General features: G+C 46.8%; 13 protein-coding genes and 1 long non-coding RNA gene across 23 annotated transcripts in view; 5 read left to right on the top strand and 9 right to left on the bottom strand.

The window, feature by feature from the left end:
• Positions 1-6,536: 6,536 nt before the first annotated feature.
• PRKAB1 (protein kinase AMP-activated non-catalytic subunit beta 1) lies at positions 6,537-16,269 on the bottom strand. Its single transcript, XM_084867590.1, has 8 exons — positions 16,133-16,269; positions 15,838-16,005; positions 13,031-13,194; positions 11,682-11,775; positions 11,301-11,415; positions 9,269-9,402; positions 8,051-8,119; positions 6,537-7,827 (listed from the first exon to the last, which is right to left on the bottom strand). The coding sequence occupies exons 2-8, from the start codon at positions 15,994-15,996 to the stop codon at positions 7,750-7,752; spliced, it is 813 nt and encodes a 270-aa protein (XP_084723716.1). The 5' UTR covers positions 15,997-16,005; positions 16,133-16,269; the 3' UTR covers positions 6,537-7,749.
• A 12,717-nt stretch (positions 16,270-28,986) lies between these two features.
• TMEM233 (transmembrane protein 233) lies at positions 28,987-62,251 on the bottom strand. Of its 2 annotated transcripts, none has more exons than XM_084868398.1 (3): positions 61,909-62,251; positions 39,740-39,876; positions 28,987-30,845 (listed from the first exon to the last, which is right to left on the bottom strand). In XM_084868398.1, exons 1-3 carry the CDS (start codon positions 62,098-62,100, stop codon positions 30,839-30,841), a joined length of 336 nt encoding a protein of 111 aa, XP_084724524.1. In that variant the 5' UTR covers positions 62,101-62,251; the 3' UTR covers positions 28,987-30,838. The 2 variants fall into 2 exon arrangements, with proteins under 2 accessions (XP_084724524.1, XP_084724525.1); XM_084868399.1 differs by having other exon boundaries at positions 28,993-30,845; positions 39,736-39,876; positions 61,909-62,227.
• Positions 62,252-89,792: 27,541 nt separating this feature from the next.
• CCDC60 (coiled-coil domain containing 60) lies at positions 89,793-184,667 on the bottom strand. The gene is made up of 13 exons (XM_084868322.1): positions 184,147-184,667; positions 141,996-142,075; positions 118,152-118,259; positions 112,123-112,230; positions 106,331-106,421; positions 103,347-103,581; positions 102,722-102,806; positions 99,193-99,264; positions 96,413-96,475; positions 95,634-95,756; positions 93,561-93,692; positions 91,797-91,986; positions 89,793-90,169 (listed from the first exon to the last, which is right to left on the bottom strand). Exons 1-13 carry the CDS (start codon positions 184,234-184,236, stop codon positions 90,068-90,070), a joined length of 1,479 nt encoding a protein of 492 aa, XP_084724448.1. The 5' UTR covers positions 184,237-184,667; the 3' UTR covers positions 89,793-90,067.
• A 76,770-nt stretch (positions 184,668-261,437) lies between these two features.
• HSPB8 (heat shock protein family B (small) member 8) lies at positions 261,438-272,199 on the bottom strand. Its single transcript, XM_084868391.1, has 3 exons — positions 271,360-272,199; positions 265,852-265,915; positions 261,438-262,388 (listed from the first exon to the last, which is right to left on the bottom strand). The coding sequence occupies exons 1-3, from the start codon at positions 271,724-271,726 to the stop codon at positions 262,229-262,231; spliced, it is 591 nt and encodes a 196-aa protein (XP_084724517.1). The 5' UTR covers positions 271,727-272,199; the 3' UTR covers positions 261,438-262,228.
• Positions 272,200-283,938: 11,739 nt separating this feature from the next.
• Positions 283,939-402,484, bottom strand: SRRM4 (serine/arginine repetitive matrix 4). Of its 3 annotated transcripts, XM_084868305.1 has the most exons (13): positions 401,794-402,484; positions 318,412-318,555; positions 316,201-316,287; positions 314,508-314,579; positions 312,587-312,613; positions 311,144-311,194; positions 308,132-308,230; positions 305,953-306,109; positions 294,478-294,782; positions 291,166-291,348; positions 286,792-286,902; positions 285,731-285,871; positions 283,940-284,380 (listed from the first exon to the last, which is right to left on the bottom strand). In XM_084868305.1, the coding sequence occupies exons 1-13, from the start codon at positions 401,922-401,924 to the stop codon at positions 284,077-284,079; spliced, it is 1,812 nt and encodes a 603-aa protein (XP_084724431.1). In that variant the 5' UTR covers positions 401,925-402,484; the 3' UTR covers positions 283,940-284,076. The 3 variants fall into 3 exon arrangements, with proteins under 3 accessions (XP_084724433.1, XP_084724432.1, XP_084724431.1); XM_084868307.1 differs by lacking the exon at positions 291,166-291,348 and having other exon boundaries at positions 283,939-284,380; XM_084868306.1 differs by lacking the exon at positions 308,132-308,230 and having other exon boundaries at positions 283,939-284,380.
• LOC311613927 lies at positions 287,002-290,549 on the top strand. The gene is made up of 3 exons (XR_014793556.1): positions 287,002-287,159; positions 287,978-288,039; positions 290,132-290,549. It is a non-coding gene; the product is annotated as an uncharacterized lncRNA (long non-coding RNA).
• Positions 394,167-894,647, top strand: TAOK3 (TAO kinase 3). 5 transcript variants are annotated; one of them, XM_084868273.1, is made up of 22 exons: positions 748,551-748,824; positions 805,765-805,818; positions 812,814-812,916; positions 817,009-817,217; positions 818,108-818,179; positions 818,753-818,854; positions 821,929-821,974; positions 822,852-822,948; positions 825,690-825,803; positions 827,180-827,271; positions 839,064-839,157; positions 841,595-841,676; positions 847,039-847,206; positions 849,572-849,778; positions 860,699-860,833; positions 869,035-869,271; positions 871,156-871,284; positions 874,863-875,066; positions 883,243-883,482; positions 885,490-885,702; positions 892,087-892,269; positions 893,291-894,647. In XM_084868273.1, exons 4-22 carry the CDS (start codon positions 817,098-817,100, stop codon positions 893,450-893,452), a joined length of 2,697 nt encoding a protein of 898 aa, XP_084724399.1. In that variant the 5' UTR covers positions 748,551-748,824; positions 805,765-805,818; positions 812,814-812,916; positions 817,009-817,097; the 3' UTR covers positions 893,453-894,647. The 5 variants fall into 5 exon arrangements, with proteins under 5 accessions (XP_084724402.1, XP_084724398.1, XP_084724399.1 ...); XM_084868272.1 differs by lacking the exon at positions 805,765-805,818 and having other exon boundaries at positions 748,537-748,824; XM_084868274.1 differs by lacking the exons at positions 748,551-748,824; positions 805,765-805,818 and adding an exon at positions 757,380-757,550.
• SUDS3 (SDS3 homolog, SIN3A corepressor complex component) lies at positions 713,237-744,995 on the bottom strand. Its single transcript, XM_084868329.1, has 12 exons — positions 744,658-744,995; positions 742,677-742,746; positions 739,588-739,643; positions 738,605-738,676; positions 735,630-735,649; positions 734,225-734,381; positions 728,342-728,437; positions 727,348-727,409; positions 727,173-727,194; positions 725,872-725,977; positions 719,689-719,773; positions 713,237-716,099 (listed from the first exon to the last, which is right to left on the bottom strand). The coding sequence occupies exons 1-12, from the start codon at positions 744,803-744,805 to the stop codon at positions 716,001-716,003; spliced, it is 993 nt and encodes a 330-aa protein (XP_084724455.1). The 5' UTR covers positions 744,806-744,995; the 3' UTR covers positions 713,237-716,000.
• A 9,618-nt stretch (positions 894,648-904,265) lies between the features above and the next one.
• On the bottom strand, positions 904,266-909,456 carry PEBP1 (phosphatidylethanolamine binding protein 1). Its single transcript, XM_084867341.1, has 4 exons — positions 909,156-909,456; positions 908,030-908,139; positions 907,197-907,297; positions 904,266-904,986 (listed from the first exon to the last, which is right to left on the bottom strand). The coding sequence occupies exons 1-4, from the start codon at positions 909,288-909,290 to the stop codon at positions 904,769-904,771; spliced, it is 564 nt and encodes a 187-aa protein (XP_084723467.1). The 5' UTR covers positions 909,291-909,456; the 3' UTR covers positions 904,266-904,768.
• A 22,388-nt stretch (positions 909,457-931,844) lies between these two features.
• VSIG10 (V-set and immunoglobulin domain containing 10) lies at positions 931,845-968,644 on the top strand. The gene is made up of 10 exons (XM_084868407.1): positions 931,845-932,225; positions 937,305-937,586; positions 945,609-945,911; positions 948,699-948,953; positions 957,891-958,184; positions 960,774-960,884; positions 962,959-962,974; positions 964,402-964,543; positions 965,520-967,443; positions 967,657-968,644. Exons 1-9 carry the CDS (start codon positions 932,153-932,155, stop codon positions 965,532-965,534), a joined length of 1,491 nt encoding a protein of 496 aa, XP_084724533.1. The 5' UTR covers positions 931,845-932,152; the 3' UTR covers positions 965,535-967,443; positions 967,657-968,644.
• Positions 950,024-951,228, bottom strand: LOC311613960 (eukaryotic translation initiation factor 3 subunit G-like; the record flags this gene model as incomplete). The annotated part of the gene is given in 3 exon segments (XM_084868453.1): positions 950,024-950,527; positions 950,529-951,006; positions 951,008-951,228. Coding segments are annotated over 3 exon segments (1,056 nt in total). The 5' UTR covers positions 951,082-951,228.
• Positions 968,645-970,646: 2,002 nt separating the features above from the next.
• Positions 970,647-989,028, top strand: WSB2 (WD repeat and SOCS box containing 2). 2 transcript variants are annotated; one of them, XM_084868331.1, is made up of 9 exons: positions 970,647-970,810; positions 976,890-977,058; positions 981,370-981,614; positions 981,768-981,899; positions 985,135-985,235; positions 986,327-986,499; positions 987,223-987,333; positions 987,427-987,534; positions 988,101-989,028. In XM_084868331.1, exons 1-9 carry the CDS (start codon positions 970,798-970,800, stop codon positions 988,261-988,263), a joined length of 1,215 nt encoding a protein of 404 aa, XP_084724457.1. In that variant the 5' UTR covers positions 970,647-970,797; the 3' UTR covers positions 988,264-989,028. The 2 variants fall into 2 exon arrangements, with proteins under 2 accessions (XP_084724457.1, XP_084724456.1); XM_084868330.1 differs by having other exon boundaries at positions 970,764-970,810; positions 976,603-977,058.
• The window catches only part of RFC5 (replication factor C subunit 5), a 490,240-nt gene continuing 354,846 nt past the window's right edge, over positions 988,817-1,124,210 (bottom strand). Inside the window, exons 2-12 of one of the 2 annotated variants that reach the window (XM_084868365.1) lie at positions 1,000,191-1,000,321; positions 998,528-998,592; positions 998,128-998,264; positions 996,786-996,865; positions 996,043-996,116; positions 994,743-994,902; positions 994,017-994,098; positions 993,478-993,607; positions 992,823-992,900; positions 991,800-991,854; positions 988,817-990,526 (exon numbers count right to left, since the gene is read on the bottom strand). In XM_084868365.1, the coding sequence (XP_084724491.1) occupies positions 990,430-990,526; positions 991,800-991,854; positions 992,823-992,900; positions 993,478-993,607; positions 994,017-994,098; positions 994,743-994,902; positions 996,043-996,116; positions 996,786-996,865; positions 998,128-998,264; positions 998,528-998,592; positions 1,000,191-1,000,246 (1,014 nt within the window). In that variant the 5' untranslated portion in view covers positions 1,000,247-1,000,321 and the 3' untranslated portion in view covers positions 988,817-990,429. Of the gene's footprint in view, positions 990,527-991,799; positions 991,855-992,822; positions 992,901-993,477; positions 993,608-994,016; positions 994,099-994,742; positions 994,903-996,042; positions 996,117-996,785; positions 996,866-998,127; positions 998,265-998,527; positions 998,593-1,000,190; positions 1,000,376-1,124,210 lie in introns of those variants that run through there. The other variant, XM_084868364.1, reaches the window with a different exon arrangement.
• KSR2 (kinase suppressor of ras 2) overlaps positions 1,031,819-1,124,210 on the top strand; it is a gene marked incomplete at both ends in the record, with an annotated part of 266,707 nt that continues 174,315 nt past the window's right edge. Inside the window, 3 exons of the mRNA XM_084868405.1 lie at positions 1,031,819-1,031,998; positions 1,091,711-1,091,851; positions 1,095,520-1,095,670. Of these exons, the coding sequence (XP_084724531.1) occupies positions 1,031,819-1,031,998; positions 1,091,711-1,091,851; positions 1,095,520-1,095,670 (472 nt within the window). The remainder of the gene's footprint in view (positions 1,031,999-1,091,710; positions 1,091,852-1,095,519; positions 1,095,671-1,124,210) is intronic.

Here is a 1,124,210-nt window from a genome sequence, read left to right as displayed (position 1 = left end):
GGGCTGCTCTGCCAGTGTCCTCGGACCGTACCATTGCTCCCACAAATCGAGACCCTCTGACGACTGGCCAGCTCACTGGCCACATAAGCTGCGGTCTGTAGCACTGAACCAACAAAAACTAAACGCTCAAGCCTTACGACCAGAGAAGGATTTCAGCAAACCACCACCTCACACGGTCACGCTTCCTGCCGGTCCACGTGGATGACTCTTCACACAAAACCCAGCGCGGTTCTACCCACAAAACTGTGACTTCCCCACCGAGCCTTTCCCGAGGGCTAGACTAAGACCAGGGAGAGGCAGCCGCAGCCCCACGCCCCCCTCTGCCGGGTCCCGAAGTCCTCCTCAGGGGCAGTGCGGCCCACCTGTTCCTACCCTCCGGCGACCAGTAAACCCCCGGCAACCGGTACAGAACCAACCGAGAGGCTTTGCAGTTGGCAAGCTAACTAGCGGCCTTATCTCTGCCTTTAATCTCCCACAGGCATCTCTCGCTTCGGGTTCTCTTAGGCACGCCTCCCACCACCCAGGCACATCCTAGGTGGGCCGGCAGGCAGCCCTGCCCCACCGCAGCAGGTGAACATGACCGTGTGCCAACCCAGGTGTCCACAGTCCAGACCCCTTTCCAGACTGCAGCCCGGCCCGCCTCCCGGCTCCTTCCTGCTCGTCTCCCAACCTAAGTGCTTTCTCCTCCGAAACGCCCGACACCCTCCCCTGGTCGCACCCTTGGCCCGTGTCACGCTGTCATGTTCTATGTGTCGCTTTGAGTCTTTGGGGTCATACTGCACCCCGCTCCCGGCCCCCGCCCCCCAGGGCAGATCCGACTGAATGTTTGCTAAAGTTTTGTCTCTTGGTCCACAGCATTGGGAAAGGTCACTGCAAACGAGTCTCTCAGTCTTGGCATTTCATTTAGGATCTCCATGAGAAGCGGGCTGCTAGAGCCCCGGCGTGTATATCGTGTGTCCATGTGTGAAATGCTTCCTGCTCTAGAACTAGCTCAAAAGACTGTACATATTTACAAGAAACTTTATATTCGTAAAAAAAAAAAAAAAAGGAAATTGAATTGGTTTCTACTTTTTTATTGTAAAAGGTGCATTTTTCAACACTTACTTTTGGTTTCCACGGTGGTAGTGGTGGGCAGCCATCTTCACTGGAGGGTGGGCAGCTGCGTGTGACCACCGAGATGCCAGCAGGAAATATTGTAACACAAAATTGCAGTCAAAAGCTTATTAGCATAAATAAGATTCTAGGTCTCCAAAAGTACAGGCTTTTTCTTCATTACCTTTTTTATTCAGAATGAGGAAAGGAACAATTCAAGATCCACCTTGAGAGGAATGAACTTTGCTGTTGAACAATAATGAAATAAAGCAATGATCAAAAATGTTTGCTCTGGTGCAGTGACCTCCTCTTTTATTTCTTGAGCAAGACCATAAAAATCCTAAGTATGGCCAGTGCCGGCATAGGCCTGTTTCATGGTGTGGGACCTCCCTCCTTTCCCACGAGGCTTTTTCTCTGGGCTGGTGGGAGCACTCAGAGGTCAGAGCCATACAGAGCTCTGCTGGAATCGAGACTGGCCACATTCTCTTCCAAAAGTGTGACATTGTCAATGTGTGACAGGAACTTCCAGTGAACCCTGAAGTGGTTGTAAAGGCCGTTTTACAGGGTTGCAGGACCGGAAAGTGTGAGCAAGCAGTCAGGCCATTTCGAAGGATTCCTCCAGGATGGATTACCCAGCTCCCCGAGGATGCAGCCCATCGGGGCAACAAGCCACCTTAAAATCTCTCTCTTAGAAAGCTGCAGGGATTGAAAGCTGTAAATTTCCTTGGAGGGAGGAGTTCAGATGAAGGTAATTTCGAATGTAAATATTTCTGTTTTTAACTAGATGAATTTTTGTAGTCTACAAAGAATTTTTTTCTATGATTTTTAAAATATTTTGTTAGTAAAAAATGCCTGTTCCAGACAAAATCATTTTTGGCAATTGTTGATTTCCTCATAGTTCCTGTTAGTCTTCAATTTTTATTTTCCAGCAAAGTAACCTTTCCAGCATAGTTCCTGTTAGTCTTCAATTTTTATTTTCCAGCAAAGAATCCAGTTGAAGTCTGACCTACAGGGTCGTATCTCACAAGGCCTGTGACAAGAACCGTAGTTGCAATTCTGTTCCTCTTCTCTGTTTTACTGCTGGGGATAAAAATCTGCCCAAGGTCTCAGCTGCAGGAATGAAAGTAATTCAGAAGATGAACCAGGGAAATGCTGAAACCTTCCTTTCCTTATAATATTAGGAAAAGTCCACTAAGTACCAACCAGCCTTTCAGGTATTGTCCTGAGGGTTCTGTCAGCCCAGAATACTTGATAAGCATGAGGAAACCACCTTTTCCCTAAGGAATGCAGGCTAGAAATGTTCTTTGGACCCTAAGGAGTGACTTCAAAGAAACAGCCGACCAATTACTCAGCCACACCATCCTCCAGGGTCTGAAGCACAAAATTAGATGGCACATTTCTGCTCTTGCAATTTAATTCTCTCAAGGCTCAAGAGGCGACTGCATAGCAAATGTAATAACCATGAAACTTTAGGATTTGGAGACTCAGGCCAGAAAGGGGATGATTTGCTTAATAGGACTGAACAGCCAGCTGGTCTTCAAAATTGGGTTTGCTTTAGGAAACATTCACACAGATTTAAGTCTCAAAGCATTAAAGCTAGGCCCACAGGGGTGGGACTAACCAAGCTTTCAATCTCATAATACAACAGTTAAAGGGGCCTCTTCCTGGGGATCTAAACTAGAGGTGACTGCTCCCCTCCCCTGAGGACACTTGACAAGGTCTGGAGACCTTTTTTGGTTGTCACCTAGAGGGTAGATAGAGGCCAGGAATGCTGCTAAAAGGCCTACAACGCCCAGGACACTCCCCACCCCCAAAGAATAATCGGGCCCAAAGTGTCAACAGTGCCAAGGTTGGGAAACCTTGGCCTGTTCTAGTCAGATTTCTTTCACGTAGTTTAAATATTGATTATGTCCAAGGCATGAAGAAGTGGCTCTAAGCATACTGTGCACAGGAGAAAAAGCTTATCCCTCGCCTAGACAAATGTTGAAGCTTGATTTTCCCGGAGCTGGGAGGGTGGGGCAGGAAACGGAGTGCAGTGTTGATCACGGCTCTCCTTGAGTCCATCAGTGATTAATGGAGCTCTATTTGCCCAGAAGGGGTTGTTAGGGGTAGAGGAAAGAACCTTGAAAATGACTTTAGCACTCTACACACTCAGGCTGTCTTTCAGGAAACCAGAGGGAAAACAAGTAGACCTTGGGGACATGCAGCTGGGGCTGTCTCTTATTCTCACTTGCTGTTGAGTTTTCCAGATGGATGGGTGCGTTCACTCCAGGAGAGTAGGAAGGAGTGGAAAGGGCTGGCAGCCTATCCAGGCAAAGACCCTTTAGCTGTATTTAGGACAAAAAAAATACAGGTGGTTGTGGGAGGTAACCCTGCAGAGCTGTGGGCAGGGTTCAACCCAAGGACAGAGCGAGGCCCCAGAGATGGGACCCACTGCTCCAGCTTTTAGAATCCAGTCTAAGGTCTGGTTCACGGCAGGAATGACTCCTAGAAAGGCCCTTGTGGATACTTTTATAATTAGTTGGAGTGACTTAGGATCATGCATGTATTTCCTCTAAAACCTAACTTCCTGTTTTCTCCTGAAGACAATTACTATTGTGTTCCAGGGCAGGGGGCTCTAGTTTCCTTTCTCCACTAATTTGTTGATCAAGAGAGGGCTAGGGAGGGACATGAGTGGTCCATAGCCTTCAGTCTTCACGAATTAATTCAAAGCATTTGTAAACATTGGTGGAGGGTCAGGTCTCAGAACTGAGCAAAGACTCAGAAATTTTGCGTTTTTCTCTGATGGTGTAGTCTCTGACCTCAGCTGTGGACGGTATCACTTTGACCTGGGTTTCAGGCTTGGCCTTTGGAGTCATGGAGGTCTCCTCGTTGAGCTTGAAGTGCTGGCACTTTTTCTTAACTTCCTGCTTGTGCCCACATTCCATTCCTGTTGTAAAGGCTTTGTGGCTTCCAATGGGAAATGAAAGGAGCTTTAGGGACCGTCTAGCGCTAGTCCAAACCCTCTCATTTGTTCAGGGGGGATAAGTCAGACTGAAAGAGGTCATGTGGTTTGCCCAAGGTCACCTAGCTAGTCAGCAACTGAACTGGACATTCCTAAAGTTGAGCCCCACCCTGGGAGGGGATGCTGGGGGAATGGCTGACTCCAGGGCGAAGTCAGGCTTTGCTTGACCTGGTCTTGGGGCGCTGTTGGCTTCCCTGTTACACCTGCACATGGAGCCAAAGGGAAAGGGAGGAAATGGCCTTGCCTGGGTTCTTTGTTTTCTGGTTTCAGTATGTTGATATATGGTTCTATTTACTCTGCAATATCATTTTATATTTGTAATTTAATGACCTTTGCCTCCCCATATTCATCTACAATAAACAAACAAACAAACATGCAGCCGAAACCTGTTTGGCTCAGTGGTAGAGCGTTGGTCTGCGGACTGAAGGGTCCCAGGTTCGATTCCGGTCAAGGGCATGTACCTTCGTTGTGGGCACATCCCCAGTAGGGGGTGTACAAGAGGCAGCTGATCGATGATTCTCTCTCATCGATGTTTCTAACTCTCTGTTCCTCTCTCTTCCTCTCTGTAAAAAATCAATAAAATATATATTTAAAAAAAAACAAAAAAAAACATGCAACGTATCCATAACTCTGCTACACCAAGCCACGCCCACCAGCCAATCAGGAGCAAATATGCAAATTAACCTACCCAAGATGGCTGCAGCCACAGAGCTGGAGAGAGCAGGAGGCTTGGGTTGCCCTGGCAATGGAGGAAGCCAAGCTTCCCACTCACCCTGGTCGGCCCTGGCCTCTGCTCAAGGCTACAAAGTTTCAATTATAGAAGATAAATGAATCCTAGATACTTGCTTCCAGCCAGCCCTGAACTCTGCTCAAGGAGATGCTGGGGGGGGGGGGGGAAGGAGGGGCTTGGACCTTGGGTTGCTGGGGGGCAGGGTGATAAGGCTGGGATGGGACAGCAGGGGTCATTGGGGATAAGCAGATGAGCAGGGGGGCCAGTTGGGGGTGAGCAGGCATCAGTGGGAGTCAGTTGGAGTAATCAGGACAGCAGGGGGGCAATTGGGGGCGAACAGGCTAGTGGGGAGGGAAGGTGGGGGTGAGCAGGCCAGCGGGGGTTGGGGGGACGACAGAGTGGTTAGGGGCAATCAGGCAGGCAGGTGAATGGCTGGAGCCAGCAGTGGCAGATTGTGGGAGGGATGTCCAACTGCCGGTTTAGGCTTGATCCCTGTAATCTGGCAGTAGGACATCTTTTGAGGGGTCCCAGATTGAAGAGGGTGTAGGCTGGGCCACTAGTTTGCATATGAACTCCCAGAGGGAAAAAATCTCTCTACATTCATAAGCAACTCACGCTTTAGCCACGTACCCAGTCCTCACCCACATGGGCCTGCTACCAGAGGATCATTCCCTGCGTCGTGGAACACTGCAGGCCTGCCGGTGGCTTCGCCCGTGCTTTTCCACATCCATGGGATAACCTCTATTACCTCTTGGGTACAGTCTTTCACTTGGGTGTGTGAGCAATCTTCTGCCCACAGGGACTTGCTTTTGTGTTGCTTTTTAAAGAAAATGAAGCCGTTTAAATACACAAGCATCTGTGCTGAGTGCGAACACCATGTGCTTGTTTTGCGGTTGGACCCTGTGCTCCCTCCGTCATCTCGGCCGGGTCCCCATGGTCCCTGGGCTGCGCAGGGCAGTTACCGGGCTTACTGGCTCCAAATGCTTCCACAGTGCATCTCCAGCTTGGCTTCTTCTGAAATTCGTGGGTAGAGCCAATTTGCAGGTTGCATTTTCCAGCTTAGGCTTTTGTTATTTTTTAAGTTTTTACTGATTTTAGAGAAAGAGGGAGAAACGTTAACCAGCTGCTCACCCTTTACTGGGGGTCGTGCCTACAGCCCAGGCATGTGCCCTGACCGGGACTTGAACCGGCACCCTCTCAGGCCCTGGGACAACCAACTGAACCACTCTGGCCAGAGCTGGGCTTTCTGGATGAGATGACTAATTATCCAAGCCGCTCTCCACCTCAAGTGCACCAGCAGTCCCAGAGGTCCCCTTTCCTCTGGAACTCATTTCGACGACCGATGCCTAGGAAGAATGGCTCATTAAAGGGATACTGTAACCGTCCATCTCTTTGGGAGGACAGAGCCAGTCAGCTGGCAAGCACAGGTCTGACTCCAGGTCGTCCTGGTGGCTTCCAGGCAGGTGCCATGAACCCAGGCTCCCGCTCGGTGCTTGAACAGGTAGCAGCACCTCTGCCCTGGGATACCACCTCCCCGCCTCACCCGGAACATTCTCGGCGATCTCTCCTCAGCTTCCCTTGTGATTCAGCCGTTCAAAAGGACCTGAAATCTCCAGGGTTTATAGCCTTTCAGACTGTGTGTGCGGAATGCGTGTGGTCAGGGAACGGAGCCTCACCCGTGGGTTACAGGACATGAAAATGATTGGAAAGCATGGCACTGAATGAATGCTTTATTGAAACCTGTACGTAAAGGCGCCAATAACTCAGTGTTTTGAAACAGTAACAAAAAAGGGTTATTTTAACCCGGACCCGGGTTTAAGGAACAGGTACTGGAAGCCAGGAGTTCCTTCCCGGGTCCTAGCAGGAACACCGAGCACGACAGCTTCCGCTGACTTGAGGACGAGCCTGCACTGATGGGGACATCGTGGCATCTCCCCGGAAGCCACGCCAGCATGAAGAGGTTCGTTTTGGTCCAGAGGAGGTCATCCCAACACACATTTAGAAGGCTGCTGTCGAGTTCCTTGCAGAGTAAGCAACAGAACTGCGACAGCCTTCTAGGTGGGGACGGAGGTCCTGAGCAGTGGCATAGGCTGGGGTAGGTGCTCCCCCAAGGTTTGCATGGTAACACCGTCACCTCATTACGGTGAGAATATAAAGCTGGACGACCTTGCTGCTACCAGCGGCCAGTCCTCGGGATCGTCCAGCTTGATGGAGAAATCCGGCAGCGGTTTTCGAAGTCTGTTCTGAGAACAGATTATTGCTGAGCAGTTTGTTCACATGATCTACATTCTAGCTGGGTGATTAGAAAATTCCCTAAGGCTGTACATCAGCCACTTTTGGTTAAAAAGACACACACAACAAAACGTAGTGCAGTAAGTGTAACAACTGTAAAACTTCACCTGAAGTCAGAGGTGCTAATTGCTATAGAAACGACACCTCCCTGGAGCAGAGCGCGGGAGACAATATTGCTTTGACTGCAGAGGCCGGCAACACCAGCACTGCCCTCGGTGTTGGCGCCAGAGCCAGGCCGTGGAAGCACACGTACAATTAGGAACTCTGTGTGGCCTCGTTCCTGCTTCCCAGGCATCTGCTACGAAAGCAGCTAGTGTTTGTTTTGGCTAAGGAACCTCCACGACCGGTGTGTGGGTGTGTTTAGAAGTGCACCCGTCCTCGCGCCCTGTGGGGGCTGCGGGCCTTTGTGCTCGGCTCTGCTCTCGGCACGGGGTGTGGAGAGGGCCGTGACGGATGGAGGCGCGCCAGGACCTGCTGTGCCCAGAACCGGCCTTCAGGCAGGACTGGGGCGGTATGAAATGTCTTACAGAGCGTGAAATGGGGAATTTACAGTCCCTTCCCTCGGCGGGAAGCATGCGTGTGTGTAGCCTGGTGGTGCCCGTGTGCTGGGCTCACGGCGGCTCGCAGCTCCTCATATCGGCTTGTACAACAAGGTGGTGACATACTTCTTCTTGTAGCGGTGGGTCGCGCTGAGCACCATCACTCCGTCCTGAGAAAGGGCGGAAATGACAAGTGATCAGGACTCACCGTTCATGGAGGGCACGAGCATCACCACGCGGCTTCATCCAAGGTTCCCGGGCCGCCTCGGGACCGGAGGGGGTCTGCCTCAGGTCCTGGGCTGCCCCTTAGCCAACAACTCCGGGGAGCTCAGCTCCAGGGGCTCAGAGCACACTTTGAGAAGCACACCCTAACAGCAGCAGACACGCCATTACCTTGATAGACAGCGCATACAGGTGGTTCAACATGACGTGGTTGGGCTCGGGGAGCAGAGCCGGATCACACTGTGAGGAACAGAAGCAGACTGAGGTGAGCATGTGGGTTTGGGAACCAGGAAGACAGCCCCGGGAGCAGAGGAGAATGAGCAGCCGCTCAGCCCGTCTTTCTCCGTCAGGCGGACGCCGGGAGGCGAGGGCTGTGCTTCCTTCTCCTACACGGGGAGCCTCAGTGTGCTGCGGGGCCTGGTGTCTCTCAGGCTTTGCCCACGCCCTGTCCTCCTGTTGGAGCGGCAGGAGACAGCTGTCCAGAGTGCACTTTGGAGGAAGCGGGAGGATACAGTCTATACCAACACTCCCGAGCAGTGGGCGCCTGGGTCACTGGGGGGAGGGGCTCACAGGACAGGCACTCATGTTGCCACACCCTCCAATCTTTAAAGAGAACCCAGAAATCTGGATTTCTTTTTCCAATGTGCCACTCTCGTTTTAGAAATGCTCATTCCAATGAGAAAAGGTGTAGCCAGAGGTCAGCTCAGCTGCCAGATGTGTGTGTTAGGCACTCTCTGCCCCGAGGTGGTCCCTGGGTAACAAAGCGGAGCCAGGAGCCAGTGCAGGGACCGCCTGCACACGTGTCCTTCAGCCCCCGTCTCGTACACGCTTGTGTGGAGTCCGGAGTGAATGGATGCCTTCAGGCGGTGGCTTGAACAAAGGACATCCAGCCTCCCCAGGAATCCCAGAGCAGAAAACCGGGTGATTTGGGTTCCACAAAATGGACAATTAGCCACGAGGGAGGGAAGGTGTGTTCTCCAGGGCCCAGGAGGACCTGCACTTCCTTTTGTGCTAGCGACCTCCAGGGGGAATGTGCTGCCCGGACACCCAATTCTGACCTAAGAGCAAGTTTCTGAAGGCATGGGGGGGGGGGGGGGGGGGGCCTAGAGGAGGAATTCCATCATGCAGCTTACTGAGAAGGGCTTATGTATTTTTGTCATAACATCTGAAAGGAGTAAAATGCAAGGAAAAGCTCCGAAAGGCCTGTTGGAGGGGAGCAGCACCCACTGGCGGAGGCCTTGCCAGTAGCCGTCCCCACGGCAGGTGGACCCGGCAATTGGCACTGGGGGGCGACACTGAGCTTTCCGGCAGCTGCTCTGCAGAGGTGGACAGAGAGGGGGCGGCTGCACGCGCCCGCGGAGGACGGTGCAGGAGACCCTGTGCACTCACAGAGATGCCCGTGTCCTTGTTCAGGATGACCTGGAGCAGGTGTGGGGGCAGGATGGGCGGTGCTTTAAACCGCTCCTCCGGCTTGGAGATGTAGGGCTCCTGGTGGTAGGGTCCTGGCGGGGAGCTGGACAGTTCTGTTGGGAGATGGTGACAGGACACTTACGTGAAAATGGAGTCAGAGCAGTCTGACTTAACTGACAGCACCGTCTAGTGTTGCCTGTCCTCTGTCCCCTCAATACAGATTTACATTCTCCTGCAGAAGACACAGGCCCCGAGGGTGAAGAGCAGAGGCAATGAGAAAACCTTTGGAATTCGGTGACTGGATAACCTTCAGGAGCGACCTTAGATGCCTTTGCAGGAGACAGCAGTTGTGGCGGAGATGGAGCGTCTGGTCAGACTAACAAGGAAGCTGTCCCGTGACCTAACGGGAGGGGCATGCTGCTCGCTATGGGCTGCACCGGCCAACACCGCAAAGAAGCTCCAGGCACCGAGTGAGGCTTACGTGACTTGGCCTGAGCTGGGAGCACCGCCGGCCAGAATAAAACAAGATAAAGCAGCCTGTTTGTACAGTTATATGAGGCACCGGCACATTGAAAATCAAAACAAAGCAAAATGGGAAACCCGATCTCCAATGGCACTTGACTTTATCACTTTCAGGTTCCTTTCAAACTCCTGCTCGAGTGTCTCGATTCTACAGACTATTAAGAAGCTTCTAGAAGCACCGTATTTCTCAAAGTTAGAAGCAGCTCCCTCAGCTGGGAGGACATCGGGAAGGGGCTGGTCGCCTGACCCTGGGCTGTCTGGAATAAACAGGGCCCGGCTGGCCAGTTTCCTCATCGCACTTTCTAGGGAAAGGCTCCCTTCCCGGGACCGGAACAGCTCACAGCAGGAAGCGGAGAAAGGCAGTACGTGCAGAACACCGAGCCACCGGGAGCCAATCCAGATGCTAAGAGCCCGAGAAGCCTCCAGAAAGCCTGAGTGGGCTACCTGCAGGGGGGCGGGGTCAGTTTCCTGTCCCAGTGATGTAGGCTGGGAACCGTGACTAAAAGCCCCAGTGCCCATGTGGCCCAGTGGATAGGGGATATTTGGGCATTTCCTCCATCCCCCAATCCCCACCCATCTGGAAAGGAAACACTTGGTTTCTCTAAAAGACCAGGTAACTAGCCAGAAAGAAGAACTCGACGTCTGGATTTCCGACTCCTACGCACACCACCTGGCCTGCCAGCCCCAGCAAGCCCCCACGGCCCTTCACCACCGGAGCCCCCAGGAACGAGGCCTGGAGGCAGAACCTCCCGCGGAGCCAGGCGGCGAAGAGGAATCATCCTGCAAACTGAGCGGGAGCCGTTTTCTCTGACTGACAGCACCGCCCGGGGAACCTCCCGGGCCGCAGGGGCCCAGGGGTCGTTTAAAGGCCGCAGGGCGGTTGCTGCTGACACGTCAGAGGACAACACATCCTCCCGCTGAACTGCACTATGTTTCCGGCATTCCTTCCCGTGGGTTTGGATGGAAAGGGCTAGGACTGGATGACTCGTGAGAGACGGGAAAGGTTTCCGAGTCTGTCCTCAGCAGGCTGTGTGTGCAGCCTGTTTCCTGCGGCGAGCCTCCTTGCCCAACAAGGCGCTAATGTGCCACAGGGTGACGGCCAAGGTCACGGAGTGCCTGCTTACCACGTGCCAGGCTGCAACGCTGCAGGCACCCTGAGCAGCGGGGCTGGCAGGCTTCCCCGGTGCTGGCTCATCGCGGCCCAAGGCCAGGCTCCCAGGCCTTTTGGTTCTGTTTCAATTCTCTGATCTCTGTGGCCAAGCCGACCTACTGAACCTGGAGATACGCCCCAAACTGACTGCCTGCTCCCGCGGGGCCGAATTTCAGCCACCTGACCCCAGGTTAGAATTTATCCTGAGGCTCTTTAGGGAGCTACCAACGTCCACTGGTTGGGCAGCTTGACTCAAGAGTGAGAGGAGAGGGAGACAGGGGACTTCTATCCTGTCCAGCCCCCACCTGCACACACCGGGGATAAAATAACTGTTCATACCAGACACATCGGAGCACTTTTGGGAATCCACCATTAAAGCATCAAACACTTCAAAGTCAGTTTTCTTCACTTGAATGATGTTGTTAACTGTGCCAAGCTGGCTGGTTACTACTGGCTGGGAAGAGACAGACAGGCAGAAATCATAACGGGGAAGGTCTGGGGTTATTCTTAGAGGATCTAGAATTCCTGGCTGGGAGGGCTCAGGTCTTGTCTAGCCAACCGGCTCCTCTTGGTCAGCGTGCCCATAGTCTGTCCCTCGGCACTGTCATCTGGCTCAGCCACACGGGGACTCCTACCGGGACAAAGGGGCCTGGCAACAGTCAGGAAGGTGACTCATCGGGACTGTGCGGCGGCCGGAGGCCGGAGGGCGGGGGAGAGTACCTCAGAAGGGTCGTGTGTCCACTGACCATCCACATAGAACTTGTACTGATGCTCTCCTTCCGGCAGGTCCAGGATGGCTACAAAGTTGTTATGGCTGCCAGGAAAAGAAAGTAGAGGTTTCCGCTGAGTGGGCTGCCTTCTGAGCTAACTTACAAAACCAGCCACAGAACTAAACAAAACCTTCCCATGTAAAACCAAGACTTCAGCTGCAGGAGTCTTTTTAACCAATTCAAGCAATTCAATACATAGATCTTAATCTAGAAATGGTCAAGGAAGCAGGGAAGCAACGTTTTATTAAAACTCACTTTACTCAAAAGGTCGGCCGACAGGCATTTGTCCTCGGCGTGCACACAGAACGCCTGGCAGCCTAGATGCCAAGGAGGATGGCAACAGCCTGCAGTTGAGCTTTACCCTTTGTCAGTTTGCGAAGGGCAGGAAAGGGGAGCAATTTAATAGGAGGCGAAAGTTCTCTGAAGAAGCATAGTTGTTAAAAAGGTCCCGGAAAACCTTTGTTTTGTTCCTGACTTGAAGCAGCTGCCACTGTGCCCAGCAGCTCCCTCCCACACCGACTGAACCCCTGGAAAGCAGGTGGCTCCCCGACAATAATGAGGCCTGGCCGCGCGGACCACGTTTCTCCCCCGGCTTCACCAGGAGTACCCCCCAGGGGAGATGCTGTCACTGACCCTTTGAGACAAAAGTCCACGTAGGGCTCCTGATGAACTACCGTTTTCCCGAAAATAAGACATCCTCCGAAAATAAGACTAGCACATGGAAAGATAAGACATCCCCTGAAAATAAGACCTAGCGCAACTTTGGGAGAAAAAATTAATATAAGACACTGTCTTATTTTCAGGGAAACAGGGTAGTTTACTGCGGTCTTGTTAACGATGCTACTTGACATGTACCTTTCAAACAAAAGTAACGCACAGAGAATCCGAGTTAGAAGGAACCTCAGAGATCGTCTGATCCAACAGTCTCTTCTTACGGATAGGAACGCCGAGGCTCAGGTATTAATGACAGGTTAGCCCAGTAATGTGGTCTCAAGTCTGGTCTAGAAATTCCCAGCCTGGTGCTTCTCTACAGCACTAGGAATAGCTTTCTCTTTCCTAGAATCCTGCCTGCGCAAACGCACAGCCGAACATGCGAAGTGGAAGCCATGCTTGTCACTGCGTGTGCTCTAAACCCAGACACGTGGGTGTGAGAATGGAACCTATGAATTATTAAGCAAGATTATTCTCCCATTCAGCATTGGTATTATAAAAACACCCTTCCTGTTCACCGGCAGAGATGGTTCAGGGACAAGAGCATCCCTGAGCGGAGACACTACGTGAACCCTCCCAGGCAATTACCTTCGTGTGAGCGGAAGTTTGCTCCAGTTGTTGAAGGACCCGGATAAGTACACCTCCTTGCCGCCCCCCGTCCAGCGGAAGACGGTGGGTCGGGCCTGGGCAGGAGCTTTGTCGTTCACTTCCAGGTCGTGCTGCCAGGCCAGGAACTCCTCCTTCTCCGGAGCCTGGGAACACAGTGTGAGCTCAGGGACAGGAAGTCATTAGTGAGCTCCCTGCACAGTTACCCTGATATTGACAACTCATTCTAGAGGCAGCTGTTACTACCAAGGTTCATGTTCAGGCTCATTAACTGGCCAGGACGTCAGGTCCCCACCAGCAAAATGGAGATGGTAAAAACAGCAATTTAAGACTGTTGTGGAGACTGAGCGAGGAAGTCCATGTAAAATGCTCTGCGTCGTGTCTGACATATGGTAAGCGCTTGCAAATTATTAGCTATCATTGCTGTGATTAAAGAGGACTACATTAAAATCCTAGGAGAAATGACAAAACTCCCTTGGGAGAAGGTGCGAGGAATTCAAGACTAGCTTAATAAAGGTCATTTTCCTCCCTTAGTTAAGCAAGAACATGAACATTTATTAGGGACAATTCCAGAGGTGTCAACCTGAAAATTGGCAAAGCCAGATTCCGAGGAAGGGAAAAACTACATTCCCCGACTGCCATCCAGACACGGGAGAAAAAGGAAAGTCAAAGACCAGCCCTCCCCACGGTCCACAGTAGCTCTTAGCGGGGTAAACGACGTGTAACTGGGACGCTCCAGAGAGAAGAGACACGTCTGACTCTGGGTGAATATATGGGGTTTTGAATCTGTTAGGTGTTTCCTAGTCAGCAGCCGAAGACTTTAAAAGCGCAGGAGTTCCAGGCTGGGAGAGACTGTTGACATGTTGAACGGGCATCTTCCTGTCACATACTGACCTGAGCACGTCCTAAAGCTGCCTGCATTCTTTGAGCTTAACAAGATTCAGATTAAAGAATACCAGACTGAAAACGGTTCCCACTGAGGATTCGATAACCAACTCCAGCCAAAATGGTACATTTGGGCATAGTTAAAAGAATCCATGACTTGTTTTTTTTTTTATGACACTATTTCAAATCATTCTCCACACATCATCTGTATGCTAAACATTTTTTAAAGAAGTTTTGAAATAGCAACAGAACAAAAACTTCTTTTTTGTCGTTGTTAATCAGTCGCTCAAGGATATTTTCCCACTGATTTTTAGGGAGTGTAGGAGGGGGAGAGACACACAGAAAGAAACATTGATGTGAGGGTCACATCGATTGGTTGCTTTCTGCAGGCATAACCAGGGCCAGGAATTGAGCCTGCAACAGAGGTACAACCTGGGACCCTTCAGTCTGTGGGCCAATGCTCTATCCTTTGAGCAAAACAGGCTAGGGCAGAACAAATACTTCTTGAAGAAAGTAGTTTCATTCTTATGCTGTCTTAAGTAGCCTTCCTTGGGCCAAAATTATTACTGAGGGAAGGGATGTCAAGTCCTTGGAAAACCAGGACTCCAGGTTGCACATAGCTTCCCAGGAATGCAACAGATTGCACATAGCTTCCCAGGAATGCAACAGATTCAGAAGGCAAGTCCAAACTGCAGGATGGAAAGCCAAGTCAAAGCAGAGCCTTTATAGCGAAGATCCAAGTGAGAATATGAGATAACCAGAGGCCCAGTGCACGAAATTCATGCAAGAGCTGGCCTTCCTTCCCCACACCCCCTGGTGCCGGCCCTGGCTTCCCTCTGGCACCTGGGACCCGGGCTTCCCTTGAAGTCCCAGCTTCGTCCAGAAGGACATCAGTCTAATTAGCAGGTTATGCTTTTCCTATTATAGATAATATGATCACCCAGCTCAACACCTGAGAGAAAATGTGAGCAAAGTTGGAACGAGTTGCTAGGCAATTAGCCTAACGGACAATGCTCAATATCCAAGTGGGTGCTGACGGAATGTGTTGGGCTGGGGCTGGGAGGCCAGGCACCTCATTTCACCGAAGCCTGCTTTGTCACACCGTCCTTAAGAAATGAGTTCTTCGTTTACGAGGCTGTACTGCACACAGCTCAGCTGCAGAGTCACTAACTGTCCTTGCAGCTGGGCACAGGCCCTATCGGGTGGTAGCAGGAGTCTGAATCATCTTAGACTTTTTGATAAATGAAAGCAGACTGTGGCAGGATGCCCACATTCGGTTGGCTGTGGCCTGTTTAACACAATGTCACGTTTCCACAACAGGGGAGAGAAGAGGAGCTGCTGCAGGCGCCTCAGGAGCGCAGTTACCCTTCTACGCCCGCTCTGAGCAAGCGGGGTAAGGGGGAACCAGATGTTTCAGGCAGGGCCAGAGCCTCTGCCCACCGCAGTCAGCTGCCCAACTCAGCTCTCAGCTTACCTGTGTGCGCCATCTCCCAAACTGACAACCTGCAAAAGCCACTACTAAACAAGGGCCAGTCTCCTCTTGCAGGGGAGGGAAGGCTTCTCAGCGGAATTGACTAGGATGCCTAAGAGGAAAGCGAGGACTGGGGCTCAGTGGCTGCTGGCTCCACAACCTTAATTAAGAATCCGAGACTCTGTCCCGGGGCCGCTTTCTCCTAACGATGTTAGTGCAGCGCGTCCCTCCGCCCTCAGGGTAACCAGACACCGGCTGCGGGCTCCTCCAGGGCCGCGGGCTCCTCCAGGGCCGTCGGTCGGGCTTCTAAGTGCAGAGGCGGAAGGAGCACCTCCCTCCCACTCTGAGGAGGAGGCTTAGAGAGAGGGGCGGTGGCGGGAGCTGGTAGATCTCCACATTAGGGAAGGGAACAGATCCCCCCATCTCCCCTCACCTTGATTTCCTCCGAGTGGAAGAGGTCGGCGTCCTCGGGGCTGTCCATCAGGATCTTGGGCCTGTCCCCATCCTTGGCGCCCCCCGAGCTGTCCCTTCGGGGCGTCTTGTGGCCGCCCTGCCGCTCCAGCGCGGCGCGCTCGCTGCTGGTGTTGCCCATGGCGGGAGTCTGCGGGGACACCGGGCGGCCGGGCCGGGCTAGGCCTCACTCCGGGGAAGAAGCCGGGGGCTCCCGCAGCCGGGGACGCGGGGTGTCGCAGGGCCCACGGAGGGAGTCGGAGCACCGGGTACCGCACCTCTCGGGCGAAGGGTTCCGGGCAGGAATCCGGTTTGAGCCGGGTCGGCACGCCTGGCGAGGTCTCAGGACGGCGCTCTCCCAGCTCCGGCAGCGGCGGCGCGAACCCAAGGAGCGCACAGATAACCAGACACACTCCCCCCGCCCCTTAGCAACTTCCGCTTCCGGTTCTCCCGCGAGCCGGCGGGGCCCACGGGTGGGCGCGGCTGGGGTCCGTTCTGCGCGAGGCTAACCCTTACTTCCGCTTCCGGTGGGAGTGCCGCGGCCAGCGGCTGCCAGAAGCGGTCTCTGTGGGCCTCGGAGCGCGCAGGCGCAGTCGACGTTTCCGGCCGCCCCGGCCCCGGGCGAGGCCGCTGAGGGACGGCAGGGGGCGCAGCCGCGCGCTGACTTTCTGGCCCCGCTCCCTGCTGGGGGTGAGTGATTCCGTCAGAGATTTGGGGTATTGTTGCTCACTTCCAGTTGATTCCACACTCTCCAGCCAAAGGGCTCGTATTAAAGGGAAAAGCTAATTAAGAGACTCAGGGGTGCGCGGGCTCTCCCGCCTTTGAGCGCCTCACAAGTGCTAAGCGACGGAAATGCAGGTTCCCAGGCCCCAACCCTCAGAAACGATGGTTCCTCGAAGCTCTGGAGTGGGTGTGCATTTTAATACGTATCCCGGGCTATTCCATGCAGGCAGCCTTGCAGCTGTTTGAGGAAAAGGACACACCCTAGGATTTCTGGAAATTTCTCACACCTAGTAACCCGGGATTGTAAAATGTTGGAGCTGTTCAGATGTTGTTCTTACATTGAGTGCACAGCCTTCTGGTAGATAATGTTGCAGCCACTTTGGACACGTCATTCTGCATAAAGTGCCTTTATTTTTTTATTTTTTTATTTTTGGTTTCCTCTTTTATTATTTTTTTATTTTTGGTTTCCTCTTTTATTATTTTTTAAAATTTTTTTATTGATTAAGATCACATATTTGTCCTCAACCCCCCATTCCAACCCCCCACCCCCCATAAAGTGCCTTTATTAACGCTTGTCATTCACTGTGGCCAGCGCTTCAGCAAGAAGTGTGTGTGCACACGTGGCCCCCAAATATTACAATCTCAGCGTCAGTCACTGTCATGTGTGTGGGTTTTGTTTTTGTTTTTGTATGTAAGTATCGCAAAATACTTCCCATTTGCTGGGCCTGCCTGGGCATGCATTTTGTCCACGGAACAAACATTTCTTTAGTATCTACAAAGGGCCAGCCATTTTGCTGGGTAAATTGGAGACACGGGTGATTATGTTCTCCTGGAGGGGAATGCCACTGTATCTATCAAAAATCGAAACAAAACAAAACGCACCTTCATTTGGGTGCACAGTTTTGCTTCTAGAAACTTCTACAGAAATCCACACCTGAAAACTGTATGTAAACATGTTCTTTGCAGCATGGTCTCTAATGCCCTAATATATTAATAATTCTGAGATACACATTTTAATCTCTATGAAACTGGATACTTTATATAGTCAGAGGAATCTTAGATTTGATGAAATAAGGAAACGAAAAACTGAAAAATGCTGAGAAGTTTGTCAATAGAAGAATGACTAAGTGAATTAAATACATGCATTTTATGGACTGCTGAGCAGCAGCCTTTACAAAGGAGGAAGAGGAGCACGCAGGTAACAATGGAGAAGGGTCTGTGCCGTCCCAGATCCCAAAGCCGATGGCAGAACAGTGGAGGTTAAGAGCTGAGCTCCGAAGTCAGCCTGCCCGGGTTCAAGTTCTGGCTTTACCACTTAGTAACTGTCACCCTTGGTTTTCCCTTTTGTGAAATAGGGAACAAAAATAACACTTCCCTGTAGGCTTGTTCTGTGAATTAATTGAGAACATGCACAAAAAGTGCCCAGCAATAGCACCTGACTCCTAGTAAACCTTTAACAAACATTAGCACTTTTACTGGCATCATTAGGCTTGCAAATGGAAGATTCTGGAAAGATATACAACAGGCTATTAATATGGTCTTCTCCGGGAATAGGAGTGGGATTGAAGAAAGGAGCAGATAGAAAGAGGACTTTCAGCTCTTTAGTTTATGGTTTGAAAGTTTTTCTACCTCAAGGATGTACTTTTGTCATTTAAAAAGGATTTTTAAAAGACAAAATAAGTGAGACATGGTTCCAGCCCCCAACACATCCACAGAGTAGAGGTGGAAACGGGCCCCTAGAAAGGCGGTAATACAGGAGGCCAGGGCTTCTCCAGGAGCCCAGGCGGGACGCAGCCAGGCCAGCGATGACCAATGTCACTGGCTGAGCTGTTTTTCTTGCTCACCGGAGTCAGCGGGAGCGGAGAAGCCTTGGACATGGAGACCTGAGCTTTGGGTGCGAGATAAGGAGGAACACTGGGGAGTGGGCCCCTAATCTGGCTGTGCAGTCGCATGGGGAAAGTTCCAGGACTTCTGCTCTGGCTCAGATACGACAAGTGGTGTCTGGTTTTCACCCAGTGAGACAGCCCAGTAACCGGGCCGGGCAGGGTCCCTGGGCAGGTGCCTATCTAAGGAGACAGGTAGGTCCTGAGATCCCACCTGCCTGGAGGAATGGGCACCTTTTCCTAATTTGTATGAACAAGCCAGGAGGACTCCCAGGGGCCCTCACATTGATTTAAAATAACACCTTGGGCTGGTCCTAGGAGAAGCAGCAGAGGTGCATAGCTTATCCTTTTTCCAGTTCCTTTTAAGCGAGCTGTCTTGCAGGATGACCCCTCCACCCAGACACAGGTCACCGCCCATCAGAACCTGAGTTCATGACCCTTGTTCTGGTTAACATTTGATTTTTGAGAGGCCTTCAGTTTTCTAACTCATTTCTCTATCGGTACCCATGTATGGCATAACTACTACCTGCCAGGCACTGTGGTAGACCTGGTGATTGAATGGGGGGCAAAACAGACCCACACTCTGTACTCTTAGTGCTCAGGATCCAGCCGGAGAGAGATACATTAATCAAACAACCACCCAACAGTCATCTGTGACAACATGACCTACTAGTTAGGAAGTCAGGGGAGGCTTCTTGGAGGAAGAGACAATTAAATTGAGATTTGAAGACTGTAGGTGTTAACAGTGAAATTTGTTTATCAAGCCCTGTGATGCACCTGGCATTGTGCTTGATATATCAACTTGTAATCTCCCCAAGAGTCCTGTGAGAGATCTGTTATTTTTATCTTTATTTCTTTGTTAATCCTCACCCGAGGACACTTTTCCATTGATTTCTAGGGAGAGTGGAAGAGAGAGGGAGAGACATCGATGTGAGAGAAACACATTGATTGGTTGCTTCCTGCTCAAGCCCAGACCAGGGCCAGGGCCAGGGCCAGGGCCAGAGAGGAACCTGCAACCAAGGAACATGCCCCCTACTGGAACCAAACCCAGGACGCTTTGGTCTGCAAGCTGAAGCTCTATCCACTGAGCCAAACCGGTAGGGCGAGATCTAGTATGTTATCACTTGTATCTTATAGATAAACTGAAGCTCAGAGAGATGAAGTGATTTGTTCAAGGTCACACAGCTGGGAAGTCATGGGACCAGTATTCAAATGCCGGGCAGCTAGCTGATTTAGAAATGTAGGCATCACGGACAGATCATTGGAGAAGGGGTGAGGTGAGATTATTTGGGGTAGGCCAATGGGTGAGGCTGATTAAGATTATAAATATAAAGATGGAATGGTCACTCAGTGAAGGAGATCAAACCAGGTATTTTTGTTTTAAAATCTATTGAGTTTTATAACTTATGGGCCCATGTTTCTGATTGTTACCAAACTAATTAAAAATTGAAAGTTTGGGGTCATGAATTGTGGGATCACTTATTAAATAGTGAATAAGGCCCTAGGTTTGGCTAAGTGTGCTGTGGACTGAAGAGTCCCCTGTTCAATTCTGGTCAAGGGCACGTACCCAGGTTGCAGGCTCCTCTCCAGCCCAGCTGTGGTCGGGGCTCGTGGAGGAGGTAACCAATTGATGTGTTTCTTTTACATCGATATTTCTCTGTCTTTCCCTCTCTCTTAAAAAAAAAAAAAAAATCAATGAAAAAATATCCTTGGGTGATGATTTTAAAAAAAGAAAAAGTTAACACCAATGATTGTGATCATGGCAGGCAATGTCCCCAGCACCCCCTAGGTGGCAGTAAAGAGCAATGAGCGATATGTCCCCCACTTCCAAAAAATTAAATGTCTGTCCTTCCTCCCCAAATAAACTGTCGAGAGTTTCTTGTATATATTTTTTTTTTTTGGGGGGGATCGTTGGTTATAATAGTATAACTTTTTCCATAAATAGAATTTGCTTATATATCTCTCTCTCCTTTAAAAAATTCACACCTCTCTAAGTATATATTTCCATGTCAGCACATACAGATTGCCCTCACTTTTAAATGGCTGCAGATTCCATAACAGGAATATTTAATATTTATAGAGTGCTTTCTGTATACCTGCACTGTCCTAAACACTTTCCTAGTTTTAACCCCCTTAATCCTCACAGAGTCCTAAGAGGGGCATTCTGTTATTGTCCCTACTTTTCATAGGAGAAAACTGAGGGGCAGTGGCTATGGAACTTGCCCAGCGTCATGACGCTAGTAAATGGTGGAGCCAGCATTTGGGTGCAGGGAATTCAACCCCCACGTCTACACCCTGAACTACTATGTAAAACTCCAGGAGCAGAGATGTACCATATTTGACTTAGATCTGTGCTTTTGGAATATTCTTTAAAATTTATTTATCTTTTTACAGTTGAGCTAGAATATATTGTTGTAAAATATACCCGGGGTTTTGTTTTTATTCATGTTTGGTCAGGCCACTGGAAAGGTAGTTGATTACTTGGTTCCCAGAGGGAGGGGAAACGCAGGGACGCAGGAGAGAGCCCTGAGTTGGTCGCAGGTGGAGAGAGTGAGGGGAAAGCGTGTTGTAACCGCCATTATTATGGTTTCTGAGAACGGGAATGGGGAAGGCAGGTTTGGGATTGTTTAGTCTGGATAACTTTGGTGGCTCTGGGCTAGAGGGGTGGTCTCTCGTTGTCTGGTCCCTGGCCCTGGGATGATTAGGATGGAGGACTGGTTGGTTTGCATAGTCCATACAACTCATTTACTATCCCTAGGTTAGGTTAACCTAACCTAGCAGGGAGGGGCAGTCTCTCCCTGTCCCTGAGGCCCTAATATAGGGGTGTCGAACTCAATCAGAGAAGGGGCCAAAATCTAAAATCCAGCCTAAATCGCAGGCCGAATGGTTTACTGAACAGTCATAAACTGACAATGTCATAAACTGACAGCGGAGTGCAGTGATGACAGCGCGGTGCGGGCCACATTGCAAGGCCTGGCGGGCTGGATTTGGCACGCGGGCCTTGTGTTTGACACATGTGCCCTAATATATCAAAGCATCATAAAGTGTAGAAAATTCAAAACATGAATGATACATGTATGTAACATAAAATTTACCATCGTAACCATTGTCAAATGTACACGTCCGTGTCATTAAATACATTCACATTCTGGGGCACCCTCACCCCCGTCCACCTCAAGAACTGTTCCATCTTGAAAACTGACCCTGCCAGTGAAATGGCAGCTCCCTGGGCCTCCGGAAGCCCTGGCACAGGCTAGTCTGCTCTCTGTCTCTTCGAATTTAGCTTCTCTAGGTGCCTCATAGGAGTGGGATCTCAGCATCTGTCCTGCGTTTGGCTTATTTCACCTAGCAAATGCCCTCAAGGCTCATGCATGTTGTAGCGCATGTCAGAACTCCCCTCCTTTTTAAGGCTGTATAATATTCCATGGTGTGGCTGAAACTGGTTTGGCTCAGTGGATAGAGTGTCGGCCTGCAGACTGAAAGGTCCTAGGTTCGATTCCGGTCAAGGGCATGTACCTTGGTTGCGGGCACATCCCCAGTAGGGGGTGTGCAAGAGGCAGCTGATCGATGACTCTCTCTCTCATCGATGTTTCTAACTCTCTATCCCTCTCTCTTCCTTTCTATAGAAAATCAATAAAATATAGCAGCCGGGCCCGGAGCAGCCGGGTCGAGTGCGGCCAGGCCCGGAGCAGCAGCAGCCACGCCCGGAGCAGCCAGGTCGGGAGCAGCAGTGGCCAGACCCGGAGCAGCTGGTTGTGGAACGGACCAGAGCAACAGAGGCCAGGCCCGGAGCAGCCAGGCCCGGAACAGCTCGCTCCTCGCCTGCCTCCGCCCCAAGGCTGCCTCTCAGACATGGCTGGAAACTTTTGGGGGAACTTGAGGGTCTGCTGAATCAAGTGATGAAGGCTTAGATCTGGATGAGTTGAGTTAGTATAGCGCTAGGGTGTCGATCTGTGAGTGCCTTGTGTGGGGCCTGGATGAGGTTGGTTGATCTATTTGGAAATGTCTTTTGTGTGAAGTGTATTCTTGCGCATGTGGAGGTATTATTGATTTGAGAAAATGCTAAGTAACTGATTTACTATCTGAAAAATTTAAAGTTCTGAAAGTTTAAGGTCTCTTGCCAAAAGAGGTTTTAAAGCTAACACCTTAATTTTAATGGAGAAAGGGAATGACAAGCCCTTCCCACCCAGAACAGGTAATCCAGTTCCAACCAGCAGCTATGTTTAAACAATTGTCCATTTACACTTGAATGACTACACCTTTTGATAGTCATGTAAGGGCAAGTTTACATGTAAACAAGTTTGCTTCTCAATTCCCAGGGCAGAAAAAAAACAAGGTTTAAAATTATTAGATTTTAAAATGTATTCTTAGAAGTGTAAAAGTTTATTAATTAAAAAAAAACAAACAACAACAAAAGGAGATTGAAAAACCTGACGAACAATAATAGTGGTTCATTGTAGTAGAGTCCGAGATATGGGAGGGGAGTGGACTGACTGTTCTGGGGGGGGGGGTGGGGAATTAGGGGGGAAGGGAGGGAGGAAGAGACTGAACATAAACTGTGCATCTATGGATGAGGACAATTGGGGGTGGGGAGGTGGCGGAGGGTGGGGTGGGAAGCTGGTGGAAGGGGGAAGAAATGAGGAACCTTTGTAATAATATGAACAATAAAGATTGATTAAAAAAAAAAAAAAAGAAAACCAATAAAATATATTTAAAAAAATATTCCATGGTGTGTATGCACTACATTTGTTTACCTGTTCATCCATTGATGGACACTTGGGCTGTGTCCACCTTTTGGTTATTGTAAATAATGTTGCCATGAACATGTTGTACAAGTATCTTTTTGAGTCCTGCTTTTCGGTATATACCCAGAACTGGAATTGCTGGCTCATAGGATGATGGTTTAATTTTTTTTTTTTTTTTTTGAGAGAGAGAGAAAGAGAGAGAAAGAGAGAGAAGTTGGGGGGAGAGAAAAACCCCCCAGAAACATTGATATGAGACAAATATCAAGAGAGTCCAAGCTGGTTTGGCTAAGTGGATAAAGCATCAGCCTGTGGACTGAAGGGTCCCAGGTTCGATTCCGGCAAAGAGCACATGCCTGGCTTATGGCACAATTTCTAGTAGGGGACATGCAGGAGGCAGCCAATCAATGATTCCCTCTCATCATTGACGTTTCTATTTCTCTCTTCCTTCCTCTCTGATATCAATTAAAAAAAAAAAAAAAAATATATATATATATATATATATATATATATATATATATATATATATATATATATATATATTGTATATCTCAATAGGCTGCCTCTGACACACACCCCAACCGGGGATAGAACCCACAACCCAGGTATGTGATTTTTCCCCCCTGTGGATATCAAGTATTGTACATAGAAAATAAACTTTAGACATAGAGTTGAGACCTTACATATCTGACAAGATTCCAAACAGAAAATGTGTTGTAGTTAATGCAAATCTGTCCCCAAAGTCCAACTCCCACAAATTTATGTTAAGCTTGAAACTAATTAGGGAAAATGGGGAAATAGGAAGGTAAGACTTTTAATTTTTTTTTTTTTAAAGAATGGAGTGTTGTTATTTTTTTCTCAGGTATGAGCTAGACTATGAGTGTCAGTTTATGATTTATGGGAGTTAGTCAAACGTAGTGATTAAGAAAATGGATTTTAGAATCAAACTGCCTGGGCTCAAATCTTAACACTGCGAGTTGGGTGACCTTGAATGAGTAGTTGAACTTCTCTGTGCCGAAGTTTCCTCAGAAGAAAAGGTGAATTGATAGTAGTGGTTAGATCTAGGTTGTTATGACAATTGAGTGAAAGTACATTTTAAAGGCTTAGCACAATACTTAGCAGATAACAAACCATGTGTTTGCCATAATATTATTTTTATAGTTACCTAATTAAAAAAATGATTAAGCAACTTTTTGGGGGGGCAAAATAGCTAAGTTTAGAATTTCAGAATATAGAGATTTAAGAATAAGCCCCACTGAGCCAGCCTTCGTCTTCCGCAGTCACTGGGAATTTTACTATCTTATCCACCTTTGGTGTTTCTAAAGAACAGAGGTGACATTGATTGTGCCTACCTTGCTTTTGAGAATTTTGAGGCCAGAACTGAGTCTTAGAGTGAGCTATCCTGGAAATCAGCCAAAAATCTTTCAAAAGCAACCGACTGTACGTTAGTGCTTTGAACCAGTGACTACTGGCAGGTTCTGTCCTGGGTGGGAGTCGAGGTCCTGGAGCCAGCCTACCCCGGTTCAAATTCTGCACCTACCACTTCCTAGTTATGGCCCTTGGCAAGTGTCTTAACCTCCCCGTGCCTCAGTTTTCCCGTTTATCAAAAGTGGACAACAAATAGTAGCTTAGTCAGCTGCTTCTTGCAAAGATTAAATGGCACACGTGCTTAGAACAGTGCCGGGCACACTATAATCTCTTATAGCATTATCTCCGTTTCCGTTTTTCTTTAAAGGTTACTCCAGAGACTGTTGCTTCTTTTCTCTAACAAAGTTGTGCGATTTCCCACCAGCTTGTTTCTGGATCCCGTTACACAAACAAAAGATCATAAAAAGCAAAGAAATATGCTCTTCCTCAAAGGGCCGCCCTAAAGTGCTTTTCTCTCGCTTCCACTAGGGGTCAGCCCAGCCCCAAAGGAAGCCCCGGGGAGATGGCCACCCACCCAAACAGGGCTTTATTGGGATCCGTATCTTCTTGAAATAACTTTTGGGTGTAACATGCATTTTCATGATTTCCTTTTCCTAAACCATCACTCTAAAAGCGGTAACAAAATAAGTGAGAATGTTTTGGATCAGGACTTGAACCAAGTCCTTGGTTAGTCGCATCTTACTTCAGAAATCAGGTTTAAAGCTGCCAAACCAGGATGTAAAAATGAGGCCCAGGCGATGAAGCACTATTTGGTTCTCTTCTCTTTCGCCACCTCTCCCTTACTCGTTACTATATATTGACTCGTTCTTACAGTCAACAAGCAATGACTGGAAAACGGTGTGCCAGGCACCAGGCGGGCAGAGGTGAAAGACGCGGACGTGGCTCCTGCTCTCAGAGGGGCTGATCGAGTCCTGGGGTGGACAGATAGGAGGTGATCATTACACAATTGATTCCTGTTTCCCATTCCCATTGTGGGGGGCCCTTGAAGGAAACAGCAGGGCTGTGTGAGCCTGCGGGAAGGAGACCCTGGCATGTCAGAGAAGAAGAAGAGGCAAAGGCGTGAGCATTAGCTAGAGGGAGGGCATGTGGGGGAAGAGCCTTTTGCTCATTCAAGAAGCATGTGAGCTCTCGTCCTTTTCTAGGCGCAGAGGAAACAAGACAGGGTGATGGGATGGCGAGGGATTAGGGGTGGGTGGCAGCCTTAGGTGAGAAGCTGAGACCTGGGGGAAGAGGAAGAGCCAGGACACTGGGCAGAGGCACTCGCATGTACAAAGGCCCTGAGGCAGGAATGATCTTGGCGGGTTTGGGGACAGCAGGAAGGCCAGTGTGTGGGTACAGCAGAGTGAGGGAGGGGGGATGGTAGGAGATGAGTTCTGAGAGGCAACCGGGGGTCTCCTCACCTAGGGCTCTGTGGGCCATGGTTAAACGTTAGGGTTTTCATTGGATGGGTGGGTGGGTGGGGTTTTAGATCAGCAGGGCTGTGTGCGAGTGCTGTTGAGGAAGGAATGTGAAAGCAGGATGTGTAGGCAGAATAATGGTCCTCCAAAGACATCCCATACTAAATCCTGGAGCCTATGAATATGTTAGGTTACAAGGTAAGGGGTGGGGGGCGGGTTTAAGGTAGCAAATGGGATTAGGTTGTTAACCAGCTGCCTTTAAAATAAGGAGATTATTCTGGATTGGGGAGAGGGGAGGAATGTAATCACAAGGGTCCTTAAATCGGAAAACGGGAGACAAAGGAGTCAGAACCAGAGGGATCTGATGTGAGAGAGAGCACAGCGGCCATTGCTGACTGAAGGTGGAAGGAGGCCAGGAGCCATGGCTGCTCAGAAGATGGAGAAAGCAAGAAAACGGATTCTCCTTTAAGAGCCTCCAGAAAGGAATGTAACCCTGCCGGCATCTGGATTTTGGCCCAGCGAGGCCCATTTCAGACCTCTGACCTCCCAGCCTGTAAGATAATAAGTGTGGGCTGTTTTCAGGTCACTAAGTTTGTAGTATTACAGCACCCGTCAGAAACGAAGGGGCAGGGAGACCTAGGGGAGGGCTGTGTGATTGTCTGGATGAACTTGGGCGCTGGCTCAGGAAATGTTGTGTTTACCTTGCCGACAAGGTGCCGGTGTGCGGGTCAGGTCCTCTTTCCTGCCGGTCATGAGCCATGTGTTACCTCCGCAGAGGCAGGATTTGGCCTTTCTCGAGTTCCTGTCTGTACACTCTCTCGGAAGCACAGCTCGTCCCCATACACAGGATTCCATGTCACCTGGCCAATCCGCAGTGCCAGGAGCGGACAGCTTTGGAAAACTAGCCGCCAGGGCACCTCGGCGAACCAGCGGCTGAGTGTGGAGTGGGCAGGTGTACGCTCGGACGGGGAAGGGGATGAGCATTGTGACTGGACCACCGCACACTTGATCTGGCCACTCTTCCGGCCTTAGAACCGGTGCCAGGAGACACTCAGGTGCCTGACCCCAAGCAGGCACAGGGCCCCTCCGCAGCCCCTCTCTGACCCTTGACAAATAAGTCTCTGTGGGAACAAATCATAAACCAGTCCGTCTCCGAGGCTTCTCCAGGGATGATGGGTGATGCTTGGGTGGTCCTTATGCCTCTCTTTGTATTTGTCAAAAATCACAATTCAGAGTATTTGGTTTAGAGACCTATTTTATAGGGTAATTCTCCAGGTTCAAATATGCAACATTCAGGAGTATTTTTGAAGGATTGGTAGTAACTAATGAGTGTGGACACTGTCCTAAAATAATTTTTTTTTTTGGTAGTCAGTGACCCAAAACTGTTTCTTATATTTAGAAGCCTGGGTCTAGGGTTACGTATCAAGATACAGGCCTAACACTGTTTTGCTGAAGGCAGCTGTCCCGGTGTCAGCCAAAGATAAGTTGCTGATACAGGAGCTGAGGCCAGCGATTTTGTGTCTGCATCTGCTTCTGCCCATAACTCGTGGGCAAAGACAGGCCGCATCCAGAGCACCATCAGCCTTAGCGATCACCGAGTGGTGGGACAGGGACATTCGCCCCCGAGGCTGCCCCTCTGGGGACCAGCCAGTCCTCCCTCCTGCGGAGTGACTGCGAGACACCGTTCCTGCCTCTGTCTTCGCTCACGTTTCTTTCTGATTGTGTGGGTGCTGCTCCCCTGCTCCACGGCGAGCCCTCAGGCTCCTCTCTCGATCATTTCACCTCCGAAGCCGAGCCCCGTTTCTGCGGTCGGACGGGCGCTCTGTAAATAATGATGGCGTGAGGAGATGGATGAGGTGACAGCTGAGTGGAGAAACTGTTTGGAAAGGGATGAGGTTACTTTTGTCCTGCGTGTGGGAGGCAGAGGGGGAAGCCGCAAGCTTGGTGCACAGTGGTTTTTGTTTTGTTCTTCTCTGCTCAGCATCAGACTCTCCTGCTAGTAACACACCCTCAGTCCGTACGGTTTGGGGTGAGCTGACCTCATCCTGAGTTCCACTGGCGGGACTGTGCTCCAGGCCGGCTGTCGGGGAGCCAGGCACCCCTGGCCATGGCAGCTGCTGTCCACTCTGATGGCTGGTTCCAGTTCTGAATCAATTGTGCATTATTTCGAACTGAACTTTTCCCCCCCTTTCTTTGTAATTATTAGGGAAGAGACACAGATGGAGTGAAGTTCATTTTATTGATTTTGTACAGAGAGGAAGGGAGAGAGATAGAGAGCTAGAAGAAACATCGATGAGAGAGAGTCATCGATCAAGTGCCTCTTGCACACCCCCTACTGGGGATGTGCCCGCAACCAAGGTACATGCCCTTGACCGGAATCGAACCCGGGTCCCTTCAGTCCCCAAGCCGACGCTCCATCCATTGAGCCAAACTGGTTTCGGCCTGGAGTGAAGTTCTTAATGAAGGCTGAGCACCTAGACGCAGCCGTGCTTGATGCTGTCCCTGGCATTTTCAGTTCTATGAGGCAGTGAACTCTACTTTTTGCTTAGCTTTTCCTGTCTCTGGCTGCTGAAAGAGTGCGCTGGCTGATGTGCTTGGTCAGTCCTTTTTCTGTCTGTGCTTTTTGGAGTGGAGGCCCCGGAGAAGACCATCACCCCGCTTTGTCACTATGCAAACTCTCTGCCAGGCTGGGGGGGGGGGGGGGGGCGCACACAGCAAAATCAGGACCCGTCCCCCACCCCCATCCCAGGGAGCTCTCTCAGTGACTTTACTGGATCCCCATTTTTCAATGCCTCCTAGAAGGGCCTTTCAGGCCATAAGTAGTTCCAGTTGATACCTGTTTGGCCCGCCCCTGGCCTCTCTGTGGTCTCTCCTACAGACTGAGGCTGCTACCCATGAGCCCATTCTGGTTACGGGAGTCTCTTGGGACCCCAAGAAAACACATTTGCACACCGTGGTAAACAGGCTTACTTAAAACCATTTTTTATTCTGCCTCTCAGCAACACCTTGCATTTGATTTGGGTAAAAGATCAGGGAGCCAAACACGAACCAACAAAAACCACGATGTCAGAAACAGAAACGAGGATCCAATCTCCGGGACTGGCGCACGGATCTCCGTGTGCTGAGGCTTCGTGACCCTGATTCAGCGTCCCCCTGGGCCAAGTGACAGGCGGGACCCAGAGCCCGTCAAAGTCTACCTTTTGCGGGGGTCCGGGATTTTAACGATGCCTGAGAGTCACAATAATCTAGGAACAACACTTAGCATTTCTCTCCGGGGCATTCGCCTGTTATGCCAATTCATTCTCATAAGAACACTGAGGAGCGTAGGCAGGTGTTCTCCCGTTTCTCCAGGAGAGGAAATTTCACGGAGAGGCGGAGAGACTTGCCTAACATCAGTTTGCATCGTCAGCCAGGGACACACGTGGAACCCACGTGTTCTGACTCTGCCTCATGTTCACTCAGAATAAGCTGCCTTTTCTCTTAGGAAAGAAAGTTTATTATCACCGTGTCGCCAATATTAGTTCTTGAACTCATTTTTGCCTTAAGGTACATGTCACCTGTTGTGTTAATCACTAGATATTTGCTGAGCCCACTCATTTTTCAAGTAAATTTATTTGAACAGAAATGATATATCAAATCCCTAGGAGGAAGGCGTACATGGAAGATAGTTAATAAACACAATGACCACAACATCAAGTATTAAGTTCTGTCTTGACAGAAGACTTTGAACCTGAGACCTGCTCTTTCTTTCCTGAGACAGGAAAGGAGCCAACGTTTCAGAAAGGGGGTAAGGACCCATGAGCCGGAAACAGAGACTGAAAAAGGATAGAAAGGGGAAATGCTCTCTGGGATTCCGCGGCATTTACTGTTGTGTCTATAAATGACTTAAAAATTGTGGCCCGCCAGTGGTATGCCTCGCACCCTGCGGAACACGGGGCTAGCGTGTTCTGGCAGGCGGAATAATGGCGCCATCAAACGGGTACAATCACACCTAAAGGGCTTACATTTGACAGAAAAGAAATACAATGGGCGGCATTTCCAGGAGGCATCCAGGAAAATCAAAGATCTTGCCTGAGATTTGCAAAAAACAAACACCCCCCCCCCAAAACAAACAAACAAACAAAAACAGAGAGTTTGGAAAAAAAGCACATTCCATAAACATAGCCAGTTTATTCCCAAGACTGGGATGGGGAAGGTGCTCGTGTACCTATTATTGTACGTTCTCATCTGTTGGAGTGGAGAGTGAGGTCCAGGTCAAGTGGACAGCGGTGGATGCGAGCAAGAAAGGGGCCTTTAGGAAAACTGGGCCCAGACCGAAGGCCAGAGGCTCCTGTGTTTGTGTCTCTGATGAGGGAGGAGCTACTGAAGATTGAAGCGAAGCTACATGTAAAAATAAAAGGAAAAAATGCGCACACTCGGCTCTGTGAGACAACGGTAAACATGCTGCAAATGTTTGTACTTGACATTGAAAATAACAGCCATTGCTCATTCCCTCCACCCTCCCACAAAGTAATGGGATTTCCTGAGGCTCATCTCTGGAGAAGAGGAATGGACACAATGGCTTTTGCTAAACTGAAACAGTGAGACTTGATTAAAAAAATAAAATAAAAACCAATGGCTGGCGGATCTGGCTGTGCTGCTTGGTTTTCCTACACTTTGGACTTTAAAAGTTCATTTGCCAGGGACCTGCCTCTGGAGAGTCCTGGAGGAAAAGATCTCACAGTCGGAAGGCAGGATCCATTCCTCAGAAACTCCGCTGGGGTGTGTGTGGATGAGGTCCAACCTCCATGCGAGGGGCGGCGGCCGGCCGCTCAGGATCTGTGTGGTGCAAACAGACAGAGTGAGAAGGAGAGGAGGAGCCGGGCCACCCTTCTCGCCCAGGGCGTCCTTTTTGATTAAACAGTGCTGACGCGGACTAGCAGAACCACATGCTTTGGAGTCTGAGCACCTTAGAGAAACAGATTATGTTTGGAAACGTATTTTATTTTACCCGGGGTTCATGCAACTCCCCCCAAAAAAACCCAACCATAAATGGTACAGATGCAGCAAAATGCCTTGTGAGCATTTCTGAATCTCATTCTCCTTAAGGGTTACTAACACTGTTAGCATTTGGCATGCTGGTTCCAGAAATTTTTCTCTGCATTAAACCCATAAATATGCACTTAGAAATTCATCTTGTGGGTGTGTTTACATAAATGGGATCATGTCATGCCTGTGTGTATAACTCATTCATTCAGCCAGTCAGTGTTTACAGCCAGTCAGTGTTTACAGCCAGCAGTGCTCTAGGCGCTGCTATAATACCACCAACAGCTATAGAGTGAGGACCTGGGCCCCGCACTGTGCTTTACACAGTTTAATCTTCACAGCCCTATGAGATAGGCACTGTTTTTGTTTTTGTTTTCAAATATATTTTTATTGATTTCAGAGAGGAAGGGAAAGAAAGAGAGAGATAGAAACATCAATGATGAGAGAGAATCATTGATTGGCTGCCTCCTGCACACCTCACACTGGGGATCGAGCTTGCAAATCGGACATGTACCTTGACCAGGAATGGAACCGTGACCACCTGGTTGATAGGTCGACCACTAAGCCATGCCGGCTGGATGATGGCACTGTATTATCCCCATTTCATAGATGAGAGAACTGAGGCACAGATTGGTTAAAAGGGCACATGTCTACTTTGAGGCAGCACCTGGATTTAAACCCCAACAGTCTACCTTCAAAGTAAGCTCCCAGAAGTGTTATGTTCTATTATTACAGGCAATGGCGGGAATGAGAATGTTCCTGGAGTTTTCATTTCAGCAGTAGGAAACACCATAAAAGCACATCTCTCTCTATATATAAGCCTAAACAACCAAAAGACCTAACGACCGGTCAACCGATTGCTATGATGTTCACTGACCACCAGGGGGCAGATGCTCAATGCTGGGGCTGCCCCCTGGTGGTCAGTGTGCTTTCACAGTGAAAGTGCTGCTCAGCTGACCATCAGGCGCCAGACTTCAGGCTCATGGCTGGTGAGCGCAGCTGTGGCTGCTCGAGCCTCTTCCACCTCTGTGGCAGCGCTACTGAGGGGAGGCTGTGGTAAGCCAGGATAAACCGGAGTGTTGCCCAGCCTGGACTCTGGTTCCTCCCTGGCTGTCTGCTGCTTTCACACTGCTACACCCCATGGGGATGTTGGACTGCTGATTCCGGTGCAGGCCAGGCTGAAGGGCCCCACAGGTGCATGAATCTGTGCACCAGGCCTCTAGTGACTATATGTTGGTACATAAATACATCTGAAATAGTATAGTAAACATATAAATATATAAGTAAATGTGTACATATAATTTCTGAGGGGGTGACACTAGGAAGAAAGGTAAACCTGGACAAAGGGACAGAGAGAAGAAGGGTGGGCTGTGGGCACTGTTTTGGCAAAGTTGGTCAGGGCTAGCCTCTCTGCTAAGGTAACATATGAGCAAGTATCTGAAAGAAAAAGCCATGTGGACTTCAGGAGGAAGAAAATCCTAGGCAGAGGGATCGGCAAAGTGCAAAGGCCCTGTGGCAGGAGCATATTTGTGTTGCTCCACCAAGACAGGAATTCGATGTTGCTGACGTGGAGGAGTGAGAGGAGAGTGCTTGGTGAAGGAGAGCATGTGGAGCCTTATAAAGCCAAGCAAGGGAGATTTCCATGTCTGAATTGTAGGGTGTATTCTATCCTACAGATAAACCCATTGCCTCTGTAACCATTTCACACTGGCGGACATTAGGTTGCTTCAAGGTTTCCACTATTTCAAACAGCACTGCAATGAACATCGTTGGTTCTCACCCTGGCTGCACCTTAGAATAATCCCGAGTGCCCTGACATTTACCAGTGTCCGGCCCTGTCACTGGAGATTCTAAGCTAACTGGTACAGGGAGGGCTCTGAGCGTTGGTATTTTTTAAAGCACCCCAGAAGGTCCTAAGGGAAAAGAACAAGCCTTTTTGTGCACCTGTCTCTCGGGTGGATACTGAGAAGTAGAATTGCAGGGTGGGAGAGCACGTGGGTTTCAAAGTTTAATAGACACACCCAAATGGACCCCCCCAAAGCCTGTCCAGGCTCACTCTTCCACCTACAGTGGAGTATCCAGTTCTTCACACTCACCAACCTTGATATTATCTGTCTTTTTAATTGCTTCAATCTGGCGGACAAAGGAAATAGAGTATTCTATTGTTGCTTTAGCTTGTGTTTCCCTGGTTACCAGTGAGGGTGAACATCTTTTTCATGTTTATTCTGATTTCTTTGTCCATGTCCTCCCGTTTACATCCTTTTCAAAGCAAAAATCTTTCCATTGTTAGTGATGATTTGTCTTTACCTCAATTTATCTAAACCAACAAAGAGAAGCCCTCCTGACCTTCTTTTTCATCATAAATCACAGCAGTTCTCTGAAGACATATCTGTGTAAAACAACTCGCAGAAAGCCTTACTCCAGCCGGTAGCATAGGGAAAAAGATGGATTTGCTTTTGTGTTTTTTGAAAAAGGCCAATTTCTTGTGCACCTTGATATATACGCTTACTTCCAATCCTGATGCAATTAGGAACGGACTCATTCCAGACTGTTCATAAGACAGAGCGATATCCAGTTCAGAATGGTCACTGTCTGCTAATTCTGTGCCTGCCGATGGGAGGCAGGTATTTTGTTTAGAAGTCAACTTCTTCCTTAAGGGAAACCTGGACTCACGAAGGCTCTTCTTTCTAATAATGACAAGCATTTCTGACACAGTAGGGCGTGCCTGGCTCTCGAGACACCTACAAGACCACCAGAGGTGTAAGTTCAGTGGAACTGCATTATATGGGTTTAACTTATGGCATACCAACGGTTCATATTGCTCCGGAAGACAGCAGTCACGGCTTAAATGAAGCTGGAGACTCTGACCACCCCTGGCTCAGTGCTCAGGAACGTGGACGGGGACATGACTCCTGAGCCTTCAGTGTGAGCTCGGAGAGTGATCCCAGTGATGTTCAACCCAAGGAACAGCATCTGTTCCAGCCCTGGAGGAAACACTGGCTCTGACAGACTGAGCAGGACATGGTGTGTGAGACTCTGACAGGGTGCCCCCCTCTGGATGCTTCCAAGATCAACTCTGATTATAAAAGCTCACCTTGTGCCCCGACGTTATAACCCAGTCCCTGCGTAAGATGAAGCTCCACCACTTGCCATTTGTCATCCTTGTGGTAGACAACACCTGTCTCCCTCACACACAAGCTTTGTCACGGTCAACTGGCTTTGCCGCTAAGGAAGTTCCACTGAAAACCAGATATGTGACCATGAGCCTGACTACGAGGAGAGAGAGAAGAGGAAACTTGGGAAGTGGGTACACTTTCTAGAGAGGATAGAAAGCTTCTACCAGGTATCTTAGGAATGTAAAAATGTCCTGTTTTGCCTGGCTGGTGTGGCTCAGTGGTTGAGCATCGACCCATGAACCAAGAGGTCACTGGTTCAATTCCCGGTCAGGGCACACGCCGGGTTGCAGGCTCAGTTCTTGGTAGGAGGAATGTAGGAGGCAGCTGATTGATGATGTTTCTATCTCTATATCCCTCTCCCTTCCTCTCTCTCTCTAAAAAAAAAAAAAAAAAAAAAAAAAAAATCAATAAAAACATATTAAGAACATTTAAAAAAAAATTCTGTTTTCGCCAGGCCAGCATGGCTCAGGGGTTGAGTGTTGACCTATGAACCAGGAGGTCATGGTTAGATTCCTGATCAGGGCACATAACCCTTTGGGCTCAACCTACAGGGGGGAGTGCAGGAGGCAGCCAATCAATGCTTCTCTCTCATCATTGATGTTTCTATTTCTCCTCCCTTCCTTTCTGAAATCAATAAAGATATGTTAATAAAAAATAAAATATCCTGTTTTGTGGCATATGTGCACACAGGTAAAACCCTAGAAAAATGGGGCTTTTAGAATACTTAGAACCATATTTGGGGGATGATGAGCTTATGATAATGAATATTTCAGGGAGGCCCAGGTTCTTGATCGGGGCCCAGCAATCTGCATTTTCCCAAGCAGTCCAGCTGAATCTGTCGCAGGTGGCTCTGAGGCTTTGAGAAACATGATTGGAGTCACCCAACCTTGCTTTAATCCTCAAGGCATCAGCTGAAAGTCAAAGCCTGCGGACATGTGACTGTGGCCAGGGACTCGAACGATTAGGATTGATAAATAGCTGTCTGCAGTATTTAAATGCTTCACCTCTGCTTTCCACTCTCCCTAGCAGCCTGAGAGCAATGATTGTATGACTTTGAGAGATTGCAAGTTTCTGATTCCATTTGGAAAACCTGCAACATGAAGGTCTGATTTGTATGAAAGACAAACAAGCATTTTTAATGCGCAGTGCGGCGTTCCTGGCCGTCTTTTGTCAGCACAGCGCTCTGTCAAAAACAGTGGAATATTTCAGTTCAGTGATTCCCAGCTCTGATGGATCTGATGCCACAAAACTGTCCTACCTGGCTCCACAAACACCACGTGGCTTACAGAGGTACCCTGTAAAATCAGAATGGGGAGACCTTTTTATGAGTTTGGGTAAAGGCTATGCTGACCTGAGTCTATTCCAAGAAAATAAACTACCTGGAGTTTTGATCATTTGGGGGAGAAAAGATTGGATACAGTTTTCTTGATAAAGATAAAACAATTTTTTTTTTAAAAGGCAGGGACTTTTGAGATTAGTTACAGTTTTATTGATAATGGATACAGAATAATTTTTTAAAAGGCAGGACTGAACCATTTAAAAAAAGGCAATAGCCTACTTCAGACAGTTTATAAAGGAGACTTGGAGAACTCATATATTCAAGGCTCTTTGTCTTGTCTCTGGGCTGGACAGCCTTAACGTGGGGTTTTCCCAGCCCCTCCCTGGAAGTCCTGGCTGCCGTTTCAGATCCTCACAAAAGAGCCTCCCTCGGGCACATCTCCTAGGCAGTAACCTGACTCCCCGCCTTAGATGCACCACATTAGGAGGATGAGTTTGCTGATGTAATGAAAACTGACCGCTCTGTTAATGACTGGCAGTGGTTAGCGCCACCTTCCTTTTGCCTTTGGGAGGGAGGACAAGTGCCAGGTTTTAGCAAAAACTGTTCTGGCCACCAGCATCTGGGTTCCTGGCTGGCTGTTGGGGGCTGGAGAATGCAGACCCCCGGGCCTCACTACTGACATAGCGAGTTGGATGGAATCCATCGGCGTGGGGCTTGGATGCCAACTCCCCCTGAGCCTCCTCAGGAAACTCGGAGGCAGCCCAGGGTTTGGGAACCTGTGGGCTGTAATTTTCCGAATTGCCATTCAGTCCTCCCTAAGGCTGGGAGATTTTATTTCAAAGGATGAGAAATCGGCTTTGTTGTTGGACTTAACAGAAGATAGAATCAATTCCATTCCCTAGTATCTTACACGCACGCAAGCACGCGTGCACACACACACACACACACATGTGCACGCATGAGCCTTTCAATTCGAGTTGCTCCATGGGTTCTAATTCTGGAAGACATTTTTGAGTTCTTGGTTCACATGGAGGGAAAGGTGTCTATTGAAAAGGATCCTGACCTTACAGACAGGGAAGTGATTCTATCCTCACTCTGTAGACAGGGAAATGAAGGCACAGAAAGTTTAATAACTTGCCAGGGTGGTATGTGTGGCAGAGCTAGGATCTGAATCCTGGTAAAACGGTGCAGAAGTCCATGTTCTCACCTCTGTGCACACTGCCTCTTAGGAGGCAGGAGCAGAGAAGGGACTCCCGCTCACAGTGTAGGACTATTAACAGAGCCTCAGTCACAAGCGTATACACACCACTGCCGTGTCTTCAGGTAGAAATATTTATGTTAAAGATGGACAAAGTCCCCCAAAGGAAGACTTCCGGGCCCCTTATAAAACTTCTTGGGTGGGGTCTAAAGGGCAAACTGAAATTCGAAATGCAAATTGTCCACCAGAGACTGTAAAGTAGATAATCTCCAGGTTGCTGCTGTGGTGGTTGTATGTTTTTGGTTTGTCTTTTTTTTTTTTTTGACCCTCACAATGTTTTTAAGCAATGTGAATTGACCGTCAGCATTTAAAAGCCAGGAGATTTGAAACGAAAACCCAGCTTTCCAATGTCTTTGGGAAAATGGGCCCCATGGAGTCTGCATCTAAGTGGTAACAATTAGCTGGAGCAGAGTGGTGGTTGCTCCCTTCAAATGGAGCTCTCTAATTCGCCCCAGTCCCCACCACTCCCTATTGTCCCACAGCCAGGCTGCTTCATTCATGTATGTTCCTTGCCTAACTCCTAACGTCTTTTGATTTTCTTTCCCGGGCTCTGACCCATCACGTGTAGTTTCGTAGGTGGAAGCCCCACCTACCAGCCTCATGGAAAACAATCCCGGAGGGAGCTGCAGGGCCAGTGCCGTCCATTGGCCTTTGTCACTGAGCGTACTGGAAGGCACATGCTGGCTTAGAGGCTGTGTGGTGTTGTGGCTAAGAACACAGCTTTCAGAGCCAGATATTCCAGGTTTAAACCCTGTCGTTACCAATCACTAGCTGTGAGACATCAGGCAAATCTTTGATTTCTTCCCTTCTCTGAGCCTCAATTTCTTCACCTGTGAAACAGGGATAATAATGCCTCATAGGGTTTCTCTGAAGAGTCACTGAGGATTAATTCACGTAAAGGCTTGGAGCAGTCCCTGGTGTGTGAGTGTCAGCCACTATGACAACCCACTCAACGCGGGCACGGGTCTGGGCAGTATGTATTTTCCAAAGTCTCTAGGAGCTAAGCCAGGACTTGGCCTTGTTCTCTCAGAACACACACCATCCTTTGAGTTTGCTCATGAGTTCAAAGCCTTGAACTCGATTTAGTGGCATCTTAAATTCTCAGATGCTCTCCCAGTCATGGTAACAATAGTAATGTCAGGATTAATAAATGGTTTGTATTTTTTGTGCACCAACTAAGGAACAGCACCTTGTTATACACATTTTGTGGATCCTCTAGTTCAGCGTTTTTCAACCGCTGTTCTGCGGCACACTAGTGTGCCGCGAGAAGTTGCCTGGTGTGCCGTAGGTGAAGAATTTTATAATTTTTCACTATTTTGTTTACTTAATATTTCATAATAAAGTAATTATAAAATACTTTCTTTGTGTTTATTTGATTCCTATTCAAGAGAATTACTTTATATATAGTCAATATAGGCACAGAGTTAAATTTTTTAACATTTTCTAATGGTGGTGTGCCTCGTGATTTTTTTCATGAAACAAGTGTGCCTTTGCCCAAAAAAGGTTGAAAAACACTAGTTCACCTTCACAATAGCTGTTAAATGGGTACTACCTTCATTCGCATTACACAGAGGAAGAAACAGGTTTAGGGACATTACGCAGATGGCTGTCCTAGTAACCCCACATTCGATGGCACCAGACTTCCTGGTTGCACATCCCCCCTCTGCTCCTAACTTCCTATGAAACTTTCAGCCATTTGCCTCACGTCTGTTCCCTCTTTGCCCAAAGCCCTCCATTCTTTCCTTTGTGACACTTCCTGTTTTGACATCTCCTCCTCCGTGCAGATGCCCTGATTGCTCCTCGGTCTGGCTTGTACCATAGGAAGTTTACTAGGCCATTGGCTGCCAAGGGTGGGCTGGCTGATCCGGCAGGCTCAAGGGTGTCCTCACTCACCTGTTGACCCCTTCCTGAAATTCAGCCAAAGAGGCCGACCTACTCAGCTCCTGGTAAATGGCATGGGAATAACTGTGCTGCTCTGGCCGTGAAGCTAAAGAATTTCCCAGAGTTCTTATCTGCCTTTCCAGGAGTTGTACAGGGAGTCAGTGATGGATTGGGCATCTCATTTCTGAGTCTTGGTTGTCCGTCACATGACCTTACCCTCTGATGGAAAAGGTCATTGATTCTAGCAGATGGAGCCCAACTCAGCTGATCAGAGAAATCTGAATAAATTTTCCCAAATCCAGAAAGAAACACCAACAGCATCCATCTCCTTATGAGGTGAGAGCTCGCTGGCAGTAACAAAAGCATGTGGTGAACCTTCTGCCCTTTAAGAACATTTTGGCTAGTTTAGTGCAATACCATGTTGGAACACACTGAGTCGATCCTAGGGTCAGGCAGAACAAATAATAATCCCAGGTATCCCATTTACTCTCCCGCAGTCCTGCTTTTTTACGGTTAGGTGGGACGGGGTGCTTTGGTTTAGCCAGCTGTGAGTCTAAGTGACAGTCGCCACTCCAGGGCTGAGGCAGTGGAAACCCAGGTGGGATTCTCTGGTCTTCTCTCCCCTGAGGAGGCCTCATATTTTAGATCAGAGGTTGGAAAACTATGGTCCACAGGCCAACAACCTGTTTTGTAAATAAAGTTTTATTGAGCACAGCCATGCCCATTCATATCATAGATGGCTGCTTTTGTGCTAAAATGGCGAGAGTTCAGTAGTTGGGACTGAGATGGTGATAGAGGCCATATGGCCTTCAAGGCCTGAAACATTTACTATCTGGCCTTCTAGTGGAAACCTTTGTTGACCTCTGTTCTAAATAGAGCAGCAATGTTGTGCTGGAGCTTTGGATAGCACGGGGCCTCGAATGATCCTGTGGAGGAGAGACCCTTCCCAGACCTCCCATGTAACCACAGCGAAGAAAAAAATGAAAATGCTTTTGTTTGCGATTGTCTGTTACCAGAGAATAACCTAACCCAGCCTAACGGATCCCGACGGGCATTCTTCTACACCGGGAGGGATTCCAAAGGGCCTACTTACTTCCATGCGAAGTGGACCGCACAAGAAACACCGATGATGAGAAGGCCGATGATGATGGAGGCGATGGCCACCCACTTGGCATTCCTCCCAAGCCGCCTGGAGCCTTCCACGTCTCCGTTGTTGTAGCTGTTCAGAGACTGGGGGACACAAGGGAAGAGCAAGTGATGACAGACAACCGACAAGGAAAGACATGTGCTTCTCCGGCTGGTCTGAGCAGGCAGCATGTAACCACCTTCCCCAGGAAGCCTTCCCTGAACTCCCAGACTGGCTAACTCCCCTTCTCAGTTTCCTGATTGCTCCCATCTTACCGTAGCACATGAACATGACTGATTTGGCCTCTCCCATGAGAGTATAAGTGCTGTGTGGGCAGAGACCATTATCTTGTTCAAGTGCCCACTGCAATCGTTGTCATGGAGAAGATGCTTGATAAATATTTGTATAATGAAAGAATAAATGGGTATACTGTCTCACCCACTCGAACAGGGGTTTGCAAACTGTGGTCCATGGGCCACCTTCATCCTGCTGTTTTATAAATAAAGTTTTATTGGCACACAGCCACATTCATTTGTTTACTCTTGTCAATGGCTGCTTTCGTGTTACAGTGACAGCGTTGGGTAGCTGGGACAGAGACCTAAGGCCTAAAAGGGCTAAAATATTTATTTGGTCTATGATGGAAAAAGCCCCTGCGCTAGAAGGTTGATCCATGATGTCAGGGACTTGGGCTGAACTGTTCACCTCTATGCCCAAGTCAAGCTGTCATTCACCTGGCACCTACTCTTATAGCCTTCCCGGATGTTAAAATATCGAAATGTTTCTGAATTGTCTGGTAAATAGAAGCTACCCATCCAATGTCCCAACCACCCTGGCCTCTCCCCTGAATCCCCCTGACCTCATTGTGGTCCAGCAATTTAAGGGTTACACCTGGGCCCAGCAGAGCACCTTGTCTGATTCTGTGCCACTGTCTATTAATATTTTAAATACTGCCCATTGTAGGAGCTTAAGAAATATTGGCTGAATGAATACTAGGTGTATTCATTAATGCAGATTTTTTTCAATAGATGGAGTTACACATATGTTGATATACACTGAGTGGCCAGATTATTATGCATTCAGAGATCATCATAATCTGATGTGTGTGTGTGTGTGTATACACATACACACTCACATATACACACACACACACACACACATATGTATACACACACTTACACACACACACACACACACACATCCTATCTAATAAAAGAGCAATATGCAGATTGATCATCACTCCAACACACAAGATGGCTGCCCCCATGTGGTCAAAGATCCTGCCCCCATGTGGACACAGGGTGGCCACCACAAGATAGCCAGCAGGGGAGGGCAATTGGGAGGCACCAAGCCTGCAAGGGAGGGCAGTTGGGGGCAGTCGGACATCCCTTGAGGGGTCCCAGATTGGAGAGGGTACAGGCTGGGCTGAGGGACTCACCCTCCCTGTGCACGAATTTTGTGCATCAGGCCTCTAGTATATATATATATATATATGTATTAGAGGACTGGTGCATGAATTCGTGCATGGGTGGGGTCTGGCCAGCCTGACTAGAGGGAGGGGACATGGGTGGTTGGCTGACCTGCCTGCTTGGTTGAACTCCTGGTTGAGGGGACAATTTGCATATTAGCTTTTTATTATATAGGATATACACTGAGTGGCCAGATTATTATGCATCCAGAGATCATAATAATCTTGCCACTCAGTGTATATGCGATTTGATATGTATGCTATTTTGTTGTATTGACAGCAAGCTTCAAAACTTCATGTCAAATTTGCTGAAGATGTTAACATCATAGATAATTTTACTTAAAAAATGTCGGATTTCGTACCAAAAAAAGAGCATTTGCAGGAAGTTTTAATTAACTATTTTATTTTGAAGAAAAGTGCTGCTGAAAGTTATTGTATACTTCAGGAAGCTTATGGTGAACAAGCTCCATTTCAAGATACTTGTAAACACTTTAAAAGTGATGATTTTGATGTGAAAGACAAAGAATGTCCAGGTCAACCAAAAAAGTTTGAAGACCAATAATTACAAGCATTATTGGATGAAGATGTGTGTCATACTAAAAAACAACTTGCAGAAAGATTAAACAATTTCCGATTGTTTACAAGCAATGGAAAATACATCAAAGGAAGGAAAATTGATGCCACATCAACTGAATGAAAGGCAAATGGAAAACCAAAAAGTCATCAGTAAAATGTTGCTTCAAAGGCATGAAAGAAAGTCTTTTTTGCATCATATTATGACTGGTGATGAAAGTGGATTTATTTTGAAAATCCCAAATGCACAAAATTATGGGTTGATCCAGGTCAACCATCAACATTGACTGCAAGACCAAATCGTTTCAGAAAGAAGACAATGCTCTGTGTTTGTGGGATCAAGAAGGTGTGGGAAGGTGTATTATGAACTTCTAAAACCCAGGTGAAACCATTTATACTGATTGCTATCGACAACAGATAACAATTTGAACCACGCTTTAATCGTGAAATGACCAGAATGTGCCAGGAGATACGGCAAAGTAATTTTGCTTCATGATGATGCCCCATCACACACTTCAAAAACCAGTTAAAGATATTTTAAAAGATCTTGCCTGGGAAGTATTAACCCACCCGCTATGTTCACCAGACCTTGCTCCTTCAGATGACCACTTGTTCCGGTGGATGGCACACGCACTTTCTGAGCAGCACTTAAAAACGTACAAAGAAGTGGAAAATCGGGTCTCTAAATGGTTTGCCTCAAAACAAGAAAAGTTCTATTGGGACGGTATCCACAAATTACCTGAAAGATGGGGGAAATGTGTAGCTAGCGATAGACATTACTTTGACTAAAGCACTTTTGATGTTTCTCTTGAAATTATTGTGTTTTCTTTGATTATACAATCTGCATTATTAACCGGTACATCTAGTATGTCTGTTTCCTACAGAATGTGGTTCACTTGAGGGCATATTAGAATCTAGCCCTGAGAATGCTTGCTGCTGAGCCGAAGGCCCAATGCCATTCCTCTCTCTTACAGTAAGCCTCTATCATAACTCCCATTGTGAGAATCCCCCCAAAGTTGTGCGGCAGCCCAAATACCGGAAACATGCATCTAAGTTATAGACAGAGGGACTCCATCAGTGCCATGAACTAGTTTTCAGTGGGAACCTCACGACCTCATCCTGAAATCACAGCACTTGAGTGATAATCACTCCTCTTCCTGAACTATTAAGTGGGGGAGGGTTAGGCATTATGTAGTCAATTACAAGCCAGAGAAACACCCAGTATGCCACAGGGCTTTCTGCTTCCGGAAGCTTCCATTAATTCTTGGATCCAGGCCACCTTAGTCAGCAACAGGCCAGGGGACTCGGCAATGAAAAGGACTTGCTTTCAGCCCTTTGTGGGAATGGGATAACCAGAGTCTCAGTGACGCCATGGACCGCCAGCATGGTGAGTTTCAGATTTCCAAGTCCTGAACCCTGGTGTTTTCAACCCTGGGTGCTCATGAGAAATACCTAGTTGTTGTTATTGTTATCTTAACTAGAGGCCCAGCACATGAAATTTGTGCATGGGGGTGTATGTGTCCCTCAGCCCAGCCTGCAACCTTTTCAATCTGGGACCACTTGAGGGATGTCAGACTGCCCATTTACAGTCTAAATGGGTAGTCTGACATCCCTCTCAATATCCAGGACTGCTGGCTCCCAACTGCTCACCTGCCTGCCTGACTGATTACCCTTAACTGCTTCTGCCTGCCATCCTGATCACCCCTAACCACTCCCCTGCCAGCATGATCGACACCTAACTGCTCCCCTTTTGGCCTGATTGCCCCTAACTTCCTTCCCCTGTAGACCCAGTCACCTCTTACTGCCCTCCCTTGCCAGCCCGGTCACCCCCAACTGCCTATCCTGCAGGCCTGGTCCCCCCCACAACTACTCTTCCCTGCAAGCTTGGTCACCTCCAACTGCCCTCCTCTGCTGGCTTGGTCACCCCTAACCACCCTCCCTTGCTGTCCTGATCGCCCACAACTTCCCTCCCCTGCTGGCCGTCTTGTGGTGGCCATCTTTGACCACATGGGGGCAGCCATCTTGTGTGTTGGAATGACAGTCAATTTGCATATTACCTCTTTATTAGATAGGATAGATAGCTGGGGTCTATTCTGGAAAGATTCTGATATAACTGGTTTGGGACCAGACATCAATTGAAAAAAAAAAAATGTGGCCCTGGCTGGTGTGACTCAGTTGGTTGAGCATTGTGCTTTGTACTGAAAGGTCACGGTTTGTGGGTTCAATTCCTAGTGCATGTGGGAGGCAACTGATAGATGTTTCTCTCTCCTTCTCACCTCCTCTCTCTCTAAAAATAAATAAAAACATTTAAAAAATTGGGGTGAAACACATTTAACATAAAATGTATCATTTTAACTCTTTTTGAGTGTACAATTTAGTGGCATTAAGTACGTTCTCATTGTTGTGCAACCATCACCATCACCATCATCTCAAACTCAAACTCTAAACCTACTGAGCACTAACTCCCCAATCTACCCTTCCCCAGACCCTGGTAACCACATTCTACTTTCAGTCTCTGTGAAATTGACTACTCTGTGTTCTTCATACAAATGGACTCACACAATATTTTGTGTCTGGCTTATTTAATTTAACATAATGTCCTCAAGGTTCACCCATTTGTATAAAAGCGTCAGAATTTCCTTTCTTTTTAAGGCTGAATTATATTTCATTGTATGTATATACACATATTGTTTATCCATTCACACATCAATGGACACCTGGATTGTTGCCACTGTATTCTTTTTATTTATTTATTTTTTAAAGCTTTTCAGGATTGAAAATCTTTGGCAATTATTCTTAATGTCTTGCAAGGTTATGATGTTCAACACCTTCAGATTTATCCCAAGGAAGTGTATAACAGAGCATGAGCTCCAAACCCAGAGTGATCTGAGTTCAAACCCAGTGTCTTATTAGCTGTGAGAATTAGAGCAAGTTATCAAGCTTTCCAAGCCTTAGTGTTTTCATCTGTAAATTGGGGACAATAGTAATATTACCTTCTTTACCTTGGATAATAAATTAACACATGAAGAGTAGTTAGCATTAGCCAAACACATAGTATATACTCAATAAATGTTAGTTTTTATTGTGAACTAGAAGCTCAGTGCATGAAATTCATGCATGAGTGTGTGTGTGTGTCCCTCAGCTCAGCCTGCACCCTCTCCAATCTGGGATCCCGAGAGGGATGTCTGACTGGGATTGGGCCTAAATGGGCAGGAGGACTTCCCCCTCACAATCCAGGATTGCTGGTTTCCAATTGCTCGCCTGCCTGCCTGATTGCCCCTAACTGCTTTTGCCTGCCAGCCTGATCACCTTCTAAACACTCTCCTGCCATCCTGATCAATGCCTAACTCCTACCCTGCTGGTCTGATTGCCCATAACTGTCCTCCCCTGCTGACCTGGTTGCCCCCAACTGCCCTCCCCTGCCGGGTCGGTCCTCCGTAACTGCCCTCCCTTGCCAGTCTAGTCGCCCCTGACTGCCCTCTCTTGCAGGCCTTGTCCCTCCCAACTTTCCTTCCCTGCTGGCCTGGTTGCTCCCAACTGCCCTCCCCTGCAGTCTAGGTCACCCCTAACTGTCCTTGCCTGCAAGCCAGGCCACTCCTAACTGTCCTCCCCTGCAGGCCAGGTGACTCCTAACTGCCCTCCTCTGCCATCCTGGTTGCCCCCAACTGCCCTCCCCTGCAGGACTGATCACCCCCAACTGCCCTCCCCTGCTGGCCTGATCGCCCACAACTGCCCTCCCTGCCAGCCATCTTATGGTGGCCATCTTTGACCACATGGGGGCAGCCACCTTTGACCAAATGGGGGCGGCCATCTTGTGTGAGTTGCTTCAGGAATGGGACCATGTTTGGCTTGAAGAATAGTTGAAAAATCTCCTTCAGTATCAACTGTTCTGTTCTCTCCCCATGAGTGTTCTTATGAATTCATTTTCTCCTCTGGTTCTCGGGAAAGGGGCTGACTGTGGGTAAATCTTCTGGGAGAATATGAGGATCTGGGGGAAGGGATGAGGTGGGATACTCTGGAACTGTAAGATTTCACTCTAAAACCTTCACTGTGAGGATCTCGGACTTTAGGGTGGAAATCTCGCTGTGAAGTTGGAGAGACTGGTGCCTCCTCCCCAATTCACTGACTGTAATTCCTCCAGATTGGAATCGCACACTAGCATCTCCCAGTAGATGCTATGGACTGAAGAGGTAGAAATGGATTTTAGAGAAAAGTGCGCAGTTTATATGTATTTTTTCCTGATGAGCTTAGAAAGCAAACTATCCCATCTATTGTGGAAGAACTAGACAGAAAAGGGATGGCTTAGATATTGAAATGATCTCGTTAATTCTTTTACAAACTACCCATGTGATCTATGAACATGTAAAGCATTCAAACGCTATAGAAACATATGCAGCAACTAGTAAACTATCTCCTAATCCTATTTCCCAGAGGTAACCATTGTTAAATAGTTTACATTTGCTTATAGATTTTTTTCTTCCCACAATAATATAAAAGGAAAACAGACACTTTCTCTTGCTTTCAGTGGATGGACTAAGCACATCGTGTGCGTCACACTCAGGAGAAGGAAACGGCAATTTGCACCCCGAGATAAACCAGGAGTAGCACGGTCAGTCTGTCTAGAATGCAACCCCCCAGCATCACAACCGAGAATTTTCCATATGTCTTGGCAAAGACAAGTTCATCCCGCCCTTTTGCGATTAAACGTAAGTCTCTTCCTTTGTGGGTACTGCAATCTTTTGGAAAAAATACTGTTTTGCTTTTTTATTTAAACGACCATGAACAGACTAAGGTAAAACTTGGTAACCTTGACAATTTTGTATTTGTTTCCTTTAAATACGTGGGTTGTGCTTTTTTATTTGGCTAGCTGGTTGTTTTGAATTTGGTCTCTGCATTTCATGTAACTTTTTTTTTTCCTAAATGCTTCAGCCTCTGAGTCTTTCGTTGACAAAATAATATGATAATGATATTTATTGAGCATTTATTATGTTCCAGGCACTGTGTTACATCCTATACAAGGATTATCTCATTAGTCCTTCAATGGAAAAATATAATTGTAATTGCAACAACCCTATGAGGCAGATGCTTTACTCTTTCCATTTTCAAGTCACATAGCTGGTTTGGTAAAGTGTGTGTCTCTCTGTGTGTGTTTCTATACTTACACATTCAGAGTTCTTTATTAGTTTTCTTTTTCTCATTATTCTAAAAATATGAATGCTATCATACTATATTTGTCCTATAACTCACTTTCCCCCCATTTAATAGAGAGCGGCAGCTTTCCAAACCAGTGTCTCCAGGTCTATCTCATTCCTGCTTTCTCTCTCCAGTTATGATTTAAAATGAGTTCCATCAATAGACTTTCTAAGGTTATACTATCCTTGCATTCTTCAGGGGGAGGGGTCTTAATCTGTCAGGCCCCATTTTGGGGGCTAACTTTTTGTTTTCAAACAGCTTCTAACTTACAGAAAAGTTGTGAGTGTAATTGTCTCATTCCTGGTATTGGCTTTGTAGTAGAGTGAGGGAGCTCTGTCTCATTCTTGCTAGTGGCTTTGTAGTAGAGACTTCGATGGTCCCCCTCAGCCATATACATTTGTTACTTATGGTCTGTGGCAGGTACATAAGAGGCTGCGGTGCACATTCTTGTTCATGTTTTTGTACACATTTGTGTCTCTCCTTCAGACGGAGCCTCGGATTGGATTGCACAACCGCCCTCGTTTTAAGATGCTAAATGGCAAGTTCTTGTCTCTATTCACTGTGCAAAATATGTTAAAAGAAGGACTTGAGCTTCTTTCCAGTTTTCATTCTCCTCTGAGAGGCAGGTGACCCTTTCTCAGAGTGAGGGCAAATGGGCTCTCACCACACATTTCACAAGGCCCTCAGGAGTCCCCAGCAGTGTCTTGTCCCCTTTCTCTGGGCCTGGGCTTACAATGGAAAATGTAATTGTAACTGCAAAACCCAGGGCGTGGTCAGCTGCCTTGAGCCAGCAAAGGTCACATCTGGACAGGAAAGCGGGCAAGTTTCTTCCTCCTGTAGTAAATACCAGTGATGCCATGACCACCACACCTGGCTGTCTCAGCATGTCATCTGTGCACCCCTTCCCTGGATGGTCACATGATGCTTAAATACCCACTGACGGCAAGCTGGCCAGGAGCCAGACACGAGGAGGATCATTTCTCCGCCACGCACAGGAAGGCTACAGCGTGGAGCAGCGGGCTGGGTCGTGAGGCCCTGCAGCCAGGATCCTGAGTCTGCCTCTCGAATGTGTTCCTTATGAGAGTAGTTGAAATCTGGTGTTGTCTCACACAGACTACTAGACACACTAGTTTCTGGATCTCCAATGGGGTGCAGGTCAGCTGCTGTCTGAGGTCATCCAGCAGGAGCTTCAGCAAGAACTACAGTTTTCTCATCTTTGCTTGGGATTTGGCAGTTTTGGAGCAGTCTGACTGGCGCTGCAGTTTATTTGGTTAAGCTGCCACAGGGCAGACCACTTACGTATATGCAAAAGCCGCTGTGCGGAGCCTGGGCGGGTTTGTAGAATGTGAGGGGGGGGGGCCACTAGGCTGGGGCATAGCAAACAGTGATGGCTGCCAGCCAGCCTTCTCTGCCTTTCTGCATTTCCAAGTCCCTGTGTCCTGAGCTCCAGCACAGTAAACAATGATTGCTGGGCGCACCTCTGCAAAAAAGTCACCCTCACTTTTGGACCCAATGGCCGACAGTCCAGCTTCTCCCCGTAGGCGTATGGGTTCCCAGCGTGTCCCTAGAGTCAAGATTTCAGAATGATCAGAAGCTTGTCTCCCTTTGGGTTGAAAAAAAGCCGTATGCCCAGTTGCCCGCCACCAGCCTGGTTCGTGTGCCCCTGTACCTCAGCTTTTCAGCATTTGTGCTCCTTCCTCTTTTCATCTAGTGGTAAAACTTCCACTCAGCCAGCTTTCCTGTGGTTCTGGGTGATAGACGTTTTGTTTTTTGATTGCAGTTTTGAAATTGTTGTGCGAGGCGGCAGTTTAGTTGTTCACCTTTGCTTCCATCTTGGTTTCTCAGTTCCTCACTTTCCTCTTATTCATTATTTCAGAAGGAGTTATTGTTGCCATTTTGGATGTTGGGGACTTGAAGGGGAATGAGACAGATGCAGACCCTGCCCCCAGAGTTTCTTAGCTCACAAGAGGCCCTGTCACTGGAGAGTCATCGCTAATCTGGGCCGCCAGCCTGAGCCGCCTCCAGTTATACTTCTTGTACTGCCCTGTGTCAGCTTCCAACCCTGGCTGCACCTTAGAACGACCCGAGGGGCTTAAAACCATTCTTGAGCCCAGCCCCATCCCAAACCAATTGGACCAGGATCTCTGAGGATGGGACTCCAGCATCAGCATCTTTTGAATCTGATCCCAGGTTGAGAAGAATTGAGAACTACTGTCCTAGACAGCCACTCATTCCTTCCTTCATTCAAAAACTATTTATTGGACACCAGTTCTCTTCCAAGCAATGCTTATATTCTGGTGGAGATAGAAAACAAACAAACATGCAAATAAATAAGACGAGGACAGAATATTATCAAGACAAGAAGAATGGGGTGGAGTGAGGGAGCTCTGGCTGAGGTGGGGGCAGGCAGGCTGAGACCTGAAGACTTGAGAAGGAGCAAGCCTGCAAAAAACAGGGAAAAGAAGATGTCTCGCAGAGAGAACAGCATGTGTGAAGGTCTAGATGTGGGAAAGATTTTTTTTTTAGTTGAAGGCATTCAAAACCCAATGTAACTGAAATGTAGAAGGGAGGAAGAGAGGGAGGATATGAGAAAGGAAAACAGAGAGGAGAGGAGAGGAGAGGAGAGGAGAGGAGAGGAGAAGAGAGGTCACTGTCAAGACCCAGTGACAGAGCTTTTGCACCTTGAGAGCCCCAGTGGGCCAATGGTGGAGCCCAAAGAAGTCGGTGGAGTCTAAGCAAGAGACGATGGCGGGGCTGCCTGGGATACCTCAGTGCCCACGGGAAGCAGCAGCCAGGCCCTGCAGTGCTGAGGTCAGCAGGTGAGACTTTTGTGTGAGCAGGTGAGAAATGCCTCCTAGAAGTACAGAAAGGAGTTGTGCCAGGAGTCGCCTTAGCGGGGAGGGATGAGGACCAGTGAAACCTGGGCTATTGTTTATTAACATAAGCCCGTGTGCACTCCCAGGCCATTCATGCCCAGGGAAACTGGGACGGAGACAAAAATAGAGCCTGCCTCTTCAGTGGCCACATTAGCTTGGAGTCATTGTTCTAGTTTGGAATGAGGGTTGCAGTAAAAGTAAACCAGGAGCTGTGCTAAATATGGGAGCAGGTTGGCTTGATTCCAGGGCAAAAGTAACGGTCTGGTAAGAGCTCTTATGTGACACTCCACTGGGTAACAGCCCTAGATCTCTAGTCTGCGGCCCATTCTGGGATTCCTTCCTGCGCAATGACATCCATTTTAAGTAGATGACATAGATGTCATAGCACATGGCTCTAGAACACAGCAAGCTTATTCCACCGCAGGGCCTTTGCACTCCCGGCTCCGCTCCGATCATCTGATGGCTGGCGTCATCCTTTGCCAATCAGGTTTCTAAAGCAGGATCTCTTCTGCACCACCTGCCCCTGCTAGGCCTCTCTAATACTTGCCAGTTTGTTCTTTTCATGTGCTCATCACGCTCTGAAATGATCTTCTTAGGTGCTGGCCCGTGTCTGGTGTGCCTCCCTCCATTCATACATAAGTTCGCAGGGAGCTGGGACCAGCCACATTTGACAAGCAGGTGAAGGCTGTGGTTGTCCTGTGCTGCCCGTGGAAGTGTGGGCAAGTCTGCCCAGTTTTGAGAGGAAATGAACCCTTTGGCTATCGATCTGAAGCCTCACTCCCCAAAGAGCGCATCTGTTGGTTCTCTGTGTCTCATTTCTCACTGGGTTCAGGATTCTTGAGGGGGAGAAGAGTGGTTCACCCATTGACTCAACAGGCAGGCTGCTTCTAACTTTACATGCCCCAAATGTCAGCCATGCAAAGCTGGCATTTAGCTACAGGATCACCATAGTGCCAGGCACCTGGGAGGGTTCAGAAATTGTTGAGTGAATGAATGTGGGAGAATCCTTCCTCCCTGTTTTCTGCCCTTGAGAAACGGTGGCAAAACGTTTCCCAAGTGCTGTTTCTCTGTGTTGGCTTAAAGCTCTCCTCCCTAATCTGAATCCCTGCTCCTAGCTTTTCTCTTTGAACTTCAAAGTAACTGCCACCCAATGGCGGAGGGAGGCAGAGTGGCCATGTGTGGAAGAGGAGGCTGGTGACTCAAGCTTTCTCTGTCATTGGTTTTGCAAACTGATGTCTACTCGCCTCACTCCCTGCCTCTTCCATTTCCCTTCTCATTGAAAACGGGCCTTGGAATTTGCCACAATACAACACATATGTGATATTTTTGGGGGTCTCACGGGAGTTTGAAGTGATGGAGACGTTCTCTCCAATGTCTGTCTGTTGGTGCACACTCACCGACGAGATAGTGTGGCTCAAGGGAAAATGTTAAGAGCCACATGTCCTTCAAAGGCATGAAGAACTTAACTCAGGAGCCTCAGGTGCCCTCTATGGAGTTGGGAGACAGAACAAAAGAGTGGGCTTAACTACGCAAAATAGTATGGAGGTTCCTTAAAAAGTAAAAAATAGTACTAAGACATAATCCAGCAATTCCACTTCTTGGTATACAGCCAAAGGAAATAAAAACAGATCTTAAAGAGACATATGCACCCGCATGTTTATCACTTATAACAGCCAAGATATGGAGCAACAATGGATGAATGGATAAAGAAGTTGCCACACACACACACACACACACACACACACACACACATACACACACAGAATATTATTCATCCATGAGAAAGGAGGAAATCCTGCCATGTCTATCAATATGGATGGAACTTGAGGACATTATGCTAAGTAAGATAAGTCAGACAGAAAACGACAAATTCTGTATGATAGCACTCATGGGTGACATCTAAAAAGTCAAATTTGTAAAAACAGAACAGAGTGCTGCTTACCTGGGGCGGGGAATAGAAGAATCGGGGAGATGCTGGGGAAGGATGCACCTAGTAGATAAATATCCTGGAGACCAAGTGCCCCGCACAGTGACTATAGCCAACAGTGCTGCAGTATAAACCTCAGCCTTCTCAACATCAAAGATCTGACAGACTTAGATCTTAATTATTCCCAACACAAAAGTATTCTCATGTGACACGAGAGAGGTGTTAGCTAACGCGACAATGGCAAAGGTATTGCAATACATACGTATAAAATCAACACATTGTATGCCTTAAAAACATATACAAAATTACATGTCAGTTGTGTATTAATTTTTAAAAAGTGGATTTATATTAGTGGAGGTAAGCTTCTGCTTAGGTTAAAAACCCAGTAAAGGCGGGTTGACATTTTCCAAGCATTTACTTTGTGGCAGGAACAGTATTGAACTGCAATTTCTCTATCCTTAAAGATTTCAGGACTAGAACAAAACAGAGTAAAACAGCATTTGTGTTAACCATAGAGTTGAGCATTTCAGCTTAATAAGAACATGAGTTAGAGCAAGAATTAATCTTAGAGATGGAGACAAATTCATTTATTTACTAACCCCTTCTTTCTGAAAAATTTTTCCATTTTTATCATCTTTGGGAAAAATATTTATTTCTGAGAGAAATGAGATCTAATCATTTATTATGGAAAATTTTGAAAATACTAAGAAGTTATAGTAAAATTTGAAATTATAATAGCCAAGTTTTATCAAGTACTTTCCATATATTATCCCATTGAATGACTTGACAGTCCTCTGGAAGTAGGTGACACTGTTTTCTTTCTTTCTTTCTTTCTTTCTTTCTTTCTTTCTTTCTTTCTTTCTTTCTTTCTTTAAAATATATTTTATTGATATTTCACAGAGAGGAGGAAGGGAGAGAGATAGAGAGCTAGAAATGTCGATGAGAGAGAAACATTGACCAGCTGCCTCCTGCACACCCCTTACCGGGGACGTGCCTGCAACCAATGTACATGCCCTTGACCGGAATCGAACCTGGGACCCTTCAGTCCGCAGACCGACACTCTACCACTGAGCCAAACCGGCTTCGGCACACTGTTTTCATCTTACAGATGAGAAAATCAATGTTGTGTTGGAATCAATGTTTTATAGTCATCTCTAATTTTTCACATTTAAACCACAAAAGAACAACAAATATTAATTAAGCAGTTACTTTGTGCTGGGTACCATGCTTCATGTTTATTAACTCATTTTATAATTCACTTCATAATTAATGCTGGGGTGAGCATCGAATATGTAATATTATGTCTTTCCATTTAGTTAATTTAAACAAATTTTTAATCTCTTGGTGAAGCTTTCTCCGTATAGATCTTGCATGTTTATTTCTGGTAGTTTAAATTTTTGTTTGCTATTGCCAATATTTTGATCTGTTGAGTTGTCAATACTGAAATCCTAATTTTAGCATGTGTTCCCTTTTCTTCATAACATCTCTCTTTCAAAGTCATCTTAATCGTTATCATCCCTTTATCTCTGGTACATCCCTTTCTCTTTCTCAGTGTGTGTGTCCCTCTCTGTCTGTTTCTGCTTCTGGTTCTCTCTCTCTCTCTCTCTCTCTCTCTCTCTCTCTCTCTCTCTCTCTCTCACACACACACACACACACACACACACACACTCACACACACCTGTGTAGGCGCCCATCAGAGCCTGAACACAGTCCAGCTAGTATAAGGAATCTCTTTATATAGATCAATATTGTCTTACTTCCCAAACTCCTAGATAGCAGACTTCCTCAAAATAGCTTGATGGATGTGGGCACTTAGTAAATATTTGGTAGTAACAACTGAGCTTGCAGATGACTTCGGCATTCCTTGTTTCGATTTTGCTTGCTCCTGATTTCTGTGCCAAAGGTAGTGCTGGGAATTCGCAGCCTGGGCTTGCACATCACGAGGTGCATTTTCCTCGTCATCACCTTTCATTCATTCAGGCTTGTCTCCCTCTTGGGCTTCTGGGCTGTTTTTCTCCACAAGGATCTTCAAGGACAAAGTCCTGTGGCCTATCACTAAAGCCAAAAGCCAGAGAGGAATTCTTCCAGGCTTGTGTGAGAGTATTATGAGAGACTTCTTATATTGATGGGGCAGGTCTACTAAAGACGAGTGCTTTCAGAGAATCATGGCTGTGTTCCTATCAAAGGCAAGGCATAGTAGGCTGATGGCAGTGCCCCTGGAGGGTGGCCTGTAAACTCCATGGCGGGACTATCGTGTTTGATTCTGTCCCCGAGTGCCACCTTTTTTCATGAATAAGTGGGAGAACAGCTTTCTTGCTGGGATTTTGCGAGGAACAAGTGAAATTGTGTGAAAATGCTTTGAGAAGTAAAGGCATATAGGAAAATGCAATACAACAACAACAACTACTACTATTGGCAATGCCATACTATCCAAATTGTCCGGAACAATGAACAAATGGAGTCATCCGTAGAGGGCTTTAATCACAGGAGGTCTCCTTCCCTTTGGGAAATAGGTGATACAATATAAAGGGTAAAGAAAACAGAAAGGCAAATTCCTGGATTTCACCTCTAGGTAAAAGAGAATGAGGGAGGAATAACAGCAAAATATGGCAAGAGGGACCTATTAAAAACACCTATGCTGGGAGAAAAGGGGAGAGAGGGGTCTACAGGGCAAGACTGGTAGGGTGGAACACCCCACAGTACCCCCATGTCAACAAAAACTCAGCCCATTAACAGTGAGGACCAAGAAGTCATCATGAACAATATTAACCCAAGTGTGTTCTTTGGCACATTTGCCTTAGGTCAGAGGGCCCTGGGCAGCATACTTGGTAAATGCCCAGGTTTACGGTTCCAAGGCCAGTGGTTGACCCAAGACTCTGAGAAACCCCACAGGAAAGCAGACTGTTTGCTTTTACTCAAGTTGCATTTGACTTCCCAGCTTCATCCCCATTTTCTGTCCCGGTTTTGTTAAAACTTGTTCACATCAGGCAGAAACAGTGTATGAGAAGCTGTTTTCGAAGGTCTGGCTTCATTCCTGAACTTGCAGAACTCGAGGTTTTCTGCTATGTTCAGGCGCACACTTGGAAGGCATCACACTTCTGGGTGAATGGCTTTTAATTGAAAAATATTCACGCCCTGGACTAGTCCATTGAGAATAGTGCCAATTTCCACACATGGAGCCATTGGTGAGGATTAGCCAGGAAAATTGCCCTTGGCAACTAAACTTTGGTCAGCCTCTCAGTGATCGTGGCATGAGCCTGGGTCTGCTGGGTATTTTTCCAAAAAAGTTGATCAGAAATGCAGAACACAGGTGGGAAAGGGGAAATTCTCAGAGAAGTTGGAGCCAGCTTAGGGCTCTGTAGCCATTCGTCAGACATTTGTGTTACTTCCTTGAGGGTCCCTCAACTTGCCACTTCTCTTTTCTTCCTTTATCTCTACCCTCATATTTTTAATTCCCAAGAACTCTGTTTTGCTTCTCCAATAGTTTTATTTTTTCCAACTTCTTCTTGTTTTGTAACACACACGGTTTCTTATTTCTCAAAGGATGTTAATCATCTATGCTTGCCATTTTCTTCTTCTCGCATTATTAATTTCCTTACACTTCATTTCATTTGTAAACCACAGGTCTCTGAATTGAGAAAAACTTCACAAATGTATGCTAATCTTTGACAGCCTCTTCATATTTGAAAATGAGATGTTGGAAAACTTATTTTAAATTACAGCGGGAGCTGAAACCGGTTTGGCTCAGTGGATAGAGCGTCGGCCTGCGGACTGAAGGGTCCCGGGTTCGATTCCGGTTAAGGGCATGTGCCTTGGTTGCGGGTACACCCCCGGTGGAGTGTGTGCAGGAGGCAGCTGATCAAGGATTCTCTCTCATTGATGTTTCTAGCTCTCTGTCCCTCTCTCTTCCTCTCTGTAAAGAAAAAAAATCAATAAAATGTATTAAAAAAAATTACAGCGGAAGGCTGGGGAGTGGGGGCGGGGGTGTAAGAGATCAACAGAAAGAATTGTATGCATGCAAATAAGCATAACCAATGGACCCAAGAAACTGGGGGGGCGGGGGGAGATAGGGGAGGTTGTGAGAAGGTCAATGTGGGGGGGGGGGAGGAGACATGTCCTACTATTTGTAATACTTTAAACAATAAAAAAAGGATATATTTATTGATTTCAGAGAGGGAGAGGGAGAGAGAGACAAAAATATCAATGATAAGAGAGAAGCATTGATCACCTACCTCCTGCATACCCCCTACAGGGGATTGAACCTGCAATCTGAGCATGTGCCCTGACTGGGAATCTAATCATGACCTTCTGGTTCATAAGCTGAGGCTCAACCACTGGGCCACATCAGCCGGGCTGCAAAACTTCTTGAGGATGAGGCTTGTCAATGGTGGTCACCCTGGGGTGACGGGTGGGGATGCCATCACTTCTCTGGAGAACTCCTAGATGTTTGTATCTGTAGGTTTTTTCTTTTGGATGGTAACATCCTTGGAGAGAAATTCTCCAGTCTCCCACCTGGATGCCAGGGTAAGGGTATCAAGTAGGGGCAGGGGAGGAGCTTCCTTGTTCAATATGCAGACTTCCCATCAGCCCTGCTGGCAGCGCAGCCCCTTAACGTTACTCTCTGCTCTGCCTGGAGTCTGCAGGCATTCTGATTAATCTCACCAGAGTGAGGTCCCCCCTCTGCTATCGGGATTGTTGAGCAGGTGCCCATGCATGGAGTGTAGCCGATCGCGATAGTTTAATGACTTTTTAAAGTTTCTAAGATCCCTTCTCTATTCAGCCTTACCCTCTATGCCTGCCTCCAAAGGTGGTACCTCCAGTTAGTACCTCCAATTTCTGAGCCTTCCTAGGGTTTTGCAGGGCAAACTGTCTCTCCCCCCCCCCCGCCCCCCCCCGCCCCCCCCCCCGCCCCAATTGGCTCTTCTTCTGCAGGATTTAGATTTCAGTGTTATTTGCTCTGTAAAGTTAGCCAAGACTCAGCTAGTCATTTTCCATCGTCTAATGTTTTTTCACCTCTCTCATCCCTTTTCTTGGTCTCCTAACTTGTCCTTGGGTGTTTGCACCCTTTTAAATTCACTTATTATCATTTAGAGTGGTCTCAGAAGGGAGTGGAGAAAACAGATGTGTTCAGTACTCTGTGCTTCATCAAAAGTCTTCCTTGTTTACTGCAGGTGTTTTTTTTTTAAAAAAAAAATATATATATATATATATATATATATATATATATATATATATATTTTATTGATTTTTTACAGAGAGGAAGAGAGAGGGATAGAGAGTTAGAAACATCGATGAGAGAGAAACACCGATCAGCTGCCTCTTGCTTCTTGCACACCCCCTACTGGGGATGTGCCCGCAACCAGGGTACATGCCCTTGACCGTAATCAAACCTGGGACCCTTGAGTCCGCAAGCCGACGCTCTATCCATTGAGCCAAACCGGGTTTCGGCTACTGTAGGTGTTTTAGTTTAGCATTCATATTTACCTTTAGGCTGCAATTTAGAACGGTGACATGTTTATTGGTTACTGCTTTTGTAAGTCTCATAAAAACAAAAACTGCTATTGGGGAACATCCCTAAAATATACTCCTCTCCTCTTCCTCCCCCATCATCACCATCATTGTCAATACTTGCTGAGTTCTAGCTGTGTTCTAGGCAATGAAAACATTTAACTTTCATCATTTAAGGTCCACAACAGCACCCGAGTAGGTGCCATCACAGCCCTCTCTTTACAGGGTTGAAAAATCAAGCCTCAAAAAGACTAGTTGCACAAACATAGCAAAAAACAGAAAAGCTTTAAACTTCAATGGTTGATCTCTAGACAGGTTATGTAGGTGTGAGGAAGAAGACATTCTGAAGAGAGAAGTCTTATAAATTACCCAATCAAAAGACCTTGGCTATTTGTGTCCAGATTTAGGGTAGGCAAGTTGCTTCAACTGTGCAAATGATTATATCAAAAGATGGCATCAAGAGTGGACCCAACTCCAGGCTCTTGAGTCAGGTAGCAAATTCCAGCTACAAAAGCAATGGATGGTGAATGGAAGCTACACTTTCCAACACTCTGCAAGTTGCCTGGAACCTTTCTTCCTCCAGATCCCGAGGGCAGAGACCTTGCTGATGCTATTTCCCCCTTGATAGAGGTAAAGGAGGATAGAGCCTGGCACATAGTAGGTGCTTAGTAAACATTTACTACATGTATGAACAAACATTCTTTCTCCAGGGTCAAAAGCCAACTAGAAATTAGGAGTCTCTTTTCATTTCGAATAAACAGAGATAACCAGGAATGCTCCCAGATAACCTGGGAGCTTGCTGAAGGAGGCCTGACAACCAGCCCAGCTCTGCTTCCCAATCTGTGTGCCCTGGGACAGGCTGCATCTGCGTGGAGAAGGGGGTGCCACTTTCAAGTTCACACGCATGGGCTAGCAGCGGCCCAGCCTGGAGGGGAAATTCTGGCGATATATGTCCCTGAAATTGATGACAGGTTAAGTACACTTTCAACAAATAGATGTTTGATTCCCGGAGAAGCAGACTTTCATGTTCCTGCCACTGGCAATGCTCCGCTCAACAACATTCCAACGCAAAAAGCTACGATGCACATTGTATGCCCCGCCTCACAACCCCCAGGACAGGGCTGGTGGAAAGATCCACCCACAGCTTGAAGAACGCTTCTCAGATATATATTTTCCAATATAGTTTTTTTTAAATGACAGTCATTTTTAAAAAATAAGTTTTTATTGATTCCAAAGAGAGAAAGGATATATATTTTCCAATATAGTTTTTTTTAAATGACAGTCATTTTTTAAAAATAAGTTTTTATTAATTCCAAAGAGAGAAAGGGAGAGGGAGAAACATCAATGATGAGAGATAATTATCGATTGGATGCTTCCTGCATGCCCCCTACTGGGGATTCAGCCTGCAACCTGGGCATGTGCCCTGACCTCCTGGTTTATAGATGCTCAATCACCGAGCCACACCAGCCCGGCCCACCATCACCATCATTATCAATATTTACTGAGTTCTAGCTGAGTTATAATAATGATAATAGTTTTATTATTCCCCTACTCCAAGATAGTCATTTTATAGAAGGCTTTGCAGGCTTGGTTTAATACAGATACTGTTTTGAGATTGTTGGTTCTTTTTACAGTTCTGAGAACTAGCTATTTTGAGCCTTGTCAATACTTTCTATACGTCTATGTTTCTATTAATTTGCATTACTGTATAGCATTTATTGCTATGGGTGCTATTGATGTTTGGGGTAGGGCAATTCTTCATTGGGAGGACAGTCTCCAGCACTGCAGGACGTTAGAACTCTTGGTCACTTATAGCAAATTAAGCTATGATGCACAAATTAAGCTATGATGTCCCCCAGATCAACGGGACATCACACTTGCTCCCCCAGATTTCCAAATGCCTCCAGGGGCAATGGCTTGCCTGGATTTATCACAAATCACAGATGGTGGAGCTTTGGAAAGGACGGGATTTAACATCACAAGACCCTAAGGAAAGCACATACCTGACGGGGTTGGTCAGCCTTCCTCCTGCACAGTCTTCCTCTTCCTCTTGCTTCTTTGGACTTGGAAGTCTCTTTCAGGAAACGTATCTAGCCCAGATCTGCACTATTTCAGTGGGAAGACACTCCTAGTACCTTAGAGGGAGTGCAATGAGTAGGGTGTAGGAAACTCTTTTTTTAGAATTTGGGTTTTACTTCCTTCATGCTTTATTTTCATATGTGACATATGTGACATATGATGTTTCCAGGCTCCACCATCTGTCCATCTGTCTGACAGTTATTGCAGGGGGCAGGGGAGCTTTATTTCGATTCATCCTTACACAGGTTTGCTCAGCTTAAGAACAGTCCCACTTTCTAGATGAGGAAACCAAGGCTTTGAGAAGGCAGGAAACTTGCTCAGGGTTAACGTTCCGACTCCAGGGTCTGTGTTCTGGCAGCAGAATGGTCTCTTACAATAAAACTATTTTTAAAAGGCTTGGGGTGGGGTGGGGGTGAGGGTGTCAGAAAAAAGGTTTCTATTCAAAGCATGCACACATCTTGTCCCCCAGGACACACCAAGTGACATCATTAGCATTCAACCTGTCACCACCGGCTGGAGTATGGTGTTAGCTCATCTCGGGTGGGGGGCGGGGCTCTGGGAAAGAAGCAGATTGGCTGCTGATTCATTAATAAACCAGCATAGTGTGTGGGCACCAGCAGCAGCCAGAGAGCTGACTGCTGTCTGGAGAACTTGGCAGCTGTATTCTCCCCAGCGTTGCTGCAACCTTCTCTTCCCCCTCCCCCAAGATCTAATATTCTGGGAGAGGAAGGAAGGAAGGAAACTGGCTGGGTTCTAAGGAACCTAATAAGGTGGCTTCAGGGCTCTGGTATGGGGAAAAGCATGCATTGTGGTCCGTTAACATCATTCATTCATTCATTCATTCATTCATTCAAACATGCATTCCTTTCATACTTGTGCATCTACCACCTGCCAGGATCTATTCTAGGTGATGAAACAGCAACAAACAACACAAATATCCCTGCCCCCATGAGGGAGACGCAGACAGCAAGCATATTAATAAGGAAAACCATCTATCAGATGGATGAAGTGCTTTGGGCAAAAAGCAGCAGGAAAGGGCGCTGAGAGCTCTAGGGGCTGGATTTTAAACAGAGGTCAAAGGCCTCAGGGAGTGACATTGATCTAATAGCACCTTGGCGGGCACTGTTTCCAACGTTTTTCAGTTACTACTTCAGTCCAACCCCTCAACAATGGCTATTCCCATTTCACAGGCAGAGAGGCCGCGGCTTCCGGGATCGCTCAGCTAGCACATGACCGAGCTGAGGTTTGAACCCAGGCAGCGGGAAGCCCAGCAGCTGCGCTTGGAGGTTGCTGCAGAGCCCGCAAACCCGGCTTGGGAAAAGGCAAGTGGCGGGCGGGCGTACATGAGGCCTCTCCGGTACCCTGAATTGAATGGTGCCACCCATGGGCAAATGCGGACGGACTTGAATGGGGCTGGGGGCTGGGGAGTTCCGACGCCCGGCTGCAGAGGTGGCGCCAGTGGGGGAGGGAGCTCCCTGCTAGGGTTGTCCCTGGGCTGTGCCGGCCGGAACCTCACCCCGCCGCCACCCCCTGGCCAGTTGCTCCAGTCAATAAAGCGGGAGGACCTCGCGGCGCTCGTGGCCCTCCTTAGGGCTCGCCTGGGAGTTCCTACCAGGGCCGCGGAGGCGAGCTCCGGACCCAGGACTGCAAGCACCCGCTGACGGCCCTCGGGAGAGGCGCGCCGTTTGGGAGGCCGAAGCGCTAAGGGCGCCGCAGCTGCACGGAGCGCGGGGTCCCCGTGCATTCCCGGGAGCGCCCGGGGCACGGGACAGAGCGGCGGAGGGCCCGCCAGTCCCTGGGGACAGGGCCGGTGCGCGGCGCCAGACAACTGCCGCGTCCTAAGGAGAGCGCGCCCCGAGCAAGACCTGCAGAGAGAGGGGCGCGCTGCGGGGATGGGCGAGGTGGGGTGGGAGGCGGGGAGGAGGGGGGTGATGCGGGGCGCCATGGGAGGAAATGTTGCCCCTGAGAGGGCGTACCAAAGCGTGGGGTCCAGGGTCAAGGAGAGGGCGTCGGAAGTCGCTTGGGAACCCCCCCCCGCCCCCCCGAGTGTGGCCGACGCGGCGCCCGGCGCGCAGCAAAGGGAACCAGGACTCTCCGCGGGGAGAGCGGGTCCCGCACGCGGGAGGGAGGGCGGGGGAGTGCGGTCGCCGGCCCAGGTGCGCTACTTGAGTCTTAGCAAAGCGGAAAGAGCTCGAGGAGAGCCCGCAGAGGTCGGGGCTGAGAGAGAAGCCGCCCCGCCCGCCGCAGAACTTTCCCGGGCTGGAGAGGGAGCGCACCCCGGTGCGAAAGGAAGTGGACAGCCGGCCTGGGGGAGGCTGGGTCAGGGCTGAGCTCCACAAGGAGGCAGAGAGGCGAGAATCCGAGAGCCCGAGGAAGGCGAGGAGGAGTGCGGGGGGCAGACACTCCAGGGCGCGCGGGGCCGTGAGGAAGGGAGCCACGGAGAGCGCGCCGGGTCCCCAGGAGAGCCGCGTCGCCGCCGGTGCCCCCTCCCTGGCCGCGCCGGGCTCTAACTCACCATGATGGAGAAGACGAAAGCCACGATGTTGATGGGGTACGCGGGGCAAAAGCACGAGACGATGGTGAGCCACAGGTAGTTCTTGGGCATGGGCCCTCCTTCGTCCTCCTTCGTCTGTTCATCCTCGGTGTTGGCCTCGGGACTGCTGTCCAGGGCCGCCTTGAAGTCCGATTTGGACGCGTACTGAGACATGAGCGGGGCGGCGGCGGGGCGGGCAGAGCAGCACTGGTCGGCGTGGTCCGGGGTTCTGGCCGCCGGCTCCTGGCGAGCCTCTGAAAAGCCAGGGAGCGAGGCTCACGGGAGACGTGACCTCACCTCTTCTGCGTCCTCCGCGCGGGCACCCGCCTTCCCGGCTCAGGGACCCGGGCCAAGAGTCTAGGCACAAGCGGGAGGGAAGGAGGGAGGGAACAAGGAAGTGAGGGAAGGGGACAGGGAGGCTGCCAGCCTGAGATACACGGAAAGACACTCCTTGACGACACACCCAGAGCCTCTCCGAAGACGCACAGACTCCCTGTGAGAAGTCAGGAATGAAAAGGAGGTTCAGGGGAGCAGGAAGCAAAGCCCCTTTAAACTGCAAACTGGCCAGCGAATGGTGCACTTTTTCAGGTATCAAATTGGATTGCATTTAAGCAGGACTAGCGGTGACCCACCCACACCCAGCTGGCCACACAGTGACTCCCCCCTCTTCCCTTCCATTTACTGGCTGGTTCCGGAACCCTGCCCCAACCCCTTCTTCTACTCAGACCTTGAAGGTTGAGCCCCAGTAATTTTCCCCACAGGTGGGCAGGGAACAGGTGCCCAGGTTGGGCCCAGCTCTTTCCATGCTGTCCGGGGACCTGTGGAGACGGGAGTCGAGGAGAGCCAGGCAGTGGACACTGCCGTCCGCTTTGTGCCAAGTGTGGACCCAGGAGCCCTCCTCTCACCTCTCCCAGCTACAGAGGAGCAGGTGGATCTGGCTGGTGGAAACAGCCCAGCTGGACCCCGGGGATGGGGAGAAGGGGAGGGATCCCCTTTGGGAACCAGGGTGAAGGTAGCAGTTTCATCAGTAGCTAAGCCATTCATGGAAGGGGTTGGCGCGGGAACTGAGACTTTGAAGTCAGACAGAGCTGGGACATTGTCACAAGAGTTGAGAGATCTCAGGAAAGTCTCCTCGCCTTGCTGAGCTCCAATTTCTTCACCTGAGAAAAGTGGAATGATGAGACTCTCTGCTTCTTAGGGACCTTGTGAAGACTAGGAGATTGCATATCAAATCAGGCAAATCTAAGTGCTCAGTAAATGTTGGCTATCATTAGGACACTTTCCCCCAAATATAGTCATTATACAGTACCTCAGATGCAGTATCCAAAGTTACAAATATTTCACCCAGAGTTCAGACATGCTGAGTTTTTGAGACTGTGCACATATTTTATTATGCACAAAAACAGCTGCTCACCTTGAACATATTAATCATCCCTTGGCTGTCTCAGAAGACGGACTCATTGTCTGGGACGCCGCCCTTCTCCCCTGGGACCACAGTTACAGTATTTAGCCCTCTGCCTCCCTCCCTGGTTGGCGACTCCCTGAGAGAGGGGACAGTCCTGCTCATCTTTGTGTCACCACCTGGCACATTGCCTGGTACGAAGTGTGCGCTCAGCATCCTTCGCTGCGTGAACACACACAGATGAAATGGTAACTTCTCCCCGTGCCCTCCACCCATTTAGGTTGGCTCCTCAGGTGGGAGTAAACCAGAGAATCAGATTAATCTATTGAGTTCTCAACCAAGCCTTTGCATTGCATGTTCCCTCTGCCTAGAATGCTGTCCCCCCACACAGTCTCATGGCTGCTCCTCATTTCTCAGCTCCAGCTCAACTGTGACTTCCTCAGAGAGAGATCTTTTTAGATTTATCTAGTGTAGGTCCCCATAATTATTCTATATTTTTCCAGCATTTTTTTTTTTTTTTGTGTGTGTGTGTATGGGTGGCAGGTATCACTATTGAACTTCTTTTACTTGTTCACTTTTTTCTGTGAGTTCTGTAACCTCTTCAGAGATGTATCCCCAGCTCTTAGAATTGTCCTGGCACAAACAAGGTGGGAATGTAGGAAATATTTTTTGAATCAATGGATCAGAATTATCTGGGAGTATTGAAAAATGATTTCCAGATCTTGACCAAGACCTACGTGAATTATAATTTCCCAGGGTGGCACTCCAGAAATCTGTAGCTTTAATACCTGAGAATCAGTGTTTTTAGAACACTCCTCAGTGGTTTTGATGCAACAGAACATTTTCTCAAATCCCAATACTGTGTCTAGTTCTTAGGACATGGTTTTGGATCTTCACTTTGGAGATCCCCTCTGGCACCTCATACTCACCATGTCAAAGATGAAAGAGTCTTCCCCCTAAACCTGCTTCTCTCAAGGCTTAGTCTTTGGTGAATGGGTCGTGCCCATTTTTCAGACCTTCTTTCCTGTCAATCCTCTCACTGTGCTCTAGTTATGTAGGCCTTTGGCCCCTTTCTCAAATACACCTAGATCTTTCCCACCCCAAGGAGTTGATTGATTGATTGATTGATTGAGTTCCACTTATTTAGGCACTCATTGTTTGATTCTTGTATGTGCCCTGACTGGGGATCAAACCCACAACCTTGGTGTATGGGGATGACAGCCTGCCTAACGGAGCTACTGGGCCAGGGCCCACTCTGAGGTTTCATACCTGCTATTTCTTCTTCCTATAAGCCTTTTCTTTCTTCCTTCTCATCTGTCAGGATCCATGACCTCATGTATTTCCCCCAAGAGAGTCCTTTCCTGACCATAATATCTAAAATAGCCTTCTATCCTCTTATTCTCTTTCTCATTTCCCTGTTTGTTTCTTTCATCACAGTTATCACAACCAGAAATTGTCTTGTTTATTCGTATGTTTACTATTTATTGTCTGTTTCCCCCATTAGAAGGGAAACCCAAGAGCTGAGACTTTCATTTTTTCTGTTTGTGCAGGAACTGTTCTTGGCCCTTACTAGGTGCTCAATAGACAATTGTTGAATCAATATACTGTGCATGTAGTCATCCAACTTAGGAAGTTGGAGGTATTATTATTATCTTTCCTTGAGCCTTTACCTGAATGCTCCATTAAACCCTGTTGATTCCACCTCAAACATGACCCCTCACTCCATCCCCTCTCTCAGGGCCAGTGTTCCAATTGCAGATCTTATCAACAGTGAAAAGGCTCAATGGGTGCTCTCTCAGTCATGTTTGTGATCTGAGGGTCATGAATTTAGTTGGCTGAGCACAAGGTTTGGGTACCAAATAGAATTTTGCTATTTTAAGATCATGAACTACACTGTTCACGCTAACCCACTGAGTCATCCAGGGAAATGCAAAAGAATGGGTTGTTGACTCTGCAGAGCCCATCTCTTCTGCTAGGAAAACAACTGCTCAGTACTAATCCAACTCTCCGGAATCGCCAAACATTTCTTTATTACCTGCTGTGTGCACACAGTGCATTTCCTAGATGAATCATCTTATTAATTCCTTCATCACCCTTTGTGAAGAAGAGGAAGGTGTTTCCTTCTTTACAAATGAGGACACCTAGGGTCAGAGAGGTAGAGGGTCTTCCATAAGGTCTTTTACCCAAGAAAGTGGAGGTGCCAGGATTTGAACCAGGTCTAAATCACGTGGTCAATTAGCAGGTCCAGGCAAAAGAGTTAGATGGATATCTCTGAAGTTTGCTGGAGTTGTTATATTCTGCTCAGTGTAGATGGATTAATAGCTTGTTGACTGGTCTAAAAAGTAGCTGTGAAATTGCAATCACTTGAAATATTTACAATTAAATGGAAAAGAAAGTGCCCACACCAGAAAGTGTAATACATATGGCGCTGATTCTTGAGGGATGCATTAGGCCACTCAGTAGGGGCGTCCAGCTCTAATTTCCTGAGCTTCACCCATTTTCTCTTGAGAGGTCAGTTTATTGCTCTTGAAAGAACCCTACTGGCTGATTGCTTCAATAATGTGGCAATACCTTCCCCCTTTAGAGTGAGAGGAGAAAGTGACTTCCTAATAGCCAATCTAAGAGAAGATTTACTGTAGCTTTCTGGGTCCTGAGGTAGCAATTGATCTTTTTTGACCTTTAAAAAAAGTTTTATTTCCAAAAGTAAGAGTAATATATACTCATTGATTCATTTATACGTTGAAGAAAAGTATAAATAAGAAGAGCTATCACCTATATTCTGCCGCACAGTGGTAATCTCTATAAAAATAAGGGTTATTTCCTCTCAGTTTATATATATATGTTTCTTCAAGACAATGAGGTTATATACAGTTTTTGTTTTCTGTTTTTTTACTCAATATATGGTTATTCATATTTTTTACAGATGTTTTCAGAGTCTGCATAATTTACCATTCATTAGGTAGATTATTTATATAACAATTCCATGATCATTAGGTATTTATGTTGTTTTTAGTTTTGTTGTTGTTGCTGTTATGAAAAATGCTGTCATGGATTTTTTTTTTTTTTTGCATCCAATTATCTGTATTTGTGATCATTTCTTTGTGACCCATGACCTTACAGGGGTCTTTCTCTGTCTTTGAAACAGCAGAGAAAACTCAGATTGGCATTGGCTGGTTGAGATGTTGCATTATAAGATAGGCACTAATAGTAAAATTAAAACTGAGGCCAAGGAGACAGTCCCAGAATCAATGGGCTACAGAAATGAAAGCAACTTCCCAGTGCCACGTGGATCCCCAAATCTATAATCTTCAATGGGGTGATGGTGAATCTATGAACCTGTGATGGAAACCTATGCTTTTTGATTTAGGTCTAGGATTCCAAAGTAGGAGGAGGGGAAGAAGGGGGAGATGCTGAGATTCTGCTGATCTGTGAAAATGCAAGAGAAAGATTCCAGATCTTTAGGAATGATAAGAGGTCCAGAGCATTTGCTGCCAAATTTTGCATTAGTCTCAAGTAGCAGCCTTTAGAGTCATAAAGTAACTGCCTTGGTCTCAGGGGTTTGCTACAAAGAACAGTATCTCTTTGGCTAATATTATTAGAAAGCCATTTACCTTTCCAGTTTCCAATAACATTGATCCTCTCACCATCGGGGGGAGTGGGGGGTGTAAATCAGGGGAGAGGGAGTATGAGGGGAGACAGATTCTGTACGGTAACTTTAAAGAAAACACACCTTTTACCATAATAAAAGCACTCAGGATGAAGGGACAGAAAACACGAGCCCTCTCAGACCTAAAATACAATTCTTTTCCCATTTGTCTCCATTGTACCAGAGAAGAACAGTTCTCATGCATCACTTTTCTTGCTGATTGGATGACATTTATAATAATATCAACAACACATAATAAATCCGGGGGAGGGGGTCTCCTCAGCCCAGCCTGCATCCTCTCCAATCCTGGACCCCTCGGGGAATGTCTGACTGCCCTTTCACAATCCGGACATCCCTCTTACAATCACTGGCTCCTAACTGCTCACCTGCCTACCTGATCGCACCTAACTGCCCCCCCTGCTGGCCTGGTCACCCACAACTGACCCTCCTGCAGGTCTGGTAGCCCCCAACTGCCCCCCCCCCCCCCCCGCCAACCTGGTTTTCCCTCACTCTTCCTCCCCCGCTCTGTCGGCCTGGCTGCCCTGCGTAGCTTGCTGCTTGGTTGTTTGGTTGCCCCTCACTAATCCTCTTGCCAGCCTGGTCACCCCACATAACCTGTTCGGTCATCCGTAAGGCTGTTTCAGATGCGATGGTCACTAAACCTTTTATATATATATATAAATGATAAGGCTGTGTTTTGGACTATACTTTGCAGCTTATAGATGAACTATTTATAATAGTAAATTTTATAACAGTGATCATAGAAATCAGAAAGAAATTACGCCAATATACTAGCCTTGGACAGCTCCCATGTTCCTTTCTAGTTCTTGTGTATGTCCAGGTACATGTCTACACACCTTTAATGAAGGTATATGCACAATTTTGTATGTTGATTTTTTAAAAAGTACTTAACCTTTCTCATGTCGTGATCCTTTGCTGAATCACGACATGAGATTTGATGACTTTAATAATTCTACTATGGTTTAACTGTTGTTTTCTTATTGGATAATTTTGTCTTGTTGGATAGTTCTGTCATCTTTGTGTTAAAAATAAGCATAAAGGGCTCATCCAGTATGGCTTAGTGGTTCATGAGTGTCCACTTATGAACCAGAAGGTCACGGTTCCATTCCTGGTTAGGGCATATGCCTGGATTGCAGGCTTGATCCCCCGTGTGGAGCATGCAGGAGGCAGCCAATCAATGATTCTCTCTCATCATTGATGTTTCTATCTCTCTCTGATATATTAAAAAAAAAAATCTCCCTTCCTCTCTGAAGTAAAAAAAAAATTAAACATACACACACACACCCCAAAAACTAAAAGAAAGAAACAAGGAATTTCAGAAATGCTCACAAATCCTATGTCCTTGCTTCCTTCTCTCACCACCCTACCTACTGAGGGGAGTCCCTGGGCCTCACTGATGAAACAGAGACTTTCAGAGCATGTCTTTCCTAGGTGACTGTCCCCAAATCTGTAATCTTCAGGAGAGGTCTCCTGAAACAGAACATTTCCAAAAAGGCTAGACTGCAGACCATTGGGGTGGGAAAGGCTGAACATTGATGGGTGGAATTGCAACCTAGAGTAAATGGGTCATGGAGGTGACCCATGGGCTGGTGTGAGCAGGAGAGGATGTTGGGAAAACTGAAATGGAGTAGGGAAGAATTACATTTATGTGTGGACCAGATAGGGAGAGCTGGGTTTCTGTTTTGGAGTGAACCATTTGGTGCATCTGAGTTAAGGAGACCAGCTGTTTGTCCTTGTCTACCTGTATCACAGTTATGTCTTCTTATTCATTAAAAAATGTTTATTCAGCCGAGACCGGTTTAGCTCAATGGATAGAGCGTTGGCTTGGGGACTGAAGAGTCCCAGGTTCGATTCCGGTCAAGGGCATGCACTTTGGTTGCGGGCACATCCCCAGTAGGGGGTGTGCAAGAGGCAGCTGATCGATGACTCTCTCTCATCGATGTCTCTAACTCTCTACCTCTCTCCCTTCCTCTCTGTACAAAATCAATAAAATATATTAAAAAAAGAAAAAAAAAAGAAAAAGGCTGAACAAACAGAAGACAACAACTCTTAAAAAAAAATGTTTATTCAAGAATCTACCATGTGTCAGGAACTATTTGGGGTGCTGGGGATACAGTGGTAAACAAGAGAGCTATAGGACAAACAAATACGATACTTACAACCTGTGATGAAGGAAATGGAAGAGTGACTTGGGGGAGTGGAGGACCTTAGAGGGGTGGCCGCAGAAGGGATGCTAGATGCTGGGTATATTCTGTTGAACTTCAGAGCCACTCTCCACTTTTCCTCACCCTTTTCTCTGACTATCGTGAATGTTCTGCTTCTAGCCCAGGAAGCTATAGCTCCTGTTTTTGTCAATAAAATTTTATTGGAACACTCATTCATTTAGCTACTGGCTGTGGCTTTTCTCATGCTACGACGTCAGAGTCGTTGTGATAGAGATTGTATGGCTCCAAAAGCTTAAAGCACTTACTCTCTGGCCTTTTACAGAAACATTTTGCCAACCCTGGCTGTAATCTATAGGCTGCCTTGCTCTCTGGTTTCAGATGGGTTTGGCCAACAGGGATTCTTGGTAAGAGAACAGAGGAGAGTGATGCCAGGTGTTCCCTCCCTGGCGCCCTCTGTGCTGAGTTGCTTTCAGCTGATGAATCATTGGATTGAAGGCCACTTCTCCTCTGGGGGAAGCCCTCTCTATGAACTCTCCTTTGGGGTTCTAGGCAGCCCCCTGTCCTCTTCCCTTCAGGTCGAAGGGTGATACCAGCTCCCCTGTTGCTCCTGGGTATGGCATTGTCCCCCATGCCTGGGTAAATAGTTCTTCCTCTAATATTGTTGTGTGAATGTGTCATTTGAGGCCTGCTGGGTCCAGGGTTTAGAGGTCTCTTTGGGGAGGTGGCATGTGAGTGGAGATTTGGTGGCTAAGGAGAAGCCAGGCACTTGAAGAGCCGAGGGAAGAGCATTCCAGGCAGCGGGAATAGATGTGTAGAGGCCCTAAGGCGGAAAAGAGCTCGGATGCTTCAACAGAAAGGAAGCCAGATGAGTCGGAGATGAGTTAGGAGTCAGGAAGCAGAGCCACACCATGTATAATAGGACCTCCCCAGAACTGGCAAGAAGTCTGGATTTTATTCTAAATCAACAGGAAGCCATTGAAGTGTTTTAAAACAGATTTTGATGTGGGAAGATTAATGTTCTTTTGTGCTAATCAATTGCATTAATGAATTGCCAGATATAAAGAATGATTAAATTTGCCATCGAAAAATTAATTGGAAGGGAGATTTATTTTATGAGCTTCAAAAAGGACAATCAGCTTTAGGACCGGCAGGAACCAGGGCAGATCTAGGGACCCCTACCATAGGAGTTAGTCTCGTCTCATCTGGCTCCCGACAACTGGTCTCTGTGTCTATGAATCAAATCCCAAACCCTCATTAATCTTCCATTTAACCAAGGGAGGGCTGACCTCAGGCTCAGAGTGTGGGGAAGTCAATGGTATCTAGCTAGCTATTATTTTCTTTTAATGCTGTTTACTTCTAGTTATGGCAAGTAGGAGTGGTTTTAAATATATGATAATGATATAAAATTTCCTTTAAAAATGCATCAATTGCATTAATGTATATGCTAATCCTAGATAACAAAAGGCTAATATGCAAATAGACCGAACGGCCGGCCGAATGACCAGTCACTATGCCGCACACTGACCACCATAGATGCTCAATGCAGGAGCTACCCCCTGGTAGTCAGTGCCCTCCCACAGGGGGAGCGCCACTCAGCCAGAAGCCCTGAGCACGGCTCACCGCTGGCGAGCACAGTGGCGGTGGCAGGAGCCTCTCCCTCCTCCACGATAGCACTAAGGATGTCTGATTGCTGGCTTAGGCCTACTCCCCACAGTCGGACATAGGCCTGGCTGAGGGACACCCCCCCTCCCCGCCCCCTCCCCCCGGGCCTCTAGTTAAAGTATAAACTTAAATAGCAAAGATGGCACCTCGATATGGCAGACATAGTGAGGGGGATCTGTAGATTATTCTAGCTGGGAGATAGTATCCGAGTTAGAAGGCATCAGTTTAGAAAAGAACCTTAGTGATAGCAATCCCATTCTCTTTTTTAAAATAATTTAAAAATATCAAGACTTTATTTGTAGAGCAGTTTTACATTTGCAGAAATATTGAGAGCTAGTACGAAGAGTTCCCATTCAGCTGCTTTCACCCTTAGTCACATATGGCTTGCGCTATTACTACCATCTTGCATATAGTGTGGTACGTTTGTTACAGTTGATGAGCCAATACTGACCCATTATTACTAATAATTTACATTAGGGTTTACTTTTGTGTTGCACATGCTGTGGTTTTTGGCCAAAGAATAATGACATGTAAGCATCATTCCAAGGTGAAACAGGATAGTTCACTGCCCCCCAAATCCCCTGTGTTCCACATACTCCTCCCTTCCTACCTTCCCTCAACCCCAAATCGTGTTAAAACAGCATAACATGAAGTTTACCATTTTAACCATTTTTTCCATGTAAATTCTGGTACATGCTGCAACACGGATGGACCTCACACACATTGTGCTAAGTAGAACAAACCAGACACAATAGGGTAATTGTTGTATGAAATCCAAGTTATATGAAGTACCTGAAATCAGGAAATTGATAGAAACAAAAGGTAGAATAGAAGTTACCAAGTGCTGGGGAGGTGGGAGAAATGGGGAGTTAATGTTTAAAGGGTACAGAGCTTCTGTTCCGGTTGATGAAAAATGTTGGAAATAGACAGTGAGGATGTTATTCGGCATCGGGAATGTACTCAGTGCTGCGAACCGTGTACTTGAAAACCATCCCATCCTTTTGGTTCAGTCGTTGCCCCCTTCCTGCTATAGATGTGCAGGATGAAGTCGAGAGAGGGTGAGTGCCTTCCCTGAGATACACAGTCCTCACAGTCACAGCCCAAGTGCCATAGCTCTCATGCCAGCATTTCCTTTGCTCTCTCTTTTCCCTCTCTTCCTTATCAGCTTAAAACCCTTTCCTTTTCCTCTCTCTACCCCTACCTCACTGTATCTTTTTAAAATATGTTTTTATTGATTTCAGAGAGGGAGATAGAAACATCGGTGATGAAAGGGAATCATTGATCGGCTGCCTCCTGCAAGTCCCACACTGGGAATCGAGCCGGCAACCTGGGCATGTGCCCTGACCTGGAATCGAACCATGACCTCCTGGTTCATAGGTCTGTGCTCAACCACTGAGCTATGCTGGCCGGGCCCCACCCCACTGTTTCAAATCCACTCTCCTCTCATCAGTTTCCCAAGAGTGGCACTGTTGGCATTTGGGGCAGGAGAATGCTTTGTTGTAGAGGAGCCCTCCTGTGCATCGTAGGACATTGAGCAGCATCTCTGGCCTCTGCCCATTACATGCCAGCTGTGAGAACCACAGATGCCTCCGATACTGCCCAATGTCTCCTGGGGTGAGGGCGAAAGCCACTTCAGTTGGCAATTCCTGCTTTAAAGCAAATTAAACATTTTTTAAAAAATTATTTCTACAAAGCTATCAGGTGCTGCTGGTTTGGCGATTACACGTTGAATAACACTGCTCTAAACTACACAGCTAGATGAGGTAACCATTTCCCCTCCATTTTTGGAGACTACATGTATCACCCTCGCCATGCAAAATAACACCTCACTCAGAACAGTATTGGCTATAAATTAAACCAGGCCTCCTATGTGGGAGATGGGAACCCCGGCATTAAATTTTCAGAAGTGAAATGTCCCTGTGTGGTAGGGACCACACCTAACACAGCTTTACTTCCTACACTGGCACATTAGAAACCCACTGGATCCATTAAACGGAATTGTTTGTCGAATCATTTCATTATTTGTGTTAATTTGAAAAAGAAAATTAATGAGCCTCACCTACGTATTCAGCAAGCACGGTGTGAGGAAACTGTGTAGAATGAATATGGTTGGAGTGGACAACTCCTAAACGTGTTGTTGGAATCCACACCAAGGCCCGGTGAGCTCAGACTCTCGCTCAGGGCACCATGGCCATCTCTAATTGCTCAGAGAGCTTCCTGGGAGAGCCGCACATTAGCGAGGGCTCAGAGGCAGCTCCCTGTCTAAGCAGGAAGGCGCGTAATGCTGTCCTAAATGCCTTCAATTATACACGAAGGGGTGGCTTTCCATCACAGTCCAGCAAGGAAGCTCTTCTCGGGCTCCTGGGGAATTTTCACGCATTAAGGATGAAAACTTTTCTGGATCTTTTTGGCCAATGAAGATACAAAAGGCTTGGTTCTTTTGATTAAGAGTGAAAGTGGATTTTCAAAAGTTTAGACAGAAGATTTGACTTTGGATGGGGCACACACACATCATACAGATGATGTGTAATAGAATTATACATGAGAACCCTATGTTATCTTATTAACCAACATCACCACAATAAACTTAATTAAAAAAAGAAAAGGACATTGAGAACCACAGTGGGTAGAGTGCATGTTGGACCTTTGTCTTTTTCTTTCTCTTTGGCTCCCCATCGACGGCCTCCTCCCCCAAGCTCTCTCTCTACCTCTTTTTCTTCTTTCTGTCCCCTTGATCCTTTTGCAAAGTGATAGAATGAGGCACACACACTTTTGTTTTATGATTACTATTGACTTATTTTTCTGACAAAAACTAAAGCAAAGCAGCAGACTTTCAGGAAAGGGGATGCGAAGTTGCTTATCAGCTATAAGAGTTTTCAGCCATTTGGTATTGGTTGACCAATGTAATTAACCATTTTTTAAGTGTGCAGTTTAGTTGTGTGAAGTATAATCACCTTGTTGTGCAACCGATCTCCAGAACTTTTCCATCTGGCAAATCTTTAACACCACCTCCACATCCCTCTCCTGTAGCCCCTGGCAACAGCTGTGTGTATGTGTTAGACTACTCTAGGTGCTTTATTTTTAAAAAATGTATTTTTGTTGATTTTACAGAGGAAGGGAGAGGCAGAGAGAGATAGAAATATCAATGATAACAGGGAATCATTGATTGGCTGCCTCCTGCATGCCCCCTACTGGGAATTGAGCCCACAACCTAGGCATGTGCCCTTGACTTGAATCAAACTGGGACCCTTCAGTCTGCAGGCCGACACTCTATCCGCTGAGTCAAACCAGGTAGGGCTCTAGGTGCTTTATATAAGGAAATCACACAGTATTTTTTCTTTTTGTGACTGGCTTACTTCACTTAAATGTAATGTCTTCAAGGGTCATCCATGTTGTAGCTTATGTCAGAATCCCTTTCTTTTTAAGGTTGAGTAATGTTCCCTTGTATGCATAGACCATGTGTTGTTGATCCATTCATCCACTGAGGGACACTTGGGTTGTTCCCGCCTTTTGGCTTTTTCGAATATGCTACTAAGAACATGGGTGCTCAGGTAGCTCTTTGAGGCTCTGCCTTCAATTCTTTGGGCATTTACCCAGAACTGGGATTGCTGGATCATGTGTTAATTCTACTTAAAATTTCCATGTTACCACCAACTGTGCTTAAGGGCTCCAGTTTTCCATATCCTCACCGATACTTGTTATTTTTGGCTTCTTTTGACTGTAGCCATCCTAATGATGTGAGTTGATACCTTATTGTGGTGGATAGGTTTCTATCACATGCCTGGCACTGCAATGAGCAGGCTTGGAGCTTGTGAGTACAAAACACATACAAGTTGCTAACTAGTTGTGCAAGTTGCTCCAAAGGAGAAACTCCAGGGCCTGTGTGGAGAGTTTAACTAATTCCTGAAGGAAGGGCATTTCTTAAAGACATAGTAGCTCATGCCCATGTATCCTCCTTTCATGGGGGACTTTTCATGCTGTTCCCTTAAGAGGCTTTTTGGGAGGTGACATTTTGGCTGCTCAGTTTGCAGAGGCCCCTGGGTCCTTTCTGAGCACACAACAGCTTTTGGGGCCTGGACTTGCCAGACATCTTCAAAGGTCTTTAAAGAGCTCTTACTCTCGCAAACAGTTTCCTATCAATAAATGGCAGAACTTGCTGCTCAGATGCCTGTTGAGTTTGTCCCCCGCTGCAGAGAATCGCTCTTAGCCAAACGTTCTCTTGTTGGGAAAGATGCTCTGGTGACCCGCGGCAGCCTGGTTTCTGTGACCCCATTTGCCAGTTTGTGACCAGAAGGTGGGATGACCTACCAGTGGCAGGTCATTCTGGGCTCTTGAGTCTGTGGAGGTGTCATGGTGTTAATAACATCACCTGTGCTGAGTGGGCACCGGTGGATAAAATAGATGCCCAGGAAGCTGGAGGAAGGCAAGAGAGGCGTGGGGTGGGCTCAGGGGCTGAGCCAAGTACTTTGATGTTGAGCTTGTGGCATCTGGGTAGGCGCTGGCTGCAAGGTCCTTCTGGGGACAACAGCCAGGATCAGAGACCAATGGCGTTGGTGGAGGTGGTGGTGGTGTTTTTGGTGGTGGAGAGAACGGTGCCTGTTTCTGCCTCTCTTCTTTGCTATTTTCTTCTTTATGATGAAAGTCATAAATTCATTGTATACAGTTAAAAAATATACCAGGCAAGGGGGAAAAAGTTGGATCCAATCACTGAGAGATTTCATTTTAAAAATATCTATGTAGCCTCCCCTAAAGCTAGGTTCTGTCTTCTGGGAAGAGAGGGATGACGGAACAGACTTCCTTCTTCCTGGAACGTAAACACAGGCGGACAAATGAGTAAGATATTTCTAGAAAGTGATAAGGGCAATGGAGAAAACAAAGCAGAGCCCAGAGTGACTTGGTCGGAGGTTAGTTTAACAAGAGATGATTTATTATTCACATTTTCATGCGTGCACGTTTCAAGGTCTTTTCCCCTCAGATCTGCCCTTTTCTTCCCCTGCTGATCTAATTATCTGTCATCTATCTAAAAATGGGATCGTGATGAACATGCTGTGTTGTCACCTTATTTTGTCACTTAATATACTGTGGATATCTTCTATTTTATTATTTATTCATCTGCATCATTATTTTATGGATGCAGAACAATCTATCACGTTTATGACCCTTACGATTGCATGTGGCTACTCAGGTTGCTCCAGTGTGTTGAAGGGATGATACCTCTGGAGTCTGTTCTTTTTCTTCCATCCTCCCTGCTGCCTCCCTGGCTCAACCTTGCACTGCCCCCCTCACTTGGACCATGGGTGTAGTCTCCTAATGAGTCCTCAGGCTCCATCTTACACTCTTCTGGCCAGATTTTATATTTCTGATCATGTCACTCTTCTGCTCCCAAACTATCATTGATTCCCTATTGCCTACACAATAAAACCTAAACACTTTAGCTTCATCACTTTTGAGTTGGGCATCAGTAAAACTGTATGGCTTGAGTAAGTACGTGAAAAGACACTCAACATTCTGAGTCATTAAGGAAATGCAAATCAAAAACACCACGAGGTACCACTTCATATTTATTAGGTATTAGGATGGAGATATACATCTCATCAAATATATATATATATATATATATATATATATATATATATATATTCATGTATATATGCTTCACATATAATGGAGCATAGTAAGTGTTGGCAAGGATGTGGAGAAATTGGAATCCTTGTACATTGTCTGTGGGAATATAAAATGGTGCAGTCTTTGTGGAAACAGTTTGGCAGTTCCTCAAGAAGTTAAACTTAGAACAACTGTACAACCAAACCACTTCTAGGTCCACGCCCAAAAGAATTGTGCCAGTGTGCAGTGCAGATTTACAGTGGCCCAAAGGGGAACAATTCAAGTGTCCAACAAGTGAATGCAAAAACGTTACATGATGGAATATTATTCAGTCATGCAAAGGAGTGAAGTTTTGGTTCGTGCTACGACCGGGATGAACACGTTTAAGTGGTATAAGCCAGGCACAGAGGGACAAATGCATGATTCCAGTTACATGAAATTTATAGAATAGGCAAATCCATAGAGACAGAGAGTGGCTCAGAGGCTACCATCTTCAAAGGAATGGGCAGTTATTGCTTGCTGGGTAGTTTCTCTTTGGAGTTATGAAAAACTTTCTAGAGTGGTCACAGTTGTACCAGTGTGAATATAATCAATGCCAATGAGCTGCAAACCTAAAAATGGTTAAAATAGCGATTTTTGTGTTATGTATATTTGACCACAATAAAAATCATGGCCAGGTAGCTCAGTTGCTTAGAACATTGTCTGGATACATCAAGATTGTAGGTTCAATCCCCGGTCAGAGCACATACAAGAATCAATCAATGAATGCAGAAATAAGTGAAACAACAAAATCTCTTCCTCTTTCTTATTCTCTCTCCCTTCTTCTTTCTGGGAGGGGGTTACGGGCGAGAGACATATGTACTACCATTTGTAATACCTTAAAAAAATAAAATAAAAATTAAACACACACACACACACACACACACACACACACACACACACACACACACACACAAACTGGGTGGCTTATCCATCCCGCCTCCGTGCCCTTGCTCACATGGCGTGCTCTTCCTGGTGCCACTTCTGTTGCACTTCTGCCCGTTGAAATCCCATTCCATTTTCAAGGCCCATCTCAAATGGTGCCTCCTTCCCTGGTGACTTTTCTAACTGGTTTTCCCTGTCTGTGTGGAATCAACATGATCTTTGATTTGCTCGGGCTCTCAGAGTTCTTTACATGGCCCCCATTTGCTCTGTTTCCTTGCCTTAAGCCCCTATTAGGTTGTGAGTTCTTTGGGCACTGGGACCTTACTTACCTTGTTCATCTTTGCATTATTCATTAGACAAATACTCAGTGAGCCCATTATGTGCCAGCTTGTAACATAATGCCAGCATACCATAAAAGTTCAATTAATGTTGAACTGAATCGAAATATCCAAGGAATTTCAGAGTGGTGCAACCTGAAGGAGGAGCCACTTTACTCCCGACTTAAAAGCCTTGTTGGCTTTCATTCTTGGAAGCACTGGACTCTGATAGGCTGTTCTTTCTCTCTTCTGGGAACATATATCACCCATCTTTGGGGGAAATGTTTTCCTTTTCCCTTCCCCCAACTCCAACCCAAGTGATTTGAGAGATCCGCCATGCTTCTTACATTTTGTTCTCTTGGTCACTGTTGATTGGTTCAAGTTGGACAACTGACCCAAGCTGGGCCAATCAGAGCTTTTCCCTGGGATTTTTGAAACCAGGACAGAGGAGGAGAGCCTGGCAGAGCCTGGCAGAAGCAGATTGCCCTCTGTGTAAGAAGTTGGTGTGCGGCAGGATAGGACATGGCTGGTGCACAAAGAGAAGGAGGGAACCAGAAAGAAAGAGCCACTGGTACCCAATTGTATCTGTATTTGTCCATCCATGGCTTACTGTTTAGGTTTTTCATTGTATTACTTGAGGCACAAACTCCCTGCTAGTCTAAATTAGTCTGAGCTGGGTTCTGTCACTTGCAACCTGGGATGCCTCATATCTCGTGATTTCTCCTGGGCATTTCCAAAGTCTTCTCATTGCTTTTGCCCTTGGTCTTAGGCCCTCTAATTCAGCTCACTAGAGTTATGATGCATGCCACATAAGTAATTTTAAAGTTTCCATGAGTCCCACCAAACGAGTTAAAGGAAGCAGGTGAAATTAATCTCAATATGATATTTTATTTAACCCCAAACATCCCCAATATTGGACATGTAATCAGTATGAGAAATATTAAGAGTTAGTCTTCATGCCTTTTTTCATACTAAGTGTTCAAAGCCCTATGGGAATTTATGGGTATAACATGTCAGTTTGTGCCAACCGAATTTTACGTGCTCAGTAGCCACGTGTGAGTAATGGCTGCTGTGTTGGACAGTGAGTCTCTGCATTCCATTCTCCACCCTGCAGGTAGAAGGAAATTTCTGGATTGTAAATGTCACCAGCTCTGAATATTCAAAAATCTGTCCACCAGCTCTGAATATTCAAAAATATGTCCATCCCTGGCTCCCCATTACTTTCAAAATAAATTCCATGTTGGCCTTTGTGATTGGGTTCCAACTCCTCTTTCTAGACTCTTTTCATAATCTCCTTGTGCATGGAACTCCCAGCCTCAGCAAACTTTCTTGCTTTCCCTCCAAACATGGCATTGTTTTCTAGGTCTCTGTGCCTTTGCCCAGGTGGTTTTCTGTACTTGGAATGCCACTCCTTCTCTTTCTACTTCTTTAGCAGCAAACTTCTTGTCCAAGACCAACTGAAACGCCTTCTCCTTTTAAACCTTCCAGGATTTGTCTAGGAAGAGTTAGGTCCACCCTCCTGTGGACTCATGTGGTGGTTTGAACGTCGCATTTATCATATGGCTTGGTAACTGTCCATGTACTAGCTTCCCTCACAGGACCAAGTGCATCACCAGGGAAGGGACCACAACTTGTCCATCTGCCTGCTCCTGGTGCCTTTCTCATTAAATGCCCATCACCAGTTCCCTTCCTTCATTTAAAAAATTATGTTGTCTGTGTTTTTAATGATGAGAGAGAGAGAGAGAGAGAGAGAGAGAGAGAGAGAGAGAGAGAGAGAGAGAGAGAGATCTGGTTTGTAGACATGTCTGTTTGGGGACCTCATGATCTAACCCTCTCATTTTACAGATGGGGAAACTGAGGTCCCAGAAGAGAAAAAGACTAAATCTGTTGCTCTCTGGCCCACTTCCTGGCTCGCCCTACTCAGCTATCCTGCTGTTCACGGATAAGTTTCCTGGAAATGTAAAATGATGTTAGCTTAAAGAAGAGATGAGGAAAGTGAATCTGCTTTAGGTCATCAGTGGTTCATGAAATAATACAGTGCAAACAATATGAGTGTGAGACCATATTCCAGATGCGCTAGAGTTATTCGATGTGTAATGGGATCCTCTTGCGAGTTCTGGTGAAAAGAGAAAAGAGCATTTGAATCAATGGTTTTTATAAGTTTTAATCCCTTCCCTCCCCAGTTGGGACTGCTTATGGGTGAGATTCCACTGCTGTTGGAGCAGAGCCCGGGGATGGAGGTTAAACATTGTGTGGGGCGGATCATCTGCTTTCTTGGATCGCCGGAAGCATCGTCTCTCTGTTATCCTGGCTGAGAGATGATTAGCATGTGCCGGAAGAGCCCGTTTGTGTGGGTAGCATTGCAGAGTGCTGTTTCGTGCTCTTTAACTCAGGGTCTTGGCCATCTGACTGCCGGGTAGCCCCGGCCATTTGGAAATGTGACCGCGAGTATGGGACTTAGGTAAAAAGACAGCTCGGTGTAAAAGTAAGCTTTGCAATTGGACAAGATTGGTCCCAGTTTCTCCTAGCAGCCCATTTGCTGGGCGAGAAGCTGGAGAGCACAGGAGGACCCAGGGAAGGGTTAATTAGAAAAGCGCTGCCTGGAGCCACTTAGCACAAGTTCAGGTAGCAAACCTCCCAGCACCTGAGAGCCTCACTGGGGTCCAGAGAGCAATGCCCATCTCACAGGCATGTGCCACGATCTAGGACTGATAGGACAGAAAAGGCACTGAAAAGGCCAGACACACAGATACCGAGAACAGGCTAATGGTTGCCAGAGAAGGGGTGGGTGGATTGCAGAAAGGTGGCCATAACTTCCAGTTACAAGAAAAGTAAGTCCTGGGAATATAATACACAGACAGTGTGGTGACTATTGTTCACAATACTGTAGTGTATACAGCAGTCCCCCTCATCTGTTGTTTGCTTTCCATAGTTTCAATTACCTGTAGTCAACTGCTGTCTGAAATATTTTTAAAAATATATTTTATTGATTTTTTACAGAGAGGAAGGGAGAGGGATAGAGTTTAGAAACATCGATGAGAGAGAAATATCAACCAGCTGCCTCCTGCACTCCCCTTACTGGGGATGTCCCCGCAACCAAGGTACACGCCCTTGTCTGGAATCGAACCTGTGACCCTTCAGTCTGCAGGCTGCCGCTCTATCCACTGAGCCAAACCAGTTAGGGCTGCTGCCTGAAATATTAAATGGAAGATTCCAGAAATAAACATTCATACATTTTAAATTGTGAGCCATTCTGAGAGGCATAATGAGATCTTGCGCTGTCCTGCTCCATCTCAGCCTGGGCTGTGAATCATCCCTTGGACAGCATGTCCATGTTGTAGATACTCCCTGCCTGCCCATTAGTCACTTAGTCGCCGTCTGGTTATCAGACCGACTATATCGGTATTGCAGCGCTTGTGTTCCAGTAATTTTTATTTTACTTAGTAACAGTATCAAAGTGTAAGAGTTGTGATACTGGCAATTCAGACATACTAAAGAGAAGTGTAAACTTTATCATAGGTATGCATGTGTAGGGATAAACAGAAAATGTAGGATTCAGTGCTATCTGGGGTTTCAGGCATACACTGGAGGTCTTGAAACGTATCCTCTGCAGATTAGGGAGGACTCCTGTGTTTTCAGGTTGCTGAGAGAGTATATATATATATATATATATATATATATATATATATATATTTTAAACGTAAATCCTCATTTGAGGATATGTTTTTATTGATTTGAGAGAGAGGAAGGGAGAAAGAGAGAGAGAGATAGGGAGGGAGGGAGAGAAACATTGATGTGAGAAAGAAACATCAATTGGTAAGAGTAGATCTTAAAACCACTAATCACAAGAAAAAAATTTTAAGTATGTAGGTGATGGATGTTAACTATTGTGGTGATCCTTTCAATCCTATATAATAAAAGCCTAATGTGCAAATTGGCCAAATGGCTGAATGACCAGTTGCTATGATGCACACTGACCACCAGGGGCCAGATGCTCAACTCAGGAGCTTCCCCCTGGTGGTCAGTGTGCTCCCACAGAGGTAGTGCCACTTAGCCAGAAGCCGGGCTCAGGGCTGGCGAGTGCAGCAGCAATGGCAGCAGCCTCTCCTGCCTCAAAGACGGTGCTAAGGAGCAGCAAGCAGATGGGCGGTAAGGAGTGAGGGCTCCTGGTCTGTGAGAGGGATGTCTGACTGCCAACTTAGCCCCGTGGGGAGTGGGCCTAAGCCAGCAGTGGGACATCCCTGAGGGGTCCTGGACTGTGAGAGGGCTCAAGCTGGGATGAGGGATGCCCCTCTTGCCCTCCTCCCCTCCCCCACCGAGTGCATGAATTTTCATGCACTGGGCCTCCAGTATATATATAATCATTATTCTACACATCTAAAACTAATGCAATGTTATATGTCAGTTATGTCTCAATTAAAAAAACAACAACATTACGGTTTGGCTCAGTGGTAGAGCGTCGGTCTGCGGACTGAAGGGTCCCAGGTTCGATTCCGGTCAAGGGCATGTACCTTGGTTGCTGGCACATCCCCAGTAGGGGGTGTGCAAGAGGCAGCTGATCGATGTTTCTCTCTCATCGATGTTTCTAGCTCTCTATCCCTCTCTCCTCTTCTCTGTAAAAAATCAATAAAATATATTTAAAAAAAAAAATAAAAAAAAATAAAAAAACAACAACATTAAAAGTGGGGGGAAAGGCCCAGCCAGCATGGCTCAGGGGTTGAGTGTTGACCTATGAACCAAGAGGTCATTGGTTTGATTCCAGGTCAGGGCACATGCCTGGGTTATGGGCTTAATACCCAATGGGGGGCCTGCAGGAGGCAGCCTATCAATGATTCTCTCTCATTATTGATGTTCTTTCTCCCTCTCCCTTTTTCTCTGAAATCAATAAAAATATATATTTAAAAATGTGGAGGGGGAAAAAAGAAGAGGCATTGTAGGTTCTTGGAATAAGAGTGGGGATGAGAAGTCAGTGATGCCATTGTTAACCACTTCATACTGCAGAACCCTCCTCCCCACTGTGTTTGCTGGCTTGTCTGTTTGGTACCAGACCTGGGGCGACGTTGTAGCGATGGAGTGAAGGTTCCAGGGTCGGTCTACATCTACACTACTAGTCACGCTTAAGACATACTTCAAATACTCATAAATAGGTGAAGGGGAATATAGTCAATAAAACTGTGATATGTTTGTAGGGTGACAGATGATTTTTAAACTTAGCATGGTGATCATATATAAATGTTGAATCATTCTACTGTACACACAAAACTAACACAACATATCAGCTCTACTTAAATCAGAAAGATAACTGTAAATATACATTCCAATGTTTTCTTCTCCCTGATGGAGCCTCAGGTGCCCCGCCTCCCTCCCACTCCCCCACTTTGGAGACCATGGATCTAAGACATTCACTTACCCAGCACCACTTGGCACAGTGGCAGATGACACTAGAATTGGCTCTGATGACAGTCCCACCTGACATTCACTTCATGCTCTTTTAAATCCAAACGGGCACTTTCACACCTGCTGCAAAGCTGAGTGATAAAACATCTGTGTTCTTGGTCTTACTTTTTGTCTTGATTGATGAGGTGGGTTTAACGCGGGACTGTTTCTCAGCTTTTCCTGCGCGATATACCTGGTGATAGTCTCTCCCGCTGCTGTGCCACCAGCCCCGTGAGAGGACAGGCATCTGGAATGTGGCGATGGTTGACCCTACAGATTCCTTTTCTCTCTCCTGTTGTGTTGATTAAGAACAAAGGAGAAGGGAACCCAACCGAATCTGGCTTAAGCAGGAAAGAGAATTTGTTAGCTCCTGTAACTAAGTAGTTTGAGGGCCTGGGTGTATCCAGGTAGCTCAAAACGATGTCACTGAGGGATTTATCATCTGACTGCCTTTTCCAGCTTTGTATTCCTCTGTTGGCAGTGTCTCTGTGAGTGGTGGTTCCCAGAAGTCTAGGCTTATTTTAAACTTGTAGTGAATAATTCCAGAAGATTTCTTCTTGTTCTCATCAATTCCAACAGAAGCTCAGGGATGGACTTTTACTGCATTACCTTGGGTGTCCATCTCTGAACCATTGGCTATGTCCGGTAAATGTAATGCTTAGCTTGGCCAGGTCTTGGTCACATGACCACACCTAGCACTGGGGTTGAAGCACTGTCCCATCCACAATGAATGAGAATCCAGGGGAAGGGGCCGTTACCCAAAGAGGAGGGGCATGAAAGCACGGGCTACGCCTGCCTTCCACACCTTTGAATGAGGACTTCCCTTGACCGCAGGGGTTGGAACAGCATAGCCTTCTGCCTGGATGGCAGCTTTCTCCTTGCAATGCAATTGTGATGCTAATGACCCAGAGTTAGGTCAGATTGCACAGTATAAGGGCACAGTCCCCAACAAGAATGCCCTAAGTTAAGATATCCATAAGTTTAGGAGTCCCCAGGCCACCTACACTTCTGACCAACTGGCTCCAATTTGGGGGTCACCTAAAGCCCCTAGGTCCAATAATTCATTAGACAATTTAGGGGTTACTAATAGCCCCTTAGGTCCAATAATTCAATAGAACAATTCACAGAACTCAGGACAGTACAACACCTACGATTACAATCTATCTAATAATATGATAATATGCAAATTGTTTGGGACACCGTCACAAAAGGACTGATTAGCAGGCTGCGTTCCGCCACCTACACTGTCCTGGAGACATGAGGCTCACATCCCTATGCTGGCCTGGGGGTTTGCAGGCGTGTAGGGAGGCCCCTCTGCCATGGGCCTGGCTGGGGGTCTGCAGGTGAGCCGAGGTCCGCAGGCCTCCCCTGGCTCTGGCCTGCTTCTTTGGGGCAATCCACCAAGGAGCCCCAGATGAGTAGGTGGGGCCTACCTCTTTGGGGCAATGGATTGTGGGGGTCCCGCACTAAGACAAGACACAGGCCAGGCTGGGGGACCCCCCTCTCCACCCTGAGTGCACGGATTTTGTATACTGGGTCACTAATTTTATTATAAAGCGTATAAATAAAGACTGTTAGGATGAAGAGTTACATAGGAAGAGGGTTCCAAACTTGAAATTCCATTTCCTCAAGCTTATCACCCTTCTGGTACATCATATATGGTTCACAATCAGGGAAACTCGCTGATGCTCCTGGCATTCAGAGTTTTTGTTATTGTGTGGGCATGACTGATTGAATCATTGACCTGTCACTGAACTTGATCTCCCTTCTTTCCCTGACCTTCAGGAGGGACAAACTGACATCACATGACTCTGAGCACCAACCTTCTAATCACATGATTGGTCTTTCTACAATAGTATGGCTAGCCTCCAATCTAAAACTATCCAGGTGCCCACTGTAGTCACCTCATTAGCATAAATTCACATGTGGCCTGAGGGACCACCCACCATGAATAACAAAGGTGCTTCTATTATTTGAGAACTTCAAGGATTTAGAGGTTCTGTCCCAGGAATTGGGCATAAAAACAATTTATTATACAACTAGAGGTCCGATGCATGAAATTCATGCACAGGTAGGGTCTCTAGGCCTGGCCAGTGATCAGGGCTGGTTAGGTTCCCCACCTCCCAGCCTCCCCACTTCCTCCTTCCCTGGCTCCCTCAGCACCCGCAGGCCTGCCATGTTCTATGCCGCCCCCTGGTGGTCAATGCACGTCATAGCAAGCGATTGTACTTCCTGTCTGGAACTCCCAAGGGGACAATTTGCATATTAGTCAATTATTATATAGGATAGTCTTCTATGCTGGATCCCAACTTCTTCCCAGGCTAGGATATTAACCACGATCCCCTATTCTCTGCTGCCACCACTTCTAGACCCAACATCAACTTCTGGCTGAGATTTTTAGCATCTTCCTCCCACAGCCTCATTAGAGGTCCCTTCTGGGTCTCCTCCTGAACCCCACAGCTCCCTCTTTCCAGCCCCATTCTCTCTTCCTCCCAAAGCTGTGGCTTTGGAGAGTCCACCTGTCTGTGTCCCTTCTCTTTGTTGGTAACATATGGGATGTAGATAATTTTGACTCAGCTAAGCTGGTACTTATCCCAGGAAGCTTTCTCTAGAGGACACTTTGGCATATCTTCTTGTGGCTTGAATCTGAACTTCTTTCCTTTCGGGGGGAATCTTGCACTTTATGATATGAATCGTCCTCCTATTATAAACATTGAAAAAGCCAGAATCTGCTTTCTCAGCCTTTCATGAAGCTTGGATGTGACTATGTGACCAAGGCTTTGGCAATCAGACCTTTGTGTCATCAGAGGTAGTAATATAGAGACTCGGTGAAATTAGCCATGATCAGATTTCATTTGCATGTGTCTAAAGACTGTTTGCTGTGCCTTTCTCACCTAGCCAGGTTGGGAAGGTGGCTTTCTGTGTGCTCCATCTGCACCCCTTTGCCTGTCGCCACCTCCATCGTTAGGACGTGGATTGAGTCTTACTGTGAGGTACATGCCTTACCCATGCTCCCTCATTGATCCAGTGGCGTTACACCCATTTTAAAGATGAGGTATGTGGAAGTGAAGACACCGTCCAGCCATGTAGCTCATGAGAGAGCACAGTTGGGATCTGAATGTTCTCAGTCTGACACCAGAACCTTTTCTCTTAACCATCATGCTATAGGACCACTATTCAAACCTTCTGCATAATCCTGGAGGATAGAGTCTAGGTTTCTTTTAAAAAAATATTTATTGTTCTGATTATTACAGATGTTCCTCTTCCCCCCTTCCCCGATAGCTCTCCTCCACCCAGTTCCCACCCCATCCCAGGCCCTTGTCTCCCCCTCTCCCCCTGCCACTGTCCTTGTCCATAGGTATAAGATTTTTTTTTTAATAAATTTTTATTATTCATATTATTACAAGTGTTCCTTTCCCCCCCCTTCCCACCCCACCCTCTGCCCTTTCCCCACTCCCCATTGTCCTCATCCATAGGTGCACAGTTTATGTTCAGTCTCTTCCCACATTCCCCTGTCCCCTTTTCCCCAAGAATCATTAGTTCACTCCCCTTCCATACCTCTGATTCTATTATATTCAACAGTTAATATTGTTCATCAGAATTTTTTTTTTTTAATTTCCTTGGTTTTTAGATTCACTTGTTGATAGTTACGTATTTGTTGTTCATAATTTTTATCTTTATTTACTTTCTCTTCTGAAAGAACCCCCTTCAGCAATTCATATAATTCTGGTTTGGTGGTGATGAACTCCTTTAGCTTTTCTTTATTAGTGAAGCTCTTTATCTGACCTTCGATTCTGAGAAATAGCTTTGCTGGGTAGAGTATTTTTGGCTGTAGGTTCTTGCTATTCATCACCTTGAATATTTCTTGCCATTCCCTTCTGGCCTGCATGGTTTCTGTTGAGAAATCAGCTGACAATCGTATAGGAGCTCCTTTATAGGTAACCACCTGCTTAGCTCTTGCTGCTTTTAATATTCTCTCTTTGTCCTTTGCTCTTGGAATCTTAATTATGATTTGTCTTGGTGTGGTCCTCTTTGGATTCCTCTTATTTGGAGTTCTGTGTGCTTCCTGGACTTGTAAGTCCAATTCTTTCCCCAGATGGGGGAAGTTTTCTGTCACTATTTCTTTCAGTATGTTTTCAATATGTTGCTCTCTCTCATCTTCTGGGACCCCCATGATTCTGATGTTGGATCGTTTGAAGTTGTCCCAGAGGTTTCTTACATTATCTTCAATTTTCTGGATTCTCTTGCCTTCTAGCTTCTGCAGAGGAGTGTCTTCTGGCTCTTTATGTTCCAAATCTTTGACTTGATTCTTGCGATCTTCTATTCTGTTTTTAGGACTCTGTATAATATTTTTTATTTCAGACAATGTATTCTTTATTTCTTGTTGATCCCTTTTCATAGCCTCATAGGTCTCATTTATTTTATCGGCCTTTTCTAGGATACTCTTGAAAAACCTTATAAGTGTGGTTTTGAACTCTATATCCTGTCGCTTTTTGTCCTCCATTTCTTTCGTTTGTGATCTATTTGGTTTAGGCATTTTCGCAGGCAGCTTTCCTGATGGGGCGGAGTTTCAGGGTGGAGCTACAGCCTTGGCTTCCGTCAGCCCCGCCCTATGCGACTCCTGAGTCTAAGGGTCCTTCAGTACTTGTTGCAAGCACCTCTGAGAGAAAGGTGCCCTCGATTTTCGCCTGCTACCAAACAGTGTAGGCTCTCCCGCAATGGGCCCGAAACTGGGGTTCAGTTCAGTTGGAAGTGGAGTTGGAGGTGGCGTTCAGAGCAGTCTGGAGCCTGTCTCCTTCCCGCCAGGGCAGTCCTACGGCACAGCCGGCTGGCCCTTCTCTGCGCGCTGTGTGCGCGCCTCTGGGACCTCCTTTCGCCGCTTCCCCAGGTTCCGCCTTACAGCCCAGCTCCCTCTGGATGAGCCTGGGTCCCCGGGGTCTGGCCTAGAACGGGGGTTCAGAGCAGTTGGGGGCCCAGCACAGTCGGAGTGTTTATCTCCTTCCCGGTAGGGAACGCCAGCCAGGCACTCGGCCTCCCTCCTCTCCAGCTCCGTCCTCTCCGCGCGCCGCGTGTCTCTGTACCTTGGGCTTTTACAGCTCCTCCGCTCTTCCTTCTGGTTTTCTCCTTGCTTCTCGTTGTAGAATTTCCAGTCAGTCGACTTTCCTGTAGTTCTGGGTAATGTCCATTTTATATTTTACTTGTATTTTATTGAAATTGTTGCGTGCGGCTGCGGCTAGGTGCCTACCCGAGCAGCCATCTTGGATTCTCTCTCCATAGGTATAAGATCTTTGTCCAATCTTCTAGCTGTCTTTTTATACCCATGATATCTCTCTCACATACTCAAGCTCAAGCAAATGACAAGGTCTAACCTGGCTCAAACAGTCCATGAGCATCATGAGCTGCCCCCCCCACCTCCCACCCACCAAGTGGCGCCCCTTCCTCCCTCAACTCCATTCACCCAGTTGCCACCTCCAGGACTTGTTTTCCACTCAATAGGAATCATTCTTCTCCTTCACACACCTTCTCCCACGAACACCTTCTTCAAATCCATGTAAAGTTGAAAGTTTGCCCCAATGATCAGCGTTTTGTTTTGTTTTTCATCTCTGTTTCGATTTTGGGATGTTGGATGTGAATGTGCCTCATGAAGCACCTCAGGATGGCTCATTGTCCTCCAACCTCCCCATTTTTTTGGTGAGAAGAATTTTACATATTTGGGAAGAGTCTCACATGTTTGGGAAGGTTTTGGCATAGTTCATTTTGCCATTTGGAAGATTAAGTGGTTTTAAAAATGTATTGTGACTGAATCTCTGGCTCTGACCTCCACCAAAAGATGACCAATCTGAGTCCCAAGACAAAAGCCTCTAAAATAAGTATTTCTCCCTGTGGCTCTTCTTGGAGGCTGGAGCTGGGAGGTGATGTCGTGCCTCCCCCTAGTCCCTAATCTACTCAGTAGGAAAAGGGCCTTTGTTTGAATAAATATTCCTTGCCCAACCAAAGTAGGCCTTGTTGCTGCTGGTAATGCCTGCTGCCTTCCTTTTCAGTAGAAGGTTCTATATTTTGCAGGCAAGCATGATGGAAGCATAATACTAACTGAACCCACTAGGTGGTGCTGCAGCTCTGAGAAATAGTCTTGGAAAGTGGCAAGCAGGAGGGTGGAGTAAGTCCTGTGGTTTCAGCATATCTCCTGTGCTAGACAGACAGACACCCAGTCTAGACATGGCTCTGCCACTTACTGGCTGTGTGACTGTTGGCAAATGACCTTAGGTTTTGGTGTCCTTATTTGTGAAATGGCGATGATAACAAAGCCTACCACAGAGGAATGGTCTGAGCCTTGCATATGATGCTGCTGGAGTATTATCTAATTTGCAAACTGTGGATTGCTGTGCAAATCGAAGTTAATATGGTGCCAGGAAGCCCCGCCATTAGAGCTAGCCCTTGGGAATGATTCCAAAAGCAAGATAGCTTTTGTGACTCCTTGTCTCATACAGTGAGGGTTGGGGGTCTGTAGGGGTAGGGAGGAAATTCAGAGGCAGCTGAACATGATTGTAAATGGCATTATGAGGCCATAAAATTAGCCAGCACTGAATCCGTTGAATAACAAAGGCTCAGTAAGTGCTAACTGTTGTCATTGTTAGTCTCTGAATACCACACCCAGATTCCACAGCTCCAGCTCTTTCCATACCAGACATCAAACATTCAGCTCAATTTTATTATCTGGAATTTGAGGATACAAATTTGAGGATACAGTGCAGGGATCTGGGAGTGGTAGAGTCAGGCTGGGTCAGTGAGGAACAGAGACTGGAAGGTTGGACTGGGTGTGAGGGTGAGGGGAGTTTATACTTTGCCAGAAGTCAGTCTCCAGATTGACTTTTATATCACGAGTATCCATGAGAACAGGCAGGAAGCAGGAGCACAGTGTCCACTAGCCCTCCTGCACCAGGACAGCTGGCCGGCCGGGCCCCAGCTACGTCCGGGCAGTCTGGGGCCGGGTGGGGATGTTGATCCGGGTCTGCAGCCAGTTGATATAATCCTCTTGAGGCATATGGATTATGTGTTCTCGCACAAACTGCAGGGCAAATACAGTGGCAGCCTCAGATTTGGTCTGAAAGCTAGATTCCTTGCCCTCCCCTTCCCTCAGGATCCTGAGATATTTGGATTGAGGGTGGTGGTCCCAGAATGCCTCCAACCATTCAGACATTCAGAATGTAGCATCCCACTGGGGTGGCTCCTTCTAGAAAAAGATCCCTTTCCAGTGTCCTGGTTCAGCAGGCTCATTTGAAGCCTTTTCTATTGACCCAGAGAAATTTAGGGAGATCAGGAAAACTCAGCTGTCTGCGCTTTTCTTTCTTTTCTACTCCTTAATATCTTTTTTTAAAAAAGTAATGTGTCCTTAAACTTATTTTGGTTCATAAAGCCCTTTTAGCATTGATGACAGCTGTGGGCTTGCTTCCAGGAAAGGGTTAAGACACAGAATGTAGTTTCAAATAGATTCTAGGTTAAGACACCCACATCCAGGTCATTGGAAGTTCTGTGATGCTCTCACTGGGAGAGGGACATGCTGAGTGTCACTCGCTGGGGCCATGCACTCACCTCAGAGAACGGGGAGCCTCCACATCCCGCCTCCTCTTGCCCTTCGGAGATGGCCCCAGAGCCGGCAGGTTAAAGGTAGACCCCATAACTGGCAGGTTAAAGGTAGACCCCATAACCGGCAGGTTAAAGGTAGACCCCATAACTGGCAGGTTAAAGGTAGGCCCCATAACCGGCAGGTTAAAGGTAGACCCCATAACTGGCAGGTTAAAGGTAGACCCCATAACCGGCAGGTTAAAGGTAGACCCCATAACTGGCAGGTTAAAGGTAGACCCCATAACCGGCAGGTTAAAGGTAGACCCATAACCGGCAGGTTAAAGGTAGACCCATAACCGGCAGGTTAAAGGTAGGCCCCATAACTGGCACGTGGAGGTTGGACAGTTGCCCTGGAGTTCGTTTTGGTCTAGCCAGCTAGAGTCTTTCCTGAAAGGGGCCCCTTGCTCGCTTGCTTTCGCCCCCACTGACTGCCTGCAAGTTCCTTCAATAGTTCAAGTTCTGTGCTGCGGCCTTCGCACGTGCTCCTCCCTCTGCCTGACCTGCTCTTCCCTTCTCTTCTCAGTGCCGTCTCTTCGGCATTCAGGCCTTGGCTTAAAACTCACCTTACCCAGTTGCTCTGGCTAAGGTAGGTCCCCTCTACCTTGACCTTGAATGAGTGCTCCTCAAACTTTATTATGCATAAAAATCACCTGGGGACTCATTGATATGCAAACTCTGAGTTGGCAGATGTGCTTTGGCACCTAAGATTCTGCATTGCTAAGAAGAAGGTCCATGCTGTTGGTCCGTGGGCCACAGTTTTAGTAGCCAGATCTAGAGGGCTCCTCGTTATGACCGCCAGTTATTTTATTCCCTTGTCCACTTATTTCTGTCTCTCCAAGGCCTCCAGTTTCTGGAGGGGAGGGCACACCATTTACAAAGAACATAATGTCCCCTGGAGTAGAACAACCAAGGTCATGTGACAATCCCTCTTCTATTAGATGGTAAGCTCCCAGAAGGCAGAGATCTTTGTCTTTTACGTTGTGTTCCCGGCCCTTACTGGTGCCTGGGTGTTGGGAGGTGGTGGGATGAGGGCCCCGGGACATGGTGAAGGGAAAGGACATGGCAGTTACCTCCACAGCCACAGCGACGTCTGGGGAGCACAGTTCCCAGGTCCTCAGTTCCTGGAGCACTTTCAGGAGGACGTGGGGCCTGATTCTCAGGTCCAGGTTTTCCCCGAACTTCTGCAGTTTTGCCAGGATCTTTTTGGCGGGGCGGAAACTCTTCAGATCTTCAGGGAGTTTGGACAGGAGATCAAAGTACCTCGGGTTTCAAGAAGAGAGGGCCAGCTAGGAGGCTGCCGGGAGTGGGGCTGGCACCTCAGGTCCTCCATCTCTCTCTGCCTCTCATGCGATGCCTCCAGGGCGGCATCAGCCTTTATCTGGGGGACTTTCCTCCACCCCAAATGCAAGGGACCTGCAGATCAGGCACGTCTTTAATTTTTAAGGGCAGTAAGAGCTGGAGCACGATTTGCATCTCATTAGAAAAACAAATTAGGGACATACTTTAAAGAGATGCATTTATTATTTTTCTGGCAAGCGGCATGAAAAGCTTGCAAGAAAGGAAAGGTGACTGAGGTTTTGAAGTGTCACTTTTGAGAGTTGATCAGGCCAGGGAGGACATGGACACTTCTGCGGGGGGCGTCTCCAGAGTGGAGGAGGCTCTCACACAGCTGGAGGAGGAGGAGGAGGAAGGAGAGGGGGCAGGGAGGGGAGGGGGAGGGAGATGGGGAGGTGGATAGAGAGGGAGAAAGGGTGTGCATTTCCCATGTCTCTGCCTGAGGAATCTTGGGCCACAGCTCTGCGTATGTCAGTGGGTTTGGTGAATCTTTACAGAGTGTGAGGGCAGTTTGCTAACCCATGGTGAGAACAAGGTGGATTCTAGCCCTGAGGGGGTTCAGGTGTGATGGGGTTTAAGAGGGTCTCTTTTTAAAGAGGGTGGCGATGGCATATAGGTACCGCCCTGATATCTATGAACCCATTGTGGAAAAATTTGAAGAAATTGATCTCCATACAATTTGGGCTCCTCGTATGTACTGTTTTGTATTTTATGATACATATTTATATATATTTATGTCTTTTTGTAGGCTTCAGTTCCACACTATTAAAATCACGGAAGGATTCAGGGTACATTTTTAGACTTTCTCATCTTACTCTCAGAGGCTGATTTACTCACCCTGCCAGGTTCATAAAATTACAGTTCATCCGACTCCAATCCAGATAAGCATAGAGACCGGGGTCAGGCAGGGGTCTAAATCCTAACTCTTCCTTATTCATAAAGTGGGGGTTGAAATGCACCTTCAGGGTTTTTTTTTTTGGGGAATACAATAGATAATATAGGAACATTGCTCAGGGTGGTGTCTGCCATCCAATAATCACTCAGTTCCTGTTGCTTTTTGTTACACTTACTATCACGCCTGGGCACAGTGTTCCTAGGACAGTGTGCCTGGTTCTGTATCGGAAAGGAGTTAAGTTATTTGAGGAATACAGTGATCACCCTGGAGACCTCTGACTCTGGATGTTTTCAGGTTGGTTAGCCTCATCTGTCGCTCCCACAGGGGCTGGCGAGCGGGTCCCTATTTGCAAGTGTGAATCGAATAGAAGATAATGTGGGAAACAGAGCTGGTCGGAGGGTCTGTGCTTCGGGAACTGAAGGGTTCTTGCCTGACCGCTCTGGGGACAGCCTGTCTGGGGGGCCTTGCTGCTGGCCGAGGGCAGCTTTGGAGTGATGCCTCTCCAGGTTGCGAGAGCGAATGGGATCAAATGTGATTTTGTAACAGCAGCCCTTCTTCCTTCACCCCCTCAGGGCCCGTCTTATCTGGCTCTCAGGGTATTTACCAGTGGTCTGCAATTTCTTCTGCGTCTCCTTTTACCATGGCGACTTTATGTCTCATTTTTGCTATGTCCTTTTGAAAATTCGAGACGAGGACAAAAGAATGGAACTTCTGGAGACCTCTCTCTTCCTGGCGCCTGCATCACAGGTTGTGTGAGAAAGAGGGAGAAGAGTCAGACACCTGCCTCCTTTAACCATCTGGCTGCCTTTTCCTGCATGGGGTTCTTCTTAGCCCTCCCAGCCACTATCTAACTTACTGCCTGGCTTTGGCTACCAGAGGATACACCTCTCTCCAAGGTCCTGAAATGCTCTTTTCTTGCTACAGTCAGTATTTTTTTTTTTTTTTTAAATCAGCCTTCATTCTCTCCCTACTTTTGATTGTATTTGCACAGCTTTCTCATCTGTAAAATGAAGGATAATAATGGTTTCCAGCTCTTAGAGGTGAGGATTACATAATACAATGTGTGGAAAGTGCTGAACTTGGTGCCTGCCAGTCACACAGTGGGCGTTCAACTCATGCTGTTTCCTCTCTTCTCTGCTCCCCTTATCATTTTGTGCATATGTCCTATCTCTCCAAAGAGACTTTATAAATATAACCATGCCATTCACCTTATATGCATTTTGATAGCTTCCCATTTTACTCAGAATAAAGCCCTCTGAGTAACTTGCCCTCTGAGGCTCTCCATTCTTCAGCCCCTACAACATTTCCCAGCTTTATCCCTATCTTTCCCATCTCTCTCTCTCCCAGAATTTTATGCTTTGGCTCATGATCAAAGACTGAGATAAAGTCCAACCTCCACAGCTGGGCTGGTAAGGCCTTTTATGATCTGGCCTCTGTTTTACTCTGATGACTTTGTAAGCAACCACAACCAAGTCCCAGCCACACCTGGCTACTGGTAGTTCCTGACCCACGGGGGCCCCTTCTGGCCTCTGGGACTGCTGTTCTTTTCCCTGGAACTCCCTGCCTTCCTCCTTTTCCTGTGTACCTCTCTGGGTTTGAATGCCACCTTTACTGCTTAACTCCTGGGTGACCTTTGACAAGAGACATCTCTGAGCCCACTTTTCTCATCTATAAAATGGGTCTAATGATAGTACCTACCCGTAGGATTGTTGTGAGGACTCAGTGATAAATACACACAAGGCTCTTACACCATGACTGATACACAGTAGGTGCCCAGGAAATATTACCTGACTTTATTAAGCTGAAAATATTGTTTTCCCCGGACGACCTTGCTGATTGCTGTTGGGGGCAAATCAGCAATTGCTGGGAAGGACACCCTCTTCCCGTGTTCCCTTAGCCCCCTGCTCACCCCCCTGTTGGCCCTCATCACTCTGTGTGGTAATTGCCTGTTTACTTTTCTGTCTCCCTCATTAGACTGGGGGCTCCCAGAGGGCAGGGACCAATCACCTCTAATCCCGTGGCTCATAACAGCCAGTCCATCCAGGCTGAGAGGGCAGAGGGTCACCATTCGACCTTTGTTGAATGGACAAGTTCATTGGAGTGAATGGTCATGGCAGTCAAGGAGTAGGCTGGGATGGGAGGCACTTACTGGATTGTCAGAATAAAAACGGTTTCCAGTGGTCTCTGGTACTCTTAACATCAGTTCCAAGTTTTAATGATGACATTCATGGCTGGCTGTGCGTGATGCAGCTGTCACCTGCCACTTCTCTGTCCTCTTCACACTTTCTGTGTCCCTTTCAGCCTTAGGACTTTGTATGTACCTTCCTGCTGCCTGGAATGTCCATCTACCCTCTCACCACCCACCAGCTCTTCCTTATCCTTGGCGAGGTCTTCCTGGATTACCTGACCTAAATTAGGTCCCCATGGTTTCTCCCTCTCCCAGACACTTGTTCTTTTCCTATATAGCAATGATTATAATTTGTACCTGTGTTTATTAACTCAGTTAGTTTGTTTCTGCCCATCTTTCCCAGGAGAGACAACAAAGCTCTCTGAGGGCAGAGAACACATCCTTCCTGTACCCAGTGGTAGCCTCAGCACCAGCACACGGCATCGTGTGGGCACATAGTAGGTGTCAGATGAATGTCCTTTGAGTAAGTGCATCTACATGTATCCTTACTTCATGAGAATTTCCATCTTGTCCTGCAGGCAGAAGCCGGCCTCCTGGGCCACATTGTAGAACTTGGCCCTCATGGTGGAACACACATTTGTCTTGCAGTTGATGAGGTCCTGGTAGGTGCGGCTGTGGACACAGACAAGAGGGGTTTGGGGGATCAGGCCCAAAATGGGTCAGACAGACACATGAGGCTGGTCTCTCTGGGCCCCACAGTGCTTTGCTGTGGGAATTCCACGTGCCCACCTGGGCTCTCCACCCTCACCTGGCGCGTCCCCAGCATCACCATGGATGTAGGAAGGACAGATCTTCCAGACCATACCAGGCTGGTGGTGCAGGCCTTATGAAATGAGCCCACAGTGAGACATCTGGCCAGCTGAGCCCAGAGAATGTTAAGGACCTTGAGATGAAGGTGGAATTTGGAGCTGGGAGATCCAGGTTCAAACTCCAGTGCCACATTTCTTAGCTGCATGGGTTGGGCAGGATATTTCATTGGCCAAGGGTCCCCTGTAGTATGGGATAATGTTACCATCTCGTAGGATTGCTTTTGAGGAATAAGCAAGATAGTGAATACGGAATGCTTTTCCCAGGGCCTGGCACAGAGGACGAATTAGTTGCCATTGCTTGTGTTGTTGCTTGGCATCTTGACCTTGAGCCCCTTGCCCTGGGAGCCCCTGGTCCTTCAGCAGTGTCTGTGGCTTCAGGGGGCCTGGTCTACACTGGGTTATTTCCCTGGGAGGATAGAGGGTGTGGTCGCCACAGTCCCTCTTGCCCACCTGGCTTACCTTTTAGACTTCTTCTGGATCGGTTGGCTGTGGGTTTCTCCACTTGTACTGCTGGACCTGTCACTGAAGTAGAGAGGGATGCTTTCAGGTTGCCTGGAGCCTGCTTTTCACACAAAGGGAAGTGTCGGGGTCCCCTTGATGCCTGCTGGCCTCCAGGATTCAGGTCAGGGAGTGGTTCCAATCAAGACACAGGTTATAGAACTCAGTGTGTAATTTTCCCACATCTTTGCCTTTGCTCATCCCATACCCTGCTCGGAGCGTCCTTGTTTCTTCTCTCCCTATTAAACTCCTATAGTATTCATGGTCTACAGCCGGTTCTGCTTGCTCTGACTCCCCTGGTCCAACGTTGACCTTCTGTCTCTGCCTAGTGGCAGGATGACATATTTTCTGGATCCCAGTTTCTTTTGAATAAAATGGGTCTCTAACGGAAGGATAAGTTCATTGTGGACCGTTCTGTCCTCCTGTCTCTACCCATGAGCTCTTAACCTGGGGCCGAGGGCAGGCTTGGTGAAGGGATGGGCGAGTCCTCCTCGTCATGTTGTCCTGGGTGTTCCTGACCCCAGACTGCCTCTTCATTTACAGATTCTCTTCTTTAAGTTGGACCCTTGAACTGAGTGTCATCTTCACTTGACTTTGGAGGCAGACAGAGCCCAGTGCTGGTCTGTGGGCCAGGAACTCGCTCTGGAATGCCAGTTTCCTCATCGGTACCCAATCAACTTCTTATACCATTTGTCCCTTTCTTACGTGAGGGCTGATTTAAATCCTTGAGTGGCTGTGTCTTCCTGTGACTTTGCCTGGCTGGGGCTCCTGGGGAGTGGGAGAAGCTCCCTTGCTCAAGCCCATCCCTTCTCTGTGCCTTCTCCCAGGTCCTCCTTTGGTGACCCAGGCCTTCAGCACCTGGGTCTAGCACCTTCTCTCTCACCCTGTCTCCCTTTGTTTATTCCAAACGCCTCAAAAAATGGACTTGACTGCTCTATCTGTGTGGTTCTAGAGGGTAAGAATCTTTCATATCCCTGTGATGTGTGACTAATCCTTTTCTTTTGGCCTTGTGACCTCTGGGACTCCTTTCAGGAGGCAGGCCTGGTGTCCTCCCAGATCCCTCTCCGTAGGAAAGGTTCTGGCCTTTTCTGCTTTCCCCAGAGGCTCATGGGACTGGACTTAGAGAACTTAGGCCTGGCAGGTGGTGGAGCAAATGCTCCACTCAACTAAGGCAGAGCCCCAGTAATAATACCCAGAAGGCCCCAGCTGCCTTCAACCAGCTGCCTCAACCCCACAGACGAATTGTTTGGGGCAAATGTGTTGGCTGTGACTTTCCTCTTATAGATGACTTTCTTCTTTTCTAGCAGTGTTATTAGCTGTGATAAACAAACAAACACACAGAAATACAAGCAACAGCCCTGACTGGCTTGGCTCAGTGGATAGAGCGTTGGCCTGCAGACTCAAGAGTCCTGGGTTTGATTCCGGTCAAGGGCATGTACCTTGGTTTTGGGCACACGCCCAGTGGGGAGTGTGCAGGAGGCAGCTGATCGATGTTTCTCTCATATCAATGTTTCTAACTCTATCCCTCTCCCTTCCTCTCTGTAAAAAAATCAATAAAATATATTAAAAAAAAAGAAAGAAGTAAAAGCAACGAAAGATCCCTTTGCCTGCCTCAGTCTCCTTTCCCTTATCTCTCATTGAGTTTCAGCCATTCAGGTCTTTGCTTAATGCCTTTAAGCTGCTCCCTGTCTCAGGCCCTTTGCACATGCTATTTCCTCTGCCTGGAACACTATCCCCACCTTTCCCAGCCACTTAGGCATGTCAAACTCAGGCTGACGGGCGCATGCCTCATTTAAATGAGGCATGTGGCCCACCGGCCACAAGTTTAACATGCTTGTGTAGTTCTGATCTCGACTTAAATGTCTAAGTCCATCTTGGCTAAGACCCTGGTGCTCAACATTTAGCCACAGTCATGATTACAGGGCTGACTCGGGGGGTTATTTAATAAATGCATGACTGTCCCATTTATCAAATGGGACCAGCCATTCATAACCATGGACAGGATTCAAGGAGTCCATAAATGCGGTGGTAAAAGCCACACCTTTATTTTACCTAGCCATACACAGGAATGGAAATCACAGGCATTTGCACGTCACATGGCAATTGTGGGAGCTGTTTTAAAAAATCATTTACCCTCGACACGAATCCAAAATTTTGGTCATTCCTAGAGTGGCCACTTGGCCTTGTCACATGGTGCATTTGCTCACAGATGTACTACATCCCAGATGCAGGTGTAATATCACAGTCCACCTACGGTCTCACTGTAGATTGCTTCGTAAACAACGATTTATCGTTGCATCGGAAAGGATCCATAGGCTTCCTCCGACCACAGTCCAGTCTATTTGCTGTGGAATCCCCCAAAACCCAGCACAGCTCCTGGCCCAGAGTGGGTTCAGTGAATATTCTTGAGATGAATGGATGAGATGGGGGCATATCTCCCCTCCCCCACTGTAGCTCACCTGATAAAGAGGGAAGGACTAGCTCTGTAACACACCCTCCCTCTGCATCCCTCTGTACTGGAGGCTGCGAACGTGTGGCTGCTTAGCACGCAATTGGTGGGGAGGAATGCCTGTGTACTCACCCCAGGCCCGGGAGTTAAGGGGCTTGTTCTTAGTGAAGAAGAAAAAAGCTGCCCCTCCCTGCCCCCCATTCCATGGTCTGGTGAGGAGCCGCTGTACAACGGCCCCTGTAACTGCGGGGTGCCTCCTGACCGACCTGCTGGGGGCCCCAAGCCTTCCTACCTGGATTTGAGGGTGAGCTGCATGTCTTTATAGGCAGAATCGCTCTTGGTTTGTTTCAACATTGACGAGATACTGCAAAGCAATTAAGAACCTCTTAGTAAGGTACCAGGCCCGTGGTGCTCCTGAGGCGGTCACTGTCTGTGGGAGGACAAAGGATTCTCTTTCTGGAGCAGGGCTCCTTAGACTACCGGGCACAGGACTCACCTGGAGAGACTGCCGAGAATACGGATTCCTGGGCCCTGCTCCCGGGATTTGCATATATTAGGCCTGGAGTGGGGCCCTACCCTGGAAGCTGCATTTAAAACCAAACACATGTACACACCCACACATACCCACACTTCTGATACCTGTGTGCAGGAAGCACATTTTGAAACATGAGAGTTTCTCAGCATACTGTGATGTAATGCCCACGGGAAGAGCTTATTAAAAAACATGGTTTCAGCCCAGCCAGCATGGCTCAGTGGTTGAGTGTCCACCTAAGAACCAGAAGGTCATGGTTCAATTCCTGGTCAGGACACATGCCCGAATTGTGGGCTCAATACCCAATAGGGGCATGCTGGAGGCAGCTGATCAATGATTCTCATCATTGATGTTTCTGTCTTTCTCTACCTCTCCCTGAAATCAACAAAAACATATTTTTAAAAAATACAGTTTCTTCTGGAGATTCTGACCCAGTGGGTCTGGGGTGAAGACCAGAAATTTTCATTTTTCGCAAACATCCTAGCTGATTCTTTGGGGACCTTTGGGGAATCCTTGGGGACCTTTGGGGAATCTTTGGGGACCTTTGGAAAATACAGCTAGAGGAATTTAAGAAAAGGCTGTCTTCCTAGACCAGTGGTTGGCAAACTGCTGCTCTCGAGCCACCTGCGGCTCTTTGGCCCCTTGAGTGTGACTCTTCCACAAGATACCATGTGCGGGCGCGCATGTACAGTGTGATTGAAACTTTGTGGCCCATGCGCAGAAGTCGGTTTTCGGCTCTCAAGAAATTTCAATCATTGTACTGTTTATATTTGGCTCTGTTGACTAATGAGTTTGCCGACCACTGAGCTAGAGGAATTTAAGAAAAGGCTGTTTTTCTAGATGATGTTATGATCTGAATGTTTGAGTCTTCTTGCCCTCCCAATTCATACATTGAAATCTTAGCCCCCCAAGGTGATGGCTAGGAGGCAGGGCCTTTGGGAAGTGATTAGATCATGAGGTGGAGCTCTTATGAATGGGACAGTGTCCTTCATAAGAGACCCTAGCTTGTCCCACTGCCAAGTGAGGTCACAGTGAGAGGACAGCGGTGTGGGAGGCAGAGGGCCTTACCAGACCCCAGATCTGCCCGCATCTCAAGCTTGGCTTTCCAGCCTCCAGACTGTGAGATCGAATGTCTGTTCTTTATGAACCACCCAGTGCATGGCATTCTGTGATAGCGGCCCAAACAGACTGAAGACAGATGACAGAGGGAGCTCTGCTCGGCCTTGAGGCTGGGCCTGGGATTGGAACCCTAGGATTCCATGTCAGCCTTGATGGGAGCCCATTTGATGTCTAAAGTGAGAAGGGAATCCTGGTTCTAGAGTGAGGAGAAGCCCTCACTGCCTGTGGCCTCGGAGATGGGGAGGTTTTCCTCCCGGAGGAGTGAGGAGGACGGGGCATTTCAACGGGTTCTTGCTCGGCAGCCATGGTTATTTTATCATCAAACCGGACACAGAGGCTGTGTGATGAGTTTTGTGCGGACCAGATTCTTGCCTGGTTTTGTCTTTGGCGATCTCTGCAAGTTATTCACCACCATTCTTCTATGTCTGTGAGACGGAGCGATGGTTATGCTTAATAAGTGTGTCTTGGCAAGGTGCAGTGAGGACCATGGGACATTATGTGTGTAAAATAAAAGTCATGACCATCACCACCACCATGACTACCACTGCCACTTGTTACATGCCTGCTGCATGCCAGGCACATGCTAATATGTGAAATGCATTATATCTCATGAAATGCATAAAAACAACTCATTGGAGTAGACATTAGGTCCATAAAAAAAATAATAATACTTTAACAGGCATCATAGTATTGAATTCTTACTGCCACGCTTTGGGATAGGTTGTAGTGAGCCTCAGTTTACAGAATGGGAATCAGGCTCAGAGCTGTGAAGCAACTTGCTCAACATCACGCGGCAGTGAAATGAGGATGGAGATTAACCTTCATCTGTTTGGCCCCAAGGCCAGTGCTTTGAAGCTGCCCAGTCTCATTTTATCAGAGGAGGAAATGGAGAAAGGCTGAGGGCCTTGTTCCAGAGCCTCGGGGTTTGCACCCATGGCAGTCGACTTCAAGCCAGGGTTCACACCAGGAGTTCTTACAAAGTGGGGAGGGGCCTTGTAGAGCTGACTGTCATCATGATTGTCTCTCTTTAATGCTGAGGAATCAGGCAGGCAAGCAGGGCCTTGGGGGCCAGTGCTGTCTCTGAGTGCCTGCGAGGGCCACACCTCCACGCCCTGATGCGAATTGAGGCAGCAGCGGAGAGATTCATCATTGCAAGCGGAGGTGAAAGTGCTTGTTGAACTGTAATTACGTGACAACAATAACCAATAAGTCATAGCCGGCATCTCAGCAGGCTGAAGGCGATGATGAACCTCTCCTGGTACCTCATTTACTTTCAGCAAGTAATTTGCTTATTGGGAGGATCTACACTTGGGAAGGGAACTCCAGCTCTGGCCCATGTGCTTTCCGAGGCTTTTAGAGGCCAGAAGATCTGTGGACAATGCTTCCCACCGAAGGAAGACTCCGCAGGTTCAAGTCTGACCCTCTGAGCCAATGCCATTGGTCGCCAGCTTGAAATTCAAAGGATTCCTGTGACTTCTGGGATAGACAGGAGACTCGGTGAAGTGGCCTCCAAGGTTCCAGATGGACTCATGCCTCTTCCCATCCGTTTGTGCTGCATCTCAGTTCTTTGAAGGTGACATGGTCCCTCGACCAGGTTCACATATGTATATGTGTTGCCTATAATGTTCTCCCTTGCCCCTCCCCAACTTTGCCTGGCTAGTTCCTTTTCATGCTCCATTCAAAAATCTCAGCTTCATGTTTCTTCTTGGAGGAACTGTCCCTGATCACCATTCCAGACGAGATCAGGTACCCGTATTATTTATTCGCACAGGTCTGAGCTTTCCTGCCAGAACCCTTCCCTCTGCAATTAGCACATAGGCCATACACTTTCTTAAATACTCACTAACAGAATGAACGGATAACCTTGTAGAGAATGGTTTCTGGAATCAGAAAGATCGGGATTCACGTCATGGTCTTACATCCATTCGCTGGGTGACCTCCAGCATGTTCCTTCACTTCTCTGAGTCGAATTTCCTTATTTGTAAAATAAAGATAATGGCACCTGCCTTGTAGGGTGCTTGTAAGAACGTGGGGAGATAATGCACATGAGAAAAGCACACCGCTCAGTGCTGGCGCAGAGAAGACGCTCAGTAACTGGGAGCTGCTGCTGTGAATATTGCCGTTCTTGTCCCGATCCCCTTTATTAGCCCCAGGGGTTGCGAGAACATACCTGGGTGCTTTTTTTTGCTCCTCGCTCTCCATCATGATTGTCCTCCGGGCTTCCTCCCGAACCATCTCCAAGAGCTTCTGCAGACCTGACGGGAAGAGGAGAGCTCACTGTCTGGAGGGCTGGCTCTCTTGAGACCAGACTGTGCAGGCAGGGCCCAACCCCAGCCTGACGTCGCCTCTGCTTCTCAGGGTTGGGGAGCTGCAGAGGGATTGGAGCTGGTCCAGAAGAGGTGGCACACAGTGTTGGGAACTAAGTGATGTGTGGAGCTTTAGACACGACTTTCGGATTACAGGTTTAAACGATAATGTTTTGTACAATAAATGTGTCTTGGCAAAGTGCAGTGAGGACAGCGGGACACTATATATATTGTTAACATTGTAAACAGAGAAATTGATGACCATCGACTGTCTCCCAAGGAGAAATAGCTCAGAGGAGCCCAGGTTAGAGGGTATTTTCTGATCTCCACTGGAGTAAGACAGAGGGGCTCCAGGGGATAGAACAGGCCCAGGGAAACCCTGTGTCTCTCTTAACTGAGTCGGGGCAGAAGCGGAGCAGGAGGAGGTCTTGCTATCTGGCTTCAAGGCAAAGCGTCAGGGCAGCCGGTCCGATCCCAGGCAGGACTTACTGATGTGGAGATCCTCATCTGGCCTGGTGGAAGACGACTCCGTGTCCTCGATGTCCTTGTTGCCTCCTGCCTGGACAGTCACGCTCGGGGGGGGCTCATCTGAGCCAGGGTTCATGGAGATCATGCTGCTCAGGGGAGATGACCCTGCACTGGCCCGAGACAGGCTGAGTACCGAGCCTCGCCGGCTTGGTTTGCGACTCGTGGTGCGCTGTGTAGGAGTTTTGAATTTCTTGGTCTGAAGGAAAGAGAGAAGGAAGAGGGATTTTTAGAAAGAAGGCAGGTGTGGCTCAGTGGTTGGGCATTGATCCACGAACCAGGAGGTCATGGCTGGATTCCTGGTCGGGGCAGGTTCCCTCCTTGGATAAATTAGGAGCTTGATACAGTGTCCTCTTTGTCCTGACATTGGTCAAGAGCTTGCTAGCCTGACAGAAAGCCCCTCGACTCCCTGCCACCCTGGGAGAGAGGATGTCCAAGCTCAAGGACAACGCCCCTGTGTTTCCCCTGGCACAACGGGAGTTCCCCACTCTGGAAACCAGGTGCTTTAGATCAGCGCCATTTTTGAAGGACAGACAGATTGTGTCCTGGGGGCAGCCTGGGGTCATGCAGTGAGCACTGGACTTCAGCCAGGGGACTTCAGGGGGACCTTGAGCAAGTCACTCGGCCTTGCCTCAGTTTCCTCATCTGTAAAACGAAGAGGAGGGACTGGGATGCTCTGAGAAGAGCTTTTCATATCTTCCTTGGGTAGGATTTCATTTTGTGCTTCTGAAGGTGCCATTAATTGAAATTCAATTAATAATCCCAATCAGGAAATCCAAACGGAAAGGCTGACACTCTGATTAGTTGAGATGGGGGAATGTGACAGGCGGGCTCAGCATCCTCCTTGCCCTTCATTGCGCTGACTCTCTCTGAATTGGCCTTACCCCAGAGCTTCTCTGTTGTTTTGTATTTCACTCAAGAGCTGTGCTAACCCGCTGCCGTGTCACTCCTCAGAAGGGGCTGCAGTGGTTCCTTATATTTCCTGAGAAGTAGGGTTCCACACTGACGGCTCATGGGGAGACATGTTTAGCTGCCCAAGATTTTACCAGCTGGGGAGATTTTTAAATAGAAACCAAGGCTATTGGTCTCTTAAAAATGCTAAGCCCTCAGTCCCATCCTCACATGACAAAATGAGCTCCTGGGGAGCGGAGGTTCTCCCTGACTCTGGGCCAGCGGCTTCCTGCTTGCCACAGACCTCGCCCCCACCAGGGCTTACTCAGCCTGATGGTTTTTTATTCACTTAGCTTGCCAGGCTCTCACGCACACTGCCTCGGCACCTCTAAGCTCCACGCAGAGAGAGGAGTCTGTCTTGCTGAGTGAGTTGCCTAGCGCCTCTCTTGCACAGTGCTCATCAGACAGGCGGAGAAAGCGGGTCAGGAGAGATGAAAGGACAAGTCCAGTACCACTCAGTGAGCGGAGTCCCGGAGGTGGAGCGAGGTCTCCTGATTCCTAATTATGTCCCCCCACCCCCAGAGTGGACCACGCTGTGGCCCAGAGCTTGACCCACAGACTTGCCCCGGGGAATTCAATTCTGTGAGGCCTCACATGTGGTGATTCACTCTCTCCTCCCATTTCCCTTGTGTATATTCCCAAAGGATATATATATATTTTAAAGGTTTGTGGCTCCTGCTGCTTTTTCTGTGTAGCGCTGGAGACAGATGCACACGCTATCTCCATAGCAACTTTCTGTGATAAAAACCAGCATCCTGACTTCTCAGAGCTATGAGCACCCTGATGAAAGAGCAAGAAAATGTCGAGGCTCTTTATGAGGGCCAATTATAATCACGATACCGTGGAGAACATGCGTTCATAGACTCAGTGTTTCATAAGCAGTGGTTAATAAACAGGCTAGGATTAACTCTTGGCTCTGCCATTACCTAGCTGTGTGACCTCATGCAAGTCACTTAACCTCTCTGAGCCCGTTTTCTCCTCTTCCATCTGGAATCAGAATAGTGCCTCATGGGATTATTAAGAGCACAGACTAGCTTCCTTAGCACAGAACCTGGTCCACTGCAATGACGTTAAAAAGTGGCTTCTAAAAGATGCATAGCCACAATAAGCTCAGCCCTTGAACATATAAAAAAATTTTAAAATTGATTTCAGACAGGAAGGGAGAAGGAGAGAGAGACAGAAACATCAAACATGAGAGAGAATCATTGACTGTCTGCCTTCAGCATGCCCCCACTGGGGATAGAGTCCACCACCCGGCATGTGCCCTTGACAGGAATTGAACCTGGGACCTTCAGTCCACAGGCCCGCGCTCCATTCGCTGAGCCAAACCAGCTGAGGTGGCACTTGAACATTTTCAAAGTGAGTGTGTGTATTGTTTCCTGGGATCCTTTACTAATATGAAAGAGACAGGGGTGAGCATCATACCCATTTTGCAGGTAAAAGGAAAGGTTCAGCAAACACTCTAGTTGTATGCTCTCTCAACGACCTTTACATACCTAATATCATCGGTCATTATTATTATTTTGGTGCTTTGTTGAGTAGATGAATTTTTTAAGATTTTTTTAGGTTAAGAATGTCTTTTGGTGAAAAGAATAGACTTCTTGATATTTCCTTAATAAGCACATGTTCTAGTGTATAGAAAGCCCTGTCTGTTGAATCGTTCACTTATATTCTCTCTCCCTCTCTCTCTCTCTCTCTCTCTCTCTCTCTCTCTCTCTCTCTCTCTCTATTATTGAGTGAATCCATTTCCTTCTGGTGACATCCTATTGAGCAGTGCCATGGCCACCCCTCCTGTCTCTGTGATATGGTGTCCAGCCAAATGTCATTTCTCCTATAACCTCCAGATGACTTATCTAAGAGAATGTGGTCTGACTCTCCTTCACTCAGAGAACGAGCTAGAAAAGAAGAACCCAGTGAGAGAAAAGGCTGGAGAGAATGCCTCCAGCACAAGTGGGGGCTGGTCACCAGATGGCAGAGTCGCCCGCGCTGTCTGTTACCTTGGGTGCCGAGAGGAAGTGCTCCCACCGCTGTCCCATGGACTTGTCCTTAGTGATTTTCTTTATTGTGCTCTTGCTTCCACCTGGGTCCCTGAGTGAGAAACAGGAACAGGTTAGTGAGTTTTTCAGTTCCAGAGTTTCTGTTTACTATGAGTTATTTTAAGAAATTCAATAAACAGATGATGAATGGTGGCTGGTCTTGTTATTAACACCCCCCCCCCCCCCGCCCCCATCCTGTACTTGTGAAGAAGTGGGAGGTTACAGTTCTCCATGACTGGGTCTTGCGAGTGAAAATCAAGATTAGGGAGACTATTGCTTATTCTATTCATTTACCCAATCCATCCAATCCATCCCATTCATCTAATCCATCCATCCAGTTAATCTAATCCAGTGGTCGGCAAATTCATTAGTCAACAGAGCCAAATATCCACAGAACAACAATAGAAATTTATTTTGAGAGCCAAATTTTTTAAACCTAAACTTCTTCTAACACCACTTCTTCAAAATAGACTCGCCCAGGCCATGATATTTTGTGGAAGAGCCACACTCAAGGAGCCAAAGTTTGCCGACCACAGATCCAGTCCATTCCACCCAATCCATTCAATCCCTCCCTTCCTCTCTCCCTCCCTCCAATCCATCCACCCAGACCATTCAATCCATTTCACCAAATCCATGCAGTCCATCCATTCCTTTCATTCCATTCATCCCATCCACCCATCCATCCATCCATCAACCCACCCACCCATCTCTTTCTTTATTCCCCTTTTCTCTGCAGGAAGGACTTTAGATGGCTGGGATCCTTTCAGTCATTTGGCTGGCTGTCGCCTGGCGTAGACGAGGGCCTTGAGGGAATGAGATGGTCAGACCAGTTTGATGGGGAGAGGCACTGATGGGGTCTAGAGTTATCAAGGGCTGCAGAGTGCCAGTGGTAGGGGAGATGCTCAGATCTAGGAGACAAAGGTGATCAAGACCAACCTTACTTAGGACTGGCTTCTCATGGCATCGGGGAGAACCAAAGGCCTTCACCAGCCCAAAGGGCGGGGGGTGCACTCCTCACTGGCAGGACCTGGCTAGGCACCTGCCAGCTCACTGCTTCGATGCATGAAATGTGACCAGACACCAAGGTAGAACATGGCTGGGGAGGAGGGTGAGACTGTGCCTCAAGCTTTTTGTAAGACTTTATGTTTGATTACTCAATAAAAAGCCCTCTGAATAATTAACAGTAAAGCTCATTTAACATGGTTCTGCCTGCCTCTCCCCTGAGTAATCAAATTAGGGAATATTTAAAATCCAGCCAGAGAAAGGAGCAGCCATGCTTCAGTCCTATAAACAGTATTTACACTCGTGGCACTTCTGAAATCTGATTTGAGGCTCATCAACTAGAAGCATTAGCGCTCCCTCTTTGCAGCATTTCTTTCCACAGGGCTTTTTGCCTTTTCCCTTTGCTAACACAGCCCCTGCTGTGCCTCCAGCCTTCTTGAAGTTCAAAAGCAACCCCTTCTGCTTTTAAAATTAAATCTGGTCCAAGCCAAGCTTTCAAAAGTTTAAATATTCAGGCCGATTGGGGAAGATGGGAGGCTTTCTGTTAACACCCACTTCCAAGACGACCCGAAATCTATTGCAACTTCAGGCAGCGGGCTAAGTGAGCTAACAGGCAGCTAGCTCCCCAGAGAGCTTAAAGCCCTGTACCTGCTCTGGCAAAGCCACTGATGAAGAAAGGGCCTGGTTAGACAGAATCAGTCTCTCTGCTTCATTTTCAGAAGCAAATAAACCAAAAGGGAAGACCAGTAGGGGGAGGAAAAGAAATGAACCATCTGAGCTTTGTCATCCACAGTGGGCTGACTGCACACCTTTCGGAAAAGGGCAAGGCCATTGGTGCCCCTTCCGGTAGCTTGGTGGGTTGATCATTATGTGGTTCACCAAATGGTCCCAGGTCTTCAGGCTCCTAGAAGTCAGGTGTCACACCGTGACTTGCTTTGCATGAAAGTGACCTGTGGTGTTTAGGGTGCTGGCCTCGGGGCGGAGCCCCTTTTCTGCTGTGTGGATGGCGGGAGCTTGTATTGAGATGGAGCTCCTACCAGCCTGGGCCTTTGAGCGACTCTAATGAGCAGAGAGCCCCGGGTTGATGGCATGTAGGGTGAGCAAGGAATAGACTTGTGTTGTGTGATACCACCGAGATTTTAGGGTTGTTCAATATGGCAGCTTAACCCTGCTTACATAATTGATGTCCCTGATTCACTGTCTGTGACCTCAGGCAAGTTTCTCCGAGTGTCAGGACCAGTAGAGTGGTGTATCTTGGCAGTTTAAGAATTGGGCAGACTGGCTGCCCCCACTGCTTCCTAGACGTGTGTTAGTGTAAGTTATTAAGCCTTTCTGAGCCTCAGTTTCCTCATCTGTAGGATGGGATGGTATTAGCTATGTGGTGATGATGCTTGCTAAGAACTTGGTGAGGTTCCTTGCACAGAGAACTGAATACAGTTAAATCTTAAGAGCAACATCCCCTTTTCAACAGAGATCTTCTGTGGCTTGGAGGAGGGGTTGTGGGGTAAGGAATGAGACACCAAGGCCGATCCACGGGGTGAGGTGGCTGTGATTTCTGGACCATAACTTCCACCTGCTGACACTTGCTGGGAGCTCCTATTTGCTGGGAATCCAGGGATGGGGGCACCGAGCTCTGTCCCATCTCTTTCCAGCACATTTGTTCCTAATGTTTACTTGAAGATGTCTGTCCACAGTGGCCATCAGAGTAATTTTTCTCAGATACTTCACTCTCTTTCTGAACCAAGTTTCACCTTCTTCTCTGATGGGAAGCCTGTTGTCTGGTTTAGGAGGCGCCATGTGCGCATGACCCAGTGGAGAGAGGAGGTAACTGCTGATTTGGCACCAGGAAGAGGTCAAAGTTCTTGGGATCACCACCCAGGTCGCCTTGTCCTGCCTCCTGAGTGAGGGTTGCATGCTGATCACCCTGCCATGCCCCCCACTCCTGTAGAGATGCTACTCGGGTAAAGGACTGGAGAAATGAGATTAGAGCCGTGCAGAGAGGAGGGCAGAGGTCACTCAAATGTCACTTCTTGAGTGAGTCACCCCACCCCTTCGTCACTGTCACATCACCCTCTCGATTTCTTCATGACACTGAATATCCCAAAGAATCCTGATTATCACATGTTTATCTGTGGTCCCTCCCACCTCCCCTAGCACAGAATCCAGAGAGCAGGGATGTGTCTCCTCTTCCAGCGGTGCCTGAAAACAGCAGGGCTGAGGGAAATGAGGCTTTTCAGGGGCGGGGGCACCTAACAACAGGAAACCACTTCAGTGTAATAATTGCTATTGTGTGTGTTGTTACATTGTCTTTTTGTAAGAGCGACAGTCTGGAAAACACTTAAAGTTTTGTTTCTTTTCTAGCCTTAAGTCTCAGTGGCATTGATAATCACAGAGCTAACTGCTCTTTAAACGGGGTTTTAACCTTGAGTAGCTGTCCTTTGGGGAGCACTCATTGTGTTCCCAGACACTGGACTAAGTGCTCTATGCGCTTTCTCTTAATCCTTCCAACTCTTGTGGGTCAGGAACCCATTTGGTAGATGAAGAAACAGAGCCCAGGCATGTTAAGTGACTTGCCCAAGGTCACATTACATGTCAGGCCTGGGCTCATCCAGGCTCATCTGATGCCAAAGTCCTGATCTTTATCCTCTAATCCATCTGGGCTTTAAAACATGCAATGGGAGATTTGGGGAAATTCTCATGACAGAAGGGTGAAACATCACAAGTGGGAATTACGTGTGAAAGACAAGAAAGATACCCTCTGCCTTTCTTGCTAAAGAAAAAGATACTTTCTGGTACTTTCTAGGGAAACTTAACCCTTTTCCCTACCCCCCTCCACTGATTTGCTAAATTTAAAAAAAGTCAATCTCCAGCAGCGATGTGCTGGAGCTGGCCCACACGGGCTCACAAGCTCTGAGCCGGCACCTCTTTCCAGCTGTGAGTCCCGTGACATCATGCTGCTTAGCCTGGACGCAGCCGCAGCGGGACCATTTCCACCAGGACGTGGCCTGGCTGTAGTCATGGCTTCTCCCGCTGGGAGAGCTGGTTGTTAACCCTTTACCTGCATACACTGACCCCAAACGGAAATCACCGCCAGGAGCAAGTAGTTGGCTGGAAAACACAAACCCCAGCGAGTGCTCTGGCCTCCTCTGGGAATCTGCTGTCAGGTGTGGCCGAGGTTCTGCCCTGAGAAGTCACGGTAGAACCCGCATAACCTCTCCCGGTGACCACAGGCAACAGTTCTTTTGGTCATGGTCTGGGCACATTCCTAAAGCCAGCCAAAGGAGAGAAAGACAGTCTTTCTGTCTCCTTGGCCCCAATTCTGCATTATGTTCTCACCCCAATTTGGGAGAACGGGCGCTCAGCTGTCAGAGGCAAAATGTTGCCGCTGGAAGCTTGCTTGGGGAGATGAAATGCTATTAGAAGTCCATTGGCCGAGGGCCCTTTTCTTAGAATCTAAGCAGTCAACTGTGAAAAAAATTAGATGTTGCTTTGACCCGGAAATTCGATTTCTCAGAATCTAGCCAACAGAAATACTGCCAACAGGGCTTAAAGTGTGTGCATGAGGATGCTCCGTGAAGCCCTATTGGAAATGCAAAAATTTGAAAGCCATCAATAGAGAAATGGGTATCTAAATTACGGCCCATTTGTACCATAGATACAAGTATCCTCTTAAAGCAGTGGTTCTCAACCTTTCTAATGCCTCAACCCACCTCATGTTGTGGTGACCCCCAACCATAAAATTATTTTCGTTGTTACTTCATGACTATAATTTTGCTACTGTTATGAATTGTAATGTAAATATCTGTGTTTTCTTATGGTCTTTGTGGTTCTCAACCTGTGGTCTGCTAGTCACGACCCATAGACTGAGAACCACTGCTGTAAAGAAACATGCAAGTTGACCATCATTCTCCTATACCCACCAGCCAATCAGAGTGAGTATGCAAATTAGCCCAACAAAAATGGTGGTTAATTTGCATACAGAGGTGCTGAGCCAAGACCGAATACAGTGTACAAGGAAAAGGGAGGGAAAGCAGAAAGCGGGGTGAGGTCAGCGGCAGCAGTGGGAGGGAAAGCGTGAAGGGGGGGGGCAGCGGCAATAGCAATGAAAGTGTGGGGAGTTGGCAGTGGTGGGAGGGAAGCTTGCTCAGGCCACAGGAAACCCTATTCTTGCAGGAATATTCCTGTAACGGGTCTCTAATACATACATATATATATATATATATGAGAGAGAGAGAGAGAGAGAGAGAGAGAGAGAGAGAGAGAGAGAGAGAGAGAGACTTGAGAGAGACTTGAGAGAAGGGAGGAATACAAAGGCAAAGGGAAAGGAAAGAGTAAAAGGCAGGGAAGAGGAGGAAAAAAAAAAAGAGCAAATAAAAAAAATATTGTTGGGGAGACATGGTCCAAGAAGAGAAGCAGAGAGCAGAGCCTGACTGTGCATCTGGTGGTGTGCCTGTCTAGCTGTCCAATGTCCGGGGTGTAAGTCCTCCCACCATGCCTGATTGACTTGAAGCTCCCAGTGTGACATCACAAATGTGGAGCTGGGGAGATGCACCCAGCCATCTCCCACAGCTGTAAGCTCTGGGACTCCAACCTACCCCTGTTTGGATCTCCCAGAACACACAGGAAAGAAGATCCTACAGCAACCCACCCACCGAGAAACAGCAAATGCAGGGAGGGGAGGAGCAAACAGGTGTTTCCCTCCCACTGCCCAGCCCGTTGCTGGTTGCAGCAGGTGGAAGGCTGAGACCTACTTTGTGTTCCAGCAGGTGATCAAAGGCTTCATGGTGTGGTGGGCGTGGTCGATAGTCAGGGCCTCCAGAAGCCAGTGGAGGGCGCACAGCTGGCGGAAGAGGGGTTCCCTGCAAAGACAGAGAGAGGGAGCTCAGTGGGATCCCGTCAGATAACATTCTTTACAACTGTGGCCACAGAGACGGAAGCTGTGCTGGCTCCCAGTTAGCGGTGCTGTCCTGCTCCTGCATGTGTAACCCCATGCACCAACTCACTAAACCTTTGCAATGGCCCCATTTTACAGCTGAGGAACCCGAGGCTCAGAGGAGTTAAGGAACTTGTGCCTGTCACTGAGCTAGTAGGTGGCAGAGCCATGATTTGACATAAGATAACCTGTGCCAGTGACCAGGGAGTAGTGTGTGAGAAAAGGAGAGATGATGAAGGGGTCCCGCAGCTGAAGTTCCTGACTTGGCAAACGAGGGACTGAAGGGAATTAATCTTCTACAGGTAGCCACTTGTTCACCGGATAAAAGTACAATAAATACACTAAGAGGATTGAAGGGAAACTAGTGTATTTACTATACTTCTCCCCCAGCCCCAGATTAACAGTTGGGCCCGTCGCTTTAAGCGTATAAATCCTTTGAATACTGAAGAAAGATATATTGAACTATTATTTGAAAATCCAACTAAATCCTGTTTAAAATCTGTCCAACCTGTATTTGCTGATTTTGGGGGGCATCTTGTGTTACAACGAGCCAGGCGCTGACAGGGCCCTTTACATGTGTCAGTAGTTCTCCCAGCAGTCTGCGGGGCTGTGACTCAGCATCCACATGGTAGAGAAGAGGAAACAGCTCCGGGAGGCACAGTCATCTTGCTCTGGTCACACCTCTTGGTGACAGAGATGGGTGTGGCCTCCTCACTTCACGTTCCCAACATCTACAGGGAGGGCACTGCGATGGCGTTCTCCTTGTGGACCAGGGCCTTGAGGCTCAGAGACGTAAAGCAAGTTGCCTGAGGTCACACTTGGATTTGACCTTGAGGGTTGAGGATTTAAACCCGAGTCTGTTTAACCCCAGAAACTGTGCTTCCCTGGCCTGAGCTCTGATTGTTCGAGGCCCTGACGAAGCCAACACAGTGGTCACCTGAGAGTGAGGCCAGCAGAGGGCTAACCTGCTGCACCTTTCCTGGGAAGAGGTGGGGTCCTCACCAGCACCCCTGCCCTCACGGTGGTTTCACCTCTTAAGCTAATGGGCACGCTGCCTCCATTATTAACTGTGTGATCACTCTTCTCTGAAACTGTGCCCAGCCTTCATCGATACCCCCAGGGCCCCTGCACCTGCTGCTCAAAGGGCAGGAAGGAGTCCCACCGCAGAAGCGGAAGCCCGCGCCTGGGCTCAAGTCCCGAGCTGACCCAGGGTCATCCTGGACATCCCTTTTGGAGGCGATGGTTTCACTCAGCTTGAAGGGGCACTGCCTCCATGCACCCCACGCATCCCACGCCCCATCCCAGGGACCGGGGTGGCTGTGTCCACCAGGCCTTAGGAAGAAAGCCAGAGTCAGCAGCTCCTTTTTCTCCTCTGGAGCCCCCTCCTGCCTCCTTTTCTTCCTTCCACAAATTATTTACTGAGCACCTACTATTCCTTTTCTTAATTTAAAGGACCCATCAGCCCACAGCCCTTCCCACTTTGTCTCTCTTCCTCCTTACACCACCTTGGCACCCACCACATGTTGGCAGCTCTGGGCGCTGGGCCATGCCTAGCACTTCACCAAGAGCAGCAAGCAGCGAGCTGTGTTGTGTGGCTGGCCCTGGGCCTAACACCACACGTCACCCTCACAGTGTCCCCAGGAGGTCGTTAAAGGCCCTGGAGATCCCCCCTCTTCTGTGTACAACTTAGAGTCCATGCAGGCTTGGGCTTTGGGGTGGGTGAGGTGGGTATGGGGAACGGGGGCAGGGTGAGCTAAGGGAGGTCATTGGGGATGTGGGGTCTGCTTGGTCGCAGGGGGTTGTGGGTATGTGAGCATCAAATTCATTTCTGCAGGTAATAAGCACAGGTGCACATCTGACCTGTCCCTCCCTGTGCAATGCAGGGAGTAATAGATGAGAATGCTGACCAGGGTGCACATGCGTGCTTCCAAAACCCCTGTGCTCAGAACTCCGGGAGGGCACCCTGTGGTCAGCAGGCCTGGAGAGCCCACTTAGTTGAAACTGCCGTGCCAGCCAGAATAAGTGTGGTGTAAGCATCCCTGAAGAGAAAACAATGTTCTCCCCATTTAGTAAGAGAGATAAGGAAGATGCCTGCCAAGGCCTTCCAGCCCCCATGCTGACTGCCAAGGGCTAACCTGGACACAGGTCACGGGCACTGCCCTCCCTGCACAGTCACTTCCAGGAAAGGCTGTGAGGGACAGGCTAGTCATCTCAGTGCTGTTCTCATTCCTGGAGACTATTCTCTCTCACCCCTTCCAAGATCAAAGTCAAGCCCGGCCAGCATGGCTCAATGTTGAGTGTCAACCTATCAACCAGGAGGTCACGGTTTGATTCTTGGTCAGAGTAAATGTCTGGGTTGCAGGCTTGATCCCCATTGGGGGGCATGCTGGAGGCAGCCAATCAACGATTCTTTCTCATCATTGATGTTTCTCTCTCTCTCTGTCTCTCACTTCCTCTCTGAAATCAATAAAATTATATTTAAAAAAATAAAGCTCAAAATCAAGTCTCCATTGACATGATTGAATTGATCCCCACAAAGTAGTTGAGAATTTTTAGCTGCTTTGGGGATCAATTGCATTGGGATTGAAGAGACTGAGCAGCTCAGTCCACACCGGTTGACATGCTGAGCATGGGAGAATTGACCGGCATGCCCTGCCTTTGGCAGACTGATTACAGATTGCCTCGATGCACCACCCTTCCCGGCATCAGCACACTTTGCAATGTGGCTTTGCATCTCCCCCAGAGAGAGATGGAGTATTTCCCTGATTCCTTGTATCTGGGCTGGACTGATGCCTTGCTGTGGCCAGTGAAGGCGGTGGGAGGATCATTTTGTTCATTCTGAGCTTAAGCCTCAAAAGACTAGATGGTTTGGCTCTTGTTCTTGGAACTTTCATGCCCATCATGTGAATGAGCCTGAGCTGGGATGATGAGAGTCGCGGGGCTCAGTCACTCCTGTTACCCTAGCCAACAACCCATCACCAACAGCCTGAGAATGAGGCCATCCTAGATGGGCCGACCTCCTGCAGGGGGCACACACAGCCTAGCCAGGATCAGCCAAGCTGGCTTGGACCAGAAGAGCCACCCAGCTAACTTGTAGACTCATGAGCAGTAACAAGTGGTTGATGTCTTAAGCCACCCATTCTGAGGTGGGTCTATAATAGGGGTGTCGAACTCAATCAGAGAAGGGGCCAAAATCTAAAATCCAGCCTAAATCGGGGGCCGAATGGTTTACTGAACAGTCATAAACTGACAATGTCATAAACTGACAGTGGAGTGCAGTGATGACAGCGCGGTATGGGCCACATTGCAAGGCCTGGCGGGCTGGATTTGGCCCGCGGGCCTTGTGTTTGACACATGTGGTCTATAACATAGCAATAGATGCTGATATAGTCATCAAATGAGCAGAGCCTTTTAGCAGCCAAGGAGAAGAAAGTGCAGCCTTCAGTCCGGGCAGGAGTTGGCAGACTGCTGCCAGTGTTGCTGCTTGTGTTGGCAAAGAAAACTTTTTTGGAACACGGCCACATCCATTCGTTATAGCTTTCATACTGCATGGCAACGCTAAATAGTTTCAAGAGAGACCATCTGCTCTGCAAAGGCTAAATTATTTACTTTCTTTCCCTTTAAGAAAAAGTTTGCTGATCCCTGGTCTGGGGCATAACAGATGATGATGATGATGATGATGATGATGATGATGATGATGATGATGATGATGATGATGATGATGATGGAGGAGGAGGAGGAGGAGGAGGAGGAGGAAGAGGAGGAAGAGAAGAAGAAGAAGAAGAAGACGAAGATGAAGACGAAGACGAAGAAGAAGAAGAAGAAGAAGACGACAACGACTATAATAGTAGTCGCCCACCTAACAAACCTGATACAAAGATCTGACTTAGGAGCTAGGAGATGAGGATACCTGTTGGGAGAACTTAGGCAGGTTTCCCTCTCTCTGAGCTTCGGTTTCCCCACCTGGCATTGACAGAAGATGAGGAAGAAACTTTCCAGTTAGTTCCACAGTTGATTTGAGCCTCAATTTGCTCAGACCAAATGAATGGAGGGTGGGGCATACATTTCTTCCAGGCTTTCCACCCCCACCCCTTCTCCCTACCTCCCATCCCCAGATGATTGGGATGCAAGTGAAAGCGAGACCCACTGATCTTCACCATTTGGTTTCAGAGGCTCATCCATGGCAGAGACAGGCAGAAACACAAGGGCTTCCAAGAGACATTAGGAGAAATTGCAAGGCCTGTCGATATTTTAAGAACATCAGCCTTCAGCTGCCAGTTGGAATGTCCCCAAACAAATAAGTCTATCTAGAAACTGATCATAATATCTACCAGAGGGAAGTACATAGGAGGAAAGTGGAGAGTGAGGTGTCAAAAGCTGGAATATTAGGGAAAGGTAAGGATGAGTCCAAATACATGGTAGTGGTGGCGATGGTGATGATGATGGTAGTGGTTGTGGTGATGATGATGATGATAGTTATGGTGATGATGGTGGTGGTAGTGGTGGTAATGGTGATGATGATAGTGATGGTGATGATGATGATGGCAGTGGTGGTGGTGATGATGATAGAGATGGTGATGATGATGGTGGTAGTGGTGGTGATGGTGATGATAGTGATGGTGATGATGGTAGTGGTGGTAATGGTGATGATGATGATGGTGGTATCTTCCACACATGAACTAAGTGCTCTTATTAATTATCTTCTTTTGTCTGCCACCTCATCCTCTGATTTCATTTTTGCATTTTTTTACTCTCAAGTACACATACCGGGAGCTCCTCAAAGGTGTTGGGATGTACTTTCTGTGCAGTGTGTGGTAGTAAGAGCTTCGGCTCTGAAGTCAGGCAGACTTGCTTTCAAACCTCAGCACAGCAACACACTGAGCTCTATGACCTTGGGTTTATGCTTTCTCCCTGCAGAGAGGGGACAACAGTATACCTACACGAGAGGGCTGGATGAGATAATGCTACAGAGCAGGCAGTGCACTGTTATTACTGTGCGTACCGTAGGGGCCTAATAATATTTGACAAATGAGTGAACGGTGGACAGAGAAGTCTAGAATTCATTGAAACATGTTCTTTTGCCCCTGCAGAGCGTATGATTTTGCATCCAGGGGAGATTTGTCAATATCTGGAGACAGTTTGGGTTGTCATAACTGGGGGTTGGGTGCTGCTGGCCCCTAAGGGGTAGATGCCATCAAACACCCTACAATACACAGGACAGTCCATCACAACGAGGAATTACTCATCCCAAAATGTCAGCAGTGCCAGGGTTGAGAAACCCCGCCTGCCCTAAAGTCAAAAGCTTCTACCTCTGTGCCTGAAATCTTCCCATTGGAAAGTGCTAAAGAGAAAAAGTTGAAATTCTTTGACGTAGACCCAAGGGGAACAAGATGTCAATGTTTTGGAAAGTCAGAGTGTTCTTCAGGGGGCTGATTAGCCCGGAACATCACGCAATGATGAGTTCACGTCTGGGGTCAGCAGACACAGGGCTTCTCTGGGAGACAGCTCTGAGAGTCTTGGGGAAACCTGTCCCCTGAGCCATGGCCGAGATGTGATCGCACACGCTCTGTGAGGGCTGTAGACAGATTCTATCAGGCTTTGCAAGCTATTTGACATTTAGAGCGTCTGGCTCGGTAAGGAACGGAGTGACTCAGTCCCCACTGATTTGCCACTTAGCTCTAAACCCCCGTGTCTGCTCGCTGTTATTTTTATACGCCAACAGTGTTGTCGGCTCTCGGCTCCACGTCCCTTTCAGGACGACAAAGGGACAGCCGGGTGAATCATTTCACCTCGGTTTCGCTTGAGAAGCTGGCGAGGTAGGCGAGCCAGAGGTGAAACTGTACTTACACGTGGGACTCTGGTAGCAAGGGCGAAATGATGCAGCTGTACTTGGGGGTGAATGGGCGGGATATGAGTTCAGCCTCTGCCTTCTTCAACTTCTCATCCTCGTAGGTGCTGAAGAACAGGCAGAAAGAGAAACAGTGAGCAGAAGTTTTAAACACCTTTTGCCAGGGGTTATTTGGCAAATACCACTGGGCACCAACTTTATGGCTTGAGAGATAAGGGTTCTAGATGCAGTCAGTGAACAGAGCATAGGAAAACCTCTGCTGCTGCTGGCTGGTGTGGCTCAGCGGTTAGAGTGCCAGCCCACACACCAAGGAGTCATGGTTTGATTCCCAGTCAAGGGCACCTATCTGGATTGTAGGTTTGATCTCCAGCCGCTGTCGGGGTATGTGAGAGAGGCAGGCAACCAATCAATATGTCTCTCTTACAAAGATGCTTCTCTGTCTGTCTTCTTCCTTCCCTCCCTTTCACTCTCTAAAAATCAATGGGAAAAATATCCTTGCATGAGGATTAACAACAAAACACACCAAAATCTCTGCTCTTGTGGAGCGCATAGTCTAGTGGAGGAACAAAGACAATTAGCAGGATGAATAGGTAAATTGTGTGGTGTACTAGTATTCAGTTGGATATATTTTCTTAAAGGGCCAGGCAAGTCTTTCTGACTTTGTAGGACATAGGGTATATGTCACAACTACTTTTGGCATGAAAGCAGCCAATGATGTTATGTAAACAACATGTAAAGGCAGTGTTCCAATAAAACTTGATTTACAAAATCAGCCTTGGGGGCTGGATTTGGCCAGCATGGCCTCCCCACCCTATTCTAGATAGTGATAAATGGTATGGGGAGCAAGATAAATGCTATGGAGTTTGTAAGGGCTGGAGCACTGGGAGTTGCAATTTTAAGTAGAATGATTGGAAAGGTGTCATGGAGAAGGTGACATTTGATAAAAATCTGCAGAGCGTAAAAGGAGTGAGCCATTGAGATGTCTGGGTGCATGGCATTCTAGAGAGAGGGAGCAACATGTGCAAATGTCCTGAGGTGCACCTGGGTTGTAGAGACCAGTGTGGCTGGAGTGGAGTGAGCAATAGAGAGAGAAGGGAGAGGGCGGTGGAGAGAGAACAGGCCTTGGGACCATTGCAAGGACTTTGGCCTTTTCTCTGAATGAATGTAAAGGATTTTGAGCTGAGAGAATATATGCTCTGACCTGCATCTGAGAAAGATCCCTTTGGCTGCTGTTTTCAGAATTGCCTATGGTGGGGGCAGAGGAGGCTAAGGGAGCGGGGGTGGGGGTGGGTTTGAGCACATATTAGGAATTTTCTTTTCTTCTGGGGATTTGAGGACAATCCTGGGGTCACAGAGTGAACTGAAAAATGGGACCAGAATCTTGGTCGCCTGATTTCCATTTCCATGGGCTTTTAATTCAACGTCAGAGCTGAGGAAGCCACAAGCAAATACCTTGACAGTGCCTAGCTTTATTTTTGTTTTTGTTTTATATGTCTTCTCATGTATTCAGGTCTTTGTTAATTTCTTTCAATGTTTTGTAGTTTTCAGTGGACAGGTTTTACACTTTCTTTGTTGAATTTATTGGGTAACATTGGTTAATAGAATTATATAGGTTTTCAGGTGTACAAATTCTATAATATGTCATTTTATATTTACCACCCAAGTCAAGTCTCTTTCTATCACCATTTTTATGGCAGTGCCCTGTCTTACTGGCTCAACTCTTACCCCAGTGTTTTAGAACATGCAGAAATTAACCCATCTTTTACACTCCTTAGCTGCTGGCTTTAAATCTTCTCTCAACCACGATAATAAGACAAATTTTACCTTTTGGTCTCCCTCCTGTCTTTTCAGCTGAAAAGCGAGCTTGAGCACAGTGGGAAAGATGTGGGCCGGCAGAAGTCTTTGGGGACATGCTTGCTTTTCTTTTTCCCTGCATAGTTTATCAGCCTGAAAACGTTTGTCTGAAAGAACGTATCCTGTGGTCTTAGATCCAGAAGGGAGAAAAAGAATCCCCTTTGCTTTTATAATACACAAGATCAAATACTTTGTTTAAAACGGAACACTTGTACTTCTGATACTTCTGTGACTAGAATTATAGAAGCATAGTTCTTAGATGTGAGATGCTTTCAAGTGTGCCCGGAAATTAAGATTTTTAGCCATGGTCCTGGCCGGTGCGGCTCAGTTGGTTAAACATTGTTCTATGCATTGAGTGGTCTCTGGTTTGAATCCTTGTCAGGGCATATACATGGGTTGCAGCCTCGAGCCTTAGCGGGAAGTGCAGTAGGCAGCCAATCGATGTTTCTCTCTCTCTCTTTCTCTCTGAAATCTCTCGCTCTAAAATCAAGAAAAACATAAAACATAGTTTTAGCCATAAATCTGAGGATTTTAAGTAATTGAGGCCCAAAGAGATCAAATTCTTTTTATTGAATAATAGGAGCCAACAATCACTGGGAACTTTTCATACGCCAGACTCTGTGCTAAGCATTATTTCATTTAATCCTCAGAATAAATGTGGGAGTTTGGTATCATTTCCATGGATGAAGAGAAAGAGGTTCAGAGAGACACAGTGATTTGCCCATGTTAAACAGCCATATGAGGGAAGACAGAACTTGAACCAGGTCCTGTGCTCTTAACCACTACTCTGAACTGGTCAGGATGACCTATCAATGTTATTCCATAACCCTTGCCTCCCGATGGCTACATTCAATGGCAGTTTAGCTTCTGGTTATCCTATATAGAAAAACCCTAATATGCAAATCGACCAAATGGTAGTACCACCAGTCGCTATGATGTGCACTGACCACCAGGAGGCAGACGCTCAACACGGAAGCTGCCCCCTGATGGTCAGTGTGCTCCCACAGGGGGAGTGCAGCTCAGCCAGAAGCTGGGCTCATGGCTGGCAAACAGAGCAGCAGTGGTAGAAGCCTCTCCTGCCTCCCCTGCAGGTGGGTGGTAAGGAGTGAGGGGTCCTGGATTGTGAGAGCCTTGGACTGTGAGAGCCCTGGATTGTGAGAGTGGTGTCTGATTGCTTGCTTAGGCCCAAACTCCCCCCCCCCCCCCCCGACCCCAAGCTGGCATGCAGATATCTCCCAAGGGGTCCTGGACTGTGAGAGAGCACAGGCCAGGCTGAGGGAACCCCCCCTCCCCCGCCAGTGCAGGAATTTCACACACCGAGCCTCTAGTATTTTATAAATATATTTTATTGATTTTGTACAGAGAGGAAGGGAGAGAGATAGAGAGTTAGAAACATCGATGAGAGAGAGTCATCGATCAGCTGCCTCTTGCACACCCCCTACTGGGGATATGCCCACAACCAAGGTACATGCCCTTGACCGGAATCGAACCCAGGACCTTTCAGTCCCCAAGCCGACGCTCTATCCATTGAGCCAAACCGGTTTCGGCCAAGCCTCTAGTATTTTAATAATTGGCCTTGTACAGCTCATAGAATTCACCAGATAAGACATAACCAGACCAGTGTCTACAAGCGGAGCAACCTCATGCATACTTAAACCTGTTAAACTTTAAGTAAACCACGTCTCTCATCCAGAAATACGGAATGGAGAGGGGAGAATGGTGTTTTGTGACCGTGGACTAAAAACTCCATCCAAACAAGGGGAACGTTACAACTGAACAATTTAACAGTTACCCAAGGATCTTTAACAGACGCCACCCCTCCCAGCGCCCGTTCACTTGCCTGTTAACCTGAGCACAGCTCCTGCACAAAGAGAGCGGGTTTATTCCTTCTCTTTATTCCAGGAAAGGCAGCCAGCTGGCCGGTGGCCCCGGGAGCAGCAGACCGTGGACACCATCGGCTCAGGGGAGGCAGAGTTTGCTGTGAGCTCCTGAGACCCTCATGGAGAGGGTATCCCCCTCGGCCCCACCCCCAATCACTGAGTGCCCTTCTCTGCATCACGTGCCCCTTCAAGCTTCCATGAGGGCACTTCATGGAGGCCCCTTGAGTGGCTGGATGGAGGAAGCTCAGGTCATAATGTGCCTGCTTTTTCTGTTTCTGTTTAATGTTTCTGACTTTAGGCAAAAAGCACCATCACAGTCTCCCATTCATCCCTGGCCTTCCCAACCAGAAAAGCTGGCTGTAAGAATTTCTCCTGGGCTGACATGCATGTGTCTAACAGCGCCTCTTTTTTTGTCACCCAACGAACTCCCACTTGACATTGAAGATCCTGCTCAAAAGTCCTGCCTCTGGGATTCTTGCCAGATGCCCTAAACTTGAGGAATGGGCATTGTGAAATAACAGGAAAATGTAGGTATCGGTTTCCTCCTCTGGTCTTTGGCACAGAGCTTGTAAAACCCTGCTAATGTCCTAGCAACAGGACCATCTTTTGTTCTAATATTTGGTCTTAGAACTTGATTTCTGACACGTAATTCCTAAATTCTTTGGAATTTCCTGGGTGACAGGATTGGCTGTTGTTCTAATATGGCAACTCTTGGTGGGTTCCTGGATGGCTTCCAAGAGCCATGATTAGAAGCTTGGAACTGCCCCAGTGGGTAGCTCCGTTGGTCGGAGCAGCATCTTGTGCACCAAAAAGCTTGCAGGTTTGGTCTCGGGTCAGGGTGCCTGCAAAGGGCAACCAATTGGTGATTTTCACATCAATGCATCTCTCTCTCTCTCTCTCTCTCTCTCTCTCTCTCTCTCTCTCTCTCTCTTTCTCTCTGCCTCAACACCTCCTTTCTATCCCTGACATGTGCCCCATTCTGTCTGCATGAGCTAAGGATCCCAGAGTATTGTTCATGCTCAGTGGCACCGTCCACGGATTCGGGTATCATTCAGTTGGGGACTCAGGATGCTTGAGGAATTATGTGAGCACCTCTAAGCCTTATTCCTAATCTCTAAAACAGGGCTAATAATAACACCTAGTTTATAGGACTGTTTTAAAATTTAAACAGAAAGTTGTGTATAAAGCATATAGTAGACCCATTATAATTATTGCTGTGGTTGTTATCATTATTAATTGCTGCTGTTATATGAACATTTCATAATGGGTTAGTCTGAATGTGGTCCTCTCTTGACTAGAGGAAAGACCTTTACCGCCCCCCCACCAAGTGGGGGCTACTTTATTAAATAAGCCATTTTTGTCCACCTGCTGGACACTGAGCTAGGACTTAAGGTTTCAGATGAAGGCCTAGCGCTGTGGTCGGCAAACTGCGGCTCTTGAGCCACATGTGGCTCCTTGGCCCCTTGAGTGTGGCTCTTCCACAAAATACCACAGCCTGGGCGAGTCTATTTTGAAGAAGTGGTGTTAGAATAAGTTTAAGTTTAAAAAATTTGACTCTCCAAAGAAATTTCAATCGTTGTCCTGTTGATATTTGGCTCTGTTTGCCAGCCACGGGCCTACAGTATCCATGTGGATTACAGTGAACTGGCATACAAACACATATGGGAACCCAGAGCCCAAATGGGTGTGCGGGTATTTGGGTTGAAATTCAAGAAAACAGGAGAGGAAAGCATTTAAGCTGGGCTTTAAAGATAATTAGAACCTTAGCTGGACAAGGATGCAGGGAAGAGCAACGGAAGGCCAAAGGAACAGCATGAGAAAAGGCCTAGAGGCAGGGACAAGCCCGGAAGGAGTGGGAAAGAGGCACATTTGGGGACTAGCAAGGTTTCCTGTGTAGCTCTTGGTGTTGGATGTGAGGACAGACACATGTAGCAGAAAATATTCCGCTGAATTCCAGAAGGTGAGGGTGGCAAGATAGGCTGGACCAGACTAAACTAGTCATTAGACACTTGCTGGAGAAGGGATTCCCCACTCTGATAGCTGCCATCTCTCAGCCCAGCCAGGCAGCATTCGCTGTCCAAGGTCCTTCCTAAGACCACTCATGCCACAGCTACTCTGCCTACTTACGTCAAAACAGTATCCCTGGAAAGGATATCTGAGATCTTTTTGGCTGGTTGGAATCTATGCTCCTCTTCATCTTTTAGTTTCTGAAGTTTCTGTTGCCGCTTTTTCAGTGTACTCTCCTCCCTCAGCATGGAAAAGTACCCGCGACCTATCATCACAGACCGAATCAGGTACCTAGAGAGATGGAGACACATGAGTTGACTATAGAGAAAGACACTGCCTTGCCCTGGCTGGTGTGGCTCTGTTGGGTGTCATCCTGGGCACTGGAAGGTTGTTGGATCAAGTCCCTGTAGGGGACACGCAGGAGGTAGAGGACATCCATCCCGTTTGGCCGTTGCCGTGGCTGTGGGAGGGCCCCAGGGACGCTGGCAGACCCAGTCAGCTCGGTGAGCTGTGGGCTCCGCCTTCAGTGTGTAACTGGACAAAAGCCTCCACCTTTCCCCGCAGAACTTGTTACCAATTAGATCTTGAAATGTTTGTGTTGTAGAAGAAATTGTAGTCCCCCAAAATTCGTAGTTGGAAGTCTTAACCCCTGGTACGTCTGAATGGGACCTTATTTGGAAATAGGGACATTGCAGATGCAATTAGTTAGGGTGAGGCTATGTTGGAGTAGGGTTGACCCCTCACTCTATATGACAGATGTCCTTATAAAAGGGAGACATTTGGACAAAGACACGCATGCAAGTAGAATGTCACGTGAAGATGAAGGCAGAGATGAGGTGATGCTTCCATGGGCCAAGGGATGCCAAAGATCACCAACAACCTACCAGGAGCTAGGGCAGAGTCGTGGAGCAAATTCCCACAGTCCTCAGGAGAAACCAGCCCTCCTGACACCTGATCTTGGACTTCTAGCATCCAAACGTGTGAGACAATGCCTTTCTGTCGCTTAAGCCACCCGACTGGCAGTACTGTGTGAGGGCTGCCTTAGGACAAGAACGCAGGATGAGCGAACACCTAGTCCTCCACTCATAGAACAGCCTAACTCTTTTTATTTCCTTTGATGTTAATAGCATCCCAATGAATTAATTTTATAACAAGGAACTGGCAGATGGTCCATGGTGCACTGAATCAGAGGGCTTGAATATTATGTTCCAGGCCCTGGGCTGGGTATCTGCTGTGTGTCAGATTCTGTGCTGGGCACTTATTCAGTTTCAAGTTCTGTTTAAGGCATTGGCACTGCAAAGGTGATCATATCCTCCAAGAATTCGCATCTTAGTTATTTTTGGGGGGTCATAATTAGATAGATTTATTTACTTGACTTATTTGTGCCCTTATTCCAAAAAGTATTAGTGGCAGAAAAGAAATATAAAAAGGCAGGGAAAACAAGAAAATTAAATCAGGTGAGACAAGTATCAAAATCCATGCCACATGATCTAGTGCACAGATTTGGCCCTGAGCATCCTAGTGGCCAATGCAAAGAGGGAAACACGTGATTTCTAATGCCCAGAGGATTTTTAAAAAGCAGTTCAGGTGTTGCCTAGCTATTCCTTGTCCTGAAACTAGGAAGAGATTTCTCTCAAGGACCTGTACAGGAGGACACTGTGAAAAGCCAAGTCTGTATGTAACACACCCTGAAATGCAGTGATGAATGCCTGTCTTGTCAATAACTCACTGAGATAGGGGAGCTGGTGTTGGCGAATTGGAGGAACTCCAGCAAGCAAGTTTTCCGGTGGAATTGCAGCCCCTCTTCAACCCAGGCAGCCAAACTCCCTCCCGCCAGACCTCTGGAAAGACTGTGTGCGAGATGAACAGAGTTGGGGGGAGGGTCTGGACCCTCATGTCAGACACACCAGTCTATTCTGGGAACTTGAGGCTGCAGGATGTCCATCTGCCAAGCTTGAAACGCTCCCCTAGCACACAGAAGCCCATTTAAAAGATGCTTAATATTTTAGCAAATTCCCATTTAATTCCCTACATTTTCTCCATCATTATTGCTGATTACAGGCTATTTGTGTGAAGGGAGCTATTTGCAGGGAAGAGCAGTGTTCACCTTTCAATCCACTCACTCGGGCCTCTTGCTCACTGCTTTTCACAATGGAAAACCCCCCTGGCTAACATCGCAGGAGGAACAATGGGAGTGAAATAATTAACTGCGTCGGGCAAGAGCAGGGAAGGAGCAGATTAGAAAAGGAAAAGTTTTCTCCACCCAATGCAACTTCCTCTTAACCAGTGCATGGGCCGGGCTTTTATTTTTAAGGGGCTTAGGTTCTCTGTGCGAGCTGATGGACGAGGAGTGTTCCTGTGGCCACGCGGGACGCACTCAGCAGGGATTAGCTGAGACGGACAGATGGAGGAGTGGGCAGCCCGGGCTTCAGTCCCAGCACCTTCAGACCTGAAGGCAGGTGTCTGCAGAGTAAGGCTTGGGCAGCTGCCCTTGGGTGGGATCTCTACTCTGCCACTCCTGTAGGCAGGCTGCCAACCTCTTCACCTTCAAACGGGGAAAATATGAGTTCTGGCCTCAGAGGGCTGTTGGGAGGATTAAATGAAATGGATTGTGACATCAAGAGCCTAGTACCTAGGATCCAGCGATTGGGAGCTATTATTATTGTCGGTTTACCCAAGAGTCCTGAGAGGTTGGTGTGATTCACAGATGAGAAAACAGGGAAAGATGAAGATGACGAGGGTCAACCAGCAGAAAGGAGCACAGCAGGGATTGGAAGCCCGTGGGGCGATTCACAACTTCTCTCTCCACCTGCGCGGGGCATGCACATTCAGAGGAAGCTTAAAAGCGTAGCGTGTGTGTCGCTGGGCCGCTGTGCAGAGTTCATCTCTAGGCTCGCAGAAGGAAAACTGGCAGCTTGCCTTGCCCCTCTGGACCTTGCTTCACCTAGTCCCCTGGACGGCAAACTTGGGCTCAAGAGCCACATGTGGCTCTTTGGCCTCTTGAGTGTGGCTCTTCCACAAAATACTATGGCCTGGGTAAGTCTATTCTGAAGAAGTGGTGTTAGAAGAAGTTTAAGTTTAAAAACTTTGGCTCTCAAAAGAAATCTCAATCGTTGAACTGTTGATATTTGGCTCTGTTGACTAATGAGTTTGCCGACCACTGGTCTAGTCCAAGACACTTCCTGTGGCACATTCGGTCACTGTTGGCAAATACTGGCATCCCCTCCCCCCTTTCTTTAGACTTTGCCATGTGACTTCTTCAGCCAATGGGATGTTAGTAGATGTGACTTGAGTAGAAGCTTGACATAAACTTGCTCATTTAGGTCTTTGACAAGGAAAGAAACCTCATTATTTCATAAATCCAGAAAAATGAGAAAGGCATGGAATAGACCTGAACATTGCTAATGTTAGCCTAGATCAGTAAAACCCCAGCTAACCTACAGACATATGAGCAAGGAAGAAATACTAAAAGTCACAGAGTTTTGGGGACATCTTGTTACACAGCCCCAGTTCAAATGCACACGGAGCAAATATTTTTGCATTAGTGAAAATAGCTGACCAGTGCATCATCCCTTATAAGACATACCATTATTTCATGAACCTCGAAGAAGAAAACACCCATGCCAATTACATTAAGTCATGATTGTACATTGCATCTCCAGTTCAGAGATGTTCAAATGTGAAAAAAGTGCCTCTTAAATATGATAAAAATATGGTATTAAGAAAGAAATTGCCTCAGGCCCAAGAAAAGATGGTCTTGGATCAGAGAGTAATTAACAGCCCCTTCTGAGAAGCATCTAGCATATCTGGTAAAATATTTGGCCAATTTTCTGATATTCTCTAATCATTAGAGTCTAATGAGATTAAGAGTTCTTTCCGGGGTGTTAGATTTAACCACCCGGGGGTCTTCAAACTACGGCCCACAGGCCACATGCAGCCCCCAGGGGAGTCTGATCCTGCCCGCCAGGTTTTTTGGGCAGTGAGCGCAGCCAAGGTGTTACAGTAGGAATTAGTAGTTCATATAGTCCGGCCCTCCAGCTCTCTGAGGGACCGTGATCTGGCCCCCACTTTAAAAAGTTTGAGGACCCCTGAATAGGCGGCCCTTCAGACTTGTAACAAAGCTGTTGGCCTTTAACTATCCATCTCTCCCTTGAGTGATGCTCTCTGGCTTCTTGCTACTCAGCATGTGGTACCTGGACCAGCAGCATCCTCATCGCTTGAGAGCTTGTCAGAAACACAGAATCTTGGGCCCCGGTAAGGCCTCCTGAGTAAAGAATCTGCATTTAACAGGACCCCAAGTAATTCCCATGCACCTTGAAATGTGAGTTGTACTGGTCCAGCCACCCTTTTCCCTTTATTAACAAAACAACAACTCCAGAAAGAAGCTTCAGTGGGCTTGATCAGAAGGCCAATTCCCTTGCTACAAGTTTGAGATGAAACCTTCAGCACATGCTAGCAGCCAGCTCATCTCAGACAGTTCTTTCAGTGTGTCTGCAGGAGACAGACCCTCGAGGGCACTCTGCTTGCAATAACTGTCCCGAGTCAGCTTCCATCCTCAGGGCCTACAGGACATTAGGACTGAAGGTCATCTCAACACAGTCCCAGTTATCTTCACTGTGGCGGGCAGGGGGCAGGCTTGCAAGATGCTATGAAGTGCTGGACAATTTGGAGGCCATGAATGGAACTTAAGTTCACCCTTTCTGTTATGGGGGCATGGGATCAACCACTGCAAATCACTTTGTCAAAAAACCAACAGCCCAAATGACACACACAAACACACACACACACTTTTAATGGCATTATAGCTTTGCATCCAGCTGTTTTTCACTCACATCTTCCGTCTCTGCCTGCAAGAAATATGGGGCTATAAAGCCAGGAGTGCTTCCTCGGAGAAGGAACGACATTGAAGTGAACAAACACGTCTAGCAGCCCGATTTCAGGGGTGTCCCGTTCTTACAGAAGGGGGTTACCTACATAGGAACCTTTCTCTGAACACATTTTACTGTTTGCAAACCACAGCCAGTAATTCAGTCTCTCTCCAGTCTGTGGAGGCTGGAGGCCTGGAGAGGCTGCTTCATCCAGCTGGCTCCCCCACCTTGCTCTGTCAACCCACCCGGACATACTGATTTCAGAGGAGAGAGGGCAAGGAGGATGGCCAGAGGGATCTAAAACGCTCTTCTCAAATTCTGGAATTTCCAGGCAACTCATGCAACAGGTAGATTAATAACGCGGTCCCAGTTCAAATGCACACCGAGCAAATATTTTTGCATTTAAATTCCCGCATTAGAATGCCCTGTTTATACAATAACTTAATAAATCTAGCCCGGCTGCCAAATTGACAAGAAGGTGAGAATCATTCATTAAAATGCAAATGCAATTGAGATGAAATTTGGAATACATTTATTACAGTAATTGAACTTCAGTCAACTGTAGTCACAACACCGCTTTTGAACTGCCTTTCTGACAAAAGGATGCATAGTATTGTTCACCCCCCACAAGTTAATATCTTTGTCAGCATCCAAATTAGACACTTCCCGACTGCTAATGATTTGCAGGGGAGATTTCACTCTTCTTTATAGGACAAGATTGCCGGAGATAAAGGTCAACTGAAAACACAAAAGATTGCTCTGGTAGCATATTGTGCATACAGCAAATTGATTGCAAACATATTCTGAGTGCTCAGTGCAGCCACGTTCTTATTAAGTCACATTGGAACATCTCTTTGCCATCCCTAGGTCATCTGCTAATTGTAATGCCCAACAATGGGAGCTTTGCGGAGTCGGATCAAGAGCTCAAGATGGATTTCTCTCCTTTCGGAACGGCTCAGCCCAAACAGAAAAGGGCTGTTCCCAGATTCCTTGGGGCCATAAATCAAATGGAAGAAAGATGCCATGCGACTGTGATAAAGGCTTAGGAGGCTTGACTCTCAGTGGGAAAGTCACTTTGGCTGCTTCACTCGTATTCTTTCTGGCTCCTTTGCAAAACTTGCGTGGCATTTCTGAGTGCTGGGCAAACGTGCACCCAGCAGGTGCTGTTTGAATTGGAAGAAGGCGAAACCTAGAGTGGTTTCAGCTGAGGACGCCACCTAGGGGGCCGGAGTAATTTGGTTTGCCGTAAAGTGGAGACGTTACTTTTGTTCCCTTTGGCCCCCTTCCTATTTGCCCCTCCTATTTGCCTCCTTCCTATTTGCTTCCTTTCTATTTCCCCCTTCCTATTTGCCCCTGCCTATTTGCCCCCTTCCTATTTCCTCCCTTCCTATTTCCCCCCTCCTATTTGCCCCTGCCTATTTGCCCCCTTCCTATTTGCCCCCTTCTATTTGCCCCCTTCCTATTTCCTCCCTTCCTATTTCCCCCCTCCTATTTGCCCCCTTCCTATTTGCCTCCTTCCTATTTGGCTGATGAGCAAACTAAGGCTTGGAGAGGTCCGGATGTCTGCCCACAGGGTTCCTAGCTGTGGAGCTGGAATCTGAGCCCAGATGGCTGGTCCCGGAGTGCTGCGTGAGAAAATGCACGGACGTGGGAAAGGTCTGCTCAGCTTTAATGGTCATCGTTTCCTTCTCCTCAATGTCCGTGACTTTGGGAAAGTCATTTCCACCTGTGTGAGGTGCACTTCCCTCCTCTGTAACACTGGGAAATGAATGGATACAGTGGAAATCATACACGAGAGGTATTTAGTGTGGTGCCTGGCACAGCAGAGGTATCAAGTAAGTGGCAGCAATTGTCACGGGCATCATCACCCCCACCACCATCAAAGCCATGAATGACTGCGGCTGCAACTCTCTGGCTATGGCCACAGCCAGGACAGCGGTTTGGCTCTGAGCCCCGCAGGCTTCTGGGAAGTGGCACTCGGTTCAGGCGTTGAGCCTAGGGGGTTCTCTTCTCTAAGGATGGCAGCCAAACAGCCCAATTAGACCGCGGTTATGTGGGGATTTGGTAAATTGCCTTACGCGGTAGTTCATAAAGGTTTGTGAATCTCCGTCCATGGTGGGTAGGAGAAATGCTTGGTTATCATGTACGTAATGAAATTTATTAAACTAAAGGGCCAGGGAATTAACCTCTGCCCTGCTAACTAAGACATTACATGCAGAAAATGTCTAATTATAAGTGCTTTTCTTTCCTGGGTTCCTTCTTTACTTAATCTCTAGCTCAGGTTTTCACTAAAGAAAACGAAGAAAGAGGAAAATGAGGAGGAAGAAAAAGAGAGGGAGGAAAGAGGGGAAGAAGAATGGAAGGAACCCACATTACAGACTGGTGATGTTTTGCAGGGTGACACTGGGAAATGATATGGGTGTGGGCAAAAGTGGGATGTACATTAATGTCAGTTAGACCGCCGGGTTCTAACTCCAACCCCACCAACACCTGGCTGTGTGATTTAGGCAGAATAATTAACCTCTCTGTTCCAGTAAGTAGGAATAACTGTCACCACCACACCACCACCATCACAGCTAGAAGATGAATACCACGTGGCAGTGACTGTGAAAAAGCTTTATGGCTACTGATCTCTCTAACTTCTTCAGATAATCCTCTGAGGCAGCTGTGAGTCGTCCTATTAGCCCCTTTCACAGCGAGGCGATGGAAGTACAGAGAGGTAGTCACCTCTGCTTTTCCCAGGCTGGTTCGGCCCCCCTCCCCACCCCATCTGTGCGATCCTGAGCTACTGGTTGACTTGCCTGTCCTTGAACTCCATCCTCCCACCTCCACCCCAATCTGAGCTCCTTGAGGGTCAGAACAATTTCTAAATATTTCTGCATCCCCAGAACCGGCACATAGGGTGTCCTTAGAAAATACTTATTGCACGAATAACTAAAGCATTAGAAACCCTTGCATTTCAAGCCCCAATTAAATGTATGCGACTTTGGAGCGTGTGCCAATGACGCCACCACCAACGTGGATGCGGTCTTTGGGTGGAGTAGGTGTGCAGAACCGTCTGCGCAGACGCTGACTCTTCCAGACGGGCTGGAGACGAGTGGTTGCCTTTGAGCCATGCGCTTTTTCACCTGGGAGAGCGCCTATCGCTGAGTTCTGGAAGAAGTGATCAAATGACACAGGCTCCCCACGGGCCTCTCAGGAAAGTTATTTCTTTAGCTCATAACGCAGTCTCTGACCTGCCTCATGCCAAATGGCTCCACGTGGTGTCTAAACCCCTGAAGGGACCGGAGAGCCAGCATAGATATCAGTGACACAGGAGGCACGTCTCCTCTTTGATTGATGGTACCACCTCCTGGACGTGGCATGTTCATGTAACCGCTGTTCACACACACTCACCTCGTTCACACCCCGCCCTGCCCCCCAAACCTGGTGAACATCCTGAAGTACAAACAGAGCGGCCGACCTGATGTGGCCATTTTGTCAGAGGGTTCTGACAGGGCTGCCATCCGCACTGGCTTCTGGGTGCCGCGGCCCATGGCTACGCCTTAATGAATGTGAGTCAGCACTCGTAGGAGGGACCGCATCTCTGCAGAGGAGGAAGGAGGAAAGCCTGCCAAGTGTCAACAAACAGTCCTGCATGCATCCCAATTAGGGGGACTTCAGGGAGGAGCAGCAGCCCACCCCCACCGCAGCTCCGGTTTCTAGGCAACTGCTCTCAAGAGTGCTGAACCTCCTTGCAAAGGGAATGCTGGCAGGTCTGCCTTGCAAAGGAGTCTAATGCTCCCCTCCACACCCCCCCCCCCTTCTGGTCTATTTACCCCGTCTTACTTCGCAGCAGATGATGCTGGGGGATGCAGAAGCAGCTAGATGTCCTGAGGCAAAAGCCTTGGGGAGGACTCGGGCTTACAAATCCATCCTAACGATAGTCCCTCCTCACAGAGCACTCGATCCCTGTTGTCAGGGCCCTGATGCCCCACAAGCGTTATTTCATTTAATCCCAACAATAGACTCCCAAGGCGGGTGTTGCAGTTTCAGAGATGGGGAAAACTGAGGCTCACACAATTGCAGCCACCCGCCTAAAGTCACCAAATGAGATGGTGGGAAGGCCGGCGGCAATTGGACCCTGGTCTGTCTGAATCCAGAGCCGCTGTCTTGACCACCGCCGCCTGTCAGCTCACAGACTGCCGCCTGGGAGGCCGGGGGCGCAGGGGGGCATTTAGAGGCAGTTCAGCGTCCGTTTTCGGTTCTGAGATAAACTGATTTTTTTTTTTTTTTTTTTTAAAGAATGCAAACCCCACCACCCTGCAATACCCATCATTACCTGCTGTACTTAATGGCTAAATGGCTCGGAAGGGAGGGTTCTCCTTATGGACCTGCCGTGTGGACATAAAAAATGCATTAGTGGGAGGAGAGGCTTTGGCTGGATGCACGAGTTTTCTCTGCCTGGGACACCTCCTGACTCCCTATTTGCTCTCCTTTGGTTTGCAGGGCACGTCCGGCTTATAATTGGAGGCAGACAACAGGCAGCGGGTAAGGCGCCCGGCCACCGACCTGCCATCTTTCTACCCACGTTCTGCTGGGTGAAGCAGGGAGGACTTGCGGGAGGCCCGGATGCCTCGGGAGTTCGCCCAGGAGTTTGCAATGGCGTCTCCACTCATTGCCAGCACCAGGGACGTCCCCGGGGTCCGAGATGCAGAGCCGATGGAGGGGGTGTGCGGTCAAAGGCTTCCTTCCTGAATCCACAACTTGGTCCTGCCTGTCATCGTGAGAAGATGCTTCTGGTGGCCCCTTGAACATGGGGTGGGGTGACCATCTGCTACTGAGTGTCCTTGTCCGGGTGCAATCAGACAGGTCCTAGAAGACGCAAACCTCTGCCCAGGACTGCAGGCCGGCTCCCTCCCCTCCCCCTCCCCCTCCCCCTCTCCCCAGGGTCTGCTAAGCTGTATCATTGGAAACTAGCCTCTTACCTGTCTGGTCCCCCAAATCAGGCAACCTTCTCTCCCCTTCCTCTCCCATTTGGGACATCCTGACATCATGTCCTCGCCCAGGGCCTGACAGAGCAGGGACTGGTAAAAGGTCTTTAGTCACCGAGCCTCCCAGGTCCCCTCTGACTGTGGTCCTCACGTGTAGATTGTTTTCTCTGCCTGGGACACCTCCTGACTCCCTATTTGCTCTCCTTTGGTCCTTTCCTCTTCTACACCAAATAGGCACACTCGTAGAGATGTAGGGGGTGTAGCTGGTAAAAGGTAAATGAGCCTGAACACACATCTGTTAAGACTGTGTCTGGTTTGTGAACCACTATAGACACTCTTACTAGCAATGTGCCTGTGATTCTGCCCCCCCCCACCCTCCCAGAGCGCTGTTAGATCTTACTTTTATGTGAGTGTGACTGTCACTGAAGGGCTGCTTGGTTGTACAACCCAGGGTGTTTGCTAACACTGTATTGTACAAGTTGCATTTCGGGGTTACCATTCACCCTGGAGTGTCCATTGTGAAGCTGTGGCCCTGGAGTTGTGCAAGGGGCAGCCCTGATCTGAACACTCCCACCCCCACCCCCAGCCCCGTGCATGGGGGATGGTAGGAGCGAGCCAGGAGCAGAGCACGGGCCTCCGGGCGCTTGGCAGCTGATGTGCACTTTGGGGCCGTCTCAGGGCAGAGCTGGAGGTGAGGCTCCCGCTGTAACTGGCTGTTTGGATCTGGCTCTAATGAACGGACCCTGCGTAAGCTCTTCTGCTTTAAAGAGCGTCTTGCAAAAACGATGTTCTAGCTGGTTTCCTGAACTCTGCACCCAGGAAGCTCTTGTTTGGCTCTCATCACTCTCACCAGGACAATCCCTAAAGCTAAACCCCACCCAGGTGCGCTGAGGGGCCAGCATGCCTTTTCTTTAAGGCCCTCCCCCCCACCCCCCGCAGGCCTCCCACAGCAGCACCAACATATTCAGAATCTCCTCCCTCCCCAACTCTGTCTCCCCCAGATGTCACTTCAGGGAACTCTCGGAAGCACCATTTGTGACACTTCTCAGGAGGTTTGACTCCTCAGGCTGTTTGGTTTGGCTGTCTTGCATTTTTTTTTTTAGCTCCGGGCAGGAAAGTACTGTGAGCATTCTTGCTGAATTTGTTCTCATTAGTGTGGGAAATTTTGGGAGGACAAGCCCAAGCAGTTTTGTAGGGGGTCCCTCTAGCCCTGTGGGGGGTGGCTAGGGGAGGCTGTGGTGAGTGTGACTTTGGGGAAACATTTCACTCCCTGTCTTTGTCAGGCTAGTGAGATGACCGATGGCATATGTCTGAGTTTCCACAAAACAAAACAAAAACCAGTGTGTTCTCCCTTACGAGTCTCTCAGGAAGAGGGCCAGAAGACTACTTTGGCTAGACCTCAGATTGAGCATGAACTGGGCATTCTGGAGCCTGAAGGTAACTGCCCATGCGCAGATAGCCTGACTGTTGGGGAGTCATCTGATCAAGCCCTGTCTGCCTTTATAGGCGTTTGAACATTTTCTTACTAAAAGGTTTTAAAAGTGAAGTTGTTGACATGGAAGATGTTTACAATCTATTGCTAAATAAAAATCAGGTTACCAAATGGTACATACAGAATGGGGTTTTTATTGGTTAAAAAAATATACATGAGTCTGTATAGAAAAATACTGAAAGTTGTTATGCCAAAATGTGAATAAGAGTTATGTAATTGTGGGTGGTTCTTCATTGCTGATTTATATAGACTTATCTATATTTTCTAGTTTTTCAAGATTCGTTTATTTGTATATATTTTTAAAGTTCTTTAAAATATAGGGTCTGTTTGCTAGTTTGGAAACTGAGCATATGCAAACTCTGTGAGTCAACAATTCCACTTTTAGGTATATTTTCACCAGAAGTGCATAAATATGTTCAGCAAAACCACCACCACCAACAACAATACACGCACACACGTGCATGCATGCATAAACAAACATGTGCATGAATGCTCATAGCAGCTCTTTTCATAAAAGCCCCATCATGGAACGGCCCCAGTGTCCATCAATACTAGAACGGGCATGTGCTATCTTCCCACAGTGTAAACTATTAAAAAACTGAGAGAGAACGGCGGTGTGATAACTCTCAGAAACACAATATTGAGTGGGGAAAAGCCAGCTGTACAATTTCACTTATTTTAAGTTCAAACAGGACAAACTAACCCAAGTTCAGAAATCAGGACAGTGGTTTTCTTCGGGGTGGGGTAGTGCCGGGAGGGGACCTGAGGAGGTTTTTGGGGAGACCTCCGTCATGTTTCCTTTCTTGATGTTGGGTGTGTTCACTTTGTGAATGTCGGTTGAGTGGTTTGTGTGCTTTCCTGTATCACGTTATATTTCAATAGAAAGTTAGAAAAATTACAGGGCTTAATGCATGCAGCATCTACGCTAAGTGGTGGATTAGTGCTTTATTGTTCAGCCTGCGGTTGCATCCATTAGAGTAATGGCTTGTTGAACAATCCCAATAGGAAGAGATTTAAAATTAATATGGAAATCCAGCACTCACAGCTGCATTTGCACAGCCTCCACTTATGAACTTGACTTTGCCTCCACTCCCCCCATCCTGTTGGCTCCAGCTGTGCCGAAAGCTTAGCCTTCCCAGGTTCAGAATCTGGGATCCGGTGCGACATGCTGGCTGCAGCCCCATGACTGGGGACAGGGAGACATCCATGTAAAATAGTCACTCGGGAACGTGAATGATGTAATACACACAGCTACCATTTGCTGAGCACTGACCACGGCCAGGCACTCTGCTGAGTGCTTTATGTGTATTAATTCATTTAATCTGCACAAGGGCCCTGCAAGGTGGAGAGTGTTTTTGTAATTCTCCATTTTGGGGATCAGAGAAACTAGGCAGGCCGTTCATCACTATGTGGCTTGTAAGTGAAGAAGCTGGGATTTGAACCCAAAAAGTCTGGCTCAAAGCCTGTGTGGGCTCATGGGACAGACGCTGGGCCTGTGCTTGTTGCCCTGAAGTAGGTTCCTTGCTGGCCCAGCCTCCCCACACGATCTTTTTAAGGATGCATCTAGTCACCCACCTTTTTCCCTCCGCTCCCCTGAGCCTGATGCCTAGGAACTACCAGGGGAATTCTGAAGCATGCCTGCGTTCACTCATTCAACAGCTATTTCTTAACCACCCAATCTGTTGTGTCCCATATCTTAGAAGAAGAAACTGAGGTATACAGAGAAAATGCATTTGCTCCATGGCCACCCAGCTAATAACTGGAAGAGCTGGGACTTGAACCCACAGCTGCCCCCAAAGCCAGTGCATTTTCACCTGTGCTAGGCGAGCCCTCCAAGGCTGGCTCTAAGGCGGAGCACACTACCTGTTATCTCGTGAAGAATTTCAGAAAACAGCGTTTTGAGTAGGCCCTTTTGTGGCAAAAGGCTCAAGGTTTCAAGATATTTTGATGCTCAACTTTGATCTTCTGGTTAAATTCTTTATGTCATGGAATCCTCTGAGGCAGCCCCGGCCACAAGGAGAGGAAATAAAGACGTTTGCCTCTGGTGGACAGCGGTGCGAGAAAAGCAGAGAGGAAAACCTGCCCTAGGACTATGGCTGACCACAGGCGTCCAAGACACAGGAAGTCACCAGAAACAGAGAAAAAATGGGCAGGAAACCCAGGTCACATTCCAGATGATAAAAATGCAATTAACCTGAGCCCGGTTCCTCGGGCCCTCGGCAGTGACCTACCCTTTGGGTGTGCGGCTGTTTATCGGTTCTGGGCTAAGGACATGGGGCCAAGCATTTGCCTTTATTAATGTCTGCCTGCTGGCTGCAGGGTATGAGGTTGATGTGAAGGGGGGTGGGGGGAGTGGCGTGCACTAAGGTCTTTGAATGATTTATAAAGTGCGATTCAGAAGCCTTCGCTTTGCTGCGTCCAGGGTATTGACCGTATATAAATCTTAAATGTTCTGGGGCTTTGAGGCAAGTCTCAAATCCAGGGGTGGGGACTGTGGGAAGAATCAGGCTCGAACTTCTAAAGGAGGATGTTCCTGTTTGCGGGCTACGGGTGGGGAGGTCCTGGGTGTTGAATGATGAGATGTAGAAGCTACTGAGAACAGTAATAAACATCTTAGGTCAACGACATGCTTTCCAGCTATTTAAATCCACTAATTAAAATCAGCCTCCTTCTTAAAGGGGTTTGGGTGAGGTTAGTTTCTCATGCTGGTTGCTTACATCCCATTATAGCACACATCATTGCCTCCCATTCACAGGACTCTTGTCTGTTTTGTTCATCGCCCTGCCTCCAGTTTATACAAGGCTGCCCATGTACACCTGGCCATGCCTGGTACTCAATAAATATTTGTTGAAGAAAATGAATGTGCACAAAAAACGAAAGAGGAACCATGCCTAACATCCTGCAAAGAAAATAGCTCCTTCCTTCGCCAAAACCCACCCTATTCTCTTTAATTGCCTGGCTTCAACTGTCCATCAAAGGTCTCAGACTCTGTGCATACTGCGTGCCTGCCGGGGTCCGCCGCTCCTCACTGTTTACTTGCTATCGCCTGTACCTAACGCAGCGTTACCATGGGAAATCATGGCTGCAGGTTCAACTTTTCAGTTGTTCCAGTTGCCGAGGTGTTTCTTTTTCCTTAAAACACTCCCAACGCAAAGCACCCGCAGCATCGGGGAAGGGACGAGGTTGGCTTCCACAGTCAACCTGCCAAAGAACTGGGCATGCGCAGATGCTCCCGCGTTGACTTGCAAGAACTGGGGCCAGTGAGGGCGTAGCAGGCTTTGCCACCTCCGAACATCTGGCGGAGCCGGCGGAGAGGAGAGCAGTTAGGTTTTTATTCTTCTTAGCATCGTGTTCAATGGGCCACGAAGGCAGGGATGGTGCGATTGAATTGCAAGAGGGCTGAAGTATTAAATAATTGTCTAGCAGATAGTCAGGGTGTCTGGCTGGGTTCTCATAGGCGAAGTGGACTTGGAAACCATGACGTGGAGAAGACAACATCCTCTTTGCTAATAATTCGCCTCCTCTGGCCATGGGAGGTGGGGCCGGGGGGGGGGGGGGGGGGGGAGGGTCGCACCTCTTTTCAAAGAGGCGGTTCCCTGGAAAGCAGGGTGTTTTCTTTGGAAGGGGGGTCGCCGCCTCCTTAAGTGCCAGTGGGGTCCAGGAGAGTGGCCAAGGGGGACGGTTTATTGTCGATTCTTGCTTTCTTGCTGTGGCTTTTCTGTCTGGCTTTCCCCACATTCTCCTCCTTCCCGTCCAGACCTTGGGCAGGCTAGCCTGTTCCACGGGGGTGTTACAGTCGAGTTAGCTTCAGAGCCACCGTCAGTGCGTCCGGCAGGAGAGAGAGACTCCCCTTGCCAACTCAAGGACGGCAGCAAAGCCACTGACCAAACCACCTTTAGCCAAGCCCCTCTGTTATACTGGGAGAGTGGGAAGGTCACCCCTGGTTATTTGGGGGCGGGGGGATGTTCCCAGGAGCGTTTAACTGGGAGGGGACCAGCAAGCCCTGATTTGTAGTGTTTGCTGGTTTCTGTGATGTAAGTATTGCCTTCGTGGCTGACCTTGAGCCGCCCGTGTGAGGTGAGGGAATGCGGAGCTGGAAGAAACTTGCAGTAGCCTCACTTACACTCTGCCCATCAGACAGAAATAACCTCAAGCACATAGATAGCAACAGGGAAATCTATGAAGTCATTAGGAAATGGTGAGTTTTGAGTTTCTATCGCCTTTGCTTTAATATCATATATTTAATTGTAAGTTTATTCAATTTAATTTTTAACAATCGCTGTGTTTGATAATTGGCTTGAAAATTTCCTGAAAATTTAGCAATTGGTTCTGGTTACAAGTGGGCTCAACCCTGCTTGTTGCCCTCCTTGGGCTGGGTTGGGTGAGGCTTGGTACCTGGGACTTAACACAGCTCCCAGCATCTCCTGGTACTTCTCCTCTCGGCTTTTGTCTCCTCTAGAGATGATTGCGGAAATTCTCAGGTCTCAGGCTATAGAGATTCTAGTCTGTACTTGTAGCTGGGGATCTGGTTTAGAATCATCCACCTCAAGGCTGATAATATTCAGCTGTTAAGGACTCGCATGGTCTTCATGGCTGTGTATGGCCAGAGTCTGTTCTGAGTGACTGATGCCATGGCATGCAGATGGCTCTGTATCTCGTACCTCCCCTCTGATCCAGGTTCCCTCTGAAGCCTGGGATGTCCTCCAAGTGCAGCCATGGGCTGAGCACAAATCCCACTGGGAGGCCCATCTTCAGCCACGATGCTGTCTCCACTCAGATAACGCTTGGCTTCCTGACCCTACGTCTTCCCTGTCCCTGGGGCGTTAGGCTTCCCAAGGCATCAGCCTCCAAAGCCCTCCAGCCTGTTTTCAAACACTGTGGAGGCCAAGGTGTCCACAACTAACACAGAGTCCTTGCGGGTCCTAGCTATCAGTTCTCAGGGCCACATCATTCACACGCTGTCTTCGAGTTTGGCCCCATGTGAGATGCTGAGATGGAGGCCCATCACCCCCTTGAGCCCGGACATTCTCTGCAGCATTATCTCGACCTTGGCTATTATATCCATGTGGCCACGCTGTCAGAGAATACCTCAGACTGACTGGCTTAAACAACAGACATTTCCTCCCAGTTCGGGAGGCTGGAAGCCCAAGATCAAGGTGTCAGTAGGGTGGGTTTCTCCTGAAGCTTCTCTTTCCTTGACCTGCAGAGGGCACCTGCTGGCTGTGTTCTGGCATGGCCTTTTCTCTGTGAATTTATATTCCCAGCGTCTCTTTTTATAAGGACACCAGTCCTATTGGTTAGGGCCCTCTTAATTACCTCTTTGACAGCCCTGTCTTCAAATATGGTCACATTGGAGGGTTAGGTCTTCAAGATAAGAATTTTAAAAGGAACACAATTCAATTCATAACAACTATTGAGTACTTGGGATATGTTTGGCCCAAACTGATACACGCTCTAAGCGTAAAATACACTTGGGTTTTTCATCATCATTTCTCATCACTTTTCATCATGTGTTCAGAGCAGAATGTAAAGTGTCTCATTGATACCTTTTCTACTGATTACATGTGTAAGGTAGGATCTATCAACATGTTGAATGATAATACCTTGGGTATATTGGCTTAAGTAAAATATATTATTAGAATTACTTTCACCAGATTCACTTTTCTTTTTTCAGTGCGGCTACCCATGGCTTGCATTATGTTTCTGATAGACAGTGGGTGCCCAGAGACCCTCCAGAGCTGACACGGCCATTCCTCCTGTAGTCAATGGCGAGATATCGTTCTCTGGGGTCCTGTCTTGACCCTGCCCTTAGTCCCTTTCACCCTTTCCTTCTCCCGCCTTCTTTGCCATCACCTTCCCGCCCCCTGTGGGGCTCAGTCCTCAAGTTCCATCAAGTTGTGCTGCGAGACAGGTCAAGGGTGGGGGTGCGGCTGGGCAGTGGGGGAGGAGGAGCTTCCAGATGGTGGGGGTGGAGAAAGGAACCGTCTCCTGTGATTGGCACTGTGGTCTGGCTCCCAGTGAGAGACACTCAGATAAACAGACCTTCCACGCTGCCTGCATTACCCCCCTGGGCACAGCCTTGTGCATTTTTTGCTAAGAGAGCCTCCATCTCTTACTCTGCCTTGAGTCGCTTGGCCCAGGGCCCTGTAAATGACCCCACCTTGGATCCTTCCAGCTCCCAGGCAGGAGTGAGGGGAGAGGAAAAGGAATCCCCTCTCACCGCTCGGGGATGAATGGAATGGGCCAGATCTGAGTTTGCTCCCACTGCCATGGAGGGAAGGGATGGCTGGGCCAGGAAGGCACTGTGTTCAGGCCACACAGGGGCCTTTCACCCGGTGCCTCTAACAGCCTCCTTTCTTATTCATTTCCCCGCTGAGGACCCAGAGACTCGGGAGGTCAAATGAGTCCTCCAGGGTCACCAGCAGGCAGGTTGCAGGGCCAGAACTGAGACCGAGCCTGCCCCACTCTCAGCCACCATGCTGTAGACCCGAGCGATGAGACTTTTGGAGAGTACAGGGACTCTCCTGAACTGGATTCGGGTCCAGGCAGGAAGGCAGAGGGGAGTCTAGGCAGGGGACTGGCACGCACAGGAGGGGGGACAGAAGTCTGGTGCAGGACCTCTTTGAAAAGTCCAACCGGGAAATGCATCCTTACAGGGTTACCCTCCTGTAAGTCAGGGTTGGGGCGGGGCACTGGACTTGTGGGCTCCACCCGGTAGCCTGATCACCCCGGCAGGCTGTTCCGGTTATTCCACGCGGGGCTCACCCACCGGCTGCGCATCAGGTCTTTTTTGAGGTTTACTATTTCCTTCTCCATGTACTTGATGCTCTTCTCTGGCTTCTCTGGGACCTGATGGGAAGCCAAGAAGTGAAAGAAAAACATGTTAGTACAACTGTTACCAGTGGAACCAGGCTGCAGGGGGCTCACATGTTCCTCTGAGGTCTCTGACCAGGCTGGAGGGGGTCTGGGCAGCCCAGCATCCTTTCCACACCAACGAGGGGCCTTGTGGGACAGTGGAAATAGCCGGGGCTTTGGACACAGACAGACCTGAGCTCTGATCCTGGTTCTGTCCGGTGACTGGCTGTGTGACTTTGGACAAATGACTCAACCTCTCTGGTCTCAGTTTCATCAGCAGAATGGGGCACTAATTCCTACCGTGCTGTGACAGTGAAATTAATTGCCAAATTCCCGACTCATAGCAAGCATCTGAAAAATGAGGCTTCTGTTATTAGTGCTATCTTCAAAGGAAAAGTGATCTCAGGTGCCTCGGTGAACTGGTCAAGCTTCACTAGGACTGGGACTTCTTGTAACTATTATTTATTATTTAAACCAGTTTCAATAGGCTTCTTGTAACTATTATTTATTATTTAAGCCAGTTTCAATAGGCTTTTGTGTTTTCTGCAGCCATAAATTTGCTCTTTAAAATACGCTCCAAGGCAGTCTAGTCCACTTACCCCCTCTCCCCTCCCCTCTAGAGACATCAAAATCAGGGGCCCCATGTCCTGGTGCATTTGTAGTGAAGGCAGGGGGACTGGCCATGTTGAGCTCGAGCAGGTAAATCAGGTCGCCTCTCTTCCCCATCCTTTTAAGCACCCCACTCACTCTTTCCTTCAGGACCAGAGTGACTTTCTTAAAATATATTGTGAATGAACATACTTGTGAACAACACACACACACACACACACACACACACACACTAATTTCCTCACCAGGTATTTGAAATTACGTGATCAAAACCCTGCTTGATGTCATAGCCATGTGCCCATCACTCTCATAAATGTCTCATTTCACCCTCCTCAGGAAGAAACGGCAACACTATCCACATTTCACCTCCCCCGCCCCCAGTTCCACTTCATTTTAGTTGCCTGTGCACCAGGAACGGAGCGGATTTGTATTGACCTGATGGTGCCAAACAATCTAGAGCAGCGAAGCCGAACTGTGCCCTCAACTTGACACAACATTTTAGCAGGACAGGAGCCTCCCACACGCCCGCAATTATGCCTGCATTTCGCAGGATTCTCAGGAAACCGTGTTCATGATGAGCACCGTTTAATTGCAGTGGTAATAAGCTGGCAGTAATAACTGGCTATGAGTGAGGGCAGTCTGCTTGTCAGGGACTTACAAACACCATTCGATATGGACACAAGTCAGAATTACAGAGCATTCACAAATCCCTTGTGATGGCAGTACCACCGTACGGATGATAAGCCTTAGAAAGACATCTCCTTTGGCCCGGCAGCTCTGATTCTAGCCATGGAAGTGATGCATGGGGATGAAAAGGCATCAGTGAGCATGTCTGTAACAGTGCGGTGAACAATAGTGAGCAACATGTTTCTCCGTGTGAGCAGTAAGCACGGGGTGGGGAGGGGGTGAGGAGGGGAGCAGGGAAGGGGGTGTAAAATCACAGCCCCTCCAGACAGCAGTGTGTGATGCATTCGCATTTGGCGCTAGTATTTATTGTGGCTATCGACGTCCATGTTACAAAATATGAAGTACTTAGATCATAGAGAGTTTCAAGACTTATATTTATAAAAATCGATAGAAATTCCTAAAACGTTGTATAACCTGACATAAATTATGTTTTAAAACATCGATAGATGGCAAAGTTTATGCTTAATTATAAAACAAGCTGGAAGGAAATATAACAAATTGTCAATAGCAATATTATCTTGGGGCATTTGAATTATACATAAATAATAATTTTTTACATGGGGTTATCTTTTTTCCTTAATTTAAACTAATTTACATATATGACTTCTGTAGTAAAATAATAGTGTTTTTCGTGTTTATAAAGCAATTCTGACTAATTCTACCAATATAAGCAAAATGTGATTTTTCAATGCTATTTTAAGTTGAGTAATCTAAATGTCTGAAATGATGAAAGTTAATAGTTTATTTTAAGGCACTGTATTAAGCACTCTGCAGGGTCTAGGCAGGAAATCAGAGCTCATGCGGGTAGTTCAATACAGGGAATTTAACTTAGGGGAGCAGGAGTTGCAAGAGCTGAAAAGCCAAGTTAGTGATGGCAAGGTAAGCTGGAGATGGCAGAAGGCTGGTTCCACCCCCTCTGGGAAGCCAGCTGGAAAGGGGCTGGAAAATGAGGTTACAGGGACCAGCCCCCTGGGGGAGCAGGAAATGGAAATGAAGGTCAAAAACGAATGATTAAGGTGATAGTTTATGCAAATACTTGGCTACAGGTTCTGACCAGCTAATACTTCGGGGCTATCAAGCAGTTCTCTCTTTGCAGATGGTAACTTTGTGTATTCCTAATCTTTTGATCCTAAGCCTGAGACCCCCAGAATTTTCCATGGCTTAGATGCATATCCAGAATTCTTCCTCCCCACATGGTCCCCTCAAAATCATTAACAAAACCCACAAGTCTAGGGAATCCAGGACCCTCCTACCGCCTGCTTCTGTCCCGAGGAGTGTTGGGTACTGTAGATCTGTGTGGACCACCTCCTCCTGCATCAGAACTTGCATGTTCTAGGCCTCACATCCTTCAGGTCCCTTTCGCTGACAAACAACCTGGTGCTAAATATTTCCTCCCTCACACTGATGAATGTGTCTCCCCACCCAGGTGACACATTTGCAATTCAACTCTACATTTAAGGTTGTATTTTGGTTATGAAACTAGCTAATGAACATGGTAGAAAAATTTAGGAGAAAATAAAAGCCGAGTACAACCTCATCACCATCTCTTTGATGTCCTTGATCTTGCCCTCTGTGAGGGCTCCCGGCCAGCAGGCTTCCATAGGAGCCCTAATGCAGCTGACTTGAATGTTCTGGCCTTGTTTCCCCGGGGAGTGCCATTGGCCCTAGGATAAGGTGACCAGACGTCCCGCTTTTGGCGGGACCGTCCCGATTTTTAAAAATTTGTCCCGCGTCCCGTGGCGTTTTAAAAAAGTCCAAAAGATTTAAAAGAATCTTTCCAAAAATTGGGACTTTTTAAAAACGCCTCGGGACAAATTGTTAAAAATCGGGACTGTCCCGCCAAACGCGGGACATCTGGTCACCTTATCCTAGGTCTTGGAGCAGGACTGTGAGAAATACCAGGTGTTTAGTCAGGAGTCAGGGTAAACACTGATGTGTGTGTGTGTGGGGGGGGGGGGGGGAGGGAGGAGAGAGCTCAGACAGATTCATAGCGAAGACTTAGATGGAAATGATTTGGGGGGGCAGGTATATTCACATTTAATATTCATGTGCTGGGCCCTAATGTGGCTCAGTAGTTAAAGTGTCAGGCTGGGCACCCAGGGTCATGGGTTCAATTCCCAGTTAAGGGCATGTACCTGGTTTGCATGTTTGATCCCCAGCCTTAGGGAAGTGCAGAAGGCAACCAATTGGTGTGTCTTTCATATCAATGTTTCTCTCTCTCTCTCTGCCTCCTCTCTCCCACTCTCTCTAAAAGTCATTGTAAAAAATAACCTCAGGTGAGTATTAACAAAACAAAACAAAACAAAACAAAACAAACAACAACAAAAAAACACTCATGTGCTGGAACTGGAAGCGACTTGGTGGAAAGTGACGGCTGAGGTGGCAGGAATACAGGGAAAGAGCTGCTTTGTTGTCTGAAAGACTCAGGTTGGCATCCCGGCTCTGCCACTTAGGTGTTGAATCATCGCAGGCGAGTTACATACATACCTCCCTGAGTCTGTTTCCCCATCTGTCCTGTAGGTGCTAAGGCTGTCCTACCAGTAACATTGTTCATCCATGTGCCATACAGGAGCCCAAGTGCCCGAGTCCATTTAGATCTCACCGTATTATTCTTCCCATTTCATCGAGGAGCAACCTGAGGCTTCAAACGCTGAGAACACCATGCTTTTAGTAAGAGGCTGAGTCTGGGTTTGAAGTCAAATTCCAGTGACATCAAAGCATGTGTTCGTGATTCTACCTCATTCTGCTCACGCCGCATCTTGCATGGTGGGGGCGAAATAAGGGATGTTATGAATTTACAGATATTACCTCCACAGCATGCCCACTGAATTTCAGTCACAAACATTTTTATACAACAGAAAAGACGATTTGCTGAAGGTCATGGCCGGAAAGCCAATCTCTTAAATAATCTGTGGTTCTCTCTTCTTTTATGTAAAAATGTTCCCAACCCCTCTTTGTTATTTCTTATAATTTGATCTACTTCCTAGAATCAGATTGAGATGGAAATGATTTCCTGCTAAATGTACTTGGGCTGATACAGACATCGGGGAACAGCTGGGAGGCTCTGTGAGTGGTGAGGGGGGAGGGAGGAGAGGCAGTAGGATGAACATATTTCAGACGCATTAAGGAGAGGCGGTAGCCAAAACCGGTTTGGCTCAATGGATAGAGCATCGGCTTGGGGACTGAAAGGTCCCGGGTTCGATTCCCATCAAGGGCATGTACCTTGGTTGCGGGCATATAAACCCAGGAGATTCAGTTTCTCATCTATAAATGAGGGGAGTGGACGAGAGACAGATGTCAAGACTCCATGACCTGTTCAATCTGTGCAGTATTTGTAATTATCGGCAATTCATTTCTCCTTTAGAAATCATCATCTTTCACATACACACCCAGCTTTGTAGCTGTGCAACCTGGAAAGTTCCAGAAAATGTGGAGTGTGCCGGCTCCTTTGTGAGCGGGGCGGGCTGTGGAACGAGGGGATGCCCAAGGCCCCTAACTTGACAAGTGGTTGTGGAATTGCTACCCATCAGCACTGTGCCACCAGCTTCACTTGCTTCTTTCAGACAGTGATCAAAAGACCCGTTTTACAGAAGGAGAAATGAAAGAAGCACAGAGGATGCTATCCTAGGCCCCATAGCTGGTCAGCTGTCAGAGCCAAGACTAGAATCCTGCTGTGATGGTTAATTTTGAGTTTCAACTTGCCTGGGACACATAGCAGTCATGTATTTTGTCAAATGGGTATTTCTCTGAGGGTGTTTTTGGAGGAGTTTAACGTTTAAATTGATAGACTGAGTAGAGCAGATTGTCCTCGCTGCTGTGGGTGGGCCTCATCCCATCAGTCGAAGGGCTGAACAGAGCAAAAGGCTGCTCCCAATGAGAGGGAAGCTCTCTTGCCTGGCGGCCTTTGCGCTAGACCAGTGGTCGGCAAACTCATTAGTCAACAGAGCCCAAGATGAACAGTACAAGGATTGAAATTTCTTTTGAGAGCCGAAAATCCACTTCTGCACATGGGCCAGGAAGTTTCTATCACACTGTACGTGTGTGCCCGCACATGGTATTTTGTGTGGAAGAGCCACACTCAAGGGGCCAAAGAGCCACATGTGGCTCACTAGCCACAGTTTGCCAATCATGGGGCTAGGGCATCAGTTTCCCCTGCCTTCAGCTTGACTGAAACACTGACTCTTCCTGGGTTTTGAGCCCGCCAGCCTTCAGAACTTACACCACCAGCTCTCCCGCTCTCCAGTTGGACAATAGCAGAGCTTGGGACTGGTGAGCCTTCGGAATCACATGAACCGATTCTTTACCATACATCTCTTTATGCCTATGTCTATATGCATCCCATTGGTTCTGTTTCTCTGAAGGACTCTGACTAATACATCCAGAGTATTTAGAACTTGGGTCTTTAACTATTAAGCCTCCCAGAAAATAAAGTCTTTCCCATCAATCCTTCGTGTCAGAGGGAAAGGCACTATTCTATTGTGTGTGTGTGTGTGTGTGTGTGTGTGTGTGTGTTTTCTTTTTCTTTTCTTCCTTTCTTTTTTTTTTCTTTCTTAAATCCTCTCTGTTTTCTAAGGTGGTGATTGGTTTGTGGAGGGGAAGATGAGTGTGAGGGACGGGCCCTGGAGAAGCACAGAGAGAGGATGAATGGCCCCCGTTAGTAAAGGCGACTTGTGTAATATGCAGGGTGTGCAGGGAGCTTGGGGCCGGGGAGGGAGGAGCTGACAGGGGTAGGGGTAGGGGGGTGATAAACATGTTTAAAGGAGTTTTATTGGTTTTCTTTCATGGGAGGCAGTGTGACCCTCCCCTCTACCTCTCCCCAGAAACTTGCGGTGAATCACACATGGGATGGGAATTATGCTTTGAGGGCCCTGACAAGGTGTGAGCCAGGGGTGGAGGGCAGGCGCAGGAGGAGAATAGGATGTGGGTTCGGAGTCCAGGTCCCTGTGTGACATCAGGTCAGACGTGTTCTCTGTACCTCAGGGCTCCCCCTGGCACCTGCCCAGTCTCACCTAACGTCTGTGAGGGAACTAAGAGACCTGCGTGGTACACAGGTTTTGTGAACCTAACATGCCAAGGCAGTGTCCCTGTCCTTGTCCCTATATCAGGAGTCTCTGGGGTTTTTACAAGACGGAACCACAAATTACAAATGAAAAATGTAGCATGAGAGAAATTACAAAAATATTTCCAAATAAACTAAGGGCAGATTAATTAAGGCTACCAAGAACCCCAAGATAGACAGCAATGGTAGCGATGCAGCAATATAACAATAGGTGGCGCTAGATGCCATAGCTTTCAATCAAGTCCTGCTTTCCCCCCTCTCCTGGAAATGAAAATGAGCTACCAGCCTCAAGGAGCCCCATTAGCTCTGGGATTGACCAACAGCCAATGTGCTATCCACCCAGTTTAAAACAAGAGAAAAGAGACATAGAGAAACGTGGATCGAGTGCATTAACCTCGCAAGCTCTTTTGAAAGACTGATATGCGAGGTGGGCAGTCCAGCTGTTGGGCACCAGCAGGCAGAGGGAACCCACAAGGGCAGCTGCTCAAAGTGCTGGAGGAGTTGCAGGACGCCGGCCGGGCTGTGGCCACCGCCTTGCCAGCAGCGCTTCTGTTTGATAACCACAGCCGTGCTTGTCTCTTCAGCACCTCCCAGGGGTCTAGAAACGTGCTTGGCTAGAGATGGCAAATGGCCTTCAACTCCAGTGCCTGCTTCCATCTACCCATCAGCAGTGCTGGCTGTCTGGAGCCCCTGCAGTCCAGCCTCCTCGGAAAAGCGCTCTTTGGTTGATTCGCAACGTCTGCCATGGTCCCAGGAAGGAAAGGCAGTTCATGACATACCCCCGGGCTGGGCACGTCACCTGCCTTTTCTCATCGAATCCTCATGACCACCCCGAGCGGTCAGCGTTGTAATTCTTCTTCCCATTTTTTAAAGCGTTTTCTGATTCAGGAACCTGAGACCCTTACTGGTTGGATAACTTGCCGGAGGACAGCCGGCCCAGTTCACTGTGGGGCTCCCTTCCTGTGTTACCTTTCACACAAGTTACTCCCTTCCTTGAAAGGGAGACAAGCTCCTTGGCGATTCATCCTAGAGAAAGGAAACAAGTCGGGACCCAAGAAAGCCAGTCTCCTTCTGTAGTGTCAGGTCAGGGGTTAGAGCCCATGTGGCTCCAGCATCCCTCTTCTGAGAAGAAGATACTAGTAAAGTCGACTTCTGTGCAGAATTCACGCGAACCCCTTAAAGGTCCGGAGAAACGCAGCTGCCCACGGGTTAATAACTGTCCACCCCGTTACCACCTGAGGAGCAGGAGCAGAGCTGGGCTAAGCCGGTGGTGCAGGGGGAGGAGCCGAGAAGCAGATCTGCTGGGGGCGTGAGTTCCCCTAGGAATGAGCCTCCAGTGACCCCGAGGCTGCTGTGATATTAATTCCATGATGCTGCCCACAGGATGCCATCTGGTGTCCAGTGACATGGACCATGCCACGAGCCTGGGACGGGCAAGACCAGCTTGACTCTTTCTTTTTTTAAAAATGTATTTTTACTAGAGGCCACATGCACAGATTCGTGCACTGATGGGGGCATGGCCTACGGGGATTGGCCTGCTGTGGGAGCACCACTCATCCTGGTCAGCCGGGCGACTGAGGACCTGTCCTGAGTGGCTGTGGACCCGCCTTCAGGGTGTCTGCCCCATGGTGGTCAATGTGCATCATAGCAACTGGTCGACCAGTTGTTCTGGTCGTTCTGCCATTTGGTCGCTGGGCTTTTATATATAATATATAGATTAATTTTTAGAGAGGAAGGGAGAGAGAGATAGAAACATCCATGATGAGAGAGAGAATCATTGATCGGCTGCCTCCTGCACACCTCCTACTGGAAATCGAGCTGCAACCTGGCATGTGCCCTTGACTGGAATCGAACTTGGGACCCCTCAGTCCACAGGCTGATGCTCTATCCACTGAGCCAAACCAGCCAGGGCTGGACTCTTTCTTAATTACGTACTGTGAGTTAGAAACTGACTGCACTGTGACAGGGAAAAGGCACCATTCCTGCCTGCCAGAGCTCCCAGCACTGGAGGAGACGGCAGGAAACATCATTCAGCTCCATGTGCCGGCATCACACCCAGCGTGGCGCGACTGAGCGGAACAGGTGTGGACGGAGAAGTGTTTCCAACAGAGGGGGCGGGAGGGCCCGGAGCGGAGAGGATGTGGGCGGGGTGGCGATGGTGTGGGACACAGGAAGCAGCCTCCCAAGGCTGGCCATGCTGCTGAAAAGCCGCCAGAAGCCACTTCAGCAAAATAAGCTTAAAGACGAGGGCCTGGGCTAAGGACCAGAGATGAAGCCTTCAGTTTCATGTCATTTCTTTTTTTTTTTTTTTTTTTCTGACAGGTAGCATTTTCATGTGGTTTAAAAACACACAAAAGGGTATGCAGTTTTTTAAAAAAGATATGTCTTTATTCATTTTTAACAGAGAGAGGAAGGAGAGGGAGGAGAAGCATCCCTGTGAGTGTGAGGCTGTCACTGTGATGTGTCACAATTTCTCTGTCCCTGGAGGAAGGATGCGGTCCCGGTGTGTGGACCCTCCGGTGGCCTGGCTTCTGCCTGAGGGTCACCGGGGCGGGCACAGGGCGGGGCTGCGAGCACAAGGCTCTGCTTGTGCTCACGAGGTTAAAAGGAAACCAAGCAGCACCCATTAAACGCGTTTCTGTTGCTGTATCCAGCTTCCCTCTTTATGATGTCTCAGTCGTATTTTTCTCTCATAGTCTTATTTTTAGCATAAAGTTCAAAACCACTGATTTAAGCAGCTATTACATGCATGCTGTAAATTGTGTTTTCTCTCTTCTCTAAACCCAGCCTTGCGATGCGCTCGGGGAGTGTGACCTTGTCACGCCGTAGCGTGGTCTCTGGCACAGTCCCAACACCTCCGAGCGGTTTCTTGGCAGGTATTTGTTGAGCGAGTGGATGACGGGCAGAAACAAAGCTGTAGCATTAGTTGATTTTTATCTTTCAGGCGCAACTCATAGAGCCTGGGAAGCTGCATTATGGGTCTGGAGCAGAATGTGGGTGTTCTGCACCCCGATGAAGCAGAAGTAGTCAAAGAGACACGAGAGGTGGATGAGGTCTGCAAAGTAGAGGTCAAAGATACTCTCTATGGCGAGCGGGGCAAGAAACGCAAGTGTAACACAGTTGTTTTGTATTGTTTATTTTAAAGATGTTTTTTGTTTTTCGTGCAGTTTTAAGTTCACAGCAAAATTGAGCAGAAAGTACAGAGAGTTTCAATATGTCCCACCTTCACACATGACCAGCCTCCCCATTATCAACATCCCCCATCCGAGTGGTCCATTTGTTCCGATGGACACACACTGCATCACTGTCACACTGACACACTGTAATACTGTCACCCTGACACATTGTAACACTGTCACCCTGACACACTGTAACACTGTCACCCTGACACACTTGACACTGTCACCCTGACACATGTAACACTGTCACCCTGACACACTGTGACAGTCACCCTGACACACTGTGACACTGTCACCCTGACACACTGTGACACTGTCACCCTGACACACTGTGACAGTCACCCTGACACACTATGACACTGTCACCCTGACATATGTGACACTGTCACACTGACTCATTGTAATACTGTCACCCTGATTCATTGTCACACTGACACACTATAACACTGTCACCCTGACACACTTGACACTGTCACCCTGACACACTTGACAATGTCACCCTGACACACTGCCATACAGAGTCCATGGTTTACAGCTGGGCTCCCTCTCCGTGTACATTCTGTGGGTTTGAACAAATGTATACCAACATGTGTCCATCATGATACTCCAACTGCCCTCAAAACATATTTTGAAAAGTTACTTAAATAGCCAGTGGAGGAACTTATATTTGGATGGGGATGGGAGTTGGGGTGGAATGTGTAAGGATACAAAGAAACCAGGCCCTCTTGTCTTTCAGAAAAGGTGGTCACTAAATGTTAACTGTATAAACGGAGAAACTGAGGTAAAACTTAAATCATTTGGGTCCCTGGAGAAATGATGAGAAGCGCTGGGCGTGGCTGCCTGGCGGCGGCATTGGGGGTAAAAAGAGGGCAAGGAAGAGGGACTCCTCTTGGGAGAAGCCTTCCCTGGCTATTTTTTTCCTTTTTAACTTGTATATATTATACATGAAACATTTTTTATATAAAAAATCATAGGAATATGAACGCTCTAGTTGAAATTAAAATACAGAGCCCCCCTTTCTTCCCATGAAAATTAACAAGCATAAATATCCATTCTCATTTCGGAGTCAAGACAAAATTAATTTGGAAAAGAAAATACAGCCAGGGAGCAGAGCGAGCAACCTCAGGAAATGCAGGGAAATGTAATTGAGTAAGAATTATCTCTCTAATTACTTTTGACCAAATCAATAGCGACGCTAGATGAGAAACCGTGGTCGCCGCCAATGAGTATCAGGTTGCGGAGACACTAATTGGGGTTCAGCCTTGTTTGGAAAAAGCCGCCCGCCTCCCTTCTCATCGCTGGTAAACATGGCTCCCGGGGTGAGGAGAGGCGGGAGAGGGCTGGCTGGCAGCGTGGGGTGGGGGAATAATAAGCTAAACCTGCTTATTATTGTTTAATGTGGCCGCCTGCCCGAACAGAGAGCCCGTCTTCCAGAAAGCAGGGGTGCGTGCCCTGGATGGTGTCATGCTCCTGCTCACGTGGTCCTGGGGCCACGTGTGGGAGAGCCACAGAGAGGGAGGGAGCCAGACCCCGCGGAGGCGGGGGAGCGAGGGTTTGTGTTTGCAGAGCACAGGACTCTGTGCAGGAACTGCAAGGTTTCGGTGAAACCACAGTGGATGTGCCTTAGTGGTGAGGAGCCTTGTCCCAAAGGGTCCTTGCTGGGCACACCTTCTAGATCTTTCTGACACCCGGTACTTGGGGTAGGTTAAGATCCTGTCTAGAGCTGGGATTCAGGTATGCCCCATCTGCCTAGCCTTGTGCAGACCTACCTACCTGACTCCATCAATGTTGGGGTCTCTTGACAATTTTTGGGGTCTTCTCACTTCCCTCTCACTCTCTGTGCCTTGCTCCTGGTTCTCCTGCCCTTGGACTTGTCAGCGACTCCTCCCCGCTGTCCAGGGCATGTCAATGTGCTTTCACTCAACAAGGGCTTCCTGAGCCTCTGAGGGTGCCAGCCCAGCACCGGATACCCACCCCTTCCCAGCGCTCCCTCTCAGAGTCTCAGGGGGCAGTCAGACAATTAAGCAAGCTACCAGACATGTGCCAGAGGCTGTGGTGGGAGTGGGCTTGGGGCTGTGGACACTTCTAACCAAGCCAGGGCGGAGGGGCTCGGGGACGAAGGAAGGGAGGTCTCTGACCACGCAGAGTGTGGAAGGACTAGGAGGGTCTGAGGATGAGGAAGGAGGACGGTGTCGCAGGCAGAAGTAAGGGCCCCTGCAAAGGCCTGGACGTGTCGCGAACTTGGGACTGAGATGGCTCAGCCCCAAGGGAGTGAGCGCACAGATGGGGCAAGGGCAGGGGTGGAGAGGAGGGCAGCAGGTTCCACGGGCCGAAGCTACTGGTAGATGGACCGCTGGATGCTTGTCTGCCTGAGACCATTTCTCTTTTGTGTAGGTTAGGCCACACTGCATTGAGTTTTCTATCCTTGGCATCGAAAAGGGTCTTGAAGGTGATGTTGTTAGTGCATTGCAAGTGTTTGTCCAGAGGACCCCAAACTATACCCCAGGGGGGTTTTACCATCCCCTTGTGGCTAGACTGAAGGCCAGAGCAGGTCATTGATGTTAGAGTCGCCAGAGAGCATCAGAGTTGGGCGCTTCCCCAGCACAGCCCCCCACCATGCCACGGTAGGAACAGGAACACGGCCCCGTTCACGGAGGGCCTCCCAGCGCCAGGTGCTGCTGTAGGCGTTTACACCATTAACCCATTTCACTCACTCTTGCGGCACATTTTGCAGGCCGGCTCTGCGATTGACTGCCTGTCCTGGATAGAAAGTGGAGTTGCCGGGAGGCTAGTTGCATTCCCCCAGCTGCACGGTAAGCAAGGGGCAGAGGTGGAGGGCAGTTTGGTTTCCAAGTCCGTACCCTCCTGCTCCACGAACAGATGGGCAACCCAGACACCGAGAGGCCGTGGGTTTTCCTAAGGTCAGAGGAGGGTCAGGACCGACGGACACACACACACACACACACACACACACACACCTCACCCCCCAGCCTGCCACAGCAGGTACCGCAAAGCAAAGGCCGGGTGGGATAGGAGCCACATAGACCTGTGTTCACTGGCCAGGGTTTTTGGCAAATACAACACCTCTCTGAGCTGCAGTGCCCTCAGGCACAGTGCCTGCTTCCTGGGGTTGTGATGGAGATTCGAAGTGCTAACGAGGGTGAGGGTCAGGGTCAGGTCTCAGGATGGAGCTGGCTTATGGGGTTCTCCGTAGATACTAGTGGTTGATGTGAGTGTTATAATTAACGAGCTGTGCTGTTAATGAAGATGTAAAATGCAGGTGATCTGCACACGACCGTGGGCAAGTCACTGAATTACCGTGGCTGTGGTCCCATCAGTAAAACAGGGTTATTATCCGCCCTTTACTCATGACACGAGAGCATTACAGGGATTAATTAGAAGTTTTATAATGTGCAGTGCACTTTGATGCTCTATAAACATGGAAATGTGATGGTTGAATATTTATATAATCACTGTTACTGAAGATCTTGAATTGCTTTACTGACGCTAAAAATTCCCACTTCCCAAAGGGGTATAAATCTGAGCTGAATAAGAGAAGATTGGGCTCTTATTGTCTGCCACCTCAACAGGACTGGGCATCAGGGCGTCAGGGGGCTGAATGCAATGCCAAAGCCTTGGGAATGCAAAGGAGGCTTCAGGGCTAAGGCCGAGTCTTAACTCCAGTCACCACCAGCAAGGAGCACAACGCTTGACACAGAGCAAGCACAGGAGAAATGCTTGATGAAGGGAAGGGTGGGTGGATGATGGATGAAGGATGGGTGGATGATGGGTGAAGGGTGGATGGATTGATGGATGGACAGGTGGATGGATGGACAGGTGGATGGATGGACAGGTGGATGTCCATCTGTTGATGGATGGAATTGTTAACCTCTTGGTGATGGGAGATTAGATGGTTAAGACCCCAAGTACTTGGGCCACAGTAGATGGGAGACACTTCGGTATTGGAGAAAAAGCCACTTAGGCAGGGTGGCAAATTGGAAACATACTCGGCGATGGGCGGACGTGGGCTCCCAGCCGGGTGACCGTGGGGTTGGACTGAAACTTCCTTCATTTGGAAATGGTGCTAATGTCTGGCTGCTTTGAGCTGAAAGTAACAGGAAACTCCAGCCACCGCTGCTTAACCGCTAAGGAGATTCATTGCTTCGTGTGAGAAGGAGCTCACAGTAGGACTGGTTAGAGGTTCGCCGTGTCCCTGAGCTGCCCGGTCAGGTCTCCACAGGTCAGCTCTGCGCTCGGACGTCCTCTTCTCATGCCTCCTCAGGCAGCTCTCAGGTTCAGGCTTCCTCCTCCGAGGCCCCTGGCAAGCCTCCTTTCATGTCTCACCAGCCCAACAGGCGGGGCAGGCCCATCCTCTGAACCGCCATTAGCCAGGTGAGAAAGATTGCCGCGACTAGACACGGGCTTCTCAAGTTATGGCCCCTGGACCGACACCATCAGCATCACTTAGGAGCTTATACCTACGAATTCTGGGTCCCACACAAGACCAGGACCTCGGGGGCTGGGGCCAGGAATCTCCATCAGGCTCCCAGGGGGTTCCTGTGCCCGCTGACGTCCAGAAACCACTGGGTTAGACGACTGAGCTGGGATGGACTTTGCTGAGTCAACTCCAAAATGTGGATGAGGATGCCAACCGTAGAGGGTTTGATCTTTAAGGTCCCTTCCGACAGGAGGCCCTGTGCCATCACCTCCCCTCCCCCATGAGAAACGGCCCACTCAGACAAGACCCGCTGTGGCCATGGGTCCTCCTTCTATGGCAACGTCAGGCCTCAATCCCTGGGTGGGACCGGCTTCCTGGCTGGGTCCCCACTCCCAGTCTGGCCACTTCACATCTAGAACGGGCTGCCCAGTGTCCCCTAAAACTCATGTCCCCCTGGAGCCTCTGAATGGGACCTTTTGGAAATAGGGCCTTTGCAGATGCAGTGAGTTAAGAGGAGGTTGGGGTGAGCCCTCAATACAGTGGCCGCTGTCCATGCTTCCTTCATGACAGGCAGAAAGAACAAGACGGGATGCATGGGAGAAGCTAAAGAAGCTAAAAGGGGTGTGGAGGGGACACGAGGAGAGAGCATGGACTTGAGCGTCACACAGACGTGGGTCTCAGTGTCCTGCTTCCTGGCGGAGTTGCCTGGATGAGCCCGTCACCCTCTCTGAGCCTCTTTGTTCTCACCTGTCCAAAGGTGAGGATGCTCTTAACACCTGCCTGGCAGTGTGGTTGTGACCATTAGACGCTGTGCGTAAAGTGCCTGGCACATAGCAGGCTGTCAGTCAATGGTGTGTGTGTGTGTGTGTGTGTGTGTGTGTGTGATGGGAATATTATAATTCAACAAGTATTTTCTGGGGGCCTATGAGGGATGTGCCATTGTGCTGAGGTCTTGGGGCTCAAAAATGCTGAAGCCCAAGGTGCTTGGGGCTATCGAACACTGTGTGCGAGACAGAGAGGTGTGTGCGGGTGCTCTCTTCCTCAGCCCTGTTAGTGCCTGGGGCTGCGTGCATCCCAGCTGGACCAGGGGAGGCCGCTGACCTTTCCTCACAGCCCACACCCCGTCCGAGGGCAGTTCCATGACATGAGTCCCGTCTTCCTTGCTGGATCCCTTTGCTGAACGTGTCACCCAGGAGCAGGAAGCCACAGACTGGCCTCTGTCCCTCTGGCACCTGCCCAGGTGTGGACACAGTCCCATGTCCAAGGCTCTCTTCTAACCCTGGGAGAAGGTGCCACCTGCAGAACTTCCCTGGAACGTGTCCTCCACGGCCGAGCTGATCGATCACGTGTGTCCTGTGTTTGTTCGGCACATTCCAAAAGCCGCTTACTGCAGCCACATTTGAGAAACATATACCTCCTCCCCGGAGGTGCATTTCTGAACCTGCGGTGTAGGCGGGGCTCAGACAACATGGACACCGTGCTGGGATATGAGAGCAGGACAAGGAGTCCCTCGCAGGACAGGGCATGGCAGCAGGAACTGTCAAGTGAGCAATGGCGGAGGAAAGCCCTTTGTCATTGCTGTCATTGCAGTGGCAGAAGCTGAGGCTCCGAATGGCTGAGACTCACGCCTGTGAGACACACAGCTGTGAGGCGCGGGAGTTGGCATGCCTGTCCGGGTCAGGCTGAGCCTGGGTCCACGCTCTAACACGGATCCCCATGCGCGAACCATTGAGCCACAGTCCATTCTTCCGGCAATCGATGGCTAGTAACCAAGGCCTCAGAACATCTGTAAGTCCTGAAGGCACCCCGTGGGGACGGCATTTAAGAGAAGATGTGCAGGATGAAAAACCACACGGAGGCTGTGGAAACGGCACGACGGTTCCTGCAGGCCCACCTCTGGGACATCCCCAGAGGAGCTCCCGTGCTCAGAGACTCCTGGGAGAGGAAGATATTAACAAACAGGTGTTTTGTTGTTATGGCCAGCAGCACAGGGGGAAAGCCTAGGAAGCGAGGTGTTCCGAGGGACCGGGCCTGCTGATGACACTGAGAAGTGACTTCTAAACGGGGACCCGGATAGTGACCCCCACGCCTCTCGTCTTCTGGAAGCGGGAGCAGCTTGTGCAAATGTCTGGAGGGGGCCACGTACACTGTCACTGCCAGAGTGAACACATGCACACGTCTCATCACAGCGTCGCATGCAATGACCAGACGTGAGGAGCCACCGGAACCTGCGTCGGGAGGGACCCGGTGACGTGAGCCGTGGCTCAGTAACACTACTGAATTCGGGGCCGCCGTTATAAATAATACATCACGTGCTCATGCACCGATCCCACCAGGCAAAGACCTCCAGGCCTGTTCTTAAGTTTAAAAAGTTCTACCTGTGGTAGAACCCCATTTATGCCAAACAAAACTATCTTCAAAATAAAGGATGTGGAAAGCTTCACACGTACGCATTCATCCCTCTGAGAAAGGGCAGGGAGGAGCCACGTGAGAAGACGACCCCTGGGGATGGGAGACGGACAGGGAGCGATCGTCACAGAGGACCTTGCTTTTTTTTTAATGCATGTACAGCAGGTGCCTTTTTGTCAAACAGGTTTCACTTACAACTTCTGTCATTAAAAATAATGGGCAGTAAACAGCCCGCATGCTCATTATAGAAAAATCCAGCAAGTGCCGGGTGGTAAGCGTTGAGCTCTGCGAGCCAGAGGGCGTCCGTTTGTTTTGGCCGCTCTCCGGGTCCCGGGAACAAAGGGATGCTTCTCCTGGGGCCTCAAACGCTCGCCTTGTGTGCGGCACAATTACGGCGGCAGAACGTGGTGTTTTTCATCAGAAGCTGCTTGCCTGGCAGACAGTGTCATTTTCCTAACCTGCCTACACAAAGCTTTGTGGAAAGTGGCTGCGCAAAGTGAAAGGGCTGTGTCATTCGAATGAGAGAGAGAGAGAGAGAGAGAGAGAGAGAGAGAGAGAGAGAGAGAGAGAGAGGGGTGGGGGCGGGGGAAGGCGAGCGCGTACACTCAAGAGCAAGCAGGTGGATGAGGCGATTCTGGAGAATTCTGTATAGAAAGATCTGCCCTGTGTCTCAACACCAGCTCTCCCCCCAGATTCTGGTAGCGTACAGGCTGGCCTTCCGGAGGGAGCGGGGTCTGAATGCTGGACGGACAGTCGTAGCGCAGAGGGGGGCACGGGCTGCGTGGTGATTGCCTTCCTGTGGTCGCCGGCATTTGCCAGCTCTCATTCCTGGGTTGGGTACCATTCACTGTAAGGCTCCCATCATGCGTGAGGCCAGTCAGTCATTGTTTTCTCTGATCCTGCCGTTTCCGCCAGGCCCTGGCGGGAGACAGTCTCAGGGACTGGAATGCCGTCACCAGGTCCTTGTGTCCAACAGCCCTCGAGTGGCTGCCGGGAAGGCGCACGCCTCAGAGCGGCTGCACAACCGTGTCTCCCAGACCAACGGCCCTGCGCTGTGTGCCCTCCCCTTCCTCAGAGCGAGCCCCTCCGCCGGCCGGCACTCCTGTAGGAGAGGAGTCCGGAGCACGGGGAAAGGAAAGGACATGGCAGAGGGGAGGACACGGCTTCCTGACAACCAGAAAGGATGCTTCTCTAAGAAGATCGCCCAGTCTGTTCACTGCCCAGCAGGAGAGAACAGCGGGACTTTCCCAGGCAGGTCTAACCGTCATCTGAAGGAAATGGCTGTGAACAGGGCGACCCGGGGCTGCCGACCACACAGAGGTGAGGTGGGAGTGCTGGTCCCTGTGACCAGTTTCCAACAGTCGGGCTGTGGTGAGTAGAGGGTGCCGGCCAGCCTTCGGCAAAGCACCAAGGACCGAGGGCTTGTCCCCACCCTGGGGGTCGGAACCCACTCATCCAACAAACACAGGGGCTGCTTGGGGATCCACAGGGAATGAAGCCAAGTGTGCCAAGCTGGGCAGCCAGCGGCAGAGAGATGGCCACAGACGAGCAGGTGACAGGGTGCCTTTCCAAACCTTTAAGCCTGGCTGCACCAACGACATGATACACATAGGGCCGACAAGGGGCCCTGAGAGGTCCAAACTGGCTGTAGCCCAGAACCAGCCCCTCTGGAGTCGTGTCCCCCCCCACCCACCCCCCACCCTCCAGGCAGGCAGAAGCCAGGGCGGGTCCTTGGATGAAGCTAAGTCGTGGGTGTTGGCCGGGGATTGCACAGCTGTCTTCTCCCGGCTCCAGCTCCCTGAGCTGTAAGGAGCGATTTGTCTTCCAGCCTTGATTGGCTGTCAGTGACTCGAGTATTAATTTCTTCTCGAGCTGGCTACATTACAGCCAACAGAGAGGCGACAAATGGAGTGGGAACCACCGGATACAGAATCCCGTCACCGGGCTGCTTTATTAGCTGTGGTGAGAGATGAGGCCGGCTGGGCCCCTGTTCTTTTTTCTTTCTTTTCTTTCTTTTTTTTTTTTATGAAGCCGACGCCGAACCCCCTAATGAAGCATCTTTTATTTTGCAGCTAGACATGTGACCTCTTTCTCTCCCTCTTCCTCATCTGTGTGTGACCTCTTTAAAGATGTCTCCAAAGCAGCCAGGCAGAGAGATGCCAGGGAAACCCAGACACTCAGATCTCTCACTGCCTATAAAACAGCCACCCATCTCATGCCCGGGCCCTCTTGTACGGCTCTTGTCTTTTTTAGGTTGTGTTTTATTCAGGGATCCGAGGGCAGCAGGAATAGAAGTGCAGTCATCCAACTCCAGTGAAAAATGAAGGAAGGCATCTAATGGCAGGGAAGCTCAGCTGCCTGCTCTGTCTCAGGCTCTTCAGAAAGACATGGTGCTCAGAGCTGTTCTTTCTTCATGTCTGGTTCTTCATTCTCCTGCTCTGCATCTGGCTCCTGTTCCCTGACAGAACCTGTAAAAGCTGTGCTGACATGGTGCTCCCAACCGTGGGGTTCATCGGAGACTCGGTGGCTATCTGGATCAGTGCTCAGAGTCCAGATTCCCAGATAAGAGACTGTGATTGGTGCAGCCTGGATTGGGTGCTTTCTTCTGTCCAATCATGTGGCTTGGAGGGTGGGACTCTGGCTGTAGAGTTTCCCAGCTCAGAAGCTGGGAATGTGTGGCTGGATCCAGAATGACGTCTTGAGAACTTCCAGAAAGGGATGCTTTGATGGCAAAAGCAGATCTGGACTTCAACCCTCTCCACCCAACCCCTTCCATACCTGTGCCTTTGCATACATTAGTTCGTTTCTCTAAGCCTCGGTGTCTTCACTGGGCACACGGAGGTGGTGTTTCAGGGTTGGGTGAATGGGTTGACACATGTCTAAATGTGGGCGAAGGTGCCTGGCACACGGTAAATGCCCAGTAAATGGCATTCAACTCCATCCTCTGGCCTGCTTCCAACTTCAGCTGCTTTGGTGGGGACGGTGCCCATGCACGATGGCAGCACCCCACCTCCAGCACCTGCTCCTGCTCCTTAAATCTCTCCCCAGAGCGCTGGGGGCCTGCTGGGCCCACAGGCAGCACAGGGCGCAGGTGAGACGGAACTAACACTCCGCAGCACCCCAACCAGCGGAGGATAAACCCTCCAGCCTGCCTTCTGCGGTGGTTTCCCAGAAGATGGTAGGGAAGGAGAGACAAATGGCACAGGGGAGAAATAGAGCTTCTTCCTAACATTCGAGGGTGTCAGGATGGGCGGGAGGTGAAGCAGACACAGCTCAGTGGCCCAGTATTTCTGGAGAAGCATAGATATCGTCACATCACTGTTGTGTAAGATGTTTCCATGGCTTCTCCTTGAAGTCATGATCAAGGTCAAAATTCTTGGTAGCAGACTTCGAAGACCTCATGGTTAGCCCAACTATACATCTCCATCCTCATCTTCTGCTCTCTCTTCTACTCTCTGCCCATTCATTCATCCATTCATTCACTCACACCTACTGAATGTCTCCTGTGGGCCAGCCCTGGAATAGGAGCCACCCTGGACCTCGTTGAGCTCACAGACACTAGTCACCCTTCACCAGGTAGGTGCTCCCCGAGCACTCCGCCCTCCTCCTCTGTCACCACCTTCACCGTGGTAAGTGTCCAAGATATTTAGATCCAGTAGTTGGAAGTTTGCAAAACACCTGTGAGATACGTGGCCATCTCCTAGAGCGTGTGTGTGTGTGTGTGTGTGTGTGTGTGTGTGTGTGTGTGAGAGAGAGAGAGAGAGAGAGAGAGAGAGAGAGAGAGAGGCTAGGAGACTTCCTGTTGCCTCACTCCACAATCTGAGTGCACTCAGGCCTGTTTCAGAGGGGCCTTCCTTCCTGCCTGCCTCCCCGCACACATGTCCGAGCAGCCGCCAGAGTGGGTGGGACTTTCTCTTTGTGTGCTTTTTCACATCTGTATGTAACTCACACCTGCACTTCGCCTCCTGTATATTCGAAACTGCAGCTGTGCTTTGTAGTCATGCTAGGCGTTCAGACTCCTGGCCTGCTTAACTTTTAAGTCATTACCCCCTCCAGTAGCTCCCTGGCTCAGCTCACACCAGGCTGCCCTTCCAAGGCCTAGCCTCTCCCGCACGCATGTCAATCACCATCTGCATCTGGACGCAGGTGAGCCACGTGCGTTACTATGGCGATTAAATCTTCCTCTGATCGTTTGCACGCTTCACTGTAACTACTACTTCCAAGGGAGACCCGGCCTACATCACGTTTTATTGAGGGCCCACTATGTGCCTGGCATTATGTGGTTATGAGAGTGGGTGGTCGCAGACTTGCGGTGGGGATGAACGCTGTCCTGTGTGTCCTCTTTAATTCTGTCATCAGCAAAGCCAGGAGCAGTGGTGTGGGCCCTGTGGGCCCTCAGTCAACCCTCACTGATGGCAGCGGGGCTGCCAGCGGCTCCAGATGCAAGCCCTGGCCACTCCTCAGTCAAGCCCAGGCCACCCACCGCCTCCCTGGGTACCCACGGAGCACCTGGGCACGCTCCACCTGGAAAACGATGTCCTGTATATCACCACTTAAGCCTAATTGCGAGAGGCTTGGAGGACGCCTCGCGCGGCCTGTTAGGCTGGCATAAGCGCTTCATGATCTGTGCCACCCGCAGGCACGGCTATTTTCAGTTTCCTAGCAAAGGTTTGGACCGGCTCCTGTTATGTGTTTTTCCTCTCCCCTTCACTGCCTGATTGGCCACTGTCTGGTATGTGACCTCGCCAGGCCAAGCTGGAGGTTTCCAGAATGAATGGAGAACGGCTGAACAAAGCCTGTCGTCCGATGGCCGTGCCCCTCCGGTCCTGGGCCCACCAGGACGTGCTGGCTCTGGGCTGAGCATTAATTGTCACCGACATCTTAGGTTAGTGCCTTGTCATCCAGTGCAGAGGCAGGATGTGCTCCCTGGGCCCGGCTCTCTGCGCCGTCCAGCAAGCCCACCGCCTGTGCCAGGCTTGGCCCGGGATGGGGCTTTGCCTGTGATGTTGTCCAGGCTGGTGCCGTGGGAGCTTGGCAGGAGAAATCAATTTCGGCAATGCGGGGTCACAGGCTGGAGGGAGAGAACATCTCAGCCATGTCCTGGGAGGCGGGTGCAGTCTTTGCTGAGAGTGTGGACAGACCTGGGTTCAAATCCCATCTCTGACACTTATTAGCTCCATGGCCAGTTACCCAGCCTGTTATAAAGATTAATCGAGATACTCAGCACAGGGGCTGGCAGACAGTAAGCACCTCTTTATGCTTCTTGGCGAAGCATGTAAGAGCCTGTGTTCACAGTTAGTGACAGTTGATGAGGAGAAATGTGTAGAGGTAGAATGGAAAGACTTTGAAACCACATTGCTGGGTTTGATTCCGAGTTTCCCCATTTACTAGTTAGATGCAAAAAGGCAGGACTTTGGAAGGAATCACACTAAATAGCGAATGACTCCTACTTCTGGGGTAAGGACTGGTCTGGGGTGATGGTCCAAGATATTCTAATCTTATTTGTAATATTGTGACTGGTTACAAGGTTCCTGTGTTTATGTTATAATTAGTGCATGTCAGACACTGAGAATAGAAAGGAAACAGAACTGGTTACTTGAGTTCCCCAGATTTTCGTGGGCCACATAGACGAGGCTTTCAGATATTTGGGAAATCATGCTGCTGCTCCGTCTCCGTCTCCTGTGACTTGGGTGGGATACTGAGGGGACGGTCTCCCTCCAGCTAGTCTGCTGGCAGCCTGTGGATTCTCTTGGGCCCAGTGCCCAGTGAAATCTTTCTCTCACCCCAAGTCCGTGCAGCTACAGAACACCCCCCTATTCTGAAATGGGGAAGGCACCCCTGTCCTCCCAACGGAACCCCTCTGCCTATGGTGTGGGCCCTTTGGAAGCAAACCGGGTAAGGTGCTTGAAGGATGGGAACCAAAGGAGGACTGAGAACGGGCCCAGCAAAGCCAGCATCCTGCGCTGATGTCGGCCTTGGGCTTAGGTCAGTCCTGTGATCGGTAAAATGTGGCTCGTAAGTCACATTCGGCTCTTTGGCTCCTGGAGTGTGGCTCTTCCACAAAATACCAAGGCCTAGGCGAGTCTATGTTAAAGGAGTGGCGTTAGAAGAAGTTTAAGTTAAAAAAAATTGGCTCTCAAAAGAAATTTCAGTCGTCTTAATATTGATATTTGGCTGTTAACTAATGAGTTTGCCAACCACTGAGTTATTTGAGGGCAAAGCCTTGGAGCTCAGGACACTCTGCCTGAGCAGCCCCGCCGTGACAGAGCCCTCGCCGTTTCTGTCCAACGTGGGACTCTGCCGGGGGCAGCCTGTGCTTGGAGCTCTCCATCGAGCTGGCCGAGCCCTCAGAGCTGCTCTGCAGCCAGACTACTCAGTCCCCTCCTCCTCTTCCCAGGTGTCTGACCTCACCACGGGTGGTCTCAAGGCTTGTACCTCCCCCTTTAAACTATCATGGACAGTCACCAACAGATCCCTTGCCCTTGTACAATGGTCTCAACGTTCCCAAAGTTCCCCAGTGGACATGGCGACCTGTGCCTCCGGCCAGTGAGCCAGTGCCTTCTTTCTGACTGGATGCCTGCAGGTGTTCCTGAAAAGGCGGGACAGGAGGAAGCAAAGTGGTTGAGGAAGATTCCCTGTGGAGTAAGGCAGCTTGGGAAACCCTAGTCTTAGGTGTGAGCGGGATCCCTTGACTCTGCTTCCCCGGGGTAATGGCACCCGAGCGTCTCTGGAGGCAGACGGCCGTGAAATAGAGAGAGGACGTGTGTCTGATGCGCACATCTGGCAGGGGAGGTGGTGTTGTGTCCTCTTCCCACACAGTCACCTTTCTCGGTGTATTGTGATCCTCCCGCCTGATCACCACTTTGCTCTTTTTGCCAAAGGAAAGCCAGGAGAAGAGGTATTTTTAGGAGACAATGGGCAGGTTCATTAGGCGGCTCTCCATTGGCCAGACTTTACGTGAAGAGTTCTGAGGGAGGGGGTGGCCAGTACAGGAAGGAGCTGGGGACTTGATTCATTTTGAAAACTGGCCCCTGGCCTTTTGGGCAGCCCCCCCCCCCCCACACACACACCCCACATTCCGCGTGCACCAAGAGCACATGAGATTAAATGACACCAGATCTACTTCCCTCACAGCTGCACTGCTGTCCACGCCACTGAAAGACGTCTTTGTCGCGCGCAGGAAGCTGTTCGGGTCAAGGAGGACACTGCCCCCCTACCCCCCCGCCCCCCTCTGAGCCACACCCCATGCTCTGACTGACTGAGTCAAAGCCAGCCCAGGTGAGCTCCCGCAGAGCGCTCACGCAGAGCCTCGTGGACACAGCTGTTTGCAGCTGCTGAGGTGGGTGCAGCCCAGGGGAGAAGGCCACGGCGTCTTTCCGGGGAGCCAGTGGGAGGCGGGTGGGGGCGGAACAAATGTGAGAGGGACTGTGCGAGCTGCCGGTGCCGTTTCCTCCCGCCCTGTGCATGGTGATGTCACAGCGGGCACGGAAATTAGTCACAGTGGAAGTGGAAATTAGTCACAGCGGGCGTGTTTCTACCACAGAAATTGGCGAGCACTACACACTGGGGTTTTTGGGGCAAAGATCTCTGTCTGTATAAACCGGTTCCTGAGACGCATTACGGTATTCCTAAGCCCTGCCATCCCTTAATAGCATTTCTCATCACACCCTTTCCTTCCCAAATTGCAATCATCTGTGGGAAGGGTGGGCAACAGTAGGCTTACAGTTGTATGTGAAACATAGAGTTTATTCTTGTATTACTATTTATTAGTTATTGTGTTGTTTTCCATACACATAACTGTAAAGCCTACTTCTGCCTCACCCTGTATTTATTATTTCTGCAATGTCCCCTTTCCTAGCACTTCCATGTACCGCTTCCAAAGTTAGGCAAATGGGTGAATCTCTCTGTGCCTCAGTTTTCTCATCTATAAAATGGGGATAAGAAGAGCCTCAAATCTTATAGGATAGTTGCTTCGTGGTTGCCATGGAGGAGTGGTGAATAGATCGTGCCTGCTGTTTTAATATAACTCGTCTTCACAGTAACGGGGACACAGGCATTTTGGCCCACATGATGAAGGGAGGGGAGCCCCCCAGGCTTTATGTAACTGGATGAGTGTCACGGCCTGTAAGCGGCAGAGGCAGGACTTGAACTCAGGGCTCTTTGGGATTCCAGGGCCTGTGTCTAACTCCCTCGGCAGCATCGGTCTTCTCCCTCTGGCAAGCCAGCCTCCCTCTCCTCAGCCCTGGGCAAGCGCAGGTATTCTGCCAGGAGCTGACAAAGATGAAGTTTTCCTCATTTCCTCCGAAGAAACGTTTCTTGCCTCAAAGAGAGAGCAAGAAAGGAACTGGTTTAAGTTCATTTGGAATTCCGAGTTCATTATCCACGCCCGTGGCACCTGTCTGGGTGACAAATGCAGTGCGGGAAATGTGCTCCATCACCCACGTTTGGTCTCTGCGCTGTCTTAACGGGCCTGTTTCAGAAACACCTGGATGGCTCGAAGGGGGCCAAGCCAGGCTTTCCTTAGTGAGAATTTATGGAAATGAAGGGGGACCCCTCCATTTTACAGATGAGCAAACTGAGGCCTCCCAACTTTGTCTAAGGTTATATGGATTTTGGGTTGCAGAGCTGGGGTCCTGTGGACATTGAGGAAAAAAGAAAAAAAAAAAGACACCTACTAAGAAGGGCTCCTAGTCGCTCACGGGGCTCAAATAAGAAAGCAGAGCCCAGCCATTTCTGCACAGGGGCCGCTCCTGCTAACTGCACTTCATAGAGAAGCTTCTACACTAAACTGCCTGCTTCTGTGCCAAACTGCTGCCTGGCCTGGGTCTCTAACATGTGAGCCAGCCCTGAGAAAGGAGCTCCTGGACCAAACAGGACTGAGACTTTCCCTATCCAGGCAGAGCTGGGCATCTCCAGCCAATCAGAGTGGCTCTATACTGACCCATCACAACAGTGCCTTTGGATCATTCAAACTGTGAGGAGTCAGTCTTCATTTGCATGAGAATGGACCAATCAGGCACCGGGGGCGGGGACTTGTGTCTATATAGCCTAGCTCCCCTCTGGGTCCTGGAGCACTCCTTTCCTTCCCACCAAAGAATGAAACCGCCCCCCCCTCCCCCCCATCTGAGCTGAACACCAAGATCAGAGCACAAAGCAGACCCGTGAGCAGAGCTGCCTAGCCAGGGGTGTCCTCCCAGGCTGCCAGGCGCCAGAGCCTCTACCACCAGGCTGTATTCACAGCCGCTCCGTCACAACTGAGCTGTTTTGCACTGAGTCAAGTTTCCTTCTTCACTGCACCCCAAACTGGGGATTCTTGTTGGTGTGCACCTGGCACCAACCACCATTGGTTGACAGTCTAAACTGTGGGTGTGGTTTCAAGCCCACCACACGGCTTTGACTTGGGCAGAAATTGCTTAATGTGGTCGAGACACATGGTCCCACATGAGTAAGCATGTTGTGAGTGGTTTGGGAGCATGCTTCTCATGACAGTGCCTTCACTCTGAGAAGCAGGGCTGGTCTGATGGGAACCGGAGGCTCGGAGAGGTTGAGAAACTTGCTCAGGATCACAAAACAGCTGGTGGAGCTGAAGGGGGTTGGAACCCAGCTTTGCGTAGGTCAGTTGGCCACAACCACCACCTCCTCCTAAGCACCAGGAGGAGAACCACAATTGTTTGCAGATTATGTGCTAGACATTTTTTTTTAAATCCTCACCTGAGGATATGTTTTGTAATTTTAATTTTTTTCTTTTAGGGAGAGAGAGAAACATCATTGTGAGACTGAAACACTGATTGGTTGCCTCCCATATTTGTCTGAGGGGGGGCGGGGGGGTCAAACCTACAACTTAGCTGTGTGCCCTGACCGGGAACTGACCTGCAGCCTTTTGGTGGACAGGATGACACTCCACCCAACTGAGCCCCTGGGCTAGGGCTGTGCTAGGCACCTCCTGACTGGAACAGAGCCGGAGGCGCAGTCTGAGCTCCCCACTTGGCATTGGGGAGTAGAGGTTGGGTCAAGGTCAGTCACCTTGCTCCCATTTTGGTATTTTGTAAAGACACCAGCGCCCACTCTGCAACTTAAACCTGACATTTTCCTCTCTGCGTCATTCCAAATTTTCCAACGTTCACATACGAGCATCATGATCTATTGTGCTATTTGCGTTTTGGGCTCTGTAGACAAATTCCTGCAATTTTCTTGATTTAAGGCCCACTGACCACAGACACCCCTGGGGGGGGGGAAGGGTCTTGCATTTTTTGGTTAATTATCTCAAGTACCTATTTTGCTGATTTATAGACACAGCCTCACCATCTTGTTCTCCTAGAGAAGGAATCAATTCTCTAGTGACAGCTGCTTAATGAAGAAATATGAGGATGTCTCAAGAAATGGAGTCAGGTAGGGAGCGCCCAGGCACGCAACCTCTAGCTATTAGGCTCTGGCTGATTGCAGAGCTGCCCACGCGCTGAGGCCAAACAGGTGGATTGAAAGTGTCTGGGTGCATGCCTCCCCCCACCCCCCACCTCTGCATGTCAGTCTTCCAGTCCAGGCTGACGGCAGGATGTCACAGACGTTGCTGAGATGGGCAGGGAGGACAGCATGCTCCACCCATGAGGCCCCTTTAAGTAGATTTGAGAACCCTCCAGCACCATTTTATTTTATTTTTTAAAATATATTTTATTGATTTTTTACAGAGAGGAAGAGAGAAGGATAGAGAGTTAGAAACATCGATGAGAAAGAATCATCGATCAGCTGCCTCTTGCACCACCCCTACTGGGGATGTGCCCGCAACCAAGGTACATGCCCTTGACCCGAATCGAACCCGGGACCTTTCAGTCTGCAAGCTGACGCGCTATCCACTGAGCCAAACCGGTCTCGTCTCAAGCACCATTTTAAAGAGCTGTGCTGAAAAGAGCCTCTGCCACCCGTCCCACTGTGATTCGTGTGGGGCTTGCTGCCTTGTAAATGAGGTACAAGGTGTCACCTTTGCGGCGGACTTCTTTTCACAACCCCCGGTGACATCCTGGGTCCATTCCCAACCTAAGTGACCATGGCAGTCCATTACCATGACAACTTAAACCATGGTCCCAGATGAGGAGGGCACCACAGGCGCAACTTTGCCAAGAGCTTCGCAACAATGCTTGTATTTTATATGCTTTTCTCAATTCCTTACAGACACTGTGGGTTAGAGAGACACTGAACTGCAAACATGGATCATGTTGTTTGGAACTACGTGCAGGGATGGGCGTGGGAGTGGGCAGAGATGGGCAGACTTCTGCAGGTTCAGGCAGGTTCGGACTGGGGGAGTGACCAGGCTTGCTGATGGGGTCTCAAGGCTGGGTCTGGCCTGGACTTGCCTGGGATTCGATAGAGAGGGGTGGGTAGAGTGTAGGAGTCCCCGAGCCGACTCGACTCCTTCGGACTTCTTGCCTGGACTTTGAAAGCACTTTGAAATCCTTGCTTTGAGGAAGTGGATCAAGAGAGAAACGTCTGCCCTTGGCTGACCTCTGGACGCCATTCATTCATTCATTCATTCATTCTAGCATCTACGCCCTGGTGCTGGGTGCGGGGAGGGAGAGGACGATAGTAATTAACCCTCGGTGATGGTCACTACTTGCTTCAACACTGACCCACTATCCTCATTATCCTCATTAGGATCCGTAAGGAGATACTGGTGCTGCCCCCTTCTTAGAGATGGGGACTCGGATGCTTAGGCGAAGTAACCTGCCTGTGGTTGTGCAGCTGTGCGGGCCGGTGTTCTTAACCCCACACGTCCCTTTCCTCTGGCCAGACCCTCTGGGGTGGGGGTGCTCACATTAGCTTTCAAGGACTCGCTGGGCTTCGCACTCTTCCTGCCTCTGACCCTCACCTGCTCTGCAGGTCCGAGCAGCTCAGTGAGAAGCAGGTGTTTCTTCCTCCAGCGAGACCGGACCGCTCCTCCGCCCGCTGCGGGGTGCCGCTTGTCAGCCCCCAACTGTAACTTCACCCCTTGCCGACTGAAAGGGAGACTGTTCAGCTGCGCATTGTAAATCTCTTTCCAAATATGGCCACTTCTCAGGCCTGGGCTTAGCGTCTGTTCCTCCAGCCCAGGCAAGAAAGGCCCCATATAAGGCCGCGGTCCTGTGGTTTTCATCTCCTCATACAGACGCGCCTGGATTCTGCAGCCGAGGCGAGTTCTCCCCGCTGAGAAGTCAGACGTGCTGGGAGGCTGACACTTCACCTTTCCCCGCTTCTTCCTCTGTCTCCGAAAAGAACGGGCTTTTGTCTTCTTCTCCCTCCCTCTCCTCTTCCTCCTCTCGGGATGTTCACGAGGAAACATGAAAGAAGAGGAGGAAAAAGAACGGCAGGGCGATCGGGGTGACACGGGGAGGAAAAGTAAGATGGCGAGGAGGTGCCTTAGCCGGCGGAGGAACAGGTGCGGTCCAGCCACAGGGCGTCTCCATGGAAACCCAAGGTGGGCCCATTAATGAACTCGTGTTAATTACACGGAAATCTCCGCCCCAGAGAACCGGGCTCCGGTTGCTGCTGCTGCCAAACCGAATTTCCCGTGGCTCCTGTCTGGTTCGAACTTCTAAGCTCAGGGGCCTGAAGGTGTGATCTTCAGTGGTTGGCAAGAGTTTTCCCTGGGCCTCTTCCCCGGCCACCTGGCCTGTCCCCTCAGTCCCTGGACCGCCACAGGGCCCAGCACAAAGGGGTTAACAGATGGCCAGATTCCCTGCACAGTGGTTGCTAGACATTGTAATCCCCTTTCCTCGTCCTCAGCTGTTACTATACTAGATGGGAAAGGGAGGCTCAGGCAATAGCTCCAGGCGAGGAAGAGGCCGTTCTGGGGTGTGAACCCAGGCAGACTTGCCCTAGAGCTCCCTCCTCTCCCCTGTCTTTCCCCTCCCTCCCTCCTCCCCCCCTTTCTCCGTCTTCAGCATCTTCATTACGAAGTTCCATGCCATTCACACACCATGTGACTCATCCATTTAAAGTGTACAGGTCACAGTGGTGTTTAGTACATTCACAGACATGTGCACCATCACCACTGCCCATTTGAAAACATGTTCTCTTTCTCAAAAAACCCAAAACACCCTCTTCAGATATCAACCCATTTCCTACAGTCCCCCCCCCCTCCGCCCCCTGGACTCTCCCAGTCTGTCTCTATAGATGTCCCCACGCTGGGCATTACATATAAGCACAACAATACAATGTGTGTCCTTTAGTGCCAGGCTCTCCCGCTGAGCAGGCTGTTTTCAGTCATCCATGTGGTAGCAGGTGTCAGGACTCCGTTCTTTTTCATGGCCAAGTCACATTCCACCACACCGATACGTGTCACATCTCGTTTATCCGTCTGTCCGCTGGTGGACAGAGCCCACAGGTTGACCTCCTCAGTGGAGAAGCTCACTGAAGGGCATAGTCAGGGGCTCAGACCCAGGTCTGTTTCCTCAGCTCACGCGCACAGACTCTGAGAGGGATCTCCGTTTACACATTGCTGAGGAAAGATGTGATGCTTCTGCTCGGCAGACTCAGTGTGGGGTCCCGGGGATGTGGGACGTGGGGTCACCGCGCAGAAAGGGAAAGCGGGAGCCGCCGGGGAGGGACCTGGGACAGGAGCGGCTTGAGGTGGAGGAAGGCTCTGTGGGAAAGGGGGGGATGGGCAGGGAGGGGACCCTGAGCCTCTCTCTGGGCTTCCTCCTCCGTAACAAGGAGATGACAGCAGCGCCCACACAGGGCTGTGTGGAGGCTGAAGGAGTTCGTTTGTGCACTCATGGTTGGCTAGTGCCTGGCTCGCAGTGAGTGCAGTGGGGTGTCTGCTGCCCCTTCTGCCATCACCGGGACGTCTCCGGGGCGGCTGGCCTCGGTCCCACAGGGACACCCTCACTGCCCCACGGTCCCTGCTGTGGACCCCCGTGTTCCTGTAGATAAAATGAGGAGGACGGACTCATTCTCTGCTAGGGGACTTCACGTTCTCTGAGGCAGGGAGCGGAGGCGCTGCTGAGCGGTGAAGGCGTCACGGGGAGCCTCCGCATTGGGTGCTGTCTGCATGCCATTTGTTCCCTTTTATGGGGATGTTAGGATTCTCTCTGGCTACTTACATTTCCTCATGGAGGCCCACCCCCCATCCTCAGCACAGTTTCCCTGTCTCAGGACCTTTGTCGGGGATGAATGGGGGTTTGTCACCCTGCGCCCCACCCTTCACTGTCCTATGAGGTGTGGGTGCAGGATAGGGCAAGGTTAAAGCCAAGGACCAAACCATGGAACCTCTTCACCCAGTTTTCTTGTCCTGTAATGGGGATAACATATTAGAGGATGAAATAAGCGAGTTCATGAACAGCAGTGAGCCCCTAGTAGGGCGGGGTGTGTGTGTGTGTGTGTGTGTGTGTGTGTGTGTGTCTGCGCTGTTACAGTTCCTGTGAGGCCCAGACCCCCAGCGGGAGGCCTGGGCCTTTTAAACGCTGAGATCACAGCCCCAATGCCTTCCCTGATCAGGCGGACTAGGGGGCCTGCAATTTGTGGGTTTACTGGAGGGAGACTGGCTCTGATCTCCGCGGCTGCTGGGCGCCTGCCTGTGTGCTGCCCATCAAAGCGAGCCTCTGCCAGCATCCTAATCACCCCCGTTAGTCCCTCGTATTTCTGTGTGAAGGGGAACAAACAGCACACAGACAGCATCCACTGTGAAAGCTCCCCGCACGCTTTCAATGTCCAGGCAGCGTTCTCTGCTCGCCGCCTCTGAGAACAGGAAGGTAATTGGCAGGGCTGTTTATCTTCCTGGGATCCCTCTGCCCTTGAATTTGCAAACACATCTTTCGGCATTTCTGTGATCCCACTTTCTGCTAGCGCTTGCCTCTGATCACAAACCACACACACACACACACACACACACACACACACACACACATACACAGTCTACCTTTGTATCATGTGACATAGTGAGGGCAAAAGGGGTGGGATTTGATCAGTTTGGAAATGATGTCTCTCTACTTGCATTTATAAGCGATTAAGAAAATACAAGTGAGGAAATACAAACAATATGCAAGTGTTTCCCTTTCTCAGACATTTACCCATTGAATAAATAGGATTATCTTTTTAAATGTCCATTCGTGCTGGGGACATGTGGACCCTTCTCTCATCCGCTGCTTCCTCTCCGCCCCGCTAAAGTCGCCTAGCCAGCAGTGGCCTGGGGTCAGGAAGGTGCAGGAGCCTTGGCCCCCGACAGAAATGCTGGGTCAAATCTCCGTTTATCAGTGATGGTGTCACCCAGGACAGTTATCGTGTCTCCCCGAGTCTCGGGGGCCCCACTGGTGAAATGGAGCTCAGCATGCTTGTCATGGTTGTCCTGAGGATCGTGGAAGCACTGCTTTTGAGTGTCCATCACAGCGCCTCTCACTGTGGAGATGTTCCGCGGGGTCCTACGTCTGCCTTCCAGGTCCACTGAGTGTTCTGTTGTCCCCAGAGCTGGTCTGTCTTCCCTTTGCTCACAGCTGGTCCTCCCGATTCTCACTTGAATGCCTCTCCAGGGAGCTTTTCCTGAAGCCCGGACTGCACCAGATGCCCCTGCCGCCCTCCCGTGGCAGCCTGTGCCTGCCTCCTGCAGCACTCCTCCGGCCTGAGATTGCTTGTCAGACAGGACTCTCCCCTCAAGGCTCAGGCAAGGGCGGGTGGTGCTCTGCCCACCGGGGTGTGTCAAGTACAAGACGCAGCAGCAGAGTCTCAGAGCAGTTCCGATACTAAAAGGGAGAAAACCTGGAACCAACCCAAATGTCCATCAACAGCTGCGTGGGTGAACTTGGATGTATTCAGACGATGGAACACACTTCAACATGAAAGGGAACGGGCGGCTGGCCTCTCCAACAACACGGTGAGTCTCCAAGACACGCGGAGAGAAGAGGCCGGAGACAGCAGAGCAGGCCCGTCTGATTCACTTACAGGCTCCCCTGTGACTCCAGGTGGCGCGTCCTCCTCCTCAGAACCGGGGACCCTGCTGGTCTGCATCGCTCTGCCTCCTGAGCCCCAGAGAGGAAGCCTTGGGCGTGGGCCCCGTTAGCCTGGAACCCACCTCCGCGTGCAGACAGCCGGTGCCTGGTGCTGTGGGTGCTGGCTGAATCGGCAGCACCAGCACGCTGCTCACTCCCGCCTTCCACACAGCGCGCTTCTTCTGCCTTGCACCTCTGGGCCTCTGTGGCATCCCCTCTCTCCCCCTTTTATCCATTGGAAGCTGATACCATGCTTTGTTGAGAACCAGGCTTTGTGAAAGGGAGGAATTAGCTGCAACACCATGGCCTGGTCTGTGTTAACCAATTATAACCCGATATCAAGCTCATTATCAAAACAAACACCCCTTTGCCCGAAACCCTAAGCTCGGTGTCTAGCTTGAAAGAAAGCCTCCCTTTTCTTTGTTAAAGCCAAAATGCCAAAATTCAGAAAAATGGCAATTTATGCTGAAAAATCCCACCCCCCCTGACCCGAAACTGCGGGAATTGCGGTTGGTCCTGCCTCTTTCAGCTAGAGACACCCTCACGCTTGCCTGCTTTTGGTAAAACATTCCCCAAGCCACTCTGTTATCAGTCTTGTCTAGCGATCTATTTACATAAAGTCGGAAATTACAGAGCAGTTTCCATCCGGGTAGACAGGAGAACAGGGATGACTGAGACTTCGGGGTGGGAAGGCCGAGCAGTTGGCCTGAAAGGCTGCCTGCCTGGTGTCCAAGTGGCCAGGCTGTCTCTAGGGTGTTTGCTTTCTCGTTTGAAACAGATGGAATTTTTACAATAATTAGAGAAGCTGAAAGGAAGTATAGAAAGAGCTAGCAAATATTAAGTACATTTATACGAAAGGAGAGACAGGGAGGAGGCGGAGGGAGAAGGAGGGAGAGAGGAATTTAGAGAGTTTTTTATTTTTCCTGAATCAGGGCTGGCCGCCTAGAGGGTGTCTGACCTCTGACCCATACCCCCACTCCCCTTTCATTAAGGCCCCTACCATGGATTAAACACAGGTCTGTCTTTCATCACGGTGCAATGGGGTTTGGCATCCTTTCAAGTCAATCTGCAGCAGGCCTGTGCTCTAGTATTGCAGAGGAGGAAAGGGGCACTCTGTGTGGTGAGCAGCCATGAGAGGGCTGATTTGATGAGACGTCTGTGGTGATTTGATGCTCCCAGCTGTTGGTGAGCTCAGAGGCAAGGGTGCTGAGCAGGTCTGGCTGTGGGAGCGCGGTCTGCAACTGAATTTGGATGCTTAGGAGGGAAGCCAGGCCTCCATCCCAGCAAATATTGCTGCTCTGGGTATCATGGGGGGGTGGGAGGGGACAGAAAGTGGGTGTTTGGGACTTGGCCCAAGGCACAGGCAAGCCTTAGATGGTGGCTGCCCAGTCAACACCCGAGGGGCAGGTAAACCTCAGGCCAGAGGCACAGGCAAGCCTCGGATGGTAACCAGGGCTGGCTGAGGCTTGCACTGCCGGCAGTGGCAGCCGCAGAGGTGTGATAGGGCGTCGCCTTCCCCAATTACTGGGTTGCCTTTGTCCCTGAGGGCTCCCAGACTGTGAGAGGGGGCAGGCCAGGCTGAGGGACCACCCCTCCAGTGCATAAATTTTCATGCACTGGGCCTCTAGTCTATATATAAAAGCCTAATATGCTAATTGTCCCTCTGACTGTTTGACTGTTCGACCATTAGCTATGACATACACTAACCACCAGGGGACAGATGCTCCGACTGGTAGGTTAACTTGCTGCTGGGGTCCGGCCAATTGGGACTGGGTGAGATGGGTTAGACACACACTGGAGCCTTCCAGTAGTCTCTCCCCAGCCCTGATCGTGTACCGGTGGGGTCCCTCGGCTTGGCCTGCGCCTCTCGCAATCTGGGTCCCCTTGGGGGGTGTCGGAGAGTTGGTTTTGGCCCAATCCCCGCAGGCCAGGCTAAGGGACCCCACTAGGCCTTTAATACATATATTAACCCCCACCCCCTGAATGTTGGCATCACACATGACAGAATGTCAGGGGAGGGCGCTGAGAGGATGTCCATAAAACACTAAGAGGTGGAATAACAATCCTAAATCCACCTTAGTTATTATTCTGAATCCAGTCTTTCCAGATATTATCCCAAATCTTCACAAGATGCAATGACAGGTGAGAAAACTAAGCCTCAGAAAAGTGAGGCAGGGAGACGGGGGTCACCGAGCAGGCAGGCAGCAACAGGCCCCAAACGAGCCATGGCCCAGGTGCTGCCAGTCAGCCAGCCCCGGCGTGAGTGTGTCTGGTCAGCCCGGGAAACTCAAGAATTACCTTTTACTGAGGCAGCTTCAATCTCACACCCCGGAGCTGCGGGAAATGGGCTATTTATTGGCTTGGGGAAGAAAGGGAAAAGGTGAAGAGGTTATTTGGGTTACAGGATGGTCCGGGCTTGAGCCTGGTTCCCATGGACCTTGCGGCATGCTCTCCCCTCCTATCATTTTTCTTCCCCTCTGAGGAAGGCAGGCTCTCGTTGCTCCCTGTCAATAAGCATTGCTTCCTATGCTCTGAAAGACCTCATTTGAAAGGTCTAAAAATATCAGAGAAGCAGTCTGATTAGCAGAGGATAAAATCAGCGCGGAAGCGATGGCAGCAGAGGCGACAGCCATGTGCTAATTGCCGTCGGGGCATTTCCTTCAAGGGCCCTCGGAAAGGTAATGTTTTAGTCATGCTACCCTTTGGGCTGCCTTTTCCTGAATGCATAAGAAATGATCCGCGCGAGAGTCATCATCTCTGGAAATGTCAGTGTTTAAATGTTGCCATCTTGATATTTGGGAGCCAGTGGCGTCCCTCCCTCGAGGGACTGTGGAGAGATAACACTTAATGAGCACGTACTATGAGCCGGGGGCTGTCCTTGACATTAACCAATGATCCTCCCAACAGCCCTTCGGAGCGGGAACTCATCGTTTCCATAGGGAAGGTAAGGAAGCTGAGGCTTGGAGAGCCGCTTGCCCAAGGTCACAGACATAGCAAGTGTTGGGGTGGTCTCCATCGTTACGTAAGGAGCGCCCAGATGTTTGGGGGGTGTACCTGGGATGAAAACATCTGTTGCTCTTATCCAAATGGAACTCAGTTAACTGAGGGATGTGTTGTTGCCTCACTCTGTACGCAGAGATGTCCTTGAGAACATGGAGCTTCTACCTGGTGCCAGACACTGTGCGAGGCTCCAGGGATAGAATTATGAGCAAGGCATGATGGTCCTCTCCCTCAGGGAGCTCCACGTGTAGAGGTGGGGTCAGACTTGAAATAGGGGTTGGGGTTACAGGATGGTCCGGGTTACTATGATGCAGGGTAATATTTGTGTGGTGGTGTGTGTGTGTGTGTGTGTGTGTGTGTGTGTGTGTGTGTGTATGTATGTGGTTAGAAAATCTGTTTAGAACTTTGGTTCAGAGTGAATCCATTTAACTAGGTATTTGCCCAAATTACTCAACCCAATTAAGCTGTTTACGGCGATCAGCATCTCAGCCAGAAACTCATCCCTCATTAGCTGGGCCTGTCTTCCTCTCCGTTTCATCCAGCAGGGCTTGGCAGTGCACTGACCCATGATCAAAATATGCTTTTCTTAGAAATGTGACTTTGATTAGAAATGGCTTATAAATCTTTGCTGAAATGAGCATAATTTAGAAAGATGAGTCTAAGCCATGTATAGAGTTCCCCCCACCCCACCCCCACCCCACCCTTAGCTGTGTTTTTCTTTCAGAAAAAGCTTGCAAGCGTATTTTACCAAGAGCTCAAGAAAATCCGAGTGTCCTTGTCTGTGGTCATGGACACAGTCACTTTCTCATTCGCATTGCCTACGGCTAAAACTGCACTTGCTTCTTTCCGCCAGAGACTCTCAGGTTTTACACTTTAAAATGTCACCCAGGGATGCCCCTCGAGAAAGAGAGAGACTTGTCTGTTGCCCCTTCTGACTGCAGCAAGCGAGGCTGAACGTAAGAGCATGGAGGCTCTGTCTAGTGAGTTGGTCCTGGATTCACATCCCATCTCCATAACCTACTTGTCTGGGTTTCTCAGGGCAAGTTAAAAAAACAAACACAAAACCTCTCTAAGACTCAGTTTCCTTACCTCTATAAATAGGGGTAATGACAGCACCTGCCCCACAGGATCGGGGAGTTGATTTTAATAATGTATGTAAAGCAGGGGAAAGACAATATCAAGCTTGCATTGAAAGAGAATGGGTTGGAAGAAGGTCAGACTGAAGGTGAACAGGGCAGTGAGGTGGCAGGCGGAATAGTCCAGGCTAGAGACGATGTGCCCAGGACCAGGTAGTGAACTTGGGGAAGGAGGAAGGTAAGTGACTTGTCTGCAGTCATACAGAAGTGCAGTGACCACCAGGGGGCAGCTTCTGCATTGGGTGGTCAGTGTGCGTCATGGTGACCAGTCATTCGGTCGTTCTGGTCATTCTGGTCATTCGGTTGTGATGGTCACTTAGGCTTTTATATATAGAGATATATAGGAAGGATGGAACGTATGTGACTCCTGTATGTTTTCCGCTTTTCTTTTTGGTGCTTCCTATTTGCTATTTTGATTCGTGGTTATTTATGAATTTTCTCTCCAATGGAATTGTGAGTTTCTTGGGAGGAGACCCAGACACCCATCATGGCAGCTGTTCAATATGGACCTCAGAAGTGACCCTGACCGTGTACCAGGGTACCATGGGCATTAATTTCTGTGATTTCTGCCCCTGAGCTACAGCCCACCGTGGACCCTGTGAATCTGCATTCCAGAAACCACCATAGCTGTCACCTTCCCCCTCTGTGAAATCCAAAAACCCCAAGGCCCTCCCAGCCTTGCAGACCACTGGGCGTGGCCAATCTTCAAGTTATTTAAAAGGACTTCTGATCGCATGCATTCCAATGTAGGCAGAAATGCAGTAGGTAAAAATTGAGCCCCATAAGAGATTTTCTCAGCGGTGTGAGAACGGGAATTGAGAAGGGAAAACGCCACCATGTCATGATCGAAGGTATCCCATTATCGGCGATGATGGCTCTGAATTTAGCTGTCGGAAAGATCTCCGAGAGAAATGTGTTGGTTTATTCAGTCTAAGAAGGGTTTAATTGGCTTCTGTCAGGTTTTATGAAAGTGCTACTTGCCACTGAGCCCCACATGGATTCTGCAGCTTTTGAATATAACTGCTGACAGCTGCGTCTTTGCAGGCTGTGGATGTGCTGAGCGCGGGTCAAGTGTAGGTCTCTTCCTATGGTTGTGCAAAAGCTTGACTATCCCAAATTTTTTCAAGCACCGCCTGCCCAGCAGTGCAAACAGATGGAGGTCATAGGACAGAGAGGGGCCCCTCCCACGGTTTCAGCTCTTTCTTCATGTTACTTCCTGTAAGTATTTATGTTTCATAGCTTCCAGAAGTGGGTTCCGAGGGGTTGTCTTTTTTCACTGCAGTACCCCTAATAGCCAAAGTCATGCTTGGCATGTTCCCGGAGCTCAGTAAATTCAGGGTGTGGCAAAAGGTTTACAGTTGTGTGTACACAATCAGTGCTTACTCTGGTGTTATTATTTATTAATTATTGTATTATTTTCCCTATGAACAGCTGTAAACCTACTTTTGCTCCACCCTCTGTTAGTTGAATGAATGAACGTTCGCAATGGGGGCTTCTGTATTCTTCTCCCGGCTCACACAGCTCCCTGACGGATACTGTGCTGTGTTTGTAAAGTACCACGATGGGCACGCGCTCTTGGGATTCCTAAGAAGTTGCTGTGTAGAGTAGGGGATGTCTCTCTTTTCAGGTTACTCTGTCATTATATTACTTGGAAACCCCAGTGTCTGAATTCTTGTGAAATCATTTGTGCCAGTCACTGCTGATGGGTCAGCTTGATCCTCCCCTTTAACACCTTCACACCTGCCTGTGCCAATCCGGCACAGCCATAAGTGAACCTGAGAAGGGAGGGGTGTGGGTGAAGAATGGAGAAGACAGACAAGAGAATAAAGCTGGGACTAGGTGGGACGTTGCTCTCTGATGGAGAGGCAGAGCCATAGCCTGTAAGCCAAGTCTTTATTTTATAGCCAGATTCCACGAGACAAAGTAAGGGCACAGTCAAGATGTTTACAACATTCTCATGGAATTCGAATCTACTCAGTTTCATGCACCTGATCAAGCTTTGTTTACTTGCTGCCCCTCCCACAGCCCATATCACTCAGCCACGTGGGACCACAGGTTCGGACCATAAGGTCCAGCTTACAACCACAGCCTTTGGCTATAATTGTGCTGGGACTTGCACGTGGCTTTGCCACGAGAGGATCATGCCCTCTCATTAGTCGCAGGCTTGAACCTGTCCAAACACGGTAGCCGCTCTCCACACTTGCCCCTTGCCAATGCTGTCCACAGTCATGTCACATACCCACTGTCCCCGCCATCCTTGCTGTTAGAAGAGGTAGATGACACTATTCTGGCAAATGAGACATCATAGGAAATGTGCTGCAAAGGTTCCTCCGATGCCTCCGTTTACGTCACAAAAGGGACAGACATAGCTTTTACTCTTCATTGATTGGCTGCCTCTCACACATGCCCTGTCCAGGGATTAAACCCGAAACTTGGGTATGTGCCCTGACCGGAACCGAACCCATGACCCTTTGGTGCCTGGGACGACGGCCAGCCAACTGAGCCCCGTCCAGGGCAGAAAGCTCCTTTCTGTTGGGTTTTTAATGACAGCGAGATGGAAACTTCAGGTGCCAAGTGATGGTGCTTGTAGAAAGGATCCCACACCTTTCTATAGTTTTTGCCAAATCTCGTCTCTGCATTTCCATTCTAGGATGGGGTGTTCTAAGTGCTCCTCCAAGGAGGAAAACGTGGGCCCTGTGTCCTCCCTCCCCCACTGCCACCCCATTCGGCCTCTCTGTTGTCCCCTGGGAAACAAAGGGAGAGGGAGCCCGGAATTATTCCGTTGGGGAGCCGAACCCCGCAGGCGGTCCCAGCAGGAGAAGACATTGGAGCAGAGCATTTGCATCCATTTCCCTTCCATTGAAAAAACCAGGGGCAGCTGCTGTCCAAGCCAGGGCGCCATTGTTTGACATTAGTTATGACGTCTTGACTTCCACCTCTGGAGGAAGGGAGTGGCTGGTTTCAGAGGGCGTCAGGACCTATTCCTGGGTTTTCCCAAGTGGCACCTGGTATGCTCATGCGTGGTGGACTCATAGTAAGTGCCATTCCTCCCCGAGAAGCCAGATCGTCCCCCCAACAATACTCTCCGGACAGTTACCTGGCTGCCCGGCATGTGTCCTTCTCCTTTTATTTGTTACCCCCTCCCCAGCAAACATAAAAACTACGTGAAGCCAGTGACGGTGCCTCACACCTTCTTTCTCTGTCCCCCGTGGCGCATGCTCACTGTCACGGAGTAGCACGGGAGGCAGAGAGGGTTTGAGTTCTGGAGCCAGACAGAATGGAGCTCCAGTCCCTGCCCTGCTCCTGGCCGGCAGGGCGAGCTTAGGTCAGGGACCTGCCCCCCCTGAACCCGGTGTTGCCATCGCTCTCATTGGGAGGTGACCGTTCACACGTCAAGTATTGTAGGTGGTTGTGAAATAGCACACGTGAAGCCTTTTGCTCAGAGCCTGGCCCGTGGTGGACACGCAGTGCGCGCCCACTGTCCTCGCGTTATCACCACCACAATTCCTGGTTTGATTGGCACCAGAGGTCGATCCTAATCTCCACATATCCCCCCGTGGCTTGTCAGTTCCTAGTTAGCCCGGTTTCCATTAATCAGTGCTTTACAGTAGCTCAAAAAGTTGACATTTTTAAGGGTACGAGCTTTCAGATGTGCACAGGGACACTGGGAGGTCCTCAGAGGTCCCCAGAACGTGGTGCAGGATCCCACAGAAAGGATCCCACACCTTTCTATCGTTTTTGAAAGGATCCCACATCTTTCTATCATTGGATTTCAATGCGTCCTTGGTGTCTGAGGTCTTAGTCTATCCAACAGTTCCTTAGGCGCCTTCTCCCCATCCCTGACCTTCACCCTCATCCCATCAACCTTCATCCTGAGAGGAAAATATCATATCCAACCTCTATGTCTTCTTCTACTTTCTTCTTCTCAGATGGACAATTCTATTGCACTTGAATACATGGCTTCTTCCTTTCTCATATCTCTCTATCTCACTTGGGGGTGCTCGCACACAGACACGAGTCTGAGTTACCATGTTTCCCCGAAAATAAGACATCCTCCGAAAATAAGACCTAGCGCATGGAAAGATAAGACATCCCCTGAAAATAAGACCTAGCGCAACTTTGGGAGAAAAAATTAATATAAGACACTGTCTTATTTTCGGGGAAACGGGGTAGCTGTCCTTCTCTGAGTTCCCACAGCACCCAATGATACATCCCCAGCACATCATTAATCAGCCGACATTATAATTACCTGCTTTATTACCTCTTTTAGTCCCCATCCCAAACGTGCACACCATGGATTATGAAATTTTTAAAGGCAGATCTCATTTGTTACAAGCACATGCAGCAAGGTTTCACAAATGTTGGCTAAATGAACGAAAGAGCAATGTAACTATTAATACATCTAGGGCGTGCTTGCCGTGTGTCAGGAGCTGTTCGAGGAGCTTTGGGCGCATCAGTTCGGGCTCACAGCATTCCCATGAGGAAGCAGCAGAAGGATGTCTCCATTTCACAGACGGCAACACCGAAGGAGAGCAGAGCTGCAACTTGCCTAAGGCCACAGGACTGCTAAGAAGCAGATCCAGGCCCCAAACCCAGGCTCTCGGGGCCGGTGGCCCATGCTCTCACACTCGCTTTGCTCCCCTCGCCCCACCGCTGAGCGGGGGCTCAGTCCCGGGGGGGCTGCTCTGGATGAACCCACTCTGAACAGCACTTCACGACGAAAGGAGACCCAGGAAGAGCACATCCTGCAGAGTGCGCTCACTATTAATCCTTAGGAACTAGAGGCTCGGGAACACCGGGGCCTCCCATGTAAGCCTGGCTGAACTTCAAGCTTTCTTTTGTGCTCTGACTTCCTCCCAGGATTGTGGGTGAGCCACAGTGGGCCAGTGTGGCCTTTGACCCTCTCCCCTACTGTTCACCTTCCTCGGCCAATCGGTGGTGGGATCAGGGCTTGTGGATACAATAACAAAACACCCTTAATGGATCCATAACTGGTCTATCCGGTTAGGATCATTTAAAAACAGAAACAGTTGACTCTGGGCATTAAGTCAACACCAGCATTTCATGTCACTTAGACACATTACCAAGTGACAGTATCATGCTAGCACTTTCCATGTCTTCGCTCAATCCTCACAGTTTCTGCCGAGTCGATGCTCCTGCACTCACTCCGCAAACACGGAAATAGCGGCTCAGGGATGCTGACCAACTTATCCAATGTCAGTGACAGGTGGAGAGCAAAGCCAGGTTTCAAAGCTGGCATTCCGCGCTCAGCCCGTGAGAGAGAGGATGGACCGGGACCTGGAGCCAGCAGCGGCAGGCCCACCATCCATCTCACTGTTTCCTGACGTTCTGCAGTGTCCCTGCGGACCTCCCCCGTCATTTCAGCATTACTGGCTGATGGGATGGCCTCGCTCACCATTCTGCTGCCATTTTCATTCTGTGCGAGAAACCAGCCATTGACAGCAATAGGGACGTGTCTCGACCCTTCAATTACACCAGGACTCTCCTCTCTTCCCCATCCCGTGCTGGTTGAAGGCTAATTCCTATTTCACTGGGGATTGAAAACATGTTTGGTTTCGGTAGAGAGGGGAGGCTTACCTGTGCTGGGGGATCTGAGGCATTCAAGGTCCGGAGGGCCCCTGAGTTGGGGGAACTCTGAATCTTCTTGGGGGCTGGTGTCTTGGTCATCTTGGAAATCCTTCAGGTTTAGCCTGTGTCCCCAAGGGGAGAGGTTTTCCAGAATCTTCTACCTCAGCAGCCACCAGTGTGAGAAGCTCCAGCAATTTCACTCTGACTCCTAAGTGCCAATTAGAGACTCCAAAGAGGCTTGGGATGCGTGACTAATGGAAAGCAAGTCATGTGGGTTTCCCACCAACAGGATAAGGAAGTCCAGATGGAGCAGATAAGGAAAGTCTGGAATTATTCACTTTTTAGAAAGTTATAAACTTTAGGAGCTTTCCACCCTCTTTGAAAAGACGTATCTTTCTCTCTTGTAAACAAAAATAAAATATTAACTAAAAAAATAAAACTCCACTGATAAGTCTGAGGGGGCCCATGGAGGGGCCTCCAGGTCCCTATTTTAAGGTGGCTCCATGTGCGGCTCTGGTTCCCATTACTGGAAGAAAAAAACGGCTGAAAACCGCAGGGCTGGGCCTCTCGGTTGCCTAGCAACGAGACGCCGTTTAAGGGCTTCCTCATTGGTTGGGCTTGGTGGGGGCGTGGCTTTGAACTCGCTGCTGGGATGATGGCTGGGAGCGGGTGCCTGGCCAGGGAGCCACATTTTCCAAACTCAGGTTTCTCCTTTTAGGCCTGAGGACCTCGACCCTTTCTCTCTAACTACAAGTACTTATTCCTTTCCAACTCTGTTCTGTCCTGCCACAAACCCATTCGTGATTGCTTGTGTTTTGGGTTGGGTAGCTCAGTGTGTGCCTTTAGCCTCGCAATCACCTTAACACAAGGGGCCTATTTCTCTTCTTTATTCATCTGACAAAGTCCTACTCATCTTTCAAAGACTACACACACACACACACACACACACACACACACACACACACAGAGAGAGAGAGAGAGAGAGAGAGAGAGAGAGAGAGAGAGAGAGAGAGAATGGGTGCATGGCATTTACTGAGTGTTTAGAATGTATTAGACACTGCTCTGATTACCTATATTAACTCATCCCCACAAAACGTCTTTTTAAATATATTTTATTAATTTTTTACAGAGAGGAAGAGAGAGGGATAGAGAGCTAGAAATATCGATGAGAGAGAAATATTTATGTCCGACCCTGCACACGCCCTACTGGGGATGTGCCCGCAACCAATGTACATGCCCTTGACCGGAATTGAACCTGGGACCTTTCAGTCCGCAGACACTCTGTCCACTGAGCCAAACTGGTTTCGGCCCCACAAGACGTCTTTAAGGAAGATATTGTATGATTCTGTTTTATAGACTAGGAAACTGAGGCACAGGGAGATTGGATGCCGTGCTTAAGGTCGCAAACAAAGTACCTGAGCTAGGGCTCAAAGCCAGACTGTTGGATTTCTAAAACCCAAGCTCTCCACTGCCTAACTGCAGGACTCCGGATAAGATGCCTAATTTTGCCGAGGCTTGGCTTCCGTAGCTTTAAACGGGGAAGAGGACTTCACTCCAGGCGGGCGAGGATTAGAACAGATAATGCATGCAGAGGCTGATCTCACGGGGAGCCCCAGTTAAGTGGCAGCGATCATTATCTTCTGGAACCCCTCCCCAGGAAGAATCCGTCATTTTTACAGCGCAGTGTTCATTTCACAGCAGATATTAATACTAATATTTATTGATCACTCGCTCTGTGCCAGGCGCTCTACTAAGCGCTTTACGCACATTAATTTATTTAATCCCTCCAATAGCCCTGTGGGGTGTGTTGCCAGCTTGCAGGAGATTTATTGCATGTGCTCTGATTTGCATGCTTTATCCTTGACATTATTTCACGCTGGATCAATCTGACCCGTATTTTATCTCTCAGCCTTGAACTGCGGAGAGCTATGATGTCATCATGGCTGCACAGTGACTTCACCTTCCCGTTAGAAGGCCATCTGCTGCAAGATGACCCTCCACGGAATACAAAAATACCGACCCACACAGCTCCGGAGGCGGACGCTTGGAAGTCATTATTTTCTTGCCTTTGTCTGAACACTGAGTCCGACCCTCTCTTCCCGGGAAGTTTTGCTCCCTCCTGCTTCCTTCTTGGGCAGCGTTTGCAACCAGCAGGTGCTTTCGGAAGGATGCAGATAAACCGAATCACACTCAGAAGACGGGGTTGGGGTGAGAAAGGATAAGAAAACAAGAAAGAATGAGACTTATTTAGCCCCAGCAGAGCAGACAAAGGGTTTTAAGAGACAGGCTTCGGGAAGAAAGACTCAACTAGTTCACAGGAGCCCAAAGAACAGGAAGCAGGTTTTAGCTCCAGGTGAGGAAAACCACAGCAGAGCATTGTTTTCAAAGGCATGAGCTCTGGAGTCAGACTGACGTGGCCACTGAGCAGCCTCGGTGATAATCTCAGAGGACTGAAATGGATAATCCACGAGAAGTACAATGCCTAATAAAAAGGAAGCCCACAGAAATGTTAACTCTTATTTTTTTGTTATTAATACCCCCCTGTCGGAGCCATCTGGAAGTAGAAAAGGCTCTGGAATGAAAAAGATCTGTGTTCAAATCCTGGCTCTGCCTCTTACTGGTCATGAGATCTTGGCCAAGTCACATCACCTCACCTCTCCAAGCCTCAATGTTATCATGAATACCAGAGGCCCGGTGCACAAAATTTGTGCATGGTTGGGGTCCCTAGGCCTGGCTGGTGATCAGGCCCAATCAGGTTCCCCGCCTAATCCACCCACCCCCAGTTCCCTATTCTGGGGGAATTGGGGGAGAGGGACTTGGGAGGTTGGCCACCAGCCTCGAGGAGGGGGCCAGCCCTTGGCCTCCCTGGGAAAGGGGCCCCATCCACTGCCACTCAAACCCAGTTCCCTGTCCCAGCCCAGGGCCCAGCCCCAGTCGAGGGATTGGGACCTGCTGGTCTGGGGGAAAGACCAGGAGGTTGGCCAGCAGGCCCCATCAGCAATGGGGAGCTGGGGGCAGCTCCTGCATTGAGCATCTCTGCCCCCCTCGTGTTCAGTGCACGTCATAGCAACCAGTTGTACCAGCCATTCCATTGTAACAGTCATTTAGGCTTTTATATATGTAGGTAAGTAGTGATGGCTGTGCCTGCCTTACAGAGTTGGGAGGACTAGGTGAAACGATGAATGTATACAGCACAGCACCCAGTAAGGGCTCAAGGCATGCTGTCTACCCTCTCTGTTCACAAAGGGACCTGTTCCACAGGGAGAAATGAGCTCCTCAGCCTAGAGGTGTTCCAACAAATAAGGTCACGTTCTGACCTCCTGGGGGTTAGGACCTCAGCCTATGAATTTGGGAGGGACCAGACCAACCCATACACTGAGCTAATGGCACACACAGTGTTGGGTAGATGTTGCTATGTGTCCCTCAGAGATCTCAGACATCCCCAATCTTCTGTGAATTTTCTGTGGCGTTATGGGGTACCTTGATGCATAGTGTGGGAACCACAGGGCTATAAGAATGTTTTCTGTCTTTGAGCTGAGCAGTCTGGATGTGCAAGGAGTTAAGACCCACAGGAGTAGACATGAGGTAAAGATGAATGGGTGTGAGGGTGCGGGTAGATTTCTCACCTCCTCACCTGTCAGGTAGCATATTTCTGGAGCTTGATCTGTTCTCCACCAGCCATCCCCTTCCTTCAGGACTGACTTAGGGGCAGCCCTAGTGCCTGCTCACCAATGATCCAGCCTTGGCTTCTTCCCTTTTCCTGTTTCACCTCCCTACACCCCTCTGGGCTACCAAAGAAACCACTTACGTCCAAAACCTTCCTGGGTCTGCTTCTGGGGAGACCCCGAGATCAGTGCTGGGTGGGGTAACTAGGGAGGCCAGGCCTGAGGCAGGCCCTGAGTTTCCCCTTTCCTCATCTGCTTGAACTTGCCACCTCCTTTGGTGACCGTGCCCCATGGTCGCCATCTTGCCGTTGCCCTCAGGGATGTCTCGAGGAGCTGCCTGGTTCTCTCCACATCCCCTCAGCACTGAAAGGACAGCACGTCCGCTGTGCAAACACATCCCCGCAGCAAAACAGTTCACAACTAAGAGACGATGCGATTGTTTAATTCTTAATTCCCGGTTGATTTATGCAAAATATAGACTGAGCGGCATGAAGTGACAGGCATCCTCTCCTCCCAGTACGCCAAAAGGCAAGGCATGAGAAAGACACGTGTGGAGCGGAAGAACGTGTTTGGAATGTGGTAGCTGAAGTGAAATATCAGAATCTGCGCAGCACTCGAGTTTCAGTCAATAGTACATATGTTTGGCATTAAAAAACCTATTGGAAAAGTCATCATTTTGAAAAACGTCTTTAAAGTACTTTTCTGTGTGGCATCTAGCCCCCAGAGCACTCCTTCTGGTTATTCTTACCGAGATGTCAGCGTTGGGCTTAGAAATGAGGGAGCCCAGGGCACGGGGAAAGCTCGGGGCTCCCCAGGCCCCTGGTAGCTGGCATCTATTGGGGAACTGCTGCCCAGATAGAGTCACGATGGGCGGTTTGTACTGGCACCACCTGCACGCGTCCCTGCGCCTCCTCCAATGAAAGGAGGGTGCCTGTGCTTCCTTGCCTCTTGGGGGCTCTGTGGTTCCATCTCACATTCCTACCCCGTCCTCCGAACCACACCCCAAGAGGGGGAGGTGCGTTTGGATTTTTGTAAACAAAGGAAGAGCAAGTAATGTTAACCTCCTGCTCCTCCTCTCTCCCTCTCAGCTGGGGTCCAGGGAGTGTTCTTAGGGAATTTCCCCCACTGGACCCTTAGGATGTGGCCCAAGCATTTTCATCAATGGTGCTTTCCATTGTCACGTGCTTTATGTCACAGCATGCTGAGCCGCAGGACGGGCTGGGATTATGGAATTATTTATCCCATTTTACAAAGGTGGAAATTGGAGCTCTTGGGTTTAGTGCTTTGTTCGTGGTGGAGCTTGCCCGAGAACCCAGGCTTTATGATTCCGACGTGAGCGGTTATTTCAGCACTCTGTCATACTGTCCTGATGGTTTTTCACTTAAAGGTGTGTGTGCGCCCAGTTAAGCAGAATGACCTGGGGTTATCTCTGCAAACCCTGCTGAGACCATTGGGATTTCCAAGCTGCAGGGAGATGCTGACTTCCCCCGCCTTTGGAGGGGGATGGAGGGTGGGGAAGCACTTGCTTGAACATCCACAATAAAACATCTCAATTCCCCATCACGGGTAGGAAAACACGCCCCTGCCAGGTATTCTCATGGATTTCCGACTTGCTCATAATTTCTTGTTCAGCACACGCTCTAGCCTGCTTCCCACCAGGTAGAATCATGTCTCCTCAAAAGATACCTTCAAGTCCTAAACCTTGGTGCCCGTGACCCTGACCTTATCTGGGCAGAGTTTGCAGCTATACGCAAGTTAGGGTGAAGTCATCCCGGATTAGGGCGGGCCCTTGTCCCATGACTGCTGTCCTGAGAAGATGATTGAAAGTTGGAAATAGAGACAGAACACACAATGGGAATGACGTGTGACAACAGAGGGAGGGATTGGCGTGATGCAGCTACATGCCAAGGAATGCCAGGGGTTGCCAGCAACAACCGGAAGCAGGAGAGAAGCAAGGAAGGGTCTGCTCCCAGGGCCTTCAGAGAGAGCAGGGTCTGGACAATGTTGGACTTCTAGCTCCAGAACTGTAAGGAAATAAATGTCTGCTGTTTTCATCTCTCTATACCACCCCCCCCCCCACACACATCCCCGCCCAGCCCCAGGAAACAAACACCCCACCCATCGTGCTCAGCTCCATTTCCCTCCCCACCCAACTGGGATCCAGAAGAAGGCAGCACACCTCTGCAGGGTCGGCGGCTTAAAATTAAACATTAGGCATCAGTGAATGTTCAGTTAAATAAAAGTCAAGTTCCCAGGTGACTCTAATACAGGTAGGAACCCCTGCCACACACCTGCTTGTAAGCTGCATTTTCACATAATCTATACTAATAAAAGGATAATGTGCTAAATAGACCAGGTTAACTGGACATCTTCTGGACGTCTGGCTTCCTTCTGGACAAAGCCATGGTCGCAGAGGCTGAGGCAGAGACAATTAGGGGCTATCAGGCCTGCAGGCGAGCAGTTACGGGGCGACTAGGCTGGCTGGGGGAGAGGGACAGTTAGGGGGTGGACAGGCCAAAAGGGGGGCAGTTAGAGGGCGATCAGGCTGGCAAGCAGAGGCAGTTAGGGGCAATCAGGCAGACAGGTAGAGTGGTTAGGGGCAATCAGGCAGGGCAGCAGGGGAACAGTTAGAGGGTGACCAGGGCAGCAGGGGAACTGTTAGGGGGCAATCAGGCCAGCAAGAAGAGGCAGTTAGGGGCGATTAGGCTGGGAGGCAGGTGAGCAGTTAGGAGCCAGTGGTCCCAGATTGTGAGAGGAATGTCCAATTGCTGGTTTAGGCCCCATCCCTTGGGGCCTAAACTAGCAGTTAGACATCCCCCAAGGGGTCATAGATTGGAGAGGGTGCAAGCCAGGCTGAGGGACACCCCACCCTCCCCGTGCATGAATTTTGTGCACCAGGCCTCTAGTTAGCTATAAACATCCTTCCACTTCAATAGATGCATATTTTTAAACATGGTTTTTAAATGAGTGCTCACTAAAATGGAGTTCCAGTAGTTTGTCTGACCAATAACTTTGGTTCTCCAGTAGTTTGTCTGACCAATAACTTTGTTTTGAACAGAAACCCATGTATTCTAATCCTGGCTCTGCAGTTGGGCAGTTTGATTTGGGTGAGAGGATGTTTTGTTTGTTGCAAAGACCTGAAATCAACATTAGCTGATTACCCACCTTTCCACCTGGTGTCAAGACACACAGCCAAGGCCTCATGAGTGGACACTGAGGACATTGGCTGTCCACAATCTGCACTTCCATTGGGGGAGGAGTCCTCACCAGCTCGGATCACAGGGGGCGAGCTTATCACCATGCCCGGCCGGTAGAGAGCCCATTCCGTCTGGCCTCAAGGACTGGCCCAGAGGTAAGGATGTCAGCCAAATTATTACAGCCAATCAGAACTGATTGAAGGGAGGGGGTCTTCCTCTCAGGTCCTGGCGCCAGAGATTGTGAATCGGGCTCTGTCCTGGGACACTATTTTGTGCCAGAAGGAAAAGCCTTTCTGTCAGAGAAGAGAATGAGGGCACGCAGAGCAGCAGATTAAAAGAGAGAGATTGGGTTCTGATGGAACGTGTTTGTGTGCCTGGACCCAGGTGGGCTTGAGGCTAGCACCATCCAAAACCCATCTGTGAGAGTCCTCGAAAAACATTGTGTTGCTGTGGCTGTGGTCATTGTTACTGCTTGTAAGTGACTTTGAGTCATTTTTTTTTTTGTCACCTGCCTTGAAAAGAGTTGACTGGTTTCATTCTTTTCTACCTGAAGGATTATTTCCCTTTCCAGGCTCCCAAAATAATCTCTCACACAGAGGTGGGCCATTCTTGACGGCAGGATCCTGAGACTTGGACGTGGGGGTGAATTCAGCTGAGAGGCAGTGGGGAAGAGGGGCAGAAATACAATAGGTTGTAAATAAGTCTTATCTACAATATAAATCAAATAGCGATTAATCAGGTCTGGCTAGCGTGGCTCAGTGGTTGAGCATCGGCCTGCGAACCAGGAGGTCACAGTTTGATTCCTGGTCAGGGCACATGCTCGGGTTGTGGGTTTGATCCCAAGTAAGGTGTACAGGAAGCAGCAGATCAATGATTCTCTCTCACCACTGATGTTTCTAGCTCTCTCCCTCTCCCTTCCTCTCTGAAACCAATTAGTATATTTTTAAAACCAGTTAGTCAGGAATTGGTGACATAAACCATGTTACAGTCTCCGTTGTTAAAAAGAAAGAAAAGAATGAGGTGGTTCACAAGCCCTGTGCTGGGGTGTCACCACGGGAAGAAGAAGGAGACGGTCCACGGGGGTCACTGAGGAGAGGTTAGTTACAGGTGGAGGCAAATCCATGGAACCCACGGGGGTGTGAGACACTGCGAGGCAGGCAAGAGTGGGAGCTGGTGCCACCTCTAGACCTGGAGGGGGCGCTGTTAGCAGGATGAGGAGAGCCTGTACAAAGGGCCGTCCAACAACGGAGCGGCGCCCTCCTGAACAGGGAAGCAGCCAACCTGGAGGGCGCAGAGGGCCCACTTCCTCTGCCTTCCTTCCCATTGCCAGGGCCTCCAAGCCCACCAGCAAGGCCCGCTCCAGGCCCTGGGAGCATGTGGGAAGGAGTGGGGAACGGATTGGACAGAGGTTGTGCAAATAGAGAGCATCCAGCACAATCTTCAACATGTATGAAGTTAAAATACAGAAGAGATGAAAACAAGGTACATCATGTACTAACAGTTTATTAAAGAGAAAGAGAGCGGGGAGGAGAGAGAGAGAGAGAGAGAGAGAGAGATCCACGAAGGAAATTGTGCCAGTGGCACCTTGCAGTGGGGGCCAGCAGCACTGGGGAATTAGCACAGGAGAGTATATGAGCCCGGGCCCAGCAGGGCACAGGTGTCAGGCTCAAATCACATGATACAAGGAGGGCTCATTCACAAAGGGGCCGTTACACAGGTGTGGGTAGAGTGGGACAGAGGAGAATGTGCAGTAACCAAGGGCTGTGACCATTTCTATGGACCGAGGGGAGGGAGGGGGTACCACCCCTTAAGGAGAGAGGGCATGTCTCGAAAGCACCCGTGAGAGGACCAGGGCTTTGTAGCTGAGAGATACAGCCTGCCTGAGGCAACCTGGCAGGAAGGATGCCCCAAACACTCCCTGGTTCTTTGGTCTGCCAACGCCTCCCATTGGCTCAGCCCGCCTGCAGGCAGAGCCATGGAGCCTGTTGGTGGAATGGAGGCAGAAGGTGGGTAGGAGGAGGTGGGCAAGGGGATCTCTAGCATCATGTGTAACTTACCTTTCCCCCGGGTAGCCTTTGGTACTGTTTGAAAATTTCTTCTGACTCGTGTGCACATATTGCTTTAAGAATACACAAATAGAAGTCGGTGTCAGTTCTTTCCCCATTTTGCACATAGAAGCAAAGAGGAAAAGTGTTTTCCTCTGAAAAGGACAAAGCTTGAGCGTTCCCGGTGGGGCTACTAGATCATTGCCGAGACAAGGTTGAAATGTGCATTTACGTGTGTTTATCTGACCCCAAAAGCATATCGTCCCCAGCCCGCGCGTCTCCCTGCTCTTCTGAAAAGTGGCAGCTGAGAATTTGGTTCACCATTGTTGTCTCCTCTCTCTCTCCCTCCTTTCTCTCCCACCAACCCCCGCCACGTCCCCCCTGTAATTTCTTTGTGTAACTTACCATTTTCAACTCACAATCCAGCTAACCATTTGGGAGGCAGTCTTCCCACTGTGGCCTTCTCTCAGGCATCATTGTGTAGACAGTCTGGACGGGGTGGCCCAATTTTTCCGTTTCCTGACAATATCTCCCTTGAAGAGACTCTGGCGGCCTCCTCTCGTTCGTTGGCTTTGTCCTCTGCGTCCTGTTCAAGGGCAGCCTCGGAAATCACACGGATCCTGCCCACAGCCACCCGCCTCCTGCCACTTTGCCAGAGCTTGTCTGTCTTTCCTTTGGCTCCAGTGACACTTCCTTCTCCATCACAGACACTCTTTCAAACAGGTGCTGAGGTACATGACATGTGGAATATATAATAGCTGCGTTCTAGCAGCTACCTTCCTGAGACAGCAGCGAAGAGAAGGAAAGGAGCTCACTGATGTGGAAAATCCACTCAGAGAATTAGCATATCCTGCCAACCCAAGCCCCCACCAGCCCACCCCCTTACTATGGTTTCTGATTTTCCAAGTTTTGTTTGCAAACTTCTTCCTCCCACTGCAGAATCAGACAATTAAAACTAGCCAAAACAGCATATCCTATCTAATAAAGAGGAAATATGCTAATTGACCCTCCCACTGTTGCAAAGATGGCGGCGGCCCCAGCCAGAAGATGGTGGTGTCCAGTCCCCTCAGCCCTGCCAGGGTGGCCTGTGCGTGACATGGCTGGGCCTGCTCAGCACGCCTGCCTCCAGAGTCCCCCAGTTCCCTGGGTTGGCCCAAGGCACAGGCAAGCCTCAGATGGCAGCTGCCCAGCTGCCCAGGGCTGCCTGAGGCTCAGGTAACCAGGGCCCTGCTGAGACTTGTGCTGCAGGCAGTGGCAGCAGCAGAGGTGTGATGGGGCATCTCCTTCCCCTGATCTCTGGGATGCCTCCTGCCTCTGAGGGCTCCTGGACTGTGAGAGGGGGCAGACCATGCTGAGGTGCATGAATTTTCATGCACTGGGACTCTAGTATTCATATATTTGGGTATATTTTTAAAAGATATTCTTAGAGCCGAAACCGGTTTGGCTCAATGGATAGAGCGTCGGCTTGGGGACTGAAAGGTCCCGGGTTCGATTCCGGTCAAGGGCATGTACCTTGGTTGCGGGCATATCCCCAGTAGGGGGTGTGCAAGAGGCAGCTGATCGATGACTCTCTCATCAATGTTTCTAACTCTGTATCTCTCTCCCTTCCTCTCTGTACAAAATCAATAAAATATATTTTAAAAAAAAAGATTTTCTTAGAGGGTTTTCAGGGGTATACTTATCTTTCCAAATAAAAATAAGCTGGAATAAATCTTTGACTGTTGAAGTGACACACATCTGTTTTTAAAAATTAGGTAACACAAAATGTAGACACATGAAAATATAAAAACACCACAATTTCTCCACCAAGGGGTAATAATTTTGCCTTTTGGTATACACAATTTCATAATTTTCCCAGATACAACAATAGCTTATCCCTTCTGTGATTTGACAAAAATGAGATCACACTAAATATACTAATTTTTAACATCTCTCCCTGTTAGCAGAGTGCTGATTTTCACCCTGAGCGTTCACATTTTTGATCCCACGGTGAAATATTTTAAACTCTGATCCAGCACAGCGTATGTGCAGTACCTCTCTATTTATAAGTGAAGTGAAAGTTTCATGAGCCACTACTCACCTCTATTATGAATGATGTACTCTGTTATTTTCTGTTTTGTTCGCTTTCATTTTTTAAAAACGCTGGTTATGACTACACAAATTGATTTCCAGGCCCACTAATGGGTTGTGACTTGCATTTTGAAAAACAGCCTCCTAGGCCCCGATTTTAATGGCTTTATTGTATTTCGAACTCCAGAGCTTTAAAGCGGCAGAACCATAGCGGGGGCCTCGCGCAGCCTCTCCGCTTCATGTGCAGATGCGTGAAGACTGTTCTGTCAGTAGCTGGTACAAGCCCTCCCCGCGGGAAGGAAGGGGGTTTCCTTTGGGAAAATATCTTTATGATTGCTGTGGGGGCTGGGGGCTGCAGGGGGTGCAGCTGAACCGCTGCCCAAGGAATCAATAGGAATTTGGAACGGAGCGCATGAGCCACGTGGCAGAGGCAGGGCCTGAGTTAATGAAACAGAACTTCTAAAAACAAGCATGTCGAATATTGAATTTATATTGTGTTTCGCTATGCTGTAAATTCACCTAGCCTCTCCAGGTTTATTATGCGGTCTCTTTTAAGGGCAAGTGATAGAAATAAAACTCAAATTGGATTGGGAAAAAAATAAGTTAGGAGTGTTTATTTGCTTATGAAATTAAATACACCAGGCATGACCGGGTCCCAGGGCCTTAAGTGATGTCATTGACTATACCTTCTTTTTTGTTTGTTTGTTTGTTTGTTCATTCTTATGTATTGATTCTCAATAGTTTTTCCAAAAAGAGTCTCAGGATGAGTCCTCAGTTGACTGCCTGGGATCATATGACTTCTTTGAACCAATCACTGTGGCTGGAGGAATGGCATGCTCTGATTGGTCAGGACTGGGTCACGTGCTCACCCTTGGACCCAGAGGTGGCACCACATTCACACTCACGTGGTTTGAGACAGAGAGGAGAGGTTTTTCTGGAATAGCAGGTTCACAATGGAGAAGGTGGTGAGCAGCAAACAATAGACCTGTTTATTCACGTGACACCTCATGTGAGCGGTTAGCTGGGTGGAGCCTGAGGAAGGAGCTGAATTCCTCACCTGCCTGCCCCGCAGTTGAAAGGGCCCCCGTTAGTGATGACCCCTAAATAGAACTAACAACTGAAGGAAAGCCCCCGACCCCACCCCGGGAATTCACAGAAGACTTGGGAGGGCACAGATTTTCTACAATTTGTACTAAAGGTACCTGTATCCATCTCGTCTGGACTTAAAGAGGATCCCCACGGATATTTGGGTTCCATAAATGGGGAGATTGAGGCCCAGAGAGGTTTGGAGACCTGCCTAAAGTCACACAGCTAATTTCTATTGGGGCCTGGATCGGGCACCATCGCCTGCCGGGCTCAGCGGTGTTACCCCCATGTGGCTCCTGCAGCAGTTCCTCTTTTTTTGCTGCTTCCATCAGACCCAGAAAAGTCCCAAAAGCTTGTTCAGCTACCGCTCCCCTCCCGCAGCCTTCCCGCAGCTGTGTGTGAGCCCCTGCCCAGTCCTTGGGCTCGGCCTAGAGCAAGGAGGAGGAGCTGGCTTGGGAGGGAGAAACCAGTCTCCAGCCTCTTTAGGAAACTGGCGGCTCAGGTGTGTCTGAGAGAGGGGCCCAGGAGGCCGAGCAAACCAAAGAGCAGGGTCAGCGGAACAGGCAGGAATGACGGAGACAGGACACACAGCTGAGGAAGAGGACCGGTAAGTCACTGTGCATCCTATTTACCAGGCCTTTTGAGTATGTTATTTTTAGAAAACACAATGAAGAGAAGGGAGTGGCAATCATTAGGGGCCCGACTGTGAAGGCCTGAAAGTCAGCTGAGTGAGTGAGTGAGTGAATATGTATCCATTTCCTGGGGCCACCATAGCAAAGTACCATAAGCTGGTGGCTTAAGCCAGTGTTTTCCAAAGTGTGGTACGCGTCCCCCCAGGGGCACGGGAAGAGTTTGGTGGGGATACGCGTTGCACCGGAGTTTGGTGGGGATATGCACTGCACCGTGCTTAGCTGCGCCTAATTCTAAGTTCTCATGAGTACGAGGGGTACTCAGCGTTACGGAAATTATAGAAGGGGGACACATATGTCAAAAGTTTGGGAAACACTGGCTTAAGCAATGGCAATGTGTCTCCCGGTTCTGGAGCTGGAAGTCCAAGGTGAAGGTGTTGGCACGTTGGTCCTTCAGAGGCTGGGCGAGTCTGTGCCGTGCCTCTCTCTGTCCCAGCATCCGAAGGCTTGCGGGCAATCTTTGATGTTCCTTGGTTTATAAATGCAAGACCTTGCTAGTGGCCATCATCTTTCCATAGCCTTCTGCTTGTGTGTGTCCGGGTCCAAATTTCCCGTTTATAAAAAGGACTCAGTTCCTGGATGAGGGGCTGCCCGACTCCAGCACGCCCTCATCCTAACAGACTGCACCTGCTACAACGCTAGTTCCAAACCAGGTCACGTGCCGCCGTCCGGGGGGTTAATACTTCAACCTCTGACTCTGGGAGGACGCAATTAGAAGATGGAGAAAAGCTGGGTGAAGCAGAAGGAAACACGTGGGTTTACCGTGGGCCAGCATGGCGGTTTACTGTATAACCTTGCTGTGAAATCTCTCCCAATCCTCCCGTTAGAGGTGGGCCTCTGTCCCCTCCCCTGGGATCTGAGACTGATAGATAAGGTAGAAATGACTACATGACTTCCGAGGCTGGAATACCGGGTCACCATGTCCGAAGGTGGCCGCCCTCGGAGAGGCATGGTACACCCTCTGGCCAGCAGGCCCAGCTGAGCCCAGCCTGCCCATCGCCCTGCCAAAGAGCAGACTGGTGGGGACTCTCCTGGGATGCACCCTCCCGCCCCCACTGCTTAGTCCCAGCTGTGAGGGTCCCAGTTACCATCCCAGCCATAGAGCTGTGCCCTGTCTGGATCCGGAGCCACAGGCTTCAGGGAATCCTAAGTTTAGCCTGCGTGTTCGGCTGGGTCCCCCAGAGAAACAGAACCCATAAGACACATAGGAATTGGATCCCGTGATGGTGGAGGCTGGCACGTTCGGAGTCTGCAGGGGAGAGCCAGGGAGAGAGGGACTGGCAGTCAGTCTGAAGCTGTCTGCAGGCAGACTCCCTCTCTCCCAGGGGACATCAGCCTTTTTCCTCCTAAGGCCTTCACCTGGTTGGACGAGGCCCACCTGCTTGCAGAGGGGACTTTCCTTTACTCAAAGTCTACTGACCTAAGCGGTAAACTCATCGAAAAACACCTTCCCAGTCACCTGTAGACTAAGGCTCCACCAAATGTCCGGGCACCGGGGACCAGCCCAGGGGGCCCATACCGGGAACCGTCCCGGGCCGGCTTGTTACACAGACCAAGGTAACACCTCTCACCGCGTGCTGCTGTGTGCTTGCGACCTGCCCAGTGGGCGGTGATAGGCTGCATTTTCCAGTTGTGTTTGGTCAACACCCCCACCCCCCCATTAAACAGAGACCTTCTGGGCATGGTGTTCTTCATAGTAACAAGCCCAAGTGTAGCGGTTAAGAGCCTCTGATTTGGAGTCAGAGTCACATTCAATTCTAAACTATTCTAGTTCTAGTTCCTAGCTGTCTGACCCTGATTCACTTCTTCTTTTTTTTTTTTTAATTTATATGTTTTATTGATTTTGGAGAGGGAGGAAGGGGGGGGGGGGGAGAGAGAGAGAGAGAGAGAGAGAGAGAGAGAGAGAGAGAGAGAGAGAGAGAGAGAAACATTAATTACTAGAGGCCTCGTGCATGAAACTTGTGCATAGGAAAGGGATCCCCTCGGCTTGGCCTGCACTCTCTCCAATCTGGGATCCCTCAGGACCTCTGACTTCTAACCACTCACCTGCCTGATGGCCTGATCCCCCTAACTGCTCTCCCCTGCCTATCTGATCACCTCTAACCTCCTCTGCGTTGGCACACCAACATGGCTTTGTTGGAAGGACATCCTGAAGATGTTCAGTCTAATTAGCATGTTACCCTTTTATTAGTATGGATGAGAGAGAATCATTGTTAGGCTGCTTCCTGCAGGCCCCCATTGGGGATTGAGCCGCAATCTGGGCATGTGCCCTTGACCGTAATCCAACTGGTACCCTTCAGTCAGCAGGCTGACACTCTATCAACTGAGCCAAACCGGCCAGGACTTGATTCATTTCTTTAACCTCTCTGAGCCTTGGTATTCTCATTTGTACCCAATGGGATGGTTCAGTGCTGTTGTAAGGAGTCAACTGAATGGGCTGCGGAAAGGGCTCAGCCCAGCAGCTGGGCACATGGACTTTTTCACTCATTCACTCACTCACCAGTAGGCCTCAGACTTTACCAGGCTGTGGTGCTGCTTTCCCTTTAAAGGCTTAATTATGATGTTCAAGCTCCATCCCATTCAGTTTCTAGAAGCTTCTCTCCCTCTCCCTTTTTTTCTCTGTTTCTGTTTTCCCCCTCTTTTTCTTTTTGTTTTCCTCTATGAAAGCAGGTTTCCCCCACCAGGACCCTGTGTGTGTTTCCCAGATTCATCTTGCTTGTCACTTCAGCCAGCCGGGGGTCTCTGGAGCCCCCCTCCCCGCCTGAGGCACCTCTCCGCTTCCCTCTCTCCCTCCCTCCATCCTTCCCGCTCCAGCTGCCGCCCTGCCCTGCACCTTCCCTCCAGCGCAGGACAGACCTGGCTGCCCAGCCAGCAGCAGAGAGCAGGCTGCAGCTCAACGATGACTTGTCTGAATGATCCAGGGAAGGAGAGGAACAGAGTGGCTTCTACCTGCGATGGCAGGTAGTGTGCTGGGGGCCCAGGGACCCAGCACGGACAGAGCTGCCCCCATCCGGGAGGCAGGACAGTGCTGGGGGAGTGGCCTGCCTGGGCGCTGGCCCCACCTCCTGCCCAGCCTCTGTGTCTCCATTGTCTGACCTCATTTCAGGGTGTCTGTCCACTCCCTTCAGGGAAAATCTGGCCCTGTCCTCAGGGAGACGATGCCGCCCTCTGTCCCTCTGTATTATTCAGAGAAACAGAACAATAACATCTGGTTATTTGCTAATAGGAAGTCCTGCACAGCCTCGGTTTTCACATCTGCAAAATGGGGATAATGAAAATACGTCATTGAGATGAGGAGAGGAATGGCAGTGATACAGGAAAGGACATGGTGGGGAAATGGTTAAACTGCAGGAGCTCAGAGTCTGGAAGCTTGTATGTTATTATACCTCTTTCCTAGACATGAGACAGGGGTCGGTGACATTCCCACACTCTGGCCCACGTGCGCCTTCAGGACCGTGCTTATACCAGATAATCGGACAGGAGTTTTCTCAAGGTCCGTTTTCCTCCTCTGGTGGGATGGCTAAATCTGGAAGACCTTCTAGACCAGTGGTCAGCAAACTGCGGCTCGCAAGCCACATGCAGCTCTTTGGCCCCTTGAGTGTGGCTCTTCCACAAAACACCACAGCTTGGGTGAGTCTATTTTGAAGAAGTGGCGTTAGAAGAAGTTTTAAGTTTTAAAAAATTGGCTCTCAAAAGACATTTCAATCATTTTACTGTTGATATTTGGCTCTGTTGACTGATGAGTTTGCCAACCACTGGTCTAGACCAAGCATACACTCCCGGCCAGCGAATGCAGCCCACTGGCCATGAGTTTGACATGCTTATTCAGACCTAGGCTGTCCAGTGAGGTGGCCAGAGCCCCATGGGAGAGAAGCCAGTGTGTGTGTAGGAGAGAGAGAGAGAGAGAGAGAGAGAGAGAGAGAGAGAGAGAGCAAGCGAGCGCCTGAGCCCAATGACCTGCTTAGAGCTTGAATGACCATTCCTGAAGGTGGCATTAATGGTCAACTTTTCTGGCACAGGAGCTGAGAATGTGTCCCTTTTGGCTCAATGTCACTCTGCTGTGAGGTTAAATGATTTGTAACAAAGCATGCCAGCTCACCGCTGTGTTTTACCTCGGTCACTCAGGCGGCCTGTGGGCGGAGAATGTCCGCAGGGGAAGAGGGTTTCTCTCAGGCCTCCTGCCCGGCCCGAGAGCCTGGTGTGAAGCCCCTGCAGAGGCTCAGCGTTGGCCCGTGAGAACAGGAGCCGGGGCGATGCCCGTGTGCCAGCCAAGAGCTCCAGCGGACAAGACTCCTGGGGCTTTATAATCACGTGAAAAAGACGTGCGGTTTCTGTAAGGCAGGGGTCAGCAAATTAACATCCTCCCAGGAGCAAGGGCTCCGCCTGCTGTTTCTGATCATCGTGTTTACATCCGGGGTAAATAAATCTGTCCTTTGTTCTGTGCTCTTCAGCCCTCAGCCCTGTTTGCAATTAAGAGGGCGGAGCGGGGAGAAATGAATGAGCGCTCTAATTGGCTCTGTCCTGGGAGACAGGGAGAAAGAAGAAAACAACCCTCTTGGGCAGGAGGTGGGGGCGGCCTGCTTTGCCCCGGGAAATGGTGATAAACCCCGGGCAGCTGGCGACCGCGCGAAGGGCTGGCCATCCATCGTCATTAGTGTGATCGATGAGCTGGGGCCCAGCCTCTCTGCTCTGTGCCGGGCCCTCCCGAGGCGCCGGAGAACCAGAGTGCGCGTCTGGTTTCAGAACCCCCTCCTGCCCCGATGTGGCCTGTCACTCCCAGTGGAAGCATTACTGGCCTCTGCTTTCCTTCATCCCCGTCTCTGGGAGGTGAGGGATGACAGAAATAAATCAGACAATCCCGCCAGGCCGTCAGAGAACCCTCACTTCTGACAGGATGTGATAGAAAGGGATTCATGGACGGGGGAGGGGAGGGGGGGGCAGAAGTAGGTGCACAGCTGTTCATGTGGAAAATAACATGATGATTAGCAAATAGTAATACAAGGACACACTGTGTGGTTCTCAGACTCACAACTGTACACCTACTCTGCCCCACCCTGTGACAGTAATAACAGAGATGATAGCTAACACGTGTTAAGTGCCTTTTGTGTGCTAGACACTGTGTTGTGAGCAATACATACATGATTTCTTTCAATGCGCTCAAGAATCCCATGCTGCTGATGTACAGTGGCATGCTTTTGGGGTGAAGACTTGGGCTCACTCAGAGAGGTGCACTCACTAGCTGGAGGTCCCGGGGCATCGGTGACCCTGACGTCCGCTGAGTCAGCCCGACTGCACGGGTGCCTGCGTGGCCTGCACTGTGCCTCTCGCACCTTCGTGGAGCTCTGCTCTCCTCTGGCTCTAGTCCTGTGCTCTGAGTGCCCCAGTCATACCTGTAAAATGTTAACACTTGTATGTAGCAGGTGCATGGATGCGCACAATGGAAATAGATACTTAAGCAAAATGGAATATTCCGGAAGGCGATTGGGGTCTGGTCTCTTCTGATTCTGTGGTAGGAACAGGTCCAGCTCCCACCATGCATCTCCCAATAGCCTGGCCAGTGTGGCTCAGTGGTTGAGCATCGACCCACGAATCAAGAGTTCCCTGGTTCAATTTCCGGTCAGGGCACATGCCCAGGTTACAGGCTCGATCCCCAGTAGGGGGCATGCAGGAGGCAGCAGATGGATGTTTCTTTCTCATTGATGTTTCTCTCTATCCATCTCCCTTCCTCTTCCTCTCTCAATAAAATAAAATATTTTTTAAAAAAACTCTCCCAATAAAGGGGTTTCCAACAGGAAGAGGTTTCAAATGCTGAATACCCCCAATCCCCCGATCCATCCCCTGCCCAGACTGTCCAATAGAGCAGTGTGCTGATGGGTGTCTTCGGCACCAGGGTGACACACAGGCAATGCCCAGTGAACAGTAGTGGTTGTTGTTGTTGTTGTTGTTATTATTATTATTATTACCAGGAAAAGGCAGAGCAGCCTGTCTCCACGCTGGCTGTGTAAGTTCCGGGCTCTTCTCCTGGGGATGATTTAGATGCCCTTCATGAGCGCAGACACAAACCAAGCGAACATGTCCTCCAGACAGAAGGAAGCTGGCCTGCCTTCAGATGGGTCACTACAGCGAGTCCTAAGTTGGGAAGAAATCAGAACAGATCGCATCTAATTTCTTACTGTTCCCAGCAAGAGACTCCCCTTCTAGGGGAAACACCATGACTTGCAAGCTGCTTGCAAACACAGGATTGGTGACATGTCTTATCTTTGGCTTGGCTTGGCTTGGCTTTCTTGGTTAGATTGTCCCCATGCAATGAGTTGGGTTTTCAGGGAGAAGAGACTCACAGAACCCACTTTTCCTGCTCCCCAGAGGTGGCTGAGTGGGTTATGACGGCAGGAACATGGGCTTTGGAGCAGGTGGATATGGGTTCCAGTCCTGGCTCTCCTGTTTGCTGCTGTACAGCCTCAGACAAGTCACTTGGCCTCTATGGACCTCTGGTTTCTCATCTTGAAAAGGGGATAATCGTTACTGCCTTCCTAGAGACCGTGGTGGCCCGAAGCTGCTGCTGCTTTCGCTCAGGGCCGCTGCTGGCCTAGATGACATCGTGGTATGAACTGGAAGATGGCAGCCCTTCAAGCAGATGTGTCTGGGGCCAGGGTGCATGGCTACTGAGCAGATCAGAGGCAGGATTTTCCCTGTTTAGCCCCATCCGCTGGCACCTTGGGCAGCATGCAACCTGCACACCTATTCGTGGTGACCTTGTTTTTACCTGCCTATTAGTTTTTAAACCCTTCTCCTATGAACAGACACAGAGTCCTTGGCCAAAAGGATGATTCTGACCAAGTCATTTGTCAACAAACAGTGATAGGTGCAAGGAATGGACATGTGACCCAAATGGTCCAATCAGCATTTTCTCCTGGGACTGATACACACATGCTGGGAGAAGGCAGCACTTTCTATATATCATTGGGAGGGTGGTAGCCATGCTCCTCTTCATAAGGAATGGGCTTGTCTGTAGCAGCCCGTGTGATGGACAGGCAAAGGCAGGCAGAGAGAAATGAAAATGAGAGACGGGGAGAGGAAGCTTGTGTAGCTAGTCCCAGAGGCTGGCTTCTGAAACCCTGCCCCTGATTTTAAGCACTAACTCAGTCCTCTTAGTTACATGAGCCACGTTCGTTCCCTTTTTACTTACGTTAGCTGTGAGTTGATTGTATGACACTTGTAACCAAAACTATCCTGACAAAGGGGGAGTTGCAATAACGTGCATTATTATGGGAACCCCCTTACTCTGCGGGCACCCCATAAACAGGAGCTGTTGTTCCTGCCACATTGCAGCACATGGAACTCCCCCCAGTCCCCTTCTTTGCAGAGAAAAGAGAAATCGCTTTCTTAGATTTGGGATGCCAGCTCTGGCCCCAGCCCCGGGCAGACATCGGTCACTCATGAGTGGAAAACACGCATTAAGAAGGCTGTGGTGTTCTTTGGTTGCCGTTCGGTTTATTTTGTTTTTGTTTAGCCTGGGAACAGTTTTAGAGTCCTTCCTCACGTGACAGGCAGCCACGGCTTAATCATTTGGAAATGAAACAGGAAATGGGACCAAACATTTCTATCGCGGGCCATTTGTGGCAAAGCCTGTTGCAGTTCTTTTTGTAAGCCTGCACCCCGTGGAAGCCTGCGACAGGGGTGAAGAAACGTTGCTTTAAATTAATGCTCAAGAATAGGAGACTCAGAACAGCATCAGAGAGGTCTGACTGGCTCAGGGTGTTCGGCAGCGGCTTCAGTGAACATGTGCCGGGCACCTCAGTGCACAGGCCAGCAAATTCCCAAAGACAATAGGATAGATGAGCTCAGCGCTGCCTTCGTATCCGGGATAAAGCTCACTTCCTGGCGATCCTTTGGGGATGGGGGAGAGGGTCTTGATGAATTTTCCAGAGGAAGACTTTGTGGTGGGATAGAAATGGAAATAGAGCCGGCACCGGTTTGGCTCAGTGAATAGAACATCGGCCTGCGGACTGAAAGGTCCCAGGTTCGATTTCGGTCAAGGGCATGTACCTTGGTTGCGGGCACATCCCCGATAGGGGGTGTGCAGGAGGCAGCTGGTCGATGATTCTCTCTCATCGACGTTTCTAACTCTCTATTCCTCTCTCTTCCTCTCTGTGAAAAATCAATAAAATATATTTCAAAAAAAAAGGAAATGGAAATAGATAAATGTGACCAAAACAAAAAAAAATGTCAGTTTTGTTTTGTTTTGTTTTGTTTTTCCCCCATCTTGGAGAAGTCTGGTATCTGTCATTTCTTTCAAATGCACCTTGAGTTTTCACCTTAGTAAGATAGTTTTTGCCCCCATTTTACAGATGAAGAAACTGAGGTTTAGAGAGACTGTGGATAAACCAGGATTTGGAATCAAGTCTTTCACCTGCCAGCACTGATGCTACCTGTGCACAGGGCTTATGTTCTTCTTTTTAAAACATTACAAAAGGCAAAAAGTGAGAATGTACATAATGTAAAACAAAACAAACAAAACCTACCTTAATAACTTCTTCCCATCCCAGTTCCCAGAGTAACCTCTGGTACCCGTGGGGGCGGGCTGTTTTTCAATATCGTGGCTGATGCCACAAAAAACACGTGCATTCTAGGAAAGCCAGAAAATGCAGATAAGCCCAAGGAGCTAGAGGGCCAACTGAGAGCGGACGGAACTGCCGGTGTGCTTCCTTCCTTCCCTAATTGTGCACGTGTGAAGTTTGCAGAAGCAGCCTTGGTTGACTGCCGTCCTGGGAGCAGCCCTGAGGGAAAAGAGGTGAATGAGACCCAGCTCTGCCTCTGGGTCCCACAGCCTCGTGGCCGCAAGGCGCTACAGCCTTCCTTCCGGGGCCTGCCGGGCTTTGCTTTCCACGGAGCATGAGGATGGGGTGCAGACCCCCAGAGGGGAGGGGCGGGGGCAGCGTGCACCTCTCCCCTGTGTGAGGACCTCCCCAGCACTCTGTGGCCCAGTGCCCATTCTACAGATGGAGACACTGAGGCTCCGGGAGGTGAAGTCTTCTCACCTCCCCTTTTCTCTCTTCAGGGACTTTTCAAAGCAGAAGCGCACCCTTTCCTCGTCTGGTCCCTGCGTTGAGTCACACGGAGGAAAGGCCCCCTTTTCTGGTCTGATTCCTCTCCCCAGTGCCTGATGCTCAGGGCAGGAGAGCTGGACACCTCTGCCAGCAGCCAGTTCTTCACCTTCCGGGCCCGCCCTGCTGCCTTCTAGCTTTGTCCTTCACCCTCTCTCCCACCGACTCTGTGGCCTGGCCCCTCCGCTCCCCTCCAGCACGGTTCCCTTTCCTGTCCTTTCTGTAGCTTTCAGAGGTTGGAAAGGGTTGAAACAGAACCTGGCCGTCGTACCAGTGGGTGTGTTCTTGGTCAGAATTCACTCAAGGTGTCATAGTCCGTCAGTTTGGCTCAGTACAGCGAACTTGATCAATTCAGCCTGGATGCAGTGTTGGCCACCAGCCGTCGTGGACCAGACCCACTGATTTCCTCCCCTGACTTGTGGGGAGGATGGAAGCGACAGCGGGGATAACTCCAGGTCTCCAGTCACTCACCCATCCTCAGAGCAGCTCTGTGAGAGAGGATGGTTACCATCGGCTCCATTTTACAGATGGAACAATCAAGGCTCAGATAAAATTTCCACTCAGTAGAAAACGGACTTGGAAGACACCGGCTTGAAACAAAAGATGCAGCTCTTCCCTTTGGCCCCTTGGAAGCGTCCGAAAATGTCAGGCTCGCCACACTGGGAACTGGGACGCTAAGTGTAATTTGGCTTGAGAGCCGAAGTCTCCTGCAGGTTCCTTTCCCCAGGACCGCCTGGGAGAAGGACGGGAGCCCAGGGAGACTGCGGGAGGGACAGATCTTCTCGGTCATGAACAGGTTATTTCCAGCCCCGGCAACAGCTACAGACGGTGTAGACATCTTGAGGATTTGTGTCCTCAGAGCCAAGTGTCTTCAGTCGATAAATGATCTGGCCATTTCTGTGCTACATTCTGTGCGAGAACCACGACTGTCTGAACATAACGGTGAGGAAATGAGAAGGTGTCAAAGGAAAACGATGGTGACGGTTCAGAAAAAGAAACAGGCCCAAGGTGGAGTCCCTCCCCGCCAGGACAACACACCCAGAGGTGACCCCGGTGTCAGCCCCGCCCGGTGTGGGTGTGGGGCCTGAGGGCAGAGGGGCTGGTGGCTGCAGCCACAGCCCCTGGGGCGGCGCCGTGGCTCAGTGCACGGAGCGCACGCCTGTCCGCAGCGGCTGGACGGCGCCTCGCGCCTGCAGTTCCCGGCACTCAGATGTCCTCTCCTTCTCCAGGACGGATGTTCCCCGACCTTGGTTCTCTGTGGCCGCCACCCCAGACCGCAGTCTCAGCACCCCTCCAGGGGGCCTTCTTGGGCAGAGCACCTTTCATTTACCCACAGGTCAGCGAGCTGCTCTCCCTCCCCCGACCCCTCCATCTCTCCCTGCTCCCTCTCCCTGCTCCCTCTCCCTCTCCCTCTCCCTCTCCCTCTCCCTCTCCCTCTCCCTGCTCCCTGCTCCCTGCTCCCTGCTCCCTGCTCCCTGCTCCCTGCTCCCTGCTCCCTGCTCCCTGCTCCCTGCTCCCTGCTCCCTGCTCCCTGCTCCCTCTCCCTCTCCCTCTCCCTCTCCCTCTCCCTCTCCCTCTCCTGAGGAGAACACTGGCCTGTGGTGGGAGTGTGGTTGCCTGCCAGACTCCAGCCCTTAGGTTTCTCTAGGCCAGTGGTCGGCAAACTCATCAGTCAACAGAGCCAAATAGCAACAGCACAATTGAAACTTCTTTTGAGAGCCAAATTTTTTAAACTTAAACTATATAGGCAGGTACATTGTGATTAACTTAATTAGGGCACTCCTAAGCTGGCCTTTGCTAGAAACTCAAGGGGCCAAAGAGCCGCATGTGGCTCGTGAGCTGCAGTTTGGTGACCACTGCTCCGGTCCATGGGGCCCTCCCTCTTCAGGGCACACAGACCATGCTCTCCGTGTTCTTCTCCAAGCCCCGCCCACTGGGCTCCGGATGAGGAGAGCCCAGCCTTCCTCCCCCGGGGATTGGGGAGAAAACATGTCCCAGCACTCCCCCAGCTCTCTCCACAGAAACCCTCCTTCTGGTGGGTTCAGGTTGGTTCATCTCACAGCTGTCCTCTTTCCCTCTCCCCTGACGACAGTCCTAACAGCCTTGGAAGCAGCAAGATGAATTGGTAGCCGCTGCTCAGGATTTGAAACCCCCACCCCCACCGCCACCCCTAAACACCGTGCACACGAGCTGGGCAAACCGGAGTGCTTATGGGGAGGTCGTGGGCGCCGCCGCCGGGCTGGCCGCGTGGGGGGCGTTAATTGTTCCCGGGCTGGTAGCATCCACCTCATTGCCTCTAACGAGCAGACACAGCGGCGGGCGGGCGCGGGGCTGGATGGCAGTCCAGTGCCCAGTGCCTCGTAAAGCCGGACGAATGGCGCCGCCTCTCAGGATTGCGTCTGCGGTGTCTGAGGCGGTCTCCATGGGCGCTGACTCGATTATGCTGAAGCATCGGAGGAAATTGTCGGCCAGATCGCTGCCACTCCGCCAGCCTCCCTCGCCCCGGTCCCCAGGCTCTTTGCTGCTGAGTCAGCAGCAGACAGCAACCTCCGGTCTGAGCACCAGGCTGTGCTCCGCTTGGGATGGCTCCCTCTCCCGCAGCCAGACTTCCCATCTCTGCGGGACTTCAGAAAATGCAGTTTTAATGTGGCTTTGTTCATCTTTTCTTTCTTTTTCTCCCGAAACACCTGTTGTTAATTGCCCATCCGTTCATTTAACAACCGCAAAAATATGTGATAAATTTAAAAGAATATATATTATTCAACCAATAAGGCATATATATATATATATATATATATATTATATATATATTACATATATATATTATATATATATATATATATATATATATATATATATATATATATATATATATATATCTTTCACCCGAGGATATTTTTTCCATTGATTTTTAGAAAGAGTGGAAGAGAGAGGGAAAGACAGAGAGAAACATCGATGTGAGAGAAACACATCGATTGGTTGACTCCTGCACGTACCCCGACCAGGGCCCAGGCCAGGGAAGAGCCTGCAGCCAAGGTACGTGCCCTTGTCCGGAATCAAACCTGGGACCCTTCAGTCTGCAAGCCGACGCTCTATTCATTGAGCACACTGGCTAGGGCGCAACCAATAAATCTTGATTGATTACCAACCAGGTGCCAGGTGCCATCCTAAGAACAGAGAACACAGCAGGGAGCCAAGTGGGTAAACAGTCCAGCCTTCAGAGGTTTAAAACCTGCCCCACGTTCTGAGGATTATCGGTTGTGTCTAGCCCTCCCTTGCTTTCTGGAATCTGGATAATGGATGGATATGACAACTCAAAGTGGACAGATAGGAGTATAAGAGAAATTACGGGAGGAGAGAGACAGAACACAAAACAGCCGGCATAGTTTGGTTTGGAGATGTAGGGAGTTTATAAAATAGAGGAAAGGAATTTGGTTGGCGTGGGCTGTGGGGCCGGTAATGGGGAGAAAAAGATGAATTTCAAGTTTTGGTCTATTTTATGAATGGAATGCCTCTGGGCTCTGTAATTATTTTTAAGAGACGTCAGAAAGGGCAGTTTCAATATGGCTTTATTTTTTTAAGAAGAATCCATCTGCCAGGAATGAGTGTTGAGTGCCTACTATGCTCCAGTGCAAGGCAGATGCCAGCTTGGCCTCATTGGGCCGAAGGTCCTGAGGGAAAGCCAGAAGGAGCCGGCGAGAGGGATGTGGAGGAATGGAAGTTCACATCACTGAGCAGAGGAGAGGCATGCTGAGTCCTGAGGATTAGGAGTCTGTTGGCAAAGAGAAGGGGTGGGTGCGGGGGGGCGGGGGGGGGGGGGGGAGAGAAGGGTCCAGATGGCTTTGGAGAAGGTTTGAATGAAAGAAAGCAGTTCCCTGGGCCAAAGCTGCCCCATTAGAAGAAATAATTCCGGGAACTCCTCCCCCAGACTGTTCCTGAGACCTAGTTTCCAGAAAGCAAGTAAAATGGAGTGTTCTCAGAACTGGAAAGCGTGGGCATGGGCCGGCCTGGCTCACCTCCTGCTGCGCCCTCTGCTGCCACCCCCCTGGTCCAGGGGGTGAGTGCTGAGGTCAAGGGGGGGCAGCTGGGGTCGTGGAGTTGGTTTGTTTAAAAGAACCTTTAGCTTTAACTGAAGCCCCGAGTGTTAATCAGTCCTTCAGAGTGTTTGGCTGTTGTCTGGCTATTAGAACCGGGGTCTGGGTGATGGCAACTTTGGGGCTAAAGCTGGCCAGTCAGGCTTTTCATAGGGTGCATTTATTAGGCTCCTGCTGTGTATGCTCTTCTGTGCCAAGTATTAGTCAGTAGCAGATATGGTTCAGGTTTTGCCGATGTCAAGTAAAAGGCTTTCACAGGGAGAGATGAGGAAGTGTGGCTTAATGGGTTGGGCGTCGTCCGTGCCCCAACAGATTGCCAGTTTCATTCCCGGTCAGGGCACATGCCCAGGTTGCAGGCTCGATCCCTCATAGGGGGCATGCAGGAGGCAGCCAATCCATGTTTCTCTCTCCCCGCTTCTCCCTTTCTAAAAAGCAATGAAAAATCTTAAAAACAAACAAAAAACAACAACAACAACTAAAAAAGGCATTCACAGCATTGTCATGTCCTAGGAGTGTCAGTTCTTAGCTTGCTCCCAGAGTCCCTTGGGAAGGTGACACAGACGTGAGTTGGGTATCGGCTGCATCAAGCAATTGCTCTGTGACATTAGACAAAATTCTCCCACATCTGTCCTTGCTCATCGGTGAAAACGAGGATTATAGCACCCGGCCTCGAAGGGCGGGAGGAGGATTAGGATAGACTGTGAGTCACCATCCTGAGGAGCCGGCAAGAAGGCAGCTCATTCATTTCTCCTCTGTCCATGGGCACAGCCGCGGGCGCTGAGGCTCTCTCTGCCCCTGGGTGAAGTCCCGAGCCGCCTCCGTCACTGTGCTGGTCTGGATAATAAAACACCCCGCAGTCCTTTCTACTCACAGAAGACTTCCATCTCAGTAATTAAAATGCCGACTCTGAAGGGCTGATTAAAACTTGGGGCTTCAGTTAAAGCTAAGGGTTCTTTCAAACAAACCAACTGTGACAGAGACCTGTCTGAACTGGTCTGAGCACTGAGCCCTGGCTGCAGAGGAGGTGAAACGAAGGTGTTCTTGCTCCTTGTGTGGTGGTTAATAGGGAGGGGGCACTTCGTGTTGAATTGCTAGCGATGAGATAACCCATGTCTGAGATTTGCTTTCCAGTAACCGGTGGCTGGCAGAGGAAGGCAGGGCGTAAGGGAAACAAGAATAGCCATGTTCCTTTCATTATTTCCCCTGCTTTTATAAATGCCTGGAAACTTCTACAAGGAAACATTTGGCAAGGAAGTTAAAGCAGCTCCTCTGTATGACTTGAGAGGCCATTGGCTTGAGATTGCAAATAATGATGGTATGCATGGAGGTTTTGTGCTTGTTACGCAGCATTGTGGTGGCAGGTGACAGCTGATACCAGCGAGTGGGCGTCGCTGAGGAGGGAGGTGCTTTTGAGCAGAGGGCCCTCCCGTTCCAGGTGACAGCTGGCTGCGGCTGGCCTTGCCATTGTGTGCATCCCTCCCAGAGGAAGACTGCCTTCCCTCCTTACGCATCTCAGCTGCCACGCAGAGAGATGCCTCCCAGGCTTGTCAAAACTTCCCGGATTACGGCGCGCAAACAGGGCTTCCTCTGGCAGCTTGTTAGGATAATTGAAATGTGGGTGGAAGCTCATTAAGCTTCCCTTTGTCAACAGTTTCCCTTCCAGGCCCGGAGAAACTGCAAGTCTGTCACATCCCGTTAGCGCCGTGTCGGGGTGGTTTCTGCACCTTTTGGAGGATCAAACACGCGGGGTTCACTTCAAGGGGACGTGCATTTATTCCCGCAGAGAGGGGGGTGTTTATGGAAACGGAAAGGCATGTGTACACCTGACAGCGTGGGTGATGAGAGGGGAAAGAGAAGACCTAACATGCTTTGGAAGTAAAAGGAACCGCGCAGCTTGCTATGGCACACAATAAAAAGCCGGCATTTGATGTCTTCTCTGGACAAGCCCAAGACCCCTTCTGTTCTCATTTCATGCTGGTCCCCTGCAAACCTCACCTTTCTGGAGAGGATTTGAGAGCCAAAAAGACCTCACCCTGGCCAGTGTGGCTCAGTTATTTGGGTGTCGTCCCATGCACCAAAAGGTTGCTGGTTCGATTCCTGGTCAGGGCATATGCCTGGGCTGCAGGCTTGATTCCCAGTGCGCGGCAGGCAGGAGGCAGCCAATTGATATTTCTAGGTCTTTTAGAATGAATTAAAAAGAAAAGTCTCCAAATGACGAGGGCCAACTCTGTGCCAGGCATTTGGCAAATATTATTTGTAACCTGGTAAAAACCCCAGGAGGATGGGCATCTCTAACTCCACATCAAGGATTTCGGCAAAGATCAATGTGTTTGGTTAGCAGTGTCTGCCGCGGGCTAGGGAAGGGGCATATAGGCATGTGTGGCGTGCTGCTGGCCCTGCACGGTTTACATGCTGTGACGTGGTGCTCTAAGCAAGCAGTCACGCTCCCTTTGTCGGAGTGTTGGGGTACACCTCATGGGTCCCTCCACAGAGCATGCCCAGTTACATATCGGCACTAAGAGATGTTGCTGTGTCATTTGCATGATCATTTCATGTGTCTCACCCACATGCACGTTTGTCATTGAACCACCACCATGTGACCAAACCTTTCTCTACCTCTGTTGCCTTCATCCTCTCATTGAGTGGGAATTGTTATTTTCATTACGCGCCAGAGGGAAGAAAGATCCAGAGAGGTCAACTAACTTGCTCAAAGCGGCCCAGCACCTCGTGTGTGTCTGACATCCAGTAGGTAACTGAGAGGGTAGATGTTGATTGATCAGCTAGGGAGCCGTTCAGGCTATGGGTTTAGGCTCTGAGACCAACGCTTCATCCTCGGCACAATAGAAGCCTCTGATGCCAGCCCAGAGCTGCGCTGGGTGTCGTGGGGACACGGAAAGATGTCCCCTCTCAGTGCTCAAGGAGCCTGCAGCCTCACTCGCCTCCCCTCCCCTCCCCTCTCGGAGAGAAGTCCAAATCTTCTGAAAAGCAGAAGAAATGATCACTGCATATTATTTGGCTACAAAGCACAAAATGGTAAATTGCCTTCACGTTTTGAATTGCCGGCACCATCAGATTCACCGTGAATACAAGTGTATCCTCTGGGGGTCATAGCCATTTCCATGCTGCTAATCTCGACACGGGAAGACGGCTCAGAGAGCAGGCCGAGGATGAGTTCGGTAGCAGTCCCAGGCCTGGTGGGAAGTCAGCCACGGAGAATCAGGGCCTGTTTTCTCCCTGAGAAATGGTATCCGATCTGCGTCTTGGTCACCACAGCAGGGAGAGGAAAGAAAACTAATAAGGAGTCTGAAGGCAAATTTCAAGCGTTTGCGAAAAAAGACAAAATAATGAGGATGCTGCCTGAGACGACCCCTTGGTGTTGGCAATAAGTCCCATCTATTGGTTCGGTCCTCCAAGCTTTTCCGAATCTCCTTTCTCATGTGGTTGTCCCAGTGAACCTGGAGGGAGGTGAGACGATGGGCCGGAGGGTCAGGGAAGGGCCGCAGTTTGCCCGCGGTCACACCAGGGGCAGGTCTCCAGCGCACACCCAGGTGCCTTGCTGCATTATCGTGCTGAGAAGGAAAGGGTAGCTTAGGAGCCCTTTCTCACAAAGGAAATGTTTGCTGTGTGGATACAAGATGGTGGGTGAAGCAACCCCCATAACCCTTTCCAGGAACAAGTTTGCTGAGTGTGTCAAAAGCCTTAAAAATACAAATTTCTGCCCTGGCCTGGGTGGCTCAGTGGGTTGAAGCTTCGTCCTGTACACTGAAAGGTTGTGAGCTCAGTTTCAGTCAGGACACAATACCAAGGTTGCAGGTTCGATCCCCAGTCAGGGTGTGTACAGGAGGCAACCAATCAGTGTTTTTCTCTATCTTCCTTTCTCCCTCTCAAATCAATAAAAACATATCCTTGGGCGAATATGTAAACAAAAATACAAATTTCCATTTATTTCCCTGTTTACAAATTTACCACAAGGAAATACGCAGATAAGATATGAAGATATGACATTTAGACGTTCATGTCAACACTCTCTATAGGAGCCAAAATCATGTATATGAACTGAGATGTCCAAGAGTGGACATTGGCTTAGAGGTGATGGACGTGCATCCTGTCTCCTGGGCCTTAGAACAGCGTGTTTGGTGACCGAAAGGCAGAAGGTGCCCAGCGGCTTAGCTACAGTGGCTTTTGGTGCAGTTTTCTTAAAAGACAAAAAGAATGTAACTGGAACCGCCCAACACCAAAGGCCTGGGTGTGCAAATGCCCAAGAACTGTGGTGGTTTTTTAAAAGAACGAAGCGGGCCGAAACCGGTTTGGCTCAGTGGTAGAGCATCAGTCTGCGGACTGAAAAGTCCCAGGTTCGATTCCGGTCAAGGGCATGTACATTGATTGCGGGCACATCCCCTGTAGGGGGTGTGCAAGAGGCAGCTGGTCGATGTTTCTCTCTCATCGATGTTTCTAGCTCTCTATCTCTCCTTTCCTCTCTGTAAAATATCAATAAAATATATTAAAAAATAATTATAAATAAAAGAACGAAGAGAAAGAATGCTTATGGGCCCAGGATGAGGTTCATTCGTAGAAATCAGTCAGACGATGCAGTGAGTCTGACGTGCAGAACACGGCCTCTGTCTGTTGCTCCATGTGGCTGTAAGGACATGTGAGAATGCGATGGTATTATCTATGGAGGAGAGGCACATAATAATTAGAGTAATTCTTCTTATAGGTGCTTATGAGATGACTAGAGACCCGGTGCATGACATTCATGCACTGGGGGCAGGGGGGCCCCCTCAGTCCAGCCCGTGCCCTCTCACAGTCCGGGACCCCTAGAGAGATGTTCGGCTGCCGGCTTAGGCCCCGGCAGGAGGACATCCCCTGCGGGGTCCTTAGCGCTGTCATGGAGGAGAGAGAGGCTCCCACCACCACCACTGCGCTCGCCAGCCGTGAGCCTGGCTTATGGCTGAGCTGTGCTCCCCCTGTGGGAGCGCTCTGACCACCGGGGGCAGCTCCTGTGCTGAGCATCTGCCCCCTGGTGGTCAGTGCACAGCATAGTGACCAGTCATTCCGCCACTCAGTCAATTTGCATATTAGCCTTTTATTATATAGGATGATAATTCTCGTTGTGTTTTTACTATGAGATGTGTGTGGCTGTGCTAAGCTCACAGACCTGACCCATTTTGAACACAGCATGGCCCCCTGAGGCTGCTGGGGGACAGGGGCCCCAGGCAGGGCTGTCCTGGGAAGACTAGAAAAGGGACAGGGAGATGCCTAACCTTGAAAAGTACTCACTGTGTTGCCGAAACTGGTTTGGCTCAGTCTTCGGACTGAAAGGTCCCAGGTTCGATTCCGGTCAGGGGCATGTACGTTGGTTCCAGGCACATCCCCGGTAAGGGGTGTGCAAGAGGCAGTTGGTCCATGTTTCTCTCTCATCGACGTTTCTAGCTCTCTATCTTTCTCCCTTCCTCTCTGTAAAAAATCAATAAAAATATATTAAAAAACAAAAAAGTACCCACTGTGTGTCGGGCACCTATCGATAACACACAGCATCACACTGACTCTTGCCCTGTTGTGTAGCGTAAACCCCGCCTCCAACTCCAATCTGTGAAAATCGAAGCTCAGGGAGGCTGAAGAAGTGGCTCCAGGCCACCCAGCTTGTAAGCGGATTTTGTCTGGCGCCACGTGCGCATAGTTTCACCTTGTTCTCTGGCTCAGAATTTCTGCTTCTCCGCACAAGGCCTTGGCCACCCCCAACGAAAAAGCCGAGGTCCTGGGGTTTGGAAGGGCCCACGTGTCATCACATGCAGCCTGGCTGACGGTGAGCCTGGAGAGGAGAGTGATGGACATGGGATGATGTCCATGAGAGTGATGAAGCCCTGGGCCCCTGTCCTCAGCCAGCTCTGACCTCTGGGGAGGGGAGGGTTTGCAGCTGGGCTGAAGGAACGCACGAGGCCAGAGTGGTGAGGGATGACGAATTCATTTGATCGTCCGCACACCAGGTGGCTGAGCCGGGATGGCTCCAGCACCCAGTGACAGGGAGTCAGCGGCTTTTAAAGGGCTTTTGGCGGGCCCTGACTGGTTTGGCTTGGTGGATAGAGAGTCCGTCGGTCTGCAGACCAAAAGCTCCCAGGTTCGATTCCGGTCAAGGGCATGTACCTTGGTTGCAGGCACATCCCCAGTAGGGGGCGTGCAGGAGGCGGTTGATCGATGTTTCTCTCTCATCCGTGTTTCCAACTCTCTGTCCCTCTCCCTTCCTCTCTGTATAAAATCAATTAAAAATATTTTTTTAAAAAGGACTCTTGGCAGGGTTTTTCTGGGCGGAGACCTCTTTATGCGTACCCGAAGGGGAGAGAGTGGAATATGGTCACTGCAAGTGAAAAGTCTCAGCAAAGGAAATGCCCATAGTGAAATGCCTGAAAGCCAGTTCCTGGGGGGAGGGTAGCAACTCAATTGCTCCATCAAACCTAACAGTGCAGCTATGCTCAGCCCTGGAAACAGGCTCTCCACCGCCGCATGGTCTTGGGCAAGTCGCTCTGCCTCTCACACCCTCATCTGTTTCCCCGTGGAGTGGAGATAGAGATGCCCACCCTCCCGGGTTTGCCAGGTTACAAATAATATTCGCCAAATGCCTGGCACAGAGTAGGCCCTCATCATTTGGAAACTTTTTTTTTTTTTATTCGTTCTAAAAAACATAGAGGCGATAACACTCAGGGACTAGACACCCCGCGTGAGGCTGGTGACAGGGGCCGGGCAGGTTCCACGTATATCGGCACCTGAGGAAAAGCACTTCATCTTTTCTCTGCCAAATTAAAGTCAGTTTCACCTTAAAATTCCCCCTGCGAACGCTGGGAAGGATGGGCTTTAATTGAGCATAACTGGCTCAGCCTCTGAGGCAGGCGCTCCCCACTCTTGCTCATCACGGCTGATTACGGAGATATTTTGATGCAAACAGAAGATGTCTTCTGCATATAAGTAGACCCATCCACCTTCCGCTCCCAGCGTTTCCTCTCTCCCCCCCTCCCCCTCCCCCCTCGCCCAGTGGTAACCACCGGAGGTCTAGGTGCCTGTGGAGCTAGCGGATCCCAAGAGGCTGAACTGGGGTGGCCGGCACCGGGGAGGCTGTCATCCGGGGCCCTGGGGGCTGCTGGGAGAGGAGGAGACGCTGCTCCCTCTGATTCCCATTTCTCAGGTGCCATCTCCCCCACCTGCCCTTACCCCGCCCCCCACCCCCCCCAATCAGGAGAGACTCTCTTTCCGAAGGGACAGCCCTGTGTCCCCACAACTGGCCCTTGGGCAGCTCAGAGGAGAAAGGGCTCTTCCTAAAATAGTGCATCTGTGTTTGTGGGTGACCTTCCTGTCTCACCTGGTCCCCCGGTCCTCCCTCCACGCGGGGAGACCGTGCCGCAGACCACGGAGACCTCCCAGGGCAGGTGTGTGTCTCCCCGGCTTCTCCATCCCCTACGCTTAGCTGGCACGAGCGGGCTCTGTGTGAGGCCTCCAGGGAGTTCCGAGGAGGCGAGGGAGGGCTGAGAATAAACCCACGGATGCCAGTGGCATTGGGTTCGGGAAGGTGTGGGCTCCATCCCAAAGGCCCAGCGGAGCTTTCGGAGGCGGGAGTGAAGTCACCGGGTGTGTGTTTTAGGAAGACGGCTCCGGCTGCCAGGGGCCGCGTGGACAGGAGGAAGCAGGGGGAGAGGAGGTCTTACAGCAAACCCAGAGGCCGGGCCGGCCCAGCGGGCTGTGGTGCAGGCGCAGGCAGCTCCTCCAGGCTTGTGCAGCCTCTGGGCTCACTCCAGGCTGCTGGTTCCTCCTGTATCCCCTAGACCACCCCTTAGATTAGGGGTGTCGAACTCAATCAGAGAAGGGGCCAAAATCTAAAATCCAGCCTAAATCGCGGGCCGAATGGTTTACTGAACAGTCATAAACTGACAATGTCATAAACTGACAGCGGAGTGCAGTGATGACAGCGCGGTGCGGGCCACATTGCAAGGCCTGGCGGGCTGGATTTGGCCCGTGGGCCTTGTGTTTGACACATGTGCCTTAGATTGTCCTCAGGCGCTTGGTGTGGCTCCCGTGGCTTCCTGTGCGCTCTGAGCACTTCCCGTATCTCTCAGCCTCAGGGTGTCCTTTAACTAGTGAGGGGCAAGAATAGGTGGATAAATGTTCCAGCTATAATTTTTATTTTTTAAAATCAATTTATTGATTTTAGAGAGAGGAAGGGGGCAGGAGTGTGTGTGTGTGTGTGTGTGAGAGAGAGAGAGAGAGAGAGAGAGAGAGAGAGAGAGAGAGAGACATTGATTTATTATTCCACTTATTTGTGCATTTATTGGTTGATTCTTGTATGTGTCCTGACTGGGGACTGAACCGGAACCCACAACCTTGGCGTATTGGGGTGACGCTCTAATTAACTGAGCTTCTAATCCAAGTGCTTCTCCAATTATCGTGCAAAACCAATTCATAGCCAGTATTTGTGGGCTGTACTCTGGCTAACAAGGTGAGTCTCCTTACCACACACTTGGATGCTGTAGAAATGTTAATCATGCTATAAGTTTGCAAATGTCTGCCTTGATTCCTACGCTCATCTCATCAGGGAAAATAACAAGCATCTGTTTTTGCATGACTTGGATTAGAAGCTGGTAGCGGGCTGGAAAGTCTAAACTGGAATTCCTGAGATTCCATGTAATCTCTGGGTGCCCTACACAGAAACTGGCACGTGCCTGAGGCCTGGACGCCATGAGCATCTTGTTTTGCCTGAGGATATTTTCTCATGGATATTTAGAGAGGGTGGAAAGAGAGAGGGAAAGACAGATAAACATCGATGTAAGAGAAACACATTGATTGGTTGCCTCCTGCACATGCTCCGACCAGGGCCACCTGCAACCAAAGTACCTGCCCTTTACTGGAATTGACCCCGGGACCCTTCGGGCTGAGGCTCTATCCACTGAGTGAAACTGTTTAGGGATAATTCTAGGTTTTAGAATAAACAAATGGGAGGTACATAGTCAATAAAAATGAAGCAGTTATCTCTAGGAAAAATAAAAAGTTATAAAAAGGACATGCAATCATTGTACAATACTTGGGAGTGTAAATTATTTACATGGTATATGGTTTTAACAATGTTAACACTAAAATTGGTTTAAACAAAAATTGAGATATTGTGTGAAAGAATGTGATAGATAGATAAGCAGATAGGCAGACAAATAGATAGTAGGTAGATAGATAATAGTAGGTAGATAGATAGTAGGTAGATAGGAGAGGAGACTGATTTGGGTAGAGGTCATGATGCAAGAGAATTAAAATTCCATAATAGAAATATAATAGGAAATGCTTATCAACCATAACCCAATAAATAGCAGTATTCACATGTTATTTAAAACTAGAGGCTCAGTGCATGAAATAGTACACAGGTAGGGTCCCTAGGCCTAGCCCGCGATCAGGCCATCTTCTGTCCGCTCGCCAGTCCCCAGTCTCACTCCACCGCCGACATCCACCCTGGTTCCCTGTGGTTCCCTGTTCGCCTTCCAGTGATGGGAGCTGGGGGGAGGGACCAAGAGGTCTGCTTTCCGCCTGCTGGTCAGTCCCCAGTCCTGCCCCACTGCCACCCACCCCAGTTCCCTCATGGTTCCTCGTTTGCCATCCAGTGATGGGAGCCTGTGGGCTGGGGGGAGGGACAGAAAGGTGGTCAATGCACCTCATAGTGACTGGTCGATGGGTTGTTATGGTCTTATGCCGTTATGGTCGCTGGCCTTTTATTATCCAGGATATGGAACTAAAGACTAGAAAGGACAACCCAAAGTATTAATTGTAGTTACCTTGATGGAAGGGGACTAAGGAGTGATGTTGTTGGAGGAAGTAGAGGGACTGCTGACATTTCATTATAAACTAGAGGCCGTACATGACATTTGTGCACTCAGGGGGTCCCTCAGCTTGGCCTGTGCCCTCTCACAGTCCGGGAGCCCTCAGGGGTGTCTGACGGCTGTGGAGGTGGGAAAGGCTCTGCCATCACCATTACACTCGCCAGCTGTGAGCCTGGCTCAGGGCTTCTGGCTGAGTGGCACTTCCCCTGTGGGAGCACATTGACGAATATGGGGCAGCTCCTGCATTGAGTATCTGCCTCCTGGTGGTCAGTGCATGTCATAGCAACCAGTCATTCTTTAGTTCGGTCGATTTGCATATTAGCCTTTTATTATATAGGATGCTATAATGAAACTTGTTTGTTTTTTTAAACTATGTACATGTAATATTTTGTTAAAATGAAGATTAATTTAATTTTTAAACATTCCCTCCAGCTGCTATGTGAGCCACAGACTGCAGGGGAGGGAATGGAAGCAGGGAAACCAATACTAGCATGAGTATTTCACTTGGCCAATAAAAACACATCATCTCTTGGCACTCACTGTTGTCATTGTACCTTGTAGCTTTGTTACTCGACCAGGGGATGGGAATTACAGATGTCATTAATCCGCTTTATTAGCACACTCGCTATCTTGCCACCGTGGGCCAGTCTGGGTGCCTGCGTTACTGAGTTTTCTCCTCTGTTATGCTTGTCTCCCATTCAGCAAAGAAGCCCTGCGCCGTGAGCAGGAGGAATTGAGATTCCAGTCATGTCTCTGCTCTGTTCGGTCTGATTTTCAGAAATTACAGTAAATCAGTGGCACTGAAAATTGGCCAATTTTTTCTTTTCCAGGGGTGTTGGCTTGGCTTGATGAGAAAGCAAAAACAAATGGAGTTTTATAAATGTAACTAATCAGGAAGTTAAAGGGAGGTTAAACCTAATGGATTAATCAAGTTCCTCCGGGAAGCGGAGGAGAGGTGGGAGGGAGGCGCGCAGGGAGTGGGCCGGCTTCTGCCCGGACGGAATCCATAAGCTGCACTGAGTCAGCCGGGGCTGCCGGGCTCTTTGCTCTCTGCCTCCGGCCCTCCTTTCTGGTTAGCGACCAGTGAGCCACACAGTGGTGGCGGGTGCGCAGAGCCGAGGGAAGGCCTCTGCTCCGGTTCCTGAGTCTGCCACTTGCAAGTCCTATGACCTCACAGACATTCCTTCGCTCTGAGCTGATGTTACGCTCATCTGTAAAATGGGGTGACTATTCCAAGTTTCCCAGCATGATGTGGTTTGTCAAGGTCCACAGAAGTAATGTATGTAGCCCTGGTCAGTTTGCTCAGTGGCTAGAGTGCCAGCCTGTGCACCAAAGGGTCAAGGGTTCAATTCCAGGCAAGGGCACGTGCTCGGCTGCAGGCTCGGTCCCTGGCCCCGGTCAGGGCCTGGGTGGGAGGGAACCAATCAGGGTATCTCTCCTCCATCAATGTCTCTCTCTCTCCCCCCTTTCCTTTTTCTTTCTCTAAAAATCAATGGAAAGAATATTCTTGGGTAAGAGTTAACAAAAAAAAGAAAAAAAGAAGAAAAGAAAAAGGAAGCAACAGTAGAACACCAGAGGTAGCGGTGCCGATGGAGAGGGAGGACTGTCCACACCCACCAGGACCTCCGGGAGGCTCTCTCCTCCAAACGGGCTGCCAACTCACAGTCGGAGCTGATGCTCAGGCCTGGGAGTCCGTTTTCACTCCAGCTGCTCTGACTGGACTCACACTGCAGGGCAGAATTAGTACCAGTGGACACCAGAAATCTTAACAGTTATTACTTATAGACATCTTTGCTTATAGGAGAGCACTACTGTTAGCCTCATTAAACATCATTATCAATGTGTGATCTGATAATTTCAACGTAATGAAACCAATGTATTTCACAGGAGTGAGAGGAAATATTCCACATCTGCTCCAAACTGGCTTATCCTTGGCTAGGAAGGCCTTGAGGCAGGGATGATGGTTATTCTGCTTTTATTGCGCCCAATTGATACAGTGTTTTGCAGTTTACATATCATTTCCACATTCTTTTTTTTTTTTTTTTTATCTTGTTTTCCTTCTTCCAGAATTTTGGAGAGAGAGTAGGGCAGGGAAAACAGAGTGCAGTAGTTTGAGAATATTTTGATTGCAAGCAGCAGAAAACCCAACCTACTCTAGCTTAAGGAAAAAAGTTAACTGGGAGTGGGGTGGGCTGGGTGGGATAAGATTGGTCAGGAAAGGTAAGATTGCTGGGTCACGTAACTGAATGGCCCTGGGATATTCTGAGCCAGGAGTGGTTTAGTCCAGGGGCTCCTGCTGTCATGAAGGTCCTGGTTTTCTTTCTGGATGATTCTCTCCTGCTTTGTCGGCTTCGTCCTGAGATTGACTCCTAGTGGCCTCTCACCCTCCTCTCCTCACAGCACAATGCTCAGAAGGGAGACAGGAGCCTTCTGGCAGGTCTGGGGGGCAGGACCCTTGTCTGTCTCAGAATCCTCTCCTCCTATCTCATTGGTGTGCACCGGCTCAGGTGCACATCCCTCAACCAATCACCATGGCTGATGGATATATGCATTTATTCGTTTTAGCCAATCAGGGCCCACCCTAGAGCTAAGGGTGAATTCCAGGGAAAACTGAAGAGCTGAAGATGGGAGTGTGTGTGTGTGTGTGGGGTAAAGGTGAATGAGTGCTCTTGGTGGGAAAGGGGGACGTGATTTGGAGAAACAACCCAAAGTGCCTATTGCACAGTGACGTGAGGCGGTGAGGAGGCACCTGCAGAGGCGCAGATTCTGACGTGTAGGACCAAGATATAAACACAGAGCGTCGTCTCAAATCTTGTGCCGTAACCACCTGGCTTCTCTAGACACCTGACATTTCCCCACGACCCTTCAAAGTCAACTGCCAGCTCTGTTCTCAGAAGAACACTGGAAAACACATGAGCATCCTTCTGAGCAGGGAACTTCCTGTCCACGAATGTTCAGAACACCGAGCCCCGACCCGGGACGCCAAAGGAAGTGAGATCGCACTCGGCATTGTCGGAGTGCCTAGGAATCCCTTCAGTGTGCTCACAGGAAGTAGCGGGACAGCGCGTTTCAGTCCCACCCTCCTCAGTCGGCCGTCACCTTCCCGATCGCACTGCTTTTTCTAGGGTTCTCATTCACTGGAGTAGAAATTGCCTGGCCAGCAGTAATACATGCAGCCCCTGTATGGCAGGTAACGTTAGTATCTGTTTTGCTAGAGAGGGCACTGTGACCCCAAGAACTATCGCAGCTCCTCCAAAGACACCCCATTAGTAAGTGTTGAGAGTGGGATTTGAGGTGTTGAGAGGGGGATTTGAGTCCATGTGCCTTGGTCTTCATCTGGCGCCCAACACAAGGCCCCGTCTTGTCTCAGTGGAAGCCCGTGGAGGATGGTAGATCGCACGGTCCTCTCCTGCCTGGATCTGACATCAGTGCTCCCCTCCCTGCCGCCCAGCCCTCAGATCCGGGGACAAAAGCCTTGACTGAAAGGCTTGTCCAGCAACACAGCTCTCCCGGGGCCACCTGCTCAGGACACAGAACGTACCGGGAAGAAACATCTGCCCGTAAACACCGGGGCTTCTGTTGACTGAAACGCACCAACGGAAGCACTGCCCCCTCTCGGGGAGATTCCGGGCTGAGATTGTGGGATGAGGAGCCCAGTCCCGCAGAGCCGGAAATGGGAGGGCCTGGGCGGCTCCCCAGCAGGAATCCTCCTGGTTGTAACAAGAAGCCTCCGATAAACATTACTCATGAAGAAACCGCGGCATCCCTGGGGGTGATTCATCAGATGGAAGTGGGATTTCTTCGGGGAGGAAGCGCTTTGAGTGATGGTCTCTTCTCAGAGGAAACACAGAGGGATGGCCGCGCTCTCTTCCCTTCGTGGGACGTACTCGAACGAGCTGATGTGCACATGTGACTGTGAATGTGTCTCCCCCCGCCCCACCAAACACCAGGAGGGCGGGCCTGCGCTTCTGTTGTTCTTGGCTACATGCCCACCTCCCAGCCCGGCGTGGGGCCAGTGGTGTCTGTGTCATAACTGGAGCCAGACACTCGGGTTGAAGCCCCTCCGCTCCACTCACTAGCTGTGTGACCTCGAGCAGGTTAGCTGACCTTTCTGTGCCTTGTTTTCCCCCTCTACAAGGAGGGGAGGGGGTAATAGTGTCCATGAAGTGTTGCAGGGAGGGGTAAGTAACCTACTGTGTATGTCTGGGCCTGGCTCATGGCTGGTGCTTATGAGGATTAACCACCATCACCACCGTCATTCCTCTGCCGTTGTCTTTACCTGCCGCTCCGTCACGGATGCCAGCACACGGGGTCCTCTGGGGAGCACTTGCTTCTGTGAGTAATTTAGAGAAACATCCGAATTTGCAGAGAAGCCGGCTGCTCAGCTAAGCAGAAAAGCCGAAGTTAAAGAGACTTCTTTCAGAATATTCAAGGGAGGGTCACCGGAGGGTCACGGAGGGTCACGGGAGGGCCGCTTGAGTCACCAAACAGCTCTTTCCTCACCTGGAAGCAATGGGAATTGATTGGAAGCTTGTCCCATCGGAAAATGGGTGTTGGCTGCCAGAACCAGGGCATGTTGTCAAGGATGCTTTTGGTCTCTGGTCCTCAATTCTTCAGAGACAGCCAGGAATATATGGTTATCTGTGGAATGTACGGACAGCCAGGCATCGACACACAACTGGAAAGTTCCAAAGTTGAAGCCCTCAGGCAAGTCAAAGTGAAATGAAGCCATTCCAGCCCACTCTGGTTTGAGTAGTTTCCATGGCTTGCCCATGGTGACTCCGTTTTGTTCCTTCACTCTGTCCTCACCAGGGAGACCCTCCTGGAGCTCCCACAGCTCGGCCGAGGGGGTGCCAGGCGGTACCTTGTGCCGTGACAGGAGGAGAAAGGCCCCTGGGCTCTGTAGCTGTTGGCTTGCGCCCCCGGAATTAGAGGCTTGTCAGTGTGTCTGCCAGCCCCGGCCCTCATTCTCTCTGCCGTCGGAGCTGTTCCCTCTCGGGTTCAGGGGCACCAGGCGATGCCATTATCCCCGTTGTCCAGGCGAATCTGTGGAATCTCAGAAAGGCCTCCCGATTCGCCCCGGGCCTTCTCTTTTGCATTCAGATCCCCTAGTGCAGTGGTCGGCAAACCGCGGCTCTTGAGCCATTTGCGGCTCTTTGGCCCGTAGAGTTTATAGCAAAGGCCAGCTTAGGAGTACCTTAATTAAGTTGATAACATTGTACCTACCTATATAGTTTAAAAAATTTGGCTCTCAACAGAAATTTCAATCTCTGTACTGTTGATATTTGGCTCTGGTGACTAATGAGTTTGCCGACCACTGCCCTAGTGTTCCTTTTCCTCTGCAGCTCACAGGCCCAGCCCACAGCGCAGGGCCATCCTCACCACACGCAAACCGGCACGCAGTGACTGGTCCCAGTGCAGAATGTTCACAACCGGGACAGTGGTGTTTGAAATCTTGGACATCCCGTGGCTGCATCTGAAGTAGCCATTCATTTGTCACTCAGCAAACACTTACCGAGCACCTAGTACCTATCAGGCCAAGTTCACTGTCTGTTGTGGGAAACGGACAAGTAAGGAGATGAGTTCTGTTTCATTTGGGGTATTTGGAGAGGATTCTGGGCTAGTCCTTTAGAGGAAGGGCCGGATCCAGAATGGGACTTCATCCTCGTCTCACTGGTGTGAATGGCAGAAGCAACACCAGGAAGGCACTGTGGCCATGTCAGGCAAATGGGGGTTCAAATCCCAAGTTCACCAGTGACCAGCTGGGTCCCTCTAACACCAGACAGACGGGGCCAGAGTGTGACGCAGGGTGAATAGTCCATACATGGCCACTGCTCTTGTTGGGTGGGTCATGGGCAGAGGTCATGTACAGAAACAAAAACTGGAAAATTCTGCCCTGAGGTATTGGTTTAGAGGGAGGGGAGATCCCAAATTTGTAAATATGGAGCGGTCGTCTGTCCTGGACCAGCGAGTTGCCCTCCTCCCTCTCCCCTTGCCCACCACCCCGCTCCCTTCAGCTCTGCCCCGCAGGTCTCTGCAGGTGCAGAAACGTGAAACCGCCCGAGGTTGCTGAAGACTTTCCACCTCACTTTTCCAGCATCACTGCCCACAGACGATGAAGTCTGATACTTGGGCCCGTTTCTAGGTGATGAGGGCCGTGTTTTCCAAAACAAAGAATTGAGGTGTGTGGTGGGGCGGGGAGAGGGGCAGGAGGCATGCTTTGATGCTAATTTGAATATTTAAAATGCTGGACCGCCCGGGAGGGGTGTTTGGTCCCCAGCCTTCTGTCCACTCACAGACCAGAGCCCTCTGGAAATTTGAGAGTTCCGGTCTATGTCCTAACACACTGCAAACTCCCCAAGGTCAGGAACCAGGCTTTCCACATCTCCTTGCCCTCACAGGACCTTGAAAAGAAGCTTCGTACAGAGGCAGGCGGAGTCCTGCTGCTTTACCGAGCACTTACTATGTCCCAGGAGCCGTGCTAAGTACGTGATAATTGTCATCTCAGGAAACGCTCAAAACAAAAAGGGAAAAACAGAGCCCAGGTGGTCCGTGCTATTGCTCTTGTTAGTTGTTACTATTACCATGTCACAGCAGACAGAAGTGGGGCGGTGATAGAGGGGGGTTTGAATCTAGGGATGGCTGACCCCATTCCGTTATCTTGACGTTAATGCTGAACTCGGAGTCAGGTGAGGGTCAGAGCTCCAGCCTTCTCTCACCAGGCGTGTGACCCTGAGGAGTCACTTAACCTTCCTGAGCCTGAGCCCCCTCATCCGGGAGCAGAGACAATGAAACGCCGCGGAGAGGTGTTGTGTGATATCCACCGGGAAACATGGAAAGGAGCCTAGCATTGTCTGTCCACAGTGATCACTCCGAAACTCTAGATCCTTCTCAGCCCAAAATGGAAACTTATCTGCAGAACCATGACGTCCCTCCCGGTCCGCACGCAGAGGGTTAACCGAACCTGTCAGCTTGTCAGCATTTCTCTGATCCTGGCACTAATTATGTTCAGAAATCACTTTGCCTCTCTCTGCCACCTATAACGAAAATGACTGCGGAGAAATGGAATTTATCATGCAGTGCGTTGTGAGAGGTGTGTGTGTGTGTGTGGAGGTTTTTTTTTTTTTTCCCCAAGACTCCCTCCATTTCTCCTACTTTTCTTCATTTCCCCCCTCTCCTTGCCCGATAATCAAACACCAAAGTGATATTAACCTCCCAACCACTTCAATTAGAGTGCTCATCCAAAATTTGGAAACAATTAAAAAACCCATTATCTCAGATTTAATGTTCTCTGGCTCCGTGTCTATCTTCTGCCGCGGCGTCAGCGGCAGGTAACGTTATCACAGCGGGCGCCTCTGGAAAGCCGTGTCTCCTCCTCTGCCCGCCGGGCCCGCGCCCCTGGCACAGCCCGGACTGAAACCGCACACGCCCTGCTGTACTTTGGTCGTGTCCAAATGCATCGAAATAATTGATTGTTTTAATGAGCTCTCCATCTGTCTCATTTCCTTCTTCCTCTGCTCGAAGTGGTTTCAGAGAGAGGAGAGCACAGACTCCAGACTTGGGAGCTCATGGACATGGACGCAGAGGAGGGCCCCTGGCGTAGCTCTGCTTGCTGCCCAGGGATTGTGGGCTCCCCGAGAAATTAGGAGAGTTTTCCCAAAGCAGAGCATGCCGGTACGTGGGTCAGCTGCTGTGGGGGCTGCAAGGAGCACGAGACCATCAGACTAGCTCAAGAGGAGAGGGCTCCTCAGTCCCTCCCCGTGACATCAGTCGGGTCAGCCATCACGTGTTGCGTGCCTGTTGTCTACCAGGACACCACGCATTTCCAAACAGCGAGGATCTGGTCTCCAAGATGTGGTAGAATCAATTAAAAAAAAAACACCCTCCTACCGAAGCGGGTTTGGCTCAGTGGTAGAGCGTCGGTCTGTGGACTGAAAGGTCCCAGGTTCGATTCCGGTCAAGGGCATATATGTTGGTTGTGGGCACATCCCTGGTAGGGGGTGTGCAAGAGGCAGCTGGTCAATGTTTCTCTCTCATCGACGTTTCTAGCTCTCTATATTTCTCTCTTCCTCTCTGTAAAAAAAATCAATAAAATATATTTTTTAAAAAACAAAAACACCCTCCTTGCATCAAACACATTCATACATTACGGATGGCTTCTTAAATCTTCGCAACCTTCCCGGAGTGCAATTTAACCGTATGCATCAAAGGCTGTAAGAGATGTGTGTGTGCCCAGTCACCTAACAATCAGCCTTCTGACCACTTATTATAAAGGGATAATCATGAGGGCAACGATTTAGCGATAGCTGTGATCTTCGAAACATTATTTATAAAAGCAAAGCGGGGGAGGGAGGCTTGAAAAGCCCAATCGTCCAGTGACAAGGAATTACATAAGTTGGCATATCCTTAGGATGGAATACTATGAAGTAATTTTAAAGCGCATTAGAGAAGAATAGTCAATGGGGGAATGTATGATACATTATCGAGTGAAAGAAACCAAATAGTGTGATCACCGTTTTATAGGGGAAAACACCTACAGCTATGGCTGGAAAGGACTGGGGGATTGTGACACTGTGAGAAGAGGAGGATCAGAGGTGTTTCTGTATTCCTCTCTGAGCCTTTTCTTTCCTGATTATTTTACCCGATGATAATGCATCACTTTTTCTGTTTAGAAAAGAGGTGATTTCCAGGGACACCCAGGAATTGTAGCCAGAAATGGGCCGGAAACGGGAATGAAGCCGGTTCAGGAACGACCTGGTTCTCCCCTGCTCGGCCTCTTCTCTCCGCAGCTTCCCTCTGTGCACTTGTTCACGGTGCCTCACTGCTGTCCACGGTTCTGCTCCTCAGAACGTCTTCCTGCCTGCGGCCCATCAGAGCCTCCCTGGCCCCAAGTCAGCCTTCTGCCTTGACTTCTTCGGTGCCAGCGTCTGACTCTCTCCGTCTCCGGGAAATTTAGTCTAAAAGTGCAGGCGAGAGGCTGTGAATGGCTTAGCTCATCAGGGTGAGGCCCCTGTCACCAGCCAGTCCTTCCGTGGCTGCCCCGGGGCCAGTGCACTCAGGGACATTGGGTCTAATCAGGTGTGGTCCAGTCAACGGTGGGCCAAGATCAAGGTTGCCCAGACCCATATCTCAGCCAGGGGCTGGGGGCGGGACTGTCCCTCTATGAGGTGGTGTGGTTGGACAGTCCCGGTGATAGACACTTCTGCACAATGGTTAGTAAAATAGTTCGAATAATTCAGGGCCTACAAATCCATATGGCAACCAGATTCTCTGTCTTGGTTCTCTGCTTTGATCACATAAGGTTGGCCATGGTTGATCCTTGCTGATCTTGGGGCCGTTATCCTAACACATCATTTGGGGGGGAAGAAGGGGGCTTGTTGGGCCTCTGAAGGACAAATCTCCCACTCACCCAGGCTTCATTCAGCTATCGGTGCGGCCAGGGACCGTGATGCTCCAGCTGCCTCAGGCCTGGGCGTGCGGAGTGAGAGCAGGAAAGGAACAGATTTTTAAAAGTAAACGAGGGCCGTCACCAGAAGGGTCACGGATACTGTGGTGGCCATGACAGCGCGCCTCTCAGATCGCCGCAGGAAGCGTGATTGATCAGGGGGGCGGGGGGGGGGGGGCGGGGGGGATTGGCTACTGTGCTCTGAAATCCATCACTGTGTCTGCGGGGCCACACTCCCCTGGGGCTGCTCCCAGCCAGTGGCCGATGCGGGAGGAACACTAAGGAAGCCCATTCCCAGGAGACAGGAGAATCCCCTGACGGGGGACGCTGGCTCACGGACTCCCTGGGGGCCTTGCTGAACGGCATGGCTCAGCAGCCAAGACGCTTCCCTCCCTCTGCATTCTCTTGGGTTCAGACCAGCATCAAGGTGGCGGCTCCCCGGTCTCTCTGGTCCTTCTCCATCTCTCACAGGCATTTCCCCTGATAAACCTCTTGCATGTCTAATCCCGCTTTAGCATCTGCTTCCTGGAAGACCCAAAATTAACACAGACGCGAGGGAGGCTGCTAACGAACCTCCACCTTTAAGCGAAAGTTCTAGGGTTTGCCAAATACGTTCTTGCCCCACCTCTTACTGGACGTGTGGCGTTGGTGAGAGAAACTGCTAGGGACAGAAAAGCCTTGAAGTTGATATAACGATATTGACTTATTGGCTGATGACCTTGCCTTCTATTTGCCTGGCAGGTAATGATTTACAAAGCTCGTTAGGGCACATAGCTTTTCCCAATCTTCACACGTAAAGGCAGCAAGGCACGGGAAGCTGTTTGAGGCCCGTTGTAAGGAAACCGATAACCAGTGGGGTTAAGATGGATTGTTTAAAGCCCCATAGATTCAGGTCACTGCTGAGCCCAAAAACGTTTAATGACCCGTTATTGCCTTCAAGGTAAAGGCCAAGTTATCAGTCACAGGTGCAGAAGGGCCCTGTGACCTGGCATCAGGCAGACTGCGCTTTGTTCCAGTTGGACCACATGCTGTTTGGCCTCCTGGCCTTCGCACATGTTGTTCCCTCTTCCTGCACTGCCCTTCCCATACCTTCTGCTGGTATCAGCTGCTCATCCATCTCTCTCCCCAGAAGACTGGGTCATGGGTTCCTTGGGGCCTCCCAGCTTTCTGTACTTACCCATTTCATAGCACATTGCAAACTATATTGTGACTTACACTGTAATTGTCTGTCCTCACAGCTCCATAAGGGGGGAGGGTTGTCATCAGGTTACAGGTGAAGAAACAGGATTGGGGTAACTCGCTTACTGTGGGATTCAAACCCAGTACTGGATGACTCCGCAGCCAGTGCTCCTTATCGAGCACCATCCTTCGGAAATGGAAGGCTTGCCCTGGCTGGTGTGGCTCAGTTGGTTGAGCGTCGTCCCATGCACTGAGAGGTGGGTGGTTCGATTCCTGGTCAGGGCACATGCCAGGTTGCGGGCTCGATCCTCAGAGGGATTACAGGGGGCAACTGATTGATGTTTCTCTTTCACCCTCTCCCTTCCTCTCTAAAATCAATAAAGTCATATTTTTAAAGAAGTAAAGGAGGACTTGCTTTTCCAAGTCCTGATTTCTTAGCTCCTCAGCCCCCGTTCCTTTCTGGAGAATGACTTGGGCTCTCCAGGGGTAGCAGACTGGGCAGTGCCTGTGAGCAGGGCCAAGAACTGAGACTCTCAGCCCCTCAGGAGCATACCTGGCAAGGAGGCATCATCGCATTGCCAGAGCAGAGCGCCCAGCTCTCAGGTGCTGCTTCAAGAGCCCAGGCATGCTCGATGCGATTGGCTGGCATCTCATCTAGCCTGCTCTTCCCCCGGTTCCTCCAGATGTACGGGGCTTTGCAGGGTCTGCAGTGCCACGTGGTCGTTGTGTTAATGGAGGTTAGGGGGTGGGTTGTGTTTTTTTCTTTCCATTTCTCTCCTTAAATCTCAGCAGCAGCTGCTTCTCTGTCCCAGGCAGGTTCCCAGTGTCTCAGACAGGTGTCAATATTGACAGAAGAGGCCCACGGCCCAGCAGGGGATGCAGTTTCAGAGCAGGAGCTGAGCAAGCTCATTAGCTTGGCTTCTCCATCCTTTGGCAGCTCCAATTACTTGGCTCCGAGCTCCATGAATATGGATCAGGGAGGGGAAGGAGGCTCACCTGGGCTTGGCTTTTTGAGCAGACAGTGTAGAGTAGGATTGTAAGATCACTAATTCTGCAGCCAGAGACACATGGCTTCCAACCCCGTCTCTGCCCTTTGCTGCCCATGTGGCTTTGGGAAAAGGCATTCACCACTCTGAACCCCATTTCCTTATCTGTAAAAGGCATCACAATAATAAAGACTTCAAAGGTGTGCTGTTATGTCACATGACTTAATGCATTTAGCACTGTGCCGGGGACACTGTGAGTGTTCAGTGAAGGCAGAAGTTACCGGCAGAAGTTGAGCGTCTGGCCAGAGGTAGCACTCCATCTGGAGGAACTGGCCTCTAAGAGTGAGGAAATCTTCCCCAAAATCCTCCCTGCAGATTACAGTTCATTGGCCAGAATTGGATCACATACTCACTCCTAAACCAGGCACTTGCTAGGCAGATGTAATCTCTATGACTGGCTTAGACCAGTGGTTCATTGGCCAGAATTAGATCAGATGCCCACTCCAGATTAGCATCCAATCAAAGATCAACAAGCATGCAAATGAGCGGGAAATATAATCCATAATGGGAAGAAATATAAATTGAAACAGACCCAGAATTAGAATTATCTAATAAGGACATTAGAACAGTTATTCTAACTGTACTCCATAAGTAAAAGATGTTAGGTAGGGATACGGAAGACATAAAAAAGACCCAGATTGAACTTCTGGAGATGAAAACTGCATGTGTAAAATGAAAAATATACAGAATGGGATTAACTTCAGATTAGATACTGCTGAAGAAAAGATTAGCGAACTTGAAGATTTAGTAATGGGAACTATGCAAGGTGTAACCCAGCGAGAAAAAAAAAATTTTTTTTTTTTAAAGGCAGAGCATCAGTGAACTATGGGACATCCAGCAATATAAGGTATGTATATTTGGATTCCCTGAGGGAGAGGTCAGAAAGGTGGGATTGACAAATATTTGAAGAAAGAATGGCTGAAATTTTACCCTTGTTGGAGGAAAAGCTTTGACATCAGGTAGACCCTGGTTTGACCCTGACCATACCACTTACCATCTGTGTACCTGGGCATATTGCTCACCTGCTCTGGGTGTGACTGGTCAACTCAGGACTCACCAAGTAACCTACCTTCTCACAGAGTTACTGTGAGGCTCATGGGAAATGCCTTCGGAAGCACCTGGCAGAGTGCCTGCTATGGATCAGCTCCTATTTTCATTAGGATCTTTCCCAGCGCTGGCCTTCTGTGGATGGCAGAGATTTTAATGTTGGACCTTTGGTTCATTGGTGGGGTGCTTATGATATCCTAGGTTCTATGCTAATTGCTTTATTTGTATAAACTTACTAGATCCTCTCACCAGCCTCGGAGGAATGTATATATTTTACACATTTCCCCATTTTATAGATGATAAAACTGAGTCACATGGGATGAAGTAGCTTTCCCAAGACCACAGCCGGTGATGGCAATGCTGAAATTTGGACGCCTGAACTCTGCTCTCTTCTGAAAGGCTTGGATTATGTCTTGCCCTGCTTTCTTGTTTTATAGTTCACTAGACTGAGGCCCAGCGAGGCTAAGGGTCTGGCCAGAGGTAGCACAGCAGGTCAATAGCAGAGCCAGGGCCGAAACCTGGTGCCATCCCAGAGCGATGTTCATTGTCCTGTTGCAACTCTCTAAGAGCACTAAGCGCGCCAGAGCTGGCAGGCACTGTATCTGCCAACATGTGCAACCGAGCTTTTTAACTCGGGCCTGAGCCCTGGGCAAAGCCCCCTTCCTTCCCTCCTCCAGGCCTCAGTGCAGCTGAGCAGCTCCTCTCAATCGTGTCCTCGCTAGCTGGCTCCCGAGTGTCCCGATGGAGTAAGTCTCAGCGCCATCTGCGTTCAGCAGCGCTGGTGGCAGGAGACGATGCTTAACCCACGTGGTGTGTTTGTTCCTGGTGGCAGGCTTCCGGGCATCTGTGCTGGAAACGTCTCCTGGTTCAGGTGGACCCTCACCTGCACCCAGAAATCACACTCATCGTTTATTCTCTCTTGCTTTACTCACTCATTTATCTGGCCAGCTGGTTGGGCACCCAAAGGCCCGGGGCTCAGCTGGGCCAGGGGAGTACAGAGTGAAGACCGGGAGGACAGGGAGGGGAGCAGTGACTGCAGTAGTGATGGTGCGTTCCTGAGCCAGCATGAACGCTCGCTTCCCACCAGGAGGTGACCGGGCTGGGCGTTAAGAACTGATGCAGGGCTGAAGCTGGTTTGGCTCAGTGGTAGAGCGTCTGTCTGCAGGCTGAAAGGTCCCGGGTTTGATTCCGGTCAAGGGCATGTACCTTGGTTGCGGGCTCATCCCCAGTGGGGGGTGTGCAAGAGGCAGCTGGTTGATGTTTCTCTCTCATCGACGATTCTAGCTCTCTCTGTCTCTCCCTTTCTCTCTGTTAAAAATCAATAAAATATATTAAAAAGAAAAAAAGAAAAAAAGAAAAAAAGAACTGAACTGATGCAGAAGCATCTGTTCCACTAGAAGGTGAATCCAGGAGAGTGGAGATTGGAGTGTTTTACTGATGGCCACACCCCTAGCGGTCAGAACCATGTCCGGCACGGTGGTGCTCAGTAAGTGTTTGTTGAATGAAGGCACAGAAAACAAGGACCCAGGAGGGCATTCCAGCCCGTGCAAAGCCGTGGTGGGAACAAGGGCTGGGCACGTTTGGGAATGGCAGGGAGCTCAGTGTGGGTGTGTGGCGGGGATGGAGGGGCCGTGCTGGGGATCAGAACAGGAGGGCGAGTTGGGACTTACATGTGGGCTTCGCTCTGGAGGCAGGGGCGGTGCAGGTGGGTTTTAATCGGGGCGGGTCACTGTCAGCTTTGTGCTTTAGGAAGGTCATCCTGTCTGTGGCGGGAGAATGAAAGGGGGTGCGTGTGGGGGCGCTGGGGGAGAGGGGGGGACGGGTGCTGGGAGCACAGAGCCGTAGCTGTTCCACTCGCCTGCGCAAGGACCTCTGGCGAGAAACCCAGGCTTGGCGGAGGAGGCCAGGACGGCTGGTGTGCAGGCTGCGGAGGTCTGGCTCCGCTCGCCTCCCCCGGCCTCTGCCTCGGCCTGCGGTGGTGCGGAGAGCCCGCCGCCACCCCGCCAGGAGGAGCCTCCCGGTTAGAATTCTGGGCCACGGCGCCTCGCACTAACGCTGATGCTGAGCCGTAAAATGTAATATGTTATGACACCATAAAACGCAATGTAATTGCTACAAACCCATAAAATGTAATGTAACAGGCGCGCGTCCGCTCCCCGCTTCACAGCCTCAAACAGTGAGGTTCCGCCGTGCTCACCGCGGCCTCCGAGCGGGCAAGGCGCCGGCCTCACCCTGCGGACGCACCGTCACCGACACGGAGGGGCGCGGGGTGCGGACCACAATCCCAGGCCTGGTGGCTGGGCAGAACCTGAGGCCCAGTTCTGTTCAGTAACGCAGTGTTTCCCAACCTTCTCTCATGATGAGAATCACCTGGTGGAGTTGTTAAAACACAGATTCCTGAATCCCAACTAAGAAGTGCTAAACTAGAATTTTTGGGAACATATAGGTAAAATTGTATACTTAACTAGTGCTCTAAGACAGATGTTATATACAGAGCACTAAGTTAGGTATGCAATTTTACCTATATGTTCCCAAAAATTCTAGTTTAGCACTTCTTAGTTGGGATTCAGGAATCTGTGTTTTAACAACTCCACCAGGTGATTCTCATCATGAGAGAAGGTTGGGAAACACTGCTGAGTAACGTGTTGGTCAGCATCCTGCAAAGACGGAGATTTGGACTAGATTTTTCCTGAAATCCCATTTGCCTAGCTCCTCCCTCTGCCCTAACCTGTTCTCTCCTCCTCCTCCTCCTCCTCCTTCTCCTCCTCCTCCTCCTCCTCCTCCTCCTCCTCCTCCTCCTCTTCCTTCTCCTCCTCCTCCCCCTCTTCCTCCCCCTCCTTCTCCCCCTCCTCCTGCACGGGAGCAGCTGGTGGGCACTCATACCCCCACAGCAGGTGGTCACCGGCCCCAGAATCTTCCTGGGAAGGGATTCAACCTTCCGGGCATCTCAGAGCAGGACACGCAGGGCTGAGCCTGAGCAGCCGGCCTGCGCGGCGGCGGGGTGGTGGGTGCGCGTGGAGGGGGCGTGTGTGGGAAGGGCGTGCGCCAACAGCAAATGGCTTACGATACGCAGCTCTGTCACACTGGCTCAGAGGCTTCCTCCTGGTCAGTGTCCTCTTTATAAAATGCAGCGGCATTACCGACAGTGTCAGGTGCTTGTGCAGACTGAGTGAGATCAGGAGTCCTGCGTAGTTCTGGGCCTGGAGACCACGCCGTAATACGCAGATATTCTTTCCTGAGTACACCCGCATCCACACGGTGTCCTGTGCCTGTCCTCAGGGTGTTTTCACATCACGTAGCACCCATGCTGTGGGAAACACCAGCGCATGTGTTTACCGAAGTAAGTGTGCATGTAGAAACGAATATGCGTCTAAACATGCATATAGAAGCTCTGTACGGAACATGACGAAGCTGTGCTAACAAAAGGCGTGTCCTGAGAATGTGACTGCAGGAGGGACAGGGGCAGGGACGCCTCTGGTGAGGGATTCTGAGCAGCTGTTCCACAGGCCAGTGGTTGGCAAACTCATCAGTCCACAGAGCCAAATACCAACAGGACAACGACTGAAATTCCTTTAGAGAGCCAAATTTTGTAAGCTTAAACTTCTTCTAACGCCACCTCTTCAAAACAGACTCGCCCAGGCCGTGGTGTTTTGTGGAAGAGCCACACTCAAGGGGCCAAAGAACTCCTTGTGTGGCTCGCAAGCCACGGTTTGCTGACCACTGTCATAGGCTGTCACCTTTACCCGCCCCATCCTGAAGTCACGCTACGTGTGCGCGGTGAGCCTGAGGTGTTTGCCAGGCTGGAGAGGCACATGCTGCAGGGACGGGGGACCAGCATCTCCTGCCACCGGGGAAGAGAGAGGCTCCAGGGGCTGGTGGGAGCTCGGTGAATGCAGACTGAAGGCCCCTCACCCATCAGCGAGCTGGGGAGGGAGCTAAATAGAGGAGAGTCGTCCCTCCTAACTCCCCACCCACGGGGAACCCCGTACAGGAAACGGGTGACCGCGACACCAGGAAAGGGCCCATGTGTCTGTCTCTTTGGGTTCAGGGTGTGTGTGCGTGACTTACCCCCGGAAAGTCCGCCTCCTCCGTGCTGCACTGTTTGACGCGTGGTGTCCATCGCGGCGTTCAGGGTGAGATCCAGCTGCCAGGAGCAGCGGCTCAGAAACTCTGACCAGCACCAGACAGACGTTCACTCTGTCGTGAAAAAAGGACCAGCAGGAGAACAGTCCAAACTCGGGTTCTGCTTCCCCATCCTCCCCTGGGGGCCTGGGGGGGGCATGTAATGAGGGAGGCAGGTGGGTGGGCGCCGTGGGGAGGGGAGGGCACAGCCCCAGCCAGAGGGCGGGCTGCCCAGCTCACCCCGCTGCTGACATGGGGAAGCACCAGCTCAAGGCTGCCTGATGCTTTTTTTGTTGTTGTTTTTTTTGTTTGTTTAAAGAGAAGCTTAAAATCTGAACTTTGTGTGTGAAATCAGCTTCTGAACGTTGACAGCTAACTCAGAATTTTGAAAGCACTCTGGACCTAGCAAAACCCTACGTGGGAAGCAGTGGGTCTGGGCGGCCGGCTTGTGCCTCCCGAGCCGGTGAGAACCCTGTGGACGTTGTGTGGTCTGTGCAGGCGTGAGCCGCCCGTGAGCACACCGGCATCCTGAGCGCACTGCTCACTGAGCTCTCTCCTCTGGTGGGCGCCCCGGGGTCAGCAGTGAACGTGGGGCTCACCTGAGCGTTTGAGGAGACGGTTTGTCTCCCGGGAGGTTTCAGGCTGTGTCTCCAGGCGGAGAAGCAGAACCATCCTGAGTTCCGAGGGGTCTTCATCGTAAGGTTGGACCTGTGACCGTGGGAGTCAGGGGCCACCCATGTGAACCCGTTGCCCCTGCATCGGGTGCTGAGCCTGAAGTCAGCGCAGGACTCTGTCAGAGTGACGCTGACGGGACATGGGGAACAAGGCGACAGACGTGGAGCCCTCAGGGCGGGAATATGTCTTCCTGGGGCCCAGGGCCGTCTCCTGTTGCCTCCAGACTTCAATGGTGCACCCATTTGCAGGAGGACCGTGCCCCCGGCTGCTCCCAGGTCTGGGTGGAGAAGGAGACAGGAGATCCAGCAGGAGGTGGAGGAGCCCACCAGCCCCCACAAAGTGAGCACCGGGTCCGGGACGATGGGTGAGCTGTAACAGCGCCTCAGCCTCCCTCTGAGCATAAATATAGTGGCTGCTCCCCGACCATCCAGGTTCCTCCTGAGGCCACTCTCACCTCGCACCTGCAGGGAAGTGATCTGGGGAAGTGCTTTCAACTTAAGTAGGACGACAGTGCAGAGCCACCGCAGACAGGGGAGGCAGCATGAAGGAGGGAGCGCGATGCAGAGGCTGAGGTTATAGAGGGGGATGGGGTGTGGATGCTCATCCAACAGGCCGCTGGGTGGTCTAGGGGCGCAGGCGGAAAGTGGGGGCCAAGCTGAGGAGTGAAGGGGAAGTAGGAGTCAGCCAGGTGAGGTGAATGTGGAAGAAATTAGTGTGCAGAGGCCAGAGAGAGACGAGAGGGGAAGAGGAGGGGTGGGGCCTGAGGAGAAGGGGAAGAGGGAGGAAAAGAGAAGCAAGGTAAGAGAGCCAGGTACAAACAGAGCAGCAGAGATGAGGAAAGAAGCAAACAATGTCAGAGAGAGGGGCAGAGATCGGAGAGAATTAGGGAATTTCAGAAGAGCATATGGCCCTGGCTGGTGTGGCTCAGTGGGTTGAGCATCATCCCAGTACCAAGAGGTCGCTGGTTCGATTCCCTGTTAGGGCGCATGCCCGGATTGCAGGCTGAATCCCCATTAGGGGGCAGGAGGCAGCCGGTCATTGTTTCTCTCATGGATGTTTCTCTTTCCCTCTCCCTTCCTCCCTCTCTCTCTCTCTCAAAAAAAAAAAAAAAAAAAAATCAATTTAAAAACATTAAAAAAAAAAAAAAGAGTATGTGTTTGGAACATAGAATGGAAGAAGGGTGTGAGGTGGAGATGGGCTGGAAAAATGATCAGGACTGATAACATAAATACAGGAGACACACACACACACACACACACACACACGCATGTAACAATGACAACTCACCCAGTCAATATGTAATATGCATCCACATCTTTCCATACAGAGGCACAAGACATCTACAGTCAAACCCCACCAATCCCCCTCCATTCCGTCCCAGGGGTTCATTCTGGCCAGGGCTGAGCAGGGCTTTGGGGGTCATGGTGCTGTGCTGTGCTGGTGGCGGGGTGCCATGGGCACTGGGCCCACCACAGCACCTCCTGGGGAGAAGGTGACCTTTCTGAGACCATAGGAAACCACGACTGTGCAGCCCAGGCTCTGCTCTGGGGCCCGAGACGCGGCCTGGTTTCGGGTGTGTTTTCCACTCCCCACAATGCTGTGCATGAACATCACAGACCCTGAAGGCCGGGAGGAGAGGGGCATTCGGCCCCCACTCCGAATGTTGGTGAGACGTGCAGGGAACCAGTGGACAAGAAGGACGCAGAGCTGGTGGGGACGCGGGGCTGGCAGCTGGGGTTGGAAAGCAGGAAAGAACAGAATGGACCGCCCAGGGTCCTGCACAGCCAGCTGCCTGCGTGTCCGTGCTGCCTGAGTGTGTGTGTGTGCGTGTGTGAGAAAGAGCCTCGTGGATGGGTAGCTAGGGGTTTCCATTGTGCACACATTTGTGTCTGAATAAATGGGAGAGAATTGGAAAATCCAGGGGCAAACTGGAAGGGTTTCTCAGGACAGAGGAAAACAGATTCTCTCCTGCATTTCGCCTCCCCTCCCTCCTGCTTATTGCGAGCATGTTTTAGGGGATGAAAAGGGCATATTTACTGTGAGACAGATGGAAGGAAAACCGGGATTTTGACAGTTCTGCTAGTTGTTAGGGTTAAGATGGAGACCTAGGCTGGATGCCTCTTTCTCTTCTGAGGATGCGCCAGCAAGCATTTTGAGTAACGCTGAGGGAGGTCCTGGGGTTTGTCTGCAGTGGAAATGGAAAAAATTCATTTGCTTAAAATAAAATTTTGTAGATGTCGCTTGGCACCGGGAAGTTGGCAAAGTGTAGAGCGAAGGTGTAAGCAGGAAAGGCACAGGCAGGGACCTCGGGGAAAGACTGTCTGTGGGGAGGTCCCTGCAGGGTCTTAGTTAAGGAGCTTTACGGATGAGGTGGCTGAGGACTACATCTCCCTTGTTTCCTGTTCTGCGCTGTAGTGTGATCCACTCTCGGTATCACTAAATCTCCCATAAAAGTCTGTGTATTAGTTGAGGTAAAGGTTAAGCTGCTGTAACCACCCCAAAGGCAGTGGATTAAAGGAGACAAGTTTATTTCTTATTCATGAAACAGTCCTGAGGTGCGTGGTTTGGAATGCGCCAGGCTTTGCTCCGTTCCCTCCTGGGGGGGATGAAGGGGAGACTCCTGGGTTTCTTCCCCAGCATCGTCCTCATCGCCATGGCTCCGCTGCAGCCACGCTCACCCTGGGCCTTTGTATAAAGCGGAAGGAAGAAAAAGAGCACGGCGTGCAATGTTCTTTTAAGCAAACATAGCAATGTTCAAGGCATTCCTTTTGCTCCCATCCCATTGGTTCAAACTTAGTCACATGGTCCCATCTCGCCCCAGGAGTGGCTGGGAAATGTAGTCCTCAACTGAGCAGCCATGTGCTCAGCCATGGAGGAAGGAGAAGGACATTTGTTAGAAAAAGGGCAGTATCTGTTACGGTCTGAGACCTGGTCTGGGCCACCCCAGTTTCCTCCTTGGATTATTGGTGATAGACTCCCAGCTGCACCCCTATTCCTTCGCTCTGTTCTCCAAGCAAGAGCCGGACGTGCTGCAGAAACACGAATTCTCCGCTCAGAATTCTCCTGTGGCCTCCCTGTGCTCCGAGTGAAAGCCAAAGGCCTTGGACTCACTTAGCCAACCCTACCTGGTTCCCAGCTCCCACCCGCTTCCTGCTTCCTCTCCTCTCACTCTCCGCCTCGCTCCCTTCCTCCAGCCACGCTCGCTGATGCCTTCTTCAGACCCCTCAGCTGGCACACTCCAACCTCAGGGCTCGGGCCTGCGCTGACCCTCTGCCGGAAATGCTTCCCCCACATACCCCTCCCCTCCCCTCCTCAAGTGCCACCACCTCGTTTAAGTGCCATCTTCACGCTCTAAAACTCTCTTCCCCGGGTTTTTCTCTTAGTGACATTTTGTTTCCTCTGTGTGCTGTCCACTTCTTCCCTGCGCCCATGCGCACTAGGTCAGAGCTGTTCTCTTGTCGTCGCTTCACCTGAGTTACACGCTGGCTGTCGGTCCTTTGCACGCTGCTTTTAATTGACACTTAACTGTCTTCAGAAAGATTATGCTATGATGTGATTTGGCGTTGAAATGGAAAGTTTCTGTGTACATCAACAGAGTGAGGGGGTGAATATTCAGCATGAATAGAGCAAGTCCTTGTTGATAGATCCTCCCTTCCTCCAGCTGATGGACAGACGTAAACCCCACCTGCGGCCAGACATTCCTGAGCTCTGAACCACCAATCTGCACCTGCCAAATACCCTAAGCCCCCGATTCCTAAGACCCTAGGTCTCTAATCACCGCCCCCTACCCTTAAAGGTGCTTGTACCCGGGCCCTCGCTCTCTTCCACCCCCCTCTCTGTGGAAGCAGCCAGAAGGGGTGCTCTTCCCTCCAATACAGCCTGTGTGTGTCCTGCCTTCCTGGTCTCCGGTTCCCTTCTCTATTTAATCTATCACTTGTCATTGGGGAATGACTCTAATATAGAATTTTCTGGCAAAGTAACAACCAGATCTTTACTAACCCCCCCCCCCCCAAAAGAAAACACACACACACACACACACACACACACGCACGAACACACACACCACAAGTGGATGAGTCTGTGTTGCTTTTTGTCACTGAGCTAGGTGCAGAAGGGTGCCCTGTCATATACCAGGCCAGGCACCAAGACACAAGAGAAATTGCCAAATCACTCAAAATAGGTGAAGGAAATGTCAAACAAGGAATATTGTGACCCGTAAAGGTGTTACCTAGGACTATTTAGACCTCGGGTCGTCTTAACTGGAAGAAATCCATTTTTTGTATTTCTTCATTTTACTTAGAATAATGGCGTATCTTAAAATTGACAACATGTTCCATTGAGTGAGAGAATTGAATTCAAGTTAGTTAAACACATGGGCTGCAATTCCAGTTAATGATCAGGGAGCTCCTGGGGCGCAACACTGATGTGCGGTCATGTTTTTAGAGGACCCATTTCCTCTGTCTTTCCAAAGACCTCTCCCAACGCACAATCAGGAAAGAGAGGAAAGAACCCCCCGTTTTGACTGTGAAGTACATGTATGCATGTAATTTATGGACATGTACCAACCAGCAAAAGGAGGTGCAGCCATTAATTCAGAAACACTGGTTCTCGGGGTTTATCCTGAGAAAGAAAGCAATGACCGCAGGCAGGTATTTAGTCACCAGGATGCTGATCTCAGCTTTGCTTATAGACATGGAAAACTTAGAAAGCGTTCCAATGTGCTCCAGTAGGAGGGTGCTGAGATTACTGGGCACCCATGTAACGGAGCAGCAGAGTAGGCAGACATTAAAACGAAGGGATGCTTATGGTATGGAAAGAGACTCATGGCGAAGGGTGACGAAAAGGAAGATGCAATCCACACTCAACACTGTGTTCTGTAAGCTAATAGCGGTCATAATAACAATAACAACGTCAGTATCCATCGCACAGGTGAATGTGGAAGGAAACCAATGAGAAGTGGTGGTAGTTATTGCCTCTGTGGCGGGGGAATGCGGGCGACTTTTGTTTTCTTCTGAATTTCTGATTCTCCTTCGATAAAATATTTTTATGTCGTTAGAAAATAATAAGATGAAGGGGGGAAAAGGAATTGATGCAGACCCTGTGGGAGAAATGAAGACAAGCCGCCCTCAGGGGCACCCCCTCGGTGGTATTTCTGTGGCCCATGGGCTCCTGCTCTTGTAATGACTTTGCTGAAAAATAGGCAGCATTCTGATCATGCTACCGATAAAAGCGTTTCCGTGGCAATATTTTTAGCGCCATAAACCAAGCCCAGCTGCAGTGGGAGGCTGTGGGTGGGTGTCTGCGTTTGTGTGGGAAGCCAGGGAGGGCTGTGTCAGTGTTACGCTTGCTGCTCGGATGAATGTGTTTTTCTTCCATCGTTGCTCTGTGCATTGCAGGAGGGAGGAGGCTTCGTTTTTACCCCCGGCAGTTTCTTCCTGGGAGCAGGGGGTGGTGATCACTGGGGATGAAATGGCTCTGTATGGACTGAAGGTTCACATTCACATGGAGTCCAGCCAGTGTGGCTCAGTGGTTGAGCATCAGCCTATGAACCAGAAAGTCACGGTTTGATTCCTGGTCAGGGCACATGCCCAGATTGCTGGTTCGATCCCCAATGGAGGATGTGCAGGAGGCAGCCTATCAGTGATTCTCTCTCATCATTGCTGTTTCTATCTCTCCCTCTCCCTTCCTCTCTGGAAAAAATAGTTTTGATCTGGTGGCCCCTAGAAAGTATTGGGGGTGTGGGGGGCGGTCCTCTGGTACCCCTGCACCTTTCTTTGAGAATCCTGGATCTAGTCTACCATTTTGTATTTTACAGGTGAGGACACTCAGGCTAGAGACATGAAGGGCCTTACCCAAAAGTAGAAGCAAATTTTTCATATAAACAAAGTGATGATAAGAGCTGTCACTTGGCACTAAGCCCAGCACTTGACATGATTATCTCATGGAATCATCCAGGTGACTCTCTGGAGTTGAACCTATTTTGACCCTTGTTCACAGAAGAGAAAAGTAAAGATCAGAGAGGTTATGTTAGTCACCCAAGGCCACACAGCTGACCAGTGGCAGAGTTATGTATTGTAGTGTTGGCTCCTAGCCCATTATCCGTATTCCATCACTAAGTGCTTGTGGGCTGAACAGAAGGAACAGGACAGGCTCCTCTCAGACTGTGGGCTGCCCTCAGGGCCCGGAGAGGCTGAGGTGTGAGAGGGTCCAGGGCTGAGCCAGAGGCCAGGGCTTTGGCCAAAGTGGGAGGTGAATCCTGATGGACTTCCTCAGACCTCACAGGAGGCACGCTGGATTCTTCCCCCGCCGTCTTGAAGGGAGTTTGCTCCATCCATCAAAACCATCCCATAATGCTTGGCTCCCTGAAAAAATCAAATTGCTGATGACTAGTTGCTCCAATTAGTCAAATTTGCCAACTTTCCAAACCTTCATAAGGAAAGTTCTTATCAAATATAGTTAATTAACACGAATATACGGCTACATTTTTACACACAGGCTACAGTATTTTAATTTGCTGGATGATAACATTCAGTGAATTTTACTTCTTCAATACTCTTATCCAAAAATCTATTCAAGATATTTTAATTACATTCAAGACTGTTTAAGATATTCAAGAATATATTATTTCTTAAAAGATAGTCATAAGAAAGCTAAACATCTCCCATGATCTTTAGCTTCAGACAAATTGAGCTGAAAATTGTGCCAAAAAGATATTCACTGAATATGTTCAAGACCAGTTTATTAAGAGGAATACCGTATTTTCTGGCGTATAAGACGACTTTTGAAACGAAAAAGAGCCTGCACAGATTGGCCAGAGTCAGAGAGGCAGTCTATTAAAAAAAAAGAACTGGTGTTGCCTCGGAAGTGGGGGGTAGTCTTATACAGTGAATTTAGGCTTAAACTTATGTTTTAACTGTAAAATTAGGGGGGTCGTCTTATACGCCGGAAAATACGGTATTCACTGAAAATGTTGAAGAAAGCTGTCCTGCGCTGGCCGGTGTGGCTCAGGTGGCTGAGCATCGTCCCGTGTGCCCAGAAGGTTGCTGGTTCGATGTCCGGTCAGAGCACATGCCAGAGTCGTGGCCTCCATCCCCAGTAGGGGGCGTGCCAAGCAATGTTCACTCACAGATGTTTTTCTCTCTCCCTCTAAAAAAGTCAATAAAAACATCTTTAAAGGAAAAAGAGAGGAACCAAGCAAGCTAGTCTTCAAGACATTTTTGGCAAATTTTACAAGTTGGGGTATTTCTGGTCGGGCTTCCAGCCAGGGATGGGCCTCTTGTTTCTGTGGGAGAGGTGGGGTCAGCAGGTCCCATTAGAAGCCGTGAGTTGCTTCTGGACCGTGAGAGGATGAGAAAACGTGGGTGTGTCCCCAAGCACCACCCGGACCCTTCAGTCACCTCCACGGGAGGGAAAGAGTCGAAGAGAAAAGGGAGAGGAGGCTCACGTTGGCTGCAAGCGTGATTTCACTCCACCAGCCCAAGGGATTGGTTACGGAAATTCTCCCTTTAAGCGCTGAGCATGCTGGGGCTCAGTCAGGTCAGGTGACTCGCCCGGGATCATGTAGGTCATCACGGCCAGAGAGGAGTCTGAACCCACGCAGAGAGGGACTCGGACCTGAAGCCAGGCAGCCAGGTTTCCGCCCGCAGTCCTGACCATTGAACTGTCCTTTCTCCCACCACTGCGGCCTCCCAGGAGCCTCCTGCTCAATGAACAGAGAAGTGAACGTGGAGGTGGGGACCTACTTACTGGTGGGGCCTGGGCGGGTGGGGCTTGGGGTGCAGGACTCACTCCGGGAGCGACCAGGCGACCTGGTGGCTCATCCCTGAGGCTAGTAGCCGGCAGGCCCCTCCCGTGCTCGGTGCTGTGCCTCACACACATGCGGAGAGTCAGCGCCCGCTGCTGTCCGTTCTGTAGCCTCCTGACTGCATGGACGGACGGCTGTGCCGTTTCCTGGACTCAGCATGAGGAGCCACTGAGGTAGATCTTGCCCTGTTTTCCTGAAGCCTTGTGGGAGTTCCTACCTTATAGAAGCTTCACCTCATTCTTTCTCTTGGGGAAAACTCCAACTTTTTTTTTAAAATATATTTTATTGATTTTTTACAGAGAGGAAGAGAGGGAATAGAGAGCTAGAAACGTCGATGAGAGAGAAACATCGACCAGCTGCCTCTTGCACAACCCCTACCAGGGATGTGCCCGCAACCAAGGTACATGCCCTTGACCGGAATCGAACCTGGGACCTTTCAGTCCACAAACCGACGCTCTACCACTGAGCCAAACCGGTTTCGGCAGAAAACCCCAACTTTTATTTTGTCTTTATTTTCCAAGTAAGACACACACCCCAGGTACATTGCTGAGAAACTAGAAAATATGTAGACGCTAAAATAATAAGGTAAAAATCATCCATACGTTTTTTTTCTTTCTCTGCTCCAAAAACAATCATTCATTAATAGTGGGTATATATGGCTTTTATGCAGTTGTCAAACGGGGTCAGGTTGCACTTGCTGTTTTGGAACCCGATTCCTTTCATGTATTATAATCCTATTCATGAAGGCAACTTCACATCATTTTTATTATTGCAGATGCCGGATTGTTAATGATTTAATCTCTGTCCCCAAAGAGGTGAGAGGTGAGATGCGCTTTGGGGCTGCCTGGGGTGGTGGCTGCAGGCCCGGGGGTCCTGGGACAGGCCGTCCCAGGCATGGTGGGCGGGTCTGTGAGGAGGGGACACCTTCGGCCTCTCCCCAGCCAGTCAGGACCCGCGAGCTTCCGATGGCAATGCCCTGGGGAAGCTTCCAGTACATCCCGCCCGGCGCAGGAGGCGGTGGCCGTGCCCTCGCACCCTGAGGTCCCTCCGCCGAATGGGGTTGTGGTGAGAACGGTGTGAGGGAAGCTTTCTTGTGCCCACACAGTGCCCCCTTCCCTCCTCCCATTTACTTACCACTGATCCCTCCGCACACACGGAGGCCCCGCCCAGGGACCATGGATTCCAGCATCTTTGTCCCACCAGGACAGCAAGGCTCTCAACACCACAGCACTTCCCTTACGTGTGGAAGCTAAGGTGCCATGTAAACCAACAGACAGATCAGAACAGACTCCGCCAGAGGGACAGATGGGGCGTTACACAGGGCGGGCTGGGGGAGGTGGAAGGTGAAGGAGTGGGAAGTAGGATCCTCAGTTACACAATGCCCGGGCTGCAGAGAACAGTAGGACCGTGCTGGCTGCGCGGGGCCGGGTGGGGCCGGGGAGAGCGGGCACTGGGTGAGGCTATGGGGCCAACCACACGCACTGCACCCGGAGACAAAATAGCGCTGTCAGCGGAACTGAAGAAAATGTAGAGTAAAAAACGTCCTGAACCACTTTTAAAACATTAATTTCTCCTGTTTTCTCAACAGCATCCTTTTTAAATCAGGTATTCTAGAAAACATTAAACTGGACAAATTAAACACACACACACACACACACACACACACACACTATATAGTCTCTACACACACACATACACACACACAGACACACACACATAATATAATATATACCCACACTGTATATTAGGGGTGTCGAACTCAATCAGAGAAGGGGTCAAAATCTAAAATCCAGCCTAAATCGCGGGCCGAATGGTTTACTGAACAGTCATAAACTGACAATGTCATAAACTGACAGCGGAGTGCAGTGATGACAGCGCAGTGCGGGCCACATTGCAAGGCCTGGTGGGCTGGATTTGGCCCGAGGGCCTTGTGTTTGACACATGTGCTGTATATAGTTTATACACATACACACACATATAGTCTTTATACATGCACACACACACATATATATATGTACACACTGTATATAGTCTTTACACACCTACACAATATAATATATACACACTGTATATAGTCTTTATACACATACACACACACATATATATACACACACTATATATTGTCTTTACACACACACATACACACACAGATAGTCTTTATACACACATACACACACACATATACACACACACTGTATATAGTCTTTACACACACACACACACACACAGTCTTGACACACATAGTCTTTACACACACACACACACACACATGCACACACACACGCACACATGCATGCACACACACACACATGCACACACGCACACAGTAGAACTTGGCAGGACCAGGAGACCAGGCTCAGCATCCTTCCCTCCCCCGGGCTGGCTTCCCAGCTCCTCCTCTCTGCTCCTGAGGCCTTCTTTCCCTGTCTGTCCCCAGCGCTCCTTCGGAGCCCCCACCAGGAGGGAGGCTGGGTGTGGGGGTGTTAAGGTCAGAGATGGTGAGAAGGGGATGAACCCTTGAGGGGTGGCCTGGGTCACCATTTGAAAATGCTCTTTGGTGAGTGAGAATAATGACAAAGCATAGACACCCTCCAAAGAGTCTAATTCCTTCGCGGCCGTATTTTATTTCTGGCCGCCAGCGAGATCCTGTGGAATAAAAGCCACGCCCAATCCCTGCCACATGGAAGCACTCAGTGAGGCCAGCCATGGCTTTCTGATGCTTTTACAGCCCCCCCCCCCTCAGTGGGAGCCGTGGGAAGTCTGAGGCCCTCCCCCGCCCACCCGGCCCCACCCGGACAGTGTGCCCGCTGGGGAGGGTTCACACCCTCCGCCCAGAGGCAGCGGTGTCACCGGCAGACAAATGCCTTCATCTCCTCCCGCTGAAATGGGCACGTCCAGCGTGGAGCTTGGTGATTTATCTGCCGTGACAGCTCCGCTCGGGGGCGCAGTGCCCTGGTCTGCGAACGGTTCATCATCTGTCTTTGCTGGGATGCAGGCCCGTGGGACCCCGCCCCAGCTCCCTCCGATGCCACATCCTCCTGTGCCCGCTCCCACGGAGGGCTGGGCACCGGGGCTGGGCGGGTGCTCGCCTGCCCTCTGGGAACACCCTCTTGAGTCTGCGTCTGCTGGGGAGGCCCCGGAGGGGGTCATGGGGTTGTGTGTGTCGGGGTGAAAGAGGGGGGGGAGACATTAGAGAAGCCACTCTGGGCTCAAATGCTGCGCCTGCCACTTGTCAGTTGTGTGGCCTCAAGCAAATCGCTGACTCTCTGATCCTTCAGTTCTGTTCTGAGGGAATAACAGTCCCTCCCTCCTCCCTCTCCCCTCCCTCCCTCCTCCCTCCCTCCCAGCACACAGTAAGATGAGCCTGGCACAGGTAGGAAGCTTTTCATTAAAGGCGGCTGTTATTCATATTCTCATTATTATTCCCCGGGGCTCAGAGCTGGTCCCTGGAGAACAGGGAGCTCCCTCTTAGGCTCAGGAAATGTGGCAGCTGGGAGTGAGGTGCAGAAAACGCCGGACAGACTGAGGCTGTGACTCCCCCACACGCTCCTGCTGTGCGCGCTCAGGGCAGGTTCCTTCACTGTCCTGAGCCTCGGCTTCCTCATCTGTAAAATGGGGGAATAAATGAGATATGTCGCCGAAACCAGTTTGGCTCAGTGGATAGAGTGTCAGCCTGCGGACTGAAAGGTCCCAGGTTCGATTCCGGTCAAGGGCATGTACCTTGGTTGCGGGCACATTCCCAGTAGGGGGTGTGCAAGAGGCAGCTGATCGATGATTCTCTCTCATTGATGTTTCTAACTATCCCTCTCTCTTCTGCTCTGTAAAAAAAATCAATAAAATATATTTTAAAAAAATAATAAATGAGATATGTCATGGGAAGCGTCTGCCCCGAGGGCCCTCAGTGGGGGTCAGCCATCTCCCACCCCGCTGACTCACGCCTGCTCTCCGATACAAAGGAAGTGACGGTCATCACCCGGTACATTCCCGCCGTGACCTTTGACCCCAGGGGTGGGTCATACTCCCCGACTCGAGCCTAGAGAAGCCTGGCCAGCGTGGCCGGTGGTTGAGTGTTGACCTATGAGCCAGGAGGTCATGGTTCGATTCCCGGGCAGGGCACATGCCCAGGTTGCGGGCTCGATCCCGGGATGTGGGCTTGAACCTTGGGTTGTGGACTCAATCCCAGGTGTGGGGCGTGCAGAAGGCAGCCGATCGATGGTTCTCTCTCATCATGGATGTTTCCATCTCTCTCTCCTTATCCCTTCCTCTCTTGAAATAATATATATATAGATAGATAGAGAGAGAGAGAGAGAGAGAGAGAGAGAGAGAGAGAGAGAGAAATGGGGCCTCAGAGAAATTCAGCAGCTCATCCCAATTCCTGTTCATTTATTCACAAATATTTACTGAGTCGGCACTGTTAGGTGCCTAAGACGTACTGATGAACAAACAGGCAAAAAAGAAAAGAACGCCTTCTTTGTGTGCTTATACTCCAGTGGTGGGATGCAGGTAACACACCGCGCAGCAGTAAATAGATCAGCTGTGCACTGTGTTAGAGAGTGCAGATGCCGTGAGGAACGGACATCCTGACGGGGGTCCAGAGTGATGGGTGAGGAAGTGGCAGGCTGAGGTTTCAAAGAGGCTGTTCAGAATGAGCAGGTGACGGCCGAGCAAACACTTCGAGGAGATGAGGGGGTCAGCCATGCAAATGTCTGGGGAGAAGAGCAGTCCGGCAGATGGGACAGCATGTGCAAAGGCCCTGAGGTCATGGAGCAGCGAGGAGTGAAGTGAGGAGAGCAGAGAGGGGTGGAAGCCAGAGGGGCATGGAGGGAATGGACAGCGAGTGACAGACAATCCTTTAGGACCGTGGTCGGCAAACTGCAGCTCTCGAGCCACATTGCGGCTCTTTGGCCCCTTGAGAGTGGCTCTTCCACAAAACACCACGGCCTGGACGAGTCTATTTTGAAGAAGTGGCGTTAGAAGAAGTTTAAGTTTAAAACATTTGGCTCTCAAAAGAAATTTCAGTTGTGCTGTTGATATTTGGCTCTGTTGACTAATGAGTTTGCTGACCACTGCTTTAGGACATTGGAGGCATAAGAATGACGAAAGCTTTTCCTCCGAATGGACTGAGGAGCCACAGAAGGGTTTGAATAGAGCTGTGCCAACATCTGAGAAATGTTTCCCCAGCATTGCTCTGGCCGTTGCAGCTGAGTGGACTGGTAGGGTATCCATCAGCAGATGAATGGACAAACGCAATGTGGTCTAGCATACGAGGGGATGTTATTCGGCCATTTTTCTGATCTATGCTACAACGTGGATGACCGGAATAGACATTATGCCAAGTACAAGAAGCCTGATACAAAAGGACAGATGCTGTGTGATTTTAGTTACATGCTTTTAGTTGTATGGTTTTAGAGCAGGCAAATGCATAGAGACAGAACGCAGAGGAGGGGTCACCAGGTGCTGGGGGGCGGAAGTGGGGGAGAGTTATGGCTTCATGCGTAGAATTCCGTTGGGGGCGATGAAGATGGTTTGGAAATAGTGATGATGAAGATGGCTGCACAACATTGATTCTAATTAATACCACTAACTGTAAAAATGGTTAAAATGGCAGATTTTAAAAATGTATTTTACCACAATTAAAACAACATTAGAAACTGACAGTGGTGGGAAGGCTCGGATCAGGGAGGAGGCAGGAAGGAGGCGGGGAGGAGGCGAGAGGGTTTGGTGGTGGTGCACTGGGAGTCGGGGCTTCTGCTGCTTTGCAGAGCGAGTGGTTCCCAGGCCGGCCGGGCCCTGCTCTCCTCCCCCAGGCCTGGGCCGGTCAGTGTCCGGTGCTCAGGCAGGTCGCCGCCCTCCCAGCCTCGCAGTGTTTTCCAGCGCCTGGTAGTCCTGCCGGGACGGGCTCAGGGGGGCACGTGGTGCTGACCACCTAGAGGGGAGGATCTGGGCTGGGCCCTGGGATGTCTGCAGGCCCCTCACCCTGTCTGCATCCCGAGCTGCAAATCCAGCCCTGCCCGCTGCCCGGCCCTCGGCTGGCAGCGCCGCCTGTTTGTTGCATCACCCGGGTTGTCTGGGAGACGAGTTCCAAGGCCCAGATTTGGAGCCGGGTGGGACCCAGTGGAACGGATGAGCTCATGGACAACACTGTTGCTGTTTGCAGGGTGGACCTTAGTAACCAGCCCGAGAGACTGGCCTGGGTCTGGATCCTCCCGGATCCACCATGGACAGAGGGCGTCCTGGAGCATCTGGTATAGACCCGGGGCTCAGGCAGACCCGGGTTCAATCCCAGCCTCGGCCCCTCCTTCCCTGTGACCTTGGGCAGCTGGCTTCCGTCGTCTCTGATTTTCCCGCCTCCTCCTGTGGGGATGACACCGCCAGCGCTGAGCCCGTCGGGAGGTTGAGTGGCAAACAGTTGAAGGCACGTTGGAGTCACAGTTGCTAGACAGATCGGAGGGCAGGGGACATGGAGAGTGTGAGGTGCCTGTGACAGGTGAGGGGGCGGGAGGCATCTGGGAGAGGTCTGGTTCTCTTGGGAACAGGTGTGTGTGTGATGGTGCTTTTTGTTTAAATATACATTTTTATTGATTTCAGAGAGGAAGGGAGAGAGAGAGAGGAACATCAGTGGTGAGAGAGAATCATCGATCGGCTGCCTCCTGCACGCCCCCTAAAACCTGGCACCCTTCAGTTCACAGGGCAACGCTCTGTCCACTGAGCAACACCAACTAGGGGCATCATTGATGTTTTCTCTCTCTCTCCCTCTCTCTTCCCCTCTGAAATTAAAAAAAAAAAAAAAATTTTAAAGACTCAGATGTCACTTCCGATGTGGCCTGGAGAGCCTGCGACCTCCGCCTCCTCCTCTGTTTGTGTACGTTGTGAAAGGAGAAGACAAACTATGTCAGGGGACGGATGTGGCAGAGCTCATGCCATTGGAAGGACGGCTAAGCGCTGGCCCCAGGGAGGGCAGGGACCTCCAGTCCTTCCTCCTCTGGGGACCGGAGCCGGGAAGATGGCCTCTCAGGGCCCTGTCGGTGGGACAGATCCTCCCCAGCCGCTCCCCGTCCTCCAGGCCTGCGAAAGGCTCGCACGCCCCTGCAGAGGCCCTGGCTGGCCGAGCATGGGCCGGGGCGGCCGCTGGAGGAGGAGGGACAGGGCCCCTGATGGAAGTTCCCCGGGGAACTCACACAGAGGTGAGGGTGCTGAGGGCCGGGGCCAGGCAGATGCCACAGGTGGGCACCTCGGGCCTGGGCAGGGCTCCCGGGAGCTTCTGGAACTGGGTTGCAGGCCTCCTGGGAAAGATAAGACTTGAGCATGAATGAATGAATGGATGAATGATGAGCTCATCAGTGCCCACGTACGCCTGGCAGGGTCCCAAAGGGCTGCCACAGGGGGCGGGACCGGATAGCTTCAATGCGAGGAGGAAGGACGGAGCAGGACCTGAGCCACTCAGTCTCCTTAGGGATGAGGGCGGTCACTGCCAACGTGCTTTTTGTGTGCCAGCGAGGGCTCTACGTGTTTACGTGTCTTAACTTGCTTACTTCTCACCGCAAATCTGCAAGACGCTGCCATCGCTCCCAGGTTACTGCCCCCAGCAGCCTGAGCCCAGAGAGGTGGGGATTTGCCCAGAGTCACACAGCTAATGGACGATAGAGGAGGACGCAGACCAGGGCAGCCGGCTCCAGGGCGTGTGCTCAGCCAGGGCCCCCACAGCCCACAGTGCCGGGTTCTGGCGGGGGCGGGGGGCGGGGGGAGGGGCCGTGATTGCACCCGGGAATGTGTCCCATCGCGTGTCCCTCATAAGCATGTACTCTTAGCTGTAACAGGCCTTTTCTTAAAGGCAAACACAGTCTCTGTGCAGAACAGCTGAAAAGCCCAAAAATGCACAAAGGGAAAAAAAAAAATAAAAACACAGTGGCATCTTAAAACAACTAAAACACAAATGCACATTTGGGGCTCTTTTAAATGGGGCACCCCACGTAATGGTTCTTTGAGGCCAGCTTTTCTGTGTGCTGTTCCCGTGACAGAACATCGTCGGCAGGGGCCTGGTGGTTCACGCTGCGTGCGTTTCCCTCGTGTGTGTGTGTGTGTGTGTGTGTGTGTGTGTGTGTGTGGGCTCATTTGTCCAGCTGATGCTGTAACAGTCACTGCCCATCACCGGCGTTGCCCGAGGCAGCAGACGCTGCTGTGGTCCCCTCCGCCTCTGCGTCTGCCTGGCTTCTGAGCGCTCCTGTTTCCAGGGTTTGCGCCTGGGACTCCCTTCGCAGGGCTGCCCCGGGCTCCTGGCGCCTCTTTGCTCGCAGGGTGGAGGAGCTCGCGGGGGTGTGTCTATTCCCCATTCTGTGCCGGGGCAGACCCGCGCCCACGGGCGTCGGTATCGGTGTGGGGGTCCTCACGCCCAGCTCCCGGCCGCGGGATATCCCGGCCACCCGGTCCCTCCGTGCGAGGACGGCCTGCAGCACGCTGCAGAGGACGCCATGCCATCTCCGAGGCCAGGTCACCGGCGGCGGAGTGGCTCCTGCCTGGGGCTCGCTCTCGGGTCACGTGCCCGGGGCGAAGCCGGCTGCCGGGTCACCAGGACACCCACGCAGCCCCGGGGGAGGCCCCGTGGTGAGGGCCCAGGCCTCCAGCCCACAGTCCCGAGAGCGAGTTCAGACACAGGGCCTCCGGCCAGCCCTCCGCAGGGGGCGCTCTGGCTGACAGCATCACTGACCTGAGGGAGACGCAGCCCCCCTCGGCCAGCGGAGCCACGGCTAGGCGCCTGAGCCTCCAAACTGCGCGATGGCGGCTGCTTGCACCTTAGCTCAGTGCCTCCGGCGTGACAGGCCTAGCTGGAGCCTCGGGTGCGAGGCTGGCCCGTTACACAGCGTGCGGGCTCCTTGGCGGCCCCAGGTCACAGCGCATCGCGCAGCCGCAGAGGCCTGGCCGTGTGTCTGACCCAGCGTGTCCCAAGATGGTTTGGCCGCAGGGCCCTCCCTCTCCCTTCCTCCACATGGAACCCGTGTTGGGAAGGGCTGATCTGGCGTGAAGTCTTGGACACGCCCAGAGGTGCTCAGTGTATGTCCCTTCTGTCCCCCCCGTGTCCCCTGACAGCCGTGTCCATGCCGGCGTGGGCCGGAGGGCGTGTGTGTGCCCGGGCGGCCATCGGCAGGGAGCTCGTCCTGTGGGCTGTGGGTGTTGGAAGCCGTCGCTGTCAGAAGGCAGACATGCCAGGCTGTCATGCAGCACTGACAGGACACCCACAGGCGGAGGGAGAGTGAAACCACCCCGATAACAGGTCACTAGGCAGCGTTTTCAGACAGCTGGCCCGCCTTCCGTCTGCGCTCGCTGCCGGATGGATGGAGGCAATTTCTAAGCAGGAGTCACGGTGAGTTTGCAAACTTTGGCTCGTCTTCCCTGCCACCCTCCACGTGGTGATGGATTATCCCCATTTTACAGGTGAAGAGAGTGAGGCTCTGAATGAGGATTAAAGTGTGTGTGTGTGTGTGTGTGTGTGCCTTTAAAGCTCTATTTACTAGCCGAAACCGGTTTGGCTCAATGGATAGAGCGTAGGCCTGCAGACTGAAAGGTCCTGGGTTCGATTCTGGTCAAGGGCATGTACCTTGGTTGCGGGCACATCCCCAATAGGGGGTGTGCAAGAGGCAGCTGATTGATGATTCTCTCTCATCAATGTTTCTAACTCTCTATCCCTCTCTATTCCTCTCTGTAAAAAAATCAATTATATATATATATATATATATATATATATATATATATATATATATATATATAATGTGAAAAGGCCTAAAACAGAGACCCCACATTAAAAAAAAAAAAAAAAAAAGCTCCATTTACTGAACCCCAGAGTTGTTCTGTCCGCCAGGAGCTCCTGATCCCTCCTCCACCCTGCCTGCTGTCTGGTTCGCACACACTGGGTCCGGGACCAGTCTGCTCTGGTCTGGAGCTGGCTCAGCGTCTCCACCACGTCCACCTGTGGGATCCTTTCGGATTGGCTTCAGATTAAATGGGGAAATGGGGGTGAAGAGCATAGACAGAGCTTACAGCTAATAAACATTTAACAATGTCATCGTTACTAATACTCACCCTCCGGGTTCCAAGGTCATTTCTTCCCAGAAGCGTCAGGACTGCTCCTGCCCCAACCAGCCTGGGCCAAGCCCCTGGGCCCTCCCTGTGCAGCTCCATCCCTGCGCCCCGTTCTCCTGCGGGTTCCGGCTAGAACCCTCGGGGCTCCTAATCAGGGCACGAGGGAGGCACGCACCCCCCCCCCCTTCCCCTCCGGCCAGTGGGGGTGCGGGGGCTGGTGCCTGGGCGCCTCCGGTGGGACCGGACGGGGAAGGCTCAGTCCGGCCGCCCAGGGCATTTCCGCCCCACCACGCTCTCCGCGGGTTCAGGCTGACCACCGCCCACGAGGTGGCGGTCGGAGCCGATGCTCAGAGTGCTGGCTGTGTCCGAGGAGCTGTGCTGGCCGCGGAGGGGCTAAAGGCCCCTCCTCTCACACAGATATAGGATTCGTACTGGTCAGTGTCAGAGCCTCAGCTACGAAGTGATGCCTAACGCGGACTAGGGCCCGGGGGCCTCAGGGCTCGGGCACTGCCGCTGACCACGTGGTCCTGAATGGCTCGCTGTGGGGACACCGGGCACCTGGCACTGGGTGTGCCGGTGAGCGAGTGCCCTGCAGACCCCGGGGCATCGAACTGCGGGGTCGGGAGCGTCCTTCCCAGAGCTGCTGTCCTTGGAGAAGGGCCTGGCGGGACCCCTTCCCTTCCCCGGCGTCCAGCCGCATCTGCTCACACCCAGGAGCCTCGGAGCTGCGGGCGGTGGGTGACCTCCCTGCGGACGGGGCGCCTCAGCCAGCAGAGCTGAGCCCACAGCAGCCGGCACCCCCCCTGCCCACTCCCTGGCCCTGGACGGGACCCGGGCGGGAGGGGACTTCCGGGCAGCCCCACCCGCAGCCCCCCCGCGTAGGAGGCAGGACTGATCTCACATTACGATGCACAACTCGTGAGGCACCGAGAGGAGGGGGTGGGGGCGCAGCCAGCCGCCGATTCCCGGAATGCATTTCGAGACACATTAATTTTGTTTCTTCCCTTCAAGGTCAAATCGAGTCAACTCCATATATCACCACCTGCGGTCGCTGGCCGGCGGCAGTCGGGAGGAGGTGGGGTGGGCTGCAAATACGGCTTTCTGGGGAGCTGTCAGGGGAGTGGGGAGTGGGGGGCTGGGTGCGGGGGGGGAGCAGGTTCCGGATCCTGTCTGAGCAGCAGCATCGGAGCGAGAGCCTGGGAGCAATATCCCGCTGTCATTTCGCTGCTGGTCTCCCGGGAAGGGTCAGGTCATCCATTTTGATGACAAAGCATACACGTGTCCTTCCGCTGGAAGCTCTCCAGACTGAAATGAGCTGAGCTTCTGGGGGTTGAGATCATGCCTTGGCTGAATTTCTCAGGGTGACTCACACTCACCGTTCATTCATCGATCCATCCGTCCGTCCGTCCGTCCGTCCATCCGTCCGTCCATCCATCCATCCGTCCGTCCATCCATCCATTCATCCATCCAGTGCGTGCTTATTCCATGATGCATTGCACATCGCACAGCAGGGAGGACCCCGTGGTGGACAAGACAGACGGAAAGTCCGTCCCTCTTGGCGGTTGCAGGCCAGGGTGTCGGTGGGGGTGACGTGTGTCGAGGGCCGCGCAGACTGCAATGTGCACGTGTTTGCAGCTGCTGGACGCCGTTCTGCAGGGCGCTGGGAGCCGAAGCAGCAGGTGATGTGTTTGTCAGTGACTGAGGCCTGTTGTGAGGCCTCTGGGAGGTGGAGGCTGAGGAGAAAGCTGAGGAAGTCGGTGCGAAGGAGGGGGCAGGCACACAGCTGGTGGCGGAGTACCAGGACCAGAGGGAGGGGGGTGCAGAGGCCCTGGGTGAGTGTGCGCACGTGTGTGTAGGGGCAGGAAGGAGCCCCTGTGTGACGAACAAGACCAGGAGCCATGAGGGCCGGGTCGGGGAGGAGACGGGGGCGGATCCTGTGGGACTTTGAAGGCGGTAGAAGGGAGTTTGGATTTCATTCGTTCTGTGCGTTCATCCGTGCATCCGGTGAATACAGAATGCCTCTGAGGGACCAGGAACTGTGTTAGGAATCGGGACCAACAAGATGTGGTCCCTGCCTTTGGGAGACCTGGGCCTACCAGAAGCCGGCCCGTCCTCTGGTGAGGCCACGCCTCTGGAGAGATTCAAATAAGCCGCCCTCCAACCAGGCCCAGGAGGGCAGTGGTGTCTCAGGAGGTTCATTCTTGGTCCCTTCTCCCTTCAGGCTGCTGCCCATGAGACATCTCCTCTCCATTCACAGACAGACAGAGACAGAGGGAGACAGGGAGACAGAGACAGACAGACAGAGGGACAGAGACAGAGAGAGACAGAGAGACAGAGATAGAGAGAGATAGAGGGAGACAGAGAGGAGCAGCAGTTGTTCTACTTGTTCACGCCCATGGGTAGGTCCTTTGTGCTCCCTGACCAGGGTTCCAGCTGGGCGTGCTGGGACAAGGCTGTAACCTGAGCTCCCGCGGGCCTGTGGTTAGTTCTGCACAAACACCGGCTGACAGGTGAGCTGTGAGGGGAGGGGGACCCGCTGAGGCCGGGGGCCAGAGGGGTTTTACAGAAAACAGCTTCGTGGGGGAGCTCATGGCAGACTCCTAGCTGGGAAGCAGGCCGTGGGCAGTCACGCCCCAGGCACATGGCATTTTCAGGGAAAGGTCTCTCTTTGCCCTAAGCAAGCCCTGCCCGTGTTTTTCTGAGTCCAGGTTTGAGGTAAGCAAAGCCACCCTCTGGAGACACATGATCTTGTCTCCTGCCCTGGAATCCAGCCCACCTCCGTCATCCTCCTCACGTTCCCGCCTCCATGTCAACATCTTTTAAGATCTTGCTCCAGGCGTAGGTCGTTGTTTTGGGCTCCAGTGAACGGACAAGAATCCTCTGCAGGTCTGACGGACTGACAGACCCAAAGAATTAACCCGTGCAGAGGCGAGGAAGTGAGGCTGGGAGAGAGAGGACAGAGTGTTCAGAGTTCTAACAAAGAGGGCTTGTCCTTGGATTGACAGAAGGAAGTTGGGTGGGATGGGGTGGGGGTGGGGTGGGGTGGGGTGGGGGGGAGCAGTGCAGGGGAAGTAACCTGAGACCTGTAGGCCTTGTTAGTCCACAAAGGAGCTTGTGCTCAATCCTGAGGACAATGGACGAGGATTTCAGAGGGACATGCCATTCGCCTTGGCTCATGTGTTTTCCTCTGCCTGTGCGGCCCCTCCTCTCCGTCTCTTGTTTGCTCAGTCCTACAACCCGCTGATCCTCCCACCTGGCAGGGGGAACCCCTCCCCTGTAAGCCAGCCTCGCCCCCGCCCCACCTCCTGCAAAGCCCCATCCGGAAATACTGGTGGGGAACGCAAGAAAAACATTTTAGCCAAAACCGGTTTTGCTCAGTGGATAGAGTGTCGGCCTGCAGACTGAAAGGTCCCGGGTTCGATTATAGTCAGGGGTATGTACCTTGGTTGCGGGCACATCCCCAGTAGGGGGTGTGCAAGAGGCAGCTGATCGATGACTCTCTCAATCGATGTGATGTTTCTAACTCTCTCTCTCTCTCCCTTCCTCTCTGTACAAAATCAATAAAATACATTTTAAAAAAAGAAGAAGAAGAAAAACATTTTAGCTTCAGAGGCGGGGTCAGTGCTGGGTGGAGGAAGCTGCTGTCCCAGGGATGGAATGTGTGACCCACCCCGCCCCACCCCACCTGCAGGAGACCCACCTCCGGCCTCACCTCCGCCCCTGGAGGACAGCAGGGCCGAACTGGCTGCTCAGTCTCCACACTGTGACTTCCGTCTGACCTGCTGCTCCCTCCCCATCCCAGGCCCGTCACTGCACTTCCTTCTCCCTATGAAGGGGGGGGATGCACGGTGGTCTATTTAGGGTACGTGACCCGCCGCCCTCTCAGCTCGCTGCCCTCCGAGTGACGTGCCCACCACGATCCCATCCTTGTCTCTCCTTACGGCTCTGGGAGTGAACCGACTTTTCCGTTTCAACCTCATCTCTCTTCCCCCAAAGTGGACGGACTCACATTATGCTTTGTTTTGTGGGGAGCAGGGGAGTCAGGTGGTTAGCAGTGAAGGAGCTGGGTCAGAGGGCCAGGCCTGGGAGAGCGGATACCGGCAGGCTAGAGGTTGGGTGACCTGCCCCTTAGACCTGCAGCGATGGCGTCTGCTGCCCATGGCGCCCTGGGGACGGCGCCCGGCACCCAGCACGGCTCTCAGGCCTGGCCCTCCTCTCCCGCCCCTCTGCTCCGGCAGCTTCTCGCCCACCCCGATCGTGGCCATTGTCCCTGCGCCCTGGGCTCCTCGCACGGGACCAGCAGGGTGGGTGCTGGGGAAGCAGCCAGGACCCTGCTGTCGGGCGGGGAGTGGAGGGGAGGGGGTAGAGGTGCCCAGCAGCTCCTCATTCACATCCCAAAGCAACCATCTCGGTTCCAGATCTGCTGTCAGGGCGTGACCTCCCCCGCCGCCTCCTCTCTCAGCTTCACCTCTTCCTTGTAAAGTCAGCGTCTGCTTCCTCCGGGATAGGCATGTGGCCCGGCCTGGCCAGTCACAGCACTGACTTCATGGGCTGCAGCTCAGAGTGGTCCTGGGACACCCGTGCGGGCCCTGTGAGAATGACTCTTGGCCGAAACCCGTTTGGCTCAGTGGTAGAGCGTCGGTCTGCGGACTGAAAGGTCCCGGGTTCGATTCCGGTCAAGGGCATGTGCATTGGTTGTGGGCACATCCCCAGTAGGGGGTGTGCAGGAGGCAGCTGATGTCTCTCTCTCATCGATGTTTCTAACTCTCTATCCCCCTCCCTTCCTCTCTGTAAAAAAAAAAAAAAAAAAAAAAAAATCAATTAAAAAAAAAAAATAATAAATAAATATATATATATATATATATATATATATATATATATATATATATATATATATATATTTTAAAAAAAAGAAAGAAAGAAAGAAAAAAAGAATGACTCTTGGCAATGTGACCGAAGCTACGGCTGTGGGAAAGACAGGCTACCTCCCTCTGCCTCTCCCCCTCCCCCGGGGCCGGAATGGGGAAGAGTGTGGCTGTAGTGACTGGAGTCATCTTGAGGCCACGGGAGAGGACGTGGGGGCATGGAGGGCAGGAGCCGGAGGCAGGACAACAGCGGGCGGAGTGGAGGCAGCACCTCAGCGCCGGGACGGAGAGAAACGTTGACATCACTGGGAGCTGAAAGGGCCTCACCCCGGACTTCTCGGCTGTGTGCACCATCCGCACCCTTTGCTCACTCCAGTTTGACTGGTTTCCTGACCCCAAACGTGGCCTGTGCCCGGGCGCACCGGTCTGCGGCGGCCCCTGCCACGCTGACCTCCTCACGGCCCCCCTACCCCCCTCCTGGCAGAGCCCTGTGTGCAGGCCGCAGAGCTCGGCTCGGAGGGTGAGCCAGTGCTGAGCTGGGCCCCTGTGGCCACCCCTTCCCTTCTGCCAGCGACTGGCTTCGGGGTAAACACTCGCCCCCGTTTGGGTCAATGAGGTAAACGTGTCTCCTGAGCTCCTGGGAGAGACCTGAACCGGCCAAAGAGGAGGCAGGTGAGGAGGCTGGTGCCCCTGCTCTCCACACAGGCCCGGACGGACGGGGTGCTCGGAACTGCTCAGCCACCTTGCAGGCCCGAGGGGAGACCTGTCAGAGATGGCAGAGGGGAGACCTGTCAGAGATGGCCGAGGAAGAAGGGACATCCTGCCAAAACCAGTTTGGCTCAGTGGTAGAGCATCGGTCTGCGGACTGGGGAGTCCCAGGTTCGATTCCGGTCAAGGGCATGTACCTTGGTTGTGGGCACATCCCTGGTGGGGGGTGTGCAGGAGGCAGCTGGTCTATGTTTCTCTCTCATCGACATTTCTAGCTCTCTCTCTCTCTCTCCCTTCCTCTCTGTGGAAAATCAATAAAATATTTTTAAAAAATAATAAGGGAAACCCTGTGGGTTTTACAGCTGAAGAAATCATTGTGAAGTCACGTGTCTAGACTGGTTGTGAAGTCAGAGAGTAGACGTTTATGTCAGTTAAACCCCCGCGTGTTGGGTGTTCGCGTTTGCAGCCACGGGCATTCCCAGTTGATATTAGAAATAGAAGTGACGTCGTTTAATTCCCCGTCGAAGGAAGCGCGCAGGCTGAGAACACCAGCTCCTTTATTATTATTATTATTTACTGTTATTGTTTCCCCTAAAGAACAGCACAATTCAGAAAACAACGACACACACGTCGCGCCCGCAGGCACAGTGCCGCGTCCTGCCCGCCAGGCCGCCTGGCTCTGCTTGGTTCCTGGCGGGGCTGTCCGGAGACAGCCCCCTCTGTAAACCCCGACGGGGACAGACACGAGGAGGGGGACTTCAGGAGAGGGTGAGCGGAGGGGCTTCCGGACTCCGGGGGCCTGCGAGCTCGTGGCGGGTGCCGGGCGGAAGGGAAGGCCGGTCTGTGTCCATGTGGCCGGTGGGGAACTCTCGGCGGGGAGAGAGCTGGGCTGTGGCCTCTGAGGCTGGGGCTGCGGAAACACAGTGGGGTGAGCTCCCACGGGGGGGGGGGGGGGCAGGCACGGGCATGGGGGCCCAGAATAGGAATCTGGGGGAGGCGAGGTCCCCAGAGAAAAGCAGCCCTGGCGAGGCGAGATGCTGCGTGCTCTGCAGCTGTTGGATGGACAACGCTTTTATCAAGACAGAAAAGTAAAAGGAAAACACTCCCAGCGCTTTGGCCTGACGCAGCCCAGCAGGACTTGCCGATCGCGCCCTCGGGTGCAAACACCTAGCACTACGCTCTGTAGGGACGGGTCAGACTACCCTGGCCCCCGGCGGTCTGGTGGCACTAAGCCTATGAGTTGAGCTAAAGTGATGACTAAGGTCCCTGGAGTCAGAGAAGCCCGGGGATGGGGGGCGGGGGGTGGGTGACGAGGACGGGCCGGGGCGGTCTCAGGTGCAGGGCACTTCCTGGCCGTCATGAGGAAGCTGGCCGCCGAAGCCGCCCTCCCCGGATGGGGAGTACGGGGGCACCTGGGGCGCCTCGATGATCAGCAGGCCCTCGGGGGACAGCGAGGCGAACACCGTGGCGGGATCCACCTCTGCCGGCAGCCTAGGAGGAGCACAGGGTTAGTCACGTATGTTAACGCGGTCCGCACGTCCCTCTGTTCCTCCGACGAGAGAATACTTTTGGTGAGAGCTCAGGCTTGGGGTGTACGTGCCGGGTCTGAGTCCCGCTCTGCCCCTTTCTAGCTGCGTGCGGTCCTGGGCAGGCCGCTCGGTCACCCGGGGCTTGTTCTCTCTCTCTGCACCATGGAGATGGTTGGATTAGACGTGGACCGCGCGTGGGGCTTTGGAAGTCTCTGTGAAGAATGTGGACACACTCTGTGAGTTGTCCGATGCTGCTCAGCAGGAACTTACAAGGGAACTGCGGCCCCGAGTCTGGTCCTGGCTGGAGTCTCCACTTCGCATGGAGCAAAGTAAGGTGTGTCTCACCTTGGGTGGTGCATGTCCGCCTGCCACGTGCATTGCGGGTGGAATTAAGGATGGAATTGTGGGTGGAATTAATGATGGAATTGCGGGTGGAGTTAATGATGGAGAGGGCAGTCTGGCAGAACGGGTCAGGCTGGCCCCCTGGCTAGAATGCCCAGGCCAGTGTCCTCGGGGACGTGTAGAATGACTAAGCATCCTAGGTGTTTGCAGGAGGTGAGAGTGCTTTGTTCCCTAAACACACGTGTAGGCATGACCCGGGCAGAGCTGTGCGGCGGTCCCGGAGGGTTCACAGGAGCTGGTAGCCCGCGGCATTGAGCACGTATAGCGACTCGGGGAAATCAGAGGACAGGCTCTGGGAGCGAGCGAGTGTCAAGAATGGGCTTTCTGGCCGAAACCAGTTTGGCTCAGTGGTAGAGCGTCGGTCTGCGGACTGAAGGGTCCTGGGTTCGATTCTGGTCAGGGGCATGTACCTTGGTTGCGGGCACATCCCCGGTAGGGGGTGTGTAGGAGGCAGCTGGTCGATGTTTCTCTCTCATCGACGTTTCTAGCTCTCTATCTCTCTCCCTTCCTCTCTGTAAAAAATAAAAAAATAAAAAAGAATGGGCTTTCTGGACCCAAACCCGGGTCCAGTTCTGAAGCTGTGTGTATGGTTCGGGGGTTGTTTGCAGTGGATGAGGCTACCCAGGACACAGTTTCTTCAACAAACTGTTGGCACCGGGAGAAGCTGTGGTGGCCTCTCTGGGTGCCTTTATGAGTAAAAATCACAAAAACTGGGCCTCTGAGAGTGTGCTGTGAGCCAGGTGCTTCCCCAAGTCATCTCTTTCCTGTGAACCATCGTCCCACCAGCCGGTTCTGTTACCATCCCTTTCCCAGAGGGCGAGGTCAAGGTCAGAGAGGCGCGATTTGCCCAAGGTCACATAGCTGGCGATTGGCAGGTGGAAGAGGAATTGGAATCCTGGTCTCTGAATTCACAGTAGCTCTCTGGTGCCCGGCTTTTGAAAAAGGGACCATGGTGGGGGCGGGGGGAGAGGTGGGGACAGAAGGTTCGATCACCATTGCGCTCTCCGGGCCCGGCTGGCTCTGCCTCTTGTAAAAGCAAAGTCCGGGCCTTGCTGACGACGGAACCCAGAAGGGAGGGAAGCCCGCTGGGCCACGGGCAGGGCCCTGCCTGGAGGAGCAGCCGGCAGCCGGTGCGCTGAGTCTGCCAGGAGACGCCAGCCACGTGGAGGCTGCGGGCATTTGCGGGGCCTGAGGGGAGGAGGGTGAGAAAGAGGGAACGTGGGCAGCTGCCAAGTCGAGCTTCTGAAGTGTGTGCCCCTCCCCTGGCTGCTGGCTCAGCTCTGCTTAACCGCCCGCATGCCAACCCCGTGGGCAGGGATACGGTGGGAGAGGGTTGCAGTGTTTTTAAACGTATTGATTTTTAGAGAGAGGGGGAGCGAGAGGGAGAGAGAAACATGTGGGTCCACTTATTCATGCATTCCTCGGTGCTGCTTGTGAGTGCCCTGACCCGAGATCAGACCCTTGGCCTGTCGGGACGATGCTCTAACCCCCTGAGCTACCAGGCCTGGGCCCTGAATTCAAATTCTGACTCTTCCTGATCGTGTGGCCTTGAGCCTGGGCTCTCGCCCCCTGAACCCATTTCCTTAAAGGGCAAGGGGTAACAGAAGTGCCGGCCTCTGCAGGTGGCGAGAACCCCGGGCCTGGTCCCAGGGGTGCGTGCTGCGGGTGAGCTCCGCACTGTTCCGGCCGGGGGCCCCGTGTCATTGACCCCGGAATGTCAGAGCCCCAGAGAGTCTTCACGGTTGCCCAGGACAAAGCTCTCGTTTACACCCGGGGAAACTGAGGCCCAGGGGTGGGGAGAGACTCGGTCAGGGCCTCTAACCAGCTGCCTGGTTTGGAGGTGCTAATAGGCCAGTTCCCAAGGAGGAGCCTGTGCTGAGAGCTTTCACACACCCCCTCCTGCCCCTCGGGGAGCCTGGACTCCAGACCCCCTGGGTGAGGTGAGAGATTTAACCTCGGGCAGCGGGGCCCGGGCCAGTCAGAGGGGGAGGATTCCGGCCATGGCGAGGGGGAGGGTCCCGGGGGCCCTTTGGTGTCTGGGATGTGGGAGCCCTGGGGGGGCCCGGGCAGTCAGGGTGGCTGGTTGGTGGGGAGGCACCGGGGGCCCAGGGCCCTGCTAGTGCGGAACTGTCACAAGACCGACATGCAGATGGCCCCGTTCTAAGGCGACCAATCCTTCCTGCCTCGGTCCCCCACACAGCGCACTCTGTCTGTGAGTGGGACACCTCATCTGAACCTCTTGAAAGAAACATCCTCGCCCTCCCCCCACCTTTCCCCTCCGCGGCTGGACCTGGAGCCTGGCCGGGGAGGGGTCCTGGGAGGCGGGCCAGGCAGCAGCCAGCCAGCCCGCTGCCTTATGGGGAAGTGCCCGCGGCTGCCAGGAGCCCGCAGGCAGGGGTCAGGCCAGGACACGTGGGCCGGGCCTTCGGGATCCCGAGGCCAAAGGGGGCCCAGGAATCCGGCTCCCCACTGGCAGGGGAGGACCGATGGCAGCAGGGATGATAGTCCTGCCCGAGCCCGCTCGCCGGGGCTGCTGCCTGCTGGCCGGCACCGCCGTCCCCTGGGGCGGCCGCAGGGCCGGTGTCACCTCCGTCCCCCTCCCCGGAGGCCAGGGCGTCAGGGAGAGGGGTGGCTCGGGGCTGTTCTCATTCTGCCTGCAAGGACCTCCCACCCCCGGTTCCACCATCAGGGAGGGTGGTCTCTCCCGCCCAAAAGCCCAGGGCAGCCCAGACGGCAGGGCGCCGCCGGAAGCACACCTGGCAGATGGCGGCTCAGAGACAGGGCGTGTCTGTGCAGCCTTAGCCTCACAGCCAGTGGGGCTCCGTGTGGCTCTGCAGGTGGCCTTGCTCTCCGGATTCCTCTGCTGTGACATTTCCCCTTAGGGTGAAGGCTCAGTTCCCTGTCCCGCGCCGGGGCGGGTGTCTCACAGGAGAGAGGCCCAGGAGGGTCAGACCCCAGAATGCGGGTCCCAGCGCACCCCCCCCCCCCACCACCACCCGGAAACACTCCCGGGGGTCACTTACTGGATCTTCTTGGTGAAGTTCTTGGACACAATGCCCCCCTCGTGCTGCTTCTCTTCGTGTTTGCCTGGAGGGGAGGAAGGCCGTGTCAGGATCGGAGTCCCCTGGGCTCCCGCTGAGGAGAGCCCCGGCTCAGGTTCAAACCCTGTGCCTGCCCCAGCCCCCGCCCCCGCCCCTGCTCTGCCCCTGCCCTGCCCTGCCCCTGCCCCTGCCCCTGCCCCTCCCCAGCCCCAGCCCCTGCCCTGCCCCTGCCCCTGCCCCTGCCCCTCCCCAGCCCCAGCCCCTGCCCCTCCCCAGCCCCTGCCCCTCCCCAGCCCCAGCCCCTGCCCTGCCCCTGCCCCTGCCCCTCTCCAGCCCCAGCCCCTGCCCCTGCCCCTGCCCCTGCCCCTGCCCCGCTCATGGTGTGGCTTGGGGCTCCCACAGTCTGAGCCTCAGGCCCCTCACAGAGCCCACCTCCCAGGCTGCTGAGATGAAGCAAGGCAAGGACAGACAGGAGGCCTTGACGGCAGTTTGTGGACAGTGACGTGTTGTCAGGAAACCACGGAGCCGGGGGCCCGGGCGGCAGTGCATCTCCTGAGCCCTCACTGACAGCACCCACCGCTCAGCAGCCAGGGGAGCCCTGGGCGAACACCCTGGAGGGGCCCGCTGGCTGCACAGCTTGTGGGCCCTCCCCACCTCCCAGGGTGCTCAGGGTTAGCCCTGCCACCGGAACCCAGGCCCAGCCCGGGCTCTGAGCCTGCTCTCTCTGACTCTAAGCCAGGTGCTGGGTCCGATCCCCCTGCCCGGCCCAACCTCCATTAGCCCGAGTCCCGTTCCTGCGCCTGGTCCTGAGAGAGCGGCCGGCTGCAGCCAGGCTCCAGCCGCTGGCCAACCCACCTGGCCTCCAGCGGGCCGGGCCCACCTGAGGCAGGGGCGGGCTATGGTGGGATCTGCCGGTCCCTCCCGCAGGGGCAGGGAGGGGCAGGGGCAGGGAGGGTTGTCCTCCTTTTATTTTCCTTCCTCAGGAAGGAAAAGGATGAAATTACAAGGAGGCCGGGCCCAAGCTGCCCCTCACCTTGCAGTTGACACAACAGATTCTGAGCCTGGGTTCATTTCCCATCCTCACTTATTTAAATGGAGGGCATCTCTGATTTCTCCGTAACTAGGAGTTAGTGTGGAGAGCCATGCCCCTCCTTATCGGTGGGGCCACCACGGCCCAGGGCGAGGGACCCCATTTACTCAGGGACACCCCTCGGAGCGGCCTGGGGATCCAGACTGAATACCCTGGTGGGATATGTTACTTCCTGCGGTCCCAGATTTTGGAAAACTGACCATTGATAGGTAACTACATCATTAATTGCTTTTTTATTCATTGCTCCTTTCTTAATGACTTTTTCCTGATTACGAGATGATGCATGTGTAAGTGAGGAAATGTAGAAAATAATGGGAGAAAAAAAATCAAAACGGCCCATAACCCATCGCCCTGCGGAAGCCGCCGGTGTTTCCGTGGATGTGGATGCCCAGACTGGTCGCTCTGCGCTCAGAAACACACCGACATCACACGGGGCGGCTGCGCGTCACACAGCGTGTCACGGGGACCGCGGAGTGTGCGGGCTTTCACACCCTGTCACGCTCTCTGCGTGGCCATCTTTCCGTGGCGGCGATGTTCCTGGACACGGGTTTTCACGCTGCCCGGCACTCCCCTGGGGCCACACAAGGCCACGCAGCCAGCCCCCCGCTTTGGGGCGGCTCCCGATGGGAAAGAATACCCTTGGGCTTCTTTGAGGTGGATTCCGGGTTCTAGAATGTCTAAGCTCGGTCTGTGCTGCTCAGCCACCCAGCTGGGCAGAAGGGGCAGTGACAGGGAGTGGTGTGGACACGGGAGTGTCGCTATTCTGTGAATGTGCTGATGCTCCGAGAGTTTGTTCCGGCTGCCAAGTCCCTGACCACCCGCTGCCCGCGCCCACGCCGGCCCCCGGCCCCTCCCCGGAGCCCGGCCTCTGAGGCTGCCTCCCCTGGGGACAGGCCAGTGCCTCTGACTCAGCCCTTCCGCACACTGCGTTCTGGGAAGGATAGAGGAGGGAGCGGGGGACAGAACAATAATAACAGCAAACTCATGCAGCACGTGCGCGGTGTCAGCCACTGTTCCCGGCGCCTCATCTATAACAACGCCTTTCGTTTTCACACCAGCCTTATTCTTGGATTTTTGTGGCGAGGGAACAGAAGTTCAGAGAGGTTAAGCGATGTGCCCAGGGTCACACAGCTTGGGAGAGCAGGAGCAAAGGTTCAAAGGCAGGGAGTCCCTGCTCTGACATCTGCTTTTCTCAGAGCCTCCGTGTCTTGCTCTCTAAAATGGAGGTGACAGCAACATCCTAATTTCTGGGTTTCTGTGAGGGAGGAATGAAGGACAGGGAGGCACAGACTCGCTTTGTAAGCTCTAAGGCTGCTGTGCGAAGGTGAACGCTCGCGGTTTATTTTGATGTTTGGGACAGGATTGCCCCTCGGAAGTGCACCCTCCCTGTCCATGCTCCGAGAACCAGGTTTTGGGGTCAGGGAGGAGAGGGCCTCTGATTCATTCCCTAAGGGGGCCTGGGATGGGATTCACCTGGTTGAAAGAAAGTGTTGAGTCTTAAAGCTTCATTTGCATAGATTTGAATATCTACTTAGTAGGGGCAGTTGAAGGATTATGCGTCATCTTCAATTTCTTACTTTGCTTTCCTGTTTATTTTCTACGTGGGAATAATTTGACTTTTGTAAACATAGAAAAAGTAATCATGATGATTTAAGAAAGAAAAACAGGACTCGTCCGCAGTCCAGGGACCCTAAGAGGCCGCTGGGAGCCAGGGCCCAGGGAAGGAAGAGGCTGTCACCAGGCGGGGAGTGCGATGGGGGGGCGGCTGGGGGAGGGAAGGGCTGGGCATACGGTCTTGGGGGCTTTCCAGTCCCGTCCGCGGCCACAGCCTGGCCCAGTGGCCAGGAGGGAACGTTTCCTGGCTGGTGGCTGCAGGGCGGGGTGGTGAGAGGCATGCTGGGAATTTTCTGGTCCGGCACCATCGAACACCGCCTTCGGAACGGACGCTCACAGGTGCCAGAGAAGACAAGGCGTCTCTCAGAGGCAGAAACCACGTTAGCAGACTCAGCGCCCCGCCAGGCCCACGGCGCTGTAACGCTGTCTCACGTGGCACCTTCTAGAATTCTGGCCCCCTCCTCCAGCCGTTCCTCAGATGCCTAGTGACAGCTGAAAGAGCCCTGTTTGGCAAGCACTGACCCCGTCCACCTTCATGGTAACGCCCAGGGGAGGAGGTGGCAGGGAGGGTTTGCCCCGGGCCACGCAATCAGAACTGGGAACTGGCTAGGCTGGCCTGGCTTTGAATTTCAGACATTGCCATGGAGAAGTGGGTGATCTCGGTGAATTCCTCTCTCTGGGCCTCAGTTTCCTCGTCTGTAAAATGGGTACAACAAACCTAGCCATGTTTACTCAGAAGTCCACACGGGGAAGCAGCGAACCAGCCTGTGCAGGCATTTGGCACAAAGTGCGTGGGGAATGGGTTTGTCACTGTGTGCAGGAGGGGAGATGGTTGCATTTTAGACGGAGCCTCTGCTGTCGATCTGATGTTTCAAACCGCTTTGGGGAGAGACTCTGTATGTCCCCTCCGGGGATCTGGATCCTGTCAAGCCACGGTGGCTAAGTACATGCCTGTGAGCATTTACAGCCTCAAAAGGCTTTGTCCGCCGTCTTTGTCTCTTCTATGTTCCCCAGTGACCCCATTTCACAGATGTGGAAACTGAGGCTCTGCAAGGCGTCCAGAGCCTCTGGGTCAGTAAGTGACGCAGCTGGGATCTCGGCTTGGGGCTGCCCGGTCCCATTGCTTAAGAAGCACCTGGGAAAGGGGACGGAGGGGCTGGACAGAGGTCTCCTGGAAGGGCCACCGGGCCCTCCGACCTGGGGTGGAAAACTCAGGAACCTTAATCAAAACGAAGACAGAGAGGGTGGTCATAATGATGCCCATTTCCAGGCGCCAGGCGGGCACCGTCACCGGCTCCGTTTTACAGACACTCTCACGCTCCATACTGTCTGCATGGACGTAAGCTTCCCCGTGGGGAGGATATTATGATGATCCCACTCAGCAGATGAGGAAACTGAGGCTCGGCGGGGAAAAGACGCTCTTGCCCACATCCCTCTGACAGTGCCCAGCGCGGCCGGGCGGGAGCCAGGACCCGCAGGCCGCCGGCCGTTTATGATTGATTGCTCGGGCCTTCCCGTGAGGCCGGCATCTCAGCCGCATCAGCTTCGGTAACAGCTTCAGGCATCTGTACCCACACGCTGCGCGCATCCGCCCACTGGACACCACCACCCTGTGTCCTGTGGCCCTCTGAACCCCAATTTCCATCCAGAATGGGGAGCACAGCGGAGAGCCGCTCAGTCATCGGCTCAGCCTGCCGGTCTCAGGGGAGCCTGTTTCAGAACCCAGCCCGCTGCCCTGCCGCGGCTCCCGGAGCCCAGCTGACCCCCCGCAGCACGTGGCCCCCGCCTGACTCAGGCCGATGTTTACCGTTCCGACCGGCCTGCCGGGCTATGAAACTCCCCCGAACCCTTCCTGCCCTGCCGGGCCGGTCCTGCCCGCCGCCCGCCCCTGTCTGCTGTGTTTGCGAGGCTTTTATGGATTTTCTGGCGGCAGAGCTGCTGGGAACCGGCTCCTGTTAATGGAGCTCTAATTGCCGGGAAGCTTCGGAAAGCATCTCCTGTCTCCAGCGGAGCGTGGGCAGGCCGGCGCTTCCTGTGCTGACTCACAGCGTGACCTTGGGCGCATCCCCGGCCCAGCCCGGCCCAGCCCAGCCCAGCGGTGGGACTGGAGGCCTCTGTCCCAGGGCGGGAGGCGTGTGGGGAGAGGGAACCAGAGGTTTAGGCCGCCCTCCGGCCCTCGTGGGGGCTTACATGACCGATTCGCCTCTGGACTTGAGCCTGGGGCCTCGGGAGAGTTCCCCCAGCTCCGCTCCCCGGCCTGTGAGAGGGGAGGCCACGGGACCCTGCCCTCCGGGCCCGCTGACCGAGAAGCTTCGGCGCAGCGCTCAGTGGGTCTGGCAGACAGGAGCTCGGTCAAGGTGACCAGTTCGTACCCTGAAGCCTCCGTGTTCTCATCGGGGACAAGGGGAGTGTCGCCCTTGAAGCCAGGCTGCTGCTGACACCCCACAGTAAACGCCCCTCCCAGGCTGTGCTGTGATGCCGGGGTGCCAGGAGCCCTGTTTCTCTTCTGTCTTTCACCCCCTGTGCCTGGGCCACTCCTTCCTCTGGCTTCCCCTGCCCCATGTCCGGCCCGGCTCCCGCCGCCCTGCGGCTCTGATGGACGGGCCGGCGCCCCCGGGCCCCCAGCTGGCCAGGCCAGGGGAACTCTCCCTAAAGGCTTCTGGCTGCATTCCCGAGCCCTGAGGCCGCCCTGTCAGCCGGCATAGCGTCCCCTCTGGAGGGAGAAGTCCCTGAGCTGTTCCAGCCTGCAGCCCCCACCCCTCCTCTCCCTCCTGCCCCCCACTCACCGGACACCTCCACGTATCTGTCCTTGGTCTTCACCATCAGCTCCTCCGGCTTGAAGCTGTGCACGTTGACACACACCTTCCAGGGCTCCCCGGGGAAGGGCGGGGGGCTCCTGCCATCCGCGGGCACCCCGAACCTGCCGGCGGCAGTGGGCACCCGGGGCACGGCGCCGGGCCGCAGGGGCCCTGGCCAGGCCGAGGAGAGCCGGGGCATCGCCCAGTCGGGCCAGGGGGCAGTCAAGTCGTCGGGGAAGGGGTCCATGCCAAAGCCATCGTCCAGCAGGCGGGAGGAGAGGGGCGAGTCCCGGAAGGGGTCCCGGCGCAGGCGGCTGGGGTAGTGGCAGGAGAAGGGCATCTGACCGTCGGCCATGGCGGGGGGCTGAGCCGGAGCACACGCGGGGGCTCAGAGAGAGGGCGCCGCCTGCCCAAGGTCACACAGCAAGGGGATGCGGTGGGCTAGCCTTCCCAGCTGATCCTTCAGCCTCCAAAGCTGCTGCAAATCCACTGCGGCGGGTGGGGGCAGGCACCAGGCTGGAGTCCCAAACCCCGAAGACTCTCCGGCCGCTACAGCCCCCTGGGCTGGTCCTGCGGGATCCGGAGCGCTCTGTCCTCACCGCCTCACCCGCGATCCGCCAGCCTCTGTGCTCCCGGGCTGTCCAGGCTCCAAGCCAGAGCCTCCGAGGTCTCAAGCAGCGGAGCCAGGAGCTTAATAAACCCTGGGACGCGGGCCTAGAAACTTCTCCTGGCTTCTGGCTGGGAGCCTTTTATTTATAGCCGCTGCGGCGGGAGGCGGGCGCTGCCCACCGTCACGGGAGTATTCCGAGGTGATGAACTAGCCCCGCTCCGGAGGCCACTGGCCCCAGGGGGCGGGAGGGCCGGGCAGCCCGCCCCCGGGACAGGCTCTCCGCCCCCAGCCGGCTCTGCCCGCCCTCCCGCCCACCCTCCCCGGAGCCGCCCTCCCAGCCCAGCCAGCACTTAGGGCCGGCTAATAATAACCCCGTGCTGGCTGCAGGCTCAGATCACCCTCTGCAAATACCCTGCTCCCCTCCCCCGCCCCCGTGCCTGCTGGGACCTCAGGGGGACCAGGGACCCGGGAGCCACGGGTTTGAGGGCAGATGGTCCCAGTTGCAGCAGCGACAAGCTCTGAGCTTGCCTCCAGTGCCTGCCAGGCTCTCCCATTGCCCCAGGCGCCCGTACCCACGTGTGAAATGGACTTCGGAGCAGGCAGCGGGAGCCCTGAGGAATGGGTGCAGCCTCCCGCGCTGGGCGGACGTGTTTTCAGTTTCGTTCCTACCCGCCAGCCGCTGTGCCAGGCCCCTTGAAACCGCGTGGGCCTGGCGGCCTCTCTGTTGTCACTACAGTGTTACCAATGAAACTGTCAGCAGGTGCTGTTCCAGGCAGGGGTATCGGTCTGACCCCGGAGGCCTGAGAGGACCTGTTGTCCTGTCCCTCCCCCCTCTCCTCCCCTCCCCAGGGGCTTGGAGAAGGACTGCACCCCCTTTGGTGGGGGCCCACCTCTGATCGGCCCCAGCAGTGGGCGATCTGGGGCCGGCGGTCCCCGCTGTGGGCCCTGCCGGGGTGGTGGGTGCTGAGGAATTCAGTGAGTCACTGGCTGAGAAATCCCTGTGATGTTCAGCGGTGCCCGCATGAGGCAGCTGCTAAAAATAAGAGCATGGAAGGTACCCGCACTCGCCACCCTCCACTGCCCGGCGAGCCCACCCTGTGGCGGGGAGCAGCTGCAGCCTCACAACGGGTGTCCCCACCACCCCGCTTTGCAGGCAGGGATACAAGGGTGCGGGTTAGGCCCCCTGCGCGCGCGCGCGCGCCCACACACACACACACACACACACACACACACACTGGCCACATCCCAGCGACCGGTTCCCCACTGGTCCCAGATCATCTCGCTGGGAGCTTCGGGCTGACATCACCGCTGGGCCTGAGCCTCCCGCTCTGTAACTGCTGCTGGGCCAGCGCTGGTGTGGAGCCCGGATGGAGGGACTGGATGGCCCAGAGGGCGCTGCCTGGCCTGGCACTGGACCGGGGCCAGAGAGGGACCTGGTGGGTGGGAAGGGGGAGCGGCTGGTCACGTGGGTTTGAGTGGGTTGAGTTTGCAGTGGGTTGAGTGGGTTTGCTGTGGGTTGAGTTTGCAGTGGGTTGAGTGGGTTTGTTGTGGGTTGAGTGGGTTTTATGGGTTTGCTGTGGGTTTTATGGGTTTGCTGTGGGTTGAGTTTGCTGTGGGTTGAGTGGGTTTGTTGTGGGTTGAGTTTGCAGTGGGTTGAGTGGGTTTGAGTGGGTATGTCACCCTGTGTCATGCCGGAAAGGCTAAGCCAAATCCTGTCTTGCTGACGGCTCAGAAGGACGGTCTCGGCTCATTCATTCTCTGGCGCATTCGTCCAGACATAGTTCTTCGTTCTTAGAAGCCAAGCACCGGCGAGGGCCAGAGCAGGAGCAGTGCGGGGACGGGACAGACGACTGGCTCTCCTGTCTGGCAGTGAACACGTCACCAAACCGCAGGGAAGTGTTGCAGGTGCTGCCGTCGATGAAGGAGATGGAGGCTGTGGCTCCCTTTCTGGCCCCACCCCCTGCAGCCACCCTCCTCCCTCACCCTGAGTCCCATGGCCTCCTGTCTGTCTGTCCCTCAGACAGAGCCACACTGTTCCCGTCTGAGGCCCACACCCTCCGCTGCCACCACTGCCTGGCCTCCCGCACCTCCCGGGCTGGCCCTCCCCTTTGTGACCCTGCAATGGCCCCTCCTCCGAGAGGTCCCAGCGTTCGGCCTGAGTCCCTCTCATCAGCCGCTTCCTCTCTTCAGCAGCACTTCTGTCCTGTGTGTTCTTGGCCTCTTCCCTTTGTGCCAGCCACGAGGGCCGAGGGCAGGGACTGGCCCTGAGTGCAGCCGGGTCAGCGGCACCAGCACAGGACGGGCGCCTGCATTGAGCACAGCCGAGTCCTGGCGCCTGTGCTGTGAGGAGTGTGGGTCGGTGAGTGGGAAGCAGACGCCAGCCTGAGGCTGCCGGTTCAAAGCATTTGGTGTCCGAGCTCAGGAACCAGCTGCCTCTTCGCTGGCTGCCTCCCTCTGCACCCTCCTGGCCTCTCGCAGGAGCAGAGCGCCCGCCTGGCTGGCCACAGCGCCCCGGTCCCGGTGAGCCACAGGCCTCTGCTCCTCCGAGCGGGGGCACCTCAGATTTATCTGCTGTCCGACCTCTGTCCTCCTGTGCTTGTTGGTGTGGCTTCCGAGAGCATTCCCAGCACCCCCTCTGAGGGCCACCCCTGCGCCGCTGCCAGGAGCCATCGGGCGGTGCTGCTCCTGGCGGTTGGGGTTCTGAGGCCTTTGGGGGAGGGAGGGCTGGAGGGAGTCCTTTCCCAGGGAGCTCTGAGGTCAGGGCAGAGCTGGTTGGACCAGTTGGTGACGCTGACAGTAGGCATCTGCTTTGGAAAGAAGCTTGTTTGTCTGTTTGTTTTGTGTGTTGCTTTTGGGTCTGGGAATTGGCAGCTCGCTCCTCTGGGTGGTTCAGCCTGAGGGTTCTCATGGTTTGTGTGTGTGTGTGTGGGGGGGGGGGGGGGCGAAAGAAAGGCTGGCAGGGGGCGGGGGGCGGAGAAAGAGCTGGGAGGATGATAGAGATGGACAAGGAGAGCTGTAAGCACACAAGGCATCCTGTGTGGGGCTGTTTCACCCTGAATGTGAGATGAGCTTTGACTGTGAGAAGCAGAGGCTACGTAACCGCGGCTGAAACAAGAGACAGGTGTCTTTCCCTCGTGCTCAAATCCAGACTGTCTGGCACTGGCAGGGGGCTCCTGCTCCACAAAGGCTAGAAACAAGACCTTCCCATCTTCCTCTTTTGTCTCTATGGGCTCCATACCCAGAGCCACTCATGGACCAGAGGGCCACTTGAGTTCCAGTGTCATACCCACATTTTGTCCAGCAGGAGGGAGGGAGGGAGGTGGGGAGGGAAGAAGGGGGGGAGAAAGGAAGAGCACACACACAGATCTATAGACATTTCTGAAAGCTACCATACAAAAGTTCTGCCTATATCTCACTGGCCAGCAATAGTCACATGGTCACACCTAGCTGCAAGGGAGCCTGGGAAGTGCAGTGAACCCAGTTAAAAACGGAGGGGCTTTATTGCTGGGATGAAAGGGCAATGTCTCTTGGGAGGCAACCGAACCTCTGCTATAACCTGAGTGTCAAGACAGATTTTTGCAAATGATTCCACGTTGGGTTCCTTTGGGAAACTGGTGAGAATATGTACTTTTCTGCACCAAAATGCAGATATTTTTTATGCATAAAAGCTTAGTGGGAGGTCATGGATTCCCTTCGGTTAAGATCACTTCATCCAGAAATAGGGTAGAGATGAGAGAGACTGGAGGGAAAAAATAGTGTGTGTGTGTGTGTGTGTGTGTGTGTGAGCCACTCATACATTCCATATGGTTGGTGTCTATTTTGGTTTTAGACTCCAGAGTAGATTGTGAAAGGGCACAGCATTATACCTGGAGAAACAATTTGGAAAAGTCCATCGGCAACAGAAGAAAAAGACGGAAAGGAACACTGCCCGGAGCCACGTGTCCGCGGTTGGCCGTAGCGATGGAACGTGGAGGGCCGGGAGCAGTGTCATATAGAAATTAAAAAAACATTAATTTTAAAAAAGCATGTTATTCTCTAATTTCAGGACATAAACCCCAGAGCTGCCCCTGGAGCTGGACTGGAAGCAGGTGCCATGTGTCTGTCTGCCTCGCTGCCCCCTCTCACGCCCAGGAGGGACCCGGTCCTGAGGGCAGGGCGGGAGAGGGGCTCTGGCTCCCTCTCCCGCCTGGCCGCCTCCCTCGGGCTGGTCACCGCACCGCAGGCCCCATTGGGTGAGCCCTCGCTGCTGGGCCTGCGGGGCTGGGGCTGGGGGGTGGGGAACAGGCCGGTAAGGCTGGTCCTCTTGGAGGCGGGCAGTGACCTAACACACACACACCAGTCGCCATAGTTGTGAGCCCAGGAGGAATGCGTGGGAGGCGGGGCTGAAGAGCCCACAGGCTGGTGGGAGGCGGGCCTCTGGTCCCGGACACACACACACACACACACACCGTCTCCCCTCACACACACACACACACACACACACACACACCCCGTCTCCCCTCATACACACACACACACACACACACTGCCCAGCCTCTCCCTCCTCTCTCCTGAGCCCCTGCCCCAGCATCAGCCCAGACCCCAGCTTTTGAGGGCGCTGTGGTGGCTGTAAATCACCATGACGACCGCTGTGGCAGCGCAGGACAGCGGGCTGGGGGCAGGTGGCATTGCAGGTGCCCCCGGACTCAGTGTCTCCTCCCTCCGGGCTGCATGTTAGCAGGACCCGGAGCCTCTCAGACACCCGGCCTGGCCCCCCCAACAGGGGTGCCTCCGCGGCTCTGGGTGGTCACAGCGGCCTGATGTCTGGCCTAAGCCGCCTGGGTAACGGGGCGGAGCCGGGTCCCAGGAAGGGCTCCATGGGCTCTGGTCTCCAAGCAGGCGGGCGGGCGGGGTCCTGCACAGTCTTGTCTGCATGCTTATCCTCCCCCGGGCCCTGCCGGCCTGCCGCCTTCGCCGCCTGAGGGCTGTGTGTGCCCGGGCGCCCCATCCCCGGGCAGCTGCCTGCTGGGGAGAGAGATGGCCCTCTCCCAGGCGGCCCGGGCGTGGCGCCGGAGGGCGGGCACCTGTTCAGGACAGTCAGGAGGGTCCTGTAAGAGGGAGATGGCGGGAAACAGAAAGTTGTCGGCCCCCTGCGGGCTCGGGGCGGGAGCCGGCGTCAGGGCAGCCTCCTGCAGCCACGTTTCCGGGAAAAGCCACCAGGCCCTCCCGGAGGCCGGCTCTCCTCGGTCCGAGGGAGGGCCGCGCGGAAGCCTGCAGCCCCCAGACCTGGGCTCAGACAGCCTCCGGCTCTGGCGTCTGTGAGCCCCGACGTTGTGCTCGGTCAAATGGGACTAAACGGGGTGGTTGTGAAAAGAAGTTAGGGTGGGGAAAGGGCTAGTGGCTCCCTAAAAGGTGATTGCTATTGTTACTGTTCTTCACCCACAGAACTGCAGAAGGGGACAGGCCTTACCCCGTGTGGGAGGAAGTCAGTGTGTGTGGGGGGGGCAGGGGCGGGGCGGGCGGGGAGGGGGGGTGACAGTGATGTTGGCACTGGAAGTGCCCCAGGGGGTGTCCCATCCCAGTCACTCCCAGGAGAGGTTTGCGGGGGGCAGGATGCCCGGGGGCGGGGGGCAGTGGGAACCTGTCTTGTTCACTCTTTCTCCCCAGCTGATCACCCCTCCCAGGTGGACACGACTGTGCAGGACTCAGTGACAGCCCCTCCCCAGCCCTGCGGTGGGGGCGGGGCCGGGCCCGGCCTCCTGTCTGGCCCCGAGATGAGGTGTGTTATGTCTGTGTTTGTATCGTGTTTGTGACCCACACAGTGTTTGGGGAGGAGGAATGGGTTCCAAACATTTTAAAAGTCGGGACATTTTTATCTAAAAACTCAGGTTTCCTTGAGAAAGAAAGGCAGAGGTTTCTCCCTGGCCTGGGATGGGGCCTGTCCCCTCCCCGCCTCCTGCCCGAGTTCCAGCCCCGTCTCTAGGGCAGCAGCTCGGACGGGCACTGAGGACGCGGAGGCTCCGGCCCGCGGGCCCTGCTTCTGGTCCCCGGGCGTGTCCTGCCTCGGCTCCTGACGGTGACGGTGTCACACAGGCCCCGCCCTGTTCATTCATTTGTTAGTCCTCACCAAGGACACTTTTCCACTGATTTTTGGAGAAAATGTAATAGATGGAGGAAGTGGGGGAAGAGAAAGAGAGGAGGGAGGAGGGGGAGAGAGGGAGGGAAGGAGAGAGAGAGAGAGGGATGGGGGGGGAGGGAGAGAGGAAAAGATTATATATACACACACACACATACACACACACATATATATATATATATATATATATATATATATATATATATATATTGATATATATATATTTTTTTCATTAGTTGGCTCCTGTAAGCGCCTGACCAGGCCTGGGATCAAACCTGCAGCCTAGGTACAGGCCCTTGGCCTGCGACCCCCTGGGCCGCACCAGCCGGCCTTTATGCAGAGCCCCCATCGCACTGAGCTCCCTCTGAGGCTCAGGCAGGCGACTCTGCCCCCGTTTACAGATGAGCAACCAGCTGCCCGGTCATCCCTGCTCCGTGCCCCCGGCTGGTGGGGCCAGGTGGCGCTTCAGGTCTGGTCCTTGGATCCCAGTGTGTCCCCGCACTGAACCTCCTCTCGCCCCTCGGGGCGTGGAGACCACCCGGCGCCGGGGCAGAGGTGGGCGGAGGTGGGCAGCAGGTCAGGGCCGGGGCCCGGGGCCGTCATCGCCTCCTGGCCGGCAGGGAAGTGTTGGGGCCCTGGTTTTCCTGTCGGAAGGAGGACCTCACACCGCTCCAGGGTCGTGGGGAGGCCAACCCAGCGCCCGCCGAGGCCCAGGCCCGGCCCTCAGGCCCGGCCTCCAGGCTTGCTCTGCAGGTGGAAGAAATGAGCAAGGTGACAGGCGTGTCCCCGCTTCTCCCCTTCCTCCTCCTCCTCCCCCCCTCCCCCTGCCTCACCCCAGCAGGCACAGAGCAGCCGCCTGTGTGCGCACACCGTACTGTGGGACCTTTGTTAGGACAGACCCGGGTTGCGAACAGGCTGAGTCGGACCCGGAGCCGGCTGGGTCTGCTCAGCTGTGAATGGGTCGCAGGCGGGCGTGGCCGTGGGCACTGGGTCCCAGGCCGCGGGAGGTCAGCAGAGCTCCCCGCTCCCATGTGGCTGGCCTGGCAGAGGCAGAGGCTGGCCGCTCAGCCTGAGCCGGGCTGGTGGTGGCCCTGGCTGGGGTTTTCCCGGTGGGCGTTCCGGCCCCTGACGGGGAGAAATGGCCTCGGGCTGATGGGGTAGGTCTGCCAGGTCTGGGCTCATGGCGGTGGAGGGAACGGCTGAGAACGGAGAGAGCGGTACAGCACGGAAGGCCCAAGCGTAGTCCCGGCCAGAAAGCATCCTGAGGTTGCAGGGTCGGGGCTCGGGCAGCCCTGACCCCCTCCCTCCACGCTGCCAAGAACACTGGGGCCAAACCCCGCTCCGGACGGCGGGACTGAGCCCCGAGCCCGGGCCGCACTCCGCTCACCTCCGGACAAGGCGAGACGGCTTTTCCTGGCCGGGAAGAGGCACTGCAGTCTTCTTCCCACTTTTTCCTCCCAAGGAGCTGTGACTTTTTAATAGAAGTTGGTTCGTGTGTAGGCATTTTATTCCTCAATTAATTTCCATCTAAATGAGGTTTTCCCGGAGTTAACCAGTGTTTCGGTTCCATTTGAGCTTAATTTGTATGACTGAAGCCTGCGCTGCTGCCAGTTCCAATTTGCTCGGCGATTCTCGCTCTCATTACCTGGGTGATCACGCACCCACGCGGGCGGCCGCGCCCGGAGCCGGGAGCCGGGAGCCGGGAGCCCAGAGGTGGGAGCTGGGAGCCGGGAGGTGGGAGGTGGGAGCCGGGAGGTGGGAGGTGGGAGCTGGGAGCCGGGAGGTGGGAGGTGGGAGGTGGAAGCCGGGAGCCGGGAGGTGGGAGCCGGGAGCCGGGAGCTGGGAGCCGGGAGCCAGGAGCCGGGAGCCGGGAGCCGGGAGCCGGGAGGTGGGAGCTGGGAGCCGGGAGGTGGGAGGTGGGAGCCGGGAGGTGGGAGCTGGGAGCCGGGAGGTGGGAGGTGGGAGGTGAAAGCCGGGAGCCGGGAGGTGGGAGCCGGGAGCCGGGAGCTGGGAGCCGGGAGGTGGGAGCTGGGAGCCGGGAGGTGGGAGGTGGGAGCCGGAAGCCGGGAGCTGGGAGCCGGGAGGTGGGAGGTGGGAGCCGGGAGGTGGGAGCTGGGAGCCGGGAGGTGGGAGCTGGGAGCCGGGAGGTGGGAGGTGGGAGCCGGAAGCCGGGAGCTGGGAGCCGGGAGGTGGGAGGTGGGAGGTGGGAGCCGGGAGGTGGGAGCTGGGAGCCGGGAGCCGGGAGGTGGGAGCCGGGAGCTGGGAGCCAGGAGCCGGGAGGTGGGAGCCGGGAGCCGGGAGGTGGGAGCTGGGAGCCCGGAGCCGGGCTGATTTCCAGGAGCCGTTGTGGGGCCGGGGAAGTCCCTCTCCTCTCCCAGCACCCCTCAATAAATAGGAAATAAATAGTAAGCCGAGTTCTGATAAGGGGTCCCCATCATGGTGTGACAATGCAAAACCATCACCACTAAAAAAATCACCTCAAAAAGTAAAAACAAACAACAGAAGACAACAGCGCGGCCAGAGGAGGCGGGGGCAGGCCTGGCGGGCGGAGCGGGGAGTTCGGGTGGGATCCGGTGGCCGCTACAGGAGGGCGAGTGTTAGGAAACCTGTAGGTTTTTAAACAAAATTCTACATTCAGCTGAAGAGAAAAGCAAGGTCCACGCAGGAGGCTGCCTTGGCTGTCCGGGGGAGACTGTGGCAGGAGCAGCGACCGAAGTGGCGCTTGAGGAGAAGATGCTTTCGAACCCTTGGCCGCACCCTGAATTCTGGCCTCTTCAAGCAAACCTGGGAAGAGGGTCCGGACGAGTGAAGGGGTGGGGGCTGAGGCCTGTGCCGTTCAGACATCCTGACTTCCTGTTGCCTTTCCTCCAAAGAAGGGGAGAGACAGGATGCAGTGAGGCCGGGCGGCTCTGACCTGGGGCGGCTCCTCTCAGCCAGGCTCTCCTCTCCGACAAACCACCTCGCCATGTCCGTGTGTCCTTCTCTCTCCAGGTCTCAGGGAGCTCGCTCTGCCTTTGGGAACTGCCCGGGCCTCGGGGAAACCCCACTCCTCAGCTTGGGAACTGGCCCCAGAAGGAGCGGCTTGCCGGGCGCCCTCACTCAGTGAGTCCCCAGCCGGGGGCCGAGGCTCAGGTGTCCGGCCTCAAGCCAGTCCCCTCCCTGTCCGCCCTGGGGTTCTGTGCGCTGCCCGAGGCTTCGGGCATCGGCCTGGTCCCTGGAAGGGGGTGGGGGGAGCAGGAATGGTGGGGGCTGTAAAGGCAATGAGCAGCACCCAGGGAGAGGAGGGACGGGGAGCGGCCTCTGCCGGCCTGCCCAGGCCGGGCTCCCGCGCGTGGGACGCCTGGTGGAGGCGGGTGAGTCACATTGCCAGGGAAACGGCCAGGGCTGTGGCCAAAGTCTCACCAAACCCAGTGCCGGGCCGGGCAGGGTGACTGTGGAAACGATGAGCCATCCCAGCTGCAGACCCGCTGGCCGGGCCCAGGAGGCCGGGAACTGGGCCCCTGGACGGGTTCTGAGGTGACCTTCGGGGAGTGGGGGGCCCTCTAGCTGCTCGTTTCACTCCCTCCCCAGTTTCAGAACCAGCTTTGTTCTCTCTCTGACAGAAGAGCAGAGGTCACAGGAGGCGGCCTTCGCTGGGGGGGAGGGGGGTGGCTCCCGGATGACTGGCACCTCGGCCCCCGAGCAAGGACAGAGCGGTCTCCGGACGGACGCAGGGGCCAGCCTGTGGGAGCGGTCCCTCCCGGGAAGCGGCCGGGGCTGGGGATGCCCAGTGATGCTGCCGCCAGCAGGTGCCCTGGGGCGGGGTGAGGCGAGGGGTGCGTGTTCCCGGCCTCCAAGTGCCTCCCAGTTACCCCTCCTGTGACCCCGTGACCTCCGACCTCCAGGCCTCCACACCCGCGCCTGGCACCACCCGCCCCGCAGCGCCCGCCCGCAGGACTCCTGGGAGGGCCCAGCTTTCCCTCCAGGTGACCCGACTCCAACCCCAGGTGAGCTGTGACTGTCACATCGCTGCTCAGCCGCCGACCTGGCGGGGGGGGGGGGGGGGGGGGGCCCAGCCTGAACCCCAAGGCTGGGCTGAGGGAAGAACCAAGGCTTGGAGCTCAAGGGGCTCACCTCAGGGCGAAAGCCAACACCCCCACCCCCACCCGCCTCTCCAGTCCCACCCAGAGACACACAAGGGGAGAGCTGTGAGATGCACAGAAATACTTTAGAAAACCCCTCCTCCCCCGGTCCCCCCCCTCACAGCCTCCATATAAATAAATAAATAGTGAATACTGCTAACGGCGGCGCAGCGAGAGCTCGGCACATAAATAAATAAATAAACATAAATACGTAAAATAAATAACGGGCCTGCCGGCAGTCAGGCCTCCTGCTGCTTCGGGGGAGGTGCCCTGGCTCGGGAGCCGCAGCCTCCTCCGTGAGGGGTGGCGTCCAGGGGGCTCCAGGGGGGGAGAGGGTTATTTACAGTCGCTGTACACGCCCTCCTGGGCACCTGTCTGTCCCGGCACCTGCCACCGGCCTCCGTGGTGACAGCATTGGCATCGGTGGGTCTTGGCGGGCGGGGAGGCCAGTCCCCACGCTGCCTGGATGGTCGGCTCTGGTGGCTGCCGCAGGCCTGGCCCCTCGGCTGGGTGATGGCTGAGGCGGGGAGGGTTGCTGCTTCGGAACAAAACCACGCTGTTCCCTGTGGTGTGAGGGATAAGGACGCCTCATCCCTGCTTCCCCAGAGCTGAGAGTCCGCTCCCTCCCTCCAGGTCCTGTCCTGCTGCTGTGGCCACAACGTGAAACCCACCCCCGAGGCTCGGAGGGCCGGCCAGCTGGTGAGGGGGCTGCCCGGAGTTATTTGAGGATCCTCGCTCACCCCGTTCTCTGCCTCTGTGCACGCAGCAGCTGCTGGTGTTTGTGTGAGATCAGCTTACCCCGTGCCCAGCCTGGGCAGGGGTGGGGTGGGGCGGGGGGCAGAGATAGGGTGGGGCTTTCTGCACTGACAGGAACCTCAGGAGCCACTGGCAGCTCAGGGCATGGAGCACCCAAGACCCCCAGGCTCTCCGGATTTGGGTCTTTCCCCAAACTGGAGCTGCTGTGTCCCATCCTAGCAAAATTCCTGAGGCAAAGCGGGAGGCGGAGGCGGAGGCGGGCACTCGGCCGCCCTGGGCAGGATCCAGGGTGTGGCAGTCGGGGTGATGGGGAGGGGGCAGGCAGGCGCCAACCGGAGGGCACGGCCAGACGGGCTGGCGCTGGGGCTGGCAGCCGGCCATGGCACGGGGAGTGTTCGGCAGATGGTCCCGGGAGTTAAGTTGGTGCCAGCTGGTGGGGCTAAGGCAGGTTTGGGAAGGGGGCTGTGTCCTTCCTCCGGGAGGTTGCAGGTCCCTGCGAACAGCCCAGAGGCATTGTGGGTGAGCCAGGGGTGGCCTCTCCGTGCGGGAACCTGCCGGCTGCTGCTCCTGACCTGCTCGCCCTGTGTCTGCTTCCCCGGGCAGAGGGCCCTCCTCCCGACAGGCTGCCCACGTCCCTGCTCACACGTCCCTTCCAGGACTCACAGCCTCTAGCCTTCGCTCTGGCCTGCTGGGGGCGAAAGGCCTGACCCTCTCCTGGAGCGGAAGGGCCCTTGGTCTCTTCTCTTGCCCCCCCTGCAGCCCCCTCCTGAGGGATCCGTATCCCTGCAGCCGGGCGCCTGCATGAGGGAGGGGTCTAAATTGCCCTGAGCCCTGGAGCAGGCTCAGCGGAGCCATCTCTGCGTGCCCCCGGCCAGGCCCAGCCGCCCGCCTCATGGCCCCGCTGCTGACGACGCCTGAGGGCGGCGTGGTCCCCGCAGGTCCGGGCCTGCGCTGAGCCCAGAGTGGCGCTGGTGGAGGCTCCTCCAGGAGCTCAGGAAGGACGGGTCCAGGAGCCCCCAAAGTCTGTCACCAAGAAGGCAGCGGGGCAGGGAGGGGCCGGCCGAGGCGAGGCCCCCCGCAGGCAGCTGGCTCTGGAGGCCGGCTTAGCGCCTGGTGCTGGAGCCGCTGTCTGCGGAGCTGAAGCTACGGCTGCGGCTGCGGCTGCGGCTCTGACTCCGGCTCCGGCTCCGGCTCCGGCTCCGGCTGCGGGGGCCCAGGCTGGGGCTGCGGGAGCTGGAGCTGCTGCTCGTGTGGGTCCTGCTGCGGCTGCGGCTGCGGCTGCGGCTGCGGGAGTAGCTGCGGCTGGTGGAGCGGCTGCTGCTGCCGCTGTACCAGGAGGAGGTGCTGCTGAGGCCGCTGGACGAGGAGGGGCTGGGCCGGTAGTAGGGGACGGGGCGTTTCCGGGCGCTGCGAGGACCAGAGGGAGAGCATGAGGGAGAGCGTGAGGGCCAGACCCCGCCGCCTGCGCCCCAGCCCATGCCTGTCCCAGAAGGCAGAGCCGGCCCTTCTCCCCGGGCGGTTCCGAGGCCACGGGGACAGATCTGGTGCTGAAGAGGCCTAAGAAGTGTAGTTTCACCTTTTAACACAGCAGGCCCGGGATCCGAGCCTTCCGCTGGCCGCGGAGTCTACATTAACTTCAGTCTGAGTTTGGCTATTTTTACTTAGACTGGAACCTTCTATTTATGGCAGGAAGGACAATTTTCCGTTTACTGCGGTGTCTCAGTTTCCTTTTTAGAGAAATGTATGGCCTCTAAGAAAAGGCAAGTCTATTTAGAGAAAATTAAGTCAACACCAGGACACTTGAGCGGACAAGGCAAAGGTGGGGGTGGCTGAGGTTTGGGAGACACGGACGGGATGAGGTCATCGGATGGACTACTCGAGGTTGACCAAGGAAACCCGAGTCTTTGGGAATGCCACTCTCATGGCCCCAGCCTTCCTCTAGGCCGTGGCAGCGGGCGCAGGAGTCCCCTCCTTCGGCACAAGTTCTTTCTCCTCCTCCCGGCCGTGAGGGGGCAGCCCTGCCCCACGGGCCTCCGGGCTGATCCTTCCCGGTCAGAGGAGAAGCCCTGGAGCCAGCGGGAGGGCAGCACTGGGCGTTCTCCCAGCTGCTGGGCATCCCGTCCACTCAGACCGGCTTCTCTTCTGAGACCTCACCTGTTACTGAAACTGGCACCTGCCCGCCCATCCATAGATGGCACACAGCGGGCCCAGTGCTCTGCATTTAACCCACAAGCACGTCCACATCCGTGTCCTCTCGTTTCAGATACTCCCGGAATGAATCCTCCCAGACTTCCGGGTGAGAGGTTTCCCGTTCCCGGGAAGTGGCATGGCCAGTTCCACTCAAACCCAGGCCTCTCCTCACCTCCCTCCCAGCACCCTGAGCTCCCCCACCTGCCCTCTGCACACTGGGTAGGGTGCAGATACCATGGGCCTATCAGCCTGGGTTCTGAGCCTGTGTCTGCCCAGCGCCACCCCAGGCAAAGGCCAGGCCATTGCTTTGTCCCCCTCCTCCCTCCTTCCCCAGCCCCGCCTCCCGGCCCGACTCCGGCCACCCCCGGGCCACACACAACCCTCCGGCCCCTTCCCAGCCTGGAGGGGGGCTGGGTGCTGACTGGCTCCGAGGCTCTGAAGGCGAACTATTTCCCTGGCTGGGAGCTTGGGGCCATGTGGCCCTGAGCCCTCCGGGGGAGGCAGGAGGGAGGCGGGGAGCCGGAAGGCCCTCAGCTGGGAGGAGGCGGGGAGCGGGAAGGCCCTCACCTGGTGATCCGCCGCGCCTCCAGGTGGCTCGGGGAGTCTCTCCGGCGCTTCCGCAGGGGCGAGTAGGACCTCCGTCTCCTCCGCGGCCGCTCGCACTCCCGCTGCTGCGAGCTCTTCTCATTGTACTTGGGGTCCCGCTCCCTGAGGGGGTACGAGGGGGTTACTGGGAGGCTGGGCTGGCCTGGCTTACTGTGCCAGGGGCTGAGAGGGGCACTCACTTCCGGTGCCCATGCCCTCCCCCCAGCTGCGGCAGGGTCTGCTCAGGCTCCAGAGGGCAGGAGGGAAGATGGCAGGCTGTGGAGTCTACATGAGTGAGCCCATGGGCTGGGTGGGCACCGCGGGCTGGGAGAGCACCGCGGGCTGGGTGGGCACCGCGGGCTGGGTGGGCACCGCGGGCAGGGTGGGCACCGCGGGCTGGGAGGGCACCGCGGGCTGGGTGGGCACCGCGGGCTGGGTGGGCACTGCGGGCTGGGTGGGCAGGGTGGGCACCGCGGGCAGGGTGGGCACCGCGGGCTGGGGGGGCACCACGGGCTGGGTGGGCACCGCAGGCTGGGAGGGCACCGCGGGCTGGGTGGGCACCGCGGGCTGGGTGGGCACCGCGGGCAGGGTGGGCACCGCGGGCTGGGTGGGCAGGGTGGGAACCACGGGCAGGGGGGGCACCGCGGGCAGGGTGGGCACTGCGGGCAGGGTGTCAGCCTTTGAGGGTGGGCAGGAGCTGCAGGGTGAGGATGGGAAGGTTGCACAGGCCTGATGAGTAAGAATCGGGGGATCAATCTGGGGATAAGAGGTAGTACAGGGAGTGTGAATGGCGATGTGAATCCTGGGGTGTGGCCGTGGGAGCCTTTGGGGTGGGAGTACATCAGGGCACTAGGATATATTTGGGGCCTCAGTTGCCACCCCAGTTTACAAAGGGAACTACAGTTTAATCATTATTCTATTCCTAGTCTGGCTGGTGTGACCTAAGGGGAGTAGGGGCGGGGCTTGGGGACATTCCACTGTGAGCCTGGGAGGCGGGGCCTACTCATAGGGGCGGGGCCAGTGCCCAGGGGCGGGGCCGGCACCTGCTGGGGCTATAGCGGGAGTAGCTGGGGCTGCGGCGGGATCCGGAGCTTCTGCTGGGTGGGCTCCTCTTGCCAGACTTGGAGGAGTAGCTGGGAGAGCGCGAGTAGGACCTGAAGGAGAGGAGACCCTGAGAAGGGTTGTTTCCGGAGCCCTGAGGCAGCAGGCACAGGCACAGGCACAGGCAGGGGATGGAATGTGCTCTGGACATCTGTGGGGCGTTCCTGTTTGCAGAGGGGAGCTGGACTGCGGGAAGCCAGGATGTAGGTGGACTCTTGCAGAACCTGAGGTTTCGTGTGTGTGCATTCTGCTGCGTCCTTATTCCATGTGAAAAACAGGAGCAATTGCAGAAACCAAGATGGCGGCATAGGTGAGCAACTAATCTGCCGCCTTGCACAACAATTTCAAAGCTACAACTAGCTGAAACCGGTTTGGCTAGTGGATAGAGTGTCAGCCTGTGGACTGAAAGATTACAGGTTCAATTCCAGTCAAGGGCATGTACCTTGGTTGCAGGCATATCCCCAGTAGGCAAGAGGCAGCTGATTGATGATTCTCTCTCATCAATGTTTCTAACTCTTTATTTTAAATATATTTTATTGATTTTGTACAGAGAGGAAGGGAGAGAGATAGAGAGTTAGAAACATTGATAAGAGAGTCATCAATTAGCTGCCTCTTGCACACCCCCTACTGGGGATATGCCCGCAACCAAGGTGCATGCCCTTGACTGGAATCGAACCCGGGACCTTTCAGTCCCCAAGCCGACGCTCTAGCCATTGAGCCAAACCGGTTTCGGCTGTTTCTAACTCTTTATATATATGTGTGTGTATGTGTGTATATATATATATATATATTATTGAATTTTTACAGAGAGGAAGAGAGAGGGATAGAGAGTTAGAAACATCGATGAGAGAGAATCATCGATCAGCTGCCTCTTGCACATCCCTTATTGGGAATGTGCCCGCAACCAAGGTACATGCCCTTGACCAGAATCAAACCTGGGACCTTTCAGTCTGCAGGCCGACACTCTATCTACTGAGCCAAACTGGTTTTGGCAATGTTTCTAATTCTTTATCCCTCTCTCTTCCTCTCTGTAAAAAATTATATATATATATATATATATATATATATATATATATATATATATATATATATATATCTCAACTAAAAGACAAAACGTCTATCACCCAGAACCACGGGAAAGCTGGCTGACAGAGAAAGGAGCACAAGCGCTGAAAAGCTGAGGAGCCTAGGTATGGAGGCACGAGAATCGGGCTGGTGGCAGGCATCTGGGCGCACAGCTTTTTTTCAACCCGAAAAACAAGCTCCCGATCACTTTGAAATCCAGTTTCTGGGGTCATGCGGGGGACCCAGATGCCTACGGGGAGAAGCTGGTCTGTCGGCCATCGGGTCCGAAAGTGAGGGTCACATTTTTGCAGAGGTGCGGGCAGCAATCATTGTTTACTGCGCTGGATCGCAGGGACTTGGAAAGGCTGAAAGGCAGAGTTGGCTGACTGTAGCCATAGCTGTTTGCTGCGCCCCAGCCTAGTGACATCCTGAGACCCCGCCCTGCACACTGTACAAACCCACCCAGGCTCCACACAACTGCTTTTGCATATAAATGGCCTGTATTGTGGCAGTTTAATGAAATAAACTGCAGCTCTAGCTCCAAAACTGCCAAATCCCAAGCAAAGATGAGAAAACTGTAGTTCTTGCAGTAGCTCCTGCTGGGTGACCTCAGATAAGTAGCTGAACTGCATCCCATTCGAGATCCGAAATTAGTGTATCTAGTGGACGGTGTGAGATGACACCAGATTTCAACTACTCTCATAAGGGACACGTTCAAGAGACAGACTCAGTGAGCACCAAAGCCCTACGGGATCAAGTCCTCCCTTATAAACTTGTCTCCAGCACAGGAATTCTTCCGTTATAGACACAGTGGGTCCTCACAGCCAATTGACCTGGAGGTCAATTCCTCCCAGTGACACCAACAACAATCAAGACTTAACTACAACAAGGGTGTACACACAGTCCACAAAGGGGTGCACCAAGAGCGTCCACATCAGGCAACTGGGAGGCTGACCCATTGAACCATATAGGATACCTAGCACACAAAGCTACCCTACCAACTCAGGGAAGCAGTGAAAATGCTGAGAAAAGGAAGGAGATCTCAAACAAAAGAAATGGAGGAGAACAAAAGACTGGATATAGAGTTCAAAACCACAGTTATAAGGTTTTTCAAGAATTTCCTAGAAAAGACCGATAAATTAATGAGACCCTCGAGGAAATGAAAAAGAAATTAAACCAACTAGAAATTAAACATACACTGAAATATAAAACATCATACAGAAACCCAACAGCAGACTAAAAGAATGCAAAAATCAAGTCAAAGATTTGGAACATAAAGAGACAAAGGACACTCTTCTGGAGAAGCAAGAAGAGAAGAGAATCGAGAAAATTGAAGATAGTGTAAGAAGCCTCTGGGACAACTTCAAGCGTACCAACATCAGAATTATGGATGTGCCAGAGAAGAGAGAGAGCAAGACACTGAAAACCTACTTGAAGAAATAATGACAGAAAACTTTGCCCACCTGATGAAAGAAATAGACTTACAAGTCCAGGAAGCGCACAGAACCCCAAGCAAAAGGAATCCAAAGAGGACCACACCAAGACACATCATAATTAAAATGCCAAGAGCAAAAAACAGAGAATCTTACAAGCAGCAAGAGAAAAACAGTTACCTACAAGAGAGCACCCATACGATTATCAGCTGATTTCTCAACAGAAACTATTCAGGCCAGACAGGGGTGGCAAGAAATATTCAAAGTGCTGAATAGCAAGAATACAACCAAGATTACTCTACCCAGCACAGTTACCATTTAGAATTGAAGGGCAGATAAAGAGCTTCACAGATCAGAAAAAGCTAAAGGAATACATCACCACCAAACCAGTATTATATGAAATGCTAAAAGGTGTTCTTTAAAAAGAGGAAGAAGAAAAGAGTAAAGATAAAAGTTATGAACAAAAAATACATATCTATCAACAAGTGAATCTAAAAGTCAAGTGAATTAAAAATCTGAGTAACAGAATAAACTGGTGAATATAATAGAATCAGGGTCATAGAATGGGAGGGGATTGATAATTCTCAGGGGGAAATGGGTGTCTGTGTGGGGGGTACGGGAAGAGACTGGGCAAAAATCATATACCTTTGGATGAGGACAGCAGGGTGGGGGGAGGTAAGGGCAGAGGGTGGAGTGGGGACCAGGTGGAGGGGAGCTATGGGGGGAGGGGGGAAACAGAAACAATTGTAATAATCTGAACAATAAAGATTTATTTTTTTTTTAGAAAAGAGAAAGAAGCAATTACCAATTGTTATTGTGCTCAGTGGTGGAATGCAAACAGTGGACATGCTCTGGTCTCCCTGTAGCCACACCCCTTGCAATGTGACCTTGCAGTTCCTCCCACTCAGAGGAGCACCCCTTGCTTCTGATTGGTTGTGGTGATTTGCTGTGGCTAACAGAATGGCAGAAGGCATATTGCACATCCCAAGCCAGGACTTCAGAGGCCTTGCACCCTTCCGCACTCTCTGAACCTGCCATCACTGAGGAGAAGCCCCGACAAGGGAGCTGGAGGTGAGCAGCCAGCCCCTCGCACAGAAGGCACGTACATGAGCCCGAGAGAGATGGGAAGAACCACTCAGCTGAGCCCAGCCCAGCCTGCTGATCCAGAGTCAGAAATTAAATAAAGCTTGTTTAAGGATGCTAAGTTTGGGGGCATATTTTTTTATTTTAAAAAATATATATTTTTAATGATTTCAGAGAGTAAGGGAGAAGGAGAGAGAGAGAGAGAGAGAGAGAGAGAGAGAGAGAGAGAGAGAGAGAGAGAGAGAGAATCATTCATTGACTGCCTTCTCCATGTCCCCCACTGGGGATGGAGCCTGCAACCTGGGCATGTGCCTTGACTGGGAATTGAACTATGACCTCCTAGTTCATAGGTCAACACTCAGCCACTGAGCCATGCCAGCCAGGTGGGTGGGTGGGGAGTATTTTATTTTTGCAGAAGCTAATTAACACACATCAGCTCCTCATCATGCCAATAGCAACAATAATAACTAATATTTATTATGTTCCAAGCTGCTCTAAGTGCCTTGTAGTTCTCAGAACAATTCTTCAGGGCGTCATTATTTTCATTTGCAGATGAGGAAACTGAGGCTGGAGAGATGAGCAGAGGCCCCGGGCGAGCAGCTAGTCCTGAGTAAATGCATTCAAACTCACGCCTGCCTGCCTCCTCTGCCCCTGGTCCACGGACAGCTCTGTCTCTGTGCCTCCTCAGCTTCCTCGGGAGGAAATGCTGCAGAGCCAAGGTCAGAGGGCACTCACCTTTTCCCAGAGGAGGCGGATCGGCTTCGGCTGTACCTGGGGGAGGCCCTGGGGCTGGGGGACCGGGAGGAGTGGCTGGAGGACCGGGTGCTGGCATGGGAGGAGCTGCGGGAGCACCCTCTCCTGGGGGAGCTCTGGGCTGTGGCCGGGACTGCACTGGACTTCCCCGGTGACTGCCGTCCCCTGTGGGAGGGAGAGCATCGTCAGCACTGCCCGCCGCTGGCCTGTGGGCGCCGAGAGCTGGCACTCGCCTCCCACCTGTGCCTTCCCTCCTCTCCCACTCTGCCTCCGGGAAGTGACCACGGGCCACAGATGGAGTAGAGGCAGAAGGGGACACATCCCCTGGGACATGACACGGTATTGTGGGCCACTGGGCGGGGGCACGGTGTAAATACATCACGTCACGTGCTGGGAGATCTGCTCCCTTCCCAGTCTCTCCCAGTGGACTCCACTCGTGGGAAGGGTGTCGGTGTTGCTGGGTGTCACCCCCTGTCCGTCTGCAGGCTCCCGGAGAGGAGCAGGCCATGTGACTGACTAGGAACAGAGGCACCGTTTCACCGGGCTCCTCTGTGGGTGCCTTCCATTAGGACCAGTGGCACTGATGTTCTATGTAAGGTGGCACCTAAGTGTCCTTACAGGGAGGGGCTCATTGCGCTGAGAGGAGTACAGAGGGAGGGTGAGAATCAAGAAGCTGGGCTGAGTTTGGGGAACCACGGTGTCGCCATTCTGCACCTGGGAGAACTGAGACGCAAAGGGTCAACGGCTCATTCAGAACCGTCAAGGACAGCGACCGCCCCGCGCTCCCACCTGCCCGGGCCACTCGGGCTGTCAGGACCTGCTACTTGGCTTAGGCCAAGGGTCAAGGGTCAAGTTCCAACAACATTAGCAGGTTTCTCGGTTCAGCCTTCAGGCTCAGCTCTCCCCTCTGGCCTCTGGGCCTAGCGGACTGTTTGCTCCTCCTGGAATGTCCCTGTCCCCTCCCTGAGCCCGTCCTTGGCACCCCCTCTCCCCTCTTCACCTGAAAACTCCTCCTCAGGGCCCAGGCTTTTGTCTGACCTCACCTTTTCAGGGAAGCCTTCCTTGACACGCCCCTGCCCCATGCCTCCCTCTGCCCAACAAGACCTCGTGGCCTCATCGCTGTTCCTTCTCCTGCAGACACCGAGCGCCTTGGGGAGCTGCCCCAGCCCCTGTCCCAGCCCTGATGCCCGGGCGTTGGCTGTCAGCACACAGCTGCGCAGCGAGCACCGGAGACGCCCAGGCCCTGGCCCTTCACAGGCCTCACCTCACTCGGTCCCACCAACAGCCTGGTGAGCGGCACCACGGTCCCCCCAGTTCACAGAGGACCCTAGGCCTCCCGGACTCCCCAACCGGATCTGTCCAGCTCCGAGCCCACGCCCCCTGCACCTCACCAGCCCCTCACCTTCACGGATGAGGTTCCCCGGATTTAGAGCTGATGATGCCTCTAGCACTCAGCCATCTGCTCAGGGCTGATGTGACACAAATAGCCGTGCATTTAGAGAATATTTACGTCTCAAAGTGCACGGCGGGGGCTGAATTATTTCATGTGACTGTCCACAGCGAGCAGGTTCAGCAGGTCGCTGCTCGATGCTTCTAGGCGTGGCTTGGGCTCCGGGGACAGACCTGTGTTTGGATCCGGTGTTGACCTTCATTACCATGTCTACGAACTACTCGGAGCCTCAGTTTCCCCAGCCGCTCTAAAGGGGCTGTGATGGGACCGGTCCCATGAAGGGTTCTGCATGCAGGAAGGTGATTCTGGGAAGCACGTGGCCCAGGACCTGGCATGCATGAGGGCTCTGTGACTACCAGCTGCTGCTATTGCTCCGGCTGCTGGCGTTTCCATCGCTGCCCTCGGTGCTCCTTGCGTAACAGCCTGGGTCAGGAGACACGTGTCCCCGCTCATCTGGAAATGCCACTCCTGTTCTGGAGACACTGACATTTGCTCTGGCCCAGCCCTGGCTCCAGCCAAGCTTGGGCGTGAACTGGGGTCAGGGGTGTCCTGAGGCGGCAAACCAGAGGCCAGGTCCCTGTGGATGCCACGCGGTGACCAGGACGGGAGTGGCTAGGTGCTGGGCACATGGGTGCTCTGTCCTTGCAGACGGCTCTGCCGCTGTGCTGTCTTTCCGACTGGGGCCGGCTCCCCCTCCTCAGGCATGCTAGTGGCCTCGCTCCTGGGAGGTCCCCAGACTCCCAGGAGGTTCCCATATTGGTGCTGACACTCTATCGATCGGCGTTTCAGCCCAGAGCTCCTGGGCTCCCGCGGTCCCCCAGCCTCGGCTCCCAAATCCTGTCTTCTGAAAGCCGGCCACTGTGTTTGACCCCACCCCAAAAGGAAGACCCCCCGCTGTTGTATGACAGAGTGCAAGCCCGCCCTTCCACCCTCCTTACCCCACATCTCCCCCATGAACACTAGCTCCTGGGGAGAAGGGCCCCCGCTTTTGTATCTCCAGGGTCCGGCCTAGCTGTCAGTGATGAGAGCTGCAACAGTCTCCTATGTGGCTGCCCGGAAGTGTTTTCCACAGAAACCTGCACCCAGCAGGTGTGTGAAATGGGCAAGAGGCATGTAAAGTTTTATATCTACAACTTTCCTCAAGTTCAGCCTACCCCACTGTCACCATTCCTCATGGAGGGCACGTTGTTATAAATAACGAGAGGCCAGGGGCATGAATTCATGCAACGGGCGGGGTTCCTCTGGGTGGCCTGCAGGGATTGGGCTGAAACCTGCCTTCTGATGCCACTCCCGCTCATCCCGACCCCGCTTGCCTGCTGAGGGCTCTCGCGCAATCAGTCCCGATAGGGAGAGGCTCACCAGCCATGAGCCCTGCATCTGACACCCTCTCAAGGGGAGTGGCCTGTGGGATGGAGGCTGAAACCAGCTCTCCAACATCCCCTGAGGGGTCCTGGATTGCGAGAGGGCACAGGCAAGGCTGAAGGACACCACTGTGCACCATCGGGCTGAGGAGGGACCGTGGGAGGGCTCTGCATATCATTAGCATATTACGCTTTGATTGGTAGGAGAAGCAGAGCTGAGAGATGTGGTGATGGGACAGATTCCCAAGGATATATTTTTGAGCACCTGGATCCAGCTGTACCTGAAGCCGAACATTTCAAAAAACATTAAAAAAAAAAAAAAAAAAAAGCAGGATTTGTTAAAAAACGATGCCAGTTCGAGTTTTTTTCCTCTTGCAAATAAAAGACTCCTGGGTCGGAGCTCAGTGGGAGGTGCAGGATAGGGGTGCGAGGCTATGATGCAGAGGTAAGGGGTCCCCTGCTCCCGCGGCCCAGGGCACTGACCTTGGCTCTCTGCCCCTGCTGGCGGGGGAGAGGTTCTCGGGAGCCGTCCCCTTGTTCTGGGGAGAGGAGGTGGTGAAGGAGTTCCCTGAATCGGAGGTGTTGCCGCTGTGGAGGTCCCGGCCCTGGCTGCACTCCCCGCCCGGGCTCTCCTTCTCCGGACCCCGAGACCGGCTGGAGCTGATCTGCGTGGAGGGCGGCGAGGAGGTGTCATGGCCTGAGTCGTACTCCTGGGAGCGGCCGCGGCGGGCGGCGAGCGGGCTGGCTGTTTTGGTAAAGAGGTCAGCAGCAGACCCCGACCCAGTGATCTGAAAGCAAAAACACCCGTTGGGACGCGCTGAGCACCGGCCCGCGGCTGCGTCTAGATAACCTAGAAATGTTTACCGTCATGATGCACTGTAACGAGAGAAAGAGAGGAAAGAAGAGACGCCCAAAACAAAAGCACAAATTCCTGAAAGGATACCACAGAAAGGAGATATCTCTCACCCCCTGCTAGGATAACTGGAAGATTGAGGTATCATGCAGAGAAAAAGCATGCGATCCAGATTAAACAAAAGAAAAAGGAAATTATACAAAATTTAATTTCTAATGAATTAACGCAAACCAAAGAGGCAACTTAATAGAAAGGGGGGGTGGGTGGGTACACCCTTAATCTAAAACAATAATAAAATAAAGGAAGGGGAAGGGGAAAGAAATGGGACTGTGGGCCTGAAAAAAAAAAATTATCTTGGAACTGAAAAAAAAAAAAATAAAAATAAAAAAGACAAAGCCAAAATTTTAAACATCAACCAAATTCTCAATGATTTGGACTATTTTTTTTTTTCTTTTTAAATAAAAAGGTGCCTGAATAGATCCTTAAACAAATATCGCATGGGGGAAAAGAAATGAAATAAAGATGAGCTTTTAAAAATATATATATATATTATAGGTAGAGTCAAGGTCACAAAATGACATTTTAGCAGTGTTCAATCGGAGGGGCACACAAAGGGGGCGGGGCCAAAGGAAGTCAAACAGTCTGACCGAAAACAAACAAAAAGCTCTACGGCCTCTGAGTGCGTCCTTCCCCCGGAGCAGGTGGCTAAGGCTCTCGAGTGGCTTCTAACAAATGCTCTCATGTCTTTGCGGATTTTATCCACTTACCAAGCAAGAGCTCCTCCTTTAGTAGGTAGGTAAGGTGTAAGAGAAAGGGAAGAGCGGGCAACGTGAGTCCATCGTTAGAGTCGCAAATGACAAGAAAACACACACACCTTCCTGCACACCCTCACGCCGGGCCCTGAGCTGCGCCTCTTGGTTTCTCCGGGGCCTGGATGGGGAGGCGGCGGGTCCTCCGTGAGGACCTCGAGCTGCCAGCACTCCCTCGTGTCGCCCCCGAGTGCCCGAGCTGGACCCAGAACGCGCGCTGACACCTGTCTGGTGCCAGGACCGGGCCACACAGGGAGGGTCTGCTTGCAGCAAAGGGCTTGGGGCGGGGCTTGGAGATGTGGCTTTGGGGTGTCTGGGAACGAGGAGGGGTTCCCAGAATCCTGCTTGGGGTCCACCTAGGACAGACGGAGCGAAGGGGTGCCGAAGGGCCCGCCCATGGGGAGGTGGTGTGTTCAGAAGCCGGCGGATGGTTCTCTCTCCAGGGTCTGGGTGTCTCACACCTGGGGGGACCCGTGGTTGGTTCTGGTCGCTGCCAGCAGGGCAGGCGTGTTTAGCTCGGGCAGGAGGAACCCCAGCCTGGGCCTCCTCCAACTGGAACCATCCCCACGGGGTCCAGAGGACGCCTCGGGAACATCTAAGACCCCAGAATCCGGTTTAAATGGCCCGAGCCCCGGGTCTCTGCGGCTCACCCTGGATCTCCCTGTTCTCAAGGCGCACACACTCCCAGCTCCAAGGGGCTCTCCGGACAGGCCTCGGAGGCTCAGGCTGAGGTGTCAGCGTGCAGGTGCCGCGGGGTGTAGGAGGCAGAGAAGGGGTGCCAGGCCCTGGGCAGGTTCCACACTGCCACGCCCGGCCCAGCTCTCTGAAGGGCCCGAGGGCCCCGACGTGGAGAGAGATACCTGTGAAGACATGCTGACGAGGGAGGAGCTCGCCTTTCTCCGAGGTCCCTGGCCTGACTTACAGACATGCACACGGAGAGCACGTGGGCTGCCGCCTTTAGACGCTGGCCCCGGTCCCCACACCCTCACCGGCAGCCTGCCGGCCCCTCACTTGATCTCATGCCCTGGGGCTTTCTGAAGGAACATTCCCGCCTTCTCAGCAGCTGGCCTGAGGGTGAGACATGGGAACACCGCAACTGGGATGGTCACGGGCACCTCTGGCTCCTAGGCATGGCGGCTCTGGGCCCGGGAGGCGGGGTTCCTCGTGGATTCTCCCAGGAGGCTTTGAGCACAGCCAAGGGATGGCCCAGCGTTGCCACGTTCTACCCAGCATGGCTGCTGCTCTCTCTGCTTGGGTCCTGGCTAGCTTTGCCCTGGAGAAGGGACCTCAAAATCAGGTTGCTCAGGCGGAGTTTCTGGCTCCGTTTGGTCTTCCTGTTTGCAGTGTGGATGTCACCTCTTCCCTGCCTCTGGGCTGGGAAAGGGAAGGTGTCTTTCCACAGCCGGTCAGGAGTCAGCGCCGTGCCAGGCAGCTGGACCCGGGCCGAGTGCTGGGGCGAGCGCTCAGCCGGGGTGTGGTCCGGGGGCGGTGGGTGTTTGGTGGCTAGGATGTCACGGTGAGCCAGGCGAGCCCTCCGTGGAGGGAACCAGGCTCAAGGGAAGGGACTGGAGAACAGCGATCCCGTGGTCCCTGGCCTGCTCGCTCCCCAGAACCTGGCAGGGCTGGACCCTCCCCTTGTCTGTACTCAAAGCCTCGTCTACTGATTTCAATGACTGGCCCTGGTGCATTGTGGGTCCCCAATGGCAACGACTGGGCAAGTGGGAGGCCCCTTGGGGCTGGTGGAGGCAGAAGGGGACCTTTTCTCCGCCACCTTCTAACCCCACAGCCTGTGCTCAGGGGGACACTTTCGGAGCGCCTCTACCTGACCACGGCCAACATCCACAGGGGACTCCCATCCTCACCGGCACACTGAGATGCAGGTGCCGTGCAGTGTTCCCCCGGGGCTGGCCCTGGTGCCTGGAAACACCCACCTCTCTGCCAGTTTAAAGGGCCCGCTCAGTTCTGTGACATGCATGATGCGTCCTTCACAGCCCGCCCCTGGGCTGCGGCGAGCAGGTCGGAATTCACAACCGGCCCGGGCACACTGTGGTCAGTGGATGGGGGGCGGTTTAACTCCACGGCCCTGGCACACAGTGATGTGACATCCCTGGCAGGTGCCGGACACACAGTTCTTCTCCCTGTTTGACCTGTCCGGATTGGAGTGTTCACCGGGCCGGGCTGGGGACGAGAGGGCATTCCTCCCTGCTTCTTCCCCTGAAATCTATGTGGCTCTGTCTGTTTCCGGGGACAGGGCATTTTAACAAACTCATTAGGATGTCTGGCTAGTTTCATGGCCCAAACCTCAGACTCTACCTTTCCCAGAGCTTTTCATTCACCCGGTACAAGGAAGAGACACAACTGAAGGGAGCCAGAGACGTGTGTGTGTGTGTGTGTGTGTGTGTGTGTAACAGCTATGAGGACACACAGGAGACCAAGTCTCGACTCTGTGACAGACAGACAAAGAGGCCTCTGTCCCTGTCCTCTGCCCTCCTGTCTCGGGGGCTCCTTCTGAGCGGGCACCCCATCCAGCATGGAAGATGCAAACAGTGGCCCGTACCACACTGACACCAGGGACAGCTCCCGGCCGCGCCCTGTCGCCTCCTTTGCATAACTGGCCTCTCAAAATTCACCTCAGCTCCTCTCCATCCATTGCGCCTTCTCCTCCAGGCCTGCAGCTGCCCCTGCCCCTGCCCCTTCCTTCCAGGCTTGGTTACAAACGGTGCTCAAGATCCTTGCTAGGAGTCGCCTAGACCTGCCGCCCAGTGACAGTGTCTTCAGGAACCAGGGGCCCCATTTAAGACGGGGCGCTCCTCAGACCAAGTCTGTCCTCTTTGGTCCACTCTGACCCCTCTCCTGCCTCGGCCTCGCCCTTCCTTTCCTGTCTGCACAAAGGCCCACCTCTGGGTCTTGGCAGGGACCTTCAGCCCGTAAGATCTGCTTGGCCACCAGGTGCAAGGGCACCGTCTTCCCATGGCTCTCCGGGAAACCAAGCCGGGCATTTGAGGGCTGGTAGTTTATCCCAGAGGGCATGGCCGTAGGGACGTTGCGAGGGGGGGGGGGGCGGAGAGGACCTGGTAGAAGATGCATCAAACCAGCTGCCACAGTGGGCGCTGGAGGGCAGGAGCCAGGGCAGAGCAGACACCAGGGTCCGGCTCAGCCTGGGCGGGGCCGCGGCACTGACTCCCCACTCCCGCCCCTCCCACTGGAGGTGAAGCCCGCACCTGAGCTCTCAGTTCTCTCATGGCCAGGCCAGCGGGCCTCTGACAGACAGACACTGCCTGGCCGCTGGGGGGTGACCGTGAGCCCTGGGTGAGGAGGGTGAAGGGACGGACAGTCGGCTGCAGCCTGAGTGGCCGGGACAGCGGGGCCTTGTTTTAGATACACCCCCTGGTGTGTGCAACCACCGAAGTGAACTAACCGGTGTCACCTAACAACCCCGTTTTGGTGGGTGTTGAAGAAATAAAATCTTCAATGCAGGGCCCACATTCCTGCAGTATCATGTGACAGTCACGGCGGCGGCTTGAGCTCTCCGGCCCAAGCCCCACAACGCCCCCCGCAAGGGCCCCGGGCTTGTGTCACAGCTGCCTGGCCCCTGAGATCCCAGGGTCTGTGACCCTCTGTTCTAAGTGTTTTACCCCGATCACTCTTAAAGCAACAGACACGTGTGTCCTGCGTGGCCCGTCTCGCCCTTCCAGAGCTATAACGGATTGCCCCTGCTCCCCCATCTCGACCTTTTACCCCTCCTGGCCTCTGCCAATGAGAGCAGCTAGATGACCAGAGCCACAAAGCCTTATCGATCGGAGGGATTGCCAACCTCAGATTTTATTTTTAAGGGACAAGCTCCTGGCCCTGGGGAGGAAGCAAGCAAGCAGCCGCTCCCGCCGCCTCCTCCGCTCCTCCCGCCGATGCTCTCGTCCTCTGCGCTCACCAGCCCGCCGCCTCGCCTTCCCTCACACACTCCGCGGCGTTAGCACTCGAGTTTTGCTAATAAGTAATTAAGTCCCCTCACCACGATCCCCGCTCCCGGCGGCTCACTAGGAGTCTCGCTCAGCCCTCCAGGGAAGCCGGCACTGTTATTTATTGTTTTTGTCTCAAATCATTATTTAATCAAGAACGGGGGGAAAAAAGACAACCTCTCACTTACACTTTAAAATTTAATTTCAGCTGAATTCTGAGATCAAGAGGCAGCACAGCCTAATAGGTTACAAAAATACAATCAAGAAGAGAATTCCAATTAAGCCGAGCAAGTCCATTTGCTGAGCTGCGCGGGGCCCCGCGGAGAGAGATGGCTATAAATTTCTCTTCCTTCCCTGCCGTACGGGGGCTGGGGAGTCTCGAGCGAACCGAGAGCTGCTGGCGGAGCTGTAGCTGGAGGGGCTGGCTGTTTCTTTTTAAAAAACCCTTTTGTGGCGCAGACATTAAGTTTGTTTTGCTGGCTCTTGTTGTCTTCCTTTGCAAACTAATTAGGAAGACAGCAAAAGGATGGATTCATTGGCGTGTTGGGAGTTCATCTGAGAGGAGCAGGGGAAGGAGAAGGGGAGGGAGGCCTGCAGGGGGCCGGGGGGAGGTGACACAGGCTGGAGCCATGGTGAGGGCTGGGCACCGCATGTTCCTGGGGCCCAGATGTGGCCTGGCCTCCTCCTCTCTCTCCCTCCAGGTGGGCAGGGGCCGCCCCAGCTCCTAATTTCGCCGAAGGCCCTCCCACTGGCCCCAGCCACCGGTTCCCGCACTCTCAGCACGGATCTAGTTGGATGGATGTCACCAGCCCCAGCCTAAAGGAGAGGACTCTGCAGGGGAAGGAGCTGCATTCATTTAAAGGCGCATTCTTTCTCCTGAGGCCATGCCCTCTACCTTTCCGGGGGGAGGGGAAATGTCACTTTCATGATAGAAAATCCTGATTTCTTTCTCTCCTGACTCTGGACAAAAGTAAAAGTTGACAATGTCATGGCACTTTCCATTGAAAACACACACAGCCCCCGGGTCTCACAGCCCCCCAGCAGCAGGCTGCCCTTCTGCACGCTGGTCCCTCTCCTCTGAACCGCAGGGCATGCTGGGCGTGCAGCCCTCCCGTCCCGGGGAGAGCCCGGGGCTTTTGCAGAATCTGCAGGAGCTGGGCCAGGGCTCCGAAGGCCAGGGCTGCCCACGTGCTGCCCCGTGGCCTCAGTTTCCCTGTTTACAAAATAGGAAGCGAATTGCCATCCCACCCTTCTCCGAGGGTTGTTCTGCGGGTCACCCAAGAGCCTGGCTGCGATTAAACCTTATAAAGTGAGAGATACCCCAAAAAACATCACGCCGGGTCTATGTGGAGTAAGTCTCCTAAAGCCACTCTGACAACAAACAGTAACCCGAGCGACACTGCACTGAGGGTGTGGCCCCCAGCGCTGGGCAGTTTCCACACGGAACTGCAGCTGCCTGAGGCAGGGACCTTGTCTGCTCACCCGGTACCTGGCACACAGTAGGTGCTTCATGTGTGTCTTCAAATGAAGGAAGCGTTTATCTCATTCCATCTGCACGTCTACCCGATTAGCCGAGGTACAGACGAGGACACTGAGGCCCAGCGCAGAGAAATGACATGAGGGGGCCGAGCAGCCACACACATGCTCTCTGAGGTCGGGCGTTCTGGGTGTGGATCAGACTTCTCCACCGAGGAGCTGCCTCTTCCTAAATTCTCTCGGCTGTGGTTCCCTCGTTGTAGAGGGGGTATCCGTGGAAGCCCTTGAAGGGCTCCTCGGATAAATGAACCAGATGATACCTGTGCAGAGTTCAGCCTCGCACCTGGCACAGAGTAGGTGCTCAGTAAGCATTAGTTATCGCTGTTACCCTGGGTCTCACAGGAAGACAAGGTCAAGAACTTCCGAGTATCCAGACCTGCCTCAAAGCCTTCATCACTGCCCTCTTCTGCCTCTCCTTGTAGACACACATCACGAGACCCATTTTTATGGACCCCAAGTTCTGCTTTTCTTCCTTCTTGTTTTTTGTTGTGGCATCTGTGCAGATTTTTATTGGCAACGAGTTTGTGGCAACCGTTAGCCCAGGCCAGATTCGGGAGGAGGAGAGACAGAGCCTGCCCTTCTCCGAGGTCTGGCTTCCGTCTCCATCAGCCCCGTCCAGACCCTCCTGGTGTTACATGGCGATATGCTTCCTATTTTGTCAACGGGGAGTTGCCAAACCTTGTGGCCACCAACCTGCCATTCATTCCGTGCTCTGGCTCTCAGAGTGAGCTTCTGCGGCACAAGCCATGATTCAAACCAGCTCCCCTTCCTCCCATTGGGCTACCTGCCTAAGTCATTTCACCTCTCTCAGCCTCAGTTTTCCCATCTGAAAAATAGTGCTAATAATAGAATCTATCTCAAAAAGCTATTCTGTGGATCAAGTGAGGAAAAAGCTGTTGTAAAATATGTGACAGGGCCTGGCACATAGCGGTATTTCCCCCTCCCTCTGTCATCATCCATCTCATTTTGGTGAACTCCTACTCATCCTTCAAAGCCCAGCTCAAATGTTCCTTTATAAAACCCTCTCAGACACCAAGACAATATTGTCTGGTCCTTCTTCTGTGGTCCTACTACCCACTGTATCTGCTTCCATCATCATTAGAGGTGATATTACAAATATTCAACAAATTGGTTTGGTGTGGATACTCCTTCCAAAGGTCTCTGGCCTTGGTACTGAAGGGCTGTCCAGTATAACTCTTTAGTTGCTGGACTGTAAGAGGTCCAGAAAGTACGAGAGGAGAAAGGAGATGCTTTGTTGAATGGGGTGGGGGAGAGAGTGGGGGTGGCAGTGGGGGGTGGAGATGGTGATGACAGGGTCTATTTATCAACTGGCATGCAAGTATTTGAATATTTTAACAATTGAGGAGGTGCTCACCAGCTCAGTCTCAGCCCTAATTACAACACTTATCACACCGTGTTGCAGCATTCTGTTGACTACTAGACTGTGAGCAATGGGGTTCAAGGGGAGTCTTTTATTCATGTCTCTGTCTCTCCGAGGCCTGGACGAGGTGGCTGAGTGGAGATAAGGAACATGAGTGAGGCTGTGGAGGGTCCCTAAGTTGTTTCCTTGGGACCCTCCTTTGGGTTTGAGCTCAGGCCCAGCAAGAGGGCTTCAGGTTATCTTTAGCTCACCAAGTAGGATTTCAAGGAGACAAGACCCCAGATTTGCATATTCATATATGCAAATATGCCCCTTGATGTGATACACCGCCCTTGATTTTTCAAAGAGCTGTGCATATGAAATGCCTGCAGTGGAGGGGGGCAGGAACCAGGAACCGCGGCCCAGAAGACCCTTCCTGCTCGGGCCCCTGTCCTCTCTAGACTAAGGTGACCAGACGTCCCGCTTTTGGTGGGACAGTCCCGATTTTTAACCATTTGTCCCGCGTCCCACGGCGTTTTAAAAAAGTCCCGATTTCAAAAAGTAAGTCACCTTACTCTAGACCCCCACCTCCTGTCCTGGAACTGTCTCCATCCCAGACTCCAGCCTTCACTTCCTGCTTCCTCCGGCTCACTCCCGCTCACTCTGGTTTCCCAGTTAGTTAGCCTTCTCTGCCCTAACATGACCCCCAGTCCTGTTCCCGCCCGCCACCTTCCAGCCCGCCTGGCGTCCCTGCACTCCCTGCTGTGGAGTGTCTTACACAGTTTTCACCGACTGCCGCCGCCTATGAAGGCGTGGACCGCTCCTCACCCACTGGATCCCCAGACCAGGTCAGAGCGGACCCTTCATGGATGCTCAGCGGGTAACTGGCTGATCGGAACGGATGACTGGATGGTGATCAATGACAGTGGCGTTGCTGTTCTCTAACAGAGAGCTCAGGGAACACGTGAGGCCAGGTCCCCCCTGGCACCTCCTCTCCCTTCTGCCTTTGCAGGAGAGCAGATGAGAGTGGGTCTGGTGTGGAGGGCACTCAGAGGGCCAGAACTGGGGGGCATCCGATGTGCCCATAAGTCAGGCAAGCACGAGTAGGGTGGGCCCAGCCCTGTGGGCTGCAGCCGCCCTCTAGGCCGGAAGGAAACTGAAGGCAGAGGGAGCAGGGCCTGTGTAGCCTGGGCCAGAACCACACTAATCCGTGTCACAATGACCACGGCTGCTGCCATGCCTGCTTCCAGGGCTCCATCATGAGCATCCGCCACAGCAGCATGTGCCCGCGCCTGCGGCAGCCGGAGGCGCTCCCTTACACAGACTCCCTGGGCCTCACAGCACACCCGTGAGGGGGCCGGTCACCTTGTCATCTGGGTTTTTGCAGATTTAGAGGAAACAGGCACAGCGAGTTCACGGAACCTGCTGAGGTCCCCGTGGGAGGGGCGGGGCCAGCCCCGGACGCTGTTGTCATGACACCAACTAGCACATGCGGGCTCTGCCCTGTGCCCTGCACAGGAGTGAGGGTCACAACATGGCTCTGCTTTTGTCCTGACAACAGGGCTTCAGAGGAAGAGCCTTATCGCCATGTTTCTAGCAGATGAGGGACCTGTGGCTCCAAAGGCTCCGGCAGCAATGCCCGGCGTGGCGCCCGGCTCCGGCCACACAGTCATGGCCGCGCGCTCACCGCTCTGACGGCCATGGCTGCGGAGTCCTGGGCCTCCTGTGAGGCTCCGGTTCTTGGAATCGGGGCGAGCTTGCCTTCTATACGGACGAGCTCTCAGCTCTTCTGAGAAGGGCTGGGCCCACGGGGACATCATGGTTTCAAGAGCCAGCAGCCTTCTCATCCTCCACTGGCTGTGGGAGGACCACGTCCCCCCGACTTCCTTGCAGACCTGCGCTGTCAGGACCACCCCTTCTCCCCCCACCAGGCTGGTGACACAGCCGGTGGCTCCCAGGGACCTTTGTTCATGAGGGTCACGGGGCCACCGAATGGCTGGCCACAAATGCCGTGACCAGGGAGATGGGGGTTTCACTGATGTAGAAGCATTCCTTTGTCCCTATTGCTTGGATTTTAAACTCATTCCCACCAGCAATCCCTCTGGGAGAGCATGTCCCCGTTTTGCAGTGAGGAAGCTGAGGCTGGGAGAGACAGAAGGAACCGTCGAGCCAAGCCTGGGACCGGGCTCCGAACCTCTGCACACAGGGCTCAGCAAGCATCGGGAGTTGCATGCAGGTGCCGCACCAGCACCCGGGCTCGCTTGGGAGGAGCTGGGAGTGTGGGTTCCAGCAAGGGGGGGGGGATTGAGCAACGCGGAACCTGGGTGATCCAGGGCGCCTTGGCAGGTACCGGAGGGTTCAGAACGCACGGCGGAGCCAACCAGTGTGTCAGTGAGACCCAGCGAGGTCTGTCATCGCCTTCTCTTCCCCGACCTCCCGGCAAGCACCTCTTCCCCGTCTCCCGCCACATCCTTGCTAAGGGAGCAGCCGTCTGAAACCGCCCGTCTGCTCCTGGCCAGGCAGCTGGGCCCCTCCACCGGGCGGTCACTCAGGCAGGCTCCCTCAGGCCTGAGTCCCCGTCTGTCTGTCTGTCTGTCCCTTTAGCACCTACAACAGGCCGTCATAGCCTCTATGTGGCTGTATGTCCCCAACCACCCCTCTGTGAGCGTGTTACCGGTGAGAAAGCCGCGTTTCCATGAGGCTGTGACCTCCCGGAGCGGCAGGCCCGGCAGTGGCAACGCTGGGACCGGTCCCCTCCCCCCAACCCCTTCCCGGGGCTTGGCGGTCAGTCTGGAGCCACAGCCCAGCGTCACTGCTGACGGGGCGTGCGGCCTGGGTCCGCTTGCTTTTGCTCTGCTCTGTGGTGTGTACCCAGACCGCGACCCCCAGACCGCGACCTCTCGGAGCCTTTTTTTTTGTGTCCCATCTGTGGAAGGGACTGGGAGACCAGCTACGCCCCCCCCCCCCCCCGCCCCCCAAGCTCTGTGGACCGTGAGGGATGCAGGGCCGTGCAGGCAGGGCTGTGTTTACACAGTGAGGCCACGTCCCGCTGGCAGTCACTGGGGGCTGGCCCCATTCAATCCTGGTCCAAGACCCCCGTCCCTTCCTCCCCCAGGTGGCTCCCACAGTGCCTCACACACACGTTCCTGAAGATGTCACTCTGGACACTGTCAAACACGTATGTTTTAGCATCCCCTGGGTGTTTCCATTTGTCTGAACACCCACCCAGTCCCAGGTCCCCAGCTGGGTGCTGCCAGAGGCTGGTGAACGAGCACTGGGATGGACCTGCCATGAGGCCCGAAACTGGGGGGCTGTCTGCCCGAAGCTGAATCAACGTGTGATGTGCACGGCCCTGCGCTTGTGCCTGCCCCCCGCCCCCCAGCCCCCCACCCCTGCCCTGGTGCCGTGGCCGCGGCTGGCCCAGGAGCCGAGCGGAATACTTACTACACCCCTGGCGGACAGCAGGCTGAGCATCGGGAGGGGCTGGCCGGGCGGGAGGCTGGCCGGGGCCTGGGGGCTGGCCTTGCCGAGGGTCTTGGAGCAGCGGCGGGAGTGTCTGTGGCGGGACTTCCGGCCTTCCTCGGGGGACCGGCCGCGGCGCCTGGGGGCGGGAGAGAGGCCTGAGCGTCTGCCCAGGGGAGCTGGCAGCGGAGGCTGAGGTCCCATGGGACCTGAGGACTGGGGTGTTTGTATGAACTCCACGCGCATCCATCCAAACACCCGCCCGTCTGTCCATTCATCCTCTCACCGTCTCACCTGTGCATTTAACAGATGCCCGTTTACGCACCTGGCACCGTTCTAGGGGCTGGGACGCAGCTATGAAGACAGAAAGGCCCCTTCCCTGACTCGGGTTAGGGCCCTTCGCACCTCTGAGAGCTGTCTGTGCGTCTGCGCCCGTGTGTGATGTGTGTGATGTGTGTGATGTGTGTCTGGGCCTGTCCGTCTGTATTTTCCTGTGTTTGTCTATAAATATAACCGCAGATTTCTGTGCGTCTCTGTGTATGTGGCTCCGCCATCTGTGAAACAGGATCTTGCTGACTGTCACCGGAACTCTGGGGGAAAATATAGCTGACAAGTGACAAAGATGCCTCCCGCAAGCCCGCCGGGCCGGGGTCCGCCACCCTGCCCGCCGGGCCGGCCAGGGCGCCTCTGACTCTCAGGAAGGGCACTCTGTGGCTCCTCACGCTCACTCCTCGCTCACATCACCCAGGGCCATGGTCGGCAAACTGTGGCTCGTGAGCCACATGCGGCTCTTTGGCCCCTTGAGTGTGGCTCTTCCACAAATACCACTGCCTGGGCAAGTCTATTTTGAAGAAGTGGCATTAAAAGAAGTTTAAAAATTTTGGATCTAAAGATATTTCAGCCGAAACCGGTTTGGCTCAGTGGACAGAGCATTGGCCTGCGGACTGAAAGGTCCCAGGTTCGATTCCCATCAAGGGCATGTACCTTGGTTGCAGGCACATCCCCAGTGGGGGTGTGTGCAAGAGGCAGTTGATTGATGATTCTCTCTCATCAATGTTTCTCTCTATCCCTTTCTCTTCCTCTCTTGAAAAATCAATAAAATATATTTTAAAAAATTAAAAAAATAAAATGTTTAAAAAAAATAAAGAAACTTCAATCGTTGTACTGTTGATGTTCGGCTCTGTGGGCTAATGAGTTTGCCGACCCCTGGCCCAGGGAAACGGGAAATCCTCCCTTCCCGCCCCGCCCTCATCGGACGGAATCTGTGTAGGGCGGGCCCGGGCACTGGTGTTTGTAAAAACCCCCAAGGTGATGGCGAGGCGCAGCCACGGCGCAGAAGGCCCGGCTGGCCCGTGGCCTCAGGAATGGCTGAGAGAGAAACGTGCGTGGGAGGTAGCTCAGTGCCAGGCAGCGTGGGCTGGAAGGAGCATGTCCCCTCCTCCCGGCCCTGGAGCTTCTCAGCAGATGGGGGGCAGTGGACAAGGACGTGAGATCTAACACCGCCCGGGTGACGTGCACACGCAGCCACGTGGGAGAAGCATTTAAGGAAAACCAAGCGGCCGCCGGCTTCCAGAAGCTGGCCTGCTGCTCCCGCTGCACATCCGTCACTGGCCCCTCCGCCCACAAAGCCCCTCCTTCTGCTCCCCTCAGGCCGCCCAGCCAGCGTGTCAGCAAGGCAGGGCCCAGAGGAGGAGAAACCCCACTTGGAAGGGCCTCAGAACAAGGCACTAAGTGCTGAGTGACCTTTTAGAGGTTGCTTAACATCTCTGTGCTTAGAGCAACCCTTAGCGGGAGTGCAAAGTCCAGAGCCAGAGGTTCCACTCAATCCTCGTCTGTCACTCAGCAGCTAAATGAGGAGCAAGTGCTTAACCTCTCTGTGCCTCGGTTTCCTCATCTCTAGAATGGGGCCCCTGCAGCTGAGAGCGGGAGAGCCTGTGCACCCCAGTGCGGCCCCAGGGGCCTAGGAGGCATGTGTGCTGGTTAGCTGGTTAGTGGTGATGACAGTGCGGGGGGGGGGGGGGGGGGGGAGAAGGGAGAGGATGTGAAGGGGGAGGGGAGAACCCCTCTCCTAGGACAGCAGGGGTGGGAGGAGAAGCTGATGTAACAGAAACTGAGTTCTGGGCAGCAGCTGGGGGAGAGGCCCTTTGGGGCGAGGGGCTACCTGCTCTCGCAGCTGGAGGACCGGGACTCCGAGCTCTGGGATCGCGAGGGCCTGTGGTGGTGGCGGAGGCGGTGAGACTTCCGGGGCCGGCTTCGCGATCTTGGGGTGAGGGGGGGACAAGGAAAGAGTCAGAGAGAGAGAGAGAGAGAGAGAGAGAGAGAGAGAGAGAGAGAGAGGTTGAGTGACTGACCTGATCGGACTGGGGTGCAGTCTGATCGGACTCGTGTAACTAACCCTGTGCCGATGTCCCTGCCAAAGGTAAGCCTCTCCCTCCCCCTCCCCCATCACCCGTGCTCCCCACGGGGCACCTGGGCCTCTCACAGCCAAACAGCACAGAGTGAGCAGGAGGGGTCCCTGGGCGGAGCCGCCTGAGGGCCCGCCTCCCGCTGAGAGCAGGCTGCCCACCCACCGCACCGGGACAGGAGTCGTCCCTCCTGCCCCCTCCCCCTCCGGAGGCAGGAGGCTCAGCAGCCGCCCCGGGCGCCAGGCGGGCACCGCGGGCACCAAGGTGTCCGCCCAGGGCCCGCTACGGGAGGAGCCTTTGCCCACAACAAGGGCTTGGTGCTGGGACTTTTAATTTTTCAAGCGAATACAGAATTACAGGTTTCCAATGTAAAATATTCCCTTTGTGAATGGTGGCTCGTTGTTGAAAAGGACACTGTTTGGGGCAAACGCACACACCCCCCTGCGGAGTGCAGGAGGCCTCTGGCTGCCACTCTGTGGCCTCAGCCCTGGAAGTGGAGTCTAGAATCTTCCCCTGGAGCCACAAGCCCACTTTCAGAGTGAGTCACACATCACCGGCCACAAAAAGCACGGCCGCCACGACCACTGTCCCCCTGGTGTCCTGACTGCAGCTCCGGCTCCTTCTCACCGACAACAAGGACGGGAACAGCGCTGCTGCTACGGGTGCCGGGGTTTGGGCCGAGCGGGGAGGACAGGGGGGCAGAGAGGACTATGGGGGGAGGGGAGCTTGATTATCTCAGCCCAGGACTGAGGACCTTGCAATGTGATAACCAGGCCACTGCCCTCGCGTAAGTCCGAACTCTGATCGGGAACCCAGGGCCTCCAGGAGCCACCCTGTTAGTTCCACAGCCTCCCCGCCCGATGGCGGCCGGCCTGGCGGCTCCAGCAGCTCCGGAAACGTTTGTGTTCTGGCTCCCACATGTCCCGTTCCCCACGGCCTCCTGACAGCAGCCCACACTGACACACACTGCGGGCCAGGCTGTGTCCCAGGCATTCCCTGAATGGACTCGGCTGTTCCTCACAGCACCTACAGCGAGGCTTTCCTGTTATTCCCAGTTCCCAGGTGAGGACACCAGGCACAGAAAGTCTGTGCACTCGCCTAACCCACATCGCACCCCAACCCTCCCCTGCAGGAAGCCCCTCACTGCCCTGCCCCCTTCCCAGTGCCAGGGCTCCCACAGCCCCTCAGATCCTTCCGCCCCGCCTGGCCGCTGTGCACCCTGCACCGGAGCTTCTCGAGGCCACAGGAAGGCTGGCTGTGCTCTGTCCGGGGCCAGCGCAGGGCTGCCCGATGCCGGGCCTCACTAAGGGATGTGAACAGAGGGGCTGTCTCCCCGGGGTCACGTGTTTAAAAGCAGCCAGGAGGTGGGACTTGGCAGGAGTGACCCTCCTCTATAGACTTCTGGGGCTCACTTGGCTCTTGGCCCTGGAAGGGCGGCCACTTGCTGCCGAGGCGGGCAGGCCTGGGCTCAGCGAGGACCCCGCCCTGCCCTTAGGGACGGGGCTCAGCCCCTGGCTCTGGGTGTCTGCACTGCAGCCCAGTGGGCAACTGGGGCTGAGGGCGCAGAGATCGGCGCTGTCTGTACTCGGACTGACAGCACATGCAGTGCCCACGACCAGTAACTGCCTCTTGACCTCGGCAGCCTGGTGACCAGGAAGCCCCCAGATCTGACTCCGAGCGCTACCGCTTCCTTCTGGCGCTTTCTCCTGCGCCCGGCGGCGGCTGGAGTGCCCTCCTTTGCACTGACCTTGGGTGCAGTGACCTTGGGAGCCGCAGAGCTGAACCCCCTCCCTCTGCGCCCTCCTTTCATCCCGCCGCCTTTGATCCTCAGTTAGAGGCCTCTCGGCGGGAGATGAAATGGGAGCTGATTGGAAAACACACGCGCTAGCATTTGCAGGGACAGAGGAGGTGGGTGTCACCAAATGTGCTTTTAATTTGCCTGGGAAGTGAACGCAGCAGGAAGCGCGACTGATTTGAATTTCTACGAACAGTGCACCCGCCGCGTCCCAAGACGGGCAAAGGCTCACGATACCTCGGTGCCAGGGCTCGGGCTCATGTGCACCTCCTGCATGTGCATGCATGTGCTCATGCCCTCTTACCCCTTGTGCGCACACAGCACCCATGTGAGCACACACAGCACACACGTGCACACAGCATACATGTACACACAACACACACGTGCACACATGTGCACATGTAAAGACCCCGCAACCCACCTCCAGTGCCTAATCACACAGATATGAGCAGTGCACACTCAGGGTGCACAATTCACATACAATGGCAGACAGCGCACCTATGTGCACACAGTCATGCTCACATAAGCATGGACACATGTAATGCATTAGGATAAACACAAATACATACCACGCACACACACACACACACACACACATACACATGAGATACCCATATTGCATACATTTATACACACAGCTCACCCAAATGTTTGCATGACGGGACAATCTATAGACATTTACAAACAGTGTGTGCGCTATAGGTACACACACTAGATACACATGAATACAGAGTACATGCACAGGAGCACCAGTTCACACACACGGGGTGTGCCAGCACATGGGAGCACACCCTGCACTTTCACGCACACACACACCTGCAGACCCCTGTGTGCCCTGACGACTCCCAAGCCCATGGGTCGCGTCCACACTCAGCTCTGTCCTCCCACTCCCGCCTCACCCTCGCCTGCCCCTCTGTTCCCGGCCACTGGGCAGCCCCCAGGTGGGGAGGACCGTCCAGAGGTCGCTACTCACTGTTTTTTGTGCCTCTTCTCTTCCCTTCTCTTGCTTTTTGGGCTGGAGGAGCTACAGGAGAAATGAATGGCCAGTTAACAGAAAGATGCAGAATTCCAGGCAAAGGCAAACATAAGCTAAGTGGTAAAAGGCATAACCCCCAGGACCAGAGAGCCAGGCTGCGGGAGGCTCCGAGAGCCTAGGCCCGAGCGGTGGGCGCGCACTCTCACCAGCAGGCCGGCCAGAGACCCCGCCCCACAGGCGGGAGGCGGGGGTGGGGCTTTGGTAGAGACCACTAATAAAAGCAATGACACCACCGCCATCTCCGAGGCTTTATTACAGAGCGGACATTCTGCTGAACACTCTGTCAGCCATCTCACCTACCCTCCCACGCCAGGGCCAGAGGGCGAGCTGAATAAGGACGCATTTTACAGATGTGGACACTGAGCCTCAGGGGAGCCACGGGCACACGGGGGGAGGGGCATGGCTGCCCGGGGCCCCCCCAGCCACGCCCTTGGCCGCCCGCACGGACACACTGTGCCATCGGTATCTGAGGGAAGAGAAAGAGTGTTCAAGGAGACACTCGAAGCCTCAGCAAGCTTGGTAGATTGGAAATGTTCTGCCACGAACCTTCAAGCATTTGGGTTTTAGTGTCTTATTTTTCCTAAGTCAGAGGCTTGGGGATGGACAGATGGACAACCATGACTCGAGGTCCCAGCGTAATGAAACGGAGGCCCCGAGGGCGAGCGGATTTGGCCTTCAGGGCAGAGGGGTTCCAGGAATCAACAAGAGGAGGGACTGGCCAGGCCCTGGGACGGGAGGGGTGGCTTCTGCACTGACATCGGACCTCGCCTTGAGCCGCAGATCTGACCCAGCTGTGAGCCACGGATCTGACCTCGCCGTGAGCCACAGATCTGTCCTCATGCTTGAGACTGAAAGACCCAAGTTCAAGTTCTGGCCCCGCAGCAGGTGCTGTGCGACATCGGGCAAGTGGCCCCTCTCTCGGACACCCCTCCTCGGCTGTGACAGTGAATGGAGGACACTGGAGACCACGGCCACTTGTCCCTGAATGGACGGGAGGCCCTGCACCTGCCAGCCGCTCTCGATGTGGCTGCGTTACTGAGGGGCCTGTGCTGTGTGGCTCTGCACCTGACTGTGTGTGTGGACATGCCTGTCCCGGCGTCTGAGTCTCAGTGTCTTTGTCTGCGGGGGACACACCGCACAGGCCGTGATGACTCGGGGGGAGGGGGTGTTGGGGGGTGGCTGATGTTTCTCTCCACGCCCCACCCCAGGCCTGTCAGTGCTCAGATGAGGCTCTGGCACGGAGGGGGGTGGTGGGGGGGGGGAAGCTCCGGAGAGACCAGGAAGAGGAAGAGGAAGAGGAAGAGGCTGAGCCCACGAGCACGGGGACATGGAGCCCAGAAGGCAGAGGCCGAGTGAGCAGCCAGGGAACACGGTTCTTACCTGTGCCTTCTCTTCTTGGAGAACGACCTGGTGGAGGGGAAAGGGAGGGGGGGCAGGAACGAGAGAAAGGAGGAAGGAAGACAAAGGGGAGGAGGGGAGGGGAGGGAAGAGAATAAAGAGAGGTGAGGCTGAGGGCCTTTCTCTGGGGAGCACGTGTCAGTGTGCTTGCGATCACGTGACACGGGGTCCGGACGCCTAGCGAAGCCTCCTCCTCTCTTAGGCTCCGAAGGGATAAAGACCACACGGAGGCGCTGTCTGCGTTTTGAATTCCCAGGTCAGACCTAGCAGCACTCGGTCCTCCCCCAAAATGTCAGTGACCCCTGTGTGAGGAGGGTGGGCGAGTCTGGAGAGGGTGACTAAGGGTGTCCTCTGCCCCCTCCCCACCCCCAGCCTCACTGCCATCCGTCCCTCCCCACCCCCAGCCTCACTGCCATCCGTCCCTCCCCAGCTGTGGACGCATCACTGGCATCACCATCATCATCTCTGTCGCCTGCATGGGACAGCCAGGTTCCACACGTGGGACTCACTGTGGGCAGGCTCCGTGCCCAGCATCTCACCCTCTCAGCCTCTTTCCCCCAAACCCTGGGAGACACTACTGACACCCATTTCACAAAGACACCGAAGCGCAGAGACGTCAGTTCAGTTGCCCAAGGTCACACAGCTTTCACCCCGCTCATTCCCGGAGTGCCCTCCGGCGGCCTCGTCTCCTCGCAGCGTGTTCCGATGCCCAGGCTGTGTGGGTGCCTCCCCGCTGCCCCCCAAACCCCGAGGCCAGACCCGCTCCCATGACGATTACCCAGCTCCCCAGCTAAACGGGAGCAACCCGAGGGGAGGGGCTGGGTCTCGGTGGCTGCTCTGTTCCCGGGGGCCCAGAATCCTCATTCATGCCACAGGAAGGCATTCGATAACAGATGTAAAAAGTAGAATTAAAAAAAAAATTTTTTTGAACCCTTTTTAATGGAGCAGAGAGAAAATCTCAATGCATCCTCTGCTCCCAGCTCCTGTCTCCAGTCAGCCAGCCATCATTCCGCAGACACGCTGCGGGCGCAGTGAGCTGGGCCAGCCGGGCGGGTGCTGCTCAGAGGGAAGAGGCTGGGGGTCAGAGCGCCGGCCTGGCCCATAAACACAGCCTGCGTCCTCTGTGAGCCCCCGGCCACTCTCCTGCCCGCCCAGGACCCACACCTGTGAGTGTGTATGCGCCTGCGTGCGGACTGGGACCCGGTGGGACGTGGGTCCAGTTCAGATGCCCCGATCTGCCCCAGGGGGACAATCCCAGAGCCTGTTTGCAGGATTCCGCCGTGGACACGGGACCGACCGCGAGTCCGTCTCCCTGTGGCTGGGCCCGCGGTGGGGAGAGGCAGCAGCTGTGGCACCCACAGGAGCGGGGACCGCGCGTCCTGCTTGGGTTCCATCTGCCTCCCCCCGCCCCGTTCTAGACCCTCACGGAGGCCTGGCTGTCCTGGGACACACCCCTGCCTGGACCCGCCCAGTCCCCTCTGCCCGAGGGGCTTTAGTGGGCCTCTGGCCCTCGCACCAGGGTCTCAGGTTGTGCAAGAGACAAAGACAAACAACAAGAGCAATTCCTAAGAAACACTCCACGCAACTGAAATGCTCCCGGAGGAATGCCCTTCGGTGTTACCACTCTCCCCGCCCCCCCTCGCCCCCCCCCTGTTCCCCCTGCCCCCCCCGCCCCCATCTCCACCCCCACCCCCCACCCCCACACCTCCCTGCTGGCAGAGGAGGGGGGCCGCCCCTGCTGACGGAGGAGGGAGTGGAGGAGGGAGGGGAGGAGGAAGGGGAGGAGGAGGGCCGCCCCTGCTGGCGGAGGAGGGAGCGGAGAAGGGAGCGGAGGAGGGAGGGGAGGGAGGAGGGGAGGAGGAGGGCCGCCCCTGCTGGTGGAGGAGGGAGGAGGGGGCCGTACCTACGCCGCTTGTGCTTCTTGGAACTCTTCTTCTTCTTCTTCTTGGCAGGTGACGGGCTGTAGGACGGGGACCTGCGGGAGAGGGAAACCCCGTCAGAGGGGGGCTCTGAAAGGCCGGGGATGATTTTAAAAAGACCCTTTCCAGCCCTGGCGCTGGCCTCAGCTCTCTCAGTGACACACACACCGAAGTATTTGTTTGAAACGTCAGGCTGAGGGTCAGGTGACCCGAGTTCCAAACCGGACCTTACTACAGACTCAGGAGGTCACGGTGGGCTGGTCCCTGCTCTCTCTGATTTCCCCCCTGACAAAGCACAAGGCTGGAAAAGGTTCGGAGTTTCACACTCAACGGAGGCAGCAGCCGGGGTCAGGCAGAGGGAGTGAGTGGTGGGGGCTGTGGCCAAGCAGGGAGCACCGGCTGAAGGAGGCTTCTGAGCCAGCCGAGGGTCCGTGTGGGGCCGCAGCCCAGCTGCCAGAAAGGCCCCTTTCCATAGAAGTCACCAGAAAACATCTATGTATGTGACATCTCCTGGCTTCCAAACGTTGGCCACCAATTAAAAAGACAAAACCAAAACCAAACCAGACACCCCCCCCCCCCCACACACACACACACAAAGCCACTTGGCAGGGCCAGCAAACATGCCTGCCTGGGGAGGGCAGTCCGGTCCTCCGAGTCACAGTGCCTGTCCCCACGCACGAGCCTCGTGGGCTTTGCTGGCTGAGAATGACTCAGGGGAGCCTGATGGCCGTGCTTTCCTTCTCTGAAGTGTTCTTATGTGCCCCCCGAGCTGAGATCCAGAGGCAAAAGCCATTTGCCCCTATTCCTCCGCTCACCGCACAATATCTGGAAGTCTGGGTCTCATCCACGTTCCCCTCTGGGCCCCTTAGGAGGAGGCTAAAGGGGTGTCCTGGGACCTGTCACTCAGACACTCCTCTCTGCTGCCCCCTGCAGGCTTCTTCGAATACTACCTCCCAGGTTTGGTGGGTTTTTCAACTCCCCCTTCTAAGGTCTCTGCCCACCACTGTGGGTCTAATGAGCGGCAGCTTAGAAGAATATCTGGGAATCTTTTTAAACACAAAAGAATTAAAAGAACTTGTACATAGAAAAAAAAATCATAGGACACAATAGAATCCATAGCTGGAACAAATATAACACCCGTTATCCTGGGCTTTAACCCTGCTGGTGGGCGTGGCAGAGCCCAATGAGGAGCCCGGAGCCATGTCCCTGGGGGCTTTGCCGCCCCTCTCGGTGCCTTTCTATTCCCATCTCTAAAATGGGGACAGTATGCTTGCCGGGTAGACTGTGATCAAGGGTAGATGAGGTTATGGAGGACACAGTGCTTAGCCAGCCCTCCACACAGAGAGAGTTCTAAAAAACCCCCAAAACAAAGAAACCCAAATCAATATTCACGGTCATGACGATGCTTCGGTTAACTGGTCATTATGTGTCAGACACGGACAGCGCCTTCCGCATCTGGGTTTCCAACTAATTCACACAAAAATCCCAAGAGGTAGGAATTACCCTCATTTACAGAAGTGGAAACAGAGAGGTGAAGTGACTTCTCCAAGGTCGCACAGCTAATTGAGAGGCAGAGAGAGGAACTCAACCCCAGGGGTCACTGGCTCTGAAGCCCCTTTGGCCCCCGTTTTTTATCCCGTCCCCCGTCGTCCAGGCGCCCCCCTCCCTGGGCCTCACCTCCTTCTCCTCTTCCGGGTGGACTTCTTCTTCTTCTTCTTCCCCCGGGAGGATGGTGGTGGCGTCCGGTCTTTGTCGCGGGAGGCGCTGCAGGGGGCACAGAGTCTGGCCTTAGAGGACTCAGGGGTCCCGCGTCCCCTCAGGGCTGTGGCCGCCCAGGGAAGAAGGACCCAGCTCCTCAGAGGGTGAAGGCGTGGCGTGGGCCCCTAATTACCGCCTCGCGGCTGGAATGGCACCCTTCCCAGGGGTCTTCAAACTACGGCCCGCGGGCCACATGCCACCCGCAGAGGAGTCTGATCCGGCCCGCCAGGTTTTTTGGGCAGTGAGCGCAGCCGAGGTGTTACAGTAGGAATTAGTAGTTCATATAGTCCGGCCCTCCAGCTCTCTGAGGGACCGTGATCTGGCCCCCACTTTAAAAAGTTTAAGACCCCTGCCTGAGCGCCTCACATAAGGAGTTAATGCCGACCTAATGAGACAGACGCTGTGCGTTACCTAAACACCAACCGATTATTTAAAACAAAATTATAGAGGCTAACTGCTCCTTAATTGATTTACTATCAAACTTGCAAATGGTCCACCTTGGCAAATAAATCGCTTTTTAAATAATTAATCGGCAGTCCGGGCCCCTTCCCTCCCCAATCCGTCTGGTGGGTATAGTGCCTGCTGGAATGTAATAGGAGGCGCCTGTGTTAAGTGGCAGCTGATTATGGAAAGTATATTTGCTGAGGCCTAATGTAATGAGATACATATCTTATATCGCCCCGCAGAACCTCAAAACTCTCCGCTTTTCAGGAATAATTATTTCCCATTCAATTAAATTCAAATGCTCCGGCTGCAGCTAAATGGAGTCGAGCTATCTCCTATTCTAATCGGGGCAGGCTCCAGGGATATTTTAAAAAATACTATCCCGTGGCAAAAGGAGGTGGTTGGGGATGAAAAACCACTTGGAAATCGAAACACGGCAAGCCAGCTGGACCACAGTGGGAAAATGACATAGTAATAAGAATATTATTGTCTTTATTAGCCATAACGCAACTACCATTTATTCTCTTATGACATACACGCCGAGCGTTTTCCATGCCTGGGTGCTCGCCGACGCGGTGAGAGGGGCTGATTCTTACGGCCTGCGCTGCAGGCCCGAAGCGTGGCCCCTGCCCTGAGGGCTTTCCCACAGAACCCACCGCCTCTGCGTCCCGTTTCTGCGGCCACGCTTTTGGAAAGTACCCAGCTCTCTCGAGACCAGCGTAAAACGCTGCCATATTGAATTCTACTCCGAGAACCTGATCATTTTGGTGAGTGGGGGAAAAAATGATCAAGTGGTTACAACAAACGCTAGCAGGGGTCTTCAAACTACGGCCCGCGGGCCACATGCGGCCCGCAGAGGAGTCTGATCCGGCCCGCCAGGTTTTTTGGGCAGTGAGCGCAGCCAAGGTGTTACAGTAGGAATTAGTAGTTCATATAGTCCGGCCCTCCAGCTCTCTGAGGGACCGTGATCTGGCCCCCACTTTAAAAAGTTTGAGGACCCCTGCGCTAAGGTCTCCGCATTGCCAGGACAGAGATCATAGACCAGTAGCCCGGATATTTGCGAGAGAGTCAGTTTCCGTGGGTTAAACCTACATATCAAGGGGATTGCGACTCAGCTGCTTAACTGCACTTCCATGTGAGAAAACTCGGAGGGCACTACGCATTTCCGGAAGCAGACAGGCTTCCGGTAACTGGGGTAGCCACCTCCAAATCTTCCCTTCAACGAGTGCTGACAGAGGAAGAGCCTAATGAATAGTGGGTGAGTGGCCAAATGAGGGGTGAGTGGATGAAATAATGTAGCCACATGTTAAATCGTCTGTTTTCATATAAACACTCCCTAACGTAACAGTGGCCGGGAATTTGAGAGAAAAAAGAATCCAAAGTATTTAAGGAGGGATACTTAAGGGGCGAAACAGAAAGATCTTTGTTTCAGTCAATAACTCATTTCTCTCTGGAACCCGGGAGTCCCAGGGGAGCAAGGTTTGGGAACCGCTGTCCTAGACTCAGATGGGGTGACACCCAGAAAGCCCTTGCCTCTGGGGAGAGCGGAGGCTTGCTGATCCCGATGTCAGGGTGGAAAGAGGAGCTGGCGAAGCCCGAGGGGAGGAGTGGCCAGAGAGACAGGCTTATTTCTGCCTCCTCGACATGCACATTCTCTCTGGCCTGGAGGAGGGGGCAGCACCTCACCTGCGTGCTCTCGCAGGACTGCGCTCCCGGCAGGCCTTGTCTCTCTCCCAGCTGGTGCCCGAGGCCTCTGTGGCCAGATGCTGGCTCAGCTTTCCAGAGGGTCCATCCTGACCTGGAGCCATGGGGCCGTTCTGGGGTTCTGTCCTACAGGAACAGAAATAAGGAAGCAAACGTGTTAGACTGTGACAGAGACTCGCAAAGCTCGTCATACCTTCTCAGATGCCCTAGCATAGCCCAGCTTCCCTGGCAGTTAGTTTGGGGCCACGAGGTTATCTTTGACCAATAACCTCTGGGTGGGAATGCCATGTCCTGTCCAGTTTGACACAGTAAGGTCTCACTGTGTTCCTCCGTCACAGCCACTCTGATGGAGTGGAGATGCCTAACCACGTCAGAGTTTGCATGACAGAAATCAGCCTTAGCTAGATGAAGCCACTGAGGCTGAGTTATTTGTTACTGCAGCTCAGCAAACCCTATCTTGACTAAATCACAGCGAGAGGCTGGAAACCAGCATTTCACTTCCTTCCTCAAGACACAATTTGAGGCCAAAGCATGATATCACTAGTTCCAACTCCTCTTTGCCATTTCAATTCCATTTCTCCCCTCTGCCTTATATGTATATGGAATAGAGATACCTGAATTTGAATACCACTTTCACCATATAGTGGCTACAGGACCTCGACCTGAGTTGCAGTTTTCTAAGTCATGAAATAGGGAATAATATCAGCCATATGTTGTTGATTTGTGGTGAAGATAAAGTAAGTGAACAGGAAGACCTAAAAAGTGTCTGCTTCCTTCCCTTTCCTTCCCTGGGAACTAACCCTCCCACCTGGTGCCAGAGCAGGTCTGAGGCCACCCATTTGAAGGCCTGAAGTTCTCTCTTCTGCCTCTAAGATGAGCTCCAAACAACACAGCCAGTTCCCTGAGCTCCCCCTCCTTCTCTGAGTCCCGGGGAGGGAAAAGAAGTTGCCTAGTTACTCAATCTTTGAAGAGTCTATCACTCAAATCTGCTGGCTCCTAAGCAGGAGGAGTCAGCAATCCAGAGTCACAGGTGGATCTGGCGCCCACCAGCAGCCCCTGCCCTGCCCGCCCTGCCCGCAGACTCCAGGGCCGGCATCGATCAGCATCGTCGGCAGTTCTCATGCCCCCCTCTGCTGCAGCCAGTGCATCAAGATTGGTTTTACGACTCGGGATGAATGCATCTGATAAGCCCCCTGCTCCTCGGGGCTGCTAGGAGAGCAGGCCAAGCCCAGTCAATATTGAAGGAAGGACAGTAAAGGCATCCACCTCTGCCAGCTGCTTACGGTGCATCTTTAGAAGCAGAGCGGGGAGATGCTGCAGCCCTGGAGGAATGGACATTCAGGTCAGGGCTCCCCAGCCCTCCTCACTGCCAGCTGCTTGAGCTCCCTCCATCCTGCTCAGCTTGTGTCCCCTGCACCTTCTCTCCCCCCCTCCCCCCCCAGCCTCTCCTCTGAGGATCCCACTTCCATGCCTTTGCCCAGGCCAGTCTGTCCATGTGGAATCTGTCCTGGCTCTTCTCAGACAACTCAAGGTTTGCCATTTCTGCCCAGCCCCCAACAAGGCGTGCCTCCCCTAACACCTGTCTGGCCGGGGCTGACTGCACTTACAAAAGCCCATGCCCCGAGGGTCGGCAATGTGACCAGGTCAGCTCTTAGTGCAGGGCTGCAGTGAACACAACAGATGTCCCCATGACCAAGGAGTCTACATTCCAGAAGGGGATAATAAACAGGCAATAAACACACAAGTGAGTAATAATTGGGCTTATTGGGTGGTAATAAATTATGGAGAAATAAATCAGAGAAATGGGACTAGGGAGTGGGAGGGGTGACAACCATTTTGCGCAGAGTAATCGGGGAAGACCTTTCTGAGGAAGGAACGGGGTGGAGACTTGAAGGGCTAGGGACCAACCTTGCAGCTGTGATGGTTTGGCCCTGTGTTCACAGACTCTTTGGTACTCCAGCCACCAGAAGATTGAGCCTAATTTCCTTCCCCTGAGTATGGGAAGGGCCTGGTGACTCACTTTTAATAAATACAATAAATTATGGAAAACAGAATAAGTCAGCAGGAGTGACAACATGTGACTTCCAAGTCTAGGTAAAAAGGCAGCTTCGGCCACACTCTTGAGCTGACCACGTCCAGGGAAGCTGGCCGCATGGAGAGGCCCAAGGTGAAGGAGAGCCACGGCCTCCTGCCGACAGCCAGCACCACCAGGCCCCGGGAGTGGCCACCATGGACGTGGACCCAGTCCCAGTCCAGCCTTCAGGTAAGACTGCAGCCCTGGTTGGCATCTGACCGCAGTCACAGGAGGGAGGGTGAGCCAGTTGCCCAGCCAAATTTCTGACTCACAGAAACTGAGACATAACTGTTTAATGTTTTAAGCCACAAAGATTTGGGGTAATTTGTTGCCCAGTAACATATGACTTCTACACAGGCCTAGGCAGGAAGCAGGAGATGTGCTCCCGGCAGAAGGAACAACAAGTTCAAAGAGCCTGGGAATACACAAGGGACAGCAAGCAAGGGCCAGAGTGATCAGAGAGGAGATCAGACACCAGTCTTTGTCGGTCCTGGGGAGAACTCTGGGTCTTCCGGGGTCGGCGTGAGGGACCTCTTAAACAGAAGAGGGGTACGGTCTGGTTTGCGTTTTAGAAGGATCCCTCCAATGGCTGGAGACACAGATGGGACAGAGGGAAGGACAGCGACGAGGAGACTGCAGCAATAGTCCAGGCTCAGCGCAGCGGGCAGCAGTGGAAGTGATGGGATGTGGTCAGATGCTAACACATTGTGAAGGTAGAGCTAGCGTCCTTTGCTGCTGGCTAAATTGGGGTGCAAGAGACTAAGAGTAGGGAGGGAGGGGTCGAGGAGGACGCCAAAGTTTAATGCCTGAGCCGCTGGCCAGACGGACATGGCGATGTGGGGGGTAGACACCCCGGGCGGTCTGACCCCTTCCCCAGGATGTACTAATCCATTTGGTACCCTCACTGCAACTCTTCACCATGGGCTAGGACCATTTCACCGTCTTCTCTCACACTAAACTGTGAGCTCCCTGAGAGGAGGGTCATGTGTTCCTGCCCCAAGCCTTCTGCTTAGCAAACACTCGGCAACGTAAGTTCGAGGAATAAGTTAAAGAGCTCATGCATGGCTGCAGAGAACATTTGCTTCGAAAGGCTAGCAAGGGCTTTGGAGATACTTTGAGCGAATCCCCGTGTGCTATAGTTAGTGGATGTAAGCTAGCCAGTGCCTCAGTCTACTCAACAGGCCCCATCCCTGCCTGCTCTGCTCCACCCGCTGTCTCTTAGAAAAGCGATCCATGAGGTGGGATGGCCCAGCAGATCATGAGGTGGACACACAGGAGGATGGTGTTTCCGACTCTGGGGCACTATAGGAAGATAAGACACAAACCCAGACTAGAGCGGCCCTGTCACAGGCAGACTCGGAGAGCTGGCGTGAGGAAGTGGGCGGTGAATGAATGCACGGTGAGTAGCCTGGGCACTGGCAGAAGGGCCTGGTGACTTTGCATAGGGAGAGAGCAGGGACATGGGTCATCTGCAGGCAGGGGGAGATGGTGGGGCATCTGCTCAGGTTGAAGGTGATGCCTCATCCATCACTGCCTTCTCAGGGTTCAGAATCCAGGATGGGGAGCTCCTAGTGATGCATTGATGAGACAGGGATCGTGGTCTGACTGCAACTTAAAATTGCCCTCCCTTCGTGGCCCCGCCCATCTCCCTTCCCTGACTCCAAATCTGCATCCTTGCAGGTTTTTAAAAATATATATATACTTATATATTTTTGTTGATTTCAGAGAGAGGAAAGAAGAGGGAAAGAGGGATAGAAACATCAATGATGAGATAGAGTCATTGATCGGCTGCCTCCTGCACACCCAGCACTGGGGATTGAGCCTGTATGTACCCTGACCCAGAATCGAACTGTGACCTTCTGGTTCGTGGGTCGATGCTCAACCACTGAGCCATGTGGGCCAGGCTTTGCAGGGTTTTAAGAAAACGCTGTGTCCACCTTTGCTGAGAAGGATGCGTTTTACCACGGCCCTTCGATGCTGCGTTAAAAAAAAACTTAAAAGAAGGCAGGCTCTTCAGGGGAGGCTGGCACAGTGGCGTCAAAGGCCAGCGGCTGCTCTACCTCACGGAGGGAGGGAGAGAGAGAGGGAGGCCTGAGTGCTGATTCCACAAGGCCTCCCGCTCCCTTCCTGCTAATCAGCGACCTGGAGCTTAGTGGCTGCTCTCCCGTAGTCATGACAACCAGCAGATTTACAGCCTCTGATAAGAGCCAGGGCTGAACTTTCTGCAAAACTCTCCAAGATGCCTGTCTCTCTCCCAGCAAAGTGCTTGTTGGGCCCAGGGCTGGGTGCAGGTCTCCGTGCCCTGCACTAATCCAGGTGAACACTCAGAGATGGACCGTGTTGCAGGGGAGCGGGAAGGGCCCCCAGCCTCGGCCCACCTGGCATGGAGAGGGGAAACTGAGACCCCAAGAGGCAAAGGGACATGCCCAAGGCCACTCCATGGGTGACTCATGTTAGACCAGCAGCTGGAGCCGTGGCCTTTTGACCCCAGCCCAGTGCTCCTTCCATGTCACTCCATGCTGGACCCTGGGGTCAGCACTTCCCGTGTATCATTTCATTGAAGTTTTCAAAGACACCCAGGAGTACGCATGGTCATCCCCACTACACAGATGGAAAAACTGAGAGCCAGAAGAGTAAGTGGCAAGAACAGCCTGCCCTGTGCGTTTACTAGGTGTGCCGGTTAATAATGCGGATTTTTTTCAATAGATGGAGTTACACATTATTATGTTGATACATATGCGATTTGGTATGTATGCTATTTTCTTGTATTGACAACAAGCTTCAAAATTTCTTATGTCAAATTTGCTGAAGGTGTTAACATCACAGATATTTTTACACTTAAAAAATGTCAAATTTTGTGCCAAAAAAAACACACACAAAACATTTGCAGGAAGTTATAATTCATTTCTTTACTTTGAAGATAGTGCTGCTGAATACTTTGGGAAGCTTATGGTGAACATCTCCATCTCAAGATACTTGTGAACTCTGGTTTAAACACTTTGAAAATGATGATTTTGATGTGAAAGACAAAGAACGTCCAGGTCAACCGAAAAAGTTTGAAGACCAACAATTACAAGCATTATTGGATGAAGATGCATGTCAAACCCAAAAACAACTTGCAGAAAGATTAAACGTTGCTCAGCCAACAATTTCCAATCATTTACAAGCAATGGGAAAGCTTTTAAAGGGAGGAAAATGGGTGCCACATCAACTGAACGAAAGAAGAATGGAAAACCAAAAAGTCAGCAGTAAAATGTTGCTTCTATTGGCATGAAAGAAAGTCTTTTTTTTTTGCATCAAATTGTGACTGGTGATGAAAAGTGGATTTATTTTGAGAATCCCAAATGCTCAAAATCATGGGTTGAACCAGGTCAACCATCAACATCAATTACAAGGCCAAATTGCTTTAGAAAGAAGACAATGCTCTGCATTTGGTGGGATCAGGAAGGTGTGGTGTATTATGAGCTTCTAAAACCAGGAGAAACCGTTAATACTGATTGCTAGCGACAACAAATAATCAATTTGAACCACGCTTTGACAGCAAAACGACCAGAATGTGCCAGAAGACATGGCAAAGTAATTTTGCTTCATGATGACGCACCATCTTCAAAACCAGTTAAAGACACGTTAAAAGATCTTGCCTGGGAAGTATTAACCCACTCGCCGTATTCACCAGACCTTGCTCCTTCAGATGACTACTTGTTCCGATCGATAGCACATGCATTTTCTGAGCAGCACTTCAAAACGTATGAAGAAGTGGAAAATTGGGCCTCTGAATGGTTTGCCTCAAAACAAGAAAAGTTCTATTGGGACGGTATCCACAAATTACCTGAAAGATGGGGGAAATGTGTAGCTAGTGATGAACATTATTTTGAATAAAGCCCTTTTGATGTTTCTCTTGAAATTATCATATTTTCTTTGATTACAAAATCCGCCATTATTAACCAGTACACCAGCATAAGAACCAACTGAGGATAAAGGAGGACAATCTGTCAAACACTTTGAAGATGTGAGGAAATAGTGAGTGGGCTATAACTACCCTGTAAGGCAGGGACTTGCCTTGTGTGTTTGGAGAAGAGGCTACAACTCAAGGTTTGGCCTGAATCTCACATCCACACACAGGAATGAATGGGTTCTTGGGCCACACGTGCATCCATGGCCGGGAGTAACCCACCCATCCCCGCACCTGGCCAGACACCTGTACTCTGCCTGTCTCGGGAGAGAATGACAGCCCAGACCCTCGCTCATGGGTCCACCAGAAAGCCCGAGGCTTCTCCTGGCTGACCCAGCCCACAGACAAGATGGATTTATGGCTAATTTGTGCTGGGCTCTGAGCTTCAGATTGGTCCCGTTAATATCCTGGCCGGAATCTTGGTACCAAGCCCTGTGGAAGGTGAACTAAGCTGGTCGGGGGCACTCTGCAGGAGCTGTGCCTCTGAGCTTTGCTATGACGGTGGGAAAAGCACGGGAGCCTGGGGGACACTGGGCATTCCAGAGATAACCTCAGAACGACACCATTCGCACGTGGGACAATCATGCTCATCTCAGGAGAAACGGAATGAGAGTGACATTTCCCTCATTACTACATTCATCTAGACAACAGCTGTTTACTGAATACCTACTTAGTATCAGCTTCCAAGGGTCCAAAGTAGCTAAGACTTGTCTCTGCCCTCAAGGAGTTCCAGCCTGGGAGGGAAAGACTGATCCCTCAGCTGGGAGGGACAGTCATGCAGTGAGTCCTCTGAGGAGGAGAAGCTCAGAGGACCACAGAACCACAGGGAGGGCACCTAGTCCAGCCTGGGCAATGTGGGCGGGTGCCATGGAGAGCTTCCTGGAACCTGTATGGAGAGTAGAATGGCATGTACAAAGGCCCGGCATCACCCGGACACAGCAGTGACTTCCTGTAACTGCAGAGGGGGCAGGACGCTGGAAGAGAAGGTGGGGTGAAGGGTGGAAGGCCAGAGCCGAGACTGGCTTATTTCACTTACCCGTATTTCCCCGAAAATAAGACATCCTCCAAAAATAAGACCTAGCACATGGAAAGATAAGACATCCCCTGAAAATAAGACCTAGCGCAACTTTGGGAGAAAAAATTAATATAAGACACTGTCTTATTTTCGGGGAAACAGGGTAGCATAAGGCCCTCAGGATCCATCCACATTGTCTCAAATGGCAAGGCTTCCTTCTTTATGGCTGAATAATATTCCACCGTAGATGTTTATAGCACAACTTCTCTCATCACCTGCTGATGGGCCCTTAGGCTGCTTGCATGTCTTGGCTATTGTAAATAATATTATAATGAACATGGGAGGCAAAAAGAAGTAGAGATGGAGAAGGAAAACAGGGCTGGATCCTTCATGGCCATAGGCAGGTGCTTCTCACGCCTTCGGGTACAGGGGACTCACCTGGGGATCTTGTGAGCACGTAGGTGCTGATTCAACAGGTCTGGATTAGGCCCTGACTTCTGCGTTTCTAACCGATTCCCCCAGATGATGTTGCGGTCCCTGGACCACACGGTGAGTAAGTAGCCAGTTTGTAGGTTTTACAAAGGATTTGGACTTGACCCTGAGGGCTGGCCTTGCCAGACAAGCACCCCCTCTAGCATGCGGTCTTTATGGGCAATTGACGAGAGTGGTTTAGTTCAGTTCTCAGGACTGAGAGTGTGGGTGTGAACAGGTGTGTGTGTGTGTGTGTGTGTGTGTGTGTGTGTGTGGTAAACACTCATGCATATCAAAAATTGCCAGCTTCCCAAGTTTAGGTCAAAGGACAAAAGAACCATATGGAGAAAAATAAGCTCAGCATTTCTCACTCCAGCTCAGCCAAGCGGGCCAGGCCCCCAACCGGCCTGGGTTCTGAACTCTCATCTGGAACACATCCAGCCACTGCCCTCCAATCGCCCCCAAATCGCCCCGTCACTTCTCCCTGCACAGGCTGGCCTGCGGTCGCCCGCCTCCTGGTGAGGGGTCGCACTGCTGAGGGACAGGCTCTCCCCTCCTGGGACTGCCTGGAACGCAGGCTGCCCCGACACGTGGGAAACGGCTGCATCCCAGAATGCTGTGCTTTCCCACTTGAACGGGCTGCAAACGGTGCTGCCGAGAAAGCGCCCAGGCCCTGCAGTCTCGCTGACCTGAGTTCACGCCCCGATGCCGCCAAGCTGTGTCACTGCGGGCAAGAACAGCATCCCTCGTTCCCGCCCCGGGCACCCTCAGGACCTCCGCACTAGTTGGGATCGCAGACAGGGTTTAGATTTCTCCAGGGAGGGCGAGCTGCTGCCTATATTTTCTTGGTGTGATGAGTCCCTTTGGGGCATCACCACAGCCGCTGCTGGAGGAGGCACCGAGCAAACCAGGCCTGCGGGGCACAGGGCAGAGCGCGTGGCATGACGGGAAACTTCCACCCAGGGTTGGCGTAGCCTTCAAGAGCGGAGGGTGTAGCCGGGTCTCAGAGTTCTGCCAGGGACCAGTCACTCATTCCTCATTAGTCACCGACTCAACAGATACCTCTTGAGCACCTGCTACATGCAAGCACTGTCCTAGGCACCGAGACACACAGAGAACAAGAGAGGGAAAGCTGCCTGGCGGAGCTTACATCCTACCGGGATGGGCTGGGGAGGCGGAGAGGAGCAAATTCACATAATAAGGTGGTAAATGTATCAACTGGGAAGTGACGAGTGCCATACAGGAGAGAGATGAGGCAGGATGGGGGACTGGCATGCCATTGGGAGCTGCAATTTTCAGTGCGGTGATCAGGGAGAAGGTAACATTTGAGCAAGACTTGAAGATGATGAGGGAGTGAGCTGCGTGCATGCCTCGGAATAAAAACAGGGCACAGCCAATGCAAAGGCCCTGGGTAGGGACATACGACACGCACTGAGGTGAGAACTGAGGGAGCAGGGAGGAGTGTAAGGGGGGGTGGTGTCAGAGACCGTAAGGAGGGACCAGCTCAGGGGCCGTTGGGTGGGCTACGGCAGAAACGTGCGTTTTTCTCTGAATGAGGAGCCACTGCAGGGCCTGAGCAGGGGAGGCTCCTTCTGGGCGGTGCTCACCACAGGAAGTAGTTTAATGTCACCAGGCCTTAGCTTTCCTAACTGAGGCTGTGAGATGTTAACGCCTCACGGATGTTCACATAACCTGCCTCAAGGTAATTGTGAAATGCGCAGCCTACTTCCCGGACACACAATAAGAGCTCAATATGTGTTATTTGATGATGATGATGATGATGATGATGATGATGATGATGATGATGGAGGCGGCAGAATGAATGCAGAGTTTGGTCCATCGCAATTCCACCAATCAGCAGAAAGCTCTCAGAAGACTCCGCCTCTGCAGCTCCAGAACCAATCACCAGCCAGTTCTCAAATCACTCCCTTGCCACCCACCCTCCCTGAGGCTTGTCCCAGAGGCCCCATCTTTTGCCATCGCCACTCTTCCTGACAAATGGCTCCCTGTGGGAGAGTGGGGCCTCTGGAGAGAGCAGATGTCTGGCTGTACACGGAAGTGGCCGTTTGTCAGTGCCAGCCAGGCATCCAGCTGTCCCACCTGTAGGAGACAGCTCCTCCAGTCATCCTAATTAAGGAGCTGATGGGACAGGCCTGTCCCTCCACTGGCCTGCCTTTTAAACGGGTTTGCCTTTTAAAAGTCAAACCCGTTACGGCGGGACTGGGAGATTGGAGAGCTCCGTCTTCATTGGGCATTCAGCTTCATGATGATCTCCCCCAACTCTGATGGGTGCCCTGTGGCTCCAAGAGGACTGGGGGGAGGGGGGAGGGAGGGGCTGTGCAGGAACAGCCTAGGGGTCTCAGGGCAGCCCCTCATGACCACATGAGCAGAGGTCTCATTCAGACCCACAGTTTATCTGTTGACAACAGGCAGCCACTGAACAGCCAGGAGCCGCCAGGGGCTGGGGACTCGGCAGGCAGTGTTGCAAAGCCCCTGCATTCTCACACCGGGTCCTGCAAAAGGGGCTGGAGCTAATGCCCAGCCTTAGGGATGATGCCGTCACGTGCCCGACGCCAGTCCTGGTGCCGAGCAAGCATTCGATCAGTGTCAGCTGTCAGTGTCGCTGCAACTGCTCACTGCAAACAGGCTCCAGGTCAGAAGCCCCCAGCCTTGCTGTCTTTGCTCAGCTGGCCCCTCCGTTCTCAGGGTCCCTCCTTCCCGTGGAGAAGCCTCCCCCATCCTCCAAGGCTCAGCTCACCTCCGCACCTGCCTGTTCTGACTCCACTGCCCCTTCCCCGCGGGAATGAAGTCTGTACTGCATCCTGCTCCAGCGGCTCCTTGTAAACCCCTCCAGGACACTGCGGCCTGACCCTGAGCAAGGCCCCTCGCCTATGTGAGCCTCAGTTTGCTCATTTTTAAAACGGGCATGATGCCCCTCGCACGAGGTGGCTGTGGGAAATGGGTACTTGTTAAACTCAGCACGATGTCTCGTCATTGTAATTATAACTGCAATTACTTTGGAGAGAGGCTTGGTAGCTCTCGTGTGACAAAGAGTTTCTGCTTGGCGAGGCGCTTTATGAGTGATCCTTTCCAGTCGTTTTTGATGAGGGCATGGCTTCCAGTCTGCCCGGGACAGCGTGGGACCCCGAAGACATGGGGATTGGCCTGATGACCAATCAGATTGGTCATCCAGCTTACTGCCTCCTCTGCAGAGCCTGCCCAGTTCCTAGATTCTGTGAGTCGCACCCTTCTCTGGGTCTAAGACATCTCCATATCTCTCCCTTTCTGCACACACCGGGTGGCACAATAGGGCCCGGAACCTCAAACATGGCCCATTAGCCCCAAATTCAAGGACGAGAGTTGTCACCTCCAAACAGAGCTTCTGAGCTCACAGGCTGCAGTGTGGGCACTCCAACTCCCCCAGCTAGCTGTTAGAGTGAAGGGACCCCCATTAACTGAGCACCTACAGACACCTCATCAGTCATTTAAAACCCATTCTCTCACTTACTGCTAAATCCCATTCTAAGCCCTGGAAGTGGGCATTGTAAGGGCTGATAGGGAAACAGAGGCTCAGAGAGGTAGTGGTTCGCTTAAGGTCACACAGTGAACAAGTGAGGGTGCCCAGAATTCTTACGGAACTGAGGCCAGGTGTCCCTGGCCTCGGACTGAGTCTGGCTACACAGCCCAGGCTGTGCCTACACAGCTTGTGGTGTAACTGGGTCCTTTTCCACTGCTGGCCACGTCCCTGCCCCCTCCACCCTGCCTGGGATTCCGCCTTCTCACCCCCCCCCACTCCCCACCCCCACCCCGCGCCGTTCCCCGGCTGCCGTCTGCACAGTCTATTGACCGACACAATCAATCAGCCAGCTTGCTCCGACAGCTAGAAAACACCCGTCCACCGATTTCCCCTCCAGCGCCTCTCCGCAGACCATGAAGCCTCACTAATTTGGAATTTGCAATGGTTTCGGACACAGAACCTGCATTTCTCATTCCTGTGAAAGGAGAGCCTCAGTGGAATGCCATCACGTGGCCCCCTCGGGGCTTCTGAGCGAGGCCCTGGCCGCCAGAGCGCCTGTGACTGCTCCCTTCCTCTTTGTTCCTCATCCTCATTCTGCCACCTGCATCCGTGTGCATGCTGGATAACGGACGGCGCCATTACAGATGAGAATCCTCCTCATCGTCCGTCCTCCTTCTCCCTCTCCTCCTTCTCCTCCCCCTCCCCCTCCTCCTTTTCCTCCTCCTCTTCCCTCCTCCTCCTCTCTCCTCCTCTTCCTCCTCCCCCTCCTCCTCTTCCTCCTCCTCTTCCTCCTCCTCCTCCTCCTCCTCCTCCTCCTCCTCCTCCTCCTCCTCTTCCTTCTCCCCCTCACAGCATCTGCTGGGGAGCACCGGCTCTGAGCTCAGCACCCCCCTGAGTGCTGCTGTGGTTCTGATGGTCCTCACCAGCATTCGAGGCCATTGCAACCATCAACCCCGCTTCACCACTGGAGACCCTGAGGCCAGTGGTCCTGCTGACAGGTGGTAGAGACAGAATTTGAACCCAGATAGTCAGCCTCCAGAATCCACGCCCCACCCCATCCTGCCTCTTGGGCTGCGCACCATGGGGCCACTTGGGGATCCCCTGAGCCCCAGCAGTGCCTCCTGCGTTGGGTGTGCAGAGCCGGGGGTGAGGCCGCGGGCGAGCTGGCTGGGGAGCTCTGTCACCAGGGCCACCACGGCGTGGGAGGCTGGCGCCCGCGGCAGGAACTGGTGGCGAGGAGTGAGGAGAGAAGGGCTTTCCCCGGTTCGAAGCCCTGTGTGAGGGGCGGCTGCCCTTGGGGCCCAATCTCTCCCAGGGCTCTGGCTCTCCCATAGCCTTCCCGCGCCCGTGGTGGGAGGGGAGCCCCGCAGCCAGCCCCACGCAGCTCCGTGAGCCCCGCTGGGCTTGTGGATTCCTTCTTAATGGAGGGAAACGGCCGCCACGTGGGGGCTTTGGAATGGGATTTGAGTGGAAAAGAAAGACCATTTTTAAAAACCCTTCTCCCCGCTGGGCTGGTGGGGCACAGACACAGCCTTCATTCATTCTCTGTGGAAACCTCCCTGGTGGTGGGTCCTGAGGCCGGACAGCCCGGTGGGATGGAAGCATTGGTCTTCAGACTAGTCCCACCCCCCTTGACCATCGTGACACTGCTTCCCTCGGAACCGCACAGGATGGCCACCCTGTCACCTGAGTGCAGCTAAGAGTATCCACATGAATGCATAGGATGTGTCTAGCTGTGTGTGTGTGTGTGTGTGTGTGTGTGTGTAAGCTGTGGAATAACCTGGACCCTGATGTTCTCAATATCAAGATGTGTCCCCTGGCAGAGCCAGGGTGACCATACACCTCACTGTCCACATGGGGACACTGACTGAAAGCCCCAGGGCGCTGGTCATCCTGGTCTCTCGTTTCTGACCTTGACCCTCGGTGCCCAGTGTCTCCTCACGCAAACACCACAGGCACCTGAAACTTACCCGTCCAAACCTCAGCACATCACCACCCCCAGCACCGACCTCCTGATCCAAGGGCCAGCTGGCCTCCACCCTGGGCCCTCCCTTTCTCTGACTCTCACCCAGCCCATCAGCCAATCCTGACCACTCTCGCCTCAAAGCACCTCAGCATCATCTTTGTCTCCCCATCTCCACTGGCCCTCCCGGGTCCACGCCACCATCCTTCCTCACCGAGGAAGTGCCATGGCCTTTGTGCTGGCCCTGCCCAGCCCTCCTCCACACAGCAGGCGGGGGGTTACCTTCCAAAAAGCAGAGGTGGTCATGTTCTGCAGAGCCCTGAGGAGCAAGGCCAGATTCCTGGCTGGCTCTCTGGCCTCCAGGCCATGCCCTGGCCCACCTGCCAGGTGTGTCACTCTCCGGGCCATCAGACCAGCTGACGCTTTCACAGGGCCCGAAAGCCGGGCACCTTGGCTCCAGGCGTTCTTCCCAACAGTCAGGGCACTGCGTGGCCTTCAGGGCACAGCCTAGAGCCCAACTGCCAGCTCAAACCCTGGTCCTGGCGCCCTGTGGCCTGGGAACTGACTTAGCCTCCGGCCTGGATGCAGACAGCAGTGCCCACGCCTCTCAGGTGTCCCGGGGCTGACAGCGAGCCTATGGAACGCTCTGGAACCGCGCCTGGCACATCCCAGGGGCTCCGCTCACTAATTAAGAAGTGACGTCTCTCATCTCCCCGCCTTCTCTCCCGCTCCCCAGGCATTTTGGGAGCTTCTGCTCTGCTAAGGCTCAGAGCATAAGGACTGGGCGGCCAAGGCCCCCGTCAAACCCTTCTTCCCAGGGAGCTCGAGGGGAGGCTGGCCTGCTCCAGGCCACGCAGCCAGGGGGTGGCAGGGCAGTGAGCCCCGTTGGGGGCTCCTTCTGGTAGCCCTGTCCCTGCCCTGTGCTGCTGCAGGTCGGGTGGGCCTGGCGCAGGGAAGGGAGCAGGTCAGCTGGCTGCCACTCAGAGCTGGCAGCCAGGGAAGCCTTCACTGCGCCAAGCCACCAGCCAGGGCGGTTTGGCTCGGCATTTCAAATGCGTCCTGATTCGTCGGAACAGTCTCCGAAAGAAAACAGGATTTGCCTTTTGTTGCCATTTTAACAGAAAGGGGAGACGTCACACACATTTTCTCCCTCCGCCGGAGAGCAGCCATTGGAGCAATCAGATGTTTATGCCAAAGCCCGTGCCGGCCCGCATTTCCCCAAACTGTGTCAGCCGGGGGAGGATGGAAGAGATGGAGAAGGGGGTGATGAGGCGGGGGTGGGGGTGGATTTATCCGCAGTGGATGCAGGGAGGGGGGTCCGCTGTCCGTCTGTCTGTCTCACACCTAACGAAGAGAGGAGTGGGGACAGAGACTGGACAGGCTTGGGGCTGATTCCCTTGACAGAGAGTCTTGGCTCATGTTGGGAGGAGCGCAGAGCCCTTCAGAGACCCTGCCCGGGGTTCCTCCACTCCTAACGGGTCCCGTGGAATAACCAGGCTGATCCCGAGACCAACAAGCCTCCACCCGCTCGTGGGAGCAAGGCCAGCCACAGCGTGCCACCCGGGCCGGTCTCGATCGATGGCAGCTCCGCCACGGGTTTGTTACTAATGATTATTAAAGATGAGCATCTGGGTTTCTAGTCAAATCAAATGTATAAATACATGCATCTTCATCATCTCAGCTGATGGCAGCTCAAAGTGGTGATCTTGGAGTTGTCCTTGACTTCCCCCTCTCAAATTTCCCATCTGACCTGTCAGCAGATCTAGATGCTACCTTCAGAACAGATCTAGAATCCAGTCACTTCTCTCCTCCCAGGTGGCTGCCACCCTGGTTCAAGCCCCTAGCATCTCACCTGCATTACTGCAAGTGACTACTAGTTCTTCCCGCTTCCGGCCTGGCCCTCCTGCAGTGTACTCCCCAGAAGGCAACGGCAGGATCCTGTTAAAACTCAAGCTAAATCATGGCATGCAATCTGGCTTCCCACACAATCTGGCCCCTGTCCCTACACTTTTCTCCTGCTCTCTCCACTCTTGCACCCCTGGCTTACTTGCTGCTTCTCTGACATGCCCATTAGAATGCTACCTCAGGACCTTTGCACATGCTGTTCCCACTGCCTGAAACAGTTTTCTTCCCAATATCACATGACTTCCTCATCTATTTCAAGTCTTTGCTCAAATGTCACATTCTCAGTGGCATTTCTTCCCCAACAACCCTGTGTGAGCCCTTTCTGTTGTATGTTATTGCTCCCTGCTTTGTTTCCCTCTATAGTATTTATTACCTTGTAATCCTACCTAATGAAACAGTAGTATGCAAATTAACCATTACTAAGCTACACCCACAAATCATGCCCACCAGCCAATCAGAGCGAGTATGCAAATAAGCCCAACCAAGATGGCTATAGCCACAGAGAGCAGGAGGGAGTCTTGGGTTTCCCAGGCAAAGGAAAAAGCCAAGCTTTCTGCCTGCCCTTGCTGGCCTATGCCTCCACTCAAGGCTACAAAGTTTCAATGATGGAAGGTAAACAAATCCAAACAGAAATGGCGGCAGCCACGGAGTGAGCAGGAGGCTTGGCTTCACTCTAGGCTACAAAATTTCAATTGTAGAAGGTAAATAAATTCCAGATAGCAGCGCCTCCGCTTGGGTCACCTGCAAACCACCACAGGCCCCTCACTCAGGCTGCCCCACGCCCCAATGGAACCCCCACCCTAATCAGGGACACCCTTCAGGGCAAACCAGCTGGTCCACACCATGCACCAGGCCTCTATCCTATCTAATAAAAGAATAATATGCAGATTGACCATCACTCCAACACACAAGATGGCTGCCCCATGTGGACACAAGATGGCCAGCAGGGGAGGGCAGTTGGGAGGCACCAGGCCTGCAAGGGAGGGCAGTTGGAGGCGATCAACCCTGCAGGGAAAGGCAGTTAGGGGTGACCAGACTGGCAGAGGAGGGAAGTTGGGGGCAAACAGGCTGGCAGGGGAGCAGTTAGACATCAATAAGGCTGGCATGGGAGTGGTTAGGGGGTGATCAGGCTGGCAGGCAGAAGCGGTTAGGGGCAACCAGGAAGGCAGGCAGGCGAGCAGTTGGGTGCCAGCAGTCCTAGATTGTGAGAGGGCAGTTGGGCATCCCTCGAGGGGTCCCAGATTGGAGAGGGTGCAGGCTGGGCTGAGGGACACCCCTCCCCCCACCCCCATGCATGAATTTCGTGCACTGGGCCTCCAGTATAATATAACCATTTACCCCCCACTCCCCCACACACACTTCCATCTACTAGAATCTAAGTACATGAGGGCAGGAATTGTTTTTGTCTCTTTTGTTCACAGCATTTCTCCGTACTCCTAACTAGTGCCCTGGGACACAGTAAGGGCCCAAACAGAGTCCTTTGCCCTGAGCCGTGCTCTGTCACGCTTCCCTGGGCAGGAAAGAGAGGTGGAAGCAGTCCGCATGCTGAGAATGCTAACATCACGTGACCTGGCCTATGTGTGGGGGAGGGGCACTGCTTGTGGTCACACCACCTGGTAGATGTTTGGACTGTTTGGAGGCAAAGGTTGAGAACAATAACTAATGTGCAGACAGCGTTCTGCCTCGCTCCTCACTGCGGTGTGGCTCTGAAGACGCTGCCTGCCCTCTCTGAGACACAGCTGACAACAATGGGTCCGCATTGCACTGAGAGCACTCCGGTCTCTGTCCTGCCACCACGAGCTGAGGGAGCTCATCTGGAGAATTTAATTGCCAAACCTGTTTCCTCACATCCTACACGGGGAGACAGAAACTGAGGGGTAGGAGGGACCAAACACGTGAGTGTGAGCTTTGGAACTGAGACCGAGACTGAATGTTGGCTAGCCACTCACGCACTGTGGACTTCCAACTCTTTACCTTAAATGGGAATAGCCCACTTGCATGAAAATGTGAGGATTGAAGGAGATACTGGGTAGATAACGATATGGTAAAAATCATACGTAAATCGTATTTTTAGCACTTATTTTCCAGTCTTCATTCTAAGCTTTTATATGTTTAATCACCATCAGAGTACGATAAGGACAACACTATAATTCCTACTATTTTTAAGATGAGGCAACGGGGGCACAGAATGGTTAAATAATTCACCCACGGTCACACAGCACAGCCAGCTTCCGAAGGTCTAAAACCAGCCTTCCTCCCTCCTCCCTCTCTACCCTACCATCCCGACACCCCACGCACCAGCTACAGAGCTTGACCCACATTTCCCAGGTGTGGTCCTACCTCTTTAAGCACCAGAGTTCTCCTGAGCATCTGAGGGGAGGGGGACACTGGGTGGCAGGATTTGGGTTGATTAAATCAAGGAGAAAAATCAATTAAATTTAAATAAAGAAAAAGGATTAGAAATCAGACACAATGCCTTCTTAATTATAGCACCTAATCACCGGCTGGAAAAAACGCACAAGCCCTCACACTTCATTTCCTAAACGCTGTGTGTGTCTGAGGAGCGGCTCCTAATGAAACGGCCATTACCCCACTTGACCAGTAATTGACGAGGCGAGCCCGACAGGATCACGGGTGGAAATGATCGGGCTAATAGCCGGAGCTTTCTAAGGCTGTGACAACACAGGGGCTCTGGGGGGTTACTGAGAGGTCGCTGGCCACAGGGTCCCTTTTCTTTGCTGTGCAACCCACAGTCCTCCTGACAAAGGAAGTGACGCTGGACAGGGCCGGGTGTGCCATGCAGCAGCAGCGAACGTGACTGAATGGCTGTTCTCTGCACAGTCCCAGCTGTGGCTAACACACGGGCCTGGGAAGATGGCTGGCAATCAGCTAGCAAATGCCTCCAGGAAATTACTCTGACAAGAACGGCGGCCAGTCAGGCCTCGGATTGCAGCCTCCTAACTGGTCTCCCAGTCTCTCATCCCTTCCCTTCCGGTCTTTCTCCTCCATGTAGCAAGGGGCCTCTTTTAAAGCACACCTCACGGGGTCACTTCCTGGACCGAACCCCTTCACTGGATTCTTGTTGAGATTAAGAGCGCTCCAGACTCCCAGCCAAGGCTCAGGAGGCCGGCGTGATCCGGTCCCAGCCCACATGTCCCCACTCCATCGCACGCAGCCTTTGTTCCAAGGATACCAACCCGCTGGAGTTTCCCAGAACCTTTCATGTACTCCTGACTTCATGCCTTTGCATATGCGGTTCCCTCTGCCTTGAACACCCTTCCCTCCCCTCCCCGCCTGGCTGGGTGTGAAGCCACACTTCTATGCTTTCATCGTGGCAACCGTTACCTGAAGCAACAAACACTGGGTGTCTGCCAGCAGCCACCTCATGGTGTTGGAGAGGGGAAGTCCTTTTTAAGTCATTTATTGTCTGTAGTTTGTGGAAGGCGAGAGTTGACTTCATTCATTCATTCATTCACTCATTTATTCACTCATCAGCTTATTCACTCATTTATTCATTGAACAAATAATTATGGGATGCCTACTATGTCCCAGGCAGTGTGGTCAGCACTTGGCAAACGCTTTTTTCTTTTCTTTTCTTTTCTTTTCTTTTCTTTTCTTTTCTTTTCTTTAATATATTTTATTGATGTTTTACAGAGAGAAAGAGAGGGGGATAGAGAGCTAGAAACATCGATGAGAGAGAAATACCGATCAGCTGCCTCCTGCACACCTCCTACTGGGGATGTGCCCGCAACCAAGGTTGGCAAACGTTTTCTGATGTAATCTACAACCTTTGAGTGAAAGCTGGCTTTAAGGTACTGTTACAATTCCTCCCACTTGGCCAATGTGAGACCTGGAGTGAGGAGGAGGCCAGGGTCTGCTCAGGTAGTCATAATGAACAAGGATGGTGATGGCTGACATTTGTGACCACTTGTTACATCCCTGGCTCTGTGCTAAGCCAATGTGTTGAATTTAATCCTCACAACAAGATTCTGGGGTAGGTGCCATTCACGCCCCATTTTACAGACGAGGTGACTGGTGTGTAGAGAAGGTAAAGGAACTTGTCCAGAGCCAGGAGCTGGCCCATGATGGTGCTAGAACCTTATCCCAGTTCCACTCGATTCCAAGCCCAACGTTTCTCAGCGTGGGCCGTGGGCACCTGTTCCAGCAGCACCGGGGACGCTGTGTAATGTGCAGAGTCGGAGAACAAGGCCCAGGAGCTGGCATTTTACATGGCGTGCCGAGGACTCTTACGCCACTAAAGTGTGAGATTGCTGTCCCACCCTTTAGGGACAGAAAAGAAAATACTCCATTCGACCTTCTCACCCACTTGATTTGGAAAAACCACAATGAAAGGAAGGAAGTCAGGCCCTGGCCTGGGTCCCGGAGGGCTGGGGGGAAGTGCAATGAGAGGCAAAGGTGTCTGCTGCCGACACTCCGCAGATGTGTTCAGCGAGTCGGCTGGGTTAAGGAGCTAAAAATATCCCTTTTCAATTTAGGGGCCCAGAATATTCCCCCGTGCTTTTACCAAAAAGCAGCTTTTCAAACATTTTAATTCATTCCTAACATCCACCTCCTTCAACCAGTTATTAGTATTGATGCTGGAGTCCCAGAGTTTGTTGTCGAGAATTATAATCGCAAATCACGGAGGCTTTTTCTCTGATTACACAGACTTTCAGCGCCTCGGTCCCCGTCTCCCTGCCAGCCGTCCCCCTGAGTCAGCAGAGTGCCAGCTGGACCTGCTACTTCCTTCGGGTGCTGAATGCCAGCCCTCCACAACGTCCCGAAATAGCTGCCATCAGCGCCCAGCCCCCTCGCCCTTCTTCCTATCCTTCCTGCCTTCTTCTGTTTTTGTGCTTGACGTCTTTGAGTCACATCCTGCGAAGACCTGAGAGAGTCAGAGAGGAAACCGAGGCACAGAGAGGAGGGTGTATAACTGGCCTGAACGTGACAGAGTACGTGAGCGGTGGGCTGACCCAGAGCCCACGCCCTCTGCCCTTGTCTTCAGTGACACCAGACTGCGTCCCCGGCCACGCTCACGGTGTGACCTTTGACACACACTGCCCCTTGCCCCGCAGTCTTCCTCAGCCACCATCCTCGGAGGTGTCCCACACTGCGGGGCCTTAGAGAAACCTCTCTCCCCAGCCCACCCTGGAGCTCATGTTCTCACTCGAGGACCACAACTCTCCTAGCAGCTGGTGTGTCAGGGCTGAGGGGGTAAACCTGTTGGCTTATTCAATGCATTTAGAATACCTGCGAGGCCCATAGACCAGTGTGTCCCGTAAGGATCACCAGGGAACTTTAAAGAAATGCTGTTGTCAGGGACCAGCTCCGACCAGTGAAACAGAACTGCCGAGGCAGGGGCCTGGGCAATGATGTTTTCTAAAAGCACCTTCTTCCTCCCAGAGATGCATTCTAACGGCGTCAGACCGTTTAACTAATCCACACGCCTGATTTCCTAGCCCAGTGGTTGGCAAACCAAGCTGGCGAGCCACACGCGGCTCTTGGGCCCCTTGAGTGTGGCTCTTCCACAAAATACCATATCCGGGCGTGCATGGACAGTGCGACTGAAACTTCGTGGCCCATGTGCAGAAGTCGGTTTTCGGCCTGGGCAAGTCTATTTTGAAGAAGTGGCGTTAGAACGTTCAAGGGGCCAAAGAGCCGCGGTGTACCGACCACTGTCCTAGCCCCCCCTATGGGGAGCCATTGGGAGCAGGTCTTTTCATCTCTGCACCCGCGGTTCCAACACGGAGCTTAATGTGCACGAAATTAACGTTTACTGAACTGAGTGGCATGATCTTTTGAACTAAACACCACAGCCCTGCTGGTGCATGAAGACGGTGCCTGAGCAACTTAACTTCGGAGTCCCAGTTTCTCCATCTCCACACGGAGGGGGAGAACGTATGTTTCTTAGGCCTATTCACGGTGAGCACAGGGACCTGGCTGGAACCAGGGGCATGAGGAATGCCCACAACATGTGATATTGTTTTCTCTTCCCTTTGCTAAGTCGAAGGCAAGCAGTCAGAGGACAGGCAGGCTGGAAGCAGCTCCGCCTCGGTGGGGTGTGCACCCAGCACCTGGAGTTGCCCCGTCTCACCATCACCCTGCACCACCGCCAGCAGCAGTGTCAACAGCGAGTCCGGACGCTGTGCAGCCTCCTGTTTAAGGTACTTTCCGCGGCTCCCCTAAGGTGGGGGTTAGATGCCAGCTTCCGATGACAGCGCGGGGGCTCCAAGAGCTGACCTCACTTCTCCAAGTCACACAGCAACCAGGCGGCCCCACCAGAGTCCAGTCTAGGGTTCGGTGTATTTCTTAAGAAGCACAACTGACATGAAGTCACATTGGTTTCAGGTGTGGAGCATACTGATTCGACACTTTCACATGTTCCAAAGTGACCCCACAATAACTCCAGTTTTTCTCCGCTGCCCTTTGCTTCCCTACCGTTCAGGGACAGGCAATTCCTTTTGCACACTGGCTCCTGGACTCCATTCTCTCCGTGGAGTGCCACCTTCTTCCGGCTGAGATGACACAATGCTCTTGCCTCACCTGTCCACGCAGACCCTCCCCCCCCACCCCCCAACAGACAGGCAGGCTGGGAGCTCTGGCCTCATTTCATGCTTTGACTTTCTTTCCCAGGCAGTAATCCCTGCGGGCGGGCACCTTCGCATCCACCTGCCAGATTCAAACCCAAACTCTGACCAGCTCTGTGACTGTGGGGACAAGGTCTTCAAGCAGCTGAGTCTCAGTTATTCCTTCTGTACAATGGGTCTAGGACAGCGGCCAACTCTCAGGGCACTGTGAGGATTAGATGAGATGACACATGCATCTTGCCTTGCCCTAAGTAGTAGTAACAACAGTTTGTTCCTCTTTGGAAGGGACAGCCTAGCCGCCAAGAGGCCGGTGCCTGCCTGTTACCAGAGCAGGCTGGCTGGCTGGCTGGGACCCCGTGATGTCCGGCGTCTCCATTCAATCACCTCCGTCTGTGGGTGAAGCAGCCCCTGCGTAATGGACTGATTAATCTCCTTATCGCACGGAGCACACAGTGTAATTACATCAGAGAATTCAGATCCCCGAGCGCAACATCAATCAACTCCGAGCGAACAGTCACCCTCCCTTCCTCACAGCTGCAGGGGGTGGGGAGGGATAAAATGTCTCCCCTTTCTGCCTTCCTTAAATGGGAGAGTGGGACGAAGTTGGCCAGGGCTGTACCACAGGCCACGCTCAGAGAAACTCCACCAGACACGGGCCACCACTGCAGCCACCGGGCCCGAGACCCACCCACTCTCCACCGGGCCCGAGACCCACCCACTCTCCACCGGGCCCGAGACCCACCCACTCTCCACCGGGCCCGAGACCCACCCACTCTCCACCGGGCCCGAGACCCACCCACTCTCCACCGGGCCCGAGACCCACCCACTCTCCACCGGGCCCGAGACCCACCCACTCTGCACCGGGCCCGAGACCCACCCACTCTGCACCGGGCCCGAGACCCACCCACTCTCCACCGGGCCCGAGACCCACCCACTCTCCACCGGGCCCGAGACCCACCCACTCTGCACCGGGCCCGAGACCCACCCACTCTGCACCGGGCCCGAGACCCACCCACTCTCCACCGGGCCCGAGACCCACCCACTCTCCACCGGGCCCGAGACCCACCCACTCTGCACCGGGCCCGAGACCCACCCACTCTCCACCGGGCCCGAGACCCACCCACTCTCCACCGGGCCCGAGACCCACCCACTCTGCACCGGGCCCGAGACCCACCCACTCTGCACCGGGCCCGAGACCCACCCACTCTCCACCGGGCCCGAGACCCACCCACTCTCCACCGGGCCCGAGACCCACCCACTCTCCACCGGGCCCGAGACCCACCCACTCTCCACCGGGCCCGAGACCCACCCACTCTGCACCGGGCCCGAGACCCACCCACTCTGCACCGGGCCCGAGACCCACCCACTCTCCACCGGGCCCGAGACCCACCCACTCTCCACCGGGCCCGAGACCCACCCACTCTCCACCGGGCCCGAGACCCACCCACTCTCCACCGGGCCCGAGACCCACCCACTCTCCACCGGGCCCGAGACCCACCCACTCTGCACGTGCGGACACCACCTGTGGCCGGGACTTCCTGCCCGATACTCACTCTGCTCGCTTCTATCACGGAAGCTGCCCCTCTCTGCGTGTAGCCTGCGTGTGGCTCTGCTGGCTTACTGGGGAGTCACCCTGATGCACCAGGCATTGCGGGAAGACACACGTGTGACTCCTCCAGGGATGCGCCCTGGCTCACCACACTTGGCCCCTAAGTGTTCCTGTGCATAGACTCAGTGGCCCCCTAACATCGCCCACACAGAACAGATAACAGAGCTGTTCCCGTTTGAAGTAGGGCTGGTGGCTTGGCTCTCCAGCCATTCCATGGCCAGCCTGAGACGGTCCGGAACACAGCTGGGACCGCAGACACGTGACCTCTCAGACGCCCGGCTCTGGCACACGGAGTCGATGCTTCGGACGGCCGTGGTCAGTCTCTTCCCCACCGAACCCTCCCCACCTCCAACAGCACTGGCCCAGGGAGTAGCTGCTGAGTGGGCAGGTGCTTGCAAAGCTCATTCAACGAATGCACAGGTGGAAAGTGGCAGGGTTTTGTGGGTTTTGGTTGTTTCTTTCCCCTCTCATGCAAGACGCTCCTGGAGAACGGAGTCCGCAGACATGTTGTGCTAGCGTTGCATGCTACTTTGCAAACGCTCAAAACTCACTGACGACGTTTCAACATCAGGCGCTTCATGCACACAGTTTGGCTTTAAGAAGGATCAGACTGGAGACCAGGGACCTGCACTGCCCTCCCAAGGCCGCCCTCAGAGGGATTTGGGCGGCAGTGGCCCCCCTCACCCAGTCCCCGCCTGGTCACGTCACCCATGTGCGGCCCCTGGACCCGGCAGGCATTGCATTTTGTGAGTCCTGGTTGAGAGACCAGTTTCTTGTGCTCTCCTCCAAGCTGGGGGTGCCCAGAGGCAGCCAGGCCGTGCCAGGCAGCCGGGACCTGGTGACAGTCGGGAACACAGGTCCGGCGCCTTCACGGAGTGAACGGGCCCCTGTGAGGCTGGCCTAGGACACGGGCTCACCCTTGCCTCCTCCGGGCAGGCAGCAGGAGGGGCCTTGTCTCTCCGTGGCTAGCGGGGCTCCTGGAACTGCCCGCTGGCTCAGCAGCCGCGCTCTGGCTTTCTTCGTTCTCCTCTCTCACAGGACTCGGCTCCCGGGCTCCAAAGCACAGGCTCGGCCCGATCGGCTTCGGGAGCCAGGAGGCTGACGCCGGGCTCTCCGGCAGTAGGATTGTATTTCGCCATGGAAATCCTTGGCTGGCTCAGAATCACTTAAGGCGCTTTCTGCAAATACAGATTCCCGGGCCCCGGGGGTCCTGACCCATAAGTTGAGGTGGAGGCGGGTGGGCTCCAGGGTCTGATTTGACGTTGTGCCCAGCCAGCAGGGGGACGGCAGGCAACAGGCTGAACCCCTCACCTTGATCCACCTGCTCTGCCTTCATTTCCTCCAGCGCTGCGCCACCATTAGGGCTCTCCTGTTTGCGATTCCCTCCCCTGGGACTTCCCGCAAAGGTGCCTTCCTAAGCCCAATGGCTTTTGCTCATTTTCTCCCTCAGTCAATTAGATACCAGGCCCACAGAGCTACGCAGGCAGGGAAAAGACCCCCAAACAGGATCTTTGGGGAGAGGCACTGCCCTCCACCCCAAGCTCTGTGTAGGGATTTCTTCCAGACTCCTCCCCGCTGCCTTCTTTTAGGATCAGTTAACAAGAACCGCACAGCTTCATCAGCTGTTACCAGACCCTCCGTGGCGCCGGAGTCAGCCCTGAGCCACAGTGAGAGCTGCTGCGGGGCATGCCCAGCGCGGATGGCCGCGCCCAGGGCCCCCCAGGTGGGAGAAAAATACCGAAAGCTCCCCAAGCCGTGGACACAGGCTCTTCAAGGTGATTGGCGCACACACACAAGGAAAAGAGAGTGGAGTTCGATGAGGCGCCCGCCCCCCAGCGGCCTCCCAGGCTTCTCTGTGCAGGTGGGCGGGCCAGTGTGGGAGGGGAGAGGAGAAATGGGGAGAACAGAGGATGTGGCTGTGGGGGTCGTAGTCTGCACACAGCCTGCTTTTTCGATCAGTAGGGCCACCATCGTGGTGGTGGTGGTAATGACAATGATGACAGCTCACGGGACACGGCACCTGCCACAGGCGGGCTCATGCCTGGCACCGTTCCACACGCTCCACTTGCATTTGACCCCGCCACAGCCACGGCACAGGCCCTGTGTCCCCAAGGTGGATGGCAGAGGAGATAACCAAGGCCGGGGAGGTTCAGAAATTTGCCCGAGCGAATGCAGCCAGGAGGTGGAAGAGCCAGGCACCGCCCACTCTGAATCTGTCGTCTTAAAAGTCAGTGTGTGCCGCTACGTCCTAGGTCTGTCCCCCATGGACAGCCCCAGTGGACCTGTAGCGTGTGACCATCTGCTAGACAGGTGTGTGACACCGGCCGCTCGGAAAACTTGTGATGCAGCTGGGGAGGGCAGATTCAATAAAAATAGATCATTCGCTCCAAGATGCCAGGCTGAGAGCTTTATGTGGACTATCTCATTTAATCCCCTCCCACTACTCAATTGCCCCCATTTTACAGGTAAGGAAACTGAGGTTCAGGGAAATTAAATCATACATCCCAGGTCACACAGGATGTGAGCAGAGGCCTGTTAGCTTCCAGAGCCCAAGCTCTGACCCCATAGACTCACAAAAAGGTAAACTGGATTTTGTATAAATGCATCCTTGAAATCTAAGGAAGCAACATTTCTAGACGAGAGCCGTGGTTCTCAAACTGGAGTGTGCGCCAGAAACCCGGGGGCCAGTGTAGCACAGCCTGCTGGCCCTCCCGGAGCGGCTGCGTGGGTAAGGCTGGGCTGGGGCCCAAGAATTTGCATTTAGAAAAAGCTCCCAGGGAGCTGCTTCTGCCAATGTGGGCCGTGTTTGAGAACCAGGAGTGCAGCGTGAGAGGCACCCAGCTGCAAGCATGCTCTCCGGAGCTGAATCCAGCATCTGTCCCCGGTTAACCGGGCAGGACTGGATCACCTCCCAGCTCTCAGTAAAAGGAGACCAGCAACATCAACATGGTGAGTGAGCTGTGTATTTGTAGTATCGCAGATAAAAGGCTTATTATAGTACTCGGCACATGAGAGGCTCAATAAATAATGGTCACTATTATTGTTATCGCCCAGAGGCAAAGCTTAAACCAGCACTTAGCCGATAGCATATTAGGACTGACATTAAAAAATGGTATCTTCGATGATCACCCAAAGCCTGGGCTCACTAAAGTGACAAGTAGCTAATATTGATGAATAATGACAAACATTTGGTAACACGCATTGAGGGGTTCTCTCAATTGTCAAGCAAGACTTCAAAAGCAGACAGGAATTGGTGGCTATTTCTTCATGGCTACTAAATCAGATTGCCTATTTCACCATTCATTTGGTGTGAAATCCACTCATCCATTCACCGTCCATTTTTCCATCCATCCATCCACCCACCCACCTACCCACAGGTTATTCTAATCCCCCATTTTTGGCAGAAAACACCCTACGTACTACAGTCAACATTGTGCCCTCTGGAAAGCCAACGGACTCACATTTCCATGTTTCCTGCAGGAGCTGGACTCTCCCAGGGCAGGCTACACCATGGCGAAGGTGGCCAGGGAGCAACAAAGAGCAGAGGGTCCCCAACCAATGCAAATCCAGAGGCGAGAGGTGGTGAGAACTGCGGCTCTGGGAGAGACAGCGGGCAGGAGGCTCCTGCGTGCTGGCCCGCCCGTTCCCCTTTGAGTGGTCTTGGATGCGTAACCAACTTGGTGAACCTCCATTTTCTTCTCTAGGAAAATGGTAGTGTTAACAGTACCCTTCTCCAGGGGGTGGCTGCGAGATAATGCATAAATAGAAAGAGGCTGGCATGATTCCTGGTGTGCATTAATTAAATGCTAAATAAATCCTACCAGTACCGTTAACAGTGGAGCAGGGTTCATGAGGGTCAACGGGGGCAATTTGCTTGGATCAATGTCTTCATTATCAGTTGAATCCAAGCTCTCCCCCCACCCCCAGCATTTCCCCTGAGAATATAAACCCCTAAAACCAACAGAATGGCTTTTTTCCTCCCTTTTCCACAAATCCCTGCCAGATAAATCAGTGTCTGGCTTGAGAAGCACTTATCAATATAATTCTGTTTATATCTTTCTTCTTTAAATAAACAATGTTTTCTTAGTCTCATTTTCTGAAACAGGAAACAATCACAGAGAGTGTAAGTGGCTTGCCTGAGGTCACGCAGCAAGTGAACAGCAGGGGTGTGGCTAGTTTTCTTAAATGTTCTTTTTATTAAACCACGTGACAACCTAAGTTCCGTTTCTTGGATTTCCCCCTTTTAATAAGCAGGAAACCACAGAACTTTGGCTGACTCCTCTGGTCAGCCATCACTGGGGGGAAAATGTATATGCCTGCCTTTTTGGCTGTTGTGAATTATTAATGACGGTCTCTTAAATGTGTCAATTCTGCTCCTTTGTTCAAAACATTCTGTTTGGCGTTGGCAACAGCACTGAAATAGTTTATTTGCCAATAACACAGCTTGTTAAATTTTAATCAAATAGAGTATTGTAAGCACATTGTTATTTGGGATACACCCCTTGGGAGTGAGAGAGATCACTTTAAAAATGAATTAATAACAGAGCCTTTGGAAGCCAAAATGGAATGGCCGGTGGGGCCTTGATGTGGATTATCCCAATTTGAGCTGCCATTCAATAGAGTTGGCCTCTCCCTGCTCCCATTAAGACCTCCCTGCTCATTATTTTCGGAAGATAATAAGAACAACCAGATGTAGGGGGGTTGCTTTGCCTCTTGCTTTCTTTTGAAAAGCATGAGCCCCTCTGATGATGTTTTAAGCATGAAGCCCCGGTGTCATCACGGGTTCAATCCTGGGGTCTGACGCCGAGGAACAGACATTCTTCTGTTCCAGGCACATAGAGCGGATGGCACTTCCCTTCCCCTCGGATAGAGGTGAGATGCCAGGACTTGCTCTGACCACTGAAGTGTGAAAAAAATCGGTGCGTGCCACTTCTAGGTAGAAGCCTTACAAGTCAAGTGCACAAGTCTCCATTTTCCCTTTCTCCCTGCCCCAGAAACTACAGATGTGCCAGAAGGCAGGGTTCATTCAGTCTGGCCTCTTGAGAGAGGGCAACAGGGAGCAGAGCATCCCACTAACCCAAGACGAACATGCAGTGTGAGCACGAAAAGAAGCCTTTGTCGTTTGAAGCCCCTGACCCTGGGGGCTTGGTTGCGACCATGGCACGTGGTTGCTGCGAAGCCTGTGCTTGCTGAGAGATACAGGATAAAGTGCCATGCACACAGCACCATGGGAGTCACATGCACTGATTGCCATGATATCAAACCCAGGACTTCCGGTTCTTGTGGGAAAAGAGACGAATGGCTTGCTCATCTTTAAACAGCCACTGCCTAGCATAGTGCCAACTACTTAGTGGACCCAGCGATGTTTTCTGAATGAGTGGCTTAGAAATACAACGGCAGAGCCTCGGGAGTTCACTGGCCAAGATGAGGATGATGATGATGAGGATGATGGTGATGGCAACTACCTCACTGATGACACTCGCATCTTTGAAGGCTTATTAGGTGCTTAGCATGGTGTTAAGTAAGTTGACAAGGAGTATCTGATTCCTTACGGAAACACCATAAGATAAATATTAAAGTGGTTTTCATTTTGCACATGAGAAAGCAGAGGCACGAAGCATGTAAGCCAATTGGCCAGAGCCATTAAGAAGAGCAGAGCCAAGATTCAAATTCAGAGACATCTTTCCCACAGATTCTCAGTGAAGGTGGGGGATTCGATGCTGCAAACATCGTGCAATGCACAGGGCAGTTTCCCAAACAAAGCATTATCCAGCTCCCAATGCCTCGAATGCCAAGGAACTGGGAGACAGTCCTATGATGCTCTTAACCAATAAATTACACTGTCACTGCGCACATCTATCCTTTCAGAAATCAGGGAGACAAAAAGCTTCAAGATTTCCAACCCTCCCTCCTGGAAGATTTATTGGAAATAAATGTGTCTCTGAATTGATCACGTTATAAAATATAGGTTTACATACACCTTTTCAGGAGTACACATTTCCCATAAAGTGAGGGTCACCTCTCAGGTGACGTAACTAGTAGGTTCTATAGGTAAGGACCAAGGCATGGCAGCCAGGTAGCTTTTCAAGGTCAGACTCCCCACAGCCTTGTTCAACCGCTGTCCGTGGTGCTGAACCACCGTCAGGCTCTTGGGGACGTGTATCAGCAGAGCCCCGCAGGAGCGGAAGTTCTGCCCACACGCCCAAGTGCACACGCAGGGCTGTACCTTTTTTCTTTTCTAGCCTCCACATCTCAAGGACACTCTGAACCCACCTTTGGAACAAGGTAATTAACATGCGGGAGACGTTTCTATTTTTGAGTCCATCTTGAAGAATTTTTGTTCTGGGGCTTGACAAGGTGGTCATTGTTTTCCTTCTATTATTCATTCCTTCAACCTTCAAGGACTTTCATGCCACTGAGTACATAGCCCTGCCACACATGCTGATGCACGTACACACACACACACACACACACACACACACACACACACACTTCACATTAAGAGGTGCAGGGAGGGAATAGGCATGCTCAGAGGAGACCGAGAAGTAGGGTGTCCTGAGGAGGAGGTGGGGGAGTGAAATGATGGGATGCAGTTCATTCTTAAAGAAAATTAGCCGGTGGCCAGTGGCCAGGATTTGGTTGGCAGGTGAGAACTATGTCCCTTCTTCCATCTCAGATTATGAGCTAAGGTTGATAAGATGTTAGATAAAAGTGGGAGGGAGCTGATCTCATCCTAAACATGGGTCTTTGGAGGTCATTCTGTCCTTCAGGAAGCTGGAAGACCTGGAGGGTGAGAGGAGGAGGATCCAGCACATGGGAGCAATTCTCCAAGACTTCAGGTGGGATGCAGAGTTGCCTGTTATGGGGCTGAAGTCCCTGTCCTCGTTCTTATGCTTCTCTGGATCATACCTGGGAGGGGCTCTTGTCTAAGAAATTAACAGAGAATGCACAGAACAAGCCCACCAATTCCCAATCCGCTAACTCAGACCTCACATCCTTAGTCGCCACTGAAACTTGGTTGAACACCTTAGGGCCTGGCATATTCTTCCTTGTGTAGGCTCCAGAAGATACAAGAGCTAAGTCTGCTGTGTGTGCGTGTGTGTGTGTGTGTGTGTGTGTGTGTGTGTGTCAAACCCAGACACAGTTGCAGAGCATTCACAGAGATCTGACCCCTTAACTGGAGGTACAGAAAGACCCTCAGGGAATCTGGGTGTATGGATGAGAGCATGAGGTGCACACAATATGCAGTTATCTGTGATGTGAGCTATGTGGGAATGCTGGCATGCATACATGTGAACATGCCCAGGACTGTTTGATGGTGTAGGGTAGGAGTGCCATGTCATATCAACAGCCATTTCTCTTTTGGGTCCATGATTTTCACATTTTGTGTTTTTCTATTTTGTGCACCTGTCCACCGAAGTGGATAATCCCAGGGAAAAGCTTTTTTGCCTCATGAGCTGACATGTGAGATGGTCCAGGTCCCATCATCTCAGATTCCACTTTATTCTCCCTTGATGCCCACTATGGAAGATCGGAGCAGAAAGGGCCCCATGCCCAGCATTTTATCAATGGGGAACTAGGTCTAGAAAAGTGAGTGAAATCCACACTCAGTTGCTACTGCCCCTCACCAGTCATGAGTCCTCAGCACGGGGAATGGACAGGCATCAGGCAGAGAACTGGCTTCTGAGCCAGCCAGCTCTAATCTCCATCTCGCCTCCACATGAAGGGACATCACGCCTTCTCTCCTTTCCCCAGAGCTGCTGCAATGCTTAGTCTCAGAATCCAGCCTGCTCAGGGCTAATGGGATCTGGCCTGGTAGAAGACAAAGATTTCACGAGAAAGAGAAGCCAGAGCCGGTGAGCTCTGACACGAGACTCACAGAAGATGCAACTGCTTAAGCCTGTGGGGCTCCGCATCACCTTTAGGATGAGACCAGGAGGATCCAGTCCCTTCCTGTATCTCCTCAGCTCCCTCTCCTTCAACTCCCAACCTTAACCCCACACTCTTGCCGGCGAGGCATTTCCCTTGGCGGGCCAGGCCCTTCCTCGCCTTCTCTCCTCTTTCCTGGCCCTCTCCTGCTTATACCTCAGGTTTTGTCTATTTTGATAAGTCACCCTCATCTGTTGCTCCATCTCTCAAAGAGAGGGAAACAGGTAGGTTCTTATCTGGTGCCTCTATCTGGTTGGTTCAGTGTGTAGCCTCAGAGTCTTGCTCAGTGCATGTCACGATCAATGAATGAATGAGTGAATAAACGAATGAATGAATGAACGAATAAAGAAACATCACTCTGAGTCTCTTCAACAGAGTTCGCAAGGGACTGAATGTGAAGCAGAAGCCCTGGGGAGTGGGTAGCAAGGGGACACTGAGGTGGTAGAATTAATGTTTCTTAAGTCAAGAGCCAAACAAGTGATTTCAGGGCTGCAGACGGCCCCAGAAGCTCTGAAATGCTGCTCTGGTGCTCACACCGTGTGCTCGCCGGGCACGGAGGAGGGCTGGGCGGCGGTGTCTCCAGACAAATAGCTGCAATCTAGGGAGCGGTAATTGCAGAACTTGAAGGCCACTTCTTCCTTGTCTGGCTCTGCTCTGGGGAGAAGTGAGCACAGACGTGTCCGCTGGAGAACCCGCTGAGAGTCAGAGGCGGCGCAGGTGGGTGACAGCCCTGGACGTGGCTGCCACGGGCGGGGGCAATCTTAGAGAGAAGATGAAGGGTGCTGAGGGGACAAAGTCTCCGGAAAAAGGAGGTAGGGGGAGGAAGGGAGAGGCAGAAGAGTGGGGGTGGGTACAGAAGGGCTGCTGGCTGGTGTCCAACCCTAGGAGCATCAGCATCAGAAGAGGTGGGGAGGGGGGGGGGATTTCTGACACGTACTTCTGAGGAATGCGCCGGAGCTATCTCAGGAAACCTTCCAGATTATGATGGGCCCTCTTATCTATTATACAACAGCTACGGGAGGGGAGCAATGACCAAGGGCGTATAACCTTGGCTTTCTGACACAAGCTGCCTAGGTTCCTGTCCCAGCTTTTCATGGGCTGAGTGACATGAAAAGTTATTTAACCTTGCTAAGCCTCTACCTCTCCCTCTGTGAAATGGGACAACCCATGTACCAGTCTCAGGGTATATCAGTCTCATGGTTACGAGGGTTAAAAATGAGACAGTCCACATAGGCACTAACTGCAGTGTCTGTGGCACAATTTGGGCTCGGTGAAGATTTACTAGTGTTATCAGTGCCTTGTGCTATTTTCACCAGGTATTTCTAGTGCCCCCACGTGTCTGGCACATAGCATATCGCAAGTAAGCAGAGCAGAAATAAGTTAACAGATGAAGGAATGCATAAGAAGGCACCTGCTACCAGCTCAGGGCTTACCGTGAGAGCCACAAGCCTGCGTGTCTGCTGTTCCCTCTCGGAGCACATTTCCCTCCTTCCCCCGTGATTGCCTATTCATAGGTCAGGACTCAGCTCAGAGAGTCTGTTTCCCAGAAAAAAACCCTTCCTGTTATCACCTGAGGAAAAACCGTGGCTATGTCTCTGTTCTGTAGCAGATGTGAGAGGTAGAAAGAACCCTGGACTGAGAGTCTGGGACTCAGGTTTTTATTTATGTTCTGTTCCTAACCTTGACCGTGACCTCAGCAAAGCTCTTGATACTTTGCATCTCTATCTTGTCATCCATTGAATAGGGGTAATGATGCTTATCCTATAACATTGTCGCCAACGTGCCTCTCCTTCAAAAATACCTACTGAACTCATCCTAAGGATCCGGCACACTCCTGGGCTCTGGGTAAACCTCTAGGAACAAGACAGGCCAACTCTCTCCTATAATGGACCTCATCATTTAGCACAGGAGATGGACATTAAAAAATAAGTGTTCTGAAAAAAATAAATGTAATTATACCTTGTGATATTCACAAAAAAGAAAGGAAAATGTGGGAGAGACTTGCTTGAAGTCTGAATGGCAAGAAGGAAACAATCATTCATAGGGGCTGGGTTAGAGCTTCCCAGGCAGCAACAAGAGCATGTGCAAAGGTCCTGAGGCAGCAGAGAGAACGCCTGGTGGGTTTTAAGAACTGAAAAGAGGTGAGATGGACATGGGCAAAATGGGAGAGGAAAGGAGAGAAGTAGGACAGGGTCAGAAAGGCGAGCAGAAGCCAGTTCTGGTAGACCTTTGCAGGCCACGGCAAGGAGACTACAAAGCAAGATGAGGGATGTTGGTTCTCTTAATAAAGAGTAAAGCCAAACCATATGGAAATGTCACATCAGACCATGGCTATGGACCTGTCACCAGGCTTTTGGTTTCTGCATTGGCGAGGTGAGCTCACACCACCTGCCCTGCCACCCCCACCAGGAATAACCATGAGCGTGACATCTCCTTGCCAGTGAAACCAGTGGCATCTCTCCACCACAGCACGGCACCCCTCAGCCTATGGAGGCTGAACCAGGCACAGTGGCCCTGGCTACGCCAGCACTTAGACGAGGCTGAGCTATCATCAAAGGGGAGGAAGCATCCTGCAGGCTGCTTTGGAGCCGTGATGTATGTGGCTATTCTGGGCCTGGTGGGAGGGAGGCAGAGAGGGGGCTGGCCGGAAGAGCGGAGTTATTTCAGGACATTGCAGCATGCAATTCATAGCCTGAGTACACAAAGCAAGCCTGGGTAGATGGGAGGGGCCTGCCACCCTGAGCTGCTGGGAGCCAAAGGGCATCCCTCGACGGCCCCGGAAGAGATGTGCTTCTGTTGTAAGACACTGTGGGTGCCACGGGTCCTCGAGGCCGACAGGCTGGGTTGATGCCCCCTATGTGACCTTGGGGAGGTGCACACCAGGTCTAGTCATGTAGCCAAGTTCCCTACACGCATTAGCTCATGTGTCCTCCCAACAACCTTACGACAGAGCCTCTGTGTTCCCATTTTACAGATGCGGAAACTGAAGCTCAGAGGCGAAGTGACTCGCCCTGGTCCTGCTATCAGAGTCAGAATCAGGATCTGCACTTGGTTCTCAATCTCAATGGCTGTCCTGCGTGCTTCTCTCTGCCTCTGATTGCCAACAGGAAACTACATGGGATGGCACATGCCAGGTATCAGCACAGCTTCTGCTATGTGGCATCTTGGCATGTAGACATGTTGGTAAGATAGCACTGGATTGCACGAGGGCTCTTTGAAACTGCTCATTTGAAAGTACTTAGGAAATGTGTGGTGAGAAAGGCAGGTCTTACACATCCAGCAGGGACTGGTTTAACTGGGATTTTGAAAGGGGTATTAGCCATTTGGAAAAAAGACATGTGGACTAAAGTATGTTTCTTATAGGAACCGTGGAGAATAAAAAGCTGCAACGTTCATTGCATTGATAAATCACCCTGCTGCGTGTGCTCTGCTCTTTAAAATGCCTCGTACCATGTGATGGCAAGAACCACTGTCCCGTGTCACAACGGCAGACACTGAGACACAGTAAGGTTTATGGGGTCGTCCGAGGTAACCGAGCAAACCGGAGGGACAGGAGTGACGGAACCCCAGTCTGATCCTTCAGGGGCAGCCCCTAGCCATGAACCTTCTCAAGGAAGAGTAAGTGCGGTTTCACAGGGGCCAGGATTGTCCCTATTGAGCGTCTGCTATCTGCTATTATGATGTGAATAGCAGATTCTTCTCCGAGGAGTCCAATCCCTTCTCTACTCTCAGTCCATCTGTTTCAGGCAAAGGTGCCTTCACCCCAGCTCCAAGGAGGGGCACATGATCCCGCCCTGGCCAATCAGAGCATCACCTGCCCCTGGCCACAGGGATTGGTCCCTAAATAGGCCCATGGAGCCAGTGAGACTCAATTCTGGGACATTCATTGAAACTATCTGGAAGGACTCATTTGCTAGAGGTCGCTAAAAAGGATAAGATGGCAGCCTCCTTGTCGCCGAAGAGGAGATATTGCCTGAGAAATGATAGGGGGACATCGCTGTTTTAGCTCCTGGATCCAGCTAGACCTGAAGCTATTCAACTTTTCAGTAATGAAAGCCAATACATTCTCTTTATTTTGAGCTACCTTCATGTGGTTGTTGCCAAAAGGCTACTAGCAAATGCAACCAGTCTCATTATCAACAACAAACAACTTCACTAAAGTTCTACAAAATGTAGGAGCTTCTGGAACGAATAAGAGTAGTTAAGAGCATGCAGGCAAGCTGCCTGGGGGTGAGGACAGCCTCTGCTGCTTTCTAGCTGTGTGACTTTTATAAGGTATGTTACCTCCTCATGCCTCCTCTGTAAAGTAGGGTAATATCCACTATCTTGCTGAATCACTGGGAATCCTATATAATAAAAGCCTAATATGCTAAGTGTCCGGTTGTCCAGTTAGCTATTCAACCAATCAAAGTGTAATATGCTAATGATATGCTAAGGCCACTCAACTGCTTGCTATGACATGCACTGACCAACAAGGGCAGATGCTCCGACCAGTAAGTTAGCTTGCTGATGGGGTCCGGCCAATCAGGACTGAGTAAGATGGGCCGGACATGCCCTGGAGCCCTCCTGTGGTCCCTCCCCTGCTGGCCAACCTCCCACACCCCTCCCTGGCCCCATCATGCATCGGTGGAGTGCAGTGGCAGTGGCGGAAGCCTCTCCCACCTCCGCAGCAGCACTAAGGATGTCCGACTGCCAGGTTAAGCCTACTTCCCATGGGGAGCAAGCCTAAGCCAGCAGTTGGGGCTTTCCCTGAGGGCTCTTGGACTGTGAGAGGGTGCAGGCTGGGCTGAGAGGACCCACCCCACCAAGTGCACAAATTTCGTGCACTGGGCCTCTAGTGTTAAATAAGATAATACATGGTGAGTGCTTAGAGCAGCACCTAGGACAGTGAGAGCACTGACCCTCGAGCAGTGTGGGGGTTAAGGGCACTGACCGCCTGCAGTTGAAAATCCACCTATAACAACAGTCGGTCCTTGTATGTGTGACCAACCCCCAGATGACCTTGAACAACGCAGGTTTGAACTGTGGGCCTCTTGAAAGAAAATGCGGGTCTAAGTGGACCATGCAGTTCAACCCTGTGCAGTGCAAGGGTCAGCTGTACTCAGTAAACGTCACTATTGGGATGTTGATGACAAAGAAATTGTGACCTGTGACCCTTAGAGGCACCCTCTGCACAAACTGATGTTAGACACCAAATAAGCACAATGGATTTCCAATTTCTGAGCCCTGCTCTCTGCCTTCTAGGGCTATTTCACATGAACCATGTAAGCTAGGTAATTTATTATCCCCACTTCATTGACTATAAAATTGAGACTCGGAGAGTCAAAAAGCCATGCTCAAGACAGCCCAGCTGGGGCGTGACAGAGCCACCACTGAACATAGGCTTGCTTCCTCCAAAGCCACGTCGCCCTCAAGACCTGTTTTCCAAACCTCAGCTGCTCACATACGACCGATAGTGATTTCTGTCCACTTACACATCTGCTTCCTGGAAGAGCATTTGCTTAATATTATTCTTGACATTAACTTGCTTTTTGACTTCCCGTACATAGTTAAAATCAGAAACTTCACATCGCGACTGTACGCGGAAAATAGGTGTCCTGTTCAGAAATAGAAGTCAGCCTTAAAAATAGACGTGATGAAAATGCTGGAACATAATGAAATTCCAGCGATGCCTTGCGACCTGCCAGGCTCGGGGCCTGACACCTGCTCCCTCTGTTGTTAAGAAAGGAAGATTAGCAGGTGCTGAGAGGCCTTAAAAACACAGCAGTCCCAAACGGAGACCACACTGACAATTGGAGGGATGGAAAGTGGATGAAAAGGGCAATTGCCTTCTCACCATGCTATTTCATGCTGTGGCTCTAAGCCACCTAAAACAGCCAGATAATCATGTGGACACAAAACTTTGGAAAACACAGCATCCTGAACTCCAATTCATCCATTCCCTACGGATTCTCCCTTCTGGACTCTACCATGCCCTCTCTCAATAGCTGGGCGTGCTAGACGATCCGTTTGTTAGTACTTGATTGGAATTAAGCAACACTTTAAAAAAAAAAAAAAGAAGTCTTGCCAAAACCGGTTTGGCTCAGTGGAGAGAGCGTCAGCCTGTGGACTGAAAGGTCCCAGGTTCGATTCCAGTCAAGGGCATGTACCTTGGTTGCGGGCACATCCCCAGTAGGGGGTGTGCAGGAGGAGGCAGCTGACGGATGTTTCTAGCTCTTTCTACCTTCCTCTCTGTAAAAAAATCAATAAAATATATTATTTAAAAAAAAGAAGTCTTCAAATCACAAGGGTCTTTCCCCAAGTGAGCCAACATAAACGCTCACCCATCTGCCACCTGACAGACACACATGGTCCTCACCAGTGGAAACCACTGTGCTGCCCCCTCTTTTAGACGAGTCAACACCCACCCACTGCCACACAGGAGCCGTCTGTGCCTGCACTAAAGAGCAGCCATGGTTGCCACGGTGACATATTCTAAATGAGGCAGGTGATGCAATTCTCCTGGGGAATGTGGTGGCAAGCAGGTGAACGGGCCACACTGCATCTGATTCAGGCTCTGGGGGAGAAAGGCTGGACTCAGACTCCCAAGAATCATTACGAGGAAAAGGATGAGTCAATGGCAGAAATGCCTGCCAAGCTCTGAAAGGTAGCCTCTAGCTGTGTGGCCTGGGGTAAGACACCCACCATGACTCTCCCCAAACGCCAGGACTTGCCCGTGGTCACGTGGATATTAAGTTCCGGCAGACCCAAGGGACAGAGAGATTGTTGGGTATTCCATTCCACGCCTGACTATGCTATAAAGCAACATTTACCGAAATGTGTTCTATTGAACCTTGGTCTACACTGCAATAATAGTTGCTTGCTCCTCTGTCATGGCATGGGTGGAACAAGGTGCTCCAATGAGACTGAGAAATACTAGGTTACACAAAGAGAACCAGGCTTTGCTGCTGCAGGACTTATCAGAGCCGTTAATGCCTTAAACGCAACGTGAAGACCCAGACAGGGAATGCGTCATGCAGGCTTTCTAAAACACTTGGAGCCACCGAACCTTGTCCGCAGCCCAGTGGGCTGGTTCTCCATGGAGGACTCTGCGGAGTAATCTCAGTCAGAATACCTCCAATGAGAGGAAACTCACGCCTTCGACTTTCAGAAAACCGATGGTTAGAAAGATCTTCAGCTGAGAAAACCCAGCCTCTCTACAACTTGCACACGGGAGTTCCATTTCTGCTCTCTTTGGAGACACACAATATCCCTGAGGCTTGCTTTTCCCGCCCATAAACTGGCCACGATGCCAGCCCTAACTGCTCCCAGGATTGGGGGAATTACTCGGGATGTCTCAAGTGTTGTAGATAACGGAGCTCATCCACAAAGCAGCATCGCAATCGCATGTAAAGAAAAGTGGCTTCAGGTCGTCACCTTCGGGGTCGCCTTCCTAAGACAGAGAACTCAGAACAGCGTTGCTCAACCTCACACCCTTGTCGGGGCATGGCTTTCTGGCCGCTGCTGGAGCTGGCAGCATCCTGGCCTCCATCCACCGGATCCCAGCGGCAATCCCCGGTTGTGACAACAGCAACAGAAACATTTCCAAACACTCCCCCGTGCCCGGGGGTAAAACTGCTCCCGGGTGGGATCCACTGGCCGAGATCAGGCTTTCCGTGATGACGGAGACGCCTGCAACTCGCATCTGTGCTTTCCAACGGGGCAGCTCGCGCACGCGTGGCTGCTGAACACGTGAAATGTGGCGAGGATGACTGAGGAAGCGGGTTTTAAATGTTGGTAATTAATGAACAGTACGGGTAATCATACGATTTAATTTCACTTACTTTTTAATTTAAATCTACACAGCCAGAGCTGGGAGTGGCTTCCAAGCTGGACCGTGCACCCTGAGGTCCATCCATGCATTGCACAATACTTGTGGAATACGACAGTGTGCCTGCCACCAAGCCACAGACAGGATGGTTCAGTGAAAATGACAGACATGACTCCTCTTCTCACAAACCAAGCAAGCCAGCAACAAGACCCTGTGCGTTCAGGCTCGTGTGCCCAAAGGTGTCCCCCCTACAGGCCTGTCCCTCGGCCTGCACTCCCCCCTCCATCCCCCACCCCACCCCCTGCCACACGCTGCTGAATTACAAGGTCTCCAAAAGACACATATGCTATCTCAAGAGGAAAATTTATTAACAGCCACTGATGTGCCAGGGCAGGCTTGTTTGTGTGATTAGCTGCACTGAACAACCCCCAGGGGATCCTGGAGAACAGAGCCCTGTCTTGCCATCATTATCACCACCACCAAAGCCTGGCACAGTGCCTGGCACACATGGGCGACCAGCAAATGTGTCTTGAAAGGAGATCTGGGGCAGATCCAGAACAGACTGTGAGAGACATAGAAGGTTCTGGAAACCATGTTGTGTCAAGGTCAACGGAGTGACTCCTCCTTGCTCAGCACAGTATCCCGGACCCAGAGAACATATAAATGCTGTGACTGGAGAGTACAGGGGGTGGGGCCTCAAAGCCTGTCAGTCCTGGGAAGGCGTTGCTCAGATATGAAGAGCACGTGACTGGCCCAGACAAGAGAGATCCTAAATGGGCCATGAGGATAACAGAACAATAATGTATCATTACTTTTATTATTATTATTATTATTATTATTATTATTATTAATATTTGGAGGCTAAAGTGTGCCTCTTCCAAATTCATACGCAGAAGTCCCAATTACCTGTTAAAGACGTAAGTGAGCCGGGACCGGTTTGGCTCAGTGGATAGAGCGTCTGCCTGCGTACTGAAAGGTCCCGGGTTCTATTCCGGTCAAGGGCATGGACCTTGGTTGCGGGCACATCCCCAGTGGGGGGTGTGCAAGAGGCAGCTGATCGATGATTCTCTCTCATCGATGTTTCTAACTCTCTGTCCCTCTCAATTCCTCTCTGTGTAAAAATAATAAAATATATATTTTTTTAAAAAGAAGTGATAGTAGGTATCCTTATCTTGTTTAATAAATAAATAAATAAATAAATAAATAAATACGTAAGTGAGGCGAAGTGAGGCCGTATGGGGAGACCTGCTGAAACAGGACTTGTGTCCTCATAACCACGGGAGGGCACAGACGACGCGGAGGCCAGGGGATGGCCGTGTGAGGACACGGCGCGAGGTGGCGGCCACCTCCTAGCCAAGGAGAGAGTCCTCGGAAGAAAACAAGCCCTCGACACCCTGATTCGGATGGTAGGCTCCAGAACTGTGAGCCCCAGCCCAGCAGACCCCGCCTGCCTGACCGTGGGGAGCACTCCAGGCTCCGTGCGAAGGGCCGCGCAGGCAATCTCTTGTTCAGTCCTGTCCTCGTCCCCTTAAGTCCATTCTCACCCCAGAGCCAGAGAGACTCTTCTCAGGGGAAGTCAGACTGTGTCACTCCTCAGCTCGGGCTCCCGTCTCACTCACAGTATAAATCAAAGCCCTAAAATCACCACACCCAGTGCACACACGGGCCCCGCTGCTCTCCAATCCCGTCATATTGTCCTCAGCCTCTCACCGGCTGCCCCCCTGCCGGCCAAGCGCGCTCCCGCCTCAGGCCTTTGCACTGGCACATCCCCGCCTGCCCGCTTTACCCCAGCCGTCACCTTTACCCCTTCCTCCAACTCTCTGCCCCACGCCACTTCCCTCGAGGCTTTCCTCAAACACCAGATGTGACCAGGCTGCACGTGGCCAACAGGAACCCCACTCAAGGCCAGGCTCCCCCTACTCCCCCTGTACCCTGACTCACCTTCCTCCTCGAACTTACCACCATCTACAATACTGCGCATTCTCGTGCACATCCGCCTGGCCTCTCTCTTCGCACTGACATGAGGCTTCATGAGAGCCGAGACTTCCTCATGTTAACTGTGACATCTCTAACATCCAGAACAATGGCCAGCACATAGAAGGTGCTCAGTGCGTACTCCTTGAATGAATGAATGAATGAATGGGTCCTCACAACCTCTTTTTGCAAGTGTTATTGTCATCTTCATTTCACCAGGAAGGCAACAAGGCTCAGTAAGTGAGTCACACATCCAAGACCAGCTGACAAACAGGAGCCGGAGGTGGGCTCTGGGCCCGGCTCCCTTTGCCTGGACTTCCCATACCTCAGAACCTAGCAGGCATCGGGGAGGTTTGTGAGAGTAACATCCTCTCTCCTCCCTCCCCCTCCCCAGTTCACAATTCATGCTTCCTCTTTATCTACTTCCTTCACCCCCATCACATGGGCTGATTGTGTCTTGATGACCCGGTTTTAGAAAGAAGAAGAAAGGAAAGGGCACTGGGACCCATCTCCTTCCTCTGAGGACATGGGCCCAGCTCTGCTCTGGGGCTGGGTTGGGGGACCAGACTCCGGCTCTGCTTGGCCACACTCTCCAGGTGTGTGATCAGGGGCAAGCTCCGTCCATTGCTACTCTGATCCAGTTCCCCAGACTGCGGAATGGTGTTTCTGATTCCTGCTTCACAGCGCCGTGCTGAGGGTAACTTCCAGCACGCTCAGGAAAGGGACCCTTTGAAACTGTCATGTGCTTACACCCCCCGCAGGAATTCAAACCGAAACTCAGGCTCATCCAGGGTTCCAGCTCCGAGTTCCCAGTGAGCTTCATGGTGGACAGAAGCCACGAGATGTTCCGGCTGAGAGGCCACACTTGTGCTTTCCTCCTTCCCCCGCCCCCGCCCGCAGGGACCGCTCGGAGGCTCTTTGCTGAGGGTAGCTAGGAACTCCGTCCCTCTCCCCCTGTCCTGGCTGAGAAGTGTTTGGAGGGTCCTGAAAACCAGCCCTGGGATGATTCATGGTGCCTGAAGCCAGCCTAACTGCCCCATTGGTGGGCCACCAGGATTATTGATTATTATCTTTATAAAAATAACGAGGCCAGGTGCATGAAACTCATGCATGGGGTGGTGTGTATCCCTCAGCCCAGCCTGCACCCTCTCCAATCTGGCTCCCCTTGAGGGATGTCCGACTGCCTATTTAGGCCTAATCCTACAAATGGGCAGTCGGACATCCCCATCACAATTCAGGACTGCTGGCTCCCAACTGCTCGTCTGCATGCCTCCTAATTGCCCCTAACTGCTTCTGCCTGCCAGCCTGACTGATGCCTAACTGCTCTCCTGCCAGCCAGATTGCCCCTAACTGCTCTCTCTTGCCGACCTGGTCTGAGAGGGATAGAGGACAGAGTGGTACTGGGTCTGCCCTTCCCTGCAGACCCAGTCGCCCCCAACTTCCCTCCTCTGCTGGCCTGGTCACCCCTAACTGCCCTCCACTGCTGGCCATCTTGTGGCAGCCATCTTGTGTCCAGATGGGGGAAGCCATCTTTGACCACATAGAGACAGTCTTCCTGTGTGTTGGAGTGACAGTCAATTTGCATATTACTCTTTTATTAAATAGGATTAGTCCCAATCAAGACAGGAGTGCTCCAGAATTACAGCTCATTAGCTGTATGTGCATGCTCAGTTCCATAAACAGTCATGTGGCACCGATGAAATCACAGGTCCCTGGAATCAGCATTAGAGATAAAGCCAGCCTGTGTTCCCAGCCCGTTACTCTCAGCCATGTTGACGTAGGTTCTGTAGTTACAGGTGGAGATGGAGGATGGGTGCATGTGTGCATATGGGTGCCTGGGAGTGCAACTTAAGGGTGGATGGGGTGGGGGGGCAGTGACAAAGGCTCAGGAGTTCTAAAGTCTAGGTCACAATACCACTCTGTCCTCTATCCCTCTCAAAACCAGGCATTTGCATCAAAGATGTGGCTGACATCAATTCAGAAGACAGGCCGGAGGTGCTGACAACATGGGAAGGTTCCAAACAGGGCTCTGGAGTCTAGGGACGTGGTGTGCTGGCAGGCAGGTCCGGGCTCCAATCCCAGCTCTGCACCAACTGCAAGACTGTGGGTGTGTTCACCTTTCAGTCCTCAGTCCCCACATCCATACGGCTGAGCCCAGTCTTATCAGCAGTAATGAGACCAACATCTTATTCTCTTCCCATAGCTTCTCTCCCTCCTTGCCTGCCTTCTTTCTGCCCTCCCTCTTCTTTCTCTCTTCCTTCCTCTCTCTCTCTCCCTCTCCCCCTCTCCCTTCCGTTCCTCTCCCTTCTGCCCCTCTTCCCCTTTGTGTCTCTCCCCTCTCCTCTCTGTTCCTTTCTCCCTCTCATCTCCCGTCACCCACCAGTACCTCCTCCCCTCTGGTAGCCGTTTGCTGCTGTGTGTAGAGACTGGCAGAGCCCTTGGTGGGTGCTGGATCACACACTTCGGAGGTCTGAATCAAATCACACTGCAACTAGATTACACTAATAAACCAATTAAATGGCATTCAAAGAGTAATTTCCATAGCATCCCTCACACTCATTGCAAATCTTGTTTCTCCATCAGGCTGCCTTCTCTTGCCGCCTTCCCACCTCTCTTCTTTTTTCTCACTCCTCCTCTCTCTCTCCTCCAGACCTAGACCCTTTCTCCTCCCCTCTCCACAGGCCTGTCCGCCCCCCCGCCCGCCCTCCCCAGGCAAAGACATCCTACAGAAGCCACAGAACCCCAGGGCTCTTGGTCTGGGGACCGACCTCCCCGAGCACTCGTCTAACAGCCCCATTTGGAAATGTCCGTGGGCTCTGTCCCAGGGCTCCTGCTGTTCTTTCATCCTTGAGTGGAAATGCCCTTGGCATTACAGAGGCATCATGGGAACTCACGTGAGGGACTGCAGAAGGGCATCCCCATCTCCCACTCCGCTGGGGCCTCCTGACCTCCCTGTGCTCTTACTCAGGGGAGAGCGCCCTCCCTGACAGCTGAGGAAACTGAGGCAGAGACAAGTTACGGGGCTTAACCAAAGCCGTGCACATTGAGGGTTCTGACCACAACCCACATGGACTCACTGGACCCCGACAGGCAGACAGGGCCGGATTTGAGTCCCAGCTCTGCACTAAGGAGCTGAGTGTCTTAGGCGAACGAATTCACCTCTCTGGGCCCCGTTCCCGCACCGAGCGTTGGCGGTATGAACACTCTCCTAGCACGAGGGCCTCATGAAGATCAAACAGCCTAGGCACGCAGGAAGCCCCACCTGTGCTGGGCCACACCGTGCCATGGGGGGCGGTCGGTGCTGCTCTGTTCTTACGCTGCTGGCTTAGGACGTGACTTTCCCTCCTTTCCCCACGCGGACGCCTCGCCCTACAGGGCAGGTGACTCCCACCCACTCTCTCATGTGGCCTCCTCTCCGCTGGATCCCCCCGTCCACGTGAAAGCTGTCAGTCTCGCTGGTCAGAGTGTGGAGATAACTGGGTCATGTTCACTGGTGTGTGTGGTGGGGGGCAGTGAGGGGGGGGGAACTGCATACAAAGGCAATGAATGTGCGCCCCACACGGTCCACCTGGAAAGTGGATGTCACGTTAGTATCTAGTTCTGGAGCAAAGCACACATCCTCGCGGGGCCAGCCTCGGGCCACGCTCACCTCGGCGCTCCCTTTCCTGCGTCACTCCGCCACGCCGTTTCCCTGTCACCCTGGGACGGTGGCCACCACCTCGGTGTGCTCAGGACTGGGGGGGCCCTGAAAGAGGGGGGCCTTTGGGTGCAAAACCCAGCAGAAGTCCTGGGCAAACCGGGGCCAGCTGGCCACCCTACACTTCGCAGCGATGAGTGATACACTAGACTCCTCCAACTAATAATAATAATAATACCGGTCACACAAGTGGCAAACGTGCTATTATGGGATATTCGAAACATGCAAAATCCAGAAGAAAACAGGCCACCCTTAATTCCACCTGCTAGGACCGCCTCCCCCCCCCGCCCCCCTGCCCAGCAGGCCCAGCGGGAGACACGTGTGTGTGCCCTTTCTGCAGACCGCACCCAGCTGGCCTTCCGGCGCCGTGCGGTGTCCGCAGCATCGCTGGGCTTTGGGGCCTTTGCTTCTGTGCTCTGAGGGGTGTGGGAGTGGGATGGGGGTGGGGCTATGTGGCTGGACACGGGGTGGCATTGCTGCGGATTTGACTCAGTTGTCAGTGCTCCCAGAGTAAGGCTGAGGTGACACTGTGTGTTTGTGCCCGTCCCATCTGACTTCCTTATGCTCACGCTCATGGGAGGCCTGGGGGAGGTCTGCCCTCCGTCAGTGGCGCAGTTATCCAGAGGGACCTGGGCATCACGGGGCCAGTTCAGCTCCTCTGCACCCTCCCAGAAGGCGGCGAGGGAGAGGCATAGCGGCTTTCCAGAGAGAGCCATGGTGAACCGGGTCTCACCAGGCAGCGGCAAGACCTGTTAGCAAGATCCTGGGGACACCAACGCCTTCAGCACTCCACGGAGAGTGAGAAAGACGCAGGTACAAGCAGAGATGGGGCGCATGAGTCCAGGACACCTCGATTCTGGCCGAGGAGGAGAGAGCAGAGCAAGCAGAAATCGTGAAGAAAGCTTGGCTCAGTGGAAGAAGGACTCCCGGTAGCAAATTGAATAGACTCAGCAAGTTCCGGGAACAAATGTAATGAGAAAAGGTAAACACCTAGAAGTCTTGGCAAATGTTGGGAATTTCGAGGATAAAGAAGCACGTCTCCAGGCAGGGCGGGGAGGACGGCGAGCTGTGGGTTCAGACCCTTGGTGTGAGCAGAGCAGATGGGGAAGGGCCCGCCGTGACCACACCTGCCAGAGTGCGTGGCCAGAGCCGTTGCTCCGTGAGTGCCGGTGCCCAGGTAAGTAGGTGGGTAAAGCAGAGCCATTAACTATTGCCCATGCCAGTCTCTCCTGTCCCATTCCAGCCTCAGTCACACCTCCCAGGCCTGCTGGACCAGCAGGAACATGACCACCTCGCTTTACAGGGGAGGGCACAGACCCAGCGGGTGATGCATCGCCCGCCTTTATGTACCCAGAGGCTGATGCGGGCAGATGGAATGAAAACACATGAGTCTCACCTGCCAGCCCCAGACTCGGCCCTGAGTGCTCAGAGCAGCACAGACCCCTTTCCATGCCTCCTTTCTCCTTCGGTAAGGGAATGTGCTGCAGGGGCCCGAGCAACCCGATACTATCTGCCAGGGGTCCCCCGTGGTGACACAGCCTGCAGGCTGATGGGTACCCACAGGGCACACACATACGTAAGCCGGCCACGCAGACCCAGAGAGAAACTCCCTGTGCTGGCGTGGCCCCTGGCAGTGCAGCCCTGGCTCACGCAGACCCGTTTTCCTCGGTGGGCCTGGGGTGATTTTTCACCCGGACTGTAATGTGAGGGCAGGCACACCGGAATCTGTAAAAAAAATCCACAGAAATCCAGTCCTTTTCCTGAAGGGCCTCTCTCTCCTAATCTTCCCTCCAGCCCCACTCACAAGGCCCTGCTGTCTGTTTTGCATTCTGGACAGGAAAATCTATTTTCTGATAATGGTCCTTAACTCTTAAGAGTACTTTCCTCCTCACATGGTACGGATTTTGCTGTCTGGGTGATGTTCATTCTGAGATCTCCCTCTCCCTCTCTCTGTCTCCCTCCCTCCCTCCCCCCTTCGGACACTATTCTCTCAACCCCATTTGAGCAAGAGAAGCTAACCAGTGACCTACCAAGAACTGGGGGCAAAGAGGTGACAGTCTCCTTGTTTTCACCAGCAGGGGGCGTGGACAGCTGCCTTGCTTTTGATAACTCCTATAGCTCCCATCACAACCCACTTCTAAGACAAAAACATGAAAAACCCTTTGGGTGTCCTCTCCCCAGCAGCATGGGTGGCGGAGTGAAGGGGGCTAGCAAGGAGGTCACCCAGAACAGCACCCTAGCATCATCGAGTCCCTCAAATACCCCGGAGGACCTGGACCACCCTAGGAAGCCTCACCCCGTTGGTTACAGCAGTGGGAGGTACCACAGACCACCCTGTGGGCCATTCTCCTTTCTATTCTGTGCTTTCTTCTTTTAGAAAAGTATTTTTATTGATTTGGGAGAGAAAGGGGGAGGGAGAGAGAGAGAGAGAGAGAGAGAGAGAGAGAGAGATTGATAAGAGATTTGATAAGAGATTGATCTGTTGCCTCTTGCACAGACCCTACTGGGGATTAAGCCCATTACTCTAGAGTCTAGCCTGTGCTCTTACCAGGAATCAAATAGGCAACCTCTTGGTGCACAGTATGATGCTCAACCAACTGAGCCACACAGTCAGGGCTGTGTTTTCTTTCTTTCTCTCTCCTTCCTTCCTTCCTTCCTTCTCCTTCTCTCTCTCTCTCTCTCTCTCTCTCTCTCTCTCTCTCTCTCTCTCTCTCTCTCTCTCTCTCTCTCTCTCTCTCTCTCTCCCCCCGCCCCCCCTTGCCTTCCTGCTCCTAACTGCATATGTCCCCCTCTCCTTCACCCTAACCCTGAACAAGTATTCCCTTGGGCACTACTCAGAATCACAATGCCAGCTGAGAACTCCTCAGGGTTAGGGTGATGGTCCCCAAACTGCCATGGAGATGACAAACAAGACTGTGAACCAGATACTGTGCAAGCTGAGGATGGCCACTCTCCCAGCCGGAGGAACACGAAAGAGGGTCAGCAAGGTGTTGGGGGGCAGGGTGAGCCTGGGAGAAGCCCAGCTCCGCAGGCCGGTGTGTCGGGACAATGGGCCAGGAACAAATGGGAGAGAGCCTGGCCAGCTGGGACTTACAAACAAACACCTGCTGGCAGCCGGAGGGCCCCGGGGGCAGGCTGGGCAGCCAGCAGGACCTTTGGTGAATGGCCTAGAGGGGGACCTGATTCCTGCTTGGAGCTGAAAGAAGGCAGAGCGTGCTGGGGCCGGGCTGGCCGAGGACGGGCCCCCTCCGGCTCTCCCACGGGCACAGCTCCTGCCAAAGGCACCTGCTGGCTCCGGCTCCCCTCTTATCTCTCCAAGCAGCCGAGTCTATGAAAAGGAAGATTACAATGAATTTAATGTTCCCCTTTTCCTTTCATGTGGCTTAAAACGTCCAATCAAAGATCTACCAAATCCCTCTTAGAACCCGTACAGGTTTCCACTTCAGGATAATCGCGGGCCTCACACGGGAAGAGTGAGCCAACAGAGAACAAAGTTTGGCCACAAGAGAAAGACGCGCCGTTGAGAAGAAGGGGAAGAAAGAAGTCGCGATGTAAGGCAGAGCTGCTGCGGAGGAAAGTTCAGAATTTTCTCGACAAGATGAAAGAAGGCGCTGCGTCTGGGCCTCCGAGACCGCGCAGAGGGGCCTGTGAACCTGGAAGAGCCACGCAAGCGAAAACCACGTTGGCTGAATTAGAAACAGAACTGCAATAGGAGCGTCAAGCAGTCCGCCGCATATTAGAGAGGATCAAATCAGAGATGTAGGGAGAAGCTGGAGAAAATCTTCCTTAATTCAGAAACAGGGAAATAAAAGAGGAAGAGGGAAAGACACGGAGAAGAGACCCACTGCGTCCACTACCGTGAGCGAGGAGAGGAGAGGAGAGGAGAGGAGAGGAGAGGAGAGGAGAGGAGAGGAGAGGAGAGGAGAGGAGAGGAGAGCATTGAGAGAGGGCGGGGGACAAGCCTGGGTGGGGTGAGTGCTTCCCTCTGCCAATCAAACAAGCTGGGGGGAGGGGAGGGAAGAGAAGGAGACAAACACCCAGATATCTTGGTGCAATTTCTTTCAGTTTCCATGATAATGAAGTAATTTACAAGGAAAGCAGGGAAGAAAGATGAACATTCCCAAACTGCCCAAAAGTGTGGCTCAGTGAGTGAGTGTCGACCTATGAACCAGGAGATCCTGGTTCCATTCACAGGCAGGGCACATGCCCAGGTTGTGGGCTCGATCCCCAGTCCGGGGCGTGCAGGACACAGACATCAATGATTCTCTCAACATTGATGTTTCTCTCTCTCTTCCTTTCCCTTTCTCTCTGAAATCAATAAAAATGTATTTTAAAAACCCCAGAACCAAAAAAAAAAACCAGGTAGCTGCAAACTTCTCCACAACATGGAATATATGAACACGGAAGTTTTGAGGGGTGGGGGTGAAGTATCATGATTCGAGAAAAACAGTATAAAAAATGTGCTTGACAAATGGTTAATAAAACCCACATCATATTAAAAGAGTGAGCAGCTTTTTATTTTAAAAATGGGCAAAAGCACCCGGTGGATGTGGCTCAGTGGTTGAGCGTCCACCTGTGAACCAGGAGGTCACGGTTTAAATCCCAGTCAGGGCACATGCCCGGGTTGTGGGTTCCATCCCCAGCGGTGGCGGAGGTGGGGGCGGGGGAGGGGGGACAGCGGGGAAGAGAAGGGCAGGAGGCGGCTGATCGAGGACGCTCTCTCATCATTGATGTTTCCAACTCTCTCTCTCCCCCCCTCCTCTCTCTGAATCTGAAGTTAATAAAAACATGTAAAACAGAACAAAACAAAACACAATGGAATAAACGACTAAGCCAGAACTCAATTTTCTGCCCAGAACGGGGTCCCTTGTTTCCTACGAGTTGTGCCGGCTCCCCGGCCTGCGGAACCGGAAAGGATAAAGGAGCCTGTGCCGTGGGGAGCAGCTCTCCTGGAGGAGCTGCCGTCTTCTGAGAACTGCCGTCCTCCCGGGGCACAGCCGCTGCCTGGTCCTGGCACACCGAGGTGCTTTGAATTGCCCGCTACAACCCCGGCCGAAATGCTGGGCCCCGGGGGATGGTGAGGACGCTGTTCTGAAAGGAGGTGGGAACTCACTGTAGATTTCTTCTCGTTTCAGCTAACTCTCCCTTCCTGTCGCTGCTCCGTTTCATCTGCTGCCCAGCCAGTGACCCCTTTAGAGAGCCGAACGCTCCCCAGCTCAGTCGTGAGGTTGATGGATTTCCGGACCTCGGAAAGGCCTTGGGAAGCCGTGTGGGGCCCTGCGGGACGGACCATTAGCCGGAGGTTGTCCTCGCAGAGAACGGGCTCCTCCGGGGAATGCGCTCCCACCGGGGCACGGGGCAGTCTGCTTCCTGTGCCCCCGGCCGTGATGTGTCTGCGTTTAGTCCAAGGCTCCCACTCTCCGGAGGAGAAAGGCTCCCAGTGAGGTGATTCGGCCTATTTGACTAGTTTCATTACAACCAAAGCAACTTCAACTCCAAAACAAAGACCGAGTTGTAATAAGATGGACTCTGACCGACCATGAAGACAAGCACTATTTCTCTTTGATCCTGGGACCGCCCCTGGCCCGTGCTGGGCTCCCAAGGACTCAATGGCTGGGCTAATGGGTGATGATCCAGAACCAGCACCTCCGTGATCCAGACGCCAGCCTCGTCTCTCGCTGCTCACCCCTCACCCTGGATACTCCAACTGGACTACAGGTCGCGCCCCCATACGTCCTGGTATCACTCCTACCCCCAGACTCCCTGATTGGCTGAAGTCTCAGTGCAAGTGTTACTTCTTCTGGAAATCTTTATCCTCTGCTCCCTGTGCACACATGCTGGCGCACACGCGCACACACACACACACACACACACACACACGAGCTCTGAGTGGGGCATGACACGTTCTCCCATCCTCCCATTAGTCCAGGCCCCCGGACAGCCTGACTCACAATAAGTGCTTTTCAACAAAGCGTCTCCTTCTCAACCGAAGGCCGCAGCACATGGCTGGGGAGACACAGAGCTTCCCTGGGGTTTGGATGTCAGGGGATCAGAGAAGACCGGAGGCCCCACGATCCAGCTTAGGGGCCTGGCAGGCCTGTCTGTCCCCGCTCTCTCCAGCGGCAGCAGGTCTCAGCCCCAGGGAGGCTCAGTTTAAATGCATGTCAATCATGCTCTGGCCAATCCCGGATTAAAAGATCAAAGCTGACAAGCGCCTGTTGGGGGAGGGGGCTAGCCAGGACACACAAGGAAACATGTGGAGCAGAAAATGCACAAAGCGGGGGCTGGGGGAGGGCAGGGCTTCTGTGCACACGGGCCCCGGTCAAGGGGGTGGCAGGGCTGACACCCAGCCACGGCCCCTCCACCAGCCTGTGTGCCTGCTGGCGGGTGGCATCAGCACGAATCCAACCACCCAGAGAGGGCACCTTCGGTAACTGCACGGGATGCGCCATGAGCCTGCAGCTGCTCTGCGCAAGGAGCGCCAGCTCCAGGAAGGACTGGGGCTGGAGGCTGAGAGGCGGGCTCGGCCCCGAGGCAGCCCCACCACGCTGGATGACGACAGGCAGACCACCTCCTTCTCACACTTGAGCCCCAGATAGCCCAGGCCCTGAAAGTATAGCCAGGGAGAGACAGAGAGACAAACAGTGCCCTTGAAATGCACTCAGAGATGGAGAAAAACAGACACTGAGCAAATAATCACATAAATACATCAAAACAATCGGGATAAGTAGGAGCAGAAAAAGTCTAGAGGCCCATGAAAGAGAATTATAGGGAGGGATTCATTTGCAAGAAGAGAAGAAATTGTTAAGGAGAAAGCATAAAAAGGAATTAACTAGAATGTGTGTGGGGGGGGGGGGGAGGTGAGATTTTTGGCTGGAAAACAGCATTTATCTATACAACAAATATTTATCAAGACTAGTATTGGTGGGTCTGAAGCAACAAAGAAATGGAAAGAAGTCCAGAGCAGCAGGAACAAAGAGATGAGGGGGAAAATGGAATGAGTGCATGTGGAAGGTGGAGGTAGAGGCCAGAGCATTTAGGACCTTGGGTGGTGAGGTAAGGCTTCTGGGAATAATGCAGAGATGTTGGGAGGTCTTAAGCAGCATGTGACATGGTCAGATGTGCATGTTGAGGTTACACTGGCTGCTCCAGGGACCCGAGCCTGGTGTGCCCCATCGTTCAGTGCCTGTGGGCTATTGCTGGGATGATGCCCAGGGCTTTTCTAGCTCCGCTCCCCTAAAACACAAGTGGCCCTTGGCCATGACATCCGAGACCTGTGACCCCTCCAACTATCATTTGACTCCCAAAGGGGAGCATCCTGAAGGCATCCAGTTGCCCTCCATGTTGTGATCTGAGGATGCATCCTTGTGAATCAGAATCCTGGTTCTGTCCAGGCCTTTGGGTTGGTAAGGGGCGTGGAGGGAGAGCATGCCTCATTAGGGGAGCCTGGGCCCCCTGCAGTGCCACAGAATGAGTCTCAGTTGATCAAAGCCAATCATGGAAAGTGACTGGCCTGGGTACAAGCATGTGATAAGTTCTTAGAGCCCAGCAGAAGGCTTTCTTTATTCTTACAATAGGATATGAGAAAGGATGCTGTGTCTCACTGTGTTTGCATGCAATGGCTGGAGAGGCTGCAGCCAACTCGCAGTAGTGAGGGAAAACAGCTTCACCCCATGGGAATGGCAGAGCCAAACCCGAGGTCTAGATGCATTGCTGATTAACCAGCCTTCCCTCAGGACTTCTGTTACTATATTTAAGTCACTTTCCATTGTATTTTATTGGAACCTGCAGCTGAGAGCACTTTCATGGGCACAGGCTCTCCTGGCCTCAGCTTGGGATGTACTTAACAAAGCTTTATACATTTCGCAATCCCTCTGCCAACATTCCCTGCCTGTGGCTAGCAACTCAGTTCCATGATTTCTGAAATCTGTGTCTAGTAAAGCTTCCCTCTTCCATATCAAGCGCACATCCAGCTGATGATGCAGTGGCATCCAGCTTAAATTTTGCTGCTGCTTTAGGGACCGTCCCCCTGTGAAGGAAGTTCTATAGGGATCATCTCTTTGCCTTAAACAACCACCTAAAATCCTGGCCTGTTGGGGTGATAACCTTGGTTGTACTTGATCCCTAGTATCTAGAGCAGTCCCCAGCAGAGAATGGGTCTTGAAAAGTTTTTGTTTTTTTTTTTTAATAAGCAAATAAGCATGAAGTCTTCATCAGGGGGTCGAGTGGAGGCTTCTTTGTAAGAGGAAGAAAACCAGCATTCTTCTCTTTGGATCCTGTCACAAACACATCCCTTTCCTAACTTCAGTTCAGGCAGGAGTCCCTGGTGGGATAAGGCAAAAGCCTGAATTCTCAAGCCGGATAAGAGATGGATTCTGGCAACACTGGCCACTGGGGGGCAGTGGTGCACACCCCACATCCCATGACTCAGGTCCTTGGGAAGCTCCAGGCTGCCCAGGTTCCTGCCCAAAAGTAGGTGTTCCCGGAGTCCTATCCTCTGAGCCCGCACTCTGTTGAAAGCACACCTCTCCCTTGCAATGAATCAACTGATCCCCCATGACTGTCATTCTGCCTTCTTCCATAATTCTTCTATTTTCTGCCATTTGCCTACTGGTTCCATCTTCTCTAAGAAACTATGCACACAGCATACATTTTCTTTCTTTTTTTAAAGTAAACTTTTAAGTAAGAATTGACACACTTATAGAAGAGTCTCTAAATCACCAAGGTAGAGCTCAGTGAATTTCCACCAATTAAGAAAGACAATATTCCAGACACCCAGAAGCACCCCACCCCGCCCCCAACCCCCACTCATGTTTTGTCACTCTCTCATCTCCCTTTCCTGACCTTTCTGGCTTCCCCGTGAGTTCTGCCTGTTTTTGCACTGAATACAAATGGAATCACACAGTAGGTGCTCTTTTGTCCCTGGTTTCTCTGGTTCATTGGTTCAACACTAAGTTTTTAAGATCCATTCCTCATTCCTCGTGTCCTGATGGGAACCACTCAGAGGGGTGGCTCACTCATTCCCATTGTACAGATGAGAAAACCAAGGCTGGGGCAGAGGATCAGGAGCAAGGCCACCCTGATATTCAAGGGAACTCATGGCTCCTCTCCACTTCTCTCATTTTCCTGCTGCCAGAACAGCGCCCCCTGTGGGGGGTTTCAGCACCGCCATATGCTGTCTACGTGATAGGACCATTTTCTCTTTGGAAAAGGCCAAAACAAACAAACAAACAAACAAACACAATGAAAGATCCCTTTCTCACTCATGGCTCCACAATGAAATCCTCGTTATGTCCCCAGCTCCCCCTTCCTGCGCTCTGCATCCAAAACCTTTCACCAACCCCGCCTGCAATTACCGCCAAGAGGAATCGCATCTATTTTGGGCGGTTCATTTGCGCTTTCACACGCAGCCTGTCTGCAACACCTGACAGTCCTTTTCAGGACAGCCTCCACCTCCGAGCAGCCCCTTTTCAAGGCCAACAGCCAGGACTCAGGCCCTCTCCAGGACTCTCCGCCTTTCCGTGGTTCCATTCCCTGCGCGGTGGGAAATGGGTCATTCAGCCCAGACTGCACTGATAACAGACAGCTCTGCCCTGCCTGGGGCCCCCGGTTTACCGGCACTTCCTATGACGTCTTTACAAGGATTTAATTTAGATATTAAGACAGCAGAGTTTTATCTGACACACTGTCACTTTGCCTCAGAGGGGAATCAATTGGCTGTTAATCAGGAGCTAGGTAAGAGGGTCTGAGTAGGTGGGGTGTGAGGGATTAAATAAAACAGGAGAGACCGAGAGTCAAGACTCTCACCCCAGGTAACCGACTCCCTGTGTGGCCTTGAGAATGTCACCTCCCCACCCTGAGCCTCAGGGTCCCATCTCTGAAATAAAAAGAAGGGGTGCGCACTGAGTCAGAGAGGGGTGGCCTAGGGCGGCGACCATGCTGGGCGCCTGAGGTCCACCCAGGGGATGGGTCCCCTTCCCTAACTCAAGGTGTCCTGAGGTTCAGCAGCAACTCTGGTGCTGTCGTATGAGCGTGGATTTTCAGCTTCTCAAAGTGTCCCCGTCCCCAAGAAGGATTTAAAACCATCGGCGTCTGAGGTCTCTCTGGCCCCTTGCTTTCCTGTGAGTTCCCAGGTATTTCTTTTCTCCTTCCAATCCCCCACCCCCTCGCGCTGAAGTACTCCATACCCACAGAGCCCTGCTCCTTAAATCAGAGAGCTGAGAAGGGAAGGGGTCACAGTGGCATTTCTAGTGAAGCAGTTTGACACCCAGGCGCTGGAGACAGGATTTTCCTGGGTGGAGAAGGGAGCAGTGATGGGGTTGGGTAAAAAAATGAATAAGTGTTATTTGGGGAGGTAATAGGGTGAAAGCCGGCTGCTACCAGAGACATGAAATTGCTGTAGTTTGGGGTTTGGGGTTTGGGGTTGCCAGCAAAAAACTAACCAACAAACAAAAAACAAAGCAGCTGAGGTGGGCGGGCGGGTGGTGGGAAAATGTTTGGGGAATTCAGATCCTGGGAAACTTCGGGGATTACTGAGTCCCCTCTCCCTCAGCTGATTGGAGGAGAGGATTTGCAGGCAGCCCACACATGCAGAACCCAGTTTCAACTCAGGGATGGTCAGCATGTCTTGGATGAGGGCTTGATTTTGACATTCCAGAAAGGATTTTGTGCTCAACATTTTTAAAAAAAGCCTCCATTAAATATTTATAGAGCTGGCCTCTGGAGCATTTAAATTAGGATTTGATTTATGTCAAATTGATTTGCACGTCACCTTTGCCAATCAGTTCCTCTCTTCAAGGGACTTAGCATTTGGGGCAGGAGACTGGCTCCTCAGTTGTGGGGAGCAGATGGGGAGGAGCTGGGGCTGAATCAGCCAATTCAAAGCAGGGGGTTCTGGGAGATTTCCCTGTGATAAACCCTTTCTACTTGAGCTCCACTGAGTAAGTTGTGGAATCTCGCAATCAAACCATCCTAAAGGAGACACACCAAGTTCAGCCACCACTGGGGGTGAGTGACAGCAGGAACAATCCAGCAGGGAGTGAGTCAGGGAGGAGCATGTTGTGTGGGAGGGCTAGCAAGGAGACCCTGTGGCTGGAGCAGCAGGGGCGGGGGAGGGCAGGGAACAGTGTATGTGTGTGGGTGGGGTTGGGGAGGGCGGGTGTAGAATAGAGGCTGGGCCACTGCCTGGTTTGGGTTTTATTGGTCCTGCAGCAGTGCAGGCTCCGAGCAGAGGAGAGACCTGAATAGTTTGATCCTCAATGATCTCTCTGGCACCGCATGCAGCACACGGGAGGGGAGTGAGTGTGAGCGATGACAGCAGTGGGGGAGGAGCGGGGATTTGGGAGACTGTCCTGAGTCCAGGTGAGAAGTGGTGGCAGCTCTGCCAGCTCAGTGGGGATGCACAAGAAGAGACTCAGGCTCTGTCTGTAACTGAGAGATTTGCTGATGGATCGATTATCTGTTGGGGAAACAAAGAAGGGTCCTGCGGGCTTCAGGATGATTCTACACATCCATCCACCTGCAGCTCACCTTTTTCACTCCCCAAACACCATGGTGCTCTCTGCCTGCCCTTACTTAGAGTTCAGCCTCGGTCTTTAACTGCTTCATTGCATTCCATATTTTGGATAGCGAACAATTTATTACTACTCCCCACTGTTGGATCTTTGGGTTGGTTTCTAATTTGCACATCAATGCTGCAATAAACATCGATCCGATTGCTTATGTCTTCAAGAAATTTTTTGGGCAGAATTTGGGCACCCAATTCTGGGTTACTCCAGGCTAGAACGGTGGTAGGGACTCTCACACTAATGGGATTAAATGTTTTTGCCAAAATATATTCCCAGGGGTGTAGTGCCCACAGGTGTGCTGGCCCCGTGATAACCAGAGAAACGCCCTCCTCCCCACCTTCTGAAGACAAACAGCCAGAGAGCCCGGCCTCCTCCTTTCCGGTGCCGTCCCCCATGTAAGACTCAGGGCTTCTGTAGGCCAGATGCCACCCTGTCTGGTCTTTAAGAACGTGGAGTGGCATTGAGGGACAGGCCCAGGCTGCCAACTGCAGCGTGAAGCTGGGAAGACCGTTTTCTTTCCTCTAAACACAGGCCCTCGTTTGAACCCAGGCCCAGTGGGAGAGATCGGAGCCTCGTACCTGTTCTGGCTCAGCCTCCATCTGCTACTGCGAATCATGGCAGAGACAACTGGGGAGGGAGATGGAACTTAGCTTCACTTTCTGTCCCTTCTCCAAAGGCTACTGACAATGATCCCCTGCCCCTACTCTGACCGCCTATTCTCATCAGAAATGATCAACAAAGACATTTAATGGGCAACACATACGACAGATACCCTGTTTCCCCGAAAATAAGACAGTGTCTTTTTGCTCCCAAAGATGCGCTAGATCTTATTTTCAGGGGATGTCTTATTTTTCCATGCGCTAGGTCTTATTTTTGGAGGATGTCTTATTTTCGGGGAAACACGGTAGAAGAACAAGTTGCCCAACAGGCAGAAAGCTCTCACAAATAAAAAAAGAAGCACAAGGGCCAATGCCATTCCGTGGAGGAAGGCCACGAAGAGGGGAAGCGGCCCGGAAGGATCCACGACGGCCAAGAAGCACGCGGAGAGTGGGCCCTTGCTCACGCGCGGAGGGGAATGCACAGTGCCCGCCCTGTGCTCTAACCCCCACAACGACAGCCACGGGGGAGCGGGACCCGGAAGAGCCTCTCATAGCCCTGGAGGAGGGGAGGGCGAAAACATGGGGAGGGCAACTGGCCAACATCTTCTTCTGGGAGCGTCACACAGACACGCAGGGTGGGGCCAGAGCGGCTTCCAGTGTGAGTGTGGGAAGCACAGAGTCTATATCTACAGAATCATTAGTTATTGTATTATTTTCCACACCAACACTTGGAAGCCTGGCGTTGGCCCATCGTATAGAGATCTCCAAAGTGGGCAAAGATGTATGAAAAGGCTTCTGGTCGCATTGCTTGTTATAGCAGATACTCTGAAAACAACCTGATTGTGAATCAATAGAACGCTGATTACGCTGAGGATGAGACAGCATCCAGAACACAATGCGGCCATTAAGAAAAGGACAGGGCAGCGCTACGTGTAGTGATATATTTAAAACCCCAGGTACGACTTTAAGAAGAAAAGGCAAGTTTCCCAGCATAACGTGTTGTATTCTGGAGACACACTCCTGGGAGAATGGACAAGAAAGCAGGTCTCCTCCATCCGAGATGCGTACAGTTAAGATGCAGACAGTTCCACTTTTGCTGCAGTGCTTTCGATAAACTATCAGCATGCGTTGCTTTTATGATTAAAACTTGTTTTAAAAATATGCAGCAGAAAGCAGGTGACTCAGTGCTGGACTTAAAACCTGGAGATCGGAGCATCTGAGTCCTCACCCCGGGTCGTGTTCTGTTCATGCCTGTGTTACCCTGGGTTACACCCTCACCCTCTCTGGGCCTGACATTCCCGCCACAGAACCCGAGATGCTCTGGGTTTGTTGGTGGTGTGGTCGGTGCTGATGGAGGGGCAAACCGGTCCAGAAATGCGAGCAGCTGGGCTGCTTGGCTCCAAAATGCCTTTTGTTTGTGACTCATGTGTAAACATTGATCTCTGCGAGATCCTGTCACTTAGATCAAGTCATAATAATGCTGCTCCCCCACCACGAAGGTGGGCTGGGGTGTCAGAGGGCGACCCAACGCTCACCTCGCCCTCCGTTAATGCCACCGGAGCTCCTGGCGCTGGCAGTCAACAGCACTACCCTCCGGGATGACGGAGAAGTACCTGCTTTCTCTCCCGCCTCCCCTAGACTTGAGGCGGTGATTGGGTCAGTCTGTCATAGGTGGGAGTAAACAGAGACAGGGGAAATGTCAGCAGAGCAGATCACTGAGCAGGGGAGGTATCGGCAATAGCGACAAGAGAACCAGACCTGCCGAGGCACCGGAGAGGCGACTGCCAAACACAACGGAGGAGCTTCGCAGGGTCTGCAGAGAAATCGCCAAGAACCACAGCTTCAGTGCTTAGCAGAATGGGGCTGAAGGAAGAAGTGGAGGAGTGAGCAGGCCTGAGGGGAGGAACAGAGGCTGCAGTAGCAGCAGAGATCCTCCTGGGGGAGTCCGCTGGGGTGGGGGGAGAGGGGGCAGACAATTGAAAAACAGTAAGAATAAGAGAAAGTTGTGCTCCTAAGATTGCTGCCAATTTGTCCTTCGGTGCCCCGTGGGGAAGGCAGGCTGATGGCAGCGGGAAGAGGAGGAGGGGACGGCCACGGAAAGCTTGGTCTCTGAGGACGCTGCCAGGCAGGGCTGTCCTCCTGGGAGTGATGTCATGGGAACCCTCTTTAGCAGACGCCGGGCTGTCCCCAGCTCAATGCCAGGTGACGGCGGAGAACTGGAGCTCCTGCGGGCGGACTGTGTGATCCATCCAGATCCCAGGGAAGTGGCCGTGGTGGGCGCACACATGAACGGCGCCCAGTCCCTTCAGGGCGACAGCCGGCCTTCCAGGGGAGAGAAAAAGGAAAACTCCCTCTTCCCCATGTGAGTGCATCGGGCCGTGGGCTACTGTGCCATTTGCAAACACTGCCACCGGAAGCATCCTGGCTACCACGTCCCGAGCGTGCGGCCCTGTGAGGACACGCTGAGCGCCTTGCTGCTTACGTAACCCTCTAACCGTGGCGGGGAGCGGGTGTGTGATCAGCACCCCCTTTCCCAGATGCGGAGGAGCTCAGGAGGGGAAGTGGCCTGCCCAAGAACGCCAAGGTTGGGATTTGGCCAGATCCACCCAATCACCAATTGCACCGAGATAGATGCCCAAGACGGACAAGGGGGCGCTGTCTCCCTCTTTCACAGACCAGATGCCAGAGACCGGAACCAGGTGCTCCTCCCGCTGCAACGCTGCCCTCCCTAGTCCCAGGGGAAGGCAGGACTTGCTACTTCTGAGTCCCACACCTAATCTCTTTTTTTTTTTAAAATTCATGTTTACATACAAAACTCATTCAGAGGAAACTTGTAACTCATGAAAACATTCTAGTTAAATACGTAAGCCCCAGAGGTGCAGCTAAACACCCACCAAGCCCCTGCCCCCGTCCTCAGCGAGAACTCTCTCACCCGCAGTCTGCGTCCGGCAGCAAAGCACGCAGAGCTCCGAGCGGAGAAGCCCCCCGTGGCCTCCCCGGTCCTCTTCAACCCCAGCCACCTGTTGTAGGTAACGTCTGAGTGACCACCGCCTGTCCACCAGGTGCTGGGCTTGGGAGCTGTTCTGACGCAGAGAAAAACATACTCCACTGGCAAACAGCCATAAAACGCGAGAGCACACAGTTATGGCTGTGAGACACACACACACACACACACACACACACACACACACACACACACACACGGACAAAGAAAGAAAGAAAGAAGGGGGGGGGGGAGTGAGCTGTTCTGACCTGAGCGGAAGGGAAAACATCTGAAAAAGTTGCCAGAAGTATGGGGTCCTGGTCACAATTTTTTCTATATTCGTCTGCTTTCTTGATTTTGTCTGTACCTCCCTCACACCCCATCTGTCACAGTGTCAGGTATACAGCAGGCGCTAATAAATATTTGCTCTGTGCGTGAATGATCTCATCTGATTCAACCCTGTGAGGCGGTATTGCTCTAGTCTGCGCAGGAGAACCTCAGGCTCAGAGAGGTGCAGCACGTGGCTCGAGGCCACACAGCCAGCAGGGGCACAGGCCTCCTACACCCAGTGGCACGGAGTCCCTGGTCCTGCTCTCCACCCCTGGCGGCTGAGAGAGGGCGCACTGCAGAGCAGGGGCTCAGGGCAGGAGAAGAAAACCCTAACTACAGCCCCTGGGTTTGGGGTCTGGCTCTCAGAGGCTGGGAGTCCTATGACCTCCCTGTCATTCCTCCCGGTAAGCCAGCAAGTCCCATCCCTTTCTCGCCCCCGTCTCTTATTTAATTGTCCTTCCTCCCAGCCTGCCTCCCCCTCCCCCTTCCCGTCCAGTCCCCAGGGCTGTCCAGGAGGCCATTCGGTGGGATAATTAAAGTTCCCCTCCTGTTAGCATCGTTCCCAGCCCTCCCAGCAGCTGTTCTGCAGGAGCCTGCCTGAGGGCTGGCCGCACAAAAGCTTCGCAAATAATTGTGTCTGCAACTGCGTGTGTGTGTGTGTGTGTGTGTGTGTGTGTGTGTGTGTACATGGTACATGGCCCAGCATGCGCCCAGTCTCGCCCCCACCCCCTTGGGCGGGGCGTAGGTTCATTGCAGCTCTTTCTTGGTGGTGCTGAGAGGAGGGGAGGGGGGAAGGGGACCAGATGGCAGACAGGCGGGTGCGATAGGCCTTCCCTCCTCCCCCCTCACCGAGCAGATGCCCTAGGAACAAGGGCCCTGAGGCAGAGGCAGGATTAGAGGGGGAAACTCCGTATCAATTAGTGTCAAAGGCCCGGAGAGCTGATGGGGGAAGGGCCGCCAGTTGGCTCTTGCTGGGGGAAAGGGGGGAAGTGAGCACTGATGGGGGAGGGGGACCAAGGCCAGCAAGGTTAGCATGCATCCATCCACGGAGCTGGGAGGAAGGAAAGAAATACCCTTATAAGTCAAGGGCAGTACCCTGCTTTTCAGATGGGTAAACTGAGGCCTAAGGAAAAGGGTCTAATGTTAGATATTAGACAGCATTAGATAATATTAGATAATGCTAATAGGTGTTATGTAATATTAATATTCTTGCCAGTAATAACACTAACAATTCTAACTGCGATGGAAGAGTATTAGCCCCACTGCCAAGCACCACATTAGGCAGACGATTTCTTACCTCATTTAATCCCCCCGTGGCTGGTAAGGTGGGTCTACGAGCCCTGCTTTTGCAGAAGCAGAGAGTGAGGGCGTGATGCTGCCTACAGCCACAGAGCCCACAGAGACAGGCTGGAGGCTAGCCCGGGACTGAGCCAACAAACAAGAGCAAGGTGGTCTGGACTCCCACTGGGCCTGTGGGGGGGGTCTACGTTGGTTCAGAGCAGCAGCACTCTTCACCCCTCACTTCTTTTACCCGAAAAAGAGAGACCTGAACTTCAAGCCCCCAGACCCAAATTCAAGTTCAAGCTCTTCATGTACAGGCTGCGTGACCCGTGCAAATCCCCGAGCCTCCCTGCCTCTGTTTGCTCCTCTGTCCTGTGCGTCCCCCAACGCGGAGGGTGGCGCTCCCTTTTGATAAATGCCTCTAACGAGATACCATGCAGGCATTAAAGATGACGAGGTGCGCGGATAGATGCTGACATTGGAAGATACTCAGGTCATATTGTTAAATTAGGGGGGAAATTGCCCAAAATCTCACAGTGGTTGTTATCTGGGTGCAGTGATATTTTTTTGTGTGCCAGTATTTATAAAAATCAGTATTAATACAAGGGACAAATATTTACAGGGAACTCTGTCATCCATCTTGCCCAGCGCTGAGGACTGGGAGGGTCCAAAGAGCCCAGCTCTGCATTCTGCAAGTGCCCCCCATACACTTGCGGTGACGAGGGGAATGACATGATGCACAGCTCAGCTAGAGACCCACACTTCTGTGGGTCAAAGTCCTAAAGAACCAGCCTCTGAGTTCTGCCGGGGAGGGAAGGGTTAATGTGCAAATCCATGAAGCTGACCCTGGGCGGCCACTGAGGCGGCCATCTGCCAGCAGGCGGGCAGCTGCCAATCCCAGCAGGCCCTGCTCCTCCCAGGTCCTCCCAGCCCACACCTCAGGGAGCAGCCAGGGGATCTGGGCTGGTGGCATCATCGCCTCCCCTCCCCCAGCAGCAGCACTGTCACCCACTGAGGCCACAGAGGTTTCCAACTTCCTCACGTCTGTCTCATCCCGCCAATGGGTGAGGCGGTGTTTCCCACTGGAGAGCGGAGGGAAGAGTCTCAGAGGAGGAGCTGGAGGACTTGGGCAAGGACACAGATTCTCCGTGCGAGTGGCCCAGGCTCCCCAGGGAAGCAGCCAGCCGGGAGCCCTGATATTCTCCCACAGGCACAACTCATCCCGGAGAAGTGAGGGCCAGGCGAGGCCCATATGCCCCGGCCCATCACCAAGAGCACCGGGCAGTGGGGTGGGGACGGAGGTGGGGCAGGAGAGTGCTCAGTGGGGCCCAGGGACTGAGACCTATCTGGAGGATCGCAGGGTCCTCCCCCCTTCCACTGTGGGAAACCCAAGGTGAGGTCATCTCTTCCGGGACCCCACCGCACACACTCGGGGTCCCCCATCGGTCCTGGTAGATCACAAGACAGGAGAGAGGAGTTAACTGGAGGGGCAGATGGCAGAGGGACAGGATCCTCCCTGGAACCTGCCCAAATGTGACACTGAGCAGCTCAGGACTGCAGCCAAAGGAGGCAGAGAGAGACCCAAAGCTCCCAGAGCAGATGGGCCGGCCGGGGCACGAGGGGAACGAGATGGCCGTCATAACCGTAACATCTCAGATTCCTCCGGTGCAGCCCAGTGTCCGCAGCTCGTTCACATCCATTGTCTCACTGACGCGCTCAGCTCCTCCGGACACTCAGGCCAGGGGCGGAGAGACCCATCTGGCAAGACGAGGCCAGTGAACTCAGAGAGGTTAAGAGGTGTGCCCAAGGTCACACAGCACGTCTGCTGTCAGAAGAGCCGGAAAAAAGATGGACTTGCAATTCGATTCTCTATCTCCCAACCTGGGGGCTGGGGATGAGGGATAGATATTAGTCATCAAATAGCAATACCAATAATAACTCCAACATTATTGGTCACTTAGGACATGCTAGGCGCTGCTTTAAGTGCTTAACGCATATCATCTCATTTAATTCCCACTTTCCACCGACATGAGGCAGGTGTTATTAGCACCGAGTTAACAGTCGAGAGACAGGCTCACACAAATGAAGCCACTTGCTCAAGGGTACGCGTCTACCACAGCAGAGCTAAGATTCAGAGACCTCCCTGTCCCTTCACGCCACTGGAGGGGGTATCCATCGCTGCTGCACATCAGAATCACCGAAGGAGTGTGTTTGAAAGCCTGGATATCACCTTCTTTCCATCAGAATGTCTGGAACGGGGGCTCTCCAGGTGAGCTGCTAAGCGGTGTGCTGGGACCCACCACACCGCACTGCCCCGGGACTCACACATTTATCATCTCAGAAGAGTTCTGAGACAGAGTCTCTGTTTCCCCGTCAGTAAAGTGGAGCCCTCAGCCCTAACAGAGCGGATGGCTCCTCTCCAGCTCAGGACAGGAGAGTGTGAACGCCCCAGAACGTTGAGCTGGGAGTTCAGAGGCAGTCCCAGTCCTCGCCCCCAGGGCCAGCTGGGGTTTGGGGAGCCTGCACCGGAGAGGCTGCGGTGACACTTTTATTCGATTTCTTTCCAATGGGGTACCCACAGCTCCAGGGACTGCAATGCTAGCAGTGGTTTTCCTCCGCTCTGGGTAAACACACTGTGCCCCAAAATACAGTGAAATCACAGGGAGGGGGAGCCTGGGGCGTCACTAAGGGAACAAAGAGCACAGATCCTGGAGGAGAGGCTGGCTTGGTAGGAGCTGGGACTCTGGTGTTTTTAGGCTCTGAGATGGCTCCACTCAGCCTCTGGGGTCACCCCCACCTGCTCCTCAGCAGGAGGACAAGTGCCCTCCTGGGGGAGCAGCGAAGGGAAAGGCGGTCTCTTCATTGGGCGGAGCCCTGGCTGTGGCCACTTGCTGAGCGGGCTTGCACCAGCCCCGGCTGGCCGTACTCTGACCAGTCTCCTGCCTGTATATAAGGAGGTTGGAGGCCCTGCTGACCCTGACCTTCCCAGTTCTCTCCTCAGACCTGTCAGCTGCCGAATGGGACACAGAGAAACCCCAGTGAACGCAGAAGCCAAGAACAGTGGGCTTCTCGGGAGCTGCCTGCTGCCAGCCGCCCGGCCCTCGGAGCAGCTGCCACCAGAAACAGCAGCCTGGCCCACCTCCTGGAAGACACATTCCTGGTCTACACATGTTCTGGGCACAAAGCGGGAGCTTTCGGGATTGTGAAGTCTGGGAACCAAACGTCCCAATGTCCCATGGGAGGTGAGAGGGAGCCGAAGCGCTCAGCAATGACAAACCTTAGCTTTGTGGAACAAAAACATAGAATCTTATGATCCCAGAATCTTAGAGCAGGGCCATACCAGTGTGGGGGCTGGAACTTACTTACACTGCTGAGGGGGGTGAGCTCTTTAAGAAAAAATATATACAATTTCAGAAATGAAATTAGGTGCCAAAGGGTGGGGCAAAAATGGGTTTGATTCGCATGAAAAATAATAATAAAAATAGTACAAAACTTAACGTCTACATACTGACAACTGTAAACCTACTTTTGCTCTGCCCAGAATTTATTTACAATGAGAGGATAAACAACCAAATTTTTAAAACTCAGAAAATCCACAAACATTCCTAATTAACAGATTGAAACACTATTATCGCACTTCATTCCCTATATATTTTTGGCTGCATATTCTGATCGCTTCCTCGGCTAACAGCTTTGTCATCGATAGAGAGAAGAGAAAGTCAGTACTCTCTCTGATGGTTTGCTTGGGAGACCTTGGGACCACGTGGCTGAGAAGTCCCACTGAGGCAGGAAAGGGGAGGGCGTCTGTGACAAGTGGCTGAGGCCAGGCTGGGACCGCAAGCCCGGAGGGGGCTTGGGAGGACGGGGCGTCCAGCGCCCCTCTCATCCGCCTTCTGCCCACTGCAGGCTTCGGGCTCTGCTGTCAGCGCCACAGGCAATATCCATGCGGAGAAGACGGCTCATTGTTGGTGGTGACCGCCCCTGGCAACCTCTACGAGCTTGTCTACCGAACAACCCCAAACCCTTGAGCAGAGCAAGTAGGGAAACAGGAACTGAAAAAATATATAAAATGGCCCTCATTTTTGATAATCAGTGACTTATGCAATTGCTGACTTCAACCTTTTCAGCATGTCCCTGAGAGAATCAAGAATCAAGGATGCCACGGAACCCCGGGCTGGGCTCAGGGCAGGCTGGGGACTGGGAGGGTGCAGAGCCATGCAGCGGGGGCTTTGATTGGGTGACACGGTCGTTGGGTGGGTTCTATCCACTTACCCCTGGTCCTCAGCCATAGGCTGTGCCCCAGGCCTAAGAGGCTTCCCCACATTCCCTGCCTCCCTGGGACCCAGATACAGAGCCATAGAGAGATGGTGGGTAGCAGTGCGACAGAGTGGTTAGGGCCCAGGGGTCCAGTGCCTGTTTGCTAGCAGCATGACCTTGAATGAGTGCTGTCACTTCACTGAGCCCCACATGTCACACGGCAACATGAGGATGATGAAAAGGGACCCAGCTTTGGGTGGTCGGGAGGAGTAAGCAATATCATTCACATACAGTGCTTAGCACAGTGCCTGCCATTGGATAAACACTCAGTAAATGCTGCTGTTACTGTTACTGTTACCATTCCTATCCCGTCCAGCCGGGCCTTGCCCATGAGAGGCCCCTCCCTTGCACCTGATACCAGAGAAGGGCCGAGATCGGCTCTCTGAGGACCCTGCACCAATGGCCGTGCCTAGGGCATCTGAGAAATGTAACTGTGTCTATGGTGGCCCTAACTGGCATGGAGGTAAGGCTCTGTCACTACAAGGGAAAAGAAACACTTTCTTGAAATACTTAAATTAAAAACTTACAGTCCCTTCTACCTGCCTCCTGGCTCAGGGTGTCCCATAAATGGGAAACGGACCCTTCCCACCAGTTGGTTCCCATTGCAATAGCCAGTCAGACCCCACGTTTCTGACAGCGCTGGTGTCCTCTCTCAGAATCTCCAAGAATTTGGGGAGGAGGAAGCCATCCAATACCCAACTCTGCAGGGACAGGATCTAGTTCATTGTCATGTGCTAAGGGTCCCCACCAGCTCCAGCACATAAAGCGCTGAATAAGTGACCACATGGGAAACCAATTTGCAAAGGATAAAACAAAGAGAAACTCTGACAACTGAGTTTTTTCTTGTTTTATTTTCTGTGACCTATTTAATATAAGCGTTAACGGTGGGCTAATCACTTTGTTTATCACCGTGTTTAATCTTCCCAAGAACACTTTGAATGTGGCACTTTGCCTAGGCAGTGTGGTCTAACAGTTAAGAGCACTGCCTTTATAATTAGATACAGGCTCAAAATTTCTCTCTCTCTCTCTCTCTCTCTCTCTCTCTCTCTCTCTCTCTCTCTCTCTCTCTCTTTCTCTCTCTCCCCCCCACCCTCTTTCTCTTCCTCCCTCTCTAAAATCATTTTTAAAAAAGAGAGAGCCAACAGAAGTATTTGCTCACTCCTAATAAAAGGAAAACCCCAAGGGATGTAGCTGGATACTTCTTCAGAGAGGGAGAGAGAGATAGAAACATCAATGATGAGAGAGAATCATTGATCAGCTGCCTCCTACACAGCCTGCACTGGGGATCGAACCTGCACATGTGCCCTGACCGGGAATGGAACCATGACTTCCTGGTTCATGGGTCAAAGCTCAACCACTGAGCCACGCCGGCAGGGCTGGGTGCTTCTTTAATGTGCCAGGTGTGTGAGGTTCTTTTCCAAATCATCGTCTCTGATGCTCGCAGTGACCTTGGGAGAAAGGCACCTCCCGTTTTGGAGGTGAAGACACAGAGGCTCGGGAAGTGAAACAGTGCGTGCGGCGCAGGAGGGGCTTTGCAGGACTGTTCAAAGCATCGCATGTCACTCATACTGTACAAAGCACTGCACGGAGCACAGCAGGAAGGACCTTCCAGGCACCGCATTGTACGTGTCAACGTATGTGAAGAAGAAAGAATACTTGTTCCACCCCCTTTGCAGTATTACCTCGCAGTTCAAAGGCACAAAGTATAATATGTATACTATCGATAAAAATATATTTCAGAAAAAGTATACACACTTTCACAGCTAGCTCAATTTTGAAAATGAATGTTAATAAGCCCTTTTTTTTAAATCATTATTCAAAGTATGTGTATACATTTTTTGGGATGTCCTATACATCAACTATTTGGAAAATGGAAAACACTATACCAATGCAAATTATTACTTAACAAATTAAACTGGCTGACAAGGAGGCGGGATAGCTTGGAGGTTAAGCGTGTAGGCTCCGGAATCAGATAGGACTGGATGTGATGACGTTCTGACTTCTCTGAGCCTCAGTTTCCCCATCTGTAGAGTAGAGATGCGCATAGTCCCTTTCTCTCGGGGCACTGCGAGGCTGTGAGAAGTTAATATGCAATTGTACAGCACCTACCTTAGGCGGTCACTATCCTTATCCTTGTCATTATTATTAGTCTTACTTTTCTCATCTGTGAAGTAGGAAAAAAATAAGTCCATCCATCTCACAGTGATTTCATCATCTGAAATTCTTTAAAAATGCAATATGCCAGCTCTGCAGATAAGAAGAATCACACCCCCCCCCCAACTTAACCAAGGTAGACACAGCTGGGAAAGAGGAGACGGGGCTCCCTGAGGCCGCCCCTCCTGGCTGCCTCCCCCCACAGGGCCTTCAGGTGCTCCAGGCAGGAGGAAGCTGGCCCGTCCAGGCTCTGAGTTCCAGAGCCCCCACAGCAGTCCCCTCCTGCGGCCTCCCAGCATCCTGCTGGCTGAACACAGAGCCAAAAATAGCTCCCTCGGTGCAGGACACCCGCTTCCTCCTCCTCCCTCCCCCATTCAGCTGCCTGACTTGCCTGAGGAGATCATCACACGTGTCCGCTGAGCTTGGCATCTGTGGAAGCGGCAGCCAGCGAGCCCTGCCTTTACCAAGATGGTCTCTCTCTTGTCTTCTGAATCCCACCAGCAGCCAAGTCCTCTAGCACTCATTGACTCAACAAACACGTACCGTGGACCTAGTCTGTGCCAGGCACTGCACCAGATTGCTTTCCTGTGACATATGCACAGCCAAATCTCGTCACTCACTAAACCCCCTCCTCGGGGACCTAGCACCGTGCCTGTCACAGTTCTAAGTAAAGAGGCTTTGGGCATGGGTTGTGTCCTCCCTGTGCTAGCTGCTAGGCCTATGGAGATAAACAAGACAAAGCCCTTTGGCCAAATACAGACATCCACACGCTAATTAAAAGGTTCCGGGACTGCTCGTCTATTGACATTTCTCTCCATCAACCCTATGGTTTTGTAGTTACCAGTGCTGATTGGCTACTAACTAGTTTCTTTTGCTTTGGGCAAGTGACTTGCCTTTCTGAGGTTCCCTTATTTATATCTGGGAAAAAATGAGGGGGTGTGATGAACATTAATTGAAACAATGAATGTCAAGAGCCCGGCACCAACAGCACAGTAAGTATTTAATGGCTGGCACTTGATCTGGTCCTCCCCAAAGCCGCAGGATTCTCCTCCTGGGGAAGATAAAGACATTGCCCCTGCTCTGCCACGGTCCTTGTCGGCACCAGTGAGGGGAATCACTAATTGTAACGCACTCCTTGCTGCTGATCACAGATATAGTCCAGGAGCCACTTCAACATGGTGTTGCCACCAGTAACCACTACTAATTGAAGCTGTTGGCCCCTTGGGGGACGTTTTTTTGTTTTGTTTTGTTTTGTTTTGTTTTTTGCCTTCCTGCCCTTATCCTCTCAGTTACCTAGTTCTGTGGTTTGGTGGACATTCTAAAGCATCTCTTTCTGAGCTTCATGGCTGGGTGCTGAGACTGAACTCGATGGGCACAGGCCCAGATGCAGGTGGGTGCAGCAAGGCTGGCTCCCATTCTGCGGAACTGCTGATCCATCTTGGGCAAGTAACAGATCCTTTCTGGTCAGTTTTGACTTTTTCCCTCACGTGTGTAAGACATGGGCTGAAATCTTGACTGGTGGAGCCTTACAAACCTGGGCTTGCATCCTGGATCCACTTCCCAGCTGTGTGACCTCGCAGGAGCCACCTAACCTTCCTGAACCTCAGCTTCCTGTCTGTTGCCTGGAGACAGGCATAGCACCCATCTCAAAAGCTGAAGGGGATGAAGGAGAGAGTGCACGAGCCATGGGGTATTTTGATACTGATTCATGTGACGGTTTTCCTCCCTGTGTTTCCTCTCTGCTTCTAACTATTTAAGCAGATCCTGGGCTCTATCCTCATTGCCTCACGGGAGGCATGTGTCCGGACTGAAAACTGGAAGAATAGGAGTGTGTTCTTAGCTATTGTATTTTGGAAAAGTTAAAGTTTTTAGGAGAAGGGGATTTATGGGCGACAGAGTCTTGGAGAAGCACACAGGAAGAAAAATTCCTCTAGAGTAGAGAAAGATTGCCTCTGGACTGGGGAGAGGAGAGGAAGAGACAGAGAGTAAAAGGGAAGGAGGGAGGGAGGAAGAGAGATTCCAAAAGACCAGAAAGGTGTCCTGTGAGCAGGAATGATTGGTGTCACCATGGTAACATCTATAAACCCATAGCCAATAGCCAGAGCTCTGCCATGCTGGGCAACCTTGGGCAGTAAAAGAACCCTCCTGAGCCTGTGTTCTTCCTTACAATGTAAGGCTGCTCTGACTCATCCTACAGGTGAGTGCAAGGGAGTGGAAACACCGGTGCTTATCAAATACGATCCTCCTAGCCCTTCCTCAGCACCAGCGGTCCAGCCCGTCCTCTGCGTCGCCCTCTGTGAGTCCAGCTCTGGTCAAGAAAACACGTGATTAGCTGCCAGCACCTCTCATCTCCTATGAAGGGCTATTCCTCTTCACAGGAGGCTCGATAATCTCCTTGCTGGAGAGCACTTGTAGCGTGAAAGGCGTTTCCTGCTGGCTGATTCTTCCTCCGAGGAACCCTCAGTGCCCAGGACCACCCCTCAGCCAGCCCCTGAGGGCAGCCCCACTGCCAGCAGGCCCTTCCCTGCTGCCTGAGCTCAAAGCGACCCAGGAAACGTAAGCTTCCACATAGTGCTCACTAAACACTCGAAGACAGGAGGACAGTGTGGCCTCACCGGTGGTGCCTGTGCTCCCTGCCTGGCCTCCGGGGAAGAAGGTGTTGGGTAGTGGGGAAGGCTGTGGCTGCAAACACATCAGGGCTATAATTCTAACTCTGACCCTTACCAGATGCTAACCTTGGCCAAGTTGCTTAAATCCTCTGAACCTCACTTCCACCATCTGCCAAAGGTTGGGATGAAGATACAATGAAGTAATATCTATCCACTGCCATGGAGCTTAGCTTATGAACAGGACAGGTCTAAAATTGCAAGGCGTTACCACTAACTTATATGACCTTGAGCAACTGAACTGTTCACAATTTAATCCCCGCCCCCCCCTTTCCTTTTTTCTGGAATAGCCCAGCCAAGACCTAAGAGTCAAATCCAGTCCCAAAGGGCTAACACTGATTAAGAAGACCCGAGCTAGCTGCTAAGAAATCCCCTTTTGGACAATATTAACCCTGGCCTGCCTGCTAACTGCTACTTATTTATAGATACATCTTCCCTATTCAAATGTGAGCAACTCGAGAGCAGAGGAAATTTTACTCATCGCGATGCTTTCTATTAGGTCTAGTAATAATTAATGTCGTTTTCTAATACTTTTTAAAAATCTAATTTATTTAAACAATACAACAAAATTTAATCAACAATATAGTTGCCGTTGTTTTCTACTACTTGTGCCCAACACTCAGGAAGCATTTTAATCCCTCTGTTGTAAAATTCTTGTGATTTTGATGCAAAAAATTCGGTCAATGCATTTTTGAGGCATTCTTCATTATTAAATTTTTTTCCAAGAAGAAAGTTTTGCAAAGAACGAAACAAATGGTAATCGGAAGGGGCAATATCAGGAGAATATGCAGGTTGAGGGAGAACTTCCCATTCCAACTGGCGCAGTTTTTCAGCAGTGATTCTTGCACTATGCGGTCGTGCGTTATCATGGTGAAGAATTACGCCCTTCCGATTAATCAGCGCGGGTTCTTTTTCTCTTAAAGCTTGGGCTAACCTTTCCAATTGGGCACTATACACTGCACTTGTAATAGTTTGGTTAGATGGTAAAAGTTCATAATGAAGAATTCCTTTAAAATTCCACCAAACACACAACATCACTTTTTTCGCATGCAAGTCAGGTTTTGGCGTGGGCTGCGGAGCCTCATTTTTGTCCAACCATTGAGGCCGCCTTTTCAAATTAACATACAGCACCTATTCTTCATCTCCGGTAACAATTTGCTCTAAAAACGGCAAACGGTTTTGACGAGAGAGGAGCGAACTGCAAATTGTGACTCTTTGATTACGGTTGTTGTCGGTCAACTCATGAGGAACCCATTTTCCAAACTTTTGGACTTTGCCAAGTGCACGCAATTGATTGGAAATTGTTTTTTGTGAACAATTTAAAGTTGTCGCAAGCTCTTGTTGGGTAATTTGAGGATTTTGCACCAAAAGAGCTTGAAGAGCTTCTTGATCAAAATTGGACACACGGCCTCGACCACTCTTGTCATCTAACGAAAAATTTCCCTCGCAAAATTTCTCAAACCAACGCTGGCATTTTCTGGCGCTAACTGCATCTTGACCAAGAGCACTACAGATGTTTTTTGCAGCCTCACTTGCTTTTCTTCCTAATTGGAACTCGTAAAGCATGCAGTGCTGAATATGCTCTTCCTCCGCCATCTTCTTAGCCCTAGTTTTGCAACAAAAACCAAACCAAACACAAACTTTTCCAAGCAAAACTTGTTAATTGCACTTCACACGTTCTGTAGATACCACGTGTTTGAAGGTTATGTCAATACAAGTCAACGCCAAGCAAGATTTTAAACGAATGTTAAAAAACGACATTAATTATTACTAGACCGATACTTAGAAGCTTGGTGCTGAAGGGAGATCTGCACAAATGAAGGAAGACGCAGTCCCTCTGCGCAGCTGAGAAGTAAAGGATGGGGCAATGGAGCTCCTCCCTGCGCTAGGGGATCGGCAGGGCAGGTGTCCCGCCCAGCACAGGCTTCCGATCCGCTCTGCCATTTCCCAACTGCGTGAGTTTAGGCAGGTGGCTTACCCCTCTGATCCTCAGCTTCCTCGTCTACAAAGTGGAAACTGTCATAGAATCTAACTACCTCACAGGACGAATGAGTGGATTGGCGATATATTGCAGAGGAAGCATTGTGCTCAGCGATGGGCATATCGTCGGTTAGCAGCCATTATGAAAACGTTGACATAAAACTGGCCCTTTCTGCTGTGAGGATCAGAGGAGATCAATAGTAACTGTTTAACTACAACAGCAGCAGTAGTAACGATATATGGTTATTTCAATGATGTGACAGTAGGCAAGCCATTTTGCATATTTGAGCCTCACCAGTCCTGTTTGTAAAATGGGGATGAATTAATTTCTTTGCCTTCTTCCCCAAGGAACCCTGAGCAGTGTACGGAGGGTCTTAGGACGGGTGTCAAGGGTCCCTGTTTCAGCTCCAGCCCCGACGTTCACACCGGTGTGCCACGGGACTCCCTGTGCTCCCCCTGGCCTCATCTCCCCGTCTGCAACATGAGGAAGCTGTGTTTGAGCTCCTCAAAGGACCCTCTGTGAGGTGAGGCCGGTTTGTAAGAACCTAACCATTGGAAGGCACCTTTATGACAGTGGTTTCCTTCCGGAAACAAACGCCCCATGGTAAACGGTGGCCCTGAGCCCATCCTGTGCCCCTGCCCAGACACCTCCCCTTGTGACAGTGGGCGGGCCCAGCGTCACCTGCCACCTGGCTGTGGAAGCCAGGCTGGCCAAACAAAAGCCTCCTTATCAGCTGGAAGCTCTGAAATAGGATCCCAGAAGCAGCCAGAGCTGCTCACCTGCTCTGCTGGGCACAAGCTGGGCACAGATGGACATCTCCTCAGGATCCCAGCCCAGGCTCCGGGCAGCATATGCCCAGAGGTCTCAATGGGGCAGGTGCCATATCTCACAGTGGGGGCAGGGAGCAAGAGAGAGTGGTGTCTGGTTACAGCGGGGAAGTTCAAATATGAACTTTGACGATGGGCAAACACCACCTCCCTGAACTCAGGGCTCACCCAGGCCGACTCAGGCTATGGACCTTGGGCAAATCCCTCCCTCTTTGTGGGTCTCAGTTTCCCCACCCACAAAATGAGGAGCTAACTTAGACTAGCGGGTCCTAAAGATCTCTTGATCTCACACCTCTCTGTAAGAGATTTGAGAATAAAACCACCACATATAGTATGTAGCAAAAAATGTACACACACTTTGAATAATTATAAAGGTGGTGTTTACTGAAATACATTTCATTTTCAAAATTGAGCTATTAGCTGTTAAGGTGTGTATACATTTTTTGAGACATCCTGTATATGTATTTACTTATAAATTTTATGTTGCTCCAAAACATTATGCATATTATAAAACACTAGAGGCTTGGTGCATGAAATTCATACAAGGGGGAGGGGATGTCCCTCTGCCCGGCCTATACCCTCTTGTAATCTTGGACCCCTTGGGGGATGTCTGACTGCCAGTTTAGGTCTAACCTAAACTTGCAGGATCAGGCCTAAACTGGCAGTCGGACATCTCTCTCACAATCTGGGACTGCTGGCTCCTAACTGCTCACCTGTCTGCCTGCCTGCCTAATCACCCCTAAGCGCTCTTCCTGCCTGATGGCCCCTAACTGCCTCTGCCTGCCTGATTGCCCCTAACCCCTCTGTCTCGGCCCCCGTGACCATGGCTTTATCTGGAAGGAGGACCAGATGACTGAAAGATGTCTGGTCGACCTGGTCTAATTAGCATATTACCCTTTTATTAGTATAGATATCCCTAACCACCACTTGTAAACTGAGGAGACTGGGTAATCTCTACATCCTTAGCTCTAAAATTCTGATGCTATATGATGTTGTGCCTAGGTCTGGCTCCAAGTTTCCTCATCGGTAACACATGCTTCTATACCTGCATGCCCTCATTAATTATTCATTCTACAAATATTCAAAGACCCCCAACCGTGGGTCACTGTCCTAGGTGCTGAAATACAGCAAGGAGTGAGATCGACATGGTTCTTCCTCAGAAGTTCCAACAGTTCTCAAAGGAAATAACATCACTGTTTTCATATACTGGCAATTTTATACTATCAGGCATGAAAATGATTTGATGAAGGGAAAGTGTTAAAATTCATACGTCCCATTTGTTTGGTCCTCTGCTATGTGAGAGAGATGTACCAATGTACACACAGGCCCTTCTTCATGAAGCTTCCAGTCTACTGGGAGGAGTACACTTTAATCAATGATCCCACAATCAATATAAAATTACAAACATATCCAGAACCAAGATGGGTACTACAGTGCTAAGAAATGTCCAGTCTGGAGCATTAGGGAAGGATTCCCTAAGAAAACAGCACTTGAGCTGAAATCTTAAAGTGGAATAGGTATAGATTAAGCACCAGGGGAGAGGGGAAACTTTCCTGGCAGCATGTGCAAAGGCCCTGAGGCAGGAAGGTCATGGGAAATTTGAGTAACTAAAAGGAGGAGTAACTAGCAGAGGAGAGGGAGGGAAGGGCAGTATTTTAGGAATGATCTTGGGGGGTGGGCAGGAACTGGATCCTAAAGAAACTTTAGGCCTTGGCTCTATGTCTACAAACCAAGGGATAGTGCTGGAGGTCTGTAGCTGGGTGATGTATAGCTGAGTCGCTCTGAATTATTCTGGCTCAAGGAGGTGAGGGTAGCGTGTTGTGAGATGGGATTATAACAATGGCGATTGCCTAGATTGGACTAAAACAAGAGGAGCAACACAAAGCAAAAACCACAGGGACAGGAAGAGAAGAATGTGGCCAGTTGCAGTTGGGCAGACCTGAGTTCAGATCTCACTTTCATCACTTCCAAATTGCCACACTCCCCTCCCTGGTCTCAGATTTTCCTTCTCTGCAAAGCGTGCTAAACTATGAACATATCCATTAAGAGCTCTGGGCTCTTCTCCCAATTCCAAGTCCTCCCAGCCACATGCCCTTGAGCAGGTCACTTCCACTCTCTATGCCTCAGTTTCTTCATCTGTAAAACAAGTTCTTAAAAATGCTTGTCCCTAAAGTGATGGTGAGGGTGGAATCAGACAACAGGTGAAACATGCTTAGCATGGGGCTGGGCACATGATGCGTAAGGAGCTCAGCACACACATCCCCACAGTGAGTGAGTGAGTGCGCACAAGCACATGAATGCACACATGCAGGCCCAGATGGCACCTCCCCTCCCGCAGGAGTGTGCCTGCCTTGTAAAATTCCGGCTCACTTGCCTAAGCTTAACTTTTAATGAAGCCAGAGAACAGTGATGGGGGTTTCTGCTCAGCGAAGCTGTCAGCGGGATGTAAGCGCTGGGAATCGGTGACTAGGGAATCTCCTGATGAGAGGCATCTGCATCCAGAGGATCTTCATGTTTGTTTTGAACAGACACATGTAGACGTGAATTACTTAATGACTGTTTTAGGGTTCGGCACTGTTCCTGTACTTGGTTTGGCTTTGTCTCTATGACATCTTAATTCTGTGTTTTATTTTACAGAGGTCCGCACACCGGCTGTGGCATATGGGAGCTCCCTCAGCAAAATCTCAAATGGAGATGGGGGAGGGGGAGAGAAGAGGGAGAGAGATGGTGGAGGAGGGAGAGGGATAGAAGGAAAGAGGGAGGGAGGGAGGGAGGAATAAAAGGAAGGAGGGAGGAAGGGAGAAGGAGGAAGGGATGGAAGGGGGAGAGGAAGTGGGAGGGAGGGAGGAAGAGAAGGGGGATGGGAGGGAGAGGGGGAGAGGAGACTAGCTTTGAGGGTGTTGCAGGTGTGCAGCGAAAGGGGCTACTAGGTGAGAGGGAGCGTCTAGATTTGCATGCTTGAATATGAGAGATACATCAAACCCTCGCCATCATGGGAACAAGATTTGCCACTGCTATTTGGAAGTCTAAACAGTGTCTTTTTCAATTTCCTAATCTGATTGATCACAATCAGAGAGACTGTAAATTTCATGCTTGTCCATAACACATGGAGGGCCCAGCTAAGCTTCTGACACTGCTATTCAAAGTCACTGCTGGCTGCACAGAATCGGGAGAGAGAAGCCAAGAGAAGCAGAGCAGACCCTGGACCCTGACTGAGAGGCAGGAGCCCCACGGGACTCCCTGCCTGGACAGCAAGGTCCACAGCTGGCTTACCAGGTACTGCCTCAGCTGTTTGCTGCCTACATCTGTGCAGTCCCCCCCAGCCTCCCTCTCACTCTGCTCCAGCCACACTGACTTTCTTGCTGTTTCTCAATACACCCAGCCTGCTTCTACCCCTGGGCCTTTGCACTTGCTGTACCCTCGGTCTCAGACACTTTCCCCCAGTTATCCTACTGGCTTGCTCCCTCCCTTCATCCAGGTCCCAGACCTCTCCATCCAACAGCAGCCCCCTTCCTCCCTCTCATTCTCCCAATTTGATTCTTCTCTAGAGTCCTCCTTACCACCTGATCTTATGCTGCGTGTTTGTTTCTTCACTTATTATCTTTCTCCCGGGGTGGGGGGTGGGCAAGAGCAGGAACTGCACATTGTTCGCTGCTACACTGAGAGGAGCTCAGGAACACTGGCGAACGAATGAAGGTACAAATTTATTTTTTAGCCGCATGCAGCTTCCTCCAGGTATTTGTCTGCAACGAGTGTGGGCTCACTCTGAGCCTCTGATGCAGACGGAATCTCGCTTTAGCCAGAGCTGGACGGGGAAGGACAAGAAACCCAATGGCCCACACCAGACCCTGCATCCTTGCGCCAGTGCCAGGGAAGCTGGGAGCTTTGTAATGCGTGAGCGGTTCCCTCCCGTGGCCCTCCTTTGTCCGCACTGACTACGCTCCCCGCAGAGAGTCTAACCTACTGCTCTTCTGGGAAAGGATCTTTCTTGAGACTCTACTAGGGATAAAGGCCCTATTCGCTCTGATCATCCCTTGCATTTGTAGGTAAAATCGATGAAATAAAGGAATCATTGCCACTTTACAGATCAGATAACTAAGGATAACTGTGTGACTATAAGCAAGGGACTCCAGCCTCACAGAGGGCTTCTCCCTGCTCCAGGTTCCCACCTCCCCTTTCTTTATTCCCACCTATTTTTCATGGTACTCCAGACCAGCTGCCTCGTGTCATGTATACGTGTTTTCGTGAGTTAAGTTTCCGAGGCCCTTAAAGGGAGACACTGCATTTCATCCATCCCTTCCTCCCTGATGGGCCTGGCATGAAGGACGAATAAAAACTATGACTGATTATTAATGGCCAGAGCTAACACTGATGGAGGCCTCACTGTGGCCAAGCAGCGCTTTCCAGAACCAGTCCTTCAGTCCTGACAACACCTCTTGCTGCTGTTAGTCCCATTCTGTGGATGGAGAAACTGAGACAGAAAAGGCCAACTTGCCTGCCAAAAGTCACTTAGACAGTAAGCGTTTGCAAACAGTGAATGGAAATGTTCTTTCAATTAGTTTGCCATCAGGGCCTGTCAGGTTCTTTTCAACAGCTCTACATCTCCAGTGGCTCCAAAGTCATATCCTCAAATCAATGCAGTGCGGTGTGTGTGTTTGGGGGAGGGGGGGGGGGAGACACAGGTGGCAAGGCCAGGGGAGCCGGGCCTCACCACCTGGTGGTAACTAACCCCGCCCAGGTGGTGAGGGACGCAGCTTTCTCCCTGCATCTCATGGGGTGGCTCATGTCCTAGTGAGGAGGTGCCATTTATGGGGGCCTTGGTCTGTGCCGGGCACTGGGCCATGTCCTCTAGGAGTTATCTCATTCACCCCTCACTACAACCTCATCCACTGAGCACTTCACAGACGGGGAAACTGAGGCATGGAGCAGTGACGTGACCAGCAGATTCCAAAGCCAGGAAAGGGCAAAGCAGCATTTCCACCTGGGTGGCTCTGAATTCAGAGCTCAAGCCTCTGAATTGATGGCTTATCTTTCCATGACTTTTCCATGACTTTGGCCCCTCACACTTCAGAGCAAGCCTTCCTAGCTAGCAATGAACGAACGCTGGCTCTGTTAGCCCTGCAAGTTCTTCCACCTCTGAGGAAAGTTCTGGAAGGAGGAGTATCTTCAGGGTGACTGTGCCCCTGCAGCCTGCCTGGGTGCTTGTGGAGCAGGAGGCATGTGGCCCAGGCTCCCTTCCTCATGAAGGGGGTGGGCTGCTAAGGAGGCCCCTTCGGGGTGGCTTGGAGCGGGGGTAGAGTTCATGGAGCAGTTCCAGGCGGCATTGGGTCCAACCTTCTGTCCCCTCCCAGCCACCATGTCTACTTCCAGCAGCCAGGCAGCTATATCTAGGGAGCTCTGCCCTGATACTAGCAGGAAGCAAATCTTCTCAGAATCCCCTCTGCCAGGACTGGGAGTGGCTCTGGGAGAGAGTAAATCTGCCGCTAGATTGGGACCATGTATACTCACTCCATTAACACACCCAACTGTCACCAACATGTACCGCACACAGCCCAGGTCTCTCCAACAGCACCCCACCAATGGACAGACGGCCGGACATGATCCCCTACCAACCCCTGGACACCCCTCAGCACATTTCACCTTCAGAAGGAGAGAGGTTGGGCCAAAATGATGACACACCCTTCCCAGAGAAAAGCCTTTGCTCATGGCCAGGGCCAGCATCCTCCATGACCTTCTGTGCCTGGCTCCTAACCATGTGCCTGGCTCCTAACCATGTGCCTGGCTCCTAACCACGGGCCTGGCTCCTAACCATGTGACTGGCTCCTAACCACGGCTGTCAGGCCTCCCACAGCCCTGCACTGGGCTCCCGAGGGCAGGGTCAATACAAACGTGCTCACTGGTCTCTTGGCACAAAGGGGAGTCTTGAATTAAATGGTTCAAATGCTTTTTCCATGACTTTGGCCATCTTTCCCTTTATGCATAAAATCTCCAATTTATGACCCTTTGGACAGGGACTGGGCTGAAGCCTGCTTCTGGACTACTCGGACAAGAAAGGCTTTTCGAAGAAAATTGATCGTTTGCCAAAAGAACTGTAAAGGGAATGCTTATCCTATTTTAAGGGGGAGCCCCTTTTTAGCGCTTTACTACCCTGTTTACTACAGTGTCTTATATTAATTTTTTCTCCCAAAGTTGCGCTAGGTCTTATTTTCAGGGGATGGCTTATCTTTCCATGCGCTAGGTCTTACTTTTGGAGGATGTCTTATTTTCGGGGAAACACGCACGGGTAGCTCACGTGTACCCACAAACAACCGATATACTAATTACAAATGACTTTTACATGCTCATTAAGTCCTCAACTACTACTGGTCCACTTGATTATTACAGTTTGAGCTGGCCTCAAAACGGCTTTCCCCTTTGAGCCTAAACTTCTTGGGTACAACCTTCCGGACTAAGCGATCAACAAAGTGACTCATCCACGCCAGGGAAAAGGCCTCCACCTCCTCGGTGTGGGCAGAATCCAAGGACTTATTGATGCGCGCTGCTGGGATGGGGTGAGGTTTGACCTTGGTGACCCTCATCCCGGTTTGCCCAGGACCGTTCCTGTTAGTCTCCCTGGGAGAACTACTCACAGCAACTCCTTCCTTTCAGTATTGGCAGAAACCATAGACCATGTAGTAGCTCTAGATTCGATGAAACTAGGGATTAAAATTGTGATTTTCCAGGAGGTTGAGCCTCCTCTGGACTGGCAGCACCTGGCCATCTCTATGCAAACCCGAAGAACACTCCATGAAGATGCTGCACCAGTCCTCGCTGGATCCAACCATTCTTCCACTGAGTCAGCTCAGCAAGCAGCTCCCTTTCCTCTAAGGGAGGGGAATCGGGGATCTCTCCCAGGGGTGTGTGTTAATTCCATCCCCATGTAGTTGCCTGTCAGGAGTTGAAATCCTACCGTTTGCATTGCCAGCATTCAGGGGGTGAGGAGGGCAGTGGGTGGGCGCAGTCCTGGGAGGAATGGCTGATGTCCTCTGGCCATCTCAGCTCTGACTGCCTATGTTAGAGGCGATGCCTAGCAAACGACCGCTCTGCCTGTGCACCGTGGGGAGTGCTCCACCTCCTCCATCCTCAGACCGCCCTGCCTGAGGCGCTGCTGTCATTATTTCTATTTCCCAGCTGACAGAATGGCTCAGCAAGGCAGCACCACTTGTCCAGGACACTCAGCTGCGTGGCAGAACGAGCAGAAACCCAGGTTGGTCTGGAGCCCAGGTCTGAACTCGTAACCACTGTGATGTGCTGCCACCCACTCCGCTATACTGCTCTGACATTTGAGTCAGACATCTGCTTGCAATTTGATACATTATAAGGCTATTGCCTCATCAAGTATGCCTCCCAGAGGGGGCTGAGGGGGAGGGGAGCAGGGGCTGCTTCACTCCCGGTGCCTGTGTGATGTATGCACATCGCCATGGAATCAGCGAATTGCATGTAAGTGTCTATCCTGGCAGTCAATTATCTTCGGAGAGAGACTTAGCATATCCCGGGGAAGTTCATTCAGGGGGTAACCCTCATCCATCAACAAACAAGTGTGTAACCCACACAACTGGCTGGTGGGGCACCCGCCTCCTCCCCATCTCCCTGCAGACAGCGACAGGAGCAGATGCTGACTGTGAACTGGGCTTGACTCAGGGAACTAAACAACATTTCTGATGAGTCCAAGTCCCCAGGCTGCCTCTGGCGGAAGCCGCTGGGGCCCAGCCAATGCTATGCCCATGCCTCTGTCCCTTCCCTTCCCAAGACCTCTGCTTTAGAAACACGGTACTTTCACGGTAAGTAAGCACAGCACAGTAAGAAGGGGGCGGACGTGGACCATCACGGGGCGTGGCTGGTTGGGGTGAGAATGGGGTGACCCAGGTTTTAGGTTTTGCAGACAGTCTTGTTAAAAGACTGCTCAAACTCAGCCTTTCCTGAAAACTTGACTACAAATGCCCCCTGTTCACTCTCCTCACCCCCTGCCCCAAACCAGGGGTCACAGGCAGTGTACACAGTGGTTACGAGTTCAGACATGGGCTTCAGATGAACCTGGGTTTCTGTTCGTTCTGCCATGCAGCTGAGTGTCCTGGACAAGTGGCTCTGCCTTGCTGAGCCATTCTGTCAGGTGGGAAATAGAAATAATAACAGCAGCGCCTCGGGCAGGGAGGCAAGGGGACTGAGGCGGGGACAGTGTGGAGTCTGTTCTAAGGGAGGCCACACCTGTTACCGAAGAGCATCCGTCTACAGGACATGACTGAGGGGCTTGGGCTCAGGCCTTCGTCTCAGGGATGGAGCCCCAGAATGTTAGAAGAGACCAGGGTGAAAAACCACCGTGTGGGGAGGGTTGGCTACTGTGAGGTTCTCAGATGGTTGAGATTGGGATTTATACAAAGATACAGCAAACACGAGAGTTGGAAGCACTCGCAGGCGATTTTTATGATTGAGAATGTGACCAAGAAAAGAACATGCCAGTAACAGATTGACAGACAACGGGTGAGGGCACCAAGCCGGTAGGGCATTGGGCAAGCTTTGCAGAATTAAAACACCACCAGGAATCCGCTCGCCTTTCCCCGGACCCCTGAAATCCATGGACGACTCTAGACCAAATGCCACACTGCTGCTTCCCAGTGAAATTCCCTCTGGTCCTCTCGACAAGAGCATTATTTTTTGGCCAACACAGCACCTGATTTGCCAACAGTAGGTGCACCCACTCCAAAGGTGGAACAAATGGCAGAAACCCAAGGAGACAAAACCGTTGACGTCAAAAACTCTCTACAAAGAACCTCCTTCCAAGCAGAGAAACATGGGCTTTTGATGGCATTGGGTGTCACTGTTCCCCCTTCTCCAGCCTGTGTCCGAGGGTGCTCCCTCCCTCCCATCCACAGACACCGGCTGCTGCTGCTTGCAGCCCCTACACCCTGCTGGCCCCTCACCGCACCCCCCATTTCCAATGGCTGATACCCATTTTTCTAAAGACTGAGATGAGCCGGGCCCCTTCCAGACCTTGAAAAGTTCTCCAGGCTGAGTTTGATTTTGGGTACGAATCCCTGTCGGTCCTCCAGCCCTCGGCCGCTGGGAAGTTCAGATCCGGCTGTACCAGAATGGGCATTCTGTCGGAAGCACTTTCCCAGACATATTTTCAATCTCCTCCCTTAATGCAGACTGCCAGGATTAATAAATCCTCCCGTCTCCCCTGGTCCACTTCTTTCTTTATCTCCCACCAAACCACTCAGCCAACACCAGCGCCTGATGAGTTTTCACGCCGCCTTGGCTCTCTCTGACGGAGGGCACAGCCTTTCCCCTTCATCCTCAGACTCCTCTAGATGGAACGACTCATGAGAAGAACTGGGTTTTCTCCGCCCTGGAGTGTTTCCGTGTTGCTCAGCCTTCTCTCCGTTCACCCCGCATCCTCTTCTCCCCCTTTCTGCATCCCTTTCCCTTCTCCCCGTCTTCCCCTCATCACACCACCACCTAGGGATCCCTTCTCACGCCCGCCTGCCCACCACTCGGATCCTCTTTGAAAGACCAGAGGAAACTCTTCCAAGACCATCCCTGCGATCTGGCGAGGCTCCTCCCTGACTCTTGAGCTCCGTTCCTGGTTTTGGATGCTGGTGAGGACAGAATTCAGCAGCAACACAAGCCAGAAAGGCAAGGAGCAGGGTGCTTTTTTGGGGTGTATTGGAGGGACCAGAATATGGGCTTTTGTCAAAACCTTCAGAGCTCGCTAGTGTTGGAGCTGAGTATAGAAGTGTGCCGCTATCGCTGAGCACCGCCTGAGCGGGTTCAGTCCTCATCCCTGTTTGGCACCCCCAGCCTCTTCAGACTCACCATTGCTCCCGATACCAAGAAAAGTTTCACAGTCAAGTCGTATCCCACCTACACCCCCACCCAAGCAAGCAACACCCCTGGACCAGAAGCTGCCAGGTCAGCAGACAGTTGTGCAGCTCCTCGCTAAAGACTCTCTGTCCCTTCTCGCCAGCTCCCACCTCATGCAAGCAATCCGTTCCCATGTTCCAGCGGGAGAGAGCGAGTAGTGACGGAAAGAAAGACGGGCACAGTGGCCCCGCTGTCTGCATCCACCCTTCAGGGCACAGGCCAGGAAGGGGGGCCATCAGGGTAAGGGGGTCGTTACCTTGGCAGAGGCTTGCGGGCTGTGATGCTGGCGACAATGATGCTCTCAGGACGCGGCGTGGCCACAGCTTTAAAGGTTCCTCGCCAGAACTTCTCAAAGAGCTGCTTCTCGCCTTGCTGAACACTCGCCATAGCCAACCCGAGGGCCGCTCCCGGGGCGCTGTCCGAAGTGCTGAAACGACGATTCCAAACCGGGGCGCACCCGGCCCTGGGCTCTGTCCACGCGAAACCTAGAAGGATCGGGTGGGAAAGACCGGGGTTCAGGGCGGGGGATGGGGCGCCTCAGCCGGGCAGGCGGGGGAGGAAGAAGGCTTGTACCCGGCGATCTTCGGCTTCTAGGTCGGTTTGGGGCTGCGCGCTGAGCCCGCGGAGCCCCCGCGCCCGGCTGGGAAGGGAAGGCTGGCGTTTAGGCGGCGCCGGGCAGGAGAGGCGACCGGGGCGTCTGTGTGTGTGCGCTTGTGAGCTCCGGCGCGCTGGGTTTTGTCTCTCTCACAATGTGACGTTGGAAGAGGAGGCTGGTCGCTCAAGCTGCACTTTCCTCCTCCCTCCCCTCGTCTCCTCCAACCCGCCAGCTCCCGCCTCCTCCGGCTCAGCCCTCCGCGCTGCCATCTGCATAACAAAAGCCCGCAGGTCCTGGGAGGAGCAAGGGCGGGGCGTGCGCCTGTCAGCAGGGCCCCCGCGGTGACAGACTTGCGGAGCTGACCCCGGGAAAAGCCATGGGCACCCCGAACGGAACCAGGCAGCAGATCCTGCTCCCCAGCCCTCTCTCCTCCCCCACCCACCAGCGCAGGCCTTCCTCCATCCATGCCTGGGTGTGATCCAGGCGGCCACCTCCCTTCCCAGCCCCTTGGCAAGTCTCAGAGAGGATCTCCTAAGGAAGGAGAGAGAGAAAACCTCTCCCCACCCCCACACTTCTGGGAGGGGCTTCCGAGGCCAGAGACGGGGTCTCCTGTGTTCCTCTTTGTGCCTGACGGCCTCCAGGTTCCCGCCACCCACCCAGAAAGTGCCATCTGATGGACAATCCGTCACCAATTCGGCTTCTCGCCATCTGCCGAGCCGCCCCGCCCGCCCGCAGAGGGGCCGGCGTCACATCTGTGCCTGCAGCGCTTTTGTGCCTCACAGCCAGCCAGTCCACCGCCCGCTGCCCAGCGGTCCACGGGGCAGAGCACCCCGCCCACCCCACCCACCCCACCCCACCCAACCCCACCCAACCCCACCCACCCCACCCACCCAGCCCACCCCACACCACCCCATCCAGCCCATCCCACCCAACCCTGGGAATTCGGCTACAGCCACTTAGCACAGCTTGTCTCAGGAGAGGAGTCTGTTTTGGAGAAGAAAGCTTGGGGAGGGGGATTGTGGGGGAAATCTGAGGATTGTGGGGGGGCAGGGGAATGGTTACTTTTTTAGCTCTTTCTCGATCTTCTACCTCTTCCCAGTTCAAACCTAATCCTTGAGAGTGGAAGCTCAGAACCACAAGTAAACCCAGCCACAGAGGGTTTTGGCAGAAGAATGTCACCCTCGGGGTTTTCATTAAGAGGAAGCAGTAACGGTAGGACCCCTTCGCTCATCTCTCCCTCGGAGCCCTTCACTCTCAGCAGAGTTGCTCTTCTCACTCCCCAGACTGCAAACTCCTGGAAGGAAAACTCGCCAATTCTTAAAGGCCCCCAAGCGCCCAGCACCAGGTCTCCACAGCCCTAACAAAGCCACGCTCCTGCTGACAGCTATGGGGACCCGGGAACCCCCACAGCAATGTGAACTTCAGGAATTCTTTGAAAGGGAACGGAGGGGTGGGGCATGAGGAGAGGAGGAATGCAGAGAGAACAAGCTGGAGGAGGAGAAGGAAAAAGAACCCTGAGGTAACCGGGCACTGGCCCAGCAGTACATAGACTTTGGAGATATGTATGTGTATTTGGATATTTGAGTAGGTTTATGTGAGTGCCTGGGAGCGCTGCTCGCTCTGCAGTGACCCCTTCTGGCGGACAACTAGAGATGCATTTGCTGGCTCAGAGTGGGTTGCTGCTGCCAGGAGGTGGGGTTAGTTAGGGCTGGGAGCTTGGAGGTAAAGGAAACTAGAGACTGGGCTCCACCTCTCCCATCCCCGCCTGCCTCTCAAAAACCCCCACTGCCCTTGGCTCTCAGGCCCCATGTCCTGACATTTTCATTGCAAAGCCTTTGAGAGCTGGTTCTGCAAGCAGCCTGGGATATTTAAACTCAGCCTTAATCGTGACATTTGGGGTGGGAACTGAGTCACCTGCATGGAAGAGGTACCTGGGCCCCTACCTCCATAAGATCAATGAACATATCCCAGCCAGTTCCAGTGGGAAGTTCCTGCAATATTGATACAGTCTCTGTTTGCATAACATTACCTCATTTGATACCTAAACAGTACAATATGGCTAATCATTGTCCATCAGCATTAAGGGACATCTGGATATTGACAGTCTGGACCCATTTCTAAAAATCCAGTGAGCAATAAATAATTCAAATAATTACCGGGATAATATGAAATATGATAATGAGACCAATTCATCTTTCTGTGCCCTTAAAAAGGATCAGACTAAATTATTCCAACTACAGGATTCTGTATTTCTTCATATAGACATTTGGGGTCAGGGGGGGGAATGATTGCCTTGCTCAGGGTTTACCAATCCTCACTTCTTGAAGGCTATACGTAGTGACTAATCTGAGTCCCACCTCTGCTGTTTATTATCCATTCCTCTCCTAGAATATAGGTAGACACGGGTTCAAATGCCCCTGGACTAACACAGATAAACCAGGAATTCTCCTTCCCTAGTTGCATAATTTCCAAGATTCTACAAGACAAATACATTCATTGCTGTCTCAGATAAAAATAGCTTCAGTTATCAAGTCTATGTCACTGCGTTCTAGTCACCACTTGCGTACTATATGTGTGTCACATGTGTAGCACAAAGTAAAGAGACTAGTATAATGAGCCCCTGTGTACCCATTTCCAATTCAACCATTAAAATACATAGTTGATTTTTTAAAAATCCCCACCTGAGGCCATGTTTAGAGAGAGAAAGGGAGAGAGAGAGAGAGAGGGAGAGAGAGAGAGAGAGAGAAACATTGATTGGTTGCCCTCCATACATGCCCCTACTGGGGACCCAACCCACAACCCAGTTATGTGCCCCCAACTAGGAATGGAACTGGCAACCTTTTGGTGCCCAGGATGATATTAAACCAACTGAGTCACCATGTCCGGGCTGCAGTTGATTTTTTTCTTTTTTTATCTCCCTCTGACCCACTTTCCACACTCCCAAATTATTTTGAAGCAAATTCAAACATTGCATTAGTCCAGTTGTAAATACTGCAGGATTATCTCTAAAAGATTAAAAAAAAAAACAACAACTTTTTTTTTTTTAAAGTTTGGGGTCATTGTTATTATGATGCTAGATAATATTAACAATAATTCCTTAATATCATCAAATAGTCAATGTTTACTCTCTTATGTTTTTTAAAAGATTTTTTATTGCTATTTAGAGAGAGAGAGAGAAAGAGAGAGAGAAACATTAATGTGAGAGTGAAACATCAATTAGCTGCCTCCTGCATGCCCCCTATTGGGAATCGAACCAGCAATCTGGGCACACACCTTGAACCAGGAATTGAACCAGCAACTTTTCAGTACACAGGTGATGCCCAACCAACACTAACCAGGGCTCTGTCTTCTTTTTTCTTTTTAAAAATATATTTTATTGATTTTTTTATAGAGAGGGAGAGGGATAGAGAGTTAGAAACATCGATGAGAGAGAAACATTGATCAGCTGCCTCCTGCACACCACCCACTGGGGATGTGCCCGCAACCAAGGCACATACCCTTGACCGGAATCGAACCTGAGACCTCTCAATCCACAGGCTGAAGCTCTATCCACTGAGCCAAACCGGTTTCGGCTTATTTTTTCTTAGAAACCTGGTTGTCTAGTACAGTTTCCCATAACCTGACTTTTCCTGATTGCATACCTGTGGCATCAATAACACGTTTCTCTAAGCCCTTGATTTCCTGTTAAGTGACTGTAAGATCTAGAAAGTTTAATCAGATTTAAGTTTAAAAGAAATTTCACCAGGAGGTTAATAATTTATGACTTCTCCTTTTCTTGTGATGCTAGCTAACACTGAGGATCTCTGCCTAATTTACGAATTTATTAGAGGTCAAAAAATGGTGGTGCACTCCAATCTATCATTCATTTTTCATGGATTAGCTGGAACATTTCTATAGAGAAATACCCCCTCATCAACTATCATATTTGGGTAACTCAGGGTCCAGAAAGTACAGAGAAAGCAGAATAGAAACATGACCCTTTCTCTTTATTTACTGGTTTAAAAAATAGAGAGATGGCATGCTGACATCCTCACAAGGTAGTACCACGTGTGTTTCTTTATCCTTCAGATAAACGTAGATCTAAATGTATTTGACACGCTATGTTAGTACTCTCAATGCTGAAACTGTCTGCTCAAAGCCCGGACAGCCCATTCGATTGATTCCCAAGCCCCCTGGCACCAGAGAAGCCTTTGACGGCACTCTCTTTTTCTGCTCTGCCAAGACGTTCCAAGCTCAACTCACAAATTTCCTGCCCAGACCTGGAACCGGCCATTCCTCCAAAGACCCTTCAGTGGGTGCCCAGGCTGTTCACCTCTACTAGGACTTATAGAGTAGAGACCTAGGAAATTTTATTTGAGGACAAAAGGTATATATTATGACTTTCTACTGATAATTTCTTCTCCAATAAGGGCTGCAGGTTTGCCCCATTAATCATACATCTTATACTTGTATCTCCTGTACACCATGCCAAAAATCCGAGTTTAGTGACACCAACATAATTGCCCATTTCCTCTACCCCACAATACACACACACCCCTTTCAGAACGACCATGCTTAGACTATTACCTAGAATGTGACTGCTAAAATTAGTTTAAGATTTTTTTTAATTTTTTTTACTACTCACTTGGGTGTATATTCAAATTACTATGTTTTAAAGTCAACTGGAATAAAATCACATTAAGGTTTATTAACTTTTCCTTTTGATTCTTGGAGATTGCTTTTAAATATAACTTTCTTTTTTAATTACGGAAAATATTGACATGGCTCTAAGGTCAAAACTTCCAAAAAAGGTATATTCAGACAAATCTAGACACCCTGTCCCACCCATCCTCTTTCCCTCTCCAGATAGAGTTTTAAAATTTATCTTGGTTTATCCATCATTTAAAAAAATATCTCTCAGTCAAGATTATTCCATGAAAAGAAAAGAAAGAGCACAGGTTGAGACAAAGATGCTACAGAGATTCTCAAGTAGTAGTCACACCACCAGTGCGCAGGGCACGCTGCATTTTCTACCTGTGGGAACAGCCAGCTGCCTTTCCCGGCCTGGAGAGGGGCCTGTCAGCTTTGGACTAGAGGGAGAGAGGAAGAGGAGGAGGGAGGGAGGGAAACATTGATGTGAGAGAGACACTTCAAGTGGTTGCCTCCCACATGTGCCCCGGCTGTCCTGGGTGTGCAATTGAACCAGCAACCCAGGTAGCTGCCTTTGACCGGGAATCAAATCTGTGACCTTTTGGTCTGAGGGCAGATGCTTTAACCATTGAGCCACACTGGTCGGGGCTCGATATCCTTTTTATGCAGAGGTGTGTAGCATGGCTCCTCCATTTACAAGCAGCACACATTAGGCATGACACACTGTGGCTATCTCCCCTCCTGACGGAACTCATGTCATATTTCAATGCACAACAGGAAGGTGGAATACTTTGTCTTGCCTGTTGCTTTTATGCTAAAATACCTAATTCTCTCTGGGAATGCTTTGAAGCAGAGACAGAGGCGACTGACCTTAGGCTTGGACCAAAAAGAGGCCGCAAAGGAGAAAACCAGGGCCTTGCACCCGCCTGTGGCCCCGCAGGCCTGGGGGCAGAACTGGAGCCCGTGGCCTGCCGCAGGGCTTTGGGGCAGCTCCCTGCAGCAGCAACCTCTCCCAGTCCTCGCCCGGGATTGGACGCTGCTGAAATAATTACCGAAGGGATCGATAGTGAGTATTGCAATGTGATAGTTAATGCATTACTTTCCTCCTGGAAACTGGGTTTTGCAGGCAGGCGGGGTTCCACGCAGGCTCCTGACAGCCCCGAGGCATCACCGCATCTCCCACTGACTCCGCGCAGCCTCTGAACAGGCTTCCCAGCTCAGGGGAGGGCCTTGTCTGAGGTCAGACAGCCAGAACGGGCACAGGCACGGCGCCTTTCCCTGCCACTTTTCTTTGAGATTAAAATAAATGTCATAGAATGTTGTCTTTAGAAAAGTGATGCGTGCTATTTTTTTAAATGTCCCTCTCAGCTAGACTTCATGGAGAATTCCCAAGCTCTGCCATTCAGGACTCTGGGCAACAAGCTCTGACTCGGCCGATCTCCTGCAGGGGGTCTGCGCCTGGGCAGTGCACGGAGGGTGTGAAGGGCCAGTATTCCCGTCCTCGCTGAATGCTGGCAACTCTCATTCCTGACTCAGGCCTCAGTTTCCCATCTGAGAGAGGAAGGGACTGGCCTGTCAGAGGGCTTCCCTGGCAGCCCACAGGGTGAATCTGGCCTGCAGATGTGCTGTGTTTCATGCCCCGAGTCTTTAAAACTGGAGAAGCTGTTGACTTCAGTCGAAGGTCAATGCTCTCCTCTGTGCACAAACACCACCATCCTAACTGCCTCTCACCAGCCTTCCTTGTGCTTGTGCACGCCCCCCCCCCCCCCCTTCTCTATGTCCATTCCTGGGACTGAGCATCTCTAAGGATCTTCCCAGGAGTGACACTCTGCAGCTTTTCTCTGCTTATAATATTCATAACAGTAATTTTGATAATAGCAGAAACTAGCATGTATTGAGCTCTTTTTTCTGCCTTGCAAGGGATTAAGCACTTTACATGCATCCTATTCCCTCCTCAGAGTAGTCCAAGGAGGAAGCTATTATTATGACATGCACCCCTTTTGCATACAAGAAAACTGGGGCTCAAAAGAGAGAAAGAGCCTTGTCCAAGGTCACACAGTGGTAGTAAGTGGGAGAAGATCTGGGAATTAGATCTAGGTCTTTCTGAGCCCAGAAGTGATATTCAAACTACTTAGCAGCTCGTAGGGCATGGAGCTGACTGGGAAGGTGGGCGCTGGACACAGGCAGCGTGGGCTCCAGGGAAGGATGCAGTGCAGACAATGGGCCTTTACGGGGTCCAGAGAGGCAGCTCTTTACCTTCCCCATTAAACAGTGTGGCTGTGCCTGCCTCTCACGTAGTGGCCTTCCTGCTCTTACCCACCCACATGCTCCATGTGACACTGAGCCAGAGGCACCTGCAGTATGACAGCCTGTGTACGACCAGCGGGCACCATGCCAATGGCTCGGGGCTGGACACGGTCTCCTGAGAGATGGAGAGGTGGCAAAACTCAGCACCAGAGCCAGCCTCCCTGCTTTCAGAAACTTAGGAGGAAGGAAGGTGGAGCTGACCTGGAAAAACACTTCTGTGGGTTTCTACACGATCTGAAGGAGGCCCGAGGTATTACTCGGTGGATCACTTACTATGGCCCCCAAACCAGGAGAGCTTGGCTGAGTCTCAGAAGAGTAATTCAAGACATGGGCCCGCTCTCATTATCACGACAAATTACAGAATGCATTGGGCACAGACTCGCGTGCAAGAGGTTGTACCAAGCACTGAGGTTTCAATGAGGAGATGATATCTCTGCCTTTGATAGGCCCACAATCCGGGGCTGGGGGAGGGGGGCGTGGGGGGAGGGAGTATCAGGTGAAGGGACAGACAGGTATACAGGCAGTGACTGTGCTGTTACCTGTGATATTATGGGCTAGACCAGTGGTTCCCAATGTGGGGCACACGCCCCACAGAGAGGCAATTTGATTTTTAAGGGAGTAATTTGAGAATGAATTAAACAGTGATTTTTTTTTTTTTGCATTTCTTATGGTTCTAGGGGCCTCATATACAGTATATAAATATATATTATGACACATTTATGCATTTCAGTTCTCTATGTTTTGAAACTTTATTTGCTATATTTTCATATCACTTCATATTATTATTATTATTTTTTTAACCATTTCTTAGTGATTGCTTCCTCAGCACTTCTATTGTCCTTTTGTTCTTTTATTTTTCTCTTTCATGGATGCCATGTTCTTTGGAAGCTAGTTTAGACCAGTGGTCGGCAAACTCATCAGTCAACAGAGCCAAATATCAACAGTACAACAATTGAAATTTCTTTTGAGAGCCACATTTTTTAAACTTAAACTATATAGGTAGGTACTCACTTTTTTAATGATAAAAATTCTATGTCATGGTGTGGGGACATCAGGATTTAGAGATGCTTAGGTGGGGCATGGCAAAAAAAAAAAAAAAAAAAGTGGGGATCCCCTGGGCTACACACAGAGGGCTGGGGTGCACACAGAAGGAGCACTTGTCCCTGGGTAATCAGGGAGAACAGAGACCTGAAGTAGGAGCGATCTGGACAGCCACGGCAGGCGGGGCGGGCAGGGACACTCCCGGGAGCGGGCTTTAAAGGACAAAGATGCAGATGTGAGATGGAACTTGAGCTCAGGGCACACCAGCGGCAGCAGCTCCTGGGAAGCTGAGAGAAATGCAGGTTCACAGGCCCCGCTCCAGCCATCTGACCCTTTCTAAGTCAGAAATGAGCATCCCGAGATGTCGGGTTTCTGCAAACAAGTATAACTTTAAACATATAAATAAATAAAATAAAGAGAGGCTGCGAGACTTCTCTTTGTCAAGTGTAGACAGTTCTTGAAATAATCAATTACAACAAATTATCATGATCATTGCAAAAAAAAAAAAAAGCCTATTTTATACCCAAAATGCAGAAGAGAGAAAGACATGATCTCAGAGGAAAGAATATGCTTCTAAACTGACTGACTCTCACTTGCCTAAGATTTCACCATGTTGTCCATACTGTTCCCCTTTTCTCATGTTGACACAGAAGACATCCTGAGTATGATGCAGACAGCCCCCGCCTGCTGGGCATTCAGTGAAAGCACATTTAGAATAAGCAGCACAGTGGCTTCTTAGCCTGGAGAGTCAGAGTTAAGGTCACAGAATCACTAACCTTACATATCCATCTGTCCAATCCCCCTCTATTTTTTTTTTTTATTTCTTCTGAATTTTTTTTTTGTGTGTGTGGTAAAATAGACACCAATTAAAATTTAGCATTTTAACTCTACAACTCAGTGGTGCTAAGTGCAATCACAGTGTTATATAACCCTCACAACTCAAAACCTTCCTCCTGGGGAGCCCCTGACTTCCCCAATGAGGGCTGCTCCCTCCCCTTGCACACCCACAGCTCCTGTGAAACAATCGCTGTGCATTGTGATTACATAAGGAATAACCTGTCTGCACCCTCCCATCTACGAGAGGGAACACTCTGGGTTGAAAATATCATCTGTCATGTTCATGGCCGCAATATCAACACTCTGAATAGGTCCTGGCACACAATAAGCACAACTACCTGATTGACTGAATCCTTTCCCTTCTCATCCTTAAGCCGAACCCCCATTCAACCCCCATCCAAGCCTTCATTTTGTATTTTAAGCGCTGACCCCTGCAGGCCATGGTACAGTGGAAAAGAACCACATCTATCGGATGGAGCAGGTTTCCGCAGCCTGCCTCCACGGCTTCCTATCGATGTTTTTAATCGCTTAGTGAGCAGATGCAGCCTATGGCTGAGAATCCGGGCACCTTTCCAAAGTGGTCAGCGAGCCCCATCATTGACCAGCCCCAACAAGTCATGCACACCTGCATTTTGAAAATCCTACCATCTATTTTCTAATGAGCAAGTTGCCTCATTTGGCTTATTCCTTCTGAGCTGTCAGGAACGTGGGAAGACTTTTATTTGCTCTATAAGATCCACTATGGAGAGAAGAAGAGAGGGGAGGGGAGGGGAGAAAGGCCCCCATTTACAATCATAGCTCTGGGTTTGCCATTAGAGTGTGGATGAGTCACTCTGAAGGCAAAGAATGCAACTAAGGGGAGTCAACAAAGTCTTTCTGTGGGAGTTAAATTAGCAGCATCTGCCTCCTGGCCCTAACTTCCACCCAATGCCACAACTCCCTAAAGCATACATCTTACCTCATCTGGTCTGAACCTTAATGAGCCTCAGATTCCTCATCTGTACAGTGGGAAGAGTGGTACTTATTGGATAGGATTATTGGAGGGATTACATGAGACAATGTATCCAACATGCCTGCATCTATTTTTCTTTCTTCCCATGTCCCGCCAACACTTCCCAGCGATCTTAAGGTTAACATGACCAGACCCCAAATTCTAGGCAGCTCCAATGCAAAGGGCAACAAGTGAGTAGTTCTGGGTCACAGGGTTGGCAGAAAAAATGGCGGAACAAAAACAGAAAGAAACCATGTGGAACAGCATTAGGTTTGATTTGCTCAAAATGTTTGATGATGCATCTTTAACCAACAAGGAACGTTCTACATCTTTTCCACACAGGGAGCATTTTCCCTTCGAACGGTCTTTTGTTTTTTAAAGCAGACAGACAGGAGAGATGAAGGAAGAGAAGCCACTCTTTTTCATGTCTTCAAAGGCAAACTAAACGTGATCCCTTTGGTGAATGGCTCTGGATAAAAACTCCACTCCAGTCTGCTTTCTGTGATTAAAAGCCCTCTTGTTTGTGGAATCACAGGGAGAAGAAAAGAAAGGGAAGCTCTTGTGGCTGTGAAGTGCTCTGAAAGTAGGCTCCCTTCCAGATCCCTCTGGTGGGGGCCCCCAATCCCTCCCTACTCAGGACAGGAGGCAAAGCAGAGGCTTAGCTGCCTAGAGTAAGAGAGAAAATGGGGATGAAGTGGGAGGCCCGAAGAAGTCCCCACAGGATTGTGGACTCAAGAAAGGAAGGTCTAGGACTCCTGGGCCCTGCCCCAGTTTTTTAGGGACATTGCCACATTGGGACCATTGGGACCCAGTCTGTTCCATGGCCTTCTCCATATGAGAAACCAGACAGACTGCTCTTTCTTTTTTTCGGGGGATGGGTGGGTGGAGGGAGCTAACCTAAAGCCATCTTGCTTCACTGGGAATCCAATTTTAGCTTAACTACAATGAGAGCTTGAGTTTTCCTGGGAAGCAAGAACTTTTTGCAGAAATCACTCTTGGGTTCTGAAGGTTCCGGCTGGAATCTAAGTGTGTTTGTCTGTTGACATCTTGCATTTTAGTTGGCAACCCTACCTATGGACCAGCTTAACCTCAGTCTTCATGTCCTGCCTCGTTTTCCCTCGGGCAGTATCAGGAGTGTGGATAAGAGAGGAAAGCCCTCAAGGCTTCCTGAGGGCACCAATGAGGTAGTTAAATCCATGGGTTTTTATGTCAGGCAGGGACAGATTCAAACCTCATGCCTACCTCTTGCTCTTTGATCTCCAGCAAGTGGTGCTCCCTACTGAGCTTCCTTTCTGTATTGCGGGAATGAAAATGGTAACATCCACCTTACAGAGTTGAGGTTGGGATTAAAATGAGCTGACATGAAAGCCCCTAGCATGCTGTAGATCCAAGATAAATGGCAGTGCTTATTCTCACACCTCTCTTGCCTTCAGCAGACAGTTCCTTCTGCCCGACTGCCCTTCCTTCCTCCACTTCCTTCTCACCCATGAAACTTCCTTCTCCTTTCTTAGCAAGTTGTCTAAACTGCTCGCCATGCCCATGTCATTTGGAGGATTACACTGCAATCAGCAGCATGGTTCACAGATGCTTTCCCATCAAGACTGAATGTACTGGTAGATACCAAGTGCCCTTCATCTCCTTGGGTCCAGCCTTTACCACAGGGATTAACACACAGGAGGAGTTTGATATGTTCAAGACGAATATGTTATCAAACCATGAACACATTAGTATAAACCACCTATGACTGCAGGTTCCAAATGGCAGTCTACTCACACAAAATTAAGTTGGTGTAGGAGGAGTTTCTCAAAAAGCTCAGCTTATTCCCTTTGAGAGATTGTCTTTTATTTCAAACTATCCTTTCTTCTTTGTTTGGATTAAGAAATAACACTTGTCATTTGTGGAATAATTTTTAAAAGGTATTATTTGACAAAATGGAGAGTTTGCAGTCTATTTGTTGAGACACATCTCTGTATCTTATCTCTATCTCAACAAGTAAGTTTCAAGTGCATTCATTGAAAATGCACTAGCACTTGAAATTCAAAAGTATGAGAACCACCACTTTATGAGATAATAGAGTAGAAAGCAGAACTGGAGAGAATGTATCCCACAACTGGTAAGTTTGGGTGGAAGAAGTGGAGAGGAAAGAACCACAGCATAGGACATGGCCAGGGAGGCACATTTGATCTGAATAAATATCCTTAAGGTGTTTAGGGGTCAAAATGATAGATGCAACAAGCAAGCAAATTTCCCTACTTTCTAACTTACCTAGGATATAACCCCACCATCCCAAAGGGTCAGTGTTGTAATTTACTCCAAGTCTAAGACCCTCCCAGTGGTCCCACCCCCAACTGCTCATATCAACAACTTCCTTCAAAGGATAACAAGACAGTACAAGGAAGGGCATCCATCCCATTGACCTCTGAACTCTGACCTCCAAGGCCCCTCCTGTCTTTGAAATCCTAGCCAGGCTCCTCCCTCTGAATGAGAGTTACTGTGCTAGTGTCCCAGGCAAATTCTGGGAACTTGCCCTCGCCTTGGCCTCAGGGTTACGTTTCTGTAAAGACAGTTCCTCAGTCCTCTGTAGCTCCATTGACCATGACTCCAGGCATTGTTAGGTCATTCCTCAGTCCCGTTTCCCTTTGTCCCTCCCCTTCTGTCCTTTCCTAGATGGCACATCTGTCACTTTAAAGTCCCCATTGCTCATCTGTCATGGTCCACACTGAGTAAGAGACCAGATGAAAGGCTAAATAAATGTTTTGCCTCTAAAAGGAAGACTTTGGCACCATTAACTTAATCTCTCAGGGTATCAGGCCCCCCACCCTTCAAATAGTAATAACAACAACAATGGCAGCAACTCTGCCATATAGCAGTGTAATGCCATATGACAGGCATAATGTTAAGCACTTTACTGCACTATTCATTTCATCTTCACAACAAACACACGAGAGATGTTATCGTGTTACAGATGAAGAAACTGAGGCTCAGAGGATTTTTGTCCAAGGAGCTTTGCACACCTGGTGGAGCTGAGGACTGGAAAGTCAGCGTTTTTTATTCTAAATGTCTGTGCTTCACCCTACTTAATACTGCTTCCATTCAAGCACTTTCGAACCATCCTGGTGGTCCACCCAATAGAACTCAAATTTCTCCTGGTCTCCATCTGCTTCCACCATCTTTGTGTCCCACTCATGCTCTTCTGGATCCTCCATGTCAGTAACTTTATAGTCCCTTCTACTTAAGAAGTCTCTCACTCTGAGTTTTTCCCCACACTATTCCTTTCTCCTTAGCAAACCTACTCATATTGTTAGTGCCCCTGTGTCTCAACATACCAACCCAATAAATTCCCCTTCCTCTCAATCTCCTAACACTTGGAGTAGGATGAACCCCATAGCCCACCCTAGAGAATCATGAGTTACTCTGTAGTCATTCCTCATGTAGGTGTTTCATCCCTCGACCTTGACAGACACTCTTGGGAGGAACCACGGCATAGCACATGTGTTTCTTGTATACCACCTTCCTGAGAACACAATTGATGTCTAACCAGTGTTTGATGACTGAGCCCCTTCTGTCATCTTCCTTTTCCTTCTCTCTTCTTATTTCTTCTCCATGCCCTCTTCCTCATCTCCCTTTGGCACTTTCTTTTCTCCCCCCCTGTTTTATTCTGCATTTTTAAGTGTATTGGAAAACTCAATCTCTGCCTCCTGATACTCACAGCCTTGTGTAACCCCCTTATCCTTTGGTGTGGACTGTATCTAAGGACTTGTTTCGAATGACCAGACTATACAGCAAAGGCATGTCACTTTTGTGATTAGATTACCAAAGGCATTGACTGTCTCCGGTTAGCACTCTCCCTGGCTGTCGTTCTTGTCCTCTCTCTTGCTCACTCGCATGCAGGCAGTTTTGTATTGTGAAATGCTCTATGGAGAGGCCCATATGGCAAAGAATCAAAGAAAGCTTCTGGCCAACAGCTCAGTAGTCTCAGTCCAACAATCTGCAGGGAACTGAATCTTGCCCAAAACTATATGAGCGAACTTGGAAGTGGATCATTCCCATTTGAGATGGCTGACAGCTAAAGCCCTGGGTCATGCCTTGATGGCAGCCTTGTGAGAGACCTGGAGCAGGAGACCCAGCTAACCCATGCCCAGACTCCTGATCCAAAGAAACTGTGAGATAAGAAGGATGTTATTTCAAGAGAGGGAATTGTTAAGCATCAATAGGTAACTAATACACTAAATATTCATTGACTCAGACATTTGGTGAATGTTTAACAAGTTGTCCTTGTTGACTGAGGGAACATTTTGATGACTCAAGCGTGTTCTCTAGTTTTTAAAAATTCCAGCCTACTTGGGAGTTGGGAAGAGAGTTGAGTCATCAGATAACTGTAATATAGCATTTAATAGTGCTGATAGAGAAAGGAAGAGGAACCTAGTAGAGATTTATAGAGGCAGCAGTTCATTCTGCTCGGGAGAATCTAAGAAGGCTCCCCAAAAGTGAATGTTGAGTTAGGTCTTAAGAGGGTGAGTGGGAGATAATCAAATTGAGGGAGTTAGGTAGAGGGGATGGAGAGCATTCCATGGAAAAAGAACAATATAGACAAAGACATAGCAGTATGAAAAGGCTTGCCATAATTGGGTAAAACATGAGAAGTTTAGCACTCTTCTCTATCACAAAAAGAACAATATGCATTTATTCAGTGTTCACTCTGTTACATTTTAGCACTCGGTGTTTCACTGAATTCTTATAACATTCCTGTGAAATGGGCAGTCTGTATTTACGGTGAGGAAACAGGCTCAGAAGGTGGAAGTGACTTGTTCAAGTCATCAGCTAAGTGGGAGCTTGAATATTGATCTGTCTGACCCCATCACACCTCTCTCAACCACCATCTGTGATTCTGGGCAGCTCCAAAGGCAGAGGATTCCAGTTTCTGCTGGATAGGACAAGTCTTGAATTGCCTGTGGACCCACACACTCCTCTCACAGCTTGGTATGGAAACAAAGAAAAGAGGCTGGGCCAATCAGGTTCTTTGAGCCGATGGATAAGGGCACAGGTCCATGTTCAAACCCTGGCTCCTCCACCTACTAACTATGTGTCCTTGGACAAGGTATTTAGCATCTTTGAGCCTGTTTTCACATCAGTAAAACAGAGAGATGATAAGAGCACCTTACTCACAGAGTCAATGTGAAAATCACAAAAAGCCATGAAATTGAAGGGTCTCATTGGAAGTCCTATCCATGTTAAAATCTAGTAATGAGGAACCCAAAAAAAGAGAGAGGGAGTGAGCAGGTGGCCCCCTACATTTCCCTCAGATTCTGATGACTTCCTAATTCTGATTCTCTTTTATCTTTAAAAGCAACATTCCATTTTCTCCAGACAGCCTGATACTGTTGAGAGGAGAAGGGGATGTGGGAGGAGGAACATGTATCCCTACTCCTCATGCTTCCCTGCAGGGGACCCTCCAATAAATGGACACTCCAGCTCTTGCCCCACCTGATTGGTGAATTTGGAAGAAGGAACTGAACATGCCCAGCTCAGTATTCTCTCTTTGGGATGTTGCCTACTGCAGAAAGGTGCGTTCTAGGCTTCGCTGAGCAGGCTTTGTCTGCTTGAAGTTGGAATTGGAGGTTAAGTTCAATTCAGAAGAGTATTAGCAAGCTGTGTCCTCTACAAGAGGTTTCTATTTTGTAATCAGCAATAAAACTGGCACTTTGAGTTCCATCTGACAGACTTTTGTATCCCCTGCGATTCGTTTTGTGCCACCTTGATAAGGTTCACTCCTCTCTTTTTGATGATGCTCATTCCAATCCGTCATTAGGTCTTCTTGGCACTGTTCCAGATGGCTATCCTAAGCAAACTTTCTGCACAGATAGCTCTTCCCTGGGCTTTCTGCTCCCTGGCATCCTGGCTCCCCACCCACCCAGGTCCTGAATCATGGAGCAGTTTGGCAGATTCGCTTTATACCCATGCCTTACCCTCTGCCAACCCTGCAGATGCCTCGACTCATCCAAGTTTTTTCTAATTACTTCTTGGATGATAAATATTCTAGAAATTTCTTTATGTCTGATGTATGTTCCAACTTCTCCACTTTGTCTTTCTCATTAAATACTTAAAATACAAAACTTGGTAACTCTGGCACTTTTGAATCATTAATTTCAAGTGTGCCTTCTTTTATTAGCTAGTCTACATTCCCCAGCAAGACTTCTCCTTTCTCCTTGATACCTTTGAGAACTTCTGTTTAATTTTCTTTCCCATTACTAGCTGGGACGAACTTGGACTCACTTATTCCAATAATGTCCTTGCGGAAGCATCAGTAGACACAGCATCAAGGTGGATGTTCCCAGGTGTCAATTGCTGGCAAGTGAGTCCTCAAAACATCTCTTCCAATGGCTTGCTGTGCTCTGTATGTTTTGAAATATTTTCAATAATTGCTTTTTCTGAACTCATCAGAGGTAGGCAAAAGTCACTAGAAGGGCGCTAATGATGGATATATTTGCCAAGAGAGAAAGGGAATTGCCTGTGAAGCCATTTCCATAGACACATATGAAAGGTGTCTCCAAGTAAGCTTGTCACCAGTAGAGGTTTCCCTATGGGGTTGGGGGGAGGAGGGGAGAGGAGAAGGGGGCAGGTCCAGAGTCTGATTCTCAATAGTTCTGTCTAATAGGATGTTCTGTGATGATGGAAATGTTCCTTTATCTGTGCTGTCCATATAGTAGCTACAAATTACATGAAATGTGGCTAGCATGGCTAAGAAGTTAAATTTTTAAATTTTATTTCATTTTAATTAATATGACTAGTGGCTATTTTATTCAAGAGTGAAGTTCTACCAGATATTGCTATGGGGTTACTGGGACATTCCCCCACTACAGTAACCATAGTTTTTGGTGAGTCATGGGTTAACACAGAAGGAGACAAAGATCCACTGGACTCACAGAGGTGATGTCACGATGCTCCACACCCAGAGGAGCCTCACTCTAGTGCAGCAGTCGCCAACCTTTTGGACCTCCAGTGGTCTGTGGACAGCAGTTGGTGACAGCTGCTCTAGTGGATGCTTCAAGAAGAGGTCACAGATTGGTGGTCTGCCACATAAATTCAACAATGTAGGCATGTTTGACTCAAACAATTAAAAGAAATTGCTGACACTGAAAAACAAAGAGATTTCACATAAAGAGTTGGGTTTCTAGCTTTTCTTGAAAAAATCAAAGAGCTCACCTGGGAACATTCAGATGGAAATGAGTAGCAGCAGATTCCTTCATGTGGGGCAAGAGTTCTTCTCTTGGCCACAGTCCCACCACAATTTATGGTCTAAATACCCAGAGACTTGGACGCTCAGTCTATTTGGGAGTGGTGCTAGGGAATGTGCTTTTGTAGATATATAAGCTGTTTTACTTATACGACTCATATATTTTTATTGTATTCAGAGAGGGAGAGGGAGAGAGAAACATCAAGAATGAGAGAGAATCCTTTGATCAGCTGCCTCCTGCATGCCCCACACTGGGGATCAAGCCTGCAACCAGGGCAAATGCCTTAAAAATCAAACTGTGACTTGCTGGTTCATAGGTTGAAGCTCAACCACTGAGCCATGCTGCCAGGGCTTATATGGCTCCTTTAATCAAGTAATTTAACCCTTTGCACTCCGAACCATTCTGGACATTGGCTACCAGCTACTCGACACTACTTTGCGGCGGAAACGTGCGTTGAATTAACTCAATTCCCCGTAATCACTAATAAACTGCAATGTCCCCCCAGAGAGGGGACATCCGAGTGATATGCTAGAATTCCGATGTCCCCTGAGAGGGGGGCAGCGGAGTGCAAAGGGTTAACAGCAGATTTGCCTGACATGTCCCACCTCTGGGGAGGCATGAAGATCGCTGTCAATGTGGGTGGTCCAGGAAGGCTTCTCAGAGGAAGAAACAGCCTTCTGCTGGATTTTGAGGTATCTAGATGGGGGCTATAGAAGATGAATTCATTCATTTATTCATGTGCCAGAGATTTACTGAACACCTACTATGTGCTAGCTTCATTCTAGGATCCAATAATAGAACAGCAAACAAACTAGATCCTCATAGATCTAGCTGGGGAAGGCAAGCAATAAACAAACAAACAAACAAAAACAAGTAAGCAAAAACACTCATAAGATGGGATAAGCACTTGAAGAGAGGAACAAAGCAGAGACCTAATCCCGTGTGACTGGTGTTGGTATAAAAAGAGGAGATCAAGACACAGACTGAGAGAGACATGGTGCACGCCCAGAGAGAAGACGGCCGTCAGCAAGCCAAGGAGAAACCAACCTCTGAGTTTGGTGACCTTGATCTTGGACATCTAGCCCCCCAAACAGAAAATAAATTTCTGTTGTTTAAGCCACCCAGTCTGTGCTACTGTATTATAGCAGCTCAAGGAAACCAACAGACACTATCACAGAAACAGGTGCTCACAATTCAGAGATGGAGAGGAAAATGAAACAGGCGATTGTAATACAAGTGTATCTCCACCAATAGAGACACATCATTTGAATTAATTACTGCTCTAATCGATCCAACACATCTTGTTGAGAGCCTGCTACATTTCTGGAGCTGCACCGGACACCGGGGATAAAACGATGGGTAAAGTGGACACGTCCATCGCCTTTAGACACCCACAAGGTCCTCTGCCCCTCCCTATAGACTCCACACTGCTCTCTCCCCAGACTCAAAAGAGGGGCTGCAGGACCGTGTGGTAGACGTGACCATGGAGGGTGGAATTAGGGAGGCCTGGACTTGAGTCCGTGATCGCCCACTAAGGGGCTGTGTGGCCTGGGGCAAGCTACTTAACCACTCTGGGCCTCGGTTTTTCTCTAAAAGGCAATAACCATACCCAGGGATGATTGTTGTGAGAATTAAATAAGATCACGGCCACAAATCAGAACAAGTGCTTCATAGACATTTGCTATGGTGATCGCCGCAGCCTCTGAAGCAGACCCAATCAGGTGATAATAAATGTCACTAATATAGAGCGCCTTCTCGAGACCAGAGAACACTAAGTAATTTGCATATATTATCATTTTATATCTAGGAAGCATCTTCCCTCCCACCCAGCCTTTCCTAATCTAATGTTCTGGCTTTCTCCTTTGTCTCCTTCGTGTTTTATCAATCCCGTGAAGGCACTTCAGACCTAGAGAGTCTGAGGGGGAGGCTAGGGCGCTGTGGGGAAAGAGCTGTCCATCTCCCCATCCACAGTGCCCGTCTCCAGTTAGCACACAGCCCGCAGGCTGGGAGCCGGGTCTGGAGGCACAGGTGCCACAGGGCTCCCTGTTACACTAAGTCACTGGCAGCACATTCGGCTGCAGGTGCCCATCGAGGTGGTGCTGTTGTCTATATATGTCATTCCCGGAGGAATTTGTAGTTAAATTTCCTCCAGGGCCCCTGGGAGGTGAGATCCGCTTCCCTTGCCAGGGACCAGAGATGGGAGACAGCACAGAGTTGTTATCATGGAAACCACGTCTCCCGGGGCCCCAAGGGGCACTTCTGGAAATGGTTTGGAATTTGATCACAGTCTTCAAGCTTGAAAACCACTGTTAAAAGCTGTTATTTCCTCGAGTCTGATAAACGGTTGTTGAGAAGCTGCCAGTGCTGGCTGCGCTGGGGGAGAAGGGACAGGGGAGGACACGGGTCAGGAGAATGGGGACAGATGACAGGATGGGGGATCCGGAGCCTCAGACCTGCAGAGCTGATGATTGGGCAGTGTTCCTACCTGACTGTCCAGAGTGACACTGTGGAAGGGACACAGATTAGATGGGGTGAGTCACGTGACCCACCCTCTCTGGTCAGAGAGGGGGCTGAGGTGTAATGAAGGAACTGAACCATCTGGATACAAGCCATCATCAGCTCTGAGGGTTTTGGAAGAGAACTCCAGATAAGAAGTTGCAAACTCAAAACTCTAGAGACACCACCAAGTGAAGGTGAAGTGAGAGTGGTGGGGCTTCGGTGGGCACGGAAGGGCACACCCTCCGTCTAAAAGAGGTGGCCAGCCGAAACCGGTTTGGCTCAATGGATAGAGTGTCGGCTTGGGGACTGAAAGGTCCCGGGTTTGATTCCGGTCGAGGGCATGTACCTTGGTTGCGGGCATATCTCCAGTAGGGGGTGTGCAAGAGGCAGCTGATCGATGACTCTCTCTCATCGATGTTTCTAACTCTCTATCTCTCTCCCTTCCTCTCTGTACAAAATCAATAAAATATATAAAAAATAAAAAAATAAAAAATAAAATAAAATAAAAAATAAAAGAGGTGGCCGGCGCCAGCCCCAGCTACGTATTCCTGGAGGGTCTGCGGCTTCAGCTCTGAGTCAATTAGCCACTTTTCCAGAAAAAAAAAGAAAGAAAAAAAAAAAGCTCCAAATCTAGAACTTGAGGTAAACTCTCCTGACATTTAAATGTAAGCTATGGCATCGAACATTTTAAAATCACGTTGCAGGCCAAACAAAACATGTCTGGATGTCAAAACCAGTCCGTTCATTGCAGTTTGCAAATTGAGCATTAAAAAGAAGCTCCAAATTCCAGAGGCAGGAGGGAATTTTAATATATCACCAATTACCACAATGAGAAAAAAAAATACAGTCAAAAGAACAGTTATGATTTATTCAGCACTTACTGTGCGCTTAGCAACCTGTTTATATCACTCTGTGGAGTCTTGCACACACTTCCGGGGGCACAGGACCTCTCACTCCTCCTGAAGAGGAAACTGAGGCCTGCTGAGTCACTTGTCTGAGGTCACTCGGTCATACACAGGAGTCTCTGTGGGGAGGGGACTCGTTCCCTGTGCATCTCCTGCTGCACAGAACACAGCGCCCCGGACACCTCCCAAGGTTTACTCCTCCCAGTGTTTGCTCCCATATGTGCCAGTTGTCCTGAGGCAGTGGTTTCTGCCCAGGGGGGATCTGCCCCCAGGGGACATGTGACAATGCCTCTCACATGGCTAGTGGTCACAGCTGGTGGGGGAAGGGCAGGGTGCTACTGGCACCTGGTGGGTAGGCACCAGGGATGCTACTGAACACCCTACAGTGCACAGGACAGCCCCTTATGACAGAGCATGACCTGGCCAATGTGTCCATAGTGCCAAGATCGATAAGCCCTTTTTTAAAAGGACATGGGAGGAAGAGATGAGACCTGGGGGTTACTAAGGAGATAAGGAGGAGATGGAGATAAAGACGAGATTTGCAAAAGCAGCTCTTTGCGAGAGATCCTGCATGAGGCAGCAGGGTTTTCAGCCTCACTGTCTCCCCAGCACTTCATGGCAGCCCAGCAACATGTCTTCCTGTCACCACTTGTCAGGTGAGACAATGGAGGCCCAGAGAAAGAGCGATTTTCCCTCAGGCATCATCCTTCCAAAAACCCAGCGGAACGGTGGGCACTCCGTGTGCCTCCGTGCGAGATTCAGAGAAGGGAAAGCACCTGACCAAAGTCACCAGGCGTTCATGACTATGAGCCCAGTGCTCTTGACCATCTCTCACTAGCCTGCATCCCATGATGCTTTGCTAGAGAGTTCCCACACCGAGGAAACTGGGGCTACACTAGCGCAGTTCCGGAACGCATCCTGACTTTGGGGAGCTTGTGTTCAGGTGAGAAGCTCAGGCAGCATCACCAGGAGCTGCATGTGACACAGGAGAAAAGCGACCGGGTCATGCAGAGGCAGAGGGCTGCACGTCAGGAACCCGCACACGGCACTTGGGCCCCGCCAGCCTGCTGCGTGTGTGCGTGCGAGAAGTTTCATTGACACCCGGCCAGGCCCACTGGGCTGCACAGTGCTGTGGCTGCTCCTCAGTTGAATAGTTGCTACAGGCACCACCTGGCCTGGAAAGCCGAAGACATTTACCACGCGGCACCTCACAGAGCAAGTTTCCTGACCCCTGATGCAGGAGGAGAGAGGAGCAGTACTGAAAATCTCCCACCCTCCCTGCTTCTTCCCAGATCTGGTTATTTCTCAAAAATGCGGGGTGGTGATCCCCGGAGAGGAGAGCGGTAATAATGACATTAACAAACCCCATGTACGGGGTGCTGGCTGGGCACCAGGTATAGTTTCCCTGACACACCAATCAGATAGGCATTATTCAACCCGTTTCTATATGGTGAACACGAGGCTCGGAGCAGTCAAGTGGCAGGCCCATGGTCAACAAGCTGACAAAGGACAGAAACAGGGTCTAAAGGTGGACTTGAAGGATGGCAAAGCTCTTCACCACCTGCATGTGAAAATACTCAGCTGGACCAGCTCTGATGAATCTGGTAAGCTTTTCATAAATAAATTTTTCTCCTGTTTTTCCTTGCCCAGGGGTTGGTCCCATCCCTGTAAACCAGTTGATACTGTGATGGGGTAATAAGAAATACATATTTTGTCTCTGTCCCCATTCCTGGCACAGAGCTCCTAAACCCTTGGAATTGTCTCAGTGACGGGATAACGGTGCCTTTATGTCAACGAGGTGAGGTGGGGAAGCCCCTCGGTAGCCTAGGGATGGGGTGACTGCGAGGAACCTGCCATGGGATTGGAGTGCTGGGACTTCCAGTCCCACTCACCCAAGCCCGACCTCCATGGAGTAGGGAGGAGGATTGCATTCAATCACCAATGACTTAACACACCCACGCAATGAAGCCTTCCTAAATACCTAAAAGGATGGGTTCAGAGAGCTTCCGGGTTGGTGAGCTCCTGGAGGGGCTGGGAGAGAGGGGCCCCTGGAGGGGGCATGGAAGCTCTGGGCCTGGTCCCCATGCCATGGCCTGCGCATCCTTTCTATATAATAAAAGGCTAATGTGCAAATCGACTGAATGATGGAACTGGTCACTATGATGCACATTGACCATCAGGGAGCAGATGCTCAATGCAGGAGCTGCCCCCTGGTGGTCAGTGCACTCCCACAGGGGGAGCACCGCTCAGCCAGGAGCCTCTCCCACCTCCACAGCAGCACTAAGGATGTCCAACTGATGGCTTAGGCTCACTCGCCGAGGAACAGGCCTAAGCTGTCAGTTGGACATCCCCCAAGGGCTCCCGGACTTTGAGAGAGTGTAGTCCAGGCTGAAGAACCCCCACTCTCAAATGCATGAATTTCATGCACCAGGCTTCTAGTCTGATTATAACACACCAGTAATCTAGTGAGTAAGATGTCTGAGTTCTGTGAGCTGCTCTAGCAAATGAATTCAACCCACAGGGAGGGTCGATTGAACTTCTGATTGGTCAGAAGTCAGTCATTCAAAACCTCAGGTGACAACCTGGCCTTGCGACTGGCGCCTGAAGTGGAGGCAATCTTGTGAGACTGACCCTGGACCCACAGGATCAAGTCAGAATTGAGCTGAACGGGAGCACACCAAGCTGGGGTCAGGGAATTGCTTGGTGGTATGGGGGACACACACACTGGAAGTGGTGTCAGAATTGTAAGCAGTAAGAAGCTCCTGCCGGGCCCAGAAAGGCCTGGAAGCTCTTTTCGGAACCAGTGAGTCCGTCTCAGCACCCAGCAAGCCCCAGACCTCAGTGGGTTGCCAAGCAGCTAACTCACACCGCGGCTCCCAGACCGGCTCACACGCCTCCCACCCCTGTGCTCCAGCCGCTGACATTTACCCAGCGCTTTACAATCTCCCCTGGTTAATCCAGCATGTTCCCTGGTCACTTCTCATTATGCCGAGCGCAGCCTCCTTTTCACTTGTTCTGAATTGAAGTGTCACTTTTCCCAGCAAGGGGCTGCAGGTGGGAAGTGCAGGCACAAAGCGTGGAAGGCAGGGAAGGCAAAGGGGACAGCCCCCAGTCACCACCCCCTCAAAGCACAATGACACCCGCCCCTCCCACTGGCGAGTTAAACAAAAGTGAAATCCCCGTATGTCAGGGATTTTTCAAATCTGAGGGCATTTGGCCCAGCTGGTGCAGGAAAACATCTACAGCAGTTGGACCTGCCAATGTCTCTCCGGAGCTCCCAGGCTGCCGATTACCCCAGCTGTGCGGCCACCAAAGCCCACCAGATGCTCTCCCAAGAACTAGCTCTCTGCAGACATGGCTCTGGTTTCGGCTATACCCCAGTCAAGGGTTCCAGAGCCCCCATCTCCTTCTCCCCAGCTTGATGTCAGGCCCTAAAAGCCACTTGTGTCCCCAAGGCCTTCCGTGACTGAGAAATTACTACCTCAGCAACAGTGAAATGGCTAGCAGGCCTCCCTTTAGCTACAAAGCCACGAGCAAGAGGAAAAAGAGGCTGTCATGTTGGTGGAAAGGGTTGGGTTTAAATCACCCAAAATTAGCCATTGTCACCATTTGTAAGCTCACAGTTTGGTGGTATTAAGTACATTCACTTGGTTGTGTAACCATCAAAAGTGCTTTTCATCTTGCAAAACTGGAACTCTACTCTTTATACAACTCCCATTGTCCCTCCCCACAACCTCCATTCTGCTGTCTGTCTCTATGTATTTGACTACTCTAGGCAGCTCAGATAAACGGAACATGCCCTCAGTGTTGTAGCATGTGTCAGAATTTTCTTCCTTTTTAAGGCTGAATAATATTCCATGGCACCTATACAAAACCACACGTTTGCTTACCCATCCATCCATGGATGGGCACTTGTGTTCCTTCTTCATCTTTTGCTATTGTGAATAATGCTGCTATGGCTGTAAAAAATGCCTTTTGAGTCCTGCTTTCAATTCTTTTGGGAACAGAATAGCTGGATCACATGGAAATTCTGTGTTTAATTGCTTGAGGAACTGCCACAGTTTTCCTTAGCAGCTGCACCATTTTACATCCCCATCAAAAATGCACAAGGGCTCCGATTTCTCCACATCTTTACCAATGCTTGTTATTTTGTTTCTTAGATAGTAGGCATCCTAATAGAAGTGAGAGTCTTTCACTGTGGTTTGACTTACATTTTCCGAATGATAGTGATGTTGAGCACCTTTTCCTCTGCTTGCTGGCCATATACAACACATTTTTCATCAGAGCCTGGAATATGTTGGGAGCCAAGACCTGATGCTCATCATGATGGATTCTGTGAGATATGAATGATGACTCTGGCTGAGTCTTTCTTGCAGGTCTAAATGGCTCCAGCCCCCATCAAACCTTCAGATGAGTCTGCAACCTAATGAGACACCCTGAACTAGAGCCACTCAGCTAGATCATTCCCAAAGTCCTGCCTACCAGAAACAGTGTGTGAGGGAGTACATGTTTATCTCTGTTTTAAGATGCTAAGTTACAGGAGTTACGACTTGTTATATAGCAATGGATACTTAGTACACTCACCTCATAGAGCCACTGTGAACTCTCAATGCATGTGAGAGATTTGCCTTGCACAGTGCCTGGCCCATAATAACAGCTCAGGAAATATCAGTCGTTGTTACTTTTGGCCATAAAAAGAAATAATTTGCTCTTTGCTCCAATTCAAGGACTCAGGGAAATGTGTCTGTAAAAATATGCCCTGGAAGAGGCATCGATGAATTACTTAAAGCACAGATGATGCAGGGCCAAGAAGACAACATTTCTGTTATCCAAGCTAAACAGAGAGGAGATGTGGCAAATAAAAGTGTAAAAGGCTGAGCATCCTTTCAAGCACTGCAAAGATTTAAGTAAGCCAATGGCCGGGGCTGTGAGGCCCAAATAAAATACAAACTATAAAGACAAGAACACCTGGAGCACTGTATAGACATGTTATTATGGTTCCCTGTACTTTATAAAGACTATAAAGTGCTTATGAAATTATCTCTTAATTCTTACACTAAGCCCTGCAGGATGGCTATTCTTGTGTCCATTTTATGGATGGGCTAACTGAGGCTCAGTGGGCTAAGGCAACTCTCCCAGGAGTATTTAGTCAACAGATGCCAGTGATGGGTTCCAGACCCAGCCTCTAGTCTACCCAACTTGAACTGAGCCCAGAGAACATTCCATGATGCCAGGCTTCAGTCTCTTCTTCTCTCTGAGCTTAAATTTCATTAAATGTAGTTTGGAAGAAACCAGGAGTCAAATGTTCAAAAGCTTACTGCACAAGGCAGTTTATTTAAGTGAGAAAAGCAGGTCAATAGGGAGTGATTTTTCTACTGTAAGGAAAATAGAAGCATATGCACATAGCATCAGAGTTGGGAAGGCAATAGGGACTGGTGAGGACTGCGGCAAAACTGAAGAGCATCTGTCCTTTCTTGAGCAAACCTCCTTAGCACTAGCCAGGTGTTTCTGCCATGCAGATCTATAAGCCGAGGACTGCCAGATTGCTTACTACAAGGGAAGCCGAAATCTGTATTTTATATGAATCCTTCTAAGTTTAAAAGTCAGCTCAAAGCAAATCAAAATAAAACTCAAACACACGCAGCTACAAGCCAATCAGCTCATTCAGTGACCCCTTCACCAGATAATTTGCAAGGTCCCTTCCTGCTCTGAGACAGGCTGTCTCTCTCAGTCCTCAGCATGCACTGTTTGTTTACTCAGGATCCTGGGCAGCCTCATAAATATTCAAAGCAGGTTTTCGTGTGCGATGTGAGCTGTGTCCTCAAATAAGTTTCACTCTGTGCAGGCAGGGCCCAGGTCTCTGGCTCCCGTGGGTCTCTGTCTCTAGCTCCCAGGAAGCGGTGCATCCCCTCGAGGGGAGCGCTCATCCATAGCTGGGGCAGAGGGTCTGGAGAGCGCTCTTCCCCAGGCAGCAGCCCCAGGAGGCTCACATCATTTGGGGGCCTGGGCTCTGGACCTTGACAGGGCAGCTTCCATCACTGCTGGAGCTCTAAGGAAGCGAGGCGAGGGAATGGAGGTTAATGACTCCCACTTACATCGTGTCTGCCGGATTTACAAACCGCGCTTCTGTTTCCTGCGGGAACCTGCCTGCGGCTGGCAGATGTGGCTGCTTGTGCAGAAGGCGGCGACTTCCTCCGAATCTCCCCATGTCAGCAGGCAGGCTCCTCTGGGTGTGCTCCCCTTGGAGTGCCTAATCCATCACAGCTGTGGCTCGGGATGACATGGGTTCCGGAGCCAGCCTTCCTGGGTTCAAATCCCAGCTCCTCTGTTGACGAGTTAGCAAAGCTGCAATTGCTGCTTAATCGTCGCTGTGCCCATAACTTATGAAAAATATAACTTACGTCCTCTGAATTTAATTGAGGAGACAGAACCAAAGAAATTGCAAATGTTTGATGCAGATATGAGAAATTATGGTCCATAGCAATAAATGATCATTAGCAGATGAATTGTGTGAAGAGAACCGTCAGAGCACAGAGGCGGAGGGACAGAGCGCAGTGAGCAGCAGGGTTAGGCTTTAACAGCAGTGGGGCTGGTGGAGGAGCAGGCATCGTTTGCATGTGGCAGAGGGGCACTGATAACAGGCTGTGCCTGCCCCACTGAAGAAAAGGCTGAATAGCAGTTTGAAACGCAGACTTTGCAGTCAGACCTAGGTTCAAACCCTGAATTTAACACAGTTGGGAGTGACAGAGACCCAACTTCCATGGCTCAAGCAAAAGGGGCATTGCTGTTCACAGGAGAAGGGGTCATTCAACAGAATGGAAGGCAGCAATTAGGGCAGCTCCTGGGAGCTGAGAAACAAGGCCATTGGCATTGTCTGATGCTGTTAGAGGCCTGAGTTCCTTGACCTTCCGGAATAGGCTAGTTCTTCTCCAGTTCCAAGTACAAAGTCCCAGGGAAGAGCTGTCATTGGCTGGGCTTGGCCACATGACTTCCACAGGTCCTTCTCAGTGACCTGAGGAGTGTGGTCCTATTGAACAGGCTTGAGTCTTAGATCAAATCCTGTGATTATCAGCTTCACCAGAACCACAGTAGTAGAAAGGGTGTGGTGGGAGCCTTCCATTAACCCAAGAAGGATAGGGTAGTTATCAATGCTTTGTTTTGGAGAAAGGCCTTAGAAATAATCTAGCCCAGTGTTTCCCATACCTGGATGAGCTGGTTAAACTTCAGATTTCCAGGCATCACCAAAGGTCTCAGCCTATTGCCAAGGCCTGGCGCTTGAAAAGCTGTTTTTGAGCAGCTTTCCACGTGACTCCAGTGATCAGCTAGGTATGGGAACCACTGGGTGGAAATCCCGATCCTGTCCTTGTATTGAGGAAGAAATGGAGACACAGAGAGGAAAGTGATTTGCCTCAAACCACAAATCCAGGAAGTGGCAAAGGAAGACTAAGACTTGAGTTCTGTTCCCCTACAGCCCCTGCTCATTCTCCTCAGAACTGTTACTTCCCCAGACTACCATGGAAGGCAGGCCCTATGCCTCTCTCCCTGACCTTTCTACAACCAAATCCTCTTCTGTTTTCTTTAATCCTCACCTGAGGACATTTCACTGATGCACCCAATTCTTCTCTGTGACTGTAACATATCAGGTAGTGACCTTCCTATCTCAGGAAGTAATCAAGCTTATCTCTGATGGCCATTCGCCAGAGTCAGAGTTGAGCAGATTCTTACGACATCAAGAGCAGTGCAGTGTTATTACTGAGTCAGCAACTACCGATAGACAAGACCTCTAGCTATGTCAGTTAATTGCAATCTCGCCTCCAAATAACAGTGTTTGGATGGTAGCCCGATGTGTTTCCTTCATGATTTCTATTTTGCACTGCACGTCTATGGGCCTGCAGACACTGAGCTCATTAAATGAGCGCTGGGACAAATGAGAGAATAATGCAATCGCCATATTTATCATCTGCGGGAGCTGCTTCCGCCAGGGCAGTGGAGAACGTGCTCATTAAAAACGGGAGGAGGTCCTTTGACTGGATTCCTTGGTGGAAATGTAGATGTGCCCATTAGGCAAGAGTCATCAGAGACAGCCAGTGCCTCCAGTCAGATGATTAATTTCCAAGCTTTCGAGGGTGAACATTTAATGGCAAAGGGTGGGTTCAAATATTGGTCCCTCCACTTCCTGGTTTCATACCTTGGGCACGTCATTCAAACTTCTCTGAGCTTCTGCCCTGCGCCTGGCACAGAGTAAGAGCTTGACAACAGCAGTGGTTTTCATGACGAGTGGTAGTATTATAAGCTCAAGTGCTGCCAAGACTCCTGAGTGATTCCACAGAATTGTCCTCACTCAGTATTATTAGGTCTCTCCCTATTAAGCTGAGCTGAATCGTAAATCCAATCTCTTTGCTCATCATTTAATTTCATTTTACATTATTAAATGGATGCCCTTAACCTAACTAGCAAATGCTTCAGTACTATATTTCACAAAGTATAGAAATAGTATCTATAGACATTAATACTCATTACTGGCAAAAAGGAATTAGTGATCACATAAGTTTGGGAGACATTTCACTTAAACAAAGTGAAATGGATTTCTTTCCTGCAGGACTTGTCAGAGCCTTTTGGATGGCAGCAGGATTTCCAATTGTGCCTCCTTAAGAGGCAGGTGTATCATTGCACTAATCTTAATATTTCCAGCTACAAATGGCAGAAACCCAGTGGAATTTAGCTTAAGCAAAAACATCATCTACTGGTTCGGGTAACTAAATCCTAGGATTGTATGTACTTTATGTTAAATGGATCCAGGGTTTCAAATTATGCCTCTAATTAATACCGATCCCACTCTCCCCCTTTCCTCTCTCCTCCAATCCCTCTTCTTCCTCCTCATTCTCTCCTCATCTATTTGAACATCTCTTCTCTGTTTCAATTCATAATTAGGCTTTTGCATTTGACAGCAATATGGCTCCATAGAAGTCTCAAGCTTACAATCAATGATACAGAAAATGAAAACATTTTCCCCAATTTACCTATCTTGGATCATGAACACATGTCTGATTCACTCTCTTTGGTGAGGGACTGTATAAAGTAATCTGATTGGACAGGTGAAAATTAATTAAGTAGGAAGAGGAGGGAAAGTGTTTCCCAAAAGGAGAATTTTGATGGTGACAAAAAAAGAAAAAAAAAGAAAAGTGCATCCACTCTGAATATTTAGCATTTCATCACTGGGCTAGTGTTCTTTAAGAAATGCTGATTCTGTACAAACTTGGTCTCAGCAGAGGAAAAGGAAATCATCATGTTGATCTACTATTTTTGAGTATCTGTTATGTGCCTGTTACTGTTCGTGGAACTTTGATATGAAAACGAATGAGATATAGTCATCATCTTGCAGAAATTCACAGGGAAGCAAAGATCAGAGGCAGACAGTAAACAGCGAAGGACAAGAAATCTCCCGGGTATTGTGGCAGAGGAATGAATGAACTGCCACGGGGACACAGAGGAGAAACTGGACCAATCTGACTTGCCGATGATGGAAACGCTTCTTAGAGGAGGAGACAGTGGTGCTGAATTTGGGAAGAGGCCCAGTTTGAAAAGGGCAGGTTCTCCTGGCACAGAGAACTAACGACGAAAGCTCCGGCAGTCTGAGAGCTCGTGGCTTAATTTGGGAGTAGATGTCGGCTGTGGATCCTAATGTAGCCTCGATGTCCAGGCAAGACACAGAGATGAACACTGGAGCGAAGAGACTCCTGGCTCATAAGTCTTCTCTCTCTAGTGTTCCTCCTGACAGCTTTCTTCATTCAAAAAAAAGTGGACGGTGGATGCTGTTGATTTGTTTCTACTTAATACGCTTCCTCTAACCCCTTTCTCCAGGCCACAACCCAGGCAGGCTCCCACCTCACAGAAGACCCCCTGTCCTTCCCTCCACATGGACTGTTCTTCCCCCAGGTTTGCTCCCTCTCCTCCTTCAGCTCTTTGCTCAAATATCCCTCTCCCAATCAGACCTTCCCAGATGCTCGACTTTAAATGACAGCCCCTTTTTCAACCCACTCTCCCATACTTTCTTGTTTTCTTAATTTTGCACCAGCACACCATATATTTTACTTGCTTACTGGTTTTATTAATTGTGTGTCTCCTGAGTAGTCCTCCATCCCCGAAAGATAAGTCCCGCAATGACAAGGAATTTTGACTGACATAGTTTCCGGGGCTTACAACAGTGTGTGGTGTATAGATGTCCAATAACTATTTGTTAAGTAAGTGAATAAATGAATGGATGAATAAATTATTTGAATACCAACTGCCTAACGTCCGGTAGACACTCAGTATTAATTTATCGAGTAAATTATTTAACTAACGAAAGCTAAGTGAGTTTTCCCCCTGACATTTTCGTGTTTCTCAATCCCCTTCTCCAGCTTCCTAATCAATTGTTAATGGAAGTTATTGGAGTTTTTTTTTTTGTGTTTTTTTTTGCCAGTCCTGATGTTGTTCCGTAAATGTCTTCTCCAGCAGTAAGAACAGTCAATCAATGAGTAGTTGGCAATGAGGAGTCCTATCCCAACCGACAAGGCCCAGCTCCATTCCGAAGAATATGTCACTCTCGGTGACAAAAAGGAGCAGGCAATGACACAATTCTTCACCGTGAGTTTCCAAAATATTGATCTGAACATTCATCTGCATGCAAAACTAACTAAACCCTTTGGATTCTATAAAAGGGCTAGATGGCATGAAATTGATATTGAAATCATCATGAGCCCTCAAAGCAAATGGGAAATATATTTGAAGAAAAAGAGATTTCCATACAAATAGAAAAATGCACAAAATATGTCTCCATTCCACCTCTGTGAGACCCATAGAGAACTTGGCATTAAAGAGTAATAATTAGCATAAACACGGAACTTAATAATTTGTAATAAACTTCCATGTGTACAATTTCATCTGGGTTTCATAACCATCCTGCAAAGAGGGGAGTATTATTATCTCATTGTGGTAGGCTAAATTTCGGCTCCCAATTATTTGCTGCCCTCCCTGCAAGAGGATCACATGACCCTGCTTACTGCTGTGATTTGGCATCCCAGCCCCCACAGCAAACAGAAGGCGAGCCCAAGTGAATAGAGGGGGCCTCTGAGCAAAAGTCACTGCAGGACTACCATCATCCTTATCCCCTCGGCACAAAACCAAGACAGTAAGTTAAATGCTCCTTCCTCCTGGATCTCAGAATGGAGAATCTACATGGACAAGAGCCACAGACACGTAGCTGAGAGCCGACCACAACAAAGATACCGTGAATAATACGTAAAACCTCTATTGCTGTAAGCCACCAAGACTGGGGGAGGGGGAGCTGTTTGTTACCACAGCAATGACTAACACACCCATTTCACAGATGAAGATTCTAAGGCTTAAAGAGATTAGTGACTTTCTCAAAGGCAGCTGAGCCAGGATCAAACTCTGGATGTCAGTCACACCCAGACCATGGCCATTCTACAAGAGCATCCTGACCAAGGACAATGTCTCCTGCACATCTGGAGTAGCCTGGGAAGCTCAGTGGTGCCAGACGCCGAGCCGGTATGTTTTCCATCGAGGAGGGCCTCTTCCCGCCTGAGCCTGCCAGCCCAGCAAAGGGCTCTGCTCGCACAGCTATTCAGGAAAACAGAGTTGGCTCAATATAGCTGTTTTCATCAACTGGTCTCTGGAAACCAGCCCAGCCCAGGGTAAAATATGAAGTTTAATCACAGTGGGAATTGGGCCAGCAGCACCAAGCACCATTGACTGCTCCTCTTGTTTTCTCTCAGGACTCAATTGATTTTCAGAAGCCCATGGATGGGCCTGAAAGAGCTTGGGAGGTGGGGGGGGGGGGGGGGGGGGGAGTGGGGCGCCAGGATCAGAATGCTAGCTTTATTGGGTCCTTCATTCTTCTGGATCTTCCCTGATATTCTTCTTAAAAAAACAAACAAATAAACAACAACAACAACAACAACAAAAAATGACCTCTGGGGATGCAGGCAGGCTTGACCCCAGACTAACATTCCTGAATATGCACCCTCTACACAGGGTGGGCTAAACCCTTTCCAGTCATTTGTGTGGAAAATAATGCAATAGTCCATAAACAATAACACAAGACTAAGCTGTGTTTTGTGTACTCACACGGTAAACCTTTTACCGCGCCCTGTACAATTTGTTCCTTGGGGGCACGGTTCAGAGCAGACACATTTAATTCCCAGGAGCTAAAATCTGGACCACAAGGGAAATGGTTCATGTCACCCAGGCAACCTGACTGCCCAGCAACATTTCCAAGGATGTTATAAAACAAATGTCTTTGGGCACTGCTGGTACAGAGTAACGGCTGGCTGTGCCTGGAGCCTGCCCGTGAGGAGGCGGGAGAGAGAGGCTGAGGCTAGCTCAGAAGACCCAGCACCTTAATGTTAGAACCCAGGGCCATGCACAGGAAAATGCAGGAGAAAGTCAGCTAGCTCTGGGCATGGCTATTAATTCAGGAGCTATGTGGGGATAGGCAAAGGAAGTGTTATACTGACTTATATAAAGCTAGAAACAATTCCAAGATAGAAACTCCTCCCTATGTAATGGGTGAAGAAACAAGGCACAGAGAGGTTACGTAACTTGTCCAAGGCCTAAGAGCTAGAGGCAGAAAAGGCAGCGTTTGGACCCAGGAAGTCTGCCTCCAGAAACCGTACTCTTGACCTCTATGCTATGATGCTTCTATGATGGGAAAGTCAGCTCTGAGCAAAACTAAAATTGATTGGCTGTCTCTGGCAATGTTTTACTTGAGAAAGTAGAGCAGTTGTGACTTTGCTCTGAATGAAAGGGCAGAGACCTCGCTTCCCAAGGTGGAAGCTGAACACAGGAGCTTTTCCACATTTAATATCCCCGGAAAACTCTAAAGAGGGAGGGCCCAACATGCAAAGAGCTGGTCTCTCACCCCTGTCTCCACAGCACCTAAGGCAGGGCCTGAATCAGAGAAGGCCCAATAAGGAGTTGTTAGAGGTGAGAAAGGGAGGGAGGGATGGGAAGAGAGTGAGAAAAGGAGGGAAGAGAGGGAGAGAGGAAGGAGCTTATGATTCTACATGATTTCACTTGTCTCCAGAGTCAGGAATAGCCCTCTCTGGTTAACCTTCATTTGGAAAGCAATTTAACTCCCTGACATTAAAAATTGAAACAAACAGCCTAGCACTGGACAATTAATGGACAATTAAAAGTTAAATTAACAGATAGTAAGTGATGAGTTAACTTTGTTATTGTAACCACATTAGTTTCCTACTGGGAGGAATATAAAAAGTGGGAAATAGATCCCTTAAAATGAAAAAAAAAAAAAAAAATGGCAAGAGAAGATTTACTCTTTGAAGCTACTTGCCCGCAAATTCAGTTGTCTGATAGTCATGCAGAAATGTTTAGATGCTAAAGTAATGAGAATGGATCTGGCAGAAAGAAAATACTGGTGTAATGTTTTATTGAAAGATGTAGAGCAAACAGCTGGGTAAAGCAGGCTGGGGTCCCTCACACCATGCTGGTTGACAGCCTCCGGAATGACCTAGGGTTTTCTTTCTGCTTTTCAAACCCACGGAGTGCTAACTGCGGTCTCAGGCCTGACACCCTTTGCTGGGATCCACACACTGGGCTTCCGTAGAACAGGGAAGTGGGAAAGAGCTGGTGGTGCTGTTTCAGGATCCTGGAGAGCAAATAGTTCACCTTTTCCTCCCCCACCCATTTTACCTACAGCCCTACTTCCCCCAGGAGCCTATAGCTCTCATAGCTCTTGTCACTTTATTATCATTGCATTTTAAGACATCTATCCTCCCTGCTGGTCTGTAAGGTCCCTGAGTTAAGAAATTGCTTCTATCTTATTTACCACTAGAGGCCCTGTGCACAAAATTCTTGCACAGGTAAGGTCCCTAGTGACTGCCAGCTGCCAGCTGCCACTGCCAGCAGGGGTGGGGCTGGCCAGGGGGGAGGGGCCGCAAGCAGTTGGCCAGCCAGCCCTGCCTCCTGGTCGAACTCCCAGTTGAGGGGATAATTTGCATATTGGGCTTTTATTATATAGGACTAGAGGCCCGATGCATGAAAATTTGTGCACTTGGGGGTGGGGAGGTCCCTCAGCCCGACCTGTACCGTTTTGCTGTCTAGTACCCCTCGGGGGATGTCCATCTGCTGGCTTAGGGCCACTCCCCAGGGCTCGGGCCTAAGCTGGCAGTCAGACATCCCTCTGAAAGCCCAGAAGCCCTTGGGGGATGTCTGACTGACAGCTTAGGCCTGATTCCCATCGACCTAAGCCACAGTTGGACATCCTTAGCGCTGCTGAGGAGGGATAGGCTCCCGCTACCGCCACTGCACTTGCAGCCATCAGCTCAGCTTGGAGCTGAGTGGAGTTCCCCCTGTGGGAGGTGCACTTACCATCAGGGGGCAGCTCCTGCATTGAGTGTCTGCCCCCGGGTGGTCAGTGCACATCACAGGGACAGGTTGTTCCCATCTGCCATTAGGGCCAAATTGCATATTACCCTTTTATTATATAGGATTATATGCAGGCATACTGCATAGTGTCTGGCATATAATAGGTGCTCAGTGTTTGTGGTCTTGAGTTGATTTAATGTACCAGTTAACCAGCAAAATACTTGTTCAATCTCAGATGTTAAGGACTCAAGATGCTGCTCTTTCTATAGGCCATTTGCCATTTGAATCGGGGACTGGGGATAGTAATACAGTCATGCATAGCTTAACACAGGCTATGGTTCTGAGAAATGCAGCGCTGGGTGATTTTGTTGTTGTGCGAACATCAGAGTGCATTTCCACACCTAGGCTAGATGCTCCTAGGCCACAAGCCTGTACAGCATGTTACTGCACTGGATACGGTGGGCAATTGTAACCCGATGGTATCTAACTCAGCTAAATATAGAAGAGGCTCAGTAAAAATACAGGTAAACAATGAAAACAGTGCTGTTGTGCAGGGCGCTTCCAATGAACGGAGCTTGCGGGCGAGAAGCTGTGCGGGGAGAGTCAGTGAGTGGTGAGTGAAAGTGAAGGCCTTGGACATTACCGTCCACTCCTTTACACACACTGTATGGTTCGGCTGCACCAAACCTACCACAAAATTCTGTTGTCACTAATAAGCTAACCTTCGCTTACTATGACTTTTTTACTTCATAAGCTTTTCCTTTTTTTAAAACTGGACTCTTTTGTAATAATACTTAGCTTAAAACACATTGTACAGCTGTACAAAATTCTTTCTTTATATACGAATCCTATAAGCTATTATCTATTAAATCTTTTTTCTTTTTACTGTTTAAACTTCTTTTGTCAAAAACTAAGGCACAAGCACACACATTAGACTAGGCCTACACGGGGTCAGGATCAGCAATACCACTGTTTCCACCTCCACGGCTTGTCCCAAATGAAGGTCTTTGGGGCATTCATGGAGCTGTCCTCTCCCAGGACAACAGCGCCTCTTTCTGGAACACCCCCTGCAGGAACTGCCTGGGGCTCTTGTTGAAGAGGTGTTCCTCTTTTCAGATATACACTGGTGGTGGTTTGCTTCATTTGTTTCTTTTTTTCTTTTCTTTTTTACATATTTTATTGTGGTTTTTTTTTGTTGTTTGTTTGTTTTGTTTTTTGTTTTGTTTTTTGCAGAGAGGAAGGGAGAGGGATAGAGAGCTAGAAACATCAATGAGCGAGAAACATCGACCAGCTGCCTCCTGCACATCCCCACTGGGGATGTGCCCGCAACCAACATACATGCCCTTGATGGGAATCGAACCTGGGACTCCTCAGTCCGCAGACCGACGCTCTATCCACTGAGCCAAACCAGTTTCGGTTATTTGTTTCTTTTTTCATTATGATTTGCTTATAATCAGATAATGAATCATGAACATTCCTCTCTATTCATGACAACCTGGCTGCCAATGGGAGGGGGATGGAGGGGCAGGGTGCACAAGGTGATGGTAATAAGTACAAATTGTCAGTTACAAAATAGCCACAGGGATGTTAAGTGTCCACAGGGAATACAGTCAACAATGTTGCAATAACTATGTATGGTGGCAGGTGGGTACTAGAATTATTGGGGGGCGGAAACCGGTTTGGCTCTGTGGATAGAGCATTGGTCTGCGGACTGGGGGGGGTCCCAGGTTCGATTCTGGTCAAGGGCATGTGCACTGGTTGTGAGCTCATCCCCGGTAGGGGGTGTGCAGGAGGCAGCTGATCGATGTCTCTCTCTCATAGATGTTTCTAGCTCTCTATCCCTCTCCCTTCTTCTCTATAAAAAATCAATAAAATATATTTTAAAAAATGTATAGAATTAGTGGGGGGATCATTTCATAAATTATATAAATATCTAACCACTATGCTGCACACCTGAAACTCATAAATAATACTGAATGTCAACTGTAATTGAAAAATAAAAAATATTTTGGTACCACTGAGGCAATTTACTAGAGACAGGATATTAGATGGTAGTATGGAGTTATTATTCATTTTAAGAGTAATAATGTTGCCCTAGCTTGTTTGGCTCGGTGTTTAGAGCATCAGCCTTCAGACTGAGGGTCCCAGGTTCGATTCTAGTCAAGGACACATGCCGGGTTGTGGGCCCCATCCCTAGTGGGGGGCGTGATGTAGCCGATAGATTATTCTCTCACATCATTGATGTTTCTCTCTCCCCCCACATTTCCTCTCTGATATAAATAAAAAAATATTTTTAAAAGAGTAATAATGTTATCGCTACTTAATTATAAAAAGCAACAACAACCCATGTCCTTATTTTTTTACTATAAAGGCTTAAGTATTTAGAAGTGAAGTGACCTGAAGTCTGTAATTCCTTTAAAATGTTTAATCAATTTAAATATATATGTGTACAGGGAGGTTTTCATTCATATTAAATATTTGCTCAGGCAAGTAATTTTCCTCCCCCCTGGGCTTATCTAGAGTTTCAAAAAACTCTTCAGCCACCTCCATCCACATCAGCACTGGCCTATTTGCCTGCTCGCTTTCACGTTATATAGTGAATAACAATTCTCAAATGGGTTAAGCCGCCCAGAGATAGAAGTATATTCAACAGGGTGGTCGGGTCCAGCCTTTCCTTACGATGTCACAAACAGGTTTTTGCTTCGGCCGTGATCCTCATGGTGCTCAGCGGGGACTATGCTTCTACATCTGGTCTTCCATCCACTAACAGTCATTTATTATCAACATCAAGTACTACGTCCTGTGCACAGCTGTAGGTGCTGAACTTTCATACAATCAGCAGCACACCGGGCTTGTTTGCACTAGCATCACCACAGACATGTGAGGAGTGTGTGGTGCTATACAACCTTACCATGTGACAGACATTTTCAACTCCATTATAATCGCCAATATAATCGGCCCACTGTCACACATACTGCCCGTCATTGGCCAAAACGTTGTTTTTCAGCGCACGACTGTACTAAATCCAAAGAGATGTCTCCTGCACCTGTGAGTCCAGCTACCAACAAGTGGCCAGAGGCTAACAGATAGTGTAGGGAGGGGAGGCTTCTGAGAACTTATCAGATCACAGCCTGTAGGCACCTACCAGCTCTGATTACAGGCTGGTCTGACTTCAGTGAACAGAAACTGTCTCAGGAGCAAAGAACACCACTCAATTCTCACAGCATGTAAAGTGTCTGACAGAATACGATCTGGTTCTGATAAGATGTGATCTGAATGGGGGCAGCCTTCTCCCTTCCTTCCTCCCTCCCTCCCTCCCTTCCTTTATGCAAGCCCTACTGCCATGGTCTCTATTTTGGAGAAAAGGATATCTGTTGGCTTGGGTAACCCAGCATCCATTCCCCTTAGCTCCTTCATTTCCTTTGGGAGAATTTCCTCTCATTCAATGTGTGGTCATAATGATATCAGAAGTCAAGGCACTGTACCTCCCACCCTGGGGTACATGACTCAAGTGTGATCATTCCTTTCCTGCTGTGACTTTGAATCCTGGATGGAGTGTCATAAGGAGGGAAAACTGGTTGACATCACCTCCTCCAGAAGGACACCGAATTAGGAATGCTGTCCATTTCACTCTATCCCATACCAAAGCATTCCTTTCCTCCTCTGAGCTGAGTTCTACAGCCTTCTCATTAATCCTGTGATCCATATCCTTCTAATAAATCCATTTTCTACTTAAATTACACCGTCTGTTGTAACATCTTAAAATCCAAGATCTCGCTGACACTTTGGATTACAGAGCAAGAGGGGAGGTATCATCTGAGCTTCTGATAACAGAAAACATATCACATTTGTTAGTTAGCTCTCTACTAAGGAAAGCAAACCAAAAGAACATGATCTCTGGTAAGAGAAAGGAGGGGAGAAACATTAGGGTAGAATTATGTGGATGAGTCCTGCTGGTGGTGAGAGACTGATAAGGAGAGGCTGACCAAAGGAAATCAATTTTTTGCCCATTTTGCTTGGCTTTAAACTCAAGTAAATGGAAAAGATCCTAATCAATTTAACCTCAGGTAGGGTGTGAGGGATTCTGCATGATTAATAGGACTCTGAAGGCCTTCCTGATATAAGTCCTCCTTGAACCAGTTTCTTTGTCTCTTTTCCCAGAGGGTCCAGGCGCCCAGCCATGGGATCCCCTCCTGATGATGCTTGACCAACTAGACCACAGGACGAGACTACTCACCATCCCCATCAGGACTTAGCAGTGGATCAATTCACTGTATTTTTTCCAAGAGCCTCTGAATATCCCATCTGCCCGTCACTGTAACAACCTGCACTCTATAATGAAAATATGAAGCTATAACAAATAAGCAAAGATTTCAGGCACTGACTGCTTTGGATATAAGTTTCGACATGTCAAGGTATGCTATGAACAAGCCAGACTTTGGTATCATCAAACATTCTGAACTTCTTGGATCTTCGTACAATCGTAAATGTATGTATCTGTGTTTTCCTAAAGGCCAGTAGTCATAGACCAAGAATCTTATATTACTTAGAGTTTATAGACATACCAAGAAGAAAACTCAGTCTCTATCAAGAGAAGTAAAAATGTAGAACCAGAGATAAGACACTAAAAAATTAATTGTATCAACATAGACAAGTTTGCTTTATGCAGATTCCTGGTGGGGCAGATAAAAGACGGAGCCGGATATAGTTCACATTTTTCTGCCCATGGAAAGGGTGCATTCCAATTCCATTTGAGTGCTAGTCCTTCCTGTAGCTATGTTATAACTGCCCTTCCATCAGTGTCCACTATGAGTAAAGGGATAAAGAGGGCACATGTTCTTCCCACCTTTTCTGAGTCCCTGTGAGATGAAGAAACTATATATTGGTCTCTGCCCCCAGTTCCTGGCTCAGGGCTCCTGAAAGCCTCATCATTTCCCGGGTGATAAGAACAGTAGGGGCATCTTTTGTCCTAAAAGTTGGCCTCCTGAAACCCTGGTGATTTCCTGAGTGACAGGAGTCTCTTTTCTTCTAATGAGGTGACTTTGGGAGAGTTCCTGGGTGGCTCCTCCCTTTCAGCAGTGTCTGCTGCACTTAGGAATCCACTTGTGCAAACACCCAAAAGTCATAACCAGCCTGGCCCATGTGGCTCAGTGGTTGAGCGTCAGCCCATGAACCAAGAGGTCACTGGTTCGATGCCCGGGTTGTGGGCTCCATCCCCAATAGGGTGCTTGCAGGAGGCAGCTGACTGATGTTTCTCTCTCATCGATGTTTCTATCTCTCTATTCCTTTTCCTTCCTCTCTCTACAAATATATATATATATATATATATATATATATATATATATATATATATATATATATATCACACACATGTTGTTGTTTTTTAAGTGATAACCTTCCTCAGAAATTTTGCCATTGTAGCTGTTTTTGACAGCATGGTTGATAGCATTTTCCTTTGCTTATAAAACCACCTGCTGGCTGGCACGTGCCAAGCGGATAACCAGAGGCAGAAGCCCCTCTCCCCACGTTGGAGCCCCCTCACGTCATGCACCACCTGCCCAGCCAATGAGCCCCACACTCACTAAATTGCTTCTAACCCTTCTCATCTCCTATGGTGTATTACCACCTCCGCTACACTGCAGTTTTAATTTGATTTATGCCCCAGCTGCCCACCTGAGGCCCGAGAAGATGGCTCCCCTCCGATCGCTTTCATCAGCAGCGTTAAGTGGAAGGTAATAAAAGCCCATACATGGCTCAGCCGTTCAATTTCAATTGGAAATGGAACTGTGCAATATGATTAAAGTTAATCTGCATCATCAGTAAACATGTGTGCTAAGCACCCAGGGCCCAGGTTTGATGGGAGCGTGTCCTCCGTCTCTTGTCTAAATGATGTGTTTACTGAGGTGTGGGTCGCGCACACTGGGCTACATGCATGGGCGTGCAGGGAGTTGATATGTTTGTACAAAAGAGGAAAAATCATCATGTTTGGCAGGAGGAGGTTGTACATGCTCCGCTGAAACTGGATTAGCCTCTATAAAGATTGGCTAAGGGAGCGATGAATTTTCAAGGAGTACTAATACTTATTCATTCATTCATATCACATGCCTACCATGTGTCAGACATGTGCTGGATCCTGGGGCCATAATGGCGAAAGGAACTGGGGGTGGGAAAGGGAGGGGGAATGGAGCAGACACCATTTCTATTCTCCTGGCACTTACAGTAATGCTTTAGAGTAGGGGTGTCGAACTCAATCAGAGAAGGGGCCAAAATCTAAAATCCAGCCTAAATCGTGGGCCGAATGGTTTACTGAACAGTCATAAACTGACAATGTCATAAACTGACAGTGGAGTGCAGTGATGACAGCGCGGTGCGGGCCACATTGCAAGGCCTGGCGGGCTGGATTTGGCCCGTGGGCCTTGTGTTTGACACATGTGCTTTAGAGGGATGCCAGCTGAATAAGGAGGCAATTAAATGTAAACCTGCTCCCAAATGAAGTGCCCACAATGAAGAGCTTTACCATGCTCTGCGTGCGTAAAGAGGGAGAGGTGACTTATTCTGTGAGGTCACGGAAGGCTTCATGGAGGTGGTGGTAATTGAGCTAAGGTCTCAATTACCAAGTCCCATGAGGTTAACTAGGGTGGAGTGGGGTGGGGACAGGGTTGGGGAGATGGTACAGACACAAGAGTGACCCAGCCTTGTGTGTACTAAGGCTGGGGAGAAGAGGAAGCATGGAATGTCTGAGGAAGGGCTAGGAGAAGACAGAGGGGTGGAGCAGAGAGAGGAGGCTCAAGGTAAGCTTGGAAAGCTGTGCAGAGAAATCCCTCAGAACTTTGGAGGATGTGGCTAGGGTCTAGATTGTTTTTCTAAGTGCAGTGAGCAGCCATCAGAGGGTGTTAAGCTGGGCGGGTATGTGGCACATTTAAAAGGCTGGTGCATAGCAAGGGAATGGAGGAAGCAAAAATGGATGGGCAGAGACCAATGAGGAAGGTATTTCTTTGGTCCCGAGGAATGTGAGGATCACTCGGAGTCGTAGATGGCAGTGGGGGCGAAAAGTAGACCCACTTTCTATAGGATGGAAGCCAATGCCTGCCCTGCAAACACATAATAAATTGGTTCATCTCTCTACCACTCTCATAGCCCTTACTCAGTAAGTCCCTGTCACTTCCAAGAAAATAGGCCATTCCATATGCACCCTGACATCTGACTTCTGCTTCTGGACTCTCCTTATCTTCACCCATCCCTACCTGTCTGCTCCTCCTGAGGGGGAAGGGCAGACCATGTTGGCAGGCCTTCACTCACACTCTTCCCACCCTTTCCCCATACCCTTCACCCAGCTCATCTGTACTTAGCTTTCAGGCCTCAGCCTACAGTTGTGCTTTTGGGAATTCTTCTCTGACCCTCTCCCTATAAACAGTTCAGAGACCACACATCACAGCCACTGTAACTGCTTGCTTAGTGAGTGAGCTTTTAGCCACCAGTGCTGTGAAAACCTCGAAGAGGAAGGCGGGCTGTGCTTCCAATTGCACTGCCCAGGACCCTGTACAGAGTCTGGCACAGAGAGTTCGATGAATATGTCTCAGGCAATTGAAGAAAGCCTCCTTTTTTCTTAAACCAATTCCTCCCCTCATTCTACTGATACCAATTCCCTGTTTCAGCAAGCCCTCATTGCAACAGTTGTTCCTTCTCTTGTATATTTAAGCACGCCCTCTTCAATAAAATTTTAAATATATTTTTATTGATTCCAGAGAAAGGGAGGGAGAGGGGGAGAGAAAGAGAAACATCAGCGATGAGACAGAATTACTGATCAGCTACCTCCTGCATACCCCACATTGGGGATCAAGCCAGCAACCTGAGCATGTGGCGTGACCCGGAATTGAACTGTGACCTCTTGGTTCATAAGTTGATGTTAACCACTGAGCCACACCGGCTGGACTCAAGCTGACCCTCTAAGACTAAGTAGATTGTTCCTTAGATCGCAGCAAGCTATTTAAGCTTCCCGTTGTAAGAGCACTTTCCTCCCATCCTGGCTTCCCCAACAGTAGAAGCATTCCCCTGAGCTTCTACTGTTCAGATTTCCAGAAAACATAGTCAATGCACTATTTCTGCTTCCTCAATGCTTTCATTATCCAGTTCTATTGAAACAGCTCTGGATAGCTCTGGGACCTCCCAATGCCAAGTTCAATCGTCGCTTTTCAGCCTTCCTCCTACTTGACCCCTCCGTAACATTTGATGCTGTTGACTCACCAGCTTTCTGTATAAAACTCTCCTGTTTCTTGATTTTCATGGTAATATTTCCTGACTCTTGACTTATAACTTTGCTGGGGTTTTCATGATATTTTATAACTGAATAAACTAAGGCTACAATAAGCTATCCAAGTGTGAATATGTGTGTTTTTTAAAGTCTTCATCTTTTGGAGATAGTCACTCGAGTATTTTTGAGTGAAATGATATCCTGTCTTGGAATTGCTTTAAAATACTCCAGATGTAGTCAAGTATTTTTTTTGTGTAATTAAGGAGGTAAGTGTAATTGAAAAATAAAATAGAAAGTGTTAGTATTCGCCACCCTGATTCCCTCTTAGAGAGCCAGGTCTAAGTCAGGGTCCTACAACAGTGGTCTGTCCACCACAGAGATGAGCACACCTCGGGTGATCGGGAGAGGGCTCGGCCAAAGCAAGGCTCACAGCTCCCGCCTCATACATGGCAGGCAGGGAACCGTGTGTGCATGTGATGTCAGAGGAACCCTGGACATGCTGTCAGGCACGGCTCTGCCGGGACCCACACCTGGGACCTGGAATGGTGTATCCATGCTGCAGTGAGACTCTCTATCTGTGTAAGTATACTCTAGAAAAACAGTCTTCTGTAAGTAAAATTAATTCCAGGTCTCTCAAATCTCAAAAAACGATAACTATCAAGAAACTTGAAATGTTTGTGATTCGTAAGAGCAGCCACATGGTGCGTGGGGAAGAGCAGAGGCTCTCAGTGCGACGGACCTGGGTGTAAAGCCCTGCTCCGTGACTTGCTAGTGCGAGGTGAGACCCGACACAGCACTGGGGGCTCCACAGTGTCAGTTTCCATGTATGCCAAAGGGAAGCGCGAACCCATGCCCTGCAGGGCTATGGAAAGGATTAGAATGTGGAAACTAATAAGCAAATGGGGCTACCTCACCACAAAAAGCTTCTGCACAGCAAAAAGCCATCAACAAAACAACAAGGGAGCCCCCTGTAGGGGAGAACATATTTGCCAATGATACCTCCAATAAAGGGTTCATTTCAAAATATATAGGGAACTCATATAACTTAACATAAGACAAACAATCCAATTAAAAAAGAGACCTAAATAGACACTTCTCCAAAGTAAGAGACATATGAACACATGCTCAAAATCACTAATCATCTGAGAGATGCAAATCAAAACAACAGTGAGGTAGGTATTTCCTCACACCTGTCAGAAATCAACAAATCAACTAATGATACGTGCTGGCGAGGACGCGGAGAAAAAGGAACCCTCGTGCACTGCTGGTGGGAACACAGACTGGTGCAGCCACTGTGGAGACCAGTATGGAACTCCCATTTGACCCAGTAATCCCACTTCTAGGAATATATCTTAAGAAATCAGAAATACCCATCAGAAAAAAATATATGTACCCCTATGTGCATAGCAGCACATTTTCCAATAGTGAAGATTTAGAAACAGCCCAAGTGCCCATCAGCAGATGAGTGGATAAAGCTGTGGTACATTTACACAATGGAATGCTATGCAGTTTTGAAAAAAAAAAAAAGACTCTTACCATTTGCAACAGCATAGATAGACCTGAGAGGTATTATGCTAAGCAGAATAAGCCAGTCAGAAAAAGATAAGTATCACGTGATCTCATTCACATGTGAAATCTGATGAATAAAACAGATCCCGAGACACAGAAGCATGGACAGATTGTTGAACCTCAGAGGGAGGGCAGGAGAGGGTGGGTGGGAAGAGATCAACCAAAGAACTTATAGCATATATGCATAACCCACAGACAATAGGGTGGTGAAGGCCTGGGGAGGAGTCCATATGTAATGGGGGGAGGGAGGGGACATATGTAATACTCTCAACAATAAAGATTTAGAAAAATAAATTGTGTGGAAACTGCTGGAATATAGCAGAAGTCTCCAACTTCCCATATGGGGTGGTGAACAAGTGAGAGCCAAGAGCCATAGCTCCTGTAGGAGAACTTCAGATCGGTCCCCCTTTCCATTTCCCGTGCATCTAAATCAGGATGATTTGCAGTTGGTGGTGAATTCAGCCCTGGGACCAGAGATCTGAGACTGGTGATAAAACCTTCAGCCAAAATTTGCTAACATCTTTTCTTCCACCCCCTGGTCTCCCATTAAAAATGATTCATTGTTAGGATAAAACATGGGGAAACAAACGTGATTAAAATTTTCCTGTATTAAATACCTGTGTGGCGATGGCAGGCCCGAGCTGAGCTCTCTGAAAAGGCTCTGATTCGTCCATCTGGAGAGGGCGCGAGCGGCTGGCAGAGTTGGGAAGCAGAGAAAGAGTCTGGGTTTGTTCCTCTGCTGCTTCACACGCACCCTGGCACCTTCCTTCCCTCTGATGGACTTCATCCCACTGAGCCCGTCAAAAGCAGGTGGAGCTAATCAGAGATTAAAGGTACCAGGGCAGGTGCTGGGCATCATCACAGCACAGGAAAGGGAAAGGAGAACGTGGAGGGAGCATGTGCTCTACCCTCCTCCTCTGCCTTCCCAGAGGTCAAAGACATCTCTTGTAAATTACAGAAATGCAATAGATCTGTCAAAACTCCACAAGACCAGTTACACAGGCTCGGAGGCAGGCTGCCCAGCTTTTATGTCTCTCTCTCTCTCTGAAACCTTTTGCTTCCTTAAGGTCTGCAGCAGATCAATTGCAGAAACACCCACAACACTTCACCCCTGCAGATAGCCACACCCCTTGCAACGTGACCGCAGTTCCTCTCATCCAGAGTCAGAGGCGCTGCCCAATCTCGGTGTGGGACTTGGTCTGGCTGCCTGTGTGCCAGCTCCAAGGTTAAAGCTCAAGAGGCTTTGCACATGTCCACTCTCCTTCTTGTAACAGGCATGGGATGCTCTCCTGGGTGATGAAAGACATGGCCCAGCCACCACCCTGCAGTCACGCCGTCCAGCCACCATGTAATTTCTGTATCGGTGAGTGAGGCCATTCTAGCCTAACAAGTCTCTAGACAACCACAATCTGCCCACAGGTTGATTAGTAAACCCAGCTGAGATCAGCCCATCTTGCCCTAGCTCAGTAGGCCAGCCCAGCTGACCTGTAGACTAGTTAGCAAAAATCAAAGTTTGTTTGCAGTCACTGATCTTTGGGGGAACACTGTGTGAACTCCTCCCACAAGTTTTTTTTTTTTTTTTTTAAATATATTTTATTGATTTTTTTACAGAGAGGAAGGGAGAGGGATAGAGAGTTAGAAACATCGATGAGAGAGAGACACACCCCCCACCGGGGATGTGTCCGCAGCCAATGTACATGCCCTTGACCGGAATCGAACCTGGGACCCCTCAGTCCGCAGACCAACGCTCTATCCACTGAGCCAAACCGGTTTTGGCTCCTCCCACAAGTGTTTTGCAGATATGTCATCTTTACCTGGGGCATTCTTGTTCCTTCTCTCTTCCTAGCTAATCCCTACTCCTCCTCAAAGTCTCGGCTTAGCTGTGCCCTCCCCTTGAAAGTTGTGTCAGGAGACCCTTGGACAGTGCTGTGTCGGCAGATGGAAAACTCCTGGGCATTTCTGTGCGTCACTGTTTTCTTCCCTTGAAGATACAGAGCTGGATAAATTGTCACTTGGGGATCATAACACCATAAGGCTTGGGCCCTGGGATGATTCCTAGGAGTTCCAACAAGGGAAGAAACAGAATTATGAGCCTTTAAAATTGATTTTGCATAAATGGAAAACTTTGCATGCTTGCCAGCTAGTTATTTCTATCCCGGTATACGGGAGGCCAGCCCCTCAGTGTCCAAACAGAAATAAAAAATTGTAATTGGATGCCCTCACTATCAATCATCCTGGGTACAAAGGAGAGGGCGGGTCACCCCTTCTAGGGAAGGAGCATGAAGCAGTGACCAGGTTGTGGTCAAGGAGCTTGACTTGGAGGAATCTGGCTCTCATCCACTTTCCTAACCCAAAGCAGAAGAAGGGAGATGGAGGTGCTTTCATTGCAGTTAGATCCTTGAAGTCCTTTAAGAGAGAGCCTCATTAACGGGGATGTGGGAAACCAGTGGGGTGGCTTCTTAATGATTCCTCCAGTAGAAAATAAAGGCGTCTGTGGAGGAGGAAAGAAAAGCTGTATTGACTGTTTTCCATTCCTTGGAGTTCTGAATGTTTCGCTGACTGCTTTATAAAAAGAAGCAATTAATGAACGCACAACTGGCAGGAAGACAGGTATCCAACCTGCTCTTTGAGTAAGATGACTCCTAACATAGAAATTCTGCTAAGGTTACCGAGAATAGGTTTGAGGCCCCTCCTCTGGCCAAAGAGGCGACAGGCAGGCCCCCCACTCAGAGTCTGTTTCCCTCCCCCTCCCCACTGCCAGATTATGAGTTTCCTGGGTAAGTCTCTTATTCATGTCAGCATTGGCTGGCTCTCAGAATTATGTGAATGTTAACGGGTCAGTTTAGTATTCCTTTAGCCACCATTGAGCCGAGTGTCCAAAGAGGATGTGCCCACCAGTTTGGTTCAGACCAAGATGCCCAGATCAACCAACTACCAGGCTTGGTCTCACCAACTCAACTGACAGAAGCATTTGGCCCTCAAATATATCAGCTTGTGATTTCCTGGTAGCAAATGATCCAACTGGCAGTTCACCTGCCTTAGGGTTCAAATCCCAGCTCTGTCGCTTACTCGGGAGAGTTAGTCATCTTCTTTGTGTCTCAGTTTCTTAGTGTATAATACAGGGATAATAATAGTTCCTCCTCTACAGAGTGGTGTAAGACATTTATATATATGGTCTTTGGTGGACATGGGAGACCTAGATGAGTTTGCTATATGATGACAATGATAACGGTCACATTGATGATATCCTCATCAATGACACAATGAGAGGACACCTGTTCTATTCTTGGAGAGTATCAACTGGCTGGGAAACATTCCAAACAGGATGAAGAATGGATATGGATCCAGTACATATCCGGTACCCGGCACAGGCTTGCACCTAATTAGCACGCTGTGGGCAGGCTGACAGGATGTTTCTGTGTCCCTGTTTACGTCCCTTCTCCCTGTCTTTTAATGCTTGTATCAGCCGCTGAATTGCTATGCACAAACATTTCCTATTGACAGGCAAGCCAGAGAAACTGCAATCTTACAGCTCAGATATTAGTTCAGGTGCTCCGAGTCTTGCTGGTGTGATGGATGACGGTTTTATTGCAAATGTAAAAGTCTGCTTTCCTCTCTTCCCGTGTTGGCACATCAGCATTTTGGTCTCGCACAGCACGTCCTGGCGCACAGACGATAACGGGGCTCTAACGTGCTGGATGGCTCCGCATCAAAGCTGGCCAGTGCGCCATCGCCATCGACTTGGAAGGCAGCAACGACTGGACCAGCGACACACACACTCCCACTGCTTAGCAGCTACAGAGCGAACTCCCAGAGCCAGGGTGCCTTTGCTAGTGCAGCACCAATTCCACCAACATTTGTTGAGCACCTGGCAGGGCAAGGCTTACGCCAGTGTGGAGCCCCTAGTGCAGGGGTAGACGGGAAATACTTTCTTGTTAAAGGAATGAATGGATGAATGGAAGTCTGTATATTGTGAAACCGCTGAGGAATCCATAATGCCCCCTCTTTTGGAACCTGAATTTTCAAAAAGCAATCAAATCTTGGGGGATATTGGCTAAAAGAGATGCATATATCTTTTTTGGGCAAAACCCCAAAGACATTAGTCCACTGTTGCCAATGTGACAAATGCAGAAACCCCGGGGAGGGGATCATGGCTTGGCTGCTAAAGGATGAAAATCCATGCAGAGATTTAATTTCAAGGAGAGTATTTAACCACCAGCCACAGGCACCAGTTGGATCATGCAGATGTGTGGAAAGTGGCCTTGATGCCATTCTAGTCACTGGTGGCTGCATTAATGTAGGCGTTAGGAGCCGAGTTTTTTAGTCCAGGGAAGGAGGGGCAAATGGATTCTAGGCTCTGTCTGTGCCTAGAGGTCCTGTCAGTCTTCCTCGCTGCTATATCCCAGCAGCTAGCATCGTGCCTGGTACATAATACCGTGTTTCCCCGAAAATAAGACATCCTCCGAAAATAAGACCTAGCGCATGGAAAGATAAGACATCCCCTGAAAATAAGACCTAGTGCAACTTTGGGAGAAAAATTAATATAAGACACTGTCTTATTTTCGGGGAAACAGGGTAGATGCTTAAAATGCAGCGGAATGGATGAATAAAGACATCTGTAATGTATACTGTCCATGTCTATTATGTTATAACATGTTATCTGCATTACTGCAAAAGTAATACATAGCATGTAATTTGTATCTAGTGTATCTGCATTACTTCCTTAGTTCCGGAAGATAACATTTAGCCTACAAAATTTTATCTGTAATCTATAATAGAAGGTTCCATAGTGTAGGAGAGATTAAATAGAAGATAAATGCTTGCAAACCTGGGGAAATTGGGAGAGACAGAGGAGGAGACATCTATTGTGGATCTTAAAGCAAAGGCGGAATCCAGGGTGTCTGGACATTGCCGATCGAGCCTGAGGAAATAAAAGGAGAAACGTTTTAGCAAAACACAAATTTGGAACAAAGTTTCTCCAAGTGTTTGCCGTGGAAGCCTTTCCACAAACCCACCTGAAACTGATCACGCCTGCCTCCTGGGTCACAGATTTCCGCTGATGAGGCTCATCCACCTGAACGCTAGCACAGACTCTCAGAGTCATTCTTATGAGCTACATTTTGAGAGCCATTTTCAAAAAGCACAAGCTCCCCCAATTCATTTCATCTTCTCAACCAGCCCAAGAGTTAGGCGTGACAACCTTCCATTTACAGCGAGGCATATGGAGTCCAGGGAGGTCACCGGCCTGTGTGCAGGAAATGTGATTTAAACACAGACCATCAGGCTTCAAACCCTCCCTCTCACCCACTGCCTGTCCCTGTGTCCCGGAAAGCAGGGCTACAGGACAGGGGGGTGTGCTGATAATAACAGTAGAGATGGATAAGGACAATGAGACCATTTTGTGTCTTTTAAAAGAAAGAAAGAACACACCCACACTCTGGCTGCCGCAGACTTTATCAGGAGGCTCTGACTAATGAGTAAGCCCCGACTCCAGTCCTAACACAGGCCCGTTAGGCCGCCAGGAGATTTCCATCTCAGCGATGCATGGCCACAAGGGGCTCCGGCAGAAGTGTGGGTTCCACCTGCATTTGATCAGGCTCACCTCTGGTTTAAATGTAAAGGTCAGTAAAGACATGCATCTGGTACAGTGACCAGTGACCAGGAGATGAAGTTCAATGACTGGGTTCACCTGGAGTGCACTGTGTTTGGACATTTCACTTGTGCTCACCAGACAGGCAGGGTTAAAATATCTGAGGTCAAAAGTCCAAAAAGGCTAACCCTCCTTACTATTCCAAAGCCCTTGCTGGCCTCCCAAGTCAGCTGGCTGCCTGCAAGTCCACGGAGGGGAGACCACATCCGGTCTGTCACTCAAGACAGGTCTGCCTTGCTCCCTCCCTGCCCCCACTCCCTTGCTCAAGAGCATGGTCTCAGGCCACCTCCCTGGCCTTCTACACCCCTTATTTTTCTTTGCTTTTTCCCTGACCCTTAGTGATGCCCAATATTATAAAATCTGCTTATTTTTTCTCTTGTAAATTACCTTTCTCTTCCCATTAAACTGTAAACGCCATAAGGTTAGAAACCTTTACCTCCCCACCCCATTTCCACAATCAGGAGCTGAGCCCGTTACATTTAGATGTTGTGTAAATATTTGTTGAATGGGAGAACAACATGTGGTCACAGAAGCATCCTCTACTCCAAGAAGCAACTACATTTTCAGCTGTTTGGTGACGTCATTTAAAAATAACACTTATTTTTCTGGTAAAATCTTGCAACCGCTTTCTTCTCGTCATCCCTAGGATAACACAACCTTTGTGATGTGGCTTATTGGAGGCTCTGCTTCCGACTGAGGTTTCTCAGCTCATGCCATGCCCCTGTCTGTCTTGTGTCTGCATAGCACACATTCCTTCAGCTGCTCATGAGCGCCTGTCTTTGCCCTTTTTGGATTCTTTCTATCGGCTCCCTCTCATGCTGAAACGCTTCCCTCTTCACCTCTCTGAACCAGGTTCATTCCCAGGTATCTTCCAGTCTCGGCTTATCATCACTTCCTGGGGCTGCTGCTCCCGAGCTTTCAGGCTCAGCTAGCTCCGCTATGACACGTCTCCAGGGCCCCCTGCATTTTCACCTTTTGTCGCATTTAAGCACTGGGACACTTGTTCAGTGTTGTCTTCTCCCAAGACTGCATTTCCTGAACCCCACACCAAGGCAGGCTCAGGTTTCTCCTGACTGCTGAGCTCCCAGCATTTCGCCTGGGCTGGAGCAAGCCAGAGCGCAATGAGTGAATCATGAATACACCAAGAGCACAGCTGGGAGTTACCTGCCACGGAAATGACCTCCAAACACGGCGCACACAGATCACCAACCTCTGGGTGGTGTTGGAGGACACGTGGTGATGCCAGGTCTCAGGCTGGCAGCAGAGTTCCAGGCACCCCCATTACTGTCTGGATCCAGCTCCTTGCTGAGCCAATTGGTGCTCTCCTTATCACCAAAGGCACCCCTACCCGAGCCTGGCCCCAGGAGCTGAGGCCATGACCAAGCCCACACCCTAAACAGCCAACAAAACCTCAGAGACCTGGATCGTTGGCAAATGTATTATTTGCAGCCTCTGGCTAAGAAACAACACTTTTGCTTTGGGAGCTGAAAAACTCAGCATCCAGAATGCCAGCAAGTGAAGCAAACTAGAGAATTGTGCTGAAACTGCAAAGCCAGAGGCCAAGGGGAAGAGGCCGCTCCAGCTTTGTGTGCATCAAGAACCCGGAGCCAGTCTGGAGACCACAGGAAAGGAAAAGAGGGGCTGAGTAGGGGGGTGGGGGGAAACACGTGGAGATCTTTTATTGCTTTTGTTTAACTCTAATTACAAAAATCATAAACACACGCAAAAATCTCCCCTAATTAACCACCCAGAGATAACAACCTTTAATACTTAGCTGCATGCGCTTTGGTGCTGAAAGAGATGGGCTGGAGGCCACACTGATTATTGAACATCCAACCTTCCTGACTTGGCAAAACCACGCACAGTTATAATCCAACGGGAGGCCAGGGCCTCTGTAAAGAACAAATATTTTTTAATGAGGAAGACCTGTATCTGACTCTCGCTGGACCATCTACTACTTAATTCTCCAGGCAAATGCTGAGGCCTTAATTTCCTCATCTATAAACTGGGGATAAAAGCAGAATCGATCACTTTGGGTCAAGAAGATTAAATGAAGTAAAATATGTGAGTTATCAATGCTGAGCTTGTTGCATAATAGATGTTCCAGTAGCTATCGTTATTATTGCTGTAACATTAGAAATTACTCATCCACAACTTAATTTTGATAGCCTAGAGTGTCACGGTGAATGGATTTGCTTAACCACCCCCTTATTGTTGGGTATGTTCATTACTATTTTTCTTTTCTTTTTTATAAAATATATTTTATTTATTTATTTATTTTTATTATTATTATTTTTTTTTACAGAGAGGAAAGGAGAGGGAGAGTTAGAAATATAGATGAGAGAGAAACTTCTATTTCTCTCCTGCACACCATCCTACTGGGGATGTGCCCACAGGCAAGGTACATGCCCTTGACCGGAATCAAACCTGGGACCTTTCAGTCCACAGGCCGACTCTCTATCCACTGACCCAAACCGGTTAGGCCATTACAATTTTTCTTTCCTGTTGGGTGGAGATTTGGGTTGAGCAGCCATGACAAGGGTCCCAGGAGAAAGGCAAGCCAAGAAGAATGGGTGGCTTCCAGTGGTGTCCTCGTGCCAACAGTGGCCGTGCCAATGATGAGGGAGCTCCCAAGGAGAAAGGAAGAGGAGAGGATGGGGATGATAGCTGGAATCACTCAAAGGAGGGCAAACAATCCTTTTTCATTCTCCCAAGAGCTGGAATGGAGGTAAGAGTGATGGAACAATCCACAGTGGCCAGACTGTGGATAACAATTTACATATTTTAAAATGTAACTCGGGACATACTTTCTCCCTTAAAGCAGATCCAGTCTCTTTGTCCTGGACTACAAAATCCAGGTTAAAGGATCTGGCACCTGTCTCCCTCTCTGACTTCATCTCATATTACTGCCCCCTTTGCTCACACTAGTCAGACATACCCACGCTGGCCTCCTTGCTAGTCTCCAGACTTGCTCATTCCTGTCTCAGGACCTTTGCATTTGCTGTTCCTCTCACCTAGAATATTCTCCCCCAGCTCTTTGCATAATGCACTATTCATGATGCAAGTCTTCGCACATCCTCTGAAAAGTCTCCCCTGACCACTCTATCTAATACAGCTCCTTTCTGTGCCACACCACCCATCACTCTGTGACCCCTTATATATTTTGTTTTTCTTCTAAACATTTACTTCTGTATGAACATATACATGCATTTGTTTATTGTTGGTCTTCTTTACTAAAGCATGAGCTATGTATGTTAGAATAGTGGCTGCTTGTTCATTGATGTGTCCCTCATGCTTAAAATAGTGACTGCAACATAGTAATGTTAAAAGAGTAGTTTATTTTTTAAAATATATTTTATTGATTTTTTACAGAGAGGAAGAGAGAGGGATAGATAGTTGGAAACATCGATGAGAGAGAATCACCAATCAGCCGCCTCTTGCACACTCCCTACTGGGGATGTGCCCGCAGCCAAGGTATATGCCCTTGACCGGAATTGAACCCGGGACCTTTTAGTCCCAAGGCCGATGCTCTATCCACTGAGCCAAACTGGTTTCGGCAAAAGAGTAGTTTATTAAACACCCATATACCTTGATCTAGATTCATCAAATTCTTTACGCACACACGTGTGCGCGTGCACACATACACACACACACACAAACATATACCCACACCCCTTTTCTATTCCATTTCTCAGTAAACTGCTGCCATATGGTGGCTCCTCCCTAACCAGTAACCACTGCCCCACCCACAAACTGTCTTCACAGCCCATCCCAGGCTTTCCCTCTATTCCCAGCCAGAAGTGCTCTCATCCTTGTTTCTAGACAAGCTCCACATGTCTGCTGCTCACCTCCACCCCCTAAAGGGAGGCCCTCTCCCACAGCTCCACCAAAGGAACCCTGCCACTTGACCTGGGGAGCAGGGAAGGTCTGACCTCAAGGGATCCCAGCCATGGGTTGGCAGGAGCCTATGATCTGGGTAGGGATGAGCAACCAGATTCTCCCTCTTAGAAGGTCTTGTTGCCTCAGGGGCCACTACAAAGGTTGAACCATATGAAACAAAAGGACGATGGAACAGTTGCACAAAAGTACTGCAGGAAAAGTATAAAAATAATAACAACAGCTAACACACATTGAGTAGGTAATACGTGCTCAGTACGGTGCAGTGATAAACCCAGTTAAATCTTGACATAGAAGCATATGCAGTATCATCTTCTCTGTTGAGACTGAGGCACAGAGAAGTGAAGTAATATACCCAAAGTCACACAGCAAGCAATTGGAGGAGTCTTTTGTAACTATCATCCTGTTAGTTCCAGATATTCTCCCTGCCTTTTCTGAGGCCCACTGTGCTATTTTTCTGGATTCCCATGAGATTTTTCTGCCTCTCACAGCAAAGACTCAATTGCACTTGAGCTAGTTGGAGTGGCTTTCTGTTGACTTCCATCAAAGGAAGCCCGACTAAAGCACTGGCCTCACCTGCAACTTCAATGGGCCTTTAGCCTGAGACTGGATTTCCTTAAAAACAATGCTCATGCCCACCATTCTGACTGACTGCCTGCAAGTTTGCAAAGATAGCACACACATTTTCTGGGGAGCCAAGGATGTTGCATGGCAATGAATTATACATGTCCCATTACCAATCACTTAATATGCATAACCTGGTTAATGCCTCCTTATTTAGATGCCACCTATGCTTTATTTGATGTAAAAGAAAATTTAGCAGGACTCTCCCACTTTCACTCATGACCTTTACACAACACAACCCAATTTCCCAGGGATGATCCTAAGCTTCAGGGGCTTGGATTTTCCTACCATTGAAGTTTTCAGGGAAATACTACTTGCTTGATTAGGGAGAGACTTTTCTTTTTTTTTTTAGATAACACATTGAGGTAACTAATGTTTGGTAAATTAACATTTCTCAAAGTACAGTTAACACAAATGACAACAAACATAATTGCATCTTTCTGATGATTTAGGAGATATTTCTGAATGTCATTCTAGTTTATTTGAGACTAAAAAAAAATCCGGGTAATGAAAATAGAGCCTTACCTTTGCTTGTTGGAGCTCTCTGGGAGGTACATGGTTGTGGGAATAAGTGAAGCATAAATGTCATATCTGGTTTCTTGGGCTGTTTACCAGAATAGGAGGCATGATGAACAGTGTGAGAAGACAACCATCTCCATGGTCTGGGGTCAGTCTACTATTCTATGGTAGAGTGTCTCCACTGAGCTGGTTGTATTTCTACATCGACTCCCTTAAAAGTTGGATGGTAGCTCTAAATTCCAAGGCAGTTGAAAAAAATCAGGTAGTTTTCATATTTGGAAAATAACAATTCCCACACAGCAGAACTGTTCTGAGAATCTGAAAATTATATGTCATGTTTATAATACAGTGTCTTGTACTTAGTGTTAAGTAAATGGTTAAGTGTTATTAAGGAAATAAATACCTGAGCACTTGAGATGACCCAAAAATCGATTCTTCTGGGTAGCTCCTACATAGTCTGACTTGTATTTTTTTTTCATAGCAGATGGAAAACAATTCTACTCCTCAGTTCCCCTTTGGAGAACATGGAAATCCTCCTGAGTAGAGGAAGATACAGAGAGAATAAAAGGAATGCAGAAGGAAGCTTTGGTGTCATGAAAATTCGTGGGACCTGAAGGCAAAAGACGGGTTCATGTCTATACTCTGTGCAGCCAGTGCTTTGAAGCAGCCCCGCATAGCTGGATGTGGGTCACTATTACGTAGTGTTGTAATGAAATCCATGTCTGTTCCACTTTTAACTCTTACCTACTGGCTCATTGTTTCTTCTTTCATCAGCAAAGGTACAGTAAGCACCTACCAGGAGCCCAGAGCTGTCCTTGGTGCTGAGAAAAACACCAGGAAATGCATCAGACCAGGACCTGCCTTCATTGCAAGGTTTCAAAGAAGTGCAGTGTACCCAGAGTGTGTGATGACCTTATCCCGTGTTGGAGGTGGTTCAGAAAAGCATCTGGGAGAAATGGCATTTAATCTAAGACCTGCAGGAAAATAAGGAATCTTGGATCCAAGTTTCTCCTTAAAGAGCAGCACAGAGGAAGTCTTTACTTTCCAAACATTAAAAGTAGCCTGAGCCCTCTTACACTTGCCCTCTGCTCTCACTCTGCTCTGACCACCTGGTCCACACTGGGGAGTTCTATTCTCTTTCCTTGGATGGCATACTTCTAGGCTCTTTAACCACCCTAACTAACTTGATTTTACTACCAACAAGCTCCATCTGGCCAAAAGTTCTTGAAAAGGGTGGCCACCATGCTATCTGGATCAATAATGAAAAATTATAGCTGATGGCACACTCTTGTGTGCCTAGACCTCCACATCAATAGTGTCTTGCACAGGCCAGTGAGGCTCAATTGGTTTAGCATCGTCCTGTGCACAGAGAGGTCACCAGCACATCCCTGGGCTGTGGGCTGCATCCCCAGTAGGGAGCATGTGGGAAGCAGTGGATTTATATTTCACTCTCACATGGATGTTTCTCTCATTCATACAAACATTTTTAAAAGAGTATCTTCTCTGTTTGGAAATGTTTCTAGAATTCCAACAATGTGCCAGACACTGGGAGTTCCTGCAAGCTGGGTTTCCCAGGAATCAGACACCTTGGCAGAGTTAAGAATACAGAAGTGTTCCTAGGGATTTACACATGTGAGAGAGAAGGGGATGAAGCTGGACTGGGCAGGAGGATGTACTAGGTCCCAATGCATATCCAATAAAGTCTCTATAAGCACAATAGGGGGCTTTGAAACAGGTTAGATAAATCAATCGTGAAAAAGAACAAGGTTGGAGGATCTTCATTTCCTCACTTCAAACTTACTACTAAGTTACAGTAATCAAAATAATTTGGTTCTGGCATAGAACAGACACATCAACCAATGGAATAAAATTGAAAATCCAGAAGTAAACCCAAGTGTCTATGGTCAACTGATTTTTGACAAGGATCCTAAGACCATTCAATAGAGGAAAAGAATCATTTTTTCAACAGTTGGTGCTGGAACAGTTGGATAGCCACATGCAAAAGAATACAGTTGGAACCATACCTAACACATTAAAAAATTAATTCCAAATGGATCAGAGACCTAAAATGTAAGAGTTTAGAAGGAACCATAGTTATAAATCATTTCCCCCAGATGCTTCTCTGAACCTTGGATTAGGCAAAAGATCCTTAAATATGGAAACTAAAACACAAGTAACAAAAGAAAAAGCAGATAAATTGGACTTCATAAAAATTTGTGCATCAAAAATCACCTTTGATGATCCACGTGTCCAGGGCTGGATGGCCTAGGTGATAGTTTCCTGCCATCCCTAACTGACCATCAGGGTGTACTTGAGAAAGAGGGAAGGGAAGAGAGGAAACAACACAGGCATAACCCAAGAGGCGACAAGAGACAGAGGGAGGGACCAGAAAACATTATTTTCTTCCTTTTGTCTCCGAAACCAGGTGACAGAGAATGGAAAAGGGAAATGTAGATCAAAAAGTAATTTTCCCTTACAAGCTGCGGCGAGGCCAGGGGCTGGGGAGACAGCCTGCCCTGGGGACTGTGCACACAGCCATGTCTCGTCGGCAGCTCTGCACAAAGCGGTGCTTATTAAAGGTCAAGAGGAGCAGCAGAGGAAGGGCTGACGGACGCAATAAATGGGGAGCATGTGGGAGGAGGTGAGGGGGGGGGGTGGGACAAAGCTGGTTCTAATTAAGAAATTGTCCCAAGTACTGCAAAGTAGGTGATGCCTCTGACACCCACCTGGGACCCCTCGAGCTGGAAAGCGCTGCCTTTGTCTCCATGGCCCAAGAATTTCCCTGGCCCCTGCAAAAATCAATGGTGAATCAATACAACACTGGCTTGTATAAGAAACAATTACCCGTGAGCCAGGGAAACAGCATTGGGAGGCCTCTGCTCCTGTCTACCTGCCAGTGGGTGGGAAGGTTGCCAAGCCCTCAGAGGTCAGGTAGCTGGAGAATGACCTATGCTCCCACAAGCCAGGCCAGGCTAATTCATCATCATCATCATCATCATCATCATCATCACCAGTTACTTCTATTATCTGTCAAACATTTACACAGTTCACAATCTTACTAAATCCTTTTAACAATCTACAACAGTGCTGTTATTATTCCCACTTTACAGTTGGGAACACTGAGGCTCAGAGAGATCAAGTATCCTGCCCAATAGTATTTCCAGGGATAAGCAGAGTCAGGGCATAGTATCCCCAATCTGTCTGATTCCAATGCCTGTGCCCTTAACCATGATACTTAATCAATATAGTCAAATGACTATTGAAGACCTACTACGTGTTTGGCCATGAATGCTTTGTTGGGATTTGAGTAACTAATTTCTTCTCTTGGGGCCTCAACGTTCTCATCTATCACATGGAGAGTTATCACAATTGTTCGCCTCTAGGAGGAGGTTTGAGTATCAAGCGATACTGTTGGTATCCATTTGAATATCTAAGTCAATATCCACTTGGAAAATAGAAGGAAACTCTGTGTGTTTAAGAAGTTGTCCCTCTCTGTATCTGTCACATGGGAAGGCTGCCTTGCCTAGCATATAGCACAACCCTGACCCAGCTGGAGTCCCAAACTGAGATCAGGACAGATTACTTGATTTGTCACTGAGCCTGGAGTAGCAAACAAACATGAAGGCCATGGGGTGGGAAACGGGGGATGAGAAATCACAGATGACCAATGGTAACCAAATACAGGCCTTAAATAACAGGCATGGACCAAACCATCAGGCCTCTGACCCTTACCTGAAAACTGACAATCAATAACCTTTTGCTAGTCACAGTGCTGCCCCCAAGATGCTGAGCTACCATGCTTTTAAATGTGTTACCGGTCCTCGATTTACTAACACGAAGGGTTCTTTTCCTTTTAAAAGAGCCAGGGATGGGCTCTTTTATAGCCCTCCCCAGGGCTGGAGTAAGGCTGCCCGGGAAGGTTGGGAAGTATCCGCCTCAGCAGAGCCCAGGGCTGCAGGAAACAAAGCTTTTTCCTGAACAATGGAAGCAAGTACTTTAGGAGGTAAAGAGGTGGTGAAGTGAGAGTTAGGAAAAGTGTGTGTGTGTGTGTGTGTGTGTGTGTGTGAGCGCGCGAGCCCGCACGTGCACATGCACACGCATGTGTGCTCCTAACAGCCCTTAAACATTAAATAAAACCCTCTAGAACTCTTATTTATTTTGCCTTTTAAATATACCTTTTATGCCATCTTAATCATTTCTTCCTGACCACTAACATCTATGGGACTTGATCTTGCAAACAATGGCTTAGCCAAGGACAACAGATGCTTCTGGTGCCCCAGTCATCACCCTTCAGCTCATCTGTGGTTGTGGCCTCGACAGCCCGAGCACACGGACACCCTTCAGCTAGGCTCTCTGCCTTCTGCGTCAATGCTTTCCCTAAAGCTCAAAGCCTGCCCCGACAGTGCAGGGCCATTAATGCCCTCAGAGAAACAAACACGTGACTTCCTGCCTCTCCTTCACGCTGAGACTTCTGGGAGGCTTCTGGACATTTCTCAGGTGCCCTAGTGGAGTCCAGCCCGACTGCCTACAGCCACAGCCTGTAAATAGCGGACTCCTCCTTGATGTATCATTGTTTCCTGACTTCAGTCTCTCTGCTCACTTCTGTTTCTGGGAACCGGCTCCTAGATTAACGACCTGCCCCCAAGTACATATGTCAGGGTTCTGCTTTGGAAGAATCCAAAATAAGGCCCCCAAGCATGTATCCTTTAGGCAAATCAGTCAGTGTTCAATCAAAGAAGCAGGCCCCTGCGAGGTTGATGTGCATTTTAAAGAATCTGTCCCAGGCCTGTGACCTTCCTCTATTGCAATTGATTGAACGGTCTCTGTGAGGCTGTTGTTGCCTTTATATCTGATGCTAGAGTTTGAAATCTGCAGGGCAGACCGTCCCGAAGGGCAGATAGGTGTGAAGTGGGGAGAACAAGGACAAGCTGGAATCCGTGAGCACAAACTAGAACCCACAGGACGTAGACTTGAATCCACGTTGGCCCGCATTGCCTCTGACCCTGATGATGTGTGCGTCCTTTACCACACACACACTTGGCCCAGGAAGCAAAAAGTCTGAAGGGGGACCATGGGGAGCTGGCCAATGAGGTGAACCCAAGACACTACATGTGAGCTATGAGAGTGCCTCTCCTTGACCTATGGGAACAAACAAACAAAAATGGCTGCTGCTCCACTCCTGCCTTTCAAGTCTCTCCCAGAAACCTTGCTTGTGGCTCTAGAAACAGACCAGAGAGGGCATTCTGGGAAATGTAGTTCAGCCTCACTGAGTAGGCACTTTACAAAGCCACAGCAGTAGATGAAGGATTCCTGCATTATAAATTCAGGGCCAGACTTGACCTCAGGACCAATTGCATTTGGAGAGCCTCACAGTGACTTGCAAACACTGTAAAGAGCAGTGTCCTCTTTCTCAGATGCTGAAGGCAGAGCTGTTGCAGACACCTCCATTCTGGAGAGCCCATTCACGTAGAGTATGACATGGATGGCGCCCCCTGGAGCTGGGCCCTCCTTGAAAAGCAACACACCCACCCATGAGATTTCCGCAGGTGACAAGAGGGAAGCATATGGTAGAATAGACTCCCAGTCCATATGAAGCACCCATGTTGATTTGGAGGGTCGCCATATCTTAGCCAATAATTAGAGTACTGTTATGAATAGGACTGAGCTAGCCAGAAAGAAGGTGCCAGGATTAAGAGGGGACAGTCAGGTGGGTCTAGGGGATAATGGCAGTGTAAGCAGGTGAGAGATGAAATCCAAAGAGGCCACCCAAGACAGCAGGGAGAAGTACCTGGCTCTGAAACCAGGCAGGGAGCAGAGCCCAGAGGAGCACGGGGCAGGGGGGTCTCTTGGGGGAGCTTGAGTTCATTCCTGCACTTTGTCTGGACTCCATCAGGCCACCTGGCTGTGGGTGCATTTACATTAAATTCAACCATAAAGGAGCTCAGTGGGGACATGTTTAAGGGTTCTGGAAATGCCGGAAGACAAAAAAGCCGGATCTGTAATTGGCCCACTTGTGGCCTGTTCTTGCCAGCATCCATTCTCTCTGGTTCTAACATCACAGCAACTCCCTTTGTGGGGTCATTTTCCAGGCCCAGTCAAGAGGCAGCCCAATTCAATAAGGAAACTGAGGCTGACAGACAGGCGAAGTGGCTGCCTCAGAGTCACACACATGGTGAAGTCCGATTAAGACACATGGTGCTCTGTAAGCTCACCACCAAACAATGGTGAGCTGCCTCCAGAGTGCAGGGCTGGGTCACCTTTGGGGTGCGATTCCAACAGAAACTAAAATTTGTTTTCTCACTTTTGTTCTCCCTCCCTGTTTAGAGTCAACACTTGCATAGCACAAGCAGGGAGAGAACTTCAGCTCATTAAATCCCTAATTCTCGTCCTTGTAGGCTGTCTCTCCTTCCGCACCCCCCACCCCACCCCCGCAATGTGGCCAGAGTCAGCACACCCCTTATCTACTGAATCTGATTCTATGCCACAGTTTATTTCTGAAATTTCTTTCCTTGCTGTATAATGGCAGCTCTGAAAAAGCTCTATTGATTTCTTGATGGCAGGTTTACCGGGGCTGAGTCAGCCCAGCCCTCTGCCAACGAGAGTCTCCATCCAGATCTTTATCTCGTCGATTCCTAGCTTGAAAGACTGTGTTTAGTTAAGGCCATAAGGATGGGTCCTAAGGGTTGCATTCATACTCATAATGAAACAAAATTAGAAACTGCTTTAGGTTTTAACCACCACTGCATTCACTGTGCTGAATTATACACAGAGGAGACTGTAAGAAAATGGAGGTGAAGGGGAGAAAGCAGACAGAATACCTAAACTTTGACCTTTGTCTCATGGCCCAAGGTGCTGATCTTGTGTACCTGTGCTGACCTTGTGCACCTGTGCTGACCTTGTGTACCTGTGCTGACCTTGTGCACCTGTGCTAAAGTGCTCAGCATTCCCAAGTGGGGGAAATATCCTCTACTTTCCTTGGGACATCACAGACTCATCAAGAAAACCAACAGTCCTCAGGAGAAAAATACTTGAGAAGAGATGATCATTATCCAAGTGCCTCCAGACACAGCCTTCAGGGCTATTCAAACCTTACTTCCTCTAAGAAGCTTTCCATTAATTTTCATTTTTTGTATTCATTCAGAAAACATTCATCAAACAGATAGTAGAGATATGAATTAATTCTACCCACACTTGCATTGCCTTCTTAGACAACCTACCCGTACCGCCTGTGCTAGCAGTTTGTTTGCTCCATCTGACATCCTCATGGCCTACATTTTCACCTTCAGCCTTCCTGCAGCAAATCACCTGCTCACAGATGTACACCTTGCTTTAGCTGTTTTCTGCTTTAGGGTTTGATCTAAGAGGCACGCTGGTGCATGTACAACACTGAAGATGAGAGGGAGGTAACACCCCTTGGGCAAACCTTTGATTAGTAAAGAACAGGAACTGATGGGTAAATTATTCCCCTCCCATTCTCACGAGAGCATTTCTGTTGAGAGGACCACTGGTGAGTAGGAGCCTTGTTGCCTACATCACCTTTGTGCTGGCTTTCCCTCCTTCTCTATTTCACTTTTCCAAATCCTCCCTCTCCCGTTCCTTGGCATCTTTTCCCAAACAAACTACCTGCATGCAAGCCATTCTCTCAAGCTCCACTTTCAGGAGAGAATCTGAGCTAAGATCTCCATATTGAAGAGATACTCTCAGTCTCTAGAGCAGTGGACTACATTACCACCCCTCCCCCAGAGCTGAAAGAATTTGCTGGTGGGTGGGCTGCAACGTATTACAGAAACAGCAGGGTCATAAACACGCCCAGCTTCGCCTAAACTGGAAAGATGAAGTGGCTAGTAGCTAAGATGGGAAACATCAGAGTCAGGGCAGTGGAAAACACCTCACGCCCTGTACACCGCCTGGCACATAGTAGGAGCTCAGTAAGCGTTGGTTGAAGAAAGGACGAGGGCAGGGAGAACAAAAGGAGGAAGTGTAAATTCAGTTTGGGATGCTGGTCATTCAAATCCCAAGTGTCAGGCCAAGCGACACGCTTTGTCTCCTTTTCCATGTTCCCCATCTTGCTCCTAAGCCAGGCAGTCATAATCGTAAAGAGAGCCCTGGGCACAACGGAAGTGGAAGGCAGATTCAATTAGAGCAGGATCGCTGGCTCTCAAATGGCTTCAGGTCCAGGCAGCGTTGTTTTCTCCCCAGCATGGGGCTGAATGCACAACTGTCCTCTTTGGTTTCTGAACAATAAGCTTCCAAATTACTCTCCGCCTGGCAGCTCCACTTGAGATGTGCGAGCCACTCAGAAGTCCCTCCCTCCTCCCATTTGCCCTGTACCTCCCGAGCGCTCCTGCTTAAAATGTGCCTCAGTGACATTTCACCAGGGCTGAGCCCTCCTGTGAACTGTTATTAAAATCCACAATTTTTAATGGCCAATGGATATAAAAAAGCAATCATAAAAGAATAAATACAAATAGCCAATTAACATAAAAGAGGGAGGGAGCCCGGCCTCATGATTCTCACAGAAATGGAAATGTATACAATCTTGAGAGAACATCTTTTGCCCGTCAAATTGGCCTGATTAAAATACATGCAAATAAGCTAGCAGGAGTGTGAGAACACAGACAGAAAAGTGCTTTGCTGGTGGAAGTATGAATTGGTACCACTATTCTAAAGGAAGCTTAAATGTAGTCATAATCTTTGATCCAGAAATTCTACATCTAGGAATTTGTCCTGGGCACACTGTTTTGGATATCTGTAAAGATATTCATCACACCATTATCCTTCATAGAAACAGCACAAACTTAACATATAAAGGAGTCATGGCACTGCCCATAACAGAAGAATAGATAAATGCTACAATGAATTATGCAGCAATGAAAATAAACAGACTAAATGGAAGAAGCAAAAAAAATATATATATATATATACAGAGTACGAGTCCATTACATAAAATTAAAAACCAGACAGCCTTAATTATATTGTTTAGGATGTAAACATAAATAGTAAGATTCTAAGAAAAAGCAATAATGTGGTTTCAATTAAAGGCAATATAGTAGTTAACGCCAGGGAGGAGGGAAGAAGTACATACAGGGAATTCCTGGAGTTTGGCAATGTTTGACTTCTTGCCCTGAGTGGTAATTATATGGGTGTTCAAATTGATATCATTCTTTAGCTATGTTTTCCCAACTTTGGTCATTTTACCACCAACCCATATCGAGAAATGAAATTTTTTCCTTCAAAATTTATGATGGAACCACACACAGAGCAGTTTGAGCATTTGTATCTAAAGATTCTAATAAGATTTCTTCTCTTTGACCATCAGAAGATTTAAATGATAAATGGGCCTTACTCTGTTAGGATTGTCTTTGAAGATAACAGAGCCACCCCATCTGTAAATCTGCAGAAATTCAGCATCAGAGAGAGAGAGAGAGAGAGAGAGAGGGGGGGGGGGGAGCAGGGGGAGGGTTAAGATGGCTTGCTAAAGTTCTGCTCTTTCAGTTAATGAGTTAAATCAAAAGGTGGCTGTTTGAGGCAGGGGTGGAGAGAGAAGCAAATGCCAGGTAAGCAGGGTCATAGATTCAGCACTGATCTATGGAGCTCTGCCACTTGCTACCTGAGCACTGTCCTTGACGTTGAGATAGAACAAGAACGGATGCCATTTTGCCTTGAGAAACTCCCAGGGCAAGGGAAGGTGTCAGGATAGCAATGAAAACAGTACATTTTGGGGGATGAAAGAGAAGTTTGAGCCCACAGAAGAAAAAGGAAATGAGGGTATGTGTTTCTCTCCTGGGCAATTTTTTTTTCTATTCTAGCCCAATTCAGCAGGAGTTAGAAGCCCCCTGCTACCCAGAATGAAAAAATGGCTTCCTTCTTCCTAGTAGGCCAAAGTTAAAGCACATGTCCATGCATCTAGAGCCTTCTGCCAGGAGGCAACAACACCGCCAGTCCAGAGGAACACTGGGCTCTCTCTCGTCAAGAGTTTGCGATCTCTCAAGCACTCTCCACGTTAGAGATGCTCTGCACCTCGTTCAGAAGCTAACGTGTTCATTTGTGATTGTCATTAATTAAAGCGAGAGCAGCGGCAACTGCAATGAGGGGGATCATTATGAAATTCACTGAGGATTAAGTGTCAGATGCTTAACTTCATTATTTCATTTTCTCACAGAAAAAAAAAATAGGTCATATTTGAAAATATTATTAAATTCCCATTCTACTAATGGGGGAGTGGAGGAAGGGAGAAGTAAAGATACTTGACCAAGGACACACAGCTGGCTGGTGGCACAGTTTGTATTAGAACCAGGACCATGTGACTCAGCACCATGCTGAGAGGCACCACATTAATGCTGCCATGAGCAGGTCCTTGCTCCATGGGGGAGGGAGGAGGGGAAGCCTTAACCATTCTGCCCTGCTCTGCTGGCTCCAGCAGCACTGCATTGTGAGTGAGAGGTCTCCACGCCAGGGGTGGTGTAGCAGGCATAACTGGAGTGATGGTAAATTACTTCGGTGATCTCTTCTCTGAGTGTGGGGCTTAGTCGGCTAAGCATCTCGAGGTCCCTGCCACAGGAACCTGCCTGCATCCTGGTGCAGCTGTGATTTATGTAGCAGCCCCACCCTCTCTTTCACGTTGACCAGGGGCCTGTGATCTGAAATTGCTGGGGGTTGCGGGGGTGGAAGGGAAGGTCTTGAGCTCCCTTGGGTCACAGGAGTCCTGCCCCAATAGATGTAAGTCCAAGGGAGGAGCAGCCTCAAACAATGCTATGTGCAAAGGATTATGGATGGAGGGAGCCCAGGAGGACCAGTCTCAGGAAAAGCTCTGCAGAGGACAGTCCCCAAGAGCTGAATCCTGAAGCTGTCAAATCACACAGGTCAGTGGTCAGCAAACTCATTAGTCAACAGAGCCAAATATCAACAATACAACGATTGAAATTTCTTTTGAGAGCCATATTTTTTAAACTTAAACTTCTTCTAATGTCACTTCTTCAAAATAGACTTGACCAGGCCATGGTGTTTTGTGGAAGAACCACACTCAAGGGGCCAAAGAGCCACACGTGGCTCTCGAGCTGCAGTTTGCCGACCACGGACATAGGTGATGAGGGTCCCAGGAGAGGAAATGGTTTATCATCCACATGAAAAAGAGAAATGTTGGGAAGGACTACGAGTCCAATCTTGTGCTTATTCATGTTGATGCTATTGAATGTTTATTGAGCACTTACTATGTGCCAGCATACTTGACCCCACTTTAGAATCACAGCAAACACGATCAAGATGATCGCCTACAATGTACAATGAGGAAGCTGGGCCTGGAGGGTGACTTGCTCAAGGTGACTTGCCAGGGTTTATACTCACTCCCTACTCTCCTCCTCTACTCTCCTCCTCACTCACCCCTCTACTCTCCTCCTCCCTCACTCCTCTACTCTACTCCTCATTCCAAATCACTGAAGAGTTTGGAAAGACAGCGAAGAAGCAAAGAGAGGAAGGAGGTACAGGTCAGGTGATCCTGAGAGTATCACTCTAGGCACATAATCCTGACCAGCCCGTGAGGCGAGTGCAATTATTAATCCATCTTTTTAGATAAGGATGCGGAGGTCGGAGTGGTGAGGTGATGTCCTTCCCAACTGCGTCCAGGTAGCCTCCAGTTCTGAGACCCACCGCCCAGGCTCCGACCCCCTGCTCCAGAAGCTAGAAACCTCTTTGCGCCCAGGCCTCTGGGGAAGCCTCCACCGCCAGCCTCGCTGCTGAGGCATCCTGCCTCTGGCAGGGAAATGCGCAGCCATGCCCCAGGGGCCCCAGCCCCAGAGGAGCCGGGGCCACTGACTGGATGAGTCTGTTCTGGTGCCTGCCCAGACTCCAGCAGCCAGATGGGGAGGAGGCAGGAATCCCAAATCACCGTGTTCTAGGGCCTCTGAGTGTGGTACCCAAATCTGCCATTTCTGAAGAATGGTGATGGGCGTGGCTCTGGGAAGAAAGAACAGGAGAGGGCTGTGGGAGGGAAGGAGGGCTGGCAGTGGGATATAGGGAAAAAGTGATCCTTTTCTCCCTCAAGCATAAAAACAGAGAAGAGCAGCCACTGGCTTGGTTTTAAGTCTGAGAAGGGGTGACAGTCAGGTTTGTCGAGTGGGAGGAGCCCAGAGTTTAGGCAGAGCAACAGCTGTGAAGCCTCACTTCCCCTTTCTCCTGGAGAAGTGCCAGCCCTTGCTCTAATGTGACACTTTTCACTATTAAGTGGGTCAATTCTCAAAACAGTCCCACGAAATAGAGGTCTCCATCATCCCTATTTTACAGATGAGGTAACTGAGACTTGGAGGCAACTCGGGTTATAAGTGCAAGAGATAGGGCTTGGGCTCCGACATATGCCCTTAGCTACAATTTTACGCTGCCACAAGAGAAAATAAATAATTGTAGCGGCTGCTGCTCACTGAGTATATCTCATCCCCATTTGCTCTCATTTCATCTTCCTGATACTGTCTCATCAGCCCATTTCACAGATGCAACCACTCTAGAGACCCTCAGTGATGTGCACATGGTCCTCCAGCAGCCGGGATTCCATCCCAGGCCAGGCTGACTTCCCAGTCCCTGTACAAACCACCACACTGTGGTTCCCCATCTGGATCATCTTAAAGATCGCCCAGGAGAGTGCTGAGCATTTGGACTTCCAGATTCCCGTCTGAGAGCTGGGCTGCAGTTGGTCCTGAGATTGTGTGTGCTTAAAATACAACCACAGTGATTCTAATTATCAGCTACTTGCCAAAAGTGACATGTTAGAATTGCACAAAATAACAAAGGAATGCATTAGTAAACTTCCAAGTGCTAGGAAAATTCTATAAAGTATGATTACAACTGGAACATGCTTGATCATTATTAAAGACAAACCTCTGTAAATGTGTGAAGAAGCATCGGTGACTGGGTGCTTAGCCCTAATGGCATCAGAGCTGAGAAATAAGAGACACAGTGACTGACCTAAGGATGCTAGATGGCCAATAACCGGGTGAGTTGTGTTTTGTGTGAGTGTGTGTGTGTGTGTGTGTGTGTGTGTGTGTGTGTGTGTTTAGGAGTGTGTTGTTAGAAGAATGTATCACGAAAGAACAAGGGAATTCATGCTACTGTCAACCTACAAAGGCAGTGGGCAGAAGGATGCTAATGCGTGTGAATTCCTGAATCCTTGCCATCAGAGAGTGAGAAAAGGGTAGGAATACTCTAAGCAGCAGGGAGGAGCAGCTACTTTAGACTATGAGCTTAGCACCTAGGCACAGAGGTGGGGGATTCTGTCAGCAATATGATGGAACTGGCAAAAGAACATTAATGGTTTACTAGCTTCTAACAGTGTGCAGAAATCACCCACTGTCATCAAGAGAGAAAAGAAAAACACTCCAAGCAGTTTGGTATCAATTCAAATTGAATTATATCTACACTAATAAAAGAGAAAAATGCTAATTGACCATACCTTTGCTACACCCACAGCCAATCAGAGCAAGTATGCAAATTAACCCAAGAAAGGTGGCAGTTAATTTGCATATGCTGAGGGAGGGAGGAGCGAATACTGAAGATAGCATAGAAGGAAGACGGAGGGAAAGCGGAAAGCAAGGCGGCTGAGGGAGGAAAAGCGTGAAGGGTAGGGGGGGGTAGCGGCGGAGGGAGGAAAAGCATGGGGTGGGGAGTGGGGGTGGGGGCAGAGGCAGCAGGGAAAGTGCAGGGCAGGGCGGGGAGGGCAGGAAAAGTGGTGGTGGCGGGAGGGAAGCCCGCCAGAAGCCCTGTTCTTGCAGGAATCTTCCTGCAATGGGCCTCTAGTGTAAGTAATAAGGTTCCCATGTATTAGGGTTAGGATTAGGGTTGTGGTTAGCTAGTGTGTTAACAGGAGAATGAGTTCCCATGAATGGAGGGGAAAACAAGAGTATAGCATGATGCGATTGCAGCAGGCATGATTTAAGCTAAGTCCCAGAAAGACTTTTTCAACCAGAAGATTCTATTTGAAGAGAGTATTGCTCCTACTGACAACATTTTCAAGACCCTTGTCCTAATTAGAGCAGATGGCTCTTTCTCAACTCAGCTGTCCCCTCTGGATCCCAGCTGATATCTAAAAATAAAAATAAAAAAAAAAAGGAAAGGACAGAAGACTGGATACATCCAGAAGGCCCACTTGGAAACAGTCTGGTGCTGTTTTCTCATTTAATCCTAACAATGCTGCAAAGTGGGGTTATTTTCCAATTATTTCCATTTTCCATCTGAGACTCACTCAGAACTCTGTCAGCTGAATTCCCAGACCTGGAGTGCCTCAGAGTCACCTGGGGACCTCAGCGAAACATCCACCTGGAAGACTGCAGGTCTGCAGTGGGCTCGGGGCATGTGCTTTTAATAAGTCCTCATGCAACTGCAGTGCAGCTAGCCTGCGCCGACTAGCTTTGGAATAACAGATGAAGATGTCACTGCCTGTCGGGAGCAGATCAGAGCAATTCTTGTGCTTCCCACTCCCTTTAAAGAGTATCTGCTTCTTCTTTTCTTTCTGTCCTTGACGCCTAGCCCAATACCTGCCAAAAAGCTAGGGCTTAATAAGAAGTATTGACTCACTAAATGAATTGAGAAATGGGTGGCAGAAGGTAGATGCGTGCATGTGTGCAGGGAAGGAGGAGGAGGTGAGGTAGAAAGAAGAGGAGAGGGAAGGGGAGGGGCAGGGATGGAGAAGAGGGAGATATCAAACCGGGGGTTCCTAGAGTTTGGCATTTACCCACAAACTTGCATGGAGTCCTCAGAAGCATTTATTTAATGTCACAGATATAAAACAGGGGGTGCTATCTGAGCCAGTAAGCAATCGAAGAGGAGATGTCTATATTTACAGGATGCACTGAAGCTCTTACCAACTAATGATCAGCGTAGGCAGGGACTGGGGAGGGCAGTGGAGCCTGATGCTGCAGAGGGTGTGGAAGGACAGTGTTGGCGTCTATGCCACCCTGTGTGACTAGTTCCTGAGGTCTGAGGCATTAGCCTACGCCATGGCCTATTTGCAGATAACAGGCCCATCTGGGCTCATTTTACCCAAATGAACAAAATTGCCCCGTCTCTTGCCTTCGCTCACTGTCTTTCTGACCTACCCTCCTTTTCACCTCAATTCCCTGCCTTCCTTTCTGTCATGTTCATGGGTTTTGGAATCTTCTTTTGAAGCTGTACAATCCCCACCTCCACCTTTCTAGAGGTTAAGTTGGGACCACTTACTCATCAAGATACATCCTGCCACCATCACAACCATGAATTAAGTGGTCTTCATATTACCATGACCACACACACACACACACTCACACATACCACATTTTTTTCTATTCATCTATCATGCTTTTACTTATATGTGAAATTTAACAACAAAACAAATAAACAACACCAAAACAGACTCATAGAAACAGATACCAAAGGAGTGGTTACCAGAGGAAGAGGAGTGGGGAGATGAGTGAAAAGGGGAGAGGAATATAGTCAATAATATAGGGTTTCCCAAAAAAATATACACACTTTGAATAATTGTTAATTCCAATGGATTCAATCTGAAAAGAAACATTGGAATTAATAATTATTCAAAGTGTGTACACATTTTGGGGAGGCACCCTATACAATGATACGTTGGCATAGTGACAGATGATTATTAGAATTAGTGGGGTGATCACATTGTAAAGTATAAAAATGTCAAATCATTATACTATATGCCTAAAACCAATATAAGCAAACATAAGATTGTATACCAACTATACTTAAATAAAAATCTAAATTTAAAAAAAGACATTTGCATACCCATGCTTCATCCCAAAGGGGTAACAACTGGTGGAAATGTTAAGCACAAACTAGTTCTTTAGCAGACAGCCCTTTGGCTGTCCTAAATTACCGCTACCTAAGTGACCACCCACCACTTACATGTGAGACCTGTCTCAGGCGTTCTCCTGAAATGACCTCTCCAGGGAGGAGCGATGTCGCAGGGATTAAAAGCAGGAGATGGAACCAAGTGAAATCCCCATTTTTTTCCCTTTCTCTTCACGTCAGATCCAGATCCCCAACTATACCCCATAATTTGACCAAACACCCCAACATACGCATGCATACGACTAAACAGCCTTCATTTACATTCTGTATTTTTCAGCCTTTTAAAAATACAAGTGCATCTGAGACTGTGATATTTTCCCCAACCGAGCTGGTGCTGCAGCCCAAGGGTGACGGCAGACAGGAAGCCTGGCTCATTACTCCCGCCTAATGTCTCCACCACAGTCTCAGAGAAGAGGCTCATTGGGCAGCCACCAAATGATACCTCCATTAGGTTCCTTCCCCCTACAGGCACCTCAGTTTCCCCATCTCTAAAATTAGGAGGATAAACTAGAATCGGGAAGCAGATAGGCACGTATCTCACATATATCAATGTCTATTATCTCATTATTTGAAATTCAAAAGAAATCAGCCCAGACTCTTATCTCTTATGCAGCAACAGACCAAGTTTCCTTCTCGGTTGTCCAGGGATGTTTGGGGGTGGGGTGGGGCTTGCATTTCTCTATCTCCAGGTTCTATATTTTGCTGAACTGGTTTGGTTTGTGGATCATCCATTGAGCATCCCATGTGGTCTCTTTTCCCCAATATTATGTCATCTGATACTGGACCATGACCCTATTCCCTCACTCTCCCAACTGTTGCCAACACAAGTCTCAATGTGTAAAACTGACTTTCATTGGCAATTTGGGTCAACAAACTCTAGACTGCAGTGAGACAAAGTTAGAATTGAGGCATCCTGATTGGAGAACTTTGGATGCTCTCCCATTAGGGAGTTCCCATGTTGTCTGTTCTTCTCCTGCGGCTCAGCTGTCCATCATGTGGCTCAACCTCTCCTCTCCTACAAGCCCTCCCTGCATTCTGCTTCATCCACAACCTTGAATTCCTACGCATTATGCAGAACAACTTAGTTCTCTCTGCATTGCTGTTTTCTTACACTGTATGTCCTTTGGTCCCCGTCATTAATACCCAAAACAGCCTATAAAAATACATTCTAAGACAAAGAGAGCTTTCTCTCTAAGAGGGGTTCTGATGGCAATTGTGTATATAGCTTTTCTTTTTACCCCTATTCAATTACCTGTCATAAACCTCCAATGCCTTTCTATGCCTGAAAGTCATCACTAATCAATCTCACCACTATATGCCACTAAGAGGAACTCTTTTCAACAGAAAACAAACTGTAAGCAGACACTACCAGTCACTACCAGCTGCCACCCTAAGTGTGATCTATTTATAATCTTTGAGCCCAGATGACCTCAAAGTTTCCTTCCAGTTTTGACATTCGAGGGCCTGGTGAGAGTGTAATACATTGAATAAAGTCAACTAGGATATCATTAGTCATTTGCATGGAAACATTCCAGACTATCTGAATAGGACAGAGCCCTGCCTCAAACTGCCCCCTACCCTCAGCTCCAACAGTCTGCCACAGACCTGACAGTAGCTCAGACCTGATCACTCCTTTGGATTAAGATATGAAAGAGCCTGCTTAAATAAGAATAGCACACCCTCATTCCCTACTCATTTGGTCTCCCCTCATCTTTTTCCTTGAGTTCCTCCTAGTCTATCTTCTGGGCTTAGCTAAAAGGTCACTTTCTCCAAATAGACATTTCTAAAAATCCCTTTCCAAAAACAGGCTGGGTCCTCTCCCCCTTACTATGTGCTCTGTAGCACCATGCACTATCTTCTGTAACTTTTATCATCATTTAAGCGCATAATTACTGCTTGTGGTCTATCTTTCCAGATAGTCACCAGCCCTAGCACTAAGACATGCATGCATGTAGCAGATGCTCAGTAAATATTTGCTAAATGATGGATTGATTATTGGTTAATTAATGCCTAGTTTCTGCAATGGTTTTGATTCTTAGAGATGCATACTGCATATAACAAACATGTTTAGCAATGTCTGGCACATAGTGGGTGTTCCATAAGAAATAGTAAGAATATGACTGATATAGGGCTCTGTTCTCTGTGTGTGTCACTTTCTCTGTTTCTGTCTCTCGCTCTTCCTCTCCCTCTCCTTCTCTTGGCACTGTAATTATACCCATTGATAGATGAAATTGAATCTCAGAGAAGTGAAGTGGCTAGCCCACTGCTGCAAAGTGGGACATGGACACCTAGGCTGCTTAGCCCAAAGCCTCTGCCTGTGGGTTATCCAAGAGGCATCAGGGGAGGGGCTTCTTAGCAGGGACTCCAAGGTGAGTGAGGAAAGGGCAAGTGTGATAGAACAGCTAAGACTTGAGCCTTAGAGTCAGAAAAACCTGAGCTCCAACCACTTCACAACCTCTTCCTAGCTGGGTGGCATGGACCATGACTAAACCTCTCTGAACCTCAGTGTCCTCCTCTATAAAATAATGCCTCTGCCTGTAATTGTATTATGATGATGAAACAAGATGCTGTAAGTGAAGCACTGGTATGCTGCCTGATACATTATGCAGTGCTCATAAAATAGAGGCCAAAATTAATCTTTCCTCCTGATTCTCTTTCTCTCTCCTCTCCTCTCCTCTCCTCTCCTCTCCTCTCCTCTCCTCTCCTCTCCTCTCCTCTCCTCTCCTCTCCTCTCCTCTCCTCTCCTCCTCTCTCTTTCTCTCTCTCTCTCTCTCTCTCTCTCTCTCTCTCTCTCTCTCTCCCCTCTCTCCTCTCTCTCTCTCTCTCTCTCTCTCTCTCTCTCTCTCTCTCTCTCTCACACACACACACACACACACACACACATTTATATATATCTTTCCTTCCATTCTTTTTATATTTCTTTTTTTTTTTTTTTTTTTTTTTTTTTAATTTATTTATTTATTTATTTATTTATTTTTTACATATTTTCTTGATTTTTTTTTTTTATTGCCCCCCTCCCTCCCTCCCACACATCCCCTCCCTCCCCATAGTTTTATGTCCATTGGTTGTACTTATATGCATTTATACAAGTCCTTCGGTTGATCTATTATCTCCCCCTGATATCCCTACCCTCCCCACTGTAATTTGACAGTCTGCCTGTTGCTTTACTTTCTCTATATCTGTCTCTTGGTTCATCAGTTTATAAAGATCTTTATCATCCACCGATGTGTGAGGTCATGTGGTGTTTCTCTTTCGTTGATTGGCTTATTTCACTCAGCATGATGCTCTCCAATTCCATCCAGGTTGCTGCAAATGATGAGAATTCCTTCTTCTTTATGGCAGCATAGTATTCCATTGTGTAGATGTACCATAGTTTTTGGATCCAATCATCTGCTGACGGGCACCTAGGCTGTTTCCAAATTCTGGCTATTGTAGATTGTGCTGCTATGAACATAGGGGTGCATATATCCTTTCTGATTGGTGTTTCTAGTTTCTTGGGATATATTCCTAGAAGTGGGATTACTGGGTCAAATGGGAGTTCCATTTTCAGTTTTTTGAGGAAACTCCACACTGTTCTCCACAGTGGTTGCACCAGTCTGCATTCCCACCAGCAGTGCACGAGAGTTCCTTTTTCTCCGCAACCTCGCCAACACTTGTCGTTTGTTGATTTGTTGATGTTGGCCATTCTGACAGGTGTGAGATGGTACCGCATTGTTGTTTTGATTTGCACCTCTCGGATACTTAGTGACTTTGAGCATGTTTTCATGTGCCTTTTGGCCTTCCTTCTGTCTTCTTTTGAAAATATTCTGTTTAGGTCCATTGCCCATTTTTTAATTGGATCATTCATCTTCCTTTTATTTAGTTGTATAAGCTGTCTGTAAATGTTGGAGATTAAACCTTTATCAGTGGTAATATTTGCAAATATGATCTCCCACACCGTGGGCTTTCTTGTTGTTTTATTGATGGTTTCTTTTGCTGTAAAAAAGCTTTTTATTTTGAAGTAGTCCCATTTGTTTATTTTCTCTTTAGCTTCCATTGCCCTAGGGGCAGTATCAGTGAAGAAGTTATTTTGGCATACGTCTGAGATTTTGCTACCTGTGGATGCTTCTAGTATTTTTATGGTTTCCCGTCTGATGTTTAAGTCCTGTATCCATTTTGAGTTTATCCTTGTGAATGGTGTAAGTTGGTGATCTAGTTTCATTCTTTTGCATGTGTCTTTCCAATTTTCCCAACACCATTTATTGAAGAGACTGTCTTGACTCCATTGTATATTCGTGCCTCCTTTGTCAAATATTAATTGAGCATAGTGATTTGGGTTGATATCTGGGTTCTCAATTCTATTCCATTGATCTATTTGTCTGTTCTTGTGCCAGTACCAGGCTGTTTTGAGAACAGTGGCTTTGTAGTATAGTTTGAAGTCTGGTATTGAGATCCCTCCTACTTTACTCTTCTTTCTCAGAATCGCTGTGGCTATTCGGGGTCTTTTATTGTTCCAAATGAACTTTTGGAGAGTTCTTTCTAGGTCAGTGAAATATGTCGTTGGTATTTTAATGGGGAGTGCATTGAACCTATAGATTGCTTTAGGAAGTATGGACATTTTGATGATGTTGATCCTACCAATCCATGAACATGGTATGTTCTTCCATCTCCTTACATCTTCCTCTATCTCTTTTTTCAGTGTCGTGTAGTTTTCCGCAAATAGGTCCTTTATTTCTTTAGTTAAATTTATTCCTAGGTATCTTAATTTTTTTGGTGCGATGGTGAATGGAATTGCTTTTTTAGCCTCTGTTTCTGTAGTTTCACTGTTGGTGTATAGAAATGCCATGGATTTCTTGGCATTAATTTTATATCCTGCTACGTTGCCAAATTCATTTATTAAGTCAATTAGTTTTTTAATGGAGTCTTTTGGGTTTTTTATGTACAATATCATGTCATCTGCAAATAAGGATAACTTTACTTCTTCTTTTCCAATTTGGATGCCTTTTATTTCCTCCTCTTGTCTAATTGCAATGGCTAGTACTTCCAGAACTATGTCAAACAGGAGTGGCGAGAGTGGGCATCCCTGTCTTGTTCCTGTTCTTAGAGGGAATGGTTTTAGTTTTTGCCCATTGAGTATAATGTTGGCTGTGGGTTTATCATATATAGCTTTTATTATGTTGAGGTATGATCCTTGTACTCCCACTTTTTTAAGAGTTTTTAACAGGAAAGGGTGTTGGATTTTGTCAAATGCTTTTTCTGCGTCAATTGATATGACTATATGATTTTTATCTTTCAATTTGTTTATGTGATGTATCACGTTTATTGATTTGCGGATATTGTACCATCCTTGCATTCCTGGAATAAATCCTACTTGGTCATGGTGTATGATCTTTGTGATGTTCTTCTGGAGTCGATTTGCTAGAATTTTGTTGAGGATTTTGGCATCTATGTTCATGAGGGATATTGGCCTGTAATTTTCTTTCATTGAGTTGTCTTTATCTGGTTTTGGTATTAGGGTGATGTTGGCTTCATAGAAGGAGTTCGGAAGTGTTCCTTCCTCTTGGATTTTTTGGAATAGTCTGAGGAGGATAGGTTTTAGTTCTTCCTTGAATGTTTGGTAAAACTCTCCTGTGAAGCCATCTGGCCCTGGGCTTTTGTTTGCTGGAAGCTTTTTGATGACGGTTTCAATTTCTTCCCACGTCACTGGTCTATTGAGATTTTTAGATTCTTCCTGATTGAGTTTTGGCAGTTTGTATTTTTCTAGGAATATGTCCATTTCCTCCAGGTTGTTTAGTTTGTTGGAATAGAGTTGTTCGTAGTATTTTGTAACAATCTGTTGTATTTCGGTGGGGTCTGTTGTTATTTCACCTCTTTCATTTCTGATTTTGTTTATTTGGGTCCTCTCTCTTTGTTTCTTGGTTAGCCTGGCTAGAGGTCCATCAATCTTGTTTATCCTTTCGAAGAACCAGCTCTTGGTTTTGTTGATCTTATGTATTGTTTCTTTGGTCTCTATGTCATTTATCTGTGCTCTGATTTTTGTTATTTCCTTCCTTCTGCTTACACTGGGCTTTTCTTGTTGCTCTTTTTCTAACTCTTTGAGTTGTAGAGTTAGTTCATCTGTTACCATTTTTTCTAGTTTTTTGCAATAGGCTTGTAAGGATATGAACTTCCCTCTCAAAACTGCTTTTGCTGTGTCCCATAGATTTTGGATTGTTGTGTTTTCATTGTCATTTGTTGCCAGGATGTTTTTAATTTCTTCCTTGATTTCTCTGGTAACCCAGTCCTTGTTTAATAGCATGTTGTTTAGTCTCCATGTATTTGATTTCTTTGGATTATTTTTATTGTAATTAATTTCCAGTTTTATGCCACTATGGTCTGAGAAGATGCTTGATATGATTTCTATCTTCTTGAATTTGAATAGACTCTGCCTATGTCCCAAAATGTGGTCTATCTTTGAGAATGTCCCATGTGCACTTGAGAAGAATGTATATTCTGTGGCTTTGGGGTGGAATGTTCTAAAGATGTCAATTAATTCCATCTGGTCTAGTGAGTCGTTTAGGATTGATATTTCTTTGCTGCTTTTTTGTTTAGATGATTTGTCGAAGGGTGACAGTGGGGTATTAAAATCTCCTACTATGATTGTATTGCTATTAATCTCTCCCTTAATGTCCTCCAGCAGTTTTTTTATGTATTTGGGTGCTCCTGTATTGGGTGCATATATATTTACCAGGGTTATTTCTTCTTGTTGGATTGTACCCTTTAGTATTATGAAGTGACCTTCATTATCTCTTGTTATGTCCTTCACTCTGAGATCTAATTTGTCAGATATAAGTATTGCTACCCCAGCTTTTCTTTCCTTTCCATTTGCCTGGAAAACTTTTTTCCATCCCTTCACCCTCAGTCTGTGTGCATCTTTTTTTCTGAGGTGGGTTTCTTGTAGGCAACAGATGTAAGGGTCTTGTTTTCTTATCCAATCTGACACCCTATGTCTTTTGATTGGAGCATTTAATCCATTTACATTTAAGGTTATTATTGATAGGTACTCATTTGATGGCATTTTTATTCTATACCCATGTTCCTTCTTCAATTCCTATTTCTTTATTTTTACAGTAGACCCTTTAGCATTTCTTGCATTGCTGGTTTGGTGGAGATAAATTCCTTCAGTCTTTTTTTGTCTGTGAAGCTCCTGATTTCCCCTTCAATTTTGATTGATAGTCTTGCTGGGTACAGTATTCTTGGATTCAAACCCTTCCTTTGCATGACTTTGTATATTTCATCCCATTCCCTTCTGGCCTGATATGTTTCTGTTGAGAAATCAGTTGCTAGTCTGATGGGGGTTCCTTTGTAAGTAACTTTCTGTCTCTCTCTGGCTGCTTTTAAGATTCTTACTTTGTCGTTGTTGTTTGCCACTTTAATTATAATGTGCCTTGGCGTCTGTCTTCTGGGATTCATTTTGCTTGGGACTCTGCGAGCATCTTGGATTTGTGTGGGTTTTTTCTTCTCTATCTCAGGAAAGTTTTCTGTCATTATTTCTTGAAATACTTTTTCCACGTCTACCTCAGTTTCCTTTCCTTCTGGAACCCCTATTATTCGAATATTATTTTGTTTTGTAATGTCCCAAAGCTCCCGTAGGCTCTCCTCCTGCTTTTTAATCTTTTTTTCTAGAAGCTGCTCTAATTGGGTATTTTTTTCCATCTTGTCTTCTAGCTCACTGATGCGGTCTTCCGCTTCATCTAGTCTACTCTTGATGCTTTCTATTGAGTTCTTCATGGTAGCGATGTCATTTTTCATTTCTTCTTGGTTCTTCCTCAATTCCTGATGGTTCTTCCTCATTTCTTCTTGGTTATTGTCAAATTTCTCTTCCATTCTTTTTAGCCAACCAATAATCATTATTCTGAACTCTTGCTCTGGTAGGCTGCTTGCCTCTGGCTCGTTTACTTCCTTTTCTGGTGATGCCTGCTTTTCTTTCATTTGTGGGGTGTTTCTTTGTCTTCCCATGGTATCTCTTTTCAGGATGTCTGGTTATGTGGTGTTCTTTCTCTTGCGTTAATTTATAGGTGCAAAATACAACACTACCATGTACAACACGAGAGGCACTTAACAGGAATGTATTTACAATATTAATAACCTCTAATAAAGGTAACCCCTAGCGATAGGCAAATTAGGGTATAGGAGAGAAGGAAGGAAGGAAGGTAAAAATAAAATAAAGAAAAATTAAAAAAAAAAAAAAAAGTCAAAGAAGAAATAAAGTAATGACAAAATGAAGTTAGAAAACAGGGAGAAAAAGAAGAGAGAGAGAGAAAGAGAGAGAGAGAGAGAGAGAGAGAGAGAGAGAGAGAGAGAGAGAAGAAGCAAACTAAAAAAATGGGAAACAAACTATATATATGTGGAGAAAATTGCCATAGATCAACCAGTGAGCCCAGCCAATGCCAGTAACAATACTTGGAGATTAATACAAACTACAATACAATATCCACTATTATTAAGTAAGGTTATGATATACAGAAGTCAAAGAAACAAACAAAAACAGAGGATTTAAAAAAAATTACAAAGCAACAATAACAACACTGGAATAAGCATAACAATTTCACTGAAAAGCACCAATATTCACAATAATCAACCTTCACTCAAACAATGAGAAAAGGATAGAAAGTAGAACCGTTTTTTTTTGTGTGTTTTTTTTTTTTTTTTTTTTAACTAGTTAATATAGTGCAGAGAGTGATATTTATACACTTGTATCAGGGGTTGGAACTTAGATCTATGAGTATAGTGAGAGCTTTAGCAGGGGGTATACAGAAAGAATAGAGGAAAAACTAAAGCCGGAAAGGGATAGGATAAACTGGAGACTAAAAGGTTAAAGTTTAGTAAGAGAGTGATGGGGTAAAGGTCGAATTGAGATAGGGTTGAATGATGCTATAGTAGAGATTAAAATAGAATGAAGGTTACTCCCAATGTAAAATAAAGACGAAGTAAAATGGTACTGGGGAGGAAAAGAAAAAGAAAAAAAAAATTGCAAAATAGCAGTAGTAATAGTGAAGATAGAGATTGAAAAATGTAATAATTGAAAAGGTAAAATCAAGTAAGGAAAAAAGAAAAAAAATCGTTTCTGAAGTAAAAGATGTAAAAAATGAAAATTAAATAAAAAATGTAAAAAATGAAAATAAAATAAAGAATAGTATAATTAGCATAAAATTGTCCAGTAGAGTTCAATCACTTCCTCTGTTATTGTATTTGGTATGCCTGGTTCTTGGATCAGAGAGTCTTGCAGTTCCCAGCTTTCCACTGCACCTCAGTTTTGTAAGGTAGTCCTTAATTTTAGGCAGGCTATATCTTAGTTATTTGTGTCCATTTATTTATTTTTGATTAATTAAAAGAAAAAGAAAAAGAAAAAAGAAAGAAAAAAAAAAAAGAAAAAAAAAAAAAAAAAAAAAGGCAGTTTGTAGTTCAGCCCTTAGGTGTCAGTGTTACTGGTTTGACCTCCCAGACTTTGGTTGCTCTGGCCTTCTTTCTCTCTGGGGGCGGGCCCTCGCAGCTCTCCCGGGCTACAATATAGGCGGGGCCACGGCCGCTCTGGGGGCGGGGCCTCGCGGCGCTCCTCCGGGGCGCAGCGCTCAGGGCCGCACTGGGGGCAGGGCCTCGCGACGCTTTGGTGCTACAATATATCAATAGGTGGGGCCGCGGTGCTCTGGGCCGCTCTGGGGCCGGGGCCTCACAGCGCTCCTGGTGGCGCGCTCAAGGCCGCTCTGGGGGCGGGGCCTCGCGGCGCTCCGGGCCGCGGTGCTCTGGGCCGCACTGGGGCCGGGGGCCTCGTGGCGCTCCGGGGCCGTGGAGCTCAGGGCCGCACTGGGGCCGGGCCTCGCGGCGCTCCTGGTGGCGCGCTCAGGGCCGCTCTGGGGGCGGGGCCTCGCTGGAGCAATGGCGCTATCGCAGCCTGAACTCTCAGCCTAGCCACGCAGACTCTGACCTTTCTGTGGGTGGTTGAAGAGCTTCCTTGAATCCTCCCGCTTGCTCCGATCGGGGCGCCACAGGTGCTCGCTGGACTCCTCGGCTGTGGGTTTTCCAGGCCTCAGAGAAGCTGCTCCCTTCCTGGTAGGGTGGCGCCGCCTTTGCGCTGAGCCCGGAGCTCCGGGAGAAGTCGGGAGTGCTGGCCGCTTGGTCAGGAAAAATTGTCCAGCGTACACTTCCTTACCTTCCTAGAGTGATCCGCTGCCCCTTAGCTGCTAATCAACATTCCCTGAGCGACTCAGATGTTGCTTCTATCTGTTTTGGGACCGGGGTCAGAACAAGTCCGTCTGTTCGGTCGCCATCTTCAAGCTCCGCCCCCCGCCATTCTTTCCTTCCATTCTTAGAGCATCACTTTAAGTGGGTAAAGAGGCCGAGTAGAGGCTTCTTTTCCTACTACTCAGTGGTATGTGTTTTGGGGAGAACTGGGGGTTTCCCCCAAATGCTTGAAAATAAAGAGAGATTATTGGGTACAATTAATTGTTCAAACTGTCAGGGATTTTAAAGTAGAGGGAGTAAACAGATGCTGCTCTGAGCTCTGTGCTCATTAACTCAGAGAAAGAATTCATTTCCTATGCATGATTAACTCCCCATCGTCGGTGATTTACACCGCAGATGATCAAACGAGAATTCATTATTCCACAGACAGAGATCCTGGGTACTAGACATTCAGCCTCCTTGGGTTGGTTCTATCCCTTTAATTCCTGGGGTGACTGTGGTTATTGACCCTGGAAGATGCTGTTTGTCTTTGGTCCAGTTCTCCCAAGGGCTCTGAAAAGAGCCATAATCCAGAGCATCACAGAGTGAGTCACAAGACCTCCCTCTGGTAGGTGTCTGGAAGGAAGATAGATACAGGCACCTTTGGTCTCCATATGTCTTGCCATTGCTTAAAGGAATACCTGTACTTTGGAACATAAAGCCAAGCATGACAGGGCTCAGGTTTAACAGAGAAAGCCCCTAGGATCAAAGCAAAGAGTTAACCTTGTAGAGTTTAAGATCAACATTGTAGAGTTCAAGTGTTTACTGAGCACCTACTATGACAGTACAAGTTGAGAATATCATAGCTTCTTCTCGCTATATTGGATGGACAATGTCTTCCTAAAAAGCTAAATGAGTACCTTCAGTGCTAAGCTGGTAGGTAAAAATCCAAGGGGCTCTACGCTGTCCTCACCTTTTTCAGAAAAGGTTAACTCTACTGCTACAGTTTTCTTTAACCATCATGGTGCAGAGACCAAAGGATCAGGAACCAAAAGCATTCTAGAGAAAGAGGAGGATCTATGCCCTTCATGATGTGCAATCAAATAGCCTTTGAACAGTCACCATGAGCCAGGCTATGTTAGGAGCTGGTGCTGAATCAGACTCACTGATCGCCCATGAAAAGCTCAGGCTGAGAGTGGCCATGGGGTAGGGACATGAAGAATTAGAACACAAAATTTCCTAATACCCCTCTCTAAACCAGAGCTTATCTGTGATTAATTCTTTACCAGGACTCAGAATCAAGAGAAAAATAAAAACCACCTCTGTATGAATTTTTATAGAACTAAATTTATTTCATTATTAAAATAGTTCCTTATTGTGAAATAATGTTCTGCCTCCCTGTTTTCTCTTTTTGTGCTTACATAAGTTTCCTTTATGAAATGATGGTACAGATAAAACTTGTTTGCCTCAAGGTCTTTGGGGCAAAGTCAAAAGTTACCAAATCTATGTCAGAGCTCCACCCCACACCCATTATTAAATGTTATTGGCTAAGGAAATATCTAAATTAGGCACCCACAGCTATAAATAAAGGCAGTACAGATAAAGCTCTGGGAGTCAGCAAGGAGGGCGAGATGTCTTCTCACTTGGGTAAAATCAAGAAAGACTTCAAAGAGTTGACATTTGGGCTGAGACTTTAAAGATGGATGGACTTTATATACTTAAGAGTTTTGAGGTAGATTCAAAAGGGCATTCCAAGTGGAGGTCACAGCCAGAAAAAAAAGGCACACAGGTGAGAACAGAAATCCAGAATGAGTCATTCGTAGGAATAGCCAAGACCTAGTTTAACCTCGTCTACCTGTGAACCACTGCCTTCTAGAGGGCTGGAGAGGTATCTTCCAATTTTCATGCCCATGTGCCAATGCCTCATTCCTTAATACAACTACTTTAAAAAATAACAATAATAATAATAAATCTTTATCGTTCAGATTATTACTCTTCTCCCCCCCCATAGCTCCCCTCCACCTGATTCCCAACTCCACCCCATGCCCTTACCCCCGCCCCTGTCTTCATCCATAGGTGTCAGATTTTTGTCCAATCTCTTCCTGCACCCCTCAGACTCCCTTCCCCTGAGAATTGTTAGTCCAATCCTTTTCTATGTCCTTGATTCTATTATATTTAGTCCATTTTGTTCTTCAGATTTTTTATTCACTTGATTTTTAGATTCACTTGTTGGTAAGTATGTATTTGATGTCTTTTTGTTGTTCATAATTTTTATCTTTTTCTTCTTCTTCCTCTTCTTAAGGAATACCCTTCAGCATTTCATATAATCCTGGTTTGACTCCACCCTGCACAACCTACAAACACACCCAAGCTCCAAGCAGCAGCTTTTGCATATGAATGGCCCTCTCTATTGCAGTTTAACCTAGCAAACTTGCAACCTGGTGCAGATAGCCCCAAGCAGGGAAAGAGAACTGTGGTTCTCGCTGTAGTTCCTGCAGGGTGGCCTCAGACAGAAGCTGAACTGCACCCCATTGGAGATCCAGAAGCCAATGTTCCTAGTGGTCAGTTTCAACCCCTCACACCCATAAGTGACACATTCGGGAGACGGACTCAGTGAGCACCAAAACTCCACTGAAACAAAGTGTGTCTCCAGTGCAGCAGTTCTTCCTTTATAGACACAGCGGGTCCTCACAGAAAATTGGCCTGGAGATCAATTCCTCCCAGTGTAACAACAGCAATCAAGGCTTAATTACACCAAGACTTTGCACTCAGCCCACAAAGGGATATACCAAAAGCGACCACCTCAGGTGATTGAGGAAGCTGAGCTACTGGCCCCTATAGGTCACCTACCACACAAAGCCACTCCATCAACACAGGGAGGCAGCCAAAATGAGGAGACACAGAAGTATGTCACGAATGGGAGATATGGAGGAAAGTAAACTACTGGATGGCACAGCGTTCAGAATCACATGTATAAGATTACTCAAGAATCTTCTAAATAAAAGGTACAGAGGCACTTCTGTAAATGGGCTAGCAACTGGGTACACTGTTGTCTTTTTCAATCGGGAGGGAGATACAAGCTCCCAACTGCTCTGAACTCCAGTTCCAGGTGAGACTCTGGGACCAGACTCATAGGGAGAGAAACTGGACTGACTGGCATTGGGCCAGAAATCAAGGGCGCTTTCTCTCAGAGGAGCTTGCAACCATCATTGTTCCTGCACAGTGCCACGGGACACAGAGACCCAGGGGATTCTTTGGGACAGGGCTGACGGGCAGCCATTGCTATTTGCTCCACCCTGGTGATTCCCTGAGACCCTGCCCCACCCAATTTACAACTAACCCAAGCTGTATGCAGATGCTTTTACATATGAAGGGCCTGGCCCTTTGCAATCTAAAACATAACAAACTGCAGCTGGGTCAGAGAGACCCAGAGATTCCAAAAGAAGGCCCAAGGCTCCATAGCAGCTTGCATTGCTTCACAGCTGAGCCTCATCTAGACATCTTCAAACTCCAAACAAAGAGGAGGAATCTGCATATCTCTCTGTAGCTCCTGCTGGGTGGCCTCAGGCAGTGGCTAACTTTGGACCTTCTTGGAGATCCAAGAGCCAGTGTACCCAGTGGTCAGAGTGAGACCATCCAGACTACAACTCTTCATATCCATATGAGACACATTCATGGGGCAGACAAAGTGAGTGCCAAAGCCCCCCTGAAGCAAGTCATGCCCCAAAAGGGTGTCTTCAGCACAGAAGTTTTCCCAGCGTAGACACAACTGGTCCTCAGCCAATTAGCCTGGTGATATCAACAACAATCAACGTTCAACAAGATTATGCACACATCCCACAAAGAGGTGCACCAAGAATGTCCACTTCAGATAATTAAGGAGGCTAGGCGACTGAGCCCTATAGTACCTCTAGAACACAAAGCCACTCTATCAACACAGGGAAGCAGCCAAAATGTGGAGACAAAGAAACAGGTGACAAATGAAAGAAATGGAGGAAAGCAAACTACTGGATATAGAGTTCAAAACCATGGTTATAAGGTTACTCAAGAATCTTCTAGAAACTTCTGAGAAATGTAGTGAGGCCCTCAAGGATATAAAAAAGGACCAATCAGAAATTAAGCATACACTGACTGAAATAAAGAATAATATACAGAGATCCAACAGCAGACTAGAGGATCGCAAGAATCAAGTCAAAGATTTGAAATATGAAGAAGCAAAAAATGCCCAACAGGAAAAGCAAAAAGAAAAAAGAATCCAAAAATATGAAGATAGTGTAAGGAGCCTCTGGGACAACTTCAAGTGTACCAAAATCTGAATTATGAGGGAGCCATAAGAAGAGAGAGAGCAAGATATTGAAAACCTATTTGATGAAATAATGACAGAAAGTTTCCCATATCTGGTGAAAGAAATAGACTTACAAGTCCGGAAGCACAGAGAACCCCAAACAAAAGGAATCCAAAGAGGAACACACCAAGACACATCATAATTAAAATGCCAAGGATAAAAGACAAAGAGAGAATATTAAAAGCAGCAAGACCCATATGATTGTCAGCTGATTTCTATCTAAACAGAAACTATGCAGGCCAGAAGGGAGTGGCAAGAAATATTCAAAGTGATGAATAGCAAGAACAACAACCAACCTTACTCTACCCAGCAAAGATATCATTTAGAATTGAAGGTCAGATAAAGAACTTCATAGATTTTTTAAAAAGCTAAAGGAGTTCATCACTGCCAAACCAATACTATATGAAATGCTGAAGGGTATTCTTTAAGAAGAGGAAGAAGAAAATGTAAAGATAAAAATTATGAACGATGAAGTGACAACAAATACATCTCTATCAACAAGTGAATCTAAAAATCAAGTGAATAAAAAATCTGACAAACAGAATAAATTGATGAATATAATAGGATCAGGGGCATAGAAAGGGAGTTAATTGACAATTCTCTGAGAGAAAGGGTTGTAGGGGGTTCAGGAAGAGACGAGGACTGTGGGGAAGGTAAGGGCAAGGGGGTGGGAACCGGGTGGAGGGGACCTATGGGAGGATATTGGGGGGAGGGGGAGGAGAGGAACAATGGTAATAATCTAAACAATAAAGATTTATTTTAAAAATAATAATAATAAATAAAAGAAAAAAAGAAAAAAAAATTACACCTAAGATTTTAGCCTGCACAACTGGAAGATGTATCCACTGTATGAGAAAATGAGAAAAGATTGGAAACCATTGGACTACAGTGTGAGGCTTATGAAAGTAGGTGAGAAGGTCATTGGAAAAAATTCTGGAGGCCATATCAAGAGTGTGGGGGGATCTTAAACACCAGAACAAGACATTCATAAATGAAGGCACTGTCTTTAACCACCCCCAAAAGTCAGCAGTTTGGGATCCCTGAGAATGCCTGGGGAGCTGCTCTTCAATCAACTACTCTTTGTAAGTACTGATTGTATACAAGGCACTATGGGGAACACAAAGAAAGACAAGACATAATCTCAGCCCTGAGGCATCATCTCATAGTAGAATCTCAAAACTCACTGATGAGAAGAGCAAGCATCCTGACTTTGAACATCAGCATAACACAGGCTCTGGTAGGAAGCGGAGGTTTTCGCTTTTGTCAAGATCCCTGTGAGGAATTAATCAGAAATATCCTGGATCTTCTTGGCATCTTTGTGTCAAAAGGTCTGTCCTCGTGCTACATAAAAATAGGCTTGACACACTCACTTTGTTCAGTTTCCATTCCGCATCCTTCACCCTGACAGGTGAATGGACCCAACCCCAACGCCCTTCACGAGCCCATTGCATCCATCTCCCAGATGCTGTGAGTACTGGCTGCTAAGGCTCCCATCTGCCCTGGGAGAGAACTGCTCTCAAACAGGAGCCACCTCACCCAGAAAGCCCACCTCCCTCCCCCACAAGGCATCCTATATACAATAGTAACTGACCTGGAGTTAAAAAAAAAAAAGGCTCACCCCATACCTTAACATGGCATCAATTCTGCAGCACAGTTCACACTCCAGGGATGAGACTGTAGCTAGTCTCCCACTGAGATCACATCCTTGCTCCTTCTTTGTCTTTGTCCATCTCCTTGCTCCTGAGGGTTCAATACATCACATGACTGAGAGCCAGAGTCTCACATTCAGTTTGTAGATATCAACTTTGTACTTCACTCTTGACCACAATATTGTCATTAATAACCACTAACATTTCAGAGCTCCTATTATATACCAGACAATATGGGACATGCTTTAAGTGCCTGGTCGTATATGATCTCAAAGGTTCAGTGGCAATACCCCCATTTAACAGACGAGGGAACTGCAGCTTGGGAGGGGATGTGTGGCATCATCCCTAACAAGTTCCTCTGGCCTCTCAGAAGGAACTTAGATCTGCTAGGGGGCTGCACTCCTCATTCTGCAAAATCATCTTTTCCTCCATTTTATTTTATTTTTATTTTTTATGTTATATTTGAAACAAGATTGCACTCTTAAATTTTAAAATGACTATATCAGAACGGCATTATTTCATAAACTAGAGGCCCAGTGCATGAATTCGTACACAGGTGGGGTCCCCTAAGTCTGGCTGGCGATTGGGGCTAATGGGGGGGTGGAGGGAGAAGAGAAGGGTGCTGGCTAGCGGGAGGGACCGCAGGAGGTTGGCCAGCTGTGGGAGGTTGGCTGTGGGAGAGCACTGACCACCACAGGGAAGCTCCTGCATTGAGCGTCTGCCCCCTGGTGGTCAGTGTGCATCATAGCAACTGATTGATTGGTCGTTCACTTGTTCACTTGCTTAGGCTTATATATATATAGATTCTTCTTTTATTTAACATGCAGACATGTCCAACTTGCCCCAGGTGTGTGTGTGTGTGTGTAGGGGGGAGAGAGGAGGGGTGTGGTGGTTTTATTTTTGGTGTTCAAGTGTAAGAAAGAAAAATCATGGTTCTTTTGTTTACCATACATGTTTTCCACCTTAATTAACTAGATCTTTAAAAATGAAAATCAAGCCAAAACCGGTTTGGCTCAATGGATAGAACGTCGGCTTGCGGACTGAAAGGTCCCAGGCTGGATTCCGGTCAAGGGCATGTTCCTTGGTTGTGGGCACATCCCCAATGGGGGGTGTGCAGGAGGCAGCTGATCAATGTTTTTCTCTCATCAATGTTTCTAACTCTCTATCTCTCTCCCTTTTTCTTTGTAAAAAATCAATAAAATATATTTTTTTAAATAAAAATGAAAATGAAAACCTTCTCTGACAGCCATATTTATCTTGTTGAAGAAGAAATAATTTCTCAATGAAATGGTGCTGGTCTATTAGTAAATGTCCTCCCATGTGGCTCCTCCCACTGCACTGCCCCTCCCCTCCCCACCCCGCCCCAGGCCTTCTGCCCCTTCCTGTTCCACAGGATCCTTTTCCAAGTACAAGGACCTCAGTGGAGACAGCAGTTCAAATGCCCCAGATGAGTTGCCTTCTGCTCAATCCACCTCCCCAGTGACTCATCAGGGATCAGACAGATCCGAAGCATCCGCTACAACTTTAATAAAAATGGTGTCAACTTTAATATAGGTCCCATTTTCTAGCCTGGTTTTGGGCCATTTTAAATGTAGCTCTGCACTCCTCTTCCTTCCTCCTGCTACATTCTCGCTTCTCATACCCACCCCCTCAGAAGACCAGTGGTCAATTACACGAGCTTCACTGTGCAAGATCTCCTAGGGCAGTGAATTCAATTTATTTCCATCTGTTTCAGCTTTCTCTTGGAAGGCCTTTTTTAAGCGGCAAGAAGCACTTTAGTTCTCCCAAGGATTGCTCACTCAACATGTTCCTAATGTTTTTAATAAGCATATGCGTTGACGTGAGGGAGGGTGTCCCACCATGTCTTCTTCTAAATGCTCAAAATACTCAGTGAGAGCTGAGTCTGATGTAGAATTCCAAAGAATCAAGCCGCGGCACTAGTAGAGTCAAAGGGTAAATATCTTAACACTCCAAACCCCCGTCCCCCGAATGAAGAGGGATAAGAGAGTGGAACTGACTTATACTGGCCATCTACGAGAAAAGGTGGGTGTGGTGGGCATAGCTACAGACAGGAGGGGAGGGGAATGGAACAAACCTACATGCTTTGCATAAGCTGTTCCTTGTGCCTAGAATGTTCTCTCTCTTTCTCCAACTACTGAACTATTATTCATGCTTCAAAACCCAGTTTAAATGCCATCAACTCTACAATGTACACAAGCTTCCCCAGGTCCCCAAGACAGTCCCTGCTTCCTGTGGAAGCACAGTGTAAGTCTATACTCAGGATAGATCACAGTAGGTAACTAAGAGCTAATTCCTCTGTGATATGATCCAGGATAAATACTCACTCCATCACTCACTGGCTGTGTGGCTTTGTGTGAGTCATTCACCTTCTCTGAGCCGCAGGTGCCTCATCTGTAACATGCTGATGCACACAAACACTTAGCATGAAGCCTGGACCGCAATAAAAGCCCAATGAAATGGTAGCAAAGTCTTCATTACTATCATCATTACCACACCCTCTGAAGTCCCATAAGTACCATTTTCCTATTGTCTGCTCCATTAATATACTATTTACCCTCCGTGGCCTTGTTTTCTTCATTAATGTTGTGTGTATGAAGATTTCTTTTCCTTAACTACACTGCAAGGTCCCTGTGGAAGGAAATGCATCCTGCCCTTTTGTATCCCACGCAGCTATGAGAACAGTGCCAAGCACGTGATGCATGCTCAAATATTTGCAGAATAAATTCTTTAAAGCTTTGGCTACAAGTATAGTGCTTACTTTGCTTGGCAACAGAACAAACAGCATTTTGTATTTACATTCTTGCTTCCAGGGCTAATTGATGTGGGCCTTATACTCATAAAAACCCCTCTAACCTGTCTCCTAATAATGGCAGGAGCCATCAATTAAACAAACCATTAGATGCATCAACAACCTATTAATCCGCTCTTCGTGGAGGGACGTTGGTTGATTTTCAGCTCTCTGGCTGCACAGTGGAGCTGGATTTAAAGGAAATACTAAGTTTGGTTTCTAGCTTTCCATCAGCCCTGCTTACTCTACAAAATGGTACTGCATGATTATGTAGCTAACATAAATATGGAGATAGAGAAAGATATGCAGATAGGTTCTAACCCAGTTCCCAGCATAATGCAAAGCTGTAATGTATGTGGCTCTGAAAACGCGGGGTGTGGGGGGGAGTAGAGTTGGAGGTAGAAGGAGGTCCCCCCAAACCCTGGCTCTGCCACCGAAGTCCTTTGATCTCTAGTTTTCTCATAAGCAAATGGGGATGACAATACCTCCTGTGCAGGGTTATGACAAGGATTAAATGGGGTTATTATACGTATAATCGTCTGTATTGGTATAGATGATACAACTGAGAACACGGGACAGAGTGCCTGCCCTCATGAAATTAACAATCTAGGAAAAGATACAATCAGTTAGTTTAAGAGCGTAGTAAGGGCTATGACAGAAGGCAGCAGAGAGGGCCAAGGGGACACACAGGAGACAGGCAAGGTCTATACAGGATTTCCCGGAAGAGGTGCATGCTGGCCAGTACCCTCACACCCAGCTTCACACCCACCCATCCATCGCCCCTGTGGTGACCAGGGGCTGTGACTATGCCCCTTTTGCTGGACACATGCCTGCAGGTTCCGAAAGACGGGTGGTGCCGGAGGAGACTGCAGGGCTGGAGGAGCCGCATTTTTGCAAGCACTGCTCTAAGGAAGTGCCACACTGGGCACCTAAATGACATAAAGCTGTTCTCTCACAGTCCTGGAGCCCAGATGTCCCAGATCCAAGTGTCAGCAAGGCTGGCTCTTTCTGAGGCTGAGACGGAGTCTGCTGCGGCCTCCCCTGGCTCCTGGTGCTGTGCTATCTCTGGTGTCCCTTGGCTGGCAGACACATCACTCTGATCTCTGCCTTCATGTTCTCGTGGACTGTGCCCTCTTTTTATAGCAGAACCAGTCATTAGGAGTAGGGGCTCACCTTAAGGAATTACATCTGCAATGACCCTATTTCCAAATAAGGTTACATTCTGAGGTACTGGTGGCTAGGGATTTCGGGGGGGGGGGGGGGCGCGTAAGTCAACCAATCCCAGGGTCAGAGAGATTGTTCCTTCCGGTTTGCATCCTGCTCCTATCTGTGTCCATGGCTCCCCCCAACTCCAGGTAGTGCCAGTTGGTTTCAGAAACAGCAGCTAGCTCCAGCTTCAAAGTGTTTTTTTCCTCACATTCCTACAAACAGCCTCTTTAAGTCCCACCAGTGTCACTCCTATAAACTGGTCAGGGCCACCCCCTCAGAGCCGTCTCAGCCCTGTGAGGACCTTCCTCCAACCATCTACTAGTATATTCTAAAGTCCCAACCTCTTCCCTTTGTCCTCCAGCCCTGTGCGTACTACAGTCTTTCTGCCTGAGAGGGGCAGCCTCTGACATAGCCCCGATATGTATGCCCTTGTGTGATCCCCTCTCCTTGAGTGCAAGAGGGACTTACAGACTCACTTCTACTGGGAAACAGCAGAGATGATGGGATGTCCCTCTAGAGATTGAATGAGGTGTTGTCTTGCTTGCTCGCTCTGATCAATCAGCTGCTGTGTTGTGAGCTGCCCTATGAAGAGGCCAAGGTGGCCAGGACCTGAGGAGACCTTCAGCCAATAGACAGTAATAAACTGACGGCTTCAGTCCAAAGGCCACAAGGTATTGAATCCAGCCAACAACTGCTTGAGTGAGCTCAGAAGCAGATCCTCCCCCAGCTGAGCCTTCTGATGAGACCCCAGCCTCAGCTGCCACCCGATTGTTGCCTTGTAAGAGACCCTGAGGCAGAAGACCCAGCTAAGCTATGCCCAGGTTTCTGAGGTAATGAATAGGTGTTTTAAGCTACAAAGTGGTGGGGTAACTTGTTACGCAGTGATGAATAACTAACCCATTGTGATTACTATCTATGACCTCAGTGTTCCCTTTTCACCTTACCCATCTTCCAATAAGGACTTAACCAGGTCCCTATCAAATTCTCTTGGTTAAATTAACTGGTAAGATTTCTATTTCCCTAATTAGACACTGACTGACACAAGATGACATCTCAGCTGTGGCCTTAAGGACAAGTGGAAGCAAACCAGACAAAGAGGATGGAAAAAGCATTTCCGGGAAAGGAAAAAGCATATGCAAAGGCCCAGCCACCATTCATTCATTCTTTATGAAACACTTATCACATGCCAGGCCTGGTGCTAATGAATGAAATGACAAATGAGAGAGTTAGGTCCTATCTCCTATGAAGGCTGTCCTGGCATGATCAGAATAAGGCAGCAGTGAAACAAAGCCAAGCCCTCATAAACGGCCCACACACTAGGCCTCCTCACAAGGCACACACACGTCCAGTTAAGACAGGAGCACTTGCCGTGCATTCTTAATCCAGGCGCCAGACCAGTAACCCCCTCCCAGCTTCAGCATCTCATCTGTAAAGCAGCCACGACAGTCTCTCCCCTCGCGGGAAGGGCAGCATTGATCACATGAGGTTTGGAGGCTTAAAGCAGCTTTGTAGAGGAGACATAGCAGTCCTACTTAACAACTGAAACTCTCAGCTCTGAATGATCCCATTCCTTTATCTGCCCAGCGGCCAGTGGCCCTCTGCTGGCCTGGAGCGGGCTGCAGCCTAGGGGAACAGGATTAAACTCTGAGCCTGTTGTTTCTGGCCCCAGCCAGCGGGTTGCTGGTCATTGATAAAAACAAGCTGTAATACAAAGAGCAACCTCCCCGCGGACACCGGCTCCATAAATCATCAGCTACCAAGGGCTATTGAATTACCTTTGGAAGATGGATGACACCACGCTGGAAGGCTGCTTGATAAGGTTTCCCTTTGAATAATTCCGTGTAGAAAGCTGGGCTTGAGAAATGGGGTCTTCCCACCAGCTCAGCCCCTTCCTTGCAGTCTCTGCCGGGTGCTTTCAAGATAAACACGTTTCCTCATGGCTGCCACCGCATCTGTGATGAAGGAAGAAAACTTACTGCCAGGCCCCAGAGAAGTATCTACGTCTGTCCAAGGCACAAAAGGCGGCTTTGTTTTATTATTGATATTCATAGTTTATAGTACTAACTTATTAATAATAGCTCTCATTTATTAGGCATATTCTATGTGGCAGGCAATGTGCAAAGTATGGAGTGCATTAAATCCTTAAACAGCCATGAGACAGATCCTATTACTCTGTCCATTTGGTTGATGAGAAAACTAAGGCTCCGAGAGGTGCTATGACTTTCTCAAGTTGACACAACTAGTATGTGTTGGAGCTAAAACTCAGTTCATGCTTTTAACAAGAGTCAGCAAACTTTTTTTTTTTTTTTTCTGTAAAGGGGCAGACAGTAAATATTTTAGGCTTCAGAGGCCATATGTTCTCTATTGCATCATTCACCTCTGTCCTTGTAGTGCAAAAGCAGCCATAGACAACACATAAGCAAATGAGTGTGGCTGTGTTCTAATAAAACTTTATTTATACAAACAGGCAGAGAGCCAGATTTGGTCAGTGGACCATATTATGACACCTCTTTTCTTAGCATGTAAATGACTCCGATTCTATGTTTGGGCATCAGTTTCTTCCACTTATCTGTTTCCACATGGAAAATGTGAGGGGAGCTCAGACCAGAGTGGTGGTGGGGAAAACAGGGAAAAGCGGATATATTTGAGAACTAATGAGGCTGTGGGACATGAAGAAGGGAATGGTATTCAGACTGTCTTCCAAATCTCTGGCCTGCATCACTGGATGGGTGGTTGTGGGGTTCACTGAGATAGGAAACACTAGGGGTCAGATATACAGTAATCATAAAATCTGAGCTCAAGAAATCTGTGAAGCAATCCAGTGAACATATCAAGAAGGAAGCTGGACAGATGTGTCTTCAACTCAGAGGTGAGACGAGGTTGAAGTTATTAATTTAATCATCAGAATTAATTTAATCATCAGACTATAGATGTTCACCCTTTACACGGCAGCCTTTGGCTTGGACCCCGATTCCTGCCCTCATCACTTGCTGGTTATCCTTTTCCACATGGCAGGAACCATAACACCTCTACAAAGACAGAACTACCTGTCTGCCTCCCTCAGAATTCATTCCTTCATCCAACTAATGGGTTTGGATCTTGTCATTTGTGATGGGTTATCCTTGATTCACTGGCAGAAGCCATAACAACTCTATAAAGACAGAACCAATTATCTGCTTCCTTCACAATGCATTCATTCAACACACAGTCTTGGATGTTACTGTGCACCCATAACATCCTTGGGGCTGATCACACAGGAGTGCTGAGGACCAACAAGGCTATGGTCCTTATAGGCATTTAATCTTTGTGGCTTCTTCCTTCAAGTGAATCACCCAAAATAACTGAGCTTTGCTCTTCCATGTCTGGCCACTTCCCACCCAGACGGCAATGCTTGCCATGCATGACCTCAAAATTTAATAGCACAACAAAATGATAGCATCTCAGCCTTATATTGGTAAGATCCATGGTGTCAAATAGATTTCTTCTAACACACCAAATGTCACTGATGAGTGGGAGCTTCCTGGAGAGCTAAAGTGAGAAAGACTGAGCTGGAAAAATCAGAGGGATCCACTGGTGATGTCTGTCAAGGGCTTGATATGGGAGAGTGGAAGGCCCTGTGCCCATGGCTCTGATCGCAACTCCTCCTTTGTATGTGCTGCTGAATTCTATTTGATAATATTTTTAAAGGACTTTTGCATCTATAATTGTTTTAATGTACTCATCTGTGCTGCTTTTTTCTTTTCTTTCATTTGCTTTTCTTGTCTAAGTTATATTGGCCTGATGATACAAGTTGGAAATAATTCTCTTTTTTAAAAAAATTTCATCCAAGGATATGTTTATTGATTTGGGGGAAGGAGTAAAGGAGAGGGGCAGAGGGAGAGGGGGAAACATTAATGTGAGAGAGAAACATCAATCAGTTACCTCCCACAAGTACCCAACTGGGGATTGAACCCCCACAACCCAGATATGTGCCTTGACGGGGATTCAAACCTATGACCTAACAATTCTCTTCTTTACTTTCTGGAAGGGTTTGTGTAATCTCAGCATTATTTTATCATTAAATATTTGATAAAATGTGTCTGTAGTTGTGGGGGAGGGGAGGCAAGGAGAGATTTTAAATTATGAATTCAATTTCTTAAATAGATACAAGGCCATTTAGGTTTTTCTATTTCTTCCTCTGCTAATTTTGGTATGTTATATTCTCCAGGGAAGTTGTACATTTCATCTAAGTCATCAGATTTAACCAGTTAACTTAATGGTAAAGAAGTGAAGGCTTAGATATGACAACTGACATGCCCTGGCCAATAGTAATGACAGACAAGTACAGGGCCTCCGGTCTTCAGAGGCTCAGCCGACTGCTCTCAATCTGCCACATCCAGACTTACCCCCTCCAGAAAGCCCAACGCAATGGTCTGAGGATCGCTTTGAAAATGACATACACAAGCACTTTAAATGCCCACATGCCACTCCTTGGCATAATCTGGTGATTCGGAGAGAAAGAGCTGTCCAGAGTGAAGACCGCCTTCGTCAGCACCTATCTAGAGCCTCAGAGTTCAGCAATTTTACCTGCCGAAGCCTGGGGCCTTTTGAGAAAACTGGTGGCTAGCAAGAAAGAGAAAGCTACTCCGTTTAGGCTGCCCTGGAAGCACCCCAGGCTGCCTCTCCCCTTGCTGCACCCAGTCCCTGCGAGGGGCCAGGCTGCCCGTGCACATCACTCTCCTCCCCTCCCTCCCGACTCTGGGCCTGGCCATTACTGGACGAAGTCCCTAAGGGGCTGCTCGGCCTGGCCTGACCTACTTAGCTGTGACACGCCTGACGAGAGCTGGAATGGAGCTAATGGGGATGGACAAGAAGGCAGGCTTGGGCCCCCGGGAGATGAGCTTACAAGACTTGGCTCACACTGCTCCTGGGGGAAGGTCTCCCTGGAGGAGAAGCATGTTAAGTCTGACCACATGGGCGCTCTGCTTCAGAACGTTCAGCGATACCCTGTGCTCACATGAGATAGTCCGGACTCCACAGCGTGGTCTCCAGGGCTCTGCTTGTGCGTCTCTACCCAACTCTACACCCATTCTTGTGCTCCATCCCCGCCCCCATCATTGTCTTCTCTGAGTGGGACTGATCTACTTTTAGTTCCAAAACGGCAACATGCTCTCCCTCGCCACAGGCCCTTGCACAGGCTGTTCCCTTTGCCTAAACTATTTCCTGCCCCGGTTTTCACCTGGCTCATCCCACTTCACCTGCAGGTCACAGCCTGAAGACCACTCCCTCACCCCGGCGGCATTTCTCAGCACCACAGCTGTGCCCCTTTCTTGTGCTTCCACAGCCCATAGCACTCACCTACGGCTGTGCAGGTTGCTTTGGAAACATTTGCTACCTACTTACAGTATCCCAGGCTTACCTCTTTCCCAAACTCCATGGTCCTAGGATCAATTTCCTACTCAACAGCTTTGTTTGGATACCTATACACATGTCATACTAGTAAGTCTGATACTGAACTCCCCATCCTTCCCATCTCAGCAAATGGCAATTCCATCCATTCAATCGTTCAGGCAAAAAACCTTGGTGTCACCCTTAATTCATCTCTTCATCACACTCCACATTTTACCCATCAGCAACTGACCTTTCAAAATATTTCCAGAGTTCAGCCGCTACGCAGTGCCTCAATGCCATGGCCCTGATCCAAGCCCCCATCATGCCTCACCCCGGTTATTTGCAATGAGCTCCCTGCAACTGGCTCTCTTGCTTCCCTGAGCTCTATTTCTATCACACCAGCCCGAGGCCCTCTTTTCAGGCAGAAGACAGAGCACATCACTTCTCTGTTCACAGCCCCACATCCTACTCCTAATACAAACCGGTTCCTTTGCTATGGCCCATGCATCCCGACAGGGTCTGACCCCAGCTCCCTCTGTCCTACAAACCTCTTCGAATGGCAAACACCCAAAATCCTGACACCACCAAATGCTGGAGAGGAAGTGGAGCAACAGGAACTCTCACTGGCTGCTGGTAGGAATGCAAAATTCACTCCATTCTGGCAGGCAGTTCGGCAACTTCTCACAAAGCTAAACAGTCTTATCATGCAGTCCAGCAACCATGCTCCTTCCATCTACCCAAATGAGTTGACACTTATGGCCACACAAACACCTGCACATGTTTTTACCAGCTTTGTCCTTCATCGCCCAATCTGGAAGCAACCAACAGGTCCTTCAGTAGGTGAATGGATAAACAGTGGTACATAAGACAGTGGAATATTATTCCCTGCTAAGAAGAAGTGAGCTAGCAAGCCATGAAAAGAAATGGAAAGAGCTTATGGAGTGAAAGACAACAATTTGTAATGACTATATTATTCCAACTACATGGAATTGAGGAAAGGCAGAACTACAGAGACAGTAAGAAGATGACGGTTGCCAGGGGTTCAGGAGGAGGAAGGATAAACAGAGCACGGAGGATGTTTAGGGCAGGGAAACTATTCTCTGTGACACTGTAATTGTGGGTACATGCCATACGTTTATCCAAGCCATGGAATGGACAACCAAGAGTGAACTTTAATGCATCCCATGAACCTGGGTGATAATGGGGTGTCAGTGCAGATCTACTGGTTGTAGCAAATGCCCCACTCTGCTGCTAGAGGGGGAGGCTGTGTGTGTGTGAAGACAAGAATGTATAGGAACTCTTTGAACTTTCTGCTTAATTTTTCTGTGGCCCTACAACTGCTCTATGAAATAAAATCTATTAAAAGAAACAGGCAGGCCAGATCCATCTCCCAAGTCCAGTCAATGCTCAGAAACAAAAAGGAAATTTGGGGGGGGGGGGGGGCGGGGAGTAAGATTGGAGTTGAAACTGGCCCGACGACCAGGAGACTGAAAAGTTATAGAACCAAACAGACTTAACAGGTAGCAGAAAGGTAGGAAGTGTGTGGGAAGTGGAACAGAGATTATCTCACAGTAGTTACTAGGAAAAAAATGAAACAATTTCATGTTTATTCCCCAAAGAAAGGACACTTCTCAATTAAGCAGGCTCCAGTGGCAATTTCTGAGATATTTTACAAGTCAGATAAATTGTCCCTTATTTCTGCATCTACTATGTACACACACATATGCATGCACCATGCACACACTCCCACATAGCAGAGAAAGGCCCTGTGTCTGGCAATATCCCAACACATGTTCTGGTCTTGTTGGTAGAACATGGGCATTTTAACAAGAATATCCTCTGGCTTTGCTGAGAAGCAGAATCTCAGTAACAATCACATTTACAAAGCTCACACTTCTATTTCATTTTGTTTCAGGAGTGTTGAAATACTTGGCAGACTTTAATTCATTAGCATGTGCACACGCACTCACCACCCGTGAGAGGAATTGCAATTGTGAGATGCTCCAGCCCAGGTCTGATACAGTGTAATGAGATCCCAGGGCACCTGTCAGGACATGTCTCAATCATTCACGTACTGTGTCATGAAGCTGTCCCACAGGGACTGAGATGACAAGTCCCCTGAAGGCTCTCCATGTCACCACTGGTCAGTTGGGCTACTGCATTGGTTCTTTAGGTTTTATCCAAAGTGGTTACTTCTTCTCCTCACTTTAACTTGAATCTCATCTCATAACTCCCTGGGATTGGCCAGGCCCCTAGAACAAAGTTTCCTAATAAGAGTGAGAGTTATAGACATGACCCCACTGCTATACCACAGCTTTCCCCTTCCACACAAAGCACGTTGTCCTCTTCCGTCAACAGTTGGCCAACTGCTGAGAAAATGCCCTGATCTTATCACTTTCTGGGGCCAGAGACAGAGATGGAAATGGGTAAAGGAGGACTCACTCACATGCCACGTTCCTCCCACTACAGACCTTTGCAAGGGCTGCTCCCTCTGCCTAGAATGCCTACACCCCTATTGTCTCCCCTCATTTAATTCCAGCACCTCCTTAGACCTCAGGGCAGGTCACTCCTCCAAGTCTTATTAGATGTTTTCACAGGAACAGATCCTCATCCTTCACATTTGGTTCATCTTATTATAATTCACCCATTTTTGAGATTATTCTATTAAACTGCCTCCCCATCTAAACTCTAATTTCCATGAGAGCAAGGACTATGGCTAATTTTGTTTATCAACACAGCTCCAGAATTGAACACATTGATTAGGACATAGTAGATACTCAATAAATATTGCAAGGAATAAGCCAACTAATCCTATTTTACTGAGAAATTCAAACTCATTTAATAAATATTTTGTTGAATAAATTAGCCAATATCCTTAAAACCAGCATAATATTAGCACCTACTTAATAGTACCTACCTAATAAATTTATTAGGAAAATTACATTGGTAATGTAATTAAAGTTCTACTGTGCCTGGCATACAGCATGCACTCAATAAATGAATTAATCTTATTATTCACAGTGTGTTCTTTCCATATAATAGGAAGATATTTTGAATTATTACTTAAGTGAGTTTTCTTCTATACTTCTTCTGATAACCCAGTCCTTCTTTCAGCCTTTCCCCCCCAATTTTTCAGATGTGGAAACAGAGGCGCCAAAAGACCCTAAGCTGCACAGCTGGTAACGGGATCTTGGATTCCAATTCTCATCTCTGACTCTAAAACAGTTGTGTTTAACCCACTTTTTCTCAAACCATCTACCACCAGTCAAATGAATAGACTCAGACAGCTTCAACATGATTCATGTTGAAATATCAACTTCTATACTTGTCGCCTGAAGAGAAGGCATCGTTTTACTGAAATGATAACAATCCCAGGCCCAGCTCATAAAGAAAATCTCCTTTTCTATTATAACAAAGACGATGGTGTACCGATGCATTCCGGGAAACGATTGTCTCTCTGCTTAGTTTGGGCTGGAGCTCGCCAGAAGTTGCTGCCTCAGCCAATATTACTTAAAGACGGTGATTTTTTCCATTTTGTTTTAGTCCCACGAAGTGTTATTTTAACAGTGAATAGGAGGCCCTGTTTGAAAAATCGATTATATATTTCCATTTTAATGTAAACATTTAGTGTCCAACACACTCTGCCTGGCCATCTCATTAGCATCTGAATGCAAAGCACCATCACAGACATTTATTTTCAAATCTTCCCTTTTTTTCCCTCAGAGAAAGCAAATACAGCAAAAGCTATACCCCAGGGGATATAAACCAAATACAACAATCGTGACAGGGGTGGGGGCACACTTTCCAAAGAAATGGGAAAATACAAGGTAACTTTAAGTCCATCTTCTCCTCCAGGGAGCTGCTAAGGCATTCATTTGGATTTAGATAATCTTTCAAGCTCTGTTTGTGAATATACCTCCAAAAAGTAATAATGATAAATAAAGGGGGTTTTACGATGGCCAATTTCGGCCCTCGATGACTAAATTTCCCCTTTCTCCATCTCGGGTTATTATTACTCCCTCCGAGGTCACCAGAAAAGGCCATTGACTGAAATCCGCAGGGTGGGAAGGAAAGTGCTGTTGGAAGCACAATTCTGGGCTGAAACTCTTCCCCACCTGCTGAGCTGCTGCCCTGTTTCCAAAGCCACAGAAAGCAGCCTGAACTCTTCCTGAGAAGCGTCCAGCCTGTCTGTGTGTCCACCCAGCACGCCAGGAGCAATGGAGGCAATTTAGGCTGAGTGCAAAAAAGTGCTCCGTGTCAGGCTGAAATCACACCAAAAGCTCCTTACAAAAGCTACATTCAGCACCTCCGCTTCCACATTCCATTCCACATGTTGTCTGCCGTTATTTCCAAGGATTCCAAAAGCACTTGGCCGCATTCAATAGGAACCACCGGGAAGGAGAAACAATAGCAAGGAACTGCTGAGGACACAAAGCTGGAATCACAAAGAGGGGGCAGCCAGGGATGTCAGCTGAGCTCCAAAAATAGGTGTGCCTTAATGAGAAGAGGGAGGCTGGGCTCCTCCAAAAAGGCTGATTAGCCAGGTGGGAACTAGATCACCCCACTCTAACGATGGGGTGCACCTTGGCTCAGTACCTTTGGTGGTACTCACTGTTAAGCCTGATCAAATAACTGAATGAATACCACCCCTCCACTGCCCTCCCCCCGGGGCACTGACATTTAGATCACTTCACAATGGACATTCCCATTTGCTTAGACCACATTCCACTTTCTAAGAACATTACCTTTCCCCTCAAGACCTGCCCAGAGAATTCCCTGCCCAGAAAAAGCCCATCTAGAGTCCTTTAAAATCTCTGACTCCCTGTCCTAAGTGCTGGCACTATCTTGGGGCTCAGCCCACCTGGTTTTCCAGATGATCTAATCCTATGTAATAAAAGGCTCATATGCAAATTGTCCCCTAGAGGGCCGTTTGACTGGCAGTTCAACTGGGAGTTTGACCAGGGGGCGGGGCTGGCCGGCCAACCGCCCTCAGCCCCTCCTCCTGGCTGCCCACACCTGTGCACAATTTTGTGCACTGGGCCTCTAGTAGAGTCATAATTCTCTACCCCTTTTGGCCTCATGTGTTCCTTTCTCATTTGGCAACCCTAACACTCACTAGAACTAAAAAGTGACTGTTTGTCCATGAAGTCTGAAAGATTGGCAACCACTGCTCTAGGATACAGACATTTCCTTTTCTGGCAGCTAGCCTAGATAAAGATGCAGATAGACACAATGCACACAGGGAGAGATACACAAAGATATTCAAGACTGAGCTGTGTGTAACAGCCAAAAGGTGGGAAATGATCTAATATCCATCTTCGGGGAATGGTTACACTGGAATACTTTGCAGCAGCAAAGGGACCAAGGACTAAGCAGGAGAGGTCATGTTATCAGCACACACCTATCCAAAAGTTGAGATGTTCTAGAAGCCCTCCTCTGTGCCTCACACACACTGAACCATTTAATCCCTGTAACAGTCCTTAGTGGGGAGGGGAGGTCTCTATGCTCACAGAGCAACTGAGGCACCGAGATGTTAGATAACCTGCCCAGCACCACAAAGGACACAGGGTACTTAAACCTGGGCCATCTAGCTCCAAAAGCCACGCTGCTTCTCAGGGAATTTAAAAAACCTACTCTTTCCCTCGGAAGAAAAAAGATCCAGTTGCCCATGGCCTCCCATCCCCTGAACAATACTGAATGGACTTGGTTTATATTATGACCATTAGCTAATATTTCTAAGCCATATCAAAGATGTGATAGACATCCAGGTGGGAGGGGCCGCCTCACCTCTCCTTCTTGGTAGGTCAGTCCAAGTCCATTCAGTACTGTGCAGTCACTCACTCACCCTGTTTCCCAGCCTCATCATTCCCTGTCAATAGCACATTATTATGATGTTTGGATATGTTCATTTATTCAGTCAGGTTACAATCAAGTCTGTAGTTTTGAGGGCCTTTTTGTCTTTTAAGATGAGCCCTGTCCCAAACCAGAACTGGGAGGAGGAAATACCTGGGATGATTAAAAGCATGGATTTTAGAGCCTGACAGATCTAGGTTGGAATCTGTGCTCCACCTGTGCCCTTGGGAAAGCGACTTCACCATGGTGAGCCTCCTTTTCCTCATCTGTAAAATGGGGATATTGAGTTCCTACACCTCAAGTGTTGTGAGGATAATATATGGGCAATGATTAGCATTGTTCCTTGGACACCATAAGTGCTCTCTGGCCCATATCAGAGAGGGAGAAAATCACATTTTCTTATTTCTTCCTTTTTGGGGAGACACCTCACTCTGCCCAGAGTAGGAAGATAGCAAAGTCAGTTCAACCGGTAACACTTATGTAGACCACATTAGCCCAAAGACATCTGTCACTTTGGGATGTCCAGTCTACAACTCGTCTTCCTGTTGGCATGCTGATTTCCGCTCTGGGAACTCTCCCATTGAGAATGGTTCTGGATGAGTGCTCATCGTCACAATAGCAGCCATAGGAGAGAAAGAGAATAACTCGGATCCCTCTAGTCCCATGCTTTCTCCAGGGGCTTAGAATCTGAAGGGAGTGACTGAAAGGTGTAGAGATGATTGAAGTGTGACCCAGACGATTGCTGCTGCTGGACATTCACTGTACTTCCTGAGGCTGATTGGTCATCCAGCTCATCATGCATTCTATGCACCATTTCGTGGAAGAAAGCCAAAGTTGGGTTTCTGTCCCTTGCCACCAAGGATGCTGGATGATACACCTACTGCACACAAGATACTATGCTCAAATTGTCCGTGACCTTGCAGGGAAGTTCAGAGAACTCTCGTCAGGTGCCTGGCTATGTAGTATCCTCCCTCCCCACATCCCAAACAAGGCAACATTTGATTAGAACAGAGATATGAGAGAGAAAAAGAGAGAGAGGGTAGGGAATGATGACTGACCAATGGGTTCTGACATCTCTGTATACTACAACCCCATTTGAGAGATCAGAGACCATACCCAAGCTTAATCTTGTGGGCCTATTTACAAGTCTGGCTAATTAATGGCTGTAAAAGCAGTTTGGACTTTGCAAGTCTTTTCTAATGTGCCTCATTTAAACATAATGGGCTCAAGATTGCCTCTGGCATCCTCAAGAAAATTAAAAATCCAGTAGGCAGTAGAATTGCCTCTACGTGGGTTTCCTATTACTTTTTATTTTTATTATGATTGCAAATAGTGGCATGGCTAATGGTACCTTGGACGAGAAAGCTTTCCCAGGGAAGGCCTCGCTGTTTTCCCACGTCCACAGCATGACTCATTGATCCTCTAGCTAGTGGCATGTTGGCTTGTTCCACATGATGTCATTTAACTCTCGCCAAACAGAGGGAGCTGGAGGGCGCTGAACACACAGAGTCATTCCTAATGTGGGGCCACAACAAACAGAGACACCTTTCATTACACTCCAGCTGGACAACACAAATCCTAATTGGTATTTGCCCAGTCCTTGGCTCCTGACAAGCAGGCGCCTGGCATGTGAGGGCTGAGCAAGATTCGGTATTCTGGAAGTCTGGGTTAGTGTGCAGTGCGGAGAGCAGGCATTGTGTAAACTGGGTAGCATAGGCATGACTAATCACAATGACAGTGATAACTCTACTCACTGGGATCCTGAGTTGCAAGTCAAGTACTTCTACCAAGTTTATCAGAGAGAAATCTTAATAATGTCAACAAGCTTCTGGCATCTCCAGTGGGGGTGGTCAGGAAATGAGGATCACGAATTAGATTGCCTGGAATGAAATCCAAGTCACCACCTCAGCAAAGACAACGGCTCTGACTAGTCATTATGGACACTCCCATTAACATTAGTGACTTTGGATTTAAAGCGCCACCCCACTGCCACTGTGGCCCCTAAAAAAGCAGGGTGTGTCTGCCACCTGCTCATTCAAAGTTGGATTCTACCCATACCTGCTTACCAACACTGCTCACCTCCAAAGGGACAGTTTGATAGGCGAGTAAAGCTGGCAGCATTAGGTCACAGGCATGCCAGAGGCAGTGGGAGTGGTCTGCCCCAGTGCAAAGAGGAAAGGAGTGCTTATTTAATACCGAATTTTATAAAGCACTATAGTAAAACCAAATATACGTACTTTGCTTTATATTATGACCATAAGCCAATATTTCTAAACCATATCAAAGATGTGATAGACATCCAGGTGGGAGGGGCCATTTTACCTCTCCTTCTTGGTAGGTCAGTAGATTAGTTCCCATCTCTCCACCAGTGACACAGGGGAGGTGCCTCTGTCAATGGGGACAATGGCACCTACCTCACAGGGTTGTTGTAAGAAAAAAATAAATCAATACTGTAAAGATGCTATTTCTCCTCGAACTGATCTAAAGAAGTATAATCCCAATCAAAACCCCAGCAAGTTGGGTGTGTTGTATTTTATTTTATTTTTTTTGCTTTTATTATTTTTTTTTGGGGGGGGGGAGGAGGGTATTTACAAGAGAATTCTAAAATATGTGTTAGAAATTAGAGAGCCAAGATTATCACAGGAAGAACAAAGTCAGATGAATTTCACTACTGGATATCAGGAGTTATTACAAGGCCAGAGAATTAATGAGCATGCTTTGATACAAAGAAAGATTACATAGACCAGTTGAACAGTAGAGACTGCGTAGAAATAAAATCACATATACAAAGACACTTGATTTATAACAAAGGGGCCACTGGAGAGCAAGGGAGAAACAGTGACTTTTTCAAGAAAATGATGGAAGTCAGTTGGCTATCCATATGAAAACTCTGAATCCTGGTCTCCACCTCATATTACACATAAAAATCCATTCCAGGTGAACTGATATGATAAAGTGTCTAAAAGACAACATAGGAGAGAATCTTGAGCTGGAGGCATGCAAAGATGTCTTACAGAAGACACGCAGGAGCTGGGATGATGATGCCCCACTGCACAGTTAGTTAAAAATAACAGAGACCCCACAAATCAAACTCCTTATTTAAGTCCCATCCCTTAAAAGTTCACTGCCTTAGAACCTCTGTGAATCCCAGAATGTTCAGGCTTAAGTATCCCAGAGGAGAAGGGACCTTCCCATGATGCTCTTCTTGAGAATCATCTATGTGTAGGTTGCCTTTACAGAGGCAGTGACTCTGTCATTGACAGGCATCGTTTCCTATGTGCCAGGCGCTGTGCAAAGCACTGCGCCCTCATTTCCTTATTTCTCTGTATTTCAGCCAGCGGTTGAAGCCTGAGAGTTTGTCACCATGGAAACCACGACACAAGAAAATTTATCTTTGGATCTCTCTCCACTACCTCATCCTTTAATACATAAAATTTTAATTTACAAAATTAAAACACACAGAATCAATCATGAAATTGAAGTTTAAATGAGTGCTTCCTGCTGTCTTGTTTTGTTCCATTTTCAGGAAAACTCAACATTAAGTTGATGACTTCAACTTCTTTAAAAAAAAAAATGCATTCCCATGCATTTCCTCATAGAATACCTATGAAATGGCTAGAGCTGGCATTGTAATTCCAATTGTCCAAATGGGTAAACTGAGGCACACAAAAAACACACCTATCAGATTCTGGAACCAATGCTAACTAAACATTGCAAAGCCATATCCAAATGAGTGGAAGAGCTGGCTAGTCAGGTTTGCAGAGGCATACACAAGTGATGGAGGGAACGACTGTGCCTGGGGTTGCCTCCTCAGAGATAAGTAACTGCACATGGGCCTTCGCTTCAGCCTAATTCAGAACCTCCTCACCTCATTCCTAAACTGGTCCTCCTGCCTCTAGTTTCCACAAATCTCATAGCAACACTTTCAGATTTATCTTTCTACACAGCATTCTGAAATGTCACTTCTTTGCCCCAAATTCATGAACAGGTCCTCTTCACTTTTTCCTAAAAGAAAGTATTTGTAATCAAACACCAAGAGAAATAAATATTGCTCCAATTTTGACACCAGTACTTAACAATTGAGAGTTTTTGGTCTGCTTACTTAACTTCTCTGAGTCTCAGTTTGTCTGTAAAATGGGCCTAAGAATAGGAACGTGAGGGTAAAAGAGACATTTTAAGTGTAATGACTAAGTGCATTGATGTTTTAAAAGATTGCCTGGCCTGCATGGCTCAGTGGTTAGATGTCAACCTATGAACCAGGAGGTCATGGTTTGAGTCCTGGTTGGTGCACATGTTCAGGTTGCAGACTCAATCTCCAGTCTGGGTGTATAGGAGATAGCGAATCAACGATACTCTCTCATCATTGATGTTTCCCACCCCCCCCCCTTTTTTTCTCTGATTGTTTTATAATTTTTTTCATCATTGATGTTTCTATTTCTCTCCCTCGCCCATCCTCTCTGAAATCAATAAAAATCTATTTAATAAAAATAAAAGATAGAATAGAATACTTGATTAAGTTAACAGTAAAACTAACCATCTTTTCTTCCTTTTTCTCCTCCTTCTTTCCTCCTTCCCTCCCTCCCTTCCTTCCTTTCTCTCTCCCTCCTTTCCTTCCTTCTACTATTTAGATCTTGCCGTGTGCTTGCTCTGTGCTCACACTTTTCAAGCAGTTTTATATACACAAGGACACTGAAACTCAAATGGTCAAATTTAGTTTTAAACTCAGATCCCACTGAGTTCAAAACTCATACTCTTCCATGCCATAGCTGTACCATTTACATCAGAATCATCTGGAGGGCTTGCAAAAAATTAGATCTCTGTGCCCCAGTCCAGACTGTTAGACTTTCACCAGAACTCATTCTCCTCTTTCTCTTCAGGGGCTGAGAATATGTCTGCATAGCTGGAGACTGTATTTCCCTGTCCTTTTTGCAATTAGATGTGGCCATGTGACAAATTCTCACCCATGGAATGTGAGCAGAAGTAATGGGTACCAGCTCCAAGCCAATGTGGGAAAGAAATAGATGCATCTTCTCCATCCTCTCCCACAGACTGGAACCTGGACATGGTAGAAATTCAATCAACCTTGACTGAGCAGATGATGACGAGTTCATGAAATGTGGAGGAGCCTCTTATGGGAAAAACCTGGGTTTCTGAATGCCTATGTGGTTTGATCATCACAGCTACACAAAACACCCTAAGTCTTAATGACTTTAAACAACAGCCTTGTACTGGGAATGTGACTCTAATTGGAAATGTGCATCTACAACTTGGGCAGGGATTGATGGGTAGGCTCAACTTGAGAAGGCTCAACTGAGACTAGAGGATCTGATTCCATAATGAGGAATGCCCACGGTTGCAGAGTCATTTCTGGATCTCAGCTGAGAGTTCAGCTGACAGCCAGGAACCTTTGCTGTTCTCCATACACTGAGTGGCCAGATTATTATGATCTCTGAACGCATAATAATCTGGCCACTCAGTGTATATCCTATATAATAAAAGGCTAATATGCAAATTGTCCCCTCAACCAGGAGTTCAACCAGCAGGGTGGCCAGACCCCACCCATGCACGAATTCATGCACGAGGCCTCTAAGGCACACACACACACACACACACACACACACACACACACACCCCTACACACTGAGTGGCCAGATTATTATTATGCATTCAGAGATCATAATAATCTGGCCACTCAGTGTATGTGCATCTTCATAGACTGTTGGGCTTCCATAAAGCATGACAGCAGAGTTTTAAGAGTGAGTCTTCTGTTAGAAAAAAAGTGGAGTCTCTTAAGGCTTGGGCCCAACAGCCTGTTGCCCAAAGTAGTCATAGAACCAGCCCAGATGTTAGAAGAGGGGACATCAACCTCATTTCTCAATGAGAGAAGTGACAAATAATGTGTGGCCATCCTTAATCTGCCACATCTCATGAAACAAAACAGTATCCAAAAATAAGGAACACTCACTTTGGATTGTAATTGTGTGGGAGAAATACCTTCTTCGTTCTCTAAACCACATTATTATTGGGTCTCTTGATACAGCAACAACCTTTTGCCATAACTAATCCTTCCAGTGAATCAGAATAGAGGACCAGATTCAAGAATCTGCATTCTAACAAGCAACCCGATGGCTCAGTGAATGACAGAAATCAAGATTGACTTTGCTAAGCAATGTGGCTACTCCATTCAATTTCTGACCTTTCAGTGACTCTGAGATAGTTAATCCCTGTTATCTTATTATCCATGGGGTTCACATTTTAGAACAGACAACATCTCTAAGGGATGGTTTTAAGATCCACGACCTGACAAATCTCACTTGGCAATAGTCAGAGGGGCCTTGGAATTCATCTGGTGAACTACTCGCTGACACAGGAGCCCTTAAGACTCTAGGATTATAGGCAAAAAATTACAGAATTCATGGTTAAAAGTAAGTTTTTGTGTGTGTGTGATTTTGTTAACCCTCACCTGAGATATTTTTCCAGTGATCTTTTAGAGAGAGTGGAATAGAGAGAAAAAGACAGAGAGAAATATCAATGTGAGAGAAACACATTGATTGGTTGCCTCCTGCATGTGCCCTGACCAGGCCCCAGGCTGGGGAGGAGCCTGCAACAAAGGTATATGCCATTGATTGGAATCCAACCCAGGACCCTTTGGTCTGCAGGCTAATGCTCTATCCACTGAGCCAAACCAGCTAGAATAGGTACACATTTTTATTGTTTTTTTCTTATATGAAACTCCTCTTGACAATCAAATAAAAGGACTGAAGTATCTCAGAAGCATCAAGAGATCAGAAAGCGAAGTTATAACAGTGTTACTTAGCAGGATCTGAAATACCGCAGACATGAATTAATTGAATCACTTTATGAGTTACATACATTTTCCATACCAGGGGAGACAGGTTCCCATACCAGCATGTTAAAATTCTCTAAGCAAGAAAGTTGAAGAAAGTTGCAAGAAAGAGCGGTAACACTTAAAGCAATTAATGAAGACACCCAATCAACAAAAGGACAGTTTTTAGAAAGCACCTGGCTATTCAAGCCTCTTTATAAGACCACCTGGGGGTCTTATAAAAGCAGGTCTCTAATTCAAAAGCTTTCTCCTCTCCTTAGTTCACTTCCAATTCTGTTTGACTATTAAGCTTCTTTATAGTTAATATTGGGTCCCTGAGAACTTAATTTGGCAATCTTCCTCAACAGATAGGAAAATACCAGTCCCATGAGGTTATTCCAAAGATTAAACAAGTTAATAGAGATATTCATGCAATGAATATTCACGATAAAGACCCATGGAACATGTAGTACAATATTCAGAACAATGTTGCTACACAGTAAATATAAATTCCTCATATTCCCTTGCCACTTCTAGGAAATAACTTCCAAGTCAGAAATAGCAGCTGTTATGGACTGAATGTTTGTGTCTCCCAAAATTCATGTTGAAATCCTAACCCCCAAGGTGATGGATAATATATTATAATGGGATTGCTCCTCAGGGACCTCCCTTGCCCCTTCCATCATGTGAGGACACAACAAGGAGTCAGCCATCTATGAACCAAGAAGTGGACTCTCACCAGACACCAAATCTGCCAGCCCATTGACCTTGGACATCCTAAGGCCCCAGAACTGTCCCAAATGTTTGTTGTCTAAGCTGCACAGTTTATGGTATTCTTGTTACAACAGTCCAAAGAGACTAAGACAGCAAACCATAGATATTTGATTTGCTGTATGCAATGACTTTTTAAAGTTTTAAATTAGGTTTTAACATGAAAATCAGAAAATTTAGGTTTCTGTTTCTCTAAAAGAACAGAAGCTCTAGAAACATGAACCAGCATGGCTCCTGCAGGCATGAATTTGAGAGCCTAGGACCTAATAATGTTCTTTTTCATCAACTTTTGTATCCAAGGCCTACTTTGCTGGGCTCTAATGTAGCTTATCAGTCTTGGGGAGTGAGCAGGTAAAGAGTATGTTGGAAGCTCTGATGAGACCATGTATTTTGAGTGGAGAAAATTGCCTTTGGTTTTTGGCTAGCTGCTGGCTGCATACAATGACAAAAGATGTCATACTTCTTCCTTTTGACTTGCTTAGTCAACTACCACCCAGCCAGAAATCTGCTTCCAAAGCCAACATATTTTATTTGATTTGGTAAAGCCCTACTAAGCTCAGGACACATGTTCTATCTTATGGAACACAAAAATCAAAAAGCAAGAGACCTCATCTGGCTAACCCCTGTTCACCACCTAAGTCTTAGTATTAATCACCCTTCCTACAGAAAGCCTTCCCTAATGCCTCCACTTGGGTTACACTCCTAGGTATACAATCTTGAAATTTCCCTTTGTCACATTTCATGAACTTGGTCAATATCTTTCTCTATTCCCCTCTTCTGAGTTAGTTATAATGTCCTCTTAATTGTTGTATCTCCAGTTTCTGACACAGCACATCCAGTAGGCCCTCAACAATATGCGGAAGGAAGGAAGGAAGGAAGGAAGGAAGGAAGGAAGGAAGGAAGGAAGGAAGGAAGGAAGGAAGGAAGGAAGGAAAGAAGGAAGGAAGGAAGAAAGGAAGGGAGGGAGGGAGGGAGGGAGGGAGGGAGGGAGGGAGGGAGGGAATATGAATAATTAAAGATTTGATATTTATGCAATAAACTGCTATAGCAGTGAGAAGTGGGACAAATGTATTCATTGGTTAATTGGTGGTTTGTTAAACATTTTAAATACCACCCCTGAATCTAGGGGAGTTAAGTGTCCAGTGTACTAATAGCTATAATTAATTAAGAGCTATAATGATTACAGGCAGATAATTAAAGTATTTTCCACTAAAACGGGCAGTTGTCTCCCCTGGAGGAATTCTGGTATGAAGTTCCTTATATAAATTAAGCTCCTGAAACACTGTAGGTGCTCCATTCCATTTCTTATGAATACTGAGATTTACAATATTGCATCTATTATCTTTACTCTCTATTCTCAACACAGAATACAGTACTCAGTGGTGTTTAATAAATATTGGGCAAACCAATTATTTAATTAATGATAAATTAGCAATGTCTTAACTCAAAAAAGAAGTTAGTCTGATCGTCCTAATGGCTGTTTGGATCAGCCTTAAGCCCTTGAGTGTATCTTAGGACACGTAGGGTCAATACTGTAATAGGAAGGTCAGTTTTCAGCCTGGGAGGAGGGGGACGGTGTTTCAGGATCCCAAAGGCCTTGCTTCTCTTATCTAGTCTTTTGAGAGTCATGCCCAAGGCAACCATGCCATAAAGGGCACCTTATCTCCAGCAGCACAGCAGGCTGAGGACCCCAGATAAGCCCTACAGGACAGTGGGACAGGTGCAGATGGGGCTCCTAATTACAGCTAACCATTCTGAGGGCTGCAGGGGTCAGGAGTCTGACCCAAGTGTTTCAGGCTGTTCCACCAGAGTCTTTTTGTATTTCACAGAAAATCTGCTGAAGGGGATTTGGGATGTGGGAGAAAGGGGGAAGGGATTATAAGAGAGAAGAAGGAAAGACTCAAGATAGAGAATCATGGACACACACACACACACACACACACACACACACACACACACACAGATACACAGTAGGCAGGACAAGATAAAAAAGGGACCCAGAGTCCATGAGAGAGCCAGGACAGAAAAGAATCAGAGGCAGAGACTCAGAGATACACAGAGCAATCAACCTGGGAAAAGGGAAAGTCAGGTGAGAGGCAGTGACTCAGAAATATTCACCCAGAGAGATAACATCCAATACAGAGAGAGAAGAGGGAGAGAAAGAGAGAGAGGCAGTAAACAAGGATAAACACAAACAGAGCAACAGAAACACAGGAGATAAAAATAAAATCAATACACAGGGACACAAAACAAGAGACACCAGTGACAGAAAGGCAATGTGTGGGGCAGAGGGGCAGATGAGCAGGCACATCTATGGGGCATTTCATCTGGAACAGTCCTTGGCATTTGTCAGAGGCTGCTCCTGGGCATCCTAAGTTTCAAAAGCTCCCGGGTGACGCTCATGTGCAGCCTGGATGGAGAGCCACTGCTGAAAGCCAGAGTTCTGGTCAGTAGGAGAACTGTATCAGAATCACGGGGGTATTCTTGGGCTATGAATCAGATCTGTGAGTGTGGGGCATAGGCAGATGACATTGCAAGGTGCTGCCTCAAATCTCATCATTTAAGGAGGGCAATGATCAGACACAGACTAGTTCATAAAAAACAAAGCCAGATACAAGATCAGAAATCCCTTTCTTTAATCAGAGGTTAGGTTTGTTGAAGCATGCATTTTACTAATTGCTATATTGAGGAGTTACTGTGTATTTGGTATACACTTTAGACAACTTATCAAAATAGTTTTTTCTAAATATATTTTTATTGATTTCAGAGAAGAAGGGGAAGGAAAAAATAGAAACATCAATGATGAGAATCATTGATAGTTGCCTTCTATATCCTACTAGGGATCAAGCCCGAAACCCAGGCATGTGCCCATGATCAAAATTAAACCTAGGACCCTTCCGTCTGCAGGCCAACACTCTATCTACTCAGCCAAACTAGCTAGGGCTCAAAATAATTTTGAAGTCAGAGTCCCTGAATTCAAATACTAGCCCCAAAGCTTACTAAAGTGGGCAACCTTGGATAAATGATTCAAACATCTATGTCATAATAAATGAGGTATGATAGGATTAAGCATAATAAATTATGTGGAATAGGGTGGCTGAAGGGCTGTAAAGAAAACTAAGAACAGCACCTGCTTCATGCAAATGACAATTATTTTTGGACAATTTATTCCCCAAGGCATCGTTGCTGACAATAGAACAAATAACAGAGCTTAATGATCAGTGTGCTCAGGGAAAAAAAACAAGCAGAGTTCGGTCAGAGGCACTACTATGTCCCAGTGTGACTGTGGACATGGGCCAGGCTGCACCCCTGAGAAGCCACATTAGAGGCTTCACACTGACTACCAAGGGAAGGGAACAGCCTTCATTAAAATAGTCCACCCACCACAAAACAAGTAAACAAGCAAATAACAAAAATGAGTAGTCTTTTCAACAAAAAGTACTTGGGCAACTAGGCAGCCACACGCAAAAGTATGACGTGTGAATTCCCACACATCGTACACAAAAGCTAACTCAAAATGGATCAAAGAGCTAAAACTATAAAATTCATAGAAGAAAATATAGGGGTAAATCTGCATGACCTTGGATTTGGCAATAAGTCCTTCAATATGACACCAAAAGTGTGAACAACCAAAGATAAATTGAACTTCATCAAATTAAAAAAAAAAGATAAATAACCCAATTAAAATTGGGCACAGGACCTGAATAGATATTTCTCTAAAAAGGACATACAACTGGCCAATAAGCATATGAATTAGTCATCAGGGAAATGCAAATCAAAACCACAATGAGCTATCACTTTACACTCATAAGAATGACTAGCATAAAAATGCCAGATATAACAATGTTGACAAGCATGTGGAGAAATCAGATCCCCCCTACACCCCTAGTGAGACTATAAAATGATGCAGCCACTTTGGAATATAATCTGGCAGTTTTTCAAATGGTTAAACATAGAGGTACCATATGACCCAGTAATTCTACCATAGGAATCTACACAAGAGAGATGAAAATATATACTCACACAAAACTTGTACAAGTATGTGTACAGGAGCATTATTTAGCCAGAATCTGAAACCAACCCCAGTCCATCAGCTGATGACTGGATAAACAAAATGTAACATATTATATGAATATATAATTATATGAATATGTTACATTTTGTTTATCCAGTCATCAGCTGATGGATAATAAGAAGAAACAAAGAATTACCCACACTACAACATGGATGCACCTTGAAAACATGCACAGTAAAAGCAGCCAGTCACAAAAGATTATGTATTATATGATTGCATTTATATAAAATGACCAGAATAGGCAAATTTATGAGACAAAAAGCAGATTAGTAGTTGCTTATGTTTGGGGAGCTGCTAGCTAAAGAGATTTCTATTTGAGGTGATAAACATGTTCTAAAATTGACTGTGGTATTATTGCACACATCTCTGAATGTACTAAAAAACCATTTAATTATATGCTTTAAATGAGTTAATTGTATGGTATGTGAATTATTGCTCAATAAAGCTGTTATAAAAATTTTTGAGGCCTAGCTGGTTTAACTCAGTGGCTAGAGTGTTGGTCTGTGGACTAAAGGGCCCCGGGTTCGATTTTGGTCAAGGGCACATGCCCAGGTTGTAGGCTCGATCCCCAGTAGGGGGCGTGCAGGAGGAGTCAATTAATGATTCTCTCTCATTATTGATGTTTCTCTCGCCCTCTCCTTTCCTCTCTTAAATCAATAAAAATATATTTTTAAAAAAAACAGAGGACATACCCCCAAAAATGGATAAAAACAAAACTACAAGTATTTCTGCCGAAACCGGATTGGTTCAGTGGTTAGAGCATCGGCCTGCAGACTGAAAGGTCCCAGGTTCAATTCCGGTCAAGGGCATGTACCTTGGTTGTGGGCATATCCCCAGTGTGGGGTGTGCAGGAGGCAGCTGATCAGTGTTTCTCTCTCATTAATGTTTCTAATTCTTTATCCTTCACCTTTCCTCTCTGTAATAAAATCAATAAAATATATATGTTTTTTAAAACTACAAGTATTTCTTAAGTGTTTACTGTGCCTTTGATAAATGCTTATTATTTACTATGCACCAGGTACTTCTCTAGACTATAAGATACAACAAACTAAACAAATTTCCTGCCCCCAAGCAACTTACTATTGAGTAGAGAGAGTTAGATAATGTATAAACATATATGAAGTAGTAAAAAATGTTAAAAAAAAAAAAAAGCAGGGTAATCATATAGAAGATGACTGGATCTGCCATTTATAGGGGGAGGGTCATGGAAAGTTTTACTGATGAGCAGACAGACTGAAGGAAATGAGACTGGAGAGGGAGAAAATTCAGAGCAGCAGGACCAGCTTCATACAAAGGCTTTCAGATGGATTGAACTGACACAGAATAGGAAGAGTAAAGAGGTCAATGCAGCTGGGGTAAAGTCAGTAAGGAGGAGAATGAGGGAGGGAGGTTCAGAGAGGAAGGCAGGACTTTTAAGCAGCAGTGGGACTTTACTGACATTCAATGGAGTGGAGTGGAGTGAAATAGAGTGGAGTGGAATGGGACGGAGTAGAATGGGATGGAATGGAATAGAATGAAGTGGAATGGAATGAAACAGAACTGAACAGAGTGGAGTGGAGTGGAGTGGAGTGGAGTGGAGTGGAGTGGAGTGGAGTGGAAACGAATGGAGAGAAATGTTGTGAAATTTAGTGAAAAAAAGTGGAGTGTAATGGAATGTAGTGGTGTTGAATGGAACAGAAAGGCATGGAATAGGATGGAATGGAGTGGAGTGGAATGGAATGAAGTGAAATAGAGTGGAGTGGAATGGAATGGAGTGAAATGGAATACAAAGGAGTAGAATGGAGTGGAGTGGAATAGAAAGGAGTGGAGTGGAATGGAATGAAGTGGAGTGGAGTGGAATGGAGTGGAGTGGAGTGGAATGGAGAGAGGTGGAATGGAATGAAGTGGAATGGAACAGAACTGAACGGAGTAGAGTAGAGAGAAATGGAGTGAAATTTAGTTGAAAAAGGTGGAGTGGAGTGGAATGACGTGGAGTGGAGTGGAATGGAGTGGAATGAAATGAAGTGGAATGGAACAGAACTGAACAGAGTAGAGTAGAGAGAAATGGAGTGAAATTTAGTGGGAAAAGGCGTGGAGTGGAGTGGAATGGAATGAAGTGGAGTGGAGTGGAGTGGAGTGGAGTGGAGTGGAGTGGAGTGGAGTGGAATGGAATGGAGTGGAGTGGAGTGGAGTGGAGTGGAGTGGAGTGGAGTGGAGTGAAGTGGAGTGGAGTGGAATGACATGAAATGGAACAGAACTGAACAGAGTAGAGTGGAGAGAAATGGAGTGAAATTTAGTGGAAAAGAATGGAGTGGAGTGGAGTGGAGTGGTGTTGAACAAAACAGATAGGAATGGAGTGGAGTAGAATGGAATGGAGTAACAGAATGGAATGAAGTGGAATAGAATTACTGTATTTTCCGGCGTATAAGACGACCCCCTAATTTTACAGTTAAAACGTAGGTTTAGGCCTATATTCGCTGTATAAGACTACCCCCCACTTCCGAGGCAACACCAGTTCTTTTTTTAATAGACCGCCTCTCTGGCCAATCTGAGCAGGCTTTTTACTAGAACACAGTGTAGCTTCGGGTACAGAACATGTATAATTTGCATGCATAAAAGCCTGCTTGGATTGGCCAGAGTCAGAGAGGCGGTCTATTAAAAAAAGAACTGGTGTTGCCTCGGAAGTGGGGGGTAGTCTTATACAGCGAATATAGGCCTAAACCTATGTTTTAACTGTAAAATTAGGGGGTCGTCTTATACGCTGAAAAATAGGGTAAGTGGAATGGAATAGAATGGAGTGGAATGGAGTTGTGTGGGAATGGAGTGGAATGAAATGAAGTGGAATGGAATAGTATGGAATGGAACAGAACTGAATGGAGTAGAGTGGAGTGGAGTGGAGAGGAATGAAGTGAAATTGAGTGGGGAAAATCAAAATGGAGTGGAGTGAAGCAGGCTGGATGAAATGGAGTTCCATGAAATGGAATGAAATGAAAAGATCACTGTGCAATAGTTGTGTGTATCCCTGTGTATGTGAGCATGTGTGCACAGATGCATGTGTTTGTGGGTGCATGCCATGTACTAGTTGTGATATAAAATGTATTTCTTACTAAAGATAGCATCAAAATATTTGAACCTGATTCTAGTCCATTCCCTACTCACACAGCTCATCAGAGCACACACACACACCTGCATCAAAAGGCACCTTGGCTGTTCGTTTGTACAGAGCCTCCTGTGCTGACTGTCAACAACTTAATTGATCCAAAAGACAAACTAGCCCGCAGCTACAGAACAAGGAAGGTCTTCTGTGTTAATTGAGACGTTTCCTTTAAGCAAGGCAAGAACCCATGTGTCTGCATTTTAATGAGTGTTTACTTTCTTTGCTTTGTTTAGTCACCATGGTCCCTGGTCTATAGAAGAACACCCAGACTGAGCCAAGGTCATCTCTCTGGGCTCAGACACACCAGATAGGAGAGAGGCTGGTGGTTCCCTCTTAAAAAAAAAAAAAAAAGTGCCAGGCTCTTCAAAAGTAGAATGATTGGAGTCCAATAGGCATACACTCCTTCCTGATACTGTTACCTGCCAACAGTATGACTTTAAACAAGTGAAACCTCCACTGAGTCTCAGTTTCCCCATTTTCAAAAGGAGGTAATGATGTCGCCAACCTCATAGGATTATTATCCTATATAATAAAAGGCTAATATGCCTATAGATCGCACAGCGGAACAACTGAACAACTGGTCGCTATGATGTGTGCTGACCACCAGGGGGTGTGTGCGGAACATAGCAGGCATTGCAGCAGGTAGCAGAGCGTAGAACATAGCAGGCAGCAGCCATGGTGGGATGGTGGAACAAGTAAGTGGGGGCACTAGAATAAGGTGGGTGCCAGCTGCTGTCATTGGGTTGAGCCTCTGGGGGTTACTGAAAATTCTTTGCTCCTGTGTGCTATGGTTCCGCCCAGTACTTGCACCTGCTGCTGGCACCAGCCCTGCTTGCACCTGCTGTCAGTGCCTGACACCAGCCCCAATCGCTTGGAGCCATCAGCGAATGTGAGGCCGGCGCCGTCAGCACATGGGAGTGGTGGCAGCAGTGGGAGCAGGGACTGCTGGCAGACAGGGGACCAGACCACAGCAGTAGGGGCTGAGCAGAGGTGCAGAGGATGGGCCAAGACCTGCCCCTGTGCCCACTGCAGCCTCATGGCCCACAGTTCCTTTCAAGGTGCATGAATTCATACACTGGCCCCTAGTGGGTTAATAATAATGACAATCTATACCTCGCATAATCCTTGCAATGACTTCATACTAATTCAGGTAATCTGCACTACACAGCTGACAGATGAAGGATCTATGTTCCCCACTCTATAGATGGAGAAAACTGAGGTTCAGTAACTTGCCCAAGGTTACCCAGCTGGCAAATTTTGAGGGCTGGGCTTCCCACTTACTCTCTTTGTTCAGTTTTAACAATAGCTGCATAATGAAAAAAATTGGGAGCCACTAGGGGGGAAAAAATGATCTAAGAGAGTACGGGAATCTTTAAGACTGCTTACCAAGAATTTCAGATTCTCTTTCCAGGCACATAGTAGGATTACTCTTCTCTACTCTCTTGGATTTAGGTATGTCTGTTCACTTGCCTTAGCTAATGAAATATGAGTGGAAGTGACATGTGCCACTTTTGGGGAAAGGTTTAAGAGAGCTTGCAGTTCAGTGTGCCCTCTCCTTCATGCTGTGCTGACCATGCAGACATGTCACACGGAGCCACTGTTAACCTGGAAAACCAGTTAAGTCAAGACCTCCCTGCCAACATGTCTTTGCCACCTGACAGGAATGAGAAATAAAGTTTCCTTACATCAAGACTCTGAGATTTGGGGTTATCTATTACTATTGCAACACCTAACCTATCCTGACTGACATGAGGCCTCTCTAGTCTGACCTAGTGCAGCTCCCATCTATTTAACTCTATGTGTCATTGAACCCTGACCACAACCCTAGACAGAAGTCCTATTAGCATGCCCATTTCCAGATGAGGAAACTGGGGCTCTGAGAGCTAAGTAAATGGCCCAAGTTCACACAGCTAATACTAGTAAATGGCATGGTCAGAACCCAAACTGAGATTAATAATAAAAACTGCCTCTACCACTCATGGGAACTGAACAAAGTCATGCACTGCACCCAGATCATACCAGCTCATAAGAGCTGACTGTGGGCATCTATTACCAAGATCCCATTCAGTGATGTCATACTGGTAGTTTAAAAACACCATGATGGAGGTGTTTACACCATGGAAACTGGCAAATACTACAAATGAGGGCTTTTCTTTTTGATTGAAGAGTCCATTTACACTACTGATTGGACCCTATGATCAGAGTTCTAATCCACTAAACTTGCCCAGAGAATTTCCTAGAAGCTCATCCAGGACCCTTTGGGATTCTCCAAAGTGTTTTTAATTGATGAGACACAGTCTGTAGTGAGAATAGTACAAAGCAGTGGAGTCACACGCTGAGCAGGTTAAGAGCAAGAAGAGGGAAGACGCTCTGCAGGGTGGCTAAAAAAATAGGCTGCTGGGCAGGAGGAAGAGAAGCATGCAGATGGGGAGAGAAAGGCCTTCCGGTCAGACCATAGGCTTTCATCCGTGGAGCACACATTTTGTTAGGTTTGCATGATTCATGAAATGCAAGAACATCTTGAGGACAGTTGAAGTTCAGGGCAGAAGATCAAGTTGACAAGTTTGTCTCTGGGATACAAGCCGGAAAAGAGGTGGGGGATGGCTGTAGCAACTGACCTATTATTTCTCTGTTTACACTGCCGATCTCTCATCATCCATCACCCCAAGTAGGCTTTGCCCACAGCCTGGGGGGAAGAGGATCTTGGGAGCCTGGGGCCACAAGGATGGCACTATATTTGGATATGTGGGCACATATTCAGACCACTGTAGGAATGCTTGTGTTGACAGTGATAGTATCTCTGCCACTAGTTAAATTAACTAACCCCAGGTCACTGAGCAAGTAAGCAGCAAAGAAGAGATTCAAGACTAGGCCTGCTTGTCTCTAAGTGCTTATTTCATTCAATTATCTTTTATTCCCAGAAATAAAAGCAGCCACCCTTATTAAAGCTAATCACCATTCAATAGGAAATTAAGATCTGCAGGACACTAGACTAAGCATTTTACAGGCATCCTCTTCAAAAAGCAGCTGCTGGAGGTGGGTACTTATCCCCATTGGACAGAGTAGTAAACTAAGGCACAGAGAGTTGGCCATGTGTTCAAGGCCACATATCTAGAAAGTGGCAGAGCTGTGATGTGAGACCAACTGCCGGGTTAAATTCTGTTGAGCTACAGAATCTACTGAACCTTTGACCTGTTAAAGAAAAAAGTTCTTCATGACACTTGTTATAGCATGGGAAGGCGGACTTTATTCAGGGATAACAATGGTTATAGGTACAGGACTTTGCAGTAGGAGAGAAACCTAATACAATACAATACAATACAATACAATACAATACAATACAATACAATACAATACAATACAATACAATACGCAGAAGTGGGAATTTACAGTCAAGGAGCAGGTTGGGGGGGAGGGGGTCAATAGACAGAAAATTACTAAGAGGAAACCTCAAAAGGTGGAGATGCTGGCTAAGCTGAACTTTTGGGTCTTGCTGAAGGCAGCCCAGGGGATGGTAGAGGATGAGGAACCCAATCAGATATGAACGGTGAGCAGATGTCAAGGATGGCTCAACCAACTGAGCAGGATTCTTGCGAAATGCAGAGAGGAACAGGGGAGCCCAAAGTCAGGGCTCAGTTGAGAAGGGAGTTCAGAAGAGCCTGACTGGAGTGTGGGTGAGGAAAGAATCTTTGTCACCTGCCATTAAAATCATCCCAGGTCCTCTCTTTCCCTTTGACCAATATCCAGATAGGCTTGAGAGGAAGAAGGAGGAAATCGGAGCTGGAGAGAGAAAGGCAAATAGTTGAGGGAGGGATGATGTTGGGGCTACAGATGATGGACAGAAAGCTAGACCAGTGGCCAGGACTGGGCCAGCCCTCCCCCAGCCCCTCATATTCCTCTGTCACCCTTCTCCCCAAAGAAGAAATCCCAGGACTGTCCCAGCTGTGTCCTGGGGGTCTCGGAATGCTGACTGAGCAAGCCTGGCAAGATCCCTCCGTGTCCTTAAAGAAAGAGTGAATATCTACCCCCATGCCTCCTTTTCCCACTCCTGAGAAGGCAGCAGTGGGGACAGCAGCTGGGGAGGACCTCCTTGGCTTTCTTGGCTGGAAAGATTTAGAGATTTAGACAGAGTTCAGAGGCTTCCAGCTGGATGGACCGCCAGGCAGGGTCTGACAGAGTGAAGCCAGGAGCTGAAGGAGCTCGAGGCTTGATTAAGGCCTTCCTGACCCCCTCCTGGCAAGGTCATCCTGGGGTGGCCCAGAGCAGAGCCCCACCCAGGGAGGAAACAGCATGTCTCCTGTAGGTGCCAAACTGAATTCTGCTGTGAGGAGGAGTCCCTCCTGAGGAAGCTCACCCTGGGAGAACCTTCAGACCTTTCTAAATGATCTATTACTGCCGCACCTCCCCTGCTTATGCCAGGAACCCACTTGAAACCTCGAAGTTCCTTGGGTGGCCTGTCAGATCTGAGACACTGCAAAATTGAGAAAGTAGTCAATAAAGTTTAACTTTCCCTTCTTATCTGCCTATGAGAAGGCAAATAAAAAAAAAATGGTAAGAATGAGTTACTACCCAAGTTCCATCCTGCTGTCTTATTCCCTGGTTACAAGCAACAGATGTTGGCAGCTGAGTGTGTAACATGATATATATGTGAGATGATAATGATGAACCAATTATAACCACTCTTGTGAAAATCCATCAGAGTCATAAAATGGTCTTTGGTTTTAAAGTGGTAACTGGCAAGGTGTTTCTAAAATACTTTCTGAACCCAGCCAGTGTGGCTCAGTGGTTGAACATCGACCTATGAACCAGGAGTCATGGTTCAATTCCTGATCAGGGCACAGGCCTGGGTTGTGGGCTCAATCCCCAGCAGGGGGCCTGCAGAAGGCAGCCAATCAATGATTCTCTCTCATCATTGATGTTTTGATGTTTCTATCTCTCTCCCTCTCCCTTCCTCTCTGGGATCAATATATTTTTAGAAATAAATAAATATGCCCTGGTTCATGTCTGTACCTTCCTGCCCCTTAGGCCACAGTTTCTTAGAGCGGTCTGAGAACCGTTTTTACTCATCACCAAGGGTATTTTAATGGAAAAGGCAGATCCATGAGCCCCACCTCAAACCTACTGAGTTGATCTCTGCTGGGCAGAGACCTGTAATCAGTACTTTCAACCAAGTTCCCTGCGGGGAGGGGGTGGGAGGTTGGGCATTAAAAACTGAAAGGCAGTGCTCACCATCCCCTCACCCAGACCTCTCTACCTCCATGTCCTCCACTCATTCGACTTTGCACTGCACCTGGAGTGATCTTCTAGAGACAAATCTGAAGCATCACCCTCTTCTCCAGCCCCTGCTAAAACCTCCCAATGGCTTCCCAGTGTCCTTAGGTTTGAGTCTGAATATTTTAGCTCCATGATGATCTCCAGCCTTGATTGCCAGTGCTCTCACCACCACCCCACACACTCCCTGCACCCCACCAAGGCTAATTAAAAGCAAGACTTTCATAAGTGACTTTCATGTCACTCATGTTTCTATGACTCTTCCAGCATACCTCTGCTCACCACTCTCTACCCCTACCTTTCTCCGCCTCTCCAGATCCTGTTCATCCCTCAAAGGTCCTTCTGGTATCACCTGCACTTGACCTTCCTTGGTGCTCCCAATCACCTCTGCTGTTCCCATTATCTCTCTGGCCTAGAACACCTCAAGATATTTTGTAACCAGCAGGTTGTGTGCCTGTCACCCACTCCCTGTGCATCTCTGGGGCACAGAGGCCATGCCATTTTCACCAGTTTCTCCGTCACTACTTTATCATCTGGTTTCCAGAACATTGTTGGCTCACAGGACTTAGCACGAGTGAATGAATGAATTAATGAATGGCATCCTCCTCCTCATGATACACACCTTGGCCCACCCACCCTCTCAACTCTTCCTGCCTTCTGTCGCTCACTCATCAATAACAATTTTCTTGAACTCTGCCCCACTGAGTCAGGGCTGTGACCTTAGCAAGAAGATGAGGGGTGGGTGTTTTGTCTTTGAGGCCCTTGACAGTTTGTGAGCTCCTCACAACAGCCTTGGAAGACAGGCAATGTTAATCTTGGTATCCCCATGATGGAACTGAGTGTGTTTACATGGATAACTTGGGGGCTGTCTTATTGACACCCCCATTTTGACAGCCGTTGCAGAAGAGGTAGCCACAAGTCACATGCTGGGAGCCTCCCCACTGGCCACCACTGATTAAACCAGGCCCGTACACTTGATTTAAATGAGCTAATAGAGGTCTCTCTTGAGAATCGGAGTTGTAAGACAAAGAGAATTTCCTTGAAGGTCATTCTTGGCATTTTTTCAATCCTGTGAGCTGAGCCCATGTGTAGAGAAAAGCAGAGAGGAGCCACCAGCCAGTCTCAGAAAGAGAGAATGGTCTCCTTGGCTTCTGATCTCTGTTCAGTGCCCCGGGGAGTCTGTAAGAACAGCTCTGAGTCCTGCTCTTGGCTCTCAAGAGCCACTTCACTGTCCTTCCAATAAACCTCCCATTTGACTAAGGCCATTTGTGTAGGTTTCTGTTCCTTGAAAGCAAGTAAGCCTGACCTAGTCAGGGATGTAAGCAGAAGGAAGAACACTGAGAGGGGCATGAAGGCTGCAGGGGCTTTGCCCCTGAGTGAGGGTGTGACCCCAGGCGAAGCACTTCATCCCTCAGGAACTCAGTTTCCACTCCTCCATGGTGGAAGCAGTGACGATATAGGATCAAATGAGCTACATATGAAAAAGAAGTTTATAGCTATAGATTCCTCAAAGGAAGTAGCTTGGCCAAAGTAGTCATAATGGTGGGAGATTCAAGCATCATGATGGGCGGCCAAGAGAGACCTACCAGGGAGAGTATACCTCTGTTCACCAGTCACTGTACAAACAGCCTCGTAGGAGTGCAGCTGCCTGTGGACACTTTCTGGAGACAGGAGGAAGAACAAGAGGCCCTCTCCAGAGGCCACCAGACTCCAAGAGACCCCAGCCTGGAGAGGGAGCCCCAGTCACTCCAAGGGGGGAGGGGAGCATGCCCTGCCTCCATCACAGCATCCGTTTCTCCCTCTGGATTTGTGAGCTCCAGGGTACCAATGGTGACTGTCTTCCTAACAGCCCTATCCCCAGAGGCCACAGGCCCTGGCACACAGCAGGCACTCCTGGGTGAGTGATTAGTTCCATTCTCTATTGTCTCTGTCTCTCTTTCTCCATTTTAGTGTCTCTGCTTCTCTAAGGCTTTTTTCTGTGTGATATATCTCTCCCTCACCCCTGACCTACCTTCTTACACACACACACTCTCTCTCTCTCTCCTCCCCCCCACCCATATCTTTCTCCTTCCTCTTCCCTCCCTTCCTCTCCCTCCCTTTCTCTCCCTTTCATCATCTTTATTTCTCCCCTCTGCTTCCGTCTGTCCTCTATGTCTGCCTGGGTCTCTCCCTCATTCTCTCTGTACCTCCTCCCCACCTCACCCTACATACACTCATACCTGCCCCAAACCTCTTCTTCACACCATCTCTCTTTGTCTTGGTCCCTCTCTCGTTGCCTGGTAACCATGCTCCCTACCAGCCCCATGGAAACCATAGCAACAGACAGCAGACAACACAGTCATTCATCTCTCTTTTGTCCCTAGCATTGCACACGGACACTCCAATTACAGGTACTCACAGGCGATGCCTTTGTCTGAGGCCCATTCACAGATGAGCCAGCTCCCTTGCCCAGAAGACGCTGGGTGCTACAGCACAAAGCACCTCTGTGCCTCTCCCCCTGCATCCCCAGGCTCTGTTCAAGGACAAGGACTCCACAAGGGCAGTGGGATGGAGTGAAAGTAGAGGGGAACAGCCAGTAGACGGACCGACAGACATACTGAATCAACAGCCCCTAGAAAAGAAGCCAGAAGGATTGGAAGGGGAATGGCCTGGCTCCCCCACTGATCTGTCCATTTCTCCAGAGGGCAGGTCATACTCAATCCATAGAAACTTGGCACTTTCTGTTCCCTCCAGCCTAGATCTTCCTTCTGTGCACACACAACTCCTATGCCATCTTCAGAACCCAGCTCCAGTGCCCCTTGCCCACCCCTCCACCCTTCACTGGCTACCACAGCTCCTATATTTGCTTCCACATGTGCAATTATATAGTTCTTGAGTGGCACCTTAGTTCCCTGGGGCTGTATAACAAATTCCCACAAAAGGCTTAAAATAACAGTTATTGTCTCACAGTTCCAGAGGCGGAGTCAGAAATCAAAGTGCCCCCAGGACCCCATTCTTCTTCCTCAGAAGAATCTAGGGAAGGACCCTTCCTTGCTTCTTCGAAGGTTGGTGGCTGCCAGCTATCTTGGCATGCCCTGGCTTGAAGATGCATCACGCCAATGTCCTCCTGTGTTGTCACATGGCATCTCTCGGTGTCTCTCTGTCTAAATTCCTCACATAAGGTCAGCAGTCATTGGATTAACCCAGTATACCCTCGTAATAACTTGATTATAGCTGCAAAGAATGTATTTCCAAATGAAGTCACATTCCAAGGTTTCCCAGTAGAATAAAACTCCAGTTGGCCACAGGGGTGGTCCCCTGAATAACACCCCTTCTCTAGGCTTTTCTCCCTCCCCATTTCACTTTTCCATTCCCTCATTTGTGCTTCCTGAGATCACCTTTCTAATAATTTATTTACACCATGTCCTTGCCTCATGGTCAGCCTTGGAGTGGAGTGGGGGCAGGAGGGTGACTCACTCTAAGACAGGTTAGTAGCCATATCGCAAAGTCAATTACAAAGAACAACTGTCTTCATCAAGAAATGGAAGGAGTTTTAAGCCAGTCTTGCAAGTGGCCCCTTATCCACTAGCCCAGGCAAGCATGGGCTGAGCCAGGCAAGTCATCTAGTGATTAGATTCACTGATTTATCGGGGATAAGGAAAAGCTTTGGCCGCCATGTTCACATGAGGACTCCCACCCCAGCATCACCTCCACCACCAATGCACTCCACACTTGTCCACACAAAGGACCAGGCGTTGTCCCGGGAAAGGGTCCAAGCTTGAGAAAGCTTGGGAAAGAGTTAGGTAAAGTTTGCCTTGCTCGGTTCACATCTCTGGAGAGAGTCTCTGGGTGCAGCTGAGGTTGCTGCTATATATAACACAAGCGCAGCCAATAAAACGAGTTGTAAAGCACTGTGCAGATCCAAAGTGCCACATAAATGCTAAATAAGAAAATTCATCTCTGCTACAAAGAGCCCACATTGAGAGACTGGGGAGGAAGGGAGGGAATGCCATCCCCCACGACCATGCTCTGCCTTCACTCACCCCCATCCAACTTATGTACTCACGCTCCTAAGCAGCATGGGGGACCACAGCTGCACCCAGCCCTGGGCAGCTCAGGTGACTCGTAGGCGTCACTTGCTGCCCCCAGGCCACTTGAGGGAAAGGAAATGCCACCAGCTCCCTACTGCTGACCCAGAAAGGCTGTCTTCTCTAGGCCCCTTCGTGCCAGTTTCACACAGCACTGACCAGCGAAGGAAATGTCAGCCGATGTTTTGCATGGCGTGTAGATGGTGGTCGAACTTCACAGCTTTATGGCTGTCTGGAAAAGTTCCATCAGGAGCCAGAAGGATATTAGCTATCCCTGCTCTTCCAGGGAACAATGAGAATTAAGATGGCCACGGGTTTAACACAAAGCCAGGGTCTCCAGGAGCACACGGGCTCAGTGAGACTACAAGCTCCTTCCTTCTCAAGGGGAAGAAAATGAACGCTGACTGGTCTTTATTGAGCGCCTACTAGGCACTAGGCACCATGCCAGACGCCTTTGCACTGTAGTCTATAGAGACATTCTCCATGATTCGGCCCCTTTTACTGAAAGAAGAATGGAGGTCAGGAAGGCTTGCTCAGGGCCACACGCCCGAATTGCGACAGAGCTTTCTGACCCCAGAGACAGGATGCCCCCGCACACCAGGGCACACCCTCCAGGCAGGGAAAGTTTCCTGTCCCAGTTATCTTCCAAGTCACTGCCAGGCTGAAACCACAAAGCCAGGGTCCCAACACCAGATTTATCTTATATACCATGGAGTCTGCTTTACGACTGGTAATGGACACAGATAGATCGACTGGTAATGGATACAGATAGATGATGAGTCACAGAGCCAGGATTAACAGTACGGGAGTCACAAGCATGAAGGCAAGGACAGATGGTGGTGCATCACCGCCATTTCTCCCTTCCCTTCTTGACTCAGAAATAAAGTCTAATTGCTTTCAGCCATTCCTGCCTTTTTTTTTTTTTTTTTCCCCCTTTCTGTTTTTCCTCCAGAGATTTGGTTTGGGAATCAGACACAGGACTCAGTTTTGAGCCAATGGTTTCTGGAAATGTCTCCTTGCTCTTAAAGCAACATAATCCAGAGAAGGCCTCTCATCTCCTCTGGACGTGCACCTGGAGCCACAGCAGCCATGTTGTGACTTTGAGAGGAGCCAGACAAAGGGCAATTCCAACCAGCTTAGAGATGGAAAGAATCGAGTTAGATGACATTGTTGAAATGCTGACTGAGGAACCAGCGAACCCAATGTCCTTGAGACTGCCTGTGTGGGACATGATGAAAGTCTTCCTTGCTTCAGTACATCGAGTCAAGGTTTTCTCTTACTTGCAGTCAGAAGAAACGCTCACTAATATAATGAACTTTAGATCCTGAAGCCCAACTGCATGGTTCCAATCTCCACTCCACCACCAATTAGCCGTGTGATCTTCGGCCAGTCTGTTTTCCCTTCCAAGCCTTGGTGTTCCTCCCCTGTACAGCACGGTGGTGATAATGATCAGGGTCATTGGGAGGCTACCGTGAGATGATAGCAACTAGAGCTCATTGCAAATAGAGAAGCCTGAGGTGTTGCAGGGTAGTACTGCTGTGGTTGATATTACAGAATCAACCGGGACAGAAGAACCTGGGCAGCCTGTGGGGCCCAGAGCTTTCCCTCATTCACCACGAGGGACTCAAGGAAGGAGCAGCTGCACACACGCAGATAAGGCCACATTTGCATTCTCCCAGCCTCTCCTGCCCACTCTCTGCAAGCTGAGCCAGACAGCAGCCCTTCCCAGGAACACAGAGCGAGCAGTGAGCACTGGATGGAGAAAAGGACAGGAGGGAGAGGTGGGGGCCAGGAGGAGGCTGCTCCCCAGCCAAGGAAGCCTACCAGAGAAAGTCATACACCAGTGACAGTATAATATTCTAGTTGTCACATCCTGAGTCTTCTGGGTGGGCAGATCCTTGCTCTGAGCTTCTCATTCAACCCTGTAACAACTCTATAAAGTAGAGGTATGCCTTCTTTTATGCATGCAGGAACGGAAACTCAGAGAGCTTGGCAAACACACCCAAGCCTAAAGAGCCAGCAGTGGAAGGGCCAGGTCTGTCTGACTCCAAAGCCATGCTCATAACCACTTAAGGGGAGCCACGGAAATGAGATGCCCTCAAGCTGCATAGAAAGAAGAAATGGCAAGAATAGTTCCGGGAAGAGCTGAACTCTGTTCACAGACCTTGGCTTCATGGAGCTCCCCATCGAGCTATGCCTGAAGCAGACTCCAGGGCTTCCTACAGTCTACATTTGACATCCTCAAGAAGTTCAATGCTATTCTGAAAATGGCTCCAGGAAAGTGGAGAAGGTACCCTTCTCTAAGAGTCAGGGCCCAATAAGGTGAACAGAAAGGAGCATTTGGGAGTGGGCTGGCTATTCTTTGTTTGGGACGCTCCCCCAACCAGGTCGCCATCTGTCATTCTCTGCACCATCTGTCTCTAGAAGCTCACCCAATAGACAGCATCCATGGGGTCCCTTGTCCTCTAGCTTCCCAGTGGGCTTAGTCACTGGGAGGCATCAGGAGAGGTTGGAAAGATGGAAGAAAGTCTTGGAGGTATTTCTCCCATTCCCTCCCACTCCTTCCCTGATTCAGTGCTGTGATTCTGGCCAAGTCCTTGCATGACTACAGCTCCCTCTGGCTCCCCACCCCCAGCTCCACCTCTCACCAGCTTCTGGTAACCTGCTTCCTCTCCTTGATATTCAAGCCTAGGGGGGGTAACTGGTCCCAGCTCTGGCTAGTCTCTGGGGGTCTCATATCCCTGATCAGTGCCCCTAACCCTGCCTACCTCTCTACAAGTAGTCCTTTCATTGTATTTTCTTCAGACTCCCAGCTCTCTGTTTCCTCGTGGGGCCCTGGGTATTGGGGTGTATGTGTGTTGGGGAGGCCAGACTATAATATGTTCTCAGGGAGTTGGGCTGTCTTGGCTCAGCTGTTCAGGTAAACTGCCAGTGGGAAGAACCTTAAGGAAGTTCCAGGGGTTGGTGATGTCCCATGTGCCACTGGCAGAAGGGGTAGATCTTTGTGGCTAGGGCATCCCTCTATTTCTGGAGGATTCAGGCTTTGACAAGCCAAATCCCATCACCTTGTCTTCCTGGCTCACAGTGAGCTGCAGAATGGCAAGGAGGAAGCAGCCTATGGGAGGAGGCGGTACCCACACACCAGCTCCTCTTCTTGGCTCCATGGCACTTTCAAATTGGCAAGGATGTTTTTATGAAGTCACTCATTTGAGTCCCACGACACAGTGAGGGAGACAGCTAAAGGCCACTTCCCCTGCTTACAGATGAGAAAGTGAAAATTCAGAGGAAGGGACACATCTAAAACCACACAGCCCCAGCAGGCCTCACACCCGGCCATGCTAATCCCAGCTCTCCTTACACTTGCAGCCAATGGACCCTTTGCCTCGTGGCAAACCTGAGAAGGCCGTCCTTCCCTCAGACTCAACGTAATAATGAAGAAATAAGAGCTAACATTCTCTCACTGAGCACATACTATGTACCCAGCACTGGGCAATATACTTTATCTCTTTTAGTCCTCAATAATGCTGTGAGGTAGTTATGATTATCTTCATTTAAATGTGGAGGAAGCTGGTGCTTAGATGTGCCAAATCATACAGCCAGTAAGTGACAGACCTGAGATTTGAAACTCACTTTGTGCCTCCTGTGCTTAACTATTACATTAAACTGCCTCTGCTCCAAATGCTCCCATGATGAATGGAAGGCATGCCTTCCCTATGTCAGTGCCTTCCCTATGTTAGCAAGTGGGGTGAAGTGCATGTTGAAATTGATCCTCCTGCAGGCAGCACCAACAGCAAGGCAACCCCTCCCCTGGTGGCTTGTCTTAGGTTTTCTGTTCCCACACAATGTTGCTCTGAACTTGGTGGGGATGAAGGAATCAAGTTCCCCTGGATGAAATGGATGACAACTCATACACCTCCAGTATTTCACTTCCTAGGATGTGTTTTGACATGTAATGAGTCATTTCATCCTTACAGTAAACCTGTTGGGCACAAAGGACAAAGATTCCCTATCCCCTCCTTCTTTAGACAAAACTAAGCTTGCAAAGAAGTAAAGATACTTGCCCAAGGTTACACAAGTGGTACAGGTGGAGCCAGGATTCCAACCTGCAAAGACTGGGGTCTTGCTTATGCTCATTCCACTATCATGTGCAGTTGGGCTCGGGATGAGAATCAGAGAAAGGAGTGATTTGCCCAAGGTCACACAGCAAGCCAGTGTTGTTAGGATTAAATTCTGCCAACACTCCTTGCTGCATCCCTGCAGCTACCCAGATTTGCTGTTCTTCATCTCCTCCTTCCTTCCTGGCTATTCTCCCCTCGGAGTACCTCCCTCCTTCAGTATCTCCTCTAGAAGCACCTAGAACTAGAGATGTCTCCCACACCACTGCCTCCATGGAGAAAAATAAAGAAGGGAGACTAGTTAGAGTGGGGAAAGCCGTCATGGGCCTCATTTGCATGAGCTGGTTATAGCACAGTTTCCTGGACTCCTGGAAGCATCCGCCTGCTCTCTGCCCACAAGAAGGAGGCGGAACAGCTGTATGCACATCTGCCAAGGGAATTTTGAAGAGCAGAGAGGATGCTATTTTTCTACCAGCAGCAGCAACAGCAGCAGGGCAAGTGCTTTAAGCTCATTCTGGTTTATTTTCTCTCTGTCTGGGGTACCTGTCTTTAGAACAGCTGTGCACACAGAGCCAAGCAAGGGTGGACAGTAAGGAGGCCTCCAAAGCAAGACCAGGAGCCCCCTGTCAAATTCACATGAACGGACTAGTCAGAGGTTGCTTACAGACATAAAACAATAGCTAAGACTTGCCTTGTGTGCCAGGTACTGGGCTAAACCATATGTTTTTATGTCAATACTTGTAAAAGTACTACATATATACCTCCTATCTAATAAAAGAGTAATATTCAAATTTACTGTACCTCTGCTACACTCACAAGCCACACCCACCAGCCAATCAGGAGAGAGCATGCAAATTAACCCAACCAAAATGGCTTCAGCCATGGAGAGAGCAGAAGCTTGGGTTTCCCCAGCAATGGAGGAAGCCAAGCTTTCCACACACCCTGGCGGGCCCAGGCCTCTGCTTAAGGCTACAAAATTTCAATTATAGCAAATAAATAAATCCCAACAAAAATGGCAGCAGCCATGGAGCTGGAGAGAGAAGGTGGCCCCGGTGAGGGAGGAAACCAAGTTTCCACAGCCCTGGCCTGCCTTGGCCTCCACTCAAAGCTACAAAGTTTCAATTATAGAAGATAAATAAATCCCAACAAAAATGACTACAGCCATGGAAGGAGAAGGAGACTTAGCTCCGCTCAAGGCTACTAATTTTCAATTATAGAAGATAAATAAATCCCAGATACCAGGGCCTATACTTGGGTCGCCAAGGGGCATGGTCAGCCTGCAAACCACCACAGGCCCCTCACTCAGGCTGACCCATGCCCCAAGGGAACCCCCACCCTGATCCAGGACACCCTTCAGGGCAAACCAGCCGGCCCCCACCTGTGCACCAGGCCTCTAGCCTATCTAATCCTATCTAATAAAAGGATAATATGCAAATTGACCAACACAAGATGGTGCCCCCATGTGATCAAAGATCCTGTCCCCATGTGGACACAAGATAGCCAGCAGGGAGGGGCAGTTGGGAGGGACCAGGTCTGCAAGGGAAGGCAGTTGGGGGGGACCCAGGCCTGCGGAGGAGAGCAGTGGGGGGTGGGGAGCGGGGGGAAAGAGACCAGGCCTGCAGGAAGGGGAGGATAGTTAGGGGCAAACAGGCTGGCAGGGGAGCAATTAAGCATCAATCAGGCTGGCAGGGGAGTGGTTAGAGAGTGATCAGGCTGGCAGGCAGAAGCAGTTAGGGGCAATCAGGAAGTCAGGCAGGCTATTGGTTGGGAGCCAGCAGTTATGGATTGTGAAAGGGATGTCCCAGATTGGAGAGGGTACAGGCTGGGCTGAGGGACACCCCCCCCACCATGCACAAATTTCATGCACCGGGCCTCTAGAGTGTGTGTGTGTGTGTGTGTGTGTGTGTGTGTGTGTTTCATATATATCTAATCCCAAAATATATATAATTTACAAAGATCGCTATGCCACAACTACTATTAGTATCATCATCCATGGTGCTCAAATTTTAGTGTGCACAAGCATCACCCAGGGCATTGTTTAAACATCAGATTCCTAGACCCCTTCCCTCTGTTTCCAGGAAGGCTGAGAGCCCAGAGATCTGCATTTTAATAAGCCCTACTTGATAGACCACTCTGAGAAAGACTGACAAAGAGATGCATTCATTCACAAACATTACAGGGCAAAAAAACTATCTGGGATAGGTATAGGGGAGATGAGAAGAAATATTTATAATTTTGGCAACCATGATCATATACCAGGTACATTTATGAATGCTTAATTATCACAAAACCCCACTAAGTCAGGTAATATTATTACCTTCATGTTACAGATAAGTAAACTGAAGTCCTCCGAGGTGAAGTGACTTGTCCAAAAACAAGTAGAGGAATTTAACTGGATTTGAATATAGGTCTGATTCCAGGCATTGTGATCTTAACCAGAGAAGGATAGGTCCTACCTTTGTGAACTCCCAGGCTAGTCAAAGAGCCACACTGGGAACCTAAGCAGTCATAGCAACACAGTAGAAAAGAAGAACCAGAGAGCAATATCCATCCATCCTCCCATCCATCCATTCATCTATTAGAAAGAGAGAGAGTTACGAAGGTTAGTAGAAAAGGACAACTCTGGCAGGCTTTCTAAGGGTGGTGATATTTACATAGGGTCTTTTTCCCTAAAGAATAGGATTTTTAACACAGTAGTGGTAGAAGTTGGAGGAAAGAAAATTCTAGGAAGAGGGAACATCATAAGCAAAGTCACTGATGTGAGAAAACAGGGATTTGATGGGACACATGAGCAATACCACTTGGTTGGTGTGATGCCCTCAGCAAATCTGCATAGCTCCCTCCATCATCTCTCTCAAATGTTTATTCAATGTCCCCATCTCTGGAAGGCCTTAGCTGACCACCCTATATGCAAATTCTGTTCTCCCTATCCCATTTCCATGCTTTATTTTTTTCCTAAGCACTTTTCTAATATATAACCTGCTTTTTAAAAATTTCTTATCTGACTCCATCCACTAGAACATAGGCTCCAAGAGGGCAGGGATTTTGTGGTAGGTGCTCAATAAATATTTGTTAAAATTTGAACGAAGGAAATAAGGTACAGCAAGAGAAGTGTATGCTTGAGCGATTCAGCACCTCGGACAGATATCCACTGTCCATGCTCCTGGGAGCTTGTTCCAACAGGTTGCAATTGGGTATATTTAGGATGGAAACCTAAATTAATGCCTTCCTCCCTCCCCTTTATTTCTCCACTAATGAATCTGCATACATCCAGGATGACACACCATTACAAACAGCTTTGGCAGTCCATACACGCCCCTCTTAGGGCAGAAATCAGTGAAGTTTCCAGGATCCCTATACTCCAACCTGCCTTGTGACATAAACAATGTCCCAAGTCTGTGAGATGCAGGCAGAGTTCTCTCATTAAGTCAGGCAAAGCCCACTGGGGTGATGCCTAAAGTAACCCTTAAAACAAGACAGCCTTCTGACTCTTCTCCACCATAACATCTTTGACAAGACCCACTCACCTCCCTCCTCCTTTCTGATGAATCCTCCGAGATTCCAAACAATCAGTTCTGATTCATGTTGATCAGCTTGGAGCGGCCTTCCCTTCAGCCATCACCCTCCTGTTCTCCCCTAAGTTAACTGGGGAAGATGGATGGATGACAGTGCCCTGTGTAACCTAATTAAGATAAAAGCTTCCGCTGATCTGTCTGCCAGAGGGACAAAAGATGTTGCCAACAATAACTCCTGGTGCTGACACGTCTGATACATGCAGACCCATGGAGGAGCCAAGGGTCTTAGTGGCTGCCTTCAGAACCCAAGAATCCAGTTACACAAGCCCATATGGTCCGGATGGCTGGGAAGGGTGGAGCAGATACTTCCAGAACCTTATATTTGCTGAAAACTCTTAGTCCCTCTATTCAGAATCTAGCTACTCCTCACCACCTCCAGCTGGTCCAAGCCCCCATCATGCCTTCCCTGGCCTCAATTCCATCCTTGCCCCTCTATAGCCATTCTCAATATAATAGCACTGCCATACAGCTATGTTTCTTCTGGAACAAGCTGACTTGATTCCAAAAGGAACACCACCACTGTGTACCCATCACCCAAAGTAAAGTTTCTTTCCATCCCCATTTATCCTCACTTTGCCCTCTTCCACTTCCCTCTATCTCCTTTCCCTTTAGCTATCACCATACTGTTGTCTGTGTCTTTAATATGTATTTTTGCTTAATTCCTTTGCCTTTTTTGCCCTGGCCCTCCAACCCCCTTCCCTGACAGCTGTCAGTCTGTTTTATGTACCTATGATTCTGTTTCTATTTTGTTAAGTTATTTTGTTCATTAGATTCATGCATGGGATGAAATATTCTGTAAATATCAATCAAATCCATCCGGTCTATGTCATATGGTATTTGTCTCTCTGACTGGCTTATTTCACTTAGCATAATAATCTCCAAGTCCATCCATGCTGTCACAAAAGGTAAGATATCTTCTTTTTTTAAGGCTGACCAGAAGTCCATGGTGTAAATGTACCAAAGTATTTTTATCCTATCATCTACTGCTTGGGCTGTTTCTAGATCTTGGCTATTGTAAATTCCAGCAATGAACATAGAAGAGCATATAGTCTTTTGAATTAGTGTTCTGGATTTCTTCAGATATATTCTTAGAAGCGGAATGGCTGGGTCCTAAAGCAGGTTCATTTTTTTTTTTTTAATTTTTGAGGTAACTTCATATTATTTTCCATAATTGTGGTTTCACTGATCTTTTGTATCATTTTTTTAGTCTCTATGTCATTTATTTCCATGCTAATCTTTATTATTTCCTTCCTTCTACTTCCTCTGAGCCTTGTTGTTCTTTTTTCTAGTTCTTTTAGATGTAGGATTAGATTGTTTGATATATTTCTTGCTTCTTCAGGTAGGCCTGAAATGCTATGAACTTCCCTCTCAGTACTGCTTCTATTGTGTCCCATACATTTTGGTATGTTGTGTGTTCATTTTCACTGTCTTCAGGTAACTTTTTATCTTGGTCTCATTGTTAACCCATTCATTGTTTAACAACATGTTATTCAGTCTTCATGAGTTTGAGTCTTTTTTATTGTAGTTGATTTCTAGTTTCATACCATTGTGGTCTGAGAAGGTGCTTGATATGATTTCAATCTTCTTGAATTTAGTAAGACTAAACTTGTTGCCGAAACCAGTTTGGCTCAGTGGATAGAACATCGGCCTGCGGACTGAAAGGTCCCAGGTTCGATTCCAGTCAAGGGCATGTACCTTAATTGCGAGCACATCCCCAGTAGGGTGTGTGCAAGAGGCAGCTGATCGATGATTCTCTCTCATCGATGTTTCTAACTCTCTATCCCTCTCCCTTCCTCTCTGTAAAAAAAAATCAATAAAATATATATATTTTTTTTAAAAAAAGACTAAACTTGTGTCCTAACATGTGGTCTATCCTAGAATGTTCCATGTGCACTTGAGAAAAATGTATATTTTGCTGCTTTGGGATTAAATGTTCTATAAATATCAATTACATTAATCTGATCTAGTGTGTTAAGGTCACTGTTTCCTTGTTGGTTTTTTGTCTAGAAGATTTAGCTATTAATGTCAGTAGGGCTTTAAAATCCCCAACTATGGCTGTATTGTTTTCCATCACTCCCTTAATGTCCACCAAGATTTTCTTTATATATTTAGGTGCTTCTATGTTGGGTGCATATATGTTTACAAGGATTATATCTTCTTGTTGGATCTATATCTTTAGTGTTATGTAATGTCCTTCTTTGTCTCTTGTTATGGCCTTTGTTTTGAAGTCTATTTTGCCTGATATAAGCATTGCTTCCTCAATTTTTTTTTGTTTTGTTTTCACTTGCAAGAAATATTTTTTCCATCCTTTCATTTTCAGTCTGTGTGTATCTTCTGTTCTAAGGTGGGTCTCTTGTGGACAGCATCCAATTTATATTTCTTAATCCCTTCAACCTTTTCACCCAGTCCCCTCACCCCCTTCCATCTGGCAACTCTTCGTTTGGTCTCTGTATCTATGGTCATTCCTGGCCATGTGTCAAGGGGCCCTTAATAGTGTAATCACTCGCCCAGGAAGACCAATGGTGGCAGGCCTTTTAATGAAGGATCGTGGTATTTTGTATTCAAATATACTCAGCCAGTTGTCACAGGAAAGACAAGTAAATCAGAAGGGGAGGAAGGACTATCAGGCTTGGGGAAAAAACAGACAAAGATGTGGTCCACCAGGGACCCTCACCATTGCTGCAGCCAGTGCAGGTAGCTCCTTAGCTAGACTCCCTTTGGCAGAAAACTAAACTGAATGGAACATATCCATCATCACAGAAAGTTCTGTTGGACAGCCCTAAAATGGAGTGAGACTGGAGGAGAGTTGGTTTTCCAAAAGAAAATCAAGTTGCTGGGACTTGAAAGAATGGATGACAGTAGGGAAGCAAAACAGATGCCCACTGTGAGTCATTCTTGATTTGGGAGTTGCAGACCACTGAGACTGAGGAAAGCTATACACTTCCACCCCAGGGGGTGGGCGGGAATTGCAGTTACATAGACAGAATTCTGCTCAGAATTGTGGAGGGGTCTTAGGCCCCCTGAAGCCAAACAATGAGCATGACCCAGGTTCAGAATGTCTCGGTGCTCCACGAATTTCAGCAAGACGGTGGGGCTGAAGAAGTAACTTTTAAAGGCTTTGCTGCCTGAGCACTATCCCCAGAGCTTCCTTTATTCTCTACCACAATGCCGTAGTCTGGGAACAAGAAGAATTTGTCTCTACTCCTAATTACCGGGTAAGACACACAGGATGCAAATATTATGCTAAATGAGATCCCTTAAAATAGCAGAGAGCAAACCAGCACAGAAGATGCCTTGACATTTGCAATTTGCAAATGAGTTTGATGCCTTTCTTCATCCTCTCCCCACTTCCCACCCCTGTTGTTGATGTTAATCTGAATTCCTGAAGGAGTCACCTTCCCCCCAGAAAGGTGTCCGAGGAGGGGAGGAGAGAAGGAAAAGGGGGTTTGGAAATGCAGCTTGATTGTCTACATCTGATTAGTAATTACCTGCCAAGCGCAGCTCTGGAGAGAAACACTCACCCTCTGATGAGGAAAAGGTTTTGAGAGTCAGATCTGCCAGGTGGAGGGCGGGGTAGGAAGGTGATGAGAAGGGAAGGGAGGTGAAACAGATAGGCAATTGGGGGACTGCCGCTAGTCAGGCTGGGGACAGGCTGGCAGATTACGCCATCCTTTGCCAGTGTGTCCACTCCAACCTTCATCAGCACGGGTGACCTTGAGTTTTGTGTGGCTTAAATTGTGTGTTTCGGTTTCCTTATCTACATAATGCTTGCTAGATCTGTTGTAAAAATTGAACAAATTCTTATTAGTTCATGCTTCGAAACAGCTCCAATTCAGCCTCAAATTGAAGGATGTTGGCTGGGACTCTACAAGAACTCAAGAAGGCCACCCTGGGCTCTGCCAATGTGGCTACAGACCCATATGCTTTAAAAACAGAGCATGATCGTCTATAACCAACTTCCAACTACTTGTGTCACCAGAAAGGAATGCTGGTTTGGGCAATCCTAGACAAAAGTAACCCAAAACAGCCTATTTGTTCTTGGCTGTTTTCATGAACTTACCATAGGTGAAGGATGAAAAAGGAGGTTCCACTGACCCAGCATCCTCAGTTGTTCTAAAGGCAAACAAGACCCTGGGAGGAAGGACCCCCATCAAGCTCCCTCCCAAAGGAGGCGGATGGCACAATACCTAGTGAACGTCCCACCCTCTTCCTCAAAACTCAGAACGTTGCTGGGTGATCTTGGGCAATTGGCTTAACTTCCCTAATCCTCATTTTCTTCATGATTAAAATGGAAATCGGAGAACCAGGCTTCTGCACTGCTTTTCTTCCTCTGCATTTCCTTTTCTTCTCCCAGTGACTTAGATCATGGCTCTTCTCTGCCTTTCTGAAGAGCTCACCCACCTCCCCTGGAACATACAGGTCCCTTCACATCCCCCAAGATCTGTCTAGCCTCATCAAACCGTTTTCTGCTCCAAGAAGACAGAGGTCCATGTTGGTATTGAGTGTTCAGGAAATGGGGGTAGTATTGTAGTTAGACTTTGCATTATTACTGATTTTTACTGGTTACTGGTTACATCAGCATCTAGGAAGACCTTCCCACTGTGGAAAGAATGGGGCTAAAGCAGAGGTACTCAGCCATGACTGCTCACTACACTCATCAGGGGAGATTTTAAAATACTGATACACAGGCTCAACTACCTTCCTGAGATTCTAATTTAATTCATTTGGGTGTGGCCTAACCATTAGGTAGTTTTTTTGTTTTGTTTTTTAACTGAGGCAATTATCATTTGCAGGACCACTAAGCTAGAGAAATAGAGATAATGAGTGATCTACAGTAATAGGGTAAATAAAGTCTTCAATCAATATTTCAAAACATCATAAGGAAAACAATGATATTTTGACCACATTTTTAAAAATCTTCTCTTTTGTTCCCCCCAAATCATAAGCCACATTAGGAAGCTAAACAAGTTTAAAAAAAGAAACTGTAATAAATATGGCAAACCAAGGAGAAGGTAGGCATTCCCCAAATTACCTCCAAAATTTAAAACTCTGTTATATACAAAGAGTTCTTGCAAATCACTAAGAAATATAAAAGAAAACTAAAATTCCAATTAAAGAAAATGAACCAAAGACATGAAAAACAATTCTCAGTAGGATAAATACCTGTGTAATAAGCTTATGAAATAAAAAAATTAAAAAAAAAAAACTCAGCCTTTTCAGTAATCAAAAAATGCAAATGGAAGCAAGGAATTAGCAAAAACAAGAAGAAAAACCTCTCTGCTGGCCAGACTAAAGGAAACACTCAAACACTGTGGTGGGATTGTAAATTAGTTCAACCTTTCTGGGAAGCAATTTGGCAGGACAATCCCAATTATGTTAAAATATATATATGTACATTTTAGGCCTATGAAAAAATACCGGGAGGATATAAAACAAATGTTAACAGCAATTTTATTTCTGTAATAAGATCAGAGTGAATTTTTATTTTCTTCTTTATATTTTTCTATATTTTCCAAATTTCCACAGTGAACATGAATTGCTTTCATAATGAGAAAAAAAAAGAAAAACAATGAAAAAGGAATACATTTTTAAAAAGCCTTGTTATGTTATTTTTTTAGCATTTCTTTCCAGGATGCTTGGTTTTGCGATGCTAAGCTCTTTCTTGAAGAATTTTGTATTTCATCCTGAGAGAGTTATCGAGAAAAAGGAACTGGTGTTTAGTCTGTCTAGCAAAAAGGAAAGCACACCAGCCCTGCACTCAGCAGACCTGTATAGGTATTTCATCTTGCCTCTTCTTGGCTGTGTGAACTTGAGTGAGTTATTCAGACTCTCTGAGGTTTGGTTTCCATATCTTTAAAGGAAGACATATAATCATTCCTACCTCACAGGATTGAATGCGATAGTAAAGTGCCTGGGACAATAAATCGTGAAGAAAAAGCATTAAATTCGCATAACTGAGAAGCAGTCATCTGGGGTGTGTGAAAAGTTGACATAAGTGGAGCCATTTTAATACGGAGCCAGAGCAGCCATTCCAGAGGAACTGTCTTACACGTCTTGGTCCATGAAACTTTGGAATGTTTGGACTGGGGGGGGGGGGGGGGGGGGAGACTTTGGACTGGGCCAGACCAACTTTGTCTTGCAAACCGGTATGCTGCAAAATTGTCAGGAAAGAAGGCATCCTGATCACAAGGACTGATGACTAGGAACTTTCTTTCCGAAGATAAAATCAGTAACCAGCCATGTCCAACTTGTTAGCACCAAAAGAAATTTCTTTCTTCCATTCAGGTAATTATTCCCCTCCTTTTCTCCTAAAACCCCTTGCTCTCACCCTCTGACTGGAACACTATTTGGGTTTCTGCCTGAATCTGTGCTTCCAGAATTGCAATTCATTTTGATCCCAAATAAACTCTTGTTCTCACTTTGGCTTCTTATTTTTAGGTTAACAGGGAAAAATCCATCCCACTTGGAGAAAATTATCCTGATATGTACACCTCATGGCATCATTCCCATTTTACAGAGGGGACTCTGGAGGCTATCAGAAAGCTAGAATGCTTGGCTCAAGATCCTCCCTGGGGTTCAGAAGTAGGGGCTGAACAAGCAGCAAAGCCCAGCTTTCATTACTCCTGGAACAATGTTCCACTGCTGATTCCAGACTCAGAATGACATGCCATCCATCTCCCTAGTCTCCCCAGACCAACGGGGAGGGGATATCTCCTCCTACCTTCCACCAACACGGTCCTCTAGTGTTCGCTGAAGGACATTAACGGTGGGGGAAATTGAAAGCTATCTAAAAGTCGGTGGGCTCCCTCAGGACAGCAACGGTGTCCATTTCCCATTTTGTGTCCCTACTTTCTTAGTGAGAGTCAGAGTTGAGCTAAAACTAGAAAGGAAAGGGGGGACTCAAGTGGTCCCTGGTCCCTGGCTTACTGGCCAGTCCACACAGGTGATATATGTAACTCTTCCTCCAACTGCTCTTCAGCAGAAAGGCGAGATCAAGTCAGCAACTGGATAAAAAGCTCCTGGGTAAACAGGAAGATAGTGAAGCCTTGTGCAGGTCACTGTGCGGACTTTGGCTTTTAATTGGAGGACAGAGCTTTTGCCTTTTCATTCAGTGACGTATCCTCAACACCTAGAATGCTGCCTGGTATATAGCAGGCACTCAATAAACAGTGGTTAAAAAAAAAATTACAATGCAGCAAACAAAAGTCCTTGCCATAGAAAGATATTTGTGATACATATGCCTCTTAATTATTTGTTTTTTAAGGAACATTTAGAAAAGAGCAGAAAACTGGGTAATCACAAATTGTTCCCAGTGATTAGTTTGGGATAGTAAATTTGGGCCTTTTTGTGTGTGTGTTTTTTTATCTGATTTTCTAACTAAATATTTCCCCCAAAAAAGAGCTGTGATATTTGTATAAGAAAGGATTAAAAACAAAAACAACAAATGAATCAGTTGAATGAGGAGTGGGAAGGAACTAGGAAGGGGAGAGATGAATTCAGGCTGCAGGACATCCAGTCTATGTACACCCTCCACACCCCTTACACACACACACACACACACACACACACACACACACACACATGCCTCCTTCCCTTCCTTGCCCCTGCCTTTGGCCTTGTTCCAGGCTCTCTCTGCTCCTGGCAGCATCTTCACATCCTCCCAGAAGCTAATGCCCAGCAGCCCCTCCTGCCTGGGCCACAAGGGAAGATGCATCAGATTGAAAATAAAGGCAAGGAGCAGGGGCCTAATTGCCCACACTCCTGAAAAGAAATAAATGATGGCTCTTTCTGAGGAAAATAAAAACATCTCAGCCATTAGCCCCACATGTATGCAGAGCAGGCCTCCCTGAGGAATACCCAGGAGTTGGCAGAGTTGGAAATCACATGACCAGAAAGGCCACTGCCCCAGGACAGGGGAGGGTAGCTGACCGGAATGAACTCCTAACTGACTCCCTAGGGACCAAGCATTAGCCTCTAAGGTGAAATCAGGCCTCTAGAAAGAACTATGTTCAAATCCCATCTCTTCCATTCACTAGCTGGGTGGCCTTGGGCAAGTTACACTGTCTCTCTGAGCTTCATTTTAAAATAGAAAGAGTGCCAGCACCAATCTCAGAGAGCTTATTGTGGGGACTGAGTGAGAAAAGCACCCAATAAAAGCCCTGATAGTTGTTATGAACCTGCATCCCTTCCCTCTGCCTGTGCACCCTTCCCCTATCCCATCTACCCCTCACTAATTCCTATTCATCCTACAAGAGTCAGTTCGGAGATTACCTCTCCAAGGTGCCTCTCTGTCACCCCAGGTTAAACTAGGTGCCCATGTCATGTGCTCCCACTTTACACACTACTTCACACTTTTTCTTGGGTGAGAAATCATTGGTGTGAAACTCACTTTTCTGTTAATCCTCCCCAGAGGATATTTTTCCATTGATATAAATCAGGGCTCATTGGTTGTAAGTGACAGCCTCTAGCTAACCTAAGAAGCAAGAGAGTTTATTGGGAGGCTGTCAGAGCTCAAGAAATCAAGGAGAGCTGGGAAATGGGCCTTGGTGATGAACCAAGGATGCGCCATAGAGCTGGGAAGTAGAATCTGAGCGAGACACCACTTCTGGGATGGAAATAGAACCTTTACCCTCTTAGGCACCTGGTCCCTCTGCTCAGACTCAAATTCCAGGGAGAAGATGATGGAGGGCACAGGGCCTTACCTGGCCCAGGTTACAGCAGAGCCCCCAATTATGGCCCAACCAGACCGTGTCCACTGGGGAAAGGTTACCCCCATAAAGGTGGTGACTTATGAAATAAAAGTGGGTGCTGATCAGTGAACAAACAAGTCTATCTCAAATACAGACAGGGATTTTCTCTCATTCATTCCTCTCTGAGTCTCCAGCACTTTACTCAGTGTCTCACAAAGTTTGCAGAATGATTGAATGAATGAATGGGAAACCATAGCTTTCAAGGCAAGAAGTGCTAAGGGCTCCAACTAAGGCACTAGGACTGACCATGGAAGGCAGTATTGTGCCGTGGTTAGAAACATGGACTTAGGAGCCAGAGCTGAGATCAAGTTCTAAAGGCTAAATTTCTTATTTTATTATCTTGGACTTCGAACAAATTGCTTTCTGAGCGTCAGTTTCCTTATCTATAAAATGGTAATAATTATAATAGCCTCTTTGCAAGTCTGTTGCAAGATTCCAAGAAGATTTATGTAAAGAATTGATACAATTCCTAGGACATAACAAATGCTCAATAAACCGCACTATTCATACTCTTCTTTTTATCACTCTTGAAGGTGAGGGGAGACATGATCTGCTGACTGAAAATGAGAGCTTATAGACAAGGAGTCACTGGGACATGTGTGAGCCCTGGAGGGGAGGGCAGAGGCAGGAGGAACAAGGTGGGGATCCTGCCCTAAAGAAGCTCAGAATTTTAGAGGTGAGTGAGAGAGAACAATGAACTTTCACCCAAGAAAAAAGTGTGGAACTCATTTTTTGGTTAATCCTCACCCAAGGATATTTTTCCATTGATTTTTAGAGAGAGTGGGGGGTGAGGGAGGGAAGGGAAAGAGAGAGAGAGAGAGAGAGAGAGAGAGAGAGAGAGAGAGAGAGAGAGAGGAAACATCAATATGAGATGCATCGATTGGTTGCCTACTGCATGCACCCCAACTGAGGTATGTGCCCTTGACCTGAATTGAACCTAGGACCCTTCAGTCCATAGGCTGATACTCTATCCACTGAGCCAAACCAGCCAGGGCTTTTTTTTTTAATGAAGAAAAAATGAAACTAACATATGATGAAAGACGTACGCAGCCAGTAGAACCAGATGCAGGAAGAAGCAAAAGCAAAGTCATCAAGAACTGACCTATTCAACCGGCTAGATGGTGGGGGTAGTGATGCCATGCCCAAGCCCTGGGAAGGGAGCAGCTGCTGCACCAGACGTCTCCTGAGGTTGGAACTGGAACCGAGGCTTAGGATACGTTCGGAGAGGCCAAGAAGGGCGCTCCAGGCAGGGCGTACTGTGCGGCAAAGGCATGGCAAGCCTTAGGAGACCAGTTTGGGCTGCTACCACAAACACCACAGACTAGGTGGCTTCCACAGCAGACATTTACTTTTCACCGGCCTGGAGGCTCGGCAGGCCAAGGCCAACGTGTCAACAAATTCAGTTCCTAGTGAGAACTCTCATCCTGGCTTGCAGAGGGCTGCATTCTCCCTGTGTCCTCACATGGCAGAGAGAAAGTGAGATCCTGTCTCTCCCTCTTATTTATTTATTTATTTACTTACTTATTTATTTTTTTATCCATTTATTTTTTCATTAATCCTCACTCGATATTTTCCCATTGATTTTTAGGAAGAGTGGAAGTGAGAGGGAAAGACAGAGAGAAACACCGATGTGAGAGAAACACATCGATTGGTTGCCTCCTGCACAAGCCCTGACCAGGGCCTGGGCCAGGGAGGAGCCTGCATCCAAGGCACAAGCCCTTGGCCAGAATCGAACCCAGGACCCCTTTGGTCCACAGGCCGACACTCCTTCCACTAAGACAAACAGGTTAGGGCTCTCCCTCTTTTTATAAGAACACTAATCCCCTGGTGGTGGCTCCATGAACTTAGTGTCAGGCAACACCACCTCTATCTAGTTCCAAAACATAATCCATCACATAATCCATCATCCCCAAAGGGAAGTCCTTATCCATTGAAGGAAACCCCTTTCTCCCCACCTCCCCCAGCCCCTGGCAACCACTAATCTGCCTCTGTCTCTAAGAATTTCCTATTCTGGATAGTGCATGGAAATGGAATCATACAATAGGAGTCCTTTTGTGTCTGTCTTCTTTCACTCAGCATAATGTTTTCAAGGTTCATCCACATTGTAGCATAAGTCAGTACTTCATTTCTTTTTATGGCTGAATAATATCACTTTGTGTGGGTAGACCACTTTTTGTTTATCCACTCTTCAGCTGATGAACACTTGGGTTGTTTTCACCTTTTGGCTATTCTGAATACTGCTCTCCCCAGCGATTTTGATGTCACTGATTTGAAAAGTTGCCATTTGAGTACCGATACTGAGGTGACAATCACTTTGTGTGTGTGTTTTTATAAGTCTTGGCTTTTTATTTATTTATTTTTTTAATATATTTTTCTTGATTTCAGAGAGGAAGGGAGAGGGAGAGAAACCTCAAGGATGAGAGGGAATCTTTGATTGGCTGCCTTTTGCACACCCCCTCCTGGGGACTGAGCCTGTAACCGGGCATGCACCCTGACCGGGAATTGAACCATCACCTCCTGGTTCATAGGTCAGTGCTCAACCACTGAGCCACACCAGCCGGGTGATAGTCACTTTAAGAAAAACAAAGTTCTTGACTTCTAAGTACCTCATTCAGAATTACCAGGGGAACCTGGAATTGCTAACAATACGGAGGCTGGAGCCCCACCTCCAGATGTTCTGATTCAGTAGATTTGGTTGGGGCCTGGAAATCTGATGCCCCACTGCTCATCCCCAGAAATTCTGGTGCAAGTGGCCTCTATAAAAAATGGTGACTTAAAAGGAAGAGGTCATCCATGCTTGCTTGATTATAGGCAATTTCCCCTCATTTTTTAAACACTTGTCAGTATTTGTCAAATGTGCAATAGTGAGCATGTTTACTTTACATTCAGAATTATTTTCATGAATAAAGAGAAAATGAAATGGCCCTCATGAATCACCTGAGTTCCAGCCTCTGCATCTCTCCAGCCCCCAACTAAGACTCCCCGACCCCACTCCTGCACTCCTGAGCCCAGGCTCTTTCGGAAACACACACACACACACACACACACACACACACACACACACACACACGCTAAGAAAGCCAACATCTGATTTCTATGCACGGGACACTTTTGCCTAAGGCGTGCCATGCAATTTGCTTACTTACTGTGTGATTTTTGGATCATCGGAGGAAATCAAAGCTGGGGGCTGGCTCTCTGCTTTCCTACAGATAATCATATTCTCCTGCCACCTAAGTTAATAGGCTGAGGCTTGCAGGCATTTATGAGTGGTGTCTTTAATACGGCTATGGAATATCTGTCCTATAAATTCTTAAGAACAGACTTACAGATTGCCTATTACCAGCATTATGGCCTATTAATAAATCAGTTACAGCCACATATTTTTAAAATTGCATATTTTTTTCCCCCATTTTTGTCCACATTTAGAGCAACTACAAATCGGGGAGAGATAGAACCCCATGCTGGATGGAGGGCCGCGATATTCTAGAGAAACGGCCAGGGAACGGAGCTGACAGCTAGGTCTGGAAAGGCAAACAGTTTGGAGCAAGGAAGCAAGAGGAGCAGAGGGCCCCCGCCAGCGGAGTGTTGCTGCGACATTACCGAGACACAATCCATCTCCCGAGGTCCTCAGGCAGCAATCTGAGCCCGCCAGTGTCCCTGTGATTTCCTTGCTGTAAATCCCCCGTCGTATTTCTCTGCTCAGGCCGCTCTGTGCTAACTTTGCATTTCACAATATGCTCCTGGCATGGACAGTAAGTAACCTGGGCATTGAGGAACTCGCCCATTGGTCCTGTGACTCCATGGCCTCTTCCCCTGGCAGGGGGAGGAATTCAGATCCCCTTCAAGGCTCCAGTGCCAATCTAGAAGCTGGGGAGTCACCAGGGGGTGACATCTCATTCGCTTTGGCACTGTGGGCAACTGCTGGTTTTCCCACCACCCCCGCAGACCACTGCTTTCCAGTTGTGGGGCTCGGAGCTCCCCTGACTGGCACTAACCTCCCTACTGCTGTACGTAATGTGCCCACACCCTGCCCCACCGGGGGACCCCACAGTACTGGTACTTGGGACCTCAGTGTTGCAGTCCTTCCCATTTAAAAAAAAAAATGTTTTTATTGATTTTAGAGAGGAAGACAGAAGGAAAGAGAGATTGAAACACGACTGGCTGCCTCCTGTATATTCCCTACAGGGAAACTGAGCCCACAACCCTGACATGTGCCCTGACTGGGAATCAAACCTGTTACCTCTCGGTGCATGAGATGATGCTCGATGCACACGGGCCAGGGCGCAGCCCTTCATGTTTTGACATACACAGCCCTTTTCTCTAAACAGTGCGAGTCCAGGATGACAAAAGTAAGAGCCACACTTCCTTTCTTCTTTCCAGAATTACTCTTTTCCTCCAATCCCCGCACTTCCTGTTGGACTGAGTCACTATGCCCATGGACCTTTCCCTGACCAGATTCACTTGAACAGATCCCTTTGTCACTTCACAATCTCTTCCTTAGACCTCCTCCCCCTTCTCCCCCGCACCACACCCCTATGCCACTTCCCCCCCTCCCCCCCACCGACACACACACACACACACACACACACACACACACACACACTACCGTGTGTGGAAAGGTTGTTGTATTTGAATCTTGGTCATTGAAACTAGTCACTTTCTTTTTTCTTTTTTTTTCTTTTTTTTTTTTCTTTTTTTTTTTTTTTTTTCTTTTACAGAACCCTCCAGTACAAATCAGCAAATGCAAACAGAGAGAAGGGCCGTTCTGACGCCATGTTCCCTGTGTGACGTAAGAAAGCATTGCTAGCTGCTTTAAGAGACCAACCCCAGATCTCAGAGGCCTGAGACAATCAAGGTCTACTTCCCACTGACCTCACAGTCTGATGCAGATCCAGAGGCTTTCCCGGCAGCTCCCCTCCAAGCGGTGACTCTGGATCCAGTCTCCATTCACCATGAGCCAGGGCAGTCTTTAAGATGTGTCCACAACCATGGTAGAAATGAGAGGAGAGAGAGACAATGGAGGAAACATCACAGAGACACCCACCTTCCATTGGCTACACCCAGTCCTAGGAGTCCAACTTAACTGCAAAGGAAGCAGGGACATATGATCTTCCTATGATCCCAAGAGGAACAAATAGGATTGTTGAGCATCTAGCCTATCTCTGCCATATACCCAATCTCCACTTTGACTCAGAGGGAATCCAAGCACATCTGGATCCTCAAAGATTTTGCTCTCCTAATCCTATATAATAAAGAGGTAATATGCAAATTGACCTTCATGCACTCGTGTCACAACATGGCCACCCCCACGTCGTCACAAGATGGCTACCCCATGTCATCACAAGATGGCTGCCACCAGATGGCCGCCCCCACGTCATCACAAGATGGCTGGCAGGGGAGGGAAGTTGGAGGGGACCAGGCCTCCAGGGGAGGGCAGTTGGGGGTGATTGGGCTGGCAGGGGAGCAGCTAGATGTCAATTAGGCCAGCAGGGGAGCAGTTGGGTGATCAGGCTAGAAGGCAGAAGCGATTAGGGGCAATCAGACAGGCAGGCGAGCAGTTAGGAGCCAGCAGTACCAGATTATGAGAGGGATGTCCCAAATTAGAGAGAGTGCAGGCTGTGCTGAGGGACACCCCCAGTACACAAATTTTGTGCACCAGGCTTCTAGTGAGATCATAAGCTTCCTAAGGGTAAATTATTATTTTCATCAGTCTCCCCAGCCCTTGGAAAGTACTTAGCATACAACTGATTTGTTATTCAATGGCCACAAATTCTAGAAGCAAAGAAAATCTCCAGAGCTCATTTGGGCCAATCCCCTGCCTTCGATTCCTAAAAATGTCTGGAGCCACAGATCAATATTATCAGATATCGAGCACCTTCATAAACATTGTCTGTTTACACCCCATAATATCTCCAAGGGTGAGAGAGAACAGGATTCATATGCTAGAGATAAGGAAACTGAAGTGCAGTCTAGAATGTAAAGATAACGGTATCGATTGACAATTTTTGGACACTGTGATGGGTATATCAACTTGACTGAGCCGCAGGGTACCCAGACATTTGACCAAACAATATTGTGGTTGTGTCTGTGAGGGTATTCCCGTGAGATTGACATTTGAGTCATCCATCTAAATAAAGCAGATCACTCTCCCAATGTGGGGCGGGGCATCCAATCCATTAAAGACCTGCATGGAACAAACAGGCTGGCCCTCCCATGAGCAAGAAGGAAGTCCTCCTGCCTGGCTGCCTTCCAGCTGGGACACTGGCTTTTCCTGCCTGAGGACTGAAACATTGGCTTTTCCAGCACCACATAATGCCCAGCCTTTGTACTGGAACTACATATGGGCTCTCCTGGTCTCCAGCTACAGACTGCAGGTCTCAGGATCTCAGCCTCCATAATCATGTAAGCCAATTCCTCCTAATAAGTCTCTTTATGTAGATATCTGAAGAACCCTGACTTAAGCAAACACTATGTGTTAAGTGTTAAAAGATGTATAATATCTCAATCAAAGTGCACAACAGTCATATGATATTATCCTATCTAGTAAAAGAGTAATATACAGATTGACCACTCCAACACACAATATGGCTGCCCCCATGTGGTCAAAGATTCTGCCCCCATGTGGACACAAGATGGCCACAACAAGATGACCAGCAGAGGTGGGCAGTTGGGAGGCACCAGACCTGCAAGGGAGGGCAGTTGAGAGGGACCAGATCTGCAAAGGAGGGCAGTTGGAGGCGATCAACCCTGAAGGGGAGGGGAGTTATGGGTGACCAGGCCTGCAGGGGAGGATAGTTAAGGGCAAACAGGCTGGCAGGGGAGCAGTTAGGCATCCATCAGACTGGCATGGGAATGGTTAGGGGGTGATCAGGCTGGCAGGCAGAAGCGGTTAGGGGCAATCAGGAAGGCAGGCAGGTGAGCAGTTGGGAACCAGCAGTCCTAGACTGTGAGAGGGATCCCAGATTGGAGAGGGTGCAGGCTGGGCTGAAGGGCAACCTCCCCTCCATGTACAAATTTCATGCACGGGGCCTCTAGTTTTTTATAATTGTCCCAAGGTCACATAATAAATAGTATACATGGAATTTGAGCCAAAGCAGAAGATTCTAGAACCCTTGCTGATAATGGTGACACTAAGAAATACACAGAAAAAAATTATTTTTTTAATGATCCTGTCTTACCAAATGTCCTAGGTCCTTCCTGACCAAATGTCCTAGAACCTCCCAAAAAGACTCCCACGAAAAGTATCTGAGTCAACTGGGGATATTGGGGTGGGGGCAGGGAACAGGGAACAATTCTCCTGTGTGCTAGTAAGAGGGGCATACTATGGAAAGATGCACTACTATCCTGGGATACACAGCCCTCTCCGTCCACACCTCAATCCCTCAACACCCACAGCCTGGGCACACCTCAATCCCTGGGCACCCACAGCCTGGCTGACTGCCTCTATTAATATCCCCACCCCTTTCACCCACCACTGCCATCATCTCTCCTTGGCGCCACACAGCCCTGAAGACCATTCAAGACAGTATCTCTATCTCAGTCCTATCAGATCAGCTGTCCCAACCTCCCAGCCAGAATAGGACAACAGCTTGACAGTAAACCAAGAGATAGGAGAGTCTGAGAACCCTGAGAACCCTTAGAAACATCCCAAAATATCTTCTCCCCACCCCCCTCCCCCCCGCCCCCGAGGCACTCGCTATGGAATCAGAACCTTTCCTACTAAAATCACTCCTTTGTATGAAGGAATTATCTTCAGAAGACCCTAAGAAAATGCCCTTTCAGAAGAAAGCTGATCAAATGAGCTCATTTACTGATTCCTCGATGTCTCCAATGCCCAAAGGGATGCAGGTGTGGGGATACCTTGTGATAGAATGCCCCCTGGAGGCAGAGTTTCACAGAATGAGGACACAGGATGGGAATGGATGACATGTAACATGGCATGAGCCATAGAGTGGTGATGGTCTGAGGCATCAAGGAGGCACCAAAGGGCTGTGAGCATGAAAAACAGGAAGCTAGAGAAGGATGACAATGACTCTGCCCAAGGCCACCACTGCCCCTGAGATGACTTGTCCTCAGCCTCTGTCACATCCTCTGTCCTATTTCCTTGAAGATAAGTTCTGGGGGTTAAGACCAGAGGCTTTCAATGTATGTCAATAAAATACCCTCACTGGCGAGATGGCTCAGCACAATGAAAAGGCTGGACTGAAGTCAGAAAATTGGCTCCAGCTCTAATTTGTGATGCGATGGCACTGGGGTTGTCCCCTTGCCTTTCAGGGCCTGTTTTCCCCATGTGCAACTGAGCCACACAAAAGACAATAAGAGGAATGATGTGCTTGTGGTAAATCCTGAAGCTTTGGCCTTAGTAATAATGTGGAAGGTTAGTAAGAAGTTAGGAAAATGGCTTGACAAGTGGAGTGAGGAAACTGAGGCAGATAATTAATCAAATGGCCAAGCAATTTACAGCTAGCTAGTAAATCTCAAGATCTTATCTTCCCTAATCAAGAACATTCAGGAGCAAATGGTCTACATATTCCAGACTGTGCCAGGGCAGAACTGCCTCTGTCCCAGTCCCCTTCTGGTGACATATTTTTTGGAGACCCAGATGGGACCTGGAGTTATTTTCTCTTCTTTACTGTCACTTCTCATTGTTGGTGTTGGGTAAGTCCCCTGTCAACAGCGGAGTGAATCCTTAGTCAGAAGTGCCTTGTCAACACAGAGACCATAGGTAAGTCTGCCCTTTGGACATGGGGTAACTCGTCCACATGACCCTCCCCAAGTGACTCCTGAGTGAGGGGATCCAGTAAGTCAGGGCCTGATTACCCCTGATGTCCAAATGGATCTTCTCCTTCCCCCATTTTGCTTTAGTTTTCTATAGACATACTTTCTTTTCAGACTTCTGCTCTTTCTTTTGAGAACCCAACTTTCTTGTGAGACTTTCAAGGCACAACTCACTCTCCAATTGGCTCGAATCCACTTGGACGTATACTTTTTTTTTTTAATATATATTTTATTGATTTTTTACAGAGTGGAAGAAAGAGAGATAGAAAGCCAGAAACGTCGATGAGAGGGAAACATCAACCAGCCGCCTCCTGCACACCCCCTACCGGGGATGTGCCCACAACCAATGTACATGCCCTTGACCGGAATCGAACCTGGGACCCTTCAGTCCGCAGACCGACGCTCTACCACTGAGCCAAACTGGTTTTGGCAGACGTATACTTTTTAATTCTTTCACAGCAGCATCCATGCCCTGGCTTCTTTCTGTTTCTGTCTAAATAAAACTTGCTTTATTCTCTCTTATTTATCCTTGAATCAGTCAAGGATCCAGAGACATCTGACATGCAAAAGGTCCCAGACTGTGCTGAGGCAGGGATAGCCCCCCATGTGAAGCAGTCTGGTGACAGCAAGAGCTGGATTCAAGTTCCAACTAAGACGCACATTTAGCCCATGTGGACACTATGGGTTCACCCCCCACAGCCGCTCACAGCCCTTCCTCTTCAACAGAGGCAAGAAAGGGAAGTCCTCACCTTTCCTAGAAGCTCTTCAGATCAAGTTACCTAGGGCCAATGAGGAGACACAAGTCTCTAGAAAGAGTACCTCTTCCAGAATGAACAGAAAAAGCTTTAAGAGGAGAAAGGGTTTATCATGTATCCTTTCTATTGCCTGGATCATAGACAAGAGGCTTGAATGTGCAGCAGCAGCCATCATGCAACTATGAGTAAGAAAGCCACACTGAGAATCAAGAATAGTAAAGCGGGAAGATAAGTTTACAGGCTTTCAGTAACTTGCAGTCACTTGCAATTCTAACTGATCTTGAGCCAGCCATCTCTTTTTAAAATTATTTGTTGAGCACTTAACTCTGTGGCAAGCATATACCTAGTCTCTTCCAATTCCTAACAACAGCTCATTTCATAGATGGAAAAATCAAGATTCAGAGAAGGTAAATAATTTGCTCGAGATGAAACAGTATTAATCTGTTTAACCATTACCCACACTTCACTTTCCTGAGCCTTAGTTTTTCTATCTGTAAAATGAGACTAGAAGGTGGCATTGTAAAGAAGCTATGGCCATAGGCTTTGAATAATTCAGAGCAACTTTAGTTCAAATCCTGCCTCCACCACTTGTTGCTGTGTGATTTGAGGAAGTGACTAAACCTCTCTGAATCTCAATTTCTTCTTCAGTAAGTGGTGACAATAAGGAGACCTAGCATAAGGTTTAAACATCAGGTAAAGCTATTGGCAGGCTGCCTGGCACAATTCGGACAGTTCTTGGTTGTTGAAATCATCCTCTCTCTGCCTTCTAAGCACTAGATTTCTATGACATTGGTGAATGGCTGTACATCAATGCTGAAATATCCAACTCTGTGGGGCAGAAATGCTAGAGTAGCTTTCCAGGTACAGAAGACAAAACAACTACATCAGTCTTTCATCTGAAACCAACTACCGTTTTAAAAACCACTTACAGCCCTACCTGATTTGGCTCAGTGGATAGAGTGTTGGCCTACGAACTGAAGGGTCCTGGGTTCCATTCTGAACTAGGGCACATGCCTGGGTTTCAGGCTCAATCCTTAGTAGGGGGTGTGCAGGAGGAAGCCAATCAATGATTCTCTCATTATTAATTTTTCTATCTTTCTCTCCCTCTCCCTTCCTCTCTGTAATCAATAAAAAATGTACTAAAAATAATAAAATAAAAAATAAATAAACCATTCACAGCTTTGTTTACTCCTGCAAAGATTGGGCCTGGACACCCCACGCCTCCCTGCTATGGGAAATGCAGGCGGGAGAGAGGGAATCGCCCTCCAGGAAGTTTTACCAGATTCCGCAACTAAACAAAAATTTAAACACCTGAAAATGAGAGGAAAAGCAGAAGTCATGAAAAATAGCAAGAAGCAGGTTCCATGGAGGTTATTTAAAAACAATGAAATCACAATATTTTCCACAACAGATTTCATCAGTGCTGCCTGAATGCATTCCATTAGTCCACATTTATTAATTCTTTTTTTCTTTTTTTTCTAGTTAGGATGCCAGTTCCAAAGGGCAGAGCCTAGCCCCGAACAACTAAAGCCAGTGCTGGAAAGCTGAACCCAGTTTCTAAGGATGGAGCCTAGTCCTGAAGAGCCCCTCCTCCAGCAGCCCCGGGAGCCAGCCTCACCATGTCCCAGTGACTTCCACAGGCACCGCCCCCTGGAGAGTCAGCAGCCCTTTCCACCTCTGGCTCCCAGGCCGTGTGCTCATTTAAGGGTCCTCTCCTCTAAGGCAGTCCTGTGGGGACCGGGGCTTCCCCATGACCCAGATTGATTGGATTTTAATGGACTCTAAACTCTCTGAAACAGAGATCCTTTTGAATGTTGCACAGCCTAGAAATAATCCCTTCTCATAAAGAGATCTTTGTTCCTGATTATAGGAACACATGGAAGATAAATATCCTATCTAATAAAAGAAATATGCAAATTGACCATCACTCCAACACACAGTGCAAGAATTTTCGTGTACTGGGCCTCTAGTTCAGATATAAGATCCCAGACAAACATGTTTACAAAGTACAATAGTTCACTCTGGATGCATCGACGTCACCCCATGTGTGGAAAGAAGGCTGGCAATTTTCCTTTGATGGTCTCAGGGGGCTCTCTCCCTCTACAGTTTGTGTTGAAGAAGGAGACAGTGAGATGCATGGTGGGAGGTGTCTCCATGCTGTTTTCTGCAGGCTTTCTCCCCCTCAGCAGCCATGTGGAGGTGTTGTGCTTCCTGCCCTGGAGCGTAAACACCTCAGAAGCTGAACGGCATGCTGCTTCGCTATGTTCTGGAATCTGCAGGGTGAGTAGGCAAGTAGGTGCCAAAAAAAGCAATATAGTCACTCAGCACAAATAGCTTATTTGTTTATCTAAGGTTCTCTCCTGAGCCTCCCAAATCTATCATCAACCCCAGGATAATCTCAGTTGCTGGTATTTATAAGGCAGGAGTTGGCCAAGGTCTTCCCAGGGGAGGAAATAGATGGTCTTTCATTCTGGAATTACCAGGTTATTGAGAAGTCTCCCTAATGCCCAAAATGGCCCTTGTTGGAAACAAAGGGAGTTAACCTAGTCAGAGTCGCTGTCTACAATATTTCCTTTCCTCCTCTCCTTGGTGCACTCGAGGCGTGGATTATTGACCCCCACCTTAGGGCTAAACACACTGAGAGACTCAGAGGTGAAGCAACTTCCCAGGGTCGCTCAGTGACAAAGTGGCAGAACCAAGGTTTGAAGGCCACAGAGAGTTGTGTGAGCTTCAAACACACTTCAGGAAATCACAGCACAATGACACTCAGATAGAGGATAGGCGAAGTCTTTGTTTTTTCCAGCTTCAAATGAGAGAAGGCCACCATGCAGGGCCACAGAGGGTTAAACCCGGGGATCTGCCACAGGGCAGTTTATGGATGGCAGAGTAGGGTTACCTAGGTCTCCCTGTGGTTGGGCTAATTCGAATAATTTGTAGTGTGCTCTGGGGCACAGGGGCTGTCCCTGTTGTCTAGTACTTGACTCTGGCATGATTAGTGCAGGTGCATAGTGACCCCACGAGTGAGAGCCCAATAATGAAAAGTGGTCCAAGTCTGAACTTAATCACTTGCTCAATAAAAAGAACTGACCAGCCTCTAGGCAGGACTGCAAAACTGGTCATGACAGCATTGAAACAAAACAAATAATAATAATAAAAACAATCACCAATATTACAGGTGGATCAAATTCTAAATCCCACGTCCTTTCCCTAAGCCTCCATTTAATTGGTTACCATATCTTGTTAGCTTCATCACTGAAAAATCTCTTGAATCAGCCCTGTTTGAAAAAGTCACCTTCAAATTTCTGTTATGAACTATGAGGCCCTTGGAAAAAGCATGATATGTTTAAGAGTAAGATGGTGAGCCCAGAAGTTAGCCTCTCTGGGTTCAAATTGCGACAGGACCACTTGTTAGCTGCATGACCTCAGAAATCACTCAATCTTCTGCTGAACCTCACCTTCCACCTCTGCAAATGAGAACTAAAGGACAACCTGCACCTGGAGGTGGCCAGGAACCATTGAGCAAGGTTATCTATTGGAAATCCTGGCACAGAGCAAGACCTCGGTTAATATCCTCAGTACTATTACTGCTGCGGCTGTTATTCTGTCCACTCTGGTGCTAATCTGCATGTCAACCTCACCTCTCTGTCCTTCCCAACTTCAACCCCACCCTGTCCTCCAAATGCCACCACCATGCTTCTTCTTCTCTCTGCAGTTGGAATATGTTTCTCTACAGCTTTCCCACATCCCAGCCCACCCTGTTCATCCATCTGGGCCCAGCCCCATGGTCACCTCCTCAGAGAAGCCTCCTGGAGCCCCTACTCTGATTCAAGCAGAATCCGACTCTTCCTTCCCAGTGCTCCCTCCCATTCCATCAAAGTATGAAAGCAATGCCTTCTAAGAAAGAAGTCAGGGTCTGGTGCGGCCAGGCCCGGAGCAGCGGCTGCCAGGCTGGGAGCGGCCAGGCCCGGAGCAGCCGGGTCTGGTGCGGCCAGGCCCGGAGCAGCCGGGTCTGGTGCGGCCAGGCCCGGAGCAGCGGCTGCCAGGCTGGGAGCGGCCAGGCCCGGAGCAGCGGCTGCCGGGCTGGGAGCGGCCAGGCCCGGAGCAACCGGGTCTGGTGCGGCCAGGCCAGGAGCAGCGGCTGCCAGGCTGGGAGCGGCCAGGCCCGGAGCAGCGGCTGCCGGGCTGGGAGCGGCCAGGCCCGGAGCAGCTGGGTCTGGTGCGGCCAGGCCCGTAGCAGCGGCTGCCAGGCTGGGAGCGGCCAGGCCCGGAGCAGCGGCTGCCGGGCTGGGAGCGGCCAGGCCCGGAGCAGCCGGGTCTGGTGCGGCCAGGACAGGAGCAGCGGCTGCCAGGCTGGGAGCGGCCAGGCCCGGAGCAGCGGCTGCCGGGCTGGGAGCGGCCAGGCCCGGAGCAGCGGCTGCCGGGCTGGGAGCGGCCAGGCCCGGAGCAGCCGGGTCTGGTGCGGCCAGGCCCGGAGCAGTGGCTGCCAGGCTGGGAGCGGCCAGGCCCGGAGCAGCGGCTGCCGGGCTGGGAGCGGCCAGGCCCGGAGCAGCCGGGTTTGGTGCGGCCAGGCCCGGAGCAGCGGCTGACAGGCTGGGAGCGGCCAGGCCCGGAGCAGCCAGGACCGGAGCAACCGGGCCCAGAGCAGCTGGGTCGGGTGCGGCCAGGCCTGTAGCAGCAACAGCCAAGTCCAGAGCAACTAGGTCGGGAGCGGCAGTGACCAGACCCGGAGCAGCTGGTTGTGGAACGAACCAGAGCAACAGAGGCCAGGCCCGGAGCAGCCAGGCCCGAAACAGCTCGCTTCTCGCCTGTACCTGCCCACGGCTGCCTCTCAGACATGGCTGGAAACTTTTGCGGGAACTTGAGGGTCTGCTGAATCAAGTGATGAAGGCTTAGATCTGGATGTGTTGAGTTAGTATAGCGCTGGTGTGTTGATCTGTGAGTGCCTTGGGTGGGGCCTGGATGAGGCTGGTTGACCTATTTGAAAATGTCTTTTGTGTGAAGTGTATCATTGGGCATGTGGAGGTATTATTGATATGAGAAAATGCTAAGTAACAGATTTACTATCTGAAAAGGGATTTACTATTGGGGAAAGGGAGGGAGGAAGAGACTGAACATAAACTGTGCACCTATGGATGAGGACAATGGGGGATGAGAAGGGGGCAGAGGGTGGGGTGGGAACCTGGTGGAGGGGGGAAGAAATGAGGAACCTTTGTAATAATATGAACAATAAAGATTGATTTAAAAAAAAAAAAAAAAAAGAAAGAAAGAAGTCAGGTTCCTACCTAATTCCGGGAGCTCCTTCTAGGACATGCAGGACCGTAGTGGTGGAGCAGAGTGGTAGCTGGCTTGGTGTACAGTCAGGGTTCTCCAGAGAAATAAGATGGATGGATGGATGGATGGATGGATGGATGGATGGATGGATGAATAGATAGATAGATAGATAGATAGATAGATAGGTAGAGGTAGATCTAAACATATTATATATTATAGATAATATGAATCTATGTATATACTTATATAGTTTATAGATATAGATTGATTTATATCTACATTTACATGAGGATATTTATTATAGGAATGGACTTTCATGATTATGGAGGCTGAGGAGTCCCATGGTCTGCCATCTACAAGCTGGAGACACAGGAAAGCTGGTGATGTGATCCAATTTGAATCCAAAGTCCCAAGAACCAGGAGTGTCAATGTCCAGGGGCAGAAGAATGTTTAAATTCAAGCAGAGAGAGAGCAAATTCATCTTTCTTCCACACCTTTTTGTTCTATTCAGATTCTCAAGGGATTAGATGATGCCCACCCACATTGGTGGGCACATTTTTACTCAGTCTATAGATTCAAATGCTAATCCCTTCTAGAAACATCATCACAATAAGAAATAATGCTTTACCAATCTGGGCACCCCTTAGCCCATCCAAGTTGGCCCATAAAATTAACAACTACAGTATCTGTATATATAAAAGCCTAAGTAACCATCCAGCCATTCAACTGTCTGACCAGTTGCTATGACATGCAATGACCACCAAGGTGCAGATACTTCGACCAGTAGCAATGATATGCACTGACTACCAGGGGAAAGATGCTCAATGCAACAGCTGCCAAACTGCAGTGACTTGGCAGCTGTGGTTCTCGGGTGATGCACCTGGAACCAGAGAGGAGAGAGCCCAATTTCGGGGTGTGTCACCTGAGAACCTCCCTCTCACAATCTGGGGGATGTTGGAGAGTTGGTTTCAGCCCAGTCCCTGTAGGCCAGGCTGAGGGATCCCATTGGGCATGAATCTGTGCACTGGGCCTCTAATCCTGAATAATGTACCTTTGAATAGCTGCCTTCCTTTTCTTGCCTCACTCCCCTGCTCTTTCACTTTGCACTCAAATCCCTGTCTCAGGGGCTGCTTCTGAGAGAATTTAAATTAAGGTGCATTGCACCTACTACTTGTGAGATCTTGAGCATGTTTCTTCAACTCTCTAAACCTGTTTCCTCATCTGTAGCTGGGAATCATTTTACTTATGAAGTTGTATTAAGAGAATGACATGAGCTAAGTTAAGCTTGGAGAAGGGCTTGACATGCAGAGAACACTATAAATAGTGGGTCTTATTATTCTCAAGATCTATCAAAGGACCTGGTATAGGCTAGTGCTTCAAAAAATGTTTGCTGGTTGAAGCATATTGAATCTCTGGGGATAGAGGAAGGCTGTAGGTTAAGTCTTTTCATTCCATGTTACTTAGGTTCCTCTGGTCCCCAGTAACACACACAAACTAGCACAAACCAGGTAGCTTGTTTCAAGGATGTACCTGCAGGATAGAGACAGGCATGTCCTAGGAACTTCAGAATCACCAGCCCACCAGACTGTTCCAAGGCAGGAGCATAATGGGGATTACGAAGGTGTCCTGGATTCTGAGAACAGCCCTAGTGACTGGATTTTCTTGTCACCACTACCCCTTCGGAGCTTCAGAATGCATTCACCAGTGATCTATTGCTAACCCAACTCATCTACTCTCTCTGTGTCACCTCTCTTTACACAGCTTTATGGTCCCATTGAGATCTCTGATTTTTCAGTCACATCTCTTATCCTGCTTCCCACCTTGTGAATTGAGAAATGGTCATAGGAGTCAAATCAAGATGTAGTTATCAGCTTCAGAGGAGGTAAAGTTGGGTCAGAGAACAAAGTGTAGACTTGTGATAAGAGGCTAGAATTCAATTCCTTCTCCCCAAATCTAGATCTTGGGATTTCCCTGAGCAAAGAGTATGAGCTCCCCTACCAGCCTGCCGTACACCTGCTGAACCAGAAGAGACTTGACGGGGGATGGACAACAGGTCATCTCACTAACAAACATCTGGCAAGAACAGATGTTCCATACAGCAGTGCAACTCTGAATCCAAAGCTTGAAGAAGAGACTGAGCTGACCACATTCAGTCCTTTTCCCAGACTCACAGATTGTCTTCCTATTCACCCTTTTGGGTAGCAAGGAAAGGAGGAGGAAGAATGGACTGATGCCCTCCCAGCACTTCTGGAGGGTGGAAGTTGTTATTTTAATAGGCCATGGCAGACTAGACAGGAGAGGAGAATGATTTTCTCCTGAGCTACAAACTAACCTATGTTGCCCACATCTCTAGTTCAAATTCTCAAGAGAAAGGACCTGATTGGCCCAGGACACTCACCTTATTTCTGTTTGAACTTAATCTTTCTTCATTAAAAGCCACTGGCCAGCCCACTCCTCAGTGAAACCTGAAATTACCCTATTTATTTATTTGTTTGTTTGTTTATCGTCTGCTCCCATCTCTACTAGAATGTTCCTGAGAGAGCAGAATTTTGTCTGCTTTGGTCATTCTTTTATTCCCAGCACTAGAATAGTATACAGTGTGAGCTGTATACATATTTATTGAACACATACTTGAAGGAATGACTGATGCAATGAATGAATGAATGAATGAATGAATGAATGAATGAACGAACCTAATAGGTTTATAAAAAGTCAAATCTACATCACTGTAACCTCTCTGCCATCACCCAGAAAACTCATCTCCACCTTGCTTAGCCCACTAGGCCAAGGCCAGGGGGTAAGGAGACTCCACTTATCCAGAAGGCTTGCATGAGCTTCTACTGTCACAGCAGCATGCCCTGTTCCCCCTCAAAGCAACTGAGCCAAATATTCCTTCCAGCCATGTACTGCAGTGTTTCTGAGAGACATTCTGGCCAACACAATTTTCTCCATCTTATTCTGCTTCCAGTGAGGTTTTAGCCCCTCGTGAAGCTGGACTACTGCCCTGACTGCCTGCTTTTAATCCAACTCTGTCTGCAGCACTACTCTTGACTAATGCATTTTCCCATAGACAATAAAATCTCCCTCCAACGCACTCAACAGGGTGTTATTTAATAGAAACCTAGGTCTGGCACGTTAATGAAAACAGCTCTTGCAAATAATCTTTTAAAGGGATTCTGAGTACCCAGTTCCTAATAAACTGATGCAGATTAGTGACCCTTAGGAAGCTTCTAAACACCCACAATGTCCCTGGCCTCGCTACTCTTTTACCCAGAATAGAGTAGGGAAGAGGTCACAGACAACAGAAAGCACCAGGACAGATTGGTCCCAAGTTTCATCACTGCTGAACCTGACCCAGTGCTAGAAGGGGCAGTGCCCTGGAGAGCTCTGAAGAATGAGGACCTCGGCATTGGCCCGGGAGACAGATGGGGATGCCCTCAACGAAGGGACTTCGCCCCATCTCCCTCAGCCTTGGTCAGAGCCTCTGGAAAACGTAAAGAATGAACTGCACTCATAAATAAATAAGACCTACAGGGTTGTAGTGCAGATCAGAAATATGTAGAAAGTTCCAGCACATAGCAGGTGCTCGATACCTTGGGACTAATGAAAAACATACACCGGTGCCTGTCACTGGAGAAACCTGGAGAAAGAGGCTTCCCAGCCCAGGACTAAGGGTATCTTGGCACCAAAGGGCTTTTGCACTCAGCCAACACAGAGGATTTGGAGCAAAGAGCTTTATAGCTTTTAAGGGCCTTTCAGACTAAAATGGTCAACATAGGATGGTCCTCAGTTAGCTGACTAGTTGAGAGGCCTCCTCTTAAGGGAGCCTCCATCAGGGCAAACCTCTCCAAACCTGAGAGTCTACACTGGACCAGCCTTTCCTTGTATTCCTCTTCAAACTCACAGTGCCCTCCCCATCTCTTCTCACCACCCTTGTCCTCTGATTTTCAGCGTCAGGCTCACCTCCTGCAGGAAGCCTTCCTGGGCTTTCACAAGCTACATACTCTTTTCCCATTTCTATATCCCAGACACTCAGTCTGCAGCAAACAACTTAGCCCTTGCTTTTTTACATTACCCCTGACTGGTTTCAGGTATGTGGGAACTTGGAGCCCCTTTGAGGCCTGAGACTCTGACTCATGGGCCCCATGTATCCCCCACAGACATGTTACCTAGTCCAGTGCTTCCCACACTGTCATATGCACACAAATTCCTGGAGGCCATGTGAGAAAGTAGGTTCTGATTCTTATGCACACAAATTCCTGGAGGCCATGTGAGAAAGTAGTTGGGACCTTAGACTCTGCATTTCTAACAAGCTTCTAATTGGTGGTGATGCCACTTTGAGTAGCAGGGACCTAGAACATCTTGCACAGCACTGTTTCCTCAAGCTTTCAATGTGTTACATACAGTAAACCCCCTTATCTGTGGATGCCTGAAACCATAGATAGTAACAAACCATACATATACTACATTATTTCCTATACAAATATAACTATGATAAAGTTTAATATGTAAATTAGGCTCAGTAAGAGATTAACAATCCTATCTAATAAAAGAGTAATAAGGAAATGAACCATCATTCTGCTGCACCCACCAGCTGCATCCACCAGCCAATCAGAGCAAGTATGCAAATTATCCCAAACCAAGATGGCTACAGCCATGGAGCAAGCAGGAGGCTTGGGTTTCCCTGGTAATGGAGGAAGCCAAACTTTCCACACACCCTGGCCAGTCTATGCCTCCACTCAAGGCTACAAAGTTTCAATTATAGAAGATAAATAAATCCCAACAAAAATGGCTAGGCAGGAGCCATTTTTGTTGGGATGGAGCAAGCAGGAGGCTTGGCTCCGCTCAAGGCTACAAAGTTTCAATTATAGAAGAGAAATAAATCCCAGATCTCAGTGCCTCCACTTGGGTCACCAGGGGGGCATGGCCAACCTGCAAACCACCACATGTCCCAAGGGAACACCTACCCTGATCCAGGACACCCTTCAGGAAAAACCAGCTGGCCCCCACCCATGCACCAGGCCTCTATCCTATCTAATTAAAAAAATAATATGCAGATTGACCATCACTCCAACACACAAGATGGCCACCACAAGATGGCCAACAGGAGAGGGCAGTTGGGAGGCACCAGGCCTATAAGGGAGGGCAGTTGGGGGTGATCAAGCCTGCAGGGGAGGGCAGTTGTGGGTGACCAAGCCAGCAGATGAGGGAAGTTGGGGGCAACCATACCTGCAGGGAAGGGCAGTTGGGAGGGACTCAGGCCTGCTGGGGAGAGCAGTTGGGGGGGACCAGGCCTGTAGGGAAGGGCAGTTAGGGGTGACCAGGCCTGCAGGGGAAAGCAGTTGAGGAGGACCAGGCCTGCAGGGGAAGGCAGTTAAGGGGGACCAGGCCTGCAGGGGAAGGCAGTTAGGGGTGACCAGGACTGCAGAGAGGGCAGTTAGGGGCAAACAGGCTTGCAGGGGAGCGGTTAGACGGTGATCAGGCTGGCAGGATAGTGGTTAGGGGATGATCAGGCTGGCAGGCAGAAGCAATTAGGGGCAATTAGGAAGGCAGATAGGTGAGTAGTTGGGAGCCAGCAGTCAAGGATTGTGAGAGGGATGTCAGACTGCCCTTTTAGGATTGGGCCTAAACGGCAGTCAGACATTCCTCAAGGGGTCCCAGATTGGAGAGGGTGCAGGCTGGGGCTGAGGGACATCCCTGTGAATTTCATGCACTGGATCTCTAGTCCTACCTAATAAAAGAGTAATATGCAAATTAACCATCACTCTGCTACACCCACAAGCTATACCCACCAGCCAATCATAGCAAGTATGCAAATAAACCCAACCAAGATGGCTATAGCCACAGAGAGCAGGAGGGAGGCTTGGGTTTCCCAGGAAATGGAAGAAGCCAAGCAAGCCGGCCTAAGCCTCCACTCAAGGCTACAAACTTTCAATTATAGAAGGTAAACAAATCCAAACAGAAATGGTGGCAGCCACAGAGCTGGAAAGAGTGGGAGGCTAGGGTTGCCCCTGACAATGGAAGAAGTAAAGCTTTCCGCACATCCTGCCCAGCCAGGCCTCCACTCCAGGCTACAAAGTTTCAATTGTAGAAGGTAAATAAATTCCAGATACCAGGGCCTCCGCTTGGGTCGCCAAAGGGCATGGCTGGCCTGCAAACCACCACAGGGCCCTCGCCCAGGCCGCCCCACACCTCAAGGGAACCCCCACCCTGATCTGGGACACTCTATTTTTTTAAATATATTTTATTGATTTTTACAGAGAAGAAGAGAGAAGGATAGAGAGTTAGAAACATCAATGAGAGAGAATCATCGATCCGCTGCCTCTTGCACACCCCCTATTGGGGATGTGCCCACAACCAAGGTACATGCCCTTGACTGGAATTGAACCTTTCAGTCTGCAGGCCAACACTCTACCCACTAAGCCAAACCAGTTTCAGCCCAGGACACTCTTCAGGGAAAACCAGCTGACCCCCACCCATGCACCAGGCCTCTATCCTATCTAATAAAAGAGTAATATGCAGATTGACCATCACTCCAACAGATAATATGGCTGCCCCCATATGGACACAAGATGGCCACCACAAGGAGGGCAGTTGGGAAGCACCAGGCCTGCAAGGGAGGGTAGTTGAGAGGGACCAGGCAACCAGGGGAAGGCAGTTGGAGGCAATCAACCCTGCAGGGGAGAGCAGTTAGGTGTGACCAGGCCGGCAGAGGAGGGAAATTGGGGGCAAACAGGCTGGCAGGGGAGCGGTTAGGCATCAATCAGGCTGGCATGGGAATAGTTAGGGGGTGATCAGGCTGGCAGGCAGAAGCAGTTAGGAGCAATCAGGCAGGCAGGCAGGCAAGCAGTTGGAAGCCAGCAGTCCTGGATTGTGAGAGGGATGTCCGACTGCCATTTAGGCCCAATCCCACCAGGCAGTTTGACATCCCTTGAGGGGTCCCAGATTGGACAGTGTGCAGGCTGGACTGAGGGACACCCCCCCTTTCTGTGCATGAATTTCGTATACTAGGCCTCTAGTATATGATAAAACAGAACAATTATAACAACACACTGTAATAAAATTTTTGTGACAAGTACCCAGGCAGATGATAGATGCACGCAAAGTATTTGTTTAATGAATGAATAAGTGTGTGAGTAAATGAATGATAGAATAAATGTTTACCCATGATTTTGCATTCCTGTCAATACTGATGGCACCACAATTCTGAGCACCTGTGATGATGAAAGATGCCAGGGGTGGTCCCTACCACAGGAAGCTGTCAGGGCTGGGATGAAACCTGGGAGAAGGGAGAGCTCCCCTCAGTTTAGAGCACATGTGTCAAACACAAGGCCCGCGGGCCAAATCCAGCCCGCCAGGCCTTGCAATGTGGCCCGCACCGTGCTGTCATCACTGCACTCCGCTGTCAGTTTATGACATTGTCAGTTTATGACTGTTCAGTAAACCATTCGGCCCGCGATTTAGGCTGGATTTTAGATTTTGGCCCCTTCTCTGATTGAGTTCGACACCCCTAGTTTAGAGACATCAAAACTAGAAACCCAGCTCTCTTCAAGGCACCTCCCTTTGCCCAAAGCACTCTGCTGACCAACCTTCTTCTTGCTTTGTGTGGTGAGAGGATAAAGCTCAGTGACTTAAGATTTCTCTTGCCTTGGATAATCGAAGGCAAAAGGCGATGTAGACACAAGGATGGATTTATTGACTCCCTCCAGGGCTTCAGGAAGCACTACATTTGGCTAATTTAGGAAGTATGTCAAAATAAGAGATACTCATCTACATGGCTTATTTAGGGGGGAGGGGAGGAAACAACTGTCATGAAGCAAGGGACCAGGGTGACTAAGGTGACCTATGACCTCCTTCAGAGAGAGAGGCCTTAGGGAGCATCAACAACAGTCTTAGCCTAAATGCCAACCACAAATTCCTAACCTAAATAATGACACTCACTTGGAGCAGGCAGTGTTAATCGATTACAGCATACTTTTACCCCAGATACAGCTTCAAATGCTCCTCATCTCATTCATGGAAGAAAGTCACTACTAATTGATTGGGGGTGCCAGGCAAGATTAAATTCACTTTCCAACCCTGACTTCAATGTACATGCTACTGGTGTAGTCCTCAGGACTATAATCATCTTATCTACTTCCTCTTTTTGTTCCTAACAACATGATCTTAATAGCACCCTATGTCATCCCAGAGCAGACCAATCGCAACCTATTACATTATCTCTTCTCTCAAGGATTCTCTTACTTTTCTGAACTGCACTTTGGTGGGGTGTCATATACAGCAGTCACCTTAAATTGGGCTTACTGTAAGAACATTGTTGAGGATATTGTTCATTATTTCACACAGTGCCTTCTCTAGGAGGCTCCAGGAGGGGGAAAATAATGCTCCTTGATCTCAGAATCAATAATGGATGCCTCTCCTGAACCACTACAATTTTTTGGCCTTTTTGGCCTAGGCGTTCTGTAACTGACACGGCACCCTTTTTGCATTGGCTGTGGACAGGATAGCACTATTTGCCTTGTAATCCATGCATTAATATCTTTCCCCAAATCCACTTTACTTTTCTGGGTTGTTTCTCTCCTATGTCGTTGTTATTTTCATTTTATTTTATTCTGCTGCTTTTTGTGCATCTTTGTAAGACTCCTTGAATATTGTTGGGAATAAGCTTGGTATGAATAAGCAAGTTGATAACTAAGATTCTGATAAATGTTAAGTATTATTTGGGCTCTTTACTATCCAATTCATGTGCAAATGCTGGGGGTTGAAGTGCACCAGATTATATTTACTAGAGGCCAGTGCACAAATTTGTGCACAGATAGGGTCCCTCAGCCTGGCTGGTGATCGGGGCTGATCAGGGCCAGCTGGCCCGGGGGAGGGACCTTGGGAGGTTGGCTGTGGGAGTACACAGGCCATCAGGGGGAGCAGCTCCTGCATTGAGCATCTTCCCCCTGGGGGTCAGTGCTTGTCATAGCCACTGGTTGACTGTTCATTCAGTCAACCAGTCGTAAAGGTTCGCTTAGGCTTTTATATATATAGACTAGAGACCCGGTGCTCAAAATTCGTGCACGGGTAGGGTCCCCAGGCCTGGCTAGCGATCAGGGCCGATCTGTGGGGTGACTGATAGGGTGATTGGGGGACCCCATTTGGCATCTGCCTTGGCCAGCCTTGGGCCTGCAGGCTGGGGGCAACTCCTGCATTAAGCATTTTCCCGCTAGTGGTCAGAGTGCATAATAGTACCAATTGTTCCACCTTTCAGTCAATTTACATATTAGACTTTTATTATATAGGATGGGAGAGGGGAGAGCATAGGATCATATTTCTCTTTAAGCATCCACCCTTGTTCCTCTTATTCAGAGAGACTGAGAAAGGTATGTGTATGTGTCCTTGCTTCCTGCTTTATATACCGAATGCACTCACAGACCTGCGATCCCCTTATAGCAACATAAATTAGCTTTCTGGGAGGCACATAGTTTAATCTTGAAACCAAATGGATATCTGAAGCATCAAGTTGAAAGAACGGGTCCTTGCATCATCCCTGCAGTCACAGCTCTCCACTGCCCACACTACCTATCCAGGCCATGTAGGACTTGAAGTTTAACACATGAACTTTGAAGCAGTACAGACCTGGAGGTCTGTACTTAAATCCCCATTCTGCCACTCAACAATGTATTTACTGACCTCTTTTTCTTAGCCACAGTCTCCTTTTCTGTAAAGGGCCTACTTTCTGAGATTGGTGGAGGTTTCAGTGAGATAATACATAAAAAGCATTTAGCACAATGCCTGGCACATGATGAGCACTTAATAAATGATAGCTATTACTTTATGGCTCTTATTTTCCTTGTTTCCCTTAACCTTATAGACAGTAGGCTCTGCTTCACTATACCTGGTGAAGGTAGAGAGTAATTTGATTTATCACAACCTTACCAGCACCTAGCCCAGGGTCAAATATGTAGTAGGTAATTAATACCTGGTTGCCAAGTATCTGGAAGAATGTGCCCGTGGATACGTTTACAATCAACACAATTACCACACAGTACATTTCATTACACTGTACTACTTCCTCCTTCCTAGAATAGCCTCTCTTCAATTTGCACCAATTACATTCATAGCACCCTCTACTAGGCAGGCAGTCATAGCAAATAACCTCCCAGATTCAGCATGAGATTTGCTCTAAAGAAAAGGAAAGGAAGAAAACAGACATGTACTGAGTGCCTGCTGTGTGCCAGCCAATATCCTGGACATGTCCATCATCTGTGCGGTCAGTGAGTGAACAGCCACACCAGCCCCCGTCAGGTCAATGCCCCCTGTGTGTAAATTTTCCAGCCCAAGTGACCTAACAATCTCTATCTGTTTCAGGGTCAAATGAAATGACAAGAGGATTAAAAATGTGCCTCAGAAACCCACAGACAGAGCCCAAGAAGCCATCAGCAGGGACAGTCCTGGTTAATTTCAAGATGCCAAACAGCCAGCTTTCCATCAATTTCCAGGACTCATTTCCCCCCTTCATCCTCAGAATTGATGTTTATGTTTCCTCCAGGATAGAGACCAATTCTCCTTGGCATCCTCCGTCAGAGAGAATCAGAAATTTTCCACCTGGGATGCTACAAATTGCATTTCTCAACACAGTTCTAGAATTCAGGATATGAGCAGTATAGCTAATGCTAAGTGATCAAAACTCAGGTGTTCTAACTTTATAACAATCATCACCAGGCAGTCAGAGATCCGGCAAGGGATGGAGTCTCTTGTCCTCCAAGATTCAAAGAGAAAGAAAGAGCGCATCAATCTGGAAGCAGCTCTTGGTGGACAAGCAGCTGAATGAAGGGTCTGACAGTTCCACACATGACTTCGGGTGCACACCTTAAACTTACACAGTATTACATGTCAGTCATAACTCAATAAAAATTAAGACAGCTGTTGCTGCTATCATGACTAAATATTTGTTAAGTAAATAATTATTCTTTTGGCAGATCTTTTATTTTTACGGCTTCCCTTGCCTGCGATAATAAATCTTTCTCCCTCCACTGGCTTTATGAGATTAAAAAAAAAGTCCTCATCCAGGGAAACGCCTTTCACTGTTAAAAACAAAGCAAATAAACCACCCAACCTCCTCCTGCCAGTACGGATAAGTGGAAATGTAAGGTCCGGCGAAATAGCACCCACAGCGAAGTCCCACAATAGCCCTCAAGCCCAAAAGCACCCTTTGTCCTAAAGCAGAAGTTCTCAGCAGGATTGGTGCTGCCCCTGAAGAGAGATCTGGAAATGTCTGTGTGTCCGGGTGGGGTGGGGTGGGGGCGGAGGGGTGCAGATTATCACTACATTTGAGAGTGCAACACATTCATATCAATGTCCTGCCAGACGTTTCCATCCTTGAAAATGAAATCTGCCATAATCACCTGAACCCGACTCTAACCCCTTTGTATATGTTAGCAAAAAATTATTTTCTGCATGATTATAGTATACATTGACTTTTAAAGGAATACAGCTACCGAGTAAAATGAGAAAATGCTGTTCTTTGCTTTGTTCAGAAAGCTACCAAAAGTTGTGCATCTTTTCAAAATCCGGGTCACTGACGGCCGCACTGTGCGAGGTATTCTTTTGAGGTGACACAACACATTTGCATGACTTTGTCTTCATAGTTGCAACAGTGACAGTGATTATATATAGAAACAATTATCTGACTGTATCATTATGTTTTATAGTAGAGTCATATACAAGCATTTACATATTGAAATATACACTATCCTATTATACACTACTTTCACTTTATTCTCTGTTATAATACGGTTAGGGTATTATATTGATTTCTTGAAGTTATGTGCATATATAGATTCTATTACCTGTGAAATTCATTTCTGGAGAGTAAAGAGGCTGTTATAAAAAAAAACCCCACAACTTTCTTTTGTAAAAGGAGCTTTGAGTCTCACTGAGGACTGCTGTCATCTGAATGCTGCTGTGGAGCTTTGGAAAGCATACCCTGGGGAATTGGGCACATGGGGTATCCGACAGGGTCAAAGCTGGGATTTATAGACTTCCACCTGTGGAGATGAGTAGCCTTCCTCCCTCCAAGTATTTATGTACATCCAACTGAAATACATGACAGAGGAATCCTGTCCATATTTGGGGTTTATACATGTTCAAACAATTAAACAGAAATGGACAGGGAGCAGTGATGGAAGCCCAGTTGTAGGGAGGGATGGCTTCGGTCCTGAGGGAAATTTCACCATGAAAGACACCGGGAAGACTCAACAATCAAGGTGGCAGGGCAGAGGGAGCATAAGGCCAGGTAACGTGCAATAGGAAGAACACAGCGTAACCCAAATGACGGGATAATGTGTGTGTGCCCTGGGGAGAAAGAGGGCTCTAAGAAATACTGATGTGAAACCTCAAATTAAGTGCAGAAAGGACAGAGGATTCATCTCCTCACTTCACAGCAGAACACTGAACTACCATGGCACTGTGAGACTGCAGAGCCTGGACATGGGCAATGCTCCTAAGAAAGGTGGGGGCCGAAGCTGGTTTGACTCAGTGGATAGAGTGTCGGCCTGCAGAGGCCTGAAAGGTCCCGGGTTCGATTCCAGTCAAGGGCGTGTACCTTGGTTGCAGGCACATCCCCAGTGGGGGGTGTGCAAGAGGCAGCTGATCGATGATTCCCTCATCGATGTTTCTAACTCTCTATCCCTCTTTCTTCCTCTCTGTAAAAAATCAATAAAATATATTTTAAAAAAATAAAAATAAAGGTGGGGAGCTCTGCCTCTAGAATGGCAGGACTCAGGTGCACACCCCTCTTCTATCTCAGCAACCTTGGGCAGATTGCTGAACCTCTCTTTCATTTTTCAAAATGTAAATAATAATGTATCTACCTCCAAATATTGTCTGAGGCAGCGCCTGACACTCTGTAAGCTCCTGTTATTAGTTAGCTGTCGGTATTGTGTAAAAGGATCAAGACCAACAACTGCAAGCGATCTCAGGAGTCAAGGCCTACAGTTGTTAGAAGCCAGCCCTGATTGGAGAGTGCACACGTAACTCTAATCAAACTCAGGTTCCCAAGTGGCTATGCCAGGAGCACTGCAGAATTTAAAGGAATTCATAAAGGACCCTTTTTCTCACACACTAACTCTTCCTCATACCTCATCTGGACATTCATCACTCCCACACACACCCAAACCTCCAAACCCCACCCCTCACCCATCCTTTCCCTTTCACACAACACTGCTCTCTTTTCTCTCCGACAAGTCCCTTTTCAGCAGAAAAGCGGACTCTCTCTCCCCTGGCTCTCCATCCACTGATTAGCACATTCTTCATCAAAGCATGGGTCAGGGAGACAGACTGATACTCAATGGGCAATGCCAGAGATCACCCCAAAAGAAGGAAGGAGGGGGGAATGTAATGGAGACTCACACATTCACAAATTTGGTCTCTGCTTTTCCTGAAAGGCACCTTTCCTTTACCAATGTGGCCATTCAATAGGTATTTGTGCCAGACATGATTCTTGGCACAGGGACATAGGAACGGTACTAACTCGTCCTACTCTTAGGAGCTCACCTTCAGATCCTCCTTTCTCAGCCACTCCCCAGGCAGAGGATACTCCAGATCACCCAGGGCTCGGGCCAGGAGCGGATGCTCAGCCCGCCAGAAAGCTCTCCTGGCGGAGCATAGGATTCCATCCTGATGACTATTTCCAGCCTCCCCATAACAGTCTGGGAAAATGAAGACACTCCGTTGACAGTGGCCTTGGCAGAGCCAGAGAGGGATCTCAACACATTTATCACCGGCTGGGAAGCTGCTGTTCAGCCTCACTGACCTGTAAAATCCGCACTAGACTCAGCGCTGGCTCTTAGGCGTCTGAATTTGATTTAGACCCCAGTACAGATCCCCAAGGCCTGATACTGACAAATCATTTCTCAGGACTGTTCTACTTATTGAGGAAGCCTGAAGAGTGCTGGAAGCCGGGGGGCAGAGCCACAGGGGGCCACATGCCTACCCCCCAAATGCCTCCTCAGTTTGGCATCTCTCGCCCATGTACTTATTATATTTTGATTATTAGACCAAAATTGGTCTCCTCTGGTGGAATATAAGCTCTGGGATGGCAGAGACCATCTGACTTATTCGTGGCTGCACCCCCAGCACCAAGCTTAGTGTGGGTCCATTGTAGGTACTCAATACATATCTATTGATTTCATCATTCCTGAAACTACTCTCAGAATATATCTTGAAGAAGAAAAAAAGTGTGATAATATTTAGTCAACATTGACTCGGTATCAAGCAGGGCACTAAGTGATTTACTTCATTATCATAACCAAAATATCAGAAAGACAGGCTTTATATCCTGTCTTAGCCAATTCCCAAATGAATACCTTTGGATAAGTAATTTAACCTGTCTGACCCTCAGTTTTCTAATCTGTGAAGAGTAATAATACTATTCGCATAGAACAGGAGCTATTTTTTTTTTAAAGAGCCCAGGCCCCACCCACATTCCAGTTATCAAAACATTAACTGCTCATGCCCACTTAATCCCAGCAATTCCATTTCCAGGTGTTTCTCCAACAGAAAAATTTATGCAGCTATAAAAGAACAACCCCCTTCATACAGATAAAACTCTTGCATCTGGTTTCTTTCACTTACCATTATGCTTCGGAGACTCATCCTATTGTTGCTTGCATTCACAGCTTGTTCCTTTTTCACTGCCGTGTAGTATTCCACTGGATCAAGATGAGACCTATCCGATTTGCTGATGGGGCAGGAGAGGAGCCAGGGCTTCTGCTCTGAGGCTCTGGAAGGTGGCATTCCATTAACTGAGATGGGTGGCACTGTGGGAGGTGTAGCTAGAAAGTGGGCAGAGGACAAAGATCAGGAACTCAGTTTTGGACATAGTACTTTTGAACTGCTCACCAGGCATTGATGGTGAGTAGGCCATTAAATCATCAATCAACGAAGACAAGTGACAGTAGGGCAGGTGACCACAACAAGGTGGTGCAGAGGATGGTGGAGAGATGACAGGAGATTCAGAGCTGGGAGAGGGCAAAGAAGGAGTGGCAAATGGCAAGCCTGAGCAAGGTCACCTACCTTCACTCCAGAAATATTCCAAGAGAATGGGGTGTGTTCCAGAAACACAGCCACAGCCTGGGAGGGCTCTAAGGGAAACTATGTCCATGTGGGGATAGCCATGTTAGAGCAACAAGGGCCAGAGGATGTCTACAAAAGAGGATGCACTGGGCCTGACTCCCACATTTTCGCAGAGCCTTTCATCTGCTCAGCAAGCAGACATCCTAACAACCCATCTGCAAAGGCGCAGTAGCAGCCCCAATTTTTCGGTATAAAGCTGCTGCCTGGCATTAGCCATCCAATCAGTTTTCATTGCTATTTATCCTCTTGTTATTCTTAACGTCTGCAAGGTAATAAATGGAATCATGACACCATGCACCATAACCATTCTCTTGACTCGCCAAGCAAATTAGCACCTCGTCTCCTGCACAACTTGGAGTGTAGCTTTGAATGAACATCACTGACACCCATGTCCTCAACCCACCTCTGCTGCTAATGTAATGCGTGACTTTCAGGAAGGCCCTACCCTCCTGTGACCTCAGCTACTGCCTCTATAAAAGGCACAAGGAGAATGTAGATTTTTAAAAAGTATGGGATCTGGGACTAAGCAGACCTCATAAGGAATGAGATTTGGCCTTATTTGTGGTTTGGCCTGCCCAGCATCCATACCCTCTTCCAATGGCAGTACCCCGACTTTCATTAAGGAACACCCACCATGCATGCTCAGTCCTTGAGCTTCAGATGAACACCTCCCCCTCCCCCAGGTTCTGTTTGGCCAATCAAAATCACAATAATTTGTTTTGGGGATGTGTACATGACCTAGTTAATATCAATGCACATGAACCACGAGATTTTTATTGAAACCACAGGGGAATGACATTCCCTTTTGCTGTGTGGCTCAGCCAATGAGACTATAAGCATACAGCTGCTTGAGGATAGTTTGCTTCATGCGATTTGGGTCAAACTGTGAAGAGCTTTCTATGCTATGCTAAGAAGCCTGAAGGCTTCATTCCTAAGTTAAGGGCATATCCATTTTTTTCCCCCACTAAAGTATCTAGAAAAAGCAGAGAACAAATTCAGGGTGGCTGACCATTCTGAAGTGCTGAAACATGACCTCAACTACAAAATTTCCCAACTCTCAAAGTTGTTAGTTCCAGGAAGTTCTTCCTGTTTACCCTGTAGCTTTCCATCTCTCCTGGTTCGTTGTCACCCATTTTCAGAGCTACAGGTGCCTCAGTTTGAGAAGTATGGCTTTAAGTAGGAGGCAGCTACTAAAGGCTCTTGTGGAGTAGTGTAACCTGATCTTAACTGCATGTTCAGACGATAACACTAAGTCATGATGCTCCAGGGGAAGGGTTTCCACAAATGTCCCTGAAATCCCATGTGGACCTTGACAAGAGGTCAAGCCAATGACCTCATTCTGGAATGTTCTAGTCACCCCACTCGCCCACTCATACCACAAGGCTCTTTCATATATCAAGTTGGCCTTTTACAAGGACACCAGAGTAGTCCTCGCTGCTCCCATCAAATTTTTATTTCCCCGTGGGGGCTGCACGCTACTGGGAGATAGCTATGTCCTTGCTTAATTGCTTTGTTAAAGTTGACTGTGAGCCTTTCAGGAAGTTACATTAAGGCTTTAAACCGAGATCTGTCTTTGCACGAATCTAATCCTCAGGAGGATCAACTTCTGCTTTGGGGTCACCTTGAAATATGTGGAATCCATAACTGTTTGGGGGTGGGGGAGGGTTACAGACCCTTTATAGAACCTGATGGAAGATCTGGACTCCTCTAGTCAGGAGAAAAAAGCATTTATACAAAATGTTAGATACAATTTCAGGAGCATGGGAGACACTCCAAAAACCTCAGATTCTGAGACTAGGTTAAAACCCAGCATGAGAAGGTCAGAACTGGAAGAAATCTGGAAATGACCTGGCCCAGCTGGCCCAGTGAATAATAATGATAACAACAATAACAATCATGATTATAAAAACAATCCTCTATTTAGTGCTTACTATGTTGAGACTTTCCATACATCATCACATCATTAAATCCTTCCAATAACCCAGCCTGTTAGGTACTATTTCCTCTCCACTTTATAGAGGAGGAACGGAGGATCCCAGAGCCTAAATCCTTTGCTCGTGCACAGGGAACAAGTGACTGGCTTCTAGATCCATGCCCATAACCACCATGCATTAGTACCATCACTCCTGGTCCTTGCTATCACCCTTGGTAGCAGGAACCCACCAAATAACAGTTAACTTATGCATAAAGGGAGTTTGTTATACCTACAGAATCCAGAATCCTACAAAATCCAAAGACAAGGAGTTAGCTGGATCACAGGAATCACCGGTAACTAAGTGCTGGTTTGCTAGAGGTACAAAACAGGCAGTCTGTCTGTTGTGGTATGAATGTCTGTGTTTCACCAAAATTCACAAGAGAAGGCCCTAATCCCCAATGTGACTGTATTTGAAAACAGAGCCTATGAGAAGATGAAGGTTAACTGAGGTCGTAAGGGTTTGGCCCCAATCCAGTAGGGCTAATGTCCTTATAAAAAAGAGAAAGGAAACAAAGAAGAAAGCAACTGTTTGCAAGCTAAGAAGAGAGCTCTCACCAGGAAGCAAACCCTGAAAGATCCTTGATCTTGGACCTTCTGGCCTCCAGAAGTATGGGAGAATAAATTTCTGTTGTTCAAAAAACACCCAGTCTATACATTTTGTTATGGCAGCTCTAGCTGACATCATCTCTCTTCTCTCTCCCCTTCTCCCAACAAAAAATGAAAATCAGCAAAGGGAAGACGCAGGAGCTGTGTTTCCTAGCATGAAGGCTGGGTCACCAGCTAGAAATGGCCTCTCAGAATTGCACATAGCCAAAAGGAGTGACATGCGGAAATGGTAAAGGTTTCCAATTCAAATGCAGGAGCCAGCCAGGCAGCAGAATTGAGGGAAGGGGGCTGCATGTGTACAGAAGGGGAAGGTAGGAACTGAGAGCCCCACATAAAAAGCACAGCCATGTCGTCTCCTCATCAGCAGAGCGTGCTACAGATGGACAAGTCATGAGTTGGCAGATTGAACCCTTTCACTTTAAAAAAATTAATTCATAACCTGCATTTTCAGGTGAAATCTCCCGACTTGTAAACAGTCCACACTTGCATGATCCAAAGCAAGCACATGCACTTACGGGCTATTTGTGGGTGGGCTGTCTGCACAAAGCCCATGTAGAATCCACTTGGGGGAGAGGGAGGGAGGAAGGGGAACAGAAAGAGGACACTCTAGGGAGTCAAGGACCTGGGTTCATAAAAGTGCCACCTTCCCGCCAAGCCATGAGCCTGTGCAGCTGCAGCCACTTACAGGGGGCGCCTTTCTCAAATTTCCACAAAGCTACTGTCAGACTTATGGGGTCTCTGGGTTCACTTCCCATAGAGGGTTAGCAATCCCCCTCAGCCCTCCATGCTCAAGGTCAAGGTTGAGCCCACTGAGATAATAGATAGGAGATGGCCCACAGTGACAGTCTCAGGAGACACCTTCCTCAAGATGCACCATTCGCACAGGAAGCTCGCTGGCTCCACTCCCTGTGTCCATCTCTAACCCATCAGGAGGGATTTGCTAATCAGATTCCAGGGACTTCAAGATTTATGTCAAGGGGCCTCGATTTATTGAAAGAATGCTGCTGAGCAGAACTGCAGCTGTTAAACAGTGTGTAGATCTGGACTTTACAGCAATGTAACTAATAAGGCTATTAACACAAACTGGGCCTGCTGCTGGCATTTATAACACCATAAATCCCTCTTCCGCCCGGAAGTATTGACGGGATGGCGGCACTCAGAGTCCACTACCTATTCCCTGATGCTCTGCTCTCAAGACCCAGCGAGGAGGGGGTATCGCCCGATAAAGGGACGCACCATTAGGAAGGAGGGAGAGAACTGAGCCTGGGCTGATCCTCAGCCCTCAACCCTCCCATCAGTTGGAAATCAGCAGGTGTAGATTTTAAAAAATTATTGTTTATGTATTTACTTCCCGTTCCTGAAGCACTTATCACATACCCAGCCCTTTGAAAATGCAGTGACTAGAAATTTCCCAGCACCTTCTCAGGAATGAAAGCATGTCAGCGTGTGTGTGTGTGTGTGTGTGTGTGTGTGTGTGTGTGTTCCCACTGGACTTAATTTCTTCTTGATCCCCCAAACTCTCTGAGGCAGAACATTGCTTCTTGTCACTTCTAGCTAAACTCAATCATGTTAGGGATTTTTATTTTTCTCATGGACTTCAGGTTAAACCAAGTCAGATGTGGGATTTTTCTCACTCCTTTCCTCTCAGGTGGGAGGTGTTAACCTCCAGGGAAGATGTAAATGTCCCCAGGCCATGAGTGGGGAGGTGTGGCCAGGTCTGTATGTTTACCTGTAAACGCCCTCTACTGGCGTCCACTGAGATGTAACCTGCGCCAGCGTCACCCTCCGTCCTGGCTGACCCCTGGGATGTGACATAGATCCAGTGCTCACATCCTTTGCTGCGGTACCTGCGTCTGGTTCGGGGAACCTTGAAGAAGTACTGTCTCCCTCTCTCCCTCCTAATCTCCAAGTCTCACCTAGGGGCCAGGGACCATGACATTCCAGGGCGGCTGGAAAGACACATATACATAACATATGTATACACATGCCATGTTCTTCAATCCACAGCACCATTTTGAAGGCTCCAAGAAAAGCCATCAGATGTGTATGCCACATTTTGTAGGCCCGGACCTGACTGTTAAACCCGTGGCTAGGTCAGTGTTATAAAAAGTGCTGCCGTGAGCATCTTCAGCACGTATCTCCGGGTGTTAGTGATGACTTCCTTGGCACAGATTTCTGGGAGCCACAGTGGCAGGAGGTGCATATCTAAAAGGCTCTGGGTGCACCTGATCAAACCCCTTTCTATAAAGCTCATGTGAACGCACCCTCCCGCGCCACCACAGGAGCCTGCCTGCTTCTTCACTCCGGTGCCCTCACGGGGGGGCTGTCATTTTTACATATCTGTCAACATGAGAGATGAGAAATGATGTTTCAAGGATAGTTTAATTTGCAATCTATATTACAAGTGAGGTTAGATCAATCACCTATTGAGTAACTGCTCTGACTTCAGCCCAGAGAAGGTGCGTTGGGAGGAGGGATGAGTTACACACAGAAAGTTATTTGTTTACACAAGGGCCATATTGTAGAAGACAGCCATCCAGGAGGCAGCATGAATTGGTACGGAAGTAAGTGCTAGAGGAGGTCAAGGATGAGTTCAGTGGAAAGGGCTCAGGGTCTGTCCTGGAGCTGAAAGGGAAACCTTGAGCAGATGGTATGATAGGGCCCTGAACAACAGGAGGTGCCTCTCGTATCAATCTGTTCCTATCAGCTTCCCAAATGCCCCAGCCTCCTCCTCACCTCCCAGCCTTTGCACCTGCTGGTTCCTTCGCCTCACCTTCCAGTCTGCATCTTAATCGTGTCTTTCTGAGGAGGAACATCTCACCCCAAATGCCCTCAGTTACATGCTCTCTCATGCTCTGTGCTTTAAAACACATAATGTGATCATAATTAACTAACTGTGTTTGCAAGTATTCATGTAAAGTGCCCAAAATGTAAGCTCTGGACTCGACAGTAAGCTCTGAGAGCCCAGACTGCACCCTCTGGGTTTCCAAGACCTCACACCAAATCTGTTACATAAAAGGTTGTTACTGTTCAGCTCGTCCCCCAGCTCCAAATGCACTCTGCATTCCTCCGCTTTGTGCTGCTGTTGCTATATCTGTGAACATTTGTCCCTTGCCAGCTAGACTTCTTGATGGTGTTATCAACAGGGGGACACACAAAGGCTAGAGGAGGAAGAAGGGATCTGCTCCTTCTCCCAGGGGCACCCTACTCCTTTAAGCACCTCCCCAGTGAAACACCTTCCAACCTCCCCCTTCCCTTCCCCTCCTCCACACCACCACCCCAATCACCCGAACCCCCAACTTTGGTAGGTGGTTCTAGTGTCCAGTTACTTTCAGCACTCCCAGAATCAGCCCACATGTGTCCTTTCTCAGATACCAGCCCAAGCAATGGTGTCCCCTCATCAGAGCTCTAAGCCCCAGATCCACGGGCCTGGCCTCCCAGCCTCTGGGCTGTGACAAATACATACTCTTCCCTCCGTTCATCCAGCGTTCAACCAGCTACGGGGTCAGTGTCTGCGGCCCTCAGTTATCACATCTGGGCTGTCTCACTCTTCTGCTCTTGCTTTCCATCCTCCATAATCTGCACCGCCAGCCCCTACATTAAACTCCCTGTGTGGTTTCCGTCTTCCTCAGTGGATCCTGCTGATACATTAGCCATTCGATTCCCATTTCACTGAAGCCAGGGACAATCCTGTGGTTAGGAAGCAGCATGAACAATTTGTATTGATGATGTGTGATGGAGCGTCGACTATGTGACCGGCATTGTGTGTGGCCCTAGGGGTCCAGAGATGAAACAGAACAATCCAGGGGTGCCCCAAACGCCTTCAGACAGAGAACAGAACCCCCTTTCTAGACCGGAAGCCTCTTAAAGGAGAGCAACTGAAGCTAAAGACCCTTCCTGCTCTCTGTGCTTTGCAGGATTTTTCACTGGATCTCAGCATATTGGGAAGAATTCTTTTTTCCCTCTCTTACCACCATAATAAAATCTATTATCACAATGGCATTAATTCAGCTGGAGGGGCTCATGGTGACATTGCACCAGATTTCCTGCCTTCTAGTTTCTGTCCAAACAGAAATGTCTATCTTCTTGGGAGAATTCCTTATTATGCAGGACTAACTTTGCAAGAAGCTTAGTATTTGGGGGCCCCATCATCTAGATGCTCAGCCATCTCCTCTAGTCATCTTTTCAGCCTATAACACCCCCACACGTTGACAAATGTCACTTTGGCAATGTCCTCCCTTCCTGACTACTACTACCCACGGAGGAGATACCCCTAGGGTATGAAAATTTTGCTAATTATTTTTGACATTATCAGCCCCGGCAGAGATACCTTTAATAAGTGTAGAAGCTGGTGTACTTCTGAATGAGATCTGCAAATTAATCAAGACAACCAGTGGAATGAAATCCAGCAGAGGGTGTGACAGAGCGGCAGACTGGTAGGGTGGTGCGTGGAGGAAGGAGGCAGCCAGGAACCTAATTAGCCAGGGCTGCTCATGTCTGAGCTGCTCTGCTCCCAGCTGCCTCCTGACTCCTGACATGTTGAAAATGAAATCTTCAGGAAGCACTCACACACAGGCCCTGGTTAGAAGTACGCCCCCAGTGGGCTTGACTGGAGGAAAAGAAGTGGGGAGGAGGAGGGGTGCGGAATGAGAGAAAAAGAGATGGTGGGTGGCAGTAGACTGTGGGCTCCCCACATATATGGTACCATGCGAGATGACGTGTTCTTTAAGGAACTGAGGTTTTCTCCATCTCTCTCCTTTTCTTTGATTCCACCCCTGATTATTTGAAAGCACCAGTTCTCAACAAAGCAGTTGGTACACTGTAATATGTGGAAATTTGTCATGAAATCTGGTCAGAGTAACCCTGCTAAGGTTAAAAATTATTAACAACAGTTTTAAAAACTACCATTCTGACAATGATTTTCCCCTCCCTTCCTTCTTCTCTTCCTTCCCTCAATATCATTCTTCAATCCTTTAAAGATTTAATTAAAACAGATTCACATCTCTCTAATAATATTCTCTGGCACTCGCATTCCAATAACCTGTCTTACATGGAATTAAAAAAATATATAGAATTACAGGTATGGCTCCCAACCAGTCTTATCATCTCAGCTTAATTATAAATGATGTTTATCCTTTACTTTCTATACTCTTCATCCAACCAAAGAAAAACCTTCTTTTGACTTTTGAGATCAGCATAGCATAGCATGATAATGGACACTAGAGTCTGAACTGAATTCCAATCCTCTCTTAGACTTTTAGTAGCTCTGGGGTTAATGGCAAATTACTAACCACTCTGAGCCTTCTCTCCATTTGGTACAGCCATTGGCCCCTCAGCCTCAGACCCTGGATGCTGCTGAGAAATGGGGTCTCTGATACCTATGCTGCCAATCTGACAGGGCTCTTGTGGGGATCTAGGGAGATAAAGGAGGGAAGGGTTCTTTGTAACATTAAACCATTATATGCACAGACACTGTGAGGCCTTGATTATCTGCAAATGGATTGTACATTCCATTGATTATCTATGTTTACCTCCATGCTCTGCTTCTCAACTGATCCAGGGTGGGAGATATAGCTGGAATGGGGGAATAGCAACCCTCCTGACTACCTACAACCACTCACCCCTCCTTTTTCCCAACAGAAATCCAAGTTTATTCATTCTCTTAACACCCAAGTGTTTGAAGTAGGGCTGTATCCCTCTTGATCCCAAGGAGTGGGGATGTTAGTCTTGACTGGCCAAACCGTATCACAGTAACTCCCTTATCAGTTGGTTGAAACATAGGCATGTGGCACAATTCTGACCAATGGACATGATGGGAATTCCGCTAGGGACTCTGGGAAATGTATTCTTAGCTCTTATAAAACCAATGCCTTTGATGCTGTTAATGTCCTGATGCTTGGAGCTGCTGCAGCCATCTCTGAACTCTATGGGGGAACCTAAGGACAAAAGCAGGCCACAGTCTTTGAGAACCTCAATGTCTTTGAGCCTCTAGAGCAGGGGTCCTCAAACTTTTTAAAGTGGGGGCCAGATCACGGTCCCTCAGAGAGCTGGAGGGCCGGACTATATGAACTACTAATTCCTACTGTAACACCTCAGCTGCGCTCACTGCCCAAAAAACCTGGCGGGCCGGATCAGACTCCTCTGCGGGCCGCATGTGGCCCGCGGGCTGTAGTTTGAAGACCCCTGCTCTAGAGCTTCCCTGCCTAGAGATGTCTTGATAACTCTGGTCAGCTCATTCTAGTCAGCTCAGGCTGACATAACAAACTGCCATAGCCTGGGTGGCTTACGCAATATGGACTTATTTCTCTCAGTTCTGGAGGCTGGAAATCCCATAGCAGAGGGGTTGGGTTCTGGAGAGAGCCCTCTTCCAGATTGCAGAAAGCCAGACTTCTACTTCATGTATCCTCAAATGATGAAAAAAAAAGGGCTAGCTAGCTCTCAGGCCCCTTCTTATAAAGGCACAATTCTTATTTGTAAGGACTCCACCCTCATGACCTAATTACCCTCCAAATAACATCACAAGAGGGATCACATTTCAAACTATGACATTTCTTAGCAGAAGGGAGGACACAAACATTCAATCTCTAACAATTCTGGTTTCACTGAATTGTCCTGTTTACACGTGTGCCCTGGTGCTGTCTGCTGCAGCATTTGTCCTGAACAAAAGTTTCCTGGTTTGAATGATAAATTCTATGGTTTCCCTGCTGATAATAAATGTCCTTATTATTTAAGACACTTTGAGTTAAGTTTATTCTATACAACCAAAATATTCTAATTAACACAGGACTAGAGAGAGGTACAAAGAATGTGTATGTACATGTGTGCATATTAATGCATATACACAAGCACACACATGACTATACTAAAGCTAGAACCAGTATTTTATGCAACCTCTACTTAAAACATTCCATGCTTTATCTTCTTTCCTCCTTAGTAAACATCATTATTATGGAAGCAGAAAAAAAAAATGAGACAGAAACAAGCAGTGACATTATAATCTGAGAATTCATCTTCTCTCAAATATCTCATGAATCTTTAAGGCAGAGCCTATGTGCCTCCCCTAGCCCCACCACTGTATTTTCATACTGTCTCAGGCAGCAAAACTCGGATCCCTCTTGATGTATGTAGCTCTTTCATTTTCCCCAAAGCTATAAATCCAACATCAGAAAATGCATCTACAAGTCCTTATCCTCGCTCTCTCCTTCATCTGTCCTTCCCCCGTCACTCCATTAATGGCTTCAGTTTGCCAGGTGCCCTCTCGCTTTACGCTGTGCTCAGCAAGTAGGGCCAACTTGGCCACTGTCACAGAGAAAACAGAGAAGTCTGCTGATGTAGTGTGTCAAGCAATTGCTCTATTAGCTTTTCTATCTATCATCTGGTAAGCCTCATCCATTAGCTTGGCTGATCTGAGACAAGGTTTCAAGGTAAACCCAGCAGGCAGACACTCTCTAAGCTAAAACAAAGCAAGTTAGAAAACTCAATGTCTACCCAGCCTGGAAATGGCCCTTGCAGATAATCTATCCCCTGCCCCTTCCATCCCTTCCCCCCCCCCACCCCCCCGCCACTTCTCTCTCCCTCCCTCATAATGAGTTCCCCTTAGAGCTCCCAGGGTCCACTCAGCTGACTTTAGTCAAAGCACCCTAGTCTATCAAAGATGGTCTAATTATATTAAACTTCAAAAGGTAGGGGTTTGCCAAAACTGGTCTCAGTGGATAGAGTGTCAGCATGCAGACTGAAGGGTCCTGGGTTCGATTCTGGTCAAGGGCACATACCTTGGTTGAGGGCACATCCCCAGTAGGGGATATGCAAGAGGCAGCTGATGGATGATTCTCTCTCATCAATGTTTCTAACTCTCTATCCCTCTCTCTTCCTCTCTATAAAAAATCAATAAAATACATATATATATATATCTTTTTTTTTTTTTTAAAGTAGAGGTTAGAACCTCAAGCTCTTTTTTCCTAAAAATCTCTGAGGTTCATGTGCAAATTTATCCAACTCCTCCCCATAAGTCATCAAGGTCCATGTAATAACGAATCCTATATAATAAAAACCTAATCCACCAAACAGCAGAACCGGTTGCTACAATGCTCACTGATCACCAGGGTACAGATGCTCAATGAAGGAGCTGCCCCCTGGTGGCCAGTGCACTCCTACAAGGGGAGCACCACTCAGCCAGAAGCCGGGCTCATGGCTGGCGAGTATAGTGGCAGCAGGACTAAGGACCCCTCAGGGGATGTCTGACTGCCAGCTCAGGCCCATCCCTGCGGGGAGCAGGCTTAAGCCAGCAGGCGGATATCTCTCAAGGGGTCCCAGACTGCAAAAAGGCACAGGCTGGGCTGAGGGACCTGCCCACTCCCCAGTGCACAAATGTCATGCACTGGGCCTCTAGTATAGGCATAAAAAGCCTTTATCCCAAAACACACATGCTATGTTCTTTCCCTGAAACAGTGGGTACACACTTGCTTTGCATCTACATAATGTACTTAAGCAAAGTCTCTACCTCTAGAAATAAAAGCAGCTAGAAATGTAGCAGCTTCAATCAACATTGAAGAAAATAGTTTTTAAGTTTACCAATTCATCATACATCATTATTATTATTATTACTACTATTATTATTATTATTAATTCCGTTGACCATATTGACAAAGATGAGAAATAAAATGATAAGGATGGAGTAGAGCGAAGTGACATGTTTCACCATCCAAATTAGAATTTGCCTTGGGGATCTGCCCTAGAAAGTAGTTTATAAAGAGAATACTGTAAGTAGAATGAAAAGTCCCCAAGGCTCCCTAAGGGATGCCTTCTCATTTACCTAGTGGCTGGTGGTGGTGATCTTGGCCATGATACCAGCACGTGTGATGGGAGTGACAGTGGTGGTGGTAATGGTAAACAGAGCAGACCCACTCATCATCCCAATCCTGACCTCTCAATTCACAAGGCTGAATTAATGTGACAGTGATGAGGCATTAATATTTACCAGGATTTAATATTTTATGGCCAGTTGTTCACTCCAAGAATGGACTGACAGTAGAGAAGTCAGCTGTCATCAGGGAAAACAAGCAACTCAAAGCAACAAGAGAGAGGGAAGCAATTGGGGGTAGGGGTGGGTGTGTGTGTGGAGCAATGAATGGAGAACAGACAACCCCACAATGAGAGTTGATCTTGAGGGACTTGCCTTCATGGGCTCTAAGCCTTGGGACAGAAGCATCACCAAAACATCTGATCAACTATTCTTCCCTGCCTATTTCTCTTCTTTCTAGAACATTCTGCCTCTCTTAACTCTCCTCTCTCTCCTTCCATGTGGGGCAGGAAAGGTAGAGAATGTACTCTTTTATAGCTGAAAAGCTAACAGGCAGACTTCAGGTAGTAAATCAAGTTGGTCAAGGCGACTACCCAAGGCCAGGACTAGAATTTGTCACTGGCTGCCCTCAAGATGCCTCCTTTCTTGGAATAGGTGAACCTAATTAAGCATCACAGTTTTAACCAAAGGGTGTTTGGAAAAGTGATCTGTAAATTAGACTGACAGTTCTGTGAGGGCAGGGACCAGGTCTGTTTTGATCACTACTGTTTCCTAAGAACTGAAAAAATGCCTACAACATGGTGAGAGCTTAACAATTTTTTTAAAGGGAACAAATAAATGGATAGATGTATTTAAAAAGATTCCACAATCAAGCCGTTGAAAGAAGCATGCATATCTAGCCCTGTCCTAGAGAATTACAGTATAACATTAAAGAATTTTTCTAGAGAAATTGACAAAGATGGCAGCATAGGTAAACACCTAAACTGCTGCCTCGCACAACAATATCAAAATACAACTAAAAGACAAAATAGACACCATCCAGAACCACAGAAAAGCTGGTTGAGTGGAAATTCTACAACTAGAAGTAAAGAGGAAAGCACGTTGAGACTCAGAGGAGCTGCAAAAGGCTGAGGTACGGAGTCACGTACATGGAGAGGACAGGCGGGTGAGTGTGCAGCTGGCTTTCTAAAGCAGGAGGGAGATGGAAGCTCCTGACTGCACTGAACTCCAGTCCTGGGTGAGACTCTGGGAAACCAGGCTCATTCGGGGGGAATCTGGAATGTCAGGAAAAGAGAAAGCACACTAAGACTCAGGGGAGCTGTGGAAGGCAGAGGTCCAGAGGCATGCGCTCACAGAGAGGACTGACTACTGAGTGCACGGGCGGCTAAGTACGTGCCTGGCTTTCTAAAGCAGGAGGGGGGTAGAAGCTCCAACTAGGCTGAACTTCAGTTCCGGGCAAGTTTCTGGGAACCCAGACTCATTGGGGGGAGAAAATGGACTGTCTGGCAGTGGGCAAAACTCGAGGGCGCTTTCTCTCAGAGATGTTTGCAGCAATTACCAAGGGACATTGAGACCCAGAGGCATTATAGGGCAGGGCTGACGGGAAGCCAAAGCTGTCTGCTCCGCCCTGAGGCTCTGCCCCAGCCAAGCTAAGCACAGAGGCTTTTGCAATTTTGCAAGTTTTGTCTCATAAGGGTGTCTCCAGCACAAAAAGTTCTCCCAGTATAGACACAGCTGATCCTCACAGACAATTGGCCTGGAGGTCAATTCCTGACAGTGATACCAACAACAATTAAGACTTAACTACAAGGCTGTGCACACAGTCCACAAAGGGATGCACCAAGAGTGTCCACATCAGGTAACTAGGGAGGCTGAGCCACTGGGCCCTATAGGACACCTACCACACAAAGCTACTCTATCAACTCAGGGAAACAGCAAAATGTGGAGACAAAGAAACAGATCACAAATGAAAGAAATGGAGGAAAGCAAATGACTGGATATAGAGTTCAAAACCATAGTTATAAGGTTTTTGAAGAATTTTCTAGAAAAGCCTGAAAATTTTAGCTAGACCCTCGAGGATATGAAAAAGGACCAACTAGAAATTAAACATACACTGGCTGAAATAAAAATATTATACAGAGAGCTAACAGCTGTCTACGGCCATACCACCCTGAACGCGCCCGATCTCGTCTGATCTCGGAAGCTAAGCAGGGTCGGGCCTGGTTAGTACTTGGATGGGAGAGCTAACAGCAGACTAGAGGACCACAAGAACCAAGTCAAAGATTTGAAATACCATACAAAGAAGCAAAAAACACTCAACTGGAAAAGCAAAAAGAAAGAAGAATAAAAAAATTGGAAGATAGTGTAAGGAACCTCTGGGACAACCTCAAGAGTACCAACATCTGAATTATGGGGGTGCCAGAAGAAGAGAGAGAGCAAGACAGTGAAAACCTATTTGAAGAAATAATGACCAAAAACTTCCCCCACCTGGTGAAAGAAATAGACTTACAAGTCCAGGAAGCACACAAAACCCCAAACAAAAGGAATCCAAAGAGGATCACACCAAGACACACCATAATTAAAATGTCAAAAGCAAAAGACAAAGAGAGAATATTAAATGCAAGAGAAAAACAGTTAATTACCTACAAGGGAGCACCCATACAATTGTCAGCTGATTTCTCAACAGAAATTATGCAATCCATATGGAGTAGCATATTCAAAGAGATAAATAGCAATAACCTACAACCAAGATTACTCTAGGCAGCAAAGTTATCATTCAGAATTGAAGGTCAGATAAAGAGCTTCACAGATTAGAAAAAGCTAAAGGAGTTCATCACCACCAAACCGGTATTATATGAAATGCTGAAAGGTATTTCTTTAAGAAGAGGAAGAAGAAGAAAAAGGTAAAGATAAAAATTATGAACAACAAATACATGTCTATCAACAAGTGAATCTAAAAATCAAGTGAATAAAAAATCTGATGAACAGAATAAACTGGTGAATATAATAGAATCAGGGGCATAGAAAGGGAGTGGACTGACAATTCTCAGGGGGAAATGGGTGTGGAGGTGTGGGAAGAGACTGGACAAAAATCATACACCTATGAATGAGAACAATGGCGGGGGCAAAGGGGGAGATAAGGACAGAAGGTGGGGTGGGAACCAGGTGGAGGAGAGCTTTGGGGGGAAAAAGAGGAACAATTGTAATAATCTGAAAAATAAAGATTTATTAAATTAAAAAAAAAGAATTTGTCTAATTCTGCTTATCACAGAAGGTCTCCTTTATTTAAACATATTAGCCCCTACCTCTTCTGGAATGCCCTAACTCTACTTCTATCAGACATGCTTTGGAAAATGCTGACATGTGGCATTATAGGGTAGTGGCAAAAGCAAGACATCTAGAATCAAACAAGACAAGGTTCAAGTCCCAACTGTAACCCTTTCCAGCTGGCTTACCTTGAACAGGTTGCTCAATCTCTCTGAGCCTCCCTGTCCTCATCTGTGTCATAAGAACGGTAACAATGCCTCCTGTATGTACATTGTGGGAGTTGTTATAAAATCAAATACAATAACACACACATGGGAAGTAAACTGCTTGCACGTTGTGGTTGATGCTGTTTCTCAAAGCCTGAGTCACGTCCAGTTGACACTGCCCAAAGCAATTTCCATTTCAGTTTTAAATCCTGCTATTATAAATATGCCCCAAGGTCTGATTTTGGGGAACTTGAAGGTAAACTTCCAGGTACAGGTGAGTCTTACTATCATAGAAAATGAATACCAGAGTTTTTTAAGGCCACTTGAAACACTGTGGTAGGCACTGGTCACTTGCAATACCTTTCATCCCTTGCCACCTCCCACTATTTGCAGGTTGGGAAGCCAAACACTGAATTTCCAGATTCCCTTGAAGATAGGGGAGTTATGGCCTATGAAATACAGGCAGACATTTTTAAAGACGCCCCAGGGAAAGGCTATGATTTTCTGATTTACTACACAGTCAGACAAGACTAGCAAAGCCTTCTTGGCACTCAGTCCTTGAGCTGAGTGCAGATGTGAAGGCTAGGAACAGCAACAACCACCTTGCAACCTGGAGGGGAAACACAAAAGACCCCCAGAGGCATCAATCTGGAATCACTGCGCCAATGCACCAGAGCCAGAAACTATGTTCCCTCAATTTCATGTTATTAAAAAAAACGAAACCACTGTAATCAGCTTTATGCTGCCTGCAGCTGAATAAAATCCCACCTGATGAAAACAAGAATGTATTATTGGTCTATCTGGTACAGGGCATAATTCTTCTAACCACATTTTATCCCAGCACAATGTGGAGACGCTTCTCCTCATATTTGGCTTTTACTGCAAGTTCATTAAGATGAGCGTCATCAAATTTCCCACGAGTCTCTTTTAATCCTCTGCTATTCGCATCCCTCCTTTTCACAGCTCTCCGCTGTGGGGTTGTGTGTTGTGGATTTTTCTCTTCTTTAACTGCCTGGCTCAGCCAGTTGCTCAGTTGTCAAGGGTTTTGCATGAGATTTGGCCAGTTCACCGGCATCAGTCATCAGTTCCATAGAACCCCGCTCTTGTGCAAGAAGTGCAGCTACACGTTATATTTCTTTAACACCATTGGATGTTTAAACATCTGATCATTGAGGTAGAGGCTGATTGAAACACTGACTCGAGTGTGAGGACAGATTAGTGTTGAGGGAAGAGAAATATCAGTATGTAGACTGAATTCTTAAATGGACAATCTATTAGTGAATATTTTCACGCATGGATGGCATTCAAAAGCCCACAGCTGACCTGGCCAGTTTTCTCAGTGGTTAACTGCAGGGTCTCGGGTTCAATTCCCAGTCAAGGGCACATACCTCAGTTGCAGTTCAATCCCAGCCAGGTCAGGGTGCATGCAGGAGGTGACCAATTGATGTGTCTCTCTCACATCAATGTGTTGTTGTTTTTCCTCTCTCTCCCCCTCCTCCCTCCCTTCCACTCTCTCTAAAAACCAATGAAAAAAAAATCCTCAGGAGAGGATTAAAAAAGAAAGTCCGCAGCTGATGTTTGCCTTGATTTATCCATAAGCCTGGGAGTCAGAGCACCTGCACTCCAGTTCCACCTTTGGCCCTGATTTGCTTTCCCCTCACCAGGACTCAGTTTCCTCAACTCAACTTCTGAGCCAGACAATGTCCTGCAAACAACTGACAATGAGCAGGGGGTGGCAAGCTTGAGTCCTAAAGCAAAGAACTTCTGGAAAAGGGTGACAGAAACCCCTGGGAAAGGTCCTTTGCTAAACCTGCCTCAGGCTGCACGTTTTCATTTGGAGGATGCCCTCCTCTCTTAGCAGCTGACAAACTAATTACATTTAATCAGAGACAAGGCTGCTAAAGGAATGTACACGAGAAATATCACATTGCAGAAGATTAACACATGTTCTGGTCTGTACTCATGATAAAACCAGGGCCCCTAGTTATCCAGAGTCTGTGACCTAGACAGTGTGATTGGAATAAGCAGCTTATTCGTGTAGGATAAATTAGGATTTCATCCCAAAGGAAGAACAGGGAATATAAATGCAATTTAGAAACAAAGTATGTAAGGGGTAAGAGGTCAATCTTACCCCATCACCTACTCTAAGTCTTAATGCTCATAAAGTCCCTAATATTTAAAATCATTCAGTGGCTCCCTACTCCGCCCTGTCGCTCACTAGTTCAATCCTTCTACTTTGTTCTTCAATAATAGGGAATTTAATATTTTCAACATTAAATATTCCATTTATACTGAGCTCTCTCTCACTTCCATGGTTGCATTTCTACCGAACTTCTCAGAATTCCCTTTCCTACCTTCCCCCCTATCCTGCAGCCAAACTATTTATAGCTCCCTGAGCATGTCCCCTCCAGCCTCCTTATTTTTGCAAATGTGTGTCTTCTTCCAAGGACACTTTATCAATTACAAGGCTTTTGACTACAACTAACAGAATACTCAATTGAAAATAGCTTAAACAATAAAAAACTATAAATAGTGTGTCCAATGGCTCAACATCCTCAGGCTAGATAGCCCCTCCCCTCATCCCACCCCATCTTAAGTTGACAAAATGGCTGAGTTAGCTCCAGGCATCACAATTCACATAACAGCTTCCAAAGACATTAAAAAGAGAACGTTATCTTCTCAATTGTCCTTTTAGGGAGAAGAAAAACCTTTCTCCTAAGCTCCAGCCCCAGCAGAATTACCCTCAAATTTCACTGGCCAGAGAAGTTCTTCAACTTCCTGGGAGTAAAACTTAACAAGCACTTACGCCTCTCTCCATTACTAAATGTCCAGATATGACCCTAGCCTCACCTCTGATTTTGATTTTCATTCTAGCAGCATATGATGAATATTACTAAGTATTAGGCATTCTATAAACATTATCTCATTTAGCCCTTTGAACAACTTTGTAAGGTAAGCATTGCTATCCCTATTTTAGAGTTGCGACCAAGGCCCAGAAAGGTTAAGCAACTTGCTCAAGGACGCACAGCTAAAAGGAGGTAGAGCCAGGATTCCAAGCCAAAGCCCAAGCGCTCAGCCAGTCTAGGCCCTTTACACTCCAGTCTCCTCTCAACATTTTCTGCCCCTCAATGGCCCCTGCTCTTTACAAAGTGGAAGTCACCCTGCCTAATGGACCCTTTCTCTCTGCTGAGCAACACTGTCTGATCTTCCCTATAATTAAAGAAAAAATGAGAGCTATTTCCCTTCACCCTGTTCTCTCCTCAATCTATCAAACTTCTCAAAAGCACCTCTTCACACTTACTGATTCCACATCCTCAGCACACATCTGACTCTTCGCTTCGCCTAGCATCTTCCCCCTCTCCCCACTGCAATGCTCTGCCCAAGGTCATCAACAATAGCCAATCGAATGGCTTCTCTCCATGCTCCCTCCTCCTGGACCTGATGCACTGACAGGGTAACCAGGCAGCTGGCCAGGGCTCCAGTCCATAGGACTTCTAAAACGTCACTGGAATCTTAACAAATGAATAAAATTGTGTTTACCCCTCAGAACTCCTCTCAGAGGTAGAGGCCTGTGCCGCTGGAAAGTAAACTGGTTAAGTTCCTGGGAGAAGGGCTGGGAGACGTCCCCAGGAGGCACACCTGAGTCACCACAACAGATGCTTTCCTGTGAGTGCTAGTCTCTAGCTGCAGGGCTTCGGTGCTGCTTCACAGGGCATGCAGGCCTGCAGCCAGAGCTCACCGCCTGGCTCAGTGGAGGAGAGGCCTTTGCCCCGTGCAGTGCTCAGGCTCTCCTTCAAACTAATGCTAAGCAAATACCTAAAGAACACCAGTTTGAAGGTGAAAATTATTAACCTACACTGTGGACCCACATGTCTCTAGCTGCTGTCTATGACATGACATATTCATTTTCTCCTCTCCTTGATCTCTGGCATGCTTTCTTCTGAGCCCCAGCATGCCACTGGTTCTTCCTCTCTCTCTCTCTCTCTCTCTCTCTCTCTCTCTCTCTCTCTCTCTCTCTCTCTCTCTCTCTCTCTCTCTCTCTCCTCTCTCATCTGTTTCATTGGTTCCTCTGTCTCTTCTTATCCAGGCTCTGACTTCAGGCTCCTCTCACTACTTCTCCTTCCTGATCTCAACCTTTCCCAGGTGTATCAGTTCTCTGCTGCTGCATAACAACGTGCCCCAAACGGTAGCAGCTGAAAACAGCAAACATCTGCTCTCTCACACTGTCTGCAGGTCAGGAATCCAGGAGTGTCTTGGCAGAAGATTCTGCCTCAAAGGCCCTTGTGCAGCTGTAATCTGTGTGTTGGCCAAGACTGCAGTCATCTCAATCTCAAGGAATGACAGGGAGAATCCACTTACAAACTCACTCATGTGGCTGTTGGAAGACCTCAATTCTTTGTCACATGTGCTTCTCCACGGGGCTACATCACAACGTAACATTGGCTTTCCCGAGGGCAAATGATTCAATAGAAAGCACCCAACACGGAAGTCACAGACTTTTTATAACTGAATCTAAGAAGTGACATCCCATCACTTCTACCCTATTATATACATTACAAACAGTCAATAGTCCCATCTACACAGGACAGCCATACAGGAGGTCAATAGTCCCATCTACACAGGACAGCCATACAGGAGGTAGGCATGATGGGGCCATCTTAGGGGCTAGGAACCACTCAGGGCTTTCCCATCAACTTTAAGGAGAGCCCATTTCTGTCATGACCCTTTCACTTCTCCATGCCCAACTGCTGCTACGTCATCTCATGTGGACATGGGAGGTGGCTGGCACCTCATGTTCTGTTTACATCAAACCAACATTTTTATGTTCCCTTAAAGCAGCCCAATCGGCCTCCCTTATTTCACTGACGGTGTTACTATTCCCCCATCCCTGGAGGTTCAGGCTTGAGCCATCCTCTAGTTTGAATTCACCAAAAGCCCTCCTGCTGTCATTTATTGAAGCCCTGGTATGTTCCAGGCTCTTTCACAGACATTACCCCACTTAATTTCTGCAGCACTGTGATGGACATTATCACCCCCATCTTGCAGGTAAATTAGGCCATTTTTCTTTCAAAAGAAAGTACATTTCCTGAACTTGGTTTCTGTTCTCTGAGCTGAGAAACATTAATGAACAAGACAGGGACAGTCCCTTGAGGATCTTATAACCTTTCAAAGGAGTCTTTTCCTGTGCTAAGCAGCCATGGCTGAGATCACATGTTGTATACAGTTAACAACTATAGCTTGAAATAAAACAGACCTCAGTTCAAGTCCCAGTTCAGATATTTACCAGATAGGTAATGCTGGGCAAATTAGCTAACCGTCCCAAGGCCTCAATTGCCTTCTGTTTCAAAATAATAGTGCTTACTCATGCAGCTATTTGAGTATAAATGAGATAATTCAAGTAATCCACTTGGCACAGGGCCCAGCACAACAAAGTTCAACAAAAGGGAGACTTTGAAGATGATGTGAAAAATGATTATGGCAATGGTGATGCTAGTGATAGTTACCCAATTCACAGCAACAATCATCACTAACATTTATGAGGAGCCAGTTTCTTAAACACTACACATGCAATAACTCAATCATCTAAGGAACGCTATAAATTAGACATAATGATGATGTCCATTTTATTTACAAGGAAACTGAGGCACAGAGAGGTTAATAACTTGACCATAGATACAAAACCAGCAAAGGGCAGAAACAGAATTTGAACCCAAGCAGTCTAGCCTCAGGGCCAAGAACTTGATAAAATTTTAGAAGTAGAGATGCTAAAAAAAAAAACAATGCTTGGCGAAACCACAGTGGAGTATGTATGTAAGTGGGTGTGTATATGTCCATTTGCATGACTATGTGCATGCATCTCTAGTGTGCATGCATGTATAAGTGACTCTGTCGGATTACATGTGTGGCTATACAAATGTGTTAGACTGTGTGTGTGTTCATGCTCATACTGTATTGGGTAGAGAAAAAGAAATTTACATTCTAGGTCACATTTTGCATTCTGTTTGCATTTGGGCATGTAGCTTTTGATTGCAAAAATTCTGCTTGTTTGTTTTCCTTAGAACTCCTCTCCTTTTTCTAAAGCAAGATCCCCACTGACAGTTAACGAAATGATGAAAAAGCCTCCATTGGCAAAGTGGAACCTGTCTCTTAAGGCTGCATAAAAAGAACTACAAAACTCACTTAAACCTTTCCTACTAATAAATTATAGGGATATTTCCTCAGTAAAGAAGACAAATGAATTATACAGTATTTTATTCCAATGCACTCTATATATTGGGTCGGCAACTAAGTAATTGCGGATTTTTTAAAGAAAATCAAAGACAATTTTTTCATGGAACTAAATAACTTTATTCTGTAATGTATTGCCCATTTTGATCAATGACCTTTTGCCATCTTTCAGGCAGCATCATAATCCCACGTTCAAAAAACTTCTGGTTTTTATTAGCAAAAAACTGAATCAGGTACGATTTGACATCATCATCATTATTGAAATTTTTACCATTCAAGGAGTTTTGTAAAGATCGAAACAAAAAGTAATCAGATGGTGCAAGGTCAAGACTATATGGTGGATGTGGCAAAACATCCCAACCAAGCTCCATTAATTTTTGCCGAGTGACCAAAGATGTGTGTGGCCTTGCATTGTCATGATGGAATACAACACCTTTTCGATTTGTCAATTCGGGCCGCTTTTCTTCAACTGCATTGTTTAATTTCGTTAGTTGTTCAATGTAGACATCAGAATTGATCATTCGGTTGGGTGGTAAGAGTTCAAAGTAGACAATTCCTTTGTAATCCCACCAAACTGATAACAAAACCTTCTTTTGATGAATATCAGCTTTTGATGTTGTTTGAGTTGGTTCACCTGGCCTGCTCCACGATCTTTTCCGCTTGATATTGTTGTAAACAACCCATTTTTCATCGCCAGTTATTAGTCGTTTTAAAAATGGATCATTTTCATTACGTTTCTTTAGCAAATCGCAGCTGCTAATGCGTTGCGTTAACTGTGATTCTTTCAGTTTGTGAGGAACCCATGTATCGAGTTTTCGAACATAGCCAAGTTGTTTTAAGTGATTTTCAATGCATGTATGTGATACATGAAGCTTCTCTGCAATCTCACGTGTTGTACTGTGACAGTCTGAATTGATTATTGCTTTGATTAGGGCGTCATCAACTTCAACTGGACGACCAGAGCGTTTTTCATCTTTGAGTGAAAAATCACCAGAACGAAATTTGGCAAACCAATTTTGACACTGCCGTTCTTTTAAGGCTTCGTCACCATAAACAGCACATAACTTTTTATGAGCTTGCGATGCGTTTTCCCTTTGCGGAAATAAAAAAGCAAAATATGATGAAAATGTTCCTTTTGATTTTCCATTTTTCAACGAATGCCAAACAAAAACTACAAAACAGATCAAAAAACTTTTTTTACTGATTAACAGCTGAATAGCCAACTATCAATAACAAAATGTGTTTTACATTTGTACTACGTCTGCAAACCTAAAAATTCAACTGAAGCCATATATGTGTGAAACCCGCAATTACTTAGCTGCCGACCCAATATTTCACTCTATATATTTCTCCTTCACTTTATAAATTTCTAAGACAATATTAGGTAAAGAATAGCCCAATGGGAGACTATAGGGCTAGTCTCCGGTTGGCCTGCCAAAGTCCCCTTCCCCACCCTGCTCCCCACTCCCCTTCCCCCTGCCAGGCTTGGTGTCTCCATCAAATGGCTTGTATACTCCTCCCCCACTGAGGATGTCTCCATTGGGAAATGACCAGTTCCTGCATCACCAAAATTCACCTCCCATGTTTCTACTCTTTCCTTCCTCCATATCTAACCTTAGGTTTTCCCTCTTCCCTCTCATTCCTAACTCCCTCCTTCCTCTCTCTGTTCCTTCTATTTCCCATCTTTACTCATGAAACTAGGAAGTAGAAGTGGTTAAGTGATAGGGAACTGGTGTCAGTCTCATTGGTGTCCTATCATTGCATTCATCTGCCTTTTACCACCTATGTGACCTTGAGCAAGTGGTTTAATCTCTTAGAGTCTCGGGACCTTCATATGAAAAATGAGGGCTACTGTGAGGATTAAATGAAATATGCAAGTAATGTATTTAGAATAGTGCTTGGAAAATGCTAAACACTAAATATATAGTAGAAGTAACTATTAAATTCATAATAAGGGACTCAAAAAACTTCCTCATTGAATGGTTATACATCTTTTAAGAATAGGCCACTGATCAAGGAAGTAGGATTGTTTGATCTTATGATAGTTCTGTTTAATTCTTTGAGGAACCTCTATACTGTTTAGAGATTTACACTCCTACCAACAGTGCACAAAAGTTCCCTTTTCTCTACTCATTGACAATATCCCCTATACTATACTTTAAATGACCGTGACTATTTTGTAACTACCAATTTGTACTTCTTAAACCTTTACCTTTTTTGCCCAGTCCCCTTTTATTTGCACTGGCCTGCATTCTTGCCAGTACTTCAAAGGTTTACCTCACTAAAACATGTGGAGAGTATTCACCCATTATACAGCTAAGGAAACTGAGGCTCAGAGGTTAACCAACTTACCAAAGATGACACAGAAATTGAGTTGCAGAGTGGAGCCTGGGAGTACAGAGCATCTGGGACGACCAAGTCCTTTCTTTCTGAAAGGAAGTGTCTTTTTGAATGGTCATCCCTTTTGGACTCTTCCCTCTAGTGGGCGCCACCCCCTCTGGGCACTTGTTCCTTGGAAGCTGCTGTGAAGCTATTTTAGCAACAATCCTGTCTTTGAGAGATGACTTTGCCTTAATATTCCTTCTTCCTGATGGAGTTCTTTGATTCCACCCCTGCCTCAAGCTGGCTTAATTGCCAAGACTGTGGGGGAAATCTCACCACCTCCGAAGTTCACCCAGCAGGACTCAGACCCTTAATAAGGCAACTTTCTGACAAAGTATGTTATATGGCCACAGACAAAACTTTCTAAGAAGGAGATTGGAGGGGAAAAAAATTTTTTTTAAAGAATGGGAGGAAAGACAAAGATTTCTCTTCATTGATTTCTTTGCCAATGAGAAGACATTAAAAAAAAATCACTTCTTGGCTGCAGCCCTCAGATGCATTAGCTGTTAGGCTGAGGGAGGGAGAGAAAAATCAAATTCTGAATCAGATCACACTGTGATCTTTCATTCATCTGAACAGGCAGCCAATGTGGTAAACAGAAAATCAGAAATTCAAACTAAAGGAAGAGGAAATGTCTGAGGTAGGGTTGGCCTCAGGCAAAATTGTGAGGTTGGCAAAGTCTGACTTCAGAACCCTGCAGTGTCCTGTTCTCCGCCCTGCTCCCAGCCCCGGCAGAGTCTGCCTTGAGCTAGGTGAGGAAAAGAGAAGCTTGGCATCGCCTCCCTCTCAGCGTCACCTTCTGCTGCCTGGTAGACCTCCTGTCACCTGTCCCACCCAGTCCTGGTCATCTGCCCCATTACTATTCTCTGCTGCCAGCAACGGAGCCCCAGGAGGTGCTGATAGTTAAAAGCAACTGTTAATTAACTGATAATAAAAATCTAAGCTGTAAATTTCCCCTTCCCACCAATCCAAGGACATTTGAGATTTGAAAAAGAGAGTTCTTGAAGAGCCCAAAGTCTTGAAGATAAAGACTCTTGGATGGAGGGCCAGTACACAATGTATTGACTGCAGGGTTTGATGGGTACTGGGAGGTGCTGCCAAGTTCCCCTTCAGAAAGGAAGAATGTGTCATCCCAGCTGTTGAAGTACTTCTAAAAGAGAGCTCTTTTGCAACCTGCCCCTTTAACGGATTGCCTCGGCTGAAGAGAGCTACCTCATCCAAGGTCATGTCCAAGGTCACACCCTCTTCCTGGGCAGCCTGCCAATCACTGATTAACAGAGAGTATGCAGGTCCAGCCTTCCTTCTGAGACTTCAAAGACAAGTTTGGAAAATCATCCCATCTTCAGAATTCCCACTAAGGTTTGCTGAGGTTTCTGTTCAGATTAAATTATAGCTTGATTTCCTTCTCTTTTCAATCTGCTTCCTTCCTTTCTCCCCATAAGTATTGATCCCAAGAGCTCTTCCTAATAACCTTCCTGCATGCCAATGGACACAAGTTGTGGGGATGAAGAAAGGATGTAAATGATCCCTACTTCATCACTTTACCTGTGACCATCATATAAGTCAATCCCATCTTTGGTGAATTTCTTCATCATGGACCTAAGTGATTTACTGATAGTCCTAAAAGGTATAAGTCACCTCATAGGATAGATCATTTGTGGGCCCTGCCCTCAAATAACAGCCCTGCTCAATGGCCACTCTCCCCAGCCCACAGCTTTTTTCCCCTTTCCTATCATTTCTGTTCTAGCACAAAGCAATTCTATCCCAAAGGCTTCCTGTGCCTTTTTAACTCTGCAACCACCCAGCAGTTGGTAATGTCTATTAATATTTTAGCTCATTCTTCAATTGCAGAGCCTAGATACTCAGTAAACACAAACCATCTATTTGTATACCCAAAAATGCACCAAGTGTCTCAAATATGAGCCAGTGCTCCAGGACCTTGGAGAGCACCCATCTACCCACTTCCAACACCCAAGTCAACAAAATCAATTTCTCTAGGACCTCTTCCACAATCCAGGTATGGCACTGCCTCTTCTTAACATTAACCAGGAAAAAAAATTAAACACTGAGTGCAGTGAGACAGCCAGTTCCTTCATCTGAAATATAGCCATCCTCCTCAGAGGCAGCTTGAAAAAAAAAAATGCTTACATACAGCAAGATTAAGGTATAATAATAAACATTCACTGAGCTCCTGATATATGCCAGAAACATAAGATACATTGTTGCCACTTTAAAGATGGAAAAACAGAGAAATAAAAAGCTACCATATAACAGAACACTTGCTAAATGCCAGGCAGTCTACTATATATCATATATAATACACACCACACAAAATCCTATGGATTTCTACTGATATATTTTTGCTATATTGGCCTATTCAGTTTTTGAATTTGGAAAGAAAGAATTTAGATAGTGAGAGATACTTCTATTATTAGCCTCATTTTATGTGAAGAAATTGAAGCATCGCTCTTAAAGCAAGACCAGAACTTAAGCCAGACAATCTGACCACACTATATAATTTACTGTGCAAATCACCATTTTTTTCTGGTTGAAATGGGTGCTATTAATGATAAGCCCAGGGGAGTGAGTGTGAATCAGGATGGTCTCAGATACGCCAGAATATATCATCACTAACTACATAGGCCTCCATGAGATAATGTGTTGAAAACATTTATCTCCATACCTGATCAATAGATTTGAGCTGTTTTTTATTATTACCCATCTCTGTGGGTCATTGTAAGGCCCTCGTGAGATGGAAGGTGGGAAATGGTCCAGAGATACAGTATCATCAAGGATTTCCTTAGCATGCCTCCTCCATACTGTCCTCTTGCTTTGTAAGGAAGCATCAATTTGGGGGCATGACATTGGTCCCATGTAAGCAATGCAGAGCCAGAAGAACGTGAAATGGCTCAAGGCCCACCTGCCTCAGGTTGATGGATGGCAAACCAATGAACTTCTGGGATTGGCTCTAACACCCAACTACTGCATGCCAGGGAAAGAAGCTGGGCTTCTGGAGCAGCCTCTGATGTCTGTCTGGGCATCTGATACCTCAGCTAAATTCAGACTGGCAGTCATTAGAAACTCCTCAGGAGACCTCACTTTCCCAGGTTCTCTGAGCTCATGGGCATGATACTCTGCAGTTGTGATACCTTCATTCAGGGCTGCTGCTCCTGTTTCTAAGCAGTTTCGAGTCTCCTGGTTTTACCTCACTCTCCTCTATGTCTTAAATCCCCTCATCTTGCAGCAAGTAAGACATTTTATCAATGGCCACTTTCTTCATGAGGTTAACAGATATTAAAGCATGAACTCATGGAAAATCCTGATAGAGCCAGATTGCTTTAAAAGTCTCCAGTCTGATGCCCTCAATTTACAGATCAGAAAATCGAGGCTCTAAAAGAGAACAGATTTGTCTAATAGAATATGCAAATTATTTTAGCACTAAAGGCCCAGTGCATGGTGCGTGAAATTCATGCATGGAGGAAGGGGGTTCTGTCCCAGCCTGCACCCTCTCCAATCTGAGACCCCTTAGGGATTGGGCCTAAACCATCAGTCGGACATCCCTCTCACAATCCAGGAGCGCTGGCTCCTAACTGTTCACCTGCTTGCCTGCCTGATCACTCCTAGCTGTCCCCCTCCATGGCCTGGTCACCCCCAACTGCCCTTACTGCCTGGCAGGTTGCCCCCAACTCCCCCCCCCCCCCCAGCCAGCCTGGTCACCCCTTACCACGCCCCCATGCCGGCCTGGTTGCCTGCTGTTCAGTCTTTTGGTCGCCCCTGACTGCCTCCTTGCTGGCCTGGTCAACCCACACAGCCTGTTGTTCAGTCATTTTGGCATCCCTCACTAACCCCCCTGCTGGCCTGGTCACCCCATGCAGCCCTCTGTTCAGTTGTTTGGTTGGCCCTCATTAACTCCCCTGCCAGCCTGGTCACACCACGCAGCCTATTCGGTGATCTGTTCAGTTGTTTCAGTTGCAATGGTCGCTTAGGCTTTTATATATATAGATTACAGTAAGAGATTGGGGCAGGGCTCTGGAGTCAGATTGCCTAGATTCATATTCTATTTCCACTACATTCTAGTTACTCTATTATCTCTCTCCCTCATTTTTCTTAGCTATAAAATGGGACTAATCATAGCACCTATTGCCTTATATGTAGTGAGGATTAAATAAGGCAATGAACATAGATCTCTTAGTACAATTTCCTAGGGCTCAGAGTAAGCATTAAAAGTTGTTTTTTTATTATTTTTAATATTGATGGAGCTGGTACACGTTTTCAGGTCTCTTAGGAAAAACTGAACTTGTCAAATTCCAGATGCATTCTTAAGAAAATAGGCATTTTCTTAAAGTTTTAAATTTTTAAATGATTTTCCTTTATAGATTTAACTAGAGGCCTTTGCTCTGGCCTGGAGCCACCTTTCTCCAGAGGCCCAGAGCGGCTGGGAGGTGCGGAACACCTGCATCACCATGGCAAGTGTCCCACCCCCAACAGCTCGGTGCCTGAGTATGCAAATTAACCTGCCACGTTTGATGGGTTAATTTGCATACCCACTCCTGATTGGCTGGTGGGTACTGTGAAGGTACAATCAATTTGCATCTCTTTTATTAGTGTAGATGCTCTCAAGGTAATTAACTTGACCAGCATTTCTTAGACTCTATTCTTCAAAACAGTAGTTTCCTTCAAAGCTAAAAATTCCTTGAAATCCCAAGTTTGGTGGCTACACAAGTTTAAATTTGGACCTTCTTGTTCCCCCTCATGGATTGAAAATGCACATGAACATATTAAAGATCTGAGAAGTCCTGAAGGAAAGAAGTCTAAATGGTGTTATTTAAGCTGACATTTCCCAAACATACTTTACCACAAGATTCTCCAAACGACCCCTAGTATTTCAGAAATACAGTTCGAGAAGTTTTGAATTGGATCAAAGCTTCTTGAAGTCTCTCACTCAAAATTAGAAGCCAAACTATGTCACCTGACATTCCATAGCTTCCTGACCTGGAAAAAAAAACCTTTCCCCAAATAACCAGTATCTCCCACACAGCACTGACTCTTCACAATGGTCTGAGAATTTTGCACCCCACCCCTTGGCCACAGCTGATGGAACCAGAGGTGAACACCTGACTGAGGATGAACCAATCAGATTCTCTTCAGAGAGAGATTGACATTGGGAGCTGTCCCAGCTCTGAAGTTAAAGTCCTCAAACTCTTACTGTTGGAAACCCAGAAACTATTCCACTTATAGCTTCTTTCTCAAACTACTCCCGTGTAGTGTTAAAGATGGTGACTAGAATCTCCCACCTGCAGTCTATTCCTCCCTTACAATTCCATGAAAAATCCCAGAACTGAGTCTTGTTGGCCCTGATTGACCCAATTGTGTTACTGACTGACCCTGGACCAATCAGAGGACAAAGGATATGGGCCTCTAATTGGCTGGGACTGAGTCACATGACCATTTCTAGAGCCAGGACTGACAAAAACCTGAATCTCACAGAACTGAGAGTATAGGAAAAGTGGTTTCCTGGAGGAAAACTGAGGCTCTATGACCAGAATAAGAGGGAATAGGTGGTGATGGACAAAAATAAAGATGTCTATCATACCCAGGGCCACATTATGACTTTTATGGGTCTTAGGCACTTTTATCTTCCTCCATTGAAAAATATACACACACATTTAAAATTATATTCTCCTATAAAAACAAATATAACCCAGGCTGGATGATATTCATGTTTTCTTCCGATTTTGGAAGAAATGTAAACACTTTTGTTGACTATAGGACTTGCACCTACAGTGCCAATGGATAAATCAGCCCTGACCAATCCTACTCTCAGAAGGAAACCTTTTGAACAGAAACTTGTGCCAACTGATCAGCAAGTGTTGATCCTGTGCCTGCCTTCCACACCATCCTCCCCCTCGTCATGAGGAGGGCAGCCAATTTTCCTGAAGAACCAACCTGGGAAAAAGACAGCCAAGCCAAGTAAATATGGGCTTCTTAATAAGCATAATATTCCTGCTAAGGGGTTTATCTGCCAGAATGCCTTAATCTGCTTCCAGAGTTCACATTCATTAGCTGCCCAGTCTCTGAACCATGCTGACAGCCTCCTTCACAAATCCCCCGCCTGCCATAACCCAAGTTACAGCCATGGCTATTATTGCTAGGATTACATGAAGTCAATAACCTTTTACTTTCTCTCCCCATAGATTTAAAAGAGGTGAACCAAGGGGATGTTTTCATGGAGAGAAAAACAGAAAGACATGCTGAAAAGGGCCCTAACTACTTTGAACCCAGAAGTCCAAAATGAACTTTCTGAGGTTAGCTGGGAAAGCTCTTGACTCTAGTAATTTACCCTAAATTACACTGGGAAGAGGGTCACTTATCTGCATGATGTGCTGCACACACTCCCATCTGTCAGGCATTTGCTTAACACGTCGGTGGCTTTCCCCATTTGTGTATCAACTATAGTATTATGTATTAAGCTTCTGTTTAAACCAACTCACTTGTTTCCACAAAACCTTGTTGTAAGCAACACCATCTGTGAGTTCCAAAGTCTGACATACCGGTTATATTTTTCCTGATATTAACTATTTGAATAGAAAATATTTGTAGATGCACATCCTAAAACCTTCATGAGTTCCCCAATCACATGTACACTGCTGGTAGGATCCCTGCCGCTAATCAGCTATGTGACTTAGCAAGTAACCCTCTCTGAGCTTCAGTTTGCTGGCCCACTTGCCCTCTACAGGTCTATGATTTTGAAATCCCAGGGGTGTGTGTAGGCAGTCGAATTTCTTGAGAGTGTATTCCACTTTTCCCTTCACCTTCCTAGTTTTTAACTTTCTGAGTAGTAATTTTTAAATGAAGAAAAACTTACATAAACTTTGAAAATAAAATATAGCTTAAACTCTTTCTCCCTAATTCTTTGTAGTCCAAATCTATTGGATTCCCCCCCACCCCCCATCCCTCCCACCCCACCTAAGATTTCTATCCACCTAAGCTCGTTCAAAACTTCAGAGGTTTTGCACACGCTGTTCTCTCTGGAGGCAATGCTCTTCCCACAAGAGTTAACACTCATCCTTCATATCTCAGTTCAGTTTCCTTGCTCAGGGAAGCCTTCCCAACCTCTTCTACCACTTCTACTACGTCGAGTCTTCCTATTAAATGCTTCCATATCATTCTGTTTCTCCAGATGTAATTCTTTTTTAATTTGGGGAATCACTTTATTTCCTTTCCATGGTGTTTCCAAAAATTTCGATACTCTAGTGCCCGGCACACAGTAGGCACCCAATTTGCTGAATGAATGAAATTTCCAGAAGAGAGTGGCTCTCGCTTCTGGAAACCCACATTACTTTTAATAACCTGCTCTAGGGTGTCACAACAGTCACAAAAATGCCCTTCGTATCGAGCCTAAATTCTTCCTTCCTCTTGGCTGAGAAAAGATTTTACAATCCAGTTATACCTGAATGCTGTAGTCTTTAGGCACCAAGGAGAAAGTACAAGCTGCTTCTCTGATGGAGCCATGGGAATTTCCTCCCCCTCCTCACAGGAGGCAAAATGCAAATGTTCTTGGTGCATGTTAATACTGAATGGAGCTCACCGTTACCTGCTCAGTGCAATTAGCTACAAAGCTGGTCAAAAACACTCAGACAGAGGTGGTTTGAGAACAAAGAAGAAGGAAGAACATTATTTGAGCAGCAAGTAGGCAAGCAAAATCCATCATGGCTAATTATTTGCTCTTAATTGTCAGGAAATGAAGGATGGATAGAAGAGGGTTTAAATGGAATAATACTGAAAGTGTTCTTCTACCCAAACACTGTAACCAAATTTGCAAGTGGGACTTTTCACATCCACGGGTTGTTAATTATCTAAACACGGGTCCCTGGGAGCTGCCTGAGTGAAGATTAATTAGTTTTTGAAATAATAGCTAAATTGTTGCAGGGAAGGAGTTCAGACTCCGAAATAATGGCTGAAAATTAGCCATCCTATTTCTTCATTTCTCTTTGCTGGGTTCCTACAGGACATTTATCTCTGTTGCTTTTGCAGAGAGGGCTCATTAATCAAACAGGCAGATGGGTCTTCCCAAATCTGTGCCGTGGAGTGAAAAAGCAGCCCCAGGAAGCACACGGGAAAAGAAGAGCCGGTGATTTTCTATGAAGACTTCCTTCCAAACTCAGTCGTCACCAGACTTGCCGCCTTGTCAATACAAGCATGAGAAGGCACAAGCTCTTTCGTCGCGACTGGAAAATGGCCCTGTTGGGCAGAAGTGGGTGCTCATGGGCCCACTGTTCAGTCCAAAGACTAGATTTCTGACTCAGAGGAGGAATCAGTTTTACTCATAGAGTTCCTTTTATCCAAATTAGCAAAATTAAGGGTTTTTTTTTTTCCTATCTACTTACCAAATTGTGCAACAACAACAAAGGTCAGAGCAAAATTTTCACTAAATTTGGAAGGTATGCTTCTGATAAGCTACTAAAAAAATAGAGGTTATATGAGGTTGATGAATTTCACTTTAGAGCTAGATAGGTGTCTTAGTTTGCGTTTCCCCAAATCAGGTGCTGGACTTGGGGAGGTAACCCCAGGAAACATAAGGAAATAGGGAAAGTGAGCCAGACAAGAGGTAAGCATCTACAAAGTGCATGTTAATAAGTGATGATCACAGTGAGCAACAAGAGCGTAATCCTAACAGAAGTCTTCTGAGAAAGAAGACTTTCTCAGAAGACTTCTGTTAACACACCGCTGCGTGGTCTCCTTGGAGGATGAGAAGGATGGAGCATTTGTCCCATGTCCCTCATGCTTAAGAGTTGAGTGTTCCCCTGGTTCAGAGAAAGCCCGGGGGCAGAGAAGACAGATGCAGGTGGAAAGTGTCTTCTCAGATGGACTGAGGCAGGTATACGGCACAGTGTCACCAATATCTGCAACAGCAGCCATCCCCAGACCAGGTAAAACTGGGGTACAGAAAGTTGGGAACTATGGGAACATGTTACATGTTATATTACAAAATTATGGATAAAACACAGGGGTTTCAAAGATAAGATCCTAAGCAAACAATCCAATTAAAAAATGGGTGAAGGACCTAAATAGACATTTCTCCAAAGAGTAAATACAGAAGGCCAATAGACATATGAAAAGATGCTCAAAGTCACTAATCACCAGAGAGATGCAAATTTAAACCACAATGAGATATCACCCCATGCCTGTCAGAATGGCTATCATCAATAAATCAACAAATAAAAAGTGTTGGCAAGGATGTGGAGAAAAAGGGAACCCTCATGTACTGTTGGTGGAATGGAAAATTGGTGCAGTCACTATGGAAAATAGTGTAAAGTTTTCTCAAAAAAATTAAAAATGAAATTACCTATGACCCAGTAATTCCATGTCTGGGTATTTATCTGAAGAAATCCAAAACACTAATTCCAAAAGATATATGCACCACTATGTTCACTGCAGAGTATTTATAATAGCCAAGGTACTTATCCTAGCCTCCCTCATGCATTATCAAAAAAGTGATCAGATCTATCACACTGCCTAGATTAATCCCCCACTACCTCGTCCCCTTTGCATTATTATGCTAAAAGAATATCCATCCTTATTATTCTAGCCTTGGTATCGGCCAGGGGAAGGTAGGAGTGGAGGGAGAAAAATATGTCCCTCTCCTCCTCTAACGCAGTAATCAACACACTGTATTTTGATTACTTGTACATAATCTGCTTCTCCTAGGAGACGGTGAGCTCCCTGAGGGCATCGACTATGTCTTATTTTTCTCTACATCTAAGTGTCCTCGAGGCCCTCACTGAGAGAGGGAGGGAGGGAGGTGGGTGCCATGTGGTGATGTGCTCTGCTGGAATAAAAGCTGCTGCCCCTGGCAAAAGGGAACATTTTAAACCAGGTTCACGTTTGCCTCCAACAGACTGCATCCGCCCAACATTCTGCACAGTTATGTTTATGCCACAGAAGACAAAAGACGCCGAATGGGAGTCTGAGCAACTGAAAGCTTGGGCCATTCAGGGGCCTGCATACAGATCTCTCAACCAGAAGCTTTGGCCTCGCCCTGCCTTTGGTGCTCAGGATACTGCACGCAGGGTAGAAGGTTTAAGAAGCTGCAAATGCACCCTCTGGACTGGAAGAGCATCCACAGGCACCACTGGGCGCCAACACCATACACCACCTAACAGGTGTTGGAATTCTAGCCTATATTTTTTCATTGAAAATGACTTCCTTAACATAAGCATGGTATATGTTCACTGTGGAAGATTTTGAAAATCCAAGGAAGCATAACTAATTTTTTAAAACACAGGATACTAGTGCCTAGATAAACACCGTAACGCTTTCTAGACTTTGATGCACCAATCTGGGCCCTGGCCTCAGAAAGTGCTTGGCTGTAGCTTCATGTTAATTCCACTCGGTTCCACATGGTTTTGCCAGGTGTGATCCTCTCCTCAAGGCCCCTTCCATGCCCACTGCCATTCCCACTTCCCTCTGGCCATGGTGACTCTCATCTCTGGTGGATGGTAGGATATGTCCGCTGCTCCTTCTCCATCCCATGTCACATTAGTTTGTGGCATAAATTCTACACCCTCCTCCGCTCAAGCCCTTCCCTTTGGATTATCAAGAGCCTATTTTGTAAGCCCCAAAATGTGCACTATGTTCCTGCTATGTCCACTCTGTCTCCTGGAGGCAAGACAGATGCTCCTGACTAATTAGGGAAGCATACATACTAGGAAGGAGAGAAAATAAAATACCACACACACGTTTCTGCATTTCATCAAATCTGAGATGCTAGTAATTACAAGACACAGCATTTTTTTAAATTTTGTTGAAGCAGAACACACATAAAATATAAAACATAAATGTGTAACTCGATGAACAAACACAAAGCAAACACCAGCCGGGTCAAGAACTAGAACGCTGCCAACCTTTCAGAAGTCCCCAGTCCTTTCCCCCCAGCCCCACCCCTGTCCTCTCAGAAGATAACACCTGCCTTGACTTATAACACCATATTTTGGTTTCACCTGGTTGTTGTTTTTTAACTTTATATAAACAGCATCATGCATTATAAATTCTTTTGTTTATGACTTCTATCATTCACTAGTATATTTGTAAGATTCGTCCTTGACTTGCCACTATTTTATGTAGCCCTAAAAAAGAAAAAACACTCCCAATTAAACTATGGCACAAAGCTTTCTTATCACTTAGCATTTTTTGTGTTATACCTCTTTAAAGATCTCTTTTAGATTTATTCAGACTTTTACTATATATTATTCTTATACGACTCTCTGAGTTGACTCACAACTCCAGTTTGGCTTTGCATTCTCTCTCCTCTGTATAACCAACGCCATGCACTAAATTCCCTTTGTAGCAAGACCTCAGAAGGTTCCTGTTTGTGTGATTTGAAACCTGGCTCATACACTCCAGTCTCTGCTTCCTTGTGTTACTGTAGGTAGCTAGACATTAAAGAAAGGAAGCAAAGAGAATCAGATATTATTGAGCCTGACTGGGACAATCTGTTAGTGAGCCTAACAAAATCAGACACTGAGCCTTAGATACACACTCGTGGGGGCTGCCACTAAGGAGCCTTAATCCCTGGGAGCAGACAGGAAATCTCCCCAGGAGCACTGCCCACCCTCTGGTCCTGGATGTGGGGGTGGGGTAAGCAGGGGGAGGTAAGCACATGTGGGGGAGGGGCTGCTTGACCTTAGAGGCCTGTCAGTCTAACCTGGGAAAGAGATCACTGGCTAGGGGGTGGGTGGACCGATCAGAAGCCTATGAAATCTAGGGAAGTGAATTGGGTATTTTGAACAAGCTTCTGATTTTGCCCAAGCCCAATACAGTGATCCCATGAAAGAACATGATTTCCACTGGCAATACTTGCACAGCCTCCTGGCCTGCTTGTTAGGCCTAACTCTTCCTCCAAGGCTATGAGCCAAGTGCAAAATCCTCAATATCATCGCTACTGTGAAGTCCTTTCACTTGAACTGCAGTAACAGCTTGCCTCCCCTGGCCTAAGGTTTGGGAACATGTCTTCATTATTATTTTTATGAGTAGTAATAATAAAGCTAATATTTATTGAGTAGTTACCACTTGTAAAGCACTACACATGCTTCCTCTCATTTAATTTCCAATATAACTTTATGACTTGGTACTGTTATCCCCATCTGGCAGATGACAGACGTGAGGCTCAGAGACCACGTTGATGCAGTCAGGAAGGGCAAACCCAAGCTGGTGTGACTCCATGCTCTGAACTGTCCCTCTCTACTGCCTGGGAATCCAGTCCCATTCCCCCTACACGCTGTCTCCTGCCCATGCCCCTAAGGCCCATTTCCAGTTCTCTCCGGAGAGTTCGTGACAGTATGTATGCTGTCTCTGGGGGGTCTTTGAGTGTTCCAGCTAGCAAGCTGTTCCTTAAGGCTGCCTCCAATGAACAACTCTCAGAGGTATATGTATGCATGGGAAGTGACCTTGAAATTTGCAATGAAGTCACTCTGTGTCAGCTGCCACTGTAGTGAGAAGCCAGCCACACGGCTCCGCAGGAGACCCGGGGATACATGGGAGGCACGGAGTGGGGTTGAAGGAGATGTCATTAACCAGGCAGAGAGACCATCAGCACCAAGGCTTCTGCTCAACAAAATACGAAGTGTGACCCAAGCGGCACTGTGAGAAGGCCACCTGAGGTGCCTGACCTTAGAAAAGCTTACTTCGCAGCGAAAATAAATAAGGAAATGAGGCCAACACCGTCTCTTCGTCACTCTTGCGTGTTTCTGGGGAAACAGCAGATAATGGAGCATTGCCTGACTCGGAGCTCACAACCAGATGCAGAAAGGTACCTCCACAGGGGTTTAGATCAGACCTCAGCCCTGTTAGCCACCAGCCGCCAGCCTCCCAGACCCAGCTGTTTAACATTTGCAAACCAATATCTAATTTTAACATGGCTTGGACATCAGGTACTCAGCAGAGAGCCAGGGTACCCTGGGAAGCAGACAGGGTTTATGTCTGGCAGTTTCCTTTCTGGGAATCCCCACATCAAATACCCTGTGCTAACAGAAAAGCCATCTCCAAAGCCCTGTCCATTCATTCCTATTTAAATGAGAACATCTACTATATCCTAGCCATTGTGCTGGGGGTAATCTCAGCATTCTCCATTAGGGAAGACTTTCCCATATTCTTTCCAATTCCCTCAAGATCTTTCTGCCATTTGTTTCACTCTGTTCAAGAAATATTACTTGAGTATCTACTCTGTGCCAGGCACTATGGTTGAATATACTACAGTGAGCAAGCAGATGCAGTCACTGGCATATGGTGGAATGAATAAAAGATTTAGAGGCAAAAGATTGACTTTGGAAAAGATGGTGAACTCCCCAGAACATCAGTCTCCCATTTAATAAGACAGGATGATCCAACCCACTTCACAAAGATATTATGAATTTCAGAGATAAAGAATTTAAAATGACTAATTGCATCTGCAAATACTTTATTTCTAAATAAGATCATGTTCTGAGGTTCTGAGTAGATATAAATTTGTGGGAACACTAACCCACTACAATTATACTTTATCATCAAATAATTAATATTTTTAATGTTTGACCAGGTTTATGATTCTTATTACTCAACCACCCTATACACTCTTTAAGATCTGGAAGCCTAGATAATATTTTCTTGGATCTCCATTTTCACCAACATCTAAATATGTGTTGAATAAATGAGTGAATGAATGAATGAATTGATGAATGAAAGAACAAACTAAGGAATAACAATAGTAGCAAACTCAAGGGCCAGGCTGGGAAAATAAAAGAAGGCAAGAGAAAGCCTGATGGGGTGAACTGAAGGGCACACAGCTACTCAACTCCAGCCAACTCTTCCCATGCCAGAATCAAGCTCAGAGGTGCCAGACCTTCTAATCTTCCAACAGAAGCAGAAAAATGTGGCTTTTTATGTGAAATCTTTCCGGTTTTAAGTGTTGGCAATAAATTAAACTTTTTAAAACACAGTATAGAATAAATAAAATACACCAGTGAGCTGAATTTGGCACACAGACCAACAGTTCATAACCTCTACTTCAGATCCAAGGATTGGCTCTGATGGTGCCATTCCAGACTGGCAAATGGTAAAGACATCTTTGGGATGGCTGGCCCTGCAGTGTCTCTCCTCTGCCTAACTGTGAGTTAGGTATTTGTGGAGCTCTGCAAAGATTTACAAGTGGAGGATTCATGTCCTCATCAACTCATGCATTTCAGAAGAATTTATTGAACCGTCACTCTGGGTGAAGCTGTGTACGCTGAACACACACGTGAGAACAACACAGGCATAATACCAGCCCTCGAGGAACCTGGCAAGGGAGAGAGACATTGAACTGATCATTTTTCAAATAACTATTTCACTACAACTATAGTGAACTGAAAAAAAGACAGGAGCAACATTTTCCTCTCTCCGTTTTTTGGTGCTTTTGTTTGGTTTATTTGAGCATGGAGATATGTGGACTGGGTCACTATGAAAACCTGCAGAACCAAACAGGAGGTTAGAATTCTTTAAAACATGATCGGAAACGTTAATAACAACAGCCACCACTTAGTGAGCATTATGTGCCCATCTTTGTGCCAGACATGTTAAATGTGTTTTCTTTCACTTTCAAAAAAAAAGTCTGCAGAATAAACACTATTTCTACTTTCTAAAGGAAAAACACTCTGGCTCAGAGAGGTTAAGGAAACCATACAAGATTAGATCCCATCATTTCTATTTACATCCCACTGGCTACAACTAAGTCACCTGGTGACACCTACTGTAAGGGGAGCTGGGAAATGTAGTCCATCTGTGGGTCTAGGAAGACAGGAAGCTCATTTGCTGGTCAGCTAGTACTCCTGCCACATTGCTTCTGAATAATCCATTAATTCTGGCTGTATCTTCTGAGTAATTGCAAAAGTTCACCCAAGCTCCCTTTACCTTCTAGTGTGTTCAAGGAGCTATTATTTGTGCAACTTACAGTGTTATATTTATAGTAATAGCTACTTAAAGTCTGTATAACTGCTTCACACTACCATCATTATCTTTCATGCTTTACAGAGGTTGGAGGCTCAGGGAGAGATATGCTTTCTTTTCCATGGATTAGAAATGAATACAGCCTTCTGAGCAATCTTGCCAAGGACTAAGAATATGATATAAAGAATGAAAAGCTTTCAGAAGGAAGATATTACTCACATAGTGATCCAGGGCTAGGTCTGCAAAGGAGATATGAAAATACCATAAGCCAATCTCAAGCAAATGCCATCCAAGATGCTTAAGAGGTTCCCTCTTGTCAGGTTTCCCTTTATGACACATTGAAATTTTAGGGTACATCAATAAATATCATGATCTGCCATTTCCCTCTAAAGCCTTCCCTGTTGTGAAGTTCCAAGTAGCTAATCCCTAGAACAATATCTTCCAGAAGACTGTATGAGTATGTCTGGGTTTATTTTATGTTGCCCTTTATGTAAAGAACTCTTGCTCTATTCACTACCAGCAGGGGATAAGCAATGAAGGTGTTCCGGGCAGGGGTGCCCCGCCCCCATTTAGGAAATAAATTACCCACAGCCTTAACTGCCTCCCCTGCAAGGGGATTTAGTCAAACTGCATTTCATTAAATACTCGTCCTGTGGGTGTTAGTAATTGCTCTGAAAGAAAATGAAAAGCAAAGAAGGTATACTGGAGGAGAAACAATGTGGGATCAACTGGGTTAGAGAAAGATAAAGAGGTTCCCTCCCATCAGAAGTTTCTGTATGCTGATCTGGACTAAACACTGAAGAGAGGGCACAGGGCACTGGAGACAGAAACAGCTGCTATCCTTTCAAGTGGACACAAGACGCCTAAAGGAAGTGAGCATGCCTCGTATTTACATATACGTACTCATTTATCATTCTTCTGAGTTTGAAAAACAAAGGCTCTGCTCAAAATATTCCTAGATGGGATATTGGGTACATTCCCTGATCACCCCAATGTTAAGTCAAGGGTATGGAAAACCTCATAATTCAAATTAAGAACAGAAGCACTGGAGTCAACAGATTTGGGTTCAAATCCTTAGTCTGCCCATCACTAGCTGTGTAATCTTGAATAAATTAACTAATCTCTCTGAGTACTATTTTTTGGTGCTTTACTTCCTTACAGGTAGCATGAGCGTAAAAAGGTACCTACCTCATTGGCAAAAACTTAGTTTGCTCCCTGACACATATGACCATCTTTCCTCCAAAAACATTTAGCCATTATTATGGCTCTTTTAGCATATTTTCCAGACTTCAATGGCGTGGAAACCTTTTAACACAGAATTCCCATTAGAATCTCAAGGGGCACAGCAGAACCAATTTGGGACATGCTGAGCAAGAAGACATCCTATGATGATGACAGACTACAAGGGAGTTCCAAGACCCAGAGGGAGTACATCCCGGAGCTCGACATGAATGTGGTCTCTCTCCCCATTTCTCAGAATCCAAAATGGTTCATCTGAAGATGGTGCCAACATCCTGGGTCCACCTGCAAAGTCCTGGTGTCTGGGTCTTCTGTTCACCCAGTTCTAATCCCAGACAGGACTTAAGGAATATGGGACTAACCTTTCTCTGTTCAAAATAAGGACCTGCCCGCCAAATACCACGTGGAGCCCTCAGACCTCACACACTACCATCCCACCCACCTGAGAGGCCAGTGCTTCCGCTTCTTCCTCCTGGAGATGATTCTGCTCTGTGGTGAGAGTGGCCCCTGCGAGCCTCGTCCAGCCTGTCCACGCTAAGCTCTGTGCCACATGATCTGCTGCCACCTGCAGCTGTAGCTATCTGAGTTTCAATTACATCACCTCACTCCTTAGCACTTCCATACACCAGACAGTTCACTGAGCACCTGAAGTGTACCCCTCATTTAATCATCACAAGAACTCCGTGTGCCCATGTCACAGATGAAGAGTGAGGTGACAAGAGATGAAATGACTTGCCCAAGTTCTCCCAGTACATTACCATCTGAACCTGAACTAGTCTCCTGAGTTTGGTTCCCCTACTTCCCACCATCCCCTTCTGCTCATCATCCCCCCCACCCACCCCTGTACTTGCCTGTTGTCTGCAGGGATCTCCAAGAAAGAACTGGATGGACTTAGTCAAGAAGGAAAAGTGCCAGTCGGACACATTGATTTCCAGAAAAATAGCTTTCCACTCACTGATGTTTCACAAATTCGCCTGATTCCAATATCAGGACTAGGAGTTGGTGGGTCACTTGAGAAAGCCAAAGTGAAGACCATATAACATAATGCATTCATTCCTTTAAGTGTTTTTGCTTTAACCTAAATACAGCAATGTCATTTGTCCTCCACTCTTGTCAGGCAGGGTGCAGGTCTTGTCATGGAGCGCAATAGCTCTAATGGAATTCCCTTCTCTCTCTTGCATAAATCACAATCATAATTTATTACCTTTGGCATCCAATTCCGATTTCTTTAGAGCAGTGCACTTTAAAGACGGTACACGTGAAGCAACCTGAGTGCTGCTCTCTTCCAGAATTTTGTGGTTTTTCTTTTCCAATCTCTTAGTTTCCGTTCCCTAAGTTGACAGCATTTCTTTGCAACTTACCTTTTCAAGTCTTTTTCAAGGCATTTAACTTAGTATTCATAGAAATAACTCCTCTCTTTAAACTCTTGCATTTGATCTGTGTGATTTGTAATATTTAATTAAACTCTGCAATGATAACAGAACAAAAGGTAGGATCCATGATCTTCCCCCAGATGTCTGCCAGACTTGCTCCCTCACCTCCGTCAGATGGTCCTCAAATGTTATCTTCCCAGAAAGAAAAAACTGCAACCCTCCCTCTACCCCTTCCCTGCCCACTCTTCCCTACAGTGCTTACAATCACCTGAGCTTCTGAGTAGTTTATCTTTTATTATTGTTTCACGCCATTCAAAAGAAAGTGTTGTAAAGATGGATAATTTGTTTGCTGATATACCCCTGATGCTTGGCACATAGTAAGTCCTCAAAAGATAAAATTTAAATGAATGAACCAGTTCTCCAAAATGGTGACTAGGCCTTAAAGCTGTTATCAAAGAAATCTTCAGAAAGACTGTGTCTTAAAGGGAGCCACTAACTTTGAGGTCGGACACCTACCTCAGAGGCTCACCAAGAGCAGTAATGATGCAACCTATTGCACCCAGCTCTCACCTAATTCCCCACCTCTTACCAGAAAGAAGGCAGCTGCGACCTGGTGAGTCAACTTTGTGGTAACAGGTGGTTCCCTACCCTCCCTACAGGGGCAGACAGTAGGGGAATATTTTGCCCACCTTGAGGACAAGTAAGGAAATAACATTTTAAATAATGATATATAAGTATATTTTATACATCAAAAATATATATTAAAAAACTGTTTCATGTCCAAAACTGTAGAGCACTACCTCTATGGCTAAAGCTGCCTCCAGCCAGCCCACTCCAGAGAGGAGCAGGCTCCACTGCCCCCTCCTCACCTCCCTCCCGGGCCTTTTCACACTCCCCCGCACAGAGGAAAAATGAGCCTGAGCCTGTTCTCAGATGTGTCCAGGGGCCAGACTACTGCCTGGGCCACATCGGTCTGCCTGTTGTTACCATGTCAACTCGGGCCTTTGTCCGCCGCACACTGACCAACTCCTATTACTCACTCTGTCCTTTCCTGTCCAGCGGTGCAATGAAATGATTTATCAGCAGGAGCTCAGGACATGCTGCCAGGTTCTGAGCAGAGGAAGGAGACTTGGGAAATCCTTTTATGAAATAAAGGCCTGGTCCCCAAAGGACACACGTCACCATCTCCAATGTCTTTCCCTCAGCTCCAGATGATTCATTCATTCACTCGCTCATGCATCCCGTTAACAAATATTTTCTGAGGACTAGAACTAAGCCAAGCCTATGGAATTCGGTGGTGAGCAAAAAGAGGTGAGGTCACTGCCCTTCTGGAGTCACAGACCTGGGGGAAGGCAGACTCAGAACAAGTTACTTATAGGTGCACTTAATTGAGCAGGTGATATTATCAAGGTAAGAGGCAGGGGCCTCAACTGGCCCAGGGGAGAGAGAAGGTCTCTGGAGAAGGTGATTCTTGAGCTGTGACCCGAGGGCAGAACAGGAATCAACTCTACCAAGATGGAGGGAAAAGCATTTCAGGTGGAGGATGCAACACAAGCAAAGGCCCTGAGGTCAGAAAGAGCTTGGTGTTAGTGAGGATCTACCTATAAGAAGAAGTTTGGCCAGAGAGTGGAGAAGGTGGGGGAGATGGCAGAGGGAGGACCTGGGGAGGCAAGCAGAGACCAGGTGATGCAGAGTCTCGAAGGCCAGCATAATGTAGCTGCTTTTTAACCACAAGGGCTTGAGCAAGATCACCGGAGGGTTGCAGAGGGAGGCAGGTCAGGACCCTACTTGCAATCTCGGGACTCACTAAGGAAAACAGATGAGGGGGACCTGCATGGAATAGGGAAGACACTTAGGAACCCAGAACAGTGCTCCCAGACTGTAGGGAAGGACCATTCCCTCAACCCCAACCGCGCCCCAATCTATGACAAACACATGCTTTTGTAAAATAAGACAAAAATTTGCTTGGATATCAAACTGCTATAAAAGTTTCTACACACTCGGATTTCTTTACTTCCTCTTTGTGGACCAGGAAGCAGTTTGCAGACTGTCACTGGTGACAGTTTGGGTAGCAGTGGTGTAGCATGAACAAGATTCCCAAGAGAGACTTGGGTGTCCAAAGAGAACCAGGAGGTCATGGTTTGAGTCCTGGTCAGGGCACATTCAGATTCAGTTTGCTGAAATCTTGGCAATGCTCAACCGCTGATCCATACCAGCTGGCTGCTGTATTTAGTTTTTATCTGGCTCTGCCCAGTGCCAGTTCCCACCTTCCATGCAATGTGTCCCTTCAGCCCTAGAGCTTATCTTCTGTTCCGCACTGACCTCTGCTGAAAGGGAGCTGCATCCTGTTCTGGTCCTCACCTGTCCCACTCATCCGTGCATCCTCTGCTGCACAAGTGCCCTCCTCCTGGGACCAGCCTCCCCTCTGGCCCTTCTTCTATCCCTCCATCCCTCCAACTGGTTCCTTTTCCATCTCCTTCTGGGATCACACTTAACCCCTGTGCTTTGTGTCTTCCCTCTGTGCAACACCCCTCACAGCCACCCCTGACCTTTAGCTCTCTTGGCACTGAAGAAGTAAGGCTGCTGACCAGAGTATCAGAGAGGCCAACAAACACAGGTGCCCATGTCTCTGCTTAAAGTGGTGCCCCCAAACTTATGTAAAATTCATTCTCATTTCTCTCTCTCTCTCTCTCTCTATATATATATATATATATATATATATATATATATATTCTCTCCCCAACCTGGCTTCTAATCAGAAGTGGGAGGAGGAGAGTTGAGTCTGGCTGATGTTGATTTCTTAAACTTCTCTGTCTCATAGCCAGATCAATATTTTGCATTAAAGAGGTAATAAATCACCACCCTTATTATCAACTCCTATTCTGTTCCCTGCTCCCTGGGGAAGTGATTAATGCTGCTCACCAATATTTCCAATTCTTCTTTCAGTGACTCCTCGGCTCTTTTGAATGAGACACGGACACATGACTTGCTGTGGCCAATAAAATGGGAGCACTTCAGAGCTATAAACAATGCCCTCTGACTTCTGCAGCAATCGTGGAAGCATGCTTGCTTCCATTGACATGGGAGACTCATGAGATCAAAGCAGCCTGGAAGCTGCATTAATCACAGAAGGCAGCTGCCCAGAGCATCGCCAAGATTTCAGCAGACTTTGCCTTGAAGCAAAGTAAGCTGCTATTTTGAACCCATTGGTTGTCTGTTACAGCAGCATAGCAATGCCTGTCCTGACCAATATACCATGTTTTTGGCCCAAACAACGGATGGTAGAAGTGAAAAGAAAAAGCACTTGCCAGTATCTCAGCAGGTCATTTGTCCAGGGGAGGTTGTGGCCATTCTCTAGGCTTCAAATAATGGTGACCTGGTTTGTAAAAGTGGAGGCCGCAAAGATGACAGATGTGGATAGACGGGCTATGCAGAGAAAAGGGGCAAGTCTTGGAGACAGATCAGACTGGGAGGATGAGAACAGGGGTGTGTCGGGTTGTACCTGGTCTCTGGCGTAGGGAACTGGGGAATGGTAGACCCACTAAGCTAGATATGGAGCACCACAGTTGCACCTCCCTGTCCCATGAGGTCTGAGCCTGGCAGGTTGCCTTGGGACAGACAGCCTTTGTTTTGGGTGCCTCCTCATTTCAGCCGGCAAGCCTGGAGAGGGGCTTCCTCAGTTGTGTGGTAGACGCCCCAGAGGACCAGCCAGTAGGACGCTGTTGTGATCGCTCCCATCCATAATCCTCAGGGAAATACCACACTCCCAGTGGAAATGCTGAACTCTAGAAACCACTGGTATTTGAGCACCTGACAGAGCTGCATGCTGAGGGTTTGATGGATGGAGAAGGCTGAGAAGAGGGTCTGATTTAACTGTTTACTGTATCCAACTAATTACATGGCGTTCATTCATCAACACAAGATGGCGAAGAGGAGAAAGTCCTGCTCCAGGCCTGGCCTTCTGATTGGTGCTGCAGAGACAGAAGTGAATAAACTACTGGTTTCATGGGATATCTGGGTATAGGAGGTATCTCAACAGCCTTTGTCCTCGAGTGTCCTCCCCAGAGCCATGGGGGCCCAGTCCTTCGGGCAAGGCCTCTTCCACATACTGCTGGGTGACGCTGAGCACCCTAATGACCTCTCTGAGAGCCACTGTCTGCAGGTGTCAAAGGAGGAGGAGGAGGAGGAGGACAGTATCCAAGGTGCTGTGAATCTTACACCAAACAATTCCTACAGAAACTCTTAGTCTGTCCTGGGAGAGACAACTTGATCGAGTTACTCCCTGTCAGTCCCAATGTGTGGAAAGGAGCATTAGTCAGCTGGCAAAGAGTTGAGGGTTAGTTAGTGGAAAGTACATAGATAGCAAAGCCGAGGAGAAAACAAGGCAATTATGAACTTCAGAGAGAGCAACAGGTGCTGCAGGAGGGAGAGTGATCTGAGTGGACGGCGACAGCAGCTTTGGCAGCTCACTCCACCCCAAGGGGGTAATATGAACATGGAGTACTGCTCCCACAGAAATTACAACAGACCTGGCGGGGAAGGGAGTCTCCGGGAAAGGCAGGCACAGGTGTGGGCAGAAAAAGGAGAGCCAACTTCTTACCTGCCACTGCGAGAAGCCAGGGGTAAAGTCTAGAATGGAGTCACACACAAGCAAGCCATTTAGAGGTATGTAGGTAAATAAAGTAACCGCCACGAAAGGGGACAGTGGTTGCTTCTGGGATAGGAGAGGAGCTTATGGTACAATAAGCTTTGTACACATACTGGAATGGAAACCAGGATTTCTCAGCACCAGGGACATTTGGGACCATATCATTCTTTGTGTTCGAGGTGCTCTGTGCACTATAAGATGCTTAGCAGCATCTCTGGTCCCCACCCTGCCAACTCCAGCCATGACCAGACATTTCCAGATGTCCCTGGGGGCAAAACCATCTCCCCTCCCCTGTTGAGAACCACTGATCTAAATTAAGTATGTATATAACTTTAATTTTTAAAATTCCTTTATCAAAATGCTTAGTGCAATGACCAGTATAAAATGTTCATTTAGCTACCATCTGGATTTGCCTTAAACCACCATGTCCGTGCAAAATACGTACTGCCATTTGGGAAACTTTAAACAACCCCATGAGGAATGCAGATCAGGTGTGACTTCCTCCTTTTTAGTGAGGAAGAAACTGAACTCTCAGAGGGGTGTGACCTGCCCAGGCTCTCCAGGCCCATATGTGCTGGAAGAGGGCCTTCTGGCCCCATCTCTGGCCTCTATCATTTTCCAAATTGGACATAAATTCTATACTGAGAAATAGTTTAAACTGACCACTCGCTTGGCTGGAATGGCTCAGTGGTTGAGCATTGACCTGAGAACCAGGAGGTCACGGTTTGATTCCCAGTCAGAGCACATGCCTGGGTTCCCGGCTTGGTCCCCAGTAGAGGGGGAGGCTGCTGATCAATGATTCTCTCTCATCACTGATGTTTCTCTCTCTCCCCCTCTCACTTCCTAAAAAAACTTTTAAATAAGCTTACCACTCATCTGATTCCTGTGGGGCTCATCCACACGCGGTCACCAGGCATGGGTGGGTGGCGCCGCTCAGCCTTGGAGAGCAGGAAGCACTGTAATTGACTGCCCTGTTACCTCCGCTCCCCTGCCCAGGCTGAGTCACTGCCAGAGATAAACTGGCTGAGATTTCACTGGGAGATAGCATCTCTCCAGCCATCCTCCTTAATAAGCCTGCAGACATTGGCGATGGCGAAAACCTTATCTTCCTCTGCAGATGTGCCTATCTGCTTCCCAGCCCCTCACACTGCTGTGTTCCCAGCAAACAGGATCACACTCACTTGCTCAAGATTAAAATCAAAACATCCCCCTCAGGGATGTGGTCATACTTGACATCAGACTGCATTCTTCTGATGTGACATATCCAGGCTGATCCATGTACTCAGTAACTAACTGGGAAATAAAAACCTCAGAGAGGTCAAGTGACTTGGTCAAGTGACTTGCCTAAGATGACACAGCATAGGTGGAGAATGGCCTTGAATTAAGGTGGACATTCCTTGAGGGGTCCCAGATTGGAGAGGGTGCAGGCTGGGCTGAGGGACACACACCCACCTACCCCCATGCACGAATTTCGTGCACCGGGCCTCTAGTTGCTAACCATGAATGCATCCACCCTCTTGTGTGAATCACACCCTGCTGAGCCCAGAATGATATGATATTATTGTTATCAACATTAATGTGATTAGTGGCAGGGGTATTGTCTTCAAATATGGAGGATTAGGTGCTCTCCGGGAGCACATCAGTGTTGATGCAGGACATGGATTGAGGAGGCAGCCCCAGCAAGGTCAAGGAAATAGTCCCTGCTACTATTTATGGAGCACTAACCATGCACTTGGAGCACTTACTAGTACCCATGCATTTAAAGGTGGCACGCAAAGCCCACAGCTTTTCCAGGTAACAAGTGTGGGAATGTGGAAATGACGGGACAGCACTGCCAGGGCTCAGGGGGTGCTTGGCAACAGTGACAGCACTGGGCCGGGGGGCCAAAGGGCAGCTCAGGGCCTCGGGCCCTTCACCTGTAGAATTAAGGAATGCCTCCTTGTCCTGCCTGCTTCCAGGTCTCTGTGAGAGCCAAGTGAATTAACCAGTGGAACTGGTTCCTAAGCCTTCCAGAGCTGCTGACACCGATACTGGAATTCCATGATTATGTGGACACCCTAGGTGCCCCCAACCTGACCAGAGCGAGGACCTCAGTTCATGCCAGCCCAAGAGATGGGGTTCCCCAGGAGTGTGGGAAACCTCCAGCGAGAGGTCCAGGATGTGAGCACTGGTCCCCCCTCTGCCAGCTGATCCAGGAAGGCTTGGGCTGTGAGAAAAAGCCTGGCTCCCTCCAAGGGATCTGGTTCTCCCAGAGAGTCGAGTGAGAACTGGAAAAACTGAAGCAGCCACAGACTCACTCCTCCCGCCTATTTTTAAGTAGAGCAGCCTGCACTGTGTTCCATGTTGCATCAAAATGACTAGATTGGAGCCCTGCTGCCCGGGGAAGCCTCCAGAAAGGCCCTCACAAAACAGCGGGAGATGGGCTCGCAGGTGCTCGTGTTCTTGCAGTGAGTGTCTTCCATGTCTCTTTTTTTAAAAAGTTTTTTTTAAAAAAATTAAAAAGCATCAAGAAGAAAAAAATTACACATATACATACATATATGTACATGTGCATGTGCACATACATGTACAAACACTAAAATATGGAACCTGTTCTGCCTCCTTTCACTCAATAACTGACCTTGACTATCTTCCAGTTTCATTGAATAAACTTCAAGTACATCTGTTTCATTAGTTTCAAAATAAAATAATCAGTAAAGCTAGAATCCGTTTGCTGCACACTGCTCTAAGCATTCTCATGTCTACATTCTTTAATCCTCATTCCATCCCTCTGAGGTAAATCCTATTATCATCATCCCCACGAGGAAACTGAGGCTCTCCAGAGGTTTGCTCAAGATTGGGACACAGTCCTGTCTTAAATGCAGGTGCTCATGACACCCAGGTCCGCTCTTAGCCAACACATGTTCCTGCTCCCAGGTCCCATGTGGTGAAGTTGTCCTCATCACGCACTCACATTGATTCTGCGTTTGCCGTTCATCATACAGATGTGTTGATAGAACATCCTTGTGAACAGACAACTGGGGGTCACATGACTATTTCCCTAGAATCATCAGCGCCTAGTTGTGGGACAGCTGATGGAAAAAAGGTCAGGCCATTGCCAAATTAACAGCCCTCTGAAAGAGTTATGTCTTTCATTCTCCCATGAGCAGTGTGGAAATTGTCTGCCTTCTCAACCTCTCTGACTTTTAAAAATCAAAGCCAAGAGTGACTCTCCATCCTCCCTCCCTCTTCTCTCCCTGGACACGCGGATGTGCCATTTGTTGAAGCTGGCCTGAGAGAAGAGATGGCAGGCCTCCGCTGCTAGCCCAAAGCAGCGCGTTACTACAGAACCTTTTGTGAGCAAACCCGGCATAAAGCTAAGAAGCAATCGCCGTTTATTTACACAGAAAACTTTCTGAGCTCAATCAGACTCTCAAAATAACCTGCCAATTCATACCAAATAACACGGAAACCTAAAATAGCACTAACTTAGAGTACAAGCAGCGCCAATCATGCTGCTCGGGGTGCGCACTGCCGCTGGAACTGGCTCACTGCAGAACAAAAGCCAAATGCTGTTTTAGATTTCCCCCCTTTTCCCTATAAGCGAAGCTCCTCTCCCGATTTCTCCTGGTTAGCGAGCACAGTACTAATGAAGGTCCTTCAGGAGGTGGTGTCAGGGGACCTTCTGGGGCAGGCAGCTGCATGCGGAGAAAGTCCTATCCTTGCAGTAAAGGGCCCAGTCTCCCCTCCCAGCCTTTGCACATAGGGTTTCCTCAGCCTGGTCCCTCCTACCCCACTCTCACGCTGCAGCTTTGACATCGCCTCCTCCAGGAGGCCTTCCTTGCTCCCCTAGTGGGCCTGGATGCCTTCGCAGCACCTCCCACCCTTCTTTACTTCCAGCATAACATTGATCGCATTACATGATACCAAATTTCATCAAATCTAAGCCAGCATTGTTATTTTGTATAACCCTAAAAAAGACTGACATAACACTTTCCTTTTCTCCACAGCTTTAAGATATAATTCATATACCATACAGTTCACCCTTAGAAAGTGTATAATGCAATGCTTTTAGTATATCAAGATACGTGCAACTGGTACCACAGTCCATTTTAGAATATTTAGATTGCTTCAAAAAGAAACCCTATATCCACTTGCTATCACCTCCTCACCCCTTACCTCTCAGCCCTACCCAGTCATAAGCAACCACTAATCTACTTTCTGTCTCTATATATTTGTCTATTCTGGACTTTTTACATGAATGGAATCATATACTATGTGAACTTTTGTGACTGGCTTCTTTCACTCAGCATAATGTTTCCAAGGGTCACCCACATTGTGGCAGTACCAGTATTTTATTCCTTTTTATGGTAGAATATTCCCCCGCGTGGAAAGACCATATTTTGTTTACCCATTCATCAGTGATGACATTGGTGGCTTCCCCTTTTGCCTATCGTGAATAATGCTGTGCTATAAACATTTGTGGACAAGTTTATATGAAGACATCTGTTTTCATTTCATCTATATGCCTATAAGTCACCATGCTTTCTTATCACTTAGAATGTTTATTTCTACTTATTTAAAAAGTGCTTTTATGATTCATTTAGACATCAATTTTTTTTTATCACATATCACTCTGGCATATAAAAAAAAAAAAAAAAAGAAGCAAAACATATTGGTTAAGGCATTCCAGAAATGTCTTCCTTACAAAGTCTAGGTCTTCTAAGTCACTGTTTAAAACACAGTTGCCAATGTCTATGTTTTCCTGTGAGATAGCGTCTTCTGTGCCGTTAAGAGCGTCAGAGATACAAGACTTCTTACAAGACACTCCATGGTCATCTCTAAAAATGGCTAACGGCATCCTGACTGCTGCTGGTCAATGGTGATTCTACACCACTGATTAGAAGATGCATCCCAATCTCAGCAGCATTAATGTGAGTGTGTGTGTGTGTGTGTGGAGCAGGGGGGCGTGGAGGGGGGGAAAGTGTGTCTCAGAATTCATAAAATAAGCCCTGGCCAGGTAGCTCAGCTGGTTAGAGCCTTGTCTGATACACTATGGTTGTGGATCTGATCCCCAGTCAGGACATATACAAGAATCAACCAATGACCGAAACCGGTTTGGCTCAGTGGATAGAGCTTCGGCCTGTGGACTGAAAGATCCCGGGTTCGATTCCGGTCAAGGGCATGTACCTTGGTTGCGGGCACATCCCCAGTGGGGGGTGTGCAAGAGGCAGCTGGTCTATGTTTCTCTCTCATCAACGTTTCTGACTCTCTATCCCTCTCAATTCCTCTCTGTGTCTCTGTGTAAAATCAACAAAATATATATATATTTTTTTTAAATCAACCAATGAATGCATAAGTAAGTGGAACAACAAGTCAATGTTTCTCTCTGCTCTCTGTCTTATCTCTCCCTTCTTCTCACTATAAAAAAAAATCAGCCGAGACCGGTTTGGCACTGTGGATAGAGCATCAGTCTGAGAACTGAAAGGTCCCAGGTTTGATTCCGGTCAAGGGCATGTACCTGGGTTGCGGGCACAACCCCGGTAGGGGGTGTACAGGAGGCAGCTGGTCGATGTTTCTCTCTCATTGACGTTTCTAGCTCTCTAGCCCTCTCCCTTCCTCTCTGTGGAAAATCAATAAAATATATTTTTTAAATCAAAAAAAAATACTTATGAAGTAAGATCATTCCCTTTCTGCTTGCCTTTATCTCACAGAACAGAGCATAAGTGTCTTGATGACAGAACAAATCTCATCCGCCCTGTATTCATTCTTGTACTCAGTCACCAAAAATATATGCAGCACCTAGCCCACATATAATATATCTTTAATAGAATTATATAAAGTGAGTGAATAAATGTTGACCTACTTTGGAAATGGAATTCACTCACCTCCTGTCTGGGGGACCACTGTCAATGTATTTCCTCTCTGAGCTATCTCTCCATCTGTGAGATGACAGCAGTGGTGAGAATGACAATGAACTTGCAGGAGCAATGCACCTAGGAGAGCTCCTGGCGCACAGTAGACTACTTAATGGTACTTGTGGAATGAAAGAATGACAGAGTGAATGACAAACTAACAACTATTCCAGCTAAAATGTCCTCTCATTTTCAGGGTGCCAGACACTATTCCAAACACTTAATGTGTGTGAACTCATTTTTTAATCCCTCCTTTAATCCTCACAACAACCCCACAGGATGGGTACTAATATGATCCCCCGTTGACAAGTAAGGAAACTGAGGCATGAGAGGTGAAAGAATATATGAATACCGGAATGAGTGAACGGTGACCTATGTTCCATTTCCAGGGGGTAAACGCGGTCAGACAGTGTCTGTAAATGGGGGAGTAAATCACCTATGCCTCCCAGTGGGGCCAAGAGGAAGTGAGTCCATGTGTGTGAAGCACCCGGCTCAGATGCAAATAAACAAAGAGAAGTCGGACTCATCTGACATGAGGATCCCTTCACTGTTTGGCCAGGAGATCTTGGGTAAGTCCCATCACTTATCTGAACCGCAGCCATCCGTAAAATGGATTTGTGAGGACCCCACACACCCCAGGTGGCAGCTCAGCCAGTGGCTGCCTGGATGGAAGTGGCATCTGACAGGTGGCCCTTTCCCAGCCAGGCCTGCTGGCGCCTCCCACTCAAGGCGAATCCCGCATGTGCTGCAGCACCAACCCTTCAAGCTGTCAGACAGGATGGGCAGAACCCAGTGGGTGCACTCTGCTTCCCCCAAATGAATAAGTCATTACAGAAAAGTGTTATGCATCCCAGCAGCATCCATAAGGGCCTGAATTATATATAACAAGGCTGCAAAGGCAATTTATCCCGGGCACGTGCAAGGCATAAAGTGGGGCTTCTCAGGTGCCCGAGACAATTTTCAGATATTGCCATTTTTATCAAAGCGATAAGGCCCACCAAAGGAGCACCCTGCCCCGAGGGTGTGGGGACGCCTTAATTGGGTTTATTTATTATTGGAGGAGAGAAATCTGACTCTCCCTCCAGCTCTGCTATCTCCTCCACCCGCTGCCCCGTGTGGCTGCTTCTGAGCTCAGGGGCTCTGGGATCTGAGGATGCTGCCAAACCCAGCCACCTTCCGAGGGAACCATCTGCTGAGAAGCTGAGGTGGGACCAGGTGCGCTCCACGTCCCTGGAAGGAGGGAGGGAGGGAGGGATTGCAAGAAGAGAACATGGTATGATCGAAAGAGTGGTAAACGAGAGCTCAGGAGTCCCACCTTTGCCACTGATTACAGGTGGGGAAACTGAGGCCTGGAAAGGTTAAGTAACTATGTGATACAAGGAGAGAGGAGAGGAGCTGACAGCTACTACCCGTATTTTCCGGCATATAAGACGACTTTTGAAACTAAAAAAAGTCGACCGAAAATCGGGGGCAAAAGACCAAAATTGCACAAAAATTACCTGCAGATCTTGATGGCAAAGTAAGTCTTTTCTTTGAAGTGGGGGGTAGTCTTATACAGCGAATATAGGCCTAAACCTATGTTTTAACTGTAAAATTAAGGGGTCTTCTTATACGCCGGAAAATACGGTAAATGTTTACTGTGTGCTGGCACTCGAGATACCTGGAAGAGACATCCCTACATTCACATTCCAACACTCACCCTCCCTGCCTGGGCTGGAGCCAGCAGGCTGCCCCGCTAATAGTGCTCCATGTGCCGGTGCATTCCTAGCTCAGGACTTCGTACTCACTGTTCCTACTGCCTAAACACTGTTCCTCCTGATCTCTGCATTCCTGACTCCCTCACCTCCTGCTCTGTGCTCAAATTTCACCTTCTCAGAGAGGCCTTCCCTGACCATCTTATCCAACTGGCAAGCCTGACCCATGCCATGATGCTCCATCAGCTTGTCACATGTTGGGTTCTCCTGAAACAAACAGAGGTAAAGTGTGGGTGTAAGGGGAAGCAGGGTGGGGCAAAAGGGGGAAGATAAACTGTAACTCGAGTTCAACAGAGCCTCGTCTAACTCAGGAAAAGGCTCTACAAGCAAGAATTGCCCACAGAATATCCTGAGCCAGGCTGAAAGGCCGGGCCTTGGTACCCCTTCTCCACACGGTCACTGGATGTAGGTTACTCTGGGAAGGGTGTGAGCTTGGGCAAGGTGACTCTGCAACTCAGGCAGACCCTGAGGAGCCAACAGGTGGGGGCTGTCCGCTGACCACACTCCACAGCCAAACCCCAAGTCCTTCCTGACAGGGAATGTGGGTGGCACATCTCTCCCATAACACTCCTTATCCTCCTTTAAATTTCCTCCCAGCACTTGCTACCTACCCAGCACTCTGTACATCTATGTGTTCATTTATTGTCTTTCCATGCAACTAGGCTGTGAGGTTTCCTAAAACACAGGCAATGAATGTCTTGTTCTCATTGCCTGGAACAGTGCTTGGCATGTGGCAGATACTCAGTAAAAATTTGCTCAAAGACCTTTTCCATCTGACTTATTTCACTTAGCATGATACTCTCAAGACCGATCCATGACTCATATGTGGAATACAAATCAGAAAGCAACAAAAGAACAAACAGAATTAACTCACAGATACAGATAGCAGGGAAGGATGAAAAGGGTAATAGGGGTTAAGACTGAAGGGTGGTGAGCACACAATGCAATGTACAGATGATGTTATAGAATTGTACCCCTGAAACATACGTAATGTTATTAACCAATGTTATCCCAATAAACTTAATTTTTTTTATTTGCTAATGACTGAATAAATGAATGAGTGCCCTCCATTGCTCCCATCTTAATTAGGGAAGACTGACCAGTGAACAGACAACTATATTGCAGCCCGGCGAACACTCTCAAAGGGGCAATGGTGGTCTCTAACCCAGCCGGGGTGGGGAGTGCCCTAGAAAGTCTGTCTGTCTCTAAGTCCACTGCCATTGCCACTACAGCAGGACAGGCTGAGCAGCACAGCAGCAGTCCTCATTGTACTCAAACGGCCACTCCATCATCTTGATATGTCTTGCACGGTCACCTAACCATTTCATGTTTTTATATATTGCCTCTCCAACCAGGTTATCACTTCTCTGAGCCCAGGGAGCATTCTTACATTGCTTTTCTTTATCCCTCTCAATGCAAGTGTGGTGTTTTGTGTACCGCTGACACTCACTGAATAATTACTGAATGTGTGAATAGGGCCTTTATGGATGAAGGCAGCATGGCCATGGATGACCAGGTTTTCTGACCTCCAATTGGGACACAAGGTCTGCAAGAATAAAAACAGCTATCACTCAGTGAGCACTGGCTCCCTCCAGATATTGTGCCAAGCACTTTGCACACATCACACCGATCAATTCTCATGGCAGCCTTGCAAGGTAGAGTTCTGAATATTGTCTCCACTTTACAGAGGAGGAAGCTAAGGCTCAGAGAGGGGAAAACATTTGCCAAAGATCACATAGTCAATATGGGGCAGAGCTGAGAGACAAGCCTGATTTGATTATGCTGACTTTTTGAGGTTAATGTGGCAGATTATTTAATCAGGATGGAATCATAAAATCTGGGACATGAGGTTAAATATCTCCACAAGCCTGAAGTTGCCAGTGTTTCTGTGAACTCAGGAGGGCAGGGGCAGGGAACATGGCCATTCAGTCCCACTTGTTCTCATCTCAATAATAATTCCAAATGTCTCCTCTTAGCTATCTGTTGTGTCTCCACCAAAAGAAAGAACCAGCTAGCTGTCTCCCAAACGGTTTATGTGGCAACATCAAGGCTGGGTGACTGTGCTCAGAGCGCTATAAACATGGAAACCTGGCTTTCTCAACACAGTGAGAATACCATCATCTCTAGGATTAGACTCATATTAGCCACACTTTGAGACCAATGTATAAACCAGATGAAAATTATTCATTTGCAAAAAGAAATTACTATTGTAGGGACTGGTTCAGAACATCTACACAACCAGTACTTTCTCTCCTGGTAAGAAGACTAGCCTGGGTAAATAAATAATAATCTGGTTTCTTGGTGAATAAAATTGGAACAAGACAAGATGGATGTATTCATTTCATGTTTAGGGCAGCAAACTGGAAAGGCCTGGAACAAGTATCTCATGGAAGACGTTCAGAAGGGATCATAACCATCACAAGTTAGGTGGCCACGTAGAAGGTGCATATCTTTTGAAGCCACGCCTCGGAAATTACGCAGCATCATTTCTACTTCACTCTTATCTTTCCGGTTGAGCCCGGATTCAAGGGGAAGGAAAAGAGACCCTGCCTCTTTCAGCCACCGTCCACTGACCACAGTTATCAATCTGCTTTTATACAATTTGTAGGAGAAAGCATTCCTCTAAATCTAGCCTTGCCACTGAAACAAGAAATATTTGAAGATAAGACTCCTTCTTCACTGGGACAAGATGCAATGGCGGCACTGCCAATATCAGCATTTGTAAGGCTCTGTCCTCTAGGTTTCTGTAGCAGATCATGGTGGAGTCAGTGTCTTTAAATATGTTAATATGCCCAGTCACATGACAGACAAGTCTTACAGGCGTAGAAGGTATCCTGCCTTCTTTAAGGTGTCTGTATTGCTATGCTTTGATCTATAATATATTAACTTCATGGTTTAACTCTCAAAAGGCAATCTTCACTACCTATGTTTCTCTGGAACTTAAGAAAAGATCACTCTTAGCACCTGGCAGCAATCTGCACCAAGATGGTAATCTGTGCCTTGCCTGCATCACGGGGTTGTTGAGAGAATCAGATGGGATTACAGCTAGAAAAGGATCTTGGAATGGTTAAAAGGGATTATTGTTATCATAATCAAATAAGCAGGTTGTGTCAGTTATAGCTCTTTTGGTAACAAAAACATACAACCGAACTCACACTAACATAAGCAAAGGGGAGAACTGCTGGCTGGAAGTCCGAGAGAGTTGCATTTTCAGGCACAGCAGGATACAGTAACTCTAACATCATCAGCAGGACCTATTTTCTCTCCACCTCTTGGTTCTCATCTTCTCAGGTTGCTTCATTTCTGAACAGGATGATGGCAAACAGCTTCAGATGCACATCCTGCTGGGTTCTCTTAACTCTTCAAACCAAAGTCCTTCTCCTGACTGTTGTCAGCCCCAGTTGGGCAATGGCCATCCCTTAATCAACCCTTCTGGCCAAGGGCACAATAATGAGCTGATTGACCAGGTCTGAGATAAATGAAGACCCTACATCTAAGGATAGGATGGGTTCCACCAAATTATATGGACTGAGAAAAATTGGGGCACTGTCACCAGGAGAAGGGTGAATAGCTGCCCACGTTATGTGACATGGTAGAAGTACATAGGGTGAGGACTCTGAAGCCTGAGTTACCATCTTGGCCCTGTTGAATTAACCATTCTTGCTCCTGAAGCTTGTATTTGGCCCACATTGATCTCTATGCTGTGTCCATCTACTGTTATATCAGCATGATACCCAACTACTAAGCCTAATCAGATTTCTCAGAGATTCCTGAGAGTGAATCTGATTGATCCAGCTCATGTCCTTTTTATAAGGCCCAGGCCCTTGGCCAATCTATGGCATAGCTGTCCTTGGATCATGGGCCATCCCTAGTCCAATAACCATGGCTGGGAAGGGGAGACACTTGGTATAAAACATGGGTGTCTTGGGAGGTACACCATGAATAAGCAGAGAACAGAGAAATTGCAAGAGAAGCAGGGAAATTGAGTGGTCATGGCAACTAGTCAATGGGGAAGACTTCGCAGCTTCTGGAAAAAAGGAGAGAGGGCCCTGACCGGTGTGGCTCAGTTGGTTGAGCATTGTCCCATGCACCAAGAGATCACCAGTTCGATTCCTGGAGAGGCACATGCCCAAGTTGTAGACTCATGCTGGTGGCAGCCAATAAATACCTCTCTTCTCTCTCTCTCTCTCTCTCTCTTTCTCTTTCTCTCTCTCTCTCTCTCTCTCTCTCTCTCTCTCTCTCTCTCTCTCTCTCTCTCATAAATAAAAACATATTTTAAAAAAGAAAAGGAAGGAGGAATTTCCCTCCCTGGTTATATTTCCATCCCTGATTGGTAAATCAATCCTGGTGGAAGACATTTAAAGTCAGTCACTTAATACTGAGCCCAATTTTCATAGCAAATCAATGGGGAGAAAAGCAGTTTGAATTGGAGCTTCATCTTAGAAAATGAAACTAAAGCTTATCAACTTAAAGTTTAGATTACCATTTCAACTACGCATGAACTCTTAGAACAAAAATGAATTAAGTAGTAAACTTTTTAGTGTAATTTTTCTGACAAAACCTGTCACTTCAGGTTTGGCTTTCATGACCTGATAACAAGAAGGTCATTAAAAATATATTCCAGGGCTTCACTAATTTTTCCTAAGGCCTTCTTAAATCTTTTGATATTTTAATGTTTCTTTTGAAGTGCTCACCATGTCATATTTTTGCCATTTTATTTTAACTATTAACTCTTTGGAGGATGACATTCCCCAGTGTCATGAAACTGGTCTAATAGAGGCATCGTCCCATCACAACAGTCACCATGACAACCACTGTGCCTGAAGCTTGGGTTCAGGTGAATATTGCTAATGACTGCTCTAAGAGCACCAGGTTCTCATGGGTTGTGTGTGATTTTCCTGTTCTTCAAGCATGTTTCAACACCGCTTTCATCAACTTCATGGAATTTGAACTCGGGAAAGATTTTCAATCAAACATTTGCAGTCAGATTATCTTGTATAGGCATCAGGGTCAGACAGTGGGTGAGAGATGGATTCTCTTTATAGGACTCATCAGTCCATTCAAAATTCAGGGGCTCTTTTCAGAGAGATGGAGTCACAGGAAATTGACATGGTAAAAAGTAAAAAGGATTCGTGCGAGGTTGCTTAATCATTAACATTTTTTAATAATTTAAGTTGTATTTAATGATAACTTTGGCTTCTCCATACAACTTCATCACCTCAAGTTCTCAGATGATAAATATTTAATAACAAGGACCTCTTGAATTTTCTTTGTGAGCTAGTTGAATGGACTGCCCTTTCTTACAACCAATGAGTCTTGCCAAAGACAAGCAGGGTACATGTGTAAGGCCTCCATGTGGTTTCAACAGAAATATCGGCCTTCCTTGGAAACAATACAATGACCATGTATGGCTCTGATAGCTTCTGAATGTATTTCTCAGGTGAAACATTCTAATATCAGTGTGCATGGTTCAAACAAGAAATCCTGTTTATAAACATTCAGAGCAGGTTCCTTATTCAGCTTTTGATGTCACCACCCTGATTCAGATAAATGTGAAGCTTGCCATGCTAATTATGGGACAGAAAACATAGTAGATACATGTTCAGAGGGGCAGAAGCATATGAATTGATGAATTTCTACATCCTGTCTTCTTGCTAAAACTTTGGAATTCAATCTTTGAACTTAGGAGTTAGGGCTACACTGGTTACAGGTCACCGGGGATTTCCCACCCCCAATTTTGAGGAGTGACAGCAATTTGTTCATATTCTGCAATACTAATTAACTCGATTTGGTCAAAAGCTTGCCTAGAACAGAAACAGTTCTGAAAAGGAACTTGTGAATTCTTAACACTGTGAATTTCCATTAATTAGCATATTAACATGTCTCATATATTTGCAATCTTGGGAATAGAAAAGCAAGAGCATCTAAAACTAGCAGTCATTAGCTCTGAAAAGAGCCCAGTGGAAAAAGCTGGTGTTTTGCAGCCTGACAGGTGTGGATGTAAATCTTGGCTCAGCTACTTACCTGATCTTGAATAAGTCAATCTGGATGTGTCTCAGTTTTCTCATCCTATATAATAAAAGACTGCCGAAACCGGTTTGGCTCAGTGGTAGAGCATCAAGTCTGCGGACTGAAAGGTCCTGGGTTCGATTTCGGTTAACGGCATGTACCTTGGTTGCGGGCACATCTCCAGTAGGGGGTGTGCAAGAGGCAGCTGTTTCTAACTCTCTATCCCTCTCTCTTCCTCTGTAAAAAATCAAAAAATATACATTTTTATAATAAAAGACTAATATGCAAATAGACTGAACGGTAGAACACCGGAACAACTGAATAACCAAACAACTGGTCACTATGACATGTGCTGACCACCAGGGGGCGTGTGCGAAATATGGCAGGCATTGGCTGCAGCGGTATGGTGGAGCAGGTGAGCGGGGGTGACAGACCAAGGCGTGGCCAGTCGCTGTCATCAGGGCAAGCATCTGGTGTTTACTGAAAATTCTTTGCTCCTGTGCACTGTGGTCCAGCTTAGTGCTCCACACTCACTGCTGGTGCTGGCCCAATAGCCCCATGGCACCAGCAACAGGTGCGAGTGGAGCTGGCGCCATCAGCACATGGAAGCAGCAGCAGCGGGAGCAGGGCTGCCAGTAGACAGGGACCCAAGGGTTGTGGCAGGAAGGGCCAAGTGGGGACACAGAGGATAAGCCAAGAGCTGCCCCTATGTGTACTGCAGCCTCGCGGCCACAGTTCCTTTCAAGATGCACCAATTCATGCAGTGGGCCCCTAGTCTGTAAAATAATAGTAGCTACTTTATAGGATTGTTGTAGTAAGTATAAAATCCTCTCAAGACCTAATACATAATGAATTAGGTATTTATTATTATTATTATTATTATTATTATTATTATTAGGTATTATTATCCAATAATTATTATGAATCTGACCCAGTGGTAGATGATACGTCTTTTTTCCCCCTACCAGGCCATTATTCCTTGTGGTAACACCCTTTGGGTTTCCTGTGAGTAACCACTTCTTCTCTACTCCTAGTTTTGTGGTAGGCAGTTAGACAGCCATGAGGAGAGCAAGGACGATGGGCCAGGTACAGAGGGTCACCAGTGTGGAAAGCCCCAAGTTCCTAGCAAGGGGGAAAACAAGGACCCAGGGTGACCTTTCCTCCCCTATCGTATCACAGGTTATGTAATTTAAAATCCCTGACGTTTGATATTGCTGATCATGCAGTTTGAACCATCTCCTGACCTTTCCTCCCCTGTCACATAGCTAGTCATGTGATTTTAGACCCCCTTAGAGGAAGAACAAGAGGCCAAAGAATAACCTCATATGGCTCCCATACAAGCCCTTGCATGACCACCCCCTTAAGGATTGGACCCTCAGGACAATGAAGTTCTGACCCACATCAAATAATCTTAGGAATAAAACCTTGTGTCTGTTGAGCACTGAAACTGAGTTTTGGTCAAACTAGAAATGACATGTAGGCCTCAATTGTGTTTCAACTCCAGGCCCAGAAAAGCAGGAAACCAGACAGAGTGGCACCATGGCTAACATCAGGAACAGATGTAATGACTAATGACCCCCACCCTAGTGCCCACCAATCAGTGGAAAACACAACCCTAAAAGGACACACCTGGAAAGATGATGAATATTCTACTGAGATCCTCCCCTGAGATGTCCCTAAAATTCTTTAAAAAACAGATAAAACCCCTCAAGATTAAGGAAGCCAGCAAGGCTCCCTCTGGGGCAAAACCATGCCTTTCTTTTCCCCTTTTCAGGCCCGTCTCTCTGCTCTCTTTCTCTTAAACTCTAAGGATCATGGCAAGACTTGCAACTAGGGGAGCAGTGGGCAGCAGCAGTTCATCCCGGGCTAACCCCCTGAACCAATCTCTAAGGTCTCTTTTTCTCTGACTTTTCAGTGAGCTAAAAGCAGTCCTGCCTTGACCCACTTGTGTCACTGTGACTTTTACTTCTCAGTGAGTCCACACAACCCTGTGTGGCTCACTGGTTTCCTATACCATTTCTAGAGGAACAAAGCAGCACCACCTAGGCTCTCTCCTATTGCTTCTTCTATCCTAAGCCCTTCCCTTGTTTTCCCATCCCCAGCTTTAACAAACATACTCTCAAAACCACCTGGACTCATGTTGTGAAATCTTTCCTGCAGGAAGTCCAGAACCCACACACTGAGACAGACCCTCTCCAAGTCCCTTTCCAGTGACAGTTTCAAGAGGTACTAAATAAATCCGTCTCAATGCCAAGGCTGAACCTGTGTATGAGTTTGCCAGGGCTGCACAGATTGGGAGACTTGAACAATAAAAAATTTCTCAGTTCTGGAGGCTGTAAGTTCAAGATCAAGGTTGGCAGAGTTGATTTCATCTGATGTCTTATTTCCTGGCTTGCTGATATCCATCTTAGCCTTGTGTCTTCAAGTGGTTTTGTGTGTGTGTGTGTGTGTGTGTGTGTGTTTTCTAATTTCCTCTTTTTATGAGGACGCCAGTCACATTGGACTAGTGCCCACCCATATAACCCCATTTAACCTTAATTACCCTCAAAATGCAGTCACATTTTGAGGCAGTAGGGGTTATTAGGTCTTCAACATATGAGTTTGAGGGAGACACAATTCAGTCCATAAAAACTTATGACCCAGATTTAGCCAAAATATTCCTCTTCCCCCCCCAAAGTGATTAATTCAAAACTAGACTTAAGAGAACATAGCAGAGAGGTGGAGAGGGAGAGAGACTTGAGTTCTGGTGTCACCAGCTGAGTCCCTTGATCCAGCTGAGCCTAAAGGTCACATTGACAGTTCACTCATATACTCTACTAAACATCCCTTTTGTGCCTTGAGCCAGTTTGAATTGGTATCTTTCACTTGCAATCAAAAAAGTCTTGACTAATGTAGCCTCTATTTAATTAGTAAGGAGCTTGTAGGTCCCATAGAAGTAGAAAGAAATTGAGAGGACTAGAAAGTGAGAGGAATATTTATCAAACAAATCAGGTGGGTAATCATGAGTATATATTACAGAATCAGGGTGGGTTTAAGAACAGATGTGTATTCCTTAGCTTAGCCTAATATAAGAAAGTCTGACTCTTCAGAGTAGTTAAGTAAGGCAGGGAGTTCCTCACTGAACGATGAGTGTCTCGGAGGCAGCAATTGTGTCTTGTTCAGATGCAATGTATCCCTAGAGCCGAGTATGAAATGGGCACTCAAAAAATATTGGTGGACTTGAATGGGCTTACTAAGAAATCTTTTGCATTTTTATGATTCAATATAGACATCCTTAAAATAATGAATTTGCAAGTTCCCAGTATACTCACTGTTAAAGAATTACACTGATAATCATACAGTGACCGAGTATCAATTTTAATGAGATTTAATAACTCAGAGAGGAAAATGTCACCATTAGCAGACCTATAACTGCCTCTTTCCTTACCTATAAAATGTATTATAATTCTCTGTTGAAATCTAGAACTTCTTTGCTTGGTATCCATCACAGCCCTTTCAGAAGGGGTCTGGAAGGGAAGCTGTCTGTTTACAACAGTGGATAACATCATAGAGTGGGAAGAGGCTGGCCTTTCTCTCCTTAGATTACTGCGCCACTGGAGGAGAGCCTTAAACTGGAGGAGAGCCTTAAACTTGGGAGATTCTGAGTTTCTATCAAGCTGCTGGTAATTTGCCCATCCTCCCCTCTGGAGAGAGATGACTCTTTAATGTCTCTTGTACATGAGGAAGGTGTCTATATTATAAGCAAATAACCTCCAAGAAGAGATGAGATCTTTGTTATTCTGGAATATCTCCAAGAAGAGAGAGGTTTTCTATCTTTAGTTTGCTATTCAATTGTCCTTGATCAAAACTTGTCAGTGCCCTTTCCTGAGAAGACCCAGACCATATAGAACTCGAGAAATCTAAGGAGGATTTTCTCCCAACAGAAATGTGTTTAGACAATGATGCCACATGATGGAAGGAAGCTAGATCCCTGAGTCACCAGATGAAGGAAACATTTTGCCGACCTACATAAGACATTATATAAACTGTTATGATGCTCAGCTATTGAGATATGAGGTCTTGTCTGTCATGGCAGCATGCGTTAATTATCCTGACTAATAAAGATGACTTTAGAGTACATCAAACAAATTGTGGTTGTATTAGAAATCAGAGAGCTAGACAATATATACTAAATTCAAAATGATAAGGATGGGGGTGGGATTCGGGAAAAGGTAGAAGACAATGAAGAGGTCATAATTTACTAGTGACAGAGTAAAAGGAAACAATATGAGAGACAAACCACAGCTGTCCAGAAACATATCCCCCAATCTTAGCACGTCCAAGGGTCATCAGCCCACCTCATCCATGAACTCAAATCCACACTGGTCTCAAAGCTGTGAATGACTTTCACACCAGTTTGGAGATTTTCAGATCATCTTAAGCTCAATTACAGCTAAACCAATAATATAACCCAAATATCTTTATTGGAAAATCACCAAGCAGGCCTGCTAATTGTATTTGCAGCTTCTTCATTATATTAGTAAAGTCATAAGTGCTGCATGCCCTTCCCAGGGGATAACCATTCACAAGGCCAATTTCCTTGGATGTAGCTTTCATATCACAGCAGTTTAGAACTAATGTGTCTCAGGAAATAAACTGTCAGATCAATAACATTTGCAACCAGAGAATATTTGGAGCAAATAGCAAAGTACAGCCTGCAACAGAAACCAACACGATCCTTACCTGACCCTTGGAAGCCGTCGTAACTGGGAAACTTCTAGATTTCCCAAGGGGTCAATTTGGAGATTATGGACACAAAGAAGCCTCGTTGCATTATTCTGTGACTCCTTCCTGGGAAGCTCAACATATCATCACTAATCTGAAAAGAAGTAAATAACATTTACTAAGCTTCTTCTGTGCTCCAGGCTTGATGCCTTGCACAGAGCATGAAGAAATAAGCAGTCTTTATGGAAGTCCATAAAGTTCAAATTTGGGATCTGAAGCTTCCTAAGGCAAGTTTTGTCATTTCTCTGAGTGTCAATTTCCAAATCTGTACAATGGAAATAACAGTACCTACTTTCCACAGGTGTTTGGATGACTGAAATAGGTGCTCAATAAGTAACAGCTGTTGCTAAGACTTTAACCACATCTTTTTAATTGAAGTTAAAAAATGTTCTTGAAACAAATTAATGTTTTCCCCTCAACTGGGCCATTTGAGGCAAAAACATTTACACACCAGTCTAAGTTGACCCACATAATCCTTCCACCCAAAGAGAAAAGGCATGTCATTTTGTTTTTCATCAGAAAGAGACTGTCAGCTTCTCTATGTTTTCCTTTTTTAATTTTTTTCCTTCAGGAAAAGTTCTTGATGTAACCTAGCATTCTATAAGTATTACATAAAGCAGGGGTCCTCAAACTTTTTAAAGTGGGGGCCAGATCACGGTCCCTCAGAGAGCTGGAGGGCCGGACTATATGAACTACTAATTCCTACTGTAACACCTCGGCTGCGCTCACTGCCCAAAAAACCTGGCGGGCCAGATCAGACTCCTCTGCGGGCCGCATGTGGCCCGTGGGCCGTAGTTTGAAGACCCCTGACATAAAGACTGAAAAGTTAATAAAGAAAGGGGAAAGATACAAAAATATAGCAGAGTAAGAAGTAATTATCAATTCATAGAATTGGGGTTACTTTTGCACCACTTAGGCCTGGGATTGAATTGAATGAGCACTTAGAAACTGTGTGACTCTGGGAAAATAACATAATTTATCTGAGCTATTGCTTATTCTCTGCGAAATGGCAACACCATCTGCCTCAAAGAGGTAATGTGAAAACTAAATAAAATTATAAACAGTAAAATATTAATGAATGTTACTACTCATTCTCTTCTTTTTATCTCCCATCATTAGTACGCTTACATTAATGCAAAAAATGTGTATTGGGCACTGTGATGGACCCTGGTGATAGAGTGGTAAACAAGACCGACAAGGCCACTATCTTCACAGTCCAGTCCACACTCTGGAGGGGAATAGATGAATTACTCACCCAATTCTACCCATCAATGGAAGAGTACATTTGAGAAGTACTAAGAAGAATGAATGAGAGTTTGCTAAGAAGTCCTGGCTGAGGTGTTAAGAAAGGCCTTCATGCCCATTCTGGGTTCTAAGCATATTTCCGATGGTGAAATATGTAAAGTGCCTAGTTTAGTGCAAGAGGCCAGATCATGCTGAGCCTTATAGGGTGAACTACAAGGCCATAGCACTGCACAAATACAGGAAATACCAAATTCACTGAACATACAGCCACACTGCAGGATCAGCGGCCCTGGTACACAATATGCAGAAAATAGAAACCACAAGGAATCCAAATAAAACACAGGTAAAGAGAAAGCATTCAGAAGAAAAAATAAATTATGAAACTTCCAAGGGCATCTGTGGTGTATTAATTGAGGCAGACCAATGTTGCCACTGAGTAGAACTAGAAACGCTGGATAAAACACAAAAACAAAGAGCATGTTGCACTCATGACTTTACTAATATAATAAAGAAGCTGCAAATACAATTAGCAGGCCTGCTTGGTGATTTTACAGTAATGATGTTTGGAGTCTATTTGAAAGCATTAGGGGAGCAGCCAGAACCTGAGATACAAAAATTCTGGAAAGAAGAGTTCGGTGAGGAGAGCCTACCATTGTGCACACTGCTTTTTCCCTCAGGGCACAGATGACTGCTAAACATCAAGAGGGGTGAGAAGCACATTAGCAGAGCAGAGGGCAGCTGTGAAAATACTGGGAGGCCATCAGAGTGGTAGGAAAACTCATGAGGTTGGAAGAACAACATTAGCATCTTATGAGGTCAAAAGAGCTATAAGTTGAAGGTCCAAAATATCTCCCTGAAAAACAGGAGGTAATGAGAAGTGATCCAAAAACAGTGCACCAATTTTTCCCTTATTTATGCTAAAGAAGGCAAGTGGCTTAGAATTGAAGCAAAAAAAAATGCAGTTGAAAATTCTCCTAATACTCAGGCACAAAACTGGATGGAGTTCAGAGCCACCAATTTCTAGGAGATGCTTGGTAAACAACTCTAGTTCTAATCTAATTCCAAGGAGTAGGGGTGAATTAGAGGCAGACAAAGCATTACAAAAATCATAATCCAACCATCGTCAGCTTTGTCCCTGAGTGGGCAGAGGTGATCTGCCTCTGTCGGCCAGAGGACAGGGAGACTGCCCCTTCCCCACCTCCCCCACAAAGAATATATATCATTTAGAACAGTATAATTTTTACACAATGTCTGACATTTCATCAAAATTTACCAGGCATACTAAAAGCCTACCCAAAGGAAAAAAAATAGTTTAAAAACAAAAACAACTGTTTAATATAATTTAAAAAAATAGATTTTTCACCAGAAAACTTAAATCTACAAAAAACAGAACCAAAGAGAAATATCAGAACCTGAAAACAAAACAAGACAAAAAATGGTGAAACAATAGATAAATCAGTAGGAAATATCCAAACTGAAACTAGAGATAAATGACATGGAAAATCAGAAAAGAAAATAAGAAGACTAAGAGATTCAGTGAAAAAGTTCTAATATATATATAATTGGAGCCCCAGAATTAAAGACCAGAGAGCACATGAAAAAAAGCAATATTTGGAGAAATCACAGCCAAGAAATGTTTGAAACTGAGTAAGATCATCAAGACAGAGACTGAAGAAGTTTTGAGAACTTCAAGTCAGATAAATACAAAGAAAACCACAGCTGGTACATCATAGTTAATGAAACCTGAAAATAAATGAAATAGAAAAGCTTCTAAGGGATTATGTCTTCCATTTTTACCTTACGCAACAAAGGTTTGCAGCAATATTTTTAATTTAAAAAATAAAAATAAAAAGCTTTTAAAAGCACACAGAGAAAAAGAATAAAAAAAACCACTCACTTCCAAGAAGCAACTATATGACAGTTGATATCTCAATAGACTTGATGGAAGCACAAAAAAACAATGAAAGAAATTGCTATCCAAGTTCAAATTCTGTATAGACTGAATACAGCGGTGGGGAAAAGTAGGTTTACAGTTGTGATACAAATAAATAACAAAAATTCAAAATACAAGAATAAACTCTCTTTCAAGCACTCACAACTGTAAACCTACTTTTCCCCACCCTTATATATCCTTCAGAGATTAAATAAAATAGTTATTTTCAAATAAATTGAAACTGAGGAGAATTTGTTACTAGCAGTTCCAACTAAAACAAATATTAACAGGGGTTCTTTAGGCAAAAAGAAAATGAGCACAGATACAATGGAGGAAAGATTGAAGAACAACAAAAAAAACCTTTCAGTTAATCTAAATGAATATTGAAAACAACAGCAATAATTTCCTATGGGATTTTAAGTATATGCAGATTTAAATGAATATTAAAAAAACAAAAGGCAAAGGAAAGATAAATCGCAGTGTAATAGGTTCTGGATTGTCTTGAAAGTGGCCAGAATATTAATATATATCAGACCCAAGTAAACAAAGAGGCTATGTTTTCATATTGGGTAATTAAAAGGTTAATAAAAGAAAAACTAATATAATTTTAAAATTGATTGGCTCAAATTAAGGCAAGAAAGAAGAAAAAATGTGGGGTGTATAGAAAAAAATGTAATACTATAGATATAAAACCAAACATATCAGTTATTACATTACATGTAAATAGATTAAACATACCAATTAATAGACCTAACTTACCAGACTACATTAGAATAAAACAATTACATGCTGCCTATGAGATACACCCATAATATGACAACCTAAAAAACTAGAACTAAAGGGTGAAAACCACCACTAACCAAAAGAAAAGCAGTATATAGTTATACTAATTTCAAGCCAAGTAAACTTAAAGGCAAGATGCATAACTAGATATAAAAAGGAAAATTTCAATACAAAGGTTAATCCATCAAAAAATAACAATTTTGCATTCATATATACATAATAGCATTCTTTCAAAATGTACAAATCAAGAAACTAAAGTAGGCAAATCCAAAATAATATTTTAACTTCTTTCAGTAGCTAAAAAAACAAGCAGACAAGAAAGTAGTAAGCACATAAAGACCTACACAACATATTGAATCTGGCTTTTTTGACATGAGAACGTTAAACAACAGCCCGGACGCAGCTAAAAAAAAAAAAACATATAAAGGATTAGTGAAACAGGAGGTGAGTCCATAGGAATCACCCAGTGCACCCAAGGACATCACAATACACATGTTTCCAAGTGCCCCTGGGAATGTTCCCTAAACCAATGAAACACAAAATCTTTTTTTTAAAATATATTTTATTGATTTTTTACAGAGAGGAAGAGAGAGAGAGAGAGAGTTAGAAACATCGATGAGAGAGAATCAACAATCAGCTGCCTCTTGCACACCCCCTACTGGGGATGTGCCCGCAACCAAGGTACATGCCCTTGACTGGAATCGAACCTAGGACCTTTTAGTCCGCAGGCCGACGCTATATCTGCTGAGCCAAACTGGTCTCGGTGAAACACAAAATCTTTAAACAAATTTAAGAACTAATATCACTTTCGTATGCATAGTCCAACTACAGTGCAATTATGCCAGAAACCAATAATAAGAGAACTAAAATTTTCTTAAACTTACTTGGAAACAAAGGAGAAATCACAAAGGAAATACGGAATATTTTTAACTGAATAATATTAAAAATAAGACATATCAAAAAGTTTGGTAAGTAAGTAAAGCTCTGATCAGACAAACTTACAGCTTGAAATGGATGAATCAGAAAAGAAACGATGGAAGTCAATAATACAAACATCCACTTCAAAAAGTCAGAAAAAGAACAACAAATCAAACTCAAAATGTATAAGGAAGAAAATAACAAAGATAAAAACAAAAATCAATGGAATAGAAAGCAAACTTGCAATAAAGAAAATGAAGAAAGCACCAAATTGGTTCTTTGAAAAGGTTAATAAAGTTGGTAAGTGCCAAGCAAGATCTTGTGGGCATTTTAAAGATGCTAACAGAATTTTATGACAACTTTAGGCCAATAGAATTTGACAATTTACATGAAATATACAAACTAGAAAAATACACCTTACTAAAACTGGAACAAATAAGACATTTGAATACATCCATATCTATTTTTAAAAAATAGGATCTGTAATTAATATTCCCACAAAGAAATCTTCAGGCCCAGATTATCTTCACTGGTGAATCCTTCCAAGCACTTAAAAAAGAAATAATACTGAGCTTACACAACCTCTACTAGGAAATATGAAAAGATGAAACACTTCTCAATTCATTTTTTCAGGTCAGCGTAACCTTGATACAATAATCCACATACCAAAAACTTACAAGAAAATTACCATCCGATCTCTTTCATAGACCCAGATGCCAAACTCCTAAGAAAAAAATTATCAAATCAAATGCAGTAATACATAAAAAAGGGCATTACTAGCATATCATGGACAAGTTTAGTTTATTCCAAGAGTACAAATTTGGTTTCACAGCTGAAAAGAAAATACTATAATTCTCCACATTAGTAGAATAAAGGGCCAAAAAGAAGTAAAAAAGCATAGAATCATCTGAATAGATGGGGAAAATCATTTTAAAAAGTGAAATACCCATTTGTAGTTTAATTTTAGCAAACTAAAACATTTTGATAAAGGGCAGCTAAAATAAAATTAGAGCCAATGTCATACATAATGAGTGGTGAAATACTGAAAGTGGGAAATGAATTAAGGAAAACTATTTTCTCATTTACCCACCATATCACAGGTCCAGCCATTCAGCCTGTGCCCTCTAACTTCCTTTCTCACCCATCGGTGGGCCACTCCCACAGGTCAGCTATGGCCTACACACTCCTGTTTCCAAGAAATGCCCCTGTACACATGCCAAAATAGCTTTTTTTTTTTTTTTTTTTTTTTTCGTTTTCTTCAGGAAAATAAACAATAGGGTTTACCAAGCATGCAATCCTGAGATTTTGAGAAAGATCATCTTACTAGGGACATACCTTCAAGTCATTAGTACCTAGCTGAATAGAAGAGATAAAAATTTCTACACATATTTGAACAAAACAGGAAAAGAGTAACTGTTTTCGTCAAATTTGGTTACTGGCGGAATAAGGTGGTGAGAATTTTTAAGATACATATACTCATTTCACAGCTCCAAAGAAAAGTCACAAGTAGATCATTTTTAGCAGCTGTATAGTAATTACAGGTGAACTCACCTATGTTCTACACCATTTTTTAAAATATATTTTATTGATTTTTTTAAATATATTTTATTGATTTTGTACAGAGAGGAAGGGAGATAGAGAATTAGAAACATCAATGAGAGAGAGTCATCAATCAGCTGCCTCTTGCACACCCCCTACTGGGATATGCCTGCAACCAAGGTACATGCCCTTTACCGGAATCGAATCCGGGACCCTTCTGTCCCCAAGCCGACGTTCTATCCATTGAGCCAAACCGGTCCCAGCTATTTTATTGATTTTTTACAGAGAGGAAGAGAGAGGGACAGAGAGCTAGAAACATTGATGAGAGAGAATCATCGATCAGCCGCCCCCTGCACACCTTCTATTGGAGATGTGCCCACAAACCAAGGTACATGCCCTTGACCGGAATCGAACCTGGGACCCTTCAGTCTGCAGGCTGACACTCTATCTACTGAGCCAAACCGGTTTCTGAGACATACCATTTTTCTGAGCAAGAACGAAGTTTAGGCTCCTGCCTTTCCTTCCCTGGATATAGTGTAGGGGGCTGAGGATTCCCGAGCTTGCACACTACACTGAGAAGCAGAGGCACACAGTGCAGATGGTTGCCTGCTAGCCAAACAGCACAATTCCTGAAGACCTTTCATTCATTTAAAATGCTTTGATGTCATCTGCCTTCGAGCAGATGCCGCAGTTCTCGTGGTACCCTAGGGCCTGGTGGTGTCCCACTGGCCTGCCCTGTAAGCATGTGAACTATTAGACATGTACAGAAAATCAACAAGCTGTCTCCCAAATTAGAGTCCAGTAACAGCTGAGCAATGGGCCTAACTTCCTGTTGAGCCACTGGTTACCAAAGCTTCCCAACAAGGTTTGGGAAAGGTCAGGAGTATTCACAGATGAACCAACCTTTTAAGAGTTACCGTCAGTGATGACCCAAAACCCACCAAGCCTGAGAAAAGCTACACTTCCTTCAGCATCCCACCTGGGCTCCTGTGCCGGGCTCCTGCCCCTCCACCCGTGGATGGAACAAGGCCTCCTGCTCATAGGGGTTGAATGTGGCTCCCACAGCGTCCAGCCTGAGCAGCTCTGCCTGGTGAACACTGGACCTGGGCCTCGGTCATTACCAGCCCCTCGTAGAGGTTCTTGGGGTGAGGGCTGTCTTCTGGGAACACACTGCGTTGCCTCCTCCAGAATGTCTGCGGCCTCTACCAAGTCCTTGCAGAAGCCCTGGATGCCGTATAACTGTGCCTCCACCCACGTTTGGGTCCTCTGCCGCAGGCTCTCAGTATTTGCCAAAGCTCGCTTATATTTTCCAGAGTGTCCTTCAGTGGCTCTTCTAACTTGATCTTCTCCATAGCGGCTTCTCTGCAGAGGGAGTGTCTGTCTTCTGGGCAGTCTGACCCACATCCTCTTTCTGGCCACTGTTGTTCTATTTTGCACAACAGCCTAGGAGCGGGCCTAAGAGATAATGCCAAAGTAAGGAGGCTGCTCACACCCACCTCCGGAGCAGAGCCGCCAGGACTGCCACCCACGCAGGTACTGTGCACATACTGCACAAGCTCATAGAGGCCGCTGGCCTGCCCCCTCAGGGGCCACTTCTTTTTTTTAAGTCCTCACCTGAGGACATATTTTTATTGATTTTCAAAGAGCGAGAAAGTGGGAGAGATGTGTGACAAAGAAACATTGATCGATTGCCTCCTGTACGTGACCCGATGGTGCATCAAATTCACAACCTGTGCCCTGACTGGATATCAAATCCTCAACCTTTTCGTGTATGGAATGACTCACCAACCAACTGAGCCACCTGGCCAGGGCAATAGCTTACTTCTTTTAAAAGGACAATTCCAAGTGGAACTCCCATATACTGCTAGTGCAATGAAAATGAATACATACACTGTGAAAAGTGTTTGGCATCAACTACCAACAGAAACACACACACATTCTATCATCTAACAACTCCATTCCTCCAAATAGCCCAACTGGAAACAACCCAAATGTCCATAATTGGTAGCATGGATAAATACATTGTGATATATTTTAGCATGGAATACTAGAGCAATACAAAAGAATAAACTATAGCTACATAAATAAAATTTATGCCTAGACAGTGTGTCAGGGTTTGAGCATGGACCCAGGAGGCCAGAAGGTCACGATTCGATTCCCAGTCAGAGCACATGCTCAGGTTGAGGGCTCAATCCCCTGTCAGGGACATGTAGAAGGCAGCTGATCAATGATCCTCATCATTGATGTTTCCATCTCTCTCTCCCTTCCTCTCTGAATTCAATAAAAATATATTTTAAGAGATTAAAAAAAATTACAAATATAATATTGGACAAAAGCCAGGTAAAAAGAATAAATTTTAGATGAGTTCACTTCTATAAAGTTCAAAAATAGGACAAATCAGCTTATGGAAATAGAAATCAGGTTACCTGGAAGAAAACACAAAGGATATCGAGTGCATTAGCAAGGTTCTGGTTCTTAATCCGGGAGGTGATTTTTAAGGCTGTGCTCATGAATTCATCAGTTTGTATATGTGTGTGCTTCCTTCAAGTAAAAGTTTACTGTAACAAAAAGAGCTAGCCTAAGATGGTGGCTAGCAGGATGGAGGTGAGTGAGAGGATGTGAGTGAGTGAGGGGATGAAAGGAGAGTGTGTGGATATGTGTGGTGTGTGTATGAGTGAGGGAGGGACAATTAAATCGAGCAGGAGCAGCAGGGGCTAACAGACCAGGCTCTCTTAGACAGGAGAACCTACCACCACTGCGGACATCCCCCAGGCTGCAGAACTCCGGCATAGAGCCCACGCCATATTGAAGGGGAGGGCGGCCTCTTCTGGGTACTCATCCACACCACCACCCAGACAGCCCCTGGACACTGCCTGCAACCCAGCAGCCACTCCAGCCAAAATCCTGCTGCCCCACCCGCAGAACTGTGGACTCTAGGACCTCCACCTCCAAAGGTGCACTGCCCCTGCAGCAGTAAGTGCAACTTGCCCCTCCCCAGCCGCAGACCTCTGGACACCACAGCCGCACATTTCCACCGGGCAGGCCTCCTGAGCCCACCACTCCACAGGCAGCTCTTGGATGCCCCTGTGAGTCCCCACTGGATGCAATCTTATACAAACAAGGTTGCACTGCCACACAGTAGAAATTCTGAATTCCCTCTTCCTGAATACCGCCCACAGACACCTCGATCACATGGCTTCAGCACCAGGGCCCTTCAGAGTGCGTCAGTGCACCGCGCCAGCAAACGCACTGTGGGTGCTCCTATAAGCCGTCACTGGGAGTGTGTGTATCCGACCATGGGCGCAGCAGCAAAAACTAAGTCTTCCCACCCCACAGCTGCAGAACTCTGGACATTACAGTCACACTTTTCCAGCGTGCAGGCCTCCCGAGCAACTGGTCCACAGGCTGCGCTTGGGTGCCACTGTGAGCCCCGCTGGCCGTGCTCTTATCCCAAGGGCATACTGCCCCAGCAGTAGAAATTCTGAATTCCCTCTTTCTGAATACCGCCCACAGACACCTCGATCACATGGCTTCAGCACCAGGGCCCTTCAGAGTGCGTCAGTGCACCGCGCTGGCAAATGCACCACAGATGCCCCTGTGAGCTGCCACTGGGTGTGCATGTATCCAACCAGGGATTCAGCAGCAAAAACTGAGTTTTCCCACCCCATAGCTATAAAACTCTGGACACCACAGTCACGCCTTTCCGGAGCACAGGCCTCCTGAGCCCCACCACCCCGACAGACAGACAGACGGCTCCTGGTGCCTCTGTGAGGCCCCGCTGGGCACATGCAATTTCAACTAAGGGCGCAAGGCAGCAAACATTAGGACACCCCCCTCCCCAGCTGCTGACATCTACACACAACTTGCTTCTCATCATTCAGGTCATCATGAACAGAGGGGCTTGGCCTCATTTTTGTTATTGTTGTTAATATTTACCCAAGGATATTTTTCCATTGATTTTTTTTTTTTTAAGAGAGTGGAAGAGAGGGGAAGAGACAGAGAGAAACATCAATGAGTGAGAGAGACACCAATTGGTTGCCTTGTGCATGCGCCCTGACAAGGGCATGGGATCCAGCCTGCAAGGGAGGTATGTGCCCTTGACCAGAATAGAACCTGAGGCCCTTCAGTCCATGAGCCAAAGTTCTATATCCACCTAGCCAAACTGGCTAGGGCTCATTTAAAAAAAAAAAAATGCAGCCCCATCATCTGGAATAGTGCCAGGCATGTGGCAGGAGCTCAGAAAGGATTGAGTGAATGAGGGAATTTATATTTGAATAGCATGATACCAACGACTCAGGCGCACATTTGGCTGGATGTGTGATAAAATTCCTGTTCTCTCACCACTTCCCAGATGAGATGAAAATAAAACCCTCCAAATAAATAATAACCAGCTACCGTTCTTCCCTGTGGTGTGCTGAAGCTATTTCCTCACATCAGCTTCAGTTCATTTTACAGGGAGAGAAAAAGCACAGCCCAACTTGTGCAGGTTAATTCAAAGCTCCAATATTGGCTGACAAATGATGGATGCTACATAACAGCCCTTGTCTGTCTTGTGTCTTTGGCACCAAGCTCAATAAACACTTGAGGAAGGGAGGAAGAGAGGAAAACCAATTACCAGGTCAGAAAGCCTTGGTTTTTACTGCTTGGAAAGTCCACTCCTTGGCCCTGACTGTTCCACACCAAATCTCAGTACTTCCAGATGCCTTTTAAGATCCCACCACCACCCCCAAACCCAGAGGAACATCGGAGAAGATAAAGATAGGATCCTCAAGGGACACACAAGTTGGATCCTATGTAAACCAGATGTTAGAACCAAAATTCAAATCACAACACAGTCTAATCCAATCCAAGCACGGTCATCTCTCCCCTGTGGATGATCTCTTGCTAGTTTGGTAGCCTTGGGACAATTACCCACTTTTTAAGCCTCAATTTGTTCACCTATACCATGGGGGGGGGCGGGTTATTAACCCCTGCCTCAAAGGGTCATTGTAAGAATTAAATGCATTCTCACACATCAATATGCTATTAACATTAATAATGTTTTTATGAATTTCCTTCCCCTAATAATCCAAGGCTCTGTTTCCACATCTTTAAGGTGAGGGAGGGGCAGGGGTTGTTTGTGGATATTTTTATGAGAATTAATAAGTAGTTCTCAATCTTTGCTGAATCTTAGAATCACCTGGCGAGGTCTGTTTGTGTCTTTTTAAAAATGATTTTAGAGAAAGGAAAGGAAAAAGAAAGAGAAACATCGACCGCCTCCTGTATGCACCCTTGCTGGGGATCGAACCCACAACCAAGACATGTGCCCTGACCAGGAATCAAACACACAACCCGAGTACATGCCCTGAGCGGGAATTGAACCAGTGACTCCATGGTTTATGGAAGAGTGCTCCAAGTAACTGAGCAATACCAGCCAGGGCACCTGGGGAGGTTTCAAAGCTCCTGCCTCTATGTCCCGTCATAAACTCTGAGGGTGGGGACAGGCATCAGTATTTTTCTGCTCCCTAGGTGATTCCCACCTACAGCCAAACTTGAGAACCAATAAATTAAATAAATCACATTTGTAGGTGTTCAACAAATGTCCCTTCCTTCTACCCCTCAAATGACTCTGGGAGAATGAGTCCCTCGTATGATTACATAAACAGAAATGACAAAGCTTTTGGAAAGCAAATAAGATATATAACTATACAGCCGAAATCAGTTTGGCTCAGTGGATAGAGCGTCAGTCTGTGGACTGAAAGTTCCTGGGTTCGATTCGGGTCAAGGGCATGTACCTGGGTTGCGGGCACATCCCCAGTACGAGGTGTGCAAGAGGCAGCTGATCGATGATTCTCTTTCATCGATGTTTCTAACTCTCTATCCCTCTCCTTTCCTCTCTGTAAAAAAATCAATTAAAAAAAGTTTTTTAAAAGATATAACTATACAGACCATGACAGCTTATACAAATCAAATGCAAATCAATAGCTGGTTATGCAAATGATCTTGTGGACCTTTTTGCCTTTTTATAAGTCCGGATAATGTCCCAGGAAGACTTTAGTGGAAACACTTGCCTTAAATGAGAGATACAAAGAGAGAAAGTTACTGTCCAAACAGCAAATGTTCCCAAAACAAGGCAGCTTGCCTGAGTATGAGAAAAATAGAGATTCAGCAAAGAGGAAAAGGGGCTTGTTTTGTCTCTAATCAAGGAGTAGATGATTTTTATCTAAAATTTAATTATCTTAAACCTAGGCACTACCTCTTCCTGTTCCAAGAAACACATTTAAAAGGCCCAGTGCAGGGAAGCAGTAAATTAATACCAATAGCATGAGGTGTTTTTTTTTTTTTTTTACCTTGTTTTTGATCGGTGGCTTAGGAGGCAGTTTATAAATATTAGTTAATTAAGCCACCCAACAGCTTTGCAAGGAATATATTATCTCCATCCTTCAGATGGATGAAACCACCCTTATTGGAAGACAATGCTAATCCATTATCCCAGGACCAGCCTTGGCAATTCTCACAGATAAATTGATGCCTTTGTTGGGGAAGCAGGACTCACATGCTCTCTGCATTTATTTATTCTTGTAGACATTCATTCAGCAGGCACTTCTGGAGGGCCAACTGTGGGCATTGGGCTTGCTGGGGAAATGCTGGCCTTTGAAACGGAGATTGTGCCTGGCACACTGTAAGTGCTCACTGCACGTCGATTCTAAAATGAAATGGACATAGATGAGTGAGACACGATGTGCTACACTCACATCACCTGTGAGGAGGGTGGGAAGGAACCCTACCTCTGGCCTCACTCCCCTCCCTTAATAATAACTTTGGGTTCCTCTGAGTCAGGCCCTCTTATGCTAAGTGTTTTAGACATGTTAACTCACTGAATCCTAGGAACACCTTAGAGTCTGGGTATAGATGAGTTTTATCTATTTTCATTGGAGACTTAAAGAGGTATGGACGTAACACTAGAGAACAGTGATTTCAAAACGTGGACTCTGGCCCTGGCCAGCTGGTTGGCACATCGTTCTGTACGCCAAAAGGCCGTGGGACTCCCAGCTCTGCCCCTCACTAGGCTTATGATATGGGGCAAGTTTCTTAACCCTCAACATCCTCATCTGTAAGAGGACCCACCCTAAAAGGGTCATTTGAGGAATAAATCAGATCATGTGGGGCTGGCACTCAGAACAGTACCTGGCACACACCGAGTGCACAATAAACATCATATACTGACACTAGAGCATCTGCCCAAGGCCATGCCAGCTCAGAAAACTGACATTGAAACCCGGGTCTGCTGAATACTGTGATCCCCACCACAGCTCACAAGCAAATGCTCCCACATCCCAGGATCATCCATAAAAATCCCATCTTCAACAAATAGCTCCTCCTAAAGTCTCACACCTTCTCCCCTAGCAATGCCCTTCTGCTGTTCTCATTTCCTCTAACCCAGTACTTCTCACCATGATGGTCTAGACATCAGCACCATTTTGCCCTAAGTGCATGAGGTATACACAATCTGCCAAGTAGCCACTCCCCATTCCCAGTACCCAACAACTCACAGCACCTATCATCAACACATGGATCTGGGTTTGAAACTCAACCCCTCTACATGTTTGCTGGAGGTTAATTATTTCTCAAGGTTGTTTCAGGGAGGTATGCAATAAATCATGAACAGGCTTGGCATGGTGCTGGGCACAGAAGAAGCACTTGATAAATATAAATTTATAGTGACTGTTCTCAACTAGCTGTTCTAAACCAGGGATAACTTTTCCCCCTAGGGAGGGTTGACAGATTTGGTGTGGGAGGGGAAACAGGATGCCTAGTATGAACAATAAACAACTTTTAATATAAGTATATCTCATAAAATATTTAAAATATACTTATACTAAAAATTTACCTGAAATTCATATTTAACTGGGGCACTCTGTTTTATCTTGCAACGCTGTCCTCGGGAGACATTTCGCTATGTGTGGAGACGTTTCTGGCTGTTACAACTAATGGGAAGTGCTACTGGCATCTAGTGGGTAGATTAAACATTCTCCAAGGCATCAAAAAGCCCCCCATATCAAAGAATTATCTAACCCCAAATGTGAACAGTGCTGAGGTTGAGAAATTAAGTAATATAATCATAATAATATTGAGGGGAAAGGGTTCCCTGGACAAGATTTTATACCCTATAGTAAGTTAAATTTTGTTGCCCCCCAAAAAGAGATGTCCAAGTCTTAACCCCATGCCTGTGAATGTGGACTTATTTGGAAATAGGGTCTTTGCAGAAGGAATTGATGATCTCCGGATGCAGGCATCCTGGATTTGGGGTGAGCCTACATGCAATGACTGGTATCCTTACGAGAGAAAGGAGAGGAGATTTGAGACCCAGAGGAAAGGCCATGTGAAGACAGGCAGATATTGGAGGAATGGAGCCTCACACCAAAGGAACGCCAACGGTGGGCAGCAGACACTAGGAGAGAGGCCTGGAACAGATTCTCCCTCAGAGCCTCCAGTAAGAGCAGCTCCATTTCAGACTTAGGGGCTTCAGAACGTGGGAGGATAAATGTCTGTGGTCTTAAGCCACCAAGTTTTTAGTAATTTGTTATGGCAGCCCCTACAAATTTCAACCCAAGAACCTCCTCCTTTCTTTTTCTTTCTTTAAAAAGATTTAATTATTACAAAGTGGCTTGAGCCAATAAAAAAGGGATAGAGACATATAACTGATTCATCACCCAGTTATCTTGGAAAATGAAGCTTTGCATATACATACTAATGAAGCCCCAAAGCCACCCCTACCTCAGGCCACCCTCTCCCTAAAGAGGCAACCACTCTCCTGAATTTGGTGTTAATCATTCTCTTAGGAGTTTTTATACCTTTACTACATATGTATGAATTCCTAAATAACAAATAGAAGTGTTTGCCTGTTTCTAAACTGTATACAAATGGTATCCTATAACATGTATTCTTCTTCAGCTTATGTTTTTAGTTACTGTTGTTTTTCAGATACATGCTGACTCATGTAGTTCAAATTCATTTATTTCCGCTGTTCCACTGTGTGCATAGATCATCACAAATGTACTGATACATCCTCCTGTGGATAGACCTTTCGGGTTGTTGTTTCTTTAGCTTTATTTGGCTTTTTCCAATTTTTTTGTTATTACAAACAATGCATCAGTGAGCCTTCCTGTTTCCTGGTCTGTGGGTATAAGAATTTCTCTAGGGTTCTGTTTCTCAGAGCATGGCTTGAGACCCACTGGTGAATAATGAAATCATTTCAGTGGCTTTGTGATCAACGCTCCTTTTTCCTCCCAAAAGAGAAGAGAAACTATGAGAGTGCACCATAGAGCAAGGGTAAGTATTGCTTCATAAAACTTTTGTTTCAATTATAGATAAGTGTTCAGTGGGCTTCAATCTAGAATGTATTTCTTCCCGGCAGCCAGAGCCTAACGGAACTTTAGGAAGCAGTTCCCGTGGGCCTGTGTCTGAGCAGCAGCAGACCTGGGTGCCGGCAGAAATGCACACTCTCAGGCTCCATGCAGGAGCCACTGAGCCCAAATCTGCATTTTCATAAGCCCCCAGGTTCATCTGCCCACTGAGGCCTGGGAAGCGCTTCTCCTGGGGTATACCAACCAGTGGGATTGCTGGGTCATAGGGTGTCACCCATGTTTACTTAGCTTTACTAGATATTGCAAAAAATGCTACCCGGTGTTAATACCAATCAAGCAGCTCCTTTAAAGAGTGCTTTTCATGTCAGAGTTCATGGTAAGGTTCCATTTGATCAAAGAGTTCTGTGGCTACAAACTTTTAAAAAATTATTTTTTAATCATAGTCCTTCTTTGCTGGTTTCCTGCAACTTCCTAATTCTCCATTCCTCTTTGGCTTTCTCTGAGGAGGAGGGAAACCTGGCATAAACAAGGCCCCTGTCTGGGAGAGCAAGGCTTCACCCAGAGATAGGACAAGGGTCAGCTGTTATTACACCTTGTCCTGGAGAGACCAGCTCCGGAGAGCACAGCAGGCCCCCCTGGCAGCGCCTGGTGTTCCTGGGGCTAAAGGAAGTACCCAGCCCTCTCCAGTGAAGCTGACAGAGTTCCCTGGCTAGAGCAGTCCTATTCCCAGATCCAACGTTTAATTTGAGTTTTTCACTCTAGTAACCAAAGCATTTCCGAGGCATTGGTTTTAATGAGGCCCTGGCACTGCATGCACTGCCATTTCCTTGGGCCTCCCCTCTCTGTTCTGGTGCACACTTCCTTTTCCTGAGGTTTTGGTACATGCCTCACTACCCTGTGTCCACTTCCAGATGCAGAGTTGCTGTAATAATATACCTCTGCGGTCACTTACTGAGTCTGCACAGACCTGGAGCAATGCTGTGGTCTCTCTGTCTTTCTTTCTGTCTCTCTGTCACTCCCTCCCTCCCTCTCTTTCACACACACACACACACACACACACACACGAGATAGACACTATTATCCCCATTTTCTGGATGAGATAATCATTCCAAGATGCGCATTGTCACACTAATGAAATGGGAGTAGGTCCTGGAGTCCATGGCATCTCATGTGACCAGAGAGCAGTTGTGACGCCCCCTGCAGATGGGTGAACTTGGCTATTCTCCTCGTGGTCTGAGCAAGCAGACACCTGCTCCTTCACATCAGGACCACACGGGCAAGGACTGTGAGTCCTCGTTACTGGTGGAGAACCTGTGTTTGATACTCTCTGGTAAGACAGAGAAAACACCAGCATGGTGTTATTGTTCTTGAGTGGAGCTTAATCATGAGTGGACAGTCTGTTTGGATGTTGAATAGCTAAATGGATGGACAGTGCTAAATAGCATTCCTGGTCTCTAAGTTTCACGCTTGGGCTGGCATAGCCCTGACTATCTTTTCTTTTCATCTTGATGGGGGGGGGTAGGAATGGGCAAATTCTTAGATATTTTTGTAAGATAAGTAAAACTATGCCTTATGGTCCACCAAAAAAAAACACACAAAATACTTACCAAACCCACAGTGGTGAGACAGGATGTTGCTATGGACATCTCATTAAAAAGAAGGGAAGTGGCAGGCACTCAATGGTCCATAGCAATTCTGTAACCCAACTGGGCATATGTTGCCAGTGCCTTGATTAGGGCTCAATCCAACTAGGTGGGATACACCCATCCAGGATCATGGGGTTCCACTGGGGCTCCCCAAAATCTCTGCCCCCAAAGCTGCCCAAGACAACAAGTTCCATGTAATGCCTATCTGTGAGGTCACCTTCCTGTCCAAGCATCTTTTATTGGTAACTTTGATTCTTTTCTCTCTGATTCCTGAGATTTTTAACACATTTTCCCCCAAATCCACCTTGTGATTTTTTTCAGTTGCACTGTGGAGGTCCGGACACATCCCTAGTGTTTGGTTAGCAGTAGCAAGGAGTAGAAGGCAGGAAGTCATCAAGAGCGTCATTCTCTGCTACACTAGGAGAATGACAGGAAGGTTCAGTTTAACCAGAGTTTACCCGGCACCTACTATGGGCCAGACATCAGATAAAGAAACAGTATATAACACAATGTCTAGCACATAATTGGTATTCAAATATCCTTATTAAAGTAATGAATCTATGAAGTCTGTCCATGCCCTCAGGAGAAAATGGACTTATACATATATCACTGCAATCCACAGAGGAGGGGCCACCTCATTCGGCCTAAAGGAACAGTCATCATATACAGAAGGAACAGCAGATGCAGGAGCATCTTCATGTCTAATTATCTACCCCATGAAGAAGGCAGAGGGCATGCCATTCTACATAGATGAGGAAACTGGATTCAGAGTTACAATTATAGACCAAGGTCATATATTCAACAACTGGTAGCCCAGAGGTAGAACTCATGCTTTCTGACCTAATCCATGGCTTGTTCCCAACAAATCCTATATAATATCCTATATAATAAAGAATTGACCCTCATGCCATAATGTCATCACAAGATGGCGGTGCAAATAGCGGAGGCTGGGTTCCCATAACGAGCCTTAATGAGCGATCAGCAGGGACCTGAGGTTGCATGGTGCCAGGCTGGGCAGGGGACCTGAGACTGCACTCCCCTTGCCTGCCTGGCAGGGTTTGATGGGGGACCTCAGGCTGCACCCCCGCCAAGCCCCACCAAGCACACCTCAAGGTGTGCCCCCTGCTCCAGTGCCGGTCTGAGGGACCTCAGGCTGCATCCCCTGCTCAGCATGCACCAGGGACCCTGAGGCTATGCCTCCCACCCTGCAGGGCTTGACAGGGTACCTGAGGCTGCACCTCCTACCCAAAGGGTCCTGCAGCAAGCTCCAGACTCTGACAGGAGGAAGATTTTCATATACATTTTACTAATTTTCTTTCATCTCAGACACTTCTATATAGAGAAAGGGCAAATAGCAATATTAAAATAGTTCCTCTAATTAATTCCCTTTTAATGTGCACAAATTTCAAGCACTGGGACACTAGTGAATCAATATTTATTGATACAGACAATGCCACAGCCCTTCAGAGACTCCAGAAATGGTGCCACCTCTTCTCTCATCAAAGCAGCCCCTGGGGTGGTGGTCAAGGGCTCAGACCCTAGAATCATACTGGTTTCTAATCACTTACTAGATGTATGGTCTTGAGATCATTGTTTTATCTGTCTGAAGTTGTTGTTTTTAATTTTTTTAAATATATTTTATTGATTTTGTACAGAGAGGAAGGGAGAGAGGTAGAGAGTTAGAAACATCAATGAGAGAGAGTCAATGATCAGCTGCCTCTTGCATACCCCCTACTGGGGATATGCCCGCAACCAAGGTACATGCCCCTGACCAGAATCGAACCCGGGACCCTTCAGTCCCCAAGCCGACGCTCTATCCATTGAGCCAAACTGGTCTCGGCTAAAGTTGTTATTTTTAATCTACACTTGAGGATAACACAAACCACACATGGACCTCTTATCTTTTGTCTCTCCTTCCCAGGACTCAATCCCCTCTCCGGCTTAGAATATGTAAATTTTTCATTTATAGAACCACCACTCACCAATTCTCAGCCCAGTGTTTCAGATAAAGCTAACCATACATCCCAGCTAGAAATGAGGGCACATGACCAAATCCTGGCCAATCAGAGCATTCCACCCCTGGCACAGTAATTGGTACAGAAATTAACATAAGATCCAAACTGGTCCAATGAAACACCATTATAGCATGAACCACTGAGAATCCTAGTGAGCTGGTTACTGGCACCCAGTTGACTGCTGGAGGCCAAATTGTCATCATTGAAGGGAGGGGAACAGAGGAGCTGCCTGGCTGCCTGAGAGTGAAGCCAACAGAAAAGAAAGCACAGCAGAAAGATGAAAAGAGACCGGTGACATTCTCTAAACTCCTGGACCAGCTGTGCTTAATTCCCCTCGACTTTGTCATCTCATCAACTAAAAGGTCTTTTTCTCCTCCAGCCAGTCTGTCTGGGATTTCTATTACTTGTAACCACAAAAGTCCTAGGATGCCAGTTCCTGTGAATATTGGATGTGATGACATGAGATAATGCTCATGGGGCACTAAGCACAGAGCCTGGCACATAGCAAGTGCCCAATAAATGACTCTTAACATCCCTGGCCTGAACTACCTCATCACCCTCAAAGTAATTAGAGCAGTGGCCATGACCCTGAGGACAGCGCTGCTGACGTGGCCTGGCACGTCCACTTATTTCCCCCTCACTGCCGCTCAGCTCCCCAACGCAGAAAGCCCCGACGCCAGATGGCTTGGGAAAACGTTGACAGATGAAAGCCGGTGCGGCGAAGGGGTAGGTGCTCCTGATGGATGGAGAGGCCATAGGAGGCTGAGAGGTGGGTAGGGAGGAGGCAGTTAGAGACTAAATGAGCTCAGGGGACTTCTGAACCTCCAGACCTGCAGCTGCTGGAGAGCCGCCTTGGCATAAGCAGGTACCCAGGGCTCCCTTGGCCCCGTGACCTCATGCCAGCCTCATCCATCTAGTGGAGGACTGGGGCGGCCCTTCTGGCTTCTCTGCTGCCTGTGCCCTTTGCTGAATCACCTCCTCACCTGTTTCCGCAGAGTGAGGTCTCAGCATGTTGCTCAGGACTGTAAGGGACACTGTAGCCATGGCCATTGTCAGCGGTAGTGTGACAGAAAAACAAAGGGGTTGGGGGGGGGGGGCTGTTTCTTGTTTTCTCCTCCTCAACCCTGACCATCTCACCACCCCATCTTCCCACTGGTGCTTGCTATTGCCCCTTCCCTTACTCCTTTATTCCTCCTTCATTTCTTCTGTTCCAAAAAGCTGTAATTTTCCCCAAACTAGTGGGCGCCAGATCCCTTTTTATACCCCTGAGCTTCTGTGTGCTTTGTTGCCAATGTCTCACACCTATGGCCTTCTTCAGAGCACTGTCCTTGAGCTTCTTTTTTTTTTCCAATATATTTTATTGATTTTTTTTTTTTTTTTTTTTTTTTTTTTTTTTTTACAGAGAGGAAGGGAGAGAGATAGAGAGCTAGAAACGTTGATGAGAGAGAAACATCGATCAGCTGCCTCTTGCACACCCCCTACAGGGATGTGCCCGCAACCAACGTACGTACATGCCCTTGACTAGAATCGAACCTGGGACCTTTCAGTCCGCAGACCAACGCTCTACCACTGAGCCAAACCGGTTTTGGCTGTCCTTGAGCTTCTGTTGCTGTGACCCCTGCTTGGAGACCCAGAAGTCCTTGGGAATTCCTACGCCGAGGGAGGCCCACTGTCAATGACTGGTTCATGGATACAAATGCCCAGTTCCTGGGCCTCAAGGTAAGATACCCTCTGAGGTATGATTTACACTCCAGAGCTCCCCACAGGAGCAGGCTATGGCTGGGACTTCACCTGAATCACACTCTGATTTGGCTTCCTCCCCTTTCCTTACCTGCTTCCCCTACTCCATTATAAGTTTCTCCCATAAGCATTTTTTAATAAGTTACTTACATACAAATTCTCATTTCTAGACTGCTCCTGGGAAAACCAGCCTGAACACACCTGTGCAGCATCCATTTCCCTTTTCTAGTAAAAAGAACCTAGATTTTCCTTTAAAGAAACTGCTCTCTCCCACTCTTAGTCCCCATGGTGTGTTCAAAGATGATGATCCTACACTACTAGCATGAGGGAGGAACAGACCCCAAACATGGATTAGCAGTGGTTGGGACATGACCCAAGTTGGTCCAATGGGACTACTGGAAAAAACAATCTTGTTCCACTGGGTTTGTGGGTAGTATATCAGTCTTGAGCTACTGGGGGCCATCTTGCCACCAGAAGAAGAGAGCCTTCTTGAGAGCAGAGCCAACATGAATCAAAGCAGAGCTAGGAGGAGTTTGAAGAGGGACCAGGTCATGACAACATAAGAGCACCTGGATTCAGCTCTACCTGAAGACCTAACCCATGGGTTTTAAGGTGAGTATTTTGATACTGCAGAATCTCAATCAGCACCTATCTTCATTTGTCTGTTTGCTGGCACCAATAGGGGCCAAGTACTGTACTAAATACTTTCTAAATATCACTTTTGATCATCACAAGAACATTGCAGACATTATCATTTCCCATTTGAAGAAGCAAAAACTGAGGTCCAGGGAGGTGAATCGACTTCCAAAGTCACACAGCTGTCATGCGGCAGCTGGGACTTGGATCCAGCACCCCACAGTCTCTCTACCAAGAAAGTACTCAATCAACACTTTTAACATTAATCAATTCAACTTTCCAACCTCCCCAAAACAGCCAGTGTGTAAAGGCTATAGTAAGTTTTAACCTAACAGTGGAGGTCACCATCATCATAGAACTGTGCCAGTAACATTGAACTGGGCACAGCCTTCTGCCCCAAAAAAACATCTCTCACAGGACTCACATATCTGTCCTGGAGTTTGAGCCATTCCTTGACTCTTAAATATTTCATTGCTCCCCACAGCACCCCTATAAAATAGGAATAATTATTGTATTATTCCTGTTCTTCAGGTGAGGACACTGAGGCTCAAGGAGGTGAAGTCACTTGTTACAGATCACACAAGGGCTTTAGTCAAAATCAAGGCCCTGATGAAAAGAGATTCAGTGGAACTGTGTCTTTATCCATTCATGTTCACAGAAAAAGGAGCAGTGAAATGCTTGCTGAATGCATGAATGTATGTATGTATGTATGTATGTATGTGTGTATGAATGAATGAATGAGTGAATAATGGGGATGGAAGAAAAAGCAGACAAGTCATTTCCTACTTTCAATATTCTTTTAGAAGGTAGGGGATGGTCATGATGATCAGAAGTAATCCTTCTATAATTTCTTCACATGAAGCTTGAAGGAAAAGGACAGGGGATTGGCTTAGTCTGGGAACCAAGAGAATAAGATCTGACTGTGCCTTTATCTCCCCAATATCCCATTTAACACTACAATTGAGAAACCAAGTGTAAGTCTGGGGTCAAATACATAGTCTATCAATTATTAGTTGTGTGACCTTGAATAAGTCACTTGGCCTCTCTGAGCTATTTTTTCGCACCCATAGAAAGGAAAATTCACAAATGTACCTCCCAGTTTAATCAAATAAGATTCCCATAGTAGGCATTCATTAAACACCAGTCCCTTTAGCAATTCTCTTTACTCTCTCGTGACTCAATCCCCCACATTTAATTTGGAGATGCTATAGCCCTTTCAGTTTGAAGAGAACTGAGTAGCTGCTGAAATCCTTTCACATAAACGCCATCACCTGCTTTCGCGGGAACTGGAGGCTTAAATGGGACATTGCATATGAAATGCTTTGAGGGCCTCAGAAGAAAAGGGGTGAAAAAAACTCAGAGGGTTATTATTAGACAGGGAAACGAGAGAGCAGGAGCCCACACACGCCTCTCTTATAATCAAACTGACATTGAGGTTTACAGTGCATTGAACACTGCGTTCCAGTCTGGAGAGCTAAAAATGGAAACCTGTGAAAGCAGCCACTGGGTTAAAAGGAAGCAGGCATGGTGTGCTCCTGCAGGCCAGAGAGCAGAAAGGAGGCCAGGCCACTGCCACCCGAGCTGAGGCGGCAATGGCAGGCCCAGTGCAGGCTGGGACACACACCCTACCTGCCGCAGACCTCCAAATAGGCCTGAGACTTCAGGACCTCGCAGGACTCTTAGACACAGCCAAGTCAGTGATGCAGCCTATTTTGGCAAAATGCTCGCTGTCTGGATCTCAGTTTTCCCATCTTTGAAGTGGAGATATTATGAGGGCTGTTGTGAGGACTGAATTAGTTAATATGTGGAAGCAACTCCTAGGCAGGGGTCTTCAAACTACGGCCCGCGGGCCACATGCGGCCCGCAGAGGAGTCTGATCTGGCCCGCCAGGTTTTTTGGGCAGTGAGCGAAGCCGAGGTGTTACAGTAGGAATTAGTAGTTCATATAGTCCGGCCCTCCAGCTCTCTGAGGGACCGTGATCTGGCCCTCACTTTAAAAAGTTTGAGGACCCCTGTTAGAGTGCCTGGTATACAGGAAGCCTGCAACAGCTATTAGCTTATGCGACTGTGTGCCTTGTTTATCTTGCCTCTTAGCTTTCACTTACGGTGTGTTCCCCATCTGGGTCAGTCCCTCCCACCAATCTCACTTATTTCCTAAAAATTAAACCCTGTCTCTCCTCTATGCCTAAGTCCAAATTCCATTTTCTGGTAAAACCACACATGTTCTGGGACAGTGGTTGGCAAACTCATTAGTCAACAGATCCAAATATCAACAGTACAATGATTGAAATTTCTTTTGAGAGCCAAATTTTTTAAACTTAAACTTCTCCTAAGGCCACTTCTTCAAAATAGACTTGTCCAGGCCGTGGTATTGGGTCGGCAGCTAAGTAATTGCGGGTTTCACACATATATGGCTTCAGTTGAATTTTTAGGTTTGCAGACGTAGTACAAATGTAAAACACATTTTGTTATTGATAGTTGGCTATTCAGCTGTTAATCAGTAAAAAAAGTTTTTTGATCTGTTTTGTAGTTTTCGTTTGGCATTCGTTGAAAAATGGAAAATCAAAAGGAACATTTTCATCATATTTTGCTTTTTATTTCCGCAAAGGGAAAACGCATCGCAAGCTCATAAAAAGTTATGTGCTGTTTATGGTGACGAAGCCTTAAAAGAACGGCAGTGTCAAAATTGGTTTGCCAAATTTCGTTCTGGTGATTTTTCACTCAAAGATGAAAAACGCTCTGGTCGTCCAGTTGAAGTTGATGACGCCCTAATCAAAGCAATAATCAATTCAGACTGTCACAGTACAACACGTGAGATTGCAGAGAAGCTTCATGTATCACATACATGCATTGAAAATCACTTAAAACAACTTGGCTATGTTCAAAAACTCGATACATGGGTTCCTCACAAACTGAAAGAATCACAGTTAACGCAACGCATTAGCAGCTGCGATTTGCTAAAGAAACGTAATGAAAATGATCCATTTTTAAAACGACTGATAACTGGCGATGAAAAATGGGTTGTTTACAACAATATCAAGCGGAAAAGATCGTGGAGCAGGCCAGGTGAACCAACTCAAACAACATCAAAAGCTGATATTCATCAAAAGAAGGTTTTGTTATCAGTTTGGTGGGATTACAAAGGAATTGTCTACTTTGAACTCTTACCACCCAACCGAATGATCAATTCTGATGTCTACATTGAACAACTAACGAAATTAAACAATGCAGTTGAAGAAAAGCGGCCCGAATTGACAAATCGAAAAGGTGTTGTATTCCATCATGACAATGCAAGGCCACACACATCTTTGGTCACTCGGCAAAAATTAATGGAGCTTGGTTGGGATGTTTTGCCACATCCACCATATAGTCTTGACCTTGCACCATCTGATTACTTTTTGTTTCGATCTTTACAAAACTCCTTGAATGGTAAAAATTTCAATAATGATGATGATGTCAAATCGTACCTGATTCAGTTTTTTGCTAATAAAAACCAGAAGTTTTTTGAACGTGGGATTATGATGCTGCCTGAAAGATGGCAAAAGGTCATTGATCAAAATGGGCAATACATTACAGAATAAAGTTATTTAGTTCCATGAAAAAATTGTCTTTGATTTTCTTTAAAAAATCCGCAATTACTTAGTTGCCGACCCAATATTTTGTGGAAGAGCCACACTCAAGGAACCAAAGAGCCACATGTGGCTCGTGAGCCGCAGTTCTGGGAGATTCAGTCATTATTTGTGCACCTACAATATGGCAGGAGCTGTCCTAGGTGCTGAGACTACAGTCATGAACAAAATAGACAAAAGTTCCTGCCTTGGTACATTTCCATTTTAATGTATAGTTATAGCACAGTTTTTCTAGTTCTATTAATTTAACTATACTTGAGGCCCGGTGCATAAAACTCGTGCATGGGGGTGGGGGAGAGAGAGTCCCCCTCAGCCCAGCCTGCACCCTCTCCAATCTAGGACTGCCAGTTTAGGCCTGATCCCCAGCCTCAGGCATCCCTCTCACAAACTGGGACCACTGGCTCCTAACTGCTCGCCTGCCTGCCTGATTGCCACAAACTGCCCCCACTGTCAGCCTGATTACCCAACTGCCTCTGCCTGCAGGCCTGATCGCCCCTAACTGCTCCTCCCTTCCGCCAGTATGGTTGCTCCCAACTGCCCCCCTGCCAGCCTGGTCACCCCATGCAGCCTGATGCTCAGTTGTTTGGTTGCCCCTCACTAACCTCCCTGCTGGCCTGGTCACCCCACTCAGCCTGTGTTTAGTCGTTGGTCTGACGGCCCCTGGCTTTTTCTATATTAGGATAACATTTTAAAGCATGTGTTTCACCTCTTAAAATCAGCTCATACTATGAGAATGTTTAAAATATGCAAATATTCTTGCAAAACAGCCTGCAGAACTACTCCAGGGCAGGGAGGTCCCTACCCTTCTCCCCTGGAGCACTCAGCTGGTCACTTTTCTGGAGAAAAAATATTCTAGCTGCCTTGAACTGAGAAACCAGGCAACCCATCTCCCATTTCTCTCCCCACTTCTCCCTGGAACACCACATTATGTTAAAGTAATCCTTGTACAAGCCTGCCTCTCTGCCTGCATGCCCCATCATTCAGCACCTCAGATGACATTTCAGGTGCCTGATGAGCCCTGTCCAGATCTCTCCCCAGAGCCTGGCCATGCCTGGCACAAGTGTGTGTCCTCCAATGGAGCAGGCCTTGGGGACCTGTAGTCAGATGCTCTAAGTGAACAGCACCCAACTGGCTTTTTCTAGCCCTCAGACCCCAGAGCCCACAGGGAAAGGTGTCCACAGTGAGACTCAGCATCTGCAGGAGGGGAGCCTGGGAGGTCCACGGTCGGATGATGAATGCAAACAGTATCAGAGCCAATGAACTGTGAGGGAACATTCTTCCTCCTCCACACAACATGACAGTTGCTCTGCAACGGCCTGGGAATCAGATCAGTTTTCCCATCCACAGCAGTGGCCGCTGACCATGAAAAACATCATTGCCCTTCCCGAACCTCACTCCCTGTTCTGTAAAATGGAGATGGAAAGAGAAAATCCTTCCTGGCCTTACTGGTGGCCCTGAGAGGACATGAAATAACAGTTCAGAAAGTATTTTTTTAATCACTGTTTATTGTGTAACTAATAGTCTGCCTGTGGCTGTGTGGCCTACAACCTAGAATCGTGAGAATAGTGGGAAGGACCTGAGTGGGAGAACTGAATAGTGTGCCTCAGTGTTTTCATCTGCAGCATGGATTTGCCAGAACTTCCCTCAGCGATTTGTTGTGAAATAAGTGAGTGAGGTCAATAAGAAATAGGTTTGAGGAGGGACCAGCCACCTGGTTTGTGGTGTCAGACCTGAGGGGGTTCTCAGGATGGAAAATCCCCAGCACTCCAGGATGGGCTGGTCACTCCAGGGTTCGGTGAGTCAATGCTGTGTCTGGCAAATGCACAGTCTGGCATCTAGTAGGATCCAAAAAGCATTAGTCAGCTCAGTGAGGAAGGCTGATGATCGAACCCATAAGCTCAGAATCTAGATGCTCCCAGATGATCCCAATGTGCAGCTGAAGCTGAGAACCATGCCTGGAGGGGGTAAAATCCCCCTAGCAGCCATTCTCAATCCTGCCTGCAGGTCAAAACCACCCAGGGTGCTTTATAAAACTCCCCATTCGGGGCCCTCACCCCCCTCTCCTCCCCCAGACTAATGGAATCAGAGCTGTGGTGTGGGCCTGACATTACTTTTTAGGAGCGCCCTGCAGGAACCTCAGGTGTAGGCAGGGATGAGGACATCTGCTCTTAAACAAAGCAGACCCCGCCCAGGGAAGAGAGTCCTGGCACACCTGCTGGGTGACTTCCAGGAGCCAGACTTTGAACAAGACTGTTATGAGGATTAAAGGAGAGAAGGTGACACAGAACAAGAAGCTCAGTTAGGGGTAAGCTTATTATTATTAACTTAATCCACATAACAAGAGCCCAGCCTTCCTAAGGGTGTGGATTTGACAAAGCCACTCACCTCTCAGTGCCCCATGGCCCTCATCTGTAAAATAGGACATTCATGTCTACTTCATGGGGTTGTCTGAGAATTAGAGGAGTGAAGGTAGGTAGCAGTGAATAAGAGTCTAATAATGTCCTCATTTGCAAAATGGGTTCGTGAACGGGTTCAACCCATTCTGCAATGAGGGCATTGAAGCTTCAACAGCAGGTCCAAGTTCACTAAGTCAGTAAGCACTGGAGCCAGAAGCTGTCACCCTCTCACCAGGTTCCACATGCTGAGGGCACGCCTTCCCTCTCCCTGGTCCAGTGTCTCTCCCTTGCGCTCTTCCTACCTTTCTCATGATTTCAGCCCCTGCTGCCACAGGCAGACAGACAACACTCATCACTGAAAGGAGTTCTGAGGCAAAGATGCAAACAGAAAACAGGAACCCTGCCTACAGGAGCGTTTTACAGGCAAGAGTCTCAGAGACTGACAATCTTGCCACCTTCCTCTTCTCTGTGAGAATCCAGACCCTGTGGAAACCTCTTGACAGCATATGCCAAGCCTGGTCCAGGCTTCACACATATTCCTCACTTCATCTCCATAGCAACCCCGTGATGCAGGTTCCGATATTCTCCCCATTTCACAGATGAGAACAATGATACTCAGAGAATTAAGAACCTTGTTCAAGGAACCCAGGAGGTCTCGCTGCACAGCCCTGCTCATAACCTTACCCCGCCTCCAAAGGCGGCCAAAGATCAGTCCTCAGTGGATAGGGAAACAAGGATGCAAAGTCAAAAAGACATTAATGGGCTTGTCTGGGGTTTTGTTTTGCTTTACTGTTTATTTTATTTTTATTTGGTTTTGTTCTGGTTTTACTAGTTCCATAAAGAAAGCCTGGTGCCAAGAATAAAGGAGATAAAAAGCAGTTTTTAACACAACATAAAAAAGTGCCTCCCAGCATCAGAATCGCCCTTAAAAAGAAAGATTGCCTTAGCCATTAAAGAGCATGTTGAAATTATTAAGAGTGGTTAGCCCTTGTGGGATGGAGTAGCCCCATAGAGCAGGTGTAAAACTTATAAATGCCCTAACTTCTGGGAAGGTTATATAATCCAATTTTTAACTGATTTTAGAGAGAGAGGAAGTAGGAGAAAGAGAGAAACATCAATGTGAGAAATCAATTGATTGTATGAGCCACGACTGGGATTCAAACCCACAACCTAGGTATATGCCCTGATTGGGAAACAAACCCATGACCTCCAGGTGTGTGGGATGATGCTCCAACCAAGTGAGCCACACTGGCCATGGCTCTCTGATTACATTTTTAAAAATATTCCATTATGCTGAAATCGGTTTGGCTCAATGGATAGAGCGTCGGCCTGCAGACTGAAGGGTCCCTGGTTTGATTCCGGTCAAGGGCATGTACCTTGGTTGTAGGCACATTCCCAGTGGGGGGGGGGGGGGGGTGTGCAGGAGGCAGCTGATCAATGTTCCTCTCTCATTGATGTTTCTAACTTTCTATCCCTCTCCCTTCCTCTCTGTAAAAAGTCAATAAAATAAAGTAAAAAATATTCCATTATTTTAAAACATTCCTGAAAAGCTTTGATCCAGCCAAATGCTCTCGATTTAATGATGAACGGAGGTTCTGGGGGAGTCAGTGACTTATCAGAGAGGCAAAGGAAGGTCAGCCTGGAAGAGGAGCTCTTCCTCGTCTGCCCTGACAGTCACCGAGCTCTGAGCTGACCTGGTCAATCACTGAGCAGTCACCCAGAGGGAATAGCACTCAGTGGTAAAGAGCATCAACTTCAGAGTTCGAGTCTCGCCCAAACACTTGCTGTGCAGTGTGTTTCTAAACCTGTTGTGAGGGTGAATTAAGGGAGATAATGCACAGAAAGCACTTAACCCAGCATGTGCTCAACCATTAGGCTGTCACTGTTGGCTAACTAGTATCGTTATTTCTCTGCACTTCTTACCTCTCACGCTACACTGTAAGTGCTTGGAGTGTAGACCCTGAGGTGATCTATCTCTGAGACAGCTGGGTGCCTCACTCCCTATCCTCCCACCTCCGATTCACTCCTCAGGGCTCAGCTGAAATAACCCTTACCTAGGGAATCCACCCCAGACCACCTAGAAAGTCTACACTCTTCCCGGATTCTCTTTTGCATCATTTATCCCAATTGTTGTTAAACAACTAGAAGCCTGATGCACAAAGATTCATGCAAGAATGGCCTTCCTTCCCCTGGCTGCTGGCACCACCTTTGCTCTGGCCTGGAGCCACCTTTCCACCTTCCCAAGCTGCCCAGAGGTCTAGAGTGGCTTGGGTGGTGCAGAATGCCTGCATCATCACCATGACAAGGACACAAGCGTCCCACCCCGCCCCCAGGCACTCGGCGCCTGCGTATGCAAATTAACCTAGCCATCTTTGTTGGGTTAATTTTCATGCTCACTCCTGATTGGCTGGTTAGCGTCGCAAATGTATGGTCAATTAGCATGTTACCTTTTATTAAGTAAATTGCTTATGTAGTAATTTGTCTGATCCCTGCCTTCTCCTATAATACAAGTTACAATACAAGTTCTCCAAGGACAGGTTAGCATACCAAACATTCCATGTGCTCCCTCCACATTTCTCAGTCTCCTTTGCAGCTAATTGGGACCATGAAGTTAATTCTGGCTCAGGGGCAGAGATAGGGAAGTGATATAGATCACTTTGGGACTGAAGCAGAGAAAAACTGATATGGTAATTCTCCAGTTATCAATCCCCCTCCTGCAGTGATAGGCAATGTTCCATTAGCCTGGATCCCTGAATGACTGTATGGAGGAACAACCACTGTTGGTCCACAATGGATATGTAGTATAAATGAGAAAAGAAAAAAATTTTGCTAAGCATCTGGAATTTCAAAGTTAACTTGTTACTGCAGCATAACATAGCCTATCCTGACTAATACACCACTATATTCCCAGGACTCATATTGTGTCAGGCACATAGAAAGTGCTCCATAAATACTTACTGAGTGAATGAATGAATGAACTTCTGGTAGAAGTCACATTACACGATATTTTCCAAGTCAGTGAAAAAGGACAGTTCTCCACCATCAAAAAAAAGACTAGACCACTAGTTAGTTCCAAAAGTGAAAAACATTATCCCTGTCACCCCAGGACAGAAGCTGGAAATGCAAGCTTTTTGACCTTGAAGTTGCTGGGCTCTGAGTCATTGTCATTTTTTGCAGGTCACAGAAACACTCAGAAAGGCTGAGGACGATTAGGTGCTCAACAAAGTGATAAAATCCACTACAACCAGAGCCATTAGTCACAGGGCATTGTTCAAAAATTGTTGCAATTTATAATATTTATGAATTGATCTGTAGGAACCTATAAACATTGCTCATCAATATAACTAATTGGCATTTATGAGTTTGTTTGGTTGGCTGGTACATTCAGGCTGGTGTCGACGTGGTCTTGAAGAATAAAGGAATCCATGCATGCTGGGGCCTCTGGCTGGGTGCTGGCATTCTGACAATTCCACTGTATCAGATAAGAAATCGAGTGAGAGTAGTATATTTATGGAGTGGAGCAAACATCAGTATAGAAGTGAAGAAGATATAGCAAGTAATGAGTGTGCCAATGGGTTTCTTTTTAGGGTGACTCTGTAACCACCAAAAGAATTTCCAGGATCAAGAGTTGAGATAAACGTTTTCTTTAATCCTTCAAAGGGTTGCCAATTTAGGGCAGAGATTTCCTCCCGCACCTCACCCTCATAAAAGACACTCATCTTGTCCAAAATGGGCATGTTTATTATAAGCATGGGGGAGGGAGATGATGAAACTGAAAGAGTAGGAAATAGCTGGTCTAGGAATAATTCGTCTGTCTCTGTCTCTCTCTCCCTGCTGACCAGTTTTCTCTCTTTCCCTGGTCTTCATGGAAGAAAAACAGCCACCCACCATCTTCTGTATGTTACAATTTCAGACACTAGAGACTAACTTTTCTTTCTCTGGTTTCAGTGCAGAGTCCCAGGAAAGCATTCTGACAGACTCAGCCTGGGTCTGGAATGTATATCTGGACCAATCATCTAAGGCCAAAGGCTGTAATAACGACAGCTCCTTGGTGCCCTTGTGATTAGAGTACTGAATTGGCATTGGGGGTGAGGGGAGGGGGAAGTACTCAGAAGAAGAGAGGAATTTTCCAGACATAAGTATGTGGAAATCTTAAGATCTAAACTTTAGATAAAGTGCTTTTGGTTAGAACAGTTAATAGAGTGATTTTGAACAACACAGATATGTTTGGCCAAGGGCTGGCATCGTTGTTTTGCTCGCCTACAGCCTGGCAACATTTTGTGTCCAATGGGTCTGGCAGAGGAGTTTGGTTTGGGGACAAAACAGGCCTCTGTACCCCTCATCACTAGCCTTTCATCTCAAGACTTGTCCCCCCAACCTATTCTTCTCAGAGAATACAGTGGCCCCACGGGAGCCTACAGATGACACCTGTGCCAGCTCAGCTGAAATGCATTTCTCCGGATCACAGAGATGGTCCTGGCTCTCATCAGCGCAGCTCTCACTTGAGCTGCAGATGGCAAATGGAATGTTCATCCCCGCCCCTTGCTCCCTGGCCCGGCTGCTTCCACGTTCCTTGACAGTAATGCTCGTTCAGACGCCGGCATTGGAGCCAACCCTCGCTAGGCACAGCAGGGTGGGCAAGGCAGAAGGAGAGCTGGCGAGGTAGGAAACAGGGGCCATTTATTTTATGCTGGCCCCGGAAGCCTGCAAAGTAATGCGAAGAGTGGGCAGCGAGACCGCAGCAGATGACAGAGCTTTATCAGGTAAGGGGTGGCGGGCGGGGGACATAGGAAAATGACAGCCCCTCTTGCCAAGACTCAGAGACACCTGCGTCTAATTTAGCAGAAGGAAGATATTATGGAAAAGGGCTGCCGCCTTCCCCAGATGCAGACTCACACTAAAAATGTGCTGCTCTGCCTCCTGAACCTCTCCAACTTGCTCTCCATCCCCACCCACCTGCTCTAAGCCACCTCATCTCCTGCTGGAGAACTGAGATTGCTCCAAAATTCTCTCTCTCTGTATTTGCTCTTTCGCCACAGCAGTTCATGCCTGTCTCCCCTCCCCTCCCCCACCCCCCACCCCAAATGACCACAGAGATCTAAGTTGCAGGTCTGACTGTGCCTCCCTTCAGCTCCCCACAGGATGAAGGCCATAATCGTTCACCACGGCTCTTAGGGCCTTCACAGGCTGGTCCTGCGCCTTAAGTTCAGCAGCCTTTCCAACACTACTCGGTGGCTTGCTGTAAAAACCATCCTAGAAGGTTGTTCTTCATTGATTTTTGTTCTACGTGCATTTTTTTCCACCTCAGCCTCAGCCAAGAACTGGAGGGGGAGGGTAGGAAAGGGGATTTGGAAGACAGGGGAGGCTTGGAAACAACAAGGGCATGATCTTAAGAAAAACTGTGATTTGAATTGAGTAAAAATTGGTTTCCTGTTATCGCTATAGCCATTCCACTTGCAATTCAGGACCTGATGCCCCTGTATCAGGCCAAACACAGCCACTGCTTTCTGATCAAATCTCCTTCCCAGGAAGACACCATTAAAAAAATTCTCTGTAACCAATCAGGCAATTTAAACGCCTCTAAAGAACCCACATCACTGTGTGAGTTCACAGAGGACTCCAACCCCAATCCGGTCAGACAAAAGCAATGCACCACGACACTCACAGGGAATAGGAGACAGTCACAAAGGCCTTTGTGGAGCCAAAGAAAACATAAAGGTACTGAGACTCCAGTCAATGCCTCCCTCACCCAAACTCTTACTAAGAGACTCTGTCCTCTAACACGGCACCTGCTGCCCCATCTGCCTCATGACAGGTCCAGCCATTACAAACAAACAGGCATTGGAGGTTAAAATGCTGAAACCCTGTGCACACTGATAAATTACCACCATGAATGCCGCTGAGATACTCCACCTAAAACAGGAAGGAAATGTGTCATCTCATCCAACAGGAAGCCCACATGTAAGGAGGGGTTCAGGTCTGGCTGATTCAGCTACTCAACAAGGTTTCAGATCCGTGCTGTCCCTTTGCTCTGCCATCATGGTGCAGACTCCCTGCCAAGTCTGATTCCTGTCAGTGCTACCGAACTCAAGGGGTTTCCTGCTGGGTGTGTTCTATCCAAAATCTAGAAGTGATGGTTGCAAGGTAGTTTTATTCACTTGTGACAATTAAAGGAGACACAGATTCACATCCAAAGGTGTGCCTCCCTGGAAGGAGGCTTAACCACTGCATATACACACTATTTAGTCAATTTTACCTTGATTTCTTCTTTACAAATGGCTACACTTCCTCTGATTGAGTTTTTGTCAAGTTCATCCTGTTTACAGCTGCAAAACCCTGTGCTACATTTTAATGTTTAGTAAGAGTGGCTTTTAGTAAGAACCACCCAGACTTGAGACCCTTTTCCTATCTAACATCATGGTTTTAAGATGGCTGTGGGTGACACCTGGTGCTAATGTCTTCTTATTTAAGTCTAAGAGGAGAGAGACAGAACCTCTTTCAAATCGTGGACTATAAGATCTTCCCATTAGTCTATTTGGACCAGCTCATGTCACATGACCAATAACAGTCACTAGGGAAAGCCCCCGGGACAGTTGGTAATGTCTGGGAACATTCTCAGTTCTCACACTGGGGAGGGGATGCTACTGGCATCTAGTGGGTAGAAGCCAAAGATGCTGCTAAACATATTATAACGCACAGAACAACTCCCTACAACAGAGAATTAAATGGCCCAAAATGTCAGTAGTGCTGAGATACAGAACCCTGCCTTTGATGAATCTAGATAAGGTTTGGCAAACTACAACCCATGGGTCACATTTAGCTGAATGCCTGATTTTATAAATAAAAAAATTCTCTGTAACCAATCAGGCAATTTAAACGCCTCTAAAGAACCCACATCACTGTGTGAGTTCAGAGGACTCCAACTCCAATCCGGTCAGACAAAAGCAATGCACCACGACACTCGCAGGGAATAGGAGACAGTCACAAAGGCCTTAGTGGAGCCAAAGAAAACATAAAGGTACTGAGACTCCAGTCAGTGCCACCAAGGCAAGCTCAATAAAGTTTTACTGGAATTCAGCCACACTCTTTCATTTACATACTGCCTATGGCTACTTTCCTGTTAAAACCGGAGTTGTCAAAGGCTAGTTGTGACAGAGACCATGTCTTTCTCACGTGTGATAAGCATGTTGCTTTGATCTTCCGGCCCACTGGCCTGATATTTATCAGATGCTCACCACGAACCGCCTTCTTCTACTACTTCCCTATTTGATATTTTAATTGAAGGAGAGCCGTCATCTCCAGGCCAATATTCATTCCCCATCTGCTGCTTCTGTGGCTTTTTTTTTCTGGGAGCACCTGAGGCAACACTCCTTCCAGGGACAAAATCCATTCTTTCTGGTTTCCTCTGGAATAGATGCTCTTTCCTGAAGCCAGAACCATGTGCCTCCTGGAAGTGTCTCTCAGGGGCCACCTGGGTTTCAGGGTTGCTGGAGGACAGGGAAGCTAAGCTTTTTGTCTCCCCATCTCCAACCCACCCTCCTCAGACTGAGGCTTTGGAAAAGGGGCCCCTCCATTGGAAACACCACCAAGGCAAGCTCAATCAAACGAAAATTCTGAGTTAAACCCATTTCATCCCAGCAAGATCACAAGGAAGCCAAGCACCTTGTGAACATACGCAGCACAAGCACCCTAAGGCATAGTCTAACGTGGAGATGAGGAAGGTACAGGCCACACGCTCAGAGAAGCCAGTCTGGAACAGTGCTGTCAGTACCACGGCCCCCATTGGTAATTTGAAAGCTTCTAGTGGCCACAGCACAGTAAGTCCACAGAAACAGGTGCTGCTAGGCACCTCCCATACATACTTCCTAACTTAATCCTCACAAGCATATGAACCAAGAACCTTCATTTCCTCACTTTACAGACGGTAACACTGAGGTTAAAACTGTGCTCAGGGTCTCACACTGGTAAGTGGCACAGGGAAATTTAAACCAGGCGATTTATTGCAAAGTCTATGCTCTTGGCATATGTGATTGCGTAGAGAAGTTGTTATTTAGGAAGGTCAGGTAGGTGGTCCCTTTCAAAGCAAGAATCCTTTTTTCTTCCTATCTTTCATCTATTCCTGTCTTCTAAATTCAGATACTGAAAATTCTGGGTTTTTCCTGTGGCAAACAGGTCACCCCGGAACATTAAATTCAGGCCTAACAAAAAAACACTGTCATCAATGTTACAAACTGGCTTTCTGTTTGGCCCTTGTCTGTCTGCCAAATGCTCTCCTACCAACCTTGTATCTGTTTGTACTATGGAGCAGAGGCACAGGGAGGTGGAGTAACTAGCTAAAGACCTTACAGCCGGTTACAGATCAAAATCAGAACCCTTTTCTGGGGTTCCTAATCTACACTGGGTCCCAGGGAGAGTCTGCTATGCTCTACACATGCTCCCAGAGAAGGAACCTTTCTCCTAGAAAGACAAAGGGTTAAAATTGAATGTCTTCAGGTATAGTATCTGTTTATTGAACACCTATTATGTGTCCAATCCTGTATGCTGAGGTTAAAGAGAAACAAGTCAAGATCCCCACAGTCAGAAAACTCACCTTCTCTCAGAGGCAGCAGACACAGCGTGGGCAATCCCAGTACCAAGCGATGAAAAAAATTATAGGGAACCTGTGGGAACCTGAGGACAGAGCACGTAACCCTGCCCTGCACTGAATGGCGAGGCAGTGGTGAAGGAAAACTTCCCGGAGGAAGTGACATCTGAACTGAGTCTGGAAGAATGAGAGAATGAGAGTAAAAGGCAGGAGACAGGAGGTCAGTGCAACAGGAAGCTGGAGAGACAGGCTGGGCCAGATTATGAAAGGCCTTGAGCAGCCGAATAATGACCTTGGACATTTCCTTGAACATAATGAGAGATTGCACCTGTTTCCACATCGAAAATGGCGAACAGTCGTATCTACCTCATAGGATTGTTGTGAAATTAAAATGCCTAGCATGGTCCTGGCTGGTTGCAGGTTCGATCTTCAGTCAGGGCACATACAAGAATCAGCCAACAAATGCATAAATATGTGGAACAACAAATTGATGTTTCTCTCTTTCCCTTTCTTTCTCTCTTCCTCTCAAAATAAATAAATAAATAAATAAATAAAGTGCTTAGCATCATGGTTGGTGCATATTAGTGCTCTATAATAATTGAAAGATTTTAAAGAAACTGACATTATAATCCTAATTACTGTTAATATGACAACTTCCATTAATTAACCACATCTACATGCACTTCGAGTGAGTCACTATTTCACTTCTCGGCATTTGTGACTCCTGAAACTGCACCCTGTCTTTCCTGAGTGAGGCACCACTGCCTGTCTCTCCCACTAGCAGGAGAGCTCCTGAGGGAGGGCCCTGCTGGGCTTGCTGCTGCTGTCCCCCAGTGCCTACAATGGAACTGACACATGAAGGAGGAGCGCCACAAACCGTTGCTGGATGAATAGAGGATGACCCCATTCACCACAGTCCAGAGAAATGCATAGAACCCTGATTTTGCAAATGAGGAAACTGAAGAGTAGAAAGATCAGTCAAAAGATGCAAAATGGGAAGGGCTAGAGGCAAGGACGCCAGTGGAGAGGTTATTGCAAAAATGAAGGGGGAAAACTGGGTTGGAGAAGTCACTACATCAGAAAGATGTTAAGAAGGTGGATGGGTAGATGGGTGGATAATTGGATATGTGGGTGAATGAATGGGTGGGTAAATTGATAGATGGAGAGACACATGGATGGGTTGGTTATGGATGAGTGAATAAACAGATCTTCAGAGGCCCCTAATGCTCTTGCATGAGGCATTTTGCACATAGAATAAACAATTTTTACTAACTAACCAGGATGGATATCAAAATATTGTCCAGATGATGAGGGCAGAGTATATATGAGATTCAGGAAATATAACAGTCCTCTCCAATATGCCTTCATACCAATTTTACCCAAAACTCATGTGCTCCATTATTCTTCCCTTCACCTTTCCAAGACAAATAAGGCATAAATCAGCCCTTAACTGTCATTCCTTTAGCTGGTTTCTGAATCCAGAGTGCTGAGGCTTTAAATTATTCTACACCTAACTTGGTTAAGCAGTACCGGGTCCAGAAAGGAGGATCTTATTGTCAGGAAACAGAGTTGGTCTGACCGGTAAAAGCTCCTGCTGGTGCCGCTGCTATTCCAGGGAGAGTGTTAAAGGCAACTCAGAATGGCTTTGAAGGATGATTCCTGACCAGTCAAGTTCAAACAGACAGCCAGTCATAAAAATTCCCTGTTGGGTCACTCTTCTTTATTAAAGGCAACACATGGACAGGAGGCAGTCTGATCTTATTCTTTTTCTTCAGCCCCTCTGTCCCACCTTTTCCATGTGTCTTGAAAAAAAAAAACCACACACACACACACACACACACACACACACACACACACTCACTGCCATGTTCAGGATTAGAATATGAAATATAATATATTAATATGATTTAAGAGAAAGCCTAACCCAAAGCAGCACCTTCTCCCATGAAATTCACCCATGAGCAATACATTCTTTTGTAATAAATATTACCCTTTTATGAACTAACTAGAGGCCCGATGCACGTAATTCCTGCAAGGGCAGGCCTTCACAGACCCAGCTGCCTCGTAGCCCCACAAGGCAGGTCGTTCTGGAAGGTCATTCTACTGTCCGGTCTAATTAGCATATTAGCTCTTTATTATATAGAATGATCTCTTTTTAAATAATACTCAAGAATTCCACAGGCTGGACTAGTGGGACTCAATACATTCCTATGGGAACTTCCCCTAGTTTGTAATTGTTTAAATTACCTAGTGTATTAGTTTGCTAAAGTTGCTATAACAAAGTACCACAGAGCCAGAGGCTTAAACAACAAAACTGTTTTCTCATAGTTCTGGAGGCTAGAAGTCTAAACTCAAGGTCTTCCCTTTGTACCTGTGTCCTAATCTCTTCTTACAAAGACTCCAGTCATATTGGCTTAGAACCCACCCTAAGGACTTCATTTAACTTAAATTATCTTCTTAAAGACCCTATCTCCTAATACAGTCACATTATGAGATACTAGGAGTTATAATTTCAACATATAAATTTGGGGAGTGGGGAGACACAATTCAGCCCATGACATCCAGGAACATTAAAAGTCCAAAGAAGTATCTTGTCCAACATCCATGTCTTACAGGAACGGAAAGAAGTATACTTCTTGTTATTCACAGCAAAAGTGTTACTTGGCATCAAGTAAGGGAGTTTAAGAAGGCTAGGGGTGAGACTGTACCTGTAGAAGGGCCTTACTTTAAGAGAGAACTCAATTAAAAAACAACACCTCAGCGAGCAGAGAATTAGAGGCTATTTGAATGACATGCTTCCCTTTTACAAAATGGCTCACCATGGAGACCCTTTAAACTGAGAGCTCCCCTACTGAATAAGTGCCTCGTACAATCATTAACTACTTGACGGAGAACCTGGGGGCAGCTGGAGTAACTACTTGACGGAGAACCTGGGGGCAGCTGGGAGAGGCAGGAGGAGGTGGAGAGGAATCTTAAAGCCAAGCCCTGGCCCATTTAAGACCAATTTGAAATGAAGATTTCAGAAAGTCTGAAAGCATAATTTACGTGAATGGGCTAAGTAGGCTTCTGTGAATAACTTCCACTTAGACAAAGTTCCTCAGGAACACCCTACTCTACGGCCATTAAAAAGGGTGTTTTAGAATAATATTTAATAACATTGGAAACATCTCAAAGGCAGGTGGCAAATCAGCATGTGCAGCATGATCCAATTTCAGATTTTTAAGAAAAGAAATTCTATACATGGGTAAAAAAAAAAAAAAAAAAGAAAAGAAAAAAGATTGGGAGTCTACATTAAAATGTTAACATTGGTTATATTTCTATGGTGGGTTAGATGGGTGATTTTCATGTTCTCCCATATTCTTGCCTGTATATACCCAAGTTTCTGATTTTTTTAAAGCAATGGAGTACAATTAAAGTGTGTTTTAAAATCAGAATTCATTGAGAGTCTATTGCAAATTGTACCAATTACTTATTAACTAAAATCCATAAAAGGAGGAAATCTCTTAATAGAAGGACCAAATCTCTTATTTGAAGAATGATGACATGATAGTTAACATTTGTAACCACTTATTATGTGTCAGGCACTGTGCTAAGCACTTGATATAATTATATCATTAACCCTGACTCCTCTCAACCACACTATGAGATGGGTATTTTTATGCCCCTACCCAGTCTTCCAAATGAAGAAAATGGGGTGCAAAGCAATGACATAACCTATTCAAGATCACTAACTGGCAAGTAGCAGAGAATCCAGGTCTCCTGATTTCTAAATCAGGGCTATTTCTTCTCCATAGCATTGGGTTTCTACAGATGCCCTAGTTTATGGGCTGAAAACATCCCATAATTACCCCATAAATAAGCCATCGAACTTACGTAGTCCTTGCATTTAACTTATTATTTAGCATTTAAAGGATACATTACATTGAGCAAGAACCATCAATCTTTCACATAACGCTCCAGTTATTAACTTGGTAATTATAATCCACAGTCACAAAGCTGATCATGCTTGTCGTTTCCATGGTACCAAATCCCCTTCTAAAAAAGAAAACTCATCAATTATCTCTGACCTGCTCACTCTGTAAATTCACACCCTTCCAGAGTATTAGCACTTACCCTAGTGGTCAGAAAGTTTAACAGTAATTGCAGAGCTCCTAAACCTCAGGAATAGAAAGATGTCTTTAACATGGTATAGGAATATCATTTAGCCATTCTTTAATGCCAATAGAACTCCCACTTAAAAAGCAGCCACTCTATTGTGCCAAGACCTGAAATAACTGCTTTGTTTACAGGAGGAATAGGAGAATCCGGTGGTTATCAATCTTATCAAACCCAGTGCCTCCTTGTATCAGTCAGTTACTGGTGAGTAACAAACAATCTCAAAGGTCTCAATGATCTACAAGAACAACAATATTTACTTTTTAACTCGTAAGTCCACAGATGGCTACGGTTCCGCTGAGCTCATCGGGGACTCTGGTAGCTTGGCTCCAAGCTTCAGGTTGAGTTCTGCTCTAAGTGTCTCCCCATTATCCTCAGACCAACAGCCACCTGAGGCATGTTTTTCTCATAGCAAATGGCAGAAGCACAAAATGACTAATGGGAACACATACCTTTTGATGGTCAGGTTCAGAACGGACACATTCCCAGTTTTGTTGACATATCATTGGCCAAAGCGAGTCTCACGGCTCAGCCCATAAGTTCAGCGTAGTCACACAGAGCCTAGCCCACAGTGGATGACAAAAAGTGATCAAAGGAAGGAATGAATGATGGATAGGAGTTGGAAGTAACGGTGTACTTTGGAAACACAATTTTCAGCTTCCACTTTGGGCATGTGAAAAACTGCAATGAAGTATTTATGCTTATCAGCATGCTCTCAACTACTATACTATATGGTCTTTCAAAAACACAAAACAAAACAAAACTAAGGTGTGCTCACAGCAGTTAACATTCTAAATGAACTACAGCCATCAGCATCAATCTTACACAGACTTGTCCTGACAAGCAAGGTTTGTTTTTTTACCTATTTTTCTCAACACTTATAGAGCAAAATGAAAGAGTAGGCACTAATGAGAAAAAGAATGGGATGCCCTGGCCAATGGCTCAGCTGATTGGGTGTCATCCCATGCACTGAAAGGTTGCCAGTTTGATTCCCAGTCAGGGCATATGCCCATGTTGCAAGCTCCATCCCTGATTGGGGAGGGTGTGTGTGTATGCAGGAGATAGCCAATTAATATATCTCTCTTACATCAATATTTCTCTCTCTCTCCCTCTCCTTTCCTCTCTAATAATCAAATTAGGTAAATAAATACATAAAGTCAAATATTTGGGGAAAAAAGAATGGGTAAGAGGAGAAAGAAAAGCATATAGAAACAGAATCACAAATATCTCAAATTCTGGTGCTCTGCCACTTACTAGCTATGTGGCCCAAAGTGAGTCAATTTGATCATCTGAGCCTTATTTTTCTCATAGGTGGTTCCTAAGAATCCATAAAGAATAGACATCATATAATATTATGAATGGTTTATGTGTATGAGTGTAGGCTCATATTCATACAATAGAGCCAGTGCGTAATTTGTTGGTTTTGTTCCTTCCAACCTTCCTATCGTAATTATTACATAGCATATTATTGTATACTAGAGGCCTGGTGCACAAAATTCATGCATGGAGGTGAGGGTCACCTCAGCCCAGCTTGCACCCTCCCCAATCCGGGATCCCTCTCACAATCCAGGACTGTTGACTCCTAACTGCTCACCTGCCTGCCTGCCTGCCTGATTACCCCTAACTTCCGCGCCCCCCCCCCCAGCCCCCGCCAGCCTGATAACTCCCTGACTCTGCCTGTCAGCCTGATCTCCCCCAACTGCTCCCCCCACCAGCCTTGTCGTCCCTTACTGCCCCTCTCTGCTGGCTTGGTTGCCCCTCACTGGCCCCCCTACAGGCCTGGTTGCCCACAACTGCCCCCTTCTGCTGGCCTGGTTGCCCCATGCAGCCTGCTGTTCAGTCATTACTGTGAGGGCATCCTGACTAATTTGCATATTACTCTTTTATTAGTATAGATTGGTGACTCTTTATTTCTGTATAGTACTCAAGTAATATTTGTAAAACATTGTAATACCAGGGTTATAATTCATTTAACAATTATGTACTCACTCACAGGTCCCTGCAATACAGTGAGTAGATATTACTAACCAGCATGAGTCACACATTCCCCCCAATATGCTGTGTAACAAATAATCACAAAACCTCCAAGGCATACAGCAATAAACATTTATATGGGATTCAGCTGGCCTGGACTAGCCTTGTCTGATTTTACCACCTTGCTCACATGTCTGTGGTTAACTGCAGGCCATCTAGATAGTTCTACTGTTCTTGGCTAGACTCAGTCACATGCCTGGGGTTTGGCTGGCTGCTGGCTGACCTAGGATGGCCTCAGCCAGAATTCCTGGGGTGACTCCACAATACAGGCTTCTCACTTTCCAGGCCAGCCTGGAAATTTTCCCCTGTCAATTGCCAGACAAACTAGAGTGAAAGTAGAAATGCATACTTTTGCACACCTCTGCTTGCATCACCTAGTATCACATTGGCCAAAGCAAGTCATAAGACCAGCACAAATTCAAAGGATGGGTAAAAACACCCCATCTCTTTTATGAGAGAAACTGCAAATGCTGTGAATACAACAGGAGGGGTGTTATGAGTTGAACTGTGTCTCCCCCAAATCCATATATTCAAGTTTTAACCCTCAGTATCTCAGAATGTGACATTATCTGAAGATGGGCCTTTATAGAGGTAACAAAGTTAAAATGAGGTCATTAGGGTGAACCTTAATCCAATTTGAATAGTGTCCTTACAAGAAAGAAGAATTTGGACACAGACATGTACAGAAGGAAGATGATGTGAAGACATAAGGAGAAGACTGCCATCTACGCACAGAACAATTCCTCCCTCACAGGCCTCAGAAGGGACCTACTTTGCAAACAACTTGATCTAGAACTTTGAGCTTCCAGAACTGTAATACAATAAATTGTTGTTTAAGCTACCCAGTTTGTGACACTCTTAATGCAACCATAGAAAACTAATACAAAGGGTAAAGAATTAAGCATTAATAGGATGAATCCTCAATGCCCTATTTGACAGTGGGGAAACTGAGGCTCCAAAAGTCTAGTCAATGTATTGCTTAAGCAGCATCAGAGCTGAAAAAAAGCATCAGAGCTGTTAGCAGAATGCAGGTATCTTTTATCAGATTTCCTCATACCTGTCCCTAAGACATTTCCGTTCGCAATCCTTTGTCTTTTCCTAGGTAGCTTCCAACAGGGAGGCACTGGTACGTGCAAGACACTGGTCATGCCCAACTAGGCAACTCTGTGCGTGTTGCTCCAAAGCCTCTGTTTCACAGTCCTTAATGATCTTGTAATTGTGTTTATGGCTTTCCAATGAAGTGTGCAGAGCTCTGAGAGCTGGCACTGGTTTCTTGAGGGCCTTTATTTGATCTGAGACTGTGCAGAGCTTTGGATAGATTTAAATTAAAAAAAATATATAGGTGGGTGAAGCAAAGAGGAGAAAATTCAGGTCAAATACTTTCAAAATGTTTTTCAGTTAACCATGCTACACACTTGAGCCACCAATTACATTTGCATTGAACATAATTATTCGGGATAATTCTGAAGCTATTGAAATGATTTCATGAACTGAAAAAAAAAAATGGATGAAAAAGAATTAGGTCACCGAAACCGGTTTGGCTCAGTGGATAGAGCATCAGCCTGCGGACTGAAAGGTCCCGGGTTCAATTCTTGGTTGCGGGCACATCCCCAGTAGGGGGTGTGCAAGAGGCAGCTGATCGATGACTCTCTCTCATCGATGTTTCTCTCTCTATCCCTCTCTCTTCCTCTCTGTAAAAATCAATAAAATATATTTTTTTAAAAAAGAATTAGATCATTGATTCATGTATTAGTCAAGGTTCTCCATACAAATAGACAAATAGAAGATAGATAGATAGATGATGATAGATAGATAGATTGATTGATTATAGGTATTGGCTCACATGATTATGGAGGCTGAGAGGTCTCATGATCTGTCCTTTAGAAACTAGAGATGCAGGAAAGCCAATGGGGTATTCAAAGGCCCAAAAACCAGAGAGCTGATGGTATAGATTCAAGTCTAGGTCCAAAGGCCTCAAAAATAAGAATAAGATCGATGTCTCAGCTCAAATGGTCAGACAGTGTTAATTCAACCTTTCTCCACTTTTATTCTATGTAGATCCTTAACATATTGGATAATGCCCATCCACATTGGTGAGGGCCAACTGCTTTATTCAGTTCACCCCTTCAAATGCTAACCTCTTCTAGAAAAAAAAAAACCACCTGCACCCACCCAGAAATAGTACTTAACCAGCTATCTGTGTATCCCATGGCCCAGTCCAGTTGAAACATAAAATTAACCATTACACAAATATTTATTGAGGACATACTATGTGCCAAGCACAGTTATAGACCCTGGAATACAGACACGAGTGAGGCACCACATACACAAGAATCTCATCTCATGTTCATTCAGTATTCACTCATGAAATTCTACTTTTGAGCACTTACTGAGCGTTCATTGCTGCGTGAATCCCTGAGGACACTGCGTGAACTGGACAGACATGGACCTGCCCCCAGGGAGTTTACAGGTGAACCAGGGAGACAGGTTTGGGTAAGTCATGGCACACTTAAGCAATCACAATTGTGATGAGCACTGCAAAAGACAAGCAGAAGTTGTTAAGGACTGGGTAAAAAAAGACCTATCTATTTACTTGGGGGAGGGGGTTAGCAATACTACCTTTAGGAAATAGGGTTTAAGGGAGATCTGAAGATCCCTAAGGATTAGCCAGGCAAAGGCAATGGAAATATCCTCTGAGAAAGGGAAAAGAAGCTGCTCTGACATCCATGAGCTGCCCTGGTACTTACTATCAACTTGGCCTTGATCTTGGTAGGAGCTGACTTGCAGTTTCCAGCAGGAGCATTCACACACACACATACACACACACACACACAAAAAAAAAAATATATTTTTTAAAAAATTGCATCATCAGACAAGTTCACTCTGAGACCACAATGGATCGAAACAAAAACCACGTCTGAACACAAATTATGAACACTGTCCAAGCCACACAATGATCCAAATTTCTCTATTCTGTCTAATATAAAGGGCTACGGCTTCTTTACCAATTACAACTTGAGACTCACTCTAGTCTTTTCTGCTTTTAGATAAGATGTCCCATCATAGACTTACTACTCCCACTTCCTGCCAGTATCCAATCTAGAGCAAAAGCCCGTGTTCCTTACACCCTCCCCAAGTCATCAAACCTAAGCCCAAATCCTATATCAACTAAGTCCCTTCTAATATTGTCACTAAAATGCTCCACGGTTCCCTACTACATTTCCCCCTCTCACTGCCATGAATAATAATACCAACTTGTTTAACTGCAAGTGTGTTCTGGTGGTCTTTAGCTGAAGGGCACTGACATGTGGTAAATACTTTTAAGAGAGCTGAGGAACCCAAACCATCATCCAAAAGCACTTCTACATTCAAAGAGACAAGATAGATTATTATTTGGATGTGTAATTAATATTTATCAAAGCTAATGTATTAGTTTTATGGTAAATTTAAGACGGAATCGTGTTTTTATGTGCTGTATATGCACGTTCACAGTACATTGAGAACCTTTTATAATTAATGTGTCTTGTATATCTCTATTTCAATTGGAAGCATAGTTGATTATGTTAGATCATTATGAAGGCTTAAATTCTCACAGCTCTGCTTTTGGCACATCTCTAGTGGCCACTTTTCTTCCCAGTCCTAAACTGTGTTACTAATTGATTTGAAGAGCGCTCATAATGACCTTTGGCCTTTGGCACCTTGGTCTTAACTTGACCAAAGTAGAAGTCATTAACCTCTCCTAAAAACCTAGCTATGTGGCAATTTAGAATTTATTAAAATTTTACATTTGCTTAACCTTCAACCTAAATTTTGACCTCAATTTTTTTAAAATATATTTTATTGATTTTTTACAGAGAGGAAGAGAGAGGGATAGAGAGTTAGAAACACCGATGAGAGAGAGTCATCGATCAGCTGCCTCTTGCACACCCCCTACTGGGGATGTGCCCACAACCAAGGTACATGCCCTTGACCGGAATCGAACCCGGGACCTTACAGTCCGCAGGCTGACGCTCTATCCACTGAGCCAAACCGGTTTCGGCTGACCTCAAATTTTTATTCTATAAATTCACTGGTGCAAAAATCCAAAGATATACAAAAATTTATTTGTTGGTAGAAACAATAACAACAATGACAAAAACAAAAACAGAAACAACCCAAATTCCCATCAATAGTTAGCTGGCTAAATGAATCTTAATACCTCCATACAGTATAATACAATGTACCATTAAGAATGATGTTATAAATATAAATTAATTGATTTAGAAAAATATACATCATATGTTGCAGAATAATATAATCCATGATTAATATACAAACAAATGTTTTTATAAGAACATATTTTTATACTATAGATAAAAGTGGTTTACTTCTGGTGATAGGGGTTAGAGAATTTTATTCCATCTACCATGTTCAAAAATCATGTGGTATTGCTTTTACTATAAAAAATACGTCTTAAACTTGTTGATCTCTTTTCAATTTGCTGATCTCTTTCCAATAGTCACCTGCCACCAAATCCCCATCTTGGATCTTACATGCATTTTTCCTTCCTCTCTCTCCCTGTCCCTACATCCAGTCATATGCTGAGCCAAACTTTAGTACCACTAAAACAGTGGGAATTTAATTCTGAGTGAAATTGGGAGCCAATGAAGGGTTTTTAGCAGGAGGGTGATAGGATCCGATTTACATTTGCTCCATGGGGATAGTCAGAACACTTAGCAGGCTGGAAGTCTTGGCGCTGACCCACCAGCACGGATTCACAGAGTCCTGGAGCCACCTGCTCTGCTAAGCATTTACGCATTGGCTGCTGGAGGTCCTGGGAAGAGGCTGGCACTGACCGGGGACAGGAAGTGGAGGACAGTGGCTTCTTATCGCTGTATAGTATTAATCTGACACTGTATTAATTATATTCTAAATATAATCCTAAGCATAAATATTTAAATATCTAAAAATACATCTATGAGAATGTTGTATTTCCAGATGATGGGATTAGCAGTCTAGTTCAGAAGAATCTTAATGTTTTAATAATCAGTATGGCCATCCTGGGGCCTACCAGCTAAATATATGTGCTAATGTCTGCACAGAACAAATTAGCCAGGAAAATATTATGAAAGATTAACTGCTATTCTTTTCTCCCACCACCAGTATGTCCTGTTCTCCCATGACCATTCTCTATTTAAGGGGTCAAACCATGGTTACACCATGAAAGCAGAAAAAAAGGCTTTTAAGTTTCAAAAAGTCTGAACCTTGAAATAACTTGAGCCAGAGGAAAATAAATACAAAGCGGTAGACCAGGGTTTTCTGCTTTCAAGGCCAGATAAAAGAAGAGGGGAAAACAGGGAAGGACTTGGGCACTGGGGAGTACCTGCCCCCCTACCCACAAGGGGGCGCTATCAACAGACCCCCTTCCTTGGAAATCTCAGTGCTTCACCAAAGTGGGTGACAAGAAGCTGGAAAAGGGAAATGGCTGAGATCCGGGCACATGCAGCAGTTTTACAGACCTCCTCCCCACAGAGGCCTGCATGCCTGGCCCCCCTTCCACCCCAACACTGACATTATTTAAGCCTCCTGGAACTTGAATGAGTCTGGCTCTCAGAACCCAGCTTTAAAAGACATTATTGGGACAATTTGGGAATTTTTCAATATGGGCTAGATTTTAGATAATATTATGAGATTATTGTTATTCTTAACTATGGTAGTAGTATTGCAATTATGTAGGAGAGTCTTTTTATTGAGGAAAATGCAGTCTCAACTATTGAGAGGTAAAATACCATAATTTCTGTAACTTACTTTCAAATAATTCAGTGAGAAAACATATGGGTACATAAGAGAAAGCAAATTCAACAAAATGTTAATAATTGATCTAGAGGGGAGTATATGGGTGTTCATTGTACTACTGTTTCTACTCTTCTGTGGGTCTTAATTTTTTTAATAATATATAAACTTTTAAAATAAAATCACAAGGAAAAATGTTGGACCTATAATATTAATTTAAAATGCTTTACACAGCGTGAAGAAGGGTTTGCATTAAGTATATTCATAAATCTGTAAAAACTCACAAATGAAAAAGATGAAGGAGGTACAAGTAATCGCTGTTGAATTAGAATGGTTGGATTATCTGTGGCATTTTCCTCTATGTTTCATCCTTCTGAGCTTTTATAATATTAAAAAATACTTTTAGATATTACCTTAAAAAAAGGTGGGTAGGGAGAATACAAATTAAACTGAGTTATGCAAAAGCAAGAAAGCAGTTCAGAGAGGACAGGGCTGTGGCAGCCACTGAGTAGAGGGTGCTACAGCCCAGACCTCAGCCCCTGCTGGCCCTGGCACTGAGTGCTGCCACGGGCACCATTGGTGGCCTCTAGAAACCCACTGGGGTTCCTGCTACCTCCAGAATATCATTTCAGTCCCACAAGTGCATCTGACTGGCCAAGTCTAGGTCACGTGCTCAAGCCTGAGCTGCCAAGGAAACTGAGGAGGCAATTACCTCATCTGTGGAGTTCCTACAGTCAGGGAGGAATGGGCTCTCATATAATGGGAAAGTTCCCAAAGAAAGCATGTAGATTCTAACATTGGACACACAAAAAGAGAGAGAGAGACAAATGTCACCACATAGTTGTTCTAGCCACAACAATTGGGACAAGCGCAGGATAAGAGAAAAGCAGGACCAAGATTTGGCCTTTGGCCATCAAGGAGCAAATTTGAGAGTAGTATCTTACTCCTTGTGACCACATGGTGCTTGGCAGGGAGTATATACTCAATAAATACTTGCTAAATAAATAAAAATAAATGAGTGGTCTGCACTGGGCAAATCCAACGACCCTTTTGAGGGCAGGGAACTAGACAAAATATCTCTCCAGAACCTTCTGACAAGAAGAGTCTTGGAATTTATGATCTTATCTGTGAACGGCTGAGCCTCCCTATTACCTCCCAAAGAGACTGGCCATGAGTCAGAAGCCAGAGTAAAACCGTCCACCAGCGCGATAGTGCTGAGCCTTCCCCAAACCCGAAATTTAATTGTGAAAATGGATCCACCTAGAAAACCAGTTCAAATCAAGTCTAAACCCAAACATCTAAAACAACTGGACAAGAATGAAATTTGTTCTGAGTCCCTGCTTAAGGCTGAATTTTCCTATCTTTTAAGCAAAATCCCAGTGTCATTAGTTTTGGCTATATACTGGCCCAGGGTGACACACTGGGCTATGTCACAGCACACATCAGCAACAATTTTATAAATGTGTTCTCCCCAGCTGCCTACCTCTGAGCTTGAATCGATTTCCAGTCACAGTTTGCTCATTTCATGCCAAAAGGCTGCAGAGGGGGTGCTATATGGGTTAGTATGAAATCACTTTTTCTGCAGATCTTTAAACATAGGTAAGAATCATCTCTCCTTTCAGTGGTTCTGGTCTGTTTAACTAGATGCAAACTTGCTAGATTCTGTGCAGTCTCTGGACTTTTGACTCATTTGTTCAACAAATTTGCATTGGCTGCTTTCTATGGGCCAGGAACTTGAATTTATGGCATTAAAATTTTAGGTGGAGACCCATAAATGCATAAGCAATTACAAAATGGAATATGTTTGGGAGTGGGTGCTATATGAAAGAATAACAGTGTATCTAATTTGGATTGGATTGAGTAGAGGAAGAGAATGCTTTCCTGGGGAAATGACATTTAGGCTGCAACCTACACATTGAAAGAAGAGCTATGAGCTGAGTTATGTCTCATGGAAATTCATATGTTAAAGCCCTAACCCCTAGGACCTCAGAATGTGACAGTTTTGGGGTCTTTAAAGAAGTAGTTAGGTCAAAAATGCAGTCATCTGGGTGGGTCCTACCCATTATAACTGGTGTCATTATAAGAGGAAATTTAGACACACACACACACACACACACACACACACACGCATGTACACACGCACACCGGGAAGACCGTGTGAGGACACAGGGAGAAGGCAGCCATCTGGAAGCCAAGGAAGGAGGTCATGGAAGAAACCAATCTGCCAACACTTGGACCTCAGACTTCGAGCTTCCAGAACTGTAAGAAAATTAATGTGTATTGTTTAAGCCACCCAATCTGTGGCACTTTGTTATTGCAGCCCTAGCGAACTCATAGAAAGATTAACCAGGTAAAGAACTGGGGTGGGAAAGAGAGGTCCATGCAGATGGAAGAGCAAGAAAGGGCAAAAGCCCAGAGTCGGAAAAAACTGTGAGCTCATCAAAGAACTGAAAGCCCAAAAAACTGTTGTGTTTGGAGAAGAGTGAAGCACAGGAAGAATGGGACTAGGAATGGCTGAGTAAAAAGAGAGAAACCAGAACATATAGGACCTGACAGGCCGTGTTAAAGACCTTGGCATTTCCTCCTGAATTATAAAAGTCTGAAGAAGATGGAGGAGGTGGTATGACATGGTCCAATTCAGGAGAGCAAATGTCATGTTGCCTCGTGAGTGGAGAGGGGGTTATAGGAGGGGAACCAGCTAGAACAGCAATGATGGTGTTTGGACAGCAGCAGTAGAGGTGGAGAATTGTAAACAGATGAATATTTAAGAAGCAGAACTGTCAAGCATTGCAGATGTTTGGGTGTGAAGGCTTAAGGATGGGCAGGCTGCGTGTAACAAGAACGGTACATTAGCTTCTGGCATGAGTACCCGGGGGCACTTTATAAAACACATTTCCTATATTTAGAGGAGCTCTGGAAGCCATCTGCTGGCTAAGACATCAGACAAGAGGTTTGACCTCTTTAGACAAAGGTCAAGGTGCTCAGCCTAGAAAACAAAGTTCTTCTAAATCTAAACATTACCTGCCTTCCCAGCTGCCTCTTCCATCCCCCATGCTCTAGACTCCACATTTCTGTCTCCATCCGTGCTGCCGCTGTGCGTGCAGAATATGCACATCCCACGCCCATCTGCCCATACCATGCAAATATAACCTCTTCCAAACCTATTCTGCGGCCCATGTTTCCACCTTAACCTCACCTCTCCCTCTAGTGGCCGTTCTTGACAGCTCCCTGCTCTAGTATTACCCAAGCTTTTTTTCTTTTTCTTTTCTTTCTTTTTTAAATTTTATTTTATTTTATTGATTTCAGAGAGAGGAAGGGAGAGGGCAGGAGACAAACATTGATGAGAGAGAAATATTGACCAGGTACCTCCTGCATGCCCCCTACTGAGGATTGAACCCACAACCATGCCCTGTGAATTGAACCATTAGTTCATGGGACGACACCTAACCAACTAAGCCACACTGCTGGGCTGCCCAAGCTTCTTGAAGAAGGTGTCTACCCTCTTGGATTCCATGTCCCCTCCCCGCTGCTCACTTTATTACAGTCTGGCTTTGGTCTCCTCCACCTCACTAGAACTGGTATGAACAAAGGAGTAATTACATACATCCATGTTATTTTCTCAGAGCACCCTGTTCTTTTTTACACTCCCTATTCCAATGTGTAATTATATATTCATTTATGGGTTTCCTTCTAGAATTGAAGCACCATTAATTTCAAGGCTAAATCTGTGTTGCTAAATACAATGGATACTTTTAATCTTTTCTTCATGAACTCTTCACAGAATGTGATAATGTGCATACCGCTCTTCTCTCTCTGTCTTTTTTTTTTTTTTTTAACATTTTACTTTGCAATTTTTTAAGTTGTAAGACTAGTACAATGAGTACCCCTGTATTCTTCACCCAGATTTATCAATTAGTTTCGGGGGTTTGTTGGTTTGTGTTTTTTTGTTTTGTTTTATTTTGTTTTGTTTGACTTATGTATTTAGCCTTTATTTCCTGGACCCTGGAAGAGTAAGTTGCAGACATTAAAACCCTCAATAAATACTTTGTTTCCTAAAAACAAAGATCTTTCTATAATATCATCATAGCACAATTATCAAATTCTGGCAAAATAATATTGTTGCAATACTATGGCCTTAGTCCTGTTCACGCTGCTGTAACAGAATGCCACAGAATGCATGGCTGATGAACAGAAATGTATTCCTTGCAGTTCTGGAGGCTGAGAAGTCCCAGATCAAGGCAGAGGCAACTTGAGTCTGATGAGAAGCCACTGTTTACTCCAAAGACCACCCTCTTCTTGCTACTTCCTCCCATGGCAGAAGGCGGCAAATGTAGAACCACACATTGCATTGAATTGAGTCTCTTTCATTTCCTTTTATGCCAGTTCTTTCTTACTCTTTTGAGATGTAAACATTTTTTTAAGTAAAAAAAAAAAAAATGACCTTGGCATTTCCTCCTGAATTATAAAAGTAAACATTCTTTCTTACTCTTTTGAGATGTAAACGTTTTTTAAAGTAAAGACCATTGTTTTGTAGACTGTCCCTCAGTTTGGGTTTGCCTGATGTTTTCTCATGACTTGGAGTCTGGATATGCATCTTTTGGCCAGAATGTCCCAGATGTGCCTGGCATCCAGGCAGCTGACACTGGCTTATCCCACCATCAGTGAAAAGCCACTCCTTCCTTGGCGCTCTCTCCCCACTTGGCTTCTGTGGCTGTTCTCCCACCTCCCTGGTAGATGCTTCTTGGTCTTCCTCACGGGCTCCTCTTCCTCTGCCAACTCATAACTGCTAGCCAGGCAGGTTCCTATTCTAGAAGCCTCTTCTAGGCTCTTCACCTGTACTAGTACATTCTCCCAGGCAGCTTCAAGCTCGTCCGTATCCTGAGTCTAATCTTACAGAACGTCAGTTACCACCTTTGCACCGAAAGCCCTCAAGCTCTCAACTCTGCTCAACCTGGATCTCTCCCCTAAACTCCAGGTACAGACCTGGCAACGAGACAGGTACACCAGGACGTCACCACAATGTCCAAGACTGAATACACCATCGTCCTCTGCCCCAAGCCTGTTTCTCTTCCTCCTATGATAAATGGCAACACGCAGGGTCCAGGCCTTTCATTTTATGAACATTCATGGAGGCCCTCAGGACTTTTCGAATTTAATTATTCAGAGGCTTCCTGGATTCATTTCTTTAAATAAGAATCATATCTGTCTTAGCAGCTGTGTGTTGCTGAAGGATGCCCAGGACCAAACCAGAGACAGTCGGACCTGCATTACCACCATTTGTCCACCAACCAGATCTGAAATATCATGGCTGACATGTACACATAAGGAACTGTTTGACATTGAAATTGGGACTCAAAAGAACTGTTGGCCCAGAAGGGAACTCACTATAGACTGATTCATTTGCCTCTCAGCATAACCATTATGGCTTGTCTCAGTTTCGGTTCTTACAAGGATATTTCTTGGATCACATGATCTCACACATCTAGAGGAAATAATGAACAACATAAACTGATGAACAAAAACAAACCCAGAGAAAGAGAAGCAGCGATCAATTTCTCAAACCTCTGAGGGAAAGTAGGAGAGGGTCAGGGTAAGGAGGAAAGATCAATCAAAGGACTTGTGTGCATGCATATGGGCCTAGCCAGTGGCCATGGACAACAGGGAGGTGGGGGCATATGTGGGGAGGGGTTTGGGATGGGAATGGGAGGGATGAGAAAAATTATGTGATACCATAATTAATAAAATTTTTATTTTTATTTATTTATTTATTTATTTATTTATTTATTTATTTATTTATTTTACAGAGAGGAAGGGAGAGGGATAGAGAGCCAGAAACATCAATAAGAGAGAGACATCTATCAGCTGCCTCCTGCATACCCCCTACCAGGAATGTGCCAGCAACCAATGTACATGCCCTTAACCGGAATCAAACCTGGGACTGCAGACCGACGCTCTATCCACTGAGCCAAACCAGCCCCAGTAATCAATAAAATTTTTTATATTTTTATTTTTTTTTAAATATATTTTATTGATTTTTTTTTTTTTTTACAGAGAGGAAGAGAGAGGGATAGAGAGTTAGAAACATCAATGAGAGAGAATCATCGATCAGCTGCCTCTTGCACACCCCCTACTGAGGATGTGCCCGCAACCAAGGTACATGCCCTTGAACGGAATCGAACCCGGGACTTTACAGTCCGCAGATCAATGCTCTATCCATTGAGCCAAACTGGTTTTGGCTCAATAAATTTTTTTAAAAAAGAATCATATCTGTCTTGTTTACTATTCAGTCCATAGAAATACCTGACAAGTGAAAATGGTGGCTATTTCTACTAAAGACTCTCAAATTTCTGATCTCTAAGGTAGAAATAATACTAGATAACTCAGAGGACTTGGGTGAAGAGCAAATGAGATAACAGATGAGCAAGTCCTTTATAAACTTAACACTATCTCCTGGCCACTCGCAATGTCCAGAGAGCAGCAGCGGCACCTAGGAGCTAATGTGGATTTCAGGCTCCACTCCGGGTTCCACCTATCTGCTGAATCAGAATCTGCATTTTTTTTTTTTTAATACATAAGTTGTCTGCTCTTTTTTTTTTTTTTTTAAATATATTCTATTGATTCTGTAAAGAGAGGAAGTGAGAGAGATAGAGAGCTAGAAACATCGACGAGAGTCATCGATCAGCTGCCTCCTGCACACCCCTCACTGGGGATATGCCCGCAACCAAGGTACATGCCCTTGACCGGAATCGAACCTGGGACCCTTCAGCCCCCAAGCCGACGCTCTATCCATTGAGCCAAACCGGTTTCGGCCAGAATCTGCATTTTAACAGGATGCCTACATGATTTGTAGACACAGTAAAATTTAAGGGCTGCTCAATCCCAAATGAAGTACAGACAGACACACCCCTGAATATACCACACCATTTGCTAACCTTCAGTTCATGTCCTTCTCACAGAGGAAGTCTTTTCCGATCAACTGAGAAAATGCAAGGTTCGTGTGAGACAGCACTGTGGAAGCAGCGGGCTTCCAAATCCTCTCCATGCCTGATGTCTACCTGACCTAAACCTCAGTTTCCTTGTCTCTAACAGGGGTTTGAAAATGCCAACCTCTCTGTTGGCTGGGATGACTGAAGGGTCATGTGCCAAAAATGGCACATTCAGAAAATGATACTAGTTTGTTTCTTGAGAAGCTCACATGCAGATGGCTTCCCAACTGCCATGAATGTGTAATCTGGGAGCTTGTCTATGGGTTCTACGTAGGTTATAAGAGAAGGATGGGAATCTCTCCTTATTCTATGTCTGGAACAAATTCCCATTTCACATAGAGCTGGGTGGGAATGCTGCTTTTCAACAACCACGTATTGGTTCCTACTATGTGTCATGGGCATGTTAAATAAAGTGGAAGTATCTGATCTTTGCCGACTCCAGGCCAGCTCCAGGCCTATAGCACATAAGGTGGGCAGGGGCTGGAACAGCAGAACAGGAGGGGAAGGGGCTGGAAGGAGAGGGAGACTGGGAAGGAGCAGATGGGCATGCTCAGACTCATTTTGCCAAAGTTTATTTCAATCTGGCTGGGTTTCTTCAAGCTTCAAACTGAACAAGCTCAAAATTATTGACAATCCCCATGGCTGCTCTCGGCGCTCAGCCCCTTTACTTAAATAAAGGTGCTCTGCAGCATCAAGGACCTCTCATCACTAAGATGATTGTGGCTCTTCAGAGGAAGACGTGCCAGGTAGCAGGCATCACAAAATTACAGACTGGCATTCTCTAAAACCCCTCTGAGATTCTGATGAACATTATATCGTGTGCCCTCCAAAAAAATAAATATATAAATAACCACACCAGAGACACAACACTCTGTGCACAATGTCGGTAAGGTGTGGATTGCAATTCCTTAAAAAAGACTCAAGAACCTTCCACTTAAACTCCCTAAATTTAAGACCCATTTGCTTCTCTTCATACAGATCTTTGGGAACCAACATGCATGTGCATGCGCTAACACACGCACACCCCATCATCATCATCATCACCAATAATTTACTCTCCAGATCCAGAAGCAGAATGAATTAACATTTTCCTGGCAGCAAAGTGGAGACATGTTTTTGTCTAAAGATTACACAGATTAAATCATCAAGTGCCATAATCCACCTCCCCCTAAGGCAGGCAGCAGACAAGAAAATGTGAATATAGCTGTCTACGCCCGGCAGGAAGCTCTTTCACATCTCAGAACCCTGGCCCACTGAAAAGCTGTGTGCTCGGCCTTCCTCCTGGGAAAACGGCTCCTCTGATCTAACTGATGTTGTTCAGAGGAAAACACATCTCTGTAGAAAGTGATGGCTTTTTTTGTTGTTTTATCTGTGTAGTCAGAAAGACCAGAGTTGTTTGGAAGCCATGGACAACTTCCATTTTCCTCCTTTGTTTATTACTGTTTAAGTCAATATTCAAAATGGGATTTTAATCCCAAGTTAAGCATTTTGGCTCCAAACCTCAGCAAAAATCAGAGTCCAGTGGTTATAGGCTCATGTGGAATCTGATACCTGGGTTTGGGTGAATACTGGCTCTCTTCCTTTCTCTGAGCCTCAGTTTATTCACATATGTAATAAGGTAAAACGAGCACCTACTTTGTAGGGTGGTCATGAGGATGAACTGAGATGATCTCTGTAAAGACCGTAGCACAGCGCCTGGTACATGGCAAGTACTCCATGGATGCTTTAGAGCTTCTAACCTAACAACCAAACACAGAGTGCCTGAATCCCACCTGCTCCTTCCCCTCAGATGTCCTATATCATGCCACACCATCTGGGTAATGCATTGTAAACAAACACTACCAGACTTGGCAAACATTTATGTCTTTCATTCATTTGGCATTTTGTTTATTTTTTTTAGTGATTTTTTTTATTTTTTTTAGATTGGGGGGGGGGGGTGTTAGAGGGAAACATCAATCATCTGCCTCCTGCATGCTCCCTACTGGGAATCAAGCCAGATACTCAGGCATGTGCCCTGACTGGGAATCAAACTGGCAACCTTTCAGTGCATGGGACAATGCCCAACTAACTGAAATTCCTCTTCTCTCTTCTCCTGGCCAATAAGTGGAATCATATAATACTTGTCCATTTGTGTCTCACTTATTTCATCTAGCATAATGTTTTCAAGGTTCATCCATTAATACATCTATTACAGCATGTATCAGAATTTCATTCCTTTTTATAGCTGAATAATATTCCATTGTATGCAGAGCCCATATTTTACTTATCCTTTCACGTGTGAATGGCCACGTGGGTTGCTTCCATCTTTGGGGTACTGTAAATAATGCTGCTATGAACATTAATGTACAAAATCTATTTGAGTCCTTGCTCTCACTTCTTTGGTGTATAGACTTAGAAATAGAGTTACTGGATCATATGGGAATTCTATGTTTTACCTTTTAAATAAACATCAAACTGCTTTCCACAGAAGCTGTACAATTTTACATTCTACATCCCCTCTCTCTAGTTTCTCTCTCACAATGATGTTTCTCTCTCTCAAATCAATAAGACAGGTCCTTAGGTGACTTAAAACTTTTTTAAATATATCCTTGTGTGAGGATTGAAAAAAAAAATTTAGGCTAATCAAAGTTTACCCCTAAGGCTAGAAAGGGGGCTGGAAAGGGACTACCTTCCCTGGGTCCATGGGAGGGTGAACTTCCAAACAATAGATGTTGAAGGTACTAACTAATCTGTAGGTTGTTTCATTGGTGCTTCAAAGCTAATGTCATTTAGCTTCAAATGCAAATGATAAAGCCCTAACTTGTTATGGTATTTAAAAAGAAGAGATTATTAATTCACAGGATTGAAAAGTTCAGGGATAGACACTGGCTTCAGATATATAGGGATACTGGTGGTCAAAGGCCAAACGTGGCCTTGCTCTCTCCAGCGCTCAGCTCTCTGTGTTGGCTTTATTCTAAGGCTGGCTCTCCCCTGTTGGTGAGAGCACGACTAAAAGTCCCAAACCTAACTGGTCTGGCTTGGATCACACCACGATTGTGGCACCAATTGCGTGGGTGGGTAATGGAATGTTCTGAATAGCCATATGTGGATCACATGACTCCCCCCATCATGGGGTGAGGATGCAATATAAGAAGGAAGGGTCATGGATGCTGCATTTGCACAATTAACAAATGCACACTACATAGGAAAAAAATATGTACTTCTGATCTCTAGGTAAAATGGGTATTTTTAAAAATGCATCGATTCATTCCACAAACATTTGTTGAATGCAAACCATGTGTTAGACACAATGCATCGGCGAGGTAAATAACGTCGTCTCTTCTACAAAGGAAGCTAATCCTCTGCCACTAGCCCACTGTGGGAACCTGAATGAGCTCAACCCCTCCGATTCTCCGGCTCATCATCTGTAATAGCAGGAAATGGTTGGAGTGCCTGATTTCTGAGTTCTTTTCCAATTTTGTATTCAATTCATTCCATGGCTTCCTTCCTGCAAACTGCTTTGAATATTTTTTGTAGATGCTACCAATCAGACCAATTTGATTCTACTTGCTTGGCTGGTTACTCACCACAGAGGAACAAATGAAAAAGTAATGAAATTAGCTCAGGCCCCTCTGTGACTGAATGATGGGACTTAGGCATCCAGAGTTCACTGACTCTTGCAGCTAGACACCTTGTGGGTGACCGAGGGGAGGGAAACCAGTGGAAAAAGAGGGGTCTAAAAAAAGGGGTTTTTCCCAGCTCCCAGCTCCCAGCTCCAGCCTGGGAGAGCCACTTCCAAGCCATGTCTGCAAGGGTGCTTAACAAAAACTCATTGGCACTCTGCAGATTGTGAGCTAAAATTAGCAGTGGGTGTGAAGCTGACTCCTTCAGAGTGATTGCAGGGCCTTGGAGGTGCTGGCTTTTGCTGATTACTCGCAATGCTGCCTTGCTCGGAAAGGGTGCTCAAAATGTTTAGGGACCCTTAAAGGACAGAATATTGTAGCTGAGCCCAAGTGCATATGTCTGCTCTAAAAATCCTTTATTCTCTGCCCAAGAGATGTGCTGTCAGCCCTCGCATGAAGAGCTCTGCAGGTTGGGCACTGCACAACTTAGGGGCACCATGCAGATCACAGGCTATGGAAGCCTGGGGAAGTGATGCCCTCTAGAGTATGCAGTGCTCAACCTGCACAATCGAAACTAAGACAAAAAGGCTGCTACGACAGTAAACCAGAGATTTTCAATCAGCTAATCATGATTTTTATATCGACTATATATACTGAAGTGATATTTTGGATATATTGAGTTAAATGAAATGTACTCCTTGTTTCATCTGTTTCTCTTCACTTTTTTTAATGTGACTACTAGAAAGTTTAAAGTTAAAAATGTGGCTTGTATTATATTTCTACTGGACCATACTATCTTAAAGGTATGCAGCAGGATGGTGCCCAGTTGCCCACAGTGGTAAGCCATTCTCCACCACCCCCTCTTCTGCCTTTCTTCCCTTGCTGGTCTCACTTGCCTATTCCCTCACTGAGTGACATGGGATCACCTCCTAAATACTAGCAAACTAACTGGACGCAAACCTTGTCTCAAAGCAGGTTTCGGGGGTAAACTACCTTTCCTGATTGCTTATATGCTCATCCTGCATATGATTAGTGGAGAAATGAAGAAACCAACATGTGAAAAATCAAATACCAGGTTTAAATAACAAAACAAGACGTATGCATGATTACCTGCCAAGTCAGTAGGACAGAGTAAGTGCTAAGAGCTTCAAGGAGAAACGATATTAACGTGGAGTGGTGTGGTTGGGGAAGGAGATTTCTGCTCGGTCCCATGAAACCTATGGGCTCAGATTGCTGCCAAAGAAAGGGGGTTGTGAAATGTGAAGTTCGAGTGAGTAATTGACTCATGGAATGACTTTGATGCTGGTGACATGTGCTGTGTATTTTGTGGGAGTACTTTTTTTTTTTAATCTTTTTAATCCTCCCTGAGGACATGCTTTTTTAAAATTGACTTTAGAGAGAGTGGAAGCGGGGGAGAGAGAAACATTGATGTGAGAGAGAAACATCAATTGGTTGCCTCCTGTATGTATGCCTTGACCAGGGATCTAACCCGCAACCGAGGTATGTGCCCTGACTGGGTATCGAACCTACAACCTCTTGGTGTATGAGATGATGCTCCAAGCAGCTGAGCCACCAGGCTAGGGCTGTGTGGAAGTACATTTTGAGTTGCATTGTGTGTATGGGAGCCAGGAAGCATGCTACATTTGATTCTCTTATTTTAGTTATTTACTCTGTGAAGAAAGATGGCAGTGGGAGGTAATGCAGTCTATCTCAAACAAAGCAGACCTTCCAGAAAGGGATCAACAGCTCTACCCTTTTCCCATTGGCACCATGCTTTTTGTGACTGAGATGAGCAGTAGTAAATGTCACCACAGGAGGGCAAGCATTCATTCTAGGAGCTTTACTGACCACTCACCAGGTACCGGGCACTACTGAAACAGCAGCTCAGAAAGCAAAGAGCAAGTGCTTTGTAGCTTTCAGAAAGAATAAACACCCCCTGCGGTGGGTCAGTCCTTTAAAATAAGCAGTAAATAAGCCCCAAAATACATAAAGGAAATAATTAAAATTATTTCCCAAAGAATACTGTTCCCATTTATAAAAAGGAATGACATCTATTTTAAAAACTCAAATTCTTATAATTTACTGTGTAAGCCAAAGAGAACATACATGGATTGAATCCTACCCACGGACTTCTACGTTGCAGTTTCTGTTCAACACAAACTCTCTGGTTTGAAATCTCATAAACTTAGAAAACTGAAAGACGTAGACATAGGTATTTTTCTTTCCCATTCACGGATGAGGAAATTGAGGTAGAAAACATCTTAAATTTCAAATGTTTGGAAAAGAATGCAACCCCAATCACGTTACCCAGAACACTAAATTAAAAATAAACACCAGACAATTCAACGGTTAGCACTTAGAAAAGGAATTCACTATAGAAAAAAATGTATAATGGATTGAGCACAGTACCTACAGGCTGGGTGCTCTATAAATGTGTATTGTAAATTGACTGCTGAATGAATGTCAATTCAGCCACATATCACTTATCATGGCAATGTATCATAGCAGTGCAGAACAAAGTTGTCTGAATCATACCAACTCAGAATTATGCCAACAAACAGCTTACTATCTATCTGTATGACATTTTCTCAACTTCAGTTTCTTATCTGTAAAATAGGAACAATATCTACCCTGCAAGTTAGAAGGATCTGAGGCAATACATTATAACCGTGGTTGACAAACTGCGGCTCGAGAGCCACATGCGGCTCTTTGGCACCCTGAGTGTGGCTCTTCCACAAAAAATACCATGGCCTGGGCAAGTCTATTTTGAAGAAGTGGCATTAGAAGAAGTTTAAGTTTAAAAAACTTGGCTCTCAAAAGAAATTTCAATTGTTGTACTGTTGATATTTGGCTCTGTTGACTAATGAGTTTGCCAACCACTGCACTATACCATACACATATACACAATTAAAACATATATTATGTATAGTACATATGCCCATTTTTCTAATTACATACAAATTATTATACTCAATAGTCAAGGAAATGCAGTAGAAATAGAATGGTTTAATGGAAAGGTCACAAGTTTTAAAATCAGTCCAAACTGAGTTAGAATCTAGTTGAGAAAGTTACTGAAACTCTTTAATAATTCCTACTTCTTGCCGAAAGCGGTTTGGCTCAGTGGTAGAGCGTCTGTCTGCGGACTGAAAGGTCCCAGGTTCAATTCCGGTCAGGGGCATGTACGTTGGTTGCGGGCACATCCCCGGTAGGGGGTGTGCAAGAGGCAGCTGGTCGGTGTTTCTCTCTCATCGACGTTTCTAGCTCTCTATCTCTCTCTTCCTTTCTGTAAAAAAAATCAATAAAAAAAAATATTTAAAAATAAAAATAAAAATAAAAAATAATTCCTACTTCTTCATAGGGCTACTATAAAAATTAAAAATAATAGAGCACCTTCCCTGGGTCAAGCATTAAGCCAGGCCATTTGCTTTGTTCACTTAATTTATACACAGTGCTTAGTACTGCCTGGACTATAGTAGGTGTTCAACAGATAGCAGGGAGTGTTATCATATGTGATGGCAATGGGCACTTAACATTGCTCAGGAGGGCCTGTGAGTATAATAGTATTAAGTGGGTTAGTAAAGCTTGAATATACCATGGAGAAAATTTTGGAAAATAGTTGAAAATCCAAAGATGCTTGAATGATCATTTAGAACTGGGTCAGGGCTTTTTTTTTTCTTTTTCTTTTTCTTTTTCTGTAAAGGATAAATAAATATTTTTGGCTTTCGGGCTAAAAGTCTGTTACAACTACTCAAGTCTGCCCTTTTAGTGTGAAAGCAGTCGTAGATAATACATAAGCATATGGGTGTGGCTGGGTTCTAATAACACTTTATTTATACAAACAGGCAGCAAGCTGGATTTGGCCTTGCTGATCGCTGGTTTTAAAAAAAAAAAGGTGTGTGTATGTGACATGCAATGGGACAAAGTGTGCTACTAAGTTCAAGGAACCAACTGCACAAGCTCTAAAACCCTTGGAATCTAATGCCAAAATCACGACCATCACGGCGGGTGAGATAAAAACAAAATCACTAAAGTGATTTTAGGCCACAAAAGCCAAAATTCTTCCCTGGTCTGTTCTGGATGGGCCACGCCTCAGTCATTTTTAGGCAAAGTAATGTGAATTGAACATGTTCAACTGAGAGTAGTGATAAACACCCAAGCAGAGATGGCTTCTGCGTTTCATGTGATGTCTGCCACCCCACCCCACTCTCAATCAATTGCTAGTGGCTGCAAGGAGCACTGTGTGGACAAGGTTTCTGAGACCTCATATCTGGGTCTAGAGCAGGGGTCTTCAAGCTACGGCCCGCGGGCCACATGCGGCCCGCAGAGGAGTCTGATCCAGCCCGCCAGGTTTTTTGGGCAGTGAGCGCAGCCGAGGTGGAATTAGTAGTTCATACAGTAGGAATTAGTAGTTCATATAGTCCGGCCCTCCAGCTCTCTGAGGGACTGTGATCTGGCCCCCACTTTAAAAAGTTTGAGGACCCCTGGTCTAGAGAATGAGAGCTACGATTGATTAGTAATGTCTACAAGTGGGGAGAGCAGCGATGAGTGTGCCACACAATCACCATTGCTAAAGGTATATCACATGAGGATGGACATGTAGTAAATAAGGGGAATTTATTACCCTCCCAAAAGTTGTATAACCCAAAATATCATTTTCTTCAAGCTGGCAAGATAGTACTATATGTTCTAAATGGTAATCTGATCTTGCTAATGGACATGACATATCCAAAATAGTTTTTATTACAGTGAGCAGCAGGGGGCTGGGAGAGAATACCTCTAAATATTCTTCCCAGCCCTGCAGGAGACTCTGAATTCCCAAGATGCCGCATTGTACTGTCACGGCTGTGTTCCAGGTGGCTTAGTCTTCCCAACAAGTTTGCTTTGAAGGCATCATAAATATTGAAACATACGTTAGGCTAAAATGTTTCATGCTTCTCAATTCACCCATGGTCCAAAGGTGGGTTTTGTTTGGCAAGAAAGCTCAGTTTTTGGATGTGGGTATGTGCACAGATAGCAAGCATATAAATCCACAGGCATTATTTCTTAGAGACAACATTCAGCCCTTCAAGGTGGGTGTGTATAAATTCCTCCTCCGAAATCTTGACACTCAGCTCTGAAGGCAAAGCCTGCAGTTAAAGGCCACTGAGTTCTTAAGGCACAAACCAGCAGCTTTGCAATAGGTAAGGATGCACTAATGATTTTTTTAAAATGTTTTTATTGATTTCAGAGAGGAAGGGAGGAGAGATAAAAACATCAATGATGAGAGAAAACCCCTGATTGGCTGCCTCCTGCATGCCCCACACTGGGGATGGAGCCCACAACCTGGGCATGTGCCTCGACCAGGAATTGAACTGTGACCTAGTTTTTAGGTCGACACTCAACCACTAAGCAACGCCAGCTGGGGGATGCACTAATTATTTGGAAAAGACCGAGTAATGTTCTCACTGCAGTTATTCATAGACTGTGACCTTGGGACCACAGTGATTGAGAAAGACAATGTCCCCTTCATTGAGCAAGAGGATGAATGGAGTCACAAAAAGTCCCAGAGAGAGATAGGGGCAGACAAAGCACAAGGGTTTTAAAGTAAAGAGGGCTGGTAAAATACACATATCTGTTTTTCTCTTTTCCAAGAATCCCACTGAAACAACTATAAAAGTATTTGTTTTGTCTGTGTTTTTAGGACTTAAACCCACCAGAATGGAGAAAATAGGTAAGAAAAAAAACAACATAGAAGCTGAATGTAGAGGAAAAATATACAACATAATCTTAAGCCGAGAATCACGCATTAGCAACACGTAATCAGAAATACTGGCACTTCTAGAAATGAAGGTGAAGGCAGTGGGACTGGTTGCAATTTAGTTTAAGAAACCTGCCTCCCTCCTTCATGCAGCAAGACTCCCCAGATCCCAGCCTGGCCAAAGACTGGGGATTTCTTCCCCCAGAGAAGGTAAAGCAAAGGGTCTCTGGATTATAGGGAATGAAAAATAATTTTTTTTAAAAAGAAAGAAAAAAAATAGCACTTTTTAAAAAAAAAAAAATCTGGGTATTAAACATCTAGTTAAACCAGCCAAATTGTCAGTGAGATAAGTAAACAGAATGAAAGTATTTTCAATCCTGCTTAGTAAGTTACTGTAAGATATATTTTACCAGAATGGAGGAGTAAAGTAGTGAAACAGGAAGACAAGAAAAACAAATGATCCAAACCCAGGGAGGGGTAGAGGGGAGCTCCACTCTGGTGGTGAACAGAGACCCCAGAGGAACAGCTGTGTGCAGGCCGGGGGTGGAGGGAGGGCAGCAACCAGTCCAGAGTGGAACAGTCAGAGGTCCCCAAGTGCTGAAATCAATGGAATGCCTGGTGCATCTGAATGTCTTGGGGCAGGGGGCGGGGGGAGGGGGGGGGGGTGTTAGACATTTGATGAAGAGTTTGAGGTAGAATTCCTAATAAAACAAGAAATAATATGATAATTATTAACTCCTGGGGAACACTGTCAAGGAAAGAAAAAACAATCATAGTTTACAGCACGGCTCAGCTGTGACTGATGCCTACATAGTCATAACAATGTAAACACTCCATATTGACCTAATCAGGATTATAAAATAAAAAAATTGGGAGAGTAGGGGATGATTTCCACAGTGGGAATTCAACAGAGATGCCTAGAACTAGACTACCTAGTAATAACTAGCTAGAGAAAGAAGTTCAATACCAAAATAAGCAGCCAGAAGAAATGGAAGTGGTTGCTTCTGGGAAGAGAAATGAGAAAGCAGGGGACTACTGCGCTTTGCAGAATCCTTTGACTTTCTAAATGACACATCTATGACTTTGATCTTAGGAAGAGATTGACATGCTAAAATGAGAAATGATAGGCAATAGCCATTCAGCCATTCACTCCATAAGCAGTTACTGTATTACGGTACACCAGTCCCTAGAAATAGAGGTAAGGCAGATCTACTCCCTGGTTCAGTTCAGAAGGTCTCTCAACACAGCCTGGAGGGCAGCAATTCAAACTCCTCCCTAGTGAGGGTTTTAATAAAGACAGATGCCTGGATATCTGCCTGTCTTGAATTTAAAGGTTTGTAACTAGTGGCTTCTACTGGCTTGCCCTGGGGTGGCCTTGGAACGGTGTCCTGGGCTTGCTAGCCTCAAGGCATGATGGGACGTGAGCAGGTGGGCACAGACAACTCCTAAAGTAACACTAGCCTCTAACATGGGCAGCCCTGTTTTCTGATGCACTAAAGTGGCCTACGCCTTGTTTCAAGCATGAGGGGGGCTTGTTTCAAGTAGGGGGTTATTGTTCTGGCTGCTTCGCTTGCATGACCTTATTTAAACCTTACAATAAACCTCCCGGTGGCTATCCACTTTCTAGATGAGAAAACTGGAGGCCAGAGAGGTTACATGACTTGCTTAAGGTCACACAACTTGGAAGCAGCAGAATTTAAATTCAAACCTATTCTCAAACATGGGATGAAGACCTACATATCAGTTCTTGCTTCACCATTAACCAGCTGTGATGAATGGCAAGTCCCTTCCCTTCTCAGCGTCTGTTTCATCTCTGAAAAACGGAGAGAGTCTGTACTTTGGTAGTCTATGATAGGATGGGAGAAGCCAATGGGAAAAGGAAATGTGTGAATGTGGTGCAGAGATGAACACTTTCCTCCTCTGAGCCTCAATTTCCTCATCTGTGAAATCGGTATCATAAAAATGCAAGGTTGTTGAGTGTATTAAGTAAGATAATGCATGAAAAGCACTTAGACTTGGTCAGGCATAAGCATGAGGCCTTATTCATTACTATTACTAAGGTGTTTACTAAGCCCCACCCGACGTGGATTCCTGAAAGTTTCCACTTCAAGTAAGGTCAAAGTACTATTTGCAGGAAGAAAAATTATCAAGACAGAAGAAAGGGAGTCAAACAAAATTACTAACAGGAATGTGTACTGTTGCCCTTTATTGGTTTTACATGCAAGTTAGTTTACGAATACTTTCAGGAGCATGTAAGTGTGAAATTGGAAAGCGTCACTGCAGGAATGCCACGAGCCACCACGCTGGCGATATAAAAAGGAAGGCAGAGGGAATGGGGGAGGGCCAGGGAAAGGGAGGAGAAAGGAGAAAGGCAGAAAGGTAAGGAAGGTGAGCCCAAGGTGTGTAAGGACAAAAGACACCAGGCTGGGGAACAAACTGATTTTAAAGTTCAATGCTCATTCATCCAGAATTATTGCTGAATACACGCTCTTATTTGACTTTATAAACATGCCCTCCATTCTCCCGCCTCTGTGTTTTTGCTCAAGCCATGTACCTCTGTGTGAAATTCCAATTCCTAGTTAGGGACACTGCTCAAGGCCCACCTAGTTTTCAGGCCAAGCTTGAGTTTGATTTTGAGAAGAAATTATAAAACATTCATGGTTAATAAGAATACAGAATTTGCCGAAGTCGGTTTGGCTCAGTGGTAGAGCATAGGTCTGCGGACTGAAAGGTCCCACGTTTGATTCCGGTCAGGGGCATGTACATTGGTTGCGGGCACATCCCCGGTAGGGGGTGTGCAAGAGGCAGCTGGTCGATGTTACTCTCTCATCGATGTTTCTAGCTCTCTATCTCTCTCCCTTCCTCTCTGTAAAAAATCAATAAAATATACATTAAAAAAAATACAGAATTTGGGTCAGCAAGTCCTGCTTGGGCTGATGCTCCATCCACTGAGCCAATCCTAAGGCAAGTTTCTTAACCTCTTTCAACCTCAGTTTCCCAGGCTGTAAAATGCAGATATGTAATCACAACCTTCAGGGTTATAAAAATAATGAGATCATGCACGTGTAGTACGTAATCATCTGCTCAATAAATGTCAGCTGCTATTATTTTCTCTATGGTCCACATTCCAGTCCAGTTTTCTCCAGGCCTCGAGTGTAGCTCAACTAGAATTACTGTCCATTCCCACTGTCCCAAAGAGAAGGAACCATGCTTTCATTTATCTCTGAATTTCTGAAAAGAGTCTAGAACACTATCTAGCATGCAACAGGTGCTCAATGAATACCATTTGAATAGAATGCAATGACTATAACATTCTCAAACTCATCTTCATTAATTCAAGTGGAAGAAAAACATCCTCAACAATTGGCCACAGGTGACCAGATGATCATGGCAAGGTTTCCAGTCTTGTTTGATATGAGAGTGAGGCTCTCCAGGAACCCATTTTATGGTGGGGAGGGGACCCTTTTGCACCAATAATGATGAAAACAAACATGTATTGAGGGCTTACTATGCTCCAAACACTACTTAAGTGCTTTATTCAAAAGTGCTTTATCCAATTCCTAAGTCCTTTTTACAGAAGAAGCAACTGTTCCATTTTGCCTAGGATGTGCCTGGGAGGCAAGATTTTCAGCGCTAAAACCAGAAACCATCCAGGCACACTGGGGTGAGGGTACCCCACCACTGAAGCACACAGATGTTAAGTAAATGCCCCAAAGTTAAAAAGTGCTGCCAGGATTATGAACTGTACTGCAGGCAGAGGCAGAGGCGAAGATGAACCCACTGAGACAATAAATTAAGCAGGTTCTAAGGTGGGCTGGACAGCTGGTTTGGCTCAGTGGATGGAGCATCAGCCTGCAGACTGAGGGGTCCTGGGTTCGATTCCAGTCAAGGGCACATGCCTAGATTTCGGACTCAATCCCCAGTAGGGGGTGTGCATGAGGTGGCCAATCAATGATTCTCTCTCAACATTGATGTTTCTATCTCCCTCTCCCTCTAGGGCCCTTCCTTTCTGAAATAAATAAAAATATATTTTTAAAAAATGAAGTGGACTGTCCATCATACTTTCCAGCACAGAGTCTAACACAAGTTGGTACTCAAACAATTATCCCAACCGTGTCCTACTCATGCACTGCCTGTGGCTAAAAACATGAACCTGCACAAGTCACTTAATATCTCTGGGTTCCAGATGTTTGTATCTTCAAAATAAGGGGTCAAATTAAATCACTGATGGCAAATAAATGGGTTCCCTTGCACATGGCAAGCAGAGGTAATTAAGCCACTGCTTCCCACTCTATCTGAACTTGGGCCTCAGAATTTTTCTCACCCCAGCACCCTGGGCATTCACATCCCACATGTAGGAGTTGATACTTAAGCATGATCTCCTAAGCTAGACCTTTACCTTCATAGTCTGTTGGCACTAAACTAGCTTCCTGAGATTGGCTCAGTCTCCAGATTTGGCACTAGACTAACATCCAAGGGCAAGAAGCAGACATATTGCAGCAGCCATGCAAAGGAAGGGACAGTCAGTCCCTAAAGATTGGTCACTCCCTGCGTGCAGTCCAGTGCAGCATGGTGCCCGACAGCAGGGACTCAGAGACCACCTAGACTCAGAATCATGGCTTGCCATTGGCTGGTTGGGTGACCTTGGGCAAGGTACCTAACTTCTGTTTCTCCATTTCCTTAAATATAACATGAGGGTGATAATACCACCTACTTCGTGGGGTTAATATAAGGTTAAGTAGTATATAATATGTGCAAGAATATGTGTGTAGGAACCTTTAGCACATTGTGCTATATGCATTTAATAATTCAGAATTCTCAAACCACTCTCTGAGGTACATTATTTAACAGATGAAGACACTGAGGTTCAGACAGATTAAGTTGCCCAAGGTCACACAACTAGTTAAGCCAGATTCAAATGTTAATTCCAAAGCCTTTGCTTTGCAGTCACACTGCATCTCAGTAAACACTCAAATACTTATAAGAATCGATGACGAAATGTAAGTGCTTATTGATTATATATACAGGGGCCTGCCGACCCGGGAACCTGCTTATTCCTACTGGCACTACTTTCCTACTGAATCTGGACTATCGCCCACTTTAACCCCTTGCCCATCCCCATCATTTGCATGGAGACAGATCATGGCAACAGATTTGAGCATCAGCCTACAGAAAACCAAAACACACTGCTGAGTCTCCACTTTTGAGAAACAGGAGAGGACCTTTGAGATTCTGATTATTGGTCTTTGCCCATCAATAAGGCAAATGTGTTCTTTTCTAGATCTGTATCTTTCAGGGAATTGAGCCAACAGATTAGAGAAAATGGGTAAAGGGATTAAGTACCGAGGTATGTATGTGCTACCTTATCTACCTTACTCCCTAGAATTCTCCTAAACATACTGTACATATATTTTTATTTTGATAATCATATTCACAAAAACACCTATTCTTGCTAACTCTAGAGTTCCTAGCTAATATATTTCTCACCATTCTATTGTGTCCAAAAAGAGTGAGCTGGTGCCCATGTTTCTTTATTTTTTTTATATATATATATATATTTTATTGTTTTACAGAGAGGAAGGGAAAGGGATAGAGAGCTAGAAACATCAATGAGAGAGAAACATCAATCAGCTGCCTCCTGCACACCCCCTACTGGGAATGTGCCCGCAACCAAGGTAACATGCCCGACTGGAATCGAACCGGGGACCTTCCAGTCCGCAGGCCGACGCACTATCCACTGAGCCAAACCGGTTATGGCTGGTGCCCATGTTTCTAATTCATTCCATCTAGTGCCTTATTTTTAAAAACAGAAAAGGTGCTTGTAGAATTTCCAGATGGGACTTGCAGAATTTCACAGTAGTGAAAGAGGCCAGAAATTGGTTCCATTCCTGCCTCTGCCAAGGACTGTAGCTGCAGGCTGCTGGTTGGAGCTGAGCAGGCAGTTTGAAACAGGTGACACAGATTGGTGTGTTCTTTTCAGTGACCTGTCACACTGTAGGACATGACATGAAAAGGTCCACCAACGTCCAAAGAGCAGCAAGAAATAGGATGTTCAACTCTCCAGCTACATTTTTAGAAACCAGTTCAATGGCTCTTGCCTCTCCTTTATAGACGATAAGAAAGAAGTGATCTGGAAAATTACAGATATGTTTTCTCCAAAGGCTCTCTTGTTGCTTCATCAGATAAAGTAGGCTTCATCAAAACCAATTACTCTTTATATTCTAAACAGTTCCTTCCTTTTTAGAACTGTTATACTCATGCCTTTTCAAAGCAAAGCAACCTCTTGGCCAATAACTGTGGCTCGTTCAACTCTATTGCCAAGAGATAAACCCACAGTTATCCAGTCGGAGAGAAGGATCTAGCAAATAAGTGTTTTACCTCTAAAATTTGCTCTGTGAGTGTGTGTATATAAGAGAGAGTAGATAAAAATTTGCCAGGGATGCCAAAACCGGTTTGGCTCAGTGGTAGAGCGTCAGTCTGCGGACTGAAAGGTCCCGGGTTCGATTCCGGTCAAGGGCATGTACATTGGTTGCGGGCGCATCCCAGATGTGGGGGGGTGCAGGAGGCAGCTGGTCGATGTTTCTCTCTCATCGTTTCTGGCTCTCTCTCTCCCTTCCTCTCTGTAAAAAATCAATAAAATATATATATTTTTTAAAAATTTGCCAGGGAAGCAATAAAGGAAAAAGATTAAACTATAGATGCAATCTTATATAAAAGTCTAATACGCAAATCAACTGAAAGTTGGAATGACCTTTGGAACTGGTTGCCTCTTGATTGCCCTGCTGGTAGCCCCACAGATCAGCCCGGATAGCCAGCTGGGCCTAGGGACCCTTCCCATGCACAAATTTTATGCACCAGGCCTCTAGTTTTAACATAAAGGGTTTGGGAACTAGAGAGAGTAGTGGTTAGGGAATCTGGCTTAGAATCTGAAAACTCTGGACTCGGCTTAGTGTTTAACTTGGAGAAAACACTAGGAGAGCCTTCTCTGAAAATGGTGGTAACAGTGCACTGTCTCCAGGGCTGTTATAAGGTTTAAATGAGATAATGTAAATGAAGGGCACACCACCAGGAACAGGCACTATTATTATTAACCAGTGGCCTTTCTTTGCACATCATTTTGCACTGACATTATTTGACAACATTTACAGAGCACTTATGATAACTAGGCACAGTGCCGAGCTGTGGGTTTCATAGGAGAATTGAGTCTTGGGTTGATTATATGAATAATTCAGCCTTATGTTTGGGAGTATTAGTACTCTGTTCAGATTATTGTGAAGACTGGGAAGATGCCTCCTACGAAGGGATTAGTAGTAGCCAACAAATACAAAGTACTCAAAAGGCACACTAACATCAAGGGCAAGCCCCATTAGCCTTGATCACCATCACAAGGGTGAGAGGATTGACCTGAGCCCGTTTCTTCCTCCCCCATTTAGCCACATGCTTGGCGGCCAGCTCTTGCATCCCCTAGCCTAGACCAGGGACTTCGGCTATTCTGGAACAACTATGGAAGGACCCAGCAGCTCAAGGAGCCAGCACTCTAGTTTGATGGTTACGGGAATGTTAGAACAGAGAAAACTAGTCAGACTGGCAGCTATCCTAACAAGGAGAAATAACCCAAAGGAAACTGATAATGCTATTTCTTGATCTAGATGCTGATTACAAGGATGTGTTCACTTTGAGAAAACTCAACAACTTCTACAATTAAGGATTGTGCACTGTTCTGTATGAATGTTATGTTACAATAAAAGATTTTAAATAATGACCGCCCCCTGCTCCATTATTCAAAGCATAAAACCAGCCCTTCCAAATGCATATACCATAACTGGGATACAAACACAACAGGTCAGTCACCTGGGGCAGCAAGCAGCCTCATCAGCTTATCCCACGGGTAAGAAGTAAAATACTAAGGTTTTTGGTAAGACTAGGAGATACATCCAAACAACACCCTTCTCAATCACACAAGTTTACCTCAAGGTTCCTCCTGTGTTCCGTGCCACAGAGTCGACCAGACTCCCGATGACCCTATGAATGAGTGATGGCCACAATGTCCTATTCCCGACAACCCTGCTCAGTTCCTGCAGACTCATACCCGTGGCTTCTTTTATGGAGTCAGTCCATCTCACAGTGGGTTTTTCTCTTCTGCTGCCTTCTATTTTCACCAGCATTACTATCTTTTCCAAAGAACTCTGCCTTCTGAGGATGTGCTCGAAGTAGGAAGCTTCAATTTTGTCATTTTCGCCTCCAGCGATGTTTCAGGCTTAATTGGCTCTAGGACACACTTACTCATCTTTCTGGTGGTCCAAGGTATCAGAGAGCTCTTCTCCAACACCTGACTTCAAATGGATCCAGTTTTTTTCCTGTCAGCCTTCTTCACCGTCCAAATTTCACATCCAGACATAGTAATTGGGAAGGCAAGGTTACCTATCTAAGGTTAATTTTATTTACTGAATTTTTGGTCAGATTTTTATCCTCTCCAACAAGGAGAGAGTACACTTCACTTAAGGGTCAACACCCCTAAACTCTTCATACAACTGAGAGTTAGTCTTTGACATCATTCCTTGTCTTACTCTTTATAACGAGCAAATGTCTAGTTCACCCCTCCTTTCTCCCCAATTTCAATCATTTATCAAGTCAATGAATATAACACAGACCACATACTGGTTTTTTCTTTGAAAGTTTATTTTTATTGTAAAAAAAAAAAAAAAAAAAAAAAAAGCCTATACTTTTTACATTTTTACATTTACCTCTCAGAACATATAATGGTACCAGGTAATGGTGTTATTTTATAAAAAGCCCACCAGCTGCTTGAAATGGCTGCAAATTTTTTTTTTACCATGTTCTGGTAATAAAGTGGTTTGAACTCTTTGGAAAAATTGATGTAATATTAAATAAGTACCAATATTTCAAATTCCCAGCTTAGAAACAAGATTTTTTAAATCAGGCGGAAATTTAGTAAAATTCAAGGCTAAAGGAAAATGTTAATAGAAAAACAAAAGAACAATATTGTAAAAAATAGGATTTTCCCCCCAAGTTAGAAATTTAAAAAATTGCAACCAACCCTCCCCCCATATTTCTCTTAAAAAAGCCACCCAATGCTGAGCACAGGGTCCCCCACACAAGAATATAAATAGCTTGATTTGCAGATCAGCCTCTGGGATCTTACACTGGCCCCAGTTAGAAGTGTTTTTTTTTTTTTTAAAAAAAAAAACTAAGTTATGTTAGGTAGTTAGACACCCACAAATACTGGTATTCAAACAATTTAAAATATCCTGGTTTTGGTATGGCTACCAAAATATAGAAACTGTTCAAGAGGCTTAGGGAGAGAAGGAGTTGGAGAAATATACAAAACCCTCAAAAGGAGGTAAATTAAATACTAGGACACGTGGATAGCAAACACTGTGTACTTGAGGCAGATGCCTGGAGCCGAACACATGTATGAACAGGTTGTTGATCAGAATTACACATATCCAAGTTCTTCATCAGAAACACATAAATACAGGTTCTTGATCAGAAGTGTCTGCACCAACCTTTATCAAATATCATTTGCAGAAAATAGTTGAATTTAGGAACTCATCTGTGCCCTGGGTCTAGTGAGAGACAAAACTTTCAAAGAATGGCCAACTGGGCTAAACGCCAGCCCCCTCTTATTATAGGAGTCACAAAGTCTGTGCTCCCCTCTCATTCATTTCCCCATCACAAAAGCTCCTCCATCTCCTAATGAGTGGATACTTGCACTCCCGGTCACTGCAGAGGCATCGGAGAGGTTGAAATGCTGATTTTTCATCTCTGGAGTAACTAAGTAAAAACTAATAAACCTTCTGGGATCAGGAACATACTTTACTGTGCTATATGTCACATCTAAATCACATTTTCCTTCATTTTCACTAGGATCATGATTTCAAGAGTTGTGAGAATACAAAGGGGCAAAAGGCAGTGATGGGGCCAAGACCATGCCTCCCCATGGCCCCAACACCCTCAAATTTACAGAAGAGAGAAGGCAAAAGTGTCCAGATCCTGGTCATCAAATAGTTACTTCACAAAAACACCAGGCAAGGCAAGGAAAAGGGCAACTTGCTGCTCAATGTTGAATCCCCAACAGTTACCAATACAATCCTTTCCCCCCAAAATCAAATTCTGGTGTGCTGTTAGGAAGACAAGTTAATACAATCATTAAAACAAACAAAAAAACCTCTTTGATGGCAACACATACTAAATATATCTAAATAATTTCCATCTCAGGGCACTAGATGACAACCAGTACCTGCCATTATGGTATGTTACACACACCACAATGACAATTCAGGCAAGAGAGAAACCCCAAACAGCCACGGCCGCCAAGAAGAAACAAAATGTGAAACCCCACTTTACTGGAGACGTGGTTCACTGAAGTCAACATCCTAATAATGGGAGGTCCTGGGGGCAGAGAACAAACACAAAAGGCCCAGGCAACTTTTGATGAACAGCACTCTTTATCCTGTTTTTAAATGAAACTCCATCGCCAGAATAAAAAATGAAAAAAATAGATTATAAATTAAAACAAAAATATATCTGTACAAGTCTTTACTCTGAGTCAGTAAGGTTTGGTCTCTGTCGAAGGCAGGACTTCAGAGGTGATGTACCTGTGATCACAGCCCCATGACTTGCGACTTGTGTTGGGGTGTGTACATAGAGAGACAACACGAAGGGAATCACTTGAGACCAAGGGAGCTATGTACAAAGGTTTCTTAGGACATGTCAAGTCTACTCATTGCCCACAGAGATGCTAGCACGTGCTTTAACCCCTAAAACTTGGTAAACATTATCAGGTGGCAACTAGAGTATAACAAACCCCATAACCCAGCAAGTCATTCCTCTCGTTGTAGGAATGAGGAAAAGGGAGCAAGGAGTGATTCTTCCAGTGAATCAGAACTCATTAGGAAGAGGGGGTTCAGTGGCAGCCAGAGCACAGCCTTCTGTCCTCGACCTGGGCCAGACCTCCTGGGCCAGACCTCCAGGAGGCTGCAAGTGCGGACAGCAAGGTTCCATGGGTTTGGAATGGCCAATGTGCAATAATGGGATCGGTGACAAGAGTGCAATTTGAATTATGAGTGAGAGTCTTTTGGTAGCTGCAGACTCTCATTCATCAATCTCCCTCCCAAACTTTAATAGATAACCCAGATAATCAGCCTGTGGCAGGTCTCTTCACCTACTGGGTGAGGGAAAATTAATTGCAAATGAAATTGTCTGAAATGACCATTTCTTGTTTCCAGCTCAAGCTGGAACGACTGTGTGTAAATAAACTACTTGTGCATTAAATAACATTTAAAATAGGGTATCTTCAGCACATTATGAATATGAAATGTCCTTCCCCCCAGCCCCAATTACTTCAGTGCACACAGTCCCTCAGGCAAATTTTTCTGTCGTTCAGCCAGTGGAGTGGATGGCATACGCCAGATGTTCCACAAGGCATTTATTTCTCGGAGAAGGCTGAGAGCCAGCAGAATTAATCTCCTTCTGCTAGGACCTCTGCCCCAAGCTTCTGGGGAAACACTGAATTAGGCTCGACAAGGGAAACAGATACATGATCCGCTAATCAGATTCAAAACATGAAAATCCATTGTTGAGTGTATCCCTTCCTGCTCCTCTTCATGGTAGAAACACGTAAAGATAATAAAATAAAATAAAAGTCCCTTCAAACTCAAAGGAAGCTTGGGGGGGGGGGGGGGGATGACAACAAAGCCCAGAGTTAAATTTCCAATATGCCTGAAAATAAAATCGTCTTATGTGACTGATGAGGGGAAGAAGTCGAGGAAGCAAAGAATGAAACAGAGATGGGAGCGACTGGCCACGAAAGTGCCTTGCAGAATCCACAACAGTGTTTTTCATAGTCCAAGGCCAAGGAGCAATTCCCAAGTTAAAAACTTTCTATTAAAAAGAAAACCAAAAACCACTTCAGAAAAAGGTCAAGGGAAGTAGCGCACTGTAGAAAGTCAAGCCGCTGACCTCCGGCGGATCACAAAGAGCCCACGATGAAGCTGGCCCAAGTAAATCCTCATCTTGGTGCTGTCACTGGTCTTTCTCACCCAGATCTGCAGAGAGGGAAAGAGAAAGGCTGAGAATGCAAAGTCTTCCAGAGCATAAAAATATTTGCATAAATTAGGTGTGGGCAGAAAACTGGCAACCTCTTCCTGTCAATTTGCAAGGACTTCGAAAGCACCTCCTTGACCTTTGGCCCTCCTAAAGGCACGCCTCTAATGTAGACAGTTGGCATCAACCTTGAACTCATTTCTCCCAGCCATCTCTCTTACACCTTTAAGAAAATGGAGCCCTATACTCAGTGGACCCAGCGTTAGCCTGTGGACTGAAGAGTCCCAGGTTCAATTCCAGTCAAGGGTACATGACCCCCAGTAGGAGGTGTACAGGAGGCAGCCGATCGATGGTTCTCACTCATCAGTGATGTTTCTTTCTCTCTCTTTCTCTGAAATCAATTTAAAAAAAAAATTTTTTTTTAAAGAAAGAAAATGGAAAGCACAATGATACTGCATTCCATTTAGCATTGATCTTAAGGGCTCTTTTTTATTTAGTTTGACTACAAAGTTAATCAACATTCAAGTTACACAGATTCATCACTTTCAATCAAATTAGGAAATATTTTGACAGTCCTTCCCTCCAACCATATCGTTTTCCCACAGAGGAAATAGCATGTTTTGCATTTCACAGGCAGACACTTTCTTCTGTAGAAGTGAGAATGAACCCTGCAGCAGGGGTCTGCCCAGCTGACAAGTGCACTCAATGAGGAAGGAAGGAGAACTGGCACACCTCAACAAGGAGCTACCAGGGGCCAGACACTGTTGGTCAAGTTGAGCTTCCTCCACCTCAGACACTCCTCCTATCCCCCCTCCCCCCCCCCCCCCCCCCCCCCGACAAAGTTAACCCTTTGCACTCCGAACCATTCTGAACATTGGCTACCAGCTACTCTCGACACTACTTTGCGGCGGAAACATGCATTTACAAACCCTCGTATTATTTAATACAATTTTGGAACCAAGTAACGTATTATAATGATATTGGACTTATATGAATTGGGTGACATCGAGGAATGTATATTTGCAAAAAAAACAATATTTTATTGTTTATAATTTTGTACAGTATGATAAGTTTCTAATTGTTATTACTGACAAGATGATATTTACCAAAATAGCTTTCACCAAACAATTTATTCACTAAGAAAAGAATCACTTTTCCGATTTTCTCACTCGTTAGATCTATGTGCACTGCTCGAAGCTTCAAACCAAAATGAGCTCAGCTTTGAAAATCTTTTCCTCCAGATGTAGACTTGTTTATTTGTACTTATATATCTCACTATACAGTGCGCGCTATGTTCGAAAACCGACCTTTCTTCTACAAACTCCCCTTATCGCTCTTTTCAAGTGGCGTCGCAAAGTGCTCAGACCGTCATGAGCACGCATCTCATGTTCTCGTCGGACACAAAACCCACTGACATTTCTTGTATATATCTTAGTAATTTTACGATATTTTGATTTAATTTCTTGTGCCATTTCAAGATAAAACTTCAGGGAAACATGAATGTTTCAAAAAGTTGCGTTGAAATAACTCAATTCCCCGTAATCACTAATAAACTGCAATGTCCCCCGAGAGGGGACATCCGAGTGATATGCTAGAATTCCAATGTCCCGAGAGGGGACAGCGGAGTGCAAAGCGTTAAGTACTAGCATCGCCCCCTTTCATAGAACAGGGAGGCTAAGTCATGTGTCCTATGTGAACCCCAGCATCTGACATCAAAGCCCTTGCTCTTCTCCACTAACCCAGCCCCTGACTCTTTCCATCAGTTCTCTCGTGTGTTTAATTAACATGCAATTAGATGAAGCCAAAAGCATTATTTTTTTTTATCTGCATCCCATATATACAAGTACAAGTTTACAGACATATATTCTCTCTCCCCTGCTTAGTTTTCAGGTTTTTTGTTTGTTTTTTTTAGTTTTCAGGTTTTAAAAAGTTTATTCTCAGTTTCTTTACTGTGACTATTTAGCAACAGACTTTATTTTTAAACCAGTATGTTGAACTTTAAAGTTAAAGACCTTGCATGAATCGGAATCTCTAAGGAACCATTTTCAACTAAAAACTGACCCCAAGGAGGGCTGAACTGGGAAGTCACCAACACGTTCAGATGTGCCCACAAATCTGTACAAAGTAAAGTTATGCAAAGGCCTAGCAGCTCCACTGCCACTTAGGATGTGACCTGAAACATGAGCTGGAATACTTCCAAGAAATGAGAAATATTTTCCTGTCCCCAGAGTTGCGAGCCTCTAATGCACTGAGGCGTCTCCCCTCCCGGAGACATGCCTCAATGCCACTGTTTCCTTGTCAGACCTCATTGACACTCTATTATGTCAAAGGGTAACAATATTCAACACAGAGAAAGAAAAATCTAACTTGCATTTCTATTTTCCTGAAAAATCTTGAAGAGTCAGAGAGAACAGTGCACTACACCTGAAGTTGGGTTTAGGTACTAGGAGACCGCACGCTAGGTACAGCAGTGCACACGGCCACGTGCAAAACTCTGATGTGAAATGACAACACTTGCTGAGCAGCAGGTGTTGTTTATTAGATCGCCTGTTCTGGTTTTGACTTGGCTTGAAGTGAAACAGATCCTGAACCCAGAGAAGAATGACATTCATTTTTCCGGAAGGCTCTCCCTAACTTCTAATAAACAATCATTATGCAAACTAGTCACATTTAAGGGCATTTTCAATTCAGGAAGCTGGGAAAATAGAAGAGGCTTAAGTTATTTCATAATCCAGTTTCATTAGATTTGTTGTGCATTGGTACAAAAGTTAGAGGGTAGACACATAAAAATTAATTTTGCTGCAAACATTTATGGACTGATAAAAGATTGAGCCGAGCCAATCAGCATTAAAGTTTAACTTTTTTTTTTAACTACTAATAATGCAGGTTACACATTGCTGACACCCTCCTAATGAAGGGTCATTCAGAGAACTCACAGGCCAGTCATATCATCCTTGAGCATAACCCTCTGAGATAACTTTACAACCAGTCCCCATCCTAAAGGGGGAAACCAACACCGAAATGGAAGCTCACTGTTCAGAGGCACAACAGGACATGTCAGATTGGAATAACAGCAGGCAAGGAGTAGTGTGTGGGTCAGATCAGACCAACATCCATTTACTGAGCACTTACTGTGTGCCAGACCCTGTGCTAGATGTCTTCACAGCACAAAACAAATCCATCAATACACATAAACATTCTAGAGAAAGAACAGATGTAGATTGAGTATGCTCCATTGTCAGGCTCAGTGTATGGTTACCTTAAAAAGCAGCAGGATTTGAAAGCACAGAAATCACACAGACTTGCCTTTTTGTTCACTCCTGTTGTCTAACAAGTGGTTCCCAACTCAATTACTGCACAGGTAGTTCACAGATACCACAAGGAATACACTATCCACCTGTGCTGCAGTCAAGCAAAGTAAGGAACCCTTCAAGGGTGATTTTGCCTACATGTAGTTTCCGCCTGAAAGCGCTGAATTAGACTCTAACCCACATATAACACATGACTCCACTGCACTTTCTCAGTGGCCTCCCCCCGAGAGCAGGTTGTCACCTTTTGCTTTCCTAAAGGGTGAGGGAGTTTGGTCCCTACCTCATTGGCTCCGACAGAGCTGATCACACAGCTCAGTTTCTGGTTGTCCTTCGACTCCAGATAGATGGCTTGGCTCTTGTGGTACCTGCCAAAAACGGACACAAGTTTATTCCTTTAACCACTCCATTGAAGTATGACTGAAATATAAAGTGCTGTACATATCTTATGATTTCGGGGATAAGTATACACCCGTGAAATCATATCAGCATCAAGGCCATAGACATACAGGGGTGGACAGAAGTCAGTTACAGTTGTGAGTACACAAACCCGGTTTATTTTGTATTACTATTTATTACTATTAACCTGCATTTGCCCACACATGTATTTATCACCTCCCAAAGCTTCACCCTGCCCTCTTTATTATGATTGTTTTTTTGTGGGCGTTTTTGTGGTAACAACATTCAACGTAAGATCTACCCACCTGAAAAATTTTAGGTATAAAATACAGTACTGTTAAAGGCACAGATATTTTTTAGGAAGGAAGGAAGGAAATATCACCAGAATAAAAAATGTAATTAAAGGAGACCTAATTGACATTTGAGAAAGAGTCTGGATTTCAGGTTTAATTTAAAGGCTTCCATCCTTGGGTTAGAGTAGATGATGATCTCCTAATCTTCTAAATTTATATTCCTTGGTCCCTTTGCAGTCAGGAAAGGGGAGGGCAAGAAAAGGGCTAGGAAATTAACTCTATATTTGCTTTTTTTTTTTTAATATATTTTTTTATTGATTTCAGAGAGGAAGGGAAAGAGACAGACAGACACATTAATGATGAGAGAGAATCATCGATCTGTTGACTCCTGCATGCCCCACACGGGGCATGTGCCCTGACCAGTCATCAACCATGATCGGTTTTATAGGTTGACACTCAACCACTGAGCCATGCCCCACACCTAGCTATATTTACTTTTTTACTTGGACTATATGACACAGTTCCAAAAGTAAATTATAATTTTTCAAGGAAAACTTGGTTTCACCCCCCAAAACATTAAAGACTGGGTGGTTAAAACAATAGAAGGGCTTGAAAAACTGGTCTATTATTTTGTATTTGTCCAAATAAATCACCAATAAGAAGGTCAAATCCAGCCTTTACTTTGGCCACTCATTCAACAAACACTCATTAATCACTCACGGTGTACTCTATGTTGGAGGCTGGAGGCAGACAGTGAAGAAAGCAACAAGGTCCCTGCTGCCATGGAACTTCAAATACAATGCAGCAAAGGAGATTAAATAATCACAACTGATCAGCAGTCACTGGGTGATGTGCACCAGAGCATCTAACATGGCCTGGTCGGTCAGGACAGTTGCTCTGAATGTAGTGGACATGACAGACACTCCCCTTTCAGCCTCTATATCTAGTCCCCTGGGCTATAGTTAAGGACGGCCTTTGACTTCTACAACTGCGGGACAAGGCCAAGGATGAAAATGAGGAAGCCAGGGAAAAAGCCCAAATGAGAAATAGCAGCTGCTACAGGATGAAGGAGCAGCTGCTGGATTACAAAAGCAGCTAAACTGCTACTGGCAGCCCTGGCCTGGACCAGTCCCTGTTCAGTCAAGAACATCACCGTTGGTTCATTCTGGCCACATAGACCTGGCTTAACAGACCCACTAACTCAAGTAAGTTCCACCAAAAACAAAATGCATCTCCCAACAAAGCACTGCTTCTTATCATTATTTCCGTAAGAGAAGAAAGCAAACTATTTTGCTGGCATAATAAAGTAATCTACTGCCAAGACATTACAGTAAAGGATGTACTTCACTTCCACAATCAGCTTTTTCCAATCTAGGCTCTAAGCACTCTTTAACCTGCTACTTAGGAGTTGAAAACTCAGGTTTCCAAGTCAACTGAGTTCCTGAAAACACTGCTAAAAGAAATTGAATCCTAAATGCAATTAGAACAGCAAAAGTGGTTTAGATCCAGCTTCAAAGTGGCTTTGGCGAGAGATTAATATTGCAAGGTTCGGCTTCCACAGTGCATGAGGAAACTCAAACTAAAGTTTCCCTCCCTCATCTAATCCAACTGCCCTGTATAAATGGTTAGAATAAAACTATAGCGGGGAGAACATTCACAACTATTGAATAGGGACTGTGATTTATTAGAGTTAAAAACACAAGATAATAGGCAACTAGCCTCAAGTCATTCTGACACTACTTTCTAAATAAAGGAAGGTCATAAATGTGGTGCAAAAGTATATTACTAGTGTGGAAACATGCTCAATAGATTGCTAAATAGAGGAAAATAACTATGTCCATATGTTCCTGTGTTTGTAACAAAACATTTGCATATTACATGTGTATCATACACCCAGAAAAAAATGGTTAATTTATAAATTAAAATGTATATTAAAATTTTAAAAAAATTAAACTAAGAATGGTATTCCTTTTATTGCACAGTTTTCTTTTTTCAAAAATAAACAGGCATTACTTATATTAAAAACTACGTAATATCTTCTTAAGTCATGGTACTGGACAATACCCAAATAAGAAAGATGGGGTAAAAAGAAAATTTAATGTCACAAATTTTATCCTAATGTCTGTTAAAGACACATTAACTCGGGGAGACTATTCAAACAATTCTCCTAAGATATGCTCAGAGGCCAAACCCCCACACACCTGACCGGCTTAAAAGTGAGCATTAGGAGTAAACAATGCAATCCAGTCTCTGAGCCCTGAGATAGGGTCTGGGAGGTAAGTATCTGGCCACCTCCCAGTGTACCTGCTCTGGAATCACCAAATACATGGCGGTGGCTTGAATGTCCACCAATGGTCACTATTTGCTCCTGGAGAACTGGCCAGCCCACTTCCAACCCAACTGATTCGCTGAAGCAGAGTTTTTGGGACCTCCAGGGGATACTTATGTGCCACATCATAATGGCTTTGGGGAACCATCACCCCTGGATATCAAATCTATTAAAATATCTGAATTCAATGAACAAATAAAGTGCTTATGTGGAGGGTGGGATATTTTAAAGATGAAGCTAAAAGTACATAACAACCTTAAAATACAAATTTACTTTCCAATTTCTAAAGACTAATAAAAGAGCAGGAAGAAATTCAAAATATATTTAGACATTAAAAAATGTTCAAAAGTAACATCAATCGAGCTACAGAAGTAAAAATGTACATTATCACTTTTTTGCCAATTAACCCATTTTACAAGCTACAACTCATTTCTGCTGGGGAAAAAAAAAATAATAACTTAAATAGCCTCAGAGGACAAGCCCCAAATGTCAAGCTAACTTTATTACTAATGGAAATTCTGACCTGGGAATCCCTGCAATTAAGCTCTTAGTTTTGCCACTACTGTTAAACCCAATGAACTAGAATCACCACTACTATTACGGAAGAAAGCAATTTCTTTAGAAAGGTGGGTCAAAAAGTGGGGCAGGGAGGAGGTAGAACTTAATTTTGTATCCTACTGGGAATCCTCACATTAAGGTTTCACTTCAAAAGAAAAGACCATGTCACAGCTACAGTTCCTCCAGGAGCCCCAATTCCAGTTGGAAGCATTCACTGTTTTAACAGTGTTGTCAGCTGAAAGCTAGACGGTTAAGTCCACTCAATCGAGTGCGTGACTTCATTTCTGGTTCACATTAGCAGCCCCAGATTTAATGTGAGGAGAAAATCAACAGTCTGCCAGCACCAGCAGTTAGTTATTTTAAAGTATCAGCTACTTTCACAGTACTTCCTAAGAAGGGTCATTAGTCCAAATCAAAATGTGAGGAAAACTTACAGCAGGATATAAAATGCCTTACACGCAGTATGTATAAAACCAAGGCAAAGGGAAGATGCTTATCTTTCAAAACGAAATGTAGCTTGATAAGTGTTCTTGCCAAGATGGGAAGCACGAATCACACTCGTTTTGCTTAAGTCATTTAAAACTCAATGAAACATGTTTTGCCAGAAGTACTTTTGCCAAAATACTCCACACCATTGGAAAGAACATAAAAGTGATTCAGTTGACCTCTCAGCCACAGGCCATGATGCTGAAAAAAGAAAAATGGCAGCCTCCAACTGACAGGGACACAAAAGGCAAAGAGCAGAGCCTGGAGAGATACGAGAAGCCGGTCTGTACCGGTAAACGTGGCGGCCAGGACTCCCATGAACACCTTCCAAATGCAGAAGGCAGGGACCTACTGAAACAAATGTGCTTGAACTTGGACTGCCAAGGCCAAATAAGAGAAACACACAGAACACAAAAGAAAACAAGTCTCAATGTTTAACAGAATAAAAGCAGCTTTAAATTCACTGAAAAAGTAAAATGCTCCCAAAGAGTTTATTTTAAAATTTTCTGGCGCCATTATGAGAAAGACTAAAATTCCTTCAAAATGCTTAGGAGGTCTAACACAGCAAACCTGACCACTCTTTACTGTAGGTCCTTTCTTTATAAAAACAAGAATTTTATTTTACCACACTTTCACCCTTAAGACTTGTCTCATAAAATCGAAGGATTAAGCCTTAGAAAGAGGCAGAACTGAAGCAACACAATTATAAAATGAACATTATTTGAAAGATCATATGGCTTTAGGACTCACAGATCCATAAAAATATTAGTGATAAACCTCATCATTTTTGAAGATGTTTCTTATGTGTGGGCTAGATTTTTAAAGGCTATTTGGTTTTCATTATTTGAAACATTTTTCATTGTATTTTGCCTCCAGTGTGTTAAACTGTTAGTGCCTGCCACCTAGTGGTGGTATGTTCTGGTAACCAATATTAAGAAGATACAAGATTGCCAAACAGCCAAATGAGAAGGACAGGAGACACTAAGATCAGGCTTACAGATAGAGCAAGCCTTCATCATCCACTGGATAATTAACCCACTATAACTAATAAGCATAACTTATTTATTTCAGGCATGACCAGATCACTAAGCATTTCTGCCAATTTCGGGAGTACAATATTATTAAGGTAACTAACACAATGTTGGCTTTCTTTCTTTAAGAAAGCTAAAAAATTTCTAAGTAGCCATTACTCAAATTTTGAAACCTTCCATTAAAAAAATATATTGAATCTCAAAAGGTCATTATAAAGAGATATTATAGAACATACAATAACCCAGGAAAACATCCTGCATATAACCAAGTAGAAAGGCAAAAGAATGCAAGTGTGTCTACCATCCTATATAATAAAAGGCTAATATGTAAATCGACCAAACGGTGGAATGACCAGTCACTATGATGCTCACTGACTACCAGGGGGCAGACACTCAACACAGGAGCTGCCCCCTGGTGGTCAGTGCGCTCCCACGGGGGAGTGCCGCTCAGCCAAATGCTGGGCTCATGGCTGGCGAGCGCAGTGGCCATGGCGGGAACCTCTCCCACCTCTGCGGCAGCATTAAAGAAGTCCAACTGCCAGCTTAGGAGCAGGCCTAAGCCGTCAGTCAGACATCCCCCAAGAGCTCCCAGGCTGGGAGAAGGGGCAGGCTGGGGTGAGGGATCACACCCCCTCCAAATGCAAGAATTTCATTCACTGGGCCTCCAGTGACTTATTAAACTAAAAGTATGCCACATGTGGATAATGAATAACGGAATATATCAGAATTAAAAGAGCTGTGAAAAGGTGATAGAATCCAGGGTGACTTAATATCTAGCATAATGCCTAGTTACAGAGCAGACAGTAAATGTTTGCTGAATGAGTAAATGTATGAACTTTTGGGGTTCTTTCATATTACTCCGTCTTTTTATTCCCAATGGCATGCTGGTGGTGTGAAGATTTCCACCAGTCTTCGATCTAAACTAGCAATGTTTTAGGACACAATTCCCCCAAGAATGTTTCCTAGAACACTCATGCAGCAGGATGACACCGGGGAAAAGGGCCCTCACCAAATAAATAACCTCTGCCAACATCTCAGAATGTTAGCAGAGGTTATGTATTTGGGCATCAGCATAAACCCAGTCTACAGGGACATCACAGAAGATGTAAGGCTGCAAATCCTAGTGTACTAGCAGCAGCATGGAGAAAGGAGGGCTACGTTCTAGAAAAACACAGCCTTCAAAGATCTAACAAGTAGCATCAACCAAATGATTCCTGATGCACGTTTAAATGTGACTCCATATTTATTACTATGTATGTTAAGCAGCAGCCATGCTCTCAAACAACAACTGTAGACAGGCCCAGCTCTCTCTCCAAATGGTTCTTCTGAGATTCTTACGAGTAATCTGTGTTCTTCCACAGCATACCTACCATCTTTTATCATAGTACAATTTGCCATCTTCTATCCGGGCTTCAAATCTCTGGGCTTGAGACTCAGCTGGTGTAGCAGGCAAGTGTTCAGGAGAAGAGGGGGATACTGGAGAAACCAATGAAATATTTCAATGACTAAGCATGTAACAAACATGTGAGTCCGCCAGCTAACATGCTTTAATTGAAATGCTATTAAAAGGTACTAATAATCATAATCATCAATCCTTACAGTTGTAATAAATGGGAATCCAATAAAATTCTTGTATAGTACATCTTATGATCCTCAAAGCAAACCTGTGAGGTAAGCAAGGAGAAGATTAACCTCACTGAACACAGGAGAAACCTGAGGCTCAGGCAGGCTAAGGGATTTGCCCAAGGTCACTTAGAGCAGAACTAAAATCCCAGTGATCCACCTAAGCCCAAAGGGCAAAAATTAGATACATCTTTTTAAATTTACTAAAAATGAAATAATTTCTAGAAATATTTGTTACTAGGTGGAGCAAGTCAAGCTAAGACAGTGCTAGTAACTACGATGGGTTTAAACAAACTAAATTCACACACTCACTCCAAGAACCCCTTTCCCCATCATGCCTCAGGAGGAAATTACTTTAAAAAATAAATTTTAAAAAAAGACTCTTGTTTTCTTCCCCAAGATATGGTGAGTAGAGGGATGTGTGAGTAATCACAGTACTTAAAAGCTTTGCAGTCCAGAGTTCCCTCTAACAGCCCAGCACTGACGCGAGTGCTGCTCTCGAAGGAAGCACCGTGAACACTGGGCCAGCCTCCTCTATCGGCTGGGACTGGGGGCAGCTTGCGAGTTCCTGACCAGAGCCGGTTCCTGAAAAGCACTGCAACAGCAGTGGCTAGTGCTTAACTCCACAAAGCGAGTAATACTGACATGCCCCTCTGGTTTCATTTTCAGAACGGGTGTGTACTTAAATATTATAGCCGATGCCCACACAGAAAGAAAACCGTTACCAGCCAACCAATCAAATGTCTCTTATTATACAATAAATTTAAAGGAAAAGACAAACATAACTTGAACACAGCAGGGTGTTAAAAAAAAAAAAAAAATCAAGAGAGCGTGCACTTAAGGTTCCCCGTGGCTTTCATGATTCCCTTACTAAATGTCAGTGCCAGTTTTATAAAAGAAATCACCACCACCACTCCAGCCCATTTAGACAAATGATGAACACTTTCTTTTTGAAAATGGCAACAATTCCCTGTCAGGTATTCGCATGCTTCTCCAAAAACATGATAAAAAAAAAACTGCACAAATGCCAATAATGTCATGCACTTACCTGGTCTCTTGGGTGACTTAAGCTGTAGAAAGAACAACAAAAAGTCTTAGAGAAAATCACTTCAGATGCAACTTACAGTGTCAAAGGTATCAAACTGATTTAACAAGTAACACGTGAACAAAGTAAAACTGAAAACCATTTCAACCCTGAGATTTCAAATAAATCAAAACTGTACCTTATTTAACGTTCTCAGATCCTCCATGATCTGTTCATCCGTTAACAAGTAGTTTAGCTGGGGTGTTGAGAGTTAAGGAAATGTGTTTGAAAAGCAGTTTCCAAGCAAACAGAATACAACAAAATGGAACCAGTATTTTAGTTTACAAAATGTGACTATGTAACATGACATTTTTACAATGATAGCTCATTTCTTGGAAATTTTTGATTCTCCTACTAACTGTCATGGCACCGGGTATACAGAAGAATTCATACCTCCCATCTTACAAACTTCAGTGATGCAAAGGTGGAATGAGCGTCAACAGGTAACTACAATAATAGTGTGCGCAGCACACAAGAGAACAACTTCATCCTGAACTTATAAAGTGCTTTTGTTCCAAAGATCTGAAGACTTCACTCGGGGTTACTCTTCCCTCGCAATTTACATTCTCAGTTGTAAAGAGAAAGGAACCTGCAGTTATGCCCTTTCCTGATGGCAGACAAATAATTGAACCATTTTATGCAAAAGGCTATTTATTAGATCCTCAAGAGGATGGAAACAATACTTCCCCACAGGTCCTCTTCCCGTTCCCATTTTTATGACTAAAGGGGCTTCCTTATGACTGACTGAAATCTCACTTGCTTTAATTTAACAAGTTTGCAATCCAGGGATACAGATAACTGAGGCAGAAAAGCCAGCTATCACTGTCCTCATTATACAGGTAAAAAAAAATTTAATGCACTTGAAATTTTCAGTTGCCCCTGAATCTCCAAGTATTAAAACAGGTTGAACTTCCAACACAAAGTACCTTACCAAATAACTCTCTCTATAAATCCTAATTGCAGTAGCAATTGAGGACCCTGATCATAAAATGGCAACACCCTGCTTTCCAATCACATACAGTACGACTTTTTTCTGCAGGACAAGAGCCATGTGTATTCTGCCAAATGGATAAGCAAAGGATTCGATGGTCTGAAAGAGGGAAAAGTGATCGAGGCCTGATGCAAATGGATATCAGGAGCAGGTTTTCTCCTCTTGTCTGGAATGGGGACAGGGTCATTTGGTCGCCTCCGCAACTTTCTGGTCATGATGGGTTTCACTTCCATAGAATCTGTGGCAAGAACACATTGGTCAATCTATCCAGTCCCCACTGAAGTGAGAATTTCCATAATGTAAGAATACCTGCCCCAGAGCCACCCAACCACAGTTTTACTGGGGATGTCTATTTAAAGAGGCCATAGAGTCGCAGGCTCTGGGATTAGAAGGATCCTTTGGGCCATCTCTGTGTACTAACTCCTGCTGTTCCCACAGAGGGTGGGTGAACGGGAGCTCACTGGTATACAAGGCTCTTTTCGAGGCCAGTGGCCTCAGTGCCAACTATTTTATATGAGATCTTCATTTACAAAACGAACTCTTTATCTTATTTAATAACCATTTGTAGCTACTTGACTATCAAGAATGATACAATGAAGGCTCATAATAAAGGTCTCTCTTCATTCTTGGCTTTTCTCTGCCAAGTCTGATCTGGGTGCTGACTCCCTTGCCTTAAATCTCTCCTCCCCAGCTACTTCCACACAAATCTCTCCTCTCTTGACATGCCCCTCTGAGGTCCTTTCTGCTGGCCTGCCCCTTTAAATGGTGATCTCTGGAGTCCAGTCAGTCTCAGCCTGTTTTCCCAAGGAATCTCTGATCATCAACTCCAGCTCCACTCACCCGTCTGAAAGGCCACCTGTATCCTACACCACCATATACTCTCCAGGCGCCAAACCAACCCATTTCTTCTTGTTTCACCTCCCAAGGCTGCTGCTTCTTCTGTGTGTCAGGGGCATCACATCTACTCATCCTTCCAAGCCAGACAAAATCTGCCATTTATGACTTGTCTTCCTTAATCCAGGTATCAAATCCAGCTGATAATAGCAATTCTGCCTTTTAACTACCTCTGAACTCTAACCCCTCATATCATCTCCCTCAAAGTGGTCTTCCTACAACCCAAATCAGATCATTTTGCACCTCACTCAAATATCTTAATGGCTCCCTACTCTCTGCAGAATAAAAGCCAAGCCTCATGTCTGCTCCTTCATTCACACGAACCCGGTGTGTGAGCTTTTAGCTATATTGGTACCCAAAGGCACCATACTTTTATGCCTACAAGACTGCACGCAGTCCTCTCTGCCTAGCCTCCTCCTTTCTGCCCAGTGAGCTCCTACACAACATCCCTCTTTGTGACCACTTCCAGACAGTAACCAGAGCGTTTGTACAAATCTCTACGCCACGAGCCAAAAGTATGGGGCATTTCCCCCCAACAGATGCTTAAATTCCCCGCCAGCAGGAATCTGCCCCACCCCAGCCTGATGGTGAGATACAGTTAACTTGAAAATATACACTATCAACAGAGCAGCCAAGACAGCCTTGCAGGTTTCAAATGTGGTACACCATGGGATGTAAGAGGATGTCATAAACATGCGCACAGAGTCAAATGGCATTTCTGCATGCTGCTCTTAAGAACAGAAATGGGTAATTGATTTCTTCCCCCAAGAAGGAATGGAGGTAAAGTGGTAAGAAACACAGAACTAATGAATATTCATAAAAAGGTACTTGGGAGTGGAGGTAGAAGGAAGGATAAACATGCACTCACCTTTGGGGGCTTCTCCCTAAAAGAAATCTCTTGCCTATGCTGATGCCACCCTTCTCCGGTGGCTTACTGGCCAATGGGTCTGAATCCTGCCGGGGCTGTGTGACCTGGGCAGGCTACTTAGGTACTCTGTCTCAAGTTTCCTCAGGTATGAAATGGAAATATCAATGAAACTGCCCTCACAAGGGGTTGTGAGGATTACATGAGATGATACTTGTAAACCTCTCAGTACAGTGCCAGCCACAATCAGAGTTCTATCAATGGTAGTTTTTATTAGCATATTTTCAGCCAAGAAAAAACTACAAAAATCTTTTTTAAAAGTCAAGGTGCAGCCCTTGCCAGTTTGGCTCAATGGATAGAGCATCAGCCTGTGGACCAAAGGGTCCCGGGTTCAATTCTAGTTAAAGGCACATACCTTGGTTGCAGACCCTGGCCCAGGCCCTGGTCAGGGAGAGTGCAGGAGGCAACCAGTCCATGTGTTTCTCTCACATCGATGTTTCTGTCTTTCCCTCTCTCTTCCACTATCCCTAAAATCAATGGAAAAAATATCCTCGGAAGAGGATAAACAAAAAAATAAGTAAAGGTCAAGACACAAACAGCTAAAATAGAAGTTACAGACTTGCTGCCAACTGAGAGGCTTTGCAACATGCAGAGCTAACTGGAAAATGGTGTAAAGGAGCTCACTCCACCTTAAAGAACACCAGAGAAAAAGCACCTAGCTCATGAACATCATGGCATTCTGTCCACTTCAGAGAGGGGCCGTGTGTTCCTTACCCTTCGGCGGCCATGTCTGGTGGGTAGAGAAGGTGGGCAATACATGATGGAAGTAAGGATATAAAGGTATAGCTGAAGATCAGACATCAACCCAGTCCAATCATGGCCAATAAACTCAGAAAATCATAATATCATCACTCAAAAATCTAAAAATTTAATCTAATTCTTCTGTTACAGGTTGGGTAGAAACTTCCTGTTCTTTTATCAATACAACCATATATACCTCTCAAGGTTTTACAATGGGGAAAAACAAGCCTGTCAAATCTTTATCTTCATTCAGGATCTCTCTCTTTCTCCATCAACACCATCACACGTGAAGATATGGAAACTGTGTCAGTCTGGTAACTATTAGAACACAAGCTCCTTGAAGACACAAATCTTTGTTGTTAGTCTCATTTTGTGAGTCCCTTAGTACCACATGAATCCATGGTATGTGTAGGGAGTCCACATAATATGGTAGTTAAGAAAACAGGTTTGTAGTTGGATACATTCTGACTTAACCACTATCTCATTGGAAAAACTTTGAGCAAAAGGCAAGTCAAGTCACAGGAGCTATAGGAACTGAATCAGGTTACAACTCCCAACCCCCCTTACTCTGTGCACCAGCTGCTCGTTAAAGACGTTATCTCTCATAATCTTTATACCAACCCTCCATGTAAGTTCTACCATCTCCTTGTCAAATGAGAAAATCCCACCACAGAAGTTCATGACAGGGTTCATCCGTATCCATCAGCCTGTAGAGGCAGCTCTATCATTTTTATATAATACCTGGCTCATTGTAAGTATTCAGGAAACAGAGCTTCTATATGGATATTATATTTACTCATGGCTCCAACTATGGATCCAGTATCTTCTGAAGGAAACTAAGGTCATGAGTAACTTCAACAGGGGCCTGCAGATTGGAGGATGCCCCTGCTGGGGCAAGAACTTACAAAAGAAAATGAAGTGGCAGTTAGTGGGCTGTTGGAAGAATGGAGAAAAGGCAGCTGTCCTGGAGATAGGAAGAGGAAAAACTGAATTAAAAATGATAAAGCTCCCCACATTTTCAAGCTCATTAAATTCTCAGTAAGTATTTGGGTTACTCAACCTTGGCCTCAACTGCAGAGAAAACTCACTCACTGCTAACAGTGTGGTCCCACCAGCAGCATGGGCACCCTGTGAGGTGTTTAAAAATGCAGGATCTTGGGCTCCACTCCAGACCCCTGAACTAGAATCTGCATTTTATTGAGGCCCCCAGGTGACTCATACACATTCAAATTGGGGGAGCACTGACCTAGAACTTAGCCTAGGTTTCTTTACTGACAATATACCTTTTCACATGCACAAACCAGCTGTCCTCTTAAATTCTCCACTAAAGGTTTGAAGAGAACCTCCCTAATTCCCATGGAGATCTATAACGCTTTAAATCCTGTTCAAAGCAGGTCACCAGATCCACCAATTTCTAATGGGTTATTTGGACTAAACTTCTCATCAGTCTCATTTCATTTTGTTTTTTTCAGGACATTTTCTTCTTTTAAAAAAAAAAATATTTTTTTTATTGATTTCAGAGATGAAGGGAGAGGGAGAGAGAGAAAAAGATAGAAATTCAATAAAGAGAGAAAAATCATTGACCATCTGCCTCCTGAATGCCCCCCACTGGGGATTGAGCCCGCAACCCAGGCATGTGCCCCTGGCCAGAAGAAAACCTGGGGCCCTTCAGTCTGCAGGCTGAATCATAAAAGATTTTAATAAATCTCTTTTCCAGGCAGGGCTGGGCAACCCTGGTGTTGGCCTCAATCCACAAAGGTGAAATAAGTCAATCAGTGAGAGGAAAGAAATCAGGCCTTTCATCCAACAGCGTAACAGCACCATCTGTGGAAATGCTAATTATCCTTCTAGCTCCAGTGCCTTTTCTTCCCACACTCCATCATTACCTTGGCGTTGTCTCCATAACAAGGGTACCAAATGGCTTGAGAAAGTACATCGGTACCTTTAATGCCCAAAGCTAGCTTTGAGCACTTCTGTCATCTATTATTTTACTGAGTTACAAATGGCTTCCCCGTGTTTATTTGTCTTTTCTACCCTGGCAGGCTTGGCCTTAAGTCACTGAGGATGCCTCCTGTCCCAGTTAAGATTCTGGCCGTAAAACTGCCTGGCCAAACAATGTCTATCGCTTGTCAATCATTAGGATGCCAAATCGCAGGTAAGGTGGTGATATCCTTCCCTGCAGATGGAAAGGGAACAGCTATAAAGGACAATATTTCCCACTGGCCTAATGAAGGTTCCCAAACATCTGGTGGCTCTAGCAGAGAGTGATGAGGCGTCACTGCCAGCTACAGCCACCATCAGAGAAATGGTGTGTGGATCAGAAAACAGACAGGCAGGCTGGCACCAAACTAGGTACCGCAGTGCTCAGAGTCTAATTAAAAAAGCATTGTAAGGAAAACAAGATGGTGCTTTTTTAGCATCCATTCTCACTCAAAACACCAGTTGCTTTCAGAGGTCCTCAAGGAATTCACTCCTTTTGCCACATCTCTCAAAGAGAAAACTATCAAAGGAGTGATTTTTCAAGTGTGAGACTCCCTCTTTAGACACAACCACATTCTCAGTGGTGTTTCACGGAATTGGCGCTAGAAGTTTGTCTACTGGGAGGCCAATTTGTGTCATTAGTTCACAGCACCAAAAATACAGATGGGGAAACACAGCTCTTAACTGTTACTTTTAGATTCAAGGTCAACCCCAAGGACTTACATAAAAACAATGCATTCCTTACGGACCCCTACTAAAATTAAGCATGCCAGGACTCTAGCACCTTCAGAATATGAGTATGAAAGTAAAATTCTGGGGTGGGAAGAGGCATGCCACTTACATATCCAAGTGACCAACTCACCACTGACTTTCCTTGTGGTATTTGCTGATGGAAATTTTGCTAAGTGTCAAAATAACTAATTCCTGCCCTGTATCCTTCAAGGATTCATAAGACTGCATATGGCAACAGAAGAGTTTCTCCCTCATATCTGCTGAGTTTCCATATGCAGATTACTAAATCCTAAAAGAAAAGGGAGAGCCTGGCTCTGAGTCAATGTAACTTGACCACCTTTACAGGAAAGGAATTCAGAGGGACTCAGGTAAGTAATCTGTGAACATAACCAAGACACAAATGGCAGCTGACCCAAGAATTAAATTAAATAAAGTATAGGCTGCAGTTCACTGAACAGTTGTTATGGTTAGGGCACTGTACTAGCCATAATCGTGAGAGATAGGACATAATGAGCCCCATTTACGGGGGGGGGGGGGGGGGTTCAGAGAAGTTAAGCAGCTTGACTCAAGTCACACAGCCAATAAAGACAAAATTAGAAATTTGACCTGTCATGTCAAAGCCCACTCTCCTTTTAGCTTGCTCTGCTCCGATGAGGAACTGAGACACCAGACAGAAGGAGTTAACTGGAACACCTCGCCACCCAGCCCAGGCTCTGCCTGAGGACTCCTGGAACCCTGCTGGTGCTTTCATACCTCCAGTCAGTTCCATGGTTAGCTTTTCATTTTCAATCATCTTCTTTTTTTCTTCTAGCTCAGCAATCAGGTTCTCTTTCAGCTCAACCTTCTTATCTTCAAACTCTTTTACTGCTGCCTTCTTTTCTTTAATGTAATTTCTTTCCACTTGTTCAGTCTGAGCAAAAGAGAAACACAGAATAGGGGTACATAGCTCTGGCAGCCAGGGCTCCACCTTGAAGTCTGGCAAAGATTTCAAGAGCAAAGAAAATACCTTTTCTAGAAAGAGGAGAAATAGCTGGACACTCTCTCACACACACACAGCTGCAGAAATGTGGGTCTCTGGGAGCCAGTTTTCCAATGAATGGGTAAACTTAAACCAACTTCTGCTTGTTTTCATGAGTATACCCCACTTGCTACTCAGATATTTCCTCTCTTCCACATCTTATATTTTATGGCATGTGTTAAAATAGAACATTAATCTCTCAACGATAGTAAATAAACCCTTTAATGACTTAATATCAAGGGAAAACAGTACATTCCAGATGAAATGAAATATCTACATTCAAAATTAACTGAGTCAAGATAGCAGGAGTCACTGTATGTTTTGATATTTATACTAAGATAAAGATCAACTAGAGTAGACCATTTACTAGGTCTCTGAACCCCAAAGTACTAAACACTGAAATTATACTAAATAAAAACTGCATAAACATCCGTTTTCTAAATCTCACCAGGGGGCTTATGGTGGAAAAGGCTATGGACCATGTGATCCTTCAGGCTGTGACTACACATGCTGCACTGACTTGAGTACAAAAATGGTTTCCAATAATGTGGCTCTGATAAACCATGATCTTCTCACACTCATGTGTGACTCTGATAAACTCACATCCCCTACTACTCCCCCACACTCCACATAAGCCACTCTGGGAGCAGTACATCATTCAAGTTTAAGGTAGCCCTTGTCCCTGGCCTCACACAGACCAGCACTAGATATCTGCTAAATAAAAGTTTTAATCCATCTTCCCTGCTAACCCAGAGAGTCTTAGGTATAGAACTGAACTACTGAGCCAATTCAGAAACGGGGCTCCTTCCAGGACCAAGACAACAAATTATTAGACCATTATAATTCAGACATACTCCCAGGGAAACAGCTTTAATATGAGATCAAAGTCAACAAGAAAGCCCTCAGGGGTGAATGTCCCCTAGTCCCCTGTGACAAGCAGAGGCTGCCCAACAAACAAATGAACAGAAGGAATTTGATTTGAGACCACATGTCCTTTTGCCAAACAGAACAGTGACAAAGGGTTCCAGCTGGAGGCTTCCCAACTATCTATTTGGTGATAGAAGGAAAGGCCACCAGTTGGGAGAGCAAGATTCCAGTCTGAGAAAGAGCCTGCAAACCCAGAAGATCCATGGTACTTACTTCCAGCTGCAGGAAGAGTTCTGAAAGAGATAAAAACGTGCAATTAGATTCACTAGGCTGTGTCACCTTTCTAGACAGTATGTTAGGATTCATTTAGGAGCAGTAATTGCTTTCTGAAAGCACGATTACACAGAGCAAATGTTTTCATCAGTAAAGTGCTGATATACATGAAGGGAAGGATGCAAGAAGCACTTGTGTCTACTTAAAAGTTGGCCCTGAATAGCATCAGCTCTGGCAGTTCTGTCCAAGGGCAAAAACAAGCAGCAGGCACCAACTACCTCTACAAAATAAAAATAAAAGTGATCCCTTCTTTCTCTTAGTACATATCCTCCAACACTCCCACAGGGCAGGATGGGGCAGGAAGCAGCAATGCACGTACTCCAGAAACAGAGTCAGCAGTGATGTTTTTAAAGTGTTGTGTGATGGGCTCTATGTGGTAAGGAAGGACAATCCCCAAAAAGACAGAGGTTTAGAAGGCAGAGGTTTGTGCCCTCCTGGGCTTTGCTCCCAGCCCGCCAAGCCTCTGTTCACAGCCATGCCTCCACCAGCAATGCCCTCTGGTCTCTCTGATTCACTTCCAAGGGTCAGATCTAACGCAGCCTCCTCCAACCGGCCTTTCCTGAGGACCCTTCACTCATCAACCTCCTCTCAGACACCTGAAGGTATCTCCCCACAGTATTCAACAGCTTATTTAGCACCTCTTAGTGCCAGGGGTTAGCAACTGTTAATCCAGCAGCTTCCCCACCACTAGATTGAAAGGCCCTTTGCAAAATTCAGAACTTGGAACAAAATAGGTCCCTGACTTCTAATATTTCCTGGGTGACACTTGAGTCGCTGTAAAAGGTTCACTAAGATTGCTGGCTGACCACCTCTCCAGGGGATGCTGTTCACATTTCCCTCGAGTGTCCTTTGCAAATCTGATAAATCCTATGGCTCTATTCCCACATAAAAAAAAAAAAAAAAAATCACATATGCACATTCACACATACGTCTTAAGATTTTGAGTTTCAGAAACAACAGATTAAGGATCTAAATGTCAAATAACAGTTGTTCAATGAGAAAAATTAACTGAGCAGAGGGACAAGCCACTCATTATTTTCTAACCCCCTGCCAAAAGCCCTGATCACTGGAAATCCCTGGGCACAAAAACACAGCCAGTCCAACATGCTTACTCCTAAGATTGCTTCATACTTGGTCCACTCATGAACAGGCCAGGCACCTAGGGTCTGTGCCATTCTGTGAAATTACACCTGCACCTACAAGTCAAACTGACAATTAGCGCTTAGAGTTGGTGGCAGTTTTAAAACAGCCAGACAACAGACACAACCAAAGCAGGTGGATATCCCTGCATGGAATGTGCTTTTTAAAGCTCAAGCCATGACTAAGTTAGGAGCTCTTCTGCCTATTTATCGGGGTGGGAGGATGCCTAGGAAAGATCATGGAGGACAGAGTTGAGAATGGAATTAGAAAAACAACTCAATGCTCACCCTGCAGTTCTAGCTGAAGAAAAGTTGCTCACGTCAATTTTTTTTTTCTTTACTTATACCTTAAACCAATTCCGTGAGGTAGGTTCCCCTCTACAATGGGCAAACTAAGGCTCCAAGAGCAAATACCTGCTTAAAGGCACAAGACACAAAGTGATGGAAGACCTTGACCTAAGGACCTCAGTCTCCAGGGGACCACCTCCTTTCCCTGCTGAAAGGGAACTCTAGGAAGACAGATTCTTAAAGATATCCCAAGGAAATTCCTCAGGAACTCAGAGTGGAAGGGCTGTGGGGTAATCATAGGGGCAGGAAAGATGTAGACAGGCAGAGGTCTAATGACCTCTGCACCCCTCACGCCTTCAGCTCCTTTTCCACCTGTTGGTGTCCACTGAGCATCTACTCACTGAGGGAGAGAAGGGTTCCATCAACAGAACGCTGGGAAGTCACTGGATCAGAAAGAAAGAGGACAGCATCTAGATCTCACTTTAGAACCCATCACTTTTACCACTGCAGAAACAAATACCACACCGCACTCAAAATAAATGCTAGCTGATGAGAAGCTTCAAATTTGACAGTGTGGCTCAGTGGTTGAGTGTCGAACTATAAACCAGGAGGTCAGGGTTTAATTCTGGGTCAGGGCACAAGCCCGGATTGCGGGCTCAATCCCCAGGAGGGGGCGTGCAGAAGGCAGCTGATCAATGATTCTTTGTCATCATTGATGTTTCTATCTCTCTCTCCTTCTCCCTTCCTGTCTGAAGTCAATAAAAATATATTTTTAAAGATTTTCTGTAAACACAGCAATCTGTGTTTACACACTTTAAGTTGTCATCACATCTTACTTTTTGCATGACTCTTTATTTAACTTATACCAGTAATGTTCCTTCATGTACACTTTTGGATATCTTTATCAATGAAACAGTGAGTTTCCTTAAGTCAAGGACAATGTCTTACACTACTTCATATTGCTCACAGAACTTAGATGTAGCAGATGCTCAACAACTGTTTGCTGAATGAATGTTTACTGTGTATGACAGACCAAAAGCATATTTTTTTTCTCTAAATGTTTATAATACTTGAGAGAGAAAAGCAAGAGCACACTCCTTCCTCCCAGAGCACAGAATACTAGAAGCAGCAAACTCTAAACAGGAGTGAAACCATCTACAATCGTTTTCCCTGTGAGCTCCTCTGATCATCCATTAAGCCAGCCATGCAGACCCAACAAAGAATGTGTGATTCTTGGGGTAACCGGGAGGATATACCCTGACTGCAAGGAACCACCACTAACAACCTCAACTATGATTCTTGATTGGAAAAAAGGATGAACCCATTTTACACAACTGCACCTTTGAAGTCTCTTCCCTAAAACTCTCACTTCAATGAGATATTTGAAATATATTTTGGAGAAAAACTCTTATGGCCACATTACACTGATGATCAGCAAAAGGAAGAAAATTTGAAGATGATGTAGTTCCATTTAAGATAGCGTCTTACCTGCATTTCGTATCCTCTCTTTGTACTGCTGATCTAGTTTTTTCATCCTCTTCTGATACTCCTGTAACGTACCTGATTTTGAGATTTATAAAATAAAAAATTACTCTCCACCTTGGTTCCTAAAATTGCTTTCTAGCACTAACAGTAACTGCCTTATTAACATCAGAATGAAACTCGAACCAAGAAAAGGCACACACAGAGCTAACTAGACTCTGGCTCTCAAGGAAGACATAGCAGAAACCACCCAAACACAGAGAACTGCGACTCTCCAGCAAGTGAGAAGTTAAGGAAAGATGCCGGCAACCTCAAGGGATTCTGATCACTTGCTGCTAGAGTTTGAATCAGCAGCCTTTCCTTTCCTGGAAAGACTTAATTCTCCTGCAATAAGATTAGGTCAAGACCAATGCCACCTAGAACTTTCTCCGCAATGATGGAAATATCCTATCGCACTGTCCAATATGGTAGCCACTAGTCACATATAGCTACTAAGCACTTGAAATGTGGCTAATGCAACTGGGGAACTGAATTATTAATTTTATTTAATTAAAAGTAAATAGCCACATGTGGCTGGTGATAGTAATGGATAACTCAGGTTTAGATTCGTATCAAATCTCTACTCATTTCATTGCTTTTCCCAAAAACTGTTTCTTATGAGGATCCCAATTAGTATGGGAAGTGTTTCCTAACCATAATGAGAAAACATGGTAAGGTAAATCCATGCTCCTTATCATTTAGCTTAAAAAGATTAATACAATTTTATTTATTTTCTGGAAACACCTCTCCTACAAAATGTTTAGCAGTTAGGCAGAGTAGTCTTCAGTTCATGCTTACAGAAGGCCTTAGTGAGATTTCAAGTAGTTTGAAGACTGCACTTTACTGAGACAGCCAAATTTTAAATCACTCCAACAGAAAAGTGAAATACACAGAAGGTTTATAGTATTAAGAAGTATATTTAGAAATGAAAGATTAAATCACACACCAACCTTCCTGCAATTGCTGTAACTGTCTCTTGAGAGAAGCTAGTTTATCCTGATACATCCTGCAAAGAAAGAAAAGCAACAATGAAAGACAAAAACATTCAGTACTCTATTCCAAAATAATCTACACACAGGAATTACCTGGTTTATTCTAGGAATCTCATCAGGGTCCCTTAGCTGGTTTAAAATGTACCAGCAGCTAAAGGGACCAGAAAGGGACAGGATTCTGTATTCTTAAATCATGTCCCTATTTTGTAGATCCTCCTGTATCCCAACTTTAGAGAATCAGTCTAAAATCTGTAAGTATAAGGGCACGCAGATTTTAGTAAGTGACAATGATAAACAGGCAAGAACATATAAAAAAAATTTGAAAATGTGAGACCATTTTCTTCTGGACTTCAAGCATAAATAACACACACATACACCCCAATATAGGAAAGGCATTAAATATAGCTCTTACCTCAACTCTACAATTAGATTATAAATTCCAAAGGAGTAAGATTATGCCTGCACCCTGTTGCAATCCGGAACCCCTCAGGGGATGTCCACCTGCCCGCTTAGGCCCGCTCCTCAAGGGGATCAGGCCTAAGCTAGCTGGCAGACATCCCTCTCACAGTCCGGGACTCCTCACTCCTTACAGCTCAGCTCACTGCTCCTTTGCACTGTCGCAGAGGCAGGAGAGCCTGGCTTCTGGCTGAGCAGAGCTCCCTGTAGGAGCGCACTGATCACCAGGGGCAGCTCCTGCTTTGAGTGTCTGCCCTCTAGTGGTCAGTGTGCATCATAGCAACTCGTTCTGGTTGTTCCACCGTAACTGTTGCTTAGGCTTTTATTATATAGCCATGTAAGCACTAAGTTAATAAAGTTTCATATCATTTTTAAAAGCACTACTTTTTTAGGATCAGGAAAATAGTAGTAATTCAGTAACAAATGTTAACACGTTAAGCACCATGTCCATCACCAGTGACTGACATTATACTTTCCATCCAGACCAGTAAGTCACTGGTGCCGCCAGCATATCGGTGAAATTGTATATCGAGGGCTAAACAGACAGGAAGAAAAAACAGGCTTGGCGCTTAATGTGTTAAAATGCATGATTTACTTGCAGCCCCAGCCAGATAAGAACACACAAAGCGAAAGAATGCAGTGTGTTATTTTCCCCCCTCATACTGAATGGATTATAGGCAATTATCCACTCTGGCAAGTCTGTTTGAATGGCAGATTCCACATACAAATCACAGTTCAGCAATATTTTTGCTTCTACCTGAAAAAAACACCCCCAAATTCAAAAACAAGATTGGCAACCTGAAAAAAAAATAGATTACTCTCCCAACAGATATAGACATAACAGCCTTTGGGTTAGCCAAGTAAAGGCTACAAATACACCCCAACTATCTATAGGATGAGGAAGAAGTAGGCAGGATCTAAGAATTACTTAGGATGTCTGATTCTTTTAGGAAAATTCTGATGTACTCTCAATGCTCATCTTAAATCATTCAAGGCATTCCATTGTAACCACAATTACTTCTATATCATCAAATATTAAGGAGCACATTCAATTAAAAGATTGTCTCTGAAGAATGTTTAAATATGTCACGTACAGGAGGAAATGGTGTGTAAAGTACACACAAGAAGTAAGTATATGGAACCTAGTGTATTACATTTTCCACCACATGGAGGGTACAGAAAACGACTGAATTTTCAGTCTGTCTTTGAAAGGGAGTATTAACACACTAGAGATCTGGTGCAGGAATTTGTGCAAGGGGAGGGAGGGGGGAGGGAAGGTCCCCTCAGCCTGGCCTGCGCCCTCTCGCAGACCAGGAGCCCTCAGTCCGACATCCTTAGCGCTGCTACGGAGACGGGAGAGGCTCCCACCACCTGCCATTGCACTCGCCAGCCATGAGCCTAGCTCAGGGCATCTGGCTGAGCGATGGTCCCATGCACTGACCACCAGGGGGCAGCTCCTGCGTGGAGCGTCTGCCCCCTGGTGTTCAGTGCGCGTCAGTGACCTGTGTTCCACCATTTGGTCGATTTGCTTATTATTAGCCTTTTATTATTAAAGGATTGAAGAAGTAAATGACAACAAAAAAATTCAGATTCCAGAAAGGAACAGGTATGTGAGAATACATTTCAAATGGGTTAAGGTAAATCAGTAAAATGCCTGTAGAGAATAAAAATAATTTTAAAAAAAATAAAAAGCAAGCACAGTTTCAGGGATGAAGCTATGAGAAAAAGCATATGACATAATCTCCCTTTATTCAGTTGTACTGGTTAAATTTTAACTGAATTATCCCTTTGGGTTCCAAGGATTGAAAAAGATGATAGAATCCAGAGGATGGTCACAAAACTTCTGCAAATAAGACCTATTAAGGAAAGGAAATGTGAACTGCCAAGTTTACAGATTTTAAAAAGTCAAATCAAGAGCCTGAAATACACTTATCGGTATTTTTTTTTTATGATGCCTTGCATCTGCATTTATGATAAAAGTGAGTGGTTTTAGTTTCTCTGCAGATACTTAGTTGTGGCTCTGTTTTAGATAATGAGAGGAAAGCTAGGGTGAGATCGTGTGATAAGGAGGAAAGCACTGGGGTAAAAAAGTCCTGCTCTCCAATCCCGGTCTCCCTGAGCTCTCTGGAATCTACCATACTATCCAGCTCAGCAGTCACCAACCTTTTGGACCTCATGGACCACCAGTCAGCAGACCACCGGTTGGCAACAACTGACCTAACTAATACTTGCTGGGGTCATGCCAATCTGAGAACCCAGTAGCTGTGAACCATATCATTTACCCTCTCTGGTGCTTTTCACATCTTTAAAAAAAAAAAAAAAAAAAAAAAAAGTGGGATATGGTAGTTTCCAATTACTACTAGTATATGGCCTTATTATCAAAGGTTCTTATCCCTCAAGATCTTTCTAGTATATCTTCAAAAGATTCTTATAACAGGAAGACTGATTAAATGTGACAGATTTAAATGGGGTAAACTGCACACATATACATGGTCTTTGGAAACACTATGGTCAAAGCCATACACACAAGGTCACTATAGAGATTTCCCGGCTAATTCTATATTCCAGATAGAAATCTAAGTCATACTCACTGTTCCTTCATTTCTACATAGTCTTCTTCATCATGCTTTGCCAGGTCAGTTTCGCTAGCATCCTCAGTGTCTACGTAAAATCAGAGAAGAAGAGTTTGTTAAAATCATTTATAAAGCTGGTATCACCTGACACAGTAAATTTCTGGTAGTGTTTCTTTTAAATGAATTCTAGTCAATGCAAACCTGAATGAAGCCATCAATAAAAAATGTATTGCAGTTACTTCAGAAAAGAAAATGCCATTTCCAACTTCTAAATGGTCAGATTTACACAAAGAGCTTGCTTGTATCTCAGGTGCAGCTAGAGGACAAGGTGCATCGGACACAGGCAGCGTGGTCCAGGCAGCTGCTTCTGCGAACACTCCAAGGAGATGTGGGTGTATGACTGGAAAACCACAGTCAGGCAAACCCTGGTCACTACCCCAAGACAACCTACTATGTGCATCCTCTCCTGGTATACGCCCAGTTTGAACCCGTAACAGATTTTACTTCTCATATATACAAAGGAGCTGAACTCTAATAACTGAAATATTTTTAAAGTTACAACTAAAAGGAGACAAGATGGTCACACGGAAACTTTCAGTACATTTTCAATGTTGTTCTTAGAATAAACAAATGGCTGGAGTGTCTACATAATTTCAGCAGCCCTACTTAAGGAGGGGAAAAAAATCAATTTTTGCTTCATCGCTCCCCCTGGTGAGCATTAAAAGCAGTGCAAGTGACAAGTGATTCCCATTCACAATCTCTGGTTAAGCTTTGCCTTCAAATACGGTTTAACCAAATGCAATTCGTTCCCTCAACTTTATATCTGCATATGCAGCTGCCTTTTGAAAGGCTGTTACAGGTCCAACGCTCTGTCCTCCTCCAGTCAAAAGACGCCCTGTGCCAGCCACACTGCTTGGCACTTGGGGGACTGAGATGAATAAAACCTACTCCTGGTTCCAGAAGCTCTCGCCTTCTGCCCCACAGCCCTATTTGTGCCAAAATATTCCACCCATACATTGGTCTCCATCTTCTCCCTTGCTGTCTGTTTCTTCACCTTTCCTCCTCCTCCAGCCAGCTCCTTCAATCCCACCAGAAGTTTTCCTCACACTTGGCCAAAGTGTAAAACCCAGTTTGAAAAGCAAGCCTTGGAGAGGTAGGAATGATAATGCAAACAGCAGGGAACTTAAAAACACGACACCTGGGCCCCATTATTATGCAACTCCAAATCCCTTCATTCCCCCTGGGTCTGTTTCCCCAGAAAGGGGGGGGGGGGGGGGGGGGGGGAAGAGAAGAGAGAAAGACGGGAGTATTTCCTGAATACCAGGTTTTAAAGTGCCAGTTCAACACTTTATTTCCATGCCTCATTCAACCCTCGCACCTACACTAGGAAACCCCATTTGCTGGAGAAGTTGAGGCTCCTACACTTAACCAAGTTGTCCTTAGACTCTAGGGTCAAAAGCTGGGTCGAGTGAGCCAAATTCACACCTCCATCTGACTGAGGCCAGGTCCCATCCTTTCAACCAACCTGCCCTGCACGCACTGGCACTGCCCAAACTAAGTCAGACTAAAGCATCCCCCGCCCCCACTCCCGGCAGAGGGCATCCCCCACCCTCACCCTCACCCCCAGCAACCTCAGAGGCCAAACTCTAATCCTCCGGGGAACTCCGAGGGGAGGGGCACTCAATGGAAGGCTTTCTCATTCCCACCAGTGAGGACCTGAGGTTCAGCCCGAAACTGTAGGGGAACGAGGGCAGGCAGAACCGAAAAGGGAGCCCCAGCTGTGACAGCAGTTCCCCGGGTCCCGTCTCCCCACAACTGTAGGGTACACGGCGCCCAGCCGGAGCTCCCCGTGCCGTGAGGGAGGGGGTCACCTCCCGGAGCCGCGGTCCGCCTCGCAGCCCCGAGCCCGCAGGTCGGGCCGCCCCTCTCCCAGACGCCCCCTCCCTTCCCCAGCGGTCCCGCCCCCTCCCCGGGCCGCCCGGCCAGCGGAGGGACGCGCCTTCGTCCGACTCGCGGCCCCGGCAGCTGCGCTCGTCGTCCTCCGCGCTCTCCAGCTCCTCGTCCTCCTCGGGGTAGTACTCCGGCGCCGGCGGCGTTCCAGTCGGGGCCGGGGCCGGGGCCGGAGCCAACAGCCCCGCAGCGCTCATGTCGCCTCTGGCCACAGCCGAGCGCGCCACCCGGGGACGGCGGCCACCCGCCCTGCGAGCTCGACGACGCGCGCCAAGCGACACCCGAGGGCGCCGACAACTTGAGAGGCGGGAGGCGCGGCGACCTCTCCCCCGTCTCCGCGAAGCCCGGCCCCTCGCGCCCGCGCTCGGCAACCGGGGCCTCGCTCCCGTGGCAACTTCCGGGTCGCAAGCTGCCCGAGGACCGCCTGACTCCGCCATCCTTCAGGGAATGGAGAGGTCGCCGGACGCCTCCTTCGCCTCAACCCCAGCGCCTTCATCGCCGCCTTAAAATCCTCAACGGGCAGCGGCTAGGGGCGGAGACAGAGTCTCTGCAGGCAGATCCAGGGGCAGGCCTATTCCCGGTCAGGACCCCGACGCCCAGAGGCGACTTCCGGAAACAGCCGCCAGGCGGCGCCTGGGGCCAGAGCCAAAGTGAGGATCCTTGGTGGGAGAGGCAGAGGGGTTGAAGGAAGAGCTTTTGCAGGTGTAGATGGACTGTCTCGTCTTTACCAGGAAGCAGGTGAACGACATTAAACCTTGACGTCTAGAGTTTGCGTGAGCATCCCGAAGAAAAGGTGTCTGGTTCGTCCCCGACTAATGGAAGCTTTATTGAGAACTAAAATAAAGACAAGGATGCTGGTATTCCATCCTGGAGTCAACAAAAAGGATCTTTTCCCAGTCTCTGGGAGTCCTTTCTGTTTGTATAGGTTTACTCAATAAGATATTATCCCGATTTCATAGATGAGAAAAAAGCTGCCACTTGCCTAAAAAAAAAATGATAGCGTCCAGTCTGCCTTGTGTAAACTCAGAGCCAGGCCCACTAGAATACAAATGCCTCATATGTCTTAGAATATTGGTGTGTTTTTTTAAGGTGGTTCTCCCCAATCTAATAGCTTGCTAACCAGCTCTCAAATGCCACGTTTGCCTATAGGAGGTTCATTAGGCTAACTTCGGGAAGGTGCTGTGTGGAAACAGGAAACAAGAGAGCGGAATCAATGCATAAGCTGATTTGTGTGGTTCCCTCTGAGTAGAAGGGGACACAGTGTTACAAGCTTTATGTAAGGAACAAATTTATGATCTCCCTCCTCTAGTTGTGTGTAGCAAGAAAGGGGAAAGGAAAAAGACACAGAGATGTTTAATGGTTTGTCCAAAGTAACCCTGCTGCTATGTTGCACCAAGTCTCCATAGAAAAAGTAACTCACATGTAGTGAAGTTGAATACAGTATAAAAACAGGGTGGAGCCAGAACCGGTGTGGCTCAGTGGATAGAGCATCGACCTATGGACTGAAAGCTCCTGGGTTCAATTCTGGTCAAGGGCATGTATCCTGGTTGCGGGCACATCCCCAATAAGGGGTGTGCAAGAGGCAGCTGATCGATGTTTCTCTCTCATCAATGTTTCTAACTCTATTCCTCTCTCTTCCTCTCTGTAAAAAAATCAATAAAATATGTTTTTAAAAAACAGGGCGGAACCCACTATTCTGATTCTCAGACCCTTTGTGACCAAATTTATCTCTGAATTGGCCCTCATAGAGTCTTCTCAAAAGTGCAAAACCTTGTTCTCATCCCATTTGTCTTAACGTTTTTATTTTCTACCTTGTCTTCATTAAAATCTTGGCTATGTTTGTGAGGAATTTTTTCCCCCTAACAAAACTCAAGAATTTCCAGAATGGAATGCTGCAGTGTCTTTTCAGGAGTCCACAGATCTTCTGAAGCCCCTTCTAAATTAGAGTCATCCTTGCAGCTCACTGTTCTTCCATCTATAGATAAACTAAGATTTCAGAATTGTCTCCTATCCAAAGGATGATGTCATTTTCTTCCTTTATGCTGTTAGATTCAACCTAAATTATTTGTAATCAACTATATTGAGCAACTTGAGTTCCTATCAGTACCAGTAATCATAGACCAGAAAAAGCACCAACAATTTAGAAATTAGAATTCATTGCTATAATGAATCAAAAAAAAAGAGTTGATTTCCTTGCTAATTGGCTTCCTTTCAAGACACTTGGATTTTTATCATGCTTATGTTTTATTTCTATTTTCTTGATTGCAAATAACATCTGTTAATAGTCATGTTTCTTTTCTATATGAATAGATACAACTGAACAGTTGGGTGGTGAAAACTCACCCCATTCCTTCCAGTCCGTATTGCCAACTTCAGAATTGGTAAGATGAACTCTTACAAATAACTCTTTAGAGGAGGAGGGCCTACTTATGTTAATATAATTCTTTTTGGACAGCTTTTCTAGGTGTACAGAAATCAAGTACCCTCAAAACGGAAACTTTACCACCTTGAAGTGTCTCTGCATCCCTTCCCCACATGGTACACAGTCACACTGCTCAGAGATAGCTACTTCAGAACTGTTCTTAGAGTCCTACCAACCCTGTCTTCACAGGCCCTCTCTGCATACCCTAATACTCAAATTTAAACATAAAAGAGGAGCATCATAATTGGAATGGGGCGTGACTTTAAAATACTAGGGAAAATACAGTGTTTAGAACACAAATTTGTCAGTGGGAGCTAACACACACACATACACACACACAAAGTTAATGGTAGAGAGTTTTCTGAGAGTGAAGTCCTATATACACATCTGACAAGGCTTAGGATCAAATTGTGTTTCTGAAATGAAACCATTTCTTCATAAACATTGAGTTGTCAAACTCCATAAACTTTGGGGTGAGCATAGTTTTCAGTTTCCTGTATTTTTAGTCATAGACAATTCCACAAAAATAGAAAGAATGGCTCTGTGTAACACGATGCACCCCCGGCAGGCACCATCTTTCACAGTGGGTCGAGATGGGTCTCTGGTATCACAGGTTGCCCTTGGGTCAAAGTTTAATGTACTTTGGCCATTAGTTCACACACAACCATTAAACCATGTGGCCCTGAAAAAGAGTACCTCAAATAGGCATGCTAAGACCTTGCTAAAGCTAACAGAGTTTCTCTTGTCCAGTTCCTGTTCCGCCTATATAATGATTATCAAAACCCACAAACTGATTATTTCTAAAGTTTTGTCCTTGTACCCATCAAAATGTGCCCCATCAGTGTTGAACATTTGGTTGTGCAGAGCACGCATCTAGTATTTAGATTTCTTTTTCCAAGAGCATTAAGTTGACGTATGCAATACAAGGTAGAGCAATTCCTTTGACAAAAATGGGGGGGGGGGGGGAAGAAAAAAAAAAGTTTAAATCCAGGAAATATTTACAAGTGGAAAAAAAAACAAAAAACGACTACATTCATTTCCGGCAGAATTACTCAGAAGGCTGTGCAAGATCTAGTGGAAGAATGGGGTCCTCCTCCATGACTCTAGCAGGGTGGTCCAGGGGAGTCTCGGGGGACCTCGGCCGCTGGGAGTCTCCCAAGAAAAGTAAAGGCGCTTGGAGGAGTGCCGTGAACTTTGACCGCGGCGCTGCACAAACAAAAATGACCGCACCCCAAGCGGGCCCGCGGGCAAGTGAAGTTGCGAGGTCTTCCGCGTCCAAAGAAACCCCGCCCGCCTCCTCCTTCCCCGCGGTGGGCTCCACCAATCCGCAGGCGCCATCGACCGCTCGGCTTCCCAGGCACTTTCAATCGAGTACCTATATCCGGGCCCGGGCCAGTGCCCCGCGATCAAGGAAGGTCAGTAGAGAGCCTATCAGAGTCGAGCTGGGGGCGTGGCCTGGAGGCGGAGGGCGGGCGGCCGGAGCCCGCGGGGCGGGGCGCGCTCGGCGCAGTCGGGTGCGATTGGCCACCCCTGGCAGGAGCCGCACCTCGGACAGCAGCAGCGGCGGCCGCGGGAGGGTCCGTGAGGCGCCGGCGGCGGCGGGGTCCTGCGGGAGTGAGTGGGACGCGGCGCAGAGACCGCGGACGGAGGCTCCGCGCGGCCGGCCCCTGCCCTCAGCGACGGGACTCCGGGGCCCTCCCGGGGACGAGCGGCAGAGGAGCGACCGGGGAACAAGTGTGGAGAGGAAGCGGCGGCGGCGGCGGCGCCGGGCCGGGTGGTGACAGCCGGTCTGAGGTGAGCGCACCGGGGCGCGGGGCTGTGACAGCGGGAGCCCGGGCGAGGGGAGCCTGGGCGGGACGAGGTCGGTGCGGACCCGAGCGAGGGGAGTTCTGGAGCGGGTTTGACAGTCCGGACTGTGGAGAACAGACCCCGACAGGGGCTCAGGCGGGACCCTGCGCGGGACGGGGAATGGGAGTCTGAGGGGACCTCCGCGAGGGTCCGGGACCGCGGGTCTGGAAAGAGGGGACCCCGCGAGGGTCCGAGACCGCGGGTCTGGGAAGAGGGGACCCCGCGAGGGTCCGGGACCGCGAGTCTGGAAAGAGGGGACCCCGCGAGGGTCCGGGACCGCGGGTCTGAGGGGAGTTCGCGCGGGGCCGGGACAGGTGTGAGGAAGGGTCCCCGCGAGGGGTGGGACCGCGAGTGGAGGGAGGCCCCCGAGGGAGGCCGATGGGGTCGGGATAGCGGGTCTGAGGGCAAAGGGCACCTGGAGAGGCCCAGCAGATGGAGGGGGACAGGCCCCCGAGAGGGAGCGGGACCGCTGGCCTGGGGGTGGGGGCCCGGAGGGGCCGGGGCCGCGCGGGAGAGGGAGCGGGGCCGGGGCGTGGGAGCCGCTGGGCGGGGACGAGGGGACCGGGCTGCGCGGGGTCCGCTGCCAGCGCCTCTCCCCGGGGGTCGTGTGAGGGGCGCGGGGAGCCGTTCCGGGGCTCCGGGGGACTCGGGGGGTCAGGGATTATGTAATGGACCGTCTAAGTGGCGCGCACGGGCAAGCGGGAGGGTCCGGCGGGAGCGCCGAGGTCTGGGCGCTGCGGGGGACGCCCCTCCATTCATTCCGGGACCTCGGCGTGGCCGCCGGGAGGCGAGGGCTGCGTGGGCTTCTCCGCCCGTCCCGGTCCAGCCTCGGGGACCGCGACCCTGTTGGAGACCCCCGCGTGGGGCTGGTCAGGCTGTTCATTTCCACGGACCCCGTATTGCTCCCTGTGGGTCCACAGGGACCGGAGAAACTTTTTCCCGTTGGGCAGCCCCTCGGCCCAGTGCCTCCCGGGCGGAAGCAGGGGACGTGCGGGTGTTGCAGGCTGAGCCTCGGTGCGCCGGAGGCGGTGGGAAGTCGGACGCGAGTTGAGATGAGCCGCTGGTGTTGCTCCACGGACAGCACCTTCCAGTTAGACTTCTCTTCCCCAAAGCTGCCAGCCCCGAGCTCCAGGCGTCATCCCTGGGCCCCAGGCGTCACTCCGGGGCCAGCCCAGGGGAGAGGAGCCCGTTCGAACCAGAGACTGTGTGCCCTGGTGGGAGCCCAGTGTGTGTCTCTGTTGAGATGCTAAAACCAAAAGAGGAAAGCAACGGGGGTGTGGGGATTGGGGGTCCTACGCCTACTTTGAGGGGTGTGGAAATTAAACCCATGACCAGGCTGAGGGTTCACAGTGCTCAGCATCTACTGATGCTGCCGGACAGACGGGCTGTCACAGGTTCTCTTGGATGGTCGGGCTCAGTTAGCCTTTTCACCTTCCTTCCCCTCTGTGCTGCTTCTCCTGACCCCTTCTCTTTGCAGCTGCTTTCTTTCTTTTTATAGAAGCAGATTTAGAAGTGGAGGGTATTGGGGAAATAATGGTGGATGTAACGATGAGATCATGCCACAGGTATTTAGGTATCCTTTCTGTTTCAGGTTGAGAGTGTGTGTTGTTAGAAACATTTGCCCATGTTTAGTAACGGGTCGTTTCAACTAAGAGGAAGAGAGTCATACTGCCTTTACCTCCCAGAGACATCAGGTAGAACACTTACACATAGAACTGCTTTTTTCAAATCCAAGACAAAAATCCCACAAGTCATCTTCGTCAGGGTGATATTAGAGGGCATGTGCCACTTGGGGACTTTATTTGATATTAGCTGACACAGAACACTTCTTATCTGGCTTCAGAAAGTGTGGAACTTTTTGTGGTTATGAAAAACCCACCAACCAGAAGTCCTCCTCTAAGAAATAGAAGTCATGGAGGTAAGGAAAAACAACAGCACATACAAATTTTAAATATGAGACAACTATTTTAAATATGAGACATTTTCGCATTCAATTTATTTTTCAAGAACCCTGGGGAGAATTCAAGTGAAAACAAAGTCAGTTAGCAAAGAGGTTGTGTACAAGGGGCATATATTCACTGTGTAGAGCATGTAACATTTGAAATGGTCAGTAGAAGGACTAGGAATCTCAGTACCAGTAATTCTACAAAGTAATAGAACTGTTTGAGCAGATAAGCTCTTTCATCATACTTGTTAGCTCATCTCTGACTCGTACAGATTGTAGTTCCTTAAGATAAAATTTTAAATTTATTTCCTTGTAACAAAATAAACTGTTCTGATACACTCCTGAGTGATTACTAAAGCAGTCATTTCACCACATTCCGTTATGATATTGATCCAGAGATGGTGAAGAGAGATTCATTGTAATAGAATCTTTAGTGATAGGAGGGGCCTACAATAACTGTTTATTCCTCGAGGAGAGGCGGAGAAGAGGGAGGTAGGGATTCTATGGGAATTTATTTTCATTTTTTTCACAAAATAACACACTAGGAGAACTATAAATATGTGATTGATTATACACATGCTCATTTAAACTGTTTCTTTTCCATGAAAAAAATATAATCCCAAGTAGAGGTTAAGAAGGAGCCTTCCAGATGAATGGTTACAGCAGCCGTAGGATACAAGTTCTTTTCAGTTTGCAGTTCTTAAACTATTGGCGTAGCAGGATGCAAGTACTGCCCAGTTAATACAATAACCCATTTTACACTTTCTTTACTACTTGAGCCCTATACAGTCAAACCATTGTAATCTCAGAGACTACCTTGATATCTAATTTGGTTTAATGTTTAAGCCAATTTGAATAAAAGTTCTCATTGCTTGCCAGTGTTCACACTTGTTGGTTTCAAGTAGTATAGGAGAATGAATGAAAACTATTATTGGTACTTTTACTTTAGAGTCTTTTTTGTTTAAAAGCCTCTTTATAATATTTTCCTACACTCTTTGTTTCTTCCTTCCTCCAAAATGGAAAACACACAGAAAGTTTCCATCTAAAAGTGTTGTGTGACTCTCCTAAGAAGACATTTTCAGATTTCTTTTCTTTCTCCAATGAGAGATTTTTGTCAATCAGAAAATAGTTTTGAATGAGTAGTTTTGAGTTGCAGACTACTGTACAATTAATTGCATTTCACCATAGGGAGTGTAGTTTGTAATTATTTAACCTATATTTAGCCATTTTATTGGTTGCTTTGTTATTTATGAGGATATATTAAAATTTTGTTACTGTTTCTTAGACTCAGCTTAGTAAAAAATAAGTGATATCTAACTATAATTTTAGATTAGATATGTTTATTTATAGGCCAAAATGTGATCTAACTAATTTCTAAGCTATAGGTCCCTAATTAAAAATAATAACTATTTCAAATTTTTATAACCAGTAGGAATTAAATTGATAAATTTTATCATTATAGCTCTACTATGTTGTTAAAGTTACCTAAGTGCTTTATAAATCAACACAATGTGTATATATATATTTTTTTAAATATATTTTTATTTATTTCAGAGAGGGAGAGAGAGAAAGATAGAAACATCAATGATGAGAGAGAGTGATTGATCAGTAGCTTCCTACATGCCCCACACTGGGATTGAGCCTGCAACCTGGGTATGTACCCTGACCAGGAATCAAACTTTGACCTCCTGGTTCATAGGTCGATGCTCAACCACTGAGCCACACTGGGCTAGGCCATAATGTATATTTTTTAACTCAAGATTTGTTAGAGACATTGAAAAATATTTAAAGTCTAAGTTATTTCTGTATTATGACAGAAAGGCAGAAGAATCAGTTTCTTGATTTGTTAACACAGAACAGTCTCCTAACAATTGTCAGCTATCTCACAAATACACATTTTTGATCTCCAGAGTGAGTAAGAAAAATAAAATGCCTTCGAATGCACATTTTATACCTATGAAAACCTACCCTTATGAGACAAAGAGATGTGGCCCACATGTATTTAGCTCAGAGAATTGCATTTTCAAGCTGAAGTCTAGTGTTTGGGGCCCTTCCATTTCACCTCTGGCCTCAGTGAAATGATGGATAGCAAAATCAACCTAGCATTGTATGTTTTGTTATACTTAATATTTAATTAGTCAGTTATCAAAGTACTCATTGGAAGATCTATTTTTATTTCCACATCAAACAAGGGCTCTCGTAGTGTATATTTATCTTTATGGAGTGTGTTTCACTTTCTATCTAATGACACTGGCTTATATTCATAGCAATCAAGGCTAGACAGTTCAAATACATTTTATTTACCCATTACAATAGATGGCACTAATCAAGGCAGAATGCTTTCTTTTTTTTTATTTTTTTATTATAGCTTACTTTTTATTATGACTTTCAAAATTATTTTTTTCTTTATTTTAATTTATTGTCTAAAGATTTACATATGTCTCCTTTTCACCTGGTTGGTGCCCCCCATCTCTTTCTCCCTTACCCCCCCAAGAATGCTTACTTAAGTAAACTAATAACCTAGTCTTGGCAGTAGACACACAAAAGCAGAATCATAGTTCATGGCTAATTGTCCTTCTGTTGTGAATATTAGCCTTTAGTTTTTCAAGGGTGTGTATGTTAAAATACATAAATATTTGCAAAAACCACATAAATATATAATTTTAAGTAATCTAGGTCAAGATTTAATAGCTGAAATAGAAAATTGCAATATTTAGCTTCATGTACTTTTATGCTCCATAGTCTCTTGTGCAAAAAATCCTCTTCTTTCATTATATTACCATTTCCTAGTTCACATGTGTTTGCCTTTTGTTAGCTTAAAAGCACTTTGAGGGCAGAGGTGGGTCTTATTTATCTTTGGATCCAGGTATAGGCCAGGTACAAAGTATAAAGGATGCTCAATAAATGAGTATTGAATGAATGAATTGAGAGGGTGAGGATGAGCTCCTGACTCCACTGTGGGGCAGGGCAGAGTTATCCTCCATTTTGTAACTGAACCCTAGCCCCAATCAGGGTCACTCGAAGCAGTGACATCACCACTGGAGTATAAAACCCCAGGGCTTGGTGAAGTTTGCTCTCTCTTCCGCCATGCTGCCAGTGTGAGTGGGACAGAGCCCATGCTAGCATGGAAAAAGCTCTTTTGTTTATTGCATGGGACTCGGCTCCCTGGTGGTCCTTGGGGATCACGAAGTCTGGGCGTAGCAGAATCAGTGATCATCAAATAAGTAGATTATATTTATGTCCACACTTTGTTTCTTATTCTCATTGAGACCTTATCGTATATCAGAAGGGGAGTAAAAGAGACAGTGATTTGTTTGGAACACAAGAACAAATGATAGCCTTATTTTTCTACCATGTAAGAAACAGAACGGTATGTTGGAAGGAGAAAGAGCCTTATACCTCAGATACCTAGGCTCCTATTTTGGCTTTGTCACTATAAATTCGGCTGGCACTAGGTAAGTTAGTTAAGTCTTAAAGTTCTCTCATTTGTAAAATAAGAATACATACATCATGGGATTCTTCTAAGGAATAAACAAAGTATTTATATAAAGTGCCAAGCATAGTGACAAATACGTAGCAAGTGTTCAATAAATGGTAGCTGCTTATTCTTTTAATCCAGTGTTTCCCAAACTTCTCTCATGATGAGAATCACCTGGTGGAGTTGTTAAAACACAGATTCCTGAATCCCAACTAAGAAGTGCTAAACTAGGATTTTTGAGAACATATAGGTAAAATTGCATACCTAACTTAGTGCTCTGTATATAACATCTGTCTTAGAGCACTAGTTAAGTATACAATTTTACCTATCTGTTCCCAAAAATCCTAGTTTAGCACTTCTTAGTTGGGATTCAGGAATCTGTGTTTTAACAACTCCACCAGGTGATTCTCATCATGAGAGAAGTTTGGGAAACACTGTTTTAATCACTTGAAAGAAATTTTTATTGCTGTTTTTGTTCTATCCCCAGTATCTAATCTTTTGCTGAAATGTATAGCTCGTGACTCCAAAAATAAGTTGTAATTAGTAGACTCATAGGGAAATTGAGACATTGAGGGTAAGTGACTTCCCAAGGTCATGCAGATAATGGCATGGATTGCTGTGATGTAGATCTGGTTTTTCAACTCAGTATACTTTCTACTTTATATCCCTCACTGGTATAAAGGGATATACCATTTATATATCCACAGAAGAGCTAAGGAGGTGCTAGGGAAGAAGTACTGTGACAAATTTTTAGCCTCCTTTTCTTTTTCATCTTTTCTACATGTCATTGCTCTCTTATTCTCCCAAAAGTACAAGTCTGGATTTGTCACTCCCATGTTTAGAACTTTAATTATTCCCGTGGCCTACTGAATTCAGTACAGATTTATGTACCTGTTTTTAAGTTCCTATTACCCCATAATCTACCAGACTGGCCTGCTTACTGGCCAAGCACTCACTTATTTGCCACCTTCAGGTCTTTCTTTGTTCCTGCCATATTTCCCCCTGGAATGCCTTCTGTCCCTCATTTTTCAGACTCCAATGTCATCTTTCAAGAGCCCTTCTCTGATCATCCTCCTTGCCACTCTATCCTTTGGATTCCCTATTACATGCATGACATTCTCTCTGACATTACATTGTAGGGTTTGTACTTGACTTATCCTTCCTAGATTCTGTCTTCTTGATTTTAAAAGGACAGAACCTTATACATCTAACTAAGTATCTTGTAGCTAGTATCTGCTCAATTAATATTTGTTGAATTGTATTAAATGTAAATACTTATTTTAAGTTCAAAGATAACATGTCAGTTTTATTATCACTGCTAGTACAGATAACAGGGATAATTCTAAAATAAAGAATTCACTTCTGAACCTCACAGTTGGCAAATTCTATGCCAGTGGTAGCAAGTATATGGATATTTGTATGTTTGTATTCAGAATGATATTTCCTAAAGTGACCCTTGACTTTGAGAGTTTGGTATTGGTTTTGTTTCCTTATGTGATGGGTTTATCAATAAGGAATGGGTTCTAACTTCAGGATTTTAGAAGCTTGTTTTCCTTTTGCCTAGGTATTAGCAACAAATGAAATACGATGATCTGTAATTTGCAACAGAACGTGGTTGTTCCCTTGAGTTAGAGGTAGAGTCTGGGAGAGCTCTAACACTCTGGTCTTCAAAGCGAAGTTTCTTTGTGTTATAAGCAATTTGTAACTGTGAACAAATAAACTTATTGTTATTTCTATCTTTCACTTTGTATTCTTTTCCATAGTGCTTACAGCCTTCTAACATACAGTTATTTTATATTTTATTTATTTGTTTGTCTTAAATCCCTGTATTAGAATTTGGGGTCTGTGAAAGCAGAGATCTTTTGTTTTATTCTTGGCTGTATCCCCAACTCATAGAACAATGCCTAACATGTAGTAGGTGCTCAATAAATATTTGTTGAATGACTAGATAAATTTGGCTTTTAGAATTTCTCCAATGTGTTGGCTAATAAGATTTTATTTTAAACATGAGGGAGTAAAAGCCTAAGAAGGTAAAGTATAGAAAAATTGGAAGAATAGAATTTCACTGTACATTTTACGCTCAATTATGTTTTTGTTTTCTTGAATGCAAATAAAAGCCATACCTACTACCACACCAGATATCTATCCAAAGATGATTGTGTCTCACTCTTGCTAAAATCTAAGAAAACTGTTCATTGTAACAAAATCTAATGGAAGCTTGCTGATTTGACTGTTAGGCATTAAAGACTAAAACTACCAAAATTATAATAAAATTTAGTAGAGAGGCATTATCCCATTCAAAGCCTGGGATTTTTCTTAGATGCTGATATTAACGTTGAAAATTGGTCAAATCAAGCTTTTGGGGTTAATTCGGGGTTATCAGTTTTCTGCATGTACAAGTAATTGGGTTTGAAATGTGTTTTAAGCCTGAACTAAAAGAACTTAGTCACTGGTGACTCATGGTGAGAAGTTTTTCCTTTTCCCTGCTAGAACATATGTTGTTGCCTCCAACATGGGCTTTTTGAAACATTGAAAACATAAAAATTCCTACTTTTATGTAACAGGTTCTGGAAAAGTTCTTTTATGTTTAAGGTGGTTGCCTTAATTACAGTGCTCTTTAATAGTCACCACTACAATTGACTTTCCAAATTCCCATACAAATTTCTTTAGTCTCTACCTTTATGGAAGTTTTCTCATTATATATATGTGAAATTGTCAAAGGTCTGCTAGATAGGGTATGAATGCTAGTGCCTAGAACAGTGCTTTGCAAAACTAGTTAACACATATTTGATGAGTGAAGTCACATACATTCTTAGAAAAACAGTGAAAAGTCTGTTGAAGTAAATTTTCTCCTGCCCTTTTAAATTAGGTAATTATTAATTCATAATTAACCTAGTTTGGGAGGCTCTTGGTATTAGCCCAAGGTAGTTCTGCCCTAGTAGTTATTAGCATTGATTGTGCCAACCTGATCTCCTCTAGCAGTTCACTTACAAAAGGAGGAGTAAATTGGCAACACCCATAGGCACTTGCACCTATGTTAACCAATGGGAGTTGTAACAGGAAGTGCTTAAGCCTGCAATACAGATAGTAATGTGCAGTGCTCCGGTCACGCTGTTTTCATCTGCAGTTTCTTACTAGGATTGTATTCGGCCTTTTAATTTATATGCATATAAACTTAAAAGAGAATTATCTTTAAATTTGAAAATTAAAATGTGAATTATTTGCATTTCCTTCATTATCAAGGATTTGGTAAGTTGTCCTCCTTTAAGTTCTTTCTTTTACCTTCTACCGTGTCCTGAGAAACCTCATTCTGACACGCAGGGTGAGGGGCGAGGAGGGTGCATAAAGGTAAAATAAATGTAAAATTAAAACTTTGGCTGATATTATTATCAATAATCAGTTCTTATACTTACATGATTCCATAATGGTAGGCATTGGTAGAATTTCGTAGATTTTTACGTAAGATTTGTTTAGCTTGAGCAAGTTTTCCTCTTTTGTAGGAACTGGGAGGGGAAATTCAGGAAAAGTTTTTAAAAAGTTCTTTTCAAAATGTCGAAATGTAAAGCTGTATAAAATGCTGTTGCTGTTAACTGTCCGACCAGGAAGTACTCTTTTTAAGCCTCATTTATAAAACTGTCTATAATAACTTCCTTTCTCGGGATGAAGGAGCTGATAGCGTGGTGCTGGTCTTACAACTTGAGTTCAGTTTTATCTTTGCTAAGTGATTAAGAGGCAGCTTTTAAAGAAAGCTACCTCTGAGGCAATCTTATTATTGCTGTAGCTAAATAAAAGAATTTTTTAAAGTTTTTTGTATGTTAGGTTGGAAATGTAGGTAATGCATTTGAGAAGATCTACTGTAATCTTGGTGTTTTGTTTTGTATTTGGTGTCTTATTATAAATATAGATTGTCTAAATATTGCTAAAAAATGCTTTGTAGAACTTCATGTGAATATTTATGGCCTTAGCTCAAAGTCCAGCTGAGAGTAATCAACCTCAAAAGTCACAGGATTCACATGCTCTATTTATTTTAATTTGTAGTTTGATATTCTGCAAATAAATAATAGTGGGAATTTCTTTTCAAAAATTTTTTGATTTTTTTTTTTTTTTCTTTCTACTGGGTAAGTAAGGTAAGCACTGAGCTACAAATAAAATATCAAAGTCTTGTCAGGAGTCTTTAAAATTTTTTAAATACTAAAGGCCATGTTTATTAAATGAACACAGTTTATTCTAATGAATATATTGTTACTGTAAAAATATTTCAAAATTATGCTACTAAAATGGCATTCTATTCATCCCAGAGATTTTAAAAAATAATAAAGCCACTCCTATTTTTCTTCTTTAGCAAAAGGGAAAATAGGAGAGAGAGCAGAGTAATTTCTTAAACGTAATACCAAATACAGAGACAGAAAAGTCAAAAGATTTGGTCATGTTTACTTTAAAACTTTTTTGTTTTAGTACATACTAGTAAAGTTAGTTACATATTAAAATATTTTTTAAAATATCTTATCCATAAGATAATAATTTATGGGACTACTGTAAACACAATGGAATTAGATGAAGTAGGAAAGTAGTGTTTCTTAATTTAGCACTTCATAGTTAGTATGTTAAAGCTAATGCAAAATATTTTATAAACCAGGAAAGCTAGCCTAATAGTTTCTTTACCAACTATCCTCTTGGAACAAGGTTTAAATGAAATGTGTGTACCCTGACTTCCAAACTCCTAATATATTACATGTTAGGTGTGTAAATGAAAGTGTTATAACTGTACTTAGGACACATTTTTATTCAAGAAGCATTGCCATGGATAGTACTAATTTGGGCCCTCTATTCTTTCTAATGCATTAAAAAAAGGAAATGAAAACGTTCAAATAATCTTTGAAATGTGATATCATATAGTGTATTTTTCCTTAAGATTTATGAATGTTAAATAATTAAAAGTACAAATTATGCAAATTTTAGTTTTTATAGACAGAGAGGCCCTTTATGATTGTCTGACTTATATTAGCACACCAGATGTATCCCAGTCATAGTTTGAACGGGGGTGGGGCAGAGGAAGTGGGTGGGGCTTCAGAGCAGTGACAGATTATTGCAGATTATATGGCTGCCTGCCAAAACACCACTAGTTGGAGGGAAAGTGGAAGTTACCAACTGCATCCTTTAATAGGATGTTTATTTAACCAGTTATAACTGAGCTAATTGTATAACAAAATGTTTGTTGGTTTCATAGACAGATGAGAAAAGTTAAACTTCTGAATTACTTGACTTGTATTTAACGCTCTATTCTTTAGTTTCCTAAGGCCATATTTCTTATCTGTAGTCTGCAAAGATCGTACTGATTCTTTTGTGGAAGACCACATGTTAGCAGAGAAAGAGAGGGGTGAGGGGAGGAAGAACTTTAAACTATAATTGCTTTATTTTCTAGTTTAAAATATTACAGAATCAAAATCTAAAAGTGTCCCATCATATTTAGAAAATTTATATAAAATAACTAATAAAAATAATCATGTCTTGTGAAGGAGTTTGTAATTCTCAATTGTTTTGGTTCAGTTTGAAATTGAGATTCTTACTGTTGCAATAGCAAAGGAAGCTTTGTGGAGGAAATATGACTTATCTGTCAAGATGCATAAGGAGGGAATTACAGTGGACAGTTATTTTTAGAAGTGTCTTATGAATGTATTTTATGTACTGAGAAATATCTTTAAGAGGTTATTTATGTTTCAGGGTTACAGGTAGGAGTTATATAGGTTGTTCAGATCATTGGATATTCTACTAAGAAAATTAAGCATTTGATGTCACCAGCCAGCCTAGATAGTCTTGACCTGGCTGATCTAAGTGAGAGCATTTTTTAAAATGTGAGCAAATTGAGATCCTGTCAATACCTTCAAATAGTAATGTAATGTCAAGGTCCTATAGACAAGGGGACAGTTAATTCTCATTTCATAGCAATGGCTCATTCTCCTTCGAAGATAGAGCACAGTGTTTTCAGTACTATATGGGAAGATTAGAAGTGAATCACGCCATCTAACCATTTGTATCACTGACACACTTCTTATAATTTATGCTCCGCCTTATTCTTTCACATGGTGAGGAGAATGTCCAGGTCCCTTATATCTCTTACTTTTCATTTTGGTTTGCATATGTTTGGGATGGGCAGTATAAACTAATGATTAACCAGAGCAAGTTAGGCGGACCTGTCTGGCACTTACTAGCTCACTAGCTTTGCAATCTTGTACAAATCCCTTAACTCTCCAGGCTTCAGTTTCTTCAACGGTAAAATGGGCATAATCATAATACTTCTCTCACAAGATTATTGTGAGGGTTAAATGAGATTATGTACGAAAAGCACAAGTTTGGTCACTCATTGTAAAAGAAGAGCTCAGTGAGTGATGTGTTTGCTGTTATTGAACAGTTCAGTTCTTATTCACAGCTCTACCAGAAAATGACCAGGGGAAGAGATGGAAAACCACAACACAATCGTGTATAAATAATAGAATTGGTGTTATAATAATAGAAGTATTTAGAAAGTACTATGGGAGCACTCCCCTTACCACATTACCACATTACATACTTACTACTCATTCTAAAGGGAGAGGGGCCATAGGATGGATTGACTATAGATTGATATAATTATTAGTTAGTAAATCTGCCAAACTTAGCTTTAGTAAGTTTGGTAGATTCTCTTTGTTTTTCACTTCAGAGCATTTCCTCCCAATTTGATAGCACAACTTGGGAAAGCAAGATGGCAGAGTGCTGATTCCTTAACTCATTTTCTCAATAGTTTGTTTTCTTCTGGCTGGATCACTATCAGATATAGTCAGGACTCTCTCTCAAGATTTTAGATAAGCTAAAAAAAAAAAAAGTTGGATTTTTCTGGGATATGATTTTTCCTCCCCTGTGAAACTAGGCAATGAAGAATATATATTTGAGTTTAGAGAAGAATGTTTTTCTGTTTTCATGATCTTAGTCCCCGGGGGGAGAGGGAGGGGTGTTCATATCCTGTAATGGGTCAGCTAATTTTGTTTATAAATTGAAAACAACTAATTTTTACATGACAGATTTTTATGGGGCTGAGTTAGCAAAGCAGATGTGAAATTTGGGGGAGCTTCCTTAAATTAACTAAACAAAAAATGTTTTGTGAATGTTTTTTAAATTTTCAGGTCTTATTAATCTGTAGTAAAATCCCTGTACCTAGGAGGCAACCTCTGGATTAGTCTATGTTTCATCCTTGTTGCTGGTACACCCTAATTTTACAGTCACAAGGCCCATCAGATCGCACTAAAATACACTGTATCTCTGGGCACCAATCCTACGCAGACCCTTATTGCCTCATTCCTGGACTACTATTATACAACTGCCTTCGTTTTCACCTGTTTTTCCCCCAACTCATCCTGATTAACCTTCTTTAAATGGTACTGCTTCCAGCATTCACTCCCTTTCAGAAAGCTTTGTTGCTTCCCCGTTTTCTCCACTACATTAAATCTAACCTCTCTTGCCTGCTTTTCAATGCCTTTACCAACCCCCACACTACTATCCAGTTCATTTCTTATTTTCTTTTTCCTCTTCTTTCTGCTCTTTAAAGTCGGCCTGCCTCGCAAACACACCATATTCATTCAAGTCTGCACTTATGGTACCGTTATTTACTTGACTCAGAAAGCCTTCCTCCCTTCTCTATCTACTCAGATTTTACCTTGTCTTCAAGACCCTATGTAAAATGTGCTTCCTGTCGACAGCTTTTCCTGAGGATTTCAGCTCTTGATGTTTTGTGCAAACATCCAAGTGACTTTTAAATTAGCAAACCAATGAATGAAAATGTGCATTGTATCTTTCATTATTCACTGTTCTGTTTTCACTAATGATGTAAACCTTTTGAATACAAGGACTGTATCTTGCAATTAAAACTTTCACAGTTCCTAGCAAAAAGCTGAGTTACCTGATTTTGATTTGAAGGAAAAGAAAGTCAATCTGCTTTATTATACCTTTCTAAAGTAAAATCAACAATCCTAGTAATATTGAAGGGACCTGAATATTTTTTCCAATTTGGGTCATGTCTGTCATCTTATTTACAGAACAGCAAGAGACAAAGATAATTTTGTAACTGATTAATATTGACATGTTTGCTTTATGAGAAACTATGTATATATGTGTGTATCTATATAATTTTGTTTCCTTTCTTCAAACGACATAGCCAGCTTGACTTGGAGAGGTTAGTTTGATATTAAGAACTTTCTATCCTAACACTATAAATAAAATATGATCAATAAATTTTGTGTAACCAAGAAATACCCATTCTTTAAGTATTTTAAGTATAATTAAGTTCCTACTATGTTTATGGTTAGACTCTGCAAAGGATACTGAAATTTAATTACATATAATCTTTGTACTCAATAAACTATTAGAAATTATATAAGACAGGAAGAATATATACTCAGAAGCTTAAACAAAAAAACACTTGATACTTCAATAGGATGTCTCTTCTCTTTTGAAATAATACATGCCTTCCTTTATATTCATGCCACCCAAATGAAAACTTTTTATGGTTTTTTTCTTTATTTTATTTCTAGTTTTATTGAGATATATTTGACATTAGCACTGTATTTGTCTAAAGTATATGGCATAATGATTTGATATATGTATATATTGTGAAATGATTACCACAATACATTTAATTAACATCAATCACCACACATTATTACAAACTTTTTCCTTGTGATGAGTACTTTAAGATTTATTGTATTAGCTACTTTAAAATATCCAGTACAGTAATGTTAAGTAGAATCACCATGATGAACTTATTTATCTTAATAACTATAAGTTTTTAACTTTTGACCCACTGGCTGTCTCTGGTAACCACTAGTTTGTTCTCTGTATCTATGAGTTAGGGTTTTTGTTTTTTTTTAGGTTCTATGTATAAGTAAGATCATACAGTATTTGTCTTTCTCTGTCTTATTTATTTCAATTAGTATAATGCTGTCAAGGTCCATCCATGTTGTCGCAATGGTAGGATTTTCTTTTAATGGCTGAATAATTATATTTCTATATATTGCATTTTCTTTATCCATTCATCCATCAACAGATACTTAGATTCTTGCCATGCCTTGCCATTATAATTAACTAGAGTCCCAGTGCACGAAATTTGTGCATGGGAGCAGGGGTCCCCTCAGCCCAGATTGCACCCTCTCCAGTCCTGGACCCTGCAGACGATGTCTGATTGCCTGTTTAGGCCTGATGTCTGATTGCCTGGTCACCCCCAATTGTCCCCTGCCAGCCTGGTTGCCTTCGACTGCCCATCCACCAGCCTGATTACCCCCAATGCCCACCCTGCTGGCCTGGTTGCCTTATGTAGTCTGCTGTTCAGTCATTTGGTCATCCCTCACTAACCCCCTGCTGGCCTTTTTGCTCCACACAGCCTGCTGTTCAGTCATCTGTCTGGTTTCGATTGGCTTTTTATATATTAGGATGATGTAGTAACACGGAGGTTCAGATAATCTTTTCAAGATAGTGATTTCATTTTCTTTGGGTATATAGTACCTAGAAGTGGAATTACTGGATTGCATGATAGTTCTGTTTTTAATTTTTTTAGAAACCCCATATTGTTTTCCATAGTGGTAGAATCAATTTATAATACCCTGTGCCTTTTTTTATACATGCTTTCCTTTGTATTGATGCCAAAGAATATAAAGGACACCCAAATGAGAACTTTAAAAATGCAGAATGTTTTATATATGTAAAAGTATGGATGTTTGGAAATGTCTAATAAATGCTTTGGATTTTGTGTTGATACTTGGTTGCAGAGGCAGCCAGTAATAACATACTATTTATTTATTTATTTAATAAATATTTACTGAGTATATATTTGTGTCAGGCCTTGTACTAGTGCTGTATAGGACTATGTCTTTTTTATTTTTTTATTTTAATTTTTTTACATTTTTTAATTAAATTATCTGTGTACATATTTTAACATTGCCCCCCCATACATACCCTCCCTCCCCAGAGTTTTGTGTCCATTGGTTGTACTTATGTGCATGTATACAAAGGACTATGTCTTTTTTAAAGTGAACAAGTAGAGAATTAAACTATTGGGTCGGCAGCTAAGTAATTGCGGATTTTTTAAAGAAAATCAAAGACAATTTTTTCATGGAACTAAATAACTTTATTCTTTAATGTATTGCCCATTTTGATCAATGACCTTTTGCCATCTTTCAGGCAGCATCATAATCCCACGTTCAAAAAACTTCTGTTTTTTATTAGCAAAAAACTGAATCAGGTACGATTTGACATCATCATCATTATTGAAATTTTTACCATTCAAGGAGTTTTGTAAAGATCGAAACAAAAAGTAATCAGATGGTGCAAGGTCAGGACTATATGGTGGATGTGGCAAAACATCCCAACCAAGCTCCATTAATTTTTGCCGAGTGACCAAAGATGTGTGTGGCCTTGTATTGTCATGATGGAATACAACACCTTTTCGATTTGTCAATTCGGGCCGCTTTTCTTCAACTGCATTGTTTAATTTCGTTAGTTGTTCAATGTAGACATCAGAATTGATCGTTCGGTTGGGTGGTAAGAGTTCAAAGTAGACAATTCCTTTGTAATCCCACCAAACTGATAACAAAACCTTCTTTTGATGAATATCAGCTTTTGATGTTGTTTGAGTTGGTTCACCTGGCCTGCTCCACGATCTTTTCCGCTTGATATTGTTGTAAACAACCCATTTTTCATCGCCAGTTATCAGTCGTTTTAAAAATGGATCATTTTCATTACGTTTCTTTAGCAAATTGCAGCTGCTAATGCGTTGCGTTAACTGTGATTCTTTCAGTTTGTGAGGAACCCATGTATCGAGTTTTTGAACATAGCCAAGTTGTTTTAAGTGATTTTCAATGCATGTATGTGATACATGAAGCTTCTCTGCAATCTCACGTGTTGTACTGTGACAGTCCGAATTGATTATTGCTTTGATTAGGGCGTCATCAACTTCAACTGGACGACCAGAGCGTCTTTCATCTTTGAGTGAAAAATTACCAGAACGAAATTTGGCAAACCAATTTTGACACTGCCGTTCTTTTAAGGCTTCGTCACCATAAACAGCACATAACTTTTTATGAGCTTGTGATGCGTTTTTCCCTTGCGGAAATAAAAAAGCAAAATATGACGAAAATGTTCCTTTTGATTTTCCATTTTTCAACGAACGCCAAACAAAAACTACAAAACAGATCAAAAAACTTTTTTTACTGATTAACAGCTGAAAAGCCAACTATCAAATACAAAATGTGTTTTACATTTGTACTACGTCTGCAAACCTAAAAATTCAACTGAAGCCATATATGTGTGAAGCCCGCAATTACTTAGTTGCCGACCCAATATTTGGCTAATGCAATACACTGGCAATCTATCTGATGCCACAAAAATACACAGGCATGTCACTGACTCATTCCCTATTCTTATTACCCAAACCAGTATACAAAATACCTATTTTTTTTAAGCTTCAATGAGGATATATTTATTGATTTTGGAGAAAGGAAAAGAGAGAGAGAGAGAGAGAGAGAGAGAGAGAGATTTATTGGGTGCCTTTTATATGTGCTGTGCCCCAACCAGCAACCAAAATTACAGCCTAAGTAAGTTCCCTGCACTGGACCTCTTGATGTATGGGACATGCTTTTTGTTTTAATAAATAGAAAATACAGATGATTAATTAGGAGAAAATAAAAGTTATCTTCTATACCAACAATTTTCAATCTTTTTCATCTCATTGCAAATATATATTTTACCAATCTAAAAAAAAGTGGGGGGGAGGGAGCGGTAGAATTTTTATTCATTCACACCAGATGGCTATTGTTGTGTTGGCTATTGTCATTTTCTTATTCGACAGGCTAAGGGAAAAGAGGTCAGTGCCTCTGATTAAATAGCCAGGTACTACATGTTTTAAAAATTTTTGGGACATATCAGTGTGCCATAGCATACCAGTTGAAAATCACTATTTTATACCCAGTATATTCTGGCATAACCTCCCATATTTTATTTAAAATATATTTTTTAAAATAGTAAGTAGGAAGTTTATAATTCAAGTATTATTCTATAAGGTGTTTTTTAACTTTATTAATATATTAACAAATGTCACATTTTTGTCTAAATATACTACTTCCACATCATTTCAAGCCAGAATTGTTATATTCAATGTAGATTTTTTTCTTAGCTTTTATTCTTACAAATTATTCTAAATAGCTCTCTCTATCTCCATTACAACTCTACCTTCTACGTTTCTTTCCAATCATAGGAGATTCTATAGCAGATAGACTATAAAAACTTGGTTTCTAAGAAGTTGGCTCAATTTTTTTTTTCCAATAGGCTGGGTGAATAGCATTATTATATTGTATGTCCCAACAAAGGCTCCTATTGCTTTAAAATGTGTCCCTTTTTGCCCCATCAACCAGAAACACAAGTTGTAGTAGTATCTGACAATTCTGTCAACCAACAAGGACTAAAAAGAATGCATACTTATCTCTCCAAGCACATGGCTGCTTTCCTTGGCCTTCATCTTCTCCAGAGGAACTCTAGTTCCCTTCCACCCTTAGACTATCATCAGCCTTCCTTCCTCTTATATTCCTGCCTATTCAAGATTTTTTTGTTCAAGTTTTGCATTTAATTTTATGAGTATGAGTTTTTTTTTAAATCACCATTAATCTGGGAAAGACTTTGGCTTTTTCCAATGTGAACAATTACTATAATAATTATTGAATATTTGTTGTCTATTATTATAAAGGCTATATAGTTCAGCCTTCTTAATTTAATTTATACCATTTTGTTTTATTTTAAAAATTTTTATCCTGATCTGACCCTAGAAAATACGTGTTTTCATTTTCATCTTCCTAAAATTATTCAAATTTATATCACTATAGTAAATATGAATAGAACTTTTGAAACTGCTTTCAAAAAGAAGATATAATTCAGTGAGCTTGAATCTTTTTCCTTAGTGACTAGGTGATTGAGTAGGCTAAGCTTATAAAATTTGCTATGTGATCCTTAACTGGCTAGCATCTTAGAAAAACAAATTAAAATTCTAATTATCCTTGACAAGGTGAAAGGATGTATGGGTATTAACAAGAGGAAGTTGACTAGGGATATGTATACTGAATGACTTAATGAAGAATTGAAAAAATAAAATAAATATAATAGGAGGTTTCAGACTTTTAAAAAGCATGACAGAAAGAGAAATAAATAGTATTAAGTATGGATAAGTAAATATTATTTTAAAAGCTATAATACTATTAATAGTATTACCGGTAATAGCAATATTATTAATTGATCATGATTTATTTCTCAGATAAGAAGGAACCTTATTTATTTTTATTATTTTTAGCTAAATTCTTCCCATTAGCTTCTAATATGTATTGAGAGAGAAGGAGAGGAGAGAGATTATTTAAAAAAATAATAGGATACTATGAGATAAAAAAGTTATAATTGCCATATATCTTTCATGTTATTGAAATACTTTCATATATATAATAAGTATTGTTAAGTGATAGTGCTGGTACCACATTTCTTAGATGGGATTTCCATTGCTGTCAAAGTATGAATAGGTCTTTTTTATTGTTGTTGTTGTTGTTATACATTTACTAGAGGCCTGGTGCACAAAATGGCACACAGGTGGGGTCCAGCATTGTAGCAGAGGGGACTGATCGGGGGCTGGGCCGGCTGGAGGGACAGGGGCTGCAGGAAGTTGGCCAGTTGGTCCCACCCGCGATTGGGTCGGTTGGCTGACCACATTGTGTGTCATAGTGACCTGTAGTTCTGGTCATTCTGGTCCTTCTAGTCGCTTTGCTTTTATATATATAAATTATTATTTTTTAATCTTTATTGCTCAAAGTATTACATATGTCTGCCTTTTCCCCCTATAAGCCCCTTTAGCCCACTCCCACCCCCCTGAATAGAGATTACTGATGTGAACATTGCTTTTCCCTTGTGGGCCAAGTAAGATGGATGGTTGTGTTAGAATGAGGCATTCCTTCTGTTCTGTATATTAACAGAGATTTACACCTGCACTTCTGTATAACTGAACAATCAACTCTATAATTGCCTTATCTAAATCTAGTAGGTTATATTTACTATGTGACCTGTTTTTGCTTTGCTTTAAAAGAATCAAGAGCTTGAATTTTTGTATTTTAGTAAGACAGAAAAAAAAATTTGGAATGTACACAGAATAAAGGGTAATTGGTACATTAGGGACTCTGGGGGGAAATCAGTGAAGTCAATATAAACAATAAAAAATAAACAGGATTACAAGTGAGTTCATTGTCAATGTTTTAAATTTGAAAAGTCCATACAGGATTTCTCATGTTGTAGAGCTTGGGAACAATTAAGCTTTAGTATATTTTTATAAGGTACTCTGAGTTTAAAAGAAAACATTAAATCTCAAAAATTTCTATCTTCAGATTATTGTCATTAAGTACTTCTTTTAAACTAAATGTATTAATGGTTTCATTTGGTATCATTCTGGCACTTTATTCTACTGTTTGCTAATGTATTTCCCTGAACATATCAAGTACTCAATAAGTATTTTTCATTATTGGACTGTCTAAGTCCTAGGTTTAATGTAAAGTGGAGTGCACATGTATGAAGTACACTGAGACTCCTGAGTTTCCATAACAAATTTGTGCTTTTGATTAATGAATTTACTGCACATTAAGGGTTATCTAGAATTCACCAATGGCTGTGGAAGAACCACTAAATAATTTTTTAAACCTGAAAAAATATTTTTAAGAACATAATATGCAAATTTTAGAAGACCTAATAATTTCTAATTTATGATGTCTCACAACAGAATACCATCATATACTTCACATTGCATGTTTTATTTATTGGTAGTACATACGTTTATAACTTTTTGTTATAATATCTGAGGAGAGTCTGGCATTTACTTTGTTTCTGCAGGCTTCTGTGAGTGATAACTTTCTAACTTTTATTATTTCAAATCTTGAACTACATGCGCTTCTTTCTTGTTTAACAATTTCTTTTTTAATGGGGAAAAATACTAACTTTACCAAGCTTTATAAAGGATAAAATTTAAAGTTATTTTATGTTGTACTAATAAAACTTTTACTGATCATATTTACATAGTAGTGTCTGTTAACAAATTAGAATATACTAGTAGTCTGTAACTGTCAGCAGACTGACTCCTCCTCATGCTAGTTTTCTCATTGAAAGCACAGATATTATAATAATGTCAAAGCTGCCTACTCTCTAAGATGAGGAAGCCACATGATCATTCCCGACTCTGAAATTCTATGATTTTAAGCTAAGTTCAAATGAAGGAGGAAGTATTTGGTCAAAGTAAAACAGTGAAACAAGCAAGTGAGAGATTACAAAAGAATTTTGTTAGCATGGTTTAGTTTGACTTCCTTGATAAAATCTTATTATAAAACCATTATTATGGGTAGATTAGTAGTTAAAATGGTGAACAAAGAAGGAAGTATTTTGAAAACAGGCAAAATGAAGTCAACCCTTCCTCCCCACTTTTTTTCCTAAGTTTGACCAGATGTACCTAAACGTTTGTGGAACACATGTCAACATTGCCCTAATAGAGTGACAATTTGGTTATTCACTTATTTTCTATTATATTTAATTATTTAAATTCATTGTAAGATTCATTTTTAAGCATATTGAATGATTGCCGTTAAAATAAAACTTGTACAGATAACTACACACAATATTTGGACTTAATTTGGATTCATAGAATTTTGAAAAATGTATGAGGTAATCTGTGAAATTTGAAAATTTGATCTTATATTTGATGACTAAAGTTTTTTTGGTTACATTTTAGGTATACTAATGGTACTATAGTTAATTATGTTTTTTTAAATAGTTTCATACATACAGTCTGAAATGCTTACGAATGAAATGGTATAAGCTTCCAAATAATGGAGGATGGAAGTGTATGGATCATGAATTGGTAACTTAAAGCTGGATATATGGAGGCTCATACTGTTTTATCAGCTTTTCTTGATGTTTGGTATTTTTCATAATAAAAATTTCAAAAAATAACATTTAATACAAAATTACTTAAATGTCCTTATTCCTTGTAAAATGAAAGAAAATCATTACCTGTAATAACTTCTACACCTTGCTGTTCTCTTTTCATAATCCATATTTCTGACTAGAGGCCTAGCACACGAAATTCATGCGTGGCCTAGCCTGCAGTCAGGGCCATCTTTTCTGGCTGCCAGCAGCTGGCCCCATCCCTTACTGCCACTCACCTGGGTTCCCAGTTTGCCATAGGGTGATTGGAGCCTGATGGCTGTGGGGAGGGACCAAGAGGTCACCGTTCCTGCCTACTCGCAGACCCCAGCCCCATGGCAGGTTGCCCTCTGTGTGTGGGGCAACCAGCAGGGCAGGGGCCTTGGCTTGGCACCACCCCCATCCCCTGCCACCCACCCCTGAATCCCCATTCACTATCGGGTGATGGGAGCTTGCCAGCCAGTAAAAGGGACTGAGAGGTGGTCAGTGCACCCCATAGTAACTGGTTGAGTGGTCATTCTGGTCGTTCTGCCATTATGATCACTGGGCTTTTATTATATAGGATTCTCTCTTTGATGCTCCAAAGACCTATTAAAATTGTCATATGGTAGGAAAGGAAAACAAGAGAAGCAAGTCATTTCATTATGCCCAGAGGAATTTTATTTGACTCGCTTGTTCTTTCTTTAAATGGGCAGAGAGTTTTCTCTTTGTTTAGGGGGTGGTGGGTGAGGTGGGGAGAGGAAGGGAGGATTCAGCCAAGTTATATATAATAATAAAATCTTACTATGCTAATTAGACTGGCTGTCCTTCTGGATGACCTTCCGGATGAAGCTGGGGGCTGCAAGGGAAGCCCGGGTCCTGGGTGCCTGCTATGGTGGCAGGAGGGAAGCCTGAGTCCTGGGTGCCGGATGGAAGCTGGGGCCAGCAGCCGGGGGAAGGAAGGCCTACTCTTGCATGAATTTCATACATTGGGCCTCTAGTTACATTATAAAGATACCATTCAATTGTATCTATAGTTATCCCATGTATATGTGCACAAAAATGTATGTAAAGTACTTACAATTATTCTCCATAATTCAGATTTATAATTATTCTCACCAAAGATGAATATTTTAGTTACTGAAGCTCTAACTTGTTTCAAAATTGATTACTTTGTGTTTTAAGAGAAATAAGTGCAATTTCTCAATAGCACAAATAGTGTGTTGAAATGATAATTTTTTATAGTTACAACTAGTGGCCAAGTGCATGGATTCATGCACATTGAAAGGAAATTAATTAAAAGAAAGATTCGTGTGGTAATTACATTACTGCAAAAAATTACATATCAAAATAGTATATATAAGATAGTATTATAAAATTCAAATACAGCCGGGACCGGTTTGGCTCAGCGGATAGAGCGTTGGCCTGCGGACTGAAAGGTCCCGGGTTCGATTCCAGTCAAGGGCATGTGCCTTGGTTGCGGGCACATCCCCAGTGGGGGGTGTGCAAGAGGCAGCTGGTCGATGTTTCTCTCTCATTGACGTTTCTAACTCTCTGTCCCTCTCAATTCCTCTCTGTGTAAAATCAATAAAATATATTTAAAAAATAAAAAATAAAAAATAAAATAAAATAAAATTCAAATACAAAATACTTTAATATCACTATTCACCCTTTCTCTATAATAGAAGTGTCAGAGATGAAAGAAAATTAGTAAAATGTATATGAAAATAATATATAAATTGGTTAATAAATAAACAGTAACAACATGATATAAAAACAACAAAGACATAATATAAAAATAACAAAAACATGATATAAAAACAACATGGATAAAAACAATGAGTGATAAATTGATTAATAAATAAACAATAACAACATGATATAACAACATTGTGTCAGTAGTTCGTCTTCAGACATATTCTGTCAATGATGCCTTTTTCTTTCAGCTTCAGAAGTATGTTGTGCCAATAGTTGGTTTTCAGATACATTCTGGTGTCGTGTGCAATTAGCACCAGTGAGAGCTTTATATGTATTGTGCATGCGCGAGTCAACATTTATTTTTAAACTAGAGCAGTGATTCCCAAAGTGGTCTATATCGACCCCCAGGGGTCTATGACAACCTGCAAGGGGTCTACGTCAGCGAAAAAAAAATTTGGGGGTCCATGAAATGAAAATGGGGGTCCACGATAGTGGATCTCAACATACACTGATAGTACCTATTTACTTACATCATATTATCTTATAATATAAAAACATATAAATTATTTATAAAAGTACCTATGAAGTAAAAAATTTAGTATATATGTTTATAAAATTGTGTAAGTTGTAGGATAAAAACCTGCACATAATGATATACCAGTATCATCTTGTTACAAGCATACGCGCAGTAAACATTCTTACCAATTTTTGTCTCAAAGCTTCGCGAACTTGCACCGACTTGTTCAATTCGTCACTCTATAAATATGAATGTGAGAAAAATACGTTCATTCGTTTCCTGAATCTTGAATAGGAAAGTGCTGAGAAAATATTTAAAAAAATATAAACTGGTAGTTTATCATACAAATTATAGTGAATCAGTGTTATTTTGTTTGAGAATGCCGGAGAAAAGTAGGTACATTATTTTTTATTAAATTTTAACACTAAACTTCACTACAGTTAGAAATTTACAAAAAAATCAATATCAGGTAAGTAGGGGGTCTACCCAAAACCGAAAAACATGGCAAGGGGTCTACGGCACAAACAAGTTTGGGAACCTCTGAACTAGAGGCCTGGTTCATGAATTTGTGCACGGGTGAGGTATCTTGGGGTGGTCTGTGAGGATCAGGCTCATAGGTGCAGCTTGCGTCCCCAGGCTCACAGCCCCACAGCCCCTCCTGGCACCCCACTGTGGCCTGGCGCACCCCTCCCCCCCTTACCTGCTTCATCATCCTGCCCACAGGGCAGTTGATTAGGGCCAGGCCCTGTGGCCTGCCACCACTGCTGGTTGTCATCTGCCCAGTGATCACCAGGGTGATCAGGCCCCTGCTTGCACCCACCTTGGCCTGGTACCACCCTATTCACCTGTTCCACCATCCCGCCATGGTCTTGCTCTTGTCAGGGCCCATTGGGGCCAGCAGCACCTCCATTGCCACCCGCTGCCAGCACTGCATCGCCAATGCCCGCAATGTTCTACACTGCTTCCCTGGTGGTCAGTGCACATTATAGCAAGTGGTTGAACTCCCGTTCAACCTCCCAGTGGAACAATTTGCATATTAGGCTTTTATATAGGATTGCCAGTGCGTGTCATATGTACCAACCGATTGGTTGGACGGACAGACAGTCAGTCACTTAGGCATATATATATATATATATATATATATATATATACACACACACACACACACACACACACACACATATGTAGATATTTATAAATTGAACACAACATCCAAGATTTTGTGAAGTATGAAGTAGAGATATTATTTCAAAATTTTAAAAATTGAGAAAAAGAATTTCAAATTAAAAAACAATTTAAAATAGCATGTGTGTTTTGAAAGAATATGCAGAAAAGAACAATGAAAATGCTCAATAAATGTCTCTGCTCCTATGTTATGATTCATTTACACCAATTTTTATTTTTTTATTTTTTTTATTTTTTTTAAATATATTTTATTGATATTTTACAGAGAGGAGGAAGGGAGAGAGAGAGATAGAGAGCTAGAAACGTCGATGAGAAACATCGACCAGCTGCCTCTTGCATACGCCCTACCGGGGATGTGCCCGCAACCAATGCACATGCCCCTGACCGGAATCGAACCCGGGACCTTTCAGTCTGCAGACCAACGCTCTACCACTGAGCCATACCGGTTTCGGCCATTTACACCAATTTTTAAAGTTAACATTTAAGTATTCAGGCAAGTAGTTATGAAGACTTAATTTCCATGAATGCATTACATTTGGGAATTGAGTTTTCTGGTAAATTGAATATTTCAAGCCCTTGTCTTGGTTTCTCAGCTTTTCTCTTTCTGCTGTATATCCTTCTCACTGCCATCAGGGTTAACTTTCTGAAAGACAAATCTGATCATCATTTACTGGCTTCAAAAAAACTCCAGTACCACCACATTGTTTGCGTGAAAGCCCAAATTGCCTTAGTGAAGCATCCAGAATCAGACTTCTAATTTCACCCCTCTCCCAGTAGAGGACTATAGCCTCAAACACAACAAAATCTTTGCTGGTCCCATAGATTCCTGTGCTTTTCTTATACCATTGTGCTGTATTCCCTCTGCTTGAAATGGTATTGCTACTCCTCCCCCAACTCGTCTTGTAGGGCCCAACTGAGAGGTCACATCTTTGAAGTTTTCCCATAATTCCCTCAGACAATGCTAATTATTCCCTCCTCTCTTTTCATAAGCACTTTTCACTATGTCACTATTTTTGGTGCTATATTTTATCTAGTGGTGTTTATCATCTTTTCTATTGATTGATTGTTTCATTCTCTCAGTCATTTATTCATTTATCAGGTATTAATTGAAAAGTTACTGTGCTCCAGATACCGGTTGGCACTGGAGATTGAATGATAATTAAAAGTCACAGTCTCTGCCCTCTGCTAGTGGAGGCCACATATATTTTTTTAAATAATCACAAAAGCATCTATATAATTATACTTGTGACATTGGTGAAGGTAGGATCTCTATGCAATACCCTTTTATAGGCTGCTGACGCTGTAACTTCCCACCTCCACACCACCAGCACATAAAGAAATGCCTTACACATAGGGGCAACTCAATAAATGCCTAAAAAATAAATGATAAATATATAACCGAACATGAGTTACATGACATTTTTAGTTTAAACTTTGAGATGTTGTAGATTCACAAACAGCTATGATATAATATAATATAGAGATACCTCACATATTCTTTACCCAGTTTCCTCCAATGATAATTTAGTCTTATAAAATATAGTGCAAAATCTCACCTATAATATTGATATCATTCATATTTCCCCCTGTTGGTTTTAATGATACTGGTGTGTATGTTTATGTGTTCATGCAATTTTTCACATGTGTAGTTTTGTATATCTACCACCATAGTCAGGATAGAAAACAGGTAAATCAGCCCTGGCCAGATGGCTCAGTTGGTTAGTGCATCTTCCTGATATACCAAGGTTGCAGGTTCGATCTCCAGTGTGGGCACATAATTTTCTCTCTCTCTCTCTCTCTCTCTCTCTCTCTCTCTCTCTCTCTCTCTCTCTCTCTCTCTCTCTCTCTCTCCTTTTTCTCTCCCTCCCTCCCTCTCTAAAAATCAGTGCAAATATTAAGAAAAGAAGATAAAATTTAAATAGTTACTTGTTAATCCTCATCCGATAATATTTTTTAAAATATATTTTATTGATGTTTTACAGAGAGGAAGGGAGAGGGATAGAGAGTTAGAAACATAAATGAGAGAGAAACATGGATCAGCTACCTCCTGCACACTCCCTATTGGGCATTTGCCTGCAACCAAGGTACATGCCCTTGACTGGAATAAAACCTGGGACCCTTCAGTCCACAGGCCAATGCTCTATCCACTGAACCAAACCGGTTAGGGCTGAGAATATTTTTCCATTGATTTTTAGAGAGAATGGAAGGAAAGGAGGGGAGGGGAGAGAGAGAGAGAAGAAGCAAAAACATCAGTGTGAGAGAGACACATGATTGGTTGCCTTGCATACACTCCTGACCTTTGGGATTGAATCTGCAGCCCAGGCATTTGCCATTGACAGGAAATTGAACCTGGAACCCTTTCATGCACCAGCCCACTGATGCTCTACCATAATGGCCAGGACAAGAAAGGAAAACTGACTGATTTTGGCATGGTGGTATTGACCTTATAAAATGAGTTGGGAAATAATCCCTCCTCTTCTGTTTCCCTTCAAGACATCATGTGAAACTGGTGTTAATTATTTAGGTATTTGGTAAAATTTTTCAATGAAGCTATCTGAGCCTAGAAATTACTTTTTTAGAGCCTTTACATTACAAATTCAGTCCCCCCGCCCCATGATTATAGACCTATTTATGGTGTCTATTTAATGTTGGTGGGCTTATAATGGTTTGTGATTTTTGAAAAATGGGTCTATTTAATCTAAATTTCACATTTGGTGAACAAAAGAGAGCTCTTTGCTTTCTAATTTAACATGGTGGAATAATTTCCTGGGACTCCATGCTTCCTACCTCTAATATTCTTGCACACTGAAAAGAAATTAATTAGAAGGTGGCTGGCAGGACTGGGTGAGAGGGGCCAACCTTCCATGGTCCTTACCCGGTGTCTGTGGAGTGAGTGGGGTCCCTCTGGCAGATGGGGTCCCTTGGCCTGGCCTGTGGGGGTTTGGCTGAAACCAGCTGTCTGACATCCCCCAAGAGGTCCCAGAGTGCGAGAGGGCACTCGGCAAAGTTGCTATTGTGCAGGGTGTGGAACGCAAATACAAGTGTGCAGTAAGCCAGGTTTGGGGCCTACAGTGCCCCAGCAACAACATAACCCACAGCCAAAGGTGAAATCATGGCCAGGCGAGGAATCGGGCTCCCTCCTCTCTGGTTTGGGGTGTGTCACCCCAGAACCAAAGCTGCAAAGTCACTACAGCTCAGCAGCTCCTGTATTGAGGATCTGCTCCCTTGGTGGTCATTGCGCATCATAGCTACCAGTTGAACAGTGGGAGGGATACTTAGCATATTAGCCATATATACTATATATAGAATGTGTATGTTTCAAGAAAGCCTCACATTTCAAGTAAAATGAGACTAGAGGCCTATGTGTACCATAGCTAGAGTTTTGAATTGCTTTTGATGGTTTTCAGTAGGTGGCAGTTAGGGGTAGATGAGGTAAATTACTTATTCTTCACACCAAAGGAAACAGATGTCTCATATTTTCACAAGGTTTATGGCAGTTTCAGACTTCTGAACCTCATAAAGATAAATGAGCACTGACAAACCAAAGGATCCTTGTTTCTCAAGATTGCCTTCTGCACCTTTCTATCCATCTCTGGCTCTTTCCTCCTCTCTTTTCCTTACTTCCTTTTTTCTTTTTCTTTCCTTTTCTCTTTCCCCCTTTTCCTTTTTGGCCTCTTTCTTTTCCTTTTTTTCCCCTTCCTTCTTATGAGCCACCACATTTAAAGTTTAACGAGTAACTGCCTTATTTTGTAATCTAAAGGAGCTGCAGTGCAGTATGCTTCCTCTTTGTGATAATTTCCCCTTTGTCCTACTGTCACGTGGGAAGAGATATACACAGATATAGTAGCTTAACTATTTGCGAGTACCTAAGGCCTGAGTAACGCTAATGGAGTTTAGGCCAAGAATCTGAACACTGCCTAAAAATACACAACATTGCTTTGGCATATTTTAAAATTCATTTAGACATGGGACTATTTTTTTTTTTCTATCATCAATAGATAGATTAATATTGGCATGTATAAAAATACATAAAGTTATTATTTGCAGACAAAAAAAGTGGATAAAGACTAATCAGATCTCACTATTCTGATGTAAATTAAGCAAACTTCTTAGAAATAATTTCATTAATAGAATTGAATATAACTTTTACATTTATTTTCTCAACTTTAATTTTGACTTTTTATACTGAGGGTTTTATTTTGTTTCCCATTCTGACATTTCTAAATATAAATAATTGGGGGTGAGGGGGGAAAGACAGGAAATGAGAGTTCAGGTTTCATTTTAGGACCTTTATCATTTTGTAGAAAGCCCACCCAGTAAGCACCTAATTATTTTCTCCCTTAAATATTGGAGATATCCAAATATTTTTTTTCTGAGTTGTTGACACAAAATTCTAACTTAATGGCAGAGATTGATAGTATGTTGTCATCCTTCTGTCATTATTTATGAGAATTAAAAGGCACATAATCTATTGTTCTACCTTATGTTTTGGTCAGCCACATACCAGAGTCCATTTTTAATTAATGTCAGAAGTCGCTTTATATAGCCATTTTATGTAAATCCTGACTAAGTTTTGACCAGTATCATGTCAGAGGAGCCATCTTGAATCCATATGAGAAAGATCAGAGTTGAGGGAATATTTTTGTTCCCATGTCCTTTGGTTTTTATTTAGCTCTGCAGTAATTAATTAAATACTATTCCCATTTAAAAAGGGCACAGAGACTGACCTGCCTAGTGTAAGTAAAAGTCATAGAATATAGCTGGCTTTATATCTTGATATAAAAATCTTGTTCCTCTGACCCCTGTCAGTATGGAATGTATATAAAATGACTCATGGTATAGAATATAGTTCTTTTGCTATTTGTGGTTCTGGCAAATGTTTAACATTACTCTTAATACATTATCTTCCTTTTCTCCATTTTACTTTTTCTAATTATATTCTGAAATAAATGATACAGTAGTTTTGATATTTTTCTGGGTTTAAAAGGTTGAGAATCAATTTGAGTTGCTTTGGAATTTAAGTCTCTCAGGACACAGAATCCTGGTGTGTTCCCATGTTAATTCTGGAGAAAATAATCCAAATTCCAAGAACCAAATCACCATTCCTACCAGGGGCTAGGGAAACATCGCATAGCATTTAAAGCAAGTGTTAAATAAAAGATTTTCACTTCCATGGTTGAAAGTCTTTTTAAAAAGTGTTTATTGGGTCTTTCCCCAGGAAGAAAATAAAGACCATGTCCTGGGACATGAAGTCTAAACCAATACCAGCAGTGCCAAGTGGAAAAGACAATATGCCCACCATCCTGGAATTGGCAAACATTTTTTATACATCAAGTAAGAAGCGAAGGTGTAGGGAAAGTCTGGCCCGCGGGCCACATGAGGCCAGAGAAATCATTTGGTCTGGCCGTGCCAAGGCATTAGGGGTGAGCTAATTAAAGTTTGACCAAATATACCAGGATAATTTTTAAGATGACAATTTTAATGGCCCGTGAATGATGTTATAGATATCTAAATAGCCGTTGGAAGAGAAAATGTTTCCCACCCCTGAAGTAGTGGGAGGAAGCTGTAGGTCATTTGGCAGGAATTTACACTGGCTAGAGATAAAGGGGCTGGGAGAAGTTGACGCTGGGCTAGTTCTGGGGTAGTCTTAAGAAAGAAGTGCTTGCTCCTTTGGGTTGGTTTTGGGCTACAGTCTGGAAAGTTCATGTGTAAGGAAGAAGCAGAGGCTCCTGGGGTTCGATGGCACCTGGCCATTCTCTCTTTTAGATAATCACAGATATAGCCACCTGGAAGTTAATTCTAAGTTCCAGCATACACTCAGGAATGTGGGCAATCTTGTTAGCTGCCCTCCAGTTATTAACAGTGTAACTGCTCTGTCTTCATCTCACTCTCCAGCCTGCTGTAATTTAATTTAGGACATCTCAGAAGTGTTTTTTCTTGTCACAGGTTTCAAGGTCCAAACATCTTTATTCTGTTATCCAGTATGTCAACTGTATTTATTAGCCATGGGGTCTGTCATGCTTTGCTCTTTTGCCTCCAGGCCTTTGGGTTAATTACTCTGACTCAAATTTTGGTTTCTTTGGGACTTCCTTACCCCCTTTCCTCAAGAGACTGGCTATATACCCTTTATGTGTGTCACACTGGTCTGTTATTTCAGGGTTGCTTTCTCACTAAATATAATCTCCTTAAGGACAGAGATCTTAACATGTCCATGGTTACATCTTTACTACCTGGCATAAAGCCTGCCATATAATAGATATTAAATAGGTATTTGCTGAATAAATGAATAAAGTTACAGGAAAAATCGTTACTTAATTTTTAAATTTAAAAGCCATTATAAGTCTCTTACTTGAAGATATTTGTTACCTTGATAAACACTACACTTCTTTATACAAGTGGAAAGTTTCAATTTTTGCTTACATTAAAATTTTGGATTGGCAATGTGGATTCTTTAGTAAGAGATTTCTAGTTTCCCTTGAAGAAAAATATTGTAGCTCACTTATACTCAGAGGAAATGAGTATAACATGTTACCCATTAATGTGAATTTCTGAAGTAAGTGCATTGTTTGGGTTTTTAAATAGTAAACCACAGAGTTTGCTGTACCCTAGTGTACAACTTTGAGCTTGAATGGGGAGTAGGTTGAGCTTTCCTTCCCATAAGTGAGGGATAGTGTGTTAAATTTATTAAATGTTTCTTCTATAGACTGCAAGCTCCCTGAAAGTAAGGTTTGTGTCTATCTTATTTCTGTCTGATACCTAGACTGGTTGGTCATTTTAGGAACTTATTAAGAATTTGTTGGCCCTGGCAAAGTAGCTCAGTTGATTCGAGTATCATCCTGATATACCATGGTTGTAGGTTCAATCTGAAGTCAGGGCACTTACAAGCATCAAACAATGAAAGCATAAATAGATGGATCAACAAATTTGTTACTCTCTCTCTTGCTTTCTCTTTCTGTTGCTTGTTCATTTTTTCCTCTATTTCTCTCTCTCAAATCAATAAATTTTTTAAAAATTAAAGCATTTGTTGTATAAAGAGGAACATTACCAAAGAGATCGTAATTTTTGTATGTGAACTCAGTGTGGTAGAATGCATATGTGGCCAATTTAAAAAGTAGCAAGTACTATATATAAATATAACATACTAGTACTTTCTGAAATAAGCAAAAAGGTCCTATTGGGATTAGGAAAATCACAATTTGGGGCTGGTTTTATGACATGGTCACTCTTTCCAGCAAAGTAGGTCTAAAATTAATCCATGAGGAGCAAATGGACTTTTCAAATCTTATATAGCAATATAAATTGAGAAGGATAGTGCTTGTGGCCTCTGAGTAAATCTTTGACAGGAAGACATAAGATGGAAACTCTAAATGCCAATTATCCCGAGGCTTATTTGTGAACATTTTATTTTAGGAATTTTATAAAAGTTTCTCTTCTGCCAGAAAGGAACTTGAGTTTGAGAACCAGTCTCTGAGGACTTGATATTGAATAAACTTAACTCTTTGTCTAACACAGATTGATTTTATTATTCTTGGCACAAGATCAAATAGCTTAGACATAGCATTTCTGTGAATGTTTGGAACATATTCCTTCACTATTATTATTTCTCAATATGCTGTTCTTTCAAAGTGATATATGCTTAGATTATATAAACAAATGGTTCAAACGTGTTTGAACTTTAGTTTTAATGCTATGATTAGAAAGTTAACAAAATGAATTTTTCCTAGTCCTGGTTCTTAACCTTTTCAGAACCTCAGCTTCCTCATGAATAGAATTGATATAATAGTGTATACTCTTAGGATTCTTGTGGGAATCAATTAATATAAGATATATATATATGTATATATATATATATATATATATATATATATATATATATATTACCTCCAGTAAAAAGTAAGTATGTCATAGATAGATGATGATAGGGTGGAGTCAATAGCCTTTATTACTAAAGCCAGATACAGGGATTGAATTAGGTGTTTTGCTTATTTCTTTTTTATTGCTATGGTCCCTAATTAACTCAAATGTGTATTTTTTAAAAATTCTTTATTGATTTTTAATTAATTAGTTAATTATTTTTAGAGAGGTAGGGGAGGAGGGAGAGACAGATAAGCATCAGTGTGAGAGAGAAACATCAATCAGTTGCCTCCTGTATGTGCTTCGACCCAGGTATTGAACCTGCGACCTAGACATGTGCCCTGACAAGGCACCAAACCCGCAACCTTTTGGTGTATGTGGCAATGTTCCAACCAACTAAGCCACCCAGGCAGGGCCAAATGTGTCTTCTAAATAAGAAACACCTTAAGAAATATTTTTCAATAATAATTTAGTAGTCTGTTTAATCTGCTACGTGAATACAAGTTGTAGATCAGTATCATATTGTAATATGACTCCATGTAATAAAAAGAGGATGCTCATTATACATATTTATAGAACATTTTTGAGGAATACACAATAGTTTCTTAGGATTAATAATCTTCAAGGAGTTAGAGTGGGGAGGCCAGGTGAACAGGGAAAACTTTTCTTCTCTCTCCACCTCTTTATACTGCTAGAATATCAAACATGTATTACTTTTATAATAGAAAAACAATTATAAAGACTATTGCATGTTTTGTCAGCAATTAGTAGAGGATTGTAAGCAGAACTAATAACTTGCCTAATGAGCTGGTGAAATCTAAGAATAAGTTATTTTTTTATCATAGCTTTATCACTTCAGTACAGTTATATCCATAGTTTTACAAATAAAATTATATACAAAGGTTGCTGTTAAAATTATAGTCAATTAATTGAAAATAACTGACACAGTGCTGGATACCTGAAAGATGTATCTTTAATAGTTTTAATTCTGAGTAATTTCTTTTCTGTAAAAAGTGCAAATAACACAGAAAAGTTGAAAGTGAAATTCCTCTACAATAACACCACCACTAAAGTTTATTTATTGCTAGTGATTTGGTGTACAGTTTGCTGGAATTTTTCCTATGGGCAAACATAAACCCACATACAATTATATGCATATATTTCTTTAATAAAAATGGGATTTTATTATATGCACTGTTCTGTAACATGCTTTTTTCACTTAATATATATATATATATATATATATATATATATATATAGTAAGATCAAGACATATATACTTATTCTTTTTTAACCACTGACCTGTTTGTGCCATAAATTAGCTAATCAATCATTGTTATTGATGAAAATTAAAGTTGTTTATATCAGCTTGCTACATTAAAAATGCCTATTCCACTTGAGTATTTTGGTAGAAAAAATGCCTAGAAGTAGAATTGGTGGATGACAGGTATATCCATTCTCAAATGTGATAGACATGGCCAGCTTGCCCACCAATGGAGTTCTATTATTATATCAACTTGCACACCACCCCCCACAAGGTCTGATACAGTGCCTGTTAGCATTTTGCTGGTATTAAGAAATTGATAAAATTTAGTTTATATTTCTTTACTACTGTGGTTGAAAATCTTTTCACATGACCATTAGCTATTTATAGTTCCATAAATTGGCTATTCATTTCCTTATGCCCCTTTTGATATCTTTTTTCACTTTGCCTTATTAATTTGCAGGTGCTTTTTATATACTTCAGATGCTGGTTATCTTCATAGTATTTAAAACAAATAATTCTTTTTTGTTGTATTTCTCTTTTAACAGTGTTTATGCCAAAGAAGCATTAATTTTTATGTAATTTTGTTTTTATCAATACTATACATTCATACAGTTTTAAAAGTTTTTTTTCAAAGTGTATAATCAAAAACAGTTGTCTCATGCCTTGCATATCAATTCTCACTCCCAAGTCTTGCTTCTGAGAAGCAATCACTTTAAAGTTTTATGTGAATATTTTTCTCCATATTTCTAAAGAACATATTTATACTGCTATCTCAATATTTCAGTTTTTTGTGTTTTTAAAAAATATATATTTTATTGATTTTTTACAGAGAGGAAGAGAGAGGGATAGAGAGTTAGAAACATTGATGAGAGAGAATCATTGATCAGCTGCCTCTTGCACACCCCCCACCAGTGATGTGCCCGCAACCAAGGTACATGCCCTTGACCAGAATCGAACCCGGGACCCTTCAGTCCACAAGCCGATGCTCTATCCATTCAGCCAAACCGGTTTCAGCTCAATATTTTAGTTTTAGATGAAAGATGAGACTTTAGCTTTCTTACACACATGTTTATATTATTCATTACTAGTACATACAACTGATTTTGTGTGTTGATTTTGTATCCTGCAACTTTGCATCTGTTTATTATCCCTAACAGTTTTTTAAATGAATTCTTTGGGGGTTTTCTAGTTATAAGATTATGTCATGAAGGCAGAATTTTTTTTTTTTTAACCATCATATAGTTTCTAAATAAGACCAAAGAACATAATTTATGCCAAATGAGTAGGAACTCTTAGCAGTTTTTTGTTTTGGATGGGAAACTATTTTTTGTTCTGTTTTCAAAAAAGGAACATTTGCAATAAACACAGTAAAGTTTCTGAGAAAATACAAGTAAAATACTAGTAAGTTTAACCAGATTCTTTTGAATAGTGTGTATGCTGTGGTTAAAAGGAAGATTAAGAGATACATTAAAAGATAAGATTTATGTGGATCAACCCATGACCTGTATACTTTTTTAAAGATTTATTTAATTGAACACTTGAAAAAACTAACACTGTATATAAATGTATTAAGAAGGCACAGTCACCTGCACCCCCTTGTTTATTGCATTATTCACAGTAGTGGAGACATGGAAAACAGCCTAAGTGGTCATCGTTGGGGAATGGGAAAAGAAAATGTGAGCCCTAATGGGTTTGGCTCAGTGAATAGAGCATCGGCCTATGGACTGAAGGGTCCCAGGTTCAATTCTGGTCAAGGGCATGTACCTTGGTTGCAGGCACATCCCCAGCAGGGGTTGTGCAGAAGGCAGTTGATCGATGTTTCTCTCTCATCAATGTTTCTAACTCTATCCCTACCCCTTTCTCTCTGTAAAAAAAAAATTAATAAAATATATTTAAAAAGAAAATGTGAGATAAGATTTACACACACACACATAATTAGGTGAAGTGATGAATGTGTGTTAACTAATCTTATTGTGGTAATCATTTAGCAACATATACATGCATCAATTCATCACATTGTACATCTTAAACTTACAGTGTTATATGCCAATTATGTCTGTAGAGCTGGGGAGAAAAAAAAAAAGGCAGAGTCACAATTAGCATTAGGAATAAATTCAGGAGAGATCTAAGAAATCAAATAACTAGGAACAGTTTCAAGGTAATATATACATGATGTCCCCCTTGCAGTCTTCGTCAATGCCTTTGTTAGCATTAGTACCTGATAGTAACCTCCAACTTCCTTTCACCATCCTAAAATATCCCAGCAGCAACCAAACTGTCTTCATCAATACCACCAGCTCATGGTGAGCTTTAGAGAACTGTCCAATCCAAAATTAAAAATTTCCTTTATTTACTGTTTCTTCCATCAATTTTCATTTGTCATTTACATGTACAATTTAGTTCATCTTACCCCCAAACAAATGTTTTTCTCGTGTGCATGTAGACTCATAATTACCTCAAATAATTGTTCAGTCTAGTTTCTTCTATGTTTAGATCTTTTTCTTTGAGGGGAGGAAGATTACCTTCTTTTTAAAAGAAGTTTACCAAGTACTTTAGTCATTCATAATGTAATTAGCATCTGTGAACCTATCAGAATTAAATTTTTAAAGAAATACATTATTATATAATTGCAGTCTCCTTTGTACCTCTTCCCAGCCCCTTTCCTTTCCTTCCATCCAACTCAGATTGATCCACTGTCCTGAAGTTGGTATGTACTCTTCCCCTTCCCATTTGTACTGTTGATCAAGCAATGCATAGTTTTTTATGTTAAAATTTGCATAAAACTACATCTATTGTACAAATGATTCTTCAAGTTAGTTTTTTCTGTGTTATGTGTTTTATTTTTGAGATTTATTTATATTGATAAATTTAGGCCGCAGTTCATTGATTTAAACTAGGGGTGTCGAACTCAATCAGAGAAGGGGCCAAAATCTAAAATCCAGCCTAAATCGCGGGCCGAATGGTTTACTGAAGTGTCATAAACTGACAATGTCATAAACTGACAGCGGAGTGCAGTGATGACAGCGCGGTGCGGGCCACATTGCAAGGCCTGGCGGGCTGGATTTGGCCCGCGGGCCTTGTGTTTGACACATGTGATTTAAACTATGGTATGGCCTTTACATTAGATGATTATACCACAGTAATATTTTTTCTTATTAATGGATGTTTAAGTTGTTTCTCGTTTTTTACAGTTGCAAACAATGCCTTAATGAATAACCAACCATGTGACCATGTGTGAGTCATAGGGTATGCACACCCCCAATTTTATTGGATATTGATAAATTAGGCAGATAAAGTGATTATTGTAGTGTTTTCTTTTTAACTTATTCCTGAGAAAAAATATGGTGTTGGCATGACTGGCAAGCTTTGTTGTAATGGAAGACACTGGGTAAAAATTAGGATGCAGTTTCAGCTCCTGACCTAATTGGTTGGATAACTTGCATTAAATTATTCCAGGTATCCAAGTCTCAGTTTCTCCATTTCTAAATTAAGGTCCGATTGCAAATGATCTCTGAAGTCTTTTCCAACCTTGATGTTCTGTGTGTTTAGTGCCGATGCTATATTGCATGTCAGGAGACAGAAGAGCCAAACGTTTTTAAGTGAAAGTCAATCTAATGAAGAACTAATGTCAGCATTCCCTAAAGTCCTTAAGTAATCTAAAAGTTCATTTCTAAATATCTTCAAGTCTCCATTTACTATATCATTCTTATGCACTCCATTTTAATTGAAGAGATTGTTTTAAAATTGACTCAATTAAATGTTTTCTTATTTACATAATTAGTTGTTTTTCAACAGTATTTTTAAAGACATTTTAAAATGTAAAATAAGGTATAAGATTTGCATTATGATTAGTAAACTCTGTGAAGTAATCTAAAAACCTAAATTCAAAAAATAAATAAATAAACTAAAAACCTAAATTCCATATGAAACATTGATCTGTGGATAAAAATATATTTAGTTACAGATGACTAACTTGGGAGTGAACATTTGGAACCCAACACTTTTGCAAGTTAGAGACTTCCTGAAACGTTAATTTCAGGAAATCCTAGGCAAACCTACGGTGATTACTTTAAAAGATAATACAAATGGCATGTACTGTGCTGGAAATTAAAATGTCACTGCTAGAAGATTTGCATTCTGTGGGGTTGGAAGGGTCTAGAACTTCCTCCTTAGGCTTTGTTTTCTGTACTAGCTGTATTATACGTTTTACTACTTCTGGATAAAGGCAGGCAAGATTATAGACATGGCAAGGAGAGAGTTTTTATAAAAGGACAAAGACAACTTCAAGGTAATGAGGGTAAAGAAGTTTCTTAGGCTGAATCACCAAATGATAGAGAACCATAATAACTTATTCCAGTTTGAGGTCTTCATAAAAAGTTGTCCTGCTTTTCCTTTAATATTAAAAGTTTTGGTTTCATTTCTCTGATTTTTGGTCTTAGATTACTGGACAGTTGAGTCATTTCTGTGGTGTAAAAATTTACTGAATTATCCGATACAACCTTTATAATGGGGTCTCTATTGACAGTGACCTTTAAAATGTTACAGTGTCCTAGTATTAGGTGAATGCCTTTCCTTCTTTATAATACAGCTGGAAACATCTTCCTTCTGTATTGCCTTGTCTGACCTTTCTACTAGGATCTAGCATCATCTCTATGTGGTTGGCTATCCTTACATGAGTTTTAAACTATCATTTTTTAAATATTTACTTTTGTTTGATTTTAACTCATTTTAAATTGCTGTTAGCCTTTTTTTTCCTGCATTTCCCCCCTCTTTAATGATAGGAAATTTTTTGTCAGTTTCATTTTCACTCTGGTTTTTAATATAAGACTCAGCAGAATAGAACCTCAGCAGGTAAGCAAGCAGTTATGATTGATGGGATTCCGATCTCTTGAGTTTCCCCAAATGTATTTTTTCTTCTCACTGCTGTCACAATTTTGTTGTGCTAGATCATGATACTATAGGCCTTTGGTTAAGATCAGTGTTACTCAGTAGCCAAAAAATAATGTATCGGTACAGGGGTTGGGACAAAAGCTGCTAGAGACAAACAAAAAGTTCATAGTAGAAGTGATACTCTTCTTTTTCTGTTGACTCACTATGCAACTTTGGGCAACAAGTTTCCTTTAGCTTTGCTTTCATTTCTTCATTTGGAAAATGAAGCTAACAGAAATGGTCTTATAGATTTTGTGAATAATTCAATCATGAGGCATTTATAAGTTGTGAAGCCTATTGAATTGAATATAAGTAATAAAGCTTTTATAAATAAACTAGAGGCCCAGTGCACGAAATTCATGCATTGGGAGTTCTCTCAGCTCAGCCTGTGCCTTCTTGCAGTCCAGGAGCCCTAGGGAGATGTCTGACTGACAGCTTAGGCCCACTCCAGCCACTACTGCTATGCTCGCCAGCTGTGAGCCCAGCTCAGGGCTTCTGGCTGAGTGCACTGACCACCAGGGGCAGCTCCTGCATTGAGCACCTGCCCCCTACTGGTCAGTGCATGTTATAACCGGTCATTCTGCTATTCAATTGATTTGCATATTAGCCTTTTATTATATAGGTTTATTTTAAGGGGCTGTTCCCTCACTACTATTCACTTCCCTACCTCAAGAAAATTACCTGTATTGTAATTGTCCAAAACATGACTAGTTGTAGATTATAGAAACATGGGTAACTACTGTCCATAATTATAACATTGTTGCCTTTTAAAAAACACACACACAATTGCTTGTGTAATTTAATTATGTTTTTTCCATGGACTTTGAAGTAATATTAATAAGTAGTAAATTTAAAATTAAGATACTAGATTTTCTTAAAATGTTTAATTCTTAAAACTCGGGAATCACTTAGGTTTCATAGTTTTATTCAACTTATATATTTTGATTTTCTATAGCTATATTTTTTGTCTAATGTTTCTTATATAAAATAAGTAGCACACACATGAAAAACTATTTGATGATGAATATTAATTTTTAAACAAGTATGCAAGTAGAAGAATATTGAATTTATGGTAGTCTTCAGGTTGCAAAATTCTCATACTTTTTCTTCACCAAATGCCTGAAGAATTTTTAAAAAATATTTGAAATTTAGTAGCTTAATTAGGGCATGTTTCTGTGTTTAATTATTCTATGATCATTTTCCCTGGGATCCTATATGCTCTTTAAGTCTGTAGCTTTAAGTCTTGCCTGGTTTTCAGAAACTTTTTTAAATTACATTAATTTAAAAAATTTTTATTCTATTTCTATTCTTCAAGGATACTAATTATGAATATGCTTATCTTTCATATCTATAATTGCCTCTATATTTTATACTTTTTTTCATTGCTAGTTTTGTTAGTTTTTCCAATTGTATGCTCCATGTCCCTTACCATGCTTTCTTCAACATTATAAGTTTTGTGTGTTTTTTTATCCTGATTCCAGTGTAGGCTTCAATTTAAAAGAAGTTATTTTCCCTCCCACCCACTGACATCTCTCTTCTGCCAAATCATGTTTTATTTTATTTTTGGCTTACCGTATATTCCATTAACTCATATCCCTGCTATGGACTCCTGTGTTATATAGCAATTACTTTATTACACTCTCATCCTTCCCATTGCTATGTAATAACTGAATGCAACAGTTCCTGATTCCTATGTGGTTCTCTTTTATTTCTGTTTAAAACAAAGACAGCTGATCAAGGAGCTAACTAAATGTGACTAGTCTTGAGGAAAAGGTATTAGAGGTAGAGAGATGAATGATATTGAATTAAACAAAACCAATTGAATTCGCAGAGGAGCCCAAGATCAGAGTTAGATTACTGTTAGATTTTTAGATCTTAGATTTTTGTTTTACAAATGATTTCAAAGAGAATATGAGGCCACCAATGCTGGCAGGGAGGAGGTGACCGGTGGAAGGTTAATTCATAAAGTGGTAAAACAGTGCTGAAAACCTCACTACTTCTTACACAGTTAGTCAAGAGATGTGTCAGCCATTCCTGAGGCAATGACACAACTTCTATATTTAGTTATGAGAATCATTATTATTCATTTGCAATATAATTACCAATATTTTGAACTATCTAGAACTGTGCTTCCAATATAGCTGCTAGCCATGTAGTTATTTAAATTAAAATTTAATTAAGATTTAACAAAATTGAAAATTCAGTTCCTCACTCATACTAACCACATTTCAAGTGCTAACTAGCCACATGTGGTTAGTGGCTACCATGCTGAAGAGTGCAAGTAGAGACTGTTTCCATCATCATGAAATGTTCCTTTTGAAAGCACTGATCTAGAACCAACTCTTAGAGCAAAGGTTTAATGTTAAGCATATCCAATACAATCATGTGATTAAATCCAAAGTGTAGTATGTACCCCTAGCCGATTTGGCTTGGTGGATAGAGCGTCGGCCTGCGAACTGAAAGGTCCCAGATTCGATTCCGGTCAAGGGCACATGCCCAGGGTTGTGGGCTCCATCCTCAGTGGGGGGTTTGCAGAAGACAGCTGAGCAATGATTCTCTCTTATCATTGTTGTCTCTATCTCTCTCCCCCTCTTCCTTTCTCTCTAAAATCAATAAAAATATATATTTTTTAAAGTGTAATATGTAAAATTACCTTTTAAAGATGGAGACTACTATTATGGCTTGGTTATCCTATATAATAAAAGGGTAGTATGTAAATTGTCCCCTCCACCAACCAGGAGTTCAACCATGGGGCGGGGCCAGCCCAGGGAAGAGAGGGAGGTCCTGGCGGATAGCTAGCAGCTGCTAGGGAACCTTTCAGTGCACAAATTTCATGCACTGGGACTCTAGTTTAGGTATAAAAATATTTCTAAAATGAACATTAGTGTACACTAAATAAAAGGTCAGTTCCATGTTAATTTTAGACTCAAGGACTTGAGGAAAAGATGTAAAGATTATTTTTAACAGAAAATTTTTACTTAATTTACAATTCTTAAGGTTAAAGTAAGTCAGAGTAAAACAAAAACAGACAAAACTTAATATCATTAAAGTTATTGGTAAAGGATGGAACATGAAAAATCTAATTTAAATAATGGCACAGGATCCTTTTTACATTTTGTATTATTTTATGAAAACCTGATGTCCTCTTAAACAAAGAGGACACAAAATCACTTAAAAGTAATTCCTATAATAAAACATAAACATCAAAGACTGACCTAATTGTTAGTTCTAATACATAATGAATGTCATTACTATATCCAGAACATCAGGATAGAATAATTGAATGATCGGCAATGGATGGAGCCCATTTTTTTTTTATATATATAGAAGAGTGAAAGTTTAACAGTTAAATACTCCATACTTAATAAAATTGCTCTACATAAATTATCACATTTAATTATTTCATTTATTAATAGTAATGGATGAAGCTTATTGATTGCTTATTTTGTGCTAGGCAACTTGCTTAGCACTTTATATGCACCATCTTATTAAATCCTGACAACAAACAATCCTATGAGTTATGTATGTTTATTATGTCAATTTTAAAGATGAGGAAACAACCTTGGAGAGTTTTGAAACTGGACCATGATCATAAGGCTAGTTAGGGACAGACCTGGGGGGAATTTGTATACAGTTAGGCTTTAATTAAACCCAATGCTCTTAATTGTGGTTTGTGGTTGCCTTTTTAAGTAGCTGACTGAAAACCGTACTAGTAAGTAGCAGAGTAGGACTTAAACATACGTTTTTCTGACTCCAAGTGTCATATTCTTTCTAGTTTGCCTTGTGCCGCTCACATAAACTGAAAATAAAGAGGAAATGACCATAATTTTATATTAAATTTAGTCTTCCTAAGTTATTACACATCAAAATCTGAAAACACTGTCTGAACAAATTGTTTAAAAAATCCACAATTAGCCTGGCCAGTGTGGCTCAGTTGGTTGGACCATCTGTACACCAAAACGTGGCAGGTTCAATTCCCAGTCAGGGCATATTCCCAGGTTACAGGCTCCATCCCCATTCAGGGTGTGTGCAGGAGGCAGACAATCAGTATTTCTTCTCACATCGATGTTTCTCTAAAATCAATTAAAAAAAAAATGCCACAAATTAAACGGAAATACAGGCTGTATTCATGTGACTTTCAAAACTCAAAATTCTTACAATAGTGGAGATGAAATTTGTCAGAGGCTTATTTTAACATTGTCTTAATTTCCAATTACATTCATTTTTTAAAACAACCATACAAACTTGTTGAACAATATTTAAGGAGTTTCTTACTTATAAAAATAAATCATGGTAGTTTTCCTAAACTGGTTTATGGAGAAACCATCGAACATCATACCAAGAAGAGTCAATAATTTATGACCAAGTAGTGATGACCTCTTTTAGGTTAATATAGTTTGTAGTTAGCTTTGTGGAGACAGTGTGTGTCTGTTCCCTTAGACCAGTGGTCGGCAAACTCATTAGTCAACAGAGCCAAATATCAACAGTACAACGATTGAAATCTCTTTTGAGCCAAATTTTTTAAACCTAAACTTATTCTAATGCCACTTCTTCAAAATAGACTTGCTCAGGCCGTTATATTTTTTGAAAGAGCCACACTCAAAGGGCCAAAGAGCAGCATGTGGCTCACAAGCTGCAGTTTGTCGACCACGGCCTTACATGGCTTTAGTGCTCAGTATGAGAAATATCACCAAATGTGAAATTTCTGGAGAATAAAAATAAAAGAGAAATAAGTTTTCTTTAGTGGAATTTCCCTCTAAATGAATGAAATGTAATTCAACTAGTTGAATCACTGAACTGTTTTATTGCACTGGAACTCATAAAAGAATTTCTTTTGAAAAACACTGCTTGCCATTTCAACAACTTAAAACCATAGTCTGTTCCATCACTTCTTAACAAACCAGTGTCACTGAAATGGTGCCAGACTCTTCAGTGACTTGGGGTTGATATGAGGCAGCAAAAGGAAAGGGTGGGACCAGGAACATAAAGAAGAGTTAACTGCACTTTATTTATTAGCTAACATTTAAAATATGAGAGCAATAAGGAAATAATTAAGAAACAATATGTGGAGTCATCTTCCAGAATGTTACAATCTAAATGAGATAAACCAATTCATATGATATAATATGTGATTTGTAAAGCAACATTAGCACAGGAAAAATGGCACATAGATAAAAGTCAATGCAAAAGAAGTCTTTTCACATTTTTTGTTGTATTTTAATTGATTTATTGTCTTTCATCAACTGTTTTTTGTATGGGTACTATCTGTCAGACATGTTTCAGACATTAGAGATGCAACAGTGAACAAACACACTGAAAACCTGTCCTCATAGGATTTACATTTTATTATTTTTTTAAATATTTATTATTGAAAGTATTACATATGTTCCCTTTTCCCCCCATTGACTCCTCTAGCCCACTCCCACTCCCCAAGTTTTTACATTTGAGAGAGAAAATATACAAATTAAGTTAAGTCCCCGGTATATTAGAAGGAGTAAAAAGGCAGAGACAATGGACAGGGGCTATTGGGAAATTGCAGTTTTAAAAAAGGCAGTTAGAGTTTATAATGTATTTTTTAAAATTAAGATCATATTAGTCTGTTGAAACAAGGCCAAGCCCTTCTCTCTAGAAAAGGAATAAGTGAAAAGAATTTAATAAAGGACTCAAAATGGTGTCAGGTACTTTCAAAGTCTGGATGTGTTTTTTTGGGGTAGGGTAGGTGTTTTAAAAGTTCACAGCATAGGGAATAAAATCAATAATATTATAATAACTATATATGGTACCAAGACTTTAAACATATGTTTAAGAACTTACGTATCAGTCATGTCCTCAAGGTTTTATATTCATTATATCATTTATTTTTCACAACCATTTGATATGATAGTTATTCTTATTTTCCTTTTACAAATGAGGAAAATGAGGCTTAGAACTCTTAAATGCCTTATGAGGTGAAGCCACCAATTAAACTAATTGAGCTTCTTAGAGGACTCAGATATTAGCTCTGCCCTTTATGTGCAGACTCTTCTCTCCCTTGTGGAGTCCATCCATTCTCCTGATTTCAGTTGTCCGTTGTGTGCTAGTGACACCAACATCAGCACCATTAAGAATTGACATTCTACCCCATTTCTTTAACTGTTTGCACTGGGCTGTCTTGCTATCATATTGAACTCAGCCTTTGTGAAATAGGGCCCCTTCAGGATTATCTCAAATTGTACTCACGCTCAGTGATTTAGTTAGTGACAGTCTCCTCATCCAAGTCACTCAGACTTGAAACCATCTTTACCTTCTCTTTTCCATTTTCTTATCCTAACTTACATAAACAGATACAGTATTATTCCCAAGGATATACAACTACGTGACTAATCCTTACATGTGTCTTCCACTGGTGGAAATTCAATCTGAAAAGTGCTATTACTTCCCTTTAGTTAATAACTTACTTATTGTCCCCTGTCATTTTAGAAAAATGAAAGAACTGATAGCTGTTGGAAATTTTACACTTATTTAAAACTATTTCTCCAGGATCTTACATACTGGATAAATGACAAATATTGTTAACCTACCAATTCTTCCTTTAGTTGGGGAAGATTTTGGAGGGAAGATTTTTGGTTTTGGCAGGTACTAATTCAGAAGCCTCCAGCTGAAATCCCCTTTGGTCCCATTGGACAGAGCTGGGTCACATGCTTACTCCTAGGTCAATCACTGGCAATGACAATTAAAATGACCATAACTACAGGTAGCTTATTCTTGTTTAAGTTTGTTTTGTATCACAAGGTTTAAAAAGTTCTGTGGGCAGAATAATGGGAAGACATGGCTATAGGTAACCAATAGGCAGGGTCTGCCACAGTATTCTTTCTTCATTTTCGATTTATCTTGGCAAGCCTCTTTCTGAAAGTGAATATTGTGGTTGTCTTCTTCAAGAATGGGCTACAACATATGGAATATGTAGTAGAAAATAAACTTTGAGACATTAAAAAAGTATTATTCCTATTTCTTTAAAAACATGCCCTTTATAGAGCATCAATATACATAAAAAGCAGAAACTGTCATTAATTGCATTAACAATAATAGTGGACAAATTCATTAAGTGTGACAGTAGCCTATTCATGTAATCCTTATACCAACCCATAAGGATGGGTATTTATTATTATCCCTATTTATGGAAAAAATGAAGCATGGAGAGGCTCAGTTACTTGACCAATACTGTAAATCAGAGGCAGAGGTACAATTCCAGCACAGGTAATCTTGCAGCAGGATTAATGTCCTTAACTGGAATGCTAAATTGTCTTCAGTGGTTGGCTATAGAGATAAGACAGTGACAAAACCTGCACTGCCATTCATTCTGAGACCTGGGGCTGTCGACCTATCTATTTTTTCCCCTTGCTAACATCTTTCCTCTGCCTTCTGTCCCCTCCAAGAGTGTGGATATGATCAGTATGTTAAGGATATCACAGATCACTCTAATTTCCTTCCTTAATCTATGCAAAAAGTCATGCTTAGTTTTAATTTCCCCACTTGGAGGTGAATGAATAGGAACAGATATGACAAAAGACATCAACTAGAAAAATACCTTAAAGCACAGAAATATTCTGAAGGAGGCATTTTGAATTAAAATTTTGTTCATAAGTAATGTGTAATTCTGTGAAAACTAAAGGGGCATAAATAGTCAGAGAAGAAAAAATATGATCACAATATGATCATCTCCAACCTTTCTTTTGATGCCCTCATTCTTGTTATGCTTTGAACTCTGACATATTCTGATCACAACTTCAGGCTTTAATAACTGCATATTTAAGTGAAATTAAAAAGTATCTTTGCTGAATCACCACCATTCATGAATTCTCCTAGCTTTAGGAAAGAGGCTAGTTGCTTAATGTGAGAAAGGTCCTTAAAATTTCAACAAAGCTCTTTAGCAAACTTTTATCATCCAATTTCCTTTGTATCAGGCACTCTGCTAAATGCTAGAGGTTTGTGGTTGTTTTTTTAGCTTGTTTTTTGTTTGTTTGTTTGAGCTTCCATCAGCTATTTTCTTTGATGTTTCTACCTCTTTGCCGCTATAATCAAGCCTTCCTGATGGTGACATTTGCAGCTACTTGTAGCATTATAACTATCTAAATACTTATTTATCAAACACCAAGAAACACCAGCAGGTTTGAATAGTAGTGGAGAGGGCATAAAAATGTAAAACAAACTAAAACATGTACTGGATGAAGAACTGGTTTGGGCCATGCCTGGCTGTATGAGAGAGGTAAAAAAGAGGAAGGGAGAAAAGGAGCAGAGAATGAGGAAATGATTAGACCAAGGACACACATAATCGTTGAGGAACAGAAATAGCAGAATTCAGGAAGAAAAGAACAATTTGGAAAACATCCTTCAATATAATAAAATACTTTAATGTGTGTATTTAATGTGGCAAGATTATTTAGAAAATTAGCCGAAACCGGTTTGGCTCAGTGGATAGAGCATCGGCTTGGGGACTGGAGGGTCCCGAGTTCGATTCCGGTCAAGGGCATGTACCTTGGTTGCGGGCACATCCCCAGTAGGGGGTGTGCGGGAGGCAGCTGATCGATGACTCTCTCTCATCGATGTTTCTAACTATCTCTCTCCCTTCCTCTCTGTACAAAATCAATAAAATATATTAAAAAAAAAAAAGATTATTTAGAAAATTAACTTGCTATGAGTTCATCCTCATTTAAACTGAGTTTTAGCTTTGTGCGTTTTCTCATCTCTTTGGTACTAACTCCCAACCATACACAAACACAGTCTCTCAGAATTATCTCTTTTTATTGCTTGATATTCAGCTCACATTTACTTTCTCAGACTTTTGGAAGTTGCCACTCAGACAGATGCAAATTCAGTATTATTCCTGCCAAAGTGCTGAGCAGAAGAGAGACTTTCTTTTACACCTTCCAACTGTAGAGCCTTTGGTCCTGTTCTTTCAGTCTTCACTAAATTGTAAATGAGGAGATTGTTGTTGTTCAGATGAACATGAGGCATTTGCATTACTGAGCTTGCTGTTTCTAGTTCTAAAGAGATTCTTTACAATTTCCTTATCAGCTGAGGAATCGCCTTGATTTCCTTTGATGATGTTTCCCAGCTGATATTCTAGAACCAGCACAGAAGCAATTCATACCCTCCTGAAAGGGCTCTTGCCCAGAAATCCTGCTTGATTTGTACACATTGGACTTAAATGCAGAGTTAAGGGAATAAGTGGAAAAGAAAGAAGAAGAAAAAATACCTACTGTCCTCAAATTGAGCTCTGTCAAAACAGCTTGATTCCTTCAACAGAGACTTGTAGGAATGCATTTATATTGTAGCTGGGGGTTTTCCTAGTTGTCAGCCACAAAGAATAAACACTTAAATTTAAAAACAAAACAAAAAGAACTTGGTAATTTAAACTGAGCACAAATAGACCTCTATTAATAATAGTTAACAAAATTGTGAGAAGTCATAAGTACCTTAGACCTATAAAAAGCATTTCAAAACACATTATGAACCACTTTTTGATTTGTCATTATGAGCTATTATCTTTTTTAAAAAAATGGATATTATATTCTTCTCTCAAGACAGCTGTAAAAAGCAAAAGGTTTTGAGTGTTTTGTATTATACTGAGAAAGTTTGCCTATATGACGGGAGGAAAAATAGTGCTAAATCAAGTTGATATTTTCAAAGATTTGGGAAGATTTTAATGTTTTATATATTTGAAGGATCCTATTTTAAGTCTATCTTAACTTTTTTTGTTTAATTATCCTTTGAATTTAATCTTACGTAATCTTTAACTACCGTACTTGATCTTTCAAAAAACTAGGACCGGAATAACCTATGTATTTAAAAGGTTAATGACCTACTGAAAAATGGCAAAATTTCAAAAGAGGAAACAAAATATTTTTTACTATTAAAATTGCCTAAATTTTATTACCAAAATTAGTTCTCCTTTTCTAATTTAAATACTTCTATGTATACTGATGAAAATGAAATTATGTGGAACATTGGAAAGTAAAGAATGGAGTTTTTAAATTGTAATTTTTTTCTTTTTTACTTAAGTTGATTTTGATTAAAGGTGCTGCTTTGAAAAAAGGTTAATTTTATAAACACGAACTTGAATTTATGGAGGGTACAAGGATAAATTCATAGTAATAAATACCTTTGTTAAAAATCCCCATCTCCTTTGCAACTTTCTTTTTCTTTTTCTTTTTTAATATATTTTATTGATTTTGTACAGAGAGGAAGGGAGAGAGATAGAGAGTTAGAAACATCAATGAGTCATCAATCAGCTGCCTCTTGCACACCCCCTACTGGGGATATGCCCGCAACCAAGGTACATGCCCTTGACCGGAATCGAACCCGGGACCTTTCAGTCCCCAAGCCAACGCTCTATCCATTGAGCCAAACTGGTTTCGGCTCCTTTGCAACTTTCAGTTGCCAAGCCTGTTCTTCTCCTTTCCTAAGAATGTAAATATAAATTTTTAAATCATAAAAATTCAGTGAAAGAAGAACCTGTTTACAACTTTATGCTTTGCGATTCACAGTGTAGTCAGTCCATGGACCATTAACAGCGGCCTAGGAGCTTAGAAATCCAGAATCTCTGACCCCAACCTACTGACACTCAAAATCGGCATTTCAACAAGATAACCAGGTGACTGAAGCACATCAAAGTTTGAGAATCACCAATGTGGTACTTAACAATTTGATAACACTCTATAATAGTTGCTAAACTTTCCTTTTATTTTTAGTAAACTCTGTAGCATCCTGAGTAGCATTCATTGGGTCATTTCAGACTAATATGTCTTCACCAATTACTAGTAATAATTTGTTGTTCAAAGAAAACTGTGGGAATTTGAGAGACTTTGTAAGGAAGGATTAAAATATGGAATTACTCCCTGTTTCTGAGAAATAGTTTGCATTAAAATTAAAAGCACCTTATATTTGGTCATTTAACTTGACATTACCAACTGTGTTATCTATATCCCTGAATATTATTACATTTTTGTTATACTTTAAACGGTGTGCTTTGTCTGAATAGATACTAGTTCTTTTGGGTTCTTTTTTTTTTTTTTTAATATATGTTATTGATTTTTTACAGACAGGAGGAGAGAGGGATAGAGAGCTAGAAACATCAATGAGAGAGAAACATAGACCAGCTGCCTCTTGCACACCCCCTATCGGAGTTGTGCCTGCAACCAATGTACATGCCCTTGACCGGAATCGAACCCGGGACCCTTCAGTCCGCAGACCAACGCTCTACCACTGAGCCAAACCGGTTTCCACTCTTTTGGGTTCTTAATAGGATTTTGCAGATCACCTTTTACCATGCAATTGATTCCAGTATAAAAAACATAATTTGGGTATCTCCTTTTATTCTTTTAACAAATATTTGTTGAGAGAATAATAACAGTGAATAGGAGAGACTGGGAGAGAAACAACAAAAATGCAAACAAACATGTAAATGAAAAAATGTCTGATAAATTCAAGCTCTGTGATGTAAAGTAAACAGAGTGATGATGGTCATTGAGAGGGAGAAATTGTACTTTAATAAGGATGGTCTGGGAGGGCCTCTTTAGGTGGCAACATCTGCACAGGGATCTCAAAGTCAGGGGCCCTGTGAAGCCCTGTGAAGAGGAAGGAAAAGAAAGCCAGTGTGACTGAAGTGTGGCTCAAAGGAGTATCAGGAAATTGGGAAGGGCCCGATCACGTAAAGGTTAGCATCATGGCATTTGACTGATAGTTGTCACAGTGTGACATCTCTTTATTTAGCCAATGGTATGAAATCCATCAGTGGTAGATCAAGGAGGTGGGAGAAAGTAAAGAGGGGAGAGAGAAATCTTGGGATTAGATAAAAAGTGAAATGAGATACATACTTCTTTTACATTGATGGGTGCAAGGTAGTTAACATTTAACATTGCAGTAAATAGAGATGCTATGCAGGCAACAAGATAGCAATGAGTTTTGGTGCTCCTGCTCTCTCCTTAGGATGGTTATGCCTCTAAGGCATCTGGAAATGAAGATTACTCTGGCATTTCAAAGGTATGTTATCCTATATGCACAAGAACAATGGGCAGGCTCTATTAAGGTAAAGATTAACCTTTTACTAAGGAAGCTATAGGCCTGGGGCTTGGCTACCCACCATGACCTACCCAGTTGGGAATTTATCATCAAGTGTGGTTACTTTGGTCACTGAGCCTGTCATACCTGTCAAATACTAGTAGCCCTCTGAGTTTGCTTGTCAGGTCTGCTATGTAGCCTCTTTTTCAATCACAATTAATACTTTGGCATTTTAAAACACTTTAAAATACATATAGAACAATTAAGTGTTGTATACCTTTACTGTGAAGACAATAAAAATGTCACCCATCTTATAGGAAAATAAATTGAGATATAGAGGTTTAATGGGTGGCCTAAGATGTTATTTGTCAGTAAAAATTAAACTGCTGTTTAATAAGAGAAGTGACTGTTGGTCTTCCCATCTCATTTCTTTTTTTTCAAGCATACAGAAAAAGTTTTAAGATTCAGATAAGATATACCTTTTACATAGATTCGCCAAGTTTTAAGCTTTGGCCATTTTTGCTTTTATCACTTTTTCTTTTTCATTTCCCTGAAGTATCTATTAATAAAACACACACACACACACACACACACACACACACACACACACAGTGCACACACACAGACATATGGAACTGCCAAAATGATTTGGTCATTTTCCAGAATATATTTCATACCAGAACATTCTAGAGGATCTGTCTCAATTGGAACATGAAGATAATGTATTAGCTTCTGCCTATGCTAATCATCTTATGCACATTCCTCTCACTTTTTTAACTTGTAAGTGACTAAATATCTCCACCTGGATAATCTTTCCCTAGCCTTTTCCTCCTGACCATTTTCATTCTCAGTTCCATTTTTTTTTCCAGTTTTCTTCGACTAAAAGCCTTGAAGCCATTCTAAATGACTTTTTCTTTAATATCCTCAATATAAACAAATCAGTATCTATCAGAAAATCCAGTGTCTGTTATACAACAACATGGATGAATCTCAAACTTGAGAGATCCTCCTTTCCCCCAACTGATGGATGGAGAATGATGTAAACTCCACCTGCAGTCCGAACATTCCTGAGCACCTAACCAGGCACCTTATATGGACTGTTCATTGAACCACCAATCGGCACCTGCCAAATACCCTAAGCCCTCGATTCCTAAGTCATGTGCCTTACATGAAACTACCAATCAGCGTGTGCTGAGTGTCCTAAGCCCCGTCCCTTCCTTTTCCTCCCCTCAAAAGGCTTGTTCACCCTGGCACGTGTGCTCTTTCCCCTCTGGAAGGCAGCCCAGCAGGGGTCTTCTCCTTCAATAAAGCCTGTGTCCTGTTCTCCAGCCCCTCTGTTTCATCTTTCAAAAATCGCAATACATTGACAAAAGTCAGATATGAAGGAATATATACAGTATATCCTGTATAATTACATTTCCATGAAACTGAAAAATGCCAAATAATCTATAGTGACAGAGAGCAGGTCAGTGTTTGTTTGGGGACTAGAGTTGGAGGGAAGAGACTAAAGTAACAGAGCAAAAGGGAAATTTTGAAGGGTGGAAATGTTCCCTTGATGGGGGTGATGGTTTCATAAGCATATATACCTGATAAAATTTATCAGATTGTACAGTTTATTATTTAAATTATGCAATTATAATCCGTTCTCACCACCTTCACCGCTATTTCTTTGGTTTTAGCCACTTTAATCTCACCTTTATAATCACCTGAGTTATTATAATTGCTAGCCTTCTAACTGGACTCCCTGCTTTTACGTTGTCCCTCAGTTTAGTCTCAGAGTAACAGAGTTATCCCTTACATATATAAGTTAGATTGTGATGCTTCTCTCCTCAAAACCCTGCAGTGGCTCACTCTCAGGGTAAAAACCAGAATCCTTACAGTAATCTCTAAGATCCTGTATGACCTGCTCCGCTCCCCTTTTCTGCTCTGGTCTTGTCTCCCACTGCTCATCCTTTGCTCACTCTGCTCCAGCCACATACCCTGGGGCCTCTGTACTACCCTGTTTCCCTGAAAATAAGACAGTATCCTTTTTTTAAAAAAAAAAAACAACATATTTTATTGATTTTTTACAGAGAGGAAGGGAGAGAGTTAGAGAGCTAGAAACGCTGATGAGAGAGAAACATCGACCAACTGCCTTCTGCACACCCCCCACCGGGGATGTGCCCACAACCAACGTACATGCCCCTGACCGGAATCAAACCCGGGACCTTTCAGTCCGCAGACCGACGCTCTACCACTGAGCCAAACCGGTTTCGGCAAGACAGTATCTTATATTAATTTTTTCTCCCAAAGTTGTGCTAGGTCTTATTTTCAGGGGATGTCTTATCTTTCCATGAGCTAGGTCTTATTTTCGGAGGATGTCTTATTTTCGGGGAAACACAGTAGCTATATCCTCTGCCTAGAAAACTCTCTCCGTAGGTATTGGCACCTCCTGCATCTCCTTCCAAATTTGAGAAAGTTCAAAAATCACCTCAATGAGGAGGTCTATCCTGATCACCCAGTTTAAAATTGCAGCTTGACTCCCTGGCATTTCTGATCCCCATCCTGCTCTGTTTTTCTGTTTCCAAAGTGCTCATCATTCTTTTACTACAGTGATTTACTTTATCATTTTATTGTTAATTGTCTCTCTCTGCCAAAATTGTAGCACCTCAGGGTAGGCAGGTTTGTTTAGTTTTTTTAAGTGACTAGGGCTTTTTCCCCCCCTCGGTGCTTAGACTGGCACATATTGTAGTAGGCACTAAATAAAATTTGTGAAATGAATTAGGAATTAAGTTGAAATCCATATATTTAAAAATCACACTCAGGAGCTGTTTAGAAGCAGTAGAGAAGGATCACTCTGAATGGAGGAAAAGATGAACAAAATATATTATAGTTGAGGAACAAAATATATTATAATACTAGAGGCCCAGTGCATGAATTCATGCACAGGTGGGGTCCAGGTGGTCCACCCTACCTGGTGGGAGGGGCCTCAGGTGGTTGGCCAGCCGGCCCCGCCCTCTGGTTGAACTCCTGATTGAACTCCCGGTCGAGGAGACAATTTACATATTAGCCCTATCTTATATAGCACATGTGTCAAACACAAGGCCCGAGGGCCAAATCCAGCCCGCCAGGCCTTGCAATGTGGCCCGCACCGCGCTGTCATCACTGCACTCCGCTGTCAGTTTATGACATTGTCAGTTTATGACTGTTCAGTAAACCATTCGGCCCGCGATTTAGGCTGGATTTTAGATTTTGGCCCCTTCTCTGATTGAGTTCGACACCCCTATTATATAGGATTAGCTACAACAGATATAGAATCATATACTTCTGAAAAAGGCAATTCCTATAAAGAGAATTGCTAAAACAGTGTAAGGCAATTTTCAACGGGAGTAAACTACTCTAACATGTATTCTGTCAACATATGTGAATGCTTGCCCTGTCAGTGGCAAAGCAAAATTAAAAGTGACTAAGAATGTTGACTTATCCTTTCAACATTAGAAACTAGGCCAGAGTTCCAAGTTTTAGCCCTAGCTGGTTTGTCTCAGTGAATAGAGCATGAGCCTGCAGACTGAAGGGTCCCAGGTTTGATTCCAGCCAAGGGCATATGCCCAGGTTGTGGGCTTGGTCCCCAGTTGGGGGCTTGCAGGAGGCAGCCAATCAATGATTCTCATTATTTATGTTTCCATTTTTCTCTCCCTCTCCCTTCCTCTCAGAAATAAAAATATCTTTAAAAAATAGATATTTATCTGTAAACAGAAATCATACTAACTCTTTTGTAGTGTTAAGAATTAAATGAGATAATACATAGTGCCTGGCACCTAGTGAGCATTGAATAAATGTTAGCATTGTAATTATGGTGTTGATTACATTAAACTAGGTTCTAATGAAAGTAACCTTGTCTATCTTTAGTGCCTGCGATAATCTAAAATAAATACTTTCTGATTTTTCTCTTTTCTGTTATATTTGTTTCAAGACTAGTTCACTTATCAAAGTCCACTGAATGAATGCATATAAACCAATATAAGTGATGTTTAGCCTTGCTGACTGAAGACAGGCTTAAGTAGTGGATTCTAAACTACTTAATGCAAGGATTCCATGTATTATGACTGTCCACATAGAAGAAATATTGTAGAGCAGGATTAAATTTTCATTTAATGTGTAATATAGGTTGTATTTCAATGTTTAAAAACTAATAACATAGATTCAGACTTCAAAGGGGCTTCTAAATGTTTAAATGGGATGATATCAAATGCCACTTGTTTAAGACACTCTTTGAAAGAAATAGGTTCTTAAGTTAAGTTGGGAGTGCTGATAATTCTGAAATTATTGACATTTGGGAACCATATTATTCAATAAAATAATACATTTCTAAAATAAAGGTCAAAACCACTTTAAGTAAAGCAACCTGTAGAAATAGTAATTTTTAAAAAAACAGTGATAGTTTTTTGCTTATCAAAATTATTTACCATAATATTCCTTAAGTTAAAAATACCTTAATACATTTTATATATGAATTAGTATAATTGAACAGCATTTTTGGACACATGTCATGTGTAGCTAGTATGTTCAACACTAGTGATATAAATATGATCCCTGCCTTTTATCAGCTAGGTCCTAATATGGTCCTACCTAAGACAACCTAAATCTTGTGTTTGTATTGTGTATATAAGAAATTTTTATATCTCAATGAGTGACACTAATTAAGATACATGTTTCCAACTTGGGGGGGAAAAAATGTTTATAGCCCCTTTCTATGGGACAAAAAGGAAAATAACACACCCAGCTTAAGAGAAAGTCAAGAAAGTTTCCCTGAAGTGGTATTATGTAAGCAGATTCTTGAACAAATTCTAGTGAGCTAGGAAGAAGAAAGGGGTTGCCAACAGGTACTTCTTCACATCCCAAGGAAGTACTTTGAGATAGCTGAGGTGAGGCCTCAGAATTCCTAAGGACAGGGTTCAAGAGCAGACAAGGAGCAGATCACATTTGCCATGCATCGACAACCTGTACCTGGTGAGGTTAAAGGGTTTTAAGCTGTAGAATGTCATGGTGAGATTTTTTTTTTTTTTTTTTTTTTTTTTAGTTTGATAATGCAAGCAGTAGTAGAGGATGAATTTCATTCATAAACAGCTATAAAAAGTTTTTAAAATCAGGTAGCACTATAGAGAGCTGTTAGGGTTCATTCAGCTTCTAACTTTAAAGTAAATTACTCAAGAATGAAAAAAAAAAATTCTTTAAATACCTGAACAAGAAAATACTTGTAATCACTTATATCTTGCAGAATGTAAACATTTGAGATTCATATTCAGAGGCAGTATTGTTGAAAGATCAAATAAATGTAAAGAGTCTTTGGAAACAGATTTTAGGTCAAGATTTTACCCTTAACCAAGTATGTATACTCTAGTTAATTTATATGTGCTTTTTAAGTTATTGGGTGGAGACAATTATAATTTTTTTCTTCTATTTCAAAGAATACCATTTTTACCCAATTCTTTGAATTATCAAGATATATTTTGAAAGGAGAATTTTCTAGCTACCTAAAAAAGAATACCTTTTGGCTACTAATTTAGTAATCATTTGAAAATTGTCCAAATTTTTGTTCAAAAATTTAAGGAGACTCTAGCTTAGTCTCCTCAGTCTGCTGTATCAAAATATTTCAGACTAGCCGAAACCGGTTTGGCCCAGCGGTAGAGCGTCAGTCTGCGGACTGAAAGGTCCCAGATTCGATTCCGGTCAAGGGCATGTACGTTGGTTGGGGGTACATCCCCGGTAGGGGATGTGCAAGAGGCAGCTGGTCGATGTTTCTCTCTCATCGACGTTTCTAGCTCTCTATCTCTCTCCCTTCCTCTCTGTAAAAATTCAATAAAATATATATTTTTAAAAAATATTTCAGACTAAGTGGTTTAAACACAGAAATGTATTTTCTCACCTTTCTGGAGGCTGGGAAGTCCAAGACCAAAGTGCCAACCGATTAGGTTCCTAGTGAGCTCCTTCTTCCTGGCTTGCAGGAGGACTGCCTTCTGGAGTTGTACTCACAGGCCTTTCCTCCTTGCATGTGTGAGGTGAGTGAGGGAGAGAGAACTCTTCTCTTTCTTCTCTTATAAAGCCACTAATCCTAATGAATTAGGGCCCAACCCTTAATGACCTCACTTAACCTTAATTACCTCCCCTATCTCCAAATACAATCACATTGGGGGTTAGAGTTTCAAAATCTGAATTCAGTTCATAGTGAAGGCCAAGCAGACTTTTTTCTAAAAAAGTAAATTTAAATGTAAGTATATACAACTTAATTTTGAAGTTTTGGAGTTCCTAAATCTGACTGCGCTTAAGAAGAAAATGTCATTTTCAGAGTAACAAAGTGGAGACAGGATAGAGTGAGTGGCCCCAAACAAACAAACAAACAAACAAACAAAAAAAAAAAGAACTTGCTAATAGCTGTGACATTTTAGAAAAATTGCATGTCAGGTAATCCTTCGTTAGCTATAAGAAGGTTTATTTCAAAGCTCTTATTTCTTCATGTTCTATTAGCTCCAGAGCCTGACACTGCAATCCTATAGCAGGGAGTCAAACGTTATAAATACAGAGCCCTCACAATGCCTTCGCCAGGATCATAGACTTTTAGGGTTGAAATGGAACTGAGAAATGGCCTTGAGTAGCCTCAAGACCAGGAAAAAAAAGTCAACTGCTTCATTTTATTACTGATGCATGTGTTTTGGGTTGTTGTTGTTTTTTTTTTTTTCATGTTTTTTTTTTTTTTTTTTAATTTTCAGAGAGAGGAAGAGGGGGAGAGAGATAGAAACATCAATGATGAAGGCGAATCATTGATCAGCTTTGTCCTGCAAGTCCCCCACTGGGGTTCAAGGCTGAAACCCAGGCATGTGCCCTAACCAGGAATTGAACCGTGATCTCCTGGTTCATGGGTGGATGCTCAGCCACTGAGCCACTCCAGCAGGGCTGCACACATTTTTTAAAAATATATATTTCCATAGACAGAAAGACAATTGACATGAAGCAAAAGGCAGAGTCATATAAAATTCTAAATTTTATTTCTGATAGTAGTATTTGACTAGTCATCTCAATTTCTTAAACTTAAGGAAGTCATTTTAACCTTTGATTATATGTAAAATGGAGTGAATGCTTAATTATGGAAACATAACATTACATTTTACACTTACCTACCACCACTAATAATTCAACTTTGGAATATTTTCCAAAGATTTTCTTCTTAGCTCTCTCTTCTCACTGCATTCTTGTCCTGAGTTACCATGGTTCCTTCTTGAGTTTCTTATCTACTTTAAACAAAAAATTCTAGATCTGAATTTCTAGCTATGTTATTTTCTCTTAATTCCAGTTCATAGTGAAGGCCAAGCAGACCTTTACCTGGCCTTCATTTTGTTCTACTTGCTATACATCTCTACCTGGATGCCCGTCTAGCACTTAAGTCTATTTGGCTAGAAAACATTCACCATGTTTTTTCCATTAAACTTATTCCTTTGACTGAATTTCCTATTTTTGTTCGTAGTGTAATTGTTTTCACTGTTGCTTATTCTTAGAGCCTCAGAACTAACTTTGATTCCCATGTCGTTTCCAGGCTTACAGTCACTTGCTGACTATGTCACATTACTGTTATTAGGGGCCCAGTGCATGAATTTGTGCACCTTGAAAGGAACTGTGCTGTGAGACTGCTGTGGGCACAGGGGCAGGTCTTGGCCCATTCTCCATGCCCCTGCCTGGCCCCTCCCACTGCGGCCCTGGTCCCCTTTCTGCCAGCAGCCCCGCTCCTTCCTCTGCTACTCCCATGTGCTGATGGTGCTGGCCCCACTTGCACCTGCTGATGGCATGGAGCGATTGGGGCCAGCAACAGCAGCAGGTGGGAGTGGGGCCAGTGCTGTGAGTGGGTGCGGGCAGCAGCTGCTACCCAATCGCCCCTCAGGAGCAGGGTAGGTGGAGAAGCCCTCAGGGGCAATTGGGACCAGCTCTGGCGCCAGCTGTGGGTGCGAGCAGGGCTGGTACTGGCAGCAGGTGCAAGTGCCAGGCAGGACCACAGCACATAGGAGCAAAGAATTTTCAGTAACCGCTAGAGGCTCACCCCAATGACGGCAACTGGCACCCCCACCTTGGGCTGGCACTCCTGCTCACCTGCTCAACCATCCCACTGTGGCCAATGCCCGCCATGTTCCCCTCTTTGCCACCTGTTGCTGACATCCGCCATGTTCTGCCCATGCCCTCTGGTGGTCAGCACACGTCATAGTGACTAGCTGTTCAGTTGTTCTAACGTTTGGTCTATTTGCATATTAGAGTTTTATATATATGTATAGACATTTGCATCCATATTCTGAAGCCATGGCATGGTATCTGCCTTCTGCCTTCAATTTTATTGTCAACATTCTGGAATAAGACTATCATCCTTGTTGGGTAGCTCTAATCTGACCTCCCCGCTCTAGTCGCCTTCTATTCCAATTGAGTCTTTTTAAAAATATGTTAACTCAATGTTAAAATATGTACGCAGATAATAATTTAATAATAAAAAATAAAAAATAAAAATATGTTAACTTTTTTCATTATAAAGTGATAAATGGCCCTGGCCGATTTAGCTCAGTGGATAGTGCATTGGCCTGCAGACTGAGGGGTCCAGGGTTTAATTCCAGTCAAGGGCATGTACCTTAGTTGTGTGCACATCCCCAGTAGGGGGGGTGTGGGAAGCAGCTGATTGATGTTTCTCTCTCATCGATGTTTCTAGCTTTCTAACCCTACCCCTTCCTCTCTGTAAAAAAATCAATAAAATATATATTTTTAAAAATAAAATAGTGATAAATGGTTATGGGAGAAAATGCAAAAAATAAAAAGAAAACAAAATGCCTATATTCTCAATACCCCAAAATAATCATTATTAACATTATGGTCTGTATTCTTCTAATTCTTTTTCTATGATGTATACATAATGTTTTTATTTAATGTCAGTTGACCCAGGAGTAGTCTAAAGGTTATAATTATTATGGTAATTAGTAATCTCCAATCTCTTCTGCATTATTTGCTAAGTAGAAATTAGTTCATCATTAAGGTCCCTTTCCAGTTCTCAAATGGAGTGATAGATGATCACAATAGGCATATGTAATTAGTGGCATAAAAATCAACTATCATCTATTTTCATTTTCAAAGAAAAAGTACCATAAACAGGGTTTCTTATCTCATATATCACTTAAATATTAGTGACAGACAGTAACAACAACTAACCCAAACAGTTCTGTTTCTTTCTATAGAGACAGTTCTCTTCACATCTGTACGGGAGGTTGTATTATAGATAAAGAAGGGAAGCTCCTAGACTAATCTTGACTTTGAAAAAGTCATATCACCTATTTTTACTTCACTTTTTGCTGATGTTAAATGAAGATGTTACCTGGCTGCACCTACCTTCTGGGAGCAAATAACAATGAAATCATGGCTAGTTTACCGTGAAGGTTAAGTTTGAGAGTTCCTCATTTACACCAGCCCATTCTGAGGCCCTAAATCAACAGGCCCTATACCTGTTTTGTTTTGTTTTTAAATATGTGTTTATTGGTTTTGAGGGAGGGAGGAAGGGGAGGGGGGAGAGAGAGAGAGAGAGAGAGAGAGAGAGAGAGAGAGAGAGAGAGAGAGAGAGAGAGAGAGATGAATGTGAGAGGGAAACATCGATCAGTTTGCTCTCACAAGTGCCCCAATTGGAGATCAAACCTGCAACCTGGTAATGTATCCTGACTGGGAATCTAATGGCGATCTTTTGGTGTATGGGACACTGCTCCAATAAACTGATCCATCTTATCAGTCCTATACCTATTTTTGTGTGGGAATTTGGTAAAAAAAAATAAAAATAAAAAAATAAAAAAATAAATCTTAAAGAGGTCCCCAAATTTGCTTACTCTTTCGTCCCCATAAGAACTGAATCCACCACAATATATTCAAGTGTTACGAGTCCCTTTAGAGAAATGGTGCCATGGAAGTCCAACCTTATATTAAGTCAGACTTTTCTTGATCACTCTTTAAATTATGGGCAAAAATAGGAAAACTGTTCGCTGTTCTGAAGTCTGATTTAGGCAACAAAATTTTCAGAACAGTTTTCTGTGGTGAGCAATCAGGAGACCTGGATTTTAATGTGTGGTAGTACTACTACATAGCTGTGATTTGATACTTAACTTTTCTGCTATTTAATTTAATAAAAAAGTGTTGAAATGTCTAATCTTTAAAACTCTTTCACGGATGAAATAGTATGACTCTTATTCCCTAATGCCAAAATATTGTGGGTTTTTTTTTCAACTAGTTGGCTCCAGATTTATTGTTGAAGTGTGATTACAACATTTTAAGACAACTAAGATCTTCTGTGAATCCCTTTTCTTGAAAAATGCTGGGCAAAGGGAAATTATTTAAAATATTTACATTTCTACTCCCGATCAACTGGCCCTTCTTATATGAAGTCACAATGACTGTGAAAAATAATTTACTTGATTATTATTGTTGGAGGATTTCCCTTTCTTAGAATAAAGAATGAAGAAGAGTACTTCAGTTGCACATCTCTGATGAAATCTTCTACTATAAACTAGCTGGATTGTTCAGTTGGCCTAAGGGCCTAAGACCTGAAATACTACATTCTTGGCAGAGTTCTAAATTCTCACTGTAAATACAATACCTGAGTTTCAATGTGGTCAAGGAAGAGGAGGAAAAATAATTTCATGCATATTATTTCATCTTCAGTTAATTCTTAAAATGCTGTCCTCTTGGAAGGAAAAATGTTCTTTTTCATATTTTGAGGGAAGGGTAAATTGAAAAATAATTTTTAGTATAAAATTGGGATGGAAAAAAGGGAAGAATATTTTAGCACATTTTTATAGAGTATCTGTTATATAAAGGTGCCATGGGCCAAGTAGTTCAACTCCTAGGTATTTAATCAAAAGGAAATGTATCTTCACACAAAAACTTGTACACAAATGATTATAATAGCATCATTATATAAGTCCATTTATATGGAATATCCAGAACAGTGACATCTATAGAGATAGGAAGTATATTAGTGGTTGCTTAGGGATGAGACAGGAGGGTGAGAGCTAAAGATAAGGGACTTCTTTTTGTGATAGTGAAAATATTGTGAATTGTATGGCATATGAATTATTCTAATAAAATACTAATATGCTAATTAGACCAGGAGACCTTTCGGAGACCTTCCAGACATCTTTCTGGACAAAGTCAGGGGCTTTGCCGGCCAGCAAACTGCCCCCCAAACAGCCGTCAGCCCCTTGCCCAGGTCAGCCACACCCTCTAAGGGGACTCCCACCCTCATCCGGGACCCCCTTCAGGGCAGACCAACCGGCCCCCACCCATGCCTAAGGCCTCTATCTATACTAATAATCTATACTAATAAAAGGCTAATATGCTAATTAGACTGGGAGACCTTCCGAGAGCCATGGGTGGCGGGGCTGAGGCAGAGGCAGTTAGGGGTTATCAGGCCAGGAGGGGAGGGCAGTTGAGGGTAAGCAAGGGAGGCAATTGGGGGTGAGCAGGAGGGAGGCAGGGCAGTTGGGGGTGAGCAGGCTGCCGGGGGTAGGGATAGTTGGGGGCAAGCAGGGCGGTGGGGGGGCAGTTGGGGGTGATCAACCAACCGGCTAGGGGAGGCAGGCAGTTGGGGGTGAGCAGGCTGGCAGCCAGAGTGGTTAGGGGCAATCAGGCAGGCAGGCAGGCATGTATGTGAGCGGTTAGGAGCCAGTGGTCCCGGATTGTGAGAGGGGTCCCAGATTGGAGGGGATGCAGGCTGGGCTAAGGGACACCCACCCTCTGTGCACGAATTTCATGCACTTGGCCACTACTATCTAAAAAAAAAAAAAAAAGCTTTTTTTTTTTTTTTTTTTAAAACATTCCATGGGGAGATGATGATTAATCAAAACATAGGTTTAGACATGTATCCTGCTTTAAAGAAGCACTTGTCATCCACTTAGATTGCTAATATATGTGTATTTAAAACTGAAGCAAAGGAAGAAAATGATAAGTGTTATAGAAGTGGTGACACTCAGCTGGGCTGTGAAGATGGTTGGGATTTGGATATTCTAGGCAGAGGCAACAACATAAGTAAAAACAAAGGTATGAAGATGTAACTGTACAGTAATCCATTTTGTCCTGATTAGAGAGTTTAAAATTTAAGTTAAAGTAATGGTTTGAGGTCAGCTTTGAATGTTAGTTAGGAAAAGTAGGCCGTGGGGAGACATTGAAGGATTTTGAGCAGAGATATGATGTTATCTGAACTGTACTTCAGGAAGTGATTATGGTAATAGTGTTTTTAAGATGAATTCCTAGAAAGATAAACTAGAGGCTGAAAGAGCAGAAGCGGAGGAAAGAGATAATGAATATTAACAGAAATGGAAAGTGAAGTACACATAAAAAGAAATATGTGAAGTAAAATGGTGAATTAATTGGGGCAAGGGAAAAGGAAGAGTCAAAGTTAATGTGAGGTGTATGTGAGCCATTTAATGGAGAAACCAAATAGATTTTAATGGAGTTTGTCCTGGATAAGATTATGGATTTTTTCCCCCATAGTATTATGTATTTCCCAGATTGTCTACATTGGGCATGGGCTTTTTAAATGGACAATAAAGAATAACCAGGAAATTGGTTGTAGGAGAGCCTAGAAAAGGGAAGATAGATGAGTCAATGTAAATCATCATGCGTACTGGAAAAGCAATTCAGAATGTAAGCCTTACTGACAGACAATCAGTAGCAACACTGTGTGCTGTCAGGTTACTCCTATCTGCTGGTAGCCTCTATTGAGTTTCCCTGGACTCGAGCAAACCAGTGGAAGCCTCAATATAGATTCTGAAATCTGGTGACACATTTGTTTTCCTAGTATTGCTTATGAAAGAACAGCCTCTGTGTCTGTTGTGAAAATTTTACCTTTTACATTTGTCATCCAAAACAGCTAAAGGTAAAATTTTAACTTTGTAATATTACATTTATAAATACTTTAAATTATCATGTTATTGATTATTACTCCTTCAGTTTTGATCCTGTAATTATGTATTTTCTTCTTCTCTTTCCATAGGTGCACCATAAATACAAAAGACTGGAGTTACAAAAGGGGAAGAAAAGGTTGATGCTAAAATGAATTTGAGCAACACAGTGTATTTTGTGCCATACACCAAAAGGTATTGTCTATATAGACCCATAACTTAGCTTTGTCCTATAAAATGGGAATAAGTGGTTCATTATGGTTTTGCTTTTTTCTAAAATATATTTTTATGGATTTCAGAGAGGAAAGGAGAAGAGAGAAACTGAAACATCGATAGATAATCATTGACCAGCTGCCTCCTGCAGGCCCCCTGCTGGGGATTGAGCCTGCAACCCAGGCTTGTGTCCTGACTGGGAACCTAACCATGACATTATGGTTCATAGGTCAACACTCAACCACTGAGCCATGCCATTTGGGCTTTTCTGTTTTTTCTATAATTAATTTTTATTATATTTCTAAGGAAAATGTACTAAAAGGGAAAATATTAATAAAATTGGGATAAAATGTTGTTTTATAAAGTTTTTAAAAATATTTTATTGATTTTTTTTATATAGAAGAAGGGAGAGAGGGATAGAGAGCTAGAAACATCGATGAGAGAGAAACATTGACCAGCTGCCTCCTGCACACCCCCCACTGGGGATGTGCCCGCAAATAATGTACATGCCCTTGACCGGAATCGAACCTGGGACCTTTCAGTCGCAGACAGACGCTCTATCCACTGAGCCAAACTGGTTTTGGCTGTTTTATAAAATTTTTTATTTTCAAGTTATTTTTTATAAATTTTTATTATTCTGTTATAGTTTACAATAGAGAATTATTTGTTTAAAAGAAATTAGCTCAAGTTGATTTCTATTATCAAATTATTTTCTGGAAATAAAATTTTTGTTGGAGTAATACACATAAGCAAAAAAAAGGAAATTTAAAAATTACCTGAAATCCTAACACCTACTTCAGATAAAACATAAGCCTTCAAAAAAAATCTAAACTTACAGGTTAAAGAAGCCATATTTCCCATCTTCACTGTGGCATCTCTCCTATGCTCTGCTTATACTAAAACAAACTGCCTTTTACTAAAACAAAACAAACAGTAAAGAAATGGCCTCATGTAAATTCCCATTAGTATATTACTGGGTCAAACACTGTACCAATTCTATTCTTCCAATGTATCCTTATGCCCATACCCCTCCCAATGTATATTTTCTATTACTTTGATAATTTGGTGGGTGAAATGAGATGTCTTATTTTAGTTTATCTCCTTGATATAAAAAATAACTGGCAAATATTTTTAAAGAACCATTCCCACTCTATTTGCTTTCATTTTTTAAATGTATCCTTCTTTTTAAAACAACCTTATTGATGTTTTACATACAATAATTTAATGTATTTCAAGAACATAATATATTAAACACACTTATGTAAATATAACTCTAAATATATATTTAGTAATTCATTTATAAATGCATTTAAGAATTTACTAATAAATTTATAATAATTCATTAATATCTTTCAATTATAATTATTGATTGCTTATTTCTCATTTATTCATATCTATTTCTACATTTATATATTAATAAATAAATAAATATATGAAGCTATCATCATATTGAATATACATGTCCATCATCCCCCACAGTTTTCTCATGCCCCATTTTACTCCTTCCTTCTCTCTCTCTCTTCTCACCCCAACCCTATCCCTGGGCAACCACTGATGTGCTTTCTGTCATGTTAGGTTAATGTATGTTTTCTAGAATTTTATATGAATGAAGTCATAAAGTTTGTATTCTTTTTTTACATTGCTTCTTTCACTTAGCATAATTTTGAGATTCATCCATGTTGTAGCATGTATCAATATAGTTATTTAATTGCTAAGTTACATTCCATTGTCTGCATTTACCACAGATTGTTTATCCATTCATCTGTTGGTGGACATTTGGGTTGTTTCCAGTTTGGGCTATTAAAAATAAAGCTGCCATGAACATTTGTGTACAGTTCTTTGTTTGGACATATGTTTTCATTTTTCTTGGCTAAATACATAGGAATGGAATGGCTACATCAGATGGTAGATATATGTTTAACTATTTAAGAAATTGCCAAACTGTTTTCCAAAGTGTTCATTCCATTTTTACATTTCCACCAGCAATGAGTGAGAGACCCAGTTACTTTACATCCTTGCCAACACATGGTATGCTTAGTCTTTTAAATGGTAACCATTCTACAAGGTACAGTATTTCATTAGGGTTTAATTTGTATCTTCCTGATGAATAGTATTAAGCATATTTTCTTTTGTTTATTTGCCATCCATATAACTTTTTTTAAGTTTCTTTATTGATTAAGGTGTTACATATATGTCCTTATCTCCCCATTACCGCCACCATCCCCCCCATTCATGCCCTCACCCCCTGTTATCTGTGTCCATTGACTAATTAATGTTAGGTGTTATTATTTAAGTATTAATTATATGCATGCATATAAGCCCTTTGGTTGATCTCTCTCCCTTACCCGCATCCTCCCCTACATTTCCTCTAAGGTTTAATGGTCTGATCAATGTTTCTCTGTCTCTGGATCTGTTTTTGTTCATAAGTTTATGTTATTCATTATTTTAGTGAAATGTCTATTCTAATTTTTTCCCATTTAAAAAATTGGATTGTTCATTTTGTTGAGTTTTTTAATCTTGATGAAGTCTAATTTATTATTTTTTTCTTTTATGGATTATGCTTTTACAAAGAGGAACAAAACATATTATAAGATTTCCTTTAGGAAAAACAGAGAGATCTATGAAATAAATTTATGAGAACTAAAATCTTTTTAATCACCAAAATGTATTTTAAACTTTTGAATATTTTGTGAATAAAGCTGAGTACTGTGGATCACCATTTGCTGGAAATATTATATATAGATCACTATACGATAGACTAACTACTTGGTTCCTGACCATGGGGAAGTGGTTTCACCTTAGTCTTAGTTTGTTCCATAATATCAAAACAATAAAATCTTACATTATGATTTGTTGTGGAGTTTAACAGAAATAATATATATGGTATTTAGTGTTGCCTGATACATAATAAGGCTAATTAATGTTAGCTGTTATTATTTAAGTATTAATTAGACCAAAATGCTTTTTAAAAACAGATTTATTTAGATATAATTTTTATATTATATAATTTACTCATTTAAAGTATACAAATCGATGGGTTTTAGTATATTAACAGTTGTACTACCATTACCACAGTTAATTTTAGGACATTTTCACCACTCTTTTAAAGAAAGTCCATATTTTTTAGTTATCCCCACTAACCCTCCTTTTCCCCAGTCCTAGGCAACCAGTTACCTACTTTGTATCTATAGATTACTTATTCTAGAAGTATTTTATAAATGAAATCATACAATATATGGATTTTTTCATTTAGCATATTTAGTGGGTTCATCCAGGTTGGAGCATGCATCAGTACATCGTTTGTTTTTATGGCTGAATAATACTCCATTGTATGGATAGACCACATTTTTTTTAGACCACATATTTTTACTCAATTCACCAAATGGACATTTGGGTTGTTTCCATCTTCTGGCTATAATGAATAATGCTGCTATAAATACCCTGTTTCCCCGAAAATAAGACAGTGTCTTATATTAATTTTTTCCCCCAAAGTTGCGCTAGGTCTTATTTTCAGGGGATGTCTTATCTTTCCATGCACTAGGTCTTATTTTCAGAGGATGTCTTATTTTCGGGGAAACATGGTATCTATGCACAAATTTTTATCTGGACATCTGTTTTCATTTCTCTTGGCTGTATACCTAGGACTAGGATTTCTGGGTCAAATGGCAACTTTGTGTTTAAGTTTTTGATGAACTGCCTATCTGTTTCCCAAAATGGCTGCACTATTTTACACTCCCACCAACAGTGTTAGAGAGTTCCAATTTTTCCAAATTCTCACCAATACTTATTATCTGACCTTTTTATAATACCCATCATAGTGGGTATTAAAAGGTATCTCTTGTTTTAATTTTTCTTTTCTAATGACTAATGATGTGGAATGTTTTTTTCATGTGTTAATGACCACTTGCATATCTTTAGAGAAATGTCTCTTCAAATATTTTGCCCATTTTTCTTTTGAGTTACTTGTCTTTGTTACAGAGTTATAAGACCACGATGCTTTTTAATATCAATTTGTATTGCCACCCAACAAAATGTGTTAGAAATAAGGTAATGTCAAACTTAATTTTTCTACAGATACTAAAAATTTACCCCAAAAAAATTGTCAATGAGAGTTAAAGCTGATTGGGATATCGAAAGCAAAACGTTTGCAAGTACTGGTCATCATGCCTAAAGGGGTGCCAAAGGACCCAGAGATTGCTGATCTGTTCTACAAAGATGATCCTGAAGAACTTTTTATCGGTTTACATGAGATTGGACATGGAAGTTTTGGAGCAGTTTATTTTGTAAGTAATGGAAAAGAATCATGTAGATAGATCAGATTAAGAAAGTTTGACTTCTACACATTCTATTACTTGAAAAATACACTTGGCTTTAACGACTATTCTACAACTTAAATGGTATTTCCAGTAGAGGCAAATAGTCATTGCAGAAAAGCCAGTCCCAGAAATCTAGGTGTTATTCAAGTCAGTGGTATCTATATCAACTGTCAAGGTCATGTTAAAAAAGTTATAAGCTTGAGGTTGAGCCCTATGCATTTCCATTGTGTGCCACACTTTTTCCTACCTTAGGGCCTTTCTCTATGTTCCTACTTAGAAAGCGCTGCACATTGCATCCCTGCCCTCTTTAACTCTTGTTTGTCCTACAGATTTCAGATTAAGTGTTAAATCCACAGGCTAGCCTTTCCTGTTCAGCCCTCCAGCACTAAATTCAGACTTTTTAAATGATCTCCTAACACCGTGTGCTTGTACTTTGTTGCATTTCTCACAATTGTAATTAAATAATTGTGAGAGAGTTTTTGATTCATCCCACCTTTTAATGGTTATTTCATTATATAACTGTACCATATTTATTTAACTGGTTCTCTATTGATGGAGGTTCTATATGATGAAAGCCAGTCTTGAAAATATGACTTGTTTCTGTTTGAATGAATATGTTTTATTAAACCCTAATTTTTTATAGTGTAATCTTTGCATGTATACAAAAAGGGATTAAGATAAACTGTTCTTTAAAGTGGGATGGAAGTGTCTACCTAACCTATCAAAAGTTGGATTATCTTTAAATTCTGATAATGAAGTGTGAGAATGTTATTTAAATTCTCTAGTCAAATATTTAAGTTAAACTGGCTGAAATATCATTCATTCTTTTTTAACTTTTCTTCACTGTCTTAACATAGGCCACAAATGCTCACACCAGTGAAGTGGTGGCAGTTAAGAAAATGTCTTATAGTGGGAAGCAGACGCATGAGGTAAGTTAAAGATAGTTGAATACCTAAACTGACATAAGTTAATATGAAATGGACAGAAGAAACAAAGTTCTTTAAACATTTTTAAAATATATATTTTTATTGATTTCAGAGAGGAAGAGAGAGAGAGAAACATCAATGATGAGAATCATTGATTGGCTGCCTCCTGCATGCCCCCTATTGGGGATTGAGGGTACAACCCAGGTATGTGCTTTGACTGGGAATTGAACCGTGACCTCCTGGCTCATAGGTCAATGCTCAACCACTGAGCCACACGAGCCACACAATTCTTTTTTCCCCTCCTACTGGAGGGTACACTAAACATTCCTAATATTCTAACTCAGTCAATTGTTTTGTGTAATAGATGGGTTAGTGCAATGGATTTAAATATATATTTGATGTTAGATTTACATTTAATGTATTCAAACTTAAAGAAGTAACATAAGATTAAATGGCTTCTTCGTTTATTAAACATTTACTTTTCCTTTAAAAAATAAAAAGAACGTGATGTATGTGTACTTGATAACAAAATACTATTTTAAGCTTTAGAATGATAATGTTTGTTTTCTTCAATAGAAATGGCAAGATATTCTTAAGGAAGTCAAATTTTTACGACAGTTGAAGCACCCTAATACCATTGAGTACAAAGGTTGTTACTTGAAAGAGCACACTGCTTGGGTAAGTCAAAAGACCTCTATTATTTATTTATTTTTCTATTTTTTTCTCTTATTTCTTTGATCTCTAAAATTATCAATCTCATTTGACTTTTGTTATTAGCCTTTAACATTTGTTAATGCTTTAGAATATGCCATATGCTATATATTCTGTAAGAATGATAGCTAGCCTATGGGAAATTTCATTCTATAAACAGTCATTGAAGAAATGGTGAAAGTTAACATGATTTTATGATTTATTTATGAAAATAAAGGGCAGGACCTTCTATCCTCATTCTAGAATTTTTATCTTTGACATTTTTCATTCCCTACTCCAATTCCTGCATAGTTCAAAATTGTGGTTGGTTTTGTAATGCCTAAATTTTACCAAACAGGGCCAAGCAATAATTAAAATGAAACAGTCTATTGTTCCACTCTGTCTTAGTGTATTTTTGCATGATTGTGTTTCTGTTGGGCACTGTTCAGGATATAAAATGTTATACTTTGTACTTAATTCACACTGCACATTCTAACTTAAACTCCAATTTAACTATCATTTATTGAGTGCTCACCAGAACTGTGTTCTTTCCTGTACATGATCTCCACATAGGGAATTGAATTTTTGTTCCCATATAAACTATCAAACAGTACACTTAAACATTTCTGATCAAGTAACTCTTAAGATATCTAGAGCCATTGTTTCTGATCTGAGGTGAAATTAATCAGAGGCATTTCTCATAATCTGGAAATCAGTTCTCTGGCAATTTCAACAATCTTGAAGGAGTCAAGAAAGAGATTTTGAGCAGGCAGGATGAATGTTACAATATCAAGTGTTCAATCTCATGAGTTCAGGTCTTCAGAAAAATCCTCTGAGCTCTTATTTGAAATCTATTTATTCTCAGATTACACAGAGTGCTAATAAGCTTGGTCACCTGGTCTCTGTCTACAACAGATTTGATAGGTTACTTGAAAGCTGAAGTATGGAGCCTCATTTTATGATTTGAGCATCATGATTCTCCTGTGCTTGTGTACTAAATTGTTTTTCCCCCTCTTGTTTAAAAAAAGAAATTAGAAAAGTACAGATACAATTGAGAAATGTTTCCATTAAAATTCATTAAAGAACAAAATTTATTTGTCAATTATACCTTAATAGAGCTGAAAAACAATGCATATAAAAGGCTACCCTTCATTATAATAATCACTTATGTGGATTCTCATTTCATAATAAGAAATGAAATTAATGTTTATAAATTTGCTTTTTTATATTTTATTGATTTCAGAGAGGAAGGGAGAGAGATAGAAACATCAATGATGTGAGAGAATCATTGATTGGCTGCCTCTTGCACACCCTCTACTGGAGATCAAATTCACAACTTAGGCATGTGTCCTTGGCCGGAATCGAACCTGGGACCTTTCAGTCCACAGGTTGATGCTCTATCCATTGAGCCAAACCAGCTAAGGCTAAATCTCCTTACTTTTAATGTTAAGCTGAAAATTATAATTACATTTCTAAACTTTAAACTTTTAAATTCCTCATATTGTTCTAAATTATTCTAGCAATACATTAATTTATATATTCACATATTTAATATTATGCATAATTTAATGACTTAGGTATAGAGATATATAACTTGATTATTATACAGTATATTGTATATGACATATATCACTATATGTATTATGTACCTTGCATTGCATTGCTACTAGAATAATTTAGAAAAATGAGATAGATTGGTATGTAATCTATACTAATAAAAGTGTAATATGCTAATTAGACCAGACATCCTTCCGGACAACCTTCCGAATGAAGTTGCAGCAGGCAGGAACCGAGCCCCTTGCACGAATTTCACACATCGGGCTTCTAGTATTACATATAATATAGAATTATTATATTATATTACCTCATGTTCTCCTGAGTTATTTTGATAATACAAGGTACATGAAATATATATATATGTTTTGTACTAATTTTTAAATGAAAGGAATCAATATATTAATATTGGTTATGTCTAGGTAATTAAGGAAATTAGTATTTTATAATGAGCATATGGCATTTTTTAGAATAACAAAATGATTTGTAGGAGTATGTATGCTTCTGTGTGTATGTGGAGACTGGTCACTGAGCACTCACAGTTCTGACCTTGGCCACAAATCAGTAGTCTGGGACACCTAAAAAGTCTAAGATGGAAATAAAGAAAGTTTTCTCATTTTTGCTTTTAAAATACCTCCCAAGATTGCAAATATCGATTACATTTTAATAATATTATTTTCAAATTACTTTAAATATCTCATATCCTGCGAATTTGAGCTAATGCAATGATACAAGCTACATCTTTAGGTTGAGTATAAACAATATTTTCTTTTTCTCTTTTTAAATGAAGATGGAAGTAAATGATCTTGTTTCCATAGATGCAAATACTTAATATTTTCTTGCTTAGCACTTTTAAATAAAATTATTGATTTATTTTAGGGGTAGATATAGAGAAAGAGAAAGAGATATCACAACAATGATTTGTTGTTCCACTTATTTATACCTTCATTGGCTGATTCTTGTATGTGTCCTGACAGAGGATCAAATCAGGATGATGCTCTAATGAACTGAGCTATCGGGCCAGAGCTGTTTAACGCTTTTTAAATGTGAAAATAAGGAATTTACTACTTATTATTGGCTTATTTTATTTAACTTCTATTTCCTAGTATAGATATTACTGGCTCATGTATTTGGTTGCCAGTTTCCAAGTTATAAAATTTAATTTGGAGTATAGCCCAAGACTCCTTAAATCCCTTTTTGAAATAAGATGATGTAGAATGTAGTAGTAAATAGTTAAGTTGGAGATCTCAACTAGATCATTTCCAGTCAGTATTTCCATACCCAGTCCCCTTAGAGTTTTAGACTGATTCCATGTCCAAGTAGGAGATAATAATAACAAATGATAAAAATTACAAAAATCAATTAGTGCCAGTTGACCAAAATTGAATCCAGGGGCAGGTAGGCCAGGGTATTTATTCTTCTGGTATTCTTAGGTTCTGGGTTGGTCAGTTGGTTTTAGCAGTTTCTTGTTCATTGTTCTGGTTATTTATTGTTTTAATCTCTTACAGTTGGTGATGGAGTATTGCTTAGGCTCAGCCTCTGATTTGTTAGAAGGTAAGAATCAAAACAGTCCCCTCCTTTCTGTTTTACCTTGACCAGAATGTAATCTGCTCCTAAATTAAAGTCCAATTTGGGCAAACCACATGATGACTTAGACGTAAGGCTTGTGTGTATAAGCTATGCAAACTTTGTGGTGCCACCAAAACTATCTGAGTAATGATTAGCAGTCCTCCTACTGTTTTTTTTTTGTGTGTGTTTTTTTTAAGTTCATAGTTCATCCTGGGCAGGTACTACTAAAATGTTTACTAATTAGATGAAGTATATGCAGCCAAAAACATTAAATTTGTGTATATGTATGGAAGAGAGGTAGGTAGAATTAAATTAAATATTAATATTTAACAATATAAATATCTTCACTGTCTCAGTTCTTCACAGATGCTATTCTAACCATAGACTGTTAAAATTTTACATTAAAAAACTTTCTAATATCTTTAATCTCTAAATAGAAATTGCGTATTAGCTGCTTTCACAAATATTGAAAACCTGTAGTTAGAGGAGTGAGATAGATGGCTTCGGGGCAGAGAAGAATAATGCCAGCTAAAACACTCCAGGGTTATAATGTCAGAAGAAACTAGTAAATTTGGGCCTGGCCAACTGACCTGCAACTGACAAATAAATTAATAATTCATTACCATAAATATCAGGCTTTGTTTTATTTTGTTTGAATGGGTTTGTTTGTTTTTATACTTCAGTTTTCTATTCTCTGATTGTTTATTGCTGTTCTATAGAAAATATATATCTTGTGTCTTTAGATGAATGTGTTTCCAGTGTGTGATTTGAGAAAGTCTGTAATTCAGTTTGGTATAGTTGTATAAGATAAAAAGAGGCATGAAACTGATCATGTACTCCTGAATGTTTTTTCCTTCCCCAGTTCACAAGAAACCACTCCAGGAAGTGGAGATCGCTGCCATTACTCATGGTGCCTTGCAGGGGCTAGCCTACCTGCATTCTCGTGCATTGATTCATAGGTAAGATTAGAGACTAGTTACATTTTCACTTCAGCTGATATAGGAATATCTCTTCAACGAATCTTAAAAATTAGTGCATGCTCCAATTTTTAGGGCGCCTAAGGATTTATGGGTAACAAACTGACTGCCGCTGCTTCTGGATCTAAAGAGTAAAGTTGTCAGAATTTAGTTCCTATCTCCTGGTCTCTCCCATGAATCCACAAAGACTTACAACTATTCTCCAGGCAGGGTGTTTCAGGGAAGAAGAGCTCAGCAACCTTTTGATACTGTGTCAAGAAGAAAAGAAAATGACTCTTTCTTGCATCTGTTTATTTCCTAGCTCAGTTGCTTCTCCCTTCCAGTTACAAATAACAGGTCTGTCTTATATAAATACATGCCGTTTTAGCACTTTAAAATGTTTTCTGTTTTTTGATTCATATAAATACAATACTTAGGATAGTATTTTGTTGTCTTTATTTTGGCAGATGAAGAAACTGAGACTCATAAAGATTTAAATAACTTGCCCATGGTTTCACAGCATTTATATGATAAAGAGTAAAGCTCAAATTTCCTAGCTCCTAATCCAAGGCTTTCCCCTACCTTATAATTTTTTCTTCCACAACCCCACTCTGTTTTCCACTGCTAACTTCTCCTAAACAAAGATGTTGTTTCTAATATTTTCCTTCCTCAGCAAAGAACTTCTAATACAGTTACTTCAATGAATGGTGCAGAAGTAGTGGACTGTGAGTTATGTAACTGAGGTGGCTCAAAAACAAAGGAAAACACTGACATTTGCTAGGAAGAAATGAAACTATTAGGTCATAGGTTCCCCTTTTCTGTTTTAATCACATAAGAATAGTCACCACAAAATACTGCTACTAAAAAAGCAGAACTTTCTCAAGATGGACAGACCAAAATTTCTGCTGTGAATTTGTAAGGACTAACTATGTATAATAAATATTGATGAAATAAATTGAACCATAATTTCTATGGATTTGACACATTAAAATCCTATATAATAAAAGCCTGATATGCTAAGTGTCCACCGTTCGTTTGACCATTCAACCAGTCACTATGACGCACACTGACAACCAGGGGCAGACACTCAGACCAGTAGGTTAACTTGCTGCTGGGCTCCAGCCAATCGGGACTGGGCAAGGGGGGCAGGAAATGCCCTGGAGCCTTCCCACGGTCCCTCCCTGGCCCCAGTCATGCACTGGTGGGGTCCCTCTGCCTGGCCTGTGCCCTCTTGCAATCCAGGACCCTTTGGGGGATGTCAGAGAGCCAGTTTCGGCTCGATCCCCACAGGCCAGGCTGAGGGACCTTACCGGTACATGAATCTGTGCACCAGGCCTTAAGTGTGTGTGTGTGTGTGTGTGTGTGTGTGTGTATATGTGTGTGTATATATATATATATATATATATATATTCCAAGATGTCCTTGTGGAATGCTAACTTGTTTATGATTTTGTTTGTTCCCATTAAAGCCAAAGTTCAGGGTTTTTTCCCCTTTGTTATCTTAATCTGCACATTAATGTGTTGTTAATTCTATATTATACTTTAACTTTTTTAATATGTAAAAGAAGTTGAAAGAACAAAAAACTTTTAAAGAATGCTATTTGTTTAATAATAAATGCTGTCTATGTCTCATTTTATTATTTTGATTTAAGAGGCTAGCTAGTCAATGTTATAATTGAAGATAATAGAGAAAACATTTTTTATTGTTGTTATAAGAAATAAATAATGCTTTTTTTTAGTTCTCTCTGCCAATCCCTAAGTCATCATGAGGAAAGAAACTGAATTTTCAAGGAAGATTTTTGGAAACGTTGTTTTGGAAGTATTTGAACCTTATCATTTTCAATTTGACATAAATTTACCTCATTCTCTCTGCTTTATCTTTTCACTGCCCATCAACTTACAATTCTTGGTTCATAGTACTCATTACACCTCATACCTTTTAAAAAGAGAATAAAGAATACATCCACATCTTATCATTCTAAATTATCATACTGAAAATGATTTTTAAATTATATTTTAAAATCTTTTTGCTGCATAAAATATCTAATAGCTTTAATAGTAACCACTTGCAATTCTTTGCAGTAATACAATAAATGCAATTTCCTAACCCCTAATCCTTGTTTGTTTTGATCTTTCAGGGTCTTCTTTTTACTGTACAGTGTTATTTTTAAAATAACACCTTCTATATAACATGTACCCTCAACTGCCTTAGAGTTGCAGTTACAATTAAAGGCAGAGAGAAAGGGTCACAGGCAAGAAAGAAAAGGTATGTGTGTAGAGGAGGCTTATTGGTAGGTAGTCAATACAGAGTCATTGAAGGTTGTTTCGGCTTCAAAAAATGTCAAGTAATTTGGAAAAGGGGGGAAAAGGCAGTTACTAATGGAGCCAATTTCCCCAGCACAAGGAATGCTGTTGGTGACTGGATTTAGCATCTAAGAATATGCTTTTCTAAGTGTAGCAATTGAACAGGTTTCCTTGTCTGCCATAGCTGCCTTTTTTCCTCATTGCCTTCTCTCCCTCTGAAGAAAGCTCTCCCTTTCAGTGTAATTACTGTGACCTATCTATAAGTACACCCAGGAATCTGGGCCCCCCTTATGACATGCAGTAATTACTAAGTCCCCTTTTAGCTACCTGAGCAAGGTTTTTTAAAATAAACTTTTTGTCTTATTAATTGCATGCTCTGACCTTATTCCATAATCAAAATTGAAAAGTAATTTTCTAACCTTCTTATTTTTTTTCCTACAGGGATATTAAAGCAGGAAATATTCTTCTAACAGAGCCAGGTCAGGTGAAACTAGCTGATTTTGGATCTGCTTCAATGGCTTCTCCTGCCAACTCCTTTGTGGGCACACCTTACTGGTATGTAGAATTAGAGAACATGACATAGTTTCTAAAAAATGCATCCACGAACAAGGTTTTGCTCTGCTATTTTGACAGTGTCTCACCATGTCTCTTAAGTATTACAGAAGGGTAGAAAACTCATTAGCAAAAAGAAACACTCTGACTTGGTATTAAATTTCTGGTTGTTTTAAATTGTTCAAATAAGGTTGATGTCACTGTGTGTAAACTGAGCAGGATTATCAACACACTGTCCGGGCTCAGGTTTTAGATTTCATTTAAAGTTTCTTTTCAACTTTTCTCTTGAGGCAGAGTCGCTAGGCAAGGAGGGTAGCTTCTTTAACCTTTCAGTGAATAAATACTGCCTTTCAGTGAAAGAAATCCAGGTTCTTCTGTTTGCTGAATTCTCTGATACTTTACCTATCATTCTGACTTAGTTTTACCCCATTCTATTCAAGATTCCTTTCCTTCCTTTCATAGATGCATTAGAACTTTATTGTACCTTAGAGAATGACTTATATCCCTGGAAAATTGCTTATCTATTAAAAAAATTAGCTGTTTGAAATTTTTTTTCAGCATCATCGAGTAGCATTTGCTAAACAACTACTTATATACACTACTAAAGAACAAAGCATATTTTTTAAATGCTTTTTATTTTATTTTATTTTTTTAATGTTTTATTGATTTTTTTTTTTTTTTTTTTTTTTTTTTACAGAGAGAAAGGAAGAGACATAGAGAGCTAGAAATGTCCGATGAGAGAGAAACATCGACCAGCTGCCTCTTGCACACCCCCTACTGGGGATGTGCCCACAGCCAATGTACATGCCCTTGACCGGAATTGAACCTGGGACTTTTCAGTCCACAGACCGAGGCTCTACCACTGAGCCAAACCGGTTTCGGCAAGAACAAAGCATATTAAACTGATATGACTCCTATCCTAATGAAAGTCTATTATGGATAAAGTAACATTTATAGCAGTCTGTTTGGTTGGTTGGTTTTAAGTTGCAATATCTTTGGAATATTTTTCATGTTGCTTAAAGTAATTTATTTGTTTAAGTGTTTCATACATATTAATCCTTTGTTAATATCTGAGGTAGCTATTAGAATTCTCTCCATTTTACAGATGAAGAAACTAATATACAGAAAGGTTAAGTAACTTACTGGAAATCAAACTTAAAGGAAATAGTGAAAACAGAGTTTATTGAAAATAATGTGTTATTTCATGTAAATCATTAAGTATATTATTTACATTTTGAATAGTGTTTTTTCCAAATGATTTGTGTAAGGAAGTACTATTTTTTGAGATAAAAGTTTTAGAACACCCTCAAAACAGTTATTCCATTGAATCACTCTATTAAGTAAATTTAATTTTTAATTTACAACATTATTTTTGGCAGGATGGCTCCAGAGGTGATCTTAGCTATGGACGAAGGACAGTATGATGGGAAAGTTGACATTTGGTCACTTGGGATCACCTGTATTGAATTGGGTGAGTACAACTTGCTTTCATTGTATTTTTTTGAGACTCACTCCTTATTATGATTGTTAATTCATTCATCCAGCCATTGTTCAATGTGTTATTAGTATGCATGTGCCAGGCAATGTGAATTTATTATATTTACCCCATGTTCTTGTGAGGAAGATTGCTTTCTCTCTGGCCCATTTTCAAGTTATTAATTTAAGTAAAAGTTTGAGCAGATATGGCAGTTACTAATGTGTGAATCCATGATAAGTATTACTATTTGAAAAATAGCCATTCTCCATACTATACGTGGGAATATATGTCTTTTCTTCATGTAATGTTTGTTACTTAATTTACATCCCAACTTGTTTAAGGGACATTTGCAAAAGTAAAAGTATCTTACCAAAGATCTGACTCAAAAAACTGTACTAGTATTTGACCCAACCCATAAAGAGAGCAACCCTAGAGAAAACTTTGAAGATACTACCAGCTTATTACATATAAATAAATATATATATATATATATATATATATATATATATATATATATTGATTTCAGAGAGGAAGGGAGAAGGAAAGAAAGAAAGAAACATCAGTAATGAGAGAGGAGAGAATCATTGATGGGCTGCCTTCTGAATGCCCCCCTCTCCCCACATGATTGAGCCTGCAATTTGGTCATGTGCCCTTGACCTGAATCAAACCTGGGACCCTGCAGTCCACAGGTTGATGCTCTATCCACTGAGCCAAACCAGCTAGGGTGAAAACTGCCAGCTTTAAAGTCGTTCCTCAAATAGTTTCAGTTGTCTAAAATTAATTAAAATACCAAGTAATCTCTGGTTATATGTTTTGAATTTTAATATATCTTAGTTACCTTTATTCAGTTGTATTATATACCAGTAAATTTAACCAGTGACTCTTGAAGGGTAGGAGGGATATGAAAATATCTAATTTGTAGCATTTGCCAATTTCCATGGTGTAAATATTCCCACTATAGCCAATTTCAAGTTACCAATTGATTCACTAAATGTGGAGTTGGGGAAACAGTTGACCTTCAAAAGCCAGTGTGAGTAGGCTGAAGCACAACACTGCCTTTATCTAGACATTTGAATACATTTTATTTTTATTTTTTAAATATATATTTTTATTGATTTTAGAGAAGAGGGGAGAGGGAGAGATAGAAACAACGATGAGAGAATCATTGATCGGTTGCCTCTTGCATGCCCCCTTATGGAGATCGAGCCCACAACCCGGGCATGTGCCCTTGACAGAACTCGAACCCAGAACCCTTCAGTCTATAGGACAATGCTCTATCCACTGAGCCAAACCTGTTAGGGCTATTTATATACATTTTAAATAAAAAATGTTTAATATTTTAAAAATCAGTTTTGAAAAATATTTACTCTGATTTTTAAAATTTAGATTGTAATTTTTTTGTTTTATATTCTCTATTCTGGTATCCAAATTGATCCTGTAAGAATTTCAGAGATCCAGTTTATTCTCAGGCTATGTTTCTCCTCTCTATAAAGATGATTTGGGATACTTTGTATTGCATTTCCAATTGCTTCATTGACCCCTTCCAACAAAAAAATATATAGCAAATTGCTGAAACCGGTTTGGCTCAGTGGATAGAGTGTCAGCCTGTGGACTGAGGGGTCCCGGGTTCGATTCCGGTCAAGGGCATGTATCTTGGTTGCAGGCACATCCCCAGTGGGGGGTGTGCAGGAGGCAGCTGATCGATGATTCTCTCTCATCGATGTTTCTAACTCTCTATCCCTCTCTCTTCCTCTCTGTAAAAAATCAATAAAATATATATTTTTTTAAAAAAAAAAAATATATATATAGCAAATATATACAATTTGTCATCTTTTTTTTACATTAAAGATATGTTAATGAAAAATGAAACAATTCAAGGAGGAAAGTTAGAATATTTACTTTTTTTTTTCACTAAGTAACATTAGCATGATTTATAAATCAAATAATATTAAAAGTAAAAAACATGCAATAAAAGAACTTCTGATACTATCAGCCCAATACTACCCTACCTCTGCCAATACATATAGGGAACCACTGTTATTAATTTCTTGTATATCCTCCTAGACTTCCTTTATGAGTATACAAACAAGTTTGAATGTATACTTATAATATTCCTTTTCACACCCACGTTAACATAAAAGTGATTCTGCACTTTGATTTTTTACTTTGTAATATCTTGGAGATCTGTTTCATATTAGTAACTTAGACATCCTTTTCATTTTTTAATGGCATAAGGTTATTCCTTTATATCAGCGATTTTCAACCAGTGTGCCACAAGAATTTTTAAAATGTGCAACACCAGTCAGGGCCACTGACCTCTTTTCTCTTAGATTGTCAAATAAGAAAATGATAACAGCCAACACAGCAATAGCCATCTGGTGTGAATGAATCAAAATATACTTTATTTTTAGATCTGCAATAAATATATTTTTTGGTGTGCCACTGAATTTTAATATTTAGTTTGAGTGTACCATGAGATTAAAATAGTTGAAATTTGCTTTTATGTATATACTATAATTTATTTAACTGATTGTCTATTAATGGATATTGAGGTGGTAGTTTTCTTTTTCTTTTTTTTTTTCTTTTTTTTCTTTTTTTTAATAAGTTTTTATTGTTCATATTATTACAAATGTTCCTTTTTTCCCCCCACCACCATTGCTCTCCTCCACCAGGTTCCCACCCCACCCTCTGCCCTTTCCCCACTCCCCATTGTCCTCATCCATAGGTGCACAGTTTATGTTCAGTCTCTTCCCACATCCCCCTCTCCCCTTTTCCCCAAGAATCATCAGTTCACTCCCCTTCCATACCTCTGATTCTATTATATTCAACAGTTAATATTGCTCATCAGATTTTTTTTAATTTCCTTGGTTTTTAGATTCACTTGTTGATAGTTACGTATTTGTTGTTCATAATTTTTATCTTTATTTACTTTCTCTTCTGAAAGAACCCCCTTCAGCAATTCATATAATTCTGGTTTGGTGATGATGAACTCCTTTAGCTTTTTTTTATTAGTGAAGTTCTTTATCTGACCTTAGATTCTGAGTGATAGCTTTGCTGGATAGATTATCTTTGGCTGTAGGTTCTTACTATTCATCACCTTGAATATTTCTTGCCATTCCCGTCTGGCCTGCATGGTTTCTGTTGAGAAGTCAGCTGACAATCGTATAGGTGCTCCTTTATAGGTAACTACCTTCTTTGCTCTTGCTGCTTTTAATATACTCTCTTTGTCTTTTGCTCTTGGAATTTTAATTATGATGTGTCTTGGTGTGGTCCTCTTTGGATTCCTTTTGTTTGGAGTTCTGTGCGCTTCCTGGACTTGTAAGTCTAATTCTTTCACCAGGTGGGGGAAGTTTTCTGTTACTATTTCTTTCAGTATGTTTTCGATATCTTGCTCTCTCTCATCTTCTGGGACCCCCTTAATTCTGATGTTGGTTCGCTTGAAGTTGTCCCAGAGGTTTCTTACATTATCGTCAATTTTCTGGATTCTCTTGCCTGCTAGCTTCTGTGGAGGAGTGTCTTCTGGTTCTTTATGTTCCAAATCTTTGACTTGATTCTTGCGATCTTCCATTCTGTCTTTAGGACTCTGTATAATATTTTTTATTTCAGACAATGTATTCTTTATTTCTTGTTGATCCCTTATCATTTCTTGTTGACTCCTTATTAATTCTAGTTGATCTCTTTTCATATCCTCATAGGTCTTATCCATCTTTTCTAGGAAATTCGTGAAAAACTTTATAAGCGTAGATTTGAACTCTATATCCAGTCGCTTTTTGTCCTCCATTTCTTTCGTTTGTGATCTATTTCGTTGTCGCATTTTGCAGTTACAGATGGGATGGGATTTCAGGGTGGAGCCTACAGCCTTGGCTTCCCTCAGCCCCGCCCTATGCGGCTCCTGCATCTCAGGGTCCTTCAGTACTCACTGCAAAGCGCCTCTGAGAGATAGGTGTCCTCGATTTTCGCCTGCTGCCAAACAGTCTATGCTCTCCCCCAATGAGCCCGGTATTGGGGTTCAGTTCAGTTGGAAGTGGAGTTGGAGGTGGCATTCAGAGCAGTCCGGAGCTTTTGTCTCCTTCCGGCCAGGGCAATCCCGTGGCACAGCCGACCGTCCCTTCTCTACGCGCAATGTGCGCCGCTGGGACCTCCTCTCGCCGCTCCCCCGGGGTTCCGCCTTACAGCCCAGCTCCCTATGGATGAGCCTGGGTCCCCAGGGTCTGGCCTAGAACTGGGGTTCAGAGCAGTCAGAACTGGGGCCCAACACAGTCAGAGTTTTATCTCCTTCCCGCTAGGGAACACCAGCCAGGCACTCGGCCTCCCTCCTCTCCAGCTCCGTCCTCTCCGCACGCCACGTGTCTCCATACCTTGGGCTTTTACAGCTCCTCCGCGCTTCCTTCTGGTTTTCTCCTTGCTTCTCGTTGTAGAATTTCCAGTCAGTCGACTTTCCTGTAGTTCTGGGTAATGTCCATTTTATATTTTAGTTGTATTTTATTGAAATTGTTGTGTGCGGCTGCGGCTAGGTGTTTACCTGGGCGCAGCCATTTTGGATCATTGGTAGTTTTCTTTTTAGGTTGTAATACTGTATTCTTCTCCCTTTCACTGCAAAATAAATTCCTTCAATTTCTTCAGACTTATTTTTGGTGGCACTCAGAAATATGTGCATATGTTATAAATGACATATGATGAAGTCCTAGCAATACTATGTAGAACTTGACAAGGTAATCCTAAAATTAATAGGGCCAAAACTAGCCAAGACAATTTTGAAGAAATAGAATTTGGATGGAAGAATCACTGTACCAAAATCTATACCATCTTCTGCTGAAAGAACTAGTTAAATGCATGAATTTTGAAAAATTTTTGGACATTGAAATTGTCCAGTCACCAGATACATTATTTTTTAAGATTATTTCAAGAGAAGTTAGTTTGATGTTCTTCTGTTTAAACTACAGACACTTAGTTCACTAGCAATGATCATGGTAGAATCTGGCAAATGGTCCATCAGCATTGACATAGAACTGACTGTGTTTAGAAATAAATTCTCTAGAAGCGAAAAAAGCATAAAAACACAAATGTTATGTAATTTCTTTGCTTAAAGTTTTTTTTTCCACATTAGCCACTCATTGTTTTTTCATAAATGAATGTTGTGATGAATATTGTGTTAAGCTACTTAGTCTTATAAAGATTCTACTTCTAACTTTTTTCATTTTGAAATACTGGAACTATCTATATTAAAATATAATAAAATGATAATATGCTAATTAGACCAGAACTATCTATACTAAAATATAATAAAAGGATACTATGCTAATTAGACCAGACATCTTCCAGACGACCTTCTGGACATCCTTCCGGACAAAGTCATGGTGGCAGGGATGAGGCAGAAATGGTTAGGAGTGATCAGGCCAGCAGGCAAGTGAGCAGTTAGGAGCCAGCGGTCCCAGATTGCAAGAGGGATGTACCAGATTAGAGAGGGTGCAGGCCAGGCTGAGGGGACCCTTCCCCCCAATGCACAAATTTTGTGCACCGGGCCTCTAATTCATTATAAAATGCAGAGTTACTGAAGAGGCACTGAGGCCTAGTGGAAAGAACACAGGCCTTGAAGACTTAAAAACTGGATTGAAATCCCAATTTTGCCACTTACTGCATGACTTGGATTCATTCTTTAAGCTAACTGACCCTCTGTTTCTTCATTTGGGAAATTTGAATACTAATATTGCTTATCTTGCATTATTGTGAGAATTATAAAAACATATGTAATATACCTGAAGTGAGTGCCTGACATATAATAGGAACTCAGTAAATGGTATCAGTTATTATTATGGTTGTCAATCACATTTGTTCATCAGAAATCTGTTGCATTTTCATTATCTTACTTTTTAAAAAAATATGTTTTTATTTATTTTAGAGAGAGAGGAAGTGAGAGGGAGAGATAGAAACATTAATGAGAGAGAAACATTGATCAGCTCCTCCTGCATGCCCCAGGCATATTCCCTGACTGGGAATCAAACCAGTCACCTCTTGGTGCATGGGGCACTTAATCCACTGAGTCACACCAGCTAGGCATAATCTTTCTTATTAGAATAAAGCTCAGTCTAGGTGCTACAATTTGGCATAAACTTTGCCAAATGGAGCAGTGTCCAAAGGTTTCAATTGAATTGATCTTCCTGACTGTTAATCTCATAAAACACACATGAAACATCCATAGGAGCTTGGTCATTGTCTTTAAATTTAGTAGAAATCATTTTTTTAAAATTTCGTTAATTCAGCTTTTTTATGCTACCACCCTTTTCCTTTCTTTTGAGATTGTGATTACCTATCACAAGGTGGTTTCAAAAGCACTCCCAGTTTCTATTCTGCTACTTATGTTGAAGCTCCTATGCAAACTGTCTATAATAATAAAAGGGTAATATGCTAGTTAGACCAGACATCCTTCCGGACATCCTTCTGAACGAAGCCATGGCAGTGACAGATGGAGACCGAGGCAGCCATGGCAGAGGCCCCAGGCCACTGCAGCAGGTGGGGACTGAGCCCCTTGCACAAATTTCATGCATCAGTCCTCTAGTCTATATACATAAAAGGCTAATATGCTAAATGTCCAACTGTTCACTATAATGCGCACTCACCACTGGGGGTAGACATTCAACACAGGAACTGCCATGACATGCACTGGTCATTTACAGAGAAATGGCACTATGGACCTGGTGCCCACACAGCAACACTCAGCTTCCCCCAAGTGGGACACAGGCCCTGCCATCACTCCGGAGTGACAGCCCACCAAATTGCAGCCAATGCTGCTGAGACCTCATGGTGCAAATAGCGACCTACAGCCCAGAAACAGTGGCTGCAGGCACTGGGTAATTGTGTCATATAGCAACGCCTGACTTCCTCTCCCTTGCGATTAGCCTCCTTGGAGTTTCTTCAGCCTGGGAATATAACTTGCTTTATAGCCAGGTGGAAACATTTTACACTCTAACCAAACATCTGTGAAGCATTTTCCCATGCCTCCTCTCTTTTGATCTTCACAGAAGTCCTGAAGTAGGTAGATGGGAGATTCAGGAATTCTATTTTCTTTTCATTAGCAGGAAAATGGAGATTTAGAAAGCTTAGAAACTTGACCTGACTGAAAAGAAAAAAGAAATAGTGGGCCTTGAAAATGACTTCAGGTTTTCTCTCTGAACAGAATGTTGTCAAACACTGCTGCAGTTAAATATATTACCCTTTGTTCTCCCTGCGTGATCTATAATAATACTCTGCTTCGTGTTGATATTTACTGCTGTGTTGCTGGCAGTTACCTGAAAGAGAAGTTGGGGTGCTCCACTAGGCTGGAAAAAGTCAGAAAGCAGGTCTAATTAAGCAAATATATATATATACCACTGGCACCAATCGCATGTGTTTTGATCTGTCATGATTATGAATTTGGTTGACATCTCTATTATAGAGAAAGGGTGAATAGTGATATTAAAATATTCTAATTAATTTTCTTTTAATGTGCAGGAATTTGTGCACCAGGCCACTGGTTATATTATACAGTGAGGGCTGACAAACTTTCTGTAAAGGACAATATAAGTGCTTTAGGCTTTGTAGGCCATACATTTCTCTATCATAAATACTCAACTCTGCTACATAGTATGAAAGCAGCCAAAGACAATATGTTAATGAATAGGTGTGGCTGTGTTCCAATAAAACTTTACAAAAACAGGCTGTTAGGTGAATTTTGGCCGTAGTTTGCCAACCCCTGTTCTATAGTATTCTGGATTAGCAATGAGTCCTGTCACCATGACTCAGAGGATTTATGTGCTGCATCTGGCAGAGGACTTGAACAGATGTGAGGCCATCTGAAATTAATATTTAGCGAAAGCTTCTCAGAAACTAGATCATAGAGCTATCCTGTGTTTGGAATACCTTTCATCACACACTTCTCTGTGCTAGAACTGCTCTGCCATTGTGAGGTCAACTATTCTGTCTTGTTTACAGACAGAGTGCCCATTACTTACATACAGGTGTTCCCCATTCCTCCTTCAGATCTGAGTAACATCGAACTGGGTTTTGTTGTTTTTGTCCTTTCATCGTCTTCTTCCTAAATTTCTGTTTTCTTTTTTCTTTAGTCCCCTCTCCCTGCTATTTCTCTCTTCTGAGCGGCTTAAATTTTTAATTTTTTTGCCAGTGAGTGAGAAGGCTCCTATCATGATAGTGAATGAAGCCATCCCATAGTATCTGATATAAGCCCCAAGACTTGGTTTCTTCTCAATCACTTTGTGACTTCACGCTGCACAAAGATTCTTTATTGATAAAGTTTCTCTTTGCCTTAGTTTGCCTTATCTACATTTACTCATCTTGGCCACTAAGAATAAATACCACATATGTGTGCAGCACTGGAAATGCAGAGATGAACATAAATGATGTTGTTCCTGTTATCATGGACACATTAGCAAATATGACACACATCACATAAAAATTACACAAATAATTCATTATGGTTGTGATAGGTGGTAGAAAGGAAAAATATAATTTGCAGTGACAAAATCTAATGGGAGACCTAGTCTGAGAGGTCAGGAAAGGCTTCCTTTTGGAAGTGATCATAAGCATATAATGACCCTGAAGTAAATATTTATTAAATTAATGCAGAAATGAAATTATATTTAAGATAAAACCTGAAGGACTGTCCAGAATTACCAGATAAACTTTAGGGAACAAGAGTGAGAAGGGAGTCCAGACAAAGAAAGCAGCATGTGTGAGAGGCTATGAGCTTGCTGCTTTCAGTGAAAAAATAAAAAAATAAAAAAAATAAAAAATAAAAAATAAAAAAATAAATAAAAATAAAAAAAATACGTGAGGAGGTGGAGGAGGGACGGAGATTGCTTCTCAAACTGAAGTGGAAGAGCTAGCCAGGGTCATGTTCGTAAAGGTCAATAAGCTATGTTTAAGGATCTGGATTTTGTCCTAAGAATGATGGAAAGCTATTGATGGTTACATGATGTGATCCTAGTTCTACATAGCTTTAAATACTGGAAGTTGTCAAAAGGCCAAGCTCTAGAAACTTTCTAGAATTGATCTCCCAGAAAATAAAACAAACCTGAACCAGTTATTTCTCTTCTACATTAGAAACACATATAATTCGGTGTATCTATACTGCAACTTTCAAACTTCCACTTATTAAGATTTCATGTCCCTATAATACTGGTAGTTATTGGGTGAATATAAACTATCCTATTGAGAGGTTAATAACTATTTGTAGACACTTTCAAAAGGTGTCAGAGATCATTTAGTCAAGACTATAAGAAGCCCCTCCAAAGTATCCCAGATGAATAAGTATTGTTGCCTTCTGCTTGAGCACTGCCAATAACTTACAATTCACTACTCTCAACATTGTTCATTTCAGGTTGAGGGGGGCAGTATTCCCTGTTACTTCTGCCTTTAGTTCTTGTTCTGTTTCTTAGAATTGCATAGAATCAGCCTGTCTTACCATTTTTAACTTTATTTTTATTGTCTACACTACTGTACTAGTAAATGCCCCACACACACACACACACACACACACCCTCTATTTCACCATTTTAAAAGTGGTTAATAGAGAATATTTGCTAAAAAAACAAAATGCCCTGATAAAACTAGAGATCAGATGACGAATTACAAACTGGGACTATATAAAGAATCCATTAGCATAAAATAAGTAGATAATGATTTATCTCCTATGATATAATAATTACTAAATGGGGTAAAATTAACTGTACTCAGAGCTAGAAACATGTTTTTTCCATTGGTCAACAAATAGAGCACGTGATATGTAAATAGCACCTTAATACATATTCTCATGAAATAAATAAAATAATAGAAGTATTAGAGTTATAAGATCTTAGAGTTTATGCTTGTCCTTTTAAAAAATTGTTTGTTTATGTAAGTGCAATAGGTGAGCACATGCCAAATGAACAGTAAACTAAAAGAGAACTGTAGGAATTCCAGAGAAAAGATCTGGCAGCTTCTGACAGAACAAATCTTCCATTAATACTTGGTTCACTAAGCTTCTCTTTAGAATGGGATGGACCGGGCCTTGTTTATTTCTTTTCCTCCTCCTCCTCCTCTCTCCCAGTCCCCTCCACCCCAACCCATACCAGTTCTCTGGCCTAGATGATCCTTCAAACAGTGTTGATGGAATTGAATAATTTTATTTCTCATACTGTGCTAGTGATGTTTAAGATGTTCCATTTATTTATTTATTTTTTTAATATATTTTATTGATGTTTTACAGAGAGGAAGGGAGAGAGACAGAGAGTTAGAAACATCGTCATCGATCAGCTGCCTCTTGCACAACCCTTACTGGGGATATGTCCGCAACCAAGGCACATGCCCTTGACCGGAATCGATCCCGGGACCCTTCAGTCCCCAAGCCAACGCTCTATCTATTGAGCCAAACCGGTCTCGGCAGATGTTCCATTTATTATATTATGCCCTGGTCAGGTGGCTCAGTTGCTCAGAGCATCATCCCTACTCCAAAAGGCTGCAGATTCTATTCCAGGTCAGGACACATACAGGAGGCAACCGATGGATGTTTCTCTCACATTGATGTGTGTGTGTGTGTGTGTGTGTGTGTGTGTCAAAAAAAAAAGAATTTTATAATTCTATAATTATAAAATTTTATAATTTTTATAATTTTTTTTCATTCTACTTTTTTATAATTTTTTATAATTTTTTATAATTTTTTTTAAAAAATTATTTTTTATAATTTTTTATTAAAAAAAAATTTTTATAATTTTTTTCATTCTACTTTTCTGTGCCTTCTGAATTTTTTCAATCAATACGCATTTTTTAATTGAAACACATCTACATGATGTTGTTGACATAAGAATGTCTAAACCTATAGAAACATGTTATGAATTTATTAGAGTTTATTTAAGCTAAACTGAGGATATGCCCAGAAGCAAAATCCCAATGGATTTAGAAAATGCTCCAGAGAATGGCAGTTTGGCAGTTCTTTTTATACATTTAGAATCAAAGGAGAAAACATAAGGAAGGTTACATGAAACCCATTGGTGGTGGATTAAGGAGGCAGAATGAAACAAAGCGGGGAAATCTCTGGTATTGGAAATCTCTGATAAGCAAAATCTAGAAACACATACTTCTTTTACTAGTACATTGGTGGGTATAGGTTAGTTAACATTTCCAGTAAATAACAATGGTATGGGGGCAATAAGATAAGAGTTTTGGTGTACCTGCTCTTGTGAGGATGGTTAAACTTCTAGGGGGGTCTAAAGGGAAGGTTACTCTGGCATTTCGAAGGTGTGACAATATAGATGCACAAGAACAGTGGACAAGGCTCACTTTTACTATGGAAGCTATAGGCCTAGGGCTTGACTACCCACCATGCCCTGCCTACTTAGTAGTTTATGATCAGATCATCATCCTGTGTGGTAACTTTTGATCATTGAGTTTGTCAGACCCCCTGAACTTGTCAGGATTTGTACATAGCCCCTTTTTCAAAGTTCACGATATTCAGACCCATTGTGAGAAGATAGGCAAAGACTAGCCTTTTGAAGATATGTGAAAAACATAATAAAATATTTTCACTCTCTAGAATGGATCTCTTAGGAGCTTTGCTAATGTATATTAAGATGTTCAGCAGCTTCTTTTGAATGGCTATTTTAGGTTGACCAAAGCGATTAAAATAAGTGGATTATGTGGCATGATGACAGTAACAAGCTATCAGTTTAGCAGCAAAGCTTTGCCCATAGTTTCTTATTTCCCTATCTGCCTGATTTCTTTCAAGAGCTGCTTTATCATGTTTTGTTTCCTTTCAGCGGAACGGAAGCCCCCTCTTTTCAACATGAATGCAATGAGTGCCTTATATCACATTGCCCAGAATGACTCCCCAACATTACAGTCTAATGAATGGTAAGATCTTATATAATTTCAAGTCTCTAAAAAAAATTGCCATATGTATTTTGCACTTTCCTTACATTTCATTTTAAATATCTGACCTGGAAAGCATTTAATTTCTTGAGAGCTTGTTTGGAGGTTCTAGCAGGGGAGTGCTGCTACTCATATCCCCTTGACTGAAGACCAGTCTTCTCCTTTAGGGGGAAGGTTGTCCTCTTCCACGGAGCACATAGCTTGGGGAAGGACACACATGGATCAGTGAGGGAGGAAGGGTCACCCGCCTAGCCAGCCAGATCAGCTGAATCAACCCTGGTGATCAATGGAGTGACAGATATAGCAGCCAGATTATCCTCACATCCCATTTCATTTCTTCATCATACATTATAGAGTGACATTGGCATTAACTACACACACACACACACACACACACACACACACATTTTATTTCTGCCCTCACTATGGCTTGTACTGTGTTCTTAAAGTGTATAGATAGTAACTGAAATTCTACAGGAAACATACCCTACTACTTTCCTAACAACTAGAGTCTCAAGTCAAGACAGTCTTGTATTGATCATCTCAGTGCTTATCACTTCTAAACAGAGATAAAGTACCCTTTGATATCATTATTTTTCCAGGTGTCATTTCTTTACTATATGTATATTTAAATCTACTGAGATAGAACATATATTATACTAGAGGTCCTATGTACTAAATTCATGCATGGGGGAGAAAGGTGTCCCTCAGCCCAGCCTGCACCCTCACTGATCTGGGATCCCTCTCACAATCTGGGACTGCTGGCTCATAACCACTCACCTGCCTGCCTGCCTGCCTGCCTAACTGCTTCTTCCTCCCAGTCTGATCGTCCCCTAATCACTCCCCTGCTGGCTTGATTGATGCCTAACTGCTCCCCTGCTGGCCCCTTTGCCCCCAACTATCCCCCTGCTGGCCCAATCACCCTCAACTACCCTCCCCTGCCAGCCTGATCTCATCCCAACTGCCCTCCCCTGCAGGCCCACTTGTCCCCAAATGCCTTCCCCTGCCAGCCTGATCTCATCCCAACTGCCCTCCCCTGCAGGCCTGATCCCTCCAACTGCCCTCCCCTGCTGGCCTGTTCACCCACAACTGCCCTCCCCTGACAGCCATCTTGTGATGACATGGGGCGGCCATCTTTGATGACGTGAAGATGTCTTGCAAAGGCGCAGGAGCCACCTAGGCTTTTATTAGTATAGATTCCAAAAATGTAATGTTCCTTGCTGAACATTATGACTTTTTTTTTTTTTTAATATTTACCCCAGGATATTTTTCCATTGGTTTTTTAGAGAGAATGAAAAAGGGGAGTTGGGGGAGTAGGGAGGAAGAGAGAGAGAAACATCGATTGGCTACCTTCCGCATGTACCCCAACTGGGATGGGGTTGCAACCTGCAACACAGGTATGTGCCCTTGTCTGGAATCAGGCCCATGACCCTTCCATGTACAGGCTGATGCTCTAACCACTGAGCCAGGGCCATTATGACTTTTTAAAAATATATATTTTATTGATTTCAGAGAGGAAGGGAGAGGGAGAGAGAGATAGAAACATCAATGAAGAGAGAGAATCATTGATTGGCTGCCTCTTGCATGCCCTCTACTGGGGATCGAGCCTGCAACGAGGCATGTAACCTTGGCTGGAATTGAACCTGGGACCTTTCAGTCCACAGGCTGATGCTCTATCCATTGAGCCAAATCAGCTAAGGCATTATAACATTTTGATAACTATTTGGGCCACAGAGTTTTAGAAAAAGGGCAATTTTAAAGAAGAGTAGTCAAAATGGAATTTTCAAGATAGGAAGTATTTCACCCAGGAAGCATATTCCTAGGTTTTCTGACTTTTATGCTTCAAATGTTACTACCTGGTTTTAGGTTGTGGGTGATGGAGGCGTTACCAACTGGTCATGAAGAGTACAGGCTTGAGACTTATGATATTATCATCTTTGGGGATAAAAATATGTTTAAAACTATTACATGTAAATATAGTATTTTTACTTCCTGATATATATTATGATTTGACCTTGATCATGTATTTAAAAATGTCTATGTGAGATAAGAGATCAACTGAAGGACTTGTATACATGCATATAAGTACAACCATTGGACACAAAACTCTGGGAAGGGAGGGTATGTATGGGAGGGTGGGGGCAATATTTAAATATGTACACAGATAATAATTTAATTTTAAAAAATAAAGAAAAAACAAAAGTCTATGTGTTGATTAACTTGAATTATCCACATTCATTAGCCAAAATAATTAATTATATATATCATAAACTTGAAAATTTAATTATCCTGATATTCCAAAAATGTTTTATTAAACATTTTATAATGTAAAATTTTCCCTGGTATGAAAATAATTTTAAGTAAGCCATGTGTTCTACAAACCTTGACATTTTTTCTTTTAATGTATTTGTACACACAGGACTGATTCTTTTAGAATATTTGTTGATTACTGCTTACAGAAAATACCTCAGGAACGACCTACGTCAGCAGAACTATTACGGGTAAGTTTTTCTTTTTTCCATCTTTTAAACTTAAGTATGTATGTATTTTTGTTGAATTTTGGGGAGTGACATTGGTTAATAAAATAATTTTTCAAATTTCTATTTAAGAGGGAAATTTAAAGTCAAGTTGTAGTGGAACATAGTAAATCATTCCTGTAGCAGCTCTTCATGACAAACTGGATTAGAAGGTGCTGCCTTGTCATTTATCCAGAGATAGGAGCTAGCCATAGAAATAGCAAGATTATCTCAATGTATGTGCCATACGTGTATTCCCTACATCCAACTCTGTTTGTAACTTTTGACAAAGAAGATTTCTATTTTCTCTGGTCATTATTGTGATATTTCTATAGTTAATATCTGTACAGACTTTCAGGACAGACTCTGCCAATGGTTTGAAGATTTTCACTTAAGTTGCTGCCAAATCTTCAGACAGTGAAGTTAGCATAGCATTCCATCGTCCATGTTGATGACAAAAGTACTATGTTAACTGCATTCATTTGATTTAAACATCATATATTTGAGAACCTCTTTTCATGTAACATTTTATTATAGAAGTTATACATAGGTGATATGTTCTGTCTATATTAGTGAAATATGTGGAAATATTTTAAAATATAAAATACCTTTTCTTTTGCCACAAAATAGCCCAGATTTCTTCAACCTTTTTCTGTATGCATGTTGTTCCATTCTTATTTGTTTTAACAAAAACTCTGAAAGATTGTATTGCCTAAATTAGTGACTTAAAAATGTTGGCCACCTTTGCAATTAAAGAGTATTTTGGTTAGGTCACAAATTCTTGGTTTTCATTTCTTTTTCTTAGAACTCTATAAACATTTCTTTATCATTTTCTGGCTTTTAGTGTTTCTGAAGAGGTAGGTCTGAAGTGGACTAGTTTTTCCACCCAAAAGTAAGTGTTTTTTTTCTTGTAGGTCATAGGCCATAGGAAAATGATGACAGAAGTAACAGGGCAGAGAACTCTACCTAACTCTCATTTGGTGTGTAGCCATCACATGTTCTAGATATGAGCTAGTCTGTATGTCTTAGCAACAGCTCCATATTTCTAGAGGGAAAAATGGCAACCAGAACAAAACATCATAATACAAGATAGAGTGGTATCTTTATTACTTTGAAGTAAGCAAAGATATTTTAAAAGGGCATGAAAAACATTACCATAAAGGGAAAAATAACTTTGGACTGTATTAAAATTAAGGGGGGGCTCAAAGAAAAATATACTACAAGGATTCAAAGATGAATTTTAAGGTAATAGGCAAGAAAGGGATATAAAAAGCAAGTGGGCAGAAGAAGTAAAGAAAGAAATGAAGTAGAAAAATGAAAACATAACATAAAAATCATAATATATCCTCCTATATAATAAAGAGGTAATATGTAAATTGACCATCACTCCCTCGCATAAGATGGCCACCCCATGTGGTCACAAAATGGATGCCACAAGATGGCTGGCAGGGGAGGGTAGTTGTGGGCAATCAGGCAAGCAAAGGAGGGCAGTTAGAGGTGACCAGGCCAGCAGTGGAAGGCAGTTTGGGGCAATTAGGCTGGTGGAGGAGGGCAGTTGGGGGTGACCAGGCTGGTGGGGGAGGGTGATCAGCTTGGCAGGCAGAAGCGGTTAGGGGCAATCAGGCAGATAGGCAGGTGAGCAGTTGGGAGCCAGCTATCCCGGTTTGTGAGAGTGATGTCCGACTACCAGTTTAGGCTCAATCCCACAGGACATCCCCCAAGGGGTCCCAGATTGGAGAGGGTGCAGGTGGGTTGAGGGACACTAAATTGTGTGCACCAGGCCTCTAGGCCTATCTAATAAAGAGAGAATATGCTAACTGACCATCACACCCTTACAAAGATGGTGGCACCCACAGCCAATAAGGAGGGAATATGCTAATTGACCGCCACACCCTCCAATATGGCAACAGCCACAGCCACAAGATGGTGGTGCCTAGTCTCCTCAGCCCCAGAGTCCCCCAGTCCCCTCAGCCCTCCAGCTGCCCAGGGCCAGCCTAAGGTGCAGGCAAGCCTCGGATGTCAGCTGACCAGCCACCCAGGGCCGGCCCAAGGCTTAGGCAACCCTCAGATGGCAGCTGCTCAGCCGACACCCAAGGTGCAGGCAAGCCTTTGATGGTGGCTGCCCAGCCACCCAAGGTCACCCAAGGTTCAGGTAACCAGGGCCGGCCAAGGCTTGCATTGCCAGCAGTGGCAGCAGCAGAGGTGTGATGGGGGTGTCACCTTCCCCTGATTGCTGGGTCACCTCCCACCCCTGAGGGCCCCACACTGTGATAGGGGGAAGGCCAGGCTGAGGGACTCCCCTCCAGTGCATGAATTTTCATACACCAGGCCTCTAGTCTATATATATAAAAGCCTAAACAACTATTTCGACCAGTTGCTATGAAGTGCACTGACCACTGGGGGCAGACACTCAATGCAAGAGCTGCCCCTTGATAGTCGGTGTGCTCCTAAAGCCAAACTCCTGTGGCTGGCCAACCTTCTGTAGTTTCTCCTCCTGGACAGCCGGCCAGCCCCAATTGGCCCTGATTGCCAGCCAGGCTAAGGGACCCCACCCATACACAAATTTGTGCACCAGGCCTCTAGTACTAATATAATAAGCAGATCCACTTAGGGTGTTTCCCGTGGTAGTTAGTCTTAGAGAAATAAAATTAAAGGCAAATGAAAAAAAAAAAATCCTAAAGATTACTATAGAAAAGATGACACATACAGAAGACAAAAGAGATCTAACATAGGCCAACCTATTATTCCTGAAGAACAAAGCAAAACACGTGGAGCAGAGGATGTTTAAAGATATACCTGAAGAAAACTTTTTTGGCAGTAAATGTTTGGATCTTTACTTGATTTGGTTTGATTTGGTCTTTATATGATACTAGAAGCCCAGCACATGAAATCGTGCAGCCTTGCCGTGCTCACAGCCCCGCCCACCCGCGCACGCAGCCCCAGCCACCCTCACCGGTCTTTGATCTTTATGGCATTAGGGCCACTGGGTTTTTATAATATAGATGGTGAGCCAAATCAAATGAGCCTCAGCCCTTATTCAATAAATATCTACTAAACTAGAGGCCCGATGCACAAAATTCATGTAAGAGTAGGCCTCCCTTCCCCTCAGCTGCCAGCACCGGGCTTCCCTCTGGCACCCAGGACCCAGGCTTTCCTTCAGCCACTGGCAGGCACCCCGGACCTGCGCTTCCCTTGTAGCCCCAGCTTCATCTGGATGGTCGTCCGGTCTTATTAACATATTATGCTTTTATTATAGATTGTCTACTGTGTGCCAAGCACTGTTTTAAGTACTAAAAATAATATAAATGTACACAAGAAAATGATAGCCTGAACTCATGGAACCTATATTCTAATGAAGGAGTATAAAAACAAATAAATATGTGATGGTATAATGTCAGGTGGTGGTAAATTATTTATAGAAAAATAAAGCAGACACAGGGACAAAGAATGGCAGAAGCTGCTGTTATGTAAAGATTAGAAAACAAAATACACACAACAGGGTGGGGAGAAGGATTGAGGAAGATTCTAACAAGAATATTCTAAACTCTGCATTGCTTTTGTTTTATTATAAAGTTTCAGATTTGCCCCTAAGTTATAGCTTCAAATTTACTAAAAAACGATTTGTTCTTATATAATTGGAAGCACAGGAGTAGCAAAATAATTTCCTTTTTCCCTTTCGTTCTCATCTTGAAATGTGCAGGCTATACTTACTTCCGGGAATCTTCAGAAAGGACTCTTCAGAGGAAGAGATATGTTATAAAAGCAGGAGCAAAAACCACAGTTTTCCTAACACCAAAGTCAGGGTGAAGAACCACAGGACATGTAGATTTTTTTTTCTCTCACAATGGTTTTGTTCCTTCTTTATATCCTTTTAAACTTACAAAGAAGTAAAACCCATTCCAAGGCCTACCACATTTCTCTCATTTTCCCAATATCTTTAAATTATAATTTCACATAAGTGAATTTTCCATATAACTGAATCATTTTCTATAAAAAACAAAACTTTTTCCTCCCACTTTTGATCACTTTCTGTGTTAAAATATAAGATATGCCTCTCTACCTTCTAAAGCAGTGGTTGCCGACCTTTCGGAACTCACAGTCCACCAGTGGTCCACGGACCACCAGTTGGCAACCACTGTTCTAAAGAATGTATAATGAACATAATTTAACTTATTGGTAGCTCAAAAACAGTAGTGCTTTGCAAACTCTTGGAGTATAAAACAACTATATGAGGGCATTGCGCCTTTTCAAATAGCCCAGAAACCTTTGTTCATTTTCATTTGGTTGGTGGAAGGGGTGTTAATCATGGAATTTCTCTCTTTCTCTACTGTCAGGCTGTCAGAGAACTGTTAAAGTGCACTTATTTTACAGCAAATATCCCTACCTCTTCCAGTTCCCAATCCTCTTTCTCCCACTTTTATTTTTTAATATATTTTATGATTTTTATATGATTTTTTACAGAAAGGAAGGGAGAGAGATAGTTAGAAACATCGATGAGAGTCATTGATCAGCTGCCTCTTGCACGCCTCCTACTGGGGATGTGCCCACAACCAAGGTACGTGCTCTTGACAGGAATCGAACCCGCGACCCTTCAGTCCGCAAGCTGACGCTCTATCCACTGAGCCAAACCGGTTTCGGCTCTTTCTTCCACTTTTATTCCCCCTTTCTAGGCCGAGAAAGCAGGAAACTGGAATATGTGTTAGAGATGATTGATAGTATTGAGGGCTGCTTATGCCCAGGAAAGTTTATGGACTTTAGGGCAGATATTTTCACTCCTCGGAGGCCCTTCTCCCTTTTTCCTTGTTGTACAACTCTGCAAAGAGGGGATGACGTTGCCAGGATTCTAACCTCTGAATAAATTTAACACCTATCACATTTTCAGTCACACACTATATATGGCCACAGAAATAGAAAACAAAATACATACAACAGTGGTGTAGAATGGGGAGGAGGATTGAGACAGATTATAACAAAAATAGTATATACTCTGCATTGCTTTTGCTTTACTTTATAGCTTCAGATTTGAAAGTTATAAGCCACTCAGCTGCTATTTAAAATTATAGTCATTGTTTTTAGCTGTAAGATAAAGTAAATATCAAGAGTTCTCAAGTAAACTCTAGGACAAAGTCCACAAAATAGGACTTGAAGAAGAGAAAAGCATTAATTATATTTATCTTTTTTAAGATTAATACAATATGAGGGACTACATGGAATGAAAATCACATCTTGTTATTTCTGCAAAATCCATAGAACTGTTTTATGTCCATTTACAACTATGTCTACATCTTGCACCTAAACATATATTTCTCATCATTATTTTTTGCTATTTTTCTCCTCCTTCAATTAGCATGACTTTGTCCGACGAGATCGGCCACTACGTGTCCTAATTGACCTCATACAGAGGACAAAAGATGCTGTTCGTGAACTAGATAACCTACAATACCGCAAAATGAAAAAAATCCTTTTCCAAGAGACACGAAATGGACCTTTGCATGAATCACAGGAGGATGAAGAAGTAGGTTCCATTATTTTAGCAGGCACTTACAAAGTATCAACTATGTGAAAAAGTCTAGACTGGGCACTATAAAAAACACTTTTGGGGATAAAAAAGGTAAGGGATGCTCTCTGCCTTAAGAGACACAGGGTTGCAAAAAAGACATTTATGAATAAACTCTTACATAAAACAAAATTTGAAAAATGTTTTAGAAGTATATCACCACACAGGGGTCCATAGTGAGGAGATAAGTCTGCTGGTAGGGATTAGTGAAGGTTGTATGAGAACATGATGTGGGGAATTTTTGACAGAAGGGCACAGGGCATTTTAGAGTCAGGAAAGTGCTATGCTTTAGAAAGATTATCCTACCAACAGAATGTAAGATGGATTTCATTGAGTGACTAGTTCATGCACAAAGAAAAAAGGGCAGTGTCAAAGGGAATGGGAACAAGAAACACTTTTGAGAAACATGGTAGAAATAGATTTGATAATGCTAGGATCTTAATGGGTATATCAATAATATCAATACCAGGAACAGAAGGAACCACGGAGAAAGAGTAGGTTTAAGGTTATTTCGGTTAGTTGCCTGTGGAGTTTAAGGGCCAAGCATGATATACCACTGGCATGGTATACAGATGGAGTTTTCAAAGGAGAGAGAACTTCCTGGTTTCTTATTCAAATAACTTGAGAAGGACTCATTGGGACAAGGGTAATGACAATCGAAACACTTGAACAGTGTCTAGCAATTGGGATATACAAATCCAGAACATAGGAAAGAAGTCTGAATAAAGGGTAGTTGGTTGGGTGTCAAGAGCTCTAAAATTATCATGAATCAAGGAGTTGATTGTAGAAGAAAATTCCATGTAAGAAAAAGAAGACCCAGGAGGTAAAGGCCTCGCAGATGTTAAGAGAGTGCAGTTTCAAGGAGGGAACAGCCAGTGCCATCAGATGCTGCCGAGAGGTCAAGTTAGACCAGAAAAAAATGTTAAGTGTTTTACAAGTAGGGCATTCTGGGTGACCTTCATAAAAGCAGTTTTGCAAGAATAGTTAAGATAAATAGAAAAATTACTATTTAGAATAAATGGGAAATGAGAAAATAGAGACAGCAGAAGTTGGATGTTTTAAGATTTATAAATATGGCTGAGAAGGAAAAGTGACAAAGGGCAGTATGTAAAGAGGCACATAAATAAGGGGCAGAGCTTTTTAGATTTACATGCAGGCAGAAGGAGCCAAGCCAGAGGCATCAAAGATAGAGGGAAGAGATATAGTTAAAGAAGTGGGATCTCTGGAAGTGCTTAGGATGGGAGCAAGAGTATTTGAGAATGGATTAGTCTATCTAAAACTCTATCAAAAGGAGGAAAGGAATGGTGAATCTTATTTTAGCTTTCTGATATAAAATAAAACAAAATTTTTACATCAATAATTATAAAATAAAATCCAGAAAGCTGAATTGGACAATTAGCTCTCGTGATTGCATATATACAAATGATTCTCCTTAAATGGGAAAATAAATCTATTAAAAATATAATGTATTTTCTAACATTTTAAATTACCCCATTACCTACCTATGCCAGTGATTCCCTACATTGCCAACTAATAATTCTTTAAAATTATATATGTACATATGCTTCTTCAAAAATAGGGTTTATTTGGAACTAAGTTGCTTTAATTATACTATTTAATCTTATATCAAAAGATATCATTGTGATGGATAAATTATATCTTCTGATTATTTTACCACTTCTCAAATAGTAGTCTTTAGACTAGTAGTGATGAATACCAGTATTATTTAACAGATATATTTAATAAGATTACAGAATTAAGCATGATAGAATTGCTTAAGGGAGGCAGAATTTAATTACCTATCCAGGACAGTAGAATTAATAATATCCATGCTTAGCTATGAAGTTACTCAGTAATGACTTGCAAAGGAGTACGTTGCTTGTCAAATCTCTGAAAACTCTTTTTATTCTATTTTAGTTTCAAGTGACCACTGCCATATTTGCAAATATCCTAGAGGTCACCTGTCGCCTGCAGTCTTTCTCTAGCACCCTGATGATCCTGGAGTTGTCTTACAAACCTGGCCTGATTCTGCTTATTAAATAGCAATACAATAGTATGCTAGTTGCATATGACAGGGATAGCAGCATTAGGAGCCTTATGACTCATGTCCAGAATGGCCCCTGGGGAAGGCATAGAGTGAATTTGAGATGTCTGAAAATAGTGGGGGAGTAGTGGAGCCACTACATAAAAAGTTTATCTTTGCAGATTTGGCAGAAAAGCAACCTGGCACTGCAAAATTGAGTGTGCTTAATAGCTTAGTCAATGGATTGGCACTTTATCTCCAGTCATTTTTTTTTTTTAACCCGATGCCCCATTTTTATAGGACAGCGAACATGGAAGCAGCCTGAGCAGGGAAGTGGACAGCCTGGGGAGCAACCATTCTATCCCAAGCATGTCTGTGAGCACAGGCAGCCAGAGCAGCAGTGTGAATAGCATGCCGGAGGTCATGGATGAGAGCAGCTCTGAACTTGTCATGATGCATGATGACGAAAGCACAGTAAATTCCAGTTCCTCTGTTGTGCATAAGAAGGTAGGTGTCACACTCCCCTTCAGAGCTCTAGGCTTTGTCAATCATAGTTAAGCTGCCTCAGGTCACTTAGCATTTTTTACAACTGACGCATGGGACTAAACTTAACACTGGATACATTCTCTTGTAGTAAAAAGGTAACGAATGACCATGTAAGCTACATCTGTACCTATTTCTTTATCTTCCTTTCCTTGTTATTCTGAAGTCTACCGCCATCTAGAAGTAAAAGTTTTAAAATCTACAAATCTCCAAGTCAAAGAAACCAGTAAGTCCCTCTCTAAACCAATAACCTTAATACTGCAGACCTTGAAAATTTCCTGTGTAAAACCTTTGGGTGTGCTCTTTTAGAAGAATGCTTTTGCAGAGTATGCTTCTTAATGGATATTCCCAAGATACTATGTGTTTTAGAAGCACTTTCTACTCTTTTCTGTTGTTTCTTGTATTTATTGTTTCTAATTCTTCTAAGACTGGTTCTCTGTCACCTTAAATACTATATTCTCACTTTTGAAAAAATGGCTCTGTTTTTTATTTTTACTTTACTTTTCCAACTGAAGAGTTTCATTTCATACAAGTCTATTATGATTCATGAGTTGAAATACTTTATAAAAAAAATTAAGCTTCTTTTAAAGCAATTTCTGTAACATGAGTGTTTCACAGAATTATCAATAATTTTTTGGAGGAATTCCCAAAAGTGTTTTGAGTGACCTTAAGGAAGAAGTTCACAGAATGAAATTATAGAGGGAAAAAATTCCTTATAATTTTGTTCTTATTAGGTATATATATTTTAATCCTCATCCAAGGATATTTTTTCCTTTGATTATCCGAGAAAGTGGAAGAGAGAGGGAAAGACAGAGAGAAACATCAATGTGAGAGAAACACATCAATTGGTTGCCTCCTGCATGATTCCCAACAGGGCCCCGGGCTGGGGAGGAGCCTGCCCTTGGTATGTGCCCTTGTTCAGAATTGAACACAGGACCCTTCTGTCCACAGGCCAACACCTATCCACTGAGCAAAACTGGCTAGGGCCTTATTTGGTATATTTGAGGTGTATATGTACTTATTTTAATAAATGGCAACAATCACATTCTCATTCTAGTAGGAGAGCATATTAAAGAATTTTTTCACTTCTATTTGTTGTGCATTATTCTTGGGAAGAAAAGAAAATTAAGCAGGTAACGATGAAGGGCAGGAAAAAAATATATTGGTCCCTGGCTGTGAATAATGGAGGGATATATATTTATTTTCTGAACTGATTAACTTATTCATTTATTAAACTAATACTGGTGGGGACCTCTATTATGTGCCAGGAACTATGGTAGGCCCTGTGGATACAGAGGAAATAAAACAGACATAGTGTTTTCATAGAGCTTATTATCTGTAGGGGAGATTAAGCAAATAATCATACTAATAACTATATCATGTAATTATGAAACTTGCTCTGGGTAAGAGGAGGATTTAATCTAGCAGGGAGTAGTGGAAAGCCTATCTAATAAAGTGACATTTAAGCTAAAACTTTAAGGACAAGTGGAAGGTAGGTAACTTGGGGTTACCAACATGTGCAATGGAGGTGAGTCCGAAAGCAACATGTGCAAAGTACTAGAGACAAAAAGAACTTTGTATGTTCAAGGAAGGAGGGGAAAGGTCAGAGAGTTTAGAGCTTGGTGAACTATGTGAAGAGTCAATTGAGAGCAGAAAGACAACAAGGACCCAGATTATCAGAAAGCCATGGAAAGGAGTGATATCAAACAAACGCAGAAACGTGCTAAGAGTCCAGCATTGCCAGCTGGCCTTCTTTGAATACAGGCAAGTGATCATATACTTGCAGGGTAGAAAAGAAGGTTCTGTGAGGCTCTCTTTTTGTAAATTTTATTGATTTTTTACAGAGAGGAAGGGAGAGAGCTAGAAACTTCAATGAGAGAGAAACATCAACCAGCTGCCTCTTGCACACCCCCTACCAGGGATGTGCCCGCAACCAACGCACATGCCCTTGACTGGAATCGAACCTGGGACCTTTCAGTCTGCAGACCAACGCTCTACCGCTGAGCCAAACCAGTTTCAGTGAGGCTCTCTTTTTGGAAGGAGCTTTCATGGATGCTGACATCTGGCTCTGTCTGTTTCCTCTAAGGCTCCATGGGTATAGATAGCAAAAGAAGAGACATTCTGTTGGATTGTTTTACTCTAGGACCTCTTAAATGGGAACTCAGAATTAGAAGAAAGATGCTACTAGTATAATCAATAAGAAGGAAGACCCTGATCTCAAACTCATTGAGGGTTTTCATTTTCATTTTGGTATGCTGGTACAGAGCTTACTTGTGATGATGTGGGTCTTTTAATACCTTTTCCTTCCTGGTGTAATCACTTAAGAAGAATAAATGTTAATTTATTTGTTACACACACAAAAATGTCAGGTAGAATTAAGTTATATAATGTATTTTATTATTATTATTATTATTATTATTATTATTATTATTAGATAGAGGAAATGTGATGGAAGAAAATGGAAAAACCTTTTTAAATAAAACGTTGAATGAGTTAACTTATTCTACTCTGGGTACATACCCAAAAGAATTGAAAACAGGATCTCAAAGAAATGTCTATACACCTCTGTTCATAATAGCATTATTCATATTAGCTGAAGCAACCCAACTATCCATCAGTGGATGAATGGATAAGCAAAATGTGGTACACACATACAATGGAATAGTCTTCAGCTTTGAAAAAGAAAAGTAATCATACACACACACACACACACACACACACACACACACGCACGCACTATTGATTTCAGAGAGGATGGGAGAGGGAGAGAGAGAAACATTAATGATGAGAGAATCATTGATCGGCTTCCTTATGCATGCCCCACACTGAGGATCAAGCCCACAACCCAGGCATGTGCCCTTGACCAGAATCAAACCCAGGACTCTTCATTCCACAGGCCAACACTCTATCCACTGAGCCAAACCAACTAGAGCAGAAAGGAAACCCTGACATGTACTACAACATGGATAACCATGGAGACATTATGCTAAGTGAAATATGCTACTCACAAAGATAAATATTGTATGATTGCACTTATATAAAGTACTTAGGGTAGTCAAAATCATAGAGGCAGAAAGTAGAATGGTTGGTTGCCAGGGGGTTGGGAGAGGAGAGAAATGGGGAATTATTGTTTAATGAGAATAGAGTCATGGTTATTTTAATATGTATTTTACCACAATAAAAATAGGAAAATACATATAAGTAGACTATAAAATAGAGCATACTATATATGAAACTTTAATGTTAAATATGATATACCGGTGCTTAAAAATATTTCATCTTTAAACACAATAGAAACAAAAAAATATTTAGATAGTTTATATTTGTTGGTTCACTTGAATTCCTAAAAGTTTTTTACTTTAAGAACATAAATGAAATAGGATCTGAAACTCTCAATAAAAACATTTATATAATGGACTATAGGAATGAGGAAACTATAATTCTATCTGCCACTGTTAATTTTTCTTTACTTTGGATAAGTCACAACTTCTTTGGGCCTCAGTTACTCCATCTGTAAAATTAAGAGTTATTCTGTATGATTTCAAAGATCCCTTCCAGCTATAAAATTTTGTGCTCCAATTTCTGTAATATTTAAAGAAGCAAATCTCTAATGTGACCCTCAAGCTATTTTGTAGCGGTACCTTGGGAGCAAGCCTTATCCACACCTCCCTCAGGACAAGTTCTGCTTCATCTCTTACGTTATATATTTGGATTCCACTTAATATTTCACTTGCAAAGGGTTGGGTTTTTTGTTTTATTTTGTTTTCAAAAAGCCACTCCTGTGATCATTTCCTTTTTCTCCATGCAGATGGGATACTAAGTACAATATATTACATGTAAGTAACATTGATGTCACAGGTTGGATTCTCCAGGAAGTAGAGCTGAGATGATTTATCACAACAGGTTTTTTTAATTTTATTAGGCACTTCTTTTGGGATGAATACTTCTGGAAGGGAAGAGAAGGAAGCAACACTTATGAGAGGGCAAAGTTGAATTGAGATGTAGGCCCAATGGCAGCCTCAATCAACTCCCCAGGGAGCTCTGAAGTTAAAATGGTTCTTTAGAGTTGGGCCAGAGTGGCCAGGCCTTGATATCCCAACCTAGATCAGTCAATGAAATGAGCAATGGGGAGGGTATGAACTTGGCCAAAGCTGCCCTCTGCAGCTGAAGCAGTTCCTCAAAAAGCTGACAGCCAAAGACCACTGCCAGCAGCATGTCCTTCCTTAAAGGAGGTGGTATACTTCTGAGGCTATCATCATTTGTGACCACAAAGGTTATTTAGAAAGAAAGCAATCAATATTCTTATGCAAAATATTTACCAGTTTTGTACGAGTCCAGGTCCAGAATCTTAGTAAAGCCTATATATCACTAAATTATATTATAAACAATGTTCTATCCATTATCTTATTATCTCATTTTATTTTCATTTAAAAAATATATTTTATTGATTTTAGAGAGGAAGGGAGAAGGAGAGAGATAAAAACATCAATTATGGAGAGAATCTTTGATAGTTAAACATTATGCTATTTTGGTTCACTGAGTATAATGTATTAAAAGTGTTAAATAATCTTAAGTATTATCTTTATGGTTTGAAAGAGTTAAGTGAATAGAGCTTCTCCAATAATAATTCTCAGTAAGAACATACTTAATAAATATGAACATCCAAGAATAAGGGTGAGGAAGTTTTTGCTCCCCTGGATGGTTGCAATTAAGCAAACATACCCTAAATTAGTCAAGTCATATATATGAAATAGATGATCATTTTATATAGGGAGTAACTTTTTATTATTATTGCTTTCATAGAGGAAGGGAGAGGAAAAGAGAGAGATACATCAATGATGAGAGAGAATCATTGATCAGCTGCCTCCTGCATGCCTCCTGCTGGGGATCGAGCCCACAACACAGGCATTCCTGACCAGGAATTGAACCATGACCTCCTGGTTCATAGGTCAATGCTCAACCACTGAGTCACACCAGCCAAGCTAGGAAGTAAGTTTTTAAAGGCCACATATACCTAGTAAGAGTGTGACTTGCAATTAACTGCTCTGTAAAGATGCCCTGATTTTAGCAGGACAGTTCTATCTCTTAGCCGCAAAAATGTAAAGTGGGACACTGAAAATTTCCTCTGACATCAGAATTTGAGGTTACTTCTTCCTCCCTAGTCTTTGCCACTACTCTGGTCTTCCCCAGGCACTGAAAGGATACTAATTGAATCTTCCTTTTGAGCAAGAATGATTTGATAAATCTAAAAGTATGTCCTGACAAAATAAACTTTATACACTTACTTATTTTCCCCTTGCTAGTGTTACCACTCTGCTTTTTCCAGTAACAAGAATATCACCGCCCTAACCTGTTTGGCTCTGTGGATAGAGTGTTGACCTGTGGACTCAAGGGTCCTAAGTTCAATTCTGGTCAAAAGCATGTTCCTTGGTTGCGGGCACATCCCCAGTAGGGGTTGTGTGAAAGGTAGCTAATTGATATTTCTCTCTCATAGATGTTTCTAACTCTCTATCCCTCTTCCTTCCTCTCTGTAAAAAAAAAAAAAAAAAAAAAATCAACAAAATGAATATTAAAAAAAAAAAAATCACCATTTCTCTAGACCGGCAGTTCCTCAAGGACCTCTCTCATCACCTACTGCCCATCAGTGTCTGTCACATAGTAAGCACTCAATAAATGTTTTGTGAACTTTTATAGGAAACAACTCTGCACCCCAATTCTTAATTATTCACAAGTGGTTATAGTGTAAACCCTTAATCCAGATTAGTTTTTGGCTGTCACCTAACTTGCTCCTGAGCCTCCACTCTACTCCTTAAAATCAGTGGGAATATAGCAGAAGCAAGCAGCTTTTAATACCATCCTAAGCAGCAAAGTCTAAGCCACTATTTTAAGTGGGAATAGAGAGAGCAACAAAGTCTGTTTTCTTAATTTGTCAACTAAAAGGTATACTTTGTTTTGATAAAGTATAAAATGAGTTATCTTTGCCTGCTGCTGCCTTCTATTCATATAGCTCATTACACTTTCATATATTAAAAGTTTTCTGCATTTATTTGTTATTTTAGATATCCCTAAAGAACTCTAGTCATCATGGCCCCCTTTCAGCAATTATTTCTAAAAATCATTCTATCCTAATTCCTAAAGCTTTACTTGGCCCTTCTTATGAGTCAGTTTTTTCCCTTCTTTAAAAAAAGAACAGCTCTGACCAATTTTGTGGAAGAAAAAAAAAAATGTCCTTGAGGGAATAGGATGTTCTAGTTTAATTTTCCCTTGCTTCAGTTGCCTTTCCTATTATTTTTGCTGAAGAGCAGGGCGGTTCTTTGACTCTTCAACTCACATTTGGCAAAGTAAAAGTAAATTAACATATGAAGGTAAAGTTTCTTACACAGATCGCTCTGCACACCACCTCACTATAGTAACATCTGTATCCTCAGTGTTCTGCTAGTCACTTTCCTTCCTAATGGCTATCCTTCCAGCTTAAGGTAACCTTTCTCATCTTCTCCCCTTCCTCTATCCCCAGGTTTTGACAGTTACACCTGCCTAGGAAATAATTTAATAATTTTGAAATGAACAAAACAAAAGAGCTGGTGGGTTTGCCGATCCTTTCTCCACAGCATGAAAAGTGTTAGAATCTAGAGAAAGGTTTCTTGTCACCAGATAAAACCATTATTAGGTTCCACCGTGTAAAGGTGTGTGTGTGTGTGTGTGTGTGTGTGACTATTTTACAACTTTCTTGAAGTATAGAGTGACAGGTTTTTGTGAAATACAGATTTTAATTTTGTTAATAATAAAGAGAAAATGCCACTTTTCTAACATCTCAGACCTATATTTTTTAACTTATTTATTCAGCAAACATTTACTGAATGCCTACTAGTTATCAAGCAATATGCTCGGTGCTAGAGTGACTGAGATTTTTCAAACCACATTTACTCTGCCTTCAAAAATCCCACAATTTCTTGCATAAATAAGTAAATGTGTTGAGTAGTATGATAAAGGCATACCCAAAACTTAGAGTTGATAGGAGTGATTTCTAGAATTAATTTCAAGTTAGGCTCTAAACAAGGGGCTACACCATAAATCTTCATTTTAGAAGCATAACTATTCAGACATTTAGGGAAAAACTTCTAACTAAAAGTAAAGCCCCATTATCCAGGGTGTTATAGTAAACAGTGCATGCCTCATGTTTCACATACTTTACTATGTTGTATAAAAGTTCAATTCTTTTGACTAAAGATTTGGAACAGATATTACACCAGCTTATTTTTTAATCTGAAGAAGTTTTATTTTTTATGATGAAAGAATGTTATAAATTTACCAAGATAATATAGATTTACTTAAAATTGGTCCCAGATCATATTGGTATTTCAAAAATCTAGTTTGTTTGTTCCTGGATGATAATGTTTTAAAGATAAATTATAACCAACATACGTATTTATTTTTTAAGCAATATTTTTAATGGTTTTGGAAACAATTAAAATCACCTGAGGATATGGGTGTGTTTTTTTTAATTCTTATTTTTTTAGAGAGAGAGAGAGAAGCATACACGCCCTTACCGCAAACCTGAAACCTAGGAATGTGCTCTGACCAGAAATCAAACCTGCAACCTTTCGGTGTGTAGGACAATGCTCCAACCAACTGAGCCATACCAGCCAGGGCTATTATGTCTTGATAAAGTAGAAAATGATAACTGCTCTTCGTATTCTAAAACCATTCTTCAACATCAAAGAAGATGGCCCTTCCATCATTTGTAAATAATCTTCATAGGTGCCTAACTGCATAAAATAGCAAACTCACCTTTTCCACTATTAGTCTTAAAATGTGTTTTATTCAGAAATTCTGGGAGCCAAGTGTAGTCATTTTCAAAGGGACTGGTTGCTAAAGGGACAATAACCAATAGACAGTATATCCTGGTGAAGTTTATAGTTTAATTTGCTCATACTTGCTTCTCAAGTCATATTTCCCCATTTTAATGGCTTCATTATTTAAGTTGTCTTCAGAGTTTTGAACTTGTTTTATGCAAAGGAATGACTGTTTTAAAATTCACTATGTATGTGAAATGGATACCTACTCATTTGCCCCACTTTGTGATCTCATGCATACCTTAATGTTGGTGATCTATTATGAAACTGCTATGGAAAACTAAACACGCTTTTTTGTAAAAAGAAAATAAATAAGGGTATTAAGTAAAGAAACAGCATTATATTTAAAATGTATTAAAATTTTGTATCTATTCTTCAGACTAACTTCTAAAATAGCATTATTATAAAAATAGATCTTACTGGCTTAATTAGCTATATGTCAACCAAAATCACTATGATTTTGAGTTTTCACTTGGTCCAGTGTATTCCAAGATCCTTGAGTTTAAAAACTTAGCTGATAGAATGTGACTTTTAATTTGGTAAGCAGGATCCTAATTCAAAAGTGTTCATTTCTATATTAGAAAAATTAAAGAAATAATATTAAAATTATACACATTTACACATAAATTTGTTTTATTCTGTTATGTGAGGAGTATGGATTCTAGTGTCACTGGTTATCATTGTAAATCAAGTCATAAGAATTTGAAACAATGGCTGCTGTAACACTTGAGGTTTCAGTCGATGTACTTAATGTAACCTAACTAATCCTCACCAAAAACTATGACTCCTCAGGCCTCTACCTAGTCTATCTCTTCTGGTTGCTGGAGTTTAAAAGCTTCTTGCTTTTCTGGTACTGCAATATTAAGAAAGACCAATTTTGGAGGTAAATATAATTTGTTAATGAATATTCAGCAGCATGATGGTGGCCTTTCTCTCTAGAACCTAAACTTAGTGCATAAATTTTAGTCCGACACCTAATCTTTCTTTTCCCTGTGAAATAAGAGTTTAGATTTTCCAGAAAATAATATTGAGCCCTAACCTGTTTGGCTCAGTGGATAGAGCGTCAGCCTGTGGACTGAGGGGTCTCAGGTTCGATTCTGGTCAAGGACATACTTTGGTTGCAGGCACACCCCCAGTGGGTGTGCAAGAGGCAGCTGATCGATGTTTCTCTCTCTCATTGATGTTTCTAACTCTCTATCCCTCTCCCTTCCTCTCTGTAAAAAAAAAAAAAAAAAAAAAAAAAAAAAAAAAAAAAAAATCAATAAAAATATATTTAGAAAAAAAATTAACTGACCTACGGTATTTATTTTACAAAATTGAAAAATATGGGTTAAATGCATTTTTAATCTTCAGCTCTAACAGAACTTTTTGCAGTGATGGAAATGATATCTGCACCATTCAATATGGTAGCCATAATTAGTGTCTCCCTGAAACATAGCTGATGTGACTTAAGAACTGAATTTTGCATTTTAACTTAATTTAAATATCCATGTGGCTATCTTATGGCACAGTGCTATAGTAGAACATCCCTTAAAATTGATATATGTGCCCTCGATGGCATTTAGAGTCCCTTAATTATTATTTCTTAAATAGACCACAATACAGTAAATTGGGGGAAAAAAATCTCTGAATATATATATATAATGGGAGCTACCATCCCAAAATTATGAAGCATTCTAAATTTATAAAAGGATAAAGAAAAGCAACCCAATGATAAATTTAATCTTGGTGTTGGCTTTTACATAAAAACCTGGATATAAAATTTAATATCCCTCAAGGAATATATGTGTTTTGACTTATCAACATTTTAGAGTATATAATACAATTTTATATTTTCTAACCCTTTAATCTTGCTAATGAAAAAAAAAGGGCAATTATTAAAAAATGTTAAGTAGTCATGGGCAAAATGCAAAACTGAATTTTCACAAATGGTTTCTCCTAAACCCCTAGGGAAATAAGAGAATTAATTTCTCCTTCACTGTCCTGAACATGCACTATTTAAAAATCCCCCATGGTTGTACATGTTTTTGAGCTATTAATTATTATAGTATCTTCTTTTCTGCAGGGTTAGACCTACTTACTGACTGACCACTCCATCTTTTATAGCGAGACACATCACCCTTTGAAAGCATTTTCCCCTTTAAAAGTCATCTCAGTTGCATTTAAGAAACATCCATTGCTATCCTTCCAGGGAGTGTTATTTTTCACTGGGTGTTACAATAAGACTAATCACCTTTGCCTATCAAGAAGCATGGGCTTGATTAAATCAGTCAAGGGCATTAAATTCCAGCTTCTCTCACACTGGTGAGCATACCGAGACTGAGTTGAGGAAGAATTTGTGAAAGTATCATTTGGTTAAAATTGTATGCCTGTCTCTTTAAATCTAAAAAAAAAAAAAAAAAAAAAATCCTTTCAGAAGCTGTAAAGAGAAGGTGCTAGAACTGTGTACGATCATGACTGGAAAGCAGGATCCCTCAGTGACTGCCGAATCTTCTCAGCACAAGAAAGAGAGGCAGTTCAGCACAAGCCTACACTGGTTCTAGGCAGAACGATGATCCGACTGAACAGAGCGCAAATAAAATTAAATTGAGAAAGCAGATCTTTCAAGGGAATGAGGCGGAGGCTCGCTTTTATGTTAAAAGCAACCAGCATCCTCCTTGCTAGACATGGACATGACATTTTTAAAGGAATTATTTGGTTACAGCGTTTTAAACAAACTGTTCTAAGGAGTCTGTACATTGCATTGTTTTTTCTATTCTTTTTTTCTTTTGCATATATGTGATTCTGGAGGTAAAGAAAAAGCCTGCCAGGGATTCAGAAGGCATCCCACTAGCGATCAGCTGACATTCCTAACTGAAGGCTGCAATGTGTTGCTTATTCATTTTGTACCGTGGGAGCTGCGGGGACTAGCAGAGAGCTAAACTATGCATTTCAAACAGCAGTGCTTGTGCAGAAAGAGGGGTGAGAGAGAGGCAGCCGGCGAGGAAAGAGCACAGCTGGACTTTCTCCTTGTTTTTATCCATTTCTGCAGGATCATGTATTCATAAGGGATGAGGCGGGCCACGGCGATCCCAGGCCTGAGCCACGGCCTACCCAGTCAGTTCAGAGCCAGGCCCTCCACTACCGGAACAGAGAGCGCTTTGCCACGATCAAATCAGCATCTTTGGTAAGCAAACACCCCTCTACTCACCTTCCCTTCCTTCCCCTCCTCCCCATCTGGCAGCCTCTCGCCCTCCCTGAGCCTCTCTCGGCTCCATGGATGGGAGGAAAGGAGTCAAGAATGTTTTCTCCCTCCTAATAATTTTATTCATTTTAGAAAAAATCTGTTGGCATAGCAACCTGATCTCAGATATTTTAGCATTGTCTACGGCATGGGGGGTGGGGGGGAACCTTTGTGTGTGTGTGTGTGTGTGTGTGTGTGTGTATTTATATATGTTGTATGTGCAAAATAAAAGGCCTTTAAGATGAGGTTGCTATTATATCTAATTTTTAAAAAGCTATTTGTCTTTTCAGTAAAATAATAATGCTAAAAAATATTTTAGAAGGATTTGATGTATGTGTATGCAGGGCACTAAGCTTCTTTTTATGTAGATTCATGTATATCTATAATGTATACACAGCTATCAAAAGATAAAACACAATTTTTAAAAATATATGGTTGCCGGCTACGGTGTCTAATTGTAGAAAATAAGATAACTTGCTTCCTGGGGATGGATTGCTGGTTCGTTCTGGTTCATTCATTTATTTATTGCAACAATGGTAGTGGCTGCACTTCCCCATTTAACCCCTGAAGAATTTCCTGGCACCAATAAAGCAAGAAGGGCTTTGTCGGAGGGGATAGGGATGGTTGTGGAAGAAAAAATACTGTAGGATCCTTCAGCATTTTTACTATTGCAAATGTGATTGCTGGATGCCCTTGTAGTAGCAAAAGGGGTGTGTGCTGGAAGAGTTAGTTTTCATGCCTCCTCCCCTTGGTCCCCAGCGCGTGCGCGTGCGCGCTCACACACACACACACACACACACACACTCATATCGTTTCATCCTTGGCACTCTAAACTCTCTTTAATCTTTTGCTTCTGAATCTCACTTTTCAGCCAAAAAATTATTAAAATATTAGTTGTTTTGCCCAAATTGATGTTAGAGGTTACATGTGCAGGAAGAGTTAGTGTACACTGCCTGGCTATTACATTTAGAACCTATGATGACATCATCCAAGGCCGACCCAGAAATGATTATTTTTCTTGTCCTATTTTTTAAACCTGATTTCCCTTTTACTTCTCAAGTCTTTTAAGAGGCTTCGATTATCTTTGGAATTAATAATGGATTATAATCTTTAAAAACCCAAATATAAGGAAAATGGGAGTTAAAACACCCCCATATTGCTATGCCTGCTGCTGTTTAAAAGCAAGCAATTTAATGTAGACTCCTTATAAATAATATAAGCCTGTCTTTAAGTTTCTTTGTATAGAAGTTCTTTGTAATCTCTTTAATGAACAATTTTTCATTTTAAATGAATGCTATACTGTGTAATGGAGATCTTAAAATGTCCACTATGTATTTGCTAGTGATTGTTAAGCACCTTAAAAACATGCTTCTGAGTCTAAATAAAGCATGAAATATTAAATAATAATATCTCCATACCATGATATCTGACAAAAGAAGAAATACAGTATTTATGGAATGTTACTACTTACCACCGACTCTTGTGAGACTTGTAACCTTTATTCAGACCTGTTCATGTTGAAATGAGAGGAAAAAGATGAACAACCACTGAGAATCAGAGCACCATAAGCAGGTTTTGAATGTGAAGCAGACATTATACCAAGTGGATTTCCCCTCTCGAGGGCAGGTTCTCTGCTCTTCTCTTCTCCCTTGCCACACCCTCATTCCCACATCATAGATTCATGACCTCTCCTACCTCCTAGTAAGTAAGACACTACTACTGCCATGCCAGAATGATCTCACGCTTGCAGTTGTGAGCTCACCCGGGGCTATCAGCCATCACAGTCTCCCTCTCTGTGGAAAATGAAAGCTGCTTCCCTACTAGGCCACCTCAGGGCTGTGGGCAAAGTCCTCAGGAGCCCCTCTGGCTTCCACAGGCTTCATAGTGCCCCTCCTGAGAGCAGCTGGCACCTGTCTCTCTGGTGGACTTTTGATTTGCTAAAAGGCCCCTGTCCCTATATTAAGTCAAAAAGAGTAGCTAATAGGCTGTTGCTGTAGCCACAAAGTAAGGTGGGGTGTGTGTTTCTTTGGTAGAGAACCATCTTCAAATGTAATGTTTTGGGAATCACAGTGGGATTGATGGGAGTTTATCAGAGTTTAGTGGTATTTATATCTAGTGGTTTTTAGAGAGAGAGGGAAAAAATTGATGTAAGGGAAAAGTGGTAAGATGTTGTATGATTCCACATGCCATTTTGGACAGTCTAGCTATTGTCATGGATATTTTAATGTATATTACCAAGCATTTCAGTTCTACTATCCATTATATTATTTTAAAGGCTAATTTCAATAGGAATATATAAATTAGGACAGTGGAATATCAAAAAGAAAACTAATCTTTAAAAATATATTATGAATCTTATCTATTTTTCATGGATCCCAACCCAAATGAAAAAAAAGACTAAAATTACTTAAGTGACATAAAAGTAAGAGAAAGATCATAGGGAAATGAAGGTCTGGTATAATAAACAATCAAAACATTGTTGAACCCTCTCTTCATGTCTCATAATTGGTAGCAATAGTATATTGATTGATTTGGGTTTTACTCTTTCTTTACAATCTTCTAGTAGAAGTGGTAATAAGCCACATAGTGATCCAAAAGTGAGCAGCAAAAGAGAGAAATTTAGAAATGAGTTTTTCCAATTACCAAATAAATAAATGATATATAAATGTTTTAAACAGATTTACAAATTGAAAAAAAAAATTATGATTCCTCAAATTTGTGTTATCAGCCTATCTCTTCTACATACCTAAAAGAATCCCCGCTTTGTGGTTTTCCCCTGAGCATTTCTCTCTGTATTGTGCTTTTGAATGGGGTCATTGACAGATATATAGAGCCCATGGACTATAGGCTTTTACTGCTGGATTTTTTTTATTAATTTGGCACCTTAAAACTGAGATTTTTATTTTATTACACACCCTGCACAATTGCATTTCTAATGAAGGAAAAACAAGGACTGCAAACCTTGATACCAGAGGAAACCTTAAGGAAACTTTAGAGTTATGTATGTAATAATAATAATTTCAGGGAAAGATTATTGAACTTATTTTTTTAAAATTAGGAAAAGTAAGGGTATTTCATAAGATATTTTACATTTTATCCTTCTTCTGTAAGAAAGTTCCTATCTGGCTGATTCGTTATCTGGAAAAGGGAATTGTTTATATAGTTCTTCAAAATTACTGACTTCTTGGGCCTTTGAAACATGCCTTTTGAGTTTTTATTGTTGGTGAATGAAGATCCTAATATTTTAAGTAGATTAGTGGCCCATCAGAGTGTTTTCAGCTGATGTTACATCTGATGTCATTTTTTTTTTTCTTAAAATTTCCTAATGCCCTGGGTCATTGGATGTTCCCATAGTAGATGTTACTATAAAGAGCACCAAGACCATAGCTATCAGACAATTCAGCTTTTGGTCTCATGAAGAAATTCTCACTGAAATGCTACCACAAAGGTGAATTTATAGTAGAATACACTACACATTAGGTAAAAGAACATGCAACTCTTAGTTTCTAAGCTCCAGGAAAGCATGTAGGAGAAAGTGGTTATTGTTCTATCTAAGCAAATATAAATTATTTGACATTGGTTTTACAGATTAAGTAGAGAAACTCATATAAAAAAAATGGCGTCTTCATTTGGATTTTTTAAAAATACAGCCTGATTATTAAGCTAATTGGGAAATTCTGTACCTGAATGAGTTTGATAGACAAGCATAAAAGTATTAGAGCCTCAGCAATTAATGCTACTGTTTCACTTCTCCTGTGCCCCACTGTTCTGTTTCTAAATGCTTGAAAAGGTGTCCTCTTCCTGGATAGTGTATCAGAGGATGCTTAGCAAAATATTACATATCTGCCCTTTCCGTTTTGTTGGCTTCTTAATCTCACTAAGATCATTACTGATACCATTTTTCTTGCATTGCCCAATATGTATGCCTATCTCACATGACCCAAGTCTCTCAATAAATATGTGTTGAATGAATGAACAAATGAATGAATGAAGTCTCTTTCAGCCTGCTCCCACATCAGAATTTGGATTTATAAGTGTGCATTTCAAAGTTCTTGTCAGTTTTTATGCATAAGTCAGAATTGCCTCTTCTCACATGAACATAAAACATTTTTCCCCTAGGTATTCTAAAGAGTAGAATGTTAACATTTTAATGCCAAAATGTCCTCACTACAATCTTTTTAAAAATTGGCTGTTAAATTTTATTTGTTCTAAGTTCTGATGGTAGCCAGTTTTATCATAAGCATTAATTTGATTCTTACATATAATTAATCCTATAAATTGACTTTGATCTCTTAAAAGGGTAACATTATCAGCTACCACGCTCCTCTTTTGTGTTCAGTAAGTTGTGTATTAGCCCTCAAGTGCAATATTCTGTACTTGGTAGGTATATAATACACTTCAAGTGATGTGGTGTGTTGTAAATCCATGTTTTGCTGGAATTAAATCAGGTAGAATATAATGGCTGTAAAAAGTTTCTGAAAGACGAAAGTCTTCTGAAAGACTTTCTGGAAACCAAAAGTCTTCCTTTATGGTTTTTTATTTTTTTTACATATTATTCCAGGTATATGAATAGTTAACAGTTCAGAAATTGTACATCCTTATCTTATAATCCACTACCTGGATTATAGTATAGTTTTATTGTACAACTTGCCCTTTCTCTTATAAAAGAGAACTATATAAACAATTCCCTTTTCCACTCCTGACCTATGTCCCCATGACCAGAAATGCTTAGGTGGAGGGAAAAAGAGACAAATTACTCAGAGGCTGGCAGGAGAAGGAAGGGAACCAGCATCTACCTTGCTAGACACAAGTGTTATCTATCAGTCATCTCATCATAGGGTTGGTTCCTCTTTACATATGAAAACTGAAAAACTTAAGTAATTTGCCCAAGGTCAGTTACATAGTAAGGGATGGAATGAGATTTGCCTCCAAACAACCTACTGGGAGTGCAAGCTGAAACTGTTCACTTTTAGTTGATCACATTTTTTAGTTCAGGATTGTGAAAACTACAGTCCCTACATTTCTATAACCTTCTCTCATTTTCAGACTTTTTCAGTTTGTTACTTGGATTTACCACTCTCTTCAGCTTTGATTGTTTGGGGTATTAATTCCCTTCATTACTTCATAACTGAAAGTTTCTTTCATTTCTTTGGTGATATGAATTTCTTCATGCCATTTAAGAGCCATAAGATCTTAGTTCAAATTCCAGGCTTTATAAAAATTAAAGAGGTAAATTACATGAGAAACACATCTTAAAGCATAAAGTATAATAAAAATTAGGAGCTTTATTATTTTATTGACAAAATAGTTTATTCATAAGAACTGAGGTTTAAACCTAAAATGCATAGGCATTGGAGGGCGGGGGCAGGCAGGGAGAGGACAATGGGGAGGGAGGGAGCATATGTAATGTTTTCAACGATAAAGAATTAAATTTAAAAAAATAAAGTGGTAAAAAAAATGCACAGACATACATTTTAGGTGACATTTTTAAAAATAAATTTTATGTTAGACTTTACAAATGAAACATCTGGTTATACTTTTATTTACAGTGTAACACTATCACTATCTGTGTCTAATAAGACAATGACTTTGTAATTCAGAAAGTTAGTTGTACAAATGGAAGGTGATGGTAGGAATTTAAGAAGGAGATTTTTCAAATTATGGGAAGCATTTAAAAGCAAAGTGTCTCTTCTGGAATTTAATGCTGTTCAATGCTAGCATGTTGAGCTTTGTAATTTGTTTCTGCCACATGATAGTATGATATGGTTTGCAGTAGGACCACCCTTTTCACAGGGACTCACCCACCAATTAGGATGGAAAAATGTTCTTGACACAAGTCATTTCTGTTTTATCTTTAGGCCATCTGGTTTAGGGAAATGGCCTTATTTTATTTTATTGACCACAAACCAGTCTAACACTCTGCTGTCAAGTGTCAATAGCTTTAGAGTGTGCCATGCCTAATTAAAGAAGGAATACTAAAATAAGAGAGAAAAAGTACACAGATAAATCATCTCTGAAACTCATTACCTTTAAACAGATATTTTATTGCCGTATTTGTCTGAAAAACAAGTGAATTCAGAAAGGACTAAATAGTATCCTTTCTGTTGATTGGAATTGTTTTTAATCCCTACAGTTGAACTTCAGGAAAACACAAACATGAAGTACAATATACACATATATTTCAAACTATTCCTTTTTTATCATGAAATAAGTCCATTAGAAAATACATAATTGTGCCGAAACCGGTTTGGCTCTGTGGTAGAGCGTCGGACTACGGACTGAAAGGTCCCAGGTTCGATTCCGGTCAAGGGCATGTACCTTGGTTGCGGGCACATCCCCGGTGGGGGGTGTGCAAGAGGCAGCTGGTCGATGTTTCTCTCTCATCGACGTTTCTAGCTCTCTATCCCTCTCCCCTCCTCGCTGTAAAAAAATCAATAAAATACATATTTTTTAAAAACATAATTGTGATAACAAAACAAAGATTATTAATAATCTTTAGAGTGTTAGGTGCCTCTTTGGTGATGATATCCCCTTTTTTGTCTTGAAATATTGTCTGCTCTTATTCCTCATACTTTAGAGAGGATTGTCCTTTAGAAAAAAGAAATGAATATGAAACAGTGTTAGTTTCAACTGGAAAGGTTTCAAAGTTCGGCAAATGTTTAATGTGTACTTTGATAATACTATCCAGTTACAAGCACTCTCGATAGTGAGGACTCAGTCTAATATGCAGGGACACCTTCTAAAAAGAGTAGAGAAACAGACTGCTCTTTGAATAAAATACACTTTGACCCATAAACTGAAAATAGTAGACAGAAGTAATAGCAGCATGAAATTTTCCAGTAAAACTTGTTTGAGGTTTAGATTGAGGAGACGTGGCTAATAGTACATAGGAATGACTAAATTGCTTATTGAAAAACAAAGCTAAAGTTATAATTTTTTTCTAAAATAAATACAAGAGAAGAAAGCGACAGAGAATCTGACAGGAAAATAACAAGTGGTAACAAATTGAAGGAAGGACTGAAAAATCAGAATAGGTTAAATAGATAAAAACAAGATAATCAACATTCACATTTGCAATGTTCAGTTTGGCCATTCACTTGAATGGGTTAAGGAAAAACTAATGAGAATTGTGGCCGTCCAGAAATTTTCCTCATTTTCCTGAACTTCAGGAAGGCACATTTTCCTCTTTAGAACAGCAAATAGATGTATTGTAATTTGTTAGCATCTCTTCTGAAGATTTAAGGGAGAGAGTTCTTTCTCTTTCTCTTGATTCATATTAAGAATAGGAAATCAGTATTGTTCAAGATTCCTATGACTGTTAGAGACATTATTCTTAACAAACAACCCAGCAGTATGATATGGTGCAGTGGTTCTCAGTCAGAGGGATTGTGATGCCCCCACCCTCACCCCCACTCTGGCCAGGAGACATTTGGCAATGTCTGGAGACATTTTTTAATTGTCATGTCTTGGGAGGTGCTGCTGGACTCCAGGGGGTAGGTCAGAGATGCTGTCAAACGTCCCACAATGCACAGGACAGCCCCCACAGTAAAGACCTATCCAGTTCAATGTCAGCAGTGCCAAGGTTGAGAAGCCCTCATATAGTGGAAATAGCATTGCTCTGGAATCAGACAGAAATGGGTCTGAATCCCAACTCCACTCCTTATTAGCTACATGACCTTGAGCATATACAGAGCCAGGCAAAAGTAGGTTTACAGTTGTTTGTATAGAGAAAGACATGCAGGTTATGATCATTACAACAGCTTTATTAGTACAAAAGAATGTTACCCACAACTGTAAACCTACTTCTGCCAGCCTCTTATATATAATGATATATTAAAAACATGTAAATCTATTTTGGCCAAATGAGTAAAAAAATTCCCCACAAGTCTCAATTTTTTTTGTCGATAAACTCAGCGTGGTAGCACCAGTCCATCTCATGGATGAATAAAATGAGTGAGTGAGTGAGATGGTTTTTAGGATTAGAGATAAAGTATATAAAGAGCATCCGGCACAGTGCCTGGTACAGGTAAGTGTTCAGGAAATAGTACGTAAATAAAACCATGCCAGAGGGTTCTTCTCTTTTACCTGAAAGTTTGCCTTTCGTGAACCTGGTTACCTGAGTTCTGTTCCCCAACCCTAATCAGGTTACACGGCAGATCCATGAGCATGAGCAGGAGAACGAGTTGCGGGAACAGATGTCAGGATATAAGCGGATGCGGCGCCAGCACCAGAAGCAGCTGATCGCCCTGGAGAACAAGCTGAAGGCTGAGATGGACGAGCACCGCCTCAAGCTACAGAAGGAGGTGGAGACGCATGCCAACAACTCGTCCATCGAGCTGGAGAAGCTGGCCAAGAAGCAAGTGGCTACCATAGAGAAGGAGGTCAGTCTGGGTGTGTGTGCTTTCGTACCATGGTCACACCACGCCTGGTCCAGCCAGTCAGCAGGAGACAAGAGGGGTGTGGTTTTTGGTGAAAAGGGAACAGTATTTCTTTGGTGAGGGAGTGGGGTTGGTTTTATGGGACTACTTAAAATTATCATTGCCATAACCGGTTTGGCTCAGTGGATAGAGCGTTGGCCTGCGGACTGAAGGGTCCCAGGTTCGATTCTGGTCAAGGGCATCTACCTTGGTTGTAGGCATATCCCCAGTAGGGGGTGTGCAAGAGGCAGCTGATCGATGTTTCTCTCTCATCAATGTTTCTAACTCTATCCCTCTCGTTTTCTCTCTGTAAAAAAATCTATAAAATATATCTTTAAAAAATTATCATTAAAAACGTTAATATAGTAACTAAAGGGGTGTACCACATTCTTGTCTATTCAAATATATTCTGAGCATCAATCCTTTGCTATGGGCCTAGGTAAAATTAACACACACACACACACATACTCACACAAGATGCTTTTAACCTATGGAAACTTGGATAGTGCCTGCCACACCCACAGTCTTCTTCAAAGGAAAACTCCTCTACAAATAGTCCCTTTTCCTGGTGATCATCCTTGCCTACAGCTGATTGGACTCAGGATGGGCACCTGACTAATTTCAGCAAGTAATTAGTCTGGCTATTGTTTGAGTATTCTAGAGAACATTTTATCTTCCCCATCCTGATTCTAAACTAATTTTCAAAACAGAGGAGTGGGTAAGGCGGATAGTCAAAATTATCACCTTTATTGCGGGTAAATGTTAGGTGGGAGAAGTGTTTTATATCTGAAGAAAAATGGGCCTAATCCTACTAAACAAAATTAGCCAGGCCTGCCTATCCAGGCCCTAGTAGTACTAAATGAGTCGCCTTCCCTACCACCTCCCATAAGATTTACAAAGTGTGGAAAAGCAGGGTGAACATGTGTTCTGTGGGGATGAAGTGACTGGGGACAAGAGGCCAGGGGTGTTTCAGTAATTAGACTCTCTCTCCACATGAAAGGAAACATCAGAATTATAAAAGAAGCATTCCCCCAAGAAGGTCTCATGGATATTGATTAAATAAACCAGTCAGATTCTTTCTTGGGAATTTGATTTGGTAAATATGTAGGGAGGATTGTTCATAATGGAAGAATGGTTGTTCATAGATGCTAAATATTAGACAGTATATATATATATATATATATATATATATATATATATATATATATATATAATATATATAAAAGAACCATGAAGCATGATTCTTAAGCACCTTATCTACCTAAGTGCTTCATTGAATGGTTCCCTAACACTTAGATTTGGTCACTCTCAGGAACCAATATTTATTGGGTTATCTTTTATTTGGTCAGCATTCAATCCACTAAGGAGCCCCCAAATGTCCTAGTGTCTAACTGTTGTGAATTCTAACAGGTACCTAAGAAATCACATGTCATCATCAGCTTTGCTTAGTACACTAGATGTGAAGCCTGGTAGTTGCAATAATTAATCAATCAAAGTCATATTCTTGGAATAAAACTGGCCAGCTATGTTTATCCATCTTTATAATATAACCCTTCAGCTATCAACAATATGAAAAAAATTATTATAATCATTGTTAGTTTACCTTCCATCCCATGTATTTTCGTGTATGTGTTTGTGGTTTTCCTTCATATTTTTTCCCCCATAAAATGTTTGTTGAAGATACAGGGAAATCAGAATAGGCATTTCCGTATTTTGTTTAATTAACAATTTGTTCAAAAATTACATTATTCAACATTTATGGATTCTTTCAATGCATTAGAGAACATATATGGCTAAGTTCTGTGTGAAGAACAAGTCCTCCAAGATCATATTTGGTATTTTTTGCAGGCAAAGGTAGCTGCAGCAGATGAGAAGAAGTTCCAGCAACAGATCTTGGCCCAGCAGAAGAAAGATTTGACAACTTTCTTAGAAAGTCAGAAGAAGCAGTATAAGATTTGTAAGGAAAAAATAAAAGAGGTAAGAATACCAATATTTGTAGTCACCAATTTGCCATTAGAATGGCTGAAATTTAAAATTGATTCATCATACATTGTGATCAAAATGTAGTCTAACCCATTGATTCTCAAACTTTACAGTAGAATCATCTGAAATGGTTTTTAAAACAGATTACTAATCCACCCATAGATTTTCTGATTCAATGAGTCTGGAGTAGAATTTGAAATATGCATTTCTAATAAGTTCCCAAGTGATGCTGATACCGGGGGTCCAGGCACCACACTTCAAGAGCCATTTGTTCTAACTCTAAACCATTCTTGCTTGCTTCTCCACACTTCAGACAGAGTGATCTTTTCAAACCATAAATCCAGTCATATCACTTCATGGTTTTAATATTTACTGGCTTCCCATTACTATTAATATAGATTAAAATACTGGAAGTCCCTACGTGGTCTACTACCAGCCTTCCCTCCAGTCTCACTTCACACCAGTGTTCCCCCCACCTGCTTACCCGACCCCCAACTCTTCACTGCTCCTGCCACAACAGTCACTTTTTGGTTCTTCAAGTGTATGAAACTCTGCCCTTCCCCAAGTGTTTCTTCCATCAGGATGCTCTCTGCATGCCTCACTCTCAATCCCTCCCTGACTGTAATTCTGCTGTTTATTTCTACTCCTCTTCCTTATAAGATTTAGGGTCATTTATTAGTACCTTAACTTAAATATCACTTCCTCAGGGAAGCCTTTCCTGACTGCCTTGACCAGAGCAGGTGCTTCTGGTTTCATGACACTAGCTTTTAATTTTACCTTTTTTTTTTTTTTTTTTTTTTTTTTTAGTGATTCTTTGAGCTACTTTCCCTACTGGCCTATTGGTCAGTAAGTGATATAGGTAGATACCATGACTATTTTGTAATAGTAATTGTTGTTGTTGTAGATGGTTTTTTTTGTTTTGTTTTTTTGGTTTGTTTTTTTTTTTTTTTTGCCAATTTTGCATGTGTTTTTTAGTATCCCTGTGTCTGGTATATGTGAATAATTGATAAGTGAATAATTAATTCTTGAATGTTTGGTTGAAGACCACTAGTGTGGCCTAAGAGGGCCTGAAAGCTCAAATTTCTTCAGTTCTCCTTTTACCAGTACTTACAGGTAAATTGCCTTGAGTTCCATAGATTTTCCTTCTCCTGAGATTTAGGATTTCTTATTTGTCAACTACTAGTGTATTAAGGTTTAATAAAATTCAACATGAGGCATTGTTCTAGTATATGAAATAATTCATTTGAGCTCAGATTCTAAGGTAACACCAAGAGACTTAAGAGACTTAGCAATGTTCCTCTCCATTTCTTTTTTAAACTGGAAAGTGAAAGCAAGTGTTTTGGGATGGGGCCTCGGGATCTTTGGTCCCGCCTAGATGGCCACTGGTAATTATTGGGCCTGACAGAAACTTGTAGTTGCTCTACATTGCCTGAATAGGAAGAATCTGAGACACAAAAAAAGTCTAGAAAACCAAGCTGTAGAAAAAAGTAGTCCAACTAAGAAGGTTCACATTCTCTCCATTTTCTCTTAGTTATAGCTTGTGCATAATTATTACATCACAATAAAAGATGTTTCTGGATCATAGAGATAACCTTGATTTTTAAGTAAGAAATTTTCTCAGCTGCAGATATCATCTTATTTCTAACACCGTATGTTTACTCATACTCTGGAGGTCATACAGTATGACCGCAGCCACCATTTTGAGCTCTTGTAATACCAAGGGATTTGGAGATTGCATGAGTTCCGCCTTTAGAAGATTCTGCCAAAGAACAAAATTCAAGAGTCCCCACTCAGTCTTCAGACATAAGACTGTTTGGAGTCCACCATGCTCAGATTTACAAGTGCAGGAAGCTACAGGCCTGAACTTACAAGTCATTCAACACACTCATAAGCCTTTCTGTGCAAAGCTAGTATTACTCCCTATGAAGTAAAGCTTGGTTCACACTGTTTAAAGTGACATGTATATTTAAATATTGGTATACTTAAAGGAGCTCTCCTTGAAATGACAAAATAATCTCCATGATTCCCACTACTGATAGCAGAGATATGGGTAATACAAAATGATAGATGGTCCAGAAATAATTTATTCATGATTTTGAAGAGAATTTTAATGAACATATTTGAATTTGGGTGTTCAATGTAATGGTTAATGCTAAACCTAGTAGTAAAGTTATGGCATTAAGAAATGAGTCACCAGCTTTCCTGTTGTGATCCTAACCTACTCCATGCTGGAAACAGCACATGCTCTTGTTAATTCTAACATTTCACTTAAGACTTCATTAGAACAGGAAAGTTGATTTACAAGGACTTCTTGACTAAGCACAAAAATAATCTAAATAGTGTGTGATGTCTGCATCACAAAACTTTAAATAAAAGAGGTGTTAGCAATTAAAGGGGATTTCACTGAGTAGTTAACCAAATGTTATAGGTCAAGCTTGTCCGATGGAACATTATGAACAAAGAAGAGTACCGTGTGCTTTCCATAAAAGTGGTCATCTTACTTTCCACATAGATTAACATAGATTAACATATTCTTAACTGTTCTGATTCACTGCTTTCTTCTCTTTACCATTATGGGCTGAAATACTAATGATTTTTGTCCTTTTGAAAATATAGGTGGCTTATAATCCCAAATGAGTGACATTTGCAGAGTTAACTCCTGTATATAAAACCTGTCTACTTGGTCTTTTCCCCACCTCCTTTGTCCAAGCTACTATCATCTCTCATCTGGACCTTTGCACTAGCCTCCTATGTATACACTCTGGCCTTCTTTATTTTGTTTTCTACAAACAGCCAGTCATCTTTTTGAAATGCAAACATTATGATAACCTCCCACTACCATATAAAATCCATTTCCCCTATCCTAAAGATCCTTAACTCAGCCTTTTAGACCTCTAACCTAACAGTCCCGTTTGTCTGTCCAGTCTCATCTCATGTAACACTCCACCACACTCTGGCCTTTCAGTTCCTTGATCATACACATACCATGTTTCAGTTAACCCACCCTAATAGTTTTGCATATGCTATTTCCTCTACCCAGATTATTCTTTCCTTTCCTTTTGACTGGTTAATGCCTATGATTTTTCAAATTTCAGCTCAGCTGTTACCACCAAGGTTCAATAGTTTCTATTAATCATTCTTGTAGAACCAAGAACTCACCTTCAAAGCATTTGTCCCAGTCATTTTTAGTTCATAGGGTTCTTTGTTTAGTTTTTTTATTCTAGACTGAAAAGCTCCTTGATGGTAGATACCATGTTCTTTTGTTCACCATTGTATCCTTATGCCTTGCACAGTGCCTATCACATGATGGGAACTCAGTAAATATCTATTTGATTGATGAGTGAACAAACAATTTCTGACAGTTGAGAAGTTGGAGACTTGGAAACTAACAAGTCTTCCTCTCACTTAATATTCAAAGTATGTATTTGCGAGAAGGGGGCAATATCAAGTCAGCCTGTGTTTACATTTTTATTTACTTTCCAAATAATTTAATCTACCATTGCAATAAACTATTATAATTTCTTTGGCTAATGATACTGGCATGGTTTTCCCCTTATTTTTTTCTTGTGAAGGAGATGAATGAGGACCATAGCACACCCAAGAAAGAAAAGCAGGAGCGGATATCCAAGCATAAAGAAAACTTGCAGCACACACAGGCCGAAGAGGAAGCCCACCTTCTCACTCAGCAGAGACTGTACTACGACAAAAACTGTCGTTTCTTTAAGCGGAAAATAATGATCAAGCGGCACGAGGTGGAGCAGCAGAACATTCGGGAGGTATTTATGTTCCTAACTATTGTCATTTACTTATGGGACAGCAAGCCTTGTGAGGATCACAACTGTTTTTTCATTCCTATATCCTTGCTCTTTCTAGTCTTCAGCGTAGGACCTTGACACAAAGTAGGTATACAAAGAGCCAGGGAATGAATTTATCACTGATAAGAGAAAGCCCACTTACAGAACAAGAAATCAACTTTTTTCCAAATAAATGTTATAAAGTTTTATTGAACACTCATTAAAAGCCTTATTATGCAGTGGAGGATCAAAAGAAGTAAAATAACTTGCTTTCAGCCTGCTTTTCAAAGACCTGTGTTTTTGGGACTCCACATCAAACACTTAAAAAATAAGATGATGTTCTACAATACAATGAAGTTCAGTCATTCAGTCATCCAGCACTTATGGAGTGCCTCCTCTGTGCCAAGCCATGCTGAGACACCAGGGCTTCCGAGAAGCTGTCCTCCTTGCCTTCAAGTAGCCCTAAGACTCAGAAGTGAAACAGTCATGTAGCAGACTAATTACCATAGAACGTATTAGGTATAATAGTAATAGACATGTAAATGAAGTATCCTGGGCATATAGTCATGAAAGAGCTTGTAGGATTCAGTGATTGATGATATGCTTAGTGTCTGGGTGTCGGGACTGCAGCATCAGAACAAGAGTAGCTTGAAGCAAAATGTGGAGGGCCTTGTTTCTTAAGCCAAAGCATTTAGATTTTAGTCTGAAGGCAATTGCATGGCCGCCAGAAGTTTGCAAGCAGAAGAGTTATGGTGAGTTTTCTTTATTTTGAAGAATGAGTGCATCAATGTAAGGGTAAGCTGGAGTTGTCAAAAGTCAAGTACAATGAGCTCAGCTAGGATGCTCTTCTGTGGTCCTACCTGGAAGAAGCAATGGGGGTAGATAAGAGGTTAGATTTTTTTTTAATTAGCATATATCTTCCCTAGCCCAATACTATAAAATTCATATGAGCTTGTGAAGATTAGATCTGAGTGACATTTCTGAAGCAGAACTAAAAATAATTCGGACCTAATGGTGTGAGAAGTTTAGAAGAGAGAGGAGTCAAAAATGACTTCAAACCTTCTACTCTGGGAAATTGGATGAATGGGATGTTTTTCACTGAGATGAGGAATAGAGAATGTGAATCAGTTGCAGATGCAAAGCTCAACAGGAAATCATTGTAACCTGGTTTAATCAAAGAGAAACCTCACAAATGAGCTAGCACATTGGTAAAAACAGCAAGTTTGCTAAAAACAAAAAACAGTGTTTGCCTGCATGAGGGAAAAAAGCACTTCAGGTACATTTAATGGGAATGGGAATTGGTATAACTTTTGGGAGAGCAATAGTATTCAAATGGCAAGGAAAAGGGGCAGTGCCAACTCGGACTTATTGACCACAATTATGAGCCAGGCCCAGGCTCTTTATCTGTGTTCTCTCATCTTATTGGAAGAGGGAGAAACTGATGAACATTTTTTTCAATATATTTTATTGATTTCTTACAGAGAGGAAGGGAGAGGGATAGAGAGCTAGAAACATCAATGAGAGAGAAACATCGACCAGCTGCCTCCCTCACACACCCTACTGGAAATGTGCCCGCAACCACTGCACATACTCTTGACTGGAATCGAACTTGGGACCCCCAAGTCCACAGACTGATGCTCTATCTACTGAGCCAAACTGTTTTCGGCTGAACATTTTTGAGCCAGGCAGTGATATGGCTAAAATTTTACTATGGTGAGATCAGCCCAGTTTGATTAGAGCATGAATTCTTGAGACGGGGGGGGGGGGGGGGGGGGGGGGTGGTGAAAATGGTTCTGTAGGGGAGTGGTCTTAGATATTATAACAATTTGAGGCCCTCTGAAGGGTCACAGTACATAAACAGATACACAGTATATCTATGGTATTAACATTTTAGTGGTAGAGATTGTCAGGGAAGGGGAAATCTAAAAAGGCTCTGATGGGGACAGAATGGGGGGAAAGGGTTGAGAAATACTGAATTAGAGAAAAGAAAAGAGATCTGGTGGTAGGAAATAGGCTATAGACAAAGATGGTGGGGTAACTATCAAAAGAGAGGTGGGCCCTGGCTGGTTTAGCTCAGTGGATAGAGCATCAGCCTGCAGACTGAAGGGTCCAGGGTTCGATTCCAGTCAAGGGCACATGCCTGAGTTGTGGGCTTAATCCCCAATAGGGGTCCTGCAGGAGGCAGCTGATCAATGATTCCCTTTCATAATTGATGTTCTCGCTCTCTCACCCTCTCCCTCTCTGAAATCAATAAAAAAAAATTTTTTTAAGAGAGTGGGGTGGGTTTGAAACATATTTTGAAGTATAAAATAAGCAGGACTTGGCATACATTAAGATATGAAAGAAAATATGAAGGTAGAATCAGAGTTATTTCTAAGGAAATGCAGATTTGGATGGAAAGAGAGTTTAGAAAGATGTTGGTAAGAAACTGATTAACGCAATACTAGGCATGCTGAGTTTGTTGGAAGGCAAAAAAGTCCAAATTAAAAAATCCAATAGCCAGTTGAAAATAACATGTTTGGGATTCTTTTCATCTGGCAATTATTAGTTATTCTAATAGCATGTATTTGGAAGAAATCTGAGGCTAAGGGGACAGTTATTACCAATAAAAGACATAGAAGACAGTTTTTCCCCCAAAATGATAGAAACTATAATCAGGACTTCATTACTATCAAGTTCTAAACAACTGTGTGAAGAATAGCCCTATAAGAGTATTTTTCTTAAGAATTTAGATTTTCTTTTGTTTAGTCTTATTCCAGGGCCTTCTTCATGAAAAATATTCAGTTTTTCTTTCTGTGCACAAAAGTAATCAAACAACACTGAAAAAATACAAAACAGAAAAATACAAAGTTGAGTAATGAAAGTTCTTGATATTCCCATCCTTTCCAATCTCTACCCTGAGACAATCACCATTAATTTGCACACATATTTCCAGGCTTTTTTTCTGTACATATATATGCATACATAAAGCTTATATACCATATGGAACTCTCACATATTATATAGAACTTTATAAAAATAAGGTTACATTAGTATCAGAGGTATATTTGATTTGAAAGCAATAGAAACAAACCAGATGATTTAGCATTGGAAGGAATTCATTGGAGGATAACAGGATAGAAGACAGAGCTGAAAATCACACTGGAAAAGAGGAAAGAATCAAGCTGGAAAAGCAACATTCATGATCCAGAGAGCGAACGCCAATGGACATTGCTCAAAGCACCGCCTTTTGAATGTATCTCCTCCAACCATGTTTAATTTTTGTTTCATTGTTGCTTCCAATTCAGATTTCTAGGAGAGAGAAGTTGATTGGGTAATGTGCTTACTCTTTTAATCCTTGATTCCACAATGGGTGGAATAGCATTTTGGGAAAAGGGGAGACTTAAAAGAAGGTGAAAGGATACTGAACATATCAAAGAAACCCCAGATGTCCACTATACTGTTTAGTAACTTTTTTTTTCTTCATTTACTATGGTGTGATCTAGGACTTGCAGTTCTGCCTCATTCTTTTCAACCATTAGTATGGCTATGAAATTATTTAATGAAGTACTTCTTAGTAGTATTTTGAAGTTTCACAGTATTATTGACAATGCTCCAGAGAACATCTTTGTACAGAGATCTTTTTACACATATGCAAGTATTTTGTACAATACATTTTTATAAGTGAAGTTTTCAGGTCATGTAGATTTTTAAATAGATATTGCCAAATTGCTCTCAAAAAGGGCACTCCCACCAACAAAGAGTACCTGTTTTCTGTATCTTTGCCAAAAGTGAGCATTAGCAAATCCTTTTAATTATTAAAAACACTAGAGGCCTGGTGTACGAAATTCATGCACAGGGGGTGGGGGGAAGGTGTCCCTCAATCGAGCCTGCACCCTCTCCAATCTGGGATCCCTCTCACAATCCAGGACTGCTGGCTCCCAACTGCTCGCTTGCCTGCCTTCCTGATTGCTAACCATTTCTGCCTGCCAGCCTGATCACCCCCTAACCGCTCCCATGCCAGCCTGATTAATGTCTAACTGCTCCCCTGCCAGCCTGTTTGCCCCCAGCTTCCCTCCTCTGCCAGCCTGGTCACCCCTAACTGCCCTCCCCTGCAGGGTTGATCACCTCCAACTGCCTTCCCTTGCAGACCTGGTCCCTCTCAATTGCCCTCCCTTGCAGGCCTGATGCCTCCCAACTGCTCTCCCCTGCTAACCATCTTGTGGTGGCCATCTTGTGTCCACATGAGGGCAGGATCTTTGACCACATGGGGGCAGCCATCTTGTGTATTGGAGTGATGGTGAATCTGCATATTACTCTTTTATTAGGTAGGATTTTTAAAAGATCAACATAGACTAGGTTGAGCCTCTTCCATTATTATCACTGCACACAGATGCCCACTGTTTTCTAACCAGTTATGAAACTATGAACTGAAACTAAGAAAGCATTAAATGTCTTAGGCTGACAGCATCTCCACTTAATTTTTTTAAAAATATATTTTTATTGATTTCAAAGATGAAAGAGAATCATTGATTGGCTGCCTCCTGCACTTTCCCTACTGAGGATAGTCCCCTTGACCAGAATTAAACCAAAGACCCTTCAGTCTGCAGGCCAATGCTCTATCCATTGAGCCGAACCAGATAGGGTTCCATTAAAATTTTTCAATTCTAGTTCTTACTCAACCTCAGTGGGTATGAGGACAACTGCTTTTAAAGAAGTCAACAGCACTTTCCACTGAAATTTTTTTTAAAAAAAAGTAGAATGATTGGGCCACAGTTATGAAGGGTTAATTAGGGAGCACACCCTGGACCCACGTCTTACACAGGAGGCAGATTCACACAAAGTTTGGTGATGTACTTAGGGGCCATGGTATGTGAAAATACCTGTTTCAATACTAAGCTTAAACTCAACTTGGCAAGATGCTTAAAGTAGGTGATGTTTCCCATTTCACACTTCTTCTAGGGCATATACATGGAGTACACTGGTGGGCAGAATCACCTGTTCATGACAGTTGTTTTTGTATTTTTTCTTACTTCGTTGAATTTGTATAAGCTACAGGTGTGCACATGGCATGGCTCTACTTTATGTCATTTGTACGATGAAGCAACCATTGTAGTTGTCTAGCTAGCATAGAGGAATTCTCCCAAATATAGTACCACAGATTGATAAAGCATAAAACAGAAAAATATAAGCCTTCACTGGGACATCTTTTAATGGAAAATGTCGAAAATCTAAAAACCTGACTTTTAGCCTCAGTTCTGCTTTATAGAAGTTATATGATCTTAGGTTAGTCTCTAAATTCCCAAATTCCTTTCTATCATGTATAAGAGGGGTAAAGCCTTATAATGTCAACACCTCATAGGGCTGCAATTAGGATTAAAATATATGAAGTCATTTTTAGAACTTGAAAGCACATTTCACATTATTATGTAGGCACAGCACTGGATAATGTTTCCCCCCCATGTTTTGCAATATTATAGACAGCTTACCATCTTAAATCTCAGCAACTCAGATGTATGAATTAAAGGTAAAGGGAACAACCTATTATAACAGAAAAGCCACTTCAGTATCATGTTTATTTCACTTTCTAGTAGTTTATAAAAACTAGTTTTAAGACATTAACTTCTGAATAGAGAAAAATAATAATGACATGTTTATGTATTCTGAAGCATTTTCTTAAGTTCTTTCATCTTCACAAGAATGGCAGTTGGTGGTGGAAAAGTTATCCTCACTTTATACCTATGCAAAATAAAACATGGATTAAGAGACTTGCCTAGAGCTGTCCATGAATCATTGGAAGAGCTGAAAGTGACTTACACCCTGTCTCAAGCTTTAGTATATGTCAGAATTAGCTGGGTAAGACAAATAGCTTGTAACCCAGGTACTTCTGATGAACAACATCCTGTAGCATTCCATTAAACATAAGAAGAAGCATTTGATTTCTTCTGAAAGTATGGTTTGCTTTGATCTTTAATCCCGCCCCCCAGGGGGTTCAGAGCTCTGGGCAGCTCAGATGCAGTTTGGACTTCTCAGTTTGGGAAAGTGTGGAATGTATAAGTGCCCAGTATTGGGAGACCTGGTACTCAAAGGTTCAACATGACATAGTGACTTAGGAACAGGATATTTACCCATTTCAAGGACTTTCCTTGGCTTCTCTTGGTCAATGGACTAAAATAGCTTTAGTCTCTGAAAAGGGCTCACTGTTCTTTAGTGCCACCTAGGGGCCAGTTAGTGGTTTTTTAAAAGATGACATTTGATGGCTCAGGCAAAGAGAAAAATTAAAGGAGGAAAAGTAAAAGCAGGAGGAGATACAGGGAGATGCACTGGGATATTATGTTATATTCCTTAAAAAAAAAGGTTAATTGCACTTCTGGTATTTCCCCACTAGAAAATAACCTCCACAAGGGGGTGTGCTTGTTCACTGCTCTTTCCCTGGTGCCTGCAACAGTGCCTGACGCATAGGGTAACTTGTATAATACATTAATGACTGATTAGTGGCTTTGCTCCAGTAATAGAGGCTATGCTGTGTAGAGGACTTGTCTTCAGGATAGAAGGCCCAGGTAGCAAGATAGTCTCATCCACACAAATATGCAAATGTTACTGATAATTATATGTAATAAATAAATTGCATTTTCTTCCATAGTGGATCCCATTAGAGAAGAGAGCCAACCTATCATTCTAACTTAAAGCCCCACTCAAAATCTTTCCCCTTGGCCTTTTTATGTAGTAGTAATATTACACTTTTCGGAAATCTCACAGCATAAGGTTTTTACCTGTTTTATAGCACTTAGCACTTGCTCTGTCTTTTTTTTTTAATTTAATTTATACATAAACTTATTTCCCTTTATGAATTAAGATTCTTGGTTTACATGTTACTAAAATTTACTTGAGCTAGCTTAAGCCAAAAGCAGGGAATTTACTATGGAAATATAGGAATGTCTCATAAAACCCAATAGCAATAGTACAGCTGTACCTACAGGAGTGCTTAGAACCAGTCAGGAACTTGGGCATCAATATATTCCCTGTACTTCTTCTTTCTTTTTTATTTTTGCTCTGAAGCTCAGCTTTCTCTAATCACTCAGCCTTCATAGCAGCGGGTGGCTACCACATATGTAGTTTTTATATGCCCCTCCATTCTAGCTATACGTAAAGATTCACTGTTTATGAATCTGAATTTCAAATTCCTAGTAGAGAAAATAAATGGATTCATTTAGCTGTGAGCTGAACATATACTTTCATACCTGTCTAATGCAGTTCCTAAGTTGAGGATAGTGTGGCTTAGTAAACATTTTTATGCACCCAGAGCACATGGTTCAGATTTTTGATATAGTGCTATTCAGGAAATATTCTTGAACTGGTGAATGAAAAAATTTCACCGAACTTATCCCTCCTTTTTTTCTAGTTTCCTTTCTTTCCCCCACTTCAACAGAAGAGAGAGACATGAGCAGAAGTGGTAAGAACAGAATGACTAGAACTAGAAATGATCAAACAGACTATAATGTACGAGATAAAAGGAGAAAGATCTCTGCTTTTCCTCAGCATGCAGTGAACACTGAGATTGAAAAAAAAAAATAGATAATTGACCTACTTCTGATACATACCAGGGAAAAAAAGGTATTTTCCCATAAGAACACTGCAGACATTATCAATTTACTTATGTGATTCTCAGCTCTGAGTGCCTATTAGAATCACCTGGGGAACCCTTAAAACTGTTGATGTCATGGTCCCACCCCAGACAATTATCTGAATTTCAGGTTGTGGGATTCAATCATCTTATGTTTTAAAAGCTTCCTCGTGTAATTTTAATGGGCAGTCAGGATTCAGAACCAGTTTTCACTGAAGAAACGTGTATTTAGACCTGTGCATGTCACACCATCTAAGTAAGGGTCACAACAGCCCTGTGAGGTAAGAAGGGCTTGGGTAGAATTATTCCCAGTTTACAGGTAGTCATTGTGATGGCTGGGAAGTTGCTCATCTTGTAAAAATGGTGGCCCCGCATACAGAACCTAAATCTCCAGGGATTGTTAACCTAATCTCATTAGGTTTTGCCGCCAAACCCTAGTAGGTTTAATTAAGAGAGTTCTTAGTGCTGTTCCTTGCCCTCCCTCATTCAGTTGTGAATCCCATCCAGTCTGTCTCCATTCATTTCTCTCCCTTTATCTTTTGTTCCTGAACGCAGGAACTGAATAAAAAGCGGACCCAGAAGGAAATGGAGCACGCCATGCTGATCCGGCATGATGAGTCCACCCGAGAGCTAGAGTACCGGCAGCTGCACACGTTACAGAAGCTACGCATGGATCTGATCCGTCTACAGCACCAGACTGAACTGGAAAACCAGCTGGAGTACAATAAGAGGCGGGAAAGGGAACTGCACAGAAAGCATGTCATGGAACTCCGGCAACAGCCAAAAAACTTAAAGGTAAGAGGAAATGGAAGTACTGCCCTGTCTGTGCTCCAGAACACAGTGGGCCTGGAGCAGTGGCTCTTACCCGTGGATGATGACAGTCAGAATCATCTGAGCGGCATTTCAAAATTACAAATTTCTGGACGCTGCATCTACTGAATGAGACTCTCCAGATGTGAAGCACAAGATTCTGTACAGAACAAACTCCTGAAGAGATGTTGCTGGGCAGGCTGGTTTGGAAGCCTCTCTACAAGATGATCTTTCCCTTTTTGTTTATATTCGTTACGTAATTTCTCCGACTGCCTCATGACCTGCCCTTTGAAAAAATGTAATGTATGGGCCAACAGCAACCCATGATTCTAAAACCAGGAAATAAGAAAGCTACCTGGCAGGTGTAGGGCAGATAAGTTTCATCTGTCAGACCAGTCATATGATTGGTAACAGCACTACCAATCGAAAAGGACTGTATTGAAAAAGATGCTAAAGCACACCAAGCTTTTAGGAAAGAGTGACATCTGCCATATTTGGGGGATCAGCAGTGAATCTAGATGTGCCTGCACCGGAGAGATGGAGTTCCTCAGTCCCTAACTGCCTCCAGATCATTGTGGCTGAGTGATAAATGGGCTATATAGACTAGACCAGTGGTCGACAAACTGCTGCTCCCAAGCCACATGTGGTTCTTTGGCCCCTTGAGTGTGGCTCTTCCACAAAATACCCCGTGCAGGCGGGCACGATACAGTGCAATTGAAACTTTGTGGACCATGCTCGAAGTTGGTTTTCGGCTCTCAAAAGAAATTTCAATCGTTGTACTGTTGATAATTGGTTCTGCTGACTAATGAGTTTGCCAACCACTGGACTAGACTATTGCTCTATGTCAAGGGAGACACTGTCAGTTTTGACACAGATTTGAACCACTCGATAACTCTGGCCATGCTCCTCTCTAGCCAAATCCTAGCCAGTGATCCCTGTAATCACAACTCCTCCAGGGGTTCAAGAAATACTCATGTGATTGTGAGGCAAGCTGATGGAATGCCTTTGGACTTATAATACACCCCACCTTCTCCTAGCCAAAATGCATATTTGATATTGCTACACATAGTATAACCTCTTAAGAGGGGGCAGGGGTAATACTAAAATCACTTTTCCTTTTTATTTATGCTGAATTTGGTGTAATTGTCAAGGAAACACAGAACAGTGAAAGCTGGCTTATACATTGTCATCTTTTTTTCTTACTTGGAAATGAGGAGGGGGCAACAAAAAATGGGGAAAAACAACAAATAATAGAGGACACTAAAGATTTTGATTAGGAAACCATTAACATAATAAACAAACTTTTAACAAACTGAGCTGTATAGTATGCTACAATCTGCTTAGAGTTGTAATTCCCTTGTAACAATTCATATTTTCATCCATTCATAAATTCAAAATTATTTCTATTTATCCTATATAATAAAAGCCTAATATGCTAAGTGTCTAGTCGACTTGTTGGCCGTTCAACTAATCAAAATATAATATGCTAATGATATGCTAAGGTCACTCAACCACTTGCTATGACATGCACTGACCACCAGGGGGCAGAATCTCCAACTAGTAGGTTAGTTTTATGCTTGGATCTGGCCAATCAGGACTGAGTGATATGGGCTGAACACACCCTGAAGCCCTCCCAAGGTCCTCCCTGGCCTCTATAATACACTGATGGGGTCCCTTGGCCTGGTAAGCACCCTCTTGCAATTTAGGACCTCTTGGGGGATGTTGGAGAGCCAGTTTCAGCCCAATCCCACAGGCCAGGCCAAGGGACCCTAGTTGGTGCATGAATTTGTAAACCAGCTTCTAGTTTAATATAAAACCAAAAGTATTGATAGAGTTAACTCTTGCTGTGTCATATGTATTATTTGTTATTGTGGTGTGGGTCACTGTACAAAAAGACAGATGGTCCCAGCACCTGTATTTTATCATTACAATGGAAGACTTGCTGTATTTACTGATGTGTCTTTATTTTCTTTTTGTCACTTTATCACACAGGCCATGGAAATGCAAATTAAAAAACAGTTTCAGGACACTTGCAAAGTACAGACCAAACAGTATAAAGCACTCAAGAATCACCAGTTGGAAGTTACTCCAAAGAATGAGCACAAAACAATCTTAAAGACATTGAAAGATGAGCAGACAAGAAAACTTGCCATTTTGGCAGAGCAGTATGAACAGAGTATAAATGAAATGATGGCCTCTCAAGCGGTAAGTGGTTAGGTTTGGTGCCATGGCTTCAAGAGTTTTGGGAATCAAGAAAACTCAAGATCCAGCCTTTTGCTCTCAAGATGATTCTTGCACAAATTTAGGATATTGGTGTTTTTCTGCCCAGAGCACTGAGGAAATGACAACGCTGAATAATCCCAAGCCGATTCGGATACTTGCTGGAGTGTGTCGTATAAGATGGAACTCAAGGAATACCAAGCTAAATCAGATCTGTGGCACATAGGGACTCTGAGGCCAAAATGTGATAGATACTACATATAATATCATGTTTTCATTCGTCAAAAATTGCTCAACCAATGTCAGGCGTAAATGAGTAAGATGCACAGACACATTCATTCAATAAACTTTTACTAGCATCTGTGTTCAGCACCCTGCTGGGCTCAGAGAGCGGTGAGCTAGAGAGAAAACATAAAATAAAAATAAAGCATAATAAATGCTTTGAAATGGGAGATGGGGGGGTGGGGGACTGCGGAGGGTAAGTATGAACAACTAATCTAGTCCAGGGAAAGTTTTTCATCAAGAGCCACGAAGACTGAAGAAACTTACTGCAGTAAACAGGTTCTGTGGAAAGGGGCCTACATACGCAAAGGTCCAAAGGTTGTAAAGTGTGCATTTGGGGGCTGAAAAAACTTTGGTGTGAGCCCAAAGTTTGAGGGGGAGGATTGTGGGAGCCTAAAATAGAGAGGTCATAAACGTGTTGGTAAGCCAGAGATGGGAGCTTGCCTGGTAATTGGAGTTTTCACATGGAGATGAGTCTTAAAGAAGAATAGTTTTCCAAACAGACAAGAGAAAAAGTTATTACTAGCAGAGGATACTGTATATGCAAAGATTCAAAATCCCAACACAGGATGGCACATGTGAGGAACTATCAGTAGTAGATAGGGCAGGAGTTTAAAGGGAAGCAGGCCGGATCCTCAAAAGCCATTGTAGAGGCAATGGAGAGCCCCTGAAGCCCATTTTAAGAAGGAAAGCGAAGGGTCAAATTTGTGTGATAAATACTGGTGGTAATATGTCACATATAGGCAAAGAGACCTGTTAGGAAGCTATTGTAATAGTCCAGGGGGGAAAGGGAATAAAGACCTGAACTAAGAGACAACATGCTAATGGCAAAGGGGAGGAAGGAGGAGGATTTGAGAAATATTTAGGAGATAGAAATATTTAAGAGATCGAAGTTAGTTATCGTTGAAAGATAGGTTTGATAACAGTGGGATAGGTCATCATTTTACCAAGATAAATAGAAGAAGGGCAAGTTTAGGTGCCTGGTAGATAATTGGCTGAGTTGTGGACATGTTATCTGAGCTATGTCAGTATCCAAGTAGAGTGGCACAGAGATGGAAGTCTAGAGTTCAAGAGAGTGTCAGGATAAAAGACAAGAAGTTAGGCATCATTATTATATGGTGGCAGTTGTAGCTTTAGGGAAACCTGAGATCCAGGTACAGGAGATAGTATTAGAGAGGGAGGAGTCCAAGGACAGAGTTGTGGACACCAACATGTGAGGGCTGAATAGAAGTAGAACGAAGAAGATGAATAATCAGCAATGTGGGAGGGGAACCAGAGAGAGCATATCGCAGAAGCCAGAACAAGCATTTCTAGTGGATTTTAGATGTTGCAGAAAGACCACTTGGACCTAGCAGTGGATTTGTCCATTGATTGTCACAATCAGTGGAGTGGTGGGAATGGAAGGCGAGATAGTACATTGAAAAAGTGATTAGGCGAGCCCTAGCCAGTTTGACTCAGTGGATAGAGTGTCAACCTGCTGGATCCTGGGTTCGATTCCAGTCAAGGGCACTAGGGGGAGTGCAGGAGGTAGTCAATCAATGATTCTCCCTCACATTGATGTTTTTCTCTCTCCCTCTCCGTTCCTCTCTGAAATCAATAGAAATACATTTTTTAAAAATATATTTTATTGATTTTTCAGAGAGTAAAGAAGAGGAATCCCCCACTGGGGATGTGCCCGCAACCCAGGTACATGCCCTTGACCGGAATCGAACCTGGGACCCCTCAGTCCACAGACCGACGCTCTATCCACTGAGCCAAACCGGTTTCGGCTAGAAATACATTTTTTTAAAGTTATTGTATGAGAGAGAAACTGTGAGAATGCTTTTCCCAGATCTTTATAAGTGGAGGAAAGGAGAAAGAACTAGCTAGAACACACAGTTAAAAGAATGACTTCTGTTTACTGGGAAAGGCTTAATAAACATGTCCTTAGGCTAAGGATAGGAGCCAGTATATTCATTCATTCATTTGTCCAATAAGTATATATTGAATGTTTATATACTGTACCCAGGCATCCTGGACACTGTGGTGAATAAGTCAGTCATCAGTTGTGTCTTCATGGAACCTGAAGAAGAGTGGAGGAAACAGATAAACAGATATAAGAGTGGAGGAAAAGTCTATTCATTGTAATGACAGAGCAAGTGCAGTGTGTTAATAGAGTGTAAACCAGGAGGGGTAGGCTGACATGGAAAGGTCTCAGACACAGTGATCATTTAAACTGAAGTGTAAGAAGCACATCCCAGGCAAAAGGAACAGCATTTTTAAAGATGAGAAAGACAGTGGCACTGTTCTAGAATTCAAGTCCAGTATGTTTAGAACATAGAGAAGCAAAAAGCCTAAATGAGAAGAAGATGAGGGTAAATGGGCTAGGTCAGTGGTCTGCAAACTCATTAGTCAACAGAGCCAGATAACAGTACAACGGTTGAAATTTCTTTTGAGAGCCACATTTTTTAAACTTGAACTTCTTCTAATGCCACTTCAAAATGGACTCACCCAGGCCATGGTATTTTGTGGAAGAGCCACACTCAAGGGGCCAAAGAGCTGCATGTGGCTTGAGAGCCACGTTTTGCCGACCACTGGGCTAGGTCATATAAGGGCTTGCAAACTTTCTTAAAAATTTTTATCTTTATCCTAGAAGCAATGGCAAGCCACTAATGAGTATTAAGGAGGGGACTAATGTCAGATTTGCATTTTTTGAACAATCACTCTGGTGACATGAGGAGAATGTCCTGAGAGATAGCAAGGGTGGATCTATAAGGATATGGGTAGCTAGACCAAAGAGGGATCATTGGGATAAAGGAGAAGTGACTAAATTTGAGATATAGGCAAAAGATAGATTTGAAAGCACTTAGAAAGTGATTGAATGTGGAGAATGAGGTATTAAAGATGACTCCCAAGTCTCTAGTTTGAACAAAATGGTAGATGGTACTACCATTTACCTATATGGTTAAAAAATAATAAAAGAGAAGTGGAGCAGATTGGGATGGGGGAAGGGAAATATGATTAATATTTGTCATGTTGAGCTTGATGGCCTGGGAAACATCCAAGTGAAGATGTTTCTAGGTGATAAGCTAGCGTGGACCTCAGAAGAGAAGTCTGAAACAGAGGTACAGCTGTGGGAGCTATTTGCTTGTAGATGGTAATTGGAGTCTTTGGAATAGATGAGATTCCTTAGGAAGCAAGATTAGTGAAAGAAGAGTGCCCACAACAAAGCCCTGAGAAACACCCATATTTAATGTCTAGTAAGGTAGGTGTGCCAGGAAAAGGAGAGGAGAGAGGGAAAAACCAAGCGGGGGTGTGGTATCAGAAGATAAGAGAAAGATTTCAGGGGGAAAGGGGCAATCTATAATATCAAACGCTGCTTGGAAGAGCCTTCATTAGTGACCTTGATGTAAGCAAATAAGGAGAGGAATAGGATCAGAATGAGGAGTGCAAGATCGGTGTACGGGGGCGCTGAGGGAAGGAGAGGGGGAGGGAGTTGATAGGGACATAAAGGTTGAGAGGATTTTTATCTAGTTCATCTTTGTACTCTCAGCATCTGCAACAATGCCTGGCATACAACAAGTGCTCACTAAACGCTTGTTATAGAAGGTGGGAGATAATGTGTCAGCAATGTAGGTTCAAGATTGCCCTTGGATAAAAGGTAACAGCCTTTTCTCTGCAGCAGCAAGGAGAGAAAAACATAGATGATCATTACAGCAGTCCTTTACTGACTGCTTACCATGTGCCAGGCATTGTTTTAAGTATTTTCTAAGTGTTTGTTCATTTTTGTGAAACTCCTTTGAAGTCATTACTGTTTTAACCCTGGTTTACCTATAAGGAAACTAAGATTTGTTTAAATAGAGCCACTTGCTTAGGGCAAGAGTTGGCAAACTTTCTCTATAAAGGGGCAGGTAGTAAATATTTTAGGCACATGTGGAGCACAGGATCTCTGTCACAACTGCTCAACTCTGTTATTGTAGTACAAAAGTAGCCATGGACAATACAAACTAAATGGGCATGTCTGTGTTTCAACAAAACTTTATTTACAAAAACTGGCAGCAACCCAGGTTTAGCCCTTGAGCTGTAGTGTGCCAACTCCTGACTTCGGGTCACATGACTAATTGGAGCAGGAGCTAAGATTTGAACGTATTTTCAGGTGAGCTTATAAGCCTGTGTGCTTGGCCACTACTATGTCATGCTGCCTCTATCGCATCCTTTTCTTCAGTTTAACTCACTTTACAAAACAGACATGATATTTACCTCTACTTTTACTTTAAAATGTTGTGATGAATTTGGTATGTGTAGCCCTTGGGGGATCAATAGCAAATACTGGAATATACTCTGATTTCTAGACTGGCACTTTTGTAGAGTCAGAGCTGGTACAGAATAACATAGTTACTGACATTAATAATAGAATGCCAGAAGTAAGAGGAGCTGGCGATGTTTCTTCAGTGGTCTCCAATGCCCACAGGAGAAGCCTTCCCCACATGACCAGGGCTTATAGCAATTAACACAGACGAGGAGAAATGAACAGACTTTCATTCCCTTTATTGGTAAGGGCCTCCCATGTCAGGAGGGAATTGATAACAATCTCATTGGGTCAGTAAACCCTTTGGCATTTATCGGTAAGGCTGTCCCTGCTGCAGATAGACTGTTCTTTTGTCTAGTATTTCTTCTGCCTTTGTTTCTCACTAGGAAAATGAGAGAGATCCTCTTTAGGGTTTCAGTGAAAGCTGGTTAAAATGAATTATTGGAAAGCACCTTGGAAATATGGTTGCATTATTTATTTTGTATTTATTTACTATATAGTATATGTCTCCAAAAGCACTTAAGAAGGCACTATGCAAATAACTTTCTAAAACTATTCTAATATTTCAAAGAGTCATTTCTCAATCAACATATTGAGATATATTGGTAATTGTCTTGTGCATCTTTGTATCTCAACATTGTACAGATATGGAAGGAAGCATAAGGTGAATGATAACTATCTTGGCAAAGTGGTCTATGTGTCTGGATATGTGCTGATAAACTCAGTAGAAATGTCTAATTCAAGGGTTCTAATCTCAAGAGTTCCCAGCCGAACTGAGGGCTTGCCAAATCTAGACAAACCCAAGCCTGAGACAGGAGGGTCATCATCCCTAAACATACTTCTGCTCGTGGCCCAAACCTTCAGCTATGCTCAACAAAGGTTGTCATTTCTGCTGGCTGGCTGGGCCCGTTCCCCACACAGGATCAGTATCATCGTGCGTAACAAACACAAAGTTTAGGTGGTACAGGGAAGCGAGAGAAATGATCAGGCTGGTTTATGCTCTGGCTTTACTGCTTCAAACCAGAATGTGCCCCTTAAGATGATCAAGGCTACCTGCTGTGGGGAAGAGATTTTGAGCCATTTGAGTTTTAGGTTGGCTGGCCATACATAGCCAACCACAAGGACCAACACTACTTGCTAGGAGCATAACGGCACTATGTTGTATTCCTCAAGTGGACTCATTGTATTTTTTTAGACCTAAGGTTATATAAATGTATTTTGATTTTAGGATAAAGATATCTAAATATGGAAATGGTTAGTCAAAACCAAAATAACAATAACTATTAATAGTTGGTATATACATCAAGGACTATGCCTTAAGATTTTATATGGATTCTTTCATTTAATCTTCACACCAATCTTAGGCACTTGTTGTTTAGAACTTATTTTCCTGAGATGAAAAAAAAAGAGAGAGAGAGAGATTGGGAGAGATTACGTAACTTGCCAAAGTGACACACCTAAGTGAATGGTGGAGCTCCAGTTTAGGCTCAGGTGTCTGCCTCTAAGATCCCACGTTTAATCACTGGAGTGTGTAGCATTCCTAACTCCTGCTGGGGTGTGTGTGTGTGTGTGTGTGTGTGTGTGTGTGTGTGTGTGTGTGTGTGTGTATGACTGTTTTAAGAAGTGTGTAGCCCATTGGGCTGAGTGTACTATTTTTGATTCCTAACTCTGGATGTACCCAGGGCATCTCTTTTTTTCTGAGAGGACCTGTTACAATCCGAATACCGAAACATCTTCCCGTAGTCACTACATGCTGTAAGCGAGGCGTGAATTACAGTGTATGTCTTCTGTGCCCGCAGTTACGGCTAGATGAGGCTCAAGAAGCAGAATGCCAGGCCTTGAGGCTACAGCTCCAGCAGGAAATGGAGCTGCTCAATGCCTATCAGAGCAAAATCAAGATGCAAACAGAGGCACAACATGAACGTGAGCTCCAGAAGCTAGAGCAGAGGGTGTCTCTGCGCAGAGCACATCTTGAGCAGAAGGTATGAGAGTGTTCCTGTGGGGCCTGTGCAGCTGGGTGGAGGATGGGGCACAGCCTAGGAAGCTGCCATTCGCTGAGCCCTGCCTGTGTAACGGGGGATTAGAGTAGACACTGTTCACTTACTACCTGCTTCTACATCCCAGTACCTGAGAGATAGGCATAATCTCCATTCTATAGGCAGGATACTAAGGCTCAGCAAGGTTAGGTTACTTGCATAAATCTGATCCCAGATCATAAGCTCTTTCTATTACTCTGCTAGGAAATCCCCCACCTTCCCAGCCAGAGGAATACAGGTTACTGGGTAGTTGATATGACATGTAAAAAGCACTACGAGCTGATAGCATGGCTGCTAAATGGCTTGAGGAAGCCAAGTGCAGATTTGGCTTTCCTTTTTAGCTATTTCCAAATGAAAAGAAATCACCAGCAAGGCTCTTTTAAAAAATTGAAATGAAGAGAGGCTGATATTACCATGCATACTAAATGTTATCTGAATTAAAATATTCATTGCTTTAAATATGAAGTGGAAAAGATTTCATAAAGCATCTCCAAGCTGTTGTTGACCATTTATTTGCTGAACCAGTTATTTGTACTTCGGTACTTCCCTGAGACCAACATGAAGACTACCATGCCAGCTCCTTTCTAGAACTAAATTGCTGTTGACCCAGGGGGCATTTGGCTCTCTGTGGGATAGCAGCACAGCCTAATTGTGCTTGAGTGTCTTTTACCTTCTCCTGAGTTTTCTCCCGCTGAGACAGGACACTGACCTTCATCAGCCCAGCTGCTTAGCTTGCTAGAATGGTAGAGCCACAGCCCCAGGTGGCCCCAAGCATTTTTATTCTTGTGAGCAAGTTTTAGATGTAATGGATTAGATACAAGACATATACCACAGGACCCTCCCGCCTGCCCCCATTTAGTTTACTCTGAGTTCCTGTGGGTCCCTATGTCATATGTGTGGGTATATGGGCATGTGTACATGTGGTAGATCCTTTCTATTAACAATCTGCTCATTGTGCTTATTTCAGATTGAGGAAGAGCTGGCTGCCCTTCAGAAGGAACGCAGCGAGAGAATAAAGTATCTATTGGAAAGGCAAGAGCGAGAGATTGAAACTTTTGACATGGAGAGCCTCAGAATGGGATTTGGGAATTTGGTTACATTAGATTTTCCTAAGGAGGACTATAGATGAGATTAAATTTTTTTGCCATTTACAAAAAAATAAAAATAAAACAGAAAAAAATTCAGACCCTGCAAAACCACATTCCCCATTTTAACGGGCGTTGCTCTCACTCTCTCTCTCTCTTACTCTTACTGACATCGTGTCGGACTAGTGCCTGTTTATTCTTACTCCATCAGGGGCCCCTTCCTCCCCCCGTGTCAACTTTCAGTGCTGGCCAAAGCCTGGCCATCTCTTCTACTCATAGTACACGTCACAGTATTGATGTGATTTAAAATGTTTCAGTGAAAACTTTGGAGACAGTTTTTAAAAAACCAATAAACCAACAACAAATGTGGACGTATATTGCTCTAAGCAATCACTCATTACCACCAATCTGTGAAAGTAAAGCAAAAAACTAATAATAATAAATGCCAAGGGGGAGAGAGACACAATATCCGCAGCCTTACACCTTAACTAGCTGCTGCATTATTTTATTTTATTTTATTTTTTTGGTATTTATTCATCAGGAATTAAAAAAAAACACAAAGTTTTATTAAAGATTGAAAATTTGATACATTTTACAGAAACTAATTGTGATGTACATATCAGTGGTGACATATTATTACTTTTTTGGGGATGGGGGGTGGGGGGTGGGGTGAAGAGATCTTGTGATTTTTAAGAACCTGCTGGCAAGAGTTTAACTTGTCTTCAGCATATTCTGATTGTATCATAATCATTTTCTGCTGTTGCAGAGGATGTGAATACACTTAAGGAGCTCACAGAATCCCAGTAGCACAAATTGGGCTTTGGCAAATCGTGTATTTTGTGTATAGAAGGAATTTAAGGAGAGGTATTACTTATTTTCATATTGTATTTTAACTGTTTCTCTGATCAAATTTTTTTACTTCCTCCTCCTATTCCTCCCCACCTCCCTCCTTTTTCCAATTCAGTATTTGGAGTTCAACACTGTCTCTCAATCAGATCATCTTGATCTTTTTCTTTATTTCCCTCCCCCTCCCGAAGTCCCATATCTTGGTCATAAATATTGCATTATTCACACTTTCAAACTGTGTATTTTCTTACAATAAAAAATGATGAAAAAAAAAAGGCTTTACTTCTTTTGCATGCACTTTAAAAAACAAACAAACATTTTTCAGGTTCCAAGGAAGAGCATGATAACTGTCAGAGCTTTTAATTATATTTGTAAATAAAAGTGTTCATCACATCGCCTTGCTGTGTTATTGTAGCAGGAAGTTTCCCTTCTAGGTTTACCAGTTCACCGCTGAGATGGAGAGCCACCCTCCACAAACCGTTCTCCGTAGCCCCGGTTACTCCGAGAAGAGCCATTCAAGATCCTCAGATAAAGCTGTGCCTCCCAAGCTCTACGAGACTGGAAATAGTGTTGTGCTATTTAAAGAGTTCAATGGCACCTTTTTATCCTTAAGAATGGAAAAAGGCACATGTGTACACATGTGCGTGCGCGTGCACACGCGCACACACACACACACACACACACCAATGTGCCAGTCATGCATAGAAGTACAGATTGCTAAGGAGAGAAATTGGGCACCCTTAAAGAAAGGCATGCTATGAAGAGAACATCATAGCCAGATATTTGAAATCCCACTATAATAGACCCCCACCTCTCATATTCTGCTTTTATTAGAATAACTAGAGGCCCAATGCATGAAATTCATGCAAGGGGCTCAGTCCCCCGCTGTGGCAGCAGCTGACTCTGCTTTGGCTCCTGCTGCCATGGCTTTGACTGGAAGTTTGTCTGGTTTAATTAGCATATTATGCTTTTATTATAGATTTTATTTGCACATCAATGAAGTAGTAAAATATATAACTAAGTCTTATAGGATATGGCTTTTGAGTTAAGACAATCTCAGTAAGGTCTCATATTCTTAAGAGAAACGTAAAATTGACCGTACCTCCATTATGCTCCCTAACCAATCAAAAGTGAGTATGCAAATTAACCTGACAAAGATGGTGGGTTAATTTGCATACACAGGTGCCAAGCAGCCTGGGTCCTGGGAACATCCTTGGGACCCAGGCCGCTCCTAGCCTGTAGGCACGCACATAGGCCCTGAGTGCCTGGAGTCCCAGAAAACCCCCCGCCACTCCAGGCCTACGGGCACCAGCACCCACAACATGGGGCTGGCTGCCAGCCTTGGGGGCTGCCAGCCTCAGGGGCATGTGGACCTGACCATGGCAGGGGTCCTCTACACATGAGCTGCAAAGGAAATACCTTTTCTTTGTTAAATATATTAATTGATTTTTTACAGAGAAGTGGGGAGAGGGATAGAAACATTGATGAGAAACATCAATCAACTTCCTCCTGCACACTTCCCACTGGGGATGTGCCCCCAACCAAGGTACATGCCCTTAACAGGAATCAAACCTGGGACTCTTTAGTCTGCAGGCCAACACTCTATCCACTGAGCCAAACCAGTTGGAGTGTAAACACTTTTTCTTACCACTCATTGGCTATGCTCCCTGTACACCGCCACTTGCAGTGTTCTTGGTAACTTGGGTTATAAGAATCCAAGAAGGTGATCTAGGGTTTTTCCACCACACTCATGGAGGAAAAAACAAAGGTCCGCTGCTGGAGGGATTAAGAATGTCATATCCTGAGTGTCGGCCTGCGGACTGGGGGTCCCAGGTTCGATTCTGGTCAAGGGCATGTACCTTGGTTGCGGGCACATCCCCAGTAGAGGGTGTGCAGGAGGTGGCTGGTTGATGATTCTCTCTCATCGGTGTTTCTAACTCTCTATCCCTCTCTCTTCCTCTCTGTAAAAAATCAATAAAATATATTAAGAAGAAGAAGAAGAAGAAGAAGAAGAAGAAGAAGGAGAAGAAGAAGAAAGAAAGGTCATATCCTGCCCTCACCAGTTTGGTTCAGTGGATAGAGCCTCGGCCTGCTGACCACAGGGTCCGGGTTCTATTCTGACCAAGGGCATGGCTTATGCAGGAGGCAACCAATTAAAGAGTCCCTCTCACATAGATGTTTCTCTCTGTCTCTCCCTCTCTCTTCCACACTCTAAAAATCAATGGAAACATATCCTCAGGTGAGTATTTTTTTAAAAAGAAAGAAATGTCATATCCTATGAAAGACATATCTTGAAAATGCCTAAAGAAAGTTGTCATTTTTTCATGGTGAAGGGACTGGAGTCTGTGTTGATGAAAGCACCTTGGCGCCTGCGGTGGCGGGTAGTGGCTGCAGCAGCGGGGTGATGGTGCTGGGGCCTTCCCCGAACAGCTCATTTGCCTCCTGCATCAGTAGGCCATCCCCTGAGGGCTCCAAGTCTGTGAAAGGGGGCAGGCTAGGCTGAGGGACCTTCCCCCACCCCCCAGTGCACAGATTTCATGCACTGGGCCCTTAGTGTTCACTATAATAAACTAAAAACATACAAAATATGTATCCAACCATAAATTCATTACTAGTCATCACCTGGTTTCCTAAGCAGCTTAGTTCACTGAAATGTTTATGTTAGGTGCACAGAAAATAATAAAGGGAAGGCTGGAAAGAAGACTCATAATGACCCATGAAAAATAGATAACCTGTATTTCCTGCTTATGTTTACCATGTGGTTGGGACACTAAGCATTTTACAGCATACATGGTGGTGGTGGAGACTGAATGGAGACCTGTCTGGTTTCAGAACACACCCTCCTAAGCACAGGTCATCTTATCAGAATATTAAGTCTTTAACATGGCAGAAAAGCTTCATAAAGTCTGTTTCATCCATTAGTCTCCATAGTGAAAAATGTCTAGCTAGCTTGTGTAAAGGCCTTATGTCTATGAGATGACAGGTCCTGATCTTTATAAAATTTCCTTATTTACAAGTTTGTCAGTGATGTGTTCCAAGGTAGAGTTACCAGAAGGAAGACCAGAAGGAATAAATCCCTGCCCTCAACACATGGGACACACTAGGTCAACTCAAGTACCTTCACGAGGAGGCAGTGAGAATAGACAAGAACCAGAATGGCAGCAAGAGAACAGGTATGAAAGCATTGCTGTGATGGCAACAGAGAGCCTGTGTCCTAGAATTTCAGCATACACTGAACTCCCTTGAGTTAAAAAGAAAATAATTATTGCAGGTTCATCGTACGTATTAGTAAGGGCTGCTTACCTTTGATTTGCAATGATTCATTCAATGATATTTACTTGAGTACCTTCTATGTCAGATGCCAGGCCAAATGTATCTCAAACAGGTAAAGATCCTTCCCCTAATTGAGCTTACAGTGGGGGTGGGAGGAAACTGAAAACACAATAATTATAATAAACGATCTGACATGGTAATAAGTGCTATAGCTCAGTGTTTCCCAACCTTCTCTCATGATGAGAATCACCTGGTGGAGTTGTTAAAACACAGATTCCTGAATCCCAACTAAGAAGTGCTAAACTAGAATTTTTGGGAACATATAGGTAAAATTGTATACTTAACTAGTGCTCTAAGACAGATGTTATATACAGAGCACTAAGTTAGGTATGCAATTTTACCTATATGTTCTCAAAAATTCTAGTTTAGCACTTCTTAGTTGGGATTCAGGAATCTGTGTTTTAACAACTCCACCAGGTGATTCTCATCATGAGAGAAGGTTGGGAAACACTGCTATAGCTAAAGGAAAAAGTAGGGAAGGGGGACTAGAAGTGCTATGATCAGCATACACTCGTTCAAGAAGTCTTTATTGAGCACCTACTGTGTGCCTGGGAGTGTAGCAGTAAAGACGGATGGGATCACTCTGCTGGAGTTCGTGGTTTAAATCTCTACGGAAACAAGGAAGTCAGCAGTAGACTAAGTTAACAGTGGAGTAAGATGAGGCATGACAATACAAGGACTGGGTGCTACCAAGATTGTGAAGGAGCTGCAACAATTAGTCACAGAGCGTATCGGAGAATGCTTACCAGTGAGGTCTAATGAACTGAGTCAGTGTATTTCTTGAATTTATCATCCTCTGCAATTATTTGTTTATATAGTGATTGAAAAAAAAGAGTATTCCTGGGCAACTGAAAGCATGCCCCTGTAAAAACTCTATATACCCTCTGGTTCTAATTTCGTAATATGTTTTGCCATAGAAATGACAAGATATAAAAAAAAAAAAAAATCACATTTTTATTGTTCCAGTTTAGCAAAGCAGTGTAGATCCTTCCTGCTAATTACAATTAAAAACTGGATAAACTGAAGACACTGAAGAATAAAAGCATGTGGGTTGTGGAAAAGCAAATAAAACCATTCTCAAATGAAGAAAAATTGAGAATTGCCAACAGACAATCTATAAGAAATGCTAACGCAATTCTTCATACTGAAGGGAAATGATACCAAAAGAAAACTTGAATCTCTAGGAATGAAGACCAACCAATGGAAAATACCTAGATACATGTAAAAATATCTAGATAAATGTTAAAAAAGAATGTATTTTTACATGTATCTAGGTATTTGCCTCCCTCATATTCTTTCAACTATTTTAAAATACATATATATTGCCAAGCTTCTAAATTTTACATGAAGTGATACAATTTTTATTCTAAGCAGACTGAAAAATTAGTAATGTATATTGTAACTCCAATTACCAAAAAAGAAAAGCCAAAGCCCAAATTCAATAGATAAATTCCAATATTCAAATAATCCTAGGGAAGGGAGAACAGAGATATCAAGAAAAAGAGGGGCAAGCAAAACAGAATAAAGTGGTAGAGCTAAATCTCACCATAGCAATAATTACATTAAACATGAAGTCTCTAGATAGCCCAATTAAAAGGCAGAGATTGGTTCCCCTTGCCTTCATGAAGGGTCCAGTTTCATAGAAAACATTAAATTTAAAATTACACCTACATATTTAACATTATTCTTTTTTTTAATATTTTATTGATTTTTTACAGAGAGGAAAGGAGGATAGAGAGCTAGAAATGTCGATGAGAGAGAAACATCGACCAGCTGCCTCCTGTACACCCACTACAGGGGATGTGCCCGCAACCAAGGTACATGCCCTTGACCGGAATCGAACCCGGGACCTTTCAGTCCGCAGACTGACGCTCTCCCACTGAGCCAAACCGGTTGCAGCACACCTACATATTTTTAAGTTACAATTGTAATATTGCCTCAGCATAGTACAAGAGAACCTGGCCTAGTCAGGGAAGGATTCCGGAAGTCATTTAAGAGGTACTGAGAAAGTGAAAGGGATGTTGTCCAAGAAAGTGGGTGGTAGGGGGCAGAATCACAGGCAGCATTTGTAAAGGACCAAACTGGGAGTAGCCTGGCATGTTCAAGGAACTGAGAGGAAGCCAGCAAGTTTGGAGTTTAATGAGAAGACGAGTGGCAGGAAGCTCGAGAGGCTACTGGGGGTGAAATCATACCTCTTAATGTTTTATGTAATTATTGCTATGGTGAGACAGGTCATGTTGAGGACCTGGTCTGTATCCCAAAGCAACTGAAAACAGAAGCGTTTTAAGTAGACATTATAGGAACAGAAGTCCCTTGTTCCCCGGTGAAGAAGAGGATTGAGGCCATGTTCTGTGAATGTTTAAGTCTTAGAGAGCTATCAATCCATGCTTCTCTGGTCTTGCCTATTAATCAGGGTTTAACGAGGACCTTCTAGCTTATTCCGTTTACATATGTTCTGCCATGAAGTCAGAATGATGAGCAGTTCCCAAGTTCCAGAGTTGTGTTAGAAATGCTGGGGTCCGGAGGGCTGCTAAAGCTGCCCTGTGATACAGAGGGAAGCGGCCTTGGAGAAAGGGACTGTTTGCAGACTTTGTTTCTGTCAGTCAGGTCAAGTTAATCGTTTACATGTTTCCATTCACTGCATCTCAACAGAAAATCATTGTTCCCCAACAACCCTGAGGAAAATATGGCAGATGACTCTCCCCCTACTACCCACTTTTCACATGAGGCAGCTGAACCGCAGAGAGGATTTGTAAGTGGGCATGGTGGTTATACACTGGGCTTTGAAGTCAGATCTGGGTTCAAAACCTGGAGCACCTGCTTCCTAGTGAGGTGCCTTGGGCAAGGTGACTTCCACTTCCAATAGGTGAAACATGTTACTAACATATCTTCTCATGCATGTCATTCTTTTTATGTGAACTTCTCGTGCACACACTTCACACCTCGTTTTGGTTGTTGTTGACCTTTTTCAGAATCATTTGAGTCTGTATCTGTTTTAGATAAGGAAACAGATTACTGTAATTCCTCATAACTAAGCAAGTACTGTGGTTGGGAAGATTAAAATCTCAAAGAAAACAGTTCAGAGGAACAGTAAATGATTTTATTTTTATTTTTTAAATATATTTTATTGATGTTTTACAGAGAGGGAGAGAGATAGAGAGCTAGAAATGTCAGCACTTAAAATGTATATAGTCTTTGAAATATTTCAATACTAAGAATTTTTCCACTATATTTCTTGAAAAGCACTTTATATACATAAAGGTTTCTTGAAGCAGTTTATAATAGCAAATAACCAGAAATAATCTAATCACAGCAGGAATTGGAGCAGTTTATTATGAAACATCCATAAAATAGAGTATTTATTCAAAATGACATGAATTATGCTGACCTGTTTACTGAATATAAACTGCATGAAAGTACACTAGTTGGGGAAAGACAGAGCAAAACTATGTATACCAGTTTGTATAGCAAGACCCTAATTTGAGGATAAATATGTAAATACTAGAAGCCCAGTGCACAAAATTCATGCACGTGTCCCTCAGCCCAGCCTGCACCCGCTCCAATCTGGGATCCCTCAACTGATGTCTGACTGCCTGTTTAGGCCCGATCCAGGTAGTCAGACATCCCTCTCACAATCCAGGACTGCTGGCTCCCAACTACTTGCCTGTCTGCCTTCCTGACTGATCCTAACCATTTCTGCCTGCCAGCCTGATCATCCCCTAACCACTCCCCTGCCAGCCTGATTGATGCCTAACTGCTCCCCTACCAGTCTGTTTGCCCCTAACTGCCCTTCCCTGCAGGCAGGTCCCCCCCAACTGCTCTCCCCTGCAGGCCTGGGTCCCCCCCAACTGCTCTTCCCTGCAGGCCCAGTTGCCCCCAACTTTCCTTCTCTGCCAGCCTGGTCACCCCCAGCTGCCCTCCCTTGCAGGCCTGATCCCTCCCAACAGCCTTCCCCTGCTGACTATCTTATGTCCACACAGGAGCAGCCATCTATGACCACATGAGGGCAGCCATCTTGTGTGTTGGAGTGATGGTCAATCTGCATAATACTCTTTTATTAGATAGGATAAAGGCCTGGTGCATGGGTGGGGGCCAGCTGGTTTGCCCTGAAGGGTGTCCCAGATCAGAGTGGGGGTTCCTTTGGGGTGTGGGGCAGCCTGGGAAAGGGGCCTATGGTAGTTTGCAGGCCGGCCACACCCCACGGTGATCCAAGTGGAGGTGATCCTGGTATCTGGGATTTACTTTCTATAATTGAAACTTTGTAGCCTTGAGCAGAGCCAAGCCTCCTGCTTGCTCCATGGCCACAGCCATTTTTTGTTGGGATTTGTTTATCTTCTATAATTGAAACTTTATAGCCTTGAGTGAAGGCCAAGGAAGGCTATGGAAGCTTGGCTTCCTCCATTGCCGGGGGCAACTCAAGCCTCCTGTTCTCTCCAGCTCCGTGGCTGCTGCCATTTTTGTTGGATTTATTTATCTTCTATCATTGAAATTTTGTAGCCTTGAGTGGAGTCCAAGGCTGGCCAGGGTGTCCAGAAAGCTTGGCTTCCTCCATTGCCAGGGAAACCCAAGCCTCCTGCTCACTCTGTGGCTACAGCCATCTTTATTGGGTTAATTTGCATACTCACTTCTGATTGTCTGATAGGCGTGGCTTATGGGTACAGAGAATTTGCATATTATTCTTTTTTTATCATTGAAAATCTTTTTTTTTTTAATCAATCTTTATTGTTCATATTATTACAAAGGTTCCTCATTTCTTCCCCCCTCCACCAGGTTCCCACCCCACCCTCTGCCCTTTCCCCACCCCCCACTGTCTTCATCCATAGGTGCACAGTTTATGTTTAGTCTCTTCCCGCATCCACCACTCCCCTTTTCCCCAAGAATTGTCAGTCCACTCCCCTCCCATATCTCTGATTCTATTATAATCAAGTTAATATTGTTCATCAGGTTTTTTAATTTCCTTGTTTTTTTTTTTTTTAAATTAATAGACTTGTATTTTTAAGAATAAATTTTAAAATCTAATAATTTTAAACCTTGTTTTTTCTGCCCTGGGAACTGAGAAGCAAACTTGTTTACATGTAAACTTGCCCTTAGGCTATCAAAAGGCATAGCCATTCAAATGTAAAGATAGCTGCTGGCTGGAATTGGATTACCTGTTCTGGGTGGGAAGGGCTTGTCCTCCCCTTTCTCCATTAAAATTAAGGTGTTAGCTTTAAAACCTCTTTTTGGCAAGAGACCTTAAACTTTCAGAACTTTAAATTTTTCAGGTAGTAAATCAATTACTTAGCATTTTCTCAAGTCAATAATACCTCCACATGCCCAAGGATACACTTCACACAAAAGACACTTCCAAATAGATCAACCAACCTCATCCAGACCCCCACACAAGGCACTCACAGATCAACACCCCAGCGCTACAACAACTCAACACATCCAGATCTAAGCCTTCATCACTTGATTTGAGGATAAATATGTAAATACTAGAAGCTGGAGTCTGCTGAATGGAGTTCAGCAGACCCTCAAGTTCCCCCAAAAGTTTCCAGCCATGTCTGAGAAGCAGCCCTGGGGCATGGGCAGGCAAGAAGGCCTGGCAGCTGTTGCTCTGAGCCTGGCCTCTGTTGCTCAGGGCCGCTCCATAACCAGCTGCTCCAGGTCTGGCCGCTGCTGCTCGGGGCCCGGGGCCCAGCTGCTGCCGCTCCGGGCCTGGCCACTCCCGGCCTGGCTGCTCCGGGCCTGGCTGCTGCTGCTCCACACCTGGCTGCTCCCGACCTGGCTGCTCCAGGCCCGGCTGCTCTGGGCCCAGCTGCACCAGGCCTGGCCGCTCAAGGCCTGGCCGCTCCAGGCCTGGTGCATATTACTCTTTATTAGATAGGATACTGTTACATTTTCTTCTGAAAGAAAACCGTTAACTACAGTTGAGACAGAAAAAGTATTTTCTTCCTACACTGTCTGCCCTGACCAACCAGGTGGATTACTTTTCACATTTATTTTTAAGGTCAACAGGGTAGTTTTCTTTACAACTTTTGTTTTATAAAATATTTTTTAAAAATAAATTTTAAACCCCTGAAGTAAAAAATAAATTACTGTCTACCTTATCTGCCCCCAGAGATTACAAGAGGAACATTTCCAACAATTTTCCAGGAAAAGCACAGCAGCGAAAAGGGAGGAAAGCTCAGCCTGGCTTAGGGCCTGTCGAGCTAACTTGGGATCCTGCCCCCGCCCCCAGACCAGGTCAGTGATGTGGTCCTTCAAACACCTTTCCTTTCTTTTGCTACATCAACTGTTGTGAGTGATGGATCTGTCCCCACCCCTGCCCCCTTTCAGTATTGCTTCTATATGGATTATAAGTCAAAACAAGAGTGCGTAGGCTTTTCTTTAGCCAACTGTTATGGTGTTCACACACAACTACACATGGGTCCGGAACCACTTACAAAAAACAAAGGTGCTTTTTGGCCAAAGAGACTTGGCTAAAGTTTTGTGATTTAAAAACAAAACAAAACCAACCCTCAAATTTAAATGAACGGTTGTTCCTTCTATAGTTTAATGGCATGTGTGCGTCCCTGAATCAAGTCTCAGTCATTTCAGCTGGTCAGCAAAAGGGATATTCACCGTCCGGGTAGTCTCTTGACCTCCCACATTTCTGAAACCCCATATCCAAAAGGGCAAAATATCTGGAGGCTGTTTTTCCACACTATTTTTATTTTTATTCAACTGTAAGCAAATAGCAGAATTAACACAACTCCATTTAGCAACTCCAGACTGGCTTTTGTTACACCAAGGAAGAGTGATAAACTTAACAGGCACAGACTATCGATTTCAGATAACCCCTCACCCAGCCCCGCAGCTTAACAGGAAAGGGACTCTCCAGATTTCTTTCCAGTACTGCTCTTCAGAGGATACACCTTTAAATTCTGGGTTGTTATTCTTGTATTAACAATCTGATGACCACATCCTAGTACCAAAATAGCCCCCAAAATGGAGTTCAAATTTGATCAAAACATAAATCCAGGGTGTGTGACCCTGTACAATGATAAAGGACAGGCAGAAGGAAAGTCACCCTACAGCTCTATCCGCTCAGGTCTCGCCTGTGAGAGTGGGAACAGGGAAGAGAAATCAACATGAATCACTGAACTTGAGAACACTGGTTGGGGCCCCCGGGGCCATGTCTGTCTCCTGGCTTTCCCCTACTTCCCCGCCAGCTGCTCATAGAGCTTGGGCACGTAGTCATCCCATTCCGCCTGGTAACACGTGCCAGCCACTGGGGGCCCAAGGTCGTACTTTTTGCGGAAAGATGCCACCTTGAATTTGCCACGGTTGTCTCCAGATCGGTTGCTGAGAATGGGCTCGTCACAGTTCAGTGGCTTGGCCTGCTCATAAACCAGCCAGACGTAGCGGTGAAGGCCTGGAGGGAGAGGCAGGAGGAAAGATACACAGACAGCTAGGCATCTGATGGAGGCATCATCCTTTTTCATAACTTGGAGGGACCCAGACCACCCCATCTGCAAAGATGCTGAGAACCCAGTGAGGTAGGATGAATTGGCTCACTCACCTGCTGAAACACATCCAGTAGCACTGTACTGCAAGTGGTATGCAGTCCACACCCTGCATTACAGCCTCTTAACCGATAGGATCTGGCTCTCCTACTGCTCTTTGCTCCTCATTCATCCCACTCCAGGATTCCCGCCCATCTCCAGGAGGAGCTGGTCACCAGCCATTTCCCACCACTCCCAGGAGGATGCCCATTTCCTTCTGTCACAGTAACATGGCTATCTAAAATGCTTACTTGTTAATTTAACCATCTCATTGAAAAGAGAGCCCCATAAAGCTACGGTGTTTCTTACTGACCATTATCTCTCTAGAACCTACCTTACTTCAGTGCCTGGCAGGCAGGAGATACTAAAAAATGCATGAGAAATGGAGGAAGGGCACAGCAAATCCCTGGCTCATCAGACCCCAATTATACCTGCACAGGCTACAGGAGAGCATCGCCTTTCTACCTCCAAACTTACTTCCTTGGAAGACAAGAGACTGCTTTAATGAAATAGCTCAATTCACTTTAACCAGCTAAGCAGCAATGCACGTACGGAAGCAAGCCAGCAAGCACCCTCGAACCTGCAGCTTCCTACAAGCTCCAATTAGGTACTGCACTCAAATAGGTGCCATGAGTTACTTTATGAAAGAAAAGTTATTTAAAAACATGTATACCCATGTTTACTGCAGCATTATTCCAATATTCAACAGGTTGAAAATAACCCAAATACCTATTGGCAGATCAATGGATAAACATGACATGGTACAACAGAAAATTATTCAGCCTTGAAAACGGAAGAAATCCTGTCTCATGCTACAATATGGATGGGTTTTGATAGGGACCTACATGGATCTTCTGAAACTTTCATATACTGCTGATTAGAGTATAAAAATTTCCCATCACTTTGGAGAACTCTTGGGTAGTTTCTATGACCCCACAATTCTACTCCTAGGTATTTACCCAAGAAAAATGGACACCTATGCCCACCAATGACAAGAATGTGTACAGCAGCTTTACTTATAATATCCAAACACTAAATACAGCCCATAGGAGAATGGCTGCACAAACTGGCATATTCACAATGGAATGCCACTGAGCAATAAAGAGGCACAAATTACTGATACAAACAGTGACATGGGTGAATCTCAAACATGATCTTCAGTGAAAGAGACCAATCACTCAAAACAAATGCATACTGCATATCATTTATAGGAATACAAAAGTAATTGATGGAGAGCAGTGTCAGAAATGGTTAGCTCTGGGAAAAAGTTAACTTAAAAAGGTACGTGCATCCATCAAAACCCACTGTCTAAACCCTTACAATCTGTGGCTTTATTGTATGTAAGTTACACCTTTCTAAAATATGAAAAAAAGAAAAAGAAAAAAAGTGTGAGTTACTGAGGCTTTTTTTGTTAATGAGAACAGAACTCCTACTTGAGAGAATTGCTTTATTCTCATGTGTGTACTTACCATAATTAAACTGCCTAATTTTATAACTGCCCTAGAGAACTTAATAGATCCCTGAGAAACATGTACCTTTACCTTCCTTTTATGAATGCATGAGAATGAGAAGGGTAGAGTGTTTTCAAGACACCACACTCGATTTTCAAGAGAAAAAGGAAGTTTTTTTTTTAAGAAGCCAATTTTTAATAATTAATTTGGAAACTATGATCATTTCTTAGACTTTTTTATGGGAACCAAAAGCTCAAAGATCCCACAGGGCCGAAGTTGAAAATAGATCTTAGATGGTTTAACTGTGTTCGGTCCATATACAGCCCCTGTAGGAAGCCGTTTCAAGCATCCTGCAACACTGCTTCTTTAGTCTCTTCTCACAGAGTTCCGTTTACTGAAGGCTTAGCAGCCTAGAGGCAACGCTAACAGTCCATCTAACCCGAACCCAAGGTTCCAGCCACCTGACTCCACTGTCTTGGAAGTGAACTGCACTACCTGCAGCCTCCACTAGGGCAAGAGCACTCATAAATAAAGAACAAAGCTCTAAGAATCGGTCTAACATCCGCAGCACTCTCAACCCTAATGTGCACCCAGGCTCCCCTCCCCAGCCTAAAACAGCCTTTACTGACCTGTGCCCTTCGGAGGCCCAGAGCCCACATAATCAGAGAGGACGGTGCCACTGCTGATGTCGTTACCCTTCATGTTGACCACCAGGAAATGGTGCCATTCCCTGTGAGAGAAAACGGGGGCATCAACACCAGGGGAATCAGCACGCACCACGGCACCACCACCAAGCGTGCGCGAAGCCCCGTTCCATGCCAGGATGCAGCGCGAACTGGACAGTCCTGCCTTTTCGGCCATCGCAAGCCTCATGTGTCTGCAGGAGAGAGGGCCCAGCACCTCCTTCCCTCTGAGACTGTCTAGAGCAGTGGTCACCAACCGGTGGTCTGTAAGGTCCGAAAGGTTGGCGGCTGCTGGTCTAAAGCGGCAAACTTTCTGTCAAAGAGCCAGACAGTCAATGTTTTCGGTTTTGCAGTTCATACTGTATCGTCACGACAACTCAACTATGAGCAGCCTCAGACAAGATTTAAATAAGTTATTGTGGCCGTGTCCCAATAAATCTTTATTCATGGGCACTGAAAGGTAAAATTTATTTCATTTTCAGATGTCACAAAGCATTCTTCTTTCTTCAATCCTCTCCCCCCCCCCCCCCAATTATTAAAAAATGTAAAAAGCATTCTTAGCTGGGGCTGGGAGGGATGGGCTGTAGAAAAGCAGGCCGCAGGCAGATGTGGCTCTCAGTAGTTTCCTCTGGGGAGGGAATTCACGCTCTGGCTCAGGCATGGATGCCAACATGCCACCCAGGCCTCGCACAGCACTGTCCAGTGAAGGGCTGACACCGGGAGAGAAGCACCAGCTCATATTTGGATGACCCGCAGTTCCCCAACTTTCTCCAACTTGCCTATATTTGGGGTCCTTTCTGCTTGGAGCATCTGGGTCTGTCAAGACCAGGGTATAGAGTTTACTTGAATCAAGTCCATCCCATGAAATACCAGAGGGCCGGCTCTTAACCTGTAAGAAGGGAGCAGTTTGGAGTTAAAAAAAAAAAAAAAAAAGTCAGAAATGCTAAAGTAACCAACCATCAAATTCCCAACAGAGTAGATTATCAGTAAAAGCTAAAGCGTGTTGACTCTACTAAGCACCAGGAGCTGAAGTTTAATATGCTCTTCACATTATTTATTTTAGTCCCAATCAGCAATACAGTAATACAAGGCTGGTAACCTCGCATGTTATTAACAGAAAGATTTGGGATCGGGATTTCAACCCTGGTGCTGACGGAGTCCTCTTTTAACAACAACCTTATGCTGTCTGAAATGACAGGGTCTCCAGATTTGGTGACCAGGCAGTTACCTGGGCCTGCTAACGTGGAATCTGAATTAACTGGACATTGAAAAGTGCACAGAAAAGGAGAAAACCGAGGTGGCCCGACGTGGAGAGTGAGTTAGGGAAAGGGAAGGCTGCCAGGTGAGCTCTTCCTATTTCAAAACAATCAATTGTCATCGGTAGCAGTTGAATTCACACCATGGCCCCAAAGCTTCGTGACTAACAACCTGCAGGGTCTTGGACGCTGGATTTCTGGTTTCTCCACTTCCAGGCGCCAGGACCTGGTCCCGCCTCCATCAAGGGCGTCAAGGCCAAACTGTAAAACAAGGCCCGCTGCCCTCCAGCCGACCCGCTAACACAAAGGAGGCCGCGCTGGGCTCTGATGATCACCAGTTACATAATGCGTCATGTGTCCTCGGGGGGGGGGGGGGGGCTCTGCTCCCCAAAAGGAGACCTAAACTCCCCAGGCCCGGGGGGGGGGGGGGGGGCCTCTGGGGACGCGGGGGCGACCAAGGCCAACGCGTTTCAGGCCACGGCCGCCTCCCTGTCCCGCCCCCCGCGGTCCCGGCCGTTCCCAGGTCAGGGCCCTGCCTGTTCCCACAAGTCCGGGGAAAAGGGATTCATCGCTCCCGCGGCCGCGCCCCGCCCGCCAGCTGGAAGGTCCGCCCGGTCCCCGCCCCAACGGCCCGCAGGCCTCCGGGTACCTGGGTGGGCGTCAGCACTTTGCCCAGCTCGTCGACCTCCGCCCCGGAGTATTTGACCTGCAGCGGGTGCTTCGGCCTCTCGTCCACCTCCTGCAGGCTCAAGGGCCCGGACCACTGGCTGAGGTCCACCGGCATCGCGGGACCGAGCGGGGGACCACCGGAGAGACGCGGAGGGACCGGAAGCAGGACAACAGCTCCGACTCCTAGCGGTTCGCCTACAGGCCCGAGACCGCGCGCGAGCCCGCTACAGGGGGGCGCGTGCGCAGGAGCCGCCGCCCGCCCCCCTCGCGCTCCCCGCTCTCTGATTGGTGGCGCGGGGTGTCTCGCGCTCGGGTCCCCGCCGCCGGCTCCGCCCTTCTTTGTGCCCGGAGGGAATCTGCAGCCCGCCCTCCCGAGTTCCCCGGAGCTGTGGCTCGGCTTGCAAGACAGTTGCTTCAAGAAATGCAATTGAACTGCCATTGATTTTTTTTTTTTTTTTTTTTTTTTTTTTTTTTTTTTTTTTTACCTTTTTGCATGACCTCCTAAATTCAGAAATGGTAAGGCCTTGCCTGAAACAAGCCGGATTGCCCTAGCCCCGCGGTAATCTCGCGCATGCTCACTTGTTTTGGTAACCTCCTGGTGGTAGAGCATGAGCCAACTTTTGAGCATTTTTCTCTATGCACAAATACACTGGCAGCTGTATTTGATTCTGAACCCCCTCCAACTTGTTCCAAACAAAATTCCCGGGAGGTGATATTTTTAAATCTTTATTATCCCTATGTTGCTGACATGTGGCTCTTCCTCTACCAAACCTGCTTTAATGCCCTTCCAATGGCTCCGCTTGTCCATGTCCCTCTCCCGCCTTCCGGTAGAACTCTCTCTGCCACGCCTCCAGTTTTCCTTTCTAGCCCGTTCACCTTGCTCTGAAGTAAATCAGGTTAATCTAAGGTGACCAGATTTTAACATTGGTAAAGCGGGACCATTGAGGGGGGTTCTTGATTAAAAATTTGGTCTATATGGAGCAACAAAAATTTTCATAGGACGCAAAAATAGTATTGTAATATATTTTTTTAAATTTCAACATAAGTACAATTTATAAATATAATAAATAAAAAATTATGTATAGTATTATTTTATTCTTTGGCATATTTCTCATTTGAGTGAATTTTTTTAGTAGATTGCTGTCATTGTTTAATAGGTCATGAAATTTTTCACAAGAATTTGTTAAATTATATTTAATACATAAAATGGCTTTCAAAGTCTCCACACTTAATTGTGATTTTTCCGATGTCCAAACTTTACCTTAGAAAAAACGCGTTCAATCGCAGCATTAGTTCCTGGTAAGGACAGCGTGTATTCCACAATTCTAACAACTGATCAACAATTCGAACTTTGATAAGCAGTTCTCGATAATCAGTTCTCAATAATTATTTGTTATTATTAAAGTTTAACATTATACAATTAACAAAAAATAATATAAAACTCATATCCTGGCTAAATAGCCACTTGGCTGCCGAAAACCGTATATTCCCTTCCAGTTCTCCTGCCGTTTCCCTAGCTTGTCGTGCATTCTTTCCAAAAATAGGGACTTTTTTTAAAAACGACGCAGGACGTGGGACAAATTGTTAAAAATCGGGACGTCTGGTCACCTTAGGTTAATCCACACCTCATCCCTCCCATTTTCCTGAAGTCCTCCGTGGCTCCCGTCGCCTCGGTGAAATCCAGACTCCTGCAGATGTCCCCCACCTCTCTTGTATTCTTTTCTCTAAACCCTGTCAATTTGCTTCAGTCGGATTTGTCTTTCTGCCTCTGGAACTTTGCACACGCTGTTCCCTCTCCCTGGAACACTGTGCCCCTCCTTCCCCTTTTCCTAAAGTCCTCATTTTGTTCTTATATAACCCGGCTCCCCTTTACTCACCCATCACACTGGGAAATGCTGCTCCCGGTGTCCACACCTGTTCTGTCCTTTCTCTTTCCTAATGTTCAGAGCATTTGGAATTACAAACTTATCATCTGAAACACACCACTGCCCACTTCAATATAAACTCTCTTGTTCACTGGTCTTACCCCTAGTACTTAAAATAGGGCCGCACACACTTGATACCTGATAGTATCAATCATAAGAAAACTAGAGGCCCAGTACATGAAATTCATGCGGGGGGGGGGGGGGGGGGGACCGGGACAGGGCGGGGGAGGGATCCCCCTCAGCCCAACCTGTACCCTCTCAAATCTGGGATCCCTCAGGAGATGTCCGACTGCCAGTTTAAACCTCACAATCCTGAGTCGCTGGCTCCTAATCACTCATTTGCCTGCCTACCTGGTTGCCCCCAACTGCTACCTCCTGCTGGCCTGGTCACCCCCAACTGCTACCCCCTGTGGGCCAGGTTGCCCCCAACTGCTCCCCCTGCCAGCCTGGTCACCCCCAACTACCCCCCTCCCATGGCTTGGTCATCCCCAACTGCCCTCCCTGCCAGCCTATTCACCTCTCACGGCCCCCTGCTGGCCTGGTTGCCCCACGCAGCCTGCTTGTTCAGTCGTTTGGTCATCCCTCACTAACCCCCCTGCTGGCCTAGTCGTAGGCAGCCATCTTGTGAGGGCATGAGGGTTAATTTTCATATTACCTCTTTATTATATAGGATACATGACTTTTAAAAACATAGGTCAGTGTTAGGTTCAAAGCTTTGTTTTTATGCGTGTGTGTTATTGTTTGTTAAAATATCTCATTCAGAAAAAGGCTATTTCACCTGTTATTCCAATGTCAACAGCAACCTCCTTATGTTACAGCAGTTGGAGAAAGGAACACCTTTCCGCTCACTGTTTATTTTAAACAGCTTTCATTAAATGCTCATGAGATAACAGAAGCCATCCTACAAGCTATGTGTTTAAAAAAGAAAACAAACTATTTATTTGGTCAGAGACGATGGTTGCAGATCCATAGAATATGCTGAGAAAGAGGTGTTTTAAAGACTTGCTTTGAACCATTCTCTGGGACTAAGCACAGAAGCTCGCTGGATGTTTAAGAGGCGGGAGCCACTTTATGGAGAGCCTGTGTGGTACAAAGCACTTAATGTGCTTTATTTAGCTCCCTCACCTGCCCTGGGAGGGTGGTGTTATTCTCCTGGCTTCTTTGGGGAGTGATTGGGACCATCTGGATGTGCCCGTACCTTTCTCTGTCTCCTCTGAGGAGAGAGAACTGGAACTACCGTGTTTCCCCGAAAATAAGACATCCTCTGAAAATAAGACCTAGTGCATGGAAAGATAAGACATCCCCTGAAAATAAGACCTAGCGCGACTTTGGGAGAAAAAAATTAATATAAGACACTGTCTTATTTTCAGGGAAACAGGGTATTTACACTAAAATAATAGTTGGAACCAACCAAACCGTATTTGCTGGGTGCCTACTGTGTGCAGGCCAGCATGCTCCAGTAATGACCACTCCTGTTTACCAAGTGCATGCTATTGCATTCCACTAACGATCATAGAATCACCTACAGAATGTACATTCCAAAGACAACAATTACCATTTACTGAGCACCTACTGTGTGCAGGTCAGAGTGCTCCAATGAAGAAGGCTAGCACTTACTGACCATTTCCATGTGCCGGGCCTTGACACTGAGCATTTCATTTCACCCTCACACCACCCCAATATGGGAGGTCCTGCTAATATCCCCATTTTATAGGTAAGTAATAAACCAAGGCTTGGAAATGTGCAAGAGTGATGAAGCAAGAGTGAAAGCCAGCCTATCTCCAAAGGCCAAATGCAAAGTCCTTAAGCACGCCCTAGCGAGGAGTGCTGGGAATAAAGAGGAGGCGGACATGCTTTCCCTAGCTTTCCCCTGGTGAAGGTGCCGCCTGGTAAATCACCAGAATAACCCCAAGGGCAACCCCGAGAATGCACCTCTGAGATCTGACTGGTGGGGAGAAACTGGCCGGGCCCCCAGCTACCATGCTTTGCTTTGAGTCCAAGGCCACACTTTGGCAGATCTTCTGACACTTCAATTTTAGCCCAGCGAAACCCACTTCAGCCTTCTGGCCTCTGGAAGTGTAAGATAATAAATCTGTGTTGCCCGAGCTGGTTTGGCTCAGTGGATAGAGCATCAGCCTACAGACCGAAGGCTCCAGGGTTCGATTCTGGTCAAGGCATGTACATACCTCTGTTGCAGGCTCCTCTCTGGCCCGGGCCTTGGTCCAGAAGCATGCAGAAGGCAACCAATTGATGTGTTTCTCTCACATCAATATTTCTCTCTGTCTTTTCCTCTCTCTTCCACACACTCTAAAATGGAAAAATATCCTCTGATGAGATATTTATAAAAATATCCCATGATGGGATTAAAAAAATCTATATTATATAAAAGCCTAAGCCACAGAATGACTGGTCAACAGGTCACTATGATGCACACTGACCACCAGGGGGCAGATGCTTAATGCAGGAGCTGCCCCCTGGTAGTCAGTGTGCACCCACAGCCAACCTCCCGCAGCCCCACCCCCACCGGCCAACCTCTCACAGCTCCAATGGCCCAGGTCACCAGCCAGGCCAAGGGACCCTACCCATACACGAATTCATGCACCAGGCCTCTAGTATAATAATAAAAAATAATAATAAATTTGTGTCGATTTCAGGTCACTAAGTTGGAGGTAATTTGTAACAGTAGCAATAAGAAACTAATATAGTATTCGACTTATCCTAAGCCTTAGCATCAGTTTCCCTCTCTGTAAAATGGGTTTACCAATACCCCTCAAATGATCATTGTGAACATTAAATAAAACACATAAGATGTGCTTCCTGCACAGCCTGCACCTCCAAGTAGGAGGCTGTTCCTATTATTAAATGTCCATTATGTAAAAACTAGACACCCAATGCATGAAATTTGTGAAAGAGTAGGCTTCCTTCCCCCAGCTGCCAGCACCAGCTGCCCTCTGGCACCCAGGACCCTGGCTTCCCTCTGGCTCCTGGCAGGCACCTGGGACCCAGGCTTCCGTCCCAGCCCCAGCTTCATCCAGAAGGTCATCTGGAAGGATGTCTGGAAGGACGTCTAGACGGATGTCTGGTCTAATTAGTATATTATGCTTTTATTATTATAGATTCATAAATATCAATAAGTGAATATAAAATTAAGTAAAGACCTTTAACAAACATAACACCCCAAATCAATGAGCATTATACTGTATTTCCTTCCAGATTTCCTTCTAGTATACAAATATGGATTTGCATATATGAACGTATGTATTCCATATGAATGGGGCCAGATTATACATACATGCTGTGTAATTTACGTTTCTTCCCTTCCTCTCATCATAACTATAAAAAAAAAATGACTACTGCAACATTCTTTTTTCTAATATATCTTTTTATTGATTTTAGAGAGGGAGGGAGAGGGAGAGAGAGATAGAAACATCAATGATGAGAAAGAATCATTGATTTCGCTGTGTCCTGCACACCCCACATGGGGGATCAAGCCCACAACCCAGGCATGTGCCCTGACCGGAAATCGAACCATGACCTCCAGGTTCTTAGATTGACACTCAACCACTGAGCCGGGCTACTGCAACATTCTTAATGGCTGCACAGGATTTTATGGTGTGGACTGTCACTTGTTTACAACACAATCCCCCATTTAGCAGTATTTAAGATGTTTCCACTGTTATGTTCTAGAAATATCTCTGCAATATGTATCGTTTTACATGTCCCTTACAAGTGCTTTTTGGTGTTTTCTCCTTAGGGTAAAATCCCAGAAGTGGAGTTACTGGGTCAAAGATCATTCACCTTTTAAGTTTGGGATATCAAATTCCACGTTGGGTGGGACTTCTGTGGTTGACCAATTTTTAAAAAAATATATTTTATTTATTTTTTTACAGAGAGGAAGGGAGAGGAGAGAGATAGAGAGTTAGAAACATCGATGAGAGAGAGACATCGACCAGCTGCCTCCTGTACACCCCACACCAGGGATGTGCACTCAACCAATGTACATGCCCCTGACAGGAATCGAACCTGGGACCCTTCAGTCCGCAGACCGACGCTCTATCCACTGAGCCAAACCTGTTTCGGCTGTGGTTGACCAATTTTAAGGCAAAAGGGAACCTAATGATCTACCAGGTTTATCCTCGCATTTCTTTTCTTTTTAAAAAACTTAACATCATCCCCATTTTATTTCTTTTAAACCCATTTTTATTGATTTTAGAGAGGAAGAGCAAAACATCGGGGACTTGCCAAAGGCTGCCGTCCACCTGAGAAGAGAAGCTGTCTGGCTTGTGGTGAGAGCTCTCTGCAGAGTTGGAAGGAGGTCTGGGCAGAGGCAGGACACCCAAGAGAGAGCAACTCCCAGCCATAGCGGAGGAGCTCGGTGCTCTGTAGATGTCTGCAGAAAGCCTCGTTTTTATCCAGAAACCAAGAAGTGCCCTACACATTCAGGTAAAACCCAAGGGAGGTTAGGGGCTCCTGGCATATCGCAGATGCTCAGTATTTACTGATTCCTCAGAGCACGGTCCATGTATTGGAAAGCAATTTTTAGAAAGAAAGAAAGAAAAGACAGAAATGTTTTACGCTAGCACACATCCACCATATACTGGACGTAATTTGTGTGTGTGTGTGTGTGTGTGTGTGTGTGGGCGGGGAGCTTCTGTCCGTGCTGCTGTGGGTGGGTTCCAACGCAAGAGCCTGGAAAACCACAGGGTTTTTTGTTTGTTGAGCGAGGGGAGGAAATTCACTGATGTGGTTATTTAGTGGGATGGCATCCCTCCAGTTTTACTAGTCGTGCTTCTGCTTGAGAAAGTGTTTCTTGTGGGAGGCCTGGACCAAATAAAACTCCATCCCGTGGCCGCCATTCAGAAACAGCTGTCCAGGCCTCGTTGTCTCTGGTACCCGTGGCTCCAGGAGACCCAGGTGCTGGCTCTTAGCCAAGGATCTGGATGGAGACCTGGTTCTTGAAATCGACCTCCGAATGGTCTCTAAGGAGAAGAAACCAAGATGGCAGCATAGATAATACCTAAACTGCTGCTTCGCACAACAATTTCAAAACTACAACTGTACATTATCCAGAACCACAGGAAGCCTGGTTGAATGGAAATTCTACAACTAGAAGGAAAGAGAAAAGCACACTGAGGCTCACAGGAACTGCAGAAGGCAGCACGTGGAGAGGGCTGGCAACTGAGTATGCGGCTGGGTTTCTCAATCGGGAGGGAGACAAAAATTCCTGACTGCTCTGAACTCCAGTTCGGGGCGAGACTCTGGGGACCAAGATTCATATGGGGAGAAACTGGACTGTCTGGCAGTGGGCGAAACTCTAGGGCAGCTTTCTCTCAGAGGTGCTTGCAGTGATTACTGCGGGACACTGAGACCCAGGGGCCTCATAGGGCCATTGCTGTTTGCTCCACCCTGAGACTCCACTCCATCAAAGTTGAGCACAGAGGCTTTTGCATTAGAATGGCCTGGTTCTCGTGGAGCTCAGCTCCCTGTGTGCAGGATTCTGATGCTGTGAAAAGCCAGTCAGCTGGGCTTGATGGGAGTGAGAGTTTCTGGCCAGAATTAAGGACCATTTCCCTTACGGTCGTATTTCCCTGTGTTTCCAAACATCCATTTGAATGAGAGCTGCTTCTGAGCATCAAGAGATTTTCTGGCTAAAGGGCGCCCAGGGACCAGGGCCATGGTCGCGGCGATGGGAGTGGATGCCCTGTTGCCCGGTTGCTGCTGTCTCCGGGAGTGAGTTGTCAGAATCCCCTCTGTTGAACTCTGTCAATAATGCTTGTTTTTATCGAAACGTCTTTTCTGCCCTGTGAAGGTCCAAAGATGACTGTGTCTCTTGCCTGTGTAAGGCCGCTCTGGGACATTTCACACCTCCTCCAGCTGCTTTAGCGGGAAGGGGTTCCTGCTGCAGCCCTGCCTTTGCCTTAGGACACACCCTCTCCGGTACTCTTCCCACAGGCCATGGTCCTAGCTGTGCCCCGGCTGCGTGTGCCCTTCACTGTCAGGAGAGCCTCTGAGCTGCTCTTCCCATCGTCTGCCCGTGCGAGAACTCTCCCCCATGTCATTCCTCCTCCTCAACCAAAGTCCTTTCCATTTTGCAACCTGTTTTAGAAAAGAGTGGGATCCTTCTCCTTTTTAAAATGTGGGTGTCCGGGTGGCGTCCTGGCCCGGGGCTGTGTGGGGAGGTGGAGTGCGGTGTGTGTCTGGCTGGGCATCGGTTCCTGGGGTGTTGACACTGCCCACCACCCTTTCACACTGCCTTTCACACTGACTTGATTTCTGGCTTTGTGCATCCATGGCAGGACTTCATCAGTCCAGAGGAAATTCTAGGACAGAACAAGATGACCTAGGAACCTGTCTGGAGAGATGGCACGCTTCCTCCCTTTGGTTGTGTATTTGTGCCAAAATGTTTTCTTTCCTTTTCTTTTTATTTTTTAAAAATATATATATGTTTTATTGATTTTTCACAGATAGGAAGGGAGAAGGATAAAAAGTTAGAAACATCAATGAGAGAGAAACATCAACCACAACCAATGAACATGCCCTTGACCGGAATCGAACCTGGGACCCTTCAGTCCGCAGACCGATGCTCTATCCACTGAGCCAAACCGGTTTCGGCCCAAAATGTTTTCTTATGATTTATAACTTCCCAGCCCAAAGTTGAGGTGGTTGTTGTGACCGTGAAGAGTCTGAGAATTCTGGGGCCCTCAGCTTCTGAAAGGACCAGAGCTGGTTTCTTCCCTGTGCTCACCCCACCCTGCACGTGGCCCTTCCTCTGGAAGGTGCTGGGTGTGTTTCCTGTTCCTAAGTCGCTTTACAGGCACTTTCTGTGCAAAGCGCACACTGGAGTGCTCAGTGCTGAGTGTTGGTCACTGGACAGACAAACGGCCCTTGAGGAACAGAGTCTGTGTGGGAAGGACCTCAGAGGACAATGCAGAGCAAGTCTGAGTGACCATGTGCCTCTCCTCCTGGTCAGCTGAGGGCAGGTGGTTCCGGGTTCCCAGCAGCAGCCACAGTTGGGGTTTGGAGAGAGCATGCTCATTGTTAGACCTTTTTCCTCAGTTCAGTTTTAAAGACAGTAACTGCGTTTTCTGTGACCACTGTATCAACTTCTGTATCACTGGAGTCTGACTCAGTGTGGTAGCTTGGTTTGATCAAATTACAAAGACTTTGCCCTGGCCGGGTAGCTCAGGTGGTTAGAGTGCTGTCCCACTTCGCCAAGGTCGTGGGTATGATCTCTACAGGGCACATGCACGAGTCAACCTGTGTCAGGGCAGAGGTGTCACCTCTCCAGGCCCATAAACCGATGTTTCTCTCTTTCTCCCTCCCTTCCTTCTCTTAAAAAAATCACAAAAGCCTTATTAAATTAATTTAGAAACATAAAAAAAAAAAAAAAAAAGAATGACCTGGTTCTTTGAATTCTAAACTTATCTAACAAACTGCAGCTGAGTCAGTGAGACCCAGAACATCCAAAAGAAGGCCCAAGGCCCCCAGCAGCTTGCATTGCTTCACAGTTAGGCCTCATCTGGGCATCTCTAAAACCCAAACAAAAAAGAGGAATCTGCAGATCTCTCCAAAGCTCCTGTTGGGTGGCCTCAGGCAGAAGCTAAATTAGCACTTTCTTGGAGATCCAAGAACCAGTGTACTCAGGGATCAGAGTAGGACCATCCAGATTACAACTCCTCAGATCCATAAGGGGGCAGACTCAGTGAGCACCAAAGCCCCACTGAAGCAAGTCTTGTCTCACAAGGGTGTTTCCAGCACAGAAGTTCTCCCATCATAGACACAGCTGATCCTCACAGCCAATTGGCCTGGAGGTCAATTCCTCCCAGTGATACCAACAACAATCAAGGCTTAACTACCAAATGACTGTGCACACAGCCCACAAAGGGGTGTACCAAGAGTGTCCACCATAGGTAACTAGGGAGACAGAGCAACTGGGCCCTACAGGACACCTAGCATACAAAGCCATTCTATCAACTCAGGGAAGCAACCAAAATGTGGAAACAAAGAAACAGGTCACAAATGAAAGAAATGGAGGAAAGCAAACTACTAGGTATAGAATTCCAAACCATGGAAATAAAGTTTTTCAGGAATTTTTTAGAAAAGGCCAATAAATTTAGGGAGACCCTTGAGGATATGAAAAAGGACTAACTAGAAATTAAGCATACACTGACTGAAATAAAAAAATAATATACAGATCCAACAGCAGACTAGAGGATCAGAAGAATCAAGTCAAAGATTTGAAATACAAAGAAGCAAAAAATTCTCAACCAGAAAAGCAAAAAGAAAAAATAATCCAAAAATATGAAGATAGTGTAAGGAGCCTCTGGGACAACTTCAAGCATACGAACATCCGAATTATGGGGGTGCCAGAAGAAGAGAAAGAGCAAGATATTGAAAACCTATTTGAAGAAATAATGACAGAAAACTTCCCCTACCTGGTGAAAGAAATAGACTTACAAATTCAGGAAGTGCACAGAACCCCAAACAAAAGAAATCCAAAGAGGACCACACCAAGACATATCATAATTAAAATGCCAAGAGCAAAAGACAAAGAGAGAATCTTACAAGCAGCAAGAGAAAAAGTTAGTTATCTACAAGGGAGCACCCATATGATAGTCAGCTGATTTCTCAACAGAAACTATGCAGGCCAGATGGGAGTGGCAAGAAATATTCAAAGTGAGGAATAGCAAGAACCTACAACCAAGATTACCCTACGCAGCAAAGCTATTATTCAGAATTGAAGGTCAGATAAAGAGCTTCACAGATAAGAAAAAGCTAAAGGAGTTCATCACCACCAAACCAGTATTATATGAAATGCTGAAAGGTATTCTTTTTTTATTATTTTTTTTTAATATATTTTATTGATTTTTTACAGAGAGGAAGAGAGAGGGATAGAGAGTTAGAAACATCGAGGAGAGAGAGTTGCCTCTTGAGATCAGCTGCCTCTTGCACACCCCCTACTGGGGATATGCCCGCAACCAAGGTACATGCCCTTGACCGGAATCGAACCTGGGACCCTTCAGTCCCCAAGCCGACGCTCTATCCATTGAGCCAAACCGGTCTCGGCTGAAAGGTATTCTTTAAGAAGAGGAAGAAGAAGAAAAAGGTAAAGATAAAAATTATGAACAACAAATACATATCTATCAACAAGTGAATATAAAAACCAAGGGAATAAAAAATCTGAGGAACAGAATAAACTAGTGAATATAATAGAATCAGGGGCATGGAAAGAGAGTGGACTGACAATTCTCAGGGGGAAAGGAGTGTGAGGGGTGGAGATAGAGACTGGATAAAAATCATACACCTATGGATGAGGACAGTGGAGGGGATGGATTTAAGGTTAGAAGGTGGGGTAGGAACCAGGTGGAAGGGAGCTATTTCGGGGAAAAAAGAGGAACAGTTGTAATAATCTGAACAATAAAGATTTAATTTTTAAAAAATGGTTTCTAAGTTCCCACTTGTTAGATTTTTTTTATATTGAGATTTTTGCTTTTCCTCTCAAGAATTTGAAAGCATTAAAAAAAAATTTTTTTTTTTACATTTTTACTGGCATCTTCTGCATAAAATATTTTTAGGAAAGAGGGAGAAAATTAATTTTAAAAATAAGCAAATTCTAGTTCCTTAAAAAACAAAATTAACATATTATCCAGCAATTCCACTTCTGGATATATTAGTATATCCAAAAGAATTTAAATCGGAGGCTTAAAGAAATACGTACACGTCATGGTCACAACAGCATTATTCACAACTAGAGGCCCAGTGCATGAAATTTGTGCATGGGGGTCCCCTCAGCCCAGCCTGCACCCTCTCACAATCCGGAACCACTGTCTCCTAACTGCTTACCTGCCTGCCTGTGTGATTGCGCCTAACTGCCTCCCCTGCTGGCCTGGTCACCCCTAACTGTCCCCCCTGCAGGCATAGTCACCCCCAACAACCCCCCACCCCCCACCAGCCTGGTCGCTCCCAACTGCCTCCCTCACACCAACCTAGTTGCTCCTCACTGCCCCCTTCTGCCTATCTGGTTGCCCCTTACTTCCCCACTGTGGGCCTGGTCACCCCACACAGCCTGTTCGATGGTCTGTTCGGTTGTTTTTGATGTGATGGTCACTTAGCCTTTTATATATATCGATAACCAAGAAGTGAAAATATCTCAAGTGTTCATCATCGATGGAAGGGTGGATAAAGAAAATGCGACATATACTAGTACATATAATGGAATATTATTCTACCTTTAAAAAAGAGAGGGAAATCCTGTTACATGCTACAACATGGATGGACCTTGAAGACGTTGTGCTAAGTGAAATAAGCTGGCCACTAAAGGACAAATACTATGAGATCCCACTAATATGAAGTATCTAAAACAGGGAAGTTCCTAGGGATGAAAGTAGGACGGTGGTTGCCAGAGCCTGAGTGGGGAGCAGGGAATGGGGAGTTGTTGTGTAATGAGCAAAAGGTTTCAGTTGTGCAAAATGAAAAAGGCCTCAATGCATTTAATGCCACAGAGCTACACACTTAAAAATGCTTAAGACAGTATATATATACATATATATATATTACTGATTTCAGAGAGGGAGGGAGAGGGAGAGAGACAAACATCAATGATGAGAGAGAATTATTAATCGGCTGCCTCCTGCTTGCCTGTCCTGGGGATGGAGCCTGAAACCCAGGAATTCAACTGCGACCTCCTGGTTCATAGATTGACTTTCAACCACTGAGCCACACCGGCAGGGTAAGATGGTAAGTTTTGTGTTCTGTGCATTTTACCACAATTAAATATAAAAAATAAACAAAAAAAACATATTCTGGCCGAAACCGGTTTGGCTCAGTGGTAGAGCGTCGGTCTGCGGACTGAAGGGTCCCGGGTTCGATTCCGGTCAAGGGCATGTACCTTGGTTGCGGGCACATCTCCGGTGGGGGGTGTGCAAGAGGCAACTGGTTGATGTTCCTCTCTCATCGACGTTTCTAGCTCTCTCTCTCCCTTCCTCTCTGTAAAAAATCAATAAAAATATATTTTAAAAAAACAAACATATTCTGGTATATACATACATGGAATATTGTTCAGCCCATCCCACGGAATGAAGTTCTGACACAGGCTACAGCGTGAATGAACTTGGAAAACGTTGTATTCAGTGAAAGGAGCCAGACACAAAAGGCCACATATTTTGACTTCTATGAACGTCCAGAGTCAGTGAACTCGTACACACAGAATGCAGATTGGTGGTTCCCAGAAGTGAAAGGCGAGGGAACAAGGAGTGACTGCTCAGTGGCCGGGCTTTCCTTTGAGGTGATGAAAAGCCCTGGAACTGGACGGAGGTGGAGGTTGCACACCAGTGTGAATGCACTGAATGCCAGTGAGCCGTTCACTTTAAAACGGTGAATTCTGCCAAAGCCAGTTTGGCTCAGTGGTAGAGCATCGGTCTGCAGACTGCAAGGTCCCAGATTCGATTCCGGTCAAGGGCATGTACGTTGGTTATGGGCACATCCCCGGTAGGGGGTGTGCAAGAGGCAGTTGGTCGATGTTTCTCTCTCATCGACGTTTCTAGCTCTCTATCTCTCTCTCCCTTTCTCTCTGTTAAAAATCAATAAAATATATTTTAAAAAAACAAAACAAAACAAAAACAAAAAACGGTGAATTCTGTGTCATCTGAATCTCACTTTAATTTTTTTTTTTAAAGCAAATTTTGGAAGTCACATGCAAAAACAACAACAACAACAACAACAAAATGTATGTAGGCTCAGAGATTATTTGCAGAATTACTTTGCAAACAGCACATCCTTTTAGAGACTGGGAAACAGAAGTGAACAGATACATGGGTGTCAACACTGGTGTTGCTTTGGCCAGGACCCATATCTCTTTCGCCCATTACTAGCACCCCACTTTTCCTCTGGGGAACACCCTCTGTCTCTTAGTTCATGTGGTTGGGAGGGGCAGTGGTCCAAGGGTGGTCATGTGACCTGAGGCTGGCCAATCAAAGCATTGCATCCCTCCGGCCTAGCCATTGGTTCAGCATGTACAGGTGAACCATGCCAGGCCAAAAAGGCTCAGTTCTGGGACCTGGGTGGGAACCACTGGGAAGACAGAATCCCTCTTCCAGCCAGTGCTGCTGCAGAGGGAGAATGTCTGCCTGGAGCTACTGGTGCCCATGCTGCCACCACAACCGAGGAGGGTACCTGAGAATGGAGCAAACAATGAGGAAAGTAGCTGAGAGAGAGAGAGAGAGAGAGAGAGAGAGAGAGAGAGAGAGAGAGAGAGAGATTTTGGTATGATGACATTGACATTGACCTTGACCTCTGCATGGAGCCAAGCATGAAGCAAGACTTACCCTTGGACTTGTCAAATACCTGAGCCAGCAAATTCCATTTTGGAGGGGAGCCTGTTTAAGTTGCTCCTCACTTGTGATAGAAAGAGGCCTTGGTTATTGCCCAGGACCTGCTTACTCAGAAGGAGCTGGAAATAGAAACCAGGCCTCCCGAATCCTGCTGAAACTCGGTGAGGCGTCCTCCATTCAGACGTCAGTGCTGTCACCCTGTGACCATTAGGCCAGCATCTTCTCCGTCCGGATGGGAACTGGTCTGCCTTGCGTCTCGGACAAGACAAGCTGCAGAACACCTGCCATGCCCACAACCCCAAGAAAGCCCCCTGATTCCACCCCGACCCACCGGAAAGCCAGTCCACAGGCTTCTCCTACGGCCTGTGAACTGGCCTGGCTCAGCAGGCCCACCTGCGCAGATCCGACCTCCTGAGCCTACGCTGGTGCACAGGAGAGGCGGGCAGGGAACGGTGGGAGCCGGTGCAGAGAGAAGACACACAGAGGGACCATGAAGAGTCTTGTGCAGGCTGGAAATCAGGGGCAGCAGGAGTTTGGGTAAAAAGATATCCAGGAGGAGACATGCCATCGGCAGTGGGAAACAGATTCACAGAGAGAAACGGGCCCCAGGAGAGACAGAGCCTCCAACCTCCAGGACAGACCTCCTGCTCAGCAGTGCTCCCGGTGCAGGCCTGGCCACCAGCACCCTCTCTGCCAACACAGTGCTCCTAGGGACCTGAGCCCAGCTCTGTCCTGTGAAAGGCACAGAATCTGCCCGCATTGTTTAAAATGTTCGCCGGGGCTCTTTCAGTTGCAAGAGACTAAAACCCAACACAGACTAGAATCTTTAAAGAAGAAAACCATCGTTGGGGTCCTGGGAGGTCAGTGGGTGGCTGACTTCAGTGTCTAGATCCGGGGGCTTACGTGGTGCCATTCGAGTCTGTCCCCACCCTGTTCCTCACTCAGCTTTGTTTGCTCCTGGGCTGGCTGCACTCTCAGGCAGGCTCTCCCTTTATGCTGACGGATAGCCGTTGCCTTGTGTAAGCCCCGCCCCTGGCCTAAATACTTCTACCCCCAAAATAAGGCTAGGTTAATGGGATGTCACTTCTGTAATGAGGTCTCATAAGTCAGTGAATTGGCCGAAACCGGTTTGGCTCAGCAGTAGAGCGTCGGTCTACGGACTGAAAAGTCCCTGGTTCGATTCCGGTCAAGGGCATGTACCTTGGTTGCGGGCATATCCCCAGTAGGGGGTGTGCAGGAGGCAGCTGGTCAGTGTTTCTGGCTCTCTATCTCTCTCCCTTTCTCTCTATAAAAAAATCAATAAAATATATTAAAAAAAAAAAAAAAAAAAAAAAAGACAGTGAATTGTCTTGCTAGCACACGCTGTCTGTCTACTGCCTTCTCAGCTCTCCAGGTTTCGTGACGTGAGCCGCCCCATGGGCGGAGAGGCCCAGGTGGCCAGGAACTGAGGTGGCCTCTGGCCAGGGAGGATCCGAGGCCGTGGGTCCAGCATCCCGCAGGGAACTGAAACCCACCGTCACCTGCCACGTGCGGTCAGAGCGATAGGTTCCCGATCTCGCTTTCCGGTAAGCGAGGTGCCCAGCTCCTCGTTAACCTGTGTGTGACCTCTCAGGCCTGCCCCCACGCGAGACCTCACAGCGGGAGGCTGCCCTCCCCAAACCTGGCTCCGGAGGAACTGCCGTTAGGGACTTAGCCCCTCTGACCCGTCATGCTCTCTTTTTACCCGGAGTTCTAAGACATTTAGTCATCTGGGTCTGAGAGAGGGCAACTGTAAAGCATCACATTAAAGTGCCAAACTGGCCGAAACCGGTTTGGCTCAGTGGTAGAGCGTCGGCTTGGGGACTGAAGGGTCCCAGGTTCGATTCCGGTCAAGGGCATGTACCTTGGTTGTGGGCACATCCCCAGTAGGGGGTGTGTGCGGGAGGCAGCTGGTTGATATTTCTCTCTCATCGACGTTTCTAGCTCTCTATCCCTCTTCCTTCCTCTCTGTAAAAAAATCAATAAAATAATAAATAAATAAATAAATAAAGTGTCAAACTGACAGGAGCAAGAAGTGCAGTCGTATTAATCATTACCAATTATTGGGCATCTACTGCCTGCGTGGTGCTTTATCGGCACCCAGTAACCCCCAGGAACCGAGGCTCAAAGAGGGAAAAACAACTTTCCTAAGGACCCATAGCTTGTGCTCGGTGCCTTGCCCACAGGAGGAGGTAAAAAAAGAAACATCAGCCCCGGACCCGTTTGTGGGGGAGCAGATAGCACAGCACAGTAGCCAATTTCACGCTGTTCGCACGCACGAAAGCTCACTGCCGGGCTCATCGGCACAGACTTCTGCATTGTGTCCGCTGTGCTCTGTTCAGAGGACTGGACCTATGTGATACATTTCAGCAACAGCAGACCTTGGAGGGGTGGGCGAGTCCTGGCTTTGTCCAAGATATGTGACCTTGAACAAGCTGCTGAACAGCCCTGGCCTCCTGCTCCTCCTCTGGGCGGTGAGAGTTATTGTTTAAACCCATAATCTCTGAAACTGGTTTGAGTCCCATGCAGCTTCGACCAACTCATCTCTCAGAAGACCTTGGCTGGAAATCCAGAGTCCATACAGGACTCCGAGAGCGCCACCTAGTGATTCAAGTTTTTAAGTAAGTTTTTTTCAATTGTTTTTTTTTGTTGTTGTTTTAATTCCTCCTGGACCAGTTTACAATTCCAGCTTAGACCTGCAGGATTTCTCCCCCACAACCCAACTTCTTAAAATTGCCTTTTTAAAATGTTGCAAATTTGTGCATTTCTTTGGGAAGAGAGAACATAGTTTTCATTACAAGGTTCTTAGTCCTCTCTACCCCACCGTAAGTTTTTATTGCTCTTAAGTAAAACGTGAGGTCCAAAGAAGAAATGATTCATTTTATAAACATGAGCTTGAGGCTGTGTCTTTATCTGGGGATTTATTTCACCTCTGAGCCTCAGCCTCCTCCTTGGTGAAATGTGGGTAAGAATAGTGCCTCCTCCATTCGCTCAAAGAATGCAAGGAGACATTCCACGGAGAGCGTGCCTGGCGAGAGCACATTGTGTCTTTTGTGAGGGAACCTTCTCAAACCTTACGGGACACCAGCCATTGGCTGGGAGAGCCCGAGTGTGAGTTGTTACCATGCCTCTGCTGATTAAGCAAGAATCCGTTCTCTTGGAAAGGGAATGCAAGAAGTTTAGCGTTGGATTAAGTTTAGAATGCTTGTCTTTGAAAAAAAAAAAGGGGGGGGGGGATGGAGCTTTTGCAAGGTTGGGAGGAAGAACCGAAGCAGACGGTGCTCGGAGGCTGGGACCCTAAGAAGCTGGGAACCCCTGGCCAATGCACCCAGAGGTGCTTCACTGACATCTTTGAAGAAGGAAGCATATTGGCATCAGACACTGCTTGACCAAGCCCCTGCCAGGTGCCTGGGCATACGGAGAGCCCAGTCCCGAGAGAGGAGGCTTCTGGAAAGAGCCGCTCTCCTCTGCTCACAGCAGAGCAGTCAGGGAAGAAAGGACACGTTATTTCCAGAAAGACACGGGGAGCGGGGAGAGAGGGGAAGGCAGAGAGGAAGCCAGGAGAGAGGGGACCCAAGTCCTCTGAGTTGCTCGGTGGCTTAAGTATTTATTGGCTGCCCATCAGCTGAGGAGTGGATCAGTGACAATGTGGTGTTTCCGTACAGCGGAATGCCACTGGGCCATACACAGGAATGGAGTACAGACACACGCCACAGCGTGGGTGAGCCCTGAAAACTTTATGCTAAGTGAAAGCAGCCAGTCGTGACATATATGGTTAGAGTCCACTTATATGAAATTTCCAGAAGAGGCAAATCCATAGAGAGAGAAAGTAGATTTGTGGTTGCTGGGGGTGGGGGGAGGGGGAGAAGGGATAGATAAAGAGTAAGGTATTTCTTTTTCGGGGGTGACAAAAATCTAAAGTTGACTGTGATGACTATACTAACCCTCACTGAACTGTACACTGTAAGTAGGAGGATTTATGGCCTGTGAAATACACCGCAGTAAAGCTGTTAGAAGAAAACTGTCGTTGAACTTCAAAAATCTGGATAGTCACCACGGATGGATCCTCTATCATCACGCAAACATGGAACACACACACGTTAATGCTGCAGAATGCTCCAACAGGTGCCCGTCAGGCAGCCAGCAAACCCTGACGCCTCGATGAGACTGGCTGTTCTGGGGCAGAGGGCTGGGCCGTAGGAAGAGGTGGGCGGAAGGCTTACTTTCAAGATAGAAATTCTCTGTAAAATTGCTTGGATTTTCTTTGTTTGACTCATTAACGAAGTGTCTGTGTTCTCTGTCCCTGGGTGTCTTTTTTTTTTTCCCGTCATGTTTTCCTACTTGCCAGTTTTCTTCTGCATTAAAAAGTTTATGTGTGGTAAGACACACAGAATGTACTGCTTACCCTTTTGAGCGTACAGTTCAGGGGCACGAAGTACATCCACATGGCGGTGCAACCGTCACCACCGCCGTCTCCAGAAGGCTTTTCATCCTGCAAAACTGAAACCACCTACCGACCCGTTAAACAATTCCCATTTCTCTCCCCAGCCCCCGGCAGCCCTTCTGCTTTGTCTCTAGGATTTGCATGCACTAGGAACCTCAAATAAGGGGAATCTCACAGGATTTGTCCTGTGGCGACTGGCTTATTTCAGTCAGCTTAATGCCTGCAAAAAGAAATTTTAAAAACTGTATCTCCATTACTATTTTATTACTTTTCTGGTTAAAAAGACAAATTACTTGTCAAAAATCACAATATATACTTGTACTATTAAGTTAAGGGAAAAGAGCAGGAACCAAAGCTTTGTCATTGCAACTTTGAGGGGAAAAAAAATATCATACACATTGGGACGCAGCAGAAAACATGAGAAGTTCCTAGTAATGACGGTGATAATTTCTAGGTGGGTTATGGTTACGTTTTGTCTTCCATTTTTTCTCATTATTCTAGAAGGGCATGGTCTGTTCATAACCAGGACAAAGCCAATGCCATCTAAGAAATGGACATGTCACCCTCAGAAAACAGTGCTTTATCTGAGCTTTCTCGGGGTTCCCTGAGTGTACTCTCCCTCTAGCCTCATCCATGAAATGCACTTACTGATTCCTGTTTCCCAACTGGAGTTAGGAAGATAACGCTTACCTTGGTCCACAAATGCTTTCAATGGGTGAGTGTGAGATCAAAGAGCAAGAGAGAGATGAAAGATGGCTCTCCGCCTGAGCTATCTGTCTGGCTCCCCCAGACGTCCCCCTGGGTGATCCTGCCCAGTGTCCCACTTTCCTGGTACTGGCTCAGGAGAGCCAGTGGTGCCTGTAACTCGGTAACCTCGAGTGACAGCTTGAAATTGGTGATCGTAGGAGTATTTCCACCATGAGAAACGGTGAGCACTACAGACCACCCACCCCGCCAGCAGGAGCCATGGCGACGGTCAGACCTTCCCCAGCACACCTCTGGCTGCTCCGTCTGCCGGGGCGGGCCCGCCTCTCTCCAGCCCACGGCTGCCCATTTCTGAGGGAACTGGGTGATCCTTCTCCTGGTTCCCTCTGCGAGTGGCATTTTGTCTTCCGGGGTGGATCTGCCTTCTAAGACCTGTGGTTTTCCGCCAGTCAGAGACACCAAGCTTCACCCTCCTGGTCTCCAGTCCAGAAAGGAGCCGAAAATAGTAGACATTTCATAACTGTCCATTTCCATTTTTTCCATCTCATCCTGTCTGCTTCTTCTGGGAACTTTGCCTGATCTCAGGAACTTTCTTGCTATAGGATCTGTACCCGATTCTTTCCTTCTGGGCAGGAGGCCGAGGGGAGGTGGGGAAGGTGTGTGTCAGAGGGATTGGCAGGCTTTCTTCTGCAGAGGGTCAGCCAGGCTGTTCCTGTTCCTGGGGTGCCGGCCTGGGGGTCCCAGGCCCACCCAGGGGGGCACACATAGGGTTTTGTCATTTGCCTCTTAGTGCTTCTGGCAGTGAGGGGTCCAGAGCTGGACCTGAGGGGCCAGGCTCTACCCTCCACTGTTCCTGGTGGGCAGCGCTCTCTGATGCCCCCAGGAGCATAGTGCCAGGAGAAGCAGGCTGTTGCTAAGAAACCTTCCAGCATCACCTCCAGGGAGGAGACGCTGCCAGAGGAGTGGGGGCAGACATAAGGGGTTGCTTGATGGCTTCAGAGAGCCAGGGAGGCTGCTGCTGGAGCACGGGCTGTGGAGTCAGGCCGAAGCCCCTCCAAGACTGAACAAGACAGCACTGCTCAGACCCCGCTGGGTTCAGGTCTGAGCTCTCCGGCTAACTTGCTATGCAACCTGGCCTCTCTGAGCCACCTGCGGGTTGGGACTGGCAATGCCTACCCTCAGGGTGGTGCTGAGGGTTCAGTGGTATGTGAAGCACTTACCAGGGTGTTTCTGGACAGCTCCTGTCTCGGGGGCAGAGAGGTGGGTGTGTCCTGGGCCAGCTCTGACCCACACCTCCTGGTCTCCAGGCTTCCACCAAGCCCTGCTCGGAGGAACGCCCCTGTCTGCCTCCCTGATGACACCAGGGCGTCCAGACACCGCAGCCTTTGTGTACGTGACAAGATTAGACTTGGGGTTGAACAGACATGGGTTCCAGTCCTGGCTTTACCACCAGCTGGCTTTGTGATCTAGAACTTCACCTTCTCCAGAACTGTGGGTCTCTCCCTTACAAAACGAGGTTGATGGGGCCGGTGTGGCTGGGGGTCCAGTGTCGACCTATGAACCAAGAGGTCACTGTTCCATTCCCAGTCTAGCACGGGCCCCGGTTGCAAATTACACCCTTCTGTGCCCGCCCCCCCACCCCACCCCATCCCCTCAGCGAGGCAGCCATAGATGATTCTCATCATTGATATTTCTCTCTCTCTCTCCTTCTCTGAAATCAATAAAGTATGTTTTAAAAAATAATAAACAAACAAACAAGCAAATAAAATGAGGTTCAATAATTCCTTAGGACGGTCCAAGAGTCGTCGGGAGGCCCAGTGAGATGGAGTCGCTACAAGCGGCTTAAAGGAAAAGGCCGGGCCATGCAGAGGGGAGCTGCTACCAGCGCTGTAGGGGGTGGAGGAGGTGGGTCTCCCTGGAGCTTGTTTGTTTATTATTTTTAAAACATATTTTATTGGTCCCAAGACCATGCCTTTGAGGCGGTGAGCACATCAGGAGGGCCTGCTGCGTGCAGCTCCCCCAGCAAGCGCACCAGTCAGAGAAAGCCCACCCTGGGCAGACACCTTGCCAGGTAGCGGATTTTATTGGTATCTTGTCAACCTCAGTGCGGAGGGAGGCGTCAGGAAAGCTTAAGGAACTGCCATATCAAAGCTAATGAGCCTCCATGGGTTTACCTAACAAAAATACAGGTTGGGGGGACACCAGGCACTGGGGATACAGGGCGGTGTGTCCGGGGTGGGCTCTGCTTCCTTTCACCGGGTAGACGATGAAGCCAGCGCCGCAGGGGCTGGGACAGGGGGGCGGCCAGGAGCCGGCTGAGAGTTAAAACCAGCAGCCGAAGAGGAAGAGCAAAAAGCCTGCAACTTTATGGCTCCGTCCATCGGGCGAAACACACCCTTTTACTGGCTTCCAGAGGATTTCATCATGGAAGAGGTATTTCAGGAAGGGGCCTGGAGCCACAGAACGAGCGATTTTTTTTTTTTTTTATAGCAGTTTTTGTTGTTTTTTCCCTCAACATGTCATGGTGAGGTAGGCAGGTGAAGGGGAAAATTTCCAAAACAGCACAGTTGAGCGCAAACACCCCTGTCCGCGTCGCTGTCTCCCTGGGTTCACGGCCTTCTTTAAAGAGGAAGATTCTGGCGGGGCCGCTCCGGGGTCCCCGCTTCCCGAGGATCTCACACCGGGTCCCCGGGGGCCGGGCGGATGGGGCGGGGGCGGGTGGGGAGAAGAAGGCAGTTTTCCGGGAAACTGCCGGGAGGGGGGTGGGGAAACAGAAGGAAAAACAAACACACACACTGCTCCGGAGGGAGGGGCGAGCTCCGCGGGGCCCGGGGCCGCCGTCGGGCCGTGTGGCCGGGCCGGCAGGCTCGGCCGCTTTCGGTTGGGGGGGATCGGGGCCCCCTTTCCCCGCTCCCACTCGCCCGGTGCCGCCCCGGGGGGGACAAGGCGGGTGGCCCAGGCCCGCCCGGAGCTCCGGGGACAGGGCGGCCCTGGAGCAGCGCCGCTGGGACGGCACGGGGACCGGAGCCCCAGCCCGGCCGCCCCTCCGGGGGCTGCAGGCGGGGCGCGGGGCCGGGGGGCCGCGGGCAGCCGGACTCCGGGGCGTCCTCCTGCGGCCGCCGCAGCGCCCGGCCCGGCTGTCCCCGCGGCTCGGCGGCCCCGGGCGGCCCAGCCCCGCGCTCCGCCCCGCCGGGCAGAGCCGCTCCGCGCCCTTTGCATAAGCCCTCCTCCCGGCCAAGGTGGAGGAAGTCGGCTCCCGCCTGGATGGGAGGCGGGGAGGGGGGCCGCTCCTGTTGTTTTCCGCGGGCGGAGCGGCGGCGGGGCGCGGGGCGGGGTGCGCCCTCCCGCCCGGGCCGGGCGCTCAGGAGGGAGGACCGCGCCGGGAGCCAGCGCCGCTCCAGCCCCGCTCCGAGCTCCGGTCCCCGAGCACCCTCCCGGCCGCCGAGGGAGCGGGTCCGAGGTGCCGAGGACCCGGGAGGAGCGCCTGGGGCGCCGGGGCCGGAGCCCAGCCCGGCCGGACCTGCGCCTCCTGCGCGGCCTGCAGCCGCCGGGCGAGATGGCCGCGCGGGCGCCCGCGCCCCGGGTGCTGCTCTGCCTCGGGGCGCTGCTGGCCCGCGGGGCCGCCGCAGGTGAGGCCGCGATCCGGGGGAAAGTTGAGTTTTGCCCGGCGACGGCGGGAGGAGGGGAAGCCCGGGACCCAAGTGCCCGACTCCGCGGGCTCCGGTCCTGGTCGCCGCCGCTCCCCGCCCGGCGGCTCCGGAGTTTCCTGCTCGAAGCGCGGTCCCTGCGGAGAGGAATTTCCCCGGCTCCGCGCTCCGGGGACGGGGGGGTCTCAGCGCCCCGTGGAGGGAGGTCTTCGTGCTCCGGGGAGGAGGGTCCCGCGCCCCGTGGAGGGGGGTCCCCGCGCCCCGTGGAGGGGGGTCCCCGCGCTCCTGGGAGGGAGGTCCCCGCGCTCCGTGGAGGGGGGTCCCCGCGCTCCGGGGACGGGGGTCTCCGCGTTCCGGGGAGGGGGGTCCCCGCGCTCCGGGGACGGGGGTCCCCGCGTTCCGGGGAGGGGGGTCCCCGCGCCCCGGGGAAGGGGGTCCCCGTGGAGGGAGGTCCCTGCGCCCCCCGTGGAGGGGGCTCTCCACGCTCCAGGCCTGAGCAGAGGTGGAGGGGAAAGTGGGGAAACGGAACGTGGGAATTCTGACGCTGGGAAATGAAGACGCACGTGGAGGGAGAAAGTGTTGTTGTTTTTAAGCGTGGGATGTAAGTTCGCTTTCTGGTTTTACCTGCCGAGCAGGTGCTCAAAGTGATGTTTTATTTCCACAGGCCTCTCTGCCTGAGGTTGAGCTTGCCTGACACCTGTAACCCGTGGTCCCCGCACACCCCGCAGGCAGGCTTCTGTGCACTCTCGTGCTTCCTTACTTCTCTTAGGTTTTTGTTGTCGTTTTGAAATAGTTTCAAGCTTACAAACAGCTTCCTCTACCCTCGGCATGACCTCTTACACTTGACCTGATTGACTAAAGGTCTTAAATGCTTTATCTGTGCTCTACAAAAATAAGCAGAATATAAAAAGATGGAAAATCTGTTTTAAAATTTAACCCACCAGCGAATGCATGTCTGTGGTGTGCAGAGCAGTGAGTGAGAGGTGTTGGGTAGAGGAGTAGGAGAAGGATCGGGTGTGTGTGTGTGTGTGTGTGTGTGTGTGGTGGTGGTGGTGGTGGTGGTGGTGGTGGTGATGGAGTTTGCTAGTGTCCTTGTGGGGTGTTGCCCAGTCCAGCACACCCAGCTCATCTCTTGCAGGTCCTGTAGGAATTGCACCCGAGCTTCCTAGCAGCAAGTGCCAAAAGTTCCTGTTAGGCTCGCACAAGTTTTATTATTATTATTATTATTATTATTATTTATTAAATTATTATCTGTGTACATATCTTATCATTGCTCGCACAAGTTTTTATTTTGTTTTGTGTTTAGCAATTATTTAGAAATGGTCTCATCGCCCATAACCAGTTTATCTGGAAAATATTCTGAAGCTCTGGCTGCGCACAGCCTGCTTTCCTACGGGAACTGAGCCGGGGTCACCCCTGTCCCTGGGGCTGATGGCCCCAGGTTTGTTTCTCCTTCCTGGTGGTAGCTCTCACCCCGGCCCTCTTTTCACTTAGTGGTCACGGTGCCCTCTCCCCAGCTATTTGCAGGTTTCCTTCATGGTGAACTCTGGGGCCGGGGATGTCAGATCTCAGTTTGATGTCCCCGGTTTGAATCATCCTGGAACCACCTGGCGGGACCGCCGCCTCTGCGGCCAGGCCCGGTTACTTTGATCCCCGGCCAAGTTCACCCCTGTGTACGGGGCTGAGGGCTTCCCCAGTTGTTATAGTTTTGTTGTTTGTTTTCCAAATGGAGAGTTTTCTCGGGGGGGGGGGGGGGGGGATTGCCTTTTTTCTGTCCCTTAGCTTCAGACAATGCTCATGCCTCCACTGCTGCCGCAGATTGTAAATCCTGCGTCCTTCTTGGGGGGAAAGTTGCTAGAAAAAAAAAAAGTTTGGGTGCAGCCCCCAGTGTATCCATGACACGACAAGGGCCGCGCTGGGAAATGGCCGGGGTGGTGGCGTCCCCTCTGCTCCCTTGGGAGACCCCGGGCCCTCTGGACACCAGGTGGTGACTGCGAACAGCGCAGACTGACCTGTCTTTTGTCCTGCCCTGTCTGGTTGGAGACCACAGCGAGTCCCTGCGACCTGGAGTCATGAACGCCTGATGCTCCCAGCTCTCCCGGAGGCTCACAGGGACCTCAAGGAAATCACTGGGCGCTTTCTGGACCTCAGTTTTCTCAACGCAAAACGAAGGGTCATAGGACAAGCAGGCGTGGAACTAGAGGGCCCCCTGTCGCCCTCACTATTCTTTCTGTGCCCGTTTCACAGACATCACTAGTCTGTGGCTGTCCTCTCTGCCCTGAGCCAGGGCTCAGCCTGCCTCAACTTTAACCCAGCCCCCAGGGCTGCCAGCCTAAGAGATCTCCAAGGCCAGCTTCAGCTTCGTTGGTTTAAGTCACAGGGGTCCTCAAACTTTTTAAAGTGGGGGCCAGATCACGGTCCCTCAGAGAGCTGGAGGGCCGGACTATATGAACTACTAATTCCTACTGTAACACCTCGGCTGCGCTCACTGCCCAAAAAACCTGGCAGGCCGGATCAGACTCCTCTGCGGGCCGCATGTGGCCCGCGGGCCGTAGTTTGAAGACCCCTGGTTTAAGAGAACGGAGGGAGCACAGCCAGGAGGGGAGGTGGGAGCGCCCTGAGAAGGTTTCTTCTGTGATGGTGTCACCCGCTCCAGGAGGAGAGGACCATGTTCGCTCCGGTTCCAGGACTAACCTCTCACCAGGGCTTTTCCCAGCCCCTGGAGCCCTTTGCCGGGAGCCGGGAGAGAGGCAGGCCTGTAGGCCTCATGAACACATGCTGCATCTCTGATTCTACAGCTCCTCTCTCCTCAGTGGGAATTGTCACTGAGACCTGGGGCTCCCAGGCCTAATTGTTTAAAAATAATTCTCCCTTGCTTTAAAAAAAAAAATACATTTTATTAATTTTTTACAGAGAGGAACATCAATGAGAGAGAAACATCGATCAGCTGCCTCCTGCACACCCCCTACTGGGGATGTGCCCACATCCTTGACCTGAATCGAACCTGGGACCCTTCAGTCTGCAGTCCGACCCTCTATCCACTGAGCCAAACTGATCAGGGCCTCCCTTGCTTTTTAAAGTGTTGTTTTTCCCAGATGCATTTCTTGCCGTTTTGGAATCTCTAGCATTCAATGGCATTCTTTGCCTTCCAGCAAGTGGCTTAGATTTTTATTTATTTATTTATTTTTTCATCTTGTCCTGACTTTGGGCATGGTGTGGCCGAAATGGGGAGAGAATCAGAAATCCTGTGGTTCTGAGCTGGCTTCACGTCGTTCAAATGGAGCCACAAGTAACCAGACAGAAGACTGGGGTACAGATAACGGTTCCTCTTTATTTTATAAAGGGGAACGGTTCCCAGAGGCAGCTGGCAGGTGTTCGTTTTTTCTTAATAGTAACTCTATTGAGATAGAATTCGCATACCATAAAATTCACCCTTTTAAAGTGCACAATTTATAGTTGTTAGTTTAGTCACAAGACTGTGCAACCATCAGCATATTTTCATCACCCCAAAAATAAGCCCTAGCCCTGGCCGGTTTGGCTCAGTGGACAGAGCATCAGCCTGTGGACTGAAGGGTCCGAGGTTCGATTCCAGTCAAGGGCACATGCCCGGGTTGTGGGCTCCATCCTCAGTAGGGGGCTACAAGAGGCAGCCGATTCGGGGTTCTCTCTCATTGGTGTTTCTGCCTCTCCCTCCCCCTTCCTCTCCAAAATCAATAAAAATTTTTAAAAATCATTAAAAAACACACACCCTGTACTCATTAGCAGTCATTCCCCACCCTCCCACTACTCCCATTTCCTCCAGACCTAGACATCTGCTAATTATTTTCTATTCCATAGAGTTGCCTGTATTGGACATTTCAGATAAATGGAATCACACAAGTATGTGGGTTTTTTTTTTTTTTAAATATATATATGTTTTTATTGCTTTCAGAGAGGGAGAGAGAGATAGAAACATCAATGATGAGAGAGAATCCTTGATTGGGTGCCTCCTGCACGTCCCACACTGAGGATCGAACTGGAACCTAGACTTGTGCCCTTGACTGGAATTGAACCCAGGACTCTTCAGTATGCAGGCCGACACTCTATCTACTGAGCCAAACTGGCTAGGGCAGGCTGTGGCCTTTTATGACTGCCTCCTTTCATTTAAAATAATGCTTTCAAGACTCATCCATGATGTAGCATGCACTTCATTCCTTTTTATGGCCAAATAATATTCCCATTGTGTGGATATACCACATTGTATTTATTCATTCACCAGTTGATGAGCCTTTGGTTCTGCCTTTTGGCCATTATGAATAATGCTGCTGTGAGCATGCACATACACGTTTTTGTGTAGACATATGTTTTCATTTCTGTTCGGTATACACCTCAGAGTGGAATCGCTGAGTCACACGGTAACTTTAGTCCAGTGTTTCCCAAACTTCTCTCATGATGAGAATCACCTGGTGGAGTTGTTAAAACACAGATTCCTGAATCCCAACTAAGAAGTGCTAAACTAGAATTTTTGAGAACATATAGGTAAAATTGCATACCTAACTTAGTGCTCTGTATATAACATCTGTCTTAGAGCACTAGTTAAGTATACAATTTTACCTATATGTTCCCAAAAATTCTAGTTTAGCACTTCTTAGTTGGAATTCAGGAATCTGTGTTTTAACAACTCCACCAGGTGATTCTCATCATGAGAGAAGTTTGGGAAACACTGCTTTAGTCTTATGTGAAAATGCCCAACTGTCTTCCTAGTAGATGCAGCATTTAAAAATCCTACCAACAATGTATGAGTTCCCGTTTGTCCACATCTTTGCCAACACTTATTATTGTCTTTGATTTTAGCCATGTTAGTGGCTGTGAAATGGCAGGTATCTTAATTGTGCTTTTGTTTGTGGTTCATGTCAAGTACTGGCCAACCGTCCCAACAGGGTGGGGACTCTGTGTGTTATTGCATCTCAAAAATCTATAGCTGATTTTTTTTAAAGCTGCTAATGTGGAGGGACCGTGCAAAAAAGGAAGTGGTTCAGACACCAATAAAGGTAGTAAATAGCCGGACCTTTTCCTGTGCAGGCCTGGAGGCTGTCGTCATCGGAGAGGTTCATGAGAACGTGACTCTGCCCTGCGGCAACATCTCGGCAGCCAGTGGCCTGATGACCTGGTACCGGAATGACTCGGAGCCCGTCTTCCTCCTGTCCTCCAATGCCAGCCGCCCGCCAGCCCAGCCCCGCTTCTCCCTGGTGAACGCCAGCTCCCTGCACATCGAGGCACTGAGCCTGCAGGACGAGGGCAACTACACCTGCTGGGAGGCCCTAAACGAGACTCGGTGGTTCCACGTGTGGCTGCAGGTGGCCAGTAAGTGCAGTGGGAGGGCCTGGGACCGGCGGGTGCGGCGCACAGAGCCGTGGACAGGAGGCCATGGCCTGGGCGTCCTTCTGGGCTCTGCCACCTGCAAGCTGAGTGACCTCTTGCCCCTGTGTTTTCTCATCTGTAAAATGGGGATAAAAAGAGTTCTTTTCCGCGTAGAATTGTGTGATGAATAGATGCCAGTCGACCTGTATAAAGTGCTGTAAATGTTTCCTGGCGTAATAGCTAGCTGTTCCGTTGAGCTTGTTGTTAATATCACTTTATTATACAGCAAAGTCAGGGTACAACATAATCGAGTTAGACTACCTGAGTTCCAGTCCTATGGCTGTCACTTATCATTTTTAATAAGGAGCTTGATATCTCTGAGCTTTTTTTTTTTTTTTTTTTTTATGTATTAGGTGGGGATAATACATGGCATACCTTACCAGGTATGCACTCTTAGGTTGTGGTGCTTAGCACAGGGCTGAGCATGAGCTGCTATTACTACTGTGCTTTCCAAAAGTAGCGTCCATATGCATGCATGATTTTAGACCATGTTGTTGGTAAAGTACAGCCTGTGGGCCTTATCCAGTCTGCTGCCTATTTTTGTTTTGCCATACTATTTTACATTTTTATACATTTGGGGGGGAGGGAAATCAAAAGAAGAGTAATATCTATGACATAGGAAAATTATTATTTTAAAAAAATATATATTTTATTGATTTTTTACAGAGAGGAAAGGAGAGGGATAGAGAGTTAGAAACATTGATGAGAGAGAATCGTTGAACAGCTGTCTCTTGCACACCCCCTACTGGGGATGTGCCCGCAACCAGCGTACATGCCCTTGACCGGAATCGAACCTGGGACCTTTCAAGTCTGCAGGCCGATGCTCTATCCACTGAGCCACACCGGTTTCGGCACTATATGAAATTCAGATCTCAGGGCCCGTAAATGAGGTTTTATTGGATCACAGCCACACTCATCCATTTACATATTCATTGCCTTTGGCACTTCGACAGCAGAGCTGAGTGGCTGTGACACAGACTGTATGGCCTGAAGAAGTTCGCTGTGCAGTTCAGTAGGAATACCCATCCGCTCACATTGCTGCTCCCTGAGTTTCCTCATCTGTAAACTACGGCATTTACTCCTTCCTTTACTCAGCATGTATTTGCCGAGAGCCTGATGCCAGGCACGTTGTAGGCACTGGGCCAGGGGACAAGGTCCCCACCCGCCCGGAGCCGATGTTCTAGGTGGGGCAGGTGCGCAAGGTGTAAACCTGCGTCCTGCTGGCTGCTGTCTCCGTGACCGTGGGGAAGTCACTGAACTCGTCCGGCCTTCACGTTATCGTCTGCGGAGCCTAAGCACAGGTCCACCGCACCCGTGCAGGAGGGGACCCTGCACAGGGCTGGACACACAGGACGCATTGGCCCACGGCGCTCTGATCGGCTGGTCAGGCAGGTGACGGGATTCCTGTGGGGAAAGTGCCTCTCGGGTTCCCGCCGCCGCCGGCTGGCTGTGGGTCGGGAACTCTGTGTGCCCAGATCTCATGTGTCCCCTCTCTCCCCTGCCGTGGCCGATAACCGAGTCTCTTCGGGAGGGACGTTTGGGAATGTTCTCACACGGCCTTGCGTGCCCCGGAGAGAGCACTGGAGATGGGGCCGGTTGTTATCTGCGAGTGACTGGAGGGTGGGGCTGCAGAGCACAAAGCCGCGGAGTGAGGGCGGCCGCGTCTCCCTCCTCCGCCTGGATCTCTGCTCACGGGACTCGGGTATCAGCCACTTCAGGGGGGAGAGGGGACCCGTGAGATCTGGGCACACAGAGTGCCCGGCCCACAGCCAGCGCGCTGGGCGAGTCTCCCTTCTACCTAGGAGTCAGGGTTTCCGGACACCTGGGCTGAGGCAGCCTGTCTGGAATGGGCACCACGTGGTGATTTAAAAAACAAAAACAAAAACATACATATATTTTGTTGATTATTATTATTATTATTATTATTATTATTATTATTATTTTTTACAGAGAGGAAGGGAGAGGGATAGAGAGTTAGAAACATCGATGAGAGAGAAGCACCGATCAGCTGCCTCCCGCAACCAAGGTACATGCCCATGACCGGAATTGAACCCGGGACCCTTGAGTCCGCAGGCCGACGCTCTATCCTTTGAGCCGAACTGGTCAGGGCTACGATGTAATTCTTGTTATTCGTCTCAGGACAAAAAGTCCCCGCGCTGATACCGGTTAACGGAAGGCAGCTGTTGGGATTGGGGGTACAGGGACCCCAGGGTCCAGAGCAGGTCATGGCAGTGTGTGTCACTGACTCCCCCCGCCCCTCCTGCCTCCAGCCTGGGGTGCTGGGAGGTGGGAACAGCTGTGCCTCTGCCTGCAGACAGGCCGGAGGAGCGGGGACGGTGGCACCGACCTCAACACGTCCCGGTAGACTGTGCTTCTCTCAGGACAGCATCTCCCTGCCTGGGGGAGCCGGGCGATCCCGCTGGAGATTCCCCGTGAGAGGCCGCCTCGAGGTGCACAGAGCCGGACTCTCGGCTTCCCTCAGGCCACGCCGGCGTGCGGGGGGCCCCGGAGCCGGCGGCACAGGAGCCCGGTGATGTAGGTGGGGTTTGGAGGGCGGCGGCACAGGAGCCCGGTGATGTAGGTGGGGTTTGGAGGGTGGAGGTGTGGCTGTCACTCCAGACTTCCCGGAGACAGAGGCTCAGGAAAGCCCCTGCTTCCCTCGCTCACGGGGCCCATCCCGTTGGCACTCATTCTCTGCTGGCGGTGGGGGCACTGGGCCTCACCACAGCCTGAGGTCCCAGGGGGAGGACTGCGGGGCACCCGGAGGACAGATCCCTGACCCCCATGGAAGACGGGTGATCCTCGCCCAGAGGTGGGTTCGTCCGAGTCTCGCCAAGCTCATCAAAGGCAGCGACGGGTCCCCACTCTTTGGCCAGAATCCACATCCCTGGGGAGGTCGGGGGGCCGTGGGGTGGTTGTGTTTGCATCTTTGTTCCGACATGGAAACAGTTTCTGTAAGTTTCCCCGGGATCTTATCCTGTAGGAGAACTATCAATGCGCCACTGGCTGGCAACTACCCAGTGGATTCTTAGATCGTTTTCAGGTAAAAGTGCCGGGATCGAGAGTAAATGTCTGAAGGCCGCTTCTCCTGTTGGCGAGGAACCCACCGCGGAGATGGAGTCTCCCTTTATGTGGGCGCCCGAGGTGCAGACTAACCATTTGAGGCCCTTGTCTGGCCAACCTGTAGTTATGGGGGAAGGAAAGAGGTGAGCTCTATGTCAAGAATGACAGCAGAGCCAGCCAAAACCGGTTTGGCTCAGTGGATAGAGCGTCGGTCTGCGGACTGGGGGGGGTCCCAGGTTCGATTCCGGTCAAGGGCATATACGTTGGTTGCGGGCACATTCCCGGTGGGGGGTGTGCAGGAGGCAGCTGGTCGGTGTTTCTCTCTCATCGATGTTTCTAGCTTTCTGTCCCTCTCCCTTCCTCTCTGTAAAAAATCAATAAAATATATTAAAAGAAAACAAAACAATGACAGCAGAGAAGAGGAAGGCAGCAGCAGTGGTAGATTAGATGGTTCTAGAACAGGAGTCAAGCCTTTTCTGTGGAGATCCAGATGGTAAATATTTCAGGTGTTATGGGCCAATGGGCAAAATTGAGGATATTATATACGTAAATACTTATATAAAAAGAAAGAAAACCATCTTTTACATCAGGGGTCTTCAAACTACGGCCCGCGGGCCACATGCGGCCCGCAGAGGAGTCTGATCCGGCCTGCCAGGTTTTTTGGGCAGTGAGCGCAGCCGAGGTGTTACAGTAGGAATTAGTAGTTCATATAGTCCGGCCCTCCAGCTCTCTGAGGGACCGTGATCTGGCCCCCACTTTAAAAAGTTTGAGGACCCCTGTACATCATATTATTGACAAAATTCAAAGTGTAGTGGTAATCGAGTGCTCTTTTTGGTAGTGCAGGCCTATTAATGAGAAGGACAGAATTCTTTCTGGAGGAGATAACATTTCACTTAATAGGGTTTCAAAGTTCCTGTTCTCCCTCATCAAATCAATTGCGGATGTCCATCTGTAAAAACCATGCTTATGGGCCTGTGGACTGAAGGGTCCCGGGTTTGAGTCCAGTCAAGGGCATGTACTTTGGTTGCGGGCGCATCCCCAGTAGAGGGCGTGCAGGAGAGGCAGCTGATGGATGTTTCTCTCTCATCGATGGAACTCTCTATCCCTCTCCCTTCCTCTGTAAAAAACCAATAAAATATATTTTTTTAAAAAATAAATAAAAACCATGCGTAGCTTATGGCCCAGATAAAAACAGACAGTGGGCATCTGCTGCCAGTGTGTGGTCCAGAATCCATCTGCAGGTGCACCGCTGCCGATACCGTCAGATAGAAACCTCCAGACTGCTGACCTCAGGTCAGACACCAGGCCTCGGGGTATCTTATTGGATCCTTCGAAAACCTAGTGGTAGAAGTTATTCCTGTTCTTTTCATCTCATAAAAAACGGGCAAGAAAGTGAGAATGAGAAGGGCGGACACTTTCCTAAGGTAGTCCATTTAGAAGCTGCTGTAGGATTTACATCCAGGCCTGTCTGAGTTCAGAGTACAAGCTCATAACTACTAGACTAAGGCATCCATCCCACAAAGAGTCAAGATCTGAAACTGACATTGACCAAGACCTTGATAAGATGCCCAACCAACTGGTCAGGGCGTTTCATTTAACTTTTATATATATATATATATTATTGATTTTTTTACAGAGAGGAAGAGGGATAGAGAGTTAGAAACATCGATGAGAGAGAAACAACCATCAGCTGCCTCCTGCACACCCCTTACTGGGGATGTGCTCACAACCAAGGCACATGCCCTTGACCCGAATCAAACCTGGGACCTTTCAGTCCGCAGGCCGACGCTCTATCCACTGAGCCAAACCGGTTTCGGGTCATTTAACTTTTTGTTTGAACTCTTCCATTTGCGTCCTTCTCATCTATTGCCTGTATCCAACTCCATTTTTTGCCGAGAACTGTGCTGGCCAGAAGCTTCTCCCCGGCCAGTTTCTGTCAGTCCACACTGTCCATGCCCGGCTGCCGGGGCCCGTGAGACCCCAGTTTGAAAGTCCTGGCTGGCCAGTCTAACGCACTATCTTTACTGGCCCAGGTGTGGCTTCCGGGACCTCGGAGGCACTCTGTGCTTAGCTGGGTGTCTGCCAACCGTGGGCACTCCCTCGGACCTGCTGGTCCACATACCTGACCAGCTAGCCAGCCGCAGTGCATGGGACAGCTGAGCACCTTCCACACCACAGGATCACTCCCCCCCCCCTCCCCCCAGGCCCTCTGTGGAGGCGACATGATTCTGACAGATCGCCCAAACTCTTAGGAACCAGCCCCAACTTGACAAGCATATGGTCAAGGGTATTGTCCTCAGAAGCCCACCATTTCTAGAGTTTATACCATGGCTGCAGATGTAAATGAAGTAGATGCTGTCTTGTGAGGGGCTCTGGAAAAAAGCCTTTTTCTCCCCCCAGTAATTTTCCCCGCTGGCCTATTTCTGCTCAGAATTTCCGGTTAGTCATAGTTTCATTCCTTCGGCCTAGCGTTGTCCTTCCTGGACTCCTCTTCAGAGGAATCCCCAAAATGACGTGAGTGTAAGTAGGTGTTGGATATATTCTTTTCCTCAAAGGCGACGTGGCATCTTAGGGGCGCTGGGTACCCGCAGTGCCTCCCGAGGGCATTTCTGGGGGCAAGAGAGTTCAGAGATGGGAGGGCAATGAAGGTCAGACGTAGCGTTCATCACGTGCTCCCCACAGCCAGGCATTGTTCCGGGGGCTGAGCCGGACTAACTCCTGTCATCGTCACCGCCGCCCCGCGAGGCGGGCTCTGGTGGCACCCCCATTTCACGGACGAGGCAGCGGAGGCTGGGGAGGGGTTGAGCATTTTGCCGTTGAGGGTGGAGGTGTGCGGGGGGTTCTCACAGGACTCAGCATGTGTCATGGTCGCGGCAAAGGCTCACAAAGCCGGATCAGCCAAGGGGAAGGTGCCTGCGCCTTTCATTGGGGGGAAGTCCGGCGAAGACCAGGAGCTCCCTAGAGTCCTCGCCCCAGGACGCGCTTATTTCCTTGAGCCACACGTGTGGCAGCACCTGTGAAGCGCCGTCTACCAGGAGCCATTAGGGACTCTGCACCCTGAGTTTTTTTTTTTTTTTTTTTTTTTTTTAAATATATTTTATTGATTTCAGAGAGGAAGGGAGAGGGAGAAAGAGATAGAAACATCAATGATGAGAATCATTAACAGGCTCCCTCCTGCATGCCCCCTACTGGGGATCGAGCCCACAACCTAGGCATGTGCCCTTGACTGGAATCGAACCCAAGACCCTTCAGTCCCCAGGTCGATGCTCTATCCATTGAACCAAACCAGCTAGGACTGCACCCTGAGTTTTTATTGGGGCCGGTCCCTCTGGCCTCCTCTAGCATGTACCCAGCCAAACCCTAGACTCTCAGAAGGAAAGCTGGGGTTCGCTGTGAACCACGCTGCCTGTCCCCGCAGTGTAGGCGCAGTGAGCCCCGCTCTCATCAGTTCTGGGGGTGCTGGGAACCCCCTGACATCCACGTTCCCGGTCACACCGCAAGCTGGCCTTTCTGGGAACAGACTCAGGCCTGCTGTGTTAACTCTTTTTTTTTTTTTTAAATATATTTTATACAGAGAGGAAGAGAGAGAGGGATAGAGAGTTAGAAACATCGATGAGAGAGAAACATCGATCAGCTGCCTCTTGCACCCTCCCCCCCACTGGGGATGCGCCTGCAACCAAGGTACATGCCCCCAACCTGAATTGAACCCAGAACCTTTCAGTCCTCAGGCAGATGCTCTATTCACAGAGCCAAACGGTTTCGGCTGTGCTAACTCTTTAGTGCACAGATGAACTTTTTACTCACCAGTGTTCTTCAAATGGAGTGATTTGCACTCTTTCTTCTGTCAATCAGACAGAATCGCTGGGGGTTAATGAGAGAAAGTGCCAGGGCACTTAGCGGAGCCTTTGTCCCGGTGGGAGCTGGTGAGAGCCGGTGAGAGCCGGTGGGAGCCGGTGAGGCCGGTGGGAGCCGGTGGGAGCCGGTAGGAGTCGGTGAGGCCGGTGGGAGCCGGTGAGGCCGGTGGGAGCCGGTGGGAGCCGGTGAGGCCGGTGGGAGCCGGTGGGAGCCGGTGGGAGTCGGTGAGGCTGGTGGGAGCCGGTGAGGCCGGTGGAGGCCGGTGGGAGACGGTGAGAGCCGGTGGGAGCCAGTGGGAGCCGGTGAGGCCGATGGGAGCTGGTGGGAGCCGGTGAGGCTGGTGGAGGCCGGTGGGAGCCGGTGGAGACTGGTGGGAGCTGGTGAGAGCCGGTGGGAGCCGGTGGGAGCCGGTGAGGCCGGTGGGAGCCGGTGGGAGCCGGTGGGAGTCGGTGGGAGTCGGTGAGGCCGGTGGGAGCCGGTGAGGCCGGTGGAGGCCGGTGGGAGCTGGTGGAGACTGGTGGGAGCCGGTGAGGCCGGTGGGAGCCGGTGAGGCCGGTGGGAGCCGGTGGGAGCCGGTGGAGACTGGTGGGAGCCGGTGAGGCCGGTGGGAGCCGGTGGGAGCCGGTGGGAGCCGGTGAGGCTGGTGGAGGCCGGTGGGAGCCGGTGAGGCCGGTGGGAGCCGGTGCGGCCGGTGCGAGCCGGTGGGAGCCGGTGAGAGCCGGTGGGAGCCGGTGAGGCCGGTGGGAGCCGGTGGGAGCCGGTGAGAGCTGGTGGGAGCCGGTGAGAGCCGGTGGGAGCCGGTGGGAGCCGGTGAGAGCTGGTGGGAGCTGGTGAGAGCCGGTGGGAGCCGCTGAGGCCGGTGGAGGCCGGTGGGAGCTGGTGGGAGCCGGTGGAGGCCGGTGGGAGCTGGTGGGAGCCGGTGGAGACTGGTGGGAGCCGGTGGGAGCTGGTGGGAGCCGGTGGGAGCCGGTGAGAGCCGGTGGGAGCCGGTGGGAGCCGGTGGGAGCCGGTCAGGGGCTCCCGTGACCCGCCCCCTGTCGTCCGCAGGCGGCCCGGCCCGGCTGGCAGTGAACGTCTCCTCCACGGGCACCCTCCCCAACGGCACCCGCTTTGCCGCGCGGGGCTCCCGCGTGGACTTCGGCTGCGCCAGCAGCTCCCGGCCGCCGCCCCTCGTCGAGTGGTGGTTCCAGGCCCCGGGGTCCAGGCCCGAGCCCTTCGGGAGCAACCGGACGGCCAGCAGCTTCTCGCTGCTCCTCATGTCGCCGAACCTGCAGGGCAACTACACCTGCCGCGCCCGCAACCCGCTCAGCGGCCGGCAGCGCAGCAGCACCACCGAGCTCCTGGTCTACGGTGAGAGCACCCCTCCTCCCTCCGACCCGTGAGCCCCCTGTGTGAGCCCCTGTGTGAACCCCCCTGTGTGACCCCGCTGTGTGAGCCCCCTGTGTGACCCCGCTGTGTGAGCCCCCTGTGTGAGCCCCTGTGTGACCCCGCTGTGTGAGCCCCCTGTGTGAGCCCCTGTGTGACCCCCTGTGTGACCCCCTGTGTGAACCCCCCTGTGTGAACCCCGCTGTGTGATCTCTTGTGTGAACCCCTCTGTGTGAACCTCCCTGTGTGACCCCTGTGTGAGCCCCCGCTGTGTGAATTCCACTGTGTGACCCCCCTGTGTGACCCCCCTGTGTGAACCCCCTGTGTGAGCCCCCTGTGTGAACCCTCCTGTGTGAACCCTCCTGTGTGATCCCCCTGTGTGACCCCCCTGTGTGACCCCCGTGTGCGCCTCGTCCTCTGTCCCACAGGCTGGCCCGCTGCGTGTGTCCCCACATGCTTCTGCAGCTCCCTCCGCAGCGTGTGCACACACATCCCGGGCTGCGGGCCAGGGAGGGAGCCGCCTCTTCTAGGCCAGTGTTTCCCAAACTTTAGACATATGTGTACCCCTTCTATAATTTTCGTAACGCCGAGTACCCCTTGTACTCATGAGAACGTAGAATTAGGCGCAGCTAAGCACGGTGCAGTGCATCTCCCGGTGCATCTCCCCACCAAACTCCGGTGCAACGCGTACCCCCACCAAACTCTTCCCGCACCCCTGGGGGTACGCGTACCACACTTTGGGAAACACTGTAAATTGCTGCTACGTGAGGCCCAGCGTCCCTGTGAGCCACAGAGGGAGGTCCCTGCCTAGCTCATGGCTGTCTTTTTTCTTTCTTTTTAAAAAAATATATATTTTATTGATTTTTTTAGAGAGGAAGAGAGAGGGATAGAGAGTTAGAAACACCAGTGAGAGAGAAACATCAATCAGCTGCCTCCTGCACACCCCCTAACTGGGGATGTGCCCACAACCAAAGTACATGCCCTTGACCGGAATCGAACCCAGGACCTTTCAATCCGCAGGCCGACACTCTATCCACTGAGCCAAACCGGTTTCGGCTTTTTTCTTTTTAACTGAGATGAAAGTACCTACAATAGCATTAACCACCGGAATATGTCTAGCTGGCACTTAGCACATTGACAGTGCTGTGCGGCCATCATCCTGTGTCGTTCCAACACGTTTTCCTCCCTGCCAGTGGAAACCCCGCGCCACTGAACAGCCACCCCGCCCCCTCCCCCAGCCCCTCTCTCCCCGTCCCATTGATCTGCCTCCCGTGTCTATGCATTTGCCCATTCGGGACTTTTCCCGTAAATGGAGTCAGACGTGTTCCCTGTTGGGATCAGTTTCACTGAGCATCCCGTTTACAAGGTTCCCCTAGGCCCGTGGTCGAGAGCCACATCTCTCTGGCCCCTTGAGTGTGGCTCTTCCACAAAATACCACGGCCTGGGCGAATCTGTTTTGAAGAAGTGGTATTAGAAAAAGTTTAAGTTTAAAAAGTTTGGCTCGCCAAAGAAATGTCAGTCGTCGTCCTGCTGATATTTGGCTCTGGTGACGAATGAGTTTGCCGACCCCTGGCCCAGGCTGTAGCGCGAGTCAGTGCTTATTCCTTTTTGTGGACCGAACGCTCCTCCACTGCGGGATGGACCACGATATGTGGGTGCATTTCTCGGTCCTCCTGCATCATCTTCCCGAGCCCTGGGCCCTCAGCACTGTGAGGGGCCAGCAGTTCACGGGCCTTTATTTTGGGGTGAAGACACCACCACCACCACCACGTGCGCCATGGATAGAAGCCACCGCAGGAGGCGCTGTGCACTCATACTCCGCCAAAGAGGGAGCACGAGAACAGGCGGTGGGTGGGCAGGATAATGGCTCAGACTAATCCTCGCGTGATTCAGGGCCTTCGTACGCCTGTTTTCTCTACCCTAAGAGACATTTATTGCATACCAAGTCATACATGCTGGATGTAGGAAACCCAGATTAATGTAAAGAAGAAAAGAATCACTGTACTCTCATTTTGGCACATGTCCAATCATTTTTGGCACATATCCATCATTTCTGGCACAGATCCATCATTTTGGCACATGTCCAATCATTTTTTCTGGTAGATGACACATATACACCCATTAGGATAAGATCCAAAGTTATTCCTGTTTATGTGTATTATGTAAAATATATGGTCATACACATACATAATATGCATATGCTGTATAGTACATGTGAGTTGATATATAGTTATTAGCGCATGGATTACATTGGATTTATAGGTCTGTAACTTGTTAAAAACGTTGTGTTTTTAGTAATACGTGCACATGGTAAACAGGAAGTCTATGTTGGGGGTGGGAGTAAGTCCCACCAGGACCCCCTCTAGGCACCAAAACTGTCTACTGGAACTTTCCGTGATAACGGAAACGTTCTGTACTGTGTAGTCTAATAACCACCTACCATGCGCAGTGAGCGCTTGAAATGGGGTGGTGTGATGGTGAAACTAAATTGGCCATTTTATTTTGTTAGTTTAAACGTATAAAGCCCCACGCAGTTAGTGAGAAGCACAAAGATAAGTCAGACGGAGCCCCCAGCAGAGGGAACCTGGCTGCCGTCCGGCCTTCACCTGTGCCAGGAGCTGAGCACGGTGTCCCCTGTCCCTGCTCCCGGCTCTGTCCCTGCTCCCGGCTCTGTCCCTGCTCCCGGCTCTGTCCCTACTCCCGGCTCTGCGGGCCAGCCCGGTGCTGACCTCGGCGTCAGGAGTAAGCCAGGCTCCCTCCGGTGTCTTGCAGCTCCCCCTGTGTCAGACCTTGAGTGCTGGGCAGAGATGTCACCAAGCCCGCTCCTGCTGCAGCTCACCTGCCGCTGGGACGGGGGTTACCCGGACCCTAACTTCCTGTGGACAGAAGAGCCAGGAGGCATGGTTGTGGGGACGTCCAGGTTGGAGACGCTGAACCGGTCCCGGCTGTCAGATGGCCAGAAGTTCAAGTGCGTCGGGAGCCACATAGCAGGGCCGGAGTCGGGAGCCAGCTGCGTGGTGCAGATCCGTGAGTCTGGCGTGCCTGGTCCCGGGGTTGGGGTCCACCCGCCTTCCTCTGGGAGAGCCGTTTGATGCCTTCCTTTCAACCTTGGAAGCTTAACCAAGCTCCTTGGTCCTAGGCTGAGCTATATTAATTGAGCACCCTGTACACGAGGCAGGGAACAAGACAAACAAGGTTTTTTATTAGCGATCTCCCATACGTAACACATCACCCCCAAACTTAATGGCTTAAAACAACCAATCGCTTACCATCTCAGGATCTCGGTGGGTCAGGAATTCCGAGAGGGCGCGGTGGGGAGGGTGTGTCTGGGATCCACCATGCCTGGGTCTCGGCTGCAGGCCTCGCCTGGAGGGCCGAGGTCACCCGAAGGCTCTCACTCTCCCACCTGGCAGGCCGCCTCCTCTCCGGGTGGGACTCTCCACAGGGCCACGTGCGTCCTCACAGCATGGCGGCCGGCTTCCCCCAGAGCAGGTGATGCAAGAGGGTTAAGCCAGGTGGATGGTACCTTTTTATGACCGAGCCTCCAGCCAGGTGGCTTCCCGGGCACCACGTTCTGTTCATTGAGCGAGTCACTTAGTCTGGCTTCACTTTCAAGGAGAGTGGGGGACATTAAGTACTATTTTTTTTTTTTTTTAAGGCAACACTTTTTGAAGGGAGAAGTGACAAAGAATTTCTGGACACATTACTATTCCTCTTTTACAGAGCTTAAAATCTGGGTGGAGTGCAGGTGGGAAGACGACAAAAAATACAATAAATAAGATAGGTTCAGATGGTGAGAATAATTATGAGAATATAATGGTATTTGTAAGAGAGTCTCTTTTATGTATTTATTTATTTTTTGTTTTGCAATTGGAGTTGTTTTTTAATGTTTTTTTTTGTTTTGTTTTTTTAAATATATTTTATTGATTTTTTTACAGAGAGGCAAGGAGAGAGATAGAGAGCTAGAAATGTCGATGAGACAGAAACATCGACCAGCTGCCTCTTGCACACCCCCCACCGGGGATGTGCCCCGCAACCAAGGTACATGCCCTTGACTGGAATCGAACCTGGGACCTTTCAGTCCACAGACCGACGCTCTACCACTGAGCCAAACCAGCTTTTTTGGAAGCTTTTTTATTGCCCTTGGTGTTCCCTCCTTGTAGAGGTCGCCTTCTGTAACCACAGGACCCTGGGGTCAGGTGCCAAACAGCAGCAGCAGTGATGGCGGATGGCTTGGCCCCCTCGACATTGAGGATGAGGCGGTCGTAGCCAAAGCCAGACACTTCGGCAATGGCATGGGCGGCGTCCTCACGGCGGTGGAAGCTGATGAAGGCAGAGCCCTTGGACTGGCCAGTGGTCTTGACCTTCGCCAGGTAGAGGCGGGAGATGGAGCCGAAGGGTCTGAAGAGCTCTTGCAGGTCTGTCTCACAGGTGTCCTCTGGCAGGTTGGTGGCGCGGGTGGTGGCATTGTCATCAGCTCTGTGGCTGGGCTGCAGGGACTCCCCACGGCGGCTGGCCCCGTCCCGCAGGCTCGGTCGCACGTACTTCCCCGTCTTGTTCTGGGCTGCCCGCACCAGCTCCCGCTCTCCTGGCCCCGTCCCGCAGGCCCAGTTGCTCAGCCAGCTCCTTCTGCATGGGCCCCAGCGTGTCCTTGTAGGGACAGCGGGTGGTCCAGTGGTCGCCCTTGCAGACACGGCAGGGCACGATCTTCTGGCCCTTGAGCTTGTTCATTGGGTCCTCCTCCTCCTGGCAGTTCAGATCCTCCTTGCTGGTGATGAAAGTCATGGACACATCCTCACTGACTGTGGTGGTGGCCACATTGGGCCCCGGTGGGTCAAACTCTGAGTTTCCAAACTTCTTCCAGTTCTTCCTCCTTGCAACTGCCTTTGAGGCCTTCCGGGTCTCAATTCTGAAGGTGTGGACAATCTTGAACTTCTTGCCATCTTCATCTATCTTGTACTCCGTTACTGTCTTGATGTTTCCATTGATGATGTCCTTGGGTGCCGGAAGTGGAGCTCCTGGCAGTAGCTCAGGCTCTGGGCTTGTGTCGCCAGTGGCCGAAGGGATCCCCTTGAGGAGCTAGCTGGTTGTCCTCTACCTCCTCCTCTGCCTGGTCGGCCCAGCTGGGCTTCGAATCAAAGTCGCCGGTGGGCATTCAAGAGAGACTCTTTTAGGGAAGGTGGCAGGGAGGTCTCCTTGGGGCAGTAAGACAGGGTTGAGCAAAGTGGTTTACAGGTGTGAGTATGGAAACACGGAGTGTATTCTTGTATTATTGTTTATTAATTACTAGAGGCCTGGTGCAGGAATTCATGTATGGCTAGGGTCCCTTGGCCTGGCTGGTGATCCAGGCTGGCCCAGTGGGGGGGTAGGGGGGGGAGGGAGAGGGTGGAGCGAGCGAGGGAGGGAGAGGAAGAGACTACAGGAGATTGGCTGGGGAAGTACACTGACCACCAGGGGGCAGCTCCTGCATTGAGTGTTTGGTCAACAGGTCATAATGGTCATTTAAGCTTTTATATATAGAGATTGTATTATTTTCCATATGAATAACTGTAGACCTACTTTTACCCCAGTCTGTACAGTTTTTGAGCTGAGACTTCCAGGACTAGAAGGAGTTGACCCGGTGAAGTTGACTGAGGGTTGAGTACTTGTGGAAGGGCAGAGGTCTTGAGGTGGAAACATACTCGGCATTTGAGGAACTTAGAGAAGATAAGTGTAGCCAGAGCATTGTGCTTGAGGTACCGATGAGCCTCGGTGGGTGTGGCGGGTTGAATTGTGTCCCCCTAAAAAGTTGTTTCAAGTCCTAACCCAGGTACCTATGGAATAAGGGTTCTTGCAGATGTTGTTATGGTAAGATGAGGTCATAGGTCATATTGGATGAGGGTGGGCCCTATTTAATGGCTGGCATCCTTATAAAGAGAGGAAAATTTGGACATGGACACACAGGGAGAACATCTGATGACGATGGAGGCAGAGGTTCATGATGCATCTACAAGCCAAGGAATGCCAATGACTGCCAATCAAACAGAAACTAAGGGAGAGGCATGGGTTAGTGTCTCCGTCAGCGCCTTTAAAGGAACCTGGCCTGCTGATCCCTTAATTATGAACTTTTGACTTTCTGAGCTGTAGAGACGGTCTGTTGCTTTAAGCCACCGAGTGGCTTTATGATAACAGCTCAGGAAACTAACACCATGGGTGCGTGCGCAAGGCCCTGGGTGTGTTGGGTTTTATCGGCCGTGGTGAGATTTTCCTCGTGGTTTACCAGGATCGTCTTCAGAGGTGCCGGGCTGAGCCTGGCCGTGCCAGGAGGTGCTTGTTTTCCTGGTCATGTGCCATTCCAAGGGCAGTAAGCAGCCATGGCCCAGGGCCCTCTGTGTCAGAGACTGTGCCCGACCTGGGGCAATGGGCAGACCAAGAGTTACTTTCTGTGCTGGAACAGGGCTTAGCAAACTGTGCCCCAGGGGCCTGTTGGGCTTTTTGCAAACTTAAAAAATGAGATAATTTACATAACATAAACTTTACTATTTTAAAATGTATTCATTCAGCCGAAACCGGTTTGGCTCAGTGGATAGAGCGTAGGCCTGCAGGCTGAAAGGTCCCAGGTTCGATTCCGGTCAAGGGCATGTACCTTGGTTGTGGGCACATCCCCAGTAGGGGTTGTGCAAGAAGCAGCTGATCGATATCTCTCTCATCGATGTTTCTAACTCTCTATCCCTCTCTCTTCCTCTCTTTAAAAAAATCAATAAAATATATTTTAAAAAAAATAAAATGTATTCATTCAGTGGTTTTTAAAAATTAGTTGATGGATATTTAGAGAGAGAGAGGGAGAGGGAGAGAGAAACATCAATGTGAGAGCAAAACAGGGATGGGCTGCTTTCTGCATGCCCCTTACCAGGGACCCAGCCTGCAGCCTGGACATGTGCCCCGAGCAGAAATCAGACAGGCAGCCTCTCCATGTCTGACCCGCTGGGCCTCCCCGGCCGGGCTGACCCAGCGTTGGCTTGTTCGCTTCGTATGTTCACAACGCTGTCACCACCACCTCATTCCAGGAAATCCCCTTCCCCCAGAGAGCAGCCCTGCACCCAGTCCCTCTGGAAAGCCGGTGCGAGTGTCACTCCCCACAGCTCCTCCTGACAGTCAGTGCTCCCCTTCGTCTTTTAGGCTCTTCCTGTTTGCTCGTTAGGACATGGCTTTGTGACATCTGGTATTATTGTTTGCTTAGCATTGTATTATTTTCCATGCAAACAACTGGAGACCTACGCCTGCCCCACCCTGGGAGTGCTCAGGATTAGGCAATGCTTCCGGAGAAGGGAGCTGACAGGTTTCCTAATTCTAGGAAGCAGGCACAGCACCTGGAACCTTCCGCACTCTGACATGGTCCAGTTTTCCCGTTCCCTCACGGGCACTCGAGCCCACCGCTTCTCAAGCCTTGATGCACACAAGTCACCTGGGGACCTAGGGACGATGCAACTTCGGACTCTCTGGGTTTGAGAGGGGCCCGAGACTCTGCATTTCTAATCAGTTCCCAGCACGTGCTGCTGCTGCTGCTGCTGGCCCACAGACCCCCCTTCCAGTAGCAAGGCCCTTGGGGGAGAGGGGTACATGGGAGAGGGGTAAGTCGTTGAGAAGTAACGTCGATGTCCACCTTAGGGATGCGAAACAGTGTAGCTCCTCAAAATCATGAGAAATAGTACTTTTGGGGAGTCCTGCCGCTCATCTCTCTCTTTAAACAGCACGTAGGTCCCTGAACTAAAAACAAACAAAAACCCAACGCAACCCATGATGAGCTGCATGGCCAGCACAGCATGTCAAGGACCCAGCATGTGTGGTCCGTCTCTCGCAGATCTCTGAGGCCTTTGCATCCCCCCTCCCCCCCGACCTCTGACCCCTGACCCCTGACCCCACCCTTGCACACAGCATCCTCTTAAGCGAAACTCGTTGAATTCTTAGATGGATGGGTGACTCAGCTTTCTGAGGGGGTGAATGCTGTGTGTGTCCAAAGTGTATTTATTTTTCATGATCTTTCGGAGTTTGGAGGGACTAGCCAATTATTTGTTTTGCTTTTCATAAGACGGGGGTCGGGGGTCGGGGGCATTTCTCAAACTTCGGTTGGGGGCCTGCAAAGTACAAACACACTAAGGCTGGACACCGCCCTGGCTTCATGACCCCAAAGGAAATGCGGGTTAGCCACAGATAATGTGTGTGTGTGTGTGTGTGTGTGTGTGTGTTTGAGCAACGTCGGGTGGGGGGCACCTGACCATTGACCCAAGAACAGGTGCAACATGTGAGTGTCCTGAGCAAACCCAGGTTCGTGGGGTTCTTTTTTTTTTTTTTTTTTTTTTTTGAAGAACTGTAGCAAGTTTATTCACTGCGCAATGCTTTTTATACACAAGACACTAATTAGGAGGTCTGTCAAGAGGAGTGTATTTCTTGTTCCTCTTAATCTCTAAAGGAGAGATAGAGCAGAAGGACAAATTCTTAGTACAATAAATCTTCAGTAGGTAAATACAGACTTCCTGGCAAGACATAAAATGCTGCTCTCCTACTACATAAATTACTTCCATTCTACTGATAATGGCTATCCAAACAAGTCAGGGAAATCTGTTTGGGTAGGGGGCCAGCCCTTCTAGACCCCTCAGATGCAAGGACCTTGTTAGCTTACATCCTGTCACCAACAGATCCCCCTTTTCTGTTTTTTAGGCTACTAATAATAAAAGTAAAATTTAAATAATAATAAAACTCTAATATTAAAGTAATTGTAAACAATGCCAATGCAAAACTGAATTATATATATGTTATCATTTTCAAAACTTGAATGACAAGAGCAAAACTTTGGCTAGTAAAAAATAACAAAACAGTAAGAGAGAAATTAACGGGTTCTTTTTTGTTGACCTACAGAGAGAGGCCTGGTCCGTCCCTGTCCCCACCCTTCTACCCGGGATGCCAGCAATGAAACCCTAGATTCTCTCTGGGAACCCACTGCCAAGGGGAAGTGTGCCGTTTCACCCTCCCAGGCGGGAACCCACTGCGCCCTCTGTGTCTCCCAGCCGCCGGAAATACAGTCTTATAACCCGCGATGAATTTGGTGTGCGTTTTGGGAAAGGGTTTCTTGTGCAGAGAAAGCAAATGGGTCACTGCGGCCCGCCTTACAGATCCTCACGTCCTGCTCGGGCAGACCCCAAGGCCGCAGGGACACCCTGTGCATTTTTAGAACAGAACCGGGGTAGGCAGAGTGCAGGTCCCCCAGCCATGGCCGTTTCCTGGTCTGCAGAGCCCGTGTTACGTTACCTCCCGTGGCAAAAGGGACTTGGCAGGTGTGATTGAGGATTTGAGATGGGGCGGCTGTCCTAGATTTCCGGATGGGCCCGATGTCATCGCGAGAAGCCTTAACCAAAGGGAGGCTGGAAGGTCACCCTCTATAGTGGGTGGTGCGACAACAGACACAAAAGGTTGGCATGAAGGGGCCACCAGCCCAGGAATGCAGGTGGCTCCGGACGCTGGGAAAACAAGGAAATGGATTCTCCCCTGGAGCCTCCAGAAGGAACCAGCTCTGCCAATTCTTTGCTTTTAGCCCACATGTGTCAAACACAAGGCCCCCGGGCCAAATTCAGCCCGCCAGGCCTTGCAATGTGGCCCGCACCGCGCTGTCATCACTGCACTCCGCTGTCAGTTTATGACATTGTCAGTTTATGACTGTTCAGTAAACCATTCGGCCCGCGATTTAGGCTGGATTTTAGATTTTGGCCCCTTCTCTGATTGAGTTCGACACCCCTATTTTAGCCTAATAATGTCACGTTGGACTTCTGACCTCCGGAACTGGGAAAGCATACGTTTCTTTGTTTTAAGCCACCGAGTTTGCTGCCGTTGGTTACAGCAGCAATAGGAAACTGTACGGCTGCCTTATGGTCTCCTTGAACACCCTTGTCAGACTGTATGCCCTTTTTCAAAAAAATATGCTCAATGTGGTTGTTACACATAGAAGCCGACAGCACAGAAGTAAGGAATGTGGCCTACGGAAGCCTGGCTGTTCGGGTTCCAGTCTGACATCCGGGTTTGCCCAAGACGTCCCCCGTTTTCGCATTGAAAGCCCCATGGCCCAGGACCCCACGGACTTTGACAAACCAGGACAGTGCGTCACGCTGAATCTTAGCTGCATCACTTACTTAGTTGTGTGACTTTGAGCCAGTTACTTAACTTTCTCCTCGCCTTAGTCTCCCCGTCTGCAAAATGGAACTAATGGCAGGGTTGTTAAAAAGAACTAATTGGATTAATATGAATAACAGTGCCTCACCCATTGTCAGTGCTCTGTAAATGTTAGCATTTGTTATTATATTAGAGGCCCAGTGCACGAATTCATGCACATTGAAAGGAAGTTAATTAGAAGAAATATTTCAATATCGCTATTCGCCCTTCCTCTATAATAGAAGTGTCAGAGATGAGAGAAAATTAGAAAAATGTATATGAAAATAATATATAAGTTGATTAATAAATAAACAATAACAACTACAGCACAGAAGTAAGGAATGTGGCTATAAAAGACATGCTATAAAAACAACAAAAACATGATATAAAAACATTAATAAAAACAATGATGACAAATTGATTAAACTTATTCTAATATCTCCCTTGTACCACATTAAGAGTAAAAACACTTTCAGAGTGCTTGACTGATTTCCCTTGTGATGAAGTAATTACAACTTTAACTTTAACAGAGAGAAAGCAATACATAACTGACCATGTCTGAAAACGGATTCCTACTCTGTCTAGAGTTTGTCCTTGTGACTTATTAACAGTCATTGCAAATGCTGGCATCACGGGAAACTGTCTTTGAATTAATTTAAATGGGAGGCCAGTGTCAAATGGGGACAAATCAGTTCTTGGAATCAGAACAACCTCCTTCCGCAGATTCTGTTAATAGTTCAGCTTCGATTATGTTAGGTCACAATCTTTTGATAATTAACCTAGTACCATTACAAAGACCCCATTTACCACTAAGATTTCTCAGTAGCATAATGATTGCACCCACTTTCAATTTTAATTCATGACATGGCATTCCCGAAGGAGTAATACTATTAAGAAATTCGATGGGAGCTTTATGTATTGCACATGCATGAGTCAGTGTTTTTTTTTAAACTAGAGGCCCGATGCACAAAATTTGTGCAAGGGGCTCCGCCCTCAGCAGCCACAACGGCCGCCTTCGGCCCTCGTAGTCCTAGCTTCATCTGGAAGGTCATCCGGAAGATCTGGTCTAATTAGCATATTACACTGTTATTATTATAGACTGCCAGTGCACGTCATATGTACTCACAGGTTGATCAGTCAGACCTATGGACGGACGGTCGGTCACTTAGCTTTTATATATGTAGATAAGACCAGGTGTGGTACAGAAATTCCTGAAGTTGCTTCATTAGAAAGAAGATAATATTCTTGAAAATCTCAGGCCACCACTTGAATCTTTTTTTTTATTTATATATATATATATATATATATATATATATACACACATTTTATTGATTTTTTACAGAGAGGAAGGGAGAGGGATAGAGAGTTAGAAACGTTGATGAGAATCATTCACCAGCTGCCTCCTGCACACCCCCCACTGGGGATGTACATGACTGAAAGGTCCCAGGCCCTTGACCCGAATCGGATCTGGGACCTTTCAGTCCGCAGATCGACGCTCTATCCACTGAGCCAAACTGGTTTTGGCCGCTTGAATCTTTTTTAAAAATGTATTTTTATTGATTACAGAGAGGAAGAGATAGATACATCACTGATGAGAAAGAATCATTGATTGGCCCCCTCCTGCACTGGGGATTGAGCCCACAACCTAAGCATATATCCTGGACCGGAATCAAACCTGGCACCCTTCAGTCTGCAGGCCAACGCTCTATCCACGGAGCCAAACCAGCCAGGGCCGCTTGAGTCTTCTTAAGCATTTGTCTGTCTTTATCTTCTTCTGATCACCAGGCGGCCCCTCCCTTCTCTCCGAGCCCATGAAGACTTGCTTCGTGGGGGGCAACGTGACCCTCACCTGCCTGGTGTCTGGAGCCTACCCCTCTGCCAGGATCCTGTGGCTGCGGAACCTCACCCAGCCCGAGGTGGCCATCCAGCCCAGCAGCCACTACGTCATCTCCCAGGAGGGCCAGAGCTCCACCCTGACCGTCCGGAACTGCTCCCAGGCCCTGGATGAGGGCTACTACGTCTGCCGGGCCGAGAACCCCGTGGGGGTGAGGGAGGCGGCCACTTGGCTGAGCGTGAAAGGTGAGTGAGAGGAGAGGCGCCCAGGGCGGGGGTCTGAGAGTGGCAGCGTGGAGCGCCCCTGCGGGTGGGTCTCTGCTGTCTGGAAGAAGCAGATCTGCTTTGACAAGATGGATGGGAAAAACGAGGGTCCAGTCCTCAATCTCTAATATTTGCATAGTGATAACAGTGCGTAATATCTGTTATATACCCAAGGATTTCTATCGATCTGTACTATATATAAATCTATATATAGTGAAAAAATATATATTTAAAAAATATATTAATATGAAATGTATAAAAGTAAAAACTATAATGTAAGTGGTGAAGCATAATAGCAAAATGAACACCATCCCACCCAGGAAATTGCATCCCCCTTAAGATGTAGGTCAGGGCCAGCACTGCTGGAGTCTCCGCCAGGCATTGTGCCAGATTTAGAAAACAGCATCAAAACCAATAAGAGGCTACACACTTAAATCTGCATTTCGGAGAACAAAGAATAACTTTAAGTGGTGCAAGTATGTTCCCAATGTTGCACAGGGCATACTGATTCTAGAGCGTTATTTGTTGTGTATCGAAATCCAGATTTAACTGGGTATCCTGTATTTTATCTTTTTTTAAAAAACAAAACATATATTTTTATTGATTTTAGAGAGGAAAAGAGAGATAGAAACATCAACGATGAGAAAGAATCATTGATTGGCTGCCTCCTGCATGCCCCTACTGGGGATGGAGCCTGTAACCCACGCATGTCCTCTTGACTGGAATCGAACCTGGGACCCTTCAGTCCGTGGGCCAGTACTCTATCCACTTAGCCAAACCAGCCAGGGCCTGTATTTTATCTTGCAACCACCCCTATAGGCCTTGTTTTAGTCTGATCCTGGCCTCCTAAAATAAAAGTAACCACTATCCTGGATTTCATGTCTGACTTAAGAAAAAATTTTGTTATGTATGTACACACTACTAAATAGTATTGCTGTTTATTTTTGGTTTTGAGTTTTAAAAAATGCTGGTTACCATATAAATATAGTCTTTTGTGACTTCTTTTTTCACTCCCCATTTTGTCCCAGTGTGTCTGTCTCTTCATCGCTGCATAGCTTTCCACTGTGTCATTATCACACAACTACCTACTGATTTCCCTGCTGATGGATGTTTGTGTTGTTTCTGATTTGTTTGTTTTGTTTTGTTTTGATGAACAAACAGTGTTGCTATGAAAATGTTTTACCAGCTCCTGTGTGTACATATACACCAGGTCCCCCTGACAAACATTTCTCTAGGATATGTATAAGGAGTAGAAATGAAGGGTAACAGGTTATGTGCATGTTCTATCTTTTGGGGGTAACCAAATTACCTTCCAAAGCGATTAGATGTTTCCATTTGTAAGAGTATTTTATGAGCGTCCATGTTCCACATTTTCACCGGGCGCTTTATGATTCTGTCCATCAGGGAGGTGTAACATGGAACCTCACTGTGGTTCTAACTTGAATTTCTCTGATTACTCAGAAGGTTGAGCATTATTTCATGTTTAGTTGCTGCTTGTATTTCTTCTATGAAATCCATACATATTTGTATCTTTTTTTTAAAATATATTTTTATTGATTTTGTACAGAGAGGAAGGGAGAGAAATAGAGTTAGAAACATCGATGAGAGAGAGTCATCGATCAGCTGCCTCCTGCACACCCCCTAACTGGGGATGTGCCCGCAACCAAGGTACATGCCCTTGACCGGAATCGAATCCGGGACCCTTCAGTCCCCAAGCCGACGCTCTATCCATTGAGCCAAATCGGTCTTGGCCATATTTGTATCTTTTGATATATCTGACCCTTTCTTATAGATATGAAGGCATTCTTTAGAGATTCACATGCCAGTTCCTTGTTAGTTTTATGTTAGAGGTGTCTTCTTTCAGTTCCTTGTGGGTCCTTCTCGTTTTCTTTATGGTATCCTCCGATTAGCAGACATTCTTACCTTAATGTAGATGATTCCATGGATTTATTTTTATATCATTAGCAATTTTTATCTTAAAAATCTTTTTAACTGTCCAACCATCACATTGATAGTAAATGTCTTATTGTCTTGCCTTCCATAATTGAATCTTTAATGCTTTTTGTGAATGGTGTGAGGTCAGGACCAAGTTTTTCTTCCCCTCCCCCCTCGTTTTTGCCAGCACCCATTTCTTAAACAGTTCCTCTGTTTTCTCACTAATCTGTCATATGTCAGGTTTCCTTTTATGCGGGGGCCTGTGAAGTGTCCTTTTCTGTGTGGGCCGCTAGTGGGTTCTCCGTTCTGTTTGCACTCTTAATGGCCGTGGCCTTCGGGACAGCCTTGGTGTGTGGTGGGCACAGAGATGTTCACGTTCCCATGTGCCTGTGTGCGCATGCTTCACTTGGTTCCCACACGGTCTGAGGCCGGGAGAGGAGATACCGATCCTGCTTTACAGAGAGGTCACATGCCTCGCTCAACATCGTGAAACCGAGATGAGACAGGACCCGGATGGAGGAGGGAGGCGTGGCTGAGCCGGCTGCAGGCGTGTGTGTGTGTGTGTGTGTGTGTGTGTGTGTGAGTGTGTGTGTGTGTGTGTGTGGTGGGGGGGTCAGCAGTGTGATGTCCTTGCAGAGCCCCTGAACATCGTGGGCATCGTGGGCACCATCGTGAGCCTCCTCCTGCTGGGCCTGGCCGTCGTCTCGGGGCTCCTGCTCTATTACAGCCCCGTGCTCTGCTGGAAACGTAAGCTCTCCTCCGGTCCTGCGGCTTCTCCTTCGGGCTGTTTGGAAGGGGGTGGCTGGGGGTTGGGGGGGACGGAGGCCCCTGTTAGGCTCCCCCTGGAAATCCCACCCCATAGGCTTCTTCACTGGGCCCAGATGTTCCATCAGCACCATCCCGGACACCCTGTCACCCCGAACACCTGTCACCCAGACACCCTGTCACCCCGGACACGTGTCACCCCGAACACCCTGTCACCCCGGACGCCCTGTCACCCCGAACACCTGTCACCCAGACACCCTGTCACCCCGGACACCCTGTCACCCCAAACACCCCATCACCCAGACACCCTGTCACCCCGGACACCCTGTCACCCCGAACACCCCATCACCCAGACACCCTGTCACCCCGGACACGTGTTACCCCGAACACCCTGTCACCCCGGACACCCTGTCACCCCGAACACCTGTCACCCCGGACACCCTGTCACCCCGAACACCTGTCACCCAGACAGCCTGTCACCCCGGACACGTGTTACCCCGAACACCCTGTCACCCCGGACACCCTGTCACCCCGAACACCCTGTCACCCCGGACGCCCTGTCACCCCGAACACCCTGTCACCCCGAACACCCCGTCACCCAGACACCCTGTCACCCCGGACACCCTGTCACCCTGAACACCCTGTCACCCAGATACCCTGTCACCCCGGACACCCTGTCACCCCGAACACCCCATCACCCAGACACCCTGTCACCCCGGACACCCTGTCACCCCGAACACCCCATCACCCAGACACCCTGTCACCCCGGACGCCCCGTCACCCCGGACACCTGTCACCCCGAACACCTGTCACCCCAAACACCCGTCACCCCAGACGCCCCGTCACCCCCAACACCTGTCACCCCGGACGCCCCGTCACCCCGAACACCTGTCACCCCGAACACCCGTCACCCCGGACGCCCCGTCACCCCCAACACCCGTCACCCCTGACGCCCCGTCATCCCGGACACCTGTCACCCCGAACACCTGTCACCCCGAACACCTGTCACCCCAAACACCCGTCACCCCGGACGCCCCGTTACCCCCAACACCTGTCACCCCGGACGCCCCGTCACCCCGAACACCTGTCACCCCGAACACCCGTCACCCCGGACACCTGTCACCCCGGACACCCTGTCACCCAGACACCCTGTCACCCCGACACCTGTCACCCCGGACGCCCCGTCACCCCGGACACCTGTCACCCCGAACACCTGTCACCCCGAACACCTGTCACCCCAAACACCCGTCACCCCGGACGCCCCGTTACCCCCAACACCTGTCACCCCGGACGCCCCGTCACCCCGAACACCTGTCACCCCGAACACCCGTCACCCCGGACGCCCCGTCACCCCCAACACCTGTCACCCTGGACACCCCGTCACCCCGAACACCTGTCACCCCGGACACCTGTCACCCCGAACACCTGTCACCCCAAACACCCGTCACCCCGGACGCCCCATCACCCCCAACACCTGTCACCCCGGACGCCCTGTCACCCCGGACACCTGTCACCCCAAACACCCGTCACCCCGGACGCCCCGTCACCCCGAACACCTGTCACCCCGGACACCTGTCACCCCGAACACCTGTCACCCCAAACACCCGTCACCCCGGACGCCCCGTCACCCCCAACACCTGTCACCCCGGACGCCCTGTCACCCCGGACACCTGTCACCCCCAACACCTGTCACCCCGGACGCCCTGTCACCTCGGACACCTGTCACCCCGAACACCTGTCACCCCGGACGCCCTGTCACCCCGGACACCTGTCACCCCGAACACCCGTCACCCCGGACGCCCCGTCACCCCGGACGCCCCGTCACCCCCAACACCTGTCACCCCGGACGCCCCGTCACCCTGAACACCTGTCACCCCGAACACCCGTCACCCCGGACGCCCCGTCACCCCGGACGCCCTGTCACCCTGGACGCCCTGTCCCTTCTCCCGTGGGCCGGCGTCCCCTGTCCTTCCTCGGTCGATGGGAGAGTGAGTAAGAAGGTGGGAGCTGGAGCGGCTGGTGTTTGATGGTAACTGTGTCTCCTTCCTCCCTGCAGTGGGAAGCACTGTCAGGTGAGTGTCCCCCAGCCCATGTCCAGCACCGTGTCCAGGATCTGCCTTCACTGCGGCTTCCTTTTGTCAGAACCAGAACAGCTACTCCCGCTGCGGCCAGGGGGGCCGGCCCGGGGCTGGGCCTCCCCCGGCGGCATTGGCAAACTCCTCCAGAGCCCTGCGGGTGCGGGCGCATCTCCATCTCCCGGGCAGGGAGCAGAGCACCGGGGGGGATGCTGCGTTCGGCCTGGCCTGGCCTGGCCTGGCCGCTCCGAAGTCTGTTCCTCTTCCAGCGGGGCCTGGGCGGGGCGGGCGCTGAGGCAGAGGCAGTGTGTGCGTCCGCCAGTCACCCGCACCCCCCTCCCCGGCTCTCCCAGGAGGAGCGGACGGATGAGTGAGCCCTGTCCACAGCGGCTTTGGGAGGACTAGTCTGAGCGCGCCTGGGCCCCTCCCGGGAGGGCACCCAGGAGGGACCGAGCACCCAAATGGAACTGCACTTCGTTCCGGGAGGTTTGGGCGGAGCAGAGGACCTTGGTTTCTCTTTCCCCCTGAACAGCCTGGCACGTTATTGTTCTCAGCCCACCATTCTCCGTGAGGAGATGTTATTGTTTTGCCCCCCCCCCCCCCCCCATGGGACAATGTTAGCTTTGCTGCCTGTGTGTGAGGACCCTTCCTCCCCCAGGGAGCCTGTCATCCCAGGTTTCCTGCTCCCAGGACGAGCAGTGAGGCTCAGTGGGAAAGGCGTTGGAGTCAGCCGGCCTAGGTTCAAATCCAGCTCTGCCCTCACCAAGCCCTGTGCGGGGGCAAGCCCCGCCTTCCCGCCGCGGCCTGTGTGGGGAGCGGGGGGGGGGGGGGGGGGGGGGGGGGGGGGGAGGCCAGGGATTAAGTAGGAGATGACGGTCCCAGGCCTGTCCCTGGCCTGTGGCACGTGCTCTTCTTTCCTAAAGAAACGCCCAGTCCCACTGGGGAGGCACCACCAGCAGCAAGCCAGGAGCAATTACACGCTCCACCCGCTGGGCACGGACTCCCGGTGGGATCGTAGCTCAGGACGGGCTTCAGGGGGCAGGGGGGAGACATTTACCGGGGGCCTAACTAACGAGGCGGGGAGGGCTCAGTGGGTGGAGCGGAAATAAGGGCCCTTCGGGGGAGGAACAGAGCTTTGGAGTGCGTGCTGGGAGGGCAGTAGAATGGAGGAGCCTGGGACCATGAGGTCACCGTCCCCAGGGCAGGGGAGGATGGCAAACCCGCCCAGAGAGCTAAGGTTATCTGGTCCCACCTGAGGCTGGGCCTCCGGGGAGGTTACGGTCCCACTGTCACCTCGTGGCGTCACCAGGCGAATCTCCCATGTGACCTGGGGGGCGGCCAAGAGCCCAGGGTTTCCTGGTCAGCGGGGCGGACGCTGCAACGCGGGGGCGTCTCCTGACCCTGAATCTCCCTTTGGCGGTTAGGGGGCAAGACATGGGCGACGTCATGGTTCTGGTGGATGAGGAAGAAGAGGCGGAGGAGGAAGAAAATGCTGCAGAGGAGGAGGAGGAGGAGGGATATCACTTCACTCATCGGGGGCTGCAGTCAGGGGGACGGCAGGGCTGGGTATAAAGGCTTCCTCCCCACCTCCTCCCTGGTTATTCCTCCCCCACCTCCTCCCTGCTCCCACAGGTCCTAAGGGACCGCCTCTGAATTGCCTTTGATCCTGGTCTGGCTCCACAGCGTCCCATCCCCAATCTGGAGCAAAGTCTACTGTTAAACATTTCTTCTTCAGAACATGACTAACATACTTTCTTAATCTTTGACTATAAGCTATGTGACCACCAAAGCATTTGAAACATTTGGTTAAAGCCTATCTATAATATAATAATAAAAGTGTAATATGCTAATTAGACCAGACGTCCTTCCGACGAAGCCAGGGCTCTGAGGAAAGCCGGTGCCAGCAGCAAGGGGAAGACAGGCCTACTCTTGCATGCATTTCATGCATCGGGCCTCTACATCCCCAGTGGGGCGTGTGCAAGAGGCAGCTGATCGGTGACTCTCTCTCATCGATGTTTCTAACTCTCTATCCCTCTCTCTTTTTCTCTGTAAAAAATCAATAAAGTATATTAAAAAAAATAAATAAAGAAAAGAAAAGAAAAGGAAGGCCAGCCCTGTCTGCGGACAGAGTAAAACATGGGGACAATGCAAACAGAGGCAAGACTTGCCCAACGCTCTGAGGGAGCTGTCTCGGAGGAATTGGGTTGATTGCCCGATGAATGACTTGCTTACCAGGCCCTTAGGGGACAGACAAGAGCTTCGAGGGTTCCATGGTCAGGAGAGGCTGGATGGAAGAGGTGGGCTCGGAGGCAGGCCTCAGGCTAGTCATTGGAATACGCTAGAAGGAGAGAGGGCGCCGGGTGAGGGGAGTCCGGGAGCCCTGGGCATGAAGGGTGGACAGGGTGGAGCACGTCTAAGGATGTTGACGGGAGGAGCAGGTGAACAGGGAACACACAGCCCCCCACCTGCTTCTGCAGGACATCGGCTCTGAGGCTCTCGGGGAGGGACCGGAATGGAGGTTTTTGAAGGCGGATGGGAACAGGGTCACCCCTGTTGAGATCATCCCCAACCTGGTCTCCTCCTCCCTCCAGACGAGAGCAGCGAGCAGCAGAGTGAGCTGGTCCGCGAGGAAGACAGGCCGGTGTGAGCCAGAGAGCCGCCCTCCTGTCGGCCCGGTGAGCTGGGAGCCTCACGGAAGATGAGTTTTTCCTTCTGCTTCGACCTGAACCCCTGCCTGAGGGTTTAAACCGGGCTCTCAGCGAACACACACACACACACACACACACACACACACACACACACACACAAATATACACACACACAAATACACACACGCACAAATACACACATACACACACACACACCTCTGTCCGTTTTCTAACAAGCCGGTTTGATTTGCTGTAACTCTTCTCGGTGATGCTGGAAAACGTTGGGAACAGGGGCGATGTGTGTGGGAAAGCTGCCTTTGGCACCAGAGGTGCCCTTTCTGCTGTGACTCCTGGCTTTATCCGGGTCCACGGATGCCGATCTGGGGGGAGCAGGTGTGTGAGGAGGCCCTTGGCCGCCATGCCCTGGCCACCAGTGAAGTCTGTGAGCAGCTTACCTCAGCGCACGGGGCATGGTGCGGGGGAAGGGACACTTCCTGGGCCCTGCCCAGGTGAGCCAAGGAGCCCGGCCAGCTCCCTGGAAAAGGTGAGGAGGGTCAGCTCCTGAGGCTGGTCCGAGGGAGGCAGTCTGGGTCGGGCAGTGTGAATCAGGATCACCCAGGACTGAGTCTGGGCTCCTTGTTTCATGGGCTTGGGCAGGTTGCTTTGCCTCTGCCCTGGGCCTCCATGTCCTCATCTGTGAAATGGGTGAACTCACACCTGTCATACAGGGGCGTGGTGAGGACTCTGGACGTGAATGAGCCTAAAAGGTGCTCAAGATGCTCGCTGTCCTCCTCTGCCTTCCCCGGTGGAGGAAAACCACGTCAGCTGCCAGGTGCGAGCTCCCGCCTGGACCCGCCGTTCTTCTTTGTGGGATGGTTCCGGGCGAGGGCCTTATCGGAGCTCTCCTGACCACGTCTGCTTCCCTGGAAAGAGAATTATTTTCAGAAGAGGCAGGGGCCCAGAAGAGAAAGTGCCTTTTCATCAGAACCTCACATTTTGCAAAGCTTTGTATTCATACAAGAGCCTCTCACACGACACTGTCAGCTGTCAGCTTCCGGCCTTCCCCATCCTTCCTTTCTCCCGGGACTTTGTGAGAAAGCAGGAGACTCCCTTTTGAAAGGGAGTAGCTGGTGGGCGGTCCTCCTTGGGCAGACCAGCTCCTCCGGCCGTGGAGGGAGAGCTGGTTCCCATCTTCTCTTTGATGATGTTGTGAAGATGCACTGATGGACGATGCCGAGTTTCTAACGAAACCATCGTATGCTGGGTTTAAGCGGCTGATGCTTCCCGTAGAGCCTGTATAGTTTTAGAGGTATCCCCCCGCCTACCCCCCATTTCACCCAGATCTCTTTTTAAAAATGTCCGGGGCCTTATAAAGGTGCAAAGAGTGTGTGCTAAGTATAAAACTCTGACTTGAATTTGCATTCTTGAATGTTGCACGTTCTGCTCCAATGGGCAAGACCTGGAGCTTAAAGGAGAACGTCCCTTCTCCAGGAGCGGACTGGGACGCATACAGTGAGACACTGGTTACCTGCAGGTGTGCTTGGGGTCGGTCCCTTTTCTTGAAGCGACTAAACGAAGCAAGTCCCTAGAAGGCAGTCTCCCCCTGCCCCAAGCTCAGAACCCTGGGGAGCTCAGGCGCTGGCTGCACATGTGTACTCCCAGACCGGCCGTGACCTCTGCAGTCTTGTCTGGCCGGGCCTTTTGCCTCGTGTATGTAACCATCCTCATCAGTCTGAGTTAGTGCCATTCACAGAACAGGATACCAGACAGGTTGTTCCTACAGTTACTGAATACTGAGCTGGACGCTTTAGATCAGGGGTGTCGAACTCAATCAGAGAAGGGGCCAAAATCTAAAATCCAGCCTAAATCGTGGGCCGAATGGTTTACTGAACAGTCATAAACTGACAATGTCATAAACTGACAGCGGAGTGCAGTGATGACAGCGCGGTGCGGGCCACATTGCAAGGCCTGGCGGGCTGGATTTGGCCCGCGGGCCTTGTGTTTGACACATGTGCTTTAGATGAATCCCAGTTCCTTTTTTTTTTTTTTTTTAAGTCCCATTTCTGAATCTAGGTGTCTATAAGGCAGAGGCAACAACATTTTTTAAAAAGAAAAGAAACTGTGGTAAAAAAAAAAAAAAAAAAAAATAAAAAATCCCTCGCTGGGAACACGGGTGATTTTTCAAGATCACAGAGATGGCTCTGCCATGTCCTCTTCTCTCGCACCCGTACCTGGGAGGTAGCAAAATCTTCGAGGCGGAATTTCTCCACTCGCAAATGGGAGCTTCCAGACCTGGGTGCCAAACACTAGAAACCCTTGGCTAAGGGAGCTGGGACTGCCCCCTGGCTTCTGAGCCCTGTGTGCACATTACGGCTGGGTCAGTTACACACCCTGGTCCTGGGGGATCTTCACACTTTAAGGATTTTTAAAGAATTAGGGCTTGCTTTTTTTTTTTTTTTTTTTTTTTAAGGTGGCCCATCTCCCAATGAGCAGGTCACTAGGAGCGAGTGACCATCCACAGGCCTGCTGTCAACGGTGACGGACTTTGTGTGGCAGAGTCCACGCTGTCACCTCACACTGTACATTCTTACCTGGATGCGTTGTAAGCTCGGAGACCAGGTCTCCTTGTCAAAACCAGGAAGACAAAGCGTTCAGGGCTATCACAACTGACATTTCTTGTTCTCAAAACCTGGTGGGCATTGGGGAAAGGGCTCCTGCAGGCTTGTGGCTTTGATATGAGCCCCGGTTCTCCCGAGCACGGCCGGGCCCCGTTCCCGCAGCAGGAAGGCACATGGTGGGAATTTTCCACAGCCCATGCACTGCAACCCCCAGGGCAGCCTCCTGGCTGGGTCAAAGCGATGATGATGCAATAAGTGCCAACCCGTACTTCTCACCGTGGGGCTGGCGGGGATCTGCTGCAAAGAAAAATAAGCAGATGGTCTGCATTCTTTACATTTTAATATTTGATGGGGGAGGTGGGTTGGGAGAAATTCATCCTGAGGTTATAATGGATTTTTTTTTTTAAAAAAGATTATGGAATAAAGTTATTTTTAAATAAAAGCTTTAGTGGACTTGATTGAGACTTGATTAGTAACCCGGAAGATGTGGGGAAATGGCTTTCCCACTGTGGGTGACCATATTGTCCTCATTGCCATTTTATTCTCCATGGCTTGTAGGTCCTACCCACCCTCCCAGGGGTCCTCAAACTTTTTAAAGTGGGGGCCAGATCACGGTCCCTCAGAGAGCTATACTATATGAACTACTAATTCCTACTGTAACACCTCGGCTGCGCTCACTGCCCAAAAAACCTGGCGGGCAGGATCAGACTCTTCTGCGGGCCGCATGTGGCCCGCGGGCCGTAGTTTGAAGACCCCTGCAACCTACCGAGACACCCTCACCTTTTTAAACTGTCTCTGAGCAATCTGTTCTTCCTTTTCCCCCTCCCTACCTCTGCCTCTCTGCTCAGACCGCAGGCTGTCTAAAGAGCTAGATGGGCCGCTTGACAACACAGTTCACATCAGCCTCCGGGTCCCATGGTCTCCGTGGTGAGGGCTTTGGAGATTGTAACCTGGGCCCAGCTCGCTGCAGCCCCCACAATGTCACCCCAGCTTCCAGCTGAGGCCCCCAATTCCGTCCCCTTGCCCTGTGCCAGGCCTTCCTTAAGCCCCCCCCACCCCCCTTTTCTACACTCCACTCCCAGCTCCCTGGCTCCAGCACAGCTGCCCCTTTATGAATGGACTTCCTCCCAACCGAACCCGGGCTTCCTACCTTCACCCGCCCCCGCGGGGGTCTGCTTCCCACCCGGGCCTCCTGTTGGTGTGTCTCTGAACCCCCATTGACTCTGGGGGCGCACACGGCCCAGCCCCCAGGGCCTCTCGTCCCCTTCCGCCCCCAGGTCCCCCCACGTTCCCGCGGCGTCTCCGGCCTCGCTCTCTGGCCGCGGCCCCTGCGCCCTCCCACGTCAACCTCGGCCCTTCCTTGGGCCACGGCTCTTCTGATTCTGCTTCCCATTTTCTAAACATTTTATTTGATTTTAAATATTTATTGAAAGTATTACATAGGTCCCCCCAATTAACCTTGCCAGCCCCTTCCCGCCCTCACCACGCACGGCCCGGGTCCTCCCCGTGTCCGCGGGTTGTGCCTGCACGTTCACTGGCGGGTCTGGTTCCAGGCTCCCCCTTCCCCGACCCCCGCGGGCTCCTCGGATCTCCAGCCTCAGCGGCAGCCCCCCAACCCCGCGGGGACCCCCCGCCGCCACCGCCTCTCCTCAGGCCGCGCATTGTCTCCCCAATCCCTGCTCCCCCGCGGCTCCGGATCCGTTTTTATCCGTTTCCTTCCTACTCGCCCCCCCTCCCCGGGGTTCCCCAGCCCCAGCTCCCCCAGTTTTCTCCTCCGTACCCCCTCCCTCAGCCCGGCTCTCTGCCGCGCCCCACTTCTCTACCCAGATCTTCTTACCCATCACCCCCACCCCCCGTATTATTGCCCGGCCTCCCCCACCGGTTCCCCTCGGCTCAGTCCCTGACCCCCTCGGGCTTTACCCTCCCCCCATGCTCCGCTCCCCCATTTTCACCGGTTGGCGGCCCCCTGGGCCCCCTCCCGTTTTCCCTCAGCTCCACTCGCGCCCCCCGTTTCCCTCGCTCCCCCCACGTCCCCCCATTCCTGCAGCGCCACTTCCCCCCTTTTTCCCCGCAGCCGTGACCCTCCCCCGCCCCTCCCCGCCGCGTTCCCCTCAGCCCCCATTGGTCCCGCCCGCCCTCCGCGCCCCGCCCTCCTCGCTCCGCCCCGCCCTCCCGCCGGCTCCCCCGCGCCCCGCCCTCTGCGCCCCGCCCAGGCCCCGCTCCCCGACAACCCCCGCCCCACCCCCGCTCCGGCCCCGCCCTCCTCGCCCAAGCCCCGCCCCCGCTCCGGCCCCGCCCTCCTCGCCCAAGCCCCGGCCCCTGCCCTCGCGTCGCCACGTGACGGGAAGCAGCTGATGGCCTCTCCGGGCGGCGGCGGGCTCGGCGGGGCCGGGGCCGGGGCTGGGGCGGGGGCCGGAGGAGCGGGGGCCGGGGCCGGGGCGGGGGCCGGGGCGGGGGCCGGGGCGGAGGCCGCGGCGGGGGCGGCGGCGGCGGCGGAATGAGGGCCCGCGGCCCGGGGGGCTGAGGCGCCGCCTGCCGCGGCCGCGCGTCCTCCATGGAGGCCGGAGGTGAGTGGGGCCGGGGCCCGGCCGGGCTCGGGGCGGTGCGGGCTCGGCCGCGGAGGGGACGCGGGGGCGCCGCCGGGCCGGGCGGCGGGGCGGGGCGCGGGGTGCGCGGCGCCCAGCTTTGTTTCACTTTCGCTGTCAGCGCCGCCGGCGGGACCGGGAGGACGGGCCTCGCGCGCCGGGGACCCCCACCCCGCACAGCAGGGTCCCGGGTGGGACGCGGGCGCGCCCAGCCCTCCCGGTGATGCCCGAGCGGTGGCTGCCGGGTGCCGCACGCGCAGGTCGGGGGGAGACGCGCTGCTCCTTACGCGCTGTGCGGTGGGGGACCCCCCTGACCCCCCCAAGTGTCAGCTTTACATTCACAAAATGGATAGAAAAATGCCTGCCTCCGTGGGCGGTTGGGAGCTTCCCAAACTTGCCTACTCGTAAACATGGGGTCTGGGGTCCTTATTTAAAAAACAAAAGTAAATGTAAGTCACACATAAAACATATGTGTAACATGTAATGTCTATATTCCGAGCCTTTCCCGGTGAAGAGGGGCTCGGGGGGGCCGGGTGGGGCCGGGTGCGGGTCCCCGGTGCGTGTGTGGCGGGTTGAGTGTAGGAGCCCGATGGTGAGGTCCGCTTGCCTCCGCCCGTGCCGGCAGCTGTCATCGGAGGCCAGTGTGGACCCGGGGAGCAGGCTGTGCCCCGGCCGCCCACGAACTTGTCACCTCCGTGGGGAGGGTGTCCCTGTGCAAAGGCCAAACCTCCAGGCGTGCCCCTCGTGCTCCCTCCCACCCACCTTCCCCCCCCCCAAGTGTGAAAACTGGGTGTGTGCTGGGGATTTATTGTGGGAGTCCCCACTCTCCCGTGCACCCCCATTCTTTCTTCTAGCAGCTCCCAGAGCAGCAGTTCTCAGGGGTCCAGGCCTGGGGCTCAGCGTGTGTTCCAGAACCTCATTGTGTTCTCCCTCCAGCGAAGTTCGCTTCCTCCCGCCCTGGCGGGTTCTGCGGTGGCCGCCCTGTGGGATAGGCCGGGGCTGTGGGTGGGAGGCTGGAACCCCAGGGTATCCCCTGGGGCGGTGTAACTTCTTTACCTTGGGAAGTGACATTTCTTTGTTTGCCGGAGCCAGGCATTCAGTGGGAGGTGTACAGGCAGCCCTCTGCCTTCCCGTCCAGATAAGGGCTTTCTCTCAGAGCCCGCTACCCACAGGGCGCTCTAAATGGCCTCACTGTTTGCCCGAATCTTACCTGAATCTTTTCATAGCTTCCGCTGTCATTTCCACTGACCCCCGAATGGTTAAATCTGAAAGTGATCTGGAGCTAGCCTCTCCTTTTAGCAAGAATCTGTTTCCAGTTCTAGGTTTTTCCTAATAACGGACCACTGTGTTTGGGGGTGTGAGCAGAGCTGTTGAGAGCTGCCAAGATACTGTTAAAAAAAAGAAAAGAAAAGCCCGAGAGTTTTGCATTCTTTGAAACTGAATAAAGCCTCTTGTGATGGGGTTACAATGGACAAGAGCTGGTATCTTCAGAGCAGTGGTTGGAGTTCATTTATTCATTCAACAAATATTTGCGCAGTACCTGCTCTGTGCTAGCACTGGCCGATAGAATGAAGTGTGAGTCACATATATAATTTAAAATGTCCCAATAGCTGCATAAAAAAGTGAAACAGGTGGAATTAATTTTAGAACTCTGTCAGTCCAACATGTCTAAAACGTCATTTCGATATGTCATCATGATTAATATATTTTAGATTTTTTTTGTGTGTGTTAGGACTTCAAGATAAGATGTATATTATATACATAATCTTGGTTTGGACTTGCCACCTGTTAATTGGTCCGTAGCCAGGTGTGGCTAGCGGTTACTGTACTGGACAGCACAGCCCGATAGCAGTGAACAGATAAGTTTGGGCTGGGGTGGGGAAGAGATGGACAATAAATACATAAAAATGACAAGGGCCATCAAGAAAAGATAGATGAACGATAGTTATAAAGAAAATTGAATGGAGTGAGAGGAAAGTGACTGGGTCAGTTTATTTTTTAAAAGATATATTATTGATTTTGGAGAGGAAGGGACAGAGGGAGAGACTGAGAAAGAGAAAGAAGAGAAACATCAGTGATGAGAGAGAATCATTGATTGGCTGCTTCCTGCGAACCCCACACTGGGCTTCGAGCCCACATCTCGGGCGTGTGCCCTAACCAGGAATTGAACCAAGACCTCCTGCTCCATAGCTCGACACTCAACTACTGAGCCACACCGGCCGGGCTTAACTGGGCCACTTTAGATTATGAGGCCAGGAGGCTTCTGAGAAGGCGACATCACCCAGCCCTGAAGGGTGAGATGGAACAGCCAGGCAAAGCTCTGGGGCCCGCCAGGCAGTGTTTCCCAGGCCGGAGGTCTGCAAACTGCGGCTCGCAAGCCACATGCGGCTCTTTGGCCCCTTAAGTATGGCTCTCCCACAAAATACCATGTGTGGGCGCGCAGGTACAGTGCGATTGAAACTTAGTGGCTCATGGTTTTCGGCTAGCCACACTCGCATGTGGCTCTCCAGCCGAGGTTTGCCGACCACTAATCTAATGTAATGCTCCTGAGGCACGACAAATTGCCTTGCTTTTCTGCTGCCTGGAGTCATTGCTTCCGTCTCCGTGTTAAGGCAATCTCCTTTCACAGACAAGGCCCGTCATAAATATCTTTACCTTCAGCCTGTGTCCACACCCATCCCAGTGTTTAATTAGAAAACCCTGGTCTTTTCCCCAAGAAGGGCCACGGCAGGTGCAATCCCAGATGAAGCTAGATGCCCTGGGCGCGGGTTTGTAAGCTCTGCACTAATTACGGCTTTCTTTCCCAGCAGCCAATGGGCGTTGGGGCCCAGACTCCCCCTTCAGAATTTCCTTCGTTCTAGAATTGAAGAAGAGACAGGAGTCCCTGGGTTCTTTCTTCTTTTAGCTCCTGGATTCCTGAGCCTAAAATAGCAAGAATTAAATCCTCAAATCACAGAAATAGAGTGTGAAATCTGGGAATGGCTCATGTTTAAGAAGCATTTCATGTGAAATGTTTGGCACAGGCATCATCATAGTTTAGGGGCACCATTTTATTTATATTTAAGGAGGTATATCATGTATATTTGTTCAACAAATATGTACTGCCTGCCTGTTCTCTGCCAGGAACTCTGCCAGGAACTGGGGATACACATACAAGGTCCCTGCTCCCATGCAGTTGATGTCCTAGTTGGGGAAGATAGTTAATAATCAAATTAGTGATTGTGCTGTAAAGAAGTGGGAAGCCCTCGCCGGTTTTGCTCAGTGGATAGAGCATCGGCCTGTGGACAAGGGTCCCAGGTTCGATTCCAGTCAAGGGCACTTGCCCGGGTTGCAGGCATGACCCCCAGTAGGGGGTGTGCAAGAGGCAGCTGATCAATGATTCTCATCAATGCTAGCTCTCTTTCCCTCTCCCTTCCTCTCTGAAATAATAATAATAATAATAAAATTCTAAAAAAAAAAAAAAAAAAAGAAAGAAAAGTGAGAGGTTGTGAAGGAGACTGTCTTGAGAGGTCAGAGAAGATCTCTCTAAGGAGCTACCATTTAAGCTGAGACCTAAATGAGATAAGGCACCAGCCACGGAGGCATTCCTGTGGATGAGAGTAGCTGGTGCAAAGGTCCTGGGGTTGGAACTAATGGAGCCCCGAGAAGGTGTGGGAGAAGGCTAGTTTGTATGCTAGAGCCAGGAGCAGGAGGAGAGCTCTAAGCCCAGGTGGGAAACAAGACAGGGCCAGTTTCTGAAGGACTCTTAGGGTAGGGTGAGGAGTTTGTATTTCATTCTAAGAGAGATTGAAGCGGATTACTTTGGAAGGTGAGGAGAATGGATGGTAGGGCCCGGAGCGGGGGCTAGGAGAGCAGTTGGAAGGCTGCTTAGTGAGAGATGATGATGTTGCATAGATTAGAATAGTAGCCATGGAGATGAAGGGGAGTTAGGTTTGCCAAGTCTCTTGGAAACAGATTTGATAGAACTTGCTAATGGATTTGGATTGGGAGGTGAAGAAAAGAGAAAAATCAAGGATGACCCCTTTTCATATTTGCTGTCTCTTACTCTGTGGTTCTGTATGTTTTAAATCCGAAACAGAGCTCTTAATGTTATGCAGCAATCCTGCAACAGCTCCCTTTTTTTAAAAAAAAAAAAAAACAACATACAGGATGGCTGGTGTGCATGTGGAGGAAGTGAACCCTGTGCAAATACAGTCCGGATGGAATAATGAGATTTGTCATTGTCCATGTCATTTAGTGTTGTGCACATACGGGGTCTCAGCCTCGGCACTGCTGACATTTTGGGCTGGAAAATTCTTCATGTGGGGGCTGACCTCTGCATTGTAGGATGCTTAGCAGCACCCATGGCCTCCACCCATTACATAGCAGTACTACCACCCCCTCCCTCAGTTATAACAACAGAAGTGTCTCCAGACATTGCCACGTGTCCGGGGTGTGTGTGTGTGTAAAATTACCCCCGTTGAGACCCCCTGGGCTACATGTAGGAGGCTCTAACAGGTTAGGGCTGTGGCACCGTAAGGAAATATCTGGAAGGAGCTGTTGCAGGATTGCTGCATAACATTAGAGATCTGTTTCGGATTTAAAACACACAGTAAAACATTCTTGTCATTTAACACTCACATCGGGAGGAATATGCTTCTACAGAAAAATGATGATATAAATGAATGTATACGAACACAAATTTCTAGGAGGAATTACTGGGGCCTGTACGAACACCGGTTTAGATTTAATGTTTTAAAACCTAGATTTACATACAGAACCTCAGGGGATGAATATAAAGGAAACTTCCTTAAATAGCAAAGCCACTAAAGCTTTGATATGATTATGTGCACTTATATATGCACCTTTACCATCTGTTTCATTGAGTCCAAGATATGCATCATATTGGCCGGTGTGTCACTGAGAAAAAAGACACTGCCTTGTAACTGTGAGACGTCATACTTGTCAGACATCCCCTGACTTCATGGCAGTCACAGTGTGAGAAGACATAAAGATGTGTCCTAGACTCTATCAACTATGGGTGTTAAATTAGTCTCTATCTGGTAACAGCTATAAAAGGGTCAAAGTCTCAGGACTGTTCAAGTGGAACATACACATCAAGAAGTGACCTCATGCAGGAGGGAAGCCAGTTATTATATTAGTATGTGTCACCGTTGCACATCATCCTGGTCAGAAAATCTATTCCGAGGGCCTTTACCTTACGAGCTTCACCAGCCACTGAGCCTTCCCGTGGAGAGGAGATGTAACCAGGGGCTGCCCTCCCGTCACTGACTCCCCACGAGGCGCTGGACTAGGCCCGCAGACACAGAGATGAGCTCGTCTTGCTGTTTCGAACAAAGATGCTTACATTCGGAGGGGGAGGGAGAGGGGAATTGGCTATTACAGGAGAGAAGAAATAAGCAGAGGAGGACTTATTTCTGCTCTGATCATGTGAGATCAGGGTTTGCTTCCCAGTTATTAATCTAGGTGGGATTCTCAAAAGCAGAAAAGGAGTCCAGCTGTGAAGGAGCATGAGCTACTCAGGGCATGAGCCTGGTCTAAGCAGAGGAAGCAGGGCAAGGGCTGAACATTACATTTCAGTCTTGATGGTGGGGGGTGGGAGTGGCCAGGGGTGGGGCGGGGGTTGGGAGTGAGTTTCAGATAACCCTTTTCTCCCGGGAGCGGGTTCTTTGGAAGAGAATTTAAATACATTTGAAAGCCGCCTAATCTGCCCCATCTAGCTCAGCCTTGCCCGGTCTAGTCCTGATCTGGCCCTCTCCTGTCTTCCTCTTCAGGCATTCATGGGAAAGGAGGCCTCTGGTCACTGGGGTTACCCTTCCAAAGGTTACTGAGTCATGGTTAACCAACAGAGGGGCGTGCCAGAGCTGAGTAACGGCACTGGAATGTGGCCTTTGGCTACTGTTACTGCCCCGGTCACTTAAGGGACAGTTCCCTCCCAGAGCCTGCCCCAGCCTGGCGAGACGGTGGCTCTCGTGGCGAGACAGTGGCTCTCGGCTCTGAGTCAGGGCGGTGAGGAGGGCAGTGAGAGTGCGTGTCTGAAGCATGCTCTCTCCGGTCCCAGAGGAACCGCTGCTGCTGGCCGAACTCAAGCCCGGGCGCCCCCACCAGTTCGATTGGAAGTCGAGCTGTGAAACCTGGAGTGTCGCCTTCTCCCCAGACGGCTCCTGGTTCGCGTGGTCTCAAGGACACTGCATCGTCAAGCTGATCCCCTGGCCGCTGGAGGAGCAGTTGTAAGTACTCTGGCAGCCCGAGTGCCGAGGAACGTGAGCGCTTTATTCAAGCCGCTGCCCACCCCGGGTCTCCCTGCCCAGAGCAGGAGAGGGGACACGGCAGGACAGCTCGGGAACCCCTCATCGGGCTCCTGAGCCCCACATGCAGGATGTGGGAAAACTAATTCCATTGAGATTATGTGAGCCCCCCGTTTTTTAAAACAGATTCATTGAGCTATAACTTACCCACCATACAATTTGCTCATTTAGAGTGTATCTATCACCATGGTTAATCTTAGAACGTTCTCATTACTCATAAAAGAAACCCCATATCCCTAAGCTGGCACCCTCCAAACCCCTCTACTCATCAACCCTGAGTAGCCACTAATCTTCCTGTTGTCATAGGTTTGCCTATTCTGAACATTTCATATCCATCAGTTAACACGTAGATATTTTTGACTGGCTTCGTTCACAACATAATGTTTTCAGTCATTTATGATGATGCATGTATCAGTGCTTTATTTTCTGTCATTGCCAAATATCCCATTGTATGGAGAGAACCACGTGTTGTTTATACATTTACCCACTGGTGGACCTTTGGGTTGTTTTGTCCTCTGACTTTTATGAGGAATGCTGCTGTGAACATTGCTTACAAGTCTCTGTGTGGACATGTTGTTCCCTGGCCCTTGGCGGTTCTTGGCGCAGGACAGATTTCACACACGAGCCTGGGTGACTGCGGGAACGTTTGGTAAAGCTGGGGTCGTGACACAGGAAAGGCCTCAGCACTGAGGAAGCAGCAGGAGAGCCTCGCGGGGCTGCCCAGCTCCGGGGGAAGTCAGCAGAAGGCGCCTTGGGACCAGGCTTAGGGGACTAGCCTCTGACGACTGAGCTGCCACTGCCCATTGCTCCTCAGGTGCAAGTCTTGTGGGTCTTTGGGGTGTAGGAGAGGCTCCTGGGGGGAAGAAGAGGAGGAAGAAGGGGAAGGGAATGGCAGGGGTGCTCCTAGACCAGCGGTCGCCAACTTTTCGGACCTCACGGACCACCAGTGCTCCATGGACCACCAGTTGGCGACCACGTCCCTAGACCAAAAGCACTCCCTGGTCCTTTGTCTTGAGACTTTACCTCTTTCTCAAAGGTGGGAAGGTCTCCGGCTGGTCTCTACAGAATACTCATCCATCTTCTAGGTGTGCCATCCGGGTTCCTGGTCTGGACTGATGGGTCCGTGTTAGGGCTGGGGGTTGTCAGTCACCGTGGCTGGTCCTGGTGTCCCCCACCTAGTTTGGCTGCTTTTCTTGGTCTGGAGCTGAAATACAACTGAGGCCTAGACGTTATTTCTACGAAGGTGACCTTCTGTAGCTACTGTAAATTACTTTGCTAGTTTGCTCAGCTAACTATTCTGTTTGTCCTGGTTTACTGGCCTATCTCAATACGATTTTATATGTTTTCTGTGTTTAACTGTTTGAGGAACTATCAGATTTTTTCAAAGTGGCTGTACCATTTTACAATCCCACCAGCAGTGTGTGAGTTTAAAAAGTGTTTCACACCCTCCCCAACACTTGCTATTGCCAGTCTTTGATTATAGCATGGCCATCCAGGTTGGTACGAAATGGCATCTTATTGTGGTTCGATTTGCATTTCCTTGATGGGTACTGATGTTGAGCATCTTTTCATGTGCTTATTGGCCCTTTGTATATCTGCTTTGGAGAACTGTCTCTTCAGATCCTCTGCCATTTTAAAATCGGGTATTATCTTTACATTATCTACCACGTTTAGTTTCTGATTTTTTTCGTTCTTTGGGCTGGACAGGTCCCAGTGTCAGAAAGCTGTGAGCCCCCAGTCAGGTGGCCCAGCATTTGCATTTTTTCATTTGTCCCAGGGTAACTCTGTCTGCATTTATGTATTCTGCCAATATTGGTTGCAAATCTTCTTTGCCTAAAACTGAGGTAGGGGCGAGAATCCTAAATAACTCAAACACAGCCTGTGCCCTTAAGGGTTTCATTTGTTTTGCTTTAGGCTTTTCTTATAAATTGTCTATTAGATTTAAGTCTTTTAGAAGTTTAGTCTGAAATATGTTGCCTTGAGAATAGGTAAAGCTGATGAGAGTTTGCTGAGATTGGTACTCTGTACACTGTTGGGGTCAAGGGCATAAACTTGTGCACTTTCTGGAAGGAAGTCTATTTGACAATAGACTTCAAAGACCTTAAAAATGTCCTTCCAGTCATTAGGACTCTCAGAAATGGGCTCATCTATTTACATGCACTGATTTTCATCATAAAATTAATTATGCAGTATTTAAAAATCAGAAATAGCTACAAATTGGGTGATGAGAGAATGGTTAAAGACATTGTGTCATCTATATATATAAAACCCTAATATGCAAATAGGCCGAATGATGGAACAACCAAACAACTGGTCGGTATCACATGCACTGACCACAGAACATGGCAGGGGTTGGCAGCAGGTGGCCAAGTGGGGAACATGGTGGGTGTCAACCATGGTGGGATGGTGGAGCAGGTGAGCAGGGGCACCAGACCAAGGCAGGGCGCCAGGCAAGCCTTTGGTGGTTACTGAAAATTCTTGCTCCCGTGCATTGTGGTTCTGCCTGGCATTGCTGCCAACACCAGAGCCACTGCTCGCAACCACTGCTGGCACCGGACTCTGGTTCGATCACTCCGTGCCGTCAGTGGGTGTGAGCGGCTGCTGCCAGCCCCAATCGCCCCTCAGGGCTTCTCCACTTCCCTTTGCTCCTGAGGGGCCATCAAGGCAGCAGCTGCCACTTGCACTCACCAAGCCACTCGCACTCACCAACGGCGCCGGCCCCAGTTACTCCACACGGGGGAGCAGCGGCTGTGGTAGCGGGGCTGCCAGCAGACAGGAGACGGGGGGCTGTGGCAGGAGGGGCCGGGTGGGGGAACAAAGGATGGGCCACGCTGTGCCCACCACAGCCTCGCATCCCAGAGTTCTTTTCAAGGTGCTCGAATTCGTGCACTGGGCCCCTAGTTTTTATATATTTTAGCAGCTGTCAAAGATTGTGTGTATTTTTTTTTAAATAAATCTTTATTGTTGAAAGTATTACATATGTTCCTTTTTCCCCCCATTGCCCTCCCACCCACCTCTCCCCCAAGCCTTTACCACTCTGTTGTCTGTGTCTCTGGGTTATGCATATATGCATATGAGCTCATTGCTTTCTCTCTTACCCCCTCCACCCTCCTGTGCCTTCCCTCTGAGGTTTGAATCTGTTTGATGCTTCTATGTCTCTGAGTCTGTTTTTGTTTATTGTTTAATAAGTGGGCATTCTTGTTATTTTATTGATGGCTTCTTGTTGTGCAGAGGCTCTTTATTTTGATGTAGTCCCATTTGTTTATTTTCTCCTTAATTTCCATTGTCCTAGGAGATATATCCGTAAACATTGCTACAAGAGATGTCTGAGATTTTGCTGCCTATGTTTTTTCTAGGATTTTTATGGTTTCACATCTAACTGGTCTTTTACCCAGTTTAAATTTATTTTGGTGTATGGTGTAAGTTGGTGATCTAATTTCATTTTTTTGCATGTATCTGTCCAATTTTCCCAACACCATTTATTGAAGAGACTGTCTTGACTCCTTTTGTCAAATATTAATTGAGCATAATGACTTGGGTCAATTGCTGGGTTCTATGTTCTGTTCCATTGGTCTATATGCCTGTTCTTATGCCAGTACCAGGCTGTTTTGAGTTCGGTGGCTTTGTAGTGTAACTTGAAATTGTGATTCCTCTGAGATCCTGGCTGCGAGGCGGAGCGGTGGGGCCCACTTGTTAGGACCGAGTGTTGAAGAAGAATGAGAAAGGAAGAGGGTCAGGTGCTCAGTGGGTCCTGAGTAGCTCTGTGGGTTCTTTCTCTCCGTTGACTATCCTGCCGGCTGGAGTAAACGATAGAGCCTTGTTAATTGGTTGGAACATAGCGAGTGAAGGCAGAAGTCAGTGTGTACCGAGCTAAGTGTACAAAGGAGAGCTGCAGGTGGATAGTGCGGCGCTTGGTGCTGTCCTAGCGCCACCTCTGCAGGGTGCCTTCTTTGCTGGGGGGGGGGGGGGGGGGAGGAAGCCGAGTGCGCTTTCCTTTCACACGCCGAAACCCCAGAGGACTGTACCCCCAGGCTGCCCCCCATGGCAGGGCTGTCCCGGAGGGGCTGACCCAGGCCAGGGAAGCCTCTGTTACCCGGATTCTAAACAGGAAAGTCACACCAGAGTTCACCGAGGCCCAGTTTGTTCCTGGGATTTTCAAGCCTTAGATGCCCCCGGCGAAAAGTGGGTAGACGGGTGAGTTGCATCCTCATTAAGAATGCTCTCCTTCCCCAGCATCCCTAAAGGGTTCGAAGCCAAAAGCCGGAGCAGCAAAAATGACCCGAAGGGGCGAGGCAGCCCGAAGGAGAAGACGCTGGACTGTGGGCAGATTGTCTGGGGCCTGGCCTTCAGCCCATGGCCTTGTCCACCCAGCAGGAAGCTCTGGGCACGCCACCACCCCCCGGGGCCAGACGCCTCCTGCCTGATCCTCGCCACGGGACTCAACGACGGGCAGATCAAGATTTGGGAGGTGCAGACAGGTAGGTGGTTTCTGGCTGGCACAGGTCGGGGAGGCTCGTGTGCATGTCCTCACGGGGGGCTCGAAGGGCCCAGCCCCCAGCTGGCGGAGGTGCGGCTGTGCGGGCAGGCCAGTGCCGTCTCCCCCTGACCGAGCGCTCCCACTGCCCTGCCAGGGCTCCTGCTTTTGAATCTTTCCGGCCACCAAGACGTTGTGAGAGATCTGAGCTTCACGCCCAGTGGCAGCTTGATTCTGGTCTCCGCGTCTCGGGACAAGACTCTGCGCATCTGGGACCTGAATAAACATGGTATGGAGGTGATGGGACTCCTGGGGAACTCTCACAATACTGTGTGTGCCCTTCCCAATGGACCTGTGTCATTGGTACCCAGAATAGCGTTACTCCTCCTTTTTTCTATTATTGTTTCTTAGGAGCCTTTTCAGACATTTCTTTCCTGATCACTCCCCCCTCATCCCTTGAAGATTTAAATTCTGTATATCTGTCTATTGATTGAGTACGTATTTATACACTGTAAGGAAAAAACAGATTTTAAAAACCAACAGAACCAGTTTTTGCCATTTTTGCTATCGCCTTTATTGAAAATCCCGTCATGGAGAATGCCTTTCTCGCCATGGCATCGCTGACATTTTGGGCTGCAAATGTCTTTGTTATGGGCTGTGCATCCTACACAGTCGTGACAACCAACATGTGCCCAGACATTGCCCGTTCCCCGTGGAGGGCACAGTCTCCCCGGTTGAGAACCGCTGATCTAGAGGAAGCCATCCTCCGTGGGCACTTCCTGTTGGAAATAAAGTTTCTTGTGAAGTGGAATCGAGGTCCAGCAGAATCCTCTCAGGCTCGTGGGGTCAGCTTTTATAAGTTCTGCCTTGAACAGAACTAGATAGAGGAGCAGCCCAACCAAGAGCTCCGCCGTCTCTGGAAAGTGACTGAGGGAAGGAATTTTCTGCTGCCCACCCAGGTCACTTCTGCCCACCCAGGTCACTTCTGCCCACCCAGGTCACTTCGGCCCACCCAGGTCATTTCTGCCCACCCAGGTCACTTCTGCCCACCCAGGTCACTTCTGCCCACCCAGGTCATTTCTGCCCACCCAGGTCACTTCTGCCCACCCAGGTCACTTCTGCCCCCCAGGGTGGGCAGCGGAGGCTGGAGGGAGGTGGAGAGAGGAAGTGGTGATGCGGGCAGTTCCTGAAGAGACACACTCACCCTGATCATGCAAAGCCACGGCTGTTCCCCAGACCGTGGGAGGGCCCTGTCTGCTTCCCTCTTGGAAAGGAGCCCAGTCGTCTGTCCAGACAGCCGAGAAGGTGCTGTCCTTTCCTCACCTGAGGCCCCTGGTCACTAGGAGAACTCTGGACGGTTCCTTCCCGTTCCCGTGGGACCCAGTCACACAATCCAAGCCGGCCTGCTGACCGGGAGGGCCATTCAAAGGCAGTGCCATTGCTGTTGTGTGTCCAGAGGCAGCTTGCCACCATTGAAGGAAGGTTCTTGAACGGGCTTTGAAAGTCACGTGGTGGTTGGGAAGCTGCAGGTGACACAGTGGGCAGAATGAACCAGAACAGTTATTAGGGCTTTTCAAAGAGGAGGGGAAATGCACGTTCCCAGATACTGGGCCTTGCCCTACATGACGTGCCTTAATTTATTCAACACTTACAACCTCCGGGCAGGTGTGCTGTTCTTGTTTGATAGCTGAGAAACCATGACTGACTTTGAAAAATATATATTTATCCACATCCATAAATTTATAAATGACCATATATACTTTTGTGTGTGTGTGTGTGTGTTTAAATTTCTTTATTGAATATGGTGTTACATATGTGTCCTTATTCCCCCATTACCCCCACAACCCTTCCCCCCTCATGCCCTCACCCCCCTGTTGTCTGTGTCCATTGGTTAGGCTCATATGCACGCATACAAGTCCTTTGGTTGATCTCTCCCCCTTACCCTCACCCTCTCCTACCTTCCCTCTAAAATTTGATGGTCTAATCGATATGTTTCTGTCAACCATATATATTCTTAAAATTACACACACACACACACACACACACACACACACGCGCGCGCGCGCGCGCACACATACCCATTTTTTTTTCCTGCTCTGGCTGGGGTTTTCAGTGGTTAGAACATTGGCCTGAATACTGGCAGGTCTTAGGTTTGATTCCTGGTCAAGGTCACATACTTGGGTTGTGGGTTTGCTCCCTGCCCGATTAGGTGTCGGGACACATGTGGGAGGGAACCAGTCCATGTGACTCTCTCAACATTAATGTTTCTCTCTTCCCCCCTATCCTCTTTCCCTTCCACTCTCTCTGAAAAGCAATGGGGAAAAAATCCTCAGGTGAGGATTAACAAAACAAAAAAAAATTGTTTAATTTTTTTATTTTTTATTTTGGCTTGATTCCTGCCCATGCCAGCCTTGCCATCTCTCTAATTGTCCTATCTGTTGAATTCCTCCATAATCCCCCTATAATCTTGCGTAGCCCATGCTAAGAGTCTTCCATATTTCTTTCCATGTTTTGCTTACACTTGTATGATCCTATTCGGACAATCACACTCTTACATTTATGGGGTTTGGAGTCATTATGTTTCACAAGAATGAAATCATAGTCTTCACATTTTTTTCTGAATCTTGTTTTTCCATTAAAGATACTCCATGGGAAATCTAGATTCTTAATTTAATAGGAATTAACAGGGTGGATCTACCTGTTACACTCCTTTTTAAAAATTTTTTATTAATATATTTTATTTTTTACAGAGAGAAAGAGAGAGGGATAGAGAGTTAGAAACATTGATGAGAGAGAAATGTTGATCAGCTGCCTCCTGCACACCCCCTACTGGGGATGTGCCCGCAACCAAGGTGCATGCCCTTGACCGGAATTGAACCTGTGACCCTTGAGTTCGCAGGCCGACGCTCTATCCACTGAGCCAAACCGGTTTGGGCTCCTGTTACACTCTTTATTTACTCATTTCCCTATGGATGAGCATTTTGTTTTTTTCAAAAACTGAAACCTGGAGAGATTACGTGAGAAGTTCAGGATTGTGTGCTAAGTGCACAGTGGAGCCAGGTGCAAGCCCACGTTTGCCTCACTCGAGCAGCGGGGAGGGTGCTCACTCAGGGAAGGGGAGGACGTGGAGTGGGAACCTTGTGAGGAGGGGAAACCATCACAGAGAGAAGTGAAGATGCACTCAGATTTGGAAGGATGCTTCCAAGTATAATAGAGGTGGTGGGGGGCTGGAAAAGAACGTCCTTTGTTATCAAAGGGATCTATCGGACCTGATCTGTCTACACCGTTTATCCTGATGATCCCGTGGAGTTTGGTGTAATGGGGGGGAGTGATTTCCTTTGGGTGTTAGAATATTATATGAATAGATTTCATATTTAAATGACAGGTTTTGTCATACTTCTTCCTCTGCATTAAAAAGTGGGCGGTGGCACTCAGTTGATAGCGGGGTGGGTGGCCCATCACGCCCTTCCTCAGTCTTCCTGCTCGTGGTGTGAGCAGCTCACTGTCTGCCCTCTGTCCGCCAGGTAAGCAGATTCAGGTGTTGTCGGGCCACCTGCAGTGGGTGTACTGCTGCTCCATCTCCCCGGACTGCAGCATGCTCTGCTCTGCGGCTGGAGAAAAGTCGGTAAGTCTCACACATCGGGTGCCATTTCCTCTGTTGTGTTAGTTCAGCAAGAGCTGGGGGGGTTTGTAGCCACCTTGTGTATGAGATGGTGTCTCAAACCCTGCCTCCTGCATACCGCCCTTTCCATTGGCACTTCGACATGAGCCAGAAGAGGAGGTAAGTTTATGTAGATCGCCACCTTCATTGGAGGCCTGTTTGTCTTTACAAATGGAAAAGGGGTGCTTTTTAAGTTTCTTTTCCCCTCAGAGAGTCTATGATTTTAAAAGTTGCAACCCATGTATGGGCCCAGATTTCCTTTGAACCATGTAGTTTATAGCAACCTAATTAGGATTTTCACTCCAGATTATAAAATGTACAGCTACTTATTGAACTTCGCCCTGCCATCCTGCCTGTTGTTTTAAAGAAGCATTAGAAACCCAGGGATACTTTGGGACAGTTTTGCATGGAGTGGTTTGCTGTGGTTGACTCGGGGAAGTTAAGAATTCACTATTTGGTGCGGCCCAGGTGGTTAATCATTCATTCGAGGTCTGGAACTATGTGAAAGTGCGAGTTTTCTTAAAGGAAGGAAAATAAAACCCTATTTATAATGACTGTCGGGAAGGTGTAAAGTGATGAGCTGTGTCCGATGTGCAGCGGTGGGGGCCGGTTTCCATGGTCCTGTGAGCACAGAGGGTGTGAAACAGTGCGGCAGCTGCAGGCGTGGGCAGGCCTGGAGTTCACTCTGGCTCCGCTTTTGGTAGTAAACGCAAGGACAGCTGGCATGGGGCTGAGGTCTCCCTCCACACGGGCTGCGTGTTTGCAGACAGAGCTCAGGAGCGGAACTGGGACGCTTCTCCTGACCCGTTAGCTGGCAGTCTCCCTGAGGTGGCCCGGTTTGCTCTCCTTAAGGCTCACTCTTCCAGCATGTCCGTTGGCTAGGCACCTTGAGAAGTGGAGCTATCATTTTATGTAAGCCTCTGTGACACATTCTGGAAGAGCTAGAGAAACGGGTGGGGAACGGGTCTTTCTCGGCCATGAGGCCCGACGTGGGCACTGCTCACATTCTCATACTGTGTTTCTGCCTCTAACCAGGCCCCTGTCGCTTTCCACAGGTCTTCCTCTGGAGCATGCGGTCCTACACGTTAATCCGGAAGCTAGAGGGCCACCAAAGCAGTGTTGTCTCTTGTGACTTCTCCCCGGACTCTGCCTTGCTTGTCACGGCTTCTTACGACACCAACGTGATCATGTGGGACCCTTACACTGGCGAGCGGCTGAGGTCACTCCAGTAAGGACCCGGACCCCTGCTTACGGCTTCCTTGTGGGGTGACTGATGAGAAGCCTGCTGGATGAGACAAGTCCCTTTTAGAGTCAGGGCACGGGAGGGGCATCCTGGGTAAAAGACACAGATTCAGTGCTTATTCTAAGGCTGGTGTACTGTAGTGCTTTCTTGTCAATTAAGTTCTGAAATTAGACCCAAGTGCCTTCAGCTCTCCTGCTAAGTGAGACTCTACTTTGGATTCAGCATTAAGAAACCTCAAAGTGACTCTCTTTTTCCATTTACTAATAACTGTAGTAACAAGTTCAGAACGGTCCTTTTATCGAAACTGCTAGTTCCATTATGAATTTTCATGTTCTCACAAATTTGGTCTATTTTTCTCCTTTATCTCTGTTGTTTTATGAAGCGAATAATAGGTAGGCCTATAATTATCATGTATCTTAGCCTAAAAAAGACTTTCGGTGTGTCCGTGGCATTCAAGTGAGGGCTGACTTACTTTGCATAAGGAAACTGGCACAGCTTTTCAGCCCCCTCTGCAGCCACTCGGAGCCTTAGTAAATGCACTTTTCTCCAGTCTTCTTTTCTAGTCCGCAAGTCCCAAGGTTTCCCATATGGGGCACAAGATGCGTCCTGAGCCTTTTCATAGCCAGGTAGTTTGGCCTCCTGCTGGGGATGAAGGTGAAGGGTGAGGGATGGCCATCAGCCCTCACTGTCCCGTTTCTTTCTCCTCAGCCACACCCAGCTCGAGCCCCCCATGGATGACAGTGACGTCCACATCAGCTCCCTGAGGTCTGTGTGCTTCTCGCCAGAGGGCTTGTACCTGGCCACTGTGGCGGATGACAGGTAACAAGGGCGCGCTCGCGCGTCATTGCAGCGTTCCCCAGGCGTCTGGCCCCGGTTTGCTAACGTGCAAACGTGCTTTTCCTTCTCATGCAGGCTCCTCAGGATCTGGGCCCTGGGACTGAAAACTCCAATTGCGTTTGCTCCTATGACTAATGGTCTCTGCTGCACATTCTTCCCACACGGTGGAGTCATTGCCACCGGGTACGTATCTGCCAGCGGCGGGCAGCAGTTTCTGCTGAGTATGCCATGCAGCTTTTTACGGAAAGAAAGCATTTATAATTTTCCTGCCTGCGAGGAAGGCTTTAAGGAAATTCAAGATTACATAAAACTCTAATAACCTATTCTGCCAATATAGGTTATCATTTGTTAATACTTAATTTCAGTGTAATTAGAGTTACAATTCATGACAACGCATGATGCAGAATTTACATGGAAATCCTTCCCGGCAGAGACCAGCTTTCAGGGACCGTCTGTAATTCAGTAGGTGGCGTCCGTCCTTCTGTTGAACTCACAGGATGACTGAGCAAGGCTGGGCTAGCAGAGAGAGCACTTAGGTGGCAGAGGTGTCTGGAGTTCTCATAATCCTCGTAGGTAGCAGCCTTAATTATTCAGCAGCACAGCTTTTACATCCATTTCAGCAGCCAGTGTTCCGTTTCACTCTCCGGAGGCTCCTGCTACTGCAGTCAGAGTAGAAACATTAGCATCCAGCACAGTGGAAACAGGTATTCCCAAGCCTGTCTGAATGCATGGCTTCTGTTTTGTTTCAGGACAAGGGACGGCCACGTCCAGTTCTGGACAGCTCCTCGGGTCCTGTCGTCACTGAAGCACTTATGCCGGAAAGCCCTCCGGAGTTTCCTCACCACCTACCAAGTGCTGGCACTGCCAATCCCCAAGAAAATGAAAGAGTTCCTCACGTACAGGACTTTGTAAGCAACGCCGCAAACACGCCTAGTCTCGCGTGTTTTCTCTGTGGCAGATACAGCTCCCTGGCGGAGGAGCAGCTGGGATTATGGGCCAAACGCCTGGTCTTGGATGGACAGTTTCTCTTGGGGATTGTGAACAGAATGTAGCAAAACCAGATTCCAGTGGCTCTTCTCCCCATGACATGTGACCGCCAGTCATAGAGGGGACTCCACTTTCATGGCCAGAGCCTTATCTGAAATCTCCAGCCCGCCGAGAAACAACAGTCTAGAATTCTCTCTGGTAGTTTGATTCAAAGTGCAGATAATGACGTTTTGGTAAGAGTTCTAGGCCTCTGTAGTGGCCAAGGGGTTTCAGCCCCTGTGCTGGGAGGTGTTGCTCCTGCCTCGCCAGGCTGCTTCAGCTTCTCTCCTCGTGTGTCAGAGTCGATGTTGGCGAGTCTCTCCTTCCTCTAGCTTCTGAGCAGCGGGCAAAGTTTTCATGGAGCAGGCTCTGGTGTGAGGTTATTAACCAAATTACAGGTGACTCAGGCTGTGCCCCTGACTAACACACTATAATTGGCTTTTTCTTTTTTTAAACAATGGTGTGCATGTGCAGACGACAAACTTATATGCCTGGTTACACGGGATTTACTCCTAAACTGCATGACTGTTACGATGGCTGAGCTGTTGGTTGTTTGCCTTTCATTAGCATATTTATTTGTATTTTCTGAACAGATGTTAAGGTACAATTGTGTTTTTCTTGATATCTAAAAACCATAGTACTGAAGCCGAACAGTTGTGAAGATGTCTCCTTAATTGTGTGAAGCGCTGGTGGTGTCATCACTTCAGCCGACATTCTCATGAACGAGGTCTAACTGCTGCTTCTCTTTATTGGACTTGTGAGCCAGTTTCAGCTCTAGCCCTCCACACACACAGCTCCTTAAGTTCTGTCCTCCTCCAGTGATGTAGCTGTCTAGTCAGGACACCTCCTTCAAACATAATCTGCCTTTGGAAAATTTAATATATTTTAAATAATTTTGAAAGAAATGCAACATTTTATCCTTTGGCTTTCTTACAAAGTGCGTTATGGAGGCCAGGGTCATATGAAATGTGTCAAAAAAGGAGAGAAATCTCTCCTCTACCACCTTGGTTGCTGAAGAAAACATTTCAAGATGACTCATGGAAGGAAAGAGTTAAAAGCTTTGGCTGTCTGTTTCATTTCTTCCATTAGGGAAAAAAAGTCCCCTTTAAGACAAGTGAGTGCAACAGGACTGCCGGGAATGGCCTGGGCAAGTTTTTAATTTTGAGGTTATCTTGCAAAATTGCGAATAGTGTGGTCTGGGAGGCTCAGTGGCTTCCTTGAGGCCCCGCGTAGCCATTCGCTTCCAACACTGCTGGCATCCTCGGGGAGCGAGTCCCACGGAGTGATGGGAAAACCGACTCCTTTAAAAAAACAGCCTCCGAAGCTGTGGCATCAGAGGTGAAAGTTCACACAGATACAAGTTGAATAAGTCAGTGTCTTTGTAACTAAGGAAAGAAGTCACTGTAACACAACCAACAAGAAAGCTGCTTTATTTTAATCTGACGAGTGATGAGTGCAGCACTGACTGCTGTAGTGAGCGGCCACCGGTCACCAGGCCTGTCCTTCCCAACGGCAGGGGTAGTCAGGCTCAATCTTGTGCCCCCTCCTCTTCCCCCGCCCCCTGTAGTAAGTACGCGAGTATTATACAACTTCTGGCCCCTGATGGCATAAAAATGAAAGTTTTCTCTCCTGTCCACCCACAATTAGGAACCTGCTAGTAAGTCCTCTGCTTCAAGAGGAGAAATAAAAAGACCAGTTTTGAAAGGAAAAGAATCGAGTCCATTTTATGAGTGTAACAGTTTGGGCCAGAAATCTGTTCACATCTGCTCTTGAAGTAGAGACAGTGTCACAGACTGTACGTGATTTTGGAGATGTTCTGTTTTTATCTTGAGTTGGAAGACACATGGGCCATGTTGGATCTGAAAGCCTTATAGTCCAAAGTGACCGGGAGTAGGCTAGCTTCCTGTCATCCAAGCAGCTAGAGGGGAAAGCCTTACAGTTGTCTTGGGTGACTGCCTTTATCCCCTGATGCGGGCAGCAGTTCGTCTCGTAACCAAGGCCCCTGTTCTCTAGTCGCTGCTGGGCCTGAGACCAGCAGATGGTCCTCAGCGCCTAGGCCTCAGAGATAATCAGGTCTCTGGTGACCTGAAAAGCTGCAATGAGGGAGCTCAGCTGGATCTTCTCGTTGGTGCCCACAGACAGTCTGTACCTAAAGGAAACCAAAAGGTGAGCGCAGAGAATACCACAGAGCAGCCCTCTGACAAGAAAAAAGATCAAAGACGGAGCATCTGAAGGCGGCGAGGAGGCAACAAGGATTCATCCTGGACGGCAGCCCTGTATGTGTCCTCAACACCATCATTTTCCCTCACCAATTGGAAGGAAAAAATTAAGTCTAAAAAAATGGTTAGCAGTGTTCTGAACTTCACTTTGTTCCAGCTCTCTAAAGATATGCAGAGTTCATGTGGTTAAGGGTTATTTCTTCACCTACAAAATGCACTGAGGAGTTATAATGAAGATTTCCTTCCTCTTAATTCACTGAGAAGTGTGGCTGACACGCCTGTGGTTCTGGGGTGTGGTCAGCAAGCAGGACACTGCTATTTCACCTTGCCACCTTTTATTTTTATCTTTTAAAATATATATATATATATATATATATATATATATATATATATATATATACATACACATACATACATACATACATACATACACTGATTTCAGAGAGGAAAGGAGAGAGATAGAAACATCAATGATGAGAGAGAATCACTGATTGGCAGCCTCTGCACGTCCCCTACTGGGGGTGATTGAGCCCACAACCCAGACATGTGCCCTTGGCCGGAATTGAACCTGGGACCCTTTAGTCTGCAGGCCAATACTCTACCCACTGAGCCAAACCGGCGAGGTCTCATCTTGTCACCTTTTAAGTGGTTAAACCATTGAAAGCGAGATCATATTCACAAGTACTGATAAGTCACCTAATTTGTGCATTCACAAGCCAATGAGGGCAGATGAGAGTTGGCCTATGCTAACAGTCTGATGGTGACACCAACACTTTTGTCTATTTAAATGACAGAGGCCAGCTTCACTGGGGGCTAGTAACTGCTCACTGGACAAGGCAGAGTGGAAAATGGAGTTTGCTTACTCCCCGCCAGGATGCTGTGTACGCGGAAGGCTTCACAGCTGGAGGTCCGCACGGGGCAGGCTCCCAAATAACAAAAGCATTAGCAGAGCCAGTGCAGACCAGCCTCTGAGGTCTTTATCTCAAGTATGTGACTGAGTCATGCCTGTCCTTGAGTGTACTCATGTTCTGAGAATGAGCCTCTCACACCCTTCCCCATCTTTCACTCAATAATCCCACCAAAAACTGGGTCATACGTGTACAGGAATGATTTAGACAAAACATTTGGAACCAAGCTAATAGAAACAAACCACAACAGGGGAAAAAGAAGGAAGAGAATTAAAATTGGGAAGTAAATACTCACTCAATGTCTGCCATTTTGGTCAACAAGTGTATTCGAACTGAAGATGGAAAGTCAACTGGGGAAAAAAACACAATCTAATGAATGAGCCTGTCATTCTGTAGAAGACAAGTGCTTGTTTAAAGATCAGGTGGATAACACCTTCCTTTCTGCCTCACATCACTAGATACCACACCTCTAAGGAAGTAACAAGTTTTCATCTCCTCCATTTCTTCACCCTGAGCCCCTCCCCGCCCCGCCCCACCCCGCCGGATTCCAGAGTGATCAGGACAGGGAGGAGTAACCAACACGGCTCTTTTAGCAAATGGGTGGCTCTAAAAGTTAAGGTAAAAGCTGGTCTCGCTTCCTCTCCCAATTTTAAAAACAAACTATTGATTTTTTTAAAGTCAATTTATGCTCAGTTTTCAAAGTGCAAAGCTGGGCTTGAGCCAACCATGTTCTTGGGCAGAAGCTAACATGCCAGCCAGCCAGAAAGGCCTGTAAAGGCGCCGGAGAAGCAACACTCACGGACCCGGCCAGCAGTGCAGCTGGCTGTTGCAGAGGAAAGAGCTCATCCAAGAGGCTGCTCAGCCCATCACCTGGTTCTCCCCAGAGGCCAACTGCTTGGCCTGGGGCGGAGAACCAAGTCTGTATAGAAGCTACAACCTCGAGTGGAACTTAAGATGGTTTAATTAAGACTGTTTTGGTTTATGTGAAAATAGATCTTCCTTCTCCCTCCCCTTTTGGGAAAAATGTTTCTTTTGAAATGTGAATTAAAACATACTCCTTGCTGCTGCACAACACAAACCCCGGGAGGAAATTAAGTTTTAGCCCTCAGGCGTGTCCACTCTCCCCAGCAGCTCTAGGGGTTCAGAGTGTTTTCAGAATGAAGTTCTAAGCAACAAGACAAAACTAAAGATGAGAGGTTCAGTTTATAATTCATTCCTGTTTCTGCTTCAAAAATGAAGCCTCGACTTCCTTCTCTAATTACCCTTAACCATAGAGCACGCCCCTTCGGACGGCTTCTAACTGGAGACTGTGAGTTACCTCTGTGCACAAACAAGTGAATCTCCGTCAGGATGTCATGTAACGCCAGCCCCTTCAGAGTCTTCAGCTCCATGATATCTAGGGAGGAGCAGTTAAGGCAAAGGGGAAAGTTCCAGAACAAATGTGCTGCGGATAATTTTGAATCCACACCCTGGTGAGCGACTTTAGAAAGTAGAGCTAATCTCAGTACAGTTTCGATGTGAAACTGCACATGAACCCCAATTCTTTTCTCATTTCCCTCTTCAGTAAGGCTTTCTAAAAGACGCAGTAGTGGCAGCTGTCTAGGAGAGAACAGAACCAAATGCTCTCTCCGGGTGGCTTCACGTCCCTGCACCCAGCTTTTCCTTTCACAGCAAGACAAGATGAACCTACTCCTTGAAAATGACTGCAGTTCCCACCACTGTCCAGCGGCATCTCTCCATCTGGGGGTCAGGTGGCTCCCGGGTACCCAGGTCAGAGTCCTTCAGGAAGAACTCGGGGCATTAGACACCTATCTACTCCACCCACGCCGCCTCACTCCTACATCTTACAAGCTGCGCAGTCTCGCACATGGCTAACTGTCTTGCCAGAGGGGCGAGGTGCTGGCTGTAGCTCCTGGAGTCAAAGTTCAGGCCTTGGGAACTGAAAGCTGTTGGCAGAACGTGAGAAAGGATACTTCTGTATGCCGTGGTGAAGTCCTGATTCAACATCCAGTCCAGGATGTTGGCGATGTCTGACTTGAGCGGGTGCCCCGTGCAGGTGTAGACAGTCTCCTCGGTCACCTTCCCAAAGGCCATGCTGGTGCTCTGCGTAGACCGGGAGAGGAGGGGAGAGGAAGGGAGAGGGTCAGGGGGAGGATCGGGTGGCTGCCACAGCCGCCGCCACGTTGCAGGGAGGTGGGGAGGAAACAGCTGAGGCAGCCTGCAGGTGGGCAGCAGCACCACTCGGCACAGGAGCTGGAATCCTGCTCACCCGGGTAAAGGCGGCCCAGGGAGGGTGCTGCAGCTTGCTGGCTGTTACAGCTGCAGAATCCTAACCCATCTTTCCCTTGTTTGCAACAAATTACTCCTCCAATTCATCAAAACACATTAGGAGGTCAAGGTCTTCCCAGTTCTAGATTTCTGAATTTACAGATTGGCTGTACTATTGCTTATGTATTTCTTGAAAAACGATTCCGAAGCCACAACTTGAGATTTGCTACGAGGAGCACCGTACCTGCAGAATGTTGAGAGCCCGCCGCATATCTCCGCTGGAGAGAGTTATAAGTGCTTTCATTCCGTCTTCACTTACATCCACTCTGAAAGGAAACGGGTGGAGCTGAGGCCCCCGAGAGCCCAGGCATTCCCCAAGGAACGAGGTGGCCTGGAACGATTAAGATTTGGAAACAACGAAAGAAGAAAAGGGGAGGACGGAGTTCGCTGCCCTCCTGATCTATAGGATCTAGAATTCACTCTAGTATTTCGGGGCGACGGCTTCGCGTCAGTAGTCACGGCTCACTCCCAGTCCAGAGTGACCCTAATGGAGGGCCAGGTGCCGCCGTGTAAATAGCTGGCTGTGACCGTGCTTCCGGGGGAGGGAAGGGCACGGAGAGGTGTGATCGCAGAGGCAAAGCACCTTCCACATAAGCAGCACTCGGCTTGGTTTCTCGCTCGGCATCTGATTACACAGAGTGTATTATCCCAGGACCTTCCCTTCCAGTCAGACAAGGCGAAGGCATCTCGGCAGAAGCGACTTGGCAGCGTGCGGTTTCCAATGACAAAGGAGGAGGAGGAGGAAACCGGGACCGCGTCCAGGGAGGAGGATGGAGTCGGGAGAAGAACCAAATGACTTTCCCGGACATGCCGCCAACAGACCCAGACTCGGCGGAGCCGTTACAGACACCACCTTACCCCACACTCCGTTCCCGAGACCCCCTCCTCCCCTGCTTCGCCATATACTTACTTCTCCTCTTCTATGACGTGCTCCAGGCGTGGGACCATGAGCTCAGGGGTCAGGGGACCGAATCGGAACCTTGTACACCGCGACTGCAGAGCGGGGATGATCTTGGACAGGTAGTTACAGATGAGGCAAAACCTGGTGTTTTCAGTAAACTTCTCGATCACTGGCAAAGGAAGAGAACCCAGAAATACGGAATGTCACAGGATTGGTGCAGCGAACAGGAATGGGACAAGAATTCAAGAATGCAAACAAAGGAGGCTGCTGCAGGAACAAGAGAGTGTCACGGATGGTCAGGACTGAAAATCACCCACTCTCTTTCCAAAATCTGACCAACACGTCACCCCACAGGCTTTACAAAACGCTTCTTTTTTTTTTAAGATGCACCATGATTCCTGTGCTCTCGCCATCCCATCCCATTAAGACAGGAAAGCCGGTGTTCCTGCCCTTGGAATACAACTCCATTTGGCAGGTCGATGCTCCACCTTCTACTAGGCGGGGAGGCGGTGGCTCTTTGCACTTTCCGGTGGACCGTGTCTCAAAGCCTGAGAGCACTGACGAGAGAAGAACCCGAATTCTGAGATGCTTATGGCACCAGCTTCTCTGGGGAGGAACCCAATGCTGCTGCACAGGGATCTGCCCAGACGGACAGTCACTCTGCAGAACTAGATGCCAGAGAAAGAGTGCCAACGCTCCGGGACCAGATCACCTGCCTTTCTCCCCCTCCCCAGCCTCTCCTCCCCGCCGAACGCCTAACGGCCAGCCTTTCCTCTGAGCTGAGCACCTCTGGGTCTCAGTGAGAGGACCAGTGTCCTTTCACAGAAATGAGCTGCCCCAGGCCCCTTCCGACAGACAACCCACAGGACACTCTCCCTTCCCTGCCAAGTCATTTATCGGCAAGGAGCGAAGTAATGTCAGCTTTCTGAGGGATGACATTTCTGGAATTTTCCTGGCTATTTTGTATCTAAGGGTACCAACAACAGAATGCCCATCCAGCAATTTAGGGATGAAAGACTTTCCATCAAATGATACAAAATCCCCAATCCTTAAATTGAAGCCAGCTGAACAGGAGAATGAGACCCCACGAATCCCAACAGGGCCTGTATCTCTAAGCTGTGGAAAGGGGAAACCCCCGACATGGAGAGATTTGGCTAGATCGTCAGGTGGGACACATGGAGAAATGTATGCAGAGATTTCTCTGGGCCAGAAAGGAAAATGGCAGAGGCCCACGCCATATCTTATGCCCGAGGCTCCCAATTCCCCGGATGTGCTCATCAGCTAACACGCCGGACTGCGCCCTCCTCACCTCTCCGCAGGGCGTTCTGGGCGTCCTGAGTCATAGCATCCGCCTCATCCAGGATCACCAGCTTGAAGCCTTTCCTGGGAAGACAAATGGCACCAGGTAGAGACTGCACTCTCCCTTCCGCTTCAGTCACCGTGCGCCATCAGGCCGAGCTTCCGGCCATTTCTCCCAGAATCTCCCTCCCGGAGCCGACACTGGTCCCAGAGGAACGCCCCATCGCTCCTTCAGCTCTTACAGGAACCGAGGCCCATCGTCTGTGTGTGTGTTACCACCTCCGGCACCTTCACCTTTCTTTCGCACAGTGTCCCATCACTCTAGTGCTTTTCCCCTGCCTCCTTCACTCATGCCTGTCTTTTTATCTTTTTTATTTTAGCCATCATCCTGGTTATTCATCCTGATCTCAGATCATTTTTTTCTAACTTCAAACTAGCTCATGCAGGCTAAAGGTGGAATAGGTCCTCAGTTAACTAATAAAATGAAGTTAATGCTTCCCCCAAGAACTTGCTAATACAGACTTAGATAACATTTTATTTCAATATTTGCATTTAAACTTTTTTTCTTTTCTTTTTTTTTTTTTACCACCACCCCTGTACTTTATCTCCTTTTCATGGCTGTTTTTGACAGTCATTTCCCCCTACTTCTATAAACTGGCAAGAGGAAGCTAAAAACAAAACAAAAAAAATAACAGCTGTATAATCTCACTGATCAAAATCTCGGGGGAGAGAAATTATGCAAATATTTCTTACTTAAATATTGTCCTTGTGCTAGCAAAGCTCAGGATCGGTCCCCGAACGATGTCTATCCCTCTGTCGTCTGAAGCATTCAGCTAAGTGTGGAAGAGAGAGGCCAGAGTAAATAAAAAACATTTATTTGGTGGATGACTTATGAATTAAGGTACCTTTTCATCAATCTAGCTCAGCAAGCTAGGTCTCCAAGTCCTATGACAGCTAAGAGATCATCACTATTCAAAAAACAAGGTCACGTTTGTATTAAAACTCCTGGCTCACGAGATTGATCTTTCAGTCTGAAAGGCAAAAGACTGACTTTCCTCTCCCCTCTGAGGACAATCCCTGGCAAACTCTGGAGGAATAGCTAAGTGGCCTGGTCTTAGTGACCTCTGACCCGAGCAGGATGATGCTAACGTTAGCCACCACAACCTGGAGCAACCCAGAAGTTACCAAGTGTCTTTAACACATTGAGGTGAGAACAGGTGTGGCAGCGAGGTTCTAAGATCTCGAACAAAAAAAACTAAATGTTTTTCTGGCAATCAACAATGTTTAGAATGTTGTAATCTAAGCGTATTAGTCAAGTCCAGCAGTGAAGAGGTGGCTTCCTCAAATTCAGAGCTTTGAAGAGAATCACATGAAGACATATTGTAAGAGGCATTGGTGGGTGTGGGGAAACCTCAGGGCTACGCAGCAGGCCAGGGACTGCTGGGGCCCATTCCCTCCCAGGTCTTCTAGGGGTGTCGAACTCAATCAGAGAAGGGGCCAAAATCTAAAATCCAGCCTAAATCGCGGGCCGAATGGTTTACTGAACAGTCATAAACTGACAATGTCATAAACTGACAGCGGAGTGCAGTGATGACAGCGCGGTGCGGGCCACATTGCAAGGCCTGGCGGGCTGGATTTGGCCCGCGGGCCTTGTGTTTGACACGTGTAAGACTTAGCTGGTCGGTGAGGTCATGGTGATGCCACCTGAGAAGGCAGTGCGACCCCTATTGGCCAGGCCTAATCAGGAGCCAGAGAGTAAGGGAGCTTGTAGCCCGTGCAGTTCAGCTGTCCGGACAAGAACCCATTGCAGCAACGTGGAGGGGCACATGGAGGGGCACACGGAGGCAGCCAGCAACTGAGTGACCACGGAGTGTGTGGTACAAGCTGGCAATAACAGGGAAGGAACCAAGCCCCACAACTGCCTTCTTGCTAATGCCAATCCAGACCAACATGTCCATTATAGAAAAAAGTGAGTTGACCTATCCTGTCTGCTTCTTTCCCAACCAACAGGACAACTTCCTTGTGAACTAAAACAGAAGCAGCAGAACCGAGAGAGACTGGAGTCCTTTTGTCAACTAATAACAACCCCGTTTACCTCCAAGACCATGGAGCCGAACTCTTTATCTTTGTACAGCTGTTTGGCACAGGCCAGGATGGTGGACGTCTTTCCAGTCCCCGGAGGACCGTAGAGAAGCAGGTGTGGCAGTCGGTCTTCACTGATAAACTTCTGAACTGAGGGTTGGGGAGAAAGAGACTCCATCAGTTTCTGAGAGCGGCACTCACTGTGGGCCCTCGAGGTGGGTGGAAGGTACTGCCACCTCACGTTTAAGCAGAGGCAGAGGCGGGAATAAAAGGCCCGAAGGACCCCATGCTTACAGCAACCTCCCACAAAGCTCAGCGAGCCTCTTCCTCCCACAAAGCTCAGCGAGCCTCTTCCAAGGGCTTGCCCGGCAGAGACAACACCACCAAGAAACTAGGATGACGTGGATGCTTACTGGTACTCAAAATGTCCTGATGAGAAATGAGATCGCCCAGTGTCTGTGGCCGGTATTTTTCAACCCTGAAATATAATTTAGCATGGATTACTTCACACATAAATGCAAGAACAGGTTGTTATGTGCAAAAGAACCCTTTCGAATCCTTTCGTATCCTAACTAAAAGAGGAAGAGAAACAAAACCCTCTATGTTTGAATACAGACCGGTGGTTCTCAACCAGGGAGCATCTGGCCATACCTGAAGACATTTTCATTGTCACAGCTGGGTGGAGGTTGCTACTGGCATCTAGTCGCAGGGGTCCTCAAACTTTTTAAAGTGGGGGCCAGATCACGGTCCCTCAGAGAGCTGGAGGGCCGGACTATATGAACTACTAATTCCTACTGTAACACCTCGGCTGCGCTCACTGCCCAAAAAACCTGGCGGGCCGGATCAGACTCCTCTGCAGGCCGCATGTGGCCCGCGGGCCGTAGTTTGAAGACCCGTGATAGTGGGTGGGCCCCAGGAATGCTGCTAAAGATCCTCTAATGCACAGGACAATCCTCATCCTCTCCCCCCCAATAAGAATCTGGCCCAAAATGTCAATAATGCTGAGGTTGATAAACTCTAATTTTCACCTTTCCAGCTCTCTGCCTATAACGTCAGCTTGGATGGGCACCTATGATTTCAAGGTGAACTCAAATATGAACTCACACCCAATATACAGAAACAGATACTAATGATGGTATATCCAAACAATGGACTAGCATTCACCCATAAAAAGAAATGGTGTTACATACTACATCATGGATGAACCTTGAAAACATGGTAAATTAAGACAAAGGCCCACATATTGACCGTATTTATATGAAATATCCAGAAAAGGCAAATTCATCGAGAGAGAAAGCAGATTAGAGTTTGCCGGGGGCTAAGAGAGGGAGAAATGAGGAGTGACTGACTGCCAATGGGTATGTGGTTTCCATCTTGGGTGATGAAAATTTTTGGAACTAGATAGGGGGATGGTTGCACAACATTCTAAATGTTCTGAATGGCACTGAATTCAGCCATAAACGGTAAGTGACGTGTTTTTACAACGATAAAAACGAATTGAAGTTATTATTAGACAAGAACAACCTGGAATTTGCTGCAATTGAGCCAAATCCCTGTGGTCTTTAACACATCATCAGGCCATAGCTGTGAATACAAGTCTGAATTCAGACCACTTGGGTTCAAATCCAAACCCATTTTCTAGTTCTGGATCTAATGCAAACCATTTAACCTTTTGGCTGTATTACTCCAACTGCAACACTGGAATAAGGAACACCTACCTCCTAGGATCTTTGTAAAGATCAAACGTCTAATCGGGTTCCTGCTGACCTAACAGAAGGCCACCTAAATAAGAGTTACCTAGAGGGTGTGATGATTATTTTAGTGTAGAATTTGACCAGTCATCGCGTCGAACATTTTGGCACTGTGGCCGATGCCATGTCAAGACGCGGGATCAAATCCCCGTGCTGTCATCCAGGTGCGAAAGCCCTGGAAAAGCCCTAAGAACGGAGGGAGACTCGGGAGCAGGGGAGGTCGAGACGGAGGTCCGGGACGCAGGGATGAAGTCCCGCGGGGCCCCGGCCCCTTGCCTACCCGCCCACCGCCTCCCCTTTCCCCCGGCAGCCAGGCCTCTCCTACCAGGGCAGGTTCCGGATCTTGGACGCCGCAGGCTGCGGCTGCGCTGAGGTCTCCATGGCGGGGCGATGAAGGCGTCCAACCCGCTGGAGCCGCGGCGTCCCCGGGGGTCAGCACCGAGCTCAGCCCAGACCCACTCCCGGGACCCTCGCACTTGGAGTTCGCGCGCGCAAAAGCAGCTCTCGCGAGACTTAGTCGCTGCTTCCGACTTCCTCTCTAGGTCCCGCCCCCTCTCTGTTGCTAAGGCGCCTGTTGCCTAGTGACCGTGAAGCGCGGGCCCTCGGCCTCCCTCGCGCTGCCCTCTCTGCCTCGCCGGGAACCTCCCTGAGCCCGGGGAGAGGGGCGGCGGGGAGAGGCAAGGCCACCCCTGCCACTGCCAGGCGCCATTGCACATCGCAGGCTCCCGGCTAAAGCCGAGGCCAGGCATCGCCGACGTCCGAACGCTGGCCGTTCAAAGGGCCAGAGGGCCGCCGGCGCTGTAAAACCCGGAGGAAAAACATCCCCACATGATGCGCCAGCTCTAGAATGCAGATGCCATCTGCAAAGGGCCTGGAAAAACAATTGGCCCCAAAGCGGTGAGGTGAGCGCTGCGAACAGAAAAACAACTCCACACAAACACCCTCAACGTGCCCCAAACCCATGCTCCTCACCCAGCAAAATGGAGACCCTCCCCCCAGAAACAGGTCCCAGTGGAAACCACACAAACAAAGGACACCCAGGTAGCTAACATGTGCAGCTGCAAAGGGCAGCTAAAGGCCCAGAGGACAGGCTCCCTGTGATTGGAAGGTAAGAGGGGAATTGCTATCAAAATTTTAGTTGTTTTTTCCCCCTGAAGTGAGAGGATTATGGCCCACTTTCATTTTCTTCTGATTTACTGGTCTGTATTCCCCAGCAATCAGTGTCTTTTACATCTTGAATAAAGGTTTTTCTTTATTTTTTCTTTTATTTTTTTTACATGTTGAGGAAGACCATCTGGGGTATGAGGCTGGCCTGGGGTCACAGTGTTCTGGCTCAGAAGCAGCTGTCGCTGCTCCGTGCATCTTGTTACATCGCTGTCACTTGCTTGGGGAACAGATAGAGGGACCGTGGGCAAATACAGGGCTGCAGTTATGGCTTCACGCTCGCCCTGCCTGGGGCTTCAGAAGAAGGGGGCAGACGTGGCTGGTGGTGTGACAGTGGCCCCCACTCTGCTTGCTGCCAGGCCAGCTCTCATGGAATTGCTCAGGTCATTCGCGTCCCACTTCCCCCACTCAGCTTCCTCTCCTCCCACAATGCCGGCCCCTCAATGATTCTGAGGATTACATGAAGTGACATCTAGAGAGCATCCAGTGTGTGGACGCCTTCTCTCTGCTTCTAGCCCTCTCCCCAGTCTGCCTGCTGTCGTCTTGAATGTCCCCTCTCGAACAAACCCTAAGGTATTATTGGCCGGTGTGGCTGTGCTGGGAGGGTGAATTTTTGTGTTATTTATGAAATGTGTCTCCGAGGATGTTTCTGGGAGAGACTGGCATTGGAGCTAGCAGACGGAGTAAAGAAGACCTTCTGAACCCACGTGACTGGGCACCTAAGCTGTTGAGGGGCTGCCTCGCACAGAAAGGCAGAGGCAGGTGAATGTGCCCTCTGTTTTGAGCTGGGACATCCATCTTCTTCTGTCCTGGGACACCTATGCTCTTGATTCCCAGGCCTTAGGAATCAGACTGTTATACCTCCCGCTTCCCCAGGCCTTCAGCTTCCAGATGGCGCAGGGTGGGACTTCCTGGCCTCCACAGTCACTGAGCCAATTTCTATAATATATACATAACCATCTATATAAATATTTAAAATATCTCTTATGTAACTAGGTTATTAATGCACAATGCTATATAGTAATAGTGTATATTTATTGTAGAATATAGAAATATATTTTTAAATCTGCATAAATATAAATATAAGTGACACATGGATATATATACATAGATAGATATATAGATACAGATATAGATAGATATAGATTAGATATAGATATATAATTTTTCTATTGGTTCTATCGCTGTGGAGAACCTTGACCAAGTGCCATAGCCTGGGCTCATTCGGGCACCACGGCAGGAGCCCTCTTGCTAAGGGGCCTGTGCATTAGAAACTTGATGCCGCCACTTCCTTGAACTGGAAGATGCGAACGAGACTGGATCAAGTTCTCACGAAATTCTGTGTGCGCCTGCTGTTCAGCACGCTGGGTGCGCAGCATTCTTCTGGGTGACATGTGTGTTATGCCCAAGTGTCTTAAACCCCAAAGACTACCAGGGAGCCGAATCCGATGCAATTTCAGAAAGCCTGTTATTTATTTCGGACTAGTCCGAGCTCAGTCCCACTTACACCAACGAGGGCATGGCGAGAAAGAGGAAGAACTTAACACATCAATGGGTTTTATAGGGAGGGTGGTCCCGCTACCTTGGCTGACCTGATTGGTTGGGTTAGGCCTAGGGTCCATTTACCGGGAGCTGGACCCGCCCCGCCCTGCCCTCTCACCCCGCCCTGCCCTCTCACCCCGCCCAGCCCTCTCGCCCCGCCCTGCCCCCTCACCCCGCCCTGCCCTCTCAATGTGATGTGTTTGCAAGGTATCTTGTGCCTCCACCGTGCATTGCAAGCTCCTTGGGAAGCTGGGCTCTGAGCTTACTCACCACTGTACTTCCGGTGCCAGGAACAGAGCCTGGCTCAAAGGAAGCACTTAATTAATAATTGTTCAGTGAATGAACGAATGAGTGGTGATAGCTCATATTTATTAAGCAGTTACTATAGGCCAGACACAGTTCTTTTTCTTTTCTTTTTTTTTAAATATATTTTATTGATTTTTCACAGAGAGGAAGGGGGAGGGATTGAGAGCTAGAAACATCGATGAGAGAGAAACATCGACCAGCTGCCTCCTGCACATCCCCCACCGGGATGTGCTGGCAGGCAACCAAGGTGCATGCCCTTGACCAGAATCGAACCTGGGACCTTTCAGTCCACAGACCGAAGCTCTATCCACTGAGCCAAACCGGTTTCGGCCAGACACAGTTCTAAATGCTATATGTGTATTATACTCATTTGATGGTTACGATAAGCCCAAACGAATATCAGCCCCGTTTCACAAATGCTAAGTGACTTGCCCATGTTCTGACGAGATGTCAGGGCAGAACCGGATCTCACCAGGCAGCGCAGTTCTTTAGCCTGAGCCTTCGCCACGGTGCTGGTGTGGTCCTGGACCAGCAGCACCAGCTGTCCCCTGGGGCCCTGTTAGAATGTTATTCTCCTCCCCACCCCACACGCATGGAACCTGACCCTCCGAGGGGGCCCAGCCGGCTGTGTTGTAACAGGCCCCCCAGGGGGTTCTGATGTGATCACATTTGGGAATCACTGCCACGCACTCTGCTGTGTCTCCGCCCTTGAGCTCTCCACCACTCCACTTTCTAAGAATGGGTACTCAGACGCCTGTTCTGAGAAAAAGAAGGCGTCCCACTGAATGTCATTCACGTGGGTGTGTGGTTTTGTTTGTTTCTGCTTTTGCAATTATTTGAAGGTATAGGCCTTTGGGCAAGTTGTTTAGTATCTCTTTGGACCTCAGTATTGGCACTTATAAAATGGGAGGAGTGGAGGGCTGGACAAGAGAGAGGGACCACATTAAAAGTAGCTGAGGATTTTAAAAATTCCAGTGCCAGATGCCAAAGCTGGTTTGGCTCAGTGTATAGAGCGTCGGCCTGCGGACTGAAAGGTCCCAGGTTCGATTCTGGTCAAGGGCATGTATTATACCTTGGTTGCGGGCACATCCCCAGTAGGGGGTGTGCAGGAGGCAGCTGACCGATGATTCTCTCTCATCGATGTTTCTAACTCTCTGTCCCTCTCTCTTCCTCTCTGTAAAAAATCAATAAAATATTTTTTTAATTAAAAAAAAAATTCCAATGCCAGAAATCCAGCCAGATGAATTAAATTAGACACGTGTGTGTGTGTGTGTGTGTGTGTGTAGGACCGAGCATGGGTATTTTATTTTCATTTAAAAAAAGATTTTAATATAATAATATTACATATAATAAACATCAATATTTCAAGAAAAAATTTTAAGTATAATAATATTACCAAAACTGTACTAACAGTATAATATCACAAAAGTTGTAGAAAATATAAAAAATTTGCAAATAACAGGATTACTTCTATTATATTCTAAAATATTTTTTTTCCTCTGGCTCTATTTTGTTCATCAGTTTCTGTTCATTGTATTCCACAAATGAATGAGATCATGTGATATTTATCTTTCTCCGACTGGTTTAGTTCACTTAGCATAATGCTCTCCAGGTCCATCCATGCTGTTATAAATGGTAAGAATGCCTTCTTTTTTATAGCAGCGTAGTATTCCATTGTGTAGAAGTACCACCATTTTTAATCCACTCATCTGCTGATGGGCACTTAGGCTGTTTCCAAATCTTTGTTATTATAAATTGTGCTCGTATGAACCTAAGGGTGCATATACCCTTTCTGATTGGTGTTTCTGATTTCTTGGGATATATTTGTGTAAGTGGGATTACTGGGTCAAATGGGAGTTCCATTTTCAGTTTTTTGAGGAAACTCCATACTGTTCTCCACAGTGGCTGCACCAGTCTGCATTCCCACTAGCAGTGCACGAGGGTTCCTTTTTCTCCGCATCCTCGCCAGCACTTGTCGTTTGTTGATTTGTTGATGATAGCCATTCTGACAGGTGTGAGATGGTACCGCATTGTTGTTTTGATTTGCATCTCTCAGTGACTTTGAGCATGTTTTCATATGTCTCTTGGCCTTCTGTATTACCTCTTTTGAAAAGTGTCTATTTAGTTTCTTTGCCCATTTTTTGATTGGATTATTTATCTTCTTTTTGTTAAGTTGTATGAATTCCCTATAAATGTTGGGTATTAAACCCTTATGGGAGATAACATTGGCAAATGTGTTCTCCCGTGTAGTGGACTTTCTTGTTGTTTTGTTGATGGTTTCTTTTGCTGTGCAGAGGTTTTTATTTTGATGTAATCACATTTGTTTATTTTTTTCCCTTCATTTCCATTGCCCTAGGAGATATATCGGTAAAGATATTTGCTATGGCATATGTCTGATATGGGTTCTTCTGAGATTGTTATGGTTTCCTGTCTTATGTTTAAGTCCTTTATCCATTTTGATTTTATTTTTGTGTATGGTGTAAGTTGGTGGTCTAGTTTCACTTTTTTTTTTGCATCTATCTGTCCAATTTTCTCAACACCACTTATTGAAGAGATTGTTTTGACTCCATTGTATGCTCTTGCCTCCTTTGTCAAATATTAATTGAGCATAATGGCTTCAGTTGATTTCTGGGTTCTCTGTTTGGTTTCATTGGTCTATATCAGTGGTGGGCAAACTCCTTAGTCAACAGAGCCAAATATCAACAGTACAACGATTGAAATTTCTTTTGAGAGCCGAGAATGAACTGCTGTGCATGGGCCACGAAGTTTCAATCACACTGTACGTGCACACCCACACGTGGTATTTTGTGGATGAGCCACACTCAAGGGGCCAAAGAGCCGCATGTGGCTTGCAAGTAGCAGTTTGCCGGCCACTGGCTATATGTCTGTTCTTGTGCCAGTACAAGGCAGTTTTGAGAACAGTGGCTTTGTAATACAGCTTGATCCCTCCAACTTTGTTCTTTCCCAGGATTGCTCTAGCTATTCAGGGTCTTTTTAAAATTCCATATAAATTTTTGGAGAGTTTGTTCTAGATCTGTGAAATATTCCCTTGGTATCTTAATGGGGATTACATTGAGTCTTTAGATTGCTTTGGGTAGTATGGACATTTTATTTTATTTTTATTTTTTTATTTTTTTAGTATGGACATTTTAATGATGTTGCTTCTACCAATCCATGAACACGGTATACTCTTCCATTTGTTTATGTCTTCCTATATCTCTTTATTCAATGTCCTGTAGTTTTCCAAGTACAAGTATTTTGCCTCCTTAGTTAAGTTTATTCCTAGGTATCTTTTGTGTGTGTGTGTGTGTACAATGGTAAATGGGATTTTTAAAAAATATATATTTTATTGATTTTTTACAGAGAGGAAGGGAGAGAGATAGAGAGTTAGAAACGTCGATGAGAGAGGAACATCGACCAGCTGCCTCTTGCACACACCCTACCGGGGATGTGCCCGCAATCAATGAACATGCCTCTGACCGGAATCGAACCTGGGACCCTTCAGTCTGCAGACCGACGCTCTACCACTGAGCCAAACCGGTTTCGGCGGTAAATGGGATTTTTTTGTTTGTTTGTTTATCTTTCTGTGAGTTCATTATTAGTGTATAAAAAAAGCCATAGATTTCTGGGTGTTAATTTTGTATCCTGCTGCACTGCCAAATTCATTTATTAAAACTAGTACTTTTTTTGATGGAGTCTTTAGGGTTTTCTATGTACAGTATGATATCATCTGCGAATAATGACAGTTTTACTTCTTCTTTTCCAATTCGGATGCCTTTTATTTCTTCTTCTTGTCTGATCCCTATGGCTAGCACTTCCAGTACTATATCAAACAAGAGTGGTAAAAGTGGGCATCCCTGTCTTGTTCCTGTTCTTAGGGGAAATGGTTTTAGCTTTTGCCCATTGAGTATGATGTTGGCTGTAGGTTTGTCATATAAGGCTTTTATTATCTTGAGGTATGATTCCTCTATTCCAACTTTGCTGAGAGTTTTTATAAAAAATGGGTGTTGGATTTTGTTGAATGCTTTTTCTGTATCTTATTGATATGATCATGTGATTTTTGTCTTTCAACTTGTTTATGTGATGTATCATGTTTATTGATTTGTGAATATTGTACCAGCCTGACATCCCTGGAATAAATCCCACTTGGTCATGGTGTATGATCTTTTTAATATATTGCTGGATGCAATTTACTAATATTTTGTTGAGGATTTTAGCATCTATGTTCATCAGGGACATTGGCCTGTAATTCTCTTTCTTTGTAGTGTCTTTATCTGGTTTTGGAATTAGGGTAACGCTGGCTTCATAGAAAGAGCTTGGAAGTGTTCCTTCCTCTTGAATTTTCTAAAACAGTTTGAGGAGTAGAGGTGTTAGTTCTTCTTTGAATGCTTGGTAAAACTCCCCTGTGGAGCCGTCTGAACTGGCCAGCATTGGTGTTTTAAAATGCTTTCTAGGGGATTCTAATATTCAGCCAAAGTTGAACTATAAGCCGACCACAGCAACCCTAGTTCCCCTGATTGGCTTACAGGGCGAAAGGTGACCCAGTTCTGTCCAATGAGATTAAGGGGACTTGATGTAAGGGGGTGGTTCTGGTAAACTTTTCTCATTACTTTGTGATCCGCATGGCAGGTGACTTTTAGCTTCTCTCTCAATGCCAACATTCTACCGGTTTGAATAGAAAGGGAGATGGAGACCAGGGTTACAAGCCCACATGTCTATATGTAGTTGGAAGTTAGGGTATAAAGGAAGAGGATGTGGTGGAGACTGTGCCCTACCTCAAGAAGCAGAGTTTCTAGATGAAAGATTTAAGGATTGTAGCAAGGAAATATTGAACAGCTCACAATCAGCCGGCAGGCTGGCGAACAGGACTTGGGAAATGGGACAGCGAAGGGCCATAGAACTAAAACCATGGTCAAAGTCACTCCACAGCACCAAGCCAGGAAGGAAACCGCTGCTGCTGTTGACCTTGGGATCCTACTGCCCCTACAGTCCCTAGAACTGGGTGTTTCTCCCACCATTTCTACTGTCATAAAGAACCCCCAGTTCTCTCCTGCACTGGGTTCTTCCTAAAATTAGCACCCCATTTAAAAACCTGGGAGACGGGCCAAATCGGCCAGACCTGGGTCATCAGCTGGGGAGAACCTGGCAGACGACGTGAATGATGGGAAAGACATCTGCCTCTCATCAGGCCTCTGAACAGGAGTCTCTCCTGAACGTGGAAGAGGGAAGGCCAGGGGACCACACATGTCCACTGCGCCAGAATTCAGCATTGGAGGCGGCCACCAAGTGTTGCCAGATCTTCTGAGTTGTCAAAAGAAACAGAAATGTGGATTTTTTTTAATTTAATGATTTTTTTTCTTTTTTCTTTTTTACAGAGAGGAAGGAAGAGGGATAGAGAGCTAGAAACGTTGATGAGAGAGAAACATCGACCAGCTACCTCTTGCACACCCCCTACCGGGGATGCACCCGCAACCAATGTACATGCCCTTGACCGGAATCGAACCTGGGACCTTTCAGTCTGCAGACCGACGCTCTACCACTGAGCCAAACTGGTTTCGGCAGAAATGTGGATTTTTTGGTGAAATTCCTATATTTGAATGTCAACAAGTTAAAAACAACAACAACAACAAAATCTGTTGGCCCAACAAAACTGCTGTAGGATCACTTTTAGTCTCTCAAGGACAGAAGATCAGGCAAAATCCATGGCCATTCCTCCTTACCTTCGGTTTGGATTTTGGACCTGGAGGATTGAGGGCAAATCAGGCTGATCTCTCTGTATGGATTTGTGACAGGCACACAATTTCCTCTATCATCAGCAGCAGATCTGGAAATGCCTTAATAAAACATCAGATCGTGGGGATGGCTGGGTCAGAGGTTACAAACAAAATGACCAGGGAAAGGCATCTGCTCTTGAAATCAGCTCGGGAAAAGGGACTCCTGGAGTCCATTCCTGTCAGCGTTGGAACAAACTGGGCTTTGGACACAGCACCTACTGCCTTCATTTCTTTTTAAGACGTTTTATAAAAAAATATTTTTATTGATTTCTTACAGAGAGGAAGGGAGAGAGAGAGAGAGTTAGAAACATCAATTAGAGAGAAACATCAATCAGCTGCCTCCTGCACACCGCCAACTGGGGGTGTGCCCGCAACCAAGGTACATGCCCTTGACCGGAATCGAACCCTGGGCCTTTCAGTTTGCAGGCCGATGCTCTATCCACTGAGCCAAACCGGTTTCGGCTTATGACTTGTTTTTATTTTTTTTTAATTTTTATTAAATTATTATCTGTGTACATATTTTAACATTGCCCCCCCCCAGACTTGTTTTTATGGGGGGGGGGGGGTCCGAGGCTATCTTTGGAAGCTGCTGGCAGAAGAAAATCAAACTGGGTCTTTCCCCTGGACATGTCTATCCTGGTGAAGTCATATTTAAATAAAGAGCAGGGACTTGAAGAAGGAAAAAAAATCTCAAAGAGCAATTTGGAGAGTGTGTATAAGGGAAGGGCCATTTTCTTTGGTGACCATGGCACAATCATGGGCTGATCAGGAGTTTATTTAAGCCCTCAGATCTTTTGGGGCACTTGAGTCCTTCAACTACTTTTTCTTGTCAGAAGCTCCCAAATGCCCCATACGAGGGCTCAGGGAAATCCATTCATCAGTCTCTAACATTTGTTGATTGAAAAACTGATGGCCTGGCTGGCCTGGCTCAGTGGTTGAGCATCGACCTATGAGCCAGGAGGTCACGGTTTGATTCCTGGTCAGGGGGGGAGCCTCTCCCAGCTCTGCATCAGCACTGAAGACCCCTCGGGGGGTCTCGGACTGCTAGAGGGCGCAGGTCGGGCTAAGGAGCCCCCTTAAATATATTATAAAATAAATATATTTTTTTAAAATATATTTTTAAAAATATATTTTAAAAAAAAGAAAAACTGACAAATGGTTACTTATTGATTCCTGAATCCGATTCTCTTTAAGTTTGAGATTAAAAGGGTAACTCATCTGAATTTGCTCCATGATACTTGGGCGAAAAAACAAGAACATTTCTTAATTTTTTTTATATTAAATATATTTGACTCAGGTCCTCCGCTGATCCTTTCTCAAGCCACGGTAGTCTGGAAATGCAATCTGTGGGGTGTTGGGTTCCTCCCCTTCCCTGGGGTCATTTAAGAATCCTAAGAGGCTGAGGGGGAAACGGCCGAATAATTTGGAGAAGGGCTTTAGTGCTCAGTTCTTTCTGTAGCTGTTGGAATAGATGCTCCAAGTGCAGACTGACACGATCCTTTGGCGATGGGCGGCTGGTGGTAACAGTGTGCTTTGCCCCCGCGTACCACTCCGCCACCAGAACTGTTGCCACTGCTTCCAGTGGTTCCAAACTTAGCCTTCCCGGGGCCTCCTTTGAAGTCCTCCCTTCTCCTCCTTACCCCTTACGACTCCCAGGACCGATAGCACTGGCGCCTTTGGGAGCTTCTTAGAAACGCCGAGTCTCTGGACCCCCTCCAGACTTCTTGAATCAAAATTGCACTTCAGGTCTCCAGGCAGTTCGTGTGCACGTGTCAGCGGGTCAGGCCCCGGGTACCGCCGTTCAATGCGGCTCTCACCCACCATCCTGCTCCTCGCTGTGCTCTGCTTCCCTCCTGTGCAGGTCTCCAGGAAGCTGGGCCACTCCGCTCACACAGCACTCCCACCTCCTTCCCCGCAAGGGCCTGGCCTTTTGATAATCCAGCTCCAAATCCCAAAGTTCCAGGCGCCTGAGCTCCGCTGAGGGAGGCAAACCCAGCACCTCAGGGCTCTGGGAGGCTTAATTGCTTCGGGGGAGGGGGGGGGGGCGTAGTCTTTGTGATGAGTCCAGAGTAGAAAACAAGTCCAGTTAATTTCTCAATTACGTTATTCTGTCACACTAATAACAGGCCCTCCAGGCTGGCAACATATAAAAAAAATATTTCTTCTTCTGGTATCTTTCCTGATTCTCTGTGCATTACTGCCCTGGGCTGGACTCTGTGGGGTCATCATGACTGAAAAAGAAGAAAAAGGTGTTAGGAAGGAGGTGATGGGAGTGGAGCTACATTCTGCTGGGCTCTGTCTGATGTAAGTCCAGGCACGGGTCCCGCTGCCTTTGGGTCTGTGAGGCTGAAAATGCAGAGACAAAAAAACACGGGGCGTGTACCTGTTGTACAGTCTGTGTGCTAAACAAGGGGGCTGCTGCCCGCCTGCCCTCAGGGAGAGGTAGCGAAGTGAGAAATGGACCTTCATCTTGGCAAAAGACTGAGGATTCAGTTCGAGGAGAAACAGTAATAAGAAAACGCAGGTTCCCGCCATCGCGTTGTAGGGTAGCGTTATAGGACTCTGTGCTGTAGAGCAGATGCTACACCAAAGCTGCTCCTCAGAGACATTCCATCCCGCCCGCCAGTCCCCCTACTCTCGCTGTCAAAGCATTTGGCCCAGCCTCAGTGACGATGGGATTGTTAAAATGTGTATTTTAAATAAATGCGCTGCTGAGAAGTAAAGCAAGAGAGAGTACTGAAATGGATGAGCCAAGGCTGTCCCAAGTCAATATGGAGGAGAATTTTTAAACTTGAAGGTAGTCCACATGTTTCAAAGACATAAATGGGCAAAATATACTTAAAAAAAAACAACAACAACAACAAAAAAACCTCTTTCAAAATATGAGAAAGTGTATTTTTTTTTTTTTAAAAGGGAGGCCCCTTAAAATTAAATATTGGTCCCAACTGATGAGACTTGGCAGGTAAGCAGGACATTAAAATATCTGGCATCTTAATTAATATGAAGGTTGGACAATTGTGTTTTGAAAAAGTCTTGAAACTTAAAGGTCATGTAAAGTACACATTAAAATTTTTTTTTTCACAAAAGCATGTTTCTTCCTTAGAGGGGTCTAATTAGAGTTTCCTCAGTCTCATGGGAGTGGATTATTTTACCCCCTCTGCTGTAATTTTTTTCTTAGTCTAAGGGGTATTAGACAAAAACAAATATTCAATATGTCATATTCTGGCAAGTGTCAACTGGAACTGGCTTGTGAAATACGGGTTATCTTCAGTTTGTGCCAACTAATTAAAATGTTTCCTTAATGCTAAATTTAAATAAGTCCTTGGTTTTTATGCAACTTCTAATGTTCTTCTGTTGCTCAGGTGATTTGAAATTATAATTGAGAATACATTTTGCAAAATTAACACATAAAAGGGCATCACTGGAAACATTTTCCATTGCATAATCCCAAATGCCATGGAAGGGGTTGGCGTGTTTGGATAGTCATGGAACTTCATTCCATACATACGTGTGTCAAAAGTATCCATCTGCTTAGCGCCAGCAAGGCTTTCAATGGTAAGATCTTGGTGTACCCGACTGTGGAGAACTCGGTGTGATAAAATTTGCAAAATCAAAATTGTGTTATTTCTTTAGAAATAATTAGTGAGATTAGACCGTTATTCCAAAATTGCAATATGGCATTATCAGAATAAGAAAAGCAGGTAATTTATTCGTGTCTTCCCACAGTCCTAAGTGACTGCCAGGAAGAAGACCCAGAGGGCTAACGAACTAGAGGTGATATTTCACATGCTAAGGACCAGCTGAATTTAACGTAACTTGAATATCAATCACGTGAGATTGCACCTTCTGTCTTGAAATTGTAGATGCTAACATTCAAACAATGCCCTCAATAGACTTATACTTGGGGATGTACCTGCATGTATTTAGTGCAAGTACTATAAACCACCTAATACTAGTACTGACCTATAGTTAATACATTTACCGTATTTTCTGGCGTATAAGACGACTCCCTAATTTTACAGTTAAAACATAGGTTTAGGCCTATATTCGCTGTATAAGACTACCCCCCACTTCCGAGGCAACACCAGTTCTTTTTTTAATAGACCGCCTCTCTGACTCTGGCCAATCCAAGCAGGCTTTTTATGCATGCAAATTATACATGTTCTGTACCCGAAGCTACACTGTGTTCTGGTAAAAAGCCTGCTAGGGTGGTGGTATAGTGCCATCCTAGATTTCCAAGTGAGGTGCTTTCTATCCGTCCTCTTTTCTCTGTTCCCTCTGCTGAGACCTGAATTCAGACCACTGAAAAAGCCCGGTTGACTTTTTTTTCGTTTCAAATGTCGTCTTATACGCCGGAAAATATGGTATTTGCTGGTTTGTAGCAAAAACAGAATGAGTGCTATTTATCTGGGTAAAGTGATCACCGCAGATTGTCTGCAAAGGTGGCCACCTAGGGGAAAGCAAGAGGTGAAGTCTGTCCTCTCTCCTATGTCTGGGCTGGGCTCTGACTTGCTTTGACCAATAGATGTGGTGGCTATTCCGTTCTGGGACTTCTAAGCTGAGACTACCAGTTTTAACGTTAATCTGGGGGGCCACCAACTGCCATGTCAGAAAGTCCAGGCTGTCCCGCTGGAGAAAGAGGCTGAAAGAAGTGACTCCAAACCCGGCCAACTGCCAGAAAGGAGGCCCCCTGACAGCCAGAGCGCAGCTGCCTGCTCACAAGGTCCTGAGCCCCAGCTGGGGGATGAGGCCTGCCGCCGCCCCTCGGAGCCCTGCGGGTGCTCCTGACCCCCAGCCTCGATAGCCAATAAAGCGATGGTGCCATTGGAGAGGGTGCAGGCTGGGCTGAGGGACACCTGGAGGTGTGTGGCCTGTGATGCAGCAACAGGTAACTGATTCAGAAAGGATTTTATCCATCCTTAAAATTGGGATTTACAAACTCTTAAAACTTTGTGGAGCCCTAACCGGTTTGGCTCGGAGAATAGAGCGTCGGCCTGTGGACTGAAGGGTCCCAGGTTTGATTCTGGTCAAAGGCATGTACCTTGGTTTCGGGCACACATCCCCAGTGGCGGGTGTGCAGGAGGCAGCTGATGGATGTTTCTCATCTATGTTTCTAACTCTCTCTCCCTCTCCCTTCCTCTCTGTAAAAAGCAATAAACTAGATTAAAGAAAAAAAATCTTTGAGGAGGTTGAGAAGAAAAGCCAGGTAGAATATGCTTTAACCAAAGCTGACACAACTAAGGAGAGTTTTAAAAAAGTTCTTCTGAAAAAGCTTATGCTTATAAACCATTTTAGTTGCTGATGTTTCTGTTATGGAGAGTGATTTATTTATAAGTTAGTTAATGTGTAGCCTTGATTAGAGCAGTGACAAAAGTCGTCAGTTCAACACTTACCTCATTTTCTCTCGCTATTATGTAGATGAGAAATTCCAAGGAAGCCCTGAGGGGGACTGGACCACAGTATGGACTGCACCCTCTGCCTTAGCATGCCTAGGCTGCCAGTACCTTCCCCAGTAAGTACCCCGACGTACTGGCACAGCAGTAGAAATATTTATATGCATATGTACCTAGATCTCAGTCCCCAGTAAATTGGTCTAGGTCTAAACTAATTTAAATATGACTTGGAATACTAGTACTGAGGTTGTTTTTTTGTTTGTTTTTTTTTTCCTTTTTATTAAATGTATTGGGGTGACACCGGTTAACACAATCACACAGGATTCAGGTGCACAATGCCACAGCATGTCATCCATACTCTGTGACATTTGTTCACCACCCAAGTTCACCACTCCTTCCATCACCACTTATGCCCCTCTGCCCTCCTCCGCCTTCCTCCCACTGAGTTTTTGAAAACAGCCATCCCGTGTTTTCAAGTTTGCCAGCATTTTGACAATGGGACGTGTGGAACCATTGCTAGAAGTTTTGCCGACCTCAAGTTTTTTTTTTTTTCCCCATCTGCAAGGTTGGTATAGATTCTTTTTTTTTTTTTTTTGAGAAGAGCAGTTAAATTAGCAGGTTTCATATAGATCAAATACTAGCTATATTTGGTGCCTGTTCACTGGAAAATTACATAAAAGAATAGTTAGGAGAGGAGAGGGGAAAAAACAGTAAGAAGAGACAAATACAAGGTGTGTGTGTGGGGGGGAGAGTGGTTTATACATGAGGAAAGTATTAACATCAGGCATTTTGTTTTACAAGGTAAATGTTTAAGATCAGAGAATAGAAGTGGTAAATATATGGACAATAAGAGGAGAACAAAGTGACCTTTTTAAAAACCTGAGGGAAAGATCTAAAAATTAGCCTACTGGGTTTCTATTTTTGGCAGTATTTTGGACTAGATCATCTAAAAACTTCCCCACACTGAATAGTCATCTAGAAACGCTAGATGAAATATGTCAAACGCCCCGGTAAATGGCAGAACATGGGGACAGGCCTCAAGAGTCGGAAAAGAGGGTGTGACACCAGAGTGGCCGGGCTGGTCTGCGTGGGGCGGGGGAGGGGATTATGGTCCCCAAAAACGGGGGCAATGCTGGACCTGCAGCCTCCATACACAGACCCTCAAAGAGCCCCACCTTTGGGGGTGGGAGAGGGAAAATCTGGGTGATAACAAGGACACTTATCTCTCCTATTTGAAGCAAAAATGCCCTGCTGAGTTTGTCACAGTAAGACTGGACCCCCATAGGTTTGGGGTTCAAATGTATACTGTTGGGGAAACCCCAGGCCGAGAAATTAGCTAACCACAGACTCTGGAAGGACAATCCTTCGGCCTCGTGGTTTCCCCCAAATAAGGATCTCCTCCTTCCAAACGACAAAACACACAGGGACACACACCATCCACGGGGAGCGAGAGACCAGAGAAACAGACAGCAAGCTCAGACCGCTGGGTTAGGAGAGATGCATTTAAAATTGGATTATAACGAGAGCCATGAATAAATTAATACAAACCAGAAAAGAATGACTCTTAAAATGGATGAGGTACTTTTGAAAGAGAAACTAGGACGCCTTTATTTTAGTAAATGATTCCCCCCCCCCCCTCTTCTCATTGTCAGTGGAACAAAATATTCAACACGAGACTGCCCCTACCTATTCTGTGTATTAACCAGAAGCAGTGAAATTTCCCCATGAGTCACTCACCCTCACTCATTCAGCAAACATTGGGGCTCCTGCAACGTGCCCCTGACAGCGTTCAGCCCTGGGGGTACAGCAGGGGAAGGAGACAGGCCCGGGGGCGGGGCAGAGAGAGATGTGGGCAAAACAGTCCGTTAGGTACCAGGGTGATGCCCGGAACCAGGTGAAGGCAGGGAAAGGAAGACCAGGATGGGAGGGGCTGTGGTGGACCCTGAAGGAAATGATGCTTCAAACCAGGGGTCTTCAAACTACGGCCCGCGGGCCACATGCGGCCCGCAGAGGAGTCTGATCCGGCCCGCCAGGTTTTTTGGGCAGTGAGCGCAGCCGAGGTGTTACAGTAGGAATTAGTAGTTCATATAGTCCGGCCCTCCAGCTCTCTGAGGGACCGTGATCTGGCCCCCACTTTAAAAAGTTTGAGGACCCCTGCTTCAAACAATGAGTAGAAGGTATCCGGATGATGAGGGAGTAGAGGAGGCTGTCCAGGCAGAGAAGGGAGCATGCTGGAAGGCCTGCACCCCAGGCAAGCGGGTGCAGGTGAGAGCCTGCAAGACCACAGCGGCCAGTAGGGCATGGGATTTGCGTGTGTGTAATGGTCACAACACAAGGCTGAGTGGCTCCAGGGCCGGATGGTGACAAACCTTGTTTGCTAGGCCAAGCATTTTGATTGGGAGTTATTCTGCAGGCATTGGGAAGCTTATGCGAGGAGAGATCTTCCAATTTAGGCTTTGGAATGGTCATTCTGGGGACCAGGTGCCAGGTGGTTTACGACATGGTAGACCCGTCATTCCTCAAGGTTGTTGTGAACAGGACTTGAGCTGCAAAAGGAAGTTCCTTTCCTGCCATTTTTTTTTTGGGGGGGGGGCGGGGGGAACACTTGAAACAGTTTTGACCAGCATCGGTAAGAGAATAAAACAGCTAAGAGGAAGTGAGAGTGGAAATATACCCACTGAGCATCCCCTACATGGAAAAACCATGAGAAAACTACGTAGAACATGCCCCCATTTTTACAAGCTAGAAACAAAACCTAAAATTGTCCCTGCATGTGTGTGTGTGTTCGTGTCTATGTACGCATAGGAAAAATAGTCTATATAATAAAAGAGGAATATGCAAATTGTCTGGGACATTGCAATGTCACTACCACTCAGCAGGCAGCATGCACAGCAGGCGTGGGTGGGCGGGGCCTTGCAGCATTAGGGGTGGGGGCGGGGCCGTGCCGGGGTTAGGCAGGCATGCACAGAGGGAGGCCTCTGCCGCAGCCTGGCCCAGAGTCCACAAGTCTCCCTCAGCTTTGGCCTACCTCTTTGGGGCAATCCATCGAGGAGCCCTGGGTGGGTGGATGGGGCCTACCTCTTCCCCCCTACCCCCCCAGTCAATGCACAAATTTTGTGCACCGGGCCGCTAGTATTCATATGGAAAGAAATCTGAAAGAGCTTTCAGACTCTTGTTCTTCAGGTTCCTATTGTGGATAGTTGGGTAAGACAATAACATGATACTTTCTGTTTTCAAATCCATTGCTGATTATCTAGCAGTGTTTCCCAAACTTTTGACATATGTGTCCCCCTTCTATAATTTTCGTCACGCTGAGTACCCCTCGTACTCATGAGAACATAGAATTAGGCGCAGCTAAGCACGGTGCAGTGCATATCCCCACCAAACCCCAGTGCAACTCGTACCCCCACCAAACTCTTCCCTTACCCCTGGGGGTACGCGTACCACACTTTGGGAAACACTGATCTAAGGGCTGGAAAGGAGAAAAGTTTAAAATCACTCCAAGGTCATCATCTCGACCCCCTCACTGAAATTATGCTCCCTTGAAGTAAACCACATGTTTTATTCATCTTTGAGCTTCTCCAGTGCCGGGCACGTAAATGCCCAATAAAAGTTTATTAGGTTTGAGGGTGAGAAAATGGGAATTTGGGAATGCCCTATGGGTTGTGTGGAACTGGCAAGAAATTACTTTTTTGGGGGGAGTTAAATCCAACCAATATTCATTCAGCCTTTGTCGTGCGCCACCCTGAGCTGGCACATCATAGGGCGAGGGGAGGCAGTTGTGTTTAGCAGCCCGAAGGCCGAACCTTAGCAACAAACACAGGAGGCTTAGAGAGACATGGACATGGAGTCAGGAAGCTAAGGGTTTGAAAGAGGACTCTTCCATTTACTGGCCTTCAACCAAAGGCAAATAGCGTAACCTTTTGGGTTTTAAATTCCTTATCTGAACATTGAGGATTATAATAATAGTACTTACCTCAGAGATGTTTGCGAGAAATAAGATATTCATGTCGAGTACTTAGCACAGTGCTAGGGAGAAAGGAAACTCTCGATGTACATGAGATATTGTTTAGACAATGTAGAGATCAAATTCAGTGTATCTGGTTGGTGCTACTCATCAATTACTCTAGAACAGTGGTCGGCAAACTCATCAGTCCACAGAGCCAAATATCACCAGCACAACGATTGAAATTGCTTTGGAGAGCCACATTTTTTAAACTTAAACTTCTTCTAACACCACTTCTTCAAAATAGACTGGCCCAGGCCATGGTATTTTGTGGAAGAGCCACACTCAAGGCGCCAAAGAGCAGCATGTGGCTCGCGAGCCGCAGTTAGCCGACCACAGCTTTAGAATATCTATTTGGTCACTTCGATAGGCAGAATAATGGCCTTCCAAATATGTCCTAATTTCCAGAATTTGTAAATATGTTATCTTCCATGGCATATGGGACTTTGCAGATGTGATAAGTTAAAGATAGATATTTTTTACATTTTATTTTCAATTGCAGTTTACATTCAATATTATTTTATATTAGTTCCAGGTGTATTAGTGGTTAGACACTCATATATTTTACAAAGTGGTCCCTTTGTATTTCCAGAGCCCACCTGGCCCCATACATAGTTTTTACACTATTATTGACTATATTCCCTGTGCTGGACTTTACATCCCCTTGACTATTTTGTAACTACCTATCTGTACTTTTCAATCCCTTCACCATTTTCATCCAACCCCCCAAGCCCCTTCCTCTATGGGAAGCCCACTCTCTGTATCTGTTCCAATTTTGTTTATTCATGTATTCATTTATTTTTTAGATTCCGCATGTGGGTGAAATCATATGGGACATGTCTTTCTCAGACTGACTTATTTCACTTAGCATAGAAACCTCTAGATCCATCCAAGCTGTTGCAAATGGTAAGACTTCACTATTAAAGATCTTGAGATGCAGAGATTATCCTATATTATTAAGCTAGTCCAAATGTAATCACACCTACCCGAGGAAGCCGGGACTGGGAGGGCCAGTGGGACTGCGAGGGCTGGCAGAGGCGGTCGGGCCTGTGAGGGCCGAGCCCTTTGCACAAACTTTGTGCACTGGGTCTCTCGTACTGTAATCTATTTGACTATAGTAATAACTAAGTAAATCATTTGTTGAAATTCAAAAAATTAATTGAAATTTGCATTTTTGCACTTTTAGGAACAGTTCTAACTGTTCTTTTCATGAAATTAAAGACTTGACAACATATTCCCAGCACAGTGATCAAACACAGAGACTTTGGAGTTTGACTTTTTGGAGCTTTTTAGCCTCAGTTCTGCCATGTGCTGTGTGACCTAAGACAAATCCCCCAACTCTTCTAAATCTTGGCTCTTCTTGCCGATAGAATGGGGATATCAATAATACCTATGTCAAAGGAGTGATTTGAAAATTAAATGCAATAAAAATAGCAACTAAGGAACTGTGGTAAGCACTTTATACACATTATCTTAATGAGCCTTCGTAATGGTAAGCTTTATGAAGAGCATACTCATCACAGTCTATAATTGTTTATTATTATTTTTTTGTTTACTATTTTTAAAAATACATGTTTATTGATTTCTGAGAGGAAAGGAGAAGGAGAGAGAAATAGAAACATCAATGATGAGAGATAATCATTCATTGGCTGTCTCCTCTACGCCCCACACTAGGGATTGAGCCTGCAACCCAGAATATGCCCTTAACCAGAATCGAACCCAGGACTCCTCAATCCACAGGCTGCTGCTCTATCGACTGAGCCAAACCAGCTAGGGCTAATTGTTTAATTATTAATTGTTTGATAAACATTGGCAAATTTTTGTTAGTACTTTTTTATGGGAATGAAGATGAAACAGAGTGAAAAAAGACAAACTCAGTCTCATTCTGCCTATTTTGAGATCACATTTGCAATATCCTCTATACTAGGGGTGTCGAACTCAATCAGAGAAGGGGCCAAAATCTAAAATCCAGCCTAAATCGCGGGCCGAATGGTTTACTGAACAGTCATAAACTGACAATGTCATAAACTGACAGCGGAGTGCAGTGATGACAGCGCGGTGCGGGCCACATTGCAAGGCCTGGCGGGCTGGATTTGGCCCGCGGGCCTTGTGTTTGACACATGTGCTACTATTGCAGAGTCTTTGTTGTGAAATAAGAAGAAAAAAGTCCCAATTGCAGCAAAATTCTGTTCAAATTTGGTACTTTTTGGCTTAGCACTGTATTCTTTTTTTTTTTTTTTTATGTGGTAAAATATACTTACCATAAAATTTACTATTTTAACCATTTATAAGTGCAAGTCATTGCTTTCAATTCTGTTGGGTGTATACCCTAAAGTGGAATTGCCAGATCATATGGCATTTCTATGTTTAATTTTTTTAGGAATCACCATACTGGTTCTCACAGCGGCTATACTGGTTTACTTTCGCACCAACTTCTCCACATCCTTACCAACACTTGTGGTTCTGCACAAACAATCTTGTGCTTATATGGAAGAGATTCTGTTGCATAGTTGTTTTCGAAATGGAATTTCTGGGTCAAAGGGCACAATCAATGCACACTCTCACCACGAGTACATGGAAGTGCTTGCTGGCCATGTCCTCACCAGCCTTAGCGAATACGGCCCTTTTTAAACTTGCAGTGCTGGTGGGCAAAGAAAATCTCACGGAACACGTTGTACTTTTCTGATTACTGTGGGAGCGTCTTTCTGCATTTTTTTTTTTTATCGGCTGTCCATGTGGTTTGCTATGATTTAATCAGTTCTCTGTTGTTGGATGTTTAGCCTGGTGATCGGCCCACTGCGTACATGAGATGACCCAACAGGAGAGTGAATGAATATGGGAAGCTGTTTGAAATGCGTCCAGTGACAATAAAACGACTGCAGAGACATCAAAAACTGATAACCCTGAGTCATCAAGTGGTTACACTGTGTTTAGGAAGTAGAATAGCGTTTTACAAAGAGTTCTATCAAAAGCGGTTAAAAATACGAAGTCTTGATGATTTTTAAAAGCTGCCCCTCACTGCACATCAGCCATGCGTCATGCTCGGGTAAGGCTCTTGATACATCATCTCGCGTCACTCCCTCCGGCTGGAGCAGGTATCATCTCATTTAATGCTCTGGAAGGAAGGCTTCTGGAGACTTGCCCGAGGTCACAAAGCACAGGGAGAGAGTGGGTAGCTGAGTGCAATCCAGATCTGCCTGGCACCCTCACCCTCCGAAGGCGGCACTGGAGGGAGGTCCTGGGGGCAGCATGAACCATGCCCACCAGCGTCTGGAGTATCCCGAGGCTTTTGCTGTTCTTGTGCTTGCTTTTCGCTGATCCGGAGTCCATCAGCTTTCAGCCAGAGACTTCACCGCAGCTCTGCACGGCGTGTGCACCGTGATTCACCAGGAAGTGACTCTAGGTGCTGCTCAGACACCGTGTTCGCTGGTCCTGAATCACCCCGGGAGGCGGCTCCCCGGGCGCCCCCTTCCAGTCACCGCATCCAGGAGCGTCTCCCCGGGCACTAGGAAGTCCGTGCCCCCTCACACCGCCCGTCCTCCTGTTTGAACAGAGATGCTGCTGCGGGTTCAGGGGCTCCAGCAGGTGACAGTGTGTAGGTAGGATTTAATAACATTATTTTAAAAAATTATATTTACTTTTACAGTTATCACCTAGCTGTGGCAAGATAATCTATTTTTCATTGGCGCTAATGAAATAAATTTCCCTTTGAAGATAAACTTACTTCTGTAAAAATCGTGAGTCATTTCACAGAAAATTATAAGCATACGCCGTCCCAGGCTGTAAAATACCGTAATGGGACGAAGCCGTGAGTGAAGGGACCACCTGGAGGGCATTTTGGAGACACAGCTTTACTGGATCCGTGAGAGCTACACAGGCGTCACTAGCTCTTCCCTCTTCCCACTCTTCTAACGTGCGGGCACATCCCCGTCCTGTGAGGTGCTTGTCCATACGCCGGTGACACCCCAGAGGGCCCCGGTGAGTCTGTGGTGGGACCTGGAATTTTGCAATTTTTAAAAATGATGTCATCTTTGCCGAAACCAGTTTGGCTCAGTGGATAGAGCATCGGTCTGCGGACTGCAAGGTCCCAGGTTCGATTCCGGTCAGGGGCATGTGCATTGGTTCTGGGCACATTCCCCGGTGGGGGGTGTGCAGGAGGCAGCTGATTGATGTTTCTCTCTCATCGGTGTTTCTATATCCCTCTCCCTTCCTCTCTGTGAAAAAAATCAATAAAATATGTTTTAAAAAATGATGTAATCTTTTTTAAAGATATGTTTTTATTGATTTTAGAGAAAGAGGAAGGGAGAGGGATATAGAAATATTGATTAGCTGCTTCCCGCATGCTCCCTCCTGGGGATCAAGCCCAAATCCCGGGCCTGTGCCCTGACAGGGAATCGAGCTGACTGCCTTTGGGTGCATGGGACGGCACTCAACCAACTGAGTCACCCGGCCAGGGCTGGGGCTTGGCAGTTTGGATAAACAACCCAGGTGGTCCTGAGGCAGCTGGACAGCCATGAGGCACTTATGGGAATTCTGAACTGGGTCTTCCCGGTTTAACCTGGCGTGGCTTTGGAAAACAGGCCGGTACGGGGGCTGCATGATGTGAACCCTTCCCGCCTGGAGCGCCCTCTCCTTTGGGTTTCCGCAGTGGCCGTTCCCATCTGATTTCCAGGCGGCACCTTACGCGCTCTGCACATCTCTGCACAGGTTGAGCCGTTCCATCCTCAGGACAGCTCTAGGAGGCAGGTACCGCTATTGCCCTCCTTCTACAGGGGAGGAAGCCCAGGCACCGAGAGACAAAATCACTCCCTCAAGGGCCAGGAGGTGGCGGAGCTGGGATTTGAACCTGGCCACCTGGCTCAGAGCCAGCGTTCTTACCCGCCGTGGTCGCCTGCCCTCCCTCAGCTCCGGTGATGAGGGCTCATCACGCCCCCCAGTGCTCCGTCTTGTCGTCGTTCTCCTAGGAAGCCAGGCTGTCTGTCACTGGAAAGTCGGTAACATTGGAATTAAACGAATCAATGACTGGGTCTGTCTTTAAAAAAAGCCAACGTTTGTACTTCCAATGGCGAAAACAACAAGTGTTTTAAATTTACCAAGAAAACCAAAAGTGATTTATCTGATTCTGTGCCCAAACGCACAAGGCAGGGGAAAACCTGTGGTCTGTCCCACTCAGCGTTTCTGATTTCCCCCCATTTCATCAAAGAAAAGGAAAGTCCAGAAACTGCAGAAGAGACTTATAAAGGGCCTTCAGGTCCGGTTTTTTTTTTTTTTCAGACTCAAATGCAAAAAGAAGCTCCACAAACCCAGGGTCTGTGCCTTTCGGAAGCCACTGAATTGTGGATGGTTTGAGGCTCAGCCAGGATTGAGGTGGGCGATCTCACTCTCTCACTACAAGCATTTCTTTTTTTCTTTTTTTTCTTTTCCCCACCCAAGTCGCAGATGGGTGCTGGAAGCTGGACCGGCACAGGCCGCGGGCAGCTGCAGACAGCTGCGGAGGGCGCTCTGGGCCCCGCCGGACAGGTGGCCCCGTGTGCGCTGGAGGCAGGTGTGGCTTCGTCCCGCCCGCGGGAAAGGTCTGCACCAGGGTAGGTAGCTGGCTTGGATGTGTCCAGACCACGGGACAGATTTTGTTTTCCTGCCAGCAGATGCCTTTCTGTGCTGCCGAAGAGAGCTCACGAGAGGGAGCACATGGAAAATGCGTGGCCAGGATGTCAGCAACTGCGTCACAGTTGCACTTTGGAAAGGGGCGATCACTTCGAACAATGCACACGCGCCCACGTGGCAAGCCATTAAGACTCCAGCCCGGGTAAACAGCACGGGTCCTTTATCAGATCGTCTCCTTGAACTCCGACACACTGTGGGCTAGAGCCCGTCACGCCAACGAGACAGACCTGGGGTCACTGTGTGCGGTGCTCTGAGGTGCTTTAGAAGCTGGTTTTGATAAATCATCTCCAAAAACAAGAGATGATTTATTCATGTTTCTTGCACCTGTCAAGATGAACTGCCGGGCAGCCGGAGGTAGTGCATGCTTATCAGGGTAGATATAGAAACCAACAGATAGTTTAGTAAAAAACTAAAAAGACTCTCAACTTGTATGTAGTTTGACCTGTGACATCTGAGGCCAAAAAGGGGCCTTTCTCTAAGAGGCAGCGTAGAGAGAGGGAAGAGGGAGGGAGGGCGGGAGTGTCGGCTCTGGGTGCACTGTTAGAACCGCCTGAGGAGTTTTTCAAAACCCCGAGGGCCGGGTCACACCCCACACCAGCTAAATCAGAATCTCTGCTGGATGAGGACCCGGGCATCACATATAAAAAATTCCCCGGTGATCCCCTGGGCCGCTGAGGCCACAGACCACACCTCCATCCTCTTGTGAAGGTCACACAGGCTGATGGCTCACTACGAAGGATGGAAATGAAGCCGGCATGCCATTTGCCGGGCTTGCTTCCTCTCTTCCCCATGTCTGCGGACTGTTTTGTGGGTGCTGGTGTGGATGGGGACCAGGCAGGGGCAGCAGAAGAGGGGGATCCCAGGCGAAGGCGGGGCAAGGGGGGCCTCCGCCCCAGGCAGCTGCCGCTTCTTTGTGCTCCTCTGGACGTTGCTGGAGCACCTGCCGCTCACCTGGGGCCAGGGGTTTGGATTTTTCCAAAGAGATGGGCCACAGAATTTTTTTATGTGAAATATCCCACTTTAGAATTGTTAGCCACAAGTTCAAATTCGTTTAAAATTCCAACAGCCCAGTGAAACTCAAATCTGGCCCCGTGGCTGCCTTTTGGTTCTCTCTCTCCTCCCTCCCTCCTTTCCACTCTCTCTAATAATTAGTGGGGGAAAAAATATCCTTTGATGAGGATTAATAACAAAATAAAATCAAAGCAAAACAAAACAAGAGTCGATCATTCCAGAGGGCTGCTGCCTACCATGCTGTTTCCTCCAAAAGGTGCCCAGGGTTAGGGGGGGCAAGTCTGAGATCCAGAGGACACTCTGCCCTCCAGTGGGGACCCTGGCTGCCTCTGAGGAGCAGGTGCCCTTCCCCAGTTCAGTCAAAGACACCATTTGGGCAAATGCAGAACTTCACAGACAAGACAGCGCGAGGCCCAGCTGGGGTGGATGTGGTGAAGCGTCGACATTTGAGCCAGGAGGTCACGGTTCTATTCCCGGTCAGGGCACATGCCCAGGGGTGCGGGCTCCATCCCCAGTGTGGGGCGAACAGGAGGCAGCCAATTAATGATTCTCTCTCATCACTAATGTTTCTCTCTCTCTCTCTCCCTTTCCCTTCCTCTCTGAAATAAATAAAAATATAATTAAAAAAAAAAAGATAGCGTGAGAAGGAAGTAAGCAAGCTTGGTTGATGGCATCACTTACTGCCATTTGCAGCTCCTCGGCTGTGCGTGTCTGAGTGCTTGGGGAGGGTCACGGTACCAGCCTCTCCATCCTGAGGGTGCTGTATCTGAAAACTCACAGTGCATCGTTGAGTGCTTAATTTGTAAAGCCAGCATAAATCACAGGACTAAATTGTCCATTACTGTGAGCTCAAATTATCTCGCCATCATGAGCGTGATCTGGTTGTTTTGCTCGCACTGGAAAATTAAGAGCCAAAGAGGCAAAAGGCCAAAAGGAGAATTCAAAAAAAAAAAAAAAAAAAAAATCAGGTTTCTGATGTTGGAAAAAATGCACAGCGTTAAAGATATAGGAACATTCTATCTGCACTCATCAACTGACTGTTGTTGTTGTTGTTGTTGTTAATCCTCACCTGAGGATATTTTTTTCCATTGATTTTTAGAGAGAGTGGGAGTGGGGAGAGAAGGGGAGAGAGAGAGAAACATTGATGTGAGAGAGACACATTGACTGATAGCCTCCCAACCAGGGCTGGGGATTGAACCTGCAACCCCGGTACCTACCCTTGACCGGGAGTCATACCTGAGACCCATTGGTGTGCAGACGGACACTCTAACCACTGAACAACACCAACCAGGGCGATCAAAGGTATTCTTTAAAAGCCATTTATGTTTTGGGCATCCGTGAGTTAGAACAGAACAATAATAATCCTCTTGCAGCGATGGGAGATTTGGTGGTATCCTGGGCACCAGTATTCACAGATTTCCCTCCCCCTCGAAGAATTAGCAGAGAAGAGGAAGAACAGAGAAAAGAAGTGGGAAAGCAGTATGCTGAGCCTTCAAGAAGCCAGTGTCAGTGGAGTTTGAGTCCAGGAGTATTGGCCACCCACCTTCCTCCTAACCTCCCGTTTTCCAACCTGAATTCCTGTTCACAATGCAACTCAGCCAGCTCATCGCTCACGGGACAGGATGTGGAATGAGACTTTTCCTGTCCACCCAGAACTTCAGGTGAAGCGTCAAAGGTCAGGGCAGTGGGCGACAGTACTCCTTCCTTCTGTTAAGAGGTGGCCAGACTGGTCCTTTGACCATCAATAACCACCGACCTCCAGCCTATATAAGGCCAGGTCAAGATTTTATCCAGAGGAGGCTTCTCTGACAGGCCTTTGTAAGGGGTGGGAGGTGGGGGGCGGGGAGCAGGCTTCTTCCCTTCCAACCCCAAGCCAAGGGAGGACGGTCCAAAGCAGAGTCTCTCTCGAGACTGGGAACACAGGGGGGATGGGTGTTTCTGGCATCTCACTGCCGGTTGAAGGGGGTCTGGGGGTGCCCACCACAGCGGTGAGGGGAGAGAGCAGCAGGGCTTGTCAGCCTGAAAAGACGCACCCAGGAGGGCAGCCCACCAGGCAAGGGGACCTCATAAAGAAATGTGGGGTACCTCCTGGGCTGTGAATGGAAAAGGGGTGCGCATGAGGTTCCTTAGAATGTGCATTGGGTCCCTGTGGAGGTCTCCAGAGATCTGCCCGTTAAAGGGCCGGGGATGGGGGAAGGGCACCTGACACTCAGAGAGCACTACACCCGTGCTCGGCGGTTCTGAGCTAAGGGGCCCTTTCCCAGTCATGTCTCTGCTCCCGGGCCTCAGCGAGGTGAGCTGGAGGGGAGGCGGGGAGGGACGCCCCCGCCCGGCCTGTCCGGAGCAGCAGAGAAGGCATTAAACTGGACGTGAGCAGAACGTTTTGATTGGACTGGACTGGACTTCTGTTACCTGAATATCAGACTGCCCTTACAATGGAAACAAAACACGGACGGGATCTAATGGGATATTGCCAAGTTCAGCCCAGGCGGTGGCCCAGTGACAGTATTTTACTCCCCCCCCCCCCTCCCCCGCACCTGCCCGCCGAGACGCGTCAGTCAGAGGCAACACGCAGTATCGGGATGGAAAACAACAACACAGTTCTCCGTTAGCGCCAGCTCCCCAAGCTGGAAACTGGGGAGGTTCCTATTGCTCTGAGGTTCAAACCTCCGTAAGCTCTCCCAGCAGCAGCAGATGCAGTGGCCTACAGGGGCCGGGCAGGGAACGGAAACGATGGATGAAGGGGCTGCGTGGGGACGCTGGTGAACGGGAACCTGCGTTCCACCTGAGCGGACAGCGGCCTCTCACTTCCGGCCACTTGTTCCCCAGGACGGCAGTTCATCCCATTTCCCCAGAGAGACCAAAAAGCAACATTAAAAAAATAAAATAAAATTGGTTGCATCTCCTGTTTTTGAATTATGGTCAAGAATATTGGTCAGAGTTCTTTATTGCAAATGACGCAATCTGCTCCAGGCAGTGTGAGCGGAAGGGCCCTCACAGGGTAGTTCTATGGACTTGTGCCCCCCCCCCCCCCCAATCCATGCATGGAAGTCCTAGCCCCCAGGGCATATTCAGAGTCTTTCAGAGAAAGATGAGGTCAAAGGGCGAAGCCCCAGGGCGCTGGGGCCTTGGGAGGACAGGAAGCCAGGGGAGCCTGTCTGCCAGGTGAGGGCAGCGGGAGGTCCTGCGAACTGCTCTGGAGGAGCGCTCTCACCGGAGCCTGACCGTGCTGGCACCCTCAGCTCAGGTTTCCAGCCTCACAACCCTGAGGACACTTCTGTTGCTTACGCTGCCCAGCCCGTGACATTTTGCTATGGCAGCCTGAACAGACTAAGGCAGGTGGTTCCAAAGATTCTCCTGGAGAATCTGGAGGAGAGGAAAGAGGAAAGGAGAGGAGAGGGGAGGGGATGGGGGGGGGGAGGGAAGGGAGGGAAGAGGAAAGGAGAGGAGAGGGGAGGGGATGGGGGGGAGGGAAGGGAGGGAAGAGGAGAGGAGAGGGGAAGAGAAGGGATGGGGGGGAAGGAAAAGGAGGGGAGAGGAGAGGAGAGGAGAAGGGAGGGGAGGGGAGGGGAGGGGAGAGATGGGAGGGGAGGGGAGGGAGGGGAGAGGGAGGGGAGGGGAGGGGAGGGGAGAGGAGGGGAGGAGAACCAGGCTTGGATGTGCAGCCAGGAAGGATGCCCAGACCACAGCATGGACACCAAGCCCACACAGGGCAGGACACCTGGAAGCAGTGTCCTCACTCTCAGAGAGACTCTGCCTCTGTGCTCCTCACTCCAGTAGAAACGTCATGGGATTTGTTTCATGACAGAGCCTCGATCACTTGAAACCGATTGCAAGGAAGTTTCTGGAAAAGTGCTTTGGTTTCTCTTATGGAGACACGAGACTCATAACATGGGGCATTTTCCAAACAGGAAGGATGTTCAAAGGAGGCTGGATGGATACAAAGCCTAACAAACAGCCACTATATTCAATATTTTTACAATCAGTTGCAAAAAACAGGGAGGTGGCACACAGTGCATTTGTGTGTGCTTAGAGTCCAGCTGACGACTTCTGAGCTGGCGGCTACTTCATTGCTCAAGTCTCCACTTTATCTGAAAATAGCTGGGAAGGCCAGATCCAACCACCACCACCACCAGCACCACCACCACCAGCACCAGCACTACCACCACCACCACCACCATTAAAGGCATTCAGAGAGCTTGGAAGCAACCAAGATTAGAAGGGCCAAGATTCTGGAGTGAGAGGAATTATATTGAGACAAGCTGACATTCTGAGTCACCTTTTCCTGCTGGGGGAGAGCGAAACAAGCAGAACTTTTGGCAGTCTCATAGGGTTGAGATAAAATTTGAGAGGCTAATACTCTAGGGAAAAGGTGAGCCCTCTCTAGAGTTAGATAACATCACCTGGAGCCTCTCTTCATTTTTTTTTCCCCCATGCACCAATTGTGCATTCAATGAAAATTATAAGGCGTGCCAAGAGACAGGACTAAATTACCGAAAACAGAAAAATAGTCAATAGAAACAGACCTCGAAGGTGACCAAGGTATTAGACTTAAACAAGGGCTTTAAGTGAACATTGGTTAATATGTTCAAGAAAAACAGAGCAGCCAAAACCGGTTTGGCTCAGAGGATAGAGTGTCGGCCTGCGAAGGGTCCCAGGTTCGATTCCGGTCAAGGGCATGTACATTGGTTGCGGGCACATCCCCGGTGGGGGGCGTGCAGGAGGCAGCTGGTCGATGTATCTCTCTCATCGATGTTTCTAGCTCTCTATTCCTCTCCCTTCCTCTCTGTGAAAAATCAATAAAACAAATATTTTAAAAAAGAAAGAAAAACAAAGCAAATGATGGGACAGAATAGATGAAAGGATAATTTCACCAGAGAACAGGAATCCATAAACTTCACAGTCCAAAAGACTGGGAACCTGCAGCGTCTCCTCAGCAGAGGGATTTTGAAAATGCTGATTCAGCTCCGTGTGAACTATAAAACCCTATGACCTACAGCCTGGAAGAGGCTTGCCAACACTGGCTGTCATTCCACTTCTCAAGTGGTTTCCTTTAAGGGACATACATTGTGTCGTGTGTTCTGAGTCGACTCTACCCCACGAGCCTAGTACCTTGGCACAGAGCTCTGTTGGCACCTGGAGAAAGAGGTGCCTTTTGCTAATTATCCTAAGTATATTCTTTGGCCAATCTGTGTTGGGAGCACTATTTTCAGATGGTCCGGGAGATGAAGCCTCTGAGATGATACCTGAGTTGACACTGAGTGACAAGGAGGCAATAGGAGAGGATTGGGGGGGGGGGGGCTGCGGGGGGGGGGGGGGCGGAGAGTGTGGCCTGGGCAGAGGGGACACAAAGCGCAGAGAACTCGGAGGCAAGAACATGTTCGGCGATTTAATCAGGGTCACCTAACTTTTATGAAAAGGTCCAGATACCTAAATATCGTAGGCGTTGCAAGTCATAACAGTGTCTGTTGCAACGCCTCAAGTCTGCTGTTATAATTAATGCAAAAGCAAACGCAACAAACAAGTGAGTGGTGTCTAATAAAGCTTCATATACAGACACTGAAATGAGAATATCTTATAACTGTCATGTCACAAAGTATTCTCTTGATTTCCCCTCCCTCCCCATTTTGAAGTGTAAAAGCCATTCTGGAGCCATCGTTCGCAGGTAGAAGGCCAGTTAGATAGGCCAGGGACAGATCACGCAGGGCATGGAGGAGTTGGCAACCATCCGATGAAGGCATTACCCCCCCCCCCCCCCCATGGGAAGCCACCCATCAGGGTCACTGCAGGCCAGGGGACCAGTTCTAGGAGGCAGCTTCCCACAGCTCAGGCCAGACATCAGGTTTGTTTTCTTTCCCCCCAGTAACCAGAAAGCACAACCGAGCAGAAAGGCAGGCGCGCACGGCCGGAGAGCCGGAGGAGACGTGCCCGGGTTCACGCGGACGACGCGTCGCTGGCGCGCACCCGGGGCTTTGAAGTTGGGCGCACACCTGCTCCCGGGGAGCGCACCTGCCGGGCGGCGCTCCCGCCTCGTCTCGCGAGAGCGGGGCTGTGTGGTGGCCCCGGCCCGGGTCCCCGTCCCCGTCCCCGTCCGAACCCCCCTCCCCCGCCCCTCGCCCGGCCCCCGCGCTCCCGGTCCCTCCCCGCCGCCTCCGCCATGCACCGCAGCGCGCGCTCCCCGGTAGCAATGTCGCTGCCAGGCGAGCTCCGCGCCCCCCGCCCCCGCCGGCAGCCGCGCGGGCCCGCGCCCCCTCCGCCGCCTCCCCGGCGGGGCCCGCGCTCGCCTCCATCCTCGCTCCCCGCCCGGTGATTGACAGGCAAGATGTCGGTGCGGAGCGAGGCGGGCGCGGGCGCGGCGGCCGTCCTCCCGGAGCCCGGAGCCGGCGGCGGCGGCAGCGCGGGGAGGGCACCGCCGGCCGCGGGCGCCGCCGCAGCCGCGGGAGCCATGCAGGCGGCTCCCTGAGAACGCGCTAACGCACCCGTCCCTGCCACCGGGAGGGGGGCGAACCAGATTTCTGTTTTCTTCTTCTTCTTTTTTTTTTTTTTTTTTTTTTTTTTTTTTTTTTTTTTTTTACATAAAGCCAGCCAGCCAAAAATATATATAAAATGTTGCCCTCCACGGAACCGGTGTGTAAGGAGTGAGCGCTATCTGCCTTCTTCTCCGCCTCTCCCTCCGCCTCCTCTCCTCCCCCTCCTCTCTTTCTCCTCCTCCTCCTCCTCCTCCTCCCTAAGTGTATAGACAGCATCACATCACCTGGTTTGCGAGAGAGAGAGAGAGAGAGAGAGAGAGAGAGAGAGAGAGAGAGAGAGAGAGAGAGAGAGAGAGAGAGAGAGAGAGAGGAGACATTCTAATGGAGTCGGCTTGATACCCCAAAATAAAATAATAAATTTTGGCTCTTGTCCCCTCCTCCCTCCCCACCCCCTCAAACCCTGTGTGAGATGTTAGGTTTCTTCTCCATGAGACACTGAGGAGTCGCAGTGGCTGGAGAGGCGCAGGGGGTAGGCTACCTCTGCACCCCCCGGCCCCCCCTTTTTTCTCTCCGGGAGGAGGAGGAGGAGGAGGAGGAGGGACGGGGGGCTTGCAGAGCAAGCGATGGATGAGGAAAACATGACGAAAAGCGAGGAGCAGCAGCCTCTGAGTTTGCAAAAAGCCTTACAGCAGTGCGAGTTGGTCCAAAACATGATAGACCTGAGTATCTCCAACCTGGAAGGGCTTAGGACCAAATGTGCTACCTCCAACGACCTCACGCAAAAAGAGATCCGGACCCTGGAGGTAGGTGTTGCTTAGGGGGTGGTGGGGAGGGGGGTTGGATGGGGGATTGCAATCCTTCCCGCCCCCCCCCCCCCCCCCCCCCGCTTCTCTCCCCACCATCCCCTTTCCTTTGATTCTGTTTGTTGGGGGTGGGGTGGGGGCACGATGTGGGTTTCCGTGATTTATCTCTCTGCACAGCCTGCACTGGCTGTCCCCTCTCTGTGCCGCTGTCGTCTGCGCCCGGCTGGGTGGCGGTGGTAGTAGTAATTGTTACCCTCCCTTTATTATTATTTCTGCGGCCGTTATTGCCATCCGCTTCCTCTCCGAGGAGTGAGCTCGCCGTCGCCGGCGCCGGTGGGTTTGTTTATGTGCCGCGGGGGCTCCTGTGCCGGGTGAGACATGCAGGCGCTGCAGAGGGCCCACGTGATCCTGCGCATTCTGCAGGTGTCAAAAGGTGGCTTTTGCTCGCAGAACGGGGTTGCCTGTAAATATAGACCTCTTCTTTCTCCCTGCCTCCGGCCCAGCCCCCACTTTTTGCTCCTTGGATTTTTTTCCCCCACCCAAAGTGATATACATGTCAGGAGGCAAAGATGCATTAAGAAATAGCCCCATGGAACTACCCATTTTCAATCTGATTACTTGGATGCAGGGAGCTGTTGCAGGCCTAAAATGTGTAAAAAAGATTTAAAAATATATATATGCCCGGACCAGCCCACAGGGGTGCGGGAAAACACTCTTGAATCTCGGTGGGACCCTGAGGGAAGGTGGAGATGGAGGAGTTATCCTCGGCAGTGGTAGCATTCTCTCCGAGGGAACTTGAGGGGGAGTTGGGAGCACTTCGGTGGGGGAGTGGGGTAAGGGTGGATGCAAAGTTGCCCAGAAAGAAGATGGCAGCAGTTATTTCTTCCAAAGGCCACTGGGTCAGAGGAGGAAGGTTTCAGGATGTGCCTCATGGCCACAGAACCGCTGGGCATCCAGGTTGTTTGAAACATCCGAGGGGCTGGACTCGCTTCCCTTCCCCAAGCTGGCCCCGCCGCACGCACGGCTTGATTCGATTTGGGAACTCCCCATAGCTGGCAGTCGCTGAGTTTCCAAGGCCTGAACTCTTCAGTCCCTAATTGAATCTTTCTGCCCCTCTGTGTCCCGGACCTCCTCCCGCCCCCTGGTAGCCTGGGTGACCACCTCTCTCGGGTTCGCTTTCAAGTCTTTTTCCTCCGAGGTTTTGGATTTGGCTGGATGTCAGCGGGCAGAAAGGTCATCGTTTTGAAAGTGTGTGTGTGTGTGTGTGTGTGTGTGTGTGTGTGTGTTGAATATCCTGTTTGCTGCCCTGGAAATACATGGCTCTGTGCACCTGTCATCGGGGAAAATGATCCTCAGAAATGAAATAAGATGAATGTCAGGGGGTATCAGAGGAGTGGAAATTCTGTCGGGAGGCACAGGTATTTTCTTTCTCAGAGCTTTGGGAGGACGGTCTGGGCTAGGATTCTGCTGCGGGAAGAAAGAGAGTGGGATGCCCTGACCCAGCCTTCTGTCTGAGCAGCACCCAAGGTGTGACTCTGTTCAGAGCTGTGTGCAGTAAATAAACACATAAGCCAACGGGCCACCTGCAGTCTCTTCTGCGGCTGAGCCAGGAGCCCCACACGCTAGTTTGTGTAAGTCTCTCCAGCCGTCTGTTCCCCTGTTCCCATGCTCTGTCCTCTGACAACTCCCTGGACAGCGCCCATGGCCGCAGTGGGCCCGGGCTCTGTTGCTGCCTCTCTGCCTGGCGGTTTTCGTTTGACCCTGGGGGGTGAGGCGCTGGCATGGTGGGCTGTTCCAATGATTGAGATTGCATCTGCTTGTTTGGTTCCTAGTCCCAGTGTGCCTCAGGGCATGCCAATCATTTTATCCCTATTGCCCATGAAAGGGTCTCAAGTTCCCAGATCTTTAGGGCTGGAGTGGGGCCACTGAGGAGGGGCTGGTGACTCGGGGTCTAGCCAAGTCCTGCCAAACCCCATGCATGCTTTGGACCCACAGGGTTTATGTATCCCAATAGTTCTCAAAGGTTGCATATCCAAACCACCCAGGGAGCTTGTTAAAAATGCACATCTCCGTCCTCTAACCCCAGGCAGCCTAATTCACTTGGGATTGGAGGGGGCCCAGGAACCTGCATTTAACAAACAGTTCAGATGTTTCTGATGTATGTTTTCATACTGACACTTTGAGAAATACTAACCTGTTAGGAGATAGATACACATAGCTCACTATTTGATGGTGACAGCTTCCTGCTCCCAAACACTGAAGTATTAAATTGAAGCGATTATCCTCGAAAACCTTGACAATAAGCAAAATTTACAAACATGCCTGTCCCCCTGTAGAAACAAAGATATACAGCATGGGCTTAGCCTACAGGAAGTGTACTTCATGGCTAGGGAGGCAAGGCTAGTAATATACATGTGAAATAATGATAAGGTCCAAACAGCAAATAATCTGAGGGAAAGCATAGGGGTCCATTAGGGATGGGTTCAGCTGCTTGAAACGGAAAATCCAGCCACAGTGGTTAATCAAATAATGGCTCCTTTTTCTTATGTAACAAGAAGTCTGGAGGTATGTCCTTGGCTCAGTAAGTTAATATCAGAGCCGATGTCTTTGCAAATACTCATGGTTGCAAGATGGCCCCTGAAGCCTCGGCCATTACACCAGGTTCAAGGCAGGAAGGAGGGGAACTGGGTGAGGGTCGAGGCATAACTGGTCCATATCTTTGTTCAGCTCTCTCAGGACAGCTCCTCCTCCCTACCCCCACAGATGATGTTTAATTATGTCTTCTTGTCCAGAACTGGGTCAAATGCTTGTCCCGGTTGCTACACCATTGTGATTGGCTCGGCGAGTCACGATCCTTTGCCTTGGTTGACCTGTTGCCTCTTCATACAAATCAGGGTTCAGCCAGCACGGAAGAAGGCAGGGAGGGATATCAGGCGTAGAGCCAGCACATCAGTCCCCGTGTGTTACAGGGACAGACTTTGGTGGAGGAGAAAGTTCCTGAGCTTTGGAGTTAGATGGATGTAGTTTTGAATTCTAGCTTTTCTACTTGCTTTATCTTGGGCCAGTGATTTAAGTTTTCTGACCCATGGTGATTTTTGGCAAAAATGGCAGTGACAGAATAACATGCCTTCCTCAGAGGTGGTCGTGAGGATTAGAAGAGATGACTTTTTCAAGGGTCTCGTGTGGTCTCTAGCACAGTGCCTGCAGGTGCTGAGGGAATGATAGCTATTATGATTAGCGTTACATGTGTAGAACAGAAGGCACGGGAGGGAACACCCCAGATGGAAGAGAGAGAAGGAAGAGCCTGAGCTGCACTTCCAAGGTATGTTCTGTGGATTCCTAGTTCTGTGGAATGTTGTCATTTCTCATACTTTCAACAAGTGTTGAAACCCAGGCACTGTTCTAGATGCTGGTAGTCAACAAGGGTTCTGTAGACAAAACATATTTATGGTTAACATGTTTGGGAGCGGTTGAGTTAAGCAAAGGGAAACTGGTGCCTTTCCTGCAAGACTCCTCGGAGCCTTTCACAGGCCAGGAACGTATATTGTGACGCAAAGAGGGAGAGTCTGGAGTCTCCTTTTTCCACAGCTGTCTCTCGGGGTTGATGTTCCATAGAACTCACCTGGGGAAACATCTGGCAAAGCAGGGAAGCGCTCCTGGCTGGGGACCTGGGGACCCTGAGGGGAGTGAGACATGGGGAGGGTTTAGGTGGCAATAGGTAGCCTGCTGCTCCGGAAGAACAAACCAAACGAAGACACAAAGCGGATAATACCTGATAGAGGGCCCCTGGAAACGAATTTAGGTTGCTAACTCCTGGGATCTGACATAGCACCACGTTTCATCCCCTTGGAGGAGGAGACGGAAGTCTTCAAAAGTTGGGGACTGAATTCAGTAAAAAAGACGAGTCCAGGTTAGTCTGATGGCAGCCTGCAGCAGGGCCGTCAGATAGTGAATAGTTAAGGCTTTGCGGGCCATGTGGTTTCCATCACAACCACTCAGCTCTGCTTGGGCAGCACACAGCAGCCACGGACAATACATACGTGAGCATTTTCCAATAAAACTATTTGTAGACCCTGAAATTCAAATTTGATTTAATTTTCACATTACAGAGTGGTGTTTTCTTATTGATATTTTTCCTAGCCATAACCATAACCCTAACCCACAAGCTAGGTCTGCAGGGTGAATGGGACAGAAAAGACGCTGGAGGCACACAGACCATCTGAAAGGCAGGCAGGTGACGCTAGGAATGGCGGGCGCTGGCCAGGCGCAGGTGGTTCTGACTTGGGTTCTATTTTGGTGAGATTAGAAGGGGAGGCAAACACCAGGAATTGGGTTGGGGGTGGATACATACAGAACCTCCTTCTACAGCAAGGGCAAGGTAGCCATACACATATCAATTATTTGGTCTTCATATGGTCAGTCTCTATGTTTGATTGTGGTGTCACAAACCATCCCTAGACTTAATCATGTTTAGAAAACTTTGGACTTCAGACAACAAGTTGTCATTTTCCGTGATTCTCTGCACTGGGATTGGGTGGATAGCACTTCTGCTATTCTTGTCCGGTCTCCCTCATGTGACCGCATCAGCTGGTGGATTGGCTGGTGGCTAAGACAGCTGAGCCTCTCTCTCCATGTGGCCTCTCCGGTGGGATAGCCCATGTTTCTTACATGTCCCAAGAGGGCAAGGGCGAAAGTTGCAAGGTCTCTTAAGATTTGGAAGTCACACAGTTTCTGATCGGTGACTGTCATTTGGCAAGTGATTTAAATTTTCTGACACATAGCCTGGATTTCAATGATGGTGATACGGACTCCTCCGCTTGGTGGGAGGAGCTGCAGAGCATTAGTGACCATATTTAATTTACAACAGGTGTAATTATTTAGTGAGCCCAACTCTGCTTTAGGCACTGGAAATCAAACAAGACAGGTGAGGCCCCTGCTCTCATGGTGCTTTCATTCATGTGTGACTGTCAAGGTGGGGTAGAGCCAGACAGACACTAAACAAGTGGATTGAGAATGTTGGTCAGTGTATTGATTAGCATAGGTTCCTACATGTGTAATGGCTCTAGTAGAAGTCTTTTTAAAAATTGATATTAGAGGGGAACAGATAGGGAGAGAGAGATAGAAACACCAATGATGAGAGAATCAAGAGATCGGCTGCCTCCTGCACTCCCCACACTGGAGTTTGTGTGCCCTGTCCCAGAATTGAACTGTGACCTCCTGGTTCATGGGTCAACGCTTAACCACTGAGCCACGACAGCCGGGCATCTACTAGAAATCTTTTCTTGCTCACAGAACATTCAAGATGAATACTTTTGGTTGGTGGGCCATTCTTTCATACTCCAGGCCCCTTCCATTTTGCAATATTGTCATTGTTTTCATCCAGGAAGGAGAGAAAATGTGGAGAAGGCAAATCCCCTTAAAAGCCTCATCCCTAAAGTTTCCCTGATCACTTATGCTTGCATTTCATTGGCTAGAATTTAATCACTGCAAAGAAGATGGGGAAGTCAGTCCAGGAAGAAGAGACAAACAATTTGCTGAATATCTAGGAGCCTCTGCCATAGCCAGTGACAGATAAACTATTGTAACAGTTATCTATTGCTCCGCAACTAGCCACCCCAAAGGTAGTGGCTTAAAACCATATCATTTATTTGCTCAGGAGTCTGCCCTTTGGGCTGGACCCAGCTGGCCAGTTCTGCTGCTCTTGCCTGGGTTGTGGTCATCTGGTGGCTTGCCTGGGGCTGGGTGGTCCAAGATGGCTTTGTTCACGTGGCTGGTGGTTGGCTGGGGTACTTCAGTTTTCATCCGCGTGGTTTCTCCAGATCTCTGCATGGTGGCAGCAGAGGTGTTCCATGGTGCCAAACCCCAGCAGGCAGACCCTCTTAAGCCTCTGCTTCCATAACCTTTGCTAATGTCCCATTAGCCAAAGCAAGTTGCGTGGATAAGCCCAGAGTCAACTTGGAAGCAACTATCCAAGGGTACTGATTCCAGCAGGCATGTTCATTGGGGGCCAATGAATAATCTAATCTTATCTTATAAAGGAGTAATATGCAAATTGATTGTCACACCAAGACACAAGATGGCTGCCCCCTTGTGGTCAAAGATGGTTGCCCCCATGTGGACACAAGATGGCCCACAGGGGAGGGCATTTGTGGGAAGTTAAGGGTGACCAGGCTAGCAGAGAAGGGCAGTTAGGGGGTACCAGGCCTGCAGGGGAAGGCAGTTGGGGGGGTACAAGGCCTTCAGGAGAAGACAGTTGGGTGGCAGGGAAGGGCATTTGGGGGGAACCAGGCCTGCAGGTTGTGAGAGGGATGTCTGATCACCCGTTTAGGCCTGATCCCAGAGAAATCAGGCCTAAATGGGCGGTCAGACATCCCTCAAGAGGTCCCAGATTGGAGAGGGTGCAGGCTGGGCTGAGGGACCCCTCACACTGTGCACAAATTTCGTGCACCAGGCCTCTAGTATTAGTATAACGGTGTACCATAGCTATGAAGAAACCCTGAGCAAAATAAAACCAAAGAGCATGCAAAGAGAGGGAGAGGCATGGGATAATCAGCAAGGATCTCTTGAGGACGTTTTACTGGAAGCCAACCATGAAATATATGGGAAATACTCTAGGTAGAGGGAGCAGCAGATGCAAATTTCTTGGGTGGGAATGTGCTCAGCATGTTATTGAAACAGTAAGGACACCGCTGTGGTTGGAGTGGAGTGAATGGGTGTGGGGAAGGGATGAGGGACCTGGTCATAGAGGGCTTACCTAGGACCCTTGGGTTTTGTTCTGTGAATAAGGGGAGGGTGGAGACTGATTTATGTTTTTAAAAGATCCTTTGGATTGCTGAATGAAAAGAGACTGTTGGGGGTAAGAATAGGAGCCGGGAGAAAAGTTAGGGGGTTACTGTAGAAGTCAAAACAAAAATTGACTGTGCTTTGAATTATTATGATGGTGGGGGCATGGGCAGAGTGGCTGGATTCAGAAGGTCCAGCGCATGAGAGGTGCTCATGAATTTGATAGGAGGAGGGGGTGAAAGAAGAGAATTGGGGATTAGTCCTAGGTATTGGGTCTAAGAACTGAGCAAATGGTGGTGCCATAATCTGAAATGTGAAGATTGGGGTTGGAATAGGTTAAACTTGACAATCAAGTCCTGTTTGGACATGTTGCATTTTTCAAGTATACAGACGAACCTGGAAAACTGAGGAAAGATGGAGATATGAAGTTTTCTTCATAAGTCCGGAACATTTTTTCAAACTAGAGGCCTTGTGCATGACATTCGTGCACTGGCTGGGGGGAGGGGTCCCTCAGCCCAGCCTGCACCCTCTTGCAGTCTAGGACCCCTCGGAGGATGTCCTCCTGCAACCACTGCCACTGCACTCACCCAGGGGGAGCGCACTGACCACCAGGGGACAGCTCCTGCACTGAGTGACTGCCCCCTGGTGGTCAGTGTGTGTCATAGTGACTGGTCATACTGCCATTTGGTAGATTTGTATATTAGGGTTTTATTATATAGGATGATAAAACTAGAGGTCCCTAGGCCTGGCTGGCAATTAGGGCCAATCAGGACCTTCTGGCTGCTGGCCAGAGCCTTCCTTCATTTTGCACTGCCCCCTTGTGGTCAGTGCACATCATAGTGAGTGATTGAACTCCCAGTCTCTCGGTTGAACTCCCGAGGGGACAATTTGCATATTAGGCTTTTATATATAGAAATATATAGATATATAGATATAGATATAGATATAGATATATAGATATAGATATATAGATGTAGATAGATATAGATGCCATTCTTAATTCCTGAATGGGATTACATGGATGTACCATAATTTACTTAACCTAAATTATATTGTCAGATGTTTGTTTATACTTTTACATTATTATAAATAACACTGTAGTAGACATCCTTGTGGCTTGTAGTAATCCCCGCCTTCAATTCCTGGAAGTGGATATTCCAAATTTCAGGACTTTTGAGAGGTTTTGCCAAATTGCCTTTTGCCAGCATGGTGGGGAAGGGCCCATTTCACCACATCCTCAGCATGGGATCGTGTTTTACTTTATTTATTTATTAAAAAAATATTTTTATTGATTTCAGAGAAGAAGGGAGAGAGAGAGAGAGAGAGAGAGAGAGAGAGAAACAACAATGATGAGAGAATCATTGACTGGCTGCCTCCTGCATGCCCCCTACTGGGGATTGAGCCTACATCCCCAGCATGTGCCCTTGACTGGAATAGAACCTGGGACCCTTTGGTCCACAGGCTGACGCTCTATCCACCGAGCCAAACCATCGAGGGCTCACTTTATATTTTGATTGCCTGTGTTTTGATGACCGAGGGCTCAGGGTAAAGGAGGCAGTTGCGTCAGGTTGGGATCTCACCTTTCCTGTTTCTAGTTGGGAAGGATGTGGGGACCTGTGGGGACAGAAGGAGGATTTGTTTCTTCACACGAAGTGGCCAGCCTGCGAAGACCCAGCCTCTTCCCTGTGCCTTGTTCTCGTAAAGATAAGGGTGGGGAGTGGTCTCACAATTCGGAGCCGGTGGCAAAAGTTATTTCTGAAGGGCTTTCCCGCCCTTGTGGGTTTTTGGAGTGGGTTTTGCTAGGGCACTTGTTATCCTTCTTCTTTTAACGGACAGAAAACTGGCGGGTCTTCTTCCCCCAGAGAGTCGGTTATTTCCTGGGCTCCCACTCATCTGCTCCCAGTTGCTGGGACCTGGCCTTCCTCCTCATTCCCATGGAGATGCTCTGGATACGGGGGGTGGGGAGGTGTCCAGCTGAGGAAGATGAGGGACACGTGGCATTGGGAAGGAGGATGGAGGCGCTGAGGAATGGGGCGGTAAGAGGGACACAGATGGGAGGAGAAAGTCACAGCATAGGGTATCTGTGACCTTTGGAACGCCTCTCAAGTGGGTAGTGACCACAAGTGTGGTTGTTCCTGCTTTACAAGTGAGTTTACTGAGGTGTAGAGCCAGTGATTTAACCCGGACTGCGAATGAAGGTGGCCACAGACAGAGGAAGAGGTTTGCTGCTCTACTGTGGGTTTCCCGAAGGGGTGATGGCCTGGGAGGGAAGAAAGGAAGATGAGAGCAGACAGCGGACGAAGGGGAAGTGCAGATGACAATGGTGATGTGATCAGAGGTGATAGATATAGGATTAATGGGAGTCATGATGGCATACTCTGTCGCTCAAATGCTTTCGTTGGTGACTATTACAGATGACAACTATTGAAAAGAAATATAGGACTGATAAAGACAAAGTAGAGCATCCACCGAGACAAGGGAAGATGAGAAAAAGAGAGGCAAACATTTTAGACCAGAGAAGTCCAGGATAGTGGCCACTTACCACATTAGCTACCGACCATTGGAAATATGGGGAATTCTAATTGAAATGTGTGATTAGTGTAAAACACACATGAGCTTCCAAACTCTTAGTATGAAGAAAAGAATGTAAACTAATGTATCCCATTAATTATTTGTTCAATATGAACAAATAATTAATGGGATACATTAGTTTAGATATATTAGGTTTAATAAACTATGTTAAAGTTAATTTCACCCATACCTTATTATTTTATTTTCCTGAGGCTACTAGAAAATGTTAAATTTTGTAGATGGCTCATGGTATATTTTGATTGGACAGCGCTGCTTTTGAGCATTGAGGTGATTTCTCTGTTTTGCTATAGTGGAAATCTTGATAAAGACTGAAAATATGACCCTCCTGGAGTTGCTAGGTAGCCATTGACTCAAGCAGTGGATGCATTCCAAAGACAGGTTCCTTTGATTTTCCTGGACCAATGGAAAAGTGAGATGAAGGCTCAGAAAAAAGAACGTAATTGAGTCCGTGGAAATTTCAGTGGGTGCTTGAACCAGCATAGCTAAGTAATTAGGAGGGCTTGGGCTCTGCAGTAGTGACTGCTTGGGTTCTAGTCTGAGTTCAGGATTTACTAACCTTGGGCAAATGCACTCTCCTTTCTGAGCCTCAGTTTCATTGCTTATAAGGTCAGGATCATTTTATATAGGATTGTTATGCTGATTAAATGGATTGTGCAGTAAAGGGCTGAGTAGAGTGCCTGGAACATGACAAATGCTCATTAATTGTATGAGCATATACTGATTTCAGAGTAGAAGGGAGAGGGAGCGAGATAGAAATATCAATGATGAGAGAGAATAATTGATTGGCCGCCTCTTGCATGCCCTCTACTGGGGATCCAGCTTACAACCCAGGCATATACCCTTGACTAGAATTGAACCCAGGACCCTTCAGTCTGCAGGCTGACTCTCTATCCACTGAGCCAAACCAGCTAGGGCTTACCTTTAGTTCTTTTGATTTTTATGTTCTCTATTGATTGGTATGAGGAGGGAAGGGCATTTTAGCCCTTTGTGGTGGTTAGTATATTTTAGCCATTCTGGGAGGTGTCATTCTTGAAGGTATTCATTTATTCAATGAATGTTTACTGAGCCCCCAGTGTTTGAGAGGCAGGGGGCTAACACATCCAGGCGGAGAGGAAACCCATAGAAGTCTACTACGGGATAATGGCACACCTGGTGGGCTGCAGGTGACATAAGCGAACAAGATTCTGATACCAGATCTGAATCTTTGAATTCGCCCACAGATGACTCACGTCTCATCAGTGCCTGGCAGGCTGTAGTCTTTAAACCGTGTGCTCATCACAACTCTAAGTTGGGTAACAAAGTACAGTCATGTGCCACTTAACGACAGGGATGCCATCTAAGAAGTGTGTCATCCAGGCCAGTGGTCGCCAACCTTTTGGATCTCACAGACCACCAGCTGGTGACCGCTGGTCTAGTCGATTTCACCGTTGTGTGGACAACACAGAGAGCACGTACACAAACCTAAATGGTATGGTCCACTGGTTTTCAACCTTCTTCAGCTCATGGCACACATAAGCCAATTACTAAAATTTTGTGGCACACACACCAAAAAAAATGTATTTATGCCACTTGACAAAAAAAAATAGGTATAATTTTGATTCATTCACATCAGACAGCTATTGTTGGCTGTTGTCATTTTTTTAAATTTGACAATCTAAAGCAGGGGTGGGGAACATCTGGCTCACAGGCCATATAAGGCCTGAGAAACCATTTAGTCTGGCCCTGCCAAGGCATTAGGGTGAGGCAATTAAATGTTGGCCAAAGATAGCAGGTAACTTTTAAGTTGATAATTTTGTGTGGCCCACTAGTGATGTTATAAATATCGAATGGCCATTGGCAGGAAAAAGGCTCCTACCCCTGAATTCTAAGGGAAAAGAGGTCAGTGCCCCATTTTTAAAATATTGCGTGCTGTAAAAATTCTTGCGGCACATTGGTTGAAAATTGCCGGTATAGCTACTACACATCTAGGCTCTATAGCACATGTGTCAAACACAAGGCCCGCGGGCCAAATCTAGCCCGCCAGGCCTTGCAATGTGGCCCGCACCGCGCTGTCATCACTGCACTCCGCTGTCAGTTTATGACATTGTCAGTTTATGACTGTTCAGTAAACCATTCGGCCCGCGATTTAGGCTGGATTTTAGATTTTGGCCCCTTCTCTGATTGAGTTCGACACCCCTACTCTATAGGATAGCCCCGCCGTTGGCAAACTGCGGCTTGCAAGCCATATGCGCTCTTAGGTCCCTTGAGTGTGGCTCTTCCACTGGGCGAGTCTATTTTGAAGAAGTGACGTTAGAAGAAGTTTAAGTTTAAAAAATGTGGCTCTCAAAAGAAATTTCAATTGTTGTACTGTTGATATTTGGCTCTGTTGACTAATGAGTTTGCCGACCACTGGACTAGCCTATTGCTACTAGGCTACGAACCCGTACAGGATGTTACTGTAGGGAATAGTAGGCCATTGTAACACAATGGTATTTGTGTACCTAACATCAACAGTAGAAAGGGTGCGGTGGAAATAGAGTCTAAAGGATAAAAAATGGTACACCTAAATAGAATAGGGTCATTACATAAATGGAGTTTTCGGGACTGAAGTTGTTCTGAGTGAGTCAGTGAGAAAGTGGTGAGTGTATGTACACACGTAGGTCATTACTGTCCACTACTGTAAGCTTTATAAACAATACACACTTAGGCTTCATGAAATTTATAAAATAACAAGATTAAATCAAACACAAGGGAAAGTACAGTCAAGAAGCGAAGTAGACACAAGATGTGTGAGGCTGCTGGTGTGTAACGTGGCACACTGTTTCACAGCAAACTTAAAAAAATTTTAAAGTAATGGTAGCCCCGGCCGGATAACAGTTGTTTAGAGCATTGTCCTGATACACCAGGGTTGCAGGTTCAGTCCCCAGTCAGGGCACTTACAAGAATCAACCAATGAAAGTATCAATAAGTGGAACAACAAATTGATGTTTCTCTCTCTCTCTCTTCTCCCCTTCTCTCGCAAAGCAATAAATAAAAAAAAATTAAAAAATTCGAAGAAGCATAGTATGCAAACACATACACTACGAACATAGCATTTACTATCATTTCCAAGTGTTCTGGGCGGTACACAGTGGTGTGTGCTGTGCTGCTGCAGGCCTGGCAGCTCAGCAGGTTTGTTTACACCGGCATTGCCACAAGCACGTGAGGAATGCGTTGCTTTACGACGTTTCCATGGCTACCACTCAGCTTCCACGCCACTACGCCAGAGGAATTTCTCGGCTGCGGGCAGCCCACGGGGCCGCCGCCATGTTTGCAGGCCGCCGCCATGTTTTTGCAGGCCGCCGTCACGGACAGACGCCATTTTGTGGCACGTGGTTGTACCAGGTGCCGCGGTGCGCCTCCCCACGGGAACTTGTCCGAAGGTTCTGTGGTGACGAGCGAAGGCGGCGGCCATGGCCGAGTTCCTCTCCAGGTAGGAAGGCCCTTCACGGGACCCGCCGCCTGCCCCGTGGCCATTTTGGGCTTGGTCATTTGGCATGAACACAATCTCTCAAGGTGGCATTTTAAAAAATCACATTTTTATTGTGGTAAAACAAGTAACATAACATTTTAACAATTTATTATTAAAAAAAATATATTTTATTGATTTTTTACAGAGAGGAAGGGAGAGAGATAGAGAGCTAGAAATGTCGATGAGAGAGAAACATCGACCAGCTGCCTCTTGCACATTCCCTACTGGGGATGTGCTGGCAACCAACGTACATACATGCCCCTGACCGGAATCGAACCTGGGACCTTTCAGTCCGCAGGCCGATGTTCTACCACTGAGCCAAACCGGTTTCGGCCATTTTAACCATTTTTATTTTTATTTTTTTCCATGTGAATCATTTTTTAAAATTAAATGTATTTTATTGATTTTTTACAGAAAGGAAGGGAGAGGGATAGAAAGCTAGAAACATGCCGAAGCCGGTTTGGCTCAGTGGTAGAGCGTTGGTCTGTGGACTGAAAGGTCCCGGGTTCGATTCCGGTCAGGGGCATGTACATTGGTTGCGGGCACATCCCCGGTAGCGGGTGTGCAAGAGGCAGCTGGTCGATGTTTCTCTCTCATCGACGTTTCTGGCTCTCTATCTCTTTCCCTTCCTCTTCTCTGTGAAATATCAATAAAATATATTAAAAAAAAAAAAAAAGAAAGAAAGCTAGAAACATCAATGAGAGAGAAACATTGATCAGCTGCCTCCTGCACACCCCCTACTAGGGATGTGCCCGAAACCAAGGTACATGCCCTTGACCAGACTCAAACCTGGGACCTTTCAGTCTGCAGGCCGACGCTCTATCCACTGAGCCAAACCGGTTTTGGCCACGTGAATCATTTTTAAAGGTACATTTCAGTGGCATCGAGTGCGATAACGTGCAGCCATTACCACTGCCCTTCTCTGGAGCTTTCTCATCGTCTCCTACAGAAGTTCTGTGCCCACTGAACGATAACTCTCTGTCCTCCCAACCCCCAGCTGCATGGTGCCCCCCGTTCTGTTGTCTGCCTCTATGAAGTTAACTATTCCAGGTACCTCCTAGAAATGTGCCTGGCTTCTTTCACTTAGCACAGGGGTTGGCAAGCTCATTAGTCCACAGAGCCAAATATCAACAGTACGACGATTGAAATTGCTTTTGAGAGCCAAATTTTTTAAACTTAAACTTCTAATGCCACTTCTTCAAAATAGACTCGCCCAGGCTGTGGTATTGTGTGGGAGAGCCACACTCAAGGGGCCAAAGAGCTGCGTGTGGCTCGTGAGCCGCCGTTTGCCGACCATGGACTTAGCATAATGTTTCGAACGTGCATCCATGTTGTAGCAGGTATCAGCCCCTCATTCCTTTTTATGGGTGAGCAGTATTCCATTCTGTGGACAGACCACATGTTGTTTATCCATTCATCTGTTGATGGGTGTGTGGGTTGTTTTCATCTTTTGGCTGATGTGAACAATGCAGCGATGAACATGGATGTTCAATATTTGTGTCTTTCAATTCTTTTGAGTATATAACTAGGAGTGGAATTGCTGGGTGATACGGTAGTTCTGTTTTTAATTTTTGAGATGCCGCCATACCGTTTTCCACAGCAGCTGGACCATTTTACATTTCTACCAGCAATGCACCAGGGCTTCGTTTTCCCCACATCTTTGCCAACACTTGCTATTTTAGATGATGATGATGATGATGATGATGATGATTATTTGTTACAGCCATCCTGTGGCTTTGATTGTATTTCCTTAATGAATACTTGTGTTAAACTTTTTTTTCATGTGCTCACTGGCCATTTGTCTATCTTCTCTGGAGAGGTGTCTGTTCAGGTCCTTTCACAAGGCGGCCTTTGGTGTGGGTGAGTTATAATGGTTAGTCTTGTTGGATCTAACCTGTTGAGTTGGATCTGCTCCTTGAAGACCTCCATCCTTTGGTTCTGCTTTCTGGAGGAGAGAGAAGGTGGCCAGTCCTTCTTCTTGGCTGAGGAAGCATTCTCAAGAGGAGTTTGCATCTAGACCTGGAACCTGCCAGGCAGAGACAAGAGATAGCCATGCCCACAGCCTCCTGACAAGTCTCTGAGCCAAACTTTGCAGCCACCTTCTCCTTGCTCTCTCCTGTGTGAGTTCCATTCGGATGGAACTTGGGGATCAGGGGTTGTTGGCAATTGTGACTTTCCCTTTGCCTGTGCACCTACCCTACACAGAGTATTATGCCAATCAGAAGTGGTCGTGAGTGATTCTCTGTGTGCCCATCCAGCTGGTGTGGTGTTTGGGCAGGGTTGGCTAGCCTGGACTCCAGCAATGAGGCAAATAGACAGATACGTAAGTAGATAGGTATCTAAAAGAGAAAAACCCATCCAGAGGCCATGCAGGGGCTTTGTATTTATTAGTTAGAAGGCAGAGCAAGTCTAGATGTCGCTTTTTGTATTTCTTTGGAGAAATAGTGCTTTGTGATAAATCCCAAAAGCAACATTATTCCTTTAATATGTTGCTGGATTTGATTGACTACTATTCGTTGGGGATTTTGGTGTCTGTATTCACGAGGGATGTTTTTTGTTTTTGTTTTTTTTTCGTACTGCCTTTGTTTAGTTTCAGAATCAGGGTGAACCTGGCCTCATAAAATGAGTTGGGAAATGTTTCCTTAGATTATGTACAGATGTGGTGTTATTTCAACTTTAAATGCTGGTAGAATTCACCATTGAAACTCTTTGAACCTAGCGATCTCCCCCCCCCCAGCCCCCCCCCCCCCCCCACCAGGTATTTTAAACTACAAATGCAATTTCTTTAATTTATTCCTGGGTAAACTTTGGTAGTTTGTGGCTTTCAAGGAATTGGAATACTTGATATAAGCTGTTGAATTTACATGACTGGAGTTGCTTATTGTATCCATTATTATCCTTTTAGTGTCTGGGATCTATAGTGAGGTCCTTTCTTTCATTTCTGATGTTGATAATGTGTGTTTTTTCCGTTATTGTTTGTCAGTCTGGCTAGAGATCTATACATTATATTCATCTTTGGAAAGAACCAGTTTTTGGCTTATTTATTTTTGTATTGTTTTTCTGTTTTAAAATTTATCGATTTTCTTATCATTTTCTTTCTTCTGCATGTCTGGGTTCATTTTGCTCTTGTTTTTCTTTTTTCTTGAGGTGAATGCTTAGACTGTTGATTAGAGACTGTTCTTTTCTAATATAAGTATTTATTGCCATAAATTTGCCTTGAAGGACTACTTTCACTGCACTCCACACATTTTGATATATTTCCAGTTTTATTTAGTTCACGAATTTTCTAATTTCTTTAGAGGCTTCCCTTTCAATGCATATTTTCTTTGGAAATCTGTGGTCTAATTTCCAATTGTTGGGGATATTTTCTGTGATTGACTTCTCATTTAATTCAATTATGGTCAATGAATACATTTTATATGGTTTCAATTCTTTTAAAATCTTTAAGGTTTATTTTTATGAGCCAGAATATCTTTTCTCCTGGTGAATGTAACGTGTGCACTTGAGAATAATGTATATTCTGTTGTTGAAGAGAACAGTGTTGTTGTTTTTTTTTTTTTTTTTTTTTTTTGTGTGTGTGTGTGTGTGTGTGTGTACTCCTCAACAACAGAATATACATTATTCTCAAGTGCACATGTTACATATATATATATATATATATATATACACACACACACACACACACACACACACACACACACATCTCGATTGGTTGATGATCTTGTTGAGAATCCCCTATTTCCTTGCTGATTTTCTCTTAGGTTGTTTCATTTTATTGATTATACCTAAGGGAGTGTTGGCATACTACTGTCATTGTGGATTTGTCTATTTCTCCTTGCAGTTCCATCAGTTTTTGCTTTATTTATTTTGAGCTGTTTTGTTAAGTGTAGACACATTTGAGATGGTTGTTTGTTTAGTGAATTGACCCTTTATCATTATGTAAAGTTACTGTTTATCCCTGGTAATTGTCTTTGCTCTGAAAACTACTTTCTCTGCTATTAGTATAGTCATCCAGCTTCTCTTTTTTTTTTTCAGGCTTTAAAAAATTGAGATAAAATTTACATAACATAAAATTCACCATTTTACTATTTTTAAAAAATAAATATTTTATTTTTTACAGAGAGAAAGGGAGAGGGATAGAGAGCTAGAAACATTGATGAGAGAGATACATCGACCAGCTACCTCCTGCACACCCCCTACCGGGGATATGCCCGCAACCGATATACATGCCCTTGACCGGAATCGAACCCAGGAACCCTCAGTCCGCAGGCCAACGCTCTATCCACTGAGCCAAACCGGTTTCAGCCCATTTTACTATTTTAAAGCATACGATAAAATTGTTTTTAATATATGCTCACTGTTGTGCAACCATTGCCCCTATCTAATTCTAGAATATCAACACACACACACACACACACACACACACACACACACACCCTTTAGATATGTTAGCGTTCATTCCCATTTCCCTGTCCTCTATCCCCTATTTTCTTTTGCTATGGTTTTACCTGTTAAGGATATTTCATACAAATGAAATAATATAATACATGGATTTTCATGTCTGTCCCTCTTCACTTAGCATAATGTCTTCAAGAACCACCCATGTTGTAGCATGTGTCAGTACTCCATCCCCTTTTATGGCTGAATAACATACCTTTATATGGATAGACCCATTTTGTGTATCCATCGATCAGTGGATGTTTGGGCTGTTTCCCCCTGTGGTTATTGTGAATATTGCTGCTGTGGACATTTGTTTGCTAGGAGGATGGGGACCCTTTGGGAGGACATAGTTTTTCCTCTGCTATAAACTAAATAAATGTCCCCATGATAGGAACTTGAGAATCAAAAATTCCTTCCATACCTTTTGTAGTTATACATGAGGGTCTAGGTGACAATTCCCTGGAGCTTGTGGAGTTGCCTTGTTGGCTATCCTGGTTCTATATTCCAGGTTATGAATTGTTCACACTGGGCTGAGAGTTTTTATCAAAAATGGGGGTTGGATTTTGTCGAATACTTTTTCTGCATCTATTGATATGATCATGCAATTTTTTGTCTTTCAGTTTGTTCATGTGATGTATCATGTTTATTGATTTGTGAATATTGTACCAGCCTTGCATCCCTGGAATAAATACCACTTGATTATGGTGTATGATCTTTTTAATATATTGCTGGATCTGTTTTGCTAATATTTTAGCATCTATATTCATCAGGAATATTAACCTTTAGTTCTTTTTCTTTGAAATGTCTTACCTGGTTTTAGAATTAGGATAATACTGGCCTCATAAAAAGAGTTTGGAAGTGTTCCTTCCTCTTGGATTTTTGGAATAGTTTGAGGAGGAAAGGTGTTAGTTGTTCTTTGATGGTTTGCTAAAACTCCCCTGTGAAGCCATCTGGACTAGGGCTTTTGTTTGCTGGGAGTTTTATTTTATTTTATTACTGTTTATATTTCATCAGTTGTTATTGGCCTATACAGGTTTTATGATTCTTCTTGATTTAGTTTTGGAAGATTGTATTTTTTAGGGATTTGTTCACTTCATCCACATTGTCCAGCTTGTTGGCATATATTTGCTCATAGTATTTTCTTACACTCCTTTGTTTTTCTGTGGTGTCAGTTGTTACTTCACAGCTTTTGTTTCTGATTTTATTTATTTAGATCCTCTCTGTTTCTTGATGAGTCTGGCTAATGGTTCATCAGTCTTGTTTATCTTTCAAAGAACTAGCTCTTGGTTTCATTGATTTTCTGTATTTTTTTTTTTAGCCTCTATGTGATTTATTTTTGCTCTAATCTTTATTAGAATTGGGATTTTCTTGTTATCTTTCTATTTCTTTAAGTTGTAGGATCAAATAGTTTATTATTATTGTTGTTATTATTATTATTATTATTATCATTATTATTTGAGGTAGGCCTGTAGTGCTGTGAACTTCCCTCTCAGGACTGCTTTTGCTAGGCCCCCTAGATTTTGGGTTGTTGTGTGTTTCATTCGTTTCCAGGAAGTTTGTTTGTTTGTTTGTTTGTTTTTATATATTTATTATTTTCAGAGAGGAAGGGAGGAGAGAGTTAGAAACATCAATGATGACAGAGAATCATCCATCGGCTCCACTGGGGATTGAGCCCGCAACCCAGGTATATGGCCTTGGTCGGAATTGAACCTGGGACTCTTCAGTCAGCAGGCTGATGCTCTATCCACTGAGTAAAGCTGGCTAGGGCTTTATTTATTTTTGATCTCATTGGTAACCCATTCATTGTTTAATAACATGCTATTTAGCCTCCAGGTGTTTGAATGCTTTCTAATCTCATTCCATTGTGATCTGAGAAGATGCTTGATATGATTTCAATCTTCTTGAACTTGTAGAGACTTGTTTTGTGTCCTAACATGTCAAATGTATTAGACTGGAACAGTCTTGCCCATATAGTACTTATGACATACAAATATATTGCATATCAGGCACTGTGCTAGTAGGTTCCTAAGACATGAATATACTGCTCATGGATCTAGTGATGTGATTTTAAAACTAAGACCTGAAAGGATGATGGCATTAACTAGAGATGAGGAAGAACTTGCCCAGGCAGAGGAACAATATGTGCAAAAGCCTGGAAGTAGGAAATAGCATGGGGCATTTGAGGAAGCAAACGAATTCCAGTGTGGCTGGGATGAAGTGTTTCAGACCCATTTGAAGGCAAGGGGGTATTCCTTTCTCTAAACTGGCTTCCTCTGCATCTTTTCCCTTTCTCATCTCCCCCTCCTTACAGAAAAACTAGGCCGTCTCTTCAAATTGAATAAACTCTCTAACCTATGAACCCCACTTCTTAAATACTATTTGAAAGCATAACATGAATTTATTGGTCCCCAAGCTGGAGGCAGGTTCTTTAACACCACAACACACACGAGCTATCCCATAATAATAATAGACAGGCAAGACCTCGGGAAGGGTAGGGTGGAGGGAGGGAAAATAAAGCCAGGAGAGAAGAGGTGGCGAAATGGAAATACATTTTAGGTCTTGTGCTTTGTGGTTTATTATTAACAGCAGTGCAGAAAATGTCTCTGCAGAGTTATGAAAAATTCATTTCGAGCATGCTACAGGTCTGAGAGCTGACCATTCTTTATCAGATTAACGATAATGAGAGCAGTCTTCTATTAACTCAGATTAAGAGGAGGACTCTTCCCCCACCACTATTCAGTCATACATGTATAATCACATTTCCTCACAGCCAGTCGCCTTAGTTGTCTGCTAAGATGGGAACTAGAGTCTTGGCAAAAGTAGAACCAGGACTGCAGAGGGTGGGCGGAGCCCAGATGTCACCTTGAAACTGAGGTCCCATGGAGAAGGAATCCCTGGACACTGTTGTGCCCCAGCTTTTGTCTAGTCTCCCTGACTTTGCCCTTTTAGGTATTTTCAGTCCCATTTTCTTCTTCCAGGGCCTGTTTCATCCCAACTCACAGTTTCTCAGTTTTGAGTACCTACAATGCACTGCTGTAGGTGCTGGGGATACATCTGTGAGTAAGACAGGCAAAGAGCCCTGCTTTAGGGCCACACACATTCTATGAGCGGAGACAGACAATAAACAAATAAGTAAATTAAAAGCATGATAGAGGGGGTATTAGGAAAAAAAAGAAAGGAGAGTAGGCTTCATGGAAAAGATGCTATTTGAGCAAAGACTAGGAGGAAGTGAGGCAGTGATCTACGGGGATACCCGGGCGGGGGGAAGAGCACTTAGGGAGGGAGCAACATCTTGTGCAAAGGCCTTGAGGTCTCAGAGGAACAGCCAGCGTACTCGTGTTTGTGGATTGGAGGGCGGAGGAGCCGGTCAGAGCAGCAAAATGAGAGCAGGTCAGTTGCAGATCTTTGGCCAATATAAAAATTTTTGATATGTGAAATCAAGTTCATTAGCGGGGTTTAAGCAGGCTTTCTTTCCTGTTTGATTCCAGAGCTACATGAGAAAGATTAGCAGGCAAGCAATACTTGTTTCTGAAAAGGCATGTTGGGCAAGGTCCTGTAATAGAGAAGCCATAGGGCTTTGGAATCAGTCCTGGGTTCAAGTCTAAGATTGCGGTTTGATCAGCTATGGGTCTTTGGGCATACTCTGTGCATCTTTGAAAAACTCTGTGTCTCAGTTTTTCCACCTGTAAAATAGGCATAATAATAGGACCTACTTCTCAGCATTGGGATTTAAGGAGGTAATATGTGTAAAATGCTTAGCGTTGCCGAAACAGGTTTGGCTCAGTGGATAGAGCGTCGGTCTGCGGACTGAAAGGTCCCGGGTTCGATTCCGGTCAGGGCCATGTACGTTGGTTGCGGGCACATCCCCACTAGGGGGTGTGCAAGAGGCAGCTGGTCGATGTTTCTCTCTCATCGACGTTTCTAGCTCTCTGTCTCTCTCCCTTCCTCTCTGTAAAAATCAATAAAAAAACATATTAAAAAAATAAAAAAATAAAAATAAAATAAAATGCTTAGTGTTGTATCAGGCATGCAGGAAGTAATAATATTAACAGCTACTGCTGTTGTCCTTATTATGTAAAATACCACCAGGTATCAAAATTATCATTGTTAACTATTTTCTCCTTTAAGGAGTAAAGTCAATAGGAACCAATTTGTTATTTTAAAAATCTTTCTTAATGGGAAATTTTAACACAAAATAGTACAGTGGGCTTCCATGAACTTATCACACAGATATAACAGTAATCAGCATTTTGTAGTCTTGTTTCGTTTGTCTCCATTCCACTTGTGTTTGGTATTTTAAAGCAAATCCCAAAGATTGGAGATGTTTACCTGTACATGAATCAGTATTCATTCAGGAATCTCACATTGCACTTGATTTTTATGTCTCTTAAATTGTTTATCTTCATCGTTCCTTTAATTTTTAAAATATTGCTTACTTGTTAAAGAAATTAAGTTTTTGTCCTATAGAATTTTCTCCTTTCTTGGGGGTATGGTTTAACTTGTTCCTCTATATAGGGGTGTCGAACTCAATCAGAGAAGGGGCCAAAATCTAAAATCCAGCCTAAATCGCAGGCCGAATGGTTTACTGAACAGTCATAAACTGACAATGTCATAAACTGACAGCGGAGTGCAGTGATGACAGCGCGGTGCGGGCCACATTGCAAGGCCTGGCGGGCTGGATTTGGCCCGCGGGCCGTGTGTTTGACTATTACCATGATTCCTGTCAAATGATAGATGTTTGGTCAGATTCAGTTTATTTGTTTATTTTTCTTTCGGAAATACTTCATAGATGCTGTGTGTATTTTATAACCAAACACATAATATCTTGACATTGCACATAAAATTTTTTTCTCAGTATAGTTATATCACCAACTTGATGTGTTGATAGGTTCGTTTGTTTCATTGAAAATTTTTATTTTAGTTTTAACCTCCATTAAAAAGAATATATATATATATATATATATATATATATATATATATGTATAGCCAATATATATAAAATATTTTAAAATATATTTTTATTGATTTTTTTACAGAGAGGAAGGGAGAGGGATAGAGAGTCAGAAACATCAATGAGAGAGAAACATGGATCAGCTGCCTCCTGCACACCCCCCACTGGGGATGTGCCCACAACCAAGGTACATGCCCTTGACTGGAATTGAACCTGGGACCTTTCAGTCCGCAGGCCGACGCTCTATCCACTGAGCCAAACCGGTTTCGGCTTAACAAATATATTAATTACTACTACTCCCTTTCTTACACAAAAGGTAGGTTACTATGTACACTATATTAGTATACTCTACTGACCTAAAGGGCACCCCTGTTCTGTTTCAGCTTGGTCATTTGCTTCAATGTGTATGTAGATGTGAGTTACAGCCAGTTGTTATTATTCACAGTAGTTCTATAAAGTCCTCTCTGAGCTAACGAAGGTTGAACCATTGCGTCAGGGGAGATGCAAGGCAAGGTTCCTGCAAGCCTCTGGTTGTGTTTGTGCCAACTTATCAACACATGACCTGTGTTACATGTGTTCCTGTTTAAAGACATCTGATTTAGTGTATGGTAACATTGAACAGATGGTCAACTACTAGAGCTCATGCCGGAACGAAGTGTATCTACCACACACATATTCATATACTCCCCATAAGGCACGTCCTGGCCTTCTTGCTCTCAGAAACACAACACAGCACTTTAGCACTAGGCTGGGGTGAAATCACACACACACACACACACACACACACACACACACACAAAAGGGGGGGGGGCACGCATGAAGCTGTGTCTCTAAATAGACCATGGAAAAGACACTTGTTTATAGAATGAAAGTTAAAATAAGACACCAGAATGTCCCTTGTTCGACCTCTTCTGGAAAGGTGCTGTGGACAAATCAAGTTTTCCTGTTCTGCTTATGTTCCCAAATGACTGTGAAACACGACGAGTATTGATTTTGCAGTTACCAGTACATTTTAGCAAGTAGGCAAATCTGTGAATAATGAGGATAGATAGGTTGCATTTATTTGCCTTTATTTTTCTTCCTCCTTCTCTCTCCACTAAGTTGTAAGTTCCATGAGGGGAGAGGCCACGCTTGTACATGTTTTATACATGATAGAAGCTTAATAATGATGGATGAATGAATCCCCAAGTAAGAATGGATTATTGTCTATTTGGGATCTGATAGTTCTAAACATTTGTGTTTTATTTGGTGTAGATGTGTTTCCATTCTTCTGACATAATTGTTCTTTGTCATTAGGCCACTGGTCTGGTGTGTCAGTCATCAAATCTATCAGCTCTCTTGGTTCTGGGTCTTCAGAAATATCTTCTTACACGAAGTCAAGCTCATGTAAAATTTCCCATGAGGTTTATTTGTGATAGTTGTTAGCCCTACCATATGATATACCCGGGTTTTCTCTATTTTTATTTATTTTGATAATCCTCACCAGAGGATATTTTTCCCATTGCTTTTTAGAGAGACTAGAAGGGAGGGAGACACACACACACACACACACACACACACATCGATGTGAGAGCGACACATCAGCTGGTTGCCTCCCACAAGTGCCCTGATGGGGTTCGGGGAGCTAACCTGCAACCCAGATACTTGCCCTTGACTGGGAATCGAACCCATGATCCTTTGGTGTGTGTGCCGACACTAACCATTGAATGATACTGGCCAGGGCTATCTGGATCTTCTTTAGGGAACTCGTGGTGGGGCATAAGTAGGTTTACAGTTGTTCATATGGAAAAGAATACAAATTATTAATAATAATACAAGAATAAACTTTTGCATACTCACAACTATAAAACTGTCTATGCAAATTCTGCTTTCATTTACCACAAGTTGATCAACGTAGACTTTTCAGCCACATAGAATTGAACTAGGGTTCATTATACTGTCCTGAGAGCTGATCTTGAGCCATGAACTTTGGGCTGTTAGGGAGAATTTCTCACAGAATGTCTCTGGGAAGAAGTGAAAGCATTTGCATTAGATTGCCTGGTGAGATTTTGTAGGATGTTGCTAATTTGAGACTCACTTGGGTTTGCCCTGTCTTCAGATAGGTGGGAACCGTTCCTGGGTGTGATTAGCAGCCTAAATATACCGCGTCAACATGCCTGCTGAGGAGCTAAGCTTCAGAGCGCTTGGGAAGGAGCCCTGGCTTCTGTCTGGGGACCAACTCTCTTCATCATACGTTGTTTACATTTAGCGCATCAAATTCTAGGCAAATAAAAGTATTCGATCTCCATAAAGAGCTGTCACAGAAACATACATTTGTAAGCTCTGTAGGGATTTGTATTTATATATGTAAGAAGAGCGTCGACCCTGTTTCCCTGAAAATAAGACAATGTCTTATATTAATTTTTTCTCCCAAAGTTGCGCTAGGTCTTACTTTCAGGGGATGTCTTATCTTTCCATGCGCTAGGTCTTATTTTCGGAGGATGTCTTATTTTCAGGGAAACACGGTATAATGTCCTGTTACCTCTCTTTATTTTGGAAGTTTCACACCACTTTCCTAGCTATGAATCCTTTGTGGATGCCATTATAATTACTAGAGGCCCGATGCATGAAATTCGTGCAAGAGTAGGCCTTCCTTCCCTGGCTGCCAGCACCTGCTTCCCCCTGGCATCCGGGACTCTGGCTTTCCTCTGGCACCTGGGACTTGGGCTTCCCTCTGGCCGCTGGCAGGCACCTGGGGCCCAGGCTTCCCTCACAGCCCGGCTTCATCCGGAAGGTCGTCTGGAAGGACATCCGGTCTAATTAGCATATTACACTGTTATTATTATAGATTTGTGTTGGAAAGGAGTAATGATTTTGTTGTGATCATGACTTCTGTCGCCTAAGGGCATTCATTATGTGCTAGGCATGGTAGATTGTGGTTAGTTCTCACAGCAGTTCTGAGGAGTTAACATCAGCACCCGTTTTACAGATGATCAAGCTGAGGCTCAGAGAGGTGAATCAATCTAACAGCAGCAGCCAGAGTTTAGATTGGTTTGACTCCAAAGACTATGTTAACCACCTTGTATAGAAGTGTCTCTAAAAGCCTCTTTATGATAAGGTTTCACTGTGTGGCCTCAAAGCTGGTTCGACTTGCTTAATATTTACTGAACATCTATTATATGCCAGATGTCACAGTTGGCATTTGTGGAATTAAAAATAACAGCAGCAGCCACCACTTTATAGTATTTAATGTGTCCAACACTGTTCTGAGGATTTTACTTATATTGGCTTATGTAATCATTTTAATAACCATTGAAGGGAGGTCTTATTCTTACAGATGAGGAAACTGAGGCTCAGAAAGGTTAAGTAAGTCAAAAGTCAGACTGTGAGTAAACAGCAGAGCCAGGATTGTCCCTGAGCCAGATCACTAAACTTGTTTCTGCCTCTCAGAGATCAAACACTGCTATGGGAATCAGAACAGGACACAATAGCTGTGATTTTGAGTGATGTGGGTGTTGTGTTTCCACCTACAGTGAGTCCATAGTTTCATAAGTTTGCCTCTCCAGAAGTTTGCCATCAGTTGGCTGCAAGCCCATCTTGAAGCCAGTGGGCCCCTAATTTAGAAACTCTGCTTCTTTGTTCTGCAGTACTTCTTCCCCTGCACCCTGTTCTGTGGTGTGGCAACCACCCTGGGCACCCGCCTTCTCCATCCTCAGCATTGAGTTTACTTACAGAAGTTGTAAGAGACCATCTTTGAGATGGATATTGAGGGGTCATTAGGAGGCAATAGGGAGAAGTCATAGGGCGAATAAACAGGTGACAAGGCAAGGAAGCACAGGATCTGTAGCTGCAGTGTGTGGAAATTGCCATCGAGACAGGTAATGCATCAAGAACTTTGGATATGGACTTTGGTGGGCAGTGGGGGCCAGTGGAAGTTCATGAGCAGGAGAGTGGCATGATCAGAGGTGTACTTAGGATGCTGCACAAAGCACCATGTAAGGCTAAGGTTTGCAAACTCAGATGCATAGAGGTCCCACAGAGGCCATCATAGTGACTGAGACTGTGTCTCCTGAAATAAACACACCGTCTTCAATAACAACTGCCTGCTTGCTAGGTCAGGGCTGCTCAGGCCAGTTGTCAGCCTCCTCTTTCAATCAGAAAGCCATCCCTAATGGAGTTGCCATTGACCGGGTGTAAGATAATAAGGAAGGAGGAGGAGGGGAGGGGATGGAGCAAACTTGAAGGTGGGGACAGTTATGGCTGCGTTCCAGCTGAGTTTCCCACGCAGGGATGTGTGTTCAAAATTGCTGGAGCCTCTATTTTTCAAGAGAAGCCAAACACTCAGCTTTTATGTAATTTCTCCTAATTTTCAAAGACTGTCAACGAGTACACAATTGAAAAGAAACTTTTGAGGGCTGGATCTGGCCTGTGGATTGGATGTCCCCTGCACGGGACTCTACCGGCTCTTGTTCAGCCGTTTTGTCTTTGGTGAACCTCAGATGTGTGCCTTTGGTGACAGCTTTCCAGGCGTGAGAGGAAGGAAGAAAGGCAGGGGTGACTGCATTGGCTTTTACTGGGGGAGCCATTATCTTTTGTATTAAACCCTCCTCAATTCTAGTCTCATTAGCCTGTGATAATTGAAGCTCACCTGTAGTCACTGAAATTGCTGGGCAGGACTGGTTTACAAGGTGGACATCTGGGTGATCCAGCAGGGGTATATTCCCTGTACCATTTACAAGAATTACCTTTGAAGTGAAAACTCAAATTGTAAAATTCTTGTATGGAACTTATAGACACCCCTGCCCCCAAGACGTCATCTGAGGGCCCTCAAGGTTTTATGTGTCTAGCTGGAGGAACACTCAGGTGGAGACTGTTAGAATGGAGAATGCGATGGATGGGGAAATGCAAGAGACAGAAGTGGAATTATTTGCTAATCTTTCAGTTGGCAAAGTGATAAATTGGCCATTTCCCCAACATCTGCTTAATGGTAGAACAGGCTTTGGTAATCTGGGTGTGGGGAGTGTTCTGTGTGTACGGGCAAGAGGCTGTTAATCTCCTTCAAGTCTTAGAGAAAGCTTTGAGGAGGAGGAGATATTTAAAAAAAATTAGGAAAACTTTAAAAATTATATTGATTGATGAGGGAGGGAGAGAGGGAGAGAGTGAGAGCGAGAGCGATACAGAGACAGAGAAACATTAATTTGATCAATTTGTTGTTCACCTCATCCATGCATTTACTGGTTGTTTCTTTTATGTGCCCTGATTAAAGGGTCAAACCTGCAACCTTGGCATATGCTTTAACCAACTGAGCCACCCGACCAGAGCAAACATTTTAGGATATGTCTCGAGCCAAAGCTTCTAAGTTTGCCAGGATCCATGAAAGACACACATTTGACTATTTTCCCAGGATATGTTTAGCCTGTGATCAGTTGGGTGGCAGAGGCCACGCCAATGTTGCTCGACACTTCCCCCATTGCCTGGTATGTGCAGGTGTGCAGTTGAATATTGGTTAAAAGAGGGGATGCATGCTCATCTCAGCTGGAAGTTCTTTGTCTCACTGTCTTCCTAAGTGCACTTGATGCAAGTGACCTTGCGTCTTAATTTTTGGGTAGGAAAAACGTCACTGCAGACACAGACCATTGCTGTTACAGTGATGGCTTTGGGCGATCTTGTAGCCCAACTGTTTGGTGTCACTGATCTTCACTACAAGCTGGAATCCTGGGTACTCGACTGTGTTTGTGATTGGCTTCATCTTTCTGAGATGTTCTGCTGACCCTAGCCCTGTGCAGTGTGAAATCCTCAAATTTCCATTGTATTTAGCTAATGCATATGAAAGTTCATCACTTGCTACTTTCATCAAAGTACGTATTGTCAAACACTTGCTGCTGTCACCAGACCCTGAGGCAGATGCAGGGTACACAGAGAAGGAAATCAGAGATCTTATAATCTCTTCGTAATCTGACAAATCTGGTTGGTAAGAAATTGGAGGTCTGTGCCCATTAAATATGAGTTGACTGTGAATTCAGTCTCCCAAGTTTCTGTTTTGTCATCTATACGTCAAGGATAATAGTATCTACTTTGCAAAGTTATTGTGAGAACAAACCACAATGTGGAAGCAGTTTATAAGCTATAAAGGAGTAACATTTTAGAATTTATTATTTAGCAACCACTTATTTTTCTGCATAGTTCCAGGAACCCCAGAACCCTTCACTGTTCTCATAGCTACACTTTCATCCAAGGCTGTGAAGATCAACTTAGGGGAAATGCCAAGGAAAGGAACACAAGTAACTGAGTAAAATCACTACTGAAGATGATGGGTAAGGTCAGTTGAGTGTTTTCTAAGGGTTAGGTACTGTGCTGAAATGCTTTGCATGATTACATCTTTGCATAATTGCTAATAACAGTGTATACCCAGAATATTATTCTTCATACTTTTCAAATAGGAAATCTGATGAACCAAGAGTGTGATATAATATATATCCAGGATTATACAGCCAGTAAGGGGCAGGACCCCCTTAGAGCTCCTTTGGAGCCAGTTGCCCTCATTAGAGTTATGAGAGGGACAGAAAAGAAAAGTCATGGGAGAGGATGGTGTGTAGGAGCCAGATTCAAGAGGTCAGGGTGGAGAACTTGGGGGAATGTGGTGTCCTGGGACTGCTGAACCAGAATTCCATAAATACAATACATATTTATTCTCCCATAGTTCTGGAGGCCGGAAGTCCAAAGTCGAGGTGTTAGCAGGGCCATGCTCCTTCTGAAAGGGAGAGCCTTTCCTTTTCTCTGCAGCTTCTAGTGGCTCCAGGCTCCCTTGGCTTGTGGCTGCATCCCTCCAGTCTCTGCCTCTGTTTTCACATGGGTTTCCCCTCTCTGCTTCTCTCTGTGTGTCTGTCTCATTGGATTTAGGACCCAACCTAATTTAATATGATCTCCTCTCAATTCTTACCTTAATTAAATCTTCAAAGATCCTATTTCCAAATAAAACTCATTCTGAGGTTCCAGGTAGTTGTGAGTTTTGGGGAGATACTGTTCAATTCACTTCAGTAGGAAGGGCAGGTTTACAGGGGCAGAGCAAGAGGCTTGGAAGGGGAGGGAGCAGATAAGGCTGGGCATTGTTACTGCTCCATGGCACTTGCTTCCTCAGGAGAGGGGACTTTTAAAGCTCCCCCAACCCTCTGTCATGTGAGCATCCCACAGCTGAAAGAAACCAGGCCCTCGTGTCCTGGTCTACAAGCTCATTGTACAAATCCCAGGGTGTTTCTCCTTTTGGGCCACCTGCGGCCGAGCACTCTGCTTCTGAAGCCAGCCTGGGGAGGGGGACAGGATATATCATTCCTTTCTGGGTGTCATAGTCACCCTATCTCCATTCCAGGCCCCCTGTCCAGGATAGGGCCTCTCAGCTCTGGGCCTGCTGGATACTCACACCAAAAGGTTAATTTGGAACAGACTGGTTTCAGAACTGCTGGAAACAGTGTCTGCCCTGAGGGGACTGACTACCAATGAATTATTATTATTTTTTAACTAGGTAAGCCTCCCTAGCTGGCATTTCACTATTTTAAAGGTCCCTGCTTACTCTCTTCCTGAAATACAACATCTGAGGAGCCTTGGTCAGAGAAAAACGCTGTCCTCTAAAGTGTTAAACTCAGGTGACTCTTCCTTTTAATGTGTTTGCCCTTTACTTTATATTTTTAAATCTGGTTCCTTGTTGAACATTTGCAACCATGGGAAGAAGTATAAAACAGTTCCACAATCCAACCATCCAAAAGCACTCACTGACACATTTTTCCCTTTATATATTGAGGTCATCTGCATATAATGCTCAGTGTCTCACATTTCTTGCTTAACTTATGTTGTTAGCCTTTCTCTGTCCATTAAAAACCCACAGATAACTTTAAATCCCTGTGGACAAATAGAACTGCAGTCTTTCATAATGGCATATATTATAATAGAAATGTCCTATATTGGCAAGGTTTTGCTCTAAGTTTCCAGGGTTCCTATTTGTCTTAAGGTCATGTATATATTTTCTGTGTCTCCCAGAAGAATATAATATACCATCATTTGAATAATACTAATCTCCCATGTATATTTTAACAAGAAAGTCAAGGTACAGCATTAGGCAAGGTTCAATATGAACCGCTAAATATCAGTGAAAAAGTTTTCCTCCACTCACCTTGGCTGCTTAATTTTGATAAAAATTAATTTTTATATTTAGTACATAATGCCATTGAAAATCTAAGAATCTTTTTTTTTTTATAGAGTGCCCAGGGCTCAAGCCTTGAGACTTAAATATATATATATATATATATATATATATATATATATATATATATATTTCATTGATATTTTTACAGAGAGGAAGGGAGAGGGATAGAGAGTTAGAAACATTGATAGATGAGAGAGAAACATCAATCAACTGCCTCCTGCACACCCCCTACTGGGGATGTGCCTGCCACCAAGGTACATGCCCTTGACTGGAATCGAACCTGGGACCCTTCAGTCTGCAGGCTGATCCGCTTCACTGAGCCAAACCAGTTAGGGCAAAAATCTAAGACTTATTTATTGCAACACCTCCCAGAGGTTGAGAGAGATCTAACCCACATCCATTTTTTTTTTTTTAGTGTTCCATAATATTAGAAATGAAAAAACATAAAGAAAGGCCAAAGCAGAATGATGTAAGTGGGTGATATGTTTTAAATGATTCCATTTAGGAAATTGACATGTCCAGCACACGGGGTATAATGATTCATGGCCTTTTGAGTGGCATTGATGTCTGAATTCGAAGTCCTTTCTGGATTAGAGGCTCAGGACAAGTGGCTGTACTGGCCCAAGAAGCATAGGCTCTGGCTTCTTGTCAAGCAATGTGCAGGAGTGTTTAAAATAATTCCTGTGTTTGCTGCTGACGCCTGCAGAGGTTGAGAGTTTGTGATCATCATGCATTGTGGCATTTGTCTAGTCAATACTATAATGTATCCAGCAAGTGTATTGAATGTCTGCCACTATAAGCAACGGGGAGAGAGATGGTTCCTGCCCTCAAGGAATCATCTCATGAGGACACGGACTTGTAAAGAAAAAATTTAAAAGTATGGTAAGTCCTCAGATAGAGACATGCTCAAGTACATCCATAGCAGAGGAGGGAGATTTTGTTTGGAGAACGTATTAGTCAGCTTTTGCTGCGGTAACATATAATGGCTAACTGCAGCGATTTACACTAAACAACTGTTTCTTGCTCATTAGTCTGTGAGTCACTGTAGCAGCTCTGCTATAGGCTATGGCTTAGGTTCAGGTCTGCTCTGTGGGATTCTCATTCTGGAGCAAAGGTACTTGGATATTCTTGTCTCATAACAACATCTTGTCAACTCACATTCCATTGGCTAAAGCAAGTCACCTGACCTGGCTCACCATTAGTGGGGTGGGCAGGATTATTCTCGTGTGTGTGTGTGTGTGTGTGTGTGTGTGTGTGTGTATGTGTGTGTGTGTGTGTGTGTGTGTGTGTGTGTTTGTGAGAGAGAAAGAGAGTGGTTAGGGGTGATCAGGTAATCAGGCAGGTGTGCGGTTAGTAGCCAGCAGTCACAGATTGCGAGAGGGATGTCCGACTGCCAGTTTAGGCCCGATCCCATGGGCAGTCGGACATCCCCTGAGGGATTCCGGATTGCAAGAGTGTGCAGGCTGGCTGAGGGACCCCTCTCCCCCATGCACGAATTTCATGCACTGGGCCTCTAGTATATTAATAATAGTCTGCCATAGAGGAGATTTAACAGGAGATAAATTTCATTTGGATTTTGAAGGATGCATAGAAGTTCATCAGGCATAATGGATGGATACTTTGAAACACATGGTATCTTAAAGGCAAAGTGAGTACTGTGACCACTTGCTTTAGCAGGTTCTCTGTGGCCTATAGAGCAGGAGCATCTTGGTAGTGAATTTCCAACATGACCAGCCCTCTAGTCTTTGAGAAGGTATCGTTCCCTTTGCTAGTGACAAGGGAGCATAGGTGAGCACACACAGATGCCTTTTCTTAGGCCACGCTTCATGCTAGATGCATACCTGCCTTCTAAACTGGCCTTTCAACAGGAGTTCCCAAAGCAACACCCTTCAGAACCTCTTTTCAAGCATCCTGTTTGCAGTAACTCTGTGCACCATAGTGAGGGAGCGCAGGCAAGGCTCCGGCCCTGCCTGTGCTGCTCAGTGCATTTCTCCAGTTGTCTCCAGGGCCCTTGTGAATCTCCAAGCTTTTAAAAAAGAAAAGTAAGTTTAAATTGTGATAAAATATAAAATACAATGCTTCTGGGGGAAGGGCCATTATCCAACCCTGCTTTTCTGAGTTTCGTATAGGAACAGGCACAAAGCAAGATCCCATTAGCCAGCATGAACTCTTTTTTTTATGCTAGGCGCTGTGTGGGACCCTTTTCACTCAGTATCTAATTTGAACCTCACCGCCATCCTACGAGGCATTTATTCTTATTACAGTCTTTCTTGGTTAGATGAAAGAGATTTGCAAACTGAGACTTCTGGGTATAATCTTGACATAATTGAAGAAGAATTCGAAAAAGGGAATAACTTATACCATGTGATTCAGGGTAATATCATGTGCAGGTATCAATTAAAATATTCACTGATTTAAAAAATATTTTTATTGATTTCAGAGAGGAAGGGAGAGGAAAAGAGAGTTAGAAACATCAATGATGAGAGAGATTCATTGATAGGCTGCCTTCTGCATGTCCCCTACTGGGGACTGAGCCCCCAACCTGGGCATGTGCCCTGACAAGAGGTTAAACCGTGACCTCCTGGTTCAAAAGTCGAAACTTAACCACTGAGCCACAGCAGATGGGCTAATCCTGATATTAACAGGCATATGGACACCACATTTTGGTAAGTTGTATCTTAGGTCTTTGGGCTGGAGGGTAAAGCCAGTTGAAGAATGTAGGAGCTGGGGTGGAAGGAAGTGGAAAGAGAACTGGAGACACATGGAGGCATAGTCTCCCACCTCATCACTGTCCTTTTGGTAAATAATGTCAGGTAGCTTAGACCTGGTAGGGTGGAAGTCAGCTTCAGAGTGAATTTGTTTTAAAGGCGATACCAGTGGGGACAGTGAGGTGGTGTCCAAATTTAGTTCAGAATGTGGATCTCTTTTTCCCTGTAAAATCTTACCACTGATGCCAATATAAAAAGTAGGTGAAAGTAAGGTTACTAGGCCAAAGCAGTTGGTGGCATTGGACTCCTATCTGCCAGGTTCCATCATGGAACCCCTGAGGGTTTCATGAAACCCAGTTTGAGAACCAGTGGTAGAAGGCTATGCATCTTCATCTCAGGAGTCAGACAGAACCCAGTGGATTCTTGATGCTGTGACTGACTTGCTTCTTGGTGTTGCATGTTCATGTCATACTTTCCTCACCTGCAGAAGACCTCTAGCAATATAAATACTGGAATGAATGGGACATTTCATTGCTCAATAGCCTAATTGCCTTAACAATTCCAAAGAATTCTACCTAATAAAAGAGTAATATGCAAATTGATCATACTTCCACTATACTCGCAAGCTACGCCCACCAGCCATGCCCACCAGACCATCAGAGCGAATATGCAAATAAACCCAACCAAGATAGCTACAGCCACAGAGAGCAGGAGGGAGGCTTGGGTTTCCCTGGCAATGGAAGAAGCCAAGCTTCCACTTGCCCTTACCGGCCTAAGTCTCCACTCAAGGCTACAAAGTTTCAATTATAGAAGTAAACAAATCCAAACAGAAATGGCGGCAGCCACGGAGCAAGCAGAAGGCTTAGCTCTGTTCTCAAAGTTTCAATTGTAGAAGGTAAATAAATTCCAGATACCAGGGCCTCTGCTTGGGTCACCATAGTGTGTGGCTGGCCTGCAAACCTCCACAGGCCCCTTGCGCAGGCCGTCCCATGCCCCAAGGGAATCCCCACCCTTATTCGGGATACCCTTCAGAGCAAACCAACTGGCCCCCACCCATGCACCAAGCCTCTATCCTATCTAATAAAAGAGTAATATGCAGGTTGACCATCACTCCAACACACAAGATGGCTGCCCTCATGTGGTCAAAGATCCTGCCCCCGTGTGGATAAAAGATGGCCACCACAAGATGACCAGCAGGGGAGGGCAGTTGGGAGGCACCAGGCCTGCAAGGGAGGGCAGTTGAAGGCGATCAACCTTGCAAGGGAGGGCAGTTTGGGGTTACCAGGCTGGCAGAGGAGGGAAGTTGGAGGCAAACAGACTGGCTGGGGAGCAGTTAGACATTAATCAGGTTGGCAGGGCAGTGGTTAGGGGGTGATTAGGCTGGCATGCAGAAGCGGTTAGGGGCAATCAGGAAAGGCAGGCAGGCGAGCATTTGGGAGCCAGCAGTATTAGATTGTGAGAGAAATGTCCGACTGTTCATTTAGGCCCGATCCTAAATAAGCAGTCAGACATCCCTCAAGAGGTCCCAGATTGGAGAGGATGCAGGCTGGGCTGAGGGACACCCTCCTTCCCACCCCCATGCATGAATTTCATGGACTGGGCCTCTAGTATCCTATAACTTGCTTTGGAAACTCAAGTGTGACTTACTCAAAGTACATAGCTTTTCTCTGTAGTATGTTAAAATGTTTGTCTGCCAGGGTGTATGACTCCAAATGCTGTGCACCCCCATCCTTGTAAGAGTCACACCATGGCAAAGTCTTTCTGACCTCAGAGATGCTGAATAACACACAAATATTTTTTACCCTTGACCCTGAGAATTTCCCATTCATATCCCAAAGATTGAATATTGTCTTTATGTATTTGTGTCATAGAGAAACTTAAATTGCTAAACATAGACATCCTCCGGGTAGTAGAAAGGGCAGCTTTCACGAACTGTGCTTCAATTTGCTGTTCTCTCCCTAGGGCTTAGGAATATTTTGCCACGATGAAGGCCCTTAAAGGTGAAGGTGGGTGTGCATTTCCACATTTGTTCAGATTTCAGAAGCCTGTTTTTCTCACAAGGCAGCCTTGCTCAATAAACATGACAGTGGATTCTAAAATGTAATCCAGAAGAAAGCCAAACTCAGTAAATAATTAGTTTTGCAAAAAAAAGAAGCATAAACAAAGCAAAAGATAATGAGTTTTCTGGTTATTTTTTTTCCTGATGTTTACTTGGGAATGCATGTAAATGGATACAAGACAGGTTCATTTAAATATAGTCTATGTTTTGTTTTTCCATATGTGAATCACTTTCATTTCCACACGAAATACAAATAGAAGATATTGATGCCACACTGTAAATGGATTGCTTTAGACCACTCTCTCTAGCAAATACCCACCCTAGATGTTTCCTTTTCTTATTACATGCTTCTTTCTTGGGAACTAATTATCACTTTACCTTTATTCAATTTGAATCTTCCAGGGTCTTCCAGCTCTCACTACGGGCTTCCACTTGATTTTTTTCTTTCTAGAAGACAAGCAGTGTGATGATAGTACTCATCACAAATTGTCAGCTACCAAGGAAGGGCAGTGAAAGGGTTATTATGACGCCAGTTATACTCTTATATAGCTTTGTAAGAAGAAAAAAGGGAAAAAATTAAAATTATTACAAATGTAGCTTTAATATTTCCTCTCCAGATATTTCTGGAAAGCTAACACATTAATTTCTCTTCATTTGCATTTCATGACTAAACAGTGTGAGGCTCACTTACTTTCACCTTGTACTCTTACAGGTGGTTGGTTCATGTGCAGATTTTTCCATTCCCTTTTTTTTCTGATATTCTCTTTCTCTCTGTTCTGTGTTCTCCTAATCTCTAAACAGGTCAGGGCAGGGAAGCAGTTTCCATTGTGGCTGACGTCAATCCAGCCCTGCAGATTAGTTAGCAGAGGGTGTTGGGAGAGGGGTGCAGCTGGTGCCCTCACCTGGAGACCAGATCTCACCTGAGATATCTGCCGAGTGTCATCATGAGCTCCCAGACCTGGCACATCCCGATTCACCAGCTGAGGAGTCATGTCCCTAAGTCTTATAAATTCTTGCTGGAAATGCACCTGCTCAATCTCTGCTGAATCAGCATGGAGGACTCCCATCCTGAACAAAGACAGTGGATCGCAGTGACTGATCTCATAGACCTTATATTTCAAACAGCCAGGTGTGAATCTTGGTGTTACTGACTACTGCGTTCATCTGAGCAAAAAAATCTAACCTCTCCGAGCCTCACTTTCCCCATCTATCTAACGAGGAAAAGAAAAATACCTACTTTATAGAATTATTTAAAGGTAGTGTTTCTCATAGTGGGGTCCCCTTGAATTAGCATCACCTGGGCACTTGTTGGAACTACAGATTTTCAGATCCCGCCGCAGACCTACCAAATAAGCAACTCTGAGAGCGGCCCCAGGGATCTGCGTTTTAACAAGTCCTCCAGGGGATTTGATGAGAACTGCTGCTGGGAGGAGTTAGTGAGAGAATCCTGGACACATCAAAAGCTTTCTTCTCACTAGAAAGGAAGCTGTGTGAAGACAAGTAACTCTAAAAGACATATCATCCATGTATCCCCAACACCTGGAACAGTACCTGGCACATAGTTAGGTACTCAGTAAATATTTGCGGAATGGATGAAAGTTAACTTCTCATGGTCACCCAATTATCATTTTCTTATTAATTATAACATGCTATCTTCCTACTTTTAAATTATTTATTGATTGATTGATTTTTAGAGAGAGGAAGGGAGAGACAGAGAAATATTGATTTTGTGGTTTCACTTATTTACTGGGTGCTTCTTGTATGTGCCCTGACTGGGGATTGAACCCAAAACCTTGGCATATTGGGACAATGCTATAACCCAGCCAGGGTAATCTTCCTACTTTTTGAGTCATGGAATCAGATCAGAAAAAGGGGAACTTGGTGTAATTTAGTCCAAATCTTTTCAGAAAGACAAGGATATATGACTCCTATCTTGTAGTAATTTTACTTATTTTTTCTTATTGTGGTTCTATGTCTTGTTCCCAGGGGTGAGGCAGAGCTGGGATTCCAATCCTCATCACCTGCCTCTCTTACCTGATGGGGAAGAGACTACATTCACAGCAGCACTTGGACCTGTATAATTTCCTCTCTTTAAAAAAAAATCTTTTTGTTAATCCTCACCCAAGGGTATTTTTCCATTGATTTTTAGAAAGCGTGAAAGAGAGACAGAAATATCAATGCAGAGAGACACATTGATTGGTTGTCTCCCACACAAATGGAACCTGGGACTCTTCAATCTTCAGGCCGATACTCTAGCCACGGAGCCAAACCTGCCAGGGTTGTCCTGCATCATTTTCATACCATAACCGTGGTGTGTGGCCTACACCGTACATTAGCTTTTCTCTTTCCTCCTCTGAGTGCCCGCCTTCCTTCATCGCTTCTGCCAGTTCTAGAGTTCCAAGCATCTCAGAATAGGGCACATTGACCACCCAGGGTACCTGTGGTCATCTGGGGCTGGGGTTTGGCATGTGGGCCAAACATTTTAGTCATTGCATGTTTCATTTTGGTTGTATTAGGAAATACATAACTAGCATCTCAAAGGTATGGCTTACAGATATTCTGTAGGACAGGCTGAAATCAATAGTGAAAGTAAGTCTGCATTAACATGAATACCTGGTACAAATTTTAATGAAGTCAGAGTTGTGATTTTTAAATAGACAGCAGTGCTTGTGGCAAAGTCAGAAAGGTGGTATGCAAGAGACATATTTAGGAAACCCTGGCCCACGGGGCGAGAACATCATCTTTGGAGTTAAACACAGCAGGGCTTGAGTTTGCGGTCCACCATTTACCAGCCCTGTGACCTTGGCTAAATCAGTAACCGTCCCGATGAAGGGGCCTGATGGTCACACCTCTCCCTTCTTTGTGTAGGCTCAGGGACAGTTACTCCTTGTAAGTGATTTTTCCTGACATGTGACACCTCCTTCAAAGCCTAGCATGTGAACCGTTTTTGACAAAGCATTTCAAAGTTTTTATTTTAAGGTACACATTTAACAACTATTTTTGCCTTCTTAAATAGAAAAGACTAAGCAAAATGTGACCTTCAGTTGTCCTGGTCATCATCAGCAATATGGACTGCACACATTTCTCTGCAGTGGCATTGTAGGCGTTAGATTAAACTGGTTGCCCCAAGGTATGGTTGCATGTAAAGTTCAGGATGCACAATTAAATATGAATTTCAGATAAACAATAAATACATTTTTATGCTCTTGGACCCTAAGGATCCATGACATAACCAAATTCATATACCGTACATATGTCTGGAGATAATCTGTGCTTACCAGGTGCTGGGATCTGTAGTATGAAGGCCCTGAGAAAGGGAGGGGCTTTTAACTACACACACATCAGGAAGAGCCTGAGACCATTTGATCCTGCTTCCTACCTCCAGGCAGGATTTAATTTAGACAGGTCCTTACCCCACCCCAACAAAGGCCTGCCAGGAGACCCCGGGGCCCCATGGAAACCTCCTCCTGTTTCCTCAGACAGTGGGAAGAGTAGCTTCACTACCCTCTTCTCAACCTGGAGGACTTCACGAGTGTGGTAGCACTTGGCTTCGCACCAGGACAGTTGCTGAGAGGGGGAGTCTGCCTGTCAGCGTGTGTGTTCCCAATTCCACCACCCTCTGAAGTGCGTTTGTGTCTCCTCACTCTCCAGACGGGGAACTAGTGTGCAGGAGGTTGGTGTGCAGAAGGCAGGAGTCCGAAGGAAGCCACCTAGCGGAGGTGCCAAGTTGCTGAGTGGAGTGTATCTGTGTGGCTGTTTGCATGCAAGAGTGTACACACACACACACACACACACACACACACTCTCTCTCACACTCACATAGTGTACACAATAAACTGCCAGCCCATGGGTGTGGGTGGCTGCATTCTCAAGCCAACCGAAACTTCTGCGGGGGTGTTTTCATAGGAGACTTGAAAACCAAACACTTTTCCCAACCATTTGGGGACTTGAGCCCAATCTATTTGTAGGGCATCTGCTCGGTGGTTTCTGCCGTGCTAATGATCTCGCATCACCAGGTTTCTTCGCACTGCAGCAAGCTAGCACCCAAGTCACCTCGCTCACATTAAAGAAAAAAAAAAAAAAAAAGAAAAGGAAAATTACCAACTCATGCTTATTTCTGTACCAAAGGGGATTCCCACTGGGGGAGAATTTTCCATCCCTTTGAAGGCTGTTGCTACCTCAAAGGCATGTCTGTTCAGCCAGGTAATGGGGACAGCAGGAAGACAGAGGAAGCCGGAATGGGCCCCTTGCATGGGAATCACAGGAGACGCCGGCTAAGCTCTGAGTGTATTTTTGGACACTGCCAAGCTGTGGTGGTTTCCTAGTCAACCTTTCATGCTGCCTGATAATGGAGGCTGCCGGCAGACTGAGTGCTCTCTTTCTCTCTTAAAGGAAGTGAGATCTCAGACTTGCCGGGTCAGGGGAAGCAGCCTTCTCGCCTTTCTGCACGCCACCCCGAGTGCCGTGGCTGTTGTTAGTTTGTGTGTATTTCCTGGGCGCCCGTGCCTGGGTATTGAATCCCCCCCATTTAATTTTTGCTGTGCATGTGTGGCTTTAATCTGGCATCTCTCACAGCTTGGGAGATGGATGCTCATGAGGCAGTAATTTCTGGTAATGAGCTATCAGGATGATACTGTCCACCCCACAGGCTGAGTACCAGTCTCCACTGACCTGGCAAAGAGGAACAGGGCAAAGGGGTGGACAGTAAAGTGCTTGTGGCAAAACACCTCCTGGTTAGTGGAGGAAGTGACACAGCCCTGCCTGACACAGCACCTGCCCCGTCAAGCTCTCCCCATCTGAACATTAGGGCAGCCTTGGCCTGGCTGAGATGGGGGCATACCCATTTTATAGAGTTCCTTGGCTGTATGTTAGAATCACGCAGGAAGCTTTTTTTTTTTTTTTTTAAATTGAGATAGAATTCATGTACCATAAAATTTCCCTCTTTAAAAATGTACATTCAGTCATTTTTAGTATATTTACAAGCTGTGCAACCTCACCACTGTCCAATTCCAGAACATTTTCATCATCCTAAAAAAACCTTATACTCATTAGCCATCACTCCCTAAATTCTCTTCTTCCCAGACTCTGGCAACCACTCCGCCTGTTCTGACATTTCCTAGTGATGGAATCATACACTGTGTGCCCTGCACACTCCTTGTGTGACCATCGAATGACTTAATTTTCCTGAAGTGAGCGGTGGTGGTGTTTACCCCCGAGGCAAGGTGGCCCACTGGTAATTCCCGTTAACAAGGGAATCCAGTAACTCTTCGCCGTAGAAGATGGGAGGTTGCAATATTCCACTCTGAGACCGTTCTTTTCCCATATGTCTCTTGGCTCCCAGTCCAACGTTATTTCCATTACGCCTTTCACACGTGATGCAAAGTTAGGCAGAAAGATGTCCCAGGGTGGATCCACGTGGGAAGAAGAAAAAACAATGGTTTATGGATATAAAAACAACTTCAAGCGCAATAAAATGGGTCTCAATGAAGAATGAGGAAGGGTCCCCACAAAGTAAATTGGGCATGAAATCATGAAGAAAATACTTTGAAATCGATAAAAAGTTTCTAGAACCTGAAAAAGACTTAACACAATAGCGATCTTATTGAAAATTGCTAGGTTTGTAAGCAGTGTTCCCAGGAGAACACTGTTGTGGAATTCTGGGCCTGGTCCTCTCAATCTGAAACTTACAAGCCCCATTGACAGGATGACGGTGGTTGAAGAAGACGCATGCCAAAGGTCCCATCGGTTATATGGATCTGGGCTTGAATACTGGCTCTGTCACTTAATAGCTTAAGTGACTTTGGACAACGCTCATCTCCTTCAGGGCCTTACGTCTTGTACCCATAAGAGTGGAAGAACAGGCAGTTGCCTCAAGACGGCTGTGAGGTTGACCACGGCAGTGCTTGTCATACTGTCATTCCTGGACTGGCAGCATCGGCACCATCTGAGGACTTGGCAGGAATGCAAAGGCGGGCCCTCTCCAGACCACAGCTCCGGGGGTGGAGCCCAGCAATCTGTACTTGGCAAGTTCTCCAGGGGATCAAGTTTGAGAACCATTGGCTTAGGAGAAGGTTTCTCAACCTTGGCACTACCCATATTTGGGCTTGGATAATTGTTGGGGGCAGCGGTGCAGTGGGATGTCCATGGTAGAATGTTGAGCTGAGCAGCATCCCTGGCCTCTGCCCACTAGATACTGATAACAACTCCTCTCCCCCACATTGTGACAACCGAAAATGTCTCCAGACGTTGCCAAACATCCCCTGGGTGCCAAAATAGCCTCTAGTTGAGAACCACTAGTTTAGGGTCAAGCAAGCTCCTGGCCTATGGTAGGCTTTTAATGATTAACTTTCTTTATTTTATTCTGCATTTGAGTCATTTGAATTGCAATAGGACCAAAGAAGTAGCAAGGCACAAGGCTTTCTCGCTTCTGTGAGTGTGCTGACTTTGTAACCCAGTGTCTCATTATTTAAAAATAGTCACGCCCTTTAAACTTTCTAACAAAATTTTCCTTTGGGTTGAAGCTAAACATGGAAAATCTCAGCCCTGGGGACCGGTGCTGATTCTCCCCCAAGAGCTAGGTAGCTGCACGTGGGATTTCGGTGGAAAGTTTCAGGCTGCCGTGCGTGTGTGCGGAGTTTGCTGCCCAGATGCGTGGACATGCGGTTCCTCCACTTCACCTTGGGTTCCTTTCCTGTGAGAGCCACACAGCTGGCGCCCTCCACACCCAGCTGCCTCACTCTGCCAATAATAACCAGAAGAGATCAGTTTTCCTTTGCCCATGAACTGTGTCTGGTGCCTGGGCTTTCTTCCTGCGTGTGATCTGAGATTGAAAAGGCATCTGTAGCTGGGAAGAGGGGAAACATCCCTGTGCGGTGCCATGGAGTTGGATGACCTGGGTTCTAATCCTGCCTGTGCCACTAACTTGTACAGGAGTTGCTGGGGCGCATCATTCGAGGGCCTGATTGCACTTGTTTCTACATCTGGAAAATGGAATCTGTTATATGGGGCTTCTGTAGGAACATATTTTACCACAATTTTCCTTAAAGTACTTAGAATTGACTTTTTCAGCAATTTGAAGTGTTTATTTCAAGGGCATTAGGTACTTTCACACCGTTGTGCAGCCATCAGCACGGTTCATCTCCAGTTCTTCTTCATTCCAAACAGAAACTCAGTAAACAATAATTCCCTGTCAGCCATGGCCACCCTGTTTCCATCTTTGACCTAATCTCCTTCTCTTCTCTTTGCCTATGATATTTCAGCTCTCAGTTCCTGAAACATGCCAATAAGTACTTTCCCACCTCAGGGCCTTTGCACATGCTGTGTGTGGCTGCCTGGCCCCTGGTGTAGGGAGATTTCCTTTGGCTGGTCCAGGTAACAAACTGTCTTTTCTTCTATGTGCTTTAAGTTCTTTGTTGCTACCACAGCATTTATCATAACCAGTGGGTATCTTATTTATTGCTTACTTGTCTCTCTTTTCCACAAAAATAGAAGTTCCATGAAGACAGGGTTCAAGTCCTCCAAGGTCACCATTTTATTTCAAAGTTTAGCACAGTGTTTCCACTTGTAGGAAATCAACTAGTCATTGTCTACTCAATTCCAGTCACTATGAGAAGCACTTGTAAAACATGATCTTATCTTATTCTATTGTACTACTAGAGGCCTGCTGCACGAAATTTGTGCACAGAGTGGGGGTTGGGAGTGTCCCTCAGCCCAATCTGGGACCCCTCGAGGGATGTTAATTGCCATGCAGGGGTCTTCAAACTACGGCCCGCGGGCCACATGCGGCCCGCAGAGGAGTCTGATCCGGCCCGCCAGGTTTTTTGGGCAGTGAGTGCAGCCGAGGTGTTACAGTAGGAATTAGTAGTTCATATAGTCCGGCCCTCCAGCTCTCTGAGGGACCGTGATCTGGCCCCCACTTTAAAAAGTTTGAGGACCCCTGATAGAGGATCCCACAGGCAGTCGGACATCTCTCTCACAATCCAGGACTGCTGGCTCCCAACTGCTTGCCTGCCTGCCTTCCTGATTGCCCCTAACCACTTCTGCCTGCCAGCCTGATCAACCCCTAAACACTCCCATGCCAGCCTGATTGATGTCTAACTGCTCCCCTGCCAGTCTGTTTGCCCCCAAATTCCCTCCTCTGCCGGCCTGGTCAGCTCTAACTGCCCTCCCCTACAGGGTTGATTGCCTCCAACTACCCTTCCTTGCAGACCTGGTCCCTCTCAACTGCCCTCCCTTGCAGGACTGATGCCTCCCAACTGTCCTTCCCTGCTGGCTATCTTGTGGTGGCCAACTTTTGTCCATATGGGGGCAGGATCTTTGACCACATGGGGGCAGCCATCTTGTGTGTTGGAGTGATGGTCAATCTGCATATTACTCTTTTATTAGATAGGATAGAGGCTTGGTGCATGGGTGGGGGCCAGCTGGTTTGCCCTGAAGGGTGTCCCAGATCAGGGTGGGGGTTCCCTTGGGGTATTGGGTGGTCTGGGCGAGGGGCCTGTGGTAGTTTGCAGGCTGGCCACACCCCCTGGCGAACCAAGCAAAGGCTCTGGTATCTGGAATTTATTTACCTTCTACAATTGAAACTTTGTAGCCTGGAGTGGAGCCAAGCCCCCTGCTCACTCTGTGGCTGCAGCCATTTCTGTTTGGTTTTATGTATCTTCTATAATTGAAACTTTGTAGCCTTGAGTGGAGGCCTAGGCTGGCCAGGGTGTGTGGAAAGCTTGGCTTTCTCTATTGAAACCCAAGCCTCTCAACTGCTCTCTGTGGCTGCAGCCATCTTGGTAGGGATTAATTTGCATACCCACTGATTGGTTGGTGGGCATGGCTTGAGCGGAGTGATGGTTAATTTGCATATTACTCTTATTAGGTAGGATGTTGTTGGTTATAAAGTAATTTTATTATCTACATCACTTTGATGTAACAGGTACCTACCACTTGCTAAGCCCAGTGCAATGTCATTGGCTTTTAAGATGGGAATCTATCCTGGCTCTCCCATGTTTTCATTATATAGTACTTGGAAGGTACCATGAGTGAAATGCTCGCATGATTGATGGATGAATGGATGGATAGATGGATAGATGGATGTATGGACAGGTGGATGGATTGCATGGATGGATGGATAAATGTGGACAGATGGATAGAGAGAAGAATGATTAGGCTCCGGATCTCTGCAACCATAGGGTTCCAGAGTTGAACTTCTTATCACATGTGACTCCCTTCCACTCAAGAGGAAGCTGATGTGGGTGTGTTTGTGTGTGTAGAGGACAGTTGAAGGGTGATTTGGAACACAGGGAATTATAAGTGGGGCATTGTTGAACAGTGAGGTGTTTTTCTCTTGAAGTTGTCTGGCCTTTTATGGCTGCATGGTGTTTCCCTGCTGAGGCCTGTAGCTGCCTCTGGGATTTTGGGGAAATGTCCTCTATAAATGTGTCCAGGACACATCCTCAAAGGGACCCCTGAATAGGATTGTGGTACTGGGGTTGGGAGGCCCTAAGCTAATCAGTCTCCTGTTCTCCTCCTCATGACCTTGAGTGATATTAATTGTTCTAGGACAGTGGTTGGCAAACCTCGGTTTGCGAGCCACATGCGGCTCTTGGGCCCCTTGAGTGTGGCTCTTCCACAAAATAACACATGCGGGCGAGCACGCACAGTGTGGCTCTTCCACAAAATAACACATGCGGGCGAGCACGCACAGTGATTGAAACATTGTGGCCCATGCGCAGAAGTTGGTTTTTGGCCTGGGCGAGTCTATTTTGGAGAAGTGGCGTTAGAACACTCCAGGGGCCAAAGAGCTGCGTGTGGCTCTTGAGCTGCGGTCTGCCAACCACTGTTCTAGGATATATAGTCACTAATTGGCTCTGCTGGATTTAAATCCACAACCTTGGCCTCTGGCTCCATCTCAGCGACTCCGTTGGCCACCACAGCTTGTGGAAGAAGTGCAGCTTTGGAACCAGACAACCCCGGGTCAGCTGTGCCAGCACCCAGCTAGACTTACACCAGGGAAGCCAATGGACTTACTGTTTTCATTGGTAAGATGAGGATAATGAGGCCGACCTTTCAGGTTTGCAGGAAGGATTTGAGAAAATACACATAAAGAGCTTGAATGATGGAGACTGCTGTTGGGATGTATTAGCTGCCGAGATGGTTGGCAGAAATGACAGAGCAGGGGCCATAGGACAGCAGTAGTGGGGTAGTGGGGTCATGAGAGTGAAAGAATCTCCTTTCTCTCTTTCTCTTTGGAGAGAAGAGCTTTCCACGTCTCTCTGATGTCAACCTCATACCTAGGTTAGCAGCAGATGGTTGAAGCTGCCAATCTGTTGTGCTTGTATCTCTTACTCACCAAACCCTCTCCACACCCAACACAAATAAAAACAAACAAAACAAAAGCTATTTGGAGTTCAGTCTTGGAACCCAGTACTGTTTAGGCAGTTGTGGGTTTTATGCATGGAGAACACCTTTCATTTCTTTTTTGCACATCATTCATTCATTTGTAAATTCATTCTATAGTTTTAATTATTTCCTGGGGGAAAATCACTGGATTCAGGGTTGGGAGAATGTAGTGATGACAAAGACAAGACCCTCTGCCCATAAGATCCTTACAATCTGGTGGGGGAGTTGAGATGTGAATATAGCCAACAAGGGAAAACATTGTAGGTGTCAAGCACAAACACTGTGGTTTTGGAGTTGAAGGTGGTGGATTGTTCTGAGTGAGGAAGAAAGAAGACTTCCAGGGAGAGTGAACATTTGAGCTAGAACTTGAAGGATTAGCAGGAGGTCAAAGGGCAGGGGTGGTCATTTCAGTAGCATAGAAGGATTTAGAGCAGGAGCTCTCAGACTTAAACATGCATCAGAATGACCCAGTGGAAACACTGCAGTGTCACTCCTGGAATTTCATACCATGAGTCTGGGCCCTGAGAACTTGTATGTCTACAAGTTCCCAGCTGATGTTGCTGGCCTGGTGTGGGGATCCCACTTTGAGATCCCCTAGTGGAGGCAACAGGGAGATGAGGAGAGTATGAGGGATTACTCACTTTGTCATCTGACACATATTTATTAAGCTCTTACTATGTGTTTGGCACGGGGCGAGGGCCTGGAGGTTCAGAGGATGGCAAAAGAGACTGGTGCCTGTCCTCGTGGTGCTTAAGGTCGTGCCAGAGAAGAAGGATGTTAAGCAAATAGACACCAGGAAATATGAACAGAAGCCGTGATAAATGCTGTGAAAGAAAAGAATGCGGTGATATGGGAGAGAATAACGGAGCGGGCCTCATTTGTCTTGTTTGTAATGGATGTGACTTGTGAATGGAGCTCTGTAGGATGAGAATAGCTGGTGAGGTGTGTGTGTGAGGAGGGTTCTTGGTGATGAGGCAGCATATGCAAAGGCTCTTGAGAGGAGCAAACTTGGCTCATTGAGGAGTTGAAGAACCTTCTTGTGGAGTTGGTGTTAGAAAAATAGGCTGTGGGATTATGATGGGAAGAGTTTGGATGGTACTCTACGTGCATTGGGAATCGAGCAAATGCATGTCTGAGGGAGAAGTGGAGTGTTTAGGCCACAGGAAAAGAAGGTTGACAGTCTCAGGACCTCGGCCCTATATCCGTGGCCACAACAAGATCTGAGTGGGAGAGTGCCAAGCTTGCTGGACAGTACCACCCACACCTATGAAGGGACCTTCTGGCAGAAACCCTCAACCCTGGTAATAATCCCTTTGTTCAACCCCCAAACGTATCTGGAAGGAACGGAGCAGCAAGTGTGGCTTTTTTACTGAGGGGGAGGAAAATGGGAAGAAGAAACATCATGGAGAATGGGTTACATCTACTCTGTCCAAGCTCGTTTGGGAGAGTCGATAGGAACCTGGCTTTCCTAACAACTCTCATCCGGAACCTCTTTTTGACTTCACTTTGCTCCTTGATGGTGGCAGAGACTCTCCCTGCTCTGGCTTTTCTTGCTTGCATGCAAAACCAGGAGGCTCACACCCAACCCCTTGCACCATGGTCCTGGCTTGCATTCTCTTCGGAACACTGACCCTGTTGCCAGGATCCCAGATGGAGCACTAAGAAATACACAAAAAATGGTTTTCCTCACCCAGCAAAGCCAAGACTTGTGTGTAAACTTACATAGGATGGTTTTGCCTTTCTCCATCAGGGTCACATCTAGGAATAAGCCTGGAATTTTTGAACTTGGTGTCATCTGGAAGGTCTCTATTTTCTAACCTCTCACCAAATTGATAGAAAACCGAGTCTGCACAAGGTTATATGGCCTGCTGGAGGTCCCAGGCCCGATGGCTCCTTCATTGGAAAGCGGGGAGTTGAATACTGGGCTCCTGATTTCACCGTAGTCTTTCTTCACCCATGCATTTAAAGGGCATGGTGATATTGTATGGTTCATCTTAGCTAGACCATTTTCTGGCCAAATTGAAAATTTCCAACTGTATTTTGGGGTCAGAATCCTTTAGCTTGTGTGTGCAATTTACCAAATGAAAAAAAAAATCAGAATCGATGGAACCACTCCCTGATTTCCCATCCAAAGCTGCTCAGTATTGAGCAAGGGTCAGGGTGACAGTTAATATAAAAAATTTGGCAAAAATCCATCAGAAATAAATTGGAGAGGGTCGAGGATGTGTTTATAGCCTCTGTGCTTTGTCCTGCAGATTTTTATGGATTCTCCTCCTTCTTGGTGAATTTCACAGCCCGTACTCCTGGCACTGTTCTCCCTCCTCCCCAGGCTCTGTTATGGATGGATGCCTCATTTCTTTCAGGATCTTGGAAAGAGTTATATTGTTTATTTGGAGGAAAATGTTCTGAGTTATTTGTTTCCTAAGAAATCTGCTAAGAGTTGGACATGCATTTAAACAACACATCCTATGAGATGATGGACATATTTCATGTCTACACTGTCCAGTACAGCAGCCAGTAGCCCCATTTGGCTTTGGAGCACTTGAAATGTGGTTTGTGTGGTTGGAGAACGGAATTTTCACTTTGACGGATATATTTTTTGGTTTTAGAAATTAATATGTAGTTTATTAAAGGAAAAAAATATCAACACCCCTCTTCTCCATATGCTTCTATTTCAGCTCATATACATTGTTATTCTGTTTGTGTATGGCTAGTAAAGTTTTACAGTCACACATAAGGGGATTTTGCATAGTGTTTGCTTCCACTGACAACCTTAGTGGATTAAACATCTTTAAACAATTAAACTGTGTCTATAAATTTGATATGCAGGACTTTTTATTTTTGTTAATCCTCACCTGAAGATTTTTTCCCCATTGATTTTTAGAGAAAATGGAAGCAGTGAGGGAGAGAGAGAAAACATCGATGTGAGAGAGACACATCGATTGGTTGCTTCCTCATGCAGAGATCGAACCTGCAACCCAGGTACATGCCCTGGATAAGGAATAGAACCCACGACCCTTTGATGCATGGGTCAACGCTCTAACCACTTAGCAACACCAAGCCAGGATGATATACAGGACTTTTTTAAAATTTATTTTTATTTAATATATTTTATTGATTTTTTTTGCCCCCCTCCCTCCCATACATATGCTCCCTCCTCAGAGTTTTATGTCCATTGGTTGTACTTTTATGCATGTATACAAGTCCTTCGGTTGATCTATTATCTCCCCCAGATCTCCCTCCCCTCCCCACTGTAATTTGACAGTCTGCTTGTTGCTTTACTGACTCTATATCTATCTTTTGGTTCATCAGTTTATAATGTTCTTTATTATCCATAAATGAGTGAGGTCATGTGGTGTTTCTCTTTCATTGATTGGCTTATTTCACTCAGCACGATGTTCTCCAATTCCATCCAGGTTGCTGCAAATGATGAGAATTCCTTCTTTTTTTATGGCAGCATAGTATTCCATTGTGTAGATGTATCATAGTTTTTTGATCCAATCATCTGCTGATGGGCACCTAGGCTGTTTCCAAATTCTGGCTATTGTAGATTGTGCTGCTATGAACATAGGGGTGCATATATTCTTTCTGATTGGTGTTTCTAGTTTCTTGGGATATATTCCTAGGAGTGGGATTACTGGGTCAAATGGGAGTTCCATTTTCAGTTTTTTGAGGAAACTCCACACTGTTCTCCACAGTCTGCATTCCCACCAGCAGTGCACGAGGGTTCCTTTTTCTCCGCAACCTCGCCAACACTTGTCGTTTGTTGATTTGTTGATGTTGGTCGTTCTGACAGGTATGAGATGGTACTGCATTGTTGTTTTGATTTGCATCTCTCGGATAATTAGTGACTTTGAGCATGTTTTCATGTGCCTTTTGGCCTTCCTTCTGTCTTCTTTTGAAAATATTCTATTTAGGTCCATTGCCCATTTTTTAATTGGATCATTCATCTTTCTTTTATTTAGTTGTATAAGCTGTCTGTAGATGTTGGAGATTAAACCTTTATCAGTGGTTACATTTGCAAATATGTTCTCCCACACAGTGGGCTTTCTTGTTGTTTTGTTGATGGTTTCTTTTGCTGTAAAAAAGCTTTTTATTTTGATGTAGTTCCATTTGTTTATTTTCTCTTTAGCTTCCATTGCCCTAGGGGCAGTATCAGTGAAGAAGTTCTTTTGGCATATGTCTGAGATTTTGCTGCCTGTGGATACTTCTAGTATTTTTATGGTTTCCCGTCTGATGTTTAAGTCCTGTATCCATTTTGAGTTTATTTTTGTGTATGGTGTAAGTTGGTGATCTAGTTTCATTCTTTTGCATGTATCTGTCCAATTTTCCCAATACCATTTATTGAAGAGACTGTCTTGACTCCATTGTATAATATATTCGTGCCTCCTTTGTCAAATATTAATTGAGCATAGTGATTTGGGTTGATATCTGGGTTCTTGATTCGATTCCATTGATCTATATGTCTGTTCTTGTGCCAGTACCAGGCTGTTTTGAGAACAGTGGCTTTATAATACGGTTTGAAGTCTGGTATTGAGATCCCTCCTACTTTACTCTTCCTTCTCAGGATTGCTGTGGCTATTCAGGGTCTTTTATTGTTCCAAATGAACTTTTGGAGAGTTCTTTCTAGGTCAGTGAAATATGCCGTTGGTATTTTAATAAGGAGTGCATTGAACCTATAGATTGCTTTAGGAAGTATGGACATTTTGATGATGTTGATTCTACCAATCCATGAACATGGTAGGTTCTTCCATCTCTTTACATCTTCCTCTATCTTTTTTTTCAGTGTCGTGTAGTTTTCCGCATATAGGTCCTTTACTTCCTTAGTTAAATTTATTCCTAGGTATCTTAATTTTTTTGGTGCAATGGTAAATGGAATTGCTTTTTTAGTCTCTGTTTCTGTAATTTCACTGTTGGTGGATATACAGGACTTTTTAAAGTGCTCTAATTATTAATAGACATATAAGCCTTCCCAGCTACTTATACGGCACATAGGAATCTAAAAAATTAAACTTATAAATAAGCCGAGCCTGAAGCTACTTCTTAAATTGTACATAAGTTGAATACAATTTCAACCTAAAATTATATCTAAATCAGTTATTCAGTTACACATTTCAAATTAGATTTTAAAAAAGTGAAGTCTTACTCTAAATGGCCAAATTATATAAAACAGACAATATAAATTAAATACTTCAAGTGTAAAAACTCTTTCATTCAGATGTTAACATTATGGATTTTAATTATCTTAAATATGACTCTTTTCACCTAGATTTTCCCAGAACTTAAAGATCTAACACATTAAAGAAAATAGTTTATCTCACACAATTCTAAGCTTAAATTCTAACCAATGTTTTGGGGATTCAATTCTTTGATTGCCTGAGATCACATCATGACCAGTAGGGATGTTTTCTGGATTCTTATTGGTACACATATGACACTAGCCCTGTTCACTCACTCTATTGATTACTTATGCAGTTTTAATTAATTTAAATTTACCTGCTCATAGCTACTTTTCCTGAGTGGGCACTCTAGAGGGAATGGGGGGGGGGCAGGGCAGCTGTAGAGGGAACAGGCTTCCATAGTCAGAATAAAGTATTGTCCAATTGGGGCATGATGCTTTCTGTGCTTATGTGTCTTTTCCTTGATTCATCTGATCTTTGACTTTTGGAATCTTAGTTCTATTTTCCCTCTAGTTCAGGCCGTGGACTACAAGGCAACACATTGCTTAGGGCAGACACTCAGGTATTTCAGGCAGGTATTTTAGCTGCTCATTGGATTTAGCTCTCAATCCCCCAGTTGCCCTGGGACCCCAGGCACAGCCTCCCAGAACTTCTGCATGACTCCGTCCCAGCCACGCCTCCTCCATGTCAGAGCCCGCCCACAAGTTTAAAACAGTTTATTTTTTTACAACTCTGGCCCCTTCCCAGGAGGTATCAGGGTTAAAAATGCATATAGGTGCAAAGCCTACAAGCTTATATTTCTCTGTACAGCTCAGTCCCGGTGAATGATTAAGAGGGGGCAGGAAGGTGGACAGTAAAGTGGACCATGGGAGATAATTTAGACCTTTGCTCCCCAGCCCCGGACAAAAGTGTGTTATTATTCATTAATCCTTTTTACAGGCCCCACCTTGATCCGAAAAGGTTGGGAGTGGTAAGTTTGCCTGAGGTGACCCTGCAGTTTTATCCTTTCCCCCCCCACCCCCCCCCTGTTTCGCTTCCTTTTCAGGAGTAAGGGGCCTAATATGCCACTCTGCCCTCTCTGGGAGTTTCCGCCCTTCTAGACCCATTCATTTAATCAGATCGCTTAATTGTCATTACTGTAGATGCAAAAACTGAAGGCAGTGGTTCTGGATTTTTTGCCTTTGATAGGACTATCTGGGGACCTTGTTTAAAATAAACGAGAAGAGAAGCCCCTGTCCCCATTGATTTGCATGTGTGGGTTTGGGGGACGGGCTCAGCATGTGTATTCTTAACAAGCTCCCCTCGGGGTTTCTGCTGCAAGCTCAGGCTCAAGCTCAGCAGTTTTCAGTGTGGTGTGGAAATAAGGACAGGGACTGGGGGGGGCCGATTCAGCCCCTGCTTGTTATCCTTGTGACCAGAGGCAAGTTACCTTGTCACTCTGTGCTTCTGTTTTCTCTCCTCCAGAATGGGAATGAAAGGGCTTGTAGCCCTTAGAAGGCACATGACAAGTAATATTAACAAAGCCCTTAGCACAGAACCTCGCACATAGTTAGTGCTTACTTAAAACTCAGTATTATTGTGTAATAGTTTGTTGAGAATTGCACCATAATTAACAAACCTAAAGCAGTAGGCATAGGGCTGGCAAGTAAAAGTATTAAGAAATGTCAATTTTATTATAAATATATAACAGTGTTACATAAAATCATTTCAAATTATATTATGTATTATGTCTATGAATTCTTACTTATATCTATAAGTATATCTTTGAATATACAGTATATAGATAGACTATATGTTATAGCATAAGTATTAACGTTATAATAATGAATATGTGAGGACGCTACCAGTGGGCCTGGCATCTAGTAAGAACTCATGACACCACGAACTGTTTCTCCTGCTTGTAATACTCAGGAGCAGTCGGACTGTAAAGAAAGGGAAAAGCCACCAGCAGCAATGAGGGCTTCGCTCAAAGCAGTGGGCACTAGGTGGTTTCAGGCTTTCATTCCAGCATCCCTGGGGGCCAGCTCCGGGCAGGTGGGTCCTGTCTGCCTTGTCTAGAGGGATCGGGCTCTCTCTGTGATGAAGGGAGAGGGGAGGGAGGAAGAAGGGTGGTCTCCCAGGCCTCCAGCCCTCAGCAGTCTTTGCTCAGGGATGCAAATCAGCAGGTTACTTGAGACCTTGGTGAGTCAAATAATTCTCTCCCATCAGCTGGCCCTCAGTGCGCTGGGGATGTTATGACAATGGTCGCCCTGGCAACCACGGGAAGGCGTGGAGCTGCTGGCTGTGGCTGCTGTGGTGATTTCCTTACCCTTGCGTGCCGGGGCTGAGAAACCCAGAGCCTTGGCCACAGAGCCAGGGCCCTGGTTCTGAATGTGAAGGGCCCGCTGGAAATGGAGTTGGGTGTATGGAGAGGTGGTACTGGTTACTGAACGACCAAGGAAAATGTCCTGAGCACCTACTGTATGCAAGGCACTGGCTCTGAATGCAAAGGGGTGGGGTTGGGGGACAGGCAAAGCCCCAGCTCTTCTGAGCTGACATTCTGATGGGGGTGTGTGATAGTGGTGATGGGAGAACGTAACCATGGAAACCAATAAACAGGATAATTTGTGGGATAGCGATGAGTACTACCAAGGAAAAAAATCAGGGTCCTATGATGGTGACATTGGGGGTGGCTGGGAAGGGATGTCACAGGGTGGATAGGAAAGTGCCATTTATGCCAAAGCGGGAGGGAGAGAGCTCTGGGCAGCAGGCCCCTATGGGTTCATGGCTTTGAACTCAGCTGCTAGCCTGTGCTTGTTAAAGAGAAGGCAGCAGTGGTGAGGTGCTTGCTGCCAGGCAACCCTGAGGGCTACAGAAGGTTCTGGCACCTGTCTGCCTTGTCAGCCCTGTGATTATAAGGCCAATTATGTCACATTCCCGAGCCTCAGTTTCCTCATGTGTGAAATGCATGGCAGATGCGAACCTCCCCTTGGCAATGCCATGAGGTTTACAGGGAAGACCACGAGAGGGTCCTCACTCCCAGCTTTCATGACCTCTGATCTCATGTGTGTGTGTGTTAATAGCACCTAAGCTGGGATGGTTTTGGGCTCCAGCAAACCTAACCCCAGGGGTTTGCCCCATGGTCTCTAGATTTATCTCATTTTGAGTGAAAAGTTCCTGGTTTCACAGCAGAGACTTTGGACATGATTATTTATAGTTCTGTCACATGTCTTGACCATAAAGTTTTTAAAAAATTTATTTTGTTTTGTTTATGCTGTTAAATGTACCACCCTGAGAATGCAGAGTCCAGGAATAAGGCCTTGAGGATGCTCAGATCCAGGAGGGTCTGCATTGTTCCATCTGCCTGGAAGGTGCCAGACTGCCCCCTGGTGTGGAGACAGAGAACTGCATCACTGGGTTGCTGCTCTCTCAGTGTCCTGGGTTCCTTCTGACCCAGCCCAGGAGAGCTTATTTTGCACCCAGGCAGCACATGCGCAGGGGGCGGGCTCAGTGTGGATGTGCTATTTCCAGAAGCCGTGTGTTGTTGTTGTTGTTTTTTTTTTTTTTTTTTCACTTGGAGATGGAACCTTTGGACTCTTTACAGTTTAGCTCTGCATGGACTTGAATTGAGGGTGACCTAAAAATAAATTAGGACACTTGGCATGGTGAGGTACCACTGAAGCCCTTTTCTAATTGTGCTTCTCAGTTGTGTCCTCTAGGCTGTTTGGACCCTCTGCTTCATCAGAGAGCACAGGACTGGGAATCAGATCCTGAGTTCGAATCCTGACCCTAGTGCCTCTTTAGTTGTATGAACTCAGGCACCATTCCAATGCCTCTGAGCCTCAATTTCCCCATATGTGGAATGTCAATAACAATCTGACAAACACTTCAATGTTGTCTTGCGCTCTTATAAAGCAATGCCTTTGGAGCCATTTGGAAAATTATTTAGTGATATAGGGGATTAAGCTCAATGTCCCAAACCCCCCAAGTTCAGAGGTAAGTGCCTCTCCCACCTTCTGCGGGGAAGAATCAGCTTTTTACTTCCTGGTGCTTTGTAGCTAGTACTTGTGTAAACTAGGATAAAATGATTTACTAGAAAAATGGAAGGCACCAAAAAAACTCAAGTGAAATAAAAGCCTTACTTTGAAAATACTAGATTCTGCAGACATGATGATCCTGTCAATTAGCTATACCAATGTCTAAATGCTCTAAGTTTTCTGTACCTGACCCAAGGGGCCTGGCCTTTAGGCCACGTGGCTTCAGGCCACACCTGGAATAGCCCTGTTTCAGGGCAGAGGGGGCACAATTTATTTTGTATCCCTACTAATTTGCATTTAGAAAGCATCTAAAGGACTTTAATGAATGAATGAGAGCCTGTGTTGGCATAAACATAGAATTCCCATCACTGTCATCCTGTGGTCAAGGGACATGGCTCTGCGCGAGGCCGTTCTCCTCATTTGCACCCTTGGTGCCACGCTGAACCCTGGCTGCCCTTCTGTTCTGGCTCCCGTCCTTCGGCCTCGTGATTCGTGTTTGCACATCTGTCTCGTGGGCCCCACTGGGAGCTCCTTCAGGCCTGGACCGGGGCAGACTGCTCTTCGAATCTGCAGGGCCTGGATGAGGCCTCTGTCCTGGGAGCGGCTTGGTAAATGTCCACTGTGCACAGGAGGGAGCCGCACCCTGGCTTCCAGAACAGGGTTTCTGCCCTGACTCTGTGGCCCAAGGATCTGGATGCTTCAGCTTGTCTGAGAAATAAACTGCTTTCCTTACACAATTCAGAGAGCAGAGGGGTGATGCTCACACTGCCTGATTCTCAGTATTGTTGGGGTGCTCATCTTTTTACAGATTCCTGGGCTCTTCCTGGACTTCCTGAATCAAAATTTATAGGGGATGGGTCTGAAAGGTTGATATTTAAACAGACATTGTCAGATAATTCTAATGGTCAGGAAATCGGGGGAAGAGGGAACTTACAGAGAATGTTATCTAGTAACTTGGAAGAGCAGTTTCCTCCACAGCTTCCAAGCTACTCAATACATGAGGATATTATTGCGATTATCATGAAAATTAAGTGAAAGAATGTGTAGGAAGTGCTTAGCAGAACACTTGCCATATACACTATATATCATTTATCAGTACAGATTATATATATCAAAACATATTCAATGAAATGGTTGACACTGTGTATGTCCTACATATCTTTATTGTTGGCAAATATCTGATTTTCATGAGATTTGTAACTAATTATCATATAGGTAGTTCAAGCTTATAGAAAAATTGTAAGATACATGCCGAGACCGGTTTGGCTCAGTGGAGAGAGTGTCGGCCTGCGGACTGAAAGGTCCCGGGTTCGATTCTGGGCAAGGGCATGTACCTTGGTTGCCGGCACATCCCCAGTAGGGGGTGTGCAAGAGGCAGCTGATGGATGATTCTCTCTCATCGATGTTTCTAACTCTCTATCCCTCTCTCTTCCTCTCTGTGAAAAACCAATAAAATATATATTTTTTAAAAATTGTAAGATACAAGTGCACAGAAATGAGAAAATCAATCTCACCTATAATAACCTAGAGATGTAGCTGCTAACATTTTGAAGCATTTATTTATAGTCTCTATGTGTGAATAGTGCATATGTATTATATATATGTTATATGTTATTTTACATATCCATTGTAATGTATTTAATGCACAATTATACATTAAATATTAAGTATATGTTATGCATATGTGCATATAATATATATTAAACATTGTATTATATATATATGTATAATGTATATATATACCACACATATATAGTACACTACATATTTAGTATATTATAAATATTATTTTATATATGTACTAGAGGCCTGGTGCACGAAATCTGTTCATGGAGTATACCGGCCAGGGGTGGGCAGGGACTGGGGGAGGTTGGCTGGCTGTGGGAGTGCACTGACCATCGGGGGCGGTTCCTGCATTGAACATCTGCCCCCTGATGGTCAGTGCACATCATAGCAACTGGTCGACCAGTTTTTCCAGTTGTTCGGTTGTAAGGTCGCTTAGGTTTCTATATATATAGATATACACATATGTTTATTTTATAGTCAGAAAATAGGACCATACTGTACCTGCTGTTTTCATTGCTCACTGGACAGTAGATCATGACATTCTTTGTCAATAAGAGTTTGTTGACTTGGGTTTAAGTACTGATTCATTTAGTTGATCAGTGGCCTTGGGCAAATTATTTAACCTTTCTGGGCCTCAGTTTTTCCATTTGTAAAAGGGGGAAATAACTGCTCCAATATCACCACATCACTGTGCAGATTAACTAGATAATTCGTAAAAGTGCATATCCTAGCAGTGGCTCAGAGAGAACCCTGTCAGCTGATAGCCACCAGTCCTGGGACCTGGTGGGAAAGGCTGCTGAGTCCAGGACCCCCATTTGGGAAGTGCTTCTCAGTCTCTGCCCAGTCCAGTTCCATGCTCTGAGCAGCTTTCTGGGTCTTTCACAGCTCAGACTAGCTGTGTCATTTCCAGAAAGGTAATTCTTGGTTCCCTTTGCTTCAAGGGGAAGATCTGGCCCTGTGGCTGCCCTCCCCACCTGTCTTCCCCATTCCACCTGTGTCCTAAACCCCGCCCCCTCTCCCCCATTGCTGATGCATCGCAGTGTGGACACCCCTGGATTCTTGTTCCTGGGATGAGTAGGTCCAGTCTCACTGTGACCTTGGAAGCTCCTCTCCAGAATCCAAGCATCCCTTTCAACAGCTGGTTAGAAAATGGTGTTTGTGTGTATGTGGGGGAAACTCAGCTTGTCTTCTGCACAGACATAATTGCATATAATGCCTCCGCAGGCCCATTTTACAGATGAGAAAATGGGGGCTCAGGGAGCTAATGTGACTTCCTGAAGCCTCAGAACTGGAATTCAGATACCTGCCTCTTCCACAATACATGGAAAGCATCCCAAAATGAGCGAGACTCTCTGCCCTGAGGGGCTGATGCCCATTGTTTGGATTTCTAGTTCAGGGAAGACCCTTGAACAACTCATAAGCACAGCAGCCTGATAAAGAGAGGGAGCCTTGGCTCCCTGACTCAATTAGTTCTGTGGGTCTGAGGCCCAGACTCTCAGCCTCAGTTGACATCAATGTGTGGATTACAAAGTGAACAAACACATTCAGAGCAATGATCCCACAGCGCCAGGCACTGCACGCATCTAGTAAACGGTGCCTACTAATGTGGCTGCTATTCGTGAAAATGCTTTATCCTAGTTGACAAAGATGCCCCAGCAGACATCACAGAACTGCATGCATCGTGAGCTTTTGACCCTAGTATCAAAGGGATCCCTCATGCAGAAGATTCAAAAGAGAGAAGCAGATCTGGGAACTAACGGGAAAGGCCCTTAAGGCTTACTACTGAGGGGAAGAGTCAGCTGCAGGAAGAGGCACTGTGCATGATACAATTTATGTGCGAAAAGCCACCCAACCCGAGACAGAGCCACACTGCCGTTCCCACAGGTAGGAATGAAAGGGCACAGGAAAAGGTCCGAAGGGTGCACTGATCTCAGCAGTTCCTTCTTCCCCTCGAGGGAGAGGGAGCTTTGGTCTTATCTGAAATGTTCTAACTTCTTTTTACAAGGAAATAAATACATGTATTTATGGAATAATTAAAGTAAATTGAAATAGTTATCCTTTCTGCACTTTGGGGATTTGGGTGTGCCTTTCACACTGTCTTTTCTGCTCACTGAAGACATGTATTGCCTTTCTGTTGTTAACGTTGGTAGTTTTTTTTTTAATGTGTTTTTATCGATTTTAGAGATAGAGGAAGGGAGAGGGAGAGAGAGAGATAGAAACATCAATGAGAGAGAAACATGGATCGGCTGCTTCTTGCACGCCCCCCTACTGGGGTTTGAACCGAAACCTGGGCATGTGCCCTGACCTGGAATCAAACCAGTGACTTCCTAGTTCATAGGTTGATGCTCAACCACTGAGTCATGCCGGCCAGGCTTAACATTGCTAGTTTTTACATAACTGGCAAGAAAACACGTTTCTCTCTCATGGCACAGCGTCTCTCCTGAAGCATGCGTTCAGGTCCATCTGATTTTCAAAGCATTTGTTCATTTGTGCATGTTTGCATGTGACTTATGATTCAAATGGTACAAAAGGAGTTAAGTAAATTCCTTTCTCCCGCCTCTGTTCTTGGCCCTCTCTCCTCCCTCCCCAGAGTGTTGGGAATCCTTCCAGAAAGAGCCTACATTTGTGGAGATATATACGTGTTAACATTTCCCACGTGAATGCGAGAGTATTCATGCTTATTTATCAACATGTCTCGGAGACCGTTCTGTATTGGTGCACAGCACACTTCCTCATCTCATGTTCTGCCTGCATAGGCTTTCTGTGTGTGTGGACCCCCATGTATGAGTCTCCTGCTGATGGACCCTCAGAGTGTTTGCAATCCCTTGCCATTGCAGACTGAATGGTAAGAACTGTTCCCTTACCGCTCACCAGCTATTTTCAACCTGTGTGCCACAACAGTTTTAAACATGCAACACCTGACTCTTTAGTCAGGGGCACTGACCTCTTTTCCCTTAGATTGTCAAGTAAAACACTGACAACAGCCAACACAATAGCCGTTTGGTGTGAACGAATCAAAATCATACTCTCTTTTTGTCAAATTGACAACAATATACCATATATTTTTGGTGTGCTGAAGAATTTCAGAACTAGTTTATGTGCCCTAAGGTGAAAAGGATGCACATGCCATGGTGTCTGTAGGGTGAGCCCTGGAAGTGGACTTGTTGGGTCCAAGGACACGAGCAGTGGAGATGTACATGCATGCAGCCCGAAGACCCCCATGGAAGTGGCCCCAATGCGTGCCCCCTCTCCTTTAGGGAATGGAGTTGGATGGGGCTCAGGCAGGGAGGGGACTGTGGGAGATTCTTGCCTGTCCTCCTCGCGGCAGTGCCTCTGAGACGTGTCCTCCTGTGTCTTTGCAGAGCAAGCTGGTGAAGTACTTCAGCCGGCAGCTGTCCTGCAAAAAGAAGGTGGCCCTGCAGGAGCGCAACGCCGAGCTGGACGGCTTCCCCCAGCTCCGGCACTGGTTCCGAATTGTCGACGTGCGCAAGGAAGTCCTGGAGGTGACCGGAGGCGGCCCCCGCCCTCTGCTCCTTACTGGCCAGCAGCCAGTCCCTTGGGTAACGGGGTTTTGGCTGTGCCTGGCACATAGTAGGCCCTCAGTAAATATGGATTGGATGAAGGCATCAGAGACCCTTTATGAATGGGCCATTTCAGCCCTGCCACTCACTAATTCAGTCACTTCACCTCAGAGCTTTCTGCTGTGATGGACATGTTTAATGTCTGTGCAGTCCCACGCAGTGGCCACCAGCCACGTGTAGCTCTCCAGGACTTGAATCGTGGCTAGTGCGTGTAGCTGAGGAACTGAACTTCTGGTCATATTTAATGTTAATCCATGTGGCCAGGGACCATCCTCTTGGACACTACAGTCTCAGGGTGTTAGTTTTCTCATCTGTTACATGGGTGATGACCGACTCCTCTTCTGAACAGCTGGTGTGTAAAATACGATGATCCTGATAAAATGTTCAGCTCGTACTTAGGCACCTACCAGCACTCAGTTGATGTCAGCTCAGTATTGTTGTTGTTGTTGTAAACTTTGGAAGCAACAGGTTATCCAATGGCAAAACAGAGCTAGCACATGCTGTCTGTGTCTGCCCTCAAGGAGTGGAGCGCATGCTTAAGGTCTCTAGGATGGTGGGGTTTCCTTGCCTTTTTGGATCCTGGGCCATCACTGATTCCAGCATCTGGGCCGAGCCCTTCTGGATAAAACCAGCTCACCTCGAATCTTTGGTGCCTGGCATTGTGCGGAGTGCTTTCCATGCAGGACCTCAAGTGTTGAGATAGTTCACATCCATCCTTGCAACAACCTTTTGCGTAGTTACAAATATCACTGCATTGTGCAGAGCAGTAAACTGAGGCTCAGAGATGAAGGAGCTCATTTCACTAGTGAATGGGTGGGGTTGGCAGAGATGGAAAGCACTGTCCTTGCCCCATTTTCCAGTTGCCAGGGCCTCCCTGACCTGGGGAGGAACAGTGTGCCCCCCTACCTGCAGGGCATGTACCATTTCTTAGGGGGCTCCCTGCTTCCTCCTTGCAGCGGCCTGGAAGATCCTCTTCCACCTTTTGTCTTTTTCAGACCTTGTCTAGATGTGATCTCACCTGAACCCACCAGATCCCATAATCCTGGGCTGGATGCACCTCCTCCCACATTCCTCCATCCCCATCTCACACATGCACACCAGAACGGGGCTATGAGTTGCTGTTTCTTTAATTCATTCCCAGGCTGACAGTTTTGTATGAATATCCTTAATGGGAACAGCCCTGTATAAGTACACACAGTGCATTTTATCTGCATGGCCCAGTACGCTTTTCAGAAGCTTTTGGGAACATTTATTTACCAAACAGGACAGAGTAGGTAGAGAGATATGACTGCCTGAAGCTGTATCTGATGCATAGACATCTTTTGCTTGGCTGATGTGTTCAAAATTTTTTTGAGCCAACATTTATAAGTTGAAAGCATTTGTATAAAACTCCTTCTCTTGGAAAATTGGAGTTGCTTACCACACTGAAATAAATTCCTGTTGGTGACAATGAACTGAATTCTGCCACCCATTTGGGTCCCGCAGGCTTCCAAGTTTCACAGCCTTGCTTATTTTGGTTCCCCTTGCCTGCAGGTACCTGAGCTCTGGTTCTTAGCTTAATCAGTGAGAATCATGAGCCCAAGGCCACCAGCCAGGGGCTGAGGATAGCGGGGTCCCAGCTCTCTGTAGCTCACAAATGTGTACACCAAAGGGCCCCTTTCTCTGGAGGAACTAGAAGTACAGAGAAAGCTCCTAGGGCAGACTGTCTGGGTTCAAACTTACTTACTGTGTGACTTTGGGCCAGTGTTCTAACCTCTCTGAGTTTCAGTGTCCTAGTTACAGACTGATGATGATAATGAAAGTACCTACTTTAAGTGGTCTGCCTTCTAAAAAGAAAATCCATGAAAAGCACTTAAAATAGTGCTACACCCATTTCTATTATTACTATTACTAGGGTTAATTATTTTATCCAACAGAAGACCAACTGCTCTTTTGGCCCAGGTTTGTCAAGGCTTTCTCCATTTTTAGTTCCTTTACTTCTGTGATGTGTGTGTGACCTTAAACTTCAGTGTAAATTGAATATTTTGGGAGGTAAATTATAAGATTAAAATGCAGAAGTGTGTCCTGCAGCAAAAAGGACAATTCTTTTATGTTGGGAAATATCCCTTCCAAATATGAGTCATTTTGTACTTTCAGATTCTGGTCATCACTTTTCTTAAAGTGAGGCTTACCTGCAAGATGTTCCTGTTTGAGAAAGCCCCTAAGCCACTCAGTTATTGCTCTCTCTCTCTGTCCCCTGCCCTGGCGAGTGTGAAAGGCACCAGTTGGTCTTCATGGCTTTTGCATGCATCTTTTTTCTTTTTTGGATAAAATTTTAGTGCTTTATACTTTTCCTATTCTTGGTTGCTAGTTTAGTGTGTGTGTGTGTGTGTGTGTGTGTGTGTGTGTGTGTGTGTATAGAGGGAAAATGTCTGATTTTGTTGTAACACACATATCTGGCCACAAGAGGGCACAAGTATGCCATATATTGCCCTAGATAGAATCTCCATCCTCAATTATCTGAAACTCTTATTTAAATAACAACAATAGCCGAAACTGGTTTGGCTCAGTAGTAGAGCGTCAGTGGTGGAGTGAAAGGTCCCGGGTTCGGGACCTTTCTGAAAGGGCATGTACATTGGTTGCGGGCACATCCCCGGTCGGGGGTGTGCAAGAGGCAGCTGGTCGAAGTTTCTCTTTCATCGATGTTTCTAGCTCTCTATCTCTCTCCCTTTTTCTCTGTAAAAAATCAATAAAATATATTAAAAAAAAGAAGAAAAAATAAAAAAAAGAATAACAACAATAAATAACCAATGGACAGAGACACCAGGGGGGTGAGGACATAAACAGAGGGGGGGGGGGGGAAGACACATATGTAATACCTTAATCAATAAAAAAAATAACAAAAACAATAAGTGTAAAAATATTGGATACCATTAAGTCCTATAAAATGAAGGCTCTTTTTTTTTTTTTTTTTAGATGCGTAAATATGGAAGTTTGACAAATTTCAATATGTATATATATGATAGTGTCTAGAGACAAAGCCTTAATGGAAAGAGGGATGGTTACTGGTGGGGTCAAGGGATATCTGCCTAAGACTATCAGAGAGTGGAGGACAGCCATCAGGGGACTTGGGCTGTCTGCTCTGAGTTCACCCTGAATTTGGGACAAGATACAACTGTAGGAGCTGAGTAGGAGACATGGCAGGCCTCCAGAGATAAATTAATTAGAGTCTTGATCATAAGGAATTTAGAAACTGCATGGCGACACAGACAAGTAGTAAACTATACCATTTATGGAGTGTCACGTGCTAAGCACACTCACACGTGCTCCCCTACACAGTACGTGCACCACGATTCCCATTTTTGGGTGAGTAAAGTGAGGCTTACACGGGTTAAATGATTTGCTCCTAGGTCATCTAGTTAGTGAGTGGCACAGCTGAGAGAAAACCCAAGCCTGGCTGACTCTCAAATCAGAGACCCAACTATTACACCAAGTAGCCATTCACACAGTGCAGGGTGTTCAGCTGGGTACCACTAGAGGGCAGTGTGGAGGCTCAGATGTCATTCCTTCCACTCTAGGCACTTGACATCTACTTACTCTTCCCTCCCTAGGAAATCACCGCAGGCCAGCTGAGCCTGGAGGACCTCTTGGAGATGACGGATGAGCAGGTGTGTGAAACCGTGGAGAAATACGGAGCCAACCAGGAGGAATGTGCCCGCCTCAATGCCTCCCTCTCCTGCCTCCGGAATGTGCACATGTCAGGTGAGCAGGCTGGACGTCTGCCACAGGCCTCCAGGTTCTTGTGCCCGCGGCTGCAGGCCTGGACGAGACCGAATCAACTCTGGGTTTTCCGATGGTCTTAGGTGACCCTTTTAGCGGTTCTCAAACTGTGGTCGCGAGAGCCACTGCTGTAGAGCCTAAGACCAGCGGAAAACACAGATATTTACATTACAATTCATAACAGTAGCAAAATTAAAATCATGAAGTAGCAACGAAAATAATTTTATGGTCGGGGGTCACCACAACATGAGGAACTGTATTAAAGGGTTGCGGCAATAGAAAGGTTGAGAACTACTGCTCTAAGGACCGACTATTATCATCTTGGTATAATATTTTTGGTTTACTTTTTCCAGACCAATGGGTATGTGTATACTATCTTTAAGCAATAGAATTAGGATTATTTATCCATATTATTTCAAAACCTGTTGTGTTTTCTTTTAAACCTAACAAAATAACCTCTGTGACTAATCAGTTTGGAATCCAAATATGTCATCATATTTCTTTGATTTTTCCTATAAATTATTCAAACTCGCATCTGCCTCTTTTTTTTTTTTTTTAACATCCTCCTAGGTCCTCCTGCTTCTCTCTAGCTTTATGATTTCCCCACAAATTCTGTGGTCTTTTCCGTGTTATGGGATTAACTCTGCAAACACCCGCCAAAAAGTGTTATGGGTCCATCTGTGTGGTGGTTTCATTTCCTACCACAAGGTGTCACTGTGGTACATGAATTGGGCACAGTCAGGCAGAAATTTATAACCACAGATGCCCTTGCTGGATTGATTCAACAGGCAGTCTTTGACAAGTATGTATTGATTGACCACTTTGTGCCATTTGGGCTGAAGATAGATCAGTGAACAAAACAGAGCCTGTCTGAAACAGGTCATTGGCCCAGATTCTCTCCTCTCCAATCCTGCATGCTCTTTTATATACTTTTTTGATAGCAGATCCTAATCAGGGCTGTGTTCAGCATCAAAAGAGACCATGAACTGGAGGCTGACCTGTCCTTGAAGGATGCTTGTTAGTACCTCTGGTCTCTATCCATTAGATACCAGTAACATCCCTCGCCCATTCATGACAGACAGAAATGTCTCTGGATATTTTCAGATGTTCTCAGGGGAAGGAGGTGTTGCAGTAGACTCACCCCTGGTTAAACAGCAGTAAAGGTCATGTTATTCCTTACTCTAGTGCAATACTGTTGACTCACCTAACATTTGCATGGCTAAGCGTGGCCTATCAATCATGCAATGCAGACAAAACCTGATTCAAGGTGACTTCTCTCTACTTACATGAGAAGCATCTAGTAGTTAGTGCACCATCTAGTAGTTACTGCGCCTAATTACAATGCTGTGCCATACACATTTTTGTCAATACATTTTAAGGCTTTTGTCTATATATTTATCCAACCACTGCTGTTTTTAGACACTTAGCTCTGAGTGTTACCTTTGGGCACATCCATGGCTACTCCTTTAGTGAGAATGCATAGGAGAGTGGTTCCTGCAGCAAAAAGTTTACATATTTTAAGACTTCTGGTGGACATTGCCATGTTTGCCTTCCAAAAAGTTTGTACCAATTTATGTCTCTCCCCCTCCTCTCCCCTTCCCCCATAGTGCATGAGAGTGAGCATGTGAGGTTAGGTTCATCATTGCTTTTCAGTTCATAGCTCCTCATCAGAATTGGGCTACTGAGTGTGGCAGAGTCCTCATATGTGGAGCTGGACTCTAGTTCTGCCTGAGACAGGCCTTTATGTCAGCCCTCTGTGGGCTGAGCATCCATCTCTGTGACATCCTGGGCTGGGCCAGACCGTGAGAGAGCATCTGATCTGGTGTTTTTCAAACTTTTTTGATCGAGACACACAGTAATCAAAACATTGCCTGGCTGATGTGACTCAATGGTTGAGTGTTGACTTATGAACCAGGAGGCGATGTTTCAATTCCTGGTCAGGGCACAGGCCTGGGTTGTGGGCTCGATCCCCAGTAGGGGCTGGCAGGAGGCAGCCAGTCAATGATTCTCTGTCATCATTGATGTTTCTCTCTCTCTCTCTCCCTCCCTCCCTTCCTCTCTCCCTGAAATCAATAAAAATATAAAAAAAGACACATAGTAACAAATGATATATACTCCAACCTTATACACACACATTATACAGAAATACATGAATATACACATACACAGCTGAAATTAGTTTCATGAAACAGTACCAATTCTTACTATGCAGAGTATTTTACATTCTTTTCTATTTTATTTTATATCACTTACCAAATGCTGGAGAGGACCTGCCACTTTCATTTCACACCCCACTATGGGTTGAAAAATGCCAATCTCCTTGATCCTCCTGCCTCTATCAGCTCTTTCCAAGCAGCTGAGCGTGTCCTGCCTCCGATGCCAGCCTTCCACCACAGGGTCCTTGAGAGCAGGACCAGGTGTTGCACTGGGCAACCAGGGAAGCTCAGCTCAGCACACGGCTCTCCGTGTCCTAACATCATGCTCGGCCTCTGCATGTGTCCGTACCACTTCCCACATGTTAATTTTAACCTTTTGTGGGGAGTTATTTCTTTTAACAGATGTCTCTCCCCCCAGTAGAGTGTAAGCTGCAGGAGGTCACTATTTTATTTGCAGTCAGATACCCCCAGCTCAATATCTGGCACATTGTAGGGACTCAATACATATTTCTCTTAAAAATTTTTAAAATTGCTTTTTGGGAGAGAAAGGGAGAGAAATAGAGAGTGATAGAAACATCAATGAGAGAGAAACATCCATTGACTGCCTCCTGCACACTCGCTATGTATGTGAAACTCACCAATGGCTTCACATACATAGTCTTTCCCACAGATTGCAAAGCACCTTGGGATTTGGCTTCTAGTTGGAACCGTGCTGTTTACATTCCCACCCCCAACCTTCAGTGTCGTACAGATCTACTAATTACTTGGAATTTCCTAGATCACACATGGATTTCACTTCTTGGTATTCAACCCACTGCTTAGGATTCCCTCCCACTTGTGTCCTCCCCATGAATCCTGCTTATTCTCAAGCCCTGACTCAAGGCCTCTGCAGTTCGTTGGATGAATGAATGAATGCTTCTGTTACCAATTGGTCCTGCCTTAGACGGATTGTCACTTCTTTGTCACTCCTTCATCTGCTTGTGACCTCCCTAAGGACAGGTGCAGTATGCTACTCTTCATCCCTCTGTTCCTAGCACCTTGTCCAAGTTATATTTGTTGAAGAAAGTGCAGGAAAGCTGTGTGATGTGTTTGCTACTCTTCTCCACCAGGGGGAAGCAAGGATCCATTCTCTACCAATCCTTCTTGTCTTAAATTCTCTTCTTTCCTCAAAAATTACGTTGGTTCCTTGAAGCTTCTAAATGGTTTCATTATTTCCTGCCTTTCACTTTAATCCAAAATTTTATCCCAAACTAAGGAACAAACTAGTTATTGATTCTTGCTTCTTACTATATTTCATCCCGGTCTCCCCAGCTCTCAGCTGGAGCCTCCTACAGTGATGAAATTAGATACTTTAAATTTTAGTGTGTAGTGGGGACTCAGTGCATGTTTGTTAAATGACTGAAAGGATACAGGTTTTATTGAGAAACTCATGGAGACAAAAAAGCTTAGCACTTGACCAAGAATATGTGTAATTTCTCTCGCCCTCTCCCCACCTTCCTGTTCCTGGCCCTGGCCCTGTCCCTCTCTCCCTTTTCTCTCTCTTTGTCTCTTTCCGTCTCCTCCCCTCCCCTCCCCTCCCCTCCCCTCCCCTCCCCTCCCCTCCCCTCCCCTCCCCTCCCCTCTCCCCTCCCCTCCCCTCTCCCCTCCCCTCCCCTCCTCTCCTCTCCTCTTCAAGGATAGGGGAGACTTTATTTTATAGTTGTGACTCTACCAGTAATTTAATTTTCTCTTTGGATTTTGGGGTTATCTTTATTTCCCAGTGCCCAAGATGCCCCAAAGGTAGGAAAGTTTAACCTTTTGTATCTTAGATTTTTAGATCAGCCTTAGCCTGACACCAAAGAATACTTAATTATTCCATCAACAAGCTCAAGGGATTCCAAAGCCAGGGTCTCCTCACCTTATCATATCAGCAGTGGCCTGAAATTAAAAACAAACAAACATGACATTCTCTTATACATCAATGTTTATTGAATCACTATCACCTTCATCACCATCACCTTCATCACCATCACCATCACCACCTTCATCACTATCACCATCACTGACATCACCATCACCGACATCACTATCACCGACATCACCATCAATATCATCACCATTACCACCTTCATCACCAACACCTTTGTCACCATCACCATCACATCACCATCATCACCATCACCATCATCATCACCATCACCATCACCAACATCACCATCAACATCACCACCAGAGTCCTCTAGCCGTTCTCTGCCCCGTCACGCTTTCCTCCATCTCCTTCCTATCCCTCTCATTTTCTTTTGTCTCCAAGGACCCCTAGCCTTCAGCTTTTCTAATTCTGCTCCCTGTTTGTCTTTGGCTTCTCTTCCCTCTTAGCCACTGTCTCTCTCCACATTGGCACTTCTTTAGAGCCCATCTCCCTGTGCTTGGCTTGATTGCTCTCTAGGGGTAGCCTGCCTTTCCCTGACCAGAAATAAAAGCAGAACCCCAAGCAGTTTCCCAGGGCACACAGCCCCATTTCTGTACCCTCCCCCCAAGGTCACCGCAGAGCTGAGGTCCCAGGGTGACCCTGACTTGGCTGCCGAAGAGCATGCTCCTGGGATTGCTTTAGTCGTGTGTGCTCATTTGCATCTTCACTTTCCTGGAAGGAAAAACCCAGGCTCCAGATAATGGGAGACTGCTTCCCCCCTTCTTTCCCTACCTCTCCCTCCCCTACATATTCTTCAAGCACCCACTGTGCATCTGGCACTGTGCTGGGCGGGTTCCAGGGCTTGGGGACTTTCTCGGGGCTTCAGGATGGAGCTGAGACCTAAAGAAGAAGAAGGAGTTGTGATGACAAAGAGGTGGCGGGGCCATGCAAAGTGCCTACTGGCTGGAGGGAGCCTGAGCCAGGGAGACCAGTGTGGCCGGTCCACTGGGAATGCTGGGAGAGCGGTGGGAACTGGGGTCAGATAAGTGGGCAGGGCAAGCTCCCACAGATGATCATGGCTCAGAGCTTGCCTTGTAGGGCTTTAAGCAGAGGATGCCTGGCTTACTCATCCAGTTTTCAAACCAACACCGGCTGCAGAGTAGGAGGATGGCTTAGAGGGAGATGCTGGTACGTCTAAGAAGAGGCTCAGCTAGGCAGACCAGGGGAGAGAGAGAAGGCCAGGGTGCCCCTGGCAGACAGGCTTCCCCACCCTCACCATGGCAACCTCCCTGGAGGTTCCTTTGCTGGGCCCCCTCTGGCTCCTTCTCCTGCGGGTCCAGGGAGGAACTGACAGCCAGGTGCAAACTGGATATAAAGTGGCTCCAAAATCGGAAGCGGCCTCAGATGCTCCCTGGTCCCTGGAGTGCGGGTGTTGAAGGAAGCCCACCAGAACCCCCTTCCCGTGCCTCGAACAAAGAGGAAGAGCCGCCTTGATTGCTCTATTATTCCACTTGCTTCCATCTCTGGGAGGGCCAGGCGCTGGGAAAGACCACCTCTCCAGAGTCCCAGTGTCTGGCGAGATGCAGCATCTTTGTCCCTCACCTCCCTTCCTTGTATTTCCCCCGCTGTCCTGTTCCGTGGGTTTTCAGGAACCCCTTACACAGGTGTAGGACGGCGTTAGCATGCTCCAGTGCAAGGAAAAGAGGCTTAATGCAGCTCGCTCACCTACACATGGCTCATTCTTTCATGTAAATAACGATAGCATGTCCTCTGTTTCGGTCACTGGGTCTGGGGACATGGTGATGGTTAAAGCTAACCAGCTTTCTGCTCTCGTGGTCCTTGTTTTCTAGACCCAAGCTGTCCATTGGGGTGGCCTCTAGACTCGTGCGAAAGTTAACCTTCTATTCATGAAAAGGAAATAGAATTAAAAATTAATCTATCAGGCACTAGGCCCATAGCCCCCCTGTAGCTGGTGGCCACCCTGTGGGCACTGCGCAGTTCCAGGGTGTTCCCATCATAAACAGAAAGTCCTCCTGGCCAGCATTGCTCTGGAGCAGAGTGAAAGGATGGGCAGGAAATGTGTCACGTGGTGATGAGTTTGATGCTGAGAATTAAAGTGGAGTGATGCGATGGTGCCTAGGAGGCCAGCTTGGATGGGGTGGTCACAACGGTGGTCAGAAAAGCAGGGCCAGTGGGGTAGATACAGTGAGATCATTTTTTTTAAACATTTTTTTTTAAATCCTTATGCAAGGACATGTTTTTTTTTTTTTTTTATTGATTTTTAGAGAAGGGGGGGGGGGAGAGAGAGAGAGAGAGAGAGAGAGAGAGAGAGAGAGAGAGAGAGAGAACATTGATTGGTTGTTTCTTGTACAAGCTCCAACCAGGGATCAACCCTGCAACCAAGGGGTGTGCCCTGACTAGGAATCGAACTCACAGCCTTTTGGTGTATGGAATGATGCTCCAACCAACTGAGCCACCTGGCCAGGGCAGGATAATAGATTGAGATTTAGTGCCTGGAGTTTATTGTGATCGTGGAGGCTGGCTGGCAAGTCTGAGGTCCACAGACAGGCTGTCCGGAGCTGGCTGTGTGTGGGCAGAATTTCTTTTTCTTCAGGGAAGCCTCAGTTCTGCTTTTAACACCTTTCAATGGATTGAGTCAGGCCCACTCAGATCACCAAGGATAGTCTCCCTTAAAGTGGTACATCACTTACTCAGAGCTGCTGTTGATGTCTTACTATACCAAGTGGCCAGGGCTGGAAGGATGGACATGCCCAGAGAGGTTAAGTAACTTGCCTAAAGTCACACAGGTAGTACTAGGTAGAGCCTGTGCTCGAACTCATGTCAGTCTCACCTAAAGCGCGTGCTTTAACTTGCAGTGTCCTCCATGCCCACTTTCCCCGTCTGATCCCTACCAGACTGTGAGCTCTTTGGGGGTGAGGACCACATCCCATTACCTCTGGAGTGACATCCGGTCAGTGGCCCTGGAGGCTCACGATCATTTGAGGGGGCCTGTGGTTCTTCCCTTTGGGTGAATATGTCCCACCGCCATCCCCATGGGATTCCGAACGGGGGCGCCTCACAGCCCGGATCTCGCTGTTGACCTTACTCCTCACTTGGGAAGGGCCTCCCCTCTGCAGGCAAACGGAGACCTGCTGGCGCTCCTGGCCCTGCATCAGCCTTGCCCTTGGGAACAGGCTCAGTTTAGCTTCATCATCTGATCCATTTCTTTCTTTAGCACTTTTGTCTTTCTCTTCTCCGGCTGGTACTTTGTGGAGGAGAAATGAGGTGGACAGGCTTTGTAATCAGATACCAGGACACCCTGGGTGACCGGCGCTGGCATTGCTTTTCAAGCTCTACCTTCTGAAGACCTTCTGCCTTCACTGTCATGGCGGGCAGAGGACCTGCGTGGGTGGCAGGACTGCTTTGCTTTAAGCCCTAGTCTCCTTCCTTGCCCGTGTTAGGGTCACATAGCTGGTTGGCTGCAGATACTTGGATGCCTTTTCCTCTCTATGGATTGCCTTGGACACCATCCAACGGGGGCCTCTTCTCTTGATGGCCACCAGGAGGCGCTGCTGGATAATCTTCCTTCAGTTGAGAAGCCAAAGAATGTGCTCAAGTGCAGCAGAAGAAGCTACATGGGTGCAAACTGGAAGGAACCTCAGTCTGATCATCTCAACTTTCAGATAAGGACAAGCTGAGTCCCAGAGAGGAGCAAGGCAAGACCCAGCGCTGGCAGGGACAAGCAGGGGCTTGTTCTGTGTTAGAGAGGGCGTTCTGGGCTGGCAGAAACCCTAGCGGGTGGGAGGGGTGAGAGTAGCTTTAGTCTCTTTTCCTGACCAGCTTTGCGTGAGCTCACAGCATGGAGCAAGCTCAGAGTTCCTGCCTGCCGCAGTCTGCTCGGAGGGGGTCTTGCTGCCCCTCATGGCCCTGCAGTGCTCCTGTCACAGAGGCATTGGTCTCCCTGCCACACTGAAGACCAGTTACGAGAAGAAAATGAGCTGCCAAGAAGGAACCTCTCAAAGCAGGCTCCAAGTAATAGTGCGTGGCCTTGCCGAGAGCTGCAAAGAGGCAGGGCTTCCTTGTCGCGGGAGACATCGGGAAAGAGCTTGGGGCCAGATTTTGGGGTGACTCAAGCTGTGTAGGCCCCCTTTCCCACAAGCCTGTTAGCAGGCTGAAAATAGAAGCAGCAGGATTTGTTTCAATGGAAATCAGCATCTTAGCCTTTGCCACATGCCCAGCACTGGGACACACAGATAAAGAAGATGTGGGCCCCAGGGAGGGGGCTGGGCTCCTGGATCGTCATCTCTCTGGCCTGGCCTGTCAGTGGCACAGTCAGGAAGTCATGGGAGTTCTGCGCCTGGCCTGTGAGTCCTGGCTGGAATGCACTTGGTCCAGCCCCTTCCCCATCAGTGTCCCGGGCTTTGAAACAGGCGTCACCATGCATAACATTTAGGAACACGTGAACTGAGGTGTGCACTCCTCTGTCTGGGGCTGCCTCCCTGATTTGAGCAGGACCTGATTTGGGTTCTTGACTGGACGGAATTGGAAATCAGACCCCAATGCATGGGCCAAATCAAAGGTTTCTCTCCCTGCTCCCTGTTCTGCCTTCAGCCTGCCTCCTGAGGCAGAGCCCTCAGGACCCGAATGGTCACCAGGACCCAGAGCTGGTGAGGCTGGCTCTGCAATGCATGTGGGCAGCTGAGGGTTTTGCCAGGACATTCATTTGACAGAGCTGATGCCCGGTGGATGGGGGTGACGTGGGCAGTGCCACCCTTTTAGCATCTTGGAGCAGAAAAAAGGTAGCAATCAATCACAGTCTTCCTTTGACCTATTTGAGAGGTTGGAGTCTTTTATAAAATCACAGGACTATATTTATGCCCCCAAAGTAATCAAGGGTCTAGACTGAGAGGCTTCCAGGCAGGGGATGTGTAGGTTTACAGGGTGGCCCTTCGTCACTGCAGCCTGGGGGCCCGGGGAGCCGTGCTTAGGAACAGTGAGCAGCATCTGCATGCCATTGGATGTCAGCTCACCAGCTCTAAGGCCCCAGATAGGAACTTACCTTGAGAGTCTTCAGTGATGGCACGTAAAGGGCCAGCTCAGAGTTTCTCAACCTCGGCCCTGTGACGTCTGAGGCCAGATCACTTATAGGACACTGTCCTCTGTGCTGGAGGGTGTTCAGCACCTTACCAGGTGTCAGTAGTATCCACCACCCCAATTCCCAGATGCCCAGTGTTCCCCGCTGAGAACGGTGGCCTTGGCTTAAGCGCCGTGTGCTGGCTGTGCTGACCGGATGGTACTGTGGCTGGGAGGATGAGGAGGATAATGATGTCAATGATAATGACAACGTTAGTAACGCTGAGGCCAGATGAAAGCCAGGGCATTTTGTGAAGACGGAGGCTCTGTTTAAGCACAGAAATCCATAATTGAGTTGGACTCTGGCTTCTTAGACCCAGAGCATGATTTTCCCAGGGGTCCTTTTTCACGTTTACAGGAACCAGATGAAAGCCTTGCTGTGACACCCTCCCTCCAACACACACATGCACACACACACACTTGCACTCACGAGTACTCTCATGCTCACATGCATAAACTCTCCCACTCTTACTAGGGACTTCGTTAAAATTTCCATTTTGCAGGTCAACAGCTCCAATCACTCTTTCCCTTGAGGAACTACTCAGGAAGGGACAATAGTGGAGAGAGCTCAGGGCTGGAGGCCAGATGGTCGGGTCTCTCCTCTCCTGTCTCTTCCAGCTGTGAGAGCCGACAAGCCACATGGCCCGGCGGAGCCTGGTGTCTGGGTCTGTCAAATGCCTAAGGACAGGAAGGATAGTCCATACACCCTTCCCTCAGGATTCTGTGTTTCAGGGTTGACCTTCCACGTCGGGTGAGTGAGCCTGATCCAGTCATCACGTCCCCACACTCAGGGATAACTGTACAGTTCATACCCGGCTTCCAGTTTTTATCATTATTATGTGCATCTTCCTGTTAACCCAATGACACCTTTTGTGGATTCTTTGAACGAAAGGAATTAGTGTCATCTTTGCTGGTTCCTTCCTGTCCTGGCCGTGGCCCAGATGCACTGTCTGAAGGGCTCATACCCAGTGTTAGTGTGATTATCTTCTCCATTGTTATTCTTCATACACTGGGAGCACGGTGGCTGGGAGGAACTGCGGCAGAGGTGGGGGTAGGGGTGGGACTGGGGAGGCAGTGGGCCCAGTGCAGCCAAGAGCGTTCAGGGGGTGCTTTCTAGAGGAAGAACAGCCACGCTGAGTTTCAGGATGATGCTGAGTTTCAGGATGTGTTTGGGTTTCTTTGCTTTCTTCTTGGGTTGATTATTTTTATTGCTCACCTGGGATCACCTCACCTCTCCCTCCCCCTTACTTTTGAAAACAGCCCGGTTAGCTGTCCACAGAGGGTGTAGGAGTTAAGAGACGATGATATTTTACTATGTAGTTCACTTGTGCACTTGGCTCTAACCAGCATTTACTAAATACCGACTGTATTTCTGGCTCTGGGTGTGAGGTACCAGCTTCATGGCCCTGGTTGAACCCTCACATCTCTGCAAACCATCATTTTCTGGCCCAAAAATTTGGACCATAATTGTCCCTACTTCTTGGCTCATGGTGTGGATGAAATGAGATGAAATATGCAAAGCTTGGCTAGGGCCTGGCATGCAGTTGCCGTGGGGCCTGGTAATGGGTACCTTGCTGTCATAATTATTGGGAAATAGTCATTGTTCCTATCAGACTTCCTCACCTGTCCGATCTCATTGTATGTTTCAGGCTTTCCTGCAGGGTGATTTCACTTCTCTTTCAATTATACTTCATTTCCCCATAGGAAAAGGGGGGTGCCCTAATTTATAGATGAAGAAAGAAGTCCAGGCACCAGAGCCACATGGGCCAGCTCTCAGAGGCGTTGAAGAATGATCCTGGGATGCCCCTTCCCAGTTTCTAGTGAGATGGGCCAGGCTGCAGGTTTCTGCTGGGGTGATGCTGCATGAAACCTCTTACTTGAGGCAAGAAATGGCCAGGACGCTGGTGGAGAAATAGCATCAGCCAACAACCAGGACGGAAAAAGAAAGCAAATAACCCAGATATCTTTTCAAATGCCTTTATTAGGGAGGGGGGAGAAAGAGCAACACGAAACACGTTCTGCCCGGATGGACAGGATGTAATGCGTTCGGGGCGTGTTGGTAACAGCATCAGGACGTTTCTGGGGGAAGTATTTGGATTGTTCATGCCCCGAGAAATGGACGGGCAGGGGAGGAAGCTGGGTTTTGGGACATGTCACATCTCTCTTCTTTTATAGTCAAGAAATCTATTGCTTTAATTAAATGTCCTTGGGATTTTTTTTTTTACCTTGAACAAATTTTCTATTTTTCTTTCTTTTCCAAGACATTCAGTTAGAGAAGAATGTATCAATAGAAATGACAATATTAGTAAACATAGTATTACTAATGACAGTATTAGTAAAAATGGTAAACAAAACAAAACAAAACAAAAAAACCCACCAAACCAAACAGCTCCACAGATCTGTGTCTTAAGTTTGTGGCTAAAGTCGCATCTTCCTGTGGGAAATCTGTCACTAACTTGTAGCTCACTTAGGTTTTGTTGTCCTGTCTGCCCTCAGGGTTTGAAGCCTGAGGTCTGAGAGAGTTTTGAAAAAATCTTTTTAACCATCCAGAAACTATCCAGGCTTTCTTAGGAGATGGCATTCCTTCCACCCTTCTCCCCGACCCCTCCCTTCTTCCCTCCCTCCCTCTGTTTAGACTGGCCGGCTGTCCTTAGGGCAAAATAGAGGATGACTTGCTCAGAATGAGCTTATCTCCTGTATGCCATTTTGAGATGTACTCAATAATCTAATCCAGGGGTCAGCAAGCTGTGTGGCCCACAGGCCAGATCTGTCCAGCTGCCTGCTTTTTAAAATAAAATTGTTTTGGTACACAGTTTTACCTACTCAGTCATGTTCCATTTATGGCTGCCTTTGTGCCATAAAGGCAGAGTTGAGTAGTTACAACAGAGGCCATATGGCTCACTGTTGAACTATTTATTGTCTTGTCCTTCACAGAAAAAGTTTGCCAGCCTCTGTTCTAGTCCTTGACTGTGTTCCTCTATTGTTTTTCACTTGTTTCTGCTGTGTTGGCTTGTGAACGAGTAGATTGATTCGAGTGTTTAGGAAACCGTTTCTTGGCAACAAGCCCTATGTTAGGTGTTTCTTGTCTCTATAAGGAATTACTGCAATGCACTAAGATGCAGAGGACTGTGTCTGTTGCTGTGTAAACATGGAGGAGGAAATAGCCAGTGTTTTGGAGGCAGAGTGCAGGTGAATGCTAGGGAAGCCTTCCTTCATGGAGGAGGAGAAATTTGAGATGGGTATAAAAATTGAAAGTTTCCAAAAGGCTGAGGGTCCATGACCCTTCAGATATGGGAAAATAACCTGTAGTGAGGCATGTAATTGTGGGATAAATCATGATCAGCTCAGGGAGTTGTATGTTAACCTGGAGCAGGGTTTAGGAGATGAGGCTAATAAAATAGTTGAGGGGTCAGGTGGGAGCAGTCTGAAGACAGGAATGGTGACTTCTCTGTTTTCATTCCACGATGATTAGCTCCAAGCCACAGTCTAGGGTCTAAGTGTGGTTGACTGGATTCATCAGACTGGGGAGTCGCCCCATGGTCACCCTATCTGTGGGAAATTTTGGAGCTGGCTGGTCTGGATCCAGATTGGCTTTCCATTTTTATACCCATCTCAAGTGTCTCCCAGGCTCTTCAGAACTACTTCATTCTTTTGGAATTTATTCCCTGCCTTCAGAGGCCAATGGGAATGTTAGCACTAGAATTATCTAAGGCACAGTCCTGTATTCATAATGGAGTACAGATGGCAGTTGGGAGATTGGCCAGGGGAGAAGGACCTGCCGTCTGGTGCATTTCATAGAGTGAGCAAATCCCAGAAGGACAGCCAGGTGGTCTGGATACTAGTAGCCCTTTGAGGGCCTGAGGTCAAGGCTGAGAGCTCTGGAGTTGGCAGGATTTGGACCAGTTGACCTTGGACATTGGGCTGCCTCTGTAACTCAGGAAAGCTTGGCCACAAGGGTAGGGTTTTTTGTTTTGTTTTGTTTTTGTTTTTGATAAAGAGGTTTACAGATCTGTGCTTCCTCATCTGTGAAATGGGGATAATTATAACAGTTACTTCTTAGGACTCTTTTAAGAATTTAATGAATTAATCCTAAAATATATAAAGACTTAGGTGGCATCATGGGCTACTGGTCACCATGAAGTGCATGGAGCACCTCTCGGTCCCCCCTCCTCTCTAACCCTTGAGCTGCTTACCATAAGGGGGCTGGTGGTGGGGCAGGACTGGGGACTGTTGAGTGGCGGTGGTGGGCTGTGTTGGGGGTGGCTGTGAGCTTAGCGGAGCAGTCACCCAGGCGGCAACAAGTTTCGTGAAACAGTCGCAGGGTGGGGGAGTTTCGTGGAGCAGTAGAAGGGCCGCGAGCATTGCAGTGTCCTGGGGAGGGGAGCTTCACATAGTGGTGCAGGGCGGCAGAGGCCAGGCAATGGAGGCCAGGCTAGGCCTAGGGACCCTAACCATGCACAATATTGTGTGTGCTGGACCTCTAGTAATATATAAAGCCAGTGCATGGTGCACAGTAAGCACTCCATGAAATGGCTTAGTAATTAGATTATTATCCAGAGCAGCATTTTCTAAAAGATGTTGAAGGATTTTTCTTAACAAAAAAACAAACAAACAAACAAAAAAAATCAAACGGTTTCTTGCCTGTAGTGCTTCTTGGTGTACTTAATAAGTTGCTATGCATTGATTTTACTTATTTTTATTTTTTATTTTTATTTTACTAATAATGCCATGATTCCACCTGAACTTGGCTGTGGTTTCTGTTTTTATTGAGTAATGTGTTGACTCGGTGCCTTATGAAGCAGGCTTTGGGAAAAGCTGTTTAAGGAAAAAGTTTGTGTTGGGGTGGTACCTGCCAAGAACTTCCTCTGTGTCAGGCACTGCACTAAACTCCGGGGACACAAGGGTGGACAAGAAACACACAGTCTTAGCCTCATGGACTTTAGTGATAGCTTCAGAGTTAACGTGAGAGTCCTAAGCTGCTCTGCTCCTCAGTGTTAGACTCTAGAACACATGTGTCAAACACAAGGCCCGCGGGCCAAATCCAGCCCGCCAGGCCTTGCAATGTGGCCCGCACCGCGCTGTCATCACTGCACTCTGCTGTCAGTTTATGACATTGTCAGTTTATGACTGTTCAGTAAACCATTCGGCCCGCGATTTAGGCTGGATTTTAGATTTTGGCCCCTTCTCTGATTGAGTTCGACACCCCTACTCTAGAAAATGGGAATAATATGAATCCCTGCTGAATTTCATCTCACTCGGAGGTTGAAAGGATAATATGAGATACTGGCTTAGCCAGGGATTGATAAAACTGAACTGCGGAAGGATCATACTTAAACCTAATGTAAGAGCTAAGAGCAAGAGCATAGACCCTGGAATCAGTCAGCTGAGGTTGGAGTACCATCTCCGTCACCTTGTAGCTGTATGACTTTGTACAAGTTACTTAACCTCTCAGGTCTCTATCTTATACAAAATGAGGAGAGCACTACTATTACCTCATGAGGTTGTAATGAGAATTTCATGAGTTATAAGATTTTTACATATACAAAATGCTTTCTAAATATTAAATAAATGCAGGAATCATTGACAATAATAATAGCCAACATTGATCCACTTTTCACATAGGTTATTTAATTTGTTTCCTACAATAACCTTACATGGCAATTATTATTATTCCTATTTAACAGATGAGAAAACCAAGGCTTATAGTGAAGCCACTGCCAAGGATAAACAACTAGTAATTGTTAAGACCAGTTGACATGAGATCTTAACCACTAACTGGCCATCCTTGTGTGGCTGAGGTTACATTGGCAACAGGATATGTCTACCAGGCAGAGGTCCAGCTTATAGATATGTATGGAGAGAGAGCCCAGGAGCTGCCAAGGGGCTGACTGCTTTAGGGTTAGCATTTCTGAGATCAACCAGCCATCAGAATGTCAGGGACAGGTACGCCTTCTCCTTTTTCCCTTTTGAAAAGCAGACTTGGTTCTCTTTCCTCCTCTCTCTAGCCTTTGTAATGCTTTCCTTTTTAATTGTTTCTATTGTTAATCTTTACTCGAGGATATTTTTTCTATTGATTTTTAGAGAAAGGGAAAGGAAGGGTTGGGGATAAAACCTGCAACCTAGGTACGTGCCCTCAGGAATTGAACCCTGGATCCTTCTATGCATGGGCCAGTGCTCTAACCCTGAGCCACATTGACCAATGCTGTAATAGCTTTTTGAAGTCAGAGGTAGAGTTCAGGGCTCCTGAGAACAGAGCTATAAAAGAGAAAGCTGCCGAAACAGGTTTGGCTCAGTGGATAGAGCATTGGCCTGTGGAATGAAGGGTCCCAGGTTCGATTCCGGTCAAGGGCATGTACCTTGGTTGCAGGCACATCCCCGGTGGGGGTGTGCAGGAGGCAGCTGATCGATATTTCTAACTCTCTGTCCCTCTCTCTTTCTCTCTGTAAAAAATCAATAAAATATATATTAAAAAAGAGAGAAGGCTACTTTCCACAAGGGTTAAATAAAAAGTGTAGGAAAATAAGAGCCCTAATACTTGACTCAGTTCTGTGTACGTGAGTGTATTTTTAAAAAAAATCTCACCAAATGCTTAATACCTGCCACTGCTAATGTCAGGCAGTGCTTAGTAGAGGTCATCCCTCAGACTTCAAGTGTCTCTCGCTTGTCTTCTTCTGAATATTTTGAGTGGGGCACTTGACCCACTCCCTACGAAACAGTGCATTTTAAAAGTGTTTGTTTGTTGTTTGTTTGGCTATTAGAGTTTTTTTTTCTTCTTTTTTTTTTTTTCTTTTTCCCCCCCTCTTTGTCTTTTAAAATCTCCCTTTTCCTTCCTTTCTGGTGCCCGGTAGCCTGACCCTGCCTTGTTTATCTAAGATAGTAAAACAGGAACAAGCTAGTGGGTGTCACCACAGCTCTGGCTGAGACTGAACAACAGAATTGCCATGTCAAATAGAATTTAAGTCCCTTAGCGCTTGGGAGTGTTGGGCATCTTCTCTGCGACCATTCTGGGCTTTGACAGCTGGTAGCTAGGCAGAGGCTGAGTGAGACTAGGAAGTCAGTTGTCCTGAGCACAAGTTAGAAGGGAATGAGGTTCTTCTGCCCATCTGTTTGTCTGTCCATTCGCCCATCCATCTACCCATCCATCTACCCATCCATCCATCCATCCATCCATCCATTTATTCATCCATCCATCCACTCAGCCACCCTTCATTCCTTTCTTTCCCCTCCCTCCAACTCTTCCCTTTCTCTACTTCCCTTTGCTCCATTCATCAATTCATCCATCAGTCCATCTTTCCATATGTCCATGCATCCACTCATTCATCCATCCACCCACTTACCCATCCACTAATCCATTAATCCACTTATCCACGCACCTATCCACCACCCACCCACCCTTCATCTCTTCCTTTTCCCCTCCCTCCATCTCTTCCCCTTCTATCCTTCCCTTTGCTCCATTCATCAATTCCTCCATCAGTCCATCTTTCTATCTGCCCATCTATCCATCTGTCCATCCACTCATCCACCTACCCACCTATCCATCCAACCATCTATCCATCCATCCATCCGTCCATCCATCCACCCACCCACTCACCCACCACCCACCACCCACTTATCCATCTACCTATCCACTATCAATCTGTCCATATAACTATCCATCTACTCACCCACCTATCCATCCAAACAATCATCCATCCATCCATCCATCCACCCATTCACACACCTACCCACCTATCCATCTATTTTATAGGCACCAAGTCCCTTCTATGTACTAGGCAGTTCTAAAGATTTAGAAATGATGAACAAGTTCCCTGCCCTGTTCATCATTAGATTGAACCACCTAATTAGGAGACAGACCATTAAACAAAGAAATGGTGATTTGAGAATTTCATCAGTGCTGTGAAGAATATAGTGAGAGAGCCATATTAGCTGGAATACTCACTGAGGTCTCTCTGAGTAAGTGACATAAGACCTAAGACCTGGAGAATGTCAAGGGGAGTGAATGTGACATAAAGAGTTCTCTAGATACAGGGAAAGGTTGATTCTGTGAAGGAGAGAAGTAGTTACTGCTTGAGGAACTGACTATAATTCTATGTGGCTGGAGCCACTACCTCCATGTTTCTATGCATACATCTGTGTATCTATCCATCTGCATACTCATCCAGCATCTATGTGCACACACACCTTGTCCCTGCACACACTTCTATGTACCTATACATATATCCATGCACCCACCATTTACTTATGCACATATCCATCTATGCATCTATGCACACATCCATGCACCCACACATTCATCCTTATACCCATTCACCCATCCATGCATGTATCCATCTACACACCCTTCTATTCATGTGCATATCCATCCAGGCACCAATGCACACATCCATGTACCCATCTCTCCATCTATGCACCCAAAAGAATTTCATTGACAACCTATAATATGACAGACATATCTGTCTTCTGTCACTTGATCTAATATACTAATATAACCACTGACCACTTCCTCCTTAGGATACATCCCCTTATCTTGTCTATCAGGAAAGTGTACTTCCTGGCATTTCTCCTCTTCCTCTGGTCCCTATATGCCTAAAATGGAATATGCAAAACTTGCCCCCAAATTGCTCTTCCACTAGATTTTCTCTTCTTAGTAAATGACAATACTATCTCTCTAGTTATTTAAGCTGGAAATCTAGGAGTCATTCTGATTCCAGACCTATCCTCACTCCTTGCTTGCTGTATGTCCCCAGGCCATGTAAATTATGTCTCCAAATATATGTCAAATCTGCCTGCTTCTCACCAGTACCCGTGTTTCCCTAAAATAAGACATCCTCCGAAAATAAGACCTAGCGCAACTTTGGGAGAAAAAATTAATATAAGGCACTGTCTTATTTTCGGGGAAACAGGGTAGTACCCTAGTCTTGCCTGGATTACTGCAGCAGCATCCTATCTGGTCTCCTTGCTTTCATACTTGCTCCCCTCCAAAGCTTTCTCCACTTGGAGCCAGGTTACTCTCTTAAAATCTCAAATTAAATCACATGACTCTCCTGCTTAAAACACATCATCTATAAGGCATGGTCCATCCTGCCTACCTCAATGGTCTCATCTCATTCTATTTTCTCTCTTACTCAGTGTTATCCAGTCACATATACCCTCCCCCTGCAAGTTCCTTGAATGCTTTTCTCATCTCAGGGCCTTTGCATATGCTGTACCCTCTGTCTGACACATTTTCTCCCCACTTCGCCCCTAGTTGACTCCTACTGAACATTCACATTCTGGCTTAAAACTTTTTTCTTTTCTGTCCCCTAACTCAAAATAGCACCCCTCTGTTTTCTGTTGAGATACCCTGTTCTTTCTTTTTGTAGCATGAGTCCTGGACATGAACTATATGTTTATTTCTATGCTTATTTGTTTAACATCTGTCTCATAACACTGGAGGCTCCTTGAAGCCAAGGTCCATCTCTGTTTTGTTCACTATATGTCCCTACCACCTCTCCCAGAGCCTGCGTATCATTTAATATTTATTGAAATAAAATAAAAATGTCCTCTGAGAGCTTTTATCTTATGGGGATAATGTATGTCCACATAAAGAAAATACTGAGTTCTATAAAACATAATTCAGAGATCGAAGATGGCTGCCAATGGGAAGACAGGCTACAAGATAGTGTGTGAGTGAGAGAACAAAAGGAGAGTGTGTGGACCTATGGGGAGTGTCTATTTGTGAGTAAGGGACAGCTATATTCTAAGGGACTGTTGGGGACTGCTGGACTGGGCTCCCCTGACCAGGCAGCCTCCACTGCTGCTAAAATCTCTCCCAAAGTGACGGGCTCTGTCACAGAGACTGCACCATCTTGAAGGGGAGAGTGGCTGTGATTGGAAGCCTAGCCTTACCTTAAATGGGAAGAAATGGATACCTGCCAGAACCCTACAACCACAGCACCCAGGGACCAGCTGTGAACCCATGAATACCAGGTCTCAGGCAGTGTGAATATGCAGAAATGGACGAGCTCTGCACCTTCTCACAGGAAGGTCAGATCTTGCCCAGAGAAAGTTAGTGCAGGAGAGAGAGAGCGAGCTTCATAACCAGACACCAGGAGAGGAGTGATCATGGCGAGACAAAAAAACAGCCTGCATACAAAAAAAGGAGCCATCACCAGAAAAGGAAATAAATGAAATGGAGGCAAGCAACCTTTCAGAGAAAGAATTCAGTGAGCTAAAAGACAAGATAGGGAAAAATACCCAAGCAGAGCAGCATCTAGGAAACAAAACAAAACAAAACAAAAAAAAACCCCCAAAAACTTAGGAGGAGAGCCTAAGGGAACTTTGGAACAACACAAAACAAAACAATATGCAGATTTGGACGAGAAGTCTGCTTATTGAAGAATGAATAGAAGAAACAGGAAGTGAAGAAGGAACAGAACCATAAAGAATAAAAATGATGACAAACAAGTACCTATCAATAATAGCTTTAAATGTAAATGGATTAAATGCCCTAATCAAAAGACATAGGGTAGCTGAGTGGATAAGAAAACATGATCTATATATCTGCTGTTTATAGGAAATCCACCTCAGAAAAAAAGACTCACACAGACTGATGGTGAAGGGCTGGAAAAGGTATTTCAGGCAAATGGAAATGAAAAGAAAGCTGGGGGTACCAATACTTATATCTGACAAATTAGATCTCAAAATGAAGTACATAACAAGAAATAAGGAAGGACACTTCATAATACTAAAGGGAGCAATCCAACAAGAAGATATAACTCTGGTAAACATATATGCACCCAATACAGGAGCACCCAAATACATAAAAAAAAACTTATGGAGAATATCAAGGGAGAGATTGACAGTAATATAGTCATAGTAGGGGTCTTTAATACCCCACTAATATCACTGGACAAATCCTCTAAACAAAAAATCATCAAAGAAACATAATCCTAAATGACTCACTAGATCAGATAGAATTAACATCCTTCAGAACATTTCACCCCAATCCACAGAATATACATTCTTTTCAAGTGCATATGGGTCATTTTCAAAGATAGATCATATATTGGGACATAGGCAAAGTCACTTAAAATTCAAGAAGATAGAAATCATACCAAGCATCTTCTCAGATCACAATGACATGAAACTAGAAATCAACTACAATAAAAACAATGAAAAAAATCAAACACCTGGAGGCTAAATAGCATGCTATTAAACAATGACTGGGTTATCAGAGAGATCGAAGAAGAAGTAAAAAGCACCATGACAACAAATGACAAAATCCATGGAACACAGTGAAAGCAGTCTTGAGAGGGAAGTTCATAGCTCTACAGGCCTACCTCAAAAAAACAAGAAACAAATGGTAATTATCTAACTCTTCAACTCAAAGAGTGAGAAAGAGAGCAACAAGAAAAGCCCAGTGTAAGCAGAAAGAAGGAAATAATAAAGATCAGAGTGGAGGTAAACAACATAGAGTCCAAAAAAACAATACAAAAGATCAACAAAACCAAGAGCTGGTTCTTTGAAAGGATAAATAAGGTTGATGAACCTCTAGCCAGGCTCACCAAGAAGCAAGGAAAGAGGACCCAAATAAAATCTGAAGTGAAAGAGGTGAAGTAACAACTGATCCCACAGAAATACAAATGATTATGAAAAAATACTATGAACAACTCTATTCCAACAAAATGAACAACCTAAATGAAATGGACATATTATTAGAAAAATACAAGCTCCCAAAACTCAGCCAAGAAGAATAAAATAACCTGAATATAGGCCAATAACTACCAAAGAAATTGAAACTGATAAAAAAAATCTTCCAGCAAACAAAAGCCCTGGTTTGGACAGCTTTATAGGGGAGTTCTACCAAGCATTCAAAGAAGAACTAAACCTATCCTCCTCAGTCTATTACAGAAAATTCAAGAGGAAGGCACACTTCCAAGTTCTTTCTATGAAGCCAGCATTACCCTAATCCCAAAACTAGATAAAGACACCACACACACACACATACACACAAAGAGAACTACAGGCCAATATCCTTGATGAATATATATGCTAAAACTCTCAACAAAATTCTAGCAAATCATACTCAGCAATACATTAGAAATATCATATACCATGACCAAGTGGGATTTATTTTGGGGGATGCAAGGATATTCGTATAATATCTGCAAATCAATAAACATGATACATCCCATAAACAAACTGAGAGACAAAAATCAAATAATCATATCAATTGATACAGAAAAAGCATTTCACAAAATCCAAACCTTTTCTTGATAAAAACTCTCAGCAAAGTGGGAATAGAGAGATCAGACCTCTACATAATAAGAGCCCTATATGACAAACCTACAGCCAACATCATACTCAATGGACAAAAACTAAACTCATTTCTCCTAAGAACAGGAACAAGACAAGGATGTCCACTTTCACCACTTCTCTTTGACATAGTATTAGAAGTACTAGCCATAGTGAGCAGACAAGAAGAAGAAATAATTTGGAAAAGAAGTAAAACTGCTCTTATTCACAGATGACATGATACTATACATAGAAAATTCCAAAGATTCCATCAAAAAACTACTAGACCTAATAACTGAATTTGGCAATGTAGCAGGAACAAAATTAAAACCCAGAAACCTATGGCCTTTTTATACACCAATAATGAACTCATAGAAAGAGAAATGGAAAAAAAAATCCTATTTACTATTGCACCAAATAATTAAGATACCCAGGAATAAGTGTAACTAAGGATGTAAAAGACCTGTACAAGAAAAACTACTGGACATTGAAAAAAAGAGATAGAGGAAGACATAAAACAAATGGAAGAACATATCATGTTCATGGATTGAACATCATTGAAGTGTCCATACTACCTAAAGCAATCTATAGATTCAATGCAATACCTATTAAAATACCAATGGTATATTTAAAAATCTAGAACAAACTGTCCAAAAATTCATCTGGAATAAAAAAGGACCCTGCATGGCCACCACTATCATGAGAAAGAAGAACAAAATTGGAGGGATCACAATACCAGATATCAAGCTATATTACCAAGCTATGGTTTTCAAAACTGCCTGGTGCTGGCATAAGAACAGAAATATAGACCAGTGGAACAGAATAGAGAACCCAGAAATTGACCCAAGCCATTATACTCAATGTTTGACAACGAGGGCAAGAGCATACAATGATATCAAAATGTACTTTTTAATAGTAAATGGTTCTGGGAAATTTGGCCAGATACATGAAAAAAAAAAAAAAAAAAGAGAGAGAGAGAGAGAGAGAGAGAGAGAGAGAGAGAGAGAGAGAGAGAGAGAGAGAGAGAGAGAGAGGGAGGGAGAGAGAGAGAAAGAGAGAGAGAGAGAGGGAGAAGAACTAGAACACTAACTTACACCATATACAAAAACAAACTCAAAATGGTTAAAGGACTTGAATGTAACATGGGAAACCATAAAAATCCTACAAGACTCCATAGGCAGCAAAACTGCAGACATATGTCGTAGCAATATCTTTACAGACACAGATTCTAGGGCAAGAGAGACTAAGGAGAAAATAAACAAATGGGACTACATCAAAATAAAAAGCTTCTGCACAGCAAAAGAAACTATCAACAAAATAACAAGAAAGTCCACTACATGGGAGAACATATTTGCCAATGTTGTCTCCAATAAGGCTTACTATCCATCATTTACAGGGAATTCATGCAATTTAACAAAAGGAAGATAAACAATCCAATAAAAAAATGGGCAAAAGACTTTTCGTAAGGAGCCATTCAGAAAGGGAAGAGACATGAAAACATGCTCAAAGTCACTAATCATCCAAGAGATGTAAATCAAAACTACAATGCAGTACCACCTCACACCTGTCAGAATAGCTATCGTCAACAAATGACAAGTGCTGGCGAGGATGCGGAGAAAAAGGAACCCTCCTTCAGTACTGGTGGGAATGCAGACTGATGCAGTCATTGTGGAAAACAGTATGGCGTTTCCTCAAAAAATTAAAAAGGGAACTGCCATTTGACCCAGTAATACCGCTTGTAGGAATATATCCAAAGAAAACAGAAACACCAATCAGAAAGGGTATATGCACCCCTATGTTCATAGTAGCACAATTTACAACAGCTAAGACTTGAAAACAGCCTAAATGCCCATCAGCAGATGAATGGAATAGAAAACTGTGGTACATCTATATAATGGGATACTACGCTGCTATAAAAATGAAGAAATTCTTACCATTTGCAGCAGCTGGGATGGGACTGGAGAGCATTATGCTAAGTGAAATAAGCCAGTCAGTGAAATAAAAATACCACATGATCTCACTCATTTATGGATAGTAAAGAACATTATAACCTGATGAACGAAAAGATAGATACAGAGGCAGAGAAGCATTGAGCAGACTGTCAACTTACAGCAGGAAGGCTGGGAAAAGTTTGGGGGGCAGGGGGAAAGGTAAGAGATCAATCAAAGGACTTGTATGCATACATATAAGCATAACCAATGGACGCAAGACACTGGGGTGGGGGGTGTTGAGGGCATGTGTTGGGGGAGCGGTGAGGGGAGGCTGGGGAAAGACCAATGTGGGGAAAAAGGAGACATATGTACTACTATTTGTAATACTTTAAATAATAAAAAATAAACTAATTCAGACCATAAAGGTATCTAACCCATTGGTTACTCTGTGCCAGACATTGAATTAAGTGCTTTGTATGTATTATCTCATTGAGTCCTCCCAACAGCACCATGAGATAGGTGCTATCACTATCTCCAATTTATAGAGGAAGAGATTGAGGCACAGAGAGGCTAAGAAACTTGTCCAAGGTCTCACACACAATGACAGAGCTGGGGTCTGGATGTAGACCTGACGGATTCTCAAGTTCTTGCCCCTTAGTGTCAGTTCCTCAGGGCTTTGTCGTTACATATTTTCAGACTTGAAAAGGAGATTCTGGCTTTCCCGGTGGTCCTGATGGAGTACTTGAAAGGTCTTTCACTTTAAGGCAGGAGGTAGACCAGATGAACCACACCTGGACTCCATCCAGCACTGGTGCGCCTGAAAGGTCCTACATTGCAGGGAGCCACCTAGATGCTTCCTCACACTTTGACCGTTGCAAAGTTTGGTGGTAAATTTGAAGCCAGTCAGCAGCTGATGAATATCTGGGTCTGGGGTTAGGGGGTGCCCTTCTTTTGCTTTGGTGTTGGATGGCCTTGGATAGGAATGATCTGGCCATCTGCCCAAAGCCTTTCTATTTCTTCCTATTCCTCCTTCCCCTGGGATCTGGAGCTGGAGCCTGGTTTTCAAATTGCAAGATAACGATCCGATTTAGTGATTTATCCGATTAGGCTTAAATGTATTTATTACATGCTTAAACATATTCCAGCGAGCTCTGAAAACAAACCGCAGGACTGTCCTGGGCTGAATTTCCGGGACCCACTGGAGCAAGTTCAAGAAATACCTAATCCACTTAGAGGAAAACAGACCCAGCACTAATCCAATCGGCATCTACATCAGCCAGCACCCCCCTCCGACTGCCCACAGCCTCTATGCTCCCCAAAGCTTCCTCAGGAGGTTAGAAGGAGTCATGGGGGTCGGTCTTCAGGAGGTCAAGGTCACCTCAAATTTAATGCTCCTCTGAATTCTCTCCATAGAACTGGTATGGGGGGCAGACCTTACATTCTCTCTATTTGTTGTTTTAAAGTAATATTTATTCCTCTTTTTTATTGTAATGTTTTTATTTAAAAAGTACTGGAAAATAAAAAAATGTATAAAAACAGAAAAACTGCATCATCCATGATCGAGCCCATATTTACAGGTTGTACTGGGCTTTTTCAATATTTAAAAATGCTTTCAAAATTTTAATTGTGATAATTCCCAGGCTTTTTCTCTCCTTATGCATTTTTAACAAAATAGAAACAACATCAAATTATGTAGATTCTCTTAAATCCTTTTTCCTTCACTCAGTTGTTTTTTTGGCCACGTCATTGATTAGCTTTTGAAAACACCACATTTAATAGCTATATCTCATTTCTTCATGTGGATGTGGTCGAATTTGCATAACCATTGGGCTTGGGTTATGTTGTGTTTTCATTTTTGCTGTTATTCACATGACCCCCCAACACATCTTTGAGCATCTTTGTATCATCTGGTCTTTGGATCATATACTTTCATTCCACTTCTTTTAAAGGTGGTATATATTTTAACAATTTCATTGAGATATAACCAACATATAATAAATTTCAAAAGGTATACAATTTGGTGAGTTTTGATATGTGTACACACAGGAACTCATTATCATGGATCAAGACAGGGGACATATCTGTTACCCCCAAACTGCCCTTGAGCACTTTTATTCTCATTGCACTTTAAGATGGCCTCATGTGATCGGGGATGCTCTCTGCAGCTCTGGAGCCCCTTACGAGGCCTGGGACACATCCTAGGACATGCCTTGCACAGAGAAGATGCCTTAGTGGATGTTTGCTGATGAAAAAATTCAGAGTAGGCCCCTATTTGCCATGGATGCCCTCAGCGACGGGGAGCTCACTCCCAAGTAAGTCAGTGCTCTTCCAGGCTGGCTTGTTCTGCGTGTTTCACCCTTGAACAATCTCAGACTGGCTTCCTAGCACCTCTCTCTCTCTCTCTCTCTCTCTCTCTCTCTCTCTCTCTCTCTCTGTCTCTGTCTCTGTCTCTGTCTCTGTCTCTCACCTTAATTCTGCCCTCCTAACTTCTTGGGGTGTGTCCTTTCCCTCTCATTCTTGACCACTGGTCCTTTCCCATTCATCATCTCCCTGGGATTGATGCTAAATATGTTGACCACAGTGGTGCATGGGACACACCCTCTCCCTAGCCCCACTGAGCTCGTGGTTTGGTGGGAGTGGTTAGACATTCATAAATAATGATTTACCCCGGGTGAGTGATACTCTGGAGGGGAGGGTTGTAGGAGCTATGAGAGCTAATAATGGGGAGCTGACCTTTTTTTTGGGTGCCATGGTCAGGGAAGACCTCCATGGACAGTGAGATTTAATGTGGCTTTTGATTTCGGAAGATACCATCTTATGCTGCTTTCCAGTTTTGTCTTCTCTGGACCGAACCTTTTCAGTTTCCATTGGTTCTCAATGGGCAGGCCTTCCAGAACTCCCAGTCCCCTGGTGTCCTGTGTCCGGAGAACACAGAATGCCTGTCTCTGAGGATGGTATTTGCCTAATCACGCAGCCAAGGACTGCACTCGCTGTCCTCCTCCAGCCACAGGAAGTTTTCAGCAGGATCAAAGGCTGGCTCAGAAGTGACAATAACCACAATAAACAACAGCACCCACAAGCATTTATCAAATGCTTCTCCGGTGGTAGGCGCTGCGCTAAGCACTTCCTGGGCACTCATTCACCTGTTTCTCCCAGTGACAATATAAGCTCGCCCATAAGAGCCCACTCGTCAGAGCAGGGACTTGAGTGCATCTCAGCTTACTTAATTCCCATAGAAATCTGACGAGGTAGATGTTCTGTTACTCCTACTTTTCAGATGAGGAAGTTGAGGCACAGAGAGATTAAGCAACTTGTCCCAGGCCACTGAGCTAGATCAAACTCTGAGTCAGTGATGGGAGCAACCAAGCATGATCCTGTCTCTCCTGAGATTCCGTTTCAGGTGAAGAAATCAAGGTTTGGTGGGGTAGGCCACCTCCCCAAGGTCAAATAGTAGCATTGGGATTTGGCCCCATTTCTGTGCCTCCAGAAGTCTGTCTTTATCCATTGTCATAGTCCTCTGGGGTCCACTGCAGGTCTTGTGGCTGACATCAGTGCTGGCCTATACATATGGAGGGGTTGGAAGAGGGCCATTAGTAATGAGAGCCAGAGCTCAGATCTGGAGTGGGGTGCTCCTCCTTTAATGAGCTGTGACCCTGCTGTGGGAGGGTTAACTCATTTCTATACAAATGTATAGCGATGATCTGGAATAAGTATCATGCCAACCCTTTCTTTTTGAATCATTAATTAGATCCATCTAATATCCCATGGTGTTTTGGGGAGGGTGACTGAGGGAGGGAGACATCAGGTCATTATCTCTTAGGCCACACTCCGGGTCTCACAATGCTTACTAGAATGATTTTGAAATTCAAATGCAAACAGACAGTAGGTCTTACGGGATGTCTCTCCCAGCAAACTTTTTCACAGAGAGGCTCTGAAAGTCCTTGAGTGGCATCGCAAAACTTTCATGAAGAAGAGTTGCCCTTGATTGAAAACCCAGTTCTGCCTTGCGGCCCAGCCATTGCAGACTGAAAATGACCCATCTGGCCATTCATTTTCCCTGAGTCTGCTTTGTGCTGGTTTGTGTAATGGTTTGGGGTGCAGAGTGTGGGGTATGGAAGCCACCTCAACAGCTCTGGGATAGAATTACTGCTCTGCCACCTACAGGCTAATAAACCACAGGCAGACTCGCCACTTCTATCTCAGCCTCATGGTGCAGAGTGGGTGGGCATCTCTATGTCATAGGGCAGGGTTTCCCAAAGTGTGGTACGCATACCCCCAGGGGTATGGGAAGAGTTTGGTGGGGGTATGCATTGCACCGGAGTTTGGTGGGGATATGCACTGCACCGTGCTTAGCTGCGCCTAATTCTACGTTCTCATGAGTACGAGGGGAACTCAGCATTACGAAAATTATAGAAGGGGGACACATATGTCAAAAGTTTGGGAAACACTGTCATAAGGTGTTTGTGTGAATTAACTGCAGTGGTGCACCTGGAGCCCTCAGCTCAGTGCCTGGCCCCAGGGAAGGCAGCTGTTCCATTGGCTGGTTTCTGTGCGGGCATTGAGGATACAAGGGAGACTGTGCTGTGGACCGATGTGGACCTTACTCAAGAAGCACACAGACTGCAGGATTGTGAACTCAATCACATGACCTTCCAAAGGTTCCATGATGTCTACAGCAAAGCCAGTTCACAGACACTTCTAAATGCTGTTGTTCCAGCTGCGACAAATTACTCCAAATTTGGTGTTACACCATCTTACTGTGCCAGTGAATTCTCAGGGCCAGGAACTGGGACAGGGGACTGTAGGGATGGTTTGTCTCTGCTCCATGCTGGCTGGGAATCAGAATCATCTAAGAGCTGACCTGCCCTCCTAGCTCTGGTGGTTGATGCCAGTGATTGACTGAAACCTCAGGTCCTCAGCAGAACTCCCAGACTTGGCCTTGCCCTGTGGCTTCGGGTTGCCACACTTAAATTTTCTAGTAGCCACGTTAAGAAACAAGAAGCAGGGAACATTGATCTTTTTCCAGCTTTATTAAGTTATAATTGATGTGGGACATTGTGTAAGTGTAAGGTGTGCGATATATGTAAGTGATGCGAAACAATGACCTCAATAAGGTAGCAAACACACCCTTCACCTCC

This window comes from Pipistrellus hanaki (genome assembly GCF_964339955.1).
Source record: "Pipistrellus hanaki genome assembly, chromosome: 19".
Taxonomy (NCBI): Eukaryota; Metazoa; Chordata; class Mammalia; order Chiroptera; family Vespertilionidae; genus Pipistrellus; species Pipistrellus hanaki.
The sequence above is the reverse complement of the archived record's forward strand: the minus strand, read 5'-3'. Positions and strand labels throughout refer to the sequence as shown.

Bases quoted from the DNA above. Each gene is read 5' to 3' on its own strand.
- PRKAB1 (XM_084867590.1), bottom strand. From the start codon at position 15,996: ATGGGCAACACCAGCAGCGAGCGCGCCGCGCTGGAGCGGCAGGGCGGC. The intron at 13,195-15,837 runs GTGAGGGGAGAT...CTGTGTTCCCAG, and splicing joins TCCACTCGGAGGAAATCAAG to GCTCCGGAGAAGGAGGAGTT. The intron at 8,120-9,268 runs GTGAGTGCACAG...TGTTCCTCACAG, and splicing joins ACAAGGACACGGGCATCTCT to TGTGATCCGGCTCTGCTCCC.
- TMEM233 (XM_084868398.1), bottom strand. From the start codon at position 62,100: ATGTCTCAGTACGCGTCCAAATCGGACTTCAAGGCGGCCCTGGACAGC. The intron at 39,877-61,908 runs GTGAGTTAGAGC...TGTGTCCCCCAG, and splicing joins CTTTCGTCTTCTCCATCATG to TCTCTGAACAGCTACAACAA.
- CCDC60 (XM_084868322.1), bottom strand. From the start codon at position 184,236: ATGACCAAGACACCAGCCCCCAAGAAGATTCAGAGTTCCCCCAACTCA. The intron at 99,265-102,721 runs GTATGTTCTCGC...ATTGCTTTGCAG, and splicing joins GAGCAAAAAAAAGCACCCAG to TATCTCGTCAATGTTGAAAC. The intron at 95,757-96,412 runs GTAAGCCAGGTG...CTGTGTCCACAG, and splicing joins ATCCAGAAGAAGTCTAAAAG to CCGCACCTACCAGGACCTCA.
- HSPB8 (XM_084868391.1), bottom strand. From the start codon at position 271,726: ATGGCCGACGGTCAGATGCCCTTCTCCTGCCACTACCCCAGCCGCCTG. The intron at 265,916-271,359 runs GTGAGTGGGGGG...CCTCCCCTCCAG, and splicing joins CAGATACGTGGAGGTGTCCG to GCAAACACGAAGAGAAGCAG. The intron at 262,389-265,851 runs GTAAGTGACCCC...TGCTCCTCCTAG, and splicing joins AACTTCACCAAGAAGATCCA to GCTGCCGGCAGAGGTGGATC.
- SRRM4 (XM_084868305.1), bottom strand. From the start codon at position 401,924: ATGGCGAGTGTTCAGCAAGGCGAGAAGCAGCTCTTTGAGAAGTTCTGG. The intron at 312,614-314,507 runs GTACGGCCCCCT...CCCCTCCACCAG, and splicing joins AAGAAGCACAAGCGGCGTAG to GTCGTTCTCCAAGAAGAGAA. The intron at 306,110-308,131 runs GTAGCCCCTCGC...TCCCGCCCCCAG, and splicing joins TCCTCCAGCTGCGAGAGCAG to GCGCCGCGGCCGGTCCCCCG.
- SUDS3 (XM_084868329.1), bottom strand. From the start codon at position 744,805: ATGAGCGCTGCGGGGCTGTTGGCTCCGGCCCCGGCCCCGGCCCCGACT. The intron at 739,644-742,676 runs GTGAGTATGACT...CTTTCTTTGCAG, and splicing joins TATGTAGAAATGAAGGAACA to GATGTATCAGGATAAACTAG. The intron at 719,774-725,871 runs GTAGGTATGCTG...CGTTTTTGGCAG, and splicing joins TTGTACTATGATAAAAGATG to GTACCACAAGAGCCAAGCCA.
- TAOK3 (XM_084868272.1), top strand. From the start codon at position 817,098: ATGCCTAAAGGGGTGCCAAAGGACCCAGAGATTGCTGATCTGTTCTAC. The intron at 822,949-825,689 runs GTAAGATTAGAG...TTTTTCCTACAG, and splicing joins TCTCGTGCATTGATTCATAG to GGATATTAAAGCAGGAAATA. The intron at 839,158-841,594 runs GTAAGATCTTAT...TTGTACACACAG, and splicing joins ACATTACAGTCTAATGAATG to GACTGATTCTTTTAGAATAT.
- PEBP1 (XM_084867341.1), bottom strand. From the start codon at position 909,290: ATGCCGGTGGACCTCAGCCAGTGGTCCGGGCCCTTGAGCCTGCAGGAG. The intron at 908,140-909,155 runs GTACCCGGAGGC...CCCTTCTTACAG, and splicing joins AAGTGCTGACGCCCACCCAG to GTTAAGAGCCGGCCCTCTGG. The intron at 907,298-908,029 runs GCAAGTTGGAGA...TTTCTCTCACAG, and splicing joins AGAAAGGACCCCAAATATAG to GGAATGGCACCATTTCCTGG.
- VSIG10 (XM_084868407.1), top strand. From the start codon at position 932,153: ATGGCCGCGCGGGCGCCCGCGCCCCGGGTGCTGCTCTGCCTCGGGGCG. The intron at 932,226-937,304 runs GTGAGGCCGCGA...TTTCCTGTGCAG, and splicing joins GGCCCGCGGGGCCGCCGCAG to GCCTGGAGGCTGTCGTCATC. The intron at 945,912-948,698 runs GTGAGAGCACCC...GGTGTCTTGCAG, and splicing joins CACCGAGCTCCTGGTCTACG to CTCCCCCTGTGTCAGACCTT.
- WSB2 (XM_084868330.1), top strand. From the start codon at position 976,871: ATGCTCTCTCCGGTCCCAGAGGAACCGCTGCTGCTGGCCGAACTCAAG. The intron at 981,615-981,767 runs GTAGGTGGTTTC...CTGCCCTGCCAG, and splicing joins GATTTGGGAGGTGCAGACAG to GGCTCCTGCTTTTGAATCTT. The intron at 987,535-988,100 runs GTACGTATCTGC...GTTTTGTTTCAG, and splicing joins GGTGGAGTCATTGCCACCGG to GACAAGGGACGGCCACGTCC.